The following is a 1,153,433-nucleotide window of genomic DNA, read 5'->3' as shown; positions in this document are numbered from 1 at the left end:
GCTGCATCTGGGACTGGCCAGACAGCTGCTGCTGCTTCGGATTTAAAATGTAATTCATTGCATTCTGATTATGGGTGCCCATTTATCTGTAATAAGAAAACGTGTATAAAATGAATAAAAATGAAAGTTGGATCACATGTTTTTGCTCAGGTGCATACCTTTTGGAATGCTTTCAAACACCAACATCTGTTTATTGTCTTTTACCTGCTGGATGTGTGGAACTTTATTTAGAAGGATTAATTGAAAGTTCAGAGATCCCTGGAGGAAAAGATACTAAAATTACACATTTTCATAGCACTCTGTTAGCTGAAAATTGTCAACATTTATGACATTACCAGGAAAACCACAATCTAATCTCAATTTGCATTGTTTTAAGTAGGCAGAAACAAGATTGTATATTCTAAGATACAAAGGCTTATTTGTGCCATGAAACTTCCTGTAATATCCATGCCTGAGTAGAAGAAGGTACATTTACTTTTCTGTCTTTTGTTTATATTCTTGTATACTGCTCAGCAAATTCGAAGCAAGAAACAGCATCTCAAAACTATAGGTTAGTGTCAAATACAGGAACAATGTAATTTCTCTGTGCTATTTCTGTAGTATTCAGAATAGGAGATACTTTATTTTTCTCTTGAAAAGTGATTTTAAAGTTTCTTGGCCAATATTCAGTGAATCATGAGAGACAAAATTAATGAATAGCCTTCTAGCTAGAACTTCTTGTACAGCTGAATTATGTTTCTCAGTTGCCATACGCCATACACTTAAAGGAAGTAAACATGCTTCCTTTCTCTAATATTGCTCTTTGTTCTTTGGGAAAATGCCATAAGAAAATAGGAAGTACCTCTCTAGCAGTGTGTTTCAGTCTAATTACTGACACTGACACCCTGTTCTGTTACTACCCCTTCTCCTTGCTAGCAGCCTGAATTCTGCTTATCTACTAAAAGGGGGATTCCAGACAGACGAGGAAACAGCTTTCAAATGATATACTGCAGGCGTACCAAGCTATTCCCACACGGTGCAGTCTGGAAATCAGGGGGCACCTCTTTGACGATGAATTCCAGTTAGTTGCTAAAGATGCCAGAGTGTGTGCGTGTACAGGCGTTTTCTTTCCCCTCCCCCTTTCTTCCTTTTTCCAAGCCCCCTCTTCTCCCCGTTTCCCCTCCTACTCCTTTATCCCCTCCCTCTGTGTCTCAGTTCTGCAGTACGCAGGGTTGAAGCACATTCCTGCTCTGCAAGGCTTTCTGTTAAGGATGTATTGTGGCTTTTGTTTGGATTGCAGCATGCAGAATTACAGGTAACATTCTGAAATTGAACTAAACAGTAAATTCTGTTGAAATGTTTTCAAAGAGGCAAAATATTATATTGGAATCAGTGAAGAAAATAAATTATCATGGCTAATTTTATTAGTGGTAATTGTAGTGAAAGATTTTCATAAATGTTATAAGCAAATTCCTTTTCTCCCCCAAGTCTCAAATGAAAGGAAATGGGGGTAAATCAATCTGACCGTGATTCATTTTGTTTTATGCTGATCTTGAAAGCTTGATGTTGCTGCTGCTGCTCTATACCGTACGGATCAGTTATATGGGGTGCTATTGTGGGTAGCCATGAATAGTGGTGCCAGTAGGGGTGGAGTGGGAGGTATGATGCCAGCCTGAGCTAGCCAGGTTCTTTGATTAGGGCATTGGATGTGAAATGTAAAATGCTCTCTCCTTTTCTTCTATCAGCTGTTCAGAGGAGACTCATTACAACTCCTGCTGAAGCTCCTAATCTTCTTCTCTTCTCTTCTGCCCTTTCCCCCTACCCTCACTTGGCCTGAAGACGTTGTCCCCAGAGTTTGCCTTACTCCCCTGGTGCTATGTGTATGGTGAACTTGGCATTATGGCCGCGTTTGGAACTGCTGCTGGCTCTCCTTATTCCAAGAAGGATTTAAAGGGGAATTGCACTGCAGGCAATGCACCACAGCAGCAGCATCAGGAGCTTGGGGACTAAGGCTCCTCTGGCATTATTACATACATGCAAAGCTGACCGCAATGACAGCAGCTGCTCCTTTGAACTGTTAGAAGCAGCCAAGCGGCAGCATGAAGTGACAGATCACTCCTGAGCTCAAGATGAACTCCACCTTGGATGGTAATCAGAGCAGCCACCCTTTTTGCCTCTTGGCATTTGGCTATTTGGAAACTGTCAATTTTTGCCTTTTGGAAGTATTGGTTATTGTCTTTCTAACTGTATTGATTATTTCTGGCAACATCATTGTGATTTTTGTATTTCACTGTGCACCTTTGTTGAACCATCACACCACAAGTTATTTTATCCAGACTATGGCATATGCTGACCTTTTTGTTGGGGTGAGCTGCCTGGTCCCTTCTTTATCACTCCTCCATCACCCCCTTCCAGTAGAGGAGTCCTTGACTTGCCAGATATTTGGTTTCGTAGTATCAGTTCTGAAGAGCGTCTCCATGACTTCTCTGGCTTGTATCAGCATTGATAGATACATTGCCATTACTAAACCTTTAACCTATAATACCCTGGTTACACCCTGGAGACTACGCCTGTGTATATTCCTGATTTGGCTATACTCGACCCTGGTCTTCCTGCCTTCCTTTTTCCACTGGGGCAAACCTGGATATCATGGAGATGTGTTTCAGTGGTGTGCAGAGTCCTGGCACACTGACTCCTACTTCACCCTGTTCATCGTGATGATGTTATATGCCCCAGCAGCCCTTATTGTCTGCTTCACCTATTTCAACATCTTCCGCATCTGCCAACAGCACACAGAGGAAATCAGCAAAAGGCAAGCCCGCTTCAGCAGCCAGAATGGGGAGACTGGGGAAGTGCAGGCCTATCCTGATAAGCGCTATGCCATGGTCCTATTCCGAATCACTAGTGTATTTTACATCCTCTGGTTGCCATATATCATCTACTTCTTGTTGGAAAGCTCCACTGGCCACAGCAATCGCTTCGCATCCTTCTTGACCACCTGGCTTGCTATTAGTAACAGTTTCTGCAACTGTATCATTTATAGTCTCTCCAACAGTGTATTCCAAAGAGGACTAAAGCGCCTCTCAGGGGCCATGTGTACTTCTTGTGCAAGTCAGACCACAGCCAACGACCCTTACACGGTTAGAAGCAAAGGCCCTCTTAATGGATGTCATGTCTGAAGTGGCTCAGATATGGGGTTCCCCTGTGTATGTATGTGTTTTATCCCTAAGTATTTCTAATTCATTAGGAAATCTGGGACAGAATACTTTGACTCTAAGCAATAGCATACAAATGATTTGTATGGATACCTTCTAAGTTTGTAGAAATGGTTTTCAAAAGTGCTTTTGAAGACTCAAGATCATGAAGACAAATTGCTCTTGGTTCCAATTTTTGAAATGTTTTGGAAATGACTACAGTTCTCAGATTTAAAATGAATAAAGCCATATCTAACACCTCTCTCCAGCTGGCATGACTGAACCTGAGTGTGAAAAGCGTCAGCATTTTAAAAAGTCATCATTTTCTTGTCACTTCCTGGGTTCTTTCCAGCTATTTGGGCTTCATGTGCAATTGATTTCTTCTAACAGGGAATAGTAAAATATAAATTAAGAGGTTTTAGAAATTACTTTTTATGTATGCTAAAGTATAACTACACTGCAAGTTTCAACACTGTCATTTAGAAAGCCGAATGTTCTATGTTTTATTCTCTTGAGAGAATTCTCAGTAGGGTGAATAATGTGAACACATAAACATTAATTTTAGAATTTTACAGTGAACCATGAAGCAAAAGTGCAATCAACTTACACAGTTTATGAAAAACTGAGCAATTTTTTGTGCCATGCTTCACAGAGATCTAAAAATAAGTGTGCGTAGAAGTGATCATGTTTGTAGTATTTTTGCCCATGCCTTTGTGTTATGTCTATATTTAGAATATCTTGTTAGATTTCTCTTTTATAGCAAAATGTGTTTAAATACGCTAAAAAACAATTGATAGGCTATTGGCTGTTGATTTTATACTGGTGACTATATACAAAAATGTGTCATTAATATTCTCGGTTCTATCTAAAGACTTCCGAAATATTAGAACATCAGGGAGAAGGATATCTGTCATAAGCAACTTGGTCAGAAGATATACTGTAGTGTACTGTTTGTTTGTTTGTTTTTTTAAATAGAAGGGAGTTGAGACATTTTCTTTGTGGTTAAATGGAATCGACTAATTATTTTTGAAAAGTATTCTTTCAGTTAGTATTAAGGAATCCACATATGAAGAGGGGAAGGGGAAACTCTAAGTCTCTTATTGCCATTCTCCTTCTGGAAAAAAAAAATCCTTTGGCATACAGTTCTTAATAGCCTTTTTTTCCCCTTCCAAAGTACTAGCAAAACCTACTGGATTTTATTCTTCTGTAAAATTATTATTGAGAGTTAAGTGTGTTTGTATGTATTAGTGATGTTCGTTCTTAAAAGCGATTATCTTTAGAGCAAGAGGTTTATTTTTCTAAAAGGAGAGAAGGAATTCCGGCAGCTCCAGGCATGAGAGTATTTCCTCTACTTTTGTGCTGGTTTTAATGTTTTGAAAATCTTCAGGGGACTTACTTGAGCTCTCCCTTTGGTTAGATGTTGTAATCTGAATGCAACAATGGTGATCAGTGAGATGGAAGATGGAAGAAACCCAGGGAACATGGGTTAAAGTGGATTTCTGAATCCAAGAAAGGACATGGGTATTTATAAAACAGGCAGATAAGCTTTGGTTTTCCATCATGATGCCAGTGTTCTTATGATTTTAGGCTTTAGACATCAACTTGACTTTAACCTCAGTTGTGTTCTATTAAAACTTTTTTAAGTGACTAAGCATTATATAAACATCCGAACTTCAGATTCTGGGTTTTTCCCAAAAGCTTGCTTGCTCTTTATGTTTAGTGTTAGCAAATTTTATTCTAAGCTGTTTCAAAATTTAGAACTCATACTGAAATTGCAAGTTATGTTAGAAACGGCTTGGTTAAATTATCATTTCGTGTGGGAAAACTTTGCTGTTGGATTCTGAAAAATCTTTGTATTGTATACATCTCCCCTTTAAGTGGTACAGATCTAAAAAAAACCAAAATTTACCTTTTTTTATATATGTTAGAGAATGTAACCTGTTCACATTTGCAGTTTGCTTATGAATTTTTAGTTTAGAAAATATGGCAATTTAAAACACTTAATTTTTGTAGAAAAATTTGTTAAATCATTAGGTTTGATCTGATTTTGTTGTGTGTATATGTGTTGGGGAAGAGGAGATGCTCCTGGACGCAGTAATGTCCTCTTGAGTGGCTGGGGGTGTTTTCTATGTGATATGTTTGGAAAGTTCATGTTTAACTGATCTTTTCATCCTGGAATATTTAATGCAACATTTGATGACATTTAGTTTAAATACCAGTCAGACTTCAAAAAAAAGTATATTTTTACACTCAATTACCTTGGCGTTGATAGGATAGGTCATTTAACTTTATATGATATGTAACTGGTATCAGAGGAAGCATATGCTTTTGGTGATTATGTTGATATTATTTCGTAGTAAATTTTAAACTAGGCAAATGTTATATTTGTAAACTAGTTTCAGTGAAAGTGGTTTGTTTTTTGCCCCCTTCTTAGAGTAGAAAAGCAATTACAAATAAACTAGTGTGCTCTATTTTAGTGAGAGCATGATCTTAACACTAGAATGGATATTTACATTTTTTTCATCGGCCTGTTGACTCTTACCCAAAATTTCATTTTGGAAAAGGTTTTCTTTAAGCTTTATTGCTGGATAAATTCTTTTCAAGTCTTTTATGATGGCTTTTCCTTTTTACTTGAATAATAGTCTCAGTATTTTAAGGATTGGGAAAACTTGAATTTTTGTACCATAAATGCATTGTCCACCTCCTTGAACTCGAAAATGAAGCAACAGGGTTATAGACTCCCAGATGGTGGAGTGGTTTCTGGGAGGGTTTTTCTTCAGCTTTTCAGGTTTGTTTGAAAAATCTGCACGGTGACTTAGTATAGGAATTATCTTAATTTCATTGACTGTATTTTTGTTTCATAAGTGGTTCATGAAATAAATTATCAGCAAGCCAGAATTTGTTGTTATATGAGCAAAGTTTGGGAAGATTAAGAATGGTAAATTTGTGGCATTGAGATTTTTTTAAAGTCCTCATAAATCATTTTGTGTGTTGATTTTTGTGTAATTTTTTCATTTCAGGTAGAAAAAAACTAAATATAAGTATTTATATTAAATTTAGATATTATTATTATGTTGCAGACCTTGGAAATATTGTAGACATTTCTCATGGCTGTAAACAAGTCATTTGGCCTTTCCTCAAAATTTGCATGACAAAAGGGCATCATATAGTAAAAATGAAGTTGGAACTGAGAATTTTAAAATGTAGGTTTCTGCTGGGCACGGTGGCTCACGCCTGTAATCCCAGCACTTTGGGAGGCTGAGGCGGGTGGATCATGAGGTCAAGAGATCGAGACCATCCTGGTCAATATGGTGAAACTCCATCTCTACTAAAAATACAAAAAAATTAGCTGGGCATGGTGGCGCGTGCCTATAATCCCAGCTACTCAGGATGCTGAGGCAGGAGAGTTGCCTTAACCCCGGAGGCGGAGGTTGCGGTGAGCCGAGATCGCGCCATTACACTCCAGCCTGGGTAACAAGAGCGAAACTCCGTCTCAAAAAATAAATAAATAAATAAATAAAATGTAGGTTTCTGTTTCTAAGTAGTTTTGTAAATGAGGACAAGTCACTTCTCTAAGCACTTAATTTCTTGTGAAAGGAAATATTGATCCTTCGTACCTCATACCGTTAGTTCAAGGATTGAGTTAAATAATGGATGTGAAAGTACTTTGTAAATCGTAAAGTGCTTTGCAAATAAAAATGATTACTATTATTTGTATTCACCATTCTTCTACATGTAAGGAAGCCATACATCATGATGTGTTCCCTCACACTTAGATCTTTGAAGCCCAATGCTGCATCACTGCTCTTTGCTACTTAGCAATCCCAGGCCTGAGAAGAGAAGCAAAATAAATACTCAACCCTCCTAAAATGATAGTAGCTTTAAATTAAGCATAAAACCACTTTGATTTACTTGTCTTCAAACTGTCTGAAGGCAAAGGACAGTGTCTTTTATCTGTCTGGATAATATTTTTATCCCCACAATCTGATATGGGATCTGGCTCAGAGCAGAAGTTTTATAGAATGAATAAATGACTCTGTAATTATTGCATCTAGTCACCAGCCTTTTTCTTTCTGTAAGGAATTATAGGACAGTGATGTTCAGAAGGTAGTCCAGAGCCCCATAACCAATCTTCCATTTGCCCTAGGTTATTTCAGATTTTAAATCTTAAATAATACCTTTTTGGTATCAAGAGATTAGTGTGGTAATGTGAGTCCTCTGTATGCTTAGGTAACTTTACTCCTGGAAACTCTAGCTTTGGCCCAGAGAGCTTCAGGCAGTGCTTTCAAATTGCCAGTTTTTCACAGCATGGATTAGGTATTTGGATCACACCTTCTTGGCTCTGGATCCAGATAAGGCTCTGTAAAATTGGTCACAAGAGCAGAGGAAGTATAGAAAGCCTTGGTGAAAGAAACTTTCTGTGTGGTTTTGCTTTGTCTCCCTTTCAGCCTTTCCCAGTTTTCTAGGTCTGTCTTTCCTTCCTCCTTTCTTTTCTTACCACACTATTGCTCATGTATCCAGAAGTATTTCTTTGATACTGCCATGGGGTGTGGAAAATTGTGTTATGTAAGAGCAGTGGGTTTTAGGGAAAGTTTAAGAAACAATCAAGAAGCATTTATCTAGCAAGTTCTGCTGTATGCCAGATAATGTAACTAGCCTCAGGCAGGGATCATAGGAGGATCATTTCTTTCTTGTAGAACTATATAGTCTTTAGGTGTTCCATGTGGAAAAATTCTGTGATTATCAGTCTTCCAGGAAGCTCAATGTTCTCTACTTTATTTGCAAGAATTTACCAAGGCTTCCTGGTGGGCTATTCCCATAGCACTGTTTTTCTGGGGGGTGCAATTATATGATGCTGGTGTATAAAATCATAATGTCACTTTATTAGTTTAAGAAATAGATGCTGGTGATTGAGCGCAGTCTTCTCTATTAGTAGATATTTATGGAAAGCCAAACCATATTCAGAAGGTTACTTTGTGAGAATGGAATCTCAGAACATGGTTCTGTAATGTGAACATTATTGGGATCATAGTAAAAGATGAAATCATCCCTGCTTCCATTATTAATTAACCTGCCTTCTCATTGACATGTTACGGTATTTCCTTAGTTCAATTAACTTCTTCTGTTACTTGTCTTTTAGTTAAATTCTGTGCGAGTCTTTGTAGTCTGCAAGCCTGCCACTCATTCTTTCTCTTTAGGGTGGTTTTATATCCCCAGCCTTATCTTTTATCATAAAACATACTAGGTTTATGACTTATTATTATTCAAAATGCACCTTTATTCTTTACATTAGTCTGGGGGAGCAGCTCATCTTAGTTTTCATGTAGTACTTAGTTAGAAAAGCAAAATGCATGCAACTTCCTATAAAAATTAATAGTATCTGATAATTAGGGTTGTGATATTCAAGTTAGATCATGTCTAGCAAAGGAGGCAGGGAGAGGCAGATGAGTTGGAAAGGACCTTAGAAATCATTTGGTCTGGCTCTGTTATTTTGCAGACGAGAAACCTGCCCAGTGGCCACTGGGTTATCTATTTATGGTAATACCCAGACTTCATGTTTCCTAATCCATTGCCCTTTTCTAGTACATCACATTGCTTTTACAGAGGAGTTGGAATTTGACTTGACTCAGCCATGCCATGGGTGGGCACATGTGTACATGTGTGTAATTCTAAGGATAAGAAGTATGAGCAATAATATAAATGTTAATTGTGGCTTACTATGTTTCAGGAGAATTTTATAAACTTGATGTTAATACTTCCAATACTGTAGGAGCTAGTGTCTATTATTAAACAGATTTTGAGTTGACAGAGTCACACAGCTTGTAAGTGGAAGATCTGGAATTCAAACCCAGAACTTCCTGACTCCAAAGCCTACATTCTTACATTAATTTTTTCCTTACCTTCTACATTTAATTTTCACAGCAACCTATCAGGTTGTAAGCCTGTGAAGAAACACAGACTTAGAAAGGTTAAGAAGCTTCTAAGGTTACATATATAGTATTTTATGATTCAGATCCAATTCTTTGACTCTAAAGCTTGTGTTCTGTGCCATTATATAAGCCTTGGCTTGAGAAACATATGACAGACCTCCTGCTAAATATAACAGGTTAAATATACATATTTCTGTTAACTCCACTATAAAGAATAGCAAAGGTATAATACATGTGGACACAAAGAATAGAGACGGTGGCAGACAGTGATGCCAGCAAAATTTTGGAATATAGACATCTAGTGGACAAGTTGTAACTGACTGAGCAGAATCAACAGAGCTGCTTCCTAAAGTCAAATCAGGAAGAGGAGCAAAAAGAAACAGGCTGATATATCCATTGACTACAGTAACTACTTGGGAATTAGATTCCTAAGATGTCCCTATAAACATAGAGACTGAAAAACAAGAATTGATAGAAGCTGAAAAACAGAAGAATTGATAGAAAGTTTATATGAGGAACATTTAGACATCATCACCCCTCACTCCTCTTCCCCATCCCACCTGAATCCCTATCCCAAGCAGGCAACTCATTTTTACCATCGAAGCAGAATATGGGAGATTCACACCTTTGGAAAAGCTGAACCACTCTGGATGCTAGGCATAGCTGAGAATGGGACTAAGGTGTGCTTTGTTGCAAACATGACTGCTATAAGAAAGTCTGTATGTTAAATAATCAGCCCCTTTGCCCCACTACACTCTCAGAATGTTCTAAACAGGATATAAGAGGAGTATATTTTGGTGACTGACATTTGAGGGCTCACAAACAAAACAGCCACATTCCGTGCCCAGTCACTTTAAGGTGATAACCATCAATCAACAGATGCCACCCATGCACACAGAGCTCACAGTTTTTTATTGCTTCTCTTTTAATATTAACAGATAGCCAGAGTTCAATGCAGTTTTGAGAAAACGTTTTGACATAAAGTACAGAGCCAAAAACAAGCAAATGACAAAAATCAGAAGAAACAAACAGTATACATTGCTGAAGAAGACATCTAAAAAAACTCAACTGTAACTAACATTTTCAGAGAAGATTTTACATCCATTAAAGGAGAGGAGAACAGAGTGCCATAAAAATGAATAGGAAGAGGGCCAGGCACAGTGGCCACGCCTGTAATCCCAGCACTTTCAGAGGCCGAGGCCGGTAGATCACAAGGTCAAGAGATCGAGACCATCCTGGCCAACATGGTGATAAAAATATAAACAAAAATATAAAATTTTTGTATTTTAATCTCTACTAAAAATACAAAAATTAGCTGAGTGTGGTGGTGTGCGCCTGTAGTTTCAGCTACTCGGGAGGCTGAGGCAGGGGAATCTCTTGAACCTGGGAGGTGGAGGTTGCAGTGAGCCAGAATGGTACCACTGCACTCCAGCCTAGCAACAGAGTGAGACTCCTCCTCAAAAAAAAAAAAAAAAAAAAAAGGAAGAGAACAAGAAAGAACTATTGCAATTTAAAGTATAATAAGTTGTTTATTTATTTAGTAAGCAGGTTAGAGAATGAAGTAGGCCAGATGGTGAAACAAAAAGACAGAGAGATAGAAAATAGATGAAAAAGCAAAACAATTGGAGGCTTAATCAGGGAAACCCAATAGCTGACTAACAGGATTTTCAGAAACAGAATAGAGGAAAAGAAAGGAAGAAATTATTAAATATCACAAGAAAAGTTTTCAGTGCTGAAGGGTATGTGTTTTCATAATGAAAAGGCCCATTTCAGTGTAATAAAAAGATTCAAATGATGGCAAATTGTTATAAAATTTCAGAACAATGGGGATAAAAATCCCTAAAAGGTTATTGAATGGGATGGGCATGGATGGTAGAGTCTAAACATACAAAGTATAGGGATTTGAGTAGCAGTGGACTTTCTGCCATGTTGAAGCAAGAAGGTAATGGGTAATCGCTTCAAAATTTTGGTGAGAAGTGGTTTCCAACCCACAATTTTATGCCCAAACAGTCATTCAAGTGTGAGGGCAAACTAAACTCATTTTGAGATCTGCAAAATCACAAAATATTCACCTGCCTTACATTCTCAGGAAGTTACTGAAGGATATGCTTCTCCAGAATGAGGGAAGAAATCAAGAAAGAGATACAGAATCCAGGAAACAGGGTCTCTGACACAGGAGGATGGTGAAAAGAATTCCCACAGGAAGAAAAGCTCTAGGAAAGCATTTATGCAGGAGACCTAGAGAGCAGCCATTCTAAATTGGAGCAGGAAGAAAGAAGGTGCTAGGAGATGTGTCTTTAGGAAAATATAACTGGCATTTTCACCATGGTGAGAAGAACTTAGTTTTGTCACAATTTTAGGGGAAGGATTGGTGATAGATACATATAAAACCAAGGAAAAGGAAAAGATAGGCAATTAATAACTTCAGAAGAAATAGAAAATTGAAGAAAGGAAATATGATCATGACATACTGTAATTCAGTTATGTGCTAGTGTATAGTTTGGTTTTTAGCTGAAAAAGATAGCAACACTATGTTGACAGGGTGATGGGAAGGGAAGTATTTGAGGGGTCGGGGGAAGGAAGGTGGGTGTAACAGAGCTACAGTAGCATCTTCCATACTAAAAAGTCTGAAACTGATGGCTAAAGTGGAAAAACCCAGAAAATAGCAACTTAAGCATTTTATTCAGAAATATGAATTAAAAAAAACAGCTTTAAAAAAAGGAGATATGAAAATGCTTGCCTCTAAGGAATAGACTATGAGAAGTGAAGGGAATTTCATTGTAAACTTCGTACTATCGGACCTTTTCACTTATGTAGATGTATTATTTTCTGTGAAAAGCATAGATCACATTTAGGAAAAGACAGATGTATTTTAACAGAAGTAAAGGGAAACCAGGAAGGAGGCACAGGTTTAGAACATTTCTGAAATAGTAAATGAGGGCATAATAGTACTGTTTTACCTGTGGCTCTTTACAAAGCAGTTTCCTATTAATTGTCTCGTTTCATCCTCCTAGAAATACAGGCAAAGTCAATATTGTCCCTTTTTTCCAGTTGTGGGAATGGAGTTTTGGGGCTGTAAGACTTTTTTGGTTTCCAGTCTGCTGTATCATTGCACCTCTATAGGCGTCTGTTTGGAACTTTTCAGATTTTGTAACTTTGTATTTTACCAAGAGAAGACAGAAAGTACGGGAATGCATTCTTCTTTGACATCATGGGAAGGAATATAGGAAAACACGTGTGTGCGTGTTCGTGTGTGTGTGTGTGTATGTGTGTATAACTAGTATGTGTGTGTGCTGGTACTCATGAGTATCTATAATACATGACATGGTATTATGAAATGATGAGAGGAATGCAAAATGTTTTGTAGTGTTCAAAGGCAAGGAAGGTGCATGTTAAATACATTTCTTTAGAAGGCAGTGTGAGAGATGGCTCAGGGTAGAGTAGAATTTCTATAGTCTGATTCCTCTCCTCACCCCACACCCCCCTCCTTGAATGAGATTTCATAAAGTGTACAGCTGGACAGAATTAAAGGAACCCACAGGATCAATAGACTACAGACCCTAATGAAGTGATCTATAATTTAACAAACAATATATGATATGAGAAAACCCTTTGCAAAGTAAAAAGCCTATCCTTACATTAAATTATTATGATCATAGTCACTTAATGAAAGATTTGGTGGCTTGTTACAAAATGACTGAATTAGCTTTGAGCAAAATATAAAAGTAATCGTATTTTCAAAGTAAATTTTTAAATTCCGTGTCTATCAGCTTTCAGCAAATACTGAGTTGAATTGTTAAGGCAATATTTGGGAGAGAAAAACAAAAGTTATAGCATTTAAGTAGCATTATTTATTTCAGAAATTCCTTCCGGAAAAACGGAGGAACCCTCCACTGCCAAAGCCATTTATTTTTAGCTAGACCACAAAATAAATAAAGTTTAAGAAGGCCATTTGTGGGTCTTTGTCTTCACTGCCCCTGGGGAACTGAATCAGACTAAAGCCTTTTTTCATTTATATAAGTTCCCCTTCTTCATGATAAGTGTTTGTAGGACTCTAAATCATTCGTACTTAAGTTTTGTTAACATTGTATATCGTTAACATCATTTTATAGTACTGAGGTTGTGTATTGTAGCCTATAGAACACTGGAAATAAAGTTAAAATATAGATCCTAGTTCTGGCATTTAATTAGGTAATCTTAATCTGTCTGAATGTTAGAAGGACTGTCATCTTTGAATGAAGATGACACCAGTATTACAGCAGTTGGTTTAAGATCAGATGCATGTTACATTAATAGTAAGGCTTTTAAAGTTGTCACTGTGATCACCTCATACTCTTGGATCCTTTTCTTCCTCTGAGATAGAGAGGAAAGTAGTGAAAAGAGCATGGATTTTTGGAGTTTTTGGCCCTTGGTTTTCTACTCTGCAAAATGGGAAAATACTCCTTTATTAGAATTACTGTGAAAATTAGGTACAATTACATCTAAAGTACGTAAAATTGTACTTGGGGGCATTGTAGAAACTCAGTAAAATATTTCAGCTTTTTCTTTGCCACACAAAGGTCAGAATCTCCCAAAGACTTCCAGGGCCTGCAAATTGGCTCATACCATCAGAGGAAAGGCCTTGGGTGAATATGGAGTGGCCTGGTGTGCTTCCTTCTCTCAGGAATGGTAAATCCCCTAAGTACTGCCTTGATAGTGAGCTCCAGTTCTTCAAACTGATGTTTTATGTATTTTGTCCTGCTTTAATAATATGTTTTCCAGTAGGGTTAGTCCTGTACAAATCTTGAACATTAAGATACACATATAATACTTGGATGTATTTCATCAAGGGAATAGTAAGTCATTGGGGCTTACAGTAAGAACTTTAAATACTTTAGGAGGTGGAAAGGAAATTTGACGCTGAAGCAGCAGAGAGGGGTCACTTTAATCAAACTTTAAAAATGAGTTGGTCTTAGGCAGAAAATACAGTTTTGGCAGCTCATATTTTAAGCTTAAAAGTCCTGATGAAGAGGGGCCATTTATATACGTAAGGAATAAAGAGATCGTGTAATGTGTAGTGACCAAAAGTATGTGCTTAAGAGGCACATACTTTTTAAAATATAATCAGTCAGCTAATATATTTCTAAAGTATATATTAGACAGACCTGGGTTTGAGTCCTAGCCCTGCCACTTACTAGCTGTGAGACCTGGAGCAAAGTACCTAATTGTTCTTAGTCTTAGTTGTATTAACTAACAACACCGTCTCATGTAAGTATTGTGAAGATTAAACGAGCTAATGCACGTGAAGCTCTTAACACAGTGCTTGGCATACAGTAAGGACTCAGTACATGTTGGTACAACTGTCTTGCAAATAAGGTAGTATGGATGAAGCAGAAGTTTTAAGTTGAGATATAAGGGGGAATAAGTTTGGAAAGATAAACTGGTGCTAGCTGGTCTGGAATATATGGATAAGGAAGTTGATTCTAATTAGGAATTAGAGGTAGACTTAAGACTTCTGAGAAAATGAATGACATAAATAATAGAATCCTGAAGTGACAGAGCTTAGAGGATCCCTTAACAGTCATAATCTGGACTCCTGCTTTCACAGATGGGGAAAGAGAGACCCAGAAGAGAGACAGAGTTAATTATTTGCAGAACTGGGACTAGAATCCAGGTATTAAACCTCCTTTAGACTGTCATGCCACTAGAATAAGTCGAAAGGGTATTCAACATTTGTCAAGTGCTTAGAAAATAGGAGATTCCAGCAGGTTTGGAAAAAAAGGAAACAACTGTTCAGATTTTGGTTTGTGTTAAGTAAAATTGAAGAATTGTCTTTCCATTGGTACTTTCAGCCAAACAAATTAAGATTTCTTTTTTCAAATACTAATTAAAGTGTTCTTTTGTTCACTGGTAACAACCTCAGAAATGTTTGTTTGAGAAGGTAAAAAAAAAAGTGGGTATTTCTAGAATTCCTTCATTGGTATTTATAATTGTACTGCTAGTATGATTGAAGGGTAAAATTTTTGCTTAAATAAAATGGAAGATCATAGGTTGTCTAGTAACTTTTTTTTTTTGAGACGGAGTCTTGTACTGTCACCCAGGCCATAGTGTAGTGGTGCGATCTTGGCTCACTGCAGTCTCTGCCTCCTGGGTTCAAGCAATTCTCCTCCCTAAGCCTCCCTAGTAGCTGGGACTACAGGTGTGCACCACTCCCAGCTAATTTTTTTGTATTTTTAGTAGAGACAGGGTTTCACCATGTTGGCCAGGATGGTCTCAATCTCCTGACCTCGTGATCCGCCCGCCTCGGCCTCCCAAAGTGCTGGGATTACAGGCGTCAGCCACCACGCCCAGCTGTCTAGTAACTTAAAGTAGTTGAGGTTGTTACCAGTGACCAAGAGAACGTTTTAATTAGTGCTGGAATTACAGGTGTGAGCCATCATGCTTGGCTGACCTCTTAGAGAATTCTTAATGCAATATAGCAATTCATTGATGGAGTTGTTGCATGACCAGTATCATACAAACACAGATTTTCATTTAATATTTGTTAATTGTTATAAGAGCAAGAAACTCCCATAGAATTATAAAGTTATATTTTAATATATCTAGCCATTTTGCAACTGCTGGTTTTTTTTTTTTTTAGAGGGTGTTTTGCTCTTGTTGCCTAGGCTGGAGTGCAGTGGCACGATCTTGGCTCACTGCAAACCTCTGCCTCCTGGGGTTCAAGCCATTCTCCTGCCTCAGCCTCCTGAGAAGCTGGGATTACAGGCATACATCACCACACCCAGCTAATTTTGTATTTTTAGTAGAGATGGGGTTTTACCATGTTGGCCAGGCTGGTCTAAAACTCCTGACCTCAGGTGATCTGGCCACCTTGGCCTCTCCCAAAGTGCTAGGATTACAGGCGTGAGCCATCATGCCTGGTCAACTGTTACATATTTTTGCTACTCAGTAGGCACACTTAAACCTCTGACTTGAGACTTCTTTCAGAAGAAGCTGACTTTTTAAAGTAAAACTATTTGTTAAGCATTTTGAAGCATTTATAAACATTTTCTTAGAAATAATCCATTGATTTGATTATGTAAAAATGTAACTTGAGGAATATGAGACTTGGTCCTCTCGTGTGTCTCTGTGTTATATATTATTAGTAGGTGATTTTGAGATTATTTTCTCCATTGCATATAATGCTTTACAAAATCTTTAAACAAATAATAAGTCAAACAATACAATCCATATTAAGCTATGTTAAACTGTACTAACAGAGCATTTGATATGCAGTTTACTTGGTAATAATACAATGAAATAAGTATTTGGAAGTTCATCGCGGTTATCAGAAACATTTGTTTGGAATACGACTTTGCATATAATAATTTCATGTCTTCCTAGTTCACTCATAAATTACCTCCCCCCTTTGACCATCACCACGTCTTTCATCAAAATGACATTTTGTGTGTTCATTTTTGTCAGGTAACAGTACTTGAGTATTTCCTGCTTCTTGATCCTCTCCATGATAGATTGCTGTGAAGGAGAATCAACAATAGCAAACCAGGAAGAGAAGTTGACAGTGCCGTTAGCATTTGTGCCTTATCTATACATGATTTGAGACTGTTTTGCCAAACATTGAATAATTTTCCTGTGGGAAACTTGAGCCCTAAAAGGAAATGAACATAGCTAAAAGGCTGCATATCACATGGGACTTAGATTTATTTTTAGAATGGCACTATAATGCCATATTTGGATTGAAACAATGTGATGGCAGTACAGTATTTTATTAAATAAAGAGCCGTCTTTTCTGAGGAAGTCATCTACTTTTCTGTTACATTGTATGGTATAGATTGAACATAATAATCAGTCAGCTGATATAATTCTAAAGTATATATTAAAGTTAGAGGAGCTTATTTGGCAACATTTCTAGAGCCAGCTTATTGAGTCTGATGTAGTAAAGGTTCTATGATAGTTCAATCATTACAGCATATGGTGGGTTTTTTGTTTTGTATGTTTGGAGTAAGTTGTTTGGAGGGGAAAAGAGAATAAAGGAGTAGAGTCATTTGGAATGTTTATACTTACTTTTCTTGACATGAAAGAGCTCCTTTCTAAATTATACAGTGGTAATAGAAAAACCTAGATGGATTTTTGCCTCTGAGAAATGATTTTGGAAGAAAAAATAATCAGCAAAGGTTTTTAATATTGAGGTCTACAGTGTTTTGGTTAGTATGGTTCATAGGCTAAAAAGCAAAATACTCATTGCATCATTTATGTTTCAGGTACAGTTTTTCTGCTACCTAATTTTTTTATAATTTCATTTGATTAAGATAAATTGTGATGTTCATAACATTCAAGAGATTTCTGAATTGTATACTGTCTAATTGCAGATCCCCCACAGGGCACTAAGTCCCAAACAGGAAAACTTGCCAAATACAGATTTTGTCCCTTGGCTTCTCTCCCAAGGTTGGAAATATGCCAACATCATAAATCTCAAGTCTGGTAAGGAGCTAGCACTGATACACTGGGCCTTAAGCCACCTGCTTTCCATACAGTGTCTCATTTGCTTCTCATAAACTGAGGCAGGGACCATTGCGTAGATTTTTTAGATAGGGGTGGTAAGGTTCATATTAAATGACTTGCCCAAGGTCACACAAATTAGTAAGTAGGAAAGGCAGTATCCAGAGACAGAACACCCTGGCCCTAGAGCTTGTGTTCTGTTGATTGCATTGTGATCTAAGTAGAGCACTAAAGTCCATTGTCTCCATTGTTTGTCAAAAGTCCAACTCTAGTCTCCACACTATTGTGGCCAGATTTGGAAATGCCTTTAGTTACCTTCATGTTCATAGGTATCTAATTCCAGTCTGCTCTGTGTGATGTGTTGGAGATTTGGAGTAGAAATTTTAAAGCATTAGTTACTGAATACCTAAACAATATATGTTTAAATGTATAGAGATCAGTTTCCTGTTTATTTTTGATCCAGGTTTTGAATTGTTATTAACTGTTAATCAACGGTAGTTTTACTGCAAGTATGGTTTTTGCCTTCTTCGAGAGCAAATCACAAGGGTAAATATACAAAGCAATATCTACACACATCCAATTTTCACTAAAATTCCTGCTGTTGCATTGGTGTGGAAGAACAGCACCACAGGACAGAGAGGTCCCATGGTTCTTAGTTGAAAATACTGACTTAAAGAGCAATGTTGCTGGTTTCGTAGGGACAAGTAAAAATGTGTGTGTATTATATAATTACATTCTTCAGAGCTAAATTTAAGATGAAGATGTTTTTGTATTGTCAGTGTTAAGTGAGCCCACCAATCAGATACTTATTTCTTGAATTCTTACTGATTTGACTATGTAATTGACTTTGAGGGGCTTTAATTTGTTTTATACAAATACACTGTAACTCATATTACTGATATACAGGCTATGAGATCCTTTTTGTTATGTAAGATTGAGCTGCAAATTTGATTCTGAGCTTTCCGGAGGCCAAAGCAGAAATGAACACTGGATCATTTCCATGGGGAAAAATATGCATAATTTTTTAGGAGAAACTGTTTTTTGATGGGGACCCTGAGTAAAGTGGTAGGACATGTCCTCACCACCGTGAAATACAACATTTCAATAGCAGGGGTTTTTTTGGTTGCTTTTTTTTTTTCTTTCTTTCTTTTTTTGACAGGGTCTTAGAACATGCAAATACCACAATTTAGTGAAGGTAGTTTTGTGAAAGGTCAAGATACTGTGATCTAAAAATATATCTATCTAGTGGTCAGCCTTAAAGAATAAAACTCAGAACATTTAAAAGAATACTACTTTATTTTTTAAGATATGAAATTATTAATATACGTGACCCCTAGCATTTAGAGACTGCCTTTTCTTTGAATAACTTACAGAGGAGCCACATGTTGTGATTTTATTCACCTTGGTTTTATATTTAAGAGTGTCTTATATTTCTCTGGCTACATATTATTAGGGCCTTAGTTATTTCTGTTTTTCATAAACACTGATCGGCCTTCATACAGGGAAGCGTGTTCAAATGAGTAAAAAGAAAAGCTTATTTTCGAAGTCTGTGTCGTACCAGTTTTAGTTATGAGTCTAGATGGGAAAATGTATTTTAAAATATATTAGACGTTATAAATGTGATTCAATACTGATAAGAGAATATTTTCACTTTTACAGTATGTTCATTTGGGTTACGAAGGTGAGCTAGGAAGCCAGGCCAGTTGGGTTCCAGACCTAGCTTCCCACTTTCTAGCCAAGTGATTTAACTTTTTTCCTCATTTGTCAAATGGGGGAGTTAAATAAACCCACCTCAAAAGGTTTTTAAGATAGACCTACATTTTGTTACTTAAATAATTATTTTTAGGTCTGTGAAAGTACATCTAGGAATAGAAAATTTCTTTTAGATCTTTTAGATAAGTGGCTCTGAACCTTACTATGTGTCATTTATCTCTTTGAGAATGAATTTAATTAATTAAGTTTTTATGGGGTGTCTACTGTGTGTCAGATACTCTTCTCTGGGCTTACAGATATACATGAACAAAACAGAAATCTCTCTCTTCATAAAGCTTAACTTTCTGGTGAATATGTTTAAAACCCTGAACACTCTTCACACAAAATTTTGCATATAGGTCAGGTGCGGTGGCTCACACCTGTAATCCCAGTACTTTGGGAGGCTGAGGTGGACCAATCACTTGGGACAAGGAGTTTAAGACCCCCAGTTCGAGACCAGCCTGGTCAACATGGGGAAACCCTATCTCTACAAAAAAAAAGTTACAAAAAATTAGCTGGTCATGATGGTGCGTGCCTGTAATCCCAGCTGCTCGGGAGGCTGAGGCAGGAGAATCGCTTGAACCCAGGAGTCGGAGGTTACAGTGAGCCAAGTTCACACCACTGCACTCCAGCCTGGGCAGCAAAGTACGACTCTGTCTCATAAAAACAAAACAAAACAAAGCAAAACAAAAAACTTTGCATACAGTATGGAAACCGATAAGTCTGTTTATTAAATCTCAGGCTAAGAATACTATACACACCTTCTTTTTATTTGTCATAATTCTTGTGAGGCATCCCTTTAGATGGTTTCAGTATTTAATTTTAAAAGACAAAGCTATTAAGAGACAAAATAATATTACTGTTTTCTTTGTCACTTTTCTTGGCTCTATCAAATTAGAAGTGCTTGAGATGTGACATGGCCATCTGAAATAAAATTTCCAGATTTTGCAGACTTTTGTAGGACCATCTTGGTTTTAACCAAACATCCCAAATATAAGACATCTGTTTTCACAGGCTTAACAGTCTTATTCTCATTCTTTATTTTGTTCACTTAGCCAGTTCTGCTTCCAGACATATGAAATGAAATGACATGAGTGCTATGTAATTAAGAGAGAATTATTTTACCTCAGGGAGATTTTTGGTCCTCATTTATTTTATATCAAGCATAGCATACTTGCAATTTCATTTTCTTTCTTTTGAATTTTTATCCCATTTGTTTAGGGGATTTTAAAAACTAAATCTATAAAATTATTTCTGATAAGTGGTAGCTGACTTTTTAAAAAGAAAATGTAACCCAAAATTGTTACTTTATTCCTGTGAAGTATATTTTAAAGATAGGAGGTGGCATAATGTATTGGAGTAGGTTTTGGCATTGTTTTTGTTTTCTGTTTTCTTAAATATTATATGATGGCATTTAATAAAGCATTTGTAACATTCTGGATTAGTCTTAAGAACTAACTTTTTCTTTGGGCAACAAGCTACTTTGGAAATAATAATTTTTTCTATGCTGGTTATTTCTCATGGCAGCCTTCCACTGCATTTTCTTTGTTTGGGTACTCTCTTTTTCTTCCTGCCATTCTTAGCTTTCTATTTTTCAACTTGAGTTTACAAAGGGATGTGTATTCAGAGGGTTTCCAACAGTTCCCAGTACCTTGTTAATCCTGAGAAAATACCCAGTGGGCCTCTTCTCACAGTAAGGTATAAAAATAGTCATCCAGAAAGATTACAGAATGTGGTTCCACTGTGGTTTTAACTCACGCTAGACTTTTAAAACCAAGTTAGGGAGAAGAAAACAGCATAAATGTTATTTTCTTAGATTTTTTTTATCTGCACAAACTATTTTAGGAGAGCCTTCAAATTTAAGAAAGTAATAGAGCTTCACCATTGCTTTATTGTATACACTCAAAATAGCATCATAATTGGGGACAAGAAAGAAACCACCTACAAGTAAACCCATGAACAGAACCTGCCTTTGATTACTGTAGAGCTTATGTCCACAATGTTCATTTCATTAATTTTTTTCCACAAATTTAGTCAAGCATTTTATTGAGTATGTTAACAAGTTGTGTGTGAGATTGGGTGGTTTAACTTCTCTAAGTCTGAATTTACGTATGGTAGAATAAGGAAGTAATACTTCTTCTTTTTTCTTTTTTCTTTTATTAAACTTTATTTATAAGAACAGTTTTAGATTTACAGAAATATTGTAAAAAATATTACAAGGAATTCCCATATACTCTGTTATTAACTCTACTATTAACGCCTTATATTAGTATGGTATATTTATTATAATCGATAACTCAATATTGATACAGGTCAGATACAGTGGCTCACACCTGTAATCCCAGTACTTTGGGAGGCTGAGATGGGCCAATCACTTGAGAGAAGGAGTTCAAGACCAGCAGTTTGAGACCAGCCTGGTCAACATGGGGAAATCCCCTTGTTACAAAAAAAAAGTTACAAAAAATTAGCTGGACCAAACTTTATTTACATTTCTTTAGTTTTTATCTAATATCCTTTTTCTGTTCCAGGATTCCATCCAGGATAGTGCATTTCATTTAGTCCTCATATTTCCTTAGATTCCTGTTGACTGTGATAGTTTATTAGGCTTGCCTTGTTTTTGATGACGTTGACAGTTTTAAGAAATACTGCTGAAGTATTTTGTAGAATGTCTTTCAAGTTAAATTTGTCTGATTTTTTCATGAAGTCATGAATTTTGAGGAGGAAGAATAGAGAGGTAAAGCGCCATTTTCATGACATCAAGGGTACATGCTATCAGCATGACATCACTGTTGTTGACCTCGATCATCTGGCTAAGGCCATCTTTGTCAGTTTTCTCCACCATAAGATTTATTTTCTTAGCTTACTACAGATGCGCTTTGCACTACCTATCAATACATCCTGGAAAGCATTCCACATCAGTCATAGAGCTCTTCTTCATTCTTTTTTGCAGATGCTTTGTATTCCCTTGTACAAATGTATCACAGTTTATCCAACCACTCTTCCATATATGGCCGTTTAGGTTATTTCACACATTTTATAATCACAAACAATGATGCAATTAATATTCTTATTATTTTACTGTTGATAATGCAATTAAAACTGTGTACTGTGAAAAAAAAAAGATTTATTTTTCCCACCATGTCGTACTGTACTGTACTCTTCTGAAGGAGGTCACTATGCACAGCGCACACTTAAGGAGTGGGGAGGTTTTCTCCCCTTCCTTGAAGGTATCTACATAAATTATTGGGGATTCTTCTGCACAGGACATTTGTCTCTTCTCCTTCATTTATTTATCCAATTATTTATTTATATAAGTATAGAGTCCTGGATATTTCTTTTATTGGTTGATTGACTGGAGACAGGGTCTTGTTCTGTCACAGAGGCTGGAATGCAATGGCATGATCGCAGCACACTGCAGCTTTTACCTCCCAGGCTCAAGTGATCCTCCCACCTCAGCCTCCTGAATAGCTGGGACTACATGTGCTGCCATGCCTGGTTAATTTGTGTTGTTTGTTTTTTTGGTTTTATTTATTTATTTGTAGAGACAAGATTTCACCATTTGCCCAGGCTGGTCTTGAACTCCTTGGTTCAAGCAGTCCTCCCACGTTGGACTCCTAAAGTGCTGAGATTACAGGTGTGAACCACCATGCCCAGCCAGATACTTTTTTCTTTCTTTTTTTTTTTCCTTGAGATGGAGTTTCGCTCTTGTCCCCCAGGGCTGGAATGCAATGGCACAATCTTGGCTCACTGCAACTTCTGCCTCCTGGGTTCAAGCAGTTCTTCTGCCTCAGCTTCCTAAGTAGCTGGGATTACAGGTGCCTACCACCATGCCCAGCTAATTTTTGTATTTTTAGTAGAGATGGGTTTTGCCATGTTAGCCAGGCTGGTCTCGAACTCCTGACCTCAGGTGATCCACCAACCTCGACCTCCCAGAGTATTGGGATTACAGGCATGAGCTACCGCGTCCAGCCATTCAGCCATTTCTTTTATACTTACATAACCCAGTTTATTTTGTTGCTCAAATTGCTCCAGCTTTACCATTGGGAACTCTTTGAGTTGGCTCCTGTGTCCCTTTGACGTACCCCCATCAATGTAGGTTTGTTTTCTTTGTGGTAGGGGTAAAGGGAAACACTTTCTTATTTTTTGCCAATACAAGATGTTCCAGGCTATCTTGTATGTTTCCTGCCCTCATCCTAGAATCAGCCATTTCTCCAAGGAGGGTTGGTTCCTTGCTACTGGATGTTACTGCTTCTAGGCCCTCTCGACTAACAGAGCAAGCAAATGTATATATGGTAATACCTTTTTTTTTTTTTCGGAGACAGAATCTCACTCTGTTGCCCAGGCTGGAGTGCAGTGGCATGAGTGCAGCTGAGGCTCACTGCAACCTCCGCCTCCTGGGTTCAAGCAATTCTCCTGCCTCAGCCTCCTGAGTAGCTCAACTACAGGCACATGCTGCCATGCCTGGCTAATTTTTTTGTGTTTTTATTAGAGATGGAGTTTCACTGTGCTGGCCAGGCTGGTCTGAAATTCCTGAGCTCAGGCAATCCACTCACCTTACCCTCTCAAAAGAGCTGGGATTACAGGCGTGAGCCACCGCCCCTGGCTGGTAATACCTTTTTAAATGTTGACATCAGCAAATCATGTGTTGTAGTTAGAAAAGGATGGAGTCAATAAACTTTATGTACAATTTTTTACAACTTTAGATTCAATTCTTAGTTACATATAGACTAGAAGGAGCATAGGACAAATATGCAAATAACTATTCCAAAACAGAGTAATTGGTCTAAGAGAGGCACCAATGTGATTTGTAAATTGGTACAGCTTTTCTGGAGGACAAATTAGCAGGGTCACTCAAAATCCAAAAACAAGGATTATGCTGAATCTTCAGGGAAGTGGAGTGACTATGGAAACTGTCTTTTCTCCCTTAAGAATCACTGCTCTACTTTACAGCCTTGTTTATAACGAAAGGGGTAGAATAGCTGTATATCCCAAAGCTGGAGATTTTGGCAGAGTAAATTATGGCATAAGCATGTGACAGGTTACTGTTCATTTAAAATACTGAGATAGGATAATGGCCAAATAATATGAAAAAATAAAATATTTTGTAGTTAGCAAAAACAAATTTTCTAAAATCTAAATTCATTTTATAAAAATAAATAGTTAAAACCTAAAAAGTTTGACATATGCCAACCAAATATTAGCCATAGTTAGATCTGAATGGTAAAATTCTTCTTTTTTCTTTTAGGATTATTATTACAAAAAAGCAAAACGATTTTATTAAAATAAGAAAACAAAAAGGTTTTACTATACTAAGAAAGCCAAAAGCTGGATTTTTTTTTCCTTTTAAAATGCCATAAAGTAGATCATTAATTTCAGGTTATGTTTGGGGAAGAGATTTGGATTTTAGAATGATGTGTTAATTCTCAGTATTTATTTAGTGAATAAATTTAAGAAATGCTGATATTTTAGAGTATAGTTTTAAATAGAATTACTTCCAACAGTGCCCAAATTCTGCCATGCCAGTCACCCCTTTAAGTTTTCAAAGAAATATAAATACGAAGAAGTGTGACAAGTGGAAAACAAGGTTTAATTTGTTAACTGGGAGCCACCAGCAGCACATTGAACTGGAATATATAATCTGGGCTTAAAGACCTTTCTCTTCCTTTTTATTTTTTATTTTTGAGATAGAGTCTTGCTCTGTTCCCCAGGCTGCAGTGCAGTAGTGTGATCTTGGTTCACTGCAACCTCTGCCTCCTGGGTTCAAGTGATTCTCCTGCCTCAGCCTCCCGAGTACATGAGATTACAGATGTGCACCACCACACCCAGCTAATTTTTGTATTTTTAGTAGAGACACGGTTTCACCATGTTGGTCAGGCTGGTCTTGAACTCCTGACCTCATGATCTGCCCGCCTCGGCCTCTCAAAGTGCTGGGATTACAGGTATGAGCCACTGCACCCAGCCAGGCCTTCTTCTTCCTAATGCTCCAGTCTTCTCCCAGCAAGCCCCAGATCCTCAGGATATTGCAGCATGCATTTCAGAGACAGCAAAATGTTCTGGGTGCCTTTTTCAGCCATGACCCTACTTACTATATGGTTCAGCTGGTACTCTGAAATCAGATTAGTGTTCACTCTACTTGTGAAACAGTCAGTATGGAGAAGGAGGCATGGGCCTCCTCCTCCTGTATTCATAGTAATAGTGACCCATAAAAGTTTATGACCAGCAAAAGGATTTGATTGGCTGATGCTTTTCAGGAAAATTAATCGGACACGGTTGTGCTGGTAGAAGTAAAGAGATAAAAGAAGATCAATATTATGGTCTAAATGTTTATGTCCCCCCAAAATTCATGTTAAAATCTAATCACTAATGTGATGCTGTTAGGAGATGGGGCCTTTGGGAGGTGATTAAGTCATGAGGGCTAAGTCCTTATGCATGGGATTTGTGCCCTTGTAAAGAAGAGACCCTAGAGAACTGCCCTGCCCCATATGAGAACACAACAAGCAGATGCCACCTATAAGCCATAAAGTGAGCCTTCGCCAAACACTGAGTTTGTAAGCATCTTGATCTTGGAATTTCCAGCCTCCAGAACTGTTAAAAAAAATTCTTGTTGTTTATAAGCCACCCAGTTTGTAACACTTTGTTAGAGTAGCCTGAAGCGACTAAGACAATCATTTAGGCCCTTACATTAGTCTTGGTAAGGTGAAGCATAGGTCTGCCTTTGGGTGCAGTAGAAGTGGACAGGAAAAGACATAATCCAGATGCTGCTGAGAGAAGATCTCCAGATCAGTGATCATTCATGGCAGCTAGTATCAGAAACAAGGTGGTAAAACCGGCTGCCATTCACAAGAATAGGGAGTCTTGAGAACCATCGGTAAGGGGAGGTGGGGAATGTGAGATTACAGTTTTTGTGAGTGTAGTATAATTTACATACAATAAACATACACCTTAAGTGTTCATTTTGATGAGTTTTGACAATTTTGTTTGTGTAAACACCAATCAAAGAAAATGTATACATTTCTGTCATCTCAGAAAGTTCCCTAATACCTCTTTTTGGTTGATTTTCCACCCACCCCCAGGTAAATATCTTGATTTCTGTTACTGTGGGCTTTGCTCAACATAATGTTTTTGAGATGTGTTTGTGTTGTTTCATGTATTAGAGGTTCATTTTTATTGCTGGGTAGTATTCCATTAGATGGATATACCATAATTTATCATTTTTTTTTTGTTGATGGACATTTGAGGTTTCTAGTTAGGCTATTACAAATTAGGCTATTAGGAATAGAATTGCTGGGTCATGGTAGTTAGATATATATTTAACTTTGTGGGAAACTGCCATGTACTTTACCAAAGTGGTTACATTATTTACACACCCATTAGCAACCATTGAGAGTTCCAGTAATTTCATATCCTCATCAACATTTGGCATTTTTATTTTAGCCAGTCTCATGTCTGTCAATGTATGTGTTTATAATCTATGAGCTGTATATACTGTTTATTTTGCTGCTTGAAATGCCAGGTACTATATACCACTACATTTACAGGGTTTTATTTAAACCTTTACTACACTGCATATACAGGAATATACAGATTTTTGCAAAATGCAGCAAACATTTTTAACATTCGTTATTATGTTAAAAAAAAGTACAAAATGTTCAAAGAGATACACATTTCAAATTATAGCAGGTTGTGACAGAGTATCTGAGAGCAAAGCATGTATAAAATATATATACATGATTATATACATGATTATTGATTATATAATCAATAACATGTTAGTATATTTAAAATCATAACAAAAATCTTCTCTCTGGTCATGTTGACCACTACAAATTACTGTGTTGTAGTATACTTATAACAAGGGTTAACAAACTACCACCTCAGGGCCAAGTTCAGTTTACCTCTCATTTTTGTTTGTTCATTTGTTGTTGTTGTTGTGGTTGTTGTTGTTGTTCTTTGAGACAGGCTGTCTCTCTTATCGCCCAGACTGGAGCAGTGGCAAGGTCTTGGCTCACTGCAACCTCCACCTCCTGGACTCAAGGGATTCTCCTGCCTCAGCCTCCCAAATAGCTAAGACAAGTGTATGCCACCATGCTGGCTAATTTTTGAATTTTTGTAGAGATGAGATTTTGCCAAGTTGCCCAGGCTGATCTCAATCTCCTGGCCTCAAGTGATCCACTTGTTTCGGCCTCCCAAAGTGCTAGGATTACAGGCATGAGCTACTGTGCCTGGCCTTCTCTTGCTTTATAAATAAAGTTGTGTTAGGACACAGCAGTGCTCGTTTATTTACATATTGTCTATGGCTGCTCTGCAAGGGGAGAGTTGAATAACTGCAGCACTGAATGACTTGCAAAGCCAAAAATTTTTACCTGACCCTTTACAGGAAAAGTTTTTAAGATGTCAATACTGCACAATCCTATTGCATTTTCATTTTCTTCTGGAGATTACAGGTCTTTTTCTTGGGATAAATGAATTAGCCAAAACACAAAACTAGTTGATCAAAAAAAAAAAAAAAAAAAACCTCTGCTATAACAGCAGTAATTTTCAGAACATAACAACTGACACTTTTGCCATTCATTCCCTGTTCTTTTAAAGTTTCCATCTATGCACTGTTACCTTAAGTACATTTGTAAAAGCTTGTCTGTTAAGCCATTTTACTAACTACAGCATCCTTGAGAGGATGTATTTGGTTGACTTGATCAGTTTGGTCCTGAATGGTGTTATCTAATACGTGTTGCATTGGCAGCCTCTCTACATCAGTTACATTTATGTTTAACTCCTTAGAAATAAAAAGAATATGGCTGGACACAGTGGCTCATGCCTGTAATCCCAGCACTTTGGGAGGCCGAGGTGGGCTGATTACCTGAGGTCGCGAGTTTGAGACCAGCCTGACCAACATGGAGAAGCCCTGTCTCTACTAAAAATACAAAAATTAGGCAGACGTGGTGGTGCATGCCTGTAATCCCAGCTACTTGGGAGGCTGAGGCAGGAGAATCGCTTGAACCCAGGAGGCGGAGGTTGCGGTGAGCCGAGATCAAGCCATTGCACTCCAGCCTGGGCAACAAGAGCAAAACTCTGTCTCAAAAAAAAAAGAAAGAAAAGAAGTATATATTTGTAAAGCTTAATTTTATAAGCACTTGCTTTGGATGTTTTCCAAAAGCTCTTTGCTGTGTTCTCTTAGGAGATCATCCATAATGTTGCTGTTTTATTTTCAGAACCTTTTCAAATTTAATGTCATTCTGATAGGAACTTAATACATTCATCATTATTAGGATTTCTGCATCATTTTTGCATGACGTGGCCTCCAGCAAGTCAAATGAATTTATTCCAAGTTCTTCAGTGTATTTCCTAAGGCCAAATATTTTAAGCAAATTATTCACATGGAACTCTTCAATTTATTATCATTCTTCAAGACATCAAAAATTGAGTGTGAATTTTCAAATTGACCTTTTCTTAAGGGCATATTTTGTCCCTTCATTCCCTGATAATTCTATAATTAATGGATAAGGGATGGCAGATTGGATAAGAACTGGCCCAGTTATGAAGAGTATTTTCAGTTTTGTTTTTTTTTTTTAACATCCTATATGCAGTTGAATTTCCAAATCTTATCTCTCTCTCTCTCTCTCTCTTTAATTGAGACAGGTTTCGCTGTGTCGCCCAGGCTGCAGTGGAGTGGTGCGATGTTGGCTCACTACAACCTGTGCCTCCCAGGCTAAAGCGATTCTCGTGCCTCAGCTTTCCGAGTAGCTGGGATTACAGGTGCACGCCACCACACCTGGCTAATTTTTGTATTTTTAGTAGAGACAGGGTTTCACCATGTTGCCAGGCTGGTCTCAAACTCCTGGACTCAAGTGATCCACCCACCTCAGCCTCTCAAAGTGCCGAGATTATAGGTGTGAGCCACTGTGCCTGGCCCAAATCTCATATCTCTAATAACTGTATCCTTTTTTAGGTTGTCATCTCCATCATCAGTGTGATATGATTGATAAAACTGATGTAAAATATTTTGAAGGTTTCCACATTCCTCTCAATTCTCAGTTTAATTTTCTAGCCTTCTGGTTGTCTTAAACCACAGTCTGTCATTCTTAGCATCTTTTAGAGCTTCTGTTGTTATTTTATAGAATTCCTAAATTCATCTGGTTCACTCTGGATTGCTTCCAGTTTTGGCTCTTAAGAATAAAGCTGCTGTGAACGTTTTAGTTTAAGTCTTTTCATGCATTTATATTTTCAGTTCTCTTTGGTAAATACCTAGCAATGGAATCACTGGGTTATATGGTAAGTATATGTTTACTATTGTAAGAACTGCCAAACTGTTTCCAAGGTGTTCGTACCATTTTGCATTGAATGGGAGTTCCAGTTGTTTCTTATCCTTTGCCAACACTTCTTAATTTTAGCATTTTCTAGGTATATAGTGGAATCTCATTGTGGTTTTAATTTGTTGCCCTGAGGACTAGTAATGTTGACATCTTTTCAAGTGCTTATTTGCCATGTGTTATATCTTCCTTAGCGAAACATCTGTTCATTCTTTTATACTCTCCCACTTTTTAAAAAATTGGTCATCTGTCTCATTAATTTTGAGAGTTACATAGTCTGGATACAACTCCAGCTTTATTATCAGATAGGTTTTGTAGGTATTGTGTCCTGGCCTATGACTTTTCATGTTTTAAACAATTTTTTCAATAGTAAGATTTTAAAATTTTGATGAAGTGTCCAGCTTGTCATTTGTTTATGATTCATGTCTTATAGGGACCCCTCTTCTAACTCTTCAGTTCTCTGTTCAACTTATTCCTCACTAGCACTCTACCCTACAATTCTAGCTACCTTACCCCAAAATCTGTGCATGCACGTGCTCACTCTCTTTCTCTCTCTCCCTCTTCCTCTCTCCCCACTTCCCAGTTATTGGAGATACCTTCAACTCCCAGTTCTAATTCAGTCTGGAAGCTGCCACCATGTAATTAGCTGTTGTAGTCTTAGCTCTCCCTTGGATTTTTTCCTTTTGTCGAAGAGCACCATAGTCCTGAACTGCCATTAACTGTTAAGACTGTGTTAATAACTCTAAGTAACATATGCCACTAAAGCTCTTTGAAAAGCAGTTTGGCAATGTCCTTGAAGGTAGAAATAGTTTTCTGTTTAAGAAAGAGCATTGGCTTTAAAGTTAGTTTAAATCCCACAACTATAAAATATTCATGGCCCTGGGAACATGATTGCCCAAAAGGCCAGAGAAATTATTGGACAAGAGAAGAACATCACTTTCATTTTTCATCTTAAAACAGAGGAATTACGTTCTTTGATAGTATGCTGATTATGATGCATTCTTACCAAGGATAATCAACTCTATTGTGTTAGCTATGAAGACACTGCATTGTTAAAGTAGAAGGCCATGTTTCTGTGTTCCAGTTCTTTACTATGTTAGCAAATGAAATTTAACAAGGGGAGAATATTAGAAATAGCTGGGTGCTTGGTATATTTTACAAATGTTTGTTGACATTATTGACATTTGTTCAGTTTTAGTTAACCATCATAGAAGAGGAAACAGTTTTTGTCCATTGGAAAAAGTGAAAAATATTTTCCCATAGCCTGTTTGAATTCCTTGGCATTTGGTGGTCTTGTTTTATACTGAGTAGATTGCTTTGTACATTATTATGCCATTTGCCCCTAGGACAAACCCCAATTAAGTAACTACTCTTTTTCATTGAAAACTGGCATATGGGCTTCATTCCAAAGCATCAATTAAAGCAGCAGTTTTTCTACTGGGAACACTTTACCTCCTCCTTTTGCGATTAGTTTGAGTATTTTCCTATGGGAAATCCATTTTGAATAGCACATTTTCCATCTTACAATGGAAGGGTCACCAGCTGCACTTCTTTGCAGTAAGGGTGGAGTGTAATATGGAAGTGTATGGAGTGAAATAGGTTGCTTTTCTTTCATCTTTTTCCCTCTTTACATTTGCTTTTGCTTGAGTGGTTGGTCCCTGAAGAGGCAGTAACTATGGGCATACATATGTGTATATATGTCCTTGCAACATTTAAAGCATGTGAATGAGAAGACCTTGTATAAACCTGAATAAGAATTTACTTGATTAACCTAACTAAACACTCTCTTTCCTTATGTTTCCACAGGAGTCTCCCCAGGACAGTGCTATCACCCGGGATATTAACCGAACATTCCCAGCCCATGACTACTTTAAGGACACAGGAGGAGATGGACAAGATTCCTTATATAAAATATGCAAGGTATTTCATGTCAAAAAAAAAAAAAGACTCAATTTTGAGTGGTGGTTCTGCTTTGAAATTATGAAAACAACTACAAAGTGTAATTTGTATTTGATGTTCAATAATTAGATGTTTCTAATTATTTTCATTTATTTATGATTCATGTCTTACAGGGACCCCTCTTCTAACTCTTCAGTTCTCTGTTCAGCTTATTCCTCACTAACACTCTACCCTCTTGGTTACGGGCTCACTCTCATGACTTCACTGACTTCATCATTTTATCTCATACAACCTGCCCCTAAACCAGAGGCTTTTCTCTGGTTGCTCAGTTTGTAGTTTTGCTAGCTCTACACCATCTCCCTGAGTGATCCCTTTACCCCCAAAGCTTCAGCTATCACCACTGTACAGATGTTCCCAAATCTATATTAACTTAACTCAAGGTCTAAATATCCAGGGGACAATTAGTCTCCCTGTAAATGTCTGTCAAGTATATCAAATGTATGGGTTTAAAAACAAGAGTTCATTTAAAAACATGGTTTATTCTGAAAAATTTCAAACATATACATTAATTAGTATAATGATTAGTCTAATTGATAAGTACAGTTAATAACTCCCACCCTAATTCAGTATTTAACAACATATTGTCACAGTTGCTTCATCTGTCTCTTTTTTTCCTTTTCCCTGAAGTACTTTAAAACAAATCTGAGACATCTAGATCCTACATCTCTAAAAAATAAGATTATTATCCATCTTTAACAATTAGTAGCTACTCTATATTCAAATATCCTTAAGTTTCTTTATACAGTTGGTTAGAATCAAGATCCAACAAGACCCACATTACATTAAGTTGTATCTTTTTAAATTAAACATAGTCCTCCTTTTCACCCATACCATTTTCCTGCTGGAGACAGTTATTTCTGTTAGTTTTCAGTCCTGTCTTTGTCTAGGTTGAGTTAGATATGACTGATGTCTCTCTTAGTTTCATTCTCTCTTCACTGCCCTAGTACAAGCCAGTATCTTACGTTGCTGGCACTTTTACAAAAGCTGCTCTGCCTTTGGGTTCTAGCCTGTTTATTCTTTGCTCCTTGCTTAATGCAGAATTAGATCATTTTGGTGGCCTTCACAGAAGTCTTTATAACTGCTACTTTATAACCCATGGAATTAAATGAAAACTCCTTAGTTCATGCCCCTAGATTCCTTAGCTTAGTGTTGAAGATATTTTATAATATATCGACTTACCTCTTATTGCTGCTTCTCCAAATATTTTATGCATTAAGTACATTGAACTTCTTACTGTGCTCCGGTTGATTCACTTGTCTGACTTCCCCACTGAACTGTGATGTCTTCAAGGGTAGGGGTCATTTCTTAGATATGGTAGCATCTGTAGCACTTGCACAGTGCTTGGTCTACAGTAGGTGTTCATTAAGTATTGATGAATTAGTGAAATGTCTTTTCTTCCCCAGATTTCATTACAGCCAACATGAAACTTACATTCCAAACACTTTCCAAGTGTATATTTCACACCTATATGATTCCTTTCGTATCTTCCATCAGCCTTAAAAATATGCTCCCCTCCATTTTCTACCTATAGAAATTCACTGCATTTTGATCATTATTAATATATAATTAGTGAAGCTCTTTGCTGAGCATGTTAAATGAGAGGACTTACAATCAACTCTGTGATATTATTACTAGGCTTGTTCTCATATTACAAATAAAGTAAGTTACGTGCTCAAGATCCTTATCTAGGCCAGGCGCAGTGGCTCATGCCTGTAATCCCAGCACTTTGAGAGGCCGAGGTGGGTAGATGACTTGGGGTAAGGAGTTAAGAGACCAGCCTGGCCAACATGGTGAAACCCCATCTCTACTAAAAATACAAAATTTAGCTGGGTGTGGTGGTGGGGGCCTGTAATCCCAGCTACTTGGGAGGCTGAGGCAGGAGAATCGCTTAAACGTGAGAAGCAGAGGTTGCAGTGATCTGAGATCATGCTACTGCACACCAGCTCAGGTGACAGAGTGAGATTCCGTCTCACAAAAAAAAAAAAGACATTAGCAATTTAGACATTAGCAGTTGTGGGATTTTAGCCTGACTCTGACTTAACTCTAAAGCCTCTTTGTTTTGTAACTGATAAACTATTGATGGATATCTTCAAAGACATTGCCTGTTTTCCAAAGAGCTGTGTTAGCATATATTACTACTCATTTTTAACACAATGTTAATACTGGCATTAACGTTTGTTAATTGTTACTAATTTGGTAGAAAAGTGGTGCATTGTTGTATTATAAACTGATCATTTCTAAAGCCCTCTTTGCACATCTTGTCTCTGGAAAAGTATGTATGTTTCTCATTGTGTAGCCTTCTTATGAGATAAGCTGTGATGAAATGGGCATGGTATAATAAGATTACATTGAATTCTATGCAAGTTTATGAATATATGATCATAATATATGTATGTTTTAAAGCTATAGTTTCACCAAAAACTAGTGATAAAACTTGGTTGCATATTAACTTGAATAGCATCTGATATGTATTGGCATCATATTTTGCTAACAGATATATATTCTAAACATACCCAATTCTAAGTTGCTTTCTTGAGACACAGAGGAACCTTGGCACAAAAAATAAGTGGAAAACAAAGGGAATTTCATAAGAAATAAATTTGTCAAACAAGGAATAGCATCTTCAAGCTATAAGAATTTCCCTTTCTACCACATTTACATGAGAACTACAAATATTAGTCATAAAAGCAGAACTCTGAAAAAGAACTAAAAAACCAAAGAGTAAACCATAAAGAATGTTAGATGTCAATATTCTATTCAAAGTCATGTTCAGAGGAGATGGGTAGTAATCATTTGCTGCCAAGAAAAATAAAAGTAAGAATTCCAGAGGAACCCACAGATGGTTTGAGAGTCATCTCGCTTATCAGAAAAGTTATTGCTGGTATTGTGGAAAGAATTATATTTTGGTGTCTTTGCCAAAAGAGCTTTTCCCAGAAAGAAAAATGAGTAAAATTGACAATGTTTAGTGAGTGCATGCTGTATATGAGTTGCTGGCTAGATTGAATGGGACATCACCCTGTCCCTCACAAAGCCTACCATCTGGTAGGGAAGATGGACATTTAAAATGCAATGAGGGGCCAGGCTTGGTGCCTCACGCCTGTAATTCTAGCTCTTTGAGAGTCTGAGGCAGGAGGATCACTTGAGTTCAGGAGTTTGAGACCAGCCTGGGCAACATGGTGAGACCCTATCTCTATTAAACAAAATAAAGTGCAGTGTGGGCCAGGCACATTGGCTCACACCTGTAATCCCAGCACTTTGGGATGCCAAGGCAGGAGAATAGCCTGAACCTAGGGATTAGAGACTAGCCTGAGCAACATAGTTGAGATTCCATCTCTATAAAAAAATTTTTGAAAATTAGCCAGGCATGGTGGTGCATGCCTGTGGTCCCAGCTACTCAGGAGGCCGATGGGGCAGGATCCCTTGAGCCCAGGAGATTAAGGCTGCAGTGAGCTTTGATTGTACCACTGTACTCCAGCCTGAGCAACAGAACAAGACCCTGTCTCTTAAATAAAATGCAGTGTGGCAATAATACAATAATAACCATGCATGTGTAGCAGATGCCATAGAGGCAGAGAAGAGAGGGACTCATTCTGGGGGAATTGATATAAGTTTGGTGACTAAGGAAGAGTGCATTTTTCAGGCAGAGAGCGGGAAAGGACATACAAGTAGAGGGAACAGCTTGAACAGCAACAAGGAAATACGAAAACTTTTTTTAGTGCAGGAGTGGTTTTTGCTTAATCTTCCCTTCTCCTTTGTCACAGGAGTTGGAATGGTGATAGCTGAATTCATTTTAGGGTTGGAGAGAAGTATTGACATCATTTATTGTCTGTCAAAATGCTGCTCTAGGGTGGGTAGCATTCTCCAGGGTTCCATATTCAAGTGCCTACATTTATTCACATTTCCTGTATGTGTGTGTGTGTGTTTTTTTTTTTTTTCCAGGCTTATTCTGTGTATGACGAAGAGATTGGCTATTGCCAGGGCCAGTCATTTCTTGCTGCTGTGCTCCTTCTCCATGTGAGTAATTAGGTCTCTCTTACGACTTAACACAGCCTGCCTCAGCTTATGCTAACCTTAGGCTTGAGCATGGTTTTATATTGGGTTTGGACAGACTCTTAGGCATGAATTTTAACTCCTATAGCTAAATTTTCCTTAAATTAACTTAATGTTGTTGTAGAGGAGATATATGATGAAAATAAATGGCAGTGTTGAAAACTAATACAAGGGTAGACTTCCTTTTTATTAGTAGGATGATGGGATAGACTGATGTTGGTTGAACCCTTGGGGACGTTTTATCTTCTCTAAAGTGGCCACTGTCATTAATATTTGTTTTGATATTTATGTATTGGGGTAGGAGGAAGGCAGAAAGTTTGGCTTTCTTTTAGTGCCATTTTATTCTTTCACTCAGCAAACACCTTTCCCCTCCACCTTTTTTATTTTCTTTCAACTCCACAGAAAACTCTAAACAGTGTTAAGATGAATAGCCTTTATCTAATTTACCAATTAATATTTTTCCACACTGCTTTTTTTATTTTTCTCCTTCTACATTTCTCTTTTTCTCTCTTCTCCATACACGCACACAAACACATTATTTCCTTTTTTACTTAAAAAAAATTTTTTTAAGTAAATAACAATTAGACTGCTAAATACTTGATCCTACGTATGCTTTCTGGGAGCAATGGAATTATGTATCATAACCATAATATAATACCATGATCACATCCAAGAAATTTCACATTGATAAAGTAATGTCTAATACACAATACACATTCAATTTTCTCCCAATTGTCTACTCCAGAGAGTCTAGCTTTTTTTTTCTAATCAAGATCTAATGAAGATTCAGATATTGAATTATTTCTCTTTATTCTTTTAATCTACATTACTCCTTTGCTGTTTTTGTTTCATGCCGTTGATAGTTTTGAAAAATTCAGACAATGTCATATTAAATGCCCCACATTCTGGATTTGTCTCATTTTCTTATGATTCAGTTTAAAATGCTTGGCAAGAATAACATACTGGGGATGTCAGCAAAGAGTTTTGAGTACCTGTTATGAACTGAAGATCAGAGGTAAAGGCATGGTCTCAATCTTCATGGATACAGAGCTGGTGAATCCGACTAGCTGTAAACAATCACACAAGCATATAATTTGTTACTTTCAGTGGTGCTATGAAGGTATAATAAAAAGGTTGGTGTAAGATTGTAACAAGGGAGTCTTATTTAGATTAAAGACTTCTCAGGGGAAGTGACTGTTAAGGGGCAACCTGGAAAATGGTAAGGGATATCATTTTCTTTTATACTTTTCTGTGGTGTTTAACTTTTATAAATGTTGTTACGAAAATAATAGATCTGTTTGAAAAGCAAGGGAGAAGAGAGTAGAGTGTTAATGGCAAAGTGAATAGTACAGTATATAGAAGTCTTAAATTGGAGAAACACTTGCATGGGCAGAACTGAAAGGAAGACAGTGTGACTGGAGTATCCTGAGTGATTAGGAGTAGAGGAGAGACGTAGGGAGAGCTTTGGAGCCAGTTAAGGAGTCTGAATATTGCTTCTCTGAGGGTATTAAGCCATTTTATGTAGATTGCAGTACAAGTTTGAGTATCCCTTATCTGAAATGCTTGGGACTGAAAGTGTTGCGGATTTTGGATTTTTGAATATTTGCGTTATACTGGCTGAGTATCCCAAATCCAAAAATCCAAAGTGTTCCAATGAGCATTTAAATACTTTTAGCATCATATCAGTGCTTAGAAAGTTTCAGATTTTGGAGCATTTTGTATTTTCAGGTATGGGTTGGTCAACCTGTACAAGTAAAACAAAAATACTTTGGTTTTTCTTATCTGAACCCAGCTTGTCGCTATTGGTAGTCATGTAAAAATATGATAAAGCTCTGACATGAGTAAAGAGTTTGAGTTTCTATTTTGTTTTGTTGTTTTAATGAGACTTTATATCTCAAAGTCCCACAAGCCTGGGTGGTTTATCTTCATTCTCACCTTCAGTTCAGGGACATTTATGCCCTGAAAATGGGTTTCCCAATCAGACCCTCCATGTCTTGTTTTGAACTCTTGGCTTGCTATAGTGTTATAAATGTTTGTTCTAGAGTGAGAGGAGATGGGCTGCCTGCCATCAGAATCACCGCTATGGGTTGGCCACATCTCCTTGCATGTGGCAAAGTGAAGTTGCCTTCCATGACAAAGACTTCATAGATCTGGGCTCTTTCCCCAAATACTCCTAACTTTCCAGTAATGATCTGCTGTGCTTTTCTCACTTATTACTTAATCTGAGTTGCTCTTTAGTTCTGCTTTATTCTCAGTGATTTCTGTGCTCAGCCCGCCTCCATCATCTTGTTCCACAGAAGCCTGCCCACCTTCTTGACTTTTTTGAAGGCTTGCTACATTCACACCAATCCTTAAATAACATTTACAGTGCTTCTTTTTTGAAAATATCTTGCCAGGTTCTCAGGGAAATAGTTTTCCATAAAACTGTGGAAAATGTAGGTATTATTATAAATGAATAGCAATGTAAATAGAAGTGAAGGAGGATTTTGTAGTACTTTAAGCATTACTAAAAGGCTTAGAATGTGTAAGGTTCTTCTATAATAAACTATGTTTCTAACAGTGAGAAAGAAAAACAATTTTGCTAGAATGAAATAGTAGCTAAGGAAGGAAAAATAGTTAAACAGAGGTCCCAGGATTTGGGAAAGATGACACCTACATTGTGTATCAGCCTATTTCTGCTCAGTTCAAATTCTGCCCTCCCTACAAAGTCTGTTTCTGACTGCCTTAGGCAGACACAGGCCTTCCTCTTCTTTTATTATCACTGATAATACCTAATTCCTGTTACCGTTATTTTAATACTGGTTGTGTGGGAGACTCCTTGAGGACAAGAACCATGCTGACAAAGAGTAGTCATTAACTATTCCTTGTCTAAGTGAATAAATGTTTTAAACACAACCTTAGGTCTGAGTTTCTGCATAGCACTAAATTTTCTGGTAATACAGTAGAAAGCTGGATTTAATTTACTGAGAAAACTTTTGTGTGTTTGTGATTCCCCACTACCCCCCTACCCAGCCAACCACTTGCCTATGTGTTACAGATGCCTGAAGAACAGGCATTCAGTGTCCTGGTCAAGATCATGTTTGACTATGGGCTCAGAGAACTTTTCAAGCAAAACTTTGAAGATTTGCATTGCAAATTTTACCAGTTGGAGCGCCTCATGCAGGTAAAAAGAGAAATCAGCTTGTATTTGATAAAAAGAGTACAGGACTAAGGAGCACCAAATTGAGGAAATGGTGTCAGGAAGCAGTGGTAATTGCCTTAGTCATCCCTGGATAAGGATGGGTTTTATTTTTATTATTTCTCACTATGTGATCACGATGCAAAGCTTAACAAAGTGTTAAACTTTCACACCTGATGGATGTGAGCTGATAAACACTGAAAAGATCAGATCACTTTGTAGGGGCCTTTTCCACAGCTAACTCAGTCAAGAAGTACTCCCCAAGGCTCTGAAGCTGACTGGTTAGGAATCTCATAACAAAAGTGAAACAAACTTTCCCAAATGTTTTATAGCTTGGAAAGAAAAACTGACTTTCCAAATACTTGTCACCATTTTGGGGATTCCTGTTTCTTTAGAACTAGTTTGTGGTCTGGAAAAAAGAGTTGAGTGCCAGCTTAATACCAGATGATAAGTGTTCTGAGCACTTTGGAGATTTTTAGAAAAACACAAGTATTTTACTTTTTTGGCCTATTCCTGGTAGATTTATGAGCTTCCTTAGTAGGAATTGAACAGATGCATATGTGCCCAAAACTAATTAGTTTACTGTTTCAGGAATACATTCCTGACCTATACAACCACTTCCTGGATATAAGCCTTGAAGCGCATATGTATGCCTCCCAGTGGTTTCTTACTCTTTTCACTGCAAAATTCCCTCTCTACATGGTCTTCCATATCATCGACCTGCTTTTATGTGAGGTATGTATCAGAGGCCACAGCACGTTGGCTTGGTTTACAGTGTATTTAAAGAGAATAAATTCTGTTCTGAGTGTCAGTTCTGTCAAAACCGAATTGGTCTCTTCAGTTATTTTATTTTAGTGCTAAGAAATCTAGGTTTAAGTGACTTTTCCTTGGACTAAAGCTAATGATCATATTTGTTAAAGGTATACTCTGATATGAAAAGATATACTGAATTAAACATTTGTATTAGTTCATATTAGTTTGGCTATATTGAATGAAAAAACTCAAAATAACAGTGATCTTAAAAAATAGCTTTTTTCTCTCTTGTGAAAAACGTCAGAATGTTGGCAGTAACGTTTCTTCCCTACACTCTGGCTGTTAGCCGTACGGAGGAGTAGAACACCAACCATTATGTCTATATTCATGCCAGGAGGATTAGAGGATGGAAGACGGTGCATCCTCTAGTTTTCTTCTTCTTCTTTTTCTTTTTTTGAGACGGAGTTTTGCTCTTGTTGCCCAGGCTGGAGTGCAATGTCACAATCTCAGCTCACCGCAACCTTCACCTCCTGGGTTCAAGTGATTCTCATGTCTCAGCCTCCTGAGTAACTGGGATTACAGGCATCTACCACCACACCTGGGTAATTTTGTATTTTCTTTTTTTAAAGAGACGGGGTCTCGCTGTGTTGCCCAGGCTGGAGTGCAGTGGCTATTCACAGGCGTGATCCCACTACTGATCAGCACAGGAGTTTTGACCTGCTCCGTTTCCAACCTGGGCCGGTTCACCCCTCCTTAGGCAACCTGGTGGTCCCCCACTCCTGGGAGGTCACCATATTGATGTCGAACTTAGTGCGGACACCTGATCGGCATAGCGCACTACAGCCCAGAACTCCTGGGCTAAAGGGATCCTCCCACCTCAGCCTCCCAAGTAGCTGGGACTACAGGCACGCACCACCGCGCCTGGCTAATTTTGTATTTTTTACTAGAGACAGGATTCCTCCATGTTGACCAGGCTGGTCTCGAACTCCCAACCTCAGGTGATCTGCTTGCCTCGGCCTCCCAAAGTGCTGGGATTACAGGCGTGAGCCACTGCACCCAGCCCATCCTCTATTTTTAAAAGAGACTTCCTGGAAGTTCCATCCAGTATTTCCACTTTATGGTCCGAACTTATTTACGTGACCATACCTAGCTGCAGGAGAGATTTTTTAAAAAAATAAGCTGAGCAGGAATTTGCTAAAAATTAGGAGATTTATTACTAAAAAGAAGATAGATATTAGAGTAAATAACAATCTTTGCCATGACATAATTTTGGATTTTGTGTGGTGTATTTGTTTAAGACAAACATAACTAATTATAAAAATAATACATATTTATAGAAAAGTAAAAATAAGTAAATAATTAAGTAAATAAGTAAAAATAATTAAGAATACTTCAAATCCCACTGTCTAGAGGTTAGCTACTTTTAACAGCTTGGTTAAAAGTAGTATCCTTTCAGCCTTTTTTTGGTGTTCATATATGTGTATATGTACTTTTTTTTTTGGTATATATAATTTCTATATGGAATCCTAATATATTATATATATTATGGTTCTGTATGTGTATATTTAAAAATATGATTGTTATTTATACTCTTTGGTATCCTCTTTTTAAATTTCATATACTTGAACATACACATCTGTACTATCCTTTTTAATTATGCTATATTCAAAACATACAAAAATTCATAAAGAATTTGTATCTACCACTCAGCTTGAAATATCCTAAGAAACAGAAGAAATAAATATTACCAAACATGCCATTTTTCTTAGTTGTTGCCAAGTATCCAATTATTTGGATGTGCCATACTTTATGTCACCAATTTATAATCACAAACCTTTAAATTGTATCTAGTTTTTCACTAGTATATATAACTGTCTGTTAAGTAGTTACTAAGGCTCCGGTGGCATGCTAAATAATTTATGTAAACTTTTTAGCTAATTATCTCAGAAAACCCTTAGGAGAGTATTAGTTATGGAAACTGAGGCCCAGGAGCTTAAGCAGTTTAACATGATCAACAAATGTTAGTGCTTCCCTTCCTTTGTTCTTAGCCCCAGGATTTGCAGAATGGAAGAAGCCCTGAGCAGATTCAGTTCTGGAATATAGGACTTATCGACAGAGTGGTTGCTGTACATGGATTGGGACAGCACAAGATAAGGGAAAAATCCTCCAAGAGTTATTTCCTGATAGATCCTAACTTTATGACTGCTTTTGGTTTAGAAGCATGGAATACTTTGCAAAAGCATTTCTTATGACTGAATATGAGAATAGGGCAAGAAAAGCTCTTCTCTCAGAAAAATGGGAAACTGGGTCTTTAAGCAGCTTTTCAATGGTCCTGTAGTTTTTATTTTTCAAGGTAGTTTTGAGATAATATGTTTCCTTCCTTACTTAAGTTTTCACAATTTCTTTAAAAATGTGGGGTATTCTGAGGACAGATAGCATAATAGTCCAGATGTAAACACTGACAGTGTTCTTTTTGTCTGTTCTCTTTCAGGGAATAAGTGTTATTTTTAATGTCGCCCTTGGATTATTAAAGGTACTTATTTATAAGCCGAGTTATCTGTCATTCCCTGTTTAGCCCTTGCAGTACATTGATCGTAATCTCGTTCTAAGTAGTCACTGTGCACTGGCATTACCCTGACAGTGGATGTATGCAAGTGGCTCTGACAAAAGCTAAGAAATGTCTTCTGGGGACTGTAAAAGTGCTGGGAATATTAAAAAGTTTCTTGTACATCCTTATAACAACACGTTTTTTCTATATGTGTTTGTATTTTCTTACTTCAAGACTTCGAAAGATGACCTGCTGTTGACAGACTTTGAAGGTGCCTTGAAGTTCTTTAGGGTTCAGCTTCCTAAGAGATACCGCTCAGAAGAAAATGCAAAAAAACTAATGGAATTAGCTTGCAACATGAAGGTAAAATAATTTTGCATTAGTTAAGATTTTGTTTTTCAGTTAGTATCTCACTATTCCTGATCAAGCTGTTAACATTTATAATACATAAATAATAATATTAATGATGATGTTTTCTTCTGTATTGTATAACTCTTAACCTTTTTTCCCCAAAATACTTTCCTATATGTTACAATCCCATGAATGAAATCTCATTGCCCCCTCAACCCCAAACTGTAGGAAGAGTATTAATATCCCTGTTTTGAAGACAAACCAAAACAAAAAGAGGTTGTAGTTCCCTAGTCATACACCTAGTTAGTGGCAGAATTCAGGTTTCATGATTTCTTCTGTGCTGGCTTTTTTTGGGGAGGGTGGTGGACAGGGTTTTGCTCTGTCACCCAGGCTAGAGTGCCGTGGTGCAATCATAGTTCATTGCAGCCTTGACCTCCCAAGGCTCAAGAAGTCCTCCTACCTCAGCCTCTGAGTAGCTGGGACTACAGCATCACTACACCCAGCTAATTTTTTCCTTTTTTTTTTTTTTGAGATTTGGGTTCTTACTGTGTTGCTCAGGCTAGTCTCAAACTCCTAGGCTCAAGTGATCCTCCCACCTTGGCCTCCCAAAGTGCTGGAATTATAGGAGTGAGTCACCACACCTGGCCTTAACTTTCAACAGTTGTTATGGTCAGAAGTTCCCTACAGTGAAGCTATTAATACATGAAGAAAACTCAATTTTATCACTTCAAATGGTATTTGTGATTTGCACAATTTTTAAAGTAAAAAGATACAGGATTTTCTTGTGTTCATGTTACCATAACACTGTATTTTACTTTATTTTCTGTGGGCTTTTTTTGAGACAGGGTCTTAGTCTTGTCACCCAGGCTGGAGTGCAGTGGTGCAGTCACAGCTCACTGTAGATTCAACCTCCCTGGGCTCACTTATTTAGGGCTTAGTTTCCACATCTGTAAAATAATGTTGTACTTCTCATGCTGACTGTGTGTCATACTGAACTAACTCAGATTACCCTTCTTTTTTTTTTTTTTAAGACGGAGTCTCACTCTGTTGCCCAGACTGGAGTGCAGTAGTGGCACAATCTTGGGTCACTGCAACCTCCTCCTCCCTGGTGCAAGTGATTCTCCTACCTCGGCCTCCCAGGAAACTGGGACTACAGGCACGTGCCACCACGCCCAGCTAATGTTTTGTATTTTTTTTTTTTTTTTTTTTTTTGTGGAGACAGGGTTTCACCATTTTAGCCAGGATGGTCTCAATCTCCTGACCTCATAAACCTGTCTTGGCCTTCCAAAGTGCTGGGATTATAGGCATGAGCCACTGTGCCCAGCCTGGTCTTCTTTTAACACATACAGAGGCTAAATAAAATATATTCCAAGAAATGTTTACACAACTGGAAGAACTTGAAATGAAAAAGGGAAATGCACAGGTATTTAAAACAAAGTAGCTCAACTAGTTTGTGTAAACTGAAAGAACACATCTCAGGCGAGTGTGGAACCATGTGTAGGTATTAGGGGTTTAATGCTCACACAGACATAGTGCATATGATTTGGGGCCTTTAGGAAGCAGTTGGAAAGTCAGGCCTTTGGATAAAGTTAGGACCTTGGAATGGCTCCCCTGTCTGTTAAAGGAAGAAATACAAAAACTCTACCTATTTGCTTGAGAAACACTAGAAATCATAATATAAAATGAATGGTAGATTTGGGGGGAAAAACGGAAATAGAACTTTTAGGAATTAAAATAATCATCACAGTTTCCATTCCAGTTAAAATGTTACATACTTCACAGGTACTATGGCTAACAGTTAATGATAATTTACCATGTGCTGTGTACTATGGTTAAAGTGCTTTTATATGTGGGAATTAGCTCCAGTACCATATGTACAGTGTTTAATATAGTGCCTGGTAGTAAGAGTTCAAGAAATGATGGCTACCACTATAATTATTTCCTCCCTGATTGTTAAGTAGATAACAAACATTCTGCAGTAATATTTTCAAAGAGAATAGGTTTGCACAGAGCATAGAACCAAGTGAGTTCTGAGATAATCTTTGAGTCAGTCTTCCCTCCTCAACCTGGTTCAACATACAAGAAAGAGGATGCTGCCTCTTGTTTGCTCATGATTTCTTTCCTACCAGAATCTACTCCTTTCTTAGTATCCCCATTTCAATTGGGGTACCTGGTTACTCAGGCCAAAAACGTTGCTGTCCTCTTGACTCTTTCTCACATTCCACATCTATGCCTGTCGTCAGAATGTATCCTGACTCTGATCACCACCACCTTCATTATTAACATCCTAATCTAACCATCATCATTCTCTCCTGTTCCCACAGCGGGCCCCCTCCCTGGCTGTTCTCTATCCCATCTCTCCTTTGCTGAAAACTCACATTTCTACCACCCGGAGGCATCCCACATTCAATTTTGTTGCTTTTCTTTCCAAATGTTTTTTATGCCTTCTTAAATAATTGAGTTCATATAGTCAATATTATTTTTCTTCCTTTTTCATGCAATTATGGGATTTTCCTCACTGAGATATTATGTGTAAATAATTGGTTGTAAATGGTTATGTAATTCCTCTGCTTGAATTTGCCCCACGATGCCACAGTTTATTTAACTGTGCCCCTCTTGGTTTTTTTTGTTTTAGTTTTTGTTGGGTTTTTTGTTTTGTTTGTTTGTTTGTTCGTTTGTTTTTGAGTCAGGGTCTCGCTGTGTCACTCAGGCTGGAGTGCAGTGGCGTGATCTCGGCTCACTGCAACCTCCGCCTTCAGGGTTCAAGCAGTTCTCCTGTTTTAGCCTCCCAAGTAACTGGTGTTACAGGCGCGCAACCACACCCAGCTACTTTTTTGTATTTTTAGTAGAGACAGGATTCTCACCATGTTGGCTAGGCTGGTCTCAAATTCCTGACCTCAAGTAATCCACCCACCTTGGCCTCCCGGAGTGCTGGGATTACAGGCGTCAGCCACCATGACTGGCCCGCCATTCTTGTTTAAATTTTTGTCATTGTGATGTGAACGGTTTTATACGTAAAGATTCACTGAATTTTAGAGTTTTTCCTTAAACTCTGATTCTGTCTCCCATTACACATTTCCCCCTTCTCTTTCCAATTCAGACACCCTGGCCTCCTTGCTGTTCTCAGATCTTGGTACTGGTTAGTCTCTCTACTGTAATGTTCTGCTGAATGTCTGCATGGCCTCACTGTCACCTCATCCAGTCTTCAGCTCATGTATCCATGCCTTCTCAAATAGCAGCATCTAAAGCAGCAGCTCCCCCAACCTTTTATGCCCTTATTTCCTTACCTTATCTTATTTTCCCCCACTGGAATGGAGGCTCTGCAGCAGAAGAGACAATCTCTTTGCTTTACTGCTGAATCCACAGCACCAAGAACAGGATCTGGCTTATAAATATTGTTTGAGTAAGTGAATGAATAAATACACTGTTGAGTTTCTACCACGTGTTTTACAAAGAAGAGTTAACGTGGATTTAGGCAAAGCTTAATAATAGCTTCCAGCCAGAAGTTTTACCTTTTGGATTTACATTAGCTTGAAACACTTTAATAAGATATGGATACTCTCTTTCTGTATATGGAAAGGTGAGGAAAGTCCAGATAGGTGGTATCTAATGTCTTTTTTTTCCTTGCCTATGCCATCAATGAGTTAAGTCTGACAGGGCTGCCTTCAGTGTGTCTGCACAGCACATATATTTTGTGATTAGATATGTAATTCTTTCTAGCCCTGGAGAACTTTGCACATTTGGGGTACACTTTGGATGTTCCCTCTATTTGCACATGATTTCAAGTGAGATAGTAGTTTTTCTTGAAATTGGCTCACAGTCTGAAAAGCCTACAGATTCACCAGAACATGAAAGATGGGATTTTTCTGCGAGAAGGTGAGATATGGTGTGTACAGTTTAGTTAGTGATGATTGGTTGTCTTCTGGCAGCTATACTTAATACCAAAAAATAGTAAGAGAGATACACATAGTAGTTGAACCTGTTATTGACAAAGAGGTAATTGAGTGGTAACTTGCCAGTTGAAAATTAGGAAAAGTAATTGGCAAGTGCATCATGAGCCTTGCATCTGTGGCTTGCGTGAGGTAGGAGTGCACATGATGATCAGTGGCTTGACCCCATTAGACATTGAAAGGGTGGTTCATGATACGTGGTTCCAAAAGCTTGCTCAGAAACAAGGTTTTGAACTTTTTGGTGTGGAATTTACAGAGGTAACTTTTTCCGTACAACTCACTGAAATTCCTTTCCATAATTTTTTAAATGTTTGTAAATTATGGCTTGGTTTACTCAGTTGTACAGTTGACCCTTGAACAACATGGTATGAACTGCATGGGTCCACTTTTTCAGTAAAAGTGGAGTTTTTTCAATAAAAGTTATACCAAGTATGCCTCCTGTCTCCCCTTCTACCTCTACCTCCTCCACTTCTGCCTCTGCTATCTTTGAGACAGAAAAGATAGCAGATACCCCTCTTCCTCCTCCTCCTCAGCCTACTCATCGTGAAGACAATGAGGATGAAGACTTTTATGATGATCTACTTCCACTTAATGAATAATAAATATATTTTCTCTTCCTTATGATTTTTCTTAATATTTTCTCTAGTTTGTTATAAGAATTCAGTATATAATATCTATAACATACAAAATATGTATTAATTGATTTTATGTTATCACTGTGGCTTATGGTCAATAGTAAGCCATTAGTAAATTTTGAGGGAGTCAGAAGTTACACATGGATTTTCAACTGCACAGGGGGTCAGCCTCTGATTCGTGTTGTTCAAGGGTTAACTATACTTCCTGAATAAGGTAAGAATTGGAAATACTTTGCTGCACGTGCCACTCTAGGAAACAGATAGCTACTTTTGTTGTCATTGTTGTGTTTTTTTGTTCTTTTGAGAAGGGTCTTGCTCTGTCACCCGGCTGGAATGCAGTGACACAATCATGGCTCACTGCAGCCTTGACCTCCCAGATTCAGGCAATCCTCCCATGTCACCCTCCCAAATAGCTGCGATTACAGGCATGCACCACCATTTCCTAGCTAATTTTTTTTCATTTTGTGTAGAGACAAAGTCTCACTGTGTTGTCCAGGCTGGTCTCAAACTCCTGGACTCAAGTGATCGTCCCACCTCTCCCTCCCAAAGTGCTGGGATTACAGGCATGTGCCACTACACCAGCCATTGTTGTGTTTTAATATTATGATATTGTTGTAATTTGTAGTATTGATACAGTTCTTAAAAGCCTCTTATTTCTTCCTCACAATACCTGTGAGATACGATAGGTCAAATCAAGTGACTTATCCAGGTTGTACCAGCTGTATAGTGACAGCACCCTAGTAGAACGCAGGCTCTCACTCTATGTTCCCAGTGCTTTCCAACCCATTCCACTGCCTCTTACCATTGCAAAGGTGCAAGAATTAAATTTGGTGTGGCAATATCTGAAATGGCCACAAGATGGTATATAATACCATCTTATATGTTGATCAAAAATGTCTATTTTTCTCTGTGCCTTTGAGATCTTTTTTTCTTTATAAATTTTTTTCTATCTCTGTCCTTACTTGCCTCTCTCTACTTTTGTCTTTTTCCAGGCCTTTTATTTCTCACATTCTTCCTCTTTCTTCTTAAAGTGAGGCTTACTATGGGACTGAAATATTTTACTATTTCTTGAGGAGTTTAGATCTCCTGCTCCTAATCTAAAATTTAACAGTGTTCCTCAAAATTCATTTAGCTATCGATTGAACTTCTCCCCTTTTATGGGTCAGTGACCTGATACAGAAAAATTGTTCCACTTCTGATAGAGGATCTAAAAGGAATTCCATTCTAAATAGATTATTCTAGAGGATCATTTATGATCTTGGGAGCTCCACAGCCCTTTCATACAGTTGTGCCATGCATAGTCTTTAGAGGGGAATATTGAAAGATCTTTTAAATTTTTGATTCAAGAAATATGAGAGGGAAGCTCTTGCTAAGTCTGTATAGACATTTTGAGAACAAGTCAGATATATGAGGCTAGTTTAGAAGAAGCAAGAATCATGCTCTAAGAGATGGCCCAATGAGTTTCCTAGATCAAACTTGAAGACCATTTTGCCATGGAATCCTGCCTGAGGTGAAATGGAGTTGCTGAACCATTGCTTCATTTGAATTTGTCATTTTAAACATAAAGTGAATGTGCCAGACTTCAAACTACTTGTAAGAAAAGATAATAGTACAAAAAAACAAATAGCAGTGTCTTCAAATTAATACAATTCTTAACCATTTGCTATTTGGAGAAACAGAAAACTTCAACATTCAGAAGTATTTGCCCTTGGGGGATATTTTTATTCAAGAGCTTAAAAACAACACTGGTTTGAACTTCATTCTCTGTTCAAATCATTTGTGTAGTTAGTATATTTTAGATTTAAGCTCTCTGAGATCAGCAACTTCATCAGTCTTGTTTGTTTGTTGATGGATTCACAGAATCTTACACAGTGCTCTCATACAGTGAAATAATCCTCACCGTGAGCATATGAGGTCCTTTTAGAGATGTGCATACTGAGACTTAGAGAATTGATGTAAACTCCCAAAGGATATAAAGTTAGTAACTAATGGAGTTGGGTTTAGATCCCAAGAGTTTCAGACTCTGAAGTCAATTCTTAGAGGCATTCTACTTTAATGTAGATGATGGATTGAATGAATGGGACAGAAGCCATTTGTGTGTTATCCCTGTTTGGTGATGCTAGTAATGGAATGACGGGTAATGTAATCTCTATGTCAGAGTTCAAACTTATTCTCTGTCCACTACACAAAGTTCAGTTCCTTATAGTTAGACTAGACTGTAGTTTTATTTCTTTGCTTGTTCCTACCTTTTAGAATCAGATTTTATGGAGGAAGCTTGTCTTCTGAATGGGTGCTCTCTTTCTCTGTAATGAACCTAAATTTTGCCAGTTGTTGCAAGGGTAGCCAGCGGAGGATGCTGCCTTCTTATTTTAACAGGCTGATCTCCCTTAGTCCTTACCTGTTTGGGTTCTCTGGTACTAATTGCTTTTTGCATTTTAGAAAAACACTCTAGTGGTAGAACCAGAGTACCTAATTCTACTTAGTGATCTTTGAAGGAGTTTGAGTATTAACTGTTTGAAAAAATTAAATAAAAAGGCTCAAATTAAATAGAATGTTTATTTCCATTGGTAAATAGTGTAGGCCTTCGAGACCTTGGCTTTTATCTTGGCTCCACCTCTGTTGTATGACCCCAGGGTAGGTTAACATCACAGGGTTATGAAAGAGGAATAAGATGATGCTTTTAAAGTAGCTGCTGCTTGCATCCCTCAAATACCAGTGTTCTTCTGACCTGCCCTGTTTTGACTTTTCCCCGAGCATCCAGAGTACTTTCCTTAAGTCAGTTCAAGTCAACAAACGCTTGTAGACTTTCTTATGTGTTCATCACTGAGCAGGCCACAGAGATAAATAAGAAATAAGAATCACCCCAGACTTGTTTTTTTTTTTTTGGAGACAGAGTCTTGCTCTGTTGCCCAGCCTGGAGTGCAGTGGCACAATTTCAGCTCACTGCAACCTCCACCTCCTGGGTTTAAGTGATTCTGCCTCAGCCTCCCAAGTAGCTGAAACTGCAGGCACATGCCACCACGCCTGGCTAATTTTTTGTATTTTTAGTAGAGATGGGGTTCCACCGTGTTAGCCAGGATGGTCTCTATCTCCAGACCTCTTGATCTTCCCACCTTGGCCTCTCAAAGTGCTGGGATTACAGGCATGAGCCACTGTGCCCAGCCAGGCTTGCATTCTTACGCTGGCATTGGCACTTAACACTGGGTCCTTGACTTTGGACAGGTATGATGTGATCTATCTATGATAGGTATCACCTTTGATATGATCTATGATATGACATGATGTGATCTAGATAGGTCTTACTTCCTCGTCAGTAAAATTAGGGAGATAATCCCTGCTCTACTTATCTCAGAAAGTTGTTTTGAGAAGTAAATAAAATAGGTATGTAGGCATCTTGTTATCTTAAAAGTCCTGTGTAAATCTCAGGTTCTGTTTAATCAGTAACTGAAAATCAGTCCCTGTCCCAAGCATTAAACAGGAAGATGGGGCTTGTGTCAGATTTCTTCTTTGAGACAGAGTCTCGCTCTGTCTCCTAGGCTGGAGTGCAGTGGCACGATCTCGGCTCACTGCAACCTCTGCCTCCCAGGTTCAAGTGATTCTCCTGCCTCAGTCTCCCAAGTAGCTGGGACTACAGGTGCGTGCAACCACGCTCGGTATTTTTTTGTGTTTTTAGTAGAGACGGGGTTTCACCTTGTTAGCCAGGATGGTCTTGATCTCCTGACTGTGTGATCCACCCGCCTCGGCCTCCCAGAGTGCCGGGATTACAGATGTTAACCACTGCGCCCGGCCCAGATTTTTTTATTTAGCTTTTTGATCCTACCACACGAAGCAATGAAGACTTTGGAGTCAGGATCTCCTTAACGTATCAGATTCTTTCTTACCCCCAACTATCCACCCAACTCACCCAACAACATGCTTCTCTCTCACCATGCACAGCTACTAATGTTCAACCTCCCACCTCACTAGACTCCCTGTGACTCCAGCTCAGCAGGGATTATGACTTTTGCAACACTTTTTAAAGTCAAACTTGGAAATCAGCTCCACTTCCAATGGTAACCTATTTCATGCTTTTCTGTGTTAAATTGACTGCTTAAAATGGCTCTTTGCAGCACATGTTCAGAGGGGTCGCTCTGTCTCCTGATTTAGGACAGGATGCCAGGTAATAACAAATAGCAGCTAAATTTATTGAAAATACTTCACTGTGTGCTAGGAACTCTTCTGAGGACTTTGTATATATTTTATTTATTTTTTTGCTCTTCATAACAGTAGTCGTCATAAGGACTGTTAGGATTTTTACAGATGAGGAAGTAGAGGCGTAAGATTAGGCAGCTTGCCCTTGGTCACACAGTAAGTCATTGGCAGAGCCAAGACTCCAGCCTTGGTCTGTCCACCTCTTAGTAGGCAGGTTGTACCACCTCACGCCTGCCCAGGCCACTCTCACTCTTTCTCCATGTGTGCGGCCCTTGATGTCCCTGCCTGTTCCAGGGGCTGATAAGAGACTGGCTTCCCTAAGGCAAGTGGCATAGATTTTAAGAAGCACATACATAATCCAGTTCCTGTGACAGATGAATGACAAGTGAGTGACCAAAGGCAAGATGTTTTGGACTGAATTTGTGCTTCTGTCAAAATAACAAACTGGCATGTATCAAGTCTGTACCTGCTCTCTATTTTAAAGTTTCTTAACCTGGGACAATGGACAGGCCTCAGGGGGCCCATGAGCCCTCCTAAATGGTAGGTATGTAGAGTGTTTGATTGTGAAGGGAGATGGGAAGTTGGCTTCTGTGCACTCTTTATTGGAGAGGAACCATGGCTCTCTGGAGACTTTCAAAGTATTGCTATTTCTAACAGTGTTAAGAACCTCTTTGCTAATTACAGTGGGGTAAAAGATTGGTTTTACCTAAATTACAAACCCAGTCTTATCCTAAATATTTGTTAGGCTTCTTTTCCCCCAAGAAAGTATATTTAAACAGAACAAGGATTGAATTTCAAATTTAATCTTCTTTGAGGGCAAAAATACCTCTGTGTGTGAAGCTGTGATATCCAAAGCCTTCTGATAGGAATCAGTGAACAGCGGGAATGATTCAGAGCTCTGAGTCTAAATCCGTAGCGTCCCTTGCTTCCCGAATTCAATTAAAAGTTAAAAGTAAGAGAGAAAATGAATCTTGGACTTCTGAGTCTCTGTTCATTAAGCATTTTCATGCTTACTGTATGAAACGCGTTAGGAATTTCACAATGAATAGGAGTTCCTGCCCTCATGGAGTTTGTACGTCAGCATCTATATGTTTCTTTATATTGCTAATGCCACTGCACATAGTAGTGCTCAACTATTGGTTAAATAAATGTCCCTACTGCATCTTTATTAAGGTAAAAAGAAAGCCTTTGGCTTTCATTTGTTTAAAATCCCATTATTGTGAGTCCCAATTACTTTCCAAGCATTGAGCACTGGAGATGCAATAGTAAGCATAACAGATGTTGCCTGTCTCCTGGTGGGAAGACAGACAATTAAGTAGGAACCTAAGTAATTGTGAGCTTGGATTGGTGCCATGGAGGAATTGACTTTATGCTATGAGAATAGTTACATAACTGAAAGACCTGGCCTGACAGACGAGAGTATGAGGGAAGGCTTTGCTAAAGAAGGGGTGTTAGAACTGTAATCCCAGAAGCGAATAGGAGTGAGCCAGGTGTGAAGTTGTTCAGGCAGAAGGAACATGCTTGCATTGCATATCCACTTTGATTACCATTTCCATTCAAAAGAAAAGTCAGTGCAGGGGAGAGAGAGTCCTTTTTCAGTAATTTAGCAGGCATTTCTTTTTCTTTTTTTTTTCTTTTTTGAGATGGAGTCTCGCTCTGTTGCCCAGGCTGAAGTGCAGTGGCGCAATCTCGGCTCACTGCAACCTCCACCTCCCAGGTTCAAGTGATCCTCCTGCCTCAGCCTCCTGAGTAGCTGGGACTACAGGTGCCTACCACCACACCCGGCTGATTTTTTGTATCTTTAGTAGAGATGGGGTTTCACCATGTTGGCCAGGATGGTCTCAATCTCCTGACTTCGTGATCCACCCACCTTGGCCTCCCAAAGTGCTGGGACTACAGGCGTGAGCCACTGCGCCGGCCTTTAGCAGGCATTTCTGGGTACTCGCTATGCATGGACAAGGGCCAACAATGAGTGAGAGACAGTTCTGGCCTGGAGAAGACATTGATCGTGTCACAGGCAAACTGAGAGGTGCTGGTCTCTCAGGTACGGCCTCAAAAGGAGGCTTATATTGCTCCTTCTGCTGCTGGTACCTTCTGGCTAACCGTTCAGTTTTGAGGCATCAGTCTTCATCTTGGAATTGGTGCCTTAGAGGCAGCCTGAACTAGTTGGCTTTGGTATGTAGCCACCCATCCTGCATAAGTTAGCATCAACTGTGAACCCATGAGAAGCTATGGTGTTTTTATTGATTTTGTGTTTGTGGTGAGGGTTTAAGGGAGAGAGGGAGAAAGAGACTGAGAACAGATGAGGCTGAAGACTGGGAAAAGACTGAGTTGGTGAAGAAGTCAGGACTCTGGACCAGCAAAGTCTATGAAGATGACAGAGCTTTGTGTACACCCATTCCTAAGAGGTGACCCCTGAGGACTGATTCAGAAGTAAATGAAGACCATCAGCTAGAGAAACAAGGAGAGCTCTTAGAGAAACTGAGGATAATTATGAAAATGATAATTAAACAGCATTTCTGTTTTTCCTAATTATAAAAATAATTCATATTCAATTGGAAGACATGGAAATGAAATACCCATATCCTATCATAAGAATGCAAGATGCAAATGAGTTGTTGGTCTGTGTAAAGGTTCTATTAAAGTGCCATGGGCACCTCATAACCGCTGCCCTCCCTTTAATTTACTCAGAATGCAAAAGCATTGGGATGAAGTGTTTTCTGCCCACAAACCTCATTTATTTTCTGTTCCATTACTATTGATCTGTTAGGATTGTCTGTACACTTACTGATAGCATAGACAATTTACTTGGGTGCTTTCTTTGTGAGTCACTTAGGTGCACAACAAAAGTTTACCCTAGCATTGGCCTTAAACTGCAGAAGATCTCAGCTTAAAGATGTCCCTCTCCATCTGTGGCCTCACCCCAGGTGATGAATGAGCATCTTTCTATAGATGTCAGCTGGAGCAAAATGCTGTCTTTCTGGCTGCCTAACCTTGGGCAGCAGCCAGATCCAGGAATAGAGCAGACCTGCAAACAGCCTAACTAGAGGAGGTGTCCACAGTTAGTGGAAGGGGAACACGCTCTCCCATTGAGTGTCTGGAGACACTGACAACAACACGCAGCAAATGTGGGCCTATCCCTTCCCCTTTCTAGGTCTTATTTCTTCATCTATAAAATAAGAAAGTTGGAGTGGAGTAGATCTGAGAATCATAGTTACCTGGACCTGGGGATTAATAGGTAGATTTCCGAGTCATGACTTTAGTGCTGATTACTGAAGCTTCAAGAAGAGATGAACATTAGCTTTATACTCATTCTTTTTTTTTTTCTGGTTTTTTTTTTTTTTAGATAGGGTCTCTCTCTGTCACACGGGTTGGGACACAGTGGTGCAGTCTTTGCTTGCTGCATTCTCAACCTCCTGGGCTCAAGGGATCCTCCCACCTCAGCCTCCTGAGTAGCTGGGACTATAGGCCCATGCCACCATACCTGGCTTATTTTCATATTTTTTTTGTAGAGACCATCTTGCTGTGTTACCCAGCCTGGTCTCAAACTCCTGGCCTCAAGTGATCCTTCTGCCTTGGCCTCCCATAGTGCTGAGATTACAGGTGTGAGCCACTGCACCCAGCCATAACCAGTCTTGAAATTACACACATCTGTTTTTATCACTTTTCTATTCTATCTAATAATTTTTGAACATGCAATTTAAAAAAATACCATAGGAAAAGGTTAGCTGTTTAGAGGAAGGAAAGATAGTCTCCAGCCTGGGCAACATAGCAAAGCCCCATTCCTACAAAAAAGTAAAAATCTGCCAGATGTGGTGGTGTGTGCCTGTAGTCCCAGCTCCTTGGGAGGCTGAGGTTGGGAGGATCAGCTGACCCTAGCATGTCAAGGCTTCAGTGAACTGAGATAACACCACTGCACTCCAGCTTGGGTGAGAGGGGAAAAAAAAAGGCCTGTCTCTCTCTCAGTGTCTCTGTCTCACTATCTCTTTCTGTCTCAAAGAGGAAAAGAAACAGCAATTGCATCTGGAAGGTATGTTGCACTTGCTTATAGTTTAGCTTGAAGAAGGAGACGGAGCCAACAAGTAAAGGGAGGAAACCTGTTAGGTAGAAGGAAAGCCAAGAAAATAAAGGGAGAAAAGATTTTCTAGAAGAAAGCAGAGTGGATTGGTCATGTTAAAGCATGAAAGTCAGGGAGTTTTGGGCCGGGCGCGGTGGCCTATAATTCAGCACTTTGGGAGGCCAAGGCAGGCAGATCACCTGAGGTCGGAAGTTCGAGACCAGCCAGACCAACATGGAAAAACTCCATCTCTACTGAAAATACAAAATTAGCCATGTGTGGTGGCACATGCCTGTAATCCCAGCTACTCCGGAGGCTGAGGCAGGAGAATCACTTGAACCCGGGAGGTGGAGGTTGTGGTGAGCCGAGATTGTACCATTGCACTCCACCCTGGGAAACGAGTGAAACTCCATCTCAAAAAAAAAAAAAAAGTCCAGGAGTTTTTGAAGTTTAGTTGGGAGATGTAAGACCCACTGGACAGAGTAAAAAGACACCACTGGTGACCTTCAGGAGGATTGTTTCATAGAGTAATCAGAGCAGAGGCCTGACTTAGAATAAGGAGGGGGCGGTCTTGAAGCAACGGAGGTGAAGATACAGGCCTGTGGTTTGCAATGGTGGGTAAGAAAAGGCTTGAGAGAAAGGGAACAATAATCTGATGGGGTGAGAGGGCATCTAAGCAGAGTAGTCAGCAGAGCTGTGTTTTTAAGGGTAGAGATAATTGTTTGAAAGCAGCACAGAGGAGGTAGAGAGAGGAAAGGGGATAGAGAGGTGCTAGGATAGTGAGGACTTCAGGTGGAGTACAACTGCCAGGGCTCAAATCCCAGATCTCCCTGTCCCTTTTGTATGACTTTGGTGAAGTTTCATAACCAGCTTCCTCATACCTCAGTTAACTTGCCTGTAAGAGGAAGATGAGAATAGCACACCTCACAGATTTAAAGCATTTAGCAGCAGTGCTGGTAGATGCTAAATAAAATGGTGGCTTATTATTATTAGGGACAGATAGGACCCAGAACTCATAGGAGGAGCCATCTGTAGGTGTTCATTCTAATACTGTCAGTTAAAGCCTTAGGAACCAAACATTTCCAGCAGAACTCTGAACGCATTGAATAATTGGGGTCCTGGGCTTATACCCTACCCTGATGATTTCTCTCCAGAAAAATAGAAAACACCACGTCCATGACTGAGATTGCCCAGGCCACCAGAAGTCTTGGTCTTCATTGCAGGCACTGAAGCACCCACTACTTTCTCATACTTCTTAATTTGCCCTGTGATTTATCCTACAGATTAGTCAGAAGAAGTTGAAAAAATACGAGAAGGAATATCACACCATGAGGGAACAACAGGCCCAGCAAGAAGACCCCATCGAGCGATTTGAGGTTTGTTTGTTTATGCCCCACGTGTGATGAGCTCCCAGCCTTTTATTTCATGTGATTGTGCCTGTAACTAGCTTTACTGAGTCCTTTTTAAAATTCAGTTCCTCTTGTTTGTAGGTTCAAGTTTCAGTTTCAGTTTGCAAATTAGCAAGCAGGATCTGTTTTTGCTTGAAACCAGCTGCCTTGTTTGTTACAGTTCAGTGGTTTTTCGTCACAGTTAGTAAATAGTAGCCACTTGACAAGGTCACTTGAATCAGTTAAGTATTTCTTTATGGAGCTAGAAAATAAGAAATTGTTGATCTGGAAACACATCAGGTCCAGCCATGTCTCTTACTTCCATAGGACTTAGAAATTTATTTTGAGGTTTAGCCCTGAGAAATTGTCATTTCCATCTGATTTTTATGTGTCTGTAACTGGTTTCTTTCTACCCTTCAGCGGGAGAATAGGCGTCTACAAGAAGCTAACATGAGGTTGGAACAGGAAAACGATGACTTAGCCCATGAACTGGTGACCAGCAAGATTGCACTAAGGAAGGACCTGGATAACGTAAGTCCCTTGGGTCTGAAGAGAAAGATCGGGAAGATTGCAGTGAGACACTTGACTTCTCCCCTCAGGGGAAATCCTTAAATTTTAGTGTTTGTTATTCCAGCCGCCTATAAAGTTTCCCTCTTGTGAAATAACTTGCTTATCAGTGTCACTTCTCCTCCTTTTTATCAGAAATTATCTGTTGTCTCCTTGAGCTCCTTTCCCAAACATTTGATTAAGAGACCTGGTGGTTAATTTTTACATTACTATAATTGGTGGGAGCATTTAATCATTATAATTTCCTTAACCTCCCCACCTCAGACAAGAAGAGATTTTGTTATCCTACGTATTTGGTGCCTGTTGAAAAAGCATTGGCAGTTGGAATGCAGCTCAGTACCTTCAGCAACTTGCAGTTTCATCAGGAGTTTCTGTTGGCAGATGTTTCATTTTTCTTTGCTTCTTCTAATCTTAAACGTTTTGAAATGATGTCTTTCCTGGCAGAAGCCTTTTTCTATTTTCTGTACTACAAACTAACCTTGGAAGAAGTGGTGTAATCTCTCAGTCTTGATTTAGGTCAGAGGTTCGCAGACATTTTCTGTAAAGGGATGGATAGTAAGTGTTTGAGGCTTTGTGGCCCTACAGTCTCCATTGCTACTACTTAGCAAAAGCAGCCATAGATGATATGCAAATGAATGAGCATGGCTCTGTTCCAATTAAAAACTTTGTTTACAAAAATAGGTAACAGGCTGAATTTGGCCCTTGAACTGTAGTTTACCAACCCTTTAGATTTCCCTGCCAGGCTCCTAGGATTACCTTTCTGCTCGTTGGTTTCCTAAAGTTCTAGGGATGGGCTCAGGCTGTTGAGGATTTTTACGTGATCTTACATTATATGCACTGAACTCCATAGGGTCCATGAATTTCAGGATGTCCTTGACATCCACCAGAAGATTATGAAAATTTTCTGTACTCATGCATCTCATTGAAAAGCCTTGCTTTCATTCAATTCTTGTAGGTAGAAAGTCTGTGGTTTCATCAGGTTCTTAAAGTGGTTAACAAGTGAGATAGAGATCACAGTATCTACCAGTTCAGAAAATGTAGAATAGAGTTGGATTCTAATGTCAGCTATTGTACTTTCAGCTCATCTCAGACACCCTGTAAAAATGAAGGGTGGTAGAATAATAGCTATGTCACAGGGTATAGCGAGAATTATATAATTAGATGTATATGAAAGCATCATAAAAAAAATTAGGCACAGGCAGTGTTAGCTCCCTCTGCTTGTCATCTACAAATAACTGCATATAATGGGGAAGGCTCCTCTTTCCAGTTTTTGCAGGGAGAATGTTTCAAGGTCATTAGCCCTCAATGACCAGAACCTGAGCTCTCTTGATGGCTTTTTGGCTTACCATAGTCTGCTCATCAGGGTTGAGGTTCCTCCCTACAGTGCAAATTCCCAGCATATCCTCTGTTGCTCTTTGTAGAAACACTATATGGATCATTCCCTCCCTGCTCAGGTATTTCTGCCTAGTGAGTGGAGGGAGACAGGTGTACATGGAAGAGGGACTGCTGAAGCAGGGCCAGAGGTGTGCGCCTAACATGGTCCTCATAGCACCTGTGGATCATGCAGAAATGAGGTAGAAAAGGAAAAGAAAAAACATATGAGTCCTGAACAGGAGCCTTGGTGTCCTACAATGAAATTAAGAGGCAGCTTAGGCTAAAATTCCAAGTGGATTTTTAGTGTGAGCTGTTGCATTTTCCACTCTTATAGGCCCAGTATTAACAGTGACACCCACTAGTGAGTTGTCGACTACTTATGTTCTTAAAACCTGCCCCTAAACAGTATAAACCTTTTTTCAAGTTGTCTTATCCTGACACAGTAGGGAGAGAACTAGGTTTTATTCCTGATACTAGGAGTGCAAAATAATAAAAATTATAATATGAGCCCCCATTTATTGATGATTTGTGGTGCCAGGCACTATGATAAGCATTTTACTAAACTTTTATCTCTCTTACACTTACCTCAGTCTTGAGAGGAAAGTAACATAAGTTCCATTTATGGATGAGGATTTTTTTTTTAATAGCTATAAAACTTGAGACTGAGGTGAAGGCACCCAGGAAGAAGCAGAGCCAGGCCCTTGGAACTAGAATGCCCAGGCTTTTTTTCTTTCTTTTTTTTTTTTTTTTTTTTTTACAGTGCCACCCTGTTTCCACAGTAAATACGGGACAAGGAGCTATGAATTGATGTCATAACTATATCAAAAACATGAGGATCAGGGATTGTGACATAAGAGCTAACATTTCTTGAGGACTTACCAAGTGCTAGGCACTGTTCTACATGCTTTCTACATATTGTCAAATCCTCAGAGTAGCCCATGTTGTAGAAGGGATGTGATTATGATCCCCGTTTAACTGAGGAGGAAACTGAAGCAAAAAGAGGTTAAATATATTATACAGATCAGCTAGTGGCCGAGCCCTCGGATAGTGGCCAAGCCCTCAGATTGAAGGCCTGACACCAGAGCTCACCCTCCTAAGTAGGCAGCGGGGAGAGCCCCTGCTGATTGCTGGGCTCGGGAGCATTACACCAGGGCCTATCCTGCAGTCACCCAAAATGCTGCAGAGACACACCTTTCCCACACTCACTTTCCTTTCCCAAGTCAGACTTCTCTCTAGTTTCTAGTTTCTTTTGAGTCATCACCGAAAATCAGCTAGATTCTTCCTCACTGAAGGGAGGACTGTGGGGCCCTTTCATTATATTTTTACTTTAGGGACTTAAGTTTTTGAAAGAACTTCATTCCTTTGAGCTCTTTCCTTCCTGTGTCTCAGAGAAAAGCTCTGATGTGAGGCATTAAAATTTGCAGAGCCCTCTTGTATTTTCAGTTGATTATACATCACTTTTGTTATTCATCACCTGTCACTTTTGCTGTTCTTCACACAGCAGCTGTGGAGAAATTCCAAGTCAGCCACTTAATCCGTAGGTGACCCCAATCAAGCTTTCTGTATGAAATGGGAGTGATGACTAGACCTGACACTGGTGCTGAAAGGATGTGAGGGAACCTATGAAAGGTCCCTGCAGAGCTGACAGGACCATGTCCGAGTTCTCTCTAGCAGGATCGCTCCTCTGTGTTGAAACAGACGTGAGAGTGAAGGAAACTGGCTGGTGAGCCCACCTGCTGGCAGGATGTGAACTCTGGCTTGGCTGCTTACTAGTTTTGTGACCTTGAGCAGATTGTTGAACTTGCGCCATTGAATTAGTTTGGCCCCTTTATTAAAAATCAATTGATCCTAAATGTGCAGGTTCACTTCTTGATTGTGGTCTGCTCCATCTATCTGTGTGTCTGTCTTTAAGCCAGTACCACACTGCCTTGATTACTGTAGCTTTATAAAAAAAATCTTAAAATCAGTTCATGTGAGTTCTTTGACTTTGTTGTTGTTTGTATTTCTATATCAGTGTTAGAATCAGCTTGTCAATTTCTAGAAATAAAAGCCTCTGGCTCTTGAGTGAGGTTTATGGAATCTGTAAATCAATTTGGAGAGAATTGACATCTGAATAACAATTAAGGCTTTCAATCCAGAACATGTTAAAACTTTCATTTATTAAGGTCTTTTCCAATTTCTCTCAGCAGCAGTGTTTTTTAGTTTTCAATTTACAAGACATGTGCATATTTTAATCTATTGTAAAGTGGTATGGTCTTTGAAATTTCGTTTCCCAGTTGTTTATTGCTAGTCTCTAGAGATGCTGTTGGTTTTTGTGTTGTGACCTCTTATCCTGTGACCTTGTAAAAACTCATTTGTCAGTCTGGTAGCTTTTTAATATATTTTTTGGATTTTCCACATATACAATCATATCATCTCTGAATACAGTTCTTTTTCCTTTCAAATTTGTCTGCCTCTCTTTTTCTTGTCTCACTGCACTAACTGGCATCTTCAGAACAATGCTGCATGGTGAGAGTGGACATCATTGCCTTGTTTCAGACATTAGCTGTAGGTTTTTTTGTAGCGTAGGTTGAGGAAATAAATTCTCCTCTGTTCTTGTTTGCTGACAGTTTTTGTCATGAATGGGTATTGAATTTTGTCAAATGATTTTTCTGTGTCTATTGAGATAATCACTTGGTTCTTCTCCTAATTCTATTAATATAGTGAAATAAATTGATTTTTCAATGTAAACCAACCTTGCATTCCTAGAATAAACTCCAGTTGGAGTTTCTATTTTTTATTAAAGATTTTAAATTTTATTAAATATTTACATGTTCATAAGGAATATTTGTCTGGAGTTTTCTTTAATGTTTTTGTCTAGTTTTGTTATTGGAGAATGCTGGCCTCATGAAATGAAGTGAGAAGTGTTACTTCCTGTTTTCTTGAAGACTTTGTATATGATTGTTCTTTGATTAAATCTTTAGTTCCAGTCATGCAGACCTGAAATTTTCTTTTTTTTTTTTTTTTTTTGAGACAGAGTCTTGTTCTGTCGCCAGGTGCCAGGCTAGAGTGCAGTGGCACAATCTCAGCTCACTACAATCTCCGCCTCCTGGATTCAAGCAATTCTCCTGCCTCAGCCTCCCAAGTAGCTGGGACTACAGGAGCACGCCACCATGCCCAGCTAATTTTTGTATTTTTTAGTAGAGACAGGGTTTCACCATGTTGGCCAGGATGGTCTCGATTTCTTGACCTCGTGATCCACCCGCCTCGGCCTCCCAAAGTGCTGAGATTACAGGGGTGAGCCACCGCACCCGGCCCAGACCTGAAATTTTCTTTGCAGGAAATTAATGGTGAATTCTTTTTCTGTATATGGAGCTATGCAAATTTTCTAATTTTTTATGTGTCTGTTTTTATAATTTGTGTCTTATAAGTAATTTATCCATTTGATCTTGTTAAGTGTATTCACATAAGGTTGTTTGTATTTCCTTATTCTCTTAGTGTTTCTAAGATCTGTAGAGATGTTCCCTCTTTCATTCTTGATGTACATCATTTCTATCTTTTTCCCTGTTTTCCATAACCAACTGAACTAGAAGTTTATCAATTGTGTCAATCTTTTCAAAAGCCAGCTTTAGCCTGGGCAACATGGCAAAACACCGTCTCTACCAAAAATACAAAACTTAGCCAGTTGTAGTGTCATGTGCCTATAGTCCCAGCAACATAGGAGGCTGAGGCAGGAGGATCACTTGAACCCGGGAGGCAGGGGTTGCAGTGAGCTGAAGTACTATGCCACTGCACTCCAGCCTGGGTGACAGAGCGAGATCCTGTCCCAGAAAAAAAAAAAAAATTCAGCTTTTAGTTTTATTGATTTTTCTCTGTTGTCTTGTTTCATTGATTTCTGCTTTTTATTTCTCCTTTTACTTTCTTTGGGTTTTATTTGCTTTTTCTGGCTTCTTAAAGAGGAAGTTTGAATAACTCTGAACCTTTCTTCTTTTCTAAAATAAGCATTTAATGTTATTCATCTCAGCCAGTTACAATGGCTCATGCCTGTAGTCTCAGCACTTTGGAGGCCAAGGCAGGAAGATTGCTTGAGCCCAAGAGTCCGAGCCCAGCCTGGGCAACATAGCAAGACTTCTTTTCTACAAAAAAATTTTGAAAAATAGCTGAGCATGGTGGCACATGCCTGTAGCCCCACCTCCTTGGGAGGCTGAGATGGAAGGATTGCTTGAGCCCAGGAGTTCGAGGTTACAGTTAGCTATGATGGTACCACTGCATTTCAGCTTGGGTAACAGAATTCGACCCTGTCTCTTTGAAGGGAAAAAAAAAAAAGAAAAATCATAAATCTCCATGTAAGCACTATTTTCTGCTGTATTCCACACATTGATATGTTGTCCTTTTATTTTCATTCAGCTCATGTGATATTCAGCATTCAGCTCTTGTGATTTATTCTTTCACTTATGTTAAGTTTATTAGTAGTATGTAATGTAATTTCCAACTATTCTTTTTCCCAGAAACTTTTCTGTTGTTTTTCATTTAATTCTGTTGTGATCAGAGATTATATCCTGTCTGATTTTAATCCTTTTAAAATACATTATTACTTATTTTATGGCTTATCATATAGTCTATTTGGGTGAACGTACCACATGCACTTGGAAAGTATGTATGTTATGTTATGAGTGCAGTGTACTGGGTTAGGTCAAATTAATTGATAGTTCAAGTCTTACATAGAACAACTGGATTTTCTGTGCTTGTTTTGTCCCTTACCGAGAGAGCACAGTGGAATTTTCTGTGACTCTTAACTGTACATTTTTCTTTTTCTTCTTTCAGTTGTGTAGGGATTTGTTTCATGTAATTTGAATTTCTGCATGCATTTTGGATTGTTACACCTTCTTAATGGAGTGACTCTTTATCATTATGAAATGTCCCTCTTTGTCCTTGGTAATATGCTTTGTTCTGAAATCTGCTTTATCTGACATTTCTGTAGCCAGTCCAGTTTCATGGTATTGTGGAGTATGTACATCTTTTTCATCCTTTTACTTGTAATGTGTCTGTGTCTTTATATTTAAAATGGGTTTTGTTTTGTCCAAATGGTAATTTGTTTTCTATTTGTCCTCTTTGCATTTTTTTCTCTTTCTATATTCTTTGGTTTAATTGGATATTTTCATTATTTCATTTATCGCCTGTGTTGCCTGATAAGCTACTCTAGAGCTCCCTCTTCTCCAGAGCCCTGTCCCATGCCTTCCAGCCATCCTGACCTCCTAACTGCCTCCTTAAGCCTTTGAGGCTTTCATGCTCTGCTTGAAACCTAGGCAGAAGGCCAGGGTGAAAGTAGGACCTTGTTTGGTTTTTTTTGCTTTCAGAAACCTCAGTTCTGCATTTATTGTTCTCAGTGTCCAAAAATAGCTGATTTTATCCAGTTTTCTGTTTATAGTAGGAGGATGAACTTTTGGTCCCTGTTAATCCTTTGTGCCTGGAAGAAGTCTGGACTTGTGTTTATTATCACCAGATGCCCTGTCCTCATATGCTGATGTAAATAGAATGTGCAGTGAGTGTGGTGCCATTAGAGGTCCCTGGTTGGGTCGGGCCAGTATCCTCTGTGCACTTTCCCATTGGCATGACATTGAGAGTCAGCTGTAGGAGTAGTGGTGCAAATGCTGGGCTCAATGTCAGAAGACTTGGTTTCAGCTTCCAGCTATCCCACATGCTGGTGAGAGCTTGGGGAAATCACTTTCCCACCTAACTGCTTTATAAACTTGGGCAGGGAAGATTGTTGAGTTAGAAGACCCAGTTCATCATCAGGCAGTCTTAGTATTAATTGTCATCTGCCATGGTAGTGATGATGAGAAAAGGACAGAACATAAGCGTGTAGCACATGCTCCAGTGTCATGCTCAAAAGATGTTAACCGAGTCCAAGGGAGAGAGGATAGGTTGTTCCATTGGTTAAAGTAAAGTAGAATCTTTAACAGGACTTCATTCTCCTTACTAGTTGTTTTCCCTGTTGTTTGATTCTCTTCATTTCCGTTTTTGATTGCTTCTTGGGTTTGAGCTGGAGAAGGAGATGATAAGGTACTCCCCACAAAGGACATAACTGCAGGGCCGCATTTAATTGCATGCATGTGCAGTCTGCCAGTAATTAATGGCTTTTGGAATTTGCATATCATGCCATTCTCAGTTCTCCATTTAAGGACCCAGCTCTCTGGAACCTGTTTCTTCCAAAGAAGATACAGGAAAGGAAGTAGACTATACTGGAAAAACTCAGTGGCTCAGTTACATGACTTTAGGTGATATCAGAATTTCAGGGAAATTCCATCCACATAAGGAGTCCAGCAGAGACCCTCTGTGGTTAGTCCTTGAGTGACCAGCACCAGGAACTCATATGTCAGGCAAAAGTATATTGTTTTCACTAGGACTCACAGATATGCTCACTATGCCTCTGCACGCTTTAGAAAAATACTGGGGCTCACGCCTGTAATCCCAGCACTTTGGGAAGCTGAGGCGGGCAGATCACGAGGTCAGGAGATGGAGACCATCCTGGCTAACATGGTGAAACCCTGTCTCTACTAAAAATAGAAAAAATTAGCTGGCATGGTGGCATGTGCCAGTAGTCCCAGCTGCTCGGGAGGCTGAGGCAGGAGAATTAGTTGAACCTGGGAGGTGGAGGTTGCAGTGAGCTGAGATCACACTACTGCATTCCAGCCTGGGCAACAGAGCAAGACTCTGTCTCAAAAAAAAAAAAAAGACTGGGATGGAGAAAGAAAAAGTGCCAGGAAAGGGGCAGCATGCTTTATCAGGTAATAACAAGAGAAAAATGCCAGATGGGTTGGATGAAGCAGAGGAAACACAGTTTGGAGAAAGAAAACCAGTTTATTAATAATAAAAATGATGGCTACCTTTTATTGGTGTTAACTGTATTCCAGGCACTGTGCTGAATGCTTTTCATGCCTCATCCCTCAGATGAAGAGCCGGAAGCTTAGAGAGGTTCTCAGTGACTTGTCCAAGTGGCACATGGTTAGTGAACAATGGGCACTGAGCCCAGGCTGTCTGATGCCAAAGGCTAAGCTCCTAACTACTGCCCTGCACTACCTCTGAGCGAGAGACTGGGCCAGGCACTTCTGCATGAGTGTATTCTCATTGCGATGACCCTGAGGATATAATTTCCCCTCTCTGAATCAGTTTCCCCATCATCTTAAAATGGGATTATGCTAAGTAGTGTAAACTCTTTGCAGTTCTGTTCTTGTTTTGCAACAGCATACCTTAAATGTTTCAGGCTGAGGAAAAGGCAGATGCTCTGAATAAGGAGCTGCTGATGACCAAACAGAAGTTGATTGACGCAGAAGAAGAGAAAAGACGTCTTGAAGAAGAGTCTGCTCAGGTGAGGGAACTCTCTCACATTCCTCTGTCTTGCAAATACTTGGGAATTAGTTCAGTGCGTGGCTTACTGTTGGAATGAGAAAACCTGGAGACAGCTGGCTTCAGTTTCTGTTCAAAGACCTTTTTTTCTCCTACTATGTAAAGTCCAGTGGTTCCTAATTAAAGCCTAGGAGGAGACAGTGGGTCAAAGCCCATTCTTTGTTGGGGTAGGAAAATTTCTGTGTATCGGCCTCTGAGTGTAACAAAGAAGAGGGGGTAGAATTTCTGCAGAAGGAAAGCACACATCATATAATGCCTGGCTCTTTCCCTACTTGCCCTCTGCTATTTCCCTCATACAGCAAGCTCAGGAAGTCTTGTTCTGAGCCAGTGCTCCATAGTTACTGAAGACACAGACCTGCAGTCACAGGAAGAGCTCTGGGTGCTGTATGCCCTAGAGCAACCTCCCTCCCCTCTCCCACCCTGGTCCTCCGGGAGGCAGGACTGGCTGGGTGAGAGACGGCAAAGCCCTTTCTACATAAATCATGAGATGCTGAAAATCTGCAGTCCTCTTATGAGCTCTTTGGTTTATGTCTGGTTTGTGCTGCCGTCTCAGTGGATGTCCACAAGTTGGCTTGTCCTGGCAGGAAAGACCTTCAGCAGAAGCCCTGATCTGAAATTTTGGAAGTTTTGACTGTTCTCTCCTTCTCCTGCATCAGAAACAGGGGATTAGTGCTGCCAAGATTGAAGGAAGGAAGTAGCTGAATTAGAGCACTTCCAGGGTTTGGTTCAGCACCTTTCGGGAAGCCTAGCACTGAGCGGTTGGTGGCAGAACTTCCTTTATTTTTCTGTTAACATATGCACTTTTGCTTTTTTATGTGTGCAGTTAAAAGAAATGTGCCGTCGGGAACTTGACAAGGCAGAATCTGAGATTAAAAAAAACAGTTCTATCATTGGTGACTATAAGCAGGTAGGTTCCAGTACCCTGGGATTGAGCTGTATAGTCTGGAAGCCCTGTTTCTCTGGATAAAATGTATTCCCACCGCTACCCCCCCACAAACCAAATGCTTAGGCTCTCTGGTTTCAAATCCTAGCTCTGCCCCTTGCATTGACAAGTGGCTTCACATCTTCTCAGTTGTAAACTAAGGAAAATCATCCCTGTCTGGGAGGGATTTGATGAGGATTCAAAAAGACCATGTTTGTAGAGTGCCTGACACAGTGTCCAGCACATAGTAGGTGCTTAAAACCCCAGTATATTTTGGGGTGTATTTCAGATTCAGAATTACGAACATTTGTTTATATGTAGTTTTAAACCAGTTCTCTCCCTGAGTTTTTTTTTTTTTTTTTTTTTTGAGACAGAGTCTCACTCTGTCACCAGGCTGGAGTACAAGTGGGGCGATCTCGGCTCACCGCAACCCCCACCTCCCAGGTTCAAGCAATTCTCCTGCCTCAGCCTCCCAAGTAGCTAGGACTACAGGTGGGCGCTACCACGCCCAGCTAATTTTTGTATTTTTAGTAGAGATGGGGTTTCACCATGTTGCCATGATGGTCTTGATCTCCTGACCCCATGATCTGCCTGCCTTAGCCTCCCAAAGTGCTGGGATTACAGGCGTCAGCCATGGCGCCTGGCCAACTGGTTGAGTTTTAAGAACATAACTGAATGGTCTTATTCATTCCTACACTAGGATCTCATGCTGGCTCGTGAGTCTGGCAAGTGTTCAGAAACCACTGGCCACTGAGTGTGGTGCTACTTGGTTTCTGCAAGTCTTAGGCCAATGAATGCAGAGGCGGCATAGCTAGAAGAACCTCTGCTCACCCATCAACTTCATATCCCCTCGTGAGCGGTAGCAGCCTGTTTACTACTGTGTTAATTCCAATTTGCATATTCCAGCTTCCACTATAGATTTATGCAGATGATTACAATTGCTCAAGAGATTGTTGTTTTATATTTGTTTCTTTAGATTTGTTCTCAGTTGAGTGAAAGATTGGAAAAGCAGCAGACAGCCAATAAGGTGGAAATTGAGAAAATTCGGGTAAGACTTCTCTTTACCAAAAAGATTTTACACCACCTACTTCATTTTATGGCTGTATAAACAGGTTTTAGGGGGAGGCAGTTGATTTCAAAAGTGCGAGAATCTAAGCAATACCTGATAAGGCACCTGTCACAGGTCCTGGCTCAGTAAGTTGACAACTAACATTATGGCTGTTTTTTCTGGAAGGGTGTACAGATGAAACCAAACAAGCTCTAGCTTTAGATCTCAAAGTGCAAGTGCCCCACGATTTCCAGATGTCTGTAAGGCAGTCAATGCCAGCAGTGTGATGCTGAGGTGAAGGAGTCGTGCAAGTGATAGGGCTTGCTTGACGTGGTGGGAGTGCAGAGGTCAGAGGTGGGAGTGCAGAGGTCAGAGGTGGGAGCGCAGAGGTCAGAATCATGTGCTGTGACTTGTCACTCTCCAGTGTTGTTCTGTAGAACAGACATTCCACAACTGAGTTCATGCCTTCTGCTATAACAGATCCAAGTACAGTGAGGACCTTAATTTATTTATTTTATTTTATTTTTAGAAACAGGGTCTCACTATGTTGCCCAGGCTGGCCTTGAAATCCTGGGCTCAAGTGATCTCCTACCTCAGCCTGAGCTGCTGGGACTGCAGGTGGGCACCATTGTGCCCAGTTCACAACTTTAATTGTTCAGTGTTTTGTTGACAGCTTAGGAGCTTTTATAATGTGGTGCTATCTTTCTTTAAGCTCTACCTATATTAGAGTACTTGTCAAATTTTACTAAGATAAGCAATTTCCTGAAAGGTACCTCACCAGCATATTTACAACTCACAAGACATGAACTTAAGAAAGTTCTGGGCTCATGGCCATGTTTGCACAAAGCAATATTATACCTAGAGCAAGATGCCACTGGCCTCCATCATAGTTAATATTTAACCAGATCTGTTTTTATAATAGAATTTATTTTCTGATTCTAAAACTTCAATATTCTTGCAGAAAATTTGGAAAATAAGAGTAAGAGGAAAAAACCCTTAGGATCCATTTCCCACATATGACATCATTATTACACTGGGGGGTGTATTCTTTCAGTCTTTGTTCTGTGTTTAACATATAAAATTTCATTCATTCTAAGATAAGCATTTTTTTCACATTCACATCTCTGAAAGTGGGATATTTTATAATTGGCTTTTTGTGATTTAATCGGCAGAATGTTTTCTTTCAAGAACATAAAATGATATTTCTTACAGTTAATGGCATCTTATTTTGATGAAATGTGGGATACATTTTATTTGTAACCATAGTTTATGTACATTTTTGTGTTCTGTTTCTTTCCATCAGCATGCATCCATTTTTCAGTGTTATAAAAAGTTCCTCAAAAACCTTTTAGGGGCCGTGTACTTCCTTATATAAATATAGCACAGTATATTTAATATTTAATTGTTTTTGAATAGTGTATCCACCACTTTTTTGCCTGTCTCCAATTCTGCAGTGAACATTTTTGTACATAAATTTTTATCTGGTCACAGCTTCATTTTTCAGCCTGGGTTCCTAGAAGAAAGAATCAAGACAATAATATTTTTATTTTAGATATATAATACTAAGTGGCCTTTCCAGTAGGTTATCTGCCAGTTTACAAAGAGAGGACAGGTTTTCAGAAACTGTAGTGTTCAACAGACAAGCTGTCTTTTGGTGTCCCCCAAAGGGTATGTTCACACTACCCTAAAGGGCCAGTTCTTCTTCTTTGCCTCTTCACATCTAACATTCAATTTCAGCAAAAAGTGGATGACTGTGAGCGGTGTCGGGAATTTTTCAACAAAGAAGGGCGTGTAAAAGGCATAAGCTCAACCAAGGAGGTTTTAGATGAGGACACAGATGAAGAGAAGGAGACGCTCAAGAACCAACTGAGAGAGATGGAGCTAGAACTGGCACAGACCAAACTCCAGTTGGTGGAAGCTGAGTGTAAGATACAGGTAACAGCAACAGAACTCAGACGCCTGCTTGTGGGCTGGATTTCCTGATGTGGACTAGAAACCCCAGAAATTATCTTTATGGTTTGAGTTTTTCCCTACCTTACAAACTTTGATCATAGTTCTCATGGGAAGAAGTACAGGACTTGTTATTGGCCAGTGGATATCTCCTCAGTACTTGGCCTGTCTTAGGAATTTCCACCTTGTCACATGGAGAATGATACACAAAGCTTGGAATCTTTTGATGGGATGAGAAGACAGTGCTTTAGAAACACAGCTCTGCCACTGAACTGTTTGACCTTGGGTTAGTAACTTCCCTGCATCTCAGGTTCTTTATCTACAAATGGAAATGATGAGAGTTCCTATCTGATGAGTTGGTTTGAGGACTAAGTAAGACAGTGTACACAAAAGGCTTGGCAGAATGACGGGGGCTTTATAAATGCAAGTTTTTATTGTTCCAGTTCTCACCATTTAACTAGCTTTGTGACTGTGAATATACTATCTAATTTATCTGAGCCTCCTTTCCTGATAAAGAAATTAGGGCTTGTTTTGGTCATCTTTATATGCTTGGCTAAGTCTACCAGCACCACTAAACACTAAGCACTGTTTATGGAGGGAACCAAGGTCAGGATAAAAGCTTTAGGGCTGATTCTCCCTCACTGCACACTTTCACTGAGCATCTGCTCTTTGGCAGGCCCTGTTATAAGTCTGGGACTGCAAAGCTAAGGCCTCATAGTGCGACTACCCGGGATAATTAGGAAAGGCATCACCAAGGCAGCAGTAGCTGTGCTGTGATCAAAGAACGCACAGGGGTTGTAGTTAACAGGAGCAAGAGAACAGTGAGCATTCCAGGCAGAGGGAGTGGCATGCCCAGCAGCATGAGGAGGAGAGTGGCCAGTCAGGAGCCTCAGGAGTTCTTTCCAGGCAGTAGGGGATGGAGGGTGCTAAGGCTGGAACAGAGTGTGTGGATCCAGATTGTGAAGCATCTCAAATGGCATGCTAGGGAGTTTAAAGATTTTTGCCAAAATGAAATGATGGCATCAGAAGTAGAGCAGAAGCTGTCTGCCTGGTATGCATTAGGTGGACAGAAGAGGGAGACATGAAAGTAGAAGACTGGTTTAATAAATAGACCAGGCAAGAAATTAGAGCCTAACTAAAAGCTCCCAAATCCTTAGGCATTCCAGGCATTTCTATGCCAGTTTGAGACTGGGGAAATTTCCCGAGGCCTCTCCAGAGTAAACAGACTGCATTCTTGTCTTGGCTCTCCTCTGGGGAGCCAGTGTCATTGACAGCGAGCCCAGCATCCTCATGCGCACTGTCCCTCTTGCAGGACTTGGAGCACCATTTAGGCCTTGCCCTCAATGAGGTACAGGCAGCCAAGAAGACGTGGTTTAACCGAACACTGAGCTCCATAAAGACGGCAACCGGGGTTCAAGGGAAAGAGACTTGCTGAGAGCAGCTGCTGCCTCCCGACACCTTCGGAAAACATGACACCTTTTGTTGCCTTCTCTGGCCAGATGTGTGATTCTGTGACTTGTCCCAGGACCAGAATGTACCTAAGTCAGATCCATAGACGCATGTTGGTAGGTCACTGGAGCAGAGCTTGTGAAGCAGGCAACCTCTGGGGTAAGACTACTGATACTAACAGGCCTGCTAGCTCAGCCGATGCTCTGGACACTCTAGAATTCTAATCACTCCTCAGTGTGACCTCCCAGGCCTCCACCCCGTGTAGGTCAACACCTCACCCAGCCTAAAGGCTGAGTTTACATGATCAGAGTAAGGGGATCCTACAGTCCGTTGATTTTTTTTTTTTTTTCTAAACCTTTAATTTTTTTAAAAAAATATACATATTATATATATATATTGTAGGGGCAGGGCAGGGGATCAGAAATTCAAATAATTCTTTTCTGCTTCAATGCCAGCAGAAGGTCCCCCAGGTAGACATGGGGAAGCACTTTGTTTTAAATAGGAGGATTTCATAGTTGCATTTGAAGCCACCTAGTTTTGTTAAGCTGTATAATGCACAGGTTTTGGGTTTGGCATTATTCATGTTTCTGATCAATTCTATGCAACTCTCATAGTTCCTGTTATTTTTTAGCATTAGCTGCCAAATGACTTCAAAAGGCTGGGGTGGGTGACTTGACTGACTGTGAGACTGGATTATAACATGGACAAATCTTATTTTGCTTAATGTGTCGTGTGTGTGTGTGTGTGTGTGCGTGTGTGTGTATATATATAAATATTTTTCCCAACATGCCCAGTTGACAGTGTTTAAATTCTAGACCAGGACTGCCGATCTGCACAATTTAATTATAAATGTGGTTATTTGAGCACTTAATTTCACTCAAGTTTCATTGGGCTCTGCTCTCCTCCCTGACATGACGGGAGCTGTGCAAGAGCTCCCTGACTTCAAGATTCCTAGTGTTTTTGCACAACAGGCTGTCCAAATGAGAAAGACTGAGTTGCGTGTCTGTAAGTGTGCGCACAGGGGGCACATGCTGCAGGCTCTCCATCCTCCCGGCCTGGTCCCTCCCTGATGGGCTGGGCCTGTGGGCCCTCCTCAGAGTATGCCTGGGTGCAAACCCCACTGTTCAGATGGGCTGCAAGTTCTCACTTCAAAGCTATGGAATGGAGATTTTAGCACCTTTAAAAAAATAAACTTTGACTTTTAATTTATATATGATATGCTGACAGGCTGACCGCAGATGATTTTGTCCTCTTCTCTGCGTTCAGTGTTGAGGTGGCTGCTTACAAGAGGCACTGGTTTTGTATATAAAGACACTCGAGTTGTTTTGTAGCTCTTTTTCTTACTGGCTGTACTAACGCTTGCTGAGGTTATCTGTGATAAGGGAGGTAACAAGGGGCAACACCCTCCCCACCAACCATCCCCTTTGCTGCTTTCTGTGTCTTTCTTGTTCAGTTACCAAAATAGCTGTAAGCCCATCTAATGCTAGGTGTGTGGACCTTGTGCTAGGGTAGTTTCAGTGTGTCAAAAACTTTATGAATTCAAATATAAACCAGTAAAATTGTATTACTATTTCTTTTGTTGGTTTTATTTTAATAGTATATTCATTAAATATTTTGGTACAAACAGCATTGCTTTGTAAAAACCAGTTTTATCCTCATGTGCTCCTGACGCCTCCACTTCTTCCCCCCACCCCCTGCACACAGAAGCAGAGTCAGAGAAGACCACCATCTGTGCTGTCAGAGAGGTATGTGTGAGCGTGAGGTGGCCTCCTCAGCCTCCTGTTCAGACGTGTGGACTGGTAGGGTGTGACAGGCCGCATGGGGTGAGAAGATGACTTTGATGCCTCTATGTTCATGATGAACATTGCTCCTTTCTAAGAAGAAATAACTTGTGCTGTAGTAGCAAGGATGAGAGATACTTTGTGTTTTTGAGGTTTAAGGAAGCCTTACAGGAGGTAAGGGTCAAATTAGACCTTCAAAGGCAAAAGCATCTCACCAAGCAGAGATGGAAGAGGGAATTCCAGGCCAAAATGTACATGTGCAGGGGAAAGTTATAGAAAGGCAGGCTGAGCACTCTGGGGGTCAGCTGTGGTCTGCTAAAAGCTTTAGAACAAAACATGGAGTTATCGTTTCAGAGCCTCTTTCTTCTCATTGCTTGGCCTTCCACATCCCTGTGCCATACAGATGAGGCTCCCAGGCCTTATGCTGTCCCTCTTCACCACCTCAACCCCCTTCTCTACAGCAAGAAGAACGATGCTTTCCTAATCTTAAGATTCCTCCTCCCCATTTGACCTGCCCTCCTTTAAATGGATGCAGCCTGAGCACACTATAGCTTCATGCCTGCCAGAAGAAGGGAAGATAGACAGATGATTATCTGATAGTTAGCTGATTGATAGATTAGAAAATAGATAGAAGATAGAGGATAGATAGGATATAGATTAAATACCTAATGTAGATGATGGAGCAATGGATGCAGCAAGCCACCTCCACGGCACGTGTATATTCATGTGACAAGCAAGTGGGCCCCGCCCTGTCTTTTCTCCACTGCAATGAAACCAGGAAAGTGCCTAGCATAGGGCTCAGCCCCTGGCGGGAACTCTTGCAAAAACTAGGACTGTGGCTCCAGAGCCCAGCTGGGGTCCCTCTGATGCTCATAGGCTGCAGGCTGGAGGACATATTTCTGGGATCCACATTCTGGATCTGCCTGCTCCATGCTTTACCTGTCCCATCGGTTCCATGTTCAGTAGTGTAGGGACTCAGCAGAAATCCTCATCCCTGCAGCTGCATACTGGCCCAAGAAAAGGAGTCCACACATATTCAGTCTTGGCACACAGGCCTAAAGCGACTCAGATGAGGCTCCTGCTTTGGGGGAGGTCCCCTAGTTATGTTGAGGCTGAAATTAGAATAATAATAGTGACACCGTGTGGTAAGTCGTGTACAGGTGCGTGGGATCCTGTGGGAAGGTATGTGTAACTGCAGGAGGACAAACTAACACTGCCACTGTTAGTTGGCAGTGACAGTTGTGACTGACATCTAAAGGACTTGCTAGGTAGAAGAGAAGCAAGAGGACAGCATTGAGGTGGGAAGGACAGTAGTTAAATCTGCTTGAGGCGGAGTGATGACATGAAACTGGGTAATTAGGTTGGGGCCATGCCAGGGAGTTAGTCGTCACTGGAGAGTTTTAACCCATTTATGCCAGAGGTTGCAAATTTTTTTTGTGTGTGAAGAATCAGACTCTGGGGATGACCTTGAGCAGTAGGATATAACTAACTAACTTCCACAAGCTTAGCTTGCGATAATGGAACACTAGGCATAAACGGGTTAAGCCAGCTTGCACTTTGAGCAGTTGCCTGCTGATCCTTTAGGAAGAAGAATCAGGAGGAGAAGAAATTAGGGTATGAGCAGAGGTGATTGATAGATGGTAGAATAAGGAATGGAGAACAGAGTCAGTGAAATTTGGTGAGTGAGGACACACACCAGGAGGATAAATTTAGCTGTCCGTGTATAGATTTGAAACAGCCTGGGACTTGCAGTTGGAGACACTGGCAATCATCTACCGCTGCTCAGTTGTTGCTTTGGCGTCTCTAGCGCAGGGTGTCTGGAACTCAACATTGTTGATGGTTTGGCTGGTTGATGATAACTTCTGTGCTGTGGGGGTCTGTCCTGTGTAATGCCAGCAGCATCCCTGGCCTCTACGCACTGGGTGCTAGTGCACATAACCCACTCCAGCTGGCACAACCAAAAATGTCTTTAGGTATTTTTTGACCCTTGAGGGGGCAAAATCACCCTTGGTTGAGAACCGTTGCTCAAGCAAGCTGAAGCTAGATAATGCACAGATTAAGCAAGAGCTAGATGGAGGACTAGGAGCCGCCACTCAAGGAGCAGTAGAGAAGACATGGAGAATGGAGCATGGACGGCTAGAGACAGCAAGAGCTCCCTTGGGGTGAGGATGAGGGCAGGACTGGAAAAGCTTCATTGGATTTGGGAGCTGGAAGGTTGTTAGGACAGTGGCCACTCTAGTAGAGGATAGGAGGGCAGGAGGCAGGGACAAGCAAGTAGAGATTTTAAGAAGCCTGGCTGTGAGGGAAGTGGGCAATCAAGGCCAGTGGTCAGAGGGGACTGTGGCAGGAAGAGTTGTGCTGGGCCACTGGGACTGTGATTCCAACCTTGGGCACCTGTTTTCCCTGACGGTGCCCTCAGGGCTGCTCACAAGGTCTGCGAGCGTGCACCGCAGGCTGGGTGGACCTTCTTTGGGAGGCCTTGCTGCAACCCAAGCTGATTTCCAGGGCCTTGGTAATTCTCAGTGGGGAGGCGGTGGCTCAGACCAAAAGGCAAGAGCTGTCAGCCCCAAAGTGCACCTCTTCTGAAGAAAGTCCCAGGGGCAAGGGCTGAGTAGTAAGAGGAGTGAAGAGCCACAGGCTCCCCGAGTAAGCCCAGAACACAACTCCCAGGTCTGAGCTGACTCAGCAGTTGTGAAAACCAGAGGCTGTGCAAAGGGAAGCGCAGCGGGTGACGTGGGCCCCTTTTGGCCTGGGAGAGCCACTTCACTGCTCAGAGACGTGCCAGACTCCTCTGACACTGGGATTTAAATGCTCTTCTAAGATTCATTTGGGGGGTGATGAAAGAAAGAACAGAGCTGGAGCAGACAGGCATGAGGACTGGAGCCGCCCAGAAGGGGCACTGAGCCACTCCCAGAACAACAACAGACGTGCGTGCTGAGTTCTCTGCCCTCCCCATTTGATAGGATTTTGTAGGTGAAGATACATGGGCTCGGAGAGACGGCTGGGACGTTGACTCGTACTTCTGTCAGCAGCCAGCAGGGTGGCTGCTTAAAGATGACGATGGGAAGCAGCAGGTGGGTATGAACTGTCACAGCACTGTACTGCAAGCCACACACACACAAACTCAGGGTTCAAGGCCCAGGCTATGCGCTTGGGCGCACATCTCACTTAACCTTCCTGAGTTCTTCTCCTATCTGTGCGGTGGGTCCAGTGCCTGGCTCACCAAGGCTGCTGAGCTCTCCACTCTTCTGTGTTCTCCCTCCAATTGTCAGAACACCCCCGAGTTAAGTGATGTTATTCCCAGATTTGAAAATGAAGGTGAAAGGCCTGCCCTGACCACACTATCGAGGAGTTCAGTCTTTCCTACCACATACCTTCACCTTCTCCTCCAGGGCCCAAGGGCAAGAAAAGAAATGGTCCCTCCCTTGCTCTCCCCAGTTCCACCTCAACAACCTGTCTCCTGTGCAGCTGAGCCCTGTGGCAATTGTAAACAAGAAAGCCTGGCTGTCCCTGCCAGCTTTTCAGTCAATTCTTGCTTGCTTGAAGATTCGGCCTGATGATACACAGGGAGAAGGCAGAGCCCTGAGTTATAAAGTGAGGCAAAAACAGCGCCATTGCCCACACAGCTCTCCACTTACCTGGAGGCGGCAGCAGGAGCAGCCCCTGGCCTGGTTCCCTGCCGGACCACTTCCCTGGGCTGCCGGACCTTTGTCCTCATCTCTCCAAGTGGGCTGGCACTACACTGGCCTTGCGCTCTGTTACTAGGGAAGCTCAACTGCAGGGGACCAGGCAGCAGGAGGAAGAGCCTCATCTTTGGGTTCTAATGGCTGCCGCCCTCTAGAAGTTCAACACCCTTGGGCAGGGCCCCTTAACCCTGAGGCTCTGTTCCTGGATCTGTATTGTCTGTCTGGGTGTTACCACCCCCAGAACAGGTGTGACGATGAACAGCGAGGTCAGCACTCACTCAATAGGACATAACTTACCACTCACTGTGCCAGGCTGCCAGGTTCATGTTTCATGTTGAGCAAACTTTTCACACCACAGAGAAGCAAGATTTTAAGGACCACAACAGGATCATGAATTAGGCCCTGGCCCCATCCAAATCACTGTCCATTATCAGGAGCCATCCACCCCACTTCAAGCATCCTCAGCCCTTCATCCCTTTGCACTAAACTAGAGCCTTAAGGGCCAGAACCTTTCACCAAAGCTGGATCCTTCCTTTTACCAGAGTGTGTCCTACAGAGAACAGTCCATTACCGTGTGTGACAGAAGCATTTGTTGTTTTTATTTATCCAAATGGGGAAAATGCAACATGTCAGGGCATTACACACAAACTGCAGCAGCCAGACAAGAAGGTCAGTCTATGGCAGAGTCCAACATACTCAGTGCGAAGGAGCCACAGTGTGGGTGCTGCCTGGAGGACTCGTGGCAGCAGGGTCCCTTTGGATGAAGGCCAGGCATTTCTGGGCGAGGCACTGATGACCATCCACTGTGCAGGCTGCTGCTTCAGTCACGCTGAAGGTTTAAAGTTCAGAGTCCTACATGTAATAACTGCCTCAGAGGGGAAGAACAGTCCATGGTGGTCATGGTTTCCAGTGTTTTTAAACATGATACACAAAGTTATTGCCAAGGACTTTGCACTGCAAATTATACTATTTACACTCGAGTATTCAGAAAAACACAGTAAATAGATACATGATAGATATTTTAGATTTCTAAAAACTAACTTGGTCTTCACTAGACCAGAGTGAGCTACAGCCAGGAGTCCAATGTCATGTGTGTAACCGTGCAGTAGGGAAAGGTTTTCTATCCACGACTCTGCTCAGCCTTCTCCTGCCTCCCCCAACCCTTGGGGCTAAGGAAGGGCTGGGCTGAGCAGGGCTACCTTACTCCTTAGTGTGAGGGCTTCAGGTCCAGACTGGCTGCACCTCCCACCTCCTTCCCAGACAGAGTTCTCCTTGGAGCGTGCAAGAAGCAAGTCCTACAGGCTCCACTCCTGCAGGACCACTACAAGGCAGGTAAGCCAGGACACAAAGGCATGGGGCTGTAGGGCTAATGGTATGATGAACCTGACCCTAGGCCAGCCCCTTCCCAGCACCCCCTGCCAAAGCACCCTTGGGAACAGGCCCATCAACTTCACTGTTCCTGGAAGTACAACTGCCCTAATTTATGGTTACCTCAGGAAACCTTTTGAAGCAGTGGCTGGGACCAACCAGCCACTGAGAGAGACCAAAGGTTCAGCACAACAGGCCAGACAGATGGTCCAGGATGAAAGGCCTGAGTCCAAAGATGCTTTGTGGAAAAAGGATAAACACTGCTAAGGGCTAAAGTGTACAGTGTCTACCCAAGGAAAGGACAAGAGCAGGGAGCTCCCATGTGGACCAGCTTTCATTTTGCCTCCATAAGCCCTGGTATGCTGGAAAGGACGTCCACCTGGAGGCTGGAGACAGCTTCCCAGAGAGCCAGAGCTACTCTTGATTCCTGGGAGAAGGAGAGAGCAAGGCCCTCTAGTCGGATGCCTACAATTTGGCTCCCCGGTAGAGTTTCTAAAAACGAGCCCTCCTCCCCAGAAAAGTACTAAATAGTAGCAAAGCATCTCCCACAGCCATGGTAAGTCCCATCCCTGAGAAGCTGCCATATTAAGTGAGCTAAGGGAAAAGCAGTGCTCAGTACCCCATCTAAGAAATGGGGGTGCAGAGTGAACGGAACCTGACTGCAAAGCTGGCCTGAGCATGAAAAGTTAGTTATTGGGGTAGGGAGAGGGTTGCGTCTTAACGGCAGCACCTCTGGCCTACTGTCAGGGGAGAGAAGAGGTATTTTTGCAACCAGGCCTTGCCTGGCTACTTCCAAATCATACCTCATGCACTGGCTGCCATCACTACCTTGGGGGTCAGGGCTGCAGCCTGAGGGAGACAGTGAAGTGGTGTTTGCACACCAGAAGACTTGGTAAGTGACATCATTGTGCCTTGGAAATGCGTGTGTCTGGATTGAGTGTCTTGCTACTGACCCACCACACCAAAATCCCTAAAGGGTGGAAAGCAGGAGCTACCAAGAACAGAGGAAAGAGACTGGAAACCTAAAACACAACTTGTAAATTACGGGTGGAAAAGCAACTTCTTACTGCCTCCCTCGCTATCTTAAACTCCTATTCTTGATCCATATCCATGAACAATTAAAATAATCTGACTTGCAAAAACAGCAGAAATATTTAGGTTAGAGTCAAGAAAACTTTCTGACCATCACGTTTCCCTAAGCACAGACGGCAAAGCGCCTGTGCCCATAGGCGGGGCAGGGCTGGCTCTGGCAAGGCTCTTGTCTGTAACTAACTCCACTGCCTGACAGACAAGAGCCTTCCTATGAAGCTGCAGCCACTGCCCATGACTGGCTGCCACATGAAAGGCCACACCTGGCACCGCAGCCAGGGACAGCTGCATTCTCTTCACCCGATGTCCATCTGTGCTGGGCTCCAGTTTGTCACTTTCTCTTCCATAAACCCAGAAACTCCTCTAGAAAATACAAGGGGTGCTCCTTAGACCTGAGAAGTTCCACACCTACCATCAGAGCCTGAGAGCACTCTATGCCCATAAAAGGAGAACCAGGCAGCAAAATCCGAGAGGCACTTCCATACAAGAGGGAGCCCGACAAGTCTAAAGACAGCAGCCACCTGGGGCAACTCCTCCTTCTGCATCCCTCACCTGATTCTCAGAGACAATCACAACACAACTTCATTGAGAGTAAGTAGCACCCAGTTCCTTAAGTTTTCAGTGGCTTCCTGCCTGTCCAGGGCTTTCCAGGCTGGACAGAGCACAGCACACCTCCCGCCTGCACAGCATACCCCCACACCTGGCCCGACTGTGCTAGGGCAGCACTGCGGTCCTCACCTCCTGACTCAGTCCCAGAGGGCCAGAAACAAGGTTGGGCCTGTGAAAGGGGGGTCAGTGCAGAGATGCTGGCCCAGGCCTGCTCCCGCCTCGTCAGCATCATGGGACAGCTGTGTGAAGCGGGCCACCACCTACCAGCTCGGGCAGGTGGGACAAGGACCTTCCCTTCTCTGAGCTGCATTGATCACCTACCCCACGGGGCTGCTGGGGCTTCACCGAATCCGCACCTGCAGAGGCACTTGTATTGGGCCCTGCTTCTCCAGCCCTACCCACCCCTTCACCGCGCACACTGCTGCTGCCACCACACAGCAACAGTAGCCACTCCCAGCTTTTGTTCGTGTCAAACTGGCAGCAGCTCACGTCCCTGGCACCTCTCCAATGCTCTAAATGGAAGCTCCCTTCGACGTGCCTAGAAACCCCTCTGAGAGGAAAGACTGGAGAGCAGACAGCGCTATAAACATCCGTGGGTTTTTCCATCACCCAGCTACACTGAGCATTCCTCAGTGCAGCCACCATGTCTGATTCACCTCCATCTCCCTACACCTGATGTCAGGCCCAGCCCAGAGCAGTCTACCCCCAGCCGTAGTCACTTCACCCTCCCTTAGTAGCTGGCAGCCTCTGGAGAGGAGAGGCCCGCATCTCTGCTACTCTGAGGCCTGCTGGCCAAGGGCCCAAGGGCATGTACAAAGGAAGCAATCTGTTCCATAAAGTGTTCCCACCGTGTGACCTGATTCGGCCAAGGGGCAGCCTGTCCTCTCCCCCTTACCTTCATATGCTGAGGAAACTTTGGAGACAGAATGTTTCGTTTATCCTGCCCTTGTAAGTGATCTTTAGGATAGCAGGAGAGAAAAAGCCTGAAGAAGGAAGATTCTGTCAAGCTCTGTCAGGTCAAAATAAAGGTGGGGCGCTCACTGCCCCAATATAAGCCAGTGGTCAGAAAATCTGCCCAACTCTCTGGGGCTCTCTTTCCCACCCCAGTACCAAAAGTACCTTGACCAAAAAGTCCAGACTAAACTGAAAGTATAATTTATAACCACAGACATGGTCCTCCATAGCCAGTGACACTTCTAATCAGCATTTGTGATCACATTACCCTCCTGAGCACAACTGTCTGATGGCTCCCTACTGCCCAGAGAATCCAGTCCACCCTCCTGGCCCTTTACCAGCGGACCCCATGTGCCTGTGTGACTATGCAGAAGTTCTCGTCGGACACAATCTCACCCATTGCCCGGTCCTGTTTCCTTTCCTGGAGAACACAGCCTACTCCTCTTCTAAGACCCTGCTCCAGAGCTGCCTGCCTTCAGAGCTTTCCTGACTCACCTCAGCCCTTCTCTTGAAGACCCTGTCACCTTGGACTTCCCTGAGCCCTGTTCTGTATTACGCTCTTTAGCCACCTGCTCTCCTCTTTCAGTGTCCCACGTGTCACTCAAAACCCAAGTTTCATATGGGCAGGAACTACATCGTCCTGTGCATCGAGCCAGTGCCCACACAGAGGAGATGGTCAGGAAGCCTCTGTGGGGAGGTGGATCGTGAGTAAGCCAAAAGGCAAGTCATCTCTAAGGGGTTGGCGAAATACAGCCAGCTTCGGCAAAATGCCTCTTACTTTGCAGGGGTTGGCAAGCTGCGGCCCTGCGTATGTGGAAGTGAAGCTCTATCAGAACACAGCCATGCTATCTATTTACACACTGCCTCTGGCTGCTTTTGTGCTACAATGGCAGAGCTAAGCAGTTGCAGCAGAGACCACATGCTCCATAAAGCCTGAAATGCTTACTGTCTAGCCCTTTACAGAAAGGACTTGCAGACACAAGTCCTTTATATTTAAATTCCCATATATTTTCACCTTTCACCTCTTTAGAGGTGAGATTTGTGTGGCCTGCTGAGTAACAGTCAAGGCTGCTTGCAGCTAAGAGACACCTGGCCCTGGAGTTCTAGCCACCCAAAGGCTGACTGGATCCGTGTCCCCAGCAGCGCTGTAGAAAACAGGTGCAGAAACCCACGCTGGCCTTCAGTTCTCCCCGTCCATTTCGAAGCAAAGGTGGCAACACTGGGACAGACACAAAACTGACACCCAAAACAAATCCTCATCTCACAATTCCATGGTCTTTTCCCTCCCTTAAAGAACTTTGGAAGGAATGTCCACACCTTCACACGGGCTGAAGACTGTGTTCCACAGATGCTGAATCCAACAAGCTCCAACCCTTGCTCAGGTTAAAAATGGATTAACTGTGTGTCAAGCAGAAGGCCTCAGCATGAACGACCACCCGGTACCTGTGACTCCTGGCTGGAGAGCCCATCCCGGTGGAAACTCAGGGAAAGGATGAAGATGCTGACAGGTTACAAGTCCCTCCCCACCCACTGACAACAGAGACGCTGGAGCTCTCCAGCACAATGGAGTGTGGCCTACAAAGCCCCCATTTCATAGGCAGGTGGAGATGGCCCTTGCTCCGTTCCACCTCCTCTGTGCCCTGTCAGTATCTTCCTCTATTCTCCTGTGCTTCCCCATCCTGGTCAGAGACACCACTGTTCTCTCATTGCCCACTGAACAGTGGTCCAGGAGAAGTACGCCAGCAGGTCCCCCTCCTCCCGATGGGCGCTGTTGTTCCTTGGCTCAGGGTTGGGGGCCATCATCTTCCTGTACCTACCCAGTATGGCAGAGGAACTCGGCCTGTGAGGAGATGCCATTCCTGCCTCACCATCCCTCTGCTGCCACGATCCATCAGCCTCCCTCACGCCTCGCCTGGCTGATGGCAACAGCATCTTCCTCATCGGTGCTCCTGATTCTGGTCCTTGGCTACCCAACTGTCCCAATCGGTCCTCCGAACTCTCACCATCGTGGACGATGGTGATCACTCAAGGACACAGTACCCAGGGCCTTTCAAGAAATGGCTGCAGATTGTTGTGTCCCACCTGCCACTTCACTCTGCTAACCATTTCAGTTTCCACAGCAAGGCCCTTCATGCTCTCCAAGTGGGCACACTCTCTCTGTGCACGCCAGGCCTCTCCTGACTCCCCTCCTGGGCATCCCCCATCTGTCTCAATGGGAAGCCTGTAACTCTTGGTAAGTTACTCAATAAGCACTTCTGTTCTGAGGCCTGGCTCCTCTCCTGCACTCAATGGGAGACCTGGGAATGGGCCTGCCAGCCTCCAGCCCAGGGCCAGTGAGGAACATCCCTAGCAGGGAGGGGGAGACCCGCTGAAGCCTTTCTCCCTGCACAGAGGAGGACTCTCATTCTGTCCAAATCCCCTGAGCATCTTTCTCCCGCTCCCTGTACTCTCCATCTGGGTCAATGATTTCACTTTCTACTCAGTTGTCAGCTGCAAATTTTGACATTTTCTCCAACTGCTCCTTCTCCCCCAGCACAGAGCCTGGTAAAAAGCGTACGTGACAGTGAATGTTTTCACAATAAATCTATGTGCCCAAGAAGGGAGACATGGTCGTGGCAGTGCCACCAACCACATCAGAGTTCATCCAAACTGACATTCCACAGAAGAAATTCCTCTTCACCATCCACACAACTGGCTTCTTGCTTGAACATGCCCATAACGGGGAGCTCCCATCACACCTCAGCTGCTCTCCCACGGCCACTTGCTCTACCATCGCAGGAGGTGTATTTTAGCTCAGATTGCCCAATGGCGTCCCATAATTGTCTTTTACTCTTTGGAACCACACACAACAAATATAATCTCTTAAAAATACCTGACGGGAGCGCCCGTGTTCTCTCCAGGTCTCCTCTTCACCAGCCTCAACCTTCTGGTCCATCTCATTTCAAGGTGCTTTCAGCTTTCCTGAGTTCCCCAGGTGCCCATTTCCATAGGTTTTTTACCTCCCAGATGATGCCTACCATATTCATTTAACATAGCCTCTGCAGGAATGAAGGATTTTAGAAAGCTGAGCAGCTTCCAAGATCACCTACATGACAGAAGCATCCTAGGAGATCCCAACACCAGATTGCTCTGGAAAATGTGCTAGTGTGACAATGATCCCGTGGGTTAGAGCACGTTTAAAGGCCTAGCCAGGAACGGAGGATGGGCAAAACCAGAACGTGGATGAGGCTGAACATAAAACACACACTCCAGCAGCACATCCCCCATCCTCCTTCCCACCCCTGAGGAGCTCTCCAAATGGCAATCACTGAATTTGCACTTTATTATAGGATTCAAATTCAGTATAAAATGATCATCTGTGGAAATTGACCACAACTGTTTAGCTCGCAAAAAAATACAAAACCAAAAAAACAGGCTGCCTGTCCTAGGACTCACCAGTTGGTCACCTTACCCAGGAGCACATAACAAAGGAACCAGAAAAAGAATGAGCCCAGAAAGTCTGGATTTTGGAGGGCTAGGGAAGGATCAGGGAGATGTGAGTTGGTTTTTGCTTGTTTTGTTTCAAGGCACACAGGGGATAGCCCAGAATCCTGGAGGAAAGATGAGCAGAACACATCACAGAGAGGAGAAGCCACTGCTGCCTCCTGGGCTTGGAATAGAGAACAGACATTGGCCGGCACTAGCGACACAAACCACCTGCACAGAGCACAGCCTCAGACTGCGTGAGCGCTGCCACTTACAGTGCTATAATTTGAGGCAAGTCACTTTAAGCATCTATTTCCTAATCTGTAAAAGGAGAAAATTTCTAATTCTACAGTTGTGGTGAAATTCAAAACTAATTCCTCAGAAAGGGCTACTGTTAACTCTAAAAACAGTCTAGGAAATGTTATTTCTGCTTATGGTTAAAAACTAATTAGGAGCCACAACGTTTGCCACAAACCAGCAGGGTGGTTTGGAGAGATCTCTGGGCTCCAGTCTCCCTGTCTGCAGAGTGGGAAAAACAGTCTATGCACCGCTGCTTCTCCAAGACCCACCAGTAGAGCCAGCCATGAAATGACAAGTGGGAAAGGGCCTGAGAGAGTACTGTGTTCTATGAATGCCAGGCGCTCATTCTCCCCGACACGTCATGCTCTAGAACACGACCACCTCAGTTTTCAAAGGTTCCTTTCTCCCACTCCCTTCCAGGATTACAGCAGGGTGCACAGAAACATTGCCAACTGCCAAGAAAGACGACGACCTGGGGTGGGTGAGGAATACCTTTCCCTAAAAGGATCCTGCAGCCATCCCCACACCACCCCCCGACACCCCCACCCACACCTAAGCAGAGAACCAGCTGTCATTCATTAGCCAAGGAGCTGGTAAAGCGGTTTACAGCAGCAGAATTTTCAGACAAGTTCAGCAGTGGTTCACAGGCAGCAGTTAAGAGACCCCAAAGCCATCCAAGCAGGGCTTACCGTACATGGGTCCAACTTAGAGGGAAGACAATGAACTTCAGGCTGGCAGCCTGCCCTGAGGCCTACTTCAAGGGGAACTCGTGGCCATGACAGCTGACCTCTGCAGTCTGCCACTGCCCTGTCTCTGCTGAGCACCTGGCCAGGGACACCTTCTTGCACTTACACCCCAAGTCTGGGCTGCTGCCCCTCTATGCTCCTCTTCCGTGTACCCGGTGAGCCAAAGCCTCACCTGCCTGCCTTGAGTCTGGCTTAAATCGTTGAAGACATCCTTATGACCTATCTCAGGCCAGGCACAGACAAGCACTCAGAAAAGATAAGCTAAGTGAAAAAACATGCCTCAGGATTTCACTGAAATTCAAAGAGAAAAATAAACTTTACATAAAAATGCTTCCTCTGTTTATACAGATGCAATGCAGTTGTTCAGTCTATCTTTCCAGTACATTAAATACTTCTTCACAATCAGTTTAAATGAAAATGTCCCTTTTTTAGGCCAGGTTATCTGATTTGGAGTCATCTCAAGTCAGAGGGCTTGGCTTCCAGCAGAGCCCATCCTGTCAGCCCCAGCGTTTTAATCCATAGCATGATGGAACAGAAAACGGCTTTAGAACAGAGCTAGGTTCCATTAATGTTTCTAGCACTTAACTTGGAGCATCAGTTTCTTTGGTAAAATAGGGATACTACTACTTCCAAGAAAGTAGTTGGAGAATTCAGAAGGATGTCCAAGTGCCTGGCACACAAGATACAAACGCCGCTCTCTCTCCTTCCCCTGCCCTTCCTGCTGCTTCAATCTACTGCTGCCCCAAATGACCTAAACTGAAGCCTACTATTCACCTCATTACTTGGCGCATTTAGCTGACTCTTGAATGGAGAGACCTTTTGTCCAGAGCTGAAACTGCCTGGGCAAACGGCAGCTATCTTCACCCTGCCCACCAGCAGGATGGCACAGTTCGTTTGAAGAAATAACAAAGCTCTGCCAAGAGAGACCAAGACACTCCTCAGGAGTAATTAGAATGTTAACAACTGATCCATCAAAGCAAAAAAAAAGAAGTCCTCCCTCAATGCTGGCTGAATGAGGCAAATATTCCACCAAATAGCCTCCTCTGGGAGGAACGCACTAACTTTTGCCAGGGCATTAGCTATACAAATATTTCTTAGATTTAAGAAAAATGTCTTGACTACAATGCAAATCTTCTTTGCCTCCTTAAAGGTAACACTCAGTCCTTGGCTACACAGTTTTGATAAACTTAGAGCATCTGAGGGCTCAATCTATGTTCCCCACTTAGCTCACCTCTTAACAACAGCCAAGGATGCTTCTGCCCACCTTTCTGCAGAGGCTCCTGATGTCTCTGTAGACACACAAAGGAATGGAAGATGTGACTCTCTATTTAATGCAACAGCATCAGTTTCATCGTGTACCCATTTTCCTCTTATCGAAAAGCAACTTCCCAACTGTGTCCAGACAGATGGATAAGTAAATGGACAGACAAAGACAAAGATGAATAGATGGGCGGACATGTTTTCTCTAAGATTAATAGGCAGAAGGGAGGCCTCATGTGGTGATGAATGTAGATTTTTTTCCCCCAAAAGTATCAAAGCAAACTAGAAGGGACAAGCTGCAGGAGTGCTTTTCAGAGAAGCATCCTAGTTGACAGCCTTTTAAGCACACCAATCAGTTTCCTCCTTTCCTTTCTGTGCTTTATAGGAACTTGCTTTCTAACTACAAACACTGGTAAGTCCCCAAGGTTAGATTCCGGAGACAGCTGTAACGAAACACCTTTCTTTAAAATTACTGCACTGGTTGGACACTTGGACTCAGCAGGCGAATAGTCTATGATCAGCCCTTGCACCCTTTAATCCCCCACAAAAAAACAAGTATTTACAAACCCTTGGCAGCAGATTGGCTGGTAATTTAACGACTGCAACAGACACATGAGCAATTTCCTTAAGCTTGGATGTGCAGCAACCTCACCACATGAGCTCTCACCAGGTCACTGGGGCTGTTTTTTGTCTAACCCCTAGATACCAGGACTCCTCTCCCAAAGGCTGGCAGCAGCCAACACCTATCAGCACCAAGGAACAGACACAGCTCCACCCTGAGCCGACTGCACCTGCCTCTCAAACACCTGTTGGCACAGCCTCGCCCTCTTCACATTCATCCTCACCTCGGCCAACATTAAGAACAGTCAACATTTACTGAGTATTACTATGCACCAGGTACTGTTCAAAGCACTTTATGTGTATTAACTCATCTAATTCCTGAGCCCCATGGGAATGTGCTGGAGGGAGAGAAATTCTTTGGCCCAGATTCCCACATGGTTTCTGTTCTCTATTTCTAGCTGTGCTGTAAAGCTTACATAACCTAATTTGCATTATAGTACTATTTTTAAAAACCTCCAAAGATCGCTGCTTCAAAGCATCAATGGAATGTTAGCTCCTACCTAAAATGATAATGTGAGAAAGGATATCTATTCTTACAACCAACTTAACTGGAATTCTTGACTTACAACAGTCTTTCAGGAAGATGCTATTAACAAAGGAAGGGACTCATTCTTATATAAATACTAGCTCAGCGCTCTGTAAATAAGGGCTAGAGAGAAACACATCAATATTGGAACCCACCTCAGCAGTAGTTTCCGGCTCTGCAGTTATTACTCATTTACCACCCATCCCCTTTCCAGGACTCCTAATAACACTGAGAAGTCTGTGGTCACTAGACAGCATTGCATCAGATTGTAGAGACTTTGAGTTTGAAAACACAGAACATTTCTCATTCTGGATGGTTCAGAGAGAGCCCCCACCCTCTCTCAGGAGGCACTGGCATAAGTTGAATGGGAATTAGGGGAAGACCATTAACAGAACAGGTTGTTTTCAGCTTTAGCTGCTGTTAATGTCCCTGGTGTATAGGGCTCTAGAAATCGAATTGCTGGGCAGAGGCAGAGCAGGCAGCGGGGATCTCCTTAGTTCTTTCCCCTAAGTCACTGCTGAAGATTTTCCTCCAGTTATTAATGAAATCTTTAAGAAACAGGGAAATAAGGGTGAAACTTTCCTCATTTGTCATTAAAAAAAAAAAAAAAAGTACTCAGTGTTTAACCACTTTGTCTGTTGCTATACTATAAAAACTACTTGGAAAGGACTGGAGTATTTGTTATTCATTCATTACATTCACTTACTGGACAGACGTCCATGAATATAAACCAGAGTAGGTTTCAGGCTCTCAAAACTGCCAGGGAATATTTTAAATGAGTGAATTTCCAAGTTACACCTATTTTGGTGATGTCAGAGGGCCTACATTATTAAATAGTTTATAATTAAACTAATAACTAAGCTAATACTCTTTTTTGCCACAGTTAACAAAATATTTGTTTTTCAAAGTAGGATATTTGTAATAGGCCCAATTCCAACAACAAGGAGACTCTCCGAATTAAAACGCTTCCACTGGTCACAGCCTCTGTTCACTCGTACCCAGAAGAGGACCTGGCACCTGACAGGCACTGGGCTGTTTCAGCAGGACTGGATTGCACTCAGTACTAGTCAGCTATGCCTCGTACAACCTTGTAAAGATGCCAAAGCCACATTCAATGTACATACAGATTCTGCATGGAAAAAACAAGAGTTGTTCCAGCAACTTTAAAGTGAGTAATCAAAAGAAACTGCTACTTGGAAACAAATAGGAAACATGAAATTCATTTTAATCTACATATATCAAATACAGCCTTAGCACAGAACATCTAATACAATTAAAATGCATTTATGGGACATACCTAAATGAAGCAAATCTTTATTAAAATATCTGGCCTAACCCTCACATCTTTACATGAATGAACTCCATGATGGCTGAATAAGGTGGGAAATAAATAATCTAGCTACCTAACTTGGAAAAGACAGATGGATTGCTTTAAGTCTATTTGGTCTCTGTAGACTCGATATTCACCACCCCAAGTCTTGCTAAAGATGGTTCTGCAAATAATTAGCTTTACCCAGTCAATTATATACTTTTCCATAGTTACCATAATATTTTGGTGTTTTTTTTTTCTATTGCTTTTTTTTTTTATGGCTTCTTGCTGTTGTTGTATTAGGGCATACAACACAGATCAGAGACTTTCATTTCTCGGAAATGTTTCTCTCCTTGAGAAATTGGCACTTTGATCCTCAGCCTGTCTAACAGCTCACACATATGGATCCTACCAGCACTGTTACCAACCTTGCTGCTTAGGAAATTGCACTGCTTTGGCCAAAAGAGTGCCCTGTCATTAAAATCTTCTTAGATGAACTGTTCCTATCACTGAATTCTTATATTTAAACAGGTATGTGTGTGTAATTTACATACATGTTATTCCCTAAGTTTCCACACACACACACACACACACACACACACACACTCTCCCTCTCTAATTCAGTGTAAGTGAAATGTCTCTCTTGAATAAAAGTAGTTACAAGGGTATTAAAACAAATGTTGAAAAATAACTACTTTACATTTAGACCACACAATTTTTAAAGGTAATGCGATGACATATGACCTAAGAGATCAAATACATCATATATGATTGTCATATATGCATGTTGTGTTAATTATTTTTCTCTTTAATCAGAAAATAAAAGAGCTTACCTTTGTATACTGAGATCACAGCTTACAGTCACTATATCTCAGCCTATTTTATACAAGTGATATGGCTACGAAGGTCCGAGGAGAACGAGAATAAAGTGAGATAAACGTGCTGAAAACTGCTTAAAAGTATTAACCTGAAATACACAGAGGGTCCAACACCAGTTTTAAAAATACATTAACGAGGTATTCCCAGCTCTTCAATTAATAACGGTGGCTGATTCATAATTTTCAAACATTCACCCAAAATTTAAAAAAAAAGAAAAGAAAAGAAAAGAAAATGCCAATACCAGCAAAATCTATCGTGGTTGGTTCCCCAGGCTAACAATTTGAGAGAGACTACAAACACTTCAGGAACTATATAAACTCAGCTCCTTGCTTCACCACCCATGCACTTCATCTAGTCAGCATGAGGTATGTTGGAAATCTACTGGACCAATTACCTTGCACAAGAGATGGGGTACTCCTGCTGCCTGAAGAAACACAGGCTGCAAGCCACATCCCTGGCTAGGTGCCAGTCCCCATGCAGAGGATATGGCTTCAAGGAGGACCCCTATCTCTGAGAAATTATAATAGCGCTAACTGACGCAGTCAGGAATGTAACTATTTATGTGCTAAAAAGTGTAAAAACTGTCAGAACATAGCACAGCTCACACACTAATTCTAAGCTCTACATTGATCTGTAAACTCCCTGACAAGAAACTATGCTAAAGGGGGTTAAATACAGATATTGCTAGGTTTCTAAAGGAAAAGTTTTAAAACAGACACCGTGGCTTTGAACAAAGTATTGCTCTTCTTTAAAATGATCAGTCATTGCTTTCAAAAAGAAGGTGTCAGAGTGGTGTATCTGAAAGCTGGATAGCCTCAGGGTGTCACATTACTCTTAAGACCAAGACATAGAAATTGCCATTTCAAGCCAGACAACCTGATGGTTCTAGAAGTCAGAGAAGAAATCTTGAGGGCCCAAGTGAATAATAAATGGTGCGACGCTCAGAGGCTGGCAATAGGGGCTGTCAATGAAAAAACCACCTACAGTGGAGAAAAGAGCAGAGAAGCAAAACTTTATGTTAATTTCAGGCAAATTCGTGAAGCCAAGAGCTTCATTTATATTTCTCTGCTCTTTCAGCTGTAAGTGGAATTTTCATTACCAAATGAAAGGGTGGGAAGGGCAACAGGTGGGGGGACACTTAATTCATTACAGAATTTAAACAGTTGAACTTGCATGGTTACCACTTCTAACAAAGGACTGACAGCTCAATTATTTTAAGTAAAGCAGAGAAATGTAAAAGTTTGCAGCAACTGGGCAGGTTTACAACATGGTTAGTAACTTCCAACAAACAACGAAATTAAAAAAAAAAAAGACTTGGTAGAAACCATTTGAAATGACTGCCATCATGTTGGAAAACAGCACAGCTCCCTTTTCACCATTACAGAGGGCATGAGTTATGAAGCAGAGTCAGCTACTTCAAAAGAATTTTCTAATGAGAAATCTCTAGAGAGATTCCAACTTGGAATCCAAATTTGATGACCAATTTCAAATAACAATATAGCTGCAGCTGCCAATTAATAGTATTCCAAAGACAATGAGGACTATTGTAAATATTTAATTAATAAAAACTGGACACTACAGCCATGCTTTTTCTTCTCAGTGATGGCTCTGTTTCATCCATAGGTCAGCAAAACGCATCAATGAAACATGAAAACTCCCAGCTGAAATGAGCCCTCTTGTTTATGTCTAGCCACTAATGCACAGGATGAGAATGATTAAGTTACAGCTATTTCCAGCAAGTGATGAGGTTTTATTAAAGTATCACCCACCACTAATAAAGACCAAAGACCAAGGAGAAGAAACAAACTATGTATCTGAGAAGTGACACTAACATGTGTTGTATATTGCCCATTTCACCTTTGTTTAGTGGTCTCAAAGAAATTTGGTACACAAATTTGTCATATTTTGTGAAACCCATTCTCATGGATGGGTCCTGTCCAGTTCCCAAAAGCAGAATTTAATAGGGAAAAGGAAAGTGAATTCATACTAAAAACAGACATTTTTAAGACGTGGTGTCTATAATATTGACAAGGGACCACACTGTTGCTCCTTCATGGGGGTGAGTACCTTAATGAAACCATTTACCTTCTAGTAACATCATTGGCTTTCCAAACAAGGTGAGAATGCAAGTGGAGGACTTCGGTCTGCACCCTTTACAGAACAGCACAATGTTACTGACTAATCCATTTCCACCAGCATAATCAGGTGTCTTAAAAATAAAAGCTGACCCATGGCTGAAACCTGTCACTTTTCACAGCAGCACTCAACAAGAACTGGGACAATTGAAGAGCAAGTTTTTATGGGGACCCTGTTGCTGCTTTAGATTCTGATGTAATTGAAGAGGAAAGGAGACCCTTCAATGAATCCCAGCAAAATCACTAATCTTCTATCTGCATGAAAAAAGCCAGGGAGTGAACACAATATCTTACAGAGTGAAGAAGGCCACAAGAACAAGAGAGGGTGATTGATTGATTAATTTATTATTTTTTTTAAAACTTGGAAATTCATAAACTAAAATAATCACATTCTCCTTCCCCATCTCTGGGTAGTGCCATCATTTGAATAAGCAATGCTCGAATAACAGAATAGAACCCTTATCATGGGGATGCCCTTGTACAACAGGAGTACAGAGGGCTTACAGAGTTAAGTAGACTGGCTCAAACTAACAATCACCTTTGCTTTGTTTTAGCAGTTTGCTTACAAGTGAGTGGGCTTCTAGGGCTAAGTTATTAGTTTTCAATTCCTTCTAATTTGATACCAAAACATATAAAAAATAATAAGCTAAAACAATATTCAAACCCATATTTTATTGGCTTTATTACACACTTCAATATTTACAGAGTTAAAGTTTAACTGAAAAGTCTCTATTGTATTAAAAAAAATAACTACAGCCCAAATTAAAGTGCCCTGGGGCAAATACATATCAATCAACTAAGAATCAGTGACTGCGTCAGGAACCAGGCAGTACTCTGCATTACACAAAGCAGTTTATTTGTGATCAGTGTTTGAGGCTCTATACATCCTTCACACATTTAATTTTACATCATCTGATACGTCTCTTAAAACTTAAACTTTGAACTGCTAGACTTTTATTTCCCTATAACAGAAGGGCTGGTATAAGTTATTTTCCAGAAATGAGGTACCGTTTTCACAGAACTGGTTTCTTTTTTTTTTTTTTTCAAGTTTTAGAGAACTAAATTTGCATTTGTTAAAATCAAAAAGTAGGAAAGATGTTCTTTACAAATAATTTTGATCAAGTATGTGTTCAAAGAAAGCAGGATAAAAAGGCTTTTTCTCTAACATTCTGTATTGTACTGTATTGTTGTTCAATAGGAATTAGCTTCTGTCATTTGCTAAAAGAATGAGTAGTGGGGAACAGGATATGTTGGAAATTTCATAACGGGCAACAGAACCATTCTCTTGGGTAAACCTACAGAGGAAAGAAACGGAGAGGACTCCAAATAAGTTTAATACTCCAATAAAAATTTCAGATAAAAAAATATCTTACAGTAATTATCATTAACCTTTTCCAGATTAGTCAGTCAACATTATACCATTTTGCAAGAGGCCTGCAAATTGCTCACAGATCTATTTTGAAATTGCTCTTAATATTTTGATAAATAATATTTTCCACTCAAAATCAGGATGGCTACATCTAGGAAGCAATTTCATTGAGTGAGCTGCCACAAATTCTAAAAACCAAAAGCAATGCTGTCGACTAATGTTCTAAATTAACTGTAGAAATCTATATTAGTTCTCAATTTGGCATATCACATATTACAAGAGAAACAGGAGTTATCAAGATTCAAAGCACAGTCTTCTGTGCAGACCTCAGCTCCAACTGGAGCCATGACCAGGTGTTTAACTTCTTAATGGCTATTGCCAATATTGGCATGGCAAATCTGGAAAGATTAATTACTTTCTGAATTTGTAATTAATACGTTCTTGTGGCCTCACAAACTTCTGCATACTCAAGCATGATTTGAAATCTGCTTCTATTAACTATTCTAGTATTTAACCTCTGGAGAAATCACAAAGCAGCAACAGCAGGTATTCAAGAGCACCAGATGATCAGAGGGAAATTACCCCACATGCAACAGCTTTACAAAGGCCAAAAGACATATTTACCTTACAGCCAAAATAAAGCATTGTTTTAGTAGGTTTGCATCACAGTAACATTTAAAAATCAAATCTTTTATGTGAAAAATGGGGGCATCAAATTTCACCAGCTTTGGAAGTCAGTTATATGGCACATGGAAGAGAGGAGCTTTCTTATGTGGGAGCTCAGAGGCCACAAGGGTGAAAGTATAATGTTAAAGAAGGAAAGGGAGGAACAAGAGAGGAAAAAAAAGACCGAGGAAAAACATGAATCTTATTTAGAATCTAGATATAAGTGTTTTAAAAGGAAAAATCAAGCTCTAGCAAACCTTTACTGAAGAATCTGAAACTTAGTGTATGTCTAAAGAAAGAGAGACTTAAAAACCTGCCCCAGGTGGCAGACGCTTTGGCACTTACATAAGACATAGTACAGTGAGTCTAGTGAGCCAAAATGTATTTGGACAAACTGACCAGACCTAAGTCACAGAAAGGATGAGGTGGTCAGGATACCCCGAAGCCAGGTGAATAGTTAAAAGCAAATGGCCAAACCCAAAGGAACTAGAGAGTTTGAATAAAAAAGGAAATCTGGGCAAGCTTATTATTGCATTAGTCACCAATTCCTAGTTACCCTATATGGCTCCAGCTCAAAATATGGGGATGCCTTGACCACACCTGAATGTGCCAGAGGATGTAAAGGATACAGCTCCAGGCTCTGCACTTTGCTTAAAAGAAAATCTGCTCCAAATGTTTGACCCTTGTAGCTTCACATCTTTCTAGGATATAAACTATTTTAATGGGCAAAGTGGTCAAACTATTCAGTTTCTACTTATGTCCACAGTTACGAAATCAGAGGCAGCTTCAGTTTAGCAGTGTTTTAGGAAAACAATTTTCATCCAAACATAAATGGCAAAGCAGATGTGTGAAGAGAAAAAGCACGATGTGAAGGCAGAGGACTCATGTAGAGGACTAATGCCAAAACTGGCAATAGAGGAAGGGCCTTTCCCTTCTGTGTGCATGCACACCCAGCCTAGGGCATGCTGACACACACACTCTTGCATACACACTCTCCCATGCTCTCTTCTTTCAACGACACATCCTGCAGATGGCTGATTCTGTAACATGTAGCACCTGAGTAGAAAAAATGTCTAAGAGCATATCACTGACTCCAAACCTATTGCCTCCATTGCCACATAAACCTCATTCAAAAGTTATCCAAAGGGCCACTGGGATTCATTTATGCATTTGCTTTTATTTTTTTATTTGGAGGGGAGAAGAGAAACACCTATGATATTCTAACATGTACTAGACTTCCTGCAGTGAGCACTTAAGACTGCGCTGGTGAAACCCTCTATCACTTCCTCTGTAGGACCAATGATACCCACTTACTTCAACCCAGAAGCAAAGTTATTGAAAAGAATGAAGGTACAAATTTGAAGTGAGCAGTTCCTACTCTTGACTTAAATTACCCACAATTCACACGGTTCCAAACCAGAAACTTAAGTGTAGCATTATAACCGGTAAGAAGCCAAGCTAGCAACTGGGTATGGCCCTTCAGTAGCCTTTGAATGGAGTATCAGTTGGCTGTAAGAAGAACTACTTAAAATATTTAATTTCAATATGGTCAGAAACAGGCAATTAGAACAAGCAGTCCTTCAATCAGGCAAAGCAGAGAGAAGAGCAACTCCAACCAAACCAAGAACCACAAGGTTGTGGCATTTTCAAAGAGAATTTAAGTTGGGTCACTAGAATGAATAAGTCTGAGATCCTCCGATTCATTTACAAAAACCCTAGATACAAACTGTGCTTTGGATTGTTGTGACAGAGTCGCTAAGAGGAGATATCAGTAAGATGGTGTACATACCATAGGCAGGGGCAGCTGTGCTGTAACCATATGGTGTTCCATAGCCTAGTGCAAAGAAGAAGAAGGCAGATCAGTCCAAGACCCAGGGCAATCATCACTGGCCCAATTCACAAGCACCACCTGCTCGGCATCCTGGGCCCTGAGGACTTCTTCCAGGTGCTAGATGAATGAGAACCACTGACAGAGTAGTGGTCCTAGTCTAGCCACTCACTGTGTGCCTGCTTAAGATGTGGAAACTCCTAACCATGGCCTACAAGGCTCTCCCAGATATACCAGACTATTCTACATTCTCACTGCACTTACCCACACTCTATTATAACTATCAATTCCTTGTCTGTGTTTCCCACTAGAGTAGCAGAGACCTGGTCAACCTTATCCGTTGCTGCAACATCTAAACCTAGCAGAATGCATTAAATATAATAGCCACTCACTAAATATAATCTGTTGAACAAAAGAATGTTTAAAACCACTGCAGCTACCAATTTCTCAAAGTTGGCAAACAGAAGTTTCCAAGTCTTGTCAGAAAGTAGTGAGAGAGCAGGCTGAGGTCTGAATGGCCATTAAAAAGGGCACGAGTCAGGTCGTGAGCCCAAGAGCAAGGTCTGTGACTTGCTGATATTTCAATTTCCAGCCCAAGTACAGGGTCTCTCTGTAAATGCTTCTGGTGCCTATAAAAAAGGCTCATATTATCAAGTAAAAGCTAGTACAAAGAAGTTTTTATACCATATTAGTTTGGGCACTAATTTCTGATATGTCCTTAGAGAATTAATTTGAGTCACCATTTTCTCATCTGTGAAGTTGGAAACCACCCAAGCTACTTTATAATGTCACTGTAGGGATTAGAAATATTATCTGTGTTAACAGAAGCTGCAATCTTTACTTTTAGTAAAACAGCTTAGAAATAGGTAATATGTAAATAAAAATCACTTGGGGCCAGGTATGGTGGCTCATGCCTGTAATCCCAGCAATTTGGGAGGCTGTGGCGGGAGGACTGCTTGAGCCCAGGAGTTAAGAGACCAGTCTGGACAATATAGTGAGACCCCATCTCTACCGAAAAAAAAAAAAAAATTAGCTGGGCGTGGTGGTGGTGCATGCCTGTAGTCCCAGCTACTTAGGAGGCTGAGGTGGGAGGATCACTTGAGCTCAGGAGGTGGAGGCTGCAGTGAGCCATGATCACACCACTGTACTCCAGGCTGAGCAACAGAGAGAGACCATGTCTCAATAATAATAATAATCACTTTTCATTTATAAATGAAAAAAATTTTTATAGTAGAAAAAGGGCACAAAATCACCATGGCAACTTGACAGCGTACCCAAAACAAATGGAGATTTTTCACATTACAACTCCATTTTTTGTAACCATTTCTGCTGTTCAGAATGATTTTGTTCCCTCCTTCTCTAGATGACCAACTGCAACTCACCCTTGAGACCAGGATCAAATATCACCTCCTCCAGGAAGTCTCCCAGGCTTGCTGTTCTCTCTTTTGCCCAACCCATATTACACTTGCATCCTATTGCATTGTGTTTATTCAATTATCTGGTCCTACCCCAAGCTGGGGCAGAGGCTACATCTTCTTTGAATGCCCAGTTCTAAATCTCTGTTTGAGACAGTGCATTCAAATGTATGCTGAAGAAGTAAACTGCTTTTAGGAACCAACTGAAACAGTTCTGAGGGATCAAAAATTTTTACTTTTTAATCTATAGTTAAGTCATATAACTCAGTCTGAGTGCTCACTAAATCATATTCAAGAGGACACAATGTAGATGAAATAAGCAGTAGGAACAGGAGATAGATCAGAGGCCAGTAAATTAATGCTTTAAAAAGGTTGGCTGTCAAATTTATTCCAGAAAACAGAAGCTGTTTGCCTAAGGCTAAAGTTATAGGGATTATACCAAAACCTCCTTAGGAGAAATGGGACTATAAGTACTAACCAGGTCATAAATCAGGCCATTGGAGTTCTAATTCTGACTTCACCTTTTAGTAGCAAGTTATCTATAAATCGCACCTGTTATTTAACCTCTCGAAGCTTCAGCATCTATGTACAGTAACTGAGTTGCAAGGGGAATTTAATTAAATAATACATGTAAATATACTGACAATAGTCCCTGCTACACAGAATGCACTCTGCAAATGGTATATAACCTATTTATAATCTGAAAGGACCTAATCTGAATCTTCTTAGACCATAAAATAACTTCATTTTTAAAGGCTTCAGGAGACAGGCCTTTCAGAGAGGTCAGTGCAATGACACAGAGAGGAGTCACTATAGAGAAAAGCTTGGCAACCAGCAGACATAAATGGTTCCTTCCATGATTACTGCCACTGGACCATAGCCACTTACCACTCTAGCAGGCGATAAATGGTCCACAGCGACAAGAGATGTGACCAGATTAAGCCCCAATGGAACACATCATCAAAGACAAGAAGGATGGTTCATCCCAATAACCTGCTTATTATTGTGAATGAAAGCTTTCCCCTTCCAATAATACAGTGAATAAGGCTAAAAATATTAAGTTTCAGAAGAAATACTGAGACATATAGAAGACTGCCTTAATTTTAGACACAAACTATATCACACCATAAGAAATTCATAATCTTTTCCTTTTTCCCCCAAAAGGAAAAATCCTAGGAGTTAAAATATCCTTCAAACATCACTCTTCTTTCTATATATTAAATACGTCAGTTCTGCTCCCTTAATATTCTTCCCATCTATTCTCTTGTCTCCCCCTATCTACTTCCCTGCCTCCAGCAGCAATACTATCAATGTCTCTTGCCTGGGTTAGTGGTCTTCAGTAGGCTTTTTTTAACTAAGGCATAATAGATGTACATAGTCCCGGGGTTTATGTGATAATTTAATGTACCCATGTAATTTATATGGATCAAATCAGTGAACTTAGGACACCCATCATTTTAAGTATTTGTCCTTCCTTTATACTAGAAGCATCTGAATTCTTCTCTTCTAGCTAGTTTGAAATGTACAATACATTATTGAAAGCTATATGCCTTCTAACTGATCTTGTCATGCCCACACCTATCCCTGCAATCTGTTCTTCACACTATAGAAAGACTAACTTTCACAAATAAAGTCTGATCTTGTCACTGTTCTCCTTAGAACTCATCAAGACTTAACACTGCACTTAGGGTTCTAAGACCAAAATCCAAACAATGGCCTCTAGGTCTGAGACTGAGTCATCCAGCTTTAATTCTCATCATTCCCCAGTTTCTCCACTTCTGCCACTCAATGCTCTCCACACTCCACACATTTTGGACTTCTGCTTTTTCAATTGAGCCAAATTCCCCAACAACAGCAACACAGGGTCTCTGCATATGCTGTTTCTTCTGTGTGCAGCACTCTCCCATCCCAGTTTCTTTGCGTTAACCCTATTCATTCTCCAAAGTTCAATTCATATGTCTGGGAAGTCTCCAGGGACACACTAAACTAGACCAGGTTCCTGTTACATGCTTTAATAGCAGCATGTCCTTCTTTTTCATCGCACTCATCTCAGTTTATCATTGTTATTACTTGATTAATCTGTGTCTCAGCCTTCAGACTATAAGCTGCATGAGAACAAAATCCATGTCTGGTGTGTGCGAAAGCAGTCATACTCCTTAAGCAATTTACCTACTAGATTAGCTTCTAGAAGAATCATTCCAAAGCCACATCATAAAATTTCCCAAATGGCCTAGTCTAATTCTTTCTTAGAGGAAAGCACAAAGTGAACCCTTAGGGATGTTACCTAAAAAATAATGACTGGGTAAGACCCAATCTTCATGACAGTTCCATCTTGATCAATATCTACAAGTGGTTTACTTGTCCAGTTAAAGGTACTATACTTTCAGTATTGTAAATAACTTGATTTTTAACAAGACAGCTGGATAAGCTACTGTTAAAATGACCTAAGAATTAGAATGAAAGGCAGAGAGAAGGCATTCCCCCAAATCTTCTTGAAGAATGCAAACACCTACATTCAAATCCTTGCTCTGCTGTTTAGTGGTTGCTTCACCCTGAGCTAGTTCCTTCCTTGGAAAATAATTCCTACCTGATGAAACACTGTGAAGATCAAAAACAATTAAATAAAATTATTTTCATGAAAATATTTAGTTTATATAGTAAGCTCTGGATAAGTTTCTTTTTTTTTTTTTTCCCTTTCTGTACTTCTTTAGCCTTTGATGGTTCCCAAATGTTAAGTTTAACAAACACTTACAATGCCAGGCTTCACCCTAATTAAGTAATCTCTTAGCAGTTTTTCTCTCCTGTTATACCCAACCTGTCATCTATGTCCTCAATGAATACAGCCTGCTCAGACATCCAAATTCTCAGTCTATGGAACATCCTTTAATTCCCTGTCAAAATACAGTCCTACAACCAAATACAATACTGCTCATCTGTCATCTCCCTCCAGGAAGCCTCTACTCACTCAGCAGATTCCAGGAGAACACCTATGACATTCTGTAAATTCTCTGCTTTTAAATTTCTGTGTACACTCATGCCTGTGTCTTATTTCCAAAAACCCCGTACAATCTTAGAAAATGAAGGAGATGCTATTCTTTGAATTTTGGTCCAGAAAAGGCGGCCAATCTCTTGCAGTTTGTACTATACCTGGAGCTATGTAGCCAGGAGCAGCTGTCGCCCCAACAAAAGCTCCCCTTGTTAGAGTTCCTCTTCCTCTGCCCCGAACAGCTTGGACTGCTGCAGATACAGCTGTATTCACGACACCCTTTGCCTGTTAAAATAACACATTTTCATTACTGAAAGAAATAAGAACCAGCTCATTTCTTCTTTCTATCATCTCTTCAGAGCACAACTACTATGAGAAACTGTGAGCACGTGGCTGAGATCATGAGCTATCTGTGATCTTGAACCTTCAATTTATCATCTGAAAAACAAAAATGATACCTACCTTACAGAGATGTTCAGAGAATATGCAAAGAACTTTTCACTTGAGGGTTATCCAGAAAGAGTTAATTTTCTACACCAAATTTCAGTAATCAATTTATATCCAAAGTCATTTTTAGGCCTTACTAAAGTAATAATAGGCACTTGATACCAAGGTTCCAAATCCACTGAATTATCTCCCGACAGGCAGAAAACATCCTAGCAACTAACTACATAGAATTAGCTGTGAATCTGAGTGGGGCTAGTTGGGGGAAAATATAAAGGGCTAAGACAGGAGGATCAAAAATGAGGATGCCAGTTCCTGCTCTAAGTAACTGTAACCTCAGGAAGGTAATATTATTTATTTGAGCCTGATTCCTCTGCTGTTTGTGTATGGATGTATCCATAAATATCTTTTCTTTTTTTTTTTTTTTTTTTTTTTTTGAGATGGATACTTGCTCTGTTGCCCAGCTGGAGTGCAATGGTGCATTCTCAACTCACTGTAACCTCCACTTCCTAGATTCAAGCAATTCTCCTGCCTCAGTCTCCCAAGTAGAAGGGATTACCAGTGCCCACCAACATGCCTGGCTAATTTTTGTATTTTTAGTAGAGACGCGGTTTTACCATGTTGGCCAGGCTGGTCTCGAACTCCTGACCTCAAATGGTCCACCCAGCTCAGCTTCCCAAAGTGCTGGGATTACAGGCGTGACCTGACACGTCCACCCCATTATTAAATAAATACCACTTTGAAAGCCACTTCTTGGCCAGACATAGTGGCTCACACCTATAATCCCAGCACTCTGGGAGGCCAAGGGGGGCAGATCACCTGAGGTCAGGAGTTTGAGACCAGCGTGGCCAACATGGCAAAACCCGGTCTCTACTAAAAATGCAAAAATTAGCCAGGCATGGTGGTGTACGCTTGTAATCCCAACCACTGTGGGGGAGCTGAAGCAGGAGAATCACTTGAACCTGGAAGGCAGAGGTTGCAATGAGCCGAGATCACGCCACTGCATTCCAGCCTGGGCAACAAAGTGAGACTCCGTCTCAAAGAAACAAAAAAAGCCTCTTCTTGCTCCAAAATGCCATAGAAATCTCCTCACTAATTATAAAATGTGGAAAATGATACCCACTTTGTTTTCTTTACATTAGAGTAGAAAGAACAACCGAGAGTTACCAAATGAGAATGATACCCACTTTGTTTTCCTTATTTTAGAGTAGAAGAAAACAACTGAGAGAACAGATACAAAAGCATTCTAAAAGTACAACAGATAATACCAGGAGTAAGACTAAACAGGACTATTGAAAAAATCCTTTCCCAAACTAAAATTTTAAGAAAATCAAAAGGTGTCTAGTTTCAAACTGAATATACTTACAGAAATGCAACAAAAACTCAAGCTAGAAACAATTAAGATTCCCCACTATAAACAAGGTGCAAGGAATGTGGTACAGAGCCTCAAAGCATATTGTATGATGAGGTCAACAGTGTCTTAAGAAGCTGAAAGAGTCAGAATACACATACATTTATCTCACTTTGAAAAGGCATCATCCTTTATTCTTTCCAGGATAACCTCTATTCTCTAGTATCAATGGGCAGGAGACAGTTTCAAGGTCCAATGTGTCATGCACAGGGACTGCCTTTTTTGTTTTTGTCTGAAATAAACCAACCCACATATCCAAAACAGACTGCTTCTTGGCTGTCAAGCACACTGAACACATGAGTTTTATAGATTCTAGTATGGAAAAATTTCTAAAAATGAGTGAACTACATGTAGACATCTTTCTTCTTTTTAACATGACTTAGTAAAAAGTAGTCAGGAAGCAACAATCTGGCAGTAGCAGAGTGATTCCACACAAATCTAGCTCATGTCTAGTAGAAACAAACTTAACTACCTAATAAATATTTGTACATGGGCTTTTTAAACACTAAAATTAACTGACCAAATATAAGGTGCAATATGGGGGAGGGAAATCCACCATAAAACAGGGTAATAATCATCTTTCAGCTAATTTAGAACATATTTTGTTCTGTATTTACCAGAAGATTTTAGAAAAGAAAATCTACTTGTTCTCAACATATATAGTTTAAAGGCTTTTAAAATTTTTTAATCTCAGTAAAAGTCAATTTTCTCTATCTTTTGGATCCTAGAATTTAAGCAGTGTTTATTATAGCAAATACAAGAAATTTAAAAGAATACAAAACAAATTTTGAGATTGATACAATATGCAATAGTAAAATGTCCATAGCCTTTGAAAGGAAAAACCTGGTTCTAGAAGGAACCCCTACCATCAATTAGCTATGTTACCACAGGCAAGTATTTCAATTTCTTTGGGTCTTATTTCCTTACCTGTAAAATAAGATCAGTTCTACCCTCCTACAAAGGACTCAGCATATATAAAGGAATCTAAATATAATGTTTAATGTAGAATTAAAGAATCTAAGCTTCCTTTTATTAATTTAAGCATTTTTAATGTGTTTCTATCACATAATATATTCAGATGTTATGTTATTATACCAGTACTTTCCATGAGGCACAATGTGTCTTATATTTACTTATGTAACTCTTTTTCCCTCACTATCAGGCATATGGTGTTTGCTTTTTGAATGCATAAATGAATAGATGAAAGAATTTCATATCCACAAGCATGTAATTAGGGGGCCATCTTTTCTAAATACCTTGCTAAGATCCTGGACATTCAGTAACATTGACATTCCCAATGTCAGTAATGAAGAGAAGCAATACAGCACCAAATTTTATGCGGTCTGCAAAGGAAACCCAAAATAATACAAAAGGACAAAACTGCAAAGGAACTGAAAGAGCACCTGCAGACTCATGAAAGCAAAGCCCCAGGTACTCTCGGCAGCTTCCCTAAACTAAACTGCTTATACCCCATTAAGGTCCAAATTACCTCAAAACTTTACCTCATCAAGAATGACCTCAACCCTCCAAATAATGCAAATAGCCTCATATATATGTATACATATATACACACGCATATATACGTATACATATACACACACACACACACACACACACACATATAATTTGCTTAGAAACACCATAGAACAGGTAACTACTAATCAGATTTATATTATTCATGACCTAACCCAAAGCAAAGGTTGCCAAGTCCAAGAAAAAGAAACAACTTCAGAAAAAGCTAAAATGGCACATGGACAGGAAAGAAAATTTAATTTCTGTAACATTTTTCACAGGTTCTGCAAAGGTTTAATGCTTATTCATACCTGAGGGATAATCTTCTTTTTCTTGTTATTTGCTGCATTAGGTCCAGAAAACAGCTTCTCCAAGGCAGCTAAAGCTGCACTCGCCTTGGCCACTTTCTTATTTGGACCTGCGCCTCTGAATTTCTGTCCATCTACTTCTACCTAAAATCAAGAATAACACCTTGCAATTATCCCATGCGATTCCTCTATTCCTTTTAATTTAAAGATATTATGACACAGAAAACACCGAGAATCAAATAGTGCCACAAGAACTGACTCAGTCTACAACTTTTTAAAATAGAAGTTCAGGATATCCTATGGCTTTGAGAAGAAAGATAAGGCTGGCTTGTGTCTGGGTACACACCTCCATTACAAAGCGCTTGTCATGGCTTCCACCAGTTTCTGAGATGAGTTCATACTTGAGACCTCTTCTTTTTTCATTGAGCTCCATTACAGGGTTTTTGCCACTTGCTGTAAGAATAGGGCCCTGAGTTCTTACCTATAAGAGAAAGGGAATCTGAAGGTTCAATCAAGTAAGATTTTAGAATATTACATTTCTTATTAATACAATTATGCTAAGGAGGAGGCTCAAAAATTCTACTTTAAAGAATAAGTCACCTCTGTATACAAATGGCAAAATATCATTAAAGGTGTAAAAACTCTACAAGCAGTAAACACTGCGGTCATCTGGCCAGCCTTTCTTCAAACCAGTATTCAAGACCAGTGCAGCCTCACCACTATGGGCCACTCCAGGCTCTGCGCTCTGTAGTGTTCATGATCTAAGAGTAACACTCTAAATTACTAACAAATTGAATAGAACAGTTTGGATTCACATGATGCCTGAGGGTTCATCATTTTTCTTCTTTAGGATTAGGAAGAACTAACTCTCAATTTGGGATGTGAGAGGGGGAAATGTTCCTATACACGTCTCAGTCACTCTGAACAGATTTAAGGGGACCTAAGGTGAAAACAGGCTATAGACTACAGATTCTGAAAATTTAAATAAAAGTGACTAAAAGCAGTCACTCCCTGCCTTCAAGGAGCTAGAGTGTAGTGGGAGGGACAGATAGCATTACTGCAAAATAATGTACGTTAGAGAGCAAATATATGCTATGGAAACACAGTAAAAACGATCAGTTTCTAGGGCAATCAGGATAGTTTTCCTAGAAGTGACATGTAAGCCTGACCTTGAAGGGTTAAGTACCAGACCACCCTCATGGGGAGGCAAGGGAGAAGGCCTTCTGGACAGAAGCAGCAGCAATATAAAGGCCCAAGAGAGGAAAAGAACATTTGGGGAATGGCAAGAAGTTCAGTCTGGCTGTATAAGAAAGTGAGGAGAGGAAGCTAGTGTATTAGGATCTGATCAGAAACACCACTAATGGGGCCAAATCCACACAGGTCTTTGTACGCCAAGCAGACAAGCTTTGACTTAATTAGGGACAGTCAAGAGCCACTGGATGAGTTAAACATGGAAACCATCATGACTAGACGTGCTATAGAAAAACCACTCTAACAGTGGTAGAAATAACTGACTTGAGGAAGGATAAGAATAGAAGCAGTGAAGTAATTAATATAAGAGTGTGAAGGTGCAAATGAAAAGAGAGGCCAGCATCAAAAGGAAACAAATAAATCCACAAAATAGTACAACTATAATTTTGAGAAAGAAGAAACCAAAATATAGAGCACTTTTTGAGATCAGAGATCATGTTTGTAATTCCACCACAGTAATTGCTCAAGCAAGGCCGAACACACAAAATGAATGCCCAGAAGTGCTAAAAAACGTTCTTCTTCTTTTTGGAAACGGAGGCTTGCTCTGTTGCCGCTGGAGTGCAATGGTGCAATCTCGGCTCATTGCAACCTCCACCTCCCAGGCTCAAGTGATTCTCCTGCCTCAGCCTCCTGAGTAGCTGAGATTACAGGCACCCGCCACCATGCCCAGCTAATTTTTGTATTTTTAGTAGAGACAGGGTTTTGTCATGTTGACCAGGCTGCTCTCAAACCCCTGATCTCAAGTGATCCACCTGCCTCGGCCTCCCAAAGTGTTGGGATTATAGGTGTGAACCACCACAGCTGGCCCAAAGTATTAACTATTACGTATATAAAATTAATGAAAATCAGGATTCTCTTAGCAAAGCACTCTGTGCTGATTGGATAAGTGGTTGATGTTTCAGATGTGAAACATCAAAGGACAATTTTTAAGGACAAGTTTAAAAACATTCCTGGATCTCTGCAGTAAACATCTCTTCTTGATGAGTTTTTATAATCTGCATTTTTTTAATTTCAAGGCAAATTTCTAGTCACTGTCATTAAAAGATGTGACTTTGGAAACTAGGTCTATATTAATCATTCTATGCTTTCCAAACCTGAAATCATGTCTACAAAAATAAGTCGAGACATAAAAATATCTGAATTTTAATAAATTACTATTATTTTAAATGAAGAAATAAATAAGGGCTTTCTTTTTTCTCCCTGCTTCCCCCCATTACTACAATGTACAGAAACAACGTATAGATGTAGTCACTATCAAAACTTTGTGTGTCAGTGTGGCTGCTACTAGTGCAGCCCAACTGCTCTCTCCCTTCCTAATTATCTTTGTACTTAATGGTCTGGACCTCATAATTAATAAGGCCCTTCTTACTTTTAGTATATGTATATAAACATTGTCAGCAAAACAACTCTTGACCTGTGACTACCACCTGTGAATGACCGGTACCTCTCGGCCAGCCATGACATCATCTGTCCTCCACAGCACCACACCAAGTGCCAAGTGTGGCTTTCTCAGGCTACAGCCCCATCAATCCTGTCCATGCTGGCCCACTTGGCACTTCTTCAACATTTACTTTCACAACTTGAAGTCATCATACCTCCTCTTCCTTCAGTCTAGAATGCTTTCTCTTCCGCACATGGCAAAGCTCATCATCTGAAGCCTTGCTCACAGTGGACTCTGTTTGATTCTGTATGATTGTGTAAGTGTACGTGTAAGAGTCTCACAACCCCTTCATCCTTCAAGATTTGACATTATTATGTTCATTTTGCCATCACAGTGCTTATCATATTATATTATCATTTGTTATAAACATGTATTTTTACCCTGTTAGCCTGGGAGCAGCTCCAGGTTCTGCACACAATTTCTGCAACACCTGGCATTAAGCAGGTATTAAAAAGGATTTATGGACTGAAAAAAATTAGTTTATTAATTAAGTCCTTAATAAACACTTATTCGTACAAATGACAAAGTAAACCTTTTTTTAATGTAAGCTCTTGCTGTTACTTTAAAGCTGATTTCTTTACATAGAATGCAGTAAACATGGAAACACAGGTTCCACTGAACTCCCCAATGTATTGTGTATACTCAGTACTTGGATTTCATCCCATTCTATTATCTGCGATGATAAGTGAACAGGTCAGGACTTAATTAGTTTCTGAGGTACATACTGGGTCAGGGTATGCTTCCTTCAGGACTAGACCAACTAAATGATGACCCAGTGCACCCCACAGCTTAGCACAAACTTCAAATAATCCCAAATTTCCTCCACTAGATCTTTCTAGTTTTCCGGCCATCAGTTATAACAATGTTGATAGTCTTGGTGTATTACGAAATACTGGAAGCAGCTTCCATGGCCAGCAATCAAGAAATACCAGTTAAATTAGGATATATTCATGTGTGGCACAGTTCACAGATATTTTCAAAGTGAAAAAAATCAAGATGTAAAACTGCATGAAAATGAGACTGCCTTCACAGAGATTCATAAAAAAAACTGGATGGAAATAAACCAAAATAATAAGAATGTCTGCCTCTGTAATGTGCAGGTTTGTCTATGCTTTTGATTCTTATACTTTTCCACATCTCTCAAATTTCCTACAATGCACATATATATTACTTTTTTTCTGAGAAAAAAATAAGTATACCTCTAAGGTACTGGAGGTTTCAGTTGTAGAATTTCCAGTATTATTGCTTGAGTTTGAAGACACTGTTTCATTTTTACTTTCATTATCTGATTTTTCATCGGAACTCATACATTCAATATCTGCATCAAAGCCTGTTGGATATCCCATTGCCTGCAATACCTGTTCAAATTACATTAAGATGCAGTTTTATTCAGACATGAGAAACCAGAGAAAAGACAAAATATTGAGAACAAAGGTTTGAAATTCATAGCGTGTGAACCATAAAACACCTTGCAGGAAGAGCAAGATGGTACTAAATCTGTAAGTTCTTTGTTAAATAGGGTATATACCTACCAGGATAGCACCATGGAAAAATGGGAAAACCTCCTCAGGGTAATTGAGTTTAAACACGGATGACAAATATAAACTTGATACTACTCCTAGTTCATTTAATTTGGAGGTGAGAGGTAGAGAAAGTAACAGCATAGCTAGGTTCAAACCAATAGGATAAGGACAGAAGTAGCATACTGTAAAAAGTACACTGGTCTAGAAAGGAAAAAATCTGAGAGTCTAATCCTGTATTTCTCCTCTGGCCCTCAACTTTCCGATCCATAAAGCACGAAAACTAGATGGGTTGACTTCTAAGTTCTATGACTCAATCCATTAGGAGAAATTGTCCCAGAAACGCAATCAAGAAATTTTATGCCTTTGAACAAACTTGCCTATCAATTACAAAATAGTATCTAAAACTTTCTACTTTGTTTCCAGTGTAAAACATAATCAAAACTTAAAAGATTCAGTCTCGGCCAGATGCAGTGGCTCACACCTGTAATCCCAGCACTTTGGGAGGCCAAGGCGGGTGGATCACTTGAGGTCAGGAGTTAGGGAACAGCCTGGCCAATACGGTAAAACCCAGTCTCTACTAAAGATACAAAAATTAGCTGGGTGTGATGGCACACACCGGTAATCCCAGCTACTTGGGATGCTAAGGCAGGGGAATCACTTGAATCTGGGAGGCAGAGATTGCAGTGAGCCGAGATTGCACCACTGCACACCAGCCTGGGTAACAGAGTAAGACTCAGTCTCAAAAAAGGAAAAAAAAAAAAAAAATGCAGTCTCTAGGTTTATTCTCTATACTAAGTAAGCCAGGAACAATTTCAGTCTTGTATTTCCATCCCTCTCTCTCAAGGGCTGATTATGGCTACCTCCAATGTTCAAACTTCTTAGACTTCTTATACTTTCATTCGATGTATAGGATTTTTCTTACTTTTTTGAAATAAAGCTTTCAGAACAATGTGTGTGTCTGTGTGTGACTGTGCACAGGCTTGCTCACACACCTCTGCACATGTGTGTGCCTTTTAATATCTTCCTGATTATACTGCTTTTTAGATGTTTACAAGAGAATGTGTTCACTTTTTGTAAGCCTCTTTCAAAGGAGGTTGATATAGCTTTGTCATTTACTAATTAAAGGTTTACATCAGAGGATATAGGGATAGATTCCTAAAGACCCCTGGATTTGTTTCCATTTTTAATTAAGTTGCTGAGATGTAAAAGCAACACATTTCTTTATAATAACTGTACATAGTAAGTGTAAAATGGTTATGGTGGCTACACATATGACAAGCCAGCCTTTATAAACAATCACATCTTGTATAAAGGATTTTGCCAATATAAGTAAAACTGCTATCCTACACCAAAAAAATGGACCTACATAGAACTCTGCACCAGGAGAACTTGAAATTAATTCACACAATTCATATGGAGAACTTGGCATTCTTATCATAAATAAATGTCTTGAATTTACTTGGGAGTAAAGCCAAGAACGCTTTTTTAACATCTTAAGTTCTAAAAGTGCTCAGGTAATACTTCACACTAAGAACAGTAACATCATTTGTTTATATCCTTATTAATATTTTATTTAAAAAACACCTTCTCGCCGGGCGCGGTGGCTCAAGCCTGTAATCCCAGCACTTTGGGAGGCCGAGGCGGGTGGATCACGAGGTCAAGAGATCGAGACCATCCTGGTCAACATTGTGAAACCCCGTCTCTACTAATACAAAAAAATTAGCTGGGCATGGTGGCGCGTGCCTGTAATCCCAGCTACTCAGGAAGCTGAGGCAGGAGAATTGCCTGAACCCAGGAGGCGGAGGTTGCAGTGAGCCGAGATCGCGCCATTGCACTCCAGCCTGGGTAACGAGAGCGAAACTCCGTCTCAAAAAAAAAAAAAAAACACCTTCTCCACTGTCTGAGTCATGTAAATATGCTCTCCCTGAGAAATCTCATCTCAGATAATAGCTATCATTCCAAATTAACACTAGCTAACATAGGCTGCAAGTCAAAAGCCAAACATCACAAATTAAGTTTGATTTGTTTATTCCATTAAAACTAAAGATATTCATCTTTTCTCAACTTAACATAGACAATAAAAATAGTCTAATACAAATACTTTCTTTTTTTTTTTGAGACGGAGTTTCGCTCTTGTTACCCAGGCTGGAGTGCAATGGTGCGATCTCGGCTCACCGCAACCTCCGCCTCCTGGGTTCAGGCAATTCTCCTGCCTCAGCCTCCTGAGTAGCTGGGATTACAGGCACGCATCACCATGCCCAGCTAATTTTTTGTATTTTTAGTAGAGACGGGGTTTCACCATGTTGACCGGGATGGTCTCGATCTCTTGACCTCGTGATCCACCCGCCTCGGCCTCCCAAAGTAATACAAATACTTAATACCACCTCTCGCCACCTTTCTCTCACATATCAGATTCATGTAATATTACAGCGACATATTTCAATACGTTTACAAATACTTTATATAAATGGTGGATTATATCTCAGGGAATACAGTGTCTAATACAGTGTAACCAAAAAATTAAAATTAAATCATTTTTAAGAATAGATATTCTGAGTATTTACTAGCATATGCTAAGAAGTCAAAAAAGCAAAGAGTTCTCAAACCTCTGCAACTGATAAAAGATTCTCTTCTTAACCAAACTCTAGACAGGATCCTCTGAGCCATGTTTTTACCTAGGCCCCATCCTTGGGCCTTGTCCGTAAAAGCCAAGTTGTATTAAGAATCCTGCTAAATTGGTTCAGTCAGAATCCCACACCTTCAATATCTAATCACCCTTAATCACCCTTGGTATCTGATCAAATCTCATCCCCCATTGAAATGGTTTGTGTCCCCACCCAAACCTCAAATTGTAATCCCCAGTGTTGGAGGTGGGGCCTGGTGGGAGGTGACTGGATCATAGGGGCAGTTTCTAATGGTTTAGCACCATCCCCTTAGTACTGTCTCATGACAGAGTTCTTACGAGATCTGGTTGTTTAAGAGCATATGGCACCTTCTTGCACTTTTCTCTTCCTCCTGCTCCGGTCACTTAAGAAATGCCTGCTTCCCCTTCCACCGTGATTAAGTTTCCTGAAGCCTCCCTAGAAGTCTCTATGCTTCCTGTACAGCCTGCAGAATCGTAAGCCAATTAAACCTATTTCCTTTATAAATGACCCAGTCTTAGGTATTTCTTTATAATAATGCAAGAATGGACTAATACACCTATCACTGCCTGGATGGTATCTGATCACCTGAGCCTGCTCTGAGCAAAAATCCTAATAGGTGCGTTTAACCAAAAATCCCCCTTCATCCTGATGTTTCCTCTTAGTAATTTTCCATCCACTGATCCATCCCTGTTCCTTGGCTACAAATCCTCACTTGTCCATGTTGAACTCAGAATTGAGCCCAGTTCTATACTAAGGTCTGTTTCCCCTATTGCAATAACAGTTCCTGAGTACATACTTTTTTTTTTTTAACCGTTTAAACTGTCCCACTCTGGTTTTCTTTGACGGAAACAAGTTTGTCTGAAATCTATGTTAATACTAAAAAACTAGTATTCCAAAGGAAAATGAATTTCAAGTATCTGGCAAACAAATACAAACCTAATAAATACATCAATTGAGCTAAAAAATCACAAGATAACTCATGGAAACAAGGTGACTGGGAAATCATCTGTGTGTAACCAGATCCCTTTCTTCCTGGAAGAGGGCTGAGGTTAAGAAAGGTTGAGACTGAGAAAGATGATGCCCTAGAATACCAGGGGCCAAGAGTGAAAAGACAACACACGGCAGTCTATATTATGGCCCTCTACTCTAAAAGAAAGTAACATTCATGGCTTCTGTATGATAGAGATCTGATTTCATCAGATTCTCAGGAAATCTGATGTTTCTAAGAACCTCTCCAAAGAGCCTTCCCTTCATCTTCATCCCCTTCTAGCTGAATTCTTCCCCACAATGACGAAGATTATTTTCATGTAATATGATTATGACCCGAAAGGTATCCTTTGTGAGGGGTTGCCAGGATAAAGAAGTGGAAGAGTAAAAGGAAGACTGGTCACTAATTCTCCATCACTTTAGGGTGCCTGCTGTCCTGCAGCCAGGCCAGGCTCATGTGAAAGGACTGATTTCTTCTTGTTTTCTTTTGATTTGATTCTCTGGTGTGATTTGTCATAATAGGTACAAAACCCTCACCATGCTATTAAGAACTATAAGAATTTTGACCTACTTTCAAAAATACATTAGATGCAAAATTCTTTCTCAAACTCATTTATAAACAGAATGTGTAACATGGAATATAACCTTTATGGATAACAATTTGGCAATATATGCCTGGTATATAATAAGAATTCCAATGGACTTTTAAACAAATTAATGAATCAATAAAATGTGTTTACCTTTTGACCCAATAATTCCATCTCTAGAATATATATCTTAAGGGACCATCAGACAAGTTCAAAAAGATGTAAAGCAATAAAATGGAAGCATCTAAATCTAAAATGATTAGTTACATTATGATAATGTAACAGACCACCTGCTAATAGTGAAATGTTAGACCATCACTAAAAATAAGAGCAATCTTTGAGTTAGCTATTTAAAAATTCATAATATATTTTTAGATGAAGAGAGTATAGGCCAGGCACAGTGGCTCATGCCTGTAATCCCAGCACTTTGAGAGGCTGAGGTGGGCACATTACCTGAGGTCAGGAGTTCGAGACCAGCCTGGCCAACATGGTGAAACTCTGTCTCTACTAAAAATGCAAAAATTAGCAGGGCGTGGTGGCATGTGCCTGTAATCCCAGCTACCCAGGAGACTGAGGCAGGAGAATTGCTGGAACCTGAGAGGCAGAAGCTGCAGTGAGCCAAGATCCTGCCACTGCACTCCAGCCTAGGCAACAAAGCAAGACTCTGTCTCAAAAGTATGATCCTATTTTAAATATACATATTTTTTACAGACACTATGTAGGTTCACCACTCCTTATCTGAAACCCTTAGTGCCAGGTTGTTTTGAGAATTGACAATTTTTCAATTCTGAGAGCTAATACAAAACATATGTCACATATTTTCCAAATTCCCAGTGGATTCTCAGGTGCTATCCCATGTTTATGCAAAAGGACATATAAAATAATCACACTGAATAGAATAATAAAGACTAAAACTAGTCCCACATCAATTCAGGTCATGTTTTCCCACCCAGTGAATTTGTATCAAACTTAGGGAAATTTTTTTTCTTTCTTTTTTTTTTTTTTTTTTTTGAGACGGAGTCTCGCTCTTGTTACCCAGGCTGGAGTGCAATGGCGCGATCTCGGCTCACCGCAACCTCCGCCTCCTGGGTTCAGGCAATTCTCCTGCCTCAGCTTCCTGAGTAGCTGGGATTACAGGCACGCGCCACCGTGCCCAGCTAATTTTTTTGTATTAGTAGAGACGGGGTTTCACAATGTTGACCAGGATGGTCTCGATCTCTTGACCTCGTGATCCACCCGCCTCGGCCTCCCAAAGTGCTGGGATTACAGGCTTGAGCCACCGCGCCCGGCCAATTTTTTTTCATTTTTAATGCTTTCTGAATTTTAGAATTACTGGTTAAAATAAGAAGGCTTGGAAGAATACATACCAAAATGTTAATGGTTATTATTTCTAGGTTTCAGAACTATGAACTTTTCCCCCTCATTTTCTAAACCATTTATAGCAAATACACATTATACATTTATAATAAGATTTACAAAGCCAAAAGTAACTTTTAAAAAACAAGATATAAAATAAAAATTCTGTGCAGACCTTAGGGAGAACAATCTGCCTCAAAATAGAAAGCAAGTTCTGGAATAAAGCTATCAAGTTATAAACCTGAAGAGGCCTAGAAAAGACTGCAGGCCACTTGAGACTGACAGCTAGTAAAAGGTTTTCATATCATATAGCTGATAAACCAGATAAAGTAAGCAGAGACTTTCGAACCTTCAAAGCTAGTTTACTCTGATTCTTAATTTATTCTACCTGGATGAATCAAAAGTTTCGTTTATCCCATTTTCAAAAAAGGCAAATCTTAACTCTTCACAAATTTCAGATTTATTCGTTACTGCACATTCCACCCAAAATGTCACTCAAGGTAAATAAAAGTATGAAGGCTGCCTACTCACCACACAAGTCACAAGAAGCCATTAACAATTTCCTCAGATCCAGTATCATTCACATTATAACTGACATCTACATTTCCGAAATTTGTCAGGGAGCTTAGCTTAATCCCAAGCTTACACCCTCTCCATGTTTACCAAAAGCTCAGGTGAATAAAAAATAATATTTGGAATTGAAGACAAAAGCATACCCAGTCTAACCAAGTTCCATTATATCATAAAAATATATCACTGCATCAAATGAAAACCAAATCTTGTCACACTGCAAAATTTATCACTCTATTAACTTTCTCAAATTTTACTGAATTGCAATTTGCTATGATACCACTAGATTATGTTAAAGGTTATTGTAAGAAACAACCCACAAAATTTATCACTGCATCATAGATGCCTCTAAAGGAGATAACTGATATCCTTGGTTTGTGAAGATCTACCGAAGGAGAAATGCCCACCTGATCAAAAACCACAACTGTGACACTCATAACCAAACTCTCTCTGTTCTTAAGACATAGAGAATGAATTGTATATTTTACAAGCTTTTTGTGTCAGCTGCTACAGAACTTAGCTTAGCTCTAAACTTGTGACTCATTCTCAGTGTATGTGGTTATTAAACTATATATTTAGTCTTATTCCTGGATTCACTTTTCCCCTCATTGTTGGGTTTTTTTTTTCTGCCTCATTTTAAATTCATATTCTTTCATCATACTTTAGATATACCTGTTCTAATGAAGACAGCATAAGTAATATATAGTGTTTGACATTTTTACAGCTTATTGTTTTTTTGCATGCATTGTTCCGATCACTATTTGATGTTTACATGCTTGTTTGTATATTTGTTGTCTATCTTCCCATCCTATACACACTAGAATGTAAGCTCCATGAGAGCAGCAACTGTTTTTCATTAACTGCTATATCCCCAGTAACTAGGATGGTGTTCACATCTACATTAACAATACATACAAAATGGAATGGCCATGAAAACAGACCAATTATATCATATGCCATACTGTTATATAAAAGAACTTTTCTTAAGTGAATCTCCTCATCTTCAGTCTACATTATCTTTAACATTTTTGCATTAGCCTGCAAGAGGTCAAATGTACTTATAGAGAGATCCCATTACTTGGAAATTTTCTACAAACCTATATGCATAATTGGTCCAATCCTGGATACTATTCCCTATGGAAATATTCTAAAAATAAATAAAGAGGAAGCATCATATACAAAGATACTGATCAAATTTATTTATAATAGAAATAATCTGGAATAAGCAAACTATCCAATGATAGGAAAATATTTAAACAAAGAGTATACCCATAGCATATTAATTGAACATTCATTACAAATTATTTATGAAGATTTTCATAATGAGGAAAAACACTAATAAAACATTACATGAAAAAAGTCATAAGATAAAATTACATGTATACTGTGAGCTTATTTTTTAAAAAAACAGCAAAATAGAAAATGATTGGAAATAAACCAACATACTATATACAAATACTAATGCTCTTTGCTTCAAAAATATTCAATTGACATATTTTAATTTCTTTACTTCTTTCTGTATTTTCCAAATTTTGTATAATTATCACATATTATTTTACAACAAAAGAAAATTTTGTTATCCAGAAGTGACAAAGTCTATACATAATATTATCGCTATTAAAATGTTGAAAAAATAAATTATAGGAAAAGAAGCATCTTATTTGGAACACAAAATAAAAATAACATTGCAAAGTAAAACAAATACTGTACCTTCACTGCTACGTGAAGTTTTGCTGTTTTCTTGGATGGTCCTGAGGCTTCATATGTTGTGCCATCCACATCTACAGACATTGTGAAGACTGGGGCATGAACAGGGCCAGACTGAGATAAGAGTTTATACTGAAGCCCAGGCCTGATCTGATTTAGCCTCATTAGTGCATTCATAAGGTCTATTGCTTTACTATCCAGAACTGTTAAAGAAAAAAGAATGAGGTCAGAAATTAACTAGAAAGTCATTTTGCTTTAACCTCTGCATTTTCGGGGTTCCTAGTATCTACTGTAAATTTATCAGACTTTTAAAAAGTGAGTATTTCAAAACACATAGCTTAACCTCATAATTCTAAAATTATTATGCTAACATCACTGTAAAAATTGTATGCATTACTGTAACTATACATTAATTTTCTCTTGTCAATATTAATGTATCATAAGCCAAAAAGCTTGGAAACAAAAAAGTTATTCAATTATCAACTGCTTAGTTAAGATCTAGTCTCAAACTCAAATTCAAATCAACCAAATTCTTCACTTTTTGGCTGAGCATGGTGGCTCATGCCTGTAATCCCAGCACTTGGGAAGGCCGAGGCAGGTAGATTGCTTAAGCTCAGGAGTTCAAGACTAGCCTGGGCAACTTGTCAAAATCCCATCTCTACCAAAAATACAAAAACTTAGTAGGGCATGGTGGCACACACCCGTGATCGTTACTATTTCAGAAGGCTGAGGTTGAAGGATCACCAGAGCCAAGCAGGTGGAGACTGCAGTGAGCTGAGATTGTGCCACTGCAGTCCAGTCTGGGTGAGAGTGAGAACCTGTCTCAAAAAAAAAAAAAAAAAACCTTCGTTTTTAATTTTTCTATCTGAGACTGCAAGTCCTCTCTAGTTTGCATCTGTAAGAATACAGGTTTTACACACTTTTCCTTAAGTTTCGTTTCATCTTCTTATTGGGGTCTTTATCATCCCCTAATCCATCTTCAAATGGCCTCTTTAGAGCTGAAGACCCAGCACCTAAAAAAAATTATGAGCAATTCATTATCAGATAAAACAACAATCCTACTTACTGTACCACATGTATCTAACATGTTCAGGTGGAAAATCTTAGGAATCACGCCAAGGACCATACAACTTTTTTATTGATCAGTTAAATTACCATATTTACAATCTAGAAAAGCAAATTTTTTTAAAGCAAATCTTGAAACAATATTTCACTTTTTACATTCATTTTTCCCATTTATTCATATATACACACCAAGATCTATGCCTATGTTATGGTCTGAATGTTTGTGTCCCCACCAAATTCAAATATTGAAACTTAATCCCCAGTGCAATGGGATTAGGAGGGGGGCACTTGGAAGGTGATTAGGTTATGAGGGTGGAGCCCTTATTAAATTAGTGCCCTTATAAGAGATGCCTGAGAGAGACTGTTTGTCCTTATAGCAGGCACTATATGAGCCCTCAGGAGACAGCAAATCTGCTGAAGCCTTGATTTTGGACTTTCAAGCCTCCAGAACTGTGGGCAATAAACTTGTTGCTTATAAGTTACCCAGTCTAAGGTGTTTTGTTATAGCGGCCACATAGACAACATATATTCACATGTCATATGCATCAACAGAAGTCTAGAAAGCTATATATCAAAATGTCAAAAAGTAGTTACCTCTGGCAGGATTTATTTTTACTTAATTATCATTTCAAACATCTCTAAAATTCAACATTTATGACTTGTATAAACTTTAGAAGTCCAAGTGCTAAATCTTATGCTTAGAAATCTGATTATCAAACTATATTCTTCTGCCTTTTGAAATCCTATTCAAAATTTTATTTACGGTTCACCTCCTCTATAAAAAGTTCTCTCATATCAAAGAGCTTTTACGATATCAGAATGTAAAGTCTTGTATCACTGCCTATTTCACATATTCTCGTGTGTCCTCAGGGCTCCTTAAAGGTCAAAGATATTTTCTCCTTGTATCTTTCAAACTACCTTAACACAAGACTTAGAAGCAACATAATAGGCACTGAGCAAAAACTAACTAAACTAATTAATAATCAATTTCTTGGATACAGCAGCCAACAGTTTATAATGTTGTCAAGCAAAAGATAGGAGCTTTGCTGTCCAAGTTAAAAATTATTAGAGAAAAGTTCATCAACCTATCCAAGTACTTTAAAGATCTCTTTATGTCTTCACCTTAAAAGTTAGTTGTTTTTCCTAAGGAAAATTATGCTCAAGATATTCATGCCACATGATTTCCAGATACTTCTAGTGAAAGCTTATAATAATAATAATAATGAGATTAACTATGTATTTTCTGATCAAGATTTACTGTCCCTTGAGGTAAACACCGACTTCAGCATTTGCTTGGGTCAATATTTACCACTCAGGCCAATCAATCTTGATGTTCTCTTCAACAGAAGGCAATATTGGCTGAGTATTGTATTTCATTTGCATTACATAAAGCTATGAGTATGCCAGTCTCCCAGAATGCAATCTATAAGAGATACAAGTTAAAAAGAACTATGTCTATTCAATCACTCTTCTGCTCATTAAGTTACATTAAAGGCAGCTCCTTGATTGCCTGGAAATCACAAGCTAGCTTAAATGCACAGATATATTCTCTAAATCCTCTAGCTACATAAACAGAGTTCCATGGATGAAGCTTCATTCTATCATTCCAGCCATTGCAAAGGGGCTGTAAAATGTGGGGCTAATCATAATAAGCAGCCTAAGGGAAAAAATGGGCTTGCTTTACAAAAAACAGGTAGCTTTCAACTTTTATAATATCTAGTAATATGAAGTGATAACTTCTGAGGCAACAATTTTTTTAAATAATATTTTAGTATTTGCCATATGCCTGACACTGTTAACACCTCACAGGTATTAACTTATTTAATCCTCATGAGTACCCTCATGAAACCATTACCTTTACTGTCCCCTTTATAAATTCATTCATATATCCATTCAATAATAAACAATAAATATTAATTGAGCAATTTTATGTGCTAGACATATAGCAAGTAACAAAATTATCTCCCTTTTCTCAAAGAGCTTTCACTCTTTGAGAAAGTGGCCAAAACTAATTACAACATATACTATGATAGTGAGTGTAAACAATTTATATGTCGTGCTCATCAGAAAGGTATCACTATGAGGAGACCTTTTGATGAAGACTTAAGAAAGTAAAAGAGTGAACTATAAAGTCATCTGCAGAAAGTATCCCAGGCAGAGAAAAATAAACAGCAATTACAAAAGTTTTTAAGGCAGAAACATGCTAAGAAATTATATAAAGGCCTGAACAGTTGGAGTGAAATGAAAAAGAAGGTGCAAGCAGTAGGTGAGAAGCGCCTGGTTAGGTGAGGCAGTAGTTCTCAAGTCCCGGTGCCATTAATTGACAAAATATCAAGGGTCCACTTCCAGTATGAGAGAGTAAACAAGTCAAAAAAGGCTTCCTGATTAGAGCAATTCGAAAAACTGGACAAAACAAACAATAAATATCTGTTCCTGGACAATGAAGAGTTTTAAAATCAAGATCTGGGAGGTGAGCTAGGCACGGTGCCAAATGCCTGTAGTCCCAGCTACTCCGGAGGCTGAGGCAGGAGGATTCATTGAGTCCAGGAGTTTGAGGCTAAAGTGGGCTATGACTGCACCTGCAAATAGCCACTGGACTGCAGCCTGGGCAATATAGACAAGCCCTGTTTAAAAAAAAAAAAAAAAAAAAGATATGGGAGGTGAAAGAAATTCTCTGCATTGGGGGTCACATTAACCCTAGGGGCATCTTCTGAATCCAGAAGAGGTCACTAAAAACTGAAGAGAGTAACGTCAACAGGCTCCCAGGTCTCAAGGAGTCCAAAACTAAAGTTCAAGGTCCAAGCAGAGAAGGGATGGTGAATCCCCCACACTCTGGGTTGGGCCTCTGAAATGTTATACTCTAGAAGTAAAATGAACTGGAAATAGCATGGCCCTCACAAGGATGAAAGCCAAGGTTCAAATTGTAATTTTTTCTTTTTGAATTGGAGTCCTGCTCTGTTGCCCAGGCTGGAGTGCAGTGGCACAATCTCGGCTCACTGCCACCTCTGACTCCCAAGTTCAAGCAAGTCTTTTAACTCAGCCTCCCAAGTAGCTGGGATTACAGGTGACCACCACCATATCTGGCTAATTTCTTTTGTTATTTTTAGTAGAGATGGTGTTTTGCCATGTTAGCCAGACTGGTCTTGAACTCCTGCCCTCAGGTGATCTACCCGCCTTGGCCTCCCAAAGTGCTGGAATTACAGGCGTGAGGCACCATGCCTGGTCGCAAATTATCTTAATCCCTGACTGCCCTGAAATGATCTAGAGCTGCCAATTCTGTTAGCCACCTCCCAGAAACAAATATAAATCCTCCCTGGAGGAAGATATCATTACTCTAGACTTTAAATTATCTACAATTTCTTATTCTAAAAATCCAGCACTCATAATAACCAGGCACATGAGAAGATATCATGATTAGAAATCAAGAGGAAAAAGCAGACAATACAAACAGACCCAAAATAGACCCAGATGACAGGCCTTTCAAAAACAAACTTTCTTAAAAATAATTTCAGACAGAAAATCTGAAACTATAAAAGAGCCAAAAATCTATAAATGAAAAATATAAACTAAAAACTGGCAGACCTGCAAGGGGAAATGGCAAATCCACAATAGATGGGAATTGACAGAGCTCTCTCAGTAATTAATAACAACATCTGAAAAACACACAATGAACAAATGGCATGACCTAACATGAAAAAAAATATTATGACCCTCAACTGCAGAATATACATACTTTTTCAGAGCAAAAAAAGACCATATGCTGGGCCACAATATACTCAACAAATATCAAAGGACAGAAATCATACAATGCATGGACAGCAGAATAAGTAAAACCTCAAAAACAAAAGAGTTAACTACAAAATCTTCATTTGTCTGCAAATTAAGCAATAACATCTAAATACCCAACAGGTAAAAAAAAATTAGGAATAAAAGAAAGTAAAAGATAGCTTTAACTAAATAATAAAAATACAAATGCCCAAAGAATGTGATGTACATAAATCTGTGCTTAAAGGGAAATTAACCATCTTAATAGTATATACAATAAGAGGCTGAAAAATCAATGAGGTATTCACCCAACTCATAAAGTTTAAAAACAGGAGCAGCAAATCAAACCTAAAGAAAGTCATAAGGAGGGAAAACTATAGATAAGAGCAGAAAACCAATAAAATAGAATACAAACATACAACAGAAGACAATGAAGAAAGCCAAAAGTTAATTTTCCTGTAAAGACTAATAAAAATAAGTCCCTAGGTGAGAGTCATTAGTAAAAAAAAAAGAGGAAGGTACAAAATATAAAAAGACATTACTACAGATACTACAAACAATGAAATGAAGACCTTATAAATTATTTTATTCCAAAATATTTTAAAATTTAGGTGAAATGGAAAAATTCTTAGAAAAGAACAGCTTACCAAAAGTGTCATAAAAAGATGGAAGTCTTATGCTTATTAAGGGAATCAGATCCATAATTTAAAATATTTCCACAAGGAAAACACATGCCAATGGCTTCACTGATGAATTCCTCCAACAGTTAAAGAAAAACTAACACCAAACATATTCAAACTTTTCCAAACAATAGAAAAAGAAGGAACACGTTGTAACTCACTTTATGAAGCCAGCATAACCTTGAAGTCAAAGATTAACACAGGAGAATTGCTGGTCAATCTAACACACAAATACCTGCATTTTTGACTTGCCCACAAAAACCTACATGACTGTTATATATATATATATATATACACACACACACACACACACACAGTTTTTTATATATATATATATACACACACACACATACATACATACACACACATATATATACATGATTGTTCATAGAAACTTATTTATAGAAACTTGTTCATAGAAACTTATTCATAGAAACTTGTTCACAGAAACATGATTGTTCATAGAAACCTATAAAAAGCCAAAACTGGAAACTAAATGTCCTACAATAGGTAAATAGTTAAATAAACTCTAGCTCATTCACACCATGGAATAATACTAAACAAGAAGAAAGAACAAACTATTGATATATACAACAACTTGGATGGACCTTAAGGGCATTATGCTGAGTGGAGAAAAAAAATTGCAAAAGGTTCCTTATTGTAGAACTCCATTTATATAAAATCCCTAAAATGATAAAATTATGCAGATAGAGAAATCTTAGTGGTTTCCAGGGATTAGGGATGGCTGAGAAGAGAGAAGCGAGTATGACTATAAAGGGGCAGCATGAAGGAGATCTTCTTTTTTTTTTTTTTTTTTTTTTTTTTTTTTTTGAGACGGAGTTTCGCTCTTGATACCCAGGCTGGAGCGCAATGGCGCGATCTCGGCTCACCGCAATCTCCGCCTCCTGGGTTCAGGCAATTCTCCTGCCTCAGCCTCCTGAGTAGCTGGGATTACAGGCACACGCCACCGTGCCCAGCTAATTTTTTGTATTAGTAGAGACGGGGTTTCACCATGTTGACCAGGATGGTCTCGATCTCTTGACCTCGTGATCCACCCGCCTCGGCCTCCCAAAGTGCTGGGATTACAGGCTTGAGCCACCGCGCCCGGCCAAGGAGATCTTAATGGTGTTGGAACAGTTCTGTATCTTGATTGCGGTAATGGCTACAGAAATCTACACATGTAATAAAATGGCATAAAACTTATACACACACATTGTATCACTGTCAGTTTCCTGGTTTTGATACTGTACTATAGTTAAAGTTACATAGATGTAGCCAAATGAGATCTCTCCTTATCATCTTAGCAACTACCTATAAATATGAAAGCATTTTAACATAAAAAGTTGCGGCGGGGTGTGGGGGGCGGGGGGTGTGCTGTTTATCACAAAAAGAATTGCTTCTTTGTGGAGAACAGATAGAGGGGCAAGAACAGAAGCAGGAAGACCAGATAGGTGACTGGAAGAATCTAGGTGAGAGATGATGGCAGCTTAGATAAGGATGTTAGCAGTAAAGAAGCTAAATTCCAGACACACTTTTTTTTGTGTGAGATGGATTTTCGCTCTTGTTGCCTAGGCTGGAGTGCGATGGCGCAATCTCGGCTCACTGCAACCTCCACGTCCTGGTTGAAGCAATTCTCCTGGCTCAGCCTCCCAAGTAGCTGGGATTATAGGCATGCGCTACCATGCCCGGCTAATTTTGTATTTTTAGTTGAGTCGGGGTTTCTCCATGCTGGTCAGTCTAGTCTTCAACTCCTAACCTCAGGTGATCCAATATATGATTTTTTTGAGACAGAGTCTTCCTCTGTCACCCAGGCTGGAGTGCAGAGGTGCAACCTCGGTTCACTGCAACCTCTGCTTCCTGGATTCAAGCGATTCTTCTGCCTCAGCCTCCTGAGTAGTGGGGACTAAAGGCACATGCCACCATGCCTGGCTAATTTTTATGTTTTCAGTAGAGATGGGGTTTTGTCATGTTGACCAGGCTGGTCTCAAACTCCTGGCGTCAAGTGATCTGCCCACCTCAGCCTCCCAAAGTTCTGGGATTATAGGCGTGAGCTACCACCCGGCCTGGACACACTTTAAAAGTAAAAAGAATTTGCTGGTATTTGGGATATGGGTGAATGAAAGAGAGGATTCAAGGGCAACCCAAAGAATCTTGGCTTAAGCAAATAGAGAGTTTCCAATGACTGGGACAGAGTTAACTATAGAAAGACAAGAGCAAAGGCAGAGTAAGGGCAGAAGCTTAGATCTTAGACATCTGAAGTTTGAAATGTCTGCTGGACATTCATGTAAAGACATTGAGGAGGCACTTTGATACTTGGGTCTGAGTTCAAGAGCTGGTAGTCTGGAATGAAGTATAAATTTGGGACAATCTTCAGTATAAAAAGGTATTTGAAGACAAGAGACTAAATGAGATCCCCTAAAACATCCATGTAAATAAGGAGAAATAGTCTGTGGACTGAACCCAAGGACATCTTAATATTCAGAAGTCAGGAAGATGAGGAAGAACAAAGACAACTGACGAGATGGCAAGAGAGCTAGAAGAACTAAGGAAGCTGATGACCTGGAAATCAAATGAAAAGTAGTATTTCATTTCAGAAAAAGTGGCAACAGCAAATGTTGCTGAGGATACAGGGAAACAGTAATTTTCATACACTGCTGGTGGGAGTGTAAACTGGTATATGTGACCATTTACTAGGTTGTTTACGTATACCTCAGGAGGCATGCAGAAGAATGCTAATAGCAACATGGTAAGTGGTTGTCAAAAACTAAAGAACCTAAATATCCTTCAAAAGTAGAATGAGTATACTAGTTTATTCATAATGGGTACTATATACCTATTAAAATGAACTATAGCCATGTGCAACAACATAAATTAATCCCAAAGAATGCTGAACAGAAAGAAGCCAGTCACAAAAGATTAAACTTAGTACCCATTTCTAGAAAGTTCCAGGCAAACTCAAATTATTTAGGAAAGCATATACAGGTGGGAAAGTGGTAAAGAAAATCTAGGAAATGATTATCAGAAAGTCAGAAATGGTAATTCTTGGTACAGGAAGGCAATGAGAAGGATAAATGATGGCTTCTGAGGCACTGATAAAGTTCTGTTTCTTAAACATGGCACTGATTTTATGGGTTTGTAAAAAATATTTTTTAAACTGTGTATTTTTGTACTCTTCTATATATGTTCTATATTTCATTATAAAATAAATATGGGAGAGAAAAGCGTTCCTGTGTGTCAAATGTTGCTGAAAAGCTAGCTAAGATGAGGATCGAAAACTGACCAGTGAATGCAGTAATGTGAAGGTCACAAGACATACTTCAGGCAACTGGTGAGGAAGAAAACCTGATTAGAACAGGTTCAACGAGAATTAAAAGTAAGGAAATGGAGAAAAGATAAAAAGGCTGCTCTTTCCCAAAGTACTGCTTATAAAGGGGAGTAGAGAAATATAACTGTTGCAGGACCTACAAAATCAAGGGAGAGTTTGTTTTGGCTTTCTCTTTCAGATGGGAGATACTACAGCAGGTTTTTATGTTGATGAAAAGCATTCAGTAGACAGGGAGGAACTGATGCTTGTGAGAGAAGAGATAATTGGTAGACTAATGTCCACTGGTAGGCAAGAGGGGATATGATACAGTGGGTAAGTAAAGGTCAGTCTTAAGAGGCAAGGCAGTTTCTACATAGGCAAGGGAGGGAAAAGCAAAGAATAGGAGTTGATGCAGTGGGGTTTGGAGACAGTCATGAGTACATGTAGAAATTATCTAATTAATAATTATCTGAGAAAATAGAAGCAAACAGGCTCATCAGGTGAGTAAACAGATAGAGAATGAAGTGTGAAATGTTAGAAAATGTGAAACAGTTATATAGGAAAACTGGAGAAGTCTCAAACTTACAGGATCGCCAGGCAACACAAATAGTCCCCATTATATTAATATCATAGACTTAAAGGAAGAATGCTCAAGATGGCTGTGCTTTTTTTTTCTCCAGCCATGTTCAGCAATCCTGTACAGACACAGAGAAGGTAGACAGACAGATTCAGAGAATCAAGGAAGTGAAGGTATATGCTAGAGAGTAATAATCAAGGATCACGTAGTACGAGCAGGGTAAGAACAGAAGAGAGAACATGGGGAGGATGAAGGACTAAGCAAAGGTATTGGAATCAATGACAAAATTCAAGAATTGAAATAAGGGTAGGAGACTGAGTAATGACAAGAGATTGGAAAGTGGGATTCTTGAAAACACGATTATGGAAATAATACAGATATAGTTACTGATGAAGATAAGAACTAGGCTATGTACATAGAATGAGTAATTAAGGTAAGGCAGAAGATAAAATATTTGTGAGAGAGGAAGTCACAGAACTGAGACACTGGAGTATTGAAAGAAATCATCTGAGATGCATACTGAAATCACCAAGAATAACAGGAATAAAGAACAGGAAGCTAGGTGCTAAAAGCATGAAAGTATTAGAAAGATCACTGTATGGCCAAAACACAAAAAATGGTAAAGTGACTTGCTCAGGTCATGTAGCTAGTAACTGACAGAACTAGAAAAGAAACATTGGCAGTCTGGTTCTATTTTATGCTATCAACTGACAAACCAGCAGTTCCCAAACTTTGAGAAAGATCTTTAAAGTTAAAAAAAAAAAAAACCTAAGTCACATAACAGTAAACATACTTTTACTATCTAGTGAAGGGGAAAATATAAATCCAAAAGAGTGACTGTGGATTTGGTGACTGAAATGAAATTTTCTGATACTAATCAAGAATATATATAAAATTTTTATTCAGTTGTTCAATTCACAGATAGATAATGCTTGATGCCACATGGATATGTAAATCCCTTTCAATAATTTCTTCACCACTAAGTAAGCACTGCTAGAAGAAAATGGCCTTCATTCCTCAAGTTATATTGAGCATTGGTTTATAATAATCATACAGTAGAATCTGGAGAATTCTTTCCCCTGAGGAGTTTACAGTGTGAGGCAATGATTCTCAAACTTTTTAGCTGAGGAGTCTTTACACTCTTAAAAATTACTGAGCACCCAAAGACTTATGCTTTGTGGGTAATATCTGTCAATATTGGGCATATTAAAAATAAAACAAAAAAATATAAACACAAGAATATAGAAAACATTCCATTAGCCATCAGACCAATGATCTCATCACATGTCACATGTAGCCTCTGCAAAACTATACACTTAGGAAAGAAAGAGTGAAAAAGACAAACAAACAAACAAAAACCTTAATATTACTGTTACTATTAAACAGTTTGACCTTGTAGACTCTCTGAAAGTCTTCGTCTAAATAAACATATTGGGCAACTGCACTATTTTTGTGATATACTAGAGTAATTTCAGTTGTTAGAGGTAGGCTGCATTCCAGGTGAAGAACATCTGGTATTAAATATTCCATTTTCTAGTTTAACAGGAGAGAAAGAGGGGGAAACAAAATATTTTTTGAGGCCTAAAAAAAACAGTAAGTGGATTCACATTTGATTCCAGGCACCAAGTCAGGCATTGTAACCTGACAAGAGCCAATAAAATAAGAAAAAGGGTAATATCCCTAGTAAGAGAGATGAGTGAATTGCTTAAGACCCAAAACTACAAGTGGTGGGGGTATGACTGGAACCCAGGCCATATTGACCCCAAAACCTACATTCTTTCCACAGAAACTCTGAATTCAACAGACTAATACAAATGGAAGATGATCCTGAATTTTCCAATATGCTTTTCTTCTCCTCTGTATTTTTGTTCTTTCTTTCTCGGTTAGATAACATTTCCAAGCATGAGAAAGTTCATCAAATTGATTAGTAATAGTGATAATGTCTCCTCCTAGCTTATGGTTGATTTCTTCTCCTTAGACCAGGAGTTCTGAAAGTATAGTCCCTGAGTCTATGCAATAATGAAATCTGGCCAACATAGCCAAATGAGTCACTAATAAGAAAATACAATTATGTTACATCAGCTGATGTTACCTGATAGGAACAGAAGAGAAGAAAGTCAGTGTATTAGTCTGTTCTAGCTACTGTATTAGTTCATTCTCACGTTACTAATAAAGACATACCTGAAACTGGGTAATTTATAAAGGAAAGAGGTTTAATAGACTCACAGTTCCACATGGCTCTCAGGAAACTTACAATCATGGCAGAAGGGGAAGCAAACACATCCTTCTTCACATGGTGGCAGAAGTGTGGAGCAAAGTTGGGGAAAAGCTTCTTATAAAACCATCAGATCCTGTGAGAACTCACTCACTAACATGAGAACAGCATGGAGGTAACTGCCTCCATGATTCAATTACCTTCCACAGAGTCAGTCCCACAACATGTGGGGATTATAGGAACTAAATTCAACATGAGATTTGGGTGGGGACACTGCCAACCTGTATCACGGCTTATACATGACTTGGATACACAATTATTATGTTCCCTAAGTTGTAATAAGAGATGCATCCCACGACCATCTATATCAGTGCCAACCCCCAACCCTAGTAAAAAAACTTCCACACTCACCTTCTTTATCAGTAACTGACCAGGAATACTTCTGAAAAGGCTTACTAGATGGAAGGGGGTCCATCTCCAGCACTTTATAAATCTGGCCAAAGGCTGATAGTCTGAGTGCATGCTAAAGAACAAAGCATTATATTTAATCACATTTCAATAGCAATTCATAAAGCTCTTAGAACATCTAGCTAAAAAGATACTCATAAATTCTGTCATTATAACAGCAGAAGTCCCTAACAACACACGAGAAAAAAGTGTTCAAACACAATAATTGAGAAAATCAGGTTATATTCTCTTGCTAGTAAGTCAGAGTAATATGTTCAATCTTCTACCTGTGCACTGTGGGTAATATCTTCTTTTTGCTGGATGGTCATATAGCTCAGAGCATCTGTTGGGTCTCTCTCACAAGGATCATGAAGACCAGGACCTCCTTTGGCAAAGGAAAAACACAAGTATCATTTAGAACTCAGTTTAGAATTCGGTAAACTAAAACAAAAAGAGATGGTTGGGGAGAATGAAGAGAAAATAAAAAATAACTGAGGAACTAAGTTAAAAGTCTGCTCAGTTAAGTGAAATAAAAGGGACACACTCTTATTTTCAACACGTTAGCACTTACATATCCTTATTTTATACTGGAAGTCACTTGTATATCTAAGGCCAAAACTTAGTCTTACTCTGAGAATTTAGAAACAGCACAATGAATCAGCCCAAATCTTAAAAGGGATTACATATGGAAAATAAAACCAAATTTAATTTTTCCAAATTTAAAACCAGAATACAAACAGAATGAACTTCAAAAATTTTAACTAAACACCTGTAATTTCAAATTCAGAGTTCGAGGTAAAGCAAATTCAAAGCAGACACAATATATTATTAGTACCCTTTATGTTAGTACATATAAAACACAAATTACAACTATTGAAAAAGATTTTTATAGCACTTTTCCAACACGTATTCTAGTTGTCAAAATTCCAAGCAAAAGAATTCCTATGCATCATTCTCCTGTGTAGAGGACAAACTTAGCACGTTATTTAGAAAAATAAACTAAAATGAGAGTTGCTGATCGTTCTGCTTCCAGAGTTTGAAACCCTTACCAGGAAGTAGTATTCCAGATGCCAAACACTCCATTACTCGTCTCAAGGCCTCCCCAGCGCCCAAAGGTCTATTACAAGTACCTATAGACTTTTCACATATAAGTTCTAGTGGCTAGAAGATATTAAATTACAAATTAGTACATGCACCAAGTGTTAAAAGGATTCCAGTTAAATGTGAGCTAACATTTCTATCTACAAGGGAAGCCAAAAAGTGAAACTCAATTTAACATTTAGGGCCTACTTGACATTTTCCCCATGATTATCAACTTTTACCCTGGGCGGAGTTTTTAAATCAAGCATTTAAGCTAGTATCTTCAGAAAACATTTTTATAACAAAAACTTTATATTTATTTACCCAGAAAAGATCACTAAAGAAACTATGGTCTCTAATTCATTTAACAAATATTTAATAAGCCTTCATATAAGTTAGTAATAGCTAATAACTAACCAGTGTACAAAACCCAGCTCACCTATCTCCCACTTAGGAAACACACAAACCACAAATATTTCAATAATAAGACTTCATTTCAGACAGCCTGCTTCAAAAGTATGACAGTTAGAATAAACAAAGGACCAAATCTCCAAGTCCAATAAACTAAGAACTCACAATATTTTGTCAAAGTAATAATTGCTACATTCATTTATAAAATCACCTTTCATGGCTTTATTTACATTGTTTTATAATGTCCTTAAGTTGTCTTGATTGGAGCAGGATAAAAATTTCCAAGTCAATTTTCACACACACACACACACACACACACACACACACACACACACAAAATGATATCCATATGGGATTAAGTGTACTGCTTACCTGACTTTAATTACTAACATGAACTTATTTGTAAATGTCTCCACTCAAAGAGAAAGCTACAGAGGTATAGGATCTTTATACTGGCCTACTGGGTAATTTTCACTGTAATGCAAGGGGGCACCTAAAGAGAAATGGGTCAGCCAAGGAGGCTTTTGTGAGTGGCAGGTGAGCAATAAGTGATTAATCACCAGTACACAGTCAAGTGAAAGGAGACACTCACTTCTAAAAGGTATAAAACCTTTTTGTCAGAAAAACAATATTTCACACTCTGTAACATGAATACGATAAGGTAGAAGATACAGGTTATATGCACAAAAGAATTCATTTAAAAAGATGCTTTATTTTTTTGCATGGCAAATATATGTAACACATGCCTTAGCTAACTTAGGAGATAGCCATTTTAAAGTAACATCTCATTTCTATAGCATTTTCTCTGCTGCACCTTCCAAATTTGCTTTTAGCCATATTTAAGTACTTACCCATCCTTTCAATGGTGCCCATGTGGGGACTCTGTTGCACAAATCACGCAGAATGCGGAGGACAATTACACATGATTTTAATCCATTTGCCCTTGCCTAAAACAAACAAAATGATTCCAGATATCCCTATTGAGATCTATTATTCATTTTGGGCAGGTTCTTTCAAGTGAATATGAAGTAGCAAATTATTCATCAATTATCAAGCAAACAACAACAATAAAAAAAGTCAAGTAATCAAAAGTAGTAAAATTAAGGTTTAAAAAGGCAGATTAAAAAAAAAAAAGACAGATTTTTAAAATAAAAGGACCATAATCTTAAAATTGGTTTCATAGTCTCATGGCAACCCCACTCCAGGCAACTACCTAATTTAACTCTTAGTTTTTCTCACTCATGTTTGATTTTTATAAGCAACCCATCTGAAATTCAGAATACTAAGCTAAAAAGAATTATATGATAATAAAACATCATGAACTATAGAAGCTATACTAGGCACTTATCTAAATTACTCAGTTATTCCAAAAACCAAGGTATGAGCTAGAAAGCATCCCTCATTTTATGTAGTACACGGAAACCAGTAAGTGACAGGTGTTCCAAATGAAACTTGCACAAGGATATAATAACAATAAGATAGTAACAAAAAGCCAACCTGAAACCATTTGGCATGTCGAAGAGACGCCAAGGCGTTCAGGCATTTCTGCCTGTCCAATAAGTCCGGAGGATCTTTCATCGAAACATTTTCTAATGGTAAAATGGGATAAAGAGAGACAGATACAATTTGACCAAGGGATTCCTATCAAATTATCAAACAGTAAAAAATAAAAAGAGTAACAACATTTGAGTGAACTAATAAGACTCCCAGAAAACTTCCTGATTTGGCTGTGTTGCTTTTTTTAAAAAATTATGTGCACTATGATTATTATTAAGTAAACAGTCATCATCAGAGTAGTTCTGCACACAAATACAATGAAGCATAAAAAATTCATTCAGTAAACAAATCATTGACAGCTGCCACTTACAATCTGGGATCTTATTAAGCATGTATAACATCACAGGGCACAAAATAAGTACATAGCACTTTTTCCTTTGGCAAGATGCAAAGAAGGGAAATCTGGGACCAATAGCAACAACAACTTTTTTAACAGAAGAAATTTTGATCTTGGACTGGGAGATTTCCAGGAAAACTGGAAATCTCTTATCTCTTATGTAATCAATGAGATATACTGAGAATATACTAAGGATGATCTTTTTTTTTTTTTTTTACACTATAAACTCATTCAATAAGATAACCATTAACGAAAATTTTATCCCAGAATTGAAAACTTAAGTATCACTTTGGAATTCCCTATTCCAAACCAAAATTATTAAAACTAAAAACATAAAATACAGTGAACGATATTTCAAGTTTTAAATGCCTTTTTTAAATAAAAAGCAAACAAAGAATACTAATTATGGCTTTTTTTTTTTTTTTTTTTTTTTGAGACAGAGTTTCGCTCTTGTTACCCAGGCTGGAGTGCAATGGCGCAATCTCGGCTCACCGCAACCTCCGCCTCCTGGGTTCAGGCAATTCTCCTGCCTCAGCCTCCTGAGTAGCTGGGATTACAGGCACGCACCACTGTGCCCAGCTAATTTTTTGTATTTTTAGTAGAGACGGGGTTTCACCATGTTGACCAGGATGGTCTCGATTTCTTGACCTCGTGATCCACCCGCCTCAGCCTCCCAAAGTGCTGGGATTACAGGCTTGAGCCACCGCGCCCGGCCAATTATGGCTATTCAGCTTGCCTTAACAGTAATATAAAACAGCCCACAAACACTTCTTCCCAGTATTATCATAATAACAGATTGAATTATGGTTGTCCATTTTTGTGGGCCAAATAATACAATGTATATATTTCTAAATGGGTGACAAGAGCACTGATACTTTTTGATAGTTATCAGAGGATCCTATTACAGCAATCAATGTTTATTCTTTTTTTTATTCTCTTTATGAAACAGGTTCTTCCACTGTCACCCAGGCTGGGGTGCACTGGCACAATCTCACTGTAACCTCCTCCTCATGCTCAAGCGATCCTCCCACCTCAGCCTCCTGAGTAGCTGGGACTACAGGCATGTGCCCCCATGCCCAGCTAATTTTTTTTATAGATACGGGATCTCAGTATGTTACCCAGGCTGGTCTCAAACTCCTGGACTCAAGCAATCTACCTGCCTTGGCCTCCCAAAGTACTGGGACTACAGATGTGAGCCACTATGCCCAGCCAATATTTATTCTAATTGCTGAAATGTCATTAACTAAAAAAGGCATAATGCCAATAGAAAACATATTTACTAAAGGAAGAATTGTGGTTCTCTTTACTGGCCATGACATTGTAAAGGCTGAAGTGCTACACATTTATTTTCTGACCAGGTGAGCTCTACAGCAGTTATTTGCATTGTAACAAAATCAGAATACAATGTTTCATTACTCCCTTTTACCCATAAAATGGGAAGCCTCAAAAAGGACTATTAATCTGGATTTATTTATAAACAAATGTACTATGGGTATTTATTTCATAGGTGATAAAGCTCCTGGAGTTGCCCAATTTTGTCTTTATAGTGATCCAAGATAGACAAGTAGCTCACTTTAATGTTTTTATGTCAAAATGCTTAACTGTGGTCAATACAAGCATCTGTGTAAAGCTCACATATCAGATAAAACAAAGCACTGTAAATGAATGTTTAGAATCTCTTAAGAGTTAGACATGACAAAGGTTGACTGACTGCTGAATAATGTAATCCCAATAAACAGTATGGACCATATTTTTTTAAATGTCAATTTTTAAATGAATAAAATGGCAAGCTAAATTTTATTCTATCATCTTACCAAGCAGGAATGTCAGGAAGAGGGAGACAATGGAAGAGGGAAGTGAGGCAGAGGATAGGAAATGGCAAGGCAAGCCTAAATTCTTCTTGTATTTTCTAATACTTTCATCCAGGGATCAGAGCTTGTAATTAGCATCTTACTCTGATTATAACACAGATATTTTTAATGGGAGACAATGGCAAAAAATATTTTGATAAATCATGTCATCCCAAAGTCAAAGTATAACCACGAACTCTTATTCTAGAAAACTGCGACACCAGCTTGCTACAGACAGTCAACATTTGAAGACAACAGATTCTACAAAAAAGAGATGAAAGGGACAGGCACTGACAGAAGACCTGCACCAGATTCCCTTTTGCATCATCAGCAGAATGACCATGTTTCATCATGCTCTGATAGTCAGAAAGTCAAAAGATCCAAAATGGTTTCAGTATCAGGATGCAGAAAACAGTAGAGGAGATACAATTCATCTCATTTTATCTTTTTCCAAGTTCGTAATATTAAAACAATATAAATTCATATGGTAATACAGTGCTATTTATAAGCACAGATTATCTATTTCCTTTATATAATTAATAACATACAGTGTTTTATATATTTTCATTCCTTTAAAAAACTTCATTTAACATGGCAATTGCAAAGCTGCTGCTGGGAAACTGCTACTCCTGATAGCAGAATCTTAAGTTTAATATTTCTGAACTTTTATGTAGGTGTTTAAATTTTGAGGAGGATCAAAACTGTTCTGATAACACATCTTGGAGTTCTCAATTAGCAGCAACAGAACTGTCAGTCATTTCATTTTCTCCAACAGTGACCAGTGAAACAGGTAAGAAAAAGCATGGGAGGCAAGGTTAGGAGGGTGACAAAAATGCCAAAAGCAAAGAAATATAGCTTTGCTGTTGTTGAGACAGTCTCACTCCATTGCTCAGGCTGGGGGGCAGTGGCATGATCTCAGCTCACTGCAACCTCCACGTCCCGGTTCAAGCGATTCTCCTTCCTCAGGCTCCTGAGTAGGTGGGACTACAGGTGCCTACCACCATGCCTGGCTAATTTTTTTTTAGTAGAGATAGAGTTTCACCATGTTGGTCAGACTGGTCTCAAACTCTACACCTCAGGTGATCCGCCCGCCTTGGCTTCCCAAAGTGCTGCAATTACAGGCATGAGCCACCAAGCCCGGCCAGGAATACAGCTTTTAAGAAGATGCATTATTCAGTAAGCTAGCATCACGGAATGAAGGTACATACAACATTCTGGCAAAGGAAGCACTGGAAAGTCTATTATGCCTAACCATGTTCATTTGGTTAGAGGTCAAATCAGTGACCAGAATCACATCATACTGCAGGAAACGTCGGTCAGTTTCTCTCAATGCCTAACATGCAAGCTAACTATCTACGCCTGTTAACAAAACATTGGCCTGGAGATGGGGCCAGCAAAAAAAAAAAACCAAAACATGATTGCATTAAACAGGAGTTACATGTCTGGAACCTGGGCTCTTCAAAGTTAAAATAATTAAGCTCAGTATCATGAGGGAGCTCCCTGAAAATCAGGATGAAACTGAGTTACTAAGTCTATGCTGACAGAATTTTCTAATTAGCCCAAGAATATCCTGGCAGCCCCTTGTCTCTCAATTCCTTGAAACTTTCTGGAGAGAAGACATGTCCCAAGCAAAAAACATGAGCACATCATAATATAAACAGGTAGGCTGGGCCCAGTGGCTCACAACTGTAATCCCAGCACTTTGGGAGGCTGAGGCAGGTAGATCATGAGGTCAGGAGTTCAAGATCAGCCTGGCCAAGATGGTGAAACCCCACCTCTACTAAAAATACAAAAATCAGCCAGGCATGGTGGCAAGAGCCTGTAATCCCAGCTACTCAGGAGGCTGAGGCAGGGAACTGCTTGAACTCAAGAGGTGAAGGTTGCAGTGAGCCAAGATCACGCCACCGCACTCCAGCCTGGGCGACAGAATGAGACCCCATCTCAAAAAAAAAAAAATACACACACACACACACACACACACACACACACACACACACACAACAGGTAAATGTAGCAATAAGGTAGAACAGAGAAAGAACTGTTCTCCTAATTTATGTGACTAATGTCACTTGGTATGACTTCTTCAGTGACAGTCAGCCACTGGAAAGACAGTGCCTAAAAGTTTGCCCTGGATTGGCCGGGCACAGTAGCTCATGACTGTTAATCCCAGAACTTTGGGAGGCCAAGGCGGGAGGATCACAAGATCAAGAGATCAAGACCATCCTGGCCAACACAGTGAAACCCCGTCTCTACTAAAAATATAAAAATTAGCTGGGCGTGGTAGTGTGCACCTTGTAGTCCCAGCTACTTGGGAGGCTGAGGCAGGTAAATCACTTGAACCCAGGAGGCAGAGGTTGCAGTGAGCTGAAATCGTGCCACTGCACTCTAGCCTGGCAAGAGAATGAGACTCCATCTCAAAAAAATAATAAGTTTGCCCTGAATAATGAAGATCCAGAAGCTAGTGAAGACAGGAAAATAAAACCTGCTGCATCATTATAATCACAGCTGTGATGGCTATCCTGTAAAGCCTGCTGCCTTGACCCTAGCAAGAGACATGCTAGTGAATTTCTGCCAAGAAGAGAGTTCACACTGGCACCAATACGAAGGGACTCTGAGGCAACTCCTCTGTGAATCCCTTAAAATCCACCCCAGTACTGAGGAGAGAGGTTTGTCTTAAGTCTAAGCCACAGGGTCTCTGTAGTTTCCTTATCCACCTGGTTTCAAACTGCATTATAAATAAGTAGATAATTTATCATCCACTTTAATAGCAAATATATTTCTAATTTAAAATCACAGGCACCAAAAGAAACTGAGACTCTATGTGAAGCTCAGAATGACCAGATCAGCTTAACCACTTAGGCAGTAATCCTAGACAATAATGGGAAAGTGGACCACATACTAGAGGTAGAGTCAGGGGAGCTGAATAAAATGTGAGATTTTCCTCATTTATAAAACAGAGCAATTAGCTACCCCATAGGACCATGTGAGGGCTTTTAAAATAAATCATATATGAGGAAGTGCTTATCACATGGTAGGTTATAAAAATATCTTAACAGAGATTAATCTCCAATATATATTTCTTGAGCTATAAGATGCCCATTAATGCTTCTTACACACTAGAGAGTCCTATTTAATCAGACAATATGATGACTCTGTTAATTCACTTAACAGATTTATAGGACTTTTTAAAAAAATCATCTACTATGTATTAGGTACCCTTAGAGGTGCTAAGGATAAAGAACAGGCAAAAAGATACCTGCCCTCAATGAATCATAAGCTATACAATATACCAGGTTTTTATTATTAGCACTGCATAAATCATTATACTGATTATAATACTACAAATCACTCAGTGTTTAAGAGTTTAACTGTGCTTGAGTTGACTTCTTTGGACCTACCATGTGCACATTATTTTCACTGTTAAGAATTTGAGTAGATGGGTTTGTGCTGTCAATCTTCAATAAGTTGACTACTACTACTTACTGAGCAACTACTATGTGCCAGTTATTGTACAAGTCACATTAGATAAATTCTCTCAACCTCAAAACAACTTTCTAAGGTTTTTATAATCCACAATTTAAAATGAGGAAACCTACCCAAGGTCACAAAGCAATAGCAACTAATGGAGTTAAGAGTCAAACAAGGCTAGGCTCAGCGGCTCACGCCTGTAATCCTAGCAATTTGGGAGGCCAAGGTAGGAAAACTGCCTGAGCTCAAGAGTCTGAGACCAGCCTGGGAAACATGCAAAACCTCGTCTCTACTAAAATACAAAAAATTAGCCAGGCATGGTGTCACGTGCCTACAGGCCCAGCTACTCAAGAGGCTGAGGCATGAGAATTGCTTGAACCCAGGAGGCGGAGGTTGTAGTGAGCTGAGATCACACCAGTACACTCCAGCCTGGGCAACAAAGCAAGACTGTCTCCAAAAAAAACAAAAACAAAAACAAAAAAGCCAAACAAAAGACTGCTGCACACCAAGATCTGTGGTTTTTCTCCTATGCCTTCATTAGCAGGAAACATGTAGTGATGAGAAAATGGTTATTCTACAGGGCCTTCACGTGAAGGGTTAGAATGCAGAAAGAAGACTGACAGCATAGGAGGAAACTTACCTATGAAACAGTATGTAATACCAAAGAGATTCACTCTGTATTACGGCAATTTAAAATGTAAATCGTGATTTGAAATGAGTAGGTAGTTAGATCCATTCTGCGCAATCCTGAGGAAAAAGGTTTCATGCCTCAGTCCTTTGGTTCTGTCTGCTCCCAACCATGCTTTTTTTTTTCTTTTATATTTTACCCAAATATGTGGCAAGTTAAGAGAGAGAAAAGAAGGATGTGAGGTGTGTATGTATTTTGAACAGTTTGTTTGGGTAGGGGAAGGTGAAAGAAAGTTAAGATACTACAGGAAAATGTCTCCAAGAAAAAAGTTACAATGGATCTTTTTTTAACTTTGAGGAAAAAAATGAGTATAAATTAAGAGAAAAAAAAAAGGAATAACTTTCAACCCCAGAAATTCCTGGAACCTGAATGAATCTTGTGCTTTTAACTCATGCAGTCGAAAAGAATTGCATCGAGGGGATGAGGAGCTGTCTAGTGTGAGAAAACAGAATGGTACAGCCCAGGTCTGAAATGCTGAATTATATACTAGATCCTCCAAGTTGCCCAGGAATGTGCAAGCCAGTAGCAAAGATCAAAAATTGTCTTTGACAAAACCCAGGTTAGACAAAATGAGCAAATTAGAAAAGATATCGAATGAGTCAACAGGATCGGGATGTTAAGGACAACAGCAAAGCAAATCTTTCTGCCATTCAAAAGGAAAGGAAGTAAAATGTGTAAAACATTAGATCAAAGCCGATTCCTTCACCTTACCCGATCCTATATAATAGCTGATGAGACTCAGCTCATAGAGGTCTTTCGATCCTTTAGTAACTCAAACACCTTGAACAGAGACTATGACTCTATTACTTTATTATATAATCTATTCTATAATAGTGTTCCAGCAAGGGTACAATATACTAAGAACGTTTTCAGCTTCTCTAAACAGAAGTTAAAGTTATAAAGGCAACAGACTAAGTTTATAGGTATCACTGAAAGCTATAACAAAATCTCACATAAGTACACAAAACCACAGGAATAAAGAAGACTGATGTTCCCTTAATACTTTCAAAAAAGAAATTAAAGGGAGGCTGACAGATATAAGCAAACATGTAATTAACCTAGCCTTTGGCAACTTCAGTCTTTTTCTCATCTCATTATACTCAAATAATTTTAAATAATATCTATAATTACAACACTACTTAGAAATGGTTGGTTTTATACTAGAGGGTCAAGAAGAACACATCTTACCAGAATTAACATTTATCTTGACACTTCAGAAATCATTTTATAGTTCTACAGTTAATGGTGAACTGTAAAGCTGTTAAAAAAATTAAGCCATTTAAGATTGGTTCTTCAGAGGTGCTTTAGATACTACATTACAGCAAAAAAAATTTAACGCATAGGCATAAACTCAATTATAGACTGGATGCCCTTTGATTTTAAAATATGACTCATAAATATGTCTGGTTTGTATCTGCTGGATTACGATATAGCTGATTTTAGTTATCCCAAAAACATTTTTTTTTAAAGGAGTCTAGCACTTTTATGTCGTCCTATGAGTCATGTCTCTCAAAAATTAAAATTCCAACTTCACTGGTACCTTTTTCTCTACCCTTATCACTAAGTTAAAATAAATTAAGAAACTGACCAATATTTTTTGCAGCACTGGTATTTCAGGTAAGGGAGTAAGCAATGGGACTTGCTGAAAGTCTAGTGATGAAAAATAGCAACAGGGAGTCTCCACTGGCCCAGAGAGGCCGTAAATTGTCATGAGAGAGTGGCCAGTTGGTCAAAAGTTTGACACAGGAGAAATATCACCTGGCAAGTTTCAAGGGAATGAGAGGCAGAAACAAGCTAACTTGACAGGATAAGAACATCAGAAAAAGAAGCCCACCACAACTCCATCATGAACTTCTCAAAACTACTAATAACTGAATAGATTTCTCACTCTACTTTTATGAGGATGACACTGCCAAAGAGCAACTCTTCTTAACTTCCAAAGAAAGTTTAAAGCATAGTTCTCACATAAATCATATTCAAAATGTTAACAGGGTCACAAACCCCCTAGAAAAAAATTTACTGAACATTATCCATTAAAAAAATTCAATCTTCCAATTTACATCCCTTACACTATAAAACAAATCTAGACACAGATGAGTACAAAGCTTACAAGATAATACAGCTATTAGAAGTCAAGAGCAATATGATGCAAGTAATTTTTCTTTTTGAGGCCGAGTCTTGTTCTGTCTCCCAGGCTGGAGTGCAGTGTTGTGATCTCAGATCACTGCAACCTCCACTTCCTGGGTTCAAGCAATTCTCGTGTCTCAGCCTCCCAAGTAGATGGGATTAGAGGCACTCACCACTACATCTGGCTAATTTTTTTGTGTTTCCAGTAGAGACGGGGTTTCGCCAAGTTGGCCAAGTTGGTCTTAAACTCCTGGTATCCAGCAACCCACCCACCTCGGCCTCCCAAAGTGCTGGGATTACAGGCATGAGCCACCGTGCCCAGCCAGGATGCAAGTAATTTTGGAACAATGAGCAAATTTGAAAACAATTCTGCTTTGGACCATGTTTAATCCTAAAATCTGACCATTAAGCCAAAATACACAGAATTAAGTTGACTGATACCAATAACTTAATGCAATACTAGATAAAGTAAAACAGAATATTAAATGACATAAAAATTAAAGCAGAGTTAAAACCAACATGACAAGCACAGGTTTTTGAATTAACATATTATATTTTAAATTCATACATTTTTGCAAAATATACTAATTATGTAGAAACAAAGTCATTTAAAATACTATTAAAGAGTGGCATAAAGAAAACGAAGGTTATTTCCTAAATCCATAAAACACTGTTAACATAGCTTTTATATAAAGAAAACAAACAACAACAACAAATATATACATATATATGCATGTGTACCTCCATCCTTCTTCTCCAATTCGTCCCTAATTAGAGGTGAGGTAAGTATCACCTTCAAAGTTAGAGTGGGCTCTTTTGTATTCCGAATTATAATAGATGCCTCATTTACACATTGTTCCACTTGATATTTCTCTTCTGTGAGTTTCTGAAAGTCACCAAGATTTCAAAATCACCCAGTTAGTTAGACTGAAACCCCAAAAGAAAAAGAATGCCTGTACTAAGTTCCCAAATGTTATTAACTATTAATATTACGTGCTCAAAAGGCAAAGAAAGCCTCTAACTAGTTCTTTATTGGGGATAACACTTTTCTCTCCTCCCAACTTACAAGAAGATCCTTTCTCCATTCTTTAAAAAGCAACTACAATGTCAACCATCCATACAATTATGAAACAATATTTAAAACCATTCTAATATTTGAAAGTAAAATGCCAACAGCATCAGTATGTGATAAATGGTAAATTATTGTTCTTAAAATTATTACAGATAACTATTATGGTATAGAATAATAAATGGCTGGGACTGCTCTCCAAAACAGTATCTCTTTTAATAGAATAGCCTAAACAGGAACTCCTACTTGCCAAAACCTTACAAATATAAGATTATGTAGCTTTTTAAAAATCACCAAATAAGTGGGAGTGAAAAAGTATCTCTGCACAGTCACTCACCAGTAGGAAACAATGAGTATAAACAAGTAACTTCTTCCCTTCTCTGACAACAGGTCTCAGAGATCTTCCAATTCAACCTACCATTATGGGACAAGTCATCTGACATCTACAGGAAAATCTACATTGCTTCTTTTAACATACAATTTAAGTAGGGGCCTCCCACAAAATAATCATCTGATCAGATTTATATATTAAGTTATGCTTAATATATTATTATACATTAAATATATGATTTAATAAGTTACACAGGGCTTTTTTTCTTAGTAGTGAAATTTAGTATCTATTACCTGACATACAATAGCCAGGCTGAATGGAGACGCTACCAGGTCCCTGCTCATCAGTGTATTAGAAGACTTCAAAGTCACTCACATAAAAATAGCATTTTACCACAAAACAATCACAAAAAATTAGGAAAGGGAAAACTCATTATCCTACTTCTGAACAGAGGATGCCAAGGAAGAGAAAGGTCATACAGTAGATGAAAGAACCAGAATATAAAGAAACCGCAAAAAACAGCTCATATTCATTTTGCCACTAAAAGAGAATTAAAGATGTCTATCAAACAATAAATCGAACTTCATTTTTCAATTATGCATGCAGATCACCATAAGACATACCCAAAATAATAAACCTGACATGCATTTTGTACTAGACTAATTTTAAGTGATTTCTAGTTTTGGTCATCCTCCTCCTCCTTTGCTCAAAGAAGTACTAAAATCATCCTAGGAAAGAATATGAAGAGAAAAGGTAAAGTAAAACCTCAGCTAATTAACGTACTTAGATAACTGAAAGATTTGCTATGTTAAGTGCTCAGGAAAAAGATTTTTGATCCATAAGAAAATAATACCGTATCAGACACTGGTTTTCCACAAACACCATGAAAACTGGGCAGGGTGGGGGCGGAGGGTGCTGGGGGGAAAAGGTTTAATTGTAAAAATCACACTTAAAATAATTTCATGAATATTATTAGTAACAATACACGTGCACATATGTATATATATGTGGGCATGTGTGTACATGTATATAATTTAATCAGAGATTGGTATACAATCATCATCCCTATTTTACAAGAAAATGTACCTTTACCCAAACACAGATTCATTGTTGGAGAAATCTATTGGCTGTGTTAAATTGAAAGATAGTTCTCATATTATCCACCATTAGTCTTAAGAGTTCACACCTCTTTTACCTTCTCTCAGACAGCATTTCAAAGACCTAAAGGTATTCATATCATTTTTAGTCTTTTCTAGCCTAAAAAACTTCAGTCTCCAAAAATTTGAGATGATTTGTATACCCTGTACTCTCTCCAGGGTAAACCCCTTGAATACTTGCTAACTAGACAAGGACATTTTTAAACTGCAGCGCTCACAAATAAAGACCCTCACTCGAGAGAGAAACAATGTGGAGTTCACACAGTTGTGATCTGCACAGAGAAAGCTCTAACAATGACAACTACAGCTTGCCCAATCTTCTTTATCTTCAAAACAGGAGAGATGTGAGAGATTTCCTGAATAAGATCTCTGATATACTATAGCACTGGTTCTCAATCACTTTTCAACAATGCAACACCTGAGGATGAAACAAGACTCATGAAAGGAACAGAAAGGGCTGACATGTGTGAAAAAGCCAGTAACATGTCTGATTCTGATAATTCTAGATTTGAGAGAACAATGTTTACTATACTAAAAGCAGAAATACAGATTAAATTCTAAAACAACATAAAAAATTGAAATGAGAACTTTATCAACATTCTAATAAGCTACTAGTATGGTTAGCCAGAAAGCCGATTAATGAGCTTTCCATTTTGCAAAGCTTTATTCCACGTTTAATACATAAAGCTATATTTCACTCTCCTTCCCCAAATGATCACAAAAGGATTTTTTTATAAAGGGGGGAAAGGTAAATAAATTTAACCCTACAAAAGCCCAGAAAATATTTCTCCATCAAAATTCAAAGTGGAAAAGCCAAGTATGTTCTGTCACTTTAAAAAACATATATTAAGACAGAATGGTAAAATAGTGTCCCCAAAATTAATATAGGAGAATGTGCCAATCAGTAAAATAAATCTAAGCATCAAGAATGGTATCAAAAAATCAGAGATGGTTTTGAGGGTCAGTTGGTGAATATGAAGGAAAATGATCCAGAAACAAAGCTAATAAAAACAAATTTAGAATTCAAACATCTTGAAAAACATACCCCTTTTAAGATATACAAACAAAAGAAAGTAATTTTTAAAAAGTGAGTGGTGGTGGGGAGTATTCAACAATTCACAAGTTTGGACCTATAGGCCAACATCTATTTCTGTGACGTGGATATGAAGACAAACTGATATAAAAGTATCAAAAGTTGTAATCTAATTAGATCACAGACAATATGCATCTGAAACTGAACGCTGATCATAGGTTCCCAATCAGTGATGCAATTAGTCCTTGGGGTAGGCTGGCAGGGGAGGTCCTAGAATGACCAGAATCCCAGAACCGTTACCTTCATCCCTGAGGAGCCTTCCGCCTTCAGCAGCATCCTCCAGGGAACATGCCAACATCAAATTTTTCTAAATGCAACCCAGTGTAAAAAAGGTTTGGAGACAAGGAATTAATAGTGATTTCCCATTAGCAGAACAAATAGGTGACAAATTAACTGAGTCTTTAGTTTTAAAATTTCCTATCTATGAAAGTCTCTAGTTGATAAGAAAGTCTCTTAGTCTCTAGAAAGTATCTCGTCTAGGCTGTTTTCAATCATCCAATTATTTTCTGCATTACACCAACCCTTCCAAGAACTTTATAATCTTGAGCCCTAGTTTAGAAAAAATGAAGATTCTCAGCAAGATATAACGGAAAAGTTTAAGATGGTACCTTAATAGCCATCTTAATTTGGTAAATATATCCTGAGTATAAATCACCAGAAGTTTGTTTTAACTGTGATGAATTAGTCATTGACCCAGAGTAGTAGTATTCATTTTGTCTGTGTTTAGCCTTGCTATTAGCAATTCTTGTTAATAAATCTTTCAAAGTCAATGCCTATTTTCACCCTTTTACAAATTCACCTAGAGGTGCAGTTAAACTGTACTCACCTGAATCTGAATAGGAAGATTATCTTTGACTGTATTTAACAGGGTCTCTGTGGGTTTGTCTTTGCACATTAAAACCAGCTCCAAGTCCATATCATCTTTAATCAGCAAGCCTTTTGCAACCAGGCCAATCCTCATTACACCACACAATGTCCGACCACCTTGATCCCTAAAAATAAAAGTCTGCATGATTACTTTCACAACCTACTTCCCAACTATAACTTAATCATCACTTGGCTTCCTGAACATCCTTACGAATTGATAAGGCAGTATGTAAATCCAGACATCCAAGTATCCACAAAATTAAGTCTCAGATTTGAGGCTTATAAAGTATCTATCTTCCCTCAAGGATTTAATGGGGAACATATTTCATACTATAGATCTTTTAATTCTTTATTATACTTATATTGCTTAAGAAAACTCAAAAATACTGTATCCTCTTAAGTATTTTTTCAAATTGTTCTTTTTAAACTTCTTCTGGCCAGGTGCAGTGGCTCATGCCTGTAATCCCAACACTTTGGGAGGTCAAGGCAGGAGGATCATTTGAGCCCAGCAGTCGAAGACCAACCTGGGCAACATAGTAAGACCCTGTCACCACAAAAAAATTTTAAAAATTAGCCAAGTGTAGTGGCATGTACCTGTAGTCCCAGGCACTCAGGAAGCCAAGGAGAGAAGATTGTTTGAGCCCAGGAGGTTGGGGCTGCACCGAACCACGTTTGCACCACTACACTCCGGCCTGAGTGACAGAATGAGACCCTGTCTCAAAAAATAAAATAAACTTCCTTCTGTTTTAGTAGTAATTAGGGAATTTGTGAGGGACATGAATACTATGGTATATTGAGAAAGAACATCAGCGTATAAACCTAAAAGACCTGGATTCTACTAGTGGTGCCTGCTGACTCAGTATCCACAACAGTAAAATGACTACTGGCTAGATGAGCTTAAAGTTCCTCCCAGCTGTATCATTCCAAAGTTCTTCCCATTCTATATCAGCTTATGGGGAAAGCAGAACAATGTAGTGTAGAGCTGAGGAAGGAAAGATAAACTGCCAGCATATGCATTCCAAATCCAGGAGTAGCTAGAAGAGCAAACACTCAAAGAACATCAAGTCATGAACAATGCATAAGAAAAATGCACATCTATCCTTGGTTTTAATTCTAAAAGCTTCTTATTGGTTCATTTCCCTTAATCACAAGTGAAAATATTAACTAAGCTTAGCGGTCTTTCAACAAATAAGCAAGTGTTTGAGTATGGCAAACACATTACAAGAGTTACAGTCTCTCCTGCTCCTGAGGCTTACTCTGTAGTTAAGCAACAAAAGCAGTAACAGTTTAATTACCCTGCTTAAAAGGGGAAGAGAAAGTAACATCTGAGCACAAACAGTGTCACATATTCTCATTTAAATCTCACAACAAGCCTCTATTTGGAAGACAAGAAATGTGAACCTCAGAAAAGTTAATTGTTCAAGTTCACCAAGAATGTAAAATGGCAAAGCCTAGATTCAAACCCAAGTTGTTTTGACCACAACATTCAGGTCCCTTACATTGTATGACTGCTTCCCAAGTTCAGGAAAGGGAGAGATCATATTAGAGATGTAAAGCAAGGCAAACTGAAAGTCTAACTTCAGCAGAATCTTGATCTGCCTAGATGGGAAACGGTCATTCAAGCTATAAGCAAAGAATCAGCAGAGTTGGGGAAGAATCAGCAGAGTTGAGAATAAAATGGAAAGGGAGAAGGGAGGGAAACAAATTGTGGCAGGGGAAACTAAAAAGGAAATTATAAATAGTACAGCCATGAGTTCAGTGCCTGGCACACTTATAAAGATTCAATAAACACCAAATCAATGAAAAACGATAAAGGTGGTACAAGTATATAAATAAATAAAAAATATATATATTTTTTGAGACAGAGTCTCACTCCGTCACCAGGCGCCAGGATGGAGTGCAAGAAATAAAAAACATTTTAAAGCAAGTGACCCAAGTGTAGGCAATTGTCTGATATTAACAATAGAGAATCAGTCATCTTTGATTCCTTCTTCCTCTGTATCCTTGTCCCCTCATTCTTCCAAACCTAATACTATAATGGTTTATAAATTCTCCCTCCATAATGACGATCAAACTATTCCTTGCAAACCAGTTTCTTCAGGCTTTATTACCTCTCATGTAGACCACCTCAGTAACCTCCTCCTCACTGGCCTTTCCGACTGACCTCTGTCATCTCCAAAGCACTGTATACAGCAACCAGAATAATCTTCCAAAGGTGCTGATTGTATAACACTCTACCTAATATTTCCTCGGTGTCCCACTGAACACCTGGACACTTACCATATTGGGAGGCAATTTAGAAAGCAGCATCGCTTCCTGGTTCAAATCCTGGCTCTGCTACTTTGTGACACTAGACAAATTTCAAATAACTTGACTTCTTTTGAGCCTGCTTCCTCATTTGTAAAACAGGAAAAATGCCTTTCTCACAGAGTGGTACTGAGAATACATTTAATACAAGTAATAAACTTTGGCCAGAGCCTAACAGATATTAATAGTTCAATAAACAATAGTCATTATTCCTTAAACAGTTATTATACTTTTTCATACCTATTTATTTTTTTCTTTCACTTTCACCACCTGCCAAAACCCTACCCATCCATCCTCTCAGCCTGTTCCAAGTGCTACCTCCTCGATAAAGCTTTTTCAGACTCCCAGAATCAGCACATCATCTCTCTCTGCTCTGTACTTTCACATTTTATTCACAGGACATTGAAGTATAGATGCTAAGAAAACTGGATCTGGAGTCAGAGAAATTTGAATATGAATCCTGGCTCAACCACACATATTTACTAAGTGGCCTTAAGCAAGTTAAAGTTTGTGAATGATTCAGAGTCACCCTTTCTCATAAGCAAGTCTGGAGTACAGAAAATTTCACAAGTAAAACAGGAGTGGAGAAAGGGAGAAAATAATAGAGACTAGTAGATTTGTTGTAAGATAACAGAAAATATACTGTGGTACAATAGTTGGCACTCAATAAATAGTAGCTATTATTAGCTCAGTTATTAAATTCTAAATCATAATTATGATGTACTTGGTCTTATCAGCCCACAGGTGGAAGACAGCATGATTGAGCAGAAAATGAATTCCTAATTCAAACAATCATGAATTTGAATTACAAAATTGGAACATGACAGTTATTGTAAAGCAAGCAACCCAATGTATCTGAATTTACTACATGTGAATTACTTAAAATTAAAAACAGAATTCTAATAGTCCTAATAATACAAATTGTGGGATTTGGTATAAGTTATTCGACTTTTGAATCAGTTTTTTAAAAGGTAAAGTATTAAGTTAAAATAAGAGAACATAGGTAAAAGCTGCCTAACAGTGCCTGGCAATAGAAAACACTTAATAGCTTAATAAATATAAGCTACCCCCAACCCATTTCTGTGTCCTTCAGAGTGCTTAACACTCACCAGGCACACAACATATGTCCATTACCAGAACACAACTCTGTCCCTGGAAGACATGCCTGCCTCTGATGTAAGAAGAGAATCATTCTGTATTCCTTGAGTTCCACCATATGGGAAGGATCATAGGCAAGGGCTCAACCAGAAACTGTTCCACAAAATGGAAAGACTGTATATAGACAACCAAGAGCATCCACACACAGAACCATATTTAAAAATCCAGGCCTGGCATGGTGGCTCATGTCTGTAATCCCAGCACTTTGGGAGGCCAAGGCAGGAGGACTGCTTGAGGCCAGGAGTTTGAGACCAGACTGGGCAATGTGGCAAGACTCTGTCTCTCAAAAAAAAAATTTTTTTTAATTAGCCAGGCATGGTGGCACACACCTATAGTCCTAGTTATTCAGGAGGCTAATGTAGCCCAGGATCACTGGAGCCCAGGAGTTCAAGGCTACAATAAGCTATGATCACACCACTACACTCCAGCCTGGGCAACAGAGCACCCTTTCTCTAAAAAAAAATAAAAATAAAAATAAAACTTCAAATGAAAGTATGATAGAGTATATTATCCTGTAAAAGTCTTTAAATCACAGACCTCATCCAGTTAAGCAAGTCTAGAGGAGTGCTTTCCAAAACATTCCAGGCTTGAGAAGAAACAAAATTAGAAACTGTATTAAAAAGAAAATTTCACTGAAATATATACTTAAAGCAAAAATAGCAAATCTTATGTTATATATTTTACCATAATAAAAAAAGTTTTTAACATGACATAAACACATAACAAAGTGCAATTTAAATCTGGAATACATGACTATTTAAGTTGCAGAAGAGCTGAGATATACACAGAACTTATGTTATATATTTTACCATAATAAAAAAAGTTTTTAACATGACATAAACACATAACAAAGTGCAATTTAAATCTGGAATACATGACTATTTAAGTTGCAGAAGAGCTGAGATATACACAGAACTAAATAATTAGATAATATTACTAATGAACATGAACTCCAAATCTAACAGTAACATTTGTACAGACTCATATATGAGAATAATTATATGTCCAAGAACCTTCAAACTGACAAGACTATGACCAGACACAATGTATAAACTACCTATAAATAGCTAAAAAAAAGATTACACTCTCCAGCAATAAAACTGATACACTGATTATCTTTTATCTGAAGATAAAAAAGTTTATACTATCTTTCAGTGAAGAAAATCCATTTATCAATACTTTTCTACTGTTATTTATCTACTTACCACATTGATTTAAAAGTTAAAAGCTGAAGAAAAAATTCTGTAACCTCTTCCATTTACAAATTGTAGCCAAAGTAATGTTTTTAAATTTATTAATATAGTATAGTCAAATGAGCTCCATCTTTCAAAGTTAGACACTTACTCCAATCACAGTGACAAATGCTCAAAACAATAACTTTAAGCTTAGCCTTGCATAAAAAGGTTAGTGATCTAACTCCAGGTACCACTTCAGTTTCACTAACCTACGATTGTCACAGCACTCAGAATATTCTACTATAATTGTTAAAGGGTATGGTTCCCATTAGACCTTTATCCAATCCACAAATATAAAATGAGCAATTACAACATGCAGGACACTGCTAACTTCCTGGGAATCAATGAAAGTAGTACAGTCAAAAATACCATACGAGGATTTTTAAATGACTTACAAAAATGATATTTTATGATCTCCCCAGAGACCAAAACACTATTTATTTCAAAATTTAGGAGGCTGAATCAACAAAGTAAAAAGATTATTAGAGGACTTGGTGTTCTCTCAAAAGGGATCCTAAACAGGTCCATTTTCTTTCTCTGGCTCTAATCTTTACTGTTTTCAAGGTTTCCTTTCAAATTTAACTCAGAAAATCTCTACGTAACATTTACTTCCTTGGATATAGTCTCATATATGCATAAGACAAAAATCCAAAACAACAGTGTAACACAAACTCAATCCAGCAGGACATTAGAGCTTTGCTGTGCACGTAGTACAACATCCCAGAGGTCAGTCCACACTCACTTGGAATAGTTTTCTCCGGCCTCATCTTTCTTCACTTCTGTCTCACCCTCTGTTTTTGTGCCTTTATTTGTTTCATCCAACCAATCCGAGACATGTTTAAGAGCACATTCAACAGTAGATACCATATTCTGAACAGCTTCAAGTTCCTCCGGAGATGGATAGATTGTTGAATGTTTCACCATAACATGGCGATCATCATTAGCAAAAGATCGAATAGATCTCTGTTAAAAGGAGAATGAAAACAACTACTTCAACACAAGAAATACCACCTGAAAAGGATGATATACAAATATATCTTTAGCCAACCCACAGCACTGACTGTCTACTGTGAAACAGTTAATACTGAAACAAGAAAAACTGCTCAAGAGTAGGAAGTAAAACCCCATTCTGCTGAACTCTTCACCAGGAAACAAGAGATCTTTCATTCATGTTTTGGTAAGGTTCACCTTGGTCACTCTTGGCATTATTTATAATGTTATCTTGGCCAGGCACAGTAGCACATGCCTGTAATTCCAGCACTTTGGGAGGCTGAGGTGGGCAGATCACTTGAGGTCAGGAGTTTTGAGAGCAGCCTGACTGACATGGTGAAACCCCATCTCTACCAAAAATAGAAAAATTAGCCAGGTGTCGTGGCATGCACCCGTAGTCCCAGCAACTAAGGAGGCTGAGGCAGCAGAATCGCTTAAACCCAGGAGACAGAGGTGGCAGTGAGCCAAGATCACACCACTGCATCCCAGCCTGGGTGACAGAGTTGACTCCGTCTCTAAATAAACAAATGAATACAATCATCTTTTAGCTGAATCTACACATTTTGAATACTACTTCAAAAAATGTCATCCACATCATGCATCATCTGCAAGAATCAGATACTTCTTAGCTTCAAGAGAGTCCCAGAAATGCAGGATTGCGAGTGACTCATAAACTGTCAAAGACTTCTAACCTTTCCAAACTGCCCAAGATTTCTAACCTTAAAAAACTGAAATTTCAGGGCTGGGCATGGTGGCTCATGCTTACAATCCCAGCACTTTGGGAAGCTGAGGTGGGAGGATTGCTGGAGGCCAGAAGTTGGGAGACCAGCCTGGGTAATGCAGCAAGATCCAATCTCTCCAAAAAAAAAAAAATTAGCTGGGCATGGTAGTGGGCACCTGTAGTCTTAGCTACTCAGGAGGCTGATGCAGGAGGATCCTTAGAGCCCAGGAGTTCAAAGTTAAGTAAGCTACCATTGTGTCACTGCACTCCAACCTGGGCAACAGAGTAAGACCCAGGTCTCTATTTAAATTTTAGAATTTGAAATTTCGTAATACAGAATAATACAAAATAAAAAGGTATCTGTGAACACCATAAGAAAACTATTAAAAAACATTGGAATAGTGTTAACTATTTGACATTCAAACCTTTGGTGCAAGGCTTTAATTTTTTAAATAGATTAGTAGGAGATATTCCAAATGAGGAGTGGGAAAAATTCACACTGCAAAATGAATCAAGCTAATTGACAAACATGTTCTCAATCAAAATCTCCTCAGGGTTGATTTACTTAAATCTCAACAAAAATCATTTTAAAGCTCATTTGGGGAAAAAAAAATCAATAAGAGTATCAAGAAATACTCTATAAAGATGGATGGGTGGTACCATTAACTAAAATGAAATATTGACAGTGGAACAGACCAGCACCCAGAAAATGAATGAATTTCATGAAAATTTAACAGAGTAGATCCTATACACTCATGAGTCACACATGAGTCATGATCCTATACACTCAGGAGTCCAAAAACCTTTAAATTTTTCCAAATTTACAAATATCACAAGGCCACTTGTACCAGTACACAGCAAAATGAACAAGAATAACTTAGTGAGTTTCCATAAAGCCTAAAATATTCCACTTAAAAGCTGGTTATACTGTCTTTACTTACATGAAATTATGTGTTAGTATATGGTAAATATTTCGTTTTGAAGTCCATCGCAAACTAAAACATTCTCAATTCTTTATGAACAGTCTTGCCTCTTTTTCTTGTTTGAATATCTATGTTTAAAAATCATATTATTTTTGGATAATAGTAAATTAACACTATAGTGTCAGTGTCCTCTATAAAGCAAAGAAAACTTTAGTTGAAAAGGTAACGATGTGAAAACTTCAATCCTTATATAAATATAGAGCTAAAATAGATTCTAAAACCTTCTTTTTCTAAATAAAAATCACCTGTCTAGATTTCTTTCTTGCTCAACATCCACAACCAGTATTCCAACTGGAGCGGTTTGCCATAAAGAAACAAATTTTTTTAAACACTTTGTGAGATTTGTTCATATATCCCAAAATAAGTACTACAAAACAAAAGAGCGGAAAAGTTGGAGATGCTAGGTTGTTAGCTAGGCTTACGTACTTGCTAAATTACCCAGTCCTGCACACTGATCACACCTGAGCAAAACTACATATTGCTACATTACATAAACATTTGTCATTTATCGCACAAATAATACAGATTGCCAATGTTAAATCCAAAAATGTTACATCTAACATTCTCCTGGATGTGACAGTTTAAGCATTATGAAACAATAGTGTCAGGAAAAATTAAAGAAATAGGTATAACCAAAAATGGAGAGAAATCTTATTTACTCAAATAAGCTCCAAACAGATTTTCTTTAAGTATTAAAAAAATAAATCAGACTGAGTGCTCACGCCTGTAATGCCAGCACTTTGCGAGGCTGATGCTGGCGGATCATCAGAGGTCAAGCAGTTCAAGACCAGCCTGGCCAACAAGGTGAAACCCCATCTCTCCTAAAAATACAAAAATTAGACGAGTGTGGTGGTGCGTGCCTGTAGTCCCAGCTACTTGGGATGCTGAGGCAGGAGAATCACTTGAACCCAGGAGGTGAAGATTGCAGTGAACCAAGATAGTGACACTGCACTCCAGCCTGGCCAACAGAGCAAGACTCTGTTTCAAAAAAAAGGCCAGGCACAGTGGCTCACACCTGTAATCCCAACACTTTGGGAGGCCCAGGTGGGCGGATCACAAGGTCAGGAATTCAAGATGACCAGCCTGACCAACATGGTGAAACCCTGTCTCTACTAAAAGTACAAAAAAATTAGCCGGGTGTGGTGGCGCATGCCTGTAATCCCAGCTACTCAGTAGGCTCGGGCACGAGAACTGTTTGAACCCGGGAGGCAGAGGTTACAGTGAGTCAAGATAGCGCCACTACACTCTAGCCGGGGCGACAGAGCGAGACTCCATCTTAAATAAATAAATAATAAATCAGAAAAACTAGGCAGAAAGAGAAAATTCTCATTGCAATTGAAGATCTAAAGAGCAAGTAACAAGAGAAACTGGAAAATACTCATCAATTAAATTATATAAAAGCACAAAATTTATACACCAGAAAATCTAAGCTGAATTTAAAAAGAATAAACTAAGGAAGACATCTTCATCCACTCTGATAAATAACAAAGCATTTCTTTTAGTCATAAGAATATCAAGACTATAAAAAATGAGCACAATCAGAGGCAAATAATTCACATGGTAAGATACAAAAGAATCAGTGTGGTTTTTTCACATTTCACCACACAACTAAAATGACAGGGAAAATCCCAAGTTAACGTTTGTTCCTACCATCTAGATCTAAAATATTAGAATTTCTTCTCTAAGGAGCCAGCTGATTAAGTTATAATCCTTGGCACGAATATTTTAAAAGCAAATAACATTTAAAGAAACACCACCAGGCTGGGCACAGTGCCTCATGCCTGTAATCCCAGCACTGAGAGGCTAAGGCAGCAGCAGGATTGCTTAAGCCCAGGAGTTCCAGATCAGCCTGGGCAACAAAGCAAAACCCTATCTCTACAAAAATTTAAAAATTTGCCAGATGTGGTGGCATGCGCCTACAGACCCAGCTACTTGGGAGGCTCAAGCAGGAAGATCCTTTGAACCCAGGAATTGGAGTTTGCAGTGACCTATGATCATGTAACTGCACTCCAGCCTGGGCGGCAGAGCAAGACCCTGTCTCTCAAAAAAAAAAAAAAAAAAAAAAATCAAAACACATCACCACCATCAGACTTGCTAAACAATATACTCCAAACATACTGGGCTTTTTCGCTCATTTGTAATGTGTTTTTAAAACCTTGGCCAGCACAGTGGCTCATACCTATAATCCCAGCAATTTGAGAGGCTGAGGCGGGTGCATCACTTGAGGTCAGGAGATCAAGACCAGCCTGACCAACATGGCAAAACCCTGTCTCTACTAAAAATACAAAGGGCCAGGGGCGGTGGCTCACACCTGTAATCCCAGCACTTTGGGAGGCCGAGGCGGGTGGATCACGAGGTCAAGAGATTGAGACCATCCTGGTCAACATGGTGAAATCCCGTCTCTACTAAAAATACAAAAAATCTAGCTGGGCATGGTGGCGTGTGCTTGTAATCCCAGCTACTCAGGAGGTTGAGGCAGGAGAATTGCCTGAACCCAGGAGGCGGAGGTTGCAGTGAGCCGAGATCGCGCCATTGCACTCCAGCCTGGGTAACAAGAACGAAACTCCATCTCAAAAAAAAAAAAAAATTACAAAAAAATGAACCAGGCATGATGGGGGGCACCTGTTATCCCAGCTACTCAGGAGGCTGGGGCAGGGAGACTCGTTTGCAGTGAGGCAAGGTGGCAATCAGCTGAGATCATGCCATTGCACTCCAGCCTGGGTGACAGGGCAAGATTTTGTCTAAAAAAAAAGAAAAAAGAAAAGAAAAGAAACCTTTTATTGCTTATACTTAGGAGAAAACTTCACACAACACCGTCAAGAACTAATAATACTAAGGGGGGGAAAATCCGCACATTTTACCAATTAAAAGCCTAGGCACCAGAGATTATGACCTCATCTAACATCACAAATTCTATTTAAGTCTGAACTCTTCACAAAAAGCAAGGTTTCTTTGATTCTCATTTCAGTGTCCCTACTATACTCAGCACTTGACCCTATTATTTGAAAAATATGTGAAAGAGGTGACTTTTTCAGTTAAACATTCACACATTTTATAAACTTCTATCACTAATTAAAGGACTGATTCAGAATTAATTTCCACGAGAAAAAAACTCAACTTAAAGTAAAAAACCTAGCTATCTGTATCAGTTTGCTAATGCCAGTTTTATTAGAAAATATTATTTATGAGCATTCCCTCCTTTGTTTTAATAATTCATGGCCTACAGGCTCATGGGGTCCTGCCTTGTGGTTTATAGGGCTTATAATAAATCTGAATTCAGTCGCTTTGCTTAAATAGTAGAGTGCTATCTTTATCTGATACACTAAAGCAAAAAATTTACACCATTGTTTTTCATTTGCCCTCACTGTTAACATTTCCAATTTTAAATTACTGGAGTCTTTTGTAAATAAATTATGAAAATGTCCACAATAACCTACCATGGTTTTCTATAGTATTTCAGCTTCTTTTTCCGATCCTTTCCCCTCTTTCTTGTCGTCTTCACTAGACACTGTTTTGTGTAACAATACCTCCTCATAAGCCTGAGTCCTCTGACAACTAAGTGTCAATATAGCAAATATGTTTGAAGACTTGATCTCTGGAACACACCTGCAAGAGAAGAGGAAAACAACTTCAAAAATGCTTATTTACCTTATACTTTCTGATGTATAGTACTTGAAGTTCTTACTAGAAAATTACTTTGGAGTTTTGAAGCCTTTATTAATACTACTTTCAAAGAAGCAGCTGTTTTATTGTCAATGTTTTTCCCCCCCAAGCATAATTTCCTCTATTCTTCTATTTCTATTTCCCATTTTTTATATATACACATATATAAAATTTCCAATTCAGGATATTGCCCTGCCATCCATGAAAACTGTTCTGGCACCAAAAGTACAAATGTTAAGTGTAATAGAAAAGTAGAGCAAAGAGCCATTCAGCTTCAGTCTTTACATACTATGAATAAAACATTAAAACATCATATGGAGAAGTTTACATGGTGATTGTTCACCTGCAGTACTGTGGACTTTTAACATTTTGTCCTCTTTTCAGTGAACCAGAGTAAAAATATTTATCTACCATTACTGTTATTTGCTGATTTTGTTTTATTTTTTGATGGTAATATTCTATCCTTATGACACTATTGCAACCAAATTGGCTTTACCATCTTGGCTTTAGTAGGTATAGAAGACAATGGATTACCATCTTTATTGCTGTAACGTGTTAAGCATTATATGCTAGTAGAATCTAGTTTAATTGTTTCAGGTGGGAAGTATTCTTTGAGTTTCCATTTTGAATGTGTTTGGACTAAACGATAAACTACTGATGTCTGCAGCAAAAAAAAAAAAAAAAAAAATCTTATTTACTATTAGCTTCCAATCTGAGTGTGTAGTCCATAAACATGTTTCTGATTAAAAACTTAAATAAACTCAAAGAGGAAAATTCCCTCAGTTTAAACAAAAATCTAACACATTCCTGGCCCAGGAGCCTAGGAGATATGGCCAGAAAAGTAAGCCTCCTGGTAGCTACAATGTGGCAGCTGGATGACTTGCACTCAATGAGATAAATACATTTGCAAAGAGACTCAGTCAAGAAGCATCACCTGAAAGAGTAATACTACTACTAGTGGCAACAATGTTGCAATTAATCATCAGGTTTTCAACTAGAAATTGGCATTAGTCAGACCCATCTGAAAATTCAGTAAAGACACCTGAAAATACAACAATACCAATGATTGTTCCATGATGCTTCTACATTTGATACTACCATTAAAGAGTACATGCTGGCACAATGTTTGTTAATTCTTTTTTTTTTGGCCTAAAGTTCAGAATTTTTTTTTTTTTTTTTTTTTTTTTTTGGCTTTATTCCTTAACTCCCAAAAGATCCTATTTATCCCTGGGCCTGTATGCATTGCTACGCCAGACTCCTGAATATTCACTAGATCCTGACTTCATTACCCTTAGACATCCCTCACTAGAATTCCACAGTATATTTCTATGCAGAGGCCTAATCATTGTTACCTATTTTGTTCCACCTTTATGAGATTTTATGCCAGAGTAAAAGTAAACTTTTCTGAGCATTGATTAAATATTTAGAAACCTAGCTACAAGAAAAGGAGAAAAAAATTTTTTTTTTAAAAAAGAGCTAACATCGAAATACAGCACACACTTTATGTGACTACAAGAGGACATAATTTACATACTATGTATCTTATAAACTCACAAAGAAAATAACTTTCTCTTCATCTAAATATCTTTCCTTTAAATCTAATTTCCTTTAATAAGAAAACACCCTCACTATTGTCAATCAGTTTCTTAATATTATCAGTTATGCCAAGTAAGGTGACTCATGCTTATAATCCCAGTGCTTTGGGAGGCCAAGACAGGAGGATGGCTTAAAGCCATAAGTTTGAGACAAGACTAGGCAACAAAGCAAGACCTATCTCTTTAAAAATACTACTACTTCTATTTAATAGAACAGGTTCTAATAAATTTGACTTTATTATTACTTGTATCACATTAAGGAAGAAATGCACAATTGCTACAATTCATGGGATCTTTCTGGACAACCAAAAAACAGGGATTCAAGTATGCTCCCACAGCAAGAGATATCTCAAAAATGCTCTGGTCACTAAAATTATACCTTCCATATGAAGACCTTACTATACAACTAAAGTCTTCAGCATCTCCCATTCTCAACCCTACTCCATTCTAAGGGACTCAACTATTTACTACTTAGCTGTGAATCCAGCAGCCAAAAAAGATTGCTATGTGTTCAGTCAATAACTGAAACAAAGTACACAAGCTTTCTTTGTATAAGTGAAGCCAGTTCACGACCAGCCTGGCCAATATGGTGAAAGCCTGTCTCTACTAAAAATAAAAAAATTAGCAGGATGTGGTGGCGGGTCCCTGTAATCCCAGCTACTTGGGAGGCTGAGGCAGGAGAATCGCTTGAACCCGGGAGGTGGAGGTTACAGGGACCTGAGATCACTGGAATGCCACTGCACTCCAGCCTGGGTGACAAAGCGAGACTCCGTCTTAAAAAAAAAAAAAAAAAAAAAAAAAAGGTGGAGCCAGCCAGGCACGGTGGCTCATGCCTGTAATCCCAGCACTTTGAAAGCCTGTGGCTAGGAGGATCACTGGAGCCTAGGAGTTCAAGACAAGCCTGGGCAACACAGTGAAGCTCCATCTCTACCAAAAAAAATTAACAATGAATTAGGTGGGCATAGTGGCACATGCCTGTAGTGCCAGCTGCTCAGGAGGCTGAGGTGGGAGGATCACTTGACCCCAGTAGGGTAAGGCTTCAGTAAGCCATGAACAACACACCACTGCACTCCAGCCTGAGCAACAGAGCAAGACCCTGTCTTAAAACGATTGAATAGACTGAAGGCAGAAAAAGAAGGAACAATGCTATGAGACAGCTTCAGATGTTGTGAGGAAATCATGGATCACCAATATAAAAAGTACAACACTCCGCAGTCATTTAGCATGGAGGGTAACTACCCTACCATCAAGAACCTCCGGGAACTTCAGAGTATGATAGCATAGTGTAATAACTCATGAAAAACAACAACAACTGTATCTCTCTTCACTATACATTCTATTGGTGTTAAAAAACAAACTTAAAAATCATCTGACCAACTCTACCCTCATTTTACAAATGAAACAGAATCAAATATTTAAGGTTATATAGCAAAGTAGGGACAAGATATGATTTGGAACCTAAAATATAGACCAGTGCTTTTTCCTATTTATCAATCTGATTGAGAAAAAACGCCTAATTTATAATATATCTGGTTTACTCTAAACAGATATGGAGAAACTACAATCTTTTTTGAGAGTTTTTCTTTTTTAAAAAGAAAAAAAAGGTGAACAGATAAAATTCTGGTCTTATAATTTTTTAAAAAACTGTTAGTTAATAGCTATGTGACTTTAGAAGCTATGCGAATCAGAGAGTCACTTAATTTCCTTGGGTCTCTTGTTTCCTTTATTTATAAAATGAGAAATAATTCCATTATTAATTAGTGGAATTACATGTATGGAGCTCAGACTTTGTACTTGGCCCTGTTCTGTTTCATATATTAACTCAACCCTCCTAACAATCTCAATTACTGTCTCCAATGAACACACAAGGAAACTAAAGCATAAACAGATAACATAACCTAAATAAAACCATAAATAGTAGAGTCAAGATTCATATCTAGACAATCCTCTTTAATATTGTTTTAGCTCTAAAGGACTTACATTTACTTTAGGGGACAAACTTCAGCTATTTTGAAAACAAAAAGTCTATGTGAATTACTAGGACCATAGAACACCCAGGATTTGGAGTCAAGTACCAGCTTTCCCACTTCCCTTATCTGAGGCACAGTTTTCTCACTCATGCAATGGAATGATTAGTATCTACTTCAAACTAAATAGACATGTTATGTAAGAATACCTAATAATATCTTACAAATAGTATACACTCAATAAATGGCTTCAAGGGAAAAAAAACACACTTCAAATTTCCTAATGTCCGTAGAAACAATTTGTTTATACATGAGATATACGTACATTTCTCTGAAAAAGTGAGATTAGAAAAATATTAACTATGCTCTCCTTCGTAAGAAAATATTAACTATGCACCTCCTTCCTTATGCAGAAGGTAGTATATATAAAGGAATGTGTGTCACTTTTTAATTGAGCACTTTTTTTCAATTAATGGATATTATTGTCTAGAGCAGCTTTAGGGTTACAGAAAGGTTGAGTGGAAAGTGGAAAGAACTCCCATTTACCTCTTCTCCCCACCACCCACCACACATAGCTTCTCCTATTATTGACATATTGCCTTAGTGTGGCATATTTGTTGCCACTGATAAATCAATGATGATACATTATTATTAATTAAAGTTCATCATTTACATTAGGGTTCACTCTTTGTACTGTACATTCTACAGATTTTTACAAATGACATGCATTCACCATTACAGTATCATACGAAACAGTTTAACGGCCCTGGGAATGCCCTGTGCTATTTGACCTATTTGACCCTTCTACCTTCCCCACCCTTGGTAATCACTAATTTTTTTCTCAGTCTGTAATTTTGCCTTTTTCAGGAATGTCATAGAGTTAGAATTATATATCATATGCAGCCTTTTGAGACTAGCCTCACTTAGCAATATGCATTTAAGGTTTCTCCATCTTTTCCCGGCTTAATAGTTCATTTTTCTTTTTGAGACGAAGTCTTGCTGTCACCAGGCTGGAACGCAGTGCGCAATCTCGGCTTACTGCAACCTCCGCCTCCCGAGTTCAAGCGATTCTTCCGCCTCAGCCTCCCTAGTAGCTGGGACTACAGGCACGTGGCATCATGCCCAGCTAATTTTTGTATTTTTAGTAGAGACGGGGTTTCACCACGTTGGTCAGGATGGTCTGAATCTCCTGACCTCATGATCCACCCGCCTCACCCTCCCAAAGTGCTGGGATTACAGGCGTGAGACACCTCACCCGGCCGACAGCTCATTTCTTTTTATTGCTGAACAATATTCTATTGTATGGATATACCATAATTTATCCATTCACCTACTGAAGGATATCTTGATTCCAAATTTTGGCAATTATGAATAAATTCTTAAAAGCATTCATGTGCAGGTTTCTGTGTAGACGTAAGTTTTCCAAGTTTTTGGGTAAATCTCTAAACTAACAACTTTGCTAGCTATATTCAAACTATGAAACTTAGGTAAATATTTAGGGATTTTTTTTTCTCTTGAAATGCAATAAAGAGAATGTAAAAATACTTTTTTTTTTTTTTTTTTTTTTTGGAGACAGTCTCGTTCTGTGGCCAGGTGCCAGGCTGGAGTGCAGTGGCGCGACCTCAGCTCACTGCAACCTCCACCTCCCAAGTTAAAGCAATTCTCCTGCCTCTGCCCCCTGAATAGCTGGGACTACAGGCGTGCACCACCACGCCCAGCTAATTTTTGTATTTTAATAGAGACGGGGTTTCACCGTGTTGGCCAGGATGGCCTCATCTCTTGACCTTGTGATCTGTCTGCCTCGGCCTCCCAAAGTGTTGGGATTACAGGCATGAGCCACCTCACCCAGCAATACTTTATTTAAAAATCCGAAATAATGTTTTGCAAAGTTTGTCACAGAATCCAGTAAATTTACTCTCACAACAGTAACTGAATAGAAAATCTTCAATTTTGTTAAACTAATATAGGCCACCTCTCTAAAACAAGCTATGTCAAAATAAATAGGTTTTATTTCATTATGAAAGAAACACCACACATCTACTATATTAAAGATGGGCAAGAAAAGGTTAGAAAAAGACGCCTCACTGGCTCTCCAAGAAGATCACTTTAAGATAAATTATGTGAGATTTACGAGTAAATACTTACTAATTGCCTATTAATTAGCATGTATACACTGAGTAGAATGGAGAATACAAAGACGAATCAAATCAGAACACACTAAGGGGCCAGGCAAGGTGGCTCATGCCTGTAATCACAGCCCTTTGGTTGGCTGAGGCAGGCAGATCACTTGACAGGAGTTCAAGACCAGCCTGGTCAACACGGTGAAACCTCGTCTCTACTAAAAATACCAAAATTAGCCAAACGTGGTGGTGGTGTGACTGTAATCCCAGCCACTCAGGAGGCTGAGGCAGGAGAATCACTTGAACCCAGGAGGCGGAGGTTGCAGTGAGCCAAGATCGTGCCACTGCACTCCACCCTAGGCAACAAGAACGAGACTTCATCTCAAAAACAAACAAATAACACTAAGGAAAGTAAGAGCAAACAGACATAAATCCAATACTCTCCCCAAATCCCTTCAAATAAATTCAACTTTCTCTACATGGTGGTATTATTTCTATGCACTACTAATGTGAAAAGAACACTGAATTGCAATATTTTCTTCTGGAAGTTTCCTTTTATGTTAATAGGCACATGAAAGAAGGTTAAGCTAATAAACCTATCAATTACTTATCAATAGTTAATATAAAATTCTTGCCTAGTTCCAAACTCCAGCTATTCCTCCTTACCCAAAAATACCTATCATGATGGAAAAGCTCTATTCTACCATATCACTTGAAGGCTTGTAATAATGGGCAGAGGCCAAAAGGTCTTTTCTCAACTAACAGTATGTACAAAGAAGATGTGATGGCCATAATCTGAACCTAAAATATACTAAATGACCCAGGTAAGTTGAACCAGAATAGTTCCTGAATATTTACTGTCAGTGAGCAAAATGGAAAAGCTCTTACTGAGTAACCAATCAAAAGAGTGGGTAACAGAAAAACACATCCCTTCACTAAAATAGTTATTTGCCCTTCCCAATCACTGGTACCTTATGTGACAAAACAACATTCAGCCAGACAAATGACTCACTTGGTGAATGAACCAAAAATTCAATGCAGTTCAACAAGTATTTTCTGAACACCAGTAATATCCCAGGCACTGTGCTAGGCACTTTGGCTACCAACAGTGAACAAAACAGACAAAAATCCTTGCCCTTGTGGTCTAAGTCCAGAGGAGGGAAACAATCAAAAAACAATAAATGTAAAATTAAGGGAATTAAACAGTATGTTAGAAGGTGTGAAATGCTTGGAAAACAGAGCAAGCAAGTTGAGGAGGCAACTGAGTAAGCACAACGCAGGGGGAGTGCAATTCTAAACGGATGATCAAGGCTTCACTGCAAAGGTGGCACCTAAGCAAAGACTTGATAGGGTGAACAGTTAGCCATGCAGATATGTACGAATTGAGCACTTCTGGCAGGGAAAAGAGCTAAAGCAGTGGTCTTAAGGGTGTGCCTGCGTAAGCAGAAGAAGAGTAACAAGGAATCCAAAGTGGCTGCAGTGGGGTGGGTTGGAGAGAGGAGGACAGAGAGGACAGAAAGGTGGGGGTGAGGGGGCCAGACTATATATGGCAGAGGCTGGCAAACTTTTTCTTTAAAGTGCCAGATAGTAAATACATCAGGCTTTTCATGCCATAAGGTCTCTACTACTCAACCCTGCCTTTGTAGTGCAAATGTAGCCATAGGCAATACCATAGGCAATATGTGAACAAATGGGCGTGGCTCTGTTCCAATAAAACTTAATTACAGACACTGAAATTTCAATTACACATAATTTGCACTTAAAATCATCAATTTTGATATTTTTTAACCATTTAAAAATATAAAAACCATTCTTAGCTCACTGGTCATATAAAAACAGGTAATGGGCCCAATTTGGTCATGGGTCAATTTGTCAAGTCCTAATTGGAGGTCCTTCCAGTCACTTTAAAGACTGTAGCTTTTACTCTGAGATGGGGAGCCCTTACAGGGTTTTCAGCACAGAATGACAACATCTAAGTCATATCTTCAAAAGATCACTATGGTTATGTTGAAATACACTGTAAAAGAGTAGAAGGAAGGAGACCACTTAAAGAGGTTTAGTGATCATATTCTGGATATATTCTGAAGGTAAAAGCAACGGCATTTCTAGTAGATTGGATGTGGAGTGCGAAGGAGTTGGAGGCATCGGGATTGACTTCAAGGTTATTGGACTGAGCAACTGAGTGAAAGAAGGTGCCAGGGAGAGCAGGTTTTGGGAGTAAGATCAGAAATTCAGCTTTGGACGTGCTGACATTGAATTTAAGATATTTATTAGATAGCCAAGAAGGAAGCTGGATATGGACATAGTGTTCATCAGAGAGGTTTGAATTAGAATATAAATATGGCAGTTTTCAGTAGTATGTGAAGCCACAAAATGGCCAAGGGAGTTGGTATACCAATGAATACGAAAAAAGCAAAAGGAGAAGTACAACTATACTTAGAGAAGGAGTAACCTGAGAGATTGGAGGAACATGAGACTGTGCTGTTTGGAAAGTCAAGTAAAGAAAACTTATAAAGGAGGCAAGATGTCTAAATTAAACACAAAGGACTGGGTGCAGTGGCACATGCCTATAGTCCCAGCTACTCATGAGGCTGAGGTGGGAGGATCATTTGAGCTCAGAAGTTCAAGGCCAGACTAGCCAACAGAGAAACCCTGTCTCAATTTTTTTTTTTTTTTTTTTTTGAGACGGAGTTTCGCTCGTTACCCAGGCTGGAGTGCAATGGCGCAATCTTGGCTCACTGCAACCTCCGTCTCCTGGGTTCAGGCAATTCTCCTGCCTCAGCCTCCTTAGTAGCTGGGATTACAGGCACGCCCCACCATGCCCAGCTAATTTTTGTATTTTTAGTAGAGATGGGGTTTCACCATGTTGACCAGGATGGTCTCGATTTCTTGACCTCGTGATCAACCCGCCTCGGCCTCCCAAAGTGCTGGGATTACAGGCGTGAGCCACCACGCCCAGCCTTCTGTCTCAATTTTTTAAAAAGGAAGGGGAGATATAGCATAGAAACAGGAATCTTGTTTTAATTCTTGTTTTACTACTATGGATATCTAATCATTTAAGGATATTTACATATTTGGAGGTCTAGTATACTACTATGTAAAGTTGTTTTTCTACGTTTTACCATTTACAGGATTTATCCTCTTCTACACTATACTATTCCCACTTCAGCCCATCACTGAGGAAAATTTTACCTTGAGAACATCAGACTCCTCTTCAAAACCTTTGATAACCATTAATTACCTAAGCAACTAGCACTAAACTCAAATATTCAGTGGCATCCAAGGTCCTTCATAATTTAACACTATCATAATTCCTGTCATTTCTCTCACCACCACAGCTCCAGTCAATATGGGAATAATGACTCTACCCCAGAACACCTTGCATTGTGCTATTGCTAAGCTTGAAGTTAAACAATTCCCTTACCTAGATTACGGCCACCACACCATCATGATTTGTACTTGTTCTATTTATCAGATGCCCATCTCAAATCTACCCCTTCATGAAGCCTTACCTAATACCTGAGTTTATACAATTTCTTCCTCCTTTGAGCCATCCAGCACTTTTTCAGCTTCCTTTATATTTCTATTACTCAGTTCTAATGAAATGATTTACTATTATCTCCACAGTACCTAGTACATCACTCTGTACTCAGCAGATGCTCAATGTAATTTGAATTCAACAATAAATTTATCTTTCCTTAGGATGCCATAATCACAGAACCTAAAGAGGTTCCATCTGAAAGGTCACCATCTCTTCCCATGTATTTCCATGGCAGTCATCACCATAGTGACTTACAGAGAATTTCTGGCTCATCCTCCGTAAGCACAAATTCTATTACTTATTTGACTTATCCATCTTGGATTAATCCCCCAAACTCTCTCCCATTCTTTCAGGACTTTAGTACTGTACTTAGCTTACTGACACATACTCAACTTGACTTCTAGTGTAAGTATTAGAATTTTAATAACTACAGAGATGACCCTTCTAAAATTCTGGCTTCTCCAGTCCTTGTATTCCTTTCCTCCAGTGTTCTCATCTTCTTTCCTATTTTAGAGAAACATGCCCCACTGGGACCTAAAATCACTAAAGCTCCCACTTTTCACAGTCCCTCATCCTTTTCCTGCCCTCATTTCTGTCCTTATCCAACTGAAATGATGTGATCCATTATTTATCACTCACATCAGCAACTGCTTCTCTTTTCTTCTGAAACAACTCTAACCCTGTTTAAATCCAACCCTCTTGGCCATACAACATCATTAACCTTATACTATTAAATGTGGCTGAAAGAAAAAAAAGTATCACATAATCATCCTAATTAGTCCTTTTCATGACCGTTAGCCTTATAAGGCCCAATAATCAATAGTTCTAAGGGAATCTGAAAATGTGAAGTAGAGGTTTTGGGGTTTGAAGAATGACTACTTTCTTTTTCCCCCACTGTATTTGGGCTCTGGGGTACATGGGATTGTTGCACAGGTACATACATGCCATGATGATTTGCTGTCTCCATCCTCCCCACCCCCCATCACCTACATCAGGCATTTCTCCCAGTGTTATCCCTCCCCATCCTCCTCTCCACTCCACTCCCCCACCTAGCCCTGTAAGTGTTGTTCCCTTCCCTGTGCTCGTGTTCTCATTGTTCATCACCCGCCTATGAGTGAAAACATGCAGTGTTTTGTTTTCCGTTCTTGTGTCAGTTTGCTGGAAATGATGGTTTCTAGATTCATCCACGTCTCTACAAACGACACACAATTCGTCATTTTTTAGTGCATATTATTCCATGGTGTATACCTGCCACATCTTTTTTGTCCAGTTTATCATCGATGGGCATTTGGGTTGGTTCCAGGTCTTTGCTATCATAAACAGCGCTGCAATGAACATACGTGTGCATGTGTCTTTATAACAGAACAATTTATAATCCTTTGGGTATATACCCAGTAATGGAAATGCTGGGTCAAATGGAATTTCTATTTCTAGATCCTTGAGGAATTGCCACACTGTCTTCCATAATGGTTGAACTAATTTACACTCCCACCAACAGTGTGAAAGTGTTCCTTTTTCTCCACAGCCTCTCCAGCATCTGTTTTCTCCAGATTTTTTAAAGACTGCCATTCTAACTGGTGTGAAATGGTATCTCAATGTGGTTTTCATTTGAATTTCTCTAACGACCAATGATGATGAGCATTTTTTCATGTTTGTTGGCCGCATATTTGTGTTCTTTTGAAAAGTGTCTGTTCATATCCTTTGCCCACTTTTGAATGGGTTTGTTTTTTTCTTGTAACTCTGCTTTAGTTCTTTATAGATTCTGGATATTAGCCCTTTGTCTGATGGGTAGATTGCAAATATTTTTTCCCATTTGGTTGGTTGTCCGTTTACTCTAATGATTGTCTCTTTTGCTGTGCAGAAACTCTTAAGTTTAATTAGATCCCATTTGTCTATTTTGGCTTTTGTTTCCATTGCTTTTGGTGTTTTAGTCATGAAGTCCATGCCTGTGTCTGTCTCCTGAATGGTGTTGCCTAGGTTTTCTTTTAGGGTTTTTTATGGTGTTAGTTCTTATGTTTAAATCTTTAATCCATCTGGAATTAATTTTTGCACAAGGTGTAAGGAAGAGGTCCAGTTTCAGCTTCCTGCATATGGCTAGCCACTTTTCCCAATATCATTTATTAAACAGGGAATCCTTCCCCCATTGCTTCTTTTTGTCCGGTTTGTCAAAGATCAGATGGTTGTAGATGCGTGGTGCTGCTTCCAAGGCCTCTGTTCTATTCCATTTGTCTGTATCTCTGTTTTGGTACCAGTACCATGCTGTTTTGATTACTATAGCCTTGTAGTATAGTTTGAAGCCAGGTAGCGTGATGCCTCCAGCTTTGTTCTTTTTGCTTAGGATTGTCTTGGCTATGCGGGCTCTCTTTTGGTTCCATATGAAGTTTAAAGTGGTTTTCTCCAGTTCTGTGAAGGTGGTCAATGGTAGCTTGATGGGGATAGCATTGAATCTATAAATTACTTTGGGCAGTATGGCCATTTTCACAATACTGATTCTTCCTAACCATGAGCATGAAATGTTTTTCCGTCTGTTTGTGTCTTCTCTTATTTCCTTGATCAGTGGTTTCTAGGTCTCCTTCAAGAGATCTTTTATGTCCTTTGTTAGTTGTATTCCTAGGTATTTTATTCTCTTTGCAGCAATTATAAATGGGAGTTTGCTCATTATTTGGCTGTTTGTCTGTTATTGGTGTATAGCAATGCTTGTGATTTCTGCACATTGATTTTGTATCCTGAGACTTTGCCGAAGTTGCTTATCAGCTTAAGGAGGTTTTGGGCTGAGACAATGGGGTCTTCTAAATATACGATCAGTCATGTGCAAACAGGGACAATATGACTTCTTTTCCTAACTGAATGCCCTTTATTTCTTTTTCTTGCCTAATTGCTCTGCCTAGAATTTCCAATATTATATTGAATAGGAGTGGTGAGAGGACATCCTTGTCTAGTGCCAGTTTTTAAAGGGAACGCTTCTAGTTTTTGACCATTGAGTATGATATTGGCTGTGGGTTTCTTGTAAATAGCTTTTATTGTTCTGAGAGATGTTCCATCAATACCTAGTTTATTGAGAGTTTTTAGCATAAAGGGCTGTTGAATTTTGTCGAAGGCCTTCATGTGGTTTTTGTCTTTAGTTCTGTTTATGTGGTGAATCACGTTTATAGATTTGTGTTTGTTGACTCAGCCTTGCATCCTTGGGATGAAGCCTACTTGGATCATGGTGGATAAGCTTTTTGATGTGCTGTTGGATTCGGTTTGCCAGTATTTTATTGAAGATTTTTGCATCAATGTTCATCATGGCTATTGGCCTATAGTTTTCTTTTTTAGTTGTGTCTCTGCCGGATTTTGGTATCAGGATGATGTTGGTCTCATAGAAACAGTTAGGGAGGATTCCCTCTTTTTATATTGTTTGGAATAGTTTCTTTCTTTTTTTTTTTTTATTGCATTTTAGGTTTTGGGGTACATGTGAAAAACATGCAAGGTTGTTGCATAGGTGCATATGTGGCAGTGTGATTTGCTGCTTCCTCCCCTTCACCTATGTCTGGCATTTCTCCCCATGCTGTCCCTCCCCAACTCCCCACCCCCCCGCTGTCCCCCCCACTCCCCCACAACAGACCCCCGTGTATAGTGCTCCCCTCCCTGTGTCCATGTGTTCTCCTTGTTCAACACCCACCTATGAGTGAGAACATGTGGTGTTTGATTTTCTGTTCTTGTGTCAGTTTGCTGAGAATGATGGTTTCCAGGTTCATCCACGTCCCTACAAAGGACGCGAACTCGTTTTCAATGGCTGCATAATATTCCATGGTGCATATGTGACACATTTTTCCTGTCCAGTCTATCATCGATGGGCATTTGGGTTGGTTCCAGGTCTTTGCTATTGTAAACTGTGCTGCAATGAACATTCATGTGCATGTGTCCTTATAGTAGAACGATTTATAATCCTTTGGATATATGCCCAGTAATGGGATTGCTGGGTCAAATGGAATTTCTATTTCTAGGTCCTTGAGGAATCGCCACACTGTTATCCACAATGGTTGAACTAATTTACACTCCCAACAGTGTAAAAGTGTTCCTATTTCTCCACATCCTCTCCAGCATCTGTTGTCTCCAGATTTTTTAATGATCGCCATTCTAACTGGCGTGAGATGGTATCTCAATGTAGTTTTGATTTGCATTTCTCTAATGACCAGTGATGATGAGCATTTTTTCATATGTTTGTTGGCCTCATGTATGTCTTCTTTTGTAAAGTATCTGTTCATATCCTTCGCCCATTTTTGAATGGGCTTGTTTGTTTCTTTCTTGTAAATCTTTTTTAGCTCGTTGTAAATTCTGGCTATCAGCCCTTTGTCAGACGGGTAGGCTGCAAAAATTTTTTCCCATTCTGTTGGTTGCCGATTCACTCTATTGACTGTTTCTTTTGCCATGCAGAAGCTGTGGAGTTTGATTAGGTCCCATTTGTCTATTTTGGCTTTTGTTGCCGATGCTTTTGGTGTTTTGGTCATAAAGTCCTTGCCTACGCCTATGTCCTGAATGGTTTTGCCTAGGTTTCCTTCTAGTGTTTTTATGGTGTTAGGTCTTATGTTTAAGTCTTTAATCCATCTGGAGTCAATTTTAGTGTAAGGTATCAGGAAGGGGTCAAGTTTCTGCTTTCTGCATATGGCTAGCCAGTTTTCCCAACACCACTTATTGAACAGGGAATCCTTTCCCCATTGCTTGTTTTTATCAGGTTTGTCAAAGATCGGGTGGTTGTAGATATGTTGTGTTGCCTCCGAGGCCTCTGTTCTGTTCCATTGGTCTATATCTCTGTTTTGGTACCAGTACCATGCTGTTTTGATTACTGTAGCCTTGTAGTAGAGTTTGATGTCCGGTAGTGTGATGCCTCCCGCTTTGTTCTTTTTGCTTAGAATTGACTTGGCTATGTGGGCTCTCTTTTGGTTCCATATGAAGTTTAAGGTGGTTTTTTCCAGTTCTGTGAAGGTCATTGGTAGCTTGATGGGGATAGCGTTGAATCTGTAAATTACTTTGGGCAGTATGGCCATTTTAACGATATTAATTCTTCCTAACCATGAACATGGAATGTTTCTCCATCTGTTTGTGTCCTCTCTTATTTCGTTGAGCAGTGGTTTGTAGTTCTCCTTGAAGAGGTCCTTTACGTTCCTTGTTAGTTGTATTCCTAGGTATTTTATTCTCTTTGTAGCTATTGTGAATGGCAGTAAAAATATGGAACGCTTCACGAATTTGCGTGTCATCCTTGCGCAGGGGACATGTTAATCTTCTCTGTATCGTTCCAATTTTAGTATATGTGCTGCCAAAGCGAGCACTGGAATAGTTTCAATAGGAATGGTATCAGCTCCTCTTTGTATGTCTGGTAGAATTCAGCTGTGAACTCATCTAGACCTGTACTTTTTTTGGTTGGTAGGCTATTAATTGCTGCCTTGACTTCAGACCTTGTTATTGGTCTATTCAGGGTTTCAACTTCTTCTTGGCTTAGTCTTGGGAGTGTGTAAGTGTCCAGGAATTTATCCATTTCTTCCAGATTTACTGGTTTATGTGCATAGAGCTGTTTGTAATAATCTCTGATGGTAGTTTGTATTCCCGAGGAATCAGTGGTGATCTCCCTTTTACTGTTTTTTTTTATTGCATCTATTCGATTCTTCTCTCTTTTCTATTAGTCTAGCTAGCAGTCTATTTTGTTCCTTTCAAAAAACCAGCTCCTGGATTTATTGATTTTTTGAAGGGTTTTTTGTGTCTCTATTTCCTTCAGTTCTGCTCTGATCTTAGTTATTTCTTGTCTTCTGCTAGCTTTTGAGTTTTTTTGATCTTGCTCCTCTAGTTCTTTCAATTTTGATGATAGGGTGTTGATTTTAGATCATTTCTTGCTTGTCATGTTGGCATTTATTGCTATAAATTTCCCTCTAGGCACTGCCTTAAATGTGTCCCATAGGATCTGGTACATTGTGTCGCCATTTTCATTGGTTTCAAAGAACATTTTTATTTCTGCCTTCATTTCATTGTTTATCCATTCATCATTCAGGAGCAAGTTCTTCAGTTTCCATGTGATTGTGTGGGTTTGAGTACTTTTCTTAATCCTGAGTTCTAATTTCATTGCGCTGTGGTCTGAGAGACCGTTATGATTTCCGTTATTTCGCATTTGCTCAGGAGTGATTTACTTCCAATTATATGGTCAATTTTGGAGTTACATGCAATGTGGTGCTGAGAACTTGCTTTATGTATCTTGGTGCTCCTGCATTGGGTGCACATATATTTAGGATAGTTAGCTCTTCTTGTTGCATTGATCCTTTTACCATTATGTAATGCTCTTCTTTGTCTCTTTTGATCTTTGTTGGTTGAAAGTCCATTTTATCAGAGACTAGGATTGCTACCCCTGCTTTTGCTCTCCATTTGCTTGGTAAATCTTCTTCCATCCCTTTATTTTGAGTCTATGTGAGTCTTTGCATGTCAGATGGGTCTCCTGAATACAGAACTCCGATGAGTGTAACCAGTTTGCCAGTCTGTATCTTTTGACTGAGGAGTTTAAGCCATTCACATTCAACATTAATATTGTTATGTTTGAATTTGATCCTACCATTTTGTTACTAGCTGGTTGTTTTGCCCTTTAGTTGATGTGGCTTTCTCCTTGAGTCATTGTTCCTTACCATTTAGTATGTTTTTGTGGTGGCTGGTACTGGTTGTCCCATTCCCTGTTTAGTACTTCCTTAACTCTTGTAAGGCAGGCTTTGTAGCAACAAAATCTCTCAGCAATTGCTTGTCTGTAAAGGATTTTATTTCTCCTTCACTTATGAAGCTTAGTTTGACTGGATACGAAATCCTGGGTTGAAGGTTCTTTTCTTTAAGGATGTTGAATATTGGCCCCCACTCCCTTATAGCTTGTAGGGTTTCTGCTGAAAGATCCACTGTGAGCCTGATGATCTTTCCTTTGTGGGTGATTCAACCTTTCTCTCTGGCTGCCCTTAGGATCTTTTCCTTCATTTCAACAACCCTGGTGAATCTGACAATTATGTGCCTTGGGGTAGCTCTTCTTGAGTAATATCTCTATGGTGTTCTCTGTATTTCCTGGATTTGAATGCTGGCCTGCCTTGTTAGGTTGGGAATGTTCTCTTGGATAGTATCTTGAAGAGAGTTTTCCAACTTGGATTCATTCTCCCCGTCACATTCAGGTATGCTGCTCAAGCATAGATTAGGTCTTTTCAACAATCCCATAGTTCTGGGAGGCTTTGGTCATTTTTTTTCCCACTCTTTTTTCTCTCATCTTGCCTTCTCATTTTATTTCATTGACTTGATCTTCTATCTCTGATATCCTTTCTTTTGCTTTATCAATCTGGCTGTTGAAACTTGTGTATGCCTCACAAAGTTCTCGTACTGTGTTTTTCAGCTCCATCAAGGCGTTTATGTTCTTCTCTAAGCTGGTTATTCTAGTTAGCATTTCTTCTTTTTTTCAAGGTTCTTAGTTTCTTTGCATTGGGTTAGAAAATGGTCTTTTAACTCAGAGAAGTTTGTTAATTACCCATCTTCTGAAGCCTACTTCTGTCAATTCGTCAGATTCATTCTTTTTGTTCCCTTGATGGTGAGGAGTTGTGATCCCTGGGAGGAGAAGAAGTGTTCTGTTCTTTGATAGTTTCATCCTTTTTGCGCTGGTTTTTTCCCATCTTCATGCATTTCTCTCCCTTTGATCTTTGAAGTTGGTGATTTTAGGAGGAGTCTCCGAGTGGACTTTTTTTCTACTGAGGTTGGAGCTGTATCTTTTTTGGCCTGCAGAGGGCGTTGCTGGGCTCTCTCAGGTTCAGTAAGGTTATTGGGTGGGTGGTCCTTCCTTGGAGTTTGTTTGCAGGTGAGATTAGCCCCGCCTTCCCAATGGCTCCTCTCCCTGAGCTCGGATCGTCCTGGTTGGGGTCAAACTGGTGGATTTGCTGCCAAGCTCTCTAGTTAGGGCTTCAGTTTGAGTTCTGTGGAGGTGGGGCCTGCCAGGCCTTATGCTCTGTTTCCCTGCTTTCAACTCTGCCTCCCTCTGTGGGATGATCTGTCCCGCTGGCCTGGCGTTAGTCCAAACTGCCGCCCAGGTCCATGAGACAACTTGCCATGCCCGGCAGGAGCTGGTGTTCGACAACCTACGGCGCCCCATGGTCTGGCAGGGCTCTTGTGGACTGCAGATTGTATGAGGGATGAGGTAAGCAAAGGATCCGAATCGGAGCACCAAGGGGGTGAAGTCCCCCGACCCTCCGAGCCGGCTGAACTCAGGTGGGGACATGTCCTCTGTCTTGATTTGCCTGGCTATTTTCAGTGCCCTATCAGTCCCACAGAAACGAACATGGCATCTCATTTGAAATCGTGGAGTCCTCTAGCCCTCTGCGTCTCATTCGCTGGTAGCTGCATTCCGGTGTTGCCTCCTTACAGCCATCTTGGTGCCCTCCCCCACTTACAGTCATTCTTAGGTAACCTGGCATTTGGTACCCTGGGATACTAAATATCCTGCAGTGTCCAAGATCTGTCCCACCTAAAATGCATGTAGGAGCCTCAATGAAAAAGTCAAATGTTCATTAACTTCCTCACTCTCCTAATGATTTTCTCATACTTCTCTTGTCTCTTCAAACATCTACATTCCTACCTCCTCATATTCAACAGGTCACCTTGCTTCCTACTTCATGCAAATTGCCAACCTTGCTGCATCTTTAACCATATATTCTTCCTTCCTGTTATTATAAATGAACTGTCCCCATTCCTATCTCATGCAAACTCTACTAGATCCCATCTCCTTTTGCCTCCTCAGGATATCACTCAATAATAATCCCCTCTTCTCTTTCTCTTCTCCTGCATCATCAATTTTCCCCATTCTACTGGATCATTTCTATCAGCATTCCCAGATGTTGTAATAGCAACCACCTTTAAAAACAAAAAAGGAAAAAAAAAATTAAAAACCTTCCCTGACCTCTTGCTTTGCTACAGCTACTAGCCCAATTCTCTGCTCTCATTTTAGAGTATAATTCAGTTCACACTTTTGGTTTCCATTTCCTCTCCTTCCATTCTCTCTTAAATCCACCCCAATCAGTCTCTCATCCCAATGCTCCATTAAAACAGCTCTTGTCAAGGTCCCCTAGGATTTCCATGATATTTAATGCTATGAACAATTCTCATCCTTATCTTAGTTGATTTCTCAGCAACAGGTGAGAGTTGACTGTTCCCTACACTTCACTTCCATTGACTTCCATCCAAGACACCACTCTCTTAGTTCTCCTCTCCTCCTAGTTTATAAATTACTCCACTGTAGACTGCAGTGAGCCGAGATGACGTCATTGCACTACAGCCTATGCAACAGTTTGATACTCTGTCTCAACAACTAATAAAAATAAAATAAACTATTCCATTGCATCATTTTCTTCTTTATCTCCACAACCTCTATATGCTTAAGTGCCTCAAGACTCAGCCCTAAGGCTTCATTTCTTCTGTATTTTACCTTCAACATTCCCTTGGCAATGTCATCTAGGTTTGAGACTTTAAATACTATCTATATACTGAGGACTCCCAAATTCATATAGACCTGAGTTCCAAATTCACATTCAAATAAATAAGCAACACATCCACTTGGATGTTTAATAAGCATCTTAAACTTAATGTGTCCAAAAAAAAAAAAAAGCACAACTTTGCTCCTCCCAGCCTTCCTTCCCTCAAGAGAAAGCAACTACTTCATCCTTTCGTTGTTCATGCCAAAAACCTCAAAGTCATCCATTCCTTTCTTTCTCTCACACTTCACATCTGATCCAGCATCAAATCCTGTTACCTATACCTCACAACACTATCTAAAATCTGACCACTGGGAAGTCCTAGCTAGAATGATCAAATGAAATAAAGAGATTCAAATTGAAAAGAAGCCAAATTTTCCTTATTTGCAGATAATATGATTTCATGTTTGCAAAAACATGTTTTTGCAAACATGAGATCATATTACCAAAAAACTATTAGAACTGATAAACAAATTCAGTAAAGTTGCAGGATACAAAATCAGCATACAAAAATCAGTAGCACTTCTATATGCCAACAGCAAATACTCTGCAAAAAATCAAGAAAATAATCCCATTTATAATGGCTATGAATAAAACTAAATACCTAAGAATAAACTTAACCAAAGAAGTGAAAGATCTCTACAATTAAAACTAGATGCAAGAAATTGAAGAGAACACAAAAAAATTGAAAAGATATTCTATGTTCATGGATTGGAAACATAAATAGTGTTAAAATGTTCATGCCACCCAAAGCAATCTACAGGTTCAATGCAATCTCTATTAAAATACTAATGACATTCTTCACAGAAACAGAAAAAATAAAATTCTAAAATTTATACAGTAACACAAAAGACTCAGACTAGCAAAAGCTATCCTGAGCAAAAAGAAGAGAACTGGAGGAATCATATTATCTGACTTCAAATTATACTACAGAGCTGTTGTAACCAAAACAGGATGGTGCTCGCATAAAAACAAACACATGCTAGCATAAAAACAGACACAAAGACCAATGGAATAGAACAGAGAACCCAGAAGTAAATCCATAAATCTATAATGAATTCATTTGTGACAAAGGTGCAAAGAACATACACTATGGAAAAGAACAGTGTCTTCAATAAATGGTGCTGAGAAAATTGTATATCCATATGCAGAAGAATGAAATTAGACCCCTATCTCTCATCATATACAAAAATCAAATCAAAGTGGATTAAAGAATTAAATCTAAAGCCTGACACTATGAAACTACTAAAAGAAAACACTGGGGAAACTATCCAGGACATTGGACTGGGCAACACAGTATTGAGTAATATCACACAGCAAAGGCAACCACGGCAAAAATGGACAAATGAGATCACATCAAGTTAAACGCTTCTGCACAGCAAAGGAAACAATCAACAAAGTAAAGAGACAACCCAAAGAATGGAAGAAATCTGCAAACTATCCATTTCACCAGGGATTAATAACCAAAATATATAGGGAGCTCAAGTAACTCAATAGGAAAAAATCTAATAACTCAATTAAAAAATGGACAAAAAAATCTAAATAGGTATTTCTCAAAAGAAGGCATGCTAATGGGAAACAGGTGTATGAAATGGTACTCAACATCACTGATCGGAGAAGAGCAAATCAAAACTATAATGAGATATAATCTTATCCCAGATAAAATGGCTTTTATCCAAAAGACAGGCAATAACAAATGCTGGCAGGGACATAGAAAAGGAAACCTTTGTATTCTGTTGGCAGGAATGTTAATTAGTACAACCACTATGCACAACAGTTTGAAGGTTCCTCAAAAAACTAAAAATGGAACTACCATATGGTTCAGCAATTTCACTGCTAGGTATATACCCAAAAGAAATCAGTACATTGAAAAGGTAACTACATTCCCATGTTTATTGCAGGATTATTAACAATAGCCAAGATTTAGAAGCCACCTAAATGTCCATGAAGAGACAAATGGATAACGTAAATGTGGTACATACACATAATGGAATAATATTCTGCCATAAAAAAAAAAATGAGATCCTGTTATTTGCAACACCATGGATGGAACTAGAAGTCACTACATCAAATGAAGTAAGTCAGGCAAAGGAAAACAAACTTCAAATGTTCTTATTCATTTGTGGAAGCTAAAAATTAAAACAATTAAACTCAAGAAAATAGAGAGCAGAATGATGGTTATAGGAGACTAAGAGGGTGGGAAAGAAGTGGAGATGATTAATTCGTACAAAAAACATAGTTAAATAGAATAAAAACAATCTAGTATTTGATAACACGACACGGTCATTACAGTTTTTTTTTGTTTCAATACTTTTTGGGGTACAAGTGGCTTCTGTCACATGGATGAATTATATAATGGTTAATTCTGAAATTTTAGTGCACCCATCACCCAAGTGGTGTTCACTGTACCTAAAGTGTAGCTTTGTTTGTAAATCCCTGGCTCCCCTCCCACCCTCCCACTTCTGAGTCTTTAAAGTCCATTATATCACTCTGTATGCCTTTGGGTACTCACAGCTCAGCTTTCACTTATTTGACTTTCCACTCCAGTGATACTTCACTTAGAATAATGACCTCTAGCTCCATACAAATTGCTGCAAAACACATTATTTCCTTTCTTTGAATGGCTGAATAGTATTCTATGGTATATACACACCATATTTTATTTATCCACTCACAGTCGATGGGCACCTAGGTTGGTTCTACATCTTTGCAATTGTAAATTGTGCTGCTATAAACATACACATGCAAGTGTCTTTTTCATATAATGATTTCTTTTCCTTTGGGTAGATACCCAGTATTGGGATGGCTGGATCAAATGGTAGATCTACTTTTAGCTATTTGAAGAATCTCCATACTGTTTTCCAGAGGTTGTACTAATTTACATTCCCACCAGCAGTGTATAAGCTTCTCTTTTCCCCACAACCACATCATCTACTGTTTTGCTTTTTGTTTTTTTCTTTTTTTGAGATGGAGTCAATCTCACTCTGTGGCCTAGGCTGGAATGCAGTAGCACAATCTCAGCTCACTGCAACCTCTACCTCCCAGTTCAAGTGATTCTCCTGCCTAAGCTTCCTGAGTAGCTGGGATTACAGGCACCCGCCACCATGTCCAGCTAATTTTTCTATTTTTAGTAGAGACAGGGTTTCATCATGTTGGCCAGGCTTGTCTTGAACTCCTGACCCCAAGTGATTTGCTTGCCTCGGCCTCCAAAAGTGCTGGGATTACAGATGTGAGCCACTGTGCCCCACCATTTTGTTTTTTTAATAATGACTATTCTAGCAGGAGTACAGTGGTACCTCGTTGTGCTTTTAATTTGATGATTAGTGATGTTGGGCATTTTTTTCAGATGTATGCTGACCATTTGTAAATTCTCTTTTCGGAAATGTCTATTCATGTCTTTTGCCTACTTTTTATTTTTTCTCAAACAGAGTCTTATTCTGGCACCCAGGCTGAAGTGTAATGGTGCGATCTCAGCACACTACAATCTCCACTTTCTGGGTTCAAGCAAATCTCTCACCTCAGCCTCCCGAGTAACTGAGATTATAGGCACCCACCATCATGCCCAGCTAATCTTTTTTTTTTTTTTTGTATTTTTGTAGAGACAGAGTTTCACCCTGTTGGCCAGGCTGGTCTAGAACTCCTGACCTCAGGTGATTCACCTGCTTCGGCCTCCCAAAGTACTGGGATTACAGGCATGAGCCTCAGCACCACAGCCTTTTGCCTACTTTTTAATGGGAGGTGGGTTTTTTTTTTCCCTTGATTTGAGTTTCTTATAGATTCCAGATACTAGCCCTTTGGTCGATGTGTAGTTTGCAAATATTTTTTCCTATTCTGTGGGTTGTCTGTTTACTCTGTTATTTCTTTTGCTGTGCAGAAGCTTTTTAATTTAATTAGGTCCCATTTATTTATTTTCATTTTTGTTACATTTGCTTTTGGGGTCATAAATTCTTTGCCTAGGCCAATGTCTAGAAGAGTTTTTCCAACATTATCTTCTAGAATTTTTATGGCTTCAGGTCTTATATTTAAGTCCTTGATCCATCATGATTTTTGTATATAGTGAGATACAGTTTCATTCATCTATTATATGTGGCTTGCCAGTTTTCCCAGGATCATTTATCAAATAGTGTCCATTCCACAATTTATGTTTATGTATGCTTCATCAAATATCAGTTGGCTGTACCTATCTGGCTTTATTTCTGGATTCTCTATTCTGTTCCATTTGTCTACGTGCCCAGGTATAAAACCTGCACCATATACTGTTTTGGTAACTGTATCCTTGTAGTACAGTTTGAAATTTGGTAATGTGATGCCTCCAGATTTGATCTTTTTGCTTAGAATGGCTTTGACTATGCAGGCTCTTTTTTGGTTCCACATGAATTTTAGGACTGTTTTTTCTAATTCTGTGAAAAATGATGTTGGCATTTTGATGGGAATTGCAATGAATCTGCAGATTCCTTTGGGAAGTATAGTCATTTTCAGAATATTGATTCTTCCAATCCATGAGCATGGGATGTGTTTCCATTTGTTTCTATCATTTACAATTTCTTTCAACAGTGCTATAGTTCTCCTTGTAGGGATCTTTCACCTCCTTGGTTAGGTATATTCCTAGATATTTTATTTTATTTGCAGATGTTGTAAAAGGGACTGAATTACTGATTTGATTCTCAGCTTGATTGCTGTTGGTACACAGCAGTGCTACTGATTTGTGTACACTGATTCTGTAACCTGAGACTTTACTGAATTTATCAAATCTAAGAGTCTATGATTTTCTAGGCATACAATCATATCATCTGCAACAGCAATAATTTTACTCTCTCTTTTCCAATCTGGATACCCTTTCTCTTGCCTAATTGCTCTGGCTAGTACTTCCATAACTGTGTTGAATAGGAGTGGTAAAAGTGAGGCATCCTTGTCTTGTTCCTGTTCTCAGGGGGAATGCTTTCAAATTTTCCCCATTCCATATGATGTTGGTTGTGGGTATGTGTCCAGATGGCTTTTATTATTTTGAGGTAGGTCTCTTCTCTCAACAGTTGGTTGACAGTTATCATAAAGTGTGCTGGATTTTGTATCTATTGAGATAGTATGTTTTTTGTTTTAAATTCTGTTTATGTGCGTATCACATTTACTGACTTTCTTGTGAGTTTCCTGAAGACAGCAAATATTTGGATTCTGTGTCCATTCTGCCAAGAAACCCACTTGGTCATGACGAATTATCTTTTTGATGTGTTGTTGGATTCACTTAGCTAATATTTTGTTGAGGATTTTTGCATCTGTGTTCATCAGAAAAATTGGTCTGCAGTTTTCTTCTTTTGTTGTATCCTTTATTAGTTTCCTAATTAGGGTGATACTGGTTTCACAGAATGATCTAGGGAGGATTTCTTCTCTCAATCTTTTGGGAATAGTTTCAGTAGGATTGGTACCAATTCTTTGAATGTCTGGTAGAGTTCAGTTGTGAATCCATCTGGTCCTGGGCTTTTTTGTTGTTGCTGGCAATTTTTTAATTACTGATTCAATCTCACTGCTTGTTATTGGTCTGTTCAAGGTTTTACTTGTTCCTGATTTAATCTAGGAAGGCTGTATGTTTCCAGGAATTTGTCCATTTCCTCTGGCTTTTCTAATTTGTGCATATAAAGGTGTTCATAGTAGTCTCGAATGATCTCTTGTGTTTCTGTGGTGTCGACTGCCATGTCACCAGTTTCATTTCTAATTGAGCTTATCTGGGCCTTCTCTCTTCTTGATTAATCTAGCTATTGGTCTATTAATTTTATTTTTTCAAAGCAACAGCTTTTTGTTTCACTGATCTTCTGTACTTTTTGTGTGTTTGAATTTCATTTAGTTCTGCTCTGATCTTTGTTACTTCTTTTCTTCTTCTAGCTTTAGGTTTAGTTTGTTCTTGTTTCTACAGTTCCTTGAGGTGTGACATTAGGTTGTCAATTTGTGCTCTTTCAGACTTTTTGATGTAGGCATTTAGTGATAAAAGCTTTCATCAGCACTGCTTTTGCTGCATCCCAAAGGTTTTGATAACTTGTCTCATTATTACCACTTAATTCAAAGAATTTTTAAATTTCCATCTTGGTTTCATTGTTAACCCAGATATCATTCAGGAGCAGAATATTTAATTTACATGTATTTGTATAGTTTTGAGGGTTCCTTTTTGAGTCAATTTCTAGTTTTATTCCACTGTGGTCTGCAGAGATATCTGATGTAATTTCGTTTTTTAAAAAATTTATTGACATGTGCTTTGTGGCCTATCATATGATCTATATTGGACAATGTTCCATGTGCTGATAAGTATATTCTGGCCAGGCATGGTGGCTCACATCTGTAATTCCAGTACTTCGGAAGGCCGAGGCAGGTGGATCATGAGGTCAGTTCAAGACCAGCCTGGCCAAGATGGCAAAACCCCAAAACCCCATCTCTACTAAAAATACAAAAATTAGCTAGGCATGGTGGCAGGCACCTGTAATCCCAGCTACTCAGGAGGCTGAGGCAGAGAACTGATTGAACCCAAGAGGCAGAGGTTGCAGTGAGGCAAGATCTGGTCACTGCACTCCAGCCTGGGCGACAGAGTAAGATTCTGTCTCAAAAAAAAAAAAAAAGAATGTATACTCTGCAGATTTTAGGTAGAATGTTCTGTAAATATCAGTCCATTTGTTCTAGCATGTCATTTAAGTCCATTGTTTCTCTGTTGACATTTAGTCTCAAAGATCTGTCTAGCGTCGTCGGTGGTGTACTGAAGTCTACCACTACTATTATTTTGCTGTCTACCTCGTTTCTTAGGTCTAGTAGTAATGGTTTTACAAATCTGGGAGCTCAGTGTTAGGTGCATATAATTTTAGGATTGTAGTATCTTGTTGAATTGATCCTTCTATAATTATATAATGACCATCTTTGTCTTTACTGTTGTTGCTCTGAAGTTTGTTTTGTCTAAGAATAGCTACTCCTGTTTGATTTTGGTTTCCATTTATGTGTAATACCTTTTTCCACTTTTTGAGTTTATATGACTCCTTCTGCTTTAGGTGAGTTTCTTGAAGACAGCAGATAATTAGATTCTGTATCCATTCTGCCATTCTGTGTCTGTTAAGTGGAGCATTTAGGCCATTTACATTCAATGCTAACACTGAGATGAAGTATCATTCTCTTCATCATGTCGTTACCTAGTTTGTTTTTATCTTTATTTTTTCATTGTGTAAATTGTTTTATAGGTTCTGAGTTTTAAGCTTTCTACTTTGGTGCATATCAGGCTTTTGTTTCAAGGTTTAGAACTCCTTTTAGCATTTCTTGTAGTGCTGGTTTAGTAGACTTTATTTCTCCTTCATTTACAAAACTTAGTTTTGTGGGATAAAAAAATCTTGGCTGATAGTTGTTCTGTTTAAAGAGTTTGAAGACAGGACCACAATCTCTTTTGGTTTTTAAGGTCTCTGCTGAGAAGTCTACTGTTAGTCTGATAGGTGTTCCATTGTAGGTTATCTGATGCTTTTGTCTTACTGGCTTTAGAATTCTTTCATCAGTCAACAATAATTTACTGTATGTTTAAAAATAAATAAAAGTATAATTGGAATGTCTGTTACACAAAGAACTGAGAAATGCTTAAAGTGACAGATGTCCCATTCACCCTAATGTGATTATCTACTGTATATCTATCAAAACATCACATCTACTCCATAAATATACATACCTACTATATATCCTTAAAAACTAAAAACTAAAATTTAAAAATCTAAAAAATAAAAATAAATTCTTATCACTTTTTACCACCTCCACTATTATAAACATTGCCTTCCAACTAGTCATCTTACTTTCTCACCTGAAAATAAACCCTTCCCCAGAGTTTACTCTCAGCAACAGCATCCAGAGTATTCCTGCCAAATTATATTAGCATCCAGGCATGGTGGCTCACACCTGCAATCCCAACACTTTGGGAGGCTACGATGGGAGGACTGCTTGAGGCCAGGACTTCAAGACAGCCTGGGCAACATCACAAGACCCTGTCTCTACAAAAAATTTAGCCAGGCATGGTGGCATGTGCCTGTAGTCCTAGCTACTTGGGAGGCTGAGGAAGGAGGATCACTGGAGCCTGGGAGTTTGAGGCTGCAGTGAGCTATAATCACTCCATTGCCAGCCTGGGTGACACAGCAAGACTCCATCCCTAAAAAAGAAAAAAAAGAAAATTTAATTAGGTAATGGCATTCCTCTGCTCAAAATCTTCCAATAGTTTCCTGTCTCTGAGTAAATACTGCATAATAAATAAGGCTATAAGGCCCTAATAATCTGATTCCCATTAACTTCTTGGCCTCAACCTCTCTCAATATTCCTCACTGTGCTCTATTCACATTGGTATCCTTGCTGGGGCTCCTAGTTCAGAGCCTTTCCACTTGCTAGTTTACCCCCAATATCCACATCACTCCTTCTCTCACTTCTTCAGGTGTCTACTCAAACATCATCTTTTGAGCCTGTCTCTGACCACCCTATATAAAATAGCAACCTCAGCCAGGCGCAGTGGCTCATGCCTGTAATCCCAGCACTTTGGGAGGTCGAGTCAGGTGGATCACCTAAGGTCAGGAGTTCATGACCAGCCTGACCAATATGGTGAAACCCTTTCTCTACTAAAATTACAACAATTAGCCAGGCGTGGTGGTGTGCACCTGTAGTTCCAGTTACTCAGGAGGCTGAGGCAGAAGAATCACTTGAACCTGGGAGGCAGAGGTTGCATTCAACCGAGATCATGCCACTGCACTCCAGTCTGGGCGACAAAGCAAGATTCTGTTTCAAAAAAAAAAGCAACCTCTCTCACAGCAGTCCCTCCCAAAGCATATCTGCTTTATTTTTCTGTATAGGACTTACCATTGGTACATAGTGTCTTTGTTTACTCTGTTTTGCACCCTTAGAACAATGCCTGGCACAAGGGAGAAACACAAACGAATTTCTCAAAATATTTTCTCATACAGAATGCCAATCAATGCTCACATGACGATCATGAAAAGTAGTAAAGAACAGATAAATTTCTTTTATAATCTTTTAAAATGTGAAAGCGCAAATATACAAAGATGTTAAATGATTTGTCTATAATCATACACTGAAGTGCTTGCAGAGCTAACCCTAGAATTGGGTTCCCAGTATCTTTTTCATTTCACATTACTGTCTCCACAAACAAATCAAAGACCAGGTAAATATATGATTTCACACAGTGATCTTTAAAAGCTCAACTTGCCATCTATTCCTTTAAACCACGATCAAACGTGAAATAGCACCAGACTGGTACATGACTCCACAGTTATTTATTTCCCTCTCACTAAAAGGGAGTAATAGAGGTCATCAGACTATTTTTAGAATTTACAGATTTTGTGACAATTCTGAGCAAAAGGAAAAAGGGGTAATGTGCTATGAAACAGTTAAGCCAGTAATCCCAGCACTTTGAGAGGCTGATGCAGGCAGATCACCTGAGGTCAGGAGTTCAAGACCAGCCTGGCCAACATGGCAAAACCTCGTCTCTACTAAAAATACAACAATTAGCCCAGTGTGATGGCAGACACCTATAATCCCAGCTACTCAGGAGGCTGAGGCAGGAGAATTGTTTGAAGCTGGGAGGCGGAGGTTGCAGTGAGCTGAGATCACGCCACTGCACTCCAGCCTGAGCAACAAGAGCAAAACTCCATCTCCAAAAATAAAAATAGAAAGAATTCAGATATTCTCTGTCCACCTCTGCCCACTGAAGCACACTTAACACTGAAGGGTAAACCAATACCTTGGTAAACAAGCTTAAAACAGTGTCTTTGATTCTCAAAAGACCTTCTATTGCTGTTCTGTACAACAGAGCGTGGCAAAACAAAACAAAACGAAACAAAACAAAACCCCTATCTGGAGAGAGAATGGACATGATTATTTCTCTTAATGAGGCAAGTTTGCAAAATGAACTTACAATCTGCAATCTAGTTATAAGCAAGCGGTATTGTCAACAAATTACCAATTTTAAAACAAAAGTCATTTTCTTTTCACATTGGCAAAATAATTAAGTTTTAACCTCCAAAAATAAAAAATACATAGATTTACCAATATTGTGTCCATACAGGAAAATTTTCTTATATGACTTAAAAGTGCTAACCATTAGTAAGTACATTAGATCCTTCAGTAATATAGTAATTTAATTTCTAGGCTCTCGCCAATACTCATTCTTCTCTTTCTGGCATCCTCTGCCACAGTTGGAAACTACATATCTAGGTCAGAAAAGACAAGTAGCTTTTCAGAATAATTCAGTACCTTTGGCTCAAGTGTTGATATTATAATTCAACCCTTTCACAAACTCCTTTTAAAATAAAACCTGACGTAAATCACAAAATTAGTACTACCGATATTATTAAAAACCACTGGAAAAAAATAATTCTGAGGTAATGGACAAAAGAAAAACCTAAGATAGGCCATCCAATGTAACTGGTGTAAAACCAATAGATTGGGGTCAAAGGATCTGCATTAGAGTTCCAGCTCGACTCCTAACATGCTCGCCAATTGTGAACAAACCTCAATTTTGAGCCTCAATTCTGCTGTTTATAAAGGGAACGGGATGGACTATACCTAGATTACTTTTACTTTTTTAAGTCTACTTAAACGAGATTCTATGATACATGAGAAATCTACAAGTACATTTCGTATTAAATCAATTAAAACTATTCCTTAAAAGCATATATTTTTGCAATGTAATCATACTTTAAATATCTTAGATTAAAAACTAAAAAACACAACTGGGGAAATTTGGACACTGAATATTTGACATTTGGGGATGACTTGTGGAGTGTGATAATGGTATTGTGTGAGTTTCATTTTGGGATAGGGGAGTCATACCTTTTAGAGATATATACCAAATTACTTAAAGATGAACCTATGTGATACCTGAGATTAAAAAAATAGTAATAATCCAGTTGCAGGGGCAGGGAAGTAAAATACAATTGGTCACATGTTGATAAGTATTGAAAATGAATGACTGGGTTCTTTACGGTTCACTGGGGTTCTCGCTACTTACATATGTCTGAACATTTCCATAAAGAGATTTTTAAAACAGAAACGAATTTATTAAGCATCTAAACAATCAATTTTCCATTTATCTGTAGCAAGATGAGATTTTCATGTCATATTTTCCTCAGGCACAGCATGTCTGCTTTGGAAAGTCCATTATATCTAATTGCATAAAACCAAAGCAGGTGAAACTGTAAAAGAATAAAAAAAAAAAGCTCGAGGAGCAATTTAATAGTAACTGACAATGTCAAAGATGTGGATACCCTATAAGAAACAATCCCGCTTCTGGTTACAGCACCTACAGTAACTTCAACACAGAAACCCATTAAGACAGACAATACCAATATTTACTGTGGCATTGATGTTGTACATAATCACAAAATACTGGAAATCTAAACGTCCATCAACAAGAGAATGATGATATACACTGCAGTTTATGAATGACAGTGATCCATTTCATCACATCTGAAGTCAAAAACAATGTCTGTTGGGGGGAAAAGCTAGTTGCAGAGTAACATAAACAAAGTGAGTCCTTGAATAGATGCTTGAAAAAACATAATATTACATATAATTTATGGATAGAGAGATAGACATACTTTTTTAGTGTAAAAAACATTCAAAGTAATGACAAAAAATTCTAGAGAGTGGTTACCTTTGGGAAAAGAAAGAACAGAGCACATTAGGGAGGGATATACACATAATACTTATCTCAGTTATGATTTCTTAGAGGAAAAAAATCTGAAACAAGTTTGGTAAAACATTAGAATATGAGAGAGTTATCTGTGGTGAATACACAGTTGTTTATCGTATTCTATTTTGTCTATAAGCTTTTAACAATTTCTAATTTCAAAATATTTTTAAAATCATGTCCACGTGTAAGATATGTAAAAATAAAGGGAACTTTGCTCCTCTTTAGCAAGAAGCTACTTTAGCTTTGGTCTCAGCCTTCCAGTACTAGCAAAATAAGTATTCAATGCAAACTAAATATTGATATTGAGCAGAAGGTATTAGAAAGTTCTCCATCAAAGAAGATTATATGGTTTTTTTTGTTGTTTAGTTTGGTTTTTAAGTAGAATGAGACATATTCCAACACAGAACTATCTAGGGGAGTAAAGAAGACATTCAACGTGTTAGAGGGTGCTGGCAAAAGTCACTGTCACTATTATGAAGGTTCCAAAAAACACAAAAGAAGGTAATACTACTCCAAACATTCTAATTTTAAGTACAGTAATACTTTTGTTAGGACAGATCTATGGAAAGCCCAAGATACTTCCCAAATCCTGTAACCTGGCAGAACTCAGCATCCAAGTTCTGCCTGTCCTGCAGATTTTGTCAGGATTTGCTCACAGACCTTTAGCTAGTGCACAGTTAGTTGTTAGGAGGGTCCTAGAGTAGGACTTACTCTAGAGCAAGAGTCAGCAAACTTTTTCTTAAGGGTAAAATAATAAACATTGTAGTCCTGTGGGCCACACAGTCTGTGGAAACTACTGACCTTTGCCATTGTAGTATAAAAGCATCCATAAACAATATACACTTGAATGAGTATGACTATGATTTAATAGTATTGCTTATCCCAGCTTTAGCACATGGGTTTTTCTAGTGTTTCATCCAGACGCCTGGGAGGTCTCTCAGTTGTGGCCGGGACAAAGTTCTAACATCCCTTAGCCACGTATTTCTAGTATTTGTTCCACTGCCAACCCTGTGGCAGCCACCTAATAAACCCTCCACAATCTTTCCGAATCATGGACAGCCCAACACTCTGGAAGAATTCATGAGAAACTCAAACACAAACATTTGGGAACCTCTCTTGTACAGCTTCCTCTTACCTGGTTCCCTTCCCCAAAGACTTCAGCTGTATCAAGTGTACCAAATTCCAACCTCTGCCTCCTCAGCATAAAGTGACCACGCTCTGCTTGCACTCCAGCTCAGCAAATTGTCCTCAGGCAGAGAACAGGAGTAATCACTTAGCTCTCATCATCAGTGTCAAGACTGCAATCTTGTGCTGCCTGCTGCCCAAAGCCTGAAAATGTTCCTACATATATTCTGTCAACTTTCATAGTTGTGGGCCGGGCGCGGTGGCTCACGCCTGTAATCCCAGCATTTTGGGAGGCCGAGGCGGGTGGATCACGAGGTCAAGAGATCGATACCATCCCGGTCAACATGGGGAAACCCCGTCTCTACTAAAAATACAAAAAATTAGCTGGGCACGGTGGCGCGTGCCTGTAATCCCAGCTACTCGGGAGGCTGAGGCAGGAGAATTGCCAGAACCCAGGAGGCAGAGGTTGCGGTGAGCCGAGATCGCGCCATTGCACTCCAGCCTGGGTAACAAGAGCGAAACTCCGTCTCAAAAAAAAAAAAAACTTTCACAGTTGTTTATGGCAAGAAGGCTAGTCTAGAACTAGTTACCCATAATACTTACAAGTCTTAGTCAATAAACATTCTAGTTTCTACTATATATCAAGACCTAAGCTGGGGCACAGTTAAATCTGATGCTATAGTGTAACTAGAAAGAACATTAGGGTAAGCATAACTAGCCATTTATTCATCCATCCAACCAACAAATACTTACTATAACAAATACCAGGAAAGGACTTAAATTTATGTCTTCAAGCTTCAGTATCAACAACACAGCCTAAAGTGGGATGATAACCTGCCCAGCTAATTACATAGACTTGTGGTAAGAATTAAATGAAAAAATGTAAAAGCATTTGATAAAGTACTACACAAATATGCTATTTTTGTGATGGCAACAATCGTACTCTTATTAGTAAAGTACAAGAAGTTCACCATGTATACTTTCCCAAAAGCAGAAACGACATGTAAAGAGGATGGCTATAAAAGAGTATGGGGTGTATGTGTGCATGTATGTGTGCACAGGTGTGCTGGTGAAGGTTCTAGATTTCAAATCTGCTAGAGAACAGAGTGCATATATGGAAGGGACAGGAGATATGGGTATTTACCATACAAATGTTGATAAGCAGAATGAATAGAGGAGCACTTAAGTGAAACACTTTTTTAAAGTTAAAATTAGAGTTTAGGAAAATTCATTTTTAAACCTGTTTTATTACAAAAATGTATATATTTCTTTAGGTTAAGCTTATAATACATGGTTTCATTTCTAATATTTTCAAGCTCAACAATAAAAATATAATTTTCAAAATAAATAATAAATTTGTCTAGATAAATAACACAGGTCGACACATTTTCTCACCAATGGTTGCTGTACCCCAAAAATTATATATATATATATGTAAATATATAAAGAGAGACAGACAGAGAGAGAGAGAGAGAGAGAGCAAGAGAGAGAGCGAGCATGCCCATGAGCAAGGTTCCAAGAAAGGGTAAATCATTCAAGAAACATACAGGCTGCTGAGAGTTTAGGGAAAAGTCATGGTAGCAGATCAGTGAACCTTATTCAGGTATTTGTATTCAAAAAACAAATGTGAATCTACCTTTTAACATAGGCTTATTTTCTATTTGGGGATTGGGAATGAGCAATTTGTAGTTATACATATTGGTATATCTGAAATGTTTTCTATTCTTTCATTTTCTTAAACTATCTTATTCCTTTTCATCTATTCTACCACTGCAATCTCAAGCCCTTAAATAAGTGTCAGCTATAGTGTTAACAGACACTGGCCTACAAAATGAGAAAAAGAAAAGTCGATTATTTCTTAAAGACACAAAAGTGTAACTATAACATAAATCTTAGTGTACTAAAATCAAGAACTTTTGGTCATCAGAAAACACTGTGAAGATGGTGAAAAAAACTAGTTACAAACAAGTTTTGAAATACATACATCCAACAAAAGATAGGCATCAAGAATATAAAAAGAAGTCTTAAAATCCAAAACAAAAGCGCACACACACACACACACACACACACACACACACACACACAAACAGGAGAAGGGGAAGAAAAAAGGGGGAAAAAAAGGCAAGAACAAGCATTTCACAGAAGGTAAAACACAAAACCAATAAAAAAAGAAGAAAAAGTATTATAGAAAATGATCAAGGAGGCTGGGCCCAGGGGCTCACGCCTGTAATCCCAGCACTTTGGGAGGCGGAGGCAGGTGGATCAAGAGGTCAGCAGTTCAAGACCAGCCTGGCTAAGATGGTGAAACCCCATCTCTACTAAAAATACAAAAAATTAAGCCAGGTGCAGTGGTGGGCGCCTGTAATCCCAGCTACTTGGGAGGCTGAGGCAGGAGAATCACTAGAACCTGGGAAGCAGAGGTGGCAGTGAGCCAAGATAGTGCCACTGCACTCTAGCCTAGGGGACAGAGCAAGACTCCATCTCAAAAAAAAAAAAAAAAAAAAAAATCAAGCAAATGAAATAAAACTAAAATACCATTTTACATCTATTCAAGCTCCAAAAAAATTAGAAGTCTGAAAATACCAAGAACTGGAAAGAATGTGTACCCACAGGGTCTTTTTTTATGTCTTGATGGTGGAAAAAAATGTTCAGTCTTATTCCACAAACTGAACAGTCCCATAATCTATTATGCAAGGATTTTACTCCTAGGTATACACACCAAGAGAAACTCACACATGTACAAACAAGAGACACATATTAGAATGTTCATAGCAAAACTGTTCACAATGGCAAAAACCTGGAAAACGTGAAATGTCCATCTGCAGGTAAATGAACAAAGTATGTACATTAAGATAATAGATTATTCGACAAAGTGAATGCAAATTACAATGACATGCAACAATATGAATAAAATTTAGCATTACATTAAGTAAAAACACTAAGCCCCAAAATGATTAAATCACAGAATAACCTTTTTATAAAAATAAAACCAAAATAAAGAAGTATTCCTTCTAAGAATCCATAAAGATATGACCAAGTTATATAAAAACAGAAAGCAAGAGGATGACTATGAAATTCAGGCTTGAATTCTGTCAAGGGAAGGCATGGGGAGAGGATGGTTGGGGAAACCTAGAGGTCATATATAGGTTATTAATAATAAGTACCTATCTTTTTTTCCCCCCCAATGGTGGATAAACGAGTGCTTATTGCATTTTTTTAAAATAAAATAAAATAAAGCCAATGAGACCATGTCATAAACAAGGATTGTGACTAATTCATTATCCAATTCTGAATACATTATATCCAATTCTTTAAAAAGCTTCTCAGCCTATATTAAATTTTTACTAAATTAAGTTTTGGTCTTCCCAACTGGAGTATAATTTGTTTAATTTAGGCCAAATCTGTTCAACTATAAACAGTTGTTATACTATTTTCCTAATATGGATAACTTTAAAATACTAAATTGTTAATACAGTGTCTTCCTAATTTATCACATCAGAGTATAATTCACAGACTATAATTTGACTCATGGTATATTCAATCTAACAGTATTAATAAAACTTCAACTTAGTAAGTACTCAGTTTGCGACATACTAGAAAGAGAACAAAAACTTCCACAATCTATAGAAAATAATCTTCCTTTTTACAAGATGACTCTCACCTAACCCCTAAAATATAGACACCAACTCAAAAAAGAACCTTCTTACTCCTGAATGACACTTTCAAGTCAACCTTAGTAATTTTTCCAACCTTTTGCTCAAGGAAAAAAAAAAAACTAAAATGCAAAACTTCTTCCTTAATACAGATTTTTCTCAGTTATTAGAAAACTCAACATTAGGATTTTCCTAACAACTAACTCAGCCACTTAATAAATAAATGCATGCATATATACTTAATACTTCAGGAGAAAGTAAGACCATAAAAAGAATTTGTTCTACTGAGTTTCAATTACCGTATTTTGTAATTTCCAATGTGTTACTTATAGAACTTTATATTCACCCACCTATAACGGGGGTTCATGAAGAAAACAGTACATATTACTAATTGATAAGCATTTGTCAAATGATTTTCATATGTAAAAAGGGTCTCTTGTCTGAATTTCTAGTGGAAAACAAACTTCAAACTTTTAAAAGTTGTGTATTTATTAGCTGCAAGGTTTTAAACTGTCCAACTATTTGAATAATACTGAACCCTCCAATCCTCGCCCCCCACCCCCGCGCCAAAAGAGAGAGATAAAAATGGGAAAGAACAACCAACACCAGTAATGATGTGACCAGTGGACTCAGTTATTTAGTTGTTACTCATCTGTCAAACATTCCCAGATCTCTTTGGCTTTCCCAAGATAGGTCCTTCTCATCACTATCAAGAATATTATCCCCAGATAAGGAGGATAAGAACACTGAAGACAATCTAGAAATAAAGATATTCCCTTCCAGGCAAGACATCAATAAGTGAATAAATTTGAGTCTTAAATATACAAATACACACTCCCATATAGTGCTATACAAAGCAATTCTTATTAAGAATTAAGCAAAATAAATTATGCATCATAGACATTCCTGTGTGGTTCAAAATCTCAACATTTGACAGATGAAAGGGCCAGACTCACAAATTTAAAAATTCTTACAAGATCATGCAACTAGTAAATGGCAGAGATTAAATGCAAATTCAGGTCGGATGACTAGATTTCACAGAAAATTGAAGAAAAAGATAGAACTATGTAAGGAGAGGCCGGGCGCGGTGGCTCAAGCCTGTAATCCCAGCACTTTGGGAGGCCGAGGCGGGTGGATCACGAGGTCGAGAGATCGAGACCATCCTGGTCAACATGGTGAAACCCCGTCTCTATTAATACAAAAAAATTAGCTGGGCACGGTGGCGCGTGCCTGTAATCCCAGCTACTCAGGAGGCTGAGGCAGGAGAATTGCCTGAACCCAGGAGGCAGAGGTTGCGGTGAGCCGAGATTGCGCCATTGCACTCCAGCCTGGGTAACAAGAGCGAGACTCCGTCTCAAAAAAAAAAAAAAAAAAAAGAACTATGTAAGGAGACCAGAGCTATAGTGTTGAAATGTCCACTTGGCCATAAAGGCTTTTCCCTGACTCTGCAGATTCTGCTTCCTGAAAAATAATCATCACCTGCCTATGTGCTCCCCAAGGCAACAATGAGGGTCCACTTACCAACAGTCATGGAAGTAGTTCAAAAAGTACAGAGCCTTAAATAAACAGGAAAGATTACCCTTCCAACTTAATCAGTGTACTGAAACTCAAGGGACAGCAATACAATGCCATGAGCTTGTGACTGGTATTTTCTCAGTCTGCAACAAACTCTGCAATTCAAGAACAATCCTGACTAAATCTTAATTATTCAGAGTGTGTAACTGATAAATGGAAAAGTACAATCACCAGGTTTTTTTTTCGAAACTTGGTAACTTTATTAAAGAAGGAGAACAGAATCAACTAAATTCAGTTTCCAAAGGCCTCTCCACCAATCTCTAATAGTAATAATGACCAGGTACTCAGTTACACCTTTACATGAATTACTTCAGTTAATCCTCAAAAACCGTCGGTGGAGGATATGATTATACCAACTGGGCACAGGAAACAATAGTTCAGAGGAATGAAGTGACTTACCTGAGATCAAGCAGCTAGTCTGCAACAGAAATGGGATTAGAATTAGACCACCTGCGCTGGGCATGGTGGTTCACACCTATAATCCCAGCACTTTGGGAGGCTGAAGCAAGTGGATCACCTGAGGTCAGGAGTTTGAGACCAGCCTGTTAAACGTGGTGAAATCCTGTCTCTACTAAATATACAAAAATTAGCCGGGTAGGGTGGTGCACACCTGTAGTCCCAGCTACTCAGGAGGCCAAGGCAGTAGAATTGCTTGAACGTGGGAAGCAGAAGTTGTAGTGAGCCAAGATCACACCACTGCATTCCAGTCTGGGCAACAAAGCAAGACTCTGTCTCACTAAAAAAGAATCACTAAAAGTAAAACTACACTTTGATCCAACAATCGCACTACTGGGTATCTACCCAGAGAAAAAGAAGTCATTATATATATATAAAAAAAAAAATACTCGCACATGCATGTTTATAGCAGCACAATTTGCAAAATTGCAAAAATGTGGACCAACCCAAATGCCCACCAATCAATGAGTGGATAAACTTTGGTGTGTACACACACACACACACACACACACACACACACACATGCACACAGACAATGGAATACTACTCAGCCATAAAAATGAATGAATTAATGACATTCTCAACAACCTGGGACTGGAGACCATTATTCTAAGTGAAGTAACTCAAGAATGGAAAACCAAACATCATGTGTTCTCACTAATAAGTGGGAGCTAAGCTATAATGATGCAAAGGCCTAAGAATGACACAAATAACTTTGGGAACTCGGGAAAGGCTGGGATGGTGGTGAGGGATAAAAGACTATAATTCGGTTTCAGTGTACACTGCTTGGGTAATGGGTGCACCAAAATCTCACAAATCACCACTAAAGAACTCATGTAACCAAATATCACCTGTTACCCAAACATCTATGGAAATAAAAAAAAAATTTAATTAATAATTGAGAAAAAAAAATCAAACCACCCATCTACAGAGCTAAGACTCTTCATGACTCATTATGCTAATAAAGCTTCTGCAAAAAAGCCCATCCCATCCAGGTGCGGTGGCTGACGCCTGTAATCCCAGCATTTTGGGAGGTCGAGACCGGCAGATCAGGAGGTCAGGAGATGGGAGACCATCCTGGCTAACATGGTGAAACCCTGTCTCTACTAAAAACAGAAAAAATTAGCCAGGCATGCTGGCGCATGCCTGTAGTCCCAGCTGCTTGAGAGGCTGAGGCAGGAGAATCACTTGAATCCAGTAGGCAGAGGTTGCAGTGAGCCGAGTTGCGCCACTGCACTCCAGCATGGGCAACACAGTTCCGTCTCAAAAAAAGAAAAACAAAAAAAAAAGCCCATCCCTCTCTTGAGAATCAGGTCAAAAGCTACCTCTCAAGAAAGCCTTCCCTCATCTCATCCCAAGTGTAACATTAATTCTCCCTCCTTTTTGTTCTCAAAACAGTTTTATTTCCTCTTGGACACCTGTACCTACCTATGTCATAGTCATACAAGTATGAATGAACCACTATGAAAATCTTAGCATTATGAATCTTCACATTTATGCACATGTTTATATGTTTATGTGTACATATAGGTATAAAATCCTGACTGATTTTTAAAAACAAAATTTTACTTTAGTCTCTGGGCATATAAATTGCTTTGCATTATAGTTTCTGGTGTCCACATTTTTGCCCCTCTCATTAATAATCAGAGACCGTGGTACGGATAGTGATTCCACCATTCCTGGGTTAGTCGTCTAAGGCAAGCATATAACTAAGTCAGTGGAGCTGCCTCATACCAAAGCCCAATTTCTCTTTTTGTTTATTTGTTTGTTTGTTAAAAGAGATGGGCTCTCACTCTGTCACCAGGCTGGAGTGCAGTGGCACGATCACAGCTTACTGCAGCCTTAAGCTCCTGGGCTTAAGCAATCCTCCCACCTCAACCTCCCAAAGTAGCTAGGACTACAGGCATGCACCACCATGTCTGGCTAATTGTTATTTTATTGTAGGGACAGGGTCTCACTATGTTGCCCAGGCTGGTTTCCAACTCCTGGGCTCGAGCAATCCTCCAGCTTCAGCCTCCCACAGCACCAGAATTACAGGCATGAGCCACTGTGTCCGGCCTGAAGCTCTTTACTTATATAGCTCACCCAATCATTAGAGCCACTCAGATCTTAATTTTTTTTTTTTTTTTTTTTTTTTGAGATGAATTTTTCACTCTTGTTGCCCAGGCTGGAGAGCAATAACGCAATCTCAGCTCACAGCAACCTCTGCCTCCCGGGTTCAAGTGATTCTCCTGCCTCAGACTCCTGAGTAGCTGGGATTACAGGCATGTGTACAGCTAATTTTGTATTTTTAGTAGAGATGGGGTTTCTCCATGTTGATCAGGCTGGTCTCAAACTCCCAACCTCAGGTGATCCGCCCGCCTCAGGCTCCCAAATTGCTGGGACTACAGGTATGAGCCACCTCGCCCTGCCTGATCTTAATTCTTAAAGCTGGAGTTAGGTTAAGGACCAGAACCATGCCAATCTCATTTACTATTCAGTTAACAAATATTTATCACACACAAATTATAAAAATTCAATAAGGCCAGGCACACTGGCTCACGCCTGTAATCCCAACACTTTGGGAGGCTGAGGCAGGTGGATCACCTGAGGTCAGGAGTTCAAGACCACCCTGGCAAACATGGTGAAACACCGTCTCTACTAAAAATACAAAAATTAGCCAGGCATGATGATGCGTGCCTCTTATTCTAGACAGTGAGGAGGCTGAGGCAGGATAATCACTTGAACCCAAGAGGTGGAGGTTGCAGTGAGCCAAGATTGTGTCACTGCACTCCAGCCTGGGAGACAAAATCGAAACTGTGTCTCAATCAATCAATAAATAAATTCAATAAATACAGTGTCGGTAATATTCTAAAACTCCATGAACAAGAAGGCCATCAGCTTCCAAGTGAGATTCTGGATTCTTATCTTTTCAAAGCACAAAGTTAGGTCTACTCCTAATCTCTGATAAGTTAAAGAAAGGATTTCAGAAATCTGATTTCCCACTATTCTGTTGAAAATTAAACTCAATCATCCTTACTCCATAACCTACTCACAGAAATATGACGTTTACCCTTGTAATGAAATTTTTCAAAATACCATCCTAAACATCTTAAACCCTCCACTCTTATCATGCATTCAACTTAGGACAGTGCCTTCTCCCTCAGGAAGCGTCCTCTGATCTTGACCTATACCTCTACCCCTTCCCAATCCTTTCCCTAGCAGGGACTGAATTAAGCAGTCCTCCCGTATCTCCCACTGCACTAGTTTTGCCTTATGTTTTACCACTTACTAGCTCTGTAACTACATGTTCCTAGAAGGCAGATACTGTGTTTTGCTCTCTGCTGTATATTCCTACTATATATCACAATGCCTAGATAGTAAGCTCTCAAATAGTTGTCAAGTGAATAATCAAATGTATAAATGATTGACGACTCAATTATAACTCCTGGTACTTCCGGGTGGGAATATGTGCAACTCCTCATCATTCTTCACAGCTGCAGCACAGCTAGGCTCATAATTTACAACAGACAGTCTTGCCATAGAGATGTCTATCATACTCTGCAAATATATGCCATGACCACAGCTACTGTGCTTACCACCCCTTAGTCACTGAGAAGCAAATCCAAGCTTATCAGAGGGTATCTGAACTGAGGTCCTGACCACAATTCATTCTAAAGATGCTTTATTCCCAGATATTTTAATCAAGGAAACTACCCATATAAATAGCAAACAGTGCTACGGTATCATGTACGATTACATGTCCCATTTGTAAAACTGATTACCTTGGCAAGTAAGCCTTCATTTTTGATCTCCCATGTTCCATAGAGTGTATAAGACACTTCACATTAATTATCCGAATTAATATTTATATCAACTCTACAGGGTAAATGTGATACAACTGGTTTCCATTTTAAGGTTTACAAACTGAAACTCAGTTAAGTAACTTGTCCAAAAGCACACAAGGACAAATCTACAATTTGAATCCAAGTCTGTTAGGTGCCCAAACCTATGGCTCTCTACAATTTTAAGTGCCCTCAAGTAAAAGATACCTGCCTTATCTTATCTGCTTCACAAGATGCTATGAATCAACTAAAAATTGAGCTACAGTGTCAGGAAGAAATAATCACCCAGTAACTTAAAGTCAGGCTTTCCATTTAGCATTATATATAAACTCAACCCAAAATATAAAAGGAACTTCAAGAATCAAAACTGCCATAATGAATGAGTTACTGATGCTATCATGTGAAAATTTAAGTCACCATTAGAAGTTGGGCTTTTCAAAACTAAGTTATTCAAAATGATACAGTAGAAGGATAATCTGACCATCTGTTAACCAGGTGGTTAAAGGTTAGGAAAACAAACCAGAAAGAAAAAAAAGTATCTTATTCCAAGAATAGCAAACCATATGCAAAGAAACTCCCTTGCCAATTTATAAGAAACACAAAGAATGTGAAAAATAAATAGGAAAAATAATGAGATAACATTTAAAGGAATGTTTTTAAGTTGTCAATTAAAACAAGGTACAAATCATTAATAATTAGACCACAGAAGATCTGAAATACAACCTAAGAAAGAGTGCCATGTGTTTAGTTCCTCCGAAATTAAAAGCATGCCCACTTAAAGGCATATTCTCTCGTAAAATCATTCTAATCAATACAGTCACCAGATAAAGTTAAAACTCCCTTAAAACTATAATTAGCTACTAGATAGGTTATAGTTTAAAGGCAATTGATTTAATAAATTAGTGAATTATTCTAGTCTTAAACATATAAGTGATGTCCATTCTTATTTCCCACTGTTCTTTACTGACAGTATTGGAAGATGCTGGCATTTTAGTATTGCAAATCCACATTGGCTTCTAGGCCACATATGTCTGCTTTTCAACTTCTTAAAGATTAATGAGCCTCCATGTAAATGCATTTCTAGCTTGTCAGTCCTGATGCTTCAACAGCTTTATACAATTTCTCTTGGAATAAAATTTTAACAGAGAAGGCAGTTTTTTATTCTTTATACTTACGGTGGAAACTTAGCATCCTCACATTGCAAACAATTTCCTGAAGAAACCAAAACTAAACAATACCCATAGATAATGTTTCCAAATTTAGCACCCAGCACAATTCCTACATGTTTCCTATGGCAGCTTTACAGCTTCCGTCTATGACATACTGTCTTCCCTCTCTTCTTACTTACACATTCTTAACATAGAATGTTTTCTTTACTGTTGTTCACCATTATTTTTATAAATATAATGAGTTAGCTGAGGAGTGGACTGAGAATGACATGTAATATGTAATCACAAAAACAACGCAATGACAAAATAACGTAAATGAATTATACAGCGTATTTATACATTAAATATGACTTTTAAAGGACATAAATTTCCTATATGAGATGCAGGGGTGTGAAAATATAGTTTGGTTAGTAATTATCCCATATATATTCTACTGGTGACTGGAATTATGATTAACCATGTGCCAGGCATGGGGTGAATACTAGCATACATAATCTAATTTAATAACAATAATAATGATAATAATAAAATGATGCCTAACATTTACATAGTGCTTACTGTTCTAAGTACATTTCACATATTATTTCATTTATCCTTGCAACAAACCTGTAAAATAAGTACTATTATTTCCAATTCACGGATGAGGAAATAGAAAAATTTAACTAACCCATAGTATAAATGAGGAAGTGACAAAGTCATAATTGAGATTTAGGATGGAATATAAAATCAAGCCAAGCTCTTGCCCCGTAAATAATCACTGTATCACCCTATCACTAAACAATTCTACAAGGGCTCCCTATGCCCTAAAAGAGAACAGGAGTTTACGATTTCCATAATGAGACACTACCTCACATACAATCTTATCTTCAACAATATTTATAAACTTCAGCTGGAGCCAAATCGACCTTGCTGCCATTCCCCAAATCCATCATTCAGTCCCTGAGAAATGTGTCATTAGGCAACATCATCACTGTGTGACATCACAGAGTATACTTACACAAACCTAGATGGTATAGCCTTCTATACACCTAGGTTATTATGGCCTTTTGCTTCTAGGCTACAAACCTGTACAGCAAGTTACTGTACTGAATACTGCTGTAGGCAGTTGTAACATAATCTAAAGGTATCCACACACAGAAAAAGTACAGTAAAAATATGGTATTATAATCTCATGGGACCATCATTGTACATGCAGTCTGTCACTGAAACATCATTGTGCAGTGAATGACTTTAAATTTGTGAGCTTAAATGTATACCATAAGTATCCAACTAAAATGGCATGTAATTTGAGAAAAGGGTAAAGGAAGTTAAAGTATTCTAAGATGCAAACATTGTCAGTACTACCAGTTACGAATTAACAATAGACTCCAACAAGTCAACAATGTATCCTTGTATTTTCTAAGAAAACCACTAAAAGGACTGTATAACTAACTTCCAAATAACTAAGGAGAAAGCATGATGTATTTTTTAAAATACCCCAGTACAATGCCACTTCCTCTCAAAGTAGGAAGTAATAACTTTTCAAAAATGAAGAAGCCAAGACTTAGAAGGGTTAAGTGACTTCAAAGTTGTACAGCTAGTACACAGGACTGGAATTTGAAATCAGGTCTGTCCAGCTCCAAAATTTATATTATTTCCATGACATTACGTTAATTCTTGGTGGAAAAAGCAAAATGACCAAGTGACAATAAAATGGAGATAAGTTTTTTGTTCTTTTTTTTAAGATACTGGAAAGAAGAGAGAAGGAAAATAGCAAAGAATTTTTAAAAAGAGAAGAGGAGGAGGTAAGCTGGGTGAAGCGCTGGGTCTCTCCAGCCTGCCTGTGTTTCAGGTCATAATCTCCTTTACCTTGGCTGTGGCTGGGACCCTTGACATGCTCCTGCTAAGGGGTGCCCCTTTCCTACCATGACTCCAGAGAGCCCTTCCTCCCAAAGTCCCTCTGTGTTCCTCTGCCATCCCTCCCACATCCTGCCACTCACATCCTCCATGGGTGGCGGGAAAAGAGAGAACAGGCATGCTCTTCACACTCTCTCAGTAACCAGTTAAGGTGTTCTCAGACAAGTCCCCCTGGGTCGCACTTTCCCCATTTGTAAAATGAGGGGTTGGATTAGATAATCTCTTAAGACCCTTCAGAGTCACAATTTATTACCAATTGACTTTTAAAAATCTACCTTTTATTTTGAAAACATAAAAATCCTCAGGAAAATTAAAAGAATATTACAATTAACACCTATGTACTCTTCACATAGGTTCATCAATAATGTTTTGTTACATTTGCTGTATCTCTATGTTTTGTGAAACCATTTGAAAGTAAGTTGCAAACATCTTGACTTCACCCTAAATAAATACTTGTCTTTTTAAAGAATTCGGGCCAAGTGTTTTATAGAATGTTCCACATTCTGATTTATCTGATTGTTTCTTCATTTTTGGCAATGATTTAACCAAAGGTGATCTTACTGCATCAAGTCAGGGAGTACTTGATGCCAGCTCCTTGATCTTAAGTTTCAACCACTTCACTGAAGTGGTGAATGCCAGATCTTCATATTGTAAAATTATTTCACCTTTATTAAGTAGAAAGTAATCTGTAAATCAATACTTTGAGACTGTGTAAATATTCTCTTCTCCCAACAATCTTTCACCTAATAGTTATGGCACCCAGTGATCATCCCTACCTGAACCAGATTATTATGTGGGGTATACAAAAAGGTGATTTTCTAATCACATAATTCCTTTTACATTTATCACCAAGCAATCTTCTGCAAAGATTTCACCTTTCTCTCTTTCTCTTCTCCCTTCCTACCCCTCTCCTCCTTCTTTCCTTCTTTTTCTCACTATGGACTCATCGCAGTGTTTTGGGTTTTTTTCCCCACTCAATATCTATTACCATTTTGTAATGTTCAAGTTGTCCCAAATTTGGCCTGTGGTAGCCTTTACAAGTCAGTCCCTGTGTTCTTCAGACATGTGCCACTAGTCTTCAATAGCTCCCTTGCTTTTTGACATAACATGTTCCAGACTTGGCATTTTTCTGGTCCCACACCTGGAATCAGCCAATTCTCCAAGGTTCCTTTTAGTGACAAATGGAATAAAAAAACAATACATAGGCACTAGATATGCTCACCTCTGCTGGCTGTCATTGCTTCTAGGCCCTTTCAGTCAATGGAGCAAGTAAATATTTTTAAAACCATGAGTTCAACAAATTACTAATATGAGAAATAAAAGAGGAGCCATCTCTACTGAACTGTTGGACATTAAAAAGATAATCAAGGAGTACTATGAGCAATTCTATGACCAGTTTTATAACCTCAGTAAAATGTATCAATTCCTTGGAAAGGCATAATCTTCCCAAGGTCACACTAGAAACACAGATAATCTGAATAAGCCTATGCCTACTAAAGAAGTTGAATTAACATTAAGAATACTCCAAAAGGAGAAGGCACCAAACCCAGATGGTTTCTCTTATGAAATCTACCAAATTTTAGGAATCACAATATACTTTTACAATATGATCCAGAAATTGTGCTTAGGTATTTACCCAGTTGAGATAAAAACTTATATCCACACAAAACCTGCACAGGAATATTTATGGCAGCTTTATTTATAATCACCAGAACTGGAAGCAAAAAAAGATGTCTTTCGAGGTGGATAAAAGAAAATCTATATGATAGCAATATTATTCAGTGATTTAATGGAGTTCACCATTAAAGCATAAAAAAGACATCATGAAAGCAGCTCAGATAGGTAAGACAGATAGATGGATGAAATAAGTTCATCGAAAAAAGCTATGTACTGGCCCCCGCCCCCCTTGCCCCTACCCAGTCTGTAGTAGTTCCCCAGCGTGCTCCTGGGGAGACCGGGAACATGGCGCTGGGAGCGATGTAGCAGCTGAGGAGAGGCTGAGGCACCTCCACTTCACTGACAGCCGGCCACCAAGCATCATGATTGTATATTTAGAAGACCTCATCGCCTCGGCCCAAAATCTCCTGAAGATGATAAGCAACTTCAGCAAAGTCTCAGGATACAAAATCAATGTGCAAAAATCACATGCATTCCTATACACCAGTAACAGACAGAGAGCCAAATCATGAGCACATTTCCATTCACAATTGCTACAAAGAGAATAAAATACCTAGGAATACAACTAACAAAGGAGGTGAAGGATCTCTTCAAGGAGAACTACAAACCACTGCTCAAAGAAATAAGAGAGGACACAAACAGATGGAAAAACCCTCCATGCTCATGGTTAGGAAGAATCAATATCATGAAAATGGCCAGACTGCCTAAAGTAATTTATAGATTCAATGCTATCCCCATCAAGCTACCATCAGCCTTCTTCATAGAACTGGAAAAAACCACCGTAAACTTCATATGGAACCAAAAAAGAGCCCGCATGGCCAATACAATCCTAAGCAAAAAGAACAAAGCTGGAGGCATCATGCTACCTGACTTCAAACTATACCACAAAGCTACAGTAATCAAAACAGCATGGTACTGGTACCAAAACAGAGAAATAGACCAATGGAACAGAACAGAGGCCTCAGAAGTAACGCCACACATCTACAACCATCTGATCTTTGACAAACCTGACAAAACAAGCAACAGGGAAAGGATTCCCTGTTTAATAAATAGTGTAGGGAAAACTGGCTAGCCATGTGGAGAAAGCTGAAACTGGACCCCTTCCTTACACCTTACACCAAAATTAACTGCAGATGGATTAAAGATTCAAACATAAGACCTAACACCATAAAAACCCTAGAAGAAAACCTAGGTAATACTATTCAGGACATAGGCATAGGCAAGGACTTCATGACTAAAACACCAAAAGCAATGGCAGAAAAAGCCAAAATAGACAAATAGGATCTAATTAAACTTAAGGGTTTCTGTGCAGCAAAAGAAACAAGTATTAGCGTGAACTGGCAACCAACAGAATGGGAAAAAATTTTTGGAAGCTACCCATCTGACAAAGGGCTAATATCAGAATCTACAAAAAACTTAAACAAATTTACAAGAAAAAAAAAAAAAACATCAAAAAGTGGGTGAAGGATATGAATGGACACTTTTCAAAAGAAGACATTTATGTGGCCAACAAACATATGATAAAATGTTCATCATCACTGGTCGTTAGAGAAATGCAAATCAAAACCACATTGAGATACCATCTCATGACAGTTAGAATAGTGATCATTAAAAAATCCTAAGACAACAGATGCGGGAGAGGATATGGAGAAATAGGAATGCTTTTACACTGTTGGTGGGAGTATAAATTAGTTCAACCATTGTGGAAGACAGTGTGGCAATTCCTCAAGGATCTAGAAATAGAAATACCATTTGACCCAGCAATTCAATTACTGGGTATATACCCAGAGGATTATATACTGTTCTATTATTAAAACACATGCACATGTATGTTCATTGTGGTACTGTTTACAATAGCAAAGACCTGGAACCAACCCAAATGCCCACTGATGATAGACTGGACAAGGAAAATGTGGCACATATGCACCATGGAATACTATGCAGCCATAAAAAAGTATGAGTTAATGTCATTTGCAGGGACATGGATGAATCTGGAGACCATCATTCTCAGCAAACTGACACAAGAACAGAAAACCAAACACTGCATGTTCTCACTCATGGGTGGGTGTCGAACAATGAGAAAACATCAATGCAGGGAGGGGAATATCACACACTGGGGTCTGGTGGGGGTGGGGGACTAGGGGAGGGATAGCAGGGAGTGGGGAGATTGGGGAGGGATAACATTGGGAGAAATACCTAATGTAGGTGAAGGGGGGATGGAGGCAACAAACCATCATGGCATGTGTATACCTATGTAACAGTTCTGAAGATCTGTACATGTACCCCAGAACTTAAAGTATAATAAAAAATATTAAAAAAAGAAAAAAGCTATGTACTATATTATTCCAATTATATGACATTCTGGATAGGGCAACACTAAAGACAATAAAAACCAATAGTTGCCAAGATTTCTGGAGAAAGAGGATTAATAAATGAAAAAGGGATTTTTAGAGTATGAAAGTATTCTTTATGAGACCATAATGGTAACCATAACATTATAAATATTTCAAAATTCATAGAACTGTATAACAGAATGAACATTAGCAAATTATACTTTAAATAATAATGTATCAATATTTGCTCATTAATTTTAGCAAATGTGCCAACAGTAATGTAAGATGTTAATAATAGGTGGAATTATGATGAGGAGACAGAATGATATGTGACTTTGTGTATTACATGCTCAATTTTTATATCAATCTAAAACTCTCTATTAAAGAAATACATTAGTTTTTTTTAAATAATAATATAGTACCACCATTTCAAGGAGATCTCTTTATATAATGTCCAACAATCAGGTAATATCTAGGCATTAGCTTAAAACATTACTACTAAATGTGAAGCAAAATTGGAACAAAAAAACACAAAAACAAGAGTTCATATGGATAATTCCAATTCAATATTATAACTTTTTTATTGACCTCTTGGATTTTTTTCCTCTTCCACTAAAAATCTTGATTCTTAGTATTTATTTATATTCATGAACGTGCTTTATAATTAACAGAAACTATGGGGAGCAGTTCAACATTTTGTGGGATAAGCTGTCAGAGGCAAGAAGCCACTTTATTAATGGTTTTTTATTTCTGGCACAAGCAGAACCAAAGGTGCTGGTGTAGAACAACAACAAAGTAGAAGCAAAGAATAAGTAAGGTGCTCCAGAGATGCTATAGTTAGAAAAATTCCACATGGATTTTCACTGGCAGAATCACACTCCACAACATGTTTCAAAATTCTGAGTTCCACAAAATTCAAATGCCACAAAACAAAATATACAGTGAATAAAAAAAGAAAACATCCACCCATATTTATATGTTAGTTCTAATCTTTACAAGATGGAGCCCCATTTTATGAAGAAAATAAAAACTAAGAGATTAAGCTAACCAAATTCACACCCACTCATGCCTTGTCTAATCTGTCTCCAATCATGGGCCAAATCTTTTTTGTAACTATTTCCTAACAGCCAGACACACCTGTAAACAAAAACACAATTCTTCATTCACAGAACAAAACAGCTTTCATTAACTCTCTCCCAGTTCAGGAACTACAGAGGTCTACCTATCACCTACTGAATCAGATTCCACCTGACTTAATTCAACCCTATCATCCATTGTTCCTATTACTTCTAATTCCAGTCAGACCGTGAGTTCTCTGTTCCAAAAAAATGCCAAGATTATTCCCACCCACAGACATACTCTTTATTCATCTTTTCACGAAAACTTCACTGAGCATTTACTTGATGTTCTATGCCTGTACTTGGTACTAAGAGGATAAAGACAAAACATGAAATCCCACCTCAAAGAGTTAATAACATTATAGGAAAGAGATACTCGTAACTGATTAGGTAGACTCAAACAAGAATTATACTGGGGTACAAAATCCTACTGAAAACAGACTAAGATGTCAAAAAGAGGTGACCAATTGGAACTCATATGTACTGCCGGTAGCAGTGGAAAGTGAAAAAAAGATACTTAAGAAAACATTTCAGCAGTCACTCCTAAAGCTGAACATACACAGAACCCATGACCCATTAGTTTCACTCCATGTTACATACCTATAGAAATATATATGTGTGTGTGTGTGTAAACCAAAGGACATGCAAAAATGTTCATAGTAGTACTTACTTGTATTAGTCAAAAACTGGAAATAGCCCATGTATCCATCAATAGTACAATGGATAGTGTTATACAATGAAACAATATGAAATCAACAAAAAGTGAAGTTCACAAATATTGAAAGAAAGAATTCAGACACACACAATTCTGATTATATAAAGTTTGAAAACTGGCAAAACTAGTCAAAACCAATGATTACATGGTTGAGTGGGGAGTGTGCAGTGATGAAGATGAGGAAACAGGAGAAGTTTCTGGGGTGCTGGCAATGTTTTAGTTCTTCTTCTGGTACTAGTCAAAAGGATGAATTTGCCTCATAAAAATTCATCAAGCTACACACACTTTTGATTTATGTAGTTTGTTTTATACTTTAACAAAAATTTTACTTACAAAAGACAAATGGGAAAAAGGAAAACAGAAAAGTAAACTAGCATTTATATTCTAGTAAGTTCCTAGACACCATGGAAATTATTCTATCTAATCACAACCACCTCTGGAGGTTGTGGTATACATGTGTTATTTCCTTTTTCAGTCCCACATCTGAATCCTCTTTCCTACGTTGGGGGAATCCCCTACCTTATGAGGCAGAGCCTACCTCCAGATGGCGATTCAAAAGCGAATGACTCAAAGCTCGGTCCTCAGAAAATCTATTCTGGCAAGTGAAAGTAGCAATCATAGCAACTCAGTCCAGTTTCCAGAGACAGTAATTCTACTTACAGTGTCTAGCACCCCCTGATGGTACTGGCGATTCGACTTCCAGTGTCTGTGCCTAGAATCTTGTTCCTGGATACATCACTTTCAGCCTATTTCTCCAGCCCTCCAAGAGATTCTGTGAGCCATCTAATACCCTATTCATAAGTTCCTTTCCTGGACTCAATTTCTGTTGCTCGCAACTAAAAGTCTCGACTATTACCCCATTTGATAAATGTGAAAAAAGACTAAGCACTGTGAAAAACAGTGTGGTGGTTTTTTTACAAAGTTAAATTAACTTACCATACAACCCACCATTCCTACACCCAAGGTATTTGCCCAAAAGAAATAAAAATGTTTATAGCAACTTTACTCATAACGGCCAAAAACTACAAACAACCCAAAAATCCATCAACTGGTAAATGAATAAACTGTAATAAATCCATACACTGGATTTATTACTGGAACTCTTCTGGGCAATAAAAAGAAATGAATTCCTGATAAATGCAATTATGTGACTGAATCTCAAAAGCATATAGGCTAAATGGAAGAGGTTTGACTAAAAATGAGTCACACTTAATGACTCCACATATATGACATTCTGGAAAAAGCAAAAATAGAAGGATAGAAATCAGATCAATGATTTCCAGAGGCAGGAGGTGAAGGGAGGGAACTGACTCCAAGGCACCAAAAGGAACGTTTTACAGTGATGGAAATGTAACGTGATGCTGATTACATGATTAAGTCTGTCAAAATTCATAGAACTGTGTACCCGAAAAGAATGTATTTTACTATATTCAAAGTATTTATCAATAAAAATGACTTTTGCAAAAGGACTCAAGAATGGCCAGAAATCTTGCTCGAGGTCATATGAATACTAAGAAACAGATTCGAACTCAGGTTCTAATGCAGATGCCCATGCCTTGAAGGTTAAAGAGATCTTGCTAAAGGCACAGAAAAGAGAAGCCTGGGAAAGATAAGAGAAACTAGGTTGTCCTTTCGTTTATCAAAATTTTTCAAGGCCTGCCTCAGACCCTCACTTCTGCCATATAGCCATCCATTTACTTATTCCACAAATATTTATTGAAAGGTTACTATGCGACACGCACTGCGACACTTAGGTTACATCTGTAAACAAAACAGAAATCCCTGCCCTCATAGAGCTTCAGTTTAGCGGTGGGGAGAGGGAGGGTCGGTTGGGGAGGAAGAACAATATATCACTGTCTTAGTTCATTGTATGCTATTATAACAGAATATCACAGACTGGGTAATTTATAATGAATAAAAATATATTTGGCTCATGGTTCTGGAGTCTTCGAAATCCAAGACTGAGGGGCCACATCTGGTGAGAGCCTTCTTGCAGTGTCATAACATGGTGGAAGGCATCACAAGGGCTAGAGAGAGCAAGAGATCTAACTCACAGCCTCAAGTTCTTTTACAATCAGCATTAATCCATTTGTGAGTGTAAATTCCTCATAACCTAAACACTTCCCATTAGGTCCCACCCCCCCAAGCTGCTGCACTGGGGATTAAGTTTCCAATACATATTTTTGGGGGGAGACATTCAAACCATGGCAATCATATACATAAGTCAATAATGTAGTCAATCAATGTTAAGTGCTATGCAAAAATTTAAAAGAGCAGAAGAGGAATCCAGTATGTGGGAAGAGCAAGATACATAATTAAAGGTAACTAGGGTAAGGTTACTGAATATGGTAAGCTTTGAGGAGATCTGAAAATGGTAAAGAACATTTCCAGCAAAAAGAACATCAAGTGTAAAGGCCCTGGGTCTAACGCACACCTGTTTGAAGAACAGTAAGGAGGTGAATGCAGTGAGTCAAAGGATAACGACAGCAGGTGTGGTCAGAGAGATAACAGGGTCAGATGAAGTAGGGCCTAGTTTGGCTGTTACTTAGTAAAGGAAGGCAGTGCAGGCTTTTGAGCAGAAAATGCATATGATCTGACATATTTCTTCTTTTTCTTTTTTTTTTTTTTTGAGACAGAGTCTCACTCTGTCCCTCAGGCTGGAATGCAGTGATGTAATCTCAGCTCACTGCAACCTCCGCCTCCCAGGTTCAAGCTATTCTCAAACCTTGGCCTCCCAAGTAGCTGAGATTACAGGCAGGCACCCCACACCTGGCTAATTTTTGTATTTTTAGTAGAGACAGGGTTTCACGACGCTGGCCAGGCTGGTCTCAAACTTCCAACCTCAGGTCATCCACCCACCTTAGCCTCCCGAAGTGCTGGGATTACATGCATGAGCCACTGCACCCAGCCTGATATGACATATTTCTAAAGGATTATTCTGGCTGTGTTGAGCTAGACTGTTGGAGATAAAGACACAGCAGAGGATCTAATTAGGAATCAATCCCAATGATCCTGGTGAGACATGATAATCACACCAGGATGATGGCAATAGCAGAGGTGATAAGAAGTATTACAACACTGCAGATACTTTAAGGTGAGGTCAACAAGGCTTCCTAGCAGACTGGATATGGGATGTAAGAAAAGGTGTGCAAGTTAACTCCACAGGTTTTGGCTTAAACAACTGGAAGATGGTGTTACCTTGATCAGAGATGGGGAGACCTATGGGTGGCACATATTTTAAAAGGAAGAAAAGGAGTTTGGTTTTAGACATGTTCCATTTAAAATGTCTAACATCCTGGTGAGTAGGCAGCTGGATACATGGCTCAGAAGGACAAAAAGAAGATATCTCAGCTAGAGATATCAACTTGGGAGCCAGTTCAAGGATAGTACTTAAAGATTTCTAAGTCTAGATAAAGATCCCCAATGGACACTCCAATTTTTAAAGGTAGGAATAAATAACAAAGGAAACTGACAAGGACTGACCCATAAAATGTGGGAGGAGGTGGTGCACACAACATGCAGTATCCTAGAAGCCAAAAGTGTATTAAGGAGGAATGAATAATTAATTGTGTCAAATGCTGCACACAGGTCAAACAAAATGAGGACTGAGAATTGTTTAACTTTGGCACTTTGATGTTACTAATGACCTTGTCAAGGGCACTTTCAGTTGAGAAGTTTGAGAAATAGAGGAAAAACCTGATTTAAGTTGGCTTAAGACAGAACAAGATGAAGAAACTGGAACTCTGATGGGAATGTAAAATGGTACAGTCATTTTTAAAAAACAACTTGGCAGTTCCTCAAAATGTTAAACACAGGGCTATCATATGACCGAGGAAGTCTACCCAAGATATGTACCCAAGAAATCTGAAAAGATACACCCACACAAAAATCTGAACACGAATGTTCACAGTGGCATTTTTTGTAACAGCCAAAATGTAGAACCACCTAAATGTCCATTAATTGATGAATGAACAAACAAAATGTGGCATATTCATAAACAGAACACTAGCCATTAAAAGGAATGAAACACTCATACATATTACAATGCATAAACCTTGAAAACATTATGCTAAGGGAAAGAAGCTAATCACAAAAGACCATATATTGTATGATTCCATTTATATGAAATGTCCAGAATAGGCAAATTCATACAGACAGAAAGTAGATTAGTAGTTGCCAGGAACTGGAGGAAGAATGAAACAGCTATCTGCCTTCCAGACTACATCACTCAATTCATTTACCAATCCCTGTCTTTCATACTTATTTTTCAAAGACACTGTAGTTGATAAAGGCAATCTATGTTTCACTGCAAAAACTATACACTAATAATAATTAAAACTAGGTAAGACATGGCCATTTCAGGTAATTACAGGAAAGTTTCTGTTTTAAAGTTGTTTTAACTAAATAGCTTATATCTTCTATATACTTTTTCAAGAACACATGTGCATCATTATTTTAATGAAAAGTGTACATACTTTTTAATTTTTCTGGTATTAATGGGGGAAAGCACAGGGTACAATAATTGTATCCAAAACAAAAAGGTTAAACCTATATTGAGTTCTAAACCAATTACAAAATCCTCTTTACAGAACTCTGGTCAGTCACATAATGTAGGCAATAAGTGATCTTTCTGTAATCCAGTGGTTCTTCAATTCTGTGTATTACAAGAAAAAGCACAGGGAGCTTTTCAAGCTAGATATGGTGCCCTCACACCCCTAGAAGTCAATGTAATTAATCTGGGGTGGGATCCAAGTTATCAGTATTTTTTTTAACTCTACAGTTATTTTAACCTACAGTGAGGCTTGAGAACTACAGACCTAACCTAATCCTTTCACCTGGATCAGCAGCCCATACTCCTCTACTGCACTTTGAATTTTACTGCACTTCCAACTGCCTTCTACACATCTCCATATGGAGGGTTGCATGGACACTCCAAATGTAAAAGTCCAATCCTAAAGTCAGCATCTTCTTTCCCAAACTTATTTTCTCTTGTTCCTTTTTGGTCTTTTAGATTGTGAAATACAACTTACAAATGGTAAAATGCCTAAAACATATAAACAATTTAATAATCCTTCAACGGTGTCCTTGTAGTCATCAGCCAAGTCAAGACATATAATACTGCCAACACCACAGTCTCCCATATTTCTTACCTTGGCTAGTATACTAATTAATCCAGTTACCCAGGTCAGGAGACCAGGGGACATCATCTTAAGATTCCTCCCCATCCCTGACATCAAAGAAATCACAAGTACTAAAAATTTTACTACCTAACTATCTCCCCTCCTCTTTTTACTGCCATTTTCTTAGTCTAAGTTCTCAAAAGATTTTCTGCCTCTGCCCCACTTGCCTCCAGTTCATCTGGTGAAATGATTTCTTAAGGAAACAAATCTGATTGTCACCTGCCTTTCCTGACTCCCCATATCTTAACAAGATAGGGTTCTCCATAAACTGGCCTGGATCTGCCTCTCTCTCTGGTCTCTAATGAACCTACCCTACTTCCAAACTTATACTGCAAATGTACCAATCTCCTTACAGTTACCTAAACATACCATGCCATTTCCTATCTTTCTCCTACTGTTCTTCTATAAGGAATATCCTTCCTTCCCATGGTTGTACTTGAATTCATCTTTCAAAACTCAACTTAGCCAGCCAGGTGCGGTGGCTCATATCTGTAATTCCAGTACCTTGGGAGGTTGAGACAGATGGATCACTCAAGGTCAGGAGTTCAAGACCACCCTGGCTAACATAGTGAAACCTCATCTCTACTAAAATTATAAAAATTAGCCAGGCTTGGTGACACATGCCTAAAATTCAAGCTACTCAGGAGGCTGAAGCAGGAGAATTGTTTGAACCAGGAGGTGGAAGTTGCAGTGAGCCAAGATTATGCCACTGCACTCCAGCCTGGGTCACAGAGTGAGACTCCATCTCAAAAAAATAAATAAACAAACAAAAAAAACTTTAGCTAACAATTTCTCTAGGAAGCTGTCCCTACCCCCACTCCATCTATTTCTATAGCCTGTTCTTGTCTGTATCAGTATTTATCACAATTGTAGTTATACACCATTTTCAGTGTCAGCCTAGGTTACAACAGCCCCATACTTGTTCTGGGAATTGTCTCTTCTCTCCCTCCTACTTCACTCCATCCACAAAAGTAGGCTTCCAACAGCTCAGTCCTCAAGCAAGCTGAACCAGGGCAGGGCCCATCAGATTCTACTTCCCAGGTAGAAATGAAATTATCAGAGAAAACTAGTATGTCTGTGTGACTGAGAATTATTAGATGTAAAATAAAAGCTCTAGGGACAGCCATGTTCTACCATTTGTACTAAAAAGAGGAAAAAGCAGATCTTCGAAGAAAAAGAATGAAGTGGGCAGAATAAAACAGAGTTAGAAAAAACAGTCCTGTGAGCCTTCTAGTTCTTGGTTCCAGCCCTTCCCAAAGCCCCACTGAATTCCTGCCCTCAGGTTCTGTAAGCAAGACTTATTATTTGTAGAAGGCAGCTGATTCTTATTTGCAACTAAAAGTTCTAAATAAAACACTACTTTTTTAGACATCTCTTTTTTCTCCTACTAGCACCAGGAAGGCAGAAACTGTCTCATTCACCTCTCCTATCTGCAAAGACCCTGAAAACTGCCAGGTGTTCAAATTAATGACTGTCATCCATGGCACTGTAACAGTTATGCATTTTTATGTATGTAAATTTTTCCCTCCTTTTTAAAAACGGGTCAGCCGGGCGCAGGGGCTCATGCCTGTAATCCCAGCACTTTGAGAGGCCGAGGCGGTGGATCACAAGGTCAGGAGATCGAGACCATCCTGGCTAACAGGTGAAACCTGTCTCTACTAAAAATACAAAAAATTAGCCGGGCATGGTGGCACGAACCTGTAGTCCCAGCTACTCAGGAGGCTGAGGCAGGAGAATCACTTGAACCTGGGAGGCAGAGGTTGCAGTGAGTCCGAGATGGTGTCACTGCACTCCAGCCTGAGTAACAGAGCCAGACTCGTCTCAAAAAAAAAAAAAAAGAAGAAGAAAAAAGATGGGGTCTTGCTCTGTCATTCATGCTGGGAGTGAAGTGGCATGATTATAGCTCACAGCAGCCTAGTACTTCTAGGCTCAAGTGATCCTCTCACATCGACTTCCCAAGTAGCTGGACTACAGAGGCACATACTACCACATCTGGCTAATTTACTTTTTTGAGAGATGGGGATCTCACTGTGTTGCCCAGGCTGGTCTCAAACCCCTGGCATCAAGCAATCCTCCCACATCAGCTACTCAAAAGTCACTAGGGTCACAGGCTTGAGTCACTATGCCTCGCTCAGGTATATAAATTTTAACTTTCAGAAGCGTTAACAAGTATTGAACTCCAGCTAATTATATGCATGTCAAAATGTTCAGGGGGTAAACTGTAAGGACAGCTGCAGCTCATTTTGAAATGAAGCAAAAAGATGTAATGAAGGCTGAATAATGGAGTGAATAGACGGACAGATTAAGATACAGTTAATAAAAGATCATGTTGACTGCAGAATCTAGGCTGCACTAATTGTAGAATATATGGAGTTTCACTATACAAGTCTTTCAACTTTTTTGCATGTTTAAACATTTTCATAATAAAATGTTTGGAGAAAAATGTAACAGCAATACATCTGCACTGACTTACATGGGAAAGTCTACATTATAAACATGCTCACGTTAGCTCATTTCACTGTCTTCTGTCATGAAATGGGAGTTCAAAGAACTTTAATAATAGTTGACTCTCTTTTCGTTGCACAGTATGTTTTCAGTGTTTTGTCTTTCCAGTTCATATGCTGCTTTTAAAGTGGCAACAGTGAGGCACAATTCAAATGTAAAACTAAATACTTCCAACTTCATACCTCCTTTAAAACTAATTTTAGAAAACATATTACAGTTAGATTGGATAATTCAAACCAGTTTTCTGTTACCAAGACTATTCATAAGACAAAAAAAAAAAGAGCTGGCAGCTTTAATACTGTTAAGTTTCTCTTCACAAGACTGAAAAACATGAGAATCACAGACTGCTAAAACTGGTCAAAAATACTAATACTGTATAGGATTCTTACTTCCCAAAAAGAAAACTAAGACCCAGAGAGGTAAAGTATCCTGCCCAAGATCACCAAGTAACTTTGTAACAAGGCTCAGACTCAAATCCTGGACCTATCACTAAAAATCCAGTATTCCACCCATCCTAGTTTGTAGTCTTAAATCCTTCTTTTCTTAAGTAATAGTATATGAAGTGCCTAGTCTCAACATAAACATTTTGTATTTGTTCAGGCCTGAAGAGGTGTCTCATGCCTCTAATCCAGCACTTTGGGAGGTTGAGGGAAGCAGATCACTTGAGCTCAGTAGTTCAAGACCAGCCTGGCCAAGACAGTGAAACCCCACCTCTACTAAAAATAAAAAAAATTAGCTAGGCATGGGGGCATATGCCTGTAATCCCAGCTACTTGGGAGGCTGAGGCAGAAGACTTGCTTGAACCCAGGAGGCAGAGGTTGCAGTGAGCCTGGACAGACAACAGAGTGAGATTTCAATATATATATATATAGAGAGAGAGAGAGAGAGAGAGAGAATCTGTTCAATTTGCTTAATTTTTTTTTTGGTGGGGGGGATGTATTGGGCATTTAGGTTATAAATACAAGTGGACACAGGAAACAAATTACAACCAGTATTCAAATGACATACCTTATAACTCACTGCAACTGAACTTCACTAAAATGACCTGAAAGTGTTGTTCCATCATTTTAGGCAGATAAAGATGCAATGACAGAATTTTAACAACACATTTGCCAGCATTCCTTGTCTGTGGTAGAAGGCCAAAATTTTACATGTAACTTTTCTAAAAAGTAGGCAACACACAGCTACAGAAGCTGAAGGATAAGCCTTTTTTAATTCAGGGGTTTTTTTTTTCATCTTATAAATAAATCAGTATGTATATGTTAAAATAATGAATTACAGAGAAACAGATAACTGTATTCTTGCAAAACCATTAAAAGAATGCTAGTCTCAATTAGACTTCACTGAATTTATGATACAGTCTGTTTTATTTCTATTGCTATTGTCAGGCAACTGAAAATCTAGGAATCTGGATGAATTAAGAGACAATTTCGGCAAAAAAAGAAAACATTATCCCAGAGACAACTGAAAATCTAGGTACACTCTGAATGAACTAAGAGACAACTTCAGAAAAAAAAAAAGTTATCCCAGAGAGCTACTGATCATTAACCACATGCAAAAATAATGGTACTTCTTTGTCTGATCTCTTACTTTCATAGCAAAACTAAAGCTGTAAAGAATATCTAAAAGGTATTTTATGGAAAATTAAATTCAAATCATGTTATTTCTATCTATTAAAATTCAGCTATACTAAAGTCACTTCTTCTGAAATGATTTAAGAATACAGCACTCAGCAAAATACAGCTCCGAGAAAAATAATCAAAAATAAGAATACCAGAATGAGTTTGCTACCTATTATATTAAAATAGGAATGTGTAAAAGGCTCCACCTTACTTTCTGATTAATAATCCATCTGCACAAATACTTATTATTTGCCATAGTGCACAGCTTCCAATTCCGAAAGCAGATAATGACAAACTGCAGCTAAACATGCACTACCAAGAACATTTCAACACTGATGAAAATATTCAAAATACTGAGGAATGATACTTTACCTTCTGTCAGCAAGGAGAAAGGACTCCTCCAGCTGCTCCAAAGTAAAAAATGTTTCCAATTTCTTGAGTAGCATATAGTATAAAATAGTTTTACCACACAGTACAGCAAAATTATTGGTGAAATTATATGAACACTGTATTTCATAAGAAATACACGCTACTTATTTAAAAAAATTAAGTGCCCCAATATTTAATTTCTATTTTTATTTCCTATTTTATTTCTATTTCATTTGCTCACTTTACATGTCATTTTATCTACTGGAAGCAAGGCTATCAAGTATAATTTCTAAAGAGAGTAAAATCTCTGTTACCCAGTATTATATAAACTGACATATCTAAAACATGGTGTCATTTATGAACATCATGATGACTGTGAGGCAATACAAGTTCTTAATGTACCTTCTGAATCTTCAAAACGAGATCAAATTGTAAATAATTATCATCATATGATAGTAATTTGTCAGTATAGTATGCTGGACATTGGTAGTATTAGACACCCTAAGAAAGGATACAAGAGTAGTGACTACAGCAAGTATAAAAACTGTTGGCTAGAATTTTCTAAAAAAAAAAAACAGTGTGCAAACTTCACTGACTCTGGAGCCACAATGCCTGGATTTGAGTCCCAGCTCTTCAACTTTCTAGCTGGTTTCATTCAATGTTTAACCACCTATATCTCAATTTTCTCCTTTACAATGGGAATACCATCACTTACTTTATCTACTTACCTTTGCAAGAAGCAACAGTTGGGGCCAGGCGCGGTGGCTCACACTTGTAATCTCAGCACTTTGGGAGGCTGAGGCGGGCAGATCACTTGAGGTCAGGAGTTGAAGACCAGCCTGGTCAACATGGTGAAACCCCGTCTCTACTAAAAATACAAAAATTAGCTAGGTGTGGTGCCGCACACCTGTAATCCCAGCTACTAGGGAGGCTGAGGCGGAAGAATCCCTTGAACCCAGGAGGCAGAGGTTGCAGCAGTGAGCCAAGATTGGACCACTGGACTCCAGCCTGGGGGACACAGCCAAATGCTGTCTCAAAAAAAGAAAAAAAAAGAAGAAAGAGTTGAATGTGTGTAACAATACTTTGCAAACCTTAGCAGGGAGCTATTCTAACATTCCTACTGAAATCTACAGTGTTACAGCTGTGGCAGACTACTAACTACCAAAATCCACTCTGTTTCTTCCAAATAACAGAGTTGTAGCTAGGACAAGGCTCTCACCTTTACATTCTGTAGCTGAAAACGCATTCCCAAGAACATTTCAACACTGATGAAATACTCAAAATAATACAGAATGACACCTTACCTCCCAGTGTCAGCAAAGAGAAAGGATGCTCCAATTCCCAATCCCGGGCAGCTAGATAAGGCAATGAAACTAAGCCTTCAGCAATGGAAGAGAGGAGAAATTGCATCTGCACAACTTTCACCACACTTGCTTAAGATAAAATTTCTTACCCTGTGCTTCCAACAAGAACAACCCTGAAAGCTGTGCATTCAAAATGGTACAGTCACCATTCACCTACATTCCTAAATGCCTGCATAAAGGACAGCCACATGCTGATGTGGAACACCTGCCCTCGACCATTATGCGCTGAATTCTGGGCTCTAATTCAGCAGCTGGGTTACTTAACTAATAAAATGGCAAACCCTTACACAGGAAGAAGGGTGCAACTATAAAATCCCAAACAGGAACTAGCTTTTAATGCTCTCACACAAGGTAACACATAAAAAATAAAGTCCTCAATAGGACAGTTTTCCAGAAAGGTGTTATCTTAGGGGACTGTAAAGCATAGTAGATAAGAGAATAGGCCCTGAAGTCAGATCACCTGGGTTCAAATCCCTGCTCCTGTGTAAACTTGGGATTGGAACTTAACCTTTCTGTCTCATCTGTAAAATGAGAACAAAAGCAGGACTCACCTCACTTTAATTGTTGTGATGTTTAAATGAAAACTCCACATTTTAAAGCTGCTTAGCAAAGTGCATAGCACACAGTACCCAGTAAATGTTAGCTTTTCTTATTTAAAATCTGGCCAAATAAGGTAGCTCATGCCTGTAATCCCAGCACTTTGGGAGGCCAAGGCAGAAGGATTCCTTGACACCAGGAGTTCAAGACCAGCCTAGGCAACACAGCAAGACTACCATTTCTAAAAAATACAATAATACATGATACTGCACAATTTAACTGAGGTGATCATGTATCAATAAGACTACTAGAATGCTATCAAAGATTCTCTACAACCTACTTGGTGGTGCAGTGTTCTAAAAGTTATGTAATTAAACCTAGACTCCCTTAAAGGCAAACTAAGAGCCATCCAACTTTCAGTAACCAAGGAAGACAGTTACATAAAAGCAGCACGACCTAGGGTTTACCTACATATAAAACTATTATAATGACTAAGAGAGAACAGTACATTGTACTAGGGTGCCCTAATTTCAGCACCGACTGTACAGGAACTCTGATAGCACTGTTTTTCAAAACAAAGAGTCATCCTAACATCCCACATATGCACATGAATTGATAAATAGTTAAGTTTCAAATAAGCTAAAGATAAGAAGACTACCCAAAGAAATCTCAGAAATTTGCCCTGCCTTTTAACAATAAATCTTACAGCATGAAACAGAGCTTTATTATTTTTACACACAAGAAAAAAGCTGTAACAGAATTACACTTAAGTATATAATAAAAACAATTCCATGTTTTAAAAAAAAAAAAAAGACACCTCCAAAATAAATTCTACATTAGAATGCCATCTGGGAGCAGGCACAAGTTCAATAAATTGTAGTGCAGAAAGATAAATTTGATTATAACATTACAAAAGTTTCAGAATGAGAATCTTTAAGTATTACTAAAGATTTCCTTCGCAGTGGCAGTAACATTTATGCTTCGCTGTGTCTAAAAATAAACAATACATAAAATAAACATTTTAATATGGAATGCCTATCAGGCTTTCCCCTTGTCTAACCAAATCTTAACCATTTCTCGTGGGCCACATTTAGACTTACTGCCAAAACAAAGGCCTATCCCTATGACAAGCCTATGCTGAACTCATTTGTATCTGATACCATAAATTTAGGACCAGGGCACAGAATGTCTTGCATTTTCCCCAACTTCTTATGAATATGACTTATTACTGAAAGCAAAAACTCCTGAAAGGCAAGGAATGTCATCTCTTTTTTCTATGCTATTCTTGTAACGGGAGCAGAGTAACAATATTACCTACAATTTACTAAATGTCTGGCACTAAGCTAGGAACTATACACATAAGTTTTAAAGGATAGTTATATTTGATAAATCCAAATTACTCAATGTAGCATCTGAATTTATGAAATGTTCCTAAAATGATATCTGCAAACTAGCCCCCTGACATAAGAACTAGTACATTACTATTACTGCTGAAGCTATAAACAGTCTTATCTTTGCAGCAGACCTATGAGGCAAGTACAGGTATGCCCCCAAAGGGATACAGGCTCAAAGAAGTCATGGATTCATCCAAGGCCACAAACTATTGAGTCCTCACTCAAACCAGGTCTTCTGACCAAAAAAGAGCCCATTTTCTTTCCACCATACCTTACTCAATTATGGGATTTGCTCTTCTCCTCTACCCACCTAAGTCCTACTTATTCTTCAAGTTCCAACTCCTCCAAGAAATCCAAAAACCATAGCTTATTCTTTTTTACTTCTCTTTTCATCAAAATTCAATGAAAGCAAGGCCTGTATTTAACATTCCTTTTATCTTCTCCAATTTAACATTATGCTACACCTAGAGTAGTTAATCACTTAACATACTGTCTATGATACTTTCTTGATGAAAACCATTAAATACATTGTTATGTATAAAAATTTTATTGTCTGCCCACCACACCAAAATCTAGAGATCTTGCATTTTCTTTAATGTTATCAAGTCTATGAATTCAAGGAGGAAAACTAAAAGGAGATAGAAACACAGAGGACATGTTTTACTAACTTTTCACTAAAAGCAAATATCACTAGCTAATTTTCTCACAAAAAGTAGTTTCTATTATTTGTCTCCTCTTATCTTTCAACAGGACTGATGGAATCAATGGACATCACAAAATTCAGGTTTCAGTGAAGGCACTGATAGAATTCTTTTTTTCTATATCCTTATCTTTCTATAACTTTAGTCACAAATATAGTAAGAGCATCAATGGCTATACCTGCCTAGACTTTGTTGGCTCTGCCTTCGCCTCCTCCAGACCTCATAATGTGCCAATGCTCCAAGGCTCTGTCCCAGGCCCCCTTCTATCATATGACATTGTCTTCTAAGCAGCCTCTCCCAGTTTCATGACTCTCTACAATGTCTACATACAAATCACCACACTCTATCGACAATCCTGACCTCCACCTGTACTCCAAACTTGTATATCCAACTGATGGCAGACATCAGTTAAAACATAAAGTGAATAAAACAGGACTATCAACCAGGCACAGTCGTGCACGCCTATAATCTCAGCACTTTGGGAGGCTGAGGCAGGAGAATCCCTTGAGCTTAGGAGTTTAAGACCAGCCTGGGCAACATAGGGAGAACTTGTCTCTTCAAAAAAAAAAAAAAAAAAAAAAAATATATATATATAATTAGCTGGGTGTAGTGGTGTGCATGCCTATGATCTCAGCTACTCAAAAGGCTGAGGAAGGAGGATCATTTGAGCCCAGCAGCTCAAGGTTGCAGAGAGCCATGATCATGCCACGGCATTTCAGCTTGGGTAACACAGTGAGACCTTGTTCCACCCCAACAAAAAAAAATCATTTTTTTTTCTCCAAAACATATCTGGTTCCTCTCCCAAGTCTTACTGATCTCACTGAATACCAATAATTATCCACCCAAGTTTTAAAAGGAAAAAGAAAATCTAGGCATTATCTTTGATTCCCTTTTCCTGTGGCCATGAAATACAGAACACATCCTGTTGACTCTACCTTGAAAATATATCCTGAATCCTTTCCTAGAATAATCATCTTTCACTTGGTCTGAAATAGCCCCCTAATTCATCTTTCTGCTTTTGTTCTGGCCCCTCTCCATACAGCAACCTTTTCACTCACCTAATTGAAACATTCCAGTGGCTTCTCATCACCCTCAGAATAAAAATCATACTCCTTACCCTGGCTTACAAAGACCCAGCTGATCTGGCCCCTGCCTACCTCACCAACCTCATTTGTACTATTCTCCCTCTTGCTCATTATACTCCAGACACCCTGTACTCCTTTTAGTTCCTTCCATACCCACTGTTTCCCTAGCTGTTCCAGTAGCTGTTCCCTCTGCCTGGAAGAGTCTCCCTTTTCTTCAAAAGTCTGGTTCTTTCTTGACATTCAGATCTCACCACTACACAAGATTTCTTCAGAGGCCTTTCCTGATCTAATCCATCAATTAACCACCCCACTATTTCAAGGTCAACCTATTTCAATTATCTCCATAGCACTTAATTGATGTATATTGTTATTACTCATATACTATCTCTTCATTAGAATGTAAGGTCAATGATTAGGGATCTTTACCACTATATTCTGGTGCCTAAAACAGTGCCTGGCTCATAACAGAAATTTGTAAAGATGTTGAGTGAAAAACGTATGAATAAATGAATAGCTAGGCATGGTGGCTCATGCCTGTAATCCCAGCACTTTGAGAGGCCAAGGTGGGCAGATCACTTGAGGCCAGGAGTTTGAGACCAGCCTGGCCAACATAGCGAAACCTCGTCTCTACTAAAAGTACAAAAATTAGCTGGGCATGGTGGCATGCACCTGTAGTCACAGCTACTCGGGAGGCTGAGGCAGGAGAATCACTTAACTTGGAAGGCAGAGGTTGCAGTGAGCAGATATCGCACCACTGTACTCCAACCTGGGTGACAGAGTGAGACACTGTCTTGAATAAATAAATAGAATTGAAATGAATCAACAGTTTCTTCCACTTCCACAGCTCTATTAAATGATGGTTTTTTAGCACCAAAAAGGGAGGGAGGGCTAAAAAGTTTAACATTTTGCTAATTACAAAGAATTCTCTCCATACAATTTAAGCAATTTGAGTATTTTCTCTAAAGAACTATTTCTTTCTAATCTCATTCTAATCTGTTAAGATCCAATGGTAGAGACACTCCACAGAAGGTATCATTCTTCCCAAATTGATCTATAGATGTAATAAAATGTTTACCAAGATTTTTTATAGACATAGCCAAACTTATTCTAAAACTTATATGGAAAGACAAAAGACCAAGCGAGAATAGCTAAATCAATTTTTTTTTTTTTTTTTGAGACGGAGTTTCGCTCTTGTTACCCAGACTGTAGTGCAATGGCGCGATCTCGGCTCACCACAACCTCCGCCTCCTGGGTTCAGGCAATTCTCCTGCCTCAGCCTCCCGAGTAGCTGGGATTACAGGCACGTCCCACCATGCCCAGCTAATTTTTTGTATTTTTAGTAGAAACGGGGTTTCACCATGTTGACCAGGATGGTCTCGATCTCTTGACCGCGTGATCCACCCGCCTCGGCCTCCCAAAGTGCAGGGATTACAGGCGTGAGCCACTGCACCCAGTCCAACAATTTTTTTTAAAGAATAAAATGGGAGAAATCACTTTACCAAATTTAAAGACTAATTATATAGCTATAGTAATCAAGATTGTATGGTATTCGTAGAGAGATAGACACAGAGATCAACAGAGTAGAATAGAGAACCCAAAAATAGATCCACACAAACATGTCCAACTAATCTCTTAGAAAAAAGTGCAAAAGCAATTAAATGGAAGAAGGATAGCCCTTTCAACAAATGCAGCTGGAGGAATTAGACATCCATAAGACAAAAAAAAAAGAGCTTTCATCTAAACTTCACACCTTACACAAAACCTAACCTGAAATTAATCACAGACTTAAAAACTGTAAAACTTTCAGGAAAAAACACACTTTTAGGAAAAAATCTTTGGGGCACAGGGCTAGTTGAAGAGTTCTTAGACTTGACACCAAAAGCAAGATCCGTAACAGGAAAATCTGATAAACTGGACTTGATCAAAATTAATTTTGTTCCATGAAAGACACAATTAAGAGGATATAAAGACAAGCTACAGCCTAACTGCAAACCACATACCCCATAAAGGATTTCCAACTAGAATATACAAAGAATCCTCAAAACTCAACAGTTAAAGAAAAATAAAAAAAATAAGCAATCCAATTAGAAAATGGGCAAAAGACATGAACATTTCACTGAAAAGGACGGATGGCAAATAAGCATATGAAAACATGTTCAAAATCATTATCCAGAAATATGCAAGATAAATCACAATGAAATATCACTACATATGTATCTGAATAGTTAAAATAAAAAAATAATTCATTGCTGGGGGGAATGTAAATGGTACTCTGGAAAAATTTGGAAGTTTCTTACAAGGCTAAGTATAGTCTTAGTACACAATACAGGAATTGTGCTCCTAGATATTTATCTAAATGATCTGAAAACTTAAATCCACACAAAAGTCCACACAAATATTTATAGCAGCTCTGTTCATAATTTCCAAAAATTGGGAACAACTTTTAATAGGTGAATGGATAAACAAATGGTGATATAATCACAGTTGAATACTGTGGTTCATCCACTGTAGAATACTATTCAGCAATAGAGAGAGATGAGGGGAGAGCAACAGACACCAAGCCATGTAAAGACACAGAGAACCCTTAATTGCATATTGCTTAGCAAAAGAAGCCAGTCTGAAAAGGCTAGATACTATATGCTTTCAACTATATGACATTCTGGAAAAGGCAAAACTATGTTAATGGTAAAGGATCAGTGGCTGCCAGACTTGGGGGTAAAGGGGAGCTAAAGAGGTAGAGAACAGATTTTTAGGGCAGTAAAACTATTCTGTATGATACTGTAATGGTGGATACATGTCATTATACATTTGTTGTCAAAACCCACAGACCTGTACAAGTCACAGAATCCTAATATAAGCTATAGGCTAGTTAATAATAATGCATTAATATCGCATTATTGTTCATCAATTTTCACAAATTTACCATGGTAATAAATATTAATAAAAGGGGAAAGTCATGAGGGAAGAAGGTGTATGGGAACTCTCTGAATTATCTGCCCAATTTTCTATAAACCTAAAACTGCTCTAATGAAGTCTACCAATTTTTCTCAAAAAGTAGTAACAATGTCAAATGCTGGTGAAGATGTAGAGAAACTAAATCACACATACACTGCTGGTGGGAATGTAAAATGATACAGCCACCCAGAAAAAGTACAGCAGTGTCTGAGAAAACTAAAAATGCATTTATCACATAACCCAGCAATTGTACTCTTGGACATTTATCCCAAAGAAATGACAAATTACGACCACACAAAAGCCCATCCACAAATGCTCACAGCAGCTTTATAGTAATAGCCAATATGGAAACAATCCAAATGTCCTTTAACAGATGAATGACTAAACTGTAATACTTACCTACCTACCATGGACTACTACTTAACTATAAAAAGGAACGAACTACTGATACATTCAACAGCTTGGACAGATCTCAAAGGAATTAGCCTGAGTGAAAAAGCCAAGCTGAAAAGTTTACATACAGTGTTATTTCATTTATATAACATTCTTGAAATGATAAAATTATAGAGATGGATTACTGAGTACATTATTTCCTACAGCAGTACGTGAATCTAAAACTACCACAAAACAAAAAGTTTTATAAACTCCAAAGGTAAAGATATATTCTCTAAAATCAAATTATTTCCCCTTGAGTGGGCTAACAAATTTCCCAGAGCAGGAGTTCTCGGCCTCAGATGCACGCTGGAATTACCTCTAAAAATCCAGAGCTTAGATAGCATACCAAACCAATTAAACGAGAATCGAGAATCCCTCAAGGTGAAATCCAAGCATCTGTAGTTCTTTTAACTCTCAGGTAATTCTAATGTTCAATCAAGAATGAGAATCAGTATCCTCCAGAGCTAAAGAGTCTTTTTAAAAGCAAACCTTGCCGGGCGCGGTGGCTCACGCCTGTAATCCCAGCACTTTGGGAAGCCGAGGCGGGTGGATCACGAGGTCAACAGATCGAGACCATCCTGGTCAACATGGTGAAACCCCGTCTCTACTAAAAATACAAAAAATTAGCTGGGCATGGTGGTGCGTGCCTGTAATCCCAGCTACTCAGGAGGCTGAGGCAGGAGAATTGCCTGAACCCAGGAGGCGGAGGTTGAGGTGAGCCGAGATCGCGCCATTGCACTCCAGCCTGGGTAACAAGAGCGAAACTCCGCCTTAAAAAAAAAAAAAAAAAAAAAGCAAACCTTTACTAACATGCTAACAAGATTATTAACAGATGTTAAGGATCTGGCTGTTAACAATTCACTAAAATCTTAGCCACAAAAATTATTCCACTGATAAATGCAAATTTTAACCCAAACTTCACTCAGCTTACAGAAACAAAAAAATTTAGCCCAAGAAAGACAATAGTTCATTATGGTTTATTTTTAAATAATGTTCCTGCTTGGCAATGGAATTTGAGTCTGAAATTGAATGGTAGGTTCACTTTTATCTGTGAAACTTCTATAAGTACAAAAATGGAACTACTAATCCGGCTTTCCAAAATCTTTCAAGCAAAAAGGTCACCATATTCCATTTTAGATTTAACCTAAAATCAAAAGGAAAGATTTAAAATAACATCATAACTTTCACAAATTTAACTACCCACAGACAAATCATGAGAACAAGGTATAGAACATGAAACATTTCGAATGAAGTATTCTTTTCCAACTGCATGTGAAAAGGCAACATGGATAGCATCACAAAAACCTTAATTTAAAACTAAATGTCATACAAGAACACCCATATACACCCAAACAAACCCACATACCACATAATTCAACACATCCAGGCAGCAGTGGCTAAATAATGGAATAGCATGAATACTGCAAGGCTTTTGGCAGACCAACGTGGAGTCGCTCACATTTCCTTTGCCTTTAACAGCGCCTGTTATATTACTAATGTAGTTTTTGGTTTTTAGGTTTGTTTGGCGTTTCATCGGTGGTTGAGGTAATGAGATTCCGATTATACTGTATAAGTTATTAACTTAAAACAGATTCTTGGCCCAGGAAAATTAAGTAAAACAACAATACTATAAAATAATAGAATTTCACAGTTGTGTATTGCTTAAAACATTAAAGTGATAAGGCCATTTTAAAATATATGTAATCTTTTTACAAGTTCAGAAGAACCACAAATTATGGAGCTACAAACCACCAGCTATTCAAAGGAAAATTGTAGCTTATAAAATATTGGCTAAGTGCCAATACAAATGAATTTTTTTCCCTCAAACAAGCTTTGTAAGCCAAAATACTGTTTCAAAGGTGACTATAACCATTTTATTCAATCAAGTAGTAATGTTATTAAACAGTAAAGGTAAGTCAATTCTTGGCCTAAAACCTGTAAAAATCTACAAACTATTTCTCACCAATATAGTAAAATATCACCTTGAACGATGAAATAGATATCTCGAAAATGTTAATCCATTACTATTTTACCAAAATTTCATCAGGCAAGTAATTAAATAACATCAATAATTAAAAAAAAAAAAAAAAACTTTTGGAGTCCCAATACCAATCAATGAATTTATTATAAAAGGGGAGAATAGCCACCACCCAATGCCCCACCTCCCACAAAAGGCTGTCCTTTGAAAAACAGCAAAAAAACTCCTCCACAATCCAAAAATATTTTTTTTTTCAACTTACTGCCCAAATGGAAATGTAACAGAAGACAGAGAGGTGAATTCAAATCCCAGCTGTACTATTTCATTTTTATTTTATTTATTTTTATTTTGTTTTATTTTTGAGACAGAGTTTTGCTCTTGTCGCCCAGGCTGGAGTACAGTGGTGCGATCTTGGCTCACTACAACCTCCGCCTCCTGGGTTCAAGCGATTCTCCTGCCTCAGCCTCCCGAGTAGCTGGGATTACAGGCACGCGCCACCATGCCCAGCTAATTTTTTGTATTTTTAGTAAAGATGGGGTTTTATCATATTGGCCAAGCTGGTCTTGAACTCCTGACCTCAGGTGAGCCACCTGCCTCAGCCTCCCAAAATGCAGGGATTACAGGTGTGAGCCACCACACCCACCCTCCCAGCTGTATCTTTAACTAGCAAGCACTTTGAGCAACTAATCAGTCCAGGCCTCAGTTTTCTCATTTATAAAATGGAAACACCATCACTCACCTTATGGTGAAACTACTATAAGGATCTAAAGATGGAATGTGTGTAAAATGCATACCACAATACCTGAACAGAGTAATAAGTGCCCCATAAATACAAGCCAGAATAGTTGAATTACTACATTCAACAAATGGAGAAATCAGAATCTCTAAAATACACAGATTGAAAATTTAGATGTCATACATAAATATACCTAAAATACACGGACTGAGAATTTGGATGTCTTAAGTAACATCAGAACTGAGTTGAAAAACTTGTAACAACAACAATAATAGTAGTTGCCTTATGAGTGCCTTCTATTGCTAGGCACTTTATAATTTTTAAAAAATCTTTATAATAATTCAGTAAAGGAACAACTAAGCACAAGGTATATACAAGGTAAGGTGCTTTAGGAAACATTAAAACATTTACATGAAGTCTTGAGTGGAGATCTTTACTCTGTATATGTATATATTTCTCCCCCAAAGCAAGGTATCTTAAATATTTCTATTCTATTCTAATGAGATATATATTCCAATAAATGCAAGTAATATACTCCTATCTATGTGATCTTGGCATATTTAACTTAGTCTTTTCTCATCTATCAAATAGCAATATCATATTTGTCCTAACCCTATTGTGTTGAATTTTTTTAAGGCAAATAAAAACCTGTGAAAATACTGGAAACTACACAAACCTATACAAATAGGGTAACAATGTGAGAGTAAAAATACAAATTGCAACATAATTTTGTAGCCTAACACAATTATTCTATATTAATTCTCCAGTATAACCTGATGTAATGTACCTGAATGAGCACTCCATTTTCCCATAATAAAGAATGGTTTCCTCTCTCCTCGTATATCACCTTGTTATGGAGAACTTGCATTAGTCATATTTTTATAAGATTATATGTCTTACCCCTTCAGCCAGACTATAAACTACTAAAGAGAAGGAACCTTTTTTCATAATTCATATCTTTAGCTATACCTAATACACTGCTTTGTCTACAAAAAGCACTCAAATATTTAATGACCAATTCACCGCATTTCGAAATTAGATAGCTCTTTAAGGAATAAGATGGTTTCTAAGACTAAGGCTTACATATAGCAATCCATTCCATAGTAATTTCCAGATTATCTATTATTAAGGCTGTAGGCCAAGCCATGTGGCTCTTACCTGTAATCCCAACATTTTGGGAGGCTGAGACAGAAGGATCACTTACGCTCAGGCATTCAAGACCACAGGTCACAGTGTGACCCCATCTCCACACACAAAAAAATTTTTTTTAATTAGCCAGGCTTGGTGGTGTGCACCTGTAGTCCCAGCTACTCGGGAGGCTGAAGCAGGAGGATCACTTGAGCCCAGGAGGTCAAGGCTGCAGTGACCTGTGATCATGCCACTACACCCAGCCTGGGCAACAGAGTGAGACCCTGTCTCAAAAAAATAAAAATGCACTTTGGAAGGCTGAGGCAAGAGGATCACTTGAAGCCAGGAGCTCGAGACCAGCCAGAGCAACATAGCAAGACTCCATCTGGACAAAAAGTTTAAAAATTAGCCAGGCATGATGGTGCATGCCTGTAGTCCCAGCCACCAAGGAGGCTGAGGTGGGAGGATAACCTGAGCCCAGGAATTCAAGGCTTTTGCGAGATATATATCTTCCTATAACTCCTACCATTTCCACCACTGCACTTCAGCCTGGGTGGCACAGCAAGACCCTGTCTCAAAATAAAAATTATTTTTTTAATTTATTTTTTAAATTTTTTTAATTAAAAAAAATAAAGCTATAGTTGGCAAACCTGGTCACTCCTTGTGGTTACCAATTTTTCTAACTTTGCAATTCTCCAAGTGTGGTTTAGGGACCCCTGGAGGTCCTCAAGACCCCTTCAGGGGTCTGCAAAGCCAAAACTATTTTCCAAGTAGTATGAAGGCATTATGTGTCTTTTCCACTCTCATTCTTTCCAGAGTACAGTTTCCCAGAGGCTATATAATGTTGAAGACGGAACATAATGAAATATGTCACATTTGGAAGATCAACATAATTCAATGATCAATATTTTCCAATGACCAATGCTTAATGTTATAAAATCATATACAGACAAAAGAGCCAATCAAAATGCACAGGAGACCAATGGATTTTAATGTAACAGGATACAAAATGTTCACTGATCTAGTTTCAGATTCCATCAAGATACTACCCTTTGTCAAGTTTCAGTGTAGTATCAAAGAAGAATATCCAAAATTATCTGAAAAAGCTATTAAAATACTTCTCCCTTTTCCAGCTACATGTCTGTGTGAAGTCAGATTTTCTTCTTCATATACTCATCGAGAACATATTAAAACAGACAATGCAGAAGCAGCTATCAGAACCCAGTTGTCTTCTACTAAGCTAGCCATTAATGAGAATTACAAAAATGTAAAACAATGCTAGTCATCTCACTAATTTTCTTTTGTCTTAGAAAACACACTTTTCACTAAAAATATATCCTTAGGTTAATATATAATAGGTTATTACCATTTTTTCATGAATATTTAATTTTTTATCAGACATAATTTCTGATAAATATCAACAGATACAACTCGCATAAATAAGAAATCATTGGGGTCCTCAATAATTTTTAAGATTGTAAAAGGGTCTAGAATTAAAAAAAAAACTTGAGAACTGCTGGCCTAACTAAATGTAGGTTGATTTGGTGTTCCCAGTGCTAGGTTTTCTATCCATTTCACTAGGGAAATGCAGACATTTCTCAGGAATGAACCATGTTAACACTGTACAACTTGGAGCAGTGGTCACTAAGCTCTTGACAAATGTTTTGCACTCATCTTGCAGTGACGAATCCTCCTCCAATGAACAAAAGATTTTCAGTGAAAGGCTTTGGCAAAAACATCAACCATTCTCTTTGATTCCCATTTCATAACAAGTAATCACTTAAACTATATGATCTGTTTTAAAGAAAAGCAGGGCTGGCTACAATGGCTAATACCTATAATCCCAGCACTTTGAGAGGCTGAAGCAGGAGGATGGCTTGTGGCCAGGAGTTCAAGACCAGCCTGGGCAACATAACGAGACCCCATCTCTAAAAAAATAATTTTTTTTTAATTAGCCAGATCTGGTAATCCTGTAATCCCAGCTACTTGTGAGGATGAGGCAGGCAGATCACTTGAACTCTGAGTTCAAGGCTGCAGTGAGCCGTGATCATACCATTGCACTCCAGCCTGGGCAATGGAGAGAGAGACCCTGTCTGTCTGTCTCTGTCCGTCTCCATCTGGTTTTTTCTCTCTCCTCTCTCTCCCTCCCTCCCTCTCTCTCTCTCTCTCTGAGGGGGAGGAGGAGAAGAAAAATAGTACAAGAGAACAGACAGCACTTACTTACTGAGTCCATAGCAAATGCCAGGCTCTGTGCTATACTTAACATTATTCCATAATCCTCAAGACCCCTCAAAGTAACACAGAGCAGGAAACTGACTCAGATTTACTTGCCAAAGGTCACACAGTTAATAAATGGTGGAATCAGGACTCAAAATCAGGCCTGTATGACTCCAAAGTCCAGTGTTTTCTCCACTTTACCAGGTTGCCTTCACAATACTAGACTGGAAATCAAACCTGTCACTTACTTTCTGTGTCCTTGAGCGAGTCACAACTTCCCTCCCTTAGCCAACTCTTTCATGTACGAGATAGGACGGTTTGTACAGCTGATCTCCAAAGTCCCCTCCATAGCTAATATTCTTAGATTACGATTCATCACAACCTCAACCCTACAGTTAGAATGTAAAAGGTCTTTTGTATGTCTTGCTAAACAGAACAAGAGAAAAAATGCAAGTAATGGGGAAGTAATGAGTAAAATTAATAGGCTAAGATATGGCTTTTCATGCTTTAATATTAACAATCATCATCAAATATACTATAAGCATTTAGTAGGCATTATATACTTTTCATTCCACACAACAAAAGCTTCCTTCTTTGACATAAGCATGAGTGTTCGGCCAGCTGACATTTCTAAGGGTGGTAAGCACCTGTTAGCACACTACACAGGAATACCTAACTGAAAAGGATTGCTATTAGGGAGCATATTAGCTTGCATAGCACCATCTATTTTTTGAGCTAAATTATACAATAACCAATGAAGGTATTTGCCAAGGATTTCTGAGAAAAAGGACAAGTTGCAGAAATGGTGAAAACTGACACATGGCACTTGAACACACAAACAAAACACAAATCCAAGAAGAAATGTGCTGATTGCAGGGCAGTATACACATGAGGTTTTACTGTATTTGCACTGTGTTGACGTTGGCTAGACTATCAAAATTTAAACTTCTTCCTATAACACCTACCATTTGAACACAATTCACTATGTGCCAGATACTGTGCTGAGCCCTTTGTAGACATCACTTCCAACTCTACAGAGTTGTGAGATTATATATTCATTTTAAAAGAGGAAAGGTCTTACAGCTAGTAAGTGGCTAAGACTTGAAAACAAATCTGATCAACTCCAAAGCCTGTACTCTTTACAGTATATTTTTGCTGGTTCCAGAGAGAATAAAATGTCACCACTAGGTCAAAACAGAAAAGCAATGTGTAGTATTTGAGCCAAGTTGCAAGGGCATTTTTAAACTTTTAAATAAAAGTTTTTAAAAGCTTAAAATCCATTTATGGAAGTACCTAGTATTTAGATATTAGCAAAAGTCACAAGGTCACTGCCAAAAATCTATACTTCTTTGGATAATTATCAATATACACACTCAAGACATTTGTAGATGGCTGCTACTGCTATACCTTACATTCTTATGCTCACATAGCCTTAAAAAAACTCTTTGTCCAAAGTAGCCAGACAGCTTTTTTTACATGATATCATCCTTTTTACCCAAAGCCAGCATATTGGAACATATTACCCCGGGGCCTATTACTGAAGGGAAGTAACATGATTCAGGCCAAAACACAGTAGAAAAGTGACAAGGTTTATGAGGTGACTTACTAGGGGCTTTTAAAGGAATGACTGACAACTGGCCTTCCAAAAGTTATTTCAAACTTTAAAAAAGCTAAAATAAAGTTTTTTAATAGGGGCAAAAATATAATTACAGACATCTTAAATACACACAATTTGAGTTATGCTTCATTGGCACTGAATCACCACTTTCTAAAAGAATCTTAAAATGGGAAATCAATTAAGTTCCAGTACTGCTAAGCCCAATCATTAACCACACAAGCAAATCAATTTAGGAATTTAAAATAAAATCATATAAAAACTCATTAAAAGAGAAGAAAGAAATGGATAATTTCTAAGAACAACTCTCAGAAGCTACATTTCTTCTAATTGTTTATGATAATGTCCCTAATGAGGTTCAAAGATTATTTCCTATCTTGTTTTTCCTCCATTGCATACAGATCACAGTGGGTCAGGAGAAAGTGGCAACTAACACACAGACACCAACAGGACTAACAAATTCAAATACCTTTCCCTTACATACTGTACTGCTAAGAGAGTGCTGAATCCCTCAAACAAAATGATTCCTTCCATGTTTTGCTTTTTGCCCACTCATTCCCAAATTTAGTGACGAGAACACCCAACTTTTCAAGCCAAATAGATATGGATTTGAATTCCAGATTTGCCACTTATCAGCTAAGTGATTCTAGAATTACTGAACAAGCCTTCATTTTCTCATCAGAAATATAGCAACCACTTTGAAAGGATAGTGTGAAGATTAATAATAATATGCATAATGCATGTCTGCTATCAGCATTATTATTCACTATGTGCCTGACACATTCTTTTTTTCACATTGCTGCTGTTTGTAATATATCACTATTAAACAACATAAGGATTCTCTCTGTTTCTCACTGGCAAATCAGAAGTAGGCAACAAAGCGCTAGGGGTGACCTCTAATACAAACTTGTCCTAGTCGACATTACTTGTCACAGCAAAGATTTTTATTCTAATTGCTTAAAAACTTTTCAAACTGCATAATGGGTATGGGATTTTATTTTGAAGCAATGAAAATGTTTTGAAACTACATAAAGTGGTGGTTGTTCAACGTTGTGAAAGAAATGTCACTGAGTTGTTCAGTTTAAAATGGTTAGCTTTTAAAAAAAAAAAGTTTTCAAATCCCAGCACTTTGGGAGGCCGAGGCGGGTGGATCACGAGGTCAAGAGATCGAGACCATCCTGGTCAACATGGTGAAACCCCGTCTCTACTAAAAATACAAAAAATTAGCTGGGCATGGTGGCGCCTGCCTGTAATCCCAGCTACTTGGGAGGCTGAGGCAGGAGAATTGCCTGAACCCAGGAGGCGGAGGTTGAGGTGAGCCGAGATCGCGCCATTGCACTCCAGCCTGGGTAACAAGAGCGAAACTCCGTCTCAAAAAAAAAAAAAAAAAAAAAAAGTTTTCAGAAGGAACGAGAGGAAAAAATCTTAATTATTCCTATTGAACATTATTAGGTGTTAGTAATAACACCCAGTAATGACCAACCAACTAAGTTGGTTAGTAACTAACTTAGCAACATTTATTAAGGTTTCCTGTTACACATTGCTAAACAGCAGCCTGACATGGAGAAAGGAGCCCAAGACTAAAAGTCAAGAAATCCACCTTTTGCCCCATCTCTGCCACTAATTGGGTGTGTGATTTTCAACTAGTGCCTTAACCTCTCTGGAACAAAGCAAGACTAAAAGGATCTTGCAGGTTTCTCACAAGGGTAAGACTGTATACTCTTAGCAAACGAATTATGTGAAATAAAATTGCCCAGATTTTTTTTTTAATTAACTACAATATATTCCAAATCTGACAAACTAAAAGCCATCACACCTCCAATGAGGTGAAAAATATAAATTATCCTAAATCGGAAAATTTCTTCATTTCAGGACTGTTGGGTCCTACTGACTCCTATTTAATGGAAAACAAAAGGCTCTATAATGATAGTGCCAAAATCATATTCACTGACAATATTATCTAAGGGCAAAGAAAAAAGACTTAATAAAGATATGACTAATGTGGTAAACTCAAGGTCACATTTCTAAACCTAGCTGGTGAACTGCAAGTTTTTAACAAACTCATGATGCCTTTTTTCAACTATTAGAAATATGCATTGGCTTTTCCTTCCCCGGCTGTCTAAGGATAGGCCGCCATCATGAACGACACAGTAACTATCCGCACTAGAAAGTTCATGACCAACCGGCTACTTCAGAGGAAACAAATGGTCATTGATGTCCTTCACCCCGGGAAGGCAACAGTGCCTAAGACAGAAATTCGGGAAAAACTAGCCAAAATGTACAAGACCACTCCGGATGTCATCTTTGTATTTGGATTCAGAACTCATTTTGGTGGTGGCAAGACAACTGGCTTTGGCATGATTTATGATTCCCTGGATTATGCAAAGAAAAATGAACCCAAACATAGACTTGCAAGACATGGCCTGTATGAGAAGAAAAAGACCTCAAGAAAGCAACGAAAGGAACGCGAGAACAGAATGAAGAAAGTCAGGGGGACTGCAAAGGCCAATGTTGGTGCTGGCAAAAAGTGAGCTGGAGATTGGAGTAAAGGTGCTGCAATGATGTTATCTATGGCCACTGTAGACTTTTCACGAGAAGCTTAATAAACTAAAAACTTTCATGTGAAAAAAAAAAAAGAAATATGCATTAAGTATAAAAATGTAAATATCATACATCATTAGCCTATAAATAAAAAGTGTACACAATTATCAGTATTATTTTGCAAATAATTTTTTTGCCGATAAATAATCTTTGGGTTAAAAACACCTCCTGCTACAAGGTTTTGAAAATGATAGAAATCTAAAAGAATCTTACACTGTTCTTGAATCTGCCTGGCATAGAAGCTATATCCTCTGATACCTTCTGGTATTTTGTTAAGCATAAGTTGTTAGAGAAATGTTTTGGCAACTAATACCTTAACTACCATTAATTAGGTTAAAAGGCTTGTCCTCTTCTAATATGGCTCTAGGTCCTATGGGGAAAAACAGGAGTATGGCAAGATCATGCAAACCTTTTAATTCAAATAAACACTGCCTTCATCTCAACAAGGTGATCAAGGTTACTAGTTGGGAATGCTCATCTGCTCATCTGTTGTCTTCAAAGCGGTAAGAAAGGCACTGCACTTAGATATCCATAGCCAATGAAAGCAGTAAATGAGAGTTCAAAGGATAACCTGTAAGTTGTATCAAGCTACTGAGAATCCATAAAGTGTTTTTACAACAAGAGCAACTTCTCTAACAAAGTTACTGAAAAGGGTTGAGCTACTTAGAGGAAAAGAAAAATTCAGGTGCTGTGTCAAAATTTTCCAAATCAATTATCAAGATTTTGATGCCAGCAATAGATTTATCAACTGAGTCTTCTCTTTCTGGTAGTCAACAGATGCACATCCCTTCTAAAGAGATTACCAATTTTCTTTTTATCAGAATCATCATCACCTGTATAAAACCATAACACCTGCAAACTTTATATCAAAACTAAATGAAATTTTTCTCCTGATCTCACTTCTCTTGGGTTCCCTGAATATAATCAGGGAACCCCAACCTGCCAATCAACTAGGCTTGAAACCCTGTAGGTGTCAGACTTGTTTCTCAGTCCTACGTCCAGTAATTACCAAGTTGCAAGAGTTCCAAGGCATCCTTTCTTTTTTTTTTGGCTAGTCTTGCTCTGTTGCCTAGAGTGGAGTGCAAGGACATGATCACAGACTACTACATCTTCAACCTCTTGGGTTCAAGCAATCCTTCAACCTCAGGCCCCCAAGTAACTGGGACTACAGGCAAGCGCCACCACACCCAGCTACTTTTTTGCTGAAAAGACGTGGTCTCACTATGTTGTCCAAGTTGGTGTCAAACTCCTAAGCCCAAGTGATCCTCCTGCCTTGGTGTCCCAAAACGCTGAGATTATATATATACCTACTTCCACTACCTATGCCTATTTCTACTACCTTTATCACTTCCCCCCAAATAATTATAATAGCATTTTAATCAGTGTACAGTAAGTTGTCACTTAATGTCCTTGAAAGGTTCTTGGAAACTGTGACTTTAAGGAAAATAACATATAATAAAACCAATTCATCAAAGACTAATTGATATAAACAAGAGTTAAGTTCTTCTTGTCACAGAAACGTTACCAAACTTCTAAATAAAAACCAAAATGCTTCTAATGTTAAACACTGAAATAAATGTGAGTTATACATACACTTAAGAAAGGTTACTAAAAGACAAGATGACGACTACTCCATTATTCCAGTTTAATACTGTGGGTGGCCAAAGCCTATCCTATCAGCTCAGAGCACAAGGTGGTTACCAATCCTGGACAGAACACCATTCCGTCTCAGCGCACGCTCACACACACACCCTCACTCACTCATCTTGGGACCATTTAGACAGACCAATTAACATAAACTGCACATCCTTCAGATATGGAGGAAACCAGAGTATCCAGAGAAAACCCACACAGACATGGGAGAACATGAAAACTCCACACAGACCGTGGCTCCCGCTGGGAATCTATTTTTGTTTTCATCAGTGTTATAATAAAGCAGCATTGAATGAAACATTATTCAAGAACCAGTTGTATTTATTTCAGTCTGTCTTTCTACATAAAATTGTCAAACTCATAAAGATAGTCCTGATGATGTCCTTCACTGGGGCTTTCAAACAGAATAAAGCTTGAATTCCTTATTCCTACATTCAAATCCTTCTATCAGTAGCTCCAACATTCCTCTTCAAAATTACACTCTACCAATTCCTTTCATAAATCCTATCTTCAACAAAATGAACCACTTGTTAGTTCCCAAATTCTGAGCATTCTTATTTCGCTAATGCTATTCCCTCCATACGGAATTCTCTTTTCCATTTTCTCATAATCCAGTTCTACTTGTTTTCCATGCCTCATACTACATACTACAAACACCCTTGCTGAAGTTGCTCCATTATTCCCCTCCATTAGAAATAATTTCTTGCTCTTCTGAATTCTGGACCACTCTCTCTTAGGTATTTACCTTTAAAAAAAAATAATACTATCGAATTCCCTAATAGACTGATAAAAGTATAAAAAGTCAGGGTCTGGTCAGGCGCAGTGGCTCAGACATGTAATCACAGCACTTTGGGAGCCTGAGGCAGGCAGATTATGTCAGAAGATCAAGACCATCCTGGCCAACATGGTGAAACCCCATCTCTACTAAAATACAAAAAATTAACTGGGTGTGGTGGTGGGCACCTTAAGTCCCAGCTATTAGGGAGGCTGAGGCAGGGGAATCACTGGAACCCAGGAGGCGGAGATTGCAGTGAGTGGAGATCGCACCACTGTACTCCAGTCTGGCGACAGAGCAAGACCTTGCATCTCAAAAAAAAAAAAAAAAGTCTGGGTCTATGACTACTTTAGCTCTGGCGGGCACAGTGGCTCATGCTTGTAATCCCAGGGCTTTGGGATACCCAGGCAGGAGGATGGCTTGAGCCCAGGAGTTCAAGACCAGCCTGGGCAACATAGCAAGGCTCATCTCTACAAAATATTTTTTTTTTCCCCAAGACAGAGTCTTGCTCTGTCACCCAGGCTGGAGTGCAGTGGTGCAACCTTGGCTCACTACAATCTTCACCTCCCAGGTTCATATAATTCTCCTGCCTCAGCCTCCAGAGTAGCTGGGACTACAGGCATGTGCCATTATGCCTGGCTAATTTTTGTATTTTTAGTACAGACAGGGTTTCACTATGTTGGCCAGGCTAGTCTTGAACTCCTGACTTTGTGATCCGCTTGCCTCGGCCTTCCAAAGTGCTGGGATTATAGGTGTGAGCCACAGAGCCTGGCCTAAATTTTTTTTTTTAATTAGCCAGGCGTGGTGACACATGTCTGTAGTCCTAGCTACTTAGCAGACTGAGGTAGGAGGATTGGTTGAGCCTACGAGGTCAAGGCTGCAGTGAGCTGTGATCACACCACTGCACTCCAGCCTGGGCAACAGAACAAGACCCTGTCTCAAAAAGAAAATTATATATATATATATATATATATATATATAATTTACATATAAAAGATATATATTTTATAAATAATTTTATTTATAAAATTGTATTCATAATTATACAATTTATAAAAGCATATACAAACATATGTATATATTTGTATATCCCAATGCAACTAGCACAGTGCTTAATAAGGACTCAAGATGAATAAATTAATAAGGATACTCATGAAGAAAAACAGAAATACAGCAAAAAGACAACTTTAAGGTGCATAATATTCCAAAGAAAAACCGAAATTAAAACTTAAAAAATTAAACCTTTTCCAAGTAATGGACTACAATTAATAAATCATTCAACAAATACTAAGCTTCCTACTAAATGCCAGGCACTGTTCTACCAGATGCTTGAAATCTACAGAAAACAAAACCAACAAAATTCTTGCTTTCATGGAACTTATATCAAGTGGAGAAAAAAAGGCAATAAATAATATAAGCAAAATATCACAAGTGAAATGGTTTTAAGTGGTATGTAAGGAGAAAAAAAGGATGGGAAAGGTTGGGTAGGGAGAACCACAAACGGAGGAGCTGCCATTTTAATAGGGTGGTAAGAGAAGGCCTCACTGAAAATGAGAGATAAGATGGAGCCAAGCAAATGTCTGCAAAACTGCATTCTGGACAGGGTAAACAACAACTGCAAAGGACCTGAGACAGAAATATGCCTAGTACATTACAGAATCTGCAAAAAGACCATTGTGGCCAGAATTGAGTAAGCAAAAAGAAGAGTAAGAGAAGATGAGGTCAGACAGCAAAGACTTTAGATCATGAAAGGACTTGATAGGACTTTGTGTTTTACTCTGAGCCAGATGGGGAATCACCAGAGGGTTTTAACTAGAGAAGACAAAATCTGACTTATCTTTATGTTAATGCATTAAGAATAGACTATAAGGAGGAAAGGGCAAAAAAAGGGGGGAGGGGAGCTACTGCAATAATTTGGAAAAGGTGATGTAGGCTTACGCCAGTGGAAGTGATGAGAAGCAGTCAGATTCTGGATATATTTTAAACAGAGCTGGTAAGATTTCCTAAGGGATCAGATATGATGTGTGAAAACAGTCAAGAATGACTCCAGGTTTTGACCTGAGAAAACAGAAAGATGACGCTGATATTTACTGAGATATGAAAGATTATAAAAGGAGCAAGGGGAAGAGGAGACAGAGTAAGTTCAATCTGAAATAAGGATAAAAGATACAAGAGGAGATGTCAGGTAGGTAGTAGGATATACAAGCCTGGAGTCCCAGACTAGAGATAAAAAATTGAGTCAGCCAGGCGCGATGGCTCACACCTGTAATCCCAGCACTTTGGGAGGCCAAGGTGGGCAGATCACTTGAGGTCAGGAGTTCGAGACCAGCCTGGTGAAACCCCATCTCTACTAAAAATACAAAAAAATTAGCCGGGCATGATGGCACGCCAGTAATCCCAGCTACTTGGGAGGCTGAGGCAGGAGAATCACTTGAACCCAGAAGGTGGAGGCTCAGTGAGCCAAGACTGCGCCATTGCACTCCAGCCTGGACAACAAGAACCAAACTCTGACTCAAAAAAAAAAAAGAAAATCTGAGAGTCATCATCACGTGTATTTAAAGCCATCAGAATCAATGAGAACACCAAGGGAATGAGAATAAGAACAGAGATCTCATAGGGCAGTCCAATACTAAGAGGTAGGTGTAATGAGGAAGAACCAAAAAAAAGACTATGAAGCCAAGTAGGTAGAAAAACCAGCAGAGTGTGGTATCCTAGAAACCAAAGCATAAAGTGTTTCACAGAAGGAAGCACCCATTTGTGTCAAATGCTGCTAATAGGTCAAATAAGAATTAAACTTCGTAATTTAGACAGATGCAGTTTCAGAAGAGTGGTAGGGTTAAAAATCTCACTAGAGTGATTTCAGGAGAGGACATGAGAACTAAAGATGAATAGAAGAAACAACTTTTTCAAGAAGTTTTGCAGTAAAGGGGAGCAGAGAAATCGGGTAGCAGCTAAAAAAGGCACCGTGGTCAAGAAATGGTTGTTTAAAAAAAAAAAAAGAGGAAATATACTATCTATGTGTCAAATGGAATGAGCCAGTAGACAGGGGAATTATGATGCTGCAGGAGTGAGAGAGACATCATTTCAGCTGTTAATAGAATTTCACTAGAAGAGTCAAATTGTCCAATGAAGAGAAATTTCACTAGGCTTGTGGGCAATAATTCCAGAGTACTGTTACTCTTTGTGATACTAAAGAAGGGAGGAGAGCAGCCCATAATTCTAATTCACATGTCATAGGAGGCTCAGAAGAGAAGGTGGACCACTTGCCAAGAAACTTGTTAGATATTTTATATGTTATTTCATTTAAGCACAAAATAACTTCAAGAGGTATTATCTTTATGTTACAGATAAGAAACCAGAAGCTCAGAGAGAGCAAATAATATGCTTAACTCACAAAGCTGGTAAGTGGTTTTTAAAGGTTATGTTTTAAATCCAAGTCCTTCTGAGTATACGATAAGGAATTATTGTTAATTTAGGGGGTTAAAATCATGTTGTGGTTATGTGGTTTTTTTGGTTCTTATCAGTCAGAAATACATACTGAAGTATTTATGGAGCAAAGTATATGATGTCTAAGATTTGCTGTAAATTCTCTAGCAAAAAAATAATAATAAAATGCAATTGTGAGTGAGGGATGAGCAGCAAAATGCTAATAACAGATGAAGCTGGTTGATGGATATATGGAAATTCATTATACTGTTTCCACTCATATACATCTGAAAAGTCTGCGATGAAAAATGAAAAATAAAAATCCAGGTCCTTTCAAGTCCATCACTTCAAAGCCTGCCCTTAATTTCTGCTCAATCCTTCCTTAAAATATATATATATAAATATATATATATATGCTTTATAGCTTCTAAACAATTTTCTTTAATCTTCAATATAACTCTGTAAATTAAGAGTATTATTCTTGTTTCAGTCTTAAGGAGAGAGAGAGCTACAACTAGTAAATAGGATCAGATCTCACAGCTAAGTCTTTTAGTAACAGAAGCACTCTTCTAATACAGAAATTAAGGTTGCACACCAGGCACTGTGGGCCTACCTGTACTCCACCCAGTACCAGTACTTTTTCTCAGATTCATTACTACCCCATAATCCTGGGACTCTGAGCTTCCTAGGAGGACTAAGCATTATCCCATTCAGTCCATGAAAAGACTCGTACTCAACAGCTTAATTAAAAGAGGCAGATTTCAAATTTGCTCAGCCATCAAGCTTCCTTGCCAAATTCATAAACTAACATGAATTTGACATACAGCTTCTGAGTGATCTGACAGTGTGCCAATTTCTGCTCTAAAGTGAACTCCTTGTGCCTCCATTTCTCTAAATGTAATATTCCACCGTTCACCTACACTATACAGCCATTACAAGGACCAAAGCTCAGGTATATGAACTCTGAGCTCTAGAAATAAAGGAACAATAATACTAACCAACTTCGAAAGTCAATTTTGTATAATTCTACAACATTTACCACAAAACTGGCAGAACAAAAAAAAAAAATCACAGTTAGTACTTATTTTTAAGATACCACGTTTTTAAAAGCATCATCACTATGTTTGGTATCTGTTCTTCTATGCTAACCTTGGTATTATAAGCTCATTCACAACTTACTTCAAAAACAACCGAAAATATGCACACCAAAGGCTTGAGTTGTTTATTCTCTTCAACTTTTAATCATCAAAACTGCAACACTTTTCCCCTCTAGTTCACTAGCTTTGCTGAGTTATTCAGTTATTTAACTAAAAAGTTATCCAGTATCCAAAACTTCACTAGGTTAAAATTTAGTTTGTCTAAGATGAACAGAAGCCTATGATTAGATGCAATGTTTAATGAGTTTCAGATTTAGTTGGAACTATAAACATCTTAAACATGAACTGCCAGCTGGGCGCGGTGGCTCATACCTGTAATCCCAGCACTTTGGGAGGCTGAGGCAGGTAGATTACAAGGTCAGGAGTTTGAGAACAGCCTGGCCAACATGGTGAAACCTTGTCTCTACTAAAAATACAAAAAATTAGTTGGACATGGTGGCGCACGCCTGCAATCCCAGCTACTTGGGAGGCTGAGGGAGGAGAATTGCTTGAACCCAGGAGGTGGAGGTTGGGGTGAGTGGAGATCGCGCCACTGCACTCCAGCCCGGGCGACAGAGCAAGACTCTGTCAAAAAAAAAAAAAAAATGAAATGCTTCCATCTTAACTTTTACAAACCAACCACTTACTTATGTCACTACCTAGCTGTCTTAAACTGAACTGATTTCCATAGGCTGACTAAACATAAGTAACCAGTTATAAACTCCATTTTCACATTAAGGGCCAATATACCTAGGAAAGGATCTATTCTTTACTCAAAACAGCATTATTGAGGCATACTAAGAAATCTTAGGTCTGGCACAAAACACACCTTTGAGTCTAAATGTCAATTCATGCTTGCTGAATTAACTGGCAAAACAGGCTTAATAATGGCAAAGTAAAACAATCATGGTAAGAAAAAATCTAGATAGAGCCCTTTAGGACAATTACTAGTCACTATATGTCAACAGTACTACACTGGTTAAATTAAATTCATAAACAAAATGCTGACCTGCCCAATAGGATAGTGTGAAAAATCCTGGCACCTGGAAAACTGCAAAGAACAGGAAATTCTGCAGGTGCAGTAAGAAACTACATCTTACCCATGACCCAGAAATGCCTCAGAATTTATTACACAACCTGCTGCAGAATTCTCACTTTTCAAGTGGAAATGAACCATGAAGTCACACAATGCAAAGCTGTGATTTTATTATTGATGTCGTCAACTGTACCCTTTCAAGTTATGCTAAAGTTAACTAAAGAAAGCAGATGTTTTATACAGCATTAGTTATGTCAGAAGTTAAGAGAATTTGAATACCAAATAAATAAAATTTAGGACTGCTTCATTCACTCAGCCACATACACATATGGAGAGTCTACTGTGAGGTAGGCACTATACTTCTCAAATAGGATGCACTTAATGGACCCTTAGGACAAGAAACAATTCAAATCAGACATGAAAGTTACAAGTCAGACCATTTGGTTACCTCACTATTCAATGCAAGAACTAAAAGCTATATTAAAGATTAACATACCTTTCAGGCTCAAATCACCAAATTATCTATATCACCATTAATCTGGCCTTATTTACTTTATTTCTATTTTAACTGACATATACATTAAACTTACATCTCTCAGTAAAGTTTTCTAAAACTAGACTCAATTAGCAAGCCTCTTAGAATTACCAGTCAGAAACAGTTTCTGTAGCTAAACGAATTTTGAAAAACAACCAATCTTCCAATAAAAGGATGTATGCAAAACAAATGAAAACAGAAAAGCAATAAAATGGGTAACAGTGTTCAAACATATTACATAAGAAAGTAAACTATTAGAGTAGATCACCTAGCAAAGAAAGACCACTATCAGAGCTGGGTATTACCAAGCTCAAGGCAAATTCATGTGTAATAAAGTAACCTATGCTGAGGTAGGAGAATGGCTTGAGCCCCAGGAGTCCAAGATCAGCCTGGGCAACACAGCAAGGCCTGGAGATTTGGTCTGTACTAAAAGTAAAAAAAAAAGCCAGATGTGGTGCATGCCTGTAGTCCCAGCTACTCAGCCACTCAGAATGCTAAGGCGAGAGGATCACTTGAGCTCAGGAGTTCCAGGTTACAATGAGCTATGACAACACCACTGCACTCCAGTCTGGGCCACAGAGCAAGAAGACCTTGTCTCTTCAAAAAAAAAAAAAAAAAAAGGCAATTTGCTATTTACCTTTTGCTGTGTCAATCATGACCAGCATCTGGAAGGCTCTTTACAACTCGTAAACCAAACACAACATTAAGAAAGCATTTAAAAATCATTCCCACTCAAATACAGCATAACCTGTCAATGCACATGGAAATACCAAATGATAGGTAATTATCTGATAACTAAAACTTGAAAAAGAAATATTCAATAAATCAGAACACGGAAAGCTTGATGTCACTAGCAGACAGGATAGCTCTATTTTTCTGTTCCAGCCCCTAATCCATTTTCTGCAAAATAAATAGGAAAATGTATTATGTTTATTATTTCTGATATAAGAATTGAATTCACTGAGCCAAAGAAGTACTCTGTCTCTGGAAATTCCTGCTTAGAAACAATCTTGGGTTAGAGCTAGAACCCAGTGTCTCTCACAAGCTTCTGCTCAGGTTGAAGAATTCAAATCAGCACTAACACTTAGCTGAGAAATGGGAAAGGTAAGCAGAGAGCAAAGAATGAACAAACTTCAATTTGCAGACATCTCTGATATTCACATAAGTTTCATCTCTATTCAACTTTCTCACAATAAATTAATCCACCTAATGGCAAATTATGAAGTACTAATTAATAGTTGACCAGTCTAAAAACCACAGGGGAGAAAAAAGGAACTAAAGAAATGACATCTATCCCCATATTTACGTAGTTCTAGTCTTCTCAAAAGACTTAAACTTGTTTTATATAAGCCATCTTGATTCTCATGGGAGATGGATAGAGTCAGGTTTCTGGAGAAGAAACCAGCACAAAGGGATTAAATATCTTGTCCAGCAAGTCACCAGTGAAAATAAAACCAGAACCCAATTATCCAGCCTACAAAGCCTACATAACCTGCTTTTCTTGGTTCATAAACTCAGGATATCCAAAGTGCCTACAAATCATCCCAAATCACAGAACTTCACAGAACAAATACATATAATCAGAACGCTTTGCTAGAATTGAGTATTCTGAGCAAGAAAGTACTGGGTACCCCAAGTCAATAACATGAACTCACACAATGGACTTAAAAAATAAAAGGAGTAAACAATGGCTATGTTGGAGAGAATTTTCAAAGCTCACTCTATTCATCTTATATCCTACTGCTCAAATTCTCCCAAAAAGCAAATGAGGTCAGACATGCTCCCAATAATTATATTGCATACATACATCAAATCTCAAAATACTAGAAGAGTTTCGATTGAAGGCATATACTTTAAAAATCTTTCCCTCCAAAAATAAAATCTTATAGCAATGCCTTCAGAGCATTATTTTGCTGCCATGACACACTTCAAATTTGGATTTTACAAATCATTAGCTTCCAGTTTTTTTTAATATTTATATTTACAGATTCTGATTAAAGTTTGGTGTTCTGCTCCGCCCTCATTATGTTTAGGCAAGATTCCCACTTCCACTCAAACTTATTATTTGAACATACAATGGCTGCAGATACTTCCTAAATTGACAAAAGAAGAAAACTAATCAACCCAGAAAGCTCCCAAGCTACCAAAGTCGACCTTTTATTTGAAATCTACTAGATAACCACACTACAGGTTACGTGAAGCCCACGGAGTGATAATTGAAGTTATTTCTGCAACACGATGAAATTTATTTTTTAGCAAAATCTGTAAGACTTAATTTTCAACTGTCAAAAGGGAAGTTGTTTTCCAAGATTCTAGGAAACCTTGCTTACTGAAGCAGTCTCAAAGTAGTTTGCTTAATCCTTTCAAATCCCAAAGAATCTAACACCAGCCACAGAACAGTGAATGAGACTTACACTGAAATCAATGTCTGTGTTCAAACCCCTAAAGGTTACTTCCCATGTGTTTGGCAAGCTGAAGGCCATATGTCCGCCCAACCCCGTAAGTGTCTTTCCTCAATAAAGCTAACATTACACTTCCCAACTCAAATCAAGAATCCAAAAGCCTCCAATTAAATTTTACTTGAACTATTCAGGAGAAAAAGTCAACAATCCAGAATCAGTTATTCATGCCTTTAAACAGTGTTAGAGTCAAAAAGCTCCAATTCTGCCACTTTTAGGAGCTAGGTGGGCATTACTTCTGTCTGCTGGTAGCATGGGACTCAGATATTACATCACCCCATGCCTGAATACAGGCCCATTACCCAGAAAGCACCAGGGTATCTGAGACATTGCACCTTTCTCCCTCTCTTATACATAGCCCTTGAATGCTACTGGCTGCTGGGCCTGCTCTCTTGCAGTTTCACAAAGACATCTGCCCTGCACCTGCTGCAATCCCATTTCCATTCACTCTTGGTGCACTCCTCATGACCCTGTGGGGCTCTTCTGTCCACTCATCAAACCAATAAGCTAGGATGATACCCACCACACACCTCTTCCAAATTTGGGGATGTACACTCATTTCTCCTTCCCCCTCCCTCCTTCCTCATTTACTGGGTTCTGGAATTAAAAGCAGGCTCGATATTCTCTCTGACCCTAGGAGTATGAGCTTTCAGATATGACACTGTGTTTAATGTCCTCCATTTTCCATCAACATCATCCCAGGATCCAGGTCCCCCCACCTAACCCCTCAATCTCCAGTTTCTCTTAGTATGGAATTTAATCCTTTCCATTTAGTTATTTTTCCAACTTCTGCACTCTGCCTGCCCTTCCTTATACTTTCAGTGACCTAAAAATGTTGGCCCCTTTCATCTCTCAATACTGAAGTGTTCCAATCTCTCCCCAGACTCCCACCCCTTGGATCTTCCATACTCTCTTAAGCAACCTGTCTTCCTGGCTCTCTTCAACTTAGTCATTTCCTGCCCTAAACCTGGGCATCCTATTAACCACCACCACCACCCCATTCGAATCCAGCACCTGTGTCTTTCTAGTTACACACATGTCCACATACATCCCTACCTCACCCTTCTTACTCCACTATAGGTACTAAGCATTCTTCTACATCCTCTACCCCAAAATAGTCTGTCTACTTTCCTTCTTTCTCTCTACCTCCCTTCTCCCTACAGCACAAAATTCAGTGCCCCAAACCTGTGCTTCCCTCCCTCCACCTACTGTAGTCCAGACCTGCCCACCTTCCCCTCCAGTCTATCCCGTTGTCCCCCTCTACTGATTTCCTTCTCACACAGTCCCCTCCACCTTCCTCCTCCCCAACCTCTCCACATTTCCTGCCTCAGAAATCTTTCCATTTGTCCCCACACTTTACCTACCAGTACAAGAACATTTCCCTTTCCCCACCCCCTTTTGCCCTCTACCTGACACACACACCATGGCACCCCACACACCTGTCCCTCTCCCCCAGCTCCTGCCCGTAATGTCCTCCAACACTTGCCAAGAGCCCCTCACCCTCCGTTCTACCCCAAAGTTCGCTCTCTGGCTGCTCCCATCTTCTTCCATACTGCCTGCATGAACACCCTCCATTTCACTCACTTCTACCGCTACCCTTTAAATGCCCCACACACCTCCAGTCTCCATCACCATCATCCTGCTGCTGCTATCCCCACCTCTCTCCAAGCCCTCAAACTCAGTCTCTGCCCCAATCAACTTCCCCCTTCCACCCCATATTCCTCTTCCCTGAGCACCAGATACCTGCCTTTTTATCCTCACCTGTCAACCCCCTCCTGCCTCCCTGCTGTCTCCCCTATACACCTGAACACACACTCCCTCACACCCCTCGCAGGTCTTCTGGAGCCCCCAGGCCTACCCTTCATTTCCCTATCACCCCCAGACACCTAGGCACCCTGCTCCCCTCTCTCCCTTTCAGGCGCTCCCTGCCGGCCCTCACCTCCCCCTGCCCCGACCCTGCTCTTCTCCATCGTTCCCCTTCACGGGCGTCCCGGTGGCCTTCCTAACACTCGCCCCACTTCCTGCCCCTGGTACGCAGCGCTCCTTCCAGTCCGGCTCGAGTCCCCAGTCTTCTCCCTCCATTCCCACCCACTCGCCCGTGCCCTCCCCAAAGGCCCCCTCACTCCCTCTTGAACTCCACAATATAGTGCCCCCCCACCGGCCGGAATGTCCTCCATCTCGCACGCGCCTGGCCCAGGGGGCCCCCCAAACCTGCCCAAAGGCTGTCCTCCTCCATTGGGCCGGATCCCTCTGCACCCCTATTTACCCCCAAATGTGCCCACATCCTCCGCCTGCCCCCGAAGCCTCTCCCTCAGCTCCTTCCCCCGATGTCCTCCAACACCTGCCCCGAGCCCCGAGCCCTGCGTCCCGGCAGACCTCCCGGCGCCGCGTCCCCGCACCGTGCCCACGCCCTCCCCTGCTCGGCCGGGACCCCGTCCCCGCGAAGGTGAGGAAGGCTGCCCGCTGCCCTTGCCTGAAGCGGCCAGGGCACCGCAGCGGCGGCGGCGGCCACAATGCCGGAGCCGCGGGGCCGGGATTGCTCCCCGCTCTCCGCCTCGGCCGCCACCGCCGCTGCTAAGGACGCACAACAAACAATGCGGGGCCCGGGCCGGCTCCGCCAACCGCCTCAACCGCCGCCTTAACCGCCGCCCGCCCGGGACGGCCCGCCGCGCAGGCGCCCGCCCCGCCGCCGGAGCCTACCCGCGCCGCCGCGCTCTGCCCGCGCCCGGTACCCGCTCCCGCTCCGCCGCCGCCGCCACCACCTCGCCCGCTCGCGTCTCTGGCTCCTCAGCCCAGCGGCGGCGGCTGCGGCGGCTGCTGCCCTGGTGGCGCTCGCGGCTCCGGTCTCCGCTTCGGCGGCGGCAGCGGCGGCGACGAGCACGTGACACCGCCGAGCGCGCCCATTGGCAGGGCTGGGGGGCGGGCCCCGCGGCTGCTGGGGAACGGAAACCCCGCCCCCTCGTTCGCCGCGCGCCCCCTCCACGCGCGCCCTGCCGCACCTGAGAGCGCCAGCCAGCGCCCGCCGCCGCCGTGCCGCGCCGCCGACTGCGCCAACTGCGCACCTGGGAGCGCGCAGGGAGCACTCGCGGCCGACGGCCGCATGCACCTGCGAGCGGACGCTTACGTAAACTGCGTCCCCGCCTTCCTCCCGGCGCCAGGCCCCCTCCCGCTGCAGCACCTGAGCCCAGCTGCGCTAACGGCGTAACTGCGGCGGAGCGGAGACGAGCTGCGCGGGGAGGCTAGCAAAATGCACGGAAACTTCGTAACTTCCGAACCTGGGAGAGGCGGCGAGCCGCCCTCCCCGGGACCCGCACCCCAGTGCAGGATGCTCCCCAACCCCAGCAGCCACACGAACGGAGTAAGCGCCTCACTGCCTCCCGAGGTGGAGGGGCAGGCCAGTGGGCTTTGACTTGTGCCTCTGCCCACCTACTTGCTGGCTGCGTGACCTTGGCCAAGTTACAGAACCACTCTGAGCCTCAGTTTCCCCATCAGGGAAACTGGGACAATAATTCCAATTTAGGAGCTGTTGGGGAGATGGCATAAGACAATAGGTGTGAATTCTCCTGGCACATAGCAGTCATTGAACAGAAGCTGCTACAATCACCTTCACACGCCCATAATGAACCTCCCTGGGACTGAGTTTAGGCCCAGGACCTCTCTGACCTCCTTATAGTTGGGTCAGACTTTGGCTGAACATCTACCAATTCTGTGCCGGGGGAGGCGCTGGGGCAGAAATAAAGGTTCACTTTCTATCCTACAGTCACTGGCTGCACGTTCTTGGTGCCCAGCATTCTGCCGGCGGGTTCAGTCCCTACTGCGTACCTGCTGTATACTGGGCGCGGTATCCGGTGCTGAAATTCACTAGCAAATGAGACAATGTCCTTGCCTTAAGGCAATTCCTAGCCTGGGGCAGAAACGACCTGACCACTCACTGCTGGGACAAATTGAGGAGGGACCTGGCCTGTTTCATCTTTTAACACACCAGGCTCAAATATTTTAACAGCTCTGTTTCATTCACAGAATAAAGTGTAAAACCCCAATTTCAACTGAAACGGCCTTGGTGATCTGGCCTTAAGCTTCAAGGGGTACACCCTTCCCTTTGCCCCTCCTTCAGGCCAATTTGACCCTCTAGCCACACAGAACTACAGAACTGTTGTTTCCAGAGTATGCCCAGGTGTATGGTGGCCCTGAGTCTCCTGAGACAGATGCCAGGCCACAAATCCCTTTCTGAACCCTCTCCCCACCTCTGACCACCCACATCTTCCTTGACCCTCCTGAAAAAATTGTGGGTATCCTTATCAATCAGCTCAGAGTATATTCTCTGGAGATCCTTGGCTGCCTCAGACACATGGTCTAAGCTCCCTCTGCTTGTACATAGTCCTGTTAAGCCATATGTTTTCTCATGGCACTAGATTGTAATTGTTTAGCTATCTGTCTCCTCCCTGTTCTCTAAGTCCCTTGAGGACAGGGTCATCTTCCTGCCTGAGTGTATTAAGGAAAACTACACATGCACATGAGATGAGATCATGGAACCTGGGTTTTGCAGGATGCCCGTAAGTATCAGAGGGAGAAGAGGCACCCCAGTGTAAAGATCCAGGTTCACTGCACACTAGCTGTGTGATCTTGGAAAATCAGTCTCTCTGGGTCTAAGTTTACTCAACTGTCAAGTGAGACTAATAGTATTGCATATTGTAGGGTTGTTAGAAGGATTCATTGCAACAATTTATCTAAGGCACTCAGCAGGGTGTCCAGCACTTGGTTAATTTTTAATTTTTTTTAAATACAAGAACAGTATGGCATTAAGGATTCAATAGTATTTCTTGTTTCAATATCTTTATTGCTTTTGTAACTCCAAACACTGATGACAAAAGCATGCAAATGATATAAAAGGAAAGAAAGCAAAAAGTTAGATTGGGCGGGGCTCTTGCCTGTAATCCTAGCACTTTGGGAGGCCTAGGTGGGCGGATCACCTGAAGTCAGGAGCTTGGGACTAGTCTAGCTAACACAGAGAAACCCTGTCTCTACAAAAAACACAAAAATTAGCCAGGTGCAATGGCACGTGCCTATAGTCCCAGCTATTCGGGAGGCTGAGGCAGGAGAATCATTTCAACCCAGGAGGCAGTGGTTGCAGTGACCTGAGATCATGCCACTGCCCTCAGCCTGGGTGACACAGCAAGACTCTGTCTCAAAATAAATAAATAAATATAAAATAGATCTTTTCAGCCTGGCACAGTGGTTCACTCCTATAATTCCAGGACTTTCGGATGCCAAGACAGGTGGATGTCTTGAGGCCAGGAGTTTGAAACCAGCCTAGCCAACATGGTGAACCTCTGTCTCTTCTGAAAAATACACAAATTAGCGGGGTATGGTGGCACATGCCTGTAGTTCCAGCTACTAGGGAGGCTGAGGTGGGAGAATCACTTGAATCTAGGAGACAGAGGTTGAGGGAGCCGAGAGCACATCACTGCACTCTAGCCTGGGTGACAGAAATCTCAAAAAGAAAAAAAAATCAAAGACCTTTTAGAAAAAAAGAATAAAGGCCAGGAGAAGTGGCTCACGCCTGTAATCCCTGCACTTTGGGAGGCCGAGGCAGGCAGATCACCTGAGGTCAGGAGATGGAGACCAGCCTGGCCAACATGGTGAAACCCCATCTGTACTAAAAATATAAAAATTAGCCAGGCGTGGTGGCAGGCACATGTAATCCCAGCTACTCGGGAGGCTGAGGCAGGAGAATCGCTTGAACCCAGGAGGTGGAGGTTGCAGTGAGCCAAGATCACAACATTGCACTCCAACCTAGGCAACAAGGGCAAAACTCTGTTTCAAAAAAAAAAAAGAAGAAAAAGAAAAAGAAGAAAAGTGTCACCTCCTAATCCCACCCAGTAATAATAACCCAACCTTTTCCTGTGCTTATATATTGTTCCAGCCTTTTCCTATGCATCTATTTTTTTTTTTTTTTTTTTTTGAGACGGAGTTTCGCTCTTGTTACCCAGGCTGGAGTGCAGTGGCACGATCTCGGCTCACCGCAACCTCCGTCTCCTGGGTTCAAGCAATTCTCCTGCCTCAGCCTCCCGAGTAGCTGGGACTACAGGCATGAGCCACCATGCCCAGCTAATTTTTGTATTTTTAGTAGAGACGGGGTTTCACCATGTTGACCAGGATGGTCTCGATCTCTTGACCTCGTGATCCACCCATCTCGGCCTCCCAAAGTGCTGGGATTATAGACGTGAGCCACCACGCCCAGCCTATGCATATATCTTTTACAAAGTGAGATTATTGTATGCCTTCTGTTTTGATTATTTTCATTTAATATAAAATGAATGCACTTCTTTTTGTGTAACTAAATATTCTTCTGCATAATGTTGTATTTTAAGAAACATTTAATTAAACCAAGTACCTATGTTGGGTATTTGGGTCCTTTCCAGTATTTTCACTGTTATAAACAGGAGAAGGTAATAGACATTGTAAAGCTCTTGAGCTCAGTGTGCCTTGAAATCACACCCAAGTTGAAATACCAGCACCCCCTGTTTTATCCATTTCTTGCACACATATTTACTGAAAATCTATTACATGCTAGTTCCTAGGAATACAAAAGCAAGCAAACAGATATACTGCCCCAGCTGAAGGTGGACTCTGGTCTAACTCCCAGTCCAAGCCTCTTGGTCCCAAGCTACACTGCCCTCTATAGAAGGCGCTCACATTTGGCTGGGTGCAGTGGCTCATGCCTATAATCCCAGCACTTTGGGAGGCTGAGATGGGTGGATCACCTGAGGTCAGGAGTTTGAGACCAGCCTGGTCAAAATGGTGAAACACCATCTCTATTAAAAATAAAAGATTACCCAGGTATGGTGGCACGCCCCTGTAGTCCCAGTTACTCGGGAGGCTAAGGCAGGAGAATTGCTTGAACCCAGGAGGCAGAGGTTGCAGTGAGGCAAGATTGTGCCACTGCACTCCAGCCTGGGTGACAGAGTGACTCCATTTCAAAAAAAAAAAAAAGAAGAAGAAGAAGGTGCTCCCATTTAAAGAACTACACGGAAGGCAGGGCACGGTGGCTCACTCCTGTAATCCCAGCACTTTGGGAGGCCGAGGTGGGTGGATCACCTGAGGTCTGGAGTTCGAGATCAGCCTGGCCAACATGGTGAAACCCCGTCTCTACTAAAAATACAAAAATTTAGCCAGGTGTGGTGGTGGGCACCTGTAATCCCAGCTACTTGGGAGGCTGAGGCAGGAGAATCACTTGAACCAGGGAGGCAGGTTGCAGTGAGCTGAGATCATGCCATTGCACTCCAGTCTGGGCAAAAAGAGTGAAACTACATCTCAAAAAAAAAAAAGAAAGAAAGAAAGAAAGAAACCACACCAAAACAGAGGCAGTAAACATCTGGAACTGTGCTATCCACCCAACAGGCACTGACCAAATATGGCTATTTAAATTTATAATTAATCAAAATTTCAATAAAATTTGAAATTCAGCTGCACGAGGCATTTTATGTATTCCATAGCCATGTGTGGCCAGTGGCTATGGTACTGGATGGCACTGATATAAAACATTTTCATCACTGCAGGAAGTCCTATTGGTCAGCACTGTCCTAGAGGAACAATAATTATATAGCAGTAGTCACAAAAAGAATACCTTACCTGCGTATTATTTTCCAAAGTACCTGCCCTGGGAGGTAGAGAGGTTGGTTTACTTATTTCCCACCCGTCCCCCAACTGTAGGCCAACTATATAGAAAGGAGCAGAAGACAAAAAAATTGGCTAGTTGTGCTGTGGGTGAGGGGTAGGGTCATGGGGGATGTGACATTCCTCAACTTCCTGCCATCATGCCATCATTGCTTCTTTTTTTTTTATTTTGAGACACAGTCTCACTTTGTTGCCCAGGCTAGACTGCTACACTGCAGTGACATGCTCTCTGCTCACTGCAACCTCCACCTCCCGGGTTCAAGCAATTCTCACCTAAGCCTCTTGAGTAGCTGGGATTACAGGTGCCCGCCACCATGCCTGGCTAATTTTTTTTTGTATTTTTAGTAGAGATGGGGTTTCACCATGTTGGCCACGCTAGTCTTGAACTCCTGACCTCGTGATCCACCTGCCTTGGCCTCCCAAAGTGCTGGGATTACAGGCATGAGCCACTGTGCCCGGCCTTCCTGCCATCATTTCTAAATCAACTTTCATCTCCAGTCATTCTGTCCTCCTTCCCTCCTTTCACCAAAACCAGCTCCTCTCAATGAAGGCCAGGTCCCTTCCCCAGTTCCTGGATGCCCTTCTTTCCGTCCCTCCAAGGAACTACACTTCCCAGTTTGTTCGTCTCTGGTATGGCCAGCCTCTGCCTCTCTACTAGATTATTTCCATTATTATCCGAACAGTCTCTTCCATTGTTTAACAAGAAAAAAGAAAGAAACAAGATATCCTGGTGATTCACCTGCACCTTACCATTCGAGAAGCATGGACCCAATTTCAACAGGTACAGATGCCAATCAGAGCCTCAAATGCCACAGGAGAATTGCTGTTGCTGATCTGATGTTCTGAAATGGTGAATAGCTCTGGGTAGGGTCTAAGCAAAACAAGATATAATCTTCATTCACTTTGCATAGTATTTACCTCTCTGGAGTATTAAAATCATGCCAGAATGTACTTGGTGTTTATATTAAAAATGGAGTTAGTTGTTAAGCTCACAAAATATGGGACTTTCACCCATATAAATGTCCAGTGAGACATTAAAAAGTCATGTGATATGAAGCTGGGTGCGGTGGCTCACGCCTGTAATCCCAGCACTTTGGGAGGCTGAGGCGGGTGAATCACTTGAGGTCAGGAGTTCGAGACCAGCCTGGCCAACATGGTGTAACCCTGTCTCTACAAAAAATACAAAAATTAGCAGGGCATGGTGGCCTGTAATCCCAGCTACTCGAGAGGCTGAGACAGGAGAATCGCTTGAACCCAGGAGGTGGAGGTTGCAGTGAGCCGAGATCACACCACTGCACTTCAGCCTGAGTGACAGAGTGAGACTCTGTCTAAAAATAAAATAAAATAAAAAATAAAAATAAATACAATAAAATAAATCATGCAATGCTATCCATGCACTACATGATATCTAGCACCTCAGGCTTCTTCTCCGTCAATCAATACTATTATGATTACCCAACTCCACCACAAACTCCACTTGTCTAAAAGCTCCCAGTGAAAACCATGGCTCTAGACTCTCATTCAACAGCCTACTCAGGATCTACTTGGATGTCACATGCTACTCAACTGTCCATAATTACCTAATCTTTCTCCTAAACCCCAAAACCATTTCTCCTACTTTTCCCATTTTCAATTCCCTTATTGAGACTATTATAGCTATTGATATTATAGGATCTATGTAGGTAGATTTTTTTTTTATTTGTTCTTTTTGTATCCCTTAGAATAGTGCTGGGCATATAGTAGTAACTTATTAATATTTGTTGGATGAATATCCAGCAAAATTTCCCATCCCCTTCATTGAGTAACAAACCCCAAAGCAATTTGGAAGGGAAGCAATCTACAAGAAGAGAGCACAGACACTTAGGCAGAAGCCCCTGCTTCCTACAGAATCTCTCCTAATATTCTTGATAATTCTATTGGCCCATGAAGTGAAATAGCCCAGAACTACTGCTTAAACTTTCCCACCAAAGTACTCTCGCCTGACTAGGAAGACTGAGTCAGCCCCCACTGGAGGTCTGGAAATGAGGCCCAGATTCATCCACCTCAAGCATAAAATTTCTTTGAAGTCTGGCCAGGTGCAGTGGCTCATGCCTATGAATCCCAGCACTTTGGCAGATCACTTGAATACAGGAATTCAAGACCAGCCTGGCCAAAATGGCGAAACCCCATCTTACTAAAACTACAAAAATTAGCTGGGCATGATGGCAATCACCTGTAATCCCATCTACTTGGGAGGCTGAGGCAGGGATAATTGCTTAAACCCAGGAGGCAGAGGTTGCAGTGAGCCGAGATCACGCCACTAAACTCCAGCCTGGGCGACAGATTAAAAAAAAAAAAAATTATTTGAGGTCTCACATTTTATCTTTAAAATTCATGCAAAATTTATCTTCTATTCCCATGTTTGTTTTAACATGAAAATAATGTTTTTAATTAGCACCCTTTAGGAGAAAAATTCAAAGCCTGTTTTCCCAACTCTTCAAGTAGAAATTCACACTCCAGGAAGATAGTTCTTGTTTCTGCTGTGGCTCTGAGTAATTCCTGGCATACCACCACCTAGCTCTGGTGGTAATTGTGCTAACAGCCAACATTTATTAAGCACTTATTATGTGCCAGGGAATATATTAAGCACTTAACATGCATTATGTCTTTAAACCTTGCAACAGTCCTATGAAGTAGGTACAATTTTTATCTTAATTTATAGATGAGAATACTAAGGCTCCAAGAAGGTAAGTAATTTGCACTACATCACTGAGCCAATAAGTGGAAGACGTGGGATTCAGCTCAGTGTTCTCAGTCACTGTGCTGCCCATTCCAGTTTGAACGGCAAGGTCCTAGACTTCTAGAACAAGAAGGGCTTAAGGCAGTAGGAAAGCCCTAAGAAATCATCCAGCCCCAGTATTTCACAGACCAGACAAAGTGCTGAGGTGCCTGCGGATTTCTTGGTGGACATATTTTCAGGGGTCCACAGGTGCTAAGAGAAGTTTCTAAATGGGTGTCTTTGTTTCAATTATAATCTACAAATAATAATGAGTAGGAATCACTGAGACAACCACCTCGTCAACAATCCCTAACACCCCAAATTTTAGTGATGATATTTGTGCAAAGTGATGCCCAGAGTGACAGAGTTTAACAGATGCAGATATCTTAGATTGGAGGCCAAATTTTCAAGGGTCAGCAAGAAATTGTTTCCTTTAAAACAGTGATTCTCAGCCGGGCACGGTGGCTCATGCCTGTAATCCCAGCACTTTGGGTGGCTGGGTCGGGCTTCATGAGGTCAAGAAATCGAGACCATCCTGGCCAACATGGTGAAACCCGTCTCTACTTTAAAAATACCAAAATTAGCTGGGTGTGGTGGCGTGCGCCTGTAGTCCCAGCTACTCGGGAGGCTGGGGCAGAGAATTGCTTGAACCCGGGAGGTGGAAGTTGCAGTGAGCCGAGATCGCACCACTGCACTCCAGCCTGTTGCCTGACAACAGAGCAAGACTGTCTCAAACAAACAAACAAACAAACAAACAAAAAACAGTGATTCTCAACAAGGTATGATTTTGAACTCTTCTTACCAGCGCATTTGGCAATCTCCAGACATTTTTAGTTGTAACAACTGGCAGCTGGGGGTAGGGGCCAGAGATGCTTCTGATCATCCTGCAATACACAGGACAGTTCCCCACAAAAAAGGATCATCTGGCCTGAAACGTCAATAGTGTGGGCGAAGTTGAAAAACCCAAACTTTAGGCCGGGCATGGTGGCTCACGCCTGTAATTCCAGCACTTTGGGAGGCTGAGGCAGGCGGATCATGAGGTCAAGAGTTCGAGACAAGCCTGGCCAACATGGTGAAACCCTGTCTCTACTGAATATACAAAAATTAGCCAGGCGTGGTGGCACATGCCTATAATCCCAGCTACTCTGGTGGCTGAGGCAGGGAATTGCTTGAACCTGGCAGGTGGAGGTTGCAGCAAGCCAAGATTGTGCCACTGCCCTCCAGCTTGGGCTGAAGAGTGAGACTCTATCTCAAAAAAAAAAAAAATTTTTTTTAAAGAGTGTCTATGGGGAGAACAAGGACAGAGTGGAGGGGAAAGGATTGAAAATAAGGCTTCTCTGAATGAATCTTGTTAGATAGCTTTGACTTTGAAATTGTGTAAATGATTCATGAAAATGTTTAAATCATTAAGTCATATAAATTTTTAAATAATCCCTACAATGAAAAACAAGCTAAAAACACAGATATATCTTTATATCAGGTTGATAACCTGACCATACAGAAACAAAGAATTACTCTAGTTGACTTTTAAACAAAGTATTTTGGCTCATATATCTTCAGTGGGATATGTTCTAAAGATAAAGGGAAAAAAACAAGAAATCTTAAACTTCTTTAAATAGTCTTATTGCTAGTGCTGTGGTTTAAATATGCCCTGCCAAAAGTTCATGCATTAGAAACTTAGTCCTCAATGCAACAGTGTTGAGTAGTGTAACCTTTGGGAGGTGATTGGGTCATGGTGATGTTGCCTTTATGAATGCTGATATGGTTTGGCTGTGTCCCCACCCAAATCTCATCTTGAATTTCCACATGCTGTGGGAGGGACCTGGTGAGAGGTAATTGAATCATGGGGGCAGGTCTTTCCCATGCTGTTCTCATGATAGTGAATAAATCTCACAAGATCTGATGGTTCTGTAAGGGGGAGTTTCTCTGCACAAGCTCTCTCTCTTTAACTGCTGCCATCCATGTAAGATGTGACTTGCTCCTCCTTGCCTTCCGCCATGATTGTGAAGCTTCCCCAGCCACATGGAACTGTAAGTCCATGAAAACTCCTTTTTCCTGTATAAATTACCCATTCTTGGGTGTGTCTTTATCAGCAGCATGAAAATAGACTAATACAAATGGATTAACCCATTCATAGATTAATGAATGAATATATTAATGAGTTGTTGAGGAAGTGGGTTAATTATCACAAGAGTGGCTCTGTTATAAAAGCCAGTTTGGCTGCCATGAGTCCCCTGGTCACAGGATGCCCTTCACCACCTTGGGAATCTGCAGAGTCCCCACTAGCAAGAAGGACTTTACCAGATATAGCTCCGTCATCTCAGACTTCCCAGCCTCCAGAACTGTAAGAAATAAATTTATCTTCTTTATAAGTTACTCAGTCTCAGGCATTCAGTGATAGCAATAGAAAATGGACTAAGACAGCTAGTAATAGTATTGATACCACTATTTTGAAGTATGTCAATTGTGGGAAAAAAATTAATATTAATATTAATGTTTCTAGGATCCAAGATTGTCAGGACAAGAGATACAAATGTGACATCAAAGTAGCTAAGCATAAAACTTATCATCTTAAATTTGAGTTAGAAATATCAGCACCACTTAGTAGTTTTCCCCTTATTTAAAAAAATACATATCGCTAGCTCCATACACTTTAAAGGCCAAGAAGCAATAGCAACCCAGTAGCAATATGTACCCACAGCAGGCACAGAGTGAAATCTCTAAATGCCATTCCACACAAAAATGGGCCAGTGCTTTTTGGAGAAATAGCTCATTACATATTCTCTTATACAGAAAATGTATAAGATGGCCAGGTGCAGTGTCTCATGCCTGTAATTTTAGCACTTGAGGAGGCCGAAGCAGGTGGATTACCTGAGGTCAGGAGTTCGAGACCAGCCTGGCCAGCATGGTGAAACCCCATCTCTAGTAAAAATATAAAAGTTAGATGGTCATGGTGGCAGGCACCTGTAATCACAGCTACTTGGGAGGCTGAGGCAGGAGAATCACTTGAACCTGGGGGGCAGAGGTGGCAGTGAGCCATGATCCGACCATTGTACTCCAGCCTGGGCAAAAAGAGCAACACTCTGTCAAAAAAAAAAAAAAAAGAAAAAAAAGGGAAAGCAAGGAATTACCTTAGGAAAGGGCATTTAATACTCTCCTGGAAATTTAATAAAACCTGGAAGGTTTTCTAAGAGAAAAAAAAGTTGAGGATTTATCCTGCCTTCCATTATAAACTATATTTCAAGGTAATATAGGTAAAGCATCCACTGGACCACCTACATGCAGCTTCTTCGTATGTCTTGAGTTTCTTACAGCAATAGCTGACAAACTGCTTAAACTAATCCCTAGGACTAGCCCTGTGTCACTTTCCCTAAGTTTTGTTGGTTGAAGTAGTCACGGACTCAGCCCAGATTCAAGGAGGCTGGAGGAACAGACTCAGTGGGGGAGTTCTATGCATGTACAGAAAAGGAAGGAACCGATGCTCCTTACAGAGAGGAGACAAGCTCCATAGACATGTGGTGAGAATTCTGAAGCACAGGGAGTTGCTTTTCCCCCTTTGTTCATTCCGCCTTTTTTTTTTTTTTGCTCTTGTTACCCAGGCTGAAGTGCAATGGCGCGATCTCAGCTCACCTCAACCTCTGCCTCCTGGGTTCAGGCAATTCTCCTGCCTCAGCCTCCTGAGTAGCTGGGATTACAGGCATGCGCCACCATGCCCAGCTAATTTTTTGTATTTTTAGTAGAGACGGGGTTTCACCATGTTGACCAGGATGGTCTCGATCTCTTGACCTCGTGATCCACCCGCCTCGGCCTCCCAAAGTGCTGGGATTACAGGCGTGAGCCACCGCGCCCGGCCCCATTCTGCCTTTTAAACCTCTCTCAAATCTATTCTCTTGTCGTCATCCCTCCCATCATTATCTCAGTCCGACTCCGGGAGAGTGATGTCCTCATCGCCCCTCATTCTGTTATTGGCTAATTTTTTGCAAACTCCCTGAGAGTTTTCCAGAAGGCCAGATGGACCAGATAGCCCAGATAAAATGAGCAACTTTGTAAGGTGAAACTGCTTACAGGCTCACTGAACATTGAAAGGAAAGAATTGCCAGGTCTTCTGATTCTGCTGCCGCTGGTCACTATGCTCCTTTGCAAAGCTCACTTCTTAAAAACAGGTCACAGAAATCATCCTTGCTAGGTCCCAGTGAGTTTGAATTTCTTTAAAAATAGCTCGTTCTTCAAGCGCAAAAAATAACATCTGAGACGTTTGTTTAAGTGTGAAACACACCTTTGTCATGACTCAGTACAGGCTGAACGGAAGTTTATTAAACTTCCCCAAAAGAAAATTTTTCTCTTGAACTAAGAAGCCTGAGAGATGACAGCTTGGGAAATGGGAGGGAGGGGAGCAGAAAGAAGAAAAGAGGCAGGTGGAGCAGAGAGAAAGCATGGAAGGTTCTTTCTCATCTCTGCGGCTTTCACACACTCTTCTTTCCACCTTGAATGACCTTCCTCCTCTGGCGACCTTCCTCCTCTAGCGAGCTTGATAATGTTCTTGTCTTCCTTGAAGTCTAATTTAAATGTCACCTCTGTGGAGCTTTCTCTGACCCCTCCAGGCAGAGTTTCTCACTGCCTCTTTGTTCTCAAAACACTTTGTACATGTCTTTATTATTAGCACATCATATTGAAGTTGTCAGTTTACAGGTCTGTCTCCCTGCCTAGGCTGTGAGCTTCTCACCAGCAGGGACACTGGGTGAGTCATCTGTGAAGCCCTCCGCCTGGCACTGGGCCTGGCACAAGGAGAGCATTGGCAAAGGTTGTTGATAAGAGATGGTCTCCAGGCTCAGCGGGAGATGCTTTAAATCCTGAAGTGACTGCTTTCATCTCTCGTTCTACTTTCCAAAAGGTTCCTGACGCTCTCCACACCCTTCTACTGCCAAATCTTTCAGTCTACCTGCCTCTGAACTCATATGCTGTGCCTTCCCTCCTTTACAATGGAAGAACTGTCCTCACGCTACCTAAGGCCGGCTACTCCCTGCGTCCACCAGATCCCATGCCCTTTGTTCCTGCATTTGTCCTCCTTTCTCCTCCGTCATTGATAATTTACCCTTTCTATTTCCACCAATGTATAAACACTCTGTGCTTCTCCCAATTAAACACACACACACACACACACACACACACACACACACACACACAGAGTCTCATTTGTCTGTAATTATTCTATTCTCTGCTCAACGCACTCTACTCTGCCCACTCATTTAATCTTGTCAAGGTCACCAGTGATTTCCATATTGCCACATCAAAACAGTCAGTTCAGTCTTGGCCTCAGCTTACCTGACTCAGTAGCAGTCAACACCATTAATCCCTCTCTGCTGGAAACAGTTTCTTCCTGGGTAACCAGGACTCCACAGCCCCTCCTCATCCACCTCACCGGCCACGCCTTCTCAGTCTCTGTGGCTGTGAAGGAGTCAGGTGATCCTCCCTGTCATCCCTACCTCTAATGTCGGAGTGCCCCAAGGTTCAGTCTCCGGACAGCCCCACTATCAAACTCACTCCCTGTGATCCGTCCACTCTCATGATTTGATATAACCATCAACAATACTCAAATTTCTATCTGTTCTCCCAATCTGAACTCCAGGCTCAGTGGCTAAGTGCTACTCAGCATCTTAACTTGGAGATCGAAAAAGCATCTCAAACTTAACATACTTGAAACCAAACTTGCGATTCACTACTTCTTCACAAGAGTCCCCCATATCTTCGTAAAGGGCACCACAGTTCACCCAGTTGCTCAAGCCAAACGCTTTGAAATTCTCTTTAATCTTTTTTTTACTTTTTTTTTTTTTTTTTTTTTGAGGCAGAGTCTTGCTCTGCCGCCCAGGCTAGAGTGCAGTGGCACGATCTTGGCTCCCTGCAACCTCTGCCTCCCAGGTTCAAGCTATTCTCCAGCTTCCCTGGTAACTGGGGTTATGTGTGTGCACCACCACGCCAGGCTAATTTTTGTACTTTTAGTAGCCATGGGGTTTTACCATATTGGCCAGGCTGGTCTCGAACTCCTGACCTTGGGTGATCTGCCTGCCTCGGCTTCCCAAAGTGCTGGAATTACAGGCATGAACCACCACGCCTAGCCTCTTTAATCTTTTCTTCTCCACTCTCTACATTCAGTATTTCAGGAAATTCTATTGGTCTCCCTTCAAAATACACCTAGAATCTAATCATTCACCACTTTCCCTGCTACAACTGCTGCCAAACAATAACCTCTTTTCTTTTCCTTTCTTTTTTTTTTTGAGACGGAGTTTCGCTCTTGTTACCCAGGCTGGAGTGCAATGGTGCGATCTCGGCTCACTGCAACCTCCGCCTCCTGGGTTCAGGCAATTCTCCTGCCTCAGCCTCCTGAGTAGCTGGGATTACAGGCATGCGCCACCATGCCCAGCTAATTTTTTGTATTTTTAGTAGAGACGGGGTTTCACTGTGTTGACCAGGATGGTCTCGATCTCTTGACCTCATGATCCACCCGCCTTGGCCTCCCAAAGTGCTGGGATTACAGGCATGAGCCACCGCGCCCGGCCTCTTTTTTTTTTTTTTTTTTTTTGAGACAGGCTCTCACTCTGTTGTTGCTTAGGCTGGAGTACAGTGGTGTGATCACAGTTCACTGCAGTCTCGACCTCCTGGGCTCAAGCAATCTTCCCACCTCAGCCTCCTTAGTAGCTAAGACTACAAGCACATGTCACCACACCCAACTAATTTTTGTATCTTTTTGTAGAGATGGGGTTCCATCATGTTGCCTAGGCTAGTCTCGAACTCCTGACCTCACATGATCCACCCACCTCAGCTTCCCAAAGTGCTGGGATTACAGGCATGAGCCACTACACTCAGCCTCAAACAATAACCACTTAATTGGTCTCTCTGCTTTCAGTATTTTTCAATCCAGTCACTAGAATGTCTTTCAAAAGAAAGGATCAGGAGTAATCCCACAAACAATGTGCCAATGGCTCCTCCCTATAAAATGAAATAAAGTACAGAATCCTTATCATGGTCTAGGTCCCCCCCTCTGTTTCCTGCCTCTCCCACCTCATCATCTCTTACTCTCTCCCGTTCTCAGTGTGCCCCAACCACATGGGACTCCTTGCTGTTTCTCAAACAGGTAAGCCCACTCCTGCCTCAGGGCCTTTGCACTTCCTGTTCTCTTTGCACTGAACATTGTTTTCTATGCAGGTCTTTGGAGGTTGGGAAAGAATGTTCAGGTCTTCACTCCTTCACTTCATTCAGGTTTTCGCTCAGATTCTACTTGCTCAAAGAGGCCTTCGAGTAGAAACACCCCATCTAAAATAGCACTCTCTAATTCCTTAGCCTGCTTCATGTTTCTTCATAAGCATTTATGAATTTCACATTGTATGGTATATTGATTTGCTATTTATTTACTTATTTATTATTTTTGAGATGGAGTCTTGCTCTGTCACCCAGGCTGGAGTGCAGTGGCACATCTCAGCTCACTGCAACCTCTGCCTCCTGGGTTCAAGCAATTCTCCTGCCTCAGACCCCTGAGTAGCTGGGATTACACGTGCACACCACCACACCTGGCTAATTTTTGTATTTATAGTAGAGACTGGGTTTCACCATGTTGGCCAGGCTGGTCTTGAACTCCTGACCTCTCAGTTGATCCGCCTGCCTCAGCCTCCCAAAGTGCTGGGATTATAGGCATGAGCCACGGCACCCAGCCTTGATTTGCTTTTTATGCCTGTCTCATTCACCTCCTAGATTGTTAGTACCACAAGAGCATTGTCATTTACAGCTTTCTCCCCAATGCCTAGAAAAGTGCCTGCTATCCAGGAGTCAGTAAATATTTATTGAATGAATGACTACCTGAATATCTGACTGAATAAATCCATGTCTTTCTTCTGTCCCTGCCCTAGGCCAGGCTTCAACATCTTCCATCAGTGTAGTAGATCTCAAAATATGGCCAAAAATTCCTCCTACCAAATGCACATCCCTCTGCAATGTGACATTGCCTTACCTCCTATCCTGTAATCCCAGCACTTTGGGACGCCAAGGCGGGTGGGTCGCTTGAGGCCAGGAGTCCAAGATCAGCCTGGTCAACATGACGAAAACTGTCTCTACTAAAAAAATTAAAAAATTAGCTGGGAGTGGTGGCACATGCCTGTAATCCCAGCTACACGGGAGGCTGAGGCAGGAGAATCGCTTGAACCTGGGAGGTGGAGGTTGCAGTGAGTGGAGATCACACCACTGTACTCCAGCCTGAGCCAAAGAGTGAGACTCTGTCTCAAAAAAAAAAAAAAAAAAAAAGTAGAGCTTATTTCCCTACCTATCCACTGGGTCTGGGCTGATCTTGTGATCTGCTCTGGCCAACAGAATGAAGCAGACATGATTATTATATGACTTCCAAGGAAAGCCTTACGAATCCTTGGGCCACACCCAATGGCTCAGGCCTATAATCTCAGTACTTTGGAAAGCTAAGGTGGAAGGATCGCTTGAGCGCAGGAGTTTGAGACCTGCCTGGGCAACATAGGGAGACCTCAACCCTACAAAAAATATTTAAAGATTAGCCAGGTGCCATGTCATGCATCTATGGTCCCAGCTACTTGAGATCACTTGAGCCCAGGAGTTCAAGGCTACAGTGAGCCATGATCACACCACTGGGCAACAGAGCAAGACCCTGCCTCAAAAATAAATAAAAGGCCAGGTGCAGTGGCTCATGCCTATAATCCCAGCACTTTGGGAGGCCGAGGCAGGTGCATCACTTGAGGTCAGGAGTTTGGGACCAGCCTGGCCAACATGATGAAACCCCATCTCCACTAAAAACACAAAAATTAGCTGGATGTGGTGGCTTGCACCTGTAATCCCAGCTACTCGAGAGGCTGAGGCAGGAGAATCGCTTGAACACAGGAGGCTTGAACCTGGGAGGTTGCAGTGAGCTGAGATCATGCCACTGTACTCCAGCCTAGGCCACAGAGTGAGGCTCCATCTCAATTTTTAAAAAATTAAAAAATAAATAAGTAAATAAGAATCCATGCAATTTCTACCTCCTCTCTCTTAGAACACTGTTCTGAGTTCTCCATGCTGAGAAGAAGTCAAAGATGAAAGACTGTGCTTGAGAAAGAGGTGCAGCCATTGCCGGTGAGGCCAGCCCCCAGCCACCTCGCCAGCTGAAAGCAGCTGTATGAGGAGCACAGGAGAGACCTTTAAGAGCTGCGCAGGCATTCCACAGAATGGGGAGAAACAATGAATCGTTTTTTAAACCAGTTAGGCTTTGGGGCTGTTTTGTTTCACAGTAAAAATAACTGATACAATCTGGATAGTTGCAGTAGCCCCCAGTCTAGCTTTTCTTTCCCCAGTCCGACCAACTCCAGTACACCACCACAGGTCACCAGAATGGTCATTCTAACTTGAACTCTCACTGGATTAAAAATTTTGCTAAAAATCTTCAGTGGCTCTCCTTTTTTTTTTTTTTTCATTTTGTTTAGAGACAGGGTCTCGCTCTGTCTCCCAGGCTAGAGTGCAGAGGTGAGATCGACTGAACTCAATAAATTGTTTTTGTTGAAATGGATGTCTCGCTATGTTGCCCAGGCTGAGCTCGAACTCTTGGCCTCAAGTGATTCTCCCACTTCAGCCTCTTGAGTGACAGGGGTTACAGGAAGTAGCTCCACATTTTATGTGAAAACACTGAGCCTCTGAATTGTAATACATGAAACCTTCTGTGACCCAGCCCCTGCAGACCACTTCTGCCTCATCTTCAGTACCATGGCGTCCTCTGTGACTTAGGCCCCTATTAGGAGGAACAGTTTACCTGTGGAGCTTCAAAACACTCCACTTACTGGGCTCCACCCCCAGACACTCATTTAATTGGTCTGAAATGGGACCCGGGCAATGGTATTTTTTAAAAAGCTCCCCAGTGGATGCTAATATATAGCCAGGGTTGAGAACCATTCAGCTAGAGGATCTAAAAGTGTATTTTAAATTTGCTGATCTTGCCTTCAAGGAAATTCAAAAGCTTCAAGGAAAGATTAAATTATGCTGTGTGCCCTTTTAGCATTAAGTAAGCGATATTGTGTTCTAAGTTTTGGGAAATTGGTAATAGACACTATGAGAACATTGAAACATCAATTTATCAATATTTTATTTCCTCAATGTTAGACTCACCCTTTCCAGAGTCTCATGTTTCTGAATCAGATTCCACCTTATTATTAAATGTGTGCATTTAATGCTTCTTTATTTTATGAAAAACTAGTAATTTCACTAAAGGTGTTTCTTATTGTCAGCAGTGATCACGATAAAAAAAAAAAATCTTTCCGGGATGTGGCATTTTTCCATGTGCAAAGTGCTGTAACTGCTTTGATCCCAATTGATCTTCCCATCAACCTGGTGAGGTGGAGCTTTTTCACTTCATTTAATGTGCCGTAACTGCTACAACTTATTGAGCACTTACCACTGCTCTAAGTACTTTGCAAATACTACCTCAAAATACTATCTCATTTAAGCCCCACAGCAACCCAAAATGTGACCATATTTTACGCACAGGGAAGCTGAGGCCGAGATGTTAGGTCAGTTGCCTAGGGTCACGGTCACACAGCTGGGAGAGGATAGAGCTGTATGACCATGGGGAGAGGACACCACAGTCCTCAGGGACTCGGAGCATGCCATGGGGTTGTCAGGAGATAGTCTTTTCTTCTTGTTTCTCAGAATAAAGTTCAGATGTCTGTCTTTTTTTTTTTCTTTTTGAAATGGAGTTTCGCTCTTGTTACCCAGGCTGAAGTGCAGTGGCATGATCTTGGCTCACTGCAACCTCCACCTCCTGGGTTCAAGCAATTCTCCTGCCTCAGCCTCCCGAGTAGCTGGGACTACAGGCACGTGCCACCAGGCCCAGCTAATTTCTTGTATTTTTAGTAGAAACAGGGTTTCACTGTGTTGGCCAGGATGGTCTCAATATCCTGACCTCATGCTCCGCCCGCCTCAGCCTCCCAAAGTGCTGGGATTAAAGGCATGAAAAGTGCAGATGTCTTAAGATGGCATTTGAAGCCGTTTTGCATTCTTCTCAAACTTATATTGCAATGGTAATTTAAAAAAACCTGGCTGGGCACTTCAGGAGGCTGAGGCAGGAGAATTGCTGAAATGCGGGTGCCGGAGGTTTCAGTGAGCCGAGATCGTGCCACCGCATTCCAGCCTGGTGACAGGGTGACTCCATACCAAAAAAACAAAAACAAAAAACAACAAAACCCATAACCCCCTAATAAAGAAAGCTGAGAATAAGGATCTGAGTAATTAAGGCCGACAGCACGCCAGGCTCTTTGCACATATTACCACTAATCCTCCTAACAACATGGTGTGAGGGGATTTGCAGGGGGCCTGGGTTGGTTGTGCTATTAAGCACCCCTCCCCTTCTTCTGGATTCTCTTCCAGGTATCATCCTCCGGGCCCCCATATTTTTGGTCTTAGCAGGGCTGTCAATCAAGATGCCCCACCATTCTCTGGGCAAGAGGTGTTCATCACACTCTTTAGAGATCTGAACCTTGAACAGAACTATACGTCATCAGAAAAAAAAAAAAAATGGGTAGAGTTGAATTATCCCAGGGACAAAGCCCTGTCAATGATGGTAACAATGATATTTATTGGGAATTTACAAGTGTGAGTACTCTAAGTGTTGTACATATATTAATTCGTTTCACCCTGCAAACAGTTCTTTCAAGGAGGCCCTGATATACTCCCTGTCTTCCCTATCTAACAGTGGAGAAATTGAGACAACAGAACAAGTTCAGGCAGGTTTATGGGCATAGATAGATTTGAACATAGCCTGATGTGGAGCCACTTGCTTCTGTAGTCACTCCGTGGCTTCTCAGCTAGACTTTTCTGCGGATTCTGTCCCTTGGGCCTTTTCTTTCTGAGTCTAGTTCTTAGTCTGTCCCTTTAATTAGGTCATCTACAACCCAGGCTTGCTATTAATCCCCTTCCTGACTCATGAGCCAGAGTAGGTTTCTGTTGCTGGTGACTATGAAACCCTAAATAATTAAAGTCTTATTATGCCTGCTTGCAGGTGAGAGGTCTGAAGCTCTGGAGAGGTGAACAGACGAAAATCACCAGCTACTAATAGTAATGATAAGAGTAATAATAATAATAGCAATGGTAATAATGTTAATAACAGATAACATTTATTTGAGTTACTTCGCTTTTAATGAGTCCTTACTACAAGGCAGGCTCTGTGCTAGGGGATTTATATAAATTATCTCATTTAAACTTCACAACAACCCTAGGAGGTAAAACTTTTCTAAATTGAGATATAATTTACTTACTACAAAATTCACTCTGTGAAAGTGGATTTTAGAATATTCACAGGATTGAGCAACCATCACCACTATTTAATTCCAGAATATTTTCATCACTCCATATAGGACCCCAATAGGAATCCTGTGCCTGTTAATTAGCCTTCATTTTCCATTCTCCCCTCCTCCTGACTCCTTGGCAACCATGAATCCACTTTCTGTTTCTGTGGATTTGCCTATTCTGAACATTTTATATAAATGGAATTATAAAATACGTGGTCTTTTATGATTGTCCTTTTTCACTCAGAATAATGTTTTCAAGATTCATCCATGTTGTGTTCGTTTTTTTGTCTCTCTCTGTCACCCAGGCTGGAGTGCAGTGGCACAATCTTGGCTCACTGCAACCTCCAATTCCCAGGTTCAAGCAATTCCCCTGCCTCAGCCTCCCAAGTAGCTGGGATTACAGGTGCATGCCACCACGCCTGGCTACTTTTTTTTTTTTTTAGTAGAGACGGGGTTTCACTATGTTGGCCAGACTGGTCTTGAACTCCTGACCTTAGGCAATCTGCCCACCTCAGCCTCCCAAAGTGCTGGGATTATAGGCATGAGTCACTGTGCCCGGCCTGTTTTTTCTTTTTAATTGTGGTAAATTATATAAAGTATTCATCATTTTTACCATTTGTAAGTGTACAATTCAGTAGCATTAAACACATTCACAATGTTATGTAACCATTACCACTATTCATACCCAAAACTTTTTCATAATCTCTAACATAAACTCGGCAACAATTAAACAGTAACTTCCCATCCCACCTTCCCCACTGCCCCTGGTAACATCTGTTACTATTTTATGTCTCTAGGAAGTTGCCTATTAGTTTTTGTTTTTGTTTTTGTTTGAGATGGAGTTTTGTTCTTTTTGCCCAGGCCAGAGTGCAATGGCACGATTTTGGCTCACGGCAACCTCCACCTCCGGATTCAAGTGATTCTCCTGCCTCAGAGCCTCCAGAGTAGCTGGGATTATAGGCACCCACCACCATGCCTGGCTAATTTTGTATTTTTAGTAGAGACGGTTTCACCATGTTGGCCAGGCTGGTCTCAAACTCCTGACCTCAGGTAATCCACCCACCTCAGCCTCCCAACATGCTGGGATTACAGGTGTGAGCCACTGCGCCTGGCCAGAAGTTACCTATTTTAGGTACTTCACAGTACTTCACACAAGTGAAATCATACAATACTTGTATGTTCTTTGGGTTTGGTTTATTTCACTTCATATAATGTTTCAAGGTCTTTCTACATTGTAGCATGTATCAAAATCTCATTCATTTTCATGGCTGAATAATATTCCATTGCATGCCTATGATGCATTTTGTTTATCCACTTACCTGCTGACAGATGCTTTGGTAATTTCCACATTTTGGCTGTTGCGACTAATGCTGCTGTGAACCACTGGTGACATTTATCTGTTCAGCTCCCTGATTTCTTTTTTCTTTCTTTTTTTTTTGAGATGAAGTTTCACTTTGTTGCCCAGGTTGGAGTGCAGTGGCGTGATCTCAGCTCACTGCAACCTCTGCCTCCCAGGTTCAAGTGATTCTCCTGCCTCAGCTTCCCAAGTAGCTGGGACTACAGGCATGTGCTACCATTCCCGGCTAATTTTTGTATTTTTAGTAGAGACGGGGTTTCACCAAGCTGGCCAGGCTGTTCTCAAACTCCTGACCTCATGATCCCCACATCTTGGCCTCCCAAAGCACTGGGATTACAGGGGTAAGCCACCAATCCTGGCCAAGTCCCTGATTTTAATTCTTCTGGATATATACCTAGGAGTGGAATTGCTGGGTCAAATGGTAGCTCTATACTTAACTTCTGGAGGAACTGCCACACCCTTTTGTACAGCGGCTGCATCAGCTTACATTCCTACCACCAATGCATGTGCGTTCTGTTTTTTGTTTTTTTGAGACCGAGTCTTGCTCCGTCACCCAGGCTGGAGTGCAGAGATGTGATTGTGGCTCACTGCAACTGCCGCTTCCCAGGTTCAAGCGATTCTCCTGCCTTAGCCTCCTGTGTAGCTGGGATTACAGGTGCCTGCCACCATGCCTAGCTTTTTTTTTTTTTTTTTTTTTGTATTTTTAGTAGAGATAGGGTTTCATCATGTTCGCCAGGCTGGTCTTGAACTCCTGACTTCAGGTAATCCACCCACCTCAGCTTCCCAAAGTGCTGGGAGTTTAGGCATGAGCCACTGCACCCAGCCAGCAATTCTTGTGTCTCAGCCCCTGAGTACCTGAGACCACAAACACGTGCCACCACTCCTGGCTGATTTTTGTATTTTTTAGTAGAGATGGGATTTTACTACGTTGGTCAGGCTGATCTTGAATTCCTGACCTCAAGCAATCCACCTGCCTCAGCCTCCCAAAGTGCTGGGATTACAGGTGTGAGCCACCGTGCCTAGCCCCCATGAGGGTTCTGATTTCTCTACATGCTCACCACTATTTTTCCATTAAAAAAAAATTGTAGATGGCTGGGTGTGGTGGCTCACACCTGTAATCCCAGCACTTTGGGAGGTTGAGATGAGCAGATTATGAGGTCAAGAGATTGAGACCATCTTGGCCAACATGGTGAAACCCTGTCTCTACTAAAAATACAAAAATTAGTTGGGTATGATGGTGTGTGCCTGTAGTCCCAGCTACTGGGAAGGCTGAGTCAGGAGAATCGCTTGAACCCGGGAGGTGGAGGTTGCAGTGAGCTGAGATCGTGCCACTGCACTCCAGCCTGGTGACAGAGTGAGACTTCGCCTCAAAAAAAAAAAAAAATTATAGCCATACCAATAGGTATAAAGCGGTATCTCATAGTGGTTTAAACAGACTTCATTCCTTTTAATGGCTGGATAATATTTCATTGTATGCATATGCCACATTTTCTTATTCGTTCATCAGTTGGTAGAGATTTGGGCTCTTCCCACCTTTTGGCTACTATGAATGATGCTGCTATTATGAATGATTCATTTGAGGACAAGTTTTTGTGTGGGCCTGTGTTTGCAATTTTCTTGAGACTACAACTAGAAGTAGGATTGCCAGGTCATGCGGTAACTCCAGGTTTAACCTTTTGAGGAACTGGTTAGAACCATTTTTATCCTCATGTTTTACCTAAAGAAATGAGACCCTGAGCAGTTAGGTCGCTCAGAGCTACACAGCTAAAAAGTGCTCACTAGGCTTTGAGTCTGGTTGGCTGTCTCAGGAGATCAAAAACAGACAACATGGTCCTCCCTGAGGAAAGCTGCACTTGTTCTAAAAACAATCACTAACAGTGTGGGATTTACCAGCAATTTTGACACCTGAATAATTAATGCTACTGTAACCCTCGGTAAAACAATTTAAAATTCAAACATTTTAATTTTTGTTACCTTATAATAATTATTATTAGCTATTATTTATTGGCTGTCTGCTATGTGCCTAGTATTTTACACACTCTAAACCTTAAAACCTCTCTGAGTCAGGGTACCTGCCCTCTCCAAAAGATGAGACACCCAGATTCAAGCTTGACTTCCAACTTTTGACTCCTTCCCTAAACTTGTTCAGATGCCATCTCCAGATCCTCTACAGGGAAGACTGGGGAGGCTTTGGAGTTAGACAGCCTCCAGTTTTGTGTCCTGCTCTGTCACTTAGGCAAGCAATGTAACCTCTCTGTGAGTCTCAAAGTCCTCATGTGGAGACAACAATATTAACTATCTTATAGAGTTATCATTAGGTTACATGAGTCAGCACCATAAGAAATCCACCATACTACTTTTAACAATAAGCCTGTAAAAACAAACAAAAAACAAAAAAACACTACCCTTGTGCACATTTTACAGATGAGAAAACTGAGCCTTGGCAGTTGATGTGATCTGTCCATGGTCCTGAAGACAGAGGTGACGATGGTGCTTTTTCATCTCTACTGTTTCTGCTACTGACTGGTTCATCCCTTGTTCTGCCCATTCCATTTGTGGACAACACAAAACACCTAGGATTTATCTATCCTATTCTCCTTATGAAAGTTGAGCAAGTACAACCCTCTGGGGTCTCTACCAATTCCCTGTTCACATCTCCTTTCTCTCCACATCAGACTGTCTGCATCTCCCAGGAGCTCTGGCTGCAGCTTTAACTTTCAGTACCTAGCAGCTGGGCATACTCCAGGAAGACACTGATGGAATGGAAGCAGAGGCTTTCAGCTCAAATTCTGACTCCATCACTCAGGCAAATAGCTAATCCCCCTGATTGTCAGCTTCCTCAAATGTCAAGTGAGGACAGTTGTTATACTTCACAGGATTGCTGTGAAGGTGTGACAGTGTATGGAAAGTATCTGGTTCAGGTACCTGATGCAACATGGGTGCTCGGTAAATGCTCATTACCCTTTTATAGCCCTGTTCCCCTTGTAGGGTGGCAAGGAGAGGCTGAGGCTTCTGGAAGACAAAGCTCAAAGATGGAGTCCACTGGGCTAGGAAACAGCATGGCAGCTGGAGTCAGAGCAAGGGAGGATTCAGGGGTGGCAGAGATCAAAGCCTAAATTATGCAGATTATTCCTTTGTTCCTTGTAGTTTGCACTTGCTTTGGTGCCTCCTGGGGTGTGAGGGAAGACAAGCTCACATCATATGCACACAGATACACAAAAGCACACGGGGACAAATATACACATGAACCTAAATGCACATGAAAATAAATGTTACCACAACACACACAAACACACATATGCATGCTTACAAGTGTGTGTATGCACTCTGAATGCAAATTTATCTGTGTGTTCAGGCTTGAACATGTGTAAATGCACAATCATGTGTGTTCATGCAAACACATGTTCACAACCACTAGCCCACACAGGCATGCAGAAATGCTCATCCACATGTGTGCACACTCCCTTTTCAAATCCCCAACTCTAAATAGAAGCATAAGATGCAACATATATGCCTCTCTGTGGTTAAGAGAGAAGAGGCTTTAGAAAGACAGTTTTGCAGAGAATGTAGAGAAGTTGACAGGGATTTCATGCATTTCAGGAAAGGTTAAGAGGCGGAGGGTGTCCAATAGCAATAGTTGAAAGAAAGGGTACAGAAGATAAGATGGGTCTATTAGGGCGAGGGGATAACCCAAGCTATCCACTATCAACCTGAATCCACATTAACCAAAGGTTTATACCAAAGGCCCCCAACCAACTGATCACCATACTAGTCACAGTCAAATAAGGCCAATATGAACACGTAGCACCTCCAATAGGTCAAGCACTGTTTGAAGTCCTTTACACATATTAACTTATTTAATCCTCAACATAATAAGGCATTTTCTTCAATTTTCAGACTGGGGAAACTAAGTCAGGGTACCTACTCTCTCTAAAAGATGAGACACCCAGATTCAAGCTTGACTTCCAACTTTTGACTCCTTCCTTAAACTTGTTCAGATGCCATCTCCAGATTCTCTCCAGACTGGTCCCCTTCTCACTTCTGGAGTTTATATGGCTCTTTACTTGGTCTGTGACCAAAGGTCATTGTTCTCTGTCCATAGGCTGAACATCCTCTGCCCTCATTCATTCATTCATCACTATGCTGTACATCAATAATTTACTCGTTCTCATGATTTATATTAGCGAAGGCTAACAAGGTTTTGAGGGTTTGTGGATAGGGATAGGGGAGCTCAAGACCTGCCTCACTGGGCAAGTGACTTCTTTATACAGCTTTGTTGAAGTAAAATTAATATGCAATAAACTGCACATATATTGAACGTCTACAGTGTGATTTTTTTTACATAGGTATACACCCATAAAACCATCACCACAATCAAGTTAATAAGTATAACCATCATCTCCAAAAGTAGGAAGTTACTTTTAAGATGAAACATGAAGCAGCAGTGGGCAGGTGAAGGGGGAGCAGAAAGGGAAGACCATTTTAGGGAGAAGAGACCTAAGGCTCTGGGGCAAGAAAATGCAAATTTCAACTGAGAAACTGAAAGAAGCTCTGAATGCTAGAATGCAGTTTTGGGGCGGGGGTGGAACCACGGAGAAGTGGGTTGAGTGATTTCAAGGGGTCCTATCATGCCAGTCTACACCAGGCCCAGCCCTTAGCCTCAGGCTAGCCCTTGTGGTCTAGGTCTCTTCCAGCCTCCCCATCCTGCTATGGAATAGCTGATGTGGTCGGGCAGGTACCCAGGATGCAGGCAAATGAAGTATTTTTCCCATGGACCAAGAGAGTAGGGGAGTTCTCAGTCATGCAGGGAAGCTCTTGTAGCCCACTCCTGGAGGCTAATCCTGCAAAACCTCTAGTAGCACTCACTTCTGAGTACTCAGTCAGCCTGTTAACTGGTAGGTTGGTTTTTTTTAAAAAAAAATCTCTATTTAAATTTTTTATTGTCTTTTTTTTTTTTTTTTTGAGACAGGGTCTCACTTTGTCATGTAGGCTGAAGTGCAGTGGCGTGATCACTGCTTCCTGCAGCCTTGACCTCCAGCGCTCAAGAGATCCTCCCACCTTAGCCTCCCAAGTAGCTAGGACCACAGATGATGCCATTACACCCAGTTAATTTTAAAAATTTTTTGTAGAGATAGGGTCTCCCTATGTTGCCCAGGCTGGTCTCAAACTCCTGGGCTCAAGCAATCGTCTCACCTCTGACTCCCAAAGTGCTGCGATTACAGATGTGAGCCACCTTGCCTGGACTTAAATTGGTTTTGAGATGATTATTTTGAAGGTATTTTAAAATAGCAATAATCCCATCTAATCAGATATGACAAATATTAGCACTTATGTGTATCTTGCAAATCTGTTTTGTATAGCTAATTATTCTCTCTCTCTCTTTCTCTGACTCTACACACATATATTTATATATGTACCTGCATTTGGTATATATATAAAATGAATAGTTTTTAAAGGGATTACACCAAATGCAAGTTTTTATCTATATTTTAAAATTTAGTAATATATTATGCCATGTTTACATATCCGTAAGTATAATTCTGTAATGTCAAACAACTTTTTTCCAGTGTATTAAGAAAATTCTGTGATAGACTTTCTTGCTCATATACCTGTACACAATTCCTTAGTTTTTTCTTTAAAATATCTGAGGAATAGAATTACAAATCTTTAAAATAAACTTCATTGAGAAATTACACATTTTAATGCATTCTGATATATATTGCCAAATTGCTCTTCAGAAAGTCTTAACAGAATTATACTCACATTTGCAGTATACAAATTGTTTTCTTACCATATTGTTGCTGGTACATATTGTGTACTAGCAGGTTTTATTCTTCTAAAGTTCATAGGCTAAAACATACATCACAACTCTAATTTGCATTGTAATAATGAGCAAAGTTGTGCTTTTTTATGTTTAATACCCATTTCTGTCATTTCTACAGTCAAGGATTTCCTTTGCCTTTTTTAAACTTAAAAGATAATCTCATTGCTTTGTCTACCTATTAAAGCACTATATGTTCATTGCAAGAAATTTAGAAAATAACAATATAAGAAATAAAACAAAATTTAATCAGATACTCAGCCATATTGTAGATTCGTTTTTCAGAAAGTGGTATTTAGAAACAGAAATCACATACTTAGGAAGCCAAAACAAGATTCTCTTTGTAGCTTTATAGACTGCTTTTAAATTATAGACCAGTTACTGTCCTATGTATGCACAAATGTATTTGTATCTTAATTTATGTGATAATTGTCCTAACTTGGGCATGTAGGTTTCTTCCAAGTTTTGCTTTGTTTTTGCCCACAAAAAAACAGTAATAAACATCTTTGTCCTCAAATTTTTTCATTTTTTACTATTATCCTCAGGATAACTTCCTGGAAGTAACATTTCTATATAAAAAGTCATGAAGAGGTTTTTCTTGAGGCTTTTGATATATATTGTCAGACCCTGTTCCCATGTACACAGCCATCATCGATTGGAAAAATGCTTGTTTTGTGGCACTCTTGCCAAGCTGGGTATTATTAAAATATCAGGTGAATTTGGCACCTCGTTGTTATTTTCATGTTTGTTTCTTTGCTTATGATGAGCCTGACCTGTGTTTTCTGTTTCCAATCTAACTTGCAGCAGCAGGGACTAAAGAAAGTACATTTTCTACGCCTGGCTTTTTGCTCCACCACTTGTCACAGAGCTGGGCAAAACATTTTTAAACCATGTTTGTTAGTTAATTAGAATTTTAAAAGAATTTTAATAATGTTAATAGCTTTTACTAAAAACCTACCATTCATTTCTGCCTTCAGCTCCGCCCTCTCGTAAGTCACTCTCGACATATCATCAGAGTGATCTTTCCAAAACACAGACCTGATTGTTTCACCCCTCTGCCTACAATCTTCAGTGGCTCACTATTATCTACAGGATAAATTTCAAGTTCCTTGTCCTGACATTTGAGGCTCTCGTGGTTTTGCCTCAACCTTCCGTTCCAGCCTCATCTCCTGTGGATGCCCCATACCTCCCCTTCCTGATGCCGTGACTAACGTATTAACCACGTCACTCCTACTTGCTGCTTTTCTTTCAGAGTAAGGCCTTATTCACACTGTGCCCCTTGCCTAAAATACCTTCTCTCTTCTTCACCTGGCAAAGCCTTTCTGAGCCTTTGAGATTCAGCTCAATGTCCACTTTTCTGCTTCCCCAAAGAGAGAGAACTTTGGTCCTGTCCCTGTGTCTCATAACACAATGTTCACACCTCGCCATCATTATTTGTGCGTGTTTCCAGCTCCTCCGCTACACTCTGAGTCCTTAAGGGCGGGAACATATTGCTCACATTTACCTCCCCAGCGCATAGACTAGTGCCTGGCAGAGAGTAAGCGCCTTAGAAAGGTTTGTTGTTGGAGAACCGTGTCTCGCAGATAATTTAATATTTGATTATAAAGCTCACACTCTGACACAAAAGCTGTCATTGAAGATGTATAAATTAAAACACAAAATTCCTCATCAAATGTCTCCCAGGAATGGCTGGGTCAGAGCAGTTGGCTAGCTGCTAAGGTGTTTAATGAAACCCAAGTTAATTAACAAGAAAAAGATTCCTTTGTGGTTTGCCTCACAGTGGAGGACAGCAAGAAGCTTATGATGGAGACAGGTCTGGGCTTCACTTCGGGTTTCTTTCAGAAATTTTAGGGTTAGAAGAGGAAAGGGGAGATGGGGCTATTTTTTGACCCAGGCCAAGGCACTGAAGGGCTGCCCTCATTCTCCTGAGTCTGCAATTCCCAGCCCTCCATGCTGGGAGAATAAATTAGTGCAATCTCTTTGAAGAGCAATGTCATAGTATGACAATGTGTACCCACTTTGACCTAGCATTCTACTGCTAGGATCCAAGCTACAGAAACGCCAGCTCAAATATGCAAGGAAAGGGGTATGATGATGTGTTGTTACTTCTTTGCTTGGGGTAAGATTAAGCAATGCATGCTTATCCGACTACAGAATCCATGGAAATGATAAAGAATAAGGTAGATTCATATGTTCTGAGATGCAAGAGTCATTCGTACAGGATTCCATTTTGTAAAACAACAAAACTTTGTATATAAACACACACACACACACACACACACACACACACATACACACACAGTTTGCAAAGCTATAAAGAAAGATCTGGTAGGGCACACATCTAACTTCTAGGGAAGACGTTGTGAAAGCATCAAAGGAATACTTTGGTTGTTTATTCTCACAACTATGGATTGTTTCGATTTTTACAGGCATTTATTAATTTTGAAGTTAAAGAGAAAATAAACAAAGCACTTTATAAAGCTGGTTCCCAACTATCTTATCTTTTCAATCTTGACTCACAAGGCTTCCAAGTTGTGTTTTCTTTTTAAGCATATTCTATCCATTATGTGGTTTGATTGTCACAACAGACCCATGATACATATCATTATATCGTTTCCATTTTACATTTCAGGAACCTTGAATTCATCAATTCTGGTCTTTAATGTATCAAATTCAGGATGAGAAAAGACCATAGCCAATGGCAGTACAAATGCTAAGAAAATAGCACCCTATATTCTGCTAGTGAGAGAATAAATCCATACAAGCTTTCTGGGGAGCAATTTGACAATAACATATTAAGATTCTTTAAAATCTGCATATCCTTTATCCTAACATTCCTTTTCTAGAAATGTATCCCAAAGACATAAGGATGTACACAGAGTTTCAGCTATAAGGATATTCATTTAGGAAGATGCTTATGATACTGAAAAATTGGAAGCCACTTAAAAGTATCCAAGAATAGAAAATTACTTAAATAAATTATGTTCCATTCACACGAGAGAATACTATAAAGTCATTAAGTAGTGGTGAAAAGGCATATTTAATGGCAGGGAACACAGTTCATGATACATTTTTAAAAGTAGGTCACAAACAGGCCTAGTGCAGTGGCACATGCCCCTAATCCTAGTAATTTGGGAGGCCGAGGCAGGAGGATCACTTGAGCCCAGGCGTTTGAGGTTGCCGTGAACTATGATCATGGCACTGCACTCCGGCCTGGGTGACAAAGTAAAACTCTGTCTCTGGGAAAAGAAAAAAAAAAGTAGGTCACAAACAGTCCACATTATATGAGTCTATTTTTGTTTCTTTAAAAAAAAAAAAAAAAAAAAAGACCGGGTGCAGTGGCTCATGCCTGCAATCACAGCACTTTGGGAGGCCAAGGTGGGCAGATCACCTGAGGTTGGGAGTTCAAGACCAGCCTGGCCAACATGGTGAAAACCCATCTCTACCAAAAATATAAAAATTAGGCATGGTGGCACGCGTCTGTAATCTCAGCTACTCAGGAGGCTGAGGCAGGAGAATCTCTTGAACCCAGGAGGCAGAGGTTGCAGTGACCCAAGATCACACTCATGCACTCTAGCCTGGGTGACAGAGAGAGATCCTGTTTCAAAAAAAAAAAAAACAAAAAAACAAAGCAAAGCAAAACAAAACAAAACAAAAAGAAAAACATACATAATATGTTTTTTTAAAACATAGAAGAAAGCACACCCAAATCTTCATACTAGTCACCCCTAGAGACTGAGAATATAGATTTTTTTTTCATTTTCTCCTTTTTATGACTTCTTACTGCTAAATTTCTTACAATGAAAATGCATCCCTTTGAATAAGACAAAAATTGTATTGATGTTTTCAAGAAGATGCATCTTCTTGCTCCTCCCCCTGAAGCAAGTTTTGTAGTCTTGCCTATGTGCCTCCTTCCCTCTCAGATCAATGACCTATCAATGGCTACCCCAGCATTCTATAAAGCCAGCTCCTCCAGGAAGTCTCCCATGATCTCTGCTGGCTTCTGTGCTTCCTAGCTCACATTCAGCTTTCTGTCTGTTTGCACAGTCATGTGATACTTACTGCCAAAGCCTGCTGGGACATGGCTTATCTGCTCAGGAAGCTTAAGGCATCCCCAAAGCGGCTGCTCAGTACGTTTCTTTAAATAGCTCTGGCTGCTTACAAAGCAGGTATTTGAATGCCTAAAAGCCTTGCAGCCTTCAGAAACCCCTGCCTCTGGCGTTCACTGGAGACTTTCCCACTCAACTGGTTTCCCTCTGTTCTTCATACTCAGCTTACAGAAGTGTTGGCTCTGGCCCAATGCTTCCCTCACCCTTGGCTCCCCTTGCCCTGACCACTGGTCTGCATGTGCTTGGAGTTCACTTTCTGGTTGCACTGATGCTCTGGGTGATAATCAAAGCCATCTCCCCCAGGCCCTCAAACCCTGTGCCACTCACCCACACAAAGACAGGGGATGATAAAAACCACAGCTCTTGTGTGCTGAGCACCTGCTATATGGTAGGCACTTTTCATACCCATCTCCTTTACTCTGTAAAAACAATAACCACAGCTACCATTGAGTCCTTTTACTGAGCCAGCTGCTGTACTCTTTATATGGGTCTGCGCTTCTGAGAGAATGAGAGGCTCAGAAGGGTAAAGTGAGTTGTCCCAGGTCACAGAGCTAGTAAGGAAGTGGTGGTACCTCGTTTCAAATCAACCCTTGTCTGACTGCCAGTCTCATGCTCCTAATCCCTACCCTGTGCTGCTTCTACAACCACCCTATGGGATAGGCAGGAAACATGAGAAAACTGGGATTCAGCAAGGTTAGGTCTCAGTTTGAGGTCATTTTAACATAGCATCAGAGTGGCCTGAGAGCTTGCTGTGAGAAGATGCTGGTCTGGGTAAGGAACTGGGTGAACAGGAAGGTCACAAGAAGATGAGAGTCTGATGTGGGTGAGGAATGGGGCTAGGTCCTCCACCAGGGAGGCAGGGATCCAAGGCTGGGCTCTAATTCTGGCAGGAGAAGTGCAGGCTGGGAAGGCAGCTTCCCAGGGCTCCCCTCCACCGTAGAAACACTACCCACCCATCTGGGACAGTGTAGCCATTTTAATGATCATATCTGCCATTGTCCTTTGGCCTAGAGCTCAGGGACCATGTGGGGTTGTGTGTGCCCACAGGGGTGGAGGAGGGGACTCAGGGCCTCTGGTGTCTGGGAGGCTCAGATAGGCCAGGGTGGTCACCGTTCACCTGCTGGACACTGGGCTGCCATGCTCAGGGGCAATGCCTCATACCATGTCTCATGTATCCAGAATGTAATTTAAAAAGTCCAGGTACCTAAGGCAGCAATGTGAATCTGGGCCCCAAAGTTCTTGGCTTAGGTCCTGGTTTGCCGCTGACTTGCCCTGGGGCTCCAGATACATCATTTCTGTTTTGGCACTGTGATAGCCCCGCTGGGGCTGTGGAGCAGCGGTGTGTGGGAGTGTTTTGAGAAGTAGAGTCAAGAGTAGCTGGTGTCAGCTGGACTCGGTAGCTGCAATCCCAGCGCTTTGGGAAGCCACAGCAGGTGAATCACTTGAACCCAGAAGTTTAAGGCCAGCTAGAACAACATGGCAAAACCCCATCTCTACAGAAAATACCAAAAATTAGCCAGGCGTGTTGGCATGTGCCTATAGTCCCAGCTACTCTGGAGGCTGAGGCTGGAGGATTGCTGGAAGCCAAGAGGTTGCGGCTGCAGTGAGCTGTGACTGTGCCACTGCACACTGCAGCCTGGGTAATAGAGTAAGACCTTGTCTCAAAAAAAAAAAGTAGGTGTGTGACTTTGGAAAACAGTCTGGCAGTTCATCTGAAAGTTAAACATGGCATCACCGTATGACCCAGCAGTTACACTCCTAGGTATACACCCGACAGAAATGAAAAGTATGCTCACACAAAAACTTTCACATGACTGTTTATAGCAGTATTATTCATAGAAGTCAAAAAGTGGAAATAACCCAAATGACCATTAACCAATGAATGGACACACAAAATGCGGTATATCCATATACTAGAGTGTTATTCAGCAGTAAAAAAGATCGAAGTACTGATGAGTGTTATGACATGGAAGAATCTTGAAAACAGAAGCTAGGTACAAAAGATCACACACTGCATGATTCCATTTTTATGAAATGTCCAGAATAGGTCAATCTGTAGAGATGGAAAGTAGGAGCAGGGGAAGTTGAGGGAAGGGACAGATAATGGATACAAGGTTTCTTTTGGGGTATTGAAAATGTTCTGGAAATAGTGGTGATGGTGTACAACCTTGCGAATAGAATAAAAACCACTGAATTGTATACTTTAAGGAAGAATTTAAATGATAGGAGAATGTTTTGTTTTTTGTTTTTGAGACCAAATCTCACTCTGTCACCCGGGGTGGAGTGCAGTGGTGTGATCTCAGCTCACTGCAACCTCTGCCTCCTGGGTTCAAGCGATTCTCTTGCCTTTGTCTCCTGAGTAGCCGGAACTACAGGCACCTGTCACCACACCCGGCTAATTTTTGCATTTTAGTAGAAACAGGATTTCACCACGTTGGCAAGGCTGGTCTCGAACTCCTGACCACAAGTGATCTGCCTGCCTTGGCCTCCCAAAGTGCTGGGAGAAGGTTTTGTTTTGTTTTTTTCCACACATCCCCACTGGGGAACCTGAAAATCCCGATCACAGGAGAATGTTTTTAAAAGAGAGAATAGCGAGCATTTCCTTCTCCAGATTCCATGCTAAGCACTTCCTGTGTGACTTATGTAATCCCCACATCAAGCCTAGAAGAGAACTCTCATTATGCCTATTTTATAGCTGAGGACACTGAGGCAGGGGGAGTTTCAATAACTTGCCCAAGGTTGATGCTTTGCACATGCAAGATTAGCGTGGACGGCGTTGCACCTCCACTGAGACCACGTGGTGCTTTGTACAAGCTTTTCATGTGGACAGTCTCCTTGTTCATCTCCTCCATCGGGCCATGCGGGCCTGGAGAGCAGATGCCTTATTCAGCGACTCCCCATAACACAGCTCGAGGCCTGGCTCATAGAGATCTGTTGAATGGAGGGAGCACTGCACTCTTTGCCCTCTCGACTGGTTTGCAGAGAAATCGACTTTTCACAAAAGCGTAGCATCCGCCGTGAAATCGTCAGGCTGCCAGAGGCTGCTTCACGCTCACCCTGAGGTTGCTGAGATGAGAGGCAAGAACCACCTCAAATCGAGACAAAATGCATTTGTGGTTTTGAAGGAAAGTCGTTAGAAGACAAAATCTGTCTTCCAAGGCCAAGGTTGCTCCAATTCCGTTTACTTAAAGTAGAAAGAAGACAATCCCTGCCCCGATGGGTCTGTGCTGGCTTGTAGGAAGGAGAGATTTTGCTGAGTATCCAACACTAACCGCAGGAGAGAGCAGAGGGGAGACAGTGGGAGCCAAAGCAAACATTCTGAAGTCAGAGATAATGGGAGAAGGTAAGAGGAAGAATAGGCTTGGAGGCCAAGCAGGAAGCGGGTCTGAAAGGAAGGGTGGGAAGGCAGGAAGCGTCCCAGGCACTTATAAGAAGATGGCCCTCCAGAGTCTGCAGCGGGGAGGTCTTGGAGGAGCCCGAGCTGGCTGAGCCAAGGCTGAGCTAAAGTTACAGAACCACAGCAAGTCTGGCCGAGACTCCTCTGACAGCCTGCTCCTGGGCCTCCCTGACTTGGGCCTCGCCCTGCCCTGTCATCCTCCATTTGAGCCCAGAGTCCTTCCAACACATCAACTGTTCCTGACCCAAAACCCTTCCACAGCTCCCCACTGAGAAGCAGTCACAAGAGGCACTCCAGGCTTCAGAGTCCAAATGCAGCCTCAGGCCAGGGTGGTGACTCACGCCTATAATCCTAGCACTTTGGGAGGCCGAGGCAGGAGAATTACTTGAGGCCAGGAGGTCGAGACCAGCCTGGTCAACATGGTGAAACTCCGTCTCTACTAAAAATACAAAAATTAGCCTGGCGTGGTGGCACACACCTGTAATCCCAGCTACTTAGGAGGCTGAGGCACAAGTATCACTTGAACCTGGGAGGCAGAGGTTGCAGTGAGCCGAGATTATGCCATTGCACTCCAGCCGGGGCAACAGAGCGAGACCCTCCATTTGTCCTTTCAGCTTCCACTCCCTACTTCTCTCTGTGGCAATCCCCTAGGATCTCATGCACCAACCTTCTTATTCTTCCCCAAGTGAACTCCGTCTTTCCTGTTTTTTCAGTATTTTCTCTTTGTACCAGATATGTCTTGTCTCCTCCAACAGCTCCTTGTGGGACTATTTTCTCCACTTCTTTGAATCTCAATGTCTAATCCAGGGCTGGCCATGGATGGATGCTCAGTAACCACCAGAAAAACAAATCCCGTAGCCAGAAGGATGGAACACAGAAGGATCCTGGACAACTGTCCTGCCTAGTCCATGCTTACAGAGCTTGATGTGTTAGGCCGGGTTCGCAGGTTTGCCAGGAAGCAGACCCTGGAAAAAGGATGGAGTTCAAACAGCCTGTCCCAGGTGGACGTTAACACAGAGTGCGTTCAGGGGTGTCCACTGTGCTGAGCACCTGGGGCTCCATCCTGCGGGGTCCTCCGGGAAATGGGAAGAAGCACAACTTCCGGTTGTCCCACCAGGAGAGCAGAGGATGCTGAAGTATTTACCTCCCATCTCCCACTCATTTGGCTCAGGGCAGTTCCTGGGGTGTTGACACCTGTGGCCTGCTCCTGGCTCAGGCTGAATGACACCTGCAGCGTGAGAGTCACAGATGCTCCCAGTAGGACCCCATGGGCAGGCTCCAGATGAGTAGGAGGGGATCAGGCAGGCCCCACTCTCCCAGCCTCTGTGCCTTTGCTGTGCTATTCCATCCCAGAACTGCTCTCTTCCAGTCTCTTCCCCACTAGCAGTGAGCTCCTATACCTCCGAGGCCAAGCTAAACGTTCTCCCTCTGGAAGGCTTCTCCTGACCACCCCAGAAGAGTTAGCGCCTCTCTCCTGCAGACTTCCACCAGAAAAAAGAATCCAGTCGCCAGAAGGGTGGAACACAGAAAGATCCTGGGCAACAGACCTGGCTAGTCCATGCTTATAGAGCTTGAAGTGTTAGGCCTCTCTTTTTTGAAATTTTATTTTACCATTATTATTTTTGAGACAGGGTCTCATTCTGTCGTCAGGCTGGAGTGCAGTGGCACCATCTTGGCTCACGGCAGCCTCGACTTCCTGGGCCCCAGTGATCCTCCCACCTCACCCTTTTCCTCTTATCACTTTGTTCAGTGACTTTCACAACACCCACCCACTGTTATCACCTTGCAACTGTGGTCTTGTCTGCCTGCCTCCTGGACTGAGAACTCCGCAAGGGTGAGGTCTCCGTCTGATTCATTGTGCCCTAGCTGCAGCGGAGAGGTGTCCTGTGAGTAACTGCATGGGGAACAGCTGAATGAATAAGCAACAATAATACTGACTACGTGCTGGACTCTAAGCTAACGTCTTTACACGTGATGCTTGTTTAATCTACCCAGACACTTACAAGGTAGGTGCTATTGTCATTGTCGACTTACAGATGAGGTGGTAGAAGCACAGAGGGTGAAAGGAACTTGCCCCAGCACCCCCAGCTCTAAGCAGCCGAGTGACAAATGATGAAGAGGCCCCTCCCAGTCCTGTGGGAGCGCCGTACTCACCGCATGCAAGTCGAGGATAGGAGACTATCAGCTCCGACCACTGGCTCACGATGACTCTTCAAAGCTGCTTTGGGCGAGGAAAGGATCTGCTGGATCTGCTGGGAGCATGTAGAGAAAGGAAGGTAAATAGGGCAGCAGAGAGGGAGGGTCCTGGAGCCTGCCCGCCTGTGAGCAGTGAGTCTGAGGAGCTGGATGTGGGGCCCTGTGAGGAGCAACCAGGGGTGAAGTGCGGGATGAGGGGTGTTGGGCCACAGAGTCGCTGGGAGGGCAGGCGGGACAGTAGACCTTCCCAGCCACACAGCCCTTTCCAGATTTCTTTTTTTTTTTTGAGACGGAGTCCTACTCTGTCACCCAGGCTGGAGCGCAATGGTGTGATCTCGGCTCATTGCAACCCTAAAAAAGGGATAATGATCCTTTTCTCATAAGATGTGATAAGGATGGAATGAAAAACTTTTTTTGAGACAAAGTCTCACTTACTCTGTTGTTGTAATAAACTCCGCCTCCCAGGTTCAAGTGATTCTCCTGCCTCAGCTTCCTGAGTAACTGGGATTACAGGCACCTGCCACCATGGCCGGCTAAATTTTGTATTTTTACTGGAGACAGGGTTTCACCATGTTGGCCAGGCTGGTTTCGAACTGCTGACCTCAGGTGATCCGCCTACCTCAGCTAGGATTACGGGCGTGAGCCACCATGACCAGCAGCCTTCCAGATTCCTAAGCAGTTTCCTACCCATAATCCCTTGTGCTGCTCACCTCACCCCAGCCCCAGTGGCATGGGAAGATGTGGGTTAGATGAACCTGCGCAAGATCACGAGCCAGAGCTAGGACTTCAAATTAGGTCACTTGGTCTGACCCCAAGTGCAGTACTCTTTCCACTGCCTCGTAGCTCTCAGTCCAGCCAGGATGGACCTTGTGGGTCAGATCTTGCTTTCCTGGAGGGACATTTGGGATCATAGGGGAGAGAGAGCTAACATTAGTACGTACCACACAAATTTTATTCCATCCTTCCTGGGCGCGGAAGCTCATGCCTAATCCCAGCCCTTTGGGAGGCCAAGGTGGGTGGATCACTAGAGGTCAGGAGTTGGAGACCAACCTGGCCAAAATGGTGAAACCCTGTCTCTACTAAAAATGCAAAAATTAGCTGGGCGTGATGGTGCAGGCCTGTAATCCCAGCTACTTGGGAGGCTGATGCAGGAGACTCTCTTGAACCCGGGAGGCAGAGATTGCAGTGAGCTAAGATCATGCCACTGCACTCCAGCCAGGGCAACAGAGTGAGTGAGACTCTGTCTCACAAAAAAAAAAAAATGTTCTTATCACACACTATGAGAAAAGGATCATTATCCCCTTTTAAGTACTTGGAGAACCTGAGGCCCAGAGATGTTGAGCAACTCAGCCAAAGACACAGCAAGTGATTAGAGGGCAAGGATGGGCACCCAGTTTGAACAGGCCCCAGAGCATACAATCTAACAGGCAGATGGGAGAAGAGGGCATTGGAAGGATTCGTATATTAGGATTTTCCCTGTTGGATTTGGCAACTGCACAGTTTACCTACAATCTACTCACCTTGATGGAGTTCATACCTAGAGATCCCTCACACTGAAGAACAGGAGACAGACTGCCCGAGAGACCCGCAACTCACACAGTTCACCCAGGAGCAGGCATGAGGCACCCAGCCAAGGTCACAAGTAAGAGGAGGGTGCCCATTGCTTCTGTGGCCACGAGGCAACTAAGTGGACTAGCCACAAACACAGTGGTCACCAAGGGTTACACCTTCAAGAGACAGGGGGCCTCCGTCAGCTCCCGCTGAGACCCAGGGATGGACTCAGAGGGTGTGCAAGGATTTCGTTAGCCTCCATCTAGATCCCGACTGTTTGATGAAATTTGACTTGGCCTCTGGGGAGAAACTAGCTGTGATCTAACAAGGGCAAAAGCACAGATGCAGGGGAAAAAAACTGCCTCTTAAAATGCAAAAGCCTGAAGGTGCTTTCTGAAGATTGCAGTGAGATAAATTCAATGGTAAAAGAGACATCCGTTCAGAAAGGAGAAAAAATCTGCAGGAATCACAGGGCAGGTTTAGGGAAGATGTTTTTGTAAGTAATATGAGACTAAGCTTGCAGGGACTGTTGCAGTTAGCTTGTAGGGAGAAGTGGAATTTTCCTTATTACATTGGGAAGATTTGGAATGAATAGAGAATCCACCATGCAGTTAGGGTGGAAGGCACAGAGCAAGTCCCAAAGGTATTTACAAATTAAAAACCAAAAGCTACAATTGTTTTTGTCTTTGCAGTGTTTTCCAAACACATTCACTTCCATGATATCATGTGATCTGTATGAACCGATTACGGCAAAAGAATAGTAAACATTGCAACTTGTTTTAAAAAAGCAGCTTTAATGAGATATAATTCACAGACCATACAGTTCAACCATTTGAAGTGTGTAATTCACCAGATGTGCTGGCTCACACCTGTAATCCCAGCACTTTGGGAGGCCGAGGCAGGAGGATCACTTGAGGTCAGGAGTTTGAGACCAGCCTGGCCAACATAGTGAAACCCCATCTCTACTAAAAATGTAAAAATTAGCTGGGCGTGGTAACTGGTGCCTGTAATCCCAGCCACTCAGGAGCCTGAGGCAGGAGGATCGCTTGAGTCAGGAAGACAGAGGTTGCAGTGAGTCAAGATTGGGCCACTACACCCAAGCCTGGGTGACAGAGCAAGACTCATCTCAAAAACAAAACAAAACAAAACAGTGTGTAAATCATTGAATTTTAGTATCACAATTCCCGCTTATCTATGGGGAATATGTTCCAAGACCCTCGGTGTATGACTGAAACTGTAGCTAGCACTAGACTTACTGGTTCTGTTTTTTCCTCTATATACCTACCTAGATAAAGTTTAATTTCTCAATTAGGGATGGCAAGAGATGAATGACAGTAACTAATAATAAAATAGAACAATTATAACAATAAGCCAGCATCATTACCCTTGCATTTTGGGGGCATTATTAAGTAAAACAAGAGGTTACTTAAACACAAGCACCACAGTATCCATACGGGCACTGATAACTAAGGTGGTTATTAAGTGACTTACAGGTGGGTGTTCAGATAGCGTGGGATGAGTTGCATGCCAGGCGGGATGGACCGAGATGACACAGGATTTCATCATGCCACTCAGAATGGAATATAATTTAAAACTTAGGAATTGTTATTTTCTTTTTTTCCCTTTTGAGGAAATTCTTATTTTCTTTTTTCCTTTCCTTTCCTTTGAGATGGAGTCTTGCTCTGTCTCCCAGGCTGGAGTGCAGTGGTGCAATCTCAGCTCACTGCAACCTCCATCTCCTGGGTTCAAGGGATTCTCCTGCCTCAGCCTCCCGAGTACCTGGGTGCCTGCCACCAAGCCCAGCTAATTTTTGTATTTTTAGTAGAGATAGGGTTTCACCATACTGGCCAGGCTGGTCTTGAACTCCTGACCTCAGGTGACCCACCCACCTCGGCCTCCCAAAATGCTGGGATTACAGGTGTGAACCACCAAGCCTGGCTGGAATTTTCTATTTAATATTTTTGGGCCACAGATGACTATGGGTAACTGAAACCACACGAAATAAGGTCACTTTCCTTGTTCTGTGTTTTCTTACACTCTTATTGCTCTTTGAGGATTTTTTTTTGGGGTCGAGGGCGGACAGGATCTCCCTCTTTTACCCAGGCTGGAGTGCAGTGGTGCAATCACGACTCACGGCAGCCTCAACCTCCCAGGGTTAAGCGATCCTCCCACCTCAGCCTCCTGAGTAGCTGGGACTACAGGCATGCACCACCACACTCAACTAATTTAAAATTTTTTTTGTACAGATGGGGTCTCACTTTGTTGCCCAGGCTGGTCTCAAACTCCTGGGCTCAAGTGATCCTCCCACCTCAGCCTCCCAAACTGCTGTGATTACAGATGTGAGCCACCATGCTCAGCCTCCCTGAACATATTTTATGAGTATATTGTTTACTTGCGTATCTTAGGCGTTTACTTGCCAGACTGTGTTCACATCATTGTTCTAATTTTGGAACATTTTCAAAAACGAACTCCGTACCCATTAGCAGTCATTCCCAATTTCCTCTTTTTCCCAGCTGCTGGCAAGCACCAATCTTCATTCTGTCTCTCTGGATTTACCTATTCTGGACATATTATATAAATGGAATCTTACAACATGTGGTATTATGGGTTGAATCGTGCCTCCCCCACTCCCACCAAATTTATAAATTGAAGTCTTAATGCCAGTATCTCGGAATGTGGCATTATTTGAAAACAGGGTTATTGCATATGCAATTAGTTGAAGAGAAGGTCATTAGAGTGGGCCTTAATCCAGCATGACTGGTGTCCTTATGCAAAGGGGAAATTTAGATATGAAGATACACACACGGGGAGAACATCATGTGAAGATGAAGGCAGAGATTGAGGTGATGCTTCTCTACGCCAGGGAACGCCAAAGATTGCCAGCAAACCACCAGATACTAGGCGTGAGTCATAGCACAGATTCTCGCTCACAGGCCTCAGGAGGAAGCAACTCTGTGGATACCTTGATCTTAGACTTCCAGCCTCCAGAACTGTGAGACAATACATTTCTGCTGTTTGAGCCACCCTGTTTGTGCTGCTTTGTTATGGCAGCCCTAAGAAACTGATACATAATGGTCTTTCGTGTCTGGCTTTTTTCACTTAGCATAATGTTTTTTGTTTTTCTTTTCTTTCTTTTTTTTTTTTTTTTTTTGAGACGGAGTCTTGCTCTGTGGCCCAGGCTGGAGTGTAGTGGTGCAATCTCAGCTCACTGCAACCTCCACCTCCCAGGTTCAAACGATTCTCCTGCCTCAGCCTCCTGAGTAGCTGAGGCTACAGGCGTGTACCACCATACCTGGCTAATTTTTGTATTTTTAGTGGAGATGGGGTTCTACCACATTGGTCAAGCTGGTCTTGAACTCCTGACCTCAGGTGATCAGCCTGCCTCAGCTTCCCGAAGTGCTGGGATTACAGGCGTAAACCACTGTGGCCAGCTAGCATAATGTTTGCAAGGCTCTTTTTCACTTAGCATAATGTAGCCTGTATTAGCACTTCATCCCTTTTTATGAATGAATAATATTACATACACCTTTTATTTATCCATTCATCTGTTAATGAACATTTAATTGGTTTCTAGTTTTGGTTGATAATTTTAAAAGCCAGTTGTGCATGGTGGCTCATGCCTGTAATCCCAACACTTTGAGAGGCCGAGGCAGGAGGATCGCTTAAGCCCAGGAGTTCAAGGCTGCAGTGAGCTATGATTACATCACTACACTCCAGCCTACACTCCCACCTGGGTGACAGAGAGAGACCCTCCCCTCCCCCCCACAAAAAAAAGCTGCCGTGAACATTCATGTACAAGTGTTTTAAAATTATTATTAGGGACAGGGTCTTGCTATGTCGTCCAGGCTGCCCTCAAACTCCTGAGCTTAAGTGAGTGATCCACCTGTCTAATCCCAGCTGAAGTGCTGGGATTACAGGCGAGAGCCACTGCACTTGGGCCATGTACAAGTTTTTGTTGTACATACATATGTTTACATGTCTCTTGGATATATACCCAAATTTTTGCTTTATAGGTGTGGAAACTGAGGCCCCAAGAGGTCACTTGCTCAAAGTTAGCACCTAGAACTCAAAAGAACTGTCCCTCTAACCTAAATGTGTTTGATTTCGAACTCAGAGAGCTTTCAACTGTATCTTACACACACACACACGCTCATGTGCACACACATACACCAGCACCGTACAACAAACCCTCCTTGGAGCCCACTGCTTTGCCCAGAGTGCAAAAGTTCAAGAGAGGCAAACAGAAGTGCCATGATGCTAAGAGAGATAAATGAGGCTTCCAACGAATAAATAAGTCAGAACATTGATTTGAATATTACCAAGGGATAGAGCAGAAACATTTAACGGAGTATAAAGAGGTTAGTGAAGAGCGCACGGCCCTAGCTTGGCCTAAGGAGCACGCACACCACTCCTATTGATTGCGACGAGATTTCTGGAAGTGAATGCACTTTACCAGAAAAATAGTATGCAAGTCAAAGCTGTTGCTGTGGAGAGAGCCGCACTGGAAATCAGGACATAGCCCTGCTCACGGAAGGCTGTGACCACCCAGTTATTTACTCACGGAGGGCGGGGCAGCTTACATCAGGAAAGTTGCTTACTATCAGGGCTAATACAGGAAGATTCGATTTCACCGTTTCTGTGAGTGAGCCGGATCAGAAGCTATTCTGAGCGGCCTCAAAGGAAAAGCGCCAGAAATCATAAATAGAGAAGTCAAGCGCATCCATGGCCATATCAAATGTGACATTCCTGAAGAATGTGTGAACATGCTATCTTTCAAGCCGATGATTCTTAAAAAGGGAAAAAGTCGAAAATACCTTAGTCCCAGGGAACAAGAGAAGCCTCTAGAGTTAAAACCTAAACCGAGACGACATAATTCAGGACGGAAAGAGAAGAGCAGTGTTTATCAAAGTGCGAGACTCAGGCGTTCGTTGAACCTGTCTTTATGTTTGATGGTCTCTGCGCCAGTCACTCTGTTCCCACCGTTCTCTAGCCCCTTGCTCTGCTTCATGTTTTCTTACAGTCGTATTTCGTACATGCTTATCGCTCCCCGGACACATCGAATAAGTGTATTGTTCACTTGCTTATTGTTTATCCCCTAGGCAGCAAACTAAAAGTTCTAGGACAGAAACCTGTTTTTTCTCGCTCACCTCACTTCCAGACGATGGTTCCAAGCTCCCAGTTCACCTCCTTGGCTCTCCTCTGGGCTCTTTCCAATCCATTTTCCTGAAGCCAGGCATGTCATTTTCCTGCTCAAAGTCTTCAGGGTGTCCCCTGGCCTGGGGACCTAGAGGGTGGCATGCTGAAAAGGGTCTGGGTTCCCCATTCTTGGCCACCTGACATCAGGAGGTTCCAGATGAAAACATTTTTGACCCCCCTCTCTGGCTTAGGGGATTTGACACTTTTCCAGGAGATCTTACCTCTCAGGGTTGCTCTCCCGATTTCAGCGTGACTCCTTTGGGTGAGAATGAAAGAAAGAAGGGAGGAAGGGAAGAAGGGAGGAAGGGAGGAGGGAAGGAAGGGAGGAAGGGAAGAAGGGAGGAAGGGAGGAAGGGAGGAGGGAAGGAAGGGAGGAGGGGAGGAAGGGAGGAGGGAAGGAAGGGAGGAAGGGAAGACGGGAGGAAGGGAGGAAGGGAAGAAGGGAGGAAGGGAAGAAGGGAGGAAGGGAGGAAGGGAGGAAGGGAGGAAGGGAAGAAGGGAAGAAGGGAGGAAGGGAGGAAGGGAAGAAGGGAGGAAGGGAGGAGGGAAGGAAGGGAGGAAGGGAAGAAGGGAGGAAGGGAGGAGGGAAGGAAGGGAGGAAGGGAAGAAGGGAGGAAGGGAGGAGGGAAGGAAGGGAGGAAGGGAAGAAGGGAGGAAGGGAGGAAGGGAGGAGGGAAGGAAGGGAGGAGGGGAGGAAGGGAGGAGGGAAGGAAGGGAAGAAGGGAGGAAGGGAGGAAGGGAGGAAGAGAGGAAGGGAGGAAGGGAAGAAGGGAGGAAGGGAGGAAGGGAAGAAGGGAGGAAGGGAGGAAGGGAAGAAGGGAGGAAGGGAGGAAGGGAAGAAGGGAGGAAGGGAGGAAGGGAGGAAGAGAGGAAGGGAGGAAGGGAAGAAGGGAGGAAGGGAGGAAGGGAAGAAGGGAGGAAGGGAGGAAGGGAAGAAGGGAGGAAGGGAGGAAGGGAAGAAGGGAGGAAGGGAGGAAGGGAAGAAGGGAAGAAGGGAGGGAGGGAGCAATGGTTGAGGGGTAACTCTGGGCCAAGCAGACACCACTGATGAGGTCCTTTACGGCAAGGAAGCTGGCGCACACCAGAGGGCTTGGGGCCGGCTGCAGTGACACGCTGCCACTAGATCTCTCCCAGCGCCTTGGGTTTTCTCTGCTTCTGTGGCGCTCACAGCTCACAGCAAGACCTAGGAGACAATATTCCATGGAATGGAATTCCCCACAAAAAATTCATGTCATGTGGCATTTACCCAACTCAAACGATGCCACAGAAGGGTTGCATGTTATGATCAAGGTCAGAATCAGTTTCCCTCTGGCAACGTGGTGTGCTTGGTGAAGATATTAAAGAAAGCCTAAGCAAAACAGCTCCCAGGACCTGTTGCCACAGGTGGAAGTTTCCTTTAGAGCCACTCCCCCAGTTCCAGGTGCTGGCCCTGTGCTCAGTCAGGGTTTGGTTGGTCATAAAATAGGAATTCACTGATCTCCCTGGGAGTGATCATCTGTTGTTTTTTTGTCTGTTTGGATTCTTTCCCCATCGTTCTGAAAATGGCCCTCTGATTTCTTTTCTTAAAGGATTTTTCACCCTATCTTAGCCTATTTGGCTTAGGTGGGCCTGACCTCAGTCCTCAGATACAGGGGTAAGTACGAGGATTGCAGTAAGTCAAGGGGATCACGTGACCCAGTCTGGGCCAATGATACAGGGGTAAGTAGGAGGATTGCAATAAGTCAAGGGGGTCACATGACCCAGTCTGGGTCAATGACAGTCATCCCTGGGACCTTTTCTAGATGAGCCAATGAGTCAGCAGAAACCCTGGTCTGCAGAGGTGAGAAAAAGGAAAGCAGAAATGGGAGATTGTATGGAGGAAGAGGAAGAGGAGGAGAGAGAGAGAGAGAGAGAGAGAAATGGAGGCAGAAGCAACTTTCTCATTCCTGTGACTTCTGGTTATTCTTTCTGTAGTAGGAGGCCATGACTTTCCTCTTTGCTTTATAATAACCTCCATTTTTACTTGAAATTCTCTATTAGTCAAGATTCATTCAATTTTTACATGACAGGAACTCAGATTAAATTAGTTTAAACAAGAAAAGGGGAATGTATTTGTTCATGTAATTGGAAAACTCAAGGGATGAATTCAGGTAAGGCTGGATCTAGGGCTTCAAATGATATTGCCAAGCTATTGTCTTTTAGCTGAATGCCATGGTGGCTCATGCTTGTAGTTCCAGGTACTTGGGAGGCTGAGGCAGGAGGGTCACGTGAGCCCAGGAGTTCAAAGCTGCAAAGAGCTATGATCTTGCCACTGCACTCCAGTGTGAGTGACAGAGTGGGACCCTATCTAAAAACAAACAGCAACAAAGAAAGACACTTCTTTTTCTTTCTCTTTGTATTGGCTTCATTATTTGTTAGGTTTTCCCCATGAGATAGAAAAGATGGTCCGCAGTAACTCCAGGCTTACCTAAAAACCCCTGAAAGACAGCATCTCTTTCCTAATAGTTTGGCAAAGTCCAGGCCGAGTCCTCTGCTGTTGGTCATGGCTGTTTGATTTCAACCCTGTGGGGATGGGGGTTGGAAGGTAGAGAGAAAGAGGAAGGAAGGGCATGACATTTTTTTAGTGTCTACCAGTGTGAAGTCCCTGTCAAGCCCATTTACATGTGACAGAGCCCATTTATAACCTCAATGAGGAGGGACAGTCCTGTGCAGTGAAACCTCCTGCCTCTGAGCTCTTCATGGGCTTTTAAAAAATAATATATATAAGCCGGGCACGGTGGCTCACGCCTGTAATCCCAGCACTGTGGGAGGCTGAGGTGGGTGGATCACAAGGTCAGGAATTCAAGACCAGCCTGGTCGACATGGTGAAACCCCGTCCCTGCTAAAAATACAAAAAATTAGCTGGGTGTGGTGGCGGGTGCCTGTAATCCCAGCTACTGGGGAGGCTGAGGCAGGAGAATGGCTTGAACCTGGGAGTGGAGGTTGCGATGAGCCAAGATCACTCCATTGCACTCCAGCCTGGGCAACAAGAGCGAAACTCCATCTCAAAAAAATATATAGATAGATAGATACATATATATATGAGATAAAATTATGCATCTATAATATATAATAAAATTACATACACACATATACATATATATGTGTGTGTATGTGTGTATATATATATATATATATATATATATATAGAGAGAGAGAGAGAGAGAGAGAGAGAGAGAGAGAGGTGCAGGTCTCTCAATGTTGCCTAGGCTGGTCTCACACTCCTGGCCTGAAGTGATCCTCCTGCCTTGGCCTTAAAAAGGGCTGGGATTATAGGTGTGAGTCACCACACCCTGGGTCTTCATGGGTTTGAATAGACAAAGATGGGCAGGACTTGGGAAAGGGTGTGGGAAGAATCTGGAGGGGTGAACTACAGCAGCAACAGCAGCCAACACGATGGAGCCGGTGCCCTGCGCAGTGTTCCCATAGCTGTTTTATGAAATCCTCACCGCCAACCCTATTATCTTCAACTTTTATTATCCTCACTTGCAGATGCAATTAAGGTTCAGAGAGGTTAGGTAACTCTCCTTTGGTCACACAGCTGATAAAATGCGGAGTCAGGCTCGCAGTCAGGCCACGTGGGAGCAGACCCCCTGCCTTTGCCCTGGCGCTGTCTTGCGTCTCGAGGGAGAAAGACGCACAAAGAAGAATGAAGGAAAAAGCCTGAGGGAACTGGGAGTTGTGGCCCCATGGGAGGCGAAGGTGCCAGGGAAAACTTTCTGAAGGGTGAGTTGACAAAAGAACTTTATTTATTTATTTATTTGAGATGGAGTCTCGCTCTGTCGCCCAGGCTGGAGTGCATTGGCGCTATCTCGGCTCACTGCAACCTCTGCCTCCTAGGTTCAAACGATTCTCCTGCCTCTGCCTCCTGAGTAGCTGGGATTACAGGTACCCACCACAATGCCCAGCTCAGTTTTGTCTTTTTAATGGAGATGGGGTTTTGTCACGTTAGCCTGGCTGGTCTCAAACTCCTGACCTCAGGTGATCCGCCCGTGTTGGCCTCCTAAAGTGCTGGTATTACAGGTGTGGGCCACTGTGCCCAGCCACAGAAGAACCTTTAAGTACAGGATTGTCCGGTGTTTGTTGGAAGGTATATGAATTGCAGCACTTGAAACCATCCCTCTGACCTTTCTAAATCTCTCTTTGCCTGCTTTATACACAAATACCTTCTGCGATGGGTTTCTGGTGGAATAGAGGAAGGTGCTGGCTGAGTTCCACGTCTCAGTTAGAGCTGTGTCAAAATGAAACAGCAAGCCTGGGTCAGCGGCCCAAGCCAGACACTAAACGAATTTAGCAGAAGCCACAGCTCTGATGCAGGGGGGTGTGAAAATAAAAGCCATTCCAGAACTCTCTGAAATATTGGGGACAGCGTCGCACTTTCCATAGAGTGTGAAAAATGCATTTGAACTAGTATTTTTGAAATTGTCAAGGAAGGGAGGCCCCCAAATAGATTACACAAAGATGCCAAACTGAGGCCCCAGACCCTGGGAACGTCAGCTACCCCTCTACATCCCCATGCCTCCCCTTGGGCTGGAGTTGCAGGATAAAGACTCTAGGGTATGTTTGGCATGGGGTGGGCTGATGACATATGGAAGAAAGAGGCCAGAGAGGGGCTTGGAGCCTTTGGATCTCAGTCTCTGACCCAGAGCAAAAACCTTCTGATCGGTATTGGGGCATGAGGACAGTCAGATGAACTTCTAAGGCAGAGTCCTTCATGCTGGCTCCCAGATCCTGGGCTGGCTTTGCTGCTGTGGGTGGAAGGGTCCCAGGGCTTGGCGTGGAGCTTACTCTGAAGACAGGCCTCAACTGGCTCCTGTTCTAAGGAGAAGGGAAGAGAAGGGCCGGGAGCCAGGCAGAACTTGGCAAGGGACAGGGAGGAGGGAATGAGACCAGGCTGGTAAACTCTGATGAGGAGAAAGTCTGGAATGCTGGGCCTGGAATGGGAGGTGGCACGGGCCTAGAGGGGCTGCCTCAGAGGTGGCTGGAGCAGCAGCCAGAGCCGGGAACAGGGAGATGGCAGGAAGCAGGGAGTTAAACTTGTCCCGCTGCCCACCTGGGCAGACTCAAAAGCCATTAGGTTTCCCAGAGCAGCAGGCTTGGTGAGAGACGCATCTTGTCTGCTGCCGGAGGAGGGGTCTGGCCAGGAAGGCAGCCAGGAGCCTGATGGGGCAGCTGCGGGGCTCCCAGGTGAGTTTTTCCTCCCTTCCCTCGGCGTTGGCTTCCCCAAGGCTCCGTTTGTTCTCCTTGCTGCCGATTCTCTCCCTCCCAGGCTTGAGGTGTCACCTGCATCCTGACGACTCCCAGAGTTCCAGCTTCTTCCCTGAGTTCTCTGCTGGAGCCCTGATCTGGCATCCTTCACCCTGTGCTATGCCACAGACCCTCAAATTCAGGGGGTCCCAAACTGAGTTCTTCTGCTGCCCTGGGGATAGGGAGCAAGAGGTGACAGGTGCTCCTTTCTTCGTCCCCTGCCCCCAACCCGCAAAGAGGAGAGCTACTCCCCAGGCCTCAAGCTCCTGCCTGAGCCAGTTTCCCAGGAATCCGACCCCACCCTTGGCCTCGTGCCTCTCTGCCTCCTGCACTCCTTCCTTTCCATCCAATCCAGGCTCTCCCTCTCAGCTGCCTTAGCCTCTCAGTGCTGTGGAGGCCAAGGCCCCTGCTCCCCAGGAAAACGCATTTGCAACCTCACTGCTTCAGGCCTGGCCCACGCAGCCGATGGAAGGTGAATGGATCCTGAGATTTGGTTTGGCCTTGGAGGGAGAGGCCACCTTGAGCTTTAAGCCACCTAGGGAGGGCTTGACGTGGGGCAGAGGACAGAAACCCAACCAACAGCACAGTGACCTGTTTCCTTCAGGACTCTGTTCCCTGCAGAAATGGCTCCTTGGGGACTGCTCCAGGGGGAGCTGTGTCACCCTGGGGGCACAGAGTCTCAGGTGACTCTCACTGGTGACCTCTGGAACAGAAGAGTCCTATCAGGACCTCCCACGGTGCCTTTACACCAGCCTTGCCCACAGCATCTTCTCAGACACAGGGCTAGACATCCAGAAGTCAGGGAGTCATCCTAACCGCCCTCTCCTTTTCCCTGCCCCTCAACGACTCCTCGATCACCAGACCTACTTCTCTGTTCCTGGTTCAGGTTCAGGTTCATGGCCTGGATGTCAGCACAGGCCTCACTGGTTTCCCTGCCCTAGTTCCTACCCTCCACGGGCGGTGACCTTCCAAAGCCTTAGTCTTAGTTTCATCACTCTCCTTCACATCTGATGGCTCCCTATTACCCAGAGAATCATATTCCAACTTCATACACATCAAATTCTCTTGATGTGATCTCCACCCTCATCTCCAGCTAAGTACACACAGTGTGACAGTTGGTAGTGACTGGTCCCAGAGCCTGGTATTGAGGGCTGTGAGGTTGAATTTGGGTTCAGTGGGAAGGAGAATGCAGTGATCGATTAGTGATGCCTGCTATGGACACAGGGGTTGCAGAACTGCAAGGTTTTTGTCACCCTGTGCTAGTCATATATAAACTGTCCACATCCAGTCCAGCACCTAGAATCCAGCTGGACTTTCACCCTTTCTCCATGGCTCAGGATTGAGGTATGAAGACCCATGTCTAAGGTTATCACCACCATGAACTCACCATTCTCCCCCAAACTTGCCAAATATTTATGCATGCTGTTCCCCACCCCCGCCAAGACTCCCTTCCACCTGTCTTCCACTGGTCAAATATCTCCTCATTTTTCTGTCCTTCTAATCACCTTGGGTGACCTCGTTTCTCAGTTGCCTGGGCTTGCACTGTGGTGCTAGCATTGCTAATAACCAATAATTATTAATAGCATCCCTTTCACTTTCACACATATCTCAGTTTGCACCATGAACCATCCACGCTTACCTGGATTCTAGCACACCTGATGCCAAAGACCCTTGTGTCATTTTCAGGTCTGTCTTGTCAGCACTCAGCCCAGTGTCTGGCACAGATGGGGTCATTGGAGTGGACAGGAATCGAGCTGATGGGAAGAAGGAGAGAAAGCAGGCAGAAGGGTGAGGTGGGGAGACCCAGGGGTCCCAGCCAGGGGAGCGGAATAGTCAGTGACAACATCAGAGAAGAAACCAGGGCTTCCAATCAGGCCTGCAGATCATGCCTGGGAGCAGAGGGGCCGTGATAGAGACACCAATCGGGTAGAACATAAACAATCTGATGAGGAAGGCCTAGACCTTGCTGGCCCACTCATGGCATCGGAAAGTAAGAGATCTAAAAATAAACCTGGCAGACAGAGAGGAAGTGGGCCCAGCCCAGGAGCAGCCCCGTACAGCCACCTGCCAGCTCCCTGGGACCAGGCTCCGAGGGGGTCCTGGTGACAGGCCTGAAGCCTCAGGGTCTCCACACTTGCAGTTCTCACAGCGTGGAATGCGCCTTTCCTGGGCCCTTCCCCCAGCAAACTCCTCCTCCTAAAGACTTCAGCTTAAAGGACCCTTCTGGAAATCCTTCTCTGACTCTCATCCCCTCCCACAACCCATATCCTGGATGGATCAGTCCTCCCTGTTATACTCCTTTCTTCCATGCTTCTGTCATTAGATCTTATGTGATCATCTCTCTAACCTCTCTAACAGACCTGACCTCCTTCACACGACTTTGAGCAGAGGCTGAGAGCAGGGGCTTGAAATCTGATACCTGGGCTCAAATTCTGCTCTGTTTACACAGGCTCTGAGACCTTGGGCACCTCTTTGTACCTCTCTGTGTGTCATCTGTAAAATCTTTCCTCGTCTAAAGTGGAGATAGCAGTCCAGGCACAGTGGCTCACACCTGTAATCCCAGCACTTTGGGAGGCCGAGGCAGACAGATTACTTGAGCCCAGGAGTTCAAGACCAGCCTGGGCAACCTAGTGAAACCCCATCTGTGCTGAAAATTACAAAAATTAGCCAGACATGATGGCACGTACCTGTGGTCCCAGCTACTCAGGAGGCTGAGGCTGGAGGATCACTTGAGCCTGGGAGGTCAGGGCTGCAGTGAGTCATGACTGCATCACAGCACTCCAGCCCGGGCGACAGAGTGAGACCTCGTCTCAAAAAAATAATGGAGACAATGCCAGCAGCTGCCTGTCAGGGTTGTTGTAAGGACAGTGTGTGTTGAAGCACATGGGGTATTTAGAACCTGCCATCCCTGACACGTGGCAGGCCCTTTGCTATCGGTGTTCAGTACTGCCATCACCCGAGGCCAGGGGCAAATCTGTATTCTTAGACTGTCAAATGATTATGTCTTTATTTATGCACTGCCTTGTTCCAAAAAAGACTTGAGGCCACAAGATGACATATGTCATTGAAAGCATTGCGGGGTTTTTTTTTTTTAGACAGGGTCTTGCTCTGTCACCCAGGCTGGAGTGCAGTGGCACAATCATAGCTCACTTCAGCCTCAACCTTCTGGGTTCAAGTGATCCTCCCACCTCAGCCTCTGGGTAGCTGGGACCACAGCCATGTGCCACCACATCCAGCTAATTTTAAAATATTTTTATAGAGATGGGGTCTTGCTATATTTCCCAGGCTGGTCTTGAACTCTTGGGCTCAAGCCATCCACCCACCTCAGCCGCCCAAAGTATTGGGATTACAGCCGTGAGCCACAATGCCCCGCTAGCACTGTGAATTGCAAAGCACATTTAAAAATCTAGTTGTTACCATCAACAGCCCTTGACTCTCCCCATGGATAGAGAGCCCTCCTCAGAATAGTCTGCCCTGACTGACACACACCTGCGTGGATGACTAGCTCCTTGCCTCCCAGAGTGTCTGTTTTTGTCTGGTGATAAGAAAAGTCTGAGTCTCAACTGCTCAGGAGGCTGAGGCAGGAGAATGGCTTGAACCTGGGAGATCGCGCCACTGCACTCCAGCCTGGGCAACGGAGACTGTCTCAAATAAAAAAAAAGAAAAAGAAAAGAAGTCTGGGTCTTGCAGAATGGAACTGGAACCTACCTGCCTCAGGTAATTTCCGGTGGCTGGTCCCCGTTCTGTCCTCAGGGCCTCAGCCCTCTCAGCCCAGGATCTCCTCCAAGGGATTTGAGGACCAGGAGGCTCCAGTCCTGGACTGATCTGTGAGTTGGGAAGGGGAGCGAGGGGCTGGGGCAGATGTGTGCGTGGCTGCTGGGGGGGTGCCCTGGCTGTCCACCCCCGCCCAGGCTTCTGAGGGAAAGTTGGGAGTGTGAGGACAACGGGGCTGTGCTTTAGTTAAACCGTGGCGCTTGGTGAAATCCCAGGGAACCTGAATAATTGACAGTGTGGTCAGCAGCTGACCACTGACTTCCAGGCGTGGCAGAAATCGATCTGGTCAACATTGACTGCCCTGGCCCCAGGAGGCCTGGGGGTCAGAGGTGAAAAGTATTGCCCCATCCTGAGTTCTAATCAAACGATGTGGTGCTGGAATTAGGTGGACTCACCTGTGTGACTCTGAGCTGCCCTGCTCGGAGCCTGTTTTCTTCTGCCTTCAGCGTGGCTGGGAATCCAGTCCTCACGAGGAGGTTGAATGGGAAAGAGCTGTGTGCGTCGTAATGAGGGGAAGAGGATGAAGCTGGTTTGGGACGTGTCCGAGTCTAAGGGCCCACGGGGAAGCCTGGAGGTGAAGGTCTGGAGCTGACAGGAAGCAGGTTAGGAATCCCATCTCTAAGTAGTCCCTGAAGCCACAGGAATGAAGTTGTGCAGCGTGGACGCAGAGCCAGGAGAGGACCCAGCACAGACACTGGGAGGCCACCAACTTCTAAGGTACAGTTGCGGGCCCAGGAAGGGGAGACACACAGAGGGACAGAGGAGCCACTGGGAAGGAACAGTGTGGGTCAAAGTCAGAAGGTGGAAAGCAGCAGAAAGGTCAGGGAGAATCAGGACTGAAAAGGGTTGGCTGGACCCAGCCTCAGGGGGGCTTCTCAGCAAGCCCCGTGAGGGCAGTTTCAGGAGAGTTGTTGGGAGTATGGGAGGAGAACCGAGTTTTATCAATTGCAGGATTTCTAGGGGTGAGGAGATGCGGGGAGCTTACAGGAACCCACATCCTCACTTCCATGGATGACGCCCTGCATGAAGCTCTGGCCATTTTTTTGTTTTGTGTTTTTGAAACCGAGTCTTGCTCTGTTGCCCAGGCTGGAGTGCAGTGGCACGATCTAGGCTCCCTGCAACGTCCGCCTCCCAGGTTCAAGCAATTCTCCTACCTCAGCTGCCTGAGTAGCTCGGATTACAGGCACCTGCCATCACACTCGGCTGTTTTTTTTTTGTTGTTGTTTTTTGAGATGGAGTTTCACTCTTGTTGCCCAGGCTGGAGTGCAACAGTGTGATCTCTGCTCACTGCAACCTCCGCCTTCTGGGTTCAAGCAATTCTTCTGCCTCAGCCTCCCGGGTAGCTGGGATTACAGGCATGTACCACCAAGCCCAGCTAATTTTGTATTTTTAGTAGAGGTTTCTCCATGTTGGTCAGGCTGGTCTCGAACTCCTGACCTCAGGTGATCTGCCTCCCTCGGCCTCCCAAAGTGCTAGGATTATAGGTGTGAGCCACCGCTTCCAGCCTCTTGGATCATATATATATTTGCAAGTTTAAAGAATATCTTTATGGCCCAAAGTGAATCTGCCAAGCTTTTTAGGCCACTCTGTCTGAATTTTCATTGTTTCTCCAAAGGAGAATCCCCCCCACCACAACAGATGAAGTCTTACTCTGTCGCTCAGGCTAGAGTGCAGTGGCATGATCTCGGCTCACTGCAACCTCCGTCTCCCAGGTTAAAGCAATTCTTCTGCCTCAGCCACCCCATTAGCTGGAATTACAAATGCCTGCCACCATGCCCAGCTAATTTTTTTATTTTTAGTAGAGACGGGGTTTCACCATGTTGGCCAGCCTGGTCTTGAACTCCTGACCTCATGATCCGCCCACTTCAGCCTCCCCAAGTGCTGGGATTACAGGTGTGAGCCACTGTGCCCAGCCTAGACATATTTTTAAATGCATCAAATAAAATATCTAGCATCACAGAGTAAACCAGTTACATCGGTTCTGTCCATAGCCCTCTTGAGGACTCTGAGTATCGAAGGAGTGTGAAAAGACAGGTTAATGAGAGATTTGCTCAGACATCTTCTGGAGGAAGGTGGTGGGAGCCGGGGCCTTTCCCTTGAGGGTGGAAGATGTTATACCTGTCTGGGTCTGGGGTGGCCCTGGGGGAAGCTGGTAGTGAAGGGAATGGGCGTGGGTTGGCTGCAAGACAAAGGTGATACCTGCCAGGGAGCTTGGCTGCTGGTCCGAAGCAGAGGCTCCAGCTACCCCGAAGGAGTGGTTTGGAAAAGCACCAGGTAGCTCATGCAATTGACCGAGAAACTGGAGAAACAGGCTTGACGAGAACCTAGAGGTGCCACCTGGGAGCTGGCTGCCAGCCAGCTGGTCACCGTGGCCCCATCTGACACCTCCAGCCATGGAGATGATGGCCACACAGCCCTAGATATCCTTCTGTGGCAGCAGCCTTTAAATGTCAGACTGACTCTGTGCCTCGATGTCACTCTACAAAGTCCCGGGAGGGCATGTCCAGCTGACCACACTAGGGGCTGCACATCCATATTCTAGTCTCTGGAAGCACAGATCTGTCCCAGGCAGCTTCTGTGGAAAGAAGAGGGGGGTCCTTCCACCGTCTTGGGATTCCCCTAATAGATGCTGGTCAACTAAAGGGGTGAATGTCTGACGGTTGTTTCTGGGTGTGTGTGTGTGTGTGTGTGTGTGTGTGTGAGAGAGAGAGAGAGAGAGAGGTATGTGTGTGTACGTGTACATAGAGCCAAGTGTGCTGACTCAGGCCTGTAATCCAAGCCAGGAGTTTGAACCAGCCTGGACGATATGGCGAAACCCCATTTCTACTAAAAATACAAAAATTATCCAGGCGTGGTGGTGCATGCCTGTAATCCCAGCTACTTGGGTGGGTAAGGCATGAGAATCTCTTGAACCTGGGAGGTGGAGGTTGCAGTCAGCCAAGATTGTGCCACTGCACTCCAGCCAACCTAGGTGACAGAGCGAGACTCTGTCTAAAAAAAAAAAAGGTGTGTAATTGTTTGTATGTGTGTGTGTGTGTGTGTGTGTGTGTGTGTGTGAACTAAGCTACATCCTCTCTTGAGTGCTGTTCTGTTGGGAGCCTAGGCCTGTGGCATTATCTAATGACATGAAACTGAGGAGAGAGACTCCCACCTTTCCCCTCAAAAAGGAAATACTGCTGCGTTTGAGACAGAGAATAGGAAGAATACGACCTTTCAGGAATAAAGCAGACCTTCCAGCTTCTTCTCTGCCGTCTTTTAGAAACCAGGACTGCTGGCTTCCTTTGGACTTAGGAAGGACACTGGGAGTCTTGAACTCGTCCTAGCACGGGAGTTCTCTCTTGTGAGAAGCCAATGGACTTCTGGTGATCAGTGGGATGGGGGTGTAGAAGATGGTCCTTATTCTGAACCTCAAGTGGGGGCCATAAGTGACCTGTGTTTGCTGCTGCTCCCTCACCCCTACCTCCCACCACTGGACTGTGAGCTCTGGGAGGGCAGGCCTGCAGTCTCACTCGTCTCTGCCCATGCAGCTTCCAGCCCAGGCACCGAGACCTGGCCAGCTGTTCACCAGCCTCTCTTCCTCCTGGGCACACAGCCAGGCAACACCTCCCAGCCTCCTTGTGGCTTGGTATGACATGTGACTGAGGTTTGACAAGTGGGATATGGACAGAAGTCCATGGACCACTTCTGGGGCTGGCCCATAAAAACCTTCAATGTGCAATCCTCCGAATTCTTCCCTCATCCAGACGAAAGCAGATGATTCTGAGTTCTAGGAAAAAGTGTCACCACAATAAGGAGGGAGCCTGGGTCCCTGAGTTATCTAGTAGAAGGCTCATTCACCGACCAGAAACTCTGTCCTATGAGCAAGAAAAGTCTATCACGTCACTGGGATGGGGGTGTTTATCAGAGCAGCTAGGGTGATACTAATACACTCTGAAAATAGTTGCCAAACTGAGTTGTTTTATGATCCTGGATAAAGCACTGCCCTGTCTGGGTCTCAGTTTCCTCAACTATATGAGGAGGTTGGACCAGGTAATCCCTCGGCATCCTTGCTCTTAGGAAAAGGGAGGATTTTAGCTGCACACATACACACACACACACGCACTCTCATACACACTCATGCTCTCACACACACTCCTGCAGTGGGGCTGTTTCCATAGGGACAGGTCCTGAAATGCCTTTCTGGATACAATTTCTCACGAGCACCCAAACAAGGACAGCGTTCTAGAACCTCGTTTCTAACAAATGTCAGTAAAACAAAAACACGCGCTACAAACCCATCAAATGTGAAGACCAACTCCAGTGATAAAATATGTTCGTTTATGCGTGTTTTTATAGCTTCCCAAATAATAAGAGGAGCTGCGTTCTGATCGGATGCTTTTGTTAAATCGGTGTGCAGCGCCTCTACCTCCTTTTCCTGCCCGGAGCGCTGCAGGGAGAGAGGAAGTGGCAGATTTTGTTATCATCTCGGGATCCTCTGGGACCGAAGGCCATCCTTGTTGCTGTTTTCCCAACTCCTCCAGGAATGCTGGGAAGAAGCGTGCATCAGGGAAGGGAGGAACAGAAGAGGTGGTCAAAGACTCTGCTTCCCTGGCTTCTAGGACAGTTTCTCTTTGTATTCTAATCAGGAGAGTGGTACCAGGGTGGCTGCGGAGAGGGGCTGGGGCTTAGGCTCTTGGATCACAGCAGGGGTTCACACATACGTGCCAGGCTCTGTTCTGGATGCCTTTGGATATATAATACTGATGTGAAAGAAAGAAAGTCAGCTTTTATTTTAGATACAGGAGGTACGTGTGCTGGTTTGTTGCACGGGTATATTACCTAACTTGTCTAAACTTCATGATAACCTTTTCGTAGGTCCTCATTTTGTGGAGAGGGAAACTGAGGCATAGGGAGGTGGAGAACTTGGCCAAGGTCACACAGCCAGTGAAGAGCCACATTGGTGTTCTCACTCGGCCAGTTTTGTCTCCAGGTCTGCCTCTCTAGGCTAAGAGAAAGGTTGTTTTGTTTCGTCTGCTTGTTTTTTGAGATGGAATCTCACTCTGTCACCCAGACTGGAGTGCATTGGTGCAATCTCAGGTCACTGCAACCTCTGTCTCCTGGGTTCAATTGATTCTCGTGCTTCTGTCTCCTGAGTAGCTGGGATTACAGGCACACGCCACCACGCCCAGCTAATTTGTTTAAAATATATATTTTTATTAGAGATGAGGTTTTGCCATGTTGTCCAGGCTGGTCTCAAACTCCTGACCTTAGGTGATCCGCCCACCTCTGCCTCCCAAACTGTTGAGATTAGAGGTGTAAGCCACCATGCCTGGCCTAAGAGAAGGGTTTAATCCATATCCTAAAAGCAGGAAGAGAGCAGCAAAGTGAACACAGACTGTATAGCCGTGGTCTGTGATTTTGCCCCACAGGTGACATTGGGCAACATCTGGAGACATGCTTGGTTGCCCCAAGTGGAGATGAGGTGCTACTGGCATCTGGTATGTAGAGGCCAGGGATGCCACTAAATGCTCCACACTGCACAGAACAGCCCCCAGCACAAAGAATGCTCCAGCTTCACGTGTCAATAACACAAGGTTGAGAAACTCTGGTCAGATGGGCCTGCAACCTCTGCCACTCTCCAGCTGTGTGACCCTGGGCAACTGCCTCCACCTCTCTAAGCCTCAGTGGCTTTAGGAGAACATTGAGTATGGCAATCATGAGACAAAGCGTGACACATAGGAAGCCCCCAGTAAATACCAATAATGACTGTGTTGCTCTGATTCTTCCCTGACCTTCCCCATCTGTCACTCTGTCCCAGGCCCTGTCACATTGCTTGACCGAAAAAACAAAACTAAGCTCTTAACAGTGAACTTGGGAGAACTATGAGTTTATATTCCCCTGCTCTCTTCTAGCTGTGCCGACATCTTCAGCTCCTCTAATTACTTATTTAAAGACTATCGATTCCTTGGGCTGCTGCTGGGAGGCCTCGCAGAATTGCATGTCTCGCAAATAGCAAGAGAGCCGTGGCCTAGCGACTGGGGCTGCAGCCTGACATAACCAGGCAGGGGGTTATTTTCGCCCGGGATGCTTGTGAAATATTCATGTGCTGATTTAAATACCAAGGATGTCAGAGCTGGAAAGGACCAGAGAGAGCATATCGGCAGAGCTTGCCCTCATTGGAGAGGAGGCAGCTAGATGTGGGGAGAGTGCCTGGCAGAGACAGGCACTGGCAGAAGCAGGTTCAAGACGGATACCAAGGCCTCAGACTCAGTGTGTTGTGACCTTGGGCAGGTCATTTGCTCTTTCTGGGCTGTTGATTCTTCATCTGTAGTGAAAGGGGGTTGTGAGGCTGAAATGGGATGGATAGATAAGAATAACTCAGTATAGAGTGGGCCTGGAAAATGTAATTGCATTTGAAGTCAGCAAGCCTATCTGAGCCTGAATTTCCTCCTCTGGAAACTTCCTGGGGCTGATAAAGTTATATAAGATGACAGATGTGAACACTTTATACCAGGCGAAGTGATGGCTGACAAATGTTAAGTGTGTTTAATTAGCATGTGTTCGTGCCCACCATGTTGCAGGTGTTGTGCTAAGTGCTTAAAAAGAAACAGGCAATAGCTTTCTGAAACTGGCAACATGCATGATGGAAGGTATTGTTATCTGAGTTCCAGTGGTGTGCTGGTAAACTGCTAGGGGGCAGGTGAAGGAGGTATTCCTGATTTGTAATGTTTGCCAATTTCCTTGGTGTAAATACTCCCACTGTGGTTGATTTCAAGCTACCAATATGATATCACTGAACACAGAATTGAGAAGAATCTGCACCAATGAATTTCTGTCTTACAGAGGAGAAAATTGAGGTCTGAAGAGGTAGGCTGAGTACCTTGGCCCAGGTAATTGGCTGAACCCAGTCTATCTGCCCCTAAGGCTCAACTCTTAACCCTCCTACGGTTGAGTCAAATGGGGTTGCTGAAGCTCAGAGATGGGAGTGACTTGGCCAAGGTCACACGTCAGGGTCGGCTAGAACTAGGACAGGGCCGCATCTACTTTCTCCCAGTTCACTGTTCTTCCCATTGAGGGTTGAGGCCAATGTCGGGGCCACACTGCTCTTCTCTCCTACCCCAAGCTTGCTCAGGAAGGCAACAGAACCACACTTTACAAAGCACCAACCCTAGGCTGGGCCCTGTGCCAGATGATTACATGACTTTCTCTCACTGATTACTCCCGCCAACCCGTGAGGCAGGAATTCTGATTGCTAATTAATGGAGGAGGAAGCCCAGGCTCAAATTGGTGAAGTGACTTTCCCAAGGCCACAGAGCGAGGACGTGGTAAAATTCAAACCCATGTGTACAGTCGCTCCAAGGCCCCCATGCTTTCCTCTCCACCATCCAGCGGGCCCTCATCCCGCCCACAGACTCCCTGACTCACAGAGGGCTTCAGGTGGAAAGCCTGCAGGCATTCATAGACCCATTTGTTTAAAAAACAAACAAAACAGTATTGTCCTCTGCCTCAGCCTCAGTGATTTATTATTTATTTATTTATGTATTTATTTATTTGTTTGTTTAGAGCTAGAGTCTTGCTCTGTCACCCAGGCTGGAGTGCAGTGGCACAATTTCGGCTCACTGCAACCTCTGCCTCCTGGGTTCAAGCAATTCTCTAGCCTCAGCCTCCCAAGTAGCTGGGATTACAGGCACGTGCCACCATGCTTGGCTAATTTTTATATTTTTAGTAGAGACAGGGTTTCACCATGTTAGCCAGGCTGGTCTTGAACCCCTGACCCCAGGTAATCTGCCTGCCTTGGCCTCCCAAAGTGCTGGGATTACAGGCATGAGCCACTGCATCCAGCCCTCAGTGATATATATATATTTTTTAAATTGCATTCTAGGTTTTGGGGTACATGTGAAGAACATGCAAGACTGTTGCATAGGTACACACATGGCAGTGTGATGTGCTGCCTTCCTCCCCATCACCTATATCTGGCATTTTTCTCCATGCTATCTCTCCCCAACTCCCCACCCCCCACTGTCCCTCCCCTATTTCCCCCCGACAGACCCCATTGTGTGATGCTCCCCTCCCTGTGTCCATGTGTTCTCATTGTTCAACACCCGCCTATGAGTGAGAACATGTGGTGTTTGATTTTCTGTTCTTGTGTCAGTTTGCTGAGAATGATGGTTTCCAGGTTCATCCACGTCCCTACAAAGGACACTAACTCATCTTTTTTGATGGCTGCATAGTATTCCATGGTGTATATGTGCCACATTTTCCCTGTCCAGTCTATCATCAATGGGCATTTGGGTTCCAGGTCTTTGCTATTGTAAACTGTGCTGCAATGAACATTTGTGTGCATGTGTCCTTATAGTAGAACGATTTATAGTCCTTTGGATATATACCCAGTAATGGGATTGCTGGGTCAAATGGAATTTCTATTTCTAGGTCCTTGAGGAATCGCCACACTGTTTTCCACATTGGTTGAACTAATTTACACTCCCACCAACAGTGTAAAAGTGTTCCTATTTCTCCACATCCTCTCCAGCATCTGTTGTCTCCAGATTTTTTAATCATCGCCATTCTAACTGGCGTGAGATGGCATCTCAATGTAGTTTTGATTTGCATTTCTCTAATGACCAGTGATGATGAGCATTTTTTCATATGTTTGCTGGCCTCATGTATGTCTTCTTTTGTAAAGTATCTGTTCATATCCCTCACCCACTTTTGAATGGGCTTGTTTGTTTTTTTTCTTGTAACTCTGTTTTAGTTCTTTGTAGATTCTGGATATCAGCCCTTTGTCAGATGGGTAGGCAGCAAAAATTTTTTCCCATTTTGTCGGTTGCCGATTCACTCTAATGACTGTTTCTTTTGCAGTGCAGAAGCTGTGGAGTTTGATTAGGTCCCATTTGTCTATTTTGGCTTTTGTTGCCAATGCTTTTGGTGTTTTGGTCATGAAGTCCTTGCCTATGCCTATGTCCTAAATGGTTTTGCCTAGGTTTTCTTCTAGGGTTTTTATGGTGTTAGGTCTTATGTTTAAGTCTTTAATCCATCTGGAGTTAATTTTGGTGTAACGTATCAGGAAGGGGTCCAGTTTCTGCTTTCTTCACATGGCTAGCCAGTTTTCCCAACACCATTTATTTAACAGGGACTCCTTTCCCCATTGCTTGTTTTTGTCAGGTTTGTCAAAATTGGATGGTTGTAGATATGTGGTGTTGCCTCTGAGGCCTCTATTGTGTTCCATTGGTCTATATCTCTATTTTGGTACCAATACCATGCTGTTTTGATTACTGTAGCCTTGTAGTATAGTTTGAAGTCTGGTAGTGTGATGCCCCCACTTTGTTTTTTTTTTTTTGCTTAGAATTGACTTGGCTATGTGGGCTTTCTTTTGGTTCCATGTGAAGTTTAAGGTGGTTTTTTCCAGTTCTGTGAAGAAGGTCATTGGTAGCTTGACGGGGATAGTGTTGAATCTGTAAATTACTTTGGGCAGTATGGCCATTTTCACAATACTGATTCTTCCTAACCATCATGAACATGGAATGTTTCTCCATCTGTTTGTGTCCTCTCTTATTTCGTTGAGCAGTGGTTTGTAGTTCTCCTTGAAGAGGTCCTTTACATCCTTTGTTAGTTGTATTCCCAGGTGTTTTATTCTCTTTGCAGCAACTGTGAATGGCAGTTCGTTCTTTTTTTCTTTTTTTTTTTGAAGCTGGTAACATCAGTTTTTTTGGGTTGGGGCAGCAACCATAGCCTGGCTGGGGGCAGGGCCAGCCCTCACAGGTTGTTGAGTTCCAGCAGGGTCTGGTCCAAGGTCTGGTGAATCTCGATGTTCTCCTCCTTGGCACTGGCCAAGGTCTCTTCTAGGTCATTGATGGTTTTCTCCAACTTTGCCACAGACCTTTCAGCAAACTCTGCTCAGGTCTCAGCCTCTTTGAGCTTCTCCTCCTCTTCATATTCATCTTCTTTGGTGGAATACTCTTCCTCTGAGGCCATCAGGGACTTGAGGGCCTGGTTCATGGTTCGAAGTTCCTCCTCCAGCTGTCTGGCTCAGCTCTTGGCCACCTCAGCTCTCTCTTCTGAGCGCTCCAGCTCTCCTTCCAGGATCACCAGCTTCCTGGCCACCTCCTCGTATTTGCGGTCTGAATCCTCAGCGATGTGTTTGGCCTCTTTCAGCTGCATCTCCTGCAGCTCCATCTTCTCCTCGTCCTTCATGGCCCGGTTTTCGATGACCTTTATTCCTCTCTCGCTCTCATCAGCTGCCTTCTCAGCCTCCTCCCGCTTCTGCAGGGCTGTAGCCAGGCGCTCCTGGGCCCGGTCCAGCTCCTCCTCTACCCGCTGAATGCGGCGGTTCAGGGAGGCCACATCTGCCTCAGCATCAGTGGCCTTCTTCTCGGCCTGCTCCAGTCTCTCCTGGGCCTCCTTCATGGATTCAGAATACTTTTCCACTTCATCCTCTGTCCCCTTCAGCTTCTTCTGGAGGGCCTGCTGCTCCTCCTCCAGCTGCTTGCAGCGATCCTCAGCTTGCTTCTTGTTGGCTTCAGCCTGCTTGGCGCGGTCGATGGCGTTCTCCTTGACCAGTTTCAGCAACTGCATCTTCTTCCTGATGGCACCCGTGGCTGTGGTGGGGGGTGGGCCGGCCAGCAGGCAGTGAGGACTGGATGGACTGGGCTGGCTGAGCCGACTGGGTGCACAGGTGGCAGGCAAGGAGGACCGAGCAGGACTGGCAGTTCGTTCTTGATGTGGCTCTCTTTAAGTCTGTTATTGGTGTATAGGAATGCTTGTGATTTTTGCACATTGATTTTGTATCCTGAGACTTTGCTGAAGTTGCTTATCAGTTTCAGGAGATTTTGGGCTGAGACAATGGGGTCTTCTAGATATACAATCATGTCGTCTGCAAATAGAGACAATTTGACTTCCTCTTTCCTATTTGAATACCCTTTATTTCTTTTTCTTGCTTGATTGCTCTGGCTAGAACTTCCAGTATTATATTGAATAGGAGTGGTGAGAGAGGGCATCCTTGTCTAGGGCCAGATTTCAAAGGGAAGGCTTCCAGTTTTTGCCCATTCAGTACGATATTGGCTGTTGTTTTGTAGTAAATAGCTTTTATTATTTTGAGATCGTTCTGTCAATACCTAGTTTATTGAGGGTTTTTAGCAGAAAGAGCTGTTGAATTTTGTCAAAGGCCTTCTCTGCATCAATTGAGATAACCATGTGGTTTTTGTCTTTGGTTCTGTTTATGTAGTGATATATTTTTGAATCAACTACGATTTTTAAGTAAATCAGTGATCAGGCCCCACACCATACCATTTGAATCAGGATCTCAGGGGAATCTGACCTCCAAGTGGCTCTCGTGTTCCAAAGCTTCCCAGGGGCTTCTGATGTGCAGCTGGTTTGGAGAACCACTGTCCTGTGTCCTAGTCACCCTTGGTGACAATTGCCGATGGGAAAGCATCAGACATGAGGGTGAAGGAGGATCCCCAAGTCCTAATATGCACGTTACCCTTGACGAGGCCAAGAACATATTGGGCAGGTGGATATTTCTGAGGCCTGAAATGGATACACATCAGTGTTAGCCTCTTCCTAACTGTAAGCGGGGACCAAATCAGTCCCCTTGCCCAGAACTGACCTGAGCGCTGAGGGCACTGGACAACCACACGACTCTCCCCCAGCTCAAGAGTGTCTTTCCCTGTCATTTATTAATTTACTCACTGCGTGTTTCAGATCTGCCTCCTGGGGACCCTATATTGCATGGGTGTTGGGAGGCAACAGTGAACAAGGCACATAGCTGCCTCCCTCACGGGATGTACAGACTCATAGGTGTAACTAGACAAAGATGACTGTGTTCACCACAATTCCTGGGAAGAGAGGCTGCAGTGTAGGCCCTCCCCCCTCTATGAAATCTATAGCAGAGGGTGCATTGCTCATGCCTGGTTTGTGATGGGCTCAAGGAGGAGTTGAGTTTCACATTGAGGTCGACATCTCGCAGACAGAGGCATGCATAGAGGAGAGTGTGGAAAAGGGGTCTTGGGGGGTTTGCAGAAACAGCAGGGGTGGCAGGCTCTGGCTGGGTCCAGAGGCTTTTAATCTAGTCCTTGCAAGCGTGAGGAAGCACCGGAAGGAGCTGTGTGTGGTATGATGGAGTACAATGAGGCTGTCAAACTAGCCTGGGGAGGTGGGGGAATCATCGTGACCATTCATGAGCTGTGCTCATGTGCCAGATTTTGTACCACGCATGCCATATGCGTCATGCCTCAAGTCCTTGTAAACATTTTACAAGTTAGAGACTGTTATTATGCTCATTCTATGGGTTGAGGAAATAGAGGCTCAGAGAGGTAGTGTGACCTCCCTAAAGACACACAGCTGGTATGTTGCACATCCAGAAGTTTTTATTTATTTATTTTTTTTGGAGACAGGTTCTCACTCTGTAACCTAGGCTGGAGTGCAGTGGTGTGATCTTGGCTCACTGCAACCTTCGTCTCCTGGGCTCAAGTGATCCTCTCGCCTTAGCCTCCAGAGTAGCTGGGACTATAGGAGTGTGCCACCATGCCCAACTAATTTTTAAATTTTTTAATAGAGACAGGGTTTTGCCATGTTGGCCAGGCTAGTCTTGAACTCCTGGGCTCAAGTGATCTGATCTGTCCGTCTCGGCCTCCCCAGATGCTGGGATTACAGGCATAAGCCACCATGCCTGGCCAGAGCCAGGATTTGAACCCAAGTTTTTATTATTTGAAAACTCATGCTCGCAACCCCTACACTGTAGAAGCTGCCTTGGTGACTATTTCTCCCTTGTTAGAAGGCCCTTATGCCTGCAGTTAGAGGAAGGGACAGAACTTGTGTGCGCACCAGGCCACCTAACAATGACATACACGCAAGATGAGCATTCTCAACCCCATGTTATGGCAGAGGGACAGAAGTAAAGGAACTTGCCCAAGGTCATGGGTGAGAAATAGCAGAACTGGGACTGGAGCCCAGGCTCTTTACAGCCCAAGGTCTTTGCCTGGCCCCACCTGCCTTCTGTCCCTACTACTCCTTCCATGATGGGGGAGCAGACATCCCAGGCTGCGTCTCCAGAGCAGGCCCAAGTCTGGGCCTCAGGGCAAGGTCATCGGGAGGCCAAAGAGGGAAATCTTTAAATGGTGTCAGGTTAATTGCCTTTGTGGCAGAAGGAAGAAAAAAAGGAAAGGCACGGAAGCAAGGAAGATGGAGCTGATTCCTGCTTAACTCACACCCTCCAGTTCGGCTGAGTCAGCGATGCAGGGAGGCCTCCCTGGCCTCAGCACAGAATTGCAGGAATCTGCAGATCTGCTGGAATTTCTCTGCACTGGCTGGCATGGGAGGTGCCGAGAGCAGAGGAAAACGACTGCTGTTTTTATCCTCCGGGGCTGGTTTCTTTCTCTCCCCGCTCCCACCCGGCTGCTTGCTTGCGTCTTTGAAAGGCCACTTGTCTCCGACTTGCGCAACACTCAACAGTCTAGAAAGCCCCTACAAAGAGCTCTTCGGTCCCCAAAGTGATTTATGATTTTGAAGAGCTTTTTGGATTATAAAAGGCTAACCTACAATAGCCTCCTTACTGCGGCAACATTTACAAAGTGCTTTGCAAGTCACAGTGCATTTTAGAGTTTGCAGCATCCTTTGCAGCCAAAAGGTGTGCTTACCTCTCCAGAGGGGACTTCGGAGTTTGCAAACCTGGGTCACACCTCTTACTTTATTTAAACTGCAGGACAGCTCTGTGATAAAGGCTGATAATATCTGTCACTCATATGGCGCTCACAGTGTCCTAGATATTCTTATGAGCGCTTTACATATGTTCACACGTTCCATTGGTTCAACAACCCTGTAAGGTTGCCGCTATCATGATACTCATTTACAAACAAGGATGTTGAGGCACAGCCGGGTAAACCTTGCCCAAGATCACTGGGCTGTTAAGGAATGTGCCACCATGCCTAGCTAATTTTTTCTTTTCTTTTTTTTTTTTTAGACGGAGTTTCGCTCTTGTTACCCAGGCTGGAGTGCAATGGCGCGATCTCGGCTCACCGCAACCTTCGCCTCCTGGGTTCAGGCAATTCTCCTGCCTCAGCCTCCTGAGTAGCTGGGATTACAGGCATGCGCCACCATGCCCAGCTAATTTTTTTTTTTTTGTATTAGTAGTGACGGGGTTTCACCGTGTTGACCAGGATGGTCTTGATCTCTTGACCTCGTGATCCACCTGCCTCGGCCTCCCAAAGTGCTGGGATTACAGGCTTGAGCCACCGCGCCCGGCCCTTTTTTTTTTTTATAGAGATGGAGTCTCCCTATGTAGCCCAGGCTGGTGTCAAACTTATTTACAATGAGTGGGGCTTGGATTTGAGGCATTGATGTGTGATAGGATGAAGGCACGTTTTGTATCCATTTTTCAGTCGAGAAAAACAGAGGCCTAGGGCCGTAGCCAGCTCTGTCCTGCTCCGTGTGTGACCTCAGACTGGTCTTGACATGTCTCTTGGTCTCTTTCTTCCTTCTCTGCAGAATTGGAAGGATAAGCCCTGCCCTGCTCTCTTCTCGACTCTGAATAAACGTGAGGTGTGGGGGTGGTGATGGTGGCTGGAGGAGGCCAAGCCTGAGCACCTACCTTGGTCCTGCTGCCTGTGCCAAGGTCACTGTGTGTCAGGAGCCTTGCCTCAGTTTCCCCCTCTGGGGTCTGGCTCCATGCTGTACACAAGGCCACCTGGAGGCCTCTCCGGCGACCTCCTGTCTTACAGGTGGAGGGAGAGTAGGGAGATGGGGTGGCATGGAGCAAGGAACTTCTCAGAGGGCCCGACTCTCATCTTCTGGGTACCTCTAGTGAGAGCCCAGAAAAGTCCAACCCCCCAGCCACTGCTCAGACGGAGAAACTGAAGCCCCAAAAGTGGAGGTGCTCACAGTCACTCAGAGAAGTGGGTGCAGAGGTGGGGCTAGAATTCATCTCCATGCCCTTCCCATGGCCTGTGCTGGGAGCGTGGATTCAGATCTGAGAAGGTCTTAGACCATTTGTTCATCCCTTCATTCATTTGTTCATTCATTCACTCTTTCATTCAGCCAGTCAGTCAACAAACATTTCCTGAGTGTACACTCTGTGCCAGATGCTAGATTTAATAATTGTGGGTCTGACTGTGTTTCCTGCCCTCATGGAGTTTATAGTCTAGTGCTGTGCTGGCCAATGCAGTAGCTTCTGGCAACATGTGGCTGTTGAGCACTCGAAATGTAGCTACCCAAACTGAGATGTGTTACAAGTATGAAATACACGCTAAATTTTGAAGACTCAGTATGGAAAAAAATTGAGATATCTCAATTTTTTTTTTTTTTGAGATGGAGTCTCGCTCTGTTGCTCAGGCTGGAGTGCAGCAGCACAATCTTGGCTCACTGCAGACTCCACCTCCTAGGTTCAAGCAATTCTCCTGACCCAGCCCCTGAGTAGCTGGGACTACAGGCACGTGCCACCAAACCCGGCGAAGTTTTGTATTTTTAGTAGAAATGGGGTTTTGCCACATTGGTTAGGCTGGTCTTGAACTCCTGACCTCAGGTGATCTGCCCACCTTGGCCTCTCAAAATGCCAGGATTACAGACATGAGCTACAGCACCCAGCTATTGATAGTTTTCTATCTTGATTACATGTAGGAATATTTGGGTTAAATAAAACACTAGATTAATTTCTTCTGCATCTTTTTACTTTCTTAAACAGTGGTTACAGGGCATGGTGGTTCATGTCTATAATTCCAGCACTTTGGGAGGCTGAGGCAGGAGGATTGCTTGAGCCCAGGAATTTGAGACAAACCTGGGCTACACAGGGAGACTCCATCTCTACTAAAAAAAAAAAAATACAAAAAATTAGGTGTGGTGGCAGATGACTGTAGTCACAGCTACCCGGGAGGCTGAGGTGGGAGGATCGCTTAAGCTGGGGAGTTTGAGACTGCAGTGAGCGGTGATTGTGCCACTGTACTCTAGCCCTGCTCAGTCCTCTGAGAGGAGGTGCCTGCCTTCCTCTTGCCAGTGAGGAGGTCTCTCTGGGCCTGCCTGAGCAGCCAAGTACTTTGGGGCACCAGCTCTGTGACTGTACCACCTGCACCTGGTCCTGATTCTGCCACTCACCAGCTATGACCTGCCACCCACAATGACCCACATGATTACAATTGTGCTATGGGTCTTTTTTTTTTTTTTTTGACACAGGGTCTTGCTCTGTCACCCAGGCTGGAGTGCAGTGGTATGATCACAGCTCACTGCAGCCTTGAACTCCTCGGCCCCAGCCATCCCCACACCTTAGGCTCCTGAGTATCTGGGACTACGGGTGTGCTCCACTAAGCCTGGCTAATTTTTAAAACGATAGAGACAGGGGTCTCACTTTGTTGCCCAGGCTGGTCTTGAACTCCTGGGCTCAAGCAGTCCTCCTGCCTCAGCCTCCCAAAGTGCTGGGATTACAGGCATGAGCCACTGTGCCCAGCCTGTGCTGAGTTTTGCAGGGAGAGCACTTGAGCGCATTAATGGCAGCATAGGGCTAGCTAGCGGAGGAGGCGGCATTTGAGTGGAGGCCCCCAGGGTAAGGAAAAGCAACTAGCGGGTTGCAGCATGCAGGACAAAGGGAGCAACAGACACGGAGATCGGCCCTGCAGAGGCCCTGAGAGAAGTGGGTCAGCATGGCTGAGGCTCAGAGATCTGGGGCAATGGCAGGAGGTGGGCCCTGGTGGTGGGCAGAGGCCAGATCACAGGACCTCAAGGGCCACACTGAGGAGTTTGTTCTTTATCTGGAGGGCAGCTGGGAGCCATGGAAGGTGTGTAAGCAGAGGAGTGCCCGGAAGCCTCAAGCGCTCTCTGGCCTTGCACAAGGATTGAGAGAGGCAGAGCCGGAAGCTGGCTTTCTCTTCCTCCAGAGAGGTGGCCCCTGGCAGGGCTTGAACTCTCACCAGGTGGAGCTTTCTGGAACTTCAGCTCCACTGCTCCCTCCTCGTGTGGCTGTGTGACCTCGGCCAGATGACCTGCCTCTCTGTGCTTCGGTTTCCTTATCGGTAAAACAGGGATAACGGTAGTGATTCACTCGAGGGTTCTGCGAAGACTCAGTGACGTAACGCTTGCAAAGTGCTTGGCACAGAGTAGGTCCACGAATAGTCCCTTTTCCCTTCCTGAGTCTCCCCACCCCACCTGTCAAACACCATGCCCCCGCTCCTCAGGCGGCAGGAAGCAGGATCGGAGGAACGTTTCTGCACCCGTCAGAGTATTTATAGCTGTATGCTGTCAGCCCGATGTTGTTTTTCGGTTGCATATATATTTTTACATTTTCCACCGTCACACATGGTTTCTCAGTGTGGTTGAGAAGCAGCGGGGGTGGAGGGTGGGGTGGATGGATGCAGAGAGTGGCGAGTGTAGGAGGTGGAGCCAGATGGCCCAGGACAGCACCGAGGGGCGGCTTGGGTCACTCCTCTCTCAGCTCAGAAGCCATCAACGGCTCCCTATTACCCTCTGCCCACAGCCCAGGCTCTTTTGCTGTGGGTCCAGGCCCTCCTGATAAGGCCCCTGCACGCCATAGCTGCGTTTCTCGCCACTGTGGGTGTGCTCTACTAAGCCCGGCTAATTTTTTAAAAAATAGAGACAGGGTCTCACTTTGTTGCCCAGGCTGGTCTCGAACCCCTGGGCTTGAGCAGTCCGCCTGCCTTGGCCTCCCAAAGGGGCTCTCTTCACTCCCTGCATTCAGCCACTTTCTTCTCTGAGTGCATAATCCGGGGGAGGTGAACTGGATGTAGCTCTGCTACTCACCAGCTGTGTGACCTCAAGCAAGTTTCTTTACCTTTCCGAGCCGACATTTCCTTCCCTGTGAGATGGGAGCACTAATTCCAGCGTCCTGGAGCTGCCGCGAGGACTCAATGTACACGCGCCTGCCAGTGAATACATGGTAGCTATTATTAGGTGTGTTTCAGTTGCCCGTCTCCAGGCCTTTGCACAGGCTGTTCCCTCTGCCAGGAATCCCCAGGCCACCTCTTCAGGGAGTCCTCCAGGCCCACTGCTCCCCCGCACCTCATCCCATCCTTTCTGGGAGGGGACTAGGAGAGTTCTTTGTACCAAAATTCTTTCTCCTCTAAAAATAGATTTCACACTCCTTGCTTATAAAAATAATCTGCACCCTCCCAGTACCAAGCCTTCCCGTGTTCCTGCTCTATCCTCACGCAGTTCCCCGGGAAGTGGGGACCATGTCTCCATTCTCAGGTGTGGAAGTGGATTGGGGAAGGGAAGTGACTCATCCCAGATCTACCCTAAGCCAGACTTCAGACTCAAGGCCCCGTGGTTATTGCTACAGGCAGCCTGACATGGCCTCCCTCCCCTACACAAGGCAGGGTTCCCTTCAGAATCTGTCACATGGGCGATCACGCAACCCCAGGGGCTGTTGTGAGGAAGCAGAGGGGCCCTGAACCGGATCCCATGGCTTGGTGCCCAGGATACTGTCCCTTTCCTCTGGGGTCACCGCTTCCAGTCTCAGAGCCCACCTAGACTCCTCTCTGCTCTCTGACGACCTCCTTCCAACTTGGGAGCCCAGGGTCTCCCATTCCCTGCCTGCCAGGGGCCAGGCCCTCAGAGCTGACGGTGTACCCCTACCCTGGCGCCTGAAGTGGGTGGAGCTGGCTGTAGAGGTTAGTGTTGCTAGGCAACCGTCTGGCAAAAAGTATCGGGCTCCCTGAGAGGAAAGAAAAAGGGGCCTTTCCCTGGGAGCTGGAGGGGAACAAGGTAGGGATGGAGAGAAGGGTCTCCACCTCTTCTCCACCCTGCCAGGACCTACACCTCATCTTCACCCCCTCCATCCCACTTCAACCTCTCACTTAGTTATTTATTTAAGATGGAGTTTCACTCTTGTTGCCCAGGCTGAGTGCAGTGGCGCAATCTCGGCTCACTGCAATGTCCACCTTCCAGGTTCAAGCAATTCTCCTGCCTCAGCCTCCCAAGTAGCTGGGATTACAGGCACGTGCCACTACGGCTGGCTAATGTTTTGTATTTAGTAGAGACAGGATTTCACCATGTTGGTCAGGCTGGTCTCCTGGCCTCAGGTGATCCACTTGCCCCGGCCTCCCAAAGTGCTGGGATTACAGGCATGAGCCACTGTGCCCGGCCTCCAGTGCTCACTTATTTACTCACCTCTACTCTCATTCATCCATTCATCCATTTCATCACTACGCTCACTTACTCCTGAATTAGCTTGTTAATTTATTTACCTGCTGCCTGGTGAATCACAGCTTCACCACTTACTAGCCGAGACACAGTTACCCCATCTGTGAAATGGGAATAATGACCGTATAGACCTCACAGGGTTGTGGTTGCACTGCCCATGGTGAGCACATCCTAAGTGTTTGTTCTCATGATGAGTTATTCTCAATATTTCCTAAGCACCAGTTCTGTGCCTGGTGTCACATGGGGCTCTGCAGTGAGGGAGGTAAATGAGGCCTCAGCTCAGGAGGACAGACAGAAAAGAGCACAGGTGCAGCCGGCATGGGCCTTGCCCATCACCTCCAGATTTCCTCCGATTGTTTCGTGGGCACAGGGGAGTGTTCAGGGCGGGCGCTGTGGAGCCGGGCACCATGGAATTGTATGCTGACCCTTTACTTGCTAATGCTGCACCCTTGGGTGACAGATTTAAACCCCTCTGACTTTGGCTTTTCCATCTTCAAAATGGGACCTGGGAGTAACCATCTTCCTGGATCTAGAGAGGATGCAGAGTTCATGCATGACCTTTCTGGGCACAGGGTCAGCTTGCAACAGGGAAGCGATTATTGTTCCTGGGGCACAGTGGGAGCCGAGCCTCCTCAGGGTGCCGTGAAGTCCCTGAGGGCCGGGACCCAGTTTCTCCTCCTCGTTCTGTCTTTGCTCCACCTTCCTGGGTCTGCCTACTGCTATCCACCTCCAGCCGTATGCTCATGCCGTTCCCTCTTCCTGAAATAATCTTTCTTGTTATTTCTCCTAAAGCTCTAATATAGTTCTTGGAGGCTTCAGGCCCCAGCTGGGACGTCTCACAAAGTGAATCTGGGGTAGATTTTTAATAAACTCCTCATTTATCTCCTGCTGCAGCCAAGCCCCCAAGACCCCATCTCCTTTGAGGAGCCAAGTGGGCTGGCTGCAGCCTCCACAAGTGAACTGACTCCTTTGGGGGCATAATTCACCCTTTCTCACAGCCTCTGTCCCCTGAGGCCAAGCCTGCAGGGACCATCTCTGCATGTATTCTGCCCACGAGTTCCCTGGAGCCCAGAGAACACTCCCAAGAGAGACAGTCCTTGTCACACCACTCCTGACATCGAAGGCTGCTGCTCCCCAGTGCTTAGCACATGGAGATGCATTCATTTTTTGTGAGCACGTTTATTTACTGCGTGGCTCCCCTGGCAGCCTGAACACTCTGCAAGGCCAGGCTCTGGCTCTGGTTCCCCACTCAGTCCCCAGCACCCAGCCCAGACCTGGTGCATAGGAGATGCTTGCCACACAGCTGCTGTGTGGGTGGACGGATGGATGCATGAAGAACCAGTGGTGTGGAGCACATGGGGAAGTCGCCTTCGTGCTTCCACGTGGAACAGCAGAGGCTGGGAGACCAAGGATCAGAAATTCCGGAGGTGAGTCTCAGCTCCGTCAGCCCCGATCAGTGGGGTCCCCTTTTTGGGGCTCAGTTTCCTCACTTTTGCCATGTCTACGTAATAGTGCCTATCTTAAGGAGATGAGCGCGAGCATCCAATGATATGAATTGGGAGACCCCGACGGGAATGATGGACTGCAGGAGGTTGGGGCGGGGCTGATCAGTTGCGCAGATTCATGCACCACTCACTACCCTTGCCCTGACACCCCTGCTGCCCTGGGCAAGATGCAGGAACTTGGTGAACAGCTTGTTCAGGTGACAGAGGGGCCTGGACGCTCTTGATGGGTCTCTCTGGGAGGCGAGCCTCTGACTGAGCCTGGATCCTACAGAAATGCAGTATGGGCCAGAGGTCAAGTCACGTATGCCTCTGAGGCTTGACTTCCTGGTCTATAAAATGAACGATAATATAGGATGAGCGTGGTGGCTTACACCTGTAACCCTAGCACTTTGGGAGGCCAAGGTGGGAGGATCTCTTGAGCCTGGGAGTTTGAGAACAGCCTGGGACACATAGCGAGACCCTGTCTCTACAAAAAGTAATAAAACTGATGATGTGTGGTGGCTCATGCCTGTGGTCCCAGGTACTTGTGGGGCTGAGGCGGGAGGATCACTTGAGCCTGGGAGTTAGAAGTTGCAGTGAACTGTGATTGCACCACTGCACTCCAGCCTGGGCAACAGAGCAAGACCCTGTCTCAGATACAATATAATACAACGCAATAATAAAGCACTGAAATAAAATGAAATGGGTGATGATAGAACTCTACGGGGTGGTCCCAAGGAAGCAGAGGGACCTGGAAGTAGACCCCATGGCTTGGTGCCCATAGCTATTACGATTTTTCTCTTCAGTCTTGGTAGACTTTGTTTCTTCCATAAAGAGGATCTCATTTAGCTGTTTTTTTTTAAAGAACTCTCTGTGAACCAAGATTCCGAGACTCGGACTTCCTGGCTGACTGGGTGATTCTGGCTCAGTTCTCAGTATAAGCCAATCTTCTGCCTCCCACGCAGCATCTCTTCGTTCTGTGTCAAATGGCCCGCTGCTTTCCATGGGAGACCTGGGCTCAGCCTATGATCAGGATCAGGGCTCCGTCTGGGATGAGGATCTGAGCTTAGACTGGGGCTCCATCTATAAGTAATATTGAGGTTCAGTCTGCCTGGGAATGAGGAATCCGCGGATGACCTGGGGTGGGTCTCATTCAGTGGCAGGATTGGACTCTGTGACAAGTATTTCAGCCTGGGTTCCTGGAAACAGATTCTGGACGCACGTGTGTTTCTTGGGGCGTGCCCTTGGGAGAGCCACCTGGAAGGAAGGAGCGAGGCTGGCTGGGCAGGAGACTGACCCACCACGAGGCTGCAACTGAGGTCCCTACGAGGATCCCTGAGCTGATGATCCTCTAGAGTTTCCTAGTTGAGAAGGAGCCGCAGCTCTGCAGCCACACATGGGTCCAGCACTGGCCACGGGCTGTCCCTGGAATGGGGCATAACCCAGTGAGGTAAGAGCAGTCCCAGCAGCTTGGCCCGAAGAGGGCTCTGGCGCACAGAGTAGCCCCCACAACCCACCCCAGGCTCACACTGGGGTCTCAGTCGGACACTGATGTCCCCACAGGACAGAATCTTTGTCCCCAGCATCCAGCACAGGGCCTGGAGGGGCAGCATAAGCCTTCAACCTGCAAATCCAGGAAGAAGCGGGTCCCCATGCCCCATTGTGTGGGCCAGCCGCTCAGCTCCCCGCCAAGGAGTTCAGAGAAGGCTGGCCACCTGCCTAAGGTCACACAGCTGCTCAGGGCAGAGCCAGGATTAGAACCCAGGACTGGCTGGGCCCAGAGCATATGGTCTCTCAGCAGCACCGGACAGTGAGCTTATTAGAAAGCAAGAGCTGGGGGAGAGAAAAAGAAAACCCCTCCTCCCAGTTCCCAGAGTGAAGCCTGGAGCTGGGCCTACCAACTCCGGCCGCCTCTGGCCAGCCCGCCAGGACCCATGCCCAGGGGAGGGAGCGGCATCTTGCGGGCGGGCAGCCTTTCTTGGGTAATGAGGCCCAGTCGGCGGTTTGCAGGCCTTACCATGTGAATAATTCATTTGCAACCAAGTCTGGGAATTAGAAACCGTTACTGGATGATTTATTTAACAGGGGCTGCTGCTGAGGAGAAGGGGGGAGGATTTTGAACTATAAAAGGGAAGTGAATGTCTTATAGATCGATTCAGAGAGGCCCACAGACCTGGGTTTCAGTCTACTTCTGCCTCCTACCAGCTGTGTGACCTTGAATAAGTGACTGGGCCTCTCTGTGCCTCCGTTTCCTTTGTTGCAAAATGGGGATGATAATAGAGTTGTTAAAAGGATTAAATGAGTTAGAACTTGGAGAGCACTTAGAATCATGCCTGGCTCATACTAAGTGCTCAGTGTTTGTTGTATGAATAAATGAAAGCTTATATAGATAGGAGCTTAACTGAGCATGTACTTTGTAGCAGGTCCTGTTCTAAGAGCTTAACATGCATTTTCTCACAGCACTCATGTAAATTGGATATTATCATGATTATTACATCTATATTAGAGATGAGAAAATAGAAGCTTGAGCTGGAGCTCAGACAGCTGGTCCTGGCAAAGCAGGGATCTGAACGCAGCCAGGCCTCCCTGACTGCAGGGCCCATGCAGTTACCCACACTTGCATATCACAGATCTGGTGCGTTGCCTAATACACACCTGGCTCTTATTTTAAGAAAAATGTCCCTTTCCCCCCAAAGCTTTGCCACCTTCGTCATGGCATTTGATTCTATTAATAAACTGGACAGGTGGTCAGGGAGCGTGTGGTCTCTCTCAGCTCAGGAAGCTGAGGCTCAGAGAAGGATGTGAATTGCTCAATGTCCCACAGCCCCAGCTGGAAGCCAGGTCTCCCTGAGGCCTCCTAGCAATAATCACAATGTGTCTTAGAACAGCTCAACCCCGGGTGTGTCTGCTCACCCCGAGACCACACTCCTGGAAGGCAGGGGCGGTGTCTTGGTTTTGCCTGATTCACTAAAGGTCCTTATTAAATAGCAGAGGAAGGAAGGAAGAGAGGGAGAGAGGAAGGAAAAAGAGGAAGGAGGGAGAGAGGGAGGGAAGGAAGCAGGCTAATAGAGCAGGTAAAATGTCTCTTTTCAGCTTTATGCTGCTCCTGCCCTAGCACCTCACAGCCCCCAGTGGAACACACACTGGAACACGTGCTCACACACGCCTGTCTGGGGTGAGGTCAGTGTGCCCCCAAGCCGGGCTGCCTGGCACTTGCTGTGAATCGACCCTGGCTCTTCTGAAGGGCCAGGTGTCCTTGGCCTCCCACAGGAGTTGGCACTTCGCCAGCTTAGCTTCCCAGACCTTTGCAGAGGGGGTGGCGGGGTCTCCAAGCCTCTCCCTGGATGTGAGCGCAGGGACACGGCAGTTCTGCCCCGTCCGCAGGCTGGTGGGCCTCCTGGGCTGTGAGGTATGCTGTGTACGCATGTGTTTGGGTGTTGGTGATTGCATAGGGGTCTGTGTGTCTGTGGATGTGGGACTGGCGTGTTTGTAGATGTGTACTAAGGATATTTTTGAATCTTGTAGGTGTGTTGTGTATCTCTGCACATATTTGCATTTGTGTGGGGGGTGTGTTCTGTGCGGGTGTCTGTAGATGGGTATTTAGATTTGGAGTGATCGGATAGGTGTGTGACTACGTGTGTGTGTGTGTGAATGTGAATAAGTTTGTGTGTGTATTTGGGTGCTCTGGGGGGATTGTGGGGCTGTACACACCTATCCAGACAAGCTATGTCTGTGTGAGCTAGTCTGTGTGTGTTTATAGAATCTTGTATGTATGCAGATATTTGCATAATTGAGTTTGGGGAGCATTTCCTGTATCTGGCGTATGTGTGTGTACTATGTGATGTGTGTGTGATGTGTGGTGTCTGTGGGAGTGTGTGTGATACCTGTGGTTTGTATGGTGTGTGATGTGTATGTATGGTACGTATGTGGTGTGTGATATGTAGGGATTGTGTGATATGTGTTGTGTATGTGTCCTGTGATGTGTGTAGCATGTGACATATGTGCTTATATATGTGTGGTGTGTGATGTGGGGGTTGCATTTTGTGGTATGCATATGTGGTGTGTGATGTGTGGGTATTGTGTGTTTTGTGATATATCTGTACATTGTGTGATGTGTGAGTCGTGATGTGTGCAAGTGTGTAGTGTATGCTGTGTATGTTAGGTGTGTGTTGTATGTGTATGGTGTGTGTGTTGTGATATGTGTGGGTTGTATGTAGTGTGTTGGTGTGTATTGTATGGTATGTGTGTATTGGTGTGTGTATGAGGGTGTGTGGTGTGATATGTGTAGGTGTGTCTATGATGTGTGTCATGTGTATGTTGATGCATGTGTATGTGTGTGATGTGTGGAGGGTGTGGTGTGTGGGTTGTATGTCGTGTGTGTGTTGTGATGTATGTGATATGTATAATGTGTGTGTGGTGTGATATGTGTGTGAGGGTGTGTTGCATATTATGTATGTGTTGGTGTATGAGTGTGTGTAGTGTGTGGGTATATGTACATGATGTGTATGCATTGTGTGATATGTGTATTGTGATGTGTACAGGTGTATGGTGTGTGATGTGTCTGTGGGTGTGCGTATGATATGCGCAGATGTGTGTTATGTGTATGTTGGTGTGTGTATGATGTATGTGTGGTGTGTGATTGTGTTGTGATATGTGTGGGTGTATAATGCATAGGTGTGATATGTGCATGTGTGTGTTATGTGTGTTTTGTGTATGTGGTGTGATGTGTGGGGGTTGTATGTCTGCAGTGTGTGTATATTGTGTGATGTATGCATAGTGTAGTGATGGTGTGTGCATGATGTATGTGTGATATGTGTTGTGATGTATGTGGGTGTATAATGTATAGGTGTGTGTGGTGACATGTACATGTGTGTGTTATGTGCATTTTGTGTGGTGTGTGATGTGGGGGTTGTATGTAGTGTGTGTTGTGATGTATGTGTGTGGTGTGTGATGGTATGTGAGTCTTGTGATATATGCAGGTGTGATATGTGTTGTAGTTATGTGTGGTGTGTGATGTGTGGGACTGTATGCATGTAGTGTGTGTGTGTTGTGATGTATGTGGGTGGTGGTGTACGTGTGTGATGTGCAGGGGTTGCACGTGTGTGGTGTGTGTGTTGTGATGTATGTGGATGGTGGTGTGTGTTTGTGTATGTGGGGTGTGGACAGGCATGGCGTGTAGAGAAAGAGGTCCAAGCATGAAGATCAGAGTCTTTGCCATGTGATGTGAGTCAGTCCGTGCCCCTCTCAAGCCTCGGTTTCCCTGTCTGGGCAGTGAGAGCCATGTTGGTCAAGGGGGCCTCCAGTTCGGGGCACTCAGCCCCACGGAGGAGGCAGCTTTCAGAGGGCTCTGCCAGCGTCGCGGGCATGTCTCCTGCAGGTTGTGAAGTCCTTTTGGCAGGATCTGGGCTTGGGCTTGCTCTTTCTGTCAGGTTTAATAGGAAAAGGGTTTCCTGATTCGGTGTCTCCATTTGTTATTCATTTCTTGTTTTCATAAAATGTTAAAAGATGGTGCCATTTAGACTCGAGTAGAAATGCCAGTCACTTTCTCTAAAATTGTCATCCTGCCATTCTGTGCTCTGCAGCTGGGGTGATCCTTCCCAAGTGCCAAGCTGCCTGGACACCGCCCTGCGGGGGTTCTTCCGAGGCTCCCCTGCTCTCCGGTGGCATGGCGGTGGATTCCCAGCAGCCCCTCCTCTCCAGCTGCCTCCCTGCTCTCTGCCCAGCAGCCACGCCGCTCTGTTCCCTTCCGTGTCCCTGCCTCCAGGCCTTTGCCCAGGGACACTCCCTTGACCTGGAATGCTGCTCTTCCCACTCCTGTCTCTCCCCTCATTTCCTCTGGCCAACTCCTCTCCATCCTTACCCCCAGGATGCTCTAGGGAGGATCAGGCTGGAATTCCCTGTTTACTGTCTGACCATGAGCTCCCCAAAGATGGGGAATCTGGTTCTCCTAGTAACCCAGCGCCTACCATGTTGCCCAGAGCACAGGAGGTAAAGAAACACTTGGCGAGTGAATGAGTGTCTGAATGAATGGATGACATCCTGTCCAGCGTTAGCTCCTGTGGCTGAAAGACTCGAACCCAGTGGGCAATGGACTTTCCCAGTCCATCTTTAATCCTGCTGTATGCCTCTCCCATACATACAGCAGGGAGCTGAGGTGGGAGGATCCCTTGAACTCGGGAGGTTGAACCTGCAGTGAGCCAAGATAGTGCCACTGCACTCCAGCTTGGGTGACAGCAAATACCCTGTTTCTAAAGAAAATTAAAAATTTTAAAATGTGGCAGCCATTCATGCTCTGGCCCCACCCACTAAGCTGCTGTTACTCCCAACCCCCAACATTCCTGTGGAGGGGAGGGGAAGGTGTCCCAGGATTATGTGGGGGGTGGCTCATGGGAAACCCCCCTCACCTTGGTTTTTGTAGCGAGGCTCAGGAAGGAGTTTGGAAGCGCTGCTTGTGCTCTTTCAGCTTAAGAGTCCATTCCGTCCCACCTGGGGTGCTCTGGTCCCTGCGACCTTGGGTGAGTCACTCCCCTTCTCTGTAGGGGCCGGGGGTGGGAGCAGGGTTAGAAGGGCACAGGCTGTCTGTACTTCTTGTCTGCAGTCCCTAACTTCTGCCTCCACCTGCTCCCACCCGCAAAGGGCTCCTCTCCACTGCCAATTCGGTGGCTGGAGGATGAGGTGGCCCAGAGACAGTGAAGACACTGAATTTGGGCCAGGCTCCGACAGGACCCCCAGGATCTACATCTGAATGGTGCGCTGGGTTCTATCCCCTTCCGGAGCGGGTGGAAACAGCTGGTTGGAAAGGGGAGCCTGGGCTTATCCTGGAGCTCCCTCTAGTGTCTGTAGAGGACCCTGCAGCCTGGTCTTCAGCCAGGGAAGACTGGGTTTGTCCTGGCCACCCTCCCCAAGCCATCTTGCCACCCCGCCTCTACCCTCAATCCTGGGGGTTCTCCAAGCTGAGATCCTGGGGGCACATTATGGCTGTTTCCCTTTTTTTCAACCCCAGCGGACACCAAATTCTACTGTTCCTAATGCTCAAATGCCCACTCCTGCTCTCCATCACTCCAGCCAACCCCGTCCTGATTCAGGCTTCCTGGCCTTTACCTGGATGATTTCCACGCATGCACTTCTGCAGCGCAGCTTTCACACTCTTCACAGAGGGAACTCGGCCACGTTCAAACCTGGCCATGTCATTCATCTGCTTTCACCTCTTCTATGGTTCCCCGGTGCCCTGAGGACACAGTCCGAATCCTTAGCACCTCACAGTCCTCTGCTGACCCGCCAGCCTCATGTGCAGTCATTGCCCTTCTGCATCCTGACCCTGGGTGATGATGACTTGTCTGCATTTCCTGAAGGCACAGTGGCCTCTCTCACACCTGACCTTGGCCCGTCCTTGGTTTTTAGCCAGGTGTGCTTCTTTCTGCCTCTTCTCCACAGGGAAACTCCTTTTTTTTTTTTTTTTTTTTTTTGAGACAGAGTCTTGCTGTCACCTAGGCTGGAGGGCAGTGGCATGATCCCGGCTCACTGCAACCTCTTCCTCCTGGGTTCAAGCGATTCTCCTGCCTCAGCCTCCACGAGTAGCTGGGACTACAGGTGCCCGCCACCACGCCAGGCTAATTTTTTGTATTTTTAGTAGAGATGGGGTTTCACTGTGTTAACCAGGATGGTCTCGATCTCCTGACCTTGTGATCTACCCACCTCGGACTCCCAAAGTGCTGGGATTACAGGCCTGAACCGCTGCGCGTGGCAGGAAACTCCTATTCTTACTCCATGGTGCTACCTGCCCTGGGCAATTGCCCTTTTGCAGCTGGCCTTCTTTTGGGGCTCCCACTGGGCTCTGAGCCAGACCCTCCCTGCCTTGTCCTCAAGTCTGTCTGTTCCTCTAGACATGAGCTCCCCAAGGGTAAGGGCTGAGTGATTCTCATTTGTGTGCTAATCACCTCCCACATGCCTGCCTTGCAGTGGGCACAGATGTCTACACTGGTGACTAGAATAGGGCAGGATCAGTGCTGGGGGCATGAAGGGAAGCCCAGGGGTCTGTGGGAGCCTAAGCCTGGGGGTGGGGTGAGGAGCAGAGAAGTCTCTCTGAGGAAGTGATGCCATGGCTGGAGTCTTAAAGGATCAGCGTGGTGTCAAGAAGCATTCAATCAGGTGGGGGTGGGGCAGGCATTCCCGGAAGCAGACCCGGGGATCAAAGACTTGTCGGCAAAACCCAGCCACTGGCTGCGGGGGTGTGTGTGTGTGTGTGTGCGCGCGCGCGCGCGCGTAGTAGGGGAAGAAGGAGAGACGCTGAGCGGCAGAGAGAGGCAGGCAGAGGAGCTGGGGACTGAGGATATTGATCTGTGTTTGTGCCGAGGGTTGAGTTATGAAGGGCTCTGGACATGAGCCTCAGGAATTTAGACTTGGCCTTCGTGCAGCTGGGCGTCAACAGCTAAAAGACACCATTTGAGGTTTGAAAGAAATCCTTCTGGCAGTTAGTGTAGAGCCCGGGGCCTCCTGGGCATTGTTCTGGGCATTTGTGGAGGTGCTGTCAGTGATCATGACGACGGGGGACACTAATAGCAGTTAGTGGGTGGGGCCTGGGATGCCAGATGTCCTGTGATGTCGGGGACACTCCACACAGTGAAGGGTTGGCTCATGTGCCACTTGACTTTTGCATTTCCTGCCAGGCACGCGTGCAGAGGGAAAACACCTGTTTGAAATTGTCCAAGATCAGAGCACACGTCTGGTTTGCATAGAAATAAAGAGCGTCTTTGCATGGTTTTTTCTACAAAGAGCGGATTTGCCAGAACTACACCTTCCATGCACATCGTAGGAAGATGGCGCCTTATCTTGTTTGGAGCGTTACCCAGATTTGCCACCATTTTGAAAAACTACATACTTCATGGCAAATCTTCTCATGGGACTTGAGAGGTGCACACTTCTCGTTGTTTTATTGTGTCTGCTAGCATAGCGTTGTCAACAGGAGTATTTACAATTTCAAATAATGAGCCGGGAGCGGTGGCTCACACCTGTAGTCCCAGCACTTTGGGAGGCTGAGACAGGCATATCACGAAGTCAGGAGATCAAGACCATTCTGGCCAACATGGTGAAACCTCTTCTCTACTAAAAATACAAAGATTAGCCAAGCATGGCGGTTAGCACCTGTAGTCCCAGCTACTCGGGAAACTGAGGCAGGAGAATCGCTTGAACCCGGGAGGCGGAGGTTACAGTGAGCCGAGATCACGGCACTGTACTCCAGCCTGGCGACAGAGACTCCATCTTAAAAAAAAAAAAAAAATCACTTTAAATTACTTTTGTTATGCATTAATTATTTTTTTTTTTTGAGACAACGTCTCGCTCTGTCACCCAGGCTGGAGTGCAGTGGTGCGATCTCAGCTCACTGCAGCCTCTGCCTACTGGGTTCGAGGGGTTCTGCCTCAGGCTCCTGAGTAGCTGGGATTACAGGCACCCACCACGGCCCCGCTTCCGTGCCCCCGAACGTCGCAGGACACTTCTAGATCTGGCCACAAGGTGGAGCATGGCGGCTACAGGACTGTGCTGGGGGCCCGGCTGCTGAGGAGCGTGGACCTGCACCCAGTGACGTGTCTGTGCATCTAGAGACCCAGAGGGCTGCCCCCAGCCCCTTACTGGGATTGCCTGGGTCTCTCAGGGATCACTGAGAAGCTGGATAAAGAGAGCTGGAACCGCCACCTCAGCCCTGTTTTACAGGTGAGGAGACTGAGGCCCAGAGAAGGAAGTCACGTGCTGAGGTCACCGACTAATCAGTGGCTGAGCTGGGCTTGAACCCAGATTTTTTGAGCTGTGGGGCCTCTGCTTTTCCTGTGGAGTGGAGAAGGGCTTCTCCCACCTGGGGAGGGGGCCCTGTTGTATAGGAGAGGCAGGGGATTAAAGATGGACTGGGCGAGGTTAGGGTCCCAGAAACTAAGAGGCAACCCCTGTACCAGAGGGAATAGGCCTTGAGGGCGGGGATGGGGCAGGGGCAGTGGATGAGGGGTCTCCCCAGGGCTTCTTCAGTTCCCTCCTAGGGTCCCTGGGGACCCAGGGCTGCAGCATATGCCCCGGGCTAGGGGATGGGCCGGGACCCTCGTGATGCCCACTGCTCCCTCCCCTGCACTGTGGAGACTTTGCCCATCCTGGATCTCCTCAATGGCTCCTGCTGTCTCTCTAGGCTGTGCCCTCCCATGTCAGGGACACGTCCCAGAGCCCAGGACCTGGGTGGGGTGTTTCCACAGTGACTGAATAGGGACTAACAGACATGCATTGGCAGGGGCTGTTGGCTCATCTCAGGAAAGTCCCTTCTGCAAGAGGGTTCTCCCCCACCGGAGCTGAGGGCAGTAGAAGAAAGGAATGTCGTTTTATGTGGTAGTGTCTCTGAGATGACCTCGATTCCTGAACCAGGTCTCTCTGAAGAACTCCTCCAGTTCACTCCAACAAGAGGCCGGCTGGAGAGCAAGCAAACATCGAGTGCAGCAGGAGACTCTAAGGTTAGACAACAAGAAGGACTTCCTGGCAGGGGACAGCAATGCTTGCTTGGTTAGAGCTGCCGTTCAGTGCAGTGAAGTTTCTGGAGTTGCAAGCAGCAGAGTCAGAGATCGAGGTCAAGTGGAAGAAAGCTGGGAAATGTTTAGTTTGGCTGCTGAGGGCTGGAGAGGGTGGAGGGAGGCAGGGACCACGAGGTGCAGGGCTGAGGTGCCTAGGTCTGATCCTGAGGCCGATGGTGGGAGGAGCTGTGTTTGGCAGGGTGGGACAGTGGAGGGGAGGGGACTGCAGGAGATGCTGAGAAAGTGCCACGGACAGGAGCTGGAGGCTGGGGAGTGGGGAGGAGGCCTCGGCTGCAGGGTGGGAGGTGCCTTGGTTCTGGGGGAAGCCCTGGGGAGCAGCAGGTGGGTGAACATGCTGGATGGGAGGGGCTGCAGCTTCCCAGCAGAGATGGAGTCTGGGAGGTGACTGGACTCCAAGGGCTGCTGGGGAGAGAGGCTGGGCTGGAGAGGTGGGGAGGGGGCAGCCAGGGGAGGAGATGGCTAAGGACTTGGGAGTAGCTGGCATCAGCTGGTGAGAAGAGTCCTGAACAGCCCCTCAGAATGGAAATTTCTCCAAGGAGGCTGAGTGTGGGAGGAGAGTGGGGCTGGGGGTCAGGAGGGAGAGGCTGGTGGGTGCCCAGACCAGGTCGACCTCACAGGCTGAGGGGCTTGGGGACTTGGGGCTGAAGTCTAGGGACATCCACGAGGTGGAGCAGCCCAAGAGGCCTGGGTGGGAGAAGGAGGAGTCGGCGGCAGTGGGGAGGGGAGGGAGGTGTCGGGGAGGGGAGGGAGGGGCCGGGCCTCTGTCCATGGCATTAGTGCTGGTTGGAGGGACGAGGGGGGTGCGGAGCCAGCCAGGCCGCCCGCCCGTTCCCACAGCGGCCGAGCAGAGCAGGCTGCCATGGCGCTGGCCAGGCCTGGGCCCCTTGCCCCCCAGCTCCCGGCCCCCCGGCCCCTGGCCCCTGTCCTGCTGCTGCTGCTGCTCTGGGTCCCTGCCCTTGCCATCCTGGCTGGTGAGTTGGGGCCCACATCTGGGGGTCCTGGGAGAGGGTCTGTCCCCCAAGGCAGACACCCCAGGCCTTGGCTGTGGGAGCAGAGGGTACGCTGGTCCGCGTGGGTGCAGGCCTGAGCTGTGGGGTGCACAGGGGTGTGTGGCTGTGGGCCCCCAGACCATGTGGGGCTCCATGAAGGTGAGCATGTTCTGGGCTGTTTTGTGTTGAGGGGGGTTGTAAGTTTTGGGGGTTGAGGACTGGGGCTGGACGTGATTTGCGGGAGCTGTTGCTGGTGAGGGATGGGGGCGCATGTTTTGGAGGTGCTGTGTTGCATCCTGTAAAGGGCTGGGGGTTGGGGCTGGGGGACTTCTGGGTTTCTAGGGGCTGAGTTTGGGGAGTTGCAGGTGACATAAGCCTCACCCCAGAGCCTGTTGTGAGTCCCATGCTGGGTCGCAGGGCGCAGGTGGTGGGTGTGTTGAAATTGGGAGGTGGATGAGCTGTCTGGGGTGAGCTGGGAGTTGTGTCTGAGGAGCTGGGTGTAATGAGCTGTGTCCCACGCACGCTGTGGGGTGTAAGTTGTGCAGGGTGGCTGAACTGGGTCTTTGCTCTCAATATGAGGGTTGTGGGGTGACGGCGGCAGACCCTAGCTCAGGTGACGAGGTGGAGAAGAGGGAGGGAGGCCCAGGGAGCTGGGTGCGGTGGGCCTGCTGCACTGGGGGCCGCTGGGATGCTCTGGGTCCCTGTGGGGTGCTGGGGCTTTGGGAACAAGCATGTGTCCCCTGCTGCCCCCTCCTCAGCATTCCAAAGCCAATCTGAAAGGGCTCCCTAAAGCCAGACCCCTTTCACCAAGCCCTTTTTACTTTCGTCCAAGCTCTCAGGAGACTGGAATTCCTCCTGGGGGGGTCTAAGGGAACGCTTGGTGTTAGTCACTATAGTTACGGGGGCGGGCCTGGGAGGTCCCCTGCCCCCACCTCCACAGGCTGGGGAGGGAGCCAAGGAGGGCCAGGGCTCCCCTGAGGCTGGGGGAGCCCTCCCTGCCCCAGAGCTCCGCAGGCTGCAGAGTGTGGGGGCCAAGCCTCTCCTAGTCCCACCTGGGGCCCCTCGTGGTTCCCGCGCTCGCAAAGCTTTCATTTCCTGTCCCGTCTACGGGGCCCTAGGGAGGATGAGGACCCCATTTTCTAGTGAAGGAAACCAAGGCTCAGAGAGGGATGGGGAGTTATGAGCTGAGCTCGGCCAACAGGTGACTTGGGCTCCGTGGAGGGGTGGGGCGGTGGCGGTGGGGGGCGGGGGGAGGGTGGCGGCTGCTCCTCTCTGTTCTCAGCAAGCAAAGCATGTGAGATGGATCAGGGCTGTGTCCCCTACCCTGTGATACTCACCCACACTCCACACACCTGTGTGGCATGCCCAAGGGCACATGGTGACAAAGGAACAGGTGCCACAGACATGTGGATCTACCAGCACATGCACCTACACACACGTGCACACACAAGGCACATTCGTGCACACCGGTGTGTACACCCATTGCGCGCATGTGTGGACATGTTGCATTCACACTCAGTGTGCAGCCACACGGGACTGGGAGGCACAGCGTGGATGGAGGTGGGGGGGGTGGGGAGGTGTCTGGACACTGGTGTGTACATTCATCCCATCAGCCCTGCTGGGGCATCCAGGGCAGCCTTTCCTCTGCCACTTATGTGCTGGGGACCCCATCCCTGGGGATTCCTAAACGCTGGCAGGGGCACTGCCTACATGACCATTTCTGCATGCTAGTACCCTAGCCTGCCTGCCGGGAGGGGAGGGACCGGAGATTTTGTCACTTGAAAACGAATTTCCATCCCAGAGGGGATGGGGGCTTCTGGAGGCCCTGGGCCCCTGGCTCTGCTGCCCACCCCTGCCAGGCCCTGAGCTGGGCCCCTCCATCCCGGGCCCAACTTGCCACAAAGGCCCGGCTGGTTGCCATGGAGAGGACCAAGCATCTTGGAGGACAATGGGGCGCGTTGGGCTCTCATATCCACCCTCCCTTCCCCGAACACCCAGGGAGCCCGGCAGACAAAGGGGCAGTGAGTCCAGGCCCCAGGTCCGCCCCCTCCTCCAGCCAGAAGGGGGTGGGGGCCTGTGGGACAGGGACAGAGGCAGAGACAACCCAATGGCAGGATCTTTTGGACACTGGGTGTTTGCCTCAAGTAAAGAACTTGATGGATGTGATCGGCCACTCCATGGCAGGCACTGTGCTACTAACAAGGTCTAACTGAATTCTCCCAGCAGCCTGCGAAGTCGGCTCTGATACCCTCAGTTTACAGAGGAGGTAAACGAGGCCCAGAGACAGAGCCAGTCAGTCCCTGAGCCAGTGCTGGGATTTCGCAGTGTACTGTGCTGCTAGCCTAGAGAAAGTCACGTCTCTTCTCTGTGTCTGTAAAACGAGAATGGAGGCCAGGCGAGGTGGCTCACGCCTGTATTCCCAGCACTTTGGGAGGCCGAGGTGGGTGGATCACTAGGTCAGGAGTTCGAGACCAGTCTGGCCAGGATGGTGAAACCCCCGTCTCTACTAAAAATACAAAAATTAGCCAGGCACGGTGGCAGGTGCCTGTAATCCCAGCTACTTGGGAAGCTGAGGCAGGAGAATTGCTTGAACCCAGGTGGCAGAGGTTGCAGTGAGTCGAGATCGCACCACTGCACCCCAGCCTGGGCGATAGAGGGAGACTGTGTCTCAAAAAAACCAAAAAACAAGGACAGACTGACTCACTCTGAGCCCAGGTACAAGGATTTGAAGAGAATGCAGCGAGTGGTCCCACACCAGGTTTTGGCATGGAACCCCCAATTTCAAGGGAAATTTTAGATGGAAGCCCATTCATAGTAGTAAAATTGTTAAAAGTGGCCTGTTTGGGTGGCAGGTGGAACCCCCACCCCTGCCTCCCCCTCACTTCAGGAGGTAACTCCCTGGAACTGTGCTCTGAGCCTGAACTCGAGGGAGGGATCGTCAGCGCCAGGCACAGGGGAGGCGCTCCATCCCTAACAGCTATTGTTGCAATTGCTGTTATCAAAATTATGCCTTTTAACCTCAGAAGGTAAACATTTTTGAAAAAAAGCATTCCAAATTTTTCTGCCCAAAAGAGTATTTCACCGTTTCCTGACGACCGAGTGTTTGCGAAGCCCCATCGTGTCTGTTATTCAGCCCTACCCATGTTGGGGGTAGAGCTTTGGGGCCCAGGGATCTTAGATGAACAATTTCTTCCCTACACTAGACGCTCCCACACCTTATGAGAGCTTAGGTCGCTTCTCAGAAATATTCTCTCTTGATTTGTCGGGACAGGAAGCTTCCCCAGTAAAACACTTTTGTGTGTGTGTGTTTTCTGTTTTCTGTTTTTTTGGTTTTTTTTTTGAGAAATGGTCTCACTCTATTGCCCTGGCTGGGGTGCTGTGGCAGAATCATAGCTCACTGTAGCCTCAACATCCTGGGCTCAAGCCATCCTCCCACCTCAGCCTCCCAAGCAGCTGGGATCACAGGGCCCACCCCATGCTCGGCTTATTTTTTTGTTTTTGTTTTTGTGTTTTGTAGAGACAGAGTCTCACTCTGTCTGCCAGGTTGGTCTGGAGCGCCTGGCCTGAAGTGATCCTCCCACTTCAGCTTCCCAAGGTGCTGGGATTACAGGTGTGAGCCTCCACACCTGGCTTCAGTAAAACACTTCTCAGTTGTTGGCGGTTATAACCAGGCCCATTACAAGTGCATGAAAAGTGGGAGTTAGTAATCACTGCGTGAGGCCTGAGACCCGGTGGGTTGCTAACAGCTGGGTTCTGGATGGACGGGGAAGACAGCCCGCTCTGCCCAGTCTGATACTGGAAACTGTATTCTTGTGAAACCCTTTAGAGATTTTTTCCTGGGTGAGGCAGCTGAAATGTACTAAAATGACAGTATGTGGGTAGCAATTTAGAGTTTGCAAAGTGGAGAAGTGGACCTCTGGGAAATCAGGAGCTGATCTGATTCTTCGTTTCAACTTGGGCAGAATTATCAACCTATCTGAGTTACAAAAACAGAAATTTTCTTAACAGCCGGCACCTTTTCTGGTCTGAATCGAGTATAACAGTGTAATAATAGATGCACAGCCCCAAGCGCATAGTACACACTCAGTAAACGGCTGTGTCCTCCTGCCCTCCCCAGGACGGGGCACCAGGTCGAAGGGGAGGGGCGGGCGTCCGTTAATCCCTCTCTGCCAGGTCGGCCCAGGCAGCCTGAGGTCAGGAGGGATTTGTAAAGATAAGCACAGGCCCCTCGTTGCCCTGGCAACAGGCCCCGCCCCTCCAGCCTGGCCCGGGGACAGCCCCTCCTTCGTCCTGCTGCCCTCCACACCCCACCCCTCCTTGCCTCTCCAGTCTGCCCTGGGCTATTCTGGCCTCCCAGGCTCACCCCTGGAAGACAGCGACAACCTGAGGTCAGCGGTTCCCACACCTAAAAGTGAAAGGAATCCCCCAGGGAACTGGTTGCAATGCAGATTGTCAGGCTCGGGGCCAGTGGTTCAAAATTTTGGGTCTGCAGTGGGCTTCAGGAATCTGTATTGTTAATATGGCCCCCAGTGATTCTGGGAAGCTTGGAGTGAGGCCCTCAGTTTGGATTCCAGCCTCCCTCAGGCTGTGGACTGTGAGGCTGCCTTTCCTGAGCTGTAAAACAGGGATCATAGTCCTATCCACCTTGGAGGGTAAATGCCAAGATCCACGAGATGATGTAAGAATTACGGCTGGCCCTCCCAGGCAGGCCTGTGGCACCACTGCCTCCCCACTAGGACGGGCCGCTCCTTCCCTTCCTGTCTGGCTCTGACTGGAGAGACTCCTTCCTCCCATGGGGTTGGACTCTGTCTCCTGAGCTCTGTCATTTAGGGCCTATCTGTTCCCTGTTCCTGGGAAGATCCCCTGTGACAAGATGCCTTCCCTGCCCCCAGGATCCTTTCCCTGGTGCTCTCTCCCTGGTGTGGTCCCAGCTGCTCTGAGATGGGGGGCAAAGCTTCAGATTGGATTGGGGCATCCCTCACACTGCACAGGTGAGGGGCAGTGCTCTATGGGGATTAAGTGAGGGGCCTGTTGGCACAGGTGCTGCAGCCAGGGCCCTTTACCATGGGTTATGATTGCTGCGCCCTCCTGAGCAGTGCTGGCCACACCCAGTGCCAGGGCTGTGCCCGCATCACCTTGGTGGATCCTCTCAACACCTCCGTGAGGTGGGCACTTTTTGCATCCCAGATACGAACCAGGACTGCCCGATGCCTCAAACCTGTGCCCTTTCCTAAGGGAGCTGGAAGGATGCAGGTCCGGACTCAGGACAGCCCTGCCTGGAATGCGGATGACGCCTGAGAGGCTGCCAGCCTTATCTGGGGGGCTTCACCAGAGTGGGGGAGGGAAGGGTGCAGGGTCTGAGCTGTTCTGGGATCTGGTGAGTGTCTGGATGACAACCTGGGTGGGGGAGGGGCACACCTCTGAGAGCTCCAGGTGGGAGTGGGGGGAGGAATGGGGGCTGTGCCTTCTTGAGGTTCCCCTCCCCCATCCCTACGGAATTCCTACCAACAGCAGCCCTTGACTGCGTCCCTGAGGGGTTGAATCATTCAGCATTTGATGAGGGGGTTCTATTATCCCATTTTCAGACTGGGAAACGGAGGCTTCGTAGGACAAATGACTTACCCAGGGTCTCATAGCTAGTAACTTTCTGAGATGGAATTGAACCCAGGGCTGTTTCACTTCAAAGCCCAAGTTCTCACCTGGGCATTGTAGTGACAAGGCTCTCAGGAAGGCGGGAGGAGAGGAAGGGGGATGAGCATCTCTGGGCTTGGCTTCCAAGCCAGTTGGTGAGCCTCTATCAGAGGGAGCTCCGGTGCCGGACGCATCACAGTGTGTGTGTGTGTGGGAGGGGGCAGGTGTCCGTGAGCCGTCTCAATACCTGCTCTGTACCACGTGACCTCAGCCAGGCTGGCCACTCAGGTGTTTGCTGATGGGAGATGAAATGAGGGCCGGGGGCCCTCTAGAAGTTCCCAGGCCAGTGGCTGGCAGGGGGTGGGTAGTGAGGTGGAGAAGCGGTAGGAATGAGACCAGCGGAGCACACGATCCCTGCCTTTGAAGTTGTCCACCCGTCCTCCTGAGGCTGAGGACGGGGCCATCTCCAGTTTCACCCAGGGATGGAGTTACCAGACCCCTGGCAGAAGAGGTGGAGGGGGCAGTGGGAGGAGCCTCACCCTTTTGGGCCTCCTGGGATGGATGGGGCCTGCAGAAGGCAAATGCCAGGGGAGACCCTCTCCCAGGTGAAGCTGCAATAACCCAGACAGACCTTGAAGCCTGTCCCAGAGAACACTAACTGTGACCTCAGCAAGCCTTCACTTTCTTTCCTGGGCCTCCTTTTGATGCCTGGTACAGTGGGCATGACAGACCCTGCCTCAAAGGGGCACTGCAGGGATGAGACAGTGGGGGGACGCTCATGGGGCTAGGAGCCTCTGTCTGCTGATCCTGCCCAGGAGCCAGGCATCCCTGGTCCTATTTCTCTGCTATGTAGACTCTCCTAAAATTGCTCCCAGTTCTAGGTATAGATGTGTGCAGCTTGCTGGGATCTGGCTTGCAGACCCCTGGCCCTCCGTCCATCCTGCTCATGGAGACACCTATGTTGCTTTAGGGGTCTGGGCTGGGCCTGAGAGGGTGGGGAGGAGATTGTCATTGTAACGTTTGCCCACCCTGCCCAGCCAGTTTCTTCTTTCTACAGGGACGGTGCCTTCAGAGCCCCCCAGTGCCTGTGCCTCAGATCCGTGCGCTCCAGGGACCGAGTGCCAGGCTACCGAGAGTGGTGGCTACACCTGTGGGCCCACAGAGCCCCGGGGCTGTGCCACCCAGCCATGCCACCATGGCGCTCTGTGTGTGCCCCAGGGTCCAGATCCTGATGGCTTCCGCTGCTACTGCGTGCCGGGTTTCCAGGGCCCACGCTGTGAGCTGGACATCGATGAGTGTGCATCTCGGCCGTGCCATCACGGGGCCACCTGCCACAACCTGGCCGATCGCTATGAGTGCCATTGCCCCCTTGGCTATGCAGGTAACAGCACGGGCCGCCCTGGGAGGAGGTCTGTAATGTGGATCTGCCAGCTGCTCAGAGTGTAAACATCATGGCTTCAGCTTTGACTTCGTGTAGGGACGCCCCCAGGCATCCTGGCAGCTCTGGGGTATATCCACTCGGTCTGACTACAGAATTGATGCTTTGTGGGTTTACCTGGCAGCTTTGGGTGAGAGTATAGATGTGCGGGTGCTGGCACGGTGTGTGGCACATCTCAGGCACTCATTGTTATTTCAGTTCAGCCTAGAGTTCAGCTTGGCTCTGGGGGTGAAGGTACCCCTCAGGCATCTCTGGAAGTGTGGAAATGCCTGGCGTGGCTTGAATGAGGATGCCCAGATAGTCTTTCTAGCACTTACTGCAGGCCTTTGCCAAGCTGTCATGTAGACACATGACAGTCACCATCAGCTCATTTGAACACTCCTGATGCGGTCTGGGATACAATGTGGACCCCTGGCGTCTGGTCTGGGGGAGAGTCTCCCCCAGAGTTCTAGCATAGAGACACCTACGGTCTCGTACAAACTGTAGTGCTGATGCACCCCACGGATCACTGCTGTCTGGAGTGGGATAATATATATGTAAGTGCTCAGAAAAGTGAGTGGCATTGAGGGCCTTCTCCAGAGTATGGCCCGTCCCAGGCCTACCCATGGCATGGTCTGAGCCGAGGGCATCCTGGAGTGCCTTCCTAGAGAGGCCGGAAGTCGGGAAGGGGGGTGCAGCTGGGGACAGGTCTGGGAGTGAGGCTAAGTCCAGGGCAGTCTGGAGTCTGCAGTGTAGATACTCTGGATTCTATTTCAATCCTGAATTCAAACAACTGTACTCTGAGGGCAGAGGGCAGTTTGAAGTCACTTCAGAGCAAGGGGTACAGATTGGGGGGCTGAGTTCCAGGGCAGGGGGCTTATAGCGAAGAAATGGCAGCTGATGAAGAGAGATTTGGGAAGCCGGTTCCATGCATCCTTCTCATCGTTCTGGTGTCTCCGTGTCTGGTCTGGGTGTATTAGTGTACGTGCCAGCGCAGGCCACGTCCGTCCGTGTTTCCTAGTTTGAAGTTCTGTTTTGCATCCGTAACGATCTGCGGGTTCCTGGGGCCCCTCTGCTGAGTGCGTGTGTGAGGAACGTGTGGGTGCGGGGCGTGTGTGTGTGTGAGCAGTGGGTTGTGTACCCGATGTGTGGCACTCGCATACTTCGGGCATCTTTCTGGGTGAGTTGTGCATGTGAGTTGGGGCAACATCTGCCATGACTCATTCTCTCCTCTTTCCATTCCAAGCTGGTTGGGGGAGTTTGGGATTTCCAGCTGAGTCCTGGCTCCCCCTGACACAGCGGGTGGGAGTCGGGATGGGGCGGGAGGAGGGAAGGGTCATGGGAAGGTGGGGTCATGTTTTGTGCTCAATGAACTGAGAAGGGGGAGGGTTCCAGCTGGGGTCCGCTGGGCCTCTGGGCCCGCCCTTGACCCAACCCACTTAGGGGGCAGGGCCCACTGGAGTCTACAGTGACCCTGAGCTCCAGGATGATCTCAGGTGGTGTATCTGAAACCCTGGGACTCCAGCTCCCTTCTCTCCACCCTCACCCTGGGAGAGCCACTCAGTGGTCTTGATTTGCCCAGGACTGTGAGGGTTCCAGGGAGTCGGTACTTTCAGTTCTAAAACCAGGACAGTTCAGGGACACAAGGAGGAGTGATTACCCTCCTCCAGCTTCGCCGGCCTCTCGAGGGTCTCAAAGCCATCAGCGTGGGCCTTTGAAAATGTAGGTAGGGCCAGGTGCGGTAGCTCATGCCTGTAATCCCAGCACTTTGGGAGGCCGAGGCGGGTGGATCGCTTGAGGCCAGGAGTTGAAGACCAGCCTGGTCAGCATGGCGAAACCCCTTCTCTACAAAAAAAAAAAAAAAAAAAAAAAAAAAAATACAAAAATTAACCGAGTGAGGTGGTGGGCACCTGTAATCCCAGTTACTCTGGAGGCTGAGGCACAAGAATTGCTTGAACCTGCGAGGCAGAGATTGCATCACTGCACTCCAGCCTGGGAGACAGAACAAGACTCTGTCTCAAGAAAACAAAACAAACAAATAAAATGTAGGTAGGACCAAGTCACTCATCTGTCTGAAACTTTCAGGATGGACCCAGAGGATACCTGGTCCCCAAGGCACTAACACCTCCCACTCGACTGGCCGCCTCCACCCTCTCCCTTGCTTCCCACCCTCCTAGCATCCCACCCTAGGGCATCGTGTCCCTGCCCCAAGCAGAACTTGCTTCTGGCTGCCTGCCGTCTCTTTGGAATCCAGCTGCTGCCCACAGTCCCCTATCTGAATCCTTCAAAAGCTTCTTCTTCCAGGAAGCCTTCCCTGAACAGAGCAGACCCCGGCTATTGCTTTCTCAGGACCCAACTCTTTTCCTTGTTGAACTTGGCAACATCAAAACCCAGCTCATGTATGTAATTAGTGGCCGAATCCCCCCCATCTCCTGGCCTACACTGCTGTGAGCCCCCTGAGGGCAGGGCTGTCGGTCTCATTTCTCTCCCTGCGGTGGCTGGCGCGACCCCCGATCCCCCCACACGCGGCTCTGAATGAATGAACCCACAAGTCTCTATCTTCGAGTGGGCCTGGCTCCGCCTCTTCCGCCCTGCTCCAGGTGTCCATCCCACGCCCTGTGTATCTCCGGCCCTGTCCAGGCGTGACCTGCGAGACGGAGGTGGACGAGTGCGCCTCGGCGCCCTGCCTGCACGGGGGCTCGTGTTTGGACGGCGTGGGCTCCTTCCGCTGTGTGTGCGCGCCGGGCTACGGGGGCGCCCGCTGCCAGCTGGACCTCGACGAGTGCCAGAGCCAGCCGTGCGTGCACGGGGGCACGTGCCACGACCTGGTCAACGGGTGAGCGAGCGGCCGGACAGGGGACCAGTGCGCCGGGTGCCCGAGGGCGGGGAGGGCCGGAGGGCACGGGGCTGAAGGGGCGGGTGCGCGCTCAGCTCCGGCCGCGTGCCCTCCCCAGGTTCCGGTGCGACTGCGCGGGCACTGGCTACGAGGGCACGCACTGCGAGCAGGAGGTGCTGGAGTGCGCATCGGCGCCCTGCGCGCACAACGCGTCCTGCCTTGAGGGCCTCGGGAGCTTCCGCTGCCTCTGTTGGCCAGGTTTGTGCGTGCGCGTGGCGGAGGCAGGTGTGCGCGTGCGTGGTCTGGGGTGGAGGGGAAGGTGTGTGTGTGCATGTGCGTGGCCTGGGGCGGTGGGGTAGGTGTTGCGTGCGTGTATGTGGCCTGAGGTGGAGGAGGAGGCGTGTGCATGTGCGTGCGTGGCCTGGGGTGGAGGGAAGGTGTGTGCGTGCGCGTGCGTGGCCTGGGGTGGAGGGGAAGGTGTGTACGTGCGCGTGCATGGCCTGGGGTGGAGGGAAGGTGTGTGCGTGCGCGTGCGTGGCCTGGGGTGGAGGGGAAAGTGTGTATGTGCGCGTGCGTGGCCTGGGGTGGAGGGAAGGTGTGTGCGTGCGCGTGCGTGGCCTGGGGCAGCGGGTAGGTGTGTGCGTGCGCATGTGCGGCCTGGGGCGGTGGGAGAGGTGTGCGGCTGTGCGCGTGCGCGAGTGCCCGCTGGGCCCTTGGGACTAGAGTGTGTGTGACTGCAACCTGTCGGAGCCTCAGTTTCTTGATCTACAAAATAGGGCTGATTGTGGCCCCCGCTCCTGGGGCTGCTGCAGGGAGAGCGAAGGTGCAGTGCCCGGGAAGCCCTTGGCACGGGCGTGACAGCTCCGAAGGGCTCAGTAATTAATACTAGTCACAATAGTAAGACTAGTAATCGCAGCAGTAGGCCGCTGCTGCTGAAGGCTGCCATGGTCATCCCTGCCACCCTCAGTGCGTCCCTCCCTCGCATTTGGTAGCTTATTCCGAGCTGCGATCCCTAGCTGGCCCCGGCTAGCCATGTGACAGTGAAGAGGTGCTGCCTGGTGACCCCGTGAGACCTGATGCCCGTGTGTGTGTGCCCCCAGGCTACAGCGGTGAGCGATGCGAAGTGGACGAGGACGAGTGTGCAGCAAGCCCCTGCCAGCACGGGGGCCAGTGCCTGCAGCGCTCCGACCCGGCCCTCTATGAGGGCATCCAGCCCAACTTCCCTGGCGTCTTCAGCTTCCGCCACGCGGCGGGCTTCCTCTGCCTCTGCCTTCCTGGCTTTGAGGGTGAGCCCCTGCTGGGGAAATGGTCAGCCTGTGTTCAGGTGCCCAGGGAGGGATCTTGTGCCCCCTGCCACCCCATGCCCGACTCTGCCCTCTCTCTCGGCCTTGGTCTCCCTAGTTATAGAATGGACCCTCTCAGCCCCTGCCTGGCTCTGAGGGTGCAGGTGGGACCCACAGCTGGGCCTCTTGCAGGAGCTGACTGCAGCATGGAGGTGGACGAGTGTGCCTCACAGCCATGCCTCAATGGAGGCCACTGCCAGGACCTGCCCAATGGCTTCCAGTGTCACTGCCCAGATGGCTATGCAGGTGTCTGGGGTGGGGCGGGCCCTGGGACTGTCAGAATTGGTGGTTCTTGGGTGAGAATTTCCCTTCTGTCTGATGTGTGGATCGATGAGGTCAAGGAGATCAGGGAGGAGGAGGGCGTGGGGACCCAGGTGATCGCTGAAGGTGGTTGAACTAGGACTCGCTTTGGAGGTGATACTGGGGATCAGGAGTGTAGTCCTGGCAGCTGGGGCCTCAGTAGACTGAGGTTGTCCTGGAGAATATGGGTCGGGGGAGGATGGGCAGAGAACCCTGCACACCTTCAGGGAAGATGAGGCAGTTTGGCCAGGACAGAGAAGGAAAGTGGGGCTACTGCAGAGGGTTGGGGGGCAGCGTCTGTAGGAGGATGACCCTGACTTTGGGAAGCCAGGGCCTGTTAGGCAGGAGCTGGGGGTTCACAGTCTCCCCCTGCCGTGGGCACATGCAGATGCACAGACACAGGACACTGGTGACTGTCCAACCGAGTGTCCCTGGCCCCTCTGGAATGCCTGTGACACCTCCCCTACACCCGCCCACATTCTTGCTGGGGCATACTGCCTCCTCTTCCTGGCAGGCTCCTGGGCACAGGCTCCTCCACCAGGGGAAAGAGTTGCTGATCACTCATCTCCCCCACCCTCACTCACCTAAAGATGGTGGGACTCAGTGTCCCCCATCCCTGATTGGCCGACACTCCTGGGTGTCCTGAAGGCACATCCGCTGCCCCCATGGGCCGAGGTTCCCCAAGTCCCGCTCCAAGAACCACAGCCTCCTTGGTACCTGGCAAACGGTGCCCCACACAGCGTGCCTGGCCTCTGGGAAGCATTTGCTGTGTATTTCATTTCTTCCTTGCCACAGCCCCATGAGGCAGGGGTTTAAAACCCCATCTTACAGCTGAGAGCATGGGGGAGTGTCATCCCCTGGGTTCACCAGTGTCAGTGGGAACCCGGCTCATTTCCCAGTTGAGCTCAGCTGTCGGGTGACTGGGAGGGCAGACCTCTGAGGTCAAAGCCAGGGAGGGGGGACCCCAGCTGCAGGGCAGGGCTCTTTGCCCGTCCTCCCTCTCTTTGGGCCGCGCTGGCCGTGGGGGAGGCCAGTGCCTGGCATTCCTGAGCAGGCTTTGAAGGAAGCAGCTGGGCCAGGCAGGGAGCTCTGCCCCCACCCCCAGCCTCAGTGCCCGCCCACCACTCTCAACCTGTCTGGGGGCATGGCAATGGGGCCGGGGGCTCTGTGGATCTTCCTGGGCCACCTGTGGCTCCTGGCAGGTATGGAGGATGAGGCCCTGGGCATGGAGAGGTTGGTGGGTGGTGATTCCTAGGAGGAGGTGCGTTTGTGAGCTGGTCAGGCCAGGCTTCAAACCCTGGTGGCCTCTCTCTGGGCCTGGGTTCCTCCAGCTGGAATGTGGCTCGAGCTGAGCTATAGTTGGGCTATGGCTTCTTGACCCAAGGCGGGGCCTGAGCACCTGGAGGGAGGATGAGGCAGCCCCTTCACAGCCAGTGTGGGGACCCTGGGGCCGAGGATCTGAGGGGTTGAGCCTGGGGCGGGGGGCTACTCAGAGTGCCTCGGGTGCATGCACCGCCCCACCAGCTCCTCCATTTCATCACTCTGCCCATAAAAGCCATCCCATGCCCTTTGCTGGACACCAAGGACATATTCAGGTCCCTGAAGGAGATCTCAGCTGAGTAAACAGATACTTTTAATACAGGGTTCTGGGGAGCTGTGTCTGGGAGTGGAGAGTGATACTATAGTTTGAGGTTGGGAATTAGGGGAAGCCTCTGGGCCCTTTGAGTTTGGGCTCTGCAGGATGAATAGGAGTCTGAAAGGAAGGGTAAGGGAGAATGAAGCATTCCAAGCAGAGAGAACAGTATGAACAAAGCCCAAGAGGCAGGACTTTCCAGGAAATGCTTGGAGGAATGGGAATTTCAAGGTCTTGGGAAGCTCAAGGTCTTGGGGAAGCAGGATCGAGGCTTGAGAGCCTGGTAGAACCCAGCCCATGAGGAGGTCTTAAATGTCAGGGTATGTGATGGGGCCTTAAGCAGTAGAGGAACGTGGTCAGGCAATGCTTTAGAAAGAGACCTCTGGCTACTGGTGGAGATGGATGGGAGAGGGCTTCTGGAGGATACGAGACGGGACGGTAGCCCAGAGAGCTGGTAAGGCAGGAGATGGGGGCGGGCAGAGAAAGGGGGCATTGGACAGTGTTTAGGAGATTAAATCCACAGGGCCTGGAGACTCACCAGACATAGGAAGGGGCATCTTGGATTCTGGCCTACGGAGGACTTCAGGGGACCATGAGAAATCCTTTGGGAATTGGTTTGGTTGATAGGTACTGAGGTCCCTATCATAAGAGGTATGTAAGTTCTGGGTCAGTACTGTGGTTCTGGCCCCAGACATTACTGAGCCTTGGCTTGGTCTCCCCCAAAGGGCCCACATGTCAGGAAGATGTGGATGAATGTCTGTCGGATCCCTGCCTCCATGGTGGAACCTGCAGAGACACTGTGGCAGGCTATATCTGCTGGTGCCCAGAGACCTGGGGTGGGCACGACTGTTCTGTGCAGCTCACTGGCTGCCAGGACCACACCTGCCCGCTGGCTGCCACCTGCATCCCTGTCTTTGAGTCTGGGGTCCACAGTTATGTCTGCAACTGCCCACCTGGTACCCATGGACCTTTCTGTGGCCAGAATACCACCTTCTCTGTGATGGCTGGGAGCCTCATTCAGGCATCTGTGCCAGCTGGTGGCCCCCTGGGTCTGGCATTGAGGTTTCGCACCACGCTGCCCGCTGGGACCTTGGCCACTCGCAATGACACCAAGGAAAGCTTGGAGCTGGCATTGGTGGCAGCCACACTTCAGGCCACACTCTGGAGCCACGGCACCACTGTGCTTGTCCTGAGACTGCCGGACCTGGCCCTAAACGATGGCCATTGGCACCAGGTGGAGGTGGCGCTCCGCCCGGGGACCCTGGAGCTGCGGCTCTGGCATGAGGGCTGCCCTGCTCAGCTCTGTGTGGCCTCTGGTCCCGTGGCCCTGGCTCCCACGGCTTCAGCCACCCCGCTGCCTGCCAGGATCTCCTCTGCCCGGCTGGGGGACGTGGCGTTTGCAGGCTGCCTCCAGGACGTGCGTGTGGATGGGCACCTCCTGCTGCCTGAGGATCTTGGTGAGAACGTCCTCCTGGGCTGCAAGCGCCGAGAGCAGTGCCAGCCTCTGCCTTGTGTCCACGGAGGGGCCTGCGTGGATCTGTGGACTCATTTCCATTGCGACTGTCCACGGCCCTATAGGGGTCTCACATGTGCTGATGGTGAGGAGTGAGCCAGGTGGGAAGGCAGCACCCAAAATCTGGCTCCCTCAGCCTGCAGGCCTCACACCGGCACCTTCTATCCCTGCAGAGATTCCTGCTGCCACCTTTGGCTTGGGAGGCACCCCGAGCTCTGCCTCCTTTCTGCTCCAAGAGCTGCCAGGCCCCAACCTCACAGTGTCTTTCCTTCTCCGCACCCGGGAGCCTGCTGGCCTGTTGCTCCAGTTTGCCAATGACTCCACAGCTGGCCTGACAGTATTCCTGAGTGAGGGTCGGATCCGGGCCGAGGTGCCAGGCAGTCCTGCCATAGTGCTCCCTGGGCGCTGGGATGATGGGCTCCGCCACCTGGTGACGCTCAGCTTCGGGCCTGACCAGCTGCAGGACCTGGGGCAGCAGGTGCATGTGGGTGGGAGGCTCCTCGCTGCCGACAGCCAGCCCTGGGGTGGGCCCTTCCGAGGCTGCCTCCAGGACCTGCAACTCGATGGCCACCGCCTCCCCTTCCTTCCTCTGCCACTGGACAACTTAAGCCAGCCCAGTGAGCTCGGTGGCAGGCAGTCCTGGAACCTCACTGCGGGCTGCGTCTCCGAGGACACGTGCAGTGTAAGTGTCTAGAGGTGGGTCCTTTTCCCAGGATCTATTCTGCGTCACCAGGGGTGTGTCTTTTTGCTGATGAGGAAACTGAGGCTTAGGAGGTGAAGTGACCTGCACAGGGTCCCACTACAGGAGGGTGGCAGGGCAGGATTTGCATTCACCCCCTCTCCAGCCCAGTTGCTCCTACCCTCTGGCGGTCCCCATGCCTCCCCCAGCCAGTCCTGGTCTGAGAGAGACACCCTGACTGAGATCGAGGGCTGCCTGAGCCTTTCTGCAGGAGTGTACTTGGGGGGACAGGGCCACCCATTTGATTAGGAACAGAATTCCACCAGCCCTGGGGTTGGAACAGCATGGGCAGGAATTCTGGTTCCTCTCTTTACTGGCTGGGTGACTCAGGCAAGTGGCTTTGCCTCACTGAGCCTCAGCTTTCTCATCTATAAAATGGGGATGCTAGTGACTTTCTCTCCACTCTTTTGTAAGGAGATACCACGTCTGTAGTAGGTGCTCAGTGGAGAAGCACTGCGAGGCTGGCTCTGGTGAGTGATGCCAGCTGCAGTCCTGAGCCACCTCCCGCCCTGCCTCTCCCACAGCCTGACCCCTGTTTCAATGGTGGGACTTGCCTCGTCACTTGGAATGACTTCCACTGTACCTGCCCTGCCAACTTCACAGGGCCCACGTGTGCCCAGCAGCTGTGGTGCCCCGGCCAGCCCTGTCTCCCACCTGCCACGTGTGAGGAGGTCCCCGATGGCTTTGTGTGTGAGTGTGTGTCCTGGGCTGCTCCCGTGCTGGGCGCTGGACACCCAAGCTCGTTAGATGCCATCTGCACGCTCAGGGCTTGTCGGATATTAGCAGACCAGGCATGCCAAGCCCCAGGGCAGTGTGGCAGGGCCCCCCGAAGGCAGAGGGACAGAGTATCTGCAGGAGGCGAGCCAGTGCTGGGCTTCAAGGCCAGACTCTGAAAGCCACAGGGGTGGAAGGACATTTCACTGAGGGGGCACAGCATGTGCAAAGTCCCTGAGGTCAGCCAGACTGAAAGCCACAGGGGTGGAAGGACATTTCACTGAGGGAGCACAGCATGTGCAAAGTCCCTGAGGTCAGCAAGAACAGAAGTGCAAGGGGATGAGCGGGAACGGGGTGGGAAAGTTGACAGAGGCTTTGTAGACGCCCAGTAAGGCAGCTCTGACTTTATCCCCAAGGGCAGCGGGGAGCTTCCGAGGGTTTTCAGGATAGGGGCATGACCAGATCTGCATTTTACGAAGATGACTGGCTGCAGTGAAGGGCGGGCCTCCGCCGTGAGGTGGGGCAGCTTCACGGAGGAGGGAAGGGGCCAGATTCTGCTGGGAGTTGCTGTTGCTGGGCCTGTGACCTGGAGGGTCGCCTGAGCATCGCGCCCTCCCCAGCATTGGCCTGGAATTGCCCCTCCGGGGGTAGGAAATACATTTGGGGTAGAAGTGAGGGTGACGCGGGGAGGGGGGCGGCTGCAGTTTCCAGGATCCGGGATTAGATGATAGATGGGTGCGTGTGCCCCGCCCCCCATGATGGGCCCCCAGTAAGTGGCTCCTCTGTCACTCGCTGGGGGAAGTGGGGAGGTAGCGTTTCTGGAGAAGGTTTCGTGAGCCATTCCCTGAGGCTCCCTTTCTCCCCAGGTGTGGCCCAGACCACGTTCCGGGAGGGTCCCCCCGCCACTTTCAGCGGGCACAACGCATCGTTGGGGCGCTCGCTTGGCGGCCTGTCGCTGGCCTTCCGCACGCGCGACCCCGAAGCCTGGCTGCTGCGCGCCGCAGCCGGCAACACGGCTGGAGTGTGGCTGGCGGTGCGCAATGGCTCGCTGGTGGGCGGCGTGCGTGGAGGCCGCGGCCTGCCCGGCGCTGTGCTGTCCATACCTGGGCTGCGCGTGGCCGACGGCGCTTGGCACCGCGTGCACCTGGCCATGGAGCACCCGGCGGCCGCTGCCTCGCGCTGGCTGCTGTGGCTGGACGGCGCGGCCACGCCGGTAGCACTGCGCGGCCTGGCCGGCGACCTGGGCTTCTTGCAGGGTCCAGGTGCCGCGCATGTCCTACTGGCCGAGAACTTCACCGGCTGCCTGGGCCGCGTGGCGCTGGGTGGCTTCCCCTTGCCCTTGGCGCGGCCCCGGCCAGGCGCGGCCTCCGGTGCCCGAGAGCACTTCATGGCCTGGCCTGGGGCGCCGGCCCCGATCCTCGGCTGCCGCAGCGCGCCGGTGTGTGCGCCCTCGCCCTGCCTGCACGGCGGCGCCTGCCGCGACCTCTTCGACGCCTTCGCCTGCGCCTGCGGCCCGGGCTGGGAGGGCCCACGCTGCGAGGCCCATGTCGACCCCTGTCACTCTGCGCCCTGCGCCCGCGGCCGCTGTCACACGCACTCTGACGGCCGTTTCGAGTGCCGCTGCCCGCCTGGCTTCGGGGGACCGCGCTGCAGGTGGGACGGCCGGGCAGGGGGGCGGGCCCCGCCGGTGACCAGGGCTGGGGTGGGCTGCGAACTTCCCCTGGGGCTGTGGAGGGGAAGAGAAGTCCGTCAGGTCTGTGGAAGAGTCGCTTCCCTTCCCTGATACTCATGCCCTTATCTGTGACATGAGGAAGATGGTTTGATTTCATAAATTTCCTGATAAAACACAGATCAAAACACACCGTTAGCTTGGAATTTCAGATAAACAGCACTGTGGTCTGGGGCTGGGAGCTGCCTGCCTTACAGGGAGGTTCATTCCTGTTGGTCGCGGGTTAGGGCACAGGGAGGGGGAGTCAGGCTGGAGGGGAGGGGCCATGCTGGAGGGAGGGGGGTCAGGCTGGAGGGGAGGGGCCAGGCTGGAGGGAGGGGGCCAGGCTGAGAGGGAGGGGGCCAGGCTGAGGGGGACGGGGGTCAGGCTGGAGGGGAGGGGCCAGACTGGAGGGGAGGGGCCAGACTGGAGGGAGGGGGCCAGGCTGGAGGGGAGGGGGCCAGGCTGGAGGGGAGGGGCCAGGCTGGAGGGAGGGGGCCAGGCTGAGGGGGAGGGGGTCAGGCTGAGGGGGAGGGGGTCAGGCTGGAGGACAGGGGTCAGGCTGGAAGGAGCTGGTCAGACTTTGGTGCTTCCCTTATTCACCTCATGGTGGCTCTCTGGGGAGCTCAGTGTGTGAAATGGGATCTGGCTGGCCAGACCTCTCCCTCTCCCCTCAAGAATGTCCAGGTGTTGTGTTTAGGAGCTGCTTTTGTTCAGAGTCCTTGAATTTTGTCCTTAGAGTCCTCTGAGTCTCTGGAAAGTGACAGTCTTGTGTCCCTTCCCTCCCACCAGGGACCCCAATCCCATGACTGATAGAGGAGGGCCCTGAATTCCATGCCTGAGAACACAGGCTCAGGTGGCCCATGGCCACAGCGGCTGGGAGGGCAGGTCCCAGGCCTCTTGCACCCCACTCCAGCCTCTACTCCCTCTCCAGGTTGCCTGTCCCACCCAAGGAGTGCGGCCTGAACGTCACCTGCCTCAACAGCAGCCGGTGTGAGGGTGGGTCTCCTGCTGCCAACTGCAGCTGCCTGGAGGGTCTTGCTGACCAGAGGTGGGTCTGGGGGCCTGGGAACTATGAGGCGGTCCAATGGGTGTGGAGAGCTGTTCCACCAGCCAGGGCGGGGCAGGGGTCCTCGCCCACCTCCTCACCCCTCTCTGGTATCACAGTCACCACTGTCACTTGAGTTTCCTTCCATGTCTTCCAAGACCATCTTCTATGATAGACCACTGCTGGGCAGTGGTGACCTGGTGGCGGTTCTGTGTCCCACAGCCTCAGCCCGCCTGTGGGACACTGTAAAAGTGCAGGTTCTGGGTCCTGCACACAGTGGTGTCAGCTCCTGGGCACCTGCCTTCACACAGGCTTCCCCAGCATCCCGATGGGGTGAGAGTTCCTCAGTCACGGCTGCTCATGTGGCCACCTGGCAGGGCCCAGCTGGGCGGGAGCAGCGTGTGGGGACAGTGGATGGATAAGCGCTGACGCTTGCTGAGGGTGGGGTGGGCAGCAGAGCAGCTGGGAGCACAAGAGGCAGCCGTGGGGGGAGCCGCTTTCTCAGCCCCCTTCCCTCTCCAGGTGTCGGGTCCCCACCCTTCCCTGTGAAGCCAACCCCTGCTTGAATGGGGGCACCTGCCGAGCTGCTGGAGGGGCATCTGAATGTATCTGCAGCGCCAGGTTCTCCGGCCAGTTCTGTGAAGTGGTGGTGAGTGATGCCAGGGGTGAGGGGCCATGGACGTGGCCCGCTGGGCCCTTGGCAAGATTCTGTGGGGAGTGGGGACAGTATGTAGCACCGTGGGGCTATTCCTGGGCCACTCTGTCATGGAGGGGGCAGCGAGAGGAGCCTCGGGTCCCTTCCACACTCCCCACACAGGAGGTATTTCCACTCCAGGGAGAGCTTTGGGGGCTGCCACTGTGTTGGTGAGAGCACAGAGCTCCTGGCCGGGTCAGGGGCTTCCCCAGAGTGCCCAGGGCAGTGGCAGTGAGGACAGATGGTCTCTGCCAATCCAACCAGGATTAAGGGCCCAGAGGATGTAGGCGTTTTGGGATTTAGCTTGGTGAATCCAGGAGCTTCTCATCTCCAGGGGTTTCTGAGCCAGCGTCCTGAGTAGGAAGACACAGAGGGGCCTGGGAGTCTGCTCCAGAGTAGGCTTGGCTGCTCCCAACCCCAGGGGCTCAGCCCAGGAGGGGCCTGGACAGACCAAGGCGGCAGGCTGTGAACCTCCCCACCACACCCCTTCCTGGGCTTGGAAGGGAAGTCTGGGGGAGCAGCCTTGATCTCCACAGGCTTCTGGCAGCCTGGGTCATAAACCACAAATCCCCTCCACTTACTGGGAACGTTTCCTTTCAAGTTGAACTTTTACAGCCTCTGGCTTCCCCACCCAGCCACCTCCCAGGGCAGCGGGAGGAAATGGCTTTACAGCTCCTCCCCCAAAATGCCCAGGGGTGGAGGCTGGCAGGGCCCACTCAGGACCGAGAGGAACTTTCCTCTCTAGCTTTGGAACCCAGGTCACAGCGGGCTGAGAAGCCTGGAGGTACAGAGTGAGGCTGGTGAGTCTGAGACCCCGTGTGCCTCCCATGCCTCTGGAATCCTTAGATCCTGGGACTTTAGAGTCCCAGGCGTGTGGAGGCTTTGATGGGGTGTCCTGGGAGCCTGTGACTGGAGACAGCAAGGAGGTTTGCTGCCCCGTCCCCAAGCCTGGGATGAGGCTCGCAGGGACAAGCTGTCAGAGCAGCCCTCCTGCCCCCCTGCCCCCCCGCAGCAGCAGGCCAGCACCGATGGATTCTGACCTTGCTATTGTGGCAGGGGGCCACTCAGCCCACCCCTGCTCCTGTTCATCAGACCCTTGCAGGCTTCTGTGAAACCCACACACCGTGCTTAGCTCCTGCTGAGTGTTCAGTAAATGTCTGTCTCTGTCCTTCTAGCCAGAACTCCTTTGTTGTACAGGACTCCCGAAGCAGTGGCTCTGACAGGTGGTTTCCTGGCACTTGCCTGCATACTCCCGGGGCTGGGGGTCTCACCCCTCCCAGGGCAGCCTGCTCCCAGCTCTGACTTTCTCTGAGCAATCCTTGTGCTGCCCTCTCTGCTCTGCAGCCCCGGGGCCTCTCTGTGACTTAGGCCTCGATGTTGTCTTTTGCAGAAAGGCCTGCCCCTGCCACTGCCATTCCCGCTGCTGGAGGTGGCTGTGCCTGCAGCCTGTGCCTGCCTCCTCCTCCTCCTCCTGGGCCTCCTTTCAGGGATCCTTGCAGCCCGAAAGCGCCGCCAGTCCGAGGGCACCTATAGCCCAAGCCAGCAGGAGGTGGCCGGGGCCCGGCTGGAGATGGACAGTGTCCTCAAGGTGCCACCAGAGGAGAGACTCATCTAGGCCAGGCTGGCGGCCGGTGCCAGCACCAGCACCTGGAGGTCCTGGATGGTTTCTACCAGGAGACCCAAGGAAGCTGCTTCCAGGGCTTGGGACATTGCTACGGAGCCTCCGCCTCTGCCCCGTCGCGGATGGAGGACAAGCGGAGCAACTCAGGGAAGCAGAGGCCTAGAGAGGCCGTGGACTCCTCCCTCCCACCCACGGGGCGCCGCCTCGGCAGGTGTACGGCTGTGTGGGAGGGCACACGTGGGTGCACAGTGTGTTCAGGAGTGTGTGTATCTGGAGAAGTGTGTATCTGGAGGAGTGTGTTCAGGAGTGTGTGCGTGTGTGTATCTGGAGGAGTAGTGTGTACCCGGGCACGTTTGTCTGCAGATGCTAGTGTGCATCCTGGCAGGGCTCCAGGGCATGTCTGCTGCTTTTGCTGTGTGTCCATGACTGTGTGATGGGCGTAGCTGGTCCCAGGTGGAGGCGGCTGCAGCATGGGGACAGCCATTCCAGCCCCGGGGCAGGGGCAGCCAAGGCTGCACGTTCTCCAGGAAGCCAGGCCAGGGCTCCCGCCTCTTCCCCCGGCTCCAGGAGCTGCTCCTGCCGTGGAGGCAGCTGGAAGGTCAGGGAGGCCATAAGCAGAGGCCGAGTGGGCTTCTGGCCCCTAGAACAAATGTCCCCTCAGGCAGGTGTGTCTGCTAGAGCCAGAGCCAGTCATGCAAGGGAAGCACAGACCCACCCGCCCCCACGGCCAGGGCAGCGTGAGGAAGCAGAGGAGGGGCTGCCCTGAGCTTCCCACCCTGCTGTGGTCATTTGTGACATGGGGAAGAAGCCACCCCTTGCCTACCTCACAGGGCTGTGAGGATCAGAGAGGATGGCAATGGGGAAAGAATGGACGTTGTCACTCCCGTCTGATGAAGGACCTCCGGGTGTCTGTTTAGGTGTCTGAAGTGTCATCTCCCTGGCCAGAGTTGCGGGAAAGAGTGGATAAGAAGGGGCCTACTTGGGGTTTGGCAAGAAGGCCGGAGGGGCTTAAGAATGACGGAGCAACCCTTCTTCCCCAAGCAAGCCCCCCACCCAGCTCACCCGCCCACCTCTGGTTCTCCAGCTCCAGTCCTCCCTAGCGGCCTGGCGAGCTCACTCCTTCCTCTGATGACTGATTGCCTCTACACAGATTCTGCGAGAGGACTCAAAGGAAACCCTCTGGATTGTCTGCCGAGTAGAGGAGCTCAGCAAACACTGGCGCCGCCTCTGTGTTGGCACCTGCAGAGGCAGACTCAGGGGAGACTCTGCTGCTTGCTCCCAGCCCCTTCCCTGGCAATGCCCATCACACCGTGACCTCTGATCCCAGAAGGGCACCTGCCTGAGGGCCTGGCCGCCTTCCAGCCTCATGGACCTGGAGATGTGCCCTTCGTCCTTCCTGCTTCCCAGGCAGGAGATCCGTTTACACTTTTGGGTCAACAGCTTTTCCTTTCAGTTTCAGCTTGTCCCAAAGGCATGGGTGGCCAAGGTGGAGCCACGTGACCACTTGGGGGCACTGGGACATCGGACTGGGGAGTCAGCAGAGGCTGGGATGGAGAGGGGCTTGCCTGGTCCTTATCCCTGTAGGAGGTGGGACCGCCTTTCCCTGCACTTTCTCCATACCCTTGGGAACGTGGGGAGGAAGCATCCGGTTCCGTCGCCTCAGCTGGTTCCTGGGTCAGTTATTGAGTCAGGGATTTGGAAAACCTGTGTCAGCTGCAACTCCTAGGACATGTAATGTGGCAGTCCACCATGCAGATGATGAAAGCCAGCTGCCCCCTGTCCCCTTCCTGGCTCCTGTGGGTTCGGGTGCCTGTTGTTTTCGAGGGCAGTCCTGTGAAGAGGAGCGTGGTCAGATGATGGGCAAGTCGGGGGAGGTGTGAGACTGGGTGTGTTCAGCGTTTACTGTGGGTGGTCGACTGCTCCACCACATCCCCCCTCCAAACACACACCAGCATTCAACAGAGGCACATTCCCAGGCTGTGCTCTTACTAATGAGACCTGTGGGGCAACTGGCCAGGTGTCCCCTAGAACTCTTTCCTGGCTCCTGGGTGCTCTCAACACCATTGCAGGCCTGCAGCCTGTTCTGTGGCCCCAGCAGGGCTGAGCAGGCCTGTTGCCAGCCCAACCCCATGCCTGGTCTGTGAGGGGCAGGGCATGAGCTGGCTTAGAGTCCCGAGTGGGCGCTGGGAGTTGGCTCCTTCCCTAACTAACTGCTCTGCGCCTGCCCCCGGCCTCTATGGGAGTGGGTGGCGAAGATGGCTCAGGGCCCATGTGGGGCCTTCGCTCCCCAAGAGCTTCAAGGACACGGGGATGCCAGCCTTTCCCCAAGATGATTTTATTGAATGCGCACACAAAGTTCATCCTTGAGTTTGCAAAGTCAGTCCCACAAGTGAAGAGAGCAGTGCTCGTGTGAACATGGGGTACTCACCCTAGCCCCCAGCACAGCCAGGAGGGCTCAGGCTCCACCCTCCTCCCCGGGGGCCACCAGCACCTCCTCTCCTCCTCTGCCCTGTCCCGGATGAGGCCTGGGGAGTCTGCCCAGGGAGTGAAACTGGAATCTGTGCTGAAATACCCAAGTGCCTGGGAGGTGCTGCCATGGCCCAGGAGTGACATGGCTTCCCCAGCAGCCAGAGCCCACTCCTGCACCAGAGAGGTCTTGGGTGACCCAGGATGGCCGCCAAGCCTCACCGACCATGTGCAGCAGTGGCGGCCTCTCACAGAGGGGGTCCCTGGGTAACAGAGACCTCCAGAGACCCCTCAGACACCCCTGGGGAGACTGTGTCTGACCCTTCAAAAATAATAGGAAATGAGAGCTCGAGTGGAAATGCTCACAATTTCCTGCATGTCTCAGATGGTTGTTTTCTTACATGGTTGGGCCGTACTTCAATTTGGTTTATGGAAATGAATCAATTTCACGATTCATCAAATCAATAAGGTAAAAAGGAAAAATAATAAAACATTCAATCTTAACTTTGGTGACGTTGGCCTCAGGAATTTCTGTGCTGGCCTAGAGCTCTGGTCAGGTGGGGAGGGACTGGCTTCCAGCCCTCCTGCTTCCAGGAGGCAGAGGCCAAGTGTGTCCTTTCTCCCTGGTGAAGAGGCTTATGGCCACTGCCCAGTTCCAACTTAGGAAGGCCAGGCAGCTGTGCCTTCCACCTCAGTCTGAGGCATTAAGCTTGACCTTCAAGTTGAAATCTGGGTCACAGCTACCCAGCATTGCCCACAAAGCCCCAGATGACAAGAGGCTGAGCCCCCAGCTTTGACAGTGATAGGAGAGGAGACCAGGAGAACCTGGAGGTATCAGAGTGCCAGAGAGCTGGACAAGGGCTGGGGGCTCCTTAAACACTAGGGTTCTTAGTTTCCTTCTACAAAATCCAAGTTGCTGGTGCTCGCAGCCACCATGCAGGGTAGCTGGGGCTGGGTTTGGCCATCACAAGGCAGCCCAAGACTTCCTGGTCCCCAGATCCTACCAGGTCAGAATCAACAAGTTTTGGGGTGAAGACACAGGAAAGCACAAGTGTGTGTATTGCTAGAACAGTCTGGAAGTGCCCCACCAAGTTAACCCTCCAGCTCAGGGGGCAGTCCTACCTCCAACCCCGCAGTCGCCTGTATCTCGTGCAGATGAGCTCACACCGGAGCGTAACCCTGCCACCTGTGTCCGAGGAGGTTGGCGTGCAGGGCCTGGCTGTGGTGGGGACAGGAGAGCTGGCCTTCGGAGCCTCTCGGGACACTTCCAGAGGGAAGGTGGGTAGGACTCGGTCTGGGACAATCACTGGCCCAGCTGACCTCTTTAGTGCAAAACCCAATCAAGGGTGCCGAGCAGGGGCAACCGTGGGGTGGGATGGGCACCCAGGAACTGGGTTGATTTCCAGGCTGGAGCTGGTGCTATTCCCCAGGGCCAGACCTCAGAGATGGGCAGTGTGGAAGGGAGGAGGGGGCAGCAGAGAGGGTTCCCATCCCTTCCCATCAGCAGAACCTGGGCAGAAAGTGGCAGGGAAGCCTCAGAAGTGCAGCTGTGGACGGACGCTCGGGCCTCGGCACATCCCCACCTCAGGGCCTGGCTCACTCGAAGGTCTCCCACTGCTTCCTGAGCTGCTCCACCGAGCCTGGGGCTGGGGCCGGGGCTGGACTCGGGCTCACGTCTTGCTTGGTTTTCAGTAACAGATCCTCAAAGGGGTCTCTGGCCTGCTGAGGAGCAGAGGGCCGCAGTGCTGGCTCCAGACCTTGGGGAGGCCTGGGAGGCAGAAGCTGGGGGTCTCCAGGCCTCAGGGCCAGCCCCTGCTTGGCCTCAGCAGCCCTGGCACTTGAGCGGGCCAGGGGCAACGTTCGGATCCTCGAGGGGGCGACTGCTGGAGGGCCCAGTGGCTGTAGGGGGCTGGTGTGCGTGCCCATGGGCACCTGGCCAAAGAGGTTGGGCATGGAGAGGGCAGAGAGGTTGGGCTGAGACCTGTGAGGGGCACAGAAGCCAGCGCTAGACAGCAGGAGGCCAGATGCAAAAGCTGGCCCCAGGGAAGCCGGAGGGGCCCCGAAGGGCCTAGCTGGTGTGGAGACCAGGGGCAGGGTGTGTGGGGCTGCTGACATGGATGGGACAAAGGGGTTGAGTGGTGGCTGTGGGAATGGAGTGGGTGTCCCCACAGGTGGGAAGCTGAATTGGGGGGTGAATGGGGTGGCTACATTCGGGGCAGTATGGCGTGGCGGGAGGGTGCTGCCTGACCAGGCTGTGCTCAGCGGGTCCAGGAGGGCGAGCAGCGCGTCACTGCTGGTGCCTGCAGCTCCGGGGCCGGGGCTGAGCGGCTGGAGCAGTTCAGTGGGGCCTTGGGGGACAACGCGAGGGAGGAGCCCTGGGAACAGGGCAGGGCTCAGGGCAGCTCGCCTGTCCCGATCCGTCTGCAGCTGTTCTGAAAAGTCACCAAGTTCGGTGCCGGCAGCCTGGAGCTTGGCCGGGCGGGCAACGGGTGGTGGAGGCACAATGCCCAGCTCTGGGGTCTTCCTGCCTTGGGGCCGGGGGATAGTGATGCTGCCCAGAGTAGGGGTGGGCACCTCCTCCTTGTCACTGGGGTTCAGGATGCTGTCCTGGTTCTGGGGCCTTCGCGGCAGGGCCAGGGAGTTCCCCAGCAGGGCCAAGGGCTTCTCAGGCGAGGCAGCTGGGGGTTTGCTGGGGATGGCCATGTCGTCCTGGCCCAGGCTCCAGAGCTTGTTGTATGGGTGGGCAAGCTTCAAGGCCATCGCCATCCCACGGCTCCTCTCACTCCCGCCCAGGTCCAGCCTCTGTTGGGAGGGAAGGAGGCGGGCAGTGACCACAGGCTGAGTTGGGACGTGTGTGCCCATTCCTACACCCTTCCTATGTGCTGGGCCAAGATGTGTGGCCCATTAGCTTCTCGGACTTGGAGCAGCTGGAGGGACTCCCCCAGGTCACCAGCGGGGGACCCAAGTGTGCTGGGACTCCAAGCCCGGGCTCCTCTCACTGTGTGGCACAAAGGAACTCAAGAGGAAGCTCTCATCCCTTTATGCCAGTGGTGGCTGCCAAGGGGTTTTAGGAAAGGGACTCCAGCTACTGGCTGGCTCTTTTTACTTTTCAGATCACAGGCACCTGTGGCCACCGGTAAGCTCGGGAGGGCAAGTGAGACTCAGGGGCTGGTAGAAGGCACCCTGGCTGGGGAGAAAGGAGGAGGCTGAGTTTGAGTCCTGGCTCTGCCACTTCCAAGCTACACTGCCTGGGCGCCACTCCCCTTCTCTCGGCCCAAGGTCCTCGTTCCCAGCAGGGAACACTCATGAGTGACTGGAGCTCTGTGAACCCCACAGCGTGACCCAGTGACACAAAGTCAAGAGCCCCCACTTGGAAGTGAGGAACCTGAGGCACGGAGAGGGGATGTGATGGATGGGAAGTCACGCTGGAAATGGCACATTGATTTGCATTCATAATGCAGAACCAAGAACTTTGATCCAAAGGCTCTGCCAAGGAGCCGTGGCAGGGATGGACACAATCCCAGTTCCAGCACGGGTACGAGGAGGGTGGCTGGCAGCACCCGCCCCCTGTCTGATGCACAGAGTGGGGCAGGTTTCCATTTGGCTCCAGCATCTTCTCCTACCATCACTGTTAGGGTGGTGTGGGCCCCGGCACCCAGGGAGGGCTTTGCAGTCAGACTGACCCTGAGCGTTGGCCGAGGGCCTTGGAAAGTCACTGTTTCTCTGTTAGTCTTTTCCACTGTCACATGGGGGTCCCACCTCGAGTATATATATACAGTGCCATTCCCCTCTCTTGCCCATGCCCTACCTGATAGTCGAAGGTCCCTGGCTGCTCCCTCAGGTCTTTGGGGGCACGAAGGTCCTCCAAGCTCTTGGCCTGGCCCAGTGGCTGCAGTGGGGCCTCCATGTCCAGGTTGCTGAAGACGTCTTCCAGAAGGTCAATGCTGGCAGCCCGGTCAGGGGGAGCTGGGACAGGGCCCACGGGCTTCCGCACACGCTGTTCTGGACTCTCTGCCTCATCGCCTTCCGCGCTGTCTGACTCCTTGAGTGTCCTATACGGCTGCGGCCTGCGGGGAGAGAGAGCAGGCTGGCCCCTCCCACCCAGGCCTTCGGGGAGGAGCAGGCAGCCTCCAGCCCAAGCACATCGAGGCCTTGAGGGGTGAACGCAGGAGCCTTCGGGACAGGAGAGTGTCCCAGGGTCTCCGTGAGGGCAGGAGTCTGGGAGGGTGCAAGGGTGCAAGCTGGGCATGCCAGTGAGCCTGGGGTTGGGAACATGGGCGTCGCTTTGGCTCTTGCTTGCACTGAGGGGACTCATTTAGTGCCCCCCAAACCACTTTTCATAAAACTGGTTAGTGAGCTTGTGAGACATTCAGACAAGGTGGGAGGAACAGGCAGGATGGAGGGGGGTCCCAGGCCACTCCCCTGTGTGGTGACCTATCCATAGCCCCAGTTGGGCTCTGTGAACAGCTCACTAGGAACAGAGCTGGGGAAACTCCCCGGGGGTAGCTGCCCACAGTGTCCCAGGGGGACCTTGTCTGGGCCTGAGCTTGTCCTGATAACCTTAGTTCCAGCGCTGGTCATGCCACTTCTTGCTGTGGGACCTATGGCAGGTCACTTAACTCTCTGAGCCTCAGCCACTCAGGGGTTGGTGGTGGTTACATGAGTAAATGCAGTGCCCGGCGCACAGCAGACACGCAGAGGCTGGTGACAGCATCAATCGTCCTCCAGTGAGCACGGCTGTCACACAGGCTCTGTGCTAGCAGCTTTCTGTACTTTTATACATCAAAACCTTTCGGCCATTGGCCCGGTGCGGTGGCTTATGCCTGTAATCCCAGTGCTTTGGGAGGCAGAGGCAGGTGGATCACTTGAGGCCAGGAGTTCAAGACCAGCCTGGCCAACGTGGTGAAACCCTGTCTCTACTAAAAATACAAAAATTAATGAGGTGTGGTGGTGCATGCCTGTAGTCCCAGCTACTCGGGGGGCTGAGGCAGGAGAATCACTTGAACTTGGGAGGTAGAGGGTGCAGAGTCAAGGTCGCATCACTGCACTCCAGCCTGAGCGACAGAGCGAGACCCTGTTTCAAAACAAAACAAAACAAAACAAAAGAAACAAAAAAGCGCCACTACCTTGCAGCTGACCCAAGTACAGGTCACAAAGGGCTCCACCTGCCTTCCGGTCGCATGGCCCTGAGTCCCAGGGCACCACTGAGTACATGGAGAGGCAGCGCCTGGGTCAACGCTGACCTGTAGTGGAGCCCCAGCGGGAGCTGCATCTTGCCTCTTCTAACCACAAGGCTGGGGCTGGTCGTGGCTCCAAGCCAGGCGGAGAAGGCGCCCATGGCACTGGTAAAGTGGGGGAAGGGCACCACCTGGCGGTCAAGAGTAGGCTCGCACTGAAGGCTCACTGAAGGAACCAGGGTGGGGGACACAGGGGAGACTCATTAAACAGGCCCAGCGATGGGCAGGGACTCCATCAGAGTACTGTCTTGCTGAAGCAATGCAAGCAGTCCAGAAAGTAGGGCTTGCACCCTACTTTATGGATGAGGAATGGAAGCTCAGAGCATTACATAACTCACCTATTCACACGGCACCCGCAAGAGGTGGGAATGAAAGCCAAGTTTGAGAGACTTCAGACGTCCCTCGCTCACCCTGACCAAGGAATTAGAGACGCTTTCATGAAGATGAGCACAACCAAAAGGGTTAAAGTCAGTGTGCTTCTTGAACTTAAGGAAACAGTGTTCTTTTTAACCCATTTTGAGTTAGGATAGGCCAGTTTCTTTTCAAATACACACACACAGAGGCCTGTCCAGACCTCTGAGGTCATAGGCTAAGGAAGTAAGTTCTCACCATTATTTAAATAAGGCATCAATTAGTTCAAAGAGAATATGATGGAGCTGGACCTTGGACTTGACCTGGTGGGCTCCTGGCTGGGAGCAGGGTACCTTTTCCCAAAAGGTTTTTTTTTTTTTTTGAGACGGAGTTTCGCTCTTGTTACCCAGGCTGGAGTGCAATGGCGCCATCTCGGCTCACCGCAACCTCCGCCTCCTGGATTCAGGCAATTCTCCTGCCTCAGCCTCCTGAGTAGCTGGGATTACAGGCACGCGCCACCACGCCCAGCTAATTTTTTGTATTTTTAGTAGAGATGGGGTTTCACCATGTGACCAGGATGGTCTTGATCTCTTGACCTCGTGATCCACCCGCCTCGGCCTCCCAAAGTGCTGGGATTATAGGCGTGAGCCACCGCGCCCGGCCCCAAAAGGTGTTTTATATTGACACATGGGTAGACATTTCTTATGCCAATGGTTCTATTTTTGTTCTAATTAGCAACAGAAATAATAACTTATACATTAAGCCTATGGTATCATAGATATTATTGCTTAGGAGAAGACTAATTTTAAAAATGTTTAAAAAAATAGAAACAGATTTGATCTACATTAAAAGTGACGTGGAGGCAGGCGGATCACGAGGTCAAGAGATTGAGACCATCCTGGCCAACATGGTGAAACCCTGCCTCTACTAAAAATACAAAAATTAGCTGGGCATGGTGGCGCGCGCCTGTAGTCCCAGATACTCAGGAGGCTGAGGCAGGAGAACTGCTTGAACCCGGGAGGTGGAGGTTGCAGTGAGCCAAAATCACGCCACTGCACTCCAGCCTGGCGCCTGGCAACACAGCAAGACTGTCTCAAAAAAAAAAAAAAAAAAAAAAAGTGATGAGTGATGCTTGGATATTGGATGACACCAGCTTAGGCCACTACTTTCTTCTTCTTTTTTTTTTTTTAAGGCAGAGTCTAGCTCTGTTGCCCAGGCTGGAGCACAGCAGCACAATCTCAGCTCATTGCAACCTTCGCCTCCCAGGTTTAAATGATTCTCATGCCTCAGCCTCCTGAGTAGCTAGGATTACAGTGCATGCCACCACATCCAGCTAATTTTTGTATTTTCTTTTAGAGATGGGGTTTTGCCATGTTGGCCAAGCTGGTCTCGAACTCCTAGTCTCAAGCGATCCACCTGCCTTGGCCTTCCAAAGTGCTGAGATTACAGGTGTGAGCCACTGCACCTGGCAAGGCCACTACTTTCCAAGTGAGGACACTGGGAGGGGAGTGATTTGCCTGGGTCCCCAGTGACCTGGTGACAGGAAAGGCTCAGGACCCTCTGACCCTGTGGGGTTGATGACAGGAGGCCGAGCAGTCTGGGGATCATAAGGTCCCCAGAGGAACCTGCGAGTCACCCCAGGGGGAGGGACCTGATGCTGGGGTTTAGGAATGGAGAGGGTGCAGGGGACACAAGGGAGAGGCTGGGAAAGGCATCTCCTGTGCAGTGACCAAAATGACTAACGTGCTCCCTGGAAGGTTGCTGTGGGCACCGTGGGCATCCAGCAAAGGGCACTTTCCCTTCCCTTAAAGGCTCCCATTAAAAACACACAACCGTGTTAACAAGGAAGACAGACAAAAGCTGTCTCTCTGCTCAATCCCAGCTCTGAAACACTTGTGGGTGGAGGGGCAAGAGCGGATAAAGAAGGGAGGGTGACAGCAGCTTAATTTTAGGGGTGCCTGGATGGTGGGTGAAGCTTTTAAAATCGCTACTTGTAATTGGTATGAAGCTTAGGCTATAAATAATAATGATTAAAATTATCTTTAAAAAGACACATCAGAACACTTAGATATGCCGGCATTAATATACTCATTTCATATGAGGAACGTTTTCTTTTTTAACTTAAACTCTGACTCCCATCTCCATGGCTTTGCAAGACATGCTGAGCTAGAGAAGGACTTGGAGATCGACAACCAGGCTAATTGTAGCCACCGATCCCAGCAGCAGCCAAGCACATTTTCCCCCCATGGAAAGGGGACCAGTGCCCCCGTATCACCCCGTCACCTCACTCTATTGTCACAGCCCCTGTAGGGCTGGCAGAACGGACACCCTGAGAGGTGGAGGTGGCTTCCACTCTGCATGTTGGCACCAGCAGGCAGCAGCTCCAGGCACCCCCACCCGACACACAGGCAATCAGCACCAGCCCCCCGCTTTCCCCATGCAGCCCCACAGAGTCACCAAGCCGAGGTCAGGGAAACGGAAGAAGGAAGGAGAGACCATTCAAAGGGAGCGGAGAAGAAAAAGCTCTCGGTGAAGCCAGAGCTCGGGCCCTCTTCCCGCTGGCATTCATCGTCAGAGGAGTCTTCGGAGAGGAAGACCGCATAGTGTCGCAAGGGCTTTACCAGGCTGGGGCAGAGGAACACAAAAGAGAAGAGAACAGGCAGTTAGGGGCGCCCTCAGAACTTCATGTGCAGGTGGGAAGCAGGGCTCTGGGCTCCACGCCTGGCCCTGCCTCCTTCTGCCAGCCTGGGGTGGGGGATCCCAGGGGAGGGCTGATGGGCCCCCAGGAGAGGAAGCTGGTTTTAGACAGAAAAGAAACGAAATTTGCCACATGTCCAGAGCCTTAAACTCATGATCCATCACATGGGTCCTAGTAATTCCACTTCCATTTGGTTAACCCTCAAAGTTAGCAAGGAGAGACAGCTGAAGATGTTCATCACTGCTGTTTACAATACTAAAACATGGAACGACCTACATTTTCTGCAACCACCATCTGGCACAGGGGCTGATTCTTGTCCTCCCATGAAAAGTAACGTTTATGAAGACAAAGGTAAAGATGAGGCAGAGCCGTAATCATGCCGCATTCGGTGTCATTGGCTTATGGAAAAACTCACAGAAAAAAGACTGGAAAGGTACATGGCTAAATGTCAGTAACAGCCCGTGGAATCATGGGTGATTTCTTTCCCTCCTGCTTCTTTTTATTTTTCTGTGTCTTATACAGTTTCTACAATGAGCATATCTACTCCAATAATCAGGGAGAAATAAAAAATAAAAAAGTTCAAGAAAAAAGCGAGCCATGTGGAAGCGCACTGGCAAGAAGGCCCTTTTCTGATTAGCGGCTACTCTCTGGAGTTTCCCTCAGATGCCTCTTCAGAGAGTCTTTTTCATCTGCGATGTGGAAATTAAATATTCATTGTTATAAAAAATGCATCTCCCTTGTCAGCCACCTGTGAGCCCTACCTCTATAAACACAAACACATACACAGCCTGGAGAAACTCCACGCCCGGCTCCTGTGAATTATATACTGACCAGGGCCCACCAGAGGCTGTGTGCTCAGCAGAGGCGAGCTGGATCAGGCAGACCTGGGTTCAAATCCTGGTCCGTGTGCTGGGGAGTAGGTGTCTCTGTGCACCCCACCAAGAGGCGCTTTGAACCTGCTTGGTATGAGCAGACCCAGGCAGACCCAGGGGTGCTCCACGCCCCTGCCCCATTCTATGGGCTGGCTTGCCCTGAGGCAAGTGAAGTTTGGGGAGAATGCGGGGTAGGGAGGGCTGGCATGGCTACCTCCTCTCCCCTCACCCCCAGCCAAAGCCGTCTCCCTTCTTTGCTTTCCGTGCTGGAATTCTTTTGAGGTTTTATTTCAGGAAAGGGCAATGTGCCCAAGGACATGAGAGCAGCTGGAGAGTGAATGAGAGACGGTGGCTGTGAGGGGGACGGGGCGAGTGGCCTGTGCCTGGGCTTTGCTGCAATCTGCGGGGCTGGTGCCGATCCCAGCAATCTCACATCAGAACCCCTACTTCCTCCCACTGACCCCAGAGGCTGGCCCGGCAAAGACACTAGCTCAGGCTTCCACACGGGAGGAGGCGTGTCACAGCGCTGGGCTCTTCTCTGCTCCCAGCTTGCCCTGCTGGCTGTCAGGGGCAAGACACAACTCAGCCCTTCCGGGACTAGAGAGGGTTCTGGTCCAGGGGGCATTTTCCCACCTCAGTGGAGAGGCCAGGAAGACCGGACTTGCAGGAATCTCGGGGCCAGGGTGCCTGGCTCCTGCCACCTCCACAATGAATAAGACAGAGCAGAAAGGCCACCCTCCACATGGCCACCAGAGTCTCTCTGAATCACAAACCCACAGTTGTCACTCTCCTGCTAAAACCTACAAATCTGTCATTCTGAATGGTGATCTTGCTGCGATTGGTGGTATGGTGAGTAAATCAATCCGCGGAACAAAGGGTTGGGAAGGATAACGCGCAGGCATTTGCAGGGACTTGTTTCAAAGTCAGGGGGCGCCCACTCTCACTCTGTAGCACTGACTGTTCTCCTGAGCAGGTGAGAGGCTGAGGGTGGGCAGGCCGTGGGCTTCCGCACTCTGGGGAGCTGGTGGGACGCGTTGCTGAGCAGCCGTGCCAAGCCTGAGCTCCGAGCAGGGCAGTCTCCATGCTCTATGTCGGCCACCCCTGCACTTGGGCCGTGCATAACATCTCTGTGCACCCTGAATATTCCACCCTCCCTGTCACCTTTGCTTGGAGCCCTGACTGCTCTTCGGTGGTGAAGACTCAGTTCGATGGGTCTTCGAGGAAGCTCACTGGAGTTCTAGCAGAGCTCTCTGGCTGTGCGTCTTCGCCCTTCACAGACACCGTTTAACCTCTTGCCATTCTGTTTCTGGGTCGAGTTAATCAAGGAAAGGGCCTGGCTTCTTGTTTTCTTTCTCTCCACCTGGGCTAGGGCATGAATGCTAGGGAGGTTTGCAGATGAATGAAAGCCAGCCTGCTGGGGGACCCCCACTTTACCATATTCCTGGACTATACCACACTGGCCCCTTTCCCCAGACTGTGGCTGTTGCATAGAAGTGTTCTCTCTCCGGGCTCCCATCTGTTCTGAGATGCTAAGAGGTGAAGAATGGGACGATGTTTGAGGGTGAGGGTGTCGGGTGGGTAGGGGGAGGCAGGAAGTGTTTAAGACGATAATCAACAAGCAGGCACTGTGCTTTATAGAGGCCATTTCTACCCCTCACAAGAGCCTAACAAGGTGTCGCTATACTGATTTTTCTAGAGGACAAGGCCTTCATGAGTCTACCCATCCGTCTGTGCACCCAACCAAGAGGCACTGAGAGCCCGGCTGTTGTGAGCAGACCCAGGCTAGCTGTGTACTGGGGCTTCACTGGTGAAGAAGTGGTGAGCGGGGATTGCAGCCTGGACTGGCCACCCCCAGGGCCCTCGCTCTCCTGTGAGTGGGGCTTGGCGTAGACACACGAGGGGACACCAGCCCCTGCTTGGGCCAAACTGAGGGAGGCTCTCGAGTCCACCATGAATGCTTTGCTGACGCTATCCAAGCACGGTCCCCCACCTCCGGGTCTGACGAGAAAGCCCAGATCACAGCTTGGCACGTTGGTGAAACGCCACTCAACCTGTCAGGAATTTCTGGCTTCACACCTAGGAGCGCAGAGCCTCTGTGCTGGGCTGCACCTTGGCTTCATTAAATCAGGCTGCTGCAGCTCTGGCCACTGCCAGCACCCAGTGCCTCCCACACTGCTGTGATGGTGGAGGGGGCTGGGGGTTCCCACCCTGGCGAGACTGTGGCAGGTGGGGGAAGAGAGGGAACCACAGTTTCCAGCTCACAAGCCACTTGCCTTCTCTACTTGGATGTACGGGCCAGGCCAGGCTGGTTGGGCAGCGGTTTCCACAGGAGGCCCAGCTGTCTCCAGAATATACCACCTGTCTCTTGAAAGGGGCGGGGCGCATCCAGGTGAGAAGTTTGCCATCTGATGTGGTCAGATCAGAGCTTTGTCAAGTCCAGGCCACATGGGATGATAACACTAGCAGTACTTACAAACCTTGGGCAAAATGCTCTCCATACATTTCTCATGAATTCTTTATTGCAACCCCATTTTGCAGACAAAGTAGCTAAGGCTCAGAGAGGGGGAGTCACTTGCCCGGGGTCACACAGCAGCTAAAGGTACAGCTGAGAAATGAATCTGGATTTACCGACTTTCAACCACTATGGGATCTGGTCTTTTCAGTTTCCTGGGTCGGAAACAATGAAGTAAGAGGTAAGGTGTTTCCCCTTTTACTTTTAATGAAAGGTTTCAAAATAAACTTATTTAAATTCAGCTGCCCACGTTCTCCCATGAAACATACAGTCAGATTATTTGTCAGAGATAAAGGATGAACCTTCGAAAACGTCCAGGCTTAAATTTTTTATTAGCTTAAGGCAGAATATGAAAAAAAAAAAGTACCTTTTCCCTCATTAACCCAATTCAGCTACTCCCCTGCAGTCTGCCACCCACCACTTGCCTGGATTTTATCACACACAAAGAGCTGTCTGTGAAAAGGCAGGTTGCTGTAAACTTGGCTGCCCGGCGAGGGCTGCCGGAGTCTTGGCACGGAAGAAAGGCTGGCCATCCGTCACAGATCAGACCCCATCGTCCCCCATGGCTGCTCCCGCCTCTGCCCACCTCGTCTGGGTGCGGAGTTCCCATGCAGATGACTTCCCGAACCCCTTCTAATGTTTGGTTTAACGTGTCGCCGGTTAGCGCGCGCATGTGACAGTGGTGACAGGCGAGGCTGTTCCTTTTTAAATACCATGTCAGAGACACGGCGTCAGGAAGCGGGGACGTGCTCCGTGCTCTCTGCCGTGCCGGGATCGCACCGGCTTATTTTTTAATGAGGAAGATCTGCATCTCAGGAGTTTTTTTCATGTGTCACATCGTGTGGACAAATCAGCGGCACGTCACGCTGGCCCAAAATGAAATGCTGACAAATGTAGATATTTCAAATTTAATTGACATTTAAATGTACTTGAGATAAAGATGGGGAAAAATCAGCAAGGACTTGGTCTCCGGAGGTGGTGAAGGGGAGCTGGCGATTATTTTTGAAAGGATCACTTCACTTAGGCACAAAGGATCTTCACTTTGTAAATGTCTTGGCTGTCCCTGCGTCCCTCTGTCACGTGGCTCCAGTGAGTAGGTGCTGATGAGCAGGGACAGGCCCCAGGGTGAGGCCAGATCCTGCCTGTCTGGTGGGTGCCAGTTTGTCTAACCACCCACTACCCTTCCCTTTCCTAGACAGGCCAACTTGGAAAAGTCACTTCACCTCCCTGAACCTAACTTGCTTTTTTGTTTTTAAATTTTCTATTTCCTTAGGTTTTTGGGGAACAGGTGGTGTTTGGTTACATAAGTTCTTTGGTGGCGATCTGTGAGATTTTGCTGCACCCATCACCAGAGCATACACTGAACTCAATTTGTAGTCTTCTATTCCTCACCCGCTTCCTACCCTTTGCCCTGAAGCCCCAGAGTCCGTTGTGTCATTCTTATGCCTTTGCATCCTCGTAGCTTAGCTCCCACTTATGAGTGAGAATATACGATGTTTGGTTTTCCATTCCTGAGCTACTTCACTGAAAATAAGAGTCTCCAATCTGATACAGGTGGCTGTGAATGCCACTAATTCATTCCTTTTTACGGCTGAGTAGTATTCCATCGTATAGATATACCATAGTTTCTTTATCTACTTGCTGATTGATGGGTATTTGGGCTGGTTCCACATTTTTGCAACCTTATTTTCTTATCTGTAAAGTGGAGATTCTATAGCCCTCCTGAGAGTCTTATGGGAAAAGTTAAATGCAAGTATTTGTAAAGGGCTTTGTGTGGTGCTGAGCTCATAGTGAATAATCCACTATTGTCCACATGCCACGTTCACCTGCTAACAAACAGATTCTGGGCATCTGTATCCTGTGCAGGGTCCTTCCTAGGTGTTCAAGGATGAATAAGGCAGTCCCTACCTTCTCAGAACTTTCCAGCTATGGCGAGTGGTCCTCAGCTGGGCATATCTCAGCATATTAGAATCATCTGGGAACCCCCACTCTCCTGCCAGAGATTCCACAACACAGAATCTCTGTAGTTCAGCTACTCAAGAGGCTGAGGTGGGAGGATCGCTTCAGCCTGGGAGTCCCAGGCCAGCCTGGGCAACACAGCTAGACCATTTCTTAAAAAAAAAAAAGAAGGTGGCTCTTAACCAAGACTGCGGGGTCTCTGGGGTAAACAAGAGTGGTGCAGGCCCCACAGAGGAAACTCTGGAATTGGACTGGAGCTGTTCTCTGAGCGACCCACGATAAGGGCTAGGACTGTTCTCAGGGAGGAAGAACTGGCGACAGAGGAAGCTGCTGTACGTAGGAACCTGTATGCTCAGTTGCAGGTGAGTGTCTACTTAAAAGCAGCAATGATGAGAAGAATTACTGTTGCAGTGAGTCACGATCACCAGGGTGCTCTGCCTGTCCAGTGAGCTGGTTTAGGGGAGGCGGGGGAGATGGGGGAGACGGGTGAGTGTGGACACCAGGTGCTTCCTGCCCCACTGGGGCTTGCTTTGCCAGAGGACAGCAGTAGGGGTGTGCCTGGCTCAAGGGCTCTTGGACAAGGTTCCACTTGGGAGGTGATGTGGGAGCCAGATTATTTATTATTTATTTTTTTTGGAGACAGTCTCACTGTGTCGCCCATGCTGGAGTGCAATGGTGTGATCTCGGCTCACTGCAACCTCCGCCTCATGTGTTCATGTGATTCTTGTGCCTCAGCCTCCAGAGTAGCTGGGACTATAGGCATGTGCTGCCATGCCTGGGTAATTTTTTTTTATTTTAGTAGAGATAGGGTTTCACCATGTTGCCCAGGCTGGTCTTGAACTCCTGAGCTCAGGCAATCCATCTGCCTCGGCTTCCCAAAGTGCTAGGATTACAGGTGTGAGCCACTGCGCCTGGCTGGAGCTGCACGTTTAATCCTGAGTGTGGGAGAGGTGGCATGACCTGGAGGCATCTCTGAGGGGCAGGCACAGGGAACTTGATGTCAGGTGGGGAGTTCATGAGAAGAAGCTGGAGGCTGGTAGGAACCAAGCTGTGGAGGGCCCGGAGCCAGTATAAGGATGAGAGGCGATGTGCAAGTCTGGGGGTGGCGCAAGGCCTTGGGGTGGCAGCAGTCAAGCAGGAAGCATGCCTGGCTCCCGTCCCCCTCTCTTGGGTTGTGCCCTTGACTTTTCCAGCCTTCTATTTAATTACTTTTCAGTCTGTAGGTTCACTCCTTCCTTCTTTCAAAAATCATGAATGCCAATTTCACACATCCATACCCATGCCCCAGCATGCCCCGAGAAGCCCTTCCACGGCCACTGGGTGGACACTCACATAGGCAGAGGCCCGAGCACAGGACGTGGGCTTCAGGCTCTGTGGTGGAGGGAAGATGGGGCTGGGGATACCTCGGGGGCACTTTCCTCTGCAGGGAAGAGACGCTGTGCAGAACACCTGCCACTCATCCTGAGGACAGCCTCTGCATTCCAGAGCCCAGATCTGGAGACTGACTTCTGGGAACCGTGGCAGCAGCAGTGGGGGCAAGAAAGCAGTGCCGTGGGACCTGGCTGCCCTGGGTGCACATCCTGGACTGAGGGCACATCATTCCACTGGGTATAGCTGTGGCTCCCTCATGGTTGAATGACCAGGCTGTGAAGATTTTTTGGGCAGCAGAGAACCAAAACAACACCACTTGTGAAATGAGTGGGCACAAAACAGGCCCTGGAGAAATGGCAATGTGGCATCTGGAAGACGCAGAGGTCTTGGGTGGGATAGCAAAGCCCTTCAGGGGTGACTGAAATCAGTCATGTCTTGAGGACGAGGCCCCTGTTCATCAAGCATCCCCAAGGTTCACATTTCTAGCTGGAATTAACTTCCCCTGTGGTGACAGCTCCTGGGAAAAGTCCTTCCTTTCTAGCTGCCAGGCAGAAGTGGTGACATACAAATGCGCCCTGTGTTGCTACAGATCCTTGGGGTATCCTGGGGGCAGAGATGAGGTCTCCTTGGCACTTCCTGCTTTCCCGGGCTAGGTTCAGGCTCCACGGCTGGCTTCAAGCTTGGTTGAGTCTCCAGGGCCCAGAAGCCACTGTGTGTGTGGGGTTGGGGGAGTGAAGGCCAGAAGCCTCTAGCCCTGCTAATTGGGTCTGTGACCTTCTGCTCATGTGTTTGGATTGCTGGCTGCTCAGGGAGTGGGCCCTGGCAGGCTGCCAGGGGGTAGAGCCCAGACAGCTGCCCCTACCCCCTGGGGCCGAGGGCCCAGCTGGCATCTTGGAGACTTGCTCCTGGGGCTGAGCACAGTTCCTGGCTCTTAGAGGTCTGGGGCTGCACTGGCAGCTTCATACGCACATCCTAATCACACCCGGCACACAGTAGGTACTCTATCTGTTTGCAGTTGTTACTGGATGCCCCTGCCCCACCTCTCCGGTTCCTGACTACAGGCTGCACTCTGCCTTCACAGACTCCTTTGCTCATTCACCCGGAAACATCTCTGAGCAGAGGTCTGGGCCTGGCTCTTGTCTGGGAGTTGGAGAGTCAAAGCTGAGGAGGAGCTCACAGACTACTGGTGTGCCTGGTATGAGTGAGATGAAGGGAAAACTACAACATGGCAGGTCACTGCCAGATCAGGAGAAGCGCAGGGGACTGTGGGCATGGGAGGGAGGAGAGTGGGCCGTTCCTGGGGGCGTCGGGGGTGTTGCAGTGCTGAGGCTGTGGCGGCCACCTCAGCGGGTAAGGCCGGATGGGAGGCCACACACCCTGCTCACTCCGGATGCCAGCGCCTCCTGTGGGCATTTTCCCCAGCCTTGCTCCTGGAGATGTTAATAGGCATCGTGGTAAGTGAAGAGGGCCAGGAGACATGCCCAGAGCATCTGGGCTGGTGCCTGGTGGGCCAGGACGCTGACTCAGGCCTGCTGGATGCCAAAGCTCTGCCCATGCACTAGGCCACCATCCAAATGATGGGCCCACGCCTGCAGGGCAGCTGTGAGGCTGTGCAGGAGGAAACGTGCTCACAGCTGGGAGCGACTGAACTGCTCAGGCTGTGCTGAGTCCAGGCCCGAGGAGGGCGAGGCCGCTGAATGTGCACAAGCCGCACGCCAGCTTCTGCCAAAGCATGGGTGCAAGTGTCCAAAGAGTCAATTGCAAAGTGTTCTGAGACCTGGGCTTCAGGAGGGGTTTTCTCACTAAATGCTTCTGGCAGCTTCTTCTGATCTTAATCTTCTGGGGCTTTGGTGCTGGGGTCACGCAGTGCAATTCAGAGGATCGGACACTCCAATTCCTAGGCAGCATGGGCTGGCCATTTGGGGTACACACTGTCTACGTAGCTGGCATGGCCTGCGGAAGTTTTTCTTGTCCAGAAGGAATCGGAGACATGTTTCAATGCCGGTCACATGTTCCTCTCGGTCCCTCAGAACCAGATTTCTGGGAGTCCCTTTCTGGTGAGAGTATAATGTGGTACAATTCTTTTAGAAAGTTATTCAGCAATATGGAGCAGAAATCTTCTTATGACTGGTTAAGGGTAAAGGCTTTTGGCATTAGAGAGGCATGTTTGAGGCTCAGCTCTGCTACTAACTAGCCGTGTGACCGAGGGCAGTGACAACCTCTTGAAGTCTCAGCTATTTCTATAAAATAGATCTCACAAGAGCTACCCCTACATGTTTCTTGTGAGGGTTAAATGAAATGGTGTATGTAAAGTGCTCAGCGTATTCCTAGTTAATGAGAGTTGTCAACAGTTCCATTTATTTTTCCATTTTAAGAGTCTCACTCTGTTGCCCAGGCTGGAGTACAGTGGCACGATCTCTGCTCCCTGGAACCTCTGTCTCCTGGGTTCAAGTGATTCTCCTGCCTCAGCCTCCCGAGTAGCTGAGATGACAAGTGTGTGCAACCACACCTGGCTAATTTTTGTATCTTTAGTAGGGACGGGCTTTTGCCATATTGGCCAGGCTGGTCTCGAATTCCTGACCTCAAGTGATCCATCCACTTCAGCCTTCAAAAGTGCTGGATACAAGCATGAGCCACCGTGCCTGGCCTAGAATAAGGATATTTACCCTGGCATTTTTCATATGAATGAAAAGCTGGAAAGAATCTAAAGATCCAGTATGAGGGCAATGGGTAGGCAGAAATGAACATACACACAACGAGATCTTCTGCAGTCACAGACCACAGGCGTTACAGAGACACACGGAACACGTCCACATGCTGGCATACTGCAAGGAAGCTGCAGCTCTGTCAAAGACATGGAGGATGAAGACTGGGCAGGGAGCTACAGGAGTGCTAGGAAGCAGTGGAATGAGCTAATGGGATTCAGAACGAACGTGTCTCTTTCTCCTAGTCTTCCAGATTGTCTATCAGGCTACTGGGTAATTTTTACAAACCAAAAATTACCCAAAAAGAGCAGATTTTGCATGGATCTGGCCAGAGAGGTGAGCTGGGTGACAGCCCTGGGCCCTGGTGGCTGAGTCTGGACCCTTCTTTCTTAGTACGGTGGAACTTCAAATAACCAGGATGCAGCCAGTCAAGACCTTTGTGTGACTGGAGGGTGTTCAGCGTCTCACCCGTTAGGAGGCAAGGTGTGCGGTGGAAAGAACCTGGCTCTGCATGCAGGTGGTCAGGAGGGGCCCCTCAGATCCACAACCACTGCAAGCCCCTCCCTGCTGAAGACTCAGAAGACACCCTACATCTGGGCTGTGGAGATTAAACAGGGGGCAGATGCATAGAATGGTCTCCTGCATACTCTCAGCAACTCTGTGAGGGCCAGTGCTCCGGCTCCTACTGCCGCCTCCCAGAGGGAACAAATGACGCGCTGCCTGGCAGAGAGAAGAGCCCGGGGCTCAGTGTGTCACTCCCTGCCTTGGCCTTAGTCTGCACACAGTGTGCCATCCTGGGGGCTCAGACCACAGTGCTGGCTTTCGGAGCCTGCCATTGGCTCTTTCTAAGCATCCAGTTGGATGGGCAATTCCCCTATACCTGGCAGGCCAGAAGGAAAATAACTTGGGGCCTGGCAGACATGCACACCCCGCGGAAACCACCACGGCCCACTTTTTTTGTTTCTTTCTCTTTTTTTTGAGATAGGGTCTAGCTCTGTCGCCCAGGCTGGAGTGCAGCAGCATGATCTAGGCTCACTGAAAGCTCCACCTCCTGAGTTCAAGTGATTCTCCTGCCTCAGCCTCCCTCGTAACTGGAATTACAAGCATGAGCTACCATACCCAGCAATATTTTTGTATTTTTAGTAGAGACAGGGTTTCACCATGTTGGCCAGGCTGGTCTTGAACTCCTGACCTCAAGTGATCCATCTGCCTTGGCCTCCCAAGGTGCTGGGATTACAGCTGTGAGCCACCATGCCTGGCAATAATTAGGTTCTTAACAAAAAGCTTAGTAGAGAAGAATGGACTAGGCCTCTGTCATCAAACAGCTGATCCTACCATTTCTTGTCCTGAGAAACCCTGGGCAAATTACTGAACGTCTCTCTGAGCCTCAGTTTCTCTATCTGTTCAACGGGAAAGTTACCACCTAACTTTGACAATCTTTTTTTATTTTATTTTATTTTTTGAGCTAGGGTCTTGCTCTGAGGCCCAGGCTGGAGTGCAGTGGCATGATCTCAGCTCAATGCAACCTTCAACTCCCCGCAACCTTCAACTCCCCAGGCTCAAGGAACTCTCCTGCCTCAGCCTCCTGAGTAGCTGGGACTACAGGCGCACGCTACCATGCCCAGCTAATACCTTTGACAGTCTTAAGAGATGTTCGGTAAATGTCATTTATCTTTCCTTCCTCAAGAAGAAACACTCAGGCACCAGTTCACACAATTTCTTTGGCGGTAAGAAGACTGAACAGATCCGGTTCCCAACTCCGGCCTTCAGGGAGCCAGAGAGGAAGGGTGGCCTGCTGGGCAAGCATCTCCATTTAGGATGTGGAGCTGTCTTTCTGGGCAAAACCAGACTAAAGATGGACCTTGAAGGGCCCCATTCCAAGGACAGCATCAGAGTGTCATGGAGAGAATGAAATCAAGAATTCTGAATGCTGGCCTAGCCACTTTTCAACTGGGCGACCTCGGAAAGACTGGTCAAATTCCCGTTCTGAGCCTAGGCTCCCACTCTGGAAGAAGAAACGATGCGAGGCCCAAGAGGGCCTAGAAATCAATGGGTGCTCCACTGCGCCCCCTGCTGACTGGTGTCTAACCCACAGCCTCTCCTGTGGGATCCCTCCTACCCTGATCCCAGCCACAGGGAAGCCCAGAGGTGTCCCATCAGCTGTGCTCTCAATAGGGGTGGAAGTAGCCAGTACTTCTTGAAGAAATTTAGTAACTGAGTATTAGCTAAGTAATGTTACCTGAAAAGTAGAGGGAATATTTTCTCCAGAAATTGCCAACAGTCAGTTTTAAGGGGCTAGGAAACCCACCGTTAATCCAGAAAGAAAATCTGACATAGGAAAATTTCATTTTGGGAAAATGCAAGTCAATGCAAGAGTCAGCATGGGAACTCCATTTTAAGGCCTCCTTTAAAAAAACCTTACGTAGCTTCCGCCTAGTAAGTTTTCAAAGATACTTGCTGAATGCATGAATGGACAGATGGAATGACGGAGGGATGGACATCGGCTGGGAAGGAAGAAATGAACTTCATGGGTGGACTGGCCAGAGAGCTGCTGGCTGGTGCTTCTGGGCCCTGATGAGTCCCAGGATGCTCAGCGGCTCCAGGAGACAATCTAGCTCTTAATCAGCCCCATCTTGCTGCCCATAAAGCTGGTTATTTTATTTTTGAGACAGAGTCTCACTGTTGTTCAGGCTGAAGTGCAGTGGTGCAGTCTCAGCTCATGGCAGCCTCTACCTCTGGGTTCAAGCGATTCTTCTGCCTTAGCCTCCCGAGTAGCTGGGATTACAGGGGTGCACCACCACACCCCGCTAATTTTTCTATTTTTAGTAGAGACAGGGTTTCATCCTGTTGTCCAGGCTGGTCTTTAATCCCTGACCTCAGGTGATCTGCCTGCCTTGGCCTCCCAAAGTGCTAGAATTACAGGTGTGAGCCACCCCGCCTGGCCAAAGCTGATTATTTAATGTGCAATTAGAAGTCAGAGTTGAGGCAAGAAGTCAGGAGGACTGAATCTCTCCCCTCCACTTCAGACATCCTGCATCCCCTTCTGCCGCCCCAATCCTCTAAGTTTCCAAAGCACTTTGATATTCCCAGTGGAGATGAAGATCCATGACTCAAGAAAACCCAGGCCAGATTAAAGGGCCAGGCACCAAGTCTGTGTGTGGAACACAGAATCACCACCCAACAAAGGCCCATTAGCATTGGGCCCCTGCTGCCGGCCTGTCTTCTCACATCTCTCAATACAATGCCAACAGATTGGTGGAGACGGTTTCCTCCCCCTCCCCCAAACAATATTTTATGAGTCTGTTTTATTAAAATATTTTCCGCTGGATGCTTCCTGTGTTTCAAGAAGTTGGTCCTGCCAGCTGGAGCTGATGACAGTTAAGAAAAACACATCCAAGTGCTGTTGTGACATGGCATTTGGAAGGGGAGGAGCACCATGGGGGGGTGGGGGAGGCAGCATGGGAAGAGACTAGAAAAACAGTGGGTTGCACCAGAAATGCCACTGGCATTAAGGGAGAACAACCTCCCCTCCCTTGTTAAACAAATATGAGCAGAAACCCTTGGAATGATGTCCTGAAATGTATCCCTCTATCTCCCTGTGGGCTGAGCTGCTGGGACGTATGGTCACAGAAAACCTGTCATTTGTTTTCTATTGATGTTAGTTTGCCAACCACCAAACTGGCTCCCATGCTCCCGCTGGTTTATTTCAACCCCAAATATTTCCCAACAGAAGTAGAAAACAGGACATAATGAAACAAACAACAAACCAATCAACCCAACCGACAAACCTAAAAGTGATACTGACGCAGTTCAGGTGATAAGTAGGAAAATGGGATTATCAGATACTGGCTCTTTGGCACACACTGAGGAGTCGGCCCCTCTGCCCAGCAGGGAAAAGCTACGGTGTGAGTCAATGTGATGAGTCCAGCCTCTCATCGGGAACTTGGCCACAAAATCGGTAATGCTTTTCTGTAGGATGTGGAGTATAGCTGGTGTTGAAATGGTGATTTTGTGTAATGCAAGAATGTTCTGGCTTACATCTCAGTAACAAGAGGCCTGTGACCCTGTATCCTGGTTCAGTGTCTAAAAGGTTTAGTCCAGTTTTAAAGAGGTGACTTTAAAGAAATGTGATAAATTTCATGCCCTTAAGGAGGAATCTTTAGTCGGAGGCACTCAGGTGCCATGTAGCATTCTCTCCACAAGGGGGCAATCATAATCCATCTCTCAATGTTCCCTCCAGGCTATTGTGCAGAGCAAAAGTTAAACTTAGACCCAACTTCAGGAGTCCTCTCTTCCAAATATCTCATAATTGAGCATCCCTGTGTGCCACCACGTGCACACACACCACACACACAATTCCACGGCTTTCTGGGCAAAGTCTGAGGGCTGTCTGGGTGGGCTGGTTCCTTAAAGACCATATATCCTTATCAACCAGAGAATCCCGGAGCGCTGAAGTGAACTACAACTTGGGTTAGGCCCAGCTTGGCATTTGAAATCATTTTTTCCCTTCTCACTCCAATTCTGGCTAGGACCTGCCATGTCCCTTACCTTCTTTCCCTGAGACATTTTCTGAGAGCCAGTCAGACATGGGGGCCCTTTCCACCCAAAGAACTTCAGGATCCCTGGGGTAATTTTTCTGACTCCTCCAGCAATCCTAGATCAAGATGAACTCGTGCACTTTTTCTAGGCATCACAGGAAGCCAGCATGTTGCCGCTGAGTTGTCTGGATAGAGACCGAGGGCTGTGTGCCTTGCAGACAAAGGGGAGCAGCGCTACCTTCTGCAGATGGCTGTGGTCTGGACTCCCGCCTCACCCTCTGCAGGCAGCTCTATCTCAGGCCACTGCTTGTCTTTCTGCCTCATTCACCGCATCTACCCCATGCCTCCTGGGCAAGTGACTCTAGGCCAGTCCTACGGGAGGTGCTGGGCATAACAAAACCCAGGGAGTTCCCTGTCTCGGGGAGGTGGGTAAGAAAAACCACAGTGACATAAATGCTGCGGCACAGGTGGGCAAAGGGTCCTGGTGGGGCTGGGGCAGTGGATAAGGGCTGTTGTATACAGATCTCAGCCGTGGAGGCCTAGGAAGGTGGGTGGACCCAGTTCAACACTTGGCCTTCTTGACCAGGTTCTAACCCTCACCTAGTGACTCAGCTTCTTTAGCACAAGAGGCTTAGGACCTTCTTCTAAACCCAGCAAAGTACCCTTTGGACCTCACCACTCGAAATCCAGCCCAAGTGCCTTGCTCCCTGGCCTCTGGGGCCTCCCGCTGGTGTGACAACCAGACCGAGTAAAAGATCAAGCCCTGTTCCCTGAATGACCCCTTTGTGAAACACCCGCTGGGGGCGCCAGGGAGGCCTCACAAAGGCCGGGACTCCATGCTTGGGCTCCAGGAAGTGCTGGCCCCGCAGACAGAGGGAGAGGCGCGATGGGGCACTCACTGCTCAGGGCTGGGCACAGACGTCCTCCGGCCTTCCACTGTGATGTTGCTCTTTGGTCTCTTAACGACATGTGGACGAGGTGGGCGCACCTAGAGGGGGTACAGGGGGAGGCCCCCAAGAAGAATTGAGTTGGAAAAGCCATACAGGAACATTCTGAAGACTTGAATAAACGCCACCCCCCACAAAATGTTTAGGGATTTTCAAAGCTCCAGGCTATAAAAGCCTAGCCTATCATAGAAACATCACCATCTAATTGGCAGCAGATAGACACATTAACTGGAATTCTGTGGCCTATTCAAATCAGAAAGGTGCTCCTGGAAAGCTCGGCTCTTCATCTGCAAGATGAGGATAGTTCCACCAGTCTCCTCGAAGGGCTGCAGTGAGGGTCCAGTGACATGATGTCTACATAGGACCCGGAACAAAGAGGCCCCTTATCAGTGACAATTCCCTCCCATCTTCCTCTGACACCCATAAGCTGGTTTTGTAGAAAGAAAGGGTTTCACTCAGACTTGTTTTTAGGGTACACATGCTTCGTTTGCTCTTTTTACAGCAGAATCACAGGGTGCTTCTTTTCCTCTCTAGATAAGAGAGGCATGAGCGAGTGGCAACACAAATCATCTCTCCGCTTCCCAGGGCATCCCTGTGCCGCTCCTCCCAGCGGGGTTCAGCCTGGATGCTGCACATCTCGTGTAGCCGCGTGCACTGTGGAGACCCACTGGGAGGGTCTGCAGTGGGCACATCAGGAGGGACACAGCTTCCTAACCCCACAGCTGCTGCTGCAGCGGCAAGATGGGTTTTTCTGACCTGCTGCCTCTGAAACCAAGATGAGGGCCCACAGAAAAAGATGCCTTCATCCCTCGATCCCCCGCCAGAGACTGTGATAGGGGTTAGGCTGTCCTTAGAAGGACACTCATTTGTCCAATCAACATTATATGGCTTTTAATTTGGCATGGCCATCTCTGTACATTCCCAGTGCCCCAGAGGGACGGGCTGAGAGCTATGCTGAGAGCTATGCTGAGATAGTCTATCTCTGAATTTCAGTGCCAACAAAACCAACCGAGCCTACCAGGGCAGGGGGCTTGCTTTCTCTACGGATGGGATGCCATAATTGCTGACTTTCCAGGACAGACAGGGAAGGAGAGCAGGCGCACACTCCATTTCCCGTCTGCCCTTTTTCCTGAACATCAAACCCCTCACCCCCCAGAAGCTTGTGGGCGACACAGCACAGTGGCTTAGGAACACAGATTACAGAAGCTGGTTGCATGAAAGACAAGTCTTTATGGAGTCTCATCAAGCCCTCAGGTCTGTGCATGCCTGATCTAACCAAAGTTTTTCCTGTGGAGTGGCCAGTCTGATCTCAGACTGGTTTGGCAGATCAGGGATGTGGTAAACACCAAATGCGTTCCACCAAACTGGCTGTCTTCGTCTATGGGGTGATTGTGAAGACCAGATAGAGGGAGAGCCCTGCATGGGGTCCGGTACATAGTGGGGGCTCAATAAATGCGCATCCTGCTCCTCTGTGACCTGGGTGTCCCTTCCTATCAACAACAAAAGGAAGACGAGGCGGGGGTGTCTTCTCTGGGTTAGAAGATGAGTTTTAGGATTCTCTTGTCCCTGCCTAGCATTCTGCGGACTGCCTGGTGTGTCATGGTCTCTCAGCAAGATTTTCAGAAAGAAACGAATGCTGCTGCTCGGAATCTGAGAAGCACGTAATGACGTTGCTAGTATCATCATTATTAGAACCGGGCCTGCCACACACTCACATTTAGTCAACATGGGCTGAATGAACAAGTGGGTATCCCCGCACCCCCTCTAACTCTCAACTGCTTTCCCCAGCTCTGGCAGCTGGTAAGCAGGGTCACCTGGCTGGAATGATCCCCACCCCCAACTTCTCCCCACAAAAGGCGGGAGTGCGGGTTAGGGTGAAGGGGCAGTTCTACCCCTGCCCCGGGGGGCCCTGGGGCAGAGCTTTCAGGAAAGGTCAGACTTTAAGGCCTGTCAGCTCGTCCTTGCACAGGGCTGCTCCTCGCTACAATAAAGGCAGGTTAAGAATGTGAACTTGTGGCTGAAATGGGGGGATTAAGTTTGTGGCAACTTCAACTGAACTTGCAACGTGGTGAAACATGGGGAAAAAGAACAACAGAGCTAATTAGACGAGCTGAGCTGTCAGAGTGCCGCTGAATGGCTCAGCGCCAACAAACAAAAGGAATGGGTTGGCAATCAGCAGGATCGGTGGAGGAGACTGCTTCATTAGGGATGATAAAACAGACAGAGCAGGGGGGGAGGGGCGGGGGGCGGGTAGCGCCGGAGCCGCGGAGGCTGGGGAGGGAGAGAAAGACACGCCAGACCCAGAGGCAGTGGGTCACCAGTGTGGCTGCTTACCCACCAGGAGTCACACACACCTGACTGGTGCGGACAAAGCCAGACACAAAATTACACTTGCAGACATGACCATCCCGAGATACATCGAGGCCTCCAGACTTCCACGTACACAAATCTCACAAATACACACTCACAGAGGCACGCGCAAGAGGTGAAGGCACACGTATGAATCACACACGCGCACGCACACACACTCACACTCACACGGTGGCGGACCACAACCAGGCACAGATACACACAGACAAAACGGTTTAATTAAGCCCAAATCACAGACGATAGAGACAAGTCTCGTCATATTTCAGCGATCACACCTGTCTTTCTGGGGTGCTTGGGAAGGGTGGGCATTGGGGATGAAGAAACCCGCAGGCACACAACAGTGACTGGCCCCACCGGCGTGAGGGTCCCAGTCGCGCCAGGGGAGAAAATGCTAAACAGAGATTTCCAGCTCTGTTCAAGGGGACTGGAGGGGAAACTTGGGAAGCCAGCCAATTCCCCACTGGATTTAAAACCTGAGAAATCTAAGTCGGCAGGGTTAAATGTGTATTGAATACAAAAGCACTGAGTACATTTGATTTTAATGGTGAGCAAGAAATAATAAATACAGAGCTTATAAAGCCCTTCACAAGCAGGCTGACAGCAGCCTGCCTCTCCCTGGCAGGCCCCAACCCATGCCCCTTCGTCCATGAGACACTGGCATGGTTTTCTTCTGCTCTTTCCTTTTTCTTCTTTTTAAAAAGAAAACCCAAATCATCGGGTAACATCTGAACTCCAGCCACAGGTGCCGGGCTACAGAGCTCCTTCCAGAGAGGCTGAATGGCTAGACCCTCCCCCGCCCCTGCTACCCTGGGCCAACGGCTGCACTTCTGTCTGGAACATTTGTGGCTAAGTGACCCAGCAAAGCCATGCTGGTGGCCAATGGCCCCTGACATGGGAAGTTGGTAGGCTGTCCTCTTCCAGACCCTTGCGGGCTTCCATATGCCAAGTCTCTCCAGTTCCCACCTAGTGTGTGGCAGTGTGCACTGGAAATGTTTGCCCCAATGCATGGAGAATCAATGGTCCCTAGTGGCCCAGAAAGCACCAACCTTCTGTGACTCCCAGATTGGTCTCTCAGTGGTGTGGCTTGGCAGAAGAAGTTCAGGGGACATGCCAGGGACTGTGGCATGCACTGTACATATACAACCTCACTGCCTTTACCAGGTGGTACTGTTAAACCCATTTTATAGATGATGAAACTAAAGCTCAGAGAAGGTGAGGATCCTGCCTAAGGTCACACAGCCAGGAAGTGGCCAAGCTGTAATTCAAACCAGGGCAGGCTTCTCTGACTTCCAAGCCTAGGAGAGCTGGTCCTCCTAGGCCCCCCTGCCTCTTCAGCATGCCATCAACCCAGCAGGTCCAGCCAAAGCTAGTGCCAGGCTAGTCACCTCCTGCATTAGCTCAGTGCTGGAGGCCACTGCTGCTCAGTGTCTCACAGCGTCTGTCTCCCCAAGTCCCCAGTTGCCAATGGATGTGGCTGCCCACCCCTCCATCTGCACAGATCCCCACACTAGTAAGACAACGTGGAGTCCACTGCAGCTGTCTCCAATACTTGAATTTTTCTAAGGGGAGTGATCCTTCCCTGAATCATGACTTCCAAAAGATTCCTTGCCCACCTAGGATCCCGAGCCTCCGAGGAGAATTCTAAGGGCTACCTGCTGCTCACTTTGGCTTAAGGGGAGGCTGTTTGGTAGAAAACAAAGAGAGACAGTGGAGAGAGGCAAGCTGGGCTCAAAGGCAGGACTGTCATCAGGCCTATCATCATCCCTGTGGTGTTGGCCATAAATTAGGGAGATAGCATCTGCCTGCTCTGGGCTGGACAAATGAGACAATCATCACACAAGTGCCCAGCACAGTCCTAGGTACCATGAATGGTGCTCAATGAATATTCATTCTCTTCTCCCCTGTGTCTCTGCCAGACCTAACATGGCACTGGAGATTCCACAGACAGCTCAGCTGCTGCTGGTTATTTTTTTTCTTGACTGAATTTTTTTCTCCCTCAGCATTTTATATAGGTTGAGTATCCCTAATCTGAAAATCCAAAACCTGAAACCCTCCAAAATCCCAGACTTTTTGAGCCCCAACATGATGCTCAAAGGAAATGCTCACTGGAGTATTCTGGATTCTGGATTAGGGGCACACAACCAGGACGTATCATGCAAATATTCCAAAATCCGAAACAAACTGAAACCTGAAACTCTTCTGGTCCCAATCAGAAGATGGAAGATCCAGAGAGCTTGGAATGCTGGCAAGACCACAGGTTCTAGAGTTCCGATGACCTTATTTGCAGTTGAACTTGGGTTAAGTTACCAAGCATCAGTGTTCTCACTGCTAAACTGAGGGGTGACGATGCCTGCTTCACTGAACCATTGTGAGGCTCAGCTGGGATGAGGTACCTAAGAATGATTTGCTGACTGTAAAATCCTAGGCAAATGATAGTTATTAATAAACTGGGCCATTCCTTAGAAGCTGTAGGATGTAAAAAAACCTGTTAAGAATAAGAACTGCTACTGGGTGCCAGGCACTGTGTGTGTTCTACAAATGACATCCATTTTCCTTTTCACAAAACCCCTCTAGGAATGAGGGCACAGCCCAGGAGGTGAAATGAGACTCGGAGAGCTTCAGTGCTTGCCAGATCACACGACTTCAGCATTCAAGTCTACCTCTGTGGGCCTCCCAAATACGTGCTGTTAAGGACTGTACTGAAACTCTCACTAGTCACACAAGGTTCAGTCTAGAAGAGGCCTCCTGCCCCACAAAGCAGTTTCTTTTTGCTGCTTGTATCTTCCTTCTAGAGACAGTGAGCAGACATATTCTAGCTCCTTGCCAGCTGTGCTGATGGGGGTTTGGGCCAACCACACTTTGATGGGGGATATGGGATGGATCCACTGTCATGTGTGGCTGGGAGTGTAGACTCACAGTAGTCACAGGGGAAGCCATCTAAGTCCCCCCGGCCTCCCTCCTAGCCCTCTAACTCCCATCCACCGTAGGGAGGGGAGGGAAGGGGAAGGGGAAGGGGAAGGGAAATAGTGCCATGGAATGGCCAACATGCACCCAGAGAGCAGCTACCCAGTGGATACTGGGTGCATCTCCCAAGGTGAACAGATGCAGTTCACCTGGTCACCTACATGCCCCGGCCTCCTTGCCTTCACAAGATGGATTTGGATACGTGCACTGCAGAGGGCGGGAGGGTTAGGACACTGGGTTGTAGGCTACTCTTCGGTTGGCCACAGAGTGGTGGTCACACTCAATGGTAGATGGACAAACTTCTCCCTTGGTAAACAGCCCTCACCAAAAGGTCCTGGCAGGTTTCCCACTTTCAAGGCAGCTGCTAAAGTCCACATGCCTCAGCATGGCCAAAGTCTGACCTACCAAGGGACATGACTCCACTGATGCTTAACATGGAACCCAGACCCAATATTTTTCCATGGACGGATCTCTCGCCCTCCCACCCCATTCCCAGGTGGTGGTGGGTTTATATTTTTTCCTGCTTCCCCATTCTTACTTTTTTTTTTTTTCCTTTTAAGAGACAGGGTCTTGCTCTGTCACCCAGGCTGGAATGCAGTGGTACAATCATGGCTCACCATAGCCTCAACTTCCTGGGCTCAAGTGATCCTCCCATTTTAGCCTCCTGAGTAGCTAGGTGTGCACCACCATGCCCCTTACTTGGCACTTTACATGGGATGGCGGATCTCCAAGGAAGGCCTGGCAGGGGAGCGGTACCTATCTCCTTAAGAGCTGGCTCCGTACTCTCTGGACATAACCTCCACCCGCAGGAATGTACAAATGCATTTCCAGACCAAGATCTGGCAGGAAGGAGACCCCTGCCCCCAGACTTCTACTTCCTTTGTGAGGAATAGTCGAATGGAGGAAGGCTTTGAACCCCTTTGCTCACCCTGTGAGACTTGCTCAGATGATGCACACACAGCACACACACCACACAGTGGCCCCCTTGCTACCTACAGCTCTGATCTGCAAGTCACCAAACTTATTCAGAAAAAAAAGCGAGAGAAGCCCAGAAAATGCAAGCTCAAGTTCATGCCACACAGACAGGGAAGCTGAAAAACCCAATTCCCAGTTCTCTTTTGCCAGGCAGGAGGGTCCAAACTCCGGAGGTTTAGTCAGGCTGAGGGAGGACGGCTCAGGCAGTGTTAGGTGGGGAGGGCAGAACCACCGGCTACTCACGGGCCTCGAGCGCTGTATCTTGGGAGGCAGTCGGGTGGGACGGAGGATCTGCAGCTGCATTAAAGTGGAAACTTAAAACATCAGGATACACTGAGAAGGCTCAATGCATTTCCACACACGGCCTGGGGAAGGCACCCGGTCACCCGAGCCAGAGCCAGAGGGCCATCCTCGATGCCTCCCGTCTTGCCCCCACTGTCCACCTTCTGAGGCCGGCTCCTCTGCCCATTCTTTCTTTCTAGCCTGTCTCCAGCCTGGATTACTGCAATCATCTCCCGACAAGGCCCCCAGCTCCACCCTCCACCATGCTCCACACAGGCCGGGGGGGCCTTCCCAGGTGCAATATGGCCACCCACACCCTCTCCAGACCTCTCACGCCCCCTCCTGTCCTTGGGTGCCTGCTGAAGGCTTGGGGCTGGCGCTGCATGTCCCTCAAGACTGGGACCCCACTGTGCCCCACACAGACCTTTCTCAACCTTCACCCATGCCTGCCCTGGGCAGACCCTTTAAGTAGCACTGGGCTCTCATGCCTTGTTTCCCGCCGCCCTCCGGGTGGAATGAGCTGCTCCAGCCGGACTGTGCTTGTCCTTCTAGAGCCCGTCAGGTTGGGTGCTGCCTCGACTCACACTGCCTCCCTGTCTCCTGCTATGTGGGACTCAGCGTGGGGTCCCTCACCCGCTACCCCCACGGGACCTTTTACATGTCGGTCTCTAAGTGGGTTCATCCCTGTGCCTGCAGGCTGCGTGGGACTTGGGAAAAAATCTGCTCAATAACATCTGATGAACAAGTAAAATTTGTACAAAATGATTGGCTTTTGAAATCAGAATTTGAATCAAAACCTGTAGAGCATAGACTTCTCAGCTCTACCCTCAAACCCTTTATCTTGAAAGCCCAGTGGTGTCCTTTCAACAGCCTGCCTGTCTCCATGCTCTTGCAGGTGTGGGAGACAGGGAGGCCGAGTAAGGAGAGTAGAAATTCACGCGAGACCCAGGCCACAGACCCGCAGCCATCCCCGGGAGGCTTCTGGTTGTTTCCTTCCCATTCCGTCACTCAGGTCACAAAGATACATCTAACTGGACAAAATCCAGACCTGCCCTGGCCAATATAGGAGCCAATGTCCCCAGCGGCCAGTCCATGCTAAGATGTGCTCTAAATCCCAGCACTTTCGGAGGCCAAGGCAGGCGGATCACCTGAGGTCAGGAGTTCAAGACCAGCCTGGCCAACATGGTGAAACCCTGTCCCTAAAAAAAATACAAAAATCAGCCGGGCATGACGATGGGTGCCTGTAATCCCAGCTACTTAGGAGGTTGAGGCAGAAGACTCACTTGAACCTGGGAGGTGGAGGTTGCAGTGAGTCAAGACCATGCCATTGCACTCAGGCCTGGGCGACAGAGTGAGACTCCATCTCAAAAAAAAAAAAAAGTGCTCTAAGTGCAAAACACTGGACTTCAGAGACTTAGCACAAGGAGAGACTGTCAAACGCCACAGTAATAACTTTTAGATTACATGTAGAAATAATATTTTGGATATACTGGGTTAATAATATTAAAATCAATTTCACCAGTTTATGTTTCACATTCAGAATTCCACAGGTGACTCCCGTAGGAAGCTCCCATGATGTTTTCCTTGGACAGTGCTGATTTAGGGCTTTACTGAGCGGGATTGATACTTCAGATCTCAAATCTGCCTTTTAACTTGTTTTCTGAACCTGGCCCACTACTCCTGGAGGATAGGGCCTGTGTCCCAGTTGTCCTTGGGTCCCTGGGTCCCTGCACGGAACCTGCTGGAGCAGCCCGAGGGGAAAGCTGGCCTGGGGACTTGGTGGAGCGTTCCCTGGTGGCACATGGAGAACATGTAGGATAAAAATACACCTTGGCTTCCCAGATCCTATGTCATTAGCTGGGCGTGAGGGCCGACCCTCGCTTGGTGACCCTTCTTCAGCTGGTGGCTACCTGGGAGTTGGGGATGCTGCCTGGGAATGGGCAAGGCCGCATGTTTTTTCCCCTTCATGGCTTACAGGAAGCGTGTGAGGTAAAGGGGAACAGGCCCTCCTACCCATTCACACTGCTCATCAAGAGGAAGAGATGATGAGGGGAAGGGGAGCCCACGCCCACCCCACTCTCCTACACTACTCTCCCCAGTACTGCTTCTCTTATGCTTGGCCTTTCTACTTCAGGGGGACCAATTTCTCCAGTCCCACTGTCCTCACTGCTTGTCACCTCTGGCCTGGGCCATTTCCGTTCCTGCTAGGTGGCAGTGCAGCAGAGTGCTCATGAGGCAGCCTCTGGGGTCAGACACTTTTGGACACAACCCCAGTTCTCCCATTAACTCCCTGGGTTACTCCAGGCCCACGATTTGACCATGCCGAGCCTCACTGTCCTCATCTGTGAAGTGCAGGTAACAGCAGTGCCTACCCAGGTGGGACGTTAGGAAGATTCAATGAGATGACGGCCGTCAGGTTCTGTGCCCAGTGCCGCCAACAGACATTAGCAACCATTACCACGAGCAGGTTTCCTTGCCCCCAGACTCTCCCTCTCCCAGTCCATCTCCTACATTTGTTTCCAGAATGGACTTTAAAAATGCCCATGAATGCCCACCCAATCATGCCACTTGCCAGCTTAAATCACCTCAGTGGAAGGCTGGCATCTCGCAGGGTATCTGCTGAGAGACACCATCCTGGGAGACGCTTTGTATGAAGGGAAAAAAGGAGGTTCCCCAGTCAGGCAAATCTGAGAAATGCTGTCTTCTTTCTCCTTTTGGGGATTCACAACGCCTGTTAGCATAGCAGAGGCTGGCGAGTCTTGCGAGAAAAACACCCACCCTAACCAGGCAAAAACCTATTAACTCTTTTATAAAAGTCCTATTTCCCAAATTTATTTGAACATAGACTTGCTTTCCCTCTAACACCCATGAATGGAAGATGCTGTCTGGTGTTCAAAGCCCTGCAGATTCGGGGCCCCACATCCACCTCTGCAATCCCATCAATGGTGAAACCCTGCCTCATATCCACAGCACAGCGACTGTCGTTATCAGCTCGCGCGTGTCTGTATTTAGCATAGGGTCTAGTAGAGTACTTGATACCTAACAGGTGCTCAGCAAATTATTTTTGGCTTAAACTTCCTGGTACATGTGAAAACACACCAGAAGTCAGTTCTCCAGATTCTTCAACTAACTTATTTTCTTTTGGTTGTCATCGGGAAGTGCTGGTTCTTTTGCAACTGAATTGATAAATGGTGGGAAGAAAGCAGCCTCTGGACCACACCCAGCCTAGAAGCTAACAGAGTCAGCCCGGGGACGTAAAGATGCCAAGAAACAGGAATGTGGTACAGATGTCCTGGCGCGACCAGAGAAAACAAAACCCAGCAACAGCAACCAGGAGCAGGAAGCCACGCTGCCCCTTCTGACGCTTGGGGAGGTTTCCCTGCGGGTTGTCGGCACGAAGGGACCCTGTCACTAGAGGAAACACACAGGGACGGGGCCTGCACTCACGGATCCTGAGCTTGTTCTGATGCTGGAGCGTATCATGGGGACACCTGTGGGGTGGCCACCAGGAAGAGAAAGGTGAACTCCCAGGGGGTGTGCATTAAAGACCCCCTGCCCCGGGACTTGCGGGAGGGCTGCACTAATTATCAGGATGCCCTGCCAGGAGTGTGCAGGCCCTGGGGACCAGAGCTGAGGCTGGGGACCAGAGAGCAGCTGGATTGTCACCAGCAGATTAGACAGTGATCCCGTGGGAAGCAGTCTCAGATTTTGGATGCTAGAGCATCTGATATGTGCAGTGCCCTCCTGCTCCCACCACAGAGGCTCCAGGCCCAGCTGGTTTGCTGAGTGACTTTGGCAAGAAGTGACTTCCCTGGGCCTCAGTGTCCTCATCTATGAGCCCAGTCACTAGGGCCCTGCTGCAGGGCCAGGGGCACAGTAGACACACTGCCAGGGAGGCCTCTGCTTCTTAGACAGGGTGTAGCGGGGCCATTGGCCATGGTGGATGTACTTCAAATAAGCTGGGGTGTCCCAAGCTGGGGTGTTCCCAGCTGGGGACACAGATGGGGGAAGAGGACTCTGGAGACCATTAAACAGGTCTTAGTGGGTGAGTGGTGGTGATTTGGGTGGGAAGATGGGGTAAGAAGATGAGCTAGGAAAGGATTAACTCAGAAAAGCACACCCTCTTCCAGAGAGTGGTCCCGGTGCTCCAGAAGCTGAAGCAGTCACTAGCTGAACATGGGGACCACAACAGCGTTGGGTGAGGCCTGAGAAGACGGCAGAGCTGGCCAGGACTTAGTGAAAGTCATTTTGAGCCTGGAGCGGTTCGTCTCCCATCTGACTCGCTCTGGTTCTCTGCTTCCCCAGCCCATAGCCTAGGGCTGGGCCCCTGAGCCTGCTCGTTTTACCCTGGTGCCCCTGGCCTCGCTAAGCATTCTAGTGGCCACAGACAAGGGAAGAGATTGGAGGGAGGTAAAGTGACCTGCTCGACGCCCCCAGCTCGTAATGGGCAGGGCTGGGAGCAGGTCTCAGGCCTCTTGACTGTGAATCCAGCGCTCTTTCCACCGTTGAAGGAAGCAAAGGTAAAACAGGAAGAGCTTTTAAAGTAGACACAGCAGAGAATCCAAGAGATCTGGGCATCTTTGCATCGAGGTCACGTTATATGTGATCCTCCGTCCCCTGGCCAGGTTGAAATGTGGCTACACAGACTGCTGTTTCTTAAGTCAGTTAAAAAAGACTGGGCCTTTGGCGATCTTTTGCTAAGGAGAGTTCAATTAGACAGTTCCTCCGGCACTTCCCGAGCTGGGGCACGGCAGGAGGGGTGGGAGGGCCAGCAGAGTCGGGAGAGGGCTGGAGGTTTCTTCAATGGTCAATGCAAAGTACCTGCCTTCCAGAAAAACATGTCTGGTGGGGAAGCAGACTGACTGTCACAGAGTGGAAGGATTCCTCCTGTGGTTTATGCAGCAAGTATTTGGGGGCCAGGACCAGGGGATTCAGAGAGCAAGAAACAGTCCTTGTCCTTAAGAACTGCACAGTCTGGTGGGATTTGACCTACACCACGGGAAAATATCTTTCTTAAAGAGAAAGACGTATTGGTGGGGTAAACCCCAAGAAACAGAGTTTGGGTTAGAAATACACGGGTTCACTGACAGAACTGGCTCTGTCACTTTCTAGTTGAGTTCAGTATGGGCTCTGCCACTTAGGTGAGTTACTTAATCTCTGAAGTCTCAGTGAACTCTTCTGTAAAATGGAAGTAACTCCCAGGTTACAAGCGCCGGCATGAGGATGAGATGAGAGTGCAGTGACGGCCGCATGAGGTTCTGGTCCGATATCCCGAGGATGAAATGGAACCACTCAATCTTCCCCATGGGACCCACAGGTCTTTCCATAAAAGTCCTGTGGACGTGAGGACCCTGCTTTTCCAAAGCTGTGGGCTGTCAGCAAGGTTCTGTTGAAGGAGACTGGATTTTAATAATAATCTCTTCTATTTATATAATGTATTTTCCTTTCAAAGCATTTTAACTTCTCCTCTTTCTTTTGAACATCACACTCCCTGGTGAGGCAAGTTAGAGAAGGATTATTTCCCTGTTACAGAGACAGGAAACAGGAGGCCCAGAGAGGTTAAGGGACTAGTATGAGGTCACACAGCTAGTAGCAAGAACTAAAACAAGCAGGTATTCTTAGCCCATTGTGCTATCCTTGTCAACTAAAATTTCCAAAGTCACCTGGAAGACTTTCTGACATGTTTTTTCTAATCCTTGTCCCTTATGAAGTTAGAATCTGTTGTTAGAGATCTGTGCTGTAGAGAAAAGGCTGATGAGAGAGTAGCTGACACCTTCTCCTTCTTTCCTTATTTGAGCATCTCTCTGTGGTACCTTCCAAAGGAGGAATGTGATTTCATTTGTCCATTCATTCAACAAACAGTGTGTGGCGTCCCAGGCACAGGGGCGCGTATCTGAACCAGACTCTGGTAGAGGGCGCTGTCACGCAAGTGGGCCAGAGGAAGGGCTCTTCCATGGGTTGGGGGTGGTAGGGAGTGAGGGAACAGCAGACAGGGAACCACAGTGGTCCAACCAGCCAAGAGTGAGGCTAAATATGAGGACAGGGTCGGCCAGGACCTGGGAGGGGCTGGGGGAAGGTCAGATAATAGAGGGCCTTGAATGTCAGGCTGAGAATTGTGGATTTTTTTCTGAGCTCAGTGGGAGGGATATAATCAGAGACACAATAAGAGAAACCTTGACATCCTTGGTATAGAAAACGCACTGGAGGAGGATGGGTGGACTTCTAAGAACAGACACTCCCCTCCAATCACAGGAGCCTGTCCAGGCCTCCATATTGTCAACCCACCGGCACCGGCCACACCACTGCCGGGAGATGTGAACACAAGAGAGGGTAAGATCGAAGGCGTGATTGACACAGAAGTCCCAGAGAAGAGGGGACCTCTTTGGCCCTTGTTGGTCTCCGCCTGGCCCTCGGCATCTCTGTCTGTCAGCTGTGTGGGCCAGGTGAGTATGCTCATTGGATATGAAACCGGCATTTATGAGGGCAGCATCTGATTTGCAGTTAATTTGTTGATGCAGCAAAACACATTGTTTCCAAAAGGTCAGGAGGGGAAGGCGTGTTGGAATATCAATTTAATTACCTGGGTGGCATGGATGAGTGGGCGCTCTGCACGGGGATGCAGGGTGGAAAATGCTTGACTGCCAGGTGGTGACGTGGGGGCAGAGAGCGCAGTGTCTAGGGGAGGGGAGGTGGTGTCCCTGCTGCCCGGGAGCCAGCCTGCCTGTGCTGTGGGCAGAGCCAAGGCACTTCCCGCTGCTGGCGCTTCCAGGGCCTGAGCAACTGCTGCAGACTCACCAGTGCAAGCCTCCTCTGCAGGGAATGAGGGTTGCTACCCATTTCACAGATGAGGGGAAGCAAGGACTTGCCCAGGGTTGCACAGAGCAGGTGGACAGCAGGCCTTCAAGAGGGCCGGCGAGCTCATCTCAAGTGAGTTATGGGCCGGGGCAGGGGTGCTTTGATGTTTGTGTACAGGGGCAAGGGCAGGCAGCTGTTTGGGAATGGACCCATGGATTCACTCAGACCCCAGTGAAGGGAATATCTGGGACTATCCCTTCAATATCCTTGTGCCGTCAGAATGAGCATCCCCACTTCACTGCTGGGACAGTAGGGCCACACAGAAAGTGAAACGTCAAAGTTGGCAGGAGACAGGCCAGATCCCAATCTGGGCGTGGGATAGGTGAGGAGGTACAAGAGAACAGACCCTGGAGGCCACAGGGCCCAACCAGGTTCTCTAAAGGCTCAGGGCTGTGCCTGCAAAGATTGGAGTAGGTGTGCCTGATGGCAGCTGGTGCGTGACAGAGCTAGCCTCTGAAGCTGGCCCCAAAGGGGGTCTCAGATTCTTTGTGTGAAATGTGCACTCTGAATTGTCCCTTCCCTGCCGGGTTCCTACCTGCCTCAATGGAGGAGGCCTCGTCCCAGAGGGGGAAGCTGGATAGGCCCTGGCATTTCTCAGTTCGTCCCAGTCAGATACACAGCTAGCAATGGAGAGGGGAGAGAGCAAATTCACAATTAAACTCTGTTGCTGTTTAACGAGGAAAGTGTTCACCTGGTTAATTTTCCTGGCTAGTAGCCACATCAATGCTCTGACCTGTGCATGAAAAAGACCCAGTTGGGAGGGGAAGACAAAGCTTTCTGTAGCTTTACAAAGGGCCTCTGGGCCGAGAGCAAGGCTCCTCTACTCTTTGGGACTGGAAATCTGCTATTATGCAAGGCATGGAAATAAAAGAGGGCTTCTTTTGATATGCCTCCAAAAAGGAGTGCATTGAAGCGATATTTTTGTGGAGTATCTCCTTTGAGATGCCCAACAAGCTCTCTCGCAGGCACAGCTCTTGCCTAGCCCCCAGCTCCCATGGCTGTCTCTGCTCCTCTCCGTCCACCCTGGACGAGGGCTGTGCTGCTTGTTGGGGAGGATCAAATGCTTGCCTCCGCTTCAGAGCTCCAGTCAGGGCAGCTGGAGAAGACCAGGCCCCGATGTCACATAGTGTACAGCATGCTTCTTGCCTGAGCCACTCAGCGGGGCACCCGGAGGGGATGTGGTGATCCTGAGGCCTGAAGCATTTGCAGAGATAGCAAGCTGTCACTCTAGAGGGATGTTCCTTGCAAGCCGCTGCACAGGAAGGACTTCCACATTATGGCTGAGGAAGAGGTTTCCACGTGGTGAGAGTCTACTCACATAGGGTGACAAGGATGTGTTCCTTCAGGGAAAGGAAGGGAGGATGGGAGGGGCCGGAAAATACTCAGGATATCCTAGTGGACCTGCAGACTCTCAGACAGAGGCTCCATTATGGGTGCCGTTCTGCAGGCAGGGAAATGGAGGCCCCTCTTGCCTAAAGGCACAGCACATAGGTAGGATGCACAGAGGTGGGGCTGGGCTTCACTCTCTGGGTGGCGGACTCCACAGTGAGGTTTCTGGGTGCCTCATGACTTGCCCTCTAGAGGTGCCACCTGTGAGGGGGATCAGGGTGCTCAGGATCGAAGGGGGTCCTGGAAGAAAAGTCGCAGCACCTGCCGCAGCATCTCGCAGAGATGGTCTCCTGAGAGGGCGCGCTCAGGATTCAGGGGCTCACCAGTCCTGTCAACCACTCTCTCCGGCTGGGTCCGGGCACTCTCTTTGCCGTGAGTGAGTGCTGAGCTGAAAGACGTCTCAGACTGGTCCTGAAGAGCAGTGCATTCTTCCCCGATGTTGACAGGAGTAGTATTTTGTAGTGGTGCTGGTTAATTTGTAGTGGCATTTGTGGTTTGAAGCCTTGTCAAGATCCCTGATTACTTCCCGTGCAAGGAGCTTGGCTGACGGGGAAGTTCACATGCTGAACAAAAGCAGCGAGGCAGCTGTGAGGGAAGGCTGCGTGGGGGCCGGGTGACCCTAGCCGCTTGGGGGACAGAGGCGGGGGAGGGAGGAGGGCCAGCAGTGGGGCAGGGGGAGGGGAGCCCTTTGTTTTTAGTCGGGTGCAGGTGCACAGTTTGAATAGGTGGCATCCCATTGGCGGCTGGAGGTCGGGCACCAGATGCGGCTGGTGCCTGGGCAGGGGCAGGGACCTTGCTGACATATGCCATTCTTTGCCCAGACAGAAGCAGGAGGCAGGCGCTTTGCTGCTGGGATGCATCTAGGATGCCATCGAGGTGCCTGGGTGACATTCCCAGGAGGTGGGGGACACATGGTTAGGTTAGAGGAGGGGCTTCCAGATGTTGGGGAGATGGGCTCCTCTCTGGGGCTACTGTTTTCTGGCACTTGCTAAGTACCAGGCCCTGTGCTAGGAGATCTACATGCAAGGTCTCTATTGATCTCAGCAACCTGCAAGAAGGTGGAAGATGAAGAAACTGAGGCCATGTCACTCAGTGACTTGCCCAGGCCAGGCCTGACAGCTAACTGGTGGCAGAGCCAGGATCCAAGCCCAAGTATGCCTGATTCCAAAGAAACCCACGCTCCTCCCATGAGACCCGACATACAAACAGCGGAAGGAAGATGTTAAAACACATCCCCCTGGGGTCGAGGGGTCTCTTCTCACTCCCCGGGGAGTCCTCCCTCTGAGGTCCTTTGAGTTTTTTGTCCTGCTAACTCTGTTCTGACTACACAGAAAGGGTTGTCTTTGCAGCCGCCTGTACTTCACCAGGCCCGTGTCCCTACTCGGTGAGAATTTGCTCAGTACATTTAAGGGCCAGGGCCAGCTCAGCAAAACCAGACTAATTTATCATCTCTGGAATGATGTCCACCCCAACAGGATGCAACAAGGAAATTAGAAGCATTCTCCTGATTTTGCAGAGGTCCAGATAGGAGTGCACAGCACCCTTTAGAAACGGAGACCAGGACTCCACTCCTAGGCCAGGCCACCACGAGCCTCCAACTGTTCTCCCTGCCACTGGCAGCCCAGGGGAGCTGCTCCCACCCCTGTCCCCAGCAGGCCATTCAAGACACGGTCCTTCCCCCAGTAAACTCCACCACAAACAGCCCCTTCTTTCCAGCCAGCCCCCATGGGCCACGGCCCTTCACAACACACGTGCTGAGCCCTTCCCTCACTCGCCCACCTGATGGATTCCTGCTCATCCCTCGTGACTCTGTTCCCTTCCCCAAGAAGTCTCTCTCTCTTCCTGGCTCACAAAAATTGGGCACTCCTACCGCTGTCCCTCCCTTAAGAGGATGAGTCCTGAGGGTTTACATCTGGCTCCTGGCACAAGACCTGGCACATGGTCAAGTATAAAGTAAATGCCTGCCCAAGAGTGGGGAAGCAGCATCAAATTATCAGTGAAGCCACTGCCCAGTGTCTGAATAATGCCAGACCAGCCAGTTCTTGTCCCCATTATTTGAGTTACTCTGTCCACAAGACTGGCAACATTTCTGCCATGCTTCTGAGCAGGAAAAACTCTCTACTTAAGAGGTTTCCTAGCCTAATGGGTTAAGCCCCAGGGCCATCCCCAAAAGCAAGAGACTTTTCGAGTGGAATGCAAACGTGGAAGCAACGGGAAGCTTAGATATGAAATATCCCAAAATTTCCCTAGTGTGTCTGTTAAAGAAAGACAGTCAGGTTCACAAGACAGAGGGGGCTTTTTTTCCCCTTCCCTCAGAACAAATGGACGGAGAACCTGGTTTTAAAATTCCTGGACCTTGGAATACATTTCTATCTGTGTCAAAGTCTACCCATCCACCGCCTCAGCAGAGTTTAAAATCCTAGCTAATAGGTTAACAACTGTTTTTCTTCAGCTTCAAATGAAGAATATCAGAAGGCTGGGGGAATATGCGGCTCTCCAATTTGTACGGACTGCACACAGCTCCCTGCAATGTGTGTTTGACAGGACTGACATTTTGTACCGCTGTGAGATGGGAAAACGTGTGACATTTTTATTCATGGTGGCGTACGCCCTTGTAATGATCAGCTCTGGTCGATGTGCTTACCGCAGCAGCCCCTGAGCCCTCGGAGAACAAACAGGAACCCAAGGTGCCAGCAGTTCGACTGCCTTATTAAACACCGCCAGGATCCTAACGAAGACCAACTGCTGGAAAATCTCACTGTCAAATCCTCAAGGACATTGTCAGCGCACAGCTAACTGCATATATTTTTCATTTAAAATACTGAAATCCAGCATTGTGCCATTACAACCGAGAGGAGGGGCGCCCACTCCAGCGGCCATTCTGTCAGCTGCTTCTTTGGCGCTCCAGATGCTAGAGTCAGATGCCAGGTGGAGTTCAGAGCTCAAAAAGGGGCGGCAGAGACAGGGCACCGACTTCCCGAAAGCTCAGCCCTGCCTTCAGGGTGAATGGCTGAAAGTTACAGGGCTCGGGTAAGAGTCTCCTGGAAAGGCAACTCGCTGGCTCCCTTTGCAAGCCAAAGTCAATCTGCATAATGAGGAGATCTCTTCCTCCCCCAGCCAGCCCTCTTCCTGGAGGTGCAACCCGGTACGTCCTGCAACTTGGCGCTAATCAGCCTTCTGCTTGGCGGTAGACCTTAAGACATCTGCAGGAACACATGGCTGCGGTAGGTTTCACACCTTGGCAGAAAAGCTGTGTGTCAGGGTGCCCACCTGCAATCTCACCACTTGCCTCAATTCAAAGGCCTCAAGGTCAGCGTGCAGGAGGACCCCCTCCCTGCGGCGGTCATTTCTAATGCTGGTGCACACTGATGGATGGAAGCCAATCACTTGGCAGACCCTCGAAGCTTTCCGTGGTTGTTAAGCTAGGTGCTTTGGTTATGGCTGCACACACTTATGTAACGGATATATTTATTTTGTAAATATGCATTATTTATACAGTACCTCTATTTCCATACTCCAGCCCTGATGCACCAAGACACACACTACTATTTATTTATGGGGTCCTTGGTGTAACAGGCCTAACAAGAGGCCCGTGTGTGGTTCTTGCAAGTTTGCAACAAACCGTAAGTGGTTGGCTAAACAACGGGATGTTCTCCATCCATCATAGATACAGGCTTGCATTTTAAGGGGCTGCCCATAAAGTTGGTTTAGCATAATACTGTACATCATCCTTGGTGGAAATGACCTGGGGGCTGAAGCGCTGGCAACTTGGAGGGAAGGAGCCATAACATTCCATACCCTAGGCTGAGGAGAGGGGGTGGAGTAAGTTATGGGTATTCTGGTGCTTACAGCACCCTCGGAGAGTATAAAAAGGAAGGTGGTTGGTAGACAGCCCCAGGGAAAATGCAAGCACAGTGAGGGTCGGGGGAGCTGTACCATCTTTTCTCCAAGCAGGCTGTTCTGCCCCTGAGCAGAAACTTGGTGTCCATCAACCCTGCACACCCCAAGGGACATCCCTTCCTCATGGACTGCATTTCAAGCCTCACCGGAGCATGCCAGCTGGATGAAGAGAAACATAGTCTGTGTCCAGCCCTGTGCCATTCTATGATGAACTTCATAGCTCCCACGCAGTAGAGCCGGCTGCCCGCTGAGCTCTGTCCTTTGGATCTCCTAAATGTCTCTCGGATCATTTTCTCATCTCCCCTCCATAAGTAGTGTCCCAGATCAGGCTCCGACCAGCCCTGGCCTGAGCAACGTCCATGGCATCGTCAGTGGTCTCTTTGCCTCAACTACTTCCATTCCTTTCCACAGTGACCCAGCATAAATGTTCCCAGCTGCCATTTCCCTCAATACAACCTCTTACTGAGGCACCTGTGGGATAAAATTCAAGCTCCCCTACCCCTGAGAAGCGTGGGGAGAGCCCAGCTTCCAGCATCAGATAGGCCTGGTTTTTAATTCTTGCTCTGTCACTTACTGTGTGACCTTGGGCAAGGTGCTTAACCTCTCTGAGCATCAGCTGTCTGGGGATCATCATCATTGCATCAGTCTTAGAGGATTGTTGAGAAGATTAAGTGAGATGACGCTCGTGAAGGGGCTTGGCTGAGACATAGGTGGTCTACATTGTAACGAAAACCCCTCAGTCCATCGAACCCCTTTTTACTCTCCATCTCTTGGTTAGTCCTTGCCCTCTCGTCCTCTGGGCACGGCCAGGTTAATAATTTCCTTAGCCTGAAGGCACTGCTGGCTCTGCCAGGGCTAGGGACTGATGGTGGATGTGTGCGACAAGCAGCCTCTGGCACAGCACTCCTGCGGCCACAGGGCAGTGACTCCCCGCACAGCCACAGACACAGAGCTGACTCTCTCGGAGGATCCTGCTTGTGGGATATAATTTATTTTCAATATTTTATGTTTTATTTCCTCTTCCCTACTGTGATAAACTCCCTACCTTTGGCACAGAAAATTCTAATCTGAGAAAATGTCTCCTCTGGTCTCGCTGAATCAGATTTCCTGCTCTTATCCTGTTGGGCTCAATATCTTCCTGGCAGGGAGCTGGATTCTGAGCAGCTCCGACACAGACCTTTAAAGAAATGCTGTTTGTAGGCTCTGGTCAGCCCTTTGGCAGAGAAGCCCCGCTGTCACACTGCTGAAGGAGGATCCTCAGGGGACTTAGGATCCTGTCTCTCACAACCCGGCGCCACGTGCAGGGATTCTAAAGTGTGTGCAGGCACCGCAGAACAAGAGCCACTGCCTTGCGCTGGGTTTCTCCTGCTTTGCTGACTGACTGGCTGGTCAAGGGCACAGGGAGTGAGTGGACCTGGCCTCGCCTTTTCCCCACTTCACTGCCTTTCCTGCCTGCACTCACTTACCACTTGGTCATCCCCTAAACTCTCATGGGGCAGCCTGTCTGTGCCAGGCCCTGTGAGGGTGCCAAGGATACAGAGAGGAGGCCAGTTCTGTCCTTTTCTGGGGACAGAGTTTAAATGCACCCCCAGCGAGCCAGCACAGGGACAGAGCCGACTCAGATCAGCAAGGGAATGACTGGGCTTGGAGAAGTTGCAGGAGGGGTGGCTTCTCTAGGGAAGTGGGTGCTTGAGCAGGGCCCTGAGGCGTTGCTGGAATAGAGGAGGAAAATCATTCCTGGTAGCGGAAATGGTAGGGGCTGATTCATCTCTGGGTCCCCCAGTGCAGATGCCCATGAAGAGATGGTGAACAAATAAATACGAGGCACCAGGGACTAGAGAAGAAGGGACCCTGCCCAGGCCAGGGGCACTTGGCGCAGTCTTGCAGGGTGAGCCGGAACTGCCAGGATTGGAGGATGGCAGGAATCTCCAGCCCAGAAGGCTCAGTTGTGTTCAGGGTGGGCTTGGTGGGGGAGAGGTGGTGATTTCTGCCAGGGAGAGTCCTGGAGGCTGGGTATGTCCTCTTGATGATACAGGCAAACCAGTGATCAGGGAGAGAATCCTGGAGAGGCGTCCACGTTTGGGAGGCTGCAGGGCCTGCCTATCTCAACATGCACTGATGTTTTCTGATGCCCCCTGTGCCTCACAGACCAGTCGAGAAGAGAGACACCGGACCCCAGGGATACGAGGAATGTATGGGTACAGAGGGGCTGACACCTTGGTGGAACTGGGGTGCAGCTGGTTTGGGAAGTCCAAGGGCTGACTAAGACAGTCTAGCAGCTGAAGCTTGTGAAACAGGAGTGAGCTAGAAACAGAAACCTGGAGCTCCCAGAACAAAGGTGCTGCTAGAAACCACAGGTAGAGCGCCTTGTGCCTCCTAAGGGAGTGTAGAGTTAGAGGCAGGACAGAGCCAGGGAGGAGCTCCATCTAAGGGAAGGGAGGACTAAACACAGGTCCTAGGTGCAAAGCCTAGCTCAGACCACCCTCTCTGGTTGGACTCTATACTTCAATCACTCAGCTGTGTTGCAGCCAGCCTAGTTTCTGTTCCTCTTTGTGTATTTTAGTTGAGCCTTTCTGGAGACCATAACTTGTGCCAAAGAAATGATTTAAACGGTGAGAAACGTCCATTGCAACTAGCTTGGGAAAACAAGTGGGGACTGCCTGGACCAGGCGCAGACCCTTAACATGAAATCAGCTGCCACCTCATCGCAGAACAGCCTGGAACAGCCACCGTGTTTAGCTTCTCTGATTTGGTTCTCTCTCCGCATCTTAGAAAGAAAAGCTCTCTGCCTAGTCTTTGAAGCAAGGGTGTTAACAGAACGTTCCCTCTATTTTACAGCGATCTCCAGCAAGCTGGCCGTGAGGAGGTGATGGGCACTCATGAGAACGCTGGTGGGGAGACCACCCCGAGGACCAAACCCGTTGGAGTTTAGAACAAACAAAGAGGGGACTTGGAGATGCCTACTACATGTTCACACAAGCACAAATCTGGGCCTTTCAACACTACCAGATGGATTCTGTCCATCAGAATTAAGTTGAACCACTCACCACGAGAATGTCAGAGCCCTCAAGTCAGGAACCGTGTCATTGCCATCTCTGCTTTCACAGATGTGGCACAGAGCAGGCATCAGTGATGATTTGCTGAATGAATGACCCAGGTTCTTAGCTTCTACCCTTCTCCTCTATTAGCCCAGGGATTGCAGTGGACATTGTCACACTTGAGTCTCCAGAAGCTATCACAGGCGACTGCAGACAGCTGTGCCCATTTCTATACCCTGGATCCTACCTCCCTGGTCTGCCATGCACAAACCTGCCATTTCTCTTCTGTCCCTCCTCTAGCTGGTGCCCTGGTTCATGCCTGACCTTGACTCTTGGCCCTGCATGCTCTCTTGGTTTTAGGATCCCCACCTCTGGGTATGAACCATTCTCTGCTGTGAGACAAGTGGATAAAGAGCTGAGACAGTGTCTCTTGTTTGGCTTCTGTGCACATTATCAACTTGATCTGCTCTCCCTTCTTTTGGTAATGGCCCCAATTTCCTTTTCAGGAATGACCCCTGAGGTATGTGCTTCAGGTGAGGCCCTACCTGTGGCATACAGAAACGCTTGGCCTCAATAATTGGTTCCGATGGGCTTATAATCAAAGTCATTCCCGCAAGTAAATGCCATGCCTTGAGTGGGAGTTACTAGAAGTCAGTCACTTTCCTGTTGGTCTTGCACCTGGAAGGACTGCAGGCCATAGCAGAAGAGGCAAGGCAATAAACAAAGCAGAAAACTGGGGTCTAGGCTGGGCACAGTGGCTCATGCCTGTAATCACAGCACTTTGGGAGGCTGAGGAAGGCAGATCACTTGAGCTCAGGAGTTCGAGACCAGTCTGGACAACATGGCGAAACCCTGTTTCTACAAAAAATACAAAAATTAACCAGGCCAAACTGAATCCAGCAGCACATCAAAAACCTATCCAACCCAATCAAGTTGGCTTCATCCCCAGGAAGCAACTGTTGGTTCAACATATATAAATCAATCAATGTGATGAATCACATACAGAACAAAAGACAAAAACCACATGATTATCTCAATAGACGCAGAAAAGGCCTTTGATGAAGTTCAACATTCCTTCATGTTAAAAACTCCCAGCTGGGCGTGGTGGCTCACTCCTGTAATCCCAGCACTTTGGGAGGCTGAGGTGGGATCACGAGGTCAGGAGTCCGAGACCATCCTGGCCAAGAAGGTGAAACCCTGTCTCTACTAAAAATACAAAAATTAGCTGGGTGTGGCGGCGTGTTCCTGTAATCCCAGCTACTCAGGAGGCTGAGGCAGGAGAATCGCTTGAACCTGGGAGGCAGAGGTTGCAGTGAGCTCAGATCCTGCCACTGAACTCCAGCCTGGTGACAGAGCTGGATTCTGTCTCAAAAACAACAACAACAACAGCAAAAACCACAACTCCCAATAAACTAGGTATTGAAAAATATATCTCAAAATAATAAGAGCCATATATGACAAACCCATAGCCACTATCGTACTGAATGGGCAAAATCTGGAAGCATTCCCCTTGAAAACTGGCACAAGACAAGGATGCCCTCTCTCACCGTTCCTATTCAACATAGTATTGGAAGTTCTGGCCAGGGTAATCAGGCAAGAGAAAGAGATAAAGGTATTCAAATAGAAAGAGAGGAAGTCAAATTATCTTTGTTTGCAGATGACATGATTCTATATGTAGAAAACCCCATTGTCTCAGCCCAAAAGCTTCTTAAGCTGATAAGCAACTTCAGCAAAGTCTCAGGATACAAAATCAATGTGCAAAAGTAGCTAGCATTCCTATAAACAAAGCAGAGAGCCAAATCATGAATGAACTCCCATTCACAATTGCTACAAAAAGAATAAAATACATAGGAATATAGCTATCAAGGGAAGTGAAGGACCTCTTCAAGGAGAACTACAAACCACTACTCAAGGAAATTAGAGAGGACACAAGCAAATGGAAAAACATTCTATGCTCATGGAAAGAAAGAATCAGTATCGTGAAGGTGGCCATACTGCCCAAAGTAATTTAGAGATTCAATGCCATTCCCATTAAACTACCATTGACATTCTTCAAATAATTAGAAAAAACTATTTTAAAATTCATAGGAACCAAAAAAGAGCCCAAATAGCCAAGACAATCTTAAGCAAAAAGAACAAAGCTGGAGGCATTATGCTACTTGACTTCAAACTAGATTACAAGACTACAGTAACCAAAACAGCATGGTCCTGGTACAGAAACAGATATTGAACAATGGAACAGAATAGAAAACTCAAAAATAAAACTGCACACCTACAACCATCTGATCTTCAACAAATCGGACAAAAACAAGCAATGGGGGTTGGGTGTGGTAGCTTGCGCCTGTAATTCCAACACTTTTGGAGGCAGGGGAGGGTGGACCACTTGAGGGTGGGAGTTCAAGACCAGTCTGGCTAACATGGTGAAACCCCATCTCTATTAAAAAATACAAAAATTAGCTGGGTATGGTGGCATGCATCTATAATACCAGATACTTGGGAGGCTGAGGCATGAGAATTGCTTGAACTTGGGAAGTGGAGATTACAGTAAGCCAAGATTGTGCTACTGCCCTCTGGCCTGGGCGACAGAGCAATACTCTGTCTCAACAAACAAGCAAACAAACAAAAAACAAGCAAAGGGGAAAGAATTCCCTATTTAACAAATGATGCTGGGAGAAGTGGCTAGCCATATGCAGAAAACTGAAAGTGAATCTCTTCCTTACACCATATACAAAAAGTAACTCGAGATGGATTAGAGACTTAGTTGTATAATACAAAACTATAAAAGCCCTAGAAGAAAGTCTGGGCAATACCATTCAGGACATAGGCATGGGCAAAGATTTCATGATGAAAACGCAAAAGCAATCGCAACAAAAGCAAAAATGGACAAATGGGATCTAATTAAACTAAAGAGCTTCTGCACAGCAAAATAAATTATCATCTGAGTAAACAGACAACCTACAGAATGGGAGAAAATTTTGACAAGGAACTTGAATAAATTTACAAGGAAAAAACCAACTCTGCTAAAAAGTGGGCAAAGGACGTGAACAGATACTTCTCAAAATAAGACATTCATGCGGCCAATGAACATATGAAAAAAAGTTCAACATCACTACTCACTAGAGAGTGATTTTGCAAATCAAAACCACAATGAGATACCATCTCACGCCAGTCAGAATGGCGATTCTTAAAAAGTCAAGAAACAACAGATGCTGGAGAGGTTGTAGAGAAAAAGGAACGCTTTTACACAGCTGGTGGGAGTGTAAATTAGTTCAACTATTGTGGAAGACAGTGTGGTGATTCCATAAAGATCTAAAGCATAAATACCATCTGACCCAGCAATCCATTAATAGTTATATACCCAAAGGAATATAAATTATTCTAACTATAAAGATACGTGCACATGCATGTTCACTGTAGCACCAATCACAATAGCAAAGACATGGAATCAACCTAATGCTCATCAATGATAGACTGGATAAAGAAAATGTGGCACATATGCACCATGGAATACTATGCAGCCATAAAAAGAAACGAGGTCATGTCCTTTGCAGGGACATGGATGGAGTTGGAGGCCATTATCCTCAGCAAACTAGTGCAGAAACAGAAAACCAAACTCCACATGTTTTCACTTACAAGTGGGAGCTGAATGGTAAGAACATACAGACACACTGGGGGAATAACACACACTGAGGTCTGTCAGTGGGGGACAGCGAGGGGTGCCAGAGCATCAGGAAGAATAGTTAAGGGATGCAGGGCTTAATACCTAGGTGAACGGTTGTGCAGCAAACTACCATGGCACACATTTACCTGTGTAACAAGCCTGCACATCCTGCACATGTACCCTGGAACTTAAAGGAAAAGTTGAAGAAAAAAAATTAGCCAGGCATGGTGGTGTGCACCTGTAGTCCCAGAAACTTGGGGGGCTGTGGTGGGAGGAGAGCTTGAGCCTGGAAGGTTGAGCCTTGCAGTGAGCCAAGATCATGCCACTTTGCTCTAGCCTGGGTGACAGAGTGAGACCCTGTCTCAAAAAAACAGAGCAAAACAAAAACAAAAGCAAAAACCAAAAAACAAAAAAACTGGGGTCTGATGAACATGACTGGATACCAAGCCATACCTGAAGCTGGTATAAGCCAATAATTTCTCTTTTGGGTTTTATGTCTCATGCACCCTAACTAAATGTAGACCCTGCTAAATGTATAGGCTGATGCCAAAGTAACTGTGGGTTTGGCGCTGGACTGGCACCTGGTACTCCAGTGCTAACTCCCATACATGCCCAGTTTTTATCCTGCATTCTACTCTCTCATGCACACCAGAAAATCATCCAGTGTGCCTTTGGGGTCTAGGGGTGAGTTTGATGCATGCAGCCTACACCAGGGGCAGGATACCAGCTTAATTGTCTTGGTTCCAACTGAGGCCCAGAAACAGTAAGGATGGCCTGAGATCTGCAAGGACACCAGGAACAGCCTCACTTGTGGTCCACCCTCCTGGGATCCTGGGCCACCTGCCCAGGCGGCTGCAACGGCCCTCTCACTACAACCTAGGAAACTGCCATGTTTTTAGCACAGAGCTGGGCAAGAACCTGAGCTTTAGAATAAACAGTGTAGTTTTGAATCCTGTTGCTTCTGACCTGTGTAACCTTGACTGACCTTCTCTGCAAGGGAGGATACCACCTGAGACCCTCATAGGATGGCTGGAGGGATTCAGTAGGCTAATCTTCTGCAATGGCCTAGCATGATCCCTGGACCCATTTCCTCCAGGTCTCAGGGTGGAGCTTGGTGGGAGGTGAGCAATTCATCTCCATGCCTTTCCCACACTGCTCTTAGACCATCCCAACACCTAGCACATATGGGATGCTCAAATTGACCTTACAGTGCTCAAGTCCTGGAAGGTGGGATGGTCTGGAAGGTCTGGAGGGGTGGACTGAGCTTGGCTCCTAGCCCTTCTGCAGCCTACCTTAACTTGGGCTGCACCAAGGTGATATAGCTTGGACAGCGAATTACTATTTTGCACCTGGATTTTCACTCGGCTGCTGACATTTCTCAGTTCTTCCACAGCACATCTGGAGCCCTGGCCTCACTGCACAGCTCTCTGGTCTTCTCCAGCTCTCTATAACGAGAGGAATACTACCTGAGAAGGCCACCCTGAATGCCTAATTACACAGCTCCTGAATGTTCAACTCAATCATTATGAATTTCCAGAATCTGATTTCTCTTTTCTGATTGGCAAGTTTTTCCTACCGAAATCGGTTATGTCTGCTCAAGGGAGCAAACCCCAGCCTCGTTAACCTTTCATCAGAAAGCTGTCTTGGCCAGCCTGGGCTCTGAAAAGGTGGGTGCGTGTGGAAAGACAGGCCCAGCCAGTCACCCTCATCAGGGAGACTTGACAGATGCACCACCGATTAGGCGCCACACTGCTCTTGGTCATGGCAGTGAATGAGTCCCAACAACTCTGGACAGCCACCCCACCAGGATGGAAGGCAGGGTAGTGTCACAGTCACCCTACAGTGGGCACAGAGGCTGGATCAGAGCAGGAGGAGCTGGAGGGAGCAGAGTGGGGAGATCACCACTGTAGCTCTGCTGTCTCACACACAGACATGGATGAGAGGGGAAGAAACAGGGGCAGTGGAAAAGGAGAAATATGCTTTGGAAACAACAGGGTTTGAAAGAGACGCGTGCAGGGTGTGCTGCCCCATGGACTGTGGGCATGTGGCTGGGATGGGTTGAAAAATGACTCTGCATTGTAGACTGCAATGCTCACCACCTGGTACCTTCTTCCCCAACCTGCCCCATGGCCCCCGTCTTTCCACATGTTCAACTTAGACTTGGGCAGCATTATCTGCTCTTGCTGGTGCCAGTTACCAGCCTTCTCCCTCTGCCTGGTGACTCTGGGCTTAGGTTTTGCCTCTCCCACCCAGAGGTGTAGGGATGCAGGTCAGCTGCCATGTGTGCATGCGGAGGGCTGCCTCTGAGGGAGTGCATGTTCTGAGAGCCTAGGTGAAGGCCAAGCACTGAGCAGACAGGGCTGGGTGGGAGGCAGTGTCAGCAAATGACTGACAGCCAGCTCTGCTCCTGCATGTTGGGGAAAGAGACTGATATTTACCAGCGGTCTGTGTGCCAGCGCTGAGCTAGGTACTAAAGGCAATATCTCATTTAATCCTTACAGCAATCTGTGATGTGGACTCCTCTATAGATGAGGAAACTGAATTTGACTGAGGCTAAGTAACTTACTGAAGGTCACCAGCTAATGGGTGGCACAGCTGAAACTGAAGTCCAGAACTGCCTGATTCTAAAACCTGTGCTTTGTCCACTCTACCTCACTGTATCCGGCAACTGACCCACATTTGCCTCAGAGCAGGTACATCTTGGGGAAGGAGATTATATTTGCTTTCTGTCTTCTCTACAAACGGATCTTAGGTACGTGTGAGGCTGTGTGTGTACATGATGTGTAATGTTTTTACAAATACCATTTGAAAGTAAGTTTCAAGTCTCATGTTACTTCGCCCCTTAGACTTCAGCCTGCATCTCCTAGGAATAAAGATAAACCCCTACAAACCAATCACACTAACATTAATCCTATATCATCATCTAACATTCCATTCCATCTTTGAATTTCCAACTTTCCCAAGAAAGTCTTTAAAGCTTTTTTTTTTTTTTTTTTAAAGCATAATCCACATTAGGTTCACACTTTGCACTTGGTCATGTATCCTAGTCTCTTTCACAGATAAAGTCTTTACGCCTAATTTATCCTGTTGCTTGCTTCACTTGACGTGACTCAAGGGATGACGGGCCCTTCCCTTCCTCTGACTGCTTTCTCCACTGTGCTGCTCCTGCACAGCTCTGCCCATCCTTGGGACACAGAAGAAGGGAAGGTCCCAGTCTCCTGCCTCATTCCTCTCCATTCCCTTCCCGGGGCACATATGACTGACCTGAGGAACTCATCAAAACATACAAAATAAAATGAGACAGGATCTAAATTTCTATAATACAAAGCTGTTTCTATTTGGAAACAAAATCCTATTTTTTTTTTTTTTTTTTTTTTTTTGAGATGGAGTCTTTCGCCCAGGTTGGAGTACAGTGGCACGATCCCAGCTTACTGCAACCTCCACCTCCCAGGTTCAAGCGATTCTCCTGCCTCAGCCTTCTGAGTAGCTGGGACTATAGGCATGTGCTACCACACCTGGCTAATTTTTGTATTTTCAGTAGAGACAGGGTTTCACCATGTTGACCAGGCTGGTGTTGAACTCCTGACCTCCGGTGATCCACCTGCCTTGGCCTCCCAAAGTGCTGGGATTCCAGGTGTGAGCCACCATGCCCAGCCTTATTTCAAAATCCTTCTTTACGGAAAGTGAATTTGGAAATAATGTTCATTTTTCTTCTTCAAATGAATTAGAAGTATAAGCATAGCAACAGAAATGAAACCAAATAACTTGCTGAATGCACAGTGAGTGCTTCAACAACAATCAATTATTCCTTAATTTAAATATCCACACCAATAATAAAACCGCAGGATGTGTACTGACTGCCAGCTCAGTGCCAGGCCCTGCGGTGGACTTTCTGGTGGGAAGATAAGCATCAAAGAAAGAATTGTGAGGCTGTGTGACAAGTGGTGTGTGCAAAGTTCTGGGGTAGCACAAAGACAGGAGTAACTAACTCTTCCTAGGGGAGCTGGAAGAATTCACTGGGAGGTCTGTTCTGGGGTTGAACAGGCAGGTCATGAAGGGGTCGAGGGGAAAGATGGAGTCTTTAGGAGAGTATGGGAGCGGGCGTGAGGCGGCCACTAGTGCATGCTGACAGTGGACCCCGGCAAGGTCACATGGGGACTACAGGGAGCGTCAGTTAGGGGCGTGTGAAACCGTCCAGGTGAGCGATTATGCTGCCTGCACCACAGCTGTGGCAAAGGCGATAGAGAGGAAAGGATGAAGCAGCGTTCAGCGGGTAGAAGGAGAGGATTTGGGAAGAGGGAGGGTGGAGCCTGGCTCTGGATGGCCAGCTGTGTCATTCGCTGGGGCGGGAGATGGAGGAGTGAGCTTGGTGGGGAGTGTATGTTCAGGTCAGAGGCCTGGGGTGTGCAGTATCCTGAGAACATGGGAGCACCTACTGGAGGTGGTGGGGAGGCAGTGGCTGAACTGAAGGGAATTGTGTGAGGCTTCCAAGCTCAATGGGGCAGGAATAATCTCTCAGGGAACTCAGAGCCAAGGGTGCTGAGAAGGCATTTGCTAGCTCGGCATCTTCTCCAGCCTAGTATGGGATTGGCACTAAATGACCTGGCTCATGCCCCTGATGCCAGAATTCTCCATATGCATAGACAAGCTGGCAACCACATCCCAAGAGCTGTTCGTGGGCCTGCTATCCAGACCTCTCTGCTGCAGTTCCCTGGAAGCCACAGTGGTGCTTGGTTTTGGTTTTGGTTTAACCAGCTCTTCAAACTTTACATTAAAGAGGTTTAGAATCCTTTCCTCAGATGGGAGAAGAATAGAGGCAGCAACTTTCAATACATGCTTTTTGGAATCTATCAGATTGGAAGGCAGGCAACTACTTTGTTTGCAGGATCAATCATTTGGGGGAAACATAAGAAGGGGGCCCTGGAAGGGGTTTGCTGTGATATTGTTAGGGAAGCCTTGGCCATCTGCACCTTAGACTAGGGTCCATTGTCAATGAACTCACACAATCAGGCCATTCTCCCAGAAAGGAGGGAGAGCTGCGCATGGCCAAGAGAAGCAGAGGTGCTGCTGTTGCTGGCTTTGGAGTAGGAATTAGCTACTCATTTCAGCAACACCGTCCCAGCGTGCCTCCTCATGTATACCATGAGTCAAACGCCTTCTTCGTCGCCCGCTGATGGCAAAGTTTTAAGTCAGTGCCCATGGGTTTGAAAGCATCTATGACTTGCCCATTTTATTAAATGTAGGGAGCAGAGGAGTTTCCACAGGGGGCCTCGGGAGGGAAGAGGGTCAAGGCCAGCTATTATAACCAAGGGGTGCCCAGGGCTGCTGGGAAGGACACCACTCCCTCACTCCTTCTATAGCCCTGGGAAGGAGGGAGCTTCCATTTCCTCCCCTAGGAGAGAAAACCAGGGGGAAATCCTTGACTTGGCCTGGTACCCTCTTGCTCAGTCCTGCCCAGAGGAGGAGGAGGAGGAATGCCTTCCCGGGGGGTCTGGGAGAAGGAATTGAGCTTCATCACCCCTTCCAGCTCCCTCCTGGGGAGCAGCCAGTACAAGGTCCTCCCTCAGCTCCTCCTTGCTAGGAGTTTATGGGCAGCTCCACCCTGGCAAGATCTACCTGGAGAAACGCAGTCTTCACATTTTCAGGTGAAGCGTTTGCAACATTTGGCCTCAGGTCTGATGCAATATTCTCCTTTTAGGCTTATCAATAAACACAGCTGGCACTTTTATCTCATTTGACTGTCCCCTGGGCTTTGTGTCCCCACTGATACTAAACTCGATTAGGAGAAAACAGTAATTTAAAGCTTCTCTAAATGGCAACATCTTCCAAGGCAGGAACAGGCATTCTCAAGCTGATACTTTTGAATTCTTAAAGAAACTACGCGATCAGGAGGCAGAGGCTAACTAAAAATCTATTTACTCTCCTCCTTACAAGCTGAGCGAGCTAACATACGTCTGCTTTAGAAAACAAATGAAGTATTAGGGAGTTCAGTTTGTTGACAAAATAACTTTTTGGTTTTGAGACAGGGTCTCGCTCTGTCTCCCAGGCTGGAGTTCAGTGGTGCGATCTTGGCTCTCTGCAACCTCTGCCTCCTGGGTTCAAGTGATTCTCCTGCCTGCTGGTATTAAAGGTGCACGCCATGACACTCGGATAATTTTTGTATTTTTAGTAGAGACGGGGTTTCACCATGTTGGTCAGGCTATTGACAAAATATCTTTTAATTATGGTCTGACTTGGGACTCTGAAGTGGACTAACTGTGACTATGCAGTGGACCTGAGAAAGAGGGAGCCTCTGCGGGGCCCTGGGAGCGCTTGGAGCCCACTTCCCTCATTGTCTTTATTGCTCCAACTGGGCCTGTTCGTCTGCTGGTCTGTCTTATCATTATGTCCCGCAATGGTGGGGGCTGAGAACTTATTTATCTTATACATGGTAGGTCTCAATAGATAGAAGAATGGATGCATGCTGCAATGGAGGAATGAGCACAGCCTGGAAGGAGGAACTCCACTGGCACAGAGGGCAAGGCAGCACCTTCTCTCCCCCGGCAGTAGCAGCTCTTGCCTCGACACTAAGCTCCCCTCTCACCAGCCCCCGCTGCGGAGCTGCTGTCAGAGGTCTCTGTGGAGCTGCCCTAGCTGGCTGCACAGGCACCGGCTTTGCAAGGTGGAGAAATGAAGGCAACAATCTCAACAGTCTCCATCCCCACTGGCAAGCTAAGTGTTCTTAAAGAATGAAATCCACAGAAACACAGACCCAAGGCAAGGATTTTTTTGAGGTTAAAATAGGTGCTCTCTCCGATTGGTTAAGATGATTTTGCCCAGGGTGGGGTACAGCAGCTTTAACAGATGTATCACACGGCTGCAGTCCCTGCTTGGTTTCAGAGCTGGTGTGGGCTTGAGGTGCGCTGTCCAGGCTTGGGTTTCTAAGCTGGTGAAGTGGCCTGGGCAGGTTCCTTCATGATTCTGACTCCAGCTCTGGGTCAGTAAAATGGGGCTAATGGTCCCTTCCTCAAAGGGATATGGCGGAGACAACAAAAAAAGATACTGAGGAGTCTGTTGGTTTCCAAGAAGAGAGAATATACACCACTAGGGCTACAGGAGTGCTTTAGGTGAGCCACAGATGAATACTTAAAATTGTTTCGTATGTTAGAAAAAACTTGGACTAGTATATCAAACCTATAATTTTACCAACGGCATCTCTGAAGATGAGGCTAAGATTGGTGTAGATGTCTGGTCTGAGTCTTGTTTACAGAAAACTATCAAGTAAAAATAACAGTATAGATGGTAAGAGAATGTGGTAAAAATTTTTGAAATAAAACTCGAGGCTGTTCTTTGGGAAGAATATCAAGTCCTTACAACTCATGCCTGCCGGTAGCAGGTGCTCTAGAAACGCTACCTGTTACGGTCAACAGCCCATCAAACCAGGGACCCAGGAAAAGACTCAAGGACAACCTACCATGAAGGCAAAGCTGCAAAGAGTTAAAAGAAAGGGGTCCGTGGTTTCCCTCGCGCAACCCCCACTCCCCCTGCAGCTAATCTGTCACCTAATGAAGAAGGGGCCGGCACAACTGAGCTAGCTGGCAGTTCACTTACAGCAAACTGATTAAGAATGTTCAACCAACAGCAGACTGTAGACCTTTCCAGAGAAAATAAATAGAGTGTAGACTGTATGCAAATGTGTTTGTCACTTTGACAGCACGTCTCAATTAAGGCATCTCGCGGCTGTGGGTAGGCTCTGCGGCTGCAGCTGGAAGGGAGAGCCTGCTGCATGGCTGATACTAGGGGCTTGACCTTAATCCGCATGCATGCATTAAAAAAAAAAATCCTGCCTTCCTGTACACTTGCATAATGCTGGCAGCCACGTGAGGGAAGTGACAAACGGGGAAAAAAAGCCACTTTCATCCTCTCCAGTTTGCAGACCTGTGAAGGCACAGACAGCTCTTATTTCAACAGAGTTTGGGGTGGCTTTTTTAATTGTTTATCCCCCACCCGTGCGCACACACATACTCTTATTCTGCATTTAGCTGGGAATGACATTAAAGAATCTCTACTTCTGGCTGGAATGGAAAGAAGGTCTTTCTCCGTTTCAAATAGGGCCTCCTTTTTTTGTGTGTTTCGAAAATGGAATGTTTAACACCATGAAATCCCTCTCCCCCGCCCCCTCTTTCTCTGTAATGGGCTCCAAACTCCAGTGAGGGGCTCCTTTCATGGGAAGGTTAGTGTGTGCAGGAATGAGGACAAAGGAAAGCAGGAAGCTGACTCTGGAATGCCACGCTGGCGACAACCAGGGGCTGTGCTTTCAGCAAACACAGCCAGGGAACTGGGGTGCGGATTTCTCCAACAGGGCCTGAGCCTGGGGCTGGGGGAGGCAGCGCTTCAGGGGTGCAGACACAGTGCAATTTGAAAATACTCATTAACTAAATGAGTATCACCCTGTGGATTCTTCTTTCTTGCATTTCATTTCAATTTTTATAACATTCTTTTAAGTATAAAATCAGAAAAGGGGTGAATCTCTCCAAGTTAAAGATGTATAAACGTATATTATCTGAAAATATTGATTAGAGAAGAGTGACTTTTATGTTCCAACTAACTCGCCCCTTACGGTAATAACCTAGAGCAAGAATTTTGTTAATTCCTTTCATTTCTGAATAGCTCAATGGCTGGTGCATAGTAGGCCCCTGATAAAGGTCTGTTCAAAACAGGAACATAGGCTTCTACGTTCTTCACAGGTGGTGAAATAGCAATCACATTTAAGATAAAAACCATAAAGACTTTGAATCATGCATCATCTAATAAATGGCTACAGAACCGGGTGATTTAAAAATAAACAACCCTGCAAATTCTTGTTATAGCCATATATCGCTAAAAGAGCCATTTTCTCATAAATCCCTCCAAACGACGACTTTCACTAACCAAAAGTCAATTCAAGAGATGTAGGAAAAGGTACACAATCTTTTTCAACCAAAAATATGACTACAAGTAGGAAGGGGATACAAAATTTTAGTTTCCATACAGAGTGCAATGTTTTACTTAAGGGAAAAAAACAGATAATTTTTCAAATGCTAAGGTTGTTGAAAACAGTTGTTTAAAGAATTGAATCTGTAGAATTGTAGCACGAGTGTTTACTCTCAGAAGCACAACTCCTGATATTGATTTTCAGGAAGTACATTAATAAAGAACTCCTAATTGATTTTTTTTTTAAGACTTCGCTTGTTGCCTTTTATTTGAAGGTGCAAAGAAGGGCCCGGATGCTAAAGTGTTCTAATGAGATGCGTAGCTAACAGAGGCACCTTAAGCAGAGTGCCTTGGCGTAGGGGAGGCATCAGTGCATCTAATGACTTCATTCAACATCCCGCTCATTTATGACCTCAGCCATGCTGTCTCCTCCAAGTTTTTAAAATCTGCCTCCAAAATGTGTTTACACCAAATAAACATTTAAAGATGTGAAAACCTCCATGGAGCTTCACTGCCGAAGAGAACTGAAATGCAAAACCGACTGCTGCATGTGCTACAGCTGCTGCTAAAAACCAAAATGGACACCTAGGAGGGCAGGGTACACACCTGTCCAAAGTGGACTGTGATTGGCCGCCGGTCTTCTCGGAGCTTGGGGTCCTTGGCCTCCACCAGTGGGGACGGTGCAGTCTTCGGCAGCTGCTCTTCGGGGGTGGGGGCACAGCCATTCTCGGCAATGTCCTGCAGGGAGAAGGATGGTTGGGGGTTGGCAATGGGGTTCTGGTACCTGTGCTCCCTTTCACCCCACAACGGAGAGGCCTGCCACGCGACTCTCTCTATGACATTCTGAGCCTGTCCTCCTGATGAAGATGGAGGGAATGGAGGGCTAACTTGGCTCTCTGACTTTTAAGACCTAGAGAAACCAAAACCATCCATGTTAAATTATAAAGATTAACATAATAATTCACAACAGTGAGGAAAACAATTATTCTGGTTCATCCTACTCTCTTACACGGCTGTTTTCATTTTTATATATTCACTTTGTCCACATGCAGACATTTAAAAATTACTTGCAATCACAGCTCATGCATAATTTTATATTCTGCTTTTTCCTAATATATTATAAGCATTTTCATGTTGCTACAAAGTCATCACAAAAATTTTACTGAATGCATATTTCATTGAGCAGATATACAATAATTTAATACACCACGAATTCAATATTCCACTACTATTGGGCATTTAGGGTTCTTCTATTCTTTTTCATTTTTTTTTAACTTTCAAAATGCCAGTGATAAATACTGCAGTTTTTCTTTCTTTCGTATTATTTCCTTTTATGGAAATCCCCAGGAATGAAATTACTAAGTCAACAGATATAAACATTTTCAAGGCTTTTTATTCATTCTATCAAATTGCTTTCCAATTTACACCAACTACTAGCAATGGATGCATTACCAGTTTCACGGGACTTGTGAGCGGTATCATTTAAAAAATGTATCGCTAATTTGATAGGTGAAAAATTAGACCTCATTGTTGCTTTAATTTGCATTACTTTAATTATTTGTGACTATGGACACTTTTTCCACATTTGTTTACTGATGATGTTGCTGTTTGTGAATAAGACGTGTTTGTTTCTACCCTTTCCTACGCCTAATCTTTATCCTCAGGAAATAAAAAGATTGAAGTCTGAATCAGGACTCTGACTTGGGAAACATTTAGGGACCAAAGAAATCTCTTTAAATCCAGAAATTTACATTTAATTTGTGCTTCTGATGAGTGAAGTCAAATTATCAGGAAAAGAAAAACCCCAATGTGTAAAAGGCAGGTCATGGCTCCGGTAGCTGAAGCTGGCAGCTGACTGTACACATGGGTTATTGGAAACATGGATGGGCCCACTCAATCAATAAGGATCCCGTGTTTTATTCAAGTGAAGGAAATTGCCTAAATCTTCATTGGAACAAGACAGAAAATATGTGTACAAATAAATATCATTTAAATAATCATTTTTCTTACCAAATAAAAATATCTCACAGCCAGAATTAAATAATAAATGCAAGATACACATTTTGGTCAACAAAGCATATACTCTTAATACTCATTAAATTCTGCACATGAGAGACTTGATGCTTGCTTACTCCTAACTGCTCAGCTAAGATAGAATGGTGGGACATGGAGGAAAGTGGTCCCTTATTGAAAAATAATACATGAAAGAAGAAACATACATACATCTCTGAGCCTCAGTTTCCTCATCTGTGAAATGGAGCTACAGTAGCACGAAGATTAAAGGAGACAGATAATGTAACATAAGTGTCAAGAACATTATTAGCTATTCAGTAAATTATAGGAATTATACAACCCACCCCCCCACCACCAGTATTTGACCTCACACTTCCAGCTGCATACCAGCTGGCCTCCTTTCCTACGGAATCAAGGCTGCATGGAGAGGTCAGTCCTGGGGAAGTCTCTAATGCTTGGTAAATGACAAAGGGAGATGATGACCTCTTGGCTTTACAGGGAGGGCTTGGATCAAGTGGCCTACATTTGATCAGCCAGTCTCAGGCTCAGTGATGAAAGAGGTTGTCGACGGCCAAACAGAAACAGCTCTTTTGGAAAGGGGCTGTCCTGAGGTGCTCAGGCCAAGTGGAAAAAGAGGGGGAGGGTTCCATCTGTGCTAGAAAGCAACGATGGGCAAAAGGGGCATTTTGGATCCAGGTGACGATCCTCCAGGATAGATATGAGAGAGTGAATAAGGTCAAACATGAACAAATTCACTTTTGGTTTAGGTAAAATTTTGTGTGAGGGTATGTGTGCCTGTTTGTGTTTGGCTGACAATACAATGAAGCTGCAAGGTAACATGGTAAGAAAATATTGGTATTAATAGAAAACTCTAAGGTAATAGCTATTTAGAAAAAAAGAGGCCGGGTGCAGTGGCTCATACCTGTAATCCGAGCATTTTGGGAGGCGGAGGTGGGCGAATCACCTGAGGTCAGGGGTTCGAGACTAGGTTGACCAACATGGAGAAATGCTGTCTCTACTAAAAATACAAAATTAGCCAGGTGTGGTGTCATGCCTCTGTAATCCCAGCTACTCAGGAGGCTGAAGCAGGAGAATCGCTTGAACCCTGGAGATGGAGGTTGTGGTGAACCAAGATCATGCCATTACACTCCAGCCTGGGCAACAAAAGCGAAACTCTGTCTTAAAAAGAAAAAAAGAACAATATGGTCGGGCGTGGTGGCTCACGCCTGTAATCCCAGTACTTTGGGGGGCTGAGGTGGGTGGATCATGAGGTTAGGAGTTCAAGACCAGCCTGGCTAAGATGTTGAACCCCCGTGTCTACTAAAAATACAAAAATTAGCTGGGTGTGGTGGCAGGCACCTGTAATCCCAGCTACCCGGGAGACTAAGGGAGGAGAATCGCTTGAAACAAGGCGGCAAAGGTTACAGTGAGCCCAGATTGCACGTGACCGCACTCCAGCCTGGGTGACAGAGCAAGACTCCATCTCAAAAATAAATAAATAAAAATAAGAAAAAAAGAACAAGTCATGTAGTTGTTTTGGAAAACATGTCCTAGTTCACACTTGTAAGTAAAAATACCATCTTTTAGTTTTGTTTTTCCCATTAACTAGTTGTCTAATCTTTCCCATTCCCTCAACCTCTCTGCACCTATTGCTTTATTTTTGCAATGGGAAACTACCACCTGCTTGGCAAACATCAAAGCTACCGGGAGAATGGGTGAAATGAGATATGAGGAAGCTTTGAAAAATGTCACAGCACTGTGCAAATTGAACCTCAGATCCTTACCCCCTGCAAAACGGAGAGAGCACCTGCTAAAAAGAAGTGCTTCCCTGTGTGGACGGCCTACCCCTGCGCTTCTCCAGACCCTTGACCTTTATTCTCACATTTAGTTCCCACAATGATCACAGGTAAATGAGATTATCCTGCTTTTACAGGTGAGGAAATAGGGCTCAGAAGAGGTAATTTACCCAAAGCCACAGAGTTAGAAGGTGGAGGAACCCAGAGCTATGTGAGTCCTGGTGCTTTTATGCCACATCGACCCATAACGACAGCACAAGTGAAGGTATTCTGAATTGAGGAGCTGCTCAACAAGTCCTCTGATGTAAGTTTCTCCTCAGAGGCCCCTGGTCACACCGATCATAGGCTGCCACGCTTTACACTACCTTATTTTTGTATCCCTATCAACTGTAAGTTTGCCGGGGTCTGAATTCTCTAACCTAGAGCCTTGGATCTAGTACATGCTGTCAAATAAATCTTTGTAAAGTGGAGTTAAACATTTGGAAGGGAAATGTGTCCAATATACAGATGTACCTATGTGTCAAAAAGCAGTGGAAGATCCAAAGATGTAAAAGGTTTCTAATAAAGTCCCGTGGTACATACCACCAATTTATTAGCCTCTTTACTATTTCCTCCACCTGGGGAAGGACAACAGCTTCCTCCCAGGATGTCACAGGCAGCAGAACAGGAGGAGCCCAAGTCAAGAAAGAAATAGAGGTTGGGTGTGGAGGCTCACACCGGTAATCCTAGCACTTTAAAAGGAGGCTGAGGTGGAAGGATCCCTTGAGCTCAGGCATTCAAGACCAGCCTGCACAACATGGGGAAACCCCACATCTACAAAAAATTAAAATAAAAACTAGCTGGATGCAGTAGTGTATGCCTGTATTCCCAGCTACTTGGGAAGTTGAGATGGGAGGAGCACATGAGCCTGGGGAGGTTGAGGCTACAGTGAGCCGTGATCACGCCACTGCACTACAGCCTGGGCAACAAAGTGAGACCCTGTCTTGAGAAAAAAACAAGGCAGTGGGGGGCATTCAAATTCTCTGCTCTATCTCCTGGTAGAGATCTTACACATAGTAGGGAGCTATGTGTAAGATCAGCAACTTCTGATACTCATGATTAAACAAACTGTGGCCTAAGAACTAATGCAGCTGTCAGCAAAGGGCATGGGAAACAAGCACTCACACCCTTCTCGTGGGAACAGAAATTGGCAATTTATATGAAAAACCCAAAAGATCTACATGCCCTTTGGCCCACAGATCCCATTTTTAGAAATTTATCCTAATGAAATAATAAGAATTTCTTCTAAGTCTTACCTATAAGGGTATTTGCCTAGAAAAAATTGGAACTCATGTAAGGGCCAACAATGGGAATATTAAATAATGTATATATGTTCATTAGATAAAATCTGATATAGCCATTTAAAATAATGACATGGGGGCCGGGCACAGTGGCTCACGCCTGTAATCCCAGCACTTTGGGAGGCCAAGGTGGGAGGATAACCTGAGGTCAGGAGTTCGAGACCAGCCTGGCCAACATGGTGAAACCCTGTCTCTACCTACAAAAATTAGCTGGGTGTGGTGGCGGGCACCTCTAATCCCAGCTACTTGAGATGCTGAGGCAAGAGAATAGCATGAACCAGGGAGGTGAAGGTCGCAGTGAGCTGAGATCGTGCCACTATACTCCAGCCTGGGTGACAGAGCAAGACTCTGTCTCAAAAAACAAAACAAAGACATGTGGAAGAAATATTTAGTGGTCACCACATTCCTATCATTTTCCTTCAGCATTTACTAGAATCACAAATCATGGCTATGATCTAACCTTCGCTCTTCTGAGGAGAAGGCAGACATGGCATATGATAGGTCTCTGGACACGCGTCTCCATGAGAAATCGGGGAGGTAAGGACCCAAGGGTCTCAGGGGACTAGAGGACAAAGAGAGTCCTGAGTAGTCTTGGGTAGGGGTTGGGCTGGGAGCCAAGGAAAGGACTTACGAGGCAGTGAGGGGGGAGTAGAGCACTGGGCCCAGGGAGGCAGACAGCAGGGCATGCTGTGGTCCAGTGGCCAGGGCATTCCACCCCTGGGCCGCCCCCAGGCAAGGTGGTGGAAGGTTGGAAAGGTCTGAAACGTTCTAACCAAGGGAGTGACTTGGTCAGTGCTGGGTCCTACAAAGATTCCTCTGGTGGCTGTGTGGACAACCTCAAGGGCGGTCAACCACTCACCCTGGACATGGTCTCCAGGTGTGTGCACGTGGGTATTTGGGCAGACTGGCTGTTCCAAATGTGGGACATAAGAAGACAGGGAGGGACAGACACAGTGGCTCATGCCTGTAATCCCAGCACGTTGGGAGGCTGAGGCGGGAGAATCACCTGAGGTCAGGAGTTCGAGACCAGCCTGGCTAACATGGCAAAGCCCTGTCTTTACAAAAATATAAAAATTAGCCAGGTGTGGTGGTGGGTGCCTGTAATCCCAGCTACTCAGGTGGCTGAGGCAGCAGAATCACTTGAACCTGGGAGGCAGAGGTTGCAGTGAGCTGAGATCACATCACTGCACTCCAGCTTGGGCAACAAAGTGAGACTCTGAAAAAAAAAAAAAAAAAGGACAGACAAAAGGGAAACTCTCACTTATTGAGTGGTTACTAAGTGTTGCTGTTTCAACACATTATCTCTTCTACTCCTTCCAACGATCCAGTAGTTTACAGATGAGAAAAACTAGGTTCAGAGAGGTCTAGTAACTTACCCAAAGTCACACAGTTAATATCCTACACAACTAGCACTGAGCCCTGCTTGCCTGCCTCAGAAGCCCAAACACCACATCACCATGTGGGGGAGCTGAAAGGCCCCTATGGGCGTGAGGCAGAGGCCTTCCCATCTGACTCATGCGGTGGGTGTGAGAACTCCCGTCTCCATTTTCAGACTCGTGCCACACCCTTCTTTTCCCAGGCCACCTCACAGCACAGCAAATGCAAATTAAAAAGATGAATATTGACATCATAATAGTAACCAAAGTTGGAATTTCTGTGATTGAGGCTGCAGCGTATTTTAATGTGTCGGGAGACAGGGAGCTGACAGTTGTGTGATAAGGTGTGAAAGCGTCTGTTCTACAAGAGTCTACCTAGCTCTCCCTGCCCCACGCACACTTACTCACTCCCTTCAATGGGAACTGTTTGGCCAGAAATTCAAGCCTCTGTGAAACCAACTGTGAATTTGCTCCTTTCAATCACGGAGACTCTAAATCAATAAGCTCAATTTGTCTTTTAAAGATCAAAGATTTGTAATCCCAGCACTTTGAGAGGCCTAGGAGGGAGGATCGCTTGAGCCCAGGAGTGTGAGACCAGTATGGGCAACGCGGCAAAACTCTGTCTCTAAAAAAAAATTAGCCAGGCATGGTAGTGCATGCCTGTCGTCCTAGCTACTCCGGAGGTTGAGGCGGGAGGATCCCTTGAGCTTGGGAGCTCAAGGCTGCAGTGACTGCACCACTGCACTCCAGCGTGGAAGACAGAGTAAGACCCTGTTTCAAAAAAATAAAAAAATAAAATAAAAAGACAAAAGATTCAGACACTTTACAAAGGGCTGTGAAATGGGCCCATTCGACTAAATCATTTTGATATTGAAGAAAAAGAAAAATTTCAGGCGTTCCTCAATAGGCAAAAGAGGACATCCCTGTGTGAATATCTTAACGTTGCCTGCAGGTGAGGAGAAATGCATTTGCACCACTGCTTTTAAAGCAGGGCATTCTCGTGCCAGCCCTGCCTGGTGCTGCAGTGGAACGCAATTTGTTGACAGTCATGAGCCCATCCAGGAGGCATTCTTCTGCAGGGAGACTCTCCAGATGAAAGCACTACACTCTTCCTTAGAAAGCGACGGCTGGGTAGCATCTTTGCCATTTCTTCTTTTTCCTAATTTTGAGCAAGTCAGACTTCAAAGGAGGCCAAGCTATGGAAGAACCTGACCACCTCGCTCCATTTATCTAGAGAAATATGTTATCCATCCTTCTTTTTTTGTTGTTGGGTTGAAGCAGAGCAGGTATGGAATAAAGCCACACCATCGGATCTATTAACAATTATTTGCCAATGGTCACACAGATATCCTGAAAGCTCCGATTTCAGATGCTTTGAAAATGTGCAGCACAAATGAACAAGGGATGGAGAAGGGGCCCAGCTCAGTCATATTAGAGATGGACCCTCCACACACCATGGTGACCTCTCCACAGGTCGGCCCCACATTTTCTATTTGCAATTCAAACCTAAGGCAAGGGTGAAGAGGGCAAGCTTGGGTTCTTGATTATATCTGCGAGGTCACCATTGCTATGCAGAGTTAGAGGAGGCCAGGTGGCAACCCAGCACATTTGAAAATTGGATCTTTGTTGGGAATTGCCTCGATTTCGTGGCAGAAACCAAACTTGAGATGTCTGTATTAGAGGCATCTGGGGTACATTCACGAGGTACATTCGTTGCCTGATGAAGGGGAGGGGGCAGAGGGGAGAAGGACAAAAGCAGCTAAGGAAATATTTTCTACTGCAATGTGAGAGGTCAGGTGCAGCCAAATCCTAAATTAGCTCAAGAAAGGGAGCTGGAGAGTGCTGGAGCCCCAAGTCCCGGAGATGCGAGCAATGCTAGAGTTTCAATTACAAAATAGCTCTCTTCCAAGAACAACTGCAAAATATCAAGTCTGTAGAAATCTGTACGACCGAAGGGGGGAAAAGTGAAAATTGAAAAGGGTGCACTAATAGATCTGTCAACAGTCCGATGGTGACAAGCCACATTTCTATAAAATGCCTTCACCATTTGTGTCACCTGAAATGTACTGACACTCTCTATAGAACATTATCTCCTGAAGCTATTCTTGAAAAGACTGGCAGGGGGAAGGGAAAGGGAGGGAGACATCTGCTTTAGATACTATCAAGGAACAGAAAGGGAGATAGCATGGAAGGAAAGTGATCTAGATTGTTTAAACAAACCTTTGAAGAACCACATTTAAAAATCTGAGCTTAACTGGTTATTTGCAGAAATGTCACATATCATAAGAAGGGGATTTTCCTAAGGCCAGAGGCTTGTACATACAAGTAGGGAGGTAAGGTGATGTCTGTAGCTTAATGGTCTGCAGAAAGGGCAATTGACCAATGAGGGCGCATGGGGCCTCTGTCTGAGGAGGGATCCCTTTCTTTGCTTACTTCAGGGGATATTCTAATACCAACCAGAACCTACGATCCAGGCATCAAGGAGGGAAAACTCCCTGCTCCCTGCCCCTCCGTTTTATATCTGCAATCCAATCAGCTACATGCAACTGGGATGGGAGATAAAAAGGTATATTTAGGGACTTAAATAATATCCAAGTAAAGAATGCCACCTGCCAGTCTCTGGCAGGGTGCAAACAGACTACAGTTTAAGGTCTATCTGGATTTACATTACAGAGCTTTTATTTCAGGATGTGAATCTCAGCTGCTAAAAATCCACTCTCAGCTGAAACTAAGAATTTAAATGCTTAGTCAGAGCAAATTATTTTCCAATTAAAAGAAAGGAATCAATTCCTTCGACCCTTTCAAGTTAATTAGAGGTCCTTTCTGACTTCAGAAAATTAAAACTGCTTTCAATTTTTTAAAAACTGCAGAGATAGACAAAGGCCCTTATTAGAGTGGTGCATTTGGGGGCACAGGGATAATGAAGTAGGGGATCCCAAACATCTTTTGGAAAACAAAACACTTGTTTGAGGAAGGCAGTGTGCATGTGGTAGTGGTAAGAACGCACAGCTGCGACAAGGTGACAGAGCTGGAATCCAATCCCGACTCTGCTAGGCTCAGGGTGGCCCTCGGCAATGACTTCACCTCTGAACTGCAGTCTGTTTACTCATGAAATGGGAACAATACTCCACAGAGCTGTTCTGAGAACTAAGTGTGAAAGCTCCTAGCCTGGACCACCCTTAACAGGAGCTTAAAGAAGGGTGGCAACAGTCATAACGAGGATGGCATTCATAATAATATTAAAAAGCCTCTCTGTTACAGTCACCTCACTGTCCTAAGTCTCGAAATTCAGGTTGGGGGCATAAAAAAGAAATGACTTTATGGCATTCGCAGCAACCTGGATGGGATCGGAGACGCTTATTCTCAGTGAAGTAACTCAAGAATGGAAAACCAAACATTGTATGTTCTCAGTAACAGTGGGAACTAAGCTATGAGAACGCAAAGGCATAAGAATGACACAACAGACTTTGGGGACTCAGGGGGAAAGGCTGGGAAGCGGGTGAGGGATGAAAGACTACAAATTGGGTTCAGTGTATACTGCTCAGGTGATAGGTGCACCAGAATCTCACAAATCACCACTAAAGAACTTACTCATGTAACCAAACACCATCTGTTCCCCCAAAAGCTTACAGAAATAAAAACATTAAAATAAAATAAAATATAAAAAAGTCAGATTAAAAAAAACAGAGATTCAGGCTGGGGAAATCTTAGCCAGGACATAGTCGGGATGATATCCCAGTTTTACGGTGGCTGGTGAAGACAATCAGAGCCCTCTCCTTCCCACTCAGAGTCTCAACAGTGCCCACTGGGTTCTGCTCACTCAGTCCCCCAGGGCAAAGTAAGCCCACGGCATTCTGCTCAGCCCCACCCCCTGTGCCATGTGTGCATGGTGGCCACGTGTGTGCTAGACCATGGCAATCATTCCCTGGAGATGCTTCTTGATTTTGGTTACCACCGGCCCTGGGGCAGACGTTGGCCATAGGGGGTGGGCAGGTGCCAGATGGGGATGCCAAGCCAATTTCTATAGACGCCTATGAACCCAGGCCTGGTGGGGTGGGCAAGGGACAGCCCGACAGTGGTAGCTCTGAACTTGCTTGCCTTTGTGGGTTTAAGCCAGAGTCTTAATGTTATTTGAAGACAGTTTTTTGTCTGTGAATATTTATAACAGTGTGAAAACTCCCGGACAGCTGGTAATGCATTTTGAAGTGTGTTAACAACACTGTATCAAACAGCCCTCTATTGATCCCATCATACTTTTTTGTGGCCATGCATTTCATACACGGTGCTTATACATTTTGAATAAGAACTTCAAGTACCTTTTGCTTCAAGCGGTTTTTCACCTCTTTTATTCCCATTTTTGCATGATCTTTTGCCTGCATGAAAAATTAATTTAAGTTAAGATTCCCTTTCTGTTTCCAGCAGGGACTATGCTTGATTTCAGTCCGTCGAGAATCACCTTCTCTGATTACTAGAAAAAGGAAGGAAAAATGGGATCATCAAGTCGAAAACATAATGGCTATGAAAACAAATACAACAGTAAAAGGTTAAAAAAAAAAAACCCTTAAAGAGGCTGCAGAGATTTCATTTTCTTCATTTTGATGGCATAGATTTTTTTTTCTTTTCCTTCCAAAGCCCTTCTTCTGCTCTCTATAATTATTTATCTCGGCAGCCTGGTGACAGCTACTAGTAAGAGTACAGCACCGCGTTTCTGGCTGCAAGATTCAGAATATCCATTCTATGTCACCAGTGCAGGGCCCCAGGACCAATTTTCTGCCCAGGCTGAATGGGTTTCTACCATGTCATTTCCTAAACCTCATTTTGGCAGACACCCTGGCTTTGATTTCAGGTCATATTAGACCTGTGTGGTTCTGCTGGCAGCCACCAACCCTGCTAAAATAACTATAGTTTAAGCACAGAGAGGACTAACAAAATTAAAAATGGAAATAAAGTAGAACCACCCCACTTCAGTGGCTCACGGTCAAATTAGCAAGGAAGAGAAGTCACAAGAAAAAATACTTGATGCTTGTGAAAGATGGAGTGCCAGGAACAGATGTGCTCTCCTATTTCCACTCGGCCGTGGACACGAGTCTTACAAATAATGCATTACCTATAGGGCAGTGATCAGAGAGATGATGAAGAATTTGGGACAAAAATTAAGCGGTGTATCCCACCACGAATACTCTTCAGTCACCTGCAAAGGAGCTGCTTTATTTTGACCCAGTGCGGGGGATGTCTGCAGGAAGGCTTTGCCAGACACCAGACATACCATGCTTCTGGGTCTCAGAAACAGAGGCAGGGTGCAGCCTGAACTGCAGCCCCCTAGTCTACAGTTTAAAAGCTAAAACCAGTAGCCTCCCATTTCTCTACTGTGGCAAATGTGAGCAGCAACACTGTACATTAAGAATGTCACTGAACTGGTTATAAAATCTGCTGATTAATTTGGAGAACACCGAGACCTTTAGGAAAGAGCTCAGCAGCCTCAGTCATCTCTGCAATAGAGGACCAGGTACATTTAAGAGTCTCATTGCTTGGCCGGGTGCAGCAGCTCATGCCGGTAACCACAGCACTTTGGGAGGCCAAGGCAAGAGGACTGCTTGAGCCTAGAAGTTCAAGACCAGCCTGGGTAACACAGTGAAACCTGTCTCTACCAAAAAAAAAAAAAAAAAAGCCAGGCATGGTGGTGCACACCTGTAGTTATAGTTACTCGGGAGGCTGAGGTGGGAAGACTGCTTGAGCCTTGATGGTCAAGGCCGCAGTGAGCTGTTATCATGCCATTGTACTCCAGCCTGGGCAACAGAACAAGACCCTGTCTCAAAAATAAGTAAATAAATAAATAGTGTCATTATGCTAAGGGACTGATTTGTTTGGCTCCTGAGAGCAAGACTAGTACTTACGAACTTGTAGACAGTCTTCATGGCCGGGTTTGCTTTCGTCTTTACAGTATTCAGAATTGCTCCACTTCCTTTCTATAATAAAAACGTCAATTAGCAATTTGGGCTGATGACAGAGTCATCTAACACCAACAAAGACTGCTTCTCTTTAATCAAGTTAAGCAACATTTCAAAGGTATGTAAATTCACATCAAGAAACAGGCCTGGATGATAACTGGTCCCAGTCAGTTAGTGATGGTCATGGCGGAACAGTTCTGGGTGGGTGTGTGGGCTGGGGCTGCGGAGTGTGATTCCTGGCAGAGGGGGACTCTGGGATCCATGTTCTGCTTGGCACCTGTTCCCTGACTGGAGGGAAGTGGATCACAGGCTGCCTAGGGCAAGGGCTTCCCTATGGGCATGTGCGGCTTTTTAAGAAATTCTAGTTACCACGGATGACACTCATGTAAGTTTAATAACTGTGACAGATGACACCAAGCCGGGGCAGAAAGTGGGGCGCTGATCAGCCAGGATAGTGGAAAATACCCTGCCCTCACCGTGCAACTTCCTTTTCTTGCCTTGGTTTTCTGTGTTGTTTTTTTTTAAATCTCTCTGGTAGGCTGCCTTCCTTAACATCTAAATCTTGAGAAAAGGAAAGTGAATAGCCACAAATGTTCACCATGGCTTTAGTTGAATCCAACACAGCAATTTCCTGCCCACTTTCTTTAGGAGCAAAAGTGGGAGAAAGGAGGAGGGAAGGCCTTCCTGCTCCCAAAGGAGGCAGTGGAAGGACCTGAAGTGCACAGGGGACGTTTTCATAGCTGTCTGTGAATCCATTTCTCAGTCTCATCCCTGCAGACACATCGCGAGGGTTCTGAAGGCACTAGGCCAAGGGGGGCCTGGTCTCTGCCTTCTAAAACCTCCAGTTGGAGAGGCAAGACAGTGCAGTAAATAACCACAACAGCAGGTGATGACGGCTGCAATGGCTGTGTGCAGAGGGACCGTGGAGACCTGGAAGATCAGGGAAGGCCTTGGAGGATGAAACATTTGACCTGGTCCACGGAGGATAAATAGGAGTTGATGTAGGAGACGGGAGGAGAACATTTTAGGGACAGGAAATAGCACATAAAAAAAGTGCAGAAGCTGAAAAGCCATGGTGTATGCTGTGACAAGTGGCTACTGTACTGTACCGTGATACACTCCTATGAGTATATCATGAGAAAAGCAGTAAGCGAGGCTGGGAAGCCAGATAGGGCCAGCTCATGAAGGGCCTGGAATGCCAGGCTAAGGGGTCTACAGTATGGAGCGTTTTAAATCAAATTCATCACAGAATCAGGTCTGTGGTGGTTTAAAAAAAATGATTCGGATGGAGAGAGGCTGGAACCAGAGGGTACCTAAGAGAATAAGACATAGTAATGTAATTATTGGCCTTAACTTTTAGCACAATTTTTGGTAACTGCCCACATTAGACATTTTGAGCTTTAATTAAAAACATTACAATTTGACCTAGAAAGCATTCTATGTTGTAGGACAATAGGAAATTTTCACCCACTCATTTATTCCATACTGCTTTCCAAAATTACTCAGTATCCCATTTAAATGGTCCTTTGGAGTATTGAAACTCCCTTTATCAATCAATCAACAAGTCCTTATTACTCCTCTCTGATTTGCCAAGTGCTGTGTTTAGCCATACAAGAGGAACAAAGGAAGTCTTTCATGGAGGAATTGCTTACTCTCCGCCAACTGCAGCCACTTCCAAGGGACTCGCCTGGCAGCAGTGCGCTGGTGCATAAGCAGGAGGGAACACTTATCACTTAATGCTGGCGTTGCCTGCTACGTGCCCGCCTCTCCGGCAAGACAGGGAGCTCCCCCAGGGAGGGCCTGTACCCTGCTCCCTGTGGCATCCCCAGTATGCAGCATGGTGCCTGGCACACAGTAGGCCTTCAGGACACCTCAGTTATAAGCTGATGGAAGGGAAGGGCAAGATTTCAAATTCTTTAGAAGCTTCAGAAGCCCTATGCACCTGGCTCCTGACATAACAAGACACTGTTCACAACAACAGTCAACCTCCCTGTGACGTGTTCTCCATCTTCCCAGGAGAAGAGGTTACACAGCAGCAAGAGGGATGCATGTTTGGTTTGCCCGCGATCATGACAATTGCACTGGCCCCGCTAAATGCTCTAAGACAAGAACATTCCATTCAGCTTTCCTTGGCTGGCTTCCCGCAGAGGAGGAAGCCTCTCATGCCTTTTTCTGCCCCCACCAAGTGATGGCTTTGGACAGTCCCATCCTTCCAGTCTCCATCTGGCATGAGAGGAGCCTAGCTTTACAAAGAAAGGCATCTCCAGCAGAGGGAATGGAGTGCTCTGGGCTGCACAGGGAAGCGGAAGGCTGCCAGGAAGCTAAGGAGGGAGTCCAGGGGGCTCAGAATTGGGTGCACACTTACCCGGACAGTGGAGAGCCACTGATGGTACAGTTTGTCACTGCCTGGGAAAAGAGAAGTCAGAGAAGCTGTGACTTAAAGAGGTGATTTGCCCTCGGGGGGTCTTGAAATTCCTTTTTTTTTGAGACGGAGTCTCACTCTGTCACCCAGACTAGAGTGGAGTGGCGTGATCTCAGCTACTGGGTTCAAGCAATTCTCTTGCCTCAGTCTCCTGAATTACAGGTACCCGCCACCTTACCTGGCTAATTTTTCTATTTTTAGTAGAGACAGGGTTTCATCATGTCGGCCGGGCTGGTCTTGAACTCCTGACCTCAGGTGATCTGCCTGCCTCAGCCTCCCAAAGTGCTGGGATTACAGGCGTGAGCCACCACGACCAGTTAAAATTGCTTTCAGCATTCAGGTCTTGGAGAATCCTGTGGAAGGTCCCATGTCCTGTTCTTAAAGGAGGCAGCAGCGAGTCACTGCCGTAGTTTCCTTCTCCAACAGAGCTGGTCACGCAGCGCCCTGAATGCAAGCCCTCAGCAGCTGCCCCACTGCCTGCTGGCTGGACGTCAGGCTCCGAAGCAGACCCGCCACTCTCCTCCAGTCGTGCCTCGCGGCCTCTCCATCCTGTGCTGCTGTAATGCTACACCGCCTTATGTCCCACCACAGGAAACTACTCATGGGCCCTTAAGCCAGCATCCTCGCAGGCCTCCAGGCCCTTGCAAATGCCACTCCCTTGCCTCGTCACCATACCCTACTCTCTGCTTAGTAAACCTGACAGCCTGTTCAGATGTGATGTCCTTTGAACAGCCCTCTGGAATAGTTAACAGCCACTGAGACATCCATATTCTGGGAAGTACTGTGAGGGGCACCAGAGCAGGAGCCCTCAGAGCTGTGTGGCCCATTGAAAGGACCCTGCTGGACACACGTTGAACCCTCAGAGAGTGAGAGGGAATAAAAACAGAGGTGTTGTTGGTGAACTCTATTCATTTTAAATGGTGGGTCCTAACCCAGTGAATAAGTGAACTTGGTTTAGCAACACCTAAAGCCTGTCTTCTCAGAACTCACACGCAAGCGTGAGAACACAACCCCAGCCCGGCCTCCTTTGTCAAGTCCTCACATTGCACAGTGAGGATTAACAGAGCCCTATTCTAACTGCACCCAAATCTGTTTCTACTCCTTTTCCTGCATTGGTTTAATTTTTGCTTGTCTTTAGTTGTGCATTTCTCTCTCCTACCTGACTAACACTATTTGAGGGCAGAACTGGGTCCTCCATTTGTTCTCCATGGGGCTCTGGACATAGCAGGTGTTCAGGAAATGATTATCAATGACTCGCTATTGCTGTTCCTAGACTTCATGGTGGTTTTCTTAACTACGCTCTCCAAGCGGCACAGGCTGGGAGGGTCTGCAACATTGACAGGCGGATACTGTGCCTTGCTCTGTGAGCCTACAAATCACAGTAGTCCAGACCAGACACACACAGCAATAAGGGGGCCAGCAGCATGGGTGTTTTTTTGCCTTCGTTGCCAAAGACTGAAGTGATAGGATTTAGAAAGGTCATATTGGGATTCAGGAGGCAGACTCAGCCACCAACACCTCTCTGGGCCTCAGATGCCTCCTCTGAAAAATGAGAAAATAAGCCCTTCAGTTCTTCAGATCTACAGAGACCAGGCACTCAGCAGTAATTTGTCATATTTTAAAGAATCAGGGCCAGGTGCGGTGGTTCACGCCTATGATCCCAGCACTTTGAGAGGCTGAGGCAGGTGGATCATTTGAGGTCAGGAGTTTGAGACCAGCCTGGCCAACACGGTAAAACCTTCTGTCTACTAAAAATACAAAAATTAGCTGGGCATGGTGACATGTGCCTGTAATCCCAGCTTCTCAGGAGGCTGAGGCAGGAGAATCGCTTGAACCTGGGAGGCAGAGGTTGCGGCCACGAGCCATGATCATGCCACTGCACTCCAGCCTGGACAACAGGGCAAGACTCTATCTCAAGAAAAAAAAGAGAAAAGAAACACTTATTGCACACAGCCCTCATGCCAGGGACTGTCCTGGATGACTGCACAAACCTTTCCTCATGTATTCTGATTTAATCTCAACAGGAATCCTGTGAGGTGGGACACGGTACTCTCAGGGCATGGATAGGAACTTTAGCTAAAGGAGGGGCAATGACTCACCCAGGGTCTCACAGCTTGTGAGGAGGCAGAGTCCTAACTTGAATCCAAGCCTCCTAATTGAATACTGTGTGTGCTTCCCAGTGGACCACGCTGGGTACTAGTTTAACTGGACTTTGTCTACACAGGGGAAGCATCTGACCCTAGGCTGGGGGATTTCACACGGGCCAGTGTACACTTTATCAGAAAAAGAAGAGGAATTCTTCAAACATTTCAAAGCCAAGCTTGAAATCTCTCTTCCTAAGCCCCAATAAAGGAAAAGCAAGTCACTGCACTCCTTGTCAAACATACCCTAAACGATAGCAGCCTGCAGCCCTGAAAGGAAAATGAGATGCTTCTCACCAGCGTACTCGCCCATGTTGATTTCCTCTTCAAAAACATCACTGAAACCTTCGCCGGAATTGAGAAGGTCTAATCGACCATCAATAAACTATAGAAAGAAAGAACAAAAGCACAACAGCTCGTACAAAGAAAAGGGGGAAAAACCATTCAGCTGGGCACCTTACTGTATCCAAGATAGGAAAGGTCCTTTGAAACGGAGTTTTCACAAAGTGAGGTTCAACAAGAAAGTTACTTTCTAAAAAACTGGCTACATGTTTATGATAACTTGAAAAACCACATGGCAGATTTGCAAAGGGTCTGTCTGGTCAGTGACTGCCCTCTTCACCCAATCCCCCTCCCCTGAGCCTCTTTCGCCTGGGGCCTGAGTCCCATCCATGCCTGTGGCCTCAGTGCTCAGACTGGAGACAGCTGTAGAAATAAATCCCCACTAGGGAGCCAGACCCAGGCCAGACCAGGGAGGGTGGCACCTGCTTGAAGAGCTGCAGCTGCGTGGCGTTCTGCAGGAACTGCCTCATGGCTCCAGAGCGGTAGTGAGACACGAAGGCTTCCTCACAGAAAGTGATCGGCTCCTCCTGGGAAGTGCAGAAGGGAGAGGAGGGTCAGAGGCACGGTGTGAGAGCCACCAGTTCTTAAATTCTTATATGCAGAGCTTCCCCATCTGCTAATGTTTTTTGTTTTTGTTTCTTTTTTTTTTTTTGGAGATGGAGTCTCACTCTGTCACCCAGGCTGGAGTGCAGTGGTGCTATCTCAGCTCAGTGCAACCTCTGCCTCTGGGGTTTAAGCCATTCTCCTGCCTCAGCCTCCTGGGTAGCTGGGATTACAGGTGCCCACCATCGCGAGAGGCTAATTTTTGTAGTTTTAGTAGAGACAGAATTTTACCATGTTGATCAGGCTGGTCTCGAACTCCTGAGCTCAAGTGATCCACCTACCTTGGCCTCCCAAAGTGCTGGGATTACATGTGTGAGCCACCACGCCTGGCCCCCATCTGCTAATTTTTCTAACCCTCATTAGTGAAGTAGCTATTATCAAGGAATTTGTTTTCCTTTATGGATGAGGAAGCTGTTTCCGAGAGGAAGAGTCATCCCTCAAAGTTACAGAGAAGGTGGGAGGCAGAGCAGGAACCAACAGATTCTACTTCCCACCTCCTCTTCCATTCCCGGAGGGCTATTTAGGGGAATATGCCCTCCAATGTGAAGATGTCCAAACTTTTCACTTTTAGCAGTGGAATCCTTTATTCAGATAGGATTTTATGCAGAAGCAGCCCTGCTAGGCCAGGCACGGTGGCTCACGCCTGTAATCCCAGCACTTTGGGAGGCTGAGGTAGGAAGATCACCTGAGGTCAGAAGTTTGAGACCAGCCTGGCCAACATGGTGAAACCCTGCCTCTGCCTCTATTAAAAATACAAAAATGTCCCGAGTGTGTTGGCAGCCACCTATAATCCCAGCTACTCGGGAGGCTGAGGAAGGAGAATTGCTTGAACTGGGAGGCAGAGGTTGCAGTGAACTGAGATGGCACCACTGCACTCCAGCCTGAGAAACTGAGTGCGACTCCACTGAAAAAAAAAAAGGATTTTATACAGAAGGAGCCCTGTTACCTGAGCTCCACAATGCACAGCCTGGCTGCTGCGGGGGACCTGGGGGTGGAGCAGGGGAGGTGGCTGGGTTCTCCAGGCCTTGGCCACCTTCTCATCCCCCGACATCCCAGGCACCTTTGCAGTACCTAGGCCACCGGCTGTGGGACATACTTTGAAAACCGTTTACACAGTCATCTTAAACAACAGAAACCTGAAATTTAAAAATAATTATTTTAAAGAATAGGGATGATCAAAAATAAAACATACTATCTAATTGATTTTGTGCTTATGCTGTTTGATAAGCAAGTTTGCTTTTACCAAACCATATGAGTCAAAAAGATGATATCCTGAGTTTAAAAAAAAATCCTATCCATATAGAGTTAACACCTTAATCTTTCTTTGAACACGTTTGGAGTGCTTATCTACACAGACAAGCCTTTAATTTCAGCGGTGTATTCTCAATTCTGAAAGATCAGTCTTTCATATCTTGAGCTGAATTACGGGTAACACCCCCCTCCCCCAGCCTCGGTAGCAAATACAGAGATGTTTGAAGCTCCACTTTTATCCTATTTTAATGAGTTGTGTGAGTGTTAAATTTACTGTTGAGCTTCCTCCGTAAGTTCTAAGAGTTCCTCCAGCTTAAATCTAGCCAATATTAACTCAGAAACCGGGCAGACTTATTGCACAAGGGCTGTGAGGATGACCCAAAAATATTAGGGTAAGGAGAATATTTATTTTTATACAGTTACACCCTACCTAATTTTACAAAGGATCTGAGGCAGCTTATATGAGCATCTAAAGCAACAAAGAAAAACATCAGGGCTGCAAAATACATAGATATATAAAAAGTATTTATTTGGGAAAAAAAATCTGGGTACATAGGTCCTATGTGGTTTCTAAGTTAAGTTACAAAATTAGCTCTGAGCTTCCTGGCTGCTAGAGCAAGAAGGCAAACAACGCAAACTTTACTTTGTGTACAAGAAAACTCACAGTAGTTCCTTCGGAAAAATAGCTTTATGTGCCATTTATTACTTTGGCATGGATTTACATCTTCCTTGCTCAATAGCTAAGAAACCAGCTAGTGGTAACTAACAGAAGCCCAGCTAGAATTTTACCCGTGGTTGGAAGTTTTGGTGTCACTCTTGGGACCACAGCAGGGGAAGTAATTCTGTCTCCAGGTGATCTCATCCATGCACATAGCATCACTCACACACTGATGACTCCTGACAAATCCTGGCAGCTCAGACACCTTTCCGAAGCTCTAGACCCATCATCTCAACCTCCACCTGATGATCTGCTGGAGTCTCAAGCTCAAAATAGCCCCAAACTTCCAATTACTATCCCATCAAGACTGTACCCCAAATCTATTTTTGTTTTTTTCTTAGCTGTCATTATCCACGGTTACACGCAGTGGACCTATCAAACTTCCCAAGTCCTTCCTATTTTACGTGTGAAGTGTCTCATGCTCACTCCTGGCTCTCCAGTCCACTCCCTTGGCATAGGCCTGGACAGGCGTTTAAACCACAGCAGAGGTTTAATACCACATCCCTGTCCTGTTTCGTCCCTCCCATTCTCCTCCAGCTCTTCCAGCTAGAGTGCTTTCCAAAACGCCAAATCAGACCATGTCACTATCCTACTCAGGAACTCTGCACGGATGTTACCTTTGTGTGAATATTTGACTAATATTAGTCTCTTCTTCCCACTAGACTACATGCTCCACGCAGGCCAGAATGGTGTCTGTTTTGTTCAACGTTGTGCACCTAGCAACATGTGTGGCACACACAAGGGCCCAATATGGGTGAGGAAAGGAAAAGTTCCCTAACCAGTAAACACACCCTCCCAAAGCTGACCCTGGCTTGCTTTCCTAGAGTCCTTCTGTGTCACTTTGCCTCTGGTCGTCCACATACCTCATGCTCCAAACACATTCTGTGATCACACGCCACATCCTTCCTTCCCCAACTTCTTCCTTGCTTTTGCCATTCTATTCCTTCTGCTTGGCCCGTCCTCCTGACACACGCAGGCCTCTGTGTGGCCGTCACTCATCCCTGCTTGCTGCTCCCACGGTGCCACATGCGCTCCTGGGTTCTGGGGCAGTTTTCACTGGTATCCCCTCTCACCAGGAGCTTGAGGGGGCCAGAGGCTGAACCCATCGCGATGTTCCCCGGGCAGAGCCCGACCCCTAATTAGAAGCTCAGGGATGTTGGTTAAAGAACCATGAAATGAGTTGAACCCTGCTTCCAGCCACAGGAGCTCGTGGTCTCAGTGAGTCTCTGACACTGCTTGGCCTGATGGTAAAGAGGTCTCAGAGCACGATGCCATGCGAGCCACCATGCACAGGGAGTTGAGCTGCTCCGAGGAAATGCTCACTGACGTTGTTGGCATCCACTCCTGGAGCTTTGGCCCAGGGTTGCCAGGAAGAAGTCTGCTGAGTGCCCGATATATTCAAGGGAGTTTGCGACCAGATTTGTAGAGGACGGTAGCCTGAGGCAGAATTTAGCTGCAGGAGAGCAGAAAGAATCTCACCTTTGGGGAGACATGAACATTTTTGGCCTGCTGTCTACTCAAGGGAGGTGATATCTCCCTGGACCAGATGTCTGTGCCATAAAAACACAACAGGACATGGGCATGGATGGGAAAGATTCAGGGGAAACGTGACAAGGGGCTTTTTCTGAAAAGACCTTAAAGAACAGCATCAGATGTGTGAATAAGACATGGGAAGAAAGACTACCACAGTGTAGTGTTGCCAGGGTGGGGTAGGGGGGAAGTGTCCACAGGAGTCCAGAGAGGAAAAGGCTAATCCTCCCAGGGCGGCAGGTCAGAAACCACAGTAAGTGGACACTTTGGCTGGGCCTGGAAGGGTGAATAGGAGTTAGGTGAGCAAAATGTCTGTTCAGGGCCCAACTCTTCTATCTTAATCCTGCCGCAAGGCAGTGACGCTGTTACCCAGAACCACACATAGAGGTCTAAATGGCACCAGGCACAGAAGGCTCTTTTCCCTGAAGCAACTCGCCTTGTAAGACAAAGGCAATAATTATAGTTTAATTCTGTGTGAGGCACAGTGAAATGCACTTCACAACTCTTTTTAACATTCTGGAAATTTTCATGAAGTCGAAATTACACTCAAATTTTACAGAGGAATAAATGAGGTAAAGACATCTGCCCAGGTGACAGGGTTCAGATGTGGCAGAGTCAGGATTAAAAGCTGGTGGCTCCCAGGCCCAGGTGTGCAGCATGCATGTGGCTTCTCCCTGTGGCCTCAGTCCTAACTGCTTGCCCTCAGACCTCCCTGGACAGGAGAGTTCTCTTTAAAACTGGAACCCTGGCCAGGCGCAGTGGCTCATGCCTATAATCCCAGCACTTTGGGAGGCTGAGGCGAGCGGATTACCTGAGGTCAGGAGTTTGAGACCACCTTGACTAACATGGAGAAACCTGTCTCTACTAAAAATACAAAAATTAGCCAGGCATGGTGGCACACTCCTGTAACCCAGCTACTCGGGAGGCTGAAGCAGGAGAATCGCTTGAACCTGGGAGGTGGAGGTTGCAGTGAGCCAAGATCACGCCATTGCACTCCAGCCTGGGCAACAAGAGCGAAACTCCATCACAAAAAATAAAAATAAAAAAATAAAAGGGGAACCCTTTAGGTTCTCCTAGACACACAAAGCACCAGCCCTTCAGAGACAGACAGCTCATGGGAGTAAACAAGCCACTGTGAAGACTCTCTCTGCTACAGGCCCAAGGCGAGATGCTGAGCCACTCCCAAGCAGCTCGTCCACCTGTGCCCTGCAGTGGAAATGGCGGCCCCCATTCAACTGTGCATGGAGAAGAGTAAGGCAAGGTGTCTCGTTATTCTCCCCTTTGTAAGAAGGGCTGATTTAGTTCTCCAAGAGGCTGATTAAGCCCTTTGTCTTAGGTGACACTCTAGGCGCTGGGGCTAGTGGCTGATAGCAATGCTAATTCAGGGAACTCAGGCCGTGAGTGTTCAAGCTTAGACCGCATTAGTGGAGTTTTCCAAGTATGACCTGAAGGACAGTAAAGCACAGCTGCTTAACCCTGTCAAAAACTTTGTTACAAAAAGACAAGTTATACTCCTGGATTATCTTCTTGACATATGGAATCTATTGGAAATGCTATCATTAATGAGTTGAATCCTTGTTAACAGGTAAAACTGGTGATTCCAAAGGTTTCTGATACGTCCAGAAATAAATGACTCTATCCACAACATTGCTGATATTTTTATTGGCATAAAAATAAAACCTCTCATCAGAATTTTTCAGCAAGTTTCCTTGTTCTGTGGATGTCTTAGAGCGTTATATTCTTCCTTTACTGATTTAATTTTTATCAAAATTTTATGTGCCCATTTATGAGATTCTTATAAAAAACAGAAAGAATCTCAGACCTCTTTATAGACCTTGCTTAACATTTAAAAAAGCTAATGTCAGCTGGGCACGGTGGCTCATGCCTGTAATCCCAGCACTTTGGGAGGCCGAGGCCTCCACAACAGGTAGAGTTTGAGTTGAAAGACCTGTATTTGAACCTTGACTCTGACTGTACTAGCTATGTGTTCTTAGGTGACTTAACTTGTCCCTTCTCATCTGTGACAATTATACAATCCCGACCTACTCACAGGGTTGCTGTGAAGATTGAAACAGATCATTTATAACAAATAGATTCTTCCACAATAGACTTTCAACAAATAACTGTTTTCCCTGAGGGTGGAGATTAGGTCTTACCAGGGCTGGCAACATAATTTACAGGACCAAGTATAAGATAAATATGCAGGAAAAAGTGCTGTTAAAATATAAAAGTGCCTAACTAAAATATAAAGCTTTTGTCTTTTATGGTGTCTTTTCAGATCAAGATGCTTGTAAGTTTACTATTTAATGTCATTCTAAGAAAAAATAAAAATGTAAACTATATTTGCATGAACTTTGTCATTCAGCTTGACCTTGTGCAATGCCAGTTTTAAATGCTAACTCATATGTAGAACTGTGTTTTATAGCTTGTACATGCATTTGTATTTTATTCTTACCAGACAGTGGAAACACTGCACAAAACTAACTCCATTGTTTTTATTTATTTATTTATGAGACAGAGTCTAGCTCTTTCTCCCAGGCTGGAGAGCAGTGGTATGATCTTGGCTCACTGCAACCTCTGCCTCCTGGGTTCAAGAGATTCTCCTGCCTCAGCCTCCTGAGTAGCTGGAATTACAGGCACCTGCTACTCACACTCGGCTAATTTGCATTTTTCATAGAGATGGGGTTTCATCATGTTGGCCAGGCTGCTCTCAAACTCCTGACCTCAAGTGATCCACCTGCCTTGGCCTCTCAAAGTGCTGGGATGACAGGTATGAGCCACTGTAACGGGCCTATTTCACTTGTTGCTATTAGAACATTCTCTATCTCCAACTTACTGATGAGAAAGGAAAATAAACCATGGTTGTTTTATCTTTTCCTTTCCTTCTATGTCATCATTTTTGGGATAAATGGTTGGCTAAGTACAAAGTAACATAAATAAGAAATATGATAGGTTTCCCTGGTCATTCATATTTCTTAGAACATCACAGACTGAGGGGAGAGGATCTCTTGAGACCAGGAGTTTGAGACCAGCCTGGGCAACAGAGAGAGCCTGTCTAGACCCCATCTCTAACACACACACACACACACACACACACACACACACACACACACACACATACACACACACACACAGAGCCTGTCTAGATCCTGTCTCTACACAAACACACACACATACACACACACTTAGCTGGACATGGATGGTGGCTCAATCCTATCAACCCAGCTACTAAGGAGGCTGAGGTAGGAAGAAGTTTTAGCCCAGGGGTCAAGGTTGCAGTGAGCCATGATCATACCACTGCACTCCAGCCTGGATGACAGAGCAAGACCTTGTCTCAGGAAAAATAAAATCAAATAAAAATAAAAAAGAACATTATTGCCTTCTTTCTGTATTTGAAGTAAGTTCTGGTTCTAATGGAAAGTGTGGCCTCTTGGGGCTGTCAGACATGGACCTGCTTACTTTGTGAGCACTTAGAGTCCTGCTGAATGCCCCTGCATCCTGGGTCTACCAGAATTGGGTGCTGCAGGCACTGGAAAGCTGCATGGGGTTGGGATGGCAAGACCCCGTGGAGACACATGTTCTGTGCATGTCTCTTTTGCTAACGTCCATGCTGTACTGTCCTATTTATTAAACACCAGTTCAAAGGTAAAAATGTTAGGAATTTCAGGATGGTAACAGCAGAGCTTAAGTCACGCCTGCGGCCCTGTGTGACTGCACAGGTCCATGCAGGTGGGGCCAGCCTGGCTCCTGAGCATGACACTCAAGGCTCTACGTGATGCTCTCCAGCTGCCTGTCTTGCTTATGACACTCTGTCCATCTCATTCACACACACATCTCCTCCTCCAGATGTTCTGGACTGTCCACCACACCCTGACCATTTTGTGCACTCTCACTCCTGGCTGCCTTCTTCATGGTATCCCTCCTTGGAAGAACCTTACTAGATGCCTTCAGATGAAGAGGACCCCATTTCCCCCCACAACGTCTCTACCCAAATACCACCTGTGCCAGGCAGACTGTCTCCAGTGCACTGCACGTTCCTAGAAGGCAGGCTCGGATTCATGCAGGGCATGGCACACAGCTGGGTTCCAGTCCCAGCTCTGCTCCTTACTGCCCCTGGTGCCACCTTGGGTAAGTGACTAGACCTTTCAGATCCTCATCCTTATCACATGTAAGGAGAGCAACCTGCTTCCGGGGACTGCTGGGGGATTAAGCAGGGATGAATGAGATGGTGGAGGTTTACAGTTCTCATCCTTGGCTATGCACTAAAATTACCTGGGTGATTTTTTTTTTTTTTTTTTTTTGAGACGGAGTTTCGCTCTTGTTACCCAGGCTGGAGTGCAATGGCGCGATCTCGGCTCACCGCAACCTCCGCCTCCTGGGTTCAAGCAATTCTCCTGCCTCAGCCTCCTGAGTAGCTGGGATTACAGGCATGCGTCACCATGCCCAGCTAATTTTTTGTATTTTTAGTAGAGATGGAGTTTCACCATGTTGACCAGGATGGTCTCGATCTCTTGACCTCGTGATCCACCCGCCTCGGCCTCCCAAAGTGCTGGGATTACAGGTGTGAGCCACCGTGCCCGGCCTACCTGGGTAATTTTAATCCCCAATACCACAGTCACAGATTTTGAAATTCCCCAACTGAGTCCAGTGTAGCTAAGGCTGACAACCCCTGGTGTTGGTGAAAGTCACCAGCACAGAGCCTGGACCCACTTGACAGTCCTTTGTAAAAACTTAAGAATAAAGCAAGCTAGGCAATTTGGCCTCATTTCTCACCAGCAGTCCCATCTCAGTTGCATTTTGTTTAAATGCCTCCAGATTCCCTGCTGGGGTCACAGCATTTCTCCCATAGCTGGGAGAAGGCTGTGCTGGTCTGAGGACTTCTTACAGGGTCAGCTGTGGCAGCTGCCAGGGAGCCAGGGTAAAGTCCTGGCCAACACAGAAAATGCCAGTGTGGTGTCTGGCCTAAAGAATGCCAAGCCCTTGTTTACAGGAGGGAGAGTGGGGCCAGCAGGCTTAGATGACAATGACTTCAGGTTAGCCAGACGCTGGCATGAGTGTGAGGAGAAGGCAGCCAGTGTCTGCTGAGCTCGTGTTTGGGACCAGATGACCTGCATCCTCCCACTCACTGAATCCCTGCCAAAACAGAGATCCTCTTAAATGGCTTCCACTTCATGGATGAGGAAGGGATGCCCACACAGATGAAGCACATTGCTAAGGCCACAGGGCTCACGGTCTAATGACCACCCAGCTCATACACACTCCTTCCCCGCCCTCAGAGGGCCTGGGTTACCAGGGATCCCAGGACCACCAGGTGGATTTGGGAAGGTGGGTTGCTGCATGGCTACAGTCAGATGACTCTGGCTGGACTGGGCCACGCCACATTTTGGGGTGACAGGACCAAGACAGCTTTCTGAACCATTTGCACGGCAGCCGAGGCACGTCAGAAACAGACTCCCAGCCTGGGCCCCTGTCACTATAACAAGCCCTAAACAAAGAATCAATGTCTCATCGTGAAGCCAGCTCACTGTTCAGATGATTTAAGTTAGGGGAAATGTGGGTGTCAGCCCAGAGCTACTCTGATGATTTGCAGGGGCAGGGATGGCCGGGGTGCCGGTATTTGCCCATTCTGGCTGCCCGCTCTGGTATTGACAGAAGCCCCCACACACGCTTGCTAGATTACAGTAAAGACATTCAAATCACAGGCGTGTCAGCCCACGCCTCGGCTCCTCTGTGCCAGCAGCCCCTTCCTTCTGCATTAACCGAGACAAACAGGGAGAAGTCAGGAAATTCTGATTAGCGCAGGAACGGCAGATGAGCTGGGAGGCCTGTGGAAGCTGAGGAGACACAATGAAGGTGGTCTTCATGCATACTAGCGTAAGATTTTCTTCCCATAAGAAATGCAGATGGAAATCGGCTCTAAGAGGAAAGCAGGTGCAGTGATTAAAAACAGCTACCGCTTGCTGAGCCCTAAACCTGCACTGGGTGGTTTTACATGCATTAGCTCAGTTACTCCTCACAGCATCGCGTGAGGTAGGTAGGAAGATGATCTCCATTTTACAGATAAGGAAATCAAGGCTCTGAAAGGGGAGTCACTTGCCTGAGGGTGCAGAGCTGGGCAATGACAGGGCCAGAGTTTGAAGCCACGTCTGTCTGGCCCTCGGGCTCATGCAGCACAGTATTATTTATGTTTGATTAAGAGAGGTCATCACAAGAATGTATTTGATATATTAGAGGCCACTCAGGGCTGCACTAGTAGCAATTCAAAGACACGGATTATAATGTGTTGAACAGAATGGGCTTTGGAGAAATGAGGTTGGTTTCGGCTGCACTCTATGCCTGCTGTAGCCACCTCAGCACCTGAAGCCTCTGTTTCTTACAGATATAATAGAAATAATAGCTATGTCATGCTCTGTGCATTAAATCCCATTACGTAGGGTAAGTCCACAGGGCAGTGGTGGCGCAAGGTGACAACTGACATGAGTGGGACGGTGACGACCCCTGTGCTGCTGCAGAGCAACAGCTCTCTCCCTGGCACGGAAACCAAATGGGGACACGCTGAAATCTCAATCTCAAACACCTGCTGGCTCAACCAGGTGGCCTGCACCAGGGCTTGCTTCACTGTCAGGGGGGAACAGAGTCCCAGTGTTAACACAATGACACTTGCATCCAAAGTCCCAAGAAAGGAAATGCCAAACTGACTGGAGATTCCGTTTCCTGAGTGAGGAGAACACGGTTTGAGGGAGTGCACTGGAGACAGGACGGGTGTCAGGGACCTGATAGGCCCTGGAGAAACAGAAATCTACCTGAAACTCAGTCAGCAGCAGAACCAATGTTAGCTGCAGCAATAGGACTAGAGACTCACGGATCTCAAAGTGAAAAAGGACATGGTGATCAAACAGAAGAGGCACAAATTTGTCTTTACAAATGAAAAGTCCTGACCCCCTCACTAAGTGAGGAGACAGACCCCCTGGAAATGTGCTGCCCACCCGTCGCTTGGTGACATAGTCCTCTGGGGGGTGCTTTGCAGCACTGTCCACACGATGAATTGTCAGACTTACTTATTAGCCCCATGACGCCCTTATTTATTATCACCCCTCCTCTGAATGTCACTCATCCAGGGCTGAGTCTCTGGCGTTGGAAGGGGCCTGGGGCACAGGAAGCTTCGGTAGGATGTTCCTAGTGGTGAGCATGCGGCAGCATCGGGAAGTGGAAAGAGCACCCGGGGAGTCAGACGCCTGACTTGGCCTGGATTCCTTTTCCTTGTCTAGGCCTCGGTTTCTTCCTCTGTAAAATAGGAAGCTTGGAAAATCTCCAAGGTGCTTCCTAATGCGAATGTGTTGTTCCTAGACACAAAAAAGGCTTTTCTTTACAAGGTCTGCCACAACCTCTCATAGAGAAATGCGTCACGATGCACAGTGCTTGATGTAGAGTCAGGAACAGTGAAAGAAGCTGTGTGGGAAGGCAGGCTCTGTCATTTAACGTGTCTAACGTGGAACAAGTCCCTAATCCCTCAGAGACCGCTTTCTCACCAGTCCAATGGGGGAGCTACTTCCGACTTCACAGGGCTGTGTGAGGATGGACAGTCGATTCATGGAAAGCGCCGAGTGGAGCGTTTGACTCTTACTGGAGGGGCTGAAAAAGGATCCATTTTCCACCCCAAATTAGCACAGTTCCCACTGTTTCAGTGCATGTGACACGCGCTACTTGACAGGACACGCAATAGGGCAGTGGAGGCGAGACCACAACATACAGCAAGAAGAAAAGGAGCCTTCACAAAGTCGCCTGCCAGGGCTGGGACACCGCAGGACACAGCAGCTCTCTGTGGCTGCATGTTGACTTCTCATAAGAACCCTATAAAGAGAGGCTCCTTAGCCTCATCTTACAGAGGAAGGGGCTGTGACTTGCCCAAGGCCACAGAGCCGGAAGAACTACAGCTGAACTTGGAAGTCAGTTCTCTGATCCCAAAGCCCAGGCTCCTCCCACGACATCCCGGAGCTCTGAGCACACTCAGTTACCCAACATGGATTTCCTCAAGACGTCTAGGAAATCCAAGATATGGCAGACTATTTTCTACAGAAAAATGTCCTTTTCCATATACTGCAGCTGCAATCCAAGGCAGAGGAATCCAGAGTCTGAGTCTCTGGATGGGGATTTTGTACAGCCCAGGAGCTCCAAAGAAATGGAGAAGCAAGTGAATTTCCCTGAGTTCAGTTTCCTCAGCTATAAATTGGGGAAACTACCTACTTCATATTATGAGGTTTAAAGTGATACAATGCGAGTCAAGCTGCCCATACGGCGTAGCACACAGCAGGTGCTCAGGGGAGATCAATGTCCTTTGTGGCTCTTTTGAGATGCCCTTTGCGAGCTGGGCATCACGCCTTGGATGCGGCCTTCTGTACCTGTCATTCCACAAATATGTGTGACTGAGGTGACTGTCCAGGTGGGGTGGGGTCCAAGAAAGGCCCCTGGAGGGATGGGGAGGTATAAAAACCAAGAGCAAGGAAGAAGCAGGTGCTCCCTAAATGGAAAACAGGTGGAGGGCCTGGTGGAGCAGCCGGCTAGGGGTTTTCAGAGAGGACCTGTCACTGGGGCTGGTGGGCACGTCATGGACAGGGTGAGTGAGGGAGTTGCTGGTTCCCCTCCTCCTCATTTGGGGGCATCTTCCCTGAGAGCCAGACATCGGAGATGTGGTGGGTGCCAGACCCTCAAAATACACACAAAAAATAGCTCCTCAGCACTCTGACACACCCATCTAGCCCTAAGCAGCACCTGGAGTGTATAGGGCAGGACTGCATCAGAGGGAAATGAGCCCAGGAGGCTTCATTCACTCAGAGCCCCTTGCCCCCCGAGGCAGCCACTGAGTTGCTAAGTGCTTGCCTGGCTTCCAGTGCCTGCAGAAGCAGGCAGAGTACAGAGTTGGAGAGAAGACCCTCAAGGCGTGACCCTGCCCACCTTGCCCACTGAGGCTCCTCATTCCCCAAACATCCTGTGTTCCCATAACACGGAGCCAGCCACGGTTCTCCAGGTGGGTAAGTCTCCTGTCTTTGCATGTGCTGGGCCCTCTGCAGGGAGGCCACCCCATCCCCTGCTTCCTCAGGCTGGGGAGTCCCTCTTGCCCTTTACCCTTGGAGAATTAACCCAGGGCCAGCTGCCCTGACACATCCTCCCCACTCAGGGCTGGGTCAGTGTCCCTCCTCTGGGCTTGCAGCCCTATGCTCACCTCTGCTGTAGCATTTATTGCCATGCATTACATTGCCTGGCTGCCTGTCAGTTCCTCACTAGATGGTGACCTCCTCGGGGGCACAGGCTGTGTCTGACTTGCCTCTGCACCTCCAGCTTCTAGCCCTGTGCCTGGGTCAGAGCAGGCGCCCTGATGCTTGTTGCATGAATTATTCTACTGTGGATCAGGCAACACGAACATTTCTGAAGAGGCACACAGGGTGGAGAGTCAGATAGACCGATTGAGGATGCGAGGAGGAGGGGTGCAGGGAAGGAGGGAAAAGACAGAATGTATGTGTGTGTTAGGAGGGGCGGGAGGGCGGAGGGAGGCAGGGAACACCATCTAATTAGACCACATGTGCAGAGCAGCATCTGGCTCCAAGCGCAGCAGTTTACACCGCTCCTGGAGTTGTCGTGGAGACAACCACATGACCAGCCTGGAGCCGAGACTCAGGGGCAGCAATCCAGATGCACCCCTAACATATTCTGACAGAGAGCAGATGGGCAGCTATTTGCAGGGCCAAAAAATGCCAACTCTGCTCCTCTCCAGACCTGCATGCCCTCACTGATCATTTTCATCTTGTAAAGTCATTCTTATCTGCCTTGGAACCACCGTTCCTCTTGTGTAGGAAGCAGTGTGAGGGCAGCTATTTTTGTAGTTCTCTGACCACCACAACTTCCGGCCTGTTTCCCTGGGTGAGGAGATGTCACCACCTATAATGAGGGGGTCCTCCTGGGCCAGGCTCCCCTGCTGGCTCCCCATCCCAGTCTCTTTCGTCACTAAAAGCACCTGAATCTCTCTCACTGTTTCGGCACCATCTAATAGATCCAGGCCTCGGAGCAACACTGCACCAGTACAGGGAGGACGTGGGCTTCAGTGACTGAGCTCCTCCTCTGCTGGTACCGGCTATGGGTTTGCACTCAGCCTCTCCAAGCTCAGTTTTCCACTCTGTAAAATGGGGTTTGTAACATTTACTTACTTTCTTTCTTTTTTTTTTTTTTTTGAGACAGAGTCTCGCTCTGTGGCCCAGGCTGGAGCGTAATGGTGCAATCTTGGCTGATGGCAACCTCTCCCTCCTGGGTCCAAGTGCTTCTCCTGCCTCCGCCTCCTGAGTAGCTGGGATTATAGGCATGCACCACTATGCCCAGCCAATTTTTGTATTTTCAGTAGAGACAGGTTTTCACCATGTTGGTCAGGCTGGTCTCGAACTCTGGACATCAGGTGATCCATCCACCTCGGCCTTTCAAAGAGTTGGGATTATGGGTGTGAGCCTACTTTGACAGCATTATTTTAAGGATCAAATACTTGCCTGACAATTATAAAATTCTCTCTAAACATTAGCTGTTATTACCATGGTAGTTTTTGACTGGGATAAAGATTTTTAAGCAAAAAGTTTAAAATTTTAAGCAAAAGTTTTATGCAAAAAAAATTTTAAGCAAAAAGCTCATTCATAGTAGTAGGAGATGAGAAAATCCTACGGTCTATATAGTGATGCTTTATTACCCACATGTATGGCAAATGTCTCTCATTAATACCTTTGAGAAGGTGGGTAAATGTCTGGTGTTAAAGGATCAGGCTGGGGTTTGAACTCTGGCTCTTAAGCTTAATAGCAGTGTGACGGTGAGCAAGTGACTTCAAACTCTCTAGAGCCTTGGTTTCTTCCTCTGTAAAATGGGAATCATCGTTCTTAGCTCCCATGAGCTTATTCCAGGTGTGAGAAACAACTGGGGCAATGTATGTAAACTGCCTAGCATATACCTTCACTCCGTTCCTTTAATGGAATTGAAAAAGACTGAGGCTGAGGAAGAGGACAGTGAAAAGCATGGGTTCAACTAGGCTAGGTCAGATTCTCACCTGCTCACTTCATGACCTTGGGGAGGCACTCATCTTTTCTGAGCCTCAGTTTCCTTTTCTGGAAAAGCAGGATAAAAATAGGACCTACTTTGTCATACTGCTGTAGGTTGTTTTTTTTGTTTTTTTTTTTAAGACAGAGTCTTGCTCTGTCGCCCAGGCTGGATACAGTGGCCTGATCTCAGCTCACTGCAGCCTCTGCCTCCTGGGTTCAAGTGATTCTCCTGCCTTGGCCTCCTGAGTAGCTGGAATTACAGGCGCACACCAACATGCCTGGCTAATTTTGTATTTTTAGTAGAGACAGGGTTTTGCCATGTGGGCCAAGCTGGTCTCAAACTCCTGGCCTCAAGTGATCCACCCACCTCAGTCTCATGCCTGTAATTCCCGCACTTTGGGGTTGTGGGGATTACAGACATGAGCCACTGTACCTAGCCTGTTGTGTGGTTTAAAAGAAACAACGAACATAAATAAGTTATTAATAGCATCCGATAAATGGTTGTTATTATGATCCCCCTCTCCCTTACTGAAGAAATCCTCAACCATTTCAGGAAAAATCATACCTTTTCTCTGGGTCTAGCCTTGGGTAGATGCCACACTGTGTCAAGGGAGAGGAGTTTCATTTTGGGTGTCTGGGAAAAAAGCAAAGTGTGGACACCCACTGAAGTGCGGGCTGCTCCGGGTGCACGTTGGGACCCCATCTGAGGCCCCCCTGGCCCGCTGCCTGAGTGGTCCAGGTGCAGGCAGGCTCATTTATAAAGCACCATGGGGGTTCCCGCTGCTGCGGGGGTTCCCGCTGCTGCACACTCGCCTGCCATTGCAGGTGTGGGGAAGGCCGGGCTAAAAATATTGCTAACGTGGGCTTCATGTGGCCCAGCAGAGACTAATGATTGTTTTAAGTAAATATTAATTATAAGCGTTGCCCAGATAGAATGCCAGAGTGGCATGCATACTCCTCCTTCTATATATGTAGGTGAGGTGATCATTCGGGGAGACAGCTTCTTATATGCCTCCTCTGGGGAGTTTAAATGTTTGGGTGGGCTGGGCATGGTGGCTCACGTGGGCAATCCCAGCACAAGGCTGAGGTGGGCGGATCACTTAAAGTCAGGAGTTCAAGACCAGCCTGGCCAATATGGTGAAACACTGTCTCTACTAAAGGTACAAAAATTAGCTCGGCGTGGTGGTGCATTCCTGTAATAGCAGCTACTTGGGAGGCTGAGGCAGGAGAATTGCTTGAACTTGGGAGGTGGAGGTTGTAGTGAGCTGAGATCGCACGATTGCACTCCAGTCTGGGTGACAGAGAGAGGCTTCATCTAAAAAAAAAAGTTTGGGGAGGTTCCTAATTACAATATTTGGTAAGTGTCTTGATATTGAGATATAGGGATTTTCTTATATGAGAGATGATCTTCTCCAGACCAAATAGCTTATAAAGGGGTCACAATGGTGTAGAGAAGCCAGGTTTGGTTCAAGGCCCAGCAGGTTGGGCTGGCTGATCTCAGGCAAGTGCTCACCCAAAAGCCTAGATGTGGGAGTCTCCAGGCTTCCACAGTGTTCTAGTTCTACCACTTCCTAGCTGTCTTCCTGAGCATGTTTCTTCCCTCTGAGTTTCAGCTTCCTCACCTGTGTTTTGGAACCTAACATTTGTTGGTCATTTGATCAGTGGTTTCTACAGCCGGTAGCACATGGAGATTCCCCTAGGGAGGTTCTTTTAAATGCCCATTCCTGGGCCATGGGTGAGACCTTTACAAAGCTGCTCAGATGATTCTAATGCATTTGAAACCAGGGGTGGGAGGTGGTGGTGGTGGTCTAGTAGTATTAGGGTAACAGACACTTGTTTGCGCTTACCATGTGCCAGACACCTTTCTAGTATTTTCCATGTATTCACTCATTTAATTCTCATAACAACCCCATGAGTTAGATATTGTTGCTGTGTCCACTTTACAATCGGGAAACAGCCACAGAAATGTGACGTAACTTCTGTAGATTCACATGGACAAGATTTGAACCCAGGTGGTCATATTCGGTTCTGTGCCTGACCTAGACGGTAGCACAAGAGGGCGGTGGCTCTACTTCTCTTCCTCACCACTGCATCTCCAACGCCCAGGTAGAACCTTCCAGAGTAGGTGGTCAATATGCCAATGAAACCGGTAGTCCCCTTGGCACAGGCTCTAACTCACCACACCCCAAGGAAGCTGGTCTCACTACCCTCCATTTTCAGATGAAGAAACAGAGGTCAGCGTATTCCATTAGCAGCTGAAGGTCACTTCAATAGTGAGTGAAGGGACTGGAATTTGAGGCCAAGCCTGGCTTGCTCCTTTATCTCCTGATGCAACCTAATGGGACGTGAGAGCAAATTCCTGCTCCAGAAGATGGATGTAGATTAAATGTGCCCGGTACAGTGGCTCACACCGGTGATCCCAGTGCTTTGGGAGGCCAAGGTAGGATTGCTTGAGGCCAAGGTGGGGGAATTGCTTTAGGCCAGGAGTTTGAGACCAGCTTGGGCAACAGAGTGAGATCCCATCTCTATAAAAAAATTTTTTTTAATTAGCTGGGTGTGGTGGCATGCCCCTACATGTAGTTCCAGCTACTTAGAGGCTAAGGCAGGGGATCACTTGAGCCTGGGAGGTTGAGGCTGCAGTGAGCTGTGATCATGCCACTGCACTCCACCAGCCTGGGTGATAGAACATGGACACAGGGAGGAAGGGGGCTGAGGGATCGCATTAGGGAAAAGAGTAAATGGATGCTGGGCTTAATACCTAGGTGATGGGTTGACAGGTGCAGCAAACCACCAGGGCATGCATTTACCTATGTAACAAAACACATTCTGTACATGTACCATGAAACTTCAAAAATAAAATAATACTTAAAAAAAAAAGAGTAAGTGAGCATGAGCACCTCCCCCTCCCCCTGCCCTTTTTAAATGCAATTGCTTTCCAAATCCTGCTTGGGGACAGCCTTAGTTTCTCCCAAGGTTGTTAACTTCAAAGGCAAGGGTGCTCAAGGGTATTTGTTGACAGAATGTGAACACATGAACTGAGATGATGGCTCCACATGGTTCTTGGAAAACTGCAAGTTCTCAGAGGGGTCTGTTCACCCTTGGACTCTACACTGGGACACGTGGAAAATACCAGCCCTATGCAAGGCCAAGGCACTTGATGGTCAGGGCCCGAGATTCTGAGCTTCTAGAACCTGGATTTATGATCTCCTAGTCCCTGTGTTCCTTCTGTGATAGGCAATGCCAAGAGAAGAGAGTTGGAACTGCATCTGGCCAAGTAGGACCTGACAGGGAGTAAACCCAGATAACCAAACTCCACCGTGCTCTGCAGAAATCCACTGTGAGAATCCCAACCTCTCTTGTTCCAATCACATTATTAAGTCTTCAAAAGACTTTTGGAGGTTGTTAGGGGGAATGAGCTTCCAGGGGATGGAGCCGAAGTCTGCACCTGGGGGCACCATGGTAGCTGTCATTCCCAGCCATTTTCCTGCCCGAGGCTGGCCTGTGAAATGAGCAGTCTGGTTCCTGGGATATAGTGGCTCTTCCCAAGTGTCTTGCTTTGGGAAGATTGAGTTGCCATGACTTTCCCTCTCTCCTTTCCAATAATCATAACAGCAGTGAACATTTACGGAGTGCCTACTACTCATGTTCAAACAGTATTTACTCTAGTTATTGACAGACACGCAGAGTGGTTTAGGGGAAAGTGTACTGATATCCATGATTTACTCAGCAAAGCATCAAATATGAGGTACATTGATAGATGCACAGATGGACAGATATGGGATAAAGCAAGTCTAGTAAAATGTTAACGGTACAACCTAGATGGTAGGTATGCAGGTAGTCACCATAAAATTCTTTCCACTTTTCTGTATGTTTGTTTGTAAATTTTTATAAGAAAATGTTGAGGAAAGACCCACAAGAGGACACGAAGAACCAGAACCTCAAGGGGCGCAGGTGGTAGCCGGCTGTGTTATTCTACAACTGCCACCAAACAAGACATAGTGTTAATCCAGTTTACTGCTGATGCAGTGACAGGGAGGTATTAAAAGTGAGTGATAAATGAAAACCAAACTACTTATTGCATACCTACTACAGGCTAGGCACTGTTTAAGTACCAGAACAGTAATGAATAAACCAGTCAGAGTCCCTCCCCTCAGAGAGGGTGGGGAGGTCACATAAACAAGCAAATAAATATGTGACAGGCATGGTAAGGCATATACTATCTTTTCACAGACCTGGAAATAATACTCTGAAAAGCCAAGCGACTTGCCCAAGTCCACATGACAAGCAATTGGGGCCAGGTTCACATAAGACCTGTCTGAGTCTAAAGGCTGGGTCCTTTCCTCTGTCACCTGGCACCTTTCAAAAGGTCACCAACATGATCACCTCTCATTTGCTCTTGATGAGAGGAGCTACAAGGAAAAGTGACATCCCAGGATCACTCCTGAGCTCCATTATAGCCATGCTTTTCAGCCCTGCTTCTCAGCAGACTGAGACTGAGAACACTGGCAAATGGATGGCTGCTGTTGAAATTCTTTTCACTTGGGAAACCTTTCAGCTTTTCAGGTGGCTTCCCAATCACTACAGCATTTAACCTGAACACAGCCCTGAAAGATGGCCTGGAATCCCTGTAGTTTTCAGCCCATTTGACCTGTGAGGCCTAAAGTGACAGGCTGTTTGCCCAGCCCTCTGCTCTCCTCTGTCCTGGGGCTAGTGAAACATGTAAGGACTGGTTAGTTGAGTGAAAAGAAAAGAGAAGTGGCCCTAAGAGAGCACCTGGATGCCAGAGTTTTGACTAGATAGCACCATGCCTTTCGCTGTCTGCCCACTTGGCCTGTCTGCCCCTGCAGGACCCCAAATGCCTTTTTGCCAAAACCTCTCTACAAGGATCGAACAAATCTCCCTCTTGCTCAGGCGGTATTATACATTGGGAGCCTCTTGCTTCTTGCTTCCTTTAGACGCTAACTGCAGGGTGATTTGTGGTTCTGGCCAGGGGACTGTCATAAGACCATTCCAAGAAACTCAGAAAAGAGCTTTCATTTAGTCATGATGAATGGGGAAGGCAAATGTCAGCTGAATTCATTTTAACTAGCAACATACTCCCTCGTGTCAGGGCAGACCTCCCACGCCCAAGTAGGAGCTCATGGTCTGAAGTACTCAGGAACAAGGTTGTTTTGGGAGAGATACAAAATAACAGACCCTCTACCCAGGGGCTAGTTTACCTTCTAAATGTTCTTATCCCCTGAGCCCTCCATCTGACACTGTGAGGGTTCCCAGGCCTCCCTGACTTCTGCCTGGACAGTGGCAACTTCCTCCTCCCAGGGCCCCTGCTTCCAGACTCTCTCCACCCAACCCTGCATCTCATCACTCCCGAGAGACCTCCCCAAGGCACCACTCTGGACATGTGATCACCCCACCCTTGCAGAAGCCCTGCACTGCCCTTGTGAAAGGCTCCAAGGCTCTTCTTTGCTTGGCATGCGAGTCCCCCAAGGCCCCTCCAGCCACACCTCTTGACCCTAGCCCTGCAAACCAGAAGTCTGAATCATTGCCAAGGGCCTGGAGCCTCCCATATGCTGTGCTTTCAAAGTTCCCTGCTTTTTGCTCACAGTGTTCCCTCTGCCTAGAATAGAATGCTCTTCCTCCATTCTTTGTTAGGCTTAATATCTCCTTATCTTACAAGCCATGCTCAGGTGTCATGGCTCCAGGAAGCTGTCCCTGCCCCCACAGCCATCCCTTTGGGGTCTTCCTCTGGGCTCCCATAGCACTCTAAGCTTACCTCTATCCTATTACATATAAGCCACCTGCTTATCCACCAGCACCCCACTTGAGGATATGAATTCTCCACAGACAGGGAGGGAACTGTCTTAATGGTCTATAGTGACCTCACCAAGCATACAGCCTGGCACACAATGGCGCACTGAACACAAGGTGTGCCGAATGAATGAATACGCTACACTGTTGTATGGGAGTGAGTCCCATGAAATGAAGCTGCTTTCTGAAAAGTAAAAGAATCCTAAGATAGTTCGAAACAGACATACACTGTCCCAGAATTCTTCCCGAAGCAGACGGCGTCACAGCAAGGCTGCAATTATAGACATGCGCACACATTGTTTAAAAAAATTCATAGAATGCACTACTTCACACTGACTTTTTTTTCTTATTGGAAACCTGTTTACAATCTTGTCCACTGTCAGTCTTAAATGTCACTTTTCAGAAAGCTGGCTGCTGCCAGCAGAAATTTATTTTCAACTTGAATCACAGCATGTTCATGCAGAGAAGCGCCTCTTTTGAATCTCCAAATTGGAGGGAATTCAGGGGAGAGAAAGTGAGGTGATTAGAATCTAGAGAGGTCGGCTCAGGAAGAAAAATTATGAGGCTAAAATATGCATGTGTGAGCTAAACAGCAGCTATTAGTTGGTGGAGGTGGCAATGGTGGGGATGACAACTACCTAGAAACCTACCAGGACGGTGAGGCTGCATTGCAACACGTGGAAGCGAGGAAGGGGGAGCAGGAGGAAGAAATGGTGAGGGAAGCCAGGCACCAGGAAGGACACGTGCATTTATAGCCTGCCCTCCTGCACTAGGTGCTGCAGAAGATGCCATCCCTTGCTCAGCCTTTGCCTAGCAGCTATCATTATTCCCATTTTAAAAGTGAAGAAATTGAGGTTCTGAGAGATTAAGAAACCCAAATAAGGAGTGGTGGGGTCAGGTCCTACCAGCCACCAGACATCAGCTAGTCACTAAGTAGAGGTCTGCAGCAGGCATCATTGCCCCTGCTATTTAAAGGTGGGGTGATCAGGGAAGACTCCCTGGAAGGGGAACACTTGAACTGAATTTGATGCTTCTTTGTGCCTATTCAGAAAAGCGCTGTCAGCTTTTAGGAAAGTTGCAATTCAATATGGATATTGTCTGTTTTTTTGTTTTGTTTTTTTTTTTCGAGACAAGAGTCTTTTTTTTTGAGACAGGCTGGAGTGCAGTGGTGTGATCTCGGCTCACCGCAACCTCTCTGCCTTCCAGGTTCAGGTGATTCTCGTGCATCAGCTACCCGAGTAGCTGGGATTACAGGCATGCACCACCATGTATGGCTATTTTTTTTTTGGTATTTTTAATTGAGATGGGGTTTGGCCATGTTGGTCAGGCTGGTCTCTGTCTCCTGGTCTCAAGTGATATACCCATCTCGGCCTCTCAAAGTGTTGGGATTACAGGCGTGAGCCATTGCACCTGGTCTTTTTTCTTTTTCAGACAGACTCTCGCTCTGTCACCTAGGCTGGAGTGCAGTGGTGCGATCTTGGCTCACTGCAACCTCCACCTTCCAGATTCAAGTGATTCTTGTGCCTCAGCCTCCCAAGTAGCTGGGATTATAGGCGTGCACCACCATGAATGGCTAATTTTTGTATTTTTAGTGGATGGGGTTTTGTGATGTTAGCCAGGCCGGTCTTGAACTCCTGGCCTCAAGTGATCTGCCTGCCTCCCAATGTGTTAGGATTACAGGCGTGAACCACTGCACTTAGCCCATTATTTTTTAACACAAACACACACATGGTCAAATCAGACACCTTTTGCCTATCATTCCCTTGGCCTGGCAAACACGGACTCAGGACCAACTCAAAGGACTCTGCCTATGGGAAGCCTTTCCCAAATTTGTGACGAAGGGTGGTTGTCCTTGCCTTTCATTCATTGATTCAGTGAGTAGTTGTTGAGAGCCCACTGGGTCTCAGTCTCTGGAGCTATCACAGTCAGCTACCTGAGGATGGTCAAGCAGCCCCATAAAGGAACGATTACCTCCTGGGACAATGGCCTTGAAGCAGAGGTTCCCGCGGTGCAGAGAACAAAGAACAAGGGCCAAGAAGAGACCTGGAGGCAGCAGAAAACATTCCTGGGAAAGTAACAAGTGTGCTCAGAGGGAAAGGTGAGCAGAAGCCCCAGGCCTCTGTGAATGGAGGAGTGCCAGGGGAACTCAGAGAGGCTGGAACAGGGTCAGTGGAGGGGGAGGAGCATACACCAAGCTTGGGCATGGATCATGCAGGTCTTTTCAGGACATGTTGTCCTAAAGCAACAGGGAACCCTAAAACTTGGGTGGCTGGGGGAAAGGAGTGTAGATATCTGCACTTCAAAAGGATCATTCTGATCTCAGTGCGGCCAGGGGTCTGCCAAGGAAGCACTGTGCCCACTGAGGCAGATGCTGGAAAGGGAGGAATTCAAGAGACTTCAGGAGACAAGAGTGGACTCAGATGCAAGAGTTGATGGATCTGGCTGACTGACCATCTCCCCCTACTATACTAAGTGCCTTGGAGAGGCAGGTAGTACTAGGTAGGATTTGCCAGGGTCTCCTCCTTCCTAAGAGTCCAGCAAAGGCCCCAGGCAGGGACTATGTTTTGGGTACCTTGGAATCCCAACCCCAAGAGCAGGGCCTGGCACGCAGATGGTGCTCCAGAGATGCTGGGGGGCTGTGCCATGGCTGCCACTCCACTCTTCCCCTGGCTGCTAGATAACCCCTGCCATGGTAGCCTCCAAGAACTCAGGAAACAAATCCCAAGCAGAGCAAAGCCTGGGTCTTGCAGGCCAGCCTCTGTGTGCAGACAGTCTCCCCAGGCCTAGGCACTCGCTGGGTTCCCCAGCTCTGGGCTGACCAGACACATGTACACACAAGGTCTGTTCTGGGCTCCACTTGTGGTGATGGATGTCTTGTGCTGGATGGCTTCCGAGGGACAGTGTGTCCTGGGGCAGCTCCGGCTCTGCAGTGGGACTGGCTGGGCTGAGACTCCTGGCTCTGTCGCTCATTATCCATGTGACTGTGGAAAAGTCTTTAGCTCCCCAAGTCGTAGTTCATTTGTAAAATGGGGATAATTCCATCTACCTCCCAGAGTTGCTGTGAGGCACAGACAGAGTTTATATAAAATACCTGCCCCAGAGCCAGATGTGTAAGATAGACTCAGTTGTGGGAGCTGTTCTGTCTTTGTTTGAAATGCAGCTTTGTTTAAAAAAAAAAAATCATTTTTAGTCTCCTAGGACTTGAAGCAAATAGATTACTGTCTTCTGGTCATCGGTGCCATGCCGTATGTGCTATTAAATATTACATAGGTTCATTTAAAAATCTGTCTAAATCTGGTCAGAGGGACTTGGTTGTGTCTGAGCTGTACTGGTGTTTTGGAAGCCTGTGCTCCTATTCTGAAAAGTTTCTTATTCAGAATCCTAGCAGCCCAGGCTGGGAAACTCTTGTCTTTCTGTTCCAAGCCATTTAGTATATTATCTTCTATCTAGCAGGACACAAGGTGAAGGAGACAGAGCTGGGTTTTTGCAGACACAAAGATCTGGGTTTAATCGCACCTCTACCACTGAACAACTAGATAGCCTAGCGCGGACCTCTCAAGTAGGGCAAAGGGCTCTGGAGAGGACTTTGCCCTTGAATCTCAGTGTTCAGAGAATAAGCCGCCCAGAGATTCTTCCAGACAGCCCTCTGGTACTGACTCTCCCCAGTCTTAAATCCTTCAGTGGTTATCTTGCTTTTAGCATGGCTGTCCCTCGATTCATCAATATGAACTGATAACCTGCTAGGTACTGGGTGCTATGCTAAGTACTGGGGAGGGTGTAGCAGACAGGAAGTCCAAGGTCTTTCCCCTGCATTTAGGCCCTGCTCTGGCCCCTGCCTGCCCTTCCTGCCTTGTTGCCCCTTGCTCCGCACCCCACAGTGCACCTTCCAGCCACATTGTGGGTCTGTGAATACACAGGGCACGCTCTCCCCTGAGCCTCTGCTCCTGTTCCTTCTGTCTGGACGGTTGTTACTCACATAGTCCTGTTTCCTCCTAACCTCACCGCATCCTGCAGTGATTTCACTATGGCCCTCAGTGCAGTTTGGCATGCAAGGGAGGTTCTGGCAAGAGTGGGGTACACATTGGCCATGGAGGCCAGCAGACCTGACCCCTCTCTGCTCATACCCTCCCTAACTGTGGCACCTGGGGCAAGTGACATCCTCCCTCTGCGCCCCTCTCCTCTTCTGTACCATGGAGGTAGTAACATCTGTCTCAAAGTTTTATTTTGAGAGCTATAGGAGACCTGATGCAGAAAGTGGTGAGTGCTAGCCACTGTAATTGTCTGCGTAGTTTCTAGCCTGTGCACTCCCTCAGGGTAGGCGCTGCACTTCTGCTTTCTCAGGATCCCCAGTGTTGGGGGGCAGAGCCCGGCGTGCATGCGTGAAATGAGCATGTGTGATGTCTTAGGGAAACGTGTCTCTTGAAATCAGAAGCTTTGGCGTTGAAAGAGTTAAAATCTGCTCGTGATTATAAACAAGCTCCATTTCAGCTCAGCACTATCACTAGGTGTGAGTCACAAGGCTTAGCAGGTGTGGGCAATAATTAAAGGCTTCAGCAATCTACCTGGGCAAGGTATTTTTGCCTCTTATTCCAAAGAGGAAACTCTCTCTATGGAGAGCAGAGGAGCTCATTAATGAGAGTAATTAGGTGTAAAGGGGGTAGGGGCTGGCATCAGCTGCAGCTTGGAGGAGCTAATCATTAAGCTCTGTAATCTCCTCTGCTGAACAAGAGCAGATCAGGTTTGGGGCTGCGAGCAGGGCTCCCCCACCTGAGTACCTGACCATGGCTTTGGAGAGGCTGAAAGACCTTACTTCTCTCTGTGCCAGCCTCCGCCAGGAGACACCCAGTGCGCGTGCACACACACGCACACACACACAGCCACACACAGCGTGGGGTCAGCTGCCGGAGAAAGAAGCCAGAGCATCCGAGAAGATGCTTTGCTCTTAGTGTGCACTCACCTTTGAAGAGTATGTGCTGGTTTTACAACAAGGTTTCCTAGATATAAGGAACGGATCAAAGACTCTGTTTTTGGCCTCCACATGTGGAGGATAAAACTCTCATGCTTAGACTTCTGGATTTTTCTAGCCATTGCTAACATTTAACTAGCACTGCAGCAGATTACATTTTCTGAATCCATCTCCTCCCTGGCCTGTGGGATCTGTGACCTGGGAACATGGGGGCTGATTCCTCTGATCCCCTGGTGGGATGCATGGGGGCAGGTGGGAAGAGAAGAGATCGATGGATTTTGGCATTGCCACTTTTCTCAATTCTGTGGCTTTGGCCAAGTCACAACCTCTCTGAGCCCTAACTTCCTTCTCTGTAAAAGAAGCTCATTGTAATTATTATGTTTAAAATTTCAGTAAAAGTGAGGAGAGCCAGAATATCAGGGAAATGGGCAAGTAATTCCAGTGAAGGCCCCACCCTGAACTTCAGCTAGTAGAGGGCAATGTGTCCCAAGTCAAGGCTACAGGACCAGAGGCTCATCCCTGGAACACTGTGCCCTCAGACGCCAGTGCTGTGGGGTGTCTCTGCCCTGTTCTCAGACAGCGTCACCTTGGCTCTGGGCTCTGCCACCAGTCCCAGAGCTACTAGCCCAGCCCTGGAATCTTTCTGTCTCAGCTCCACACACCCCAAGACTTCTGGGAGGCCAAGAAGGAGGCAGCTGGCTCCTGCCTTCTCAGTAAGTCCCACTCCATAAAGCACCCCTTCCATCTTCTAACCTGCAGCCATGGTCAACAGGAGCCCCTTGGAAAGTCGGCACCAACTAAACTGCACGTGTCCAGCCAGCAAACCTTGAGCATGAGTGTGCAGGTGTCATCCTCCTTGTCCTTAGAGCTCAGTGCAGGTGCAAGCACCTTGGTGAAGCCATCCCTGATACCCGACTCCTCGCCCCCACCCCACGTTAGCTTCCGTACCTTCCGTGGTCCCTCAACCTTCTGGGCACCTTCCATCCTACTACTGACCACAAATTTGCCTCTTCCACTCCTCTGGGAATAGGTAATAAAACTCTCTTTTCCCTTTGGGGCTGATACTGCCAACCCCCTGCCCAGCCACAGGGGTGAGCATATGACCCTGGGAGCTAACTGGAGGACTCTATCCTCTGGTCACAGCAATGGGTTCAGGGTACCCCAGAAGTGACAGACACTGGCTTGAGCCGTCTCCCCTGAGAGTTGCCGCACAGACACTGGAGGTGAGAGGGACTCACTCCAAGCTAGAAGGACCACAGAGGCCCCTGTATGTCTCTAGCAAAGCAAGAGAATGTTTGAAAATAAAACCAATAGGTAATGAAAAGCAAAGCCAAACGGGTCTGAGAGACTAGAAAACATCATCTGAGCTCTTGGATCCAGCCATGCTGGTAGCAAGACAAGCCCTGCACGTCTCAGTTCTATAAGCCAAGAAATTCTCCCTCTTACCCTTTTTGCTCAAGTTAGTTTAAGTTGGGCTTCTACCATCTACAATCAAGTAAAGACAAGCCAGTGTTTAACCGAGTCTAGGGCCCAGTCAGCCAGCAGGTTTGTTTACCTGTCCCCTCCCCACCGATATTATTGCTGGTAACTAGAGCAGGCTCTTTATAATCATTTTCTCTCTTACGTCTTTCAGTTACAAGCCAAGGTCACAGTTCATGGTTTTCTCCCTAAACCACGAGCAAAGATATGGCAGGACCTGAGGCTATTCTCAGACCCACACGTGGCCCCCAAATGGCTCTCCTGCATGTCTCCTGTGGACGCTTTTTTTTTTTTTTTGAGACGGAGTTTCACTCTTGTTACCCAGGCTGGAGTGCAATGGCACGATCTCGGCTCACCGCAACCTCCACCTCCTGGGTTCAAGCAATTCTCCTGCCTCAGCCTCCCGAGTAGCTGGGACTACAGGCGTGCACCACCATGCCCAGCTAATTTTTGTATTTTTAGTAGAGACGGGGTTTCACCATGTTGACGAGGATGATCTTGATCTCTTGACCTCGTGATCCACCCGCCTCAGCCTCCCAAAGTGCTGGGATTATAGGCGTGAGCCACCGCGCCCGGCCGGACGCTTTCTTATCCCACATGCTCCTTATAAAGACCCCTGTTTCTCAAAGGTCCTTCTTGAGATCTCTGAAATTTTTCTACCATTTTCCTAGTCTGGACAACAGAGACCACAGAAATATAAACATACACAATGTCCTGCAAAATCATTAGTTAAAAGAAGGGGGCTGGGGAAACAAAAGACTTGCCCCCATTAAATACAAGCACCAAGCACTCTGAAAGGGGACTGCTGATATTTCTGGAGCCCTTATGTTTGATGTACTACCCCCATTTTACAGATGAAGAAAGTGAGGGTCAGAGATTAATTTGCTTTCCAACACAGAGCTCGGTAAATGCCTCCTCCTCTTCCTTCAAGGCCCCGCAAGTGTTGTCTCCTGTGTGAGCTGAAGCCTCCTTCCTGGAAGCACTGGCAGGGCATCCACAGACATCTAGCCAGCATTTTCCATAGGGTGTCCTCCTGCTGGCTACAGGGCAGCCTCTGCCAGTAGACGGGATCTCAAGGCAGACACCATTACTCTTTCATCTCCAGATCCCATCCGCCAGCACAAGGCTTGGCCCGGGCAGGGCTGCAATGAATGCTTGCTGGAATAAGCACACGGACAATGGAGTGATGATTTGAACCCTGCTTGTTCAATTGTGAGATGGCGTGTCCCCCTCCCCCAGATGCCTCTGAGCCTCCCTCTTGTTCTCCCCGGAGGGAGTCAGACTGGGTAGCAGAAGTGGTTACAAGACCAGAGGGAGCACGGACAATGGTAATAAATATGTAAAATCCAGAATTCATTATATCCAGCTAATTCTAAATGCAAAAGACACGACATCCTCTGAGACAGATCCCAATGAAGGAGTCTGATTTGTAACTGACAATTTGAAAAGTAGACCAGAATTGTTTGGTCCGAATCATGAAATCATTCTCTTCTTGGTGGGCAAGATTGGTCAATACACATCCTCTACTAATTTGGGGCTCAAGTGCTCATCCCCCAGTCTGCCTTAGTTTTAGTTCGGTAAGAGACCCTCTGTGAGGTCCTTAGGGGGCCTCCCCGCTTCACGGCCCCGGACTAGAGACCCTCTGGACATGAATCTCAAAATCTCTAATGCAGAGGATGCAGTTCTCTTAAAGAGACAGCATTAAAGCGAGATGTTAACATTACATAAAGTAAACTCTGTCCTCTGGGGGAGAGATGCTCCACAAACCGGAGATAAAGTGAGTATCCCTCATGCGGTGCGCTTGAAAACAGGCACCTTTGCGTGGTGCCTGCCTTCATCTATCATCCCCAAAGAAAGGGAGAGAGGGCCTGCCGAGCCACCCGGGAAAGACAGCTAATGCTTACAATTCGGCCAGGCAGGAGGTCTGCAAATGCTCCCCTCTAGCCTCCCACACTCAAAACATTTCCTATAGCGAAGGCTTCAAAGGTAGAGAAGCGAAAAAAGATTTCCCCTCTGCCCTATGCCAGCTGAGAGAGTATCTTCCTCTTCCCTCTGTCACACACACACACACACCCCCCCCCCAGACGTGCACACACACAGCTGCAGGCGAGAACCAAAACCACAGACCTAGCTAGAATGGAGGGGACTATATTTCAGACCACAGATAAAGGTCATGCCAAAAGCAAGTGATCTGAAGTTAGAAGTTCTATTCCTATTCCCAAAACTTACTCTGATGAAAGGAGCGTAAGAGAGAGGGAGCTTAGGTGAGGCGCTCCGTGTGAACCGCTAGCACAGCAGTGGCACACACAGGAAATGCTTCCATCCACGAATCCTGGCACTTAGGAGATGATCCTGACCGGGTCTCCACTACCAGCTGCAGGAAGGTGCATCCTTCAGCAACAGCCATGAGAAACGGCCTGAAGGGCACTGATCTTTTTCCTCACCTAAGTCCCCCAACTTTTTCTCTATTAACTCTGCCTCAGTGGTGGCATGAACTCCAAATAAATTTCTTCTTCTGCCTGTGGTACTGAAGGCCCCAGTTACAGCTTGTTGTTGTTTCACATGAAAGTCAAGTTTGACTCTTAATCAGTCACTAACACCTTAGTGAAAATTAGTCCATTCATTTGGTATCTAAAATGAAGAGCAAGTTTCTTTTACTAATAGGAGGTCAGGTGGCTTGGGAGTGGGGCTCGAGTTCAGGGGGAGGAGGCTACTTTAGACACAGCACAGGCTGGTGTTGGTGAGACATCTGGAGAAACTCAGTCTCCTTATGGGCAAAATGGAAAAACATGGGCTGAACAGCCACAGCTAGATGGTGGTGAGTAGTTACTGTCAACACTGCTGGCGGAGGTGCTCTGTATGCCCCCTGCATGTTCTGATCCCAACCAGCATCAGCAGCAGTCATCTAGGTTAAAACAGACAAAATGCTGAGAAAATCTGTAAAGGAACTGGTGTCAAAAAGGAACAGAAAAATTCTCAGGAGACTGGAACAATAGGCCGAAACTAACAAGTTGAGGTGTATTTGGGACAAGTGTAAATCCCTATACTTTGGTTTTAAAAAAAACAACAACTGTGGAAGTACTAGTTAAGGCTGTCCTGTTTTGAAAGCAATTTCCATGTAGGTATAAAAGGCGCAAAGTTTTATGTTCAATATATGTTCAGGAATGGCCAGTGTAGGATACAGAGCAAACATAAGAGTAATGCGACCTACTACATTCACAGAAGTAGAAAATCTTGAGCTGCACTCAAGTGCGATGGAGTCCAATAGAAACAGGAAGGTGAGGTGGCTCACGCCTGTAATCCCAGCACTGTCAGAGGCCGAGGTGGGCAGATCACCTGAGGTCAGGAGTTTGAGACCAGCCTGGCCAACATGGTGAAATCTCTACTAAAAATACAAAAAAATTAGCCAGGGGTGGTGACAGGCACCTGTAATCCCAGCTACTGGTGAGGCTGAGGCAGAAGAATTGCTTGAACCCAGGAGGCAGAGGTTGCAGTGAGCTGAGATTGCACCACCGGACTCCAGCCAGGGTGACAGAGCGAGACTATGTCTCAAAAAACAAACAAACAAAAAACAGGAATATAATGTGAGTCATGTATATAATTTTCAATTGCCTAGTGGCACATTTAAAAAATAAAAAGAAACAAGGTAAATTAATCTAATAATGTATTTTATTTTATACAATATATGCTATACTTTCAATATTTAATTGATATAGAAAATTATTAATGAGTGTTACATTGTTTTTTCATCCTAAGTCACAGGAAACTGCTGTGTATTCCACCCTTATGCAAATCTCCATTTGGGTGAGCCACATTTCAACTGCTCTGCAGCCACACATAGCCAGAGGCTACCGTACTGGATGTGACGAGGCTGGAGTAAGGGTGGGGATAAGTCCACTGCACTCTGTTCTCAACAGAACCACATCCAGAATATCTGGTATTTCAGCCCTTTTAGGAGGGACAATGATAAACCAGAGCCTGCAAAGCCTATCTGAATGACTGGGAGTGAGAATGCTTAGTGGAAAAGAACTGGAATCTTCTAGCACTAGTGGGAAAATCACCAGCAATGATCTAGTGTTATGTGGCTGCAGAGCACAAAACTAGGACGAGCGCACGAAACCCACGATGATGACATTTGGGCCCTTTTTAGAACGAGGTTCCCTAACACCAGAGGGAGCTGTGTAGGCCAAAGCCAGACAACCAGCAAGAGGATATCTGCGTGGACAGGAAGTTGACATCCTCTCCGATTTGAGGCTTTGAGATGCTTAAGATGAAGGAAAATAACTGTCTGTCTAGCCAACCAACCGGAATGCACACACCCAAAGACATTTCCTCCTTCAGGTGGTCTTCTTGGGAGATCAAGGCTTGTTCTGGCCAGTCATACAGGTAATTCCAATGGCTGGATATCAGCATTGTGGGGCCTTACTTTGCACAGCCACTGCCTTCAATGAGCTTATGAGTGGAGGGTCTGCCATGAACGCTCTAGTATAATGTCAGCTCACAGGGTCTCAGCTGACTAGTGAACAGAAAGAACTACAAGAAGGGTCTCTGAGCTCCTCCCCACTTACAGACCTTGTGTGACTGCTCTTCCAGCATCTCACAGAAAAAGAATATTTCCAGTTGCTCTCATGGACTTCAAGGCTAGAGGCCCTCCAGCCCATCCTGGAGCCTGGGAGCCCTAGATCTCTCTAGCACTCTCCTCTGAATGTCTCACTATCTACTTATCATCTCTACCTGAATGTGCTGTGTCAACATCAACATGTCCAAAACTAAATTCCTTATCTCCCGTCCTCACCCTCCAACCTGCTCCTCTGACACCCTAGACTTGGGTGGGAGGCGAGTTTGCTACTGGGTCAATTGGTTTTGTCTTTGACCCCTGGGTGCTGGCTCTTAACTACCTTATGGGAGAGGGACATGTAACTTTAATAGAAAGAACCAGATAGAAGAGAAGACTTCCAAGGGACTCCCTTGGAGCAAGAGAGGAAGAAGACAGAGATGAATTCTACATAGAAAGCCTGAGAAGGCCTCTGAGAGGTGGCTTCCTTGCCCTCCCTAGATGTTCACAGGGTTAACTGTGAGTCAGGCTCTGTGCTGGACACTAGGGGCCACCAAGGACTCCAGTGTGGCTTCTGTTACTGAGGTGCTTTCAGCCTTGTGGGAGAGAGAGGCACACGAAGGCACTGCCGGGCCCACGTGTCAGGACAGAGGCTTGCTGGATATAAAGGAGGCACAAAAAAAGAGAAGGGGTGGTTCCCAGGCATGCAGTCAGGAAGAGCTTCACAGAGGACCAGACAGGGAGGGAAGCATGTGCTGAGCCTTGACAGCCAGGCTGGGCAGACCACAGAGGGTGTTCTGGGCAAAGAGAGGGCAGGTGGGAACAGCCCCAGGCATTCAGGTACGCAGCTGCACCAGGGGACTTGGAGTGGCGGGAGGAGAATGTGAAGGGAATTGAAAGGTGGAGATCACGGGCCAGGTTTTGAAGGTCTTGGATGCCAGGCCAAGGAGTAAGATGCTATTGTGTAGGGACTGGGGGACACAGGAGGGTTTTAGGACGAGATGTGTCAGGAGTAATTGTACACTTTTTTAAATACAAGAATTTTTCTTGCTCTGCCTTCATTTTAGTAAAAATGAATCATCATGGAGCTGGCAAATCATCTCTGCATCCCAAAGACAGTGCGACATGTGATAATGACTGTGAAGCGCAGCTAAGCCCGTTAGCAGGAATGACCAGGGAGTGAGAGGCAGCGCTGGTGCGTCACCCTCCAACATCCTCTCTTTGTTTGAGGATCATTAGGAAAGGAGCCATTAGAAAAACACTAGCGTGGTAATAGGAGGGAAATGGGTCTTGGCAGGGCTGTGTTACCCACTGAGAAATTAGCAAATAAAATTCAGGGAAGAAAGCAGAGGCTTCTGTGCTTACCCAGTGAGGCTCTGGGGAATAATGACATGTGGTTACCATCTGAGGAAGGCCTGCTGAGGCATCTGACTTGCCCAATGGTCTACTATAGGCTCAGGTGAGCAGGAGGGTCCTTCCCAGTGGGGGCAGTGATGCTCAGGCAGGGCTGGGATGCTCAGGCTCCTTGCAAGAGCTGATCCTCACCTCTGAACCACTTCCCAGGCACTGTGTCATGTACCAGGGATGGCACCATGACTAAGACACAGCTTCGCCCTCAGGAAGCTCACACTCCCTGACATGGTGGCATTGGAGCCTTGAGGGAGGCAGGACAGACCTCCTCATCCCCATCCCACATCTGTGGGCAACCAGGGAGGTTGCGGGGAGACTGTTTCTTTGTGAATTGATTATCTGCTACTTTGCTTAGCATCAGGTTTCTCTTGTCATGGCAATCACTCAGAACACCAAGAGGGTGAAAGAGGACGGGTGGTGCAATGGGTCTGGATGAAAACTCGGTGGGGTGGGAACTGCCATGATGCCAACTGATGGTGCCCAGAGAGTGGGGCCATCACACCAGAAATGCCTGCTCCACTGCCAGTTCTCTTAGGTGTCAGATATTCCTTCCTCCAGAAGACATCCATGGCGTGTCTGTTACAGGGAGTCCCTGCCCTAAGCTGTTCCATCCAGTCTGGTGAACCTCTAATCCCCAAATGAATTTGGCTTGGATCAGGGATCTGATTTCTGGGGGTCAAAGTTGGACACTTTGACCCTAGTGGTACCTAAGAACAGCCCGAGAAGCCCAGCTGTGGGTGACAAACTGTCGTTCTCAGGGACTACAGGTGGAGGCTGCCAGGGCAGAGGGCATGCAGGCTGCAGCACCAGGGGGCTATTGTTTGGACCCCTCATCGCTTCACCAACAGCTTCCGGCTCTCTTTCCTGAGAGCAATTGGAAAGAAAAGCAGACATCTCAGGAGAGGCTGGGATGATCTGTCTCTAGGACTCTAAAAACACTCTGCAGAGGTTTCCGGGGGGAAATTCTCCGCACCAGGGGTGCTACATCCCAGCGAAATAGAGGTCCAAGCAGGTAGCCAGAGGCCCTCTACATTTCCTAGGGGAATGGCAGAGCACATTGCTTTGAGTGGGCAGGGCTCTGTGTCTCTCAAATGACAGCTGCTTCAGTGCTAGGCGTTTTCATGTAACTTTGCACTGCTGGAAGAGGTGTCAAAGATAAGGCTGGATCCCCTAGAGCTTCCTACTTGCTAATAAGACCAACTTTTTACACTGGTTGCCCAAAAGGAACCTGGAGTAGTGCGAAGGTGGGCCGTGGAGGTGGCCTAATCTGAGTTTAACTCCTGGTTTTGCCACTCCCCAGAAGTCTGGGGGTCCTGGGAATACACTTGCACCCTCCTGGATCAAACCTGGGCCATCTATGAAGCTGGCATGGTTGGGGATACGTCAATTTCATAGATGAGACAACTGAGGCCAAATGACTTTTAGGGGACTCATGTAGCTTTTAAGGAACAGACTGAGGACTAGAAACCAGGACTTCTGATACTCAGTTCAGAATCTTTCCAGAGCCCCTTAGAAGCCTTGGTCAGAGGTGGCTCAAGGTTGCAGAACACACACCTAATAGTACAGCTAAGAATACGATTTCTGTCTGGTCCTCAGTTGGATCTTTAAGCTAGATCCTCCCTTTTAAAGGAAACAGTCTGATGATCCCATTTCCTTGCCTCTGCACAGCTGCTCACTCTGCCTAGAAGCCTCACCCTACCTTCTAACTATTCAGTAAGCTATTCATCTTTTAGGATCTGCCTCATTTGTTATCTCCTCCACTGAGAAGCCTTTAGGCTTCCTTCTTTTTGTACTTCTCTATTTTCCTTTTTTTTTTTGAGACAGAGTGTCGCTCTGTCACCCAGCCTGGGGTGCAGTGGCGAGATCTCGGCTCAATGCAACCTCTGCCTCCCAGGTTCAAGTGATTCTCATGCCTTAGCCTCCTGAGTAGCTGGGATTACAGGTATGTGCCACCATGCCTGGCTAATTTTTCTATTTTTAGTAGAGACGGGGTTTCACCATGTTGCCCAGGCTGGTCTTGAACTCTTGACTTCAGGTGATCTGCCCGCCTCGGCCTCTCAAAGTGCTGAGAATATAGGGGTGAACCACCACACCCGGGCTTTTGTACTTCTCTTGTATGTCTACTATTATGACCCATCATTGTCTGTCTGTCTCTCTTTTAATGTCCGTTTCCCTCACAGGACTTGAGGAGTTCGGGGTCAAGGAGTCATGCCTTATTCACTTCTTTATCACCAGTAGTCAGTAGTGCTGGGCACTGGGAGCCAAATGAACGTGTTGAACGCATGGTCTCAGTAAATCCAGGAATTCTGAGAGCTATTAGGAATAGCTCCGAGAGGATGAGCTTTCATTAACACATGCAGCTCTTCCCGCCTTGGGTAGACATTTAAATGGCCCATGTGGCTGAGTCACAATACCACAAATCAAAGGCCCACTTTCCTCCTTAAAGGAAACATATAATAAATCGTGGGTGTTACAAATGGCCACTTTCTCCAGGATGAAAGACATCTGGGGGAAGAGCAGGTAGGCAAAGAGGAGTGAGCAAAATATCAGGTCTGTGTGGTCACACCCCATGATACTTCCACATCTTGAGAGAACCCACAGATCAATATTAAGCAAGTGATTTCTCAATTCCTTTAGAAGGATTTGAGGTTGGATTGTTACATTCTTTTAAAGACAAGCAAGAATCCTGCTGTTCCAGACTTCTCCAGTTCTTGTCCATCTCTTTTCTCCTAACTTCCCACGCTCAGCTATCTTCGTGGCCCACGACATGTACGGAAAGTAACTATCCAAGTATTTTAAAGCACTATTTTTCTATTGTTATAATGGCCCCAATAAGGGCACCGTTGTTCCTTAGCGGTATACACGCTTCATTCTAGTAATTAGCTGTCAGAGAGGACCCGACAGCAGCCTAATGTTGTCCGCTCAAATCATATTAATGAAATGCAATCCACTCAAATGTCCTGAATGCATATCTGTAATTGCATTAAGCAGAGAGGCTGGGGACATCAGGATCAAACTTCAGTCTCTGAACAGAGCGTTACGATCAAGCACATTAATCCATTATTTCTTCAGAATCTGACAGCCAATTAATATACCAGGCCTTCATACACCAGGCAAAGGATTGATGTCCCTGTCATGATTTTGTTTTTAAAAAAACCATTAAAATGACTGTTTATACTTAGGGATGTCAAAGTAAATGCTGGGTGTAATGTTTCTAATCAAAATCAATTGTTCAAAGGTGCAAAGGTAAGAAACAAACTTCGGAGGAGCATTGTCATCGCTTCCAAAAAAGGAGATTTAAAGATCTGCAAGTCTCACTGCTTTTCCTGGCGCTTTTAACAAACAAGTAGCTAAAATTAAGTATTAGTCAGAGTTCAAATAACTCGGCTCTGGCAAGTGATTTTGAACAGGACATGCATGGTATGGGTTTTTATTTTTAACACAGATAGGTCTTCATTTCAAAGATTTCACAGGTATTTACAACTAAGCATATAAATACCCAAAGCGAGACTCCCCAGTCCTGAGTTTCCCTGCTTCCCTTCACAGAACACACTTTGTTAATTACCAAAGCTGCCGTCCACAAATTAGAACTTCTGCAGGACTGGGAAGGCAGAAATGAGAATAAATATCTCTTCAAATCTGCAGAACTGCGCAAATGTCCTGTGAATCGGACCCACTTGGAAGGGTGCGTGGGTCAGCGGTGCATTCAGGGCTGTGATAAAATTTAATTAGAAGCTGCTATTAGGACACTGTTATTGATGCGCTGGTGCACGCAGGGGAAAAACCGCAGCCTGTGTGCTGCAAGTGCCCTTGGTGGGAACTGTCTTCATGGGGCTGCTTGCACAGCGCTGAAATCAAACTTGCTGGTGAGACTGCCCACTGGACCAGAATGTGCATTTATCTGGACTTCCCAAAATCTGGACCCTGTCTGTTCCTCCATCGCTGTCTCCTACCACTCCCTACGTCCTCTGGTATGTTCCAGCCACACAACACCACTGCTGCTTACCTCTGTGACTGGGTCCCTCCACGGATTTTCTTTTAGTGACAACTGTTAACACGAGCCCAGATGTCCCTGTCTCAGGCTGAGTTGATGTCTTCCGTGGGGCTCCATAACCCCCACTAGGGCAGCACTAACCACGCTGTGTTGGAAGTGTCTGCATCTACAGCCAACTTCCTTTACTCAAGTGTGCACATTTAGAACTTAGGGATGACTGCCCGACACAGGGCCAGGCACAGGGTGGTGGCTCAGGAAATGCTTCCTGAAGCTGACAGAGCATGAACAACTGTAAGGCTCTCTCTCTCTCTCTCTTTTTTTTTTAAGAGATGAGGTCCCGCTCTGTCACCCAAGCTGCTGAAGTATAGTGTGGCATGATCATGAATTGCCGAAGCCTCAAACTCCTGGGCTCAAGGGATCCCCCTAGCTCAGCTCCCCAAGTAGTTGGGACTACAGATATACACCACCATGTCCAGCTAACTTTTTCTTTTTAATTTTTATAGAGATGGGGTCTCACTATGTTGACCAGGGTGGTATCGAACTCTGGGCCTCAAGCAATCCTTCTGCCTCAGCTTCCCAAAGCGCTGGGATAGAAGGGCATGAGTCTCTATGCCTGGCCATTTCTAAGACTCTTGACGTAAACTGCTAAGTGACTTCAACACTCCTATCAGTAGCACAGAAGAGGCTTATGGGCATTATTTCAACTCAGACAACTACGTTAGATCTATATTCATCTATCTTCTACGTTTCACCATAGAAATACAGGCTATTTCTAGTTTTATTTCCACAGTCCAATCTCTCTTCCACCTAAAAAAAAATCCATCATTCTATTCCTCAAGTAAGGCTCAAGTCTTAGGAAATGGGACACTGATTTTATAAGCAAACCCACAAAAGTAGCAGTTGCTTCATCAACCCAGACCCCATGCTAGGAGAGAGAAAGGTTGTAATTACTGTGCAAGGAGCCTCGCGAGTGTGTGTGGAGATGCACAGGGGAGGAAGAAAGATATGCGCAATTTTAGGACTCATGTCAGAAAGACACTTGTAATAGAAGAATTTCCATGCTGACAACTAAGAGATAGCTTAAATATGTAAAGCCTTGGGTGAAATAGCCACTGGGGAATTCTAATTATAAAGAAGAGTTCTGTACAACATAGGAGGGTGGGAAAAATGGAGGGACACTTCACATTTACAGGGTCCCTATTATGTGCACTTGGCACAGACTAGCTCTATGCACATTCTCTCATTTAGTCTTCATGACCATCCTGTGGGAAAGGCATTCTTATTTCTGTCTTACCGAGGAGGCCCAGGGCAGTAAAGTAACTTGTATGAAGAGCAGAGCTTGTCCGAGATTACCAGCGTGCTGACCAACAGAAGAGCCTGTCCAAAATCACCAATTAACCGCCAAACCCACGCACTTAACCGCCATTTTCTCCTGCTTATGGGGGATGGTTATGATAGCAGTGGTGATGTTGGCAATTTTGGCAATTCATCCTTCAAGGCTCAGCTTGGGCATCTTTCAGGGAAGTGCTGCCGAGCAACTTCTCCGCTGGCTGAGCTGGCTGCTCCCCCAGCTCTTCTGGCTTACAGAAAACACTCCTGACTCCTCTACCTGTCTATGTGCACCTGGCAAGCAGGATCTGGTCCTCCCCTCTCTGTACCCTGGGCACCCAGCACAGAGCGAGCATCCTGCCACTGCCGAATGAATCGATGAGCAAGGAAACGTGGGCTCCTTTCACACAGGGCAAAGGAAAGCCTCATACTCCTTCGGGCCACTCAGTCTACACGGGGTTTAATGACTACCTAAAAGATAACTAGTGAGTACTGGGCTTAATACCTGGGTGATGAAATAAACTGTGCAACTTTCACAGGCACCCCCGAACCTAAAATAAAAGTCTAAAAATTCACTTATTTTTTCCCCAGTTTCCATCATTTGAAGTATTCTAAATGAAGCAGGCCACCTGGATAGACCATGATCTTTGTCTCAAAATGAACAAAGATTTGTAAATGCCATTCAGAGAAGACAGACACAAAAGCCCTTCATAGACCACCATGTCTCAGGATTCCAATCACATCATCTTGGCAGATAGGGTGGAATTAGATTTTTCTTAAAAGTAAACCGAGGCAACAAGGGTACCAATTTCAAGCTCTCAATGTGTTCTGCTATTGTTCTGAAGTGAATCATCAATATTCAGTCCAGAAAAGAAAATTGAACTTGTCAGACATCTTCCCCCTTCATTGTTTGTTCTATAAACTCCTACTCGTCCCTGAAAACCTGCTGTTGACGTATCACCTGTGAAGCCTATCCTGATCTCTCAAGTGGAGTTAATCTCTCCCTCTTCTGGGTCACTTGAACAGGCTTCTATTTGTACTTAACACAGTGCATTGAGAGTTCTCCACATGCCTCTCCCACTTAACATGAAGGGCAAAGACAGTGCTCTGTTCATCTGTGTTTCCAGTTCAGTGCCAGGGTGAGCGTAGGGGCTCAATAACACACAATGAATTTAACGCAAAAACGCTGTCACACAAAGACAGAACCATACTCAAATCTGGGTGTCCTATCTCCAATATTGAGGGCAGGATCTAACCAGTGGGTTCAACTTAGCTCAGAGCAGGCAATGCTAGAGGGTTGCTGCATCAAAAATAATGTCTCCTGGCAGGGCGCAGTGGCTCACGTCTGTAATCCCAGCACTTTGGGAGGCTGAGGCAGGTGGATCGCCTAAGGATAGGAGTTTGAGACCAGCCTGGCCAACATAGTGAAACCCCATCTCTACTAAAAATAGAAAAAATTAGTTGGGTGTGGTAGCGTGCACCTGTAATCCCAGCTACTCGGGAGGCTGAGGCAGAAGAATCACTTGAACCTGGAAGGTGGAATTTGCGGTGAGCTGAGATCACGCCATCGCACTCCAGCCTGGACAACGAGCTAGACTCCATTAAAAAAAAAAAGTCTACCCACTTTTTTTTGTCTACTTTTTAAACTGTGTTAAGATACACACAACATAAAATTTACTACCTACTATTTTTAAGCGTATGGGCAGTTCAGTGGTATTACATACATTCATACTGTTGTGTAACCATCATCACCTTCTATCTCCAGAACTCTTTTCATCTTGCAAAACTGAAATTTTGTATGCATGAAATAATAACTCTCCATTTCTCTCTCCTCCCAGCACCTGGCAACCACCAATCCACTGCCTGTCTCTATGATTTTGACCAAGTTCCTCATACATGTAGAATCATACACTATTTGTCCTTTTGTGACTGGCTAAACTGATTTAGCATAATGTCCTCCAGGTTCATCCATGGTGTAGCATGTGCCAGAATTTCCTCTTTTTAAGGCTGTGTAATATTCCATTATTTGTATATACCACATTTTGTTATCCACTCATCTCTAGATGGACACCTCGGTTGCTTCTGCATTTTAGCTACTGTGAATAGTTGTCTCTGAACGTGGGTACCAAATATAACATGGGTATACAGATATCTCTTTGAGACCCTGCTTTCAGTTCCTTTGGGTATATACTTAGTAGTGAAACTGCAGGATCATATGGTGACTGTATTTTTCATTCTTTGAGGAACCATCATACTGTTTTCCATAGCAGCCGTATAATTTTACATTCTCGTCAACAGTACAACAATATGCAAAGGTTCTGTGATGGTTAATACTGAGTGTCAACTTGACTGAATTGAAGGATGCAAAGTGTTGATCTGGCATGTCTGTGGGGGTGTTGTCAAAAGAGATTAACATTTGAGTCAGTGGGCTGAGGAAGGCTGAGGAAGGCAGATCCGCCCTTAATCTGGTGGGCACAATCTAATCAGCTGCCAAAGAACATAAAGCAGGCAGGAAACTGTGAAAAGGAGAGATGGACCTAGCCTCCCAGCCTACATCTTTCTCCTGTGCTGGATGCTTCCTGCCCTTGAATGTCAGACTCCAAGTTCTTCAGTTTTGGGACTCTGACTGTCTCTCCTCGCTCTCCAGCTTGCAAACAGTCTATTGTGGGACCTTGTGATAATGTCAGTTAATACTTAATAAACCCCCCTATATATATCTGTATCTCTCCTATTAGTTCTGTCCCACTAGAGAACACTGACTAATACACATTCCAATTTCTCTGAGTCCTTGTTAACACTTATTATTATTATTTTTTAACAGTAGCCATCTTAATGGGTATGAGACGGCATCTCATTGTCATTTTGATTTGATCTCCTGAATGACTAGTGAACATATTTTCATGTGCTTCTTGGCCAATTGTACATTTTCTTTGGAGAAATATCAATTCAGGTCTTTTGCCTATTTATTTTCTTGTCTAATTTTTAAACTGCGTTAAGATACACACAACATAAAATTTACTACCTACTATTTTTAAGTGTATGGGCAGTTCAGTGGTATTACATATGTTCAAACTGTTGTGTAACCATCATCACCTTCTAGCTCCAGAACTCTTTTCACCTTGCAAAACTGAAATTCTGTATGCATGAAATTGAATCAGGTTGTTTGTTCCTCTGTTGTTGAGTTTTTCTCTCTATATAGTCTGGATATTAATCCCTTACCAGATATATGATTTACAAACATTTTCTCCAGTTCTGTGGGTTACCTTTTTATGCTGTTGACATTGTCTTTTGATAGACAAATTTTTTAAGTTTTCATGAAGTACAATTTGTCTAGTTTTCCTTTGGTTGCCTGTGCCTTTGGTGTCATAGCCAAGAACTCACTGCTAAAACCAATGTCGTGAAGATTTTGCCCAATGTTTTCTTTCACAAGTTTTCATAGTTTTAGGTCTTAAATTTAGGTCTTGATTCATTTTGAGCCCACTAACTTTCTAACATGGTTACAAAGAAACATTTCTGAGCAGCATAAACAACCTTCTCAAAATTATTTAGGGGGAGTAGTGAGCAGACAGACTGAAGCTGAGTTCCTAGCTTTGCAACATCTAGCCGTGACCATGACTACTTGATGAAGCCTTAGTTTGCTCATCGTTTAAGTAGGGATAATACCACTCACCTCACAGGCCTTTTGGGGAGAGCACATTAAATAACGTTATGTCAGGAGCTTCACATAACAGCTGGCAGAGGGTCAGTGCTCTGAGATGGAGATTATCTATGGCAGGCTAACTACAGAAGCGCAGTGTTAAGATGATGGACTTAGGAGTTAGTCAGATGGATTTGAAACCTGAATATCAGCCATGTGACCTTGGGATAGTCAACTACTCTCTTTATGCCTCTGTCTCCTTACTTACTCATCAAAGTGGAACAACAGCAGTATCTTTTTAGATGGTTTCAACGAATAGCTGGGAGTGTATATAAGAGCACTTTGCACAGCCCCCGGCACTGGTAGGCCCTCAACAAATGGCTTCAAAGAGCCATGGAAACCTCTAACATCAGTCTTCATCTTCTGCCTGCAGCCTCTTAACACTGAGCGCATCCCTGTATTAGCCACCAATGTTATCTATGAGCTCTTGAAAGGCTGCCAGGCAGATGACTTTTTTTTTTTTTTAAGATGGAGTCTCACTCTGTTGCCCAGGGTAGGGTGCAATGGTGTGATCTTGGCTCACTCCGCCTCCTGCATTCAAGTGATTTTCGTGCCTCAGCCTCTTGAGTAGCTAAGACTACAGACGTGTGCCACCATGCCTGGCTAATTTTTCGTATATTTAGTAAAGACAGGGTTTCATTGTGTTAGCCAGGATGGTCTCAATCTCCTGACCTTGTGATCTGCTTGCCTCAGCTTGCTTCCCAAAGTGCTGGGATTACAGGCGTAAGCCACTGCACATGGCCCAGATGACTTTAAATAGCAGCATCTGGCCAGTCTTGAGCTCATCAGACTCATGTAAAACTCATGTATCAGTATTGAGAATGTATAGATTATATTCAGAGAAGATTCTCCTTGAAATATACCCTAAAAAACTTCAAGTGCAACCAGATGTCTAATGTCTGACACTTTCTGATACTATGACATCCTCCCTTCCCATTTCCCGCCTCCTAGAGGCCAGAGTAATCTTTCTAAAATGCTGATTGGATCCTGTGTTTCTAATGACTAGAGCTCCAGTGCATCTCCCCATCACCGACAGGTCTTCTGCCTCAGGAGGGCTTGATGCTCAATAAGTTTGAGACATACTGGGTTAAACCAAGTCCAGTCTGGGCAATGGCTGAGGGACCTTTAGGGTCTTTATTGTTCCCTGTGTACCTCTAAGAGGGGAACTGAGTCTTCTATACTTCCAGAATCTTGGCTCTTTTTAGTCAAAGAATACCCATTTCTACCAGTTTGAAAAACATTGGCCACATTCCTTTGAAAGGAACTTCTAATAGGATTCTGAGGTTTCTCACAAGCCTTCCTTTTTGGTTGCATTGTTCTTCCTGCTTCTTTCTTAGCCCACTTCCATGTTGCAAGAGCACAGAAATCATTGCTTTGCCTCAACAGGCTGTGCTCTTTATTCTTGAGCATTTCAGTCTGGAATGAGTTGCCCTTGCCATCTGGTTAAACTGCACTCACCCCTCAAATTCCAGCCAAAATAGTCCCTCCTCCAGGACACCTGCCCCTCACCTCATCTCACCTACCCTACCCTGTTAGACTTTAACAACAAGGGATGACTTCTTGACTCTCTTTTCGCCCCTGCTGGGAGTTAAGCTCCTAGAAGGAAGGGCCATGAATGGTTTGTCTTTGTATACCTGGCACTAGGCCTGCACAGGACAGGTGCTTATGACATTGACCAAATGCTCACAAAACATCAGAAGGAGCCACTGGAAAATGACAGGGTGTTTTTAAGTCTCATTTCAATGTCTTAGGTTTTATACACTTAAAAGATTTTTCATTTCTTGGAATATAAATCCTTAGCATCTGACTACAAATTCTTAGTGGATTTCAGAACATCATGTACTTTATGCTCTACTGAATACAGAATCTGAGGGAGGCAGAGCCATAGGCCTTCAGAGACCTGCTGACCCCATGCTGTCATTTTAAAGATGAAAAAACCTGAAACCCAGAGAAGGGAGGGGCTCAGGCAGGGTCAGCGCTCCTAATGCCTAGGCCACTGGTTCCCTGCAGCTCTGTGGACTACCCAGGTGATTCCTCAGAGGCATGGAGGTGACTGATCAGGGCCTCACAATCCAACCACCTCCCCATGCTTAGCTGAGCTGAAGAGAACTCCATAATGACACCAAAATGTTCTGCTTGGTAATTAGGGACTCAAGAGTCATGAGGAACTGTGGCATATACAGAAAAGGCTACAAGAAAGTGGCGACAGCATGACACAAGAACCTATCCCCCTTGCAAAAGAAGAGTTTCACGAGCGTTCACTCTTAATGTTAAATGATGAGTCTTTAGACAGTCACATATTTTTGCAAGACAACTCTGAAGGAACTCTGTGATAATTTGGCATCAATATCCAACTTATGTTACCTAACATATTTTAGCGGCTACAACTCCCTGTGTGAGATATTCTTTATGGACAGATCTATGGTGATTGGTAAATTACAATATGTACAAGTACAAATGCTTCTAGGAAATGGGGCTTTCTGTAAATATGTGATGTTTCGTACAGAGTCCATGTTGCTTACTTACATACACAGGTTGCTATAGTGGAGATGTAAACAGATATACCTTGGAGAAGATAATGTTTGTCTTCAAAATGACCTGGGCTTACTTCTTCTTTAAACAATGGATTGTGAAGTGAGATTCGCGAGCACCCTCTACATCTTGAGGCGTGTAGGCAACAGAGCTTTAAAAGAGTTAACATATCCCTACCAGAAGTCCTAACAAATTGAATCTTATTTAATTAGATATTGTATTTGGGGGGAAAATGAAATAAAATTATTTCATTAACTAAACCAAACTCCCTTAAAGGCAACAATATGTTCCTCTCTGTCAGGACAGAATGGAATGAAATCTTTATTTTAATTGGGGTCAGATGAGGAGCCATTTGGCTTCAGATGCTTTGTTTATCAGCCCTGAGCTTTATGGCTGAACCGGAACGTGAAGTATTCCATTACACAACCGTTCCACTTAAAAGCCCACTTTCCCAACGATTTTTCATATGTTAAATGCTGTAAATATAGCCCAAACTAGCTTTGAAATTTAGAAATAGAATATTTAAAGATCCCCCAGTGACATGAGGCTCTTGGATGGCCTTGGGTCAGAGATGCTATTTCTTTTCTCCAACAACGTGCTATCCCTTAGACAAGCGCCCTGTGATCAAGAGGAAAAGGCTAGGAATGCCATCCTCTGTGCCGCTGCTCCTCAATGTGAGTGAGTGTGCCTCCTTCATGCACCTGAGCCAAAAGCTTCCAGAGATGACAAGCATTCACCAGGCACCTCCTAGAGCCCACACACTATGGTGATTAAGAGCAAGGACTTTGGGGCTAGACATTTTGCCTTAGAATTCTGACCTTAACACTTCCTAGCTGTGTTACCTTGGGCAACTCACTTAACTTTTCTGCACTTTAGTTTTTTCATCTGCACAATAGAAGAAACAATAGTATTGCTGTCACAGGGTGGTTGTGAGGATTAAATGAGTAATATGTATAAAGCTCTTTAATTAGTTCCCAGCACAGAGTAAGCACTATTTAAGAATTGTTGTTATTATGATTATTAATAAGTGTTTCCTGCATTTATCCTCATAACTTACAGAGATCAGGGTAATCACGAACTATTTCACAAATGAGGAAATAGGCTCAGAAAGGTTAAGTTACCTGTACAGGGTCACATAGCCAGAAAGGCACAGGAGTGGGGTTGAACCCAGATTTGTCTTAAGTCTAGAGTTCTTTCCACTAAAAGATGTTGCTTTGAGGGCAAACAGAATAAACACATATTCAAGCTTCAGAACCCAGAGATGGCTCAAAATTTCCATATGTTCTTTCAAAAAAAGGCCGTGTGTGGTGGCTCACGCCTATAATCTCAGCACTTTGGGACACTGAGGCAGGCAGATCACTTGAGGTCAGGAGTTTGAGACCAGCTTGGCCAACATGGTAAAAAACCATTTCTACTTTAAAAAAAAAAAAAAAAAAAAAAAAAAAACTAGCTGGGCATGGCAGCACGTGCCTGTCTGTAATCTCAGCTACTCAGGAGGCTGAGGCATGAGAATAGCTTGAACCTGGGAGATGGAGGTTGCAGTGAGCTGAAATTGCACCACTGCACTCCAGCCTGGGCAACAGACTCTGTCTCAAAAAATAAAAATAAAAAAAAATAAAAGAAAGAAAGAAAAGAAATGAAACAGTATTTTTACATGGGTGACTGCACTAAGAGGAACAAATCTGCAACCATTACTGTTTTTCTTATCAGATCTAGAACTTCTGTCCAAAAGGGAATTCTAAATAGATCTTATTATCTACAAAGGGATGACCTAAGTCATCTCATGTAGTAAATGACCTGAATTTTAAAACTTGTGTCTTTATTGTCACTGAGGATAACAATAGTTACAATTAGCAGACCAACTCATTCATTAGACGGTTATGTGTAAGGTTCTAGGCTGAGAGCCATTTGAAATAAGTGAGATTACAAGTTCTCTCTTCCATGTGGATTAAAGCAGAAAATATTAACATAAAAATTAATTTTTGCCAGGTAGAGTGGCTTACACCTGTAATCCCAGCACTTTGGGAGGCCAAGGAGGGTGGATCACTTGAAATCAGGAGTTTGAGACCAGTCTGGCCAACACAGTGAGACCCTCATCTCTACAAAAAAAAAAAAAAAAAAAAAATTAGCCAGGCATGGTTGCAGACTCCTGCAGTCCTCAGCTACTTGGGAGGCTGAGGCTGTAGTGAGCCATGATCATGCCACTGCACTGCAGCCTGGGCAACAGGAGTGAGAACCTGTCTCAAAAAAATAAGAATAAAAATAAAGTAAAAATTTTTGTCTTAAAACTACTAGTGTTCAGAGAGTCAAAAGACAGTTTCTATTGCTACTGTGAAGCTTTATTTGGCTTTATTCAGTTCCTCTTAAAATGCATTGACTCAGAAACAACTTGCTTTTTATCTTTCAAGTTCTAGCATCAAAATCCATCTAGAGTTTCAGTATTCTTTTTCAAGCACATCAGCAATGGGTTAATGATGACATTATCTGACAGCTCCCAAATAACACAGGCAAAGAGAGACGGAACTAATCAAGAAAACACCGCCTCAGCTACACTTAGTAAGTCCAGAGCCAGTGTTATACCAAACAAGGCTCCTAAAATGAAACTGGAAAAGTAGCAGAAGTTTTGGCAAAAAGCACATTTTTTACTTGCATTTTTGGTGATGACAATGGGATCATATTGTCTGCACCTGATAGAACAGAGTCAAACTCCACTATGTCTTTGCAATTTGCATTCATACATGCTTACAGAAAGTATAGCCATTTTAAATTAAATGCATTATTCATGGTTCGTAAATTCTAAGACGACACTCAGGAAGATTTCTCTATGCATTTTCCCATCTTCTGTGAAATGCTCTGGTCTAGAAACTGTAATAAAATGAGTTGTTTCTGCAACTTCACAGCAGGTATTTTGATTTGATGACAGTCGCTTTTCTTTACAATATGCTTATAATTGTGCCATGATCTTTTGACAAATAAAAAAAGACAAGTGGACATCCACATGTATGTACTTTGCTAATTGCACATCTTCAGTGAGGAAAAATGCTTGTTTTAAAAGTTATTGATTCTCGTAACCACAGAGTTCAAAGTGAAGGTGGCATGAACATCTAAATAAATATCAAGGAAGTGTCAAAGGTAACTGAGGAGAGATCAGGTAAAGTGTGAAGTGTTAATTGTATCTAAAAAAAAGTATAAAAGAATAGAGGAAAAAGACAGATACACTGAACTTCCAATTATCATAATGTTGTCTTTTTCCTAACACATTTTCAAACTTGAAAAGAACATTGAAGCCAGAGGAATTCAGAGCAGAGTACCCCCGGCTGTGTCCTCCAAATATCTCACACTCTGTGTGCACACAGTTTATTTAAATACAAAATAAAATTATGACTTACAAAATGCACATTTACGTCACAATACATAATCAGCCTCCAGAAGGCACCATGAAGGAATGGAACATGAAATGAAGAAGGAAGGAAAGAGAGGGGAAGAGACCCTTGTGCATCTGCTTGATCTGATACAGGGGAACTGTCTTAAAGGGATGGCTCACCTAATCATCCTCACACTCAAACGCAAGCCAGCACATACAGAGCATCTGCAAAATTAAGATGGGTCATGGATAATGAATGTACTGTGTACAAATTTTGGCTCTGAGGGCAGAGAAGTGAGGCAAACGAGACTGTGCAGAAGAGGTTCTCACCAATAGAAAGCACAAGATGGGACACCTGGTTTTCCTGGACAGCTGGGGAGTCAGACAGGTCTGTCTTCTAAATTGGCGCCTGCTAGCTGACTAAGCCTGTCCGAACCTCAGGTTCAGGAAGGTGGGTGGAGAAATACTGGGAAGGGCTGCTGGGAGCATTAGGGGGTCATGTAGCACAGTGTCTTACACCGGGGAGGTGCTCTTGCACCATCTTCCTTTATGGCCTTATTTTTGAGCCTTCTCTTCAGTTGCAGATGGATGGCACACCCCCAGTGAACATGTAAGAAAGTTCACTTGCATTTTCAGTTCCTTACTACTCTTGGATGGCACCAAGCAAGTCCCTCCAATTACAGAAGAGGCAACACGAGATGACAGCTTTCCAATTCTCCAGCTCCAGGCCAGACTGTCCTCCTGAACTGCAAGACCTGTTCTGTTGGTTGCATGCTGGATGCCTACACTTAGGGACCCACGTTTCTCAAACTCCGCACTCCAATCCTGAACCCTTCTTTCGCCCACCCTTCAGCCTGCTGCATTCTTGACCTCAGGTAAGGAAATCTCCACTCACTGACTTGTTGGATTCTATGACCAGGGTCATCTCCAATGCCCCTATCTCCCCCTTACTTCTGAGAAGTCGTCTATCTCAGATGAACCTGAACCTACCTGTAAGGTGTCAACAGCCATCTCTGCCTCCTCATGCCTTGTCATTCCTCTCCTGGACCAGTAAAGTTGTCCCCTTCAAAGACTTGACTCAAAAATACAGAGTAATGTCCTCTGACTGCACCGCCCGCCATAGACCCAGCAGGGCTGCCTGCCCTGAGTCACACCTTCTCACCTCTCTGCTGTAGCCCAGGAAAACACTGTTGCCACACAACCTCCTCCTCATCTCTCACCACCCTGAAGCTCCTCAAAGGCAGAGACAACCTCTTATTGATCCTCGTGGTCCTTGTATTACCCCAGAGCCGGACCCAGAGTGGGTGTCCAGGCAAGTGGATTGAACTTGTTGACTACATCTTTATACATGTTATGCAGTCACATGAACTCAGCTGATAAAGGGAATGGTCAGTGTGAGCGCACATGGACACATCCCTATCTGTGTCCCATCACAACAGGATACGGAGAGGAAATGTTTGTGTGGAACTTTCCATTTTAAGCAGCCATGTATGCACCTGCCATTTTTTTGTGAATGGCAGTCGTGAGATGGGCAGAGTAGGAACTGGTATTTCCATTCTACAGGTGGGGAAGTTTGGAGGAGGAAAGTGACCTGTATGAGGGCACACAGCAAAACTGGTAGAGTGAGATGTGACCCAGGCCTTTTGGACTCCATATTGCAGGTCATCCCCTGCCATGCCACTCTCCAACTAGAAATGCAAGAAGCCTCAGTTCCTGCTCACAGTCCAGCCAAAGGTACCCACTGCTTCCAAGGATAGGAGATGTGGCCCTGAGGCTTTCCTAACACGGAAGCATGGGGGAGAAGACAGGGGATGCTTTACACTAAAATAGAAAGAGATTCCTAAAAACAGGAGCATTTTAAAGATGGAACAGGTTGCTTCAGAAGGAAGTAATCTCCCTGGCACCAGAGGTATATAAGAGAAGCTGGAAAGTCTCATGGGAGGATGTTGTGGGGGAGACTCGGGCATGCAACAGGGAATAAGGCCATAAAATTCTTCCAGTCTTGGGATTCTCAGATGTAAAATGTTGCTTAGGAAAACACTGTGTCCTCAGACAGGCCCAGAAGCAGGCTGTGCAGAGGGCCGGCTACATTCCTCTCCTTCTGACTGCCAAACCCCTACACATCCCTCAAGGCCCCAGATATCCTCACTCCTAGGAAGCCTTCCCAGAGGCCCTCTCTGGGTGGGGACTTCTGCCATGTTTCCACAGTTCTATGCAGGTGACTCTTTAGTTTAAGAGCTCAGCTGTCTGAGGCTGTCGAACCTGGGCTCCAGGCCTGGCTCTGGCATCAGAAGGGTGGCTTTGGGGAAGCTACTTCACTGTCTTGAGCCCACGTTATGATGAGGAACTGGGGGCTAATACAGGTGAAGTGCTAGGCACCATGTCAGGCACAGTCAGTGCTCAGGAAGTACCAGCTGCCACAGTGTACACTGCAGCTGCGTGTTGCATGGGACTAGACTGTGCTGGGAACAAGAAGCATGTCCGATTCAACTCGGAATTCCTGTCTCATCCCCAGCACAAGGCCAGGGACAGAGCAGCTGCTCGGTCAATGCTGGCTGAGGATGAGTGAAGTCAGCAGTCAACTGACTACCTAGCAGCAGTGCAGTAGAGCTTCCGGGCAGGCCCTGCTTCTGGTCCCAGGTCGGGCACTTATGAGCTCTGAACGCCAGGAAAATCATCTCATATCTCCACTCCCCAGTTTCTCCCACTGAAAAATGTGACTGATGCTAGTATTTGCACCCCCGCTCCCTTCCAGTTTGCTGTAAGCATTACAGAAGGCTTTGTGAACCACAGAGCGCCAAGCCAACAACAGCTCCTGCAGGCTGCAGGGCAAGGCTGGAGTGGGGACAGGAGAGACAGGAGAGCTGCGGCCCAGCTTGGCTGGGGGTGGGGGTGTCTGTGGTCCAGTGTCCCTTGGCTCCCAAAACAAAACCCAGCAGTTATCAGGGTCTTGTGACTTGAGGGTCTCCACTCTGCTTACATGTGGAAGCCGTGTGCGGTCAATCACAAGGGGAACCAAAATCAGAGAGGAAAATGACAAAGGGAGAGAGGGAGAAGAATACAGAGGATCGAGTAGGTCACCGTGTTCCTGGAAACTAAAAGCTCCAAACAAGAACCAGCAGAATGGCAAAAAGGCAAACAGGCGATCAAAGGCAAGAGAACAAAATGCAGGCCAGGAAGTCAGTGCCAAAGAATTGATTAGTCAAACATATGAATCTCTCATGCTGCAGCGGAAATATCACAGCCCTGGCTCCTCACTGTGGAGCCCTCTCCTCATAATGGGAGATATGAAGAGGCCAGGGAATAAAGCAACTTTCATTTTTCCTCCGTGAACACAGAGGGCCAGGCCCCATGAGGACCTCGCCTTGTGCTAGCTTCGAGGGGGAGCGTGGCCCCTGGCCATGGGAGTGGGGTGCGACTGAATGGGCTGGCACTCGGCTCACTTCACTTGAAAGCTCTGAGGCCTCTATAGATGCAGGTCTCGGGCAAGAACAGCATCCTGGGACTTGGACTTGGAGATTCAAATGAGGAGAGGTGAGTGTCCTCCTCGGCATCGTGGGGACTAGAGTTCCTTCGCGGCACTTTTCAGTGCGCCTTCCTGCTGCACGGTCCCACTGGCTACTCCGCAGCCAGCACTGACAGAGCGTCGCAGACTTCCCCAAAGCAGGAGCCGGAAGCCTAGCAGCATGGATGCAACCGGAAGCTTCCCAAAGGTGGGGGGTGGGAGTGTGCATAAGTTTGGCTGGCCACCTTAAAGAACTGCAGGTGACTTGGGACAGTGAAGGAGGAGCAGATCTGGAGTCAGCAGACACTGGTTCAAATACTAGCTTTGTCATTAACAGTTGTGTGATCTTGGCCAAATTCATCTACCTCTCTGAGTCTCAGTTTCCTAAGCTGGAAAATGGGGATAATAATACATGCCCTTAAGAGATGCTGTGAGGATTAAATTAAATGAGATGTGAGGGTATCTGAAAGCATGTCTGCCTCACAGATGCGCAGCTTAGGTAAAAGACATCTTACTGTATCTTAAAACGGTCTCAGAATTATGGAAGCCAGAAAAAGAGATATATAACCTGTAGTTCTTCTCTGAATGTGCTACAGAAATGTGGATCCTTCAAGTTTATTACTACTGAAATGTCATTCAAGGCCTGTTTCCTGTTGGCCCTTCTCTGGAGTCCTGTGATGTGGCTGTGGCCTGACCTCTGGGAGGAAGGGCTCCTCTGTTGACTCCGATTCTCAGGGCAGCCTGGTCCTCTTTGTTCACCCCACATCTGCACAACAATCAGCCTGGCACACTGAAAGGAGCTCGGGCTTCAGAGCCAGACACTGCGATTGGAAGCCCCAGCCCCGCACTGACTCACTGTGATAAAAGATCTGTTTCTAAGGCCTCTCTATACATCGGATGCATGCTACTCAAATTTTCAAGTAGGAAACACTTTTTAGGGTGGGTCCCAGAGGACAGGTGAGATCCCACAGAACTGAGGCACTGCAATTTTCTCTACAGACTTGAGTGCGATCCTTTAATTTTTTTGGTTGAGACTGGCACCTCTTTCCCTGGTTGCTAAGTGGGCCAACGGAGGCCCAGGGTCTGAGGACGTCAGAGTGGGAGGAGCCCGTGGGTGTCATCCAGGCCATCTCTTCCTTTCTCTGTTGGAGGCACTGAGGACCAAAAGAGGGACTGGAAGCACTGCTTTGGGTTGATGCTGCCCTGTTCTGGGCCCAAAGACAGCATCATACCAAACCTTGCCTTCTATGATTGACAGGAAGCAGCTAACCGGATAGGCTAGGATGGTCAATCCAGCTGGACTGACTGCAACTAACAGAAAAATGACGGCAGGACAGGTGACATACCCTTGTTGATCATGTCCTGCACTGCCCACTACGATGTCTGCTTGAGGTAGATCTTAAATGAGAACTCAAAACCTTTCTCCCCTCCTCACTGAAGCCTGCCCAACATGGATCCCCAAAGGCTTAACTGTTTGCCAGGTGCTGGTCACCAGATTATTAAAAACAGAATTTTCTCCCCAATCCTAAAAGTCATTGGAAAGGCTGGGGAAGGTAGACTTCTATTTTGAGAGGGGTGTGTGTGTGTGTGTGTGTGTGTGTGTGTGTGTGTGTGTATGTGTGTGACCATGACACCTAGCATGGGGTGTCTCAGCCTAAGGCGGGTGACTAAGGTACCTGTTTGGGTCATGGACCCATCATGCTTATCAGACCTTGAATGGTGCACTGAGGATTTCTAAATATCACTCTTTTAAAGTCTTAAAAGACCAACACATAACAAAAAGCAAGAGAGGCTATCCTACATGGAAGGGTACGAAAGAGACATAACAACCAAAGGTAATGTGTGATCCTCGATTTGAGCCCAAGTATATTAAAAAAGAAAGATGATTAGAAAAGTTATTTAGGAGTCAACTGGGGAAACGGAATGTAGATACAGATTAGCTATTAGGTTGGTGCAAAAGTAACTGCGTTTTTTGCATTAAAAGCAATATTTTCATTAGATAATAGTATTGTATCGATGTCAAATATCTTGAGAATGATAATGGCTTTACGATTAGGATAGAGAATGTCTTGTCTTCTTAGAAGATACAGGCTGAAATATTTAGGAGTGAAGTGTCATAACTTACTTTAAAATGGTTCTGCAAAAATAAACAAAATGAAAACAAAAGCAAAACAAAAGGCACCGTGTGCATAATATAATGCACATATGTAAACCGGTAATTATCAGTGAACATCGGTGAAGGGTAACTAGGTATTCTTTGTACTATTCTTTTAACTTTTCCATAGGTTTGAATTTTTTTTTAATGAAAAGTTGAAGGAAAAATAAAATGTTACATTTTTATTTTTCAGAGATGCTTACTAATATAACTTAAGGATGAAATGAAATATCTAAAGTGTTCTTAAAATATTCCAGCAAAAAAACTGAGGAGTGGCCAGGTGTGGTGGCTCATGCCTGTACTACCAGCCCTTTGGGAGGCTGAAGCGGGTGGATCCCTTGAGCCCAGGCGTGAGGTGGGTGGATCCCTTGAGCCCAGGAGCTTGAGACCAGCCTGGGCAACATGGGGGAACCCTGTCTCTACAAAAAAATACAAAGATCAGCCAGGTGTGGTGGTGCACACCTATAGTCCCAGCTACCTGGGAGGCTGAGGTGGGAGGATCACCTGAGCCTGGGAGATCGAGGTTGCAGTGAGCCATGATCGCACCACTGCACTCCAGCCTGGGAGACAGAGCAAGTCTCTGTCTCAATTATATATATATATATATATATATGTTGGGGGAGAGTAGGGTAGGAAAAAAAATAAACAAATATGACAAAATGTCAATGGGTGAAGCTGTGTGAGGGGTACGCGGGGGGTGGGGGTGTACTCTGTACTTCTGTGTGTATTTGGGCTTGGGTGGGGAATCTCAATCCAGAAAAATATATTTGCTACAATTTTATAAGAAGGCTAATACTAAAAAAAACATATAAAGAGCTTATGTAAATAAAAATAAAAAAGCACTGAGAGCCCAGTAGAGAAATGTGAGGGTTCATAATGAAAAAACAAATACCTGGTAAATAAACATGAACAACAGTTCAATGTCACTAGTAATCAATAAAATGAAAATTAAAATATAATTCACTTCTCTTTGCCCATTAAATTAGCAAATATATATAAAAAAAATTCCTAGTTGTAGCCCAGGGTGGCCATCCATGGAATGTGGATAAGAATGGACAATAGTAGGTCAGGCGCCATGGTTCATGCCTGTATTTCCAGCACTTTGGGAGGCTGAGATGGGCAGATCACAGTGTCAGGAGATCGAGAGATCCTGGCCAACATGGCGAAACCCCGTCTCTACTAAAAATACAAAAAGTAGCTGGGCGTGGTAGTGTGCACCTATAGTCCCAGCTACTTGGGAGGCTGAGGCAGGAGAATTGCTTGAATCTGGGAAGTGGAGGTTGCAGTGAGCTGAAAATGGGCCACTGCATTCCAGCCTGGGCAACAGAGCAAGACTCCGTTCCTCCATCCCCAACAACAAAAAAAAGAATGGACAATAGTAAAACATTTATGAAATGTAACTTGTCAAATGTCTCAAGGACCTTAAAAATAATCATATCCTTTAATCCAGAACTGGAATTGCCGGGAATTTAGTTTAAGGAAAAACTCTAAGATCCAGTGAATCTTCAAGTATAAAACTATTCACATCACAACAACAAAAATTTAAATAGGAGGGGTGGGTCAGCTGTGGTGGCTCACTCCTATAATCCCAGCACTCTGGGAGGTCGAGATGGGTGGATCACTTCAGGTCAGGAGTTTAAGACCAGCCTGGCCAACATGGTGAAAACCTGTCTCTACTAAAAATACAAAAAGTTAGCCAGGTATGGTGGTGTGCCTGTAATCCCAGTTATTTGGGAGGCTGAGAGACAGGAGAATTGCTTGAATCCAGGAGGTGGAGATTGCAGTGAGCTGAGATTGTGTGCCATTGCACTCCAGCCTGGGTGACAGAGCAAGACCCGGTCTCACAGAAAAAAAAAAAAAAAAAATGCAAAACAAACAAACAAACAAAACAACAACCAAGAGGGGCGAAGTTAAATAAAGTGTGGTAGAGTAAGGCAAATTCAGAGGAATTATGTAACCATCTATAACTGATTATTTACACATAATATCTCACAGTGTGAGGAAAGTCCATATAATTGCATGACAAAAGGAAGAAAAATGATATTGACTGTATGAACTCAATTATTTAAGAAGGCATAAAAAACACTTGTAAAAGCAGCAAAATTGAATGCAGGATGTCTCCGGGTGGAAGAAATGTGAGCCACCTTTCTTTATGCTTTTCTGTCTTTTCCAAATTTTCTGCAATGAAAATGTTATTTTTATAATCAGAAAAATATGCATATTATTTTTTAGGTGTTGTCTCAAGCTGACCCTTTTTTCCTGGTGTAAGTTTTCATGATTGCTCTTGTTAATACAGGAAGAGAAACTTCCCAAGTGACTGAGTAGCCCTGAGTGGCATTAGGGATTCACCTACATGGGGTAGATTTTAACTGGCACAAAGGACCCTCTAAGTAGGAATATTCAAAGGCAATTAGCTGGTAACAATATTATAAATAGAAAGGGAGCCAAATAAATGTTTCCTGGACATCATTAATTTAGCTGTAAAATAGATTCAGAGTTACTCTGATAACCCCATATAAAGAAGGCACTCATTATAAAGACAGCCATGTGTTAAACAAGAAAATGTAGATGCAGAGATGGCTTTGCTGTACACAACTAAGATATTCCCACGGAGACAGCACTTCTCAAAATATCACCCTCAAAAACAAAAGCTTCATCGAGGAAAACAATCCCAGTGAAATGCTAATTGAGTTGGTCCTGCCCACTCACCCCAGAATCCAGCTGTCCTGCTCCTCCCTACTCTGGCTCAGCTAAATGCTGGGACCCAGTGCAGCCCACTCCTCAGAACTTTCTTATGCTGAGGGGATATAATAGTTTATTTTTTAAAAAATGACTGTCAAGGTGTATAGAGAAGACTGGACAAGAGAGGCCATGGGAATAGAGCTAGCACATACTTGGCAAGTCCTACTGATCCCATCTCCACAAAAGCTCTTTCCTCTCCATTTCCACTGACACCACTGAGTCCATGCCACCCGCGCCTGTCTAGGTGATATAGGTGATCATCACAGTGACCTTCCAATTGTTCTGTGTGCTTTCCCAAAGCCATTCTCTGAGCAGCCAGCAGGACTTTAAAAAAATATAACATTAACTGTGTCACACCCATTTCAAAAAGCCCTACACTGGCTTTCCACTGATTTTGAATAAAACCCAAACTCCTTTCTGTGGCCTCTAAAACCTTGCATGACTTGACTCTGCCTAAATCTCTAACTTCAACTCAAGCCACTCACCTTGCTTGCTACTTCCTGGGCTCCCCCATTCCCTTCAGTCCCTCCTGTCCTTCCTACAGACTGTTGCCTCCCTTCTCTGCCTGGAACACATTCTCCCTTCTACCCAACATGGCTGGCTGATGTCAGCTCCAAGAGGACTCCCTGACGCACCATCTGAAGGAGAGGCACCAAACTCTGCTTCCGTCCTGTACAGCTCAGATGGAAGTGCAAATGGTACATTAGTCTGTCTCCTTGTTTACTATTCTGTTTCCCTAGAGTGTAAGCTCCTTGAAGGAGGGGACCATCTGTCTCCAGTCACTAGTGTTGGCTGCCCACCCAGCCCTCATTCCCTCTTCTCTCTGTCCTAACAGAACCCCCAATTTGTTCATGCCTCCCTCCTCCTCCATGAGGATGACTGTTTCAGGTCCCATCCCCTGAGCTGGGCAGGGTCCTCACATCTTTAAAAAAGTTTTTTTGAGACAGAATCTCACTCTGTCACCCAGGCTAGAGTGTGGTGGCACGATCTCGGCTCACTGCAACCTCCACCTCCCAGGTTCAAGTGATCCTTGCGTCTCAGCCTCCCGAGTGACTGAGATTACAGGCTAATTTTTGTATTTTTAGTAGAGATGAGGTTTTGTCATGTTGGGCAGGCTGGTCTTGAACTCCTGGCCTTAAGTGATCTGCCCGCCTCGGCCTACCAAAGTGCTCTGATTACAGATGTGAGCCACCGCACCTGGCCTGGATCCTCATACCTATGTCAACCTGGTGGCCTCACTTCCTTGCCAGTAATGGACTGGAGCAGAGGCACGGTGTATGACTCAATTCTGGTCAATGGCACCGGAGGAGAAGTCATCAGAAGAGCAGCTGGGAAAACTCTTCTGAATCTTAAGAAACATCCAGGCTGGGCATGTTGGCTCATGCCTGTCATCTCAGCACTTTGGGAGGCTAAGGCCTGTGGATTACTTGAGCCCTGGAGTTTGAAACCAGCCTGGGTGATGAAGTGAGACCTTGTCTCTAAAAAAAAATTAAAAAATTAGCTGGGTATGGTGGTGCACGCCTGTGGTTCCAGCTACATGGGCAATGGAGGTAGGAGGATTGCTTGAGCTCAGGAGGCTGCAAACGTCTGAGTTATGACTACAACTGTACTCTAGACCAGAAAACAGAGCAAGATCCTGTCTCAAAAAGAAAAAAAAAATGGCCGGTCGTGGTGGCTCATGCCTGTAATCCCAGCACTTTGGGAGGCTAAGGCGGGTGGATCACCTGAGGTCAGGAGTTGAGACCAGCCTGGCCAACATGGTGAAACTCCGTCTCTACTAAAAATACCAAAAAAAATTAGTCAAACGTGGTGGCGGGCACCTGTAATCCCAGCTACTTGGGAGGCTGAGGCAGGAGAATTGCTGGAAGCCAGGAGGCAGAGGTTGCAGGGAGCTGAGATTGAGCCATTGCACTCCAGCCTAGGCTGACAAAAGTGAGAGTCTGTCTCAAAAAAAAAAAAAGAAAGAAAGAAAGAAATAGGAAGAAAGGTCTTTTTGCTGCCTTTGGAAACTGTGGTGAGGATGTAAGGCCCACAACAGCTGCCACCCTGAGATCATGAACAAAGCCAGCCTGGTGGCATGGAGGCTGAGGCTGGCAGACTCAAGAATGAAAGGACGGGAAAGTCAGATTTCTTGAGAGTCAGATTTGGATTTGAATTCTGGCTCTAATACTGCGTCAGTGAGTTGCTCAACCAGCCAATCACTGAATTGCCTGCCTCTGACCTTCCGATGATGGATAATCAAATTCATCATCATTTCAGCCAGATTTGTTACCCACAACTGAATGCTTCCCAGTACCCGACTCTGTTTCCACCATATACAGTGGTATCTGGAACACAGTAGGCATTTAGAAACACTTGTTCAAATGAATTCATCAGGGTTTAATATAGATTATTAAGAAAAAAATCTTGCTGCTAGAGTAGGTTCACTTCTATGAGAACAGTGTCTGGTTTTCATTTCTTTTTCCTCTCACCTTTTTACCATACAAACTACATTAAAATGAAAAGGAAGAAAAAAGGGAGAAACAAGAAATTTCGAACACAACTCTACCCTCTTAATGTATGACAGGACTGAGCTGTTGGAGCACAGGTTCTTACTGTAAACACAGATCCTCACACCGAGGCACATTACCAAGACACACTTCCCCAGGTGAAATTTCATCAAGCTCCCCTGTGTGCCAATGCTACGCTTCTGCCTTTAGGTGCCAGTGCACTGGGTAAGTTTAATTTTACAAACATCTCAGGAATAGGAAGACAATTTTTCTGTTGGCTATTAGGATTCTCGGAGTATTGTCATGATGTTTCAAATATGTGTGCAGCACCCATGCTCAAATAAACCTGTGGGAGGCAGCCTAGTGGTTAAGGGGCTTGAGAGTCCGATTTGGATTTTTATCCTGGTTCTGCCATCCTTATTGTTACAACTTTTGGCAAGTCATTTACCTTCTTTGGGCCTCAACTTCTCCATTTGTAAAAAACAAGATTAAGTGAGATACCCATATGATATTTAGCTTGGAGCATGGTATAGTGTCAGTGTTCAAAACAAGCTATAGTTACGATGAAATTGTTCATTGGATAATCCTTAAGTTTCATGATTCCTTAAAGAAGGGCTTTCCATTCGGAAGGACATGGGAGCAGGCTAAAATGCCAGTCCCCCGAAATCTGGCTTCTCTGTGTCACCAAAGGCTGGCCTCCTTCCTGGAAGAAAGTGTGGCCCAATGAAAGAGCATGGGTCTCAGAACCAGTCAGACTGCTTATAAGACTAGGATCAGACTGGGATCTAATCCGAGCCATGCACTCACTGGCTGTGACCATTGGCTCCATACTAAATCTCCGCCCTTCAGCTTCCTCATCTGTAACAGGGATCCTACTATCCCCGACCCATCCCTACCCACTGCCCAGTGCATTTGTGTAAGAAGTGGCAACACAAGGGAAGGAAGTATCCGATACACTGCCTGGCACACAGGAGGGATACCGTGCATGCCGGCTCCCTTCCATTTCTTCTAATATCAGTTCTCCCCAATAACATCCAGGTTAAAACCAGAAGTTCTCAGTACACAATGAGTGGGGCCCTCATGGCAGGAGGGCGCAGGAATGGTATGGTTGGCTTTAAAAAGATGACTAAATTGCCCAACAATGGCAAATACATATAATAAACCTACCCCACAAATGTTTTATTTGGTTTCAAGGCCCTGCTGAGCCTACATCCTGCTACCCCCTTGAACATGGGTTCTGCATTGCTCACTCACACAGGGAAAATTGGCGGACCCCTCTCTCCCATCCGGAGCTGCTCCTTGTGCCCTCTGCCCAAGGATGGCAATGTCACAAGAGCAAGGGAGCTGCACAATGCCCAGAGATTTAAGAAAATACGCATCTGAAAAAGGGAACGCTGTGCAGAGAGTGGTCGTGTGGGCAGGCCTGGTGCATGGGAGCAATTAGAGCTGGTTTGCAACAACTCAGTGCTGTTCTATTCAATTGCTTAAAGAATTGCCATAGCAACAGCAGCCACACATAGTAAAGTGGCAGCAAGATGGAGCAAACACTTGAAAAAGACCCTCTTCTGCTAACCCTCCTCCCTTCCCCAAAACGAATAAAGGGCCATTTTGTTTCTCTGAAATAGTCTTCCAATCAATGTCCATACTTCACACCAAAGTGGGTGACCAGATGCCCATCTTTATTTTCTTCTTCTTGGTGTTAATGATTATAACCGCAGTTCAGCTACCTTTTAATGAGCCCTTACTATGTCCTGGGCCCTAGGCTGATGAAAATATCACTAAATAATTCCTTGAGCTGGCACTGACTGGGAGCACACTATATCTGCATTGTAGACACGAGATGTCCTGGAGGCTGTCGCAGCCTGCAAGAAGCTTGAAGTCTAGAGAGATGGAGCCACAAGCAGATTGGCTTTTGAGAAGTGGCAGCTTCTGGGCCAAGTCTTGAACAAACACTCTAGGAGACCCCACTATGTGCTAGGGACACAGAGGTGAAGAAGAACTGAACTCTCTTTCCTTCCAAAAGCTCGCAGTCTAGTGGGGGAGAGAAACATGGAGGTAAAGCATTAATGTGAGGCCACATCTAATTGCTAACATATGGGAGTTAGGAGACCACATTTGGTAATATACATAACAAACCAAAACAGATTTCAGGGTGGGTAAGGGAGGGAGGGTTAAATGTTTGGAAAGTGTTACCTCCTATCAGTCGATGGCCTAGGTCTGTTAGCTGTGTTACGGATGAACAATATTCTAACTCCCTTACGTGTGACAGCAACAGGATGGAGACCACTTAGGCTAACCCCCAACCGCATGCCATGTGCTCCGCTCAGCGCTTCACAGTCCTCATCTTGTGGAGGCCTGCCCCACAAGAACCGTGGGAGGTGGTAACTCTTATTCCATGTGCACAAGAAGATACAGACCCACAGCTCAAATCGGTGTGACTTGTTTTTAGGGATACACAGTTAATAAGATACAGAGTTAGCGATCTGAACTCAGGTTATCCCGATTAAGAAACGTGTAGTGTTTGTTTGTTAGGCCATAGATTCAGATAGATGGGTCACCAGGTGAAAAGCTCACAGCTTGTTCTTGGAATATTAGAGTTGAAATTGAAAAACTGTACTTTCATACTGTAAGACTAACCTATTTCTCATGAAAAGGAAAACTAGCCAAAAACTTACAGTGGCAGCTTGTTGAAGAGTGAAGGCCAGAAATGTTGGTGGCTCGGTGCAAAGGGCTCTGCAACTCCATCTACTTTGACTTGGAAATGAGAATATGATTCCAAGTCAGGGTTTACAATCAATTGGCCTGAAAGTATTCAATGTATAGACTATATGCAGAAACCACCTGGGTCTGCTCTTTGGATCAATATCACAGTTGATAACCATGAAAACTGATCTAGTCCAGAAGCTTGAGTTTCTATGAGGTGACCACTGGCAGAGGACCTGAAACTCCCTCAACAACTAGAAACTCTCTAACAATTAAGGAAATAAGAGAACAGGCCCTTTAGTGCCTGTTGAAACAGCATGATGACAGAGGGGATGATTGGAGCATGTGGTATTAGAGAAAAAGAATGAAGAATCTAATCTGGTGGCATGTCAGGGATGAAAAATATATTATACCCTATGTTCAGAGATACTGAGAATAGGGTATAATATACGGCACAGGGTAGGCACTCAGTAAATAGTCTTTGGATAATAAACGAATCACATTGTCAACAATATCCTTCAGCAAACACAATAAAAGGATTCAAAATCTCTTTAATGATATCTGTGGGTTGGATGGTCTGGCTTACTATAGGATTAAGTCCAGGGTGGATCTAGAAAGAAAGGCTGCAAACACAAAAGCCTTCATGTGTCCACAAGGAATAGAAATGAGTGAAGGGGGCAAGGTGTCAGACAACAGTGAGTGGTGGCCAATGCCGATGAGCCATGCCCTGTCTCCAAATATTTAGAAGCATCCAATTAAAAAAAGGTTAAAAACACAGCACTTGACAAACCAAACACATTTAAGTGCTGAATTTGCTGAATCTGGCCTGCAGACTGCCAGTTTGACCTCTGGTAAAGTGGCAGATGAACCAGGGTGGTCTTCCCAACTGGAATCTCTTCACAGACAGTGTCTCAGGCTGCCCACTGATGGAGGCCAGGCAGGAACAGTTGAGGGCTATCTTTCAAGAGCAGGGGCACTCTGTCCCATGGACTCAATATTTGTACCTTTATGTCCTTTACTGATTGGTGAGCAGACAGTGATGCGTGCTCTCGTTACAGAAACTGGGGAATATAACCAAATGCCTACTTCCAACTTAGCTACCTTGCAGAAGGAGATGGGAAGAATTTCACCCCAAACTGTATCACACCTGGAAAGCCAGAAAATTGCATTTTAATAACTGAAAAATGAGGAAAGGACAAGGAGTAGACAGGCACTGCATACCTCTTATCGCTAGGCGTTCCATATCCATTGGCTCATTAGCTTCTCTGACCACCTTGGGAAACAGGCATACTCACTCTGCTTGATAGATAAGAACGCTGAGGCTCAGAAAAGGAAGAGACATGTTTGAGGTCACAGTGCAAGTAAGCAGCAGAGCTGGGATCTGAAACCAGGCAAGCCGTCCTTCTAAGCACACCTTCTAATTCTATGGAAAGGCTGCATGGGAACCAGGACCCAGGGAGCAGCCCTCTTCAGAGAGAAAGTTCTATGCTAACTTTCAGGGCCTGCTATTAGGTAGAACCTGGCCTGCTGGGTTAAATTTACCCTTGTTGGGGGGAAGTGGGAAGATGACTACAAGGAAGGAACACAGCAAGAATCCCAGCCTCCTTTTCCGAGGGCATCTCTGAAAAACATGCTAACCATCAAAACTCCAAGAGAGAAGACACTGTTTGAGTTAGCCTCAATCACCTGTGTACTAATGTAGGTAGCAGATAAAATGCCACAAGCCAGAAGGACAGAGAGAAGACAGCTTTAACCGGATCCCCTTCTCACTGATCAATAACTCACTGAACAAGACTGGCTGGCATTATGACCCTGCTCTATAGGAGCTAAAGGGGAAAATAAGAACACATTCCAAACACAGGAAAAAAACAAAGCTGGAGGAAAGTCCACTTCCTCCTCACAAATGGGTAAATCCCCTAGCATTAGGGTCAAAGAAAACAATAAACCTAGGTTCACCCAGCTAGCACACTCTACCATTTATTTATTTATTTTTTTTCTGAGATAGGGTCTTGCTCTGTTACCTAGGCTGGAGCGCAGTGGTGTGATTATGATTCACTGCAGCCTCAACCTCCTGGGCTCCAGTGATTCTCCCACCTCAGCTCCCTGAGTTGCTGGGACTATAGGTACATACCATCATACCAGCTAATTAAAAAAAATTTTTTTTGTAGAGACAGGGTCTATGTCACCCAGGCTGGTCTAAAACTCCTGGGCTCAGGTGATCCTCCCACCTTGTCCTCCCAAAGTGCTGGGATTACAGGTGTGAGCCGCTGCACCCAGCGACTCCACCGTTCTTCATTCAAACCTTCTCCAGTCTCCCCACACCACTGACCCCATCCCTTTATGCTCCATCACTGCCTAACACTTGCACACACGTGCACACACCCATGCGCACGCACACACACACGTACAAGCACCCCCATGCCTGCTGTAGATGGAAACTCCCCCTGACTCCTCATCCTTTCCCTGGATCTGGTCTCTTCCGGCTTCCTTTCCCACTGGTACTAGAGAGCCTACATTCTCAGCCCCACAGCCAATCCACCCACCTGGCTTTGCCAGACCCTTCTATCCCAGGGCCCTGGTTCCAGCGAATACCCTTATCTTCCTGGTGCTCTCTCACCAGCATTTCCATGTTCTCAAGTCTCTTCCAAAGTTAACACAACCAACAAACACTAGAACCCCCACATCTTCCCTTTCATCATTCTCCCTCTCCCTGCTCACAGCCACACTGCCCCAAAGGCTTGTCTGGACTCTACCTCCACCACCTTGACATTGAAACTGGTATCACCCAAGATCCCCAACACTTTCTAATGGCTAAAACACACAGGGGACTTTCTGTCTTTATATAATTAACCTCTCTTTGGGGGCCCTAGACACTCTCGTCCCTTGGCTTTGAGTTATTATCCTGGATTTATTCTCACCTTTCTGAAGATTCCTTTTTTGGCTTCTTTGCCAGCTCCTCTTTATTTGGTAGTCTCTTAAACATGCATTAGCTGTTCTCTGGTTTATGTTCTTCTTGCTTTGTACCTTTTCCCCAGATAATTACCTTCTATATGTTGATATATCTCAAATCCGTATCTTCATCTCGCTCTTCCCCTCTGATCTCCTAGATTCTCATTCAAAGCTGCCCAAGTGGACATCTTTTGGCTGTCCACTGACATGTCAAACTCAAAATGAATAAGCTTGAAGTCATATTCCCTCCCAAACTGGTTCTTCTCCCTTCATCCCAGTGAATGGGAATAGCCTCAATCGGTCCCCTCGGTTGGTCTTGTTTTACTTTTCTCTCTCTCTTTTCTCTATTCACTCAAATCCTAAGCCCTGTGGATCCTGCCCCTTCTCATTTCCCAAGCCCATCACTTCTCTCCATCTCTACAGTCACTTCCCCAGTCCAGGCCTCCATCTTTTTTCTGGGGGATTATGGTGACAGCCTCCTTGGTGGCTTCTTCCTCTGAGCTTGCCTACTGTTAATCATTTCTCTTTTCACACTACTACCATAGCCACCTTAAAAAATTCCTGTGTATTCATATAACTTCACTCCCTTACAAACTCTTCCTCAATAGCTGCCCACTGACCTAAGGATTCATTTTAAGCTTCTTGATGTAGCTTGTAAGGTCCTCTCTGAACTCGTCCAAGACTTTCAGGTTCATTTCTTGCCACACCCTCCCTTATGTCTGCTTCGCCTTCTGCCTGGAGGATGTCCCCTCTCACCTTTCCCAGGCTACTCTGCTCATTTATTCTTCATCTCTCAGCTTGAATATCACTTCCTCCAGGGCACTTTGCTGAACCCCAATTTCTAGTTGGGTACCCCTCTTGGATCTCTCACATCATCTGGAGCACTCATTAACCTGTATTATAGCTGCCTCTATGCTTGCCATTCTTTGCACTGGTCTGACTCATTCCCTGCCGTCAACCCAGTGCCCAATCAGGTTACTGCACTAACACACAAGAAGAGCTATGTATGATTAAAACAATGAATAGATGAATAAACAAAAATCTCAAAGAAAGACAAATGCTAGAAAAGAGTGAGTCAGCTTCTAACCCTGACTGTGAAACTAACTTGTATTGTGCCCTGGGACTGATTGTTTAATGTCTCAGAATCTAAGTTCCTCATCTGTAAAACTGATGTGGCTATCTATCTCTCAGGTTGCTGTATTAAATGAGATGACATGTGAATGCACCTGCCATCACACATGGTTCATAATAGGCATCAGAAATGTTTTTAAAATTAAGTGAAAAGTCTAATTATTCAAAGAGAACATTTTGAGAAGCATGAGAATAGAGCTGGCTAGTAAGACACATGACCAGCACTCCATCTGCAATGATGAAAGAAAGCTAAAGGCAGGAGTCATGAACTCAATATCAAAGCTATTCTCTGCAAAGGAGCCGATTCCTCCAAAGACATTAAATTAGAAGAACTAAGTTTTGAAACCTTATTCTCATTACTTTCCTCACAAGCCACTGAGAAAGTGAAGACATTTCTTCTTGGGCAGCTTCTCCAGTATACTGTTCTTGGGAAAAAACCAATATTCTTTATTTCCTCCAGGACTGGGAGTTGCTTGACAGAAACTGAGATAAAAAGATAAATATTTGCCGTATATTTATTGCTTGAGGCTTATGGTGTGAAAAAAAATCTCCAATTGGTTCCCCAAGCTAGAATTTTAGAAGTTATCCTAGACCACTCCCTTTCCCTCCAGCACATTTTTTGACTGACTGATTTTCTTCAATCTCCCTCAGATATGTTCTTCTCATTCATTTCCACTGCTTAGAGTTTTGAGTTGGTTTTGCTTCTCAGAGCTAATATAATGGCCTTCTCACTGGCCTCAGTCACGCTATCATCTTCTTCCAACGCTTTCTCCCTGCCTCCAGAAAGGCAAATGCTCCCTGTTTTAAATCCTTAAGTAGTTTTACTAACCACAAGGACACCCACGCTTCTGGGTGGAGGCTGGTGAGGCACTCAAAGAATTCCACAAACTAGCCCCTCTTAGTGTCATCTTTCAAAGACACACTTTATAATCCAGCCATAGAAGACAACTTGGGTTTTTCCTAGATGTTTACCCATGCCGTTCCCTCTGTTTGAAGTAACTCTTTGCTTCTGGAAACTCCTCCTTCAAGACCCATTTCAAGTGAGCATCTCCTCCTCTGGGAAACTGCCCTTGACTTATTCTGGCAGAGTTAATCACATCCTCATTGTGTCCCTCTCTTATCTAGGCGCTTCTTCCATTATAGTCTTCATCATATTACAATTTAAACATTGCAACTGTTTTTTTGTGTTTGTTTTCCTTACAGGCCTGAGTTCACCTGTCAAATAACATATGACCAATGCAATATACTTTTTAAAAAATGAATCAATGACAAAGTAATGTATGTGTCCCCCTCATCTTTGGCTATAATGCCCAAACTGGGTGGTATGAGGACCTAAAAGATATTACTGAACTACTTGAGACAAATAATAGATACAATATTAAAAACAAATTATGAGAAATATGATTCACAAAGAAACAATCTGTGTGAGCTTAGACCCCTTCTCCCCCGACTACAGTGATACTCAGCACCCAGCACTCTATGGGCGCCTAACAAATGTTGAATAACAACAATAGACTTTTTTTGTATTTATAGACTAGTGTTGTAAACATTTCATCACTTCCCTGTTGCTGAAAAATTCTAAGTTTAACAACATCTGCCCAATAAAACAAAACCAAAATTCTGCTACCGAGAAGAGACAAGTGGTATACAAACAAACCTTGGTAAACAGTCTATTTAGACAGCCAAAAGAACGAGAAACATGGAAATTTTGCGCATCATAAAAGATAAAAAGGAACTAAAGTTTTCTTTCTCAGAAACAAGTTAAATGAAAATGGAAAAGAGGCCAGATATAACTCTTGACACTTCTCAGGTCTTCTGGCACATGGCATCCCACAGTCTGGGTCTGAAGTCACATTCATCTTCCCAATTCATCCACCCACATGATAGAATAATGCAGTGATGTGAAGCTACTTCACCAGGCTAGGGTTTTAACTTTAAGGAGGAACTCATGAATTCACAAAAGACAGAATACAGGTTAGGGGTTAGGCAGACATGGATTCAAATCCAGGCTCCATTTCTTACTAGCTATTTTACCCTGGGCAAAAGCCAATCTGAAACTTTTCTTGTTTGCTTGTTTTTAATCCAGAAAATTAGGACACTATCACCTATTCTGAAAGATAATACTAAAGAGTTCACCAGAACAAGAGAGTCAAGAGTAAAGGAAGACGAAAGAACAGTTAAGAGCATGGCTGATAAACTGGGAAATGCCAACATGTTTTTATAGAATAAAAAATAAAGAATTAAAAAAAAAAACTAGCCTTGGCAGAGTAGTAGTATTTGAAGAGATAATGCCTGAGAATATTCCAGAATTGAAGAAAGACATGAGCACTAGGTATCAAATAGGATAAATAAATACACCTTAGATACATTAGGGTAAAATTATAGAATACAAGGTGAAAGAGAAAATCTTAATAGCTCCTGGAGAGAAAAGATGAATTTTCACAAAAGAATGACAACTGGATTTATAACAGGCTGTTTGCCAATAAAAACAGATGAGAGAAGACAAATCTTCACGGGCAAAAGGAAAATAATTGTCAGTATATAGTTTCATACCCAGATAAACTATCCTTCAGACATCACAGCAAAATAAAGACATTTTCAGACATAGAAACACAAAAGGAATTTGTAGAGTCTCACTGAAAGAAATATGAAAAGACATAATTCAGCAAGAAGAAATGTAAACCCATGCGAAAATGATGGTGAACACAGATGTTGATCATTGTACAACTAACTACTATCAATATTTTGTTCGTATGTTTTTTAAAAAAGTGAAGATAACACTGTAATAACACTAAGATTTATACATGTGAGTGTCCAATAAGTAAAGCTCTTTATCTGCAGGGCATATGTTCCATGACGCTTGGTGTATACCTGAAACTGTAGATAGTATCAAATCCTAAATATACTATGTTTTTCTTATAAATACATACCTATGATAAAGTTTAATTTATAAATTAGGCACAGTAAGAGATTAACAACAATAATTAATTAAATAAATAGATCCTTTAATAACAATATATGGTAATAAAAATTATGTAAATGTGGTCTTTTCTCTCTTTCCAAATTTCTCAATGTACCTAATATTTTTATGGTTGACCTTGGTTACTGAAGTCATGGCAAGTGAAACTGCAGATAAGTGGGGACTACTGTATATCAAAGTCTTTGTAGTGTTAGGAAGAGATAATGATATTAAATACATTTAGAATTGTTAATTTATATGATTTCCATATATGTGGGTCTATTCTGTTTTTTACTATTCTGGGTTAGACTTCCAAAAAAATCTTTCTGGGAAAGCAAAATGTTTCTTTCCCATTTTGTAGCTGTAGTATTCTTATGATATTTTACAAACAGCTTGCATCAAACTAAACTCATGTTCTAATCCACTCCGTAGAAGGTTTGTTTAAGATCCTCTCTCCCACTCTGCTTTGGTTATTTTCCCAGCTGAATCATTTTCCTTTTCCTTTTGCCTTCCTTAGTTTTTTACATTTGGACTTCATTTAAAAAAAAATATTTTCCATTCCCTTACTGTTTTTCTTCCTTTCACCTTTTTATTATGAAATAGTTTCAGATTTACAGAAAAGTTGTAAGACTAGTAGAAAGAATTACCACTGACCCTTCATCCAGATTACGTAACATGTTAACAGTTGACCACATTGGCTTTATCCTTCTCTTCCCCTCCCACCCCCACCACACTGCAATTATATTTGTTTTATGTATAAAATATTTTCCTAAAACATTTGAGAAAAAAATTGCAGACAAGATATCCTTTTACCCTCAGATACTTAAGCATTCCTAAAAATCATCACATTTTCACCACACTCAAACACTTCAGTGACATGTTAGAAATAAGAAACTTAAAAAAGGTAGCATACTTTTACATATAGCAAATGGTTAAGAAATATATAAATGCTATAATAAGTATGTCATTTTACCTACAGTTTGTGGAAGGGGCAGAGTGTTGCAGCTTGCAAGTATATGGCAAAGTGGCAAGAAGAGGACAGAATATCATAGCACCAGACATGGGCAGGACAGATGTGGCTCCTAACACGTGATGAATGGAGGTAAATGGAGATATCTGAAGGGTGTGCATGTGTGTTTTATGCATGTGCATCTTGGCTAAGCTGGGTGCAATTTTCTGCATTCACTTAGAATTTTTCATGGATGAAACCCTGTACAATCAAATGAATCAAATGAAATGAAATTCACATTATGCTCAAATTGCTCTCTGACATGCTAATGGCATTAGAACAACATTGTGTCATCAAAACAGGCATAAAAAACTGACTATATTTCCTAAAATCAAGAATGTTCTCTTACATAACCATGGTGCAATGATCAAAATTAGAAAATTAACACTGATACAACACAAATCTAAAATTCAGACTTTATTCAGAATTCACCAACTGTCCTAATGTCTTTTTATACCAAAAGAAAATCCTGGATCTCACACTGCATTCCGTTGTCCTGTCCTTTAGCTTTTAATCTAGAATAGTTCTTGGGTCGCCCTTTGTTGCAAGACATTAACATTTTGAAGAGTACAGGCCAGCTATTTTGTAGAATGTCCCTCCATTCAGGTCAAACCCTCTAGTCTTACCTCAATCCGTCACTGTTAGTGAAAGCACTGTTAATGACTGAAATTTTCCTGAAAGTGATTCAAGTGTGAAGGTAGGCTCTCTATCTTTTATCAAAGCACCCTTTGAAAAATCAAGCGAAATCTACATTGGGAAACCTAGAAAATGGCAGTTACCCAACTGCACTGAAAATAAAAGTCCCTTCTTTGAAGAGAATTAAAAACTAAAAAATGCACAGAAAACCCATCCACCACAGAAGGTAAATTGGCTTCCTATACCCCCAAAGTATAGGAAGTACCTATCACTCACCAGACAGTTGTTTTTAGAGGTCTCACTATATCTTCTAAGAGCTGCAATGTGTATTAATCAACAAAAAGAAACTAATAAGGCTGCAGGCCAGAGCTCAGCATGAATCAAAGAAGCTGCCTCTTAAAACTGGATAAATAGTGCAGATGGTAGCTTCACCCGGAGTTGGCACTCACAAACAACAGTCATGCACACAAGTACACACAGGACGTTTTATGTAGGAAATGCAGGGTTACAGCTTAATGTATATCAAAATGAGAAAAAAAGATCTCAGTCTGGCTTTCTCAATCTCTGCTGTTGAATCATATCTCCTGCAAAAGGAAACTCACATTTTCTACAGAATCAAGTCCTGTCTCTGAATCCTAATTCTACCACTTATTAGCCATGTGGATGGAGAGCCGGAGAGTGCCTAGCTCTGTACCGAGAATACAGAAGGTGTTCAAGATATGTTTCAGAACACATTTTGAGAATGCTTTTACTTATTTTAATGGTGGGCTTTTTTTTTTCTCACCTGGATTTTTATCTTGATTAGAAAAAAGAGGCACAAATTACCTTGCTCACTCTCTTTAGCACAAGAAAAACATGGCTGTGGAATTCATGGGATGATTCCACTATCTTTGGGCATTCTGAGTTTTAGAACAGGAGAGGAAGAAATGGTACTGCACTGGAGCCTGACTTTCTCAGAGCCCAGAGCTGACCTGCCATTTGCTGCGCATCCATAGACTTCAGAAAGGCAGACCTCTTGGATTTTGGAGGTTGGTGTCTGGTGTCTGTGTACTTGTCTTGTGCAATGTCTGAAGTGCTGGGAACTGGAGGGAAAGAATCTTCCAACCAGTCAGGTTGGTGGAGAGTGCTGGATGCTGGCACTACAGAGGGAGACCCACTGGAGATTCTCTGTTCAAAGCTGCAAGAAGCAATTTACTTATCCAATAGAGTTTGTGAATTCTTTCTAGAAAGGTCAGTAAAGGGTAAAGGCTGTGAGTTGTATTTCCTGTGTTTAGTTACTAAAAATGTGGAAAAGAATGTTTACCTACATTCAAGTTGAGCCATCCCCTCTCCTCCACGGCCACTGTGGAAACCCAGAACCTCAATATATGGGATCAAGTCATATTTCAATATCCTTGGAAAGTGTGAAATGTGTTACACTAGAGGGGTCCAGACCTTAAATCCCCAGCTGGATTTTAAACATAATATTATGAAAGGTAGAATTTGGAAATTATTAATACTTCATCTGTTTTATAATTTCACTGAGTTTCGTTTAATTTATCACACAATTTTATATGTGAAAGAATATCTGGAACTTATATTAAGCAACATAGCATAAAAAGATAAGCATCTGCGAAACTATCCTCCTAAATAAACAGACATTTTCATCTTCCTCACATTGTCTTAAGAGTTTTTCTACTGTATCCTCTTTGCCTCTTTCTGCTGACCCCACTAAGACTTATTCTCAATTCTGTTTCTGAGAATTTCAAAGTTTTACCCCATACATGTATGAAGCCCAAATAATGTTTAGTTTTGCTTACTGTTGGGCCTTAAAAATCAGTATCATGCTGTATGTTTCTAAGATTTATTCGTGTTGTTGCTTATAGCTTAAAGTAACTAGTTTTCATAGCTGCATAATATTTTGTTGCATAAATATTATTTATCTACTATCTTTCAACATATATTTGGATTGCTTCCAGTTTTTTGCTGATAAGAACATTTTTTGTATATGTTTCCTATTGTTTCCCAAAATTCTGGTACCAATTTATACTGCTGTCAGCAAAATGAGACTTTTTGTTGCTCTACATACCTCACCAATGTAAGTATGACTTTCTGATTTTTACTAATGGACTGTGTGCAAAACAAAACACTGCCTTGGTCTTGGTCTAGTTTCCTTGATTATTAGTCAAGCATATTTTCCTAAGTTTATAAACCATGCATGTTGACTCTCCTGTGAAATATCTGATCATATCTTTCCCCTGTTTTAGTCTTCATTGATTTATAGAAATACTTTATATGATCTTGGACACCCAGCCTTTTTTGTCAGCTAAGGTTGCAAGTATCATCCTACTGTCTGTGGCTTGTCCCCTCGATGCCCCGCCCACCACTTGCTTTATACTGACTATTTATTTAGGACTAAGATTCTACCTGGCCTTAAGATTCAAAAAGACAAAATAATTGGAGGCACGCCAAGAACCGAGAAGACATCCTTAATCCTTCTCTTTCCCTTATCGAGCACGTCAGCAAATCCTGTCACCTCCATCCAAATAACACCCCAAATCTAACCACTTCTCACCATTTCCATCGACCACACTGATCTCTTCCTAGACCCCTGACTGCTATCTGACGTTCACTCTGTCGTCCCTACAGCCCTTTTGCCAAACAGTAGCCAAAATAAATGTCATAAAACTCAAGCTGGATCATGCTGCCCTTCTGCTTAAAGTTACTCTGATGGTTTCCACTGTACTTAGATTAAAATCCAGACTCTTAGAGCCGGGCATGGTGGCATGTATCTGTAGTTCCAGCTACTTGGGAGGCTGAGGTGGAAGGATCACTTAAGTCCAGGAGTTTGAGGCTGTGATGAGCTACTACTGTGCCATTGCACTTCAGCCTGGGTGACACAGTGAAACCCTGTCTCAAAAAAACCCCAACGATTGAAACTCTCTTCCCCAGCCCACAAGGCCCTTCGTGATCTGGCCCCTGCCTGTCTCCTGGCCTCTGTCTCCTACCTTTCTCTCTGTGTTCACTCTGCTTTAACCATGCTGCCTTGTTTTCCATCCCCGAAATAGGCCAAACTCACGTCTCCCTTGGGTTTCTGTACTTGCTGTGTGTTCTGCCTAGAATGCTCAGATCCCAGTTATTTGAATGCCTGTGACTTCTCATCATTCAGGTGTCAGTTCAGATATCACCTCTTTGGGGGACAGTACCAAATAAACACCTCCCCAGCTTTGCTACCCCTTTCCAGTGGTTTTTCTTCACAGCATGCATCACTGTATAAACTCATCGTCTATTTTTTGTTCATGTTTATTCTCTGTCTTCCTCCACTAGAATGTAAGTTCCAAGAGGGAACTTACTATACTTGTGAAAGATATTTTACCTTTCCTAGGATTTCTAAGGAAAAACTGGGAAAACAGAAAAGGGGGATTCTGGGAATCTGGCAGTGGCGGTGGCAGTGGTCGTATAGTTGTTTAACCTCTTCAAATCTCCACATAAAAAAGGCAAACTGACTACACAACAAAACCTCAAATATGTGCAATAGTTACAACAAAACCAGGTGAACAATAAACCCCCAAATGCAAGCAGGCAAGTACAAACCACCACCAAACCGGCTTCGTGTTGGTATTTGTACTGATGGACCTCAGAAAAAGTAAACCTCAAAACACTGGCCAGGCGTGGCAGCTCACACATATAATACCAGCACTTTGGGAGGCCGAGGCAGGTGGCTCACTTGACAAGGTCAGGAGTTTAAGACCAGCCTGGCCAACATGGTGAAACCCTGCCTCTACAAAAAATACAACCATTAGCCAGGCATGGTGGTGTGTGCCTACAGTCCCAGCTATTCAGAAGGCTTAGGCAGGAGAATTGCTTGAACCTGGGAGGTGGAGGTTGCAGTGAGCTGAGATTATACCACTGCGCTCCAGCCTGGCACCAGAGTGAGACTCTGTCTCAAAAAAAAAAAAAAAAAAAAAAAAGAAGAAAGAAAAGCCATCAGCGACTTGCAGAAAGCTCTCAGTGAGCCAATTTGAGAACAGCTGAGACAAGTGGAAGTGTTTTGGCCTTTGCAACAGCAGGTGAGTGTGAGGGGCCTGTGGTAAGAACGACTGAAGGGGATCGAGCCATCCAGCCCCTGCAAACCCTAGGAGTTCCTAGGAACTCCTGAGAAAACGAATCAGGTCCTCCTTCCAGGACAGGGGTCCACAATGGAGAGAAATTGCTGTGAAGGGAACCAAGACTGAGCAGAACAGAGACAAGACAGAGAGGATGAGAAGTGGAGGTCTAGATCAAAGTGGGGGAAGGAAATGCACAAAACCCCAGAAAGCAGCTGTCACATTATTGACCACCACCGAAAACAACAGAAGAGCTGTTAACTCTTCTAAGTCAGAAAAGCTTTCTTGAACTTCGTCTCATTCTAAAGTCAGAAAATCTAATTTCACATAAAAATGAACAACAACAACAACAACAACAAAACAATGAAATCAAATTCCACACAAGGTTATTATAGGAAAAATAAAAAGATATAGAGTAACACTCCTGTACACAATGACAGCATGCCTGAAAGGTGTCTCCACAAAACAGATTAAAACTACAGCCTACGGTGTCAAAATGAGCTAAAGACACTAAGAAAATGGCCCAAAGCATGAAAAACCAACATAAATCAGAATTATAAAAATCTAAAAATGAGGGGATAGAACTCAGGAAAGTCCAGGCACGGTGGCTCACGCCTGTAATCCCAGTACTTTTGGAGGCCGAGGCAGGTGGATCACGAGGTCAGGAGTTCAAGACCAGCCTGATCAAGATGGTAAAACCCCATCTCTACTAAAAATACAAAAATCAGCTGGAAGCGGTGGCGGGTGCCTGTAATCCCAGCTATTCGGGAGGCTGAGGCAGGAGAATCGCCTGAATCCATGAGGCAGAGGTTGCAATGAGCTGAGATCGTGCCTTTGCACTCTAGCCTGGGTGACAGAGTAAGACTCCATCTAAAAATCATCATCATCATCAACAACAACAACTCAGGAAAAGATTAGAAATAAAAACTCTTTTCAGAAATGAGAACTAAACTAGATGGACCATAAGAACCAATCAACTCAAAAGACAATGCCTTAACAAAAACAAAAGAAAACCAGAAAACTTCAAAATTCAAAAATACAGCAAAAGGAATCACATCTCAATAATATAAAATATTTTAAAAGAGGTAAAAAATATTTTTAAAAAGGTGAAAAATATTGAAAATAGGCAAAGAAGATTGAATATATGGCTAACTGGAGTGCCTGAAGAAGAAAAGCAAAGCAATAATCAAAACCAATGCTGATTCAAGAAAAATTTCCTGAAATTAAAAAAAGAAGTATGAAATTGTGTATTTCAAATATGTTGAAAGACCACACAGTATTCCTGTTCTACAGAACTAGAAAGACAATCTAATAAAATTACTGAACTTTGAAGCAAACAACAACAATTCTTGGGCATGCAGTAAAAAAAAAAAAAAAGACGTATTAACAAAAGAAAATTGAGATTATCATTAGACTTTGACAGTAACACTTTGCCAGAATAAAGTGAAGTAACACATTCAAGATACTCAAAATAGAATATATGAGCCAGGGATCTTACACTCAGCAAAACTGACTTTCATGTTTAAAGGACAAAGAAAAGTGATTACCAACTTTTAACAACGGAGGGAATATGATTCCCAGGAACTTTCCTAGGGAATTTACCAGGGAGCAAGTGTCAGGCAATAAAGAATGACTCCAGAGACATCACCATTAGGACTGGTGGTAAGAGACAGTCACCCGAAGACTGAGAGGGAGAGAGTATCTTATGTAATGGCTGCATGCTCTAGCAATGTAAATACAGCCAAACTAGTCAAAAATAGGAGGAAAGAACATACAAAAAAATAGTTAAAAGGTCTTCTGTAATTATGCTCATGGTAGTATTTGTATCATTTTTGGAGAATATGAAACTAAATTAGTAATTCTGGAGTATTCTATTATTCCTTGTGTCCTTGAGAACCAGAATTTTCATATGGGAGAAAGGAAATACAAAGGTAATAGAGAAGAGGTTAAGTAAAAGCTCTATAGTCTTGAATTTAATTGGAAGTATCAATATAAATGGCAAGAGATTTACATACATGAGCATGTTTCCTAGCTCTGTTCCCTGAAAAGGCCTAGAAACAATGGCCAACCCAGCAGCAATGAGTATCCTAAGCCAGGTTTTGGTCTTGAGATGTAATCTCTCACTAAAAGAAACCAGTGCTTCCTGAAGAAATGTCTGATTCCAGGTTTGGAGGCAGGAAATGTACAAGATGAGCCTGGAACCTTTTGTAATATCAGATAGCAGGAGAGCTATCAAAGACTGTTAGGTTCATGTAGAAAAAAGTACTCAGGTGTGAACCCGAAGTATTTCTCACTGACTGAAGATGGGAGGTTTTGGGTTTAATAATTATTTTAATAATTAAATTTAAAAAATTAAATAAAAATAATAATTACAATGAACCAAAATGCAAACAAGTTTAAATTCACCAGGCAATTATGTGTGCGTGTGTGTGTGTGTGTGTGTGTGTGTGTGTATGTGTATGAATCTAAAGGTGACAACTCATATGAGTTCATATACAGATATATGAGTTCATACATATATATATATATATATATATATATATACACACACACACACATACAGACACACACACACACACACACACATATAATATAATTGTTACCTTTGGAGGATGATAGGGAACAACAATTCATTATATTAAAAGTGGTAAATAAAGAGAGTCAAACATTTATTTTGCTGTGGCTTGTATGAACACTAACACTGGTAAATATTAAATAGGAGAAACTGTCTCTTTATAAAAATATTCCAATCAATAAATGAAAAATAAGTTATAAACTTAGAATATCACCATTTTTCAACTCCCAGTGAATAAATATATATAGATATTAACCACATTGGCTACTAAGATTGCTAAAAGAGACACAACCAGACCTGGTATGTCTCCTGCAGTCTTGTAAAAGGGACTGAACCTCAGTCTATCCAATCTCTGGATCAACTGTCAACTAGCAAGAAATACAGGGGACAGAGGAACATGATGAGCTGCACCAGGATTATGCCACCAGCAAAACTCACACACTGGGAAATCTCCACAGGCTTGGGTTCATCAACAAATAAACTGTAAGTAAAGGAAAGGAGTGAAGGAGGAACGCATAAGTTGAAAGAGAATTAAAAGTCTTATCTTTTTAAAACAGAAAAACTCACCTATAGTTTCTAGGCATAAACATTTGGGTAATAAAACTATTTTTTTTTAAAAAATGCAAGGAAGTGATTACCATGAAAGTCAAGACAGTGGCTACTTATGGAGGAAAGGAAAGAGTTGGGATCAAAGGGAATTCTAGGATGGGTAGGAAAGTTCTGTTTCTTGTTTTAGAAAGTATTGGTCTTATAAAAATTCATTACATCATCCATTTGATTAAGGCAGTTTTCTTTATCTGTTTTATTTAAAAGCAAATAGATTTTTAAAGGTATAATGGTACCTATCTAGTGGGAAATAACATTTCTTTTAAACAGTGTCAACATGATGAGGATTATTACTATATTTTCCACTAAAATACATACACTTTGAGAAAGAAAATCTAATATCTACTCAACTGTTTCCTCATAGGACAAAATGTAGAGAAAACTCGGCTATAAATTAAATGGTTACTTTGGTATATTTTAAAAACTAATATTAAGCTCTTATCAAGAGCCAGGTACCATGCTGTATTACCTAAGTTAATCTTCACACCAATCCTATGAGGCAGATTACATTTAGTCTCCCCATTTTACAGATGACAAGGCTGAAGCCAAGGAGTTAAGTAACTTGCCACAATTACGTAAATAGAAAAGTGGTACTTGGAAGCCAGGTCCAGCTGACTCCTATAAGTAGATTCCATCTCCTTCCTTCCGTGCCTGCCACTGGGCCTGGTACAGAGTAGGTGCCAGCATTTTTTTAAAAAATAGAATTAGACTGTCATGCTGAGTCCTAAAGATCAGTAAACAGATATTAAGATGACATAAGCTACTCCCTGGAGCACCACTTTTTGGAAAAAGAGAAAAAAGAAGTGATGAGTTCCTTTGAGCCCAGCAGTCACAGAGACCCTCCTCTAGGACAGACTGGTCTCCTCAGCACTAGGGCTCGAGTCCAAGCTGGCAAGATGCTTTCTGCATCAAGATTAAATGTGTCTGGGAAACCAGAGAGACGAAAGAAACAGCTACATGCTGCTGACAGCAGGGAGTACAGGCAAAAATGTTTTCTGTACCCCAGGAATGCAAAGTCACCACCCTGACACATTGAATTATCAGCTTTAGACTAAGAAGTAAGATGCTAGAGGAGTTCATGTTTCCTCCCTAGATGCTGGAAACCATCACCAAAGAGGATCAGAAGCAGCATGGGACCAGTGGAAAAACCTTGAGTTCTAGAGGCAGACAGACCTGGCTCTACTCCGACTCTTTCTTCTTGGCACCTACCGCCCCTGGGAGCTCTCTCTATCCTCTTCCTTAGCTTTCTTTCTCTGCATAACACATCACCATCAGACATATTATATGTTGATTTTCATCTTTGTTGACTATCTGTGTCTTCCTAAAGTAGAAGAGATTTGAGGACTGGGACTTAATTTTGTTCACTGCTGCAACTCCAAGCATCTAGAACGGTGCCTGGTTTAGCAGGGTCTCAGTAAACGTTTGAGCAAAGTTGTTGCATTAAGTTATTTAATTCTCTCTGCTTTAAGTTTCTTATTTAGCAAGTTGGGGATAACACTGTGTATATTTAACCAAGAAAATATACATAAAGGGCAAGAAGTAGGAGTTCAATAAGTACCAGGCTTTTCCCTCCTCTACCTCTTTTGCATAAACACTTATCAACCAAGGATAAAACTAATCAACTTGGGATAAAAGTTTCCCTTCAGAAAATTGATAATGACCTTTTAAGCTGTCAGCTGACTTGCTCAAGACAACCTCAAAACCTCCAGACCATTTTTATTGTGAAGACGAGAGTGAACATGCCTCGCGGTAGGAATATGAGCAAAGAAAGTCTCAAGCAACTGGCTTATGAATAATGCCAGTGAGCTGTGACTGATGGAAACAGGGTTGAGGGGAGACCTGCCAGGTCACATCACTAACAGGGACCAGCAAGCCAAACATAAATAATCTCCAGTTAAAGGCTTTCCAAAAATCCTGCCACGCCTCCATGGAATGTGACTGCTGGTGAATTGGGCATTCACTGGATAAAAAGTTTGCTGTGGAGGGCAGGAAAGATGCAAAGAGGACGAGTACTTCCCATCTGCCATTGCATTTAATTCTGAAAACAGTGTTATAAGGGTGGCATTTTTATCCCTACGTAACAAATGAGAAAGCTGCGGTTCAGGGAGGAGAGAAGGCTTCCCAGAGTTCTGTAGCTCTTAAGTAAGTAGCTTTCCTGGAATCTCAACCTTCTTTAGCCTGTACCAAACTACAGTGCACACACAGTGCCTTTCCAACACTCAAATATTCCATCAAACACTTCGCAAGCTTTCCTCTACCCGTGTGCCCCCAGAAAGAGAATATATTAAGAAATTAGACATCTACTAGATAATAATTGCTAGCTAATAAAACTTCAGCAAATTCACTGAAGTTTGGATGGTAGTCAATCAACATATGTGAATTTCTGACATTCCTGTTAGCTCCAGGCTAAGCCCATAAAGTTTTAAATACCTCGTTCTTATTTCATTATAAAACAGAAACCAGCCAGACACATGTCAAGGAAAGTCTGTGAAGGTATCGTTTAAGTAGAGATTCTCTTGCCTATTTTATGGTTGAGGTAATAGAGTTCAGAAAGGTATAGTAACTTGCGTAGAGTCACACAGCTTAGACAAGGCAGAGTCCAGGTTAGCATCATGTCTAACTTCAAGTCAAGGGGTCTTTCACTTCACTATGCTATTTATTTGCCTGGAGAAGGGATTGGGGGTAGGTCACCAAATAGCCTTACTCTCTGGGATCTGGCAGTGCAGGTTCTCAGCCTGCTTGACCTCAGACTCACCCCCACTTTTCTGCTCTGCTCTCTACAGATGAGAGGGTGACCTTTGCACACAGTTCCCAGATCAGCTGGTTTCCGCTTGGTTTGGCCCATGCAAGGCACCAGTAAGAGATTAGGAGGAGGAGAATGGAAGGGAAAAGCTTGAGTATCTCTTCATGCTCTCTCTGCTTGGGTGGGCTGTCTAGCTATGGTTCACCTCCTCCCTGACTCAAGCACCCACTGCACAGACCCACAGGGACCAGCTGTGGTCAAGCGACCCTGGCCTCTGGCCTCAGGAACACCACCTCTGCTGTTACTAATCTCTGGATTCCCTCCCTGTCTTCTTTTGAATCTCAGCTCCTCCATCTCGCGTGTAATCACTTCCTTGCATTACTTCCCCTCTGTTGTAAACATCTAAAGTCGTCTCTGTTGTCCTGCATAGATCCTGACTGACACACTGATTAAGTTGCTGGACCTAGAGGACCAAGCAGCAGACTGTGGTCCTGAGCTGGGAAAGCCGAATGATGGCTCGGCTCTGTGTCTCAAGACCACCTGTTGGCCCAAAACCTCTGTCTGGCCAGACAAGAAATGCTTTGGAAAAAGAAATGTGCTTTTCTGTTTTTGAGATTCACAGCCACGGAACCGGTAAATGAACACAGCTGGTATCCTAATTCCATGGTCTTAGAGCAAGAAAAATTAACCATCAACCATTAGCTCTAGCAGTGCTTCCTAAACTGCTGTGAGGAGTACTAGGTGCAAAGGAATGCTAATAGGTATTCTGTGGAAAGGGCCTTCTGAAAAATGCTGGGTCAAACAAAGTGAACTCGATTTCTTTACAGCTGGACTTAAGTAGTGTACGCTGTTAATATATTTAAAAAGTTATAGTAGGCGTAAAATGCATCAATTCTAAATTTTATGGGACCAGAAAATATACCAACATCTTTGGTCTAATATTTCAAGGAACAGTGTTCTGGAAATGCTGGCTTATGATATTAGTGCTGAATCCTGCAGTGGCCAACATGGTCTCTCAGGGCCTGGAAACTGACCTCTCCTCTGCTTGATCCTCAGCCACACCCCTTCTGTCTGTGCTCCAGCCACAAGAGCACTCACAGTACCCAACCATGCCTTCAAGGCTGCTTGCCTCTGCTCGTGCTACTTCCTGCTCCCTGCTCCTGGGGAGCTCCTATTCCTCCTGTAAGACCTCATTCCAGACACATCCATCCCTGGGAAGCTTCCCTTCAGCAACCAGTCTGCAATGATTAGCCCTGCATTTAAATGTCTACCAGGCTGTGCATTCTACTACAGCGCCCACCCCTTCCTGCAGCTCTCTGCTTCCTTTCCTCCTCTGCCTTTCACTGTCTTTAACAGTGGCCAGGTCTTATTTGTCAGTGTGTGCAAGTCAGTGCCTTGGCCTGGTCTGCAGTGAGGACCACTATTGCAAGATTTCAAATGCCTGTTCCATGTTCTGCTAACAAGGCTTGATTATAACATACTTACAATTCACTATAAATCAAAGTTTCATTGTTAATACAATCACTGATAAATAAACCTTATATGAATGTGGGTACTTTTATTATGATATCAATAATTGCTTTTGTAAAATCCTAACATCAACTGAAAAACCACCGTCAAGAAATATGGATTAACACCTGCTGTGAGAAAGCTAGCCACTAGGTGTCAGCCCAGGAAAAGAGGAGGAAGGGCTCCACTTGCCAGCGTTTTAGGTTTTCATCCAATTATCACTACAACTATCAAATATTTAAACAACAAAATATTAGGCAATTAGAATTATCTATTAAAGGAATGTTTTTAAAAAGACATATAGAATTTTGACATTTCACCCTCGCAAAATAGTTTATAAATGGTGTTAGTTTAACCTGTATTTGTCAAGAAACACTTGTATAGATTAGAGAAATTGACTCCTAAGAGGCAACCAGCTCAGTTGTCTTCTGAAATGCCCTCAATTGCATGTAATATGAACCATATGGTAATCACCGCTGTGGAGTATGGTCAGAGAAAAGAGCATGGTCACCAGAACCAGCAAGATGGAGGGGCCAATCCAGGTGCTGCCAGTTCTTAAAAAGTGACATAATCTTTCCTAGCCTCAGTTTCTCATCAACAAAATGGGGCTGTACCATGCTCTCGGTAGGGGGACTGTAAAAAGGGAAATATAGAAAAAGAACATAGCATATAACAAATGCTGTTCTTTTCTTTAAGACTTCAGGTCTTAATGATTTATTTAGCAAAGCTGTTTCATAGCTCCCAAACTAAGGGCATTATAGTTAATAACTATGACAATTTCATTCATTCAGATCCTACTGAGCACCTTCTATGTGTCAGGCTCTGTGTCAAGGATACATGAGTAAGGAGGACACTCCACTGCCTTCTAGAGAAGGCTTCAAGTTTTTTGTGGAAGGGTAGTGTAAGACTGAATGTGATGTAGTCATATATTTCAGAGAATGTAACCACACCCCACAGAAAATCAGTGTAGATATATATCCAAGAACTGGAGACGGGAGGAAATCAACACAACTGTATCCTCTAATCATCACAGATATCATAATGTTATATACAGAACAAATCTACCATCCCTCCATCTTATGTTATTGAGCCTCGACTGTGTGCTGGGGGCACAAGAGTAAGATCTCCTGTTCTTAAGAAGCTCATAGTCTAGCTATGCATATGAAGTCACTTGGCACCATTTTCAGGCTGCAAATTGTCAAATGTTATCATTGCTTGAAAATGGATCAGAAAGATTTCCTTTTCAGAGTCTCACTGAAAAAGTAAAAGAACCTAAAGTGACAACATCTGACTTTAAAACACCAGTAGCAGGAACCATTTCTCTTTGCCACTGCTTCCACAAAGATAAGAGTATTTAAAAATGCCATAGTGGCTTCAGCTTAATCCATGAGTATAGTCCTCTCTTGAGTGTTTCTAACTAGAAGAGAATATTTACTGGACATGACAGTTCTGGAGGCGATGATCCTCCCTACCCTAAATGCCTGTGGTTAGCCACTATGCAGCTGCCGGGCTGTGCCTTCGCTTGACATTTACACATTTGTGATATGGTGCTTGTGTGGCTTATTCCTCTGAGGTTCTACGATAAAGTCGCAGCTGATATGTTTTAAAACTAAGTATCTATATTATGCAACACTGAAACATGACCAACAGCCTTTCTAATGTATAGCATGGGGACACAGATATCAGTCATTCATTTGTTCATCCAGTCAGTCAACAAACATTTAATGAGCACCTACTAATATCAGATTATGTGAGGGACATCAACGTGTATAAAACATGGCCCCATGCTTTAAAGGAGCAAAGTAAGAAAGGAGCCAGGATTATTAAATGAGATCAAGTTAAAGCCTAGAATTCCTCCAGGATGGTGCATGATATACTAGCTGTGTTTTATTTTTCAAGTATTTCAGAACATATGGGAATTTCGTTTTGATCATATTCAGTGATGCTCTTTGAAATCATTCAGTTGAGATTGATCACAGTGTTTAAGTGGCTCTCCTGCCAGTTCCCATCTTCTCTCACTTAGAGAGCTACTTTTTACTTGGGGAATCTACTTCTAGAACAATGGTTCCCAGTTCATTGATCATTTATTGTGAAACTCCAAGGTAACAAGACTCTCAAACTGGGTTCTGAGCAACATCAGCATCCCTGTGACATGGACAGTGGAGATTTGGTGCCAATATTGAACAATGGTCATCTTTTCTCAAGAAAAGACTGTTTTGATGAAATAAGCCTCAATTAGATTTTCTCTAATGCATTTAAAAAACTAATTTTTTAAATGACTCTAATTTTCAACCCTTGGTACCTACCACCCCTATTTGTCTATAAGTGCTGGTGAGTAATAAAATGAATGAGTAAATAACAAATAAATATGAAAGGAAATAATTAAAGATGTGATTTATTTCAAATCCCTTATGTATCATTTGAGATAAAAAACCATACTTCCACAATTAGTTCAAAAGGAAGGATTACATGGGCCACAATTTCAGTGTGTTTTGCATGGCTCCAGGTTCTTGGGCACTTGCTGGGCAAGTATGGACACCACTATTCTAGAATGTGGCAGTCTCATTTTCTTGCTCTTCCTCCTTTACTTTGTCGCCCAGGGATGGTCACTATCATTTAGCTAACGTCAACTATCAGCAAGGCATTATGTTGGTGTTCGATGCATATTATCGCTATTTTTCTCAACAGTCCTACAAGGTAGCCATTATTTATGTTTTACAAATGAGAAAAGTGAGGCTCAGGGTGGTAAAGTGACTTCCAGAGTCATCTTCTAGATTATAGAGCCAGAATTAAAACCCAGGTGATTCCAAAGGACATACTCTTTCCATCACATTTGGTGGCCTCCTTAGCCACTTAGAGCCACAGAGCTATAGTGATGGTCCCTGAAGTCCTGGGGCAGAAGCACCTCCCCTCATCCTTGATTCATTCCCAGGACATGATCTTGACTTTGGATGACCATTACAATGGGAAAAAAAATTAACTAGTAAGTTACCAGCCCCTGCTGCAGTCCACTTTACACTCCCATCAATGCATCTGCTTCACGCGGGCCTGTAGGTTTTGGTTGTAATTCCCTATGCATTTGTCCAAAGTATACTGGAAAGTAAAACAAATCTTTCACAAACTTTTCCTACAGATACTCTTGAGTCCATATTTATGCTTCCCAGAGACACCACTACCCACTTACCAAAAGCATGGGCTCTGTGTGAAAAACAGTTTGGATGGAGGTTCCTCAAAAAGTTAAATGTGGAATTACCAGATGACCCACAATTGCACTCCTAGGTATATAACCAAACAACTTGCAAGCAGGTGTTCAAACTGTTACTTATACACACATTCACAGCAGCATTATTCATGACAACCAAAACACAGAAACAAGCCAGGTGTCCATGAACAGATGAGGGGATAAACAAAATACGGTATATACAGATAGTGGAATATTATGCAGTCTTAAAGAGGGCTGAAGTTCTGACACAATGCTATAACATGGATGAACCTGGTAAACATGATGCTACCGAAATAAGCCAGACAAAGGACAAACACTGAATGATTCCACTTCTATGAACTATCTTAGAATAGGCAAATTCATAGAGACAGAAAGTAGACTAGAGGTTACTAACGGCTGGGGGAAAGGGAAATGAGAAGTTATTGCCTGATGGCTACAGATGTTCTGTTAGGAGTGATGAAACATTTTGCAAATAGATGGTGGTGATGTTTGCACAACATTGTGAACGCCATTAATGCCACTGAACTGTATACTTAACAATGGTTAAAATAGTACATTTTATGTCGTATGTATTTTTTACCACATTTTTTTTCCCCCTTAAAGCATGGGCCCTTTAGACAGACCTGGGTGTGATGGGGTGAGTCCCAGCTCTACCACTCCCAACCTGTGTGGGGGACCACAGAGCCTTGCGCAGACACACAGCTGCACACACACTAGTCCCTTCCAGGCGTCACGCAGTTTCCTCTTTCCCCTGGTTTCCTCGCTTCCTTATCTCTCATCTTGCTGTACTGTACACAGTGTCTTAAGGTTCCTCAAACCTATTTTTAGCACAAGATGGAGGCAGAGACAAATTAGTCACATCCCTTATGTGTGTTCTGGGAATCCTCTGCTCATCTGCGTGGAGGGCAGGGAGTGCGCACCCTCCCACCCATCAAGGATTCTTGATTCTTTTTCCATCTTGAGCCACTTTGAGGCTGAGTCAACCAAAATCTGCTTCCCTGCAACGCTGTGACAAGTTGGCCCCCACAGTCAGGCTACTGCTCACAGACTCAGTTCTCCCACTCAGAAGGCTTTGAAATATAGCATTTCAAAGCTTTACTCACAAAGATGGTTAGTGGAGTATTTCTTATAATATCAAAAGATTGGAAACAACCTAAATATCCAACATGGGAGAGTGGTTATGGAAATTATGGTAGTTACACTTGATGGAATATTCTGCAGCTATGTAAAAATGCATATGATATCTTGTTAAATGGGGGGAAAACTAACTTTTAGCTGAGATTTGGTTGCAGTTATGTAAACCCTCTGCGTAATGAAAAAATAAAGACTAAATACAAAAGGCATCAGCAGGACCATGGTGCTGTTTTGATTTTACTACTTTAAAAATATGTTTCTATTTTCCATTATACCAAAAACAAATCAAAAAACAGTTTTTTGTTTTTTTTTTTCAAAAGCAACATGAGATCAACAGGGTTACTCAACCAGGACACAGATATATGTGGTGTTTTTCCAATCTGCTCCAGCACAACCTGGTGCATTCATCCTTGAAAGCCAGGCTATCAATCTGCTTTTATCTTAACTTCTGCATCCTCAAGGGGTTTTAGGTGGATAAATATGACACAGCAGAATCACATGCAAAATCATGGGCTATAAGGTGGATGATGCCAGTGTACCCACAGCTGTATCTGGAAGTTGGCCTCTTGGGATGAACTAAGCAAGTGGGACCAGAGTGAGTTGGCCACTGCTTGTTTAAACAGTTTGTTTACTGCCTCCACCCAGAACTCACTCCCTGCAGGCAGTAGCTCTGTTCCCTTTATCCTGGGGGAAGCCCAGCTAGCAGGTGGGCCCAGAGAGGGCCACACAATCTAGTTGAATCAACATTTCCCATAGTGCTCCATCTACACTGGCCTTTCCACAGACACTGGCACAGAAGACAACGCATCTTCAAACGCCAATACCCATGGGTTTTGCTCTTTAACCTAACATTTACCAAGGACCTGCAGTGGGCCAGATATGGGGAGAGGCACCCTCACAGGCACCGTCATACAGCATGAACTATGAAATAAGAAACCCTAAGAGAAAAGCAGATGAAATGAAAGCACACACATCTATCTGCAAAAGTTCTTTAAAACTGAGACCACTGTGTGTGAAATGTGTTTCAAAGGGGGTGGATTAGCCTTATTCAGATTTCATGATGATATAATTTTAAACAAAGGGATGAGGTAAAAGATTCTTTAAAAGATTCTTCTGTTCTCTCTAGGAAGGAGAAAGGGGAACATTCAAGGCAAATTCTAGAACCATACTGCTATACATATCCTCCAAAAGTTGCAATCTTCTACTATGTAGAGAAAGGGCCCATGGCCTAGCAATTAAACTCATTTGTCTTTTATCCCCTTCTTGCCAAAAAGGACCCAGCCCTAACTAGTTAATCCCTAACACACACTGCTACTCCCAGAGTTGCCTGGCAACTGCTAGGAGGCGTGTCAGAGAGCAAGAAAGGCCTAAATAAATGAGCTGGAGCCTGGGCTGCCGCTTGACATGGATAAAGGGGGTTTCTCTGGATGGGGCTGCCTGGCTGCTTGTGGCTCTGTCATTTAAGTCGAGAAGGACAAGTTGGTTTGGCGGTTATTGTTAAATATCTTGGGCTATGCATTTGATTTTCTCCAGGTGACCGAAAAATGGGTCACATGCCCTTGTGATTTGCGGACACCCGCCCCTCTATCAGGAAGCAGCAACCTCTGAAGCCCAAAGCCAGGACAGGATGCAATGTGTATGCACCAAACAGAGACCGAGGGCAGCCCCCCTGCCTCAAATGCTTCCCTGTTCCCTAGTTTCCTTCACCCATTCTCCCATCTATTATTCCAAAATCTACTCACTGATACCTACACATGGTGCCAAGACCTGTGCCTGGCACTGGAAATGCAGAGTTACCAGCACGGAACATGTGGAAACTAGAACAAAGACAGGCGGGAGGACGTGGTGGAAGGAACCTAGTGTGGAGTCTGTCTGCTGGCTCCACTGCTTCCTAGGAATCACTGTGGCCTCCACTCTATCCCCCGTGTGTAAAGGACTGGTGAGGGCCAGGATGGGGAATTACTGAGAGCACTGATGGAAAGCAACTCAGAGTTGAACTGAGCTCTGACCTCGTGGGAGGCCACTAAGGAGGTGAACTTGGCAGTGGCTGGACTCCCCTGGTTCTCAGTTTCTAACCCTGAGAGAGTCCTTTGGAATAATTCACCTGGCCCTGAAGACACACCACCAGGGAGCAAACACAGGCCCTCCCCACCCTGGGCCGGGCACCCAGCCTCCACAGCAGACCCCAGAAGGCACAGATGGGGAGGAGCAGCGCAGTTCCTGGCACAGGGCTGGGCCTCAGCAAGCAGCCCCCTTCCTCCTTCCTTCTGGACCTGGTAAACAAAACAAAGCTAAGGAGTCCCCTGGCCATCCGCATTCTGATTTTTTTCCATTAGGAAAGAGAGAGGGAAAAAAAAGGCCAAGGTGTTAAAAATCTCAAGGGAGCTCTGAGCCAAGGAAAGGGTCTTCAGATGCGACTGTAGAGGAGGAGATGCCCACCTCTGCTTCTCAGGCCAGAGCTCGATCCCTCCTCACTGAGCCAGGCAGGGCACGGAGCGGAGCTGTCCCCCAACAGGCTCCAGGCTAGCAGGGGCCTCCTCAGAGGGAGGAGATGGGTGAGGGCCAGGGCCGTGCCCATCTTCCTAGGGCTGTCAGGACAAGCACTGTGCTGGGCTTATTTAAGCCTCACTACACTACTGCAAGGATGGATTACACAGCCACTGTATGGAAGGGGAACTGAGGATCAGAGAGGCGAATAACTGCTCAGGGTCCTCGCAGGCAGAAGCAGAGCAGAGAGGAGCCCACTTAGGCCCGTGAGTTTCCTGTTTCCAACAAAACGCAACACTGTGACTCTGCAGTAACCTGACAGCCATGACCCCACCTCTACCTCCCCCACCTGTGTGGGCAGGACCCCAGCACCCTGCGTGGTGAGCGCTGCTGAGGAAACACTAGGAAGCAGTGAGCACAGCGAGCCAGAGGGGCTGGGAACGCTGCAGCTGGGCTGCCCCGCATGGGTCCCACATACCTGGCTTTCTACCCTGCAGGCTCACTCCGCCCTCAGCCCCCTACTGTTCTCAGGCTCTGAGCTGCTACCTGCCTCAGGGGTCTTCCCTGCAGACATCCCCCTGTGTCTGGTCGCCAGCCTTCTCTCACCTTATATGCCAAAGGCCTTAAATGGACTCACATCCGTTGACCCAGTAAATCTATGTCAAGGAATCTGCCTAAGAAAATAATTCAGACCAAGCATGAAGATTTATATAAAGATGTTTTAGCACAGTGAGGTTTAAAATCATGAAACATTACTGACAATCAAAAAGACCAGCATGTTGGGCATGGCGTCTCATGCCTGTAATCCCAGCACTTTGGGAGTCTGAGGCTGGAGGATCGCTTGAGTCCAGGAGTTGGAAACCAGCTGGGCAACATAGCAAGACCCTGTCTTCACAAAAATTAATAAATTAGCTGAGTTCAGTGGCATGCACCTGTAGTCCCAGCTACCTGGGAGGCTGATGTGGGAGGATCACTTCAGCCTAGGAGGCTGAGGCTGCCATGAGCCATGATTGTCCCACTCCAGCCTAGGCAACAGAGAGAGATCCTGTCTTAAAAATAATAATAATAATAAAATAGTAAAACAATTTTTTTTAAAGACCAGCACTAGGAAAACATGGTGGCTCTGACTTCAGATCATAGGAACTGGAGAGAAATCTCTGAGGGGGCCTGGACATTAGCCTTTTCAATAGTTTCCCCCCAACCCCGCCCCGTGATTCTGATCCCCGGCCAGGGTTGAGAACCACAAGGGTCACCTGATAGGCTCTGCTCAGCCACTGTCAATCATGTCTAAGAAGAGTTTCTACGTGGTATTAAAAATTCTTACACAAACTAAAAGGCAAAAAAAAATTATTAATAATTGGGATAAGGGATTGCTTTCTCAGGCATATCTCATCAGCCTACAGAAACTTAAAAAACTAAAACCCAAAAATGGAAAAACAAAAGAAACAAAAAAATTCGAGAAGCTGGATGGAAACCTGCCACCGCTGTATCTTACCTCCCGATGACAGGATTATGGGCGGTTTTTTCTCATTTCTAGTCCTGTTACTTTAAACATTTTTTTTTTTAACAAAGAGCAGGTTTTTTTTTGAGACTGAGTCTTGCTCTGTCATCAGGCTGGAGCGCAGTGGCGTGATCTCGGCTCACTGCAACCTCTGCCTCCCGGGTTCAAGCGATTCTCCTGCCTCAGCCTCCTGAGCAACTGGGATTACAGGTGTGGGCAACCATCCCCAGCTAATTTTTGTATTTTTAGTAGAGACAGGGTTTCACCATGTTGTCCAGGATGGTCTCAATCTTCTGACTTCATGATCAGCCAACCTCGGCCTCCCAAAGTGCTGAGATTATAGGTATGAGCCACCACGCCCGGCCTGCAACGAGCAGGTGCTGCTATTTTTATAACCAGAGAAACAACTAAAAGACAAGTGACCATGGGGAGGGCCTCAGCACTGTGTTGCCTGTACCCTGGCAGGCTCACTCAAGGCACCACCCTCCCACCAACCCCACATGCAGCCAATGCCTCCTCCTATTTCTTGGGTTCACATTTACTTTGGAGCCATTATTTTAAAATAATCCCCTAAACATTTTTTTTTTTTTTAAGAGACAGGGTTTCACTTTGTTGCTCAGGCTGGAGTGCAGTGGCACAATCCTGGCTTACTGTAGCCTCAAACTTCTGGGCTGAAGCGATCCTCCTGTCTCAGCCTCCCAAGTAGCTGGGACCACAGGCATGTGATACCACACCCAGCTGACTTATTTTTTGTAGAGATGAGGTCTCCCTGTGTTGCCCAAGCTGGTCTTGAATGTTCCACCATGCCTGGCTGCCCGAAGCAATCTTACATGGGGAATGTTGTTATCTCATACTTTAGAAGAGGAGAATTTGCCAAAATTAAACTGAAAGTTTAAAAACCATCTAGGTGACATGGTGATGACCTTGGCTTGAAGTTTGGTTGGAAAATTCCAGGCCTTCTGTTTCCTTCTCCAGCTTATAGAAGAAAGCCATTGCGGTGCAGATGAATGAGATTGAAAGCCTGACAGGTCTGCCATATTTCATTGATTCTACGATGAAAATTACTTCCCATTATAACATTTCTGAAATCTGGATGTGTCTTATAATTGGTAGCATCCTTCAACTATAATTGGCACCACTCTTTACCCTTTCTTAATGGTACATAAACTAATAGTACATCTTCTAATGACTGAGCGGCAGCTTACATTCAAGGACAAGTGCCATGTCTCCATCTAAACCCATCATGTTATCTCAGAGGTGACAGTTTTAATGGCTATGTAATATCCTATTGTAAGATGGACTTTGATTTATTTCACCAGTTACCTAATATGGATATTTAGTATACTCCAGTGTTTTACTATTAGGAATGCTGCTACTGTGAAGACCTTGGCATTAAGCATTCGCTTTTGCTACTAGGAGCATCTCCACCCTCTCCTAGGCTCCAAATCTTGGGAGACATTTTGGCACTTCTTGCTGTTCATCTCCATATTTGATCCATTGCTGAGTCTTGTTACTTCTTCCTTCATGGTCTCTGTTCCTGGTGGAGCCACCCAGGGCTCTCTTCTGAGTTCTCACAACACTCCTCTAACTGGTTTCTCTGCCTCCAGCTCTCCTTTCAGTCCATCACTGTACTACTGCTCAAAGGTAACTTCAGTCATGTCACATTTCTGCTAAAAAACTTACACTCCTCACAGGGTAAAGTTCGCTCTCTGCCAAATTTGGCTCTATCCTCTCCTGCAGCCCCATCTCCCCACCCAATCGCTCCAGACAAAATGGCCTGCTCACTGGCCAGGAGGGGCCCTGCCTCCAGCACTTTGCTTCCTCAGTTACCTCTACCTCCCACTCTAGGAAGGGATGTTTCTTTCTTTCTTTTTCTAAACCTTACTCATCACATCCAGTTCAAGTTTCACCTTCCTTATGAATGTTATGGCTCAACTGATCCTTAGGAGGGATAGGCAGGCTTATTCTTATTTCACAGGTGAAGAAACTACAGTTTAAATGGATTAAGTGGCTTGCTTAACTTCGAGACAGCTAAGAAATGCAGAGCCAGGCTTTAAACTCCAGAGCTTCTGTCCTTAAACCCAGTGCCTTCCAGAGCCATGTGCAAGTACAATGAGAAACTCCTCCCATGGAGGAACCTGTGCTCAGATCCTACAGCCAGCAATCCGTCCCAAGCTTCAACTGCCTTTGATTCCAGATGCACACACATGCCAACAGTGAAATCACTGCAATAGTGAAAATACTTCAAGTCTGTCTGTCCCCAGCAACGCAAGCAAAGGATTGGGCCAGTTGTCCTATTCACTCCCATTTTAAAGAGGGGAAGACAACAGTATTTTCCTCGAATTGTGCCAGCTATCACTGCTTTGAACCTGATTGGTTTGGCTGGACCCAAGATCACGACAGGTAATCAGAGCCATGTCACTTTGAAACTAGCAGGACACTAACAAGAACTGGCTTTAAGCTGAAGGGCTTTCGAGAAACCTAAGGGAAATACTTCTCAGGAAGCAAAAAGAGAGTGTGCACCCCTTCTGCTATGTGACCACATAGTGACGATGACACTGTCCAAAGCTCAGGCAGCCTAGAGAGTAAGGCCTAAGTGACAGATGGATAAAAAGGAGGAAGGTGTGGGGTAGCACGCTGTTTCCTGAGCACCCACTGCCCTGGCCACTTCACACAGAGCAGGCCCTGGGTGACAGGAAACAAGGTGCTTGCTGTTACTCTTTGTGTTTTGCTTGAATACGTGACGGAGTTAGAACAGTAAAGACACTTACCAATGTGTAATTGCAGCCTATGAGGAAGTGTGACCCCTGCTCACACTCAGAATTTCTACAGACCATGAATCGCCTGACATCCCCTCATCTTTTGTCATTTGATGTAATTAAATGCTATGGGTTGAAGTAAAAATAGAAACAAACAGCCCCAGCCTGTGGGCAGTGCAGCCAGAGCTGGTCCCTCACACCTGACTCCGACTCTGACTAGGCTGGGTGTGACAGTGTCACTCACCGGCTCAGGTAGAAGGCAGCCCTGTGCTCCTGGGAGAACAGGCCTGTCAGCAAGGTTTCCCTCCAACGTACTCCCCTTTACAGGGTGACCCAGGTCCCTAGACCAGTTCCTGCATTCTCCTTAGCCAGAAGGCCAAGAGCAGGCTGAGGAGAGGAACGGCAAAGAAGAACTTCTCTCGGAAGCTAAGAGGACTGCTACTGTCCTCGGTTTCAGAGAAGACTGGTGTCTTCACATCCTTGCAATCATGAGTCAACTCATGAGACAGGCAGGGGACATGAATGAGTCGACAAGGCCCAGAAAGGGGAAGGGTCAGAGGTGGGCAGTGTCACTTCCCAGTCCTCACTGTGGTCACTTACAACAAGACCACTTGCAGAAGCCAACAGGCGTGAACCCCATGCTTTCTCAAGCATGGAGGAGAGGCCCCTTGAAAGAATAGGGGTGGTGAGGTCCAGTGGGAAAGCAGGGGTTCTGGGACCATCTGGCTCTTCTGTGCTAAGTCGTTTCTCTTCCCTGAGTCTTGGTCTCCTCATTTGTAAAGTGGAACTGACCATCGCTATTGCACAGGTGCACTGTGAAGCCCCAGTGACAGCAGGTGAGTGTGAGGGGCCTGGCGCTGTATCTGACAGGCGGTTGGGGCTTACTGTCCAGGGTGGCGCACGGGGCAAGGCCTTAACAGCCGGCAGAGCAGTGAGAGTCTCACACATGATAGCACAGCCTCCTTGTGCTTAGAGGTATGGCAATGGGAGCATACCGTCCCCCACCACCAACACACACCACCTCTTCTAGGTGAGCCCGAAAAGCAGAATAATCATGGCATTTCTTGTGGCCCCTGAGGTATGCTTCTCAGCCCTGACCAAACACAGGTTCTGTGACACGCCGAGGCTACTCACCGGCTCGATTTTCAGAGCATTTCGGTAGCTACCGAAGAAAGCGGCCTGGGCCTTGAGGAACGCTCTGGCCACACCATCCCCGGTGGTTGTGGAGACCTTCTTCAGCCTGTTCTTCAGTGAAGAGATCTGGTGATGAAGAGAAAGAAAATACCGGTTGAGGACAAGGTCAAAGAGGGGTAGCTGACTAAGCCCAGTACATATGGAGCCCTGGAAAATCCTACAAATGGCAGGATCCATTTGATAGCTCAGTTACCGGGAGGACAAAAATATGTTCACGCTGCATGCAGTGGTGCGCGCCTGCAATCCCAGCTACCTGGGAGGCTGAGGCACGAGAATTGCTTGGACCTGGAAGGTGGAGGTTGCAGTGAGAGACCGCACCACTGTGTTCCAGCCTGGGTGACGGAACGAGACTCAGTCTCAAAAAAAAAAAAATCTGTTCAAAATTAGGGCATGTTTTTGAAATTTAAACAAATGTTCCTATTAGAACACGTCTAATAAAAACAACAACAATTTTTAATGACTTACTCCATGCCAGGTAAGCACTTTTGCATTCATTTTACAATTTAGTGACTTTAACAATCCGGTGAGGAAGGGATTAATGCTTCCATCTTACAAGGGTGAAACAGCCTCAGGGAGGTTAGGCTACATACCTAGGAACAAACTCAAGACATGGCCGCATTCCCGTCAGTCTTGCAGTCTGAGCCCAAACTCAGTGCGTTCCCATTCTATCCCTCTTAGAACTTCTTACAAACATTAGAATAAAGGCTTATTTACATTTCTCACACATCATACTCTAAAGGAAGTGTGGCAGCTTCTATTAATAGACACATACTCAAGAGGTTAAAACAAAGACAAGGAGGTGATGGTAATGGGAAAAGAAGCAGGTAACAGATTTGGTATATAAATGTAAGCCATAAGGTCTTATATGGTGGCTAAAAACGGGCTTGAATTTGACTTAAAAGTCTAGCAGCCAAAGCAAAGGGGGAAATCTGAAGGTTGTGAGATTCTACAGGTCCATGTACTACAAAGGAACCAGCTAGGAAAGACAAAACTTGGGATAAAATAGAAAATTAGATTTAGGTGGTCAAGGAATCCTTTGCAGATTTTAGTATGAATGAGTGTGAGTAAAGATTATTTTCTGGGCACAGGATCCACTGTGTGCTAAGTATGGGGAGTGGTATGCAAAGGCCCTGCAGTGAAGAGGAGTTCAGGGAACAGAAAGAACCCTGGCTTCAGTGGAGAAAATGAGGGGAATATGGCTTGAAATGAGGCCGGAGAGAAAGGCAGGGGCCTGAAGGGATTTTTTTCCTTCATCTTGAGAGAGAAACAGAAAACTAATGATTGGTTTTAAGCATGCAGGTAACATATCAAGAGTACATTTCATGGAAGCTAATTCTGTGAGGGACCAGCTACTGGTATGACACTATTTAAAGACAAAACTTGGGATAAAATAGAAAATTAGATTTAGGTGGTCCAGGAATCCTTTGCAGATTTTTAGTATGAATGAGTGTGAGTAAAGATTATTTTTCTGGGCACAGGATCCACAGCTTTCCTCAGATGCTTAAAGGTGCCTGTGACTCTAGAAATATTAAGAACCACTTGCTGAGAAGTCTGGGGCAAAAAAATCTGATCTGGGAAGGACTAGATATACTTTAGAAATGATCCATGCACATTGTGTCTTGTTCCCAAGCTTCTGATAAGAAAAATTTTTGATAGTTTATTGAGATTTTACATATAAAATTCATTAATTTAAAGTATACAGTTTGGTGGTTTTTAGTAGTCACAAGATTGTACAACTAACTACTGCTAACTTCAGAACATTTTTATCATCCCCAAAAGAAACGTCATACTCATTAGCTGTCACTCCCCATTCCCTGCCAATTCTACCCCACACCAGACCCCAGCAACCACTCACCTTCCTTCTGTTTCTACAGGTTTGTCTACTCTGGGCATTTCATACAAATGAAATTGACAGTAAGTAGTCTTTTGCCATCAGATTATTTCCTTTAGCACAATGCTTTATGAACAAGGTTCATCCATGTTGTAGCATGCGTCAGGACTTCATACTTTTTATGGCTAAACAATATCCCACTGTATGGACAGACCACATTTTATCGATCTGTTCATCAGCGGATAGATATTTGGGCTGTTTCTACTCTTGGCTGCTATGAAGATTCATGTATAAGCTTTTGTGTGGAGACAACAGAGATTTTGAAATGACAATATGAAAAGCAAAAATCCTCTACCAAACATTATGCAATGAAAACAAGCTGGAAGGATACACAAAGTCACCAAGCACAGTGCTCAGTGCATAGGAAGCTATTAATAAATATGAACTGAGTACAGGGAAAAAATCCTACACTGTTGGTAAAGAGCATGCCTCATGTTTGGACAGTAAGCTGTGTAAAGATGGGACTGATGTCCTCCTCTGATAAGTCAGAAGCCATGGGGACATGCCCAGCACTTTGGGAGGCCATGGCAGGAGGATCGCTTGAGGCCAGGAGTTCAAGACCAGCCTGGGCAACACAGTGAGATCCCATCTGTATAAAAAATATAAGATTTAGGCAGCCATGGTGGCACATGTCTGTAGTCTCAGCTACTTAGAAAGCTGATATGGGAGGATTGATTCAGCCCAGTAGTTTGAGGTTGCAATGAGCTATGATTGCACCATGGCACTGCATCCTGGGTAACAGAGCAAGACCCTATCTCTAAAAGTAAAAAGCCCTGGGAACATACACTGAGGAAGTAGCTACCCCACCTCTACTCTAAGAGGGCACCATGGAAAACAATCTTCCTTCGGAAGCAGTTTGAAGTCTATCTCAACATCTGGGTATCTATAACCGGTTTATACAACCTCTCCTCATCAGGGACACATGAGCCCCAGCCCCACAGTGGTGAGAGCCCCTGAGGAGCAAGGCTACTGAGCACCCAGGCTGACTCTGCCATGGACTTTCAACTCCAAAGAGAAGTATGAAAAAGAAGCATCCTCTATTAAAATGCTAAAAATACTACCCACTCTCTGCCCCTGCCCCCAAAATAATAATAAAAATCTTGCCCCTCCAGGGGACTACAGTGACATTTCCATCCTTTGAAACGGTGCAAGCCACTGTCGCTCTCCTTCTGGCTCCTCAAAGGCCTTGGGCCACCTGTGCCGCAGATTATTCCTCACTTAACCTTCCCTGGCCTTTCTCTTTCATTCGGGAGGTGTTTAATTACCTTGGATTCACAACGCTGCACTTCAGGTGAGCCTCTCCTAATGGCCTCATTACCATTTTACACAAAGAGGGAGTCGCTGATTGTAACTGAGCAAATACAAGTGTATTCCTTCCTGCCTGCCCCAGCTGGTCTGAAACTAGCCAAGTGGTCCTGGGCTCCTGATGCCCCTGTGACCACTCGGGCCAGGACTTCTGAAGACCTCCTCTCACCCTGCAACATGGAGAAGCTTTTGTCTTGACCTGCCAGCACTTCAAACTTTGAAACCGCAAGTATCTGTGCATCTCATCGCTGGGGGGTAGCATTTGTCCTTTAAATAAAAGTGAGGGAAGAAAATTTAAGGATTAAATAACAGAGTCATATATCTAAAGCTGAACTTGCCCTCAGTACCCCTAGGGATGCTGGTCAAATCATTAACATTGGGGTTCATCAGGGGTAATTTGGGTGTGTTGTAAGTGCCGGTGAGGATGGCTTCCTTCTCTAATCAGGTGTCACAGGAGGAAGATAAAGCAAAGAGAAGATAAAACTGAACTCGCCAGCTCCTGTCTAAAGTGCCCTTTCCCCTCTGTTGCCATCTTGGTTACTGCAGCATCATCCAGCCAGTCTCCTGGGTCAGGTGTCAGACGTCAGATTCTCTACTTCTCCCTCCTTTCCCACAAATATTCTCATTTCATCACCACCAACCCAGATAGGTCCTGAATCTAGCCTCTCCTCTCAGTGCCATGATGTTGGCCCTGTAAATTCAACTCCATCACCCTCTCTGGCCCAGACTACTGGAGCGGTTTCCTCGGTGGGCCTTCCTCTGCTTTCAGTTTCTCCTCAATGCCATCCACCCATATCTGTCCTAGTAATCTTGGAAAAATCCAAATCTAATCACTTTGATCCTCCATCAAAACCCTTCAGCGCCCCCGGCTCTTCACCATCATTGCCTTCAAAAAACATCCAAACTTCCACGAGTGCTGTCCTCAATCAGCCTTGCTTTCATCCACTTAATGTTAAATTTGGATATCCAGAAGCACAGGCTACTCTCCAGCCCATTCCCATCTCAATAACTCAGTCCTGGTTGTCTCTTGCCCCTTTCTGTCCTGCTTGTGAACATCTATTCAACTTCTGAAAGACCATCCAAGTCTGCATCAATGGGGGCCTCTGAAATACACTATCCCACATCCTCACCAGGAAATATCACGTAGCTGCTAAAAAGGACATGGCAGTACTCTACCAACTGACACAAAAAGATGTCCATGAAATACTGTTGAGTGGGGAAAAAACATGCAAGTTTCAGAGTAACACGTACAGCATGAATCATTTAAAACTATATATAAATATACATGCAGTAAAAATCTAAAATGCTACATTACCAAACTTGAACCATGCATGGATGCTTTCACTTTCTATTTTACACACTTGATTGTTTTGATTATCCTTTATAAAAAAGCATATGTTACTTTTATAATAAAGAATTGAAACGAGGTATTTTTCTTTAATAGTCAAATTACCCATTGCCTTGGGTTAAGGGAAAGAGGGAATCCAGATGTCCCCCCCATCTGTGAAGCATGCCCTGACCACTAAGTCTGGGCCTCCTTGGACTGAGCAGGTGGTTCCATGGTGAGCTGCAGTTTCTACCTCCTTTCCTGATGGACTGAGTCCCCCGCAGGGCCAGCAGCCAGCACAGTTCTTGGCTCAGTGTACTCATGCAGCACTTTCTGCTGAATGAAAGAATGAATGAGCAAGTGTTTGACATTGTGAAAGGCATTTTCAGTGGCTGAGCCTCTCTGCTTGGAGGAAAGTCTAGGTTCACATTCTTTAGTGATGGCTCATTAGAAGAAACTGGTCTCTGTTGGAAAGGATGGGAGGAGAAAGTGATATTCATTCCCCTTTTGCAGAAAGTCACTGCTAAGACACAAACACAATGGTAGGAGAAATGAACATCTGCATGCTGGATGAGTTAAAGGGAACAAGGAGACCGATCTTATACAACCACAAACTTACCACATCCAGTAGCACACACAGTATTGCCCCTGACCCCTTCTTGACCTGACTCTGTACCTGTTCCTCCTTCCAGTGGTCACTGTTCCCAACCTCTCAGGTCCCTGGGCTTCATTTACTCCTCTGTCTCCACTGCACTTCTCAGGCAGTAGAGCATAGAGTTTGAATCAGAGAAACCTAGGTCTAAGATTGAAACACTGGCTTCCCTACTTTCTTAACCTTTCTGAGCTTTAGTTCTTTGGCTGTAAAATGAAGTATGTACAACATGTATACACTGTGAGGAGTAAAATACAATGAGTCTAAAATGAAGAATGGATGTAGCAGAGTGCCTAGCTTTTTTTTTTTTTTAGTTTAGATTCATCTTTTACCAGTACTATTGTAATAATCTTTGAACTGGTGTCTCTTCCTCTATTCTCTTCCTAGTCTAATCCATCCTTTGCATTGAATTACCTTCTTAAAACAAGAGGTTATATCACGTCATTCCCTCTAAAATGTTTAGTGGCCCCCTACTGCGAATATGATAAAGTCCGAATTCCTTAGCACAATACTGAAGGCCTGTTATGGGCTTGGCTCAAGCTCAATTTGTACCTTTGTCTTCTACTTGATTTCAAAGGCCTCAAAACCTATTCCTAAACCTGGGATATTCTTTATAGTATTCTCTAACAAAATCTTTTTATTAAAAAATAGAAGCTTCCAACTTTGTCGGAACAAATAGCTCAACAGCTCTTTCTCAGGGCACGATGGCCTAATCCTTTGTTGACTCCTAATCTTTGCAGGTCCCATGCTGCAGATGTGCTGGGAATAGCACTGCAGAGGAGGGAGGGCCTGACTCCCAAGGACTTCTGGTTTAGCTCCTACAAATCGGCTACAAGTTAGCTTATTACTACTTCGAAAGGGGTTCTCACATTGTATAAACCATCATTCTATTCTTTAGCCCTTTATATTCCAGCAGTTTACATGTCTTTCTCCCCAGAAGGATGAAAATGACCCTTTTAATACATATTAGTCCTCAACAAGTAGAGTTTTCTTCCTTTATCACTTGGTTGCAATTTCTGGGGACTGGGAGTGGAGGGGTAAATGATGGCATACTATTAAGTGTCCACCTCTAAGAAAATCCTATCTATCTCTTTCCATGAATGCTGACACCTTAAGATTTCTCAGCTAGTCTCCACTGCTCTGAAGAAAAAGACTAAAGCCCTAGCCTGGACTGCAAGGCCCTGTTTAATTTGGCCAGTCTCTTTCAGATGAGAGGCTCTTGAGTCCTCCTTTGTGGCTTCAGCCACCCCACTGGGCTCCAGTCCCACTGGCTTCCCCCTTACCCCAGGACCTTTGCATAGGTTATTTTCAGTGTGGGGTGCTCTCACCCACCATTGCCCCCACTCCCCGCCGCCCCGCCTCGGCCCTACTTGTCTAGAATTCTGCATTGTCCAACAGAACTTTCTGCAAGGATGGAAATAATCTATCTTCTGTCCATTGCCATCCAATATGTTAGCTACTACTGAGCACTTGAAATGTGGCTAGTGTGACTGAGAAACTGAAACTTTTATTCCATTTAATTTCAATCAATTTAAATAGCCATGTGTGAATAGTGGCTTCCATACTGGACAACACAGGGCCCTAGGTTGACTACTACTCATCCTTTGGTCTCAGCTCAAATATCACTTCCCCAGTTGAACTGCAGAGACTACACTAAGGTTCCCCTATTATGCACCCTCACTGTGTCTTTCCTAAATTTAGGGACACACAACAATGCATAATGATGCATTCTGCAAGAATCCAATTAATGTCTGTCTCTTTTTTTTTTTTGAGATGGAGTCTCACTCCGTTGCCCAAGCTGGAGTGCAGTGGTGCCATCTTGGCTCACTGCAACCTCTGCTTCCTGGGTTCAAGCAATTCTCCTGCCTCAGCCTCCCAAGCAGCTGGGATTACAGGCATGCATCACCATGCCCAGTTAATTTTTGTATTTTTTAGTAGAAACAGGGTTTCACCATGTTGGCCAGGCTGGTCTCAAACTCGTGACCTCAAGGGATCCACCCCCATAGGCCTCCCAAAGTGCTGGGATTACAGGCATGAGCCACCATGCCCAGCCCAATGTCTGTCTCTTCTATTAGACTGACCAGTCTAGGAAGGTCCATGTCCATCCTCAGTGCTGGCGCACCTCAACCAGAGGTATAGTTCTGAAAGTCTGGCTTAAGTTAGTCTGTGCAAGGGGTCCTGCTTATCTTTCATGGGAGTTGTATTAACTGCTGGGTATCACAGATGGAGTTGAAAGATTTTTTTTTTTTTTAAATTACAAATTAAACACCCAGCAGCAGGTGTGGAGGGGCAGGCCATAGAGTCACATTTTCCTCCCCGCTTTAAGGACTAAGGCAAGTTGATTAATTCTTCCTTACCTGAACAAACTAGGCATCAAGGCTTTGTTCTAAAATCCCATAGGGAATGTGTGGGTCTGGAGAGGGGAGGAGGGGTTAGTTGTTTTCCCATCCTCAGGGGCACATAAACATTGGCTTCCTCTGCCACTTTCACACTGGCAATGAGAAATGGCAAACTGTCATTTCCATTATATACGTGTATCTACCTATGCCTTCCTTAGTTCTTGCCTCAAATTCAAAACAAAAAGTCCTAATATGTAAAGGCAATAACACCCTTGTCTCTTTCCCAGTAAGAACAAGAAATCTGTCAGGAAAAACAAACAGAAACTAGTATTTATCAAGCACCCTACTAGTTCCCAAATGCCATGACAAGTATTTTCATATCTAGCATTGTATTAAAATTTCAGAATAAATGGTCTACATAGGCACAGCTATCCCCACTACACAGATGAGGAAACTGAGACCCAGCTCCACATCACACTGACAGTAAGGCAAAGGCAGAAGTCAAAATCAAGTCCAAGTCTTTCTTACTCTAGAGTCTGTGCCAGTCCACTGATTCTCACTGTTGCCAGGGTTTCTTAGACCAGCAAATTAGATATGTCCATGATACTGGTTTATTTTTTCCCTGATTTAATATATCTCCATTATTGTTTCCTCTCATCCCTTGCTTTTCTGTTTCTTTCTTGAGAACATGGTTGTACCCTGACCTCAGTTGGCTTTGTTTCTTCTGCAACCCATTTTCGCCTCAAAGATCCTGGTTCTCCATGGAGAAGTGAGGGCTGTGCTATTTATGTGGAGCTCTAAGCTGGAGCTGGCTATGACCCTACCAGCCCAGGTCTCTGCTGCCTCCCTCTCTCCTGACAACTTGTGAGCTGTGTATATGTCAGAAAGTTAGTGGTCAGAGTTAGAATTCTCGGCAGCTTTTGTCGGACAAAAGGATCCATTTTCTTTATGTGAATGGCTACTTCGTTATGTGCTATAGTGGCTCTGCTGAGCATCCCATGAATAAGCTATCGAATCCTTAGAATGACATCCTTGGAGGAAAAAAGTGCGATTTTAAAACAAAACCAAAAAAGGCCCATTTCCACTATCTGCCAAATAAAGCTCAGGAGGAGTCTTGCCCACACATGTGCACTCCAGCCCCTCCCCATGAGTTTAATTTGAGTATCTCACCATTTGAAACTGAAACACACAGTAGCTAAGACTTTTACGTTTTTCTATTTGTAAATCTTAACTTCCTCCAAATACTTTTTTTTTTTTTTGGCCTAGAGTAAGTGAAATTATCTTTGTTTTCCTTATACAACAATTTAGCTTTTGCACACACACACACACACACACACACACACATACACACACACACAAAATTAACGTAGCTAGAAAATCCTACCCAAGCTACAGGAGACCACAAGATCTGAGCTCAAAGTAAATGTGGATTTATATTATTAGGTGGTCATTCAATAAAAAGATCGCTTCTAACCAAATATGTGCATGCATGTATGCATACACATACACACACATATATCTATCTGGGGAGTCTTTTCAAAGAAGGGTTTTCTCCCCATACTTCTGGCAGTTCAGGTTTAAAGGTCAGATTTAAACTATCACCATGTTTCACAATGCAATCTGTGCAGTGCCGCGTAATGAAATGGTTCAGTAAAGGTGCTCATGGAAATTCTTTTAATTAGGTCTAAGGCTTTTCAGTTGTCAACATGAATAAACCAAGAAGCATTCTCTTGCAAACACAACACACAAAATTAAAGTGTAAGTTACCTTTGAAAAAACTGATACGCACTTGTAAAAGGAAACTTACATGTTTTTTACAACACGACATCCACCAATTTTAAAAAAAAAGACCAATATCTTTCAACCACAAAATGAACTGCAAACTAAAAATAAAAGGATTGCTCTATTTCTAATGAACCAGAACACTAATGCCTTTTCTAATGAAAAGTATATGGAGGAAGACTAAAGTTAATCACAATTAAAAATGTTTATAGAGAGACTAACGACTTTCTTCATGAGCAAAAGCCACCTTTGCATTTAACTATAATTAATTCTACAGATCAGCAGTATCTCAGGCACACATGTGAATGTCCCACAATGACTCTGGCAAATTGAATGACATCTATTAAAAAGGAACCAAAATGCACTTCTGCCCTCAGAGCCACTATCTGAGGCCCAAAAGATGAGCACATCACAGCAGGAACATCATCAAGATGCCTGCTTTCCAAAGTCTTGTTAACAAACTAAACCACATAGGTTTAGAAATTTTAACCATCAGAGCTAGAAAATGAAATTCAAAAAACTACAAGAAAACAGTAGGTTGCTCAGGGGAGTTGGGCTGTAGTTGCACTGAGCTTCGAAAGAAAAGCAAAACTAAATCTATTCCAATCATCACCAGGAGTTCAGATTTAGATAAATACAAAGGTGTTCACAAATGCCAAATAAACTTCAGACTTGACTGGGAATGAGACAACTCAGATGGAGCAATGGCAGCATGTCATAAACATGCGTAATAAATCAATGTCTTGGTTGATCAATCAATGAATGTACGTCTAGTGAATTCTAGGAGAGAGGGGACCACACTCCACAGTATATTGATTTACTCTGAGCTCAGAGAGACCTGAGTTCAAATTCTGACTCTGCTCCTGGCTATTATCTGGATGCCTCTAGGCAAGTTACTTAGCCCCTTTTCTTCATCTATCAAAAGTGGATAAAGTACTTTCCTCTCCTTTTTTTGCAGGATTGTTATGTAGATTAAATGTCAAGATTTTCAAAGACCCTAGCACAGTGCCTGGCACACAGTAGGAGCCTAATCGATGGTGACTATTCTTTTGCACTAGCTCAACTCCAAAGCCAAAAACTACCCAAGCCTTTATTTTAGCATCGAAAAGAATCATGGGTTCACAATTAACATTTTCTAGGGCATCAATTACTGAAATGTCACTCATTATGCTGAGCCTAGTGGATTTATTTAGTGACCCAAAATTGGTGTGTATTTGGGAGTTAATGAAGAGCTTGGTGTTTACAAAGATAAAAGTGGGGTTTGTCTCAGCCACAATCCTGGGCTGAATGGATATAGATTTCCCTGCTTAGGGATGTGGCCAGGCTGGATTCATGGTGGATCACATGGATACATCCACACAGAGTGAGCTATCTCCCAAGGGGATCCGGGCATCTCCACCTCCTCAGGAGAGAAAAAAAAAATAAAACAGGAAGGGGGGTGGGAAGTGTGTATAATAGATGTGTTTCACAGTGTCCCCGCTGTGATGAACAACTTGATCCACTCACAGTTCCAAACACATGATGCATAAAAGAGCTGACAGAAATTCAATTCTTGCAAAGAAAAGCATCTGCTCTCTAGTGGGAACGGCCAAATATTAAGCAGTTTTAAGGCAGGGCAAAGACCTAGAGCAGCACACTTCATTATCTAGATAGCTAGAGTAAAGAAATGCAGAGGATTACAAACGAACGAAAAAGTAGCCAAGATTCCAGGCATTAATTACCCGGAGTAAAATGATTCAAGTTAAATCTTTGTTACGACAAATATTAAACCCAGCTGTGTTTATGTAGCAGTTGTGAAAAAGAAGAAAAAAAAGAAATTCGTGTACAATATCTGTGAGCTCTGCCAGTTAATTGAATTCGCTGGCAGCACTTCCTCCACCACGAGCCAAACATCCTCAAAGATAAAATGTAGCTTTTAAACAGACCTGGGAAAAACAGAATCAAGAAATTTCAACCAATAAAACACAACTCTTTACTGGTATAAAAGTAAAGTAAAATTCAGTAATGAAAGGAAGGAAGTCTCTTAAACATTTACTGCATTCCAAAGCTTGGAATTGCGGTTTATTGCTGAGGTCTCTTCTGATGTCCCACAGTGCTCCTGCTCCAGCATCTTTAATGAAGTCCCATAAACTCCCATAAAATCCTCGATTGTTGACAAATCATACACACACATGCTCAGGGCAAGGCTCACTGAATCACGATGCTCCCTTCCTGAATGAATGAAATTTACAAGTCATGGTGTGGACACTATCGCCGAGTGGCCCAAGACAAAACAGTGATGGACAAACAACTCCTTAAAAGCATGTGGGATAAATGACTGGACACAGGTCACAGGTCATACTGAGAATTCTCTCTAGCACACTATCCCCTTACCCCAAGTCCAATATCAGTAGATGTGGGGTGAGGGAAAGCTTTGGTCAGATTCTAGGCACCAGAAAAGCAGCAAGAGGTGGAATCCAACACTTGACCCTCAGTCTGGGACTCCTGGTAGCATGAATTTTACCACATAATTCCCTGGATTAAATATCTTAGTAGATGCCCCACTGCCCCAAACTTGAAGTCCAAACTTGTTTTCGTGACCATTCCCAATCTTGTCCCTCCTGTCTGCTACTTGGGTTTCATCTTTTGTCCCTCTCAACCATACACCCTATGTTCTAGCCGTAGTAAACTGTTAATTCCTGGTTCACACCTCCAGCCTCCATGCATTCAATTATCAGCCCCGAGTGTGCTTATCATTCCTTTCCAAAAAGGATGTTTCTTACATGTCTCCATGTCCCCATGGCTCAATACACTGAGCATACACCCAAAAAACTTTGGCTAGGCTAAATGAATGAAAAATAATCTCCATACCTGAACTGGCTATAGATCTGCCCATTTGGGACACTCTGAACTAGAAACATCCAGTCTCCTGTGTATGGAAGCAAAGTTGCCAGTAGAAAGTACCAATGGGTAGAAGATCAGTGGCAAGAGATGAGGTAAGAGAGATGAGCAGAAAGTGGATTACAAAGGGCCATATTATGGAGCCTGAATTTCACCAAGAGAAAAATGAGGCACCACTAAAGGGTTTTCAGTTGGGGTGTGGTCTCCATGCTCTGTAATATGCCTTTGTGTATAGCCTGGAAGATGGACCAGGACTGGTGAAGTGGGGGCAAGACTGGCAGTCCTGCCTGCAATCACTCTTCTACTAACCAGCCTGGGACCTCACTGTGAGTAAAGGCCATGTCTCAATCACCTCCATACTCATTATACCCAATATAAAGCCTAGCACATAGCAGGTGCTCAGGAAATGACTGCTGAATGAATAAATATTCTATCAGAAAATACTAGCACAAATGCATTAACATGGTAGAATGATCGAGTCCACAAAAAGGCCTAGTCTCTTGCTTCTGCATCAAATGCATTGTTGACTCACAAGGGAAAGATAGCACAGCAGTTCCTACCAGCCCTGCAGAACCTCTCGAGAGTCTGAGGGTTCTGGGCCTTTGAAGAAATATGACATGGAGAAGGCCAGGGCTTCAGATAAACATGAAGTCTGTAAACAGGCCTTTAGATATAAAAGATGGAGTATTCTTGCCATAGTTTTCCTCCAAAAGCCACAGCTCAGGAACAATGCAATATTGTCAGTGAAAACACTACATTAGCAACTTTCATGGAACGTAGCAAGGTATAAGGCATTGACCTTGCCAACCTTTTTTTTTAGGGTAAAAAAAGCTAACTCAGACAAGATTATAAATTTGAGACTAAATTGTCTAGGCATCTAGCACAAAGCCAGAGCCATCCCACCTCCAAAGTTACCCTTTGCTCATGTACATAAATCATCTGAAATCAGCAGAGCTGTTCTGAAAGCTACTCAATATTGGAACTCCACCTTTAAAATTAATTTCCAAGGCTGCTTTTAAAAATTAACTTTAAGTCATAACTGATATATAATAGAATGCATACATTTAAAAGTACAGTCCAGTGAGTTTTGACCAATGTCTACATGTGTGTAACCATCTCCACAATCAAGAGACAGAACAGTTCCTTCACCACAAAAGGTTGGTTGGTGCCCCTTGGCAGTCAGGCCCTGCCTCCTCCATCCCAGCCCAAGGCAAACACTAATCTGCTTTCACCCACTATAGCTTTCTCGCTTCTATTTTACATAAATTAAGTCCTATAGTGCTGTGTGTCTAGCTTCTTTTGCTCAGTGTGAATTAAGATTCATTCATGTTGTTTGGTGTATCAAATATTTGTTATTATGGAATAATGAGTAAATAATTTTTAAAAAGGGATCTAATACATTGGGTTAATCCATCTATCACTTAAACATTCTTTCAGTTATTGTTCTCTATGAACAGAGCTGCCACAAACATTCATGTACAAGCCTGTTTGGATATAGTTTCATTTCTCTTAGATGAAGAGGCAGTATGGGATTGTTAGGTTGTATTGTAGGCATTAAGTTTAACTTCACAGGATATTGCCAAACTGTTTTCCAAAGTGGTTGTACCATATTATACTCCCATTAGCAGTGATGAGAGTGCCACATAAGTGCTTCCACATCTTTGATGATACTTAGTGTTGCCCGTGTTTAAATAATTTTAAAGTCAGGTTTATTGAGGTATGATTTACATACATTAAGATTCACCATTTTAGTGAATAATTTTATGAATTTTGAAAGATGCATATAGTCACAAATCTATCACCACAATCAAGATACAGACGGTCCATCAACTCCCAAATTTCCCTTGTGCCACTTTTAGTCCTGGCAACCACTCAGCTGTTTCCAGCTCTATAGTTCTACCTGTTCCAGAATGTCTAATAAATGGATTCTGCCCCTTATCATAATGTATTTGAGATTCATCCATTTTGTGGAATGGATCAGTAGATAGTTTCTTCTTATTGATTGTTGAGAAGCCTTCTATTTTATGGGTGTACCACTGACTGTTTATATATTAACCAGTTGAGGGACATTTGTATTGTTTCTAGTTTGGGTTGCTAAAAACATACACACACATGAGTTCTCATTTTCTTAGGCAAATGCCCAAGGGTGGGATTGCTTGGCCATATAGTAAACATATGTTTAAGATATACATTTATAAGAAATTCAGTCTTTTTATTTTAGCCATACCAGTGGGTATGCAGAAGAACCTTGTTGTGACACTAATTTGTACCCTCATGACTAATGATGCTGAGTATCTTTTTATGTGGATATTGGCTATTTCAATATCTTTTTGTGATGTGTTCCTTCAAACATTTTAACCATTTTAATTGAACTATCCTCTTGTTACTCAGTTTTGGAATTTTAAAATATTTTTTGGATAAAAGTCCTTTTTTAGGTATAAGTATTGAGAATATTTTATCTCATTTTTGTCTGTGGCTTGCCTCTTCATTTTTTAAATGATGCTTTTGGGGGTAAGTTTTTACGTTTTATGAGGTCCAGTTTATCACTTTTTTATTTATGATGTGTGCTTTTTATGTCCTAAGAAAATTTTACCTACCCCCAATTCATGAGGATTTCTTATTTTTTTCTAGTCATTTGATTGTTTTTGCTTCTATTTTTAGGTCTATAATCTATTTTGAGCTAATATTTGCATGAGGTAAAAGTCAAGGCTTCTTTTTTTCAATATGGATATCCAGTGGTTCCAGCATATTTATTGGATAAAAAGATCCCTCTTCTTTCCCTTTTGAATTACTTTGGTATATTTGTTGAAACATCAATTGACCACTTACATGTACTTCTAATTCTGAACTTTTAATTTTGTTCTATTGATTTGTATGTCTTTCTACACTGTCTTGATTACTGTAACTTTGCAGTAAGTCTTGCAAACAGGTAATATAAGTCCTATAACTTTGTTCTTCTCTTTCAACATTGTTTTGGCTATTCTAGATCTTTTGCATATTCATATACATTTTAGAATCAGCTTGTCAAGTTTACGAAAAAAAAGCCATCTGGAATTTGGGTTGGGATTATATTGAATCTATAGATCAATTTAGGGAAAATTAACATCTTAAAAATATTGAGTAAAAAAATATTGAGACTTCCAATCCAAAACATGGAATATCTCTCCATTTATTTAGGTCTTTTAAATTTTTTCTCAGAAATGTTTTATAGCTTTCAGGATACAAATCTTCAACATATTTTCTTAAATTTATTCCTAAGTATTTTGTGTTTTATATGCTATTCTAAATGGTACTTTAAAAAATCTCATTTTCAATTGCCTGTTACTAGTATATAGAAATACATTTGATTTTTTGTATACTCACTTTATCTGCATCCTTGCTAAATTCATTTATGAGAATCCTTAGAATTTTCCATATACATGATCAAATTGTCTGAATAGAGAATTTTACTTCTTTCTAATCGTTAGGGCTTTACCTCTTTTCCCTGTCTTAGTGAACTGGTGGGAACCTCCAGTACAATGCTCAACAGAAATAAAGGCAGGTACCTTTTTTTCCCATTCTCAGGGGGAAAGAAATCAGCCTTTTGCCATTAAATATGATATAAGCCATAGGTCTTTTCTAGATACTATCACAATGAGGATACTTAGTTTTCTAGGAGTTGTTATCACGAATGGTGTTGAATTTTTCCTAAATTTTTTTTGCATATATCTTATTATTTTCCTTTTCAGTTTATTGATACGATAGATTACATGGTTTTTCAAATATTTAGCCAACTTTCATTCGCATCCTTAAGAAACATTATTAACCTTTTTTATATATTGCTGGATTCAATTTGATAATATTTTGTTAAAGATTTTTGCATTTATATCGGTTATGTATATTGGTCTGTGGTTACCTTTTTTTGTAAATTATTTGTCTGGTTTTCAAGTCAAGGTAAACTGACCTCATAAGGTGAGACATCTTTCTTTTACCTCTGGTTTTTGAAAAAGTTGGTGTTAAGATTGTATTAGTTCTTCTTAAATACATGATAGAATTAACCAGGGAGGCTCTCTGGGCCTAGAGTTTTCTCTGTGGGAAAGTTTTAATTACAGACCCAAAATTGTTTGATAGAAATAGTGCTATTTTTCTATTTCTTCTTGAGTCACTTTCTGTAATTCAAGGAATTTGTTCATTTTACCTAATTTGTCAAAATTGTAGACATAAAGTTATTCATAATACTCCTTTCTCTCTTTTTCTAAAACAAACTTTTATTTTGGAATATTTTTTAGATTTATAGATAAGATACAAAGATAGTGCAAAGAGGACCATATTCTCCTTACCCAGTTTCAGTTTCCCCTAAACAGGCGTGTCCAAGGGAGAGAATTCTATCATGGATTCTTAGTTTCTTTCTGGTTGGGCCAGTAAAGCCCCTTCCTCAGCCCTCTTTTCCACTTACTACTAGACAGAGAAACTAAAAGCTATGGCTTCAGGCTGCTAAAACCCTAAAACAAAACAGAACAGCAACAACAAAGTGGGGGATGTTGGACAAGCTTGCACACCTTATATTACCATCATACATTTGTCAAAACTAACAATGGCACATTAGTATTAACTAAACTCCAGACTGCATTGTAATTTCACCAGTTTTCCATTCATGTCCTTTTTCTATCCTAGAATCCAGTCCAGGATACCACATTGCATGTAGTTGTCATGTGCCCTTAGGTCTCCTCTGGTTTATAACAGTTTTTTTCTTTCCTTTGTTATATCCTTGATGGTTGTGAGAAATGCTAGTCAGATATTTTGTAGAATGGCAGTCCCCAACCTTTTTGGCACCAGGGATCAGTTTCGTGGCAGACAATCTTTTCCCGGACTGGTGCGGTGGTGGGGAGGTGCGAGGGAGGATGGTTTTGGGATGAAACTGTTCCACCTCAGATCATCAGGCATTAGATTCTCATGAGGAGCACGCAACCTACATAGCTTGCATATGTAGTTCCCAATAGGGTTCACGCTCTTATGAGAACCTAATGCCACTGCTGATCTAACAGGAGGTGGAGCTCAAGTAATAGCTTGCTCTCTGCTCACCTCCTACTGTGCGGCCCGGCTGTTAACAGGCCATGAACTGGTATCAATCCACAGACCAGGGGTCGGGGATCCCTGTTGTAGAATGTTCCCAAATTTGAGTTTCTCAGAAGTTTCTGCCACGATTAGAGTGGATTTTTGGAAAAAATATCACAGAGGTGAAGTATCCTCATTATATTACATCAGCGATTATGATATCCACATGACATCACTGGTGATGTTAAAATTGATCATTTGGTTAACGTAGTGTCTGCCAGTTTTTCCACTAAAATTACTCTTTTTCTCTTTACATACACTTTTTTTTAAGGAATAAATAATTAAAGTCTAGCCCACACCCAAGTAGGAGGTCAAGAGGAGATTAAGTCCCTTTTCCTGGCCAGAACAGTATTTACAAATATTATTTGGTATATATCGATAAGGATGATTTGTTTCTCTGCCCCCCAACTCTCTTTTGATTAACATTTGACTGGTATATCTTTTCCATCTTTCATCTATTTGACTTTTCATAATTAAAGCAGAATTCTTATAGAAAACATACAATTGGGTCTTGCTTTTTTATATAATAACCTCTGTAAATTGGAGTATCTAGACAATGTATGCTTAATGTAATAACCAACATAGTCAAATAAATCTACCATCTTGCTAACTTTTCTATTTGTTCCATCTGTTGTCATGTTTATTCTTTCCCCACAAAATGTTTTGGATCTTTGATATTGGCTTATTATCTATATATCTGTCTTATTTTTTCTCCCTTAGTGGCCCTTGTAAGGTTTACAATATAAATCTTTAACTTAATAAGTCTACCTTCAAATAATATTATGCCAGTTTTCGTATACAAGTAACACAAGAACCTTTAAACAGCAAACGTCTATTCTCCACCTGCTACTGGTATTACCACCAGTAGAATATTTCCACTGGTATTAGTTTTACATGAAATACTCAATTAACCTTTTCAGAAATTAAAGATGAGAAAATAAATTTCTTACATGTATTTGTATATTTACTATTTCTGGTTCTCTTCACTCTCTTACAGTTCAAATTTCCCTGTAATATCATTTTTCCCCCCATAAAGAACTTCTTTTTACATTTCTTGTAGTGTACATTTTTTATTTGTCTGAAAAAGTCATAGTTTTGCCTTTTTTTTTTTTTTTTAGATGGAGTATTGCTCTGTCACCCAGACTGGAATGCAGTGGTACAATCTTGGCTCACTGCAATCTCTGCTTCCCAGGCTCAAGCAATTCTCCCATCCCAGCCTCCTGAGTAGCTGCAATTACAGGCACTCACCATCATGCCTGGCTAATTTTTATATTTTTGTAGAGATGGGGTTTCACCACATTGGCCAAGCTGGTCTTGAACTCCTGACATCAGGTGATCTGCCCATCACAGTGCTTTCATTTTTGAAGGATATTTTCACGGGATATAGGATTCCAGGTTGATAAAAATTATCTTTCATTACTTTAAAAATGTCATTCCATTGTCTTCTGCCTTAAATGGTTTCTGGCAATAAGTCTCCTATAATTACTTCTCATATCTTTTTCTCTGTGGCTAATTTTAAGCTTTTTTTTGGTTTTCAGCAATTAATCAAAATGTATCTTTATGTGGTTTTGTTTGGGTCCATTGTGTTTCAGGTTTGATCTTGGAGCTCTGAGTATTATTTCATCAAAACTGAAAAAAAATCAGCTATAATCTTTTACAATATTTTTTCCATCTTTCCTCACCTTCCTTACCTTCTGGGACTCCAACTGCATGTACGTTAGCCCACTCGATACTGTGCTATAGGGTCACTGAGTTTTGTTAACTGTTTCCAGTCTTATTCCTTTCTCAGCTTCATATTGAGGAGTTTTTACTGCTATATCTTCAAATTCACTGATGTTTTATTTAGTGCTATCTCATCTCCTCTTAATCCCATAAGTGATTTTTTTTTTCATTCCAGATATACTTGTTGCCTATAGATGTTCTCCTTCATTTTTTTTTATATCTTCCATCTCTCCCTTCATTTAATCAGGTCTTCCTTTAAATTCATGAACATATTTATAATCTTCATCATATCTACTCTAAAGTCTTTATCTGCTATTTTATCATATCTGTCACTTCTGAGTTTGGTTCTATTGATTAATTTTCCTCTTGTTGGGGTGACATTTTCCTCATTCTCAACATGTCTTGCACTTTTTAAATAAGATGTTTGATACCGTGAATGATATGTTATTGAATATTGGATTGTGATGCCTTCTTTTAAAGAGGGTTGAAGTTTATTTTGACACCAGGTTAGATTTCTTGCACATCAGTTTGATCTTTTAAAGCCTTCTTAAAAAAGAAGTAAGTTGGCCGGGCGCGGTGGCTCAAGCCTGTAATCCCAGCACTTTGGGAGGCCGAGGCGGGTGGATCACGAGGTCAAGAGATCGAGACCATCCTGGTCAACATGGTGAAACCCCGTCTCTACTAAAAATACAAAAAATTAGCTGGGCATAGTGGCGCGTGCCTGTAATCCCAGCTACTCAGGAGGCTGAGGCAGGAGAATTGCCTGAACCCAGGAGGCGGAGGTTGCGGTGAGCCGAGATCGCGCCATTGCACTCCAGCCTGGGTAACAAGAGCGAAACTCCATCTCAAAAAAAAAAAAAAGAAGTAAGTTTGTTTAAAACTTTTTATTGAAGTTTAACGTATACACATAAAAATGCATACACCGTTGGTGCTCAGCTTGACAAATTCTTCCTCATGTAACTGGGACTCAGATTAAAATCCAGCACATTATAGGACCTCTAAAGCCCTCTCTTGTGCCTCTCAAAGCTTAATTTTAAGCTCTTTCAGGGCAGGGCTAAAATTATCTTTTTAGCTTGTTTAGATGTACTATCAAGTCATGCCCTGTTGGTGTCTCTTATCGTTGTCCTGAATGATCAACGAGATCTCTGACTCTGGTTAGTCAGAACTTGAAGGATTCCTAGACTTGTGTGAGCTCTGATAACTGTTCATCTTATAGTTTCCCATCAGACTTTTACCCTATGTATGGGCAGATCAGTCTTTGGCAGGTTTGTCAATTCGGGTTTCTGGAGCTCTTCGGCTGTGTAGCTCCCACCTATCTGATACTCTCACCTGCAAATTTAAACCATTTTCTCTTTAAACTGTTCTTTAACCTTTCAGCTCTCCAAGACTGTTGTGCTTTGCTGGGGATTCTCCTTCTAGTACCAGTATCCAGAAATGCCTCAAGGCAGAAAGCCAGTGGGCCTCACCTCACTGGCTTCCTTTGACTCAGGGATCACAATCTTGTCTTGTCTGTTGTCCAACATGTGAAAACAGCTGTTTTCATATTTGTCCAGAGTTTTAATTGCTAATTGTGGGAGGATTAATCCAGTTCCAATTATTCTCTTATGGCTGGAGAGCAGTGGTGCAATCACAGCTCACTGCAAACTTGAATTCTTGGCCTCAAGCAATCTTTCCACCTCAGACTCCCAAAATGCTGGGATTATAGGTATGAGCCACCATGTCTGGCCCAAAGCCTCTTTTAATAAAGTTTCCAGCATAGATGTTTTACAAGATTTCATCTACCATAATAACCCAATCCATATGTGCCTTCCATCCTTCCATCTATCTATTCAGTTGGCTGCTAGATCCTTGGAAAACAAAGATACATAAAACTCAATTACTGTTCCCCCCAGAAACTCACAAGTAAAAGGGAAATGGGTAATAAATTAGTACAATTACACAAGGTACACAAGGGGGTGTAGGGACATAGAGAAAGATATGGTCTAATCTATGTGTAGGTCAGGAAAGATTCTGTGTGTGCGTGTGCATGTGTGTGTGTGAGTGCATGTATGCATGTGTTTGTGTGTGTGTGAGAGATTAACTACTTGAGAGCAGGTCTTGAAGAATGAGTAAGAGATTAACAGATGAGGTTAAGACATCTGGGACAAAAGAAACTCTGTACACAAAGTATGAAGTTATGAAACAACACGTAAATTTGGGACAACTATTAAAAGTTCTGAAAACTTACAGTACAGAGTTTAAAGCAGGGAAGGGAGAGAACTAAAGCTACGGAAAAACAGAAATAGGAGGATATTCATGAGGGGGCCTGAACGCCATGCTGATCACAATTCACATCTGTAATTCATCATTATCAGCTACCATCCATCGTGCTGATAGGATATATGTTTTAAATATATTATCTACATTACATTTAATTCTCAAACAACCTTACAGGGAAATTAGGGTTTAGAGAGCTTAAGTAATTTTGTCCAAGATCACATGGACACTAAGTGAGGAAGCAAGGATGTGAAAACAGGTCTGTTTGATTTCAAAGGGAACTTGCCTTGAATCTCTAGGTAATGGGAAGTTATAGGAGAATTGCCTATGTCCTTAAATGTTTTTTTGAAAAATTACATTCACTGATGGAGCAGTTTTAGGTAGGCAGGAGATACAGTTTATGCTTTTAGAAAGGTTACTCTGGAGCATGAGGAAGAAGGATAGGAGGGATGAGGCTGGAGTCAGATGAGCCAGCTGGTAATAATGCAGAAGGAAAATAAAAGCTTAGATTAGGTGGTGTTTAGGAGGGATGGGGAAGAGGATGTGGATCTGCCAAATGTTTAAGAAGCAGAATCTGTCAGAGTAAACACATAGCTTCAGCAAAATGGGAGATTTTGAGGTCAATGATGGATAGGCTGAGACACTAAAATTACCAGGTCCTATGCCAAATGCAGGGGACACAAAGACAGGCACGGCATGATTTCTCCTCTGGATAGCCCATGTAGCATCACAGAATCAAGCTGTGAATGCCATCGAAATACAATAAATACCTTACAGACCACATCTCCCTCCATTACAGTCTTCAGAATCCTTAATGAGTATAGAGGCCCAAGCTGGAAACCACTGCTGTAGAACATTCTCAACCCTGTTACAAACCAGCTTGCATATAGGAGGTCCCATTTGTGCAGGCTGAGACTGTCAGGACATGGAGGTTATTAACTGTCTCCCAACCTTGCCTATAATTATCAGCAACAATTTTATTAAAAACAAATGCAGGTACCATTTCTTGAATGCTGACAACATGCAAGTACTGTGCCAAGCATTTGATAATCATTACCGTAAGTATTTGCCACAATAATCCTCAGAGCAGGCCTGGTACTCCTCTTTTAATGTGGAAAACTGAGGCTCAAAGAGGGAAAATAACTCACCCAAGTTACTTTGGTTCCCCGAGGCTGCCTCATTTATCATTTAAAAGGCATCTTGGAATCTGCCATCTTCAGAAAGACTCCATTATCCTCCCCAAATTTTGTTACTCTCTCTCCTGGGCCCTTCTGTGCCCGATTCCTATTTCCCTGTGGTCCCTATTATGCTATACTGTAATAGATATGTAACTGACGTATCTGTTTCCCTTACTGACATACAATCTTTGAAGATCTGCTTTATCTTTGCTGCTCAGTGGCAGCACAGGGTCAGAACAGTACAGGTGGGACCAGTCAGTCCACTCCAGTTTCTGAGCTGCCAGTCACTCATCTCATGCTCTCCAGGGCCCTTGGCCATTTCCCACACCTAACAGACCTCAGGTTCACTTCCCACATTCACTAGGCAGTTGCCAGGTTCATGCCTAAGATATCCGTGGCTTCAAGAGGTGCGTGTCCACTGAAAGGAAACAGGGATGACAGCCTCAGATTCCTTGGACCAAAAGAACTCAAATTATATCTAGTAGGTCCTAGGGTATCAACCATGTACCCTGTCCTGACATGATTCTTACACCTCACAGGTCCTCATGCCTGTCTGACACTTTAATTTTTCCTAAGTTCTGTCATCTCTTGCTGCCTCAGAGGGAGGCGGGATACACAGAGTAGAGGCAGCATAGACTGGAGGTTCAATCTCAGCTACGCCCCTAATCACCTACAGGATTTAAGGAAAGGCACATGCTCTCTGAGGTTCTCTCCTCTCTGTAGAAAGGAGAGATCACCTGTTCCACGGGGCTACAAAACTAACTGAATGACATCCTGAACGTGGAAGACACCTAGTAGAGCAGTGGGGCCACGTGGCTCTCTGGACCCACAGGGTTGAGTTCATGCCTTGGCTCCACCTCTCTCTAGCTCTGTGGATCAAGTGCGAGTAAGGAAAAAGACCGTCCTCAGAGTGGCATGAAGAGTAAATGAGAGGTCAATGACGGAAGCTCAGTGCAGTACGCCAGCGGATGGCAGCCACTGCTGAATTATAAGTGGAGCACTGCTGTAGAACACAAATGACTCCCCCAGAATCTCACAGTGGGTTAGGTGTAGAGAAGTCTGAAATCCTGTTATGGCTGGGCACAGTGGATCATGCATGTAATCCCAGCACTTTGGGAAGCTAAGATGGGCAGACTGCTTGAGCCCAGGAGTATGAGACCAGCTTGGGCAACACAGCAAGACCCTGTGTCTACAAAAAGTAGCTGAGCGTGGTGACATGCGCCTATAGTCCCAGTTACTCAGGAGGCTGAGGTAGGGGGATTGATTGAGCCCAGGAGGTAGAGATTGCAGTGAGCTAAGATAGTGCCACTGCACTCCAGCCTGGGTGACAGAGCCAGAAGCTGTCTCAAAAAAAAAAAAAAAAAGTAAAGAAATTCTCCTTCAAGACATTCATCACCAAACACCAATCCTTTCAGAACAGCTACCCACAGGGTGCCACTGGGGCTCCTGGCAGTGATGGTGCACCAATGCCCACCAGGTAGAACACTCCCCTGACCAGGACACCAATCCTGGCCCCATATGAGCACCACATGGCTAGGAACAACGACTCCTTTCATTCTGGAAGTCAGGATTACTCTATAGATCTTCTTGCAGGCAGAGCCATGGAGGCCAAAGCAGAAACAGCAAAATCACCCTTGCCTGTGAGGCCCAATTCTCATTAGCATGGACAAGGGGAGAATGGGTCTACCTCACACAGCTGCCTACAGGGCAGCTCCAAGTAATAATGGGAGACAGGCATGGAGGCACGTGTTAGTGTGGCAAATGTGGCAGCCAGTTACTTTTTGCTCAATAGAACCCACATTCTGTGTAGACCTGAGGTAACAAAGTGCACTGTGGAGGACACACCAATACTGAGAGCACTGGCACCTGGTACTCTATGTGGGGGAAAGGCTGTTTGATGATGGTCTAAAAAATATAGGTCTGAAGTACCCCAAATTGTTCACACTGAAAACCCCACCAGTTGCCTTCTTGTCATTACTTGGAGGAAGCTGTCCTGGTGTCTAGAGGTGGCAACGTGCTGGGGAGAGGTGGCAAGAACCTCAGACTCCCATAGAGAGGTCTAAGCACAAAGGTCACTTCACAGTCTTTCTGATGAAAGTGAAAGAGCAAAATTAGAGTCAAAAAATAAACCACCTTCTAACTTTTTTTTTTTTTTTTTTGAGATGGAGTGTCGCTCTGTCGCCCAGGCTGGAGTGCAGTGGTGCGGTCTTAGCTCACTGCAACCTCCACCTCCCGGGTTCAAGCGACTGTCCTGCCTTGGTCTCCCAAGTAGCTGGGATTACAGGCATGCACCATCATGTCTGGCTAATTTTTGTATTTTTAGTTGAGATGGGGTTTCACCATGTTGGCCAGGCTGGTCTCGAACTCCTGATCTCAGGTGATCTGGCTGCCTTGGCCTCCCAAAGTGCTGAGATTACGGGTGTGAGCCACTGAACATGGCCACCTTCTAACTTTCTACACTGAGACAAAGGTTTCAATGGAGAAACAAACTGCAGTTCGCAGGTCACAGGAAAACCTTGGCTATCTCCCCTCCTTCCCTATTCCTCAAAGGCACGTTCATTTCCTTTGCAGGAGCTCACAGAAGTCAGATCTTCATGAGCTCATTACCTACCACGTCATTTGGGAGACTCTGGAGGTCATCAAAGGGGGTTTCCAGGGTGTTGGTGTCCACATTCAGGATCACAACATCATCCAGGGCCATGTTTCTGACTTTCTGCAAGGAGAAAACATCCAGAAGAGGTCATTGAGGTGCCATCAAGACACACTTCCCCTGCCTTCTCTGGGGAAGAGGAATACAGAAGAAAAGTGACATTTGACAAAGGCTCACTCTGCAGCAGGCCTAATGGTAGGAAGTTCACATCTGTGAGCTCACTGAACTCTCATAAAACCTCTGTGGGCTTGCAGGATTATCCCCAAGTCCCAGGAGTGAAAAGGGTTCACAGAGCCAGAAAGTAAGAGGGACCATTACACTCCATCATCATTTCCCTCCTATATATTTAACAGATGCTAAGGCCAAAAGTTCTGGCCCCAGGAACGCTGATATATAGCTATGTTCTTAGATATCCCCATTCAATCCAGCCTCCTAATTTACCAAAGGCTACTTGCCCATCTCTCGTTTGGATCCTGTCATTCTTGGGTATGGAATATTGTGTGTGGCCTACTGTTAACACTTCCGTTAAATGCTAAGTAGGAAGGTCACACTTTCAGTTTGGTTCCATTTTCCACAGATATCCAGCTAGTAATGGCTCAGAAGCTCTGGCCATAAGCCATTATTCTATTGGCACAGTAATAGAAAAGATGAGGGAAACTCATGCCTACAAGGTTTTCATGCTTGGTGACAGGAGAAGGGATGAACGGACAATATGGAGAAAAGAAGAATCCTCCCCCCAATCTGGCAGCAATTCCCCATAGTCTGTGTGAGTCCAAGACAGGGTGTAGCCTGAGTCTTAAATTTTTAATCACACTGTTTATCCACTACTAAGATCCATCTTTGTTTTTCTCCAGCTTACCTGCCACTCCCCATCCCATTCAATCCTCCCTCCCCATCATGTATCAAGAATATTCCTTTTGAGTCAGAGGCTTTAGAACTACTGTCTTTATTTTGTGTAGAAAGATCCTATCATTTGCTGTCTAAACTGGGACACATGTGGATGTGAAAGACCTCAGCTTACACCAGGGCAACAGGCACATGACGGGGCCTGCGGTCATGCATATAAAGGATCAGTTCCATTACTGGTCAACCTCTGAGCACGCTGCATGTGGCTGTGCAGGTATGCACTCCTCAGATGCCAACCACCTGAGCTAGGGCTGAAATCTGCCAACCAAGTGGCACCAGTCAGGGAAGTGGGACAGATGCCTTTTCCTAATGCACCCCAGAGTATGGTATAGGCTGGCAATGGAGGCAGACATCCAATGGCTGCTCAAGCACCAGTTTTCCAGTGCCTTGGAAATGGACAAGTAATTAGAAGCTTCCTAGCTTTTGCTCTGTGCTTTCCTCACCTTATTTCGTTTAATTCTTATCAACCCCTGCAAGGTGGATGTGACTGTCCTCAATGTTCGAACCTCGAAGATGAGGTTCAGTGCGCGGAGGTAAGAGGCAGAGGCAGCCACAGGCCCAGCTCCCTCCCCAGGCCACGCTCTCCACACTGTACCATCCACCTCTGCATCATCAGACACCTGCAGGGAGACTGACCTCCACACAGCCCTTGTCACTCTGAGCCCCAGCACCTCTCTGCCTGCCTGCCTGCCTCCCCTGCTGGGGTATGAGCTCCTTCAGGGGCACATCTGTTTGGCTCACGACTGCAAAATAACCAGCCCCTGACAACATGACTGGCACCCGGTAAGTGCAAACTAATACTGGTTGACGTTCTCTCTCTTAAACCTCAGCCTCTAGGGCAGAACTTGGTACCTAAGTAAACATTTCAAGATTCTTCCCAGCAGGAGGGTGGAGCCATGCTGGTCACAAGCCTTGTAGGGTTGAAAAAACACTCCTAGGCAGCAGAATCCTGGAACCTTTCCACTTAACACCACGGGAGCCTCCAACTCCTTCTGCTATCCACTAACTTCTCCAGGCCTCTGGCAGCTCATCCACAAACCTATCCATCAATTCCTAAATATTTACTAAGTGCTTACTATGGGCTGAGAACCACAGAGGACAGACACAATTGCCAATGTCGGAGTTTATTCTTTCCTCCAAACCCCAACACTTGTTATTACCTGCTGCCTTATTTATAAGGTAAAAAGATACCAGCAAACGGGGAATTTTGAGCATATTAGGTTGGTGCAAAAGTAATTGCCGTTTTTACCGAATAGCAAAGACCGTAATTACTTTTGCACCAACCTAAGAATACAAAAAAGTTCGTCTTGTACAGCGCTTTTGTTATACTTCAGGCTCACACAGTACTGGTACACAGACGCTTTCATTCCATCAATGGGGCTGGAGGTGAGACATCATCATCCCCATTTCAGAGATGAGAAACCGAGGCTCCAAGAAGTAGCTGGCCCAGGGTTACGTGTCTACTAATTGACTTCATCCGTAAAATTAAAATGGTAACTGTGGCTACCCTACTTCTCTCACTTCTTACAGGGCTGCTATGATGAGAGCAAACACACCCACAATGCTGGTCATACAGTAGGAGGTAATAAATAGTGGCTATTATTATTACTTTGATAATACACACAATAGCCACAGCCAGTCTGAAAGGCTGTAGTGGCAATGGCCTGAGGGCAAAAGTCTGTGGGGCCCCTTCTTGCTTGGTCTCTCACTTCAAAGTCTGCGCACAGTCACAGGAAACAGAATCAGAGAAAGGCTCACAACATCCTGGAGGACGCTATGCCTCTAGGACGGAGCAGGGGCCCATGTACCCCAGAATCACCTACTTTGCCTCATCTGACCTTCCACATAGCCCCAAACAGAAGGGAGCAGGAGGCATGGCCATTGGAGAGAAGCCTCCAGGGCTGAAAGGCCTCGTGAATGGGATGTTGATTCTGGACCAGAATCGGGCCTTGTTTCTGCGTTCCCACTGGGGCCCAGTACACAGACCAGCCCTTGTAGGCTCTCCATGCCTGGGCTGGAATAGGCTTTTGATTTCTTCCCACTCCTGGCTGGAGGACTTGCCGCCTAAGCTGTGTGGAGTGTTTACTTTTTCAACAATGGCAGCAAGCTGAAGAATAGGGAAAAACCTGGCCCCTTTTTCTAACTTAGCAGGCCAGGGTCCCCTTAGTAACCAAAATGCCCCAAGCATCAGGCTCCAGGCAGGAGCTGGGGCGGCACAGTTTCCTCTCAAAAGACAATGCTGTCCTCCTGATGGCAAGGCCTCTTCCAAAGGGCTGGCATGGACTCAAGGGCTTTCCTGGTGCTCACTGTTCCCAAGGAAAGAACTGGAGCCCAGCTCGCCGGATGGTGCCCGGTCCTCCAAAGATCAAGGCAACCAGGGGAATGAAGAAAGGCAAGAAAACTCAAACTGGGGGTGGGGACGGGAAGCACTGATGGAGAAGGAAGCCAGACCTTTGCCAGGTCCCAGCACCTCTCATCTTAAACATGCCGTCAGGGACACTAGCTAGCATCTCTGTGTGAGAATGAAGTGGAGGCTCAGAGAGGTCAAACAAGCTGCCCAAAGTCAGAGCTAGGGAGCAGCAGAGTCAACTTCTGAATGCAGTCTGACCCCAAAGCTGACTTTCTTCTGAAGAAAGCCCTAATCCAATCGCTCAGATTTCAGAATTAGTATCTGTCTGTTAGGACGCACAGTTGTATGAATATGCTCAGGGCCTACTTTCTCTTACATAAAACACTACTTTCCTTTTGTATCATAAAAATTATAGATGCCTACTTTAAAAAAATGGGAAAGGCCAGGTGTGGTGGCTCACGCCTGTAATCTCAGTACTTTGGGAGACTGAGATGGGGGGGTGGGTGGATCACCTGAAGTCAGGAGTTCGAGACCAGCCTGGCCAACATGGTCAAACACTGTCTCTACTAAAACTACAGAAAATTAGCTGGGCATGGTGGCAGGCACCTGTAATCCCAGCTACTCGGGAGGCGGAGACAGGAGAATCGCTCGAACTTGGGAGGCAGAGGTTGCAGTGAGCTGAGTTTGCGCCATTGCATTCCAGCCTGGGTGACAAGAGTGAAACTCCATTTCAAGAAAAAACAAAAAAAGGGAAAAGCAGAAAAATTTAAAAATGAAAACTGCAGTTACCCCAGTCCCAGTCCCTACATTTGGAGACAATGTTTTGGTCTACTCCCTTCCATATTCTCCCCTTCCTTCATGTTAAAGCAAAGCTGAAATAATTCTTAATGCTCCTGCTTTTCTCACTGATTCTAATATAAGCAGTGATCCACTTCATTAAAAACTTTGTGTAGCTCATTACTAACTGCGACAGTGTCCTACTACATGGAAACAAACTCAGCCGAGCCCCTTCTGTAGGATGTTCTTTCCAGTTTTGAAGAAATTACTGTATATGATATTGCCATGAAATCTATAGGCATGAAGCTTTGTGCTTTAGGATGCATTCCTAGAAGTGGAATTTAGTTTCCACTTCTTAAAAAGTGTCCCTCTCAAATTCGACTTTGAGAGAGATATCTTTACTTCCAATTATTTTAAAGTCATTTTATCCACAGCTTGTGTTTCCTACTCTAAGTGAAGAAAAATCAGCAAAGACACGAGCAGATGTCAAAATAGTCCTCCAAAAACCCTACCCAATTAAAACACTTACTAGTACCGCGGCACACCGAGACAGCTCTCCGGTGGCTTGTCCCACCAACACATTCCCTCTCTTTTTAGTTACAGCATATGCCAAAGCTCCTGCCAGCTGCAAACCCTTCCCCCACCAGACTCTATAGGCTTTTTCTCAGAATGAAGAAAAAAAAACTGACATGCACACTGGCTTTCCAAATGGCATTTCTTACATAGAGAAACACACACAAAAAATGGCACTTTCCCATATATATTGTTAATGAAGAATGTCTTGCTCTTTATGCTTTGTCACAGACAGTTGAATTTGACCCCTGCCTATCAGGCCAGGGAAGGGAAAACCTGTAGTATGGGGGTTGGTCAGGGGTAGCTGAGAGGACACTGACGCTAATGCTTTCACCTCTGGCTTGTCCCCCAACCAGGGGGCTTACTGTAGGCAATTGACTTGACTGCATAAATTCTCCAGGTTGTCATCTGTAGAACGGAGATCATGACACCACCTATCTCACAAGCTACTGTATGTAAAAGATTCAGCATAATTCCCAGAATAGCCCTAACAGGCACACATCAGTAATTTTCTTGCTTGCCTGTCCCCTCTCCTCCGATGGTTCCTAGACCTCAGCCATGCCTGGCTGGAGAGACTGAGGCAGTGACAAGTCTTCCATGACCTGTGCTCCCTTCCGGTTTATCTGCGCAATTAGAATAATGTGTTGATTGTGAGTTAGGTAGGTATCTGATTCCTTCCCTAGTCTATGGGCTTTTGCGGATTGGGAGTCAGATTTCTCCACTCTCAGCTCCTGCCCCAATATTTGCCCAACAGTAGACAATTCATGAATGAATGAATGAATGAATGAGAGGCAGCAGGGCCCAGAGGTGAAGAACATAGATCCAAAGCCAGGCTGAGTTCTCATTAATCTCTACCATCCACCAGCTGTGCCAATTTGGGCATGTCACTTAATCTTTCTGTGACTCAGTTTCCTCCTTGAGAAATGGGGGACAAGAGCACCTACCCCACAGACTTGTTGTGAGGATTCAATGGGTTAATATTTTAAAGTAGTTGGAGTAGTGCCTGGCACATGGGAAGTGCAAGATAAGTGTTTATTAAATAAAAACAAATGATCTTTTGAGGGTGATGAAAATATTCTGTATCTTTATTGTGGTTTCACTGATTGTATAAAACTGTCAAAATGCATTGGACCATATACTTTAAATGGATGAGTTGTGATAAATATACCTCAATGAAGGTATTCATTGAACCATTTACTTTAAATGGATGGGTTGTAATAAATTATACCTCAATGAAGTTGATAAACACATTAGCACTCTCTCCAGAAAACAGAATAAAATCATAGCCAACCATACAAGGTAAGAACATGTGAACAATGGTGAATGAACACCACGCTACAAGGCACCTCTTCCCAGGGTCACCACCGAGTGTACATTCTGATCTGTGGCTGTGTTTGGCTCCCTGTCCCCTTCCTTTTTCATCAGACCAGAATTTTTTTTTTTTTTTTAACTTTTTTAGCTCATGCCCTCTTAGGATAAACATACAAAGCCTATGTCCCTGGAGATTCTGATATACTTCCTTATACAAAGCTAGGGGTGGAGGGGGGTCTATTTGATAAACACTCTGTCTTTGGTGTCTTTCCCATAGCCAAGATGGTATTGAGCCTTACTTTCTAGAGTTGGTTGTATGAAAATAGGATTTCCTCCCTAAAATATAAAATAGTATCAGCTACACTAATTAAAACCACACCAGCTCCCAACACAGATTTGCGGGGGGAGTGGGGAGAGTCTCCTGCCTGTCCAGGGAGGGAATTGGGCAGCTAGTGACAAAAGGTAGTACTTAGAAGCAAGCCACAAGATGAAGGGCAAGGGTGTGCACTGGCAACGTCACCCAGGGGATCCAGAGAGTGGCCAGGAGCATGTAGCACTCAGCTGGCTTAGGAGCGCCGGGCTGGACACTGAGAAGCAGGGGCTCGGTTCTGTCTCGGCGACTCCGACAGCTGTGCAGCAAGATAGAGCACCCTCTCCAGAATGGAGGTTGTGCAGTTCAGTGAGGTAACACACATAAACAGGCCAGCAATGAGTGAATCTTCTCTGCTGTCCTTAGACCAGGACTATCTCCAGGGCAGAGCTGTGTCTTATTTGTCTCCAGTGCCCAGCACAGTGCCTGACACAAGGCAAGAAGAGTGCTCATTAACCTGGGAATGAGAGACGACTGTGGCTAGATCCACTCTACTGGGAAGTCTGCCTCGCAGCAGATGTCAACATAAGCCCAAACGGACAATGGCAGCTCCACAAAAGCAAATCAGAGTCTGCTCAAGAAAGCGCAATGGGAATAATAATAATGATGGCAATGATAACAATCATGTAAAATTAGCATGATTAATTAGTGTAGAATTAATTCACAGTGGACACAGAAAGCAACATAGGAGTTAACACAGCGATTAAGACTGTGGGCCTGGAACAAAACAGCCAGATTCAAGCCTTGCTTCTGTACTGGGTAAACTTCAGCAAGTACTTCACTTCTGAGCCTCAGTTTTCTTATCAATAAAATGGGGATAATACTGCACAGCTGTGTTGTGAGGATTTAGTAAGATAATACGTATGAAGAATTTAACACAATGCCTGATTTCAATAAGTGATCAATAAATGTGGGCTACTAGATGAAAGTTTCTATCCTTGCAATTTGCAAGTTATGTCAATAAAATGGATTAGCGTTTTAAGACTAAGGATTTAAACAGCTGATTGTCAGAACAAAGAAAAAAGTGAGTAAGTCTCTATTATACTTTCGTGCTATTAAAAATTAAACTACCACCAAGATATTTTCTTCTTGGCTACGTCTTATATAAAAGTGCCTTCTCTGGAGCCAGACTGCCTGAGTCTGAATCCTAACTCTGCCAATTAGAATTGTGCTACCTTGGGCAAATCATTTACCCTTTCTGAGCCTCAGTTTCCCTATCTGTATAATGAGATGAAAACAGCACTGACATCCAGGACAGTGGTCATCCTTGGGTTGGAGGGAAACTGACTAGAACAGGGTAAAAGAGGAGTTTCTGAGGGGGGCGGTAATACTTTGTTTCAATATCTGGGTGGTTACATGTGTATGTTCACGGTGTAAAAACTCAACTTGCTGTACATTTAGTGGGTTTTTGTGTTGGTCTGGTTTTTGAGAGATGAGGTCTTGCTGTGTTGCCCTGGCTGGACTTGAACTCCAGCTCAAGTGATCCTCCCACCTCAGCCTGCTGAGCAGCTGGCACTACGGATGCATGCCACTGTGCCTGGCTCTACTGTACGTTTAGGATGGATGCATCTTTCCCTCACACTTCAAGACAATGTGTACAAAAAAAAAATGGACTTCATCAGATTGTTTTGGCAATTAAATGAGTTAATATATGTGTAATACCTAGGATAATGTCTGGTATATCATAAGCACTAGGTATTAGTTATTATTGTAAAAAATCAAGATAGCAACAATTCTATTAAAAAAAAAAGTGACTCAACTGAGATTGCATTTCCCTGTCAGAAAATGTGTTTGTGAAGGCAGACAGCTCCAAGACACACCTGCTTCTTAGTCTGCACTACCTCCCTCCAGGGAAGAGCAAAGCCGCAACATTATTGGGGTCCTTCTGAGATGTCTCTGCAGTCCTGAGGAGGAGCAAGAGTCAGGTAGACTGGGCTTGGGATTTTATCTTCCTCAACTCCTAGTTACACGACCCAGGATAAATGATTTAATCCTAACTGAACCTCAATTTCTTCACCCATAAAATGGGTCTATAACCATTTGTTACACAGTGTTGTGAGAGGATTAAGTAAAAAACTCCCTTCTGGGGTGATGCCCAAAGCCAGTAAGCATCATCTATTCTCTTATGGACACTTTGCTCTGAGAATGCACAGTGTCCTCATGAGTTTATTATCAGGCTCACAATGTGCTTTGCATTTGTTCAAACTAAGTCTGGTATAAGTTGATCCCTCTGTGAGGGGGTCACAACTGATGTGGCTCCTGATATTATACTATCATTATACTATCAGTCCCTTATACCTATGACTTCTTGGCAGCTTTTTTTTTTTTTTTTTTTTTTTTTTTGAGACGGAGTCTCACTCTGTTGCCCAGGCTAGAGTGCAGTGGCGTGATCTTGGTTCACTGCAACTTCTGCCTCCCGGGTTCAAGCGATTCTCCTGCCTCAGCCTCCCGGGCAGCTGGGACTATAGGTGTGCACCACCACGCTCAGCTATTTTTTTTATTTTTAATAGAGATGGGGTTTCACCATATTGGCCAGGCTGGTCTCAAACTCCAAGGAGAGAATATGGCTAAAATTAAACCAAAAATTACATCTCAAAAGCTTCTTAATCAAAACTTTATTCTAAATGACTGTTGCTGGGTCCAGGCAGCTGCCTTGATATGGTCTGGCTCTGTGTTCCCACCCAAATCTCATGTGCTATTGTAATTCCCAGTGTTGGAGGAGGGGCCTGGTGGGAGGTGACTGGATCACGGGGGCTGATTTCCCTCTTGCTGTTCTTGTGATGGCGAGTGAGTTCTCACAAGATCTGGTTGTTTGAAAGTGTATAGCATTTCCCTCTCTCTTCTTTCTGCCAGCCATGTAGGATGTGACAGCTTCCCCTTCGCCTTCCACCATGGTTGTAAGTTTCCTGGGGCCTACCCAATCATGCTTCCTGTACAGCCTGCAGAACCAGGAGCCAATTAAACCTCTTTTCTTTATAAATTGCCCAGTCTCAGGTAGTTCTTCATAGTAGTGTGAGAACGGACTAATACATGCCTCTCTTTTCCAACTGCACTCCTATGGCTACGTATCAGTCCAAGCCACAGCCAATGGTAACGAGGTCTGTGTGTATCAGGAACTGTGTGGCACGCTCTGCATCCATTATCTTACTGACACATGCAACAACAAAATTATAGCCACTAGCCGTTATGTTCTTCCCACAGCCCAAGTCTTTACATATATCATTTAATGTAATCCCCATGAAGTCCCTGTGGAGAGGGATGGATACTGAGGGCCAGAGCGGTAAAATAATTCATTCAGAGTCACATGGTTAAGAAGCACTGGCTCTAGGCATTGAGATGAACAGCAATACCTTTGTACTACTCAAGGCATGGCATTATTTGCTCTGACCCATTGTTTCAATCAAGAAACATACTGAGCAACTAACATAGCAGGCATATACTAGACGAACCATTTGTTAGGCACATACTAGATGAATCAAGCCCTTAAGAGTTTTGATGCCTGGTCCAGACTCCACTAAATTCCCAGGGAGGGGAGAGTTTCCTACAGAATCATACCCATTTGATGGATGAGGAAACTGAGGCTAGAGATTAAATAATCTGCCTGGGTTCTTACAACTGGATGCATCAGAGAAAGGATCTGAATCTGGGTTCCATGAGCCCGTGTTCTTTCCACTACACAGCATGCACAAAATGTGCCCAAATGCATGCGCATATATATGAGTATATAACAAAGAACAGCATGGGAAGCTGGTGGCCTCCTAGGAGGAAAGGAAAGAGAAATAAGAGGGAAAGTGGATAGGACAGGAAAGGCAAGGCAAATATTCAGGTATTCTAAACTCTTTATTCCCTCCTGAAATCTCAGATACACACAGAGGGAAGAGTGACATTTTCCTTCCCTTCCTCATGCCCCAAAGGTCACCAAGCTGCCAAGCAATTGATGAACGTAGTGGCTTTTCTTTGGAGCCAAGAGTCACTGATTTGCTCCTTCCTGCTCCACAAAATTAAAAATCTAAGCCTGACAGTTCAGAGGAGCCCTGAAAATGCCGCTGGAATTTCCCAGTGTGCTTTAAACAGAAACAGAAGCTTGGCAGGGGAGGGAAGTGGTGTAAGCACCTCCCAGGTCAGGTCAAATCCACCCCTCACAAGGTAATAGGCACTGACTCTCATTAACAAGTCCAGAGATTCTCAAGCCAGGTCAGCAAAGGGGTCCTTTCTTCAATGGCCCCTTTCCTGGCCATCGATCCACTGGATGTTCATTCACTCACCCATTTGGTGCATCACGTATGGGGCAGTCATTCATGTCAACTTTACGTTAGGTCTTAGGGACACAGAGACGATTAAACCATGATCTCTGAACTCCAGCACCTCTCTGCCTCTCCTTGTGGATGGGCTGTGGGTAGATCTGATAAAGGGCATGGTAGTATGCAGCAGAAGAGACTTCTGGACCATCCCCTCTCACCCACCAGCCCCATTCTCTCCCCTACATGGTCCTGGGTCCAGGGTCAGAAAGTCTTCAGGCTGGGGTCCTGGCCTTTTCACTTAACAGGTAGGCAGCTTCAGGCAAGGCACTCTGCCTTCTCTAGCATCAGTTTCCCTTGCTGTGAGCCAGAGTCATGCTCCTTACCCTTAGGGTTATTAGAAAGACTAGGGGAGACACTGGGAACATGTGTTTCATACAGAGTCCACTACTGAGCAGAAGCTTGGTCAGTGCCAGCTGGCCCGAATCTGGGAGCTGAGTTCTGCCACTTCTCCTAGCAGTTCACTCTAGAAGTCCACCCCAATACAAAACCTCCATCCAGCCTGGCCTCCACTCTGCCATCCAGAACGGAGGGGTGAACCCACTCGCACTCTGACTGCTGGTGTTTTGCTTCAAACTGAAGCAGGCTTCTCACTGCTGCAGACTCAGTTTCCTCATGTGTAAAAACAGGACAAAAAAGGTGTCAACACCTTTCCCCCACAGCTGCAAAGCACAAACATGCGATGGGACAACAGAGCCCTCCAAAAGACGGGAAGCAAAGCCCAGATATAGCTCGCCACGTTACCGCCACCCCACCAGATCCTGCTCTTCTAGAAAACCCTCCTGACTACTCCTATCCCGTTTCAAGTTGTCATCTCTAAACCCTAAGCCAAGGACAGTACACAACAGATTCTTGGGCCTGCAATTAAAGCGTGTTTAGTGATATTTCCTGTGCGCATCACTTTTCCCTTAAAATAACTGCTTTAACTTTACGCTATTCACATACACTGCAGTAACACTTACCACTGGTACCTGTAAAGCACTGTTGAGTTTTTAAACATACTATAGATTATATTTTACTATATTTTAGAATATATTATTTTAAAATATCCTCAAAGCAACCTCTTGAAATGAGAGTTATTATTCATGTTTTATATGAAGCTCCAAGAGGTATAGTAACTTGCCGCAGGTCCAAGAGTAACAGAGGTAAGATTTGAGTGTGGGACTGCCTGACCCCAAAGCCTGGTGCCTTTCTCCTGGCTGTGCAGCCTCCTCCACCAGGCACAGAGCTGGTGCTGAGCAAATACTGAGGACACTGGCCACGTCACACATCTCTTGTGATGTCCCTGTACAGACTTACCAGAGTGCTGAAACACAGTGGCAAGCAAGCCCTAAAAGTAGGCCCAGTATAATAGTTTTCTTTTGTACACACTAAACTGCTTCACGCTATGAAAGAACTGTGTTTCAATCACACTCCTCCTAATTATCAGCGGTGTGACTTTGTACAAGTTACTTAACCACTCTGTGCCTATATTTCATCATCTGTAAAATAGGAGCCCCACTACCAGAGCACAGATACATTATGAAAATTAAATAATAAGTGTAAGGTATCTGGCCATAGTTCAAAATAGTATCCATCCAAATTGAAACAACAGAAATTGAATTTAAGAGTTTCACTGGGAGTGTAAGGGGATGTTGATTCCCTAGTCCCCAAATGGTTTGGGGTCACCTTATCATAAAATAGGACCTCATTCCTCCCACACAACTGCCACTTGCCATCATTCATTCATCACTAAGCACCGCAAAGCCCAGCTCCCATCTCCACCTGCCTTTTATTTGAAATGTCAATTTTTAAAGAGTAGAGAGGTTGGAAACCCAATTTAACAAGCACGCTGAAACATTGTTTATTGCCCCCATAAACATGGCTTAGTGAGAATTACGGACTTAATCAGAGTGAACTTATCTTGCGGTGAAAAGGAACACTTTAAATTTCAGAAATGGCACCTTCACTGTGAAAATCTCTTAACTTTCAAACAAACTACAGGGGGTCTTAAACATATGGGCAGTAAAGGGGCAGCCATTACTTTGATTTGTCCTACCCAAGAGCCAAAGAGCCCTCACAGCCCTTAACAACTTTAAGATCTAGGAAAAATATTTGGAAAATCATATTCAGGAGACGTGTCTCTAAAAGCACCCAAAAGGTCTGCAGAGTGAGAAGTGAGACCTGTATAGTTGTTCTTGGGGTTGTCCAAAAGGATGGGCCCTGGGGTCATTAGAACAGGGACTATTTAATAAGCAGCAGCAGTGAAAAAGTACACCCCTCCTCCTACAAGTAAGATTAAACATTTAGCAATAGGTAATATTTTGCTGACCTGCTCAGAAGAGATGTGCTACACAAATCCACAAGGCTGCTAAATGGTTTGTGTGGGTCTTTATTTATAAACCCCCTCCCCACCGCTGAGGATGAGGTCCTGTGAACCCCAGTTTCCCAATCCGAGGCTTCATTAATACTGCTCCGATCATTCCAAGGAAGGTTTTCATAAAGACGCCCCATCTTGTAGAGAACGGGTTGCCAGAGGCAGGAAAGGCAATAGATATAAAATTTTATTATTTCAATGCCCCAGTAGCAGCCAGGAGGACTTAATGAAATTGCCAAGATTTACAATCTGAAATAGCTATTGCACAGACAGATACGGTTAAGGGAGCTGCGCCCTCTGACCTTTCAACCCTTTGATCTTCACTCGGCAGGTGGCCTGGAACCCCCTCCTGGGCATCTTCCCTCTCTTCCGACACTGCCGAACCTTGATGTGCAATAAGCCTGACCCTACACAGGTGACTCTCCCAGTGCTTATCACCAGCAGCTGCTGCTAATGGCACGGCCAAAATCACTCCGAGGCGGGGGAGGGGAATATGCTGTGCAGTGTCCAAATGGTGCTGGAACAAGGCTCAATAATTCAGCCCCAAGTCCAGTTGGGCAGCAGTGCGTAATGATGTCATTACCCAAAACTGTTAGAAAATGGAACTCTGGTCTCCTCTGATTTATACTTTGAGTTGGAAAAGGAAAAAAAAAAATCACCTTTTAAAACTCAATCACAAATCTCAAAAAAAAAAAAAATAACAAAAAAAAACCCAACCCCAAAGTCCCAAATGCATCTCTCAGAACTTCCCCAAAACCATGTGCAGCAAATTTATACCAGCGAAAATCTAAACAATTTTTGGAAACCTAAAATTGACTGTTTTCAGTTCCATGAAATTTCATTTAAAAAACCCCATATGCCAAAATGTCCAAATTCTCTTATTTTTAAAAATTGGGATGACATCCAAAAATCATAGCTATCTTTTTCTTTCTTTTTTTTTCCCCCTTCTTCTAAAGCTAGGGATGGGTAGTGTGCATATGTACTTATCAAGCTTCATAATTTAACCCATTCGGTCAGCACAAAATATTTGCAGTCAAATGCTGAAGAGGGAGGATATAAATTTATTACCACTGGATCTTTTGAAACAATTGACTCCTAGGCACCAAGGTTTAACAGACATTTTATTTGGCTAAGGAAGTATCCAGGAGTCTAGGCACAACTCCGGTCTGCACCTTTTAGCTTTTGTCAATATTCAGGTTTATGGAGGAAAGGATTTTAGGCAGGACACATAAACCACTCTCAGGAATGTTGCTAACTTCCAATCACAAAACAAAACTCTAGTGTCACTGTTTGTCATACTTCAGAAAAGCCCCGAGCCGATGCCTTTGTTTCTAAACAAACATAGAATGGTGGTCCCAAGCTTTATCTGCAAAGGCTTGAACTTAGATTATAAATGTATGAATCCTGGGTGCAGTGGCTCGCGCCTGTAATCCTAGCACGTTGGGAGGCGTAGGCAGGCAGATCACCAGGTCGGGAGATCGAGACCATCCTGTCTAACATATTGAAACCCTGCCTCTACTAAAAATACAAAAAATTAACTGGGTGTGGTGGCACACGCCTGTAGTCTCAGCTATTTGGGAGGCTGACGTAGGAGAATCGCTTGAACCTGGGAGTCAGAGGTTGCAGTGAGCTGAGATTGTGCCACTGCACTCCAGCCTGGATGACAGAATAAGACTCCGTCTCAAAAAAAAAAAAAATTCTGAATCCAATAGCCCAAGAAAAAACCTACTTCTTTTGTAGCCTAAACAGCATATATCTTAAATATCCAACTTGAAGTTCATCTTGAAATCAGCTGAGAATCAAATATTATGTAAAGAGAGATCTATAGACCCCATTTTTAATCACACTTTTTTCTCTGGATGTTTAACTTTAGTACAGAGAGTAGTGTGTGGAGAAATTAGTTTAGCAGGGGGAAAAAAAAGGCATACTACATCACAGTTTGACCACTTTGTACAAAACTATTGTTAAGCTATCTTCTTGAGATGCCTATTGGAAATATTTTATTAACAATAATAGCCACCAGTGGGTGATGGCCTAGTAATGTTCATGTCACTTTGGTCATGTTATTTCTAATTGTCATCACTTTATGGTAGGTGCCCTCATTTTGCTGACGGGGATGTTAAGGCACACACCCACAGACGCTCAGTGACTTGCCCAAATTACAGAGAGATAAATGGTAGAGCTGGGATTCAAACTCAGATTCACTGCCTGCTCAAAAAGCCCAGGGTCCAGCCACATTTTCCCCAACAAAAGCAAAACAAAAACAGAACAACAACATGCATTAATTTGTGCAGAAAATGCCGGATTTCAGCTTGCTTACACATTACCCTGGCCCATTTAGCAGCCTTCCAAATCAATTATTTTAGGTCATTAAGAGGAAGTTTAATTTGGTTGACAAACACCCCTACTGTGGTGACCTCACATATCAACAACAAATGTCTCCTGGTTGCAAACCCATACCATGAGTCGGCTGAGCATGGTGTTAAACAAAACCACATGTGCCTAGATTTCAAGTGGGATTTGTCTAGGCCAAGGGTATGGCTCTTCAATCATCACACTGCTGGTCTCTGAGCTCCCACAATGGCCCTGCCCCTAATCACTTGCAAGGAGTTTATGAAGTCAACAATCTCATGTCGCTGGGCTCAGTTAAAAAGTAAGTTTAAGCTAATATCAGTTTAGAAAAAGTCACTCAGAAAAATAAAAACACAGGCTGAAAAAGGAGGGCAGAGTCAATCTTAGGTAGATAAGTCTTTTAGCTTTCTTTGTAAGGAAAGTGTATCAATTCTACACCTATATAATACTGATAATCACTTCCATTTATTTGGCACCCACATGTGTCAGGCACTAATCTGAGTGTTTTCATGTACCTTCTTATTTACTCTTCACCAAAAACGCCTATGAAAAGGGGTCTCTACCTATTTTACCAGTGAGGAATCTGGGGCTCCAAGAGGCACCTTAACATACCCATCTGCAAAACAGGGGCACCTCCCTCAAAGTGTTGGCAATTAGAAATTACATGGTCAAAGTGCCATGCACGTTAGTACCAGACCCTCATTCAGTGGTCAAGATTATTATGTATAGGTATTTCCAACAGGCATCTCTTAAGAGGATAGCATAACAGCAGTTTTTTGCAAACTGGTCAACTGTGTGATGTAGTAACCACATCCTCCCCCATCTCTTTTTTTTTTTTTTTTTGAGATGGATTCTCACTCTGTCACCCAGGTTGGAGTGTAGTAACATGATCTCGGCTCACTGCAACCTCCGCCTCCCAGGTTCAAGTGATTCTCATGCCTCAGCCTCTAGAGTAGCTGGGACTACAGGTGCATGCCACCACGCCCGACTAATCTTTGTATTTTTAGTAGCGACAGGGTTTCACCATGTTGGCCAGCTGGTCTCGAACTCCTGACCTCAGGTGGGCCAGCTGGTCTCAAACTCCTGACCTCAGGTGATCCACCCGCCTTGGCCTCCCAAAGTGCTTGGATTACAGGAGTGAGCCACTGTGTCCAGCCATACCCTTTTCACCTGAGAAACTGATTTCTGATTTAAAACAAAGGAGTTTGTTTAGGTTGCGCACGGTGGTGCATGCCTGTAGTCCCAGCTACTCAGAACGCTGAGGCAGAAGAATCACTTGCAGCCAGGAGGTGGAGGATGCAGTGAGCTGAGATTGCACCACTGCACTCCAGCCTGGGTGACAAAGTGAGAATCTGTCACCAAAAAAAAAAAAAAAAAAAAAAAAAAAAAAAAAGGAGCTTGTTTGAAGTGACCTAGTAGTGATAAAACTAGAATATGAACCCAGGTCCAGACTCCAGTGCCCAAGACTCTGTTACACAGCCCCACTGCTCACTGTCCACTGCTCCTTACCTCAATCTGGCAAGAATTTGACTCATTGAAGCTTCTCTTGGTAACAACTTATAAACTTTAAGTTTTCTCTGAAGCCAGTGTTTACATTGCTAAATGCAACCTATATATGACATAAATGATGATAGGAAAATATAAAAACGAAAGCATCAATGATGGTTTCACATTTTCTACTGGGATTCTCCTCGTCAGATTACTGAGTTTTTCTCATCTGTAACAGAGGACTATTCCATCTCACATAAGAATGTTTCCATCATGACAAATTAGATTGAAAATGTACTCAGTACAAGAGATACTTAACTCAGCCAGAAGTACTTGTTCCCTTTCATTACACAAATTACTACTAAAGCTTTAAATTGTTTCATATTAACTAATTCCAACATTAGGATAAGTGGCATTTGAGATTCATGCTCATTTTAAAAGCAAATCCTTACTGTGAAGGGGAGACAGCTTCTAAGGGAAATCCATCCACTCAATCCAGGGCCTTCCTTGAGGCCTAAGGTAAGCAGAGCCTGCTACATTTGCAGTATGAACCTTCTGGATGGAACGAGACTTATACGTGATGACTGTATGTGAGAACACACAGCATGCTAAGGAAATTCCAGGGCCAAGCTACTGTTCAATTACCTTTTTCTTTATAAAATAAAGCAATCTCCATCCAGGGTTTCACTGATTTAAACTATGCCTCTTATTTTTATACTACTAACAAGGAAGATGAATGTTTGGCACAGTAGTTTTAAAAAGCTCTTCACATTTGATTTAATTGAATAAACTATATCAGTTAATTCTCAAAACTCTTGGATATGGATAGCATCAATTTAATTTTACAGATAAAAGAGTGGAGACTTGACGAGGCCAAGTAACCAGGTCCCAGTCACAAGTATACTCAGAGCTTACCTCTGGAGGAGTATGGGGCCGCCAGCTGCAAGCCCTCCTTTCCCCTTCTCACCACAATCCCCAATGCACAGCACTGAGAAGGAAATGCCCAGGACAGGTGGGGAACTCTGCCCAGGAGTGGGATGGCGCAGGCATAATCTACATGGCTCGATGAGAGGGTACACAGAGCAGAGGCTCTGGGGGCTGATAAATCCCTTATAGCTGAAGGCCTGAGTACAAATTACAGTCATCCCTCAGTATCTGAGGGGGATTGGTTCCAGTGTGTCTATGGATACCGACATCTGCAGATGCTCAAGTCTCTGATATAAAATGGTATAATGTTTGCATATAACCAATGCACATACTCCTGTATACTTTAAATTGTCTCTAGATAACTTATAATAACTAATACAAAGTAAATGTTAAATAGTTGTGATACTGTATATAACAACTATTATACAACAATTATACAAATATTATACAATAGCCAATACAGTATTGGATTTTTAATTTATTTTCTTTTATATATATATTTTTTCCCAAATATTTTTGATCTGTGGTTGGTTGAATCTGTGCACATGGAAACTGTGGATGCAGACGGCTGACTGTATTTTACCTCTCAGAGCCTCAGCTTCCCCATCTGCAAGTATGGATGCCTCCTACTTCACAGAGAGTCTGAGGAATGCTCAAACATGAAAACACCTCAGCACAGTGGTTGGCAAGTACTCAAAAGATGTTAAAGTCTCCTCCAAACTTTTCCCTTTCTTGCCATGAACCTATGAATGAAACTACCAGGTGAGATTTTTCATGCAAATATCACCTTTTATTTCATGTTATTTTGAGACAGGGTCTTTCTCTGTCACCCAGGCTGGAGTGCAATGGTGCAATTAAGGCTCACTGCAGCCTCAAACTCCTGGGCATGGCTTGAGTGATCCTCTCGCCTCAACCTTCTAAGTAGCTGGGACTACAGCTGCATGTCACCATACCTGGATAATTTTTTTTTTTTTTAATTTTATGTAGAGATGAGGTCTCATGGTGTTGCCCAGGCTGTTTTTCAAAAAAGCAAGAATATGATCACTTGGCACTAACAAATGTCACATGGAACATGTCTATTCCTGTGATGACACATATACAAGTCACCATTTATACCTGGATGTAACTATGGCTCAGAATTTTTGCATCAATTGCAGCACTAACAAATGTGAACTACATCTTACTTCTGTCTACATGTAGAGTCCTGCAAAGAAGCAAAATGGTACAATGGTAAACAAGAAACACTCTTCTTTATTCTGTTTAAAAATAAATATCAAAAAAAAAAAAAGAGAGAGAGAGAAAGGAACAAAGCATTAAAGACTTTCTATGCCAGGGGAAAAATGAAAAGAAAAAATCAGTTCAAATAGTGCTAACTCAATTGACAGAAATTCCAGTTCTTTGAAATGCAAAGGGAAAAAAAACCCATTACTTTCCCCTTGCCTGTAAATAAGTGAATTCTATTATTTTGTGTAAAAGTTCCATAGTTAAATTGCGAACCTCACTGTAGACACAGACAAATGTGGCCTCTGGATCCCAGAGACCAAGATGAGCTTTGATTTGGCACCTGGATGCTTTCCTCCGAATGGCGGCTCAGTGCTGTTTTAAGCACTTGTATATTTGCAAAACTAGGCTTCTAGGGACCCATGGCTGAGCCTTCCTAGACAAATGACGGTGAAAGGAGCAGAATGCCAGGAGCTCCCCATGCGCCCATCACACGCCTCTTGAAATTCCACTGGAGGGGAGAAGCAGTTGGGGGCCTGCCAGCTGGCCCCTGGGTCTCACTGCCCTGCTCCTACTGCCTTGAACTACCACTTAGTATATAAAATAAATTCATACCCTTAAACTGAGGTGTAGAAAGAAAAGTTAATTCATAAAATGTACTTGAAAACAGAGAAGAAAAGACACAATCTAGTAAAAGTGGTGCTTAAAACTTTGAAGAAAGTCATCACTCCCAACACCTCTGTCACAGTGTGGTAGCAAAGGAACCATTCAGAAGCTCAAACTTGGGATACTGACCCATCTGAATTTTATGTACATGTTTTCGGTGTGCAATTTCCTTAAGAATTACCTTGATCTTTGCAAATATCAATTTACTTTATTAACGTGGTTAAGTGGTTTCCAAGCATTTTATATGGAAGGACTGTGTTTCTAGTGGCCCAGAAGGAGAAGGCCTGACCATGTCCCTCCTCTATTTACACCCTTCAATGGCTCTCCATTGCCCTATAAAGTTCAGACTCTTTACTGCAGCTTCCAAAGCCGGATGGGCTGGCCCCGGCCTGCCTACCTCAGCTCACGCTCCTATCAGAGGCTGAACTACTCATACCTCCTGGAAAGCCCCCTTTGCCTACACCTAAGTCTTTGCAGATGCTGCTCTCTATTTCCTAGTTTACCTAATTCTTATATTTATCTGCTAGGTTTCAGTGTGGGCATTCTCGTCTCTGAGAAGCATTATTCTCAAGGCTAGTGTCAGCATCTCTCCTCCCAGAGCTTACAGCATCCCAAATTCACTACAATTGCATTATATTTTTCTGCATCTGGTCTAGACAAAACCCTGTGAATGTGGAGATTATATCACATTCACCATTTTTATACAGAGCTCCTAGTATAAACATGGTGCCTGGTTCACAGAAGGCTCTCAGAACTCTGTTGTGGAAAGGAATGTATACTGTGTCCCTACCAAATGCCAGACACTGGGATATGCTGTCCATATACAGGACTCTGCTCTTAGAGAGGGAGAAAGTAAGATACAGAAAGATGAAGTATCATGGCTGGAGTTAGCACAGCAGGGAAGCGGTCAAGTAGGGGTGTGGAAGCACATTTGTCAAATTCTACAGAAGTGTCACTCCCAAGTGTGGTACATGCCTCTGCATTGCAGACCTGGAGAAAATGAGGTAGGCACAAACCAACTGTGTTGAAACTGTCTTTCCCTAGGATATGAGGATGATGATCCTGGGAACCCAAGAGCTCCTAAAACACAGTTTCAAAGCCATCAGCTTAACAATGGAAATGGCTTGAAGGCCACTGAAGAAGTAAAACCAGCAAGGATTGCTGACCTTTGTTGAGCTCTTTATGTGCAGGTACTATGCTGGGCATCTGATAGGCATTATCTCCCTGGATTCTCCCAATGATCCCATAAGGGACACACAGCCATTATCCTGTTTACAGGTGAAAAAACAGAGACTCAAAGGTCAATTACCTTACCCATGATCACGTGAGCAGGAAGTAGGGGTGCCACATTCTAACTGCTCTACTTCACTGCCCCTGTGCATGGGTAGAGCTTCTTTCTTCTTTTATAAGCCACCTGAGCCTCTGTCTGGAAATGTCACTGATGTCACCTTTCCCTTCTCATTCCTGACCATCCCACCATGGAGAATGATAGAAAATACCTTCTGGATACATCCTTCATGTCACTCTGAGGTCTGTACGCAAAGCATTGTTTGTGAGGCTTGGGGAGGAAGGTCTTCAATTATCAAACAGGAGAAGCACCATCAACCAGACATGACCTGGCACCTGCTACCAGAGATGGCACAGAAGAGGGGCTGCATAAATGTCTCTTGAGCTAAATTGAGATCGCTTGAATGAAAGGACAGTCACTGTGGAATCTGGCCGTGTTTTGGGATTTCCTAGCTGCCAGCTAACACGATCATTCTCTCCAAGAAGAAACTAGGTCTATGCCAATACCCTTGGCTATTCTGCTAACATGCCACTAGCCTCAGATTGCTTAAATGAGAGGGAGACTATAAACAGGCAGAAGGAGAGAGAAGAATGGTGATCAGGTATACACTTGTCACTTTGGGAGGAAGGTGGACTCTGTAAGGTGACTAGGTTATCTTATGGCATCCTGCAAGAGCATGAACCAGAATTAGGTCTTTCCCCAAAATAACCTTTTTAAAAATAAGAATGCAAGTTTGTAATTTATATTTCTTTTTGTGCAACAAATTCGAGTGTCATAAAAATGGTTAAAAAGTCTTCCTATGGTAGCTTTTTCTAAACTTTTATGAACATCTGCCACATTCATTTGAAGTTTAAAAAATTCTGGCACATATGCAAAGGCATAATAAGGTGCCTATAGCTTTCAAGAAAAAAATAACAAGACAGTCAAAAATAAGCCTTTTGCTGAATTGCCAGTAAGAAAACTAGTGTAGCAAGAAGAGATAGGCCTTCCTGAGTACCTTCCTTAAAGAGCTTTCCTTTGGCCCCAGGTCTGAGCTGGAGGTTCCTGCAGGAAACTGAAAGCGAAGCATCCCCTTCACCTGAAGGGTACAACCGAACTAGATAAACCCAATCAGAAAGCACAACTAGGGCACTGGGAATCTCAGCTGAAATTCAAGAGAGGAGGTCAGGAGGCTGAATTCTAAGATTTGGTAGTTCACAGCTGCCCTACACACCCAGGAAACACTTCTTTGTTCAGAAAGTGTCTTGGCTGGTTTCAAGAGTGGGGCAACTCCCATTTTTGTTTTTATTTTTGTGTTGACTACACAGGAGTTCAGCACAGCAAACTCCTCCCCTGTCAATCAATGGGGCTAAGATCTATCTTGGCCAGTGCTTCCTGAGCCTTCTCCCTTAACGCCCTTCAAAGGCTCAGCAGAAGAGACCTGCACCCATTCATGTTAAGTGCAAAACTCTATCTCAAGTTTCAGCTGCAAAATGTATGCATATTTTACACTCCGTGCTTTACTACAAAAGGTCTTATTTTAAATTACTTGAAATTACATAAAAAGTAAAAAATTTACTTCCCGCACCTGTAAGTAAAATCATGGCATTGGGTTGCCTGAAAACAGTGATGCCTATTAGAGGGCTTCTAAATGTGCCCCAGATCACAGCTTTCCAAGCATTCACTCAGCACTTATTTTCAGAAAGCATGTGCTCAGAGAATACCACCTGTGTGGCATCCAGCTAGGTGCTGAGGACAACACAGTGAATGAATGATGCGCAGTCCTTGTTCCCAAAGAATTCATGCTCCCGGGGATGATGGAGAGGGACAAGGAAGCAAACAGCTATTATTCAGAGCAAGAGACACCATAAGTGAGAGGAGACAACAAAACAGGAGGGCTTCTCGGAATGGTGGAGAAGGGCAGGGCTGATGCATGCAGGGGGTGGGAATGTGGATATGTTTAGGGATCAGCAAGAGCATGGGCTAACATGGGACAGTGATCGGGCAGAAGGCTTGACAGCAGCAGAAAGACTGTGCAGAACCCAGGGACATGTAGGGGAGGCTGGAAGGCTCCTTCCCAAGCATTATGTGGCCCATGGTTATCCAGTGACTGGCTGGAGGGCAACCCATGCAACATTATGACTATGCGTTGAACTTTCTATTCTTCTTCATACCTCCAGGACCTAGCAAAATGCTTGGAACATAAGAGGCCCTCATGTTGTTTATCAAAAGAATAAGGCTTTTGCAAGAATCCAAGAAAGCAAAGTGTCAATGAAGGCAGTGAGGAAAGAACAGGGAGAGAGACGTTTCAGAGCTTTGTGAGTATTTAGAGAGGACGAGGAAGAAGAGCATTCAGCCATGTCGGCCATGATCAGTGTGTCCCACTTTGTTGCTGTTGAAGGCAGTGGTACCATTCACAGGGACCAGGAACACAGGAAGGGGAGTGGAGTGGCTTAGAGAGAGAGCGGGAAAGAGAGAGAGAGAGTGTGTGTGTAATAAATTGTTTGGGGGAGACATCTGTAGTACATCCAGGTGAAATCCAATAGGCACTTGAAACTTTGGACCTGAAGTTCAGAGAGAGGCAGACCAGTGCTGGAATTCCAGCTGAGTCATTGACATTGACCAGGTAGTGGAAGCAAAAGGCCTTAAAGAAGGTGACTAGAGGGCATGTAGTAAAGAAAAGAAAGACACAACTAGAAACTTGGAGAATGCTGAGGCGTTGGGACATAAAAAGGAGTCTGAAAAAGCCTGTGCTGGAGGAGCAGTCTGGAAGGCAGGAGGAGAGGCAGGCGGGAAGGAACTGTGGACTCTGATAGACCAAATAGTCATTATATTAGTGTTTCAAACTCTACAGCAATTGGCACTAACAATTCATTGGAAAGCATTCACTTTGAATTTCAATTTTTCACACGGGAGCTTTGAATAGACCCCCCAAACTTGACAAACAAAGGTAAAACACAGAAGAAATCTCTTCAATCTGATCTAAATACATCATCCCAGATAGTCCATAAACTGTGTACTGTATGTGCTTAGGGCTGGGTGATGACAAGGAGGAACTGTTAACAGAATGTAGGAGCCACATGGCCGGCCTGTCAAATTAGAAATTTGAGCAGATTTCTGTGGTCTATTTTGATCAAGATTCTCAATGTCAAACAAACAGGTTTTTCGATAACCAACTTCTTTCATTTTCGTAAGCACAATAGCACAGTGTGCAACAGTTAGTGAAGCAGGTGGTCCTCGTCGACGTGAAATGAAGGGAACAGAAGAAGAGAAGTAGCACTTCCTTCAAGACATGCAAAGCACCACCGCAGACGGACATGGCTGTAGATTTTCCCTATGAGAGCTTATCTCCTGTGCAACACAGGCAAGCCCCCTCCCCATGCCTCATTTTGCTCTAGCACAAATTAAAGCTCTCTCCTGAGGAGGAAAGGGCTTAGGGGTACTTGTCTACAAACTAATGACACTTACAAAAGCACAGAAAAGTCCTTTAAAAGAATTGCTATCTAATTGGTACAGCCATACAGAAAGCAATCTGGCATCCGATGCATAGCTTTGACCAAGCATTTCTACTTTAGGGGTTCTATGCTAAGGAAATGAGGCAAAATGCAGATAAAGCCTTATGCATAAAGATGTTCGCTGAAATGCTATTTATAATAGTGAAAAATTATAAACAACCTCAGCGTCCAACAGTAGGAAAATGGTTAAGTTGTGGTATATCCAAATAGTGGGAATGAGAGGTAGTAAATTAAAAATTATTACTGATAGTAGATAAAAACATGTAGAAATTCCCAAGCCATGGGAATTAAAATTAAAGTCATAAAATTATAGAGCATATCAATTATGCATACTTACACAAAACAAATACTTAGGGAATAAAGACTAAAGAGAGACTAGTAAGATGCTAACAATGGTTCAATCTGGAATAATGGTATCATGGATAATTTTAATTTCCTTCCTCATGATTCTATATACATTTTATATCACATTTACTGCCATGAAGAATGCAATATTGCTATAGTGATTACAGTAAACATTTTGAAATGCAAATCATTTTCCTTCCCTCATTCAAACCCTGAAAGAACCCTTTCCTCCTGCCTCCTTGACTCTCACTCCCTCAACCCATGAAAATCCACAGTCTCTGGGCAAAGCGGAAAAACCCTGAAAACAGAGCCCAGTAAAAAGTGTCCAAGCTAAACGCCCAGCTCTGTGCACCTGGGAGGTGCTGCATCAGCACGCCCCCATGTGCAGAGCTGTGATTCCTGAGACTGGTCTCTCCACCGCCACACAATGAAACAAAGCCCCAGGTATAGCCAACTGGGGAGGAAAGAAGCCAACTTACCTCCATTAAACTTAAATGGATTCCTATGAGGTAGGGCATGGGAGCACTGTGAAGAGAAACAGAGACACACAGCTGCTTTAATGTCTGTTGCTTCTGACAGAAAATTACAGATGGTTCACTATTTGGAGAAAAACTGTTTTAATAAACGTATGCACAGTTACATTTCCTTTCACAACAAAAATCCTAATATGACATTTTGTTCCCAAGCCTAGAAACTTCAGAAGAATTTCAAAACGTGGGCAGCAGTGGAAATAGCATGGGTAGCAGGAAGAGCATCAACCTTGGTATTAGCCCCTAAAGAGCAGTTCTGCAACTGCACAGCCTCAGTTGCCTTATCTTTAAAATGGAATCCTGGATTTGAGCCAGCATGTTGTTATTAGAATCAAAGAAAATATATGTTAAGTGATCAGCAGAGTTCTAATACAAATGGGAACGATTATTGCCATGATTACAACAGAAAAAGCAGTTAAGGTTGGATGAAGGGCATAATGTGTTTCAAAGAAGAATGTTTTCTATTTGCTGCTTCCTCTGTCATCAAGAGATGTGATCTAACTGTCCATTCTGATTGGACAAAGTACTTGGAAAGCTGCCAGCAAGCATCTCCTCCCCAGTTGTACACATGCCATCCCATGACACTATAATTCAGAAAGCCTCTGCCAACTGCTTCATTCACAGAGCCACGGGTTCCCTAAGTCAGTGACTGAGCAAAAGCATAATAACTCAACTCCAGTGGGTTTAAAACCTGGGCATTTTGGATACACTGGTCCTACCTTTGGTTTTAGGGTTGTGTGTGTGTGTGTGTGTGTGTGTGTGTGTGTGTGTGTACACACGTTATCATTAATGTTACCTACCAATTACAAATGTGCTAGACGTTATATGAGGAACTTTAAATTCTTCTATTCTAATCCACATAACAACCATGCAAGGTAGATACAATACCCATTTTACAGAGAAGGGAATAGGCCTAAAGAGATTACATCACTTACCAAATACCACAGAACAAAGTCAGTGGTAGACCTGGGATCTGACTCTGAAGTAGGCATTCCTTCTCTTGTGCCACACTGACTTAGTGACGTAGAACCTGAAATCCCCAAGCTCACTTCCCATGTAATGTTTTCCTTTGGGTTAGGGGAGGGAGGTCAAAGAATAGCAAGGAAGGGTGTGACTGGCAACTTTTCCATCTGTCTCTCCAGTAGGGGATATAGCCTATGAAATATGCAGATGGTATTTTGTGAACCTAGAGAAAAGATACCTGACTCAGACTGGGGTGACCAGATACTTTTCTTCTGGGGAAGCTGGTAGAGTAGAGGCAGTTGGACAAAGATGACTCTTTGGGGACAAAGCTGGAGAAACAAGGAGTGGTGAGTAATGAGATAGGAGAGATTTGCCTTCAACTGAATACTAAGGAGTTCAGGCTTTATCCTGAAAGCTATGGATAGGCAAGGAAGGTTTCTAAACATCACATGTACATTTTTAAATTGCTCAAACGTTTAAAAATAAGAAAGGGCACAATTCCTTCATTACTATTCAACAAATAAAATTTGGGCAAAAATCCTTCCTTTCCCCAGAATATAAAATGTCCTGCTTACCACAGATCTCAGCAGTAATATAATATGTCTTGGGAACATGTAAAACAGACTTGAATATTAGCAGCTCAGTTTGCTAACTATTCTAGAAGATTTTTGTATTTGATAATAGCTAAAGAAAGAACTATACACACAACTGCAGTGAAAGTGGAGTTGTCTTTTCTTTCTTCTTCTTCTTTTCTCCTTTTTTTTTTTTTTAAAGGTATCTGCTGTGCGCAGTCAGCTTCTCTTCGCTTCTAGGGGCAAGGAAATGCCCTGTGATTTTTTTTCCCCCTTAAACTGTAAACCATTAGTTTAGCTGCCAGCTACACAAATGCTCAAACTTCCCAGTGTGCCTGGCTCTGCTGTCCAAGCTTTTTCCAGTGTACACTGAAATGAATGTGTTTCTAATTAAGTAGCTTCAGGAACACGACAGCTTCAATGTCAAAAATACAAAGTCTGAACCCTGGCAGGAAGTCTTAAGACTGCAAATGTCTCATCTAGTGGAACCTTGCCTAATGTAATGAAAGGAAGCAGGAAGAGTACAAATTCCAGAAAAACGGCCACTTATTAATGTGACTAGAAGCACAGCCTAACACATAGAAGGGAGAAAGCTCAAATCCATAATATTTAACTAAATCTTATCACCTCTCCCATCTCCTACATTTAATCATGCAATTGACCAATGATCATGAGTTTTAACCAGAATTGTAGAACTGAAATTCCAACAAATGAGTTAATATACAGAAAAAGACATTCAAATGGCTGAAAATAAGTAGGTATAGCAAAAGCCCTCTGTATAACTTAACCATAGAATCTTATGTATGTAGATTTTAATGCCATGCCTTTTTGTCCTACAATAAAAACCAATGATACCCTGAAAGGAAAAAGGGGCCTCACAGAAGAGACTGAAGATCCAAGAAAGGACAAAATGGAACTCATTCTTCAAGTATCTTTAGATAGGAATTTTTTAAAGCCCAATAATTTTCCAAAGAGTAATTATGGTCTATTGTAGAAATGTGGTTTTCTTAGCCAAGTATTGTTAGAACTGCAACAGCTCTGTATTTAGAAAATATTTAAAACACATTTATTCTAAAATCATAGCAGTTCCATGTTTTGTACGAATGCAAATTTGGACAAATACCTTTTACACTGTCATCATTTACTTACAAAGCCTCAGATACTCCCCTGAATCTACTGCATGTTTGCTCTGCAAATACATAATTATGAATTCAAAGTGGTGAGAGGGAAGAAAATGAAACCCAGAATTTCCTGAACATCTCAATGTGGTACTTGTGCAATTGGGTAATTCTAGGTATGCTCTGAAAACTATTTCTATTCTCAGTATACCTTAATAATGATTGTAGCTACTGACTCAGTTTCTTGGAAATCTCTTCTTTGTCTTTTTATTTTTAAAATAAATGTCTGGGGAGAAAAACACTTACCCATGATTATGTTATCCTAACACAATTACTTTTTGTTTTGGATTCCTTTCTAATTCTACTGGCTCAAATAAACAGCTTTCTATCTTTGAAATTATAAAGTGCATACATTGTATTATTTTCTCATTGGCTACATGAACATTTCCCAGATTGTTCTACAATCTTTGTGATTATTAAACACTATAATATTCCACCAAGTATGGATGTACTGTAATTTATCGAATGCTATCCCTAGAGTAGACATTAAGCTGCTTCCAACTTTTCACTATTGAAGTTACACTGTGATAAAAATGAACACCTTCATGTGTACAAATTCCTAGACCCCGAATTACTAAAAATTAAAGGACAGGACTGTTTCTTATCTTTTGTTATATCCTAGCAAACGTTTCCCAAAAAGGCAGTACCTAGCCTAGTGGAATCTTTCAGGATTGTTGTAGAGATTAGAGACCACCTCTGAGGTACCCAGCACAGGAGCAGCACACGGTAGGGTTCTCTCTGAGCTTCTGACATAGCTGGCACCATTGGACCCATTCTCCTATTACCCACAGAATGGTTTCTTGTTCCAGCCCTGGTTCTGTAGGATACCCGCTCTAAAATATCTGCCAAACTGCTAGCAAGAATGGTCAAGATGCCAGGATGAATGGGAGGTGCTTACATGCACATGTCATCTCTACACGTGGATTTCTGACTCCCAAGCATACTCTTGTCACCTGGATACTCTACTGAGTTCAGGAGGGTTGCTCTTTACTTTCTTCAGGGAGGATGCCCTTCCTTTCTAATGTACCATCAAGAATGGAAAAACTATCAAGGAAACAATGGTTCATGACTTTCTGATCACTTGGACAAACTTTTAAAAACCTTTTGTCACTCTTGGGCATATATTAAAAATAAAGCATAGCAAAATAAATTGGGTAAGCTATTTCCAAAAACACTTCTTCATATTCAGAATCCAACTCATCTGAATCCTTTTCTGATTCAGAGGCATAAACGTCCATGTTTTTCCAAGGGTACCTCAGTTACAAAACAAAACAAAAATCCATCTACTAGAAGTGATCTTCCTGTTTAGGTCCAAGAAAGAACTTATTTGTTGCTGTTCTAGAAAATATAAATGGGAATATCTGCTTCACTAACAGCAAATGCATATACGCCGCTTCTCTGCTCCGGCGCCTTTCAGCATTCACAGTGACTTTACATTTCAATGCTGAATCATAGTGCAATTTTGAAGACATTTTAAATGGCAATTAAACAACATGTGCAGACCCAACAATGCACATAATTAAATTAAAGCAGTGATAATATTAACAGTTACAACCAAATTTACGCACAGGCAGGTCATGACAACCCTGTCACAACTGCTGTATGGCTGACAGCGATTGTAGGATGCTACTGTACCTCTTGGTATAGCAGAATGGGGTAGATCTGTACGAAGCTTTTGTTCTCTGGGAATTATTGCACTATCTGATTTCATCAGTTACATATAGGAGAGTAAAAGTGACTCTTTCTTCCTTCTCCCCAGAAAAGGAAAAGGGTTCTGTTGCTGGTGTTGAGATAGACACAATAGAATAATCTTTAACTGGAATATATCTTTAGTCTGAATCCTCTTAAGAGGAAAAAGAACTTTTATTGAGGTACTATAATTCAGTCACCTTTATGCATTACACACATAATTCTCAAGGGAACTCTGCAAGGTGGTGCTATCATCCGCATTTTCAGGTTAGGAAACAGGCTCAGAAAGATAAAAGTAATTTGCCAGGATCACACAGCTAGGCAGTGGTCAAGCCGTACTTCAGATGCAGGGCTGCTGAACAGAGAGCCCAAGCTCTGTGCAAGATGTCACAGAGCACATACTCAGTACTTAAGCTGAAAAGAAAAGAGCACTGGGATACCAAAAGGACTATTCACCAGTCCTCCTGGTTCCAGGCCTGTGAGGCCAAGTGCTACTCTGACAGGTAAGTCCTACAGCATGAGCTCATTCCCAGCAAGGAAAAAGCAAGAATATGGAAACTGCAGACTTATTACCGATCTTGCAGTCCTTGTTCATTATTACAGCACTTTTACAATTTGTTTAATTCTTTTCCCCCAGATAACCAGAGCCCTCTTAAATCATGTTCCCCTAAGGTGAGCAGCTACTAACTGGAAATGAGTCCAGTGAAATAAAGAATATTGGCTGTTAAAAAAAAAAAAAAAAGAAAATACAGCTTCCCAAGATGAAGGGGGAGGAGACAGGAAAATAAGGGAGAAGTAGGAGGGCCCTCCATCTTCAGGTGGGCAACGCCTCTGCCATCACGAAGGAACATAGCTTAGGACAGCCCAGTGATTTGGAAAGATCACTGCTTTTCTGTTTTTCACATAAACACATAAGTATCCACATCACAATCTACATATCACAGTGCCACCTAACCTCTCAGAGGCCCAACACCTTCTTTACCAAATACCCTGATCAGGCAGAGGGGATCCCACAGGCAGAAAGAAAAAATCTGAAGGAGGTCTTATGTGAACTTTGCTTTCTTTCATTTTTATTTTTGTAAAAGACACAAATGTATAAACACAGATTGTCTTGTGGTTTTAAATTCTGCTAGAAATAATGAGCCTGGCTTTGTTAGAGAGGTTAAAGGAGAAAAGAATGGGAAAAAGAACAAGAACAAACCCCAGAGGACATATCTTGTTGGAGAAGGCGAATGATCATAGTTTTGGACTTAGGAGCGACAAGATAGATGCTCTTCAGGCTAATGGAACAGCCAGTGTTGGACAGGAAGCCAGTAAGAGCAGCCACCACTGACTGCAAAGTAGCCAAGAGCCAGTACTAGGCTAAGGCTTGACAGGCATTTTCTCATTAGAGTCTCACCACAGTAGCATAAGGCAGGTATTATCAGAACTATCATTTCACAGATGGAAAAACTAAGATTGGAGAAGCTAAATAATTCCTCTGACGTCACACAGCCAGTAATTGGCAGAACTGGGACTAGAACCCAAGCCCATGACATGGGGATAAAACGAGCTTCTTAGTTCCTGGAGACCAGCATTCCCACAGGCCGCAGAGGAAGGTGGTTAGGTGGTTTTCTCTAACCTGCTCCCCTAGCCTGCAGCTGTGACAAGACCTAGGACCTTCCACATTCTGTCTAGCTCCTCCTCCCCTGCTACCTTTTCCATCACAGGAAGCTTCTGGTCCCAAAAGTGCCTCTGAGCTCCCAGTCACAGGGTCGTCCCACAGGCTTCAGCTTCACTTTTCCTTCAAGTCCTGCTGAAGCCACACTGCCTGCCTCTCAGATGGCCCGCCCAGTGGTGGCTAACACCCTCTTGGGAGGGGCTTTTGTCTGGGTTACCCACTTGCCATAAAGCATGTGCTGATTTGAAGGGTGATTCTACATTGTCAGTCACAGAAGCACAGAATACTGTTTCCCAGAGCCTCCTGTGGTGCTACGTGCAGAGCAGGAAAGATAAAGACAGTCAAGCTGCTACTTACTGACCACACACCACATCCCAAGGGCTGGACTGGAGGCTCTAGTCACCTTATCTCATTTAATCCTCAAATAATCGAATTTATATCATCCATTTTATAGACTTTTTTTTTTTTTTTTTTTTGAGACAGACAGAGCCTTGCTCTGTCGCCCAGGCTGGAATGCAGTGGTGCGATCTCAGCCCACTGCAACCTCCGCCTCCTGGGTTCAAGCAATTTTCCTGCCTCTGCCTCCTGAGTAGCTGCAATTACAGGTGTGTGCCACCATGCCTGCCTAATATTTGTACTTTCAGTAGAGATGGGGTTTCACCATGTTGCCCAGACTGGTCTTGAACTCCTGACCTTGGGTGATCCACCTGCCTCGGTCTTCCAAAGTGCTGGGATTATGGGCGTGAGCCACTGTGCCTGGCCATTTTACAGACTTAAAAAGGTATTCTCAAAACTTGCCCATAGTCACCCTGTTAATGGTGATTCCAGCCCAGATCCTCCTACTTCCAAGTCTCTTACACTACTCTTACTTGCTAGTGACTTCTCTTAACCATTATGCTACACTTGACAAAAAAGTTATTTGATAATTATAGTTTAAAAAGTAAAATAGCTAGTGGGTTCATAGCCAGAATAAAACTAGATTTGCCTTACTAGCTGGAATTGACTGATACTCTTTTCTGTTCTAAACAGGATTTAAGGCAATTATATGAATATTTTCAACATAGCAACAAAAGTATGAAAAGAAATAGGAACCAAGGGGGAAAGAAAAGGAAGCTGTGGCAAGGTTAGTGTTTCCATTTCATGCTGGGACACATGCTGGGATGGTCACAGGTTTGGGTCTGAACATTCTGCCACCAATCCAAAGAGGGAAACAAGGTTGTGAGGTGTTTTGTGGTGTCCACAGGAGAAAAATAAACCAGCTACTCAGGAGCTTGAATTTTCAAAAGGCTCCTGGGGAGGGAAAAGTGTTTTCCACAGGCCAGTCAGTCAGCCAGTCAGTCAGCCAGTCAGTCAACAGGTATCACTAATATCAGGTACCACGCTGGGCTGGGGCAAGAGGAGAGAAAAATAGATCTGGTCCCCACATGAAGCTCATAGTTAACAGCAGATCAAATAAGCACATTATTGTACATGCGCAGACCACTACAAGGAGATGCACAGGGTGTCATCAGGTACACAACGGAAGGGCCTGAGATGACCTCATCTCATCTCTGCAGCAATCTTGAAAGGCGGGTCTCCATAATTCACAGAGGAACCCATGGCTCAAAGAGGTTAAGTGACTAGACAAAGGTCACAGCTGCTGAGAAGTAGAAAGTATGGCTGGACGGGGAAGAAGAAAGTATGGGGTGACTGCCATGAGGTAGGCAAGCTTTCTTTTTTTTTCCCCCAGGGAAAAAGTATTTAATGTCTTTCTTGGTATCCAACCCAGCCCTCCCTGATTGATGAGCACAGAGGAGGAGGATCCACAAGGAGACCAGGAACAATTTTGGGTTAGGAGAAGAGAAAGAGATGGCCTAGTTCCATTTGTGGTTTCGGCAGCGAGAGCACGGGGCCCCGCCATAGCAGAGGTGAGCTCAGTGTGCACCAATGTCCAGTGGGCATTGGGGATGGTTTGCTAATGCAAGACACGTGTATCACTGGACCTGATCAGTGACTGGGAGAGGGAGGACAATGCCCTTCTGAGTGTGGCTCTGTGGCTTCCTGGGGTAACCTACACGGATGGGGGCAGCGGAGATGCATTCTAGAGCCCCAAGCCACTGGATCCAACAGAAATGTTGAACACAAGAGTTACAAAGATAAGGCCTGGGCAAAAATCTGGAGAGGTCAACATCAAAGCCTGGGATAGCCCGCCCTTTTGTGCCTCCTCAGCCTACCGGAAGGCGACAGACTTGGAAAACATCAGGAAGGGCTCCATGGCTAAGACCATGGCGGCAGGAGAAGTTAATCACAGAGAAAAGGTCAGGAGACAGGGCTCTCTGCTGCCACAGAGAATTCAATGAGAACCGTAACAGCTAAAGTCAGCTGCGGAAAGGAAGTCTCAAGTTGTGAGCCACCAGCAGCCCATGAGAGCCAGTGAAAACACAGGAATGAATGAGGTACAAAACAAATAAGGGAAAGAAAGAGGTTTATGAAGAAATAAATGAAGAGAAAGTAACAGAAAAAAATGTATTAAAAAATAGTGCAACTGGTAATAACAGGAGAAGACTTTCTCTTGCTGTTTTTCCAGGATTCATCCCATGTGCCAAAATGCACAGCATCCAATTCCCTTTTCAGCCTCGCCTTTCCATCCATCATGGTTTAAGGGGAAGATGAACCCACACTTGTTGAGAGATCACTCAGAGCCTATCACTGTGCTGGTGCTACACATACTGTCCCTGGTGCCAGCACCTGAAAGAGGCAGGCACACTATCTCCAGAAGCCCTGCCATGAGGTCACTTGACATACTGCTGAAGCTTCCTGTAACTCTGATGTTATTCAGTCTGTGGCCCCTGTCTTACAGGTGACCTATGGCTCCCAAGAACATATCTAGAGTGTTGTTGCTACAGAGTCCCCTATACTGTGCCCCAGAGCTTAGAACTTCCAGAGTTTTCTAAGTGTTGGGTTCAAGTCAGGCTCCAAATAGGGGAGGAGTGAGGAATGTGTCACTCACATACAGAATGTGTCGTGAGAAATGGAAAACCAGGCCAATGCTCAGGCAGGTAAGCAGGAGTCAGGGCCAGCCACGTTGCATGAAGGCCAGCTGAAACTCGGGCAGGGGAGGCAGGCCGTTGCCCCTCCCAACACCAGGCAGCAGGATGGGGCTGGGGAAGGTGGGAGCACAGGGCAGGTCCAGATGCTCAGAGGCAAATACAGCAGTCAGGAGGTGGTTAGGCTGTGGTCCAGACAGCTCCCCAAAGCGTGGGTGGCTGAGCCAACAAGCACCATTCCCCCAATCCAGGAAGAGTCACTCCTGTGTTAAAGGGACACCTTGCTTTCTTTAACCCTGCAAGTCTCAGTAATGCTGGGAGTAACACTGCTGAGGCCAGATGAGAGCTGTCCCACTGCACTCCTGGCACTGGTGCCTTTTGGGGGACAGGGCTAAAGGTTGAATGGCAACCATCTACACAGACTACCCGCTTTTTACAGACCTTTTGCTTTTTGCTATATGTACTGTGAAAGGTTAAAAAAGTTTTTATTTTATTTTATTATTATTTATTTTGAGACGGAGTCTCCCTCTGTCACCCAGGCTGGAGTGCAGTAGGGTACGATCTCTGCTCACTGCAACCTCTGCCTCTGGGGTTCAAGTGATTCTCCTGCTTTAGCCTCCAAAGTAGCTAGGATTATAGGTACACACTACCATGCTCGACTAATTTTTATATTTTTAGTAGGGATGGGATCTCAGTATGTTGGCCAGGCTGGTCTCGAACTCTAAATCTCAAGTGATCCACCTGACTCAGCCTCCCAAAGTGCTGGGATTACAAGCACGAACCACTACACCCAGCCTAAGAAAGTTCTTTATAATAAGGATGTATTACTTTACTAACAATATAGAATATATTAAAAATCTAATGTATCTAAAATTAGTGGTGATATTAGTTATGTTAGAGATATCTAAATATCTATTAGACAGATAGTGAATTAGATAGTTGGAATATACAACAAAGGACTGAACTGTATACATTTATTTATTTATTTTCGAGACAGGGTCTCTCTTGTCGACCAGGTTGGAGTGCAATGGCATGATCACAGTTCATTGCAGCCTTGACTTCCCAGGTTCAGGTGATTTTCCCACTTCAGCCTCACAAGGAGCTGGAACTACAGGCACACACCACCACACCTAGCTAATTTTTGTATTTATTTAAAGAGACATGGTTTTGCCATGTTACCCAGGACTGGTCTTGAACTCCTGGCCTCAAGCAATCTGCCCAGGAGTGCTGGGATTACAGGTGTGAGCCATCACAGTTCTGGCCAGAACTGAATACTTTTAAAAGGGCGAGTTTTGTGGTATGTGAATTATATTTCAATTTTTAAAAATCTAGCAGAGAACTTGAAAAGACAGTTTCCCTATAGAGTTTACAATACTGATAGATACAGATTCCGTGTCTGTAACACAGATAATACAAAGGGCCCAGTCTCTTCTCTACCTCATTTTCACCATTTTGATGTAAACTATGAAAATAGTTTACATCAAAAATGTCCAGTCTGGGTATGGTGGCCAACATTCTGGGAGGCCAAGGCAGGCAGATCATTTGAGGTCAGGAGTTTGAGACCAGTCTGACCAACATAGTGAAACCCCTTCTCTACTAAAAATACAAAACATTAGATGGGTGTGGTGGTGCACATCTGTAATATCAGCTACTGGGGGGCTAAGGCAGGAGAATTGTCTGAAACCAGGAGGCGGAGGTTGCAGTGAGCTGAGATCACACTGCTGCACTCCAGCCTTGGGGACACAGCAAGACTCCATCTCAAAAAATAAAAAAAAATTGTCCAAAGCTTCCCCACAAGGCTCTTGACACATTCGGTTGTGGGTGCTGCTCAAGGAAATGAAGGTGCATCTCAACACAGGGCTCTTATCTGTTATCACCTAACATTTTTACAGTTGCCCACTTGGTGCCAGGCTCTTCATGTAGAGCAATGCTTTTAGCTATCTCTCTGGCAATGGCTTCACAAATGAAGATACTGAGGCTTAGGCAGAAGATGTGACTCACTCAAAGTCACATCTTTAGTAGGACCAGAGCCTAGGATTTGGAACCCAAGACTTTGACTTCCAAACCTGAACTGTTTTATCTCACTTGGCCTCTCTGTTCAAGCCTCAGGGTCAAGTTTGGTCAAATCTCAGTTGAGGAATTACCGAACTAGCAATCTATGATTTCTGATCATTAAACCAACACAAATTTGTGTGCATGTGTGTGTGTGTGTGCATGCATTTCCTAACCACTGGTCCCACCACAGAGCCCAACCTCCCTTCCTCTTCTGTCTGAAGCTAAATTCCTGGTCCTTAGCCCCTCCAGCTCCTCCCAGATGAGCTGTCACAGTGGCACCATTCCACTCTTGGCACATTGCTGCTTCTTAGCTTAAAAAAAAAAATCTCTGATCTCTCAATCTTAACTGGATGTTTGAGTTCTTTGGTGAAGCAGTGTTTCCCCAGATCCAGAACTACTTATGAGCACCCATCTTCCTATACCCACTGCCAGGAACATAGTAAGTACGTAAGTACTTGCTGCAAATGGCAATGACACATAGCTTTTGCTTACTTATTGGAACCCAGTCTTTAACTAAAGCTAGAAAGCCCAGAGTCTGGCATATAAAAGAGAATATTGGCCACAACTGTCTATCTAATCCTCTATCTAATCCACTTCCATCCTGTCTGTTAAGTCTATATATTTAGATGATGCAAAAAAATTCAGTTGAAATTTTTTTTTCCAAAACAGGGTCTTGCTCTATTACCCAGGCTGGAGTGCAGTGACATGATCTTGGCTCACTGCAACCACCACCTCCCAGGTTCAAGCAATTCTCGTGCCTCAGCCTCCCGAGTAGCTGGGATTACAGACATGTACCAACATGCCTAGCTAATTTTTTCTATTTTTAGTAGAGATGGGGTTTCACTATGCTGCCCAAGCTGGTCTTGAACTCCTGGCCTCAAGTGATCCACCCCCTCAGTCTCCCAAAGTCCTGGGATTACAGATGTGAGCCACCATACCTGGTCTCAGGTGAAATTCTTAGCACCCACAGATACGTTAATATATATTGACTATTTATCAGCTATGAATAACATATAGTATTTACTTTTTCCGGAGCACCTACTTTGTGTCAGTAGTAATCACTATTCACTTCCAACCGAAAATGTTGGCTCAGTGACCTCAAATCTAGTAAATGGGGAAGGCAGGGGAGGGCCAGACTTCCCTGTTTGTGCTGCACCACACTTCCATTTGATTTCTTTCTCTGCCACCAAGAATATCAACAACTCCACTTAATCTAGCATTGATTTATTTCCTATGCAAAACTTCGTGGCATTGATGAAGATAGTGATTGGAATGGGTGCAGATCTGATTAACCGGATGTCACTTCAGGGCTGTGTCTAGACTGCTGCTCCATCACCTATATAGACTGTGCATCTTTTGCTGAAAATCCCACATGGAATATGTGATGTAGCATGTGGGAGTTGATTCAGAACCCTACATACAGCACACAAAGGGCCTGAAACTAGCATCTCTCAGAGAGAATCTGAGCATCTCCATTCTGAGAGGAAGAATGGCTTCCAGAGTCATCTGGAAATGCCAAGAAATATGAGGCATTTTGCGAAGTCAAATGCAAAATCCAAACCTTCACTGTATGTAACCTATTTGACTTCTCAGTTCAATGATGCCCTCAAAAAGCATCAGGACCTAGCTACTAACTTTGTTTTTGACCTGATTGTCTTTTGGGGAAAAGCATGAACTTGTCTTGATCTGCTTTGAAAATATTTTATCACAAATGTGTGTTAATAAATGCCTAGAATAAACCAAATATACAATTCAAGGTGGGAATTGATTTGCGGTCCCTATTTAAGACTACTTCTGAAGGAGGAAGGGGGAAAAGAAATTTACATGGGAAATACCATATGGCTTCTACTGGGACCTTTTATTAGCAAAATTTAATTAGCATAGTGCCTGGTACATAATAAGTGCTCTATAAATATTTGCTGAATAAATGAATAATTAATGAATGACAACATACGTCTACAATTAGCAAGTCATCAAGAAGAATGAAGAATTTTTTCACAAAATCTTGGTGATGGGTACAATTTATTCTCTAACACTTTGGAGGATATTAGTAAGGAGAGCTTTAATATCAGATGGCCTTGGATTTCAAGTGCAGGCTCTACTATTTCTTGGCTGTGTGAGAGTAGGTAAGTCACTAAACCTCTCTGAGCTTCAATTTCCTAATATATACAATGGAGCTAATAATATTTACCTTGCCACTTGATTTTGAAGATTTGTGATAATGTTTATAAAGAGCTTGCCACATACACAGTACTCAATGGATGGTGATTATTATGAAAGGGAATGCTGATTCTCATTAGCAAGTTAATCCTTTTGTCCCAGAAATAGGAAGGCTTTCCTATCACTGGCCAAGGTCAAGGCCACCATCAGCTAAGGTAGGGAACATTCTCGTTTTCACTTTCAAAGTCAAGGGAATGGCACAGATTTAAAGTAGAGAGGAACCAGCAGCACATGTTTTTAAATATTCATAAGGGCTGGAAATGTCTTACTCCTTTCGTTTTCTCTGCCATCTGCTTTTGTTTCTTTTCTTTTCATTCTTATGCCACAGCTGCAAATGAAAACAACCATACAATAACTCAAGTTAAATTAAAAAAACAAAAAAGACAAAAAAAAAAATCACAAAATAAAAACAATCTGAGGGATAGAAAGAGAAGATGAATTATAAAGTTTTCCCCTGAGTTCTCAAAGCAGAAGTAAAAATAATGTTTAATGCGAGTTAAACCTTCTGGAAGCTGAAATCCATGCCTCATATTTATAATAATGGTGACAAAATCACCCCAGATGCCACTTGACTAACATCTCTAACTGCCAGAGCCAGTCTTCAAAGTAGGTAAGTTATACCCATTTTACAGAAAAAGAAATTGCAGATCAGAGAGATAAAACAGATTTTTAATGGTTACACAGCTAATAAGAGATAAGACTAAGATGTGAATCCAGGTCTGCCTGAATCCAAAACCTACGCACTTTCCACTCTATCATCTGCTCTAAAAATAGGAAGGGACACATAAAAAATAATTCGAGAAATATTTAGGGCAGCTCATTTGTACTAAACTGATTTTTTTTTTCAGATAATTAAAATCTGTGATTATAGCTCTAATTAAAGTTAACTCAGATGATTGTTTGTTGTATTTGTGAATGTGCAATTAGAATCTTCCACATAATTGCAGGGTTTTCAGCATCCTACTTTTCATTTATTAACTGCATGCAAACTAGAGCTTTGCTGTCATGGCTTCTTGTCTACTAAAGGGTGCAATACAGCTTTTGGGGTTTCTGGACTCAATGACTGTGACCTGCGGTATCAACAGCAGGGTCTGGGCTCAGCCCTACTTAACATGTCTTTGTCCAGAAGTCAATGAAGACTTCATCTTCAGGCGCCATGTAAAAAGCTCTTATGGCCTACACTGTTGTCCTGAAAACTCCTAGCAGCATGTACCTGAAGAAAAACTGGCAGCAGCGGTCCTCATGTGTTAATTACACTTGTGAAGTCTATTATGCATAGAAAGGGCACCTGCTGGCAGTGAAAATGACTAGAATCCACCCTTCCTGTGCAGTGAGTAAATTGAGAGTTCATTTCTACAGGAGATAATAGTTTTCAGATTCCATTTTGTGTATCCCCTGCATGGGGACATACTTAACATTTAAATCATCTGCAGAGGAGCAAACCTCCTTCAAATTTACATGTTTCAGGCTCCTACTACTTTACTTAAAATGCTAGTTATCCCTGCTGGCTCTTACCACCAAGGATTAAACTCAATGGTGGTGAAAGTTACTGAGCACAATAGAATGAAGTTATTAGCATTGACTCAAATTTCATGACATTTGTAGTCTCTGACCAAAGCAGTGGTAGCAGACTGAAGGTGATCAAATCAACCCTTCATTATGGAGGATCTGTTTTTTCTCTTGGAGTCTTTCCTTTCATCATTCTTACATCTTATAGTTAACAAACAGATACCAGTCCCCACTGGCCTGTAATCATCCTTTGGTCATATGTCAAAAAGTTGTTTCACAGAAACAAGAGACCAGGAGAAAGACTGCTATTACACAAACAGAAACTTCCAAGATGGTGCCTCCTCTCAAAACCCACTCAGGCACCAGTGAATACAAGTCTCAACTTTGATTTTCTGGAGTGAAAATTTAGGATGACAAGGACTTAGCAGCCTTCCTTGCCAAGTCTTCTAAGTTAGACCTGCCAACATCATTGCCCTTGGTCAGGCTGGTAACAGTTTTTCAGAGTGCTAGAGTTAGAGAGAGTTGAAAAAAGGATCTTGGATCAGCTTTGACAGGAAAATACAACATCTAATGTGTCTCCAAAAAAAAAACATGAAGAGTGAAATGGCAGCTGGAAAAAACAATTGGCTAGAATAAACATTGATTTGTGAAAATAAAGCTTTTAATTATAAAAACCATCCTTTTTCATTGTAGAAATATTTGAAAATATGGAAAATAAAAAGCATGCAGAAATTCTCTCCTGCCTCCCTGTCACGAGTCTCTGTTAAACATTTTGGTGTATTTCTTTCCAAATTTCTTCCTCTCTATATGCATACATATATACATCCAATTTTTTTGTGTTATGTGAACATATAATTGTCTTAATACAGATTTAATCATAGAGTATAATACACAATGTCTATATCAGTTAAAGTTAGTAAAGCTCTTTGGGCCTTGGTTTACTAATAACCTGTGAAATGGAGCTAACAGTATCTGCCTTGCAGGGTTGTTGGAATAATTCAATGCCATCACATGTAAAGGAGATGACCCAGTGTACAACAATGGCAGCTATCTTAGTCACTGATGTTTCTGAGAGAGCAATTTCTCCTCCACAGTTCTGGGAATGTAAGCAGCCCATTTTAAACTAGCTAACAATTTAGCAACCAGAACTTTTCAAATACTAGAAAGCTAAAGTTGGGCCATGCACAGTGGCTCACACCTGTAATCCCAGCACTTTGGGAGGATGAGGCAGGTGGATCACGTGAGGTCAGGAGTTCAAGACCAGCTGGTCAACATGGCAAAACCCCGTCTCTACTAAAAATATAAAAATTAGCTGGGTGTGGTGGTGTGCACCTGTGATTCCAGTTACTAGGGAGGCTGAGGCCGGAGAACTGCTTGAACCTGGGAGACTGAGGTTTCAGTGAGCTGAGACTGGGCCACTCACTGCATTTCAGTCTGGACAACAAAGCGAGACCTTGTCTCACATAAATAAATAATTAAATTAAATTAAATTGTAGTACTACTTGGCAGAGGAACTATATTGATTCTTCCAGCTCCACCTATCTCGGCAAAAGCCCTGGGTATTCCTGACTGAAGCACGGCATGAAAACCCACTGGTGAATCTCTTCTAGGGGAAACCATGAGACAGAGTTTTACTCTGTCACCCAGACTGGAGGGCAGTGGCTCGACTGCGGCTCACTGCAGCCTCAATCTCCTGGGCTCAAGCAATCCTCTCACCTCAGCCTCCTGCGTACCTGGGATTACAGTTGTGTGCCACTATGCCTGACTAATTTTTTTAAATTTTCTTTTGTGGAGATGGGGATCTCATGATGTTGCCCAGTCTGGTCTCAAACTCCTGGGTTCAAGTGATCCTCCTGCCTTGGCCTCCCAAAGGGCTGGGATTACAGGCATAAGCCACCGCATCTGGCCTGAGGCTACCTTTTAGGGCACACATCTGGCATGTGGTGTCTATGGGGGGGGGGTGTCTCTACCTGTGGAAGACCCTGAGGCATATATATGTGGGAAAGGGAGCTATGTCTATGAAGGGGGACATGTCTGTGTGGGGGTCTATACCTGTGAGCATATTGTGTGTCTGGGGGGAGAGGGTGTGGCAACAGGTTCTACATGCTAAGGGGGCTGGATGTCACTCCAGGACTCTGTCTTGGGGGATGTGTGTCTCCTTTTACCTCTTCCTGCTTTTTCTCGCTCCCTGTCTCCCTTCCATCTTCCTTGGGTGTGTGTTTTGTTCCTTCTCCTCCCCTCTAGTTTCCCTCATCTCCTTCTTCTCCTCTGAGCATCAGTGTCTGCCTCTGCCCAGCCCCTCAAGTGTTCATTTGAACAACAACAAACATTACTGGATAGTATAATAGTGTCCTTTTGGTCCTTTCCTTGGAGATATATGGCATTGAGAAGAAACCAAGCGAGTTGGCTCAGAAGCTCAAGCACAGGAAGTTTAAGCAAAGGTCGACTCTGAGGAATGGGGCACCTAAGCACATGTGTAGGGAAAGGAGGGAGGCAGCAGAAAGAGGAGTTAAATGATACCAAAGAGAACAGAGGTCTAGATGGGTCCAGAGAATCCTCAAGAGACAGCAGTCCGGCCCAGGTGAAGTGGCTTTGGACAGATTGCTCTTCCTCCTTCAGGAGTGGCAGGAGAAGAAGAGGCAGGCAGGCAGCAAGTAACCAGCCTTGGGTGAGAAGGAAGGCAGTTGTGGGAACACAGACCCTATGCCCCCCTCTTCTTGCCAGACGTGACAATGCATCCCCATCCCCGAGCCTGCTGCATAGTGGGGAGAGTGAGGGCTCAGGGGTGACTGCAGAGGAGGAGGGCAAGCTAAGGTGACAGAGCAATTTCTCCTCCACAGTTAGCACCACTCTCTAGCAGGTCCTCTCTGCAACGGCTCTCAGACTTTCATCAGCAGTATCTTCCAGACAAGAAGCAGATAAGAAAATGGTAGGGGAGCCGAGGGTCAGTAGTAAGGCCAGGGAAGCAACAGCCTGCAGGGAACTGGTGAAAAACCCAGGAGCAGTTCTGGCCTGTTTGTGTGCCTATGTCTTCGATACCCAATTGTTTTGAGTCCCTTCTGCTAGACACTGACTCTCATCCCTGTCTTCCCAGCACTTAGCACAACGCCTGAGACACGACCAGCATCTGGAAACATCTGCTCTACTCAAAAGATCATGAAGATCCAGAGCAAGGAGGCCAGCAAGAAACCAGAGGGGGCTGAGCGAGCTTCAGATGGTAAATGACACAGGTGTCACCCTGCTGGGTGGCTGACAATGCTTTCGGTCTATAAAGTACATTTGCACATACGTTTTTTATTTCATCCTAGAGAGTTTAAAGAACAAGTTGCAGTATTTTCAGCCTTCTACAGAGAAGAGATTCAGAGAGGCAAAGGCTCTTGCTCTAAGCTACACAGCCAGACAATAATGGAGCTGAGACAGGGACTCAGACATCCTCCTCTTAGCCCTGTCCTATCCTTTGTGCTACTCCATGGCCTCTCCGAGGGAGGAAAGTAACCTCGCTATAGATGACAAAACACTGCAAATGTGAGCTCAGTGGGAATAAGGGGAGGCCAGTAGTGTGGATTCTGAAGCCACTGAAGATAGTAGGGAATAAGATGGGAAGGAGATGTGGACATCTAAACAAATGGGTGATGAAGATCCCAGAGACAAGCAGATGACAGTGACACAGAGGGAGGAAAGTTCCTGGGGGCTGTGCTGAAAGCCAGATGACAGGGTGGAGCTCGCACCAGACCATGGCAGTGGGGACCGGAGTTAACAGTCTCCCCGCTGTGGAGTCTAGGAGCAGAAGGAGCAGGCTCAGTCAGGCAGAGTCCAGCACTCCCTAGAGTCTCCAACGGAAGGAGAGATGGTGGAGACCTGGATACAGGGGAGGGTCTGGGATGTGCCCCAGGGTATGAAAATACTCCTCGAGGAACAGCAAACCCAAATATTCAATGTCACATGGTGAATTTGTTATAAGGGGTTAATATCTTTATCCTTTCCTATCTGCAAACATTACTTTATCTCCTACCCACTCCAGAAGGGATGAACACAAAAATCTAGACCAGCAGTACCTGTACATCATCAACTGAAAATAGTTTCCAAAAGAAACCAAAGTATGAAGAGACATAGTGAAAACATGTGGGGTTCTGCCATCGATGAATCAAGAAGAAATTTAAAATTAGCCAAGATTCCATACTCCACATGGTAGAAAATACACTACCCCTTAATCTCATAAGGGGTGGGAGAAAGGCACGGATAAGATGACTCACCTTGATAAGAAAGACATACAATAAAGAGAGAATCAGGCCCATTCACTTACTACTATGCATGAGAGAGGGCCACTGATTTTCACATGATGCCCCTGAGTTACATCCCTGTTATCCCTATGGCTTCTTGGGAAGAGGGTGGGCCCAGCACGTTCCACTTAGGAGTGACTGTGGAATGCCTTCATGCTCCTTGGACAATCTGGCTACCTGGGTGAACCTTTCCAGTGAGATGACTGCAAAATGGGCTGGAGATCCCAGCAAAAGTACGATTGACCTGGACTCAATCACTCTGAACCAGTGGTCAGCATCCTGTGTTATCAAGCAACAGGGCTATGACCCTCAAATGGGTTCCCCTTTCCTGAAGCTCTCAATATCCGGCCTGCAGTTAGTGCCTTTCCCTCCACGTGCACCATGCTTCCTTATGGACTTTTGTTGACTTGAGTTATCTGGAGACAATGTCTTTAACTGCATTACACTAGAGAAAGAAATTACTCATGAGGAAAAGAGATCCAAATCGGTCACAAAGACAGTCACTTTGGGTAATCTATTGAAGACAGGTAGTGAGGACGATGATATGTCTGTGGAAACATTTTCTGAGCACCTACCATGAGCCAGCTTTTTACATGGGGTCCTTTCATATACTATCTTGTTTCATCTTTAAATGATTATGTATTGAACAACTTCCTTTCACAGATGAGAAAACAAAGTCTTAAAGTCAAGTGACTTGCCCAAGATGGTAGGGCAAGTCACTTCCTTCCGCTGAAGTCAGTTTCACCAAACAGTGAAATGCTCAAGTACTTCAGATGGTTTTGCATGTCTGGCTTGTGCTCCCAAACCACAGTGAGTACAAGTCTTAAGGATGTGTCAGGGCATGGCTGACACTTGAAGACCTTGGGGATCTCAATTGTTTCTGTCCCCAGTTTACAACTTGTCTTAGGAAAAAACAAACAAACATGCAACCTCTTGGTGCATTGCTTTCCCCAAACTGAGAAATGGGAAAAGTTACTCTCTGGTACTCTTCAGAATGTCGTAACATATAGAAAACTGGAAACAAAAGGGTCATGCAACCAGGTGGTCTTAAATCCATGCCATTTTGAAGTTACCATTTTTATTTATTTATTTATTTTGAGACAGGGTCTCATTCTGTTGTCCAGGATGGAGTGCAGTGGCACAATAATAGCTCATTATAGCCTTGACCTCTCTGGCTCAAATGATCCTCTCACCTCAGTCTCCTGACTAGCTGGGACTACAGGTTTGCGCCACCATGCCTGGTTCCTTTTTTTTTTTTCTTTTTGTACAGATGGATTCTCACTACTGTGTCCAGGCTGGTTGAAGTTAATATTTTTAATGTAGAGTCACCAACTGCATTAACAAGTGACACACCTAACATGTCCAGTCAGTTCAGGGCAAAGGAGAAGCAGAGGACAGGGCCAGCCACCTTACCAGCAGTAGTCCAGCAGATGAGGTGGCAGCACAGGGATGTACACGTGCTGCCAGTACATGGGGTAGAGCATCGCCGCCGACCCGTGGATGCAGGCAGTCAGCTGGAACAAAGCAAAGCAGAGATCGATGAACAAATCCAAGGGAAGAGACACCGCCATTTGATTACAGCAATACAATTCTATAATTCTTCAACATGTTTACATGATAAGCCGAAAAACCTGGAGAAATCATTCTACGTTAACTCAATTACCCTAATCCAAATTTAGTAAGAGCTTTCTTTTCAAAAAATCTTTTATTTTCTGATTATAAAGTTAATATATGACTTACGGTAGAAAACTGTTAAAAGTGGAGAAAGGGATTAAAAAAAAGCCACCACCATCGGAAGATTTAATATTGTAGATTATTACACACACAAGTACATGTATTTCCTTTTTAAATACAATTAGGATGACTATACAGTATTCTTTTGTGTTTCTTAAAAGTGAATGTTATTTGATGTCATTTTTCTTTAATCTTAGAAAGAGGTATCTCTTAATGATGCTTTAAAAGCACAAATCTAGAATATTCTTTAAATATTTTTAGAAAAAGATACATTTTAATGATACTCGATGAATTTCCCAGGCTATTATATATTTAACTACTCTTCTACTATTAAGTAATATAACCGTCAATAATTGGTATATATGGTTTCCAAATGTAGAATTCAGAGACAAAGGTTATAAGTATTTCAAGGTACTTAATAAATACATATCTCATAAATGTGTTAGGATAATGAACAGATGAAGGATGGAGGCTCTTTACACCCCCCACCCCCAGTCATACACCACGATTCTGGCCTTCCTGCCCCTCACCAGCACTACTCCTTGTAGTCAAGTTAATAGCCTTAAAATTGTATCTATCTTACTTTTATTTTTATTCTGATCATGACTAAGGATGAACATTTTGTCATGTTTCTTGACTATACTTATATAATAGACAAATGGTCTGTTCATATTCTTAGCCCACTTTAAAAATTAGTATTAGTAACTTTTACTACTTTATAAACAATCACTGATGATATGCAAAGAATACCCAGATTCTGTAATGTTTTTGAAGATAATTTATCCTTAGTTTTCTTTGAATTTCTGGGCAAAAAGAAGGTCTAAGTAATTACATAGACAAATATTTTCTTCCATTATGGTTTCTAACACTTTATCCTACAAAAGTCCTCCAGATTTCTCCTTAGCATTTAACTCTTCCATCCATCTGGAATTACTTTATACTTTAGGTTTAAGGACTGAGGTGAGAATTTATTTTTTCCACATAGGTAATCAATTGCTCTGGCACTGTTTACTGACTAATCCTTCCTCTCCACAGTCTTTTGACTTGCCACTATTTTATATTACTTTTTTTTTTCCTAAGAGCTAGAGACATCATACAATCAGTATTTGATACTTAAAAATTCAGCAAGAAAAGATAATACAAAGGGATACAATTGCTACAAAATTCAATATAGTGAAAAGAAAGAAAAAAATCAACCTTTGGAGATATAGCTATGAAGTGACAAAAGCCAACAACACATGTTTCTTTCTGTCTTTTTTTCTTTAATGTTTCTTTGGTTTCAGGGAAGCCTGCTCCCATGAGGACTTTGCTCCTTTTGGAAGCTGTTAACTGGCCTTTGCTGACAGAAGGACATTTACGTGGTGAAAGACTGACGTGCCAAGGCCCAGTTAAAAGAATCCCAGAGGTTAGTGTAACATGAACAGCTTTAAATTGGATATTCTGCTGCTGTTTCACAGTTGTGAGAGCGGTGTGTTAAAGCCAGGGCTGCTACTCCCTACCCCCGCCTGCCTGGACGCTTTCCTTCAGACCCTGTTCTTGAAGCCAGGTACATGCTATGAACCGGATATGATTCAGCAGGCACCCAAGAAATGTTCCCAGAGACCCCGCCAAGGCTCGCAGGTTTAATCCATCCCTTCCCATTCTATTTCCATAGGTTCCCATATAAAAAAGGCTGTCATTCATATATGTGTGTGTGTGTGTGTGTGTGTGTGTGTGTGTGTGTATATGACTAATCCCTTCAAGGCCTCTTAGAGATGAAAACTCCTTGCTGGTGTTGAGTGGAGAATGAACCAACCTGACCTGATTCCACCCTAAGTCGGCTGGAGGGTTCCACTCTTTCTGCCCTCCTCAAGTGCAAGTTTCGTCACATCACTTCCTACTCAGAAGTCTTTGGGGCATGCCTGGCCCGGGATGGCTCCACTAGCCCATGTCTAGCTTTACAGCAGCCATCTGTAGCCACACTCTGTACTGTCTTCTCCAAGTCTGTCCTTGGAATATATCACTTACAGGCTTAAATAGGGTCAGAATATCCAAAGGGTATTCCTTTTCCTCCCCTCCCTTTCCACCTGTCGCCCAAACTGGCCAGGATTTGTGCCTCTAGCAAACTCCTTCCTCAGGTCTGTGTGTAAGTACTTCCTCTTCAAAGCCTTCCCTTGCTTCGCATGCATAGGCACCAGAGCATTATTATTAATATATTATTAATATTATTAGTAATAGTATTATTACTAATACTATTACTAACATTACTATTATTATTATTACCAATTTTTGAGACAGGGTCTCAAAATTAATGGGAATCTATGGAAAGAGAATGAGAAGGGATGGATTAAACCTGTGAGCCTTGGTGGGGTCACCCAGGCTGGAGTGCAATGGTGTGATCTCCACTCACCACAACCTCCGCCTCCTGGATTCAAGCGATTCTCCTGCCTCAGCCTCCCGAGTAGCTGGGACTACAGGTGTGTGCCACCACGCCAGCTAATTTTTGTAGAGATGGGGCTTCGCCATGTTGGCCAGGCTGGTCTTGAACTCCTGAACTCAAGTGAGCCACCCACCTCAGCCTTGGGATTACAGGCATAAGCCACCACGCCCAGCGGTGGCTCATTATTAACTGGACCATAACTGTCTGCATGGACCAACTCATTATTAACTGGACCATAACTGTCTGCATGTTTGTCTTCTGACTATAAAGTACAGGAGATCCTGTGTCATCTCCATGTTCTCAGTGGCACAGAATACACACACACACATACACGTGTGTACTAGTTAATGAGATGTGTCTCAAATTAGTAAAAAATAATTTTTACTTAGAATATACTCACAATCTAAAGATAGTTTAGTAGCTTGGCTTTTAACAGTATTATACGAACATTTTCATGAGTCTCACAGAGTAAAGTACCCGACTCAAAGTCTAAAACAGGCCGGGCGCAGTGGCTCACGCCTGTAATCCCAGCACTTTGGGAGGCCGAGGTGGGCGAATCACTTGAGGTCAGGAGTTTGGGACTAGCCTGGCCAACATGGTGAAATCTCGTCTATACTAAAAATACAAAAAAACTAGCCAGGCATGGTGGTGCATGCCTGTAGTCCCAGCTACTTGGGAGGCTAAAGCAGGAGAATTGCTTGAACCCAAGAGGCGGAAGTTGCAGTGAGCCAAGATCGCACCACTGTACTCCAGCTTGGGTGATGGAGTGAGACTCCGTCTCAAAAAAAAAAAAAAAAGTGTAAAACAACAACAGCAAGGTTAGACACACAAGCATGCCACTTTTGAAAAACCAAGTCATTCAACCATTCACCCATTTGTTCAATCACATGCCTACGCTATAACTCCACAATACGTAAATAAATAAAAGCATTTCAAAATCTATAAGGTCCCGTACAAATGTAAGGTAACATTATCACATGAATTAATTTGTGATTCTCTTTGAAAAAGTCATTTGATAGAATGAATCTGGTTCAGACAGAACTTGATTATGTGACTTTTTAGGTTAACCTGGTTTGGGTCAAAAGCCTATTTTAACTGATAAAGTACAGAGATCTCATCTTCAGATAATGTTCTTTTCATGTCTTCTTAACCTCAGAAGCAAACCTACCAACCTCAATGCCAAGATTTTAAAATTACTTATCCTTCATAAAAAAAAATCAAGCTTTTAAAGTGTTGGATCATTTCATTAGTGGGTTTTCTAAGGACCAAATCTCTGCAAATTGGGATAAAATACATTATTCATTTGATTAAGAAAACAAACAAACAAAACAGGGAATTGTTTGGCTGTTTTCCAAAATACTAAATAACATAAACTATGTTCATCATTACTTAAGAAAGGTAAGTTGATTACAAGAAAAGTCCTACTATATATCTATATTCAATAATGCACTCTGTTCTGTAAAGTATTGCTTGACACTTATAAAATAACTCTAAACCCTGTTTCTAAAAATAAAAGTCCTAAAGGCCTATGTCCATTCCTTACAGAATACAAACTTTAAAAGTAATGAAAGTATATAATTTGGAGTGCAGTCAACAAAGGGGTATTGTGGATATATAATTGAAGTGCAAGCTGAAGAAAATGATCCTATCAAAATCTCACTCAGTGGGAGAATGGAAAGATAGTATGTGTAAAATTTGCCCAGAGTCATTAGTCACAATGAATATTCATCAGAAGCCAATTATCAATCCCATTTAATGACACCCCAAAAGATTTTGCCCTGAAGCAGCTGAATAGTCTAAGACTCCAGACAAAACTAGACAAATTATACAGCCAACAGCCAGTCTAGCCAGGACACAGACTGTAAAGTAAACCACTGGTGGGTTTTTGGATGCACTTTAGCAAATTCTGTCCTCAATTAAAGGTGCACAAGGTCAGTTATATCTCAGAGATTTCTATATGGCTCCATTCGTTTTCTTTGAGGCAAAGGGAGAAGGGGAGAAGGGGGTGTGGGTAGGACATGAATGGAGAGTGATCAATGATGGAGTTGGAAAAATCACAAGGACACCTTTTTATTCCCAGTCATTTCTCAGAGATAAAGCCCAGATTGTCACAATCTTAGATTCCAATGCCTCTGCTGAATCCTAATAACATCACTGCAATTTAACATGAAATAAAAATAAGAATGCCCCTGAAAAGACAAAACCACAATATGCGCCAGGTGCCATGGTAGGGTTTAGACCCTTGCAAAGTATTGTTTTAAAGCAAAGTGTGTGTGTGTTGATACACATGCACACTCATCACCACATTTCACAGATAAGGAGACGGTTTTAGAGGTGAAATAACTTGCCCAAGGCCACATCGACAGTAAGTGACAGAACTGGGACTCGCATCCAGGTCTGTCAGAATATAATGGCCACTGTGTTTCCACAATGCATAATTAACTCAAAAAGTATTTGAGTGCATACCCTGTGCCATCCACTGCGCAGAGGACTCAGAAATAGATGAGGTATTGTCCCTGTTGACATTGTTAAATGACACAGACATGCATTTGCCTTGCTGCTAGATGTCCAAATATCTAGGACAAAATACCAATGACAGAAAATAATCATTTTTAAAACAAACACAGATCTGATCATTTCCTGGGGATTAGTTACATTTAACTAAGGTGTTGTAGTGTCTTTAATCCACAGGAAATTCTAGACAATGAAGTAATTATGATCAGTCAAAGGTTTACATTCCATTTTGAGTACATATATCTGAGAGTCTGGCTTGAAAATGTTGGAAAGTCTTGCTTTGTCATGTTCCCTTTCACATACTTGCTCAGAATCTTCTGCTAACTTTTTTTTTTTTTTTGACCTGGGCAAGCCACTTCCTTTCCTAGGTCTCAATTTGCCCTATATGTAAAACAAGAGACTAGACTACAGGATTTCTGTGTTCCTTTCCAGCTTTGATAACTTACAGTTCTAGAGGAATTGCCATCCTTCGATGTGAAGAAGGCTCCTCCTCTGCCCCAGTTTATCTTCGTCAGCTGTGCTAGGCCTAAGCAAATCAGGGTCTGTCTTTAAGCTGGTCTTGCTTTTTCATCTCTGCAGCTCCAGGGCCCAGCAGGAATTCATGAGCTATGTAGAAACCACCACCTTTCAGCCACCCCATCTTTATCACCTGACAAGGGCACAGCTGTTTTCTTTGCTTGGCCCCTGATACTCTGAAGAACTCAGAGGTAGATGACTTCAGGCAACCAGGAACACCCAGGCAGTACAGTGGTGGGACCTTGGCTCACTGCAACCTCTGCCTCCCAGGTTCAAGCAATTCTCCTGCCTCAGCTTCCTGAGTAGCTGGGATTACAGGCACCTGCCACCACGCCCAATTAATGTTTGTATTTTTAGTAGACATGGGGTTTTGCCAAATTGGCCAGGCTGTTCTTGAACTCCTGACCTCAGGTGATCTGCCTGCCTCAGCCTCCCAAAGATGATTCTTCTTACCTCCTGCTATGCTTGACACAGAGTCGGTGCTGAGTAAATGTTTGGGGAATGGGGAATGCCTCCAGATTCACATCATGAGGAAGAGTAGGCAAGATTACCAGACATTTAACAAACTGCAATTGTCTAATAGATTACAACTAGAGGCTGTACATTTTTGAACAAGTATTAAGATTCCAAGCTCTAAAAGTTGGCAGAGGAAAACAATCAGATGGTTACAGTCATTCTTCCTATCCTAGAACTCAGAATGTTAAATAATCAAACCAACACTGGCTTCACGGGTTAGAGGCATTTGGATTTCCCCTCTGAACCTAAACACAAAGAAATGAATAAAATGACAAATATAGAAAGGATACCAGATTACTGACTTTTAAGGGAGGCCATTCTTAAGTTTGTTCATTTTGACCAGGGATCATCTTATTTAGAGCAGTTGCAGAAAAAGCTATGTCTTGGGAAGTTGTTCCCTTTCTCAGTTTGAGAACTTGATTCGTTTACTTAATTAAAAAACATCTTCATATCATGGTGTCATGATTCAAACACTACTGTGGTTTTTGTTTGTTTTGATTATGATTTATTCTCAAATGAAAAATCCTCTCTAAAATCATCAAAACGGTTTAAGCAAAACCTACAGGGACTCTGTGAAGTTAACCTATTTCAACCCTTCCATGGGTATGAGAAAAACCTTTAATTATAAAGGGTTCAGCTATGTTCAAATTGCATTTACTGATTTACTGTATTTAGTGGGGGAAGAGAAGGCTTTTAAGAAACTATCAAAGATACTGTAGCAGAAAGTCAACTTAGAACATCTCAAAAATCAAAGAACCTTCAGCTAGTCTAGGCAGATGCCGGACATGTGAGTAGAAGGAAAAGAGAAAACAATGTCTCACTTTACTCAGCAGCTGAAATGCAGAGCTGCTTTTTAGTGGGTAATGGGAACAATCGTTATTCCAGTAGTTTCATTTTCAGTTTGGCGGAACTCATCTTCTTCCTTCTCCATTATCTTTTGGGAAAAGGGAAGGAGTAAAAACACACACACACACACAAACAACAACAAAAACACCCAACAAGAAGTGAAGCAAAGTGTCTTCCTTCAACAGCAGTATCACCCATCAGGAGGAAGCTTACACAGGCAATCAACCGCCGGCTTAATCACTTATCTCCATTTTTTTTTAAAAGCTATCTACTAGCTAGAGTAATTAGAGTAAGTTATTAACCAGGGCAACAAGCTTTCGTGCCAAGATTTGACACTTTAAAACATCAAAGCAACTAAAACTGCCAGAGAAAAGCTTTAGCTACCAAAGCAGAGGCAGAAACTATGGCGTGGTAAACTACACTGTAAATAAGCCCACAGCACCACGAATGAGGAAAGAACTTTCTTTTCATCTTTAAGATGAAAAAGGCAAGGTTACATGGGGGACTGATAACAATTTATTCAATACAGGGACAGCCAACATGCTGCCACTCCTCCACGCTGTGTCTGTGACAGACATTACTAACTGATCACAGAGTCGAGATGTGGCCCAAAAATCTTTCCTCACATGTACTTTTTTTTTTTTTTTTTGGATACAGAAACTTATTCTGTTGCCCAGGCTGGTGTTGCAGTGGTGCAATCTCCACCTCCCAAGTTCAAGCGATTCTCCTGCCTCAGCCTTCCGAGTAGGGGGACTACAGGTGCATACCACCATTCCCAGCTAATTTTTGTTATTTTTAGTAGAGACCGGATTTTACCATGTTGGCCAGGCTGGTCTCCAACTCCTGACCTCAAGTGATCCGCCCACCTCAGCCTCCCACACTGCTGAGATTACAGGGGTGAGCTACCACACCGGCCTCACAATGGATCAAAGTAGGCACTCAAAAAGAAACTAATTTGCCACCTCAAATCTAGTATAAGTGGATATTTATATTTATTTGAAAATATAAATCGTAAGTGTAGCGAATGTATTTCTATCATTGGTTTAATAAAGAATCATACTTTTAATGCATGCCTATAGTCCCAGCTACTCGGGAGGCTGAGGCATGAGAATCACTTGAACCCAGTAGGCGGATGTTGCAGAGCTGAGATTGAGCCACTGCACTCCAGCCTGGGCAACAGAGCGAGATTCCATCTCAAAAAAACAAACATTAGAAGAAAGATTCAAGCTATAAAACATCCACCAGCATGACCACTGAATTCACATTACTATCTGCCAATCACTGAGAACAGTGCTTCACGTACATTTAACTCATTTAATTTTCACAACGGCCCTATCAGGTAGGTAGCATTATTGTCCCCATTTGATAGATGAGAAAACTAAGGCTCCTGGGTGTTGAGGAACTTGTGTAAGGTCACAGCTACTGGCAGAACTAGGATATGAACCTAGAGAAGTTGAGCTCTGGATTTTGTGCTCTTAGCTCCCTTGAAACTGCTTTTGTGCTCTGATCCGTATTAATCCGACAATTACTGAGTATCCACTATGTGTACATGCCATGCCCTCAAGCAATTTAAAACACAGAGAGAAAGATCAAAATGCAAACTATCAACTTTAACACAAAAGCATTATGAAAGAGGTACTATAATAGAGGTTCAAGTGTGTTAGCATATAAAGAAAGAATCATTAATTCTGCCTAGGGCAAGAATCAGGCCTGCTTCACAGAGACAGAGACTTCAGAGCCCAGAAGGTTGAAGAGAGAGAAGCTGCTAGTCCTCCTCCCTGCTAGAGGCCAGGCAGGTGGTAAGGGTGTGTCAAGTGAACATAGTAACCTATCAGGCCACTCAAGCTCTGTAAGGACTTGAACGAGGAATGACCATTTAATCAAATGACTAAATGACTAGTGAGAAGTGGTCGGCTGGCAAAACCTCATGGGAGTTGCCGAGACTATTTTGCTTTGCTTGGATTCACTCCCTATCCACTATCACGGCAATCCTAATATTCCGAACTCTCCCAGGATCTTTATCGCTCTCCTTGCTTCTGAAAGTCACATTGGGGTTTATTGCCTGCACAGATGAGATTCAGCCTCAAGTAACATTACTAAGTGAATAGTGTGCCCAGTGCTGGGCTCTGTGCTTTCATGTCTGGATGGTCACTGGATCTTTTTAACCACCTTGAGGTAGGTGTGAATACTATCACCATTTTCACAGAAGAGGACAGAGGCACTCAGAGAGGTCAAGTAACTTGCCCAAGGCCATGTGGCTAGAAAGTGGCACAGGGAGGATTAAGTACAAGGCAGAGGCAGAAGTGGAACAAAACCATCCTGACTTGCAGTCTGATATTCTCTCCTCCACTCCTGCTGTCTTTTTTCTTGGGAAAAGATACCTCCAGCAGGGCTGTCTGACACATCTAGCTAGTAGACTCTGTGTAGCTATCAAGGTAGCAGGAAAGAACAAATGTCAATGTGCTCTGTGTCTGCACTGACCCATGACTGCATGGTCTAACCTCATATCATACTACCTTGGTTCACCAAAGTGACCACACTTTCAGTCTGCAGAAACAACACAGGAAATTATGAGTCCTTGCTCCCAGTTGTCTTAAGCACCTAGTAGGTGCTCAAATTTCTTTTATGATAGCCATGTCTGCCAAAGTGGGTGTCATTTAGGGCTTTTTTTTAAAAAAAGTAGATAAAATGCCAATGACTTAAATATTATCCATTAATGTTTTGATTCATAAGAGTCATATAAGAAGTAAGCTATCAGTCCTGCAATCTAAGGAAGATACAATTTATTTCACGACTTGACCACATTACTAACATAATAAAATGTTCTGCCATGGCAGAAATAGGATGAATTTAATGAAATGGCAAAAAAAAAAAAAAGAAACATCACCTATTTACACACACATACCCTAAATTACACTGGTGGACTGCATTGGTATTCCATAAAATTACTGAGAGCCTGAATAGTTTATACTTAGCTATGGTCCTTTTCTAGTCTAGCCAAGGCCCCAATCAAAGCTCTCCCAAAGAGAATATGGAAACAAAGAGCTTTTTAAGTGCCAGTCGGTACTCATAAACATCTTCTAAATGAACTTGATCAGTCTCTATTATGTCATCTCAACATGAAAATGAGTCTAACGATGCAAAATAATAGCCACCAAAGAATAAATATTGTTTTTGTCTTAGAGAACTGTCTATTCACTGGTTCCAAATCAGGGTGTATATCAATCATCCAGGGAACTTTAAAAAAACATTCCATGGTTCCATATTAGACTTTGTGAACCAGAATGTCTGGAGATGGGGCCCAAGAACCTGCATTTTTAACAAGTTTTCTGGGTGATTCTAACATAATGCTAATCCATGGATCAGAACTGGGGAATCACTGACAATCTGAATCCTGTGCCTCATCCAAAGCAGGTGCTTGATGTTTGCTGAAGCAATGAGAGAAGAGGCAGGAGAGGAAGGTAAGAGCTAGCAGAGAGACCATGGCTGGCTGAAGTCACATCAAAGTGTCACAAATTAACCTGTTGATACTCTATATTATATTACAGAGTCTCTATGGTATCTCAAGGTTCTTCATTCCAATTAGAGTTTAACATGAATAAGAGAAAACCAATTCACACATAATTAAATGAAGAATATAGTTCAACAAGCAATTAATTATATATACATTTTAAACCCAGAGAGCACCTGCATAAGTAAAACCCACCAATCTTCTCTCCTACTTTCTGTGGGAAGTTCCTTTCATTTATTTTTTAACAGTTTTTAATATTCTCTGAACCATAATAAAATTGTATATAATGGAGATTAGAGAGGTTATGTTATTTGAAAGTTTGGCTGCAAAGCCTGTATTCCATGCCACTTCATTATAGTTTCTTAAGGATTTCCCCCTTCACCAAAATGATTAGTTTTCTTCTCACTTCTTTGAATACTCTTCTCAGGTTGTTAGTGTGAACTAGGTTACTCTCTCTCTTTTTTAACATATAAAAGATAAATAAACAAAATGTTCGATTTTTATTTTTTAAATAGAACACTAAATTTAGTCTTAGAATTCTCTGTTTGGTAAGTTTCCAGTTGCAAGGTCTTGGCTTCCCTTGAGCACAGTTTGAAACAAAATAATGCAGTTTGTTCCTACGGCTGGAACATGCAGAGTGGAGTGTGCAGGCAAAGAGTCCTTGGCTCTGCTCCAGGATTTCAAACCTCCTTCAACTGCCACTCTCATCTCTGCTTCAAGGGCTGCAGATAAGCAAACAGGATTAGTGTTTTCTAGTCCAGAAGAGCTAGGAAAGCTTTACACACATCATTCAGGTGCCCAGCTCATCACACAGGCTGGCGTGGATATGACAAGGTGGCGTTCATCAGGAAAGTAGTAAAAAGGAAGCCAAATCTAAAAAGCTGCCCAGTCTACAAACTGGCCCTTTCTTAGGTCTCAAGACCAGATGGTACTCAGACAATGGATGCTGTCGGTGGGAGTGGTGGAACAGGACTGAGGCAAGTCTGGAAAAGTCTCCACGCTCCACTCGCATATTGAAGCATCTCCTAAGGGCCATACTGTGTGCTGGTGAGGAGATGGAAGTATCACCTACCACTCCTTAGGCCACAGGGTGCCCGGTTCTGCCCAGGTCCCACATGCCCTGGGACCAAGTGTTGTTTATGTAGTTAGGAAAAAACTGATAGGGAGAGAATGCAGGGCTATTTTTTTTTTCTTCCCTAAATGAGGTTCCATCAGAAAAGTAATAATGGTTTTCAGTTATGGTTGTGGAGGCTAAGTTAACTAGGTCGTGGGCTTGCTACTATACAATATTGCCTTCTGAAAAGCATCCACTGGATAAAACAAATAGATGTTTCTCAGGAAAGTAAATATGCCTTTGTCATTATTTAACTGGATATTCTTAGTTGCCCAAATTTCTTTCAGGATCCCTAAATTATACAGGGGGCGATTAGGACAAAGACACACAGCTGGAAGGAACTGCATATGAACCCTGAAAAGTTCCTTATTCTTTACTGCATAGGACAAAGATACATAGCTGGAAGGAACTGCAATATATGACCCCTGAATCCACAGTGAGTTAGAGAAGAAATGCCCAGGGCTCACAAAGGTCGTGCTCATGGAAGGAGAAGGGTGCAGGAGCTGCTGGGAGACAGCCAAATCTAAGAAGGCATGGTCGGAAAGGGAATCTGAAGTGTTTAAGGAAATAGAGCTTTGGCTAACAGAATGGGTGTGTCCATTGGAATTCACAGATCCGCCTCCCGTTTCCTGGTGCCTAGAGTAGTGTCAGGCACACAGACGGCTTGCAGAATCTGAAGTGAAAAGCTTAGGTGCTTGTTCAAAGGTGACAACCAGGCAGAGGTTCTTTATGTTATTTTAGCTCCATGGTCAACAGGGTCATGCTAAGAATATTTCTCTGAGTACAAGTGTCACAGGGAACTCATGACAATGGAGAGCTGCCAAGGGAGTAGTATGAGGTAGCAAGGATGCTGGCCTTGTTTTAATTCCATCTCTGTTGCTCATCTTAGACAAGGCACATCAACTTCTGGGGGTGCCACTATTCCGATCTGCAAAGGGAGAAGAAAACCAACAAGCTCCTAGGGTTGCTACAAGAATGAATTAAAAAAGTGATCACATACATGATTAGCATAGTGCCTGGCACATAGGAAGGGGGGTGGCTCGAAACGTTAACTTAAAAGAACTTTAAAAGGGTGGGGAAGAACTGGGGGGCTCCCATATAAAGTACTGAGTATGAATCTACTTAAGGATGTTCTTACATCTTTATTCTGTGAATGCTTTTTGGTGGTCTTGGACAAGCTACACAAAAAACTCAAGTACTATATAATTAGGTCTCATTTTTCACCCAAACCAATAGTACCCAGCTCCACTAGTTACCTTATCCACCAGATTTGGCCCAGGGTACCTTTTAGGCTCTTTCTAAGAATTTTCAAATTCCTTCAGTGGGGTGGCTATTCCTAACAACATGCTTCTGGCTCTTGTGACAGTTCCCACACAAAGGATTTGAAAATGGTGTAAATAATGGCACCCAATAGACATAACCTGGTTCTCAGGCATGCGCTTCGAAGGGGCTGAGATTAGTCTGCGTGTAATCCCTGGATGTCTCTCTGTTTCCAGAAGCCAAAGCCTCCTTCCCCTGACACTACATCATAATGACCTCTATTCATGGCCATCTCTCCTACTGACTAGGACATGGCCATGAACAAGTAATTCCACCTTTCCGAATGGACTGGCTGTTCTGTAAAATGGGAATAATATCTATCTTCTAGGAATGCTGACAGAATTCTATTATCTCTATCAAGATCTTTGACTTGCTATCCAGAGTTTCAAAAAGCAGTATGAGTTAAACTCAGATACGAAAATATGGAAGAAAAATGGGGCCTTTATGCTACAAGGAATCACACAGAAGTATTTACATTAGAGAACAAGATTTAGTTAAGCCTTCCCTATTTATCATTTATAAAGGAAAACAATCAATATACATTAACTGAGCAAAGAGAACAAAAACTTACATTTTTCTTATACAGAATATCACAATGTTATTGACCGAGAAACCCTGAAATGCATATTACCTGCCTCTGAACTCAATATTGTTGGGTTTGTCTCTATTGACGCAGTCATTTTTATATAAGACAGCACACGAGTGCTTGACAGCTTTTATCTTTCACATGCTTAGTGGCTCTGAGGAGCATTAAGCCTCCATCATATCAAACACAATTCAGAAAAATGTGGTTTGTCAAGTATTGCAGGCCACATCAGGATCGTCAAGAGAGGGTCCTCAAAAAATCTCAGGCTGAGATGGCTTTTACATTTTTCCCTCCACACCAGCCCCCATCTAAAAGATAATAAAAAGCCACTCTAAAGGAAATAAAAGGCAACAATTAGAAAACTTTTAAATTCTGAATTCAAAGAGGTCCAAAGGAGTGAATACAACTGAAGTCTGCTCAGCTATGTCATCCCCACAGAAACTCCGCAGAACCACTCAGGATTCTGCTGAGTACACGTGAGATACAAGAAGAACCCCACCTCCCCCAGAGAGGCTTCCACCAGCAATCTGTCAAATTTTGAACCCAGTTAAGAATCAACTCTTTGTTAAGAAAAGCCTTTTAAAAGTCAAAGTAATACATGTTCATAGCTTTCAAAACAAAACAAAAAGTAGTCAAGGCTTATCATGAAAAGTAACAGTCCACTCCACCATTCTCCTTACACCCTTCACTCCAAGTCATCACACTCAACACAGGATTTATCTCATTTCCAAATCATGAATTCTTGTTTTCACATTTTCAACATTAAAACTTGGATTCTGCCTTCTCTTTGCAAATGATCTGTTAGCCTCTCAGAGGCTAGTCACCTCACTTATCCAGTTGGCTTCATTCCACAAATATTTATCGTGGTGTTGCCTAGGGACACAGCAGTGAATGAAACGGGCAACAATCCCTGTCTTCATGAAGTTTACATTGTAGTAGGGTAGGCCCTTAATAAACTGGACATTTAAATTTGGTTTCCCATTATAGAATTTATTAATTTATTATAAATGTCTGCACAGGCTACATACCAGGCCTGTTCTGAAAGCTATGCAAATATTAACTCATTTTAATTTTACTTCAAAAGAGGTAACTGGTGACTGGAAAAAGACATGAAAACAAGTCCACCTGTTTTAGTGAACAGGTGGGGACTGAATCCTAATGGAAGACTGAGGCAAGAATGAGGCGAGAAGAATTAGTAAATAGGTAACTCTTGAGGAATTCTGTTCTGAAAGGAAGACTAGAAATGCAATAAAGGGGATATGGATCAAGAAAGTTTTGTTTTGAAGTCTGGGAGCTACTATAGCACGTTGGCATGCTCATAAGAAAATAATCATGGATGCAGGAGAGCAGAGCTGCTTGTTTACTGTGGGAGCAATTTCCTTGACGGAAACCACAGTGTCACCTTTCCTGTTGGCATTCCGAGGCCATCTATCTAAAACTGCAATCCCTGCTACTCACCACTCCCCATCTGGTCTCTTCGGCTTTATTTTACTCCTTAGTACTTAACATTTCCTACAGTTCAAGATATTTAACTCCTCTGGCTTACTGACAGCCTACGATACTAGAATGCAAGCTTCATGAGGACAGGATTGTTGCCTGTTTTGTTCACTGCTATATCCCCAGTGCCTATGGCAATGTCATGATAAATATTTGCAGAATGAAGTAAGTTGGACAAGCAGAGTGACTGGCCCCAGAGAGGACAGACGGTTCATCTGCAAAAGGAAGGCAGAATCCAGAAGTACAGGCCTCAGGAGGCTGAGCAATGTGGTGTGGGTTCCTGACACTCTCTCCTGAGGGCTTCCATTAGATGGGTATAGATTTCTAGGTTAGAAATCATTTTCCCTTAGAAGGTCAAGACACTGCTTCACTGTCTTCTGGTTTCCAGAACTGCCACTGCCAAATCTCAGGCAATGCTGATTCTTAATCTTTGTACAAGAACTACTTTATCTCTATCCCTGATATTCTAAAATTTCATGATAAAGGAGCTTTGCATCTTTATAGACCTCTAAAATTTTTTGAAATATATTAAGTATGTATGTCATATAAACAACTTAAAAAAAAAAAAGTTAAGAACCCCAAACCTGCCACCTGGCTCGGGAGTCAGCAAACTACAGTGAAAAGGCCACGCCTGGCCTGCTGCCTGTTTTTGGCAATAAAGCTTTGTTGGCACACAAACCACACCCATTAGTTTACCTCTGGTCAACGACAAGGTTGGAGCCCAGCAGTGGCAACAAAGACCATATAACCCACAAAGGCGTACTTATTATTTGACCTTTTATAGCAAAATGTGTTGGTTCCTCCCCTGGCTTAAGACAAAAAGCAAAATTTTTGATGTCCCTGGTACGACTCTTCCCAACCAGTCTTTCCTCCCTGTGAGGAAATCATTACCTAAATTTTGTGTTATTTCTTTTTACCTTTGTAGTTTGTATGTATTCCTAAACAAAAAACCATTTAGTCTTTCTAACTTGAACTCTGTATTAATAAAATCGTACTGTACAGTATGTCCTTGTGTGACCCAGTTCTTCACTCAGCTTCTAGATCAGAGGCATAATCATGTTGATAGTGCAGTTCATTTTCATTGATCCAATCGATATTCCATTGCGTTACTACACCAGTCTATCAGTTGTTGATAGTCATGAGAACTACTTCCAGGATTTACATAAAACAAACAAAAAGCTACTGTGAACATTTTTGTACATGTATCCCACCATACGTGACCAAGGGGTATGTGTATATATACAAAATGTCACCTAGGAGTAGAATTGCTGAGCGACGGGCATATGTAAATAGTTTTGTAGCACATACCCTTCAAACAATAGTAAATAACATTCTCTAATACATTTTCAATATGACACCTGGCTTTGTCAACCACCAATTTTTTTGCAAACCTAGTGTTTCAATCACTTTAGGTGTTGTTTGCTTTTTAGAGACAAGGTCTCACTCTGTTCTCCAGGCTGGAGTGAAGTGGTATGATCATAATTTACTGCAAAGCCATGATCCTGGGCTCAAGTGATCTTCCTGCCTCAGCATCCCAAGTAGCTAGGACTACAGGCATGTGCTACCATGCTAATTTTTCATTTTCTTTGTAGAGACAGGGGTCTCACTATATTGCGCAGGCAGGTCTTAAACTCCTGGCCTTAAGTGATCCTCCCACCTTGGCCTCCCAAAATGTTGGGATTACAGGTATAAGTCACTGTGCCCAGCCATAATCACTGTAGTTTTAATGTGCTTTTCTATGATTACTAATGTGGTTGAGTATCTTTCCATATAGTTCTTGGCCATCTGTATTTCTTCTGTGAAATGCTCATTCATGCCTTTTGCCAATTTTTCCCTTGAGAGGCTTGTCTTCTTTTTAATTGTTGTAGTTCTGTACTTATTTCTGATATTTTTATATTTATTAATTTTCTAAGTTTTTTTATACGGCAAATCTCAGCTTGTGACTTTTCAGTCTCTGAAAAGTATCTTTTAATGAATGGAAGTTCACAATTTTAATATTTTCTTTTATACAATGTGTATTATGGATCATCTTTAAATAAGCCCTTCTCTATTCCAAAAATCATTGAGGATGATTCTACTTTGTCTTCTAAATGTTTTTAAATTTTGCCTTTCACATATAAGTTCTTGATCCATTTGGAATTTAGTTTTGTGTGTGTACAAAAGAAACTGTCTTCCTTTTCTTTCCCATGTGGGCAGCCAATTATTGAAAAGTCTATTGATTCCCCCACAGATTCTACAATGCCACCTTTTATAATATAAAGAACCCATATACTGTTTTTGGGCTCTCTATTCTGTTCCAATAGCCTATATGTGTATCCTCATCCCACTACTGGCATCTTAATTACGACAGCTTTATAGAAAGTTTTGACAGCTGGTAAAGCAAGCTTTCACAACCCATTCTTTTTTGTTAAGTATGTTGTGGCTCTTTCTCTAGCTTTTCCATATTAGTTTTAGAATCGGCTTGTCAGGTACTATGTAAAACCCTATTGGGGTTTTGAATAGAATTGTGTACAATTTATACAACATTTTGAAATGAAATAACATCTTTACAATATTTTCTTATTCATGAACATGGTAGTGCTTTCTGTCCCCTCTACTCAGGTACATAAAAGTTTTCCAGTTTAATATGTTAATATTAAAGTTATATTAATAGATTTTTTCTAGTATCATCTATCATTTGTTTCCTATTTGAAGATTTTTACCCCTACTTTAATGAGTGACATTGGCTGCTAATTTTTCTTTCTTGTGCTGTCTTTGTGTTGAATGTCAAGGTTATACAAGTGTCACAGGAAAAGCTGGGTTTCATTCCCTCTTGTTCTAGACTCTTAAGGAGTTTGTCTAAGATTGAAATAATCTTTTCCTTGAGATGTTTGATAAAACACACTTGTAAAACCACCTGGGATGAGTGTTTATCTGGAAAAATATGTAAAGATATTGATTCAATTTCTGTAAGTTAAATAACCTATTCAATTTTTCTATTTCTTTTTGAGTCAACTTTGCTAAATTATTTTTTTCTATTTTGCCTTAGTTTTGAAATACTGGCATAAAGTTGCTAACGGTATTTTCTTACTATTTAAAAAATTTCTGCTGCATCTGTTCTTTGTGTTTGTAGATTTATTCCTTTATTTCATTTTAGTTTTGGGAGGAAGTAGAAATAACTTTGTGTGTTAAATCCATTACATTTACGAGAGAAAAATCACACAGAAGATTCATTCTTCCTTATCTATAAGACGGAGGTAATTACAGAACCACAGAATCCACTAAGGCTGTTGTAGTAAGAATTAAATGAATTAATATCTGCAAAGTACTTAAGATAGTGCTTGGCACATACTAAGGAATCAAAAATATCATAATTAAATGATAGGGAATTCAGTTCCACTGAGATGATGTCTTGTTCTTGTTGACTGAAGTTTAATAATCTAAAGCAATAGTAACTGGTTATGGATTAGATTCTTTCAAAGAGGTGACAATAGATCTGGTTGACAATACACTCATTCTGAAATTCAGTCTGGGTGTCTGTGCCCTGAAATTATGAACTGCACATATGGTGTAAAATAAAATGTAAAACAAAGCAAGAGGTCTAGCATAGGCTATTCTTAACACATAGTGGGCAATAAAAAAACTGAGTTCTTGATGAGCAATCAATAACCAAAGAAAAAATAAAATAATGAAGGTATAATAAAAACCATAAGGAAAACTCTAGTAGTCTCAGAGAGTTTTCATTATTAGGCAGCTTTTATTCACAGGTAAACACATAACTGATTTTATCCACAGGTCCTTCGTTAGGGAACTCTCTGCTTATAAGATTTTTCTACCCTATCTAACAGAGGGATACCTATTAGGCATTCTACTCCTAGTCAATTTCTGTATATAAGTTTTGTCTACAAACAAAAACAAAAACAGCAATAAACCCAGCAAACAGATATTGAATTATTTAGGGGAAAGTAAAGTGATGCCTGTGATTTACTTTGAAATGCATAAAAAATAAGATGGATCGCCTGTAATCCCAGGACTTTGGGAGGCCAAGGTGGGTGGATTACTTGAGGTCAGGAATTCGAGACCAGACTGGCCACCATGGCAAAAGTCCATCTCTACTAAAAATACATAAACTAGCTGGGTGTGGTGGTGCATGCGTGTAATCTCAACTACTTGCATGACTGAGGCATAAGAATCACTTGAACCTGGGAGGCAGATGTTGCAGTGAGCCGAGATAGTGCCACTGCACCCTAGCCTGGGTGACAGAATAAGACTCTGTCTCAAAAAAAAAAAAAAAAAAAAAAAAAAAAAAGATGGATCAATGGATGGTATGGAAGAAGAACAGTTGAATAAATACATGACAAAGATCTATACAATGTCACTAGTAGAATTTAAAAGGAAGTAGACCAGCATTCATTGTAAAATTATTTCAACTTTCTATAATGGCTTCAGAATTTTCATAAAAAAACATTGGGGAAAATGTAAATTCTTATACTTAGCAAGTGAAAAACTGAAATAAAAGGAATATAAAAAGATTTAAATTATACACACAGCAAAAGTTATATAGAAAGTTCATTATAATTTATAAGAAAAGCATCAAGACACCTATAAAATAAATGTGAAAGGATATTAACAAAATACAAATAAAAAATAAACCCATGGAAAATACTCAGTTGCCTCTAACCAAAGAGGTAATTTTAAAATTAAAGCAAACCTGAAATACCACTGCACATCTACTTTCTTAGCCGAATTAAAACATCTGAGAGCGCGCACGCGCGCGCGCACACACACACACACAATTTCCTGGCAAAGCTGCAGTGAAAATGGCATACTCATCTACAGCTGGCAGCCTTCACTGTAAACAAGTACCGCCTGTTTGGGAAGCAATTTGGCAGTCCCTAAGTCATAGTGCTTATCACGTCCTTTGACCTGGCATCCCACTCCTTAGAAGGTAACTGTAACAGTCAAAAGAAGCCAAAAGATGTTCATTGCAGTATTATCTACTAAAATGATTAAATAATAAACAACCTAAATCGCCATCAAGAGAAGAAAGATTGAGTAAATAATGACACATCCATATCACAAAATATGTAGATATTATTAAAAATATGATAATACTCGAAGCTCACGTAGAAAACTGCAAAATGTTCATAACACATAATCGAATGGAAAGCTATTTATAACTGACTGTGAGACTACAGGAATAAATGAAATGTGCACTGGCACTGTAAAAAACATGAACAATTAATGAAAATGACATGTTGCCAAATAAGGGGATTGTAGCTGACTCCTTTTTCTAAAATTTTCTTTCGTCTTGTTGAGTATCTTTCAATTAAAATTAAATCATTAAAAAGCCAGTCTTAAGACTGTCTACTCACAGTGCTGAGTTTGCTGCAAATGATGAGTATCCGGCGTTCGTAGAGCATACTGGCGTACAGATGCAACATGTTGTTGACATCCACAGCCACAAAATATTCTGTCAGATTTCTCTAGGAGAAAGAAGAAGGCACGGGTTGTGGCTTATTTTGTTTGTTCTTATTACAACAGTATCTAATAAGAGCATAAGAAACAGAAAATAATCAAAAAGTATACTCTCTTCTTCCCCCTGTCCTTTTCTTTCTGTCTGGGAAGCCAAATCCCCATCATGTATAAAATCATGAACCGTCAAGTTGGAAGAGCCCTTAGAGAGGAAGGAGCCTGAGCAATTACATCTTTGTGTGGTGATTACAGTTTACAACTGTGAGGTCGCATCCAGCACTGCATGTGCCTTAGGTCAGTTCATAAAGGTGAGCAGAACAGGAATTCTACTTACAAATGAAGAAACCAAGACTCAGAGAGATTCTCCAAGATGGAACAGTCTAATAAGCAATGAAGACAGGACTGATGCTCAAATCTTTGGGCCCCAGACCCTAGAACCTTCCCGACGTGCTGTGCCATACGCCTAAGCAAAAGAAAGTACCCAGGGACCAAAATGCTCCTGGCACTGAGCCCGTTTCTGTGCAGGAGATGCCACCCACGAAGGCCAGGCGAGCGCCTCTCCTGTCATCACTGCTGGTATCCCCTCCTTCACAGTTTACATTCGCTAAAATGGCTCAGCTGGAATTAAGGCAATTTCGAACATTTACAATTTCCAGGTATTTCACTCAAAAGGGGGAAAAAATAGAAGACAAACAGCAGCAAGTTGTGACAAAGCAGTGTTTTAACTAGCCTTCCCCCCACCCCCCACCCCCCGGCCGCCCCCCAAAGCCTGGGCTTCATTCTTTTAATTAATACTATAGATTGGTACTCTTCAGATTTCAGAAAAAAAATGGAGTGTGTTTCATTTATACAACGCTTTCTATACCCACCTGACTTAATAATATACATGAATATGCTAATTTCTTCAATGTTACAGGTTTTCAATGCCACACAATATAATCCTCTGAAAATGAAAGGGGTTGGGGAGGAAGGAACGCTATTGCCAGGGGTTGCAGTTCATAATGATTAAAGATCTGTAACCCTTAAATTGAAACAAACCAGGTGGATTTTGCATGCAAAGTAGCATAAAGTGCTTTTCAACAATATTATGGGCTGGGAGTAAAAATGGGTACTTATCTTATAATTTATTATTGTTTGACTGAAGTACCAGGTTAACTGTCAACCTTTATAAATACAGAGCAAGTGAATTAATAGCTCTATATACTAACTACCTATCAAGTGCCAGTCACTGTACCAGACACTGTGGATGTGTAACTGTGCGGTCTTCAAAAAAGTCCAGTAGGCATTATTCTTTCCAGTATAAAGAAGTCTGGGAGAGGTCAGTAACTGGTGAAGTCAGATCTGACTCCACAGCCTATAAGCTTTCCCTTATACCACATTGTCCCTCTTACGCACATCCACTGTGTGCAATGTTTACATTTATTACTAAACATTTCACTTAATCTTCAAACTACTCCTTGAAACAGGTATTATTATCCCTCTATAAAGATGAGAAAACAGTGGCACAGAGAAATTGTATAGTTTGGCAAAGGTCACGCAGTAAGTGGATGTGACATGATTCAGTCCTAAGAGGGTCTAAATCCGTGCTCTTTTCATAAAACACAAAACTGTAGGTAAAAATCATATTTGGAAAAGGAAACAGAACAAGATCAAGTATGCCTAAAGAAAGGGAAATGCTTCTGTTAAAAATGACTGTTACCCCATTCACGGAGTGATCCATATGTGGCAGGCAACAGGTGCTTTTTCTGTGTTCATTCCAGTTTTCCCAACAACCCTGAGACAGGCAGTATCATCTCCATTTTATAGATGAGAACAAAACCGAGGCTCGGGAAGTCTCAGTAGACTTCTAAAGGTCACCAAGCTAGGAAGGGCAGAGCCATGTTTCAAAACCAGATCTCCTCAATCCGAAACTCATACCCTAATCACCACACCAACTTGCCTCTTAACAAACTCAGGGAAAAACAAAACAGCAAACACGAAAGGCAGATGGAAGGGGTTGACCAGCGTATCTTGGTTCCTCCACTGGACGGAGGAATGCAGAGCTAATGATGTAAGGGTGGGGTTTGCTCTGAAGACGGTGACATGGCACAGCTTTCCTCACAAACAAAAATACGAGGCCCTTCACTGAGCATTTCAGTAAAAAGCTTAACTGCTGATGAATTACATGAATTTTTCTTTTAGGAGAGGATAGAAGTAAAAAGAAAATAGAAATGAGGAGCTTAAAGAAGGCCAGAAAGCCCATTAGCACTTTTGACAGATCCAAAGATAACTCTGAAGCCACCAAAACGTGGCCTCAAGAGTCTGCCAAGAAGCTTCACGCTGGGGAGAAATATGTTACACAGCTTGCCGTCCAAATAGGGAGACACAGCGTCAGAGACAAATCCTGCGCCTTATTTTGGTGGGAGAAAAAAAAATCACAAGGATACTTTTGCGGATGGGGAAGGGAACATTTCTGAAATAAAAACACCATTTGATTGAGGCATGTCCCACATCTCCAATCAGATTCTTAGTGACTCAGGTGCTCGTTCCAAAAACTCTACACAGGTATGTTAAAAATACGTAACATTTAGCCAAATTCTCTCTAAACTGTCATGTACTTTTTTTGGTATTTCTCATCCCATCTGTGCTGATTACCAAGATATTTGTGTCTAAACAGAAGCTGTCTTTCTTATCTGCTTCCTCCCCTGCCTCTTTCCTTCTGGGATGCCACCCGCCTGAGCGGGTGGGAGTGGGTGGGAGTGCCAACAGCCCTGGGAACCTCGCTTAGCCGTGGGAGCACCTGTGGGGCAAAGTGGGGCCCCGAGAGCAGCTGCAGGGAGCACTCACAGTTCCCATGAAGCCTCAGCTCAGAAGCAGGCCCCACGGAGTCAGGAACCTCCCTCCCCCAGCCACACCAATCCTCACTCTCTCAGGCCTGCCATGCCTTTTCATACCCACAGGCCTTTACTTCTGCTGTGTCCTCTGCCTTGAATGTTCTGCTCTTCCTTGAGGGCACCTGCTTACTTTTCAAGACCCAGCTCTGATGTCACCTCTTCCCAGGAGACTTCCCCAACTCATCATTTGTCAAGCTCCCCCGTATGCTTCCATTGTCCCCATCTTACAGTAACTCAGTTTTAAGTATGTTTTTGCCACGAGACTGAGGTCCTGTTGGGTGAAGCTACTTCTCCCATCATCTAGCAGTTTGGTAAGAGCAAGCTTGGTGCATGGAGGAAGCAATGGCTGAGGGCGCTGGTCCCTTGCTCAGGTGAGAGCAGTGCAGTGAGGAACACACCACCCAGAAGAGGAACCAGGTGGGACATTAGGAAGAATGTAGCACGTGACTCCAGAAAACCTGGCTCTGAGTAGGATGAAGCGACTGATAACTCAGTAATGGTGAAGAATCCACAGAAAAAGAACTGACACTGGAAACTGCACAGAGGCAGGTAAGTAGCTGCGGATGGTGGAGGGAGGGAGGGGGTGACTTTTCATGGTATCTGTGGCTGCATTTATTAAAAATGTGAATAAATTAGTGGTTTATCAGGTAACTGGGGTGAGGGCTGTACACAGAAGCAGGTGTTCATTTCATAGCCAGGTCAACCACATTTCTCCAATGGATAGATCAGAGGATAGGAGAAGGGAGGGCTTTCACGCTAGGCTGTCTTTGGTCAAGACTATAGCCAGAACATATTATGAGCCTCTGCTGATAAAAGATAAGCCACTCTCCTAGCACTTTGTTTCTGTGGACTAAGTCCTCAACCTCCCATTTCTGTCTCCTATAATCAGGCAATGAATACATACTTACTTATTTAATTCCTGCTATGTGCCTAGTACCCTCCTAGGAGCTAGGCTTGCAGAGATAAACTAACTGTGACCTCCATTTTCTTGCTTAGTCTGGGGTGGGAGGAACATCAGACTTAGAAATCTAGTATGCAATGTACTGTGGTGGAGGCTACACTCCAGGCACGGCTGAGAAGCCTCAACCCCCTTGGTGGATATGCAGGGGAAGGCTGGAGAAGGTGTGATGGAGAAGACAATTGGTCTGGGCCTCCAAATGGGTTCACTCAGTGGACAAGGAAAGAACCATATTCCAGGTAGAGGCAAAGACAGGGTGGGGAGAGGAGCCACAGGCAGGGAGGAGAGTTAGGGGCAGGGCAGGGCAAGGCGGGAGAGCAGTGGGCCAGGGAGCTAGGTTTCTGTCCTGTGGGAGCCTAGGCCTTGCCCCACAGGGGACAGGGCAGTGCTGAAGGATCCTGAAATGATCCTATTTGTGTTTCAGAAAGAGCTTCCTAGAGGCTCTGTGGAGGACAGGTAAGAGGGCAAACAGGAGGCAGGACAGTCAACTAAGAGGCTGCTGCCATATTCTGGGAAAGAAATGATTAAAATATACATTAAAAAACCAATTCAGACAAAAGCTTTGGGTGTGGATGTGACAGATACCTCTAAAGTAGAATCACAGGATTTGCCGAATTAGACTTGGGGAGGGAAGGAGGAAAAAATCTCAGATGACCCCTGGACTTTCAGATTACTATGCGCCATACTTATCTACTTGCCCAAATAGTTTTTTAAAGGGAGAGTCCGTTCATTTAATAAAGGATAAATCCTCCTTCTAAAGTCCAATAATTCCTGTCAAACATGGTGTCCCTGGCCACCTAGTCCTAGGCCTAGTGTCCTGGGCTGTAATGCTACCATGCCTGAGCCTAAGTGACCACTCTCTTCATTCTCTGCCAATTACTTCTCTGTGTGACTCACCTACTTGGAAAGGAAACCCTTGCTTTGAGGGCTAATTCCCAGTTTCTGTGCTTAAAAGGTCTCAGTTTTCTTAGTGCCAGTATGTTTTCAGGCTTGAGGATATTCCTTTCCCACTCATGGAGCTTAAGCGTTATTTCAGTTACACATATATTTATATCCTCAGAAGCAAGTGCCTCTCCACCTAGCACCTCTTCTGGCCATACTCTCTAGGGCTGGGTAGCACAGCTGCAAAGCTAACGACCACCAAGGTTGTAAAGGGCTCAAATATGAGCAAGGTCTCTGGACAGAGCAGCCTGCAAGTTGCATTTCAGAAGAGGTCTGCAACGCACAAGCTCCTTAGACTCTCTAGACTTCAACTTCTCATCTCTGCAAAGAAACGTTGATAAGCGTCAGGTCCAGCGCAAACCCCCTGTGGCTCTAAATCCAGACAAAGAGAAAGGGAATGGCACCTGGCAAAACCTCTGTTCTCCCAGGAGAAGCCTCATAATGGCTACTCTCTTCTAGCTGTCCCTGCTGGCTCCTGCACCAATCCAGGTGGCTGGGGACTTGAGGCTCACTGTGATCCCTGCCTGAGGTTACAAAGCAGGTGGGGGTGGTGGTGATGGGGGGAGTTGGAGTGGGGTGGGCATGGGAGGGGATACAGTGGGGCTTAGAGAGAAAGCGTCTTAGGTTCAATACCTTAGGGAAATGAGATAATCCTCAAACCAAAGAACTTACTCTAAGCTGGGTACTCCTTGGAGCCTTCGAAACAGATGCTAGTCCGCCCCACTGTCTGTCATTTTATTAGTCTTTGTGACTTTCCACTTCATACATGGTACACATGATAAAGACCTACTGTCTTGTGTCTGGAGGCAGCTTCGAAGGAAAGAGGCTTGGTTTTGTCAGTGGGTCTTGTTTACTGAAATAACTTCTATTTAAATTATTTTACCATAATATAAATTTTTAAAACCCTAAACTTTCTATTTCTTTTCTTTTCTTTTTTCTTTCTTTTTTTTTTTTTAAGGATTTAGGTAACCTTAGTTGTGAGGGATTCTTTAAAGGGAATTATAAATTTGGATTCTAAAACAATCTGCCTAAGAAAGAATCCCACAAATTCACATAATCAAATCAGAGAAGTGTATTATAGGAGGGAAAGCAGAGTTTACCCAGAGGTCAACTTCCATCCCTCCATGAGAATGGAAAAACCATTAGAATAAACAATTACCTGACAACGCTTAAGAGCAACAATGGAATTCTCTATAATCGCAGTTCTTGATAATAGGTCTTCTACTACCACTTCGACTTTGTTTATGTTTGAAAGTCATGATGAGTTCATAAATCTTTTCTGTATCATGGCGCATCTTTTGACAAAGTGGAGTCTGGGCAATGTTATATGCAACTGTCCATTCTAACTGCTTTCTTCGCATCATTAACTACTTGGTATGACACCAACTAGATAATTAAGACAGGTTGTTTAATATTCCAAATGAAGGTCTATATGATTATTCATTAATCAAAAGTAAACTTCAAAACCTGGACACTAAAAAAAAAAATCCCTTATACAGCTAGTTTACAATGTAATTATTACTATATAACTGTTCATGATCTGTGACTTTTTTTAAATGCAGGTCAACTGTTTAAAATTTATAAAAATTTATGCTCATTTAATTATTGCCTGCATAAAATTCACTCCTACATGTGTTATCTTGATAGACACAGAAAACCCTGATGAGCAATTATAGAGTGATAGTTTTTCAGTGAAAAGAAAGAAATTGTAGAAATAATGAGAATTAACTTCAATGGGGATCTGAAAGGGAAAAGAATTAATTTTTCACATTTGCTTTTCATTAATGTCTTGCAGACAAATTGGCCCAAAAGCCAACTGAAAGGAATTGTTTTTTTTTTCTTCTCCTAGGGGTGGCTACATGTTAATTCATTCAGTCAGTCATTCATTCAGTCAGTAAATATATACCGGGCATCTATTTTGTTCTGGGTACGGTGCTACAGTGAAAAAAAATACTGATCCCTGTCCTTAGAGAAGGAGAGAGAACATTTAGCCAAACATTCTTACAATTAATTATATAACTTACATGTATGATGACCAATTTCTTAGATGGATAGAGGGAGCCATGGAGCCAGGGCCCAGACCCAGCAGCATCTCAATGCTTGGATCCTACTGACTGAGGTGTGAATCCTGGTTTTAGCACTTTCTGATTCAGCAAGTTACCTCACATCTCTGGGCTTCATTTCCTCTCCAGAACAGGGAAATAGGAATAACAACCATATTTTAAGGCTGTCTGAAGATTTCATATCCACAATGGATGCTAAGTAAATACTAGCTCCTTCTCTTTTTTTCACACTAACACTTCCCTGAAGCTGTCTAGGAGAATGGGATTATCTGGTGATAGAACATTATGAAATTCCATATCCCAAAGCCTATTTATCCTTTTTGTTGCTTATGTTCCTTAGAGAAGATAATAAAAAAAATATTTACAAACCATCTGCTATATTACAGGCAGTGGAGCCCTGGGCTCCATTTGCTCCATCAGTTCCAAGCTTCAGACATTCTGGTGTCAAAAGGGCCTGCTAAGACATTTTTGAGGCTCCATGAAATAGATGCCCCATAAAAGGAAAAGCATTAATCTCCATCACTATGAATATGAGCAAAAACCTAGAAAAGATCTGCTCCAGGAGTAATGTTCTTCAGTGCTAAGCCACAACTCAGATCTCAAGGGAAGTTAAGACTAGAATTCTGGGAGAGCCAAGAAAAGGAGAAAAAGAAACACACCATTGAAAGCAGCATCTCTGGGCTGGGTGCAGCGACTCATGCCTGTAATCCCAGCACTTTGGGAGGCCAAGGCGGGAGGATCACGAGGTGATCCTCCTGGGCTGGCCAACATGGTGAAACCCCATCTCTTAAAAAAAAAAAAAAAAAAAAAAATACAAAAATTAGTCGGGCCTGGTGGTGCACACCTATAGTCCCAGTTGCTCAGGAGGCTGAAGCAGAAGAATCGCTTGAACCCAGGAGATGGAGGTTGCAGTGAGACGAGATCCTGCCACTGCACTCCAGACTGGGTGACAGAGCAAGACTCTGTCTCAAACAAACAAACAAGAAAGGGGCAGTATCTTCATCACACCAGACATTGTCCTTGGAACTCTGCATTTAATACTTCATTTGTTTCTCACATTTTCCTTTTATAGATAAGGACCTAGAGGCTCCAAGAGTACAAGTAAATTGCCCCAAGGTCCCAGGGTAATGAAGCCCAGAGTCTGGCTGTCTCTAAAATTCATATTCTTCTACCACACCAGATCATAAAGGATTAACAACCCCACAGTTCTTGCTTGTTTCAATTTGCAATGCAGCAATTTAGTAATTTTAAATTAATCCTTGAAAAATTATCAAGAGATTAATATGCAAATTTCAACATGGCTAAAGCTCAATAGTGATTCTACGTCAAAAACCACACAAATTGGTCCTACAAAAGTTCAGATTCTCCTTAGAGGAAAGGCTTTCCTGCTTCATTTCGTAATTTGCTATATTTAAAAAAAAAAAGTTTCTTTTCCTTTTTGTCCTCATGAATAGAACACGTCAATTCCAGGGAGGCAGTGGGGTACAATAGAAACAAAACCTTACAAACCTGTGTCGCTACATCGTGCTTAGGAGCAGACCTTTCACCTCAGCTCTGTCAGCTCTGGGCTCCCTGTCTAAAACGGGGCTCACGTCTACCCCTCTCGGAGTAGCTCTAAGGATTAAATGGAATCATGTACGTTAGGAGTCTGGCAGATTGGAATTACCATTCTGCTTAGAAACAAACAAGGCTAGCTTTTTACTAGTTTGCAAAGGAGGATTTAGGGACAATGGGTCATACGCACAAAATTGGTTCATTAGTGGCAAAACCAGCAGAAGAAATGTAAATTTTAAAAATAGTTGGGGCAGGAGAGGTAGCATACAGTGTAGACAGGCTTTGGGGTAAGGCTATGAGAAGAAGACTTGAAAAAAAAAAAACCTTCCTAATCTCAATTTTGGTTTTGAAAAATTACAAATGATCAGAATTTTTAGGTACCTTAAAATCAAGTTCCTAAGAAATTTTTCATTCTTAAAAGAAAAAAAAATTTTTTTTAATGTACCTAACCTAGGCAATCATTTTTATTATAACATTATTTATAATAGAAAATATAAATGTCTATTAGTAGGGAAAGCATAGTAAAAACAGTTAAATACAGTGGATTAAACATATATTTATCTTTTCTCTCTCCTGATACCACTCTTCCAGAAAAAGTCACAGTAAAAGAATTTTAAAACGCATAAATGCCAAAAAACAGGAGAAGAGATAGTAATGGAAGAGAAAGATCAAATTTTTGAAAGCCGAAAAACAGATGTGACTAAAGAAGTGGTTTTCAACCTGGGGCCATTAGTCCCCCAGGGGATATTTGGCAATGCCTGTGGACATTTTTGGTTGTCACAGCTGGAGGGGAGTGTGTTACTATCATATGGTGAGTAGAGCCCAGAGATGCTTGCTAAATATCCTACAATGTATAAAACAGCCCCATTCAATAAAGAATAATCTGGCCCAAGCTGACAAGCACGTGACTGAGGTTGAGAAGAAAAGCTGAAAGCTATGGATAAGGTGGGCAGGCACAGCATCGATCATTCAGCCCAACTCATAGCACAAAAAGAATTCCAAAAAGGAACTGGAGACACCCAGAATCCCTGAAGGCTAGGGGAGGGAGTGCAAATAAAAATAGGAGTAATTCAATTCCAAGGATCTTCTCTCCCAGTTCATTGAGCTAGTCAACAGACTTTCCTGCACCTCTGCAGAGGAATATGTGTTTACCTTCTAGAAGAACTGAACCAGAAACGCCTGGGGACACCAGGTATAGCTGAGGACAGGAAATAAAGCCTTACACTAAAAATGAGGAATAAATGAAGGTATACATATTAGATGTTGACATGTCATAACTCACCATTCCTACTCAGCTTCCAGAACACTGGTAATAAAGCATACACTCCCTAGGCAAAGAAAACAGACCAATCCAAAAGAAAAGATTCCGATACTGATATTTGAGAGCCCCCCTGTCCCTCAAAATAGCCACACTAGTTCCAAGCTCTAGAAACTCTGATCTATCCCCCACAATAAAAGCCCGCCAGGTAACAAGCCCTATTTATGAGGACGGAGCATCCAGTCAGCTTTTTAGTGCCTCACTCTTAAATGTGACGGCGCAGTCATCTGAGGAAAGGCTCTACAGTGAAAGTTATGGAACAAAACAAACAGAAGATAGGAATGTTGAGCAAGAAAATAATACAAGGAGAACAACAATTTTTAAAATCTATAAATAACAGTCTCACCGATGAGTGAAAATATTAATATAATGACAGAAGAAAGTAGAGAGAAAACTCTGAGAGAGATGGAAAATGAGAGAGAAAAAACAAGAAAATTAGAGGATCAATACAGGAGATTTAACATTCTGTCATAGAGGCCCCAGAGAAAGTAAGAAAAATGAAGAGTATTTTTTCAAAGATATAATGTGAGAAAAGTTCTCAGCTCTAAAGGACATGAGTTTGCAGATTAAATGGAACCACTAAGTGCCCAGCACAGTAGAAAACAGGCCCACAGCAAGGTACATAACTGCAATTTCAGGATACCAGGAGAGGCCATCAAAGGATGGTTACAATAAATAAATCACAGGAACCAGAATGCCTGAGACTTCTTAGTTGCAACAGGAAAGCTAGAAGTTAGTGGAGAAACATCTTCAAAGTTTTGAAGAGAGAGTGATTTCCAACCTAGAGTGTTATACCCAGTCAAACTATCAAAAGAAGAATAAAGAAGCTGCGTGCGGTGACTCACGCTTGTAATTCCAGCACTTTGGGAGGCTGAGGCGGGCAGATCACGTGAGGTCAGGAGTTCAAGACCAGCCTGGCCAACATGGTAAAACCCTATCTCTACTAAAAAATACAAAAATTAGCCTGCCGTGGTGGTGTGTACCTGTAGCCATGCCTATTCAGGAGGCTAAGGCAGGAGAATCACTTGAGCCCAGGAGGTGGAGTGTGCAGTGAGCCAAGATCGTGCCACTGTACTCCAGGGTGGACAACAGAGCGAGACTGTCTCAAAAAAAGAAGAAGATAGTTATTTTTAGTCATGCTAGGTCTAAAAATGTCGCCTCTAACACAGTACTTTCTCAAGAAAACTACCAGCACATGTTTCACCAAAATGAGGGAATAAAATCAAGAATGAGAAAGATGTGAAACACAAGAACACTTATGTGACAAAAAGTTGTATAAGAAAGAAAAGGTAATCTATTATCTGTGTCAGCATGCTCATTAAAATGTAAACATTAACTTCTGATTTAATGTAAAAATTTTTTAAAGATACAGGAAGAATGGGAGATGGAAAATAGGTGACTGGGAGAATGTTATTTTGTGTGTGTCAGGGTGGGGATGGTTAGAGGTGGTAAAAGATCAAAAAATTAAGATACAACAACATGAATAGGTTATTCAAAAATACGAAGGGAAACACAGCCGCTAAAAACTTGAAAGTAGCTGGGCAACTTGGAAATTGCTCGTTTTCATCAACAACTATGTGGTACTACATGATTTTTTAAGCCATTAATATGCATTACTTTCATAAGAATAAAAATGCCATGCACTAAATAAGTATATCATTAAAAAGGATGAAGTAGGTAGATAGGAACACTTTTTAGAATACATTAAACAAAAAAATGAGTTGCCAAACAAGTATGAATAGCATCATATTTATGTTTAAAAACCATCTACGACACACACACAGGTACTCACACATATAACACTAAATTCATAGAGAAAGGTTTCATCAAACACTGCAGGGATAGTAGGATTGGGGTTGGGCAGGGATGGTGGTAATGGGGGGGCCTTTCATTTTTTTCTCTATGTATCGGTATTAATTTTTTACGAAATATTTATAAAGAGTTTTTAATAACACAGGTAAATGTTTATAGTATATTGTTACAAGAAAAACAGATAAAAGTATGTATATTTTGTATGCATTTAATGTTAAGTTTCTAAACTTAACAAAAAAAATCGAAAGAACACTTTCATCTCAAACAAAGTATTACTCAACTCCCAATTTAAGCAGTGGAAATTAATTTGCTCTGAATAAAACAGGAGCAGGGATCCAGTGCTCTGGTCAGTCAGCCACCTACCTCAGTGAGGCCTTCCAGGGCTCCCAAAGTAACACTGGAGTTCCTAGTAGCACCATGTGAAAAATTACCATGTCATAAAAGAGACTGAAGAAAAATCTCAGAAACAGATTTCTGAGATAGGAGATTATGCTTGATTTTTCTTTTGCTGTTGTATGATACACATACACACATCCCTTTTCTATGATTTGATACTGTTTAAGTAATAATTATCTTCTCCAGTAACACCTATATAACCACTTAAACCTGATATATTTTTAGAAGGATGGGGATTGCAATAGGGCTTTATTAATCTTTTAAAATTATAATTCTATATTCATATTGCCTATTTCTCAGGCCAACTATCATTTGTCTTTTTCCAGAAATTTTTCTGTTTTCACAATTTTTAAATTTATTGTTTAAAATTGTATTCTTTTCATAAATTCAAGGTTTTTTTAACTACTATTTTTCAATTTTACTTTAGCAATATTCCCTAATAAATTATAATTCCTTTTTCTAGTTTTGTTTTTTTTTATTACTATCTTTTTTTTTTCAGTTCCTTGAAAGTCAAGTTCATTGTTTTCTAAATTTCTTATTTATATAAAAGCATTCAAAGCTATGAATTTTCCCCTGAGTATGGTTTTAGCCACATCCCTAAGTTACTTGTTTAGTGTCCTCATTGTCATTAATTTCTAAATAACATCTAATTTTAATTTTTATCATCTTTGATCCAATTGCTATTTCAAATAGATGAATATTTTTAAATCTTTAATTAATTTATTATTATAGTTTTAGTTCACTGACATAAAAGTCAGTGACCTGTAAGAGTTTAGTTCTCTACTTTGAAATTCTTGGTGTGATTTAGTAAATGATCAATTCTTATAAATGTCCCATTTAAAAATAATCCTTCAGTAGCCTCCTTCATAGCCAGAGTATGCCTCTGCTTCTGCTCTTCCTGCACTATTTTTCACTTCCTTTCCTCACGGGCTCAAAGTGTAGCAAAGTATGTAAGAGCTCAGTCTCAGGAATCCAGAAAGACCAATATTTGAATTCTGATTTCAACATTTATTTGCTGTAGGATCTTGAATATATTACTTAAATTTTCAGAGCTTCTGTTTCCTTATATTAAATGAGAATAATTATAGTAGCTACCATGTAAGCTTGTTGAGAGAGGTAAGTGAGAAAAAGGAGAAAAGCACCAAATATATCATTTGACAAGCAGTAGTACTCAATAAACAGTAGCTACTCTTGTTGAAATGAAAACTTCGGTGTGAATTTTTTTTAGTTAATGTCAAACAAAAAGGATGTAACGTTTTCTACCACAGCCTGATCATACAGATAATATACTATGTGGATATGCTTGATAATCCCAACTTATCAAGACTGTTACCTAATCACAATCCTACAGCCGAACTTCATTCATTACATTTGATCACCTGACATTTGTAATCTGTCTGTTCTATAGAAAACACTTAGAAAAATTTCTTTTCTGTGAATTTACAGTAGTTATGAAAAGATATACCACTTATTCCAGTACTTTTATAATCAAATATTCAAGTATATACCCAAAAGATTTAAAAGCAGAGACTCAAACAGGTATTTGTACACCAGCGTTCAAAGTAGTATTATTAATAATAGCCAAACGGTGAAAACAGTATCTACTAATCTAAGTATCTATTGATGGATGAACAGATAGGCAAAATGTGGTCTATACATACAACGGAATATCATTCAACCTCAAAAAGGCAGGCTATTCTGACACATGCTTCAATGCAGATAACTCTGAAGGCATTAGGCTAAGTGAAATAACTCAGACACAAAAGGACAAATATTGTATTATTTCATCACGTGAAGTACTATATTGAGAGTAGTCAAATTCATAGAGACAGAAAGCAGACTGATGGTTGCCAGGCGTTGGGGAGACAGGAGAATGGGGAATTGTTTAATGAGTACAGAGCTTCAGTTTCATTAAGATACAAAGAGTTCTGGACACTGACTGTATGAAATATGAATATATTTGAAATTACCGAGCTGTACACTTAAAAATGATTAAGATGGTGAATTTTGTTATGTATTTGTTACAATTTTTAAACAGCAATCAAGTGTCTAAGTGGTAGACATCTTTATCTGATTCTACATAGTACTATTTATAATCACAGTAAAACATTTTGAAAACATGTCATGCAGTAGACTAGATATGTCATTCAGCTTGTTCAGAAGGCAAACACCAATCTTCTGCTCTCTCACACTCTAGTTCACTGCTCCTAAGTCCTTTGGAGGTAGGGATGGGGGCCCTCATACTTTACCCACAAATACTTTATTTTATTCTCTGAAAGGTAAATATACAAGAATAAGAAGTAGAAGTGTAATCCTGCTTGAGCAAATCTACCCTAATAAACCTCTATTTGGAAAATTCTTTATATAGAAACATTTCACTTATAATAGCAGAAATGAGAAATAATCTAAATGTTCTACAGTGAGAGAATGGCTAAATAAACTACACAGCAAATGGAATATTATATAGGTGACAAAACTAACATATGAATAAAAACAGAAAAGATGTTTTTATAATAGGTGATTTAACTATGTAAAAATACATTCTAAAAAGAGGGAATCAAATATCATGTTAATACATAATTACTCTTGAGAAAGAGGAATACCAATCCCTCCTTGTCTTTATACTTTCTATACTTTGCAAATATTCTGTTTTTTTATAACGCATGTCAGTTCTTATATTTTTGTTTTTACAATGTGTTCTTTTTAAAAATCATAATTTTTATAATTATACCTTAAATCACATCCTTTATTTATTAAAATAAATAAGCAGAAAACAGAGAGTAAAAATTTAATTTTTTCTTCCCAAGTACTCACATTCTCAGGTATGCTGGGAAGTTCTCTGGTATCAGGCACAGTAAAATAAGAATGCTAGAAAAGAAAAGCAAAAGTGATTTATTTCTGCCAAAATGTATAACAATCACGTTACTCAGAATTCAGTAAATGATTGGAAGATATTTCCTTACTCAGATAAGAAAATGGCTTCACTCATAAGAAACAACCATGTAATATTTTCTGTGGGTATTTTCATATTGAACCAGATGCATTAAATCATCACTTTGGTAGATCGAGTTCTTTTCTATGAGAGGATAACTTCCTTGGGAGATAGAAATGAAGAGCTCAGGCCAGGAGTAGTGGCTCACAGCTGTAATCTCAGCACTTTGGGAGGCCAAGGCAGGCAGATCACATGACTCAGGAGTTCAAGACCAGCCTGGCTAACATGGTGAAACCTCATCTACACTAAAAATAAAAATTAGCGAGGCGTGGTGGCAGGCACCTGTAATCCCAGCTCCTCGAGAAGCTGAGGCAGGAGAATCGCTTGAACCTGGGAGGCGGAGGTTGCAGTGAACTGAGATCAAGCCACTGCACTCCAGCCTGGGTGACAAGAATGAAACTCCGCCTCAGATAGATAGATAGATAGATAGATAGATAGATAGATAGATAGATAGATAGATAGACAGACAGACAGATCGTTCAAAGAGGTTAAAAGGCTAAATTCCTATATAAATTTTGCAGGTTTCTAAACACATGAAAGCTGTTGGTTTCATAATTTATTGTTCAATGAGGCAAGCGTATTCTAGGGACAAAATATCACCAGATTCACTCAGTGATGATTTTTACTCATTTCAGCATCTGAGATTATATTCATCTACAAAATGTGGCCAAAATCTGCCCCAAAGGCCTAAGTGATGTTAAGAAGAGTTCCAGTTGCTGGAGCACTGAAGCTGAGACCATTGCAGATGACTAAGAGTGGAGAGATTCTGCCCCGAAAGCCCACTCCATCATAAACCTCCTGACTGGAGACTCAGTGGAGTTGAAAAATCGACCTCTTCAAAGAACTTCCCATGAGTCATCTCCATATGCAACAAGCATGCATCCCTGAGTTAAATAACAACAGGCTGAACTGATGACACCTCCTTTGCTGCTATTAAAGACTCAGAGGACAATGGCAAGCAGGAATGGAAAGAGGTTGGTGCCGGCCAATTAAAGATGGGATTGTGCAAAGGCCAGGAAAGGTCACATGCAGAGAAGGTCAGCTTAGCCATGGCCTAAGTTCAAACCTGGACCCCCAAGTGACATTTCAGGAAGTTGTCCACAGCAACCCCCACTCTTGGATGACTGCAAAATAAGTGGGTCTCTGGAAGAATGAGTTGTATAGGCTTTCTGAAATGAAAGGCCCTGGGAACAATTGTAATGATGATGACAACAATAATAGTATAAGGTACTTGTCTAATATTCAACAGATATTTGTTGAATAGAATACCTGGTACATGAAAGGCATTATGTCTAATACTCTAAATGTTAGCTCTAATTATCATAATAAATTTTGAGATAGATATTATCTCCAAATTACAAATGGGTAAATTAATGCTCACAGAGGTCAAGTAGTCAAAGATCACACAGTTAGTAGGTAGCAGAAAAAGGACCAAAACCGAATCTGTGTAACTAGAGCCATGTTCTTTCCAGTATAACAGACTGTTATATCTGTCTTTTTTATGTGCAAATGACAGCTAAAGGGACTTGAATGGAAATAATAAAAAAGTAAAAAATAAAAATTATAAAAAAGATAACTTTTAAAAAAAGCCTTCTTTGATGGATTATTCCAAAATCTGTGTGTATGTCAAAATACTACCTATGAAGTATTACAGGAGAGATGGTGTAGCATGGAAACTAGTAAATGATTAATTCAACAATGAAGATTAAAACAGGAAAAGTAAAATACAAGGTTCAAATATGACTCAATGAGACACCAACTTCTATACCAAAGGGCTAGAAGTTTACTTCAGTAACAGGCCATGTGGTGACAGAGTCACCAAGTAATAGTTTGGCATGGTGAGAAGGAAAGAGCTCAGAGCAAAGAACCAGCCACTTAATAGCTATGTAGCTTAGCAAATTCACTTAATAGCACAGAACCTCAGTTTTTGAATCTGTAAATGGGAATCATATTATCTACTTCAAAATTGTTGAAGAATAAATGTGATATATATGAAATATCTACTGTTCAATAAATTGTATTTTAATATAAAATTATTATTGCTCTGAACTGCTAGTTCATATGACTATTTTTATCAATTACTCATATCAGATACATAGAAATATTCTCTTGCAGAGAGCGACTAGAGACAAAAAGTTCAGGATTACCATTTTATCAGCATTTTAGGATGTATTACCTAGATGAGAGTAGTCCTTCAAAATCAGAAATGCAATATGGAGAGAGGAATCCCCAGTGAAAAGGAAAGAAAAAAATATCTGCCTTTATAGATGCAATGGATAGTAAATAGTGAGCCAACACAATTCCAAAACCAAGTAGTCCCCAGGCTGTCCTTTGAGATTCTGTCTTGCTCCATTGCCCATGAAATGCTGGGGACCAGGAGAGGTCAGAAACATTCCTAGAAACCACTGGCATGAAACAGCTGCGCCACCCCAGCAGTTCCTGCTGCCCCTGAGATGGCTTGTCCTTGAGGCCTGGCATGCATGCTGCCTGAGCAGCCATTCGAGGGAAGGAGTGGACCTTCCTCCCCAGCAGCTGGTGACCCAGCTGGGCTACTCCACAGCTACCTGTCGGATGTTATTACAGACTGAAGTGGTGAGATCAAGCTGCAGAGACAAAGGCAGGGTTGCTTAGCTATACAGCAAGGACTAGGGCAGCTTTAAAGCTCATTTGTTCATCTTTTCCAGACGGTCTCCCCTGTCGTATAAGAATTTTTGTAGCAAGGTTTATTTCCTTCCTATGCTCTATTAAAATGAGCAAAAATCTTTGTAAATTCATTTTTTTTGTTCCTTCCTTTCTTCTCTTCTTCTCCTTCAACACGTATGGCACAGTGGAAAGAACATAGGCTTGAAGTTAGCCCTGGCTTTGAAAACTCAAGTCTTGTCTCTTATTAATCACATGACTTTGGAAGGGCAGGTATCTTTTCCTCTTGTAACCTCATCCATGACATGGGAATGTTAATATCTATTTTTGTAGAGTTGTATTGAATATTAGAGATACATATTTAATATAAATTAGGAACTTAAAATAGATTACTAATTACTGGTAGTAACACTGTTTTCAACTTTATCAACATTCTGAAAAAACCTATAAGGAATTAATTTTCTTTAGGAGGGGAGATACCTTTCCACCACTGAATACCAACACTGTACCTGGTTCTAATGAAGATGAAAGACAAAACTCTTAAAACTTTCAGGCCCCATGACTTAAGGAAAATAACCCCTGGATAATAATCAATACCTGGTCAAAGTATGTCTGTGTGAGAATTCTGATGAAGGTAGTGACAAGGGCTTGAAGGTTTGACCTGGGGAATTAGAGAATTCCTGGAACCAAAATATGAAAAAGATCTCCTATACCTCTTCTGATGCCTTATCTGACCAATGAGGAAACTGAAGTCAACAAGGTTAAAGGTCCTGATTAAGGTCACTCAAGTCATTGGCAAGACAATGACTAGGATGGAAATCTTCCAATTGGTAGTTCAGAGCATGCTGCAGAAAATGCGGTAGCAGTACATATTTACAGGCATTCAAAGAAATTATGAAGGCCAGGAACAACACTAAACACTCTCCCTCTCTGTCCTCAAGGGACACACAGTCCAGTGAGGGGGACAGGAAAAGGGATCATTCCAATAGGGTGTAACTAAGTACCACAAAGTGTGTAAGATGCTTGGGGCAAAGGAGGTAATCTTAGTTAAACCTCCGAGGTATCAAGGGAGGATTTCTCTGGAAATAAAATCAGAGTTGAGTTCTGAAGGATGAATATCTGTTACCGTGGCATACAGGGGAGAGGAAATGTTGAAAGCTGAGGGTGCAGGACGGGCTTCAGCAAAGGGACACGCACAGCAGTGCTGGGGAGCTAGGGTGATGCAGGAAGGCAGGGACAGGGACTCAGAAAGCAGGTGGGGCCAGCTGTCCTATTTCACCCCAGCATCTGTGATCCAGGAGGTGCTAGTGATGCCAGGGATGATGGCCACAGAGGAGGCTGAAGACATTTAAGACCTGTCTACTTCTTATAGAATTTCAGAGAAAGGAAGAAATTCAACTCCCTAGCCTACCTTGAACCCAGAGGTGTCAGAGTATTTGGGGATGGGGGAGGGGAGGTACAGATGACAAAATACAATACTCTTCAGCTAGCTCCTCTCACTGTCAATAATGAAATGGGTTCTCAGTAATGTCTAATCCTCTGCCCCACTTACCACGCTGAGATGAACAGACACTCCTGGGTCAGGGATGGGAAGTTTGTGCAGAGTTTCAAGGAGCTCATTCCACTGATTTTCCTGAAAGAAATAAAAGGCCTAATTAACAAAAGCAAGGCTGAGAGTAAGATACCTGCAGGGAGGTCTGGGCACACACAACTAAGGGGGTTGGGGAGATGCTGGCCCCAGCACAGAAATAAGTTTGATATTCATGTAGGGTTTGACAAAAGACACTGCATATGCCTCAAACATAAGAGACAAATAGATCCTCCTACACCAAGTTTGACATTTTCTACTCAGTGAGACACCTACCATGACCGCCTTTTATGGATCATATACCATAAGCTCTCAGCAAATCTATCCCCTCAACTCCATAGCAACAACTTTTAAATGCAAACAATCCTAGCTTACAGGGTGGGGGTGGCTGGGAGAAATAACGATGACAGTACAGATCTTGTCTTTATCATCATTACCCTCAATTAATTTTATTGAATGTTCACTGGGTACACATGGCAGCCTCCAATTATGGAAAGTAAGAAATGAACTAAGTACAACAGCATGCAATATAGGACGGTAGCTATGCATTTTAATTCGTGAAATTGAGCAACATAATGACATAAAAAGCAATACAAATTATTTGATTGAAAATGAATTCACCTCTAAAATGCTCAAAAGAACAAGAACGCTGCTCACGGAATTATCCAAATGCCATTTCTCCCACCCTGTGGAATTCTTTGTACCAATATAATACTGCTAAGTGTATATTTGTATCCACTCATACTCTGTTTGACCCTCCCAACTACCCACTTCACAGATGTGAAAACTGAGGCTCCAAAAGGTGAAGCAACTTGTCTCAAATTAGTCTGTTAGTAAGTTGCACAGCTAAGGGGTGAAATGCAGGCTTCAGAGCCTTCCTTGCTTCACTACAGCTGTCTATTTAAGTAGTGAATTTAAGGAAAGGAAAAAGAAGATGCACCCAGACTACAAGCTTGTTTCAATCTGAGCTCTGACAAATCAAATAAGCTTCTCAGAGAGATGAACTTGAAGTTATGTGTTTGCATGTGTTTAGTTTTGCTCTGAAACAATCTCAAACTTACTGAACAGTTATTTCCTGAACTATTTGAGAATGAGTTGTCAAGATTATGCCCCATCATCCATAGATACAAACTTTCTTCTAAATTACACAATTAATCATTGTTGTGGTTTCAATGTTTCCCCCAAAATTCACGTATTGATGATTTGTCATTGTAACAGTATTAAGAGGCAGAACCTTTAAGACATGATTATGCCATGGATTAATGTGGGCTTCTGATAAAAGTTTGACCCCCCAACTTGTGTCTCTTGTCTCGAGTGCTGCATGTTATGACTCAGCAAGAAGGTCCTCACAAGATGCCAGCACCAGGCTCTTGGACCTCCCAGCCTCCAGAACTGTGAGCCAAATAGATCTGTTTTCTTTATAAATTACCTATTCTGTGGTATTCTGTTATAGCAGCAGAAAACAAACTAAGAGAATCACAATAATCAGGAAATTAACATTGATGCAGAATTATCACCTCATTCTCAGACCCTGTCATGTTTTGCCAGCTGTGCCAATAATATCCTTGACAGCAAACAATCCAGTTCAGAATCACATGTTGCAGTTAGTAGTGATAACTCTCTACTCATCCTGAGTCTGGAACAGCTCCTCAGTCTTTCCTAAATTTGTATGACCTTGACAATGAGACCACCCATTTTGTAGAAAAACTTTCAATTGTCTAATGTTTTGTCTAATGTCTGATTTCAATTTGTCTCTTCACTGATGATGTTTGCTTTCATCATTTGATTAACTCATCTGATATCTCTACAGTAACACTACTCTTTCTCTTTGTAGTAAATAACCATTTTATGGATTGACACTTTAAGTAAATATGCCATTCGTCAAACTTTCAATGTATACATTTACTTATTTATATTACCATGGGTCCATAGTTTCCTGTTTTATTCAGTGTGCTATACTCCTTTACTATCCTAATTTGTTTTGATGCTCAAATTGTTCCAGATATGACTAGTGGGAGCCCTCTTACTGCTTTTGTGTCCTTCTGACATGTTCCCATCACATTTTTAGCAATTCCTTACTTTTTGGCACAAAAGATATTTCAGGTTCATCTTATACTTTCTCTGCCTCAGCCCCAGAATCAGGTGATTTCTTCAATGAGTCCAGGTTTCTATTAGTAGGGAATGGTATTTAGAAACCAAAATCTGGGCACCATGTGTGCTCACTGCTCCCTAGTGTTTCACATTCCAGGCCCTTTCAGTCAATGGAGCCAGGGAATGTATCACACACACACGGAACCACAAGAGGCACATCACATCTCTTATTTATTTCTATATTCATCTTCCCACATTGAAAGACATGGGTTCACACTGATGGCTCCTATTCCAATCCAACATAGGAATTATTCTAGTTTTCTCCCTTTATATATCTGTGACTTCATCCTACAAAAGTGAAAAACCTTGCCTGTATTTTCTTTATATATTTGCTTATTTGTATGGAACCACTCTTCTACTGCCATCCTTGTCTCCTTCCCCACCCAGATGCCCTCCATGCCCTCCCTGACACTGACATCCAGGGCTGGGCCTCTACTATCCACCCCCTCACACAAATGCCTTCCTTACCTCAGGATCCAACACACCAGCACTGGGCCACTGCTGCTGCCTCCCTTCTCACATGGATTCTTCTACATCCTATTTGAGTTATGACATCCCATGCTGAGCCTCTACCACTAGGCTCCCATACAAACATCCTTCTCTCCCTTAAGCTCCAACATCCTGAGCCAGGCTGCTCCCTAGCTCAGATGTCCTCCTTGCCCTGCCATCCCTTCCACAAGGGTGTCCATTCAAGGTCTGACAAGCATGATGGGTCCGTGACCCAAACAGATACCCCAGTTAACCATACCATGGTCTCCCATGCCACAGAGACACAGAACACAGACACACAGACACACAGACACACACAAACACACACACACACACACACACACGCTCGAAGCCTATCTTGCTTCCCAACCTCCCAGTGACTTTTGTATGGGAGAAGGTTTTGGCCCTGGGGCAAAAGGTAGATTCTGTTTCTTTAAATAAAAACTCTCTTTCTGTTCTAATCTAGTGACTAACACCTTGCAAACAAAATTGTAGGCAGATTTCCTACAGAATATGTGTCATAATTCTTTTAACCAAAGTGGGAAAAAGAAAGAGTCTTGGGTTCAGGAGACATAGACTTCAACTAAAACATGTTACTGATCTCAGTCTCTGACATCCCAAGAGGCAGAGTCCTGCTGGAGCAATGGCCCAGGAGAAAGGTTTACCAATTTTACAGGGTAATGATCCAGTCTCCCATATGCGCAGATTGTATCTACGCTTTTATAATCTTTCCTGAATCACTTGTTTTAAAAAGTGTACTAAGTTCTTTGTTTTGCTGACTTTCTCTTTTTTTTCGGGACTGGAGCATATGGAGGAAAAAAAAAATGTGAGTCAATCTCCAATTCAAACCTGTGAAGAGCCTACATATTATACAATGCTATTTATTAAAGACACCTTTCAAATTTGAGTGAAAATCTGAATGTTTGACTAAAGATAACTGTGAATCAGAAATCAATGAACAGACCCAAGGTGACCTCCTAACTCATTCATCAAAGAGTAAATCACTTCTTTTATGACAGACTCCCCTGACATCTAAGCTTCTTTTCACAGTGAGTGTAGTGATCAAGGGAACTGTTTCTATTAGTTATTCCTTCCATTTACTGTGACCTCTGGAATACATTTGTCAGTAAGTAAATCTGCCTCTAAAAAAAAAATGATTTAGTCATTATAAACACAATTTCCCACCTTTCCTCCAAAACAGCATTTCCAAAAGTGTGTTCCAGGAAACACTGCTATCTCAGAATGCTAATATTTATCATGGAATGAAAGGGGTTTGGGGCAAAAGGAGATGGAAGCACAGGTGACACAGGTTTCTCCAATGCAGGACTTCCTAGAGCTTACATTAAATGAATCTTAAGGAGATGAAAACGAAAAACAGCTTTCCCTCCCCTGGACCCCAGTGTGAATGAACTGCTACCCTTTTCATGGACCATTTCTAAGAACTAACACTCAAATTCCTCAGAACGCTCAACAAAAAAATATTAAGGAAAATTTTTCCTTAACATTTAATAATAATGGATCACTTTAAAAATATTAGGCCATTTACAAAAAGGAAAATATAAGACATTAGATATATAGACAAATATTCAACTCATTAATAATCAAAGAAATGCAATTAAAACAATGAGACTTTTTTACTTGTCAAATAAACAATGAATTCAACAAATGATACTGATGAGAGTATTGTGACCTAGGCACTTTCTTACATTGCTGGTAAAGGGTATCCTTTAAGAAAACAGCAGAATTCTTCTGGAAAGCAGTTTGGCAAACGTTTTAAAAATGTGTATGTCCACTGACCTTACAATGGCCCATCTGGGATTCTCCTTTTAAGGAAACAATCCAAAATGAAGAAAATGCTTTAACCTCAAAGATGCGAATGGTTATACTTCTTATAACAGTAGAAAAATCAATTAACAATTCCCAGTAATAAAAAAATGCTTCAGTAAATCAAGGTACACGATAAAATATTACACAGCCATGAAAAATATTTATAACATTTTTAATAGTATGGGAGGCACGTTCATTATAATGATATCTGAAAATGAGGGCTACAAAAATCTACATAAAGCTCCGACTGGCCTTGACATCCATGGAAGATGCCTTACCTTACCACTTCTTCCAAAAGTACAGCAAGGTACAGATGTATTTTTAACATAATTTTCAGACCCTTACAAAAGTTACTGTAAAAGTACCACAAAGCTTTATTGAAATGGGAACTCAAGACAGCTGGGTAGGTCACTTGCCAGTTAAGTGTGTTACTTGCAAACCCCAGATGTGCAGCATGACATGAGCAACTGAAATTTGTGCCTCAGCAAAATTATAATTTAATACATGTCATGAACTTCCAAGGCTGCTTGGGAATATTAGAAATAGTGAACATTAACTCTGTGAATGTTAAGGATCTATTTATCATTTCTTTAATGCAAAGAAAAACTTAAGGAAGAAAACAACCCAAAATGCTAGCAATATTTATTTTAGGGAAGGGAACAGGGGCAAATTAGGAGTGATTTTTTTTCCTTCCTATTATTTTCTGAATTTCCTACACTTTCTATAATAGGACTGCATTACTTTTTTGGTAAAATATAAGGCATGTTTTACTTTTTCGTCATAAAAATTAAAGCTTATTTGTTAAAAAGAATTATTTTAAAAAGGCAAATACCTGTCTTTTTGTCGTGTAATCTGCCAGGATGTTAAGTAGCTTATAAAATACCTCGAACCAGGGGAGATAGCTGGAGGAAGAAGAGGAAACACATGAAATATTAGTATGCAGGTCAAAAACTTTAACCAGGATCTAATTCAAGACTGATACATTTCAGTTTTGCTCTACGTCCTAAAGAGTCTTCCTGTCACAGACTGCTGGAAACACAGACTGGCGAAATGCTAATTATTTCTGAGAGTTTAAAAAACTGCCTGTGTAAGGCAGAGGATTGAATGTCCATTATAAATTATTCCCATGCCTCTGAGCTAGAACAGTTCACAGAGAAGAAATTCAAAGCAGACTCCACAATCAGGCACCATCTCTGAGTAGCCCCCTGGCCTCTCCCAGCACACCTACCCTTCCCAGGAAAGCTTCTATTCAATTTCTCGTGATGGGACTGGGACAGGGACAGGGACAGGAACAGACACAGACACAGACACAGACACACACACACACACACACACACAGCATTCCCACTGCAGGCATCTGCAAAGGGTCGTCCCAAAGGCCCCATGAGCCCAAAGCCGTCCATGTTACTGCAACAGACATTCTACCCATCCCACATCATCTCTCTATCTACTTCAACATGAGTTCCACTTCTCCATCCCCACTGTCCTCCACCAGGTCCTGACCATTGCTCCCTTTACTCTGAGAGCAACCTGGCTGCTGACCTCAGTCCTGCAATCCACTCTGTGTGGCTTTTTTTTTTTTTCTTGAGATGGAGTCTCGCTCTGTTGCACAGGATGGAGTGCAGTGGCAGAATCTTAGCTCACTGCAACCTCCACCTCCCAAGTTCAAGCGATTCTCCTGCCTCAGTCTCCCGAGTAGCTGGGACTACAGGTATGCACCGCTATGTCTGACTAATTTTTTTTTTTTTGAGACAGAGTTTTGCTCTTGTTACCCAGGCTAGAGTGCAATGGCACGATCTTGGCTCACCACAACCTCCGCCTCCTGGGTTCAGGCAACTCTCCTGCCTTAGCCTCTTGAGTAGCTGGGATTACAGGCACGCGCCACCATGCCCAGCTAATTTTTTGTATTTTTAGTAGAGACGGGGTTTCACCATGTTGACCAGGATGGTCTCGATCTCTTGACCTCGTGATCCACCTGCCTCGGCCTCCCAAAGTGCTGGGATTAGAGGCGTGAGCCACCATGCCCGGCCCTGCCTGACTAATTTTTGTAGAGTCTGAGTCTCACTCTGCTGCCAGCCTGGAGTGCAGTGGTGTGATCTCAGCTCACAGCGATCTCCATCTCCTGGGTTCAAGTAATTCTCCTGCCTCAGTCTCCCAAGTAGCTGGGACTACAGGCATGCGCCACCATAGCTGGATAATTTTTGTAGTCAGAGGCTCGCTCTATCACCAGGCTGGAGTGCAGTGGTGCGATCTCAGCTCACTGCAACCTCTGCCTCCTGGGTTCAAGTGATTCTCCTGCCTCAGACTCTTGAGTAGCTGGGACTACAGGCGTGCACCACCAAGCCTGGCTAATTTTTGTATTTTAAGTAGAGACAAGGTTTCACCACATTGGCCAGGCTGCTCTCTAACTCCTGACCTCAAGTGATCTGCCCACCTCAGACTCTCAAAGTGCTGGGATTATAGGTGTGAGCCACCTGGTCATTACTTTTAGAATGGTTTTTCTAAAATGCAAATCTCCATAGCACATTGTACTTAATCCCTGCAGTGATGCTCCATAACTCCAGGATCAAGTCCACATTTGTTAGGATGAACTCTCGGCGCTCTACACTGCCAAGACCCTTGCCCACTGCTGTGGCTGTCCTCTCTCTACTTCCCCAAACACATGCTCCCCTCACTCCCCTCACTCATGCCGGGAACATGCTGGCATCTTCGAGCCTGCCTGAGCTTACATACACTGGGCCCTTTTATCCCCGACTTTTGTGGTCTAGTCTAGTTGATTTCTACTCATTCTCCTAACGGTCCCCCACCCCCTCCCCATCCTCACTTCATGTGCCCTAATTCTCTCTTTTCTGTGCTGCCCTGGTCATGAGAATGCTGCGGTCATAACATTCCCCACACAACGCAGTCCTCAATGGCATGTCTGTTTTCTCAACAGACCACATGCCAACAGAGAGGAAGGAGCCTATCTTTCTTTACTTTGTCTTCCCAGTGCCAAGAATGGCACCTGGCACACTGTCAGTGCTCAGCGTTTACTGGGCAGATAAAACCAGACAAAGACTGACGGCAAGGGCACATGCATCCTATGGGATTGTTGAAAAGTATCCACACCCCCAAGAAGTTTTGCTGCTTACTTTCAATGGCTTTGTTCTCTATAAGGAAATTTTCCAAAGTGACATCAAACAGCAAGCAAGAAAAACAGCGTACTAAGCGCTTGCCGGCCTAGTCACATCCACCCTGCTGTGCTAACAGAGTCCATTACAGACAGAGATGGACACAAGGTAGTGCACAGATGTGATATCCTTCCAGGGAGAGGGGAATCAGCACCCTGTACAGATTACCGGCTGCGCCACTGAGGGTAATAAATGAAGTGAGAGGCAACAAAGAGAACAGATAAAGTGCACAGTCCTCTGTCATTAACGTCTGTCTAAAGCCAGCACATGCTACTGTAAAATTTAAGTAGCTTATCAAAATATACTGATAAGCAACTTAACTTTTCACTTCTATGACAGTATTATCACTTACGTTAATATGTTTCAATCAGCCCTGGCAGCTGCTTATTGACTATTACATAGCAAATGACTGCTGCCACTTTGCACAGCATTACTTTGGCAGAGTAATGTAAACATTCAAGAGGGATTAGGGAGGAGATAAGTTTCTCCCTTCCTATTCTGTTAAATAAACCTCGGCGGAGTTAAAAGCCATTATAGTAGGAACAAGAAATCCCTTCAGAAGAAAACTCTTGCACAGATTAGATGACTCTTAGTAAACAAATTCGACCAAGGATTAAAATATTTTTTTTCCTGAAAGCAAAATACCACTAGTTAATGCTAGCCACTGAAAGTCAAGGGGTGGGGGAAGGCAAGAAGGGGAAATATATTCTTACAAGAAAACTGACAGTTTAGAACTACAGTATCCATCAAAGCAGTTTTGGATGGCTAGGTTCTACTGACCAACATGGCTTGGGCACAGAGGCTCCAGCCTCCATGTCACCTGCTGTGAGGATTAAGGAGGGGACGTGGGAAGGAGCTCTTAGCCCATTATAGATGGCACCCTGGTTCTCACACACAGCCTCAGCCTCACCAAATCAATTCATTTGGCTAAGCTAAGCAGAACCACTGGCCACAAGAAATTTTGCAGTTACCCTGGAAATCAGCCATTTCTTTCTCCCTTTGGCCTGACTGGATGCAACTGTTCCCCACATGTTGTCCCCTGTGCACTGACAGATGAGTATCTAGTGATGGCAGTGTTAAGGTTTTGAAACCAAAACCCAGCTGTCTTCTTCTTCAAAGGGCCCCTGTTTTCCCCTGTTGGGAGGCCAGGGTTCACAGCAGAGCTCTATCCAGCGGCGTTTCCTGTCCTGCTTCATTAGAGCTGCCACAACAGCTTGCACAGTCTGCCAGGCTGCAGGTGAGGCTGCAGGGACCCTGCACTCCAGTTTGCGTGTGTCTGTCATCATTGAATAAACAATCCTTCCCAGTCCAATGACAGGAAACAAACACTCTAGCCCGCTGCTCCACCCTGGACATCTAACAGGATGTGAACATCTCTGGTCCGCCTCTGCTTGCTGCCTTTGTGTAATGGCTTGAGTCCCCAATGTGGGGTATCACAGTGGGGACTGTGGCGGGCTCCATCCAAGGCTGTAGCACAAAAGGTCCTGCACTCAAGAAGGCTATGGTCCTTATTGGAAAGAGACACACACAACAGAGTAACAGTTTGGTTGGAAGGAGCTAGAAGTCTTTCCCAAGTGCTTTGTTTAGTTTAGGCTTTTGGACTGTAGAAGGTGATCATGGAGCACCATCATGACCCAATCAGAAGACAGAGAAGCGAAAAGGGAACAGCCTGCTCCCCAGACACCTGCCTAGATCCAGGCTTCTCTCCCTTCTCACCCACTCTGGCCCAGGTAACTCTGTCCCAGGCTCTGACCTCACTCCCAGGCATGAGAGTCAAATAGAGAGGCTTGTATTTCATGTGAGGTTATAAAAAGTTTTAAACTTGAGAAGTGTACTCCACCTACTGCCTTCCTGACCTAGGGCCCCACAGGCTCTTGTAAGGAGGGCAAGGGGAGATTCTGAAGACAGCACTTATGGTAGCAACAGCCCATAGTCAAAATCACCCTGAAAAAGCCCTTCAATTGCTCTCAAAATATGGTGGACATGGTCTGTGTAAACACAAAGTAGTTAGCCTGAGTTGTGGGGTCAGGTTGAATGAGTGCATCCTACGTCTAAATCTGTTAGCTGGTGAGCTGCTGGCTCTTGAACTGAACTGAGCATGGACTCCCTTTTTTAATCTCACTCCACTTGGGATAATAATCACTCCAACTGGTGAGTTTGTGTACACATGGATGACCGGCCTTATGTAAGTTCAGTGTGAATATAAAGGGATTCCACTTCGCCATAAGTATTAAAACGGAAAACCATTAAAAATTTTAAGAGCTCTCCGACTTCTCTTTCTACTAGTTCAGTTCAAAGTCATGAGATGGGACCAGGCAAAATCAGTATGGGAGAGAGCAAGGGGCAGGGATGGTGGGAGAGGCTCACCAAGTGTAGGAAGGCACCTGGGAGAATGGTGGTCCACAGCAGGATGACAGACTCAGGTGAGGAGAGGAGGCTGTCCTTCTGGAGGGGCAACCTGGTACAAGGTGTTAGAGTCCAAGTGGGAGGAGAAGGGTGTCCCACTGAGGGGTGATCGGGCATTGTGTGCTGGGGACCAAGCAGGATGAGGGTCCTGGAAAGGGAAAGCCAGCATCTGAGCAAGATGAGGAGGGAGTCTCCATGGGGGAGGCCTGCTTGGAGTTTCATGACTTAGTGGTGCAAGGAGGGGTTGAGCCTGGCATGGGGTAATGACAGTATCCATGTGGAGTAGAGAGGCTGACCGGCAATGGTATCAGAACCCAGAAGAGTACAAAGAACATCTGGAAGGCAGTTCAGTGTGGGATGTCAGAGCCTGAGGAGTGGGAGGGCTTCCACGAAGGGCATAGGGACAGCAAGGCAGAGTCCACGTGGTTGAGAATGCTGTCCATGATAGGAACGGGCAGCAGCAGCTCTGTCTAAGGTGCCACAGTCCAAACAGGGTGAGGAGGGTGGTGCTGTGTGGGAAGGGGGCTGCAGCAGAGGGCCACTGGTTACAAATGGGGAACAGATCAAGACTGACCAAGCAGGTAAATATATAACAGGAACCAGGTATCTTACTATCAGAGAAGAGAGTTACAAATCTGGTTTGGGAAAGAATGAGAATGAACCCTGTGGTGTCAAACTGGAACTGGATGTAACTGTGGAAAATCATGGTGTTCAATAGATAGGTAGGAAAATAGAGACAGATAAAATAAATAGAAATACAAATCTTTGTACATACATATATTCTCTAGTTTTAGCCACTGAGAAGGCCCGGAAGCAGGGATAGCCCAATTATAATGAGCACACTAAGTGCCCAGATATTGGTTTCTAAATACTGTTCTCCAGTAAAAGGACCCTGGGCTCCTTGAAAAAAATGTCTGATTCCAGGCCTGGGGCTGGGAAATGCCCTGTTGGAGTAGGAGGAAAAAAAAAAAAAAAAAAAAGCAGTGCTCAGTACATGAACAAGACATATCAATAGAACAGGAAAGCCAGTGAGGAGGGGCTCCCACTGATAAAATCTGCATGACAGGCGGAAGGAAGTGCATGAGTGATGGCTTTGGAACTAGGTGGGAAGTAATTCTTTCCCTTCATCTTGACCTCAGTAGAACCCAGTGGATTTATTTCAGCCTTATCAGAACTAGTGTCTGCTTTGCTATCCTAAAAACAAAATCTTAATGTAATCTAGCCATTCACAAAACCAAAATAATGCTCTGGCTCTCCAACAAAAGAGAAATAAGAATAAAAGTAATTTACAATAAAATTTTAAAATGTGACACTCAGGTACCATTAAAATAGATGATACAATAAAGTACTGCCTCCCTGGGGAAGACTGTGGCAGGGCCACTTCTGTGCATGTTGGGACTGATGAGTTTAAGAAAAGTAACATGACACTGGGTCTTTCATTTGTTTTTGGTGACTTTCTACTGTTTGAGGAGCTCCTGACATTCCATCTTGAATACTTGAAGAGAGGCATCCCTTTCTGTCAGCAGATTTTGCCAACATGTATCCAATGGCAAAGCATTCCTTGGTTAAACCTGTTAAGCACTCAGTATTTAAAGCTTCCCTATTAAAAAAAAAAAAATCAATCCCCTCCCCCAATATTAAAAAGCAGAGCAGCATGGCATATGCTGGGGAGAACACAGGCTTGAATCTGGTAACCCCGAGTTTGAATCTTAGTTCTGTTCCTTTCTAGATGTGACACCTCGGGAAAGCAGTCTTCCAAAAGCTCAGATTCTTCCTCTATGAAGATATACACTACCTGCTAATGTACCTGATGGACATGAGAGTCCATCTTGCCGATCTCAGCTTTGGGAAGCTCTCTTTGATTCCTGGTGTCTGGGTCAGAGGCTTCTCCGGAACTCTACAAGAATTCCTCATACTGTGCAGTCAACCAGAATGGATAAGAAAACAGAAGCTGTTATAAGAGGAAAATACTCACCAACAATGTGACTGCTTCAAACAACACATCCCTTCTCCACCCTTTCAGTTTCCAGACAATATGTCCCATCTTCAGCCTTCCAGTTTCACCCAGCATCTATCCCTGCTCCTGTCTCTGTATCTCAGCCAAATATCTATAATAAAATGCAAACTAGCCACAAAGTAAAACTACAACTCTTGCAAAGGATGATGGATTTTCTGAAGCCCATGTTGGACACACTGGATACCCACTCAGAGTTGAGGCAAAGTCATCGACAAATGAAGACCTGGCTGTATTAGACCACTTAACAAGTCATGAAGAGAAAAATCAAGAAAAACAAGGATAGTAACACAACAGTCACATCAAAAGAAAATAATTTCAATATCAAAGGATAAAAGAGACCTTTGGGAAACTGAAGTCCTCAAATACTTTTGGAAAAAATGACTCCTTTTATGATTATGCTGTGAAAGTCAACTATGAAGTGTTATTAAGTCAGAAAAATTATAACCTCCTCTCCCCCACAATACTTGACATAAACACACTGTTGGAATTAAGAGACAGATTTTGTTGAGGTAAATTTATTTTCCAAATTCTAGGTTCACTTTTTCTAGATAAAATCCTAACCTTTTCCTCATTTTTACTATGAACTTTTGGTCCCCATTTAAACAGATGCATTTTATTCCCAGAATATGAAAACCTCCTGGGCTTTCTCTACATTCAAACTCACCATTGTTTATAATACAGGCTTTTCTGTCTTCTCCATTGGTGTCAACTCCATGGAAGCAAAGATGGTGACTGTGTATTGACTGTTTAATCCCTAATTATTCCTGGCACATGTGAGACATTCAGTAAATCATAGCTTCCCTTGACAGACATAATTCATCTCTATAGGTTCTATTAAGGCCATTAAATACCACTAGAGCTATAGAGTAACAGTCAACCAACTCTAGCTGGGAGGTGGGGATCTAAATTTAGCATGCAGCATTTGGGTTTGGAAAATGACCCAGTTTTTAAAAAACGATTCCTGCCAATGTCCTGCTGGAGTCTGGAATAAATAATGAGTATAGAGCAAGTGAATATTCAAAGTAGACCAAGGAATACTCACAAACAAGATTCCCCGCCCCTTGCCCATCTCCCCAACACAAGTAAACTACCATCTACTCTTCTTGTTCCATTTCAATTGCTATGGAAAAACGTCACAAAACCAGGCTGATTATAATCATCTGAACACCTAATTTTTCAAGCACATGTGAGCCCTTAAAATTGTTCAAGAATCCTCCAATCTGTAGTGCAACAGGGCTCCTGTTGCCCAGCCCCTCCAGTCTGCTCCAAACATTTTTCCTTCCTCTTCTGTCCCTAACCGGTTTGTCCCACTCTTCTCCCCAAACTTACCAAAGAGAAAAAGCTTTCACATGAGCTCTTCCACTCCTATACTTCTCATTTCTTCCCCTCTCCCTCCTAATACAAGATGGGAAGGAAGGAAGACCTGGCTCCTAACTGCACTGCCTTCTATAAGACATATCTTCTTCCCTGTTATATTCAGCCAATAATCATTCTCACTTTTAAGCACAACAGAAACCACTCATGTGTGCTGGTCTACAATTCTCAAACCACAACCTTAGCAGCAAGGTTATACATGGTTCCGCCCTAAGGGAAAAGCACACCTCACCTTCCTGAGATAACCGCATTTAGCTTTGATTAACATTTCTACAGAATTTAAAATTGAGAAGATGTTTCCAGTCTGAACACCACATTCGTTTCTAGATCATTCATTTTTCAGATGTTGCATCAATGGCATCTACCCACATGCCTTTTTTTTTTTTTTTTTTTGAGACGGAGTCTTGCACTGTCGCCCAGGCTGTGTAGTGCAGTGGCACAATCTTGGCTCACTGCAATCTCCGCCTCCTGGGTTCAAGCAATTCTCCTGCCTCAGCTGGAGACTACAGGCGTGCACAACCATATCCAGCTAATTTTTTTGTACTTTTAGTAGAGACGGAGTTTCACTATGTTGGCCAGGATGGTCTCCATCTCTTGACCTCGTGATCCACCCACCTTGGCCTCCCAAAGTGTTGGGATTACAGGCATGAGCCACCACGCCCGGTCATTCTCCCATGCTTATTAAGACCCACCAGTATATGCCTGGCCCTCTGCTAGGTACATGGGGGAGTAAGGCCCACATCTCAGAATCTGGGGAGCTCACAGTCTAAAGAGGAAAGCAGACACACTGGCAGATAACTGTCAGCAGCAATGGGTCAGTGCTCTGATAGAGTTTCACAAAGAGGAAGCAACACCTCACTGATCAACTTTACACTGCAAAGTCAGGAGACCCACCTGGGTTTGAGTACCAGCTCTGTTACTTACCGGCTGTGGCCTGAGCCATGTTCTTCCTTCCCTATATGTGAAATGGAGATATAATATCTACCCTCACATGGTTCTTTTGAGGCTGAAACATATGTAAATGCACCTACCACATTGCCTGGAACTGAGTACAATTTGTTTCACCCTGATAATACCAAACTCTTTGATAAGATCAAAAGTCAAAGAAACCTAAATAAGAGAAAAACACAATCCCCTTTGGGAGCTCTAGGCCAGTCTCGCCCAGTCTGGGCATTCTGCTTTGCTCACAGCTGCTAATCCCAAACTGTAAATTGATTATGATATTCAGCTAAGCTAAAGAATCTCTGATTTATGTCCATAATTAACATCCCATTGTGATACCTATTATATCTATGCAGGAAAATATATTGTATGTACTGAATGAGTAGAAATATTAATTTGCATAATGAAAAAACACCAAAAACTCCCATAAAACATCTGTGCTTATATAAATCTACCCAAACATACACTTGGATTTGATTTTGGAAACAAGGCTCTTTTCTTTCTTGATGGGTATTCAATAATTGTTGCTTTTAGAGAGTGGATTTGTCATCTCTTTTTCTATGACAGCATTACTTTGATTGAAGGAGATTGCTCAGGAGGAAAGCACAGAGGCACTTTTCTGTTATCACCGGTGAAGTGTTGGTAACATGAGATCTTTGGAATAATGGCAACTGCACTGACAATTCAGTGTAATTCTCAATATTTTCCACTGAGCCCAGACAGGGTGAGCACACAGGCCTTTCATCATTTTCCTAAGAGAGTTTATGATGCTGCCTACTCCTGTATTCACACACCTGCAAGACTTTTCCCATTCAGAGTATCTTATTTCATGCCTTAAATTACTACTGTAATATAATGTAATGGGTTAGCGAGGTTCTAACCAAAGCCCATCCTACTGGAGCGTTCATAGCCTAAGAAATACACTGTCTCTACCAGAAAATAAAACAACAAAAGGAAGAAATGGCTATACAAGGAGCCCTGTCCTACTTGCAGTAATAAACAAAAAATCAATTATTCCAGTCAGATGCTATTTGATATTAATCTCATTTTAGGGCCAGGGAGTAGAAGCTAATACAGTAAGGGGGGGAACTATGTATCAAGTGTTAGGTGCTTTGAAATATTACCCTAAATAACTCTGTGAGATGAATGATTATCCCATTTTACAGATGAGAAAATTGAGTCTCAGTGAAATGATTTCCCTAAGATGACACAGCTACTAAAACCACAGATCAGACACAAAACCAGTCCAGTATGATTTCTAAGTCTGACCTGCTCTAAACAATACAATAAAATAGTTGTATGATCACATACAATGATCAATCCTGAGATTAGGATATAAAATCCTTACCTTGTGGTTCTTACTGTAGTGCTTGGTAAGATAAAGGAAAACTCGCCTCCAAAAGCCCCTCGGCTCCAAGTGTTCTGAGCAATCTAACTCTGGCTGCCTCCCAACAATTCAGCGTGTTTTCTTACTTTGCCAGCTCCAGGGACACTAGTCATGTGTCAGCTCTTTATTGCTTCAGGAATTAGTGTACATGTTATATTCAGAAACACAAATATAAATAGCTCAATTTAAAATGTTTTAATCAAACACGGCAGAATAGTATTTTAAGTTTCCAGTGCTTCATGTCAAGACCCAATACCTCTGCTATACCCTAAATGCATATTTTTAAGAACTTTTTCTAGAAAAACTATGGCCTATGTCTTAGATTCTTAAACAGACTGTGTTGCCTTTTTTAATTTAAAGTATAAAGCTTTAAATGTATGCTTATGGTGACAATTAAGGAAATGCTAGATTAGACAGGGCATCAGCTTTCCACAAATAGTACTCATTTAAGTTCATTTCCACCCCAGATCTCTGCTTGAATGTTATATCATTCAATCGCAAATCTCTCTATAAAAGTGTCTGGCTGTCTCTTAAACCCATTTACGCTCTATGCTTCAATGCCTTTCCTTGGCAACTTTTTCCATATGCTTAACTTCTTTCAGGGAAGCAGTTCTGTCTCAATTCACAGAACAGCACACCAATCAACACAAGCAGGCAGGCAGGTAAAGAAAGGAAGAAGGAGAGACAGGCACACAGAGAAAGTAGGATATGAATGAAGCTAGTCCAATAAAAGAAACGTTTTAAAAGGCAGATTTTTAGGCCAAAATAAAATGAACCTCACGCCTACCCCCAAGCAATCAGAGAGCTCTGAACTTGAATTTATAACCCAAACACTCTGTACCATATGCAACTTGAGACACACAACTGGTGGCACTACTGGGGATTTATGACTTATGACTTGTTCATATTTAATTTGTAACCAAACACTTCCCCTTCCTCTTAGCCACCTTAGAACTCTTGATTAACTCTTGTTTTCACAGGTCAGAGGTTAAATAAAGGAAGGGAAGCATTCTGGGGTGAGATTGCCCAGAGCACCACATCCAAGAATGACCCTGTGCAAGGAACATTAAAATAAGCGATAAGGCCAGAGATTGTTCCAGACAGCTGATGTTCAAAGCCTCCTTTGGGTACGAAGTAGAAGCTTTCAACTAGAGAGCTGGCAACAAAGACAGACCAGAAATTGGTCTGCTCTCAAGTTACCTTTAGTGACGAAGCAACTCTTTTACCAAGTTTTTCCCAAAATGTTTCTGAAAATGAAACCGAGGGGTTTGAGGGTGGTAAAGCAGGAGTTTGTGCAAGGCAAGCAGCCTTTCTTCTTGCTTCATTCTGCCACAGGATTCTGTCTGGCCCACCAGATTCTCCTACTCTGAGGAAAACCTCCACGGCTATCTAATTTTGCAGCAGACCTGGGTCAGGCTGAGGGAAGCAAAATTCTTTCTTTGTACACAATTAATTACATGGAAGTTCAGCAACCCTGAAGAAGATTTAATCTATTCAAGTACAACTACAAGATCCACCTAGGTCCAAGCACATTGACTGTTGTGCACCAAACTGATCAAAGTATTAGAAGTAGAGTGGCAAATATTCTAATAGTGGTAGAGACCACTCTTTATTCCGGAATTATCAAATGCCAGGAGCTTTACATGCCTTTGCTTATTTGCTCTTTGTAATTCTAAGTAGGTACCATTATATCCCCAGATACCAAATGGCAAAACTGATGCAAAGAAAGGCTAAGTAACTTGCTCAGAGTCACACAGCCACAAAGTAGATCAAGGTCAAATCCAGTTCTCTGTGACTTCCTATACCAGGCAAGTACTCTCTGAAAAAACTCTCTGGGAATGGTTTCAGTAAAGTGTATGTCAGACAGTGCTTATACTTTACATTTGATTAGATGTTGTCAAAATGAGATAATAATTAAGTTCATTTGTTTTATAGACAGTAGTCATTCACTCATTCATTCTCTAAGCCAAAATGAGATAATAATTAAGCTCATTTGTTTTATAGACAGCATTCATTCACTCATTCATTGCCTAATATATATGTCAGGCACTGAGTAGAGAGTCGAATATAGCATTACTTCCACTAAAGTTGGTCCCTGGTTTAGATTTATACAAGAAATCATTATGGCGTTAGGAATGATGTGATAGAGGCAAGAAGCAAGCACAGAACTTGGAAAATGTGATAAGTAATGATTGGGCCGCCCTGAAAAGAGGTATGGTGTGCATTCCTTCTGCACCAAAACCACACAGCAGCCACAGCATGTGATAGGCAAGTTCCTCAAATGAGCCTTTCAACAGAACAGAGGATCTCAAACACAAGCAGGCTGAAGAGCTGGGAATCCGTGACAAGGCACCCAAAGCTACAACATAAAATGCCATTGGTCATTCTCTGTTGAAACCCTGATGGAACTCCTATCCTCAGCCACTCCCAATTTTTAAAATAACCTTTGTACAGATGGCATTGCTTTATTGTAAGCCAAGAAAAGAGTCCATAATGTTACAAAAGCCTAAATTTGTTGTTTAAAAATTCCCTCAAAATATAGCTATATTTATAATTTTCAAAACAGAAATCCTAAAAACTAAATTTTAGAGAAAAGATGCTCAGTCAGCAAACCTCCTGGCAGAAATACATTTCTCTGATGTAAATAGGTCTCTCTGATGTAAATTCTTTTTTATTTTTTCTTGAGACAGTATCTCGCTCTGTTTACTAGGCTGGAGTACCGTGGCATGATTTTGGCTCACTGCAACCTCTGCCTCCCAGGTTCAAGTGATCCTCTCACCTCAGCCTCCCAAGTAGCTGGGATTACAGGTGCATGCCACCATGCCCAGCTAGTTTTTGTATTTTTAGTAGAGACAGGGTATCATCATGTTGGCCAGGCTGGTCTCGAACTTTTGATCTCAAGTGATCCATCTGCCTTGGCCTCCCAAAGTGCTGGGATTACAGGTGTGAGCCACCATACCTGACCTCTGATATAAATTCATAAACTCACATAGGATTGAAAGAGTGCAGGGCTGGGTGCAGTGGCTTACACCTGTAATCCCAACACTTTGGGAGGCCAAGGCTGGTGGATTATGAGGTCAGGCATTTGAGACCAGCCTGGTCAACACAGTAAAACCTTGGCTCTACTAAAAATACAAAAATTAGCTGGGGATGGTGGCAGGTGCCTATAATCCCAGCTACTTGAGAGGCTGAGGCAGGATATTTGCTTGAACCTGGGAGGCGGAGGTTGCAGTGAGTCAAGATGACACAACTGCACTCCAGCCCGGGCAACAGTGCAAGACTCCAACTCAAAAAAAAAAAAGAAAGAGTGCAGAAAGCTTGCCTTTTAATGAGTTACTACGAAAAGTAGAAAATTAAAACAAAGGCCAGAAAAATGTATGCATGAATCATTTTTACTACATTTTTACCAGTATTAATTATTGTGACTTTTTTTTGTATTTTCAATGGTAGTTCTTTTATTACTTATAATAGCACAACACATACACTTCTCTAAACATGTGCTAAGAGAATGGCGAGGTAGATTACAGCAAATCCAGGCAACAGAAAATTGTATTTTAGATTATTTTTAAGCATATGAGAAAATGTCCATAAAGTAATACAGATGGAAAAGAATGGCCAGGTGTGGTGGCTCATGCCTGTAAACTCAGCACTTTCAGAAGCCAAGATGGGTAGGTCACTTGAGCCCAGGAGTTTGAGACCAGCCTGGGCAACACGGGGAAACCCTGTCACTACATAAAATACAAAAACTAGCTGGCTGTGGTGGCTCACACCTGTAGTCACTGTAGTCCTGTATGCCTCAGCTACTCAGGGTGCTGAGGTAGGAGGATGGTTTGAGTCCAAGAGGTGGAGGTTCCAGTGAGACAAGATCACACCACTGTACTCCAGCCTGGGTGACAGAGCAAGAGTCTGTACCAAAAAAGAAAAGGAAAAAGAGAAGGGAAAGGAGAGAAGGAAGGAGAGAGGGAGGGAGGAAAAGAAGGGAGAAAAAGGAGAGAGGGAGAGGAGGGAGGGAGAGAAAGGAGGGAGGGAAGGAGGAAGATAAGGAGGGAAGGAGGAACAGAGGGAGGGAAGGAGGAAGAGAGGGAGGGAAGGAGGAAGAGGAGGAGGAAGAGGAGGGAGGAAGAGGAGGGAGGAAAAGGAGGAAGGGAAAGGATAGAAGGACGGAGGGAGAGAAGGAGGGAGGGAAAAAAGAAGAAGAAAAAACAAAGGGTATACACCACTATGTATCATATACAATCATATATGCTCCTAGAAAGACTAGAAGAAAAGATAAATCATGGTTATTTCTAGATTATGGGATTGAAGATAATCTTTTTCTTCTGTATTCTTTTCTGTGTTTTCTACAGTTTATGTATTGAGCATGTAGTGCCTTAAAATTTAAGAAAAAAAATTGCCTGTTAAGTACTGTGTTATTCATAATTAAAAATACTTCGAAGCAACCTAAATATATAATAGAATGATTACAATATATTATGAACTATCAAAATGATGAAATATTATATATTCATTAATAGACTATAGAAAAATATTTAACATGGAAAAACATTTGCAATACATTTAGATATAAAAGCAGGCTCTATAATAGATACAAATGATTTTTTCATTTTAATTTTTGTGTTTTCCTATATTCTTCAAACGTTCTACACACATGTGCACACACACACTGTATTATTTTTATTGACTCTTAATAAAACTATCCCCCTCTTTTGCTTTCTTTAAAAAACAAACAGCCACAGGTATGATTCTCCCCTGCCTACCAACGTCCAAGTGGTCTTGCCGAATGGCTAAAGAGGTGGATTGGGGGGCCGGGCGCGGTGGCTCACGCCTGTAATCCCAGCACTTTGGGAGGCCAAGGCGGGTGGATCACGAGGTCAAGAGATCGAGACCATCCTGGTCAACATGGTGAAACCCCGTCTCTACTAAAAATACAAAAAATTAGCTGGGCATGGTGGCGCGTGCCTGTAATCCCAGCTACTCGGGAGGCTGAGGCAGGAGAATTGCCTGAATCCAGGAGGCGGAGGCTGCAGTGAGCCGAGATTGCGCCATTGCACTCCAGCCTGGGTAACAAGAGCGAAACTCCGTCTCAAAAAAAAAAAAAAAAAAGAGGTGGATTGGTCAGGGAGAACAGAATGAAGAAGCAACAGCCTTCCTGCTTCTGTAAGTGAGCTTAATGACTGTGATGACCTAGTTCCAAAATGGGCTCTCTGGATGAAGAGGAAGTTTGTACTCTTTAACAAACTGGTCACACCAGAGCCTCATGCTCTTCCTCCTGTGCCATGCTTATCATGGATCTCAGTTCCAGGGCAAGGGTGGTGAGCTAATAAGGTTTTCAGTGACCTTTCCTTAATGTGGGTACAGTCAGTCTCAATAAACCCTGGCAGGCTCAGGAAGAAAGAGACCCTCCCTTATCTAAGGTCACTCTTAGTTGAGAGGGAATAAAAGAGAGGTCAGAATCTATTTTTTTCCCTGTTAGATTTTAAGGCCAAATCTGCAAGGCTGGATCATTCATACAAACATTTAGTAAGCACAGATGCATGCCAGCGCTGTCCTGGACAGCTAGGATAAATAAATGAACAGGACATGGTGCTGTCTGTCCTCAAGGAACTCTAAGTTTCTTGGGAAAGAGACCTGTAAAGGATGGATCACAATGCTACGTGAGGACGCTGCAACACAGGTCGGCAAAGAGCTGTGCCAGCACCAAGGAAGGACATCTCAACTAGACTGCGGTCTTGACTAAGCAAGGAAGAGGAACTGGATGAAAGAGAGGCACACCTCCGTCTGGAGGAAACCAAAAATTACGGAGGCACAGAAACAAAGAACTGCAAATGGCTGAGGGTGGTTGGATCCCAGAGTAAAGGTAGAGAAGGGTGTTTCTTTGTGTGATTTTTTTTTTTTTTTTTTGAGGTGGGGATGGGTGGAGAGAGGATCTTTGGCAGTAGCAGAGATGAAACTAGAGCAGTCCAAAGAGCCTGGCGTCTAAGAAATTTACATGCTGGACCATAGACTTTAACTCTTTTCCTGAAATCAAAGAAGGGTTTTCAGCAGAGGACAGGCCTGATCAGTTGTGTTTTTGTAAAAGAATGCTTTAGAAGGAGGAGAGTCTGGAACCAGATAAACTAAAAAATTTTAAACCAGTGTGGCTTGTGAAAGTCCTCAAGGAAGAATGAGGTTCCAAAAATGAGGGCCTCTGTCAGTGCTCTTTTACTTACTAAATAAAATTTTTAAAACAGATTTGACTCTGGGAGAAGAGAGCTAACCAAGGAGCTCCTGTCAGGCAGAAGGTTGGCCTGGACATGTTAGGCAGAAGGTTGCCTGCTTCCTTCAGAAGCAGTGTCCATCGTGAGACATGGCAGCAGAGGAGGGGAGCTGGACCATCCAGAGCAGCAGGTGTGGTTCTCCCCTGAGAGCAGGCTCTCCTGAGAGCTGTTCCTTCAACTCTCCAAGGCCACTTTCCTCAGCAAAAGGGCCATATTTCCTGTTTACCTGACAAGGTGGTGGTATGGAACAAATTAAGCAAAATAACACAAAGTGCTTATAACAGTTCACAAAACATAGCAGACACTCAAAAATAGCTTCTATTATGATTGTTAGGTAGATGTCTATTCTCTTAGGAGAAAGAATGGTTCTCAACCACATTTTGAATGATTTTAAAATGTTGAGTGCCATAAACACACAGATTTTTCTTTCCAATTACTTTTAAGATTGTGTCAGTCACAAAAGAGTGGGCTGGGCCAATAGGGATTTCTAAAATTAATATTTATTCACTTAACACAAGATAAAGATTTCATTTCAAAGACAGAATGAAAGCAAATTAAAAAAAAAAAAGATGGGGATCATAAATGTGTCACTAGTACTTTTTCAACCATTCCTCAATGAATGACTCTTTCCGAGTTAACGCTACAAGTACTTCCTTGTGCCTTCCTGACTGAAGGAACAACGTATATTATTCTTAAATAATTAAGTAAGACTTAACCCTAGAAGATTTAGCATGCTATAGTGATATAAAAGACAACAATGCTATTAAGATTCTAAGAGCTATTATTAAACGAACATATGGATGTTAACATTTTTACCTTTCACAAATGTCTGAACTTAACTTTTATTATGACTCCAAAATAGTGCAGCTTTAGTCAATTTAAAGACCAGTTCTGTGCTCTGAGCCATTTATGGGATGAAAACGAAAATTTCTGGTACCTTAGCTCCATCAGGCATTGTTTCTATTTCTCACCTCGGCTCTGTGAGATGGGTATTTTCAGCCATAATGTACAGACGAGGAAACTAAGGCTCAGAGACATGAAGTGAATTGCTCAAGATCACCAAGCAAGTAAAGAAATGGTCAAGATTTGAAGTAAGGTCTCTGATTCCAAAGCTCATGATCCTTTTTCTTTTTTAAAAATCAACTTTGAATTATGGTTTATATAAAATAAAATCCACCCATTCTCTGTGTACATATAGATGAATTTTGTAACTGCATACGGCTGTGTAACCACCACCCACAATGAATATATACAACATGTCCAGGGCCCCCAAATGTTTGTTTGTGCCCCATCCAACCGAATCCCCCTTACCAAGTATCTATTACCACACTATACTGAGATCATCTGTTTTCCACCTGTCCTTCCCACCATCTCTTTTAAAAATTCACTTCTTAAACATTCAGTAAAAGTCATTCTTTTGACAAACACCCACATTGGTGTAACAACCACAAACAAGGTATAGAACACTTCCATCACACCCCACCCAGCTTGCCTGTGCTGCCTCCTTTGTGGTGAACCTTGCTTCCCCAAATCTCAGCCCTGGCAACCACTGATCTGTTTCCTATTCCCATAGTTCTTTTTTTTTTCCCAGAACATCATAGAAATGGAATAATACAGTACATAGCCTTTTGAGTCTGGCTTCTATGATGATCTTTGAAGCCATAGTGTATATTTTAGCTTTTTTCCCTGACTGCTGACCAATGAAGGGCAAGCTTTAATGGTAACATAGTTCCATGGGCATGCCCATGTATCACAACTCCGTGGTGCCAGCTGCCACTCCATGTCAAGTGAGAGGTATTATAGGAATGCCTCCAGTCCACCTAATGTATCAAAACAGTGTATCATCCATAAATCTCATTAGCTATATTATTTAATACTAACAAATTATTTGTGAAACATCTCACAAATGAGTGAAATAAACCAAGTCTGTCTATGTAAGCTGGGGTTGAGAACCTCCATATTATGCCAAGTTCTCTCCCTAGCTAAGAAATCATGCCACCCCAGAGGTCTGGCCATAATACCGTGAGTGGTGCTAAGGGTTTGCCCCTTGAACAGAAAAGGTAGAATCCAGGCTGTTTGTCACCTAGCCCAACCAGGTGAGGCAAAGGAAGGGGGAGAGCCAGTTGCTCTAAGTGTTCAACTCTCTCATTTTGTAGCAGAAGAAAGATGAGCTCAGAGAATATAAGGACTTACCTAGAGCCACACATCTGCAGAGCCTAAAGGACATCCCGACAAACCCAGAAGTAGATCTTTCTGTGCCCAGTGAATGGCAATCTCCCAATATTACTCTGTCCTTTCCTGTTCTGCCCTATCTCCTACCAAAAGCACATGATTTCTCTTGTCTGAATGTATACTACTGCAGTTGCTGTTTTTATTATCTAGAACTGTCCTAAAACATCAACATCTCAATTGCATTCCATAAGCAATTCCCAGTCTCTTACTTAACCAGGATTTGAAATTATGTCTGTTTAGCTCCAAAGCTGGATGATCTTTTTGTCTGCTGCACATTTTGGTATCTACACCAACACCCATTTGGCTTAGCATTTGTAATGGTTAATACTGTCAACTTGATTGAATTGAAGGATACAAAATATTGATCCTGGATATGTCTGTGAGGGTGTTGCCAAAAGAGATTAACATCTGAGTCAGTGGGCTGAGGAAGGCAGATCCACCCTTAATCTGGTGGGCACAATCTAATCAGCTGCCAATGAATATAAAGCAGGCAGGAAACTGTGAAAAGGAGAGAGAGAGGCCTACCCTCCCAGTTTACATCTTTCTCTCCTGCTGGATGCTTTCTGCCCTTGAACATCAGACTCTAAATTCTTCAGTTTTGGGACTCTGACTGGCTCTCCTTGCTCCTCAGTTTGCAGACAGCCTATTGTGGGACCTAGTAATCATGTAAGTTAATACTTAATAAACTAATATATATATTATATATATATTTTATATATATATATATCTCCTATTAGTTTGTCCCGCTAGAGAACCCTAATACAGCATTCTATAGCTCACTGGTCACGAACCATTGACTGACTGTGAGGTCCTCTGCTGGGTCCCGGGGCTAACAGGTGAATCTGATACAATCTCTAGTTTCAAGAAGCTCAGTGTCTAGTGGGGAATTCAGACTTGTAAATCAACAAGTGTAATTAGTAGGATTAATGCTATGAGAGAAGTGTGCATAGGCAACAATTCTCTCATACTAGTGTGGGCACACATCCGTGGCAGACTACCAATCCCAGCCAACATGACAGAATTTCTTTCAGCCCTACTAGAGGCAGTTAATAATTCTAAAATTAAATAGAAATGGTCACATTAGAAGATGCTTTATTTTATAGAAGGACAGTTGAATAAAAGTTACTGGAACACAGAATCCAATAGTGATGCCCAGAAAAGGCAACCTGATTTTTATGAACAATTTTCTTCTTCCTTTTTCTGTTAATACACACAAAAAAACCTGGCACCTTTGTCTGGGTCCAGAATGTAAAATCAGGAAATAAAATGGCAAGTTTTACAACTGTGAACTTCAATCAGCTCATTACAAACCCAAGAGACATATTTGAATGCATGTTGCTACATTCATTTACCTATTCTGCCAAGCCATTCAATTACACGATTTCAGATTTTGTATAAAAAAAACACAGCCATGTTTCTTTCAAAAGCTGGTATTTGGAGAAAAGTGATTAGAACAGCATGCTATGATACGTTAATACAGTGGTTTCACTTAATGGACAATGGCAGTTTCTGAAATGCTGCCTGCACTTTAAATTACTGCACTTAGAATTCACGACTACAAGGTGTCTCAACTTTTTTCTTTGCTGCTGTACAATACACTCCACTGCCACTGTGAATGCAAACAAAACACATTATCAGAAGAGTTTTGTTAGGATTTATAATCTTAAGGAAAGTCATTTTTAAAGGTGCAGAGTTGGTACAGTAGGTTGTTCAAATCCTATGAACACTGAGAAGAATAAAGCATTACAACTGGAGAAAGAAAGAGTGAGAGAGAAAAAGCGAAAGATAAAGTCTTAAACCAAAATTTAACATCCCTTTGGAGAGACAGGGCACAAAGAGGAGACAGAGTTGATTCTAACCAGAAGCAGCTGTCGCTGTTCGAATTAGGAAGCATTCCTAATGAATCAGCAGTTCTCATAATAAATATACTCCCCTTTGAAATGTGAGGATTCTGCAATGAGAATTTCTTTTGATATATTTTTTACATGAACTCATTAGACAGCGAAGAGGCAGGGATAGAGCGTGTTCCTTTCTAAATTACTATGGTAATCTGATCCACATCATGTCCTCTCAAGCTTAGTTAGATCGGACAGAGGAAAATAAAGAAATAAGAACCACACAACTAAAAAGGTCTCTACTCACCAGTATCCTGTGTTGATCACTCAAAATAAACTTTGTAAGGTGCTATGTATCAGCCACATCTTACAAAATACCTGCCACTAGTGCCAGTTAAATTTGAATGGAAATGAGAGGTATATAAACCATAAAAGGGGGCATTTCTTTTGCATTAAGAGTAATCCCCAAATTCAAACATGGTGAAGATCCATTTGCAGAGTATATCTGTTCCCCAGATACCTTGCTTGCCATTTTAAGAGGAGAAAAGAAAATGCACACATGCATATTTATTTCATCCCAACCTAGGTTCCATACTCCACTTTTTCCCTGCATTAAAAACCATTTTAAACAAAGGTTTCTCTAGGCAAAAATCAGTGTGTCTTTAGTCATACAAAAAAAAAAGTACATTTTCCCATATTATTCTACCCACCAGCTATCTTTCTCCAATTCTTTTGCTCTAGAATTTAATTGATTTATTTTTATTTTTCCACATGTTATTGGGGTACAGGTGGTATTTGGTTACAGGAGCAAGTTCTTTAGAGGTGATTTGTGAGATTTTGGTGCACCCATCGCCCGATCAGTCTACACTGCACCGTATTTGCAGTCTTTTATCTCTTGCCCCATCCCATTCTTCCCCCCAAGTCCCCAAAGTCCACTGTATCATTCTTATACCTTTTCGACCTCATACCTTAGCTCCAAAATATCAGTGAGAACATACGATATTTGGTTTTCCATTCTTGAGTTACTTCACAGTCTCGCTCTTCCTTCCTTCCTCCCTCTCCCCTTCTGTAGTGAGTTTCCAGGGTTCCTGAAGCCTCAGTGTGAAAAACCAGGAACCCCAGAAGTCAGGGAGTTACACAAGGTGTACTGGAGAGATTATTAGAGCTGCTATGCTTTTGTTGTTGTTGTTCATCCTAACACTAATGGTACATAAGCCTTAAGTGAAAAAAAAATTCTAAATATAAACACAATCTTTAGGCTGTTTAAAAACAACTCCACAAATTCAGACATGACCTCCTATCTCACTTAGGCCACTTTTGCTGTCAATAACAGGTAAAGACAACGCAAAAGATAGACAGACCAGCAGATAACAGAAGGTAAGAACTAAAAAGATGTAACTCTATCGTTACCGTATCATAAGGAATAAGCAGAAATAAGTTGCTCATTAGAGGAAAGAAGCCTTAGATCATATTGGGGGTGTGGAGAAGTAGAGGACCCTGATTCTTCTACAAAATCACAGCCCAAATAAGGTGGGGAAACGTCCAAAGAACAAAGCAAGGAGTCATGAGAAGAGATCCCTTGCTTACAGGTAAGTGTGTGCTTGTTTTATATTCCAAGTCATTAGAAAACCAGAGCTCAAAAAGACTCAGGAAATTTGTCTGAAATCATTTGGTAAACTACACGTGGTTTAGAGTTATATTTGAACCTAAGTCTCTCTAGCTTCAAAGCTACACCATCAGTGTAGTACTGCCCCCTTAGTGACTTTCCAAATCATCACTAGATATGATTTTGCTCACTGGGCAACACTAACTTTTTAGGGCATTTTACTCAGAGACAAAGCTCTAACTTAGCGCTCTTCTCAGATGGAAAAAGCAAGGCAGAGGAGGATTAAGTCAGTGGACCAACATTATATAATTTCATTTAAAAACGTCCTAGGGTACAGACTACTAAAGTTGTTTCTCCTGTGTTTTACAACATGAGTCTAACCACCAAATAGTTAGCTCTGCAGAGCCCTTAGACTCGCTCCCCAGCAGATCTGCATTCCTACAGAAATGCCCATCCTGGCCTGGTGCTAGTTGGCTCAGGCCACCAGCAACCAAAAGAACAGCTTGGCAGTTTGTGCACTGCTTTGCCCTGCATGCTACAGTGCACACCTACGCTGACTTTGAAAATATCTCATTCAGTGACGATGGATCAAACATATAAATGACTAGTAGAAGAAAAGAAGTTCAGCTGTCTAAAATGTAGACAATAATTTCTACTCAAAGATATCTGCCTCAGAATTTACAGTAGCAAAAAGCTATAAAGAGCCTAACAAATGGCAGTATATTTTTCTCAGGTATTGGAATAAAAACAATTAATTATAAATCCAAGTTTCACACATTAGAGACGGGCAAGTGACTTAACCCTTGGTTCCTACTGCTTTTTTTTTTTTTAATGGAGCCAACTAACTGAAAGAGCTGTCATAAGGAGTAAATAATATAATCCATATAACCTGCTTAGCATAGTTTCCATGTAGAAAGTAACCAAGAAATGGCAGTTATTACTATTAATTCCAACAGTAGAGAGTTATTAGGTAACATATGGAACACCTTCATGACTCAGTATCAGAGGGTCATTCAAATGTCCTTCACATAGAAAGCTGCAATGTTATAACAACATGTAAAAAGCAAATCCAGTAAAAAGGTTGATTCCCAACGTAAATTTAAAAATTTATGTTATCTGTACATTACATATAAGACAATGTCTAAGAGAAAACATCACAGTATCTATCGTTGGATGATGAAATTAAAGGTAATTATTTTCGACCTCTCCCTCAAGCTCACCCTGCCCCCATCTTCAAGGTTCCCCCTCACCCTGGCTCCCTGTGCCCATCTCTGAAATAATAAAGATAATTATTTACTTCTTCTGTATTGGACAAAGTTATTTCATCCAAAAACCAGTTCCTTTTTTTTTCCCCTGTGGATATCCAACTGCTACATCAACATTTTTTAATAGACTACCCTTTCATTTTTTTCTTTTTTTTGGAGACAGAGTCTTGCTCTGTCATCCAGGCTGGAGTGCAGTGGCATGATCTCAGCTTACTGCAACCTATGCCTCCCCGGTTCAAACAATTCTCCTGCCTCAGCCTCCCAAGTAGCGGGGATTATAGGCATGTGCCACCATACCCAGCTAAATTTTATATTTTTAGTAGAGACAGGGTTTCTCCATGTTGGCCAGGCTGGTCTCAAACTCCCAACCTCAGGTGATCCACCCACCTTGGCCTCCCAAAGTGCTGGGATTACAGGTGTGAGCCACCATGCCTGTCCTACCCTTTCAGTTTTTAATAGACTACCCTTTGAATTACCTTAGCAACTTTGTAGAATTTAATATCTATATATTAGATGAGTCTCTATTCTTTTCTGGTAACCTATATGGTCTACCCTTGTGCCAATAGCACAATGTCTCAATTACTGTAGCTTTACAATAAAACTTGAGATCAGGTAATATGTGTCCACCAACTTTATTCTTCTTTTAAAAAATTATTTTGTCTACATCCTTTGTTACAAAAATCTTTCTGAAATGAAAACTTTCTGAAGGAAAAAAAGGCCTGATGGCATTGCATTGACTCTATAGATTAATTTGGGGAGAACTGACATCTGTATCAGTAACAGCTTTCTAGAGAAACAGAATCAACTGTTGTGTGTATGCATGTGTGTGTATAAAGAGATTTATGTTAAGAAATTGTTGAGGCAAGTTTGAAATAAGACTGGCCAGTGGGCTGCAAACAGGTAACAACTGATATTGCAGTCTTGAGTCCAAAATCTGTAGGGCAGGCCAGCAAGCTGGGAACTCAAGAAGGATTTTTACACTACAGTCTTGAAGCAGAATTCCTTCTTCTATGGAAAACTTGTTTTTGTGCCAAAGGCTTTAAACTGATTGGATGAGGACCACCAGCATTATGGAGGGTAATCTCCTTTACTAAAAATCAATGATTGTAAATGTTAGATCACATCTAAAAATACCTTCACAGTACCATCTATACTAGCGTTTGACCAAATAATTGGGCCCCACAGCTTAGATAAGTTGACACACAAAATTAACCAACACAACATCCTGACAACATCGAATCCTTGAATCCAACAGCCCGGTATATCTCTTTATTGAGATCTTTTTAAAAAAACATATCTTAGCAATGTTTTGTATGTTTCAGTGCACAGGTCAGGCAAATATGTTGTTCAATGTATCCCTCAGTATTTCATATTTTGATGCAATTATAAAAGTCATTATTTTATTAATTTGAACTTAAAATTTTAATACCAATTTCCTTATTTCACACTACATACAAAAATTTATAGAAATGGACTGAAGACCTAAATAAAAATAAAAGATAAACCTACAAAATGTCCATAGGATAATATAGGAGAAAATCTTTGTGCCCTTAGGTTATTCAGAGATTTCAGAGAACACAAAAAGCATGAACTCAGAAGTAAAAATTGATAGAAGGTAGAGCAAAATGGCAGAAATGGACTCTCCAGAGATCATTCCCACACAGAAACATCAATTTAAACAGTTATCTATGCACAAAAGTACTCTCACAAGAGCTAAAGAAACGGTAACAGATCACGGTGCCTGGTTACAGCACAATAATAAGAAAGACACATCGAAGAGGGTAGAAAGGACAATTTTGCATAACCCATGTCATCTCTTCCCCTTACCTCCGGCAGTGGAAAGAGTTACCATCTGCCTGGGGGAAAAGAGAGAAATGAGTTTAACACTTTGCTTAGGTCCCCAATACTGGGCCTGCCACCGGAAAACTCAGCATCAGGCAGACCCCCATGGCCTATGACTCCAGGCTGATACCTGTGAACTAAACTTCTAGACCCACTCCAGCACCAGACAGAAACCTGTAGTCCCTATGACACAGACTTGCGTTCTGGCCTGCATCACTGCCAGCTGACTACAGAGGCCTTAAGCTATGAATAACCCACAGCAACAGGCAGGCTCTCAGCAGTCAAGGACATCAGGTACATCCCAGTGCTGCGCCAGCCTTGGTAGCCACGGGCTTAGCATGCTAAGCTACCCTAGTGTGGTAGCACTGGGGTACTCATGTTAAAGTACCCTCTTACAGCCACAGCAATCAGAGAATTAGGGACCAGACCAGACAACCTGCCTAGAAACTCTGAACAGGCTTACTTTTGAAGAAGGTTCCAAAACAAAGCCACAGAGGTTTGCTTCTTCAATGTACAGAGGGTGATGCATGACTACAAGGATCAGGGAAACATGTTGTCACTAAACAGACAAAATAAGGTACTAGTGACTGACCCTAAAGAGATGAAGATATATGTAATGCCTGATAGATAATTCAAAATAGCTAAAGATGCTCAATAAACTTCAAGAAGATAAACAATTCAATGAAATGAGAAAAACAGTAAGTGACCAGAATTAGAAATTTAACAGAGAGTCTAAAATAATTTTTAAAAACATTTTTGAGGAGTTGAAAAATACATAAAACAAAATTAAAATGCAATAGAGAACACGAACAGCAGACCTGATTAAGCAGAAGAAAAAAAAATCTGTGAAGTCTAAGACAGGTTATTTGCAAATATACAATCAGAGGAGAAAAAAGAAAAATGGAATAAAGAAAGCTTATGGGATTTATGGAATGGTATCAAAAGAGAAAATGTATGAGTAGCTGGTATTCAAAAAGGAGTACAGAAAGATAAAGAAGTAGGAAAGCTTATTTAGATAAATAGCAGAAAACATTCCAAATCTACAGAAAGATACAAATATCCAGGTTCAGAAAGGACAAAAGGTTCCAATCAGATTCAATTCAAATAGGACTATCCCAAGATATAATCTAATCAAACTGTCAAAGATCAAAGACAAAGAGAAAATTTTGAAAGCAGCAAGACAAAAGAAGCAAGTAACACATAAGGGAGTTCTGACACCCAGCAGCAAACTTCTGAGCAGAAACATTATAAGCCAGGAAGGACTGGGATAATACATTAATAGTGCTGAAGGAAAAACACTGCCAACCAAGAGTACTGTACCAAGCAAATCTGTCCTTCAGAAATGAAGGAGAAATAAAGACTCTTCCAGACAAACAAAAGCTAAGGGAGTTCACTATCACCTGACCTGTCTTACGAGCAGTGCCAAAGGGAGTTCCTTAAGTTGAAAGAAAAGGATGTTAATGAATAACATAAAACATCTGAAAGTATAAAACTCACCAGTAAAAGCACGTATACAGTCAAATTTAAAATGCTTTAATGCTGTAATGGTGGTATGTAAGTCCTTTATTTATATCATAAGTATGAAGCTTAAAAAACAAAACTATTAAAAAAAATAACTACAGTAATTTTTTTTCTTTTGAGACAGAGTCTTGCCCTGTAGCCCATGGAGTGTAGTGGCGCGATCTCAGCTCACTGCAACCTCCACTTCCTGGGTTCAAGCGATTCTCCTGCCTAAGCCTTCCAAGTAACTGGGACCAAAGGCATGCACCACCACGCATGGCTAATTTTTTTCTTTTTTTGTATTTTTTTGTATTTTTAGTAGAGACGAGGTTTCACTATGTTGCCCAGGTTGGTTTCGAACTCCTGGACTCAAGTGATCCATCCACCTAGGATTACAGGTGTGAGCCACCATACCCAGCCTAAAAAATAACTATAATAATTTGTTATGGGATATATATTATAAAAAGATGTAAATTATAACATCAAATTTCAAAATGTCGGGGGAGGAGATGGAGTTAAAGTACAGAGTTTTTTGGTCTCCATGTGATTAAAGTTAAGTTGTTATCAACTTAAAATAACCTGTTGTAGTTATGTTTTTTAAATGCTTCATAGTAACTACAAAGCAAAAAACTATAACAGATACACTGAAAATAAAAAGCAAAGAATCAAAACATATTACTATAGAAAATCACTCAACCACAAAGGAAGACAGAGAGGAAGAAAGAAAGGACCTAAAAAACAATTAAAATGGTAGTAATAAGTCCTTACCAAAAAGAACAAGCTGCTCATATATTAATAACACGAATCTCAAAAATGTTATGCTGAGCAAAAGAAGCTAAACACAAAGGAGTACATACTGTACTCCATACATTATTCATAATACAATCTAAATAGACAAAAAGAAGACACAATTGAAAAAAGAAAATAAGCAACAGGAAAGAGTGAAAAAGCCTAATGTATTCTAATCAAATTTCCAGAAGGATATAATAAGAAAAAGAAGCACCAAAAGTCAAAGAAATAATGGTTGAGAATGTTCCAGAATTGCTGAAATCCCATGCAAGATGAAGTTTTTTAAAAAACCACATCAGAGACAAAGCATTGTGAAGACAGCAAAAGCAAATAAATGAATTAGTTTAAGAGCAGCAATTAGACATACCCATTTGAGGCAAGTAAGTAAAACAAATAAGAGCAAAAAAGAATCTCCTTAATCTAAGAAAGAATATCTATTTAAGACTCACTGGAGAAATGCTAATATACTTTCTTTCTTTCTTTTGAGATGAAGTCTCACTTTTGTTGCTCACGCTAGAGTGCAATGGCACGATCTCAGCTCACTGTGACATCTGCCTCCTGGATTCAACTGATTCTCCTGCCTCAACCTCCTGAGTAGCTGGGAGCACAGGCGCACACCATCACGACTGGCTAATTTTTGTATTTTTAGGAGAGACAGGGCTTCACCGTGTTGGCCAGGCTGGTCTTGAACTCCTGACCTCAAGTGATCTGCCCACCTCGGCCTCCCAAAGTGCTTGGATTACAGGTGTGGGCTGCCACACCTGGCCTATACTTTCTTTAAAATGAAGAATGATAAAAGTATATTCATTATCTCTACTTTTATTCAACATTGTACTGAAGATACTAGGCAGCACAGCTGGACAAGAAAAGGATGTAAAGAATAGGAAAGAGGAAAAAAGGTAAGTGGTAATTTATAAATTATATAATTTTGTATCTGAAATCCAAAAGGATATATAATAAACTAATGGAATTAGGTATCTGTATTAGGTATACAAAAGATCAATATTCAGAAATCAACTGAGTTTCCAAACAACACAAGAACAGAAAAATATAATTAAAAATATATGCCATTTATAGAACCCACAAAGAATAAGTCCTTAGGGAAAAAATGAAGCAAAGATATGTAGGACCATTATGGAAGAAATTTTAAAGTGTTTTTAAAAGATATTAAAATCTAAATAAACTGACACCATGTTCAAGAATTGGGTAGGAAAACTCATTAACATAAAGGTGTCAGTTGACTCCAGACTTATCTGTATTCAGTGAAAATTTCAACCTGGTTTTTATGAGACTTGATAATATTACTGAGTCTAAAATTTACATGGAAAGGGATAGTACCAGGAAAAGAAGAACATCCTTAAAGAAAAGAAGTAGAGAACTAGATAGATATTAAAACTGTAGTAATTGACACAGCAAGAATGGTATGTACCATCCTTGGGAAAAATGAGAAAATAGTGCCATTCAAATCCTGTTTTATGTTCTGAGATCAGATGAGAAATGCAGTATGAGAAAAGCTGCATCTAGAAGGCTAAAATTAGAAACAGGGAAACCAGTTCTACCAATGCGGCAAGAAATGGTTGGAGCAGGGTAGTAGCGGTGGAGGTGGAGCCACATCATCAGATACCAGATATTTTTCAATATAAGATACAGCTGAATTTGTGGATGGCTTGGATATAGAGTGTGTGGACAAAAGAGAGGAGTCAAGAACAACTCCAAGGTTTTTGGCATTATCAAATGGAAAAATGATATTGCCCTTAACTGAGATGGGGAAGACTAATAATAGATTTGAGGAGAAAAATCTGAAGCTGAAATTTGGATGTGTTATATAAAAATGCCTATCAGGTAGCCAAGAGAACATGTAGGCAGCTGGAGTTCAAGGGAAAAGTCTAGGTTTGAGATTGATATTTAATTCTGGGAGTTGTCAGAAGGTATTAATATACATGACGTGACACTGGGTGCAATCAAGGTAGTAAACATATTTAAAGAAAAGAAGCCCAAGGATTGAGCCCTGGAATGAAGCACCGTTTAACACTTTGGGGAGGTATGGAATAATCAGCAAAGGAGACAGAAAGAAAAGCCAAGGAAGTCACAGGAAAATAGGGTTCCCTGGAGGTCATACAAGGAAAATGTATCAAAGAGAAGGCAGTGATTGTGTCAAACAAATCAATAAAGAGGCGAACTGAGAATTAATCAAATTTTTGGTCACTGATAACCATGACAAGAGCAGATTGAGAGGAGTGGTGGGAGTGGAAGCCTGATTGGCATGGCTTCAGTGAAGAAGATGGAAAGAAACTGAAGACAACAAATTTGGCAACTTTTTAAAGGAATTCTGCTGTAGAGGAAAAAGGAAATTGAGACCTAATGGGAAAGCAATATTAGTTCAAGAGGATGTTTTCCTACTCCTACCCACTAAGATAGGAGAAACAGCTACATGCTTCCACAATGAGGGGAAGATCCAATAGAGAGGGGAAAATACTTCACAATGGGAAGAGGAGAACTGATGGAATCACATCTTGAGTAGATGAAAGCGGATGGAATCTAGTGTGTGGATGTGTGGTTGTGCTATTGCTAGTGTCCATGATAACAGAGAAAGTAGCATATATGGGTAAACTTGCTGGTGGGTGAGATGTGGTGATAGCAGATTGCAGAATTTCTTTTCTAAGGCTTCATAATAGCAGTGTTATAGCAAAAAAAAAAAAAAAAAAAAAAAGAAAGAAAGAAAGAAAGTAAAAGAAAAAATTGGAAACAACCCATGTGGTCCACCAACAGGAGCAGTTTTAATGTTACTGGTCATATTCTTAGGTTGGGCAATAGACTCTCAGGTATTTATCATTACCTTAAATATATGCTATATAATTAGATGCATATGAAAAAATATACATAATTATGTATTAAGAGTTCTGTTTTGGATAGAGGACTGGAATTGAAAGGTGGTCAAAGGAAACCTACATTATACCTATATTAATTATTTATATGTTATTTTATTTACAAGGAAAATATTGATGCATTGCTTGCACAATATTTTTGGAAGCCTAAATTCTCTGGGTAGATGGAATTTGGGGCCATTTTCTTCAATTTTTTAGCATGTTGCACATTTACTTCAGAGTCTAAGTATATTCATGACCAGAAAAATAAAATAAATTTTAAGTAACCACATATAAAATATTATAAGTATATAAAAAAAAAAGAATATGTCATCATTGTTGCATGCAGATGGTAGGGTTATGTGGGGTTTTTTTTTCTTCTATTTTCTTATAGCACCTTCAGTTTGGCAGGGGAGTAGGATGAGCAATGAGCATGTATTGATTACATAATTGGGAATTTTTAAAAACAAAAAAAAACTACCAGAGCCTTCTGTTTTCCACCTCTTTTAGCATTCTCAGTACCTAAGACTTGAATTTTGTTTTTAACTGAATTCTAACCTCTTAATAAAACACCACTTTTATTGGTGGGTTGGCTTTGACTTTACTGTTACGTATGATACACTAAATAGATGACCATGTGTTAAACATACTTGAATTTCATTTACAGTATTGAGATAACTCCCCCTGCCTCAGCCCCTTTTGGCTATCAGTAGGCTGTCTACCATTCCCCTAGAATCGACCTTGAGCCAGCTGGTCAGCATATCAAGAGCTGTCACTCTACAACCCAGCAGGACTAAAAGTGGTCAAGTCTGTTCTATGTCTAAAAAGTGGAGATGCCAGCATTTCTGCAACACTATCAGGAAGAAGGCCTAAATAAAGCAGACAGATCCCCTGCAAGCTTAGCAGACCCTCTAACTAAGCCCTCCTCTGTTCCCAGGACTTCTCTTTCCCAATCCTACTCCCAACCCATGACCCTCTATGAGCATCAGTGCCCCAGTTTCCAGGTGAGAAGGTATGTTCTTTGTTGTGCCTTTTGGATAGAATTCTCGTAATGATCAAGCACTGATTCTTAGACTGGGATCAACTCTGCTCTAACACATTCTCTTGCCTCATTTTCCCCATACTGAATTCCCCTTGAGTCTCTATGCTTGGCTTGGCACTGATTCTGCTTTGCCACAGACTGAACCTGACCCCAGAGAACGAATGTCAGAGGCCTCTTGCCCTCTACCCCTGATTTCTTACTTCCCCATATCCCTGTAAGTTTTCTGTAGATCCTGCCTTCCTCTAGCATCCTAGCTTGATTCTGCCTTGCTATATGGCCTGCTGCTCACTGATGGCCCACCCATACACCCTAACCTCTGCAGGGGCCGACTACAGCAGATATAATGCACCTGCATTATAAACTACACTGCTGACAGTCCCTACTGAAATTTCTCCTAAAAACTAGCCACACTCATGAAAGCTGGAGAATATATGGCAGTTTCTATTGGAATGTGTAAGAAACTTGAAAAACCAAAATTTCCTCAAGACAAAATGATCCAAAATTCACTTGAACGATGGGAAGAAGGGTACTGGAAAGGAAAAATTAGTATTTATTCAGCAACCACTATGTGCCATATATTTACCTACCCTACTCACAACTCAATGAATTAAGAATTATCACTAGAGATAAAGAATCCAACACTCAGTGAGCTTTTTGTTTATTTATTTTTTGTTTTCTTTGAGACAGAGTCTTGCTCTGTCACCCAGGCTGGAGTGTAGTGGCGCGATACTGGCTCACTGCAATCTCTGTCTCCTGGGTTCAAGCGATTCTCCTGCCTCATCCTCCTGAGTAGCTGCGACCACAGGCGCATGCCACCATGCCCAGTTAATTTTTGTATTTTTAGTAGAGATAGGGTTTCACCATGTTGGCCAGGATGGTCTTGATCTCTTGACCTTGTGATCTGCCTGCCTTGGCCTCCCAAAGTGTGCGCCTGGCCTCAGAGTTTAATAACTTTCTCACAATAGCCAAGTGGTAGCAAGAGGTAGAACTAGTATTTAAACCAGGTCTTTCTGTTTTCAAAGTTAATACTCTTTTCATCACATCATGACGACATCCAAATTTCCAACATACCTAAGAACTACAAAAGCATTTCCAAATTCTTTATCTAGCTCTAAATAATCCTTGGATTCATACCAATGTTTTTTACTAATTTAAAAAGTGTTCACACCTAAAGCTATAAAATCTAAGAAAAGGTAATCATAGAGTTGTGATATAAGGGCTTTTGTTTGTGTGTCCCGTTTTGTCTTTTTATACCATAAACCAAATTTTGCGAAAAGGCACCATGTAGTAAGAGTTTTAAAAGCCTTTTGTTTAGTTATAGGAAACAATCAACTGGCAAATCCCTATTGGAGTTTGAATGCTGAATTCTGAAGGCTAAGTTCAATAAAACTACCACTCTAGGGAATCCTTTCTAGTTACTGACCAACCAAGAAAAGACAACTTGAGTGCAATACACTGCTGAGTCGTTTACAAAGGCTCATTAAAAAAAAGCAAAAAGCAAAAAACAAAAAACAAAAAACAAAAAAACAACTTTGGCATCATACAAATTTGGTTTGAGCTTTTTAAAAAATTCTGATAATTTTTAAATGTTGTTAGGGACAAGTTGTACCCCCAAAGATTATAATTAAACTAAAAATCTTGGAGATATCTTTTCTTTTTTTTTTTTTTTTTGAGACAGAGTCTCACTCTTGTTGCCCACGGTGGAGTGCAGTGGCGCGATCTTGGCTCACTGCAACCTCCACCTCCCGTGTTCAAGCAATTCTCCTACCTCGGTGTCCTAAGTAGCTGAGATTACAGGTGCACGCCACCATGCCAGGCTAATTTTTGTATTTTTAGTAGAGACAGGGTTTTGCCATGTTGGCCAGGCTGGTCTCAAACTCCTGACCTCACATGATCAGCCTCTCAATGTGCTGGGATTACAGGCATGAGCCACTGCGCCCGGCCAGAGGAAATATTTTTAATGTATCTCCCCCATCTATCTCGGATGACTAATGTGTATTTGAGAATATTTACACAAAAGGAGTAAACAAATATGCATTATATTCATATGTTAAATAGATTGATTTAGCCGTTTTACAATATATACATGTATCAAAACATCATGCTATACAGCATAAATATATACAGTTGTCAGTTAAAAAATACATACATGAATATTTACATATAAATTAAACAAAGTAATGTATTTAAAGCCCACTGCTACTGTGACATCCTACCTACTGCATACCCAAAGCACAACTACTTATTTGCATAGCTGATGGGGCAGTCATTCAACACCCTGGATCTCAGGAGCTTCAAAGATCTCATCATTCTGACCTCCTTCTTTATTGCATCCCAGCCACCCCCTCTTGAGTCTCCCATTAACCTTTCCATTATCAAACCTGCTCCGCCTCTAAAATCACTAATTAAGACCTCCCAATTCTGAAACTAGTTTCTTATCCTTGGCATTTGTTCATCTTACAACTCATATTTTATCTGTTCTTAACCTTCATCACTAACGGTCTCTTCATTATCCTCAAGTATGAGACTCTCCTTTCATCACTACTGGCTTATCCAGCTCACTTCTACGGTCCATCATATACAGACCCTAAAGGAATGTGTTTCTTTTCTTTTCATCCCTGATGCATGGAAACACCTTATCCCTGAATGGATGCAACTATCTACCTTCTCTGTGCCTACATTAGGCTGATGTGCATAGCTAGGGAAAAATTCCACACAAACATATTATTCCTCTAAGAATTCTACATTTATAAAATCTACAACATCAACGAAGCTTTCAACACCATCCAGCCTTTACCACTAGTTGGCCTACATAACTATTTTAAGTCTTCTCCATATTTACTCAAATCTCTAATCTTCATACTCTCTCTTCCTTATCCTCAGTATCTAATCTTACCACCTACTTCATCAAGAAAATAGAAGTTCAGACAGGAGTTGCCTCAACTTTCCAACAACACAGCCATTCATTCAATACACATTTATTAAATACTTCTGGAAGTCTGGGCTCTGGAACCAGATCGCCAGTGTTCTTATTCCAGCTCTATCCCTTGGGTAAATTACTTAACCTCTTTGTGCTTCTGTTCACTCATTTCTAAATTGGAGATAATAGCAGTACCAACTTCACAGGGTTGTGACAGAGATTTAAAAAGACAAGTATACTGGGGCATTTAGAATAGTACCTGGCACAGAGTAAGCATGTCATAAACATTAGCTGTTACTACCACCATAAAGACAACGACACTGACCAGGCACCAGATGTACGTACGGAAATCTGTATCCATTAGTTCCTCCTCCCTGTCTCTGTTACAACAGTGGAAATGTTGGCTTCTTTTAACTGGGTTTAGGGGAGAAGTTAATTAATTAATTAATTAGCCAAACAGGCTAATGTGAAAAGACTAAGTAACTAGCCCAAGGTCAAAAGGATATTAAAATGTAGAGCTGGCATTAGAAATCAAGTTCAACTCTGTAACTACAACATTCTGCCTTCGGTATTTCCAACAGATTTAATCTGGCAGAAAGTTCTACCTAAATACCTCAGCTTCTGCTACACAAGTGAAGCTCAGGTTGGACAAAGGAGAATGTCCCCCAAAGTAAAAATGGGCCTTTAAAGCCTGAAACTACAACTATGCATAAAACACTCTAAATGATGGAAGAGGGAGTACTGAACTCTGAAGGTAGTCAGGGAAAACTTCACCGCCTATACGATGCCAACGAGAATATTTTGAAGAGAAGTATGCAGAAAATCCCTGACCGAGAGTTAACAAGGGGCAGAGAATGCCTTGATGGTGAGAAAAAGTTATAGCTGCTACCAGCAGGAAATCTCTTGGACATGACAAAACCTGTTTAATAAAAAAGGAGAACATATTAAAACTATTTGGCATGTGGGCCCGAATCAAACGGTACAGCATGAAAGTCTGGAGATCACCTGAGGACTAAAAGCAGAGTCCCTTCAAGTAGGGAGTTAGAGTTCCAACAGCTGTCAAGAAATCTCGATCCTTCAAATACTATTAAAGAGGTAATATAAAAGAACTTTAAGGAGTAACTGTGGATGTGGCAGATAAGAGATTTTGCTATGTTCAGAACACCTGGAATCACTTAAGAGACATCTGTTATCATCTGGGAATCAGAGATTAGAGCACAGGACCACTGGTTAGGTCAGTTCAGAATAGCATTTCCATGTCTCCACAGCAACTGCTCATAGGAGTGGGACCACGGGACTTGGGGCTTTTCATCATACCTTTCCACATAGTCCTTATGATGGCACTGAAACCTACACGGTTTTCCACAAGTTGGGATAAATAACAATAAATACATTTTAAAATAAAGATAAAGAAAAACTTTTTTTTTAAAGCTAGACTCTCCTGAAATTCACAGTATGTCAATAATTCTTAGATACATTATATTTAATTTTGACAATGAGAATATTACCAGTAACATTATTATCACTATTTCATCAAAAGGAACAATGAAATTCAGAGAGGTGAAATATCTTGCCCAAGGTCATATAGTTTATAAAAGATAGGGCTGAGATTTGACTCTAGATCTGTTTGACTTTGCCAATATACTTTTACATATGGAGAGAAGACTAAAAAAAAAAATTGCAAGGGATGTCATGATGCTCCTTATAAAAGCCATCTAAGCCATCTAAACACTGGAACTTACTTTTAACAGTCCTTAAAAATTAGTGTGTACAATTAGAAGCATGCTTACCTAGTAGGCTTATTAGAACTGACTGAGTAAAGGAAAGACAAAGCAATGGCATTTTATGCTCGAGTAAGGATGGTCAGCAGGGTCAGCCTGGGTGATGACCAGCACCCACCCTCAGCAGTTTCATCAGAACACTCCAAATAAATCATTCTGGTGGGCTGGGACCAGTGTCTTTCCACATTGCAGCTAACCTTGTTTCAGTCACGGATACCAGACCTAGCAGTGGGGAATGCTGAGAAAGTGTGCGGGTAGCTCCCGCCAGGCGACCTTGTCTACCACCAGGTTGTGGGGACAAAAACTCTCAGAGGCAGCCAGGCACAATGGCTCATGCCTGTAATCCCAGCACTTTGAGAGGCCAAGTCAGGTGGCTCACGTGAGGTCAGAAGTTCGAGACCAGCCTGGCCAACAGGGTGAAACCTCATCTTCATTAAAAATACAAAAATTAGCCGGGTGTGGTGGTGCATTCCTGTCCTGCTACCAGAGAGGCTGAAGCAGGAGCATCACTTGAACCCAGGAGGCGGAGGTTGCAGTGAGCTAAGATCACGCCACTGCACTCCAGCATGGGTGACAGAGTGAGACTTCGTCTCAAAAAACCAAACCAAAACAAAACAAAAAAACCACAACAACTCTCAGAATCAGCCCTACTGTAAGAGAACCAGGAGTGCTCTAGCGTGAGAAAAGCGGCACAGTTTCACATACATTCATGTACCTTTAAATTATCATAACTATAAAACAATGGAGGAAGTAGGGGAACAGACAGCTGAAAATTGATTCCATCCTAGGTTCCTCTCTGAGTCCACAGGTTGTTTGCCAGGAATATACTTCTCCATAATCAGGTTTCATTGACTTTTTAAAAATTATTTTTTTACTAACTTCTAAAATATGTTTTGTTTACAGCCAGGCGTGGTAGCTCATCCCTGTAATTCCAGTACTTTGGGAGGCTGAGGCAGGCAGATCACCTGAGGTCAGGAGACCGGCCTAGCCAACATGGTGAAATCCTGTCTCTTCTAAAAAATATAAAAATTAGCCAAGTGTGATGGTGGGCACCTATAATCCCAGCTACTTAGGAGGCTGAGAGAGGGAGAACTGCTTGAACCTGGGAGGTGGCGGCTGTAGTGAGCTGACATTGCACCACTGCACTTCAGCCTGGGCAACAGAGACTCCACCTCAAAAAAAAAAAAAATAAATATAAATATGTTTTGTTTACAACTTAACTTTCTGGATTGCCAAGATAAATGAGAATACTCAATTCTTACCAAAAAGTAATTGTGACTTACAGACCCTGGGTTGGCAGTATATTCCACTGGCATAAGGTTCTAAAATTCACTCACATAAAAACAGCCTTGGTCAGATCATCTTATCAGAGACAGTGAGCTGCCTGAAAACAGAAAGTATAACCCTCATTCATTCATTGACTCATATAAAACTTCCTTTCTTCATTCATTCACCTATATCAATGCCCAAACAAAGGAGGTACTTAACACCTACTTCATTAATGAGTGAGTAAAGTTATTTAGCAAAGTACCTAGAGTTGGTTTGCAGATGTTAAACAGCAAACCTACAGATTTAAACTAAACTTAACTTAACCTAAAGTACTCAGACTCCAGGATCACCTACTGTTATGTCTAGAGCTCAGAGAAATTAATGCTATAGGCACTGGATCTGTTTTTTATTGCTGTTGTTTTTGAGACAGGATCTCACTCCCATGGCCCAGGCTGGAGTGCAGTGGTGCAACCTCAGCTCACTGCAGGCTTGACCTCCTGGGCTCCAGTGATCCTTTCAACTCAGCCTACTGAGTAGATGGGACAAGAGGCGCATGCCATCACATCCGACTAATTTTTGTATTTTGAGTAGAGACAGGGTTTCACCAAGTTGCCCAGCCTGGTCTCAAACGCCTGGTCTCAAGCAATCTGCCACCTCAGCCTCCCGAAGTGCTGGGATTACAGGTATGAGCCACCCCACCCGGGTAGGCATTAGATCTTAAAGCCATAACAAGTGCCCTTTAAGAGCATGACTTGTGCTGCTCTGGGGCACTCCAGGGAGCAACCTCTTTTAGGATACATGTGATCCTGGCCACTACCAAAAGATGGCAAGAAAAGCAAATTTTTACCTGTTCCTTTCACAAAGGTACTGTAAGCAATTCTAGAGGGTGGTAGAAAGGCACAGCATAAGAACAAGGGAAATTCCTTCTGCAATCATTGTTTTTCAGTTAGCATCTTCACAAATCTCTACTCCTGGGTTAAATTAGATCTGATCAAGTAGAGAGTAGACCCACGGACAACATTTACCTTCAAAGAGGAAAGAATACTTAGGATGCCCATTTGCTTTTAAAAGTTCCCATATAGTAACAGTATTAAGCTCTCATTTTCAGCATTAGCTAAAAGAGTGTTCAAAGCTTTAAAAGGATGAAGGGGGGGAAGCGAGGGAGCCTGTGGAGCCATCACAGCTGCCTTGAAAGCTGGAAGACCGCTGTAGTCACAGTCCATCAGTTTCATGCCTGTGGTTTCCTTTCATTCTCAGAGTCAATTTAAATTACTAATAATCAGGAAACCTACATGACAAGACATCCATTAAAGACAACTACTAATAAAATCAAAACTAAATATCAAATTGGATCATGGTACTGCTGGCTCCTGGGTTATAATTTAAGCTTGCATAAAGTACAAACGAATGCAGTAGAGGTACTGCTCTGAAGAACAAAATTAATTGCCTTTGTGACTTCTCCTAACTCACAAAACTCCTTCAGGGAAGTTACTGCTTTTTTAACAAACAGTAGCCACTTTAAATCCCAGATGCTCTTAGTATCACGTACATGCTTGACTGGGCAGAGGCAAGAGGAGTAAATTTTTATTTAAACTCCTCAGTAAACAATGTCAACATTTTTAGCAGGGCCCACCTTACTATAACTGCATGAACCATAAGAGCAAATGACTAATCTAGTTTTTAAATTTGATGCTAGTAACTTCAACTAGTTGAGTAATTATGGTTACTTTTTAACTTACTTTTCCTTTTGCCTTCTAAAGTTACCACCGAAAATACATTGAGAAGGAGTAAATACATAGTCACGCCACAACCCAAGACACTTAGCAGCATTATATTATTTGAGAGACCAACAAACCTATAGCCAGGTGACCCAGATACTACTGTCAGATCTGGTCAGGTATGTTGGCAAGTGACACCTTCTCTCGGCATCGTTGGTAAACTGAGGGACAAAAGGGATCTGATACTAAGCTTGACGGTAAAATCATGAGTGGAGAGGTTCTTGATCACCACTGTAGTCCTGTTTGTTGAAAGAATGAATGGGGTCTATACCATGAGCCATGCTTTAACTAAGAGGTATGTATAATATATGTAACTCATTTAATCCTTGTAACAATACTCTGAAGGGGAATGATTATCCCCGATTCACAGATTAGGAAAGAGAGATCAAAAGGAAAGGCAGCTGTACAAGACCACACAGTTACTGGGTAGAGTGAGGATTCAAACCTAGGTTTGTCTGATGCCAAAACCTATTTCCTGCTTTCTTTCACTAAGAGAAAAATTAATATTTCTGGGAAATGCAATTATTCTACTTATACTACACGTCTCAAATCATTTTGGTTCATTATAGAAAAAATACACTTCCATTTTAAGTTCCTAAGCCCTATTTTAATGTAAGGCTTTTACATCTTATTCACATTTCTGTAAGCTAGTGGGCAGAGCATTGTAGGAGCCCTTGACAGTCTCCCAGAGGTTGCCCTGTGTCCACTGCATTTCCTCACAGACTTTGCCAGAGTACACAGTTTGTTCCCCACCACTCTAATCAGTTGCTGAAATGCTAAACAGTGTGTAGTTGGAATAGCCCCTATCCCTCCAGCATGCATGGTCCAAATTTTTGCAAAGCAGCTACAAAGGCAATTTTGGAAACATACAACTCTTAACTCTCCCATCTGGTTTTCACACCAGCTCCTTCCTCCATAAGCCCACAGAAGTCACAGTCAGCTCCTGTTTTCTGGGAAACTAGCTGTCTTTTCATCTTGCTGGGTGTATGTTATGTCTGTCTGTCAGCAAATTGGGAAATGGCCTCCATCCTGACAGATACATTTTGTAAAGTCTCAAAAGCACATACACTAATGTGAAGAAAAAAAAGAACTTTTTCTGTTTTGGACTCTGGCTATTTGCTCTTTATAGCTGAAGTGTCAAGGGAATGGGATTTCCCAGGTAGATGTACTAATGTAAAATGCATTAGTGTTAAGGTGGGGGCTCCCAATCCACCCAGGGCCAAAGGGTTAATACAAAATGACAGAATTTAATGACTGCTATTATGGTTGCCAAGCAACCAAGAGAAGGTGTGCCATAAAGGCCTAATTAATGAATGAGGTAGCAAGAGTTTCTGTTAAGTTGGTAAGCAGTTCACAGTTCACCATTGCCTAGCTTTGCCCAGATGGTAATACTCTTAAGCTTTCTTAGCTCCACTGAGCAGCAGCAAAATAATGTGATTATAGTTGCAGCTCTGGCTAAAGTTCTGACATCCTTTCCATACTCAGTGAAATTTCTTAAGTCAGTTCAAACAACAGCCTCCTGCAGATTCACAATGAGGATTGTATGCTTGCATTTTGTTACCATATGAGATCCAGGTCCAGAGGAACACGGGAATGATTCTCTTCTGAATTCTCGGCTGCAGTAACATTAAGATTCGTCAAAATTTGGGACTAAAACTGAACTGCCATTGGAATGAGAGGCTCTGTCAGGAAAATGTTCTTTTCAAAGGAAAGCCCAGACAACAGTAACAAAGGACGATACCCTGAGTGTCCACAACTTGCTAAGCTCTGTACAAGTGGTAATAAGGTTTGGCTATGTCCTCACCCAAATCTCATTTTGAAATGTAGCTCCCATAATTCCCACATGTTGTGGGAGGGACCCAGTGGGAAATAACTGAATCATGGGGGCGGTTTCCCCCATACTGTTCTCGTGGTAGTAAGTCTCACGAGATCTGATGGTTTTATACGGGGAAACCCCTTTCACTTGGTTCTCATTTTCCCTCTTGTCTGCTGCCACATAGGAAATGCCTTTCACCTTCCACCATGATTGTGAGGTCTCCCCAGCCATGTGGAACTGTGAGCCCATTAAACCTCCTTTTCTTTATAAATTACCCAGTCTAGGCTATGTCTTTATAAGCAGCGTGAAAATGGACTAATATGGTGGTTACATTATCCCTAGTTTTCACAGCACTGTAAGGTAGGAATTATGACTCCCGTTTGATAAGCTAATGTTCAGAGGTACCTTGCGCAGTAACACAAACACTGCTAAAGTGCAGCTGAGCCAGGATTTAAACTCTGTTCTAACTCCTGAGACTATTCTCTCCCCACTGCATTATGGCTGCCACTGTTATGGATGACAATCACAAAGACAACTGTCCGCCTGGGAGTGCTCTCTAGGTATCACACACGGAGCTGGCACTTAGACATCTCTTATCTTGTTTAATTGTCATCCTTGTAACAACTCAAACACTGATGCTATTATTAATCCTCATTTTAAAGACAGTGGATACCAGGCTCAGTTAATTCACAGACTGAGTTGTCTTGTCCGAAATGCTTGGGAACAAAAGTGTTTTGGGTTTTCAGATTTTTTAAAGTGCTAGCATATACAGAGCAAGATAATCCTGAGGATGGGACCCAAGTCTAAACATAAAATTCATTTATGTTTCATATACACCTCATAACACATAGCCTGAAGGTACTTCTATGGAATATTTTTAATCATTTTGTATAAGAAAGTTTTGACTACATTTTGATGGTAACCCCTCACATCACTCAGGTGTGGAATTTCCCACTTGTGGTGTCATGTCCCTCAAAAAGTTTCCAACTCTAGAACATTTTGGATTTTGAATTTTCAGATAAAGGATGCTCAAACCGTAGTAAATGAAGACAGCAATACTTGAACACAAGTTTGTGGCTTCAAAGCCTGCTCTCCTTTCACGGTGCCACACTGCCTCAGTAACGACCACAAGTCATAATTAAAGGCTTGCTCCGATTTAATTTCCATACTGAAAATGGGCAATATACTCAATTACCCTGTTCCCTCCATGCCACTATAATCAATTAAATATGTAAGCTTTTCTTTCAAGAGTGAAACTTCTACAACTGAATGTAGCTCAAAATCACCACATATTCAAACAGGGAGGGCCCCTGAGAGCAGGTGTAATGGATTGGCCACCACCAGCTAAGTCTCGAAGATAACAAGAGGGTGTCGGCATGGGGAACGACAGAAGAGGCAGCTGTCTCAGCCTGGGCTCCCAGGGAAAATGCTCTTGTTCTTTAATGGAGGAAGGTCTGTGCGAGCTGGGGGGCAAAAGGGGGGCCCCAAATGAACAAAGGAAAAGAGAAGAGGAAGAAAGATTGATCCAAGACCAGTTAAAGTATTCTCATTAATAGGCCTGCAACTTCAAATGTAATCAAAGTAGAGGACCCAGCTCAACCTAGCAAAGGATCAAAACATTTGCCTCTCTGATCCTTTCATTCACCAAAATACAATCTCTTTACTAGGCCCAGCAACTGGTACAGACACACGTTTACTCTTAGATCAAGGCTACTCAAAATACATTCAAACTCTTTTCAGACTAATCTTAGCAGAGTTAACTTTCTCATTGTTAACACTGTCTCTTATGGGTTAAGCCATGATTATTTGCAGTTGACTCTCTCTTACCTATGGCAATTTCTAAAATCCAAGATTGGCTTCCTGCTGCCATCCCGATGTGTGGGCTGCCTCAATCTTGCTGGGGGTGAACACTTGGGAAACACAAACAACTCAAGGCTAGTTTAGGCAAAATCAAATTAGAAGATTAAACCAGTCTTTACCTAAAAGAAGTGCATTCATGCATTCATTTATCAAACATCCCATGATGATTTAAAAAGCAGAATGCTAGGGATTTAAGTATAAACCCCAGAACTTTTAGATTATAAATGATACTACTTCCAAGTGTCTGACTCTGAACTATCTTCTGCCTTAGAGGGCAACCTCACCTGCTTGCTCACTCACTCTCCACACCAACTCTTCCCCTCCCTCTCTGTCCTAATGCAGATCCCCACAACTTCTCACCTCACCTGTAAGAGGTTCCTCCACACTAGAGCCAAAATGATTTTCTAACACACAGATCTGATTATATCATCCCTTTACTTCAGATTCTCCAAGTCACTCTTTACTGACTTCAGGATCAAGTTCAAAAGCGATCACATGCATGGCCTGTGAGGTCCTTGCTCTCTGGTCCTTCCAGCCTCACTTCCTGCTATTCCTCTCTGCTCCAGGCACACTGAATGCTCTGCCAATCCACAGAAGCACTGCACTCCGTTGGTCCAGGGCCTCTGCCCTCTCTCCCATTCCTGTCCCAGCTCCCCACCCACCTGGGTAACATTCTTAGTTGCTCTTCAGGTTTCATCCCATTTCCCATCTTCACCAACTTAAGTGAACTACCTCGTGATATGGTTTGGCTGTGTGCTCACCCAAATCTCATCTTTAATTGTAACTCCCACAATTCCCACGTGTCGTGGGAGCAACCCAGGGGGAGGTGATTGAACTGTGGGGGCGGGTCTTTCCCATGCTGTTCTGGTGATAATAAATAAATCTCATGAGATCTAATGGCTATAAAAATGGAAGTTCCCCTGCATCAGATCTCTTGGCCTGCTGCCATCCATGTAAGATGTGACTTGTTCCTCCTTGCCTTCTGCCATGATTGTGAAGCCTCCCCAGCCATGTGAAACTGTAAGTCTATTAAGCCTCTTTTTCTTCCCAGTCTCGGGTATGTCTTTATTGGCAGTGTGAAAACAGACTAATACAGTAAATTGGTACCAGTAGAGAGGGGAGTTGCTGAAAAGATACCTGAAAATGTGAAAGCAACTTTGGAACTGGGTAACAGGCAGAGATTGGAACAGTTTGGAGGGCTCAGAAGAAGACAGGAAAATGTGGAAAAGTTTGGAACTCCCTAGAGACTTGTTGAATGGCTTTGACAAAAAAGCTGATACTGTGTGAACAGCAAGATCCAGGCTGAGGTGGTCTCAAGTGGAGATGAGGAACTTGTTGGGAACTGGGGTAAAGGTGACTCTTGTTATGTTTTAGCAAAGAGACTGGCAGCATTTTGTCCCTGCTTTAGAGATTTGTGGAACTTTGAACTTGAGAAAGATGATTTAGGGTATCTGCCAAAAGGAATTTCTAAATAGTAATCATTCAAGAGGTGACTTGAGTGCTATTAAAGGCATTCAGTTTTAAAAGAGAAACAAAGCATAAAAGTTTGGAAAATATGGGGCCGGGCGCGGTGGCTCACGCCTGTAATCCCAGCACTTTGGGAGGCCGAGGCGGGTGGATCACGAGGTCAAGAGATCGAGACCATCCTGGTCAACATAGTGAAACCCCGTCTCTACTAAACATACAAAAAATTAGCTGGGCATGGTGGCTCGTGCCTGTAATCCCAGCTACTCAGGAGGCTGAGGCAGGAGAATTGCCTGAACCCAGGAGGCGGAGGTTGCGGTGAGCCGAGATCGCGCCATTGCACTCCAGCCTGGGTAACAAGAGCGAAACTCCGTCTCAAAAAAAAAAAAAAAAAAGTTTGGAAAATTTGCAGCCTGACAATGTGCTAGAAAAGAAAATCCCATTTTTCTGAGGAGAAATTCAAGCCAGCTGCAGAAATCTGTATAAATGAGGAACTGAATGTTAATCCCCAAGACAATGGGGAAAATGTCTCCAAGGCATGTCAGAGGCCTTTGCAGCAGCCCCTCCCACCACAGGCCCAGAGGTTCAGGAGGAAAAATGGTTTCATGGGCCGGGCCAGGGTCCCTCAACCGTGTGCAGTCTAGGGACTTGGTGACATGTGTCCCAACCACTCCAGCTGTGACTAAAAGGGTCCAAGCAACAGCTTGGGCTGTTGCTTCAGAGGGTGGAAGCCCCAAGCCTTGGCAGCTTCCATATGGTGTTAAGCCTGCAGGTGCATGGAAGTCAAGAACTGAGGTTTGGGAACCTCTACCTAGATTTCAGAGTATGTATGGAAACACCTGGATGCCCAGGCAGAAGTCTGCTATAGAACCTCATGGAGAACCTCTGCTAGGGCAGTGAAGAAGGGAAATGTGTGGTTGGAACTGCTATACAGAGTCCCTACTGGAGCAGTGGCACTGCCTAGTGGAGCTGTGAGAAAAGGGCCACCATCCTCCAGACCCCATAATGGTAGATGCACTGACAGCTTACACTGTGTGTCTCGAAAAGCTGAAGACACTCAATGCCAGTCCATGAAAGCAGCCAGGAGGGAGGAGGGAGGCTGTATCCTGCAAAGCCACAGAGGCAGAACTGCCCAAGACCATGGGAACCCACCTCTTGCATCAGTGTGACCTGGATGTGAGACATGGAGTCAAAGGAGACCATTTTGGAACTTTAGGATTTGACTGCCCTGCTGGATTTTAGACTTGCATGGGGCCTATAACCTCTCTGTTTTGGCCAATTTCTGCCATTTGGAATGGCTGTATTTACCCAATTCCTGTACCCCCATTGTATCTAGGAAGTAACTAACTTGCTTTCAATTTTACAGGTTCATAGACAGAAGGAACTTGCCTTGTCTCACATGAGACTTTGGAACGTGGACTTTTGAGTTAATGCTGAAATAAGTTAAGACTTTGGGGGACTGTTGGGAAGGCATGATTGGTTTTGGTATGTGAATACATGAGATTTGGGAGGGGCCAGAGGTAAAATGGTATGGTCTGGCTGTGTCCCCACCCAAATCTCATCTTTAATTGTAACTCCCACAGTTCCCATGTGTTGTGGGAGCAACCCAGTGGGATGTAACTGAATCATGGGTGCAGTCTTTTCCTGTGCTGTTCTCATGGTAATGAGTAAGTCTCACAAAATCTGATGACTTTAAAAATGGGAGTTTCCCTGTACCCGTTCTATTTGCCTGCTGTCATCCATGTAAGACATGACTTGCTCCTCCTTGTGTTCTGCCATGATTGTGAGGCCTCTCCAGCCATGTGGAACTGTAAGTCCATTAAACCTCTTTTACTTCCCAGTCTCAGGTATGTTTTTATCAGCAGGGTGAAAACAAACTAATGCACCTCCGTCAGGGCTTAATACTTTTACACACTTAACACATCAAGGCTTTTAGTCTGACCATCTCTCCCATAAGGACACGTCATCTCTGTCTCCAGTGTCAAATACACTGCTTGTTTTATAATAGAATGCAGTATATGTTGACTAAATCAATATTTATTGAATGAATGAACAGATGATACCTAACATCCACCATATTCTAGTGTGATTTTTATTTGCTGCCCAGTTTGTTAAACAAGAACATCCAAATTCCCCTCCCTCCTTCCCTTCCCTCCCCAAAAACACTGAACTAGTCTAACCTTTGTAGTCTTAGCACTTCGTACTCACTCCCCTTCTTAAAGTCAATTGGGTTGCTCCAATTAACCTGCATTTCTCATCCTAACCCCAGACTTCAAAAATTGAGAGCCACAATAGAAAACAAGCACAACTCATCACAAGAGGCTGAAAGAAGGGAGGATCCAGGAGATCACATCTGTAAAGCATCTAAGCAGCTTCTAAAACCACACATACCTAAATTTCCTAATGAGACGTCAGCATAAATTTCAACCTTTAGAGGTACTGAAAAATAAACACACTGAATTCTCAACCTTGGCTTCAGGCCAAATCTGACTTCAACTTTGGCACAAAGAGTTAACCACCTGGAGTGAAGGGGAGGAGAGGGGAGGAGAAGAGAGAAAAAGAGAGGACAGAGAAGCATAAAATTCAAAGAAAAAAAAAGTAATTGAGCAGACTTCTGAAGAAAGCCTGGTTGATTGAAAATGAAAGCTAGGATGCAGACAGGAGGTGGCAGCATGGACTTGAGGTCTGAGCATCAAAATGCCTGGCCCAGCTTCCCCAGTTTTTTCTTCAAGGCTGTGCCGCGGAAGCCATATCATAACCTCTCTGAGCACAGGTCACCTTCCAAAAAGGGAGAAGCAACACACCTTTCTTAGACCAAGTGATATTCTGAAAATAAAGATTAAGAAGAATAGCAATTCTCAAATGAATTAAGCTGTAAAAAACACAAATCATCCCCAAGTGCTTGGATAGCTGACACAAAAATTTTCCAAATCTGAACTTGCATTCTAATTTTGACGAATTTTCTAAATTGGCTTCTAATGACATAAAAAACATGAGGTGGCTTTATTGCATAACACTTCAATCTGGCTCAAAATCATTAACAAATGTATCTTCAGGAAAATTCTCAGCAAAGAGAAATTCAAAAGCAACTCTTAGCCATTTTTGAAATGTTTCAATGAATTCTAAATTTATAGTAAAACATCTCTCCAACTGTAATGCCATTCAGAGCACAATGACACCAATTATGCCCAAGCCTCACTAATTGTTAAAGCTTTAGATATAGCTAAACATTTAGAAGTTGAATATGAAACATTCTTGTGACCCTCATTATATTTTTGCTCAAAAATCTTCAATATCAGCAGCAGAACTGCAAGTTAAATGCTAAAATTCAGTGACAGTGAGGGAAGGAATTTACAAAACCTTTTAAAACACTTAAAAGCTGAATGGCTCAGGTCTTTGATGTGACTGAGTGCTTTGCAAACCAACTTGAGAAAAGTTTCCTTCTATCCTGTATGCAAAGGCAGCTTCCCAGGACTACAGGTTCTAGAGCGCAATTTGGAATCATTTCAGCATCACACTCCCCACAATTCAAACCCTGGTTTGTGTCTGTCTTTATAGGTCATTGTTGGCCAGCTGGAAAATATTAAGGAAAAGATATTGCAGCTAAACCAGTAGGCTGTAGTACACAGTTGCAAGGCTGCAGTTAACCATGAGCAGAACTGCAGGCAGGCTTTGCTCAGCGGCAAGCAAAGCTCTGGTGCATCCTCTGCCCAGCAGCAGGAGGGCCCCCGGCCAGCCGAGAGCAGCCACTATGCCAAACAAACTGTACGGGCCTCACTGCTCGGATGCTTCCAGAGAAAGAAGGAGAATCGATGGGCTCCTTTGTAAACAACTTTTGTGTTTTCGTGCTGTGACCGACTTCAAAGTTGGCGTTAACTTAATCCGGTCACAAATTATGCTATGGAAATCTTGAGGAAGTTATCTTCCTGAGGAAATACCTATGTGGCCCCTTATAAATGAAATTCTGATAGGTAAATAACAAACAACAAAAGAAAAACATGTTCAGTTTTTAGCAAGTAAGAAAAACTGCACAACCTGATATGATTTCTACTATTTAAAGCAATTTTTAGTAACATCTGATTGGGCATTAGTGACTGCAGACCTTAAATATCGAAGTTTGTGTTATACTATAACACGACTTTATACATCCATCTCTATTAACAAGACCTGACTCACAGCATCGATTTCTCTCTCAAATATTTGTTGAATAAAATGTTTTCATTGTTAATAATGGGTAACCTTTATTAATGGCTTAGACTACAACAAGTATTCTTCTTAGGACTTTACATGTATTTAATTTTCAGAAAAAGTCATTTTTACCAAGAAAAGCTCTCATTTGGAAATGATGTAAGGTAAACATTAGCACCATTATTCCCTTTACAAAAAGGCCCTTCAGATAATTCAATAGTAACATGTCTCACATTGAATCCAAGTCTAAGTATGAATCCAGATTCTTCCACCACACTCCATGCTACATCTGTCGATCACATGAACATACTTTAGCCATTCCAAACATGACCATTTCCAAAATGCACTAGAGCATGAAGTCCTTGAGGACAGGAATGGTGCTTTATTCACAGCCGCATCCCCAGGATGCAGCATAGAGCATGAAAGAACAAATGAAGAGAAGGAAGAGCCTCTGGCTTTTACCAGTTGCTCACACACAACCACCCACAATATGTAGTGCGAACTATGTTACCTGGTATCACAGAAGAAGTATACAGTACTTGGGTAATTCTTAGTAATGGGGGAAAAAACAGCAAGTAAAGAAGAGATCTTGAATACGGATTTTTAGCCTATGATTAGCGAACACAGAAGGGGTTCTGTGAAAACCTGTATTATCTATAGAACTTTTTAAGGAAACCCACATAAACATTTTTTGGAGACAGTTCTTGGAGCTTTCAGCAGATTTGCAAAGGTATCCTATCCTCCCAAAAAGTTTGCCTCCTAAGAGTCTTCTCCAATTTTATTGCCATAGGACTGAGTAGGAAAGGCCAGTGACTCTGTGGTAGAGGGCTTATGTTCAAGTCACGTCCTCCAAGCAGCCATAGAACCTTAGTCAGGTGAGTCTGAAGCTCAGTATTGTCATGTGTAATTTACTCAGTTGTCACAAGATCTAAATGGGATGATCAGCATTAAATGTATTCAGCAGGATACCTTCTCTCTACTTGGCTATACTCGAAGTGTGTAAAGTATACAACAATAAAATATGAACAGAAGATGGTACAGAACCATTGAAAGAAATATAATGAGAGTACCAGCTGCTCTTCTTTTCCCTGGAAATGTTTTCTTGTTTAGTCATCTAAGAGAAAGGAGCCAGAAAACATCCACTTTTCCTGGAATGTCCACTAAGAGCTTCATTTATAACAAGCTAAAAGTGAGTATCAAGCTAAAAGTCAAATTTAATACTTTAAACTAGATTTTCTGAAGTAAAAGAAATTGAATGATATTCTCATATACAAAACAAAAGAAATTCTAAAACACCTATGACACTCAAGGAAAGAAACATGGATTCTGTCTCAAATCTACCCAATCTATCCAGAGAAGAGCACTTTTCAGATCCTCCAGATGTATCCTTTGAGCTACTTGCTTTGACATCATAATTACAAAATGGTGCAAGGGCTTTGAAATCATAAACAGACGATGACTCAAAGAACAAACATCAAGTAACAATCTTTTACTTGCTAAAGACCTTAAATCATAGGAAAACACCTTCAGAAAGCAAAGAATGAAAGTAATAAAAACTCATTATTTAATTTTTAACTGTACCATTCATACTAGCACAAACAAAAGAAAGAAAAAAAAAACAGGAAAGGAAAGAAATATTTAGGTATAAATCTAACAATACAGGTGTAGAAACTATATGCTGAAAAATACAAAACACCAAAGCAAGAAATCAAAGAATCCCTAAATCAATGGAGAGATGTACTATGTTCATGGACTGAAAGACCCAAAATACTGTTAAGAAGTCATCTTTCCAGCCAGGCGCAGTGGCTCACGCTGTAATCCCAGCACTTTGGGAGGCCAAGGCGGGCAGATCACCTGAAGTCAGGAGTTTGAGACCACCCAGACTAACGTGGAGAAACCCTGCCTCTACTAAAAATACAAAATTAGCGGTCATGGTGGTGTATGCCTGTAATACCAGCTACTTGGGAGGCTGAGGCAGGAGAATCACTTGAACCCAGGAGGCAGAGGTTGTGGTGAGCCAAAATTGCTCCATTGCACTCCAGCCTGGGCAACAAGAGTGAAACTTGGTCTCAAATGACTACATCATTAAGTATAATTATCAGTATAAAAGAGGTTTTCAATACCCATTACTAAATTGCATTCTAGCCTGGGCAAGAAAGCAATACTCCCATTCTCTCTCCCTTTTTCTTTTCCTTCTCCCTCCTCCCCATTCTCTCTCTCTCTTTCTCTTCCTTTTTCCTCCTTCCTATTGTCTCTTTCTCTTTAAAAAAAAAAAAAAAAAAAGATCAATCTAGCTCCAAATCCAGTGTTCTTTCTACTGTTCATTCATTCATTCACTCATTCATTCAACAAGTGTTTATTGAACACCTACTCTATGCCAGTCCTATTCCAGGAGGTAGGGCTAGGAAAAAAAAAAAAAAAAAAAAAAGGGGGGGGAGGTCATCTTTCCCCAAGTCAATTTATATATTCAATCCAACATCAAACAAAATCACAGTGGGATTTTTTATAGCAATTAAAGGTCAAGAAACTAAAGGAGCAAAATTTATGTAGAAAGGCAAAGAAACTAGAATCGCTAAGACAGTTTTAAAAATGGAAAAACACAGCTGGAGATTAATGCTATCTGATTTCAAGACTTACTGTGAAGCCACAATCAAGACAGTAAAGTATTGATAGATATATAGAACAATGAAACAAAATAGAGTTCAGAAACAGACCCATACAAATACTGTGTAGTCCAATAATTTTTGTGACGGCACCAGGATGACTCAATTGAGAAAAGATGATCTTTTCAACAAATGGTGCTGGAACAACTAGATGCTCATGTGAAAAAAAAAAATAACCTACAAAAAAATTCAACCTATACCTCATACCTTAAAGATAATTAACTTAAATGGATCAGAGACCTACAGGTAAGGCATTAAACTATACAACTTTGAGAATATAGGAGAAAATCTTTGTGACCTTGGGATAGGCAGAGTTCCTAGATATGACACCAAAAACATGATCCATAAAAGATAAGATTGATGTGTTATGACTTTATCAAAATTAAACCATTTGTTCTGTGAAAAATCACTGTTAAGAAAATGAAAAGACAAATCACAGGCTGGGACAAAATGTGATTTTCAAATCATATATTTGAAAAAAGATTTATATCAAGAATACTTAAAGAACTCTTAATACTTAACAATAAGGAAACAAATCAATTTTTTAATGGGCAAAAGATTCGAATACTTTACCAAAGAAGATATACAAATGGCAAATAAGCACAACATGTCCCAAATTATTATGGAAATGCAAATTAAAAATCACAATAGATCCTACTACACATGTAGAATAGCGAAAATGCTCGTGAATATGTGGGACAGTTGGAACCCTCATGCCCTGCTCGTGAGAATGCAAAATGATACAATCACCACTTTGGAAAACAGGCAGTTTCTTACAAAACTGAACGTATACTTGGCAACATACACCCAGCAATTCCGCTTTTAGGTATTCATCCAAAAGAAACAAAAACTTGTGTTCACACCAAAATCTGTATGCAAATGTTTATAACAGTTTTACTCATAATCATAAAACCCACAAACAACCTAAATGTCCTTCAATAGTGAATAAACAAACTATGAACACATTCATGCAGTGGAATACGTCTCAATAATAAAAGGGAACAAATCACAGATACACACATCGACATGGATCTCAAATGGGTTTTGCTATGTGAAAGATGAGAGTCTCCAAAAGGTAATACCATATGATCACATTTTGTAAAAAAAGGCAAAACTACAGAGATGGAGAAGAGGGGTCAAGAGCAGGAGAGTTTGACTACAAAGGGGCAACACAAGAGAATTGGAGTGGGGGATGACAGAAGTGCTCATATTGTGGTTATGGTGGTAGACACATGACTATGCATTTGTCAAAACTTACTAAATTGTACAAAATGAGTAAATTTTACTGTACATAAATTAAAAATAAAAATAGAAATTAAAAGTCTCACTAAATCTATTAATTTTGAAAAGTGAATACATTGGAACTCTTCTAATACACTTATCTGATTGAATTTAGTTAGGAATGGAGGCTCTGGAATGAGAATTGCCAAGTTTTAGCTGTATCACTTTTGGCAAGTTACTTATCTGTCCGAACATCAGTTTCTTTATCTATATAATGGGGGCCACAGTGCCTTCTCAAAGGGTTTTTAATGAGGATTAAATGAGAGAATGCATGGAAAGCACTAAGCAAATAGTAAGCATTCAATAAATGAGTTGTTATTAAGTTTGTTTGTATTTTAAAGACAGGATCTGGCTCTGTTGCCCAGGTTGGAATACAATAGTGTGATCATTGTAGGTTGCATCCTCAAATTTCTGGGCTTAAGTGATCCTACCATCTCAATCTCCTAAGTAATTAGGACTACAAGCATGTGCCACCACACCCAGCTAATTTTTATATGTTTTATTTTTAGTAGAGACAGGATCTCACTATGTTGGCCAGGCTGGTCTCAAACTCCTGGCCTCAAGCAATCCTCCCACCTTGGCCTCCCAAAGCACGAAGATTACAGGCAGGAGCCATCACATCTAGCCTTGTTTTCACTTTCTTAATGTTCCTTTTTTTATTTCTGAGTATTACTTTTTATAGAATCATATTCTTGTTTGGTTCTTTTCAAGACAGAGTCTCACTCTGTTGCCCAGGCTAGAATACAGAGGCACAATCATAGTTGACTGTAGCCTCAAATTCCTGGGCTCAAGTAATCCTCCCACCTCAGTCTCCCAAGTAGCTGAGACTACAGGTGTCTGCTACCAAGCCCAGGTAACTTTTATGTAAAGGAAGAGTCACTATTAAGTTTTTATTCATATTTTAGCAAGATAAGTTTAAGTTATGGAAATACAGGATGTTACATTCACCACAAAAGCAGAACTACTTTAAGATTATGTGATACCCTGAAACCAACAGAAGTCACCTGTTTAGAGGAAATTGCCTGTTTAAAACACACAGATGACTCATTTACATAATAATTTAACTTTCTTTATCAGGGTTCAATATTGCAACTAATTGTTTGATTATATGTCTGCCTTCAGATCCTGGGCCATATGAAAGTGGGGAAAGTGGATGTCTTGGATATCACTGTATCCTTAGTGTCTACAGTGGAGTGTCTGACACCTACAGACACCCAATACATGTTTCCTTAACCTAAGTCAAATAAGCCACAAAGTTTGGGATGGGGACAACACAAAATAATGGGAGGAACACAGACTTCAGAGTCAAATAGCACTAGGTTCAAAAACTGACATTATCAGTTAATAACTATTCTCCAAGGTTCCTTTTCCTCTTCTATACAACGAGGATAATTCTTCTTCTGCAGGACTGCTATGAAGACTGGAGGAGCGAATGCATGGGAATGTGCAGGGCACTTGGTCTAGATGCATGATGAGCACATATTACAGCACATTTTTGCCTCATCCTCTCACATGAGCACATCCCAAGAGAGGGCTTGGGAACATAATTTTTTTTTTATTTTTTAAAGAAAGCCGTATTAGCTTTCAAGTTGTCACTAGGTAAAACTTGTATAGGAACCAGTTACTACTACCAGGCAGCATCATATGTTACTATTTCATCCTCGTTACAATCGTCTGAGGACTTATGATAGCCCTCATTATGTAGATAGGGAAAGAGAAGCCAGAAAAGTTGGATATGCTCACGGATATGTTGCTGGGAAAACAGGAGCTGGGATTTTAACCTTCCGAGTTTATATTCTGGGCTTTTTTTTCCCCCAAGAAAATCAAGGAAGATATCAAAGGGCACATCCATCCAAAGGCTCAGTGAACTTCCCAATATTAACCAGGTAATAAAAATTAAAATACTATTTTCACTATGACCATTTCTAGATGTTCTAAACCAACTCATCCAGGGAGGAATGAGTTCATGGAGTCCCCACTATGTATCAGGCACTCTGCTTAATAATTTGCACACACACTGTCTCTCACACAAATCGTTGAGGTTGCTCCTTATCTCTGAATGTCAAAGATGCCAAAAACAAGTTGCAAGAGGTTAGGTAAGAAGATCATAGGTAGGTAAGAACTAGTAAGCAAATGCGAACCCATCTATCTCCACAGCTCACACTCTCTGCACTACCCCATGGCACTCATTTTCAGAGACTTCACGATGCTCCCATGATCTCTGAAGTCCCAGTCAAAAAAAGCCAGCATCATGATTTCCTCAGGTCATCTGTGACACATACACCACACTCAGTGTTTGTCTGAAATCCTAGAAATTGTCCTTTTATGAGTAACAAAACAGTAAGTGGCGAAATGTTTCCTTTTTTAAAGTTTTTATTATTAACCAAGAATTCTGAATTCCCAAAACAACAGTTACCTTTTAGGAAAAAAACACTGAAGCTTGGCTGGGTGTGGTGGCTCACACCTATAATCCCAGCACTTTGGGAGGCCAATATGGGTGAATCACTTGAAGTCAGAAGTTCGAGAACAGCTTGGCCAACATGGTGAAACCCCATCTCTACCGATAACAGAAAAATTAGCCAGGCATGATGGTGAGCGCCTATAGTCCCGGCTACTCAGGAGGCTGTGGTGGGAGAGTTGCTTGAACCTGGGAGGCAGAGGTTGCAGTAAGTCAAGATCATGCCTCTGTCACTGCACTCCACCCTGGGTGACAGAGTAAGACTCTGTCTCCAAAAAAAGAAAAAAGAAAAATCACTGAAGCTAGCTAGTTAGATTGCCCCTTCTCTACAAATGTACTCATAGGTGGATAAGTAGTTCTGATGAGAACTAAAAACCCTTCTAATAACTATACACATCAATGGTAGTTTTGTCTTTATCAAGGCTAAAGGCACAAATAAACAAAAAGGAGGTCATCAGTGAGTGTATGAGAACACATGACCGGTAAGAGCTATGTTGTAAGCTCAGAAGGGCTAACGTTATCATTTCCATTTTCCGGAAGGAGAGAAGCTCAGAATCATACCCAAAGTCACAGAGTCCATCAGGCTCTAAGCGGAGTCTAGATTGAGGTTCTCTCCTCTGCCAACCTAGTGGTTCTTTTCTTACTACATCAGAATTCCAGGCCAGGTCATGCTATAATATCACAAGGAAAAAGTCCCTTGCCCTCTGTCTTAGCTTCCCCAGGAGAGCTGTTAGGGAAGAGAAGATAACAGCATAGAGTTACTGATCCTACCTACTTTAAGGAATAAATGAGGTCTCATATTTAATGTCCTATTTAAAAGTGATGACAATGCTAATAAGATGCAATTACATTTTTTCAGAAATACTGCCATGCATTAGCAAGACTGCGCTAAAACTTCTGTAATCCCTCTGAACATACATCTCAAACACATTCATGGGATTAAGAAAACAATCGTCAAAAAACATGAATTATGGCAATAAAGCCCTAATGAGCTCACTGGAATTTCATAAGATTATTCTGATTGGAATTTTGTTGAATCACAGAATATTTCAGTCTTAAGGGACACTGACAACTAACTAATCCAACTCTCTCATTTTTCAGATGAGGTCCATACAGGTCAGTCATCTTTCCCAATGTCACTGGGCCTATTGGCAATACATACAGGACTTGAATCCAGGTCCTAAAACTCCTCATCTTTCTGCTGTCTTACACGTTGCCGATGAAGATTACTTTATTGGACTAACTACCAATGCTGTGAGGTTACTGATCTTGAAGTTATAGAATGTCAATATAATTTATTCAGTATTTTTTAAGACAATAATTCCATTGAAGTCAATGAGGTGAGCTAACCAGCCTGGGTTAGAATTATTATTGTGCTAGGTTCAAACTAATATTGGCATCTCATATGGAATATATTTAAAATGTTTAATTTAACCTTTAATTCAACTCGGTTTTCGTTGTTGTTGTTATTGTACTTGTTTATTTTTAAGAGACAGGATCTCACTCTGTCGCTCACACTAGAGTGCAGTGGCTCAATCACAGCTCACTGCATCTTTGAACTCCCGGGGCTCAAGCAATCTTCCTGCCTCAGCCTCCCAAGTAGCTGGGACTACAGGTGTGCACTACCATATCTGGCTAATTTTTTTGTAAAGATGGGGTCTCAGTATGTTGCCCAGGCTGTTCTCAAACTCCTGGGCTCAGGTAAAACTCCTTCTGCCTTGGCCTCCCAAAGCACTGGGATTAGAGATGTGAGCCATCACACCCAGCCTGAACTCAGTTTTTAAAGGGCAACTCACTAAACAACTGAGAAGTTCTAATTAAATTTACCGAGAAAACTCAGTTGTATTTGGAAAAAACATAACAGAAGCAAAGATTTTTGTATACATTCTTTGATCTGTAAGATAGTATTATATAGCAACAGTACTCCCCACTCCTGCCATCCCCAAAAAGAAATTTCAAAATCTGCTCTCTCCAGGGGTCTTCGCAGCCATCAGCAGCACTTTAAAGGGGGTAGACAAGAGACAGGTATATATCATGAGCAATGCTCATCTTTCAAAGTATTTCAAAAACAATACTGTTAAAACAAAGACACCTGAATTCCAAGACAATTAATCCCCTCAAATATGAGTAAATGGACTACCATTTGGCAGCTGTTACTGAAGTTTTGCCACTTACATTCTAAGCCATTTTGTAACTCCAAAATACTGATATCCTTCTGGGAAATTTATATGAGAAAATTCTTTCAAACACCATTTAAAAGAGCCCACTAGTTTAACAGTCTTAGCTGAGAAAACTTCCTAGAAGAATGAGAAATTGAAATAAGAGGAATGCTATCCAAAATGTAAAGCACTGAACATATTAACATCTATCAAGGGACTCATAACCAGCATTTGTTAAAGAGGATTTTAAGATTAATAGCTAAAATGAAATTAAATTTAAAACATATTTAAACTAATATATATGTTTGTTGCATATACAAAATGTCAAAAACAGATATTAAATACAGCTTATGACCCTAAACAATTGTTTGTGGATTCTCCTTTTACAAAATAAAAACCTGAAGATAAATAATCATCACAAGGCTGCACATTGCTGACATCTGGGCCAGATTACATCAAACACTGCCTTCCTGTTCAACACAGCACAAGAGAATAAAAAAAATTTTCCCAATTTAAACTTGTCCCTAGAGCCATAAAGAATGAAAAACTGCCACGTCAACAGCTTCTGTGTGTGTGTGTGTGTGTGTGTGTGTGTATTTAGTGATGTTTTTGTCTGTTTGCTTTTCATTTTTTATTTCATGGATTTTCAATATATCTACATACTTTTCACTTCCCTCTTTCACCATTCATTGGCTATGTAATGCTCCAAAAGCTGGCACTCTGATGGAACAAGCCTCATATCTTAAAGTGGCAAAAGAATTGGCTACTGGTACAAAACCATTTCAAAGATACAAGCAACTTTTGTTAAGACTATTGTTTTATAGTTAAATGCCATTCAAGCAACTTGAACTGGACCTTTCTACTATCAAAGAGAGTAATTCACTGGGTTGCCTGGGATTTGGCTGGCAGGCCATCCTAATATTTATCTGGGGACAACTTTCACCTTTGGCTAGAAAATGCTAACACAGAGCTTGAAATTGACCAAAGTAAGAAAAGTAAATAAATACTATGGAACAGAATTGGGATTTGGTGTGGCTATTACTCAAACGATGGAACCTGCAACACTTTGCAATAACTTGTTCACAAGCATGCATACGTACACATACACACAAAAGGAGCTAAAAAAACTTTAGTCTGGTTTTTAGCTAGAATGTCACATTCTAGCCTTTACTGTGAACTAGAATTTTTTTCAAAAATAGAATCTGAAGACATAATCATTGTTCTCCACTCTCTCAAGAAATCTGTTCAACCACTCTGATTTCAGTGTTGCTTTTCATTAGCAAAAGTTAGGAAGAGGAGGATTTGTGGAGTTTTCAGAGCTGACTTATGAAGTTTCAAATAATTACCTTATAGACACTGGAGCAGGCAGTGCAGTGAGAGGGTATTAATAAGGCCTTGCACAAAAAGTGTGAAGCAGGACAGAGAGGGAAAATAACAAGCAGACCCTGGGCTTTCTTCCTAAGTTTCCAGAGTCCTGATTTTCTTATTAAAGATAACTGTTAAAATATTTATCTTTCCTAAGCCCGACAACTAACTTTGTATTCTGAATAAAGATAGTTTTCAGTTATAAATAAAACTAAGAGAGAAAGTCAGACTTTAAAGCATCTGGGAGTGACGAATTGAGAAAAGAAATGTGGTAACCCACAGAAAAATCTCAGTCCAGCTTAGATATGACCTGCAGCTGAAAGTTATCTCAGGTTTTTAGGTCCTACTCTTCTGAGATGATGAACTCATACTATCTTTTAATGAGAGACTCATATCTGCCTTTGATGTGTGAAAGACACTCCCAGCTGGAGGAGAGTACAAGAAAGATCTAAAATATTTGCTTCAGCTGAAAGAGCTATTAATGAAAGTTTAGAAAATGAGGTAGCATTAGGGGGAAAATCTTTAGAAAAAAGATGACATACTCTCATCTTGAGAAATCTTAAGGGAATATATTCCAGTAAAATAAAATATGATAAAAATTCTTCCCTCTTCTACACACCAGAGTTCTTCATCCTTATCCAGGATACATTCTTAATTCCCTGGGTGCGTAAGAGAGAAAAAAAAAAGGCTTCATGTCATTTGCTATTCACATAAAACACCAAGGGTGAGACTCACACACAGGTTATAAGACCACATGGATTTATCCGCTTACACTGGGGAGAGTTGTAGAATTAATTCTTACAAAACCACCTTTAGAGTGTTTAAGAAGGGGAGCTCTTACTGTACAACTCTGTGCAACACGTTTAGCTGTAACAACCCTGCATGTCCTGCACATGTGTCCCTCAAAATAAAAGTTGCAAATGAAAAAAAGAAAAAAGAAATCCTGTGCAAAAGGGAACTTAAGTGCAGAAAATTCTCCATAATTCTTTAGGCTGCTTAATGTTCTGAAATTATCTTTTTGTCAGAAAAGCAAGCAAAAATAGAAATCTAGTTTTCTTAATCATCTGTCTAAATATATTCTCTAAAATCTAATCTATTCTCAGCATAGTGCACAGGTACAGAAGATAAGCATTAAACACTCACATAGGCTATTAGAAATCTTCCATTTAGAGTTTGGGACACTTTCAATTACTCTTAGCTGGTCTACACAGTAACTACTTTTCCCTGAATGAGCAGGGAGCTCTGTAGAGGTAGCATAGTCTTGGAGACCCTTTCTTATTATTCCCTTTGACAGAAAGCAAGAGAAAAGCTTAAGCGGGAAAAAAATACTAAATTCCTTCCTAGAAAAAAAAATCCTCTGTTGCTAACTCCTAAATTAAGCATCTTATATAACATATTTACACATATGTTAACAACTTCACAAAGTAGACCTCATTATCTTTATTTACAGATGTAGGAAACAAGGATCAGACGACTCAAGTGATATTATTTCTTACATGGCTCATAAGTCAGAATATCAATCTAGGTCTCAATCTACAAGCTTTGCTTTAGAATGTTAGGTAATTAAACATGATGGCATCACCTACTTTCTGTGGAAGAAATAAATGTTCTAAGTTAAAGAAAGATGATTGAGAAAGGGAAAGTGAGAGAGAGAGAGAGAATATGGACAGGCAAGTATCAGGACTAGAAAATAGTTATTTCAGCAACTTTCATTCATTCAGTAAATACTTATGTAGAATCTACTAAGAGTCAGGTACTCTTAGAGTTCTCTCAGTGGCATCTAAATTCTTGTACCCTCTCTAGGAAATTATATCATTTCTTCCTTCAAAGTTTCCATATTCCTAGGCCAATGTGACATTTCTTTTTTCTCCTCACACATGCCTGGCTGAAATCACGCCAAACCTCAGCAGCTTTTAGAAGTGATAAGTCTGCTAGAGTATTTATGTTCAAAACAATTTCAACAGCATAACTGGAAATAAATATTAAACTCCAACAACCAAAATTTTACAAGTGGTTAAGTGGAAAGATATATGAACTGATATGATCGGCTATCTCAGAATGACAATCCATAAGTCAGCTAGCTTCCCTACCCACCATCAACATGTCAATGATGTCAAAGAAAACTTGGTAAGCAGAATAACTACTTCCTCTTTTTAACCTGATCAATTTATCCATTTCTCAAAATTTCAGATATTTCAGACAATGGAGTCTTTCAGATTAAAGACAAGAACAGGGGAAAATACCAATTTCTATCTGAGTTACTATACTGGTTTACAGAGGCAGCATTGTAATTATTTAAGACTTTCCTTAGGGTTCCTTTTGATAGGAAGAGAGAAGAAATAGCTTAACCTCCTCATTGCTCAGTCTCCTCAATAAGTAAAATAGAGAGATATCCTGGTTACCCTTCTACCTTGATAGCAAACTAAACTTAAATAAAGCTCCAAAGTGAGTGGGTGCTGAGTGTCACTCAACAAACGATAATTCCCAATCCGAGTTTCAAGTTCTCATTTTATATTTGAGCAACATAGCACAATGCTGACAAAAAGAGGATTAAATCAAGGATTCTGAGCATAGAGGGGAAAGGCCATGGTCATCCCTATCAAAAAAGAAAGGGCAGTTATTTTCTCTTTTTTTTCCTTTAAAAAGAAAGTACTGAGAGATAATTCTGATGTGTCTATCCCAGCAGAACATTTGAAAGATGTGTCCAATTCAGGCCAGAGCGTTGCTCTCAGAGCGAAGGGTATCACCATGCTCTAGAGTTCAGTCTCCTTTGCACATACATAAACACAAGTGCATAGCGCCCCAACGCTGTTTGTCCCCTCGGCCTCACAGCTCTGCCAGTTGGCAAACCCAAGCCAGGAAGTTGTCAATTCCAATTGCGTTTAGGCCATGTAGTCCTATTAAAGAAGGCCTGCTGGTTAAGGGGCGTCCTCTGTTTCCAAAGCATGGGAAAAAAAAAAAAAAAGGCTATGCTTAGATTGGAGCTGGCAACTTTCACTGACTAGAGTTTTCAAGGAGCTATGAATGAGTTTAACAAAGGAGGTCTGTGGCTAGTTTCTGGCTGAAGTCCATGTCAACAGTTTTTAAGGTCACAGGCCACACTAACTAACATTTATTCCCAGCAGACCCTGTTCTAAACACAAGCTGTAAGTAGTACAAATTTGGAATTTTTCTGTAATCCCTCGAGATATTCCTGATCCTTCCACATGTTTCTGCTCAATTAAAAACAATTCTCACTTTGCACCACAAGAGAGGCCATGCTCAGCAATCTCAGTTCATCCTTAGGGTAGATGAACAAAAACCTGGCAAATCAAAGGGCTTGAGTGGGGAAGGGAAGGAATTCAGCTGGATCACACTAAAAAGTGCAGACAGCTCCCCAGGGGCTCAGTTTGTGAAAGCATAAAACGGGTTATGACAGAGATCCTGAGGCCATAAAAAGCAGATTTGAGGCACGCATTGGGAATAGGTTCCTAGTCATTTTACAGAAATAAGATAAAAATTTCTGAGAAAATTAAAAGGTCAACTAGGTGAGCAGAGAATGGTGATAATGCATAGGACAGATGCGAAATATCCCACTTTGAAATTAATACTAACATTTCTCAATTAAGAGAAACTCCTTTAACATTTCTGAAATCAAAATGTGTTTTGGGATCAAACTAAAAATTTAACACAGTAATCCTCCCGCCCCCGAAAAAATATTTTTACATCAATGGTGTAGTGTATAATTGATGGTATTTTTAAGTCTCAGCAGACAACATGGGAGTAACTGCCTTGGACTGAGCACTGAAGATGTGCTATGCACTGTGCATGGTATGTCCATTTAAAAAAATCTCTCAGGCCGGGCGCAGTGGCTCATGCCTATAATGCCAGCACTTTGGGAGGCCGAGGTGGGTGGATCACCAGGTCGAGATTGAGACCACCCTGGTCAACATGGGGAAACCTCGTCTCCACTAAAAATAAAAAAATTAGCTGGGCATGGTGGCATGCGCCTGTAGTCCCAGCTACTCAGGAGGCTGAGGCAGGAGAATTGCTTGAACCCAGGAGGCAGAGGTTGAGGTGAGCTGAGATCACGCCATTGCACTCCAGTCTGGGTAACAAGAGCAAAACTCCATCTCAAAACAAAAACAAAACCAAAAAAAAAAAAAAACCCCAAACCAAAAACAAAACTCTCTCCTGAGCCAGGCATGGTGGCTCACACCTGTAATCCCAGCAGTTTGGGAAGTCAAGGCAGGCAGATCACTTGAGGTCAGGAGTTCAAGACCAGCCTGGCCAACATAACGAAACCCCGTCTCTACTAAAAGTAAAAAAAATTAGCTGGGTGTGGTGTTGGGCACCTGTAATCCCAGCTACTTGGGAGGCTGAGATGGGAGAATCACTTGGACTTGGGAGACAGAGAGGCTGCAGTGAGCCGAGATCATGCCACTGCACTCCAGCCTGGGTGACGGAGTGGGACTCCGTCCCAAAAATAAAAAAATCTCTCGTAATCTTCAAGGCTACCATAAGATATACTTTCCATTTTACAGATAAGGAAGAGACTCATAAAGGTGACATGACTTGCTCACATCCTCCGTAGATATAGTAAGGGGTAGAATCAAAATTTGAACACAGGTCTGATTTCAGGGCCCAAGTCCATTCCCCAAAGTTAGCGGGGAAACACACACTAGAGTATTAGTTACTATTTTGGTAGCTAAAGCACTGCCATTTGTGGCATTCTATATTTGAAATCATGAGACAGATATATGAAGGTAGTTGTAATTTTTCCAAATTAAAAAATATGTAAATTATTGTGCAGTGAATATTCGGATTGGGCTTGGTAGAACAGCCAGGATAACTACTTCGTTAAAGAGAAGAAAATTTAAAGCACTCATGATCTCATTACCTAACTATTTTTATTAATACTTTGGGATCTGATCACCCACGTCATTTTTTTCTGTATATTTCTTACAAAATAGAGATCATATCATATATAAAAATTTGTCTCTTGCTTTTCTTGTATAACATTAAGTACTAGATATTTTCCATGTCATCAAATAATCACCAAAACCAATATTAATGGCTACATGGTTTCCAATTAAATTAACTATCCCCTACTTTCAGGCTTTAAAATTGTTTCTAACTTTTCACTCTATATGCTAAATGTCCTTGTCCATATATTGTACTTATATTTCTGAGTTTTCCATAAAACAGATTCTCCAAAGTGGAAAAAATTTTAAAGATTTTGAATATATATTGCTGTTTTCCAAGAATGTTGGACCATTTTATAACCTGATCAACGGTGCGTAAGTGTGCCTACCTCATTGCCACCAAGTACCATCTGCAAGCTGACATAACCTAGGCTCATGTATACTTTGTTACATACATGCTCACATACATCTCACCTATGACAACTGTTCTACCTTTCAATATCTACTACACTAGGCGATGTGGTAAAATGCCCATGACTACTTTGCCAACATTCTTTACTTATTTATCTCTATTTTTTTCTTTTTCAGAGACAGAGTCTTGCTCCTGTCACCCAGGCTGGAGTGCAATGGTGTGATCTTGGCTCATTGCAACCTCCGCCTCCCAGGTTCAAGCAATTCTCCTCCCTCAGCATTCCGAGTATCTGGGATTACAGGTGCACACCACCATGCCTAGCTAATTTTTGTATTTTTAGTAGAGACGGGGCTGGTCTCAAATTCCTGACCTCAGGTGATCCATCCAGCCTGGCCTGCCAAAGTGTCGGATTATAGGTGTCAGTCACTGTGCCCGGCCTACTTACATTATCTCTAATCTTCACCAAAAGAGTAGATATAAGGAAATGAAGGCTCAGACACAGTAAATGGAGTAGTCAGAAGCTCACTTTCAAATCAGGAGGACTGGAACGCAGGCCCTGGTCTGACACTAGACCATACTTTTATGCCATGCCGTGTTGTAACTCATTTTACCTTCCAGATAATGATCAACTTTTCTCTCACAACTCCAGGGATGGCCTCTTTCTCTAGCAATATGTCTGCAAACAATGGGACCAGATTAATGTCTGGAGAAGTAAACAAGGGCAATAATACCTAGATCTCATGGGCTTTGAGAAAAATGAAGTATATGCTGGCGTGTCTTCTTTAAAAAGCAAGGAGCAAGTGGCAGCAGTGTGGCGCACGGAATGCTCATACACAGCTTGCAGAAGCATAAAATGGAGAAACCACTTAAGGAAACAATTTGGCATTATCCCAATAAAGTTGATTGGGCTTAATAGAATAAAATTGTCCAATTTGGCATTTATCCCAATAAAGTCAGCAATATACACATCCTATGACACAACTATTCAACTCCTTAGGTACATACAGCACACAGCTATATGCACCAGTATAGCTGTTCAAGAATGTTCATAAAAGTCACAAGCTAGAAACAGTCCAAATGGCCACCTACAGTTACATGCATAAAGAACCTGTGGTCTTGTCATATAACACAGAACACTAGACAGCAAAGAAAATAAACTACAACCATAAGCAACAACGTGGGTAAATCTCAAAGGTTAAGCATAAGTAAGACTGAAAAAATTCTAAATTGTATAATGCAACTCACAGAGTTCAAAACCAAACAAAGCTAGACTATACTATTTAGGGATGTATACATAGGTGAAAAAATATCGGAGTGCTAGTAATTTCTTAACTTCGATGATGATTACATGGGAATTTGCTATTTATGTTTATGTGTGTGTGTGTGAATGTGTGTGTGTGTGAATGTGTATGTGTACTTTTGATGTCCTTTTCTGTTTGCAGGTTATATTTAACAATTTGCAAAAGGGCAAAGCACAGGGCTATGATAAAACATTTACACAACAAATATAATACACAAGGAACTTTATCAAGTATTTACGGTTTTATTTAATCTTTAGAACAATATTCTGCATTAGTATTGTCCATAATTTGCCACTGAAATAACCGAGGCAAAGAATAAATGACAGCTAAGTAAAAATATTTTTATTATAAATCTATTTTTTAAAAAGATTAAAGAAAACAAAATCAAAGTATAGCACCAATGTTTGTTCCACTACAATATAAAAACAGTTTCAAATCCCAGCACTTTGGGAGGCCGAGGCGGGTGGATCACGAGGTCAAGAGATCGAGACCATCCTGGTCAACATGGTGAAACCCCGTCTCTACTAATACAAAAAATTAGCTGGGCACGGTGGCACGTGCCTGTAATCCCAGCTACTCAGGAGGCTGAGGCAGGAGAATTGCCTGAACCCAGGAGGCGGGGGTTGCGGTGAGCCGAGATCGCGCCATTGCACTCCAGCCTGGGTATCAAGAGCGAAACTCCGTCTCAAAAAAAAAAAAAAAACAAACAGTTTCAGTATCCCTTAACCAAAACATTTGGGACCAGAAATGTTTCACATTTTAGATTTTTTTGGATGTTAGAATATTTGCAGAATATATACCAGTTGAGCAGTGCTATTTGAAAAATCAAAAATCCAAAATGCTCCGATGAACATTTCATTTGAGCATCATGTTGGTACTCAAAAAGCTTTCAGAGAATTTTGAATATTGGATGTTCAGATTAGGAATACTGAGTACACTAAATTTGAGTTCATGGGAGTCCTTGAAAGTTAAACTATCCCTTCAAATAAAAAGACCTAGAATTACAGTCTCTGGAAAATGTTAACAAAGAGTACAATGAAAAGATATTTAAACGAGTTTTGTTTTCAGTGGTCAGGAGACAATAGTTATCTTTACTCAATGAGGATGATTAATACTGGGTATATTTTCATATGCTAATAAAAAAGAAAAAGCACAAACTAAAGTTTCCCAAAAATTAGTATCCAAAATTACAAAATTTACAAAAGTGACAGTAAAAATCCTAGCTCAACAGAGAACAGTATACTAGCAAACATACATTTTTCAGTCTTTTTTGGCTTGTACTGGTTTTTTGTTTTTTAAGCACTTTAAAACTTATTTTCTGATAGGACCAGAATTTTAAAATTAAATCATTTTTTTTAAAAAGTCATCACAAGGAGCTTAGACAACAAACTGCAGGACACTGAATTTCACCTAACTTCTTTGTCCATCACACTCTTATATCAGTTTTTTTTTAATGTAAAATTTTTCAAGCCAAGCATTTTTGCTGCATTTTGGGTCCATTAATTCACATAAAGAGCTAATTTTAAAATACCAGACTGTATAAATGAACAAAGGGACAATTAACCCCACATGCAAAACTCCACAACTTTACTTCAAAGGCATCTGAAATAGAATGGATTAGAAACCATAAATGATGCCTCTCAGAATTAATTCTGTAATAAATATTGCTTTGTATTACAGATAAGGTATTAAAAATCTCCATGTGGTAGACTAACACTTGTGAACTCAGCTAAAGAACAACAATTGCCCATGGTTTTGGGTAAGATCACTGGTAGTTTCAAGTCCCATGAATAGGAAATAAAAACCTATTTAAATTTCCACTGCATACTACACTATATAGAATTTCATTTTCTCTACAATGTTTAAAAATTCCATAAGTTTACATAAAGTTTTAAGATACATGTAATTTGCTTTTGTTTAGAATGTAATATATTCTAATTTCAAAATTATCTTGTTATCTAACTTTAAAAGTGTTCCCTTAATGTTACAATTTGCATTTTATGATACAACTCATGCTAATAAAAATTACTTACTCTGAAGATGTAAATATATAAAATAAAATATGGAAAAGTAAACTCAACACATTATTTGCCACTTGATTTTAACCAAGACTTTTGATACTATTTCCATACTCTTATGTTCATTGTTTCAGAAGCCAATAACTATTCTTCATTGTCAAGAATCAGGTAATAGCTCACATGTTAAGATTTAAAAAAAAAAAAGTTGAGTGTTTCTTAAAAAAAAAAAAAATACCAAAGTAGTTAGCTGAATGACAAATAACATTATAGCAAATGCATTTTTAAAAAGCAGATGAGCCTTAGCAAGAAATATTCTTTCAGATTATTAAGAGCTTCTTTCCTTGTATTATTAATCAATCTCACACAAATAAACTATGTAGTTAAAAACATTCTCAGGAAAGAATATTTAATGATATGTAAAGATGCTTACAATTTAGTAAGTGAAAAAGCTAGATACAGAGTTATAACTACACATCATCCCAACTCAGGGAAGGAAACACTCTTCGTCATTATCAGCATGGTGGGATAAGAGATTTCTTTTCTTCTCTGCAGTTTTCTAAATTTCTCTAATGGGGAAGTATATCTTTATAATCTTAAAAAAATCCTAAAAATAATGTGGCTAGTAATTGACTGCTAGAATTGTGGGGCCTTCAAACTTCAATCATGGCACCATGATTTTTCTGTAAAGAAGTACACTATTATTGCAGTTTTATGGGGCCTCTCTGTGACAGAGAGATGTTAGGCTTCCTACTGCTTCTAAAACTGATTCCTGAAAGGGCCAGACAACTTAAATTCAGACTCCTGTATTGACAAATCTATTTTGCTCTTAAGAGTGTAGCTTAGAAGCAAAGAGCAATTTTAGGTGTGAGGTGTATTTTGAGTCTTTTTCTTTTCTACCTCCCACCCAGTGAAAAGCAAAGATCAGGCTCAGATAAATGCCTTCTGCTTATTGCTGTTGAAGGAGTGGCTGGCTTGCAGGGAGGTCCAAGAAAAATTGTTGATCCTCAAACTCAACCAAAAAGCACCAAGGAGCCTCTCCTGTAGAATGCTTTTCCATCTCCCAAAAAGGGTCTCTCATGTGGAATTCTGAGATTCTTTCAAAAGACAGGCTCTATTTTACTGGTTTTTCATTCAGCCATACCTTGCATCACATTTAAACAGAACTGATCATTTTGTTCTCTATAATCACATAGTTCGATTATTCACATTGGTCATAATGATGCTAGCCAAAAGGGAATGTGATGCCTTGACAGTAACCGAGGGCTACTGAGTCTTAAAAAAACATTAGTTCCAGCTGGCCTGCGGGTTCATTCTCCTGAGTTGGAAGAATCATTGCCATATAATGGGAAAAACCCTGGGTTGAAGGTCAGAAGACTGTCATTCACCAGCCAAAGAGCATGGAACAAAAATCTTCCTGTCTCATTCATGTTTCATTTTCACCATTTATAAGATGAGGGTGAACTGTAGTACATTATTTCTAAAAGCTCTTTAAGCTCACCTCTGAGCTCATTCTGCAAGGGCAAACTACCCATTATGTCTTTTTAAACTAAATATATACGTACACAAAGAGAGGATGAATAATCTTTTGAAAGCAGTAAGAGTTGCTTTGGTGGCAGGAAGATAGAATTTGCAATTTGAGAGTATAAATTTTGGATTACATTTTAGATTCCAAACCAGATTCCTTAACTTTCTCCTCATAAGATCTTGGGCAAGTCACTGTATCTCTCTCAGCTTCAACCACTTTATCTCTACAACAGAGATAATTTCATAAGCCTGTGATACAAATAAATGAAAATTACATAAACCAGCTGGCATATTAAATAAATGCTGATAAATGCTAATTCCTCCCTGTCACTCCAAATCCTCTGTAGTGAGTTATCCAAAGTTAGTCTTTCCATGTCTAAAATGATGTAGTAACAGTAGCCATCAGCAGCAGTCACTACAGGTAGCAAGATTATTAAAGAATGGGGGGAAAAAAGTAAAAAACAAGGCAGAACTGCACTCCTGGAATTCTTCAGGTGGTTTCACTTCCTGCCCTGTACTAAGCTTCATTAGCATTATGACAAGGAAGTGCTCTGTTTCTAAGACAGAGTGAGAAAATATCACATCTCTTGTAAGGTTTAGAACTCATTTAGTCTCAAAAATAAAAAATCTCTTTTAGCCAAAGTCTTGGAGTTTCAAATATCCTACAACCCTGGGGTCAGGTTGCTTGAGGGAAGGCTGTGCCAGGATGGTGTCCTCTGAAAAGGACCAGGAGGAGAAAGGGAGCTTCCTCCTGCAGTGGACAGCCTGAGGTTGGCTGCTGGTTCCAGCCCCACAGCCACTGCAGAAGACACACCTGTCCTTCCAACTGCGCAGCTTCCCAGCCCTCAAATCAACCTCCAACAGCAGGCCGCTAAGAGAGCAAGGGCAGTTTTAGTTATTTCTCTTTCTTCTCTTCAAAGGTGATTTTCTTTAAACTGTACAGCTTGTTACTATTGTTGAGTTGTGGCTCCCCAGGGGATAATGTATGTTTCTAAGTATGAAGGCATCTGTATGGCAATAAAACACGCAACATTCCCCAACCATTTCATTTTTTTAATTCAGAAAAAATAGTTATAACCTTCCACAAAGTGATGTTCTGAGGAGCACTTTGTGCCCTGCACCCACATAATCCTTTCAATATACTGAGGAACTCAGAAGGGTCCTGGGCCACGGAAAGAGCAGCCTTCCTGGCCCATCCTCTGTGTTCAGCTTCTGACAGAAGCCATGTCCTGAGACCCACAGTCGGTGAAATTATCAATCTGCCTTAGCAGTGGGGCCTTCTCCCAAATGACCATCCAGAGAATAACAAGAACAACACAGTACCCAGTTTACTTTTAAGGAGAAGAATTAAAAAGAAATCAAACAGTTACAGAGAGACGGAAACACTCAAAAGGCAAAGGAAAGCCCTCTGTTAAACGGTATGAAAGACCCAGGTTTCCAGAATGGCGTTTAAGGCACTGGGAAGAAAGGCTGATTTCTCCCAGAGGGGCCCCAGCTTTGATGCCCAACTGCCCTCAAACATCAGGCTGTGCGTTTTTGTATAGCAGGGTACCCTCGGGCGAGACAACCATAAATAGCTTAAAACAAGAATAGGAGATTCCATCTGTTTCTGGAATATTTCAGCAGCACCTGCTTTCAAGGTAAAAATCTGGGAGCTGTCCCCACAGCCTTCCTCTCCAACTCCCTCCCCCACCTCCCAAACACTTATTTTAAACGAAAGCAGCTAACACACAATCCTAAAGGGCTTCTGCCACCGCACCTGCCTGAGGAAACAGAGTCCTTTGATTTTATTCCTGAATTGTGTGTGTTGTTTAAAAACACTGGAACAGACAGCAAGGGAAGCCAAAGTTTTTAAAACCAGACTCCTTTATTACTTCTAGCTTCTTTTTCGCTCTGTGGAAATGGAGCTTTTCTGGGTTTTGAGTGAAAATGAATGCAACACAGCTGAGAGTGGAGGCAATGGTCGTTCCAGTCATGAGATCAGAAAGTGCTCCAGAAGGAAGAAGGTTCTCACTGAACACAACTCAGGTTTAAACTCAAGTCCATATGCCAACTAGCATGGAAGGAAGGATCACTCTCCTTGTTTTTAAACAAAACAAAACAAAAACCCTGTAGTTGAGGTTTGAAAAACCCAGTCTAAATCTGGATACTACTCCCAAAGTGACATGCAACATCCCTTCAAACAATAACCAGAAAAACCCAAGCACATTTCATGTTCAAAGAATCACTTTCTCCTAGGTCTATAAATGTCAGCATCGCTAATGTCGTCGACCCCAAACCAGCTGACAGCATTCCATTTGCCACGAGATAAATCTAAAATCTTGAGCACGCCCCACAAGCACTCACAATTGAGCCCCAGACTTCCACGGCATCATTTCTTGCATTGCTCTCTCATTTCATTCTCAACATCCTTTCATTTTGCTATACCTTTAATTTCTTAGGGCATTTGCATATTGGTTCTCACTGCCTAGAGAGCTTTTCTCCCATTTTCCTCCAGGCAAGCCTCTACTCATTCTGCAAGACCCAGTTTAACTGGAACCCATCAGCAACACTTTCCCTTATTCTCAAGTTAGAGATGGGCACTGTCTAATCTGTGACCCTGAAGAACCTCACACATATATATGTTTTTTCTTAAAACAACACTGATCACGTTATATTTTAATTACTCGTTCACATATTTCATCCCAAAGATTAAGCAGTTCCTACAAGAGTGAGGGCAGCAGAAGTGCAGTAGGAGGCAGATATCAAAATCAGAGGTGGTCCATGAACACTGTGCCTAGAAGTATATTCGATTTTATATTTGGTAAATGACAAGAAGTACTTTTTTTTTCATTTTGTACTACCAAGTTCAGAAAGTTAAGCTCATCAAAATCTTGGATGAATGTGATATCTGAAGAGTTTGCAAATGGAGATCAGAGGCTAGATCTCTGCGTACATTTTAAGGGGCCTTGAGATAAGTGAATGCCAGAGACCAAGTGTTATGTTATGTGTTGCTCCTTCCAGGTGTATACTGGGTACTCAGATACTTTTTTTTTTTTTTTTTTTGAGACAGAGTCTCACTCTGTTCACCACGCTGGAGTGCAGTGGTGTGATCTCGGCTCACTGCAACCTCCGCATCTCAAGGGATTCTCCAGCCTCAGCCTCCCGAGTAGCTGGGACTACAGGCGTGCACCACCACGCCGGCTAATTTTTGTATTTTTAGTAGAGATGAGGTTTCACCATGTTGGCCATGATCGTCTCGATCTCTTGACCTCATGATCCGCCTGCCTTGTCCTCCCAAAGTGCTGGGATTACAGGCGTGAGTCACCGCACCTGGACTCGGATACTTTTTAACTGAATAAAAATTTAAAAAGTTAAACTAAAAAAATTTACATAGCATCTAGAGGAAAAAAGTTTTTTTCTTCCCAAAATGTGTAACAGGTTCTGAAGAGTTTTATTTGTGCATAAGGACAGTTACTCAAGCTTTCTCAAATGTGTCAATAACATCCCAATGGAAGAAGGAGAAAACTGTAGGGCAAATATTTGTGTAGTTCCTTTATAAAAGACAAAAGATATTTAATTACTGTATAACACATCTCTCAACCCTCAAACAACAAATTTAAAGCTCTGAACTCTTCTGTTCCTTCTGTTGATCCAGAACTAGAAGTTGGTTAGAAATAGCATCTTTCATTACAGTTTTGGCCTTGATGGAGTCCCACTGGGGCAAATGAAATATCAAATGTCATAATAAAATTTCAATTTTAGGTCACTTTGTTTTATAATATTGAGAGATGTCAGACGTAAATGCATATATCGCACCAGACTCAGATGGCACAATCTGAAAATGCCAAAATGCTCTCATATCCCTGTGTTTATGATGAAGAGTAACTAACCCATAACTACTGTTCTCCTAGCTGGTGTTTTTAATTTAGTATCAACTCCCATCCAGGAACTTATTAAATAATGTGGCAGATCTCAAGGAAAAGTAAAATCCTTCAATGGCAGAAGCTAGTCAATCATGGGAGGAAATAATGCATTTGATTTATAGTGGCATTTGTGTTAATGGGACTTGTTTGGTACGACTAGATTTCTGCCAAGGTTAGCTGGTAACAAGAGTTCAAACCAACTTTTTAAAAAAAGGGTTTTTTGTTTTTTGAAATAAACATGGGCCTATTTCCCCTTTCATTCCTTCATAAAACAAGTGCTAGCTAAGTCCCTGTCCTTGAGGAGTTCCCAGACCAGCTGGGAGTGCCAGCTATGTGCCAGAATATTCTTCAATAAACTTCAGATGTATCTGCTGGAGGAGAAAAAAAAAAACATAAAAATTCCCAGTCTTCACGGAGCTCATGCCCTAGTGGGGAGGAACAGAAAATAAAAAGGAACCTAATAAGTAGGTTACAGTGCATAAAGGATGTCTAAGAACCTTTCATTGTGAAATTAAGTTTAAATTTTAAAATACAGATGGCTTAACCCTTCATGGACAAAATGCCTATCACTCAATATTGAACCTCCACTGTGAGAATAAAAGGTGCATCTCTTAAACAACTAGCATAAAATGCATTTGGGAATGTGAACCACACTTCTTCCAACAACTATTTCATATATCCTCTTGGAATGTATGTCCCATGACGCCTGTCCTCTCATTCAAAGTCTTTGGTGCCCTGCCCTCCCATTCTTGATGCATTTCCCTTTCTCTGAACACAATGCACACAACATCCTGATCAAGCACTACACTAAGTGCTGGAGATACATAGTTAAGATACAGCCTTTACCCCTAATGAGTTGACCTTCTAATAGGAGGAAAACAAAGGAAGACCAAGGCTTATGAGTGTGTAACTGAAGAATGCAAAGTACGCTGGGTGTGCCAGAGAGGGAATGATTATCTCTACCTGGGGAAGGCTACTCTGAGGAGGTGTCTGGGAAGATGAGTAAACACGTGAAAGCAGAGACTGTCGAGTGGTTCATATGGGCCAGGAAGCACAGAAGATGGGGCAGGGAAGAAGTGAAGCTAAATCCTGGAACTGCAGGGGCTATGTCTGCACAGATGCCATAACTGGGAGCTACATCCCTTGAGAGAAGAAATGGAAAGCAAAAGCAGAGGTGGTTTATGAGCAGACTTGAGCCATAGCCCTGGGCACACTGTGAAGGGTGATTGGACCTCAAGGCACAGGTTAACTAAAGAAAGAGTATCTAAAGAAAGCAAGCAGCAGAAGAGGACAATGGCAACAACGTAACCTAGACCCAAAGTGAGCCCTCATTCTCTTGGCAGACCTCTCCATTCCCCATTGGATACACCGCCAACCAGTCATCCTGGTTTAACAGTAAACCCTTCCATTTACACACCAGTCTCAGCCTAGCAATGTTCCCAAACCCAACACAGGGAAAGTGTCACTGGGTGTGCCTTTTATATCCACACAAGCTGGAAAAGATAGAGAGCTTCTCTGCTCTCATATTAAATACTCATAAAATTCATGATCCATAATTCATATAGGACTCTTTTATTTGGAGCCACATCACTATCCTCTCACGCTAGAAAAGAAATAGTAAGAAGACACTATGCCTTGGGATCATTCTATGTATTATATACAGCATACAGTAGGGTGATCATCTCCTCAGCTAGTCTGGGAACTCCTCAAGGACAGAGACTAGCTAGTAGTAGGCATTTAATTAAGAACTGACAAATGAATTAACCCACTGAATTTTTCTCCATAGTTCTAACCATATATTATAACGGATTAAAACAAAAAACACCAATTGCTGCTGTTTTTCATTCTAAAGGATGACAGCATGAAGACTATTCGACCAACTTCTCACAAACACAAAATCTATGGCCCTACCTATACAAGGCACACAAAGTCACACATCAGAATCACAGACAGGCAAGTTTAAATGTACATTTTCAAATACTTTCCTGTTCTCCAAATTTGCTGAGTGATATTACCAGTTTAGAGTATACATACACATACACACACAGCTTGGAAAGAAACATTGTAACCCAAAAATACTATGTGGAAAGACCGTTTTGCAAAACTATAAGAACTCAGTTGAAGCCTCACCACTTCCAAAATGAATACATAGTTGACCTTGAACAACAGGGGCTTGAGCTGCTCAGGTCCAGTTATACACAGATTTTTTTTTTTTTTTTTTTTTTTGAGACAGAATCTTGCTCTGTTGCCCAGGCTGGAGTGAAGAGGCACGATCTCAGCTCACTGCAACCTCCAACTCCTGGGTTCAAGCAATTCTTATGCCTCCACCTCCCAAGTAGTTGGGATTACAGGAGCCTGCCAAAACTCCGGCTAATTTTTGTATTTTTTTCAGCAGAGATGGGGTTTCAACATTTTAGCCAGGCTGGTCTCGAACGCCTGACCTCAGGTGATCTGCCCACCTCAGCCTCCCGAAGTGCTGGGATTACAGGAGTGAGCCCCAGTGTCTGGCCAATGTGTGGATTTTTTTTAAAGCAAAAGTTACACCTGCCTCTCCTGCCTCCCTTCTGCCTTTTCCCCCTCTTCTATCTCTGCCACCCCTGAGACAGCAAGGCCAACCCCTCCTCTTCTTCCTCAGTGTGAAGATAATGAGTATGAGGCCTTTATGAAAATCCACTTCCACTTGATAAACAGTACATATATTTTCTCTTTCTTATGATTTTCTTAGTACCATTTCCCCTACCTTATACTATTGTAAGAATCAGCATATAATGCATGCAACATACAAATATGTGTTAGTCAACTGTTTATGTTACCGGTAAAGCTTCCAGTCAACAGTAGGCTATGGATTAGTAGTTAAGTTTTTGAGGAATCAAAGTTATATGTGGATTTTCACCTGTGCAGAAGTACCAGTGCCCTTAACCCCACATTGTTCAAGGGTCAACTGTATGAATATGCAGTGGCCTGGCCAGGGCTGAAGTATAACAGACAAAACTGAAAGAGAAATTTTTCTTTAAAAAGAAAAAGACCACACTGTTAAATTCAAATGTAAATACTCATTTACATCAAAGTCTAATGCTCTGGGCAGGTAATTCTTGGGCCTGGCTACTGAGGCGTGCTTGAGAACAACTGAACCCACAGAATCTCTGAAAGCAGCCTCCTTCCTAAAGCCTCTCTAGCAGTCACTCTCTCACGCCCAGGTTACAAACACTATACTCGGTGCAGAAGAGAGTTGACTTCACTGATTAAAAGCACTAATGATACTAAGATTTGCGTAGAGAAACGCAAACATATAGCAGTTCAGATTGACAGTGAGTGAGCATGGGAACTTCCAAAGTCAGCCCCTCCTCCCCTATGGTGTGAGGATGTGTGAGTTTGGGGGACAGGGGTCAGTGGGGGTGTCTTTTCTTGATGAGAAGAAGAAAGTGCAGAGACTAGTGCCGCAGAGAACTACCCTTTCTGGAATCCATAGAGGGTCTGGCCTTTTATCCCCAGGCCCAGGCCCAACCCAAGCCTGGGGGCCCGGGTTTTGTCATGGGCACCTCCTGCTGCCATGCCCTGGCTGTTCCACACGAGCAGAGAGAGACAGGAGGCAGGCCCCTCTGACACCTACTTAACTGAGGCAGATGGAGAGGGGAACATGGGGGATGCCTTTACTTCCCCCTCAGGAGGCGCCCAGCAGGAGCCCACAGAGCCAGCAACTCCAAAATCGGATTTCCACACATCCTCCAACCCCAGAGCACGCCTCATCCCTCTGGCAGGAGGAAACAGAGCCTTAAGCAAGTGTGGCTCTGGTGTATGAGGGGCTTTTAGAAGACCTGAAGAAGCCTTCTTATACAATCCTGCACTTTTTTCAAAACTTTACAGAGGTAGCCAAGTTGGGACACAGTTATTCATTTACTGACGCAAAAGGGGCAAGGGTGTTACTTTAAGGCGGACACAGTCGGTGTCTGCAAGATGTCCTGAACTACAGACACATACTTTATTAATAATCTTACATACACAAAATGTCCAAGAGACAGTCTAACAGGCTGATTTCTGACAGCTCCAGATAACAGCAGAAGGCACTGAAGCCACACTGACTCTCTGGCTTCCACAAACTACTCAGAAGAGATGGTCCCTTTTCCCACCCAAGGGACATGATACAAATAAATAAATACAATTATCTGCAGAACTTACAGTGCAAGAACAACACTGTGAAGTCCTTCTCTCCAAATGCAGTGACTTGTGGGAAACAGATAGGAAAACGAAACGAACAGCTGGAAGATTTAATTACGGAAGAGCAACTCAGAAGCTGACATTGCTTCAGAGAATGAGCCAACAGCCCAAGCCTTCTCCCTTACCTTAAGATACAGAAGCAGCTCTTCGCTCCTGAAGATAAGCGGCAGAACCCGAATCTCTGTTTGCTGTCAATGTCAGTGAGCACGAACGTGAAGTTCTGGCCAACTTGGCTAACTGTGAGGCTGCAGCAAAGGCAGAACAAAGGGGAAAATGAATGTGCAGTAAGTTTCTTGATAAAGTATCTAATCACAATGAGTCATTGAACTTATAACATTTCCTCTCTCAGTGGAACTCTTAAAATTTACACATTTCAAGGGAACAGACTGTAAGCAAGTTAAAAAAAAAAAAAAAAAGACAAGCTGCAGCCCATTCTTGTGACCACCTCAGAAATCAAATAATCAGGGCTATCCTACCTTCTCCTAATTGAGTTCAGTCTCTGAGGCAGCTCTGTCAGTCAGCCCATCAATCCTGAAAGGTACCCTCTATTAACTTCATTTTGCTGATGAAGAAATAGTCTAGAGAGGCATTGCCTAAGGTCAGCTGATCAGTAGCAAAAAGCTGGATTTTAACCCTAGCTCTGATTCCACAGGCCACTCTACCAGCTTGCTGTTAACAATCCCCACCTGAGACTCCCCTAGTTCAGAAAATAAGAGTGCTTGCCAGAGCAGAAGGTAAATGTTACTATGTGCCAGCCACAAAGTTAGACATCATATATGCGTAGACCATCTCACTGACTCTCATGACAACCATGGCATTCAGAGTATGTTCCCATTTTACAGAAAAGGAAACTACGGAACAAAATAGGTAGGTAACTGAATCAAGTTCACACAGCTAACAAAGGGGAGGAGCTGAAACTGGAAAGAGGGCAAACTTAGGTGTAACTTTCCTAAATTCCTGTATCTTTCATAATTTCTGAATTTATAAGAAATGTATTTCCTATTTTAGAGGACAAAAATAACCAAAATGTCTAGCATTGCATGATGTCTTCTAAGAAACAGAAACTTTTTTTATTTTTTTGAGATGAAATCTCGCTCTGTAGCCCAGGCTGGAGTGCAGTGGTGCGATCTCAACTCACTGCAATCTCTGCCTTCCGGGTCCCAGTTCAAGCAATTCTCCTGCCTCAGCCTCCCAAGTAGCTGGGATTATAGGCACACGCCACCATGCCCAGCTAATTTTTGTATTTTTAGTAGAGATGGGGTTTCACCATGTTGCCAGGCTGGTCTTGAACTCCTGACCTCATGATCCGCCTGCCTCAGCCTCCCAAAGTGCTGGGATTACAGGCGTGAGCCACCGCGCCTGGCCAGGAAGAAATACAATTAAATTAGAGCAGATTTTGCTAAGTGGAAATAATATAACAATGCTAGTTCCTGTCAGAGAAGAACCTGAAGAGTGAATGGGTTTCCCTACCTTATGCTAGATTCAGTTTTGTCTTATAGTGGCAACAAAATAGAATTTTCTTTTTACCTTTAAATGTTTAGATCCTATAAAACTAAACATCCCATTAAGAGGAAATGCTTTGAAGATGTATATCCATTTTTGTAAGTTACTGTAATTATCTCAGAAGAGTTTTTTCTCTGAAGATTAAAATATTTTTGGTTAAAAAATCCAAATTCTAATACATGAATTTATACTAACATAATATGCTAGAATTTGACACTGAGTTATTCAAAGGGACTCATCAACTCACTGTATTTTACAATATTCAAATTGGTAAAATATTCAAATCTATGCTACCAGCTATCATTTACTTTATAAATTATCAGAAGAAATTTAAAACTCATGGTTTACCAAGCTTTTTCCAAAGGCAGAATTCTTATTGAGTCTTTGGATATGACATGAATTAAGCTTTCAGAGATAGGGTAGACTTTCTAAAACTCCCTTATACAGCCACATAAATAATTAAAATTAAAGGAATTTCAAGGTATTCCAATACAAAGGTCAATGGATTCTGCCTGTTCATATTTAAGGAGACAACTCCATCCCTTCAAGAGTGATTAGAGTGTACAAGAAAATAACTCAGAAAGAAAAAGTGTTCCACTCTCCTTATTTAACTAGGAGGGTGAACAAAAACAAGGTGGCAATTTAAAAGCAACGTGGTCATAAAGCAGGTGTAAGTAATGCTATCCCTCCACCTTACACAGCCAGGAGAAGGAACACATTTCTATAAAAGTTATAGAGCCGTCAAGGGGACACCAAATGCTACCTTCTTATGGCTGTTATGTTTTATCTGTAAAGCTTGGATACTGTGTTACTATGGTGATTTAATACTATGTTTTAAAGGGGGATTATATGATTAATTTTAACAAGGTTGAGAACTGAAGATGTGTGAGAAACAGCATTGTAGCTCACATAATTAAAGTGATTGGGGAGAAAAGTGGGCCTCAATGGGGGAGGGGAAACCTGTTTTATTAAAATATTTAAAGCAACAGGTCTGGATGATTCTAAGTTACAAATAAGGTTGTGCTTTAAGAAACACTACTACGTGATCATACAAAATACAATTATTCGGTGTTTTAACTCAGGTTTCGATTTCACTTCTAGAATGTTTAAAATGAATACTCTCTGTAAGTATCATCCTAGAAAGGAAGGGTATTGATAGGACTGGATGAAAAGAAAACACCCAGGATCTCCAGGAAAAAGATAATGAATGCACCTGATTTGTGAATTGCATGTCATTAATTTCCTACTCTCTTTTTTACTCCCATTAAAAATGCTGAAAATGTGTTTACACCACATACTCAAAGAAAGAATCATTACTCATTTACCTGGTTCAAATCCCAACTCAATCACTAACTAAATGGGCCTTAATTTAGCAAGTTACTTCAAACCTTTAAGCACCTCAGTTTCTTCACCTGGAATAACAATAAGATACTACCATACAACCCATAGAATGTTTTGAGAATAAATGGAAAAGAACTTAGTATAAAGACCAGTCCAGAGTAGGAACAATTAAAAAGAGGGATGCAAGCTGTTGCCAACTGTGAAAACTAAAATTCACATTAAAAGCCAGGCATTTACTTAGAATCCTCCTGATTCAGCTTTATAATATCTGTGAGTAGAGGAAGAAGTCTGTATTTTCTCTTTCTTTCTCTCTCTCTCTCTCTCTCTCTCTCTCTCTCTCTCTCTCTCTCTCTCTCTCTCTCTCTCTCTCTCTCTTCCTCTCTCTCTCATCTGTTGTGTATTTTTCAGGAAAGAGTAATCCTCTGGGTGACTAAGTGACTGATGTTTGCATTACAATGAAAAAGATTCTTTTTCTGGGATGCCACAGCTTACAAGGAGGTACTTATTCTCAATTGATTCACTTTTTAAATTCCTGGTAGGGTGAAGTAGAAGTCAACAAAAGCCCAAAATCAGTAGACTCTAAAAGATTGTTTCCTTGGACAATTTCCAATAAACTAAAGGTCTGGCAAGGGAAGTCAAACAGCGTAACTTAAAGGGTTCTCAATCTCCAAAGAATTTATCATTCTCTCTCTCCTACTCGCTGGGGTAGTTATGGGAGTGTTCACTATTTCTCCATAAAAATGATTCCAGGGAAAGGATCTGCTTCCTGAAAATCTGCAGTTTTGTGTTTACCTCAGTATCCATAATTTCCACAGGAATCAGAGATTTCAGGATGATGGAAGCTAGGAGAAATCTTAGAAACCATCTCACCCAATTTTCTTGTTTCACAGGTGGGAAAACTGGTATTTAGGGTTTATTTTATTTTGTTTTCCAAGGTAATCAGGACTAGAACAAAAATCCAAGCCAACTTCTGGTTCAAAGTCCTTTCCGTTCTGCCACGCTGCACTAAACACAATGAAAATCCTCCCTGGGAAGCTTTCAACTCAGTTTAAGGAACTAAGGTATGCGAGGAATTCAGATAGTTGTCTTAGCAAAAAACCGTATTTTTTACTAAGGTAGGGAGACCACATTTGAGGATCTCCAGAAATAAACCCAGGAGACCAGGGCCAAGACCAGCCCTAGATGTGTTTCTCGTAGCTTCCCATGCCTAGGAATATGAAAAACAAGGGAGAAAAGCAATGACTATTTGAGACACAGACTTAAACCTTCATGCTGCCTTTTAAATGCCTATCAGCCATTCAGAGCCTCTCCAGTAGCATTCTGCTTCATCTTGAAGTTGTTTACAGGTCCAGTGCATGAATGGTATGAAGCATGAGGATGAACAGTTTGATTCTAGTCTGCCAGTGAGAAACTTTTACATGTGAGCTTCACTTTAGGGTTTCATTATCCATTTTGCAAATTGAGCCTACAACTACACTGGGCACTGTAACAAGTTCTGGATATATAACACTGAACAATATAGACAGGGCCCCTGCCTTTGCAGGCTTTCTGTCTAGTTAGAGAGAAATGATAAACAAGTATACCACAAAACCTACAGCTTGTAATAGTGTTGTTACAAAACCAAAGAAGGAATAAAGATAGAAGAAAATGGAAGAGAAAGGCCCTACTGAGATAATGTGGTCAGAGGCAGTTCTCAAGGGATGGCAACAATATTGACCGAAAGATGAGATGGAGCAGCCACTCAAGAAACAGGGCACTGGATTGTTTCAGGCAAAGAAAAGAGCTATGCAGAGATCAAGGAACCAAAAGGACAGGAGTACTGCTAGTGCACAGGAGACAAAGGGGAAGTGGCATCACACGAAGCTGCTAGATAAAGCAAGCTCCAAATCACATCGAGAGTCCCACAGCTCATAGTAAAGAATTCAGGTTTTTTTTTTTTGGGTGGGGGTGAGGCAATGGAATGTCATTGAATGATTTGATTAAGAGAAAAACACAGTCTGGTTTATAACTTCAAATACTTCAAATATTTGATCTGACTTACACGGAGAGCAGTTTGGAAGAAGGTGTAAGTAGAAGTGGAGAAAATAATCAGGAAGCAATTGCAGCAGTCCAGGTGAGATTGGATGGTGGCTTAACTCACGTAGAGAGAGCAGAGATGGAGAGGGATGGATAGTTCAAGTTATAGATACCAGATATGAATGACAGGTTTGCAGATGGACTGGGAATTGGGGAGCAAAAAGGCAGAATATTACCATTTGATGATAGGAAAGACTAACAAGTTTGGGGGAAGATCCAAGAGTTCCATTTGGGATATGTTAAGTCTGAGAAGCCTGTAAAACATCTAAATAGAAATGTCAAGTACAGAGCTGAACACACTAGTTAGGAAATCAGAGGAAACGTTTGGATTGAAGCTATAAATTTGGAAGTCATCTACACACAGATGGTATTTAACACCATGGTAAAGACTGGGATCACTTAGGGAGGGAGTTCAGAGAAACAAAAGAGGATCCAGGACTAATTTATAGAAACATCAATTTAGAAGATGGGTGAAGAAGAGACCAAAGAAAGGAGAACAGCCACGCAGAACAAACAAGGGGGAGTGGTCAACTGTATTGATGCATCAAAGATGAGAAGAGGAAAAAGCAATGTCTTATTGAATTAAGCAATATGGAGGTTTCAGATGACCCTGATAAAACAGTTCTAGTTGAATGACAGAAGCAGAAGACAGGCTGAAGAAGGCTGAGGGATAAGCTGAAGTGTGTAGATAACTCATTCAAAATAGAGAATCAGAAAGCAACTGAGTGTTGTTATTATTTTTAGGATGAATACCAGAACTTGTTTTTAAACTGTTGGAAAAGATGTACGATGCAGGACAGAAGAGAAAACATTCAGGCCTAGACCTTACATCAGAGTCCCAGATATGTTGCTCACAAGTTGTGTGGGCATAGACAAGTTACTATACTTCTCTGACCTCATCTGTAAATCATCAGAATAATCACATCACTTTCCAGAGTGGTTTTGAGGATTAGAGATAATGTATACAAGATAACTAGCATATAGTAGGTACACAACAAAAATGATCATTACTACTTTTAAGCAATTACAAAATTCAAGAGATGGAACTGAAACATTTTGTCCCCCTCTATTTATTATAGCTCACTAACAATTATCTGTTGTCCATGGCAGGGCACCTAACTGCCACTTCTCCTTTCCTTTAGTGCACATGAAGCATAGGGCAGGAATGAAGCTTCATCAAACCACCACATCTCACAGTCTTTAGTTCCATGAGCCTCAAAGCTTTCTTCCACAAACACACCTTACATCTGCCTAGGCCTCCAGTTTCTCACCTTCCCTGCTCAAAGATCCAAGTGGTGAGAATGGCATGGACCCAAAATATGAGGGGACCAACAGTAAGTGACATACTTGGAGACAGAAGGCAATGCCTACCTGCTCGAGAAACTCACCAGATGACTCTAAGAACAGAGTTCTGTCCACTCCCTCTACATGAGCCTGACAATGTCAACATGAAGTATAACTGTAGAATTAAAAAGCATCAAAACCAGAAGGAACAGCAGAGATTGATGGAATCCAATTCCCTCATTTTATCCATGAAAAAATGAAGAACCTCAGGGAAGAAGTCACTTGCCTCACAGCACAGAGCAGAGCAGTGGTAAAAGCAAAACTAAAACCCAGATCTCCTGGTTGCTGTCCACCACATTGTCCATTAAGGCCCAACTGCTTCATCGTCATCAACACTATAGAAAATAATCATGGGGCACAGCTGAACCTATAGTGTAAGTGGGTTCAGGTCTGGAAGGTAGAGCAGGGTGAATCTACAGAGGAGAGGTCTGGGAAGATAAAATGTTAATGCACTATTCCTATGTCTATGTGGGCTTCATTTTCTTCTTTCTCTCAATTTCCTACTTCTCTACAATAAGTATATATTGCTTTATTGCCTTTGAAATAAATAAAACTTTGTTAGGTTACTTATGCTGTGATGTATCTTATGGAGGCAGTATGGGAAAACAGGGAAGGTATGGTGGAGTTGGAAGTCAGGCAAATGAGGGTTCCGCAAGCAGCTCTACCACTAACTGGTAGTGGGACCCTGGGTAAGTTATCAAGCCTGAGCCTCTGTTTCCTCCTGGGTGGCATGAGGATAATGGTAACCCTGCAAATTTGTAACCTTTTATTACAGGAAAAGAACACAGGACAACGCCTGGCACATAACAGATACCCAATAAAATGATAAGTAGCATTTGAGCCACTTTTGCATCTGGGGTTACATCCTGACCATTAAATGATGCCTCTGCCCCTGAAGAGATTATTTCATTGCATTTCACTATGATGTCATTTGTGTTTGCCAGTATAATTTACAGGAAAACAGAATGGTAGCTGACTTTCCAGGTTCTGAAAGAGGATAAATACAAAAATGGAAGAGAATAGCTCTTCCATCATCCAATGCATCTCTTGAGTGCTTTGACTAACTGAAGCTGGTTGTCAGCTATCAAGGGCAAGCAAGTAGCAAACATGATATGGATTAGTACAAGTCTCTTTTTTTTTTTTTAAGAGACTACTTTCATTAGTAATAATGAATTTCTGAGAGTGATACAGGGATCTCAACACTGACACTTTACTCCCTCCGACCAACAGCTTCATGTACAGTGTAGGGTAGAAATAATGCTGGATTAGGAATAAGAGTACCGGAGCCCTTCCCAGCCCTGTAAATTACGTAATTGTGACCATAAGCAAGTCATTTCACCTCTGTGGATCATGGTTTTCCTTTTATGAAATGGGGAGTTTGAACCAGATGAATTTCAGTTTTAAAATCCTGTGGTCTTGTTCCCACACATTTTCAAAGCCTCCTGTGGCCAGAGCCCAGGTTCTCACAGTCACCCTCTCCCGAGCAGGCTCCATCTGCTCTGGCTGAACAAGCTCTAGGCTCATTGGGGCTTCTCCTCTGCTTTGCTGTTCAGTGCAGATGGGGTGTTACGCTGTCCTTTCCACTTACCCACTTCTTCCTGTCCTGGCAGACTCAACACAATTCTCCCCAATCGTAAGAAGTTTTCTCTGATCATTTTGGTCCTCTCTAACCTCACTATCCTTTGGGTTACTGTTTAAAATATCTTTATAATACTTCCTGGACTAGACTGGGAGGGCAGGGCTCCAAGTGTGAGACCATTTCTGTTATCCCCCATATTACCCAACACAAGGCTCTACATCCTGAACCTTCCTTTGCTCTTTTGTAAAAAAGATGTAATTATCTATCTCCTAGAGCTTCTGGGAAGAATAAATGATAGAGTGATGTGGCAGCCCCCAGCATTGTGACTAGAATTGATAAGGAAATCAAATCCTAGTTTCCTTCCTTTCCTCCCTCTCTATATATTTGGTGACTGGTCTTCCCCACAAGGTGGTCTACTGAAAAATGTTATTTGTCTGGTTGTGCTAGGAGAACCTTGGGCAAGTCCCGATTTCTCTGCAGCTTAGATTTTGTTCAAATGAAGATAATGGCACCTGCTCTTATCTCTTATGATAGGAGGATAAAATGAGATAATATATGAGAAAGCACATTCTTTTGAAAAACTACCAGCTTTATTATGTTTCCTAAGTCCTAGTTTCAAAAAGAAAAATCTTAACACAAGAGACAGCAAGATGTCAATGTTAACAGGTGATTTGATGATGACTGTGAAAATCCCACTCTTGATATAGACTAGAAATGTCAGAAAGTTTTATTACTGTTCCTTGGGGTAGAAAAGCAGAGATACTAAAAAGATTAGGAAGCTTTCTTTTTTGAAAGAAATCACCTGGGGCATTACTTGTCTCCCAAGCTGGCATATTTTCTAAGTCAAACAATATCATAAACACATGTAGGGGGCTTTGTGGGACTCAGAATCTGGAGATAACCATTTGACAGTGCTAACTGCAAACTAACAAAAAGCTGAGACATTGAAACCCTTATATTTCTTATAAATAAACTTTATTCATTATTATTATCTCTTCTGTATTAAAGTATACCAAGGTTAAAGGTGAGAGAACAGAAAGAAAATATATAGTCCCCAAATAAAGTGGTTTTTTGGTATCAATAAAAGTTATTAACACCCATAGGGTATATAATATAATACAATGTAAGAAAGAACTATTGTACATATTAAGGAATAAAATATCCAAAAAGAAACATTTCCATCCTCAAATCCTTTCGTTAAAAAAAAAAAAAAAAAAAGGAACAAGATTAGGAACATAATTTGGAGAGAGGGATTCTGGAAGAAAAATACATTTCTAACAACAACAAAAAGGCATCAGATATTATTGGTAACAAAAAAGATTTTAGAATTATCAGTTAAGGACTCAGCTTTTCTGCCATTTCAGAATGTAATCACTCAGACAGGTAGGGAAGTAGAAGTGTATGTGTGGTATAAATCAGAGAAAAAGAAATATAAGTGTGTGTATGTGTGTGTGCATGCACATGCCTGCACATGTGTGCTGGTGGGGAAGAGACAGATTTAATCTCTATGCATTTCTTATAATGTAAGTTTACAAAGTCAATTAAGAAACACCTATACAAAACAAATCAACTCTAATAAGAAGTCATGTAAAAATGTTTTCTCTTATTTTTCTTTGTTAAATACCTAACTACATTTCTTAAACATTTTAGCTTTATTACTTTTTATAAATATGTCTTTGCCATAATTTGTCATACATTTTATAAGTGGCTGGAAGAGATTTCATGCATTGCTAATTCATACATATAAAATGTGAAATCTGCGTTAAATATCTTTAAACAAAATCCTACTTACTTTCTTGCTATTTTTAAGAGGAATAGGCTGAAGAAGAGACAAGAGGACTCTCATTACAAAGATTGACCCTCTTAGAATTAAGGCTATTCTTTTTTGAGCATCAACCTGCTACTAAAACATTCCTGGTACCAGGATTTACAAGGTCTGAGTCTGGAAATACTACAATGGTTGATTGGCTTAAGAAAAAATAAAATGTTAGAACCAGGGAGAGCAGTGATTAGAAGTGGCTGGCAACATTCCAGAGTTGCTTTTTAGTACCCTTTTGAACTCCTTTGGCTACTAATTCTCATCTCATACCATCTTTAGGTTTATGCCAAATAAACGAGGACAGTGATATTACAACGTGTAGAAAAGATCCAAGCAGCATACTACTCACATATACTCTAAATCACTGACATCTTACAGGCTTTGCCTTGTTTCAGTACACTAAAATACATGATAGAATCTTCCTGAAGAGAAGCACAAATTTTACAGCTTTCTTGGACTATATTATGGCATTTCTTACTTACAAAGTTATTTTCTACAACCTCTCTGTCAATAAAAGTGGATTTTTGAAGATGTAATGTATGTACAGTTTCATAGTTCAAATTTCCATTAAGAGAAACCTGAAGAGACAACAATCAAGTGGGCAAATAAATGAATGTAAAAAAATAATGCTTCAACTGTAATGAAAAAGAGTAGACATTTCTTGAAAATAAAATAATTGCCATTTTATTAATATAGTTAATAAATTAGTTTTATAAAGTTAACAAAAAAAGGCTCTTCTAAAATTTTCATTAACCAGTGACTCGTTAAAAAGAAAATAAAACCCTCAGACTATTTTAATTGTCTTAGAGTTCTTATATTTGTTCCTAAGAAACAGTTTATCACAATGTAAATACTAAGGAAATGTTTAGGCAGTTTTGTACTTTTTAGTCTCGAAATCTATAGAAAATTCTGCTTTCCCCAGAGATACCATTCTTAGCCACCTAAACAAAATATAAAACACTATTTAGCAATATTCTCTTTAAATAGCTGAATACCTTTAAACAAGATAGGGCTAGGCTGATTTAAATTATAAGTTGAAGTCTGGGAAAAACCAAGTCTATATAATACAAAACTTTGGAGTCAAGTAATATTACTTGTTTAAGCCAAATATATTCATATTTAAATAACAATTAAATAGCATCAGACTAAATACTAACCATTCTTAATCACAGTTTAAGTCTGATAACCAAAATCAAAAATTTAATGGCATACAAAATACATCTCACAAACTAACCAATGCAAAGTCTAAGCTTTAAACTTTTTGATAGTGTCAATAAAAACCCCAGGAAGGGAGAATATTGCAACTCTCTTTGGAACACAGGTATCTTAAATCATGGTTAAACAGACAGAATGTTAAGAATGGTATGGTTTTTATTTTCTATAGCAGGTTTATTGACACTTTTTTTTTCTAGTAAAGTTTGAAAATCTGACACTACCTGTCCACATAGAAGGGGAAACAAAACTTGGTCAAAGTCTGTAGAACTTCCTGTGGAGAGAAAGAGAGATAATTTATACATCTAATGGGACCAATAAATCTAACATTAACCACAGCACACAATCTAGCAACTTTACCCTAAAGAAAGAGGAGACAGATGAAGAAATATGGGCTTTATCAATTACATGGGAGGAGTACCAGGCAGTCAATCATGAGAAATAATAAACATGATCAAACTTCATTAAAAATGAAAAATTAATCAAGAATCACACATGGGCAAGCAGCAGGAGCCATGCAGGAAAGCTCTGAAGGGAGGGAGGCGGTTGGGTTGCTGAGTGTTAACACCCCTCCAGGGAACATCTCCAGCCTGACCATATGGATCAGAGTGAATAACACCGAGCCACATGGGTTTGGCCTGGCAGGGCCGCTGTTGCTGGCACCGTTTTTGCCTGTTACCTAGGAACAGAGGGGGCCGGGATTAGACAACGCTTCCCAACATCAATAGGCCAAGTCACAGCAGAATGGAAAGCCAACTTGAAGATAATTGTCCCTGAACATTGTCAGCTACATTTTTTAGACTTTAAAACTTCATTTACTTACTTTATAAAGAAGTTGCCATTTTTGGCATACATTTATTTTGGAACCAAACTGTAACAATTTTAAGTATGTACTATTCTTATTGAAATATCACCATAATTGAACATACTCACCTGCTTGTAATTTGTTAAAATTTAAAGCAAACTACCAGTTTAAATGTCTTTTTTAAAAAATATATATACAAGTACATAAAGCCAGGCACATTATTCAGGATTAGGGTACACAAAATAAGGTGACATCTCAACAACTTATTCATAAAATAAATTCTTACTATAACAACAACAACAAAAGTACAAGACACACAATATACAGTGGTGTGTGACTTTCCCTAAAAGACACATTTCATATATATAGCACATATACACATAGCTAACCACATAGACAGGTAGTTAGTTACTATTTCCTTCATAGAATTTTCCTTAGCTTGACTTAATTTAACTGCAGACTTGGAGAGCCCACAGTTGGTGCTTATCATAAGTTCACAGACCAATGTTATAAATTTTAAAAAAGTATTCCTTTCATGCATTTGATTTGCTTTTTAACTATTTAAAATCCCAACCTCAAGACAAAATGAAGAACACATTTTTCAGTCATTGAGAAGCTGGTTCAAATTAAAACAAACCTGCCCACTGCAAACCCTAATCCAAGTGATAAATTAAAGATCAGTTTACAAATGTAGCACTTTCTAACCAATAATAATGAATTATCAATGCTAACTGAATTGATGCTTCTCGCTTCATTTATTTTTAAAACCAGTTCTATCATTCAAGAAATAAACCACATCAATCTAATAACCCACTCAATGAAGCAGAAAGCACATTGACTTGCTCTGCCAGAGCATGTTCCGCCTACATAATTCAATTGAGCATATCCTATTTTTTAATATCATCCTGGACTGGCACTATGTATATCACAGCACTGTTAAGGCATGTCATGAAATAATATAATAAATGAATGGGAAACTAAGAAGTGAAAAAGAGTGGATGAGAACACCTCAGCATATCCTAAGAAACATTATTTATAAATTAGTTAATTTATAATGTGGCACTCAGGCATATACATTGTTTACAAACTAATCACACTTAGATAAACTGCAATAGGTAATACAGAATCAGAACAAAGGCAATTTTTCAGTGCATAATGTTATTATCAGGCAAAGATAGGAAAAGACATCACATAAAACATTTAATGCCTGGAGTGTTAATTAATTATAAAATATACTATAATTCACATACACAAAATCCTTATGATTTACACACAAATTCATTACAAATTTCCTTCCACTTCAAGTTTTGACTAGTAACAGAAAGCATCTCTTAACTTTAGTATATGAATCTGCCATTCTTTAAAACTCAGTATTCGGTGCTCACTCATTGACCATATCAGCTACAAAGACAGCTACCCTTTACCACTCAAAAGTTACAGGTGCAGAAAGTACTTCTCTACTCTATGCTGGAGCTGCACTGGCAAAAGGCCTCAAAGATTTTTGAAAGAAAGGACCCCCATGGCTATGAGAAGGCATTGTGCTCTACAGCAGAGTCAAAGGAATCTAATATGCCCAACTTATTACTCACTACAATATAGAAACTTCTTACCACTCTCTAATGTCAATAGTAATAACCAACCTTGAACTTGTCTGTCAGATAATATTAGAACAAATATCAAAATACCCAACGTAAGCTGAGTGTAACCACCCACCAGCTTTCCTTTTTACCAAAGCAAACAGCAATAAATCTAATTAAGCAATGGGGCAGGGGGAGGGGAAGGAGAAGGGAATATAGGCAAATGTAGGCACATGTTGGTACATTACAATATGTTTCTTCATGTTTGTGATATTACAAGAGCTTGATATTCCAATTTAAGTCAAACAAGATGGTGGTGTGCTGTCAGAAGAAAAAACAAAAATGAGCATCTACTCTGTATTCGGCATATTCACACATTATTGAATTCAGACCTGAGATATCTACTTCTTAATTTGGGAAGGGCAGGACAAGAAGAGGGAGGGAAAAACAAGCAATGTTCTCTGTAAATAAAAACTGCAATAAACCAATTTAATAAACAAGTTACATAAACCCATTTTCTTAATGCTGATGTTTTCCTTACATATAAACATTCATGCCTTATCCTCTTTTCCCAAAGAAAAATACAATTATTCGAACATGAAAAATACCACTCTCTGAGAAAGGGGAACTTTAAAATCCCGATTTAAATATATTTTGAGCAGCATATTCATGGCAGTGGCCCACAGTCTTTCAATATTAACTTTATTGGGACATCAGTCATTAACCAGTTACCAACCCCTTTTTCTCACTAGAACTTGTGTCTTTGGCTAGGGCACCTTCTTTGTAGATGGAATTTTTTGTTCTCGTTCCCGTTTCTCTTGCCTACACAAGCTCTTTTAGACAACCAGCCTCGGTGCAACTTCAACTACTGCCACATAAATCGGATCTTGGGGATGCAGCACAGCTGATGAAATGTAAATGACCTCATTGCTAAGGCAGGGGGTGGGGAGGACTGTGTGCCAGCTCTCCAGATCAATTCCCAAGTTTATATTTTCACAAATCTTTTTATGTACAGTTTGATTTTTTAACATTTTAATGAGCAAAAAAGTGAATCTATAGTAGCCAGTCACCACAGTTAAAGTGCAGGGCATGAACTGGATCCCAGGAGGAAACCAGTCCACCATGTCACCACTGGCTTTAGGACATTCGCCACCTGGTTCCATGTCCCCAGGTTCCAACTCTTTTCATAATCAAAACACTGCTGACATTATAAACCCCAGACGGGTCTTCTAAAATCCCTCCCAATCAATATATCCAACACATAACTTATTGGAGACAACACTGAGCTCATTGATTAAGGTGAGTTCAGTAGCAAAGTTTTCAAAATAAATGAGACAAGAATACAGCATTCAACCCCTTTGTGTCACCAGACAATTTATGAAATAGGCAATTCCAAAAGGGCTTTTCTTCCTAACAAAATATATGATACTTCATGTGGGAAGAAATAAGAGCAGAGGGGGCAGGGAGGAAGTGTGTTAGGCAGTTGCACCGATCTTTCAGTTTTGCATACATGAAGGAGCAGACTGCATAGTGTAGTAGAAAAGTAACATCTACAAAGCTCTCCCCACAAGAAGATACCAAAGCCTCTTGAACCAAAATATGAAATTAACACACCTAATGCTGGACACACTTGCAAATGCAATTCAGAAATGAACTCAAGATTCATTTCAGTCTACTTTAGATTCACTTCATCCAATTCTAATTCTCATCTGGTCAGAAGGCCCAAATTTACTCCAATCTGGAGAAATTAGATTACACTCAGTTGACACTGAACTTAAGAACCTAATAAACTTTTAAATGTATAATATTATAGAATCCTATCTGGAAGCAAAACTTTGAAGACTAAATTCAATGAAGTTAACTGGGATTACTAATGAGAAGGCTAAACTAATTCACCCTGACCTTGGGGTGCTAGGTAGAGGGGTATAGGAAATCCTGCAACAACCAACATTCCAGATGTCAAATACTTTGTTTTCATTGCTTCACTGAAACCTATAAACAAAAATTAGTTTTATTTGGCAGATGAAAACAACTGACAGTCAGACACAGACATACACACCCCATAAATAAATGCCATCTGAAAGATAAAAGTGCAGGGTGATTACAGTGTCCACTGGAGTTACAGAACATAAGAAGATGAGGCATATTCTCAATAGTTCAAAGGGAAAAATACGTGTGCAGAAAAAGATTTTTAAAAAAAGAAGAAATAGCTTGAATATATGAATGTATTTTAAAATATGTAAAAGCCACAATTAGCCTCTTGGTGGCTTGCTGAAAGCTGATGTAGCAGTTGATAATTTACCTTTGTCCAAAAACGAGAGTGAAAGAAGGAGAGGAAGGGAAACCGTGGGAGAACATTTCCTGGGTTTCTTGTATCTAATTTATTTGTTCATTTCAAAATGTAGGTGTGTGATGAAAAGATCAGCAGAGCTCAAATTCCTAAAATACTCCCTATGTTTAAATTTTTTTTAATACCATGAGGGAGATGCTGACCCTCTAAGTCCTGCAATTGCGAGCAGTGCCACTGACTTAAAAGAAAAGCCTCTGATTGATGATCTTAAAACTCAAGTTGAAAGTTAAAAACAGAACACACACAAAATCCAAACATACAAAAAAGCCAACAAAATTTCTACCTTAAGCCATTTCAAGTTAAAACCAGGGACTCCCAATGAATGCTAACAAAGATTTTAAATGCTGATGATTAAGAAGGGTAAAGCAGTTGTTCTTGGAGGCTTAATTAGCACCAAGTTCAAGAATGTTGATCAGAAGTTTCCTAAACGTGAACACAGGAAATAAAATTTTTCTCCTTCACTTTAAGTGTCAAATTAAATCCAAGACCCATAAGTGTAATTACAACCAAATTTTAATATTTTTCAGTGGGAAAAAGAAGCCTGAAATAAGGGGTTTTACAGAAAGGCCTTTCAACACCCAAACATAAAAGCCGGGTCAAATTTCTAACAACACTGCTCAAATACTACAGAGCCTGCTTCCTTTCTTTGGTACATTTCAATATTTACCCCTAGTTTACTTTTTATAAACTTCAGTTAATTCTGAGTCATAATTTTGCTAATTTGTGATATCGAATATGTAGTTTCAATGTTGTAATTCAAAGATAATTATAATAAATTCATCATATTCTATAAACATATTATTATATAAACTGAGTACCTAAATTAACAAGGACAGAAAGTGCAGGAGAAGGTTTTAGACAGCAAAAGAGACCCCTCCAAAACTACTTTTAAGTATAAACCTTCATGGCCTTTGAAGTCTGAAGCAAAAATACGGAATCTTATTTTTAAAACTTTTTAACACAATTACTTTATTCTTTTGCATCTTCCCCTTTCTTCAAACTTATCTAAAACAAAGTTGTTCCATGATCATATTATATAATATCTTCTATTCCAAGATTCCCTTTTATTAATTTTAAATCTTACACAAAGTGGTTGAAAATGAGAGAGCTGTATTTATAAAGTCAGCATGAAATGGCAACAAAATTCTTCACACTTGCTTCAAATACTGTACTTCCAAAATGAACAAATTATTTGGTTATGATCTCTTAACAATTAGCATTCAGTGGCATCAGGATTCAGTGGTAATTTTAGAGTAATATGATTACTCTAAAATATTTTCTCTTATTTTCTTAAGCATTTTAATTCCTGTTATCTGAATATTTATGTTATCAATATTTCCAAAAGGAAGGGGGGAGGAGGGGACACAAGTCAGAACATACCAAAGGAATAGGGGTCCCAACAGTAAAACTGCAAACATGATTTCACTGAAGAGGCAACTTGCCCTTAGGAAGATACTATTTAAAAAGAAAAGGAAAAAAAAAGAGCACTGATAGAAATACTATTTTGTAAGCATATTAAAAGCTGTCAGCCTTTAAATATTTTAAATGCACACAAAAATGTGCACAGATGGGCAACTTTTCTGCTCACATTAGTCTAGAGAAAAATCTTTCATTATCAAGCTCAAAGTCCTTGAATTTTTTAAACTTAATTGTGCCTCTATTTCTTAGAATTCACACCCCAAGGCCAAAGCTTTCCTGCCACCAGTCCTTCAAATCTGACTTGGACATTACACGGGAGGAGGCTCCAAGCCTCCCTGAGGTCTCACTCCTTTTACAACACACGAAAAAGCAGTCGATAATGGGCCCATGCTGAATTCACTGCTCTCCACGTCTCCTCTTGGGACACAAGCCTAGCAGATGTGATAAAAACTGTGTCAGAGAAGTGGCTCTAGTTTGTGCCTTAATGACAACTTAAACCTCTAAACCAATACAACCAAAGGACTAACAGAACTGGCTGTTACCTCTCTCTCCTGCCAATCTTCAAATATCTCTGAACTAAATTAGCACCTCTACCCACAACTTCCCCTGCCACCCCACAAAATCCATTCTAATTTTAAAAGATAAATGAATTCAGCAAACACCCGTCGGTGGCATAAGTGTCTGGGCGCTGTGTATGTGTGTATGTCCTGTAATTAAGCCCTAACACATATTTCATGTAGTTTATATTTTCTCAAGGTATGATTGAGCATTCAAATATCTTAAAGGACTGCCTAGTAAATTCCCTCTGATCGCCACCCCAGTAACCATATTAACACATACAACTGGTAGACTTACAGTTTCCAAAAAGTACCTAAAGGTCTAAAAATTATTTTTAAATATGTTCAAACATAGGGAAGAAAAGTGATATACTGAGTTACCGAAACATTCTAATTATTAAAATTTATACAGGAGAATTTTTTAAACCATGGGTGGCTATACTTTTAACTTGTAAGAATGCTTTGTCTTACCTAATGATATGGTACCAAAAAATAGATTTAAATGTGTACTTCTGATAACATTTTCTAAATTCTATAATTCAGCCTTCAGATGATAGGTCTTTTTACTCAGAATCTTGAAAGCCTATTCAGTCACAATTGCATACCCACTTAATCAGCAATCATTGTTCTGGGATGCAGGACTTTGTTGTCAAGACAAGCACCAAAACCTTAAAAATTTTTTTTTCAGAACTGGCATAAGAAAAAAGTGATCTTTGTCAGACAAGGACAAATTTATGCAAATCTTTTATAAACATTCACAAACATTTATTTAGCTTTTGAAATGTTGGCCTCATTTGAGAGCATGAAAATGAGGGGGAAGTAGGAAAACGCAAAGGACAGCTTAGAAGCTGGCACGCTACATAAATATTCAGAAGGAAGATTATAGGATTCATGTTAGGCTGTCTTAGGCTTCTCCAAAGTCCACACAGAATACCAAAGAACAAAACTAACGAGAAGTACAGCAGATGTTAGACAATGCATCAGCCTCTTTTCCTCTCTCACTTGGCTATACTTGGACGCTTTTATATTTTCTTTCAATATGGTTAGGTCATTCAAGGATTCTCCTATAGACTCTGTATTGTGGCTACAGATCTATAAGCTGAAGGTCTGTCAGCTTTCCAAAAGTTTCCAATGAAAAGGCATTATGCAAATTCTACCTCTCTTACCCTCTTTCAGGGGGGAAAAAGGCCTCCAGTATGCAGTCATCGGAGTATTGGAAGCCCCAGCCTTCATTTCTGTATAGCTGTGTTTGCCTCAGGGCCACGCTGCTTGTTTTGACAGTGGATCCCCCTAGATAGTTGGGATTAGTCGAGCTTGTTTAGATAAACTTGAAATCAAGGCCTTCTCTAGGTAGACAGCTAGATGTAGCTACCGAGTTTCCAGCTGCCTCTTCCTTTCATCCCAAAACAACTGCAGATTCACAGTAGCTATCACAGCCACAGGCTATGTCACATACCTAAGTACAAAATTAAAGGCTGCTAAAAGAAGCCTTTGTAAGTCTTAGTGCTAAAATAAGGAATGTGTACTGCTTGGTTTATACAAATTATTCTAGCACTACCAGTATGGAACTGAAATCATCAGTTACGCAAGGCATATTAATCAAGGTTCCTGGCTTCTTCTGATAGACAGGATCATAGTTTGGTAATATATCTGACCTTCTGCTTATTAGCTCTTGTATGAGAATAATAGCCTAAAATGTTGAAAAGGAAATAGGCTTTATTTATCCAGTGGTAGGGAATGTCAGACACCGTCAACAAACACTGTGAGCAGAATATGAAAATCAAAATGTAAATATCAAATCTGCTTTTGAGAGAGAATTATTTAGCAACTGATTAGACAGAGTCTCACTAAACAGTCATCTGTTTAGTGTTACAGAACTGTTTCAAATCAACTTTTATTTCCTACGACGTGCAGATTCTGATAGAATAGGAAGATACAAGGAGGATTCAAGACTGAAAAAAAATTATGCTCAGAACAGATTGATAACATCTCATTACAAAGACAGAAGGAGGTGATATGAAACATTACTGAAATAAAGAAATTACATAATTCAAAAAGTTTCTAACATCTAACACTCAAGGATTTTAATTTTTTGCAACTAGGAAAAAAGTCTCTTCAGAGGACCAGCAAAATACAATAAAATAATACAATCTCACATATGTATTTGGTTTTACTTTGCATATTTTGCTGCAACATACAAATTCTAGTGTTTACTTGAGGCTGCCTGGGATAAATTAAACACAACAATGGCACCATAATATGTCCAGACACTTTCCAGAACTATTCTGAAATATCATACAATACAGAAGTCCCTTTACCCTCTGTCTGTACTGTCAAATCATACACGGCACTCTTTCAATCAAGTCTTCATTTCACCACCAAAAATGTGTTCTCCTGATTCAACAGGTAAGTCACTCTTTAAAAGTGTTAAGACGTTCAAGACATTCTGGAATTGAAGTCATCACTTTGAGCTTTTCCTATGAAATTTTGGATTCCTTTCATGTGCAACTTATAACCTAAGAAGGGAGCCGGCAAACTTTTCTCCAAAAGGCCAGACTGTAAATATTTTAGGCTTTGCGGGCCACTTATGGTCTCTGTCACGTGTTCTTGTTTGTTTTTTTATTATCCTTAACAAGGGTAAAAAACCATCTTACCTCACAGGCCATACAAAATCCAGCCTCAGGCAGGATGTGACCAGCTGGCTGTAGGTAGTAGCCTGCCAACCCTGATCTAGAGTGTTAAGGAGCCTGGCCACACAACATAACCCAAACAAACTCACCAACACCCAAAAACCCAAATTCAGAAATCCCAAAAGGTAAAATGGCAATGACAATCATGTTGGCTCTCTGGTAATTCAACAATTCACACGTGATTGTTGCCAAATGACCAAATGCTTATTGCACACAAATGTGCTATTTAAAAAAAAAAAAATGTTTAAAGTATAAAGAATTAAAAATAAAACATGTTTCCACCACCCAGAATTCACAACTGTTTTTGAGGTATGGACTCTTCATAGAAATAATTCTTAGATCAATATAGTTCATTTCTACAGGTAAGGTCCATGGGTTTTCTTGACAGATAAATGAATTCATGCTCTATGGATAATTGAGAGCTCTTCAATTTGAGGTTTATTTGGCTTACAATATTTTTAAAGCAATATTAAAAGAGGAGAAATCCTTTTCTGGTTCTCTACTCTCCACTCACTCAAAACACATTGCTTGTCCAATGATGGTTTTTAGATGAAGAATACAGAGGGGCCTCCTCCTGCCTCTCTCACTGCTCTATTTCTGGGCCCCTTCTCAACTCCCTTCCATGATTTTATCTTTCTCCTTCTCTCTCTGCATCTTCCACTATTAGCAGTTTGCCTACACCTTAGTTTCAACTATCAGCACAAGGTAAATGACTCTCAAATTCAAGTGTTCAATTCTGAACTATATTTCCAGCTCCAGGTTCCTATTCTTTTTTGTTTTGTTTTTTATTTTTTTATTTTTATTTATTTATTTTTTTTTTTGCGACGGAGTTTCGCTCTTGATACCCAGGCTGGAGTGCAATGGCGCGATCTCGGCTCACCGCAACCTCCGCCTCCTGGGTTCAGGCAATTCTCCTGCCTCAGCCTCCTGAGTAGCTGGGATTACAGGCACGCGCCACCATGCCCAGCTAATTTTTTGTATTAGTAGAGACGGGGTTTCACCGTGTTGACCAGGATGGTCTCGATCTCTTGACCTCGTGATCCACCCGCCTCGGCCTCCCAAAGTGCTGGGATTACAGGCTTGAGCCACCACGCCCGGCCTGTTTTTTATTTTTGACACAGGGTCTCACTGTGTTGCCCAGGCTGGAGGCAAGTGGTGCAATCTTGGCTCCCGGCAACCTCTGCTTCCTGGGCTCAAGCAATCCTCTCACCTCAGCCTCCTGAGTAGCTGAGACCATGGGCACACGCCACCATACTCAGCTGATTTTTTATTTTTGGCAGAGATGGGGTTTTGCCGTGTTGCTCAGGCTGGTCTCAAACTCCTGAACTCAGTGATTCAAGCTAAAGTGATTTACTTTAGCTTCCCAAAGTGCTGGGATTACAGGCGTGAGCTACTGCACCTGGCCTCCAGGCTCCTATTCGAATGGTCTGTTGGACCTTTCTTCCCCACATCCCACAGATACTTTAAGCTCAACATGTCTGAAATCCAGGCTTGTCATCTAGGTTCCTGGTACACTGCTGCTTGCTAATCCCTTTCCCTCCATCAAAAGAAGAAAGGATCTCAGGTCACCCTTAATAGTGGCTGAGAATACTGGCTGGGGGACAGATGATCCATCTGTGTGACTGAGATTCAAATATTTGCCATGGTTGTTGAATTTCAAGATAACTCTGGAAAAAAAAAGCATAGGAGGCTTTAAAACCTTTCCAAGTGTTAGTAAACAAGACAGGGGACAAAGAAGCCCCTGAAATCAAGTACTATACTTCAAAGCCATCAGAGAAAAGAAAATAAATTATTTCCCTAAGCATAATAAGATACTTAGTACCAGACAATGTGCTAGAAGCCAGTAATAAAGCACAGACCAAGCAAGATGTGGTCCCCATCTACATGGGGCTTATGATCTAGTTGGAAATAGAGATGCTATCAAAATGTACACATGAACACCCCATTCAAACTGCCCCAGGAGCTGTGACAGAAAAGAGCAGAGTGCTCAAGACAGAATGCCAGGGGCCTGAATTTAGATAGAAGGAACAAGAAACGTTTCTCAGGAAGCAACATTTGGAGCTGAGACTTGAGGAAAGAATAGGTATTCACCAGGCAAAGACGGGGAGCAGCAACAGCAACAGCAGAGCAAGGGCAGCGGAACAGGAGCCGTGGGCACATTCAAGGAACTGAAAAGCAGCTTGGCAGGCTGGAGTAGAGGAGACTGGACAAGTTGGCAGGGGCCAAAGCATGGATTGGATCCTTTTGCATTCCACTTGCATAAGACTTTTCTTTTGGTGGGGGACGAAGTCTCGCCCTGTCACCCAAGCTGGAGTGCAGTGGCGAGATCTCGGCTTGTTGCAACCTCCAACCTCCCAGGTTCAAGCGATTCTCCTGCCTCAGCCTCCCAAGTAGCTGGAATTACAGGTGCCCCCCAACACGCCAGTTAGTTTTTGTATTTTTAGTAGAGATGGGGTTTTGCCATGTTGGCCAGGCTGGTCTCGAACTCCTGATGTCAAGTGATCTGCCTGCCTGAGCCTTCTGAAGTGCTGGGATTACAGGCGTGAGCTACCGCACCAGGCCTTGCACAAGACTTTCTAACCCTCCATCTACCCCTACATCTTCCAGACTCCAGGAAGACTCAGAGGCTATTCTCAGTGAGCTTCTTGCCTCTCCCAAGTTGCCTCCCCAAATCCTGTCCTATGGCTATCATTCCTACCATCGCCCTGACCGTTATCTCTAGACTGAGTTAAGAAGGATGGGGGTTATACCCATTGCCAATGTCCAGCAAAGTATCTGGCACAGAGGCAACGTTCAGTGAATGATGATGCTGAAAAAAAAAATAATTGGGTGATAGTCTGGACTAAGAAAGGAAGAAAGAACATTGATTGAGCACTTACTATTGCCATGCACTGTGCTAAAGTCCACATGCCTTCATGTTCAATCCTCATAGGAAGCAGTGAGACCACATGGACCAAAGCACAGATTTGAATTGATCAGAGAATCAAACTTTAATGTTTATTCTTGACATTGAAAATGAAAGGAATAGGGAAGACTGAAAATGAAAGGAATAGGGAAGACTAAAGTTTGTATAAATGTAGTATCACATTTTTGTCAAAGGTTTGCCATTTTTGCCTAATAACATGAATTATATATATAAAGTATCTAACTTTACCTATAGAAGTTTACTCAGATTGTGGAACTAACCTATTTGTCTTTATTTTGTTCCTCATCTATCAATGGTTATCTTTTCTTGGTTGGGAGGAGGGGTTTAAGTGACAAGTGGAAAGGGACTGATAAAGCAAATGCTATGTGTCAGTTCTTGCTGAAGTGTTACATATGCTCAGTGATCCTACCACTAATCTTATGCAGATATTATCACCCCCCTATTTATGGACTGCAACTTGAAAACTGAGTAAAATTAGTTTCAGGTAGACTGGTGAAGTAACTTGCCTATCTCTCTACTCAAGAGAGAGAGTCTCAATCTCCATCCTTGTTTGATTAGCATTCTGTCCCAGGGTCATAAGCATTCACACAGCTAAGATTTTGTGCAGTACTAGCCCTCATGATGAATGCAGATAAAGCCTCTCTCCAAGCTCACTTCCAACTGCAGCAGTAGAGTGAAAGGTTTGTGCTGTCCTGTTAAAGGGCCTTAGGGAAGGGTAACCTCACCTGCCAGTTTGCCCAGGACATCTCAGTTATGCCTATGATTTCTATGAAGTCACAGTGCTCTCTTTCAGTCTCAAAAGTTTCCTGGATTAGATGATATTAATCACCAGAACCTTTGAGGGAAACCACGTCTTGTCTGGAGGGCAATAAAATAATAGTTGTTTCAGCTGCCTTGTGATGAGAAATTGGGGAATGGTTCTAGAATAGTGAGGGTTTATCATTCAACTTTGGGTCCTTCTATCTACAGGAAGGACTTATTTACATTCTGAGACTTAATACAGTATCAAACATCATCAGTTACATAGAAGCATCAAACTGTTTTTCCTCATACTACAACAGAAAACATTTACTGAACTAGATGAATTCAGGTATTATGTATACATTATGGCTACTTTTCCTGCCAATTCTACAAAGTTAATATTAATATTTTTTCATTTAACAGATGTAAAAGATGAAGCCAAAAAATGTAGTCTTTGCCCAAAGTGTCATATCCAAGGTCAAATCTCATATAACATGGGGATATTTGCCTCCTAACTTTAAGTTAAACATTAAAAAAAAAAAAAAAAGGCTGGGCACAGTGGCTCATACCTATAATCTCAGCATTCTGGGAGGCCAAGGTGGGTGAATCACCTGAGGTCAGGAATACAAGACCAGTCTGGGCAACATGGCAAAACCCCATCTCTACTAAAAATACAAAAATTAGCCAGGCGTGGTGACACATGCCTGTAGTCCCAGCTACGCAGGAGGATGAGGCAGAAGAATTGCTTGAATCTGGGAGACAGAGGTTGCAGTGAGTCAAGACTGCATGACTGCACTTCAGCCTGGGCAACAGAGTGAGACTCTGTCTAAAAAAAAAAAAAATAAGAATTTAATATTTTAAGGGGTAGGGGAATATTTCTTAAGACATAAATAATACATGAATAATACAAAGTATTTCTAGCTTCATTTAATCTGTTTATTATAGCAGATACATTCTAAAAATCCAAAACTATTTCTCAATTTGCTAGGGGTTTCGATCTCCAGAAATGATAAGTATATGACAGGTTGGAAGAGTGCTCTGATAAAACATGTTCTCAACACTTTACAGGTTATACCTCTAAAACTAGATACTGCACAAAGAGGCAGCATGTTCGATATACACTCAAATATGAGAATCCTAAACACATCTGCTTACGCCTCTGCTAGGTAAGATGGGATTTAATAAGGGTATGTCTTGGATTGTCCTACCTAGCTGAAATTCTGAGCCCAAAGATTACAGTATGAGGACTATTCAATCGCTTATTATATATTAGATGCTTGGTCTCTTAACAGCCATGCACAGTACCAGGTCCTAGAAATCTGGACACGAAGTTGGCAAGAATCTCTGACTTTCTGCCTGGGAAAGGGAGAGGACAGTAAACAAGTATAAAGTGTTTTATGTTTTCTGATAGAAGCCTTCCTGGGAGATGTAAAAGACTCCTTAAAGGAGGTAGCATTTAAACTGACTTTAGAAAAACGAATTAGTATCTTCTAGACAAACAGCGTAGATAAGAATATTCCAGGGATAAAAGCTCTGTGAAACAACATTGTATCACATAATTTATGTAAATAATCTTTGATAAGATCAATTTTAAGAGATTTTCATTTTACAAACACCTTTTCATTTCTACCTACCAACCCCCACCTGCTATATGCGTGTGCGCGATCTCTCTCTCTCTCTCTCTCTCTCTCTCTCTCTCTCTCTCTCTCTCTCTCTCTGTCTCTGTCTCTCTCTCTCTCTCTCTCAGGCTCACAGTCTGAGCATGTTATACCACATTTGAAATCTGAAACTGACTGAAGTTACACAGTTTGAAATTATGATAGCCAGAGGAATCTTTACTATACTGTATATGTATTTTAAAAATGAAAGCTACCACAGTAATACAAAATACTAGATACAACCAAAAGGGCTCATTTACAAGGACAGTGGTCCCATTAATAAATTTCTGAAGTTCTGAACATGGGAATCTCAACATATAGATTTCACAGTTGGAATAAAAAAATAAAAAGTAATTATTTGAAACTCCTTCATCACCATTTAAAGGGTTTTTGTTTTCAGTACATTTTAGAACATAAATATTCAGAAATTGTTTCTATCTCTTCTTCCATATTCACTTTTACCTTTGTGACTTCTCTAAATTTTGTCCTGAAACAGTGTGAGTTTAGAAAGGGAAGCATTTCCAGAATCCTTCTTGGGATTGGTCTGAAATTCTAGAGGCAAAGGTTATCATACACAACCCTAACACCTGACAAAGGCACCAAAACAGGATTACCTTGCTCTTTATTTAAATCTTCGCCCAATAATAGGATAGATGATATAATTATTAGTAATGATTTGGTGCCAGCTGTTATTCTAAGCACTTGACACACTTTAAATCACAACACCCTCACAGTTACCATAAAAGGTAGTTACTATGACTATCTCTACTTCTAGATGAGAAAATCAAATCCTTAAGTGGTAAAGCCCTGTAAATGGCAAAGCCAGTATTCAGACCCTAGCAGACTTGCTCCAAAGTCCAAGCTCTTAATCACCACTATCATTCCTCTGCACTCTCCTTTCTAGAAGCTTAACTCTTTAGCAATCACATCTCTGTATCACATACCTCATTTTGTTCACTGAGCCCCTCATCTGTCCTAGCTGCCCAAAGGGGCTCTAACATTGGCCATAGCCATGTCTACATTTGAAGAGTGACAACGACACAGACGTACAAGCAAGACGATGTATGAGTGGATACTCCCATTGCTCCCTAAGAGCTGAGGCTGAATTGACTAGAGAAGGTGATACAAGGAGTAGAAACAGAAGTATACCGGGGTGGAAGCCGCAGGACAACAAGGAGAAAACTATTCCAACCAAAATCCAGTTTGGACAAAAATAAACCAACAAACAAACAGACAGACAGACAAAAATAGGAGGGGAAAAGCCAAGCAAGCTGGGAAATAATGAGGCATCCTATATCTGGACTGTAAGGGGAGATGGCAGGCGACAAGACTAAGGGCTGGGTCAAAGTCAGACCGTGACCAGTCTTAAATCCAAGTTAAGAGATTTGGAGTTGATCTTGAAGGCACCAGGGAACCATCAAGAGTTTTGACTAAAGAGAAATTATGTGATTTGATTTAGGTTTTAGAAAGTCATCTCAGGCCATCTTAGAGAGGGTGGTGATTGCAGGGTCACTGGATTGTAGACCATTAGGAAAAGTCCATGTGAGAGAAGCTTTGAGTGTGAATGCAGAGGGAAACAGATGAATAGAACAGACTAGAGAGCAGTTTAGAAAGAATAATGAACAGGACTTGCAGGTGCATCCAAGGAGCAACCAGGACTGATTCTATGAGGCTAAGAGAAGACAGAAACTGCAACTTTCAAAAGCAGACATGGTCCATTTCATTATAATCATAGCATAACGTACTAGAAACAAGACCATCCAATAGTACTCAAAGACAAAAATTTAGTGGGGCTTTTTGGGAGGCTGAATAAACCCAAGAGAACATTGTCATAAGAATGTGTAAGTAAGGATTGCATAATTACCATTTCCTGGAGTCAGATTCAAATAAGTAGTAGTACAACATAGCTGAATAGCTTGGCGTGCTTTCAGAAAGAATGGCTCAAAAAGAATTTGTCTTTTTAATGAGTTCCTTCTACATAACTGTAACAGCTGGGGAGTGACCAAATTGGGAAGAAATCTTCAACTTAAAAGAAGAGCCTTAAGTCAGAAAATGTCTCAATTTTTCAATTGAGTTTGGCTAAATGTTTAAGGTTGAAATATACTTTCATTAAGATGTCAATTCAACCCCATCCCATTCTTAAATTCACCCTTCTCTGGAAATAGAGAAAAACTCAGCATATGGGTATTACAGAATAGCACCTCTTACATACAAAGAGGTTTTTCTGAGGTAGCTCATACCCATAATCCCAGAACTTTGGGAGGCTGAGGGAAGAGGACTGCTTGAGGCCAGGAGTTTAAGGTCAGCCTGGGCAACATAGTAAGACCCCCAGTTCTTAAAAAAAAAATTAATTAGACAGGCATGATGGTGCACACCCTGAAGTCCCAGTTACTCAGAAGGCTGAGGTAGGAGAATTGGCTAAGACCAAATGTTTGAGGATACAGTGAGCTATGATCACACCACTTCACTCCAGCCTGGGCGACAGACTGAGATGAGACCCCAACTCTAAAAAACCAAACCAAACAAAAAAGTGTTGTTTCTTCAGCAAACACTTTTAAAAGCAACTTGACATCTGTCCAAGGTAATATATTTTACTTGTAACAACACAGGGAAAAATAAGAGGCAACCTGTGATAGATTACTTTTTTACCCATCTGTGAACCTATACTTAGAAAACATTTAAATCAGCCAATTGTCAACAATTTTAAACATATACGAAGAAGCAGATGTTTAAGCTGGGATGCATTTCTACATCTGCAATCTATCAATGAACCTCAGAAATCTGTGGCATTCATGAACACTGATATCCACTTCAAGAAACCCACTTCAGCAGAGCACGCTGTGGCTATCATGCTAACAATCAGCTCTTAGATCCAAAGGTCTAAAGAGATTGAGAGTTTATACCTGCAGATGAGAAAATTACATTTCCACCTACATTTCCAGACTGCCAAGTTACTAAGAAATATAGAAAGTGAGCTTTTTGAGCAAGAGGTTGAAAAACCCATGAACCAACAGTGGCTCTTAGAAAAGCACACATCTGGCTGGGCATGGTGGCTTACACCTGTAATCTCAGCACTTCAGGAAGCTAAGGTGTGAGGATCACCTGAGGTCAGGAGATGGAGACCAGCCTGGCCAACATGATGAAACCGCATCTTTACTAAAAACACAAAAATTAGTCAGGCGTGTTGGTGCATACTTGGTAATTTCAGCTACTCAGGAGGCTGAGACATATGAATTGCTTGAACCTGGGAGGTGGAAGTTGCAGTGAGAAGAGACCCTGCCATTGCACTCCAGCCTAGGCAACAGAGCAAGATTGTTTCAAAAAAAAAAAAAAAAAAAAGAAAGAAAAGAAAAGCATACATCTAAAACAAGCCTAAAAGATGATCTTTAAGGGCAGCTCCAAGACTTTCCACTTGCTTCTCTATATCATTTAACTCTACTAAATTCTATGGCTTCACGTCACAAGGAACAAGAAATTGCAGGAATGTGATCATGGTGGCACCACCACCCAACAGTTCTAGTTTTCAGAGACATTCCCACTTTCTTGTGGCCATACCATTATTCCACAAAACATCCTAGACATGCATTACTCTATAGCCTACTAGGCAGTAAGTTTCTTCAAGGGACAGATGGAATCTACTTCTCTCCTCCTCTTTACCTGCTACGGTGTCTGGCTCAAAGTCTGCATATAGTATGCTCATCAATCTCTCAATTAATACACAGAATCAAACTCAGTCTCCCAGACTGTTTCTGCTGCCAAAAATAGACATGACAGGGAAAGAGTCACAAAATATAGTCACTTGTAACCATAAGTTGCTCTTTTTAAGATCAGATTGTGGAACCATTTTAAAATGTGATCCATTTGACCCTAATAAAAGTCCTTTGGATGAAAGTCAAATGAATTCACAAATTCTGTTCCATGGTATATCATGTCATTAGAAAGTTTCCAGGATCAAAGGTGACCTCACCATTTAAAGTGGATCTAGTTTGAATAGAACCTGTGAGTAAGCTGGAAGCATGAGAGCAAACACTTTGGAAAAGAATAAAAAAATAAATAAATAAGAAAGCTCAAAAGTTTCCAAGAGAAATGGGATGCACCCAAGTTCAATTCCATTCTTTGTGAGTTTGGTGAATACAGGGCCCCAAGGACCACAAACCCAAAACCTCAATTCCAATTTGAAGACTTATGGTTTAAACAAGTCACTGTCGAAAGACTGGCAGAACCTTTGTGGAATCAATGTCACATTTTAAACAGGCACACTGCTGCTTATGTTTCTCTGCCTAATGATATGAAAAAAAAATCAAAATTTATCATTTGTTTTACACTTTCTGTAAATATTATACATGTGTGTCATATTATACAATGTTGGTATAATGTGGTTTCCTTTCATAATAACAAAAAATTTAGGAACTAGATTTTATCTATAATTTTCTTTTGAAATACTATTCTTTCAATGAATCAGGGCATGAATTAAGTTTTACAATATAAATGTTTTGTCTCTAGCTTATCAAAATTTTGAAGAAAATAACATGAAAGTTTTCATACACCGGAGCTCTTACCAAAAGAACGAGGCAATCTTCAACATACAAGTTGCAAGTCTTGTTTAAATACTATCTCTACTGTCTCTCTAATCAGAATCTTCCAAATGATTTACATTGGTTATGTTGTAAATAACTGTGAGCTTAAGAAATGTTTTCTATGGAGCATACCTCAAGCATGAACAGATGAAAACTCCATATTTAAGCAATTACATGCAACTCAGAAATGCCAATTTCCATCACAATTAGCCTGAGTTATGCAACATATTTTTGTTCCTTTTTAGTATATAGTTGGTATATGTTTTTATAATTTGTTTAACTGCCTATAGTGAAATTTTGAAATCACACAGGCAATATAAAACCTTAAGAGAAAGGGCAGCTTTTAATTTTTCCCAATGTGCCATGTTTCTACTTTGCTTATAGAGCTTGTACAAGAAACACTGTTAGTTTCTATATAAAGATTTCCATAAAATTTTTATAGTTTCTATAAATGCATAAAGATTGTTGGTTTCACTATAACACTCTGTTTCCGCACTAGTGGAAAGAAAAATTACCTGCAACTCTAAACAGCAATCTACATACACAGAGGTGGGTAACTGTGCCTGGATCACTCTTTAAAGAGCTCTAAGAGGCTCACTGTATTCCATCAAAGTGTGGATGAGCGCATTGGAGAAGCAACTTTTAGCACACTCAACTCTAATTGCCACTCTTAGCAAAAACAGACTATGAAAGTACAATTGTGAGGGCAAATTATTAATTCTACATGTTTTAGTATAAGAAGTAATCATATTACAACCAATACATTTCAAAATGGTAAGTGTAATACCTACTATACTTGACACATTACAAGACTATTTATGGAAATCTCTCTGATAGGCTATTCTCTCTTAATTTCAACCCATCCCATACTAAACATTATAATTACTAAAGGCTCATGTTTTTTAATCTGAAAAAAAAAATCATATAATGTTTTGAGACCAAAGATGGGATTTTGATGAGAGTGTTGGCAATAATTTGCTAACATGTTAATTTAACTATTTTTTCCTCCTTTAATTCAATTAGTATTAATTAAAACTGAACTAATCACAATAAGTAAAGTTTTACCAATTATTTCCATAATTATGAATGAAGACAGTAAACATAATAGAATTATTATAAACCCACTTAATTAACTACCAGGCTATTTTCAGCAGGGAAAGATATTCATTTTTTATCTTATTTTTAATGTCTGATTGATATGTTAATATCTTTGAAAACACAATTTCTAGAAATGAAAGAAATACATTATTGTTGTGCTTCAGTCCTTTAACAAAATTTTCCAATTGGCTTTTATTAAGAGCCACATTACCTAAAGTTATAGTAAGAGACTGAAAAGAATCTAGTCTAACCTACACAAATCCAAAGTAACTCAAAAATTACATCTGTAATTTAGTAATCTTAACCCTAAAAAGAAATTCTAAACTACTTTATATTATACTTTAAGGGAGATACAATTTAAGAAAATTTCATAAGTAAGCCGTTATTAATTTTTTAAAAAAATACAGAACTATTTTCAAGTCAGGATCCTTCCAATGGTGACATTTTAGTATTTAAACTAGCTAAGCATTAAACAAAAGCAGATGAATAAATAATATGAACTCTGAAAAAGCCCCGATTTTGCCTGGCTTTTTTTTTTCTTTTAAAAAATACAGGCAATGCATGTCTTTCAGGAATTAACAAAGCCTGTATTTCCAGGTTTAAAGATAGCAGGCTTACCAGATTTTAAATGAAATATTGAGTGCTACAGTGATTTAATGGTTTTAAACCATAGATGTTATTGTGGTCTGAGGGTGTCACAGACAACTTAAGGAGGAAAAAAAAATGGGGCACAGAGAAATCACTTTGTCAGTAATTACAATCAGGCTGCTCATTACTTCTTCCTTCTGTATCAAGACCCTTATTTACATTTCAGATTACATTTTTTATGAAACGGTAAGATCTATCAGAGCTGAGAGGACTGAAATAATGAGGGGAAAACATTTTAATAAAACGTGTTGGGTCTGCATTACTTCCGTGACAGAAAGAAAGGCTTCTTCTGTAGTGATGGATCATTTATTCTGCTTCTAAACGAGAAGCAAAAAGATGAAACTGATGAACTTTTACTGCCCATTTGTCTTTAGCAGACAATTAAGACAGAGAAGATCAAAATGGATTATCATACCACGCAGACAACTGGCCCAACAGTAATACATCTCCGGGACCACAGATTTGTAACTCTCTTTTATCCCTCCCCTTTCTTCTTACTTCTTTTTCCACTCTAAAGGCAGTGCTAGCTTTGTGGCTCAAGGAGAGCCAAAAGGCTGGTCATCATTATTCAGTCACAGATGTCAATCTAACCTCCCTTTTTTCTCAGTTTCTAAAGCAGTGAGCCACAATAATTTGTGACAGATTCTTTTACTGTAAGGTACAAAGAACACACAGAATAAAACATCTAGCAGCAGCAAGCATCTCTGATCAATGTGCTGGTACATGGGAAATACACTATATGTAAAAACAAGCACTGGTAGTTTAAGCGAATGAGAAGAAAAACTGGCGGGGGGGGGGGAGAGTGAGTGTGTGTGTGTGTGTGTGTGTGTGTGTGTGTGTGTGTGTGGTAATAAGTGCTATACTTTGTGGTGAATTATCTCGAATATCCCTTAAGGATTACATCATAAATGTTTTAATACTAGAAATGTTGTCTAGATTAAGTGCATATCCAGCATTTAAGGTTTGTATATAATAGAAATATTTCTAAGAATTCCTTTATAATAGTTATACTGTGGGAAAAGATAATTTAACAAATGTGGAAAAGAAAAAACTAACATTAGAAACTCAATGATAAAAACATAAATTAAAAAACATGCAGTTCTCACTCTCTTTCCCAGTATATATAACTCTCAAATAAATTTCTGGGAATTTGGAGGTAATGTCTCCAAAACAAAGTAGATCCTTCATTAATCATTTCTTGGGTTATAGAAGGCGAAAACAAAAAATCATATGTGTCAAGTTGGAAGAGATAAATAAATCTCTGCTAAATGAGGCCAAGATGTGTGTGCTCTTATAAGTCTACCTTTGATCCATGAGGACCATTCTCCAAATTTCAAAATGATGTCACTGATCTAAACAAATAAAACAAATACTACTATACTATGTGCACCTTTAAAATAACTAAAGCTGTCATTATTTTTTAGGTTCCTACTATAATTCTAATTATTCCAACTTCAATCTATGAAATACTTGTAACACCATCTAAAGCAAAGACAACTACATTCATAACCATAATATCTAATCAGTCAACTGAGCTCTGTATACAATGATGGAATTGGTAATAGCCTATATTTCTCTCAGTACACACATATGTATGAATAGTACATGTATGCATATACACACACATATATATACATACTCTCCTCAAACACACAAAATTATATGTGTACTCAGGAAAATAGACATGTAAAGATAAATACCAAATTGTTACAGTGGTTATCTCTGTGTGGTAAAATAACTGAAGATTTGTATTTTCTTATCACTTTTTTGCTTTATTTTTGCTTTATCTAAAGTTTCTACATCTTTTGTCATGAACATATTACCCATGTAGTTTTTTAAAGTTATACTAAAAAAGAAATCATGTTGTTCAAAAAATTTCAGATATAGTAAGAAACTATGCTGAAAGGAATAGATCCAGATGGTAACTATGTTATTTTAAGTTTTCTCCTATAAAATTCCCTCTCACTGAGTAATTCAGATCATGGGACTACAAAGGTTATTTACCTACACACAAGATTTTAGAACAATACTTTTGTTAAAATCTATGGACTCAAGTGTATTCTAAATAATACTTTAAGATTTTCCAGGCTTTCTGTATTGTTTAAAGAAAGGAAATTCACTAATGAAAATGTCCTATAATCTTTGGATTGTGTAGTTTAAATCTAAAGAGCCCAATCTCATAGAAATTTAAGATAAAATAAAAATTTAACTCTCCTGGTAGAAGATGAAGCAAGAGACAAAGTCAGAAGATTTTAATATTTTTTAAAATCTTATTTAAAAGTCTTGAGATCAAACACAAAGCAAACCATACCAGTTCTCTTGGGTTCTTGTACTATAAGATCTCATTACAAAGCATCTCATTATACTGATTATCCAGTTCTATTCCTGGTCACATTATGTCCCCTTTATTCATAAAGATGTATCAGATACCTTGCTCTCTATACAACAAGACACACTGCAAAGGTGTTACTACCACTGCACTGAGTATTTCTAGTCTGTTGTACTTATCCTCATTCAAAGAAGTTTAATAAAAAAAAAATTAAATAGATGTACCTAAGCAACATGCTTTTACTGTATATTTCACATGTGAAAGGTTTTATAAAGTTGTCTCATTCAGTGTAATCAAGAATGCTTTTATTTCAAAACTGCTTTAAAAAGTATACCAAATTGCATATTTGAACTAAAAATGTAAGGTGCCCTAAAAAAGCTACAAAACATCTCCAATATTTCTCAAGATAGAAACTAGAATCCTGAATGTATAACCTAGAACTAATTATAAAGAATACAGCAACATCAGAACTTCAGCATTATCTTGTAAGTAAAATTGTTCCCCATTGTATGCTTGCAGAATGCCGTCAATTCAAGATGGTAGAGCCAACTGGCCAACCTTAACTCACTACCATCATCAGCACGACCGTCACCCTTAAGTCCATTTCTGCATGTGCAGTTTCTCCTTCCAGTACTACCATAACACATAATTTCATCATCTATTTCAAATTCCAGGAAATGTTATAAACTTCCCTCCTCCCCCTTTTTTGTTATACTGCTTCTTGACTCCTGAAATAGCATTTTTTAAAAAAAGTTCACAGGCAATCCAAAAAGGATTTCCTAATGAAGTACAGACTGTAGCATTCCTCAAAGTAAAAAGTAAAATTTGTGGCAAGTTTTCTTCTTTGTTTTATGTACATTTTCTCCCTGAAGGTAAACACCCCAAATCTAGCAGCAAAATTTTCAGTCCTACTTCAATGTTTTACTTTTTGTCTTTGGTTCCTAATTACTGCTTTTCTTCCCTTCTAAAAATTCATTTATCTCTTTCAGTAAAAAGAACAGTAATAATATGTTGAACAACTCTGAAATAAATTTTGTCATGTAAAAAATTAATTACGCATTCCGAACCTGGTCACTGTAGTCCTCCGGGAATTGCCTCTGCACCTCAGGATCTGTAAATAATTGACAGATAATATTAATTGGCTTTGGATTAGTGAGCAAGCAGAGGATCACACATTAATATTTGATCAGAAGATGATAGCAGCCCTGGCAGGGGATCCAAGGGGGGCAGCTGAGGCTGCTATGTTGATGAGCACAAGGAAGGACTCAGCAAGGCACTCCCATTACCCTCCTCCAGAAATATAAAAAAGAAAAATTTTAAAGACCTGATGCTACTGTTAACTTTAGACTATTACCTAATGCAGAAATCTTGCCAGCTGCAAATTGCCCTCCATATATTTTTCCAGAGAAAATGAGTCTTAAACCTGCTTGACTTTTCTTCTCTAATCAGAAGCCTCCTTTGCATAGTTAGAGATGTGGGCTTGATAAACCACCTTAAGCACTGGTTTCAGAGTGGGGAAAAAGGAAGAGTGAGAGAATTCTTTCAAGGAATAAATGCAAACCTCATCACTTTAAAAAATGAAATATATCCTTCTCAAAATGCTTATACACTGTTATGAAAATGCAGATAAAACTAGGTGAAGTTTTCTTCCAAACAGAACCAATGCTTTCAGCTTGTCAGTGTAAACAAAATATCATAAAAAATTATGTTCCAGCTGACATAATTAAACTTGCTCAGAAACTATAAAAACACATGGGGGAAAATACCTTTTATGACCACCTATTTAAAATAGAGTTACTAAAGGGATCACTTCATTCTTAAATCATAAGCAAAATGATCCAATGCCATCTTCTGTAAGTCAATACAGAAGTGAACAAATGAAAAGCTATTAGCATTCCATTTACTATCGATTAGAAAAACATTCAATCATTTGTAATAAGGAAAAGATCTGATTCCTCAGAGACATGTTAAGGGAAATGATCAGAGGTCAGAATAGTATCTATCTGAGAAATCATGAATCAATTCAAAGGCTTATGGAAAATCATAGATTTGAGGGTCTCCTGTCTAACAGTGATCACAATATATACTGCCCATGGCTACCTTTAACCACCACACTAAAACACTAATTTACATCTCTGTGAAAGTGAATCTGTGTAAAAGTTAACTACAGTTCATTTATTCAGTGAAGATTCAAGAAGGGAAAAAACTAAGGGCTTATTCACAAACTACTAGGATCCTAGAAATACCAGTTTTCAAGTTACAAAGCCATTTTGTATTATTTTCTAAAACCCAAGACTAACAACAAAAGCAGGAATATTCAAAGCATTATGCCAAAAGTAGAGCTCTCAAAATGAATGGTGAAAAAAAAGTTGAAACTATCTGCAAGTCATTTCAACTCTTGATGTGTCTTCTGGTTGGCTTAAAAGCTGGGAATCAATATCTTTCTTCACCCTCACCTTCAACTACTGGGAAGGAATCAATGATGTGTCTAGATTAACTAGGGAACTCCTGCAGTACCAATTCAGGGCTTCCCTGACAGGCAGCAGCTACTTCACTTGACCTGTCTTTGGCCCAAAGGACTGAAACTGCCCAAGGACTCAGCCCTCGTGAGAGAGGAGGTCAGCGGGCACCAAGAGTGTGGCAGGAAAAGGACTAGGCCGGTGGAGAATTTGCCAGCAGGAGACAAAGGGGCAGCCTGTTGCCTAACAATCCTCTACCAGTGTGCAGTGAGGGGAAAGGGAGGTGAGCAAAGGAGAATAAAGGGCCTAAAAAAGAGGGCAGTGGCTATAATTCCTAAAACATACATAAATAACTTAAAATTTGGTCCAGAGACCCAAAAAAATGCAGCTGTAAGCCACTGAGGGATATAATAAAACAGAGGTTGGGAAAGCCACTAAATCATCTAAGGCTTATTCTTTTTCTTCCAATTGACATGTGGTTTAACACTTACTCTTCAACTACCAAACTTCATACAAAAATTACTCTCAAGCCAGTTGTTAATATCATGCCGTCTTTCTTGCTTGTTTGCGCTTCTTGGGAACTACAAAATACCCATGAAAATAAAACCAAAGACTACTTTTCTATCACCATTTTGTGAAAGACTATATGTCAGAAACCAAAATTTGCAGTATATTCTTCAATTTTTAGAAATACCACTCTTATTCATAGGTGGCAGATGGTTCTTAAATCTTTTCAGTCAATTATATTAATAAGAAACCACAATAAAAAACTCGTTTTAAAAATATTTTTAATATATACATCATAGAATGGAAAAAAGCATGGGAAAAATCAATGAAAAGAAAAAAGTCAAGCTGTCTTAACACATTGAAGATAAAGATGACCATGGAATGCCAAGATGGAGGCCATTCATACTGTCTCAATGGAAGGCAACATAAACACCATCAATTAAATTCCTTCAATTGTCCTAAGACTCTCTAAAATAAGATTACTGGGTTTTAACAGAGTAACATTCCAAGATAATACATGCATTATTAGTTACAATGATTCAAGCATACAACTTTCGGTTTCATTAGGGCCCCTAACGTTTACAAAAAACAAACTTCATGGGTCCTTAACACTCACCAAAACAATACAATACTTTTTTAAAAAGAAAGAAAAGCAATGCTTTTTAAAACCAAGTCAACCTATAAAGTTCCATTCAATTAGCTCAAAGATTCAGTCCAATAGTTCATAAAACTACGAAAGCCATTTTGGAAAGATTAACACAAAAACTGCAAATAATTTATTTGAATTTTCTTAAAATGTCTAACACCAGAGGCTGAAATATTTTTTCACATTGAGTCAATCACAATGCCATAATGTCACCAAAATATCGACATTAGAAACATCTGAGTTAAAAAGGCCCAAATACAATCTGCTTTTCTCAAGCAACACAACACCCGCCTTACTAACAGTTTCAGCATGGCACATGTACAAAACCTAGCACCCTGCAGTTAAGCAAACCGCCTTTAAATTTTCTGTCTGGCAGCAATCCACTTGCGTGTCTGTATGTTTTTACAAGTACTCTATGTATTTCATTGCGTCAGCTGCATTTCTTTGAGTTTTAAATGGTCTGGGAACATTTTATGAAATGTTCTATATCTTTATATGGAAAATAACATACACTGGAAACTGTTCATCGGTCTAATATTTATATATCTATTTATTTATCCACCATTCAATGCTATAATTGCTAATGTTCCAAAACACCTTCTTATATTCATAAGTTCACCATCAAATGCAGTGTCACCAAACAGCTAACTTGCAACACAAAAATCTGCAGGGAAGGGTACTACCAGGGAAGAAAGTAACGTAATTTGATTAGGCAACTGGCAGTAAGAATACAGTTATCAGCATATGTCGAGCTTTTTCCTCACGAATTGTCCCATTGACAGAAAATTAAGAATCTAGTGGTACACAGCACGCTCTTCTTTCCTTATCCTTTTCTCTTAACAACTTTCTCCTGGTTTAGGCAATAGATACTTACAAACTTAAAAATGTCATCAATTCCCAGGAAAAGACTTTTCAACAGGAAAAAAATATTGTACTTAAAATATCTTGCCAACAATACAACAAAATATTGTATTTAAAATATCTTACAACAAATATTGTATTTAAAATATCTTGTACACCAATGTGCACTCTGACAGAGTCCACGCATCTCTTATCCAAAGAGGCAGGTGGCTCTCAGACAAGGTTTCATATCATGTCAATGTGATGTCCCAGCACCATGGCCATAAAACAGGCTGTCCCCACAGAAACATGTGCATCACTTCCCCTGAAGGCCACAAGAAGTATTTCCATATTTAAACATAGACATTTCACAGTATAGAACTCCCAAAACCACAGTCTCACTCAGGCACAGAACATGACCATGCTTAAAACGCTATGTCTTCACAGCAGGAAAAAAACTGATCTACCAAACAAACATGTCTAACTTTTCTTCTTTTAAGAAAGGCAAATTTTTTTTCCCATCTCAATAGTCTGTTTTCTAGTCTTCTACTATATATACTTTTAAATCTTTAAGATATACCAGACTACCACAGAATGTTTAATTAATAGAATAAGAGTGTGGGCAAGACTTACTGGAAAGGTGCTATAAATTATTTTACACAGGCTCCAAAACCCTGAGTTCTGCCTTAGGCTTAAAGTTCCTAGAAAACGTGGTAGATAGATCTTTTACAACAGAAATGCAAAATAATTCATAAAAGTACTGTGGTTATGTATGAGGGCTCATTTGTACATTGGTAACTTGTATGTGTGTACACACACACACACACACACACACACACCCCTCTTACCAAATTATTTTCCTGTTTCCCTCTGTCATATCAATGACTCCATTTAAAGAGTCAAGGCATAACATATTTTTAAACTGATTATTAAAAAATACACCGACTTCATTTTGTACAAAATACATAACAACTGCATACTAACTAAACGCCATTGTCTTCTATATGAGGATCTCTTTTAGGACATTTAAGAGAAACTGCAAATGCAGCAGTTAACACTGGAATCTACATTGCTTTCACTTTTAACATGTTAGGTACTCAAGGCAGAAAACATTCCATTTAATGCCCGCTGAATTTACCCAATCACTATCTCTGGGATATTTCAGTCAATAAGAGACAAAATATTGAACATATTTAAAGCTTACAATTACAAAATCTGCCCTTTAAGAAGCAGAACTTTAACATTAGCTATAAACCATATAATCTCATTGTTCAATTTCATGGAGTTTGAGATACTATCTTCCTCTTCCCACAACCATAAATGTTAATCCAAGCTGTAATCAGATTTAATTTTCCAGATGAGAAGATGGGAATATGCTGCAAACAGGATAATAGTCCACTACACTGCTCTTTCACTAATGACATTTCCAAATTTTATACACTAAAAATGTAGACTTCCAGAAAATAGTCTAAGAAGTTGTACAATTTGAGAACAAGCTCAAATCTTCCCCAAAATACACCCAGAAATAAGCTTTCTTTTAAAGCTCAAGAAGAAATTTTTTTGTATTATGCATAATTAAAGTTTCTTGATGAGATGACTGCAAACTGGACTGCATTAAATATAGCATTCCAAGGACACTGCTAAACTTACTAAAGTTACAAAAATTCAGCTTCATTTATTTTACATTGTAGAATACCTGACTCATTAAGGTTAGCATTTTATAATAAATAAACACAATTAGTCTAGTAAATTATTCTGTTTGATTGTCAAAATTTACTTCTTACAAATAATATATTTTTGAAAAGAATGTTTGAAATGTTTTACAGAGTTTAAAAATCACCAACATGTTTTCCTTTTTTTAACAATGAAACAAAAAGGTTTGTTTTTCCTTTTAAATTTTTTTAATGAAAAATTACTTTTCAAAAGAAATACTGATTCTAAAATAAGAAGTCTAATTCACAAATTAGAGAAAAAAATCATTTTGAAGTACTATAAATGCATTTATTTGGATTTCATGTATAATGAAATTTGTTACTTTATAGAGAGAGAAAATACATATATTCTATATAGAAAATATATATATATATTCTAGGTAAAACTTTTTGCTTTAGCACATGAGGACTGTAAGACATAAAAACTTTAAATCATCCTAATTTTTTAACCATTAACCTAGTCTAGCATTTTCCCCCAACACTGGCATTTAAAATATAACCAAATGTAATTTCACAGCAGTCAGCCTGATAACATAGGAACAGCTAACCATCAACATCCATAATAAAAACATAAATAATATTATTCAAGGAAAGAGAGCAAAACCCACCTCAGTATGGCAAGCAATGGAGCCATTCACATGCCAGATTCCTCCTCAGACTAACATATTCTGCTTTTCAGACATATCCTGCTCCGATGTGACTATTTATGCATAAACAGCAGACACTGACCTATTGTTTTCAGTTGTTGAAGTTATGAATGTAGTACAGTTACCAATTAAGTGAATCAACAAGTCCTAAATGCATCAGCTGTTGTACAAATAATGAGTCCATTGACATTATACAGTAAAATCTAGGGAGTTTCATCTTTCTTTCTAGAGAATACGGATGGATTTTAACCAGCAAATGCCACTACTTACTGATAGTTTGAAATATTTTTCATAACGTCATCTACAAAAGGAATATTAGTCTGATCCTTAACCAAACTTAAGCTACGGGAATCCAAAAATCAAACGTAAATAAAATTCCAAAGGGAGCTTTAAAATGCAAAAGCAAGGACAGGGTGTGCTGGAGGCAAAAAACAAAAACAAAAAAAGGACATATTCACTTACATTTACCTTTTTCTCTACTGAATATCTCAGTTTTCAACTTTCATTATTAAATTTAAATATTTGGATTTGTAAAAAATTACTTCAAAATTATTGGAACCAATTCCTAAAATCTACCAAATTGATAGATAATTATAGATGAATTATTTTTAATGATTATAATCTCAGGCTTCCATGTAATTTTTCTATGAATTAAGATTCATTTTATCCCACTTTTTTGAATGAGTAATCTGAAGTGTCACATTTTTATGCCAATATGAATAATTGCTTTATACTTTGCCTAAAGGACAGCTGTGCCCTTTATGTATTACAAATATGACATCACTGCATATGGTCTTCATAAACAGATATATCATATCTGTCAAATTTGGTGAAAAGAGATAACTTATTTATTCAAATATTAAAAAACTATTGATGAAAAACACTCACTATTTGTCAGGCACTGTGATATGTATTTTAAAGAAAATTTCTGATTTCACCTCCCTGACAAAGCTATGCTATAGAGACTATCAAGTCAATTTTATCATTGTTAAAGAAAGCAATAGGTTATCACTTGTCCAAAGTTAGAAAATTAGTAGTCACTCGTGGAACAAATGCTCTGACGTGGCTCGCCCTGTTAATAAATAAGCCACAGTCCTCACCCTCCAGGAGTTTACAGTCTAGCCCTAATGGAGAACACAGAGAATTAAACGAGCAGGTACCATGGGGCTTCATAAGTATGATACTAGGAATTAATCAGCACAGGGGCAACTGGCCTTGTCCTAAGAGGGACAGAAAAAGCTTCCAAGAAGTAGTAGAGCCAGGGGTAGAGTCCAGAACTATATCAAGGCTCATCCCATGACACCGCACGCCCACTTCTGAAAAGTATACAATATAGTGAATAGGTCTGTTGTGAGGCCGAGTCCCATGTCTGTCTTAACTTTGTCTCCTACAAAATGTCTAACTGTTATAAATACCCCACCAATGTTTGGAGTGTAATAGAATTAACAGAACAAAATAAACTCATTAAACACCCTGTCTCTCCAAGTGGATAAAAGGCCAATTTCCAAACATCCAAATGAAAACAAGCCTTTGAATGCTACAGACTTCCTAAAGATCACATTGGCATGTCGTAAGCACACAATAAATATTAGTTGTTGTTATATTATTAACCCCAATGGAGAAATAAGCAAGCGCTATAAATTGGATGACTACAGATGTATAGGTGTTCCTCAAATTGGAAATACATGTGTTCCTGAAATAAACTTTTATAAACCCAATTAAAATTTTCCCACTGCCTTCTGCTTACTTAGAAACATTATAACTTTATCAGAAACTAATTTTTCTCTACATTGTCAGCAGTTCCAAAATCTTTAAGCTACTGTTTATTTGCCTCCTGGCATCTGTTTTGCTAATGATCTGTAAACATCAAATACACTAGGGACTCTCCCAGATTTACAGAAACCCTGAGGTGAATCTGTATAAATTGAAGGACCCTTCTGCTAATTCCTTTGCTTTCTAAGTTTGCATACTGGGTTTCAGAAACAGAGTTCCACTAAATATTTTTGCAATAACAATTATAATACTACCAGCTACCACTTATTGAATGCTTAGGTATAAAACTATTGCCATAGGCGGCTTAATTATCCTATTTAATCATAATGATTCTTCCAGGTAAGTAGATATATCTCTATTTAATAAATAAGAAGAGTGAGGCTCATAATGAACAAATTCACAGAGTTAAGTAACAGAGCTGGGATTCAGCCTGAATCCATCAAACTCCAAAGAATTCAACATGGGCTTTCCTTTTTGGCTTTATTTATTTATGTCCTCCTGTTGATCTGTCTTCTAGTCATTACTGTGACTCAACAATAAGAATACATCTGGACAAATAACTAAAACATGTTGTCATAAAACAGGCCTTAGCAGATTATGAATGAGAGCTTTCCAATTTATTTATTTATAGTGCTTTGCCAAGTTCAGGATATAAATAAAATGACTCCAAAGTAACTAGCACTCTATTCAACTAGAAAATACAGTATTTAAAATATGAATCCATATTAAAAACTTAGAATAAATTTGAAAGCTAGAGTTATCCTTGTCTCATCTATGAAAAAAAAATCTTGCTAAACAAATAGAGCAAATAAGGACACAGAGAAAATGTTTTCCTACTTAAGAAAAACTGTTTCCAAGTACCTCTAAACCATAATGAGAACCCCAATGCTGGAGTTCCCATTCCATACAGGATAGATAACGCGGACACCTCTGCAGGGGAAGCACATGCCCAGCAAACAGAGCCTTCCTTATACCAAAATCCTGCCTCCCCTACCCCACCCTGCTTCCAGGGAACAAGTCACTGCTACCCAGCCCTTATCTGGACCATTAGAGAAGCAACGCCTATGTCCTTTGAGACTTTTTTTGTTGTAGTAAAATATACATATAGTTGACTATTTTGACCATCTTTACCTGTACCATGTTGTGACATTAAGTACATTTGCATTGTTGTGCCACAATCACAACCATCCATCTCCAGAAATTTCTCATCTTTCCTAACTGAAACTTTGAACCCATTAAACACCAACTCTTCGTTATCCCCTTCTCCCAGCCCCTGGCAACCACCAATCCACTTTCTGTCTCTATGAATGTGACTACTCTAGTTACCTGATATAAGTGGAATCACTTAGCATAATGTCTTCAGGGTTCATTCATGATGTAGCATGCGTCAGAATTTCCTTCCTTTTCACAGTTGAATAACATTAGTTGTATGTAGATACCAAATTGCTTATTATTCCATCAATGGACACATGGGTTACTTCTTCTACCTTTCAGCTATTGTGAAAAATGCTGCTATGAACATGAGTGTACAAATATCTATAGAGTCCCTGCTTTCACTTCTTTTGGATATATATCCACAAGTCAAATTACTAGATCATATAATAATTCTACATTAATTTTTTTGAGGACCTATACCATTTTTAATGTTTCAAGACCTTTATGTTGTAAAACTACTTAACAGCCTATAATCCTTAGTGTCGACATTAAGGCCAACCCAGCCAATTTCATCTCTATGTCTTAAATATAAATACCTAAACCTGGCTAGCTTAATCATTTAACTTTCCCACAAAGCTTGACATGCTCTGTTCACTTTTCTCTTCTTCCCACTGTCCAAATCAGGTCCTTTCAAAAGATGCATTTAGGCATCACTCTTATAAATGTGCCCAATTGTATATTCTTATATGAATGACACTTCTTCAAACTTCGAAAGACAAAGAACTATGTCCTCCACCAAAAGTGCACTGAATTTTTAATGAGGTTGCCACAGGAATAGCAAAACCGGCACACTCACATCCATGGCTCCCCAAACTCATGAAACGAACTTGCTTTTGGTGCTCCTGGTCAGGCAGAAGCAAAACTTGCAACCTCTTCTAAGTTCCCTTCACATCTTTACCCTCTTACTGCAACTGAATTCTCGCTTCCTCTGGGGTCCTTTCAAGAGTGGGATGTTTCTTCCCTACCTCTCCTCCCACTGTCCTGGAGGTGGGAGAGATGGTCTCTGTTCCTTAGAGCTGCTTCCAGACCATTCACCTTCTTTACTGTCCAAAACCCTAGATTTTAATCTCTGGTCACCAGACCATGCCCTCCTCCCTACCACCACCACCACCACCACTCTGCTTTGTTGTCACCTACTAATTCCAGAGTTACTCCTCATCCTTGAATTCTTGTGGCTTATACTGCATTGCCACTCACTTTAACACCACTCCCACCACAGTCTTCCTGATTTCACTATTCACACAGATGATCCTTCCAAATCCCTGAACTCTTGATTCCTAGGCCACTCCCCAACAACAGTCTCATCCTCTACTCCTACGGTCACAGCCTAAACTCTACCACTACCAATAACTGAAACCCCCTTAGTAATCGCAAATTTCAAGCATCTCAGTCTCCAACCATGATCCACTTCCTCTCTTTCCATTCATCCCCTGTTGTACTCTTCTTTCTTCTGTCCCACAGGGATACAGAAATAAGGTAAGAATAAGAAATAAGGTATCCATCTTTCTACTGCCTTTTATCCACCTCAGGTCTACACCATTCTCCTTACAGAGCTTAAATTCCATTGTTCTAACTGTTCTTTATGCACATTCTCAACTCCCTTGTGCCTCTCTGTCATCCTCTCTCGGCAAACTCCAGTCCTTGTAAAACCCAACTATCTGCCTGCACCCACATAGCTGACAGGGGGTCCATTTTCGTAGCTGTTTCATGTATAGTTGGAAATTCCTGACACCTTATAGTTTAAGGTATGTGGCTGGAGAAAAATACACAGCTATGCTGATTAATCTCACCTTAAATCTGTGATTATTAACCATAAGTGAGCTGTAATGCAACTCAGTAATTATAACACATTTTCCTTCATTCATTCACACTTTCTCTCTCCCTCTCTCCGTGGTGCCTATTTTACATTTTCTCTTCTTCCCTCAAACCTTCTCTAACCTCAATTGCCACTGATTTCCTTACTTGCCACTTCCCTGAGAAAACAGAGGAATCAGAAGAGAACTCCCACAAGCCCCACTACCACCTCTATTCTCTCACCACCTCTGCCCCAGACTCTACCTTTGTCTTATTACATGTGCCCCTTGCAAAGGCCCTTTGCCACTTGTGAAGGAGGACACCATCCCTCTTGCCAACTCAGACAGAGCTCCACCAATCCTCCTGTTTTATTAATTTTACCTCTCTATAGGACCTTTCCCATCAGCATAGAAACATGCTGTTATTTCTGCAAATAGTTTTTAAAAGGTCAAGCCCACTCTCCAACAGCTACCACCCATTTCTCTCCTTCTCTTTGTAACTATATTTTTTGAAACACTGTCTATACGCACAGTCACCACGTTGTCTCCTCCAACTTTCTTGGGCCCATGACAACCAAGCTTTCACCTTACTGCTTCTCCGAAACTTCCACATACCAACAGCCACACCAATGACCTCTTTTACTGCTAACATTATCAATCTTTAGTCTTGATCTACAAGCACCATTTCACACCCTCAATTGCTTCCTCCTTGATATGGTTTGGCTGTGTCCCCACCCAAATCTCATCTTGAATTTTAACTGCCACAATTCCAGCGTTTTATGGGAGGAACCTGGTGGAAGGTGATTGAATTATGGGGGTGGGTCTTTCCTGCACTGTTCTCGTGATAGTGAATGAGTCTCATGAGATCTGATGGTTTTAAAACTCAGAATTACCATGCACAAGCTCTGTCTTTGCCATCCATGTAATATGTGACTTGCTACTCCTTGCCTTCCACCATGATTGTGAGGCATCCTCAGGCATGTGGAACTGTAAGTCTCATTAAACCTCTTTCTTTTGTAAACTGCCCAGTCACAGGTATGTCTTTATCAGCAGCATGAAAAGGACCGATATACTCCTGGAGTCATTTTCTTTCTTCAGGTAGCTTCCAGGGCATCCCACGCTCCTGCCTCTCTGGCTTCTGCAGGCTTCTTGCTGATCTCTCCCTATTGAAGGGTCCTAGAACTCAGTCCTTGGACTTGACTGTCTTTCCTTTGCTGATGCTTTTTCCATTCCATCACTTCAAATATGCATTATCAGCTTTAAATTTATTTCTCCAGCGCCTATCTCTTCCAATTCCAGACTCAATCTGTCTACTCAACATCTCCATTTGACATCTCAAATTTAACATGCCCAAAACTGAACTCCTGATCTTTCTCTCACATCCCAGAGCCAATGCATCAGCCACTTCTGCCAACTAAATCTTCAAAATGCATTCAAATTCTGACCATTTCACTCCATCTCCACCACTAGCACCCTGATTTAAGCCACCATCATTTTCCACCTGAATTAACTACCAATAGCCTCCTAACAGGTTTTCCTGCTTCTGGTTCCAATTTCCTGTAGTCGGTTCTCAAATAGCAGCTAGAGGAATCCTGTAAACCTCAGTTCAGGGCCTCCTCTACAACATCCCCCACTTCGCCAGCACACCTCTGAACTTGCTTCCTACTAACTCTCCTCTCCTAACTTTATTCCAGCTTTGCTGGTCTACTTGCTGCTCCTCAAACATGTCTGCCATGCTTCCACTTCATGGCCTATACCCTCACAATTCACTTTGTCTGATAAAATATCAAAGAATAAGGCGTGTGCTATCAGATTTTATTCACAAGTTAGTTTCCCACTGCGGCCTTCCACAACCACCTTATTTAAAATTATAATTTTCCTATCCCCACCATTCCTCATTCCATTTTCTTGGGTTATGTTTCTCTTTGGTGCATTTCACCACGCAACTTATTATACAATTTGAGTATCTTCTCTTTTCCAAAATGCTTGGGACTAGAAGTGTTTTGGACTTCAGATTTTTTCAGATTTTATAATATTTCATATACATAATATCTTGGGGATGGGCCCCAAGTCTAAATGCAAAATTTATATGTCCTTATACACACAGCCTGAAGGTAATTTATACAATTTTTTAATTAAAAAAATTTTTTTTCAAGACAGAGTCTTGTTCTGTCCCAGGTTGGAGTGCAATGGCATAATTTCAGCTCACTGCAACCTCTGCCTCCTAAGTAGTTGGGATTACAGGCACCCGCCACCATGCCTGAATAATTTTTATATTACTAGTAGAGTTGGGGTTTCATCATGTTGGCCAGGCTGGACTCGAACTTCTGACCTCAAGTGATCTGCCCACCTCGGCCTCCCAAAGTGCTGGGATTATAGGTGGGAGCCACCACACTGGCCTATACAATATTTCAATAATTTTGTGCATGAAACAAAGTTTGTGTACAATGAACCATCAGAGAGCAAAGATGTCACCGTCTTAGCCACCTATGTGGACAATCTGTGGTTTGGCATCACCATCATTCCCGACTGTAAATTTATATGCTACCAATAAGCAATTATTTTCTTGTACCTATTTACATATAAGTACTTAACAGTAAAAAAAGGTGACATACTGTTTTTGGAGTTTTTTTTGTTTTATTGTTTTGAGACAGAGTCTCGTTCCATCATCCAGGCTAGAGTGCAGTGGCACAATCTCTCCTCACTGCAACCTCTGCCTTCTGGGTTCAAGTGATTCTCCTGACTCAGCCTCCCAAGTAGCTGGGATTACAATCGTCCGCCACCATGCCTAGCTAATTTTTGTATTTTTGATAGAGACAGGGTTTTGCCATGTTGGCCAGGCTGGTCTCAAACTCCTGACCTCAGTTGATCCGCCCACCTCGGCCTCCCAAAGTGCTGGGATTACTGCACCCAGCCCCAACATACTGTTAATACAGTGAAAAAATAACATGTTCAGAGTAACTTGTGACATCACATCAGCACCCAGAAAGTTTCAGATTTTGGAGCATTTTGGATTTTCAGATTAGAGATGTTTAACCTGAACTTATTATCTGTTTTCCCCTAGTAGATTATATGCTTTATAAAGGCAAGGACCTTTGCTTGTTTTGTTCACGTCTATATCCCCAACATCTGGAAAAAGGCCTAACATATAAATATTGAATGAACAAAAGAAGGAATGAAGGAATAAAGGGAGTAATACTCTTTCTTCTCAAATACCTCTTTTGGCAATATGTACCAAAAGCATTATCAATGTCCACACTCTACACCCTAGTAATTCCACACCTCAATATCTATCCAAAGGAAATAGTCTGAAGTGTAGGTATTTAAAAAAAAAATTTTCAAACATCATGGCAAAAATTCAAGGAGTATTAGAGTATTAATAAGCTCAAGTGATGCAATATTTCTATCACCATTAAAATCAGGTGATACCTGTAATAATATGGGGAAATACTAACATCATTGCATTATGAAGAATTAACTCAAAATACAAAGATTTGTCATACTGTAATAGTAATTATCATGTTTTAATGTTTTAAATCCAGACTAAAAGTTAACTCATCAAAATCTCTAACCACCCATGTGGACAATCTGTGGTCTGTTCTTTGAGTCTTTGAGTTGTAGGATTACTGGTGATTTTTTTGGCCTTATCGTCTGAATTTTCTATATCTGTATTAAGATTCATAATTTTTTAAAATGAACTTTATCACAGATATGTTCCTGGGAAATTAGATTTACATTACAACAGTTTGTAATGTCCCCATCTGCCTCTTCCAGGAATCCATCCCTGACTACATCAGCCCACACTTGACTGGTCTCCTCCCTAAGCTTCTGTAATATTTGCTATTTTGGCAGCATAATAAATGACTAAGCACCTGATTATGCACCTAATCACTTCCTATCTTAGACTGTTAATTCTTTCATTTAAGTACTTGTCACCCCAATAAGTAAAATAAGCCACTCCAATGACCAGAACCCATGTCTCTTTACCATCTGTGCTCTTCCCACAGATAAAGGCACCACAGACTTCAAGCACAGTGCACAACACAGAGTAGGCTGCCTTCCATACATGCTTGCTGAACTAAATTCTACTCTGAATTGCCCTTATTAAATTTTCTGGGGTAGATTAATTCAGGGTACTTCTAGCCAACTCTCCTCCAAAAGACTTCATGGAATGCCTACTCTGTGTCACACACTGTGATAAGCATAGACCATGTCATGCCACTTAAGCCTCCCAATTCTACAAGGTAAGTATTGTTATCCCCAGAAGATCAGGAAAGATGAAATTCCTGGCTCATAATCACACCAATGGTAAATGCAAAAGCTAAGATTCAAACTCAGATTTAACTCTAAAACCTATACTCTTGGCCGGGCATGGTGGCTCATGCCTGTAATTCCAGCACTTTGGGAGGCCAAGATGAGCGGATCCCTTAAGGTCAGGAGTTCAAGACCAGCCTGGCCAACATGGTGAAACCACATCTCTACTAAAAATACAAATTTAGCCGGGTGTGGTGGTGGGCACCTGTAATCCCAACTACTGGGGAGGCTAAGGCAGGAGAATCACTTGAACTCGGGAGGCAGAGATTGCAGTGAGCTGAGATCATGCCACTGCACTCCAGCCTGGGTGATAAGAGCAAAACTCCATCTCCAAAAAAAACAACAACAGCAACAACACCACCACAACAAAAAATCCTATACTCTTAATCATTATGCTTACATGGCAGAGGTTATCAGCCTCTAGCATGCATCAAAGTCACCTGATGGGGTTGATCAGTTTCTGTTTCAGTAAGTCTTTAAAATAGTGCCCAATAATTTGCTTTTCTTTTTGAGACAGTCTCATTCTGTCACCCAGGCTGGAATGTAAGTGGCAGGATCACAGTTCACTGCATCCTCGACCTCTGGGCTCAAGAGATCCTCCCGCCTCAGCCTCCCAAGTAGCTGGAACTATAGGCAAACACCACCATGCCTGGCTAATATTTGTATTTTTTTTCTGTAGAAACAGGGTTTTGCCATGTTGCCCAGGCTGATCTCAAACACCTGAAATAAAGCAATCTGCCTGCCTAATTTGCATTTCTAACAAGTTCCCAGGTGATGTTGATGCTGCTATTCTGGGGAACTACACTTTGAGAATTACTGTTATACAGACTTGATTTAAAAAAAAAAAAAATGCCTGGCGCGCTAGCTCAAGCCTATAATCCCAGCAATTCGGGAGGCCAAGGCGGGTGGATCACGAGGTCAAGAATCGAGACCATCCTGGTCAACATGGTGAAACCCCATCTCTACCAAAAATACAAAAATTAGCTGGGCATGGTGGCGCGTGCCTGTAGTCCCAGCTACTTGGGAGGCTGAGGCAGGAGAATTGCCTGAACCCAGGAGGCAGAGGTTGCGGTGAGCCAAGATCACGCCATTGCACTCCAGCATGAGTAATAAGAGCGAAACTCCGTTTCAAAAAAAAAAAAAACCTAGCAATAGGAATCCACTCGTCACAATTCTGTAGAAAAGGTAAGACATCTTCGACTCCATCCTTCTAGTCTCAGCTCAGGTTCTATAATACTTACCAGTGATGGTTCTCAAGCCAAACTCCCCACACTGGCAGGTACAGTGCCCTGCCTATGTGTTAACCCTAAGCATTCTGCAGAGCAGCTCACTCTGTCTCTCTTATAGCATTCCATGGGCCCTACAGTATCACAGAAGCTGGAAAGGTAAAAACTATTTCCCAAAAGCCCCTGCAACTAAGATCCTGTGTGTGATTAGGTTCTTCCAATCAGATCTACCTAGTGAGATTTGAAAGCTCAGGGAGGTGGAGAGACAGGAGACAACAGGAGGAACCCATTTTTCTGATAGAAAACCTAGAAGAAACGGCACAATGGTTTCTATTATCTTCAGCTGGACTGCGATGGATACACACCCTGCATGTTCCTCTGAGTACTTATTTATCTTCCTATCCTCTAGGCCTAGAACAATAACAGACAAAGAGCACACAATCATTTTTGGCAAGCTTTTAGACAATCACAATAGCCATTACAATATTTAAAAGATTTGGCATGAATCTTAAAATGTTGAACTGGAATCAGCAGGCCTAGATTCTGCCATTATCTGATCTTAAATACATCTCTGAACCTGAATTCTCTCACATATAAACTAAAAATGTTGACTGAGTTTTTCTTGACTCTAAATTTCTATCATTTTATGATCTAAAAGCCTGAGACAACTCATTGCTTTGGTAAAATATCAATGCCTGTAAGTATCCTATAAAGGAAAATGGCCCTGAGGAAAAGTACTTCTTTCTGGTTTTCTATGTAACCAACCACTCTGTAGCATTAACAAGCCTCTCAGAAAAGACAGAAAACAATATTAAAGTCCTTTCAATGGAGAGAAATTCTAAGTGTAAGCAGCAGTGGCTACTTAAATGTCATTCGATTTATGTCTTCTTAAATTAAGAACTTAGAAAGTCTGAACACTGAAATAAGTATTTCCCAGTAAGAAGTAATTAGCTGGGTAATTGTCCTCAGCTAGGCCTACACACCTGACGTAACTGAGAATTTTTTAATTTTTTTGTTCTTGAGATGGAGTCTCTCTCTGTTGCCCAGGCTGGAGTTCAGTGGCACAATCTCGGATCATTGCAACCTCTGCCCCCTGGGTTCTAGCAATCTCATCCCTCAGACTCCAGAGTAGCTGGGATTACAGGCGTGCACCACCATGCCCAACTAATTTCTGTATTTTTACTAGAGACGGGGTTTCACCATGTTGGCCAGGCTGGGCTCGAACTCCTGAGCTCAAATGATCTGCCTACCTTGGCCTCCCAAAGTGCTGGGATTATAGGCGTGAGCCACAGCGCAGGCCAACAATGAGACTTTTAAAGGTTCCTTTGTCGGCTCTGCCTGACTTTGTTTCATGACTTTCACTTCATTATCTGGAGTGGTTCCCTCCCTCTTGCCATTAATCTAAAACCTGCATTTCTGTAAAGGCCTCCATTTCAAGGACCAATAAAACCTATATGGAATAACAGAAAGAGTTATTGGCTGGGGGTAATTCTAAAAGATCTCTCCTCCGCAATTTGCATTTCCTTCATTGCCTCATGTTTTGGCGTCATGGTGTTGGACATCATATCTGTCTTTCATGTCACAAGGCAACTCTTTTCTGGGTGGAACTCCTTGGGCTGTCTCTTGCCTCTGAACTCTGTGTCCATGCTGATTGACAGGTGAGATGCAAGGGCTTGAGAAGCAGATCACACAGGAAATGTGGGATGCTGGGGAAGGCAGGTACACAAAGTTTTTAAAAAGAGAAAGAAAAGGCTAGGAATGGTGGCTCACACTTGTAATCCCAGCACTTTGGGAGGCTGAGGCGGGAGGATCAGTTGAGCTCAAGAGTTCGAGACCAGCCTAAGCAACATGGCAAAACCATGTCTTCCAAAAAAATACACTAACGAAAGATGATGAGCTAACGAAAAAAAAGAAACTATTAATGTTTTAAGAAAGTTTACAAATTCATGTTAAGCCGCATTCAAAGCCACACTGGGCCACATACAGCCCCAGGCCATGGTTCAGACAAGCTTGATCTAGAATTACCCAGAAAGCCAATATTTCAGTTTAAACTTAAAGCCTTGAATCTTTTTATCCATCTTGCTTGAAGCCTGGACTAGACCCTGTTAAGCATTCAACCTGGCCGCTCCTACTCACAGTCTCCAAAGTTGAGCACATGTCTCAAAATGATGGCACACCAGACCCAACACTTTATCATCTTGAAAGATGCCAAAAAAGGGATGCAAATATGTGCTCAAGTTTTATAATCCCATAACTCATCTCATTTTCCCCCATAAGACTAGCAAAGGTTAGAAGTGTGGGAAACATCTGGAGACTGAAGAATCTGGGGAAATAAGCCCTCTCCTACAATTGATAACTAAGAGCTAAGAGTATGGTTGGATGTAAAGTAATTTGGTACAATTTTCTGAAGCACAAATAGAATGAATTTTAAATTTCCATGCCTTGTAATCCACTAATTTTACCTCTAAGAAAGCATCCACAGAACTCAGGAAGGTCATGGTCTTCTACAAAGAAGTTCATTATAGTGTTGTTCAAAGCAGTGAAAATATGAAACCACCTAAATTTCAATCAACAAGGCAATAGTCAAGTAAATTATGATAAATCCATACAAGAGAATATTAGTCATTAGGAGTGATTTAGGAGGATATGAAACTGGAATTCTCATACACTGCTACAGGAACAATAAGTTGGTATAGCCACTTTAGGAAACTATTTGATGGTGTCTAATACAATTAAATATACATCCACCTTGTGACCCAATATTTCTACTCTTAGGTATATACCCAAGAGAAATAAGTGCTTATGTTTACCAAAAGACAGGTACAAAAATCTTCATTATAGCTTTATTGAAAATAGCAAAACAAAAGTGCTGCTCTAAAGAAGGATGAATAAATTGTGCTACATTCATACATTGGAATACTACATAGCAATTAGAAAGAACACATGCAACAACATGAATAAATTTCACAGACATATTTTTGAATAAAAGAAACTAAACGACCCCATTTAAATGAAGTTCAAGAACAACTAAAACTAATATATGGTGATAACAATCAAAACAGTCGTGACCTCTCCGGAGACAGGAGGAGGGAGATAGGATACTGACTAGGAGGGAGAACAAGACAGCCTTCTGGGGTGCAACAAATTATCTTGTCTGGGTAGGGGTTACACACATGTATACATTCATCAAGGTGTACCTTTAAGATTTATGGGTCTACCTCTTTGCCAAACATGCATCAATATATTTTTAAAAATAAAGTGATTTAGAACTATAAATGACATGGAAAGATGTCCTTTTTAATAATTTGTAATTAGACCTCTGAAATACAGTCATGTGTCACTGAACAATGAGGATGCACCCTGAGAAATGCATCATTAGGCAATGTTGTCATTGTGTGAATATCACAGAATGTACTTAAAAAGCTCAGAATGATCTAGTTTGCTACACATCAACACTATATTGTATAGCTACAGCACCACCTTCCACCCCTTATCCCATTTTCCTCCTCCTTCCCTTTTTAGAAGTAACCGTTTTTTAAGGTAGGTGTGCAGTCTTTCCAATCATACTGTTGTACTTTTAATATATACAAATGCACCCATGATAAAAGAGTTGTTTTGTATTTTTAACATTTATATATCTGATATTTTGCAGATAGTATTTTTAGCCTGTTTTTCTAATCACAATCATGTTTTTGAGAATTACTAGTGTTGTTTCAAGTAGTTTGGATCCATTCCTTTTAACCGCTATATAATTCTTCTATTCAGCTAGGTAATTCTTTATATTAATAAGTCATAACTTATCCATTTTTTTCCTATTGATGATCATTTAGGTTTTCAGGATTTTTCAGTTATCAAAAAAAAAAAAAAAAAAAAAAGATGCGGCCGGGCATGTGGCTCACACCTGTAATCCCAGCACTTTGGGAGGCCAAGGTGGGCGGATCACAAGGTCAAGAGATCAAGACCATCCTGGCCAACATGGTGAAACCCTGTCTCTACTAAAAAATACAAAAATTAGCTGGGTGTGGTGATGTGAGCCTGTAGTCCCAGCTACTCGGGAGGCTGAGGCAGGAGAATCACTTGAACCCAGGAGGCGGAAGTTGCAGTGAGCCACGATCATACCACTGCACTCCAGTCTGGTGACAGAGCAAGACTCCGTCTTAAAAAAAAAAAGATGCTGCGAACATTCTTGATTATGTCACTTTGTACACAAATGAGAATTTCACTGCAATATACAGTGAGTTTCGGAATGAGTGGTTCCTAGGATGTGAGCACCCTCCACCTTCACTGGATATTATCAAAGCACATAAAAGTTTTTGCTCTTCCACATTCTTATCAATACTGGTACTAGTCAACTTTTGATATTTTCTGCCACTCTCATGTATAAAATATTATCTCATGATTTTAATTTATATTTCCTTCATTTTAGTGATATAATAATCTTTTTATATGGCTTTTAACTATTTGGATTTATTATTTCATGATTTCATCTAATATTTCTTGCCTATGTAAAAAATTTCTTTCTTTCAAGTTCCTTATGTATTCTGGATTCTAAGCCTTGCAAAAATTTTCAAACTAATAATTGTCTTTTTATTTTGTTAATAGTTTTGCCATACCAAAGTTTTAAATTTTAGTGTACTCAAATCAAGAGTCAAATATTTTTCATCATGGTTTGTGATATCTGTGTTTTTTTAGAAAGGGTCTCAATCTGTCACCCAGGCTGGAGGGCAGTGGCACGATCACAGCCCACTGTAGCCTTGACCTCCAGACTCAAGGGATCCTCCCACCTTAGCCTTCCCAGTAGCTGGGACCACAGGCGCACACCACCACATGCACCTGTGGTCTCAGCTAATTTTGGGGTTTTCTGTAGAGACAGGGGTCTCACTATGTTGTCCAGGCTGGTCTTGAACACCTGGGCTCAAGCAATCTTCCTGTCTCAGCCACCCAATATGTGGGATTACAAGCATGAGCCACTGCGTCCAGCTTTGTTTGTGCTTTTTTATACCTTATTCAAGAAATTCTTTCCTACCTAAGACTTCTAAAAATATTTTCCCATTTTCTATGAACTTCTGATTTTTAAAGTAGGTCTTTAATCCAGTTCTAATTTGTTTTTATCAAGGCTGTGAGTAGGACTTTTCTTTTTTTCAAATGAACAACCACTTTTCTCTCAAATAGAGGAACTGCCTAGTGATAACCCTTTTATTCCTAACTCCTAAGGGCAGCTGGCAAAGCCCTTCTATCATTAAAAAAAAAAAAGTTTAAGGAAAAGGTGTACTATTTAATATTTAAATATGACAAGTCATAGTTAGAGATATTTGGTAGAACAGAACATAGCAGAATATACTGGGTCAATTTTATTTAGACCCAGAAAAATAGACCCGAATTCAACATTATCCAACAGAAAAGCACAGTGAATCTAAACAGATACTGGATTGTCTAACAAGTAAAAAATATTAGGCAAAAGAAAATAGACATGTCTACCAGGTTTTTTAATACTCATAAGATACCAAGTTTTAAGAGAGTTTTGTGGGGACACATGAACAAACTTTTTTACGTAACCCTCAAAATTCACAATCCTACACCAGTTTTCCACTTCTTTCCAAAGCTTAGATTTAGAAAAAGGCCACTTAGGAAAATGCTTATCTCAATAGTTCCAGCATTAAGAAAAGAAATAACTGATACTACTGCAATCATCACTAAATTTGATTGTGATATTCTTGCATAAACTAACAAAAATTATTTCACTGGTATAAATCCTGTATAACTACTTACAGATTTTTACATAATTTACATAATGTAACTAGTATCAAGCAGCTAAATTTGAATTCTTTGTTCTCTTAAAAAAGAGCACCATTTTAAGTTAATAATATGTTTCTGACTATGAGACTATAAGGTATTCTTAAGGGGGTATGTAACATGGATATTAATAATTTGCCAAATAAATTCATTGTGATCAATTCTATTATAAAAATTCATAGGAACCCTTAATAAAAGCAAATGTTAATTTAATATTTTTATCCCTTCCTCATCCAGCCATCTATTAGAACCTAACTTATTGAGAATATCATTTTAACAGTATTTCTTTGCAAATGTTATACTGCAACTGCTGTATAATTATCTTTCAGGCTGCAAATTTTCAGCATTCTACATATTTTATAGCATATTTTATATATACTTTAAAACATAAACTCAATGGTCAAGTAAACAAAAAAGGTACTCTTTAGTTCAAAAAATTCATTAAGCATAATAAATTCAATTAGACACAGTATGAGGTTTTCCTCAAAGCCACACAATAATAACACAAGTATTGTATTGTTCAAATATTATCATTGTTATATAGGTTGGCACATTTCACTTTTAATAGGAACTGACTCAAAGAGATCTTGGAACAAAAGTATCCCAACCAAGTAGCAGTTCTCAAAGTGTCATGCTAAAAAAACATTACTCTCCAATTCACACAATCCAAACAATCAAATCAGAGAACGACCACTTCTTTATTAACAGAAAAATACACTCTAGTTTCCTGTGTCCAAATGATGCTACATAAAAAATACTTAAACAAGGAAAGCTAAAGATGCAATCACTGGAATAGCATCAATACTAATCAAATGTTTTTAGAACTGATCAATTCGGTGTTACTCATTGAATGATAGTTTTGAGAGTTTAACAATAATTCTAACATTTGCTGAAAGCAAATGAAATTAAAGGAATTCTTAATGCTGACAATCTTCTTCATTAAAACATAAAACTCAAAACAATTCAACCTACAAAGACAAAATCCCACTAGAAAAAAAAGTGATGTGGTTAGGCGGGAAATTAAATCTTACTCAAACTGTGGGTCAAAATAAAACAGTACTTCATAATAAAGATATCACAAACAGCTGTATTCTTTACTATTTGTTCAAGATATAATTTGCTCTCCTGCAGTATCAGATGCTAATGCAACTGAATTTATACAATCTAAGCACTGTCTCCAGATGCACCTTTTGTTTTTAAATCAGCAGGAACCACTGACCAGCAGACACAGTATTCCTAACTAGATAATCAGCAATTGTGTAAAGTCTGACATCTCCCCACAAAAAACACATTTGACCATGTAACTGTCTCAATAAATTCACATGACCACAAATAACTTTAACATACTAAACAAATTCAACTCAAAAAAGATCAGAAAGTCAGTCATTGCAAACAACTGCTGTGCTACAGACCAGAAATAACTTCTAATAAGCCCCCCTCAAAAAATTTGCAGTCTGGAAGATAATTATATAGCACTTGCAATATAACATTTGCGAAGAAATGCTGTTAAAAATTATGTTCTCAATAAGTTAAGTTCTAATAGCTGGGAAAGGAAGGGGTAAAAATGTTAAATTAACATTTGGTTTATTACTTAAAACTAAATAATTTTAGTGTATTAAAATCACATTTTCTAAGAAAATTCCTAAAGATACACATTATGATCTATGTCACTGTCCACACTGACCGTATTCTCCTTTATTGTATAACATTCTACAATGTGAGGAGGCTAAAACATAACCATAATTTGTTATTTCAGGACAATCTAAAAGTCTGTACAAAACACAACCCAACTGCTGTAATAACTCAATAAGAACAAAAAACTTACAGCTACATGTTCAAATAGGGTAAGCAGAAAAAGAAAAAACAATTATCAAGAACCTATTTGGCACTGGGACCCCAAAGTGACTTTTTTTTTTTTTTCCTGAGATGGTCTCACTCTGTCACCCAAGCTGGAGTGCAGTGACACAATCCTGGCTCACTGCAGCCTTGACCTCCTGGGCCCAAGCGGTCTTCCCACTTCACACTCCTGAGTAGCTGGGGCCAAAGGCTTGCGCCAACACACCTGACTAATTTTTCTATTTTTTTGGACTAATTTTTCTATTTTTTTGTAGAGATGGTGTTTCGCCATGTTTGTCAGGCTGGTCTCAAACTCCTGGGTTCAATGATCTGGTCTTGCCATCCCAAAGTCGTGGGGTTACAGGTATGAGCCACTGTGCCCAGCTGAAACCAAATCTTACAAGTTCACTGATTTTCCCAAGTTCACTGATTTTCCCAAGGTCACACATCTATTAAGTGTCAGAGCCAAGATTTAGTCTCAGGTTTGTATGATTCCAAAGTTCAAACTTTCATCTGCACCAAGCTCTCCCCACAATAAAATGCGTGATACAGCCTTCATGGTCTAGCCAGAAAAGTTAAATGCTATGGATGACGTTCTCAGGGAGGTTTATAAATAAACTTCCAAATAGTGTTTTACGAACTTTATATAACATGATCCTTTCTTAAATTGGGAATGTTTGAAACAACACAAATCTGTGAGTTCACTAACATACATCAGAACACAATTTGGAAAAATAATTATCTGAGTCTCTCATACTACCCTTGAGGGCCACTGTGTAAGTCATTTCAGTAGTGCCTTGAATAGGACCAAATGCCACATTATGTTGAATTCACAAAACTGTACAACTTTCCAAACTCTTTCACATGCTTCAGAATTCATAAAGTCCTCCAAAAACTCCATTGAAAGGGTTAAAGGAACATAGTAGATACATAAAAGAGATCAATAGAGAAGCACTGTAAATGCAGACAGTAGTACCTATCAGTCTCAGGAATAACTCCATCCCTATACCTTCTAAGGGGCAAAAATATTGCCACTAGAAGGTAAAGACCAGTAGACAGCTACCTAGTCTCTTATCTGCAGTCCTTCCTCAAGGCCAGAGGGATCAGTTCACTTCCTGGCAGAATTCCATAGTCTCCAAAAAGGAACTAGTACTCTGTTCCAGTAATACCCAACCTCTCTGTAACAACCCCAGGTTATTAGCATCATTTCAAAGATGGTAAAATTGAGGTTTAAAGCCTAGATGATCTCCAAGGTCAAAACATAAGTGAAAAGGGACAAGATTTGTATCCAATCTTTGTCCCTCAAGATCAGAGATTATTATCTTCCCTAGAACTGCTTTAAGCCCTATGAAAAATGACTCATCTTTATACCAAATTACAATAGGCAATGTAAAATTACAGTGGGATTTACTGTAGAAAGTTATAAACAATAAAAGTGTTGGTCCATATGTTGGGGGCTTTAAGGAAAAATAGACACTTTTATCTGAACACTTAAAATGTTAATCATCCATGTGCAAGGCATAACTGTAAGAGAAGGCAACCAACTTTTTAATATCTTAGAATTTTTACATGCAAATAAGCATTGCCCTCACAAGATAATAACCTTAATGAGCCAATGCACATATTTCAATGTTAAATTATTTTGGGAGTCCCCTTTTGAATTTCCCTCAGAGACTTCAGAATGTTAACTTAAATTTCTCATGTTTTCCCAGTCAGAATATTAAGGATACAGCCCTAGGTATTACATTATAAACGTCTTAAAAATGTGTCCCAACCCTTTGACCACGTAATTCAACTTCTAGAAATATGCTGTAACAGCCGGGCATGGTGGCTCACACCTGTAATCCAAGCACTTTGGGAGGCTGAGGTGGGTGGATTGCCTGAGCTCTGGAGTTCGAGACCAGCCTGAGCAACATGGTGAAACCCGTCTCTACTAAAATACAAAAAAATTAGCTGGGCCTGGTGGCATGCGCCTGTAATCCCAGTTACTCGGGAGGCTGACGCAGGAGAATTGCTTGAACCCGGGAGGCAGAGGTTGCAGTGCGCCTAAGATCACACCACTGCACTCCAGCCTGGGCAACACAGCAAGACTCCATCTCAAAAAAAAAGAAAAGAAATATACTATAAGAAAATGCAAACAAATATGCACAACTTATTGGTCATTTTAGTATGTTAATACATGTTGAGTATCCCTTACCCGAAATGCCTGAGATCAGAAGTGATTCAGATTACAGTTATTTTTTGGATTTTGGAATATTTGCATATATATAATGAGATCTTGGAATGGTATCCAAGTCTAAACATGAAATTCATTTATGTTTCATATATACCTTACACACATAGCCTGAAGGTAATCTCATATATTTTTAATAATTTTGTACATGAAACAAAGTTTAAGTACTTATGTGTGGAATTGTTCACTTGTGGCATCATGTCAGCACCATAAGGTTTCAGTTTCTGCAGGATTTGGATTTCAAATGTTTAGATTAGGGTTGTTCAACCTGTAATAATGTAACTATTTAGACTACTTAGTGTCTTACAATGGACTGATTAAATGAATTATGACACATTTATGTGATAAAGCACAATAAGGTCATATCATAGAACAGAAGTTCTCAAAATGTGGTCCCTTGCCCAGCAAGTCAGCATCACCTACAGACATTAAAAATAACAAATTCTTAGGCCCACATCAGATCTACTTAATCCAACTCTGGGCATGGGGTCCAGGAAACTGGGCTTCAACAAGCTCTTCAGGTGATTATCATGCACAGCAAAGTTTTGGAACATTGCAGAGTGTTTAACAGCAATCTACTGAGACTGTTTTCCATTCTAAATTTTTAAAAGGAATGTTACTATTTAATAGTCTCCCTCCTTTTCTTAACATCACATGCCATACAAACACATGCACACACACAAAGGTATCCTTCACTATCCAAACTCTCACCATCCTAACAGTCAAATAAATGTTTGGCTGAATCCCTCAAAAATCTGAATTCTTGCTATGTATAATCCAAAATTCAGAAACTGAATATTATAGATCCAAATAATGTGATAGCCCTTGCCATTTAAAGAGATTCAGAGAACAGATATACGATATGAATTTGGGGTGGGTGCACGGGTGTTAATATATCCCAGAATATTACCAATGATTATATCTTAAAGATTGGGATTATATTTTATTTTTTTATTTTTGAGACAGCGTCTCACTCTGTTGCCCAGGCTGGAGTTCAGTGGCGCAACCTTGGCTCACTGAAACCTCCGCCTCCTAGGTTCAAGCAGTTCTCCTGCTTTGGCCTCCCAAGTAGCTAGGTGTGTGCCACCATGCCTGGTAATTTTTGTATTTTTAGTAGAGATAGGGTTTCATCATATTGGCCAGGCTGGTCTCAAACTCTTGGCCTCAGGTGATCAGCCGGCCTCAGATCCTAGAGTGTTGGGATTGCAGGTGTGAGCCACCATGCCTAGCTTGGATTGGAAGATATTTTAATTTTTCTCTTTTACTTTACTGAATTTTATCAATAATCTTCAAATATGTAATTATTCTAAATTGAAACATGAAATTTTGAGAAATAAATTCATATCAGTTATGTATAACTAAATGACATTATTTAGAGATACCTACATATATGGTAAAAAGATAATGGAAAGGAAAAAATTGATTAAACAATATTGGGAGGAAAAACATATTGAGAGGGGACAGTGATGATCTGGGGATAAAAATGAGGGAGAAAAGGAGGGCAGAAAGGGGCACACAGAGGGCTTTAGGCTTAGTAATGTTCTGTGTAAGCTAGTAGGATAAATTGCCTTCAAAAATGTCATCAACATTAGTCCCATCCCTATGTCACATGCCAATTCTCCCATCAAGCCATGCATGGAGTCTGTTTCCAATCTCTTTCAAGGAGGCTGACTTCGTGACTTGCTTTGAACCACAGAATACAGCAGGAATTATTCCAAGTCATTTTGGGGCATAGGCCTTTAGAGACTTGGCAGCTTCACCTGTCATCCTTTTAGGGTCTGGCTGCTGTGTGTCTCAGGCTGGACTTCTGATGGAGAGAGGCCACATGGACAACAAAAGGCCCAGACCAGAGTCCTACTGTTCGAACCACCCAGGTGAAGTATGAGATGTGTGAGTTAAATCCATCTTGGACGTGCAAGCTCCCTGCTGAATGACTGACCCCAGCTTACATCTCAGAATGTAATGTAATTGGATGTGAGCTTGGGTGAGCAGAACCACTCAAGGTAGCCCAGTCAATCAACAGAAGCATGAGAGATAATAAATCATTGTTGTGTTAAGTCACTGAGTTTTGGGGTGCTTTTTCCTTTTTAGTTACTGATAACTAAAATTTAAAATTTTTTATCGTTATTATCCATATCTTACATGTGATCTTTTGTAGGATTAAAGTTTTAATTTATGTCATTTGTATCCATAGTAAATAATGTAGTAGCAATTGTTCATATATTCAAAACACACAAAATTGATTTTCTTGTGGAACTTCAAAAAAATCACTGGAGCAATAGCATGGTCACTGCTTCTCCATGTCAGTTCCCTTGTCATAATTAAGACTGGCCTGCACTTTCTTTTTTGTCTTACCTCTTGCCTTAACATTTTCATATTTGGTTTGCGACTTAGTAAAATGAAGAAGCATATCATTGAAAAATATATTTTAGAACAGTTTGAATAGCACAGGCATTATCTGCAAAGATGTGAATACTGACAAGCTAAACCATCTGGAACTGGCAACTTTTTAGGAATACTGTTTTGACAACTTGATCAAATTCCTCCATGAATAGTGTTCCAGGTAAATGTTTTTAAATCTCTTTCTAAGTTAACTTGACTAATGTGTATTTTCCCTAAAAAATCTTCACTTCATCTCAAATTCATCAGAAAAAAATATGCAGTATTCTCTTACGTATAAATAGACAATAGACTGAAATATGCATAATAAAGTAACAGGAAATATTTGAGTGTTGGAAAATTATATATATCTTACATTTTTTATTTTCTAAATTTTCCAAAATAAATGTCATTTTCAAAATGAAAAGAAATATATGTAAATAATAAACAAGAAACCATTGTGTAGCTTCTGTTCTAAGAATACAACAGTTTCGAGCTTACTAGTCTGTCATGGCTAACAGAAACCAGTTATAAGAAAATGTGAAAAATGAATTATGTGACTCGATCACAGTCTTTCCTTATGGTGGATTAGAGGTAACAATTTGTATTATTTGAATATTTGCCACTAATGTCTACAAAACAGATTAACTGTAAGAAAGGAGACGACCTAAGCTTTCATGAGAATTCACAAGAGCCCAGAATAATATTACTCCATCAACTCTAACAGTTTCAAACAGACCACTTAACAGGACTGCTTTCTGATGCTGTTTATAATGCATTGTTGTCTCCAGCTTTGTGGAGGGGCAGGATCTAGTTCCTTAGTCCAACAATATGCAGAGGACAAGCACACAAATACCATCCCTGTGGACACAATAATGCAGCAGCAACCACCCGGCTCCAGCCCTCCCCTTGTTGCCATTATCATAATTTATGCATCCTTGGAGACTGGAGTATAAAACAATGATTAATGCTGAGAAAGTCAACAGCATCAAAGGTTTTGAACTGACCACTGGCCTTAAAGAATAAAATCATAGTTCAGTAACACAAATGTTTACCAACCTGATATAAAGAATTCACTGAAAAATGAAATCACTTACCACGATTCTACAATCATAACTACAGTTGTCTTAATCCTTACATGCTTTGGCTTCCTTTTGTCTGGATCTTCCTTTCTATGTCCCTATGTATAATCTGAGTTTTGATATATCTGTATAGCACTGGCTTTCTATCAGACTGATAATACTAAAGCCTATAAAGTCACTAAAGCAATAAAATTTAATAAGAGCAATAATTTGAGCTATCAGAGAATTTCATTATGACAAACACAATATAATGTTATTACCATCACTATATACTTTAGATGAGACAGGTGTCCCAATACTAAATATTAACAATATTGAAGGTATCTTTTTGACATAGTGGAAAAGGTCATGGTATACAACACATCAAAGTAAAAATTACTTTGAAAATACACAGGTTAGAAATAGATACAGCCTCTATAGAATGGGGGAAATTAGTAATCACAGAAGCTTTTGTAGATGGCATTTATGACTAAGGAGGATTCTAGGACCATGAACCTTTTACTTAGTCAGCAAAGGTGGAATTGCATTTCTTTAAAACTGGGATATATCCTCATTTAGCTGCGCTAACTCAAACACAGGATTGCCTAAAGGCTACATGACACTGAGCTATTTGTTACAATGGTAGCTTCAAACTTTTTTATCCATTGCCCACATTAAGACATATGTGACACCTACTACATAAACATATTTGCACACAGAAAGTTTCAGAAAACTGTATTTGTCCTTACTATATCTTATTTTCTCTGATAATTGCTATTTTATTCCATTTCATTTTTAAGAATTCACTTCAACAACCACTAAACTGATTTTATTACCCACCAGCAGGTCACAACCTATTGTTCGACAACTACTCGTGGGGCTTTCATAATGCTTAGGATATGGGAGTTAGGGGAAAAAGGAGAAGAAAAGAATATTACAAACCAACTATGTGCTATATAATATATAGTAAGACACCTTTTGTGACCCAATTTAATTCTCACATCAACCCTATGAGGCAAGTAATGCTCATTTATGTATTCATCCTTTCAACAAATACTTACTGACTACTTAGTATGTGTCAGGTACTGTGCTAAACTCTGGGAACAACTGAGCAGAGAATAAAACACAGTCTATATCCTCAAAAAACTAGAGTGTATGGAAGGAAAACATTTAAATGGGAGGTAAATGCAAAAAAAGAAAAAGCACAACATGCTTTATAAAAAATACATAATAAAGAGACTCAACTTTGAGAAGAATTAAAAGGCTTCCCTAGGAATAATCCCACGAGTAGACCTGATGGATGCAAAGGAATTGGACAGGCAAAAGTAGAGAAAAGGAAAGTGGTCTGGGCAGATGGAACAGCACTGACTACAGGCAGACTTGAGGCAGGAAGGAATGTGCGTCAAAAGAAGAAAGAACAGAAGGCCAATATGCCGATCACTGAGCACAAGGGAGCCAGGGGTAAGAAATGAAGCCAAGTCACATGGGATCTCATGGGGCAAGCTAAGGACTGAGACTTAATTCAGGTATAAAAGAAAGCCCCTGCTAAGTTTTAAGCAAAAGGAGTGGGAGGTAGGGAAAAGATCCCATGTGTCTTCCAAAGATAACTCTAGCTGTTCTGTGGAGAATGAACTGGAATTAGGCAACACAAAATATAAGGTTAGTTAGGTAGCCACAGTAGCCTGAGTGGGAAATGGTGCAAAACTTGATGCAGGTGATGGCCCGGGAGCTGAAGGAAGTTAGCCCACTTGAGATAAGATGGCAGAACTGAATGGGAAAGGTGAGTAAGTATGTAAGACAGAAGAGACACCGAGAGACGAAGGAAGAAGAGAATAATTTCCAGGTTTCTGGAACAAGAAACTCTAAGAGGGGAATCCTGTAGAATAAGCAAAATTGGAAAAATGATCCTAAGTTCAATTTGAGATGTCTTTGAGAAGAACATCAAGAAGAGCCATTGAGTGGACACTGCGGTATCGTGCACCTAATAAACGTCAAAACAGAAATCTGGCCAGGTCTATTTGACATGAAAATCAAAGTTCTCTCACAACACTGAAATGAAGATGAGAATTATGATGGTGATAATGATGAATGCAGTACAGCATTAGCTAACATTTACTGAAATCTACAATGTGCTAGGTGTTCACAGTAACCCTACTGACGAAACTGAGGCTCAGAGAGGTAAAGTAGGAAGAATTTGACAAAGGAGCAGAGCCAGGACTTAATCTCAGATCTAGACACACTCCAAAATTTATGCTCTTAAACGCTAGACCACAGTACCACTCAAACCCAGAGGGAGGATAAGACCTTTAACTCGCAATCACTTGCCAACAATAGATTGAAAGTTCTCTGAAGGCAGGGCAGTGGTGCTTTATTCATCTTTGTAAATTCTAATGTAATATATCTCAGTAGTTGTTTGCTGAATGCAATGTGAATAAATTATGTAAGGTACTTGCTGGTAGATCAATTTTTGATTTGGAAAATCACCAATGGACTACATACAATTAACTTTTTTTTTAACAATATATCTAATTTAAATTCAAAATACATTGGTAGCTTCAAAACCGAGAAGGCCAAAAAGTGAAGAAAAGAAAGATGTCAAAACGGCTTTTTTCCAGATGGTGCTTATAGATTTCATCTGATTGTTTCAATAATACCAACATACCTCCCAGTCTATATGTAAGGTACTACTGTAAACTGTCATTTTATTGGAAAAGAAAAACTTTAGCTATCTATTCTAGTGTAAGATTAAATGATTAGAAAATAAAATAAAACCTATCTCCTTACCAAAAGTTTACTCTTTTGGAGAAAAAGGTTAACTTCACAATGTGGTACCAAACAACAGAATACAATTTCATTTCAAGAACATAGGTTTTACCTATCTCTTATAAATTTCATTTAAAGCTAGAATGAGTCAAGTTAGTTCAAAGTTCATCTTAAAATACATCCTATAAGAAAGGCTTCTAAGAAAGAAATCTCGGCTCCATTTAGCCAATAAATAATGAACATTTTTTAAGTGTGCAGGAAGAAAGCTACCATATTTCAGCGTCTAAATGCCACGGAGAGTAAAATGCGCCATTAGTCATGAAACACCAAAAAAAAAGAAGAGAGAGCAATTAAAGTTTGGTACCATGGTTTCTTGACATGTAAAATTAACTTACACTTACTGATACAGTTCTTTAGATTTTTTATATACTACTACTATACATACATAAAAAGTGAAATATAAGCACAATTAGTAAAAGTACTCATAAAACTTCTTTACAATCAGAGACCACTCTTCTGAATCACTTTTCAACTCACAGCCCTCCAACCAAATTTTTCCATACAATATCATCCTCTGTGCTACTCGGAACACTGATGACACAGCTTTTCTTTAAAAAAGAAGAAGAAGAAAAGCACCACTATTGCCTCTGAGATTTTTTTTCTCAAGCTGGTGACACCCATTTTGGAATAGATGCTGATTTTACTAGGGGGTGTAAACAGAAAATTTTCAAATGAAAATCAGGACTCATATTCCTTTGTCAAATGATCCTAAAATGTCAATGGTTGCAGGTGTCCATTCCTACCACCAGGACTAGCAGCCAAGTTCTCTCATGCCTACGCAATGACATCACAACAGCTGCCTGGCTTGCAGTGATTATAAGACCCCATCTACTGTAAGATGCATCACGATTTCAGACCTTAACTCTGGGAGAAAATGCGTATCTTAAAAGCCAATATAAAATAGTAAATTGTATCTAATTCTGTAAGATTGTATATTATTACATGTAAAGTCTCATCTAGAAAGAAAGATGTGGTTGACTGTCTAATTTTTCACCCCTCTTTCCTGGAGAGAATTATACATCCTTGCCTCTTGGCATGTGACTTAGAGTTCCCTTCTCTGTGAAAGCAGTGGCCAAAGAAATGTGAATGCAAGTGACCTGTGCCAAGTTGCAGCTAAAGTTTTACGAGCTATCACATGGTTCCATCATTTTTCTTTTTCTTCTGACATGAGAAAAGCATGTCCCAGATGAGGGCTGCTCTTTCAGCTTGGATACCTGAATGAAGGTCAAAGCTGACCCTAGCACAGAGCTATAAACAAAATGTACTGTAGGAAAGCAAGGAATTTTTGTTTTTCTTAGCCCCCTGAGATTTCTGGGGTCCTTTTCGTTAATTTCTTAAGGCAGCATAACCTAGGGAAAGTTAACTAATACAGAAGATCCTTGATATGAACTATGGGACCTAAAAATTACTTCCACAGCCTGGGCAATATAGTGAGACCCCCACCTCTACAAAAAATACAATTATTAGCCAGGTGCAGTGGTTTGCACCTGTAGTCCCAGCTTCTCAGGAGGATTGCTTGAGCCTGGAAGGTGGAGGCTGTAATGAACTGTGATCACTCCACTGCACTACAGCACAATGACAGAGTGAGACCCTAACTCTATAAAAATAAAAATTATTTCCTAATGTCCTGGGCCAGAAAGACTCCTATAAGCCGCCGTGTTCTCCTCCATGCCCCTCCTGCCACTGCTGTAATACACATTTCCTTTCCTCCACCTTACTTCCAAAATACTTGTATCAAACCATTCCTCACATCATACTCCATGCCACCCTTGATTCTCTTGGCTGAGGTTCTCAGTATTAGCTCTCCCCTTTTAATCTTGTCCCTCAGACTTGGTTTAAGATACCATCTTCACTTGGCTTCCCACCTAATTGTATCTGTTCTCTACTCTGTCCCATCTGCCATGTTCCCAAAACCTGCAACTTCTGCACAGCCCTGTGGAGAAATATTTATCAAGTGTGAGGATTAAACACTAACTAGATTCTCTTAGGTGGGGGCCTATCAAAAGGCATTTTTTAAATTCCTCTTTTAAACTGATGATGGTACAAAGCACTATAGAAACAGACAAGGAAATAAAAAGTATGATGCTAGAAATAAATAATAATATAAACCTAATTTAAAGCTGGAAGATAACTTTTATAATTCCAACAAACTCATGATTATATAATGTGGATTTAAAAGTATACATCTATATGTAGAGACCTTAAAAAAAAATCAAAGCTTGTAATGTATGATAAATTCTTGAAAAAATATTTTTCCATTGAAAAAGAGCGCAATACAACTCAACTAATTATGTGGGAGGATTCATATGCAGTTATTCATGCACATAAAATTAATTACAGGTTTTCTGTAGTCTACATTACACATATACACCCACATCACATGCATCCTATTTGGTCTCTTTTCTCTATCATTTATATTTCCTGTATACCTGCCTTATAATGTCAAGGTACTCGTTAGCCTAAAGTCCTAAGTCTGAAAGAAAAGAAGAACTAGAATAAGATTATTTAGTGCTTCAGGAGAAAGATTTCGTTGTGACCTTGAATAATTTCATTAACGGATTTTGGCATTAGTTACCTTACAAGAAAAATGGGGATAATACTATCTTCCTCACAGAATAAATGTTATGTTTAGGAGATATTATAACAAACATAGACCACTGCCTGAATAGAGGGCTCTTTCCTAAAAAGGCTTGCCGGATTCCCCCATTTCCAGTAAAGGTTAACTAGAGTTCATTGTTCATATTTTTAAGAAATAGAACAAATAAAATTAAAAAGACTTTTCAAAAGCATCAAAGTATTATACTCCACCCTGAAAATATGCGTATACACAGACACACACAAACACACACACACACACACACACACACACACACACACACACAGAATTACACAGAATAATAAATGTCCCCCCAAAATAATTCAGGCCGGGTACAGTGGCTCACACCTATAATCCCAGCATTTTGAGAGGCCAAGATGGGCAGATCGCCTGAGCCCAGGAGTTCAAGACCCACCTGAGAAACATGGTAACATCCCATCTCTACAAGAAAATATGAAAATTAGCTGGGTGGGGTGGCATGTGCCTATAGTCCTATCTACTCAGGAGGCTGAGGTGGGAGGAACACCTGACCCCGGGAGGTTGAGGCTGCAGTGATGCAGTGAGCCATGATCATGCCACTGCATTCCAGCCTGGGCAACAAGTGTAAGACCCTGTCACACACACACACACACACACACACACACACACACACATGCGCACGCGCACACGCGCGTGCAAAAATTCTAGATTTTAAGAACACGTTTCTCCCAAGGATACGGGCTGATTACTGAAGAGGCAACTAGGAAGCTCAAAGATGATCAGAGGTTTCAAACCCCCAACAGGATGAAGAGGACAAAACTGTAATTTTTTCTAAGGACCACAAAAGAGAAGAGGTCCCAGTAAGTGCTTTAAACTCTGGGCTGGATCCCAAATAATTATACCTTATAAGAAGGGTAAAAAGGAAATAGATGAATCATCAGAGAGTAAGCCCATGTTCAAATCACCTAAATCCCTCATTGGGAAGGAAGGAAGAATGGAACAAGGGGATGAGACAATTGCTAGCATGACTAGCCTTAAAAAACAAAACTAATATAAATCCTCTCTGGAGGAGGATAGTATTACTCTAGGCCTTAAAATATATCCGTAGTTTTGAATATACAACAATTGGGACTCAATAAAAAACAACCAAGAAAACAGGAACAAAAGTAAGGTGACAATAGAGGTTCAGACCCAGAAGGAATTCAAATAATACTGGCCTCAGACACAGACACTGAAATAACTGTGCTCAAAATGAGAAAGCAAGAAAGGTAGCGGGGGAAGAGAGAGAGGGAGGGAGATAAGATGGAAGACAGGGAGGGGAGGAAAGTTTGAAAAGATTGAAAATTATGCATAAAATTTCAAATGATAAATTAAGATTTTAGAACTAAAAAATAAGTAATTAATAATTCTGGACAGGTTTAACAGAAAATTAGATTAGTTGAAGAAAAAAACTAGTGAACAGACAGGTCAGAAAAAAATATCCAGATTAAGCCCAAAGAGATAACACTGAAAAACAGAAGGGAGAGTAAGTTATATATGAATTACTGTGACTAGGTCTAACTTGCATGTCATTGGAGTCCCAGAAAAAAAAAGAGAATTGGCTTACAAGAAATAGTAAGTAATGGTAAGAAATATGCAAAATTAATACCAAAAAAATCAGATTCCAGATTCAAGAAACACTCTAAACCTCAAGCAGGACAAATGCAAAGGCATCAACATCTAGACAAATCACAGTGCAACTGGTAAAAATAAAAAATGAAAAGAAAAACTTCAAAGTAGCAAGAAAGAAAAAAAAGTACCATGGAAAGAACAACCATAAGACTTACAGACGACTTTTCAGCAGAAACAATGTAAGCCAGAAGACTACAAGATGATATTTTAAAGATCCTGAAAGAAAATAAATGCCAAGCTAGATTTCTATACCCAATGAAAACATCAAAAATCAGAGTGAGATTCTCATAAGAAGGTTGCAGAACTGTAATATCGTTTCTAAAACTGAGTTTCCAAAGATAGGGCTCCCTTCTATGATGAGGACCTACAGGGAAATAAAACTTCTGGAAGTAGAATCAAAATTGAACTGTATAAAAACTATAGAATGGAAGTCAAAAAAAAGTTGAGGTAAAGGTGGGAGAAGGGAACAGAGCCAGGAAAGATTAGGTAGCAAATTACATATTTTTAAGCACCACGGGAAAACTTCACAAGAGATAGCTCAGTGAAGTATAACAGGTACCTAACCAATTTGCCTCCTAAATGTTCAGGAAAACTTATTTCACATCTAAATGAGCAATAAATGAGTGTTAATGTAAGATCCTATAGGAAGATATAAGAAAAATCAGGGCCGGGCGCGGTGGCTCACGCCTGTAATCCCAACACTTTGGGAGGCCGAGGCGGGTGGATCATGAGGTCAAGAGATTGAGACCATCCTGGTCAACATGGTGAAACCCCGTCTCTACTAAAAATACAAAAAATTAGCTGGGCATGGTGGCGCGTGCCTATAATCCCAGCTACTCAGGAGGCTGAGGCAGGAGAATTGCCTGAACCCAGGAGGCAGAGGTTGCAGTGAGCCGAGATTGTGCCATTGCACTCCAGCCTGGGTAACAAGAGCGAAACTCTGTCTCCAAAAAAAAAAAAAAAAAAAATCAGAGTAAGATTCAGACTAATGTCCCTAGAGACAATGAAAGTATGATACACAAACATCAACACAAAATAAAAACTGTAACCTTCCTTTCAAATTAGTTAAAATACATTAAGAAAATTACACATGACATGAAATAATACACAAATTAGAATTATAAAAATCTAGAAATGAGGTGATGAACTCACGAAAAAGATTCAGACTTAAAGAAAAAAGTCATTTCCAATATGAAAACCCATTAGAGAAAACACAGCAACAACAGCAGCAAAAACCACAACAGATAATGCCTGAAGAGAAAGAAAAGGTAAAAGAAGATAAATTCAAAAAAATCCTGAGGAAATAAATAGGCTTCAAAAGAAAGTGACAAACACTGAAGATAGGAAAAGAAAATCCAACAGATGGATAATAAAGGACAAAAGGAAGGAAAACACATACAAAAAAACCTGATACAATAAGAAATAGAAAACCTGAATAAGTATAATAACTATTAAACAAAGGGAACATATAATTAAGACATTTTTAACGAAGAAAACTACAAGCTCTGATGGCTTCATTAGTGAGTTCTTTCAATCTTTTAAGGAAGAACACACATCAGTATCGCAGCAAATTTTCCAGAATCTAAGGACAATGCAAGAAAGTAAATGTATCCCTCATTTAAACATTGATGTGAAAATTCTAAACAAAATTTTAGCAATAGGAATCCAGCAATATATTAAAGGATAATATATGACAACCAAGTAGAGTTTAGTCCAATAACACAAACGAGATGCCTTAATCTGATAAATGGTATCTATTTTTAAAAACTGTGTCTCATCTGAATGCTCACCAAAATGGATAAGAAACTGTAATATTTATAAAATGGAATACTACTGACCAATAAAAAGAATAAACTGCTGATAGGTGAAGCAATATGGATGATTCTAAAAAAATCTTTATGTTGAGTGAAAGAAGCCAGAACCAAGAGAATTCCATTTCTATAAGGAAATGCTATAGGATTCCATTTCTATAAGGTTTAAGAAAAGCAAAACTAATCTATGGTAACATATAGCAGAATAGTTGTTGTCTCTGGTGGGGTAAAGGAACTGGAAATAACTAGAAGAGGATATGTGGGAAACTGATCTACATCTTGTTTGGGGTATTAATTACACAGGTGTATACATGTTTCGAAATTCAAACTGTATGCTTAAGATTTGTTCATTTTACTATAAGTGGGTGATAAATCAATTAAAAAATTCAATTAAAAAAAAAAAAAAAACTATAGCCAGCATTGTACTGAAAGGTGAAATGTTGAAAGTTTTTCCTCAAAGTAGAAAAAAGAGGGCAGGGCATGGTGGCTCACACCTGTAATCCCAGCACTCTGTGAGGCTGAGGCGGGTGGATCACCAGAGATCAGGACTTTGAAACCAGCCTGGCCAACATGGTGAAACCCCATCTCTACTAAAAATACAAAAAAAAAACTAGCTGGGCGTGGTGGTGGCACGTGTAATCCCAGCTACTCAGGAGGCTGCGACAGAAGAATCACTTGAACCTGGGAGGTGGAGGTTGCAGTGAGCAGAGATTGCACCACTGCACTCCAACCTGGGTGACAAGAGTGAAATTCCATCTCAAAAATGAAAAAATAAATAAATAAATAAATAGAGAAAAGAATAGGAATGCCTGCCATCATCAACTTCATCAACTATTATGCTGCTGGTCCTAAGCCCATGTAGTAAGAACAAGACAGGAAGGCATAAGGATTAAAAGAGGAAATACAACTATTATTTGCAGACAACATGACTGTGTTTGGAAAAAAATACAAGATCTACAGATAAATTATTGGAATCAATAAGACAGCTTAGCAAATGCGCTGGATACATCAGATTTCAAAATTTAACTGTATTTCAACACATCCATAAATATTTAGACTACGAAATTCAAAGATACCATTTACAATAGCAGAGAACACCAAATATCCAGAAACAAATATAATGAAAATAAGCAAGACTTATACATGAATATCTATAACTGAAAGAAATAACAAGACCTAAACTACGTAAAGGGATCTGTCATGTTCATTATATAATCTTCATGTGAAGACTAAATACGTAAATAATCAAATCTCATATTTATATCAATTCAATGAAATCCCAATAAAAATCTTAGCAAACCAAATCAAAAATTATATGAAACTACAAAGACCAATAATAACCAAGAAAAAACTTTCAACAATAACAAAATGGGAAGACTTAGTCTACTAGATATTAGAACTTATTATAAAGTTTCAACAATTCATTCAGTTGGGAGTGGTACAATAGATAAACAGACCAGGAAGAGACCCATGCATACAAAGACATTTGATTAATGAAAATAGCAATGCAGAAAAGTAGAGAAAGGATGATCTTTGCAATAAATAGTGCCATGTCTACCGAAGGTTCATATGGCAAAATAGTAATAAAGCCCTATTAATAAAGCCTTATACCATACAAAAAAAAATCATTTCCAAGTGCATTTTAGAGCTGCACATGAAAGTCCAAATTAAATGTCAGAACTTGGCTAGGCACGGTGCCTCATGTCTATAATCACAGCACTTTGGGAGGCCAAGGTGGGCAGATCACCTGAGATCAGGAGTTCGAGACCAGCCTGGCCAACATGGTGAAACCCTGTCTCTAACAAAACTACAAAAAATTAGCCAGGCATCATGGCAGGTGCTTGTCATCCCAGCTACTCAGGAGGCTAAAGCAGGAAAATCACTTGAACCCAGGAGAAGGAAGTTGCAGTGAGCTGAGATCATGCCACTGCACTCCAGCCTGAGTGACAAAGCAAGACTCCATCACACACACACAAAAAAAGGCAGAACTTAACAGAATCCTTGTGATAGAGAAAAGTTTTCAAAATAGAACACAAAAAAACACTAAGCATAAATAAAATTATTAATAAATAAGACTATATAAAAAGTAAAACTTTTTGAGCAAAAAAAAAAAAAAAAAGACTAAGCAAAAAGAACAAATCTGGAAGCACCACACTGCCTGATTTCAAACTATACTATAAAGCCATAGTCACCAAAACAGCACAGTACTGGTATACAAACACGCACATAAACCAATGGAACAGAATAGAGAAACCAGAAATAAACCCAAATACATACAGCCAGCCAAATGATCTTTGACAAAGCAAACAAAAACATACAGCGGGGAAAGGACACCCTTTTCAGCAAATGGTACTGGGATAACTGGCTAGCCACATGTAGGAGAATGAAACTGGATCCTCATCTCTCACCTTATACAAAAATCAACTCAAGATAGATTAAGGACTTAAATCTAAGACCTAAAACTATAAGAATTCTAGAAGATAACATTGGAAAAACCATTCTAGACATTGGCTTAGGCAAGGGTTTCATGACCAACAACCCAAAAGCAAATGCAATAAAAATAAACATAAATAGCTAGGACCTAATTAAACTAAAGAGTTTTTGCATGGCAAAGGGACCAATCAGCAGAGTAAACAGACAACTCACAGAGTTGGAGAAAATCTTCACAATCTATACATCTGACGAAAGACTAATATCCAGAATCTACAATTAACTCAAACAAATCAATAAGAAAAAAACAAACAACCCCATCAAAAAGTGGGCTAAGGACATGAATAGGCACTTTTGAAAAGAAGACATACAAATGGCCAAAAAAACATGAAAAAATGCTCAACATCATTAATGATCAGGGAAATGCAAATCAAAACCACAATGTGATACCACCTGACTCCTGCAAGAATGGCCATAATCAACAAACAAACAAACAAAAAAAAACAGGAGATATTGGCATGGATGTGGTGATCACGGTACATTTCTACACCGCTGGTGGGAACATAAACTAGTATAGCCACTATGGAAAACAGTGTAGAGATTCCTTAAAGAACTAAAAGCAGAACTACCATTTGATCCAGCAATCCCACTACTAGGTATCTACCCACAGAAAAAGAAGTCATTATATGAAAAAGATACTTGCACACGCATGTTTATAGCAGGGATAAAAGACTACACATAGGGTGCAGTGTATACTGCTCAGTGATGGGTACATCATAATCTCACATACCACCACTTAAGAATTTACTCATGTAACCAAATACCACCTGTACCCTAATAACCTATGGAAAATCTAAATTAAAAAAGAAAGAAAAAAAGATGGGTATGGTGGTACATGCCTGTAGTCCTAGCTACTCAGGAGGCTGAGGCGAGAGAATCCCTCAGAAGTTCAAGACCAGCCTGGGCAATATAGCAAGACCCTGTCTCTTACATTAAAAAAAAAAAAGGGCAGGGGGAGACAGAGACTAGAAAGACATGTTCATTGCAGCATTATTTACAATAGCCAAGATATGAAAACAACCTAAGTGAACCTAAGTGTTCATCAACAGATGAATGGATAAAGAAAATGTATATATCCACAATGAAATATTATTCAGCTTTAGAAAAGAAGAAAATTCTGTCATTTGTGACACCATGGATGAAACTAGAAGAAATTATGAGAAGTGAAATAAGCCAGGCAGAGAAAGACAAATACCACATCCCACTTATATGTGCAATCTAAAAAAGGTGAACTCATAGAACATAGAAGTACAGAGTGGACGGTGGTTATCAGAGGCTGGTGGATAAGAGAGAAGAAAGCTGGAATGGGGAGTTGTTGGTCAAAGTGTGTGTTTCAGGCAGATGGGAGAATAAATTTTGAGAACTACTGCACTGCAGAAAAATCACAGTCAAAAGTAATGTATTACATATTTTAAAATAAGTAAATTTCACCACAAAAAAATAAGTGAAGTTATGGACATGTTGATTCACTTGATTTAATCATTCTACATTATATACATATATTAAAACATCACATTATACTCTATAAATATAAAAAATTATGTCAATTAAAAATATTAATTTTTAAAAGAGTGGAAAGGCACAGAGTAGAAGATAAATTATAACACATGACCAAAGAAACTGAATCTATAGTATATAAAGAATTCCTTAAAAATAACAAAACAACATAACCAAAATAACCAGCAGGTATATTAAAAGATGTTCAACTTCACTGGTAATAAGGAAAATGCAAATTAAAACCAGAACAAAATACACTACACATCCACTCAGAATGGCTAAAATTGAAAAGACCTTTAATAGTAAGTGTTGGTGATGATATGGAGCAAGAGGAACTCACACAGAAGATGAGAATGCAAATCAGTTCCACCACATTGGAAAACTGCTTGGCATTTTATGCTAAACATACACATACACTATGACCCAGAAATTTCACTTCTCTGTACACACCAAACAAAAGTGGGAGTATATAAACACCAGATATAGTCACTATAATGTCATAGCTGCATTATTTGAAATAACCAAAACCAAACAGGAAACATAAATGCCTACACACAGTGGAATGATCAATTGTGGCATATTCATATTATGGAGTACTGTATAGCAATGAAAAGGAGAAAACCACAGGTGCATGCACAAGGATAATCTCACAAATATAATTGTTGAGCAAAAGAAACCAAGTAAAATATTAAATACACTCATGACTCCATCCATATAACTCCATGTATAAATGTTCAACAACAAGAAAAAATGATCAATGCTATTAGAAGTTAAGATAATGGTTTTAGCTGGGCACATTGGCTCACATCTGTAATCACAGCTACTAAGGTTGAAGAAGGAAGATCATTTGAGCCCAGGTGTTCAAAACTAGCCTGGGCAGCATTGCAGGAAATTAGCTGGTGGAGGGGAGTGGTACATGCCTGTAGTCACAACTACTCAGGAGGCTGAAGCAGGAGGGTCCTTTGAGCCGGGAGTTTGAGGCTACAGTGTGCTATGATTCTGCCACTGAACTCCAGCCTGAACAACAATGAGATCTCATCTCTTTAAAAAAAAAAAAAAAGTTATAGTTCTCTAATTGAAGGGGTGGCGTTTGGAAGGACACATAAGGATGGCTGGCAAGATGCTTACTAATGTTCTATGTCTTGACCCTGGACATTTTAACTTTGTGATAATCCATCAAGCTGTTAACTTGTATTTCTGAATTTTCCTATCTGTTTGTTCCTGTTTTTTATGTTATAAAAAAATTTTTCTAAACATAAAAACAAAAAAGATTAGCTGGAAAAAAATAGAATGTTACATTATTTTGGCACAGCCAATTTTTTTCTCCACATATTCCTTGGCGGGGGAAATGCGAAATTTCCTATAACGATTAAATGAGGACCCTGGCAATTCCTAATCCCCAGAACACACTCTGAGCTTTTTAAGGCATAATACACAAATTTCAGAAATGGGTTAGTAAAAAAAAGTCATCATGAGCTTCATTAGCAATAAATATTCCTGAATTTGCCTCCATATTTAATTATTTAACTTGGAAAAAGAAATAACCTATATATTTTTCTGCACCTAAGCTTTCTAGTAAGCAAATAAGAGATATTCACCTTTTAGACTTTAGAAAGATCTTTTGTATTGATAACTCACATCAATGAGTCTTAAAACCAGGCTCAAATGGAATACAGCTGTCTATTTTTTATTATCACTACTGTTAAATGAACAAATGCTTGATTTTTAAATCCTTGATACAATTGAGACATTTGATATATCTTTGCCAAAAGAGAAATAGATAAAAGGAATCTACTTCCTCCAAAATTCAGCAAACACCAAAAGAGGTTAATTTATTCAACACATAGGGGTCACAACAGAATAATAAAACCGGTCATCATTCACTGAGCTTTATGTGTTCTGAACACTTGCTAAGTGTTTAAGAAACTCTTCATCCTCACAAAAATACTATGAGGAGGAATAAATTATTTTCTCCCATTTTACAGATGAGGAAATTGAGGCTTAGAGACATCAAGTAATTTGCACAATTAACACAACAAGTAGTAGAGGGAGTCTTCAGTTCACAGGTTTGGTGTGAAATATCTGATTTCTATTTTCTACTTTGTCTTTTTTTATTTTAAAATTTTGAGCCTAAGGACTATAAAATGCAGAGGACATACATATAGACACACACATAGGAGTTTTAAAGGCCCCAAACTACTTACACATCATAAGCCCTGTATGTAGCATTGCACCAGAACAGAGCTTAGGTTTGCTTCAAGAAACAAAACGGACTTCTCAATGATAGACGAGCAAGCCAAAGCACTGCATATAGTAAGTCTACAAAGCATTAACTGGATTAATTAGCAAGGGATTTGAGAAGCAGCTTGGAGCTAGGAAACCAAAACACTAAATTGTTTAAATACTTTGGCAAAAGATCAAGGTTTCTAGGCAGCACTGGGTCTCCTTCCATCCTTTTCGTTCCATGTTTTAACACATTTAACCTGTCTGAGGTAGTTTTTCATGAGATATGAATGACATTGTCAAAATACCAAAAAGAAAAGAGAATTTAAAAAATACTGCAAGCTGTTACCAATTCTGCCAACAGGCAAGAGCCCAGGCAACATTAATTACAAATCAATCGCTTAGGACATAAACAGCTCTTATCACTGGTAAACTCTCCCTCTAAAATAACTTGCTTTAGAGAAAAAAAAACAACAACAAAGCAAATGTCTTTCCTATTATACTTGGTGAACTAATCAGGACAAAGAAACAAAATAAAACAGGAAAAAACGCACCAAATAGCAAACGTGAAAAAGGAATCCTAGCTAGATGAACGCCTGGAATGCTACTGGAATAGCACCGTCATTTAGAAATAATGAAGAGGAAGTGGTCAGGGTAGGGACACTAGCTGAATGGGTTTCTGGTTTCCAGGAAGTAAGAATTTTTACAACGCAGCTGATTTTCACAAACACATATGGCAGCAAAATGATAAAAGAAGGCTTTCAACTATACAGTCACGGGAGAGGTGGGGGGAATCTGTGTTCCTCTAGTAATGAAGGTAGTTTTATAATGGTCAAGCACACACATCACAACCCTCACCACTACCACACACACAACTATCCAATCATAATAATACACTTCAAAAATCAAAGGATCCTTCCAGAAGTCTAGTTCATCTAGACACTAACCACAAACTACTATTATTTTCCCTAACTCTTTATCTTGGGCATCTGAATTTTCCTCTTTATTTCCAGGAAAAAAAACAGCAAAAACCTAAGCACCTTTCTACTGCAAAAACTCTCAAAACACACTCCTCCACCACACACTTCATTCATTCCGACAGAAAAAAATTAGTAGAAAAGAATCACTAACTTTCCATCAAAATACATTCTGACTTCTGTTAGGTCCTTTAAGGTTCCCGAGGATATGGTAAAAAGTGGTATATGGTATATATGCTATATAAAAGAGGGAAGAGCTATGAAGCCTGGCACAGTGGGATGGTTAGGGGTCATTTTCTTAACCTCCCTCAATAAAATGAGGAAGAAGGGCTATCTTGGAGTTTGAGGATGAAAGATCTATGTGTAAAGTATCCAGCAGAGTGTCTGACACACAGTAGGTGTTTGGTAGTTACTATTATTATTTCTCCTTGGTTCCAAAGACATGGCATGTTAAGTTTCAGGATAACAAAAATTCTTTCCTAAGCCAGAAATTTTATTGACAATTATATAAACAAGTTGCTGGCAGATTACGGTAGGGTGCTATCTGTTGATCTGGAACAAAATTTACCTCAGTATGTCCAGGGCACTGTCTCCAAAGGTTTCACAACACTCTCATATCAATTGCACACTTTTACAAAATAACTAAGAGGAAAGGCTAATAGGCAATAATACCTCTGGGTTCACATATGAATTAATAAGACTGAAGGAAATCAGGGAGTTAACAGTGCAGCCAAGCTCACATAAATTTCTTGACTATGGGTGTTTTATTCACCAGACTTGGCTTACTATGAGAGAAAAAATAACATAAGTTCATTTCTTCAATAAAATTATAGAGGGGAAAAATATGGTTAAAAAGAAAAAAGCTAATACAGTTTTTTACAAAAATAAAAAGGAGAGGATATATAATAAAATACCAAAAGAAAGGCAGTCAAAAAGGTGGCTAGGTAAAATACAGTTTGAGTCTAAGTTTTTAATATTTCATATTACAGAATTTTTAAGTGACTTAATATCACATGCTATTCATTTCCAATTTGAGGAAATACTAAAATGTTACTGCATATAACAAATTTCTATACAGAAAAATGTATGCAGGTATACATTTTTATAAATTTTAATGTTGTCTTACAAGTGAAAGTTGTTTATTCACATTACAAAATTTACCAGACTTTTTCAAAAGAAGTTCATTCCCTTTCTATTTCATTATAATTTCTAAAAATAATATAAAAGGTTTTAGAATATTTATTGCATAAAATAGGCTACAACTACATTTCTATTATCTTCTATAGTTCCCTTACTAAACATATATTGAATATCTACTATGAGGAATGCACTCTGAATACCTCATATCATTACATTTCTTATGCCATTAAATTCTCAAGATAATAAAATAGGCAGAGAATAGTAACTCCACATTACTGATGAGAATATTGAGATCCAAAAAGTTCAAGTGCCTTGTCCAAGTCAGTTTACTGGCCAAGAAAGGGTCAGGATTTAAAGTCCTCCCAACCGAGGATAAAGCCTGTGCATCTTACGATTTTGCATGCTGCTTTCCTATGTTCCCACATTCTCACAATTAGAATAATCAGAGGGATCCCACCATTCCACTACATTCACAGACACCAGTGCCTCATCACTCAACAAAGATACTTCACAATTAGCACCCCCTTGCCTGCTCCCAAAAGGATCGAGCATCTTTCAACAAACCAGGTCAAGTTAAAGGAGAAAACACAACTTCAAAATAGTCTTGTTGCATCAGCAACAACCCAGAAACAACCTGACACTCCTATCCAGGGGTAAGGTATGGGATACAAACATTATATATATGTAGTTTTTCTGAAAACTGAAAGACCAAACTATTTTTAAATTACTGTTCAACCAGATACTACTATCCAGGGATAAGGTATGAATAAAAATGTTATACATATGTAGTTTTTCCGAAAACTGAGAAACCAAACTATTTTAAAATTATTGTTTAAAACTATATAAAGAAAAGTTAAAAGCACAATTTGGGAGCCCTAACTCTATCAATGGCAATCTCAACCTAAACCTCAAGGTCAGAACCTCTTTTCCCAAAGAAAAGGCAAAAATTAAGAAAGTTGAGAACCTGCCCAAATGTAAAGACCAAGAAAAACAGTGCTAGCTACTTTGACTTCAGTTAATGCAACCTGGTGGCGTAAAACATACAAACCAATGCAATTTTTCCATTATTCTGACACTGTTCCTCACATGTTGTGGCAAAAAGACTGTACCATTTCTTTTATCCCTCCTATGAAACCTCTATGATGGGACCAATTAATAATCCCATTTTACAAATTAAAAATATGAAACAACTAACTTGTACATCCTGTCACCACACTGCTTATAAACTGGCTGTACCTGAACCAGAACTTATGCTTTTAACCAAGCCATGAGGATGTAAAACCTTGTTCCAACAGAGAAGTTGAGCACTCCAGAAACACAACCTAACCATTAACCTTAAGCAGAGCTATCATAGACACAGGAAGCACAGTACAGGCCTAAAATTGAATCAACAATCCACTACTTACTAGCTGTATTACCTTAAGGCAAGTTACTTCATCTTTCTGTTCCTTGGTTTGTAACACTTATAAAGTGAGGACAATATGTAATCTCTTACGGGCTCCAGAAAGAATAAGAAAAAACACAGACTTGTTCATCTGTGTACATATGTGTACATATATATGGGTGTATATACATGTGTATATATAACATATATATATATACTTATATATAAAGCAAACAGAAGCTTAACAAATGTTAAGTTACAACCAGGAGCTTTGCTCCAATTCAATACTCAGCTATAAGAATGATGATGCTTGAGGAGCACTTGCAGAATCTGCTAGCACTTTAACTGAATCCTTTGAAAAGTGAAATATGGACAAGTAAAAAAAGTAGCCATATCAAGAATCATTAGCCACAATAGATTAGACCCAAAGATTCCCAAATGTCCTTAAATTGCATTAGATATGTTGGCCAATCATTCAAGACAGTACCTGGAAAGAAAACTTAACTAAGAAAATTTATTTTTCCTTCTACATTCAGTTTCCTTGTACAGTTGCAAGTAGGATCCAATTATGGATTTAGAGCCTCAGGAAGCTCTACCTAGGAAAAATCTCATTCTAAAAGAAAATCATTTCACCCTCCCTCAGTGGCATTGCCCAAACTCTCCCACTGTTTCCTCAATTTGCAAATACCGCAGATAACTAAAATATTTTATTTATAGGGAAGTCCATAGCACATTTAAGTAGAAACAATATTTTTAGGTGTATTATCATCTCCACAAAAAGCCACACATGGGCAAGAGCCGTATCTTTTCCATCCAGACATGTTTCACTCTGCTCATGCAGAAGGGGCAGTACAGCAGAGCACCTGGAGACCACAGGGACCATCCAGGTCTGGGCTGAGCCACATGCTAGAATTGACCTTGGGCACAGACAAAAAGTGTCTGTTAGCGGTGGGAAGCCAAGCTTAAAAGATCATATAGACCACTTTGAACCATTACCAAGATAAGTGGTGAACAAAGGAAGCCAGCAGAGGCAAAGCCATGATGAAAGAGATGAAGCCACCCTGGTGCATGACTTTCCGGTTCCAGTTGGTCCTCATGAAGCCCAGCTGGTTTTGCTTCCTGTTCTTCACTGTACAACGGACCTCTCCACCTCCATCCCTGCCCTTCCTGAGCTAGTTTTAGTGAAACTCCACCCCCTATATTCAAAAACACCTTAACAAGGACATTAGGCCATTGCCTCGCACACAGAAGGGATTCAATTAAACACATTTAAAAAACAGGAATGCAAACCTTATAAAATACCTGATGTTAGATGGGGCATTCTCATAATTACAGTTTCCCCAACAGACAGGCTGATTTCTCTTAATCCACTTATCCAATAATTGTTAAATAAATAACCAATATTTGACACAACATGACACTTTATTCCAATTTATCTAATAATAATTAAGCATTCAAAGCTTACAATGAAAGCACAGTTCCGCAGTTCCGCAGTTCATATTGTTCTTTTAAATTGAATAATTTGGAATCCTGTGAAGAGTTCCACCTTATAGCAGATTCCCTCATTCTTGTGCAAATACAATCTGTCTATCAACATATTAGCATTTCAATCACCCTTGTTTTTTTCATAACTGGGAGAAGCTGTCTTCATTTATTCCTATTGAGCATCTACCACCTATGAATTATTTCTGAAGCTAAGCTGTAAAATTGAATTTAAATCCAAGTAAATGAGAAACTGAAACTATTTTCAAAAACAAATGTAGGACACTGGTTCCAGTTGCATACTCCCAAATATTATAAATACGTTCTTTAATGATTAATTTACTTTGAGCTGAAAGTAATTTCTTTTGAATTAAATTGTTATAATAGTTAGAAATGGAACACCAACCCCATGTTTCAAGGGTTTTTGTCTTTTTTTTTTTTTTTAAGAATTCTGGATCAATTTATATTCCTGCAGTAAATACATCCACCACTCAAAAAAAAATTTTTAAGTCCCCTTTAAGCATTCCTTTAAGGTACTGACCATAAATGGTGTAATTTGCCCTGGACATCATTAAAATGTAAAGTTAATGAGGATTCAGCTGAAAACAGAAGGAATGTAACCTATTTTCAGGCAAAAGTTCTAACACAGCAATCAGAGGAAAAAGCTCTTTGATGTTTCTTTGTCTCTTCTCATTAATTTTTTTTGTCTCAAAAAAAAAAAAAAGACTATTTAAACTTAAAAAAAAGCACCAAAGTTTAAACATGATAATTATAACAGAACTCCAAAGAGGTCGTTAGAATTTTTTATGAGATAAACAAGAATCAGTCATATATACATGGAGATAACACCACCTACCTGGCAGAGTTATTATAAGGTTTACAAATATTGTAAGTAAAATGTATAGCAGAATAGCTGACATGAAAGGTACTCGCTTATATTCTCTCCCTCTTTGTCACAGTCTGTCCCCAAGGGCCTAGCACAGTGCTGGTACAAAAATAGTAATCAAAGAGTCACCATTATTATCATATATGCTGTATTTTCTTTCCCTACTGAAGAACTATGTTAACCCTAACCTTCTTTCCAAGATTTATGCAAGACTCAGCACCTCCCATCACTAGGCAGGTGGGGCGTTATCCAAATAACCAGCAGGGAGTAAACAGTCCCGTGTGACATTTTATCATATGAAGTGCCTACACAGGTATAAATATTATATCTTTTCTGGTTTTATTGCCTCATTTTACAATTATGCTACTAAAGAGCAAAATAGCATGCAGAATGTTAAGTGGCATTCTGCTGCTTGGAATTTCATCCCAAGGCTCCATTCAGAATAACAAATGTGGGAACGATTTCATCTCTGCTCTACTGTGAAGAAAGTCATCACCTTTACTTGAATATATACAAGGGTTAGACTTTCTGCAACCCATTTTGTGCTAAGTGAAATCTTAAACCAAATGTGATAATTACCAAGGTGATGTCATTTATGAAGTAGTATAGTGCTTTCTGGAGAGACTCTACACTTTATTATTGTTATACCAATTTCATAATCCCAGTAAACAAAGCCTAATAGGCAAGAAGTGGATCTATCCAAGATGATCCACTCTTAATACCATGAGAATTTAGAACTTCTCTTCACCCAAACAAAAAATTACAAATTCAACAAACTAATCCGTTATTTTAAATGTTAAGAGATCATCAAAATAATGTTTCTCCAGCAACTTTCATTTTAAAGGCATTGCCACATAAATTACCTAATTTTCAGTGGTTTGTTCATTCCATAAATATTCACTAAATCTTCTCAATACTGAGATCTGGTCATACAGTGGTGAAGAAAATATTGGATGATCTCTACCCTCAAAGAGTTTAAGGTCCAGTACAGAACTTCAGACAAACTAATAATCACACAAGCAACATAATTATAAGCTATGGCAAATGCCACAAGACCATACAGTAAGAACAAGCTTACTTTGGGAATCTGAAAAGGTTCCCCTAAGGATGACTTAATGTCTGAGGTGAGACCTGAAGGAATGGGAGAACAAGGTTGTTTTGGAGGGGTGGTGAGAAAGAGGTTTAAGATGATGATAGTTGGGAAATAATACCTAGTTTTTAAAGACATTTAGGTAAATCAATCACATTTTTCTGATTCATTGAATACAGAGGGTGAGCAGGAAGGCAGGTGACCAGGATAAAGGCAGTAGGTTTTTAGGTTGCATACTGGATTTTTTAAATGTGCTGCTCAGAGAAAGGGGACCAAGCTTCATTCGGTTTAACGAGCAGATAATAAGTTAGAATTCAGACATTTTGAATTTCAGATACTTTTCAGGCATCCAAACAGGTTGAGCGTTCAGAAGAAATGTTTCATACCTCGTTCATTTATTCAACATGAAATTCCCAAGAAACAATTTATATTAAGTCCCATGTTTCTCCTTAGGGAAAAGAAGGTGAATAGGATGCTTAGCTGTCCTTTGAAAGAAACAAGTGGCCGGGAGCGGTGGCTCATGCCTGTAATCCCAGCACTTTAGGAAGCCAAGGTGGGCAGATCACTTGAGGGCAGGAGTTTGAGACCAGCCTGGCCAACATGGTGAAACCTCATCTCTACTAAAAATACAAAAAGAAGCTGGGAGTGGTGACACATGCCTGTAATCCCAGCTACTTGGGAGGCTAAGGCAGGAGAACTGCTTGGTGGGAGGCAGAGGTTGCAGTGAGCAGAGATCATGCCACTGCACTCCAGCCTGGGTGGCACAGCGAGACAAGGCAGGAAAGGCAGGGTAGGCAGGAAAGGCAGAGAGAAAGAGAAAAGTGAGAAAGAGAGGGAAGGAAGGAAGGGAGGAAGGGAAGGAAGCGGGGGGAGGGAATAAATTATCTTGAAAATAAATGCCAATTCCTCTAATGGAAAAAGAGAAAAGACATTTCAGACAAACAGCATCTGGGAATAACAATTAGTTTGCAGCGGTTGCAAGTACAATGCATGAGAGGTGAGAAATAAAAGAAAAAACCATCAGGACCAAATTTGCGGAAATACAGAGGAATAAGAGAATATTAATATTACAGCTATTTCAGAATTTATCTAGGTTTTCAGGTTTAGCAGAAAAAAAAGAGAGAATGCTATGAACAAATGCATGCCAACAAGTTAGGTATACAAAATGGACAAATCACTAGAAAAATACAAACTACCAAAACTGATTCAAGAAGCAACAGAAAATCTGAATAGACCTATAGCCAGAGATTGAATTACTAATTTAAAAACTTCCCACAAAAACTGACAAACTAAGATGACTTTACTAGAGAATTCTACCAAACATTTAAAGAAGAACTAATACTAATTCTTTATAAACGCTTTCAAAACTAAAATAGGAAAGAAAAACTTCCCAATTATTCTATAAGGTCAGTATATGCTGATACCCAAAGCAAACAAATACACCATAAGAAAATTAAAGTGCAAAAATATTCAATATATTAATACTAGCAAACTAAATCTAGCAATACAAGAAAAAGGATTACACACTATGACCAAGTGAGATTTATCCCAAGAATCCAAGGTTGGTACCTGCATTAGGGCCAGGACAGCCCTTCCCACATGACAGTAGAACACAGCAGTTCCCCAAGTCCCTTCTCTTCAAGAGACAGAGAGATAGCCACTAAAGAAAACACCATGAAAGACACTGGCATCAAAAAACCACCTTATCCATGTTTTATGCATATTTTCAATTATCCTAATGTCTTCATTCTATCATTCTTCTTGGAGAACTTCTCAATATTGTAAACATACTTGACATGGTTGTACATATGTTCTGGTTTTGTAGCTGCTATCAATCTAGTATCATATTTAGTATGAAACCAAATGCATCTTCTAAAAAGTTCATTATCACACAAGGTAACTTGATTTTTTAAATTCTGTAACTACATTCTTTTGTCCTGTTTCTTCTTTCATGTAATTTTTGTTTTATATGGAACTAATAGAGTTGGTGTTGGAAACATTTTTATTTGCAGTCATTTTGTCTACTTTTACCACTGTGCCTTATGTTTGTTAGGACCAAATCTCAAAGCATGGCTTAGAGTTTTCAGCAGAAATGGAATTGCAGCCATTTGGGAAAACGGTCTCCAGATCATTACAATTTGTAGTTTTGTAGAAGCACAGCTTGAAGCATTGCCAATATCACTGAGTGGGAAAAGACCATGGCAGGTATGGCCCATCTCCTGTATGCTTGGAGCCAGCTTCAGCCACATGGTTGGCCTTGTTATTTTACCATTCTGGATATACTGGAATATAAAGCAATTTCTATACAAGAACAATTAATTGGAATGAAGGGAGAAAATATTCCTTTACATAGATTCCATAAGGCTGTGTAAAATGTATATAATCAAAGTCAAGTAGTTCCATTACAGCACTATGTTTTATGTAGTTACAACGTGATGTAATTGTAGCTTTTTAAACCATGAAACTCCTTGGAGATAGTATCTTCTAGTTAAAATAAAGTACTTAGAGAATTTTTTAAAACAAGAATGCAAGGTTGGTTAACATTCAAAAATAGATTAATGTAATAAGCCATACCTAGAGTATGATGAACAAAAATCACAAGATCATCTCAAAAGACACAGAAATAGTACCTAAAAAATCTAACATCCTTTCATGCCTTAAAAAAAAAACCACTCAACAAACTAGAAACAAAAGGGAACTTCATCAAGCTGATAAAGGGCATCTACAAAAATCTATAGTTAATATCATAATGATGGTAAAAGACTAAATGTTTCTCTTTAAGATGAGGACAAAGAAAAGAATATTCATTTCTGCCACTTCTATTCAACATTGTATTGGAGGTTCTAGCCAGGGCAATTAGGTATGAAAAAGAAATAAAAGTCATCAAGAATGGAAAGGAAGAAATAGCACTATCTTGATTTGTATATTACATAATCTTACACAAAGAAAATCCTAAGAAATTGACTAAGAAACTATTTGAACTAATAAACCAGTTCATCAAATCTGCAGGATAATAGATCAATATTTTTAAAAGTCAATTCTATTTCTATACACTAACAAAGAACAATACAAAAATGAAATTCAAAATATCCATTTACAATAACATCAAAAAGATTAAGAAAAATAGGAGTAAATTTAACAAGAGGATTGTAAAACTTATACTCTGAAAACTACAAAACATTGTGGGGAAAAAACCCTAAACATTACCTTAATAAATGGAAAAATATCCTACATTCAAGGATTGTAATGCAATATTGTTAAGCTGACAATGCTCCCCAAATGAATCTATAGATTCAATTAAATCCCTAGCAAAATCCCAGCTGGGCTTTTTGCAGAAATTGATAAGCTAATACTAAAATTCATATGGAGATGCAAGGGACCCAGAATAGTCAAACAATCTTTAAAAAGAACAATATTGGAGAACTCATACTTTTCAATTATAAAATCTACAGTAATAAAGATAGTGTAGTCTTTATCATAAGGATATGAATGGGATTGAGAGCCCAGAAATAAATATTTGCAATTGCCAATTATAATTATCAATTAATTTTCAACAAGGGGCTGGGCATGGTGGCTTATGCCTATCATCCCAGTGCTTTGGGAGGCTGAGGTGAGCAGATCACTTCAAGCCAGAAGTTTGAGACCAACCTGGCCAACATGGCGAAACCCACCTCCATTGAAAATACAAAAAATTAGCTAGGCATGGTGGTGCACACCTGTAGTCTCAGCTACTTGAGAGGCTGAGACACGAGAATCTCTTGAACCTGGGAGGTGGAGGTTGCAGTGAGCCAAGATCGTGGCACTACATTCCAGCCTGGGCAACAGAGTGAGCCTGTCTTAAAAAAAAAAAAGAAATTCAACAAGGAAACCAAAACAATTCAATGGAGAATTAATACTTTTCAACAGAAGGTACAGGGGCAAATGACTATATATATTTGAAATAATAAGGATAGAATCCTTCCTTATAAGCATACATAAAAATCAACTCAATTTGAATTATAGGCTGGGGATAGTGGCTCATGCCTTTAATCCCAGAACTTTGGGAAGATGTGTTGAAGAATCGCTTGAGCCAGGAGTTCAAGACCAGCCTGGGCAACATAGCAAAACCTTATCTCTCCCTACCCACCCCCCAAAAATTAGGTGGGTTTGGTAGTGTACACCTGCAGTCCCAGCTACTTGCAGAGATTGCTTGAGCCTGGGAAGCTGAGGCTGCAGTCAGCAACCTCTGTATCATGCCACTATATTCCAGCCTGGGTGATCAAGCAAAAACCTGTATCAAAAAAAAGGAATGGATTATAGACCCAAATATAAGTGCTAAAACCTTAAAAAAAAAAAAAAGAAGAAGAAGAAGAAGAAACACAGAAATAAACCATTACTACTTCAGGATGTCATTGTAACTTTAGGATGGGCAATGGTTTCTTAGATACCATACCAAAGCACAAACATGAAAAGAAACATTAGATAAACAGGACTTCACTGAAATAAAAAACTTCAGTGTTTCAGATGGCACTATCAAGAAAGAGAAAAGCTGACCTACAAAGTGGGAGAAAGTACTTGCAAGTCATATATCTGATAAGAGACTAGGATCTAGAACATATAAAGAACCCTTATATAACCCAGTTTTTAAAAGACCCTGTCACTGAATAGATGTTTTTCCATAGAAAATATACAAGAAGCACACTAAAAGATGCTCAACATCATTAGGCATTAGGGAAAGGCAAATCAAAATAACAATGGCATATCACTTCACACCCACTAGAATGGCTATAATAAAAGAGATGGACAACAGTATCCACTAACAAGAATGTGGAGAAATTGGAACCTCACACATTGCTATTGGCTATATAAAATGGTGCAGCTGTTCTGGAAAACAGCTTGGCAGTTTCTGAAAAAGCTAAAAATAGAATTACTATATGATCCAGCAATGCCATTCCTAGGTATATACTCAAAGGAAGTGAAAGCAGAAATGCAAACAGACACCAACAATGAATGACAGTGTTGATTGCAACATTATTCACAATTGCCAAAAGGTGGAGACAACCAAATTGTCCATGAGATGAATGGATAAACAACATGGAGTATATACATCTAATGGATAAGTATTCAGCCATAAAGAGGAATGAAGTTCTGATGCACACTACAACATGAACAAATCTTGAAAACATTAGGGTAAGTGAAATAAACCAGACACAGAAGGACAAATATTATATGATTCCACTTATATGAGGAACCTGGAATAGGCAAACTCATAGAGACAGAAAGTAGGTTAGAGATTACCAAAGGTTAGAAGAAGGGAAAAATGGGAAATTACTGTTAATGATTACAAAGTTTTTATGTGGGGTGATGAAAAGATTTTAATAACAGATAGTGGTGATGGCTACACAACAGTATGAATATAATACCACTGAATTTACACTTAAAAATCGTTAAAATGGAAAATTTTGTTTTATATATACACATATACCTCCACAATTTAAATAATATACCAAAAGTATTAATTATATTTTTTATCAATGGGCAAATTGTGTGGTATGTGAATTATATCTCAAGAAATCTATTGAAAATAATTAAAATTAAACACTAAATCAATGGGTTATTGTTTATTTACATTTTTGTAGAAACAGGATCTCGCTATTTGTCCAGGCTGATCTCGAATTCCTGGCCTCAAGCAATCCTTTCACCTCGGTCTCCCAAAGTGCCAGGATTACAGGGAAGTGCCACTGTGCCAGGCCATAAATTGATGGTTTTAACAGCAATTAGACACAGCTGAAGAGAGAACTAGTAAACCGGAAGAAAGACTTGAAAAAGTTATTGAATGTATGAGAGAGAAACAGATTGAAAACACACACAAAAAATGGTTAAAAACTGTAAAGGACAAAGACAATGTTAAACATACATGTAATCAAAGCTCCAAAAGAAGAGGAAGTTCTAAATCCTCAGATTCAAACAGCTGGTCCTCATCAAGATATAAAAGAAGAAAACTCCACTGCTAGACACATATCATTGCTAAACTAGAAAACAAGAAACAAAAACATTAATTATAATGGAAAGAGACTTCAACAGCAACATCAGAAGCCAGAAGACAATGAAATGACAGCTCCAATACGAGATTAGAATAAGGACATTTTCAGATAAACAAAACTAAGATATCTGCCATTAACAAAGAACGTTATTCAAGCAAGAAGATTAGCCCAGAAGGAAAAACTCTGAAACGTAAGAAGACATAAAGAACAAAGAAAATGGCTGCGCACAGTAGCTCACGCCTGTAATCAGCACTTTGGGAGGCCAAGGTGGCCAGATCACTTCAGAGCAGGAGTTTGAGACGAGCCTGGCCAATATGGCAAAACCCTGTCTCTACTAAAAATACAGAAATTAGCTGGACATGGTGGCATGCGTCTGTAATCCCAGTACAAAGGAAGCTGAGGCAGGAGAATCATTTGAACCAGGAAGCACAGTATGCAGTGAACCAAGATCATGCCACTATACTCCGGCCTGGATGACATAGTGAGACTTCGTCTCAAAAAAAAAAAAAAAGAACAAAGAAAATAGAAAATACACAGATTAAACAAGCATTGGTTATATATAAAAAAATCAATAATGTCTTACAGGTTTAAAGTAAAATGCACAACAATAAAAACATATAAACAGAGGGGAATGATTTAAGTTAAAACAATATACATCCTCATGTTGTCTAGGAGGAAGGTAAAGATGCCAATTAAAGTTATATAAACATTTGAAAATTTCTCAGAAACTGTTGATTTGTATGGGTGTACTTTGTTTTATTGCACTTCATTGATACCGTTTCTTTAAAAAAACAAATTGAAAGTGTATGACAACCCTAGATAGAGCAAGTCATTTTATGTCTCTGTGTCACATTTTAGTAATTTTCACAATATTTCAAACTTTTTAAATTATTATTATAATATCTGTGACAGTGATCTGTGATCAGTGATCTTTGATATTATTGTTGTAACTGTTTTGGGGTGCTACAAATCATGCCCATATAAGATGGCAAACTTTGTCAATAAATGTGTGTGTTCTGACTGTTCTACCAACCAGTCATTCTATCATCTTTCTCTTCCTTGAACCTCCCTAAGCTTAGTAGTGAGGAAGGCATATTGAAAGTCAAAATAGGCTCAAAGCTAGTCTTCTCGTACCAAACAGCCCAATTGCAAATGCAAAGGAAAGGTTCTTGAAGGAAATGAAAAGTACTACTTCAGTGAACACATGAATGATAACAAAGCAAAACAGCCTGACCGATGATACATGAAAGTTTTAGTGGTCTCGACAGATGAAACCAGTCACAACATTCCCTTACACAAAAGCCTGATCCACAGCAAGGCCCTGACTGACTCTCTTCAATTCTATGAAGGCTGAGGGAAGTGTGGAAGCTGCAGAAGAGTCTGAAACTAGCAGAGGTTGGTTCATGAGGTTTAAGGAAAAAAGCCATCTCCATAACAAAAAAGTGCAAGGTGAAGCTGCAAATCCTGATGTAGAAGCTGTAACAAGTTATTGAGAAGTTCAAACTAAGATCACTGAAAAAGGTGGCTACACTAACAACAGATTTTCAATGTAGATGAAACCACCTTGTATTAGAAGATGCCATCTAGGACTTTCAGAGCTAGAGAGGAGATGTCAATATCAGCTTCACAGGACAGGATGAATCTTTTGTTAGGGGCTAATGCAGCTGGTGACTTTAAATTGAAACCAATGCTGATCGACCACTCTGAAAATCCTAGGGTTCTTATGAGACTGTACTCTATAATTGGAACAACAAAGCTTGGAAGACAGCACATCTTTTTACAGCATGTATTTACTATTTTGGTTGGTGCAAAAATAATTCTGCTTTTTGCCACTGAGTAATGCCATAAACTACAGTTAGTTTTGTACCAACATAATAAATAGTTTAAACCCACTGTTGAAACCTACTGCTCAGAAAAAAAGACAATGTGCCTGGTTATCCAAGAGCTCTGATGGAGATGTACAAGGAGATGAAGGTTGTTGTCATGCCTGCTAACACAACATCCATTCTGCAGCCCCTGGATCAAGGAGTAATTTTGACTTTGAAGTCTAAGAAATACATAAAGCTATGGCTGCAATAGACAGTAGTTCCTCTGATGGATTGGGGCAAAGTAAATTGAAAACTTTCTGGAAAGAATTCACCATTCTAGCTGCCACTAAGAACATTTGTGATTTGTGGGAGATCAAAATATCAATATCATAAACAGTTTGGAAGAAGCTGATTCCAGCCCTCACGGATGATGTGGAGGTATTTACGACTTCAGTGGAGGAAGTAACTGCAGATGTGGTAGAAGCTGCAAGAGAACCAGAACTAAAAGCAGAACCTGAAACTGGGGCTGAATAGCTGCTATCTCATGATAAAACTTGAATGAATGAGAAGTTCCTTCTTACAAATGAGCAAAGAATGTCTTTTCTTGTCCTACTCTTGGTGAAAATGCTGTAAACATTGTTGAAATGACAAGAAAGGATTTATAACGTTACATAAACCTGGTTGATAAACCAGTAGCAGCATTTGAGAGGTTACCAATTCTGAAAAGAGTTCGACTGGGGGTAAATGCTATCAATAGAGCATCACATCCTACTGAGAAATCTTTTATGAAAGGAAGAGTCAATCCATGCAGAAAACTTTACTGCTGTCTTATTTTTAAAAACTGCCACAGCAATCCCAGCCTTCAGCAACCACTGTCCTGATTAGTCAGTACCCATCAACATTTAGACAAGTTTCTCTGCAAGCAAAGATTACAAGTTGATCAGTAGCAATTTTCAGCAATAAAATATTTTAAATCATGATATGTACCTTTTTAAACATAATGCTATTGTACAATTAGTAGACAATAGTAGAGTATAAACATAACTTTACATGCATTGGGAAACCCAAAAAATTTGTGTGACTCACTTTATTGCACTATTCATTTTACTATAGTCTGCAACTAAACCTGAACCTGCAATATCTCTGAGGCACGTGTGTATTAGTTAACATTATGGACACTGAAAGCACACAACCTGGGTTCAAATCCAGCTCTACTGTTTGACAGCTCTATGGCCTTGGACAGATTACATAAGCTAGCCATGCCATGGTTTCCCCATTTGTAAAACTGAGAGAGTAACAGTATCTATCCCATAGGGTTTTTGTGAGGATTAAATGAATTAATATAAGTAAAGCATATAAAACAATGACTGGTATTTATAATAAGTTCTACTAAGTCATAGCTACCATTATTTTCAGTGTATCAGTTAAAGGCACAGAAATAGTATTTAAGTTCCAAATTATAAAAGGGAAAAAAATGGAATGATGAAAATGCTTAAGTAATCCAAAGGAAAGGAAGAAAGAAAATGAAGCATAAAAACCATTTCCAGTAAAAAATACAGGTAAGATGACTGGGTTTTAAAAGATTCAACTATGTATTGCTTCCAAGAGACACATCTTCAACACAAGAATGAAAAAAACAAGAAAACACAAGCATGGAAGTGTATAATTTGATGAGTTTTGACATGTGTACATCCATTAGACCATCACCACAATCAATCAACCCCTAAAGTTTTTTGTGCTCCTCCGTAATCTATTCCTCCTGCTGTACTCCCCACCACCCATCCCTACGGAACCACTGGTGTACTTTCTGTCATTATAGATTAGTTTGCACTTTCTAGGATTTTATATAAATGGAATCAGAAAGTATGTGCTCTTCTTGCCTGGCTTCTTTCACTCAAGATAATTATGTTGAGATCCATCCATGTTGTTGAGTATAGCAATACTTTGTTCCTTTTTATTACTATTATTCTATGTATAGAACTCAATTTGTTTACTCATTTCTAGCCTCTCCAGACAACAAATGATGTTAAAAGTAAGAAATGGCCTCTGGGTAAAGATCAAATCCCCGGTACTCTTAGGATAAGAAAAAGCTAAGGGGGTGATTTTAAAACTCTTTTTAAGACCTCCAGAAGATCTAAGGTGGTACCATAGAGAACCATTCAGCTAAACAACAGGTCTTCTAAGAAGCTTATAACTGTTGTTCCTCAGTGGTCTCACTAGAAAACCAAAGCAGAAAAGGAGGGCTTATCTTCTCAAAGACATTCGTGGGTATGAATATTACATTAAAGAGTAAACTCCAACAGATTCACAGGACAACAAAGGAGTTTTTAAGAGGCTCCTATTGGGGAGAAACACAGTCAGCTTGGACTGAAAGGAACAAAGAAAATACAAATGAAAAAAATAGGCCGGTGAATCACTAAACTTTACAGACCAGAAGCAGGCTGAGGAAACTACTGAGTTGCAGACACAGGTTCTCTTTTATTTAAAGAAGGATGATTCAGAATCCAAAAGCACAGAAGTTAGAACTAAGAGCCATGGTGAGCCACTCTCAGGCCCGAGCAGGACTGAGTTTCCATCAGGAAACTTTCAACATTTGCCCAGCCATATTTCATAACCACTACAGAGCAGGACCTCCCCTGTGCTCCAATGTGCCTCCTGCTGGCCTCCTTTTAGATGATCAGCGCCTACAGCAGTTATCTTCTGCCCATCCCGCCATTACACTCTGGGGAAGAGCAGTGGTGGTAGGGGCTGGAGAGCAGATAACTTCTCTATTTAGTTTACTAATTGAGAGGGCCTGTATTTGAGAAGTCATCATTAAGAAGTCATATCTAAGGTGTCTCATCCTCACCTAAGCCTGATTTACTTCAGGAGATTGAGGGGTCTGAGCTGCTGATGTAAGGATGAGATTTTTGGGTGCCTTGGGAGAGGCTAAGTATACACAGATTTCCATAGCAACTGGGTATAAAACTGTTTGCTCCCTGCTCCCTCTGCTGAGCTGCCACAATACTTTGTGCCTGTCTCTATTTATCCCAAATAATGTATGGCTACTGGTTGACTACTTATTTCCCTCATCAGATGTAAACTCCTTAAAAACAAAGTGTTTTATTTATATCCACAGCATCAAGTAGTCCCTCAAAGACTTGTTTGAATTTATGAATAATTATATGAATAAGTATAAGCCAGTCTGTCATGGACTCAGGCCATCCAAAGCCATGCTAATGAATTTAATAGCACATTCCCAGTCCACTTATGAGACAGGCCTCAGTTAAACATTTAGGAAACTTAAGCGATTAAAAATAAGAATGTTCACCTTATCTACCACAGCAGCATAGAGAATACTGAAACTCATGACTGATTCTCAGGAACATCCTGAAACCACCACCCTATAAACCTGCATTTTAATAGCCTGACACAGGTCAAAAGCATTGGCTGATAAGAGTGCAATTTAAAAAGAAAAAAAAAAACCTTTCAAAGATTTTTTTCATTTTAAGTTTTATTATAAATAACCAGTGATCAGTTATCAACAAGGCAGTGTAGGTTGACTCCACAGCTGTTGTGCAAAAGAATAGAAGTGGGGGAATATTTCATTTGGAACGCTTTTGTAAAAAGCCCCTAAATGGAGGACACTGAAAGTATGAGCTCTAGGCCAGGCACGGTGGCTCCTGCCTATAATCCCAGCACTTTGGGAGGCTGATGTGGGCGGATCACTTGAGGTCAGGAGTTCGAGACCAGTATGGCCAACATGGTGAAATCCCATCTCTAATAAAAATACAGAAATTAGCCAGGCATAGTGGCAAGTGCCTGTAATCAATCCAGCTACTTGGGAGGCTGAGGCATGAGAATCACTTGAACCCAGGAGACGGAGGTTGCAGTGAGCCAAGATCACACCCCTACACTCTAGCCTGAGTGAGACTCTATCTCGAAAAAAAAAAAAAAAAAAAAAAATTATGAGCCCTAGCTAGCGCTCAGATTTTAGAAAACAAATCTTTCTGTGAGGGTCTCCAAGAGATTCATTTCTTGGCACAATAAGGACTCAATGATAGAGTAAAGAAACTATTCAGTAGCACTCCAGGGCAATACTTAGAGACATCTTTCTATCCTAAGATGCCAGTCTCTCAAAAAAGCTAATTGTTCCTCTCAATGGGCTGGAAAATTTCTCAGATTAAGAAGCATTTCTTTTAGGTAATTTATAATACACCTACTTCTAAGATATTTTCAGGGGAAAAAATTAATATATATCACCTTTAGAATATTAGTATATATTAGTATATATCATCACCTTTAGAAAGTCATTCACACTGTACATCTACTTTGCAAGAAAAGAAAAACCATGGGTGAAACGAGTATTACACAGCAATAACTGAGGCAGATGAAAGTATTTACAAATCCATTTTGATCCACTGCATTATCTCATTTTGAGCAAGATCATTCTTAGTACATTTCTGCTGGCAAGAATCAACCCTCCTGGTCTCTCAACACAAATAGCAACATTCATCCTAGCCCTCAGCTGACTCTCCTGCCCAGGAACTTCAGACTGTTCCTTGATCCCCATCACAATGTTTGTAAAGAACTTCTACATGTAATAGGACCCAGATGTTGTATATTTTGTCTCAGATTTTAAAATAAAATTCAAAATGACCCAGAAAGCAAAGTAAAACAAAAAATGAAGCCACTGATTTAATCAATTTAAGCAAATGGTTAACAGTTCAAATGAAGTTTCTCTCTCCTCTTCTGTCTCTTGGTAGAATATTATCTTTATCTTATCAGTTACTGAGACAGTACCAGACATAGGCAACAGCCTACTGCATGCAAAGTGGTAATAAATGCAGTGGATGGGAAATAGAAGATAATGAACCAATCCTTGATATACTCTAAATCTTTTTTCTACCTTGCTAAGAAAAACAAGATAAATCCCTGGAGATACTCTAGAAGTAAATGTAACCATAGATAAAACCCCACTCTAAAAAATACAATTATAATGTCCAATTATAATGTCCAGTTCTATGTAAATGGAGCTGTTTCAAAAGCCTCATAAACAACTGATACTAACACTGCCTTGCTTATTTGGACATAACAAATTCCACCAAATGAGATATTTTTAAATATCTCTTCATTTAGCTAGCTACCTACTGAATAGGATTATTCTTCAAGGGACAATTCAAGCAAGAAGTTTCCTGCCCTCAAGAATAACAGAAAAGACAATTATAATACAATATGCAGGGTGTCAAGAGGGAGGGCATTTAACCAAGTCTGTGAAGGGTGGCACAGGGGGGAAGTAAGGGTAAACAGAAAAAAATGGAGAATTAGAGAAGGCCTCCTAAAAGAGGTGGTACCTTGTCTAAGTTATAAAGGACAACGGAAATAAACCGGGAAAATAGGAAGAAAGAGGACTGTACAGAAAAAAGAAGGACCGGATGCTAAAGTATGGAAGAAAATAGACTAAAGTGACTCAGCTCATGCACAGGTCAACGACAGAGAGTGGTGAAGGACAATGGAGGAGAGGTCAGCCAAGTCATGAGTAGCCTTATGTGCCATGCAAAGACCTGAGTATTACCCTACAGATAATGAAGAGGTATTATAAGGTTTAAGCAGAAGATTGGCATGATTATATTTGTTTAGCACACATATTACGATGACAGTAGGACAGAGAGAGGTTGGAAGGGATAAGACTCCAACTAAGAAAATCAATTAAGTGGTTGGGCGCGTTTGTTGGCTCACACCTGTAATCACAACACTTTGGGAGGTTGAGGCGGGCAGATCACCTGAAGTCAGGAGTTTGAGACCAGGCTGACCAACATAGAGAAACCCCATTTCTACTAAAAATACAAAACAAGCCTGGTGTGGTGGCACATGCCTGTAATCCCAGCTACTCGGGAGGCTGAGACAGGAAAATTGCTTGAACCCAGGAGGCAGAGGTTGCAGTGAGCCGAGATTGGGCCATTGCACTCCAGCCTGGGCAACAAGAGCAAAACTCCATCTCAAACAAAACAAAACAAAACAAACCAACAACAATTGACAGTAATCCAAGAAAGAATAAGGCAGGCCAGAACTAAGTCAATGGCAATGAATTGGATAACAAGCGAGAAAAAAAGATAGGAAAAATGTCAAGAAATTAAACTTTACTTTCTCTTCCTAATTGACAATTTAATCCTTAAGTCGAAGTACACATCCATACTTGGTGAGAAGTAGCCACAGTGGTCCAGAGTGGGTAAGGACAGCACCCACGTAGGACGCTTGCCCAATATGGGGACTCAGAGTTCAAGCAGTGTGAGAAGGGCGCCCACACTGTCTGGGGCAACCTAGCATAGGGTGCCAGAACCTGATTGTGACAAGGGTACCCACAGAAGACAGTGAAATAAATATCCCAGGCAGGGATACGCAGTCATTCACAGGGAACAGCTGCATGGCAGGGGATGTCAGTGTCAATGCAGTTTGAGAAGTGTGTCCATGTTAAAAGTCAGAGCACCTGAGCAGGGTAAGGAACTTTCCACACAGGGGCCACCTGATAATGTCAGATCCTGAGGAGGATAAGGCAGGCAACAACATGGAAGGGCATGGCAGCCATGCACAGGGTGTCAAAATCCAAAGTGAAGAAGGCACCCATACAGAAGGACCAGCCTAGCATGGGTTGTCAAAGACCAAGGTGGATGAGGTGGGCATCTAGGCAGAAGAGGCAGAGCAACATAGGGTATCAGAGTCCCAGTTGGGTTAAGAAGGACATCCACACTGGGTAGGCATTGGTAGCAGTCATGATGACAGAGTAGTCATGTATAAGGGATTAATCAAATAAGTAAATATATTAATGATAATGGGAACCAGGCTTCTCACTGCTGAAGAAGGAAGTTACAAATATGAAAAGGGAGAAAACGAATGAATCTGTGATATTGGTTGAAATTTTAAGTACTGGTATGGACTCACACTTTTCAATAAACACAGATAGATACAGAAATACATACAGACGTATTCTCTGACCCTGACCACTAAGAAGGCCTAGAAGCAGCAACACCACCACAGCAATGAACACACACAGAATCCAAATTTTGACTTTTAAATAGCATTCTCCACCAAAAAGAACCTTGGGAAAATGGCAGATTTCAGGCTAAGGAAAACAAAAGATGAGCATAGAACATCTTGTGCCAGAAAGCAACGAAGAACACAGAGAGTGATGAGCACCGGTCAAAAGAACACAAGAACCCTTCAAGCTGGCTCCTACTGATCAAAGCTGGAATCAATTGAATAATTGAATTCACTCAAATAATTTCAGCAATTCAATAACAACCTTGAATAAGAAAGGAGAAGTCCAAGGTCAAATAAATAAACTGAAAGTTTCATGAGAAATGGAATATTTGCATAATTTCAAAGTACTTTCCCCCAAAACAATTATTAATTACAAAGGAGTAAGTAAAGAGGAACTTTTCAGTAGAGAAGCTTGGCAAATGCTACTTTAATCAAGCAATCAAGAGTTCATCCCCAGTAAAGGTCCAAATCAAAATTGTGTATTATGTCATTTAACAAGAAGGGTACTGCATCACTTCTATGATAATTCCGCTCAAGATGCTTAACCTAAATCTAATCATAAGGAAACATCAGACAAACCCAAATTGAGGCTTGTAACTTTCAAATGTCAAGGTCATGAAAGTCAAGGAAAGACTGACAACCTTTCCTAACTGAGGGAGACTAAAGAAACGTTAAACTAAAACAATTTGTGATTCTGAACTGAATCCTTTTGCTTTAAAGAACATTACTGGGACAAGTGCCAAAACTCTTGAGAATTAGATGGTAGTACAATACCAATGTTAATTTCCTCACTTTGATACCACATGGTGGTTGTTCAGGAGAATCACCTTGTTTGCAGTAAAAAACTCGCTGGCATATTCAAGGTTGAGAATAGCAACTTACTCCCAAATGGTGCAGAAGAAAAAATTATTTGTAGTGGAATTACAACTTTTCTATAACTTTGATATTGTTCAAAATCTTTCTAAAGCTTTTTTTAAAACTTTAGCCTGGCGCTGTGGCTCACGCCTGTAATCCCAGCTCTTAGGGAGGCAGGGGCAGGAGGCTAGCTTGAAGCCAAGAGTTTGAGACTTGCCTGGGCAATAGAGTGAGACCGTGTTCTCCACAAAAAAGAAAAATACAAAAAGACATTTAAAAAAAAATAAAAAACTTTAAAAAATACTCAGCTTTAATTGGATGTAGGATGAAAGTCTAGGATGACTTTCAGGCTTCTGGCATGAATAAGTGAGTGAGTACAAATGCCCTTCAACAAGACCCTGGCCAGAAGGAACAGTTTAGGATTAGGACCAATGTTTCCATTTTGTTTTGCTGGGTGACTGGCAGTGGAGGGGAAAGGCTGGTCAGCGGGAGGAGGTTAAATTCAATTTGAGATGCCCATGGAGGATGGAGAAACAGCTGCAGACTGAGCGGAGGACCCAGGTCTGGCACTCCAGAGTCAGGGCCAAAGATACAGGCTGAGAAACGATCAGTCTGTAGGCGATAGCAGAAACCAAGGTGTGACTAAGATCTTAGTGGGAGAATTTATAATCCACCATATTCCATAAACAGTTTGAGATGACTTGCAAAAATACTTATAGTTAAAAGATTAAAAATATACACATAAACCGAGGGAGTAAGGACAAAGGGAAAATAAAAGGAGGAAAGATTATGCCAGGGATTATAATAGCATACAAAAATGCATACCCAAAAAATGCATACAAAAATAATAACATACTAAAATAGTTACGTGTAGTTCACAGAGCTAAAAGGCAAATACAGCCCTAAGGTTCTTGAGTGCCAACCCAGGAAGAATGCAGAGCAAAAAGGAACGTCTAAACACTGCATTTGAACATCCATCTACCAAATACTATGCACTCCTTTGTCAGCATTTACTAACAAACCTGACACTTTCTTTATGAAAGAAAACAAGAGTATACAGCTTTCTGTAGGCTAACAAAATAGGCTAACACTTTAACTTCACATATATAAAACAGTTCTGATGTCCTTTTAGTCATTAAAACACAAATCAATATATATCCATGAACACTGTTTCTTCATTTACAGAACTTGGAATAAATTAAGAATATTAGCAACAGTAACTAATATTTGCATGGGGTTTACATTTTGAATGCTATTTTTATTTACTACACATTATTTCATTATTTTACTATATAGTGTGACAAACAAGACAGGTATCGACCTAATTTTACAGATTAGAAAATAGGTTCAGAGAGGTTAAATTACCTATTCAAAACTACATGGTTAATAAGAATTTGGACTGTAACTCCAGTTTTCTGACTCCACGGAGCACTCATTCATTTACTCATCCATCCATTCAAATATTTATCAAGCATCTCCCAGAAAACATTGCCCATTCTGCCTCATTGCTGTGAAGATTAAATAAAAGAACCTGGAAATACTTACAAAGTGTGAAGCCTATACAAATGCTAGCAATTTTCAAAGCCATCATCATTAGATTTCCCATTTTAAAGATATCAGCCCTTCTTACATTTGGGGGAAGCCAAATATGATATGGAAATTTAAAATATATATGAAATGTCATTGGGACATATTAGAAAATGCGTATTTAGAGGGAGAGGAGAGGAGTGGGCTAAGATGAAGCTGGATAGAGAAAAGATGGAACAAGGAAGACCTCATTTGCCCTGCTAACGAGCTTGACTTTAGCTTGGGGTGATAGAGGACCACAGAAAGGTGTTACAAGGGGAATGCTGTCCTCTCAGCTGTGTTTTTAAAAGATCGCTCAGATGACAGCATTAAATATGGACGTAAAGGAAAGCATAAAGGCCAGTTAGGAGGCCACTGTAATCAGTTAGGAAAGAGAAGGTGCACGCCTGAGCTAAGTGAGGGTGGCTGCTTAACTTTATGCTCATTTTAATCTGCAACACTACATTGCCTCTGGTCTCTAAATACTTTAGGGAAACTAAGGCAGGCCAATAAGCCCTTAGAACAAATTTTAGACAACCTATACAAATACACCATGGAAAACTGAAAAACTAAAACAGAATCACCCCTGACATTTCTTTTTGTTACAAAGTCTAATTCCTATTCTTACTTTATTCTATTATTCTACAGGGAGCCTTAATCCTTAAATCAAAGTACACGTCCATACTTGGTGAGAAACATTCATTCATTGTTTCTTTTTAATCTGAATGATTCCCAGTAACTAAAATTTCTATCAGTTACAGAACTCTCCATAGTGAGCTAGAACGGCTGACATCAGATGCCTTATGCTTTAAGCAAAAACTAACACTCATTAACAAGATTATCTATTGTGATTAAATAAATAAAAACTGTTTGCAAAGTTTGTAAATGAGTACAACAGCACAAAAGTAAGACTTAACCACTGTGCACAAACCTTATTTTCTTAACTTTTCAAGCCTATGGAACAGACAAGGCAATCTCTCATTTTTCACAGCTTCCCATTTCCCCACAGCATTGCCTAATGAACACCTATACTTCATCTCTGTGGCTTTAGCTTACTCAGTTGAACCTGCTAATAATGCCTAAGCATGTGCAACAAAACAGCAGTACATGAAAGAAAGCCTATGTCCTCCGCTTTACAGTGCTTGGCACCACACAAGAGAGTTTCTCATAATGTATTGGGCCAAAGTTGTACATATTGTGAAATCTCAAGATGGGTATCTTTTTGTAATTAATGTTTTGTGGAAAACATCAATAACAGTTACAAAAAGTTCTTAAATCTTTAGTAAAGGCTGCAATTAATTTATGAAGCCATGAAAAGTCTACAAAGGGTATCAGTGATAATACTACAGAAGGGAAAGAGTTTCATCTGGCCTTAAACTGCAAAGTTCATGTCTAATTTGACTGGTAAGAGTCAGACCACATTCTCTTTATTAAACTTGGAAGGGATCTTAAGGTAGTCCAGTCCAATGCCTATTTTTCCCCAATCCCCTTCCAGGATAAAAATCCCATGTAAGACCCTGACCAGTGCTTATAAGTCCTATTCTGCCATCTCAATTTATTTAAGGAAAATTCTCCTTCAAATATTCAAGTTTCAATTTGGCAGTTAATTTCAGTCTTCAGTTAAAAGGCACTAGCTGTCAGTCAGATCTCTCACCCAGTTCCCTCCTGAAAAGAAAAACTGACAGATCACAGGAGCTTTCTTTTGTAAACCAATTCTGGAACTTTCATGCTTCTTATTTGTTAGGTTAAAGGTTAAATTGCTGACCTGTGCCCTCCTGCTTAGCGGCCTTCCCCTTTTTCTGTAAAGCTTTATTTTGGGGCTGTATTTACATGGATTAGTCCCTTTTCACGCTAAGAAGGAATCTGTTCACAGCCAAAGCCTTAGTTCTGGTTGTACAAAAAGCAGCCACAATTATTCACCACCAGACAATGACCATATTGTGGATTTACAAAAAACCCACCCCAGCCATGGAAAGATCTGTTCTTGCTGCACAAAACAATAGAAGAAAAATCTTATCAAGCATTCAAGAGAAAGCAAACAAAGCAAGCCCACTGTGAACTTGATGAAGATGTCAAGCTCCTTTAAAATATATATATATAAATCAACAAAGAGGGGTTTTCTTGTAAAGTCTTGGGAGTGAGACTTTTTCTACTCTGAGTTTCCCTTTCTGGTTAAACACAGTTAGGAGCAGCAAGACATTGACAGCCAAGACCAGCAAATGCTGCCATTTTCTAAGCACACTTACAGACACTTTTTTAAATGCACAACACAAAGCGGCTTTCCTTTCCAAATATGCCCAGTGCAAATGCCAGGCAAATCATTTTAAGCTAGTACCACACAGGCTCTTTCAGCAAAAGCAAAATTCTTGTCCCAACCTCTAAGGAATGAACATAAGCTACTTCCAAGCTCTAACTTACTAACTCCTAATAAAAAAAAAAAATTAATTCTTAAAGGCCATTGGGTTTCATTAAACCATAGCTCCAACAAGAGTTCTTCATCTGACACCCATGAAGTATTATACATACCCCGTTTCTTTGGGATGGCTTTCAATAATGGTCCCTAGTCACAGAAATAAACTTCCAGCAGGAACATTTTATGTTTGTAAGGTGAGGACCTCACAGCTGCTACAAAAGCAAAATCCAGTCCTGAGTCTGGGACACAGCTGTCTAACAAGTTATGAGAGCAAATACAAATAATTTCTCCCATCAAGTCTTTAGGTAGATGGTTTTTATTTTCTTTGGGCTAATGTGACCTAAATCCTCCATGAGAAGAATGTTCTTCAAGTTTAAAAACTAAAAAGCAAATCACAGAAGCAGGTATGAAAAGAACCTAAAGATCCACAAATGTGGCTTTTTAAAAGTAATGATGCTTTCATTCATCACAGAGCAAAACACTAATACAAGTTTACACATTTTTGATCTCAGATAATGGCTCACTTTAAGGTTTCTTACAGATTTTGGACTTAGAAAACAGCATTTCTATCTGTAATATACTTTATCTTTGGCAGAGTCAGCCCCTCTCTGTTCCTCTACCTTCCTTCCCATCAGCCACCCCTCACCGCCACATAAAAAGACAATACCAAAGATTTGGCCACAGAAGTCCACAAAGATGAGAGTAGTATTCACTAGTCTTATTTTAAAGGAGATGATTTTTATGTATAACAGTCAGGAGCTGGTTGATCAAACTATAAAACTCTGATGTAGCCATCAAAAGCTGATGAAAATGTTTATGGTCAACATTAAGATCTCACCTTCTCTCATTTAAACTGTACTCCAACTGCAACTACATCGAATGGGAATATTCCAAACTTGAAAATAGAACTGACAGAGGTGCTTATATTTTATCTCTTTTTCAAATTTTCTGTAGTATTTGGACTTTTTTATAGCATTTTTATTGTGGTAGTAAGTGCTATGACAATGAGACAATTCTGGCCAATGGCCCTACTTACAGAACTGTGACAACTACAGAAAATATTTCCATGCATAGCCAAGGGACCGTGTCCAGTTTGCTTACTTTGAATTACGAAATGTATGATCCCCAGGAAAATTAGGATGGCACTACAAGGACCAGAACACAAAGTAGGAAGTACTTAAACTCCTCGCCAGCATCTAGGAGGAGTAAGATTAGGGCACAAGCTACACTCAGAGTTGATTCAAATGTAAATGCTCTGCTTCCTCTCAAACAATGATAAACTCCCTCAGAGTTAATAGTTTCTCCCTAAGAGATTCATCTCTCTTTTCAACTTAGAGGTATGTTTTGGAGAAAAGGAAGAAACACATGGCGGGGCTTAGAGCAAAACCTTTTAAATTCTTTGTCATAAAAGCTGCAGAGTAAACTACATTTCCTTTACTAATCCTTCCAACACTTGTTAAACTCGAGTGTGCTGACAAATTTGCCACTGCAATCACATTTTGGTTTCTAACAAGTTAAAAAAAAAAAAAAAAAACTTTGGTTGTACTAAATTGTATTACCATCTTCCTTGAACACCAAGTGAGAATTTATGCTGCCTTCGCAAACTGTTGAAAGAGGCACTCCCTAGGGAGAAATAACTTTTGGCACATTGCACAGCAAAGCTAAAGTTACAAAAGCAGGCTAAAATATCTCTTTCACCACATATATATTTTTCTCTCTCTCCCCAAAGCTTAAACATTCTATGTCCTCTATAGGAAGTCGAGTACGCGGCACAAGAACTGTCTCACAAGATCCTGACTTTAGGTTCATAGTCTGGAAAAGTTTTAAATTAAGTACATGAAGTTTTTTTTTTAAGGACTGTTTCCATGTCATTGAAAATATATTAACAAAACTCCATATTGATTCACTCAAAAAAAAAAAAAAAACACACACACAGAAAATCATTATCAAGAGTTTCAAAGACTCTATAGTCCTCCACACTATGAAAAATAATATAGCTGTCCTTTTGTGTCAAGAGGCTGAAAGAGTGGAAAACAATGATTTGATGTGACAGGAGAAGAAAGAAAACTAACCAGGCACTGTTAATTATTTTATGGTTAGTATTTTATTTAATCCTCCCGGCAAATCTAAAAGATAAGCATTATCCAAGTTTTATTTGCAAATGAGAAAATTCAATCAAAAAAAAAAAAGATGAATAATTTCCCCAAGGTCAGAACACTAATAGTTGCAGACCTATAATTAAACCCCAAGTCCAAAGCTCTTCCTGCTATATACACACACTGCTTCTACTAGAGGAGAGGGTGGGGAAACAGCTTTTAGTGACACAAATTCCCATGATTCCAGACCACAGGGCAGTTTCCCAGGGGTGGCAGAAAAAGCCTAAAATGTAAAAAGTACAGGCTGACACCGAGGCCCAGGGTAAATGCCTCATTGTACTGTGGGAAGTCTGATGGACACTTGGTAAATGGGGAGGAAAAGGCATTCCTTGCCGAGGGAGATGAATGTGAGGGCGCCTTCCTTTAAACTTTTCGTCCTAAGTACATCTGCTCATAGAAAAAGCAGAATAACATCTTCCAGAAAAATCGCACGAGAGAAAACCGCAGCAGAACTCCTGCCGCTAATATAAATGCCCTCGCCCTAATCTACCCACGAATTTCCGTTAAAAAAACAATACGGCAATTGGAGCAGCCATTCAACCCACCGAAAATGAGATATTTATCAACAATAAAATGCGGAGACTAATCAAAATATCTTGGTTCTCTGCAATCAGTTGGAATTGTGTCAACTCATTTACTGATCCAACAAATACACACTGAGTGCCTGCTACGTTCCAGTCACTGTTCTAGGTGCTGAGGACACATGAATGAACCAAGTAAAGGAAGATCCTTGCCCTCTTGGAGCTGATATTCTTAGACTGACCGTGATTGCACAGAATCCCTTCATGCTAATCAGAATGTGAAAGTCATTTTTTTATTAATAAAAAGAAAATTAAATATCCCTCCATAGCTTTGCAGATGCTTTTCCTTCTACTGGAACATCCTCACCTATCCCTAGCACCCTTCACACTTGTAATAAATATGGATGAATAAACTGCATAATTAGTATTTCAAAACAAGAAGGGGAAAAATGTAGCAGTGGTCAGCTCTAAATCTAAATCTGAACTGCAACTGGGTCTAGACCTGAGCTTTGATCCTGCAGCAGGCCCAGAGAAGCCCAAATAAAACCCAAGTCAACTCAATCTTCATTCATCAAAAACAAGAGAAATTAGGTCAGCTTGTTCCAGGGTCCACCCCAGGGATTAAGAACTTTTTTAAAGCCTAAACTGGACTTGCTGGGGCTGTTAGAGGTAAGAAAGAAACCTAAAGAAGCATTCCCAAGGCCCTGGGCCTGTAACTGCCTTAGGACTGGTCCCAGGGACACCACCACCACCACCCTCCTGCCGCCACCAAGCGTGTAGAATGAAACCTCAGGACAGGATCAGGGGATGTCCCCACAGAGAGGACTTCTGATGATCCTCGATTTCCAGTTTGAAGGATCAAAACAAACAAATCCAACTTGTTTTTCTTCATGATAGTTCAAAACTCTGTACCATGTCCACAGCATGTCCTATGCTTAATTCTTTAAATGCTGTTTTTCTGAATCCTCGAATATTGTGAGAGAATATCATCAACTCCCATTTATCCCCATTTTACAGCATAGGGAACTAAAACAAGGAAGGAAATTAAGTAATTTGCCCAAAATCACACAGGGATACATCCTAAGTAGGAGGGCCAGAATTTTGACCCACATCACCTGACTCTAGAAACCACCCTCTAAACCAGATTTCTCTAACTATATTTTGGGGGCATGTTGTGGGGATGTATTTCTGTTAACCAAAATACTAGAAAGAGGAAATGAATGTTCCATTTAGCACTTAGCTGATTTTCTACTTCAATGACGGCCATGATGAAAATACTTTTCATTTCAGTCAGTGTAGAAAATCTTTCCTAAATACTTTTGTCACTTTTCTTTTCATGGTAAGCACAACCTAACAAACTAATTGAAAATGTGCTTTATGTTCAAGAAGTCAATTCTATCATTCTGAGTATCAGGATCATTACTGCTGAGGACAGAAAACTGGGCTAAATACATACAAACTTTAGACCATATTCCAGAAATGGGTTGTTTTAATAAATTTCTGATCCTAGCTTATTTTCTCAGCCTCTGGCACTTTCTCACAAGTAGACAGTTTAAATAAAAACTCTGGTAGCTGAAGATTGATCATCGGGTTCTTGTTAAAGTTTAACTGTGACACGTAAGTGGAAGAAAAAAATATATAGGTTGAATTATTCATGTGCCCAAAGTGTGTTTTTCTGGGAACAACTCAGAATTAATTCTACATTTTCTGAAAAAGAAAATTAGTCAGTTCAGGCAGTGTTCTTTTTATCAAGTTGTCATATCTTTCATATAGTAATAATTACCATGATTCTAATATTTGAATCCCTTCAAAAAAGAATTTAAATAAATTCTATCACAAAGAAGATTTCATCTCTTAATGACATCACAATTTCAGGAAGTTGTGTTGTTTGATTTTGGTTTGGAGTCTGGGGTTTTTACATTTTTAAACTTAAGGATGATGTCACCACAAGAATGTCTAGTTTGTACCATTTCCTGTGTTAAGCATTTTAATACATGTTATCTCTAATTTACAAAACCTGCCAAGTAGATATAAGTCCCATGTAAACAATGGGCAAAGTAGAATTTAGTTTAAATAACTTTTCCAAGGTCAAACAATTAAGTAGCAAAAAAAATCTGAATCTTAGTCTGATTTCAAAGCCTACAGACTTGTCATTATACTGTTTTTATTACAAATTATTCAAAGATACTTAAAGACATTGTTATAATCTAGACAGCAATTTATCTGCCATCTATTTTCTCCTCAAATAAGGCTTCATGATAGCAGAAAATTCTAATGTCTAAGAACACATTCAAGGTAAGAAAACCATCTTTAAATTGAGCAACTTATTAAAGTCTCCTCCTGGGTAAAGCGAGCTCATAGTGATATCTTCAGCAAAGCTTTCTTTTTTCCAATGAAAACCTTTGAGCAGACTGCATGTTTTCAATGTAACATAAAGAAGGAAATGCAAAATATGTTGTGAAATAGTAAGAAAAGAAGTTCAAAAGCTAGAATATAACTTCCAACTTCCTAAAAGCTTTTTTTTAAAAAAAGTCTTACAAGCATTTAAAACATGAGGTCCAGTTCCTGTTTTATAGGGCTAACATTCCACTCTCTACACAGTCTAGCACAAAGAATAAGTGATTAATGAATTAGATGTGGGATAATAAGACCTCAGGCATGTAGACTCCTGGGGAAATCAGCAGTTTTCAAGAAACCTGAAGATCAAAATTTTTTTTTTTTTTTTAAACCGGAGTCTTGCTCTGTCACCCAGGCTAGAGTGTAGTGGCGCGATCTCGGCTCACTGCAACCTCTGCCTCCCTGGTTCAAGCGATTCTCCTGCCTCAGCCTCCTGAATAGCTAGAATTACAGGTACCCGCCTCTGCACCTAATTTTTGTATTTTTAGCAGAGACAGGGTTTCACCATCTTGGCCAGGCTGGTCTTGAACTCCTGACCTCGTGATCCACCCTCCTCGGCCTCCCAAAGTGTTGGGATTACAGGCGTGAGCCATTGCGCATTGAAACTTTATTTAAGTCATTTTAGTTACAAATGTTTCCAAGCTTCATTACTATCTCACTGCTTTTTTGGAAAGAATATTTTGAATCGAATATTTTCTTGATGGCTGCTATTGATATCTGTTTTGGCGGCCCAGCATCCATTCTCCCTTCCTCCGGTAGTAGCACCAGATTTTCCTCTGAGGAACTACCCTGCCCCATTCTCAGGCTATAGGACCCAGGTGGTCCTGAATAGCTCCCCCTATTTCCACCAACCCCCAGCCCCGCTGCTCCCCCAACACACTCCCTTATCCTCCAATCAACAACTCAAAAGTCATGGTCATTGGTTTATGAATGGGTACATGATCCAAACAGGGCCTATTAGAGTCATCCTTGGGACTATGGCTCAAAATACTGTAAGACACACTTTTTCTATTTGGGTGGTTAAACTGATGGAACACAAGCTTGGATTTGTTCACAACTATCTTTGCCATTGTATAGGGAGCACCTGCCCAGAAATGAATCCAACACCGAAGACAGAGAATCAACAGATACAGAAAATTTCTGAAAACATGAGTAGAAGACCTAGATCCAGCAAAACCCAAAGCCAGTTTTACCACTGAACTTCTCAGTGTTAAGAGCCAGTAAATTCCTTTTTGTTCAAGTCAGATATCATTGGGTTTCCGCCACTTCCAGTGAAACGGATCCTGACTAATACAATGATCTATGTCACTGACACAATCAGTAACTGCTCAGCAATATTGCACAGAGAAATCTTCCGGGCATACTAAAGTACTCAGGGCATAAGCTGAGGGTTTTTCTATGAATAAAGAACTTAAGTTTTAATAGATGGACTCTGAGAAATCTACTTTGTCTAGTTACTTCTACTTTCTGTTTTTCAGCTATGTCAATTTGATAACAGTTGCTGAGTAGCAAAGTTCCACACAGATATAAACTCTTGCCTTAAACAAAAATAAGTTAAGATAATAGCTCCCATTTATAAAGAACTTCCCATGTCCCATGCACGGTGCATTCCCATTTAATCTTTCAGTTAAAATAGGTACTATTAGTATCCCATTTTAGAGTTGAGAAAATGAGGCTCTGAGATTGGCATGTGGAGGGAATTTTAAAAATTCAACAAACTCATTGCTCAAAAGGATTTCAAAGTTTAGTAAATCAGTGAATTCCTGGTCCACCATAGAAGGCCTGAGGCCTAATAATGTGAACCACTAACAGAACAAGAAGAACCACACTGTCATGAATAAAGCAAAAATTGTAAGGCTCCCCTATATCATAATTTATACCCAGATGGCCCCTAAATTGCACACTTTAGGAAAAAGAAGAAATCTGGGATCTGCTTCAAATAACTAAGCATTAAGAAAAGAAAATATACAGCTCACTTTCTGTTACTTCCTAAGAACAGCAATTCAAACTCATTCTATATAACCAATTTAGAGCATCAGCATAGTATATAAAAAGCACAAGCTTCAAGCAGGGATACACAATTAACGTAAAATTCAAAATGTGATCTCAGTAGAGAAAGGCAAATTGAGAGAGGCATAAATGGAGTACTCAAAGATACAAAATGTTCTGTTTTCTAAGTTGAGTGGTGGATATGTGCATTTTCATTTATTCTTTAACTGTATACATATGTATTATATGATTTGTGTGATAGTTTTCATAAATTTCTTTAAAGAATACTGTCATACTAGAATTCAAATCCCAACTCTGTCCTTTGTACAAGTTGCTTCCTATCTCTAAGATTTAATCATTCAATACTTGAGGGCCTTCTGTATGCCAGGCACTCTTCTAGCTACTGAAATATACGAGAACAAGCAAAACATAATGTCTGTGCTCATGGAGCCCTCTTTTTCTTACCTATATAATTAGAATACTTCTTACTTCATTAGGTGGTTGGCAAAAGTTTTATTATAATGAGTTCTCATTAGACTCACCTCTAGTTTAAAGAAATAATCATTATTACAGCAATCTTGAGAAAAAGAGACAAGTCATATTACAAGCTCATAGTGATATCTTCAGTAAAACTTTCTTTTACTAAAAATGTCAGCTATCCCTGACTTTAAAATCAGCTGAGAAAAGTACAGTTAGATGAAGTTCCACATCTCTATCACAAACAAGATTTTTTTCTAACTAGCACATCAAGTACTTAGAGCCAGAAAAATTTACAAAAAAAAATGCTTTTTTTTTTTTTTGAGATGGAGTCTTGCTCTGTAGCCCAGACTGGAGTGCAGTGGTACGATCTCGGTTCACTGCAACCTCCACCTCCCAGGTCCCGGTTCAAGAAATTCTCCTACCTCAGCCTCCCAAGTGGCTGGGATTACAGGCACGAGCCACCATGCCCAGCTGATTGTTTGTATTTTTTTGTTTTTTAGTAGAGACAGGGTTTCACCATGTTGGCCAGTCTGGTCTTGAACTCCTGGCCTGGTGATCCACCCGCTTCGGCCTCTCAAAGTGCTGGGATTACAGGCGTGAGCCACCACACCCAGCCACAAAAATGTTTTTAATAACCCATGTCTTTTGAGTGAGTGGCAATTTGTCCCAACTATACTACCAAGAATCAGGGTCCAGGCCAGGTGCAGTAGCTCACACCTATAATCCCAACACTTTGGGAGGCCGAAGTGGGAGGATCTCTTGAGCCCAGGAGTTCAAGACCAACCTGGGCAACATGGCAAGACCCTCTCTCTACCAAAAAAAATACAAAAAATTAGCTGAGTGTGGTGGCATGCACCTGTAGTCCCAGCTATTCGGGAGGCTAAGGTGGGAGGATCACCTAAGCCTGGAAGGTCAAAGCTGCAGTGAACTGTGATCATGCCACTGCACCCTGGCCTGGGTGAAGAGAGTAGGACTCTGTCTCAAAAAATAAATAAATAAATAATTTTAAAAATCAGGACCCAGACCTTAATACTCCCTAAGATGGATTCACTTTCACTGGAAAATTCAAGATAAAAAAATATAGAATAGCTGAAATAATAGTGCTGACTTAAAAACAACGACAAGAATCCCTTGTATAGTTCATGAATAAAACCACATCTCCCCCGATTTTCTGTTCAATCCTGATTTCTCTGCCCCCACATTAACTTTATCTGACTGTTCTAACCACTGCATGTGCAGGAAATATTAACCAGCTATTTTTTCGTGGTTCTACAATTTTGTGGTTGTCCAACCTAAGCAAATAAACCTCTTTGAGCCTCAGTTTCTTCAAACTGAACCATCTTAGAGAGTTGTTCAAGCTTTAAGAAAGTAATATTAAGAAAAGTGCCTAGGGCATAGTAAGGACTCAAGAAAAGTTAGCTATTCTATTACCATTCTTCAAGCTTGCTGTCATTCACTGTCGTTATTATTGAAAAAAATAAGGCGAACTTAATTAATCTCTCTCTAGTACATTTTAATCTGGAGTAAAACTTGACTCCCAAAAGAGCTCCCTCTGCCATACCACTTCTCAAGAGACAGCAAGGTGTTTTTAATTTTATTTATTATTATTATTATTATTATTATTGAGACAGAGTCTAGCTTTGTTGCCTGGGCTGGATGGAGTGCAGTGGCGCAATCTTGGCTCCCTCCAATATCTAACTCCTGGACTCAAGCGATCCTCCCACCTCAGCCTCCTGAGTAACGGGGACCACAGGTGTGCACCACCACATCCAGCTATGTTTTTCTATGTTTAGTAGAGGTAGCATTTCATCATGTTGCCCAGGCTGGTCTTGAACTCCTGAGCTCAAGCAATCCACCTGCCTCAGCCTTCCAAAGTGCTGGGATTACAGGCATGAGACACTGAGCCCAGCCAGCATTGTGTTTTTTAAATCAGCATTTTAAAAATGTCTAATAATTTTGAGTATCCATTGTGACCACGGATATTCAGGTAAAGTTCCTAGACCACAATTTACGGTCCTATAAAATGAAAGTTAAATTTCAGAATAACAAATCTGGCTCTCAATATTTTAAGTCAGCAAAAACTCAGTTTTCTTCATGATACTGCTAATATAAAAATGTGCATAGTTAGTTAAGAAATTCTAAGCAAAGATTTTTTTTTTTAGGTTGCTGCTTAACACCCACGTATCTGAGAAACTCAGCAACCAAAACACCATGTCTTAGGCATTCCTTTCAGAGATTCCCCCAACGGTTTCTCAACCTAAACACCCCATTCTTTTTAAAAAGGGGCCACTGGGCTAATGCACTGAAAATGCTAGGAGCTGGGGTGGGGGAATGTGGGGTGGACACACAAGGAAGCTGGTCTGCCAAGCAGCTCTAAAGAACCTGACACTGCCACTCTCCCAGTGCTAAGCATCTGCCCAAGAAGAGTGCCCACAGCAAGCTAAGATGCCAGCTGTAATCAGACACTTGTGTTTGAAATGCACTCCAGAGTTTTTGCATGGCCAGTGCCATCTGATTATGGGACCCTGCAGGCTGATCTCTCTTACAAGAGCACCCTCTTCTGAGACCTTTGGTCGCACAGGCTAAATTCAGACTTCAGAGCTTTTGCAATCTGAGCTAACTGTCTTGGTTTTCTAGGATCCCTATGTAAAGGTGGGTTCTTGAACAAATACACCAATTAGAGTCACAAAATGAAGTGTGGCAAAAAAAAAAATAAATAAATAAGCATAAAAAAATTAAGAACAAAGTAAATCAAAGATCTCCTCAAAATGATGCAGCATTTTTTAAGCATTTAAATCACATACCTAAACTGACAAGCATTATATACAAAGATGTTCACTGAAGTCATTTATAACAGGAGAACCTTAGAAACAATATAAAGATTCCATTATAAGTAAATGTAGCCCATGAACATGACATAGTAATTCATAGCAACTAAAATGATTTCTACAAATCTACATTAATAATTTTAGGGAAAGCTTAATAATTGGAGAGTGAGAAAAACACATATAGCTGAGAGTTCAGAATAAAACTTTTTATATTTTATTTACATATACACACACAAGAAAACTATAAGGAAATATACTGAAACATTAACAGTAGTTATTGAGTGATAATTTTTCTCTTGTTCTTCTTGTTTTTCAAGAAGGTTTAAATTTATACATATTCAAGAACTAATCAGAAAACAAGCTACTAAACATTTAAAGACAAATGGGAAAAAAAAACACACATACCAGGATAATCTGTCAATATGCATTAAATAACAAGAAATATTTGAGTATATGTACTTTAATTTACAATGAGAACATAACATACCACAGTATAAGAAAAATTGTAAGAATGAAACTCCCACATAAGTGTATAGAACAAAATGTATACTAAATCCTCCAATTAAAGACCCATAAAGTAGTTTCAGTGCTTTCTAACCCACCTTCTCACAGCAGGGAATTAATCCCTCTAGGGGGATGCAAACAAACTTCAAAGAGAAGATTACGCCCAGATACTAGTACTGTACAGAGTAAGGTTTATATCTAAGTTTTTCAGATACTTTGGCACAGATCAGAAACGCAGCTCCCAAGAACAAAGACTAATCTTAAGGCAGATTCTTTGTAATTATCTAAACTGGCAAAAATAATGCATTAAATATTAGAAAAAGGCAAACATAAATTGTATTAAAAACAAATAAAGTTGTAGAAGCAGACAAAAGGTACCTGAAATCAAATATTAAGTGACAGTTTATTCACTGGTAACTAGTAACTAGAAAATCTTACAAATTCCCAAAATACAGGAGTTCAGTTTGTGTACTCAAATTTTATTTGTACAATCTTTGGAAAGTGTTCAAATTCAGTCTTATGAGTTTTAATGCAATTTTTAAGTAGAACTGACAGATCACATGTCCCTTCCACAGATGTCATGAGACGCTCTTCAGAGCACACAACACCTGAGGGACAGTTTACAATACATGACTTCTCTAGTGTAGACATTAAAAGGAATCAATCGAAAAAAGAACTGTCCTTAAACCTTATGGTTTCTTACCTTACATCTTTCTATCATTAGGTAATGCTTCAGGTATGATCTGAAATACCTGATCACTTTATAAAATGTTTTGAGTACAGGCATAGTATATTGTAGTAAATTAGCTTTATTTAGTTTCTCAATTTTTAAAAATCACAGATGAGGAATCAAATTTAGAGTTTAACTTTTCTGGCTGTTAATCATCAAACAGAAAACCAAAATCCTTGGTAGATTAAAGACCTAAAAGTGAAAGGCAAAACTATCTATCTCTTAAAATATTGGTCCTGGAGAGGTGGCTAATACCCATAATCCAAACACTTTGGAGGCTGAGGTGGGAGGATCGCTTGATCCAGGAGTTTGATACCAGCCTGGGCAACATAGTAAGAGCCCATCTCTACATAAAATTTAAAAAGTAGAAAAAAAAAAAAAAGGAAATATTGGAAAATATATCTGTAGAGTAGGAAAATATTGATAAATTACACTATATTAACACCAAGAAGTTTTGATCAAAGATACCATCGAGTGAAAGACAAACCACAGAAGATATCTGTAACACATAAAACCAGGTAATTAATATCCATAGTATATAAATAATTTCTTATAAACCAGTGAGGAAAAGGTAGAAAACTCAATTTTAAAATTGAGCAAGTAGCATGTATGGTCACTTTATAAAAGAAGATATTCGGCCAGGCATGGTAGCTCACACTTGTAATCCCAGCACTTTGGGAGGCCAAGGTGGGCGGATAATGAGGTCAGGAGTTCAAGACCAGCTTGGCCAACACAGTGAAACCCCGTCTCTACTAAAAATACAAAAATTAGCTGGGCGTGGTGGCAGGCGCCTGTAATCCTAGCTACTTGGGAGGCTGAGGCAGGAGAATCGCTTGAACCTGGGAGGTGGAGGTTACAGTGAGCTGAGATCACACCACTGCACTCCAGCCTGGGCGACAGAGCCAGACTCCGTCTCAAAAAAAAAAAAAAGAAAAAGAAAATATCCAAGAGGCCAATAAGCCTACAGTACCAGGTACTAAGGAGGTTGAGGTGGGAGGAACACTTGAGCCCAGGAGTTCGAGGCTGCAGTGAACTATGATTGCACCACTGCACTTCAGCTGGGCAAGGAAGCAAGACCTTGTCTCTAATTGACAAACAAATAAATAAGAAGCCAATAAGCAAATAAGAAGGGGTTCAATTTCATTAGTCTTCAGCAACATGCAAATAAAAACAAGGAGATACCACTATGTGACCATCAGCCCTGTACCAAAGGCTGATAAAGTTGTAGAGCAATAAGTGTAGACTACCAAACACTGCAGGTCAAAGTACAGACTAGTACAATCCATTTTGTAAAAATATGGTATGATTCAGTAATCAAGTATGTTCTAAATGGAAATAGACGTTTATATGTGCCAGGATTCATATGTAAGAAAGATCACAGCAACATGGTTTATAGTACCAAAAACTGCAAAAACGTCAAAGGTCAACAGTAGAATGGATAACTAAATTCTGAAATAATTCTATAGTATACTATACAACAATGAAATTCAATGACTGCAGTTACATACAACATGAAAGACCCTTTCAGGCATAACTGAGCAAAAAGCAGCAGAACTACATACAGAATAATTCTATTTCTATAAAATTTAGAAGGCAGCACAATTAAATTATATTTTTCAAGGAGGTATACTTATGTAGCAAAACTATGAAGAAAAACACAGAGATGATTACCATTAAAGTCAGAATAGTAGTTAACTCTGAAGCGAGGGAGGGAGGGGCCTCTGGGGTACTGGTCAACCCCGCCTCTAACATTTACAGGGCCTAGGCAAGGATTCAAAATAGAGATCTACAGACCATACATCTGAATATTTAAATCTTTAAAAGTTATAAAACAAGCATACAAACTATTAAGGATTTTCTATCCTCCTGCCCTAATAAATATACCTTTATAACTAACTAGAAGACTAGGTTCATATCGAGTTTTTGTATTTTGGATTCCATGGAGAAAAGCAGTGGTGCCGCAAAAACTGGCCACTGGCTCTCCACCCTTTGCCCCCTCTCTATCCTCCACTGCAAGGGACCTCACACACAAGCATGCAGTTACCCCGTTCACAAGTTTAAGCTCTATCCCATCTCCTACTCCTCACTGACAGCTATCCTTAGGCCACCCCTTAGACCTAGGGGTGTATATACCAGCAGCATAGTCCACTCCCAGGAGAACGGACTCCAGGGGAAAGACTCACACAGGCTCCAGAAACAAGCTCAGGGCCATTTAGGCAAGAAGTTCTGAGATGCTGGGTACTCAAAGCATGGTCTACGATGGAAGGGTTCAGGCTCCAAGTGAGCATGTTCCGAAGGCCGTGGAGACGCCTTGCTCTGTGGCAAGGGCATTGGTAGAGGAGGGACAAAGCAGAGCCCTCTAAAGCATCAGGCCAAGGCAGGGGTCCCTCTTGCAGGACCAGTATTTCTGTAGAACTAGGCAACATTGTATCTCTTAACCTGAATCTTAATAACGTGATTACTCACTTTGTAATTATTTGTTAACCTATACATATGTTTTATGTACTTTTTCACAAATAATGGGACAGATCTCATATGCCTGCTTACTGGTTGCACTGAAGGACACATACCACTTCTGAGATACTTCTACCAAAAACTCATAATCTGAATCTAATCATAAAGATCCAATCGGACAGATACAAATCCAGGAACTTTCTACAAAACAACAGACCCAAATTCTTCAAAAACATGTTAAAAAAGACAAAGAAAGGCTGTAAAAATCAGTCTAGGCTGAAAGGAAGTAAACCGACATAAAAACTAAATGGGTTGCATGATTCTGGACTGGATTCTGGGTTACAGGGGAAATGCTATAAAGCACATGATATAACAATTGATTAAATTTAAATATGGACAACTGACATTATATCAACATTACATTTTCTGATTTCAATCATTATACTAGGGGTATATAAGAATATGTCTTTATTCTTAGGCAATATACCCAGAATATCTCCTGGGTATGCAGGGATGAAGGGTCATAATGTCTGCAACTTACTCTTAAATGATTCAACAAAAATTCTGTGTGTTTATATGCACACGCACACATATGTGCTGTGTATGTGTTGGGGGTGGTGATAAAACAAATGCAGCAAAATGGTAACAACTGGCGAATCTAAGGAAAGGGCATATGCACTGGACTGTTCTTGTAACTCTTACAATAGTCTCAAAACAATTCATTTGATCCAGTAATCCCATTACTGAGTATATACCCAAAGGAAAATAAATCATATTAAAAAGATACCTGCACTCACAGGTTTATTGAAGCACTATTTACAATAGCAAAGATATGGAATCAATGTAAGTGTCCACCAATGGACAACTGAATAAAGAAAATGTGGACTACTACTCAGCCATAAAAAAGAATGGAATAATGTCTTGCCACAACATGCATGGAACTGGAGGCCATTATTTTATGATAAATAGAAATTCAAATACAGCATGTTCTCACTTATAAGTGGGAACTAAATGATGTGTACACATGGCTATAATGTATGGAATAATAGGCACTGGAGATTCAGAAGGCAGGGAGGAGCTAAGGGATAAGAAATTACTTAATGGGTACAATGTACACTATTCAGGTTATAGGTACACTAAAAGCCTAGACTTCACCACTATGCAATATATGCACGTAACAAAACTGCTCGTGTAACCCCTAAATTTATAGTAATTAAAAAATAAGGGTCAGGCAAGGTGGCTTACATCTGTAATCCCAACACTTTGGGACGCTGAGGCAGGCAGATCACAAGGTCAGGAGTTCAAGACCAGCCTGGTCAATATAGTGAATCCCATCTCTACTAAAAATACAAAAAACTTAGCTGGGTGTGGTGGCAGGAGCCTGTAATCCCAGCTCCTCAGGAGGCTGAGGCAGAAAAGTTGCTTGAACTCAGGAAGCAGAGGTTTCAGTGAGCCAAGATCACACCATTGCACTCCAGCCTAGGTGACAGTGTGAGTCCTTCTCAAAAATAATAATAATAATAAAATAGCCGGGCACGGTGGCTCAAGCCTGTAATCCCAGCACTTTGGGAGGCCGAGGCGGGTGGATCACAAGGTCAAGAGATTGAGACCATCCTGGTCAACATGGTGAAACCCCGTCTCTACTAATACAAAAAATTAGCTGGGTATGGTGGCGCGTGCCTGTAATCCCAGCTACTCAGGAGGCTGAGGCAGGAGAATTGCCTGAACCCAGGAGGCGGAGGTTGCGGTGAGCCGAGATCGCGCCATTGCACTCCAGCCTGGGTAACAAGAGCGAAACTCCGCCTCAAAAAAATAATAATAATAATAATAATAATAATAAAATAAAATACACACTTGCAAAATAAAAAGTTAAAAAAAAAAAATAGGCCAGGTAAAGTGGCTCACACCTGTAATCCCAGCACTCTGGGAGGCCAAGGTGGGTAGATCACCTGAGGTCAGGAGCTCGAGCCAACATGGTGAAACCCCATCTCTACTAAAAATATAAAAATTAGGTTGGTGTGGAGGCGAGGGCCTGTAATCCCAGTTACTTGGGAGGCAGAAGCAGGACAATCACATGACCCAGGAGGCAGAGGCTGCAGTGAGCCAAGATCACACCATTGCACTCCAGCCTGGGTGACAAGAATGAAACTCCATCTCAAAAAAATAAATACATAAAAGTTCAAAAAATAAACTGTAAACAAGAAAGGCATTGTCTATGAGGAGAGGAATTAGATGGATGAAATAGGAAGTAGTATAAAGGCTATTCGCTTTGTTACTTTTTCCATCTCATTTGTACCTTTCAGATTTTGCTCATATTAAAAAATTAACGTTAACTTTGGAAACAAAATCCTACAGCACTGAAAGGGGAAAACATTAGCAACTGTAGAAATAAGAAAATGCTTTGCCCTTAAGTTTATCTGTCAAATCACAGCCACTGTCGAATGGTAATGCTGTAAAGTCAGCCTATGAAATGCTCCTACATGTACAAACCAGGGAACTGAGAATTCCCTTTGAAACCCAATGGTCTCCACGTACAATAATATGCATACCTTAACAAAGATGATACAGTTCTACTTCCAGGACAATAATAAATTTGTAATGTGTTTTTTAGCCTTCATTCGATAACTCAAAAGGTAGAGCACAGTTATTAACGTTTGCTATAAAGGAAAGCTCACTCATTTTCATCAACAACTACCGGTGGCATTGTGCAAAATCCCTGCAGGTGACATGGAGAGATCTGTACAGCATGGTCACCACCCTCAAGGAGTCAACTTAGCAGAGCAAAGAGGACTTAAGACAAAAATCCTGGCTACTGCACTGTAGCTTTTGGTAAGTTACTTCACCTCCCTGGGATTCTATTTTCTCATGAGGATGCCACCCAACTACCTTTAAAGGTTGCATTATAATCACTGACATATGTGCAGCATGTAGAATAACAACAACAGGTATCCAATGAATGGTAGCTATGTTTATAATTATTACAGTCTAATTAAAATAAAAGATAATATGCCCAAGGTTATAAAGCCAATTGAGAGCCTACCACTGGAATCCTGATTACTCAAGTTTCTAATCCAAGAAAATTCATCATCTCCACACACCAAATAATAATAATATATGCAGGTGTTTTCATGTGTGGACCAAGAGTCCTCAACATACCTTTGGCAAAATGTTATCATTCTCTTAGGCACCAAGAAAAAGAACACTAGATTGTAAGGTTATTTTTCTCATTAACCAAGAAAGATTTTAGGTCAAGAAGTGATACATGCTGTCTGCACAAGACACCCTGGTCTTACCTAGGACCCTCTTATCAAGGAATACATATCCAAATTAGCCAAAAAGCTAAAGCCAGTGGAGGTGTTTCCTTCAACTAATTTCCAACCTTCTTTGCCAGCAGGCATTAAATTTACTAAATTAAGTCCAAGCATCTCCTTCTAGATTAGTGGCAGAGAATTTTCTTTATATTATTTTGTATCCTATAACCTAATTCTACCATTAGAATGGTAGACGAGAGGTGAAGCCTTGCTCGTTAGCAAGGTGACAATATTTCACACTAAATAGTTGACTTCCAGGCACTTGTGAAAGATGCACACCAAGACCCAATAATTACAATGAATAAGGCCATACTTCAAGCCTATTACACTTGAACTCTTAATTCAAACTATTCACTGTGTTCTCATCCTCCATTCTTCCTAGGATAATGTGGGCATGCATAAAAGGAAAAAGGCACTTAAACATACTTAAAGACAACAGTTTACTCATATTCACATATTATCTCATGTGCATGGCTATGTCAAACAATAAGTAACACACCATATCATAATCAAACATGCAAAGTACCTGAAAGAGTGCCACCTGTCCTGGGATAGGCCACTTCAACATATACTTCAAATGTGGTCTCTGGATTCTGCCTACAAAAGAAACAGATCATGATTACTGACAAGGATCGAGGCAGCATGGTATAGAACATGTAGGCTATGGTATTAAACAGATCTTCTCACAGCTTAATGGCTGTGGAACTTCGGACAAGCTTATCTATTTCTCTGAGCTCATGCCTTCCTAAACTACAAAATGAAAACACCTAACCATAAGAATTACTGTAAAACTTATTATGTATGTATACAGGTCAGGTGCAGTGGCTCATGCCTGTAATCCCAGCACTTTGGGAGGCCAAGGTGGGAGGATCACTTGAGGCCAGGAGTTCGAGACCAGCCTGGGCAACATAACAAAAACCCTGTCTCTACAAAAAATGCAAAAATTAGCCAAGCATGGTGGTGCACACCTGTAATGCAAACTACTTGGGAGGCTGAGGTGGGAGGATCGCTTGAGCCTGGGAGGTGGAGGTTACAGTGAGCTAAGATCACACCACTGCACTCCAGCCTGGGTAACAGAGTGAGACACTGTCTCAAAAATGAATAATAAAATAAAATTACACACATACATTTGTCTAGGCATGATGTCTGGCACATAATAGGCTAGCCATTACTATGGTTTTACAGATGTCGTATTTCCAATTTCCAGAGCTGGATCACCAAACCCAAAGGTAGAAATGTGAGGAAACTCAGACCAAGGCAATGCCAGCACAAAGTAGCCCTTTCCTCAGTATATTCCAGGATAAAACACGAAGATGACAAAATTCACTTGTGTATTTACAGGTTTTAAAGACTTAAACAAGAAGAACAGCGTACCTCACTAAACTACTGTGAAGATAAGATACCAATCTAAATGTAAGACATTGTTTTCACATAGTTATATAACCTTGGGAAGTTCATGATCTTTAGGATTCCAATGGGCCTTCACCCGTATTGGCAATGGTCAAGTATATGCATTTTCATTATTATACTCTTTTACTTTATTTCATAATACTTTTTAAGTTAGTTAGTTTATTTATTTATTTAGAGACAGAATCTCACTCTGTTGTCCAGGCTGGAATCAATGGCATAATCTCATGGCTTGAACCTGGGAGGCTGCCTCCCGGGTTCAAGCAATTCTCCTGCCTCAGCCTCACAAGCAGCTTGGATTATAGGCACACACACACCACCATGCCCAGCTAATTTTTCATATTTTAGCAGAGACAGGGTTCCACCATGTTGGCCAGGCTGGTCTCGAACTCCTGACTTCAAATGATCTATCTGCCTGAGCCTCCCAAAGTGCTGGAATTATAGGCGTGAGCCACCACACCTGGTCAATAGTTCATAAATTTTTAAAAGACCACAGAACAGAATGTTAATGGTTAATTCCAGATAATAAGAGTACTGTGGTCATATTATTTTTATGTTTTCTCTTTTATTTCAAAACTACCATAAAAAGATGTTTCCAGATGAAATAAAAATCATTTAGCAGAAGAAAATGTTATACTTTCAAATATCTATAACTTAATCTTATTTTAAATCTGACAACAAGGATGAGGTAAGAAACTTTCTGAGTTGCCTAATCATGTCTAAGGAGTTATTTACATCAAATAAATACTTCTAATATGCCCAGTGGCATCTACTTTTCAAAATAGCAATCTCAGTTCTCTCATTTCATTGTCGTCATAATCCTGCGAGATAGGTGTGTCAGGCATTACTCTAACCACACAAATGAGCAACCTCAGGCAAAGGGAGTCTACGTGACTTGTCTAGAAACATGGCCAGGACCAGAACTCACACTTCCTATCCTCAAATCCTGTTTCACTTAATTCTAGGATGAACTTTTCCCTCACATTTTCACATCTCTTCCGACCAATAGCATTTTACAATTCTAAGAGGCAGCATTTTTTTCTAATACCTTAAATAATGGTTTATATTACAAATAATGGCATCTTTCAAAAAAAAAATGGTAATACTCCCTCTACTTCCTTAGGAGGGGAAAGAAAAATGTGTGTTTTGTGAATCAGGGAACTACTTATTTTGGGGGTGAAGGACTGTCATTTCTTCCCGAAGAAAAATAGGGACTTTTGCTTTCAAGTGCCTGTAGCAAAGATCTGGCTGCTCTAAAATCTAAGGTATTTAAATATACCTTGTCAAACAGAGTTATTTTTAAAATCAGACATTAAATCAGAGTATCTTACTTAAAAAAAAAAAAAAGGAAACTAGAAGTTTCAAGAGGACCTTAAAAATGGTTATGCTCTTTTTTTCCCTGCAAGAGGGTACAAAATGACCTTGGCATCTTTGGCACCAAATATTTGTGGAAAATACTGTATACAAACGTCCCTTTCATTCAAAAGATCTCAAGGTAGAACAATTTGATGAAAGAAAGGGAAGTTCTAAGGTCATCTTTCACGAGTAATAGGCAGTATAATGTGAGAGCATCAGAAAGATTCTTTCTGAAACCTCAAAATATCTTTCTTGAACTCCTGACCTCAGGTGATCCACCCACCTCAGCCTCCCAAAGTACTAGGATTACAGGCATGAGCCACCACGCCCGGCCTCAAAATGTCTTTCTTAAGCCTAGTTTGCAACTGGCTGAACTTTATCTCAGAATTTCATTCCTTTGGATTAATATAACAGCAAAATACGTTCTTCAGGACCCTAGGGCTTCATGGAGGTTCTTTAGAGCTTCCCACATTTTTACTCAAGTTTCCATTTTAAATTTATTTTTATGCATTTTAAAATTGAAATAAAATAAGCATGCAAAGGTGTTATATCCAAACTTTAAGACACAGGGACAGCAACACATTACCCTGTGACACAGGGTGTTTTGTACAGCCCTGCTATCTAAGTGAAAAATGGCTTAATGGTGTATATACTCATTGTTTTTGCTGCTCCTTCCTTTCTCTCTCACACTCCAAACGAGATTCTGAACCCACCACATCACTGAAACAAACAAACAAAAAAACCACCTCTTTGAATATCTAAGAAGCATTTCTAATTCAACATACCATATTTTTCTCCCTCAAACCTGCATCTCCGGAACTCTACTAGTGGCTGAGACTAACAAAACTTAATGTCATAATTGACTCCCCTGTTTCCTATGCCACAGTCAACCAGTCAGCAAATTCTACTGATTCTATCATCAAAATATATGAGAATCTCAATGCTTCTTAGCACCCCCAAACACAATCATCCTCAACAGATCACCATCATAGCACCTCAATTACTGTAGCACCCTCCTGATGGGTCCCCCGGCTCTCTTCCTTGCCCCTCTAGAGTCAGATCTCAAATTTAACAGCCAGTAATCCTTTCATTCTAAAGTTCAGGTTATGTCATTTCTTTGCTCAGATCTCCTAAAAGCTCCCCACATCACTGAAAGTCAAGTCAGAGTTGCAGTCCTGGAGCTGGACACTGGTAATGGTTGCCCCACAATATGAATGTACTCAATACCATTTAACTGTACACTTGAACCGTGGTTAAGATAGGAGTCTTATGTGAATTTTGCCACAATTTAAACAAACATACAAACAACAATAACAACAAAAAAAGAGGGTGGCAGTCCTTAGCAGCATCTACAAGGTCCTACATGACCTGGCCTCTGCCTACCTGTCCAACTTCATTTCATACCTCTCTCCCCTCGCCCACTGAACTCCAGCCAAATGACCTTTTTCCTGCTCCTCAAACATACCAAAGTCCCATCTTATAGTCCTTTATATTGACCTTCATACAGGTGGCCCTTCTTGGCATTCAAAACTCAGCTTATAAGTGACCTCCTCAGGAAGGCCTTCCCCAACACACACTCTATCACCTAATTTTAATTCTCCACATTATACCTGTCACAATCTTGGTTTACAGTCAGTTTCCTTTCTCTAAATGTAAGCTGCTAAAGAGCAGGGATCTTGTCTATCATGTCAAGGAGTGTTTCCCTGGTGACCGGCACACAGCCAGTGCTACCTAAATATTGGGTAGAAGTAATAAAGAAAAGAGTTGCCTTCTTGAGGTCTAAAAGATTTCAATAAATGATGAGTGTGATCATCCGGTTCCATGATTCTCAAACTTCACCATGTACTATAATCACCTGGAGGGCTTAACTAAAAGATTTCTATTCCCATCCCCAGAGTGTCTCAGGTAGGATCCAAGAATTAGTGTTTCTAACCAGTCTCCAAGTCATCCTGATGCTGCTGAACCCATGACCATACTTTAAGAACTACCAGTTAAGGGGAAATTCTTCCAAATAATTTAGAATATACATCATAAACGTAGGGGATACCACAATAATCCATTATTTCAATAGTCCTTTTGCAATAAAAGATAAATTTCAAAGAAAAAAGGCATTTGTAGAAACAAGGAAGGTTATTCCGTTCTTCTACAACTATCCATAGTTACTGCCTCACTCTAATGAGTCATAATAAAGCCACCTTAGATTCTTACTTAGTTCAAACAACTGGCAGAGTTCTGTTCTGTTATATGGAGCCAAGGATTATGAAAGTCTCAAAAAGAAGAAAAAAAGCTGACTAGAATGCTAAAAACAAATTGGTCTATAATTGTAAGTTATGGTCATGCTTATCCATGATCATTTCCATGTTGCCTTATGGAAGAAGTGGTGACTAATGTTGTGGCAAGTTATGTAACACACCAACAAATATACATAAGTTATTTTAAGGGCCAGGGAAGCCAACGCAGATAAAAGCATTCTCTATTTCTCTGCAAATAAAAATAAAAAGTGCCTTGTCTAAATGCAAATAACCAAGCAACCCATACTTAGTATTTTCATTAAGCCTGTAAACAATTAAGACTATAACAATTTCCAGAGGCTCTCTGGGACCACCTTGAGACTGCTTATCCCTCCATTACTCTTCAAGATGCTTAATGTTTTCAACTTCTTGGCTAAAGGAACTGAAAATTCTATTTCTTTCCTATTAATACTCACTGCTAATTTGGTACATGTAATGATGCTGAGAATGCCACGTTCAGAGCCAATTCTCCAATACGGACCCCAGTTTTCCCAGAACACTTCATGATACATCTTAAGATATTACCATGGAAATGTCCTTGTTCTGCAATGATATCCCATTATTAATTGCCTCATTCTCCTGTAGACTTCTAACTCTGCCTACCCGCCAAGCATTTTTTTCTTCCCTCCCATCCCCCATCTTCTGCAGTCTTGCGCCCTACAATCCAGTCATACAGAACTACTTGTAGCTCTCTAAGCAAGCCACGCATGCATGCCCTAATTCTATGACAATTATACCATTTCCATATGGCTAACACCACTTACTGCTTCCTAGGTGCCAGGCATGATCCTAAGCACTTCACATGCATTACCTCAGTTGGTCTTCAATAACCCTATAGGTAATATTACTCCCAGTTTAGAGATGAGGACATTGAAGCTCACAGAGGATAAATTAGCCAAAGACAAAGTGACCAAGCAGCAGAATCAGCATGGAACTAACTCCAAAGACAATAACCACTTTATTATTCTACATTATTCAATTGCTCTTTCGTCAAGAACAGTCTTTCCAGCCTTTTCTACTTGATAAACTCATTCATCAAGCCTCAGCTCAGGCACTTCCTCCTCTCTAAGAAATATTATTGTTCAACAACCCTCCCACCTCCACCTCCCCCTGAAACACACACACACACACACACTCTCTCTCTCTCTCTCTCTCACACACACACACACAACCTAGACTGGGTTAAGTGCCCACCCCCATGCTCCTAAGGCACCCTGTGCCTGTGCTTCCAACTCTTCAGGTTCTCATCATATTCAACCCTGGTACAATTACAATTACTTGGGGGGCTTTTAAAAATGCTGCCCAGTCTATATCGCAGACCAATTAAATCAGAATCTCCAGTACAGCCAAGGTTGAGAACCACTGGTGTGTCTCAGATAAAATATAGTATTTTCTTCCCCGCTAGACTGGCAGCTCCTTGAGGATACCAACTGTGTCTTCTCCTAACCCTAGTCTGTCACCTGGCACAATAAATGTTTCATGAATGAGTTTTCCTACAACATCTGACATGTTACCAACTCCCACTAATCACTTCTCTTTCTTTGACAAGAGGTAATTTACAGAATACACATTGCTTACACCTATTACTCTGTAAAGATGTTTTCCTTTGGAGTTAAAGGTCTCAGTAAGTCACACCTGCTGACAACAGTCTCAGCTCTTAAATACAGAAAAATGACAAATACAAACAGCTAAAACATTTTTGAAAGAAGGGAGGTCTGCTCAGTTTTTGATTCTGGGAGAATGAAGGTGGAGAGTAAACCAACAGAGCATTTCTATTCAAGATCTCACTGCTGAACACAGTTCTCAGGGATTCACCAGAAGGGCCATGCTCAGTGCTCATGTTTTTTTTGTTGTTTTTTTAAGACAGAGTCTCACTCTGTCGCCCAGGCTGGAGTGCAGTGGCACGATCTCAGCTCACTGCAACCTCCACCTCTCAGGTTCAAGTGATTATCCTGCCTCAACTTCCCGAGTAGCTGAGATTACAGGCATCCACTACCATGCCTGGGATTTTTGTGATTTTGGGAGAGACGGGATTTCGTCACGTTGCCTAGGCTGCTCTTGAACTCTTAACCTTAAGTGATCTGCCCACCTCAGCCTCCCAAAGTTCTGGGATTACAGGTGTGAGCCATCACACCCAGCCAGGACCATGTTCTCAAAATGATTCAGTACCTTCAGCTTGAAGCCATGAAATAGACAAAGGCTTTAACAATATTTGGGCAGCAGCAAAGATAAATGGCGTTTGTTTTGTTTTGTTTTGTTTTTTTAAGGCATCATGCTATTGATCACTCTGCTGGATCATCAGCTTTTAATTAGGATCTATTTTTCTTCAATTACAATATATGAGATTAGGAGAAAAATGTAACATTAACTCCTCATAAAATGAATCTGTGCTGCATATGTTAACCATGCCACCATGGTAGGCCCTAGTCTTTTAAAGGGTAATTTAGAGCTACGGACCTAAAACAAAACAGTTATTAGGACCCCCTTACTCATTTCATAGCCTCCAAAACTTCAAACCAGCTTCAGCACAGTGTTTCCTTAGTTACAAACTTACTTGCTGAAGAGGCTGAGGTATAGTGTTTCAAAATTCATACCAGTTGACCTGTCTTAAAGGTGACAACATGGTCAAAAGAAACTGTACAGACTTCAGAACACACTAGTGAACATCACCTAATAAACACTGATTCCTTTAAGCTAGACAAACAAGCAAAAAGGTAGTGTTCAAATTTCCAACAAGTCTCCATTTGTTTCACTGAACTCTGAAATTCAAGCCTTTTTTTCCAGGCTGAAAACATTATATCAAAGGGTGCTTTCTAACCCATAATAAGTTAACACTTCCATAGGAGAATGCAGTCATTGTTGAGACGTGTTAGAAAATTAACTTAGTTGTATAATTACACAAACAAGGCGGAAAATTAACTTTGTGTAATTACACAAGCAAGTCATTTCAAGACTACACTTTTCATTTCTAATAATGTTCTCAGGATCAGATTAATGAAGATACGCAGATATTGCTATGAAAAGAGTCACAAAAGTTTATCTTCCATATATCCCTACAGGAAGATTCTTAAGCTTCTAAGTATAAGCAAGGTAACTTGCGGAGGGTTAGCTGCATTCCAAGCAGAGAGACAAAGCCTGAACACCCCTCAGCAATGTGCAATACAACCCACAGTGTTAATAAATTGTCTCATATGCTGAGCTGCAGTGTAAAATCTAGGCTTTAACCATTAGTGGCATTTGCAAAGGCAATATCTATCTCATTATCAATAAACATTTTTGACCTTCAAAAAATGTAAAAACTTCCCTTTCTGAACAACTTAGTCCTAAACCTGTTAGGCAGGCAAAGTGAGGTAGATGTTCATGCTGGTAGCAGCCTGGTGTGAGATGTCAGAGCCTGGGCAGGGCAAGGAAGGCATCCCTATGAAAGGGCAATGTCTGTGCCGAGGGATGGGCTGGCATAAGATATATCATCCAACTGGATGAGGAAGGCATCTACTAAGGGAACAACATGGCATGGGAAGTCAGAACCTGAGCAGGATGGAAGGGTATTCACGCACAGGACAGCCAGGCCTGGGGTGCTGAAGCACAGGCAGAATGAGGGGGCACCCATGTGAAGGTAACCCAACACAGGGTGTCAGAGCTGCAGAGGGTGAGGAGCATGTCTAAGCATTAGGGCCCCCAAGAGTGGAGACCAGTGCCCAAGCAGGCATGAGGAGATTGTCTGTGCCGGGTAGGAGGCGGCTGCCCAGAATGACGGGGAATCAGAGTCCAAGCAGGGCTGTAGGGTGGGAGGGGTGGAGAACTAGCAGCAAGGCCTTGCAATGCCAAGAAAGCAAGGAGAAGGAGGAGGCGAGCATGGCAGGCACATGGGGTGGGGGTGAAGGGGCCGCATGCCTAATCTGAACCCAAGGCTATTTGGAGGACATGGGAAAGGCTGGTTTCTTACAGTTGAAGTTAACAGAAAACTAACATGACTTCTACAAAGTTGGATTTGAATTCAAGATAGTGTGCACTCAAGGTTTTTAACATATATATGTACAGTCAAGGGTGATGAGGCATATATATAACCTGAGAGAAAAATACAGTGTAAATGTAACCTGACTTTTCACATGCACATGTATTTCCTAGCTCTGTCTACTGGGAGCAGCAACATCCCAACAGCAATGAGCACACTTAACTCTCCCAGGCCTTGGCTTCTAAATACAATTCTCCTCTAAAAGGAACCACGGCTCCTTGGAGAAATAGCTGATTCTAGCACTAGGACAGGGAAAGTGCTAGATGAACTTGGAACATTTTTTTGTGCCAGGAAGCAAAGAAGTGCTCAAAGAATCACGGGGATAGGTTGAAGGGACATGGGAGCAAGCCTGAAAGGGCTTTCTTTCCACTGGCCAAATCTGGGGCAGTCTGAGCATCCAAATCAATAAGGATATTAAGAGATTTGGACCCATCAAATAAAACAGAAAACCATGAGTTCACATGGATATAAATAAGGGAATAAATTGAAAGTTTAATGATAAATGAGATATTTACACAGTTTCAAAGAACCTTCCCTCAAAATACTGAATACAAGGGAGAAGAGAGTAACTTTCAATGTAGAAGTCTGGCAAAAACCTAGTCAAATCAAAGTGATCACCATCAGTAATGGAAGAAACTGCTGGACTGCAAAGAGCAGGGCACCATTACTGCTGTGATATTCCTGTTGGAGATGCTACACCTGAGGAAACATCAGACAAAACCAAGTGGAAGGACCGTCTAGAAAATATCTGGCCTTAATCTTCAAAAGTGTCAAGGTCATGAAAATCAAGGAAAGGCTGAAAATCTCTTCCAGACTAAAGGAAATTAAACAGACATGACAACTAAATGCAATGTGTGATTCTTTTGCTGTAAAGGATGTTATTGGGACCACTAGTGAAACCTGAATGCAGTGTTAGGATTAGATGTAGTAACAAATTGACATTAACTTGCTGATTTTGATGTCTGCATTGCATGAGAAGGGAGAATAACCTTGTTTGTTTGTAGGAAAAGCACACTGAAATAGTCAAGGGTGACGAGGCATCAGGTCAATATCGTGCTTTAAACTGTGTGTGTGTGTGTGTGTCTGTGTGTGTTTTAAGTTCTTTACTTGTACTGCCAACTTGTGTGTGTGTGTGTGTGTGTGTGTGTGTGTCTGTGTGTGTTTTAAGTTATTTACTTGTACTGCCAACTTTTCTATAAGACTCTAGTTTCTGGAAAAATAATTTTTAAAATCATTCATTAAATACCAATTTCCCTGACCAAGACTTTCTCACAGGAATGACATGTGTTCTATGGAAAGAAACCCAAAGTAAACATCAGAAGGCTTGGGTTCAAATCCTAGGTAAATCCCTTACTTGTTATGGGATTAGAAAAAGCCATTTAACCTTTCAGCTTCCTCTTCTGTCAAGATATATACCTGCCCTGCTCATCTCAAAAGTTGCTTCAGGGATCAACTGAGAGAAAAATGAGAAAGTGCTTTGTAAACTAAAAGGTGTTAAACTAATGTAAAGGGTATTATCATGTATCATATAAAAATAAAATGGCTTCACCTTACCAATAATAGGCTTTATAAGTAATCCACATATTACTGTGTATTTCAAAGACTCAAAACCATTAAGCTTTAAAATACCATCACTAAAAGCAATCCAGAAAATAGGGAACTATCCAAATAGAAACATTAGTCTAGGGAATAAATAAAGGGATTTTAAGAACAAGGGATCAATTATGCAGTCAGAAAGAAATTCACGTTTTCCAAAACTGAAGAAGAAAAAGTCTCTCTTCTACAGAGGAAAACAATACTGAATGCATGCAATGTATAAAAATCAAAAGAGTCCATGTGTGGTAGCTCACACCTGTAATTCCAGCACTTTGGGAGGTCGAGGCAGGTGGATCCCTGAGGTCAGAAGTTCAAGACCAGCCTGGTCAACATGGTGAAACCCCGTCTCTACTAAAAATACAAAAATTAGCTGGGCATGGTAGCACATGCCTGTAATCCCAACTACTTGGGAAGCTGAGGCAGGAGAATCACTTGAATCTGGGAGGCGAAGGTTGCAGTGAGCCAAGACTGCGCATTGCACTCCAGGCTGGGCAACAAGAGCGAAACTCTGTCTCAAAAAAAAAAAATTAAAAGAGTCCATGGATGTTCAGCTTATGCCCCTCAGTCAGTAATAAGGTGAACATCTGTAAAATACTTTATCGTGGGCCGGGCGCGGTGGCTCACACCTGTAATCCTAGCACTTTGGGAGGCTGAGGTGGGTGGATCATGAGGTCAAGAGATCGAGACCATCCTGGTCAACATGGTGAAACCCCGTCTCTACTAAAAATACAAAAACTTAGCTGGGCATGGTGGCGCAAGCCTGTAATCCCAGCTACTCAGGAGGCTGAGGCAGGAGAATTGCCTGAACCCAGGAGGCAGAGGTTGCGGTGAGCCGAGATCGCGCCATTGCACTCTAGCCTGGGTAACAAGAGCGAAACTCCGTCTCAAAAAAAAAAAAAAAAAAAATACTTTATCGTTACTTTGGAACTCACACATATTTCTGGAGCTGCTTGTCAAAACCTTGTCAGATAATGAGATGGTGGAATTTTCCTTGTTTTACAGTAAGGGAAACTAAGGCCAGGAAGTGGCAGAACTCCAACTGAACCCTGGTTTTCAGATTCCAAAACCCATGCCTTTTCCACCACACCATGTTGCCTGTCCAAAGATTACTCACACCTGTTTAGAGTAGCTGGGGACATGGTGGGCCACAGACGTCTCTGAGGAGGTCATGAAAAGCTTCTCCACCTCCCCAGAAAAATGTGCTTAAATAGAATTCTTTTTACGTAAAATTTTCAAGAGGTTCATGAAGCTATTTATGGAGAAATATGCAAAAAGAACCCCTTGTTTCACTGATGACAAGCATTTATGTTCTTATTTAACCCTCCTGCCAAACCTGTGAGAGGAAGGTTACTACCATTACCCCACTTAATAAAAGTAGACATTCTGCAGAAGACCAAGTCGTTTCTAAACCTTGTTAACATGTACTAAACACTTAACTATGTGTCAGATATTTTTCTAAGCACTTTTCATGTATTATTTCACTTAACCTTCCCAATAACTACTATGAAAGAACTACTATTCTTTCATAGAACTACTATTGCCATCATTCCCATTTTACAGATAGGGAAACTGAAATACAAGTTCAGAAGCTTGTCCAAGTTCACACAGTGTAAGAGATAGAGGTGGAATTTAAACCCAGAGAGTGTGGCTCGAGTCTATATTCTTGAATTTTTTAAATCAACTTTATGCCTCCAACATATAATTGTATCCACACAATTATATGTAGGCTAATATACACACACTAAAATCCACCCATTATAAGGGTATAGTCCAATGAATATGGGCAACTGCATAAATCCATTATCCCTATTCCACTGATTTTTTTTTTTTTAATGAACCTTATTATAGGCCCAGTTGTTTTTCTCCTCCACACACCCTTCAAAAACCATAGTGCCTGGCTGTTGTGTTAGCACCTAAGGGCAAATGAAAAGGCCTTCAGAACAGTGAGCTCAGGTTCTCAGCACTCCACGAGTAGTCCTTTGAGCCATCCAGAGAGCTCATAACCTGATTTCAGGAAGAACCAGAATTAGAGTGGTGCCTTCCCAATGTCTCCCAGAAGCACTGAGCTCCTCTCTCCTTCATGGTCCTGAGTTCCCTTTTCTGATAAGAACTTGCCTCTCCCTCTGCCACTGCTCCATTCGGACCTTAGTGAGTTGTCATCATAGATCAGAGTCACCATGAAACTCGTGCTCTTAACAACGTAATGTACCCTATACTGACTTGGAATCTCAAATCACCTAGGAAGTTTTTAAAATCAGATTCCTGGGTTCTACCACTGGAGACTGATTCACTAGGTGGGAAATAAAGCCCAGGTATCTATTTTCTGAAAACTGATTTCGATAATCTGTTGATCTATGAATCTATTTTCCCAAGTGATTCTGATCAGCTGGATTTTGGAACTACTGTGGAAGAACAGTAGCTCTTCTCAATGTGCCAAGACGGAAGACAACCTAGAAATTGTGACACTCTTTAGAAGACTTTGAAATATACACTTTAATAATAAAACATAAAATAGTACTAAGTCAGATTCCATCTTATACATGCAGTAGCAGGTTATCAAAAATTTAAATAAGTGTATAACAAATTTACTGGAATCTCACTTCCAACAGAGATGGAGTAACATGGACCACATTTACCCTTCCATCTGAAACAATCAAAATTCAATTGATCCATCCATCCTTCTATCGAACAATGTTTTTCAAGAGATTAGAGAACAGACAACAAAGCACAATGATCCCTGAGAGAAGGAAAAAAAGTGAGTTGAGCCCTCCTATGCCCCAGCTCACCACTTCCAGAGTTTCCAGACTGTTGAGCAAGGAGAGGGAACCTAAGCAAAGCCCAGCAAACACACGGAGCTGAGAGACAGAGCTAAGCATCCAGGGAAACCAAGGCAGTTGAGTTTGCAGCATAGAGTGCTAGAGTGAAGACAGCTGCACAAAGAAAGAACTCAAGAGATCTGCGAGGGCCCCCTCAAGAATATAGCTAAGAACTGATTAGCATGTGTATGTGAGGAAATAACTTGGATCTGCACAAAGAACCAGCAGAAAAGATTAGAGGTAGCAGCGGCTGACACTCACACAGGGTTAGAAATAATGTCTGTTCCCCCAGCCAAGGTGGAAAACTGAGTTCATGGTACATTGGATAGAGTGCACAGTAGAGTATTACTTTAGAAATGGGGAGTAAAATTCTAGGTTGCCTAGTCTAGCCCTAGACTGAGCACAACTCTAATCCCGCTTAACAAACCTTAAAAAGCAAGATTCGGCAGGAACTCATTATTTCAAAGTAACACAGACAAAAAATATGAAACAACAGTTTTCAAGACGTCAGGCAACAAAGTGCAGCAATGCCTTGAAAGATGGAAAAGAATGAAGTAAGCCTATGACTGCCTCAGATTACTCCCCTGAGAAAACCCAGGAATATTTATAAGAACACAAAAACAGAGGGAGAGCATCAGGATAAATAGCTAATGCATGCAGGGCTTAATACCTACATGATGGGTTGACAGGTGCAGCAAACCACCATGGCACACATTTACCTATGTAACAAACCTGCACATGTATCCCAGAAGGTAAAATAAAATAATAAAAGTAAGTGCTGGGCACAGTGACTCACCACTATAATCCCAGCACTTTTGGAGGCCGAGGCAGGCAGATCACTTGAGGTCAGGAGTTCAAGACCAGCCTGGCCAACATGGTGAAACCCTGTCTCTACTAAAAATACAAAAATTAGCCTGGTGTGGTGGCAGGCACCTGTAATCCCAGCTACTCGAGAGGCTCAGGCAGGAGAATTGCTTGAACCTGAGAAGAGGTGGTTGCTATGAGCCAAGATCACACCACTGCACTCCAGCCTGGGCGACAGACTAAGAGTCTGTCTCAAAAATAACAATAATAATAAAGAATAAGAATAAAGAAGGGGCCAGGCATGGTGGCTCATGGCCCATGGCCATAGGCATGGTGGCCTGTAATACCAGGACTTTGGGAGACCGAGGCACACAGATCACTTGAGGTCAGGAGTTCAAGACCAGCCTGGCCAACATAGCGAAACCCTGTCTCTACTAAAAATACAAAAATTAACCAGGCATGGTGGTAAGTGCCTGTAAATCCAGATGCTCAGGAGGCTGAGGTAGGAGAATTGGTTGAACCCAGGAGGCAGAGGTTGCAGTGAGCTGAGATCATGTCACTGCACTCCAGCCTAGGTGAGAGAGTGAGACTCTGTCTCGAAAAATAAAAATAAAAAAAATACAAAAACACCCAGAACCCCACAAAGTAAAATATACAATGTCTGGTATTCAATCAAAACTTATCAAGCATGCAAAGAATCAGGAAAATATGACCCATAATAAGAAAAAAAGATGAATTAATTGTAGCCAACCCAGAAGTGACATAGATGTCTGATTAGCAGAAAGGACATGCAAACAGTTATTATACCTGTATTCCATGTGTTCAAAAAGTTGGAGACATGAAAGCTTCAAAAATGACTCACACTGAATTTCTAGAAATTAAATATGACATATGAGACAAAAAAAACACTACATGGGTTTAACAGCAGATTAAACACTGCAGAAGGAAAAAATTAGTGAACTTGGAGACAATAATAGAAACAATCCAAGACAAAACAGAAAGAGGAAAAAAACCTCAAAAGCAAAACAAAACAGAACATCACTGACCTGTGGGACAACTTCAAGCAGTCTAACATGTTGGTAACTGGAATCTCCAAATAAGTAAGGAGAGGCAGACTAGAAAACTACAAAACTTAGAAAACTAGAAATCAAGGGGACCTTCCTCAATCTGATAAAGGACATCTACAAAATACTTGAAGGAAATAATGATCAAACTTTTCTAAATTTGATGAAAACAATAAATGCACAGGTCCAAAAGCTCAACGAACCCCAAGCACAAGAAATGTGAAAGAAAATGACACATGATAAACAAATTGCTCAAAGCCAGGAATAAGAAGAACATCTTAAAAGCATCCAAGAAAATATTTAAAAGGTCACATTTGGAGGAAAGAAGATTAGAATGACAGCAGATTCCTTGTCCAAAATAAAGCAGATGAGAGCATCTTTTAATCACTGAAGGAAAAAACAGCCTAGAATTTTATTTCCAGAAAATATTTCAAAAGTGAAGGCAAAATAGTAAAGATTTTTTCAGATATTACAAACTCTGAAAGAACTCATCACCAGCAGACCCGCACTATAAGTGTTTAAAAAAAAAAAAAAAAGTCCTGTCAGATGTGGTGGCTCATGCCTATAACCACAGCACTTTGGGAGGCTGAGGCAGGCAGATCACAGGTCAAGAGATCAAGACCATCCTGGCCAACAACCCTGTCTCTACTAAAAATACAAAAATTAGCTGGGCATGGTGGCACATGCCTGTAGTCCCAGCTACTCAGGAGGCTGAGATAGGAGAATTGCTTAAACCCGGGAGGCAGAGGTTGCAGTGAGACAAGATTGCACCACTGCACTCCAGCCTGGCAACAGAGCAAGACTGCATCTCAAAAAAAAAAAGGGGGGGAGGGTGGCAAAAGAAAATGATGGCAGATGGAAAGATGGATCTATACCAAGGAAGAAAGAGCATCAGAACTGGTAACTACATGAACTAAAGAAGAAAGTCTAATGATCATCTCAAAGATGCAGATGATTCATGAAGAATTTTACTAAACATTTAATGAAGAATTAACACCAGTTCTACAAAATATCTTCCAGAAAGCAGAAGAGGATAAAACACTTCCCAACTCCTTCTACAAGACCTTTTTACCTGGTAACAAAACCAAAGACAGTACAAAAAAAGATGGATACAGGTATATACTACAGACCAGTATCTCTCACAAATATAGACACAAAAGTTCTTAATAAAATATTAGCAGACAGAATTCAACAATGTTTACAATAACTCAGAGAGGTTTATTCCAGGGATATAAGATTGGCTCAGTATTTGCAAACCCATCAATATCATCTACCATATTAACAGGATAAAGAAAAATCACAATTACGTCAACTGATGAATTAAAAGAGCATCTGATAAAGTTCATGACAGAAACTTAGAAAACTAGAAATCAAGGGGATCTTCCTCAATCTGATAAAGGACATCTACAAAAAACCCTACAGTGAACATCATACTTAATGGTGAAAGACTGAATACTTTCCTTCTAGTATTGGGAACAAGGCAAGGGAACTTACCACTCCTAATCACACTGGAGAGCCTAGCCAGGGCAATAAGGCAAAAAAAAGGAAATAAAGGGAATATGGACTGAAAAAGAAGAAACAAAATTGTCTTTATTTACAGACAACATGACTGCCTATGTAGAAAAGTCCTTGGAATTAAAACTGAGGTTATTTCATTCTCTTTCATCTGTCTACAATTCTTTCATTTCCAAAGAATATCCTTCTGGGAATTTCTCCCTGGACTCCTTCCCTAATGGCATCCTAGCCTAAACCATAGATTTGGATTGCTAAGGACATATGAGACCTAAAAAGCACAGCCATGATGTGAAAACTGATAGATTTAATTACATCAAAATTAGGAAGATCTGTTCAAAGGAAAACTTTGCCTAAAATTGAAATACTCTGTTCAATTATTTTTTTCTGTGATTTGAGAAAAATCATCCAGCGATATTTAATTTTAACATCAACTCACAGAACACCAATGTTTTTGAGGAACATAACATGAGAATTGCTACAAAGCCTCCATGGCTAAGATGCAAAATAGAAGAACCTGTCTGTCAAAAAAAAAAGAAAAGAGAAAGAAGACCAGGAGTATACATCTGGCAAACTGAGTCAATCAGAATCCAGAACTGAGGCATAGAGCTGGAGTCAGTTATTGGCTGGTTCTGGAGCTCAGGTCTATAAACTCTTCCATCAAAATCACCTGAAGAACTTTCTTGAAAATATAAAAACAGGTCCTAAGATTCTGATTCAGAGGGTCTGGGGTGGAGACAGAAAAAAAATTAAGTTCCCTGAGTGATTCTGGTGCCTAACTAGCCAGGTTTGGAAACCACTTAGTTAAGTAATATTGCTTGAAACTAAAAAGGGGTCAGTGTTGTGCCATGTACAAACATGAGGAGCCCATTGAGAGAAGGGAGGAGGACAGGGAAGAGCCAGCATGAGTCTGCATAGTTGATCCCTGAGAGCCTAGCAGAGTCTAGAGGCTGTGGGGTGCTTGAGAGACTGAGTGTGCAACCTCAGTTCCCGGGTGTTCAGATCCAGGCTCTAGGTGACCTGCCATGGATGCCCATTCAAGTGTCTGCTTTCTCCTTAATACAAAGATTGCTAACTAACAGGAAAGGCCGACCTTAATGTTCCTTAAGATTTTCAGCTATGGTAGGTCTGCTTACTCACTCAAGTAAACAGTAAAATGACCATTTCTAATTGAGAACATCTTTACTTTCCACGAACTTTACCCCTGCTCTAGGTTTGCCAATAGACGATATTAACAACAGCTATTAAAACCTATCACTAAAGGAAAGGCATCTCAGAATAACTAATCCATCCAAGTCCAGGCCCTCAGTTGCTCTCAGAGAGCTTCAAGTCCAAGTGGAGGAACAAAAAACAATCCACAGATGTACCCAGTAACCCTTCAGAGCAGAGTCAACATTAAAGCTACGAACATATACTGTAAAACAGCAAGAGGTATAGTTGAAGAAGCATGACATCTGGAATGGTGAAAACTGCTTGCCCTGGTTCTGGCACTAAACTGGCTGTGTACCTTTGAGCAAGAAAGGAGAGACAACGGTGGGCTGGGAGGTCTGAAACACAGGCACAGGTTGACTGTCTGGAGCGTGGCTTTAAAGATTTCCCACTCTAGGACCCAATTTATTCATCTCTAAACAGGTCAGTATGAAAGGTCTTCCCAGTTTCAACAACCTGTGGCTCTATCCTTCTAAATCTTTCTCCCCATTTGTAAAATAGCAAGTCAGATTATAAGGATTAATATGAAGGTTCACAATTCCTGCATCAAAACATTAACTTAGGGCCAGCCACAGTGGCTCACACCTGTAATGCAGGGGGATTACCTGAGGTCAGGAGTTCGAGCCTGGGCAATATGGTGAAACCCCATCTCTACTAAAAATATAAAAATTAGCCGGGTGTGGTTGCACACGCCTGTAATCCCAGCTACTCAGGAGGCTGAGGCAGGAGAATTGCCTGAACCCAGGAGGCGGAGGTTGCGGTGAGCCGAGATCACGCCATTGCACTCCAGCCTGGGTAACAAGAGCGAAACTCCGTCTCAAAAAAAAAAAAAAAAATACAAAATTAGCCAGGTGTAGCAGCTCATGCCTGTAATCCCAGCTACTCGGGAGGCTGAGGCAGGAGAATCGCTTGAACCTGGGAGGCAGAGGTTTAGTGAGCCGAGATCGCGCCATTGCACTCCAGCCTGGGCAACAAGAGTGAAACTTCATCTCAAAAATAAAGAAATAAATAAAACATTAACTTAGATCAATACAAATGCTAACCATCCAAGTTACGACTGGTAAGTTATTTGTCCTGAACATCAATTCAACAAGTAACTTAAATGCACACCTGTAGTCCCAGCTACTTGGGTGGCTGAGATGGGAGGATCACTTAAACCAATGAGTTTGGGGTCATACTGCCCTATGATGGTGATGGCACCTGTGAACTGCCACTGCACTCCAGCGTAAGCAACACAGCAAGACTCTATCTTCAAAGAAAACAAAAACAAGTAACTTAAATGAAGACATTCAGTCACTTGCTCTAGGGCAGCAGTTCTTAGTGCTGGGCTACTATGTCTCAGAGGCCTTGCAAGGAGGGAAGGGAAATGAAAGTAGCCTACCAGATAGACCTATTTTTAGTGTTTTATATGTCCACACTTCAAATAAGATTCTCTACAACAAAAGTTTCCAAAGCTTTAAAAACAAATATGATTCACACAACACTATATGTACAGGATTATATGTTTAACCAAAAGTGATTCAAAGAGCATTATACAAACAAAACAAGATAAACATTTAAGATGGGTATAATTATCATCTAGTTTACCAATGAAGAAACTAAGGAACAGATCAGTTAAAGTCAAATATTTAGGAAGTGAGGCATCTGGGACTAAAACCCAGGCAGTTTGGCTCCAGAGTCCATGTTCCAAACTACTATGCTATAGCTCAGCATGCCACTGCAGAGTTTAAAAAATAAAGACAAAAACACAACGTAAACCCCCAAAGCTCTTAAATGCATTCAGGAGTAAAAAGATAATCATTAGCATGACATGCAATGCAAGACTATTTGCAATTTAGCCTCGGTGAGACCAGATCCATCAGCTTCATCTGCCCACCACCTCCTACCAACCCACATGCCCCCCACATTTTAGTCATGTTATCATCAGGCCTTAATTACTTACATGCCTTGCATATACATTGGTCACTTATTGCGCCATTGCAGAGGGGCTGGGCATTGTGCTAAGCTTAATTTTATATACAGCACCTCAATTTACCCATATGACATACTGTGAGAGAGGGAGGATCTATAGCACTTTAAAAAAGAATTTTCTAGAAATTGAATAGCTTACCCAAAGACAAATATCTAGTAAGTGGCAGTGTATGAACTCAAACCCATGTCTGTTCTTACCTCAAAGGGTATGCTCTTGATCATAATTTCCCAACCTAAAATGTGTTCCAGCTCCTAACAATGTCCTATTTATTCAAGATGCATCTAGAACAGTGCTTGGCAAGTAGTAGGCACTTAAAGAGATATTTGCTGAATGAAGGGAAAGTGAATGAACGGAAAGTGAATGAACAAATGCTTCCTCCTCTCTGGAGGCTTCTCTCACCCCATTACAAAGCTCAGTTACTCTCTGTACACCGTCACAAAACTGGTTTCAAAGCTCTATTATAAGGCTTCCCAGGTGGTATTCTATGCTTTCTACTTAAATGTGCATATTACCTACTATATTGGGAACTTTGTCTCACTTCACCTCTGTATTCCCAGACCCCTAACAAAAGGACTGGTTTTTAAACAAGCCTCAGTAAATTTGTTAACTGAATGAAATTCCCTGAGGAGAAGAGAGATGAGTAAGTGACTCATGATTCACATTAAAACTTCTTTTTCCTCCAGAAGTAAACAATGTTCAGAACTGTGATATACTCAAATGTGTGCTCTATAAATATATCTAGGTTTCAACTATCATCCGAGGCATCTAAATTTAACTCATTCAACACATATTTATGAGTAATCTAAATACATACAGATAATGGCTCCTAAGGAGCTTACAACCTAGTCAAGGAGACAAAACATGAAATGTAAACAGTCAAACATGGGCTGTTTGAAATCAACAGAAATAAATGACTGGCTACCACGAACTGATAAAAGAAAATGCTGTGGGTTTGCAAATTGAAGAAATCATTCTGAGCTAAGGGTGTGGTCCTGATTATCAGTGGATAGAATGCAATGAGGCAGTAGCAAAATGAGAAAAACAGGGACAATACAGTGTGTTTTCCATATAAAGTTAATTCAATTATAAAAACTGTCCTTAATTGGACATCATATTCTTCCTGCCTTTTAGATATAAAAAATGTAATTTCTTTTCAAAAATAACAGTGACCATTTTTACATAACACCAAAAAATTTGTAAGTCTGTACTTTAAAACGTTCCAAACATTTGGGAACCAGTGAGCTACAGCATTCAAGAGAAGCACTATGAAGAGGTGAAACTTGATTGTTCACATTGCAGAATGAACTGGGTTTGGCTCAGTGGAGAGGAGAGAGGGGATTTTAGCAGGGGACACATTCTGAGTAAAATACAGAGGTAGGAATGCTCACACAGAGGCTGGAGAATGCTAGCAAAATCAACCTGATTGAAACTCAAAACATTGCAGCTGCAAGTTGCTTCCTTCCTTTTTTTTTTTTTTTTTTTTTTTTTTTTTTTTAAAGAGACAGTGTCTTGCCATATTGCCTGGGCTGGAGTGCAGTGACTAGTCACAAGCATGATCATTGCACACTGCAGTTTTGAACTGCCAACCTCAAGCAATCTTCCACTTCATGGGACCATAGCTGCATGCCACTTACAAATCCCATATGTGGCCATATGCCATACTAACTAAGTATCCTTCAGATCCTCCACTGAAAACAATTATAAATAATGGGGTTTTCTTCCATTTTCTCAAATAAATACATTAATGAGTTTGCAAGAAAATAACAAAGATTCGGCCAAGTGCGGTGGCTCACATCTGTAATCCCAGCACTTTGGGGGCCCAAGGCGGGCGGATCACTTGAGGTCAGGAGTTCAAGATCAGCCTGGCCAACATAGTGAAACTCCATCTCTACTAAAAATACAAAAAATTAGCCAGGCATGGTAACGTGTGCCTGTAATCCCAGTTACTTGCGAGGCTGAGGCAGGAGAATTGCTTGAACCCAGGAAGTGAAGGTTGCAGTGAGCCGAGATTGTGCCACTGCAGTCCAGCCTGGGTGACAAAGTGAGACTCTGACTCAAAAAAAAAAAAAAAAAGTAAAAGAAAAGAAAATAGAAAATAACAAAGATTCAGACAAAGAACTAAGTGAAGATAGAAACCTAAGTACCAAAACACAAAAACACTTTCTCCTTGAAGACATTTACATAGACCAATGCAAGCTTCATTCTCCCAATACAACGGGCTCAAAGAATTCAAGATAAAACTAACATTCAGCCTAAGGAGAAAAACATAACAGACATCCCTCTCCCACTATTTACACTAGGATGACCAAGGTGAAGAAGAAAGAAATCCATCCACACACATACACATCTCAGGAACTGTCATAAAAACCACTAGCCTCAAAACTCAGCACTGAGACAGAAAGGCACATTTTTCCACAAGTTCAATCACAAGCAGGCCCTCACAAGGGATTGATTGCTACTGAGTGGTCAAAAAATCTCAACCTGTTGGGCACGGTGGCTCACATCTGTAATCCCAGCACTTGGGTAGGCTGAGCCCAGGAGTATGAGACCAGCCTGGTTAACACAGCAAGACCCCATCTCCATTTAAAAAAAAAAAAAGTAAAATTAGCAGGGCGTGGTGGTGCACACCTGTAGTCTCTGCTACTTGGAAGGCTGAGGCAGGATGATAGCTTGAGCCCAGGAGTTTGAGGCTGCAGTGAGCCAGGATCCTGCAGTCCACCCTGGGCAACACAGTGAGACTCTCTAAAAACAAACAAAACACAAAAACTCTCAACCCCAGAATTTAAATTGAATTGGTCCCAAACTAAGAGTGTCTGCAGGACACCTACAAAAGATTATGTAAATCTTCTCTGGAAAAATCCACTTCAAACTGAGCTTCAAAATTTTTCTCATGGAAAGCTCCAATAAATATGAGCTCACCGGCAAAAATCAGAAAACCCTGAGGAAACAAGGTCCATAAATAAGAACCTCAGAAATAAAAGATGGCAGAGTCAGACCTTCAAAGACTTCAGGTATTCAAATTATAAGAGTCATATGGACTATTTAATAAGCTTAAAGAAATTTTTAAAAGATTAAAAATGAGTAAAGAGTAAGAAACTATGACATGACCAGGCACAGTGGCTCACACCTGTAATCCCAACACTCTGGTAGGCCAAGGTGGGCAAATCACCTGAGGTCAGGAGTTCAAGGCCGGCCTAGCAAACAACACAAAAAATTAGCTGGGCTTGGTGGTTGGTGCCTGTAATCCCAGCTACTCAGGAGGCTAAGGCAGAAGAATCGCTTCAACCCGGGAAGCAAAGGCTGCAGTGAGCCGAGATCACGCCATTGCACTCCAGCCTGGGTAACAACAGCAAAACTCTGTCTCAAAAAAAAAAAAAGAAAAAAGAAAGTAAAAGAAAAAAGAAACTATGACATGACCAAGCAAAATTGAAAAAGAACAAAATATTTCTCAAAATAAGAACGAATAACTCAACAGATGACTTAAGAGCAGAAAAGATACAATCAGGGAGAGAATTCATGAACTTAAAGAAATTATATAAAACAGAGTTTAGAAAGTTTTCAGAAAGAAAACAGAAAAAAAGAAAACAAAAGCTACACAAGATAGATGCAGAAAGTAAAACTTTAAGACAAATCAATACTCTGGAAGAGAAGAGGATGAGACACAGCCAACAGCTGGTTTTAATACCCTAGTTATCTTTTAAGATTTCCACTTTAACTGCATTCTTGGTCTGAAAATACCTGAGAACTTTCCAGAACTAACAGATACACATTCACACATTTAAAAGGTCCAATGACTGTAGAGCAAAATAAATTTTAAAAAATTCTAAAAGCTCTGGCTCCCAATAACGGGCACACTCCACCCTGACTCTCCACAACAATAAAATACCTCTATAAAACCAGGGCAGAATTCATGGAGCACCTATTTGAGGAACCTAGAAGTAGAGTAGCAGATGAACTAGGATAGAAGATTTGAATTAAAAGTACCACCAAACCAGTGGTGTGTTTGAGTTTTTTCTTCCATTATCACTCAGCAGAGACTCAAGGAAGCCCAAATACTAGAAGTGGACATCAGCATGAGTAACTTCCAAGAGAAGCCATCTAGTTCAGCCTCAAGGAGTTGAAAAGATGCAGCGGCCTACAGGTACCTAAAGCATTGAGTGAGGGAAGGAACCTTTCCCTCCAATCAGAGGAAGTGTGGCCTTAAGAGGATGAGGCAAACCCCTATTATTTTCTTTTCTACTCTGTCCTCTCACTGCAAAGCCCAGACTACATACACAGTCATGGGAAGTACATAGCAGAGCAAGGTGAAACAAAGGGAGCCCAAGGGCACTGAGAAGACAGCAGAGCAAGAGGAGTTCAAGAAAATGACCTCAGAAAGCTGGTTTTGAACTCCAGGGCTCACCTCAGAGCCTACCAGCAATGCAGAAAGGTCTGGTCCGGTGCAGTGGCTCACACCTGTAAACTCAACATTGGGAGGCCAAGGGAGAGGATCGCTCGAGGCCACGAGTTCAAGACCAGCCTGGAAAGCATAGTAAGACACAGTCTCCACAAAAGTTAAAAAAAAATTAGCCAGGTGTGGTGGTATGCACAGCTACTTAAGAGGATCGCTTGAGCCCAGGAGTTTAAGGCTGCAGTGAGCTATGGTTGTGCCACTACACTACACTCTGGGCAACAGAGCAAGACCCTTTCTCAAGAAAAAAGAAAAAAAAAAGGTCCACAGGTCCTCTTCTTCTATATACATATATCCTAGTCAATATCTGAAAATTGTGTTTATTTATTTATATATTTAAAGATGGGGTTTCAAAGTCCTGTATCCTCGAGCAACCCTCCCACCTAAGTGTAAGCCCTGAGCCCAGCTCAGTCTTTGTAATTTTAGTCGTTCTGTTGGGAATATAGCGGTTTTCTCATTATAGTTTTAATTTGCATTTTCCTAATGACTAAAATGATGCTGAGCATTTTTTCTTGCACTTATTTTCCATTTGTATATCTTCGTTGATATTCTATTCGAATCTTTTGTCCATTTTTATTGGATTGTCTTACTGAGTTATGAGAGTCTCATATGTACATATATATGATATGTTTTAATTTGTTTTTTGAGACAGGGTCTCACTCTGTAGCCCAGGCTGGAGTGCAATGGCATGATCACTACTTACTGCAGCCTCAACCTTCTGGCTCAAGCAGTCCTTCCCTCTCAGCCTCCCAAGTAGCTGGGACTACAGTCATGCACCACCACACTCAGCTTTTTTTTTTTTCTTTTGTAAAAATTGGATCTCCCTATATTGCCCAGGCTGGTCTCAAACTCCTAGACCCTTGCAATCCTCCCACCTCAGCCTCCCAAAGTGCTAGGATTACAGGTGTGAGCCAACATGCCCAGCTGATACATGTTTTACATGAAGGTGGCAATGCAAATAGAAAGAACTGTTCAAATGTATGTGTATTCTTAGAAGTCTGTGGTTTGTCTTTTCATTTTCTTAATGACAACTTTCAAACAGCAAAAGATTTTAATTTTGATAAAGTTCAGTTTATTCTTTTACAGTGTGCTCTTTGTGTCCTACTTAAGAAGGTAAACTTGACAGCACCTTAACAATAGATTAGAGGGATAAAATAACATGGAAGGTATCAAAGATAATTCCTAGATTTCAGCTTTAGATGAATGAATAAATGCAACACCTTACTGAGACTGTATCTCCTCAGAGGCCGTCCATAACCCACCATTAAACCAAATCATCCTTTCTGGATTTCCACTTCCACTGACTTCCCAACAGCATTCTACAATGCTTCACTATGTCTCTTCTATTTCCCTAGGCTCAAACCTTGAAACTCACTTCACTATATTCGGCCTGAAAACAATTCTTATCATCCATGCCAATAATTTCCAAATCTCTACACTCTCTTCCTGGTGATAGATGGTAGCCAGTAATTACTGAGAACCATGCTAGGTGACAGGCACTGTGCTTCTCTTGCCTACTGTGTCTCTCTTCTCAGCCTATCATTAGTTTACACTCAACCAAATTCATCCTTATCGACCTCAATGCCAGTTCTCCCTCCTAACTCACCAGTGTCTATGAAGGATATGAGTCCCAAATTGGAAACCTTGATATCATCACCTTTCATTTCAGCTTCTCCTCTCTCCCCCATATTCAATTAATTTAATGGTTCTCCAACTACACTATCTGAGACACTGGAGGTTTGGAAGTTAGACAAAGGTGCCAAAAACGGCCTTTTCCCAATTTGCATGAAAAAATAAAGTAATATAATTTTAAGTTTTCTTACCACAAATTTTTCTCAAACCTTTCTCACCTGCTACTCCCTATCTATTCTGGAATATAATATAAAATAGTATCTGATTTAGGAAAAAAATGTATTTTAAAGTTTAATATATAAATATTTCATAGTATTCCACAGAATACCATGACTTTTAGGTACTTCATCACCTGAACATGATTGAGCACCACTGAACTAATAATTTGCAACTTATATTCCTGCTAAATTGTCTTTCCTATGCAATGTGAAACTTTTCCTATGAGGAAGTCAGACCAAGGTAGGAAAGGTCAGACCAATTTGCCTGAGAAAATATTAAAAAGTAGGCCATCGGGACACTATAAATTTTTTTCTCCTCAATTCCAGGCTATAACTACTTATCCTGTGGTACCAAAGAGAATAACCAGCTTATAGGTGGAATAGGAATAACTTTCAATGATCACTGTAAGAATAACTGACTTTGTATTCCTGTCACAGCAAGTGAGACAGCCTAGGCTACATTCACCAGTTAAACCAGCACAGTTTGGCTTGCCATCTCCTCTGATTATCAGTATTTACACCACAGGTAAAGCACAACATTAGCCTAAGAAAAATAACAGAAATATACTCTCAAAGGGGATTGCTAAAGCCACATGATTTGGGGATTATTAGTTATTTGGAACCATCACAAACATAAATACTGGGAGTTAAACATATAAATAGACTACTGATTATATTCTTTTAAGAATGAAACCCAGTCAACACCAAACTGCGTCACTGAGTTAAACATTTATGTAATTATCCAACATACAGCAACTGAGTGCTGCTATGTGCCACATACAGTGCAAGTCACTCAAGGTTTAACAGTGAGCAAGATGCTCACAGTACTCAACTTCATGAAGTTCACACACTATAAGAAAGACAATCAAAGAACACTGACAGCCAGTGCTGATAACAAAGTGCCTTTAAGTGCAGCAGGAAGAGTAAAGGGGATGCTCGCTGAAGGTTTCTCAGCCAGAGCTCTAATTGAGCGGAAACCTAAAGAATGAGCAGAAGTTAACCCAGGGTATCTACACGTGTGCTTAAGGTGAGAGGTGAGGGGTGCTATGAATGAGGCTGCGGTCAGACTAGTATGGAAAACAAAACACACTCAGAGTCACATCGATCTGGCCTCCAGTCCCAGCTCCACCACACAAACAGCCTAACATCTCTGACTTCAGTCATTTCATTTGTAAAGGGCAGTGATAACAATACTAACCTCATAGGATTATGGAGAGGATTAAATAACAATGATATAAAGTTATTTGCTCCCCACTTGATAGCTCTGTGATCTTGCACAACTGGAAACCTCTCTGTGTCTTTCTCATCTGTAAAAGTGGAATCTAATAGTACCTTCTCCATAAGGTTGTTAATAAGGATAAAGAATAAATGTGAAGATTTAACGAGGCAACAAATATAAACTATTTGGAATAAGTTTTAATGTTCAAAAGAGTTCAATAAATTTTGGTTATTGGATTTCTGTTATTTTTATACTAACAGAGTTGAGGTCTCAAAAGGCCTTAAAGCCATGTTAGGTGTGTGGATTTTAGAGAGCAGCTGAAGGATTTTAGGCAGTCAATTGACATGATCAGATTGATCTTCTGGAAGGCTCACCCTGGATACTCTACAGAGACTGGATTGGAAGAGTCAAAGTGGTAGAAAGAGCCCAGGCAGGAGGAATTACAGCCATTAAGAAAGGAGAGAGGATGGTTCCCTGGACCAAGGGGACGTCACCAGAGAGATGAAGCAACAAGGCTAGATATTTGCATTTAGGATGTGAGATGTCCCCAACATCTTACAGACTCTTCCCTCTCTCCTGCCCTCTACTCTCCTACTAAAAATTCATGAAGTTTCTTCCATTCTCACTATCACCACACTCTGCGACTCCCAAACTATAATTTTAGTTCCCACCTGTCATGAGCTTCATTCAAGTCTAAATGTCACCTGCCCTTGGAAAGCTCCTCACACTTAATATAACCCAAATCAAAGCAATCATTTATTTCCCTCAGAAAAAAATCTCAATTTCCCTATTTTTAATCCTAGTTCTGCCACATTTTTCTCTCAGTCACCCAGGCTACAAACTCTAGAGTCCCCATCATGTGGTTGTGAAGACCTTCTAATCTTCTGATGCTACTTCTTGACAATTCTTACTGACACCTGGACTCTTAAAATAAAGGCGATATCATACAAAGCAAAAGAAAATATCCAAATGTTGGCTCTCATGACCTCTCTTCTATCATAACAGGTTCCTTTGTCTTCCACCTTCAGTCATTTTACCCTTCAGTCCTGGTTATACCCATGGGTCACACATGCATGCACACATGAGCACACATGTACGAGAGAGAGACTAACAGGCAGGAGGAGCCACCTAATCTCTTAAATTAAAATTAGTTACATTGGTTATAATAATTATATACAAAAAGTTCAGTGAAAACAGACAGGAACAGTTCTAACAGAATGCACTCTAGAAATTTCAGTTTATTTTGTAAGGCAATAAAGTTCTACCTTAGTAGTGCAAATGCCTGCTAGTCACTAGGAATTCAACTGAGAACAATGAACATAAACCAGTTCTTCGGCCACAGATCTGAGAAGGGAATCTGACCATCAACCACAAGCACAAAGAACAATGCCCACGGTAACCCATCCAACCACCTGTGGCAAAACAGCAACTCTGGATAGAGCTCTCCTTGCTCAAGAGAGCAAATGAAAAATAAAAGATCAATCAAAACATATTGCAAACGACAAAAAGGCATCATCATCTCTGGGAAGAATATATTTCTGAAAAAGATTAAGAAATATGCTTCAGGAAACTGAGATATTTAAATAGAACAGAAAAAAACACCACTTCTACAAAACGGGAACAAAAAGCTGCAAGGAAGAGAACAGGAGAACAAGACAAGTAACAAGAGCTTTTTTAAAAAAACAAGCAAAAAAGGCTAATGCAACCTTAATATCAAAATCTGACAAGATCATTACAAAAAAGAAAAATTGTAGCCAAGATCTCTTATGAATATAGATGTAAACATAAAATAAACAAAATGTTAGTAAATGGAATATAATAATATAAAAAACAAATAGTATAACATGACCAAGTGGGTTTATCCCAGGAATGCAAGGCTGGTTTAACATTGGAAAATAAATGTAATTCACTACATAAAACCAGAAAAAAAGAAAAATCATAATCATCTCAAGAGATGCAGAAAAGGCATTTGGTAAAATTCAACATCCATTCATGACAAAAACTCTCAGCAACCTAAAAATTGAAAGAAACTTCTAAAACTGATCAAGGGCATCTAAGAAAAACAGATATCAACATATTGGTTGACACTGAAGAAATGGTAAGATATTGAGCACTTTCCTCCAAATTCAGGTATAAGACCACTGTATCTGTACTCATTGAACCTATTCATCGTATCAGAGGTTTTACCCAGTGAAATAAAATATAAAGTGAAAGAAATATAAAGATCGAAAACTAGGAAGTAAAATTGTCATTCACAGAAAACCTGACTGTATACATAGAAAATATGTATACAGCAAGTGAGACTTGCGGTGGCTCACGCCTAACCTAAAAACATTATTAGAATTAAGTAAATTTAGCAAGGTTTCTGGATACAATGTCAACATACAAGAGAAATCTATTGTATTTCTATATGCCAGTAACAGTTAGAAAATAATGTTTAAAAAGCAATGCCATTTGGCAAAAGTATGAAAAAAAAATCAAAGACCTATGAATAACTCTAACAAAAGATGTTCAGGACCCTGCACAAAAAACTACAAAATGCTGCTGAAAGAAATTAAAGATATATAAGGTGAGATATGTCATCTTCATTAACTATAAGACTCAATATTGTTAATATCAACTCTCTACAAATTATGGATGAAATGTAATTCCACCAAAAATGTGGAATTTCACAAGCTAATTATAAAATGTATATGGTCATGCAAAGGACCTAGAATAGTCCAAACAATCTGAATAACAAAACTGAAAGAATTTCACTATTAAATAACAAGACTTACTGTAAAGGTACAGTAATTGAGATTACATGGTATTAATGCAATGGAAAGAACAGAGTCCAGAAACACAAACATATACCTGATTTACAAGAAACATGCCATTGAAATTCAGCGGGAAAAGAATGGTCTTCTCCATAAACGTTAAGTCAATTGGACAACCACATGGGGAAGAAAAGGAATTAACCTTGATGTATAACTTACATCATACATAAAATTTCATATAAAATGGATCAGATCACAGAACTAAAATTAAAATGTAAAGCAAAGCTTCTAGGATAAAACAAAAGCATATTTATGGCCTTTGGTTGGGTAAAGATTTCTTAAACAGAACACATGAAAAGTAGAGAGGAAAGGATCAATAAAATAGACAAGATATCTTGTTAATCAAAAAGCACTATTGGCCGGGCGCGGGTGGATCAGGCACTTTGGGAGGCCGAGGCAGGTGGATCATGAGGTCAAGAGATCGAGACCATCCTGGTCAACAAGATGAAACCCCATCTCTACTAAAAATACAAAAAATTAGCTGGGCATGGTGGCGCGTGCCTGTAATCCCAGCTATTCAGGAGGTTGAGGCAGGAGAATTGCCTGAACCCAGGAGGCGGAGGTTGTGGTGAGCCGAGATCGCACCATTGCACTCCAGCCTGGGTAACAAGAGAGAAATTCCGTCTCCAAAAAAAAAAAAAAAAAAAAAAGCACTATTAAGTGACCAGGCCGGTGCCTCACGCCTGTAATCCCAGAACGTTGGGAGGCTTAGGCGGGCAGATCATTTGACATTTGAGGTCAGCAGTTCGAGACCAGCCTGAACAACATGGTGAAACCCTCTCTCTACTAAAAATACAAGAATTATCTAGGTGCGGTGGCACACACTTGTAATCTCAGCTACTTGGGAGGTTGATGCATGAGAATCACTTGAACCTTGAGAGGCAGAGGTTGCAGTGAGCCGAGATGGAGCCACTGCATTCTAGCCTGGGCAACAGAGCAAGACTCCATCTCAAAAAAAAAAAAAAAAGGCACTATTAAGTGTAAAAAGGCAAGCTGCGATTGCAGAAAGACTTTTGTAATACTTACATCTGATAAAGTACTCACATTCAGTAATATAAAGAATACCTACCAATCAGTAAGAAAAGGACAGACAACACAGTGAAAAGCAGGAAAAGACCCGAATAGGTACCTCACAAAAGAAGATATACAAATTGCCAACAAGCATATGAAAAGGTGCTCAACATGAGTAGTCAATCATCAGGGAAATATAGATTAAAACTACAGAGCTACGAAAACATGACATTAATGGCCAATAATATGGCTAAAAAAAAACTAATAAAACAAAGTGTTGGATATGAAACAAGTGGAACTGTCATATAATAGCTGATGAGGTATGAATTGGCACACAATTTGGCAAACTCAACATGTACTAAACATATTTATAAATTTTGAATAAGCAATTTCAATCCTGGGTATAAACCTAACAGAAAGGAACACTTTTGTTAACTGTAAGACATGTATAAGAATATTCGTAACAACTTTATTCATAATGGCCAAAAATGGGAGTCAACTTAAACACCTACTGATAATACAATGGATAATAGAGGTATATTAGCATAATGGAGTACTATGCAGCAATGAAAAACAATGAACTATAGTTACGTACAACACAGATGAATTCTACCGACAAAATGTAGAGCAGAAGAAGCCAGACACATGAGTATATACTGCAAGATTCCATTTATATGAAGTTCAAGAATGGGCAAAATTACTACAGTGACAGAAATCAGAATAGTGATTATTTTTTAAAGGGTATTGATTGGAAGGGGGCATGAAGAGCCTTATACTATACTAGAGATACCTTATCTTGATCTGGATGGTGATTACATGAGTATATAACCATTAAAAATTAATCAAGTGGTATCCTTAAAAATCTGTGTACTTTAATGTATGTAAATGAATACCACAGTAAAAAAAAAAAAAGAAAAAAGAAAAAAAGTTTAAAAATAGGTATAATGGCAGAAGAAAAATCTACATTAGAAATAACAAAAAAAAATTGCACATTACATATAAGACAAACATAAGATGGTTTTCTTAAAGGCAGAGAGAGAAACAGAACATCTAGCGACCTCAGGACCCAAGGAGTGAGCAGAGGTGAGTTCCCTGGGTTTTTCCTTGCCTCATACATCACATTGTTGGAGCCAGAGAAGTCAGCAACCTGGAAATACCAATTGATGCAGACCCAAGCTCTCTCTAGCCAAAGGAACAAAATGGGCAGCTAATAAGACAGAATATTTTTTAGAAAATACGCACCAAACACCACAGAAAACCCTGTGGTCCCACCCTCACCCAAATCCACAAAGAACAAGCAGAAAGCCTAAGTTTCTGGGCTGTGATGAGGAACCCCACGCTGCCCACCCCTGCCAGGGTACTGCTACAGAAACCTAAGGAGGGAGCTGGGAATTACATCATCCCCCACCAGGCAGTAACAATGACCCTATCAATGTGGTTTCAGTGGAGTAATGTAGCTTCACCTGGCAGTAACAAGGCTCCCCTTCCCATGTCCTGTAGGATGGTGTTAAGGAAGCCCAGCAGAGACTAAGGATTTTCATCACCTTCCAGTGACGAAATGGGACAAGATCATTCCACTCCACCCCATGGTGTTTGTTAAGTTCCCCGTGAGAGCAAGAATAAGGCATTACTCCGCCCAGCCAGGGAGGTTTCAGTGGAGGCCTACTAGGGAGCCAGAAGTCTCACCCTACAGTAACAGGGAATCCCTCAATTTGGATGTCAACAGAAGCAGAGTAGGGAACCTGAATGTACATCCTAACCTTGCAAAAGCAAGGAAGAGCATCCTCGTTCCCTTCCAGAGCAGTGTCAGAGGAAGCCAGACAGAAGACAGTAAAAAAAATACCTTCCAAGTTCAGCAGGAAAATTTTGTCAATCTAGAACTCCGTGCCCATACAACTGTTGATCCCCTGTGAGAAAGCAGGTATTTTTCAGGCATGCAAGAACTCAAAGTTTACTTTTCATGCACCCTTTCTGCAAGTGTGCTACTGTGGCTGTCTCCTTTAAGAATCTGAATATGTACTCCAGCAAAAAAATTAAAATAAAATGATCACACAGGGCCAGGAAATAATCAAATCAACCCTGAAAAGTGATGAGGGGACATTCCAGGATTATAACAATAAAGCCAATTTTATAAGGATTTTACAGGAAGGTGGGAGGGAACCATCAGGGCAACAGGAAAGCCTGGATAAAACTGCAAGTATAATTTTAAGGGTAGAAAAAATTAAGTATACAATAAAAGCAAATAACGCAAGAGGGAAAAGATTTAAGAAACTCTGGAAGAGGGGAAAGAAGAGAAAGACTACTACTTTAAAAATCTAAATCCAGATAGAGAGCTTTATTTTCCAGTCTGAGGCACTTTCTGCACTGCAGGCAGCAGTGCAGACGTGGCCAAGTCCAAGAACCATACCACACATAACCAGTTCCAAAATGACACAAAAATGCCATCGATGGGCCCTGATTATAAAGATATCCTTTAAGGGGGTAGAACCTTAGTTACTAAGAATCACGTACTTTGCCAAGAAACACAAGAAGGGTCAAAAGACACAGGCCAACAGAAGGTCCTGAGGGGCACCTATGTTGGTCTGTTCCTGCTGTTACTATAAAGAAATACCTGAGACTGAGTAATTGATAAAGGAAAGAGGTTTAACTGGCTCCTAGTTCTGTAGGCTCACAGTGCTGGCATCTGGAGAGGCCTCAGGAAGCTTACAATCACAGTGGAAGGTGACAGGGAGCCAGTGTGTCACATAGTGAGAGTGGGAGCAAGGGAGGGAGGGGGAAGAGCCACACTCTTTTAAACAACCAGATCATGAACTACTAGAGCAAGAACTCAGTCATCACCAAGGGGATGATGCCAAGCCATTCATGAGGGACCATACCCACGATCCAATTGCCTCCCACCAGGCCCCACCTCCAACACTGGGAATCACATTTCCACATGGGATTTGGAGGCGACAAAAATCTAAACCATCTCAGCCTCAGTCCCAAGCTCAGGAGGCATGGTGATTCTGACATCATCAGATGCCACATTCTGCTAGCCGAAAACTACCACCCAGACCAAGGCCCCACAAAGACTGCAAAGTAGAGGTTTCCATCTTGCCAACATGAGGATGAAAGCACTTGTATGTTTGTATGATCTCCTAGGCTGCTCTCTCTACAGGGCTAGTGTATAAATAATTTGCTGTTTTGTACAAATAAATTCAAAACTTTTTATATACATTTATGATGCCAGACATTTAGCTTAATTTTCAATTCTGGATGGATTGTAAGAAAAAAATTACTGTTACCCTGATGTTAACATTCTCCTTCAAATGGAAAGAAAATGTTATTTTAGCATCCTACTCAATCTAGTGGAGTTAAATAATTATATTTAAATATTCATAATAACATTCCATTTTTCGAATTAACCTAAAGACAAATCATGGAAGACTTGAATCTGGTCATGGATCAAAATTTAAATGACCATATAAATGTAAAAGTATCACTTTGAGAAGGCAGAAGGAAGAGCTAGGGTAATATCCTTCCCCTCACAAAGTGTGAAATCAAAAGACAGTGTTGAGGGTTAATGGAACAATAACGAGATCTAAGTTAATAACCATTATAAAAATCAAAGCAATATAAAATAGATAAAGTATCAGATGAGAAGAGAGAAGTACTATAAAGTTACTTATCTTTCGTTTCAAGGAGTCAACAGATACTGTCTAAAGTTAAGAGAGAGAGATTTATCTACTGTTATGAGTTAACCACCAGAAAACTAAAAACAGGATTAGTTAATAAGAGTTTGTCTCCAAAGAATGGGACTGGGGAAGAACAGGATAGAGGACTGTTGCTCATCACAGGCTCTTATGAACTATTTGATTTGTTACCATATATGCTTATAACTTCGCATGCATTTTAACTGATAAAAATAATGTTTAGTGTGACAAACACACTGTTGATAAAGCTGTATGACAACAAGCACTCTCATGTGTGGGAATAAGAACTGGCACAATTTCTATGGAGGGGAATTGGACAATATCTAGCAAAATTACATACAAAATTATCCTTTTGACCCAGAAATCCCACTTGGAAAAATCTATCACAATGTTATAACGGTAAAAATACAAAAAGGTGCATACACAAGACTATTCATTACTGCACCATTTCTAATAATAAAAGACTAGAAGCAACCTAAATACCCATCATTATGAGACAGACTGAATAAACCACAGTCCATCCATCCAATGGAGTACTATTGCTGTCCTAGAGAGAAAGGAGAAAGATCCCTCTATTTTCCCAGGAGAGATCTCTTTACAGGATATTTTATAAAATGAGAAAAGTTAAAGAGAGAATAGTACACATGGAATGACATCATTTATCTGAGGGCCTGACAAGAGGAGGAATGAATATATCTATGTATTTGCCTTTTTTTTTAATGGAAGAACAGATGAAAATCAAAAACAAACTCACTACCTCTGACAGGGAAGGAACAAGGTGGCAAGCAGGGATAGAAGTTAAACTTATGAATATATCTGTTTTGTAGCTTTGGCTTTGAAACAATATACTTTAAGTAATTGTTTTAAAAATCAAATTATTTTTAAACAGTAATCCCAACAGATTACAAGAAAAAATTATAAAAACCTAACTATGGGCTGGGGTGTGGCTCCTGCTTGTAATCCCAGCACTTTGAGAGGCCGAAGTGGGCAGATCACTTGAGGTCAGGAGATCAGCTTGGCCAACAAAGTGAAACCCTGTCTCTACTAAAAATACAAACATTAGCTGGGCGTAGTGGGAGGGCTCCTGTAGTCCCAGCTACTCAAGAGGCTGAGGCAGGAGAATCGTTCGAACTCAGGAGGCAGAGGTTGCAGCGAGCCAAGATCGTGCCACTGCACTCTACCCTGGGCAACAGAGCAAAACCCCATCTCCAAAAAAACACAACAAAAAAAAACACCTAACTATGTATTAAGTTGGTGACACAATCACAGAGAAAAAAAACTATTTCTACTGGCTTTAAAACAGTAATTTGACTACAGTCCTAGTAAAATATATTCTAAGGATCAAAAGAACTGCCAAGTTTTAAAAAGCCAAAAACATAAGTATTTTCAGTAATCACATTGTTTTTGGTAACGTTGGTGCTGCTGTTGAGTTGTCTAAGTATTGTGGGATAAAGCAAAAGAGTAAATATATTGGTGTTGTTGGAAATCAAGACTTTGATATAGATACAGGAGATTCAGGTGTAAATGTAATGAAGTTAAATAAAACTGCTACGGTCTAGAACTGGAAAAAGCAATATGAGCATATAATGCAATTTACCTTTAAAAATACACAAACATATTTCCAAAATCTGACCCCTGGAGAAGCCTAGAAATTATGACTGACCTAGTAGCAAACCCACCCCATCCCCAAAAGTCCTAAATCCCAGGCTGTGATTCATAATACTATTTCCCACCAAAAGGAACCAAGACTCGTTAGAGAAACGCTGGGTCTGGAGCAGGAAACACAGAAGATGAGCCTGGAATGCCTTTTCATAACAAAAGTCAAGGGAGCTATTAGGAACTACTAGGATCAGGATCCTGTCAAGAGGACTTCAGAGTTCACTTGAAATTCCCACTGGACAAAGATAGGACAAATTAAACATCAATGAGGACAGTAACTACAGCAGACTGAAATATAGCAAATAAGTTTAAAATACATGCATTTAAAGTGACACTCCCCTCTTTCAAAAATTACTTACCTTTGAAAAATGTTTACAAAATTAACAAAATCAAGCATTTACCCTGCCTTTCCTATATGAACTGCATCTCAGAGCAACCGAGTGGTTGATATGGACAAGTTTTCTTTTTACAAGTATCCCAGCTAGTGTGAAGAAGAAGTGATAGAAACAAAATATCAGTATTTTACAACCCCTAATGACAGATCAAAAAGAGAGATGACCAGACATAATGTACCTCCTGATGGAAGTACCTATCACCACTTTTAAAACGTTCTTGCCAGGCAAGTGAACTTGAATCTCATCAAGTCACTTAATCCAACTACCAATTTTTAGGAAATAAAGGGGACAGAAGAATGCGTTAAACAAACCTTAAGGATGCAACGGAAATAATATAGGACAAGTAACCCACTTCTTCAAAAAATAAACTGCATGGGGGAAAAAGACAGCAAATATTAACCAATTGCAATGTATGAACTCACCGATTCAAACAAATCCAGTTTTTTTTAAATTGATATAACTGAAAAACTTCGAACACTGACTAGATATTTAATAACATTAAAATTTTTTGACCAGGCACAGCGGCTCACGCCTGTAATCCCAGAACTTTGGGAGGCCTAGGTGGGTAGATTGCTCGAGGTCAGGAGTTTGAAACCAGACTGACCAACACAGTGAAACCCCGTCTCTACTAAAAATACAAAAATTAGCTGGGTGAGGTGGTGCACACCTGTAATCCCAGCTACTCAGGAAGTTGAGGCAGGAGAATTGCTTGAACCTGGGAAGCGGAGGTTGCAGTGAGACCAGATCACACCACTGCACTCCAGCCTGGGCGATAAAGTACAACTTCACCTTCAAAAAAAAAAAAATTAAATTTTTTTTGTTAATTTTTTAGGTGTGAAAATGTGATTTTTTTTAAAAAGAAAATCTACCTTTTATAGACACAAATGGAAGTACTTAAGAATGATATGACATCTGGGGCCTGGCGTAGTGGCTCATGCCTGTAATCCCAGCACTTTGGGAGGTAGAGGCGGGCAGATCACTTGAGGTCAGGAGTTCGAGACCAGCCTGGTCAAAATGGTGAAGTCTCGTCTCTACTAAAAATACAAAAATTAGCCAGGCGTGATGGCGCGCACCTGTAATCCCAACTACTGGGGAGGTACAAGAATCCCTTGAACCTGGGAGGCGGAGGATGCAGTAAGCCGAGACTGCACTGCTGCATTCCAGCCTGGGCAACAGAGTGAGACTCTGTCTCAAAAAAAAAAAATAAGGATAATATGACAACATCTGGGATTTGCTTCAGAATAATCCAGGACTGGAGAGCAGGGGAGGGAGTTATGGTCAGTTATCTATAAATAAAACGAGGTAAAACCTAAGTATTGAAACTGGTTGGTGGGAATTTGGGGGCTCATTATACTATTCTACTTTTATAGATGTTTAAAATTTTCCAAAATAAAAAGTTTAAAAATAGGTTCCAGCATGAGGAAAAAATGAATAAAAAATCACTTTAAAAAGACTGAACAGAGGTCTCAAAAATAATGCCACACATCTGCAACCATCTGATCTTCGACAAACCTGACAAAATCAAGCAATGGGGAAAGGATTCCTTATTTAATCAATGGTGTCGGGAAAACTGGCTAGCGATATGCAGAAAACTGAAATTGGACCCCTTCCTTACACCTTATGCAAAAATTAACTCAAGATGGATTAAAGACTTAAACATAAGACCTAAAACCATAAAACCCTAGAAGAAAACCTAGGCAATACCATTCACGACATAGGCATGGGCAAAGACTTCATGACTAAAACACCAAAAGCAATGCCAACAAAAGCCAAAATTGACAATGGGATCTAATTAAACTAAAGAGCTCTGCACAGCAAAAGAAACTATCATGAGAGTGAACAGGCAACCCACAAAATGGGAGAAAATTTTTGCAATCTACCCACCTGACAAAGGGCTAATATCCAGAACCTACAAGGAACTTAAAGAAATTTACATGAAAAAAACAACCCCATCAAAAAGTGGGTGAAGGGCCGGGCACAGTAGCTCACACCTGTAATTCCAGCACTTTGGGAGGCCAAGGCGGGCGGATCACCTGAGGTCAGGAATTCGAGACCAGCCTGACCAACACGGAGAAACCCTGTCTCTACTAAAAATACAAAATTAGCCAGTGTGGAGACAGATGCCTGTAATCCCAGCTACCCGGGAGGAGGAGGTTGTGGTGAGCCAAGAGTCATTGCACTCCAGCCTGAGCAACAAAAGCGAAGCTCTGTCTCAAAAAAAAAAAAAAAAAAAGAGGGCGAAGGATACGAACACACACTTCTCAAAAGAAGACATTTTTGTGGCCAACAAACAAGAAAAAAACCTCATCATCACTGCTCATTAGAGAAAAGCATATCAAAACCACAATGAGATACCATCTCATGCCAGTTAGCACTGTGATCAATGAAAAGTCAGGAAACAACAGATGCTGGAGAAGATGTGGAGAAAAAGGAAGGCTTTTACACTGTTGGTGGGAGTGCAAATTAGTTCAATCATTGTGGAAGACGGTGTAGCGATTCCTCAAGGATCTGGAACCAGAAATACTATTTGACCCAGCAATCCCATTACTGGGTATATACCCAAAGGATTATAAATCATTCTAATATAAAGACACATGCACATTTATGTTTTTTGCAGCACTATTCACAAGAGCAAAGACTTGGAACCAATTCAAATACCCATCAATGATAAACTGAATAAAGAAAATGTAGCACATATACACTATGGAGTACTATGCAGTCATAAAAAAGGATGAGTTCATGTCCTTTGCAGAGACATGGATGAAGCTGGAAACCATCATTCTCAGCAAACTAACACAGAAACAAAAAACCAAATACTACATGTTCTCACTCATAAGTGGGAGTTGAAAAATGAGAATACATGGACACAGGGAGGGGAACATCACACACCAGGGCCTGTCAGAGGCGTCGGGGCTAGGGGAGGGATACCATTAGGAGAAATACCTAATGTAGATGATGGGTTGATGGGTGCAGCAAACCACCATGGCACATGTATGCCTATGTAACAAACCTGCATGTTCTGCATGTGTCCCAGAACTTAAATAAAAATTAAAATAAAAAAGACTGAACAGTAGAACCAGTTAAACAGAGATAAATATAAAGTATTTGTATAAATCTTTTATAAAACTGAAAAAATTTCCAATATTTATGATAAACAGAACATTAAGTGGTTTTGTTTGTTTTTTACTTCAAGACAGGGTCTTGCTCTTTTGCCCAGGCTGGAGTGCAGTGGCTCAATCTTGGCTCACTGCAACCTCTGCCTCCCAGGTTCAAGCAATTCTCATACCTCAGCCTCCCAAGTAGCTGAGACTACAGGCGTGCGTCACCATGCCCGGCTAATTTTTGTAATTTTTTTTTTTTTTTTAAGTAGAGACTGGGTTTCGCCATGTTGGCCTAGCTGATCTCAGACTCCTGACCTCAAATGATCCATCTGTCTCAGCCTCCCAAAGTGCTGAGATTACAGGTATGTGCCACCAGGCCTGGCTGGGGGCATAAGTGTTCTTAAATGTTATTAATTCTAATTGTTTGCATGCTCATCTTATCTGTCTTAGCAGACTATACTTCATTTCTTCCTAACCAGCAAGAGCAATAGTGATTTGCATATATCAGCATCTCAATCTTTCAAATAAATTTAGTAAAAAACGATACATGTCATCCTAACAGTCCTACTGAAAGGAAGCAAATACTTTGGTTTTTAAAAACAAAAACAAAAAAAAAACTGTTAATACTATAAAAAGGAACATACTTACTGTCTTTTAACTTATTTTTAACTCCAGGTTATTCAGACAACTGTGTTTTATCCTCTCCAAGCAGTATCAATGATAGCTGCCACTTACTAAACAGTCATATCTCCACTGAGAACTAGGCACGAGATCTCTTTTAATTATCACAACTCTCTAGGTGAATTTATTAGCTTCCTTCCATAAATAAATTTTTTTTTAAACCTGAAGCTCAGACATTTAGAACTCAGAGGAAGTATGTATAGTTCTGGGGACTCAAAATTCCAATGCTCACATACCCCTGGCTCCTCTCACACCCTGGAGTCCAAGAACTGCCAGCATGGAGTCAAACAGCATCTTCTCTAGATTGGTTTCCTGCCTTCCATTTATTCATACAGCGTAGGCAAGATCAATGCAACACTCCTGAAACCTTTCCTGTGGGTAAAGTGAGTTCAAAAGGTGATTTTATCCCCCATCTCTAAATCTATCATGAACAGATTGCCCTTCGGCAATTTGGTCCAGCCCACTTTAAGTCTTACTTATTTAATAAAGCATACACATTCACTATAGATCCCTCAAAGATTCCTTCCTTTCTCACTGCAGACTAAAATGCCTTATCCCAATTATAACTTTTCACTTTTCCTCAGAAAAGCAAATATATCCAGTCCTCACCTGATAAATACTCCATTTGTAACATAACTCTGATAACCTGGGCACATCATTTTTGATTCTTCTTCTGCCTCTTACATGTAATTTGTCATTTCTACTTAAAATCTCTCAAAACCATCTTTTTTTTTTTCTTCTTGAGACAGGGTCTCATTCTGTCACCCAGGCTTGAATGCAGTGGCACGATCCTGTCTCACTGTAACCTGTCTCCTGAACTCTGTGGGAGGTCAAGTGATCCTCCCACCTCAGCCTCCCAAGTAGCTGGGACCACAGATACAGGCAACCACACCTAGCTAATTGTTGTACTTTTTGGAGAGACAGTTTCACCATACTGCCCATGCTGGTCCCAAATTCCTGGACTCAAGCCATCCACCCCCCTGGGCCTCTCAAAGTGCTGGCATTACGGGCATGAGCCACCATGCCAGCCCGTCATTCCTTTCCTTCACACTGCCAAAACCTTGCTCTGGTCCTTGAACTTCAGCAGTAAAAACTATTATACAGTTCCACAATCCAGTGGCCTCCCATTTTTTTTCATGCATTCTTCCTATCAGTAAAAAAGTTAGCATAGATCTGACAAATATCCATATATTATAATAATGCCTTACTATACTAATATATACATTAAAAATACAAAAACAACTTTGAAGGTTGATATAAAAATAAATGCAATTTCTAATATAGTCTTCTCACGTTCCAATGGATCATCTTGTACAAGCCAGAGATATCCCTGCTCTAAACTGCTGCTGCCAGGATAATCTACCTAAAACCCAAATCCGATCACATCACATCCCCAGTTCAACCCTTCAGTGGCATCATATCCCACGGCACATGCCTACTTCCTCAGCTTCCTCTTCTATAATCTTTATCCTCATATCCTGTATTTCAGCTTTACCTTTTATCTCCCTATGACTTTTGCATACACAGTTCCCTCTACCTGGAATGCCCTTGCCCTCAACAGTCACTGATTTGTATGTAACAATATCTCTAAGCGGAAAATACATTCTAAATGCCATAACGAACTTGCAAGTGAACTTTTGGAATGATACCTTTCTTTTCTATAGGAATATACACACACACACACACACACTTTTTAACATATCTTTTCTTATTTTATTTGGCTGTTTTCAAGTCCTGAATACTTAGAATGGGTACGAATTTCAATAAAAGTAGAGAACAAAACAACCTCATTTTGTTTATTTTTCTTCCTCATCTTTCCATGTCCCCACAAAGCCCTTTTAAGCAAAAAGGATTTTATGAACCCAGAGATTAGTTCTCCCTAGAGCCAGGAAAAAGGCTGGGCCTTTGCAACTGCAACCGGAACTCCAGCCAGGAACTTACACAGATTTAGTAACTGAGTGCAAACATACTTTTCTAGAGCAATCCTCCAGGTCTTACCTCCTGTTTCCACCTTCCTATCTGCTATAAAATCCCCTCTAAGTTTACCACAATGGCTAAGAGAAGAATGATGGAGTAGCACCAACATGTTTTCCAGAAAAGTCATGAAAATTCAAGTGGCTGACTCTGAGCACTAATAATGGAAAGCTTGATCTTCAAAGAGACTTTTATTCCACCAATCCAAGTCTTTCTACATTCACCTTTGGGGACTGGGAAGACAGCACTGTGGTGGAGAAAGGGAAGAGGGGAAGAGGCAGTAGAGGGAGAAGGCCTGGAAAGGAAGTCACGTTCCAACTCTCGGTCTCATCACAAACCAGAGAGATATGTCAACTGTGCTATATACAACAGGCCTGAAGAAAAAGCAACCCTCTTGCGCATTCTGGCAATGGGATCCTTTAAAGAACAGTCAAAACAAACTAGACTAGAGCTATCATAAGCTGAGACCGCTCCTCTATACTTGAAACGAGACGGGTTTATCCTCATTTCTAAGTCATATAACTTCCACTCTTCTTCCTTTGGTAATCCCTCTCCATTCTCCAAATCTCCCCTTTCTAGCAGTTCAAGTTCCAACCTCTTCTGAGAAACCTATCTCCATCTACTCTGATCTTTTCTATGTAACTCATTTGGGCCAAATCAAAACCACAATAAAATACCACTTTACACAGCGTGGTACAGCTGCTTTGGAAAACAATTTAAACAGTTTCTCAAAATGTTATACAGAGTTACCATACAATCCAGCAATTCCACTCCTAAGTATATATTCAAGAGAAATAAAAATGTATGTCCACACAAAATGTTCACAGCAACATCATTCATAATGATGAAAAAGGGAAACAACTCAAATACCTAACAACTGACAAATGGCTGGGTAAAATGTGGTATATCCATACAATGGAATATTATCTAGCAGTGAAAAGTAATGAAATACTCATACATGCTCCAACATGGATAAATCTTAAAACCATTATGCTAAGTGAAAGAAGCCATGCACAAACGGTTACATATGACTCTATTTATTAATATACGAAATGTCCATAATAGGCAAATCCATAGCAAGTAGATTAGTGATTGCCTAGGACTGAAGGGTTTGGGGGAATGAGGAGTGTCTAACAGGCATGGGGTTTCTTTCCAGGGTGATGAAAAAGTTCTGGAATTATTTGTAATCAATCACACTTGTGAATATACTTGAAACCATTTAAAAAGTAAATTTTAGGGCTGGGCTCATGCCTGTCACCCCAGCACTTTGGGAGGCCAAGGTGGACAGATCATCAGGAGTTTGTGACCAGCCTGGCCAACATGGTGAAACCCAGTCTCTACTAAAAATACAAAAACTAGCCAGGCATGGTGGTGGGCACCTGCAGTGCCAGCTACCCAAGAGGCTGAGGCACGAGCATCACTTGAACCAGGAGGCGGAGAACATAGTGAGCCGAGATGGCCCCACCGCACTCCAGCCTAGACAAGAGTGAAACTGTGTCGCAAAAAAAAAAAAAAAAAAGCAAACCTTATAGTATGTGAATCTTACACTATAACTTTGTAAGATTCACATACTATAAAATTTCGTATCTTCAAGTTTTCAGATTACCACAACCTACAAGGCCCTGCCCAGGCTCTCTCCCTCTGACCTCACCACAAGCCTCTCTGCCATCAGTCACTACTCAAACCCACTGGCCTTCTGTCTGTTCCTGAAATATGCCTATGGTTTTCTTGCCTCAAGGGCTTTGGGTATGCTCTATCCTTTGCCTGGAATAAAAAGACTTGCCTAGTCTCTTTAGATGACTAATACCTCCTCATCCTTTAAGTCTCAGCTCAAATGTCGTCTCCACAATGAGGCCTTCCCTCACCACTCTTTCTAAAATAGGACAGTCGCTCCCATCACTCTCTCTCAGAGGCATCGTGTGCTTCCAAACATCCACATAAGCTTTCTGTGAATTTACTTGGTTTTTTCATGTCAGGTCCACAAGACTGTACGCACTATGAGAAGTGCATGTGTATTGTTCACCATTGTAATCCCCAATGTCTAACACAATTCCTGGCATTTAAGTGCCTAACAAATGATCCTATTTTTATTTCCCTAATATGCCACGTCCTCATACGTACTGCTTCCTCTGCTGATACCACCACCATCACTACTGCCTCCACTCCCTCTGCTAACCACCCACCCCTACACGTCTCAGCTGAAACATGATCTCTTGGTGAAGGCTTCCTTTCCGGATCCACCCTCTTCCCCAGAAGACAGTCTCTTCTTCACCTACTCACCTATTCATCACCAGCAGTATCTCCACCATTGCAATTAACTTATACTGTATTACACTTGGTTTTTTTTTTTTTCTTTTTGGTGGGAAGGGAGTCTGAAGGGGGTTGTTTTTGTTTTACATTTGTTTCCACTACTTTAGAAAGCCTTAAAGAAAAATACTTTTCATCTTTGTGTCCCTGATAATTAGCACACTGCTAGGCACAGTATTACTACTAATTATAGTAATAATGGCTAACATGTTGGCTTAATATTCTTAGTTTAAGAATATTCTTAATATTCCAAATATTCTTAATATTTAATACATGCTTAATATTCTTAGTTCTATAGTAAGTGAGTGGATGAATAAATGGATAAATTTCTTGGTTACTAACCTCAGAGGTCACAGTTTGACAGGGACAGAAGACAGGTACACCAGCTAATGAGAATAATCACTAACACAAGGCCAAATTAGTTGCCCTACCCTGTTCCTATGCCTCCAAATCTTAGAATATGCTTTTCTCTGAGTCCATAAATGTCAGGTTTCTTCAAACTCACTTAGAAAACTTCCTTCGATTACTTACAACCCACTTCCTGCACTTGGTGCCTGGAAGCAATTTCTAGGATGTCACCACAAGCAATATTAAACTGCCACATAGTTTCCTGCTGTGTGTCTGCATTATCAGTTAAATTGCTTCATATTAACCACATTCCAGTCCACTGGGATCATTCAAACAGTAAATAAGATTTAAACATACCTGTCGAAGATTGTCAGTTACCACTGCTCTTTTTATTCTTCTAGATAAATGTCCACAAAGGTTTAAGATTTAGGTTTCCAGGGTGCTACCTGCATACTAGTGACCTTCTTTTTTTGTCCATTAGCTGTTGATTTGAGGCAAGACAATGTTCCTTTATTAAAATGAACATGAGGCCGGGTGCGGTGGCTCACACCTGTAATACCAGCACTTTGGGAGGCTGAGGTGGGCAGATCACCTGAGGTTGGGAGTTGGAGACCAGCCTTACCAACATGGAGAAACCCTGTCTCTACTAAAAATAGAAAATTAGCCAGGCATGGTGGGACATGCCTGTAATCCCATCTACTTGGGAGGCTGAGGCAGAAGAACTGCTTGAACCCGGGAGGTGGAGGTTGCAGTGAGCCAAGATTAAGCCATTGCACTCCAGCCTGGGCAACAAGAGCCAAACTTAAAAAAAAAAAAAAAAGAACATGAACTGAATACTCCACTAAAAGGAAAGGCCTGCCTAAACCAGTACAATTTGCCTTAAAAATTTATAAAATACAAAACTCTTCTTCCTCAAGGGTTTAAATTTTTTTAACTCGATGTATGCTCAACTCGGAGAACTCAGAGTCTTAATTAGGATCTTAATGTAGATCCTAACATATTTCTTAAATGCATTCCATGAACTCTTCTTAAACAAGCATGTGCCAGGCATTGAGTTTGATACAGTCCCTGCTCTCAAGAAGTTTATGTCCAGCATGGTATGGGAGAGACAAGAAATGAGATTTAGCACTGTGACTGCAATAAACACAAGGGGCCACAGAAACACAGAGGAAGGGCACCTGGCCTAGACTGGAACAGGAGCGGGTGGGGGTGGCAACAGGAAACTGGCATCAAGGCAGGCTTCCGGGGGATGGCATCTGATCTTAGGCCTATAAACTCCCATACTCTCATTTGAAAAATGTGGTTAATAAATAGCATCACCACCACTGGACAGTAGTTGAGAGTTTCATGAAATGGTTCACACTAAGGATTTCCATGGTACCTGACAGAGATTGTGTTCAACCAGGCTTGAGCTTGAAAGAGAAGTCTGATCAAACACTATATCGCAACACCTGTGCCTAGCAACTCACGTGCTTTACCACTGATCACACAACAGACATCAGCTTCACAACTGCACACCATATTGTTTTTAATCAACTTTTATTTTTTAATAATGAGACAATGTTAAACCCTGCTCTGCATGTTAACAGTCTAATTCCTTGATCATTAAAATTTTCTTTTCCATTACCTTAAACATACCCTTTTCTGACATTTCTCATATACAGTAATGTTCTTAGTCTTTTGATACAGAAGATGAAAAAAGAAAAAACCTAACAATTACTGAGTTTTTAATATCGACCTGGCATTTATATTGATACTGTGTTCATTGCTCATAATAACCCTATAACCTGGACACAGTCCTCCCCATTTTACCCTCAGGGAAACTGAGTTTGAAAAGGCAGTCTGTGTGAAGTTTCATAATTAGCATTAAAAAGAGCTGGAATTTGAACCTAGATCTGATTCCACCTAGTCAACTGACTAGCTACATCAGAGATAAGCAAGAGAAAACAAAGGCAACCCCTCCCCCTTACCCCTGCTTCCAAGACTGTCCTATTCAATGAAACCTGCACACTTAGTTTCACCACAGCCAGGAGAACACCTTGAATGCCCTGCCAAGAGGGAATAGCCAACCAGTAGTAACCAAAGCTCTGTCTTCTCCAACAACTAGAGGAGCACTTAAGTGGGCAATTTCCTCTCCATCCCCATTCCTAGCTATAGGAAGAAGTTGCATAATCAACAGTCACTATAAATCACAACTGCTTTTCATAACTTCTCTCTTCATCTTTTTTGGTTTCACCACAAGCTAACATATTTCCCAAGCCTAAGTTTTTATCACAGCGTAGTCTACTTTCGAGATCAATAAGGTTATTCTTCATACTCATTTCACACTTAATACAATTCCATGCCTTTGTAAATTCCCTTGCCCAAGTGCTCAGAATTAGTGATGGGTTCCCACAAAACACACTTGAGAAATGTATTTGTCAACCCACTACCTTGGAGAGCAACAGAGAGATCTGACGGCTAGCCATCTGAACTTTTACTCGCTGGATTTTAATGCTGGTTCAGATACTCACTGCCTCGGGTCAGGCAAGTTTCTGAACTTTTCTGTAACAAGAAGGGTAAGTGTCCTCACGAATACTCTGCAACTCTAAGATGGCTTCTGTAAAGTGTTTCTAAGTGCTATTGAAATCCAAGTTTACAACTCTTACTTGGAAGCAGGAACTACACTTGAGGGCCTCTTTAATCCCAATGTTTCACAAACTACATCTTTTTACCTCCCAAGCCTCTCAAGCTCTTGTTTGGAGCATGCCTCTAACTTTTTTCCAATTTCCACAAAAATAAAGATTTAACAGAGTGCTCATGCAACTCTTTCATTTTTATTATCATAAGCAAACTTTTCTAGTTTCATTTAGCAGATGTCTCAGGGCTGCTGCAGCTATCTCATACATATTTTGTAAATGAGACATCTAATCACACAGCTGACTGCACAGCTGGGCAAGGGTCACACTGCACGGGCATCACCTGGACATGAGATGCAATGTTTGAGTAATTATTAGATTTCGCCCTTAAGGCCCTTCTTTCAAACTTCCCTAGTACAATTCTCAAAACGCTGAAATAAACACATTCCAGAGATTTTCCTGTAAGAGGGTTTAAAGTGTCCTAGGGAAGTTGTTTTACAGAAAAGCCTATGCTGTCAACTTGTTTTTTAATGCCCTTAAACAATTCTATTAGTCACAGAGAAAAAGTGAACATTTGTTAGTAATTAGAGATAAAAACATCTCAAGTTCTGGGGTAGAGGAAGGGAGAGGCCACAAGAGGACCTGGCTGGAAGGGGAGATATAGAGTCCAAAGCCACACACCCAAATTGGACCGCTTAAGAGTTGAACTTTCCAAAGTCAACTTCTAAGTCTCTACAAGGAGGGCAACAATGTTTCAGGGGATTCTGAAGTTAGATGTATTAACAATTTCCCTGGAAAGCTAAGCCTCCACCGGGAACTCCAGGTGAATGAATGAGTGAGGGAATTCGCCAGATTGAGTTACAAAGCCTTTCCAACGATTATCAAGATCAGGTGCTCGGTTACAACACAGAGGTATCCTCCTTTACAGCCTTTGGACCTTGCTGCGTGGAGATTTTCAGATAAGCGGGGGGAAATAGGAGAGAGACGGGCCTTCGTTCCCGACCATCTACATCTTAAGTCCATAAATGGCCCCTCCCTCTAAGAATCTCACGCGCCTTCTGTGGGGGCCGCAGGCCTCAAGCGGCCAGGCTGCAACCTCTCGGGACCTGCCAACTCTCAAGGGAGCCCCAAACATTCCCATTTGGTGAGGTGCTTCCGGGGCTTTCCCACTTCCCCTACCCACAGTTGAAGGACCATTTTCAGGGGCTCTCCGTAAACCCGGGGAGGGGGCCGCCCTGTAATCTCAGCTGTTCCGGCCACCAGGTGAGGAGGGGACACCTGGCCCCCGGCGCTTTGCCACCCCGCGCGCACCCCGCCCCCGCACCTCCCTGGATCGCCATGGCAACCGTCCCCCTCCCCGCGTGACGCTGGCACGCGGGGCGCCCCCTCCGGTCCCGGCAACAAGTCCCCCGCGCGGCCCGCGGCCTACAGCCAGCCCTGGCCCGGCCTCGCCGCCCCGCGCCCGGCCCGGCTCCGCCCGGCCCGGCCGCACTCACTTGATCCTGGAGCCCATGGTCCCCGGGCCTCCTCATGGGCCCGCGGGCCCCGCTCGGCGCTGCGCTGCCCGCCCGCCCGCGGCCGACCGGCCTCCCTCTGGCGCTCTCCCCGCCCCTTCCTCCCTTCCCTCAGGCTGGGGCCCGCCCGCTCGAGGCTCGCTCCCTCGCCGCCGCCGCCGCCTCCAGGGGTTAATGTACTCGCTCCAGCCCGGCGAACGCCATGGTCGCCGGCGCGCGTACCCGGCGCGCACCGCCCCCTCCGCCTCTCACTGCCGCCCTTCCCGCCCGCGCTGCCGCCGCCGCTGCCCCGCGAAGGCTGCTGGGAAGTGTAGTCCGCTCGCATGGGCGGGGCGGCGGGGCGGCGGGGCCGCGGAGCCGCGGTGGGCGGGGGCGGGGGCGGGGGCGAGGGCCGGGGCGGGGGCGCGGTCAGCCGCAGGTCTCTCCGGCGCGGGCGCCGGAGGACTCTGGCGTACCAACCTGTGCAGGCCCCTACATAGCTCCACCGCAGAGTGCTTCGCTAGAAACCTCCACTCACAGCCGCCCTGAAGAGACCCTAATCCTCCCATGGAGACCGTCAAAGAACTGTCACCCATCCTCTCCTTGGAGGCGTCTCACCTAGCCCTTCTCACAGAAAGCTAATGTCTCCCGCCCAGGTCTCCATGAAAACACGTTTTCCCTTTAACATCCCGCACCTTCCAGTAAGTTCCGTGCAGAACCTCTTCTGCATCACACTGTCCACTTCCCCACCTGAAGGCCTTTCCTCTTCCTTTCCCCTTAGACCTTGAAGGAGACCGCACATACCTACAGAAAAGCCACCTGGGGACTTCGTGGACCCACGTGGTGGCTCAGCTCTGGCCTCCCTTGAGGACCTCTGCCTCCCTTTATCAGCCACTTTGGGGACTGCAATATGGAAGGCTCCTGTTACCACAACAGTCTCTGATAGAGATTAACTCAATGCAGATGAAAGGATTTGAGAGCATAGATCACCAACCTGCTACCTACCCCTGCTCCCCCTTAGGGTTCACTTCCATGAACACCTCAATTTCATTCCCCTCAGGGCTCACTTCCATGAACACCTCAATTTCATCCCCTCTAGGCCCAGAGGGATCATAAAGAAAGCGATAATGACAGCTCCATTAGCCACATTTAATGGTAGCTTTAAATGTGGGCAAGTGCCCTCTCTGAATCAGACACAGTATATCTGCACATCAGTAGTAACAATCCTCACAATAATCCTGTGTGCATCCCTGTTTTACAAAGAGGAAACTGAGGCACATTCCCAAGGTTACATAACTAGCAACTGGTGAAGCCAAGATTAGTGTTCAGACTGAATAATTCCAGACACACGTGACATAGTTAGGCTTTAGGGTGGCACCTTTGGCCACAAGTCCAAAGACAGATACTTTTAATATTAGGCTTTTCTCTTCCTTCTTTTTTTTTGCAATTTTCTGTCCTGAAATGCCATTCATCCCTTCTGCCATTTCAGTTTTTATAAATGCATGGAGTGCCTCCCTGCCCTACCACCACCCCATAGCCACTACGTAACCGGTCCTGCATCCTAGGTCCTGGCCAGGCTGGGAGCAAAGAAAGCAAGGAGGTAAGTCATAGAAAAGACTTCTGCTGGAATCACCTTCTGGATAAAGATAGTTTCTCTCTTTTGTCTCTGCCTTGAGGTTATTGAAGGCAAAGGGTAAACTTTTTAAAATTAAAACCAAAAAAAAAAAAAAAGTGAAAATGTCCAAACTGCCATTTTGAATTCAAAGTCTTACACACCCAGACACCGTACCAACTTGTAAACACCCCTAGGAGCAAAGCTCTGCTAGACAGCCAGGAGCTCTGTGGTGTTTATTCACCTTGTTTCCTGTGAAACCTCTCCAAGGAACAGTTGTTATCAAGATCTTCCCTGGACTGAGCAGCTAGTTCAAAAGCTCTGAGCAGGAGACTATAAATAAAACAAAGTTATTGGTGGAAGGCAAAGCTGGCTGCTTTTCAAAGGAGGTTGTAGCCATCCTGGCCACAAAAATGTCTGGGTGCCTGCTGGATGGGGTGTGTGTGTGTGTGTGTGTGTGTGTGTGTGTGTGTGTGTGTGAGAGAGAGAGAGAGAGAGAGAGAGAGAGAGAGAGGTAGAAGGTGGGGATTATGTGTCTGCCCAGGTGGCCTCAGAGACAGCAGGGTGGTCTGAGGAGAGAGCACTGGACTGGGAGTTAGGAATCTGGCTTCTAATTCTGGCTTCAGCATTGACTAGCAGATTTTATGCAAATGATCAGACACGTGTATGTTTTGGTTTCCTCCTCCGTAAAATGGGTATAGAGGCTGATGAGAAGCTTCCATCATAAGTGCGAGTGTAACATAGGAGCAAAGAGCACAGGCTCTGGAACCAGACTGCCAGAGTTTAAATCTCAGCTCTACCTCTTACTAAATATGTGACCTTGGGTGAATTATTCTTTCTCTGTGTGTCTCAGGTTCTTTGTCTATAAAATGGAAATGATGATAATAATAGACATATTTTAATGACTTGACATGAGGATTAAATGAGTTAGTGACATTTATAAAGTTTTAAAGAGTGACTGTCACATATTAAGGACTCAAAAATTACCAGCAACTATTGTATACAAAACATTTAGCACAGTTTGGCTTTTATTATTAAAATTAATAAGGTAACCAATGGCCAGTCATGGTGGCTCAGGCCTATAATCCCAGCACTTTGGGAGGCCAAGGCGGGTGGATCACTTGAGGTCAGGAGTTCAAGACCAGCTGACCACCAACATGGTGAAAACCCATCTCTACTAAAAATGCAAGAAAATTAGCCGGACGTGGTGATGGGTGCCTGTGATCCCAGCTACTCGAGAGGCTGAGGCAGAAGAATCATTTGAACCCAAAAGTCAGAAGTTGTAGTGAGCCGAGAGCGTGCTGCTGCACTCCAGCTTGGGCAAGAGAGTGAGACTCTGTCTCAAAAAAAAAAAAAAAAAAAATTCCAAGGTACTCCAGCTCTGTGGCTTGTTCCCATAGTCCTAGCTACTCAGGAGACTGAGCCCAGGAGTTTAAGGCTAAGCCTAGGAGTTTAGTGAGACTGCAGCTCACTATGATTATGCCCATGAATAGCCACTACACTCCAGCCTGGGCAACATAGTAAGGTCCCATCTCTGAAATAAATAAATACATTCTGTAAAAGTGATAACATAATAATAAATAGTACCATGCTTGGATTCAGGAGACCTGAGTTCTCAACTTGACTTGTTTGTTCACATTCTGTATCAGTTAGAATTCAATTCAACTGTAAATGATAGAGAATTGAAATAACAATTGTTGAAAAAAGTAGAATTTTATTTCTCTTTCACATAAAGTCTGGCGATTAACATTCCAGAGCTGGTATGACAATTCTATAATTATCAGAGACCCAGAATTCTTATTGCTCTTCCATTCTCCAAATAGAACTTCCACCTCATAGTCCAGGATGGCTGCTTAAACTCTAGCTATCAAATCTGCAGCCCAGCCTGCAGGAAGGAAGAAGGATATGCCCCATGTCAAATCCTGACCTTTAAGTGTACTTCCCAGGAATTACTCACACCATTCTCATTTATTTCCCACTGGCCAGAATTTAGTCATGTATCCACACCCCACTAGGAAATATAGCTTTTATTCCAGACAACTAGACAGTAATGTCCACAGCTGAAAGGTAGAGGGAAGAGAGTGGCATTTCCAAGGAAGAAGGGGAGGATCAATTTTGCAAGATAGCCAGAAGTCTCAGCCATACTTGACTAAGTGATTTTGAGCAAGCCACAGATTTAACCAAAATAAGAGAATCAGGCTAGATGACCTCCCTCCAAAGTCCTTTTGGGTTCTTAATTTCTACAATTCAGTGGCTTATTGATTTTATAATTCTTTTAAACCTAGGTGAATCTGATGTCATTCAAATGAAATGAGATCCTGTGCCAAGTACGTGCCATGATCCATTGTTGGAATGTAAACCTTCCGGTGAAGAGAAGTGATTTAGGAATTTTGCCTTCTTGAGTGTTGTCAAAATAGGCTAAGCAGATCTAGCAGATAAAAGTCCAACAGTAGGGTCGATACCACCTGCATTGACATTTTGATGGTCCTCAGTTTCCAAGCTTGCTCTTGCTCTTTTGTACCTGTTTGGTTTTTCTGCTTAGAATTTAGGGAACTGCATTTTTTGAGGGGAAGACAGCAACCCCAGGGAGCTCTATTGCCCCCCTAATTATACAGTATGAAATGGCAGAACAAATGGTCTGTGTGCCAGGACTCAGTGGTCTGTTGTTCCTAATACATTAAATTGTGATTATTTTATTTTTATTGAAATGTAGTTCACCCACCATAAAATTTACCACTTTAAATGTGTATATTTCAGTGGTTTTAGCTGATGGACATTTGGATTGTTTTCTGTTTTGGGTTATTATAACTCTGGAGCCAGATGGGCCCAGGTTGCTAGTTGAGTGAACTTGGAGAATGTTATTTAAATTCTCTGAGCCTTGGTTTCCTCTTCCTTATTAAGAGGATAATAATACCAACCTCACAAACATAAAATAAAATAAAGAACGTAAGGTTTTTGCCCTATATTTGGTTTTCAATGAAGGGGAATATTATTCTGCTAAATTGTTAAATTGATGAAGACAGGAACCACATCAAGTTTGTCCATACCTAGTTCTGAACATCTAGTACAGAGCCTACCAGGCAGGCAGTGACCGATAAGTATTTTTTGAAAAAATAACTAGGTCAGGCACGATGACTCACGCCTGTAATCCCAGCACTTTGGGAGGCTGAGGCAGGCAGATCACCTGAGCTCAGGAGTTTGAGACCAGCGTGGCCAATATGGTGAAACCCGTTTCTACAAAAAATATAAAAAATTAGCCGGGCGTAGTGGTGGACACCTGTAATCCCAGCTACTCGGGAGGCTGAGTCAGGAGAATCACTGAACCCGGGAGGCGGAGGTTGCAGTGAGCTGAAATAGCGCCATTGCACTCCAGCCTGGGCAACAAGAGCAAAACTCTGTCTCAAAAAAAAAAAAAAAACACTAAACCCCAAAATCCTTATTTTGAGGCACATTCTTCAAGAATAATAAGCCATGGAACAAGATTTGGGAAGTGCTGTCTTAAATTTGAACTTAGTATATTCCGTTAGTGCATTTGTTCACCTCCTATTTTTTGTACATTTTTTTAATTGTGGTAAAATATGCATAACAAAAACTTGACCACTGCAACCATTTTTAAGTGTACAGTTCAGTGGCACTGAGTACATTCACATTGTTATACAACCATCACCACCATCCTTTTTTGTCTTCCCAAACTGAAACTTTATATCCATTAAACAACATAGTAACTCCCCCTCCCATCCTCCCTTCCCTTCCACTCATCCCTGGCAACCACTATTCTCGTTTCTGTCTATGAATTTGACCACTCTCATATAACCTCATATACATGGAATCATACATTATATGTTTGTTTGTGACTGGCTTATTTCATTTACATAATGTCTTCAATGTCCATTCAGGTTGAAGTATATGTCGGAATTTCCTTCCTTTTTAAGGAATAGTAGTTCTTGGTATGTATATATCACATTGTGTTTCTCCATTCATCTGCTGATGGACGCTTAGGTTGTTTCTGCCTTTTGGCTCTTGTGAATAACGCTGCTATGAACATGAGTGTACAAATATCTCTTCAAAACCCTGCTTTCAGTTCTTTTGGATAGTACCCATAAGTGGAATTGCTGGATCGTATGGTGATTTTTAAAATTTTTGTGAGGAACTATCTTACTGTCTTCCATAGCAGTTGCCCCATTTTACTTTTCCATCAGCAGTGCACCAGAGTTCCAATTTCTCTACTTCCTCACCAACACTTGTTATTTTGGGGTTTGAGGTTTCTGTTTTTCTTTTTTTCCTGATAGCTATCCTAATGGGTGTGAGGTGGTATCTCATTGTGGTTTTAATTTGCGTTTCTCTAATGATTAGTGATTGGAGCATCTTTTCATGTGCTTGTTGTTCATTTGTATATCTTCTTTGGGGGTATGTCTATTCAAATCTTTTGCCCATTTTGCAATCAGATTGGGTTTTTTGTTGTTAAGTTGTAGGAGTTATTGATATATGCTGGATATTAATTCATTATCAGATATATAATTTGCAATATTTTCTCCCATTCAGTGTATTGCTTTTTTACTCTGTTGATAGTGTCCTTTGATGCAGAAAGCCTTTTAATTTTGATGTAGTTCAACTCATTTTTTCTTTTATTATGTGTGCCTTTGGTGTCATATCCAAGAAATCACTGCCAAATCCATTGCCGTGAAGTCTCTTCCTTTTCTCCTAAGAGTTTTATCATTTTAGCTCTTACATTTAGGTATTTGATCCATTTTGAGTAAATTTTTGAGTATGGAATAAGTTAAGAATTGTTACCTCCTTTTGACAACTAGGAATGAGTGCCTGAGCCTTTTCTCATACGTGATTAGTAATCCCAGCCTGGACACTCACCTATTTTCTGGATATATGTTCATTATTTTATCATTGTTAATAATACTATTGTATTAGCCTGTTCTCATGCTGCTGATACAGACATGCCTGAGACTGGGCAATTTACCAAAAAAAGAGAGGGTTTTTTGGTTGTTGTTTTTTGTTTTTGTTTTTGTTTTTTGAGACAGAGTTTTGCTCTATCACCCAGGCTGGAGTGCAATGGTGCAATCTCAGCTAACTGCAACCTCCATCTCCCAGGTTCAAGCGATTCTCCTGCCTCAGCCTCCCAAGTAGCTGGGACTACAGGAGATGGGGTTTTACCATATTGGCCAGGCTGGTCTCAATCTCCTGACCTCGTGATCTGCTTGCCTTGGCCCCTCAATGTGCTGGGATTACATGCGTGAGCCACTGTGCCCGGCCTAAGAAAGAAGTTTAATGGACTTGCAGTTCCATGTGGCTGAGGAAGCCTTACAATCATGGCAGAAAGCTAGGAGCAAGTCACATCTTATATGAATGGCAGCAAGCAAAGAAAGAGAGCTTGTACAGGAAAATTCCCCTTTTTAAAACCATCAGATCTTGTGAGACTTATTCACTATCACAAGGACAGCATGGGAAAGACCTGCCCCCATGGTTCAGTTACCTCGCACAGGGCCCCTCCCACAACACATGGGCATTCAAGATGAGATTTGGGTGGGGACGCAGCCAAACCATATCAACGACCTTGCAAATACTTAATAGTTTATATTTTCCCAACTGCTCAATAATCAGGGAGAGCAATTGTCCTGATTTAACAGTGAAGATGCTGGCCAGGAATGCTGCCTCACACCTTAATCCCCGCGCTTTGGAAGGCCAAGATGGAGAGTTTGCTCTAGGCCAAGAGTTTGAGACCAGCCTGGGCAAAATAGCAGGACCTCATCTTTTGATTAAAGACATAATTAAAAAGAAAATTAGCCAGGCATGGTGGTGCACAGCTGTAGTCCCAGCTACTCTCTCCAGCTTGGGCAACAGGCAGAATAGAATAGAACAGAACAGAACAGAACAGAAGAATAGAATAGAATAGAATAGAGAATAGAATAGAATAGAATAGAATAGAATAGAATAGAATAGAGAATAGAATAGAATAGAATAGAATAGAATAGAATAGAATAGAATAGAATAGAATAGAATAGAGAGAATAGAATAGAATAGAATAGAATAGAATAGAATAGAATAGAATAGAATAGAATACTGATATACAGAAGACTTGAGTGATTTACCTGAAATCAAATGGCCAGCAAGCCACCAAAACTTAACTCAGATGCCCTAAGTCCTAATTCTGGGATCATTTGTTAGTTCTCTAAGACATAGTGTTTTATCTTGTTGTGGTTTTCCTTCACTGATTTATTCATTAATTCATCAAATATTAGTTTTCTTAATAATAACTATATTGTTAAAAAATACAAAACAAGAATAAATAAATAAATAAATAGCACATGCAATTCCTTTGCAGTCCCCTCCTCTCCTGGCTATATATAGTCTTATTTTTATTTTTATTTTTTGAGACAAAGTCTCACTCTGTCGTCCAGACTGGAGTGCAGGGGCGTGATCTCAGCTCACTGCAACCTCCACCTCCCAGGTTCAAGCAATTCACGTGCCTCAACCTCCTGGGTAGCTGGCATTACCAACTTCTTTTTATTAGAGATGGGGCTGCCCCATGTTGGCCAGTCTGGACTGAAACTCCTGACTTCAGGTGATCTGCCCACCTCAGTCTCCCAAAGTGCTGAGATTACAGGCGTGAGCCACCACACCTGGCCTATACATTGATTTATGTTTTAATTGTTAGCAGAAATTTTAGTTGTTTGAATTCTAAAGCTTTTTTTTTTTCTTTTTTTTTTGAGACGGAGTTTCGCTCATTACCCAGGCTGGAGTGCAATGGCGCGATCTCGGCTCACCGCAACCTCCGCCTCCTGGGTTCAGGCAATTCTCCTGCCTCAGCCTCCTGAGTAGCTGGGATTACAGGCACGCGCCACTGTGCCCAGCTAATTTTTTGTATTTTTAGTAGAGACGGGGTTTCACCATGTTGACCAGGATGGTCTCGATCTCTTGACCTCGTGATCCACCCGCCTTGGCCTCCCAAAGTGCTGGGATTACAGGTTTTTTTTCTTTTTTTTGAGATGGAATCTCACTCTGTCGCCTAGACTGGAGTGCAGTGGTACATTCTTGGCTCACTGCAACCTTCATCTCCTAGGTTCAAGTAGTACTCCAGCCTCAGCCTCCCAGGTAGCTGGAATTACAGGCACTTGCCACCATGCCAGGCTAATTTTTGTATTTTTAGTAGAGACAGGGTTTCACCATGTTGGCCAGGCTGGTCTTGATCTCCTGACCTCAAGTGATCCACCCACTTCAGCCTCCCAAAGTGCTGGGATTACAGACATGAGCCACTTGCACCCAGTGAATTCTAAAGCTTTTATCCCAGTATTTCTCCCATGTCACAAATCAAGGCACACAAAATGAGTGACAGTGACGGACTTACCTTAGCATCTGAGTGGAGATTAGGAGCCCATTATTTTTAATGGCAAAATCTGCAATTATCTTTGCACCAACCTAGTTCTTCATGGGATGGTGGGGAGGATAAAATGATTGTATCTGTAAACACTGAGGGCCCAGCAATAATAAATATCTGATAAATGAATAATTATCATAGGTACAGCTGATGACTACTGGCTATGTGTTTTACTCACATTATCTTCAATCTTGACAGTACTCCTGGAAGGTTGGTGCTGTGATACACACTTCCAGAGAAGAGAGATGATATTACCAGAAGTGGTAAGAGCTGAGGCTTGTGCTAAGGCCTGATTCCCAAGCTGTCTCTTCTCCTTCCAAAATAAATTCTACCAAGATCTCCTCTCTCTTTCTCTCTCTCTGTCTCTCTCTCTCTCTCTCAGCTCAGCTAAAAATATCCCGAACAGCATCCTCATTAGCTAATATGCATAAATTATTTTTTGCTTTTTGAGAATAATTGGCTCATTCAAAGGAAAGTCTTCCACCTACATGAAGGAAGGAGCTGAGCTGCTCCGTGAAGACTGTTTTGAATTCAGCGAAGGCAGCTGTCTGTGGAAGCTCCCCCTGCTTCTGGGCCCATGCTGCTAGCTAGACGGCAGTGTAGCAGAGTGGAAAACCAACTCCTTTCGCATACCTGCTGCATTTGAGCTGGGGGACTTTGGGTAAGTCCCTTCCAGTTTCCCAAGCGTCAGCCTCCTCAGCTGTTACATCGGGATCATAGCAGTGCTTGCCTTATAGGGTTGTGGTGAGGATTAAATGAGATCATCCATGGGTCCCAACATGTAATATATGGCCCCTCAAAAGCTGGGAGCTCCCATGATGTAGCGTATGAAGTAAACCACTGACATTTGCAGGTGAAGCAGGATAGCCCAGTGGTTAAGAGCATAAGGTTTGGAACTGGAAAGTCTGTGGCTCAAACCCCAGCATGTAGCATGCTCTGGTTCTGTGACAGCCTCCTTCTCTCTCCAAGACTCTGGTAGTAAAAAAGATATAATACATATAAGGAGCTCCATAACGAACAGTGGCTGCGTTCACAGCAAGCCTCCCCAGCCAGATCATCCCTCTAATAGCCGTTGGAGTAATTGATTTCTGCTTTTAGGGCAAATGCACACAGACACCATCGAGTGTTCTTCTTGGGGCAGAGCACATGTGCTCCAGGGCAGCTAAAGCCAAACTGTCTGCCCCGACTTCTCCTGCTGATTATGTGGCCAATGACAGCTTAATGGACTCTTTACCCTTGAATGCTAAGGGGAAAATAACTCATGGCATTATAACATATGAATGTGATGTGGGTTTTTTTTCTTGAGCAATGCAGAGAGAGAGCCAGAAACATATGTAGACTTGAACCTCCCTTTTCCTGGCCCTGTCTGTATGGGAGACAGATTTAGCCATTGCAATTACCCATATCATTCATGGTTGTAAAATATAGCCACATCCGTGTGTGTGTGTGTGTGTGTGTGTTTTCCTGAATGATCTGAGGCTAACAAAACAGAGTATGTAGTCAGCTTATTATGTGAGGACTGGGAATGCCTCTAAATTATTGATTTTTCCAGGGACAAGCCATTCCTCTTGGAATGAATGGATGTTTGCACGCACACACACACAGACTTTGTTGTCATGAGGAAGCTAGTCAAAGATCTACCTGTGCAACTTTTAGAAAGCTGCTCAGGCGCAGTGGCTCACACCTGTAATACTGGCACTTTGAGAGGCTGAGGTGGGTGGATCACTTGAGGTCAGAAGTTCAAGACCAGCCTGGCCAACATGGGGAAACCCCATCTTTACTAAAAATACAAAACAATTAGCCAGATGTGGTGATGTGCGCCTGTGGTCCCAGATGCTGGGGAGGCTGATGCACGAGAATCACTTGAGCCCAGGAAGTGGAGGTTGCAGTGAGTCAAGGTTGCGCCACTGCACTCCAGCCTGGGCAACAAAGGAAGAATCTGTCTCAAAAAAAAAGAAAGAAAGAAAAAAAGGAAAAAGAAAGAAAGCTGTGCTGTCCTGGCCAGACAGGCAGAGAGTCTCCTCTGTGGAAAGCTAAAAATGTCCTCAGCCTCACAATCTGAGGGAGGAGACAGTGAGTGGCAGCCACAGAGGCCTCCAAGAGACTGAGAGGGAAGGGCGAGGCAGGGGATGGGGACAAAGGAAGTGGGTGAGACATTGGTGAGACTATAGACTTGAGAAATCAGGCTGAACTGACCTGGGTTCGGATCCACCATCCTGGAGCCTCTTCCTCATCTTAGAGCCTCAGTTTCCCCAGCTATGGCATGTACCTTGTGTGGTGCTATGAAGACTGATGATAAACCAGGCTCAGGCCAGTCAAGACATGAGGCACAGTGCCAGGCCCAGGGCAGTGCTGGGTACAAAGTGGCTCTTCTCCCTTGGGTGGAGATCCAGGCCAGGCAGGAGGAGTGCAGCATTCCAGGTCCCAGGCAGTGCCAGTAATGTCCGCTGTAGTTACCCAGAGCCTCGTCGAATAGGAAGTGTGCGGAAGCGCACGGCTCTCCATCTGGTTAATGTTCGCTTGTGTTTCCTACTGGAGAGCATCACTTTTTTCACCTCACCTGGTTTGTTTACCCAAACAAGCTGCTCATTAACAACACGAATTGCATTTTCTGCAATTCTGTTGACAGCACAAATGTCTGCAGTCAGCTTGGGAGTTTGGTGGGAACTGTCGCTGGATTTTGCCTGGCCCAGCCAGCACAGCTTCTGAAGAAAGAAATCAAGGCCATGCTGGGGTCTGGGGGAGGAGCATGGGGGCCTGGCTGGGGTCTGCTGGCAAGTCCGGCACCAGGTCTCCAGCCTCTGAATGGAGGTAGGACCCTGGGCTCTCTCAGAAAAGGTAGGCACTTGGCAGAAAACAAAGTCAGAGATTTTCAAGTGTGGGGCATAGGGGTGGGAATGGAGAGTGGGGATGGACACAGATGTGACAGAGATGAAATCCTAGACAGAGGTGCAGACCTGGGGAGGCCTAGCCTCCTGCAGAGAGACACTGAGGGGTTTCCCTTGTGGCCTGGCAAAGCCTACATTCAGCTGCCTTCAGCACCCCTCAGCAACAAGAAGTAGATGAGAAAAATAATTATCCCGGCCAGGTACAGTGGCTCATGCCTGTAATTCCAACACTTTGGGAGGCCGAGCAGGCAGATAGCTTGGGATCAGGAGTTTGAGACCAGCCTGAGCAAAATGGCAAAACCCTATCTCTACAAAACAAAAAAAAATTAGCTGAGCGTAGTAGTGCACACCTGTGGTCCCAGCTACTCAGGAGGCTGAGTTGGGAGGATTGCTTGAGCCCAGGAGGTTAAGGCTACAATGAGCTGAGATCACACAACTGCACTCCAGCCTGGGCGACTAGATAAATTATTCCCCTTATTAATGTCATTTCTTTTCTTGGTTTTGCCCCAAAAGGTTGAGCTCAACCTGATTTGCCAAAGCTCTGTCCTCTCATCTCAGCTGCTCAAAAAGACAAGGCCTGGTGCAATGGCTCATATTTGTAGTTCCAACACTGGGAGACCAAGGCAGGAGGATTGCTTGAGGCCAGGAATTCAAGACAAATCTGGGCAACACAGCAAGACCCTGTCTCTACAAAATAAACAAACAAAAACACATTGTTCTAATTAGCTGGGTATGGTGTTGCATACCTGTAGTCCTAGCTACCGGGGAGACTAAGGTGGTCTATGGTTGTGCTACTGTACTCCAGACTGGGCAAGAGGAAGAAAGAAAAGAAAAGAGAATAGAAGAGAAGAGCAAAGGAGGGGAGGCGGGGAGGAAAGGGAAGGGAAAGGAAGGGAGAAAGGAGGAGGGAGGGAGGAAGGAAGGAAGGAAGAAAGAAAAGAAGGAGTTTTTAATGCATGTGTTCATTTATTTTACATTATTGCCCTCAGAATGCTTTCTCTTCTACCTATTTTCTCATTCAGTACATTTCTACTGAAGGCTAATTGCATAGCAATGGGAGCTGAAGGATATTAAAGTGAAAAAACATACACCCTCCCCTCATGACATTTATAGTCTAGCAGAGGGGGTGATATTAAATAGCATAACAAATAATCACAGTTGCAAGTCCTGATGAGTCAGAGGAGAGAGAAGTCCAGGATACGAAGGAAACTCATAACAGGGGTCCTCACTTCTGGCAGTGGTTGTCAATGGTGTAGGAGAGAAAAGATAGATCTTTCTTTCCCAATGCCGAGTTCATGACTGAGGCACCTATAACAAAAGACAGATTAAAGAAAAGTACACAAATGGATTTAATATGTTTTAGGCAACACTGAGGCCTTCATAACAAAACAGAGACCCAAAGAAACAGACATGTATTTGTACGCTGAGTTTTGATGAAGAGTGGACAGCTGAGAAGAAGCACGGTTGGAGAACAAGCATACAATCTCATAGTAGTCACTGCAGGAATCTGAGCAAGGCCTGTTTGTTCAGATTCTTCTTGGTGTCTCTGTGTCTTTAGAGATAAACACGTTCCTTTCTTCCCACTGCAGGGAGGGCACTCTTGAATGAGGCTTTTATGGCTTGCTTAGGAGAAAACGGCGAGGGGAAGGGGAGAGCAATATTCCTGTTCTCTCAAATGCCAAGGTTTGGGATTAGTGTGTCCTGAAGCCCCATCAGTGTCTTCAAGAAAAGGTGAGGTTTAAGCTGACACCCTAATAAAGAGAATTTATCTAGCCAAAGAGCAGCAAAGGAAAATGGATCCATGTGCTTGGTTTCAGATTTCATAAAGACATCAGAGAAAGTCTGTGTCCCTCTTCTGTTTGGAGGGCAGCTTTTATGGAACCTGGAAAATGGATAGTGCCGACCTTGTTGTTTGCTCCAGGAGGTAGGGACCCAGCCACCACCATGTGCCTGGTGTATGGTAAATCCTCAATATATAGACATACTTGTTCATTAAAAATGAAAAGAAGGCCGGGCGCAGTGGCTCAAGCCTGTAATCCCAGCACTTTGGGAGGCCGAGGCGGGTGGATCACGAGGTCAAGAGATCGAGACCATCCTGGTCAACATGGTGAAACCCCATTGCTACTAATACAAAAAAAATTAGCTGGGCATGGTGACGCGTGCCTGTAATCCCAGCTACTCAGGAGGCTGAGGCAGGAGAATTGCCTGAACCCAGGAGGCGGAGGTTGCGGTGAGCCGAGATCGCGCCATTGCACTCCAGCCTGGGTAACGAGCGAAACTCCGTCTCAAAAAAAAAAAAAAAAAGAGAAAATGAAAAGAGCAGGAGTGGGGGTGGGAATTCCATGCAAAGAACAGCATATGCAAAAATGAAATACGTGTCCACCCCTCTCCTCCTCTGTGCCTGAATATTAACAATCAACCAACAAATAATACTTAACATGTACCTACAATGGCTAATGGCTACACACACACACACACACACAGACACTTTTTTTCAGAGTTCAGACTCACAGCTAGGAAGAACTAAATTCAGAATACTGCTCTTCCATGATGTTAACTGACAGTGTGCTCATGTCCCACCACCCCCACCCCTCCTCATCCTGACAGGCCAGGTTCTTAACACAGCCCTTATCTCAAGAATGAGCCAGGTGAGGTGCCTTATGCCTGTAATCTCAGCACTTTGGGAGGCCAAGGAGGGCGGATTGCTTGAGGCCAGGAGTTCCAGACCAGTCTGAGCAACATGGAATAACCCTGTCTCTACAAAAAATACAAAAAAATTAGCCGGGTGTGATGGCACACATGTGTAGTCCCAGTAACTTGGGAGGCTGAGGTGGGAGGATCACCTGAGCCCAGCAGGTTGAGGCTCCAGTGAGCTGTGATTGTGCTACTGCACTCCAGCCTGAGGGACAGGGGGACTGTATCAAAAAAAAAAAAAAAGAGTAAGTGATCCCATTCGTCAGATTTTTTTTTTCTTTTCAGATGGAATCTCACTCTGTCACCCAGGCTGGAGTGCAGTGGCACAATCTCAAGTCACTGCAACCTCTGCCTCCCAGGTTCAAGCGATTCTCATGCCTCAGCCTCCAGAGTAGCTAGGATTACAGGTGCTCACCACTACGCCCATATATTTTTTTGTATTTTTAGTAGAGACAGTGTTTCATCATGTTGGCCACGCTGGTCTCAAACTCCTGACCTCAGGTGATCCACCCGCCTTGGCCTCCCGAAGTTCTGGGATTACAGGTATGATCCAGTGCACCCAGCCTAGTTGTCAGATTTTATTAACTCATTTAATCTTCACACCCAGCCCGTGAGGAAGACACTTGATCATCTCCACTTTACAGATAAGGAAACTGAGGCACCAAGATATTAGGTGACTGGTGGACAACAGTACCCATCAAACCTCCTTCACTCTTGGCCCTCCTCAATTCCTTCTGGTGGCGGGTAAGCAATTGTTGATACCTTCTATGCACCAGGCACTGTACACACATTGTTTCACTTAATCCTCACATGGACCACCAGGTGGGCAGTGGTTCTTATCCCCATTTTACAGAGGAGAAAACTGAAGCTCAGAGAGAGAAATGACTCATCCCAGGCTTCTGGGTTAGAGAAGATTTTGAACCCAGGTCTGCTTGATTCCAAAGCCAATGTGCTTACCCTGGCTGCCAAGTCAGACAAGATTCAAGTGCTGCAAAGAACACAGAATTGGCCAGGTGCAGTGACTCATGCCTGTAATCCCAGCACTTTGGGAGACCGAGGCAGGTGGATCACGAGGTCAGGAGTTCAACACCAGCCTAGCCAACATGGTGAAACCCCGTCTCTACTAAAAATACAAAAATTAGCCAGTCGTGGTGGTGCACACCTGTAGTCCCAGCTACTTGGGAGGCTGAAGCAGGAGAATCGGTTGAACCCAGGAGGCGGAGGTTGCAGTGGGCTGAGATCACACCACTGCACTCCAGCTTGGGTGGCAGAGCGAGACTCCATCTCAAAAACAAAACAAAACAAAAAACACCACACAGAATTCAGGAAAAAAATTCCCAGCTCCCCTCTTCTTGTCTCCCATTTGCCTATTCCACTGTCTCTTGCAATCCTTACCCAGGTATATATGCATATATATATTATATCTATAGTTGTATTATCACCCTCCATATAGCTGGGAAATGCTAAGAAAATTGGACGAAAGAGTATTTGCCTAGCCTTAAGCCCTTGACTAGAAAATGGAGATAAATGCCAGGCGCAGTGGCTCACACCTCTAATCCCAGCACTCTGGGAGGCCAAGGTCAGCCTATCACAAGGTCAGGATTTCAAGACCAGCCTGGCCAATATGGTGAAATCCCATCTCTACTAAAAATACAAAAATTAGCTGGGCATGGTGGTGCATGCCTACAGTCCCAACTACTCAGGAGGCTGAGGCAGGAGAATCGCTTGAACCTGGGAGGTGAAGGCTGCAGTTAGCCAAGACTGCACCACTGTACTCCAGCCTGAGCAGACAGAGCAAGACTCTGTCTCAAAAAAAAAAAAAAAAATGGAGATAAAAATCTCCAAATCCTAGGATTAGGCTGGGCACCGTGGCTTATGCCTGTATCCCAGCACTTTGGGAGGCTGAAGCACGCAGATCACTTGAGGTCCTGAGTTCAAGACCAGCCTGGCCAACATGATGAAGCCCTGTCTGTACTAAAAATACAAAAAAAATTAGTTGAGGGTGTTGGTGCATAATCCTAGCTACTCGGGAGGCTGAGTTGGGAGGATCACTTTAACCCGGGAGGTGAAGGTTACAGTGAGCCAAGATTGCGCCACTGCACTCCAGCCTGGGTACCAAAGCAAGATTCCACTTTAAAAAAAAGCAAAAAAAAATCTGAGGATTATTTTGCAGATTAAATGAGAGATCATTGAGATCATGTCTGCGTAATACTGAGCACATGGAAGCACTTTGAAAATCCTTCTTCTCTCCCTTTTCCCAACTCATTCTTTCCACTCAGTCAGACCTTCTTGGTTTGCTTGAGTCTATGTGGTTTCGGTGGGTACAGATTCCTACCAGCCATCAATGCAGGATGTCCCTGGAGGGTAGAAACATTGCCCTCTGTCCCAGCCATCTCCCGGCGTTGTAAGATGCTGTGTACACCTATAGCCTCGTATAAATAATCACTAATAGCAGTAATAAACCATCTAGCGTTCATTTGCTGCCAAGCATGACACATTCTAACATGTCTCCCTAGAAAGGCAAGCCTGTGGCTGCACAGACATGGGAAGTCATTTTCCAAATGAGTATTTTCTTCAGAAGAAACTAATTTAGCCTCATTTCCAGCAGGCTGCATTCCTGAAGCCTGTAAGCACAGAGGGGCCGACTGGCTGGGATTTATCCAGGACTCAAGTAGGGGGTCAGTGTCCGAGAGAAAGGAGACCCTCAACTCGAAGAGGCATGTGTTGGCTGGAACGCATCATTAACAGTTGGGGAAACTGAGACCCAGAGATGAGGAAAACAAAGCAACAGTATCGTCATCCTAGCTACCTAGCTAGAGACGCCTTACCTAGCTAGAGATGATGGCAGAGATATTTTTGGAAGACAGTTTCCTCAAACAGGAAGCAGTCAGCCACCGGTTAGAATGAGCTAAATAAGCCCAAACATTCTCAAGTCTGATAATGAACATTTTGCAGCCTTTTCAGAAAGCAAAATACGTGTCAAAAGTCTTTAAAAAGTGCACACTCTTTGACATAGCCATTCCCCCCTCACATTAACAGTCAACAATGTGAACAAAATAAATGCACAAAGATGGCCACTGCAGCATTATTTATATATGACACTTTTTTCTTGAACACCTACTATGTGCCAGCAAGTGGTCCATAGCACTGTCCTGAGATAGTTTAGACCTTAGCAGCCCAGGGCTGTTCGATTCCTTTTCTTTCTTGGGGAGGTAATATGACAGGATAAAGGAGCCCTAACAATTGAAAATACCTGGATTTTTATATTCATTTATTCTTTCTTTTCTTTTTTTTTTTTTTGGAGATGGAATCTCACTCTGTCGCCCAGACTGGAGTGCAGTGGTGGGATCTTGGCTAACTGCAACCTCTGCCTCCCGGGTTCAAGCAATTCTCCTGCCTCAGCCTCTGGAGTAGCTGGGATTACAGGCGCGCCACCACCATGTCTGGCTAATTTTTGTATTATTAGTAGAGATGGGGTTTCACCATGTTGGTTGGTCAGACTAGTCTCAAACTCCTGACCTCAGGTGATCCACCCACCTTGACCTCCCAAAGTGCTGGGATTATAGCTGTGAGCCACCGCGCCTGGCAAATTCATTTATTATCTTCTACTCATTCACTTGTTCATTCATTCCACAAGTATTTATTAAAAGCCTCTATATTAGTCAGGCACCATGGCCCATGCCTGTAATCCCAGCACTTTGGGAAGCCAAGGCAGAAGGATCCTAGAGGTCAGGAATTTGAGACCAGCCGGGGTGACATAATGAGAGCCTACAAAAATAAAAAATTAGCTGGACATGGTGGTGTGCACCCGTAGTTCCAGCTACTCATGAGGCTGAGGCAGGAGAATAGCTTGAGCCCAGGGTTCAAGGTTGCAGTGAGCCATAATTGTGCCACTGCATTCCTGCCTGGGTGACAGAGCAAGAACCTGTCTCTCAAAAAATGATAATAAAACAAATGTTCTCAAAAAATACAAATGTTTTATTATATTATTTGTTCTATGTTCTACATGTAAACATAGAATTACCATATGACCTCACAATTCTACTCCTAGATATATACCCAAAGTAATTCAAAACAGGTATTCAAATAAATATTTATACACTTTTTTTAGTTTAGTAGCAGAGGTTTAATAGGCAGAAGAAAAGAGAAGAAAAGGAAAACTCTCTCACTAGAGAGAGAGGGGACTTTCGAGAGGAAAAGGCCCAAATAGTTATACACTATGTTCATATCGGCATTATTTATAATAGCCAAAAAGTGGAAGCATCCTATCCATCAACAGATGAATGGGCCGGGCTCGATGGCTCACACCCGTAATCCCAGTACTTTGGGAGGCTGAGGCAGGCGGATTGCTTGAGCTTGGGAGTTCGAGATCAGCCTGGATAACATGGCACAAACCCCATCTCTACACAAAATACAAAAATTAACCAGATGTGGTAGTGTGCAACTGTAGTTCCAGCTACTTGGGAGGCTGAGGTGGGAGGATCACTTGAGCCTGGGAGATTGAGACGGCAGTGAGCCAAGATGGCACCACTTCCCTCCAGCTTGGGCGAGAGTGAGACCCTGCCTCAAAACAAAAACAACAAAACAGATGAATGGATAAACAAAATGTGGTGCATGTGTATTAAAAATATTATATAGCCATAGAAAGGAATGAAGCCTGTAATCCCAGCATTTTGGGAGGCGGAGGCAGGTGGATCACCTGAGGTCAGGAGTTCGAGACCAGACTGACCAACGTGGAGAAACCCTGTCTCTACTAAAAATACAAAATTAGCTGGATGTGGTGGTACATGCTTGTAATCCCAGCTACTCGGGAGGCTGAAGCAGGAGAATTGCTTGAACCTGGGATGCAGAGGTTGCGGTGAGCCAAGATTGCACCATTGCACTCCAGCCTGGGCAACAAGAGCAAAACTCCATCTCAAAAAAAAAAAAAAGGAAAGAAGTACTGATCTATGCTCCAATGTGGATGAGCCCCAAAATATGCTATGTGAAGGAAGCCAGACACAAAAGGCCACATAGTGTATGCTTCCATTCATAGGAAATGTCCAGAAAAGGTACATCCATAGAGGGAGAAAGCAGATTGGTGATTCCCAGGGGCTGAGGGAGGAGGGAATGGGGAGTGACTACTTAATGGGGACAGGGTTTCCTTTTGGGTGATGAAAATGTTTTGGAACCAGATAGAGGTGATAATTGAACAACATTGTGAATGTACTAAATGTCACTGCTTCGTACACTTTCAGATGGTTAATTTTATGTTAGGTGAATTTTGTCTCGGTTTGTAAAAAACTTCCATGTGCTAGGAATATGTTCTAAGAGTGAGACAAAATCCCTGCCTCCATGGAGCCTGGGCAGGCAGTCAACAAGTAAGTAAACAAACAATAAAAACAAGATAATTTCAGCTTGTGATGAGGCTAACACAGGCTAAGGAACTAGAAAAGGCTGCGCGTTCCGGGGAGGGCTCTCTGAAGAGGTGGCATTTAACGAAGATCTAAATGAGGAGAGAAAGGGAATGATGTAGATATCTAGTGGGGAGAATGTTCCAGGCAGGGGGAAGAGCAGGCATAAAGGTGGCACAAGCATGAGCTTGATGAGTTCCAGCTAAGCAAAGAAGCTGGAGCTGCTGCGGTAGGAGCGGAGGGAAGGAGGGAGGCCCTGGAAGGGGGAGGGCTTCTAGCCCTCCTGGGATGCCTTCTCTGAACGGAATCCCCATTTATAAAAATGGTACCAGAAGGTCAGCTGCAAGGATAAGAAAAGTTCCCAGACTTCACCTCTTGTGAGAACAAGTGCATTGCTACCCAAAATCTGGTGGATTTGAGTCTTCTCTTTCTTGATTCCAAAAACCCAGACTTCCACAGTCCCGAGCTGGGGTTCTCAGGGGGTGCTTACATGGTCCCTGTCACAGACCTGGACCTTGCTGACTCCTCTGGACAGGCTAGGTAGGGTCCCACACCTGTATAGAGAGACAGTTCAGGTGGTCCCCTGGGCCTGCCGCTTGGGCCACCATCTAGGGGTCAGAGATCTAGGGGTCAGGGGACCTGGAAAGCCAGAAGCCCCCTCGTCACCCCTGTGAAGTGAGAATACTCCTCCTGTGCTATGCTGGGTTGGTGGGGATGGGCCCCACAACAAGGCAGTTTGAGCCTGAATGTCACAGAATTCAGTGATGTACTTAGGTTCTTTCTCTTTTTTTTTTTTTTTTTTTTGTTTTTTGAGACAGTCTTGCTCTGTCGCCAAGGCTGGAGTGCAGTGGCGATCTCAGCTCACTGCAACCTCCGCCTCCCAGGTTCCAGCGATTCTCCGGCCTCAGTCTCCTGAGTAGCTGGGACAACAGGCGCACACCACCACAGCTGGCTAGTTTTTTGGATTTTTAGTAAAGATGGATTTTTGCCATGTTAGCCAGGATGGTCTCAAATTCCTAACCTCAAGTGATCCACCCGCCCCAGCCTCCCGAAGTGCTGGGATTACAGGCATGAGCCACCATGCCCGGCCTGCTTAGGTTCTTTCAATGCAAGGACAGAGCCCTTTACTCTCTGGGGCACAGTGGTGGGTCCCAGGATGAATTTCACTAGTGCCTTATTGTGGATCCAAAACCATGGATCCCCCGAGAGCTCACCCTCATTGTTAAGTCTCCCTCACGAGGCCGGAAACTCGATGGTAAATTCTTTCAGGGCCTTTCTCCTTCAGCCTGCAGTGTCACTCTTGCAGGGTCTCCACCACCCTCGCCTATCTTGCCGGGGTGTGTTCAGACCTCAGTGGTGGCCAGGCTTCAGTGTGCGAGGGATGTTCCCCATTTACTCCCAGGGGCCAGGCTCCCTGACTGCTGGCTGAGTGCAGTCAATGCATAGGATCAGCAGAAGACCAGAGGGGTGTTGGTGGGGGAGAAGGGACATAAATCCCAGCTCATTGTGGCTTGGCAGAGGCTGCCTTCTCCCTGTGGCCACAGCTTACATTGGTGGCACCTGTTCTCAGCTACGACTCTCATCAAATTCCAGTATCCTCCCCTTCTCCTTGCCTTTTCACATCTAAGAATAGTAACTGCTCCCTGCTGTTGCTCATTCTGGGGTGCTTCACCATCCCTTAACCCTGCCCACTCTGGAAACTGTCTTTCATGAAACTTTTCAAGTGTCTTCTTTGGAACGTGTCTCCTCTCTTTTCCCTGAACCCTGATGGATGCAAAGTCTTGTTCCCAGGAGCCCCTCGGCTCCTGTGCAGTCAGTGACTGTAAGCCAACAACTTACCAACTCAAGCCCCATTTTCAGTCCAGACAAGCAGCCATGCTACTTGCAGAAATGAAGAGTGAGTGCTTTTGGAACCAGGTTAGAGATGAAGAAAGGCTAAGAATAAGCACTTGGAAAGACATCTGAGGCTGAGCTCCTTTCAAAGCAAGCAAGGCTTTGGAATGATGGTGAATGTTGTTATGACTGGGGAAAGCAGGCCTGGAGCACAGCTCACAGACATCTCAGCCTGGCTTCTCAGCCCTCTAGTTCCAACTTGCACAGACGTTCTGTGCAGGAGGAAAGGCTAGAATGACTGCAGCTTAAATCCCAGATCTGACTGGGGAAAAGATGACAGAATAGTAGCAAGTTGGAAAGGCCCAAGTTAAATAGTTTGATTTCTCTCAGCTTTTCAAAGAGAAAAAAGAAGCAAAGGTGAGATGTTTATTTTCAAAGCAAGCAACATATTTCTTATGACAATATCTCCATTTAATGGCCCTGTCATGTCTAATAACTTAAGAGATAAAATACGTTTCTTTGATCTTAGCTAGTCAAGAAGAGTGACAGCTGGCACTCTGCACAAAAATTTAGTGCCTTGTCTAATTGTGTTGACTTCTCATTATTGGAAAGTCTCACAACCAGCAAAGGATTTGTTTAACTTTATCAAACTGTTAACCATTTCTTAGCTCCATGCCCCCACCCATGTGGAACTAAAAAGTGTTCAGGAGTGGAATCAAAGTTGAGCATGACTTGGCTGCAGGCTGCAACTTACATCAGGGGCTCTAGGGAGCTTTGCTGACCAAGAAGTGAGTCCTCCGCATCACTGCATGCATCTTTTCTAACAGCTTGGGGTGGTAATGCCCATTTGATGAGAGCATTCACTGGGCTGATTTTTTTTTTTTTTTTTTTTTTTTTGAGATGGAGTTTCGCTCTTGATACCCAGGCTGGAGTGCAATGGCGCGATCTCGGCTCACCACAACCTCCACCTCCTGGGTTCAGGCAATTCTCCTGCCTCAGCCTCCTGAGTAGCTGGGATTACAGGCACGCGCCACCGTGCCCAGCTAATTTTTTGTATTAGTAGAGATGGGGTTTCACCATGTTGACCAGGATGGTCTCGATCTCTTGACCTCGTGATCCACCCGCCTCGGCCTCCCAAAGTGCTGGGATTACAGGCTTGAGCCACTGCGCCCGGCCACTGGGCTGATTTTTAATTGATGTTTCTGGTTTATATTTAGCCAGCAGAGGTCACAGAGCATTTGTTGCATGTCAGGCTTGATACTAAAGTCTGAACAATAGAAATACATCACAAGTCTTGGTCTCTGCTGAGAAGGACTCACTATCTAGCAGGAGGGACGGCACAAAAACAACTGCAGTGCTGTGCGATTAGAATCCTAACTCAGTTGGCCGGGCACGGTGGCTCACGCCTGTAATCCCAGCACTTTGGGAGGCCGAGGTGGGTGACTCACCTGAGGTCAGGAGTTTGAGACCATCCTGGCCAACATGATGAAACCCCATCTCTACTAAAAATACAAAAATTAGCTGGATGTGGTGGCGGGCACCATAATCCTAGCTACTCTGGAGGCTGAGGCAGGAGAATCGCTTGAACTCAGGAGATGGAGGTTGCAGTGAGCCAAGATCATGCCATTGCACTTCAGCTTGGGCAACAGAGCAAGACTGCCTCAAAAATAAATCAATAAATAAAAATAAAAGACTTCAGTCACTTTCTCCCTGGGTGATCTTGGGGGTGTCACTTTCTGTCTTGGTGCCTCAGTTTCCCCAAAGCAAAATCAATCTCTTCACACAGCGAGTGTTTGTAAACTTTAGATTACATTAGAATCTTCTGGAGGTCTTTGTAAAAACACAGGTTGCTGAGCCACAGAGTCTGGGATTCAGTAGGTCTGGGGTGAGCCTGAGAATCTGCATTTCAAACGAGCTCCCAGAAGCTGTGGATGCTGGTAGGAGGATCACACTTTGAGAACCACTCTCATAGACTGATGGGGAGGACTATGTGTGCTAAGGTGAGTAAAAGGCCCAGGGGCAGCACCTGCCTGGGTTCTGCTAAGTACCTTTCCTATAGAAAGTACTGACCTACAGGACGCAGTGGGAGCCCATAGGGCTCAGGGAGAAGAGATCTTCTTAGAGGAGGTGATTCGGCAACATAAGCCTGAAGGAAGAAGTGGATGGCATGGTTCATCTGGGGGCCAGCCAGCCTTCTGCTGAGGAAGACTGTTTAGCATTTGTCTCTTGAGGTGGTGGCTCTCAACATCTTTACTGTGAACCCCCTGGAAGAAGCACGTTTTACATCATGACCCTGAACGCACGCGTGCCCATGTGTTATAACAGAAACACAAAACAGGACTCTTCCTTACTCAGAGACACACTCTAAGATGTCTGTGTTATTTGGCTTTAAGAATATTGACTGTGCAACTGAGATTAGCTAACTTAAATTCTGTGATAGATTACACACAGGGTGCATCTCAGTTGGAATTAGAGAGGCGTTTAAATCAGAATTGGGGTGGGGAGCGAGGAGGCAGGGAAGATTTCTTATAATAACCCTGTGAGATGCTCACTGTGAGTTGGGATCAGTTATAAAGTCAAGCTAAGTTCCAGATGAATAGATTCTCACACACACACACACACACACACACACACATGCATTTGTGCATTTGACTCATTTATTCCTCACACCAACTCTCTGAGATAGAAGTTATCATCATCTCCAGCCCCGTTTAACAGATGAAGTTAAGTGACCTGCTCAAGGTCATATAGTCAGTAGGTGGCAGAGCTTTGACTATAACTTGAGAACCCCAGCCCAGGTTCTGTGCCCTCAGCCACTATGGTGCTCCGACTCTTTGCTGATAGATTGCAACCCACAGACTAGAAATCTTTCCACAGAGAATCTACTCATGGCCCATGTGTTGGGTCAACAAACATTTAGAGCGCTGCCAAGTGCCAGAGTCCTCCATCTTGGCCCAGATCTAAATAAATTGATTAATTTCTGGCCAGGCATGGTGTCTTAAGTCCGTAAGAGTTTGGGAGGCCAAAGCAGGAGGATTGCTTGAGGCTTCAGGAGTTTGAGATCAGCCTGGGTAACATGGGAGACCCCATCTCTCCAAAAAAAAAAAAAAAAAAAATTAGACAAGAGTGGTGGCATACACCTGTAGTCCCAGCTACTCAGGAAGCTGAAGTGGGAGGATCACTTGAGCCCAGGAGGTCAAGGCTGCAGTGAGCTATGATCACACCACTGCACTCCATACTGGGTGACAGAGTAAGACCCTGCCTCTAAAATTTTTTTTAAAAAATAAATAATTTATTTTTAAAATTTTATTTATTTATTTATTGAGACTGAGTCTCACTCTGTCACCTAGGCTGGAGTGCAGTGGCTCAATCTCTCCTCACTGTAACCTCCATCTCCTGGGTTCAAGTGATTCTCCTGCCTCAGTCTCCCGTAGCTGGGATTACAGGCATGCGCCACCATGTCTGGCTAATTTTTGTTATTTTTCAGTAGAGGGTGTTTCACCATGTTGACCAGGCTGGTCTCGAACTCCTGACCTCAGGTTATCCACCCACCTTGGCCTGCCAAAATGCTGGGATTCCAGGCATGAGCCACTGCACCCAACTCTCCTTGTCTCTCTCTCTCTCTCTCTCTCTTTTTGTTTTGTTTTGTTTTGAGACAGAGTCTCACTTTGTTGCCCAGGCTAGAGTGCAGTAGCACTGATCTCACCTCACTACAACCTCTGCCTCCTGGGTTCAAGCTATTCTCCTGCCTCAGCCTCCTGAATCACTGGAACTACAGGTGTGTGCCACCATGCTTAACTAATTTTCGTACTTTTGGTAGAGATGGGTTTTCGTCATGTTGCTCAGGCTGGTCTCAAACTCCTGACCTCAAGTGATCCACCTGCCTTGGCCTTCCAAAGTGCTGGGATTACAGGCTTGGGCCACCACACCCAGCCAAATTAATTAATTTCTTACCGGAGTACATGTAAATTAGTTAAATTCATTAATTCACTTGGTCACACACTCAACATATAGTCACCAGCACCTGCTCTGTGGCTGACCCTGGGCTGCATTAGCCATACCTGAACTTGACACCCAGGGTTTGAGGGTCCAGGTAGGATCAGTGGCCCTCTTTAAGTTTTGCATGCACTGAACTGGCTGATCTGCCTAGATCCTTTCCTTTTCCCCAAAGAAACAGAACACCAGGACCCCGTCTACTTGTTTCTCCCTCCCTGGAGCTTGGACACATAAAATGGTAGAATGGTAGGCAAGCAGAGATGATGTATATGGAGGGTCATTTTGTGACTGGTTTGGTTGCAGCTGTCCCACTGTGTGTTCTCTGGCCAGAGGAAGCCACCAAGAAACACCTGTTAGGTGATTTTTGTGGTCCTGTCTTTAGCCCCCATCCTGCTGACTCCCCACCTCTCTAAGGATGCTCTGCTCTGCCGCAGGCTTTGCTGCCAGGGAGCGGGCACTCTAGTCTGACCATGTGGAGAATCTCCTCTGCAGTGTCTAAGCCAGAGCTTAGCTTGATCCCTTCATGAGACTCCCAAGGTGCACACTCACCAGGCTGAGTCTCTTCCTCGTGGAACTGATTGCCTGGACTTTGACTGTGGCTTGAGTAGATCATGCTGAGTTAGTATTCTGGAGCTGTAAAGCCACTTCTCCATGCTTTCATCATTTCCCCCCTGAGCTCCTTATTCTCTGTGTGCTGATCTGATTCAGAACACTGGATTTCTTTCCCATGATTTCTTTATGAATGGTAAAGACTTGGGCTTTGGGTCAGACAGACCTGGAGTTGAATTCTAACTCTACCGCCTACTGGCTGCGTGATCTCAGTTATGTGAGCCTCAGTTTCCTCAACAGAAAATAATGAGAGAGTGTGTGTAAAGATAACAGATGCTAAGGAGACATGGTGATTAAATGCAATGCTGCATCCTGGATTGAATCATGGAAAAGAAAAAGGACATTGGTGAGAAAACGGATGAAATATGAATGAGGTCTGTAGTTTAGTTACTAGTATCATACCAATATTAATTTCTTAGTTTTGACCAATGTACTTTGCTTATGCCAGTTAACCTTAGGGGGAGCTAGCTGGAGTCTATACAGGGGGTCTCTGTGCTATCTTTCCAATTTTTTTGTAGACCTAAAATTATTCCAAAATGAAAAGTAAAAATGAAATCAGGCCAAGTATGGTGGCTCATGCCTGTAATCCCAGCGTTTTAGGAGGCTGAATGAACAAATTGCTTGAGCTCAAGAGTTTGAGGCCAACTTGGGCAACATAGCAAGAACGCTTCTCTACAAAAAAAAAAAAAACAAACAAACAACCGAACAAACAAAAATTAGCTGGGCGTGGTGGTATGCACCTGTAGTCCCAGCTACTCTGGAGGCTGAGGTGGGAGGATTGCTTGAACTCGAGAGGCAGAGATGGCAGTGAGCTGTGATGGTGCTACTGCATTCCAGCCTGGGTGACAGAGTGACACCTTGTCTCAAAAAGAGAGGAAGAGGCTGGGGAGACAAGCTGCATATAAAGTTCTGAGCTTAGCTCAATATCTGGACCAAGTATATTCTTTAAAAATGTGACATTATCATGATGATCATGATCTCATTTATTCCTCAAAACAACCCTATGAAGTAGACTCTATGTTGCAGATTTGGAAGCGGAGGCACAAAGGGATGAACTATTACCCAAGGTCACACAGCTTGGAAGTGGCAGCTCCCAGATTCAAACCCAGCTACAATCTAGTTCTGCCAGCCATGCTCTTACCCCTCTGCCTCCCACTCTGCAGTGCTATCGTTATAATAAATGCGGATAAGTCATGAGGGGGAGAGGGGTATCAGGGTTTGAAACAAATAGAGTTTAGACCCAGAAAGATCCGAGTTCAAGGGCTACCTCTGCTGTGGATCCTGGGCAAGTTCTCTAACCTCTCTGAGCCCCTGATCCTTCATCATTCACATAGAAATCAACTCTTGGCCGGGCACAGTGGCTCACGCCTGTAATCTCAGCATTTCGGGAGGCCGAGGTGGAGGATCATGAGGTCAGGAGATCGAGACCATCTGGGCCAACATGGTGAAACCCTGTCTCTACTAAAAATTCAAAAAAATTAGCTGGGTGTGGCAGTGCACACCTGTCATCCCAGCTACTCGGGAGGCTGAGGCAGGAGAATTGCTTGAACCCAGGAGGCTGAGATTGCAGTGAGCTGAGATTGTGCCACTCCACTATAGCCTGGGTGACAGTGCAAGACTCTGTCTCAAAAAAAAAAAAAGAAAGAAATCAACTTTTATGCATAACTGAGATGGTAGAAAAGGGACTGATACACAGAAGGAACTCACTTAATACTAGTTTCTGTTCCAGCAGCGTATTCGATCACCTCATTTGCACAGCTCAGTGAGATGAAGAGGGGCTCTCACCTGGCTATCAGACCCTGCCACTTACTCATTGTACAGCCTTGGGCAAGTTGCTTCACATCTCTGATTGCCAGGTTGCTCAAGGATAAACTGAAGATAAAAGTCCCTGCTTCAGAGGATTGTGGAGGGCGTTAAGGGGTCCATCGGAAAAGCCCTCTTTACAATGCCTGGCACTGTACTGCTAAGTGCTCAGTGACTGGTAGACACCACTTGACATGTATTTCTGAATCTCCCTCCTCCTGGGCTCACAGCAGTTGTCCTTCTTGGCCCCCATGTGGTTGGGAGGAGTTGTGTGACATGTTCTGGCCCATGAATTGTGAGCAAAAAGTGACATGGGTCACTTCCAAGCCAGAGCACATACTTATCACTGGGAAACCATCCAAATTCCTCTTTCCCACTGGACACAGTGATCATAAACAAGATGGTGGCCGTTGTCTCAGTCTGGGCCCCTGGGTGACCACAGTGAAAAGCATCTCCTTGTTAACCCACGATGGACCTGGAATGGGAGTGAGAAGTCACCATTTTTGTGTGTTAAGCCACTGAAGTTATAGGTTGCTTATTGTTAGAGCAAAACCTTGCTTATACTGACCCATATAACAATTATATTTAATAACTATTATCATTCTTACTTCCTAGAATTCTAAAAAGGAGATAAGAAAGTAACACATTTTATCATCCCAACAAGCCTGTGGTTTATCTCCATTTTACAAACGCAGACATGACGTCAAAGACACTTGTCCAAGGTCACACAGCTGGAAAGAAACTGAGCCTGGACTTGAACCTGGCTTCAAATCTTCAAATCTGCCTATTTATAGCAGGGTTTCTTGCCACGAACTGTACCATTCAAGATGAAGTTAGGTTGGAAACTTGGACCCTTGAGAGCTTTCTGGGAAGGGAACTGTGGTAAAGAGAGCTGGTGACAAGGTTGAACTTTACTTTGTTCTCTTTCCATCTCTGCCTCTCACATCTTGCATTGCTCTTTCATAATTTTAATATCTGAAACCTCACACCGACCGTGGAAGTGATGCGAATGTTTTCAGAAAACATGTGCTGGGCATATGATTTCAGTTTAAACTCTAGTGCTTTGTAATATCTGTATTTTTTCAACCAGACAGACACTTCTCTGCCCTGCAACTCCAGCGGGCGTTGTGTCTTCACTGTGAGTTTATTTTAGACTCTTATCCAAGCCTCTTACTCTTTCCATGACCCCAGATAAGTTAATCACCTCTGCAAACTTTGTCTGTGAAGTGGGCTGATAAAACCTACTTCCCATGTCTAATGTGAAAGATGGGCATTGGTGAAAAGCATTTTGCAATTTCTGTGGAGCACTATACATGGGTTGGTGATTATCTAGCACGTTATTTATTCAACAGCAAACATTTATTGAGCACCTACTGTATTTTGTGCTGGGGGGTGGAAGATAAGAAATGAATGAGATTCTGTGCATGTCCTCAAGGAGGCAGTGTGTTGTCATCTTTAAGAGTACAGGTGGTGGAGTCGGAAAAACCTGGGTTCCATTTCTTACTCTGGCACCGCATGTGCCCTGAGTCTTTTCTCCTCAACTGCAAAATGGTGATGATGTTAATATTTACCTCAAAGCATTGTTGTAAAGTTCAAATGAGATGATGCATGGGAGGTGTAGTTTCTGATGGGTGGTGAACATCGAATAGGGCCATTGTAATTAATCTACATTTGAGGACATCGTAGGAGCTCTGTGAATGTTTGTGAAGGGAAAAATGGAGAGATGCAAAGGAATGAGCGAAAGTCCTGGCTTCCATTGAAGGATGTGGCCAAGCTGACCTTGAAATGAGCCAAAGTGAGGCCCCTGGGCCTAGACCCAAGGAAAGACTCTGCAGCCTTGAGACTCCCCAGCTGTTGAAGTACCAGGTGTCAGGAGCCCTGAAGCTTCCGGGATGTTTTTGGCCCCACTTAATATATAAGAAAACACACTTGTAGCCAGCATCCCCCAGTTGAGCAAGCAAGTGTTACCATCACCAGGAAATGAGAAGCAAACACATAGAATGGCAATGTTGTGCAGAAATGTGAGGTTAACTCCATGGCGTGGGAGCTCCACCTTCCAGCTCCTGTTAGAAGGAGCTCCCTCTTTCTCTCTCTGCTTGGGTTGAGCATGACTGCAACTTCTGGTTTCAGAAAACAAGCTTCTAGCCCCGGTGTGGTGGCTCACACCTATAATCCCAGCACTTTGGGGAGTGAGAGACCAGCCTGACCAACGTGGAGAAACCCCGTCTTTACTAAAAAATACAAAATTAGCTGGGTGTGATGGTGCATGTCTGTTATCCCAGCTGCTCAGGAGGTTGAGGCAGGAGAATCTCATGGACCTTGGAGGCGGAGGTTGAGGTGAGCTGAGGTCACACCATTATACTCCAGCCTGAGCAACAAGAGCAAAACACCATCTCAAAAAAAATAAATAAATAAAAGAAAGAAAGAAAACAAGCTTCTATCTAGGGTGGACGGCACGTGTGGGTGACTAGGGATTTGGGGGCATGCAGATCCAGGTTTGAATCCTGGCACACTACTTTCCTTCTGAAAGATCATGGCAGGACATGCCAGCCCTCTGAGGATTGGACTCCTTTGTGAAGTGACAGGGATACCACCTCTTTCACTGGGTTTGGTTGTGCTGTTATTAATAGCTAGCATTTATTGAGTACTTTTAATGTGCATTTCTTGCGTCCACTCAACTAATCCTGACAATAACCCTTACAGCGATTATGATTATCCTTGTTTGACTGATTGGGAAACTGAGGCTTAAAGAAGTTACATAACTTGCCCATAGCCAGAGAGGAGCTGAGCTGGCATCTGAACTCAGGTCTGTCTGACGCTAATGCTTTCTCCATTGAACACACTTAGCTCATATTTCTTCCACTTTGAATATCTCTAAATCTGGGAAAACATGGGGGGAAGAAACCCAATTTTTTAAACCAATTCGAATAATTAAATTTGGCAGCAAAAAGCTCAGTACCGGAAGTACATTTCACTGCCCCACTGCCGAATCTGTTTAATGGATTTTAAACCGGCTTAGCTCCACGAGTTAGGAGATGGAGCAATGGAGCAAGCGTTGACATTTTAAAACTAGCAGCGAGGAGTCAATCTCCGTGGTGTTAGAGGAAGTCTGCACTAAACCTTTGCTTCCCACAAGAGTTGGGGTGAGGTCACCCTCACCTCTGAACTAATCTGGAGCCCTTGGAAGACAAGAACATCCAGAGAGAAGACATGAAGGTAGAGAAGACTTCGCGTCTCAAGCCATTTATTTCCATAACAAGCACGTTTCATCTTCAAAGCCCTTTACAAGCCATAATTAATCTTCACCACACCTTAGTGAGCTGGCTGTGGGTGCATAGCATTACCTGGGTTTTATAGGCCCAGGTGGCCCAGGGGAGGCCTCTGGACAGTGAGTGACTCCTGGATACCAGCCACAAGAGGAACGATTAGGCCACCCCACCTCAGGCTGGCAGGCCCATTCCCGTATTACCCGATCCACTCAATCTCTAGATGTTTCCTGATGTGTAGGAAGATGGGTAGAAAGAAGAAGAGGCAGAAGAACTAGGAACACGTGAAATGTAAAGCCTGGTGCTGGTGCGACTTAATACGTTTTATTTTATCAGAATTATGAGTTAAGTTTATTTAAATAACTATTAGTAATAACTCATATTTGTATATACATATTTAGCATTTTCAAGACCCTTTTACATATGGGACCCATTGCAACAGTCATGTTGTTCTTTCTCTCTCTCTCTATATATATATGTATATTTTATTTATTTATTTATTGAGACACAGTTTCACTCTGTCACCCAGGCCGGAGTACAGTGCGGCAATCTAGGCTTACTGCAACCTCTACCTCCTGGGTTCAAGCGATTCTCTCACCTCAGCCTCCTGAGTAGCTGGGATTACAGGCATGCACCACTATGCCAGGCTAATTTTTGTATTTTTAGTAGAGACGGGGTTTTGCCACATTGGCCAGGTTGGTCTTGAACTGCTGACCTCAAGTGATCCACCTGCCTTGGCTTCCCAAAATGGTGGGTTTATAGGTGTGAGACTCCGCTCCAGCCTCCGTGTATATTTGAGCTCCTACTTTGTGCAGAGTGGGTGTGAGGGCTGAGGATGGAGCGGGAGGGAAGAAGGCAGACAAGGGCCTGCTCTCACTGGGTGTGCAGTCTAGTGTGGAAGCCTCTACCTATAAGATAGGGTCCTTGTTCCCTGCCCACCACCCTTTCTTTTAACAGATGACAGAACAGAGATTTGAGGGCACACAATGAGCAGGTAATGAAAGCCGAACTCAATTCCAGGTTCAGTTGATTGTGAAGTTTGTGTTCTAGCCAAGTACAAAGATGTTCAGTGCAATATTATTTAAAATAACCGAGTATATCCATTGGTAGAGACATGAATACATGAAACACGGGAAAGGCATGAGATGAAATATACCAGTCAAAGGGAATGACTTTCATCTACTTACAAGATGCCGCCTGAGGTCAAAAGTAGAATTAGATGAATAACATGATCTCACTTCCATAGATTTTTAAATGCACACTCAAAGTGATGCTATGTATTTACATATATATAAGGATATTCGGCCAGGTGTGGTGGCTCATGCCTGTAATCCCAGCACTTTGGGAGGCTGAGGCAGGTGGATCACTTGAGGTCAGGAGTTCAAGACCAGCCTGGTCAACCTGATGAAGCCCTAAATACAAAAATTAGCCAGATGTGGTGGCGTGCGCCTATAATCCCAGTTACTTAGGAGGCTGAGGCAGGAGAATTGCTTGAACCTGGGAGGCGGTGGTTGCAGTGAGCCGAGATCGCACCACTGCACTCCAGCCTGGGTGACAGAGCAAGATACTGTCTCAAAACAAAACAAAATTTACATATATAAGGATACAGAAGATGGATTGAAATGCCACACGTTAGGTACATAAAAGTGGATGGCTTGGGGGTAGAGACAGGGTTATGAATTAAGGGCAGGAAGCCATTAATTTGGTGGCGGGTTGGGGGGCTCATGCTAGATGAGGACAGCGAGGTTCCACAAACCCAGGACCTGGCTGGTGGACTCAGTTCATGTATGCACCTTCCCAGGGCCCTCTAAAACTAATGACAGCACAAAGCGTACTCATCCTCTGCTCTTTTACAGGCTACATTCTCCCCCTTCAATCTCAGTGTTGACATTGCCTGTCGAACTTGAACCAGCCAAAAAATCTAAATGAAAAACAGGAACAAAAAGAGCAAAATTTGAAACCAACTTGAGAAGTGAACAGTGTCTGTTTGGGCTGCACACGGGTGCTGTCGAGCGTGTGTGACAGCCCTTGTGGATCACAGACCGAGAGCAGCTGAGCTGTGAGCCCTTCCTCGGCCCGGCCTGCCTCGTGGGCCAGGTCAGCCACAAAGCCTCAGAAGCCGCAGGGCGGTGGTAGAAATCGTGGTTGGAGGTTACCCACAGAACCTTGCTTCCCGACTTCTCAAAGCCACACTCGCCTGTTTCTTTGTTGGTTTCCTGCCACGACATGATCGATTACAGATACATTTTTCTAGAAGTTGAGTTGTGCCAGGCAAACTATGCCAACACAGCCTCATTTCCATGTGTGGTCTGGGTAGATGCGGGGAGGCTGTAGGCAGAGCAATACTGGATTTCAGCTAGGCACTTAGAAGAGCATCTCGTGTTTAAGTTCTCCCTAAAACACAAATCTGACCTGGTCGCTCCCTTGCTAAAACCGACAGCTCCATCCTGCCTGCCAGATAGACTGGGAACTCCTTAGCTGTACACGCAAGGCCTTCAGTGTACCTGGTCTCTGCCAAACCTCCCAGTTCCCCACCCTGGTGCTCTCCCACCAGCCTCTCTCCGCCAGCTAGGCAGAACTACTGCAGACCTGCAATACAGTTCCCAATTTTTTTTTTTTTTTGAGGTGGAGTCTCACTCTGTTGCCCAGGCTGGAGTGCAGTGGCGTGATCTCAGCTCACTGCAACCTCCGACTCCCTGGTTCAAGAAATTCTCCTGCCTTGGCCTCCCAAGTGGCTAGGATTACAGGCACACACTACCACGCCCAGCTAATTTTTGTATTTTTAGTAGAGATGGGGTTTCACCTTATTGGCCAGGATGGTCTCGATCTCCTGATCTCGTGACCTGATCACTGCAGACTCCCAAAGTGCTGGGATTACAGGTGTGAGCCACCGCGCCCGGCCCTACAGTCCCCGTTTTTATTCCTCTGAGTTCTGCATAGGCTGCCACTGCCAGCCAGAATGCCCTTCCTTGCCTTGGCCCCACAGTTAGTCTTTACTCAGCTTCCAGACTCAGCTGAACCATCACGTCCCCATGAAACATCCCAGACCTTTCCCCTTCTTCTGCCCCAACCAACCAGGAAGAATTAGCACATGGACTGAATAAGTTACGACATGCAAAGTACTTATGACAGTAACTTGGGGCTAGATATGTCTTGAAAGTCAGAATTTTTCAGATTTTATAAAAGATAGAAAGTTCATATACCATATTTTATGAAAGAGCTTGAGCAGAATATGGAGCAGGTCTCCATCACAAAGCTCATTAATGTTTCTGCAGGAAATGCATGAATCGTCGCATACTAGATGAAGACTATAAATCATTTCAGTCAGGTCAGTTAGGGTTTGCCACTGAATTTGTGAAAGAAAATGTTGGTGGTGTTTTTCAGGCCATTTAGAATTTTGGGATTGTGGGCCTGTATTATTATTATTATTAAGTCCGTCCTTTGTTCTACTAATGTAATAATAACAATTCTTAGGATGAAGCAAGCACTTACTATTCACTAAGCATTATGCAAGGCAACTGACATGAATAATCTGATTCTTTTTTTTTTTTTTTGAGACAGGGTTTTGCTCTATCACCCAGGCCAGAGTGCAGTGGAACAGACGATCATGGCTCACTGTAGCCTCAACCTCCTGAGCTCAAGCAATGCTCCTGCCTCAGCCCCCCAGAGTAGCTGAGACTACAGGTGCACCCCACCACATCTGACTAACTTTTGTGTTTTCTGTAGAGATGGGGTTTCACCATGTTGTCCAGGCTGGTCTCTTAACTCCTGGGCCCAAGAGTTAAGCCCATCTTGGCCTCCCAAAGTGCTGGGATTATAGGCGTGAGCCACCGCACCCAGCCTCTGATCTCACTCTTATGCTATCATGAGGTACAAAGCAATAACTTGCCCAATAAGTGGGAGACCTGGGACTTGAACTCACAGCTTTCCTGATGCCGAAGTCCACACCTGTAGCCGTGACCCTATACTGCAGTCCCTCACTCGCTTTGTCCATCTTGGCACTTATTTACTTTGGCTGTGATTCATTCTTTAGGAGTTTGTCTCCCCAGCTTGGTGGTGACTTCTCAGCTGTGGGGACCCAAGCTGACCCATCTCTACCTGTGAATGAATAAATGAAGTTCACTTGCACAGGATGGTGAATTGTTGTGTGCTTAATAGGACTGTCATGGCTGTGCATCGCGTGTCAATGAGTAGACTGATATCAATACATGTTCATGCACCAACATTAATTGCACAACTGCCTGCTAAGCACCCTAGAGGCAGGCAGAGAAGTCAAGCCAGATTCCCTGTCTCAAGGGGTCCACGGTCTAGGAGGAGAGATAGGAGACATCTCCAGGCCACAGTAACATGAGACTAAGGTAAGCAAAAGAACTGTCTATAGGCTGGGCGCGGTGACTCACGCCTGTAATCCCAGCACTTTGGGAGGCTGAGGCAGGCGGATCACGAGGTCAGAAGTTCGAGACCAGCCTGGCCAATATGGTGAAACCCCGTGTTTACTAAAAATATAAAAATTAGCCGGGGGTGGTGTAGTCCCAGCTACTTGGGAGGCTAAGGCAGAAGAATCACTTGAACCCAGGAGATGGAGGTTGCAGTGAGCCAAGATCGGGCACCTGTACTCCAGCTTGGGTCACAGAGCGAGACTACGTCTCAAAAAAAAAAAGAACTGACTACATAATGCTTGGAAAGTGAAGGGAGGTGAGCCAGTCCTCCAGGGGATCACAGAGGGTTTTCTAGATACAGCCATTCGTTCTCGCTATAGAATACCATCCGAAGATGTAGTGGCTTAAAATAACAAGTTCTTTAACTCCTGAATCTCCAGGTTAGCTAGGCAGTTCTGCTGACCCAGCCCAGGCTTGGCTGATCTTTGCTGGACTCACTCAGGCATCCATGGTCCGTTCGTGGATGGGCTGGTGCTGGCTGGTCTAGGATGGCCTTGGCTGGACAACTCAGCAGTCCTCCATGGGTGTCTCCTCCAGCGGGCTAGTCCCAGCTGTGCACATGGCAGAAGCAGGGGAGGAGGAGGCAATAGAGACTGAAGAATATGCAGGGCTCCGTGAGGCCCAAATTTCTACCTTGGGCCAGTTGGGAGGACTAACTGAGCTGATGTAGGAAGGGTGTCAGGCAGGCACAAACAGAATCGACTCTCAGTGGGCATAAGGGCTACTATGAGCCCCTGGCAATGAGGTTAGCTTTTTTCTTTTTTGGAGAAATATAACAAGTGTATGAATTAGAAGATTCAAAATTATAAGTATATCAATTTTCCCCAAATTAATCATCTATTGACTCAATGTAATCATGATAAAAAAATAGTTTAAGTTGTTGAACTTGGTAAAGTGATTCTAAAGTTTATATGGAACTGGAAAGGTTCAAGAAAGTTGAAACCCCCATTTAAAAAACAACTGTGGTAAGTCCAGGCGTGGTGGCTTATGCCTATAATCCCAGCACTTTGGGAGATCGAGGTGGGTGGATCACTTGAGGTCAGAGTTTGAGACCAGACTGGCCAATATGGTGAAAACCGTCTCTACCAAAAATACAAAAATTAGCTGGGTGTGGTGACAAATGCCTGTAATCCCAACTACTCAGGAGGCTGAGGTAGGAGAATTGCTTGAACCTGGGATGTGGAGGTTGCAGTGGCCAAGATCACACCACTGCACTCCAGCCTGGGTGACAGAGCAAGACTCCATCCAAAAAAAAAAAAAAAAATTGTGATAAAATAGACATAACATAAAATTTGCTAGTTTAACCATTTTTAAGCATACAGTTCAATGGCATTAAGTACATTCACATTGTTGTGTAACCAGAACTCTCTAGAACTCTTTTCATCTTGCAAAACTAAAACTCTGTCCCCATTAAACAATAACTCCCCATTCCTCTCCTTCCAGCTCCTGGCAACCACCATTCTGCTTTCTATGAATTTGACTACTCCAGGTACCTCACATATTTGAATACAGTATTTGTCTTTTTGTGCCTGGCTTATTTCATTTAGGATAATGCCCTCAAGGTTCATTGATGTTGAGGCTTGTGTCAGAATTTCCTTCCTTTTTAGGGCTGAATAACATTCCATTGTGCATTTAGACCACATTTTGTTTATCTATTGGTCGCTCTATGGACACTTGATTTATTTCTACCTTTCGGCCTTTGTGAATAATGCTGTTATAAACGTGGATATACAAGTAGCTCTTTCTTTTCTTTTTTTTTTTTTGAGATGGAGTTTTGCTCAGTTGCCCAGGCTGGCATGCAGTGGCATGATCTTAGCTCACTGCAACCTCCGCCTCCCAAATTCAAGTCATTTTTCTGCCTCAGCCTCTCGAGTAACTGGGATTACAGATGTGCGCCACCATGCCCAGCTAATTTTTGTATTTTCAGTAGAGATGGGGTTTCACCATTTTAGCCAGTCTGGTCTCAAACTCCTGACCTCAGGTGATCCGCCAGCCTTGGCCTCCCAAAGTGCTGGGATTACAGATGTGAGCCACTGCACCCAGCACTCTCTCTCTTTCTTTCTTTCTTTCTCTCTCTTTTTTCTCTTTCTCTTCCCTTCTTTCTTCCTTTCTCTCTTTCTCTTTCTCTCTATCTCTCTCTCTCCCTCCCTCCCTCTCTCCCTTCCTCCCTTCTTCCCTTCCTTCTCTCTCTCTTTCTTTTTCAGACAGTCTCACTCTGTTACCCAGGCTGGAGTGCAGTGGTGTGATCTCAGCTCATTGTAACCTCCGCCTCCCAGGTTCAAGCAATTCTCGTACCTCAGCATCCTGAGTAGCTGGGACTATAGATGTACGCCACCATGCCGGACTAATTTTGGTATTTTTAGTAGAGATGGGGTTTCACCATGTTGGCCAGGCTGGTCTTGAACTCCCGGTCTCAATTGATCTACCCACCTTGACCTCCCAAAGTGCTGGAATTACAGGCATGAGCCACCATACTCAGCCCAAATATCTTTTCAAGACCCTGCTTTTTCTTTTGGATATACAGTGTACCCAAAAGTGGAATTGCTGGAGCATATGGTAAGTCTATAATTAAGTTTTTGAGAAACTGCCATACAATTTTCCATAGCAGCTGCACCGTTTTGCATTCTCATGAGCAGGGTACAAGGGTTCCAGTTTCTCCACAGCCTCACCAGCACTTGTTATTTTCTGTCTTTCTGGAGGTACCGATCCTCATGGGTGTGAGGTGGTGTTTCACTGTGGTTTTGATTTGTATTTCCCTGATAATTAGTGACATTGAGCATCTTCCCATGTGCTTGTTGGCCACTTGTCTATCCTCTTTGGAGGAGAGTCTGTTCAAGTCCTTTGCTCATTTTTCAATCTGTTTTTTTTTTTCCTTTCTAACTAAACTTTTCATTGAAGTGTCACATACCTACAGAAAAATGCACAAATCACCAATCATAAGCCTGGTGAATTTTCTCCGTGTGACCATTCTCAGGCAACCATCACCCATATCAAGATTACCAGCATGCAGCCTGGCGTGGTGGCTCACACCTGTAATCCCAGCACTTTGAGAGGATGAGGCTGGCAGATTATCTGAGGTCATGAGTTCGAGACCAGCATGGCTAACATGATGAAACCCCATCTCTACTAAAAACACAAAATTAACCAGGAGCGGTGGTGCACACCTGTGATCCCAGATACTCAGGAGGCTGAGGGAGGAGGTTGGGAGGTAGAGACTGCAGTGAGCAGAGATTGTGCCACTGCACTCTAGCCTGGGTGACAGAGTGAGACTCCATCTCAAAAAAAAAAAAAAAAAAAAGATTACCAGCATGCCAAAGCACCCCATGCTGCTCTTTGCCTCCTCTCCAAGGCCACCATTTTTCTGACCTGTAACACTATGGACTCATTCTGTTTGTTTTGCAACTTTATATAAATGGGATCAAATAGCATTACATCTGGCATCTTCCACCAACATTATAGTTGTAAAATTTATTTATGTTGTTGCTTGTGGCAATGATTTATTCTCATTGCTATATGACAGTGCATTATATAAACTTATTATAATCTATTTATCCATTCTACTCTTAATGAATATTTGGATCACTTCCATTTGTGCAAATATGAAAAAAGTTGCCACGAACATGCTTTTTCTTTCATTGTGGCAAAACATATGTTAGATAAAATTATCATTTCAGCCATTTTAAAGTGTACCGTTCAGCTGCATGAAGCACATTCCCATTGTGCTACCCTTACCACTACGCATCTCCAGAAATTGTCATTATTCCTAACTGAAACTGTACCCATTAAATAATATTAATAACTCCGCATCTCATCTGCCTCAGCCCCTGGTAACCACTACTCTACCTCTGTCTCTATGAGTCTTTGAACATTTTTGTCCGTACCTTTTGGTGCATATGTGCCCACTTTTTTTTTTTTTTTTTTTGAGATGGAGTTTCACTCTTGTTGCCCAAGCTGGAGTGCAATGGTGCGATCTCAACTCACTGCAGCCTCTGCCTCCCAGGTCCAAGCGATTCTCCTGCCTCAGCCTCCTAAGTAGCTGAGATTACAGGCGCATGCCACCACACCCAGCTAATTTTTGTATTTTAGTAGAGACAGGGTTTTACCATGTTGGCCAGGCTGGTCTTGAACTCCTGACCTCAGATGATCCGCCAGCCTCGGCCTCCCAAAGTGCTGGGATTACAGATGTGAGCTACCACGCCCGGCCCAGCGTTTCGTTGTTTCATCTTTTAGATCTGAGTAAATCATCTTCCCCTGTGAATTTGCTGACACCCCCTGAGCCCAGCCCCCCTGTTTCTCATATACAAAGCACTGTGATGCCCATTGCCTTTCTTCCTTATGCTGTGCAGCTGGTGACGGGGAAGGTCCATCTTCCTCTCAGAACTTGGATTTGTAGGCAAAGTGAGCATGTGTAGCCCATTCAGGGCTGGGATCCTCTCGAGGGAGAGCCTAAGGCTGGTTTTCCTCAAAGACACACCCCATCCCCACTCCAACCTGGCCTATCCAAGGGTGTGGTCAGGGCTTCTCCTAGGGTGTGCAGGTTCTGCATAGATGCAATTGTTGAAGCTCCTCAGGGCATTTGGTTAAGGTAATAAAGTCCATGCAGATCAAGCCTGAGTTCAGGGTGCCTTACCTAGATGGCACAGGCAGTCTAACCAGTCCTAGCCACGGGAGGGGGCTTAGGATATGTCGTGGGGCTCCACTGAGGAGCAGGGTCTATAGATGGTTCTGGCAATGGTCATGCCAGGGTGTGATCAGCGTATCAGGGTGCCCTGAGAGACCTTCACTGATCAAGCCTTATACCCTGCTTTCCTGTCTCGTCTCCTTCTCCTGCTCTTCTTCCTGTGGGTTCTGTGTTACCTGCAAGTTCCACTGTCTGGCTGAATTCTCAGTCTATGGCTTTTCAGCTTCTAGCTGTGCTGCGTAGTCACAGCCTCATTTCCATTCCTCCTCTGGATGAATGGTACCTCCTCTCTTCCCCTCCCCTCCCCTCCCTCTACTCCTCTCCCTTCTTTCTCCCTCTCCATCTCACCTTCTTCCCGTGACTCTTCTTTCATTCTCTATCCCTCTCTTTCACCTTCCTTCTTTCCTCCCTTATTCATCTCTCTTCCTTTCCCTCTATTCCCTCCCTCTCTGCCCCACCATATGCACGCACATGCATGCACGTGGACATGCACTCACACCCTCACACACAGCCTTCGAGCCCTGAAGCCCCCAGAGCCCTCTCAGCTCAGCCCCTCTCCCAGGCAGGCAGGGGGTGCGTGCAGACCATATGTGATGCCAGGAACAAGCAGGAGCCTGGCGGATGTGGTGTGGCAGCCTGGTAACCATTTGCTTCCACCTGGTCCTCACGCTGCTAACATGTTGGAGCATCTCCACGCTTTAACCCTCTTGCTGCCAGCTGCACGGTCCTGAAGGAAGAGATGGGAGGAGAAGAGTAAGGGAGAGGCTCTGGGGTTCTGTTGTTTGTCCGTCCAGTCACTCAGCCACTATTGACTGCACCCTTACTTGTCCTCAGCAGGGCTGGACTGAGCTCGGGGGAGGCACAGGTGAGGCGGGCTTGGTCAGCCTGAGCGGAGAAGCTCCTAGTCCAGTGAGGGAGACGCACAGCAACCCAGTTCCGATCCAGCCTGATGGAGCAGCGATGGAGGGAGGAAGTGAAGCTGGAACATCCAGTAGGGTACCTAGTCCAGCATCAGGGCAGGCGAGGCTTGGCCAGGAGATGTTGCCAGAGCTGAGCTGTGAAGTAAACATGAAGGTCAGGTAGGAGCTGGCTGGACAAAGCAGGGGGCCAGAACATTCTAGGGAAAGGGAGCAGCAGGTGGAAAGACATAGATGCTCAAGAGAGCCTGGTGTAGCCAAGAAACCGTGTTCAAGTGGCTGTGGCAGTGTGTGTGAATGTGAGAGAGTGTGTGTGTGAGTGCAAGTGCAACTGTGTGTGTGAGTGTGAGAATGTGAGTGTGAGTGCAGGTGAGTGTGGGTATGACTAAGTACATGTCAGTGTGTGAGTGAATGTGAGTGCAAGTGTGAATGTGAGTGCGACTGCGAATGTGTGTGTTAGTGTGCGTGAGAGAATAGTGCGAGTGAATGTGAGTGCATGAGTTTGTGACCCCCCAATGCGAGTGGGTGAATGTGAATGTGTGTGAGTGTGTGTGTGAATGTGCGAGTGTGGTGTGGGTGTGGGTGTGTGTGTTTGGAGGAGGGGTGGAGGATGTGATAGGAAATGAGGCTAGAGAGGAGGCCGAGGGCCAGGTGACACTCGGGACCTTGAATGCCTGGTGGGTAGCCAGGACTTTATCCCCGAAGGCCATTAATCAGAGAGCGATAGAGTCCGATTTGTGTTTAGAAAGAGCCCATGACTTCAGAGTAGAAAGGAATGGGAAGGGGAGGGGTGAGTGGCAGGGGACCCTAAAGGAGTCCCAGTCTCTCTCTAACGTCCCTGCCCTCTCCAGTGGGGATCATGGGAGCCCCTCCCATCAGCCTCTACCTGCACTCAGGCTTGATGTGCCTGGGACCAGCTGATGACTGGGTACCTACGTTCCCTTTTCCATGAAGACCATCAAGGCAACCCCAGAGGGGCAGCCCCAAGCTGGGCTTTCCTGGCCGCTAACTGCAGCCTCCACCTGCTAGGTTTCTGGGCCGGCCCTGACCAGGGTGGGCGGGGCAGGAATTGAGCAGCGGCCCCACCCCTTCGGCAGGTGGGGCCCAGGGATAGTCCTGCAGTCTCCCATCTGGTACCCTCGTGTCTGGGGTAAGCTCTAGCGCCCCAGGTCTCTGCTGTGCTCAGCTTGCGAGCTGCTGGCTGAGACTGAGCTTGGGAGGATTCAGACGAAAAGCAGGACCTGGCTGCTGTCCTACACCCTCAACTTCTCCTGCATATGCTCAGGCAAACCACTGCACCTCTGGGCCGCTTTCCTTCCCTGTGAAATGAGATTTGACTGGGGGTTCACAGGAGAAGGCTTTGGCCCGTTGCACAAAGCCAGTCCCCTGTGGGCACTCAGTGGATGGGGCTGTGACTGCCATCCTCATATTCTCTAATGGCCCTGGCTGGAGTCCTTACACGTTGCGTGACCTTGGGCAAGTTACCCTCCGTGGGACTCAGTTTCTTCGCTTCTAAAATGGCAATAACACCAGCATGTATTGTGGGGAATTGTGAGTTAATTCAGGTAAAGGGCTTACAACTGTGCCTGATGCATAGTAAACACACAATCACAGATTCTTACTTGATCTCACAGGAATTGTCTTTTCTCTGATTTGGAGTTCACCACGAAAGCCAGAACCCCTAAAATAGTGCCCGCAGCCTCCATATAATACAACAATTTTAATGATGCAAAATGCTAGCAAATGCCAGGTGTGGTGGTTCACGTAATCCCACCACTTTGGGAGGCCGAGGTGGGAGGATCGCTTGAGCTCAGGAGTTCAAGATGAGCCTGAGCAACATGGCAAAACCCTGTCTCTATAAAAAATTCTCCAGGCATGGTGGCACACGCCTGTAGTCCCAGCTACTCAGGAGGCTGAGGTGGGAGGATCGCTTGAGCCTGGGAGGTCAAGGCTGCAGTGGGCTGTGGTGGAGCCACAGCATCCAGCCTGGGCAACACAGGGAGACCCTGTCTTGAGATGCTAGCAACTATCAGTTGAAGACTTACTATGTGCTGATCCTATACTCTGGTTTCTCTTCAGATCGTATAAATCTTTCGCCTTTTACTCTGTGCTGATCCTGAGTTTTACAAATTAGCTGGGGCTCTGCTATGGATAAACTGGCCACATCATTTCCTGCTTCCATAGCCAGCCAGCTTCAATGAATGCTGTGCCTCCCTCTCCCAAAAATTGATGACTGCGTGAACCAAGCTTCAGCACACAGCTCTGAGCACTGGGCATTGGTACTCAGGATACCTCCTCAGATGTCCCCAGCCCTCTTGCCTTCCCAATATCCTGGTCCTGAGGTCCCAGCATGGCTTGACCCAAACCCCCAGTGTGTCTTGGAAAGTCGTGGAAAGTGTCTGAGGACTGAGATCGGCCGTGCCCACTTAATTTTCCCTGTTTTGTGCCTCAAGGCCAAAGCTTTCTCCAGTTTTTGCTTCCCACCCTTTTCTTCAAGCCGGAGCCCTGGACATTATCTCAGTTGGTTTTTACTGGTCCATAGCTTAAGCCAGCCTCACTGCCTTTTCCCTTACCACAAGGCATTAGATGAGGAAGTATGCCTGGTGGGTTTCACAGTCAATTATACCAAGATGATTTGGGAAGGGAGATGTGGATTTTGTTCAGTGAATTGTTCAGCTGAGCTTCACACCTGGTGACAGCCATAAGCCACTTCTAGGTAGGAGTAGGCCATTCATTTATTCAGTTGCCAAACTCTGATACCTTCTCTGTGCCAGAGGGGGAAGCCGAGGGAAGCACACTGAAATTACTGCTTCTTATTGACAAGCAGACATGTTACTGAATTTTCTTAGGTAGACGATGTAAGCAAACTTCATTTCTCTGCAGGAAGAGCCAAGAGCAAAATTATTTCTCCTCTTCCAACAATTCCATATGATGCTTCCAGGTCTGGCAAAAGCATTCCCTCTGTTTAGAACCACCGAGTAGTAGCTTTCCAAGAGAATTCTAATGTCGCATTTCATTTAATCAGCAGACACTCCTATCGGAAACAAATCATTGTGTCTCTCCTACAGGTGAGGAAACTGAGGCCTATGGACCTACCCAGATCACCAGCTAGAGAATGGCAGAGCTAGGATTAGGCCCACCTCTTCCCAGAGTTGAAGTTCACGCTCCATTCACTGCTCCATGCTGACCTCTAAGAATGCCTCCGTTCCCTAATTACTGTGATTCTTTCCCATTTGAGAGTCTAGCCCCTGATGGAAGAAACTTTGTCTTCAAGAAGGAAGATTTGGCTCTTGGAACAGCCTTGATTCCAGATGGCTGAATAGTCTCAAAAATAATCAGCATCAGTTTTTTACCCAAAATCCTTTTTTCTTTTCACTAAGGTAATGCATGTCTATTTTTAACAATTCAAACATTATTGAAATGTTTTCAAAATGAGTGTCACAGGTATTCCCCGCCCCCAAAATAGCAGCTGTTGACAATATGGGACATATTCTTCCAGTCTTCTCTCATGCAAATATTAATAACACACATACAAATCATAATAATTGTTAGAATTACAGAAATCAAATATGCTATACACCTTTCTAAAAATTTAACACTGGCCAGGTGCAGTGGCTCACGCCTACAATCCCAGCACTTTGGGAGGCCAAGGCAGTTGGATCACTTGAACCCAGGAGTTCGAGACCAGCCTGGCCAACGTGGTGAAACCCTGCCTCTAAGAAAAATGAGGAGGGCTTGGTGGTGCATACCTGTAGTTCTAGCTACTCTGGAGGCTCAGGTAGAGGGATTGCTTGAGCCTGGAAAGTCAAGGCTGCCATGAGCTGTGATTGCACCACTACACTCCAGCCTGGGGGACAGAGCAAGACCTTGTCTCAAAAATAAATACAAATACAAATTTAACACTATACTGAGGATATCTTTCACTTTTGATTCATATAATCTGCCCTCTTTTTCTTCTTCTTCTTTTGAGACAGGATCACCCTCTGTCACCCAGGCTGGAGTGCAGTGGCCCAATCTCGGCTCACTGCAACCTCTGCCTCCCAGGCTCAAGCCATCCTCCGACCTCAGCCTTCTAAGTAGCTGGGACCACAGGCACATGCCATCACAACTGGCTAATTTTTGTATTTTTTTGTAGAGATGGAGTTTTGCCTTGTTGCCCAGGCTGGTCTTGAACTCCTGAGCTCCAGCAATCTGCCCGCCTCAGCCTCCCAAAGTGCTGAGACTATAAGTGTGAGCCACTGTGCTTGGCCTGCCTTCTTTTAAATAAGTAAATGGTAAAGCAAAGTATGGGTGCACCATAATTTTCTTTGCTACTCTCCTGGGACGGATATTTGGGCTGCTGCTTTTTTTTTTTTTTCACTTGCCAAAAACATTGCCAGAAGAGTTTGTGACCCTTGTCCCACCGTACCATGTGCTCCTCACTTGAAGTACTTTGCATAATTTCACTAAGGATTTCCATGAATGCCCGTTCAATGGCTCTCCTCTATGAAGTTCTGTGATTTCTAAGGGAACCCAAGGGATCACATCTGTGTGTTCAGGGAAATATATCAGGACCTGGTTCAGTGCCTGGTACTCAGTAGATCTCAAGAGATCATTTTTCATGAACAACTGAGAGAACCAGTTACTGAATGGATGTGTGTGTGCTCATGTTCGTGTCTGCACGACATGTCCCTGTAAGGAGAAACACTGGGCCGAAAAGTGTGCATATTGGAAGTGTTGTTTCCAGCCTGCAAAGTTGCCTTCTGAAAAGAGTGAAGCAGGCCAGGTGCGGTGGCTCACGCCTATAATCCCAGCACTTTGGGAGTCTGAGGCTGGCGGATCATGAGGTCAGGAGTTTGAGACCAGCCTGACCAACATGGTGAAACCCCGTCTCTACTAAAATTACAAAAACTAGCTAGGCATGGTGGCGTGCACCTGTAATCCCAGCTACTCAGGAGGCTGAGGCAGGAGAATCACTTGAACCTGGGAGGCAGAGGTTGTGTGAGCCGAGATTGCACCACTACACTCCAGCCTGGGTGACAGACTGAGACTCCATCCAAAAAAAAAAAAAAAAAAAGAACAAAGCAATGTGAAGGAATGAGACGGCAAGGAAGACCCTTTTAGGGCACATGAGAGTGCAGAGTCATATTCCATTTGGTCTCATCAAGATCCTGGAGGCCCAGTGGGAAATCTTCCCACCCTGCCCTTGAGGAGCTCTCACCTGCTACAGGAGGGAAGAGAAAAAGGAGAGAGGAACCTGCTTTGCCCCAGCAGGGGAGAGAGCTCCTCCCCAATCCCAGCAGGTGCTGCCTGTTCCCGGCTGGGCCCCACCCTACCTCCAGCCCCTTGGCCTCCCAGCTGCCTGGCGGCCAGCAGTCAAAGATAAAGCCTTTGAAGTCTGTGTCTGCCCTGCCAGGCTTCGGATGGCCACCCCATGCCCTCTCCTCAAAGGCAGAACAGAAGCAACACTCAGGCCAGCTTTTAAAACTGGTGATTACGCCACAGCTGCAGGAGGCTGGAAGCTCAAGCACTGAACAGGGCTTAGGTGCCTGGAGCCAGCAGTCAGGTGAGCAAAGAGATGGCTCTGCAGGCCCCATCTGCTCCCATAGCGAGTGCTGTCTTCTGACCTAAGGATGACTCCATGGGTTTCCATGTGCACGTGTGCATTGAGAACAGGAGTGTCCTGGAGGTACAGATGTCTCACAGCCTGCTCTATAGACACTCACCCCCAACCTTTAGGGAAGTCACGAGAAGGGCAAGAAGCTTGAGGCCTATGGCTTGGTCAATGGACAGGAAACAGCTGAATCGCCCCTCATTTAGGCTGCACTTGTTGTGGGTGATAGTCACATCTTACCTTTCACTCATTCATTCAACAACTGTGCACTGAGCATCTGCTGTGTGCCAGGGTTCCAGCAATAGCACTGTGAGCAGGCCAGGTGGGGTCTGTGTATAAAGCTCTCATGAACTTTACATTTTAGAAGAGGTACACCATTGGCACATGAGCAAAATACATGAGTAAAGTCATGTCAGATAGCAAGTGCTTTGACTAGAATAAAACAGGCAGTATAGTGAAGAGAGCAGTGCAGAGATCCTTTTGACTGGAAGGCCTCCCCAAGGAGGTAGCATTTGAGCTGGGGCTAGAATGAGGGGAGGTGCCAGCCCAGGGATGAACTGGAACAGAATGTTCCAGGAGGAGGGCATGACAGGTGCAAAGGCCCTGACGCAAGAATGAACTTGGTGCCTTTGATGAACTGAATGATGACCAGAACTGGAACACGGCGGGTAGGGGCCAGATCAGGCAGGGCCACGTAGCCTGTGGGAAAGAGCTTGGACTTTTTTTTTTTCTTTTGAAGACGGAGTCTCACTCTATCATCCAGGCTGGAGTGCAGTGGTGCAATCTTGGCTTGCTGCAACTTCTGCCTCCCAGGTTCAAGCGATTCTCGTGCCTCAGCCTCCCAAGTAGCTGGAATTACAGGCGCACACCATCACACCTGGCTAATTTTTGTATTTTTAGTAGAGATGGGGTTTCACTGTGTTGCCCAGGCTGGTCTTGAACTCCTGACCTCAGGCAATCCACCTGCCTGGGCCTCCCAAAGTGCTGGGGTTACAGGCATTAGGCACTGTGCCTGGCCAGGAATTTGGATTTTGAAGTACAGCAGTAGACCATCGGCTACCCTGTGTGCCAGTTACTGTGGGATATCCAAATTTGCTCACTTGGTCACTCAGTCAATCAGTCAGCCCATCAGTGAACAATCCTTTTCTGAGCACAAGTGCAGGGACTGGGGACATAGAGATGAATGAGACACAGTCCCCAGCCCTCAAAAGGCTCAAAGTTAGTGTGGACACACACACTTGAAACCCAAAATGACAAGCAGAGGGACGTTCAAGATGCTGGGAATTAGACCAGGAAGCCTTTGTTTCTAAGCGAGAGGACCAGAGAAGGCCTTCAAAACTACAAGATATTTGTGCTGGATCTCGAAACACCAAGCACTGTGCTGGCGCATCAAGGTGCTTAGCGAATATTTGTTAAATGAAAGAAGCAAGGGAGGGAGGAAGAGAAGGAAGAAGGAAAGATGGGAATTTGCCAAGAGCTGAAGAGTTTTGGTGACATGAGACAGTGTGGAGAAGGAGTAACTGATCCTGTCTGGAGTCACAGGAGGCTTCCCAGAGGTGACATGTGAGCAGAACATGTCCCACCTCCTGCTCTGGGACTTCTACTCTGCAAGGCACATAGTAGCTGCACAGTAAATATTGAGAGGTGTGGTGGTACTCCATGCTATTTGCTCAACATTTTTATCTGTCTGTTTTCCAGGTGCTTGTTAAGCTTGTACTTCTCTGCCACTTGTAAAGTTAGGTATAGTCCCGTGACTTGCCTTGGCCTGTGACATATGAGCAAAAGTGACACGGGTCACCACTGAACATGTTTTGAGAGCTGGTGAGCAATTTACCATCTTCCCTTTGGAGGCTAATATAGGGAAGAGGTTCCCTGCCAATCTTCAATGGGCATACAGGAGGAGCCACTGAATTCTGGGGTGGTTGTTACTGCAGCAGAATCTGTCCTATCTTGACTTATAGAATGAGTGAGTCAGTGGGGCCCTGGGAGGATTTCTGAGTTATGGCAGGGGCATGAGGCCCCTTTGGAAGTCACAGGTGTGGTGAGGCTGTCAAGGAATGAGTCATCCTGAAGCCCATTAAAAATATTTCTTGGGAAAAGAATCTTGGGGCCCCAGTCTTGGTTCAGCCTGTCAAAGGGAGCTGGAGTGCCCCTCTGGCATGCTGAGCTCTCCCACAACCCCTTGCCCTCTTCTTTCCCAGGGGCAGCATTTTGAGCCTCCTGTTATTACATCTGTGGCCCTTGTTCATTCCCCTGGGTCATTCATTCATTCCCAAACATTTCTCATGACCTGCTCTGTGCTGGACCTTGTGCTTGGTGCTGGGGAGACCAAGGGTGGATGAAACTGGGCAGCAGGTCTCAGGAAGCTCAGAGCTTAGAGAACAACACAGATATAGAAACAAATGCACTGCAATACAAATGGGTGGACACACGTGCACACACGCACGCGCACAGACACACAGAGGTGCCCAAGTAGGAGAGCTTGAGTTGGTTTGTCTGATGTTTGAGCTAGCTGCTAACGACTGGCTGGAGTTTGCCAAATGGGAAAGGCAGGAAAGATGCTCCCAGCTGCAGGGTCAATGTGTGCAGCTGTGTAGGGTTATGCAAGAGCAGCCAGGCTGGGCGTGACGGCTCAGGCCTGTAATCCCAGCACTTTGGGAGGCCAAGGTGGGTGGATCACTTGAGGTCAGGAGTTCAAGACCAGCCTGGCCAACATGGTGAAACCCTGTCTCTACCAAAAATTACAAAAATTAGCCAGGTGTGGTGACATGCACCTGTAATTCCAGCCACTGGAGAGGCAGAGATTTCAGTGAGCTGAGATTATACCATTGTACTCCAGCCTGGGTGATGGAGTGAGACCTTGTCTCAAAAAAAAAAAAAAAAAAGGGAGAAGTGATACTCTTAGGTGGACTGAGTGGCAAGCGTGGAGCTAGAGGATTAGGTGTGGAGAGCTCATGAAGGACCTAGGGTGCCAGGCTGAGGGATCTGGACTTTGTCCTAATGTCAGCAGGGAGCCAGCAAATGCCTTTGGGTAGAGGAGGGCCTGGGTGAGAGCTGAGCTTTGGCTGTAGGAAATACCAGGCCCCCAGTCTCCAGCTGGATGACTTGGCAAGTGATGTAACTTCTGTGTGCCTCAGTTTCTTTATCTGTAAAATGGGACTGAGAAGTGTATATACCTCATAAAGTAGAAAAGGGGCATATTCCAAGGAAAGCCTTTGGCAAGGTGCCTGGCACAGCGTAAGGGTCAGCAAACGGTAGCTGTGATTATTATTAGCAAAATGTAACATCCTAGGAAACAAGAATGATGTTGAAGGGCGCTGGGAGGGAGGGGATGTCACATTTATCCAGCCACCTTGCAACTCTTTGGGCCCTTACAGCTTGCATCCTGTATGCCTTGCATCTTTGCAGAGGCCGGCATCTCCCTGTGTCCTGGACAGTGGACTAGCCAGGCGGATGGAAGGTTTGCAGCAGGGACATCTCCATGAGCACAAGGTCTTGGGTCTGTGTCACTGTGGTGATAAACCCTGGGACCAGGGATGGGCAGCTTTGATGTGCAGCTACAAAGGCCCAGCTGCCCCTGTGGAGATGCCAGGTCTGCACAGGTGGTGACACCCCACCCATTTTGAAGGATGTCTTTAATAAGGGTTGTTGGAGAGGCCAGGGTGTGCTCTGGAAAGTCCCAGAGCCTGCTTCTGGAATAGGTCTGGTTAATACGGGCACAGAACAGACAGAGCATTAGTTACACCCAAATCCTTCAGATAACTGGGATAAATTTTCCCTTAGGCCCAAAGAGGAAGGACGTTAGCTTTGGTCGTGTGCCTGCTTTGTGCTGGGACTTGCACATCTAGACTCTCACCAAATCCTCCAGCGCCCTTGCAAGTTGGTCTTACTGTCCCTGACCTGCAGATGAGCACTCGAGGCTCTGAAGGGCCAGCCACTTGTCACACAGTCTAAGGAGAAGAGTCAGGTAGGAAGCAAATTCTACCTGACCCTGAAACCCAATGACTCTTGTTTCTATGGACTTAGTGGGGAAATGTGTTGTGGTGTGTGTGTGTGTGTGTATGTGTATGTGTGTGTCTGTGTGTCTGTGTTTTGGCTTTATGTTTTTATTAAAAGGCAGCTTCTCACTCTGTCCTTCAGGATTCTCCCTCCACCCAAATCTCTGCCTGGGAAACGCTTACTTTTCCTGTTTGGCAAAGCTCAAGCATCACCTGTCTGAGAAGCCCCCTCGGGTCTCCCCACCAGAGTCCTGGCTACTCTCTGCTGTGGCCCATTTGGGGCCTTTCTCTCCCATTGGGCTATAAAGTCCTTGAAGACAAAAATGTTTATGTGTCTCCAACTTCTAGTTCAGGAGACTCACAGATTTCCTAAGCAGATACTAGCCTCTGCACATGGTATTTTCCTCAGTAGGAGAGGCTTGAGGGGTAAGGCCAGGGCACCTGCGTCCAGGCAGTAATAGGACCTGCCTAAGGTCCCTAAAGCCCTCCTAGGTGCAGTGCTAGCCATGCGACATAGATTCTCTCAGGGACTCCAAACACCTTGTGAGGAAGGTTTTTTGTTTTTTTTTGAGACAGAGTCTCGCTCTTGTTGCCCAGGCTGGAGTGCAATGGTGGGATCTTGGCTCACCACAACCTCTGCCTCCCAGGTTCAAGCGATTCTCCTGCCTCAGCCTCCCAAGTAGCTGGGATTACAGGCATGCACCACCATGCTCGGCTAATTTTGTAATTTTTTTTTAGTGGAGACGGGGTTTCTCCATGTTGATCAGGCTGGTCTTGAACTCCCGACCTCAGGTGATCTGACCACCTTGACCTCCCAAAGTTCTGGGATTACAGGCATGAACTACTTCGCCTGGCAAAGGTTCTTTATGACACCCATTTTGCCCATGAGAAATCCTGGGGAGACCAAGACCTTTCCAGCTGCTTAGTGGTGAATCTCTGATTGCTAACTGAATCTGAATATATTTTTATGGATTTATTCAATCAATCAAAATGTCTTTAGGGTCTGCTCTGTGCCAGGTGCTGTTTTAGGCACTGGGGATGCAGCCATGAATAGAATAGGTGAGGCCTGTGTGAGCATGTGGGTGTGTGTGAGTGTGGTAGAGGGGGCTGGAGGTGAACAGGCTTGAGGATCAGTAAAGGCTTCCAGGAGAAGGTTAAGCTGAGACCCAAAGAATGAATTGGGGTTAGGTCAGCAAAGGCGGGTGGGGTGGAAAAGCCAGAGGCGGGGAGCAGCAGAGACAAGGCCTGAGTGAGAGCGAGCACGGGGGCTGGGAAGAGTTGGAGGAGACGGTTGGGCAGGGGAGGGCGAGAGAAGGGGCTGAAGAGCGAGGCGCGCTCAGATCAGATCCAGAGGGCCTTCCTGAGAGGGGTCATCTACACAGGTTGTTAATGACCCAGCGATCCAGTGCCCTTCAGGGCAGGAAAAAAGGTTTTCTGCATATTTGATGTCATGGAGATTTCCTGTGCCCACAGCCCTGCCACATATATCTCCAGGAGAAGACAGAGAAGGCGTCCTCCAAGGTGGGGAGGGAGGCAATCCCGGCTCTCAGAACACTCTGCAGTGGAGTATCTGCTGGTTTCCTCAGCCGGAAGCCAGACATCCTGTGGTTTTTTTGTTTGTTTGTTTTGTTTTGTTTTTGTTTTTGTTGTATTTTTTGAGACTGAGTTTTGCTCTTATTGCCCAGGCTGGAGTGCAAGGGCACAATCTCAGCTCACTGCAGCCTCCACCTCCCAGGTTCAAGAGATTGTCTTGCCTCAGCCTCCCAGGTAGCTGGGATTACAGGCATGCACCACCACGCCCAGCTAATTTCCTGTTTTTAGTAGAGATGGGTTTCTCCATGTTGGTCAGGCTGGTCTTGAACTCCTTGCCTTGTGATCCACCCGCCTTGGCCTCCCAAAGTGCTGGGATTACAGGTGTGAGCCACCACGCCTAGCCACCCTGGGTTTTTTTAGGCCTGTGTGAGCGTGTGGGTGTGAGTGTGAGTGTGTGTGAGTGTGAGTGTGAGTGTGTGTGAGTTCCAACCTGCTGTGTGGGCCTGGGCAAGTTGCTTTGCCTCTCTGAGCCAAAAAGTATTCTGTGTGAAATGAAGAGCCAAATCCCTATGTGTCTTAGAATCACTTGCCCCTTCATTTTCTCCTGGAGAAAGGAGCTTATTTTGCCCAAGAGGACCAGCTCAGGGTAGAATAAAACATTTATTGGATATGCTCAGATTCCTTGCAACTCCCAGTAGGCAGTTAAATGCAGGGCGGAGAAGCTGTCCCAGGGACTTTCTAAGATAAAAGCGTGTCCTCTGTAAGGACAGCTCCCCACTGGTCCTCTTTGCCAGCCTCCAGGCTGCCTCTCCACTCTGCACAGAGGTCAAACATGCCAAGAGCTTTGGTTTTTTCCCACTTCTTCACTCTGCCTCTGTGCCAAGGAGAGTCTGACAAGCCCGGAGCCGCTTACCTGTCTCTGGATGTGTGTTTCTGAGCCAGTCACATCCCTGGCTGAGCTCAGTGTTTAAAGGCGTGGATTCAAGCTACTTCCTAGCTGTAAGGCTTGTGGGGAGTATCTGTGAGGTTCAGTTTCCTCATCTGGAAAAGGGAGAAATAATGACCACTGTGACTGTTGCAGAAGACTAAACAGATGACAAATGGAACGTGTTCGTAAAGTTGCCTGACACACAGGGAGCACACGAATAAAGATTAAAAAACCATGGAGCAGCCGAATGCGGTGGCTCACACCTGTAATCCCAGCACTTTGGGAGGCCAAGGTGGGTGGATCAGGAGGTCAGGAGTTCGAGAGCAGCCTGACCACGATGGTGAAACCCCATCTTTACTAAAAATACAAAAATTAGCCAGGCGTGGTGGTGGGCATCTGTAATCCCAGCTACTCGGGAGGCTGAGGCAGGAGAATCGCTTGAACCTGGGAGGCGGAGGTTGCAGTGAGCCGAGACACGCCATTGGAACTCCAGCCTGGGCGACCAAATCAAACAAAAAATCATGGAACAAGGTTTTTTGTTTTTGTTTTCTTAGTCTAGGAAGAATTTTTATTAGAAGTAGAAAAAAATGTCAGGATCTTTTATTGTGGAAAAAACACACATAACATGAAACTAACCAGCTTAACCATTTTTAAATGTACATTTCAGGGATGTTAAGTACATTCACATGTGCAGCCGTCATCACTATCCATCTCTAAAACGTTTTCATCTCCCCAAACTGAACCAATAAACAATAACTTCTTGCTCCTCCCTTTCCTTTAGTCCACGTCAACCACCATTCTGTCTTCGGCTTCTATGAATTTGGCTATTCTAGGTGTCTCACGTAAGTGAAATCATACAGCATTTACCTTCTTGTGACGAGCTTATTTTACTTAGCATGATGTCCTCAGGGTTCGCCATGATGTAGCATGTGTCAGAATTTCCTTCCTTTCTAAGACTGAATAATACTCCCTTGTATGTATTGACCACATCATGTTTCTCCATTCATCCATCAATGAACACTTGAGTTGCTTCCACTTTCGGGCTACTGTGAATAACGCTGCTATGAACATTAGCATAGCAACTTCCTAATCATCTTTGAATCCAATCCAAAAAGGAGCACTCAAGGAAAAAGGAGTGAGCGAATATCTGTTTGAGTCTCTGCTTTCTGTCCTTTTGGATAAATGTCTACAAGTGAAATCGCTGGCTCATGTGGTGACTCTGGGTGTAATTTTTACATTACTCATATAGTAAGTTTTAAAGACTCCACTTCTTCAACTTAAACAGGGGCCCACTGCAAATGGGGACTTCTCCTTCATCGTTCCTCCCTTGCCCAGCATGGAGTCAATACAGGCTCTGCCCACCTCTAGACTTTGGTGCCTAACCCAAGGCTCCTTTGAGCTATGCTGGCCTCCGTGGTGGTGGGTGTAGTTGGTGTGTTTCTGGCCCGATGCAGACACACAGCATCCAGCCATCTGCTGGATGGGGCAGCTTCTGCCTCTGGTTCCCCTTTGACAAAGAATCCAGGTGCCACCTCCTGTTTCATGGAGCTGTCTGGATGAAGCACCACTTCCTGGGAGCACTTCCACCTTGGAGCAGCACCGCATGGAAGAATCACCTCTGCCTGCTGCCAGCCCGGGAACCCAGCCCTAGGCCATCATTGTCTTTGTAGCCTCACTGGCCCTTCACAGTCTGCACCCAGGCAGATTGGTGTCCTGGTTACAAGGACTTTGGGATTAGATGGATCTAGGCTTGAGACCAGGCTCTAGCAGTTGTCACTTGTGTGAGTTTGAGAAAGCCACAACTCTCCTCTAAGTCTATTTCCTAATGTACAAAAGGGGATAGTAGCTGACTCTGTTAACAGGAAAATTAAGCAAATGCATGGAAATCCGTGAGCCCTCTGTCTGGCATAGAGCCTACAGTCAGTGATTGGAGCTGTCAAGACCATGTCATTACCTCTTTAGGCACAAGAGTGAAGGAGGCAGAGCTTCCAGGACTGAGGGTGGAGGGGAGTTGAGATAGTGAGATGCTTCTGAGCAGGGTTTTCAGGGTCCTAGCTGAGGACACTTGGAAGATTCTGGGTCATCCAAGCCAAACTCCTCCCCTCCCCACGGCTCTACCTTCATCGAAATTTCCTTTCCTTACTATGAGTTGAAGGAAAGAAGCACACATTTGTGAAGTATCATTGTGTGCCTTGTGATGTCTCATGGAAAAAAAGTCAGTCATTACAGCTTAATTAATCCTTTCATAATTGAATAGAAGAATGTCTGAGAAAATTGTTTTCTCATAATGTTTTTGCCACTAAAATATTACTAAAAGGCATGTCCATGAAGCAGCAATATGGAGGTTACTTCTTATATCTTCCTTTAAACCTTTGCATTTGAACAGGGCTTTAAGGGTCACACAATTTTTTCACATGGTTCATTGATCATCTCGACCCACTTTACGGATGGGGAAACTGAGGCTCTGAGAAGTGAGAAGCGTGCCATAGAGAACTGCAGTTGGAAATAGCTCTTTCTCTTTTAGGCAGTCCTCACTGAGAAACTGAAGTTTCCCCCATGATGTTCTCGTGATAGTGACTGAGTTCTCACGAGATCTGATGGTTTTATAAGGGTCTTTCCCCCTTTGCTCAGCACGTCTCCTTCCTGCCGCCATGTAAAGAAGGACAAGTTTGCTTACCCCTCTGCTGTGATTGTAAGTATCCTGAGGACTCCCTTGCCATGAGGAACTGTGAGTCAATTAGACCTCTTTCCTTTGTAAATTGCCCAGTCTCAGGCAGTTCTCTGTAGCAGCATTAGAACGGACTAATACACTACGCTTGTAGGATTTCTTTTGTCCTCGGCCTAGGAGTAGGTAAATTTTCCAGCAAGGTCAGCTGCACCACATCCCATACTGTCTCTACCCCACATGCCGCTCTAGAGTGATTCCTGAGGCTCCTAAGTCATAGCTGCAGCTTGGCCTGGGGTGAGGCCGGTGGGCACTTTGCTGCCTCCCTCAGAGCCATCCCCACAGCAACCTTTGCCTTTCTGCTTGTCACCTTGTAAAACAGGATGATTCCAAAACCCTTTTTTTCCTGCTCTAATTGTCCATAGCATCTTCATCACATCCTACCCCACTATCAGATCCTCCCCTTTGCTGCTCTGTATGGCTGAAAGGCTACATATTAAATTCGAGTGTAGATCAGCCCTCCAAACTTGGCAGGGCACATGTCCCCTCACACATTGCTTCCCTCTCCACTCCAACCACTACTGACCCAGGTCTCCCTTTTCCTGAGGTGACACTCTTGGTTTTTTAGAACCAGGATCAGGCTTTTCTATTTTTCTGTGTCTCCTCCCATCTTGGAAACCCATCCTGCCACGGTCATTTGAGATGCTTATTACACTGAATGTGCTTGTCTGGTTCCCCTACAGAATAGTAAGTTCCATGAGAGTGGGTACACCTCTCTCTCTCTCTCTGTCTTATTCACCATTATTCTGCCAGAGCCAATCTCGGTGCCTGGCAGAGTGAGCACTCAGGGAAAAAGGAGCTCTATTTTCCAACATATGTATGGTACTTCCTCCCTCAAACCATCTGCCAATTGGACAAACGGGTCTTCCACTGTTTGCCATTGTCTCCTGTAACTTGGATGGGCAGAACAGGATCTAGCAGAGGCCCTCAGGCACCTCGCTACAGGAGACGGAGACCCGGCAGTCAATTCCCTTCTCTTATGAGCAGTCAACTTCCTAATCATCTTTCAATCCATCACACATTTTCTCTGTCCTGTTTACAAGAAGACTACAACAAGCCGGCCTCGTTCTGATCACTCATCACGCCATCCCTAAGCCTATTCATGCAGTGACCCTAACAAAAAAGAAATGGGGCTGACCTGCCATGACTTGTTCTTAAGGAATCAGTGTGGGGTCCTGGGAATTACTTTCCTTCCTAGATGCTCTCCAAGCCCCGAGTTTTCTGGAGCCTTGCCCAGAGTGATGTTAAGCTCACCAATCCATGTATTTGCAGAATCTCCTGGCTTCCAGATTTTGAAAATGCAAAGCATCCTTGTCCATTCTTTAGGCTCTTAGCTCTCTCTGGTTCTCCTAGATTCCCCAGGGAATCCTGTACACAAGTTCTTCTGATGCCCTAAAATGGACTCTTCCTAGCCCAGAGGTTTCAATTTCTGTGCCTCCCAGTGCCCTCTTAGCATTGCCTCACCTCCCCTGGCCTCCTGTTCCCTTTCATAATATTCACTCTAGTCTTTTGGTCTGGTGGTTACTTTCCTTGCTAGTTGTGGTGGGTCGAATGGTGACCCCCAAAAAGATATGTCAGTGTCCTGGAATCTGTGAATGTAACTTCATTTGGAAAAAAGAGTCTTTGCAGAAGTAATTTAGGATTTTGAGATGAGATCCTCCTGGATTACACAGGCAGGCCCAAAATCCAATAACAATTGTTCTTATAAGAGACAGACAAGGAGAAGACTCAGACACAGAAGAGATGAAAGCCACATGAAAGATGGAAGCAGAATTGGAGGGCTGCAGCTGCAAGCCAGTGAAATCAGAAGCTGGAGGAGGAATTCTTTGTTGAGAATTCTCTCTTACCAGGCCAGGTGTGGTGGCTCATGCCTGTAATCCCAGCACTTTGGGAGGCCAAGGCGGGCGGATCACTTGAGTTCAGGAGTTTGAGACCAGCTTTGGCAACATGGTAAAACCCTGTCTCTACTAAAAGTACAAAAATAAAAATAAAAATTAGCCAGATGTGGTGGTGGGTGCCTGTAATCCCAGCTGCTTGAGAAGCTGAGTCAGGAGAATCACCTGAACCCAGAAGGCGGAGGTTGCGGTAAGCTGAGATCACACCACTGCACTTCAGCCTGGGCAGCAGAGTAAGGCTCTGTCTCAGAAATGAATGAATGAATGAATGAATGAATGAATGAATTCTCCCTCACAGTCTTCGAAGGAAGGCTCTACTGACACCCTCATTTTGGACTGCGGGCCTCCAGAACCATGAGAAAATAAGTTTCTCTTGTTTTTGGCCACCCAATTTATAGCGATTTGTTATGGCAGCCTAAGGAAGCGAATCCAGTGGCGGAGACCGGTGCTCCTAGCTCTGCCTCCTGTTGGTCACGAGCCTTCTTTGGGATGAGCACGTCGGCCTCCGCACTGGTGTGGCTGCCTCCACCCTCACTCCCCCAAGTCCCTCTGCTGCACCATGGCTGCCAGAGTGACATTACTAAAGTACACGCCGGCGTCGCATTCCTGTTCGAAACCTGTATCAGCTAGAACTCCTTCTGTTCCAAGTGACAGAAAACCCAACCTAAACTGGCTTAAACAAAAAGGAGTTTATTGGCTCATAAACCCAAAAAGGCCAGGGACTCGGGCTGGCTTCATCTTGGCTGGATTTGGGGCTCAAACGATGTCTCTGGAACTCATTTCGCTCCACCGCGCTGCCTTCTGCTGTGTTGGCTTCGGTCTCAGAAGCCCCATGGTTGTGAGGTGGTGACTGCGGCCCCAGCCCCTACATCCTGTCAGATTAGAGACCAGCAGAAGGGATCAAAGACCTCTCCCAGGTCCTCAAGCCAAAGCCTAGGACCGGCTCCCATTGGGCCGGATTGCCCGTCAGCTGATCCCCGTGGCCACAGCAGTGTAATGCACGGATTGGCGTAGGTTTGGGTCACGTGCTGCTTCCCCGGGAGTCCTAGGTGAACTGCTTCTACCAGAACCACTGGACTGGGAGGAAAGAAGCGGAGGAAAGGAGTAAGATGCAGCCCCCAAAGTCCCGCCCTAAACATAGTAAATTCATTCAGAGCAGCCAGGAAAAAAACCAGCGTGTCCCTCCAAATGCTCTTCCATCTTCCCTGCCAAGGCTCATCAAGATCTAAGTCCCTGGTCTTCAGCCTCACCTCCAACTTACTTGACAGCCCCAGGCATATCCTGTCATTTCCCGCCTGTGTGCCTTTGCTCACGTGCTCCGCGTTGCCTGGACCACTCTTTTCCCCTTCCCCAGCCCGGATCTGACTAGTTTCTACTCCTCCTGCTCCACTAGAAGCTTTCACTCCACTTTGAACCCCTTCGACAGAACCTCACTGTTAATGAGTCTGTCTCCTCGACTGAACTCTGCACTCCATAAGGGCAGAGACTTATTTTATTTTTATTTTTAAACAAACACATAAAGCTCTTTCCAAGGGTCAACCACCATTTAAGCTCTTCACAAGTATTAACTCATTTAATTCTCATCGTAAATATGTGAAGTAGGTTCTGTTATTAACCCTACTTCTAAAGATGAGGAAACTGAGGTACAGAAAGGCCATATCTGATTTATCTGTGTATTTCTTTTTTATTTTATTTTATTTTATTTTTGACAGAGTCTCTCTTGCTCTGTCACCCAGGCTTGAGTGGAATGCAGTGGTATGATCGCAGCTCACTGTAACCTCAAACTCCTGGGCTCGAGTGATCCTCCCGCCTCAGCCTCCCCAGTAACTGGGACTACAGGGTGATCTTTGTATTTCCCATGTCCAGCCCACTAAGCACCTGGAAGGTATTATAAAAATACTTGTTTTTCAGATTGTCTCTTCTGGTCTCTTCCCCCAGTCCTACCAGTATGGTTGTATCTTCTGATTTCCCCATTTCTCGAAGTTGCCCACATTCTGGATCTTCCCAGGCTGGAAAGGGAGTGTTGCTGAGGCAGCCTCAGCTGGAGCAACTCTGGCTCAGCATCTGGTGTCCAGGCCAGCGACCTAAGGGCTGGCACAGAGGACTGTGACATGAGGAAGGAGCTCCATCTGGACCCTTTAGGCCTATGAAAGCCCTGTGGTGGGAGGATGAGCCCAGGTGTCCCCCAGGTGGCCCTCTGCCTCAGTATCCATGATCACTACCCCTGTGTTCCTGAGCCCAGACCAGGAATCCCATCCTGACAGTCCCTTACCTGCACAGACTGTGAGGTCCACTGTGTCCCCGGAATCCTAACCTGAAAGCTCCTGAGCTCTAACTGGCTCCAAATGAAAACGTGCATGTATAGTTCTCACGGGGGCGATGACTGAATGATGACCTACAGCCTCCACTTCTGCAGATAGGCCTGGTTCTCCCTTCTGCCTCCCTCTCCTCACTCAGCTGGTTCCCCTCCCTCCTCCGTCACTGTCAGAGCTGCCTCACTGTCCTCCCTCAGCAGTTTCTTTCTCTGTCTGATTGTCCATCTCTGGCCTTGGCCAGCCTCCCCTCTCTCACTTATCTTCTGCCTGTCTCTTTCTCCTTCTCCTTCTCTCTCTATTTTTAATTTTTATTTTTTTGAGATAGAGTCTCACTCTGTCACCCAGGCTGGAGTGTAGTGGCGCGATCTCAGCTCGCTGCAACCTCTGCCTCCCAGGTTCAAGCAATTCTCCTGCCTCAGCCTCCTGAGTAGCTGAGATTACAGGTGTGCACCACCACTCCCGGCTAATTTTTGTAGTTTTAGTAGAGATGGATTCTCGCCATGTTGGCCAGGCTAGTCTCAAATGCCTAACCTCAAGTGATACACCCGCCTTGGCCTCCCAAAGTGCTGGGATTACAGGCGTGAGCCACCGTGCCCAACTCTCCTTGTCTCTCACTCTCTCTCTCTCTTTTTTTTTTTTTTTTTTTTTGAGATGGAGTCTCACTTTGTCCCCCAGGCTGGAGTGCAATGGTGTGATCTCGGCTCACCGCAACCTCTGCCTCCCGGGTTCAAGCAAGTCTCCTGCCTCAGCCTCCCAAGTAGCTGGGATTACAGGTGTGCACCACCACACCTGGCTAATTTTTGTATTTTTAAGTAAAGACCGGGTTTCACCATGTTGGTCAGGCTGGTCTCGAACCCCTGACCTCGTGATCTGCCCACCTAAGTCTCCCAAAGTGCTGGGATTACAGGCGTGAGCCACCACACCGGCTTTTCCTTGTCTTTTAAGGCTTGACTCTTCCCTACTGTGTCCCCTACTGTGCGTCTGCCTGTTTATGCTCCCTGGATATTGGGCCATCTGTCTGTCTTCCAGCTGCCTTCACTTCATCCTTGGTTACCTGGGCTGTCCAGTATGGAGCCTGGGACCTCTTTCCCATCAGAGTGAGAGGACCCCTCTGTAGCAGGGCAGCCTCAGAGACCCCCATCCATGGCTCTCTCCCATTCTCTGAGCCTCCTCCTGGATCCCTTTACTCCTTGGGGTCCCTCTGCCTAGCCCAGGAGGCTGGAACCCTCAGAGCCACATGGGCAGGGTGACTGTCTGCTGCCCTGAGGACCAGGTCCCAGCAGCCTCCTTTAATGAGCATGCCTTCGGTGACACATTCATTATTCCTGTTCGGTCGCTTTGAGTCAAAACTGATTAGTTACACTTACTGTCGCAAAGATGTAATGATTTTATTGTTTATCTTCAATTTATTTTGATTAACATCTCCGTTCTTTTCATTGCAAGTGCAATTAGGTGCAATCTAACAGCGACTACTTTAATTTTGTTGAAATTAAGATGAATAAGTGATGGCTTATGGTGCTTTGTTTAACAAATAAATCATAGTTAAGAGGAGAGTATTAGTAATAAATGAAAAAAGACAGCTTAATTAAAATGCATGGAGTCAGCCTCTTGATGTACATCCAAAATCCAAATCTGAATTCCAAAAATCAGAGGGAGCTGAGGGTTATGAGGATCCTCGCTGCCTCTCGAAATAGCGATCAGAGGACACAGACAGCGTGGCTCAGTTTTGAGACTGCTGTGCAGAGAAGAGCAAGGAGTACCACCATGATCCTCATGAGGTGGCCGCATCTTGTCCACAAAAGCCACGAGGAACCCAGGTAGAAACAGACTTGGGAGGATACAGAAAGAGAGGCCTTATCCCCCCCCAAGGGGAACTGGCTACCAAGCCCACACCCTGAGTTCTCCCTGGGAACCGGCTTTGGGCAGGGGACAGGGTCCCCCGCCCCTACATCTGAGGATCAGCCTATTTGCCCTATTGAGAAGCCCAGTGCCAAGCCCAAAACCCTAGGGCAAGTCTCGAAGTGCGATCTCCTCCCCGCTGGGCTGAGAGGGACTTCCCCATCTCTTGATTTGGAAACAAAGTGCAAAAAGTCAGCCCTGGAAAGTTTCCCGTGTGAAGTTTAAAAGCGCCTGTGCTGAAGAGGCCGGCTTTGAAGCAGCTCGCCGGGGCCCCTCGGCAGGCTCCTGCGAGTCAGAGGGCCGCGCTCGCCTCAGATCCGCCGCGCCTGCCTCCGCAGGGCTGGGAAATGGGAATTGTTTTTAAGTTGAAAAATTACTCGTGGAGCTCACTCCTTTGCCACTGCTCTTCTTTTGTTCTCAGTCATGGCTTTCCTCTGCCTTCTCCTCCTCTTTTGCTTTCTCCTTTTAGTAAAGAGGAGCAGGCGGACCGGGGTTCAAATCCGGATGCAGGCTCTTATTGGCTGTGTGGCTGTGTGACCTCAGGCCTGTGAGGCAACCCCTCTGGACCCTAGGGCTTTAACAGAAAAGTGGGGCCAATGGTGCCCTTGAGGCGGGGAGCTACCGAGGCTGGCCCAGGAAACTGCACAGAAGTGCCCAGAACCCACCTGGGAGGGAGGAGGAGCCCCAGAAACACCAGCTCCCTCCCGCTCCGAGCCCTTTGCCTCCTCCTCCTCCTCACAGAGCTTCAGAGGCAGGTCTCCTCCCCCTTTCCGTGGCCCTCTGAACTCCTACTGAGCCTTCATTCTTCTGCGTTTAAACTCCACTTTTCTTTTTCATCCTCCAAATATGTGTTTCGGAGTGTCCGCCTTGGTGCCAGGCACAGTGCCACACCCGGACGACGGTGCCAGGTGAGCAAATGCGGGATGGACCTGCCCTCCAAGAGCTTCCAGCCCCATGCCTGAGGTCCCCCATGGGACTCCTTCATCATAGTCATCGCAGCCTATGTGCTCAAAAGTGACTTCCCAGAAGGAGTGCTTTTTGAGGACAGGGGCCATGCCCAGCACAGAGCCTGGCACAAAGCAGGGGCGCAGAGGCCGAGGAGGATGCCTCCTATGGGCCTGACCTTAAGGGCACAGAGAGAAGCCAAGCCTGGGTGTGTGCTCCCAGGAGGGCCACCCTCGAGTGAAGGCATGGATGCTATAGTAGGCAATGGCACTTTTGGGTGCACAGTGCTGGGACATAGCATAGGAGGGACAAGAGATGGCAGCCCCCAAGAATAACCAAAGGCAAAAGATGAGTCTGTATGCTGGGCCTGGCTTCTTCCTTCCCGCTCAGAAAAGGGGAATCGGAACTCATGTGGTTGAGGGTTCACGAGAGCAGTTTCTCTGCGCTGAGGCCCTGACTTCCCAGCACAGTCTACGAGACACCGCGTGCCCACGCCTGGCCCCGCCCACCTCTGCAGGCTCATCCCGCGCTCTCCACGCCCCACCAGCCACACTGGCTTTCCTGCTGGCCTTGCTCCCTCCTGCCAGGAACACTCTCCCTCTACCATTCCTTTTAGTTCCCCTGCCTACTTCCTACCAACTGCAATCCTGGTGCCCCAACGGACTTCAGGTCTCAGCTTCGATGTCATCACACTTTGGGAAAGCCCTTCCTGAGCCCCAGGCCAGGTCAGTTTCCCTGGATATCCGGTCTCATCGTGCTCTCCACATTCCATGGCACTTGTCTAACTGTCATGAAATGATGTGTTTGCTGTCCAGTCTGTCTCCCACCTAGAACGCAAGTTGCATGAAGGCAGAGACCATGCCTGCCTTGTGAATTGCTTGAAGAAAAGCGGGACAGAATAAATAGCCTATGGGCTGGGCACTTTATGGATACCACGAATGATGCTAATGGCAATCCTGAAACGGAGGTGGTTATTGCTCCCATTTCACAGATGAAGAAATTGAAACTTGGCGCAGTGTGACTTGCCCTAAGCAAGTGGTCTTGAACTCACATCTGTCTGACTGTGAAGCCACACTCAGTCTGGGAAACATCCTTGAAGCTTAAAAGCCAATCACTGTGTGGTGGGAATCGGGAGGGAAGGAGGGAGGATAGATTTTTCTCTTGCTTGGGTCTAAGGACAGGGAGGGGAGCATTGCCCCCTGCTTGGTGTCAACTAGTAAGGAACCGGCAGGTGACAGGGCCTATCAGCTCCAGCTCCCAGTTGTGCCCAGTCAAAACCTGGGAACGGGGGAAAGAAACCACAGCCACTTTTCAGAAGGGGCTATAGGAACCCTGGAGAAAACCACCATTGACTTTTCCCGGGAACCTGGCCTCTGGCGCTTGTCCTCTAGGCTGAGGAAAGGTGTTTGGTGGGGCACACATGGCACCCAACGAGCTCTGGTCGCCAGGCAGAGCCACAGTGACCGCTGCATTTGAGGAGGCGTGAACATCAACAGGGGACCAGAGGCAGGGGGCACCTCCTGCGTCCCCCACCCCCCACCCTACCTAGAACCGCTCATCAACTCCTTTAGACAGAAGGAAACTGCAGCCCCGGCGGGGAGTGACCTGTCCGAGGTCTCAGAGCAAGGACATGGCTTCAGCTGCATCCTGGGGGCCGCTGTTCCTAGGAGAGACAGAGAAAGAGATAGCGAGTCTCCCTGAGCAAGGGAAGAAAGGGGGGAGACTGAGGGGAGTAGAAGGAAGCTGGAGAGGGAGGGAGGAAGTGGCGAGAGCAGCCGAGGAGAGAGGGGTAAGAGAGAAAAAGAGAGAGGCAGTGAGGAAGAGAGCCGAGGACGGCCGGAGAGGCCGGGAGAGGCGAGGAAGGAGGCAGAGAAACGCCGAAGAGACCGGGAGATGGAGAGAGACTGGGGGAGGCAGGCGGGGACGGCCGGGGGGACAGGCCACCGAAGCTGGTGACAACCACGGAGCGGGGGCGGGGGGGGGGCCGAGCGCGAGCGGGAGCGGGACGGCGGCGGGCGGGGCGGGGAGGTCGGGGACGCGGGGGACGCGGGGGACGCGGGGGACGCCGCGCCGCCCCCTCCCGGCGCTCGCCACCGCCCCCGCCCCCGCCCCCGGCAGCACGCGCCCGCAGCCTAATGACCGCAGCCAGCCCGCGCCGCGGCCCGCGCCCACTCCAGGCGGCCGGCAGCTGGCAGTGCGGGGCGAGCGGGGAGCCGCGCGCCGCAGCCCGGGTGGCAGCTCCCGGCGCCCGGCCGGCCTTGATTGATTTGTCAGCCGAGGGGAGAAAACGGCCCCTCTGATCCTCGGGCCCCGTCCTCGGCTCCCCGGGCGACGGGCCTCCCTCTTGCGCGCCTTGCCCGGCTCCGGGCCGGCCCCACAGGCTGGAGCGCCCCGCCGGCCCCAGGAGGGAGCCCCCCGCGCCTGGGCCCCGGCGCCCCTCCCCGGCTCCGCACGCCGCGCACTTCCTCCGGCTCGGCCCGGCCCGCCCGCTGGCCCTGGGGCTCCCGACGCCCCCCTCACCCCCGCTGGGCACCGTGCCCGCGACCCCAGCCCTCAACCTGCCGCTCCCCCCTAGCCCGGCACCCCCGCCCCCCGCCCCCCGGCCCTGGCCCGGGGCCGCCCGCAGAGCCAGCCACACCCGCTGCGGAGGACTCGCCAAGGTAAGGTGGCGCCTCGGCGCGCCCCGGGGGCCTGGAGGGCGGCTTGGGGTGCGGGCAGGGCCACGGCAGGCACCCGCGGACCCGGACCGGGAACCGCCGCTGCCTCCGAGCCGGGAGCACGCGAGTGTCCCGTCGGGGCCTGGAGGGCTTTGGGCGAGTTGGGCTTGTCAAAGGGAGGACCCGGTGGGAAGTGGCCGGCAGTTGCCGCTCTGTCCGGAGCGTGGGGGAGTCTCGATCTCAGGTACAGAGATCTTCTGTGTAGATGTTTTCTCTTTTTAGGAATTCTATTCCTCTGTCACTATCCTCTCCGAATCCCTAAAAATTTATAGTCATCATTTTCCTGTGACTCTTTGGAGGAATCACCTCTTTGCCTCCCTTCTTCTCAGTCTTTTCCCCATTCCTCTTCCCCAATTAAGCACATCCTCTCCCTCCTCCAATTCAGAAGGCTTTCTTCCTCTTTCTCCCCAGTTTAAAATTCTCTGTCCCCACAATCTGCAACCACCTTCTGTGGCTCACTTTCCAGTTTCCAAGGCTAGACCCATTCTTGTGCTGCCCTTCGCCCCCGTAATCCTGGCTGTGCAGATCAAGTTGTCTACAGCTGGAGGGGTCTACCTTGTGTTTTTCTAGTCCAGGGGCCAGCTATGGGGACTCCTCACCCAAAGCGGGGTACCAGCAATCCCTGGCAGCCCGCAGGAAGGGGGCAGCTGCCCAGCCGCAGCCCAGGTGCATGGGGCATTTTTTCCATGGGGCAAGGAGGGAAGACTTTACCCTGAAACAAAGAATTGAGACCAACCGAGACTGTCCCAGCCTCTTCGAAGACAGAGGAATCCCAGCTTCGGGACTGAGGGGGCTACATCTGTCCCCCTCCCCCACCTCTTTAACTTTAAAATAGTTTAATGAACACAGAGAGAGAAATCATTTTTTTTTTTCTGCGTGGTGAGCAGTCTACAAAGAGAAATGGGAAAGGAGGGAGAGAGCTTTAACTCTGATCCCCGCAATTAGTTCCCTGGGATTGTTGGGTGGGGGGGGGGGCGCAACCCGGGAGCCTCAGTTCTTCAGATACAAAAGCATTTAGATCGCTTTAGACCGGTTAATCCTGAGTCTGGCTCGGGTCTCTTTTGTTTCCCAACTCCATTGTGGGTTTTGTGCAGTTTCTCTCTGTTCGAGTGATTGACTAGCCAATAGATGGTAATTATCCAAATGTCCCCTCTGTCCTTTGACTGACTTCTCTGTATTATGGGCAACTGTCATGCATTCTGTCATTCCATATCATATTACACATATTATCATATGAAGTCTTCCCCCACCCTTTAAAGGAGGGAGCCTCAGCCCAGATGCTGCTGCTTTTAGAAGGAAGGGCCCCGAATAATTTGTGCGGGGCACAGTTCGGATTACAGAGCAGGGGACTCCCGAGATGGGAGGTTCTGCAGGTAATTTGTTTTGCTGGCTGGGGGGTGGGGGAGGTCTCTGAGGTTGGGGTTATAAGGACTGTGCTAGGGGCTTAGAGCAGACTTGTGCCAGCTCGTATTCCTCTGGCCAGGATCTTGGAGTAGTTTGGATGGATCTGGGATCCTTCTGGAGAAACTTGGAATTTGTTTTTTTGACCCCAGAATATCAGGAAAATCTGCAGGATCGGGTCCTTTGGGGGTAATTAGATCTTAGCGACACATGCTCAAGACAACAACCTCAAAATATCTCTTCTACCTGTGGCCCTTCACAGGATAAGTCCTTTGGACTGTTGCCCCGGTTTGCTGCCAAGCAGGCTGGGGATGGAGGAGCCAGCTGTGTCTGTTTCAAACCCCCACAAGCTGATGCTGAAGCTCTGAGAAGGGACAGGCTTTTCCAGTGATGCTTTTGCACAGATAAACTTAGTGCCCCTTGGTGCAATTGTGCTTGCCATCACTTAAGAGGGAGGCAGGATTTATAACAAGGAGGCTTTGCAGACAGAGACTCTGGGGTCCTCTGAATCTATGGGCAGGACTAGCCTTTCTTCTGCTAAAATGTGAAAAAAGTGTTTTATTATTGCTATGGATATGAAGTTCCGCCCAGATGTACAGCCTCACAGGCAGTTAATTACCTTGTTCTTCATCAAATATATGAGCAATAAATTCTCCAGGAAGGGGGGGGGGGAGAGAGAGAGAGAGAGAGAGAGAGAGAGAGAGAGAAAGATAAATAGATGAATAGATAAATGCAGGAGCGAGAAAAACTCACACTCTTTTAAGACCGCAGAAAGAGACAGACTATTTTATGGGAAGCTTGATACATTGCTACAAGATGCTTTGAATTTTTCAATGATCAAATATACATGATCAAGCTGTGCATGTTAGGGTGTGAGGCGCATGGACGGTCAATGGCTATTGATCAGGCTGTTAAGTATTTCTGTTCAGTTTTATAAATATAGATGGATCCCAGATGATTTGAACAATTGGATAGTTAAGAAACTAGCCTCCTACCTTTCTTTGGAGAAGTGCAAATGGCTGGTCAGTTACATAAACCCTAACCATTGTTCACCCCCATACTTCCTCCCTCCCCCCAAAATACCTTGGAAAATTCGAAGCTCATTTTCAAGAGTGTTCAAAAATAGAGTAAAAATATTCCAAATGTTTTGTTTGGGGTCTTCCAATAATAGTCACCTTACCTGAGCTTAGCCTCATTCACAGGCTGGGAGTTTACTTCTCTCTCTTTCTCTGATATGTGCGCGCGCGCGCGCACACACACACACACAATTTAGACCCAGACTGCTAGAGAGATGAGGAGGGTGCCATTTCTAGGAGTGGGATCTAAGGTCCCTAAAACCCTTCTAGTTAGGAACCTGGTAAGCCAACCACATGACCCTTCCCAATGAACTAATTTCTCACTAATCTAAAGATCTATTTAGAAAGGTGTGGAGGGGTGAAGGATGGAGATTTAAAGATAACCTCTAATTGCTCTAGAAAATTCAACTGATGACATCTCGAAAATCTCTCTGTTCCTTTTTCTTTCTTCCCCCCTCTTTTCTATTTTTCTCTGATGTTACCTTCTAGAAGTTAAAAGTAGATTTGAAAGAAAAGGGTAAGGAAAAACAGTAGAGGGAGGAGAGAAAGCGAACTTTTTATTTTTATTTTTTGTGGTGCATGGCAATTAATTGTAACCACCCAATTAGCTATTTTGTATTTTGTAAAAGGATTCAAGAAATCAGCCTTCTCTCAGATCGATACAACTTAAGCATACAGACAATTGATAGTTATGTTTTATTTCCACATCTTAAAAAAAACAAAGTGTAGATTTTAGATTTTTCTATCTGCAGACCAGTCTTTTCCAGCTAAGTGCCCCTCACCCAAGGAGCTGAGGCGTCCCTATTGATAAAACCCCCTGGAAGTTGAACCAAAATTGGCATCCCTCAAAAAAGTTGATCCACCTAGAAACGGATGAATCAGTCCTGATTGGGTGGACATGCCCTTTCACCTCATTGTGTCTGACCTATCACTTAATTAATCTCTCCCAGAGCAGAGCTGATGACAACACCAAAGATAAGCGGTATTTTGAACAAAGCAGGAAGCTTTTAAAAGAATAAGCCACAGTGAGGTTTGAGGCTCTTAAAAATGTATAAATCCTCAGCATTAGGATGTAGAGTTCCTTTATCACGTAGCTGAAGCTCAGAGGTGATCCCATCTTTTTGCTAGAAACTTTCTGTGCCTTTCTTTAGCCACGGTCTTTAGACACGTATATTCTGCCTCTCCCCTCTGCTGTTGGTTCCTTTTTTCCGGTCTTTCCCTTTCTCTGGATTCATACTATCCATGGCTACTTTCCTGAAAATTGTCCTCTGCTTTCCAGCCTTGCCTTTGGCTCTTCAGATCCTTTTTATAGTGTTAGGGTTATCGAGGTAGTCAGCTTGGAAGGCTTTAGGGGACAAAATATTGACTGCATCTGCTGGTACCTATGAAGCAGGACATTTGTGCTGAAGGCACCTTGGTGACATAGAGGGAATCATTCATTAATTAAAAGACTTGCTAATTGCTGCTTGGATTGCTGTACAGAAAGAATGAAGAGTTTGTAAAAGATGACAATTTGGGGAATGCATTTCTTTTTGTTTAAAATATTTTTATAAACAGCTCCTAGAAAATGGGTTGCTTTTACTCTTGACTGTATCGTCAACAATTCAATTGAGCTTCAGTTAATGATAATATATGGTCTGGGATCCTTAGCTGGGCCTGACTGATGGAAGAGCTTTGTTGAATTTGGTGCAGGTGGCACTGTTTAATAAGCACAGGAAAGAGTGAATAATGTAGTGCTTGCAAAGAGAAATAAATGCAAAATAGATCGCTCTAATTATGGCAGCCCCCAGAAATGGAGACGCAAGCTGAAATGGCCAAGTAGCTGGGAAATTCCAAATAGTGTTGATTGCCCCCTGCCTTTTTACTTTCGGGGGCTGACACGGTAGCTTAAAAGTACATTTGGATGAGCTCATCTGACTCAAGCACACATTCAAAACCTGAGTATGATGACCTATCAGTGTTTGCCTTCACTGCCTAGAATCCTTTATCAGATAGTAAAATTCAGCACTAAAATAGGGCCATCTGAACATTTCTTCCTGCAAGAGATCAGCACAAGCTTATTACAACTAGCCTTCATATTTTATTGCAAAGTGTCAGCAGATTTTGTTTTTGGTTTTGTTTTGTTTGAATTTCTTTATGCCTGAGAAAAATTAGTCTACAGGAAATCAAAGTGTGAATACTTAAGCAAACAGAATTTCTCATATACCTGCAAGGGCTTGTAATGATTTTCATTCATGCAAAGATAATCAATGGGACATTAGTTGTTTTAATTAATGGAAGAATAAAAATGTTGGGGAGGGGTGCCAAGGGACTGGGCTTCAGCTGAAGCATGTGTGGGAAATGACTCATTCCTCACCTAAAGAGACAATGCCAACTTCCCAAATAGCAGTAGAGATTTGCTAATCAAACCAGTGGAAAGTTGGACTCGGGTACAGGAGGCGTCCTGTTGAAAGTGCAGGGAGAGAGTTGGTGGCCACACTGGGCATTTTTCCTCCCCTGCAACCTCACTGTTCCCCTCCGAAAAGTACCACATCCTACATCACCTAGGAGAGGAACGGTCTGACTTCCTAGGAAGGTGCATTTCGTGCTGGGAGCCTCGTATGCTTTGTGATGGTAAAATAGTGCCAGTGGCTGAGAAGCTCAAATCCACATTCTTTAGCCTAGACCCAGGAGAGGCTGGGGCTGAATGGGCGTGCTAGACCTGGGGTGATCTGTAAAGCAGTGGCTCCAGCGAGTGAGTAGAGAACCTTATCCCTGATTGAGGACCCTGGGAGGAGCCAAGTCCAGCACCTTTAGCTAAAAACTCCTTTTTGTTATGTAGAAATGTTTACCAAACCCACCTCAGGTCTAGCCAGTGCTGGCTGGGAACTCCAGTTCATGGGTATTAGTGTATGGGAAGCTCATTAAAGGTTTGTGGGGAAACCTGTGCTTAGAAATGGAGTTTAGGGGTATCCTGCTATCAGAGAAGGATGGCAGGGATGCCTTTGAATAAGGGCTGTGATAGGAAAAACTGTCAACCTAAATGCATGGAAATATGAGTTGTCAGCCAGTCAGGAGTTCATCTGCTTCCTCCTCCTACCCCTGTCCCCACTTTTTCCATACAAAATCTTTTGGGTTCTCCTTTAAGCAAAATGTGATTTCCTGTGTGAGAAAATTTGTTGCTTTTTTTTTTCTTTTTTTTGTACTTCAACCTGAAAGGCTTGCAGAGCAACCAGCTTAACAAAATGGCCCTTCCAGGACTGGATATTATTCTTAGCTAGATTAAAAAGAAATGACTGTCAAGAAATGACTGTAGTTATACCAGTTGGGGAAAAAATGGCATCTTTTTGCAACATTTACTTTTTTTTTTTTTTTTTTTAGTTTTGCTTCCAGGGCAATTTACATCCTTGCATTGGAAATTAGCTGTGAGGGGATACAATTAGCTATTGTGTATTTTGTTACAATTGTTCTTTAAGAAAAATCTGATCTGACAGATTTATATTGTTGACAATGTGATTTAAGGAGGGCCTAGATACAAACTTTCACCACCCTAATCAATAATGGTAAATCCTTTTGCTGAGGTGAACAATCTCTGACCTAGTATTCATATTTCTTTTACCAATTCCCTGTAATAAAATTGAACATTTTGTCACCACTTTGAGAAACACTGCCAAACACCTTAAAACACATGTCACACGCCAGCAGGCCCTCATTTCCCTCCTCCGGGAGTTTCTACATCTGGAATCATAATCACAGATAAAAACCTTGACAAAATTGCATCTGAGCACATTCCTCTCTGCAGCCTTTACTTTCTCATAACATTTAATACAATATTAATACCTGCTACCGAAAAGCAGGAGGGAGGAAAAGGGCTGCCAACCTCCACGTTTCCTGATGCATCATGTTCAAACCTGAAATTCACACTTCGTGTTTCATTTTAAGTTCAGTGCATTTAACAGGGCCCTAGAGAGAGAGCCCTGGTTAGTTCCCCAACCTGCTCAGCTGACGCCCAGGGAGGCGGTTTCAGAATTGTTCAGATCGCTGCAGGGAGAAGAGGAGGAGGAATTGGGCTCCTCTCTGCCTGCAACAGGCCAAGCCACTTATCTATTCTAGTGTCACAGACACGGGGTTTCTCTTTGGAAACAACTAAGGCTCCACTAATTTTTATTGTCGATAGCAGTGATAAGCAGATTTTCTGTATAGTGTGACCAAGACAATGAGTTGATTTCAGAAAGAAAGAGATATGCCTGAACTGATTTGCTGCTGACTGACAGCCTCTCACACCAATATAAAACACTCCCTGCTTTGCTGAATGAGACCCACAAGCCTGGGAAAGGTTGGGGGGGGGTGTCCTCGTTGAAGATACAGAGCTTTTCTGCTCTCCCTGTGACTCAGCCTCACCCCACCCTTTCTTGGAGATAACCATAACCCCACATTCCTGTGCAGTGGCAGGGAATCACCCTTCCTCTGCCTTACAAGCTGGAGACAGAGGTTAGAGAGAAGGGGAAAGTGCAGGAAGCGTACACACTGGGGGTTTCCTGGGGGCATGCATGATACCCTGGAGATGGACTTCCCCATGTTGGTGGCTTTGTTCAGTCCCTGTCACTCTAACTAGAATTGGGGTTGAGACAGACCAGGAGTGTCCCCTTCCTTTACAAAATGTAAACCTCCAGGTTTTTGGAAGTGTTACACGGTAACCTCTCTAACAGCAGCCTCAGTGTAGAGGGGAAACACACACACACACACACACACACACACTCTTCCCTGAGCATTCTCACTGTGGTGAGGAAAAAGTATAATTTGCTGAATGGTGCAAGCAAGCCAGGAAGACAGAAGATGCTACACTTTACTCAGGGAATAGAGGCGGGCAACTGGCCCTGTGACTGCAGCCAACAGCTTTAAGAACACAGTCCTTTTTGCTTCAAGGTGGGGCGGGGGACATTCTCGCCTCTTTCTTCTTTGCAGTTATTATTCAAGAGTCTTCCTCAGTCCCCAGCACCGTCCTCAGAGCTTCAGGCCATACATTGGCAGTGCGCAAAGGGGGCCCCAGGCTGGGGGGTCTGGGGCCAAGGAGGGCGGCTCCCCTGCGCGGAATCCTTCCCTGGCGGCTCCCAAATCCGGCGTTTTCTCTGCCGCCTCTCCCTCGGGGGAGACTCGGAAAGGCTGCAAAAATCTGGGCGCCCGCTCGCTCGCTTGTCAAGAAGCAAACTGTCTTCACATTCTCCAAGAGCAACATCCCTGCCTAGGAAGAGGAAGGAAGAGGCAAAATAAATAAAACCAGTTAATGTTGTAGTTAACTTGCAAATCAAGTAAATCTGTTGGTGCCGTATTTGAGAAATAAACCATCACAGCGTCACAGCAAACACACACTTCTGAACGTCTTCATTTTGATTTAATGGTATATCAGCGTCAACTATCGCTTCCTCTGCTGGTACACACGGCCTGATGCCGCGGGAGGAGGGTGCCCATGTTTATCACCGAGTGAGATGACTAATTACACCTTGTCAATCACCGGCTATGAAGACATAAAACCAGCGCGCACAATGAAGTAGTTGCCTGCAGCGTCAATTAGTTGGCGATTCTGAGGTTATTGCGTGGCCCTGCTTTGGCCGCCTCTAATAACGGGACAGAGCGCCGGGAACCGCGCACTGATCAATCACCCTCCTTCCGCGGCCGCCCCGCTCCCTCCCCTCTCCCCCGCCCGGCCAGGCCTCACTTTCTCCGGGCGGCTTGCGATTCCTCCCTCCGCGGCCCCGGCTCCTTGGCGCCGGCAGCCCCGGGAGCTCCGGGAAGTTTGCGCGCAGCAGCTCCGCAGCCGGCAGCCGGGAGCCCCGCAGCCTTCGGGGAGCGCCGGGGCTGGTGGCCCCTTTGTTGGAGGAGGCGTGGAGTCAGCGCTTTTGTTCTGAGTTAGTCACGGTGGCCGGCTGGAGGCTGCTACCTCATTATGCGCCGGGTCTGCTTGTCTGCGAGGAAGCAGATGGTGGGGAGGTAGGCAGCGGCGAGAGTGGCCAGACCTGAATTCCGTTCACCTGTCACCTCCCACAAAAGGCAGGTTCGGGGGCCTTAGGGATTCGTGGCCCCTTTCGGGGGGAGAGGGAGGTCGAGGGGCCGCCGTTTCCGGCGCCTGCGAGGGTTCCGTACCTGTCGGTGCCCGCTCCCCCCACCCCCTGCCTTTCCCCCCACCCCCTGCCTTTCCCTTGGCTGCGGCTTCTCGCACCGCGTAAATGTCACTCACGTGTCAGGATGTGTGTTTACAGCCTGTTCCTCTCCTTGTTTAGTCTCCGCGGACAGGGCTCAGCGGTTGCGCGACGTCTCCCGCCGCTGGGGGAGATTAGCAAAGTTACCGGCCTCTGGACCCCGGGGCTCGGGCGCCCAGATCCCGCCCCGCGGCAGGAGATGCGTTTGAGCCTCTTACAGATGGAGCGCGTCCCAGCCTTACGCAGAGGGATGAATAGAAAGCGCACCGGGCGGGAATCCTGACTGCCTGGGAATCTGAGGTCGGCCCAGCGTTGGACGTGGGCTGCTGGTCCAAGAGGTGGCGACGGAATCGCGTGCCTATATGTACGGGGGAGTGGAAAGTCTCAGGGTGTGTTTCCACGTTTCTAGAGCCGCCCGCGGCAAGAGTTGCTGAGTACCCCACCCCCCGCCCCCAGATCCTAAGGCAGCCCCTCGAGCTTTCGAAACGTATCGTGTCCAGCCCTCCCGGGAACGGAGTTGCACCAAGGACAAGCACTCTAGCGTCGTTATAAATTTTTTCTACCCCTTGGGCGACCTCCAGATGAACCCTGATGACTCTCAGATTGGATTTTCATTCCCTACTTTCTTTGAAAGAAAGTGCCCCAGATGCGTCAGTAACACATGCCTATGTATTCGTGTAGGCGTCCGCGTGCCTGCGCGCCGGCCGTGTGCAGGCGCCGAAGCACACGTCTGTGCGAACACACGGGCACGCGCGTTTTGGGTTTAATGGTCCTTCCCTCGCGTTGGGGCATCTGTGCACATGCAGCATATACACACATACTTGTAACTTCAAGTTTTTTCAAATATGCAAAACGGCCTCGTAGAAGCACTCGCAGTGATTTCAGTAGAATGGCCTGAGCACGCGAGTGCAGGTTTAACGTTCAATTTACCATTTTGTAATTGCACCCTCCTTCCTCTCTCTGGACACTTATACGCAACGCGCATTTGTAGACCCTAGGTCTATAGTGGTGCTGGCCTTGTTTTTACCAACAGAGATGAACATGTGTATTTGCACACATGGACACAAGTTCATGTGATTGGGCATTACACGTATACATATATTTGTGCACACAGATATTTATGTGTGAAAGTAACCTGCACATGTGAAAAATATGATTTAGTGCCTCAACTCTGTATGCTGTGTGGTAAACCGCAGATCCTGGCTATCCCCTTACCTGACCTGGCAAACAAGTCATTTCAGACTAACACTCCCCTTGTCCCCATTAGACGGAGCCAAACCTGCCTCCGAAGCAGACCCAGATGGAACTCTGACGTGCTTATTCAGTTTTTGTCTACGATCATTTTATTTCCTAAATCCCTCCCCACCAGACACCTGGATATTTCCCTCCAGTCCCCAGGACACTCTAGGGTGAGCCTGAAACCTGGAGGCTGGGGTGGCAGTGGGGATTTACCCGGCACACTAGGTTGTTGGCCTCTGACGAAGTGGTGCAGCCAGACAGATAAGGTGGACTCCACCTTCAGCCAGCCGGGTCTGAGGCATGGTGTGCCCAGTGGGCAGGAATGGGCCTGTGGATTTTAAGAACCTCACTGTTATCAAATGTATTTCGGAGTGAGAAAGTTTTTAATGGAAGAGGAGAAAGAGGGAATGATGAAATAATTTGCTAAGTGCCTACTATGTTCCAGGCATTTTACATCCAGTCTCTTTCGTTCATCACATCCATGTGGAGGAGACCTCGTCTCCCACTATAAAGGTCAGAAACAGGTTAAGTGAGGATAAGTCACTGTCTAAGGTTACAGTGCATGTAAATGGCAGAGCTAGGATTCGAACCCTGGTCTTTCTGAGTTCCTAAAGCCATTCTCGCCCCCACTCTTCCAGGCTGGGGAGGCACCGGGAAGAGCGAGAAGAAGCTACACGCTGAGCTGCAGATTGGGCCCTAGCGGGCTTGCAGCGTGGATATACTGGCTGGCCCCCCTCCCCGGGAGTCACAGCTCTCGCCAGTCTCGCCTCTCAGGCTCAGCCGGGTCCCCAGGAGGCCTGCACGGCCGCCTGCAGCCCACTGTGCGGAGCCCGGGCCGAAGGCGGAGCTCAATGGGAAGCGGCCGAAGGCTCTTGCAACTCTGCCCCAGGCCTGCCTTCCCGGGCCTCCCAGGCGGATGCCTGAGGCCGCAGCTCCAGGCCGAGGGGAGATCGCAGTGAGACCTCCTTGAGCATCCCCTGGCTGCGCCTTCTTAGGATAGAGGGTTTAATTTTCCTTTCTGAAGATATCGCAGGAAGCTGTTCGTATCTTAAAAACTCCAAACCCCGCGCTCTCCCTTCTGCCTGCCTCCCCCTCTTCCCCGCCCTCCAGCCTCGCCCACCAGCTCCCACCATCTCGACTCCACTCTGCTCCTCTTGCCTCTCCCCTCCCTCTCGGGTCTCCCGCCTTCCCGGAGCACGCGCTGCCAAGGCCTGGGGCGCCGAGCGGCCAATGGCGCGGCGGCAGGACGTGATGTCAGGCGCGGCTGTAGAAAAGGCGCGGAGGCTTGCGCTGGCGCGGACTGCAGAGCCGGGGCTGGGCTAGGCGCGCGCTTGAAGAGCATTGCGCGCGGCTAGGGCCGCGGCCGGCGGCTCCTCCTCCCACTCTGCTCCTCCTCTTTTTTTCTCCTCCTCCACCTCCTCCTCCGCCTCCTCCTCCTCCTCTTCCTCCTCCTCTTCAATTCTCCCGGTGGCTCGGCTCAGCTCGCTGGCTTCGGAGAAACCCCTACTCCAGTCGCCGACTCAGCGCCCAAGAGGGTTGCCTTGGGCTGGGGGAGCACCCCAGGGAGGGGTCCAGGCAGCTGGGCCGTCGCGGGCACCTAGCGTCTTCTGGGTGAAACCCGACTGCAGCCGTCGCCGCCTCGGGCAGAGTTTGCGCCCCTGCTTTGCGCCCCGGGCGCCGAAGCCGGGCGGGCGATGCCCGCGGCTTGAAAGCGCCCGCGGCGGGCGCCGACCTCTGCCCCCTTCTCCTGCTCCCCCCTCTTGCCCCGTGCCCTTGTGACCCTGGCTTTGGCGCCGTCGCCCAGGCGCCCCGCAATGTAGCTGCCCCCGAGCCTCGTCGGGAGGCGTCCTGGCCCGCAGGCGCCCGGGGCCCGGAGCCCGGCCTGGGGGCGCAGCCGAGCTCGGGCGGGGCCGGGGCCGCGGTGGCGATGCACCGGGCCCGTTAGCGCCAGGAGCGCCGGGCAGCTGAGGCGGGGGGCAAGCCCTCCCTCGGAGGAGCCGCGCCCCCGGCCCCGCCGGTCCCGCCGCGATGCTGTTCCACAGTCTGTCGGGCCCCGAGGTGCACGGGGTCATCGACGAGATGGACCGCAGGGCCAAGAGCGAGGCTCCCGCCATCAGCTCCGCCATCGACCGCGGCGACACTGAGACGGTAGGCACGCGGCTGTGGGGTCGGGGCTGAGAGCTGGGATGGGGCCGGGCCAGTCAGCGCCTCTGTCCCTGAAGTTTGGGGAGGGTCCTTCGTGCCGCACGGGACTGGATGCTGGGGATCCTCGGTCTGAATGCAAGGCCGGTGGCTCCTGGCTCCGGGGAAACCCGGCTGCTGGGGCGTGAAGGGAAACAAGGTTGAAACCGAAATCTCGGCCCCCGGGAGTGGAGGAGAGCGTTTCTTCCGAAGTGGAAGCGAAGTCCCATCCGCGGCCCGGGGCGGCGGCTCCCTTCTCACCTTGCCGGGCGCCGGGGTCGACAGCCCTGCGCTCTCCTCCACCTCTCGGCTCCGGTTGCTGGCCGCGCCGCGGGCGGCGCCAGGGAAGGGCGAACCAGCCGGGAGCACTGGGGCTCCAGCCGGCTTGGGCCGCTCCCAGCTTCCGACAATCGGGGATCCCCCTCGACCCCCAGCGCAGTTTCAGATGCCGAAGTTCCTGGCCAACATTTGTCGTTGATCGCGTTCCCACAACCCTTGACTGGTCAGACTTAGCCAGGCCAGGGCTCGGAGTTTAGGCTCCGGCCTGGCCCTCGCCGAAGGAGACTCCGTTCAGATCTCTACACCTGGCTCTGCAGGCCCAGCTCCAAATAGCCAGTTCCTTGCCTCGGACCTCCCTGGGGGCTAGACGAGCAGACACTGCCCAAGCAGCAGGCCTAGAAGTGACCTTTAGGAGGCCGCGGAGGTGGAGAGCACGGGAGAAGCTTCTCTGTTCCGGGAGCAGGAGCAGCGGCCTCAGTGGCCTCCGGGCCTCCGAGCCCTTCTTCCTGGGTTAGATCTTCCCTGCTGGTCACTTTGGATAGGGGAGGGTTTGGATCGAACCTGTCCTGCACCCAGAGACATTGAGGGTGTTTCTGCACCCCACTCACCATATTCCAGGACCTAAGCGGACCCCAGCCCTGGAGGCAGAGGAGCCAGAAGTTGCCTGACTTGTCCTGGCCTTACGGGAGCTGGGGCCCAGGAACTCTCCTGTCTCTCCAAAGAGGATTCTGTGTGGAGGGTGATTTAATGGTCACCTTACCCCCCGGGTGGCTCATTTAAGAAGCAGTTTGGGGAAAGCTCTTGGAGGACTTGACTGGAGTAGCTGTCCCGGTTCCTAAACACTGTCCGAGCATTTTGGGGGAAAGGACAGGGAGGACTGGAAGGGAGAGAAGTTAGCAGGAGAGCCTTTTAGGCCGGGAGCCCAGCCTGGGCCAGTGGCCTGTTAGCGCTGTGCAGGCGGGCCTGGGTTCTGAGCTGCCAGGAAATGGAAATGGGCCTTTTGGGGTGGGGGAAGTGCACTGCACGCCCTGGCAGCCCCCTCTGCGTTCTGGGCAACCGAGGCCACAGAGGGAGCTGTGGGTGCCGGTTTCCCGGCGGCGGTGGGGCGCTGACTGACGCAGGCGCTGCCGTCTTCCGCCTCCCTCCCTTCGCAGACCATGCCGTCCATCAGCAGTGACCGTGCTGCGCTGTGCGCTGGCTGCGGGGGCAAGATCTCGGACCGCTACTACCTGCTGGCAGTGGACAAGCAGTGGCATATGCGCTGCCTCAAGTGCTGCGAGTGCAAGCTCAACTTGGAGTCGGAGCTCACCTGTTTCAGCAAGGACGGCAGCATCTACTGCAAGGAAGACTACTACAGGTAGCCCCCACCCAGCTGCCCCTCAGGACCCCTCCCCCCACTCTCAGGCACAATCTTACAGTTTGGCCCTCTCCTTTCCCCTTAGTCCCAGGAGAGGGTTCACTGCTCAGGGCTGCCCCCGCCCCAACTTCTCCAAGCCAGAACCAACCGGGTGATAGCCTTTTAAAGCAGCAATTTGGGGAGCCCTTGGAAAGGTCTACAAAGTATGGGAACCAGAAAAAAGCAGAAGCTGCCCTCCCTCTTGGAGCTTACACCATAAAAAAGCTTGGTTTGGGATTCTTGCTCCTCTCTTTGAAGTTTCTTGAGTTAATCTGAGGTTGTAGAAACAGGTACCCCCAAACCTAGGCAGCCCAAGCCAGTGTGAAACTGTTGGAAGGAGAGCTGTGGGAGTAGGTGCATTTCCGGGTCTTTTGAGAAAATGGGAGTGAAAGCTGGCCAAGATCAAAGAACCAGAATCATTAGCAGACTCCGAGTTCCCTGTTTCTCCTTCTTCCCAGTTTTGGGCTTAGGGTCTATGTATATTCTCTCTGCCTCTGTCTCTGCTGCTGTATCTCTCTCTTTCCCTGTCTCTGTGTTTCCTCCAAATTACAAGTCAGTGGGATTCCCAGATGCTGGTTTGGAGGATGAGTAAAGGTTGAGGAAGGGGTAGGTGGTAAGTTTCTCCCTCCGTCTCTAGGGAAGGGCTTTCCTAGGGCTTGCGGAGACTTTGGGTGAAGTAGAAGCCTTCGTAGGCCAGAGTGTGTTAAGAGAAACTATTTTAGGACAGGACCAGGCCTGGGTCAAAATCTAGTTCCTTCTCCCCCCATCCTCCAAATAAAGGCCGGGTTGTCCATCTTGAGGGGATTGAGCTCCCCCCCACAGCAGCAGTGGCACCTGGAGGAGGAAAAGGGGGGTACCCAACCGTATGTCCCCACAGCCCCTCCCTCCATGGTCCCTACAGGCGGTTCTCTGTGCAGCGCTGCGCCCGCTGCCACCTGGGCATCTCAGCTTCGGAGATGGTGATGCGCGCTCGGGACTTGGTTTATCACCTCAACTGCTTCACATGCACCACGTGTAACAAGATGCTGACCACAGGCGACCACTTCGGCATGAAAGACAGCCTGGTCTACTGCCGCTTGCACTTCGAGGCGCTGCTGCAGGGCGAGTACCCCGCACACTTCAACCACGCCGACGTGGCAGCGGCGGCGGCTGCAGCTGCAGCGGCCAAGAGCGCAGGGCTGGGCGCAGCAGGGGCCAACCCTCTGGGTCTTCCTTACTACAATGGTGTGGGCACTGTGCAGAAGGGGCGGCCGAGGAAGCGCAAGAGCCCAGGCCCCGGTGCGGATCTGGCGGCCTACAACGCTGGTGAGTGTGCAGCGCACTGAGCGCCCCCCGTCGGGCTGGGGGAAAGTGCGAGGCAGCGACGGCTGGGAGCTGGAGTGAATCTCTGTGTGCTGGGCAAATAGCTAGCCTGACGTACCGGATGGCCTCGCAGAAGGGACATTAGCTCCCTGGGCTTCCCGCCTGCTCGTCCTCGTCCTCGGCTGGAGCGGGAGGAGAGAGTGGAGTCCTCCCTTACTGCCCGGTGCAGGGCCTTGTCGCTGAGAAATTGTTTTTTTGGAGATAGCTTTTTGGTTTGGGCCTTTGCCCCACTTTGCTGGGCAGAAAGTGCAGGGATGGAGAAAGCAAGGCGGCGCCAACACCAAACAGGCTCTGGGTTGGCGCGGCTGACGGCGGGGAGCTAGGGCGGCAGAGGAACAAGGCAGGGCTGCGAGGGTCCTAAGAGAAAGGGTTGGCTGTGGCCAGGGGCATGCAGCCCGACCGTGTGAAATGTCCCAAAGGGCGGCAGGCTTGGGGAACTCAGAAAAGCAAAGGCAGCGGGTTCTTTTGCTCGGCCCAGTCCGCCTTTAAGCCGGTCTCAGTTTTCTCCGGCTCCTTCCTCCGAGTTCCTGGCGCCTGCTGGGGTGAGGGCCGCGACCCTTGGAAGCGGGCGTCCAGGCGGGGACCAGACCCAAGCAGGCCTGGCCTCACGCCGGGGCGGGGTGGGGAGAGGTGGGGGGACTTGGTTCGGATTTCCGGCATCTTTGAACCCCAGGCCATTCCCGGAGTAGCTCTGCCCCCTCCCGTGTCCCTCCCTGCTCAGGACAGCTGCAAAGGTTCTGAGTCCCAGCAACTGAGCCGTCAACATCTGCCCGAAGTCTGCAAGGCCCGGAAAGGTTTATGACTCTCAGGGCTTCCGAACTAGAGTTTATTTGCAATTATTTTCTTTCTTTCGTTTGCAACAGAATCAGATTTGGCGATTTTGTGTTCTTCCTCCTTTTCCCTTTAGTCTAATGCACAAGCGGAAAAACAAAACAAAACAAACAAACAAACAAAAAACCCAAGACCGTGCAGACGGGGCTGCGGCGGGGAAGAAGTCAGTTATTTTCATCTTAAAGAATCTGAGTTAAATGGGGAGGGAAATGAAGGACGGGTGGGGGTGTCCCCTGTTCGCTCCAACGAAATCACGGGTTGGGGATCATGGGGCGTGCGTCTCGGTGTGCACAACTCGGGGGGAAACGCAGCCCCCAGTTTGGTAAATGGTGAAGCAGCAGTAGGCCGGTCGGTGGCGCGGATTTAAGATTTGCTGAAGGCACTACCACAGATGTGGCTCTCTGGAACTTCCGTCCCTCATCTCCTACCACCCCGAAAATAAATCGAGTTCGGACCCACTCCCTCTAAACCAGGCCGATTCTATTTATTAAGTGGGGTCAGCTTCCAGTCAGAAGCACCTCGCAGGGCTCGGCTCCCGGGCACCTGGTAGCTGGGGAGCGGTATTGTTTTCCTGGGCACGCAGGTTTAGAATTGTGTGAAAAGAGAGTAGAAGGTACAGAGATTTATTTGTGCTTTTTGCTGCTCAGCCGTTTCCCCCAGCGAGATGGGCTGGAGGCTGAATTTCAAGCCTTGTTGAACCTCTACAAGAGACACCCCCCACTCAGCCATCTTACTTTCTCTTGGGCTCCCCTCTCTGTTTTTCTCCTTTCTGCTCTCTGTCCTTTCTATATCTTTCACTGTGTCCCTGTTTGTTTCCCTGCCCTCCTCTCCGGCCTGGGCCGGGGCTCCTAGTCCTGGGAGAAATGTCGTTCGATGCACCGGTGGTGGCTGTGCGGCCGGCTCCTTCGGGGTTCCCGGGACTAGGTCGGGGGAAGAGAGCATCTCCCCTGCCTTGCGGGGCCCAGCCCGGCCTTCCCAGGTCTGGCGTCCGCCCTTCCCTTCCCTCCCCTCCGGCACTGGCAGGAGAGATATGGCTGTTGTGTGGGCCGATGGGCAGCTAGGGCTGGAAAGTGGGGACCCTGGAGGGTGCGATCGCGGACGGGGTGTGCGGGCGCTGGTCGTGTGCGTGTGCGTGCAGGGTTCCAACCGTGGGGGCATGAGCTTGTTTGTGGCAGTGTCCCACATCCAAGGGCCCAGCCACGCCGACCCGTTGCAAAGCCTCTTGCTCTAGGGACAGTCCCTCCCAGGCGCGGCGGCACCTTCCAGAAGGGCGGGCGAGCTGGGGGCCGAATGGGGAGGGGCGCCGTCGGGGTGCCGAGAGCCCGGCTTAGGGCAAAGCCGCGGGTCGGAAAGTCCTTCCGGGGCGGGGCCGCAGCGGCCTCTTCCCGCAGCCCCTCGGCCCCGGCCCTGGGGGAACGAAAACCTCCTGCCACCCCTGCGGGGCTGCCGGCGGGCTGGGGGCGCGGGAACAGAGGCGGGAGCAGGCGAGGGGCCCCGACCGCGCTCTTTGCGCCGGGGTTTGCGCGCCGCGGCCGCGGGAGTCCCGCGCGGACCTGCCGGACGCCCGGCCTCCCCCAGCCCCAGCTTTTTGTGTGTGTGTGCCTGGCGGCGTAATTACTGATTTGATTCCAATCCATTATTTAGACAATTGAACCTACAATCTCGTCTTTAGTAAAATGAGGCGAAGTCAGATTTGATTACAGGTTCAGTCCCAGCGACAAGAGCTCGAAACCCGATGGGTTAATAACAGATCACGAGTAAATTATTCATGATTTTACGAGCTCTTTAGCTCCATTGAATCGGCCTAATTGAGAGGAAAAAAAAAAAAGGAGAGAGAAAGCCCGGGTCCTCCCCCTCCTCTAGGCCCCTCGCTCCTCCCCGGATCCGATCCTGGGGAATCTTGACCCGGCCCGGGCACTGGGGGCGGGAGTGAGGGGGTTCGGGGCGCCGGCCAAACCTGGGCCCCACGGCTGCCTCCCCCGCCGCCGCCCCCTGCCCTCGCCTCTGGCCAACCTCGGTCTCACTACCTAGGGACGGCTCCTTTCCTTTTTTCTCCATTCCCCTTCTTTCCTCTTTTCACCAACTCCCCCACCAGTCACGGCTTCGGAAAAGGCCTCCCCCGCAGGGACAGGGTCTCCTGGAGCCCCGGGATTCAGCTCGGCCACCGGACCCTCGCCACAGGCTGCCCCTGTTTCCGGGACTCGCTTTCCCCTCGGCTCTCACTGTCTGTTTCTTGCTGTCTTTGTAGCTGTCTCTCTCTGGTTTCCCCGCTCCTTCGCTTTCTTTTGCTCTGCCTCTCCTCTCTTTTTCCTGGCTCTGTCCATCTTCCCTCCCTACTCCCTCTCTCTTTCTCTCCCTCCATTCTGCCTTTCAGTGTCTGTCTTCTTCTCTCCTTTCTCTGCCCTTTCTGTCCCCCTCCCCCGCACCACTTCCCCCACCTAGGCGGCACTCAGGGCAGGTCCCTTGGGTCCGAGGGGGCGTCGGGATCCCCACGGAGCTCATTAACAGCAGCCAAGCCCAGGCGGGGGCTGGGTGGAGGGATGGGCCCAAAGATCCCCCGTGGGGAGGCCTGCCCCACCCCCAGTGGAGCTGGGAACTGGGGGAAAGAAAAGGGTTGCTCACCTCCGCGGGTTCCAAGCAGTTCTGGTGGATCAGGTTCAGAGGCATCCTCTGATCCCCTTTAAATTGCAGGATTCCGGCTCTTCACTCCGGGCGCGCTCTCTGTGGGAGTGCAGCCCCGGGGGTGAGGGGACCTGAGGGCGGGTGGAAAGAGGCCCTTAGAAGGTGTAGCCCCTAGCTAACAGCTCCAAAGTCCTGGGCAAGACCAGTGTCTTGCAAATTCTCTCTGCAAGGGGCTATTCCTCACCTGGGCAGGGGAAAGGGGAGGTCACCAGCAGAGTAAAAGTTCTTTGGAGGTAGTGTGGCCAGATAAAATGCAGGACCCCTAGTTAAATTTGAATTTTGGGTAAATAACAAATACATTTTTTAGTGTAAGTGTCCTGAGCAATATTTACCTTTTGGATAAATAACGAATAAATTTGAAATTTGTAGTATAAATGTCCCGTGTAATATTTGAAATTCAGATAAATGACAGTGTTTTAGTATAGCTATGTCACCCGTAGTATTTGAATTTTAGGTAAACAACAAGTACATTTTTAGTATAGGTATGTCCCGTGTAATATTTAGGGCACGCTTATACTAAAAAAAAAATCATTGATTATTTATCTGAAATTTGTATTTAACTGGGCAACCTGTATTTTCATTTACTAAATCTAGAACTCTGTTATAGATACATGATAAGGGCACAAGGTATCTTCTCAATTCCCCACTTCAGGCGGACTGCATGTGAGCCTCTTATGAGTCTTACCCCAAGGCAAGACCATAAGTTTGGGTGCCCACGTCTCCAGAGGTTAGGAGGGGATCTTGGGAGGGGTCCTGCCTGACCTCATCAGCTTCCAGGTGGCTGAGCAATTTTTTGAGGCCCACGTTTTCACCCATATTCCCCAACCCCAACGCCAGCTAGGTATTGGCAGCCTGGCCCCCGTGAGGCCCCTTGTGGGTAGGGACAGGCTCCCTCCTCCCTTTGTGGTGTAGTGGAAGAAAATGAGGAGGACTCCAGTGCTGAATCCAGGCTCAACAGTTTCAGATCACTCTTACAGGTGGTGTGGCTGTGGGCAAGTGGCTTCATTTCCATTAGCTTTAGTTTCCGAAGCTCTAAAATGGGAAGAGTCATAGCCACCTCTCCGAGTGGTAATAATGTACAGTGACATTTGTAAAGCCAAACGCATACCATAGGTGTCTACTGCATGTTTATTTCTTCCTTGGACTTCCTTCCCCTTCCACTCTGCCACTGTCTGTGGACTGCAGCAGGTCTCTGAACTTCCCCGAGCCTAATTTGCTCCATTTGTTCCACGGGGAAACAACCGTCTCACAGGGTAATGATGAGGATTAAACTGCAAAATGCAATTTCCAACCTTTGGCCCAGTGTTGGGGCTGCAGGGGTCCTTCAGTACTTTTGGGTGTGTTGAAATGAAAGTGAGTCTCTTTCTCAGTAGTTTTTAGTGCCAGTCCCAGATGCGGTAGGGGGAGATGGCAGAGAGCACTCATCCTTAGGAGTGCCTTGGGAAACAGGAGGAGTGCAGGCCCAGAGACCTTGTCCTGCTGTGTCCGAAGTCAAGAGACTTCCCTTGCTGAGCCTCGGTTTCAGCATCTGTAAAAAGGGGAAAATAATACCTGGTGCTCCTTGGATTGTTTCCCAATGAAAATGTGCCTGGAAAGCCTTTTAACACATCATCTGGAGTCCAATCAGCCATCAACAAGTTGTAGCTGTTGTGGTTGTTACTGCTGCTGCTGCTACTACTGTTTTTATTATCATAACATAATGCTCAGAATGATTTTGGGATTCTCCCAGAGCTGGGATTCAGTGCAGCAGTTCCTAGCAGAGTGATCCTGGGCAATTGCTCTCTCTGAGACTCAGTGTCTCCATCTATAAAGTGGGGATAATGTCCCCAGTTCGTTGTGGCTCAGACGTGCGTGCGGCAGGGTTAAGGATAGAAGAGTTTGGCAGCAGGTGGGGAGAGTGTGGATTTGGCATGGGGGTGGGTGGGTCAGGAAGTTCACCTCCGCTCACGGCCGCCGCCGGCTGTGTGTCTCCTCCCTAGCGCTGAGCTGCAACGAAAACGATGCAGAGCACCTGGACCGCGACCAGCCCTACCCGAGCAGCCAGAAGACCAAGCGCATGCGCACATCCTTCAAGCACCACCAGCTTCGGACCATGAAGTCTTACTTTGCCATTAACCACAACCCCGACGCCAAGGACTTGAAGCAGCTCGCGCAAAAGACTGGCCTCACCAAGCGGGTCCTCCAGGTCAGCCGGGGCCGGGGTGGGGGTGGGGGGAACCATCGGGGACTGGGGTGGAACCCTGCACCTCCCACAGTGGGCCTTGGAAAGCTTCCACCCTGTGTCTGCTTCTCTGTTTATCTTTCTCATTCTCTTTCTTCACCTCTCCCTATCTGTATTTCAGGTTTTTTTCCTTACTTTGTCTTTTCTCTTTTTCAGTTTTTGCCTCTGTTTTTCTGTTTGTGTATCCCTCCATCCTCTTTGTCTCCATATTTGGTCTCTTCTCTTTCTTGTAAACAATTCTTAGTTTCTGTTTATTATTCAAGTGACACTCATTTTACACATGTTCATGTCATAAGAGGTTCAAACATGGCAGATAAATCTAGAGGCCGCCTACCCCTTCCCAGGACGTCCACCCAAGGTGACTGTCGTTAGCGCCTGCTTCTTGCTTCTCATCCACTCTAGTTTCTCTTCTCTTGCTGTCTGCCTCTGTCTCCCTTCCCGCTCTCTCTTCCTTCAGGCATCTCTCTAGATTTATCTTCTGCCTCCCAGACTCTCCTGGAAGCAAGGTTTGGTGGTGGGAGTGTGTGTGGGCAGATTCCCTGGGTGGGCAGGTAGGGGCAGAGCTCACCTGGCTGGGTCTGCCCAGAGGACATGGTGGGGTGGCAGAGTGGCTGGGTGCCTGTGAAACAGCAGAACACTTACATGTGAGGGTGCTTTCTTAACAGAGGAGATCCAGAACTTTCACCCGATTTCCATAGAGATGTTAAGAACCCTAGTCTGGGGGCGCAGGGGGAGGTCCCAGGCTCCTGCATGACCCAAAGTTGTGACAGAGCCTTGGTCCACAACTCAAACTGTCAGCTCCTCCTTTTACTCATTTTAGGGTCTTAGGCAAGTCACTTAACTTTTTGGAGCCTCAGTTTCCTCATACATGAAATGGATACAATAAATTATGCCTCGGGGTTATCCGAGGAGCCACTGAAATGACATGACTATGGCGTGACCTGACACGTGCTCAGTGGATAGTGGCCAATAATGGCATTAACTAGGTTCATTAGCTGGCATGAATTCATTAGTATAAGCAATTATTCTGGTAGCTGGACCTCAGTTTCCCCATTCGTACAAAGAGAAGGCAAGACGGTGCCTCCCTTTATAGCAAGTTTAAGCAAAGCAAGTTTAACCAATTTATTCTTCAGAACGTGTGGTTATAGTGACAGCGACACACATTTTGAGGGAAGGAAACTGAGGGATGAAGTGACCGGACAGTCTCAACAGGAGGGGAGGTGGTGGGGATTCGAGTCCAGGCCAGTCTGACCCACCCTGAGGGATGAAGTGACCGGACAGTCTCAACAGGAGGGGAGGTGGTGGGGATTCGAGTCCAGGCCAGTCTGACCCACCCTCCAACCCCAGGTCTCCGGGACTGAGGGCTGGGAGGTGACATAGAGGGGATGATGGAGACGGAGGGCTGCGCAGCGGCCCTATGAAAGTTCTTGCGAGTTTGTCAGAAATTACAAAAAAAAAGAAAAAAAAAGTCTTTCATCGGGCGGGTTGAGGCTGTGTCACGGCGCAACCGCAGCTGCAGCTGCCGCGGGAGCTGGGAGTTGGGGACTCTAGGCTGCCAAGGCGCCCCCTGGGTAGCGCTGCCCAAGGGGAGCGGGCGAGGGGCTGCGGGGCGAGGGAGGACTGCGTGACGTAGCCGTGGTAGGGCGCGCTGGCCAATGGGACGCCGATGCGCCTCTCTGGGCCCGCCCCTCCCTCGGGTCCGTTTTGCAGGCAGCTTCGAGTCCCACTGGCCTGGGCTCCTGGTGGCGTGAAGGACAAGGCTACACCCGCTGGGGTAGCAGGTCCCGCTCGCGTTTCCTTCGTTCTTTGCCTTCTTGGGGTTAGGTCAAGGACCCTCTGCGGCGTCCCCTCCCTTCAGCCGTGGGTGAGTTCGGACTGAGGACTTGGGGTTGGGCGGCCTTTTCTCTGGTTAGTAGGACCCTTCCTCCCTCACCAACCCAGATCCTCTGTGGCAGGGATGTCCAATCTTTTGGCTTCCCTGGGCCACATTAGAAGAAGAACTGTTTTGGGCCACACGTAAAATACACTAACGTGAACAATAGTTGTTGAGCTAAAAAATAATAATAATAATGTTTTAAAAAAAGTTTATCAATTTGTGTTAGGTCACATTCAAAGCCCTCCAGGGCATAGATAAGCTTGATCTATGGAGTGGGGTTGGGGGAGGGAGGGCAGTTCTATGAATTAATGCTTGAGCTGGCAACAGAACTGGGTTCAGGAAGACCAGGGCTGGGTTCACTGGCTGTGTGTCTTGGACAAATTAGTTAGCCTCTCTGAGCCATAGATTTCTCATCTGTAGAAAAGGCACCATTAGGGCACAAACCTCTCTCAGTTATCCAGATTAAATGAAATGAAGAGTAAGTACCTATAGTTGAATCGGAATCTCCAGTGAAGAGCCAGTCTCTGTTGACCTTGGGGAGGTGGGAGGCTTGGTCACCTGGCTTAGGAACAAATCAGATTTCCAGGAGAGTTACCTCTTGTTATTTAATCTGACGAAATACGTATTGGCACCAGGCCCTGGGGACACAGAGATGAACAAACCACAGTCCTGGCCCTGAGGAAATTCACCTGTTAGCTATAGAGACAGACCCATGTATAGTGTCCTCATGGTGTGATCAGTTGGGGCACATACTGAGGGACCCCAGAGGAGGGACCAGCCGCTCTGTGTGCCAGGCATCATGATCCCTCTTCCCCACCATCCAGATGAGAACATGGAGGCCCAAATGATCTCCACTTGCCCCAAATCACACTTTGCTAGTTACCTGCAGAGCTAGTTCCAAATCCAGGCCTGTCTGATCAACGGACATAGTTCTTTCTTCTTTGAGCCAATCTGGCAATGACTGTCTGAGTGTGAGTATCATTTAGGATCTGTATGTTGGGGGCAGGCATACCTGTAGCACTGTTCTCCCTTTTTCCCAGACCACATTTGTACGAATTCCAAATATTCCCTACTGTACATGATGATACAGCAGTTTACAAAGCATTATCTTTCCAGCCACTTAGCTACCTTACCTTAATATTTTTTCTGCCCATTTTACAGATGAGAAGCTTAAGACCTAGTAAGATGAGGTGATTTGCTGCTGGCTACAGGAGCCAGGCATTGGGAGTGTGGGGCTCGATCCCAGGTGCCCTGACTGCCGATGGGGAATCTGGGGGACATGGGATGGGAGCAGTTTTAGGTGAGGCAATTTGTGATATGGCTTTGAAAGGTAACAGACTGGTTTGAATTCTCTCTGACTTACCAGCAGTGAGATTTCGATGCTTTAACCTCTCCTCTCTGAGCCTGATTCCTTATCTGTGAGATGGGGATGAGAATGCTGTCTTACTGGTGGTTGCATGGAGGAAATGAGATGACATGCAGTATAATTTACAAAGTATACAGTCAGGACGCAGCCATGCTCATCTCATGCCCTCATTTACCCAGCATTGTTCAGTCTGCAACCCTTTTTGCACACATCTTAAAAATGCGATTATCTTCATTTTGCAGATGATGAAACTGAGGTTCTGAGAGTCTAGGACCCTGGCCCTGAGTCTCACAGCTTGTAAGTGATGAAGCCAGGAGTCAAGTGCAGATCGGTCAGATTCCAAAGCTCTTTCCAATGTTGCACCTGTAGGGATTGTGACTTTTCTCCCCTTGGATCTGGCTGCGGAATGCAGCAGTACAACAGGAGAGGAGGGAAGGCATAGGTCACAGATGCCATGTCGTGGTAGGAAAGCAGAAACCTCTAGTAAAGCGCTGATCACGTAAAAGGGGCTCACATTTGTCCTCAGCAGCAGCATGACAACTATAATACTCTATCAGTGGGCAAGGTGACTAGGAGACAGCAGGGCCCCTTGGAAAGAGGTCTGTTAAGACTTTTAGCTTTACAAATGCATGGAGATCGTTTCTCAGCACATAGGAGTTGCTTTTCTTCCTTCCTGTGGAAGCACCAGGGAGGCAGAATATTAAGATGCCCTAAGCTTGGGGAAACAGGTGATGAGCTGATTGATTTGGGTGGGTAAAGGTCTCCATAGGGGTTCCCTGGTGTGACTTTGGAAAAAAATACATTTTAACCACCAACAGTTTAAAAACTATCTTTCAGGCTGGGCGAGGTGGCTCACTCCTGTAATCCCAGCACTTTGGGAGGCTGAGGTGGGCAGATCAGTTGAGGCCAGGGATTCAAACCAGCCTGGCCAACATGGAGAAACCCCTGTCTCTACTACAAATCCGAAAAATTACCTGGGCATGGTGGTGCGCTCCTGTAGTCCCAGCTACTCAGGAGGCTGAGGCAGGAGAGTCGCTTGAACCTGGGAGGTGGAGGTTGCAGTGAGCTGAGATCGTATCACTGCACTCCAGCCTGGACAACAGAGCAAAACTCTCTCCAAAATAAATAAATAACTAGCATCTTTCAGGTGACTAGTTAGTTGTTAGTAACCTGTGTGAGAGTTTACGAGCTGAGAACTCTAGCTTTCCTCTGGCCACTCACCTGGTTGGCAGACACACTGACCTACCATGTGCCAGGGAGGGCTGGAGGCACTGAGGATTCAGTGCGGAACAAGACAGTGAACAAGCCCCCAAGGGACGTCCAGCCAGAGGGCATGTGGAGCAAGATGTGGGATAAACACTTGACATCGTGCTAAGATTAATCTCTGTATTTTTTTAAAATGATTCTAAGATCAAATTGATTAGGGAAAGGCTCAAGGTTGACTATGTCCTTCTCTTGGAGACCAGAGCATGTTAGCATTAATACAGGCATTGAGAAATCTGAAAGAGACTCAATTTAGTCTAATCTAACATTTCCCAAATTTTATTTGGCCATAGAATTCTTATTTAACTCTTGAAATAAAATGGAAGATGTGCTAGGTAGGAAAAATACAAGGGTACAATGAGAGCATATAACACAGAGGCCTGACCTGCTGAAGGAGGTAGTCAGAGAAGTCTTCCCTGAGGAGGAGGTGCGCTTTATACCAGGGCAGGTCACTTCGTTTCTTTGAACCTCCATTTCCCCACTTGTAAAGTGGTCTTTGTCCTGCCTGTCCACCACCCAGGGCAGTGATGAGTGTCCTGGATGGTCTAAGCTGTGTGGAGTTTCACAGGCAATTTGGCCTGAACCTCTCATTTCAGAGGAGAGGAACTTGAGTCACGGAGGTGGTGTGACTCTCCCGAGAACCACAGCAAAGTGGTTAGAACCCTGGGGCTGGAAACAAGGGTTTCTGATTTCCAGTTCGGTGCTTATTACTTTTGGTTCTTTAAAGAAAACTTCTTTAAAAGTTTACAAAATACTAGAACTGCTGTACTGACAGTTTAGAAAAATAGAAAAAAAACCCAAAAACTTACCCTTCTAAGAGCACAGGAGCCCAATAACTAAAGTGTGTTATTTAGCGGTTAAGTAGTGGTTAAGGGCATGGAACCAGTCTGTTGAAATTCATATCTCAATTCTGCCTCTTACTGGCTGTGCAGTAAGAGGCACATAGTCTCTGTACCTGCAAATTGGCAGCAATACTCACATCTACCGCATAGGGTTATTATAAGGAGCAAATGAGTTAATGTGTAAAATGCTTGGGACTTATAAAATGCCTGGCACTGGATGGTGTGGTGGCTCCCGCCTGTAATCCCAGCACTTTGGGAGACAGAGGTGGGCGGATCACTTGAGCCCAGGAGTTTCAGACCAGCATGGGCAACATAGTGAGACTCTGTCGCTACAAAAAAATACAAGAAGTAGCCAGGCATGGTGGCATGTTCCTGTAGTCCCAGCTACTCAGGAGGCTGAGGTGGGAGGTGGAAGCCGCAGTGGGCTCTAATCACACCATACTGCACTCCAGCCTGGTCAACAGAGCGAGATCCTGTCTCAAAAAAAGAAAAGAAAATAGGCTGGGTGCGGTGGCTCCCACCTATAATCCCAGCACTTTGAGAGATTGAGGCAGGCGGATCACCTGAGGTCAGGAGTTTGAGACCAGCATGGCCAACATGGTGAAACCCCATCTCTACTAAAAATACAAAAATTAATTGAGCCTGATGGCGAGTGCCTGTAATCCCAGCTACTCAGGAGGCTGAGGCAGGAGAATCGCTTGAACCCGGGAGGTGGAGATTGCAGTGAGCCAGATCGTGCCATTGCACTCTGGCTGGGGCAACAGAGATAGACTCTATCGCCAAAAAAAAAAAAAAGGGAAAAAGACGATGCCTGGTGCTTCATGGGGAACACTGTTCGTTGTTATTATTTTCTTTGTGAAGGTACAATACCAGAGAACATAATTTCTTTATCCTTTTTTTTTCACCTACCAGCCATCACATTTCCCCTGTGGCGTTGTGGAGTGGCTGTGTCATGACTCCCACTTACCACATCTGAGTGGACACTTTGCATGCAGCCAGTAGTTTGATGTTATAAACAATGCCATGATGGGCATGAAGCTTTCATCTTTTGGGTGATTTCCTTAGCATCCCAGGTGGGGATTTGCTGGGGGCAAAATGGGTTTCCCACTGGCCCTTCTGGCTTTCTTGATGAAAGAATTCTGGAGAAGGAGGTGTGGGAGGCAGAACACAGCTTGTAGGGCCAGTGAGTGCCTGGGAAGGGGGCAAGAAGCAACAGAGGGGGCTTCTTCATCCACCCAGGACTTACTGGAGGTCTGCTGGGCACCAGGCTGGGGCAGCCCTCGCCTGCTGTTAGTTGTGTCCTGATGATTCTCTGTCTGAACTTGGCCTTGTCGTCCCAGACACACAGTGCAGGGAATGGGAGGCAGCACTTGAAGCGAGAGGGCTGTCAGTTTCAGGAGATGGGTGGGTGGGGCAGATCACCACCTTGTTGCTGGCAGCTGCCCAAGAATCCCAGCCTGTCAGAACCCCGAGAGCCATAGAGATCATGAGATGTGGTCTAACCCTTGTGCTGTAAAAGTGAGGAAACTGAGGCAGGTCCAGAGGTGAGGGACAACCTGAGGTCATGTGGCAGTCCCGGGACTGGAAGCTGTTCTTTCCACTGCACCATCGTTGCTTCTCTGCTTATTCATTCATTTATTCACTCATTCATAGACTTGCTACCTCCCTCAGGTAGCAAGACCTTTTTAGGGCAAAAGGATTCCAGTCTCAGGTTGCCTCTGTGTGACCTCTGGCAAGTGACTTCACCACTCTGACCCTCTCTAATTTTTAAATCTATACAGTGGGGCCAGGTGTGGTGGCTCACGCCTATAATCCCAGGACTTTGGGAGGCTGAGGTGGGCGGATCGCCTGAGGTCAGGAGTTTGAGACTAGCATGGCCAACATGGTGAAACTCTGTCTCTACTAAAAATACAAAAAATTATCTGGGTATGGTGGCGGGTGCCTGTAATCCCAGCTATTCGGTAGGCTGAAGCAGGAGAATCGCTTGAACTCAGGAGGTAGAGGTTGCCGTGAGTCGATACCATGCCACTGCACTCCAGCTTGGGGGTGACAGAGCAAGACTTTGTCTCAAAAAAGAAAATAAAAATTAGCCAGGTATGGTGGTATGCACCTGTAATCCCAGCTACTCAGGACACTGAGGCAGGAGAATCCCTTGAACCCAGGAGACGGAGGTTGCAATGAGCCGAGATCTCGCCTCTGTACTCCAGCCTGGGCGACGGGGCCAGACTCTGTCTCAAAATAAATGAATAAATAATAAATAAATAAAACTATAAAATGAGAATAACAATAATCGAACCTGCCTACTTGGCTTTTCATGAGAATAACCTGTGACAGTGCTTGCTGGAAGGTGGCGTGGGGCCTGGCACATAGTAAAAGGTGCATACATGCCAGCCATTCCTATGAATACGTATTACTGATTCTGAAGCTCTGCCACGTCCCAGGGGACATGAAGATAGCATAGACAGGGTCCCTGCGCCCATCAACCTCTCAGGAGTGGACTTTCTGAAATACTTGGGAGAGAATTCTAGTGATGCATGCCTTAAGGTGAAGAGCAAACCCCACACAACCCCAGCGCAGCCTGGCTTAAATGAAGTTGTTGAATTTCCATCCACCGGATTCCCAGCGCCTCAGTTCCGGAAAGCAGAGCAGGCAGTTGTGGACGATGGTGTCATTGTTTACAAGCTCACTGTTAGGGGCAACAGCCTGAGAAATAGCAAACAGCCGGCAGCTAGCCGGGTCCAGCCCTGCCCGAGGTCTTGGAGCCCTGGACCGATGAGCAAATGAGCACCCAGCAAGGCACCCTCCACCCCTGTCCCAGGCTCCCCGCTCCAGCTACCGCGTGGAGACTCAGATGCACAGAGCACGGGCTGCTCACGGGTCGCACGCACACAGGCCAAGACAGTGGCAAGGCGGCGGCACCAAGGCTCCGGCCTTCTCTGCCCTGATCTGCATGGCTTTGGGGAAGTCACTTCCTCTCTCTCAGGGCCTCTGGGGGCTTTCTCCATCCATTTTCTTCATCAGCTATTCCTCAGGCTACCAGGACACAGTCTCGCCCCTGCAGATTTCTGCTGGCCGGGAAAGGGAAATACCCTCCCCGACCCCAGGGAGGGCATGTCAGGGTGGCCAGAGAAGTACTGTGCTTATTTGCCAGCCCCTAGAAGGAAGGGACAGCAGGCTTTCATTGGACAGAGAGCCAGAGAAAGCGTGCTGCCTTCCTGGGAAGATCCAGCGCTGGGGAGGGAGCTTGGTTTCTTCACTTCACACGGTCTGGATCTCCCACTTTACTCCAAGACTCTCGTGGCTGTGCTTTTAATTGAGCCCAAATTGTGTCAGACCACCAGAAAGGGGGGTTTGAGGCCCCTGCAGCCAGGGTGGTCCCGAGGGGTGGGTGGGGCCAGGAGCCAGCCTTCCCCCTCCTGCAGGAGACACTGGGAAGACAGGCAGATGCAGGACATCTGGAAATCCGCAACTGGACACCCCAGAATCTGCAGAGTGCCCCGAGGCCCTTTGTTTTATGGGGAGGCTTCTGGCGGGTGTTTTCCTCACGCAAAGGGAAGTGAAGGGGCCCTGCCTTGAAGGCCTTTTTCCTTGGAAGGTTCAACCCCGCCCTCCCCCAACAGTGGCCTGGCTTTCCTAAGCCCCTCCCAAAGTACTGCGTGGACCTCTGGGTACAGCGGGTCTCAATATGTTTGTGCTGTTATACGGTCGGTTGTAGTTGAGGGCCGGCTGTGTAGATGAATTTCTTTCTTTCTTTTTTTTTTTTTTTTGAGACGGTCTCCCTGGAGTGCAGTGGTGGGATCTCGGCTCACTGCAACCTCAGCCTCCTGGGTTCAAGCTAATTCTCAGCCTCCTGAGTAGCTGGGGTTACAGGAACGCACCATGAAGCCCAGCTAATTTTTTATAGTTTTAGTAGAGATGGGGTTTCACCATGTTGGCCAGGCTGGTCTCGAACTCCTGACCTCAAGTGATCCACCTGCCTCAGCCTCTCAAAGTGCTGAGATTATAGGTGTGAGCCACTGTGCCTGGCCTTAGATGAATTTCTGTGTGTCTTCCTGAATGCATACAGGCATGTGTGCAAAGGTATGGGTGTTGACATGTGTGTGTCTGTGCCCCCCAAAAAATGAAAGTAAGCCCATGTTCTCTCACTGACATTCTTTTCACACCGAGCTCAGCCGCAGCTCTGTGCCCTGCCGCACGTCCCTCATAAGCTGATGTGGGATGCAGCAGGTCGGGAGGGAGACTGTGGGTTTCAACTTACCTGGACTCACTTTGATCTGGCTGCTGTTCCCACTCTGCCCAGCTCCACCCACCTCCACCCTGAGACCTGATACCCAGTGGCCCAGGGTACCTGGTGGCTTCTCCAACCGATGATGGGGAATAGGATCCGTGCCTCTCACTTCCTCTTCGTGACTCATTATTATTGCCTGATTCTCATGTGCTCTTTATCCCATTCCCAGACTTACTGACCATGAAACATTTAAAAAATTTTACCAACAAGAACTTGTGGGGTTTATTGTCTGCTGAAAGGCAACTGCCAAAAAAGGGAATGTCTCAAACAACCATTCAGAAAAGGATCAAGATTTGTCTAGTGTGTGTGTTTGGTGTGGAAATGCAACATGAGCCACACATTTCATTTTAAATTTTAAATGTTCTGGTAGCCCTCCTTGAAGAAGAGATGAGTAAAATTCATTTTAATAATGTATTTTGTTTAACCCAGGATAGCCAAACTATTATCATTTCGACATGTAATCAATATAAAAACTATTGAGATATTCAACCTGCCTTTTTCATACTCAGCCTTCAGATAGGTTGTGTGTTTTCACCTGCAGACTGGTGGCATTTAGTCTAGTGCCATTTTAAGTGCTCAGTGACCATATGTGACTCCCAAATTCGGGAGTACAGCTCAGCTCCGGAACCTCCTATCAGAAAGAGAAGCCCAGCCATAGCCCAGTAAAGAAAGTGAAATTTTTGCTTTATTTTATTAAGAGCAAAATATTGGATGGGTGCAGTGGCTCATACCTGTAATCCCAAAACCCTTTAGGAGGCTGAGGCAGGAGGATCACTTGAAGCCTGGAGTTTGAGACCAGCCTGGGCAACATTGCAAGACCCCGTCTCTACAAAAAATAAAAAGCAGGGACCGGTGGTGCTCACCTGTAGCCCCAGCTACCCAGGAGGCAGAGGCAGGAGGACTGCTTGAGCCCAGGAGTTTGAAGCTGCAGTGAGCTGAGATTGTGCCACTGCACTTCAGCCTGGGGGACAGAGCCAGACCCTGTCTCCAAAAAAAAAAATGAAAAAATAAAATACTGCCAACCTGACTTTTTTGGATCCTCTTGGCAAAACGCAGATTAGTGTCCCCAGAGGCAGCAGAGCTCCGAGTGAAGCAGTCGGCGGGATGCCCCGCCTGCCTCCTGCTAACCAGCCCTTCCCTGTCATCCCCCGCAGGTCTGGTTCCAGAATGCCAGAGCCAAGTTCAGGCGCAACCTCTTACGGCAGGAAAACACGGGCGTGGACAAGTCGGCGGACGCGGCGCTGCAGACAGGGACACCCTCGGGCCCAGCCTCGGAGCTCTCCAACGCCTCGCTCAGCCCCTCCAGCACGCCCACCACCCTGACAGACTTGACTAGCCCCACCCTGCCAACTGTGACGTCCGTCTTAACTTCTGTGCCTGGCAACCTGGAGGGCCACGAGCCCCACAGCCCCTCACAAACGACTCTTACCAACCTTTTCTAATGACTCGCATCCCCCAACCCCACAATTTCTTTAAAAAAGAAATTATCTTTAGTTGAATTCCAAGTGTATTTTAAAATAGAGGCTTTGAGCAACTAACTAACCACATTTTAGGATCTCGCCCGGAAACAGAGGAAAAAAAAAAAGTGTGCACCCGGCTAACACAGCGATGTGGACCGAGGAACAACTTGGAAGAATTACCTGCAACACAACATTTGTGTCACTGTACAGTTTTGTGGACTGAGCGAGGAAAAACAACGAATAATTTAAGTTGGCTAGAGCTTCTGTATTTTCAAAGACTGCCACGTGCCTTAGGAATACTGTTTTATCTCCATACTTCGGATGACTTGTTCATTTTTCTCTCCCTCTTTTTCTCTGTATATTTATGACCAGAGCAAAAATGTAAAAAACAAAAAACAACAAAAAAAAGTTTGTTACTTTGAATAGTCCTAAAAAGAAAAAAAGAAAAAAAAAAGGAAAAATCAAACCCCCTCCAACGGTCGCTTTGTTGTTTTAGAATTTTAAGGTGGAAGTCTGTTCGAATATCAGAATTTGTAAAATCTAACCAGTAATAAAACCACTTATCAAAACTACTTGGTGCTGCTGCCATTTGGTTGGATGTGAAATTCACAGGGCCTAAGAGTTTTACTGAGGTGCAGAGATAAATTCTAGGTCTTCACGTATTCATCAGATATTCCTGGGGCCCCTGTCTTGTGCCAGGCTTTGGACAATTAGGGAGGTCCAGAGACAAAGACCCAGTTCCTGCTCTCAAGGAATTCAGAGTGGTGACACATGGTAGACAAAAGATATCTTAACAGGGTGTGATAAGTGCTCAAGCGGAGGATGTGCAAACAAAGTCCCTTTCCATCCGCCCCCCCACCTTCCTTCCCTGGTATAAACCGCACCTCCTCCTTAGGGAAGCCTTCCCTGACTACCTCCTTTAGCAGATCAAGTCTCTGTGTTATATGCTCTCATTGTACCCTTGTATTTTTTTTCCTTCCTTCCTTCCTTCCATCCTTCCTTTCCTCCTTTCCTTCTTTCTTTCAGCACACTCTGCCAGATGCTTGCCATGCAGAAGTCAGAGGCCCTTTTCTGCTCCTGGCTGGGCTGGAAGGCAAGTCAGGCGATCAGGGAGGCCTCCTGAAAAACCTGCAGCTTCTCCCTATTAGGAGGGAACGCAGTTACCAAAAGCCAGCTTAACCTCCATTTTCCTAATGACACAAAATTAAAAAATCTCCAGAGAGGGCAAAAGCAATGAATTCCATTCCTTTCCTGATGTTTCAGGGAACCTGAGAAGCCCAGAGGAAAGACACACCCAGAGAGGGTGGAGGGTCGCAGCCAGGCAGAATGAGGTTGGAATTTCTACTATCGAGCAGGGTGAGCTGAAGGAAGTCATTTCCTTCTTTAGGCGTCAGTTTCCTCAGCTATGAGATGCAGATAATGAAGGACCCTCTGCATGGCAGTTGTAGTGGGGGCAAGGTAAGATGTGCTGAAGGGCCGAGCATAGGCCTGGCTTAGAGTAGGGCTTGATGCATTGCACTTTATGACAGGCAGGTGATGTGAGGACTCGGCAGGTGGAGAGCAGGAATGTGTGTATCCAGCCAGCCATCCTCTGGCATTGCTGAATGACCAAGCAGGTGTGGTGTCTGTCCCCTGGACATATGACATCCCTCCTTTCTCACTCTGAGCCCTGCTTCGGAGTACTCTGCTACCAGCTTTGTTGGATGTCAGCAGTTACCCGCCCAAATGCCCCCAAATGTCCCACCAACTTGATCATCTAGATTGAAAATCATGGCCACCTCGAAGAGGAAACAGCCAGGCAAGATTGGGCAGAGGAACCATCCAGCCCAGGACTGAGGTCTTTCCTCCTCCCTCTGCCCTCCTTGTTGGGACAGAGTGGAGGGAGGGAGTGGAGCAGGAAAGGGCTGAGTGTGCTTCAAGCCCAGACTGACTTTCTGAAATGTTTCTTAAAAACCCTGAGGACGTTGCACACACACACACATGCACATGCACACATACTTGCACATGCACACATGCACACAGACACACGTCCCACTATTGTTATTACTATAATGTCTGGCAAACAGTAGACGCCCAATAACATTTTTGTAGACTTTTATATTGCAATATACAGTGACACACATCTGTAACAAACAGCCTGATTAATGTCTTTCAAATGAACACACACCCATTTAACTAGCACCCAAATCAAGGTGTCACTTTCAGCACCCAGAAGTCTCCCCTAGGCCCCCTTCCTTCAACCCCTCCCAAGATAGCTCCTATTTTAAAAAATCTGTTTTTGATTGATACATTTTTTGCTGAATGAATTCAGGAGAATAATAAGACTTGCCAACTTACAGCTAGTGGTGGAAGAGCCAGGATTTGAGCCAGGTCTGTGCCGCCAGATCCCAGGCTCTTACCCTCCAGCAGACACACGTTCATAGTCACACATTCAAGCAAGGGGGATAAGAACCTCAACTTTTCCACCTGCCAAATGGGGCCATGGAGTCTGTCTTCCATTGATGACTCTGCAAGGGAATGCAAGCAGAGGGCCTGGACTGCAGACAGACACCCAGACACCATGGCGCCAATTACCCCAGCAACTCACACGGATGCCCACAGACACGCACGCATGCATGCGCATTCTTGAGGCACTCATGGATGGGTAGACCCACAGGCTAAGGTCCTCACACCCAGACAGCACCACACAAAGCCACGCACACACACAGATGCTCGCAGACAGACGTAAACAGGCCCAGACGCTCACCAATCTACCTAGACAGACGCCCAGACCACCCCACAGGAGACCCGCTCATAACCCAGGTGTACACACATGCAGACGTTCACAGGCACCCAGACGCCCCCGCGCAGCCTGCTGTGCCCCTTGCTCAGGCCCCAACAGAGCGGAGTCTGATCCCTATCTCGTCTGTCAGCGCTGGCACCCAGTTGGAGAGGGCCCTGGAATGATGCCCGGGGGTCCCCCACCCCTGCATAAGAGCAGGTTGAGAAGCCAGGGCTGCTGCTGGGCCAGAGGTGGGGGCGTCGTGGAGGAAGGATTGTTCTCCCCAGGCTTAGAGACTAAGACACACACAGACTTGGGAAGATAGGAAGAGAGACAGGGACAGAGACTGGGAGACAGAGACAGAAAGGGACAGGGACAGGACACACACAGAGGCAGAGAGAGAGACAGGGGCTGAGCGAGAGGCAGAAAGGCAGGGAGAGAGAGGAAGAGAATAAAACAGCAACACAGATAGTGGTGCAGAGACACAGGGATGGAGACAGAGATGAAGAGACAGGGTCAGAGACACGCGAGAGACGGTGAGACCCAGAGAGAAAGGTTGACATTGAGAAGGGAAGACTTGGTAAAGGGAGACCCTGGGACAGACAGGCTGAGAGGGGCCAAGACTGACAGACAGCAGGAGAAACAGAGATGGCTCCTCTGAGGCTGGGAAGGAGAGACGCCGAGAGAGGGACAGGTGAGCTCAAAAGCCAGAGAAACCAGCAGCGACTCAGACTGAGTGAGAGCGGGTGAGGGGAGGAAAGCACTAAGGCTGGCAGGCCAGCTCTGTCCACCACGATGGAAGGGAGGGAGACGGTGCTGTCACCACAGCCACCTGCAGCTCTGGGGACCTATCCGAACCTCCCTGCATGCTGACTGCAGTGGGGATCGGGGGCCACCCAACCCTCTATGAATATAGAGATGCCTCATTCTTGGAAACTACACCCAGGCCTGGGATTAGGTGGTCTTCAGAGGCTGGGGTGTCCATCCTGGCCCTACCCACCCTGCCAAGTCTCCCTTCCTCCAGAGTGGGCAGGTCTGGGGCAGATGGAAGAGACCTTCACAGTCTTCTCTGCTCTGAGAGAGTTTTGGCAAGGCACTCACCCACTCTGAATCTCAGTCTCTTCATCTGTAAAATGGGACCAATGGTGTTCACTTGCAGGGGTGCTGTGGGGATTCAGGAAGAGCCTATGGACCTGCTTTATTCATGTGTGACAAACTCCCGGGGGGCCACAGAGACGGTGTGAGGAATTGTCTGAAAGATCAAAGAGACTCAAAGGAGGAGACACTTGGGTTGGGCTCTTGAATGAACAAAAGGTGACCAGGTGGAGAAGGGAGCCAGGGAGGATTCCTGGCTGAGGAGCAGGCCAGGGCACAGGCAAGGACGCGGCACAGCCTCAGGAGTGGAGGCCAGTTTCCCAGCTGGGGGTGCCCTGGAGAGGCTGGTGAACTACAGCTCCAAGGGTGCTTATCTAAGGCTGGGGATGTGATGAAGTCAGGGGCCCGGAGGTCTGGCAGGACTCCCCTGCTCTTCCTTGGGTGACAGGATCCCTCCCCTCCCTGTACTCATGCTGGAGTCCCACATGGCAGCCCCGGCTTCCTGGAGAGCAGCGTTTGCTGCTGTGGACTGCATGACCTGCTGGCAAGGATGGACAACTCCAGGCTACACCTGCTAGCCGCTGCCCCAGGGAGGGCCACTGTGGGCTCTTTGGCTCCTGGGGGCTCTGTGTGGCATAACCTTGGCTCATTGCAACTTCTGCCTCCTGGGTTCAAGGAATTCTCCTGTCTCAGCCTCGCAAGTAGCTGAGATTGCAGACATGCGCCACCACACCTGGCTAATGTCTGTATTTTTAGTAGAGACGAAGTTTCACCATTTTGGCTGGGCTGGTCTTGAACTCCTGACCTCAATTGATCTGCCTACCTCGGCCTCCCAAAGTGTTGAGATCACAGGCATGAGCAACTGTGCCTGGCCTGCCAGCAGGCCCTTTATTCCTTCCTTTTTACCCTTTGTCCCTCTCTCCTCAACCCAGTGCTGGGCACCTGAGACTGGTGACGTGGGGAGGATTTGGCCAACAGCCCTTCCCTCTGGCTCCCAGGCCCTCTGGAAGGCAGAGGTACAATAGCCAGCTGCCATCCAGCAGGAAGGAAGCCTGGGAGTTATGGGAGCCCACGGTTGGAGAGTCTCATTCTGCAAGTGGTAAACGTCCTATGTGACACTCTGCAACCTGCGATGCCTTCTCACAGTCATTATCTCATCGAATCCTTGCCACAGCTCTGGGAGGCAGGGATGATCATTTCCTTTCACACAGAAGGAGGCCAAGGAGAAGCCACTTGCCCAGGACCACACAGTTCAGGGGCCGCAAAGACATTTTCATGGCAATTCAATTGAATTCAGCCAGCATGAGTCAATCCCTCCCTGGTGCCAGGCATGGTGGCTAGGGGTACCTAGGCGATCACGATCCTTGCTAGGGGCTGGTGGAAGCAGACCAGGTGTGAGGACAACTGGGACTGGGCGTTCAAGAAGTCAAGGAGCCCAGAAGAGGCCGCCAACACAGACGGGTTTGGGGGAACTATTGAGTTGGAAGAGCAGGCAATTGACCTAGAAGTGTTTGAGTCGGGGGGGAGGGACTGGGGGGAGGCAGAAGCAGTTGCTCAGGGTGTGGTATTTTTCCACTAGTGAACAGCCCCCTTGTGCACAGGAGAAAGAGAATCGCTGCCAATTCTTTGGAGCTGGAAGCAGCCTGGAAGAGCCTCTGGCCGGAGCTGCTCATCAGAACCACTCCGGCGGCGCTTCCACATTCCCCTGCTGGCTCGACACCACTTCCTGGGGAGGAGCCCAGGCTGGTGTGTCTTGTAAAAAACTTGTTATTGTGGAAAATATCAGACATATTCAAAGTAAACAGAAGGGTACAATGAACCTCCGTGTACTCCCTGCTCAGCTTCCACAGTTATCAACACTCCCTCACTCGTGTAACCTCTATACCTCCACCCACTCCCTGCTCCCAACTTGATGATGATGATTGATGATGATGCCCTGTGCGTTTCTAAAAAGTCCCTCAGGGATTCTGACAGGCGCATCCTTCATCTTAGGGATGATCAGGGTAAGCTCAAAGCAGGGAAGGGGCTTACTTAAGGGCACCTAGCCAGGATGCAGCAGAGAGGGGGTTGTCTGGCTGAAGGACACTTAGTGGGTGCCAGGACCTCTGCTGGGCAGTGGGGTCATGAGGGAATATGATGGTCCCTGCCTTCATGGAGCTCAAAGTCTACTAAGAGAGACAAATGCCAAACAACCTCAAAAGTACTTAATGATGTCTATGATGAGGCCTATGTGAGATCATGAGAGTGTATACATGGCAAGGAAAAGGAGAGCTTCTTGGAGAAAATTATCAGTAAGAGACCAGAAAGTGTATGGAAATTAACTCGCAAGTGGGAGGAGGGGAGAAAGGAGTAATAGCATGTGCAAAGGCCCTGGGGCCCAGAGGTCCACAGCACTAGAAGGCGGCCAGTGTGGCCGGAGCTCTCAGAGCAAGTGCCAAGGTGGTGGGAGGCGGGGCTGAGGACACAGCCGGGGGCTTTCCAGGCAGCATGTCTGGGTCTCAATTCCAAGAGCACCAGGAAGCCAGGAATAAAGACAGGGGAGGAGGGGGGAGGGGGTGGATGTGAGGAGCCTCTTAAAGCTGCCAGGTGGACCAGCTGTGAGGGGAGGGAGACCCAGGAGGGATCAGGATCATAACCAGGCGGAGGCCATGGCCCTTCACTGCAATGAGGAAAGTCATCAGGAAGAGGAGAGGGGAAGATGATCGGGGAATTGTGGTTTAGATTTGCTGAGTTTTTGATGGCTTTGAGACATCCAAATGCTGGCCTGGTCTTTCCCCTCAAGGGAATCCCAGTCAGATAGAGGAGGCGTGAAAGGGACCCGGGACACTTACCCAGTGCTTCTCTCCTTTGAATTTCCCAGCCATCCTGAGCAAGTGTGTCCTCAAGCTGGTACTTGAGGCATGGTCACAAGTTAATCCCTACCCATGTCTCTGGTGCAGGACTTGGGACCTACCCATCTCTGGGCTTAAAGCCAGCCAGGTGCACCAAACTCATCAATGCTTTGCCTGCTGGGTGGGCTCTGTGCCTGGGGGTCTTCTCAACAACTCCTGTTCAAATGTCCCCTCCTCTCTGGAACCTTCTCTGATGTCACTTCCACCCTTCTCACCATGCAGGGCTGGATGTGAGGGGCTCCTAAAGCTGCCAGGTAGTGAGACATCTGGCTAGGTGGAGGCAGAGGGAATAAACCAGCTGTGCTTGTCTGTTCTCCCCCCATCCATACCCCCACGGGCCGCATCGGGCTGGCCTGTGACTGCCTGGTTCGGTATGAATCTGTGGGTGAATGTTTGGAAAATATTTCACCCTCTCTTTCCTGCTCCTGTAAGCTCCACCACTCGGCCTGTCTCCCCATCTTCATGTTACTCCCAGCACGGTGCCTGGCTGGAGTGGGTCCCTCCTGAATAGTTCCTAAGTCCTGGAGAGGGTAAATGTGAACATGAGCGTTCGCTATGGTTGAGTCAGGTCCTTAGGGATTGGGTGCTGGACTCCGACCTGCCACTTACTGCTGTGGGATCCTGGGCAAAGTACTGAACCTCTCTGAGATTCCAGGATTTGTCGTTTGTAAAACGGGGGCAGTGATGACACCTACTTATTAGGGTTTGAATGGTGTAACTCACGCAGCCATAGCGTTTAGCTGAGTGCCTGGCTCATCGCAGAGCTCTGTTCCTGGGAGCTGTTGCTGTTTATTCAGCTTAGTCTCCATTCAGGCCCCTCTAGCGTGTTTGCCCCTTGAAAAGAGGCGAGGGAGGCCCCCACTCTGGAGGGCAGCAGTGGTTCTCAGAGCCTGGGTTGGGGGTGGGCTTGGGGCGGTTCCGGGCAGGGGGTGGCGGCGAGCCTGGAGCTGTCAGGGGAGGTCCCTGGGGACTGGGGAGGGGGCGGAAACCGGAGCCGAGGTCGGATCCGGCGGGATGGGGAGAGCAGACATCCTGCGGGGGCGCCCGCCACCCGGACCGAGGCACAGTCCCGGGGGAGCTGGCCTGGGCACGGCGGCCATCGGAGCGGGACGCCGGGTCTGGGGCGACAGAGCCCCCGCAGGGGCCGGACGAGGCGCCCCCTGGCGGGGCACCGCGGCATCGCCCCGGGTCTCTCCTTGCCCTCACCAGGCTGGGTGGGGTCTGCGCCGAGGAAATTCCCCGCAGGGAGGGGTGTCAGGGACTCCGGAGAGCTGTTTTGGGGCCCCTGGACGCTTTCTTCTGCTGCAAAACTGGGAGTGACTTTTTGAGCCCTCACGTGTGCCACGTACTGCGTTAGGCAGATAGCAGCTCACGACACAGGGATTGGCAGGCAGTGGGTCCCCCAGGGTCCTCCTCTCCTTCAGCCTCATTCCTCGGGCCTCTGGACAGGGGTGTTGGGCTCAAGCCTGAGAGATCCTCAGGTATGGAAGGGGTGAGGGTTGTGTAGTTCTAGGCCCCCAACCTGGGTGCCCCCAGGGCTCTCTCTGCCCCACAGGGACCCCGAGGACTAGAGCCTGCGTGTGGTGTGTGATGAGTGGGGGTGGGCGTGCAGTGGGGCTGGGTGGAGGTCTGTGGCGTGTGCTGCTGTCAGTGAATCTGAGTGTGGCTGTGCTGCAGTGAGGATTAGCCCGGGAGTGTCTGTATGTGTTGAGACGTGTATGTGTTTAGGGGGATGTGTACAAGTATATCTATGACTGGGAGTGTGTCTATGATCAGCTGTGTGTGTGTGTGTGTGTACTCAGATGTGTGTGTCTGTGTTCAGAGGTGCATGTGAGTCCATGTGATGAGTGTTCAGGTGTACACAGCCGCTCAGGGTGGCTTCTGCTCATGTGATGCTGGTTCCGGTGTCTGTTGGGGCTGAGGGGTGAGCTGGGCCCGTCTGAGGAGGGAGTGAAAGCCCTAATCAACAGAAGGGTGTTGGGACCCATGTCTTGTCCCCTCCCCTCAGCCCCATCAGGACCGGCATTTCCCTTTTCTATCTCCCCTGACCCCCATCTGCACCTCAGGCCAGCTCTTTATGCCTCATTTGAGAGACAAGGAAGCCAGGCTGAGTGCAGGGGCACTGGCCCAAGGACATTCGGCCAGAAAGCGGTGGAGCCAGCGGCTTGGCTGGACTCCCGACTCCAGCCTGAATTCTTTCCTCTCCCAGGAGGGCCCTGTGCACCCTTCACCCAGCCCGAGGCTGAGGTGAGGATGGCTTTCTGGGCTGGGCTGCGTGGGGAGCAGGACACAAAAGGCCCAGTGTCTGCCCCTGCCTCCCCCAGCTGGCCCTGCCCTGCTCCAGGAGCTGGGTGGGTGTCCAGCGCCACACTGGGCAAAGAGGGGCACGTGATACTCATGCTTATGCGGGCACCCAGCCCTAGCTCTGGACCCACCTGCCTCCCCCGCCCCACCATCCCATGGGCTGGCTCTGGTTGGGTGTGACGAGGAAACAAAGCTCTGGCCGCATTTTGGGCTTCTGGCGCCAGCTCTTAGCTGGCAGCCACCGGGCCTCAAAGCGCTCCAGCTTGCCCTGCTCTGAGAAGGGATCGGTGAGTAATTAAGATCATGATGATATCAACACAGCATATGAAAAGAAGCAGAATGATTGCTACTGTTTGCTGAGGCCTGACTATGTGCTGTTGCTAGGTTCTGGGGAGGCAGTGATGCAAGCTGGTTAGGACCTTGGACCGCAGTGCCAGCCAGAGCCGGGATTATTTCCCAGCAATGCTGTGTTACCTCCCGCAAGTTGCTTAAGCTCTCTCTGCTTCAATTTTCCCACTGAAAAATGACAGGAGGTGAGTGTGTGTGTATATATATATATATATACACACACACACACACACACATTATATATACACACATATATACACTTTAATATGTATTTTATATGTGTATATATACATAGATACACGCACACACATACACACACACACACATAAACACGCACTTTAAAACCCTTCCTGCCATTGAATAAGTGCAGCAAGTATTTGCTCTTATTTTTATGATCTTCTTGGCTCCTCGTGGTGGCCTAGGAGGTAGGTATTGTTATCTCCACTCTACAGACGAGAAAACTGAGGCTGAGCCATTTGCTACAGGTTGCAAAACAAGGGGTGTCCAGGCTGCATTCTGATGCCAGGTTCTGTATTCCAGGCTGTATTCTCCCACTGACATTGATAGGTTAGGCCACTGCTGATAGTATTAACCCTCTAATAGTCCAGAATGTGCTTCCACATGTGCTGACTTTGACGCTCATCAGAGTCTTAAGAGGGATATTTAATATTAGCATCTCCCTTGGATGAATGGGGGAAATTGAGGCCCAGAAAGAGACAGTGCTTTGTCCAAGGTTACACAGCTAGTAAATGGCAGAGTCGGCATTCTAGCTCTTTCCATTAATAAATAGTATGATATTAGGTAATTATGGTTTGTGGGAATGCCTACTGTGTGTCGGACTGCTTGCTAATGCTGGGCCCACGTGATCCTTTGTGATTCTCATAACATCCTCTAGTCATTTAAATGCTACTGGGTTTCTTCATTGGTCCTTGCTCTGCGTATACAAGTATCTCCACCCCTCTGAACTTGGACCCCCAGAGGACCAGACCAAAATGTGGTTTACCACCAAGTGCCCAGAGCCGGCCCTGGGCCTGACACAAAGTAGGTGCCTGGGCTGGTGGGGAACACATGGTCCCACAGGTGAGGGAGGTTATCAAGAGAAGTGGGCTGATGGGGGGCTGGGTGTGGCGGCTCACACCTGTAAGCCCAGCATTTTGGGAGGTCAAGGCAGGAGGATCACTTGCAGGAATTTGAAGTGGCAGGGAGCAGCCTATCCTGGTGGCAGATTGAGACCCTGTCTCTAAAAATGAAAAAGAAGAAAAGAGGGTGTTGATGGGAACTGGTGAGGGATATAACTGGACCACTGGACCACTGGACCCAAGATGAGAGGGTCATGAGGCCACTCTGGAAGGCACATGTCTCTGCTGAGACAGAAAGGGCAGGTGGCTGTAAAACACTTAATCCACAGTGACGTGGTCCTGTGGGATATTTTGTGACAGACATTAGTTATGATTTAAGTGTTTAGTATTCGTCTCTTTTAATCCTCAAAATGCCTCACTTAATTCTCAAAACTTGAGATTGGCAGAAGTATTAGTCCCTTCTTACAGATAAAGAGATTTAGGTGTAAGGTGATGAGATTATACAGCTGGCGGAGTTGGGATTTGAACCCTGGCCATCCGCCTCCCTCCAGGCAAAGATGGGTGTGGGGTGGGAGTAAGACGCACTCAGTTGTCTCATTCGCTCCACAATTCTGGGAAGGTCTGCCTTAGCTGTCCTTTTAATTTTTTTTTTTTTTCTTTTTCTGAGACGGAGTCTTGCTTTGTTACCCAGGCTGGAGTGCAATGGAGCAATCCCGACTCACTGCAGCCTCGGCCTCCCGGGTTCCAGCGATCCTCCCACCTCAGCCTCCTGAGTAGCTAGCTCCCCTTAACTTTAAATGAGGAAAGCAGGCTCGGTGTATAGAGGAGTTCCCTAATTTTCTCTTAGCACAGGCCCAGTCAGCGGTTCCTTCCTGGTTCCCATCCCTCCCTCACCGCCCGCCCCTGAGCAGGGCTGGGCACGCAGCAGGCGTTCATGGAGTGCTGCTGATGGATGCCTGGACCAGGTCCCCTGGGCTCTGGGCCCGGGGCGGGGGTGGGGCCAGAGCCGGCCCGGAGGTTTGGGAGGGTGCGGAAGGGAGGGGGACAGGGGTGCGGGTTGGGGGTGCGCAGGGGGTGCCGGCAGGAGAGGGGTTAAGAGCAAGCACTCAGTAACTGCCTCCCGCTTGGTGGGCCCACGTGCAGGGTGGCCTGAGCTTAGGGTGGGGGAGCCTCTGGGTGGCCCCCTGAGAGCCGGTCTTCCAACACTTGGGACCCCCGGAGTTCAGCCCGAGCCCCCGGGGAGCTGTCAGGACGGGTCCTCTCTGGGGTAAGCCAGCGTCTGGGGCCCGCGGCTCCCCGCGAGCAGGCCGGGAAACGCCTGTTGCTGCATTTATTTTTCCATCAACAACCGGGCTTACGTAAACTCCTCGCCGGTCTGGGCTGCCAGCGCGGGGGAGGCGGCCTTATCTGATAGGGGCTGTGCCAGGGCCGGGATTCCCTGCGTGTCCGGGCACAGGCTCCACGAGTGAGCCCGCGCGGTGGGTGGGGGCGGAGATTGGCACCCCCGGGGGGTCCCGTCCCCCCGTTCCAGAGGGGACAGCTGGGTCCTCTCCCTGTAAGACGTAACCAGGGGCAGTGGTCCTCAACCTCCGACCTGCAGGTGTCCAGCAGGAAAAGTACCCTCTTCACCGGCGCCCTCGGAGAGGGATAAGGGGCCTGCAGTGATGCTGGGGCGGCCTGGTCACCAGGGTCACCTGGCTTCCAACGCAAGCTTTGTGCTAGGCTGGTGGTGCTGAGAGTACAGTGTGCTTGGAAAAAAAGGTTCACCAGCCTCACCTGGGGTGGGGTCCAGGAATCAGCCGGCGGAGGAGTTGGTGGGGGGGGGGGGCACAAAACTTTTTGTTTTGAAATTTTTCAAAATTCCAGAAATATGCAATAGTTCAATGAACTCGCAGCGCCCTTCCTAGATCCATGAAGTCTTTCTTAACCTTCTGACATGTTTGCATGCTCTCTCTTTGTCCCCTCCCCACATATGTCCTTGAGGTGGACAATATTTTTTTTTCTATTTTACAGGAGGGGAAACTGAGGTTTAGACAGCAGATATAACTTATCCAAGAAGGTAGCAAGGCTGACATTTAATCTCAGATCTCAGATGAAAACTTTTATTCTTTTGCTTTCTTTGTGCGTTTTCTGAGTTATATATATTTCCTTCTCTCTCTCTCTCTCTTTTTTTTTTGAGGGGTTACCACATACACATAGTATGTGTAAAGAATGCAGTTTCCCTAACCCAACATCCCAGTTCGTTACTTAAAAGCAGGCTCTGTTACCTGTTTCTTGCCCATCTTTCCAGAGACGTTCTATGACGACATGTCCATAAAACATTTTTTTACAAAATGATATTTTTGTTTGTTTTGTTTTTTGAGACAGAGTCTCTCTCTGTTGCCCAGGCTGGAGTACAGTGACATGATCATGGCTCACTGTAGCCTTGACCTTCCAGGCGCCAGACGATCCTCCCACCTCAGCCTCCCTAGTAGCTGGGACCACAGAGGACAGAGGACACCACCATGTCTGGCTAGTTTTTCTATTTTTTGTAGAGACGGGTTTTCGCCATGCTTGTCAGGCTGGTCTTGAACTCCTGGGCTCAAGCGATCCTCCTGCCTCAGCCTCCCAAAGTGCTGGGATTACAGGTGTGAGTCACCGTAGCCAACCTTGCAAAATAGTATTGCATCGGACACATTTTTCTGCAGTTTCCTTCCCTGCTCCCTGCCCCTTAACTATCTTATCACAGAGACCTCTCCATACTGGAAATATAAAACGCTCCCTTCTTTTAAACCAGTGCATAGTGTTCCACTGAACAAGTGTTCCATGATTGACTTCACTATCCCCTATGGACAGGGAATTAGGCTGTTTCCAATCTATTGTTACTATAAGCAAAACCGCAACACATATCCACATTCATGCATCGATTTGCATGTGTGCAAGTGTATTTATATGGTAAATTCCTAGAAATGGAAATGCTGGGTTAAAGGGTATGTGGATTTTGAATTTACTTAGATATTGCCAAATCGCTCTTCAGGGAGGTGGCACCAATTTGCCCTCCCACTCGCAATGAATGAGAATGTCTGTTTCCCACACCCTTGCCAACACAGCATGTTATCGACCCTTTTTATCTTTGTCAATCTGTTAGATGTAAAATAATATCTCGTAGCTGTAATCTCACTTCTTCTACTACAAGAGAGGTTGACCATGTTTTCATATGACTAAGAGTCATTTACATTTCCTTTCCTGGGAACTGTTTGTTTATATCCTTCGCCTATCTTTTAATTAGGTTGTTTTCTTTCTTCCTGATATGTAGGAACTCTTAAAAAGAGTATCAGCCCTTTGTTGATAACATATGATATGTCTATACTATGTGTCTTTTGACTTTATTTATATTATTTATATGCAGAATTAAAAATAATTGTATGTGGCTAAATTTATCAATCTTTTTATTGCTTGATTTAGTTTTTTTAAATCCATACTTTAAAAGGCCTTCTTTACTGTACAAATGTAAAGGACCCCTGGGTTTTCTTCATTTTAGAATGTGTTTTTCTGGAAGATGTGAGGTAGGGATTCTGCTCTTTATCTCTGGGTGACTCTAGTTGTCCCAACACTATTGATTGAACGAATAATCTATTGTTTGGTCATTGATTAGCAATGCCTCTTTTGTCATATACTGAATTCCTGTAATATATGTAGCATTTGGGTGCTTTAGCAGTTTCCCTGGGCGGTCCTAACACATTCCCACAAACTGGGTAGCTGAAAACAACATAAATATTCTCTTGAAGTTCAGGAGGCTGGAAGTCTGAATTAAGGTGTCCGCAGGGCCACGTTGCTCCGGGAGATGCTGGTGGCCAGACCATGCCATGCATTTCTCCTAGCATCCTGTGGTTGCTGGCGTTCCTGAGGTTGTGGCAGCTTCACTCTAATCTCTGCCACTGTCTTCACACGGCCTCCACTCTGTGGTTATGTCTGTGTTCGTATTTCACTCATTTTGTGAACGTAACAACCATTGGATTAGGGTCTAATCCAATATGACCTTCATCCAGTAATCCAGTATGGCCTCATTGTAATTTAATTACATCCACAATGATCCTGTTTTTGGTTAAGGGCATGTTTGCAGTACTAGAGGTTAGGACTTTAATGGATTTTTTATTGGAGGGGCACAATTCTACCCACTACAAGTATACATTCAATTTTCTTTCTTTCTTTCTTTCTTTCTTTTTGGAGATGGAGTCTCACTCTGTTGCCCAGTGATGCCATCTCAGCTCACTGCAACCTCCAACCCCCAGGTTCAAGTGATTCTCCTGCCTCAGCCTCCTGAGTAGCTGGGATTTCAGGCATGCTCTACTATGCCTGGCTAATTTTTGTATTTTTAGTAGAGATGGGGTTTCACCATGTTGGCCAGGCTGGTCTCCAACTTCCAACCTCAGGTGATCTGCCTGCCTCAGCCTCCCAAAGTGCTGGGATTACAGAAGTGAGCTGCACCCGGCCACGTTCAGTTTTTCTATTCTGTTCTATTGATCCATCAGTCTAAAATGCGCCAATACCACAGTGTTCAAAGTATCATAGGTTGATCCTATGTTCTAATATATGTTAGACTAGTACCCACTCATTACTCTCCTCTTTCAGAATTTTGTTATTTATATTTTCCTTGTTTGTATCATATGCCTTGTTTATATGGAGTTTAGAGTCAACTGATTGGCTTGCTTATTTTTAAAAATCCTACTGGCATTTTTATCAGAACACACACACACACACACACACACCATTTTACATCCTCAAATTTTCATTTGCACCCCTCAGCAATGTATTAATGTTTACTGCCAATAAATCTCATGCATTTTATTTTTGTTACATTGATTTATAAATGTTTTATCTTTTTGGCTGCCAACGTAACAGGAACTTCTCTTTCATTATCTCTTCTAACTGGTTCTTTATCTTGATGAGGACTATTAATTCCAGTATACTAATTTTGCAATCAAGCACTCTACTGAGTTCTTGTATTATAATGATATATTTTTTAAGACAGGGTCTCACTCGGTTGCCCAGGCTGCAGTGTAACCACATGGTCCCTGCAGCCATGAACTCCTGGGCTCAAGCAATCCTCCTGCCTCAGCCTCTTGAGTAGCTGGGAATATGGGCACGTGCCACCATGCCTGGCTAATTGTTAAATTATTTGTGGAGATAGGGTCTTGCTATATTGCTCAGGCTGGTCTTGAACTGCAGGCCTCAAGCAATCCTTCCTCCTTGGCCTCCCAAAACTCTGGGATTATAGGCAGGAACCACCATGCCAGGCCTCTTATATTATTTATAATGGCTTTTCAGTTGATTCGTAAATAATAACCCATTTTTTCCCTCCTTTCTAATTCTCATACTACTCATTTCTTTTTCTTGTCTAATCGTGTAGGCTGTTACTTTGTCAGAACAATGTTAAATGATGGGGTTAGAAACAGACACACTCTCTTCCTCTTGATCATAATGGGAATGACGTCAGCGTTTCCTCTTTAAGCATGATGCTGACTTTTGGGTTGAAATCAATATGTTTTATGGTGTTTAGACATTTTTCTATTTTGTTAAGAAAGAAAAGCTCTTTCTAAACATTCTAAGCTGTTCCCTTCTCTGGCCTCCTCCACCTGCAGCTCAGACCCTGCAGTATTGAGTTAGTCATTCACCTCCCGAGTGCGGCATGTTGTATAAGGCGTTCTAGCCATTGCTGCTGCTAGTCTGCCTTCATGGAATACCCTGCCCCCAAACTTCTCTCAGGCAAGGCCCAGAAAAATATCATCTCCTCTGGGAAGCTTCCCAGGCAGTTCTTCCCTCAACCTTCTCTCCTGCAAGCCCTTCTGATGAACCGTGTATGATCGCCTGTGTTCCCCTCTGCTCTCCACAACAGCCTGTGAGCATTCTGGGCGTGGGGGGTGACGTGTCTGGGTTACTTCTGTGTGCTCGGACTAGGGCGCAAATAGAGTATATACATGATAAATGTGGTTTCGGACGAATGAATACTAAATAAAAGCTAACATTTACCAAGTACTTACTCGGTGCCAGGCCTCAGGTTAAGCACTTCCTATTCACTGTCTCATTTAATACAACAACCCAGTGAGACAGAGGTGTGCTGTCTCCACCGTGAGACGAGCAAATGAAACCTCAGAGAGGTTAAGTAACATATGCAAAGTCACACAGCCAGGAAGTGAATCCAGGTTGGCCTGACTCCAGGCTCAGGCTTTAAGCCTCTAGGCCATTCTGGATGGCTCTCAGTACAGTAACTGTATTAACGAACAAATGCTACACAATGAGGCTGGGTGGCGGGGGAGGTGGAGCTGGGCTTGGATATGGCACCTGCAGAAGGGAGCACTGAGATGGTGATTCTTTTTTATTTTATTTATTTAATTATTTGTTTTTAAAGATGGGGTTTCACCATGTTGGTCAGGCTGGTCTTGAACTCCTGACCTCAGGTCATCCACCTGCCTTGGCCTCCAAAGTGCTTGGATTACAGGCGTGAGCCACCACGCCCGGCCTATTTTTTTATTTCTTAAATACAACTCCTTTTGTCAAGGGCTGACTTTCAGTAGACTGCAGTGAGGGAGCTATGAGATGATGAGATGATGATTCGTTTTTTTTTTTGAAACGGAGTCTCGTTGTGTCACCCAGGCTGGAGTGCAGTGGTGTGATCTCAGCTCACTGCAGCTTCCGCCTCCTGGGTTCAAACGATTCTCCTGCCTCAGCCTCCTGAGTAGCTGGGACTATAGGTGTGCACCACCACGCCTGGCTGATTTTTGTATTTTTAGTTTCACCATGTTGGCCAGGATGCTCTCGATCTCTTAATCTCTTGATCCACCTGCGTTGGCCTCCCAAAGTGCTGGGTTTACAGACGTGGGCCATCTCACCTGGCCAAGATGAGGATTCTTAAGTGACCCAGAGGGTGGAGCTAGGAGTGGGGGCAGGGTGGGATAATGGGACTACCTGTTCTGGTTTGCTCAGGACTGAGGGTTTTCCTGGAATACTAGACTTTCAGTGCTGAAGTCAGAAAAGCCCTGGCCAAACCTGAATGAGCTGGTCACCCCAGAGGTGGAGCCATAAGCCAGATCTCTCTGTGTGAGCAAAGGATTCTCATGGTCAGGACTAACTAGGGGGCGGGGAGAGGCAGCCCTAGTAGAGAGTGAGCTCCCCGTCATGCGAGGTATAAAAGCAGGAGAGGGGACACTTACCCTTTCTTATTTCCCTCCCCATCTCTTTAGGATTCCTGGGTGATCTTAACTTGGGGTGTGGGCTCCCAGAATGGTTCTGCTTTGTCCCAAGCTGTAGGGTTCCTGGAAAGGACGGAGACAGGCTGAAGGTGCAGCTCACTGTTTGATGGCTGAATGCTTCTCCAGATGGCTTAGGAGGTGTGTAAGTGGGCAGAGCTGACAACATGTGTCACGTGAACCTCCTCCTAATAGCCCTGCTGAGGAAAGGACCCAGGGAAGGGGAACAGAAAACTGGGACTTGGAGGGGTGAATGAGGAGATGGGGTGAGCTGGGGAGCAGGAGCTTCGGTCGCCCACCTCCATCGAGTGGTGGATACGTGGGGGCAGGAGCCACTCCAAGAGAGGAAAACCCACGTGGTCCATCCCCCAGGACCCGGAGTGGACTTTAAGCTCAGCAGAGCCCCCAAGGGGCAGGCCCTGGAACTCTCCTGGTGGGGGTCACAGCAGCAGGATCAGCCAGTCTCGCAGGGGAGGGCTGGTGTGGGGGCAGATCCCCGGCAGGGTGTCTCTTCAGGGCCTGAAGTTTCTCCAGGTTGCAGCTGGGCGTGGACACGTAGGGATAAGAGAGAGAAATGGCTGGTGGTGGTGGTGGGGAGAGCTGGAATTTATTTAAAGGCCTCTGTACTTGTTGACTAACAGCGAGCTTGTATGTTTTGTTTGTTTGTTGGTTTGTTTTGGGCTGATATATACTTTAAAACACTATTTTTGAAAGTGGCATAAAACATGCATACAGTAAAGTATACTCGTGTATAGTCTGATGATTTTTTACATATGTATGTACAACCACGTACCACGCCCAGATCAAGGTGTAGATATTCCCCATGCCCTGGGAAGTTCCTTTTTGCCTTTTCCCAGTCTGTGTCTGCCCTCAGAGTTAACTATGGTCCTATTTTTTTTATCATCCTGAATAGTTTTGCCTGTTCTTGAACTTCATGGACATGGAATAATACAGTAATTGCTCTTTTGTGCCTGGCGTCTTTGACTCCATGTTATTGATAGTGACAGGAGGTAGCCAAATGTCTAGGCAGATAGGGGTGGGTCCCCGGTGAAACCTGACCTTCAAGCCAGAGACAGTCCTGGGTAAATCCTCGGACCAGATTAAGAATCCACCTTCCCATTTGGCGTGCTTTCCTCTGACTGATCCCAATCCTTTACCTATTTCACATGTATCTACCCTTTCCTAATTGGTTTTCTATGCTGTCGTACCCACCGTTGAGTGGTGTCTTTGCTTGAACTTTTTGCATACTCACAAACCAGTCAGCAGGCACTCCCTATTCTGATACCATAAAAAGCCCTGGGCTCAGTCATATTTGGGACTTTCCCACCTTCAGGTAGGAGAACCACCCCTCAAGTCCCTGTTTTTGCTGAGATCTTTCCTTTCGCTTAATAAATTCTACTCCATTCACTCTCTGGTGTCCGCATACCTAATTCTTCCTGGTCGTGAGACAAAAACCCAGGCCTAGCTGAGCTAGGGAGCAGAAAGACAGCATCACTGTAATGGTGTGAATTCACCCATGGTGTTGCATGTGTCAGTGGTTTCTTCCTCTTTTACTGCTGTGTAAGTCCTCCATTGCAGAAATGTATCATGAGTCATTGATCCAGTCTCCTGCTGATAGGCATTTGGGTTGTTTCTGGTTTGGGGCCATTATGAACAAGGCTGCTATGAACCTGCGTGTCAGGCATTTTGGTGGCACTCACATCCTGAGTGTATACCCGGGAGTGGAATTGCTGGGTCATAGCTGAAGTGTATGTCTAACAAAGCCTGTACTTTTGTTATAAGAGAAACTTGGAAAAATCAAGTGATTTGTTATAAGTAAAGGGAGTATGTAGGAAAAGTTGTTTGGGAGGTGAGCCCAGAACTCTCTGGGGCCCCAGTGGCAGCTTCTGGAGTATGTGGCTTGGATTCCCGAGGGGAAGGTCAAGTTGGGCATGGGGCAGGGAGGGAATGGGCTGTTCCTGTGCCCTGTCCGGCCCCTCCCAGGGAAGGGAGAATAAGGTCTGCCAGGATGCTATCACCGGGGGCAGATCTGACAGGTGCTCCTATAAAGAGTCTGACTGGGGACCTCACTCTCTCCACCTGTGCAGTGGGCTAGAGCATGGTGGACTCAATGGCTTCTGAGCCTCTGAGTCCAAAGACTTGGGCATCTGCCTGGGACCCTCCTCTTTCAGTCCCTACAATATTGCCTGTGGCAATACCAACTCTGGCAGGTTTTAAACATCGGGGGAAGTTCCCTGAACCCCAAAGCTTCTGCCAGGGTGAACCCTGTGGATCAGGGCCCCAGAGGCCTTCTCCTGCCCCCAGCCTGGTCCCAGCTGTGCCTCAGTCTCTCTGGGAACTGAGGAGAGACAAGGGGAGCCAGACTCAGCTTTTTTTCATGAAGCCGGAGCAGCTGCTGCCTAGAGTTTGGGAAGTTGTTGTTCTGCCAGTGGGGTTCCCCAAGGGAAATACCAGTGCCAGGGCCCTGAGCATGGGCGGGTGATCCAGTCACCCCCAATGAGCTCAGGGCTTGCCCCCATGCCTAGCAGCTGAGCAGAAGCACTTAGCAGCCCAATCAAACACTTCTCAGTCTGCTGAAAATGCTCAGCAGTGTGTTTAAATGACTCAGCAGCCCAGTGGCGGTGCTGAGGGCCAGCGAAGTTACGCACTGAAACTAGAGTAATGCTTATCAGTCAACGGTAGCATTCATTCATTTGGGGGAAAAAACCCAAAAACTAAACCAATAACCACAAAATGGTTCTGACTCTGTATCCTGGCCCTGGGCCCTCTTGGCTGTGGTTTCCTTGCAGGGATGTCCACTCCCTTTGTGGTTTGCTGGGATAAGTCAATGTGCTAATGTCTAGAAAGGGCTTCTCATAGCCATTGGCACACAGTGGGCTTTCAGCGATATTTATGGAGAGCCTGCTGTAAGCCAGATCCTACTGTTGCAATTGCCAGTGGGGCCCTTGGGAAGGCAGTCCTGGGAGGTGGGGCTTTGGGCAGGGACAGTTTCTGTGAACAAAATGCATGAGCTTTAGTCATGGCTTGAAACATTATGTGAGCCTTCAGAATTCTTTTATTTATTCATTTATTTGTTTATTTACTTTTTTGATACAGAGTCTTGCTCTGTCACCCAGGCTGGAGTGCAATGGCGAGATCTCGGCTCACTGCAACCTCCGACTTCCAGGTTCAAGCAATTCTCCCTGCCTCAGCTTCCTGAGTAGCTGGGATTACAGGCACCTGCCATCATGCCCAGCTAATTTTTGTATTTTTAGTAGAGACGGGGTTTTGCCATGTTGGCCAGGCTGGTCTCAAACTCCCAATCTCAGGTGATCCACCTGCCCCGGCCTCCCAAAGTGCTGGGAGTACAGGTGTGAGCCACTGCACCCAGCTCAGAATCCTTTTAGAGTGTTCTCTCTGTTCTCTATTGGCTGTGTTTTAGAAAGCCCTGACTCACAGCCAGGTCCATTCCTCCTGCCGTCCCACTCTCCCTTATCATCCTCACCAAATGTCAAGTTCTCTTCTGGATACTGGGCTTCAGAGATGTTGGACTTGGGCCTTGTGAACAGGTGATTAGAACACATTAGAAGGTGTAGTAAATCTACCGATAATATAAATACAGTTGAGTTTCTGTCTGCGCATTTGCTTGGTTCCACATGAACATAGCTATAGGAATTACTTGAAGAGTATGTTTGGTTTGATCTGACTTGGTGGCTCAGGATATAGGGGCAGAGGGCAAATAGATGGGCAGGGATCCTCTAGAGTTTCTCAAATTGATGACTGATGACAGGCTATTTATTTGCTGGTTGTGAGGCCGTGTGTATTAAAATGGCATAGACAGAGAAGACAAATGGGTTTTAAATGTGAGCTCCAAATCGGCAGACGATGTGTGTGTTAATTTGTGATCAAGCTGCTGATTACTGGCAACTCCAGATAGCTTCTTAATAATGAATAGAAGTAGGCATTGATATCTTTTACTATGGACAATTATCTCCCCAGCTATGCAGGAGAAGCCAGGTAGTAGCAATTATAAGAACGAGCATCAATTAAACACTTTCTTTGTGCGATGCAGCATGCTAGGCACTTGAGTGCATTTTGTCTCCCTGACTCCTCATCATAACCCGGGGGTGGGAGTGCTTCTTAATTCAGAGACGTTAAGTAACTTCTCCGCCTAGTAAGTGGCAGATCCAGGATTCAAACCCAGGTTTACCTGTCAGATGGCAAAGTCCATGCTCTGAATACCTTGTCTACACTGCATTCTGCATTGGGACCCTGCAAACTGATCAAATTCAAAGCTCCCTCTCCTTCTGTTTGAAACTAGAAAGTGAGGAAAGTAGGGTTGCTAGATATGAAATCAATCTAGAAAATCCACAGTGCCTTACCAGCAATGACCAATTAGAAAATGTAAACCTAACAGAAAGATGATTTGAAAACTACAAGGGCAGAGCAATCAACAATTCTATGGATAAAATACAAAGTATTATTGAAGAACACACACACTCAAGAATAAGTGAAGGTATGTACCATGTTCATGGCAAAGAAGACTCAATATCATCAAATATACTTTATTTTTTCCCAAATTGCTGCATAAAATCAGTGCAATCTCAACTAAAATTCCAATAAGATTTGTCATCAAACTTGTTAAACTGATCTAAAATTCACACAGAAGGATAAAAGTGCAAGAATAGTCAAGGCCAATCTGAGATAGAACAAGGTAGGGGTCTTGCCCTAACCAATATTCTAATTTATGATGAAGCTTTGATAATAAACACATCCTGGTTGTTAACACAGGGATGAGCAAATAAATCAGTGGAACAGAAAAGAGAACCCAGAAATTGATCCAAGTTATATGGGACCTTGGTGTTTGATCAAAAGGCATTACAAATCTGTGGAGGGGAAGGAGGGACTATTCAAAAATGGGGTTTAGAAAAGTAGCTATCCCTATGGAAAAATTAACCTTAGATCCTGTCTCACATCATACACGAAAATAAACTTGAGATGAATTAATGACCTAAATGTGAAAAACAGCTTACAGAGGAAAAGTGGGAAAATTTCCTTATGTCTTGGGATAGGGAAGGAGCCCTTAAGTCACAAAAGCGAGGCATCATAAAGGAAAATATGAAGTTCAAGGTCGACCAAATCAAATATTTCTGCACAATAGACAAAGAACCCCCTTGCGGCCGGGCGTGGTGGCTCAAGCTTGTAATCCCAGCACTTTGGGAGGCCGAGGCAGGTGGATCACGAGGTCAAGAGATTGAGACCATCCTGGCCAACATGGTGAAACCCTGTCTCTACTTAAAATACAAAAATTAGCTGGGCGTGGTGGTGCGTGCCTGTAGTCCCAGCTACTCGGAAGGCTGAGGCAGGAGAATTGCTTGAACCCGGGAGGCAGAGGTTGCAGTGAGCCGAGATTGTGCCACTGCACTCCAGCCTGGCACCTGGCGACAGAGTGAGACTCTGTCTCAAAAAAAAAAACCCACTTGCAAAGTTAAAATTCCAACAGTAGTCTATGGGAAGGCATTTGCAGCCTATATAACAGATACAGGATTAACATCCAAAAGATATAAAGAGCTCCTAGAAATCAATAAGAAAAAGACAAACAACCCAACAGAAAAATGGGCAGAGGACTTGAATACAAAAAAGGAAACAGGGATAGTGAATAAGCATCATAATCAAAGATGCTTAACCTCTCTTTGTTGTTACAAAGAGAGGCCAGGTGAGGTGGCCCAACACTTTGGGAGGCCAAAGTGGGAGGATCACTTGAGCCCAGGAGTTTGAGACTAGCCTGGGCAACATAGTGAGATCCTGTCTCCAAAAAAATTTTTAAAAGTAAGCAGATATGGGGGTGCATGCCTGTAGTTTCAGCTACATGGGAGGATGGCTTGAGCCCAGGAGGCTGAGACTGTACTGAGCTGAGACCGTGCCACTGCACTCTAGCTGGGATGATAGAGTGAAATCCTGTCTCAAAACAAACAAACCAAAAAAACATGCAACAGACAAAGAGATTCTGTTTTATACCCCTCAGATTCACAAAAGTTGGAAGGTTTGACACTGTTAAGTTGGTGAAGATGCTGGGAAATGTGAACTCTCAGATACTACAATTTGACAATACCTATAAAAGTCGGAAATATGCACCCTGTGTGACTCAGTTCTGCTGCTAAGAATGAACTCTAAAGAAACCCTGGCACACTGGTCAAGGAAACATTATGGATGTTAAACTTGGAATAACCCACGTCTCTCTACAGGGGAATTAAATCAATCTGTGTTACCTATTTATTTATTTTTAATTTTACTTTTTTTTTTGTGACAGAGTTTTACTCTGTTGCCCAGGCTACAGTGCGGTGGCATGATCTCGGCTCATTGCAACCTCTGCCTCCCAGGTTCAAGCAATTCTCCTGCCTCCGCATCCCAAATAGCTAGGATTACAGGTGGGCATCACTATGCCCAGCTAATTTTTGTATTTTTTTAGTAGAGAGAGGGTTTCACCATGTTGGCCAGGCTGGTCTTGAACTCCTGACCTCAGGCGAACCACCTGCCTCAGCCTCCCAAAGTGCTGGGATTACAGGCGTGAGCCACCGCACCTGGCCTGTGTTATACCTATTTATAAAGTAGAATACCATACAGTAAACTAAATTGAACTGCATATTGAGTTTTGTAATTGAGTTACATATTTGAACACTGGTTAATTATCAAAAAGTATAATTTTGATTTTTAAAAGTGTTATGGGTTGAATGGTGTACTTTTTATAAAGGCATGTTAGAGTCCTAATCCCAAGTACCTAGGAATGTGGCCTTATGTGGAAAGAGGGTCTTATCAGATGTATCCAAGTGAAGAGGAGGTCGTTGGATTAGACCCTAATCCAATGACTGATATCCTCATAAGAAGAGAGATGTTTAGACATACACACAAACACAGAGGAGAAAGCTATGTGATGGCAAAGGGAAGAATTGGAGTTATGCTACTCCAAGCCGAGGGATGATGAGGATTGCCAGGAGCCACCAGAAGTTAGAAGAGGCAAGGAGGGATTTTACCCAGCGTCCCAGAGAGCGCATGGCCCCGGTGACACCTTGCCTTCAGACTTCTAGCTCCTAGAACTGGGACAGGTTAAATTTCTGTTATTTGAAGCCACCTGGTTTGTGATACTGTGTTGCGGCAGCCCTAAGAAACTAATACAAAAGTAAGTTGAAAGATCCTGAATATGACGCTGTATTAGTCTGTTTTCATATTGGTATAAGGAAAACCCCAAAACTGGGTAATTTATAAAGAAAAGATGTTTAATTGACCCACAGTTCCACATGTCTGGGGAGGCATCAGGAAACTTACGCTCATGGAGGAAGGCGGAGGGGAAGCAAGGCACCTTCTTCACAGGGCGGCAGGAAGGAGAAGTGTCGAATGATGCAGGAAAAGCCCTTTATAAAACCATTGGATTTCATGATAACTCATTCACTATCATGAGAACAACATAGGGGAAGCACCCCCACGATTCGATTATCTCCACCTGGTCTTTCCTTTGACACGTGGGGATTATGGGGATTACAATTCAAGATGAGATTTGGGTGAGAACACGAAACCTAATCATATCAGACGCCATGTATGTAAAATATTAAAGCATACAAATAGCAGTACTATATATTGTTTATGGTTTTAATGAACTCAGAGGCTGGGTGTGTGGCTCACGCCTGTAATCCCAACACTTTGGGAGGCCAAGGTGGGAGGATTGCTTGAGTCCAGGAGTTCAAGGGTAGCCTGGACAACATAGCAAGATTCCTGTCTCTACAAAAAATTAAAAAATTAGCCAGGTGTCGTGCTTTGTGCCTGTGGTCCCAGCTACTTGGGAGGTTGAGGCAGGAGGATCTCTTGAGCCCAGGAAGTTGAGGCTGCAGTGAGCCACGATTGCACCACGGCACTCTAGCCTGGGTGACAGAGCAAGACCCTGTCTCAAAAAAAAGTAAATAAATAATCCCAGCTGCTCAGGAGGCTGAGGCAGGAGAATTGCCTGAACCCAGGAGGCGGAGGTTGCGGTGAGCCGAGATCGCGCCATTGCACTCCAGCCTGGGTAACAAGAGCGAAACTCCGTTTCAAAAAAAAAAAAAAAAAGGTAAATAAATAAACTGGGAGGATACACACCAAATTCCTGTTGATAGCTGCCTCTGCCTCTGTGTAGAAAAGGGAAATGAAATGGGAAGGGGATTAAAAGGACTTCAGTTAAAATATCTTTAGCCGGGCATGGTGGCTTACGCCTGCAATTCTAGCACTTTGGGAGACTGGGCAGGTGGATCACCTGAGGTCAGGAGTTTAAGACCAGCCTGGCCAACATGGTGAAACCCCATCTCTACTAAAAATACAAAAACTAGCTGGACATGGTGGCATGCGCCTGTAGTCTCATCTACTTAGGGGGCTGAGGCAGGAGAATCAGTTGAACCCAGGAGGCAGAGGTTGCAGTGAGCCGAGACTGCACCATGGCACTCCAGCCTGGGCAGCAGAGAGAGACTTTGTCTCAAAAAAAAAAAAAAACAAACCAAAACTTCAACATCTGTTTCTTTTATTAAAAAATGTCTAAAACAAAACTAACAAATTGTTAACATGTGTTAACTGGGTGGCGGACATGGACATTTGTTACACTCTATTCTTGGATTCTCTGTTACTGTCAAGTGTGTATCTGTGACCATGTAGGTATTGCTCGATGGGTGTGTGCACGTGTGTATTTCCCATGTTCCTGCTGGCTCTGCGGCCTTGCTGGTATCTGCTGCATAAACTCGTGTGGTGCCCCAGGTGAGGTGGGAGCAGCCTTGTTGGGTCTGCACCCAGAGACAGTGGGGGAGTACAGCTAGCTGGTGTACCAAAGGCCTGCTTTCCTCCTACCTCTCCCTCGGGCAGCTCTTGAGTTTCCTGGATAGCACAAATACCATAGTGAGAGGCTATGGGGGCAGTGGCAAGGCCAGGGGCTGCCTCCCACAGATCAACTCCTCGGTCCTCTCCAAATGACTTGCTTCCTAGCAGCCAGGACCATCAATGGCAGACGCACCAAGTTAAGAAATCAGAAACGATCCAGGGGCAGGCGGGGTGGGGGGCGGGGGGAGAGCTGGGCTGGGCAGGGTCTGCCCTTGCTGAACACTGTCCCCTTTGAGACCATAGGCAAGTGGCTCTGGTCTCAAAGCCACCCACTAGGTCAGGCAGATGACGGGGAACAGGTTGACCAAAGTCACATGTCGCCACGTCACACTCCTGCATCTGTGGAAGGCGTCGCCCAGCAATCACAGTGCGTCTTCTGTCTGAGGTTCCATGCAGCCTCCCTGCCCTTCTCCAGCAGGTCTCAGATACCCGCCCCACTGCCTCAGGGAAGAGGAAATCTTTCTAGCGCTCTTGATCTTTCTGACTTGAATGCTCTTCCACTCCAACCTCCCAGGGGCAGTAAAAGACCCTTGAAGCCCTCAGTTAACTTCATCTGGAAGATGGGGATGAGGCTCCTCTGTGCCTTCCAACGTCACTGTTAGACTAAAGGAGGGAGGAGATGCAAAACACGCTCTCAGCCGATGGCACTGAGCCCATGGGAGGCGGGCACAGTGACTGGGAGGTTCCCGGGTCTGTCCTCATCGTGTCTTCCCTGCCTTCCCCCCAAGGCTGGAAGGGGCAGCCAAGATGTCCTGGGCTCCCTCAGACACTACTGGATCCATTCTGTGTCATGCTCACTAGAACCCTGCAAGGTAAAAACTAATAATAATGACAAGAGTAATAACAAACACACAGAGCCCTCCCACCTCCTGTGGGCATGCGTCCTCTGAGGGTTTCATATATAGGAACTCATTTAACCTTCATAGGTACCTTAAGAAGTAGATACTGGGCCAGGCACAGTGGCTCACACCTGTAATCCCAGCACTTCGGGAGATTGAGGTGGGCAGATCACCTGAGGTTGGGGGTTCGAGACCAGCCTGCAGCCTGACCAAAATGGAGAAACCCCGTCTCTACTAAAAATACAAAATTAGCTGAGCACGGTGGCACATGCCTGTAATCCCACCTACTTGGGAGGCTGAGGCAGGAGAATTGCTTGAACCTGGGATGCAGAGGTTGCAGTGAGCCGAGATTGCACCATTGCACTTCAGCCTGGGTGATGAGAGCGAAAACTCCGTCTCAAAAAAAAAAAAAAAAAGTAAATACTATTAGTTCCCCATTTTGTGATTTTGTGGATGAGAAAGCAGAAAGGGTGAGTCACTTGCCCGAACTCACACAACTAGCGAATGTCAGAATGAAGGTTTGAACCCAGGCAGCCCTGAGTGTAAGCCTCTCCTGCCTTTCATAAGGCCAGTGTTACCACTCCCATTTCACAGATGAGGAGTTTGAGCCTTGGAGAGGACAATCGCCCACGTCTCCCAGGCCACGAGTGGGCAGTGGTAAGTTCAACCTTGCCTGCCTTCCCCCTGGCACCATCCCAATTTGCCATGGAAGGGTGGAAGTGTCTGGGGGGCCCATGTGGGCAGCCTTTTGAGGGCTGAGGAGGAAACAGGCACTGAGATTGCCGATGTGACTGGGCCCCGCCTTAGGGTCTGGCAGGGCTGACCACTCTTGCCCTCTTGGGCCAGGAGAGCAGGTGAGGTGGGGTTATTTCTCGGCTGTGTCCTGATTGTCTATGCACAAGCCTCCTCCTTGGACCTCAGATCTCCGCAGCTCCTCCCACAGGGTTATTTAGAGCTGTCTGCACAGAACAGGTGCCACAGGGCCATGGGGATGGTGGCCGTGCTGGTGGAACCAGGACTGGCTTCGGAGTCTCATATGTACTCCCCAACCCCCAAACTCACACACGCTCTCATGCAGTCAGTCACAGACACTCGATCACCACAGGACTGGCACACTGTCACACTCAGTCTTGGGCTCACACTCATAAAGCCACTATTAGAGGCTACTCTTGGGGCAGGAAGACCCTGGCTCAGGAGCCACCCAGGCCGGCCGGGTGTTCAACACAAGGATTTCTCAGCTATGTGACCTTGGACAAGACACTTGATCTCTCTCAGCCTTATTCTCCTCATCTGTAAAATGGGCATAATGAGGCCAGGTGCAGTGGCTCACGCCTATATCCCAGCACTTTGGGAGACTGAGGTGGGTATCACCTGAGGTCGGGAGTTTGAGACCATCCTGGCCAACATGGTGAAGTCCCATCTGTACTAAAAATTAGAAAAAAAAAAAAAAAAAAAAAAAAAAAAAAAGTTAGCTGGATGTGGTGGCCCATGCCTGTAATCCCAGCTACTCAGGAGGCTGAGGCAGGAGAATCGCCTGAATCTGGAAGGCAGAGGTTGCCATGAGCCAAGATTGTGCCACTGCACTCCAGCATGGGAGACAGAATGAGATTCCACCTCAAAAAAAAGTGTGTGGGGGGGCATAATGACCCACTAGAAACCTCTCAGCAAACCTGATTTGTTCCAAGTCATTGGTAAGGTAATTAGGAGGTTGGCAAAAAAGGTGGCCAGGCACATGGCTCACGCCTGTAATCCTAGCACTTTGAGAGGGAGGCCGAGGTGAGCATATCACTTGAGGTCAGGAGTTCCAGACCAGCCTGGCCAACATGGCAAAACCTCATCTCTACTAAAAATACAAAAATTAGCTGGGTGTGGTGGCGGGCGCCTGTAATCCCAGCTACTCGGGAGGCCGAGGTGGGAGAATTGCTTGAACCCGGGAGGCAGAGGTTGTGGTGAACCAAGATCGCACCACTGCACTCCAGCCTAGGTGACAGAGCAAGATGGTCTCAAAAAAAAAAAAAAAAAAGAGAGAGAGAATCTTAAAAAACAGATTCACAAATACCTTAACCGTTTGGTGCAACATGACACAATCCGTGCAGGCCATAGCTGGTGCTCTGAGTTCAGGTCTCCTGGCTGGGATTCTGCCTTCTTTGTTTTGACTGCACCCGTTGCTGCTAACGATTTTCAGTCCTTTTAAAAATGATTTGCAAGTGGAACGCAAGGACACTGGCGAAGCAATCTGAATTTGGAATTCTACGTTGTTATTATCCCCCTCCCACCCCGAATCGCTCCCAAAACTAAATCAACGGATTTATTTTTAGCCATGCATCTCTAGTGCATATTTCCAAAGCATTAGATTTAGTTTTTCTCAAAACATTACTTTCTTTTGCAGTCAGATTTCATTACTTTTTGTTTGTTTAGCTAAATATAATTACGACAATAGATACAAATTAGCCAAAGCTTTGGAGTACAAACTTTCCTGATTCTGGGAGCTGACAGCTGAACCAGTGGGAGGAGAGCTTGGGTGGGGTCAAGAATGCTCTAGAAGCTTAAGCCATCAGTGTTTCTGGGCAGCATCCGTGTGTCTTGGCAGTGGGATGGAGGGCAGTCATCGGTCCAGCGAGTTTGTTAATATCACCCTCTGGACCCACCTCACAAGGCTACTGGGAGGATCAGAAACAACTCAGGTCTCACCCAGCACATAAGGACCTGCAATGACCTGCAGCTCAGGCTACCGCCAGGCACCCCAGGCCCCTTGCACATCTTGTCATAGCACTTGTCACCCTGGCCTGGGAGGGCTTCTCGAGGGCAGAGACAGGATGTCCTTCCTCTCTGTGTCCTCAGGGCCACGTGCTGGGGTCTGCTGTGGGGTCCGGTGCTTTACCAAACACCGTGGGCTGCACACCTGCACAGGTGGGGGAGGGACGAGGCACTGGCCAATGCCGGGCACCCTTGCGGAGACCAGGGAAGGACCCTGCCTTCCACATCCCATGCTCAGTTCTCCTGTGAGTGCCTGCATGCTGGGGCCTGCACCCAGGTTGGGCTTAGGCAGCTGTGGGCTGAGCCAACCTCATGTCCCAGCCCTGAACAGAGGGAGGGAGGCAGGTGGGCCAGACCCTCCATCTGGTACCCCACAGTGATCCCCAGGGTTCACACCTTCCTGTGACCTTCCAAGTTGACATGCACTGGGTCCCCACTGGGTGGACCTGGGCAGATGCCCAGCAGGAAGAGATGGTCTGCGGCAGGGCAGAGGGTCCCATTATATTCAGCAGCCCAGCCTCCAGGGTCCCTTTGCTGCAGAACAGGTGCTGGTATTGTTCCCTCCTCCCACCCCAGACAGATGGAGGTGTTTGTTCATTTGGGGTGAGGTAGGGAGGGGGAGGTGGGGAAAGGGCAGGGAGAGTTTTCACTCATTAGAGAGGAATGGTTACTCATTTGACCCCTTATTTTATGTATGTATATTTTCCTCATTATAAAAGTAAAATGCAGTTGATAAGTACACGAGAAGATGCTCTACATCATTTGTCGTTAGAGAAATGCAAATTAAAACCACCAGGAGAAGCTGGGCATGGTGCTCACGCCTATAATCCCAACACTTTGGGAGATTGAGGCGGGCAGATCTTCAAGTGACACTTGAGGTCAGGAGTTCAAGACCGGCCTGGCCAACATGGTGAAACCCCATCTCTATTAAAAATACGAAAATTAGTCGGGTGTCGTGGCAAGCACCTGTAATCCTAGCTACTCGGGAGGCGGAGGCAGGAGAACCATTTGAACCCAGGAGGCAGAAGCTACAGTGAGCCGAAATCGCACAACTGCACTCTGGCCTGGGCAACAGAGCGAGACTCTGTCTCAAAAAAACAAAATGACAACAAAAAAACCACCATGAGATATTGCACACCCACTAGAATGGTATAATAAAGAAAACAGGCAGCCAGGCACGGTGGCTCACACCTGTAATCCCAGCACTTTGGGAGGCTGAGACAGGTGGATTACTTGAGGTCAGGAGTTCGAGACCAGCCTGGCCAACATGGCGAAACCTTGTATCTACTACAAATATAAAAATTAGGCGGGTCTGGTGGCGAGGGCTTGTAATCCCAGCTACTTGGGAGACTGAGGCAGGAGAATCACTTGAACCTGGGAGGCGGAGGTTGCAGTGAGCTGAGATTGCGCCATTGCACTCCAGTCTGGGGGACAAGAGTGAGACTCCATCTCCAAAACAAAACAAAACAAAAGCAAAAGCAAATAAATAAGACAGGCAATATTAGGGAGGATGTGGAGAGGCGGGAACCCTCATGCATTACTAGAGGGAATGTATAAACCGAAGCAGCCACTTTGGAAAGCAAGTTGGGAGTTTCTGAAAAAACATAAAACTACCATACAACCCACCAGGTCCACTCTGAGGAGTCCTCTATTCAAGAGGAGTGAAGACATGTTCACAAAGAGACTAACGTGAACATTCATAGCAGCATTGCTCATAGTAGCCCCAGGGCCGGGCGCGGTGGCTCATGCCTGTAATCCCAGCACTTTGGGAGGCCGAGGCAGGTGGATCACGAGGTCAAGAGATCGAGACCATCCTGGTCAACATGGTGAAACCCCGTCTCTACTAAAAATACAAAAAATTAGCTGGGCATGGTGGCGTGTGCCTGTAATCCCAGCTACTCAGGAGGCTGAGGCAGGAGAATTGCTTGAACCCGGGAGGCAGAGGTTGTGGTGAGCTGATATCGCACCATTGCACTCCAGCCTGGGTAACAAGAGTGAAACTCCGTCTCAAAAAAAAAAAAATAGCCCCAAACTGGAAAGAATCTAAATGCCCATCAATTGGCGAATGGGGATAGACAAAATTTGGTATATCCACTCTCCACACAATGGAATATTACTCAGCAATTAACGAGAACAAACCGCTGACTCATGTGAGGGCAGGGACAAGCCTCTAGAAAGATGCCAGATACCAGAGATCACATATTGTGTGATTCCATTTCTATGGAATGTCCGGAATTGGCAAATCCATAGAGACAGGAAGCAGATTAGTGGTCATGCGTGGCTGGAGGTGGTGGGAATGAAGATTAACAGCCAACAGGCCAGAGGGGCCTTATAGGGGAATAAAAATGTTCTAAAACTGGGCCGGAGGCAGTGGCTCACTCCTGTAGGCCCAGCACTTTGGGAGGCTGAGGTGGGCAGATTACAAGATCAGGAGTTTGAGACCAGCCTGGCCAACATGGTGAAACCCCATCTCTACTAAAAATACCAAAATTAGCCAGGCGCGGTGGCAGGTGCCTGTAATCCCAGGGGCTCAGGAGGCTGAGGCAGGAGAACCGCTTGCGCCCGAGAGGTGGAGGTTGCAGTGAGCCGAGATCGTGCCACTGCATTTCAGCCTGGGAGACAGAGCAAGACTCTGTCTCAAACAAAACAAAACAAAACACAAAACAAAAAAAGTTCTAAAACTGATTTATGATGGTTGTACCGCCAGGCAGAGTTACCAGAGCCATTGGATTGTGTATTTGAAATGTGTGAATTTTATGTTATATAAAATATATCTCAATAAAGTCGTTTCAAAAGATGAAGTGCATGTTTATAATAAAAATGTAGACGCGCCATGAACCATATACTAGCCAACATGTGTTGGGTACCTACCCTACGTCAGGCGCTACAGCTTAGAAGGTAATTATAGTAAGGGAGTTTAATTAATCCCTATTTTATGGATGATGACTCTAGATACAGAGAGCTTAAGTGACTTGCCTAACCATTTGATAACTACCTGCCTCCATTTCCTCTTCTGCAAAGTGGAAGTAATGATAATTATCTCAGGGAGTAATGAGGGTTAAATGAGATGGTGGAATAAGAGGTTGCAGAATACAGAGGTCCTCCTCATGCCCGCTCAGCCGCCAGGCACAGCAAAATTATCCTTGCTGTTCCCTGAAGGTGTCCAAACTGCCCTCTAACCTATAGGGGAGAAATGGGAACCAGGGGTAGGTAAGATTCCCTCTTCCCGGTCTCTAGGATTCTGGGTCACTCTTTGTCTGATGAGCCCAGAATCAGCACTACCCGGGCCTAGGGCCTTGTTGGATCGATCCAAATCCCAGTTCCTCCAGCCTCTGGGCCTATCTCTCTCCCATAGGCATCTGTAGAACACAGGAGGTTTGCTCCTGACTCTTCACTAGCTCCGTGTATAATCGGACTGCACAGTCACACCCTTTGCCACATGACTTTGCAGTGCCTCCCAGCAGAGCAGGCAGCGTCCGTTGCCACTTGATGTGGGATTTGGCCCTGTGACCTGCTTCAGCCGAGGAAAAGTTAGCAGTCATGATGCACCCAGAGCTTTAAAAGTACTTGTGTTGTTTGCTTGGCCTCCTGGGCATCTTACATTGGTCATGAGAAGAGTACGCCCAGGGTAGCCTCTGTCCCCAAAATGAGAGCCATGTGGAGCAGACTTGAACCTGACCTGAAGCCTGGAGCCAAATCCAGTCGATCCTGGAAAATCCCATAGCACAGCCACAGGCTCATGGGTAAAAAGCAATACTTCTGATTTGCCATTGAGTTTGGGAACTGTTATGTAGTCAATAGCTGACTAGTGCATGACTCAAAACCGTCCCTTTCATGACCGTCTTTGTACCTTTGCAATCCCTCCTCTGGGCTCTTCTACATCCAAAATAACTTCTTCTGGCCAGGTGTGGTGGCTCGCCTCTGTAATGCCAGCACTTTGGGAGGCTGAGGCAGGTGGATCATCTGAGGTCAGGAGTTTGAGACCAGCCTGGTCAATATGGGAAAACCCTATCTTCACTAAAAATACAAAAAATTAGCCGGGCATGGTAGCTGGCGCCTGTAACTCCAGCTATCGGGAGGCTGAGGCAGAATTGCTTGAACCTGGGAGGTGGAGGTTGCAGTGAGCCGAGATCGCGCCACTGCACTCCAGCCTGGGCGAAAGAGCAACGCTCTGTCTCAAAAACCAAAACCAAAACCAAAAACAAACAGGCAAAAAATAACTTCTTATTCAACAATCTTGAACCCAATATGAAAACTTCCACTATTTCTTACTCACTCTAAAGATGACCAGTTTAGCAGTTCCACAACCACACAGACTCTAATTTCTGCTTTGGGCTTAGCTGTTCTACATAATACTAGCAATGACTATTCTTCTTCAGGACTTTCTGGCATAAAAAGCCCTTTCCCAGCCATAATGACCGTTGATGTCCACAAATAGCCTCACGAGGCAGGTCTTATCATCTCCGTCTTAAAGGTCAGAAAATTGAGATGACTTGATCAGGGCGCCAGGCGGTGCTGTGCAGGGTCTCTGAGAAGTGGCGGACGCTATGTCTTCTTCATTAAGCCGTCCATCCTATACATGCATTCTTCTCAATTCCATCTACGTTCTCTTTCTGTCGCCCACCCAGGTCGTTAAGGAAGCCGTGTCTTATCCAAGCCTCTTTTTTCCTTTCTATGCTGCAGGCAAATGGAGCCTTTCTCTCCCCTCTGCTTGGTTTTATCTTGCTCACCTCCATGACTTTCTCAACATGTTCTCTCTGCCTGGAGTTTACTTCTTCCCCATGTCCATATGTCTAAATCCTGCCCATTCTTTTTTATTTTGGTAAAATACATATAACATAAAATTTACCATCTTAACCTTTTTTTTTTTTTTTTGGAGATGGAGTCTCTCTGTCTCCCAGGCTGCAGTGCAGTAGTGCAGTCTCAGCTCACTGCAACCTCCCCCTCCCGGGTTCAAGCAGGTCTCTGCCTCAGTCTCCCCAGTAGCTGGGATTACAGGCATGTGCCACCTCACCCAGCTAATTTTGTATTTTTAGTAGAGACAGGGTTTCTCCATGTTGGTCAGGCTGGTCTTGAACTCCCAACCTCAGGTGATCTGCCTCAGCCTCCCAAAGTGTTGGGATTACAGGTGTGAGCCACCACACCCAGCAAATTTACCCTCTTAATCATTTTTTTTTTTTTTTGAGACAGAGTCTTGCTCTGTCTCCCAGGCTGGAATGCAGTGGTGTGATCTTGGCTCACTGCAATGTCCGACTCCTGGGTTCAGGCAGTTCTCTGTCTCAGCCTCCTGAGTAGCTGGCATTACAGATGCCTGCCACCACGCCTGGGTAATTTTCGTATTTTCAGTAAAGACGGGGTTTCACCATCTTGGCTAGGCTGGTCTTGAACTCCTGACCTTGTGATCCGCCCACCTCGGCATCCTAAAGTATTGGGATTACAGGCATGAGCCACCGTGGGCGGCCCATCTTAACCATTTTTTGTGTATAGTTCAGTAGCGTTAAGTACATTCACATTGTTGTGCAGCCGATCTCTTGCAAAACTGAACCTCTTTTCATTTTGCAAAACTGAACCCTCTGTCGACGCTAAACAGCTCCCCATTCTCCCCTCCCCTAGACCCCGGCAACCACCATTTTACTTTCTGTCCCTATATGTGAGTACTCTAGGTACCTCATGTAAGTAGAATCATCCAGTATTTGTTTTTTACGACTGTTTCCCATAGCAGAATATCCTCTAAGTTCACCCATGTTGTAGCATGTGTCAGAACTTCCTTCATTTTTATTTTTATTTTTATTTTTTGAGACAAAAAATAAACCCAAGCTGGAGTGCAGTGGCTTGAAGACAGCTCACTGCAGCCTTGACCTGCCAGGCTCCAGTGACCTTCCCACCTCAGCCTCCCGAGTAGCTGGGACTACAGGTGCGCACCATCATGCCTGGCTAATTTTTGCATTTTTCTTAGAGAAAGGGTTTCACCATGTTGCCCAGGCTGATCCCACACTCCCGGGCTTAAGCAATCCACCCACCTAGGCCCTCCCAAAGTGCTGGGACTACAGACAGGCAGGAGGCGCCATGCCTGGCTCCCTCCATTTTTACGGCTGAATAATATTCCTATTGTATGTATATACCACATTTTGTTTAGCCATTCAACTGTTGATGGATGCTTGGGTTGTTTTCACATTTTGGTTTTGTGAACAATACTGCTGTGAACATAAGTATTCAGGTATCTTTTTGAGACCCTGCTTTTAATTCTTTCAGGTACATACCAAGAAGGGGAATTGCCGGATCCTATGATATTCTGTTATTAGTTTTCTGAGGAACTGCTGTAGTCTTTCCACAGTGGCTACGCCATTTTACATGACCACCAGCAGTGCACAAGTGTTCCATATCCTTGCCAACACCCGTTATTTTGTTTTGTTTCATTCTGAGTCTTTTTTTTTTTTTTTGATAGTAGTCATTCTAATGGGTGTGAGTCCTCCTAATGGGTCATTATGGGCTTTGTTTTGTTTTGTTTTTCAAGACGGAGTTTCACTCTTGTCACCCATTCTGGAGTGCAATGGCCCAATCTTGGCTCACTGCAACCTCCGCCTCCTGGGGTCAAGTGATTCTCCTGTCTCAGCCTCCTGAGTAGCTGGGATTATAGGCACCCACCACCAGTAATCGCCCAGCTAATTTTTGTATTTTTAGTAGAGACGGGGTTTCACCATGTTGAAAAGGCTGGTCTGGAACTCCTGACCTCAAGTGATCCACCCACCTCGGCCTCCCAAAGTGCTGGGATTACAGGCGTGAGCCACCTCACCCGGCCCCCATTGTGGTTTTGATTTGCATTTCCCTAATAAATCCTACCCATTATTCAAAGCCCAGTCCAGATGTTACCTCCTCCATGTAGTTCTCCTGTATCTTCCTGCCCTCATATGATTCCTCTAAGACTGTGATAGACATATGTATGAGCATTCTCTTTCTTCCTGTTTTTCTCCTTCCTCCCCTCTTCCTCCTCTTCCTCCCTTCCCTCCCCCTCCTTCTCCTTCCTCCCTTCCCCTTGTTCTTTTTCTTCCTCCCTTTCTCCTCCTCCTTACTCCTCTCCTTCGCTTCTACTGTCTATGTTCAGCATCTCTTTGAAGATCCTGGTGATTTACATTTTCTGTTGGAGTCATTCTTGACTATGTCTGTCTCCACCACCAGACCGTCAGCTCTGAGAGGGCAGGAATCTTAACTGAGTCACGTCTGGGTCTCCAGAATCCAACAGTGTCTTGCTCAGACTGGGTTAAAAGAGTATTTTGAGTAATTGAATAAATGAATGGATGGGATACATGCCTGGCTGGGCGGTAGGAGAGGGAAGCATGAATGAGTGGGTGGATGGAAGGGTAGATGAATAAGAAGGATGGAAGATAGAAGTGTGAATGATAAGAGGCTGTCTGGCTCCTCTCTGCCAAATTCTTGGGCCAAAAATGCTCTCCTGTCACTTCCAGACACTGAGAGACTTCATAATTCTACTTGTGGGAGCTCCAAAAACAGACCCTACGAGGAGCTCTCCTGCTTCCTGTTGAACCTTCAAACCGCACTTTTTTTTCTCTTCTGATTCACGTCCCTGCTCAGTGTTGCCAAGTGAGGAGGAAAAGAGCACCTGAAAGCCAGGTGTCACTGCTTACTGAGCTGCTCACCCTGCTAAGAGCTTCAGCCACCACCAGGAGGGAGGGCCCTTCCCTTTACACCAACTATGCAACTGTGGCCGAGCTTAGAGGGCTGCAGGGCCCAGAGGGGTGCCTTTTCCTGGATGGGGAGAAGACACTCATTAGGTAATAGGTGGCTCCCTCCCTAAAGCTTCTCCCTTTCTGCCCTTATTCCTCTCGCTCCCTTCATCTCCCTCTTCCTCCCGCTCCTAGCCATTTCCTCTTCCTTTCTTCACTCTTCCCCTTTGCTGTTTGACTTGCTGAAAAGACTCGGGACTTTGGATCTAGAAAGGCTTGAATTGTAAGCCAGCCGTGTCTGTGATCAAGTCACCGCACCTCTCTGAGTCCCAGTTTCCCCGTCTGTAAAATGGAGCTAACAGTTCCCACCATCAGGGTTGTCATGTGAATCAAATGACATCGTGTGTTCACAGCGCCTGGTAGCTATTGATTTGATCAACACTATTGTCACCATCGGCTTTCCTTACAATTTACAAAATCCTGTGATGTCTGCAAAGAAAAATAGAAGCTGCAATTCCTATCATGATGCACACCTCTTATGTGTCTACTGCGTTCCTTCTGCCCTTTTCTGGGAGCCCCTCTTCTCCATCTTTTTTTTTTAGTTGAACCTTTAACCTTACACATGTATCTGTTAAATAAAATGCCAGGCATAGGCCCATGGTAGCCTCATCTAAAAAAAAAATAAGTCTTGGCTGGGCACGGTGGCTCACGCCTGTAATCTCAGCACTTTGGGAGGCTGAGGCAGGTGGATTACAAGGTCAAGAGATCGAGACCATCCTGGCTAACATGGTGAAACCGCATCTCTACTAAAAATACAAAAAAATTAGCTGGGTGTGGTGGCACACACCTGTAGTCCCAGCTACTTGGGAGGCTGAGGCAGGAGAATTGCTTGAACCCAGGAGGCGGAGATTGCAGTGAGCTGAGATCGCGCCACTGCACCACCGCCTGGGCAACAGTGCAAGACTACGTCTGAAAAAAAAAGTCTTTCAGCTCTAAATGCTTCATATCACTTCACTCAGCCAACATCGGTTGCTATTGTGAGAACACCACGATCCATTCTTTCTTTCTCAATGGGGTGTGGAGAAGGGGGTCAGCCCACTCATAATGTCACGAGGGCAAGGCTTGAGTTGGTCGTGAGTCTCTGTGCCTTCAGTGCCCGAGACAGGGCCTGGCACAGAGGTTACTCCTACAAGGATTTGTTGAATGTGAGAGGTGTGGCCACAGGGCTGCAGCACATGCGGTGGGCACCCTGCTTCTCTCTTTAGGCTAACCCCAAGATCGCCTTCAACAGCTCCCTATAAGCAGGGGGCTTCCTGAGTCTCCCCACCTGTAGGAGCTCTCTGGGCATGCTCAGCCCACCTGCGAGCAGTTGGGAGTGCTGGAGGGTTACTTCCCTAGAACAGTCCTCAAAAATGAAGGACAAGGCTGGATGCAGTGGCTCATGCTTGTAATTCCAGCACTTTGGGAGGCCACGGCAGGGGGATCACTTGAGGCCAGGAGTTCAAGACCAGCCTGGGCAACATAGAGAGACCCCCCCTCCCATTTCTACAATAAATAAATGAATAATCTGGGCATGGTAACCCATGCCTGTAGTCCCCGCTACTCGGGAGGCTGAGGTGAGAGGATTGCTTGAGCCCAGGAGGTTGAGGCTGCAGGGAGCAGTGATCATGCTGCACCCGCTGAGTGACAAAGTGAGACCCTGTCTTAAAAAGAACAGGAACTAGTGAATAAATAGCCCAGCTTCCTGCTCATCAGCTGGACACTTTCGAGGTGTGTTCTATGCAGCCTCTTGAGGATCCTCAGTGGTCTTAAGCCCCAGCCGTCCACAGTGGTGACCCTGAATTACCATGTCCTGTCAACTTTGTTCCTTTCCCAGTCTCACTTCTCTTTCTCACCGTGTTTCCTGACACCTTCTCTCAGACAAATCATTGGAACCCAAATCACTGTCTTGAGGAGTCCACACTAAGACAAATGACATGAACATCATGTTTTTAACACATGGATCACTCAATGTAGGAAAGTCGATTTGTTTGAGTGGTTAGAAATCAGCTCATGGTTCTAGGAGACAAAAGTAGTTACGATGATTTAACCTGATGTTTGCAATCTCTCCACACTCTCTAAATGCACTAGAATTTCCCTGTATATAAATTTCTGGGCTGGGTGAGGTGGCTTACACCTGTAGTTCCAGCACTTTGAGAGGCTGAGGCGGGCGGATCACGAGGTCAGGAGTTCCAGACCAGCCTGACCAACATGGAGATACCCCCTCTCTACTAAAAATACAAAAATTAGCTGGGCGTGGTGGTGGACGCCTGTAATCCCAGCTACTTGGAAGGCTGACGCAGGAGAATCGCCTGAACCCAGGAGGCGGAGGTTGCAGTGAGCCAAGACCACACCACTGCACTCCAGCCTCGGCAACCCTTCCAAGACTGTCTCAAAAAAGAAAAAGATTTCTAAATTGACCTGACTCCAATTGTTAAGCACAATTCAAATAAATAACACAGGGTGACATGAGACCTGTATGGATGGATGCACCCATTGGGTCACCACAGAATGGCCCGAAGAAGGCAAGTTCTACCGTCAGATCAGCCATTTCCTCTCTTCATTCTTCCTCTTTGCTATTTGCCAGTTAAGCTCCTCCCAGTAAGGCCTTGGGCAAAGACATTACACCTCTCTGAGCCTCAGTATCCCTGCCTATTCAGAAAGAATGCAAATAATTTCAACCTCTCCAGGCTGTTGTGATCATCAGAGCAGATAATGGAAGTGAAAGCCCTTTGAAAGCTACAAAGCAGGATTCCTGCATTTGTTCCAATGATTCTTGAATATCCAAAATGATTCTTGAAAAACCAAAAAGTGGAGAGCAGCGGGGAAGAACATGGGCTTTGGAATCAGCAGAATTCAAATCTGGGTTTGCCATCCACTGGTTGGGTGACTGATGAGAAGTCACTTTGCCTCCTTGAACCTCAGCTTCTCTGTTTGTAAAATAGAGATAATTGGCCAGGCGCGGTGGCTCACGCCTGTAATCCCAGCACTTTGGGAGGCTGAGGTGGGCGGGTCACAAGGTCAGGAGTTTGAGACTAGACTGACCAATATGGTGAAATCCCTGTCTCTACTAAAAATAAACTTAGCTGGGCGTGGTGGCAGGTGCCTGTAGTCCCAGCTACTCAGGAGGCTGAGGGAGGAGAATCGCTTGAACCCAGGAGGCGTATGTTGCTGTGAGACAAGATCAGGCTATTGCACTGCAGCCTAGTGACAGAACGGACTCCATCTCAAAAAAAATTTTTTTAAATGGAGATAATTACCATATTCAGTGGATCGCAAACATTTGGTCTCTGAACTCTTTTACACTCATAAAATTTATTATAGGTCAAAGAGTTTTTATTCATGTTGTATATATTTATTGATATTTACTTATATTAACAATTAAAACTAAAATCTTTATGTATTTATTGGCCGAGTATGGTGACTCACCACTGTAATCCTAGCACTTTAGGAGGCCAAGGCGGGCAGATCACTTGAGGGAAGGAGTTCGAGACCAGCCTGGCCAACATGGTGAAACCCCGTCTCAACTAAAAATACAAAAACTAGCCAGGCGTGGTGGCGCCTATAGTCCTGGCTACTCGGGAGGCTGAGGCAGGAGAATCGCTTGAAACAGGGAAGCGGAGTTGCAGTGAGCCAAGATTGCACCATTGCACTGTAGCCTGGGTGACGGAGGGAGACTGTCAAAAAAAAAAAAAAAAGTATTTATTTATTTATTGAAAAAGAACAATCCATTACCTGCTAACATGAAAAGCCTAATTCTTATGAAAAATAACATTTTCCAAAACAAAAGGTTAGTGAGAAATGTGGCATTGTTTTACATTTTTGCAAATCTCTCTAATGTTTTGCTTAATAGAAGAAAACTTGATTCTTCTATTTGCCGTGACGTTCAGTCTGTTGTGATATGTTGTTTTGATTGAGGTATATGGAAAAAATCTGGTCTCATGCAAATAGGTATTTGGAAAAGGGAAGAGTATTTTCCTAGTTTTTAAAGATAATTATGGATATGATTTTTTGATAGTACACCAATACTTGACGAGCCTTTTCAACGTTAGTTGCAGTGTAGACTCTGAATCCTCTCAATACACTTTTCATGCTGTTCCATGAAATCGCTTGCTCTACCTGAACGGATCTTTTACCTGTGCATGATTTCGTAACATCACGAATTGTCATTTGGAAAATATTTATGCAGATGTTCCAAATATCAATACATCCCTGTAAACAATATTTGAAAAATCACACTTGACAATATCTCATCAGTCTTTAAGTATAAGGAAGCTATCAATTCAGTTTTCACTTGAAACCTCAAATTTTATTGTTGGCAATGAATACTAAGAGTTGATTTCCTTAAAGGGACACACTCGCTTCTTTGACTTTTGAGAAAATGTCTGCCAAGTACCCAAGTCCGATTAACCCAAATTTATCTGTTAGTCATTCTTTCAAGTACAGGCCTTGTTCTATGAAAGAGGTGGGTGGTTCAGCTATAATTCAAATAATCAAACAAGTGCTTTTTATTGGGACAACTATTGTATTGAAATCTGCAGCAGAGGGGCGTTATGTGCTACTTTCCATTAAAAGAAAAATGTCTAGGGTTTAATAATATTAATAATATTTATCAATTCATCAGGACTTTTTTTTTAAACCACCGTGTTAAAAGTGTGTGGTGGTGAAGGATGCAATGATTGTTACTGCAGTTTGGTGCCCCTGCCTGGATCTATGTAATCACCATTGTTTGTGCACCATCAGTGTACATGTCAAACCGAGAAAAAAGCAAATAACTTTTTTTTTTTTTTTTAGAGGGAGTCTCACCCTGTCACCCAAGCTGGAGTGCAATGGCGCCATCTTAGCTCACTGCAAGCTCTGCCTCCCCAGTTTAAGTGATTCTCCTGCCTCAGCCTCCCAAGTAGCTGGAATTACAAGCATGCGCCGTCATGCTCAGCTAATTTTTGTATTTTTAGTAGAGAAAAGGTTTCACAATGTTGGCCAGGCTGGTCTCAAACTCCTGACCTCAGGTGATCCACTCATCTTGGCCTCTCAAAGTGCTGCGATTACAGGCGTGAACCACAGCGTCTGGCCTTGCCTATGCTATGCTTTCAATATATCTAAAGTAAAATAAATACAATGTATGTTTTCAATAAGGTAAATGTAAGCATCTGAATTTTACATATCAACAAAACTGGTTTCTATCAGAGTGATAGCAAAATAGCAGGAATATGCTAAAGCAGTTAGAATGACAGAGAGTAACGGAACCACAGGGAATTCATTATGCATATTTTGGGCCGTTTAAAGAGTTTTGTTTGAACAGGGTCTCGCTCTGTCACCCTGGCTGGAGTGCAATGGTGCAATCTCAGCTCACTGAAACCCCTGCCTCCTGGGTTCAAGCGATTCTCCTGCCTCAGCCTCCCGAGTAGCTGGGATTACAGGTGCTGGCCACCACATTTGTATTTTAAGTAGAGACAGGGTTTTACCATGTTGGCCAGGCTGGTCTCGAACTCCTGACCTCAAGTGATCTGCCCACCTCAGCTTCCCAAAGTGCTGGGATTACAGGTGTGAGCCACTGCACCCAGCCTCAAAGGTGGGTAAACATTAGGAAAGTGCTTTTTGTCTGAGTTCACTTCCAATTCTGCTTTATTTGTTTATTCTTGAGACAAAGTCTCACTCTGTCATCCAGGCTGGAGTGCAATGGCGTGGTCTCAGCCCACTGCAACCTCTGCCTCTCAGGTTCAAGCAATTCTTCTGCCTCGGCCTCCCAAGTAGCTGGGACTACAGGCGTGCGCCACCACACCCGGCTAATTTTTTTTTTTTTTTTTTTTGTATTTTTAGTAGAGACAGGGTTTCACTATGTTGGCCAGGCTGGTCTCAAACTCCTGACCTTGCGATCCTCCTGCCTCAGCCTCTCAAAGTGCTGGCATTACAGGCGTGAGCCACCATGTCTGGCCTGCTTTATTGTTAAATCTTATTATTAACAACATTTCTCAACTCCTTCCTTCCCTCCTTCTTGTTTTTTTGCAGACATCCCTAAGAAAGTTGGATGGCATATGAGTCCTTCACGTGTCATTATGAACATGTTTAATCAGATTGCTTTCCCAACATCCAAGACAATCGGTCTCAATCAGAGTAAGGGAATTTCTCTGGCAGTTAAGGGAGAAATAAGTTATTCTAGAGCCTTGGGCCACCAAGAGAGAGCGAGCCTGGTGGGTGCTTTACGCATCAGGGAGGCAGCAGGCCTGGGTGTGATAGTGGGAGGGTGAGGTGGCCAAGAAAGGGTGGAGCTAAGATCTTAAAGGCAAACTTGGCTGAAGTTTATGAATTACTAGAGATTGGCTTCTAATTAGGCCTGGAACTCAATGCCATGCTGGTGTCATTCTTTCCTTTTGCTTCTTGGGGACAGGCTGGTCTTCTGGGCCAGGGCCCATTAGTGAGTCACTGTGCAGGGGATTCATTCAATAGACATTTCTTCAGAACCTGTTCTGTTTCAGGTTCTGAGTTGGATGCTGAGGATACAGACACTGCTCAGCCTCTGTTCCTGCCACTAGTGAGCTCTTGATCTTGTAAGAGAATCGCATCATCAGTTTTAACTTACTAGACCAAGAGATGTCCAACAGTCTGTGAGGCCCAAATTAGTTACTCTGTTTCAGAGAGGGACTGGTATCAGAGTGGGGTCTTGAAGGGTGAATAGGAGTTTGACAAGCAGAGAATGTCCTTCTAGGCAAAAGCACATGCAAAAGTATAAGGAGTTGTGAAAGAATACAGCTGACTCAGGGAGAATGAGACATTACAAGACCACTGGTTAATGGAACCAGGTGGCGGATAAGCAAGAAAATGTAGAAAGAGGCAGAATGATGAAAAGCTTGAAATGTCACTGTTAGAAGTCTGGACAAGGTAGAGAGATCAGCTAGAGAGTAGGAGTCAAACTTAGGCCTAGGTTTCCTCAACTCTCAAGGCACCAACTTGAGAAGTCAGAAGAGTGAGGAGTCCCTTTCTCTGACCAGGAGCAACTTACATACTTCCTGCTGGAGTTGAAACCGATTCCAGCATGGGGGAAGCCCCCAGAGTGGCTGGATGGGGCAGACGCATGGCGCTCCTGGCTCTGAAGGGCAGGGAGGAGAATGGAACAATTCAGTGCACTTCTAAGTTATCCAAAGCAATGTGAGTCATTTAACAAATATTTGTTTAGCTCCTACTGTATGCAAGACAGAGACTGTCAGTGTGTTCAAGCCAAAGATCAAATACCCATGCCTCAGAAGGCTCAGATCCCAGCTCTGCCACTGATTTTCTGCACGGACATGGGCACATTGCTTCTTCTTTCTGGGCCCAAGTTTCTCCATTGGTACATTATGGGGTTAGAACCGAAGATTTTGATCATGACTTCCTGATCTCATATTCTTTGATTCTGACTTGCTCTCTGATCTTGGGCCAGCCCCTGCCCCTGTCTTGGCCTCAGTTTCCTCATCTGTAAAATGGAAGATAGGAATAGACGGAGCCTGTATCTTGGTCACCCAAGCCTTCCCCACCCCCCAGTCCAGGGTCCCGAGCCACTCTCCCCACCCCCAGCACACGCTAGCTTCCTCTACATTTCTCATCAAGATGCAACATACTTTAAATAGCATCTGCATGACTGGCTGGTTTTTTCCTTCCCTGAGAAGCTCTCTACAAAGTGTGCCAAGTGGCAGCTGTCAGGGCCGAGGTGGCATTTCCCTCAGTGATGCTGACAGCAGCTGTCCCGGCGCAGGCTGAATGGAATGGAAATGACATCATGTTTATTCAGGAAAGATGTTCCCAGACCCAGATCAGTGTCAGCAAGATGCTGGGATGCTCGAGGAGGGAAAACACGCTTGAGACCAGGCACCGGGTCTCCTCTCCTGGAATGCACACTGCGCCATACGCCACCCATCTCACCCACATCCCGCACACACACACCCACACAGCCACACCACTCACACAGACAGGCCTCCATATATGCCACACCTTCTCACACACACACACACAAACACAGACGAACACGTGCCACACGCTATACATGCTCCCCCCACAAACAATCGTACCACAGGTACATATCAGTACACGCCACCATGATAGCACACGCGTACACCACATGCTCACAGATACACAGACACCCAGAGAGACATAGACAGACGGCCGCATGTCACATATGCATTCAGGTAGGGGGTGCAGCTATTGGGGTGGAGGGCAAGCTTCCGGCCCCCATGCATAAAATCGGATCTTTCTTCTTCTTCTCTGGGTCTGTTTCTTCTCTGAAATGGGTGTTGTGTCATCCATCCCTAGCTGTCCCAAAGACTAAACAGTAGAGGCAATATCTTGCTCTCACAAGACAGCAGGTTTTTTAAAAAAATTATTTTATTTTTTATTTTTGTTGAGATAGGATCTTGCTGTGTCTCCCAGGCTGGAGTACAGTGACACAATCTTGGCTCACTGCAACCTCTGCCTCCTGGGCTCAAGCAATTCTCCCACCTCAGCCTCCCAAGTAACTGGGGCTACAGGCGTGCACCACCATGCTCAGCTAATTTTCAGATTTTTATTTTTTGGTAGAGACAGGGGTTTCGTTATATTGCCCAGGCTGGTCTCAAACTCTTAGGCTCAAGCAATCCTCCCACCTTGGCCTCTCAAAGTGCTGGGATTATAGGCATGAGCCATCTCGCCCAGACAACCCCAGGTTCTGAAGTTAGGCAGGCCTTACCTGGTTAATCCTGCCAGTAGCAAAAATAAAGGAAAAACAAAAGAAGTGAGACAGACTTTGAATTGAATCCAGATTCCATCAATCCTAGCTATGACCCTGAGAATATTATTTATGTACTCTGAGCCCTGTTTCCACATCATTAAAATGGGATGTTTTGGATACCTATTGCTGCATAACAACCAGCCCCCAAATTTATGCTTTAAAAAGTTGGTATTTTCTATTTCTCATTATATTATGGGTTGACTAGGTAATAATCCTGCTCCACATAGTGTAAGCTGGAATCCTGGGAGGCGTGGGCTATCCAAAATCACCTCTCTTATAGAGCTGACAGTGGATGCACTTGGAATCTTTGCCTGAGCTTTAGGCCAGGGACCTCTGTTTTCTTCCACATGGACCTCTCCACATAGCTGCTTGAGCTTCCTCACAGTATGGTGGCTGGATTCCAAGGAGGGACATTTCAAGAAGTGAAGGTGGAAGCTGCAGATCTCTTAAGGCTTAGGATGGGAAATCACAAAACGTCATTTCTACTGCATTCTATTTATTAGTCAAAGTAAGCCTTAGGGTCAGGCACATAGTGAAGGCCTAGATCATGGCAGCCATTATTTATAGTCATTATTATTCCAGAACCAGGGCTGTAATGGAGTCTGGGATAGGGACTTTCTGGATTTCCAGTGCTGGGGTTTTACGGTCACTGAGACACTAAAGAAGTGATAAGATATGAGGCTGGGTGTAGTGGCTTACACCTGTAATCCCAGCACTTTGGGAGGTCGAGGCAGGCAGATCACCTGAGGTCAGGAGTTTGAGACCAGCCTGGGCAACATGGTGAAACCCTGTCTCTACTAAAAATACAAAAATCAGCCAGTTGTGGTAGTGCACGCCTATAATCTCAGCTACTTGGGAGGCTGAGGCAGGAGAATCACTTGAACCCAGGAGGCAGAGGTTGCAGTGAGCCAAGATCACTCCATTGCACTCCAGCCTGGACAACAGAGCGAGACTCCATCTTAAAAAAAAAAAAAAAAAGGGACAAGGTCTCTGAACTTCTAAAGAGGCTCCACCCCAACCAAACAGGCTCCTCCAAGATGTGTCTGGCTCTCCCTACTCTGCCTACCCCCACCCCACCCTAACTGTTGCATTTAGGTTTGCCTGCAGATTCATCCAAAAAGTCAATATGACTTTTCTATTGGTAAAAAAAAGAGGTAATTGCTACCATTTACAGAGCACCTATCATGCGCCAGGCATTTTTCATTATTTGTATTCTTGAAACCCAAGAATGATTTGATGAGTTAGTCTTATTCCCATTTGACACAGGAGAAACCTGAAGTTAAGAGAGAGACAGTGACCTGCCCAAGGTCACAGTCAGCTGTAGCAGAACACCTGCTTCAGGCTCTCCATCCTGGCACAGGCGGCTCTTAGCCTCCCTGGTTCAACACTCATTCCAAGATGAGTCAACCAGCTCCATTTCTGACGAGGGGGGATGGCAAGAGGCACAGTATTGGGATTGGGGGTTGCTGGTGAGAATATGGGAGCATCCTTCTTTATCCTGCTTTTGCAAGCAGCTGAGGGTAATATAAAGACACAGAATCTGGGCCAGGCATGGCGGCTCACACCTATAATCCCAGCACTTTGGGAGGTCAAGGCAGGCAGATCACCTGAGGTCAGGAGTTTGAGACTAGCCTGGCCAACATGGTGAAACCCTCTCCCTACTAAAAAAGAAAAGAAAAGAAACAAAAACTAGCCAGGTGTGGTGGTACATACCTGTAATCCCAGCTACTGGAGAGGCTGAGACACGAGAATTGCATGAACCTGGGAGGCAGAGGTTGTGGTGAGCTGTGACTACACCACTGCACTCTAGTCCGGGCGGCAGAGCGAGGCTGTCTCAAAAAACCCAATGACAGCGACAACAACAAAACCCGGGATCTGGAATCAAAGGGTCCTGAGTCTGAATTTCAGCATTGCTGCCTCCTTAGGGAAGTGACCTTATCTCTTTGAGCCTCAGTGTTCTCATCTGAAAAATGGGGTTAAGTAGAGGACTTACCTCATGGACTTGTTCTAAGGATTCCACAAGATCGCGTATATAAGCACAGAGCTGAGCACGTGGTGCTATGGGCTGCATACATGAAACGATATTAGGAAAACATTGATAGCTGTTGAAACTGGGCATGGGTACATGGTGGGGTGGGGGTCATTAGACCATCTTGTCTACTTTTGTGTGTGTTTAAAATTTTCTGTAATAAAAAATATATATTGGCCTAGTGCGGTGGCTCACACCTGTAATCCCAGCACTTTTGGGAGGCTGAGGAGGGAGGATCCCTTGAGGCCAGGAGTCTGAGGCCAGCCTGGGCAATGTAAGGAGACTGTATCTCTACCAAACACAAAAATAAAAAATTAGCAGGGCAGGGTGGTGCATGCCTGTGGTCCCAGATACTTGGGAGGCTGAAGTGGGAGGATTGCTTGAGCCCAGGAGGTCAAGGCTGTAGTGAAGTGTGATTGCGCCACTGCACTCCAGCCTGGATGACAGAACGAGATCCTGTCTCAAAAACAAACACAATTTGTTAAGAGTTTATCCCAGTGCCTGCCATGATTGTCAGCTGTTATCGTAAGTGGACCCTGACTGGGCACAGTGGCTTACGCCTATAATCCCAGCACTTTGGGAGGCCGAGGCAAGCAGATCACTGGAGGTCAGGAGTTCAAGACCAGCCTGGCCAACATGGCGAAACCGGTCTCTACTAAAAATGCGAATTAGCTGGGCATGGTGGCTCATGTCTGTAATGTAGTGCTAGCTATTCAGGAGGCTGAGGCAGGAGAATCACTTGAACCCGGGAGAGGGAGGTTGCAGTGAGCTGAGATTGTGCCGCTGCACTCCAGCCTGGGTGACAGAGCGAGACTCCATCTCAAAAAAAAAAAAAAAAAAAAAAGTAGCCTGTTCTTGGGAGGTAGGGGTGGGTGAGGGTGGCAGGAGCTTTCCCAGGAGAAGAACACATCCTGCCCCAGCCTAGGGGGAGGCGGGCACAGCCGCCATAATGCAAAGGTTCCTGCCACTCTAAGTCAGGTGCAGCCAGCCAAAGGATGGGGGGTAACTGTCAAAGTGATTCACCCACTTGTCCGCTTGGTCTTGTCTCTTCCTGTGCACCCACCTGCCTACTCCTGATAAGGACTCTCTCGTCCCCACTCCTACCTCAGCTGGCCCCGGTTCTCCCCTCTCCATCCATCCCATCACCGAGCCACGACCATGATATTCCGGCTTCACTACCTCTTTTTATTCCCATCTAGTTTTCCTCTTTCTTTTCTTTTAAAAACCAAATTTATTGAGGTAGAATTCATATACTAGCCGTTGTGTACTTTCTTTGAAGAAATGTCTGTTCAGATCCTTTGCCCAGTCTTTAGTTTTTTCCTTTTTTGAAACAGGGTCTCATTCTGTTGCCCAGGCTGGAGTGCAGTGCCTCCATCTCGGCCCACTGCAGCCTCAACCTCCCAGGCTTAAGTGATCCTCCCTCCTCAGCCTCCCGAGTAGCTGGGACTATAGGTTTGTGCCACACTGCCCAGCTAATTTTTATATTTTTTGTAGAGACAGGGTTTTGCTGTGTTTCTCAGGCTGGTCTTTGACTCCTGGGCTCAAGCAATCTGCCAGCCTTGGCCTCCCAAAGTGCTGGGATTACAGGTGAAAGCCACTGCGCCTGGCCCTTTGCCCAGTTTTTAATCGAGTTATTTGTCTTTTTATCATTGAGTTGTAGAGATTTTTAAAATGTATTTTGGATACAAATTTATCATGAAATATATGATTTACACATATTTTCTCCTGTTTATAGGTCCAGACCCTCTTAAATTGAAGTTTGTCTTCCAGATTCCACCCTGACCTCAGCCCTGCTAAATCCTGGAATCTTACCTGGGAGATGCTCCTTCCTGACTGTGTGTCCCTGAGCAAATAATTCAGTCTCTCTCATCTTCCAATTTCTCATCTGCAAAGAGTCGGCAGTGACTCACTGGATCATTGTGAGAGGTGAGTGTGGTAAGGAATTCGAAGTCATCTTTTAAATGTAGTTCCCAGCAGCCATTAGAATTTAGAACCTACTTTTGGAAAGTCATTTGCTTCATGTAAATTGTATGGTTTTAAGTTACCTTTTATACAAAACGACTTTATTTTCCTGTAAACTCATTACTATTTAAAATCTGTGAAATGAGGTGCCCACCAGTCACTGCTATTGGAATCCAGGCCTTCAGCACTCCCAGTTCAAGATGGCCCAGCAGGCCCAGCCTTTGTCTTCTATTGCTCCTGACGCACCACCAAAATAAAAGTGGAGAAGTTAAAAAAGGAATAAGTCCCCAGGAACAAATGTGGGGGATGGTGGTTTCACCATCTTTCTCTTGAAAAAAGAGATTTCAGCAAATGTGTGAAAGGTAGAAAACAGATGGGAGTGGGCTGCTGATGGAATGGGCCCAGGCTAGAATTCGCTCCAGGAGGGTCGCAGGGGAGGTGGGAGTAGAGGCCCACGGGGAGATTCTGCCCTTGAGCTGGCAGCTTCCCTGGAGTGCAGAAGAGAAGGAGGGGCTGAGGACAGGGCATTACCTACAGGTCTGTACATGGGGTTAGGACTGTCTCTCTAACCCCATCCGTTATCTTGTGTTGAAAGCAGGCTGCAGTTTTTACCCCAGGTTCAGAAAGCAGAAAGCTCTTCTCTAAAGAGAGTGAGCAAGTTGCCGGGGAAAGCTAAGGCTCCTGGTATGCGTTTTCATGATTCAGAATGAAGGTCTCCTCTTTCTGGCATTTGGGGAACCTGATTACAGCTGGTTTTTGACACACTTGCCTTCAAATGAAGCCTGTCAGTTGCACTGCTCATCCCACCCAACACAGACCACGCAGTCAAAATCTTCAGTTGGTGAGAGGCCTAGTAGAAAACTAATCCTCCTTATAAAACAGCAGAAGAAACCCACACCAGATGCCCAGTTCTTTTGTAAATACAAACAGACACCCAAAGAGCTGCAGGCACATGAAGGGAATCCATATCATGAAAGAGAAAGATCAAGCTCAGCAGAAAAATTGACCTGGGAGGAAATAGAACTAACTCAGAGTGCAGAAGATTATATTAGAAAACGTTATAGCCATAAAACAAAGACAGGTTTTCATGAAAAGTGATCAGGAGACAAGGATTTAATTCTGAAGGATTAAAGCTGTGATTGTGAAAAAGAAGTCGGAAAGCCTGAAACAAAGTTGAAAATGTCTTCCTGAATATAGGTCACAGTGTCAAAGATGAGCTCTACATGGACCATCCTGAGCCCTAGAAAGAGTGAACAGACAATAGCAAAGACTTGGAACCAACCCAAATGCCCATCAATGATAGACTGGATAAAGAAAATGTGGCACATGTACACCATGGAATGACTGCCACATAAAAGGATGAGTTCATGTCCTTTGCAGGGACGTGGATGAGCTGAAAACTGTAATTCTCAGCAAACTAACACAGGAACAGAAAACCACACACTGCATGTTCTCACTCCTAAGTGGGAGTTGAACAATGAGAACACATGGACACAGGGAGGGGAACATCACACACCGGGGCCTGTTGGGGGCTGGGAGGCTAGGGGAGGGACAGCATTAGGAGAAATACCTAATGTAGATGATGGGGTGATGAATGCAGCAAACCACCATGGCACGTGTATACCTATGTAACAAACCTGCACGTTCTGCATGTGTACCCCAGAATTTAAAGTATAATAATAATAATAAAGAAAGAGTAAATAGAAAATGGAGAGGAGGAAATAGCCAAGGAACCAGCAAGAGAATTCCCCAGAGCTAAAAGACAGTCTTTCCATAGAAAAGACCCACCAGGTACCCAGCACAATGGATGAGAATACATCTTCACCTGTACACATCTTCATGAAATATCAGGGTAAAGAGGAAATCCTAAACATTTTCAAAGAGAGAAGAAATCAACCAACCAACGAATTGAGTCAGACTAGCTGTAGCCACCCCAGAAAAACTGGGTTCTAAAAGATGGAGAATGAATACTTTTAACATTCTTAGGGAAAATGATTTTCAACTTAGATTCTTTACCCATCACCATCAGTCAAACGTGAGGGAGAGAATATTTTCAAACGTGCCATGAAAGAGAAGATTTACTTTTCAGGTACCTCCGTTTAAGAGCTTATCTGAAATTGTATTCTAGCAAAATAAAGCAATATACCAAGAAAGAGAAAGACACAGGATTTAGAAATACTGAGTCCAACCCAAGACTGCAATGATGGAAAATCCCAAAATGACAGTGAGATTGCAGGGTTAGAAAACAACCTGTCCAGAGGGAGGAAGAGAATGGATGGGTCAGAAAGGGAAGCATCCAAGGAAATGGGAGCCATGATTAAATAGCAGAGTCACAGAAAATTGAAAAATTCGAAGATATAATAATGAAAGAAAGAAAAGATGGCCAGGTGTGGTGGCTCACACCTGTAATCCCAGCACTTTGGGAGGTTGAAACGGGCAGATCACTTGAGGTCAGGTGTTCGAGACCAGCCTGACCAACATGGTGAAAGCCTGACTCTACTACAAAATATCAAAATTAGCCGGGCATGGTGGTGGGCACCTGTAATCCCAGCTACTCGGGAGGCTGAGGCAGGAGAATCTCTTGAACCCCGGAGATGGAGGTTGCGAAGAGTTTCTTATCAGTCACTCAGGTGTCTTGACATTTGATTTTGAGAGAAGAAATAGAATCCTAAGGTATTACTTGAATCAGCAATGGTAATATTTAGACAGTCATGATAACATAAACTTTTGGAGTCCAACTATGGACAAAGCACAGAGATGTTGGTTGTGACTGATGACCAGAATGCAAATACTAGTGACACGCACGATGCAAAAATAAATGCAGCTGACAGAAAGACCAAAGGGTCGGGGTGCAAAAAATCCTCACTTTCAAAATGGGGAGTCAAGACTTTTTTTTTTTTTTGAGATGGAGTTTTGCTTTTGTTGCCCACGCCAGAACGCAACGGTGTGATCTCGGCTCATGGCAACCTCCACCTCCCGGGTTTGAGGAGTTGTGAACAAGAAACAATAATTTAAGTAAATCATTTATGTATCACTTAAAATTTTGAAAGTAACAAATAGAAGGCTTAAAAATAATTATTTACTCGGGCGGCTGAGGTGGGAGGACTGCTTGAGCCCAGGAGGTCAAGGCTGCGGTGAACCGAGATCATGCCATCTGCACTCCACCCAGAGCGACAGTGAGATCCTGTCTCAGAAAATGAATAAATAAATAAACAAAAATAATTGTTTGTTTCAAACATTGGGAGGAAAAGAAGAAAGGTAGACTGAGCTGTATTCCCATCTTTCAGATCATGGAGTTGATATGATACAGAGATGATAAACGAAGAAATAGAACAGCAAATTAGCTAGTGCTATAGTTACCCACCAGAGAGTTAGAGAGGCAAACAACATTTTTTTTCTTGTTTTTGAGAAAAGGTCTCACTCTGTCACCCAGGTGGGAGTGCAGTGGTGTGATCATGGGTCATTGCGGCCTCTGTCTCCCCAGGCTCAGGTGATCCTCCCTGCACAGCCTCCCAAGAAGCTGGGACCACAAGTGAGCACACCACCATGCCCAGCTAATTTCTGTATTTTTTTTTTTTTTTGTAGATACAGGGTTTCACCATGTTGCCCAGGCTGGTCTTCAACTCCCAGGCTCAAGCGACCCTCCTGCCTCAGTCTCCCAAAGTGCTGGGATTACAGATGTGAGCCCCAGTGCCTGGCTTTTTCCTTTTTTAAGTTGTTTTTTCCAGGTTGGATGGGCATAGGGTGGGGCGGGATGAGAACAATGTGTTTTGATCACAACCTTTTGTGTACTATTTGAGTTGTTACTATGTACATATAATGCTGTGACTCTAAAGATATTATGTAACAGGAAAAAGAAGGACTCTAGGTAGCCCAAAAGAAACAAATCAGGGGAGTATCAAGATGCCCTGTCTACCATATCAATTTCGCCTTCTGTTGAAATCTCATCTGTGCCTTTTTTTTTTTATACAGAGTCTCTCTGTTGCCCAGGCTGGAGTGGTGCAGTGGCCTGATCTTGGCTCACTGCAGCCTCCGCCTCCCAGGTTCAAGTGATTCTCATGCCTCAGCCTCCTGAGTCACTGGGATTACAGGTGAGCAGCACCATGTCCAGCTCATTTTTGTATTTTTAGTAGAAATGGGGTTTCATCATGTTGACCAGGCTGGTTTCGAACTCCTGGGCTCAAGTAATCCACCTGCCTCGGCCTCCCAAAGTGCTGGGATTATAGGCGTGAGCCCCTGTGCCTGGCCTCATCTGTGCCTTCTGACAGCTCTTTGATCTGAGCATGTCACTTTTTTCAGCCTCAATGTTATCCCCTGCGAAAAGGGGACGCGATCTCTATTCATGTAGGTTTTGGTGCAGATTACATGATAATATGTAAGCATCCCAGCGCCCCCCTTCTTCCCTCCCTGCCTTTCTACCCCCTCTCTCCATTCTCGGGGGTGTTTGGAACCTGAGGTGTAAGACTGCCTTAAAAAATTTGATAGGAAAAAAAAGGCCTCAGTTCCCGAGAAACGTTCTTTGCAGCACAGCGGTGAACGGATGTTTTGCCTCGGTGCTGCTCCTGCCTTCCAAGGAACGATCTGGACCAGCTGGTGTGTGCCTGCGTGTGTGTGTGCGTGTGCGTGTGTGTGTATCACAGCCTAGTGGTCCCTATTTAATACTTGGGAAGGGGGTGTCAGCTGGAGTCTGCTGTGTTGCAAGCTTCTCACTGAAAACGGAGGGCAAGGGGGTGACTGCTTAATGACTAGATGTTAAATGTTCCAAACAATTTATACATTTAGAATCCTAAGTTTTCAAAACTCAGCCCGCCGCGCGTTTCTGCAGATCTTGTTTATAACACATTCGGCTAAAATTATCCCAGTGCACGCTGCACCTCCTATGGCACAGATGCTCCGGAACCTGCGGCTCTGTTTTGATTCCAGATATTCGTGCTAAAGCTATTTGTGTTCGCCGTAAATGAAACACGAAACCGAGGAACGGTAGCTCTGGTGATTTTTATAAATATATGCCTAATCTTCACAGCGGGCACTGGGGTTCAAGTTTTATTTATGTGTGTTTTGCCTCCCGGTGCCCCAAGGGGCTTGTTTTCCCAGGCGCCTACAGGGGCTTCTGCCTGTTCAGGGAGGAGGAGCCAGGATAGAGCTGAGTCTCTCTCCTGAGGACTCTGTCCTTGTCCAGGGAGACAGCTCAGAGCAGGACAAAGGATACAGGCTTTGAACTCTGCCACTTACTTTCTGCAATTTTTCCTCCACCCAAGCCTTACCTTCCCCTGTCTGTGAAATGGGAACGATATTAGTTCACACTCACAGGATGGTTGTTGGGATTATATGAAATGCTCAAGACATGTAATCTCATTTACTCAATGGGTATTTATTTACCAAGTGGTCCCTAGTGGTCCCATGCATTAGGATGGCATGGAGAGCTTTAAAATAATCCAGACATGCAGGCCCTTCCCTAGGTCAAATGCATCAGAATCTCTGGGGGTGGGACCCAGGCATCAGTAGTTCTAAAAATTCCCCGGGTGATTTCGATGTTCAAACAAGTTTGAGAACCACTGACCTAGATAAGTGCTTCTCAGATTTACGTGTACACAAGGCCCCTGGGATTTGTTAAAAACACACACACAACACAACAGATTATAGCAGAGTAGGTAGGAGGGGTGCCCGGTTGCTAGGAGCTGCATTTCTTTTTTTTTTCCTGAGACAAAGTTTCACTCTTGTTGCCCAGGCTGGAGTGCAATGGTGCCATCTCGGCTCACTGCAACCTCCGTCTCCTGGATTCAAGTAATTATCCTGCCTCAGCCTCCCGAGTAGCTGAGATTATAGGCACACCACTATGCTAGGCTAATTTTGTAGTTTTAGTAAAGACAGGGTTTCGCCATGTTGGTCAGGCTGGTCTCGAACTCCCAGCCTCAGGTGATCTGCCTGCCTCGGCTTCCCAAAGTCATGCTGGGATTACAGACATGAGCCACCATGCCCCACCCAGGAGCTGCATTTCTAATGGCACCACCATGATGCTGCTAGGGCTGGTGGTCCACAGGCCGCATTTTGAATAATGAGGTTCTAGGCACTCTAGTAGGTCCTGTGGGTACCAAGTTAGTCTGATCAGAGGCAGTTGCTGCCTACATAGACCTTATGAGGACTACAGACAGTTTAACAGATGATGACAATGATCAATGTTTGACAAGAGAAGTGCATGGCCCTATGGATTGGCCTTTGGGGGTGCAGGTGGGAGGGAATCAGGACCGACTTCCTGGAGGAAGCTGAGTGTTAGGCTGAAGAAAGGGGAGGGTGCTGGGGAGAGGATGCTGGCAGAAGGGATAGCATGTGCAAAGGCTCGGAGGCAAGGGATGGGAGCCAGGGCTAGTAATTCAGGGTAGCTGGAATTTCCAGGTAAAGCTGGAGCTATAGGAAGGGCACAGGTCAGAAAGCAACTGACTGATCCTTAAGGTTATGGGGCTTTACCTTGACCTTTATCCCAGGGTAAATGGATGAGAAAAGTAGTGAAAAGTTTAAAGTGGGAGAGATGCAATCAGCTTTGCCTTGTAGGATTACCATTCATTCTGTTTGTCCCTTCTGCTCACCACGCTGCCATCACAAAAGCATACCTGCAGAACACAACTGCGTCACCAGCAACACATGAGAAGGGCAGGTAAAGCCCCTACTATGTACAGCGCTCAGTCGGGGAGGCAGACACACAGATCTGTTGGGTGTACAATTGTGTGGGTGCACGGTAGATCCTGGGAGAGCAAGATCTGGGTGTGGCAGTAGGAATAAAAGTGGCAGAAGGAGAACTCAGGGGTCTGAGGTTTCTGACGAGAGGAGGAGTTTTATGGCCTGGTAACTTTTTGTTGTTGTTTTGTTTTGTTTTTGAGATGGAATTTCGCTCCTGTTGCCCAGGCTGGAGTGCAATGGTGCCATCTCGGCTCATGGCAACCTCTACTTCCTGGGTTCAAGTGATTCTCCTGCCTCAGACTCCTGAGTAGCTGGGATTACAGGCATGTGTCACTATGCCTGGCTAATTTCATATTTTTAGTAGAGATGGGGTTTCACCTTGTTGGTCAGGCTGGTCTCAAACTCCTGACCTCAGGAGATTAGCCCACCTCAGCCTCCCAAAGTGCTGGGATTACAGGCGTGAGCCACCACGCCTGGCTTTGTTTTGTTTTTTGAGACAGACTCTGTCACCCAGACTGGAGTGCAATGGCGCGATCTCAATTCACTGCAACCTCTGCCTCCCTGGTTCAAGTGATTCTCCTGCCTCAGCCTCCCAAGTAGCTGGGATTACAGGTGCCCACCACCATGCCCTGCTAGTATTTGGTATTTTTAGTAGAGACAAAATTTTGCCATGTTGGCCAGGCTGGTCTGGAACTCCTGTCCTCAAGTGATCCACCCACCCACTTCAGCCTCCCAAAGTGCTGGGATTACAGGCGTGAGCCATTGGGCCTGACCTGGGGCCTGGTGACTTTAACTGGTCAGACAAGGAAAGGACATCCCAGAGGGAATGGCCTCACTTGGGGGGCGTACTGAGAGAATGGTGACCAGACCAGCACAGCTGCATGAAGGATGCAGAAGTCAGAGACCAGTGCTGTCTTCAACACCACTGATGCCCCAGCACCTGGCACAGAATTGGTACTCCTAGATGTTTGAGTGAATGTTGAAGGTAGGTGGTACTATGGACTGAATGTTCGTGTCCCCCCAAATTCATATGTAGAAGTTCTAATCCCCAATATGATGATATTTGGAGATGAAGCTTTTGGAAGATATTAGGGTTTGATGAGGTCACGAGGGTGGGGCCCTCATGATGGGATTAATGTCCTTATTAAAAGTCTCTATATATACCATGTGAGAACACAGCAAGAAGAAGGCTGTCTGCAAGCCAGGAAGAGAGCCCTCACCAGGAACCAAACTGACTGTCACTTTGATCTTGGACTTCCCAGCCTCCAGAGCTGATGTACCAGGTGCAAATCAAGTACACAGGCAAAGCCTGTGAAAAATGTTTAGAGCAATGAGCAAACTAAGTTCTGTAGGTTAAGCTCCCCAGCCTATGGCATTCTGTTACAGCAGCCCAGGCAGACCACTACAGGAGGAGTCAGTGTGACGGCCTGGGCCGTATAGGTCAGTTCTGCTGGCAATCAGGGCTCGTTTCAACTGGCATCTTCTTAAGATATATAACACTTCAGTTCAGTTGGTACATAAGTTGCTGGCCCAAGTCCCTAGAGAGTCCACTGCTGCCACCCCGATACCAGGCCACCGGGGCCTTCCCCTGGGATGTTTGGACTTCTCTATTCTCCAATGACTAAAGGGTTAATGACCTGAGCAAGAGGAGACCTTTGGGACCTTACCCAGGGCCAATGACACTGTTTGTCAGGGCCACAGACTCAACTGTTGAACACTGGATGTCTCACCCCTGGCTGCTACCAGAAGTCATAGGAGCCACCTCTGGGAAGCTCCAGGCCAAGTGGCGGTGAGGCAGAGGACCCAGCTGGCTCACTGAGGACAAGCCTGGTGCTGGAGCTGGCAGGCTCTGTCCCGTGCTCTGCTTCTCTCCAGGCTCCTGCTTCTTCTCTGACACCTGGCTTTTTCTTCTCCTGGGTCCACATGGTGGAACACAGCCAACAAGGCCACTCAAGTTTGCCTGTCCTAAGAGCCAGCTATCCAGAGAGCCTAGTCTCTCATTTCAGGGCCAGATCCAAAGCTCCAGGGAAGGCCTCTGACTGATCTGGCTTGAGTCCTTGTCCAGCCTTGGGCCAATCAACCATGGCTCAGAGTGGGGTTGTGTTGACCATCAAGGTTGCTCATGCCACCATCTTGGATGGAATGATGAGTGCAAGTGTGTGTGTGTGTGTGTGTGTGTGTGTGTGTGTGTGTGTGTGTGTGGAGAGGAAATTAAAGAGAAGTTTCTAGGAGGACAGGAGTCTCAGAAATGGGAGGAGACTGGGCAGCTAAGTGGTAAGGTCTGCTACACTAACCCAAGGAGTATGGGTTTTACAAATAGGCCATGGGGAGCCAAGGAAGGTTTTGGAGGCATGGCATGACTGGATTTAGGGGAGATTATTCCAGTAACGAGGTAGAGGAAGAATGGATGTGACAGGGAGAACCAGTGGTGGGCACTGCGATTGTCCAGGAAAGGAGTGATGAGGACCTGCATTAGGGTCATGAAGCTGCAGAAGAAGCAAGGGACGCAGGGAAATGACAGACATGAGAGATGGGAGGAGTCTGTGCCGGTTCCATCTGTGGTCCTGGTGGTGTGGGGCCCATTGGTTATTTTGAAGTCATTACTCTGCATGGTGATGGGAATGACCCCTGGAGAAAGCCAATGGTTCAGATTTAGAGTCCACCTGAATCCCTTCATTGCTAGGGTGGCTGAACGGGGAAGGGAGTCTGAGATGAATTCTCACTGCCAGGAGGAAGCAGGTGCTGTGATTTTGTTAATCCCACAAAAGCATTCTGGGCCTGCTGTTCACATGGCACCAAGAGGCTCAAGGAGCATCTCAAAGCCTGGGCTAGCTCCATGTTCGGGGGCTGGCAAACCAAGCCTGTCTTGTCAATAACGACACTGTAGTTTTATTAGAACACAACCCCACCTGTTCGTGTAAAGATTGTTTTGTTAGCAAAGCCCAAAATATTTACCATCTGGTCTTTTATAGAGAAAAGTTTGCCGACCCCTGTTCCACGTCAACTGATCCCAGCTTTGCTCCTGTTGCCACTGTCATCTGGCCCCAGAGATGAGGGACTGCAAGTCTCTTCTTCCACCAGGTGGAACTTCAACAGCTTTCATCTCCTTTTTTTTTTCTTTCGTTTTTGAGATGGAGTCTCGGTCTGTGGCCCAGGCTGAAGTGCAGTAGTGCAGTCTCGACTCACTGCCAACCTCCGCCTCCTGGGTTCCAGCGATTCTCTTGCCTCAGTCTCCTGAGTAGCTGGGATCACAGGTGCCCATCACCACACCTGGCTAATTTTTGTATTTTTAGTAGTGACAGGGTTTCGCCATGTTGGCCAGGCTGGTCTTGAACTCCTGACCTCAGATTACCCACCCACCTCAGCCTCTGAAAGTACTGGGACTACAGGCATGAGCCACCGTGCCTGTCCTCATCCATTTTTAATTCAAATGTGTGAGTCCTGGTATCAGGCCTGCTGGTCAGCTCCAAAGTCATTACTGGGTTTTATCCCCTGAGGCCTGGTGAGCCCACTGGTACACAGGTGCCTGGATGTCCCCTCATCTCTGGCAGCGCCTGGATCTGCCTGCTTTCACATTTCTTGGAAGAGTGGATGTCAGAGAATCCACAGGAAAGCAGAGGCTGATGATGAAGTTGCAGAATGCAGGGGAGAGCAAAGTCTCAGAGAGGAAATCCTGACAATCCGACTGTGAGGGACCGACGAGGACGGAAGGGACAGCTGGAGACTGTGAATGCCCAGAGCTTTCGTAGGATGGAGGAGTCCCGAGGAGCAGGGGAGGGTCGGAGTGAGGGTTTAAGGTTTAAAGGCTGGGGAAAAGGCAAAGCTTGTGAAAAATGTTTAGAGCCAAAGCAAAGGTGCTTCACGGTGTGTCTGCGGGGAGAGACAACCCGGAGACCTTTGCTTGGCGTGAGGCCGATGCCGGCACAAGACAGACCATTCTGGTTTCCTTCCTGCCCCCTCTTGAAGCAGAACGTTCTTCAGAAAGGAGAAGAAAAAAGCTAGGCTTAACGGAGTGGCTATGAAATACCAGGTGCAAATCAGGTATGACTTATTACTTCAATAATAAAAACAAAAACTCCAAAATAACAAAAGAATTCTTTTAATTATTATTAAAAAACTTTTATTTTTTTAAAACTCTTTTTATTAAAGAGTTTTATTATTATTATTATTGAAGTAAAACACAGGTACAGAAAAGTGCACAAATCCTAGGTGCACAGCTCCGTGACTTTTCTCTAACTGAACACACTCTGTAACCCGCACCCCTGTGTCCCCTTCCCAGTCACCATCTCCCCAAGGGTGGCTGCTACCCTGACTTTTTTTTTTTTTTGAGATGGAGTCTCACTCTGTCATGGAGTGCAGTGGCACGATCTCGGCTCGCTGCAACCTTCACCTCCCAGATTCAAGCAATTCTCCTGTCTCAGTCTCTCAAGTAGCTGGGACTATAGATGCACACCCCCACACCTGGCTAATTTTTTGTATTTTAGTAGAAACAGGATTTCGCCGTGTTGTCCAGGCTGGTCTTGAACTCCTGAGCTCAGGAAATCCTCCTGCCTCGGCCTCCCAAAGTGCTAGATGTGAGCCACTGCGCCCAGCCAACTTTTTTTTTTAAGACAGGGTCTCATTTCGTCACCCAGGCTGGAATATAGTCGTGTGATCATGGCTCACTGCAGCCTCAACCTCCCAGGCTCAAGGGATCCTGGCTATTTATTTTTTATTTTTTGGTAGAGGTGGAGTTTCACCATTTTGCCCAGGCTGTTCTTGAATCCCTGGGCTCTAGCAATCTGCCTGCCTCAGCCTCCCAAAGTGCTGGGATTACAGGCATGAGCCACTGTGCCTGGCTTACCACCCTGATGTCTAACACCATAGCCTGGCTTTGCCTATCTTGAACGCCCTCTGAATGGTATCACAATGTGTGTTCTGTTTCATATGAGGCCTCTTACCCTCAGCGTGGTGAGATCGCCCATGTTGTCCCACACGGGAAGTCCATTCTTTCTTTGTTGCTGGATGGAGCGAATGTTCCTCAATGTGTGTATCCATTCTGTTCGGAAGGACATGTGTTTGGCATTCAGTTTGGGACTGTTGTGAATAGTCCTGCCATGAACATTTGAGAACTGTGCTTTGATGGACACATCTGTGCATTTCTGTGGTGACACTTAGAAGTGAAGCTGTGAGGTCACAGGAAGGTGTATGTTTCGTTTTATTGATACTGATTAGGCATAATTCTTATTCACATCTTATCAACAAGGGGACTGCATCTCAGAGAAGTGACTTGCCCGAAGACACTCAGGTTCCCGGGGCTCCAAAACCTCTGCGGTTTCCTCCCATGAGATGAGCATTGTTTTTTTTTGTTTTTGTTTTTGTTTTGAGACAAGGTCTTGTCCTGTTGTTCAGGCTGGAGTACAGTGGTGCCATCTCAGCTCACTGCAGCCTCAACCTCCAGGCTCAATCAGTCCTCCCATCTCAAGACTCCCCCCAACCCCCAGTAGCTGGGACTACAAGCACAAACCACCATATCCAGCTATATATATATATATATATATATTTTTTTTTTTTTTTTTTTTTGTAGAGACAGGGTTTCAGTATGTTTCTCCAGCTGGTCTTGAACTCCTGGGCTCAAGGGATCCTCCTGCCTTGGCCTCCCAAAGTGCATGCTGAAATTACAAGCGTGAGCCACCGTGCCCTGCTAACCCTGCATTATTCATCAACATTTTCAACAATGGGAATAAACTTGTCAAAGACACAAAAAACAGATCTGTGCTGAAGCTACAGGGGATGGTGCCGGTGCTGGAAATTTACAAAGTGTTGTGAATTTGACTTTAACAGGAATAGCCAGTCCCACTAGGTCGGGTCCAGGCTGTGATGGGACCCAGTAGGGACTCTGTGGGGCCAGGGTTGGGAGTGAGAGTGGACATCAGATTCAGTCTAGGACCAAGGGTGGAGTTGAGGGACAAAGCCCATGTGGATGCTGGAACTCTGAGCAGAAGGCAGAGGAGAGGTAAGGATGGGGGAGGACCTGGAGGCGGAAGCCAGAAAAGGCTGCAAGTGGTGGTGACAGGGACAGAGGACTTGAGGCAGTGGCTTGGCTTGGTTTTGGAGGGTGTCTAGCCCAGGAGGTATTTTTACTGTCAGGGACTTCCCTGTCTGTGGAGGCTCCGTGGAACCTTCAGGGGTGGCCTGAAGACTGCTGAGTGCATGGACCAGGGTTGGTGAAAGGGTTGGCAAATGAGCTGCTGTGGCACATGATCTTCAAGTGTGTGCATCTGAGGTGCGATCCAAGCACGGGAGCTGGTGTTACAGACAGACCAAGGGTGGCACTGGCATTCACACCTGTGTAATCTCTGCCTTTGATTATGTGTAGGACCTCTTGACTTCTAACCAAGAGAATACGGTAAAGGTGACTAGGATACCACACAGACATGCACGCACACACATCTGCATACCCATGTACACACACATACATGTATATACATGACACTGTTTTGCCGGCATGTGCTAGAGAAATTCTCCTGGCTGGAGAAGCTACTGGCCACATTGAAGAAGCCCAGGGGGTCAGGAAATTTGGGTGGCTTTCAGCCAACAGCCAGCAAAATGATGTGGCCGTGAGCCATGCAACCACAAAGAGATGAATTCTCCAACAGCCTGAGTGAGTTTGGAAGGGAAGATTTCCCCAGTAGAGCCTCCAGATGAAATGCAGCCCACCCATTTCCTCGACTGCAGCCAACACGACCCCGGGAGAGGACTCAGCTTAGCCGCACTCAGACTCCCGACCTGCAAAAACCGTAAGATGAGAAATAGGTGTCATTGGAAGCCACGAAGTTTGTGGTAGTCTGTGATGTAGCAGTAGAGAGCCGATGCAGTCGGCGCATACGGGGCTGTGCTAGGTGTGTGGTCACCCTGAGGCTTATGTGGCAGTGGGTGTGGATTTGGATGGCATGCGCTCGAATGTGTTTGTGTGTTTGAGCACCTGTCTGGGCGTGCAGATGTTTGGGAATGTGTGTGTGTGTAACAGTGTGTGTTGGAGTGGCCAACGGGTGTGAATGGGTGTGCCAATTATCGGTGCGTGTACAGCGCACATGTCTATGTGTGAGCAAGTGTGGGCACACACGTGTGTGCAGCGCCCCTCCTCCCCCATCCTCTTTTATTGCTTCCTCCCTGGGTTTGATGTTGTGGGTGAATAAAATTTAAAGAGCTCTAAATTTTTTTTAAAGAGCCCTAAAGGGAGTGGAGCTTTTTGTATGTGAGTCATTACCAGGAACACCTGTGAACTGTTGGTTTTAATTGGGCCACAGCTGTCAGGTTGCAGCGGGGGAGGGATGGGTCTCTCGGCTTGTCTGTCTCCAGCCCCCACCTCCTGTCAGATCTTTGGGTAGGCGGAAGGGACGGGAGACAGGATGGTCCCTGGAACCAGGATGGCCCTTGGTGCCCCTGGGAGGCAGTGGAGAGGAACCGGGCCTGGGTCTAGCGTCAGCTGTTCCAGCTTTGGCTTTATGCTCACCTCAGGCCTCAGGGTTCTCATCCTTCTGCGTCTGACTTCCCCGTCCCAGGAATCACTCCCCTGAGACGGGCACTCACACTCCTACAAGGGGGATCGACATACATACTCATCTATGCAGGCTCACATATCAGTAATAACAATGGCAAATGTTCACCGAGCACTTACCACATGTCAGGCACTACTCCAAGTGCTCTACAGGCACAGTCACATGGAATCCTCACCACACCCTATGAGGTGGGTACTCATGATCCCCTTTACCAATGAGGAAACGGGCACAGAGGGGTTAAGTAACTTGTTCAAGGTCTCACAGTTAGTAATGCGTAGTCACAGGTGCACTAACCACACACACACACACACACACAGAGACTTGTATACTCATGCGCCCTCCAACTATACCCTACACACTCACACTTACAGATGTTCACACACATTTGACAAAAATATCTGAATTCTCACCCGCCCTCATGACCAGTGCTCAAATGCTCTACTAGGCACCCCCTCTGCACACACGCAAAATGTGACTTCGAATCCTGAAGTGGAGGAAAAGGGGTAACATTTCAGCCAGGGCCTGGCTCCAAATCTTTACCACCCAGCTCCCTCCCAGGCCACCACGCTGACACAGGTGTATCCACCACCCATGTGTCAGCACGCCTGGCCCACTCACCCTCCCATAGACACACCACATCCCTCCTTGAACAACCTCACAATACACACGCAGCGCTCTCACTGACCACAAACGTGTTGTGTGTGTGCCCTTACACAATGGCAATCACAGAACCCCTCTCAGCCTGGCAGTCTTACCTTTCTCAAAACAGGAGTGCACCCCCCGCAGATCTATCTACACCCCCCACAGAAATGCACACCCACACACAGACCTCCAGGTCTTCATATCCCCAATCTTCATAGCTCTCGGACCTGCACACCATGCCAGCCACTCCCCCAGCACAGGGAATTTGCTGCTTTGTGATCTCGAGGCGTGCAGCACCAATACCCACGGTGTGTGACATTTGTCACTCTCACAACTGCTGGTCTGCAGGGGCTGGATGAGTAGGTGCCTCTCAGGGCCCCGGGAGATGGCAGAACCCTGTCCATGGTCGACACCAGTCCAGTCTGCTGTCTGTGTCCCCGCCTATGAGATAGAACCTTTTTTCCCACTGTCAAATGTGTGACCCATGGCATGACACAGGAACCTGGCACATGCAGGCCCTGGCTGAAATGTTACCCCTTTTCCTCCACTACTCAAGAGACCAAACAGAAAGCAAGTGAGTAGGAATGATGTCATCACAGAGGTGACCCTAAATCATCCGGCAGGTGACATTATTAGTGCTACCCATGGGCATCCAATACTTTCATGATTTGGGGGTCACCATCACCCTCAATATCTAAAGACCGCCCCCGTGGCCTATGAACAGCAGGACCTAGTCTCCCTCCTGCTTCTGCCCCACATTGGCCCTGCCCCTCGAGGTCACCTTCTCACTCTATTTGGAGAAGGGGGTCACCTCAAGCCCACATTGCACCCGCTTCTCCCATGGCTCCAAATCTTTACCACCCAGCTCCCTCCCAGGCCACCACGCCCCAGGCTGCTGGGCACAGCCTGGCACCCTGCAAGGCCATCTCTCCTCCTTCATGCCCTATTCAACAACTCACCCAAGGCTGCTGAGTGTAACAGACAAAGAAGAAAACAGTGAGGAACCCCCAAGCCAAGCAGGGAGCCACTTTGCATGCAAGTCAGCCCTGCTCCCTCCTGAACACACGTCAGACCCTCCCATCATGGAGGACTCCCCAACTGCCTCTACAAAGCCTGCTGGGCTGCAGTGGGTCTCCCTCTGCATCTTTCTCCTCTTCCAGAACGCTCCTTCTCAGTGCCCATGGGTGGCTCTGAACTCCCTTTATGGGCGGGGCCATTTGACTCTTAGCTGTCTAAATTCCTTCCCCTGGTCCTGCCCAGAGGCACTGCCAGACCAAACAGATGGGGGTAGGGGGGAGTTTTCCTTGGGTGGGGGTGCATTTCCCCAGGAAGGGGGTCTGCACCCTCCCAGGCCAGCCAGCTCCCAGCTGCGGCCTCCTCTCCTAGAAGCACTTCCCTCTCTCATGACATTGTTACACATGGCCTGCCACACACTGATCACAGGGTAGTTAAGGAATGCTGACCATGGTCACCTGCCTGAGCCCATCCCTGTGAGGTGGGGGAGGAACGGGGACGTGAGCCCACACCCCTACCCATAGGAAGGGCAAACAAGTCTTGCCCAGTGAGAGACCCATCTGATTACAGAGGAAAATTAATGCTGACAATTACATCACGGTTGCTGTCACAAAGAGAAGGGCTCGTCTCTCCCTCTCATCTGATGATCAACTTCATTCATTCATTCATTCATTCATTTATTCAACAAATTTTCAGAGACTCCTCTGCACCAGGAAAAGGGGACAGAGAAGAATCAGAGCGGGAAGGCAGTGGGCAAGCAACACACGGCCATTATGACATAGTGAGAGGCATGCAGTGAGGGAGAGAGAAGGGGCTGTGGGCACTGGATGTATACAGAGGAAAAAGCCAGGGAGGCTCCCCAGAGGAGGCATGCAGGCTGAGCAAGGAGTGACTGTGCATCCAGAAGATTTATGCAAAGTGCTTGGCACTGCCTTAAAGCCCTTCTTCCTCCTCTCAAGAAAGCACATAGAAGTCAGGCATGCTGTGTTCCCAGCTACTCAGGAGGCCAAGGTGGGAGAATTGCTTAAGCCCAGTTCAAGGCTGCAGTGAGCTGTGATCATGCTACTGCACTCCAGCCTGGGCAACAGGGCAAGACCCTCGAAAACAAACAAACAAGCAAACAAACAGATCACAGAAAAGGCAAGTGGGAGGGAAACTCATAAGCTTTGGTACCAATGTCTCCGGGTCTCTTGCAAGTTCCAGGCTGATGTGTCTAAGGGCAAAGTGGACCTTTCCTGCATTGGTGCCACAGCACTGCAGCCCCCCACAGCCAACATTGAATTCTGCACCGTCCTCTAAACCTGCTTGTCCTGCGGGTCTCCCATTTCCACGAAACGTGTTGTGGGGGTCATGCCTGAGTGACTCTCTGATTGGTGAATTTGGGAAGAATACGCTGAGCTCGGCACTGCCCACAGGAAGTGGGGTTCCCCTTTGCTCCTTTGCACCATTGGAGTTTCCTGGGCAGGATCCCAGCGGGTATGTGTGTCCTCTGCTGGGGTTCAGCCATGGATGGGCTCATTTGCCTCTCATCCAAACATATCCAAACCTACATCCTACCCCTGGCCTGGATCAAGAACTAGGGTGACATTGGCTTTCTTTTCTTTCCTTCCTTCCTTCCTACTTTCCTTCCTTCCTTTCTTTCTTTCTGGATGGAGTCTTACTGTGTTGCCCAGGCTGGAGTGCAATGACGAGATCTCGGCTCACTGCAACCTCCGCCTCCCAGGTTCAAGCGATTCTCCTGCCTCAGCCTCCCGAGTAACTGGGATTACAGGTGCGCACACCACGCCCAGCTAATTTTTGTATTTTTAGTAGAGATGGGGTTTGACTATGCTGGTCAGGCTGGTCTCGAGCTCCTAACCTCGTGATCTGCTGACCGTAGCCTCTCAAAGTGCTGGGATTACAGGCATGAGCCACCATGCCCGGAGACATTGGCTTTCATAAGTCTTGGTTTTGTTTCTTAAGTTGATCAGGACTCAAGTGGGGAAGACAGTGATTCTTTCTTGGAGTTTATCAAGGACACCAACAAAGGCCCTGTCATCCACCCTTCCCTTCAATAAGAAGAACGTTGGCCTCTTCCCTCCCCTCCATGCCCACGTTTACCAATGCCTGGCAGTGCCAGCTCACCTCTTTCCTCAGCTTTAACCACGTCCCTCATCACCACACTCCCTCTCTTGTCTGGGTGCTGCCAGCTTCCAGGCAGGCACAGCCTGCCCACTGCACCCCCTGCTTCCTGCTTGCCTGCCCCCTGTCCCCTGCTCTCCTGGCAGGTGACAGGGACACAGGGAGGTCGGCCTCCTTCCACGCGCTCACTCACCACTTGAAGAAGCATCCACATTCTATTCCGAGGGGAACACGCCTCATTTCTCTCCCTCCTTTTATTCTCACTTTCTCTTTGGACAAGGAGTCTATTTTTATTTTATTTCATGGAATTTGTCTTTTGAAATAATTAACCACCTTCTTGCAGCAATTTTTCTTCACCCAGGAATGCAAAATCACATAACACATTGGAATATTTTTTAACACCGCTTTAAATTATGCAGTTGCTGTATTGTGATAAATATGTAGATGGGGGAAGTTGGGGGGATGTGTCCTAGGCCTGGAGCTGGGCTCCGCCCATCCCAGTTCACAGAGGAGGATGGCCGGGGGAAGGTGGGGCCCAGCCAAGCTCCCCAGTGGAGCAAAGCAAGAGCCATTCCAGGGTTTTCCTTCCTCTGCAAATCCCAGAGGCCCAGAACACAGCTGAGCCAGCCCCGGCCCCTTCAGTAGGCAGACGGTTTGGGTGCCCTACTCCGTGCTCCCAATAACCTCGAAAAGTAAGATTAGGACTCCAAGTTCACAGATGCGCAAACTGAGATTCAAAGTGGCCAAGAAACTTGCCAGGATACTTTGGCTAGGAAGTGGGCTCTCTACACCACCCGCTACTCAGAAAGCTTCCTGGCCAAAATGACTCTTCTATGACAGCCAGATGACTATTGTATACTTTTATCTTTCTCTTCAGATGTCTCTCTCCTCTCCTCCTCATGCTCAGGTGCTAAGCTTACCTTCCTTTTTTTCTTTTTGAGGTAGGGTCTCACACTGTCACCCAGACTGAAGTACAGTGACACAATCATAGCTCACTGCAGCCTTGACCTCTGGGGCTCAAACGAGTCTCCTGCCTCAGTCTCTGGAGTAACTGGGACTGTAGGCACATACCACCATGCCCAGTTAATTAAAAACTTTTTTTTTTTTTTTGTAAAGACAGGATCTCCCTACGTTGCTCAGGCTGGTCTTGCCCTTTTGGGCTCAGGTGATCCTCCTGCTTCAGCCTTCCAAAGTGCTGGAATTACAGGCCTGAGCCACTGCACCTGGCCTCATCTTCTTACTTCACCGAGAACATGGATGTTTAACAACTGGCTTAGGCTGGGTGCGGTGGCTTATGCCTGTAACCCCAGCACTTTGGGAGGCCAAGGTGGGAGGATCGATTGAGCACAGGAGTTTAAGACCAGCCTGGGCAACATGGTAAAACCCCATCTCTACAAAAAAAAAAAAAAATTAGCTGGGTATGGTGGCATACACCTGTAGTCCCAGCTACTTGGGAGGCTGAGGTGGGAGGATTGATTGAGCCTGGGAAGGTGAGGCTGCGGTGAGCCATGATCATGCCACTGCGCTCCAGCCTGGGTGACAAACAAAGAAAACAACAGGCTTTTCCAAGAATTTTTGCTGAGGCCGGCGCAGTAGCTCACACCTGTAATACCGGCACTTTGGGAGGCTGAGGCAGGTAGATTTCTTGAGGTCAGGAGTTCGAGACCAGCCTGGCCAACATGGAGAAAACCCATCTCTAACAAACAAAGAAAACGACAGGCTCACTGGATTAAAAGGCCCTGATTTGTAGCATTTGCCAATTTCCATGGTGTAAATATTCCCACTATAGCCTGACTCAAGCTGCCAATGGTTTCATAACTAGCTAACATAAGTCCTGAGCCTGGGACATAAGTCTTAGGCTCATCCTCACCTTCCCAGCCATTTGCTTTTCTTTATTTTCTTTTCCTTTTTTTTGATATGGAATCTCACTCCATCTCATTCAGGCTGGAGTGCAGAGTCCTGTCTCAGCCTCCTGAGTAGCTGAGACTACAGGCATGTGCTACCACATCCGGCTAATCTTGTATTTTTAGTAGAGACGGGGTTTCACCATGTTGGCCAGGCTGGTCTTGAACTTCTGCCCTCAGGTGATCCACCCACCTTGGCCACCCAAAGTGCTGGGATTACAGTCGTGAGCAACCGCACCTGGCCGCCATTTGCTTTTATGAGCCAGCCCCTGCACACCATTGAGCTCTCAAGCCTTCCTGCATCACTGGATCCACCTGTTCATACCTTTCCGGCTCAAGGCCTGGGAATGCCCCAAAATTCTCCTCTCACCCAGTGAGGATTTGCTGTCTGCAATGATCTCTCCTTCCTGAACCATCACTTTCTCCCTCCACTAGATGCATCCCATCATCATACAAACATACTATGATGTCCCCTGGAAGAGAGCCTTCCTATGAACCCACATCTCCCTCCAGGGGCCACCCATTTATTTGATCTCCTTTTCAGCAAAAATAATTCTTCTTCTTCTTTTTCAAACAGAGTCTTGCTCTGTCTCCCAGGCTGGAGTGCAGTGGTGTGATCTTGGCTCACTGCAACCTCTGCATCCTGGGTTCAAGCAATTCTCCTGCCTCAGCCTCCCAAGTAGCTGGGATTACAGATATGTGCTACCACACTTGGCTATTTTTTTTTTTAATTTTAATTTTTAGTAGAGATGGGTTTTCACCATTTGGCCAGGCTGGTCTCGAACTCCTGACCTCAAGAAATCTGCCCACCTCAGCTTCCCAAAATGCTGGGATTATAGGTGTGAGCTACCGCGCCAGCCTTGGCGAAAATTCTTGGAAAAGCTCATGGAGTCGCTGTTTCCTTTCCTCCTCTTCCCTTTCCTCCTCAGCCTGCCCTGATCAGGTCTTCATCCCCACCACTCTGGTGGGCACACTAGGTCCAAGTCACCAGCAATGTCTGGGAACTGTGGCTCCTGGTTCTTTGGCCTCAGCCCTCTGGAAGGGACTGGAAAGCAGCTCTGAGCCTGTCCTTCCCTCCCTTCCTCCCTCCCTCCCTCCCTCTCTCCCTCCCTCCCTCCTTCCCTCCCTCCCTCTCTCCTTCCCTCCTTCCCTCCCTCCCTCTCTCCTTCCCTCTTTTCCTCCCTCCCTCCTTCCCTCTTTTCCTCCCTCCCTCTCTTCCTTCCTTCCTTGCTTGCTTCCTTCCTTCCTTCCTTTCTTGCTTGCTTCCTTTTCTCTTGGCTAGGCTCACTGCAAACTCCACCTCCCAGACTCTCAAATGATTCTCCTGCCTCAGCCTCCCAAGTAGCTGGGACTACAGGCATGTGCTGCCACGCCTGGCTAATTTTTTTGTATTTTAGTAGAATGGAGGTTTCACCATGTTGCCCAGGCTTGTCTTGAACTCCTGAGCTCAAGCAATCCACCTGTCTCAGCTTCCCCAAATACTAGAATTACAGGCATGAGCCACTGCACCTGGCCTCTTCTGGCTTTTTCTAGAGGCAACTCACTCTGTCTTGGGAAACAGAGGCACGGAGACCCATTGGAGTTCATTCTGGCTGTGTTGACCACCTGGCTTTGTGAGCCTGGTTTGCAGCTTCCTTCACTATAAGCATTCATTTCCCTAAGGCAAATGGCCACCGTAGCCCCTGCCCTGTTATGGGGACCAGATAAACAATGAGTGGCTACATGCTTTGAAAAAACTCTGCTCTGTTCTGACGAAGGGAGTCTATGATGTTATGTTATTGTTATAGAATTCTAAATGGTGACATAGAAATTATTTCCCTTGAGTATAATACATATTGCTGCTAAATAATAGAACTTTCCTGATTTGGTAAGGGGGGGTTGTTTGTGAATTAGTGATAAGTCAGAATTATCGGACATTGCAAAAATTTCATTGCTTTCAAATTAATGCAAAGTAATGACTAACCCTGTATTGTTGAGACATAGTCCCTTAGGAGAGTTGCTTTAAAGAACAGATAAGAATCACCAGTGATTATGCACTCGCTGTAAACAAGGGGGTTCAAACCAAGTGGTTTTAAAAGTCCTGGAAAACTTTTTATTTTAAAAACTAATCATCTTTTCAGTATTATTTGTGTGCTTGGACAACCTTTTCATAATCCCTTACCTGAGTCAGATTGTGGGAAATTCTGAGCAAGCAGGATCTGGAATCACTGAAGCATGGTTATTCCTAAAACGACAGGTTGGGGTGCTGCTCAGAGTGGCAGGTGCTAGCAGTCAGCAACCTCTTGAATTGCCCGGGACCCCCAAGCCTGCAGATGGCTGAATAGTTGGCATCCTGTCCAACCGCTGCACCCCACCACACACACACACAGCTGCACACACACAACCATTTCTCATTTGCACAAATTCTCACACGTTCACTTTCATGAAAGTCACAGTCATGTGACATACCTATTCCCACACTCACAGGCATACATGCACACAATCTTACACACACTTCCCACACTGAGGAATACATGCACACAATCACACACACACACACACACACACACCATAACAATGACAACCACAGAGGCTGAACATTCCACTGAGGATTCCAACCTAAGATATGAGTAAAGACTCCCAGAAGCCTGGCCCCAGCATCCACAGGACATGCTCCCTGTGTGTCTTCCCCCTACACATGAGGTACACTAGATGGACTCCAAACATAGGTGTTTACTCTGCTTCCGAGGGGACAGTAGCTTGAGGTATGACTCTCTAATCTCCAACTTGTTAGAGAGGAGGCAGAGCATCCCTAGAAAAAGACAGTGGAAATAAAAATCAGGAAACCGAGAACAACAATAATGGCTAATCAGTGATGGGTATTTGCCATTGCATCTGTGCTGAGACCTTTCTCCTTGCAACAGCCTCACAGGGATGGGGATATCATCATCACCATTTTACTGATGAGAAAACTGAGACTAGAGAGGTTAAATGACATGCTGAAAGTGCCACAGCGAGTCAGTGCTGATCCAGCATTCAACCCCAAACTCTGAGATTCAGAAGAGCTGGCCTCAAGCCAAATCAGAGTTGCTGAGGTACAACAGTCCATGGGAGTGGGAGAGAAGCCAGGCCTCATGGGAGAGCCCCCCAACATTAAGGAGCCCGCAGCTGACCTTATAGGAAGACACAAAATGGTTGGTGTCTCCCTTTCGAGAGGCTCAGATGCCTGGAATTATTTAATAATAGCTACCACTTTATGGAGCATTTACTGAGATACTGTTGAATACTTTAGGAGCAACCTCTCCTCTGGTTCTCCTGATAGCCCTCTAGATGAGGTACAATTATTAAACTCACTATATAGGTGAGAAAACTGAGGCTCAAAGAAGTTGCTGAAGTCATTGAACTAGTGAGTGACAGAGCTGGGGTTCAAATACAGAGAGTCAAGTCCAATTGGGATTCAAATCCAACTCTAAATTCCGTGCTTTTCTGTCATGTGTATACCTGACTCGTCCTGCTGGAAGATGTGCTGAGAATCATCGCAGGTCTGACCACCTCCCTGCCTGGAGTAATGGGTAGGAGCTGAAAGATGTAGGAACCCTGTTGCTTATCCCATCCCTTCCTGCCACAGATTACCAGAAATGAAAAGGAAGACAAGGAAGCAATAATTTTTCACGTGCTGTTGACAACACCTAGATTTCTGGACAATGGTTTATGAGACTGGAGTGATGGGAGGGCTTGATTAACAATAAGTGGCCAATAAATATCTTTGTGTTTTGTCCTTGTATTTGGCATAACTGTACTTATTAAGCTCAGCCTCTTGGATCCAACACAAAGGCCATTCAATGAAATATACAGTAGGAAAAAGAACCAGATCTACCCAACACAGGAACGATAGCCTTCATTCTACAGCGGTATTTTGAGCCTATTGACAAATGTCTAAGAGAAAATTGTGAAAGTAGCATGCACACCACCCCCTTGCTCTCTGAGACCTCTGAGAATGTCACCGAGGCCGATGAACTTGCGGGCTCGGGGGAGAATGGTAGAGAGTGTAATCTTTTATCAGCACCGCGGACAGCACCCAGGCAGGGACCGGGGAGCTGTCCCGGGTGCTAGTGCTAACAGCTGGGAGAGGCAGACGTTTATCAAGCGTGCCTGCTGTATGCCAGGCACCATTCCAAAGCTGTGCATATATCATCTCATTTAGTGTGCCCAGTGAACTTGCAACGTAGGCATCCCTTACCCCATTGATAGGGTTTGGTTTGGCTGTGTCCCCACCCAAATTTCATCTTGAATTGTAGCTCCCATAATTCCCATGTGTCATGGGAGGGACACAATGGGAGGTAATTGAATCGTGTGGGCAGGTCTTTCCCGTGCTGTTCTCATGATAGCAAATGAGTCTCACGAGATCTGATGGTTTTATAAAGGGGAGTTCCCCTACACAAGCTCTCTCTCTTTGCCTGTTGCCATGTAAGATGTTGCTTTGCTCTCCCTTGCCTTCCGCCATAATTGGGAGACCTCCCCAGCCATGTGGAGCTGTGAGTCAATTAAACCTCTTTCTTTTTTTTTTTTTTCTTTGAGACAGAGTTTCACTCTTGTTGCCCAAGCTGGAGTGCAGTGATGTGATCTTGGCTAACTGCAACCTCCACCTCCAGGTTCAAGCCATTCTCCTGCCTCAGCCTCTGGAGTAGCTGGGATTACAAGCATGCACCAGCACACTTGGCCAACTTTGTATTTTTAGTAGAGACGGGGTTTGTCCATGTTGACCAGGCTTGTCTCGAACTCTTGACCTCAGGTGATCTGCCTGCCTTGGCCTCCCAAAGTGCTGGGATTACAGGCGTGAGCCATCGTACCCAGCTCTCTTTCTTTTATAAATTACCCAGTCTCTGGTATGTTTTTATTAGCAGCATGAAAATGGACTAATACACCCATTTTATAGATGCAGAGACTGAGGATCGGTGGTAGAGAGCATCTTGTTCAAGTGCACATGGCAGTAGAGCTAGAACTTGAATCTGGAATTATCTGGCTAGTGATCTAGCTCTTCTTCCATGCTGTCTCCACACATCTTCAAAGTTGTTCCACCTCACGTTCTCAGCAGGATAAGGAATCTACCCAGGATCTCTCCAGGACAATAATTAAACACAAGTGATATTGAACCAAGTCCAGTGACGGGCCGATGTGTGGGCCTCTGTCAGTACTGGGAGTAGGGAACTGGAAAATGGAGTGTCCTGTTAACTTTCAGCCACATGCCTGCCTTCGAAGTATGGCCAAGGCTTTGGTTGGGGGAGATGGTGGCAGCCCTTGCTGATAAAAAGGAGGAGATGTCTCAGAGGCCACCTAAGAGGTCTCCACCCACAGGCTCTGGTTGCCCATCCTGGAGCCCTTTCAGAGCAGCACAGGTTATGAGGGATCAGCGGCCTCTGTCCCCCTCCTCCGTGGATGCTGCCCAATTGACGTCTAGCAGCACCTGCTCCCTGGGCTCACTGCTGAGCCCACCCCCTGCTGTGGGCAAGATGGGTCTGAAGAGTATGGCTGAGGCCCAATTTAGAAGATCCTTGAATTGTAAACTAAAGAATTTATATATTTTTTTCCCACAGAAAATATGGAACTACCTAAAAATCATTATCCATTTTTAAAGCCTTTACTAAGAGCCATTTCCATCCATTTTCTCATTTCGTCTCTATTACAACCTTATTACTGCCTTGGGGTGGTTATACCATCCCATTCTGACATGTGAAGACCCAGATAGCCCAGATAGGGGAAGGGACTTATCCAAGGCCACAGAGCTGGTAATGGGGCAGAGCCAGGATGAAAACCTGGTCTGTATAATCTCTGATCCTGTACTCATTCTCTCCTTATCAGAGGTCTTTCACCCCTTGGAGGGCCAAGGATCTAGGGCTCAGGTGAAGGCCTGAGCTGGAGGCCGGGCAGAAGCCCATCAAGGAGTTCCCTCTGTTTATTAAGAGTGGAGTCATCATGCTTGTAGCCATAAACCTGCCTCACAGAGAAATTATTTGGGACTCATAAAACTCAGTGGCATTTTCTGGGATTCTGAGATTTATTTGGGCTGTCTACATGGAAATAGGCGACTCTGGACTCTCAGGAAGGGGAAGAAGTCTGGAGCTGACAGTGGCATGAAGCAAAGTGAAGAGTGGCATGAAGCAAAGTGAAGAGTGCCATAGAGATCAGAGGAGCAGATTTTCACTCCCACCCAAGGGAATCTGGCCTCTAAGTCTTTGAGTCTCCCTTTCCCAGGCCCTTTAGTCTCCCTAGTTCGCCCTGCCTCTCCCAGGTCCTGGGACCATTCCTGCCAGGCTACTTTTCTAGTTACTCCCAGAGGAACGTTTTGTGGTCAGCCCTGGATGGATCATATCCTTGTTTTAAAGTCATCTCTGCAAATCTTGATTTCCTCATTTGAAGAATGGGATTACTAATATCCAACCAGCAGTGCCATTGGCCTGGCTCATGAGGGGGCAAGCATGGCTAGTGAGTTGGCTGAACAAGGCTGGGCTGCCCAGAGGCCCTGGAGTAGTGAGCCAGTGTCTTGAGGTCTGAGACAGCATCGGTGGCTGTGCTTCGTGGTCTGGTGGCTGCTGTGGCAGCTGCCTTGGGCCTTTGTAGTTCTGAGCTCACCCCTCCCCGCCAGAAATGCTCAGTCTTGCAGAGCACAAAGCAGCCCCTAACCAAGAGTTCTGATCACTCTACAACCCTTTTTGTTCCCCTTCGATCACAATAAATCAATTGCAAGTCTCTGAAGATGTTATTGTCTCTCAATTCTGGGACTTTGAACATGCTGCCCTCTGGCTACAGCTCGCTTCCTCTCTGCATTGCCTGAATAATTCCTATTCTACCTTCAGGTTAAGAGTCCAGTGGAGACACCCCTTCCCTCAGGAAGCTTTCCTTGACCCCTACACTGGAGAAGTAGGGTTGCTGCTCTGTGCCCATGTGCACTGTGGTGTGGGATGTCGTGGGGAGATATGGAAGATGAGGCAGGAGAGGTGGGGGAGTCACTGTCTCTATAATCCACACCTGTGCCTGGAGAGGGAGCTAGGAGCAGAAGCAGCAGGAGGCACGAACCAGGGCTGGGGAGTGCCACTGTGCCGGCCACCTGGAGGTTTCCTGAGCTCAGCCTCTCCTAGAAGGGGCCCAGGTGTGGTGCTTTGTGATGCCAGCCCCGAGGGTGGCTCCACTTACCTGCTGCGTGGGAGCTGGAGGCAGCAGCTGGTCCCTGGAGGATCTCAGCCATCAGCTGGCAGGGATCCACACAGCACTGCCCAACTCCAAGCTCTTACCTGCTAAGAGGGGGCAGGGCAGGCAGAGAGGGGAGGGACGTCTGTGCCAAGTCTCAGCTCTAAGTCTAGAACCTAGCTCTGCACGTTCACATCAGTAAACCCAGTGTGTGCAGCTGTGTGTGGTCTACATTACTACATGTGTCTCTGAGTCTGCTAACATCAGACTATGTGTTTCTGCATATATATGTGTCTTTATGTCTCTGGGCACAAGTATGCCATCGGGGGTGTCTCTGCATCCACGTGCCTACACATGTATATCGATGTGTCAGTACATGTGATTGCTGTGTAAATTCACGTGCACGTGATGTATGCAATTGTGTGTTAACAAACAGTGTATGCGTTCTGGCTTTCTACTTACCCCCCACTGGGGTTCAAATCCCGGCTCAGCCACTTCCCAGCTCTTTGGGCTTGGGCAACTCACTTCTCTTTGCTGAGCCTTATGTTCCTCATCTGTGAAATGGGGATGAAAATGATAATGCCCATCTTGACTGATTTTTGTAAAAGGATTAAATAGAGCAATGTACTGTATTTAGAGTACTTAACACAGTGCCTGGTCCATCAGAAACACTTAATCAATATCAGCGTCTATGATTTATTTTGTGTGTGTTGGTGGGTATGTAGTTGTCTATGGGTTTATATGCCTATCTAAGATGTGTTTTTGCACCAGTGTGGGGTTCAGTGCATAGCCTGCTGTGTTTATGCATAAGCACATGTGTGTCAGCATGGGCATATGTCTTTATTTCAGCTTTTTTTTTTTTAAACTTTTTATGATCCCTTGGAATCTCAAGGTCCTGAGCAACCATGACGAATGAGATCGAAGCTCCCAACATTCTTTAAAACCTCCTCTCCTGATTCCTGGTCTTTGAAAAGAGACAATTATTCTCTCTCTCTCTCAAAAAAAAAAAAAAAAATCAAATTTGGAGTTATCTGGCACACAGACACACACATACCAACTGCCCCCGCCCACCCAGGTAACATATAAGTGGTGCACATGCATGCACGTATATATGAACACACATATTGGCACCCGTGACATCCATGGCTCACTTGTGTATCCCCAGCCCTCAGCCCAGAAGCCAATGCAAGGTGAGCAGCATTTAGGTCTTCCTGACTGAGTCACTCTATCTTGACCTTGGAAGAGGGTGGAAGTTTCTGCAAGAATCCTGAGCATGATGGCTAGAGAGGGGCAGGCCCTGCATCCTGCCTTTAACTCAGAAGCCAGTGACAAGGGGGCTATGGCTACTGCATGTACCTTCCAGCGAGGAGCAGGGATTTGGAGTCACACAGAAGTGGGTTCCAGTCCTCCTCCATGACTGTCCCATTGGACACAGGAGGATTACACTTGATTACATGTTCTCTAAGCCCCTTACCTGGGCCTGGTCCCAACCCCAAGGCTGCAAACAGAGGAGACTGAGTTGGCCAACCCTTGGGAGCTCCAGATTGCAAGCAGGCCACACAACAGAGTGTGGCACAGCCCAGGGAAGTGTAGAGTGAGACAGGAGAGAGGAGTAAATCCAGTCTGTGGGTTCAGGAGAGGTAGATTCTGGCCAGCCCAGGGACCGGGCCAGCTGTTATTCAAAAGTCAGACCAGGGACGTGGACAGCAAAATTAAGAGTAAGTGCTTAGCAAATTGACAAGGTAATTTGATGTTTGTTGAATCTAATAATTTTTAAAATATGGGGCCTGTATTCATACACCAGTGTTCATAGCAGTATTATTCACAATAGCTAACAGGCAGGAACAACTCAAATATCCCTTGAGAGATGAAGGTATAAACCAAATACGGTATATGCGTACAATGGAATATTATTCAGCCTTAGAAAAGAACAAAATACTGTCACATGCTACAACATGGCTGGACCTGGAAAACATGAAGCTAAGTGAAAGAAGCCAGTCACAAAAGGGCATGCTATGCGGTTACATGCACGTGAGGTACCTAGAACGGTCACATCCATAGAGACAGAAAATAGAGGGTGGTTAGCAGGGGCTGGAGGGAGGGGGAAATGGGGAATTAGTGTTTGATGGGGACAGAGTTTCAGTTTAGGATGATGGAAAAGCATGGGTGATGGTTACACAACAAAGTGAATGTACTTGAGGCCACTGAATTGTACACTTAAACGAGGTTAACATTGTAAATGTATTAGTTCAACCACGGTGGGAAGCAGTGTGGCGATTCCTCAAAGAGCTAAAAGTGGAACTACCACTCGACCCAGCAATCCCATTACTGGGTATACAACCAGGGGAATATGCATTGTTCTACCATAAAGACACATGTGTGCGTAAGTTCATTGCAGCACTATTCACAATAGCAAAGACATGGAGTCAACCTAAATGCCCATCAGTGACACACTGGAGAAAGAAAATGTGGTACGTATACACCATGAAACACAATGCAGCCATAAAAAGGAACGAGATCGTGTCTCTTGCCGGAACATGGGTGGAGCTGGAGGCCATTATCTTTAGCAAACTAACACAGGAACAGAAAATCAAATACCACATGTTCTCACTTGTGAGTGGGAGCTAAATGATTAGAACACATGGATACATAGAAGGGACTGACAGACACTGGGGCCTACTCTAGGTGGGAGGGTGGGAAGAGGGAGAGGAACAAGAAAGATACTATTGGGTACTGAGCTGAATACCTGGGTGATGAAATAATCTGTAATGAACACCCATGGCAAGAGTTTACCTATGTCACAAATCTTTACATGTACCCCTGAGCCTAAAATAAAAGTTTAAAAAAATGGAAAATGTATGTTTGTATATATTACCACAATTAAAAAGGGGCTTTCATTTGTATTTTTTAAAGTCAGATTTATTGGCATATAATTTACATGCAGTAAAATTCACCCTTTGGAGTGTGAAGTTCTATTAATGGTGACAACCTTATACAGTCATGTGACCCCCAGCACAACCAAGACATAGAACAGCCCCACGCTTCCCAAAGTTCCTCGTGCTCCTTTGCCATCGTTTCCCCCTCTCCTCAAATTAGCCCCTGGCAACCACCGATCTGTTTTCTGTCCCTATCATTTTTTGTTTTTACCCCAAAATGTCATCATACAGAATATAATCTCTTGAGTCTTGCTGCCTTCACCCAGCATAATGTGTCTGAGAGAGCCATCTGTGTTGCATGTATCAATCGTTCTTCCCTTTTCATTGCTGAATAGTATTCCCTTGTATGGATGTATCACAGTTTGTTTATCCATTTGCTATTGAAGACAGTTGAGTTGCTTCCAGGTTTTGGCAATTATAAATAAAACCACTGAAAATATTCACATACAGCCTTTTCCATGAACATGTGTTTTAATTTCTCTTGCTGGGTCATATGGTAAGTGAATGCTTAATTCTGTAAGAAACTACTAAGCTATTATCCAAGATTATAACTCACTTTGTTTTTTAATTTCCTTTTTTTTTTTTTTTTGAAATGAGGTCTCGCTCTGTGGTGCCATCTCAGCTCACTGCAACTTCTGCCTCCTGGGTTCAAGCAATTCTCTTGCCTCAGCCTCCTGAATAGCTGGGATTATAGGTGCACACCACCACAGCCAGCTAATTTTTGTATTTTTAGTAGAGAGAGGGTTTTATCATGTTGGCTAGGATGGTCTTGATCTCTTGATCTCCTGATCTGCCCGCTTCGGCTTCCCAAAGTGTTGGGATTACAGGCGTGAGCCACTGCGCCCAGCCTTTAATTTCTTTTTTTTCAATAGCTCATTTTTATTGCTGTTCTACAAAAACATAAATCCCCAGTGGATTGTAATGAAAAACAACCTGGTCCTACCCTACAGTAAGTTTAAGGAGCTCTAGTTTGCAGAGTCAGTAGATGAAACCACTGGGGAAGGGGCTTCTCAGCAAAGAAAGCAACACATGCAAAGGCCGGGGTGCAACTAGAGGATGAAGAGCTTGGAATGGAGCGGGAGGCCGGTGAACAGGGAGGCCGGTGAACAGGGAGGCTGGGGAACAGGGAGGCCGGGGAACAGGGAGGCCGGGGAACAGGGAGGCCGGGGAACAGGGAGGCCGGGGAACAGGGAGGCTGGCGAACAGGGAGGCTGGGGAACAGGGATGCTGGTGAACAGGGAGGCTGGGGATGGGGTCAGGGACCAGATGGTGCAAGATTCTGGGGGCTAAGCTGGGACTTTATCTGGAGGAGTGTTTGGAAAGCCATTGAAAGCCCTTAAGCAGAAGAAAATGATTTGATTTACATTTCAGAAAGGTCCTTCTGGCTGAGAGTGGCAGCTCCCTGGGACTCCCGCAGGCCTCCAGGCCAAAGAGGAGACCCAGACTGGGATGTTGGCAGCAGTGGGCTTAGAAAGTACAATGGATAGAATTTGGGGGTGCACTAGATGGGGGTAGGGAGCAAGGCTTTGAATGGAGTCCCTTTGAAAGGGACTCAGCTGCTCTGGCTTAAGCTGGATGCCCCTTTAGAGGAGTCAGTGGGATCAAGAAGGGCCTGTGCGGGGTGGGGGTCAGCCAAAGATGGAGACCTCCCAGCTCTGCCTCCAGGAGTGCCTGCCCCGCCCAATCTGGATTCAATTCCACTGTCATTCAGGCAGACCTCTGAAGCATCCGAAAAAAGCCAGTGATTTGTGCTGGCCTGGCCAGCCCGTTGTTTCACTGGGATGTGGTCTTTGCCAAGAGTAACAAAGGGCTCAGCAAAAAGCTGGCTCTGGGGGTGGTGGGGGCATGGGAGGAGGTGGCCAGGAGGAGGGGGCTCATCTCAGGCCCAGCCTCCACTGGTGGAGGACGTTGACTTCAGCCTTCCCCTTAAGCTCCATTCCAAGTTCTTCATCCTTCAGCCTTCCCCTTTCTGGACTTTTGAGCTTGTGTGCACCTAGTTCTCAATTATATGTAGGCGATTCAGTGTGCAGGTGGGTATGTGTGCATCGTGCATCTGTCTCGGGGTGCCTGTGTCACTGTGCTCTGATGGGCATCTCCATATGTGCGGGGGTTTCTTCTCTGTCTGCCCCTCCAGATCTACCCTCTGCCCTGCTCTGTGCCCCAAAGGAGGCTGACACTGTGCAGCACATCAGCCAGGCTCCTTGTCGTCTGGGTTCAACCAACGGGAGACTTGGCCCGGAGATCAGAGGGCAGGGAGGGATGGGACAGCTTGGCACCTTCCCCACGGGGCTGTGGCTCGGGTGGCATCTCTCTCCCATAGCCACAATTTCCACTGGACAATCCTCTCCAAAGCCACAGCTCTTACCAGCTCCTGCAATTGCTCACTCCCTGGACCCTTCAGGCCTGGCTCTCTCTGCTTTGACCAGCCCCCAGGTGCTTCATGGTAGCTTTGGGGTCTCCCTTAGCCCTGCCCTCACCTTTGTAAATGGCCCCTTGATAAAATTTTCCTCACCTTGTTTGTGCTGATGGTTCCCTGCTGGGGTCCTGGCCAAGATGGCCAGTGTGTACATGTGGGTGCGTGTGCACGTGTGCATAATGCATCTCTCGAATGGGCCTGCACACATATCTGAGTGTATTTGTGCACACATGTGCATGTGCATTGTCCACGTGGGCATCCTTAAATGTGCACATGTAACCATTTGAGACTGTGGGCACATGTGTATGCATGTATGCCCATGTGGGTGTGCGCATTGTTTAGCGCGATTCACATGTTCATGCTTTGGGTGGAAATGGCTGCATGTGGCTGTGAGTGTTTGCTGCCAAAGCCAGAATGAGGGCTGAGACGGATAGCTGCAGGTACAGGCAGCTCCTCCGACAGGCTCCTGGGCAGCCAAGTATCACAGGGCTGCTCCTCTCAGGTTCCCCCACGGGACCTCTTAAGAAGCTTTACCCCTCCAAAGGGAAGTATTCCCAGGAGTTCAGCTTGTTTTGTTCAAAAAATATCACTGGAGGCCCCTGCTTCCTCCATCATTACCCTCTGAGAGCCTCCCCTTCCCCCATGCCGGGTGGCCTCCTTCGATTGCCGTCTCAGGACCTCAAATCCCCTGCAGCATCAGATGACGTTCAGAGAGCAAGACCCACCTTTACTAAAAGGATTATTATCTTTGCTCCATAACAGGCTTTTGCAAGAACTCAGAAGTTATCAAGAAAATCCAACTCAGCCAGGTGCAGCGGTTCATGACTGTAACCTCAGCACTTTGGGAGGCTGAGGAGGGTGGATTGCTTGAGGACAGGAGTTCAAGATCAGCCTGGACAACATGTCAAAACCCTGTTTTTACTAAAAATACAAAAAAAGTAGCCAGGTACAGTGATGTATGCCTGTAATCCCAGCTACTCAGGAGGCTAAGGTGGGAGAATCACTTGAACCCAGGAGGCAGAGGTTACAGTGAGCCAAGATCATGCCACTGTACTCCAGCCTAGGTGACAGAGCAAGACTCTGTCTCAAAAAAAAAAGAAAAAAAAAAAGAAAGAAAGAAAATCCAACTCTATAAAAAATAAAAGATTTATGTGCAGTGAAAGAAATCAAATAAAATTAAAAGACAGACAAACTTACTGGAAATCATTATCTATAATTTATATTACAGACCAAGAGTAATATCTATGACATGTAAAGAGTTCCTGCAAACAAATAAGAAAATAATAGCAACCTGCTAGTAAATGGGCTAGACATATGGTCAAGTATTTCAAAAAGAAATATCACCAAAGGCCGGTAAATAGATGAAGAAAGCTTAAACCGTCTAGTCACAATGAAAATTAAAATGTGTGATACGATCACTTTTTGCCCAACAGATTTACTAAACCAAAAACTGTAATAGTCAATGGCAAAGAGAGTGTGGGGAGCTGAGAACACTCACGTGCTGTTGGAGGGAATATAAACTGATATCACTGGCCGGGCGTGGTGGCTCACGCCTGTAATCCTAGAACTTTGGGAGGCCGAGGTGGGCAGATCACCTGAGGTTGGGAGTTCGAGACCAGCCTGGCCAACATGGAGAAATCCCGTCTCTACTAAAAACACAAAATTAGCCAGGTGTGGTGGCACATGCCTGTAATCCCAGCTACACGGGAGGCTGAGGCAGGAGAATCACTTAACCCAGGAAGCGGAGGCTGCAGTGAGCAGAGATCGCACCATTGCACTCCAGCCTGGGCAACAAGAGTGAAACTCTGTCTCAAATAAAATAAAATAAATCGATATCACCTAGAGGGTGATTTAGTAATACCTATCAAAATTGAAAGTGTGCATATCCTATACCCAAGCAATTTCACTTGTGAAAATCTATTTTGCACAATCGCTAGCACATGCATGCAAAGATTTGCCTGTAAGGTTATTTCCTAAAGAAGAACCAGTAATGTTAAAAAAAAAAATTTTGTTGATGCAAAAGTAATGGCAAAAACCGCAATTACTTTTGCACCAACATAATATTAGAAACTTAAATGTTATTCAGAGGAAATACGGATGACTACATTTTGGCATATCTATGCTCTGGAATACTATAGCACTATTTAAAAAAAAAGAATTAGGCCAGGTGCAGTGGCTCACGTCCATAATCCCAGCACTTTTGGAGGCTGAGGCAGGTAGATCACCTGAGGTCAGGAGTTTGAGACCAGCCTGGCCAACATGATGAAATCCCAGCTCTACTAAAAATACGAAAATTAGCCAGGCATGGTGGTACATGCCTGTAATCCAAGCTACTCAGGAGGCTGAGGCAGGAGAATTGCTTGAACCCGGGAGGCAGAGGTTGCGGTGAGCCAAGATCACACCACTGCACTACAGCCTGGGCAATAGAGTGAGACTCTGTCTCAAAAAAAAAAAAAAAAGAATGAAGTAGATATGTAGTATGGACAGAGAATCTACAGAATTTGTAATACATTTTCTAATATAAAAAGGAAAATTGAAAACAATATGTTATTAACCCTCAGTAGTTTAAGGTAGCAGGTTAAGGAAAAAAAAATGTGTTAGACAACCTCATTTTTGTTTCTGAAAAAAACTGTGTGTAAATGGGCTTAATATTTTGAAAATTATTAGTGTGGTTGTAAAAAATATTTCTGAATATGCAGTAATGGGTCAAGGAACCATCCATCTGCCTTGAAAAGACAGTCCGGAGCAAAGGGTAGTTATGCCTCGCTCACAAGTCATGCCAGAATGTGAGTACTCTGTTTCAGGCTGTTCGAGCTGCCATAGCAAATCATCATAGACTGGGTGGCATAAAAAACAGAACTTTATCTCTCACAATGCTGGAGGCTGTTAGTTCAAGATCAAGGTGCCAGACAATTTGGTTGCTGGCGAGGGCTCTCTTCCTGGCTTGCAGATGGCCACCGTCTCACTGTGTCCTTACATGGTGGGAAGAGAGAATGAGAGGGAGATTGCGTCTTCTTCAAGGCCACCAATCTGGTTGGATTAGGGCCCCATCCTTCTCATCTCATTTAACCTTATTTACCTTCAGAAATCCCTGCCTTCAAACACAGTCACCTTGGGGGTTAGAACTCCAACATATGAATTTGGGGGGACATAATTAAATCTATAGCAAGCTCCGTGGGGAACTGTGTTCCAACAGGAACTACCCAAGAAGGTGACCAGTAATGACCATCATGGAACCTGGCTACCACAGCCCAGGTTTTGTGGCATCTTTTGATAATTTCTTCCTGATGCAAACAGACTTGGAAGATAGGCAGACTCTCTCCCTCTAGAGCCAAAAGCAGGCATGCTCACTGCCCATTAAAGAAGGCTTGGGCTTCCTAAACTCAGGGTTCCTCTCCTGTAACACAGTCCACAGTGTGTACCCAGCATTTCTAGGCCTCTTCATGTTCATCTGTGGGAATTTAGGCTTAGAAGCCAATGAGAAAATGCTGATACTCTGGCTGCTGCTATTGCTGTGAGTCTGTCCTTTGTGTCAGACCGGGGAGTCTCATGTCTTCTACTAGCATCCATGAAGCTGTGGCAGGCTAACTTGTTGGCTTGCAAGTAGGGTAAAATCTCACACCCTAGACAGTTCTTGACAGTCCTCTCCTACACTAAGTCAGGGTTCACCTTGTGGCCAGAATATGGTAGAAGTGATGTTATGTGACCTCAAGACTATGTCATAAGGATAACGTAGCTTCTGCCTGGTTCCCTTAGGATGCTCACGCTTGGTTCCCAGACACCATGCTGTGAGGAAGCTCAAGTTGCTCTGTGGAGAGGCCCCCATAGAGAGGAGCTGATAGTCCACACCAGCTTGCCGGAAATATGAGGGAGCCAACTTAAAGTGGATCCTCCAGCCCCAGTCCAACCTGCAGGTCATTTGCAGCCCAGCTGACATCTTACTAAAATCTCAGAAGCAACTCTGCCGGAACTGCCCAGCCAACTCCCTGTCACCAAATTCTCAACTCAGAGGAATCAGGAGAGGTATTACATGATTACTGCTGTTTGAAGCCATTACATTTTGGGTTGATTTATTATGTCCCATAACACATGGGACACTGGGCTCAGCCCCTTAGTGGCAGTGGCAGCCAGCAGAGGGAGACTCAAAGCTTTCCTGTGTTGTTCAGAGGAAATATGGATGACTATATTTTGGTATATCTATACTTTGGAATACTGTAGCACTATTAAAAAAATGAAGTAGGCCAGGTGCAGTGGCTCATGCCCATAATCCCAGCACTTTGGGAGACTAAAGTTTTCCTGTGTGGTGTAGAGGCTGTGGTAAGAGCCAGTAGACCCGCTACAGGGCCAGCGTGAGGCACGAGAGGGGGACCACAGGCCAGAGGGAAGCTAAGTGGGGCTTTTGGGCTATGGCCCGGATGGAAAATGAGAAATTACAGCAGCCTCAGCCTTCAGTCTGAACACTTGTAGGGCACACAGCAACCAGGGAAAGGATTGTAATTCCCACAACTCCCAAGTGTCATGGGAGAGACGTGGTGGAAGGTAATTGAATGATGGAAGTGATGGTTTTATAAGTGGCTTTTCCCCTCTTCACTTGGCTCTCATGCTCTCTCCTGCCGCCTTGTGAAGAGGTGCCTTCCACTATGACTGTAAGTTTCCTGAGGCCTCCCAGTCATGCAGAACTGTGAGTCAATTAAACCTCTTTTCTTTATAAATGACCCAGTCTCAGGTATTTCTTCATAGCAGCATGAGGACAGACTAATAGAGCCACCTAAGCCACATTTTCCCCCGAGCATCCAGGCACAACCGCTGGAGAGAAGCGAGACAAGGAGGCTGCTTGTGGAGACCAGGAACCACAAGAAGGACAGTTGGGAAGATCAGATTGGACACATGGAGTGCACACATGGGGGAAAGTGTTCTGTCGTTCCTACCGGCCAATGGTTGTGGGGCTCAGGAAGACAAAATAAAGAAACAATATTTATTCGCATTTCCAAGTTGTAATGTGAATAACATTTGTGATCCTGCAAGCTACACACACACACACACACACACACACACACACGTAAATGGAAAATGTCTGAAAGGATCTATGATCCATTGATCACAGTGATTACTCCTGAAGAGAGATTTTTTTTTACTCTATTGCTTTTATTTTTATTTTAAAAAATGTATTTATCTATCTTTTTTCACTAAAAGCATTGAAGACGGAGAGAGAAGGAGAAAGTGTCAGGTGGTGGGGGAATAATATGTCTGAAAATGATCATTGTGTAGGTAGGTCTGGATTAGGAATCCTGGATCCACCACTTACCAGCAGTGTGTTGGAGGGCAAGTTAATAAACCCTTCTGAGCCTCAGTTTCCCCATCTATAAAATGGGGGGTGGCAATAGGACCTCCTTCCTAGGACGATGGTAAATATTCAATGAAACAACCTACGTAATGCATTCAGCACAGCGCCCGACACAAAGTCGGTGTTAACTCTTGTGTAGAACAAATTCTATCATCAGCATGTTTTGCTTTTGTTAATTATTTCAAAAGGTTAGAAATTCAGAAACATCAAGAGAATATATAATCAGCACACATTGTCATACCACCTAGATTCACAGCAAATATACAGACATGTGTTCTCCCTTTTAAAAATGAACCCAACATTACAGCCGAAGCTGTGGACCTCCTGGTCACCCCCAGACTCCCCTCTGGCCTCCTTTCTCCTGGGCAGGTCCTAGCAGGGGTGTGGGGGGTTTGCTTTTGCTCCAGGTCTCTCAACTGCAGCTCCCGTGCCCGGGTGGTGGGAGGCCTTATCCCCTGAACCCGATGGTGCAGAGAGGGACACCTAGAGATACAGGTGGCCGGTGAGCGGCAGGCGAGGCAGGAGGAGCAAGGGAGAACCCCACAAGCTGCCCCAGAGAAGGGGAGGCGAGAAGAGGGTGGGGAAGCTGTTCCAGGCACCTGACGGGCCCTGGGAGTTGCCAGTTTCCTGACATTTGCTTAGTCATGATCATCAGCACACAGTCCCAGGGCCACTCGCGATGTCACCTGCACAGTTAGCCCCACCTTCCAGTGTTACCAATACAGTTGCAGAGTCACACAGAGTGTCCCCTGTGCTGCCAGCCTATCACCCCATGTCAATCCAACACGTACAACGTCCCCTGCCCATTAGCGAGTCTCGCTATGAACAGCTGATACTCACTCATGCTGTCACCTGCCCAGCCACGCGTCACTCATGACCTCACCTGCTCACGCCCAGTCCCATTGCTCAGTGTCACAGGCACAGTTGTGCAGTTTCCACAGCAGCACCCACACAGTCCCTCGTGGTGTCACCTGCACGCAGCCACACACTGTGCCAGGCTCAGACACACACAGTCCCACACAGTCACCTGCCTACAACCAGCCATGCACTGTCATTTGCCGTCCCATGCTCCATCAGCCTTGCCAGGGGTTCTGACATCGCACGCAGTGTTACATGCAGACCCCTTCCCTGCAGGGTCCTGCCCACAGACCCCACGGCCCACCGTGTGCCCATCGGTCAGCCTGGGCTGGGGTTGCCCTGCTCAGAGGCCTGCGCCTGCCTCTGCCCTCAAGCCGGCTCTTTGAGAGTGGCTTGGGTTCCATGTGAGCCCCGAGGTTGAGGCTGGGGCTCAAGCCTGCTGTTGCTGGAAGCAGAGCCAATGCAAAGAAAAGCCTTTGTTCTTGGTGGGTCGGTCATTAAGAGGAGTCCGAATCCCTCTGCCCAGCCCTCCCCTCCAACAAAGGAACAGAAGAGCAGCTATTTTTAGACTTGTGTCGCTCAGACCCTGGGTGGGGAGTCCCGGGAGAGGGGCATCTGTGAGGGTCCTAATGAGCCTGCGGCCAGCAGGCCCCGCTCTCCAGGCAGCTGGCCCCCGGCTCCGCTCTGCCAGGGGAGAAGCAAGTCCCGGATGCTCCTGAGACAAAGAGGAGGCCCAGACAATGAGAACAATGCCCGGGGCCCCAGGATGCCCACTTCCGGGGAGCAACCCCCACTCTTTGGAAGGAGGTCCCCCTGGGCACAGGGCAAGGGCATCAGGACATTCCCTACCTTGTCTAACCCTGCAGGCACTCACTGGCTCCATGTCCCAGAGGAGACGAGTGACTTGCTTGGAGGTGCAGGTGCTTTCTGCTATGTAAACCTTGTGTAATGGCACAGTCTGGAATAGCCCAGATTCAAGTCTGATGGTCCAGATCCCAGCTCTGTCCCTTACACTTGTGTGGCCTCAGGCCTCAGTTTCCCCACCTGTAAAATGGAGATTAGGCTGGGTGAGGTGGCTCACACCTGTAATCCCAGCATTTTGGGAGGCCGAGGTGGGCAGATCACCTGAGGTCAGGAGTTTGAGACCAGCCTGGCCAACATGGTGAAACCTTGTCTCTACTAAAAATACAAAAGTAGTCGGGCATGGTGGCACATGCCTATAATCCCAGCTACTCGGGAGGCTGAGGCAGGAGAATTGCTCGAACCCGGGAGGCAGAAGTTGCAGTGAGCTGAGATCACACCACTGCTCTCCAGCCTGGGCGACAGAGTGAGACTCAGTCTCAAAAAATAGAATAAATAAAATGGAGATGATAATTCTCACCTCCACATTTGCTTTGAAGAGTCTGGGAGATAAGACATGGGCACTTAGTAGGTCCTCAGCCAGTCTGAGAGCCCTGGATTGTGTGGGCTCCTTGCCAAGCAAGGGTTTTATCTTGTTCAAAGCTGGATCCAAGGGCTCAACACACTGCCGGGCACATAGTAGGTGCTCAATAAATATTCGCTCAAGAGGTTAATGAAGGGTCCTCACCAGCCTTCAGCCTTACAGGCTTGCCCCAACTTAAGCCATCTTCTTCCCAAGCGCTGCTCCCCAGCCTCCTCTTGGAAAGAAACTTGCTGGCTAGGGTAGAGCCCTGATTGTAGGTGAGAAGCCGCCTCCCTAGGCTGGAAGCCCCGTGCTGCAATGACAGAGTGCTGACACCAGGGGGCGCGGTCTCTTAAGGTTTCCACAGCAGCCTGGGTCCTTCCCGCGGGGGCCTAGAGGGCCGGAGAGGATTCGGCCCATCCGGCGGGGCACCTGCCTACCCGCATTAGCGGAGATCTGCGGGGTCGCTCTAAAACTCGGTGAAGCAGCAGCATTACAACCAAGTCATCATCCCTCAATGCTTAGAAAGAAGCATTTTTTTCAGGTCTCGCCTGCTCCTCTGCTGACTTTAAGCCACGTTCCAGTGCCCTGTTCTCAAAGACTATGTATGGTGACCCCTTGCTCTCCAATTGTTGCCCGACCAGACTTCAGGATTCCTTGTTCTGTCATCCTCCTGCTCCCCCAGCTGGAGAAGCCCAGGCCAGCAGAACCGGAAAGGCCCTCCAAGTTGAGCTCATGGTCTTCCAGCCCATACTACAGACGGGAACGCTGAGGCCAACAGAACAGAACCACATCCTCCAGGATACACGGTGAGGAGGAGGCAGCCAAGACCCCAGTCCAGGCTCTCTTTTTCACCTGGCACCATTTTGCTCACGGATTGTTTTACTGTTATTCTAGGGAAAGGGAGAGTGGGAAAAAGGGAAGGAAAAAGGGAAAAGTAGGAAGAAAGACCTGAGTCTTTTTATTCTGTTCCAGACTCTAGGTATTCTTCACCCACAGCATTGCGCGGAGTCCTCTACAACCCCTTGAAAAACAACTGATGATTATCTCCACTGATGGATGAGGTAAGTGAGGCCAGGTGAGGCTGCCCTAATTTCACAGCTAACAAATAACAGTATCCGTATTTCTCCCAGGCCTGTCTCATCCTCAAATTTTATATGGTTCAATCTAATACAGCAAAAAGAAATTCCCACATTCTTTCTGCTATATTAGGTTGAAATGTATAAAACTGCTGTTCCCACGGCCGGGCATGGAGGTTCATGCCTGTAATCCCAGCACTTTAAGAGGCTGAGGCAGGTGGATCACTTGAGGTCAGGAGTTCGAGACCAGCCTGGCCAACATGGTGAAATCCTGTCTCTACTAAAAATTAGCCAGGTGCGGTGGTGCACACCTATAATCCTAGCTGCTTGGGAGGCTAAGCAGGAGAATCCCTTGAACCTGGGGAAGCGGAGGCTGCAGTGAGCTGAGATCACCCCACTGCACTCTAGTCTGGGCGACAGAGCAAGACTCCATCTCAAAAAAAAAAAAAAAAGAAAGTAAAAAATAGGCCGGGTGCGGTGGCTCACACCTGTAATCTCAGCACTTTGGCAGGCCGAGGTGGGTGGATCACCTGAAGTCAGGAGTTCAAGACCAGCCTGGCCAACATGGTGAACCCTCATCTCTACTAAAAATACAAAATTAACCGGCATAGTAGCAGGCCCCTGTTACCCCAGCTACTCAGGAGGCTGAGGTAGAAGAATCACTGGAACCCAGGAGGCAGAGGTTGCCGTGAGCCAAGATCGTGCCACTGCACTCTGGTCTGGGCAACAAGAATGAAACTCCTCAAAAAAAAAAAAAAAAGGTAAAAAATAAAATTGCTGTTCTTGTAGGTCAAAAATTTTCAACTATCTGGTATGCTTAAACTTATCACTATGCCACGGAGACCCCTTATCCTGAAGGTAAGAGGCTTTTATTGGAATACTCTGGTGGCAATGGGAGGGGGGAGAACCTATTTCTTTAGGTTCGAAACACCTGGGGAGACCGCTGCTGTGGGAGAGGCTCCCTCCACCCCAACCCCAAAGCCCAGATCAAGATGCTGAAGTGGGGACTTGGCCCTAGAGGCCCAAGTTCAAGAACTTCTGATCACAGAGGGGTCACACAGCATAGATAGGAGAAGCTTTAGGGTAAGGAGTCCTAGGGCGGGATGTGGCTTCTCCAATGATACCAGGGAGGCCCCTCAGAAGAGAGACAAATCCGCATGGTGTAAATTTGGAAGGTCACAGCATGCCACAGAATATCATGGCTAGAATGCCACAGAGTGCTATAGAATGTCCGAGAATGTCGTAGAATGCTGTGGAATGTCGAAGAATGTCACAGGGCATTGTGAATTCTTGTAAATGTCCATGGGCGTCATAGACTGCTGCAGATTGTTGTAAATGTCATGGAATGTCAAGGCCACCTTCCGACGTCATCAGAGAGTGCTGCTGATAGCTGCAAATGTCATGGAGTGACTTAGAACATTATCCGAGACCACTGTAGGGCGTTGCAGAATGCCAGCACCACAGAATATCATGGAAACTTTGAGCCAGCTGGAAAGGACTTTGGTGATCATCCAGGTTCACCTGTTCATTTTGCAGATGGGAAAACTGAGACCCAGAGAGGGAAAGGGCCTGGTCTAGTGAAGCTCACACAGATGGTCACTGGCAAGTGCAGATTCAAAATCTGGGTCTCTGGACTTTCCGCCCAGAGCAGCCTCCCTCGGCTCGAGGCTCCTGGGGACTAATTAACCCTGTCATGGAAACAATGGTGCCTAGTGGGTATTAAGCAAAACTCCCAGTTCTGGCTGATACTAACCTTAAGTCAGAATGGGGAATTAATTCCACATGTGGGGCTTGCTGGTCTGGAAAGTAAAATAATGAGTTATTTGCACTGAAATCAACAGCATTCCTTTTCTGCAGCCAAAAGGGTGTGGGTATGTTGGGGGAGCCCTCGGAGGCCGCTCCCCAGGCCCTGTGCCAGAAAAGGTGCCCCCTGGCTTTCTCGGGAGACACTCCTTGCACAGACAAGGGCTCCAAGGTGCCCAATCTTGTCAACAACTCCTGGCAGAGGCCCAGGGGCCCAGGAGGCTGAGAGGTGAGGGAGGAAGAAAGGGACTCTGGAGGGGAACACCTGATGTCACATTGGGTCTTTCCAGCCAGATGTCAGACAGCCAGAAAGAACATTGAGTGGATGGAAGTTAGTGGGAAGCATTGGAGGACCCCTTTGGCTATCTTAGCAAGTTTATAGGTGAGGGATGATAGAGGCAGGAATAAGAGGGCAAGATGGGTTGGATTCGGTGGCTCACACCTGTAATCCCAGCATTTTAGGAGGCTGAGGTGGGTGGATCACTTGAGGTCAGGAGTTCGAGACCAGCCTGGCCAACATGGTGAAACCCCATCTCTACTACAAATACAGAAAAATTAGCCGGGCATGGTGACACGCACCTGTAATCCCAGCTATTCGGGAGATTGATGCAGGAGAATCTTTTGAACCCAGGAAGTGGAGGTTGCAGTGAGTTGAGATCATGTCCAGCCTGGGAGTAGTGCGAGACCCCGTCTCAAAAAAAAAAAAAAAAAAAAAGAGGGCAAGATGAATGTGGCTCTAGGAGGTGATCTTCCCTGGCCTCTGCACCTGACAGGCAACTCCGCCATCATGAGACATGCTCTGCTTCTCTCCTTTTGCTCCCAAGCCCCAAGTCTCCCCTCTCCCTCCCTCTCCCTCATGCCAAAAGCTCCAGGACTAGCCCCTCTCCCTCCAGCCTCCTGGGTAAGCCCCCTGTCCCATGACCCACCCTGCAAGTCCTCTGATCCTTACAGATGAGCAAAGCCCTGAAGCTGCCTGCCCTAAAGGGAGATGCCAAATAGGGAGAATTCCAGGATCTGCCCCCATTACTGACACAGAATCCCCTCCCCCTGGGTGCTGGACTGTGGACCTTTCTAGGTTCAGAGCCCAGAGCCAGCCCAGGGTGTTCCCGGCCATGAGGGGATACTGGGCAGTGGCACTGAGCCACCTTGCCAGGAAGGTCCTTCGGGCGGCCCTCAGGCTGGTCCTGGCTGACCAGAGCCACCATCGCAGCTGGGCCGGGGAAACCTTGTCCCTCGGGATCTGGGCTGGCAGTGGCTCAGGGCATTACGCACCTTCCCTCTTAGCAAAGCCATCCCTTCTCTCCAAGAGTTTGCTCCCTGAAGCTGTAAAAATAACAAGGTCCCTGCAGAGCCTGGTGGCAGAGCTGAGGTCAGGAAAGGGCAAAGATAAGGCTGCGGTGCAGGAGGGAGAGGGTGGAGGGGCTCAGGCGGGGGCAGGCTGCGGTGCAGGAGGGTAGGGAAGGCCAGAGGTCATGGGGGACCACACTGGGAGCTATGGGGTGTCGCTCCTTTCCCTTTTCTGCGTAAGTGAAGCTTTTCTCATGGGGCTCACGCCTGTGTGTTGCTGGATACTGTTTGTGTGTGGACACTTCTGGCCGGGTGCATGTGCTTGTGTATACACGCACCTCTGGGGTCATTCTGTCTGCTGGAGTCTATGCAGGATTGCTGCAAGAGCTGAGAATAAATATGGTAATGATATGCAAATTGTGCGTGAGACTTGGGAATAAGAGAGTAACAGAAGGCAGTGCTGGGTGCTCCTGGACCAGTCAGTCCCCTATGTGCAGGTTGGGCGCCATATTTATTCACGTGCCAATGTCATGTATATTCCCTACCCCACCCCCCCATCCACCCTTTGCTGCCCGGGCTCCCACCTCCTGAGTTGTGATGAATTGGAAGAAAGGCATAGAGAGGCAGGAGCCCAGAGAGGGAGGGAAGGGGAGAGGCAAGAGGAGAGAGGCTGAGAGCAACACGATAAAGAACTAAGATAAAGGAAGAAGAAAGAGAAAAGCAACAAGGGAAGGGGGAACGTGGGGATTCCATGCGTGAAAGGCGTTGGGCAGCTGTGGGGTGAGAGATGGGGAAGCAGAAGAGAGCGGGGGAAGGCGCCTTGGTGAGTTCTAACCTCGACCCTTGTTAACGATCTTGAAATTCAAGTAACGACTGAGGTTTTTTCCTTTTTTTTTTAAACATAGTTTCACTCTGTTGCCCAGGCTGGAGTGCAGTGGTGCAATCTGGGCTCACTGCAGCCTCTATCCCTGTGTTCAAGCTATTCTCCTGCCTCAGCCTCCCAAGTAGCTGGGATTCCAGGCACGCTGTATCACACCTGGCTAATTTTTGTGGTTATTTTAGTGGAGACAGAGTGGCACCATGTTGGTAGGGGCTTGTCTCAAACTCCTGACCTCAAGTGATCCACCTGGCTTGGCCTCCCAAGCTGCTGAGATTACAGGCTTAGGCCACCATGCCTGGCCTGAGATTCTTTCAGAGTTACTGCGTGATGGCTGGGTTTTGTGCCTTTGTGATTCTATGCTGAGACCAGGTCATTTGGGGGGGCCACCACCTATAGTCTCATCAGCTGTGTCCGGGAGAGATGGTTTGCATCTGGGTGGGAAAGCAGTTTTGAGAGAAGGGGGCCTTGTGCGCTAGACAGATGCTGCCCAGAGTGTCTTCCAATGAGGGGCACTCCCAACCCTGGTTCCAGGGCTTCCTCTTCTGGGCACGTGCTTCTCTGTCCCCAGGTCTCCCAGGCAGACAGAAAGGCTAGAGAGCGTGTAGGGGCCCTGGGCGTAGGGCCACTTGGGACTTCCAACCTCATTTGCATATGGTCTCAGCCCCAAAGAGCTTATATTCTTTTTTTTTTTTTTTTTTGAGATGGAGTCTTGCTCTGTTGCCCAGGCTGGAGTGCAATGGCATGATCTCCGCTCACTGCACCCTCCACCTCCTGGGTTCAAGCAATTCTTCTGCCTCAGCCTCCCAAGTAGCTGGGATTACAAGCAGAATGAGACCCAGTCTCAAAAAGAAAAAAAGAGAGAGAGAGAGAAGCACGGTGGCTCACGCCTGTAATCCCAGCACTTTGGGAGGCCGAGGCAGGCAGATCACCTGAGGTCAGGAGTTCGAGACCAGGCTGACCAACATGGAGAAACCCTGTTTCTACTAAAAATGCAAAATTATCTGGGCGTGGTGGCTTATGCCTGTTATCCCAGCTACTTGGGAGACTGAGGCAGGAGAATACTTGAAGCCGGGAAGTGGAGGTTGTGGTGAGCTGAGATTGCACCAATGCAACAGGAGCGGGAAAAAAAAAAAAAGATAGAGAGAGAGATGGGGAAAATTTCGTAAGGCCATGCAGCTCACCAATGGTTCCTGTGAGAGCCAAGCCCAGAGCCTGTCTGATTCCAGATCCCTCATTTTCTGTCGCCAAGCCTGGGGTGGAGCCTTTGGGCTCTGGATCCAGGCTGCCTGTGTTTGAGTCCTGTCTCCATCGCTAATGTCACTGTGGCATTGGGCAATTGACAGGTGAGCCCTGGGCCTCAGGGTCTTCCTCTGGAAAATGGGTCCTAATAGCATCCACCTCACGTGGTTGTGAGGGAGGGTGGGGAGGGATAACATGGGGAGAAATGCCAGATATAGTATGCACCTAAAGTAAAATTTAAAAAAATATATTTTCAAATCTAAAAAAAAAAGAAAGAAAAGCGTTGATATGGGCAAAGCACTCAGCACTGTGCCTGGAGGCGGTGAACATGTACTCTGTCAGGGTCCCTAGGGGGCACGTGATGTCTGTTCTGGAACAGCCACAGCAGTGAGCATCAGCCGAGGGCTGACAGCTGAGTAGGAAAAGTAGCTTGGAGGTGGGCACCATGGCTCACCCTGTAATCTCAGTACTTTGGGAGGCTGACGTGGGAGGACTGACTGAGGCCAAAAGTTCGAGACCATTCTGGACAGCATAGTGAGACCCCATCTCTCAAAAGAAAAATTTAAGAAGTTAGCCAGATGTGGTGGCTCATGCTGTCGTCCCAGCTATTCAGGAGGCTGGTAGGAGCACTTGAGCCCCAGAGGCAGAGGTTGCAGTGAGCTGAGATCGTGTCACCATACTCCAGCCTGGGTGACAGAGCAAGACTCTGTCTCAAAAAACAAACAACAACAACAAAAAGCAGCTTGGGATGGAGACAAGTGGGAGACCCTGAGAGATGGGAGTGGCGTGGATGGGATGCTGGGAAAGAGAAGGAAGGACCAGTCAAGAACGTGTCCCAACTCGACCCTGAGAGATGGGAGTGGCATGGATGGGATGCTGGGAAAGAGAAGGAAGGACCAGTCAAGAATGTGTCCCAGCTCTGGCCTGGGGTCCTGGGCTGGCAATGCTGTTCACTCAGCACAGCAGGCCTCAGAGGATGAGCAGGTGCAGGGCAGGAAGCTGGGCTGTCCTGGGGGTGATGAGGCTGCAGCTCCTGAGGCACTCCCTCTCTCTACCTCCTCTTAGCCAGGGAAGAAACCCACCCGCTGGGTTTCCTCCATTCATCTACCTACCTACCTGTCTGCCCATCCATCCATCCATCATCCATCTACCTACCTACCTGTCTGCCCATTCATCTATCCATCCATCCATCCATCCATCCACCTACCTACCTACCTACCTGACTGTCCATCCATCCATCCATCCATCCATCCATCCATCCACCTACCTACCTACCTGACTGTCCATCCATTTATCCATCATCCATCTACCTACCTACCTGTCTGCCCATTCATCTATCCATCCATCCATCCATCCATCCATCCATCCATCCACCTACCTACCTACCTACCTGACTGTCCATCCATCCATCCATCCATCCATCCATCCATCCACCTACCTACCTACCTGACTGTCCATCCATCCATCCATCCATCCATCCACAAAGTGACATCCTCCCCTACTCTCACCAGCAAAAGGCCTCCTCTGACCGGAGTCCCCAAGGAGTCCTGCATCCCTGACAGAATCAAAGGTGGACGCAGTCTCACTACACCCAGCCAGGCCTTTGATCCAGCCTCAGGGATACTCCCAGGTGCCTGCCGGATTCTGGCATCAATCTGTGCTGAATGCGCCTCGGACCCTGCCAGGGCCGGGCACACTTAGAGTACCATGGCATTTTCTATGCATCATTTATTTCAATGTTCTCTCCTGAATCAACATTAATACCACTACCAAAAAAGCCAGACCTTTTAAAAATGAGGGGTCTACTCTTAGTTCATAATTCTGGGTGTAATTGGGGGTGTGAAAGCCTTTTCAGTGTGTCAGGGGAACAGTGGCTGTAAGAGTGAGGAAGAAGGTTGCGTGCCTGCTGCTTTCTTCTGAGTGCTCCAACTGCCTTTGCCCTTTTCCTTTCCTTTCTTTTCTCTTCTTTCTTTTTGAGACCCAGTCTCACTCTGTCACCCAGGCTGGAGCACAGTGGCGCAATCTTGGCTCACTGCAACCTCTTGATGGAGGTCGCCATTCTCCTGCCTCAGCCTCCCGAGTAGCCGGGACCACAGGCACGCACCACTACGCCTGGCTAATTTGTATTTTTAGTAGAGATGGGGTTTTGCCATGTTGCCCAGGCTGGTCTCACACTCCTGGCCTCAGGTGATCCATCCACCTTGCCCTCTCGAAGTTCTGGGATTATAGGCGTGAGCCACCGTGCCCAGCCCCAAGTGCCATTTTTTTAAAGATTAAAATAAATAAAAGTAACATTTATTTAAATGATCCATGAGAAACAAAAATATTCACTGTACAAGATTCGCATGGCACAGAATGGTAAAAGAAAACAAAAGTCAGGAAAAGCCTACTTCCAAACATGAACTGCTAGTAACACCGTGGTGTATTTTCCTCCACAATTTTTTTACATCTGTCTGTCTGTCTGTCTATATCATCCATCCATCCTTTCAGTCATTCACTCATACATCCATCTACCTACCTACCTGTCTGTCCGTCCGTCCATCCATCCATCCATCCATCCATCCATCCACAAAGTGGCATCGTAGTATACTTAATTATTTTCCATCTGCCTTTTCCCATAATGTGTGCAAGCATTTTTCATGTTATTTAACATTCTTCTGTCACATCTTTCCCTATTTTAATTTTATCTCCTAAATGTTAGCTTTATGAACTGTAATAAACAAACACTCTTGTAACCTCTACCTAGCTCAATATTGAGAACTTCCACAGCCGCCTGAAAACCTCCCTGTTTCCCGCCTAGTCACCATGGCCCCCTGCTCACTCCCCGAAAAATAACCCACTATTCTGATGTTTGTGCCAATTGCTTTGCATTTCTTAGTAACTTTATCACTCAAGTGGACATACTTAGACACTATAGTTTAGTTGTGGCCATTTGAAAAAATTGGGATGTCTTTTAAATTCTTTTATTCTACAGGTTCTCCCTCCAAAAATTCTTTTCCTTAAAAGCAGCCTGTGGCCAGGTGTGGTGGCTCACGCTTTTAATCCCAATGCTTGGGTGAATCACCTGAGGTCAGGAGTTCGAGACCAGCCTGGCCAACATGGGGAAACCCTGTCTCTACTAAAAATACAAAAATCAGCTAGGCATGGTGGCGGGAGCCTGTAATCCCAGCTACTTGAGAGGCTGAGGCAGGAGGAGTGCTTGAACACAGGAGACAGAGGTTGCAGTGAGCCGAGATCATGCCGTTGCACTCCAGCCTGGGTGACAGAGTGAGACTCCATCTCAAAAGAAAAAAAGAAAAAAGGCAGCCTGTAGGGGACACTGGTCAATGCTACGTGACTGGCAGAATTTCCCACAGCCTGGGTTTCACCAATTCAGTTCCATACGTGCTCTGTCTTCTGTAATTCCTGCAAATGACTCTTTTTAATGGTCACACCATAATGTGTAACCAATGCCTTACAATTGCCCGGCTTACAGTTCTGAATCGCTGGAATAGTTACCACTGAGACGAACATCCTTGCGTATACATTGTTGTGTGTTTGTGGACGCCTTGTTCTCATGGGGCACGTCGCCCTCCCCTTCCCCGATGCCCCTGGGTTGGGAACACTGTGGTCTCCCCTTCAAGTTAGCCTGCCCAACCCTTTAAAGCTAGATCAGTATCCTCACTTCCCCTGCAGCCAGGGCCACTGCTGGTCAAGTCACTCCATTCCCTCACACTCTGTGTCCCAAGCCCATCTGAGTTTGACACACTCTGTGCTACCTGGAGACTTCTTCCCTTGTGGGCCAGCTTCTAGCCCTTCCTTCCCCATACCCCATATTTCTGAGGTCCCAGATTACTTTGGGCATGAATCTACCCAAAATACAACATATACGTTTGTCTTATTATGTAGTTGAGGTATTTACATATTAAAAAATACAGTGCAACCAATGCTATTTCTGGCACACACCAGACCTGCTTGACTCCCTTCTAATTTCGACTGCGGCTGGGGTGGACACTTAGGGTTTTTCCAAGGCAGCTGGAAAGTCCAGAGAGTTGACTGTCTTGTGGTCAACTTTCAGCCAACAAAGGTGTTGGGAGGTTGTTGGGGAACCGGTGGACAAATGTCTCTCTCTCTCTGTTGTCCTTCAGAGACTGTGGAGGCCAAGGGAAAATTTCCCCTTCCCCCGTTTGAAAGTTCACTGAAAAATCAACTCAGAAAAGTCAGATTAATTGGAGAAAAGCCACCCGAATTTTATAAACAGGTACGTGGAGCCTTCAGAATGAAGACCCAAGTATACAAGCGAAATTGTCCATTTTTATGCTTAAGTTCAACCAAGTATGGTCAGCTGTATCGAAGTATGATTGGACAGAAGGGGAATGACTGGATGCTAACAGATGGAGTTGGGAAAGGCAGCAGGGGCTGTCTGTCTACATTTTTCTTGGCCTCTCTGAACAGCATTCCTTCCTTCTGAGTATGGGACAGGACCCCCTCTGGAATGGGGATCATAGGACCTACAGCCAAACAAGGTGGGCCGTAAAGAAATGATCTCAGTGATCTTACCAGTCAGATCATTTCTTTATGGCCAGTTTTCACAAAGAAAGCAGAGGGAAAGTTGGAGGAATATTTTTAAGGTTTTATGGTTGACTTTGGGGAAAAGGAGTTCTGGTTTCTATGAACTACCTCAGGGAAGGAAGAAGGATTCTAGTTTCTATGCCTAGGCCTGGGGGAGATGGGACTTAGAGACAGAAGGGGAGGAGAAAGCCAGAGAAAAATTTTTGTGGTGGTGGCTCATGCCTATAATCCCAGCACTTTGGGAGGCCGAGGCAGGCGGATCACCTGAGGTCAGGAGTTTGAGACCAGCCTGGCCAACATGGTGAAACCCCGTCTCTACTAAAAATACAAAAATTAGCCAGGTGTGGTGGTGACATCTGTAATCCCAGCAACTCAGGAGGCTGAGGCACGAGAATTGCTTGAACCCAGGAGGTGGAGGTTGCAGTGAGCCACCGAGATCCTGCCACTGCACTCCAACCTGGGAGTAGAGTGAGACTTTATCTCAAAAAAAAAGGAAAAACTTTTGCTTCTGAGGCCTTCATTTTGGACTATTGTTTTCTGATCCCAGCAGGACACAGTTCTCAGGTGCATTCTATAAAGTTCCTTGGGCCGGGTGTGTGGCTTATGCCTATAATCCCAGATCTTAGGGAGGCAGAGGTGGGAGGATAGCTTGGGCCTAGGAGTTTGAGTCCAGCCTGGCCAATATAGTGAGACCCCATTTTCCACAAAAAGGAAAAAAAAGACAAAAAATAAAATTCCGTGGGGAGTCTCCAGCTAAGGTTGACCGTCATTTGCCCAGTCCAACATCACACCCTTTCCTGGCACCGCTCCCCACCTGACTCATTCCTCCTGCTCCCTTGCTCCAGTTTCCTGGTGTAACTAAACTCTCAGTCCCCACGTCCTTGTCTCAGCTCTGTTTTAGAGAAAGCTCAAACTAAGACATGAAGGGTGGGATCTGGTGAAATCACAGCCTGCTGACTAAGCTAACCAGAATCCTCCAGAAGTGGGCAGTGACAGATTGAACCAAAAGGGGCCAAACCTCACCAGACATCTGGAGTCAGGGGATCCATTCTTGGAAAACAGGCTGCCAGTGAGGTGCCTGTCTCTTGCCCTCCGAACGCAGGATTTGAACCTGAGAAAGGGGCCTTGTCATTTGTCAGAGAACATAGAAATATACTTATTTTAACTGCTCCCAGGTGATGGCACATGAAATTGCCTGGGGGAGACCTTGAACTAGAGGAAAGAGACCAAGAGACCAAGGAACATCACCTGTGAGTCCACCTGGCGTGGGTAAGCAGAGGAGAGTGGCCTGAGAACATGAGGCTCAGGGAAGTTGGTCTTTTTTTGAGACGGAGTCTCGCTCTGTTGCCCAGGCTGGAGTGCAATGGCGCGATATCGGCTCACCACAACCTCTGCCTCCTGGGTTCAAGCGATTCTCCAGCCTCAGCCTTCTGAGTAGCTGGGATTACAGGTGTGCATCACCATGCCCAGCTAATTTTTGTATTTTTAGTAGAGATGGGGTTTCACTATGCTGGCAGGCTGGTCTCAAACTCCTGACCTCATGATCCGCCTACCTTGGTCTTCCAAAGTGCCGGGATTACAGGTGTGAGCCACCGCACCCAGCCTATTCCTTTACGTTCTTAATAAGCTTGATTTCGCTTTACTCTATGGACTTGCCCCAAATTCTTTCTTGTGCAAGTTTCAAGAACCCTCTCTTGGGGTCTAGATTAGAAGTATGTAACAAAAGGATGTTTAATTCTTTCTAGTAGGCAAAAAGGCAAAGTAGGCCAGGCGCAGTGGCTCACACCTGTAATCTCAGCACTTTGGGAGGCTGAGGAGGGTGGATCACCTGAGGTCAGGAGTTCGAGACCAACCTGGCCAACATGGTGAAACCCTGACTCTACTAAAAATACAGAAATTAGCTGGGTGTGGTGGCAGGTGCCTGCAATCCCAGCCACTCGGGAGGCTGAGTCAGGAGAATCACTTGAACCTGGGGGCCAGAGATTTCAGTGAGCTGAGATGGTGCCACTGTACTCCAGCCTGGGTGACAGAGCGAGACCCTGTCTCAAAAAAGAAAAGGTGAAATAATATGTAAAAATACTATCTTTTGCCTATCAAACTGGCAATGATTTAAAAATGTTAGTGCCTAGCACAGTGTGACAGATTGCTGTTACTATTATCATCATTATTGTTTTAAGAGATGGGGTCTAGCTATGTTGCCCAGGTTAGACTCTGTGTTCTAGCAGTCCTCCCACCTCAGTCTTTGAGTGGCTGGGACTACAGGTGTGTACCACAGCACCCAACTCACACTGCCATTTATTTCCCCAAATACATTCTATCTTCTGTAGTAACAGAATTTTCGGAGGTATAAGAATTCTCACATAAAGACTGTATTTCCCAAACTACTCATAGCAGGAGTCATACGGTCATTTGACTAAGCTCTCACCAATGGAATGTGGCAGGAGTGATGTGTTTCATTTTAGGTTCATTTGTGCTAGTAGGGGTCTCAGCAGGAAAGAGATGGTACCCTCAAATTGAATAATTTGAGGAGAATTAAAAGGAAAATTTACAAAGGTGTGGACAGTTTATAATAAATAATTTGTTGGCCCAGGAGGTCAAGGCTGCAGTGAGTCATGATTGCACCACTGTACTCCAACCCAAGTGGCAAAGCAAGACCCTTTCTCTTTTTTTTTTTGTAGAGACCGAGTCTCACTCTGTCACCCAGGCTGGAGTGCAGTGGCACCGTCTCGGCTCACTGCAGCCTCTGCCTCCCAGGTTGAAGCGATTCTGCCGCCTCAGCCTCCCGAGTATCTGGGATTATAAGCATGTGCCACCATGCAAATTTTTGTATTTTTTAGTAGAGACGGGACTTACCGTGTTGGCTTCAAGTGATCCGCCTGCCTCAGCCTCCCAAAGTGCTGGGATTACAGGCATGAGCTACCTAGAAGTTACAAGACTTTCTCAAAACAAACAAAAAGAATTTGCTGGCCTCTGTTCCTGGTTCTGGGGGGTAATCTTCAAATCCCTGGAACGTCCTGAGTGAAACAAGTATCTTTGTTATTCATATGGGCCCCATGGGCCACACCTGATAGTTTAGGTGACTAATGGTTCCTAGGAAGTTTACCCTAATCGGAAGACAAGGTAGGGTCGAGGTGGAGGCGAACTATGCCAGAAAGTCCAACCATGTGATAAAATGACTGGGGCTTTGAGTCACCTGATCTCTGGGGACAGCTGGGGGACTAAAGGTTGAGTCCAACCCCGTGGCTAGTGATCAACCATGCCTATGAAATAAAGCCCCAATAGAAAGTCTGGACATGGTCATTTAAGTGAGTTTCCCTGGTTGTTTACACTATGCATACTGATGTGCTGGGAGGGTACCGGCTCCCTGAGGATGATAGAAGTTTGATGTCTGGGACCCTTCCAGACCATGCCCTATGCATCTTTTCCTTTGCTGGTTCTGATTTGTATCTTCCTGCTAATCGTATGTATGGTGCTATCCTGAATTCTGTTGAGTTATTGAAACTGCCTTTGCAAAATTATGATTGACACAGTGAAAAAGACCTAACTTAATCTACTCCATCTTGCTGCTTTTTTTTTCTTTTTGAGACAGAATCTCTCACTGTCACCCAGCCTGGAGTGCAGTGGTACAATCTTGGCTCACTGCAACCTCCATCTCCCAGCTTCAAGCGATCCTCCTGCCTCAGCATCCCAAGTAGCTGGGACTACAGGCACGCACCACCACGCTCGCCTAATTTTTTGTATTTTTAGTAGAGACGGGGTTTCGCCATGTTGTCCAGGTGGGTCTGGAAGTCAGGTGATCTGCCCATCTCGGCCTCCCAAAGTGCTGGGATTACAGGCGTGAGCCACCGCACCCAGTACCCCATCTTGCTTCCAACCTCCAAACTGTCCTTGTTCATTGCTGGGTGCAGGCTGAACTAACTTTGAGAGAAATCCAGTTGATAGTTTGTAGTTTAAAACAAAGATGATAACAGCCCTTTCCCAAAGCAGATCTTCTCACCTGGGGACTAGATCACCTTTGTAGGACTAACATTAGCCACAAGATTAGAAATTATGGTTTAGGAGTCATGCAGCTGGAGGCTGCAAGATTCTGACCCTCCCTAGACTGCGCCTAAGATCAGTGCTTGAGATATTTTGCAGACCCTGCACTTGTTGGATCAGCTGGCAACACCCAGATTGATAAACTGGCTCATCTGATCTTATGGCCAGTACCCAGGAACTGACTCAGCACAAGAAGGCAGCTTCCACTCCCTATGACTTCATCCCCGACTAATCAGCCCTCCTGGCTCACTGGCTTCCCCCCATGCACCAAGTTGTCCTTAAAAACTCTGATCCCTGAATGCTCAGGGAGACTGATTTGAGTAATAATACAACTCCAGTCTCCCACACAGCTGGCTCTGTGTGAATTGCTCTTTCTCTACTGCAATTCCCCTGTCTTGAGCAATCAGCTCTGTCTAGGCAGCGGGGAAGGTGAACCCATTGCGCAGTTAGATTATTCTAGAATGATTGAACCTGAGGGAGTGGTGAGGCTCCCTAGATTTGCAGTCAGCTGGTTAGAAGTGGGGCTAATCTGGGAAACCACAAACTTGCAACTGGTGTCTGAAGTGAGCTCTTAACCTTGTGAAGTTTGGCCAGACTCTGAGCAGCTGGTGTCAAAAGTCACTGCAGGCAGGTTTAGGAAAAGTAACAGGAGGTGATGCAGCACCTCTTGGCTGGCACCAACGGGGAGCTATTATCCTCTCCAAGCCTTAGGGATAGGAGAAGGGAGCAAACAGAAGCCCAGAGAGAATGACACGAAGCAGACCATCTGGCAGGAGCTGTGGCTTTCTTTTCTTTTCTTTCTTTCTTTCTTTCTTTCTTTTTTTTTTCTTTGAGATGGAGTTTCACTCTTTCACCCAGGCTGGAGAGAAGTGGTGTGATCTCAGCTCACTGCAACCTCTGCCCCCTGGGTTCAAGAGATTCTCTTGCCTCAGCCTCCCTAGTAGCTGGGATTACAGATGCCTGCCACCACGCCTGGCAAATTTTTGTATTTTTAGTAGAGACAGGGTTTTCCATGTTGGCCAGGCTGGTCTCGAACTCCTGACCTCAGATGATCCACCCACCTTGGCCTCCCAAAGTACTAGGATTGCACAGGCATGAGCCACTGTGTCTGGCAAGGAGCTATGGCTTTCAATAAAGGGACACAGGCAACTCCCAGCAAGAAGTGAGCCAGAGAACTCGGCGCCCTGATCTCTTGACTCCGTCCTCTGATCTTTTACTGGTGGCTTCCATTGGCTGAACTAAACTGGAAGCCGGAGGATGAGGAAATCTATAGAGGTCAGCTCCAAGGCACAGAGCGGAACAGAGCATGGATCTGGAGAGGCTAATAGCCAGTTCATTTGCCCCAAACAAAATCATCCGCTCTTTCCCGCCTTTCCCTCTCCTTTCTTGCAGAATAAAATCAAATGAAGACCTAGAGGGCCTTTGATCACAGAGTTGGTGACAGTCCCCCAGGGGATGGCAGAAGAAGATGTAAGGAACTACAGTCCCAGAATGTTTTCAGTGAGAACTGCCTCCTCAGCTTGGGGCTTCTTACCTTTAGATTGTTATGTGAAGAAGAAAGAACTGTCCAGCTTGCTTGAGTAACTGTGTTTTCTGGTCTTTTCGCTATGGCCGTTTAGCCTATGTCCTAACTGATGCCGTTGGTATGGAAGTGATAATCCAGGCTCTCTGCTATATTGAAGAGAGGGTAAATGGGTATAATATCTCTCAAAGACAATTGAACAAGGTGTGTCAGGAGCTTCAAAAGTTTAGATCCATGTTACTGGATGGAAAGCAAAAAAGGTTAAAAAAAAAGTTTAGATCCTTTAGTTCATGATTCTATTTCTTGGAGTTTAAGAAAATAGAAATATTGGCACAAGTATATTCAATTACATACCATTGATGTGATTTTCTTAAAAATTAAAGAATAGAAGCAACCTAAAAATATATACAATAATAAGAGTACAATTAATAGACTATGGTCCAGCCTGGCCAACATGGCAAAACCCTGTCTCTACTAAAATTAAAAGAAGAAAAACAATTGCCGGGTGTGGTGGCTCACGCCTGTAATCCCAGCACTTTGGGAGGCCGAGGCGGGTGGATCACGAGGTCAAGAGATCGAGACCATCCTGGTCAACATGGTGAAACCCCGTCTCTACTAAAAATACAAAATATTAGCTGGGCATGGTGGTACATGCCTGTAATCCCAGCTACTCAGGAGGCTGAGGCAGGAGAATTGCCTGAACCCAGGAGGCAGAGGTTGCGGTGAGCCGAGATCGCGCCATTGCACTCCAGCCAGGGTAACAAGAGTGAAACTCTGTCTCAAAAAAAAAAGAAAAAAAGAAAAAAAACAATTAGCCAGACATGGTGGCACACACCCGTAATCCCAGCTACTCAGGAGGCTAAGGCAGGAGAATCACTTGAGCCTGGGAAGCAGAGGTTGCAATGAGCTGAGATTGTGTCACTGTACTCCAGCCTGGGTGACAGAGTGAGACTCTGTCTCAAAAAATAAAAATAGATTATGGTTCATCCATACATGATGCTATGTGATACAACCAGTGCAAATGATACTTATTTATTATTTTATTTTATTTTATTTATTTTGAGACAGAGTCTCACTCTGTCAGACTGGAGTGCAGTAGTGCGATGTCAGCTCACTGCAACCTCTGCCTCTTGAGTTCAAGCAATTCTCCTGCTTCAGCCTCCTGGGACCACAGGCACATGCCACCACCCCTGGCTAACTTTCTTATTTCTAGTGGAGTGGGGTTTCACCATGTTGGCCAGGCTGGTATCGAACTCCTGACCTCAGGTGATCTGTCTGCCTTAGCCTCCCAAAGTACTGGGATTACAGGCATGAACCACCATGCCTGGCCATTTATTCATTTATTTTAGAGACAGGATCTCATTCTCTAAAGAGGTGCCAGCTCAGGCTGGAGTGCAATGGCACCATCATAGCTCACTGTAACCACGAATTCCTGGGCTCAAGCCATTCTCCTGCCTCAGCCTTCTAAGTATGTAGAACTAGAAGTATGCACCAACAACCACTCCCCAATAATTTTTAATATATATTTGTTTAGAGATGGAGTCTTTTTATGTTGTTCAAGCTGGTCTCAAACTCCTGGGCTTAAATGTTTCTCCCACCTTGACCTCCCTACATGCCGGGATTATAGGGGCAAGTCACTGCACCTGGCCACAAATGATTTGTATATATTTTTAAAGATCAGAAGATGTTAATAACATAATGTTAAGTGAAAAATTGGGATGTAAAAGTATCATCTCAATTATGGCAATATTCAAGGAAAAAAGATGAATTAAATATGCCAAAATGACAACAGTGATTATCTCTGGATTGTGGGCAATATCTTTCTCCTTATTTCTACTTTTGTTTTCTTCCCAGTGTTTCTACAATAACTATGTATTATTTTTAAAAATATGACAAAATGTCCTGTTAAAAAGTATCCATGAATAAATAAGTATCCATGAACCAGGAAAAAACCTGTCCAGTAGAAACTCATCAATGTCCATGCATCTTAGTCCTTTCAGAATACCATGGACTGGGTGGCTTATAAATAACAGAAATGTATTTCTTACAGTTCTCGGGGCTGGGAAGTCCAAGATCAAGGCACCAGCAGAGTTTGTGTCTGGTAAGGACAAGCCTACTGTTCCATAGATGGCATCTTCCAGCTGTTTCCTTACATGGTGGAAGGGGCAAGGGGGCTCTCTAGAGTCTTCTTTTTATAGAGGCATTAATCTAATTCATGAGGCTCCATCCTCATGACTTAATCATCTACCAAAGGCCCCACTTCTTAATGCCATTACATTGGGGATTACAATTTCAACATATGAATTTTGGGGGACACAAACATTAAGTCTTTGGCACCATATGATTCTCTCACTTGCCTTTCCTAGTGCCTGAATTTTGCTCTGATTTCCTATCTCTGAGACCTGCCCCATCTTCACTCTGTCCTATTTGTGCTATAGGTTGTTAACCTTGAATTTTCTTCTCAACTTCACTCGTGATTTGAAGGATGTTCTAGTGCTCATCCATAGCTTCTCTGATATGGACTCCCACAGTTACCTGGGTGCTGACCTTGTTAGAGCCTACCTCTAACAACTCCCAACACATGCCTTTCAGGATCATTTACTCCCAAATGGTTCATTTTCACCCCTCAGAAGTCTGGGTTATGTTTACTTACAAGGTGCATCTCTGACTACTATGGAAAATTTGATTCATATCAACAATGGCGGCAGGGTGGGAAGTGGCAGTATCCCAGGATCTGTAGGGAAATGCAGACCAATTTTCAGCACCAAGGAGAGTTCTGAGGGCGCTGTCTCTGGGATGATCTCCTCATGACAGAATCCTTTTACCCTAGGGAGCTCATAAATACCCTGCAGGTCATATCCACAGGGAAGAATTCTGTTCTGTATCCCTAGGGTATCAGATGATTTTATCTTCCTATGTTAACTATAATTGACTGGTAGTGCCTTCCCAAAGAGCTCTCTTGGGGAGAACAGTAAAATCTTGTATATGTTTAACAGGAAATTGTTCCAAGATTGATTAATGACTAAGTAATTAATTAATTTCCATAGGTGGAAAATGAGTGAGCCATGAAATTGTTGCTAGGCATTTGCTGATGCTAGTCTAACCCTTAGAGTATCTTGATTCTTAGTTGAATAAAGCAATTGTATCCTTCAAAAATCCTAATTCTTCTTATTTGTCATTTGGCAAAAATCTTGCTGCAGGCTTGAACTTGTGCTTCATTTATTGATAGTTTTCTCTATTATCTTCCAGTAGGTGACTGAGTGTCTGCCTCACTTTTTCTATTCAGTACTCTGGCTCCCTGAACCCTAATCCACCAAGCTGAGACCTTGGACTTCCACTTTGGCTTTGATATCCTCCCAGGTGTCTGCCATTATCTATGACTATCTATGTCCTAAGAGTGGTCTTGTTTCAACCTAGATGGACTTTTCTTTCATTCACCAGAAGTGCGACACCTCTTTGCATGCCTCTGTTTATGTCAATCAAGGGATCAACCCTGGGAATATCAATTCCATCCAAAGCCAGGAGCAAGCACCTTGGCACAATGGGGCTCTTTGATTTGATCTCTTTTCCTTCTGCTTTTCTTTTCCATTTGTCTTTCCAGTCCTGGCCATGCTGAATGCTAGCATCATCCTGCCTATTATTCTCCATTTTCCTTGAATACTGAGGAGCTCCAATTTAGAAAAGGTACATTCAGAGCATGCTTCAACCCCTGATCACCATCTCACCTATCTCCTATCTGGACTCCTGGCAGGATGCTCAGACTGCAAACACAGATATAGACCTCTGTGCCTGGCACAACAAGACATTGATCTCATGGGTCTCAGCACCATTTCTTGTTCCCCCTGGGTATCTATGCTCAGGACCCCCCAACAGCCTTCTCAGTCCCATTCACTGAGAGACCCTCAAGGGTCAAAGACCAGGGATGCTTCCCTATAGAAAGGAGGAACAGAGCATGCTGAATGGGTCTCTGGGATATCCTATTCATCTTGGAAGCATCTTCCCTTCATATATAGATAGAGACTCTGACATTATCTTGGCTTCAGTATTATAATAGGCAGGCTAGGCTGTTGGTCAGAATGGAGGGACTTGAGCCCTGTGGGAATCTGGGGACAATGATCAGCAGGATCTTGAGGGAGCATCTGAGCACAGAGCTGCACTGTTGCCCATAGGTTCAACTTCCACAATCTTGCTCTTTCTCCTTTTTCTGCCTCTCTCAAAACTCCAGGCTTCATGTCTTTCCTTTCTCCTTTTCTTACTCCTCCCTCTGTTTCCTTCTGCTATTCTTCCATGAAAATAACTTTTAATGAATCATATTCTTATTTTAAAGTGATCTTTTGATTTGGAAAATACAATAAAACATCAATAAGTGATAATCCCATCACCCAGAGGCATCCACTATTACCACCCTGCCATATTCTTCTAGTCTCTTTCCTTTCATTTTCTTTTTTTTGACAGAATGATTTCCAATTTGTTTATTATACACAACAATAAAGAATCCCATATTGGTTGTCAAATATTTAAACAATAGAAATAGGGACAGTAAAATTGAAGTGTTCCCTTTATACTCCTCCAACTTCAACTCCTTCTCAGAGGTAACCACTACAATCTTTTGGGTTGTATATATTCTGGGTACTTAAGTTGTACATGTTTACATATTAGTTGGAAATTGTGTTTTGCCTCTTGAAAGAGGCTGATTGAAGTAGAAATAGAAGCAGAGAAGCTTATTGTTTTTTCATGGGAAAGTAGTCTGAAGGTAGGTACCACAGCAGCTTCATGGTTGTCATGGTTGTCAGGGACCTGGACTCCTCTGAACTTTCTGCTTTTCTATTCTTAACATTGGCTTCTATGACCTCATGGTCTAAAATGGCTGCAGGAGTTCCAGCCATCACATCCTTATTCAGACAGAAGAAAGGGCCAGGTGTGGTGGCTCCTGCCAGGAATTCCAACACTTTGGAAGGGTGAGGCAAGAGGATTGCTTGAGCCTAGGAATTTAAGACCAGTTCAAGACCAACATAGAGAGACCTCATCTCTACCAAAAAAAAAAAAAAAAATTAGCTGGGCATGGTGGTGCGCACCACTGTAGTCCTAGCTACTTGGGAGGCTGAAGCAGGAGGAGTGCTTGAGCCCAGAATTCAAGGCTGTAATGAGCCATGATTATACCACTGCCCTCCAGCTTGGGCAACAGAGTGAGACCCTATCTCAAGAAAAATAAGACAGAGGAGAGAAGGAAGGGTGGAATGACAAAGATAGAGTGACCTGGCTGTCAGTTTTCCTTTTAATGAGCCTTCCCAGAAGACTGTCCTAATGACTTCTGTTTATATACTATTGGAGAGGACTTAGTTGTACAGCCATCCCTAGCTACAAAGGAGGCTGGGATCTGTGGTCTTTTAGCTAGTTATGTTGTACTTCTATTACTACCAGCTAAATAATGACATCTTTCTGTCACAACGTATTTTTTTTTACATAAATGTGATTATATTATATTTATATATTTTCAGCTTCATTTTTTCACCTTCAGTATACCTTGAGAATTTTTTCAATGTCACAATGCATAATTCTCTCCCAGTCTTTTAAACTGACATCTAGCATTTCATCTGTTTATATTATGATTTATTTAGCAGCTCCTCCATTGATAAAAATTTAAGTGCAGACACTTTGTGCAATGATCCCGCAGAATAGATTCCTGAAAAAAATTTGCTCAAAGAGTATGTACATTTAAATTTTGGATCGACACTGCCACATTGTCATTCAAAAATGCTTTATAAATTTACAGATCTGCCAACCATATATAAAAGGCCTTTTTCTCATATTATCTCCATCACTGAATATCATTATTTTATTTATTAATAAATTAATTTGGAGGAAATTTGGAGGTTTATTAATTTGGAGGTAATATGTCCTTGAATATTATTTTGATTTCTAATCAGTATTTTTACCCATTTTTTATTGTTTCTGACAGATTTGTAGTAGTTCTTCATATATACTGAGTATTGATCTTTTATCTGTTATGTACATTACAAATATTTCTCTTATTCTATTGGTTTTCTCTTAGTATTATTTATGTGATATTTCATTATGCAGAAATTTTATATGTTTTGTCATATCTGATTATCTTTTTCATATAAGCTTGTTGTCTTTTTAATGGAGATTTTCCTACCATGAAATTATGGAAATATTTCTCATGGAAGTTTTTCTGCCAAGAGACTGTAAAAATATTCTTCTATTTTTTTCTTCTTAAATTTTTATATTTATTTTTAAAATTCCATTTGTTTCATTGGTCCACTCGTATCTTCTCTCTTCAATACCATAGAATGTTAATAACTGTAATATTGTGCTTTGGTAGCTCATAGTGAGAGTCTTCATTATTGTTCTCTTTTTAAAGTTTCTTGGGTATTCTTATTCATTTCTTCCTGCAAAAACTTTAGAATCACGAATCAGTAATAAAAAAATGTCCCAACACACACACAAGGCCATGACAGCTATTTTCACAGACAGATTCTACCAGATGTACAAAGAACTGGTACCAAGCCTATTGAAACTGTTCCAAAAGATCAAGGCGGAAGGAATCTTCCCTAATGCATTCTGCGAAGCCAGTATCACCCTGATACCAAGGCTAGGCAAGAACACAACAAGAAAAAGAAAACTATAGTCCAATATCCCTGATGAACACAGCTGCAAAAATCCTCAACAAATCAAAAAGATAACATACCATGATCAAGCAGGCTTTATTCCAGGGATGCAAGGATGGTTCAACATACGCAAATCAATAAATGGGACTCACCACATAAATAGAATTAAAAACAAAAAATATGATAATCGAAACAGATGCAGAAAAAACACTCAGTAAAATTCAGCATCCCTTCATAATAAAAATCCTCAACAAAGTAGGCATAGAATAAATACACCTCAAAATAGTAAAAGCCACATGACAAACCCATAGCCAATGTCATCCTGAATGGGAAAAAGTTAAAAGCATTTCCCCTAAAGAACTGGAATAAGACAAAGATGCCCACTTTCATGACTCCCATTCAACATAGTACTGGAAGTCCTAGCTAGAGCAATCAGGCAAGAGAAAGAATAAAAGGCATCCACCAGGTATGGTGGCTCATGCCTGTAATCCCAGCAATTTGGGAGGCCCAGGCAGGAGGATCACTTGAGGTCAGGAGTTTGAGACCAGCCTGGTCAACATGGAGGAACGCTGACTCTACTAAAAATAGAAAATTTAGCTGAGCATGATGGTACCTATAATCCCAGCTACTCGGGAGGCTGAGGCATGAGAATGGCTGAACCCAGGAGGCAGAGGTTGTAATGAGCCAAGATCATGCCACTGCACTCCAGCCGGGCAACAGAGTGAGACTCTTATCAAAAAAAAAAAAAAAAAAAAAAAAAAGTGAAAAGCATCCAAATTGGAAAAGAAGAAATCAAATTATCTTTGTTCAATGATTGTATGATCTTATACCCAGAAAACCCTAAAGATTCCTCCAAAAGATTCCTAGATTTAATAAACATCTTCAGAAAGTTTCAGGATGCAAAAACAACATACAAATATCAGAAAGATCAGTAGCATTTCTATACACCAATACCAAGTTGAGAGCCAAATCAAAAGCTCAATCCCATTTATAATAATTAAAAAAAAAAAACCTAGTAATACATTTAACCAAAGAGGTGAAGATCTCTACAAAGAGAACTACAAAATACTAATGAAAGAAATAATAGATGATACAAACAAATGGCAAAACATCGCATACTTGCGGATTGGAAGAATCAATATCATAAATGATGATACTGCCCAACACAATCTACAGATTCAATGCACTTCCTATCAAATTGCCAACATCATTTTTCACAGAAGAAAAAACAATTCTAAAATTCATATGAGGCCAGGTCAGTGGCCCACGCCTGTAATCCCAGCACTTTGGGAGGCTGAGCCAGGTGGAACACTTGAGGTCAGGAGTTTGAGATCAGCCTGGCCAACACGGTGAAATCCCATCTTTACTAAAAACACAAAAATTAGCTAGGCATGGTAACGTACACCTGTAGTCTCAGCTACTTGGGAGACTGAGGCAGGAGGATTGTTTGAACCCAGGAGGCAGAGGTTGCAGTGAGCTGAGATCACACCACTGCACTCCAGCTTGGGAGACAGAACAAGATTCTGTTTCAAAAAAGAAAAGAAAAGAAAAGAAAAGAAATTTCATATGGAACCAAAAATAGCCAAAGCAGTCCTAAGCAAAAAGAACAAAGTTGGAGACATCATGTTACCTGACCTCAAATTATATGACGAGGGTATAGTAACTAAAACAGCATGGTACTGGTATAAAAATAGCCACATAGCTCAATGGAACAGAAGAGAGCACCCAGAAATAAAGCCAAATACCTACAACCAACTGATTTTCAGCAAAGCCAACAATAATATAAATTGGGGAAAGGATACCCTATTCAATAAAGGGTGCTGGAAAAATTGGCTAGTCACATGCAGAATAATCAAATTGGAGCCATATCTCTCACCATATACAAAAAGTAACTCAAGATTAATTAAAGACTTAAGTGTAACACCTGAAACTATAAAAATCCTAGAAGAATACCTAGGAAGAAGTCTTTTGGACATTGGCATAGGCAAATAATTTATGACTAAGACCTCAAAAGCACAAACAACAAAAACAAAAATAGGCAAATGGGACTCAATTAAACTAAAAAGCTCCTTGCACAGCAAAACAAATAATCAACAGAGTAAACAGACAACCTAAAGAATGAGTGAAAATATTTTCAAACTGTGCATCCAACAAAGGACTAATATCCTGAATCTACAAGGAACTCGACTCTGCAAGAAAAAACCAAATAACCCCATTAAAAAGTAGGCAAAGACCATGAACAGACATTCTTGAAAGAAGACATACAAGTGGCCAACAAACATATGAAAAAATGCTCAATGTCACAAATTGTCAGAGAAATAATACAAATTAAAACCACAATGAGGGCCAGGTGCGGTGAGGGACAGATGTTGTGGCTTACGCCTATAATCCCAACACTTTGGGAGGTCAAGGTGAGTGGATCACTTGAGGCCATGAGTTCGAGACCAGCCTGGTCAACATGGTGAAACCCTATCTCTACTAAAAATACAAAAATTAGCCAGGCATGTTGTTGCATGCTTGTAATCCTAGCTATTTGAGAGGCTGAGACATGAGAATAGCTTGAACCTGGGAGGCGGAGGTTGGAGTAAGCTGAGATCATGCACTGCACTCCAGCCTGGGTGACAGAGTGAGACTCTGTTTCAGAAAAATAAATAAATCAAAGGAAAAGCAAAACAAAACACAGTGAGGGACATCTTATACCAGTTGGAATGGCTGTTACTAAAAAGTCAGAAAATAGAGGTTAGCAAGGATGCGGAGAAAAGGGAATGCTCATACACTGTTGGTGGGAATGTAAATTAGCACAATTTCTATGGGAAACAGTATGGATATTTCTGAAAGAGCTAAAAACATAACTACCATTTGATCTAGCAATTCCACTACTGGCTATCTACCTAAAGGAAAAGAAATCATTTTATTAAAAAGACACATGCACTCGTATGTTTATCGTAGTACTATTCACAATAGCAAAGTCATGGAATTAATCTAAGTGTCTATCAACAGGTGATTGGATAAAGAAAATGTGAAAAAATATATATATATGAAATTGCATCTTTTGCAACAGGGATGGAACTGGAGGCCATTAATCTAAGTGAAATTACTCAGAAGCAGAAAGTCAAATATCACATGTTCTCGCTTATAAATGGGCCCTAAACAATGTGTACATGTAGACATATAGAATAATAGACACTGGAGACTCCAAAAGATGGGAGGGTGGGCAAGGGGTGAAGGATGAAAAGTGAGCTATTGGGTACAATGTACACTATGCAAGTGATGCATATGCTAAACGCCTAGACTTCATTACTATGCAATATATCCATGTAACAACACCTGTATCCCCTAAATCTATTTAAAATAAATTTTAAAAACTCTAGAATCAGCTTGACATGTTCCACTATAATTTTAATTGGGATTGCATTGAATTAATAAATTAATTTAAAGAATTTTTTTTTTTTTTTTTTTTTTTTTTTTACAAATAAAGTCTCCTTCAGGAATGTAGAGTCTTTCTTGGAGCCATTCTTTATTTATATCAATAAAGTTGTGTATTTTTCTTTTATAGGCCTTATACATTTCTAGTTAAGTTTGTTTCTCAACATTTTTATGTTTTGATACTATTATGAGTGGGAATTCACTGCAAAAAGGTATAATTGGTTAGTACTAATGGTTGGGAATTGAGTTTTGTATGTTGATCTTATATCCAGCCTCTTTACTGAATTCTCTCATTTGTTTCCTCTTGGATTTTCTAATCTTTTTTGTCTTCAAAGAGTGAAGGCTGGTCTTCCCTTTTCAAAATTAATATTCAATCCTCAATCTGTCTTATGTTTTATGGTTTCCAAGTAAATTTCAGGCATCAGTACACACTTCACTGTTAAGCACTTCAGCTTGATATCCTTATCTATTGTTCTATACTTGTTTATTCTTTTTTCTTCTGAAAAAAGAAACATATAGTATACCTCAAAATATAAGTCTTAAGTACAACTTTCCATGAATTTTGATCATTGCACTTATCTGTGAAACCTAAACCCCTAGCAAGATAGAGAACGTTACTAATATCCGAGAAAGTTTTCTTATGGCCCTTCCCAGTCAATCCCCTGCTTTTACCCCTTTTCAGTGGCAGAGTTCTGACTTTTTCACAATAGACTACTTTACTTATTCTGGAATTTCACATAAGTGGAATATGTGAATAGGATGTACTCTTGTATAATGGCTTCTTTCACTCAAAATCATGTTTTTTTAAAAAAACATTCACTCACGTAACCTTAATTTGTTCCTTTTTATTACTAAATGGTGCTTCATTTTCTGAATAAATGATGCTTTACAGTCTTATTGATGAACACCTTTCCAGTTTTTGGCTATTAGGAATAAATTTTCTATGAACATTCTTGTATATTTATTGTTGTGGATTTGCATTTTCTTTCTTCCATAAATACCCGGAAGTGAAACTGCTGAGTCATAAGGCAGGTGTATGATAAGTTTTATAAGAAACTGTCAGAACGTTTCTCAAATGATTTTTAAAGACTTTTTTTTTTTTTTTTTTGTAGAAAGTCTTACTCTTTCTGGCCCAGGCTTGAGTGCAGTGGTGTGAATCTCAGCTTACTGCAGTTTCCGCCTTCCGGGTTCAAGCAATTCTCCTGTCTCAGCCTCCCAAGCAGCTGGGACTACAGGCATCTGCCACCACACCTGGCTAATTTTGTATTTTTAGTGGAGATGGGGTTTTACACCAGGCTGGTCTCGAACTCCTGACCTTAGGCGATCCACCCACCTCGGCTTCCCAAAGTGCTAGGATTACAGGCGTGAGCCACTGTGCCTGGCCAAGACTTAATTTTTTTAGAGCAGTTTTAAGTTCACAGTAAAATTGAGAGGAAAGTACAGAGATTTCCCATATATCCCCTGCCCTCCGCATCACAGCACCCACCACCATCAACATCTCATACCAGAGTGGTCCATTTGTTATAACCGACAAACCTATACTGAGACATCATTATCACTCGGTCCATAGTTTAGCTCAGGATTCATTATATGTGTTGTACATTCTATGGTTTTGGACAAATGTATAATGGCATGTATCCACCATTATAGTATCATATGGCATATTTTCACTGCCCCTAAAATACTCTGTGTTCTGCTGTTCCTCCATTCCCGCCTCTAACTCTAATCTTTTTACTGCCTCCATAGTTTTAAAGCAATCTGACATTTTACACTACCACCAACAATAGATGAGAGTTTCAGTTGCTCTACGTATTTTCCTCTGCAAGCTTTATAGTTTTAACTTTCATGTTTAGGGTTCTTGGTTTTTGTTTTAGAGATGGGATCTTGCTCTGTTGCCCAGACTGGAGTGCAGTGATACCACCATAGCTCACTGCAGTGTCCAATGCCCAGGTTTAAGCAATCTTCCCACATCAGCCTCCTGAGTAGCTGGGATCACAGGTATGAATCACTGTACCCAGCTATGCTTAGGTTTTTAAAAATATATATTTCAGGTCAATTTTTGTGTATAATGTGAAATGAGAAAAGGTTTATTTTTCCATATGGATATCCAGTTCTCCCAGTTCCATCTGTTGACAAGACTTACCTTTCCCCATTGGATTACTTCGGGGCTCCCATTTAAAATTAAGTATTTGAGCTCCCTATTTTGTTCCATTGATACATTGTTTCCCTTATAATTACTTGAGGTTAGGTAGGAAAACCTTCCAAATTTATCTTCTGCACTGCTTTGTATAGTCTAAGTCATTTGCATTTCCAAATAACTTTCTTCTTTTTTGAGACAAAGTCTCACTCTATTGCCCAGGCTACAGTACAATGGTGCAATTTTGGCTCACCACAACCTCCACCTCCTGAGTTCAAGCGATTCTCGTGCCTCAGCCTTCCAAGTAGCTGGGACTACAGGCATGCACCTGGGACTACAGGCATGCTAATTATTTATATTTTTGGTAGAGACGGCGTTTCATTATGTTGGCCAGGCTGGTCTCAAACTCCTGACCTCAGGTGATCTGCCTGGCTTGGCCTCCCAAAGTGCTGGGATTACAGACATGAGCAACCACGCCTAGCCTCCAGATAACTTTCAAATTTGTTGATATATTGCTACTAAATAATCTTTGTGGGATTATAACTGAGATTAAGTTAAATGTATAGATCAATTTGGAGAGAATTGATATTTTAATATTTATGTATCTTTCAATTCGTGAACATCTTATCTATTTCCATTTATTTAGGACTTCTTCAATTTCATTCAGAAATGTTTTATAGTTTTGAATATAAATATCTTGCATGATTTTTGTTAAATTTACTCCTATGATTATATGTATTTTAATTCTTTTGTAATTCAACTTGTTTTTTAGACTTCATTTTCCAATTGTTTTATACCAGCATATAAATATCGAATTAATTTTTGTATATTACCCTTGTGTATGTGACCTCACTAAATTCATGTGTTAGTTCTAGTAGTTGTTTTATAGCTTCCCTGAGATTTTCTACCTAATTATGTTATTCATCTGCAAATAGAGAAGATTTTATTTATTTTTATTGCCTTATTTCAATGCTTAGGATCTTTGGGACCCTATTGATTAGAATTGGGTGAGTGTGCCCTTATCTTGGTCAGTTTGAACAAATATAGCAAATATATCATAGACTGGATGGCTCAAATAACAAGCATTTATTTCTCACAATTCTGAAGGCTGGTAGGCCCAAGATCAGGTGCCAGCAGATCCCATGTGTGATGAGAGAACACTTGTCTCCTTCTCCTCCTCCTCCTCTTCCTCTTCCTCCTCTTCCTCTTCTTCCTCCTCCTCCCCTTCCTCCTCTTCCTCTTCTTCCTCCTCCTCTTCCTCTTCCTCCCCTTCATCCTCTTCCTCCTCCTCCCCTTCCTCCTCCTCTTCCTCTTCCTCCTCCTCTTCCTCCCCTTCCTCCTCTTCCTCCTCTTCCTCTTCCTCCCCTTCCTCCTCTTCCTCCTCCTCCCCTTCCTCCTCCTCCCCTTCCTCCTCTTCCTCCTCCTCCTCTTCCTCCTCCTCCACCCCTTTTTCCTCCCCCTCCTCTTCCCCCTCCTTCTTCTACTTCTTTCTTTTTGTCTTTTTTTGAGATGAAGTTTCACTCTGTCACCCAGGGCTGGAGTGCAATGGTGAGATCTTGGCTCACTGCAACCTCTGCCTCCAAGGTTCAAGTGATTCTCCTGCCTCAGCCTACCAAGTAGCTGGGATTACAGGTGTCTGCCTCCGTGCCCACCTAATTTTTTTTCTATTTTTAGTAGAGACAGGGTTTCATCATGTTGGCCAGACTGGTCTCAAACTCGTGACCTCCAGTTATCTGCCCACCTTGGCCTCCCAAAGTGCTGGGATTACAGGCATGAACCACAGCGCCCAGCCCTTCTTTTTTCTAAGACAGGCCCTCACTGTGTTTGTCCAGGCTGGAGAGAAGAGGCAGGCTCATGGCTCACTGCAGCCTCAACTTCCCAGGCTCAAGTGAGCCTCTTACCTCAGCCTCCTGAGTAACTGGGACTACAGGAACATGCCACCATGCCTGGCTAATTTTTTCTTTTTATAATTTTTTTGTAGAGACGACGTTTTACTATATTGCCCAGGCTGGTCTCAGACTCCTGGGCTTTCAAGCAGTCCTCCTGCCTCAGCCTCCTAAAGTGCTGGGATTACAGGAATGAGGCACTGCACCTGGCCTCTGGATGTCTTCTTATGTCTTTACATGGAGGAGAAAGAAAGCAAGTTCTCTTGTGTTTTTCCTTAAATATCTGACTCACGAGGGCTCTGCCCTTAGGACCTATTTACTTACTGGAGGCCCCATCTCTAAATACAGTGGAACTGGGGGTTAGTCTTTACCACAGAATGTTGAGGATTCACGTTCAGTTGATAGCTGCATCCTTGCATTGTTTCTCATGTTGAGGGGAACGTGTTTAATTTTCCTCACTAAGTATTATGTGAGCAGTATGATTTTCTTAGATGCCTTTTATAAGATTAAGAAAGTTGACTTCTATTTGTAGTTTGCGTGGTGTTCTTTTATTTTTATTTTTATTTTTTGAGACAGGGTTTCACCATGTTGCTCAGGCTGGTCTTGAACTCTTGCCCTCAAGCAATCCTCCCAACTCAACCACCCAGAGTGCTAGGATTACAGGCCTGAGCCACCATGACCAGTGTGAGTGTTGTTGTTGTTGTTGTTGTTGTTTGGAGGCAGTTTCGCTCTTTTGCCCAGGCTGGAGTGCAGTGGCACAATCTCGGTTCACTGCAACTTCCGCCTTCCAGTTTCAAGTGATTCTCCTGCCTCAGCCTCCCAAGTAGCTGAGATTACAGGCACTTGCCACCACGCCTGGCTGATTTTTGTATTTTTAGTAGAGACTGGGTTTCACCATGTTGGCCAGGCTGGTCTTGAACTCCTTACCTCATGATCCGCCCACCTTGGCCTCCCAAAGTGCTGGGATTACAGGTGTGAGCCACCGCACCCGGGCCCGAGTGTTCTTTTTAAAAATACTGAATGGGTGCTGGATTTTGTCAAATGCTTTTTCTGCATCTGTTGAAAATGATCATCTGGGTTTTTTGTTTTTCTTTCTAGTCTGTCAATTAGTGAATTATACTGACTGATTTTTGAATGCTAAACCACCCTTGTATTCCTGAGATAAACCGCAATTGGTCCTGATGCATTACTCTTTTCAAACATATAATTGAACTTTATTTGCTAATGTTTTGTTGTTTTTTAGTCTGTGTTTACGGGAGATGTGGCTCTGTAATTTTCTCTGTTTTTCATAATGGGTCAGGTTTTGATAATCGGATTGTGATGGCCTTATAAAATAATTTGGGAAGTTTTCTCACCTCCTTTGTTTTCTGCAAGAGTTACATGAAGTTGGTATTATTTTTTCCTTAAAGAAAGCTAGGAGTCACTCATGAAATTATTTGGGCCTGGAACTTTCCTTGTGGCAAGGTTTTCAATAACAAATTCAATTTCTTTAATATGTATAAGGATATTTATACTTTCTGTCTCACTTTGGGTCATTTTTGATAATTAGTCTTTCAAGGAATTCACACATTTTATTTAAATTGTTGAATTGATTGACAAAGTTATTCGTAATATTCTCGCTTTTTATTCTTCTATGTTTGTGGCATTTATAGTGCTAACTCCCCTTTCATTGCTGATATTTGATAATTTATGGGGTTTTTCTCTTTTTTTCTTGATATCTGACTAGAGGTTTATCAATTTTAAAAACTCTCTTAAGGCCGGCACAACGGCTCATGCCTGTATTTCCAGCACTTTGGGAAGCCAGTCACGGGGGATAGTTTGAGCCCAGGAGTTTGAGACCTCACAACATAGGAAGATCCCATCGCTATGAAAATTTAAAAATTACTCAGGCGTGGTGATGTGCACTTATAGTCTTAGCTACTCAGGAGGCTGAGGCACGAGGGTCACTTGAGCCCAGGAATTTGAGGCTGTATTGAGTTATGATTGTACCACTGCACTCCAGCCTAAATGACAGTAAGACTCTGTCTCTAAAAAATAAAATATTTTATAAGATTTAACTCTTCACTTTTCTCATTTTCTCTGTTGTATGTTTTCTGCAGCATTGATTTCCACTTTTAGTTTTATTATTTCCTTCCTCTAATTAATTTGGTTTGCTTTCCTTAGAGTCTTTGTTTGTTTGTTTTTTTGAGACGGAGTCTTACTCTGTCACCTAGGCTGGAATGCAGTGGCGTGATCGCGGCTCACTGCTACCTCTGTCTCTTGGGTTCAAGTGATTCTTGTGCCTCAGCCTCCCAAGTAGCTAGGATTACAGGCACCCACCATCATGCCTGGCTAATTTTTGTATGTTTAGCAGAGATGGGGGTTTCACCATGTTGGTCAGGCTGGTATTAAACTCCTGGCCTCAAGTGATCTGCCTGCCTTGGCCTCTCAAAATGCTGGATTACAAGCATGAGCCACCATGCCTGGCCTCTTTTCTTAGATGCTTAATGTTAAACCATAAGTAATTAATTTTAAATCTTTCTTTTTTTCTGTTATACACATTCAAACTTTCTTCTTTTTTAATATAAGTATTTAAACTACAATTTTCCCCCTGGGGACTGCTTTGGCTGCATCTCACAGATCCTTATATGGTACATTTTTATTATTCAATATAAAATATTATATAATTTTTTTAAATTAAATTTAATTTTTTAAATTGTATTTCAGGTTTTGGGGTACATGTGAAGAACATGCAAGATTGTTGCATAGGTACACACATGGCAGTGTGATTTGCTGCCTTCCTCCCCATCACCTATATCTGGCATTTCTCCCCATGCTATCTCTCCCCACCCCCTGCTGTCCCTCCCCTATTTTCCCCTGACACACCGCAGTGTGTGATGCTCCCCTCCCTGTGTCCATGTGTTCTCATTGTTCAACACCCGCCTATGAGTGAGAATATGCGGTGTTTGATTTTCTGTTCTTGTGTCAGTTTGCTGAGAATGATGGTTTCCAGGTTCATCCATGTCCCTACAAAGGGCACAAACTCATTGTTTTTGATGGCTGCTTAATATTCCATGGTGTATATGTGCCACATTTTCCCTGTCCAGTCTATCATTGATGGGCATTTGGGTTGGTTCCAGGTCTTTGCTATTGTAAACTGTGCTGCAATGAACATTCGTGTGCATGGGTCCTTATAGCAGAACGATTTATAATCCTTTGGATATATACCCAGTAATGGGATTGCTGGGTCAAATGGAATTTCTATTTCTAGGTCCTTGAGGAATCGCCACACTGTCTTCCACAATGGTTGAACTAATTTACACTCCCACCAACAGTGGAAAAGTGTTCCTATTTCTCCACATCCTCTCCAGCATCTGTTGTCTCCAGATTTTTTAATGATCGCCATTCTAACTGGCATGAGATGGTATCTCAATGTAGTTTTGATTTGCATTTCTCTAATGACCAGTGATGATGAGCATTTTTTCATATTTGTTGGCCTCATGTATGTTTTCTTTTGTAAAGTATCTGTTCATATCCTTCGCCCACTTTTGAATGGGCTTGTTTTTTTCTTGTAAATCTGTTTTAGTTCTTTGTAGATTCTGGATAATATTATATAATTTATTTTGGGTTTTATTCTCTGACTCATGGACTATTTAGAAGTATATTGTTTGGGCCGGGTGCAGTGGCTCACACCTGTAATCCCAACACTTTGGGGGGCTGAGGCAGGTGGATCACCTGAGGTCAGGAGTTCAAGATCAGTCTGGTCAACATGGTGAAACACTGTTTCTACTAAACATACAAAAATTAGCTGGGTATGGTGACAGGTGTCTGTAATCCCAGCTACTCAGGAGGCTGAGGCATGAGAATCTCTTGAACTTGGGAGATGGAGGTTGCAGTGAGCCAAGATCTTGCCATTGTGCTCCAGCCTGGGCAACAAGAGCAAAACTCCATCTCAAAAAAAAAAAGTATACTGTTTAATTGCTTAATATCTTATTTTTATTGATTCTCAATAAAATTTCTATTGTGGTCAGAAAACATATTCTGTGTAGCTTTAATTCTTTAAAATGCATGGAGACTTGCTTTATGGTCTGGCATATGATATGTACTGGTGAATATGTTATGGGCATTTGAAAAGTTCTATGTCTATTCTGCAATTATTAGATGTAGTACATACATACTACGCTTTTATTGGTTTATTTTTGGTCTAATTGTTCTATTAAGTGCTGAAAGAGGGGTGTAAAAATCTTCAATATGATTATGATATTGTCTCCTTTTTCCTTTAATTTTATGAATTTTTGCTTGATGTACCTCAGAGCTTTATTCTTAGAAACATACATATATATGATTTTTACCCCCATATAATAATGAAACGATTCCTTTATCTCTGGAAATATTCTTTTTCTTGAGGTCTACTTGACATTAATGGAACCACTCCAGCTTTCTTGTACTCACTTTTCACATGGTATAACTTTTTCTATTTACTTTCAACCTATATTTAAAGTGGGTCTCTTGTAGATGGCATATTATGTTTTTTTTAATTCATTAGGGCAATATGACTTTTAATTATAGTGTTTAGTGTGTTAACACTATTATAAATATTGGTATGGTTAGATTTGGGAATAGCATTTTATGCCTCGATTTTTTTTTTTTGAGGAGTTTCCTTTAGCATTTCATGCAGTACAAAATCCATTTGTGATATTTCCTCCCCTTTAAAAAATATGAATGTACCTTTATTTTATATTTACTATCAAAGGACATTTTCTTTCTTTCTTTTTTTTTTTTTTAGAGAAAGAGAGAGAGAATAGGAAGGAGGAAAAAGGAAGAGAAAGAGAGAGAGAGAATGGGGGGGAGGGAGAAGGAAAAGAAAGAGGGAGAGAGAATGGGAGTATTGCTTTCTTGCCCAGGCTAGAATGCAATTTAGTAATGGGTATTGAAAACCTCTTTTATACTGATAATTATACTTAATGATGTAGTCAGGAAGGAATAAGGGAAGAAGATAACAAACAAACAGCCAACCAATATTTAATTTAAACCTATGAAATGCTATGCGATTACTGAGGAGTGATTTACTTCCAATTATATAGTCACCTTTGGAATAGGTGTGAGGTGGTAATGTATGTTTTGTGTATTTGAAGTGGAGAGTTCTATAAATATTTATTAAGTTTACTTGTTCCGGGTCTGAGTTCAAGTTCTGAATATCCTTGTTAATTTTCTATCTCGTTGATCTATAGAATCGTTAGCTCTTCTTGTTGCAAATAAAAAATTTACATCAACTAATGGGCAAAACAGCCAGCTAGCATCAAACGCCGGTATTAAACTTATATATATTTTAATTGGATAAAAAGCCAAAACCCATCGGTATGCTGCATCCGGGCCCATCTTACATGCAACAATACACAAAGACTCAGAGAGAAGGAGGAAGATTTACCAATCAAACAGAGAGTAAAAATAAACTAATAAACAAAAAGCAGGAGATGCAATTCTCACCTCTGATAAAGTAGACTTTAAAGCAACAAAGATCAAAAGAGGCAAGGAATGACATTACATAATGGCAAAGGATATTTTCACTACATAAATATTCTAGGTGGCTAGAAGTTTTTAAAGCATTTTTTCTTTTCTTTCTTTCTTTTCTTTTTTTTTTTTTTTTGAGAAGGAGTCTCCTTCAGTCAACCTGGCTGGAGTGCAGTGGCTTGATCTTGGCTCACTGACATCTCCGCCTCCCAGGTTCAAGTGATTCTCCTGCCTCAGCCTCCCAAGTAGCTGGGATTACAGGTGTCCACTGCCAACCCCAGCTAATTTTTGTATTTTGAGTAGAGACTGGGTTTCACCATGTTGGCCAGGCTGGTCTCGAACTCCTGGCCTCACGTGATCCGCCTACCTCGGCCCCCAAAAGTGTTGGAATTACAGGCATGAGCCACTGCGCCTGGCCTAAAGCATTTTTTCTTTAAGCAAAATTTTAAAGCATTTTTGACCTCTATAGTCTCTAATAAGAATTCAGTGGCCAGGTGCAGTGGCTTACACCTGTAATCCCAGCACTTTGGGAGGCCGAGGCAGGCAGATCATGAGGTCAGTAGTCCAAGACCAGCCTGGCCAACATGGTGAAACCCTGTGTCTACTAAAAATACAAAAATTAGCCTGGTGTGATGGCGTGCATCTGTAATCCCAGCTGCTCAGGAGGCTGAGGCAGGAAAATCACTTGAACCCAAAAGGCGCAAGTTGCAGTGAGCAGAGACTGCACCATTACACTCCAGCCTGGGCGACAAGAGCAAAATTCTGTCTCAAAAAAAAAAAAGAATTCACTGGTCATTAAAATAATTGTTCCCTTAGGTGTAATATATTAGTTTTTCTTGCTCCTTTTAAGATTTTTTCTTTATTTTTGGTTCTCAGCAGGTTGATAACGACATGCTTGAGAATAGTTTATTGTATTCATGTTGCTTGGTATTTACTGAGGTCCTTGAATTCGTAAATTTGGTTTTTAAAAAAATTTGGTAGCTTTTAAACCATTCTTTCTTTCTTTCTTGTTTTGTTTGAGACAGGGTCTTGCTCAGTTGCCCAGGATGAAATGCACTGGTGGAAGCAAGGCTCATTGCAACCTTGACCTCCCGAGCTCACACAGTCCTCCTGCCTCAGCCTCCTGAGTAGCTGGGACCACAGGTATGCACCACCACACACAGCTTTTATTGATTGATTGGTTGATTGATTGAGATGGGGTCTTGCCATGTTGCCCAGGCTGGTCTTGAATTCCAAGGCTCAAGTGATCCTCCTTTCTTGACCTCCCAAAGTGTTGGGTTTATAGGCATGAACCACTGCACCCAGCACCATTTTTTCTTCAAATATGTTTTCTGTCCTCATCCTACTTCTCTCCTTCTGGTATTCCATTTACATGGATGTTAATCTTTCTGATATGATCTCTTGGGTACCTGAGGCTCTGTTCTTCAGCCTGGATAATTCCCACTGATTTATCTTCAAATTCACTGACTTTTCTCTCATCTTTATTAAGTCCACACTACATTTTTTACTTCAGATATTGTGTTTTTCAGTTATCCAACTTCTATTTTGTTCTTTTTCTTTTCTTTTTTTTTGAGACAGAATCTTATTCTTTCACCTAGGCTGGAGTTCAGTGGTGTGATCTCAGCTCACTGCAACCTCCGCCACCCTGGTTCAAGTGATTCTCATGCCTCAGCCTCCCAAGTAGCTGGGCTACTGGCATGCACCATCAAGCCCAGCTAATTTTTGTATTTTTAGTAGAGATGGGGTTTCCCCATGTTGGCCAGGAGGGTCTCAAGCCCCTGGTCTCAAGTGATCCAGGTACTTCGGACTCCCAGAGTGTCAGGATTATAGGTATGAGCCACCACACCTGGCCTATTTCCTATATTTTATTAATTAAAAGTGCATTTTCCCTTATATTCTGGAGCACAGTTAAAAATAGCTGTCTTAAAACACTTGTCTGCTGATTCTAACATCTGAGTCATCTTAAGGGCATTCTCCATGAATTATTTTTTCTCCTAAAAACGGGTCATGTTTTCCTGTTTCTTATATGTCAAGTAGCTTTGGATTATATCCTGGACATTGTGAGTGATAAACTGTAGAACCTTTGGATTCTGGTATGCTCCTCTTAAAAGTGCTGTTTTTGTTGTTTTGTATTTTTTTAAACAATTGCCTTGGCTGAACCCAAACGTAAATTCTGTCTCCTCTGTGGTGGGTGGCAGCTGAAATGTCAGTTCAGTTCTTTGAGTCTTAGATGTGTTGCTTGGAACCAGCCCAGTGGATGCTGGTTCGGGGTCATCCAGAGACTTGGGCATAGTTTACACGTAGAATTTAGGGCTCTCCCTACCTAGTTATCTTCTTTCTGGGAGTTATTCCCTCAATTTCCAGCTGAAGTAGAAACTCTGTCTTTTGATTCTTATGTAAGACTAGATTTTCTTTTCTTTCCTTTCTTTTTTTTGAGATGGAGTCTCTTTCTGTCACCCAGGCTGGAGTGCAATGGCATGATCTCAGCTCACTGCAACCTCTGCCTCCCAGGTACAAGCAATTCTCCTACCTTAGCCTCCTGAGTAGCTGGGATTCAGCTCAGCACTCAGCTGAGTAGCTGAGTAGCTGTGCCACCATGCCCAGCTATTTTTTTGTATTTTTATTAAAGACAGGATTTCACCATGTTGGACAGGCTGATCTCGAACTCCTGATCTCAAGTGATCTGCCCACCTTGGTCTCCCAAAGTGCTGGGGTTACAGGCCTGAGCCATCGCGGCTGGCCAAGGCTGGATTTTCTCTCCAAGTTTTAGTGGAGGACAGATTGTGCTTTTATGCTTTTCTTATCTCTTGTGCAAAGAACTGTCGAAATGTGCAGATCACCCAGTGTCTTTGCCTTCTTTCAAATGTCATTTTCCTTCAGTTTCTGCCTGCTTGTTGGTTGCTCACTATGGATTTCAGGTAGTTGTTTATCATATTTTGCAAAAGTCTATAGTTGTCATCTGAGGCAGAATTGGTTTGATAGAGATTCAAACTACTCGGCTGTTGGCAAAAGTCGAACCTATTTTACCTAATTTTTATTCTCTTGGTTTTCAATCAAAGCATATCTTCTGTGGACCTGGTTTTTATTGATTGAGTGCTGGGCATTGTGTGTGAAAAAATTATAGAGATAATTTGAAGCTCTGGATGATGTGATCTTTCTCCAGAGAGGATGTTCTTTTGCTTTTGGCAGATGGATAAGCTAGAGGCAGCTCATCTTATTCCAATTGGGGAGAAATTGAGATGATTCAAAGTTGGACTTCATCCTTGTGAGGGCTGATCTATTTCCAGGGTTCATTCAAAGGAAGCTGGGAATGTTCACCTGGTTCCCCACCTTCCACAGATCCTCAACTCCACTTTTTGTCCCCTGGCCTCTGAGACTGCTGAAATTTCTGCTCAGCTTCTTGGCCTCCAAACTGTTACTTCAATTTTTAAATTAGCAAGTCCCTTGAGTGGAAATTTGCTGCCAAATACTGGGCTCACCTATCTTATGTTTCCTCCCACTCCAGATCTTGGCCCCAAACTTACACTGTCTTGGTAGCTCTCCAATGCCTTCAAATGTAGTTTTTAATCCAGATTTTCTGGTTGTTTTTTCTCAGTGGGAGGGCTGATCCAAAACAAGCTATTCAGACTTTGCTGGATGTGGAATGCTAGCACTCACTTCTAAATATTGCTATTTTCTAAGCAGTTTCAGTTAAAAAAAAATTCTGGACTAAGAGTTAATTTTGATGTTATTTATTTCTACTTCCATCTCATCAAACTCAGAGGAAGTGACCTATATAATTTATGAAATGTGTCAAGATTTATTTTAAGGGATAATACAGTCAGCATTTTGTGTTTCATGGATAGTTGAAAAGAATATCTATTTTCTTTTTGATGGGGAGACTATGGTATCTATCATCCGTCTAATAAATTAAACTCATTTATTGTGCCATTCAACTCCCTGTATCCTTATTTACTTTACATTTACTTATTTTAAATTTATTTTATTTTTGATGTCATTTTCTGAGAGAGGTGGATACTAAAACATACCATCACCTTTGTGGATTGATTTATTTCTCATTTCTATTCAATCAGTATTTGCTTTGCATATTTTTAAGCCATGCTGAAATTACACAGAAGTTTTATTTTTCTGGTGGTTTGTTGTATTTTTTCCTTTAATATGTTTTATCTAAATTAATTTTTCTACGTTTGTACAAATACTACCTTCTAATTGTTATCATTGGTGTGGTAGAGTTTCCAAATATGGTTGCCAACAATTCTTCCTGTCCCTGTGAGTGCATGTGCCTGCAGAAGTGGGGTCTAATTCCCTTGACCTGAAATCCAGGCTGGCCTTGTGACTTGCTTTGGCTGACAGAATGTGGCAGAAGTGACATAGTGCCAATTCCTTGCCTGGCCCTTAAGCAGTTCCAGCAGCTTTCAACATTGTGCTCTGGCAACTTTACCACCATGCAGTATAGACGTTCACACAAGACTGAATGATGGGACGCAGTGTGGAGAGAGCCTTTGAGCAGGGGCCAGATGTAAGTAAAGCTTCTTGAAGCTTCCAGCCCAGCCACATACTTAATACAACCAAGTGAGGGTCACCAGGTGAGACCACATGGAGCAGAAGGACCACCTAGCCCAGCCCTGACAGAAATCTTGACCCATACAATACTGAGAAATAATAAGTCATTACTGTTTTGCATTCCTGCATGTTTGGGAGTTATTTGGTACTCAGCAATAAAGAGCTGAAACAATTCGTTTGGTATATTTTCTCCCATCTATTCAAATCTTGAGACCATATTTTTATTAGGTTGTGTGTTTTCTCATTGTTAAATTTTGGGAGTTTCTTCTTATCCTGGATGCAAATCCTTTATTAGATATACAAGTTGAAAATATTTTCTTTCAGTCTGTGGTTTGTCTTTTCATTCTTTCAATACTGTCTTTAGGCTGGGTACGGTGGCTCACGCCTATAATCCCAGCATTTTGAGAGGCCAAGGTGGGTGGATTACCTGAGGTCAGGAGTTCAAAACCATCCTGGCCAACATGGTGAAACCCTGTCTCTACTAAAACTACGAAAATTAACCAGGCATGGTGTTACACACCTGTAGTCCCAGCTACTAGGGAGGCTGAGGCAGGAGGACTGCCTGAACGTGGGAGGCAGAGGTTACAGTGAGCCGAGATCTTGCCACTGCACTCCAGCCTGGGCTACAGAGTGAGACCTTGTCTCAAAAAACAAAAAACAAACAAACCAAAAAACAATAGTGTCTTTTAAAAAGGAGGAGTTCTCAGCTACTCAGGAGGCTGAGGCAGGAGAATTGCCTGAACCCAGGAAGCGGAGGTTGCAGTGAGCCGAGATCGCGCCATTGCACTCCAGCCTGGGTAACAAGAGCGAAACTCTGTCTCAAAAAAAAAAAAAAAAAAAAAAAAAAGAGGAGGAGTTCTTAATTTTGGTGAAATCCAATGTATTGTTTTTGTTTCTCTCACGCTTTTGGTGTCATAGCTGAGAAATCTTTGTTCATCCAAGGTAACAAAGATTTCTACATATGTTTTCTTCTAGGAGTGTTACAGTATCAGGTTTTACGCTTAGGTCTATGACTCATTTTGAGTATGGTGAAAGGTATGCTTGAGGTTCATTTTTATCCGTATGGATATGCAATGGTTGAACTAATTTACACTCCCACCAACAGTGTATAAGGGTCCCCTTTTCTCCACAACCTCATCAGCATGTTACTTCTTGACTTTTTAGTAATAGCCACTCTAGGCCAGGCACGGTGGCTCACGCCTGTTATCCCAGCACTTTGGGAGACCAAGGCGGGCAGATCACAAGGTCAGGAGTTCGAGACTATCCTAGTCAACATGGTGAAACCCCGTCTCTATTAAAAATACAAAAATTGGTGCCCGCGGAGTAGCCATCATGAGTAAAGCTCACCCTCCCGAGTTGAAAAAATTTATGGACAAGAAGTTATCATTGAAATTAAATGGTGGCAGACATGTCCAAGGAATATGGACATGTGGGGATTTGATCCCTTTATGAATCTTGTGATAGATGAATGTGTGGAGATGGCAACTAGCGGACAACAGAACAATATTGGAATGGTGGTAATACGAGGAAATAGTATCATCATGTTAGAAGCCTTGGAACGAGTATAAATAATGGCTGTTCAGCGGAGAAACCCATGTCCTCTCTCCATAGGGCCTATTTTACTATAATGTAAAAATTAGGTCATGTACATTTTCATATTAGACTTTTTGTTAAATAAACTTTTGTAATAATCAAAAAAAAAAATACAAAAATTAGTGGGGTATGGTGGCATGTGCCTGTAATCCCACTGGGAGGCTGAGGCAGAAGAATCACTTGAACCAGGGAGTCAGAGGTTGCAGTGAGCCGAGATCACGCCTGGCACTCCAGTCTGGTGACAGAGTGAGACTCCATCTCAAAAAACAAACAAGCAAACAAGCGCTATAATCATAGCCACTCTGACTTGTGTGAGATGGTGTCTCACTGTGGTTTTGATTTGCATTTCTCTAATGATCAGTGATATTGAGCTTTTTTTCGTATTCTTGTCGGCTGCACGTGTCTATTCATGTTCTTTGCCCACTTTTTAATGGTTTTTTTCTTGTAAATTTGTTTAAGTTCCTTACAGATGCTGGATATTAGAACTTTGTCAGACGCTTAGTTTGCAAATATGTTCTCCTATTCTGAATGTTGTCTGTTTACTCTGTTGATAGTTTATTTTGATGCGCAGAAGGTTTTACATTTAATTAGATCCCATTTGTCAAGGTTTGCTTTTGTTGCGATTGCTTTTGGCATCTTTGTCATGAAATCTTTGTCCCCTTCTATGTCCAAGATGGTATTGTCTAGGTCCCTATTCTTATACATTATGGAACAGTTTGTATGTAATTGGTGTTAGTTCTTCCTTAAGTTTTGGGTATAATTCTCCAATAAAGCTAACTGGACTTGAAGTTATCTTTGCCGTAAGTTTTAACATTGTAACTATGAATTCAATGTCCTTAATAGATATAGGACTAATCAGCTTATTTATTTCTTCTTTAGTGGGCTTTGATAGTTGATACTTTCTGAGGAATTTGTCTAAATCTAAGTGGTTGAATTTATGAAGATAGCATTGTTTGTCAAATTCTCTTGTTTTTTCTTTTTTTTTTTAAGACAGAGTCTTGCTCTGTCTCCCAGGCTAGAGTGCAATGGCTCAATCTCAGCTCACTGCAGCTTCCACCTCCTGGGTTCAAGTGATTCTCCTGCCTCAGCCTCCTGAGTAGCTGGGCCTCCTGAGTAGCTGGGATTACAGGGTGTGCCACCACACCTGGCTAATTTTTGTATTTTTAGTAGAGATGGGGTTTCACCATGTTGGTCAGGCTGGTCTCAAACTCCTGACCTCGTGATCTGCCTGCCTCGGCCTCCCAAAGTGCTAGGATTACAGCCATGAGGCACCGTGCCCGGCCTGTCAAATTATTTTATTATTTCTTGAGAGCTTGTTTGGAGGTTCTAGCAGGGGAGCGCAGCTACTCGTATACCCTTGGATGGTCGTCCTCTTCGACTGAGCGTGCAGCTTTGGGAGGGTCGCACATGGAGCGGTGAGGGAGGAAGGCGACACCTGCCTAGCCAGCCAGATCAGCCGAATCAACGCTGGCAATCAATGGGGTGACAGATGTCACAGCCAGATCGCCCTCACATCCTATTTTATTATTTCTATAATGTCTGTAGCATCTAAAGTCATACTCTAGCTTTCATTTCTAATATTTGTAACATATCTTCTCTCCCTTTATTCTTGGCCAAGTTGATTAGAGATTTATGAATGCTAGTAATATTTTCAATGACAAGCTAATAGTTTCATTTGATCACTTTTCTACTCTCAATTTAATTCATTTCTGCTCATATCTTTATGATTTATTTTCTTCTATTTGATTTGTGTTTAATTTGATCTGCTTTTTCTGGTTTATTGACAGGAGTTTAGATAATTGATTTGAAACTTTCTTCTTTACTGATACATATATTTGATGCTATGCATTTTCTCTAAATACTGCTTTAGCTGCATCCAATAAATTCTGATATACTGTATTTTCATTTTCATTTCATTATGTTGTATTTTCATTTTATTCAATTTAAAATATTTTCTTATTTCCCTTGTGACTTATTCCTTGACCCAGGGGTCATCTATAAATGTATGATTTCATTTCCAACCATTTCCAGTTATCTTTCTGTTATTGATCTTTTCATTTTTGTATTTTTTCCTAGCCTATTATTGATCTTCAGTTCGATTCCATTACATATGATAACATACTTTGTGTACATTCAGTTATTTTCAATTTTTGGCTCAGAATATGGTCCATCTTGATGAATGTTTCATGTGCACCCAAACAGAACATATATTCTTCTATTGCTGGATGGGATATTCTTTAAAATTTAATAAGGTGAAGTTTCATGATATTTTGTCTATAATTTTTCTGTTTTTTTATCTACTTATTATTTTTATTACTAGAGGAAAATGTTGAAACCTCCAAGTATAATTGTGGATTTGTCCATTTCTCCTTTCAATTCTACCAAATTTTGCTTCATGTATTTTTGAACCTCTGCTGTTATATGTTATTATGTCTTCTTGGTGAATTGACTCTTTTATTGTTAGGTAATTTCCTTCTTTATCCACAGTAATATTCCTTGTTCTGATGTCTAGTGTGTCTGATATTAATACAGTCACTCTAATTTTCATTTCCTTTTGTTTGGAAGGTCTATCTTTTCTCATTCTTATTTTTACCCTGTCTATGCTTTTATATTTAAGTGGGTTTCTTGTAGACAGAATATAGTTGGGTCTTGCTATTTTTAAAAAATTCAACCTACAATATTTTTCTTTATTTGGTGCATTTAGACTATGTGCCTTAATAAAATCATTGAAATGGCCGAAGGCAAATATAACATTTTGCTAGCTCTTATTTGTTCCGTCTGTTCTGTTGCTTCCCCCCACCCCCTACTTATTTTGGATTGATGTTTTTATGATGCTTACTAGTGGCTTATTATTTATACATCTTCAAAAATATTTTAGTAGTTTTCCTATGGTTTATTATATACATATATGATTGATATCAGTCTACTTTCAAATAATATTATACTGTTTCATGTGTAGTGTAAGGATCGCAGAATGGTATACTTCTGATTTCTCTGTCCCATCCTTTATGCTATTTTAATATACATTTTACTTTTTACATATGCTATAAACCCACAATACATTGAATTTTATATTTAATTTAGGCTATTTCCATCACTTCATTTCTTAGTACAGATCCAAGCTGCTATCTGGTATTGTGTTAGTCCATTTTGCATTGCTGTAAAGGAATACCTGAGACTGGATAACATATAAAGAAAAGAGATTTGATTGGCTTACAGTTCTGCAGGCTGTACAGGAAGCATCATGCCAGAGTCTGCTTCTGGGGAGGCCCTCAGCAAGCTTGCAATCATGGCAGAAGGCAAAGAGGGAGCAGGCAAATCATATGATGAGAGAGGGAGCAAGAGAGAGAAGAGAGAGGTGCCACATTATTAAACAACCAGACCTCATGTGAACTGCCAGAGTGAGAACTCACTCATCACCCAGGGGATGCTGCTAAGCCATTCGTTAGGGATCCTCCTCCATGATCCAAACACCTTTCAGCAGGCCCAGCTCCAACACTGGGGACTACATTTTAATGTGAGATTTTCAGGGAACTAACATCCAATCTTACTCCTTCTACCTAAAAAAGTTCTTTTAACGTGTCTTCAGTGAGGATCTGCCAGTAATAAATATTGTCAGTTTTTGTTGGCCTAAAAAGTTCTTATTTCTCCTAAGTTTTTTGAAAGATATTCTTACTAGGTAGAAAATTCAAGGTTGGCAGGTATTTTATCTTTCACTACTTTAACGATGTTACTTTAAGAACTTCTGAACTTGTGTAGTTTCCACTGAGAGATCTGCTATAGTTCCCATCTTTGTACCTTTGAATGTAATGTGCCTTTTATTTCAAGCTGCCTGTAAGATTCAAGATTTTCTCTTAAATTTTCAGGAGTTTGAATATGATGTAATTTTCTCTTTAAAAAATTATTCTCGGCCGGGCGCGGTGGCTCAAGCCTGTAATCCCAGCACTTTGGGAGGCCGAGGCGGGTGGATCACGAGGTCGAGAGATCGAGACCATCCTGGTCAACATTGTGAAACCCCGTCTCTATTAATACAAAAAAATTAGCTGAGCACGGTGGCGCGTGCCTGTAATCCCAGCTACTCAGGAGGCTGAGGCAGGAGAATTGCCTGAACCCAGGAGGCAGAGGTTGCGGTGAGCCGAGATCGCGCCATTGCACTCCAGCCTGGGTAACAAGAGCGAGACTCCGTCTCAAAAAAAAAAAAAAAAAAAAAAAAAATTATTCTCCTTGGCATTCTCTGAGCTTCTCGGATCTGTGATTTGTTATTTGTTGTCTTTCATTAATTTTAGGGAAATTGTCAGTCATTATGTCTTCAAATATTTATTCTGACCTGTTTCTTCTCTCTCTCTTCTACTTCTGGGATTCCAATTGTAGGTATATTAGACCATTTGCTATTGTCCCACATCTGTAGGTATTAACTTGGTCCTTTTACCATTTCCTAAATGATACAGTTTGCTGAAGTAAATAATTTAACTCCATTTACCTCTTTGTGATCTTTGTAATATTGTTATCATATCACTTTACTTTCATATACGTTATAAACCTCACAACACATTTTTATCATTGTTACAAACAGTTTTAAAATATTTACCCTGGTATTTGTCTATATTCCTCATTCTTTCCTGAAGTTCCGTATATCCAGCTGGACTCATTTTCCTGATCTGAATAAGTCTTCTTTAGTCTGTGAAGCTTCTGGCAATAAATTTTTCAGCCTTTGTATATTTGAAATATTATTGTTTCACCTTCAGTATTTTTTTTATTTTTGGAGAAACATTAAGAGGACATCACCTTCAGTTTTGAAGAGTATTTTGTTGTGTGTAGCATTCTACGTTGCCAGAACTTTCCCTTCTGTACTTTAACAATTTCGTTATGCTGTGTCCTGTCTTCTGTGATTTCCATTGAAAAGTGAGCTTTACATCTTACTGTCTTTGAAGATGTGGTAATGTGTCTTTTTCCTCCCTGTGTCTCTTTCTGTTTTAAGATAATCTCTATCTTTTGTTTTCAATAATTTATCTATAATGCCCTTAGATGTGGTTTTCCTTATTTTTAACCTCCTGGGTTTGCTGAACTTCCTGTATTTTTTGGTTACTCCCTTTTTGCAGTTTTGAAAAATTCTCAGTCATTATCTCTTCAAATGTTTTTCTACTCCCTTTTCTTTCTTCTCTATTTCTGGAACCACAATTATACAATGATAATAGAGGAAAGAGAGGAAGGCGTTTTTTTTCACTGTATCACCTATGTCTTTGTCTTTTTTCTGTATTTTCCATTCATTTGCCTTTTTCCATGTTTCTGACCTATCTAAATATTTTCTTTGGGCCTATTTCCCTCTTCACTAATTACCTTTTCAGCTGTATCTAAGCTACAGTTAAGCTCATTTAATGAGTTTCTTAGTTTTGATATTCTTATTCTAGAATGTTCCCTTGATTATGTTTGTACATTTCAAATATCTGTTGATATTCTCCATCTTTGCATTCATTTAGTCCATCTTTTCCACAATTTTATTTAACACAGTAATTGTAGTTATTTTAAAGCCCTTGTCTGATAACTCCAGTATCTAGTTTATTTATGGCTTTGCTTCTTTTGTTTTTTCTTCTACTGATTGGTCACATTTTCCTGTCACTATACATCATAACTAATAATTTAAAAAATTATGCCACACATTGTGCATAAAAGAATCATAGAGGCTTCAGATGAAGATTTCCCCATTCCTTTGTTAAGTAGACAGGATGGAGGAGCTGATCACCTCAGAAGAATCAGGGATTGAGGTAGGTCAAGGCTGAGTGGCACTTTTAGTCTCAGCCTATCTCTTATTCACTCCTGTTCTTGGGGTCTGGTTCTCCCGGGCTTCTGATTGAGAGACTGGAAGATCTCTATCTTGTCAGCTCTAAATGATGGTGAGAGATTCAGATCCTCCCTGTGGTGGTTTGAGCTTAGTTCTTTAGTCTCTTGATGAGGGGATCCCTGTGTTTGTGGCAGTCCCCTTCCTTCTGGTGAGACTAAGCACAGTGAAACCACTGGAGGTTTCACTCCACTTTCCAGAAGCTTTTGGCTCAGCCACTCAGCCTCCATACAGCCTCAGAACTGAAAAAATGTTCTGCAAGGAACACCAGCCACATACATTGGGAATGCCTTGAATTTTCACCCATCACATGGGCACTATAAGAAAGCCACCAAAAAGCTTTTTTGACTTCTCTTTCCTTCAGCAGAACCTCTCAGCCTGAACCAAGCAAGATCTTCAGTCCAAGCTTAGAACTGGGAAGTGCTACGAGAGAGGAGAACAGTTATTATAACCCCCCAAGGGGTTCACCTTGCCTGCTGCCTAGACACAGCAGATTTAGCAAGACGGGGGGATTGCAATAGAGAAAGAGTAATTCATGCAGAGCTGGCTGTGTGGGAGATTGGATTTTTATTCTTACTTAAATCAGTCTCCCCAAGCATTTGGGAAACACAGTTTTTAAGGACGACTTGGTAGGTTGGGGGAAGCCAGTGAGCCAGGAGTGCTGATTGGTCAGGGATGAAATAACAGGGAGTTGAAGCTGCCTTCTTGTGCTGAGTCAGTTCCTGGGTGGTGGCCACAGGATCAGATGAGCCAGTTTATTGATCTGGGTGTTGCCAGCTGATCCATCAAGTGCAGCGTCTGCAAAATATCTCAAGCACTGATCTCAGGAACAGTTTAGGGAGGGTCAGAGTCTTGCTGTCTCCAGCTGCATGACTCCTAAACCGTAATTTCTAATCTTGTGGCTACTGTTAGTCCTACAAAGGCGATCTAGTCCCCAGGCGAGAAGGAGGTCCGCTTTGGGAAAGGGCTGTTTTAAACTTTAAACTTTGTTTTAAACTATAAACTAAGTTTTTCTCAAAGTTAGTTCAGCCTATGCCCAAGAATGAACAAGGACAGCTTGGAGGTTAGAAGCAAGATGGAGTCGATTAAGATCGAGCTCTTTTACTGTCTCAGTCATAATTTTGCAAAGGCAGTCTCATGATCACCAAGTCACCTAGGAAGGATTCTTCCTTCTCTGGATTTTAGTTCATCTTGTCCTCATTACCATAGCTCAGTGATGCCTTTAATGACTTTGCAATTTATTTCCATTTTACCTAATTAATGAAGTGAGGGGATTGACCAGCCATAACCTACCATATCCTACCAAGAAACAGAAATCTCCTTCCAGTAAATGTTTAAGACATATTTAAACTTGCATTTGTCTATGTATGTCTAGAGTTCCTCCATGTTTCTGTCCCTCTCCTTGAAGAAGTTAATGACACTTTCACTCCCCGTCCTTACTCCTGAATACATTCCGCATTGAAATTATCTGCGGTTTTAGTTCCTCCATGGTTGCCGCCATCATTGCTACTGCTGCTGCTGTTGCTGCTACGTTATTCACCAATTATTAGACTTAGCTAGAAAATTTTACTGTTTTTTTTAAAATCACTGTTTCCTGTACTCTATGTCTTTTTTGGTCTTGTATTCACTTTCTTTTTCTTGAATACAGTCTCCAGCAGTTTCTTTAGAGTCTGTGAGTAATAAATTTGTTCAGATAGAATCTGTCCAAAACATCTTCATTTTCCTCTCAATTTTTTTTTTTAAATTGAGACAGAGTCTGTCTCTGTTGCCCAGACTGGACTGCAGTAGCGTGATCTCGGCTGCCCGAGTTCAAGCAATTCTCATGCCTCAGCCTCCCAAGTAGCTGGAACTACAGGCACACACCACCATGCCTGGCTAATTTTTTTGTATTTTTAGTAGAGACAGGATTTTGCCATGTTGGCCGGGCTGATCTCGAATTCCTCAAACCTCAGGTGATCTTCCTGCCTTGGCCTCCCAAAGTGCTGGGATTATAGCTGTAAGCCATCTGCCTGGCCTCCTCTCACTTTTGAAGTCTAGTTAGGTTAGGTATATAATCTTAGGATCAAAATAATTTCCAAAGAAATTTGAATCTCTTTTTCCATTGTCTTCCAATATTGTTAAAGAAGTCATTTGCCAATCTGATTCTTATCTCTCTGAGAATAAGCAGTCTCGTTCTGTCTCTCTCTCAAGCCTTTTCTCACGAAAATTTTACCTGTGTCCAGGAATGCCTGCACCTAGACCCCTGCCTCAGCAAATTCTCTTACTTAGCACCTGATTGATCCTCTCAATCTAAAGATTCTTGCTCTTTTCACTTTGAGGAAATTCCTCGATTGATTGATTGATTGATTGATGATCTTTTCTCCATTTTCTCCTTACAGAACTTCTGCTAAGTACTAGATAAATATTGAAACTTCTATGTGTAGTCTCCGTGCCAGTTAGTTGTCTGGGGTTTTTGCACTACAGTCTGAGAGAATCCCTTGGCTTATTTTAAACTAATTCATTCTTTCGAGAGCAGTTTTGAAATATTTCCACAATTCAGAAAAATATAAAGAATAAGTAATATACTAAACACACTAGTTCATATCACCCAACCTTGTCAGATTGTAACATTTCCCCATATTTCATTCTGATCTTTATTTTTAAGAAACAAAACATTATCACGACAGTTACAGCTCTGTTTTCCTCCCTGTTCGATCCCCCTTCTTCCTTCTCCACAGGTAACAACTAAGTTGAATTTGATCTTTGTGATATTTATTTATTTAGAGACAGGTCTCACTCTGTCATCCAGGCTGGAGTGCAGTGGTGCAACCTCGGCTCATTGCAACCTCAACCTCCCGGGTTCAAGCGATTCTCCTGCCTCAGCCTCCTGAGTAGCTGGGACTACAGGCGCCTGCCACCATGCCCGGCTAATGTTTATATTTTTTTAAATTAGAGATGGGGTTTCACCATGTTGGGCAGGCTGGTCTTGAACTCCTGACCTCAAGTGATCTGCCCACCTCTGCCTCCCAAGTGCTGGGATTACAGGCATGAGCCATTACGCCCAGCCTGGTCTTTGAGATTTCCAATTACCTTTTTCGTCAAATGGTACACTTAAAATAAATGGGTCCTATCATTGTATAGGATAGGACTCACTTATTACAAATTAAGGGATTACTTGTATACGATAGAACTCACTTATTTTTTAGTACCATATGATGACTTTGGTTATTGTGAGAAATTCTGTAACCACCAGCACAATCAAGATATAAAACAATTCTGCCCCCCAAAAAAATTTCCTACTATCCCTTTACAATCAAGCCCCTGCCCCTGCCCTGGCCCTAGACAACAGCTGCTTTCTGTCACTATAGTTTTGCCTTTTCTGGCATATTCTGTAAATGAAATCATGCAGTACAGTCTTTTATGTTTGATTTCTTTTGCTTAGCATAATATTTTGGAGTTTCAGCCATGTCTTTGCATGTGTTATAAATGGTTCATACTTTTTACTGCTGAGTAGTATTCCCAAGTATGGATAATACAATTCATTTATCCATTTACTAGTTGACAAACATTTGAGTTGCTTCCAGTTTAGGGCTATTCTGAATAATACAATTATTAATATCTGTGTGCATTTTTTTTTTTTTCTGAGTTGGAGTCTTAATCTGTCTCCCAGGCTGGAGTGCAGTGGTGTGATCATGGCTCACTGCAACCTTCCCCTCTGGAGCTCAAGCAAATTCCCCTGGCTCAGCCTCCAAAGCAGCTGGGACTACAGGCGCATGCCACCATGCCCAGCTAATTTTTTTGTATTTTTAGTAGAGATGGGGTTTCGCCATGTTGGCCAGGCTGGTCTTGAACTCCTGACCTCAGGTGATCTGCACCCCTTGGCCTCCCAAAGTGTGGGATTACTGGTGTGAGTCACCATGCTTGGCCAAATATCTGTGTATTAATCTTTATGTGGACATATATTTTGATTTATTTTTGATAAATATTTGGAAGTAGAATTGCTGTGTTATAGGGTAAGTTTATGTTTAACTTTATAAGTTTAACTTTAAAGTACAGTTATGTTTAACTTTATAGGATGATAACATACTGTTTTCCAAAGTAGCTGTGCCGTTTTGCATTTCCACCAGCAATCTATGAGAGTTCCAGTTGCCCATATCCTTGCCAACACTTGGTAATGCCAGTTTTTTTCTAAGTTTACTGTGTAGTGGTACTTTGTTATTATTTTAATTTCATTTCTCTAAGGATGAGAGGAGTATCTTTTCATGTAATTATTCTCATTCATGTATCTTCTTTTGTGAAATTTCTGTTCAAATCTTTCTCCATCTTTGCCTTACCACATTGTAAGGATTCTTTACATATTTTGGGTATGCACTCTCCATATATGTTTTTGTCTTTGTTTTGAGAGGGAGTCTCACTTTATCACCCAGGCTGGATTGCAGTGGCGCAATCTCGGCTCACTACAACCTCCGCCTCCCAGGTTCAAGCAATTCTCCTGCCTCAGCCTCCTGAGTAGCTGGGACTACAGGTGGGCGCCACCACGCCCAGCTAATTTTTGTATTTTTAGTAGAGAAGGGGTTTTACCATGTTGGCCAGGATGGTCTCAATCTCTTGACCTCGTGATCCGCCTGCCTCAGCCTCCTATGCAGTGAACACTTATACATATTTCCGTACACACACGAGGGCTTCCCTAAGCGAACACCTCAATGAGGCATAGGGGCTGCATGTCTTTAAGTTGATTCCAATTTTCTCTTTAGCTGTATTTATGCTACTATTCAGCCAACCTACTGAGTTTTACATTTGAACAATTATTTTAAATTTCCAAGATCTTTTAGTGATTCATTTTAGGAACAACCTGTCCTCAATTCATGAATGTGTTATCTTCTCCCATCTCCCTCGGGATCGTAATTGCACACTCTAAGGTCTTCTTTGGCTTGTGTTTGCTCTTTCAGTCTGTTTGCTTGGGTCTCAGGTCTTCTCTTTGTGAAGCCTGATGCCTCTCTTTCGGGGTCGACTTTGCTCACATCCTTGGGCATTCTTGGTTTTCCCCCACCTTTGCTTTGGGAATTCCTGTCTGCCTGCCTCTGAAGCGCGGTGTTGACCTCAAGGGCTTGCCTCTGATACTCACCGTGAAGGAGTGCTACTAGTGGTCTGAGATGGAAGTTGATGTTTTTCCCATTTCCCAGTGTGCCATTAGATACTCTAGGGCAGGGGTCCCCAATCCCCGGGCCGAGGGACCTGAGCTGGTTTGTGGCTTGTCAGGAACTGAGCTGAGCAGCAGGCGGTGGGTGGAGCGCAGCAAGCATTACCACCTGAGCTCCACCTCCTATTAGGTCAGCGGCTGCATTAGATTCTCATAAGAGTGCAAACTCTATTGTGAACTGAGCGTGCAAGGATGTAGATTGCGCTCTCCTTATGAGAATCTAATGCCTGATGATCTGAGGTGGATCAGTTTCACCCCAAAACCATTCCTCCCCCACACCCCCTCCATGGAAGGGTTGCCACCCTTGAAACTGGTCCCTGGTGCCAAAAAGTTCGGGGGCCGCTGCTTGAGGGCATGTTCTGACTCTCAGACCTAAATATTCCCTTGCACAGCTCTGGCTAGTGGGCACATTCCTCTGCTGCTGGCTGCTTAGCATGAGGGACGGGCGGAATGGGGGTGCTAGGGGCAGTCGGGCAGTGAGGGCTGGCCAACCTGGCTGCTCTAAACCCCCTCAACCACTAACTCTCATGACTGCCCCAGGCTCTCCCGCTGGTCTGAGTATTCCTTGGTTCTGCTGGCGTTGAGCTTGGAGCACTCCTGGAGCCGGCCCCGCCTTGCACAGCAGGTCTCTCCTCCTGTGGCAGACTCTCTGTGAACCCCTCTGTCAATCCAAGCCTGTCTACTGTCCATCTTTCCGGAACTCCAAAGTTTCTGGTCCACTGAGGATTCTCTTTCTTGTTATAGATAGTATACATGTATCTGAATATATACGTATATATATTTCTGAAACTGGCGATTTAGAGACAGAACTTGTGCCCAGTCTGTCCCTTTTGCTCACTGTTCTGTGCTTCTTCTCTTCCTTATTTTTACTTATTTATTTTGAGAAGGTGTCTTGCTCCTGTCACCCAGGCTGGAGTGCAGTGGCACCATCTCGGCTCACTGCAACCTCTGCCTTCCAGTTTCAAGCAATTCTCCTGCCTCAGCCTGCTGAGTAGCTGGGATTACAGGCGCACACCACCACTCCCAGCTTAGTTTTGTATTTTTAGTAGAGACAGGGTTTCATCATGTTGGCCAGGCTGGTCTCAAACTCCTGACCTCAAGTGATCCACCTGCCTCGGCCTCCCACAGTGCTGGGATTACAGGCGTGAGCCACCACGTCCAGCTTAGTTTTGTATTTTTAGTAGAGACAGGGTTTCATCATGTTGGCCAGGCTGGTCTCAAACCCCTGACTTCAAGTGATCCATCCCCCTCAGCCTCCCAAAGTGCTGGGATTACAGGCGTGAGCCACCACGCCCAGTCGTTGTCTGTTTTAAATTCAGTTTTCTCTCAGTCTTCATTGGACCTCTCCGACTACAGGTCTCTGGGTTTCTCTCTGGCTGTGTGTCTCTCTGAGTCTCTGTCACGGGCTGTTCTGTTTCCATGTCTCTCTGTGGCTCCATCTCAGTTCTGATGATCTCTACTCATGCTTGTCTCCCTCTTCCTGGTCCTCTGAGCCCCTCTGCTTCATCAGGCCCCTCATCTCGGTGGCTGCTCCCCATCAGCGCAAGGCTCTGGTCCCCAGGGCTGGCTGGCTCTGGAGCAGTTTGCGGGTGGGGGAGCCCCAGATTGCTGCAACATGGGACAAGGATTTCCAACACATGCTCCCCCTGGCAGCCTGCCACCACAGCTCGCTGCCTGCCAACATCACACTTCAACTTAAAGAGGGAAAACTGCCAGACCAATGTTTTAGCTACAGCCCTGTGTCAGGGTTGCATGGGGAATCTCGCAGCAGCCCCTGCCAGGAGCTGGAGCTGAGAGGGGATTAGGGAAGGGGCTCTGGGTGGCTGGGTGGTGATGCGGGGTCCCGGCTGCCACCCTCCCCAGCCTCCCTGGTTCTGGGTACCAGAAAGTTTGCCTGGAATCCACTCTGGGGTCTGGGCTGAGCTGAGTTTCTCTGGGCTCTCCCCAGGATGGGGGTTTCCCTCATAGTCACCTCCTGGGCAGATACAGGTCACCATTGTGTCTCCGTGCCCCCACAGTGTAACTGCCTCTTCCACCAATAGGCAGGTGGCCCTATGCTCTGAGCCAAGTAGCCCTACACACAGGGAATGGTCTGAAACAGAGGACACATCAGTGGGATCACTCTAGTTTACTGGTCAAGAGTTAAGAAATGTGCCAGGCAGGCGTGGTGGCTCATGCCTATAATCCTAGCATTTTGGGAGGCCAAGCAGGCGGATCACCTGAGGTTGGGAGTTCAAGACCAGCCTGGCCAACATGGTGAAACCCCGTCTCTACTAAAAATATAAAATTAGGCAGGCGTGGTGGCGCGCGCCTGTAATATCAGCTGCTTGGGAGGCTGAGGCATGAGAATTGCTTGAACCCAGGAGGAAGAGGTTGCAGTGAGCCAAGATCATGCCACTGCACTCCAGCCTGGATGACAGAGCGAGACTCTGTCTCAAAATTAAAGAGTTAGGAAATGGCAGATACCAGTGTAGAAGCCACATCCCCACCGATGAAGAAACGCCCATCCCTTTCAGTGCACAAGCTCCATATTTTTCTAGGACTTAACCCCTGCCAGTATAGATATGCCCATCCTTGCCAGCATGGACATGCCCATCTACAGAAACACTAATTCTAGCAAATGCCAAGATTTCCATTTATGCGAGTGTAGGAAAGTGCCCATCTATACCTGCACAGAACACATTTCCCTGCCAGTGTAGACTCACCAGTTCCTTTAGAAAAATCAACTCATTCCTGTCCCTTTGGACACTCCCAGCTCAACCACTGTAGATGCCTTTGTTCCCATCAGTATAGAAGCAGCCACACCTGTGAGCGCTATTTCTGTTCTTTCTTCTTTTTTTTTTTTTTGAGATGGAGTCTTGCTCTTGTTGCCCAGGCTGGAGTGCAATGGCGTGATCTTGGCTCACCGCAACCTCCACCTCCCGGGTTCAAGCGATTCTCCTGCCTGAGCCCACTGAGTAGCTGGGATTACAGGCATGCACCGCCAAGCCCGGACAATTTTTGTATTTTTAGTAGAGACCGGGTTTCTCCATGTTGGTCTTGAACTCTGGACCTCAGGTGATCCACCCACCTCGGCCTCCCAAAGTGCTCGGATTACTTACAGGCATGAGCCACCACGCCCGGCCGAGCTCTATTTCTATCACTATAGAAGTTGCCCTCTTGCTGATTCCCACCAGGATTCTCTCTAGATGTCCCTTCTCCCAGGCAGCCTTCCCATTCTTCTGGGGAAGATTCCTCCTCCCTCCCATCATTCAGGGTAAAGAAGAAGCATGCTTATCTCTACTGTATGCTGCACTATTTAGTATTCCTTCTGCTGTGAATGCACCCAGTGGTCCAGCACGAATAGAATAAGCCCATGCCAGAACAGGGGCAATGCCTCTTTTAGGAGTACACTGGCTCCTAGAGCAGCAAACGTAAGCACATGCATGTGTGTAAGCATAGACGTCATCATTCTAACTAGTATAGAAACACCCATCCTTGGCTGGGCTCAGTGGCTCACACCTGTAATCCGGCCAAGGTGGGCGGATCACCTGAGGTCAGGAGTTTGAGACCAGCCTGGCCAACATGGTGAAACCCCGTCTTTACTAAAAATACAAAATTAGCCGGGTGTGGTGATGGGTGCCTGTAATCGCAAAGGTGGGCGGATCACCTGAGGTCAGGAGTTTGAGACCAGCCTGACCAACATGGTGAAACCCCGTCTTTACTAAAAATACAAAATTAGCCGGGGGTGGTGATGGGTGCCTGTAATCGCAGCCTTGGGAAGCTGAGGCAGGAGAAGCGCTTGAACTCGGGAGGTGGAGGTTGCAGTGAGCCGAGACAGCAACATTGCACTGCCCGGGCAACAAGAGTGAAACTCTGTCTCAAAAAAAAAACAACAAAAAACCACCATCCTTAAGAACATAGAGGCTGCCAATCCCATCAGCGTAGAAGTGTCCAGCAATATGGAGCCATGTACTAGTGGGAGTATAGAAGCTTCCAGCTCTGCCATTATAGATGCACCCATCTGCTATCAGATCCCGGAAGGCCCCTTGAGACACCTGGCAGACCCAGAAGAGCCTGTGTCAATGAGGAAGGGCAGCAGGGAGGGGTGGGGCAGGGAGGAGCCACCTGATCAAACTTCCAGCCTGCAGAAGTGCCAGCTGCCAATATAAACAGATAAGCACTAATAATCACTCTTTCTTAAGAGCCCCACTTGTGTGTCCCATTTCCTGAGGACGCCACCTGCACAGCTGCTCCTAATCAAGGACCATTTAATTCGTTCCCAGATCATTGTCTGCACTAATTGTCTTAAACAAACCGAAGTTCATTTCACCTTATTCCCCAAGGGCCTGGAGGGCTTCTAATTACCTGTAGGTGGTTCTCCACGCAGCCCAGCTTCATTAAAGATCACAATATGTTCCTCTAATAGGTTTCCCATTAAAATCCAGTGTGTTCCCATCAAAATGAGTTACGTCCCAGAAAAAAAATCCACTAAAATATATTTTAATTAAAGTGAATTAAATATTGCATATGTCTGTTTCTGCCAACAGGTTGCACTTGAGACTGATAGCAGAAAACAGAGGGGGCAGGTGGGAAAAAGGGGGGAAGGGGAGGGGACAAGAAAGCTCAGTTGTGCGGTGAAGAGCTTTGGGATCAGATGGTGGCTGTGCAGCTCCTGGCAGGGTGACTTTGGGAAAGCTCTCTTTGAGCCTCAGTTTCCTCATCTCCAAAGTGGCCATAATAATCCCGAGCTTGCAGTTTATTTTTGCTAAGATTAGAGACTCTATACACATATATGTATAAAGTGCTTCATACGTAAAAAGTACTCAAGAGATGTCACTGTGGTTAATAATATTGTAACTAAATGTTGTATTAGTCAGCTGTGCTATGTAACAAACAACATCTACCCCACTAAATCTCAATGGCTTACAGCAACAAATCTTTATTTCTCACAAGGACTGCAGGTTAGCTCTACCCCATGTGTTTTCTTGTCCTGGGACCCAGGCTGAAGGCACAGCCCTGCTCTGGGACATGTCACTCTCAGGATAGAGAGTAGAAGTGCAGGTGAGCAAGCTGAACCATGCAACTGCACTTAAAGCTTATGCCAGACATGCACGGGTCATGTTGCTCCCTTCCCAATGGTCAGAGGAACTCACTGCCAAGCCTGGCAAAGGTGCAGAGAGCTGAACTCCCGCCTACCAGGAGGCAGGGCAAGGGTGGGGCTGGATAATCCTCTTACAAAGAAGAGAATGAACTTTATTGTCAACAATAAAACCATATACCACAATCCTATCATTAGGTATTATAGCAGTGTTCCTCAAGCTTGCCCGATAATAAGGATCTTGGCGGGAGGGGCCGAGGAGGGAGGAGGAAGAATATAGAGACTGGCTCCCACCTCAGAGCTACTAAGTCAGGTTCCTCAGAGGAGGGTCCTAGGAATCTGTATTTTTAAACAAGTATCAGAATATCTGTTTTTCTTTTTCTTCTTTTTTTTGGAGACAGAGTCTCTCTCTGTTGCCTCCCAGGTTCAAGCGAGTCTCCCACCTCAGCCTCCAAAATAGCTAGGATTACAGGCGCCCACCACCTACCTGCCTGGCTAATTTTTGTATTTTTAATAGAGACAGTTTTGCCATGTTGACCAGGCTGGTCTCGAACTCCTGACCTCAGGTGATCCACCCACCTCAGCCTCCCAAACTGCTAGGATTACAGGCATGAGCCACCGTGCCTGGCCAAATCATCTTTATCATTAGAAACGTTTGAAAAACACGGTTTTAGAGAATAGTGGATAGGCACATGGGCTTTGAAATAGATCTGAGATTGCAAACTGTCTCTACCACATATTAGCTATGTAATCATGAGACAGCTTTTTAAATCTCCGATTCTCAGTTTCTTCATTTGTGGGATAAGATAATGCACGCAAAGCACATAGCACAGTGTCTGGTACAAGGCAAGCCTTCCATAAACATTAGCTCTTCCTATATATTTTTTTAAGATCTTATTTTTTAAGAGCTGCTTTAGGTTAACAGGAAAAATGAGAGGAAAGTATAAAGAGTTCCCATATGCCCTCTGCCCCCAAATAGTCACAGCCTCCCCCACCAGCCACATCCCCACAAGAGTGGTCCTTTTGTTACAATTGACGAACTTGTATTGAGACATCATTATCACTTAGAGTCCATAGTTTAGCTCAGGGTTCATTCTTGAGGTTGTACATTCCATGGCTTTGGACAAATGTATAATGACATTTCCCCACCATTATAGTATCCTACAGAGTGTTTCCACTGCCCTAAAAATCCTCTGTGCTCCACCTATCCATCCTTCCAAGAGCTCTTCCTGTTTTTAAAATAACGATAGTAGTGATGATAATGAATATAAAGTACCCAGCTCAATGCATTGCAATAAATGGTAAACTCTAAGAACCATTGTATTCCATTATGATAATGATCAGAATAAAGTGCATAATAGAAATATATAATAATATCCATGTAAGGATTAAACAGGAAGAGCTATCTGCAGCGACTAACACACACTAATTTAAGCTCTGAACACCTCAGTAATAGTCCTTGACCTTGGCTGTGCATTGGAATTACCTATGGAACTTAAGAAATTCCCAGTGTCTTAGCCCCACCCCTGGGGATTCTGAGTTAATTAGTCTGGGATATTGTCCATGCTGGCCATGTTCTCTAGGTGTTTCTTCTATGCAGCCAAATTTGAAACCCATGGCCTTGGAGCTTGCTACTCAAGGTGTGAGCCTCCCACCAGCCACAGCAGCAGAGCCTGGGAGCTTGTCAGAAATGTGCCGTCTCGGCTGGGTAATCCCAGCACTTTGGTAAACCGAGGTGGGTGGATCATGAGGTCATGAGATCAAGACCATCCTGCCCAACATAGTGAAACCCCATCTCTAATAAAAATACAAAAATTAGCTGGGCATGGTGGTTCAAGCCTGTAGTCTCAGCTACTCGGGAGGCTGAGGCAGGAGAATCGCTTGAACCCAGGAGGTGGAGGTTGCAGTGAGCTGAGATCGCGCCAATGCACTCCAGCCTGGCAACAGAGCAAGACTTTGTCTCAAAAAAAAAAGAAAAGAAAAAAGAAATGTGTCGTCTCAGACCTTGGACCTAAGGAATCAGAATTTGCAGTTTCGCAAGACCCCTAGGTGATTTTGTGCACATTACAATCTGAGCAATAGCCGGGTGTGGTGGCTCAAGCCTGTAATCCCAGCACTTTGGGAAGACAAGGTGGATGGATTGCTTGAGTCTGGGGCAACGTGGTGAAACCCTGTCTCTGCAAAAAAAAAAAAAAAAAAAAAACCATGGGGTGGTGGTATGCACCTGTAGTCCCAGCTACTCGGGAAGCTGAGGTGGGAGGACTGCTTGAGCCCAGGAGTTTGAGACCAGGCTGGGCAACATAGGGAGACCCCATATCTACAAAAATAAAAATAAAAATAGCCAGGCATGGTGGCACGTGCCTGTAGTTGAAGCTACTCTGGAGGCTGAGGCAGGAGGATTGTTTGAACTAAGAAGTTTGAGGCTACAGTGAGCTGTGATCCCACCACTGCACTCCAGGCTGGGCAACAGAGCGAGACTCTCCCAAATAATAATAATTAGTATAATTATCACAACATCTGAGCAGCACTGCCCCGGGCATGTCACCACCCACCCCCAGCCCACCACGGCCCCTGTCCAGTGGTCGTGTTCCTCAACCTCTCAGCAGCTCTCCACGTTAGTTTTTCTTTTTCTTTCTTTTTCTTTTCTTTTTCTTTTTTTTTGAGATGGAGTCTCACTCTGTCACTTAGGCTGGAGTGCAGTGGAGAGATCTCAGCTCACTACCACCTTCACCTCCCAGGTTCAAGCAATTTTCCTGCCTCAGCCTCTCGAGTAGCTGGGACTACAGGCACGTGCCATGACCGGCTAATTTTTTGTATTCTTAGTAGAGACAGGGTTTCACCATGTTAGCCAGGATGGTCTTAATCTCCTAATCTTGTGATCTGCCTGCCTCAGTCTCCCAAAGTGCTAGGATTACAGGCGTGAGCCACCTTGCTGGGTGCCAAGCAATTTTTCAGTCATTTTCCTTTCTCAGCTTCCAGGACACCACACCTTTCTGCTTTTACTCATTTCTAGCTCCTTTGGATTTTTTTCCTTGATTCCTCTCCTCTATTGATGTCTACATGTTTGAACGCCCAAGGCTGGTGTTGGGTCCTCTCCTTTGCTGTCACCTTCTATCCTTGGGTATCCTCACTTGAATCCATAGTTTTAGATACCACGTATTACAGTGTCATTTTGTGGCTCTGAGCCGCGAGTAGTGTTGGGACAGTAAGTGCCTGTATCAGGGCCGACTTCAGGGACAGGTGGCCCGTGCAGCCTCTCATTTGGTTCAATGCTCTGTGGTCACCGTCTTGAAATATTTTTTTCTTCCCCCCCCCCCCCAGTGTCTTGCATTGGAAACCATCTTGAAATTTGCAAGTGTTTTTGAACAAGGGGCTGTGCATTTCCATTTTGCAGGGGATTTGCATTTGCAATTTGCATAATTTGCCCTGCAAATGATGTCGCTGGTCCTGACCTCTGCTCTACCAAGACTCCTGGGGTGGGGAGCTTCCTGAAGGAGCAAAGAAGCTTGGGGTCAAGAAGGCACAGCATCCCCACCATGAGCTTCCCCCATCCCAACTTATTTCTCTTCCAGGTTTCCCCTTTTTGGCAAATGGCACCCCCAATATTCTGCTTTTCAAGCCAATAATCCTTGATCACTGTTTGCTCAACTCCGCATGTATCCATGAACCTCTGAAATACATTTTGACCCTGTCCCCCTCCTCTCCAGCTCAAGCCCCCCTTGTCTCATGCTGGGTCATTTGTACCTGGTTCCCTTGCCTCCTCCTGCCTCCAGAGCAGCCAGAATGACCTTGGTGGGAATGCAGGAGGAGGGGGTCGGGTCTCAGCATTCCTCAGCGAACACCTCCCACAGCTTCCTCCCTGCACCCCTGCTGATTCATTTCCTTCCCCCCTACCACTCCCTCCCCTTAGACCCCACCTCCAGCCAGACTGAGGGTCCTTTGGTGCTTTCCTTTGGGGTCTTTGCACAGGTCTTTCCCCTGCTTGAACACTCTCCCTTCCCCCATCCACACACTCCATCCCCCACAGCGCTGACTTCCAAGCTTTCAGAAGCCCTTCCCTGGGCAGCCTTCCCTGGGCAGCCTTCCCTGATGCCCCTCCCCACTTGGGGCTTGTTGTACCCTGAGCTCCTCCGGGCCCTGGGAATCCCCATCCAGAACTTTTCTATTTTCATTTTTTTTATTTTGAGACAGGGTTTCACTCTGTCACTGGAGTACAGTGGTGCAATCTCGGCTCACTGCAACCTCTGCTTCCCAGGTTCAAGTGATTCTCCTGCCTCAGCCTCCCAAGTAGCTGGGATTACAGGCATGCGCCACCACGCCCAGCTAATTTTTTGTATTTTTAGTAGAGACAGGGTTTCACCATCTTGGCCAGGCTGGTCTTGAACTTCTGACCTCAGATGATCCACCTGCCTTGGCATCCCAAAGTGCTGAGATTACAGGCATGAGCCACTGAGCTGGGCCCGGAACTTTTCACAGGCAGTGCATTTTGCTTACTTGCTTTCAGGTCCATAGCCTCTGCTAGACTCTGATTTCCCTGAAAGGATGGGCTATGTCCTTCCTGTTCTCTTGTATCCCTGATCCCTAGCACTGTGCCTCAGACACAGTCAGCTCACTCAGTCTTTGTTGAATGAATGAGTGAATGACTGAATGCCCCCAGCCTTTGCTGCTCCTCTAGCTCTGTTCATAGGCCAGAGTCCTGAGAAATGGGTCATTCTCTTATTTCCCAGGCTGAGACCTCACTAGAGTAGTCACCTGTCACTCACCGTGGGGATTGTGCTGGGGACATAAACACAGTCCCATGAGCAGCCAAGAAACCCGCTGTGTCTTCTGGTCCCTTTGGCAGGAGCTGCCTACCCATGCCAATCCCTCTAGTGATCCTTTGGGGCTGTGGCCTCATCCCTCAGGGCCATCCAGGCCACCTGCAGATGCAGCCGTTGTGACCAGCTGTTCCCCATCCCCGCTGCCCTGGCTGGCTGTGCTGGAGTCTCCAGACTCACTTTCCTGGGAATTCCTGCTTTCCAGCTCTATTTGCTGTCTCCTGCTACCTCAGACCCTTGACACATGCTGTGCCCTCTGCCTGAACAGCTCTTCCCGAGACTGGCTCCTTCTCATCCTTAAGGTCCAATTCAGAGAGGCAGCTCTGATTCTTCCGCAAATCTATTTTATTTTATTATTTTATTTTGAGATGGAGTCTTGGTCTGTCGCCCAGGCTGGAGTGCAGTGGCATGATCTGGGCTCACTAAAATCTCCGCCTCTCGGGTTCAAGTGATTCTCCTACCTCAGCCTCCTGAGTAGCTGGGACTACAGGCATGTAAGACACAAACTCTGGCTTTGCCCTTCCACTATGAGTAAAAGCTCCCTAGGCCTCCCCAGAAGCAGATGCCACCATGCTTCCTGTACAGACTGCAGAATTATCAGCCAATTATACCTCTTTTCCTAATAAATTACCCAGTGTCAGGTATTTCCTTTTTTTCTTTCTTTCTTTCTTTTTTTTTTTTTTGAGATGGAGTCTCACTCTGTCATCCAGGATGGAGTGCAGTGATGCGATCTCGGATCATTGCAACCTCCCCTTCCCGGGTTCAAGCCATTCTCCTGCCTCAGCCTCTCGAGTAGCTGGGATTCCAGGCACCCGCCACCATGCCCAGCTAATTTTTGTGTTTTTAGTAGAGATGGAGTTTCACCATCTTAGCCAGGCTGGTCTTGAACCTCTGACCTTGTGATCCACCCACCTCAACTTCCCAAAGTGCTGGGATTACAGGCGTGAACCTCAGCGCCCGGCCCTCACTCTCAGATATTTCTTTATTGAGATGCAAAAATGGATAAATACCATCTCCTTTGGGTAGATACTCAGAAGAAGGACTGCTGGGTCCTGGGGTAGTTCTATTTTTGATTTCTTTGGGAACCTCCACACTGTTTTCCATAATGGCTGTGCTAATCTGTATTCCCACGGACGTTGTACTGGGGTTCCCATCCTCACACATTTGCCATCACTTGTCTCTGTGATAACAGCTATCCTTACTATGAGGTGCTATCTCACGGTAATTTTAATTTGCACTTCCTTGTTATAGTGATTTTGAGCACCTTTTCATATAACTATTGGCCGTTTTTATATCTTCTTTGGAGAAGTATCTGTTCGGGTCATTTGCCTAATTTTAAAATTGGATGATTTGCTTTTCTGCTATTGAGTTGTAAGAGTTCTCTGTGGATTTTGGATGTCAGTCCCTTATCGCGTATGTGGTTGGCCATGATTTTTTCCCCAGTCTGTTAGCTGTCTTCATTTTGTTGATTGTTTCCTTGGTTGTGCAGAAGTGTTTTTTTTTAATGCAGTCTCATTTATTTGTTTTTGTTCTTGTAGCTAGAGCTTTTTGTATGATGTCCAAAAAGTCATCACCAAGGCCAGTGTTGAGGAGCTTTTCCCTGTGTTCTCTTCTAGGACCTTATTGTTTCAGGTCTTACATTTAGGTCTTTTTTCCATTTTGGATTGATGTTTGCATATGGTATAAGATAAGGGTCCAATTTCATTTTTTTGCATATGGAAATCCAAATTTCCCAGCACCATTTATTGACGAGACTATTTGTTCCCCATTGTGTCCTCTTGGTGCTCTTATGAGAAATTGATCCACCGTATATGCTTGGATTTATTTCTGGGCTCTCTGTTTTGTTCCATCAGTCTATGTTTCTGTTTTTATGTTAGTAACATACTGTTTTAATTATTGTAGCTTTGTAATATAATTTAAACCAGGCCGGGCACAGTGGCCCACACCTGTAATCCCAGAAATTTGGGAGGCCGAGGCAGGTGGATAACCTAAGGTCAGGAGTTAGAGACCAGCCTCGCCAACATGGTGAAACCCCATCTACTGAAAATATAAAAAAATTAGCTGGTTGTGGTGATGTGAACCTATAGTCCCAGCTACTCAGGAGGCTGAAGCAGGAGAATCGTTTGAACCTGGGAGGTGGAGGTTGTAGTAACCCAAGATTGCGCTAATGCACTCTAGCCTGGGTGACAGACAAGAGTAAAACTCCATGTCAAAAAAAAAAAAAAAAAAATCAAGAAGTATGGTGCTTCTAACTTTGGTTTTCTTTCTCAGTATTTCTTTGGTTATTAGAGGTTTTTGTAGTTTCATATGAATTTTAAGATTGTTTCTTCTATTTCTGTGAAAATGCCATTGGAATTTTGATAGAGATTTGGGTATGGACATTTTGGATAACCTAGAGGAAATGGATAAATTCCTAGAAAAAATGTAACCTACCAAGATTGAATTGGAGGAAATAGAAAGCTTGAACAGACTAATAACAGATAAAGGGATTGAACAAGTGTATTAAGCCGTTTTCATATTGCTATAAAGAAATATCTGAGACTGGGTAATTTATAAGAACAGAGGTTCCATTGGCTCATGGCTCTGCAGGCTGTACAGGAAGCATAATGTTGGCATATCTTCCGGGGAGACCTCAGGAAACTTACAATCATGGCGGAAGGTGAAGGGGGAGCCAGGCTGCTCACATGGTGGGAGCAGGAGCAAGAGGGGTGGGGGGGAAGAGCCACAGACTTTAAAGTGACCAGATCTCAGGAGAACTCACTTACTATACTGAGGGCAGCACCAAAGGGATGGTACTAAGCCATTCATGAAAAATCCATCCTCATGATCCAATCACCTCCCACCAGGCCACACTTCCAACACTGGGGATTACATTTCAACATGAGATTTGGGTGGGGACAACATCCAAACTTTATCAAAAAGTAATTTAAAATCGTCCAACAGGCACACCTGTAATCCCAGCACTTTGGGAGGCCAAGGCACGTGGATCATGAGGTCAGGAGATCGAGACCCTCCTGGATAACATGGTGAAACTCCGTCTCTATTAAAATACAAAAAATTGGCCAGGTGTGGTGGCACATGCCTATAGTCCCAGCTACTTGGAAGACTGAGGCAGGAAAATCATAAGTTTAAAAAAACAACAAAACTTCTTCAAAATAGCTCAAAAAGAGAGAGGGGTTTACTAAAACAGGAGGATGGCAGAGCTCCAAGCCTGGGCATGCAGCAGCCTCAGGAAGATAGGAATAGGGACCCAGAAAGTTGTCAGGAGACCTGGAGGTAGCATCTTAGGCTCCTTGTGACTATTTCTCTTTTTATCTTGGTCTCTCTCCTTATTTTCATTCCTCTCTCTCCTTCTCCCCCTCACCCCCTGGTCTCACTATCTCTCCTGCATGATTACCTTTTTCTGTCTTATCTCTGCCTGTCCCTGTCACTCTCTCCCATAACTGCATTTCAACCTTTCCATGATCAAGTCTTCTCTCTGCCATTCTATGAGCATGTGGCCAAATACAGCCAGCCCAGCCCAGCTTTTATGCCTCCTTTCAAATAACCAGCCAAGAAGGCAACCCAGTATCTCTGATTCTCAAGGCCAAAATCACAGTAGAAAGAAGCTGATTGGCTCATCTTGAATGAGCCTCCTCCTCTGGTCCAATCAGCTGTCACCAGGGGAGCAGAGAGGTATAAATATGGCCCCTGAGGCTCTACTTGGGGGAGAGGTGGGTCTAGGAAAAGGGAGTCCAAAGACTGCCCGGGAGAATAGATGCCCGCCACACCTGCCTGCCCAGTTGGACCCTCTCACAGATGGGTTTTGGCCACGGTCCTGTAGACTGCTAGCTGAGCTCCGTCCCCTTCATCTCTGCCGGTGGTACTTCCCTTCTCTGAGCCTCTGCTTCCTCATTTGTGAAATGATAGTAACAACCCCTCCCAGTGGGGTGGTTGCAAGATCCCACTTGAGGTCCTGTGGGCAGAGGGCCCAAGGCCCTGCCGGCCAGAGTGACCATGACACATCTGAATTTCCTAAAGCCCTACAGTTCCCCTGGTCCTCTCCTGCCCGCCTCACTCCTCCCTTCTTCTCCTGCCTCCACCATCTTCCCCCACTGCCAGTACGGCCCCAGGATGCTTGTGGTTACACCCAGTGAGATCCGCCTCCCTCCACCACCACCCACATATTACTAATTTGGGACATACACCAGGGTGCCTGGGTTTAGCTGTTGAAACCACACATTCTGACCATTCTCTCAGTCTACTGAGCCTTTGTGCTCAGCCTGCCTGAGCTCTTTGTGGGTCAGATGTTGTTCTGCAGTCCCAGGTCTAAAATCAGGTAGGGGACACCAGGCAGCAGAGGGAAGGAAACACCAGTGCCTATAGGATATCAGACACCACAGATGCCCCAGCGCTGTCCTGGAATGCTGCCCTACACACTGTGGACAGACGCAGCTGCTAATGTCATTCCCTTTTTTTTTTTTTTAATTTGAGACAGAGGCTTGCTCTGTCACCAAGGCTGGAGTGCAGTGGTGCAATCTCGGCTCACTGTAACCTCCACCTCCCAGGTTCAAGTGATTCTCCTGCCTCAGTCTCCCAAGAAGCTGGGACTATAGGCGTGTGCCACCACACCCAGCTAACTTTTGTGTTTTTGGTAGAGATGGGGTTTCACCATGTTGACAAGGCTGGTCTCGAACTCCTGACCTCAAGTGATCCAGCTGCCTCAGCCTCCCAAATTGCTGAGATTACAGGCACGAGCCACCATGCCTGGCATGTTTCTTCTTATTTTGTTGTTTTCTTATTTATTGAGCCAGTGTTCCCTGCTGCCTACTCTCTTTTTACTGGAGGCGGAGCACTGGGGACTTCAGTATCTACAGAAGATGAGGGTGTTGAACTTGGAAACCTCAGACCATGACGTAAGGCTAAACAGGCCTCACCATCCTATGGGTGCAGAAAGATCACGTGGAGAGGCACATCCAGCATCCAGCCCCAAGGCCTACTTCCTTGTCCCAGAACCCTAGTCCACCACAAACCTTCCGCCTTCTGTCCCCATAAGAGAGTCTGGGTTGTTCCCAAGTGGAGTCTTCCATGCACCTGTGAATCTGAGATGGATTCACATGGACCATGTAAGCTGAGATTGCATGGGCCTGTCGGCCTCCGACGTTCTGGTTGTACCATGGGCCTCTCCAAGCCCTGCTGGGCACCTCAGCTGCCCTCTGAACCTTCTTTTTTTTTTTTTTTTTTTTGAGATGGAGTCTTGCTCTGTCACCCAGGCTGGAGTGCAGTGGCTTGATCTTGGCTCACTGCAGCAACTGCCTCCCAGGTCCAAGTGATTCTTCCACCTCAGCCTCCCAAGTAGCCGGGATTACACATGCCCACTGCCACACCTGGCTAATTTTTGTATTTTTAGTAGAAAGGGTAGTTCACCATGTTGACCAGGCTGATCCTCCTGCCTTGGCCTCCCAAAGTGCTGGGATTATAGGCATGAGCCACCGTGCCCGGCCCCTGGGCTCTGAGCCTTTGTTGCACCAGCCTGTGTTCCACACAGACCTTGCCTGTGCCTTGACCCAGCACCAGACCCTTCCTGACAGCTCCAGCCCTTAAGAAGCCGGCAGCTCCTGTGACAGAATGCTTCAGGCTCACTCAGGAGGTTCTTACCTGGAGGTGCTTAAGCCCCGAAGTGATGCAGAAGTTGATGAACCTGCTTTCTAAGTTCAAATACCCACAACTAGCTTTTCCCTTGGGTGCAGCACACACCTCGGCAGAAGAGTGGGGCTGGGGGTTCAAGCCTTTTTGTTCAGGCCCTGTTGCTTACTCCAGAGTCCATATTTTCTCGTGATACGTTCTCCCTAGGAGGCCCTGCAGCCACCCACCCCAACCCACGACCCCACTGCCATCTCAGCTGCAAGTAGCAAAAACCCTAACTCGACTGATAGACATTCCTGTCTCACAGAGGAGAAAACTGAAGGCCAGCAGGGCCGCTCCTGGGTCAGTTATGTCCGTGGCTACGTGATAGGTTGGGGTATTGGTCTGCAAATATTCACAGGCCTCCCCCAGCCCTGGGTGAGTATACATCCTGAACCGTGAGCTGGGCTTGGTCATGCGACTCTCATCAGCCATTGGAACGTGAACCAAGTTCTTTTTTTTTTTTTTTTTTTTTTTTTGCTTTTTTGAGAAAGGGTCTTGCTCTGTTGACTAGGGTGGTGTGCAGTAGGACAATCATAGTTCACTGTAGCCTCAAACTTCTGGGCTCAAGTGATCCTCCCACCTCAGCCTCCCAAGTAGCTGAAAATACAGGTGCCCACCACCATGCCCAGCAAATTTTTAAATTTTTTGTAGAGACGGGGTCTCGCTATGTTGCCCAGGCTGGTCCCAAACTCTTGGGCCCAAGCAATCCACCTGCCTAGGCCTCCCAAAGTGCTGGGATTAAAGGAGTGAGCCACCACGCCTGGTCATCCAAGGCCTTAAATGTGCTCATGTGAGTATTGGCTCAGCTCCTTGCACTCCTGAGAACTGCCATAAGAAGAATTCATCCCGGCCTGGCACGGTGGCTCATGCCTGTAATCCTAGCACTTTGGGAGGCCAAGGCAGGAGGATCACGAGGTCAAAAGATTGAGACCATCTTGGCCTATATGGTGAAACCCTGTCTCTACTAAAAATGCAAATATTAGCTGGGCATGGTGGTGTGCACCTGTAGTCCCAGCTATAGCTAGTCGGGAGGCTGAGGCAGGAGAACCGCTTGAACCTGGGAGGTGGAGGTTGCAGTGAGCCGAGATTGCGCCACTGCACTCCAGCCTGGGCGATAGATCGAGACTCCTCCACCACCACAAAAAAAAAAAAAAAAAAAAAAAAAAAAAAAAAAAGAAAGAAAGAATTCAGCCTGGTTCCCAGAATAAACACACTGAGGGGAAGACCGAAGCCCAGCCTACAGCCTGATACAGGCTGGCCCAGCCCATTCTGGGTTAGCTAAGCCCCATCAACTTGCTCGCCTATGACCCGGGAGCCTGAGACAAGACTGCATCAGTCACTGGGTTTTCTGGAGGGTTGTTTGCAACATTATGGTAGTAATAACTGACTAGTCCATATGTTTCTGGTAGGTTCACTTTGTCCTCAGGACTGTCCCCAAAGGTGGGGCTGCTGCAGGGCCGGGAGTTATGTCTGCAGTCACACAGAGAGGCAAGAGAAGGGGGCAGCTTTTCCTCTTGCCATGTACATTTTGTTTGTTTGTTTGCTAGACTGGAGCGCTGGAGTGCAGTGGCGTGATCTTGGCTTACAACCTCTGCCTCCCAGGCTCAAGCGATTCTCCTGCCTCAGCCTCCCATGTAGCTGGGATTACAGGTATGTGCCACTACCACCCAGCTAATTTTTTTGTAGGTTTTAGTAGAGATGGGGTTTCACCATGTTGGCCAGGCTGGACTCGTGACCTCAAGTGATCCACCCATCTCGGCCTCCCAAAGTGTTGGGAATATGGCACAAGCCACCGTGCCCAGCCCTTATCTTCTTAAATTCAGTCCTATCTTTTCATTTTTGATCAAAGGGAATGTTTCCCTCTTTCTAATGGAGATCACCTCCTGTCTAAAGAGCAGAATCCTGTCCCAGGCCTGTAGTCCAGGCCCTGATCGATCACGGGCAAGAGGGATGGAATCATTGCAGTCTGTTCACCTTGGTGCCCATTTCCTCGTTCCTTGTGGCCAGAAAGGGGGCCCATGAATCACAGGGGCACCCAGTGGTCAACCCAAATCAGATTTCCATCAGTTAGGACGGAAGTGGAGCAGGGCAATTGAGTGGGAACCCACAGGGCTGGCCACAGACTCCTGCTGCCCCACAAAACTAGTGATCAAATGTCAGATGTGTGAAGCACACGTCAAATGCGTAAGTGGCAAAACTGCACTGCGGTTCTTGTTTTCCTGCAATTCCAGTAGGTCCTCCCTGTGTTTGCATCTCAAAGGCAGTGGGGGACTGCCAGCTTGTTCTTCACGGGACTGTTTTTTATTTTTTTTTGAGACAGAGTCTCGCTCTTTCATCCAGGCTGGAGTGCAGTGGCACGATCTTGGCTCACTGTAACCTCCACCTCCCAGGTTCAAGCAATTCTCCTGCCTCAGCCTCCCAGGTAGCTGGGATTACAAGCGCCTGCCAACATGCCTGGCTAATTTTTGTATTATTAGTAGAGACGGGGTTTCACCATGTTGGCCAGGCTTGTCTTGAACTCCCGACCTCAGGTGATCCACCGCCTCAGCCTCCCAAAGAACTAGGATTACAGGCTTGAGCCACTGTGCCCGGCCTCACGGGACCATTTTGAAAAACAACATATAAAATGGATAAAGTGAGAGATACTCTGGTTCCTAGGGGATACCGGGGGAGATGGGGGAGTTGAAGCCCAATTTTCTCTGCCTTCCTCTTCACTCCTTCCTACTCAGGACCCCTGAGACATGGTCAAAAAACCCAGAATTCTGTCAAAGTCAGGAAACTATTGGAAAGCAGAAACAGAACTCACATTTACTAAGTATCTACGAATCCTAGGCAATTGGGCACAGATTTGCTCAGATAATATCCTTTATGCTCATTTTAAGAAGAAATGAATCATTGTCTGAGGCCCTACATAGCAGTAGAGCCAGAATTAGAAACCAGATGTCTACCTCCAAAACCCACTTTTGGTCTCAGTCACAGAGCAGTGACCCCCACCCCAGCTGAGGGCTGGCCTTGGGACGGTCCTCAGCCTGGGCGTTTTGGAAACGGCGCGCACTGTGGAGCCATGTGGTGAGTGATTCTGGAGAGGCCTGGGTTTGAGCTCCAGCAGTGAGTATAACTTGCTGTGTGGCCTTGGGCAAGACTCTTCACCTCTTTCACTCTCGGTTTCCTTATCTGCAAAATGAGATGTTGGGTCTTTACATCTGTGACATCCCATGACCTAAATGTAGCCCACCCCAGTTGGCCTGGATTGAGAGCTGCTAGGGAAGCCCTCCTACCACGAGGAGGCAGGAACAGCACTGAAGGTCCTGGGCCTCCCAGAGAGGAAGTGAAACTGAAGGCCTCTGCCTTCTTCCATCCCCTCTCCGCCCTCACAGGCTGCCACCTTCTGAACTGATTGAAACCCAGCCAGAGCGGCCCCCCGCCAATGACTCAGCCCCTGGCCCTATCTGATTGTCACAGTCAATTCCTAGAAGTTGAAGAGAAGTCAGTTATCTTCCGCCATTGCCACCACCTCCCACTGCAAGGCGAGTTCTAATTCTGTCCTTCAACCGCAGTCAGGAGGAAGGCAGTGAAGACCCAAGGGGCTTTCAGGGGAAAGTCTGGATTTGATGTGTGGAGGCCAGGCAGTGCTGGAAGGGGTGAGGAAGGCAGAGGACCGTCCTCGTCATGGTTGGAACCATGATGTGTACAGCTGGGGGGATGGAGGCGGGCAAGATCTCAGCTCGCCACTTATCAGCTGTGTGACCTTGGACACATTCCATCATCTCCCTTGGCCTCAGTTGTACATGAAATAAACAGGAAATCCCTCCTTCCCAATTTCACTTCTCAGAAATAACCGCCACTAATGGTTCAGGGTTGCAGTTACCAATCCAGAAGAGATAGAGACAGAGATGGGAATTGAGATGGAAAGTAGGTAGATGGGCAGAGAGCTGCTGACTCCACAGACAACGGTGGGGTACACTGTACTGGAAGGTGGTTCAGGACAAGGGGAAGAGTGCAGGCTCCACGCTGAAAAACTTGGCTCTGAAGAATTTCCTATCTCCTTCACTGAACTCCAAGAGAACATAAACCCAACAAGAGCAGGAGCTCTGCCTGTCTTGCTCAGCAAGATTCCCCCAGCACCTGGACTTGCGCCTGGCACACAGGCACTTGGACAGAGGAATGGCAGGAGGCCTGGAGACCTGGCTGCTGCCCCTTGACTCCAAGGCAAGCCAGCAGGTACCGGACAACAGCACCTGGTACCATGCACCCAGTTTCCAAGCACAAAAGGCACATGTCTGCTGCTTCACTTCCATCTTCTAAATCTCACTCAAAATGCCTTTTTTTGTTTTTGAGACAGAGTTTTGCTCTTGTTGCCCAGACTGGAGTGCAATGGCGTGATTTCGGCTTACCGCAACCTCCGCCTCCCAGGTTCAAGCCATTCTCCTGCCTCAGCCTCC

The 1,153,433-nt window shown here is 43.4% G+C and overlaps 8 protein-coding genes, 1 non-coding gene and 3 pseudogenes across 25 annotated transcripts in view; 7 read left to right on the top strand and 5 right to left on the bottom strand.

Moving 5' to 3' along the window:
- RABGAP1 (RAB GTPase activating protein 1) overlaps positions 1-72,966 on the top strand; it is a 174,271-nt gene extending 101,305 nt beyond the window's left edge. For all 4 annotated transcript variants that reach the window (XM_012458174.3, XM_064378169.1, XM_012458173.3 and 1 more), the window contains 13 exons: positions 31,447-31,560; positions 35,539-35,613; positions 38,687-38,812; positions 39,419-39,562; positions 42,072-42,113; positions 42,363-42,491; positions 56,596-56,688; positions 57,121-57,231; positions 65,885-65,989; positions 66,851-66,934; positions 67,926-67,997; positions 69,735-69,932; positions 71,260-72,966. In XM_012458174.3, coding sequence (XP_012313597.1) covers positions 31,447-31,560; positions 35,539-35,613; positions 38,687-38,812; positions 39,419-39,562; positions 42,072-42,113; positions 42,363-42,491; positions 56,596-56,688; positions 57,121-57,231; positions 65,885-65,989; positions 66,851-66,934; positions 67,926-67,997; positions 69,735-69,932; positions 71,260-71,382 — 1,416 coding nt within the window. In that variant the 3' untranslated portion in view covers positions 71,383-72,966. The remainder of the gene's footprint in view (positions 1-31,446; positions 31,561-35,538; positions 35,614-38,686; positions 38,813-39,418; positions 39,563-42,071; positions 42,114-42,362; positions 42,492-56,595; positions 56,689-57,120; positions 57,232-65,884; positions 65,990-66,850; positions 66,935-67,925; positions 67,998-69,734; positions 69,933-71,259) is intronic.
- Positions 970-7,311, top strand: GPR21 (G protein-coupled receptor 21). The gene is made up of 2 exons (XM_012458177.2): positions 970-1,294; positions 1,725-7,311. Exon 2 carries the CDS (start codon positions 2,109-2,111, stop codon positions 3,156-3,158), a length of 1,050 nt encoding a protein of 349 aa, XP_012313600.1. The 5' UTR covers positions 970-1,294; positions 1,725-2,108; the 3' UTR covers positions 3,159-7,311.
- Positions 69,014-247,536, bottom strand: STRBP (spermatid perinuclear RNA binding protein). 8 transcript variants are annotated; one of them, XR_010343289.1, is made up of 19 exons: positions 247,383-247,431; positions 155,050-155,218; positions 149,661-149,881; positions 144,178-144,343; positions 140,443-140,587; positions 131,172-131,263; positions 130,526-130,621; positions 129,233-129,344; positions 128,471-128,568; positions 128,148-128,259; positions 117,051-117,143; positions 116,134-116,333; positions 107,955-108,113; positions 104,410-104,544; positions 104,067-104,207; positions 100,550-100,673; positions 95,949-95,993; positions 89,944-90,077; positions 77,439-88,930 (listed from the first exon to the last, which is right to left on the bottom strand). XR_010343289.1 is itself a non-coding variant. In XM_064378218.1 (18 exons), exons 2-18 carry the CDS (start codon positions 155,050-155,052, stop codon positions 69,491-69,493), a joined length of 1,962 nt encoding a protein of 653 aa, XP_064234288.1. In that variant the 5' UTR covers positions 155,053-155,218; positions 247,383-247,431; the 3' UTR covers positions 69,014-69,490. The 8 variants fall into 8 exon arrangements, 6 of the variants coding, with proteins under 6 accessions (XP_064234288.1, XP_064234295.1, XP_064234276.1 ...); XR_010343290.1 differs by having other exon boundaries at positions 77,439-86,683; XM_064378218.1 differs by lacking the exons at positions 77,439-88,930; positions 89,944-90,077 and adding an exon at positions 69,014-69,510.
- On the bottom strand, positions 169,701-169,807 carry LOC135277271 (U6 spliceosomal RNA). Its single transcript, XR_010344888.1, has one exon. It is a non-coding gene; the product is annotated as a U6 spliceosomal RNA (small nuclear RNA).
- Positions 233,180-233,625, top strand: LOC105721222 (small ribosomal subunit protein eS24). Its single transcript, XM_012458172.3, has one exon. The coding sequence runs from the start codon at positions 233,200-233,202 to the stop codon at positions 233,590-233,592; it is 393 nt and encodes a 130-aa protein (XP_012313595.1). The 5' UTR covers positions 233,180-233,199; the 3' UTR covers positions 233,593-233,625.
- Positions 247,537-290,317: 42,781 nt separating the features above from the next.
- LOC135275173 (uncharacterized) lies at positions 290,318-293,783 on the bottom strand. Its single transcript, XM_064376601.1, has 3 exons — positions 293,769-293,783; positions 293,511-293,541; positions 290,318-292,247 (listed from the first exon to the last, which is right to left on the bottom strand). The coding sequence occupies exons 1-3, from the start codon at positions 293,781-293,783 to the stop codon at positions 291,289-291,291; spliced, it is 1,005 nt and encodes a 334-aa protein (XP_064232671.1). The 3' UTR covers positions 290,318-291,288.
- A 16,037-nt stretch (positions 293,784-309,820) lies between these two features.
- On the bottom strand, positions 309,821-310,641 carry LOC135275718 (tropomyosin beta chain-like; annotated as a pseudogene).
- Positions 310,642-332,124: 21,483 nt separating this feature from the next.
- Positions 332,125-356,408, top strand: CRB2 (crumbs cell polarity complex component 2). Its single transcript, XM_012458171.3, has 13 exons — positions 332,125-332,236; positions 338,943-339,266; positions 341,943-342,138; positions 342,257-342,396; positions 343,239-343,424; positions 343,614-343,727; positions 346,140-347,012; positions 347,101-347,609; positions 348,191-348,356; positions 349,247-350,033; positions 351,023-351,139; positions 351,659-351,785; positions 353,221-356,408. The coding sequence occupies exons 1-13, from the start codon at positions 332,125-332,127 to the stop codon at positions 353,443-353,445; spliced, it is 3,876 nt and encodes a 1,291-aa protein (XP_012313594.2). The 3' UTR covers positions 353,446-356,408.
- DENND1A (DENN domain containing 1A) lies at positions 355,763-891,867 on the bottom strand. Of its 7 annotated transcripts, XM_021674025.2 has the most exons (24): positions 891,630-891,867; positions 842,497-842,567; positions 753,503-753,546; positions 729,285-729,334; positions 718,312-718,431; positions 641,210-641,279; positions 635,875-635,955; positions 631,505-631,558; positions 616,675-616,785; positions 596,161-596,261; positions 575,545-575,590; positions 550,305-550,406; positions 525,208-525,333; positions 431,294-431,398; positions 430,827-430,914; positions 428,332-428,372; positions 425,913-425,984; positions 424,335-424,391; positions 414,100-414,231; positions 385,660-385,713; positions 379,060-379,148; positions 364,002-364,130; positions 359,726-359,984; positions 355,763-358,719 (listed from the first exon to the last, which is right to left on the bottom strand). In XM_021674025.2, the coding sequence occupies exons 1-24, from the start codon at positions 891,644-891,646 to the stop codon at positions 357,514-357,516; spliced, it is 3,225 nt and encodes a 1,074-aa protein (XP_021529700.2). In that variant the 5' UTR covers positions 891,647-891,867; the 3' UTR covers positions 355,763-357,513. The 7 variants fall into 7 exon arrangements, with proteins under 7 accessions (XP_021529700.2, XP_021529701.2, XP_064234202.1 ...); XM_021674026.2 differs by lacking the exon at positions 385,660-385,713; XM_064378132.1 differs by lacking the exon at positions 729,285-729,334 and having other exon boundaries at positions 891,630-891,703.
- Positions 806,593-807,237, top strand: LOC105721220 (phosphatidylinositol-glycan biosynthesis class F protein-like; annotated as a pseudogene).
- A 77,126-nt stretch (positions 891,868-968,993) lies between the features above and the next one.
- On the top strand, positions 968,994-990,203 carry LHX2 (LIM homeobox 2). The gene is made up of 5 exons (XM_012458165.2): positions 968,994-969,732; positions 971,199-971,401; positions 972,342-972,745; positions 978,295-978,500; positions 989,326-990,203. Exons 1-5 carry the CDS (start codon positions 969,613-969,615, stop codon positions 989,611-989,613), a joined length of 1,221 nt encoding a protein of 406 aa, XP_012313588.1. The 5' UTR covers positions 968,994-969,612; the 3' UTR covers positions 989,614-990,203.
- A 131,948-nt stretch (positions 990,204-1,122,151) lies between these two features.
- Positions 1,122,152-1,122,514, top strand: LOC135274716 (small nuclear ribonucleoprotein G-like; annotated as a pseudogene).
- The last annotated feature ends 30,919 nt before the right edge of the window (positions 1,122,515-1,153,433 follow it).

The sequence above is a fragment of the Aotus nancymaae genome, unplaced genomic scaffold, assembly GCF_030222135.1.
Source record: "Aotus nancymaae isolate 86718 unplaced genomic scaffold, 86718_ANA_hifiasm-v0.15.2.pri h1tg000003l, whole genome shotgun sequence".
Taxonomy (NCBI): Eukaryota; Metazoa; Chordata; class Mammalia; order Primates; family Aotidae; genus Aotus; species Aotus nancymaae.
This window is presented reverse-complemented; position numbering and strand designations above follow the sequence as displayed.

Coding starts and splice junctions, on each gene's coding strand:
- LOC135275173 (XM_064376601.1), bottom strand. Junction 292,248..293,510: donor TGTCTTTCAGGGGTTTTTAG/GTAAGCCTGGAG, acceptor ATTGTCTCCTAG/GTCTTGCTGTGAGCTGTGAG.
- DENND1A (XM_021674025.2), bottom strand. Junction 428,373..430,826: donor CAACATGGGCGAGTACGCTG/GTGAGAAGCATC, acceptor CTCTTTTCCCAG/GCAGTGACAAACTGTACCAT. Junction 424,392..425,912: donor TGAAGACTGTCTACAAGTTC/GTAAGTACTAGT, acceptor TTTTTCATGCAG/GCAAAAGATCATGCAAAAAT.
- GPR21 (XM_012458177.2), top strand. CDS start 2,109: ATGAACTCCACCTTGGATGGTAATCAGAGCAGCCACCCTTTTTGCCTC.
- LHX2 (XM_012458165.2), top strand. CDS start 969,613: ATGCTGTTCCACAGTCTGTCGGGCCCCGAGGTGCACGGGGTCATCGAC. Junction 971,402..972,341: donor TGCAAGGAAGACTACTACAG/GTAGCCCCCACC, acceptor TGGTCCCTACAG/GCGGTTCTCTGTGCAGCGCT. Junction 978,501..989,325: donor TCACCAAGCGGGTCCTCCAG/GTCAGCCGGGGC, acceptor CATCCCCCGCAG/GTCTGGTTCCAGAATGCCAG.
- STRBP (XM_064378193.1), bottom strand. Junction 128,260..128,470: donor ATATTACCCACAGTGCACAG/GTAGAAGATTGA, acceptor TTTGTTCTTTAG/CATGCACTCAGACTATCAGC. Junction 104,208..104,409: donor ACAAGCGCTTTGTAATGGAG/GTGTGTACCCAG, acceptor TCTTGATTTTAG/GTAGAAGTAGATGGACAGAA.
- CRB2 (XM_012458171.3), top strand. CDS start 332,125: ATGGCGCTGGCCAGGCCTGGGCCCCTTGCCCCCCAGCTCCCGGCCCCC. Junction 343,728..346,139: donor CTGCCCAGATGGCTATGCAG/GTGTCTGGGGTG, acceptor TCTCCCCCAAAG/GGCCCACATGTCAGGAAGAT. Junction 350,034..351,022: donor TTCGGGGGACCGCGCTGCAG/GTGGGACGGCCG, acceptor CTCCCTCTCCAG/GTTGCCTGTCCCACCCAAGG.
- LOC105721222 (XM_012458172.3), top strand. CDS start 233,200: ATGAACGACACAGTAACTATCCGCACTAGAAAGTTCATGACCAACCGG.